This window comes from Hippocampus zosterae, chromosome 9 (genome assembly GCF_025434085.1).
Source record: "Hippocampus zosterae strain Florida chromosome 9, ASM2543408v3, whole genome shotgun sequence".
Lineage (NCBI taxonomy): Eukaryota > Metazoa > Chordata > Actinopteri > Syngnathiformes > Syngnathidae > Hippocampus > Hippocampus zosterae.
This window is the reverse complement of record NC_067459.1, coordinates 5302804-6456236: the sequence shown is the minus strand read 5'-3', so window position 1 is coordinate 6456236 and position 1153433 is coordinate 5302804. Positions and strand designations below refer to the sequence as shown.

At 43.7% G+C, this 1153433-nt stretch overlaps 17 protein-coding genes and 2 long non-coding RNA genes across 32 annotated transcripts in view; 9 read left to right on the top strand and 10 right to left on the bottom strand.

Moving 5' to 3' along the window:
* asic1b (acid-sensing (proton-gated) ion channel 1b) overlaps positions 1-157570 on the bottom strand; it is a 249894-nt gene extending 92324 nt beyond the window's left edge. For both annotated transcript variants that reach the window (XM_052075156.1, XM_052075157.1), the window contains exons 1-2: positions 157110-157570; positions 130351-130546 (exon numbers count right to left, since the gene is read on the bottom strand). In XM_052075156.1, coding sequence (XP_051931116.1) covers positions 130351-130546; positions 157110-157471 — 558 coding nt within the window. In that variant the 5' untranslated portion in view covers positions 157472-157570. The remainder of the gene's footprint in view (positions 1-130350; positions 130547-157109) is intronic.
* Positions 6545-8662, bottom strand: LOC127607227 (uncharacterized). The gene is made up of 2 exons (XR_007964034.1): positions 7515-8662; positions 6545-7441 (listed from the first exon to the last, which is right to left on the bottom strand). It is a non-coding gene; the product is annotated as an uncharacterized LOC127607227 (long non-coding RNA).
* Positions 157571-177736: 20166 nt separating the features above from the next.
* LOC127607146 (elastase-1-like) lies at positions 177737-181374 on the top strand. Its single transcript, XM_052075274.1, has 8 exons — positions 177737-177854; positions 178153-178250; positions 178341-178441; positions 179100-179225; positions 179537-179673; positions 179742-179884; positions 181031-181180; positions 181261-181374. Exons 1-8 carry the CDS (start codon positions 177815-177817, stop codon positions 181270-181272), a joined length of 807 nt encoding a protein of 268 aa, XP_051931234.1. The 5' UTR covers positions 177737-177814; the 3' UTR covers positions 181273-181374.
* A 5356-nt stretch (positions 181375-186730) lies between these two features.
* On the top strand, positions 186731-191555 carry LOC127607144 (elastase-1-like). The gene is made up of 8 exons (XM_052075270.1): positions 186731-186830; positions 186936-187039; positions 187775-187875; positions 188013-188138; positions 188242-188378; positions 189807-189949; positions 191138-191287; positions 191459-191555. The coding sequence occupies exons 1-8, from the start codon at positions 186767-186769 to the stop codon at positions 191468-191470; spliced, it is 837 nt and encodes a 278-aa protein (XP_051931230.1). The 5' UTR covers positions 186731-186766; the 3' UTR covers positions 191471-191555.
* Positions 191556-195354: 3799 nt separating this feature from the next.
* Positions 195355-202768, bottom strand: rdh5 (retinol dehydrogenase 5 (11-cis/9-cis)). 2 transcript variants are annotated; one of them, XM_052075238.1, is made up of 6 exons: positions 202225-202768; positions 200602-200668; positions 199120-199442; positions 197862-198120; positions 196541-196704; positions 195355-195737 (listed from the first exon to the last, which is right to left on the bottom strand). In XM_052075238.1, the coding sequence occupies exons 2-6, from the start codon at positions 200625-200627 to the stop codon at positions 195517-195519; spliced, it is 993 nt and encodes a 330-aa protein (XP_051931198.1). In that variant the 5' UTR covers positions 200628-200668; positions 202225-202768; the 3' UTR covers positions 195355-195516. The 2 variants fall into 2 exon arrangements, with proteins under 2 accessions (XP_051931198.1, XP_051931199.1); XM_052075239.1 differs by lacking the exon at positions 202225-202768 and adding an exon at positions 200788-202194.
* Positions 202769-205156: 2388 nt separating this feature from the next.
* On the bottom strand, positions 205157-223216 carry bloc1s1 (biogenesis of lysosomal organelles complex-1, subunit 1). Its single transcript, XM_052075331.1, has 4 exons — positions 223006-223216; positions 222743-222815; positions 212241-212373; positions 205157-205627 (listed from the first exon to the last, which is right to left on the bottom strand). Exons 1-4 carry the CDS (start codon positions 223070-223072, stop codon positions 205517-205519), a joined length of 384 nt encoding a protein of 127 aa, XP_051931291.1. The 5' UTR covers positions 223073-223216; the 3' UTR covers positions 205157-205516.
* A 316-nt stretch (positions 223217-223532) lies between these two features.
* Positions 223533-245118, top strand: itcha (itchy E3 ubiquitin protein ligase a). 2 transcript variants are annotated; one of them, XM_052075095.1, is made up of 24 exons: positions 223533-223686; positions 226150-226206; positions 227412-227553; positions 227643-227767; positions 228478-228609; positions 228934-228982; positions 229129-229283; positions 229401-229638; positions 229873-229968; positions 235189-235363; positions 235473-235542; positions 235652-235736; positions 236424-236552; positions 236631-236703; positions 238042-238113; positions 238170-238258; positions 238348-238507; positions 239756-239889; positions 240114-240254; positions 240344-240464; positions 240553-240657; positions 241877-241973; positions 242063-242135; positions 244028-245118. In XM_052075095.1, the coding sequence occupies exons 2-24, from the start codon at positions 226182-226184 to the stop codon at positions 244125-244127; spliced, it is 2586 nt and encodes an 861-aa protein (XP_051931055.1). In that variant the 5' UTR covers positions 223533-223686; positions 226150-226181; the 3' UTR covers positions 244128-245118. The 2 variants fall into 2 exon arrangements, with proteins under 2 accessions (XP_051931055.1, XP_051931056.1); XM_052075096.1 differs by lacking the exon at positions 223533-223686 and adding an exon at positions 223732-224225.
* Positions 245119-245644: 526 nt separating this feature from the next.
* On the top strand, positions 245645-249894 carry pxmp4 (peroxisomal membrane protein 4). The gene is made up of 4 exons (XM_052075288.1): positions 245645-245935; positions 246075-246137; positions 247372-247570; positions 249486-249894. The coding sequence occupies exons 1-4, from the start codon at positions 245823-245825 to the stop codon at positions 249753-249755; spliced, it is 645 nt and encodes a 214-aa protein (XP_051931248.1). The 5' UTR covers positions 245645-245822; the 3' UTR covers positions 249756-249894.
* A 1606-nt stretch (positions 249895-251500) lies between these two features.
* Positions 251501-265609, top strand: tgm5l (transglutaminase 5, like). Of its 2 annotated transcripts, XM_052075122.1 has the most exons (14): positions 251501-251779; positions 251941-252123; positions 252407-252640; positions 255069-255187; positions 255281-255409; positions 256249-256426; positions 256527-256662; positions 257861-257964; positions 258112-258351; positions 258654-258722; positions 258802-259002; positions 263277-263434; positions 264803-264939; positions 265201-265609. In XM_052075122.1, the coding sequence occupies exons 2-14, from the start codon at positions 251949-251951 to the stop codon at positions 265349-265351; spliced, it is 2031 nt and encodes a 676-aa protein (XP_051931082.1). In that variant the 5' UTR covers positions 251501-251779; positions 251941-251948; the 3' UTR covers positions 265352-265609. The 2 variants fall into 2 exon arrangements, with proteins under 2 accessions (XP_051931082.1, XP_051931081.1); XM_052075121.1 differs by lacking the exon at positions 251501-251779 and having other exon boundaries at positions 251787-252123.
* Positions 265610-267821: 2212 nt separating this feature from the next.
* On the bottom strand, positions 267822-314174 carry eya2 (EYA transcriptional coactivator and phosphatase 2). 2 transcript variants are annotated; one of them, XM_052075174.1, is made up of 16 exons: positions 313983-314174; positions 297462-297538; positions 296997-297039; positions 296314-296440; positions 293478-293594; positions 286763-286839; positions 285478-285661; positions 285127-285272; positions 284477-284560; positions 276216-276305; positions 272360-272418; positions 271778-271938; positions 270508-270622; positions 269823-269944; positions 269616-269716; positions 267822-268583 (listed from the first exon to the last, which is right to left on the bottom strand). In XM_052075174.1, exons 4-16 carry the CDS (start codon positions 296429-296431, stop codon positions 268503-268505), a joined length of 1455 nt encoding a protein of 484 aa, XP_051931134.1. In that variant the 5' UTR covers positions 296432-296440; positions 296997-297039; positions 297462-297538; positions 313983-314174; the 3' UTR covers positions 267822-268502. The 2 variants fall into 2 exon arrangements, with proteins under 2 accessions (XP_051931134.1, XP_051931135.1); XM_052075175.1 differs by lacking the exon at positions 313983-314174 and adding an exon at positions 307256-307274.
* A 76241-nt stretch (positions 314175-390415) lies between these two features.
* Positions 390416-543767, top strand: LOC127607160 (uncharacterized). Of its 2 annotated transcripts, none has more exons than XM_052075289.1 (2): positions 390416-390901; positions 541853-543767. In XM_052075289.1, exon 2 carries the CDS (start codon positions 542683-542685, stop codon positions 543322-543324), a length of 642 nt encoding a protein of 213 aa, XP_051931249.1. In that variant the 5' UTR covers positions 390416-390901; positions 541853-542682; the 3' UTR covers positions 543325-543767. The 2 variants fall into 2 exon arrangements, with proteins under 2 accessions (XP_051931249.1, XP_051931251.1); XM_052075291.1 differs by lacking the exon at positions 541853-543767 and adding an exon at positions 391816-392608.
* Positions 395117-417295, bottom strand: LOC127607165 (cell division control protein 42 homolog). Of its 3 annotated transcripts, none has more exons than XM_052075297.1 (6): positions 417140-417295; positions 414849-414974; positions 414207-414279; positions 413859-413968; positions 405952-406149; positions 395117-395440 (listed from the first exon to the last, which is right to left on the bottom strand). In XM_052075297.1, the coding sequence occupies exons 2-6, from the start codon at positions 414951-414953 to the stop codon at positions 395327-395329; spliced, it is 600 nt and encodes a 199-aa protein (XP_051931257.1). In that variant the 5' UTR covers positions 414954-414974; positions 417140-417295; the 3' UTR covers positions 395117-395326. The 3 variants fall into 3 exon arrangements, with proteins under 3 accessions (XP_051931257.1, XP_051931258.1, XP_051931260.1); XM_052075298.1 differs by lacking the exon at positions 395117-395440 and adding an exon at positions 401314-401850; XM_052075300.1 differs by lacking the exon at positions 395117-395440 and adding an exon at positions 402445-405083.
* On the bottom strand, positions 417691-422807 carry snrpe (small nuclear ribonucleoprotein polypeptide E). Its single transcript, XM_052075334.1, has 5 exons — positions 422627-422807; positions 422130-422156; positions 421979-422041; positions 421320-421398; positions 417691-417878 (listed from the first exon to the last, which is right to left on the bottom strand). Exons 1-5 carry the CDS (start codon positions 422678-422680, stop codon positions 417823-417825), a joined length of 279 nt encoding a protein of 92 aa, XP_051931294.1. The 5' UTR covers positions 422681-422807; the 3' UTR covers positions 417691-417822.
* LOC127607070 (transcription factor SOX-13-like) lies at positions 462773-515906 on the top strand. Of its 2 annotated transcripts, none has more exons than XM_052075140.1 (13): positions 462773-463054; positions 493701-493921; positions 494455-494551; positions 498218-498390; positions 498891-498959; positions 501253-501367; positions 501463-501527; positions 502500-502650; positions 504872-505002; positions 508059-508164; positions 508852-509016; positions 510708-510924; positions 513739-515906. In XM_052075140.1, the coding sequence occupies exons 2-13, from the start codon at positions 493703-493705 to the stop codon at positions 514028-514030; spliced, it is 1800 nt and encodes a 599-aa protein (XP_051931100.1). In that variant the 5' UTR covers positions 462773-463054; positions 493701-493702; the 3' UTR covers positions 514031-515906. The 2 variants fall into 2 exon arrangements, with proteins under 2 accessions (XP_051931100.1, XP_051931101.1); XM_052075141.1 differs by having other exon boundaries at positions 462774-463054; positions 501256-501367.
* On the bottom strand, positions 519164-531098 carry etnk2 (ethanolamine kinase 2). 2 transcript variants are annotated; one of them, XR_007963994.1, is made up of 10 exons: positions 530698-531098; positions 527579-527716; positions 527362-527483; positions 526251-526391; positions 524257-524399; positions 523906-523989; positions 522900-523060; positions 522737-522810; positions 520245-521104; positions 519164-520140 (listed from the first exon to the last, which is right to left on the bottom strand). XR_007963994.1 is itself a non-coding variant. In XM_052075219.1 (9 exons), the coding sequence occupies exons 1-9, from the start codon at positions 530842-530844 to the stop codon at positions 521032-521034; spliced, it is 1083 nt and encodes a 360-aa protein (XP_051931179.1). In that variant the 5' UTR covers positions 530845-531098; the 3' UTR covers positions 519164-521031. The 2 variants fall into 2 exon arrangements, 1 of the variants encoding a protein (XP_051931179.1); XM_052075219.1 differs by having other exon boundaries at positions 519164-521104.
* A 7541-nt stretch (positions 543768-551308) lies between the features above and the next one.
* si:ch211-112f3.4 (EF-hand and coiled-coil domain-containing protein 1) lies at positions 551309-564202 on the top strand. The gene is made up of 9 exons (XM_052075138.1): positions 551309-552054; positions 553434-553863; positions 553945-554079; positions 558128-558192; positions 558495-558639; positions 558763-558922; positions 563151-563267; positions 563411-563477; positions 563553-564202. The coding sequence occupies exons 1-9, from the start codon at positions 551457-551459 to the stop codon at positions 563720-563722; spliced, it is 1887 nt and encodes a 628-aa protein (XP_051931098.1). The 5' UTR covers positions 551309-551456; the 3' UTR covers positions 563723-564202.
* Positions 564203-572335: 8133 nt separating this feature from the next.
* Positions 572336-612898, bottom strand: slc41a1 (solute carrier family 41 member 1). The gene is made up of 12 exons (XM_052075148.1): positions 612414-612898; positions 607780-607896; positions 606781-607551; positions 593480-593587; positions 586022-586093; positions 584345-584489; positions 580508-580654; positions 576419-576566; positions 576155-576234; positions 574775-574915; positions 574192-574340; positions 572336-572938 (listed from the first exon to the last, which is right to left on the bottom strand). Exons 3-12 carry the CDS (start codon positions 607261-607263, stop codon positions 572753-572755), a joined length of 1659 nt encoding a protein of 552 aa, XP_051931108.1. The 5' UTR covers positions 607264-607551; positions 607780-607896; positions 612414-612898; the 3' UTR covers positions 572336-572752.
* A 31628-nt stretch (positions 612899-644526) lies between these two features.
* LOC127607214 (uncharacterized) lies at positions 644527-651275 on the top strand. The gene is made up of 3 exons (XR_007964022.1): positions 644527-644663; positions 650062-650233; positions 651136-651275. It is a non-coding gene; the product is annotated as an uncharacterized LOC127607214 (long non-coding RNA).
* Positions 651276-651408: 133 nt separating this feature from the next.
* klhdc8a (kelch domain containing 8A) lies at positions 651409-1145581 on the bottom strand. Of its 4 annotated transcripts, none has more exons than XM_052075220.1 (8): positions 1145265-1145573; positions 674243-674621; positions 673878-674088; positions 665187-665351; positions 664842-665060; positions 660528-660629; positions 655139-655287; positions 651409-653493 (listed from the first exon to the last, which is right to left on the bottom strand). In XM_052075220.1, the coding sequence occupies exons 2-8, from the start codon at positions 674405-674407 to the stop codon at positions 653440-653442; spliced, it is 1065 nt and encodes a 354-aa protein (XP_051931180.1). In that variant the 5' UTR covers positions 674408-674621; positions 1145265-1145573; the 3' UTR covers positions 651409-653439. The 4 variants fall into 4 exon arrangements, with proteins under 4 accessions (XP_051931180.1, XP_051931181.1, XP_051931183.1 ...); XM_052075221.1 differs by lacking the exon at positions 1145265-1145573 and adding an exon at positions 678299-678633; XM_052075222.1 differs by lacking the exons at positions 651409-653493; positions 655139-655287; positions 660528-660629; ... (2 more) ...; positions 673878-674088; positions 674243-674621 and adding exons at positions 1123003-1123443; positions 1125092-1125240; positions 1129581-1129682; ... (2 more) ...; positions 1141553-1141763; positions 1141918-1142299 and having other exon boundaries at positions 1145265-1145581.
* Positions 1145582-1153433: the final 7852 nt, after the last annotated feature.

Below are 1153433 nucleotides of genomic sequence, written 5' to 3'. Positions count from 1 at the left end.
TTCTCACATGATTTTTTTCCCCAGCTGATCAGTATCAACTGAAAATATCAGATTTTGAATTATTTTAATTTCTAAAGTCAAAAATAACATGTTATTTGTTAACTTGAGCAAAACCAATGATGACTTACCACCATATAAAAAGTTATCATGTTGGGCTACCCATCCATCCATTATCTGAACTGCTTAACTTTATTAAAAAAAAGACAGTTCAGTCAATTTGGAGGCGATAAAAGAAAAACATCTTTAGTAGCTGCCTAAATTAAATGAGGAGATCGGGGAGCATTGCCTGAAACCCCCAAAAATATTTCTACCTCCTCCCACCTTATTACTCTGGAGATGATAAAATGAGCCGCTACCCATGGGACCATATTTACTTTGTAAAAAAACTGTGCCACATGACGTCGTTTTTCTTTTCTTTTTTTTGTGGTGCATGTCAATTAACACCGTTCTTTGTGCACAGATTTTTCACATTACAAACGCGTTGCTTTCACAGAAAACATTAGAATTAATGTTTGATTTTGTCATGCGTACGGCTACAGAAAAAGATCAAATTAAGTAAAAAAATCCAAATTGGGCATGACGTCCTGCAGTGGGAACGTAGCCTAATACAGGTAGTAAAGTTGGATATTATTGTCAAGGAAGTATGTTGAAGTGATGCATCTCAACTGAGAGACATTATATGATGGAGGGTCTTAACCGGGGCTAGACAGATTTCTGATGGGACGAGAGCCCCCTCAGCCCAGGGTTTAGCGCCATCCCAGGGAAAATGGTCAAACATGGAGACATCTCTTTTGAATGGCTGGCAATTAATGAATTAATATTTTGTTTTTAAATATATCAATCTTTTTCTATTGGGCTTGCTTTAAACAGCTTTTCCTTTGAGCGTACATTTACAGGCCAAAAGAGGGCAGTGTTGGCATTTGTGGCCGCTGTCCAAGCCACCAGCCCCCAACAGCTTCCACCTCCCAAGCATCCGCACCCCCTCCCAACCCCAACCCCAGGCTGGGATTTCAACAAGGCCACGCATTTCGCCATGGTCAGACACAGTGGAGCGCAGGGTGAGATGAGAGGAGAGAGCTTGAACGCTTCCCTTTCAAGTACTATTCCTTACAGTCAGTATCAACCTGCCGTTGCCATGGTTACATCATTGAAGGAGAGACAGGATATGCCCAGCACTCATTACTGTGCATCGGAGTCAGACGCACATGCACACAGCTCCAGTGGAGAGATAATAAAGATCGCCAAACAGCACGCAGAAGTGAGTGCAATATTGCTCATTCCGAGGCAATCGATAGCCTAGCATTCATACTCCGAGATTTTTAGAGGTTGGGCACTGTATGAATATGACAGGAGTAAACAAGCATAGAGACGCGGTGGAAAAAGGAAAAAAAAACCCTCATATTCAACCCTCGCACTATTACAAATGGTGCACCCCTCACTGGGGGGGAGGGGGGCACAATAACAACTGAAATGACTTATCTCTGCAAGCTATTGTGGCCTGAAGCCCATTTCTCATTTAAAACAGCATAGAGATGGCAGTCTGAAGATTCTAGATCAGGCTGATTGCCGGGGGAACATCCCACGAACAGACAAGTGAAGGAATTGGCTCTGAAGCTGGGCTCATCATGCACAGGCAGGCAAGAGGAGAGCACACCACTTATTGTCTTTCAGGAATCAAGACAGCAAACACTTGAGAAAAAGGAGCAGGCACTGGCCAAAGCCCTTCATCTTTGAGGAGGTTGACAGCAGAATGGTCTGTCAGCGGGGCCCACCAAAACATCAACAGGGTGAAGGCCAAACTGAAGAATCAGTCCAGCGAAAAATGTTGTCAAGTTGCATTTAAAATACATTTGAAATCATCTCCACTGTGTCCACATCAGCTCTGTTCCGTACAGAACAGATTCTCACCCACTTTGCTGCATTTCAAGTCAAGTCAAGTCAACATAAGAGACCAGCATTTTAAAACTACTTGAACTACCAGAACCGTCATTTTGATGGCTTGCATTGAGATCAATGCCTAAAACAATAACTTGCTGCTTGAGTAGCAAATACAGTCATACCTCGGTTTTCAACCATTATCCATTCCAGCAGGCTGTTCGAAAACCGATTTGTTCAAAAACCGAAACCACACTCTTTAAAAAAAAAATCTTTCTTGATTGAACACGTCTGCTCACAATGGAATGCTACACGAGGAAGTTGTGTAGGGAAGGCGAGAGGAGTCAAGTGGTGCAATCAAGTGCACTCAATTTGGTCGAGAACCGATTTTCGGTCGTAATCCGAGGCATTAAAAAAAAAAAAATCCAAATTTTTGGTCGAAAACCGATTTGGTCGATCGAGAAAAAAGACGTTTGAAAACCGAGGTTTGAAGATAAAACTATTTTGTTTAAAATCTGTTGTATCTTTTAATGTAAATTATGTAATATACATGAATGAGAAATTAATGGTGGAGCACTTATTGTCCTGTGGGTGACTTGTTATAAAATATATTAGTGTGGTGCGGAAGCAAAGGAAAGGAGACGCACAAGGTCTTGCAAAAGACTCTACTGAGCGTCACTGCATGAGAACAGGAAATAAAAGTACGGCACACAAAACAACCCTGTCCTGAACACACCCCTCAACTCTCAGTTCCATGGGGGATTCTGTCAACATGCACCAGATTATTTGAAGAATTCCTTAGTTTTGACTCTCGGGCCTGTACTGTCCAGAATGTAATGACTATCACATCGAGCAGAAACACATTTTGCTCGACTCTTCTTCACCGGGGTTGCGACTACTCGCTTGGATTCACCATCAGCTGAGTAATGCAGCAACCACCCAGACACAGCCACAATATATTAAAGCAGATGTAACGAGTCGATCTCACAGTGCAAATGTTGTGGGTTTGATTCTGGGCTTGGGCTATGCTGCGTGGAGTATGAATGTTCTCCCCGAGTCTGCATTGGTTTTCTCTGGTTACTCCGATTTCCATCCCAAAAAACATGCATATTCCACACAGGAAGGACGGTGCCCAGAATAAAGGCACGGATCCCTGTACTGTGGGGCCAGTGTGCTAACGATTCATCCACGGGGCCGCCTAGTTGAAGGAATATTCATTCATTCATTCATTCATTCATTTTCCGAACCGTTTTATCCTCACAAGGGTCGCGGGGCGTGCTTGGGCCTATGCCAGCTGTCTTCGGGCAGTAGGCGGGGGACACCTTGAACCAGTTGCCAGCTAATCGCAGGGCACACAGAAACAAACAACCATCCACGCCCCCACTCACACCTCGGGACAAGTTAGAGTGGTCAATAAGCCTAAAATGCATTTTTTTGGAATGTGGGAGGAAACCGGACAAAACCCACACAGGCCCAGGGAGAACATGCAAACTCCACACAAGGACGGCAGAGTTGGAATTGAACCCGGTACCTCTGCACTGTGAAGTCGACGTGCTAACCACTGGACCATCGGGCCGCCCCGGTTGAAGGAATAATGTTTCATTAACATTTTTATATATATATAATACAATAAAATGGAAGAGCAGACAACAACTTGGTATTTCTCGAGCCTGTGTACAAACCCCTGGTGCACAGGCAGCCAACTGTGACCAGAATGGTCAAGAAATGGTCATCGGAAGCTGAAGATGCTCTGCGGGACTGCTTCGCGACAACCAGGTGGGAACTCTTCAGCGAGGTTCATGGGGAGGACATTGATGCACTCACTGACACCATCACGGACTATATAAACTTCTGTGAGGAGAACACCGTACCCACCAGAACTCTGCGGTGTTTTTCCAACAACAAACCGTGGATTAATCCTGACATAAAGACCCTGCTGAAGGAGAAAAAGAGAGCTTTTCGGTCAAGAAACAGAGAGGAGCTGAAGGCCGTGCAGATTCTGCTGAGAAGAAAGATCAGGGAGGGGAAGAAGATGTACAGGATGAAATTGGAGGACCAGTTACAGGCCAGCAATGTCACTGGTGTCTGGAGGGGCCTGAAAACCATCTCAGGCCATGACAGCCCAAAGACAGTGATCGAGAAGGACAAGGACTGGGCAGATGGACTGAACCATTTTTTCAACCGTTTCGACCAGTCGTCTGTCCCTTCCCCCAACCACAAACTGCAACCTCTCTCACTGAGGACTTCTTCTCCTCCCCCTCCTCTTTCGACCAGCTCCCATCAACCCAGTGTGTCACCTGGTTCCTGCCTGTCCGTCACAACAGAGCAGGTAAGGAACCAACTGAGGAAGATGAATGTGAGGAAGGCAGCAGGTCCGGACAAGATCAGTTCCCGGCTCCTCAGGACCTGCTCTGACCAGCTGTGTAACATTGTCCAGCACATCTTCAACCTGAGCCTGAAGCTGGGCAGAGCTCCACAGCTGTGAAAAACTTCGTGCCTGGTCCCAGTGCCCAAGACCCCTCCACCCTAAGGAGCTGAACAGCTACAGACCGGTGGCGCTGACGTCTCACCTGATGAAGACGCTGGAGAGACCTCGCCCACCTTCGACCGCTGGTGAGCCCGTCACTGGACCCGCTGCAGTTTGCCTAACAACCTGGCATCGGCGTGGAAGACGCCATTATCTACCTCCTCCACTCAGTGCTGTCACACTTGGAGAAGGCTGGGAGCACTGTGAGAATCATGTTCTTTGATTTCTCCAGTGCCTTCAACACCATCCAGCCCAATTTGCTGGGAGGCAAACTGCAGAACGCCGGAGTGGACCACCATCTCACAGCATGGATCATAGACTACCTCACAAATCGGCCGCAGTACGTGAGATTGCAGAGCTGTGAGTCAGACCGGCTTCTCTGCAGCACTGGAGCGCCGCAGGGGACTGTTCTGGCTCCATTCCTGTTCATCCTCTACACCTCGGACTTCAGACACGTCACTCCAAACTGCCACCTTCAGAAGTTCTCCGATGACTCTGCGATTGTTGGCCTCATTACAGAAGGGGACGATCGGGAGTACAGGGGACTGACAAAGCACTTTGTGGACTGGTGCCAGCAGAATCTCCTCCGGATAACCCTAGGAAAACTAAGGTTGTGGATTTCTGCAGGAAAAAGTCCTCACCAGCACCGATGAACATCCAGGGTATGGACATAGAGAGGGTGACCTCCTACAAATACCTTGGTGTTCTTCTGAACGACAAACTGGACTGGTCTACAAACACGGACACCCTGATTAGGAAAGGACAGAGCCGACCGACACTTCCTACTCAGGAAACTGAGGTCTTTTGGGGTTCAGGGGTCACTCCTTAAGACGTTCTATAACTTGGTGGTGGCCTCGGCCATCCATTATGGCATTGTCTGCTGGTCAGGCAGCATCTCAGCCCGGGACAGAAAGAGACTGGAGCGACTGGTCAGGAAGGCCAGTTCTGTCCTGGGTTGCTCCCTTGACACTCTGGAGGAGGTGGGCAACAGAAGGATGCTAACTAAGCTAAGAGCTATGATGGCCAGTCCCTCCCACTCCCTCCATCCCGCCCTGACATCACTTGGTAGCTCCTTCAGCCAGAGACTGTTACACCCGCGCTGCAAGAAGGAGAGATACCGACGCTCGTTCCTACCGACTGCTGTCAGGTTGATGAATAAAAAATAACAATTATAATAATAATAATAATTAAATGATGTGAAGGAAAATTTTAAATAGTACTGCGATTTATCCATTTTGTGTTCATATTGCATTTAATTGAAAGATGTTTGTTGTTTTTTTTCTCTTTCTTCTTTCTTCTTACATTCTTGCTGCTGGAGGCTGTAAGTTTCCCCAGTGTGGGACGAATAAAGGATATCTTATCTTAAAATGTCAGCATGGGAATGATGAAAAGGCCAGAAAATTTGTTTATCTATCTATGTAACGATAAAGAGAGTAATATCACATTAAAAGTTAAAGAACTGTCAAAATGACTGTTCAGGTAGTTCGAGTGCAGAGGTCAGCAATGTGGTGCCCGTGGCCACCAAGTAGACCCCAAAGACTACATCAGTAGCCCTCGGCCTGTTCCTGAAACAGCTCAGCAATGATCCTGAAACAACCATCCGCGCTCACACTCACACCTAGAGACAATTTAGACTTTTCAATCAGCCTGCCATGCATGTTTTCGAATGTGGGAGTAAACCACAGTACCCAGAGAAAACCCACGTGGGCCCAGGGAGAACATGCAAACTCCACACAGGGAGGCCGGAGCTGGAATTGAACCGTGTACCTCTGCACTGTGAGGTTGATGTGCTCGCCCTTCATACTAATAAGTAGCCAAGAAGTAGCTCTCAGTTTCAAAAATGTTGGTGACCCCTGTTCTAGTGTGAAGAAAATTATTTACTTTGGACATATTTCCAAATAGGACTCCATGTCTCCATGACCCTATCAACAATTACAGACAATCCAGCATTTAACGACCACAGTAAACAAAACACTTGACTTTAAAGTGGACAACAGTATCAGGTTTGTGAGGTCACTGGTACCTAAGAAGAATTTGTGTTGTGTTTGTTTACCTTGGCAACCGAGGGCAGAGTGCTTTACTGCCCCACATAGCAGAGGAGGACAGGATGAGACGACATGAACATTATTATTATTTTTATTATTATTATTTTTTTTTATCCTTTTGCCATAATGATGAAGCTTACATGTTTAACAAATTATCTCTCTAGATATCTATCTTTTTGGAGTGTTATGGGAAATTCAGGAGGGAGGCATTTCATTATCCTCCTCTATTAAGTAATTGCCATAGTGATCTGTCTTCTTCAGTTACCCTGATGCAAAAAATTAACAATATCCGCTGTTATTATGGCTCACATTCCAATGTCATTATGTTTGTTGGTTCTGCTAATTGTTTTTAATACATCACAATCAAAATCTTTCCATGACTACGTATGACTCTGTTCAAATAGCTCGACAGGCACCACACGGCGCGACATCCGTGTCACATTACCAGTCTGCGTTTCTTTCCCACATTCTAAATAATCAGAAATTCATCATGAAAATTGCTGAATATATGGATTGGAAGGCGATCTTGCTGCTGGCGCACTTATTTTTCCAGGTTAAAACAAATGGGTCAGGTCTGGCCTAGCCATTACGTATTGCTACATTCCTCAAAGACAACCTCACCAAACATTTTGTACATAGATATGAGGAAATGCCTTCTGCAAACCCGATGACGGAGGTTTTGTACTAGTCTGTCTCTTTAGAAGTGTCTGATTCTGTCTACCACAAGGCAATGTTGCAGTTTTCTCGAATTACATCCATTCAATTTATCCTTCTTAACCACAGGTTACGCTGATTGTTTCATATTTTTGGGGGAAGGAAAAAAAAAAGCGGCACCATTTGGTGGCAAGACAGCAAGCAGGTTTTTACCAGTTTCAGTTCAGGCCAGCAGTCGTAAATCTTTTACTTTTATGCCACCCAGGAGTGGCACAATGGTCGACTGGTTACCGCGTCCGCCTCACAGTGCGGAGGTGCAGGGGTCGATTCCGGCTCCGAGCTTCCTATGTGGAGTTTGCATGTTCTGCCCGTGCCTGCATGGGTTTTCTCTGGGTACGCCGGTCTCCTTCCACATTCCAAAAACATACATGACAGGTTAATGGAACACTCTAAATTATGTGAGGGTGAGCGCGAATGGTTATTAATCGAGTTATGCCCTGCAATTGGCCGTGACCAGTTCACGGGGTGCGCCGCCTATTGCCCGAAAACAGTTGAGATAATCTTCGGCACCCCCCGCGGCCCTTGTGAGGGATATGTGAAATGGAAAATGGATGGATGGATGCCACACAGAAGTAACTTTGGGCCGAATGCTTACACACGTGAAATGTTCTAAAGAAAATGGATAGATTGTCCATGTGTACTTTAAGCTGTGACCTGTGAGTGCAAAGAAGCTGCTCTGAAACAGGGCCGTCAGAGTTTTTAAAAACTGTGCGTTGCATCTCAAGCAGTATTTGCTCATTCCTGACAGGCTCGTAAACTGTAGTGATGCTAATTTGCTGATGATGCGCAGCTGCCGGCGATGCTTTCACTTCCAAGAAGACCAGCGATGGGGACGATAAAGACAGCGGCGATAATGTCGATGGAAATTAACGCCAGATGGGATTTCACAAGCGTGGTCTGTCGGCGGGGCCGGAATAAAACCAGTGATGAGACGTCGTCACTCAGCTCTAAAGTGAGCGGAACCCAGGGGCCAACAGTGGCATGCCAATGAATGGGAAAAATACGAAAGTAAGAAACTCAGTGGAGAACTAATGGATTATTTGGATTAGAAGTATGACGATGAAAAACATGGAACTGAAATTTATTGCCACATAGCAGACGGTTGCACATCTGTCTCCTCAATTTAATGACCAAGGATAAAGCCAGACACAAGCTAAGACTTTGTACTATAAAACTGTCACAACAATTGTAACTCAGTAAACTGCAGAAATAGACTTTTTTTCAGAGGATAAAGAATATATGCCTTGAGTAGTAAGCCAGCATGAAGATAGCAGACTTTAAATTAAAGGTATGTGGGCTGTTTTATATACACATTCAATACAAATTTAAATACACAAAATCATCATTCTGTGTTTTGTTTAGTTTGACAGTAAATTTTCACTAGGAGTGGCAGTAAACAGTCCCTCAAAAACAGAACCGATCCCTCAAAATACCTGTTGTGGAATTTACTACACAATACATCTAAAAAATTTTTTCTTGTAAGTCAAAACATAAAACAAAGAAACAACAACCTAAAAATAAATCAGCCGTACAATTGCTCAAATCTCTGTATGTCGAAGTGGTACATCTTGACCGAGAGATATACTGTTTGTATGTCGGGGAGGAGCTAATTTTTGGGCCGGATTGTAGGTACTAAGCTACACTGATGCCCACTTCTGTTTGTTCATTCATTCATCATCCTAACCGCTTGATCCTCACTAGGGTCGCGCGGGGTGCTGGAGCCTATCCCAGCTGTCTCCAGGCAGTAGGCGGGGGACACCCTGAATCGGTTGCCAGCCAATCGCAGGGCCACTTCTGTTTGACTTTTTTATATTTTACTTTTTTAATCAAATGACATAGAACACGCTTGTTTGTTACAGTAATGTTGTAAAATACATTTTAAATGATAGTTTGTGGTATCACTGTTACAGGGGGAGTGCTTAACTATTATTATTATTCTTATTATTGTTTGTGTTTTGTTTTTTACTTTTTCACAAAAGGGTTTGATCTGAAGGCTTGGAATATTGCGTCAGTCATTTTATACACACATTTTTGTTCTGGACCAGAAGCGGGCAGCAAATTAAAAGCTATGCAGAGCCACTTTCCACTGATGTCCATGTGAAAAACTGTTGTACATTTACAGTGCAATACTTTTTCAAAAATAAATAAACAAACACGTGCCCGAGCTGTATAAACATTTACAAACCTTTCAACACTGCTCAAGTGACGATGAGGCACAAACTGCACAAGCTCATTACGAAGAAGACAAAATGCGCTGGATTTGATTTTTTTATATAGTAAACAACAGATGAGAGGAAAGTACGTGACATCTTTATTTTCTCCAGTCACACTCGTCGTATTATATTTTTTTCACAGTGATGTTATGAATTCTGCTGCACACTCAGGGCTGCGGGTGAATAATTTTTTACGATGGGTATAAGTCATTAATTTTGCACCGTTCTAAAATAGGACTCGGCTTGTGGAGACAACTTTTCTCTTGTCGTCACAAAAGCACAAGCTCTCTGTTGGTGATTTAAAGTCAGCTGTGCAACCTCAGCAAGTAGTTACTGGGGAAGTTTACAGCGGGGGATATGGCAATTTTAGGTGAGGCCATGTCAACAACAAATCTCGCTGATGCCGTCGTTAAGAGGCACCAATCAAAATAAAGTCAGCTGGACCACACGTGCGCTTTTTCCCATGTGTCAACTTCAATACAGTACTTGTTTAGCCTGCAATTCTTTCACTGCATGCTTGGCGTCATGGCCTGCATTTCTCGACAGACAACACATGTCGTATTGTTTGGATCATGAGCAGTTCCTCTCAAAATATACTTTCAATTATAGCTGACACATGTTGTGGTTTGCTTTTGATTATGAGGACACTTTATGTTGATGTTTTCAGTCCCCACTCAACCAAAAATGCTTGCGCTGGTTAGGGTTTACTTGCCTGAAGAAAATTTATATAACTATTTGTGTATGTATATATATATATATATATATATATATATATATATATATATATATATATATATATATATATATATATATATATATATATATATATATATATATCCGTTGTAGTGGATGTAGCGGTCCCAAGTGATGGAAACATTAGGAAGAAGGAACATGAGAAACTCGAGAAATACCAAGGGCTCAGAGAGGAGCTGGAGAGAGCCTGGAAGCTAAAGGTGACAGTCGTGCCTTTGGTGGTCGGAGCACTCGGGGCAGTGACCCCCAAACTAGATGAGTGGTTGCAACAGATCCCGGGAACAACATCGGACATCTCAGTCCAGAAATGTGCAGTGCTGGGAACAGCAAGGATACTGCGCAGAACCCTCAAGCTTCCTGGCCTCTGGTAGAGGACCCGAGCTGAATGAGGAACGGACACCACCCGAGGGGTGAGATGAGGATTTTTTTTTTTTTATATATATATATATATATATATATATATATATATATATATATATATATACACACACACACACATATATATCTCCTCACCGGAGTGACATCACAGGTCACAAGGTTGAGAACTATTGCTTTAGATCAGGGGTGTCAAACTCATGAAATGCCTTGGATTATGAGCAGCTCCTCATGATAGAGATGCTGTATTATGGGTAATACATGATGTGGTATGCCTTGGATTATAAGCGCTTATTCTCAATAGATTAGATCATGGATGGCCAACCAGAGACGAAGAGCCAATTTTTTTACTGTGTTACTGTAATGACTGGAGCCGCATTGAACCAGCCAAAGAGCCGCGTTTTGGCCACCTCTGGATTAGATGATAGCTAACCACAATTTGCGATACTTTAGATCAAGAGCTGTTCTTCTTGCTTGATGATAGCTTACACAATGCAGTCTGCTTTGGAGAGAGAGAGAGAGAGAGAGAGCATTTCATTTCAGTAGAGATACTCAACTTGAATGTGTTAAGCTTTGCTTCATGAATTGGCCTGGTGGATGAATAAATATATCTGAGTAACATGATTGAGCATAATAGGATGAGTTACAGGAAGTAAAAAGGGAAGGACAGTATGAAAACAGACAGATGGACGAGCCCCCATAAATTTATCATACCAAACAATATGACAAGCTCTCAAAGGGGAGTTTATAACCAGATTACTGGGAGTACCTACATTTATTTTGCAAGAAGAGCCAACACGTGCGTTGCTCATCACTTTTTAAACACAGTTACATCATTTGCGAATTACAATTGTCATGTTCCGTATTCGGCAGCAGGTGGCACGCGTTGACCTCTGCCGCCTGCACACTTGCTGCCTATTTGTGAGTGATTGCACCTACTATATCTAGGCACTCCGGCGGTCGACTCATTGCCGGAGTATTACAGGCCGTGCCACGGCTGTTGCCCATATTTCGCAAATTATTGTTCGATACCATTTGCGGTTAGTTACATTTTCATCATCCCAAGGGAATCTTTATGTTATTGTGCGTGAAGTAGTATTTGTGTTAACATACGTTCCTTGGCGTTCTTTGACCAGCGTTTTCTGTTGTTTATTAGGCGGGATTTTTGTTTAAAATAAATATTATTGTTTTTATAAAGTCCTTGTCGATGTCTGCTATTTCAGGGATCCGCTTATTTTCATTTTCTCTGTTACGTACGAAGCAGTTCCCTTTTCCTGCTTCGTGCGTAACGTGACAACAATGAGTAAAGCCAATCACGTAATTGAACGAGGTTGCTATTTAGCACGAGTTTTTCCTTTCACGCTTCAGCGGACATGTCAAGCTAATGTTAGCTCCTAAAATGGTTGCTTTATTCACAACCACTGATGGTCAAGAAAAAAACAATCTGGTAATGTACAATATGTATTTTGGAGCTTCTCTAGCTACACCTCAAAAGGTTAGAAGAACCCTCGACACCATTTCCACTAATGGACATGAAATTCTGTGTAAATGTTGATCATAACAAGACACACAAAAAAGTCTCCAATATTCATATCTGAACCAAAAGAGAAATTTGGTCATTTTTGTTTCACAGACCCTTTCCAGGCCAATTCCAAGACATGATCTTAAGCAAACCCCGACAATTTGACCAAATGAAACCCAGTGGGAAGACAGATCTTATTTGAATCTTATTTCTTGCAGTACACTTTGTCTAAGTTTATCAACAGTTTGAAGATTCAACATGGAACTCAGTGGCGGCCTTAAAAGTTCGAAAAATTAGTCACTCGACAGCAGTTTTTCCAATTAAGATAATATTTGGTGGACGTGCGTCATTACAGGACGCACGATGAAGTCTAAAAACCCATGTATGAAATTTGGACAATTAGGTTTGCAGCACCCGTTTTTTGTTTTTTTATTAAATTTCCTCCAGCGAGACATCCCACTTTGGAATTTGCCCACATAAGTACCATTTAGAATCAGGTATCCAAATTACAAGGATTTTGGCGGAGACATTCCATTAGGACAACTCATGGTTGCAAAGTTTGATTATTAGTTTGCGAAATTTGACATGAAAAACAAACTCACGGGTGCCCTTGTAAAGTTATGACAAATTATCATCATCATCCATCCATCCATCCATCCATTTTTTGATCCGCGTTATCCTCACAAGGGTCGCGAGGCGTGCAGTAGCCTATCCATGCTGTCTTCAGGCAGTAGACTAGGGACAGCCTGAACCGGTGCCCAGCCATTTTTGGGGCACACATGGACAAACAACCATCCACACTCACACTCACACCTAGGGACAATTTAGAGTGCTCAATTAACCTGCCATGCATGTTTTTAGAATGTGGGAGGAAACCGGAGTACCCCGTAGAAAACCCACCAGGCACGGGGAGAACATGCAAACCCCATACAGGAAGGCCAGAGCTGGAATCGAACTCAGTACCTCTGCACTGTGAGGTCAAGGCGCTAACCAGTGAAGCACCGGGCAACCCCTATTTTAATTTGCAAAATGATGCAAAATTTGTTGCACATGTTGATCTTATCAGGACGTACGCAAAAGTTTGAAGGACCCAAACCCGAAATTGAACAGGAAATCAGCCACTTTTGTTTGATGCAGCCAATCTGGCAGAAATTCATTCTAAAATTATTTCTACCTTTGTTGGAACTAGAAAACTCATTTTGCACAAAAAAAAGAAAAAGAAGACGACAATTTACAAGTGTCTTTCACGCCGTTTTGTGGTGCACAATTTCAGTGACTTTTCCTGTCACATCCCAAGAGCTCCGCTTAAATGGCCTGGTCTTTAACGAGCTGCGGAAGAGTTCACGGATTGAAGAACAGCCATCAACTTATGAAGATTACAGCTCGGACAGGCTCTGACAAGCACTTGCTACATGAGATTTACCATCCGCTCGTCCTGAAACGAGGACCTGGCTGCTGATGAAACGGGCCAAATCGATAAAGCCTTGCCGGTTCCCATGCTTACTTCGGGTGGAGGGAAAAGCAGAGGGTGATTTAGGGGATGTCTCGCTGGAGGAAATTAATAAACATGAGGAGGCGTGAAGGGACGTAGCGTGTGGCGTGCACACTGAAGGAGATGGCCAAAATTAATTCTGCCTGATTGGACGGCTACCACCGAGAGAGGGAAGGTCACCTCTAATCATTCCCAACATCATTCTGCATTTCTTGTCTTTTGTTTGCACCCAACCACGGGGAGCGCGAAAAAAAAAATCTGAACGAAGCTTATTTTCTGAAATGTACGTGGAAATTCAGTCAAAAAGAATCCATTACAGGCATTAAGTCAGACGGGCAGACCTGCAGTGTAAATCCAAGCTTGCACTCGCAGCTTCTCCAGACTAGTGGCAGGAATTAAAAAAAAATGATACTGAGGCGAGGGAATGCAGTTTGTGTACGAGCAAGAGCGAAGCCACAGATCGTCTGCGTCAACAAGAGGCAGTCATTAAACCATGGCCTGAGGTTGCGGGCGGTGACAGCTTTAAGTGGTTGGGTGCGTGCATGCATGCCCATTTTACACGCCGGATGATATTTGCATCACAGAGATTCCTCAGTGAAAACACAGTTTATGGAAGCATGGCATCTCGTCTTATCCGACCGATAATACAAGGCGCTCCTCTTCTACCAGCGTCTTTTTTTTTTATCCCTACCCACTACTTTTCTTTATACTCTGCCTCCAGAGTAAGCTCCTTATTTTCCAACCCGCGTTGAATAATGTCTCTGACAGCGTAAATTTGGTTATATGCCTGCATTTTATAACATCAATATCACTGACAGAGGGGTTTACAGAGCTTGGTATTAACACCAACGAGGTCTGCATAAATCCGTTCAGGGACAGCGGTAACTACAGTGGACAGCTTATCATGGTATCAGGTTACAGGGTGCAGAAAGGGTTAAATGCACTGCTATGGCTTGTGTTGAGCTTTTAAAGGACACCAGTTGATTTGCCTTCGATTCTCTGGGGTAACACGATTTGAAATTTTGACAAGATCGGGTAAATATATCTCTGGCACCGGGCGCCCACGCACACACTGAATCTACCGGTACCTTATTGGCCCGAATATAAGACGGTGTTTTTTGCATTGACTGATAAAAATGGTGGTCGTCTTATATTCGAGGTCTAGACATTATACCCATTCACGACGCTAGATGGCGCCAGATATTCAATGGCTCCCCGTACCCCAGCGTATTCAATATAAACTGCTCCTACTCACCTATAAAGCCCTTCACAATCAGGCCCCCTCCTATCGTTCCGACCTTGTTTACCAATACACTCCTTCCCGCAATTTCCGCTCCTCAAACACAAACCTCCTCGCCATCCCCGTGACCAAGCTCAAAACCTGGGGGGACCGAGCCTTCTCTGTCGCCGCCCCCACCCTCTGGAATGCTCTACCACAACACATACGCAACTGTACTGACCTTCAATCCTTCAAATCATCCCTTAAAACTCACCTGTTCCGCTATGCTTTTAATACCTTTGAATCTCTTTTACCCATTTTTCTTTTGTTCATCTAAATGTGCTTTTGTAAATTATGCATGCTTGTTTTAAATGCACATTTTTTATCCTGTGTTTTAAGCTCTTTTAAAGTGTCTTTGAGTGTGATGAAAAGCGCTTTCAAATAAAATGTATTATTATTATAATTATTATCATTGAAGCGAATGCTGAACTTGACTCCCCAGGCCAAAGTGAACGCCTGACACGAAGAGTAAAAATAAAAATAGCGGTAGCACGAAGCAGAAAAATAAAAAAATAGCGGTAAGAAGTAAAAGAGAAGAAAATAATAGAAGAGATAACAGAAAATGGAGAAACTTAGTGACAATCTGGAGAAAAGTGGGTCGAACATCGGCCAGGTCAACCGGCAGCATGAAATGTAATTTACATTTCAAAAACCAGAAGCCATTCATTTACGAATGTGATTACACTTTAGATTTGAATGAGGCAAAATAACATTTTTCTCACAAATATATTGCTATAATCCTTTGTTTCAGATGTACTGTACCAGTAATTATTTTCTTTATAAAAATGAATTTGGTGTTCAAAAAGTATTTTTTCGAACTTGAGTCTTGAAAAAGAGGGGGTCGCCTTATAATCAGGGGTGTCTTATATTCGGGCCAATACAGTATACGATCTAAACAGCTCTGTTAAAAAAAGCTTTCCTGTTGTAAAATGTACTTGACCGGAAAAAACAACAACAACAACAAAAACAAACAAACAAACAAACACAAAAATTGTCTGGACCAAGAAAGATAAAAGATATGCTTCACAGTGCAATGGAGCAAATAGAGATGCAACCATCCTTTTTAGGGACCTTTCTATTCTTCCCTGTCTACTTTGCGTCTGCCCTCTTTATGCTGCCTGATTGGATGCTTTGTATTCAGAGAGGGGCGGGGGGGGGGCTCAGTGTTCACCGAGGTTCATTAGGAGTGTACAGATACATAGAGAGAAAAAAAGAGGAGAGCGGCTGCGGCAGGGAAGAAATATGAAAAATCCTCTGAATGAAAAAGTGAGCAGGCATCCTTGAAGCTGGCATGAGCAACAAAAGTCAATGATGTGTCATCGACTGAGGCCAGGATACGAAGGTGGACTTTGCCTCAGACATCATCTTCCTTAACATACATTTTTGTAATGTACATGCCTTTCTTGGTCAAATCAACATTTTTGATGGCGGGTGAAGAAAAAAAAGGGACATCTACTCGGCGACCTTGGAAGTCTCCGAAACATTTGGCCTATGAAATTTCAGCAAAAAGTCATCTCAGACTTGAATGCTGAATAAAACATGCATGAATATCTGATTGGGTCTCCGCTCTCTCACAGTCTCACGGATGCCAGCAGAGATTAGCATTTAATGTTTGATTTCCTATCATTGCTGCCACTACGTGGCAACTTGCCATCGACCGAGCTTTTGACTAATTAAGCTTCAGCAGGTTTGACATGCGAGAATGTAAAACAAACATGTTGTTTTTTTTTAATGGAGATCTTTCCAACAAAATATATACTTTGACTACTTCGTCACATGGCTCTCCGGGTAAACTAGCTAGGTTGACAGGTCTGAAGAAATCTTGCCAAGACAAATTAAGATTAAGAAAACCTTTATTAGTCTCGCAATGGAGAAATTCCAGATTCACAGCAGCAAAGTTATGAAATGTTTCTGTTCTATTGACAGCACATTTTTATTAATTGAATAATACAGTGAAACTCCTCTACAACGCAACCTACATGGGCGAAAATACACCCTAATATGAAAAAATCGTCCTGCATGAACACCATTCCCACTATCCTGCCTCCCATACGACGAAAAGAAACCGTGTTGCGTTATACGAAATCTTTTTCTCTGCTCTTGCCTCACGACGAGATTCACTACAACGAAGTCTAATCGAACAGCGCTTCATTGAGGAACGGCAATAGCAACTATCACACTGGTTTACACATGCGCAGTAGTCCTGGAAGTATTTGTTATTGTAGTTTGTAATGTTGCATTGCTAAAATTGCTACAAAACGGACCTTTGGATGTCAAGCAGCTAAGACAAGAAGAGCTCTGACGCTGGAAGAGAGGGTAAAAGTGATCGAAATGAAAGACGGAGGAAACAAAATAAAATACATTATCCAAGAAATTGATTTAAGTGAAAAGTGAATGATGATTGTAAATTTCACAATTTCTTTCCCTTTTTTTCTTTCTACACCGACTATATGAAGTGTCAAATAAGTGTATGCTCATACTTATGCACTATTGGAATAAAAATAAAGAGTACACATACGTGTGTGTGTATGTGCGTGTGTTTGCATATGAGATCAAATTTGCTACAGTGAAAAAACCCCATATGTGAAAAATTTCTTGCTGCAAACATGATTTCATTGTAGTTGAGTTTCACTGTATTTTTTAATAGGTAAGTAAAGTAGTGAGGAATTAACACACATGTCTCTCGCCATATCACTACTCATTTTTTGGGACATATTGCGGGATTTTGTGGTGATCTATTTCCACAGGGAGCGTTACGGCAGACTCACAAAGCATGAAGTATGAGCCAGGATGAACACATTTAAAAGACAGGACGTCCAAAATTTGGGATCTTTCACACTGAAAAGAAGAGTAAATAAACTTTAGCACGTCTACAGTGAAGCAGACCTGTCTTTTTTTACAGAGCCACACATCTACGGTCGAGTAAACATCGTTAACTCATTTAATATAGCCTACCTCGGCTATGTACAAAAGCAATTCCGATGAAGTTGTGACATGATGAAGCATAAAAAAAGAATACATTGATTTGCATACCATAAGCAACCTTAGTTTCATTGAATACACTACGAAGAAAAGATATTTCATTTTCAAACTGATAAATGTTAGCAAATAATCATTAACTTCGGATTTATGGTCGCAACATGGTCCATAAAAGCTGGGCCATGGTTATGTTTACCTCTTTGTTACATTACCTTTTATTTAAACAACATTCAATACATGTTTAAGAAGTGAGGACGCTGATTGTTGAAGCTTTGTGGGTGAAATTGCTTCTAATTTGTGCTTGATTTACAGCTTCATGCTGTTTAACAGTCTGCGGTCTTGATTGTCGTATTTTACGCTTCATCATTTCCTATCTTGTGAAGTCAGGGAAGCTGCTTTGCTACCCAATTGTGGCATGACCTATTCCCCTGTGGAATGTTCCAAACAGATGCATTCCTTAACTTTTTCAGTATTTTTTGCAACCTGTCCCAACTTTTTGGAGACATGTTGCAGCCATAACATTCTAATTTAAAATTATTTGCTAAAAACAATGACATTTATCAGTTTGAATGTTAAATATGTTGTCTAGATACTATATTCAATTAAATATAGATTGAACAATATTTGTCAATCATTCTGCACAAAATCCCAATTTCGTTGGAATTATTTCATTGTAGAAATTGTAGTCTCTCACTCTGAAATCAACTGGGTCAAAATTTTGGGTTAAAAAGGGAATGCCGCACAACTTGGGTCAATCTGACCTAACTTTTTGGGGTTATTTTGTACAAAACAGCACAACTGGTGCCCAAAATCCCTTTTTTCTCCCAGACAATTGGGACAGAGTGAACCAAATTGCATATTTTTTTTTTCCCCGACTCTTTTTAGAGTTCTCTACAGGTGGGCCTCTGTTGCAATCCTCGTGTCTGACCTTGTGGTGTACAATATGGTTTCTCAGCCATGTTGTTTAAGCAACGATTACGATTGGAAAGAAATTGTATCGATTCACTTTGATCGTAAGTATTTAATATCTTTAAATAAGACAGATCCTTTCAAGTGTAAATAAAAAAAATGCACTTCATATTAAAAAAATGGGGAGAGTAACAATGGCTGCAGCTGGCCATCATCTAGCTTCGCTCGCTCCTTGATTTTTGTGTATTAGAGCTACAATGTGTTCCTCATTTTGTTACTTTTCCCCATGTACCTTTCTTTAATGCAGAAAATGCACATAATCTTGTGATGTCATCACAAGATGCCTGAAAATACCAGTGAGTTGAAAAAGGCATTCGAATGTAGCCTTGAAAATGATTTGTATGCCATTACTTCAACTGCTGTCTCTAAATGAATGTTGATACAGATTTAACCATAAAGCAAAATTGGAAAAGTGGCTCCATGCCAGGACACCAACAAGAGCGAACACCGAACACTGTAATTGATATTCCATACATGGTGCCGAAGCTCTGCCAAAAGAAACAGAAATGGGAGAGGGGGAGTTTTGTTGGGGTGGGGTGGGGGAGGGGGGGGACTCGTAGAACCTGTAATAGGGACAAACCAGGGAAATACAGTTTATAAGTCAACTTCAAAAATGAAATGGGGGGGGGGGGGGCAGGAGGCGAGGCTTCTTGGGAGAAAATGAACCAGGCGGAGTTCTGGACAGGGCATGAGTGATGAAGTGAGAAAGAGTGGTTGAGTGAGGAGTTGGGGAATGCAAGGAAGCATACGGTGTTGCACAGCACCACTGCAGGGTGTCTCTTCCTCTTACATGAGCACATACTGACTAGTATCAGGACTGTGATGATCATTGGGTAACGATGCACAAATGCTTCAATGTATGGCCTGTCCCTTCTCTTCTTGCTACTTGACACCAGCACCAAGCACAAGATGAGGAGTGTCATGATGGATAACCTGATGTGGAACTTGATGATGGGATAGAATATGAAAGTTAATTCAACCAGACGTAATGTAATTATTTAACTGTAGTCATCAGTTACTCGACACATAATGAGTCGAATAGAATTATCCCAAACCCTTTGAATGTTGATTGGATGATCATTGTCAGAGATGGATAGCAATGCTATACATGTTTGTTACATATACGTAACTCTTACACTACCGTCCACATTTACGTTCATCGACTGGAATGCAACAATTTCTTGCCACAGACGGATATATTTGTCAAGTATGTTTGTCAAACAAGCAGACGTGGAAAAGGCTCTCGCTCAGCTTGCCTGGTGTTTGCATGTTATTCTGAGTGAGAGCGCGGATGGTTATTCATCTCTGTGTAACCTGCGATTGGCTGGCCACCGGTTCAGTGTCCCCTGCCGACTGCCCGAAGACAGTTGTGATAGGCTCTAGCACCCGCCACAACCCTTGTGACGACAAAGCGAATCGGAAAATGGATGGATGGATGACTGGATCATATGACCTTAACATTTATCATGCAGTGTAATCCCTCACTACGTATCACATTTTAAAGATGTAAAATGTTTTGTTTATCAGCAAAAAAGAATCAAAGTATCCATACCCAAAGACTTTCAATGAATATTCAATGAATCCTCAACTTTCAATGAATAAGTAAATAATATAATGGTTGTTATCAATAACAGACACATAACTTTCTGCATGCAAGTGCTGAACTGGTGGTCTTTAAAGGTACACAACTTGATTGGACAACGGTTATCAATAACTTGCAGATCCAATGCTAATTACCAATTTATCTCCACAAAGGATGAATAAACTTGATGATTTCATGTTTTTTTAAACAATCCTAGATACAACTCTTCAATTTTATAAAGATGATCAATAACCACAAAGCATGTACACAACATGAGGGAGTTGGGCGACTTCCTTCAATGGTCTACTCTACACCATGAACCCCACACGCAATCTGATTTAATTGTACTTATGAAAGTCCCTACAATCAATGTGATGAGCGTATGATGCAGCGATTCCATGGTCGATATTGTTCAATCAACTTCTATTTTGTTGATGAATCCTGCTGGACAGCTGACCATTCACGTACGCCCGATGAGCCAGCCAATCAACCGACCAACAGCAAATCGATCATGATTACTTTGGCTTAACAAAGATCAATGAGGGTTAATGGCCGTGGCCACTTTGCCCTGATCAACGTGGGACAACAAGGACAGGCAAAACTGTTTTCTCCCCTTCACTTTTGTTGGCCTCTAGGGAGTGGAGTCAATGAAGTGAAATACAAAAGTCATTTCGTGGAAGCTGACAAATCAGACAATCAACTTTTTTACCTCATTTTGCCACCATGTCCGCTCCTCGTCTCCACTGACATTGCTATTTCCAGCCACACCTTGGGGATGTAGCTCCCCACTCTGATGGAGATCGAGCCGCTCGAAGGACATCTTTCTTCTTCCAAGCTCTTGACTCGAGACTTAATGGTCCACCCATCTTTCACACTTGTTGTATTTAATAACAAGACCCCCGTGGCTATGTTTCCTCATTAAGGGTCTATTGGAGTAGCACAGCAGTGCTCCACCTGTGCCAATATGTCACCATTTAGTCCTCCGCCTAGGAGTCAAGTCAAGTCAAGTCAACAGTATTTATAGAGCACTTTCGAACAGCCATCGCTGCATACAAAGTGCTGTACATGGAGCAATTTAACATGCACAATAAACAGTAAGACAAATCGGTAATAAAGGCGTTAGAAAGCACCAAACAGTAAAACCAAGAACAAATCTAAGTCATGCTGAGTCAAATGCCAAAGTATACAAGTGAGTTTTGAGGAGGGCTTTGAAGATGGGCAGCGAGGAGGCTTGCCGAATGTTCAGTGGGAGGTCATTCCAGCGAGAGGGACCCGCAACAGAAAAGGCTCGATCCCCTCTGAGCCTCAGTTTAGCTCTTGGTACCTCTAACTAAGACTGGTCCACAGACCTGAGGCGCCGGGCAGGTGTGTAGGGGCGGATGAGCTCAGAGAGGTAAGGTGGCGCGAGATTATTCAGAGATTTGAAAACAAAGAGGAGGATCTTGAAAATAACTCTAAAATGAATGGGGAGCCAGTGAAGGGATGCCAGAGTGGGAGTTATATGCTCCCTCTTACGAGTACCAGTCAAGAGGCGAGCAGCGGCATTCTGGACCAGCTGAAGGCGCTTAATGGAGGACTGGCTGACTCCAAAGTACAAGGCATTGCAGTAATCCAGCCGGAATGTGACAAAGGCATGCATTACTGTCTCAAAGTGTTCATGTGAGAGGAGAGGTTTTATTTTGGCCAGCTGTCTAAGATGAAAGAAGCTTGATTTAACAACGGCACCAATTTGCCGATCGATTTTGAAATCACTGTCCAGTTTAAGGCCCAAGTTTGAAACAGTTGATTTCAGATAAGGAGACAGGGGGCCCAAGTCTACAGGATGGAATGTACAAGGGCCACTGGGACCAAACAATATCACTTCTGTCTTCTTTTCGTTGAATTTCAAGAAATTTTGTGCCATCCAGGTTTTGATTTCTTCCAGACAGGATAGGAGTGGCCTTAATGAGAAGGCGTCTTTCTTGCTCAGTGGGACATAGATCTGGCAGTCATCTGCATAGCAGTGGAAGGGAATACCATGTTTCCTTAAGATGGAACCCAATGGGAGCAGATACAGTGAGAACAGCAAAGGCCCCAGAATTGAGCCCTGTGGAACACCACATGACAGGGGAGCAGTGCGTGACTCAGAGCAGCCAAGGCTGACACAAAAGGTCCTGTCAGCTAGATAGGACCTAAACCACTCAAGAGCACTGCCGCCAATGCCCACCAAGTGCTGCAAACGAGTCAGCAGAATACTGTGATCCACTGTATCAAATGCTGCAGTTAAGGCTTTCTACCAGCCTGCCTCTGTTATTTGGTTCACTCTGCATGACTAAGGTAGATTTGGTGCACAAACACAAAGCCCGACAAATAGATTGGAGCTCTACGGCTATATTTGGAATGTTGGCATTCCGAGTGTGCGGCATTTCCAATAAGCACAGCCCAACATATCCAGACATCAGTGACAGCATCGCAGTGAGAGTGACGTGAGTGGGATAGCAATCCTGTGCACTTTGCACACAACTCCCATGACATGACAGTACACTCGGTACTTTCTGAACTGTCACAAAAGCGCCTAAATGCAAAAGATTTGCCAGCTCAAATTTAGCTGAACTAAGACAAACTGAACAAAACACGGCAAAAAAGTTGACTTGAGTTTATGCATAAAACATATTCCGTTTTGCGCTGGAGAATGATTGAAATCAGCTTGATGCTTAAAATACTCATAATTATTAGTGTCACTGAAAAAGGGATACTGCTATAATTTTAAATTTACATCTGTTCAGCACTTGTGAGCAACTTCCTACATTGAGGCCATTGTTCAGGCAGCCTGACAGTGAATGATTTATTCATTGACTTGCAAATTATCTTCGGGCAGTAGGCAGGGAAAACCCTGAACCGGTTGCCAGCCAATCGCAGGGCATACAGAGACGAACAACCATCCGCGCTCAAACTCACACCAAGGGACAATTTCGAGTGTTCCATTAACCCGCCATGCATGTTTTTGGAATGTGCGAGGAAAGCGAGGTACCCGGAGAAAACTCACACAGGCACAGGAACAAGCAAGTGGACGAGTTAATGAATGATTGGATGGATGGAGCAGCCCGGTAGTCCAGTGGTTAGCACGTCGGCTTCACAGTGCAGAGGTACCGGGTTCGATTCCAGCTCCGGCCTCCCTGTGTGGAGTTTGCATGCTCTCCCCGGGTCTGCGTGGGTTTTCTCCAGGTGCTCCGGTTTCCTTCCACATTCCAAAAACATGCATGGCAGGCTGATTGGACACTCTAAATTGTCCCAAGGTGCGAGTGTGAGCGTGGATGGTTGTTCGTTTCTGTGTACCCTGCGATTGGCTGGCAACTGATTCAGGGTGTCCCCCGCCTACTGCCCGGAGACGGCTGGGATAGGCTCCAGCACCCTCCGCGACCCTAGTGAGGATCAAGCGGTTCGGAAAATGGATGAATGGATGGATAGATGGATGGATGGATAATTTTAGAAAAAATAATAAACTGTCATTAAAATGACATATTTACACATGCTGGTCACGAACCACTAACTAATATTAGCCGTTCCTAGTCAGGACTCCTAAATCTATCAATAAGTGGGACGTATTTTATTAAATGTGATGTATTATTATTATTATAAATTATACTACACCCATTATGTGCAGTGAAATGAAACTGTGCAATTGTGCAGAATATTCATTCATTCATTCATCTTCCGAGCCGCTTGATCCTCACTAGGGTCGCGGGGGGTGCTGGAGCCTATCCCAGCTGTCTCCGGGCAGTAGGCGGGGGACACCCTGAATCGGTTGCCAACCAATCGCAGGGCACACAGAGACGAACAACCATCCACGCTCACACTCACACCTAGGGACAATTCAGAGTGTTCAATCAGCCTGCCATGCATATTTTTGGAACGTGGGAGGAAACCGGAGTACCCGGAGAAAATCCACGCAGGCCTGGGGAGAACATGCAAACTCCACACAGGGAGGCCGGAGCTGGAATCGAACCCGGTACCTCTGCACTGTGAAGCCGACGTGCTAACCACTGGACTACCGGGCCGCGCAGAATATTATTCGACAGATTGTTTTTGGTCCACTTCCCTCCAGTGTGCAGAAAATAAAAATGTTACTAACATTTGGACCATTGCTGTAATTTTTGCGAGTCTCAATTATAGAAAAGGAGTTGCTGGAGGGGTCGAATCAGTCGCTAAATATAGCAAAAACATCGCAAAGTTGGCAACACTGCAGAAACAATTCGCTATGATTCGACAATCTAAACTGTGGTCCAATCTAAAAAAAATAACGTGTTTAATGTTACAATAGTGTCTTACAATATAACACACAAAACATATTCTCATGTCTTAAAATCTAACAATCTAACATCTTAGCATCTGTCCTACGTGTACTTTGTACTTCGTAAGCTTGCCTCAATGAGAAATGCACAAAATGGTTTTGCTTTGAAGACCTTTTTAACTGTTCAAGCTTCAAACCAAGAACATTGGCACAGCTTCATGCAACAGGATTTTGTTTTTTTCATCCATATTAGAAATTATTTAACTTTCAGGCATGTTGATACCTCGCACTGATGTTATGAGTGCTGTGTCTGGAGACAGATCCTCCAGATTGCTTTATGGGTTATGCAAATGAGCCTCTGTGCTACTTCGCTGAGCTATGATTGAAGTGTAATATCACACACAAGGTCTGCTTGTGTCTTATTACAGTTGCGACACAGGAAAGAAGAAGGCTGCTGCTGCTGGTTTCTCTCAAGTCTTTTTGGTTGCAGAGCGGAGTGGAACGCGCCATAGGATCATTATGCATTTAAGGTTTCTTTGGTATGCTCCCTTAGGAGGGGAGCCTTGCTCATCATGCATGCATCGCAGCTGGATCTCCCGCAGGGAGCAGGACTCACCTTTCTAGGGGGAAAGTTAGGGGGTGTTAAACTAATTAACCTTAACCATTCTCCTTAAGGCTGAATTTTAAGAGCCACTCCACACAGGGTTAATGGCTCATTTTCCAGCAAAATCACCGAATCCACCACTGTTCTCATTACAAAAAAAAAAAAAGAAAAAAAAAGAAAGGACCGAGGGCCAATTAAGCGCTAAAACTTGTTCGACTAAATGTCAGAACTGTCACCGACTATGGCATAGCTCTTGTATGCTTTTAACTTAATTAAAGTTACATTTGACAGAGTTCTGATCTGACCTACTACACACATGACATCTCCACGGACAATTTATTTTCCTGCAAACTTGATTGCTGTTGAAGTACCAAGACCTGCGAGGGGCTCTGACTGCTGTGGAAAAATAAATAAAGTAATAAAACCCAACCCCCCGACCCCCTCCCCACAAAAATTAAAGAACTAAAAGCAGGGGTGCTCAAACTTTTTGGATCGAAGATCTACTTTTCGATCAACTAACCTCTCGGGATCTACCCTTACTGGCACGCGCACGCACGCGCACACACACTCACACACGCACGCCCCGATGAGAAACATCCTGAAACTGAGGCATGCGACGCACTTTTGCAGCCTGTAAACTATCGTAGCTCACACGTACCGTTTTAAAGTGCTTCCCTGGGCCCTCCTAGATTCCTATTCTTTGCTCGTGCCCTCGGTGAATTGTACACGAAGCAAACTCTGAATGAGAATAATGACGATGAAAGATAGAGCGCAACAGTTCTGATCACAAACTGCAATTGCAGACTGCTGAGAGCTAACAACTTCCGGTGACGTAATCACGCGCCACCGTAAATTCAAGATTTACCTGCTTTATTTTAGTTTTAAATATTTTTTGGGTGAAAATGAGACTGATAAGATGATTAGGGTACAGTGTACATTAACACAAAAAAAACATTAACATGTACAAAGACACACAAATGGTTGTTTTTTTTTTTTCTCCTCAACACTCCTCGGATCTACTTGGGACCTGTCTTAGATCTACCGGTAGGTCAGGAACTACCTAATGAGCACCCCTGACTAAAAGTATTATGTCAGTGAGTGGTGAATGCCTGCGAGTGTTTGCGCAAATGTTGGTTTTTCGTCAACGACAAGAAATCTTTCAAACTGAACATAAAATGTTCAATTTCTTGTCACCAAGGAATTTTGAACATGAAATGTGTTCAAAATTTCTTGCTAACAAGAAAAACTGGTTGCGAACGTCTTTGCAATGTTGAACAAAGCCTGACAAAGTGCTATGTCCGCAAACGCTCTCATAACCGCTTCGCTCAACTACAACCGGCTTCCAATGAGCCAGAGCAGGAGTGGCGAGAACTCAAATCTACCATCATTGCAGCTGCACGCTCACACCTCATCTCCACCAAATGCCAGAACCGTGACTGGATCACTGCAAACACTCTGGCCCTTGCAGAACGATCCAGGCTTGCGCGAGTAACGGGAGCAGCCAACTTCCGCGAACTACGGCGACTTACCACTCGGGCGATTCGGGCAGATCGAAATGCCTATTGGTGCGACTTTGCCGAAGAAACTGAGAGGGCCGCCGCTGCGGGAGATACCCGCAAGCTTTATGAGCTGGTAAAGAAGGCCAGCAGGAAATCCGCTGGAGTCAGCGAAACAATCTGCACAGTGAACGGTTCTGTGATAACCTCCCTAGAGGAACGGCTGCAACGTTGGCGCGAACACTTCGAAGTCCTACTCAATCACCCACCACCAGTGTTGGCGCCTGTGCTTCCTGCAATTGATGAGGAGTACGACTGCAGCTCGGACCCACCTACGGTAGACGAAATTCGAGGCGTCCTGCTTCAGCTCAGGAATAATAAAGCCCCAGGTGAAGACGGCATCCCGGCGGAAGTTTACAAAAGCAACATTGACGTCTTCGCAGCGTGGCTTCATCGCGTATACAACGCCGTATGGACGTCCGAGACCATCCCGGATGACTGGAGCGAAGCAGTGTTAATACCCCTTTTCAAGAAGGGAGACAAGAAGCTGTGCACCAACTACAGAGGCATTAGCCTTCTCGATGTGGCTGCAAAAGCATTCGTCGTCCTTCTGCTGAAACGCTTCCAGATGGCCCGTGACCACCGGACTCGCCCAACTCAGGGTGGCTTTCGCCCCGGAAGGGGATGTGTAGACCAGATTTTTAGCCTGCGTCGCACCTTGGAGCAACGATGGGCCTACCAACAACCAACAGTCGTGTGCTTCATCGACTTTGCCGCAGCATTTGATTCAGTTGACCGGGGTGTGTTGTGGATGATCATGAAGGCTGACGGGATCCCTGTGAAACTGCTTTGGCTCATCCAGGGGTACTACCGGTCAACCCGAGTCCGAGTGCGGGCCTACGGCAGCGAATCAGAAACCTTTGAGGTGCGGTCGGGTGTCCGACAAGGCTGCGCGCTCTCACCAACCTTATTCAACTATGCCATCGACCACATTCTCAACACTGCTCTCCATGGCTTTGAGGGAGTGAGGGTCGGCCGAGATGTCGCAGTGTCGGACCTGGCATACGCAGATGACATCGCTCTACTTGGAAACACGTTCGAGGAAGTTGAAAACGCGCTGATGAAAATCCATCGAACGGCCCTGACCGTTGGAATGCGCATCAACGCCTCGAAGACCAAGATCATGTCCTCCCTCACCAACCCAGCTGACCAACGGTCGCTGTCACAGGAGGGCGTGACCCTGGAAAACGTTGATTCCTTCACATATCTCGGCTGCTCTGTGGTTCCGTCGGGGCAAGGAGAAGCAGAAGTCGTGCATCGCATCGGGGCTGCCAGATCCGCCTTCGTGCGCCTACAACGCCATCTGTGGGGTCGGCGCGAGATCTCGGCAGTGACAAAGGGGCGTGTCTACCAGGCGATCGTGCGGACCATCCTGCTTTATGGCTGTGAGACCTGGCCTATGAGAGTGGCTGACCAGCGCAAGCTGGAAGTCTTTGATAACGATTGCGTCCGCCGTATTCTCCGCCGCCGCCGATCGGACCGGGTCGACACTGCTGACCTTCGTCGCTGCCTGCACCTTAGCCCCTTACCAGCGTGTCTCCTGCAACGCCGACTCCGTTGGTTCGGGCATGCGGCACGCCACCAGGAGGGCGAGTTGATCAGGGATGTTCTCCTTCCTGCTCCTTTGCCAGCCTGGCGCAAGCGGCGTGGTGGACAAGTCAAGACCTGGGCCACCACGATGAAAGAAGACCTCGCGTATCTTTCCGGCCCCTTGGTGGTGGGTCTGAGACGGTGGAACCAGGACTGGCTGAAGCTGTCGGTTGACCTGGCACAGGATCGCCGCGCTTGGGCCGCCATGATCAGGGATGTCGTGCGCGCCAAGGAAGAAGCCGGTTCAACCCGCCCAGGGTGAAGGCCGTTGCAAACAAAACAACAACAAAACGCTCTCATAAGGATAATTGCTTGAAAATATTTTTTAGAGACATCTGGTGATTAGGTATTTGCTGACTCCGTTCAGAAGAGGGGAACAATCACATTTGGTTGGATTATCTGTATGCGTAGCCTGCTTTTAGAAGAAAATGTCCTGACAGCGGCAGAAACAGCAGCAGCCTGTCACCTAAACATCAACATATTTGCGTGTGTGCTATAAATAAAAAAGGTTTCTGAGCTTGTCAGATAACTACCGGTACATTGCAGATGCATATTTTTTTCCTTGTCATTTGTATTGCAGTGATGGATTTTTTTAGCCATACAGTGATCCCTCACTTGCCGCAGTTAATGGGGACCGGGACCACCCACGAAAGACGAAAATCCGTGAAGTAGGGTTTGTCACACACACACGCAAACACACACACACCCACACACACACACACACACACACACACACACACGCACGCACGCACGCATAAACACAAGTAGCAAACACAACACTGTGTCAAGACACTGCTCAAGGGCACCCACGTGATGAGACACTGATAGAGAGTAACCCACGTGATAAGATACAAGGGAGGTTACAGGGCAGGGCTGCACAACTAAACAGCTCACGGAATAAATCCACTCGTGCTGTCATTGGTCAATGTCGCGCTGGGAACTAATCAAGTACAGCCATGTACAATGCCTCTGAGTCATTCAGCATTTTTTCTAAATACATTACTTTGTACAACATATGTTGTACATATATATTTGTACAACAACAAATACAACACAACCAATTGTTCCTCCGTTGCTTGCTAAATAGCTATTGTTAAATTTCACATCACAATCACAGAGTCCATGGCTCAGGCCAACTCTTTGTTTACGACATACTGTACATCAGGACACTCTAGTGTGAACCCAGAACAGATCTAACATTTACCAATGCCAGCCCGACATTCACTTTTGGTGAGTAATCTCAAGGAAGGGAAAATGTGCAAATTCAGTCATATTATGGAAACGTGTGGACCCCGTTTTCGAAAGCTTAATTCTATGACTTCAAAGCATGACTGTTCAGATGTTGAATATATAATTAAGCGTTAAACCAACAATTGTACCCGGGCCTGGATTGAGTTATCTGGACATTCTCGTGCAATATGTGTTGTTTGGGCCATTACTTCAGCCTTCCCATACGTTTCTTCCAGCCAACACATTAGTTACTGCATGGGAATCCACTCCCACATAACCGATCCCCCACATATCTAGGAGTGAAGCTCGACCGACAGCTCACATATAAACAGCACATAGATGCTCTTCGTGCCAAAGTAACAGCTCGAAACAATCTGCTGAGACGCCTAGCTGGCTCGTCCTGGGGTGCAAGCACTCACACACTCCGTACAAGTGCTCTTGCGCTTGCTTACAGGACAGCTGAATGTTGCAACACCTGTGTGGTGCCTAAGTACCCATTCAAAGAAGTTCGATGTTGCCCTCAACGACACCATAAGGATAATCACCGGATCTCTGCGTTCCACCCCCACGGAGTTCCGACCAGTATTGGCAGGCATTGCCCCAGCCAGCTTACGTAGAGAAAAAGCTACTCACTGCTTTGCTCAACATGCTGTGCTGGACAAAAACCATGCCCTAAACCAGTTGATCGCCGAGGTACAACCTGGAAAGCGCCAAAGTCTAAAATCTCCCCACCCTTTTCCTCATCATGCTGCAGAACTTCATGATTCCAACTTTAACATCCTGGAAGCGTGGAGATGTAGTTGGGATAAAACTGCAATGGTTTCATGGTCCAACCTAACACCGAGCCCCCACCTGCCTCAACGCTACCCCGGAAAGTCTGCGTACGACTCAACCGCCAAAGAACTGGGGTAGGCCGTTTCAACGATAACATGTTCCGATGGGGTCTCGTCGAATGACCATTCTGCGACTGTGGACCAGAACTCCAAACTGCAGAACATCTCATCTACTATTGTCCCATTCATCGACCACCAGATGGCAACTTGAACCTCACAGCACCTAATTGATCCACTGTCCAATGGCTGCAACGTCTGGACATTTAACGCCGCAAAGCTGCTCTCATACGCGCGACAGAGAGAGAGATTAGTTCCTTCCTACCCACAAATCCGTTTAGAAATCAGTGAATATAGTTCATCGATTATCACCTTATTATAGAAATGAATTTGCAGTGTTATCAGAAGAATTACATTTGTAGCTCTGACGACCTACCTACAGTATGTTACTGAGACTATCACCAAGTCACAGTAATTTATAGTCGTATATAAAGGAGCAATAACTTCAGACAAGACGAGAAACAATAACACTAACTATAATACGTTCCGTCTGCAAAAAAATAACATTAAAGAGTCACAACACAGTCAAAAGTGTGACAAGTCATGGGCAAAGCATGATGGGAAAGCCCTCTGTGACTACTGCTGCAGTCATTAAGTTCAGTTTGCTAATTAGTGCACCGGAAATGGTTTGAATACGTTTCAAGGTACGAGTACAAACAGGAAGTGCAGTCTTAATCCGTGTTTGATAAATCAGCCTTTATAAGTCTAGAATGTCTGATCCTGTGTTCTCCATTGGTCCCTTTTTGTCCTTTTGCCCATTTTAATCATTCATGTTCTCATATTTGCTCAAATAAACATGGATCATCATCTTGATCATATTGAATTCTAAAGTAGTTTAAAAAAAAAGCCAAATTCAACAAAGAATTACAGCTGTAGATCCTGTAAAACGCTATAAGATTAAAGTTGAGTTGAGTTGAATGTGGTTGTTAGTCTTCATTAAAACGTGCTGAACGAATGAACGGCGGTCTGAGACCTGAAACTCCAGGGCTCAGTTCCACTCAGGTCTGGTTTTACCAAATTGGAAATGGCTAAGAGCCAAAAGTACATAGATACAAGTAAAAAAATGCAAACATCAATCATCCATCCTTCTATTTCCTATATATTATTAATTACAATATTATCCATTTTGTATTTATATTGCACTTAGTTGAACGGTGTTTGTTTGTTTTTTCTTCTTTCTTCTTTCTGTCCACATTCTTGCTGCTGGAGGCTGTAAATTTCCCCAGTGTGAGACAAATAAAGGATATCTTATCTTATACCCTTCATGGAGCCGATGAGTCCTTTCATAACCTTTTATGTATTTGCAATTGTCAATACTGAAGAGCTTTCACATTTACTGTTGACTTTTGGAGCAGACTAGCGTGGAAGAGCTTTCCTAACAACTCCCAGGATAATCTTTTTGACAAATATGATAATCGTGCCATGGCTGATTTGGAATGGAAACAAGGAAAAAACGCATAAATGCGGCTCGACTGTGGGCATGTGTGCTGCATCGGAGGTGTATGTGGGTGACTACAATCAATCTGGATTACAAAATATGCTGCTGTGATTATTACTATTATATTAGCTTTTAATGAAAAAAAAAATCAAAACTTCCTCGTCTGCTGTGATCGAAGATCATCATTCTAATCTCTGTGTACCCTCGGCCCGTCTCAGCACGATGGGGTGCAGAGCTTTCAGCCGCTCTGCCCCCAAACTCTGGAACTCACTCCCACCCAACATCTGAAATATTGATTTTCTTCCCACATTCAAATCACATCTCAAAACGCATACTCAGTTTAAATTCATCTCTCATTTTACTATTAATAATTCTATCTGTGGTTTTATTGTACTTGTTTTGATTGCAAGGTGTCCTTAAGTGTTTTGAAAGGCACTTAGAAATTCATTCATTCATCTTCCGAACCGCTTGATCCTCACTAGGGGGGTGCTGAAGCCTATCCCAGCTGTCTCCGGGCAGTAAGCGGGGGACACCCTGAATCGGTTGCCAGCCAATCGCAGGGCACACAGAGACGAACAACCATCCACGCTCACACTCACACCTAGGGACAATTTAGAGTGTTCAATCAGCCTGCCACGCATGTTTTTGGAATGTGGGAGGAAACCGGAGCACCCGGAGAAAACCCACGCAGGCTCGGGGAGAACATGCAAACTCCACACAGGGAGGCCGGAGCTGGAATTGAACCCGTTACCTCTGCACTGTGAAGCCGAGGTGCTAACCACTGGACTACCAGGCCGCCCGCACTTGAAATGAAATGTATTATTATTATTATTAATCACTGCCCAATAAGATGATGGAGTAGCATCCTGTGATCAAATGTCCAGCTATTAAACCCAGATGTTTCATTTCTCCAAAATGCTACCTGAGGTGTTCGCACGCCTTTGATTTGTCGACCAATTTCAGCCAGGCAATAGAGACAATGGCACAAGATATGAAAGAAAAAGGAGTAAACAACACCTGCCAGATATTGTCTCCAGTAGGAGAGCGAACAGTGAAGCTTGAAAGAAGAAAAACATGAAATAAAAGTGGCTTTATAGGAGGAGGGAAATGTGTAGCGGCGAGCGACAGGCGAAAGAAAATGCCAACAGGTCAGCAATGGAACGCCTCGGGCGAAGCGCCACAGACGCAGAGCTCATTAAAAATCGTCTTCTTGGAACGGCAGGACAGTATGAGTGAGCGCAGCCCGATGGCAACCGGTTGCTTCTGTGAGGAAGAATGATCGCAGGGGCCGAGGTGAGAAACAACAACAACAAAAGAGGAAAACAAATCGAGGCGGGATGGATGAGGTGATGGAGGAGGGGACACCCTTGGAAGGAAAAATGTTCCATTGCGTTCACAGTTATGAATCAGCGTGACTATGAGTCCGAGAGTAAAAGTGTGTGTGTATGTGTGTGTGTGCGTGTGTGTGTGTGTTTGTGTGCATGTGTGTGTGTGTATGCCTTGAACAACCTTCACTCTTTCTAAAACGAAAGAGCCATTCCCCAATTGATGGGGATGCAATATAAAAAATGATGTGCCTTTGGGTTTTACTTGCAAAATAAAAATAGTTACTTGCAAAATAAAAATAGGTTTGTTTTGTTTTTTGTTTTCACAAAAAGCAAGATTTTTTTGGGAATGTTTTATGAAAGTGAGCATTTCATCTCTTGACCAACGAGTAAAAAGAATGCCTTGCAAAAGAACCAATTCGAAATACTGTATTGGCCCGAATATAAGACAGCCCTGATTATAAGACGACCCCCTCTTTTTCAATACTCAACTTTGAAAAAAGACATTTTGAAAACCAAATTAATTTTTATACAGAAAATAATTACAGTACATCTGAAACAAAAGATTATAGCAATATATTTGAGAGAAGAAGCTTCTGGAAGTTTACACCATAACTGCTCCTCAGCTGCCGGTTAACCTGGCCGAACTTTGACCCACTTTTCTCCAAATTGTCGCTACGTTTCTCCATTTTCTGTTAGCTCTTCTATTATTTTCTTCTATTTTCTTCCTTACTGCTATTTTTTATTTTACTTCTTCATGCTACCGCTATTTTTATTTTTAATTCTTCATGACAGGGGTTCGCTTTGGCCTGGGAGTCAAGTTCAGCATTTGCTTCAATGATATCTGGCGCCATCTAGCGTCGTGAATGGGTATAATTTCTAGACCCCGAATCTAAGACGACCCCCACTTTTTCATTCTTATTTCAATGCAAAAAACACTGTCTGATATTCGGGTCAATACGATATTTGTGGCACTTCCTATACTATACTGTACATCATTTAAGGACAAAACCCAGTGCATTATAAGCCAACACTCGAGCATGCGCTACAATCCATTATTAGCCAAAAAGCAGTCATTCCATGAGTCATTTTTTAACTTACTGTCACAATATTAGAAGAATAAGAATTTTAGTTTTTGTTTTTTTTGTCTGTATAGATTCTCAGTCATCCAGACCATGGTAATCCACAAAGGTTGAATCAAGGCAAGTAACCTATGAACTGTAAACCCAAAAGTTATAAATAATTGGATTAAATAGAGTCCAGGGGGGTCCAAACTCGGTCCTTATAGGGCCGCTATCCTGCCTTTTTTCAATGTCTCACTGCTGCAACACATCGATTGAAATGGTCAGGATCGTTATCAAGCTTCTTGAGCGCTTGCTGACAAGCTGATCATTTACAAAATTTCTCGTGAAATATGTCAAGGGAAAAAGGCAGCCTTTACTTTTGATTTTATTAAGTGAAATCCAGAAATATTAATACAAAAAAATACAATTAACCCTTTTACGGTGCCGTGAACAAGTTTTTTTCACCTTCCTAATTTCTGTGTTCTTTGCATATGTATCACACATGAAGATTTCAGTTCATCAAACCAATTTTAATATCACAGAGACAACCAGAGGAAATCCAAAATGCAGTTTCTAAATGCCGATTTAATCCCTATGTGAAAAAGTGTTGCCCTCTGAAGCAATTACTAAAATCAAGCGTTTGCCAAAGTTGGTGAAGAGTCATTCACATCGCTGTGGAGAGAATTTTGCCCACTCTTCTTCGCAGAATTGCCTCAACATCGCCATATTGGATGGTTTTCTTATGTCACACAACATCTCAATTGAATTCAGATCTGCACTTTGACATAGCCATTCCAAAACCTTCATATTTTTATTCATTGGTGGACTTACTGTTGTATTTTGGATTGTTGCCCTGCTGCATGATCCAAGAGTGCTTGAATTTGAGGGCACAAACTGATTGTCCGGTGTTCTGCTTCAGGATTTTCTAGTAGACAGCAGAATTCATTGTCCTATCAATCACTGAGGGAGCAAAACAGTCAAAACAGGCTTCACTGTTGGCATAGTGTTCATTTTATCGAATGCTGTGACATTTTTACCTTAGATGTGGGGGGCTGCTCATCTTCCAAAAAGTCCAGCTTTTGACTCATCAGTCCACAGAATGTCCACCGGTCCACAAAAGTCTTGTAATCAAGATGTCTTTGAGCAAATGTGAGATGGGCCTTTGTGTTTTTTTTGGACAGCAGTGGTTTGTTTTCACCTGGGAACTCTCCCATGGATGCCATTTTTGGCCAGTGTCTTTCTTATGGTAGAGTAGTGAATACAGATTGAACTGAGGCCAGGAAGGATTGGGGTTACTTTGGTGTTGTTCTAGGTTCTTTTGAAACCTCCTCACGAGTCATCATCACACTCTTGGAGTAATTACAGCTGGTCAACCCTTCCTGGGAATGTTTGCCACTTCCCAGTTTTATGCATTTGGGGATAAAGGCTCTGGTAGTGGTTTGCTGCAGCCCGAGAGTCTTGGAAATGGTTTTGTATTATTTCAGACTCATAGATTTCAATCACTTTTTTCTCATTTCTTCTTGAATTTCTTTAGATTGTGGGATGATGCGTTTGTTTCTTGAGATCTTGGAGCCTACTTTACTTTATCAGACCGATTCTGTTTATGTGATTTCATGATTCAGCAAATGTGGTGCTCGGGTGTTGCCTGTGAAATTGAACTCGGCTTTCCCAAAACTGTTGTAAGTCATAGTTACCTTGTGATTTAACGAGAGGGGGTGGGGGGGTGGAATTACTGTTTCACATCGGGCCAGGAAGTTTTAGATTTTTTTTTGGGGGGGGGGGGGCTTCATAAATTAAAATAATTGAGGAACTGCATTTTGTATTTCCTTGGGTAGTCTTTGTGTGCTATTATTGGTTTAATGAACTGAAATTTTGCATGTGATAAATATGCAATGAACACATAAACCAGGCCTGGGGAAAATGCTATTTTACTGCACAATATGTAAAGTGAAATACTGAAAATAATGGCTTTTCTTTTAATTAAAAATAATTATGGTAAGATAAAAAGGTTGGAATTGTTTTTATGTTGAATTAAAAATAACTTTATTCTTAAACATCACTGTTAGAAATGCACTTTCAATTAGGTGTCAAACCTAGATGTCTGTTTTATGTCAAGCACGGTTGTCTGTATCAGCTGAATGTAACTTTACTTGATTTTAAAAGTACCGGTAATTCTAATCAATAAAGTAACTACATTCATTTTTAAGGGTAACTGTGGCAATTGCTGAGCACAAATAAGTTCACACACACATTCACACCTATGAACAATTTAGAGCAAGAAGGGGCAACTTAAATGATGGAGAGGAACACAATGTTTCAACAGTGCGACAAGGCGACCACATACAGAAGGACTATGCACTTCCTTAGCAAATATATACAAAAATGCCATTTTAAATATGGATATGTGCAAGCCCACAAATCTGTGTGAAAATCTGTGTATGATTGACACCCAATGATATGCATTAGAAAAATTGGGGCAAAAATAATACCGGGAGTAATATTTTAGTTTTTGTTTCAAATCCAAATAATTCTTCAAAAAACTTCCAATATGCATTCCCATAAAAAAGAGAGTTTATAGCTCCCTGCATAATAAAAGAAAAATATTTATCAATATTGAAAAAAAATTTGTTCATAGCTGAATCCGCAAGTCCCAAACCACAAATATGGTGGTTTGGGATATTTTTCCTCATCTATTCTAGACGAGGAAAAATATTTATAATTCCCCACTGCTATTTTTTTTCATTCACACAGAGTGTGGGCCACATGCCAGTTGCCCATCCCTGATTTAAAGTCTTCAATGAAACGTGCATATTTTTGAAACGGGTACCTGAAGAAAGGCAAAGATTCCAAACGTGAACGTCAGAAATGTGCGGCAGGCATGTTCACCACAAGATCCCCGTCCTGCCTAATGGGAAATCACATTTAACATTTACAGACACTCCCATTAACCTCTGTTATTGATTGTTCTGATTATGTTTGCTCTTAGTACATTTTGCTCACTGGGATCCACAGAGAAGTCTTTCAGCTCTTTTTTGACATTACATCATAGCCGATTAAGCCATTGATTTTTCAGTTGACAAGGATTCCTTTCACAGAGCAAAGAATCACCTCCAAACAAGTTAGAGTAAACGCACTTGCGGGCATGCAGGTGAGCCTGTCGGACCTGCAGACGCGCTGAAGGTTAAGACGGTGATTAGAGTGGGAGGATGACGCCTTGCCCTTTTTGCTCCGCTGCCTGCCTATTGATCGTATCGCCCTTCTAGCTACTCTGTGGCTTCAATGAGCCTCCTTCGCTCTTGTTCACACCTCAGCCACAGATCTTCTTTTCGTTTTACTCATTGAGTCAATGCGCCGAATGTGAGGCATTTACATGTGGTAGTAGAGGGAATGGCCGAGTGTGGCTCATCATTTTGTCGTCTGTCGCTGCCACTGGTGTGTCGACAATCGAACCAAATATTGCCTTTATCTCACTTCAGGCGGCATGACGGGGGAAATTTCTCAATGCTGACAGCTCCTCAGATAATGAGCAGAGCATTGCAACATAATTAAAGTCCAGGCCCTGTGATATTTGAGAGTAAAGAAACTGGTTGGGGTAGGAAAAAAGACACTGTGGAACAACATTGTCTCATGTGAATCGAAAGGATTAGACAGGGGTGTCCTAGCCCCTACGCAGCCTGTTTTAGATGTCTTCCTTGTCCAACACACCTGATTGAAATGATCAGCTCATCAAGCTTTGCAGAGGCGTGATCCTGACCATTCCAATCAGGTGCGTTGGAGGACGGAGCCTTCTGAACTAGGCTGGGTAGATACCCCTGGATTAGCTAAACAGCTTTACAAAAAGAGAGTCCATACAAAAAATGTCATGTTAGTGGTGTTTAAGCACAATGGAAGCATCCTTTGCGGTGCTTTTCTTCATGCTGAATATGTGCACGGGTATTTTTTTATTTTTAATATTTTGTATATCTTCACTGATTTTTAAAGTGTGATGGAGCTCACAAATGGACAAGTGTGTTCTTACAGTGAGCAACACAATACATCACAATCATACAGCATCTCCTCTGAGAATCACGAGTGTTGAATTAAAAGAATGATGAACATGCAAAAAAAAGAGAAAAAAGTAACAAGGCGAACTGTTAGTGCATCTGGTAAATAGGGAGTGGTTGCGATTTAAGCGTTCACGTGCAAAAGGTGAGATCTCCATTTCTTGTCAATTTACTACAATGAGTTTAAAGCTAATACCGTAATGGCCTGGATATAAGACGGTGTTTTTGCATTGAAATAAGACTGAAAAAGTGGGGGTCGTCTTATATTCGGGGTCTAGACATTATACCCATTCACAGTGTTAGATGACGCCAGATACCATTGAAACGAATGCTGAACTTAACTCCCCCGTCCAAAGTGAAAGTGAAGTAAAAATAAAAATAGCGGTAGCACGAAGAAGAAAAAAAAGCGGTAAGAAAAAGAAGAAAATAATAGATATTAAGATTTGAAGCCTAAAGTAAATACATGGCCCCCCACACCTTTTTTATTTTTTTCCACTAATAAGTAAAAGGTTGAAGTACAAATAGTCGTTTTGCACACTAGTTAATAAAACGGCATTTATGTCTTGTCGTAATGATGATTAATAACGTGTACTGTCATATTCAATTCAGGGCCAAGGCTGCTGTGCAAATTTATTTATTTACTGACCAAGACGGTTCAGTGGCAAGGAAGGGTTTCACATCTTGGCCAAGGACACGTTGAGAATAAAGGTTTGAAAGGTGGCCAATGGCAGCAGTAAACCTTCACTGACTATTTAACCAATGCCCTTCCTTATGACAAAAACAACACACACAAAAAAAAAACTTTGAAAAGCCTGCTCACACTAAGGGTTCATCAGCTGACAATACAGACAATATTTACGACTGTAATAGGTGGCTTCTCTCAATTTGTCACCTCGTGCGTCATCCACTTTAAGAAATAGATTCCACTACACAAATACACAAACAAGACTTGAAATGAAGCTAACCAAAATAGCATCAATGCCCCACGGAAAGAGCCTCCAGACTGCCTTTTGCCCTTTTATTTAATTTTGAACACCAGTTTCACATGAAGTTTTTTTTTAATATCCTGGTGACACTTCAATAAATGGTTTTAAAAAATGGCTTCTCCATAAATAGATGCCCCGCTTCCCCACTCATGACCTTATGGGGCTCATGTTCATAGCGTAGTGTCCACAATGTTAAAAGTAATGGTGGCGCATAGGGTGAAAACATAGGAGCTGTAACACTTCAAAACTTGGACTAAAGCGGTAACATAACACGATCTTGCCATGCCCGAGTAATCTCCCTACAACACACGCTTCAAAACATCTGCAGAATCATCCATCTTAGTGTTCAATCAAGGCGACGGGCGCTAATGCAACACGAGTGGCGGCTAATTGTAATTAGATCAGCTGGTACTCCATTCCAATCAGAGGTGTATTAGTGCATAACGTGTCGGATGGTGTCAAGGATCTTCACGCTTTCCAGCTTCCATTCGTCAAAGTAATCTGCATGACACTTCGCATGGAAATGTGATCCCACACCTGCCCGACACACAACTAACATCTGGAGTGCATTTCAACTTGAAATTGTGGACACATTAGCTTTGCAAACAATACGATATGTAATGAACTAACACAATCTGCTACTTCACAACGAGAGTAATGGTTGGGTAAGCAGGATTCTGATAATAGGAGATAATGGTATACTGTATTAGTAATTACCAGAATGGAAACATGACCTACAGCCTATCAACAGAAATTTATGATAAATTTTTAATTATTTTTGTGTAATATTTAATCCACGATGATGAAAAATACAATACTAATGGATCCAGTACTATGAAGCTCTCTTCTCCACCTTAGTGTGGTGGAAGGGTTTATGTGTCCTGATGACCCTAGGAGCTAAATTGTCTTGGGCTTTATGCCACTGCCAGAGTAACCCATGGCAAACAGGTCCAAGGTGAGGGACCAGGTAAAGCATGGCTCACAAAACCTTTATGATGAGTCACAGAACTGAATCACGTTTTCCCTAGCCCAGACGTGGGTCACCGGGGCACTATTCTGGAGCCATGCCCGGAGATGAGGCTCAAAGGCAAGTAACTGGTGGCCAGGCCTGCACCGATGGGGGCTGGCCAGGCACAGCCAGAAAAGGTAACGTGGGTCCCCCTTCCCATGGGCTCACTACCTGTGGAAGGGGCCAAAGGGATCAAGCGCTCTGTGAGCTGGGTGGCGGCCAAAAGCGGGGACCCCAACGGTCCATTGCCCAGTATAAGCGGTATAGAAAATGGATGGATGATCATCGTTACAGTAAGACCAGCAGAGGCTCGAAATTGAAGCCTTGTGAGACGTTTTTGACAAACGTAAGCAATCTTACTGCAGAGGAATAGGAACATTTCAAGCTTAATTGACTGTGTTGGATCACTATAGGTTGAATTTGCCACATGATAGTCAAAGTAGGGTTTCAAGCCTGCGTTCTAAACTAGGGTTAAGGTTTCAAGTTAGGGATTCAAAATTAAATTCCAAGACTGGATTAGGGGTTAAAACAACATTTGTGTTTCCTATGAGGGTTTTAAGCCTGTGTAAGGGTTTCAAAGTATGATGTCAAGTCAGGAACACCGTTTCAGATCTTGATACTTGCTAAAAAGAAGACATGTAACTTCAGGAAAGATCAACTGATGTTCCGCTTTCATTCTCACTCGAGCAAGATGGGCCCCCGCCGAATGTTCAGACGCTATTTATCTTCCAAAAAGTAAACGTCTGACTCACAAGTAGAGATGACACTTGGATTTTATCACACGGCACAATTGACAAACTAATTCTGCAACCAGCTGCTGGGCGCTGAATGAAGTTGAACGGGTCAATGGGCCTGAAGTGTGAGTCCTTGTACTGATCCGCCAGTGACCTTTTACAATGCAAAGACAAATGACAATGAAAGCTTTCGGCACATATGACCTTTAATACAAACCAATGTTGGGAGACTGTGTGTGTTTATCAGATTGTTAAACATGGTATTCATGTGAAAAGACCTAGTGGAAACACCTTTCACGTCTTACTCGCACACCACATTCATCAGCTGATGAAAGTGGACATTGTCTTAGGTAAATAATGGCTTTAATGTATGTGTTCAATGCACTACATGTTTGCACTGTGGTTGAGAGAAGAAAGTAATTTCATCTGTGCTGTATGTTACACATCGAGCATATTTGACAATAAAAGCTGACTTGACTTGATATTTTGCTCCGTATCTGAGTCAAACATTATCAATGTGTGTCTAGCTATTACATTTTGTTCCCTTTTTTCTCCCCTGCCAAAAACAAACAAACAAAAAAAACAATTTGGCCCCTTGCGCATGGCTGTCCATTCATTGATTTGTTTGTTTGAAAAATGAGCCTTAGCCTTGGCAAACCCTCTTCAAATAACAGTCCTTTCAAGTTCTCAAACCATATTTACAACTTTATTTATGAGTCAGTTTATGCATTTTATACCATTCATTCCTGCATGTATCTTCACTCATCTCACTCCTAATAGAATTTCAGCACAATGACGTCAAGTGGCCGTGGGGGCTCACATATGAGAAAAATAAATGGCCTTTGTATTGTGAGAGTCAGTTCTGTGCGTCAGATGCCAACATTGAAATTTGCTGTGAAAGGAAACAAACATGATGGCCCATTATTATAATACACGTTGCTGGTATTTAGTCTTTGGTTCATACATCTCATCTTTTGCCATGAAAAAAAATGTGGAAAACCAAGCAATTTTATCTTCCAAACACAGACACTTATCACTTTGGCACCCGGTGACAGATCAGCCGCGGGATTTAATTTTTCTTGCCACACAGATATCATTGGTAAAGCCATGCAGGCAGGTAAGCAGGAAGGCAGCAAGGTCATCCACTTAGCAGGCAACACTGGACAAGAACATTTTCTATGTCAGCGTGGCCACTCAACTGGAATGTACCAACTATTAAGATTCGGCATGAAAATGTTTACCAAAGTTTTAGCACAGTTAAAATGAACCCAACTGGTTTGGTTGTTAGAAGAAAGATAACATTAATGTACCACATAAAAAGCATGTAAAAGAATAAACCTGCGTTTCCCACGTTCATTGCATCAATTCAATTGACATTGTGCTGTTCCTGGTTGTGTGTGTGTGTTTTGGCCCCTTGGAGGAGTATAATACAGGCCCACAGATATACTGCCATCTTCATGGAGACGTTCTCAGTTAGCTGCAGCTACATTAGTAATTTTCGGAGAAGATAAATAATATATTCCTGGGATTGTATTTATAATGTCTGCTTACATGTTTTACAGCGCCTCTTGTATTCAAACAGTGACAGTTATAAGTAATCCACCCAGGCTGTTCATTATACCGTCAATGATTTGCGTTGTTTGTTAGAATAAAAACGATTTAAAACGTTTTCACAGTGGACCCATCATGGACGCACCGGAATGTTGAAAATGTTGCCAAAAGAGGGAAATACACGATATTACCAAAGGTATTGGCTCGCCTGCCTTGACTCAAATATGAACTTAAGTACCATCCCATTCCTAACCATTAGTGTTCAATATGATGTCAGTCCACCTTTGTAGTTACTACAGGTTCAATTCACCTGGGAAGGCTGTCGACAAGGTTGAGGAGTGTGTTCATGGGAATTTTTGACCATTGGTGAGGTCACATGCTGAAGTTAGTCGAGAAGGCCTGGCTTTCACTCCCCGCTCCAATTCATCCCAAAGGTGTTCTTTCCAATTCAGGTCAGGACTCTGTGCAGGCCAGTCAAGTTCATCCACCTCAGACTCTGTCATCCATGTCTTTATGAACCTTGTCATGTTGGAAGATTAATGTGTCTTGTCCAGGGAAACCAAGACTTAGTGTTATAAGTATTAAGAAGTATTATAAAAAATGATGAGATTTATTCGAGAGAAGAACAAAAAACATGGCGAGACACCGTTCACAGATCTGTCAAGAGAGACAACATTTTCAGGGACCGGCCTTTAAGGTTTGGCGGATAAACACAACAAAATAATAGATGACCAGCATGAAAACAGTGGTATTTTCTAAACATAATTCATTCATTCATTCATTCATCTTCCGAGCCGCTTGATCCTCACTAGGGTCGCGGGGTAAACATAATTATGAACACAAATCATGACACTAGGAACGTCTTATCTGGCCGCAACACTCTCTGGTCGCTTTGGTTTAATAGTGCCTTCAAAGTAAGATATACCACAAATACAAAGTGCATGAGAAATACGACTCGCCATCGCCGCATATTATGTAGAGTGGGCTGCGTGCGTGGGAATCTCCCGTTGAGATCAATCCGTATTTTAAGTAGAACTCCTGATCCTGTCAATTAAATGTAGCTTTCTTTTTCTTGAAAGTCATCGGGATCCTCTTTTGACTTCTGCCTGGGTCTTTTCCCCTTCCCAAAGAAACTTTCCAAAGACGTTTTTTTTAAAACTCATTTTGCTAGTTCCTGGGTTTCATTTTAGCGGTAACCTATCAAGTGACCAAGACCACCTGCCTCAAGAGTGACATACTTTAAACGGATGTAACAGGGAATCTGGTAAATTTTCAAAATAAAGCATATTTATGATTCTGAAATAAATAAAAATAATAAGTAAATAAGTAATGTAAGTTCACAGTGCAGAGGTACCGGGTTCGATTCCAGCTCCGGCCTCCCTGTGTGGAGTTTGCATGTTCTCCCCGGGCCTGTGTGGGTTTTCTCCGGGTGCTCCGGTTTCCTCCCACATTCCAAAAACATGCGTGGCAGGCTGGTTGAACACTCTAAATTGTCCCTAGGTGTAAGTGTGAGTGTGAATGGTTGTTCGTTTCTGTGTGCCCTGCGATAGGCTGGCAACCGATTCAGGGTGTCCCCTGCCTACTGCCCGAAGACAGCTGGGATAGGCTCCAGCACCCCCCGCGACCCTAATGAGGATAAAGCGGGTCGGAAGATGAATGAATGAATGAATGAATGAAGTAATGTAAGTTATTTATTCTTTCTGTGAGGCTTGGGACCAAATGCCCCACAGACGGGTACCGGTCCGTGGCCCGGGCCTTCGAGACCCCTCCCTTACACCACTGCATCCGGTGCTTTGCATTGCACTTGGTGATGTATGGCTTGGATGCAGCTGCTCTGCCATGGAAACCCATTCCAGAAAGCGCTCTGTGTACTGTACTTGGGCTAATCTGAAGGCCACATGAAGTTTGGAGCTCTGTAGCAGATGACTGTGGAGAAAGTCGGCAACCTCTATGCACTATGCGCCTCAGCATCCGCTGACCCCTTTCCATCAGTTTACATGGCCTACCACTTTGCGGCAGAGTTGCTGTTGTTCCCAAACTCTTCCGTTTTCTTATGATAAAGCTGAGAGTTGACTGTGGAATATTTAGTAGCAAGGAAATTTCACAAATGGATTTGTTGCGCAGGTGGCAATCCTACGACACTTAACACGCTGGAATTCACTGAGCTCCTGAGAGTGAGCCGTCCTTACACAAATGTTTGTCAAAACAGTCTGCATGCCATTCACATGTGTCCAGGCCAACTATTGCGGGGTGTATTTTTCAGCTCTTATCCGTGTTTCTCAAACTCATTCATTCCTATCATTCAAGCCACAGTTTATAAAGGCTTCCTTTTATCAGTGTTTTGCATTGTTTAAAGACCAAACCACAGAACCACCAGTTAAGATGTATCAAGTGAGAGGGAGTGAGTTTTTGAAACTTTAAGGTACTTCCTGGGTACAGATAAATGCAAATGGCTGCTGGTTTGATCGACATTTTTTAGGCTTCTTGCGGTTTAAGTACACACCAATTGCAGGTTATTTTCGGCAAGGGTTTAAATGGATGTTTCCGAATGTCTTATTTTCATATTACACAAAGGTTTTGTTGAACATACAGCACATTTGACAATAAAGTACTTGATGCTTGATATTGATGCCAGATCTATGTCCCACTGAGCAAGAGAGACACCTTCTCATTAAGGCCACTCCTATCCTGTCTGGAAGAAATCAAAACCTTTTTCACAAAATTTCTTGAAATTCAACGAAAAGAAGACAGAGGTGATATTGTTTGGTCCTAGTGGCCCTAGTACATTCCATCCTGTAGACTTGGGTCCCCTGTCTCCTTATCTTAAGTCTCAGACTTGGGCCTTAAACTGGACAGTGATTTCAAACTCGATCGGCAAATTGGTGCCGTTGTTAAATCCAGCTTCTTTCACCTTAGACAGCTGGCAAAAATAAAAACCTCTCCTCTCACATGAACACTTTGAGACAGTAATTCATGCCTTTGTCACATCCTGGCTCGATTACTGCAATGCCCTTTACTTTGGAGTCAGCCAGTCCTCATTAAGCGCCTTCAGCTGGTCCAGAATGCCGCTGCTCACCTCTTGACTGGTACTCGTAAGAGGGAGCACATAACTCCTACTCTGGCATCCCTTCACTGGCTCCCCATTCATTTAGTCAGATAGTTATTTTCAAGATCCTCCTCTTTGTTTTCATAATCTCTGAATAATCTCGCGCCACCTTACCTCTCTGAGCTCCTCCGCCGCGACACACCTGCCCGGCGCCTCAGGTCTGTGGACCAGACATTATTAGAAGTACCAAGAACTAAACTGAGGCTCAGTGGGGATCGAGCCTTTTCTGTTGCTGGTCCCTCTCTCTGGAATGACCTCCCACTGAACATTCGGCAAGCCTCCTCGCTGCCCATCTTCAAAGCCCTCCTCAAAACTCACTTGTATACTTTGGCATTTGACTCAGCATGACTTAGATTTGTTCTTGGTTTTACTGTTTGGTGCTTTCTAACGCCTTTATTACCGATTTGTCTTACTGTTTATTGTGCATGTTAAATTGCTCCATGTACAGCACTTTATATGCAGCAATGGCTGTTTCAAAGTGCTCTATAAATACTGTTGACGTGACTTGACTTGACTTGATATTTGCGGTGTCCAATCTTGCCTTATAACAGAATTTCCTTGTGTGGGAAACAACTATGGTACAGTATATGTTCTGTATGAAAGCCCAAGTATGTTTACAACATACATGTGTGACAACACAAGCAACAAAGTGCAACAATATATTGCCCAAAAACTGTTTATAATACAAAAACTGCAGTATACAACACAGCCATATGAACAAAATCTATATATATATTGCGCGTCATCCAGCACGCGGTCTGTCCTTCCGTCTGTCCCTTTTCAAAACGTACCTACTTCACCGCGCCGCCACTGCGCCGTTCAGGCAGTGGCTCACTACGATCGCGCGGGCATCTTAGCGAAAAAATGTTGTCTACCCACAAGCATTGCAATGAAATTGTTAGTTATTTAGTAGAGCTAAACATCTCTTTATTATCGCGATAAGCAATGAAGATGAACAAAAAGTTGAACAAAGCAACAACACTTTTGTGGGCCGAAGGCCCACCTTACCAGCCTTCCGCAGGAACTGGCTGATGAGCCGCCCGGAGGGCGGCGAACCACCACCTTACCAGCCTTCCGCAGGAATTAGCTGATGAGCCGCCCGGAGGGCGGCGAACCAGCTATTAAAGTATAAGGACAATTAGGACTACTTGCTAGAAAATGAGATGAATAACAGACCTGGTAGTTTTTCTTTCGACTCATTCACTGTGTCTAACTTGACCTCCCCTCGATCACCACCCAAGACAGCGTTGCTCAGCTGATGTCATGCAACAAACTTTTGAAGCCAGCTACGGAACGTTTCAAAGTCTTCAATGCCCATAGTTAGTGCTCTGGAGCTCGCCTGCTCTCTTATCAGCGGTTCAGTTTGCGTGAGGTTTTTAGTAGGATAACAGTCAAACCATTCCAGGAAACGTTCATTTACTCGACTGTCCGTCGAGCCGCAAGTAATTCACTCTGAGCTGGGAAATTGCCAGAATCGGACTGAGAAAGAATCGCTTCCTCGTTTTTTAAAGTTTGGTAGATTTGAGTCTTTCTGACTGCAAGCGTCTCCTGAATGTTTTGTACTTTCTAACCCACTTCACTGAATCGGATACATTTCACTTTCTCTTCCGCAGTCATTGGCCTTCCTCCTTGTTTAGATGCTATGATCTACAGGACTTACATGTAAATGAATTAAAGTAAAAACTTTAGCAATTCCAGTAAAATTCGTTGTAATAAGGAGTCGAGATAAGATCTCTCCCTGTATCTCTCCCCCCGGCCTCCCTGTGCTTGGCAACTTCAAGTAACTGCACCGCCTGGTGTTGAAGCGCCTCTCATTACAAATCCAAATGAAATGAATGCAATCATTCACATTGAACCTTAATTGAGTACCAACCTTCGGCGGGCCGGATTGTAAAGACCAACAGGCCGGATCCGCCCTGCGGGCAATAGTTTGCTCACCTCTGGACTATAGAAATCACAGAATAGTTTACTGTTAGGACGATGACGTTGCAAGGATTTGCACAATTTTAAGGTAACATAAGACAAAATACTGATCAATTGATTGTCTATTATTCGATTCATTTTGGCACAACAGTTTCCAGTTCATTTGAACTTCATCTTGAATTTCAGATGAAACCTAAATAAAGCCTAACTTTTTGTGTGTGGTCTCGATACTTCTCTCAAACCGTGGTGAGGAAGCATAATGCTTCTCATCTTTGCACGCCTACATCTACACGAATTAAAAAAAAAACCTTGATTAACTGTGCACTTGTCAGTCTTGAACACAGAAGACCACACTACACCTTACATCATACTCAGCTCCACTAGAAAAGTAATACATACTTGAAAAGTATTTGTGTGAGAGAGAGACGGGGGGTGGGGGGGTACCACTTTGCATCATTGTTGCCTGCAGAGATGCTTCACACAACAATTTGATGCTCCAGCAAAATGCCGCTGGCCAGTCAGATATGTTTCAAGCCAATGGGGATGAAACGCAGCTTTTACTGTGCAGCTCAAACTCTGATCTCTCTTCGACGGAAGACGACAGCCTGATAAATGGGCAGGTGATCCTTTAATAACGAAACACAGGATGACTGCAAAAAGGAAAAAAAAACGAGTTTGGATAGGTGGGTGCTGAACAAAATGACATATTGCTCACTGGCTCACTATTACTCACTCTCTGTGGTAATATGGACAGAAAACACCAATTTGCATTCTCTACTCCACTCCAAAAGTAATGGAACGGTGAGGCTAATTGTATTTTTTTTCTGTAGACTGAGCATGTTTTTTTCGATATCAAAAGATGTATGTGGGATATTTTACCTTTTATTTTTCTGGTAATTTGAATCGTAATCGGATACACTATCTCTTTAAACCCATCCGTTTTACATGTGGGCAAAAGTATTGAATCATGTGCTTTTTACTGTCTTTGTTATTAATTTATCATTTTATTGTATATTTTTGTATATATGATATTTGCTCCATGTACAGCACTTTGTATACAGTGGTGGTTGTTTTAAGGTGCTCAATAAATACAGTTCAATTGAAATGTGACAAACAGGTTTCTTGTGTTGAATGACATTGACGTTTCAACCAAAAAAATGTTTACGAATAAAAGGGATGGGGGAAAAAAAGCATATTTGTTGTTTTTCATCTGGACCACTTCTGATGGTAAACTAGTTATGAAACTCTCTGACAGGCCACATTGTTATAGAAAACTAGTACTTCATTCTTGACAGACGCGCTTTTCATATCAAGGAAGAGCTAAGTTTGGCCTAAATAGAGGAAGTAGTTAAGAGATCATCAGCTACATTTATTTCGGAATCAAATTATGTGTAAGCCATTGTTTACCTTATTGAAAGGTAATGTAGGATGAGTTGGAAATATGAAACTGGTTTGTGATCATATTTTGTGGTATATTCACATTTTGTATGTGATTCTAAATCTTGGTGGTGTCAATGTCTCCAGTGTTTTCACCATTCGCAAGAAGGCTCTGTCAGATAAACATTTGACTTCACGACAATAGATGCTCTTCCATAACTCTTTTGATTAGTCAGTTTTACACTGACTGACACAGATGTTTTGGGTGTGGGCATTAAGGAAAAGTGTTGCTCTGAAAGAAACACCTCGTCGTGGTAGACTTTTTTCTGTCGCTTTTCATTCAGGAATCTGGCAAGAATGTCAATAATGTTACTAACAGAGCAGAGCCTTTTTGATACGACAGTTTACTCAGGAACAAACAAGTGTATCATTTGATCTTAGTAATGCTTTTGTAAGCGCCACATGGTTCAACCCCCAGCCAAGGCTGACCTTATAAAAAATGGGAGTCATTGATGCGAATAATGATCTTTTATTGGTGTGGGTGAAAAGGCCAGCGAGACAATAACAGCTCATGGTCCTCACCTGTTGTGCCAATAACAATATCACAACAAATCTGTAAAAGTCAGCCAACTGTGCTGGTCGATGCCGCTCCCGGATGACCAGCAACACAACTGCTAGCGCCAGTTAGCAAGCGAGATGTACTTTCTGTCGTCTGGAGATGACCACCACCTGCTGAAAGGTTGCTTGGAATGGAATCGTAATTAGACTCTGGCCACTGGCTCTTTGACCCGTGATTTATTTCTGAGCAATTCAGAGAGATCCAATATTTATCAAAAGAAAATTTACATTGCTACAACCTGCAGCTCGTGTTCATTCTATTCCATCACGATAGAATGCAACACATATCATATCTGTACACTATAAAATTGGTCTAAAACAGGGGTCAACAACATGGTGCCAGTGGGAACCAGGTAGTCCGTAAACATCCATTGATCCATTTTCCGATCCGCTTCATCCTCACAAGTGTCGCGGGCCTGCTGAAGCCTCTCCCATGTGTCTTCAGGCAGTAGGCGGGATCCACCCTGAACCGGTTGCCAATCGCGGGGTACAAGACGAACACGCTCACACTCACACCTCAGGACAATTTGGAGTGTTCTATTTACCTGCCATTCATGTTTTTTAGAATAAGATAAGATATCCTTTATATGTCCCACACTGGGGAAATTTACAAATGTGGGAGGAAACTGGAGCACCCAGAGAAAACCCACACAGGCACACACTGTCACGTCGCGTGCTCGCCAGCAGGTGGCGGGTTTTTCCCTCCGCCTGTTCGGCACACCTGTTCGCAATCTCGGACTGATTACCCTTCTATATTAAGAGACTCCGGCAGTCCTCTCACTGCCGGAGAATTCCTTACCGTGCCATTGCTCTCTATCGCTAATCTCGTCGTTCGACAATTCTCGCTGCCCTATTGCCTAACGGCCACTACCTTCGTTTATTTCGCGTTGTGACCAAATTGTTATCGCTACGGTTCTCCTATTTCGGTACTTCCTCGCTCTTTATTGTTTCGCGAGCGTTTTCGGTTGTCTTCCTTATTTTCCTGGTCCTTATTTGACCAGCGTTTTCTGTTACCGTTTTCCCTGTTCGGGCTCCTTTTGTTCATTATTAAAACCCTTTTATTTCTTACAAGATCTTTTCGTTGTCTGCTTTTTCCTGGGATCCACCTCGTTTTTTTCTGTTGTGCACGAGGCGATTTCTCATCGCCTCGGGCTCAACGTGACAGAATTCTCCGGCCACCATGGATCCCGCAGACGTCGAAAAAATCTTGTCCGCTCTTTCTCAACAAGAGCAGCAAATGAGTCAGCACAGCCAAGCCCTTACGGAACTCCGCGGCGCGGTCTCCATGCTGGCTCATCGGTTCGATGATTTCGAACCTCGCTTAAATCGGGTGGAGGAACGAAGACCACCTTCCGGGCTTCGTCCTACCACCCCGGAGGCGCCCTCCTCGTACCCCACTATGTCGAGGGAGCCCTCGCTTCCACATCCCCCTCGTTACGGGGGTGAGCACGGGCAGTGTGGACACTTCCTACACCATTGCTCGCTCATATTTGACCAACAGCCGTCCGCCTACGCCACTGACGCCGCCAAGGTGGCTTATGTCATGAGTCTCTTAACAGGTCCGGCGGCGTCGTGGGCTATTGCGACCAGTGACGCTAAGCCGAATCTCCGCACCTCCTTTCCTGACTTCATGGCAGCCTTCCGTCGGGTGTTCCACCATCCCGTGCGGGGCAGAGAGGCGGAGGGTCGGCTGCTCGCCCTGCAGCAGGGAAGGCGGTCAGTCGCTGACTACTCCATTGAGTTCCGGATCCTGGCCGCGCAGAGTGGGTACGACGATCGGGTCCTGTGTGGACTGTTTCGCCGGGGTCTCAACTCACAACTCAAGGACGAGCTGGCGACTCGCGACCACAGCACCGACTTGGAGGAGCTGATCGACCTCTCCCTCCTGATGGACAATCGCCTGAGGGAGCGAGGCCGGGAGCGTGGAGGTGATCGGTATCCGTCTCGACGTTTCCCGTACCGTGAGGAATATCGTGGGTTCGGTGAGCACTCCCGGGGCCGGGAGACAGCATCCACGGAGGAGCCGATGCAGCTGGGCGGCAAGGACGGTGGTGCGGAGGAAGGAAGGCGCCGTCGCCGCGACCATGCTACGACAGACGGCGCCCAACCACCCTCCCGCGCCGCAACCAGCTATCCGGGATCGTCTTTCCACGCTCCTCCCGATTACTGTGAGTCACGACCTCGCGCGTCACCCCCCGAGTCTAGGCGAGTCGACAAGCGACCAGGACACCCCAACAGACTTGAGCTCGAGGGGGAGGTATTCGGCGGGTCCCGGTCAAGACGGGTTCGGGCCCTGGTAGATTCAGGAGCAGATGACTGTTTGATGGACACTAATCTCGCGTCCGAACTGGGTTGCTTCTTAGAGGAGTTGGTTGTTGCGAAGCGGGTGCGTGATCTGGATGGACGTCTCCTGGCGGTAGTAATGCATCGAACGGAGCCGCTAAAGCTTCTGCTATCCGGTAATCATATTGAGCATCGCCGTTTTTATGTTATGCGGTCCCGCAACGCCCCGATCATCCTCGGATTACCCTGGCTTCAGACGCATAACCCAGTGATTTCGTGGGCGCGCCCCGCTATCGATAGCTGGAGCCAATATTGCTACCAGCACTGCCTCCAGTCAGCCGTCGGGAGGCACGAACGCGTCACGCCCCCCGAGGAGATCTGCCTTGACGGAGTGCCGGAGTGCTATCGGGATCTTAGGAAGGTATTTAGCGAGGATCGCGCGCGCTCCTTGCCCCCACACCGCCCCTACGATTGCGCGATAGACCTGCAGGCGGGCGCCCCGTTGCCGACCTCGCGGCTGTATCAGGTATCCCAACCCGAGCGTGAGGCGTTAACGGAATACATTAACAGCTCGCTCGCTGCAGGTCTCATCAGACCATCACGCTCACCGTTAGGGGCGGGTTTTTTTCTTCGTGGGAAAAAAGGATAAGACCCTACGACCCTGCGTAGACTATCGGGGATTGAACGGGATAACTATCAAAAACAAATACCCCTTACCCTTGATAAACTCCGCCTTCGCCCCACTGCAATCTGCCACGGTCTTTTCTAAGCTTGACCTGCGCAGCGCCTACCATTTGGTTCGCATCCGAGAGGGCGACGAATGGAAAACCGCGTTTAAGACCCCCCTGGGCCATTTCGAATATTTAGTCATGCCTTTTGGTCTCACAAACGCCCCTGCCGTATTCCAGAACCTTATTAATGACGTGCTACGGGACATGATTAACCTCTTCTGTTTCGTTTATCTTGACGACATTTTAATTTTTTCCCGTTCACTGCATGAGCACCGGCAACATGTTCGGCTGGTGCTACAACGTTTACTAGAGAACCGGCTCTTCGTCAAGGCAGAAAAGTGTGAGTTCCACGTTCCCGTCATCTCCTTCCTGGGGTTCATTATAGAACAGGGCAGGCTACGAGCGGACCCCATTAAGACGCGTGCGGTCACTAACTGGCCGGTCCCGTCCAACCGCAAGGAACTGCAGCGCTTCTTGGGGTTCGCCAACTTCTATAGACGTTTTATCCGCGGTTACAGCCAGATGGCGCTTCCCCTAACCCGCCTTACTTCGGTCAAGATCCCTTTTAAGTGGGACCCTGCCGCGGATGCGGCATTTGCTAAGCTTAAGGCGGCATTTACTAGTCCCCCGGTACTGCAACATCCTGACCCTGACCACCCTTTCATCGTAGAGGTGGACGCCTCGGATTCAGGGGTGGGTGCGGTGCTGTCCCAACGCTCCCCAGTCGACCAGAAGCTGCACCCCTGCGCCTTCTTCTCCCGTCGACTCAGTGCCGCCGAGTCCAACTACGACGTGGGCAACCGGGAACTGTTGGCTGTGGTGACCGCCTTACAGGAGTGGCGGCACTGGCTCGAGGGGGCAAAGGAGCCTTTTACTGTTTACACGGATCATAAAAACCTTGCCTATCTCCGCTCTGCAAAGAGACTAAACGCCCGTCAGGCCCGGTGGGCCCTCTTCCTCACCAGGTTCGACTTCGTCCTCACCTACTCCCCCGGGTCTAAGAACACTAAGCCTGACGCCCTTTCCCGGCTCCACGAGCCTGCGGGGAGGGACCGTTCCCCGGAGACCATCCTCCCGACCCAGTGCATCGTGGGGGCCGTCCAGTGGGAGGTTGAGCAGCGGATCCAGTCCGCCCTGGTGGGGGTGCAGGTGCCGGCGGGGTGCCCAGCGGGGAGGCTGTTCGTGCCTCCTGCCCTTCGTTCGGACGTCCTGCAGTGGGGACACGGATCCAAGGTGGCGTGTCATCCCGGGGTGAACCGGACTGTGCAACTCGTCGCCCAGCGTTTCTGGTGGCCGGAGCTCCGCCGCGACGTGACGGAGTTCGTCAAGGCCTGCACCTCCTGCGCCTGCGGCAAGTCGTCCCATCAACCTCCGGCGGGACTGCTCCAGCCGCTGCCCATTCCTCCTCGCCCGTGGTCCCACATCGCTTTGGACTTCGTCACGGGCCTACCGCCTTCCCGGGGTCGGACGGTCGTGCTCACGATCGTGGACCGCTTCTCCAAGGCCGCTCACTTTGTGCCTTTGTCCAGGTTGCCGTCGGCGCTGGAGACCGCCAACCTCCTCATCAGGCACGTCTTCCGTCTCCACGGCATTCCGGCGGACATTGTGTCGGATCGGGGGCCCCAGTTTGTGTCTCGCGTCTGGCGAGCGGTTCTGCCGGTCCCTCGGAGCTACGGCCAGCCTGACCTCGGGATACCGCCCCCAGTCCAATGGACAGGCTGAGCGCGCCAACCAGGATCTGGGGGCGGCTCTCCGTTGTGTTTGTCTCCACCGTCCGGCATCCTGGGTCGACCACTTGCCCTGGGTGGAATATGCCCACAACACTCTCGTCTCCTCCGCTACAGGCAGATCGCCGTTCATGACGGCCTACGGGTACCAGCCACCGTTGTTCCCGTCCCAGGAGGGGCAGGTGGAGGTCCCTTCCGTGCAGCACCACCTTAAGCGGGCCCATCACGTGTGGAAGGAGGCCCGGGCTGCGTTGTCCCGCACTGCGTCCCGGAACCGGCAGATCGCAGATCGTCGTCGGCGCCCGGCGCCCTCATATGTGGTGGGAGAGAAGGTGTGGCTGGCAACGAGGGATCTTCGCCTGGCCGGCTCGTCTGCCAAACTGGGGTCCCGATTCTCTGGCCCATTCGAGGTCGAGGCCGTCATCAGCCCCGCCGCGGTCAGGCTCCGGCTGCCGGCCTCCATGAAGGTCCACCCCGTGTTCCACGTCTCCCTGCTCAAGCCTGTGTCTTCCAGCGCCTTGGCGCCCCCTCCCGCTCCGCCGCCGCCCCCGCGGGTGGTCGACGGGGACCCAGTGTACACGGTTCGTGCCATCCTGGACTCTCGGCGCAGAACATGCAAACTCTTGGAGTCAGAATCAAACCCTGCACCTCTGCACTGTGAGGAGGACACTGTGCCGTCCCAGACCTTAAACATAGACAGGAAATCCAGATCCAGAAAGTTTAAAAACCCTGCTACAGCTTTAGCCACAGATCCATTTTATCATACCGGCAGATGGGACATTGTAAATTTCTAGTAATGTTGTAGAAGTGATCATTTGAAAATGGATACAGGCAGAGATTTATAAAAAAGAAATAGTTGTATATATTGGGAGTGTAAAAATAATTAACATGTCAGATTCTTCACTTTAAATGAATATCCTTATTACTTTTAAGAAAAAAATAAAGGAACAAATTTATTTCAGAAGTGTGTATCAAGCTAGGAGCCCTTCATATCAAGCCCAAAAAGCAGCTCTCATTTTCCCCAAAAAATTAATGACCCTGGTCCATAGTCTATTCTCTACTATTAATCGGTGACCGACTTTAACGAGTTATAAAGTGCTTCTCCCAGCAAGGCTCTGACATACACCCTGAACAGTATACGCAGCCGAAAAGGGATGGATAAAATGCATAAATCCTGGCTAAATGTTGTCGATTCAGTGTAATTCAGTCACATCCGCAGACATTTTTGCTCAGCAGTGCTAAGTATATTCAGTGTGACACATGGAGAATAGTGGAGAATATTAAAAAAAAGAAGAAGAAAAAGCCAAGACAATGCAGAGCTAATTACTCTGTGGCAATCTGCACAAATACACAAAGTGCAAATGACATGTTTCTTAATAAGCCTAATCTCCATAAACAAACCACATTATCTCTCGCTGCTAGAGCTAAATGAGGTTTAGGAAGGGATGATTGTCTCCTCTGCTGCCAGCCTCGGCTGAGAAACAAATTCCTGGTTTTCATTAGCAGACAACACATTGAGGGTTCAGCAACGCTCGCACGCTCCATATTTACTGTAGAGGGGTTCTTTTCCCTACAATTTTTGTTGTTATTCATTGGGTTGATTTTTTTTTCGATATGGGTGGGTGGGGCTTAATGTTGCAAGAAAGCTTCAGACGTCATCACAAATATTACACCGTGTGTCACAGAAACGAACAACCATTCGCGCTCACACTCACATCTAGGGACAATTTGGATTCTTCAATCAGCCTGCCATGTATGTTTTTGGAATGTGGGAGGAAACCGGAGGACCCGGAGAAAATCCACGCAAGCACAGGGATAACATTCAAACTCCACACAGGAAGTCTGGAGCTGGAATTGAACCCGGTATCTCTGCACTGTGAAGTCGACGTGCTAACCACTGGACTACATGGCCGCCCGTAATGCAGATTAATGGCAATTGGATTCATTTCAATTGAAAAAAGTGGAATTGCATTCATCCCCTGAATCATTTAAATCACTTTACATTTTGCTGGGTTTGCTATTTAAAAAAACAGGGGAGGATGAAATAGTCATTGAATGATTGGAGGAGATTAATCCTTTTCATCATTCAACGAGAACCCTTTGTTGTATTTATCACTCCTGAGTACCGTGACTGTGATTTTTATGCTGCAGCAATAGTCTCTGTCAACCAATTAATCAAGAAAAGATCCTCGCTGTTGTAGTTGGGTTCTGGTGTGTTTCCTGACCCGTCTGCTCTGGCTTGTCCTGCCGAGGCCCTCATATATCACGGCTACCGTCAGACAGGGACTCTGACAGCGACTGAATGGGTGGCTCTGGAATAACGGTGCATGCCGTGCCAATAAGTCCCACTGTCAGCAAAGGCCACAGTGTCAATGCAAAGCCTGTTATTCCGAAAAAAAAAACTTATTTCTATACGTTTAGCATTTCAGAGTAGTAAACTCCATTATTCGTGGGTGGATAGGCATCGAGCCCCATTGCAAATAGTAAAAAAAACAAGATTAACATACAGCCCCTATCAAAATGTTTATACCGATAATTGCCTATATTGGTATTTTAAACAGCAAATACACCAGAAATTATGATCCGAAAAGAGAAATTTCAAACTTACCTTTCAATGTTACCTTTAAAAATAATGGGCTTACAGATGACAGAAGTGCACATATACTATGTTTTGTCACATGCTATTTGGATAAGATAAGATATCCTTTATTTGTCCCACACTGGGGAAATTTACAGCCTCCACCAGCAAGACTATAGGTAGAAAGAAGACAGAAGAAAAAAAACAAAAAAAAACAAACAAACACCGTTCAATTAAGTGCAATATAAACACAAAATGGATAAATCGCAGTGCTATTTACAATTGTCTTTCACATCATTTAATCATTATTATTATTATTATTGTTGTTATTTTTATTCAGCAGCCTGACAGCAGTCGGTAGGAACGAGCGTCGGTATCTCTCCTTCTTGCACTGCGGGTATAACAGTCTCTGTCTGAAGCAGCTACCAAGTACTGTCAGGGCGGGCTGGAGGACTTTATTCCTCAGGGATTCACCAATTTACCAGTTTATTTTTGTTTTTGTTTGTTTGTTTGTTTGTTTGTTTGTTTTAATGTGACGGAGAACCTATTCTGAAACACGACACAATCATTAAAAAAATAAAAAATAAAACGATAACCAATAACCAATCCACCCAGAAGATGGGACAATCTATTTAAACAATTTATTTATTTACTTAACAATCGCCCCTCCTCCTCCTCCCCCGCTGGGGATTTAGACTGGCCCAGACCATGAATAGCAAAAATTTGCATAGAATTGACGAAGACTGAAATGCATTGGGAAACGCCAATAGTAATTATGCTTGAAAAATTCTCCCCGAGACCCTCATAAACATTAAATACACGAAAATGAGGATGGGAAAGCTGACATCACCCAAGTAAAACAAATCATTTTAACATACTGTATTGGCGGAAAAAAATACAACAGTAGATGGTGGCAAACGATAGATTATTAACAAATCAATGATGGTAGCACAGAGCGTCCCTCGAGTTATTGAGTTTGTATTTGCTGTAAGGTCCAATGACGTCATTGATTGAGCTGCAAATTATGACATTATAAGCTACCACATATTTTGCATAAAATGCCAAATATTTTCTGACTGATCCAGCCAATTATATCTGTTTAAAATTTTGAAAAACTCACCTATTCGCTCTGTTTGTCCTCAGGCCAAGCCCTGTTGAATAAAAATCAATGTATATGGCACCATCATGTGGCATCTTGGTGTAAGTGAATCTTGAAGTGAGGGGAAAAGATTAACTTAGACAGGCCGACCCCCTGTCTACTTAAAAAGTCGTGCTCTGACACCACAGACAATTGTAAACCCCTGGAACACCGCTCGACAGCACTTTCGACCACACCAATGTGGTGGGCCAAAGTATCTGCCTGTTGTGATAAAGCTGTCGATCACTGCAGCAGTCATCTGCAGGTTGGCCTGTTTCCACTACACAAGACAGCTTAGCCCATTGTGGTGATGAACCCAAGCAACATCAGTTATTTCATGGACATCTGACAGATCAAATATGTCTTGTTTGCTTTTAGCAAAAACCTTGCAGGACAATCACTGGTCTTGAGGATTGACAGGGGCTGCATGCGATTTGGACCCACTCAGTCACGATTTGGCTGGATTTATGCTGCAGCTCTCGTGTCCTTTTCTAATTTAGTGCATATTTACGTACATCAAGGAAGCAAACAAACAGTTCAGACACTTTTGTTACCCTGAACTAACTGTGTTCAAATGCAGTCAAATGTGTTTAAATGCAGTTAATTACAGCAATTCTCAATTAACGACCGTCTGCAATTATTTTCCATATTTTAATGGTTGACGACACGCACCTTTATTGTACCGTATTTAAACCATATTTAATTGTCTGTGTAGTATATTTTTGTTATATTCAACCTCCTAGCTATTTTTACACTTTTATTCGGAAACGAGCCAAACGAGTGGAAATTAAGTGTGGGTGTGTTTGTTAATTAAATAGTGTTACTTAACAGTAGGGCGAATGTGCACTTGGGTGCGCTCATGATTTACTTGTGTTTTTTCATCCTGGATAGGTGATCAGACACTCCAGAGACCCATCTATTGATTTAAAAAGTTATTAAAAAGTTAATTTCCCCTTAAACAATCATCAACCAGTCTTCTTTAGGCTTGTATCATTCTAGAAGCTACCCAGCATAAAGGGAAAAATACAGTGAAACTCCTCTACAACGAAAATCAGCAAGCAATTTTTCACAGCAGGGGGTTTCACTGTAGCAAATTTGATCTCAGATGTAAACACACACGCACACACACACACACGAAAACGTACATGTATGTGTACACGTAAACACAAACGTATGTGTACTCTTTATTTTTATTCCAATAGTGTATAAGTATGTGCATACACTTACCGGTATTTGAAACTTCTTATAGTCCGTGTAGAAAGAAAAAAAATGGAAAGATATTGTGAAATTTACGATCAGCATTCACATTCACTTACATCAATTTCTTGGATAATGTATTTTATTTTGCTTCCTCCGTCTTTCATTTTGATCACTTTTACCCTAGGGGGTATTTTCGACCATGTAGGTTTCGTTGTAGAGGAGTTTCACTGTATAGCAATGTCCAAACAAGTAAATGTTCCTTTTACCTGTTTTCATATTTGGTGGATTATCACTCTTACTCAATATTCAGTGGAGTTTTATGTCCATGTCCTAGTCTGAGTGTCTGATACCATGTTCATTCTTGAGGGATGTTCTCAACAAGTATTAAGCAGTCATCTCGTGACCTCTGCGTCCCACATCCTAGACGCATAATTTTCCCACGGGACGCACAGTTCCAAATAATGTGTTTTTGGGACGCAAGGAAATTTCTTAGTCAAAACAAAAAAAGAAGTACGCTACATCTTTTTTTTCCCAGCAACACAATGTCGCAGTTTGACAATCCGCCACCATTGTTGTTTTGATCTCGCGTTAAGTAATCTCTTGTGATGAGATTTCCTTTCTCGCGAGACGAGATTGGCGAGATCGGCCTTCAACCACGCATGGAAAGCAGACGATTGCCAAGTTGCGTGATGTTAAAACAGGTGTTGCGAACAAGTGTTGCAAAAATTTATTGCGGAGATATCAAAGAGGGTGCTTCGTCTGTGGGGGGTGCTTCGTGGGTATGGGGTACCGAACCCCCTGATACAGGCTGTGCGATCACTATACCACCGATGTCAGAGTTTGGTTTGCATTGCCGGCAGTAAGTCGGAATCGTTTCCAGTGGGGGTAGGACTCCGCCAAGGCTGCCCTTTGTCGCCGATTCTGTTCATAACTTTTATGGACAGAATTTCTAGGCGCAGCCGAAGCGTTGAGGGGGGCCGTTTTGGGGGTCTCAGTATTGCATCCCTGCTTTTTGCAGATGATGTGGTGCTGTTGGCTCCTTCAAACGGGGCTCTCCAACTCTCACTGGAGCGTTTCACAGCCGAGTGTGAAGCGGTTGGAATGAAAATCAGCACCTCCAAATCTGAAACCATGGTCCTCAGTCGGAAAAGGGTGGAGTGCCCCCTCCGGGTCGGGGAGGAGATCTTACCCCAAGTGGAGGAGTTCAAGTGCCACGGATAAGCGGTAGATGATGGATGGATGGATGGATATCAAAGAGGAAGCAGCTAAAGTTGGATAGTTTTTTTGCAATAATAAGTTGACTTGCATCATTAGAAGCAGAGTAAAGAGAGGAGAATTTATGAACTCAAAGACTGAATCGTGGGATGAAACAAGAAACTATTTCTCAGAAAATCTTGTATGCCTGAATTATTTACATTTTTGCAGCTTTTGTTTATAAGAAATGTACTTATCATTTCTTATCAATATATATTGTTGTTGTTTGTGTTATTATCCTATGCAATTGAATAAGTAGACCATTTCAGAATTCAAAATTTGGGACTCTCTAACTGCATAATGGGACTCATACTTTTCTGATCAGCGAGTCCCTGGGACTGTGTGAAATTATCACTGAAAAAGACATAAATATATTAGTATGTTAAATAAAAATAAAATAAATAAGATAAATAAAACAAATAGCAACAACAGACAACCAAGGGCACGTGATTATTGCGGGTAGTGACTTGTTTTAAGTGCAATAATCGGATGTCAGATGCTGGGGGAGGAACACCGTATGTGGCAGGAGGCAGGGGTTGACGGGGGTGGGGGGGGGAGTGCGGGTAGAACAGGGAGGGAGTTTAGTCGACTGACCGCCTGGTGGAATAAACAGTTCTTGAGCCTGGAGGTTTTAGCACAGAGACCGAGCCGCCCATAATTATTATTTTCCAGATCCAGATTTTTGTTAACCAAATATAAAATACTCTTGTGAAAATAATACTACATCATATTAAAAAGAAAAAGTTGTCCCAGGTAAATGGTGTGACCCATTCTTAAAGCATGTGCTTAATCAAATCTATTTCCAAAGGGCGTTGTCAAGCTTTATATGAAGGAATCAACTCATCTCAACTATATTTATAGAGCACTTTCAAACAGCCATCGCTGCATACAAAGCGCTGTACATGGAGCAATTAACATATACAACAAATAGTAATGCAAATCGGTAACAAAGACGGTAGAAAGCACCGAACAGTAAAACCAAGAACAAATCTAAGTCTTACTGAGTCAAATGCCAAAGAATACAAGTGAATTTTGAGGCGGGTTTTAAAGATGGGCAGCGAGGAGGCTTGCCGAATGTTCAGTGGGAGGTCATTCCAGAGAGAGGGACCAGCAACATAAAAGGCTCGATCCCCTCTGAGCCTCAGTTTAGTTCTTGGTACTTCTAATAATGTCTGGTCCCCAGGGACCGGGCAGGTGTGTAGGGGCGGATGAGCTCAGAGACGTAAGGTGGCGCAAGGTCATTTCGAGATTTGAAAACAAATAAGAGGATCTTGAAAATAAGTCTAAAATGTATGGGGAGCCAGTGAAGGGATGCCAGAGTAGAAGTTATGTGCTCCCTCTTACGAGTACCAGTCAAGAGGCGAGCAGCGGCATTCTGGACCAGCTGGAGGCGCTTAATGGAGGACTGGCTGACTCAAAATTAAAGGGCATTGCAGTAATAGAGCCGTGATGTGACAAAGGCATGAATTAATGTCTCAAAGTGTTCATGAGAGAAGAGAGGTTTTACTTTGGTCAGCTGTCTAAGGTGAAAGAAGCTGGATTTAACAACGGCACAAATTTACCAGTCAAGTTTGAAATCACTGTCCAGTTTAACGCGCAGGTTTGAGAGTGTTGACTTAAGATAAGTAGACAGGAGGCCCAAGTCTACAGGATGGAATGTACAAGGGCCACTGGGACCAATCAATATCACCTCTGTCTTCTTTTCGTTGAATTTCAAGAAATTTTGTGCCATCCAGGTTTTGATTTCTTCCAGACAGGATAGAAGTGGCCTAAATGAGAATGCATCTTTTTTGCTTAGTGGGACATAGATCTGACAGTCATCTGCATAGCAGTGGAAGGAAATAACATTTTTCCTTAAGATCGAACCCAATGGGAGCAGATACAGCGAGAACAGCAGAGGCCCCAGAATTGAGCCCTGTGGAACACCACATGACGAGAGCAGTGCATAACAGGGGAGCAGTACGTGACTCAGAGCAGCCAAGGCTGACAAGGTTCTGTTAGCTAAATAGGACCTAAACCACTCAAGAGCGCTACCGCCAATGCCCACCAAGTGCTGCAAACGATTCAGCAGAATACAATTCAATGTTACATTTCCACACCATTTAAAAAAAACAAAAGAACATGTTCATTTTAGCTACTCAAGTGATTGTTTCCACCATCAATTTCAATGAGCTGCAACCCCTCAAAGCCAGTATCGAGCAAACACATTTGACCAACCTTTGATGATGACACCGTCTTGATTTGGGAGTAAGCATCTATTTAGCTCTGCCTTCTCCCCGTTTTGTGTTGCCATAGCACCAAGGCAGCATGTTGCCGTTGCACAGGCTGATGAGAACAATGTTTCACAATGGAGCTAAATGTGGCTGGGTCCCCAGGGAACGACGAAAACCTGTTACTTTCTCTCACTGCTCATCGAGCACTGACACACTGCTTCTCAGCCACATCATACTACTCCATCCCGGGGTGTCACACTTCACAAAAATGTCCAGATGTGTAATGGCCAAATGCTACAGCAAAGAGGAAGATGCACCATATGGAATGTAACAGTTAATATAAGTAGTAATCGGGAGTCATTCCTGGCTGATTATTGGCCATGCAGAGCGCGTGCTAACAAAACAGTGGCTGATGTTACCATCTAGATTCCATGCTAGATTGTAATCAAATTCTCTTCTTGGCTGAATTACTCATAAAATATGCATTGCAGTGAAGTGCAGTGCATATTAAAAAGAGATACTTTTAGCTTCCTTAAAATGTCTGTTGCTTTACTACACAGCACTCCCTTGGAGAGAATGTATGAATCAGGATGCGCAAATACCACTTTTTCCAAGACCAAATACATGACGTCTTGCAATTGCGATGAAAATGTGTTATTTTTAATCAACTGCTGTTGGAAAAACCCAAACTTTTCTTGAACTTGGCATACGCAAGTCTCACTCAAATCACAGCCAGCGATCAGGTGCTAATGATAATCATGCAGTTCTCTCACTCTAATCTGTGTTAATTTGGCAACTATGCTCCAAAACTCGAGTTGGGGAGCAATATTATGCAAATTAGCCCCACTGTTCCATCACAATCCAAAAGTAAACGCTCTTTCATAGACACATTTTTAGAAGGAGGTTAAATGGCAAGACTTACACAGTTGTTTTATTTCACGTTTAATGTGTGGGAAGGCACTCCAGAGATCTAACAACTTGGATCTAAGCAATTATCATGTCATTTTTCGATTATATGTCCCTTAGGTGGCACTTAGGGCACTGCTTTTTTTTTCTCCAGAAGCTTGTTCATAGTGACTCAAAAGTTTTCCAGAAATGCAACTACACACTTCGAAACAAAGACAATATGGAGTCAGTGGCCTGAAATATGCACTTGCACAAGCAAATGAAATGCTTTGCTGGTGTTTGCGAGGGCTCAGGAAACCTGTTAATAGGACCAACGTGTTCTGGTGGTCATGACTGCCTGCGGGGCCTATGTATGTTTAAAAAGGTCACCAGCTCTGCCAGAAAGAAGGGAAGCAGGCTGCTTGCGCTACGTGCAAAGTCAAGATAATGGTGAGGCTTCACTTAAGATCGGACAAAGCTTAAATCAATATGACACACACTGAAATGGAGGCCAAAGTAATGTAATGCTTGCCGACTGGGAATTACCGCACAAACCAACACATTCGTGGTGAGGCGAGAATAAAGACAAACCTTGAATAAATTACCTTTCAAGTGTTTTTGGAAAGTGTGAAATCACATCAACGGCCGCGTCGCCACTCGGTGGAACATTTGCTCAGTGTGAAAGGACATTTTGGAAGTAAATGGCAAGCCACTTGCCCTGATACCCTCGATAGCACTGCGGTAAATGCTTGTCATCTGCAAGGCATTTTTCTCTCACGGTGGACCAAATGCTCACTCTTCCTTCTTCAGTTTTTCGGTGCCTCAAACGTGGTAAAATTTGGAGTTTTGGTCAGCAAGACTTGGACTTTGAAGTATTATTCTAAGTGACTATGTTCCAAGTCTCCCACTGAAGCAGATTGGCAAGGGGGGTATGTGTGAGGATAGCCACACGATCATAGTTGGGGATTATAGGGTGCACTGTCGGTTTTTGAGAAAATGGAATGCTTTTAGGTGCGCCTTATACTCCGGACATCTTATATTGCCATCATATCCTGCTGTGTAGCAACACCATCACCAACATCTCCCCATAATCGTGTTCAAACGCTCATTTAATTCATTAAAAACATGCACATTTATTGCGCTATCGTTGATTAAAATGATGTGGATATTTTGCCGTCACCAGCTGTGCCCATCAAAATCTGTTGTTTTAATCAAGTGCTCCATGAATAGTACTGAGTTGAGCTGTTCATTCTTACTCCGCATTTCCTTCTTAGGGTGCTTCAACATGCCCCAAAACTCATTCTTTTTTACCACTGCGTGTATTCAAATAAAAGTAGCTGAATTTGAGTGGTGCTTGCTCAAATATTAGCATTTGGTATTACTTCAAGCTGCATGAAAACGTCTCAAAGATCCATGCTGGAAATTCAACAGAAAATTGTTCAAGTTTCCAATTTTAAGCACATTTCAGGGCTTAAATGTTAAATTGCTCCAGGTACAGCACTTTGTATGCAGCGATGGCTGTTTGAAAGTGCTCTATGAATATTGTTGACTTGACTTGGCTTGACTTGACAAACATGTAAAGCACTTTGTATGCAGCGATGGCTGTTTGAAAGTGCTCTATAAATATTGTTGACTTGACTTGACTTGACAAAGTGCTGTACATGCAGCAATTTAACATGCACAATAAACACTAAGACAAATCGGTAATAAAGGCGGTAGAAAGCACAAAACAGTACAACCAAGAACAAATTAAGTCATGCTAAGTCGAATACCAAAGAATACAAGTGAGATTTGAGGAGGGTTTTGAAGATGGGCAGCGAGGAGGCTTGCAGAATGTTCAGTGGGTGGTCATTCCAGAGAGAGGGACCAGCAACAGAAAAGGCTTGATCCCCGCTGAGCCTCAGTTTAGTTCTTGGTACTTCTAATAATGTCTGGTCCACAGACATGAGGCACCGGGCAGGTGTGTAGGGGCGGATGAGGTCAGAGAGGTAAGGTGGCGCGAGATCATTCAGAGATTTGAAAACAAATAAGAGGATCATGAAAGTAACTCTGAAATGAATGGGGACCCAGTGAAGGGAGGCCAGAGTAGGAGTTATGTGCTCCCTCTTATGAGTACCAGTCAAGAGGCGAGTAGCGGCATTATGGACCAGCTGAAGGCGCTTAATGGAGGACTGGCTGACTCCAAAGTAAAGGGCATTGCAGTAATCCAGCTGGGATGTGACAAAAGCATGAATTACTGTCTCAAAGTGTTCATGTGAGAGGAGAGGTTTTATTTTGGCCAGCTGTCTAAGGTGAAAGAAGTTGGATTTAACAACGGCACCAATTTGCCGATCGAGTTTGAAATCGCTGTCCAGTTTAAGGCCCAACTTTGAGACTGTTGACTTAAGATAAGGAGACAGGGGGCCCGAGTCTACAGGATGGAATGTACAAGGGCCACTGGGACCAAACAATATCACCTCTGTCTTCTTTTCGTTGAATTTCAAGAAATTTTGTGCCGTCCAGGTTTTGATTTTGATTTCTTCCAGACTGGATAGGAGTGGCCTTAATGAGAAGGCGTCTTTCTTGCTCAGCGGGACATAGATCTGGCAGTCATCGGCATAGCAGTGGAAGGGAATACCATGTTTCCTTAAGATGGAACCCAATGGGAGCAGATACAGCAGAGGCCCCAGAATTGAGCCCTGTGGAACACCACATGACGAGAGCAGTGCGTGACTCAGAGCAGCCAAGGCTGACACAAAGGGTTCTGTCAGATAGATAGGACCTAAACCACTCAAGAGCACTGCCGCCAATGCCCACCAAGTGCTAAAAACGAGTCAGCAGAATACTGTGATCCACTGTATCAAATGCTGCAGTTAAGTCAAATAAAACTAGACACACGTGGTCTCCAGAGTCATTTGCCAGGAGGATGTCAGTGTAACGCGTAACAGGGCTGACTCCGTGCTATGCATGGTCTTGAAACCTGACTGGAAGACCTCCAAGATGTTATGTTCATCCAAGAAAAGTTTCAACTGCATGTGCACCACTTTTTTCCAGAATTTTGGAAATTCTGGAAAAAGGAAAAATGCACATGTTTAAATGCTTTAAAAATTCCTTTCTTTATGAATCTCGTTTAATCTTAAAGTGCATTACTATATTTTTCAATCAGTGGGATCAGTTGCAATGCATATATGTAAATGATAAAAGTAAATTGCACATTTGTCTAAGAAAATCTAAGGTGCTTCATGAAATGTATTGTCAAAGATATGTTCATGAAATTTAAACTTTTACCTAATGTTCTTGTACTTCTTTAGCCAAATCAAAGGAAAGACATGTTATTTTGGTTATTTATAGTAGAATATGGTATACAGTAAAATCCTCTACAACGAAATCTACATGGGCGAAAATACCCCCGAGTATATAAAAAATCTTCATGCATAAACACCATTCCCACTATCTTGCTCCCCATACAACGAAAAAAAAACTGTTGCTTTATACGAAATCTTTTTCTCTGCTCTTGCCTTGCAACGAGATTCACTACAACGAAGTCTAATCCAACAGCGACCTCGACTGCTTCGCTCAGAAACGGCAATAGCAACCACCACACTGGTTTACACATCCGCAGTAGTCCAGGAAGTATTTGTTGTTTCAGACGGAGCAAGAATGTTGCATTGCACATTTGGATGTCAAGCAGCTAAGACAAGAAGAGCTCTGAAGCTGGAAGTGAGAGTCAACGTGATCAAAGTGAAAGACAGAGGAAACAAAATAAAGTACTGTACATGATCCAAGAAATTGATGTAAGTGAAAGTGAATGCTGATCATAAATTTCACAATTTCTTTCCCTGTTTTTCTTTCTACACTGACTATATGAAATGTCAACTAAGTGTATGCTCATACTTATGCACTATTGGAATAAAAATAAAGAGTACACAAATGTGTGTGTGTGTGTGTGTGTGTGTGTGTGTGTTTACATCTGAGATCAAATTTGCTACAGTGAAAAAAAACCTTATGTGAAAAATTTCTTGCTGCAAACATGATTTCATTGTAGAGGAGTTTCATTTTAATGGTTCACCCTACTTGACATCTACCAAGGTCATATGTGGCCCACAATGTGAAATGAGTTTGACACCCCTGATTTAAAGTGTCAATTATAGCTTTTTCAAAGTTTAACTTCAGAGGATGAACATCGAGCGCAGATGATCAGAATGCGTTAAAACTGTGTGAAACCTTGAAAGGCCTCGTTTAAAAGAAGCCTACATTCATATTTAGCATGAAGAATTACTTTATTGTGCATCAAGTGAGAGGGGAGAAGAAGCAGTGTGGAAAAACAAGAGGAATCCGCCAAGAAAAGCGAGTGAAGTTGCGCCAGGGGGTGACGTTGCTCCCAAAAACCTGTCCTCGTCCTGTGAGTCCCTTTCTTCTAACATAATGAGGCGTGGAGCGAGCGCTGCCGAGTCCTGAGAGTTCCGGGAAGAGCGCCCACGCCGACTGGAGTCAGTGGGTCAATTTGCTTTTTACACCTCCAGCCGAGGAGAGTGAGAAAAAAAGTGGACTATTCAGAAGGGCTGCCTGCAGCCGAGGCAGCCATGGGGGGGAAAAAAAAGACAAGACATGATGAGAAACAAGTGGAAACGTTACAAACAGGGCAGAAGGACGGGGTTTGCAAAGACAGGAACATATTTTCAGAGTGCCTCCTGGTGACATTAATACAACAAACAGAGAGCATGAAAAAACTTGAGTTGTCATCTACAAAGGAGAGGAAAAATAAGTGAGCGAAAGAAAAACTTCAAGCAGGACAGTGATCTAGGAATTCAATTCAATTCATTTCAATTGTATTTATAGAGCACTTTCGAATAGCCATTGCTGCATACAAAGTGCTGTACATGGAGCAATTTAACATATACAATAAACAGTAAACAGTAAAACAAATCGGTAACAAATGCTGTTGATGGCCATTCAGATTTCTTAAAATCGATTCAATTTGATTCACAAGGGCTCGATATGAGTCACTTTGCATTCAGTTATGGATTTCACACAGTACCAATTTTACTTCCAGATGTAAGAGATTCTTCAAAGAAGCAATGCTGCAAATTGTAGTAAGTACTTGCTCGAACTTATAAAAATAGGAATATTTACATGAAGAATTTTACCCAATACAGTTCCATGAATCAACCGATCCATTTTCTGATCAGCTTTATTGTCTCAAGGATTGCGAAGCGGTCTGGAGCTTCTCCCAACGGTCTTCGGGCAATAGGCGGGGGACACCCTGAACCGGTTGCCAGCCAATCGCAAGGCACACAGAGACGAACAACCATCCACACTCACAATCACACCGTCAGACAACTTTGAGTGTTCCATTAACCCGCCACGCATGTTTTTGGAATGTGCCCGAAGACAGCTGGGATAGTCTCCAGCACCCCTCGTGACCCTTGTGAGGATAAAGCGGTTCAGAAAATGGTTGGAAGAATGGATGGATGGATGGATATTTAATTCTCACCACATTAACAGTGTGCCACTCGGATAAACATTGGCACGGAAAAAATAAAACATGCATTCTTCTGAATAATAGTCTAGACATTCATTTTATCAGTTGTATCTCCAGCCTAGTTTTAGAGACAAAATGTTCATTTAATATAGAGATAACGCACTTTTTGAATGGTCAGTGAAAAAAAAAAAGATCACTTCATCATATGTCGGGACTGAGCAAGACTTTATGACTTGACTTTTTGGTAATTTGGTAGCAACTCGACTTGATTTTTGTCCACAGTGACTTACTTGAGATTTGTGACTTGCGCATATGTGACTTGCACCTCAAGAATTAGCTCATCAAACTCGCCGATCTGTCGATTGAAACAGTTCCTAACCAATCGTTTTCCAGTTCAAACATCCCGTCACACCGGTGTTGGCATTAGGCAGTCACAAATGTTTGGGCAAAATAAATAAATAAATCGGCGCAAGCATCACCAAACGTCAACCTGTCAGTCGTCAGTATTTACGACGTCAAACGCGTGATGTTCTTTCCGCCTCATGAAATGTAATTCCGAGCCCGGTTGATAGAGAGCTTTGGGGTATTTAAAATGGCACAAGCCATAGCGGGCCCTAAATCAAACATTGCAGGAAAGCAATTCCCTCCAAGGTGACCCACATGGCTTTGCACCAAGTCATATTAATAAGGAAGCGAGCTGGGTGGCAAAATAAAAAAATAAAAATAAAATCAACCAAACTACTAAGCAGGAAAACGCAGAACAAAACTCGGAGCAACAACCCACACACACAAACGCAGTCCTGTCATTCCTGAATGGGCCCGAGGTTGTTTGCACAGCGAACCTTCTGTTGTAAAGAATTACATTCATTAGCTCGCCAAGAAATAACCTAATCACACTGAGCAGCCTTCAAGAGGCTTTTGATGAATGCTACACATACACTAAAATGCTGCCAATGCAATCATCAAGGGGCTCTTTCCAAGATAGCGGGCAAACATGACCTGCAATTTTGGGGAACCATTTTTCTTGTTCCCAACCCCCACTCTAGTTTCTATTGCTTACTGCTCTCCCCTTTTTGAATAAATGTAAAAGCAACCTCACTGTGCATGACACATTGTTGGGTCTACAAAACTGAGCCTTAATTGAATGCTATTTATCATTTTAGATTGCTTGGCTTCCACATTTAGGAAGAGAAGAGAGGGAGGAAGGCAGTAAACAGTCTTTTTGTAAACAATATACACCTTTGTTCATGTATTTTGCCAATTCATGTCTCCGGCTATTTTAGTTATTATGGATTGTTTATAGCACAGGTGGCCATTTTACGACATTTTGTCGGTACATCATTTGTCATCGTCAGCGGTCAGGGTAATCGCCTGTCATTTGCTACTCTGTCATTTTTGTCAAAGTGAACCAATTTGAAATAATCAGTTCGACAGTCAAATCTTGATGATGGAGATGATGAAACGGAGGAGATGGGAGATTAGGAGTATTTTGCGATCTTTGGAAAGGAAAATGAAGATTTGGCTTTCCCGTTTTACAAATAACATTTGCGGTATGTCTAGCAGGCCAAGAGGTGAAATCACAAACTGTACCGTGTATTTAAAAACCATTGGCATGACAGCATAATTGCCTGAGTCATTTTAAACTTAGTGTCACTACATAAAAAAATCAGAGCTGCCAATTTAGAGTGTTATTATCGACATTAATTTAAATGAATTTTAATGTGATTAAATTTTTTCTCGCGAGATTAATGCGTTTTAATAGCCAAACACGCAGCTGATGTGAGTACGCCGCCCCCTCGTCTAAAATAGACAGCTATGGATCATTTCAAAGCGAAGAAAATGGATAACACGACGAAGAACAAATTCGAACTGAAGCCATAGTTAAATGTACGGCTACTGAGTGCAAGCCTGTCAACAATGTCCACAGCTGTCCAAGCTGAAATCATTTGCATTGCATCTAACGACTCCACTACGGATTGCCGGTGAGAGCCTCCATTACAAGCTGTGTACAGAGATTGTACGTAGCGTAGAAGGCTAAGGTACACCAAACGGGAGAAGACACTGTTTCGGGAGAGAAATAAGAGACTTGGTTGATGAGGTGACGCGATTGTTACTTGTTTGAAACTATTTTGTGTGGAAGGTTACCGTGTTCCGTGTACATATAAATAAAGGGCGTGGAGCTTCTCTGTGTTCGTCTGACAGTGACAGTGCGCTGTGGCACGTCGAGAGTTAAGCAGTGCTTTCGTAGCGGCCACGCTGAAAATAAAACGTCTCCAGTGCCTCGAACCAAGTGTAGTAAACCAAAATGATGTCAACACAAAACCATAGAGAGACTTCCGCTCAAGAAGGACCAACAGAATCAACATAGCCTGACTGCTGTGTTCAAAGCAAACTTGAGAAAAACGAAATATGCAGCCATGGCTTAAATCCACTATCGGCTGAGTACTAGTTTAGCTTAGATGTGCACTTTAGTATTTTATTTTGCTCTGTTTTGATTCCCTAAAAAGAGCTGTTAAGGAGGTGTTGTGTGGCAAAATCTTTTTTTCACTGTTGTTGATAGACATTAATATTGTGTGAGAGATTATGTGTGAATCACTGCTCCAAGTGAAAAATGTTTATGTAAAATTGAAAATCAGAATTGTTGTTCATGTAAATATTTGCATTTTGCACATAGAAAATGGATCCATGATTCCATGTTGATGAGAGCATTAAAACAGCATTAAAAATAGGACAAACAAATAAAAGGAAATTCAGAAACAATAAAAAATGTGTGAGTAATCATGATTTTGAGTTAATTATGACAGTTGCGTCTTTAATTCGATTAAATATGCTCTAAAAAAATACCAAGAAATTTCACCAACGAGACTCTTCTGATTAATTCAATCGTTTTTTGTTTTTTTTTTTCCAGAAAGTGCTTACAAATGACTGAGACAATTCTGCTGTTTCACCAGCATATTCAACTGTCTTTGGTTGAGAATTGACGTATGTACAGAAAGTAAAGTGACTCCATTCTCAAATTTTTGTTTTCTTTTTGGGTTTGTGGGTGTGTGATTACACCACAGAAGGAAATGATTGAGGAAGTGTAAGATAGCCCTGGAGCCAGAAGTGCAATTTCTCCCAACAAAAGAGTGGCTCACTACTTTATGAGCAATACAATTTAGATCTACAAAACACCTTTACCCATTTCCTTTCATGTCGATCAGGAATCTCCATTGATTATTTACTTTATTTTCAGTTAATCATGTAGTGTGTTTCTTTTTTGGGGGGGAACATGTAGAAGGCTGATTCCCGTGTAGATTCAGGACATGGTGATCTGCAAAAGTTGAATCGATGCGACTGGAATCCTCTCTCTCTCTACACTCTCGCTGGATGCGCCATGCTAAAATCCAAAATGTTTCTGCAGCTGGTGGGTGTGTCCCCTGGGTCACATGAGGTTTGTTCATGTTACCAGGGAGTGGGTGGTCAGTGTGAGTTTGGCTCACAAACTGGTCGTTTACCTGGTGGCAAAATTGCTCCTTAAATGGCCACATTTCCCATGGAATGGGTATCTTTGATATGAAGATGTCAGGAAATAGATGAGTGATGGTGTAAACCTTCTCTGTTTAGCATTTCTTGATCTGGAAAACCCTTTTTTAATTTAAGAAACGTTTTCTTCTTTAGAAAATTATGAATTTTACATTAAATGCCTGCCATATGTTCACTGAACACCAAAATAAACAGTATGTTTTTTCAAATATTTAATGCTTTAATCCTAATTTAGGATTAGGGCCAAATTTGACCCTTTGAGACTTAAGGCTAACATTTGAGTAGCAGAATTTATAGGGGTTAAATTTGACTCCGTGGGTTCTCCAGAGTTAAGGTGAAACGTCTAACAGCCAAGAAGATGCCGGATCCCTTGATTCAAACCAGAACCAGGGACCAGGACCAGGAACACTTCCTGACTGCCATAACTAGTCAAACTGTCACATCCTCACCCAAAGCCATCGATAGGAAAGAAAATTCCTTCTGATGGCAATAGTTATTTTGCACTTTCCCAGATGTGAAGGTTTTTTTCTTCAGAAATGCATTTCTATTCTCTATGGCTTGGATACAAACATAGTTGGATCTCTGGAGTGTAAAATTACACAACCAAGTAAATGGGTTTGTCATCTACCTCTTTCGGAAAATGTGACCATGAGCAAGCCGTTCTGCATCTCCCAGAATACATAAAAAAGCCATCCTTACACAAATTATCTGGTCATGACAAATCAGCCAGACTAGGTGAAGATCTGCAGCCACGTTCAGTGACAGCTGAAATACGGTGACCAGACAACCTGGTTTTGAGCCTTGTATCCCGAGTCCCGACGGATTTCACCAGCACCACTTGTTTTCTCCAACTTTTATGCAGGTTCTATCCCTTTGTCCCGTTTGTTTTTGTTTTTGCAGGCCTGAGGATTTCAGAAATTCACAGAAACCGTTTTTTGCTTCCGTTGGATCACCGAATGGGAAACCAATGTAAGTAATTTTGGGGTCCATAAACGTTCATCATGGAAACCAATTTTTTTATTTTGACCAATATTCATAATCAAGAATTCTGATACTCAAAAGTATATTTCAAGGGTAAATGTTTGAAAACTATGCATTAACAATGAACATAATCACATCAGCAGCTGTGTTCTCCAGGTTTATTCAACAAAATAAATGGATCAAAATATGTTGTTGAACAATTTTATTGTAATCATATGGCATCAAGAATACAGCATACCACAAAATCTGGCTGTACAGCATGGGCCACAAGTAAATCTGACACTGTGAACACGATTATGTGTGTGTACTATTTATGTAAATAAACACATTATCAATGGCTACTCACACCTCCTTGATTCATACAAAAGCAAATAATAGGAATTGAATGATTACAATCATGTTATGAATCTTTGAAAAATTATTTTATTACTATTTAAAAATATTGATATGGCTTGGCGTCGTCTTTGCAACCCCAAGACGATGCACTGTGTAATCTACGATCAATTTGACCAAAGAATCTACCATACGTCATCGTCAGCCCTACCGACAGTTAACATTAGTATTACTGCACCTTGTGCCGAATTTTTATTTTATTCATAAAGTTAACTTGTCTACAACTAGTACATTATAGAAGAACTAAGACTGCTTCATAAGATTTTTCATAGCGATTGGCTTTTAGATCTAATGACCATCTTAAGTATTTGCCTTGGAATCGTGCCTCCCGTCATATTTGGGCAGCATTTTTCACAACCCCGCTTTGTTCAGCGGGAATGTCGGTGCTGTTGGACAGTCTGGGGCTGGATGGATGGATGGCTTGTGTAGCCGACGATGAGAAGAAAGGAGCATCAGCGCAGAGCACAGATGCGTATGTGGAACTGGTAGTCGCGGCTTGGAATTGAAGAGCATTTACATCAGCCAATCTCTTTTTCAGCAATGGACGCTGCAGCTTCATGTTTGCTTTGAAGCTTAGCATGCACACATAATGTTTCCTGTTCCACACCCCCTCCCCCCACCACCACTTAATAAAAACAAAATGAAAGGGGAATAGAAGAAAAACACTCACGCCACACCACAAGTACACATACAGACACAGTGAAATTGTGTTGATCAAACAGGAGAGATTCGTTCGCTTACAGTCAAGTCAAGTCAACTATATTGTCAAATGTGCTCGATGTGCAATATACAGTACAGATGGAATTTCTTTCCTCTCAAATACATGTGAGAGAGGTGCATGGTGGTTTTTATGGGAAATGATTTTTCGATACCGTACAAATGATCCCACGGAAACGACACACTACCGGAAACGATTGTTCCCGAGAAATCCTCAGGCCTCTTTTTGTTGTTGTTGTTGTTTTTTTTGTCCTATCAACAAGCCAATTGTTTGATCCATGTGTATGTCAATCATACAGCTGTCATTGTGATTCATATGATGAAATGATAAAAAGGAATTTAGCGTTCCTATTTACCAGTACTTATACATTTGAGTTTCCATCATACAAGAACTAGAATTACTTCCTGCTTCAATGTTTAAAAAACATGGGAAAAGTAGGTAGACACATGCTAGTGTTTCCAATGTTACACCGTGGCACCGCGAGTTATGTTGTGCAAATGAAAAAAATTGTACCTGCATTCAACGATCGAGAGATGCCTGTAGAAGCAAAAGAAAACAAGTACTGTCCTTCATTTAATGACCACTTACAGAAAAAGCTATCTTAAACACCCACCCATCATCTAAACCGCTTATCTTCACCAGGGATGAGGGCCTGCTGGAACCTATTGCTGCTATCTGCGGGCAGTAGGCGGGGTACACCCTGAACCGGTTGCCAGCTTATCACAGGCCACAGATCACATCTAGGGACAATTTAGAGTGTTCCATGAACCTATCAGGCATGATTTTGGAATGTAGGAGGAAACCAGGATACCTGGAGAAAACCCACACGGGCATGTGGAGAACAAATTATACACAGGAGGGCCGGAGACCAGAATCAAACCCGAGACCTCTGCACTGTGAAGCAGACATGCTAACCATTCGTCCACTGTGCCACCCAAATCTTCTTTACGCACAACGAACAGATTTCAGCCAAGCAGCACTTTACCAAATCATCTCGCGGGCAGTATTAAACCCGTTTGCAGGCCTGATGCAGCCCGAGCTCCGTATGTTTGACACCGGTGGTTTAGATGACCTATTGAGTGTGATGGCGGCCTATTTATTGACCGTTCACATAAAAAAATGTTTTTTTTAAAAAATTGTATAACCTCAATCAGGGTTGTAATTATTCTCATAATTCCCTTGGGAGAGATTGTGGCCTCTATTCCAGAACCACAGATGATAGACAGAAGCAAAAAAAAAAAAAAAATCCATTTCTGGACTTTCTGAAAAACACACCTGCTTACAGAGTCGACACACACTTCCTCCAAACTTTCCAATCTCCTCCCACCAAGATAAATAAGCTTACTGCAAGGTGCCCAACATGTGCATATTTGACCGAAATGAGTCTGCTCTCTCAGTTTACTCAGTCATGCCTTCATTGGTCTGCCATGGAAGTGGATGTTAAGTGATAATTTGCATGCAAATACATGGACACATACTCATCTGCTCATTCAGAAGGTACAAACAATTAACTGCATTCATGGAGCATACATAAACAAAGTGATTGAAGATGAATTTCGCAATTTTACTTTATCACAGCTCTTACACATAGAGAAGAAGAAATCGGTGTCATCATAAATTCCTCAAGACAACTCTGTCTGTCAACACTGATGACAGCTTCATTGCAGCCACTTAATTACCGACTCCAACAAGGATGTTAGGTTTCATTGGCCTTTTGTTTGTCTGGGTGCAGAGTGTATAACAGCGGTTGGTACTTTGAGTTAAATTTGTAGTTTGGATAGATTCCAGAGGAGAAGATAGTGATAAATGCCATTCACATATTTTTTTCATCTACTTGTACTCTCGTCTTTAGAGAGTGGTGGTGGGTCTCGATGCTTGTTCTTGACATGCAATTTCTGAATAGGGATTCTTTCACGTGTCAAACCACATGTGTCACTGAGGTTTAAATAGGGGTAAAAGGCAAATAGGATATCAGGCTTGAATCTAAATGGTGCACTTGGACCTGCAGCGTAAATCCAGTCTCAATGTCTATTCGGGCCAAAGGTGCCGCGAAAGGTTCAGCACCTCCTCCTCCCTGGTGCACCTCTTTCAAGTTTTAACAAGGCAACCCTGACCACACACCCGCACACTCCTTTGATGCGTTCCCCTTTTGTTGGGACGCTTAAATCAGTCTGTGTGACGCGCTTCTCAGTCATCTTGTCCGTTGGCATCGTCTACCCTTGAATGAAGTTCAATCTGTGAATGCATGGTGACCGCACATTCTCAGGTGATCATCACCGACACAGAAGAAGGTTATGAGCCAGGCCAACGGACTGATTGGCACCTTGTAGATGCTCCAATTGTGCAAACATGAAAGCGTGGACGTGTTTCAAGTTCTTTTGTGCAATCAAAAGGCGGAATATCACAGAAACATTGTTAATCCCATTTCGGGTTCTGAAAGTTGGTTAGTCATCTGCTCACAAAAATGATTGGACCCTGATTCCTACAGCAATGGTTCGATAATTCACATGGGTCACCATCTTCATCATGTTTACGGTCATGTGACATGCTAATTGGGATGGTAATTTGACTGCTATGCTAAACCAAACCCAAATACGGAGTATGGATTTCACCACCATGGCAACCAGGGACATAGCTTGGGTGCTGCGATGAAGCGAGCGGCAACTGAGTGGCACCAACTTGCCAAATTTTCTGACCTCTCTACCTACTATTGTTTTAAAAAGAGATGAGCAACACACCTCGGGACTTTCTGTGGAGTTATGTGAGACCTCTCAACATTTAGATTCGTTCCAGAGCAAAAGAAGTTCACCGTCTGTATCCAGCCTGCAAATGAATAATGCATGTGCAAAGTCACCAAGCACTGCCACGTTTTCAGAACTAGGTGGATAATGAATGGGCGGGTAGCGCTCCAGAGACCTAACTATTTGTATCCAAACAATTCAAGTACATTGCCCATCATATGTTCAGTTTCCATTTTATTACGTTGGTATGTGTGTGTGTGTGTATATATATATATAAAAAAAAAAAAAAAAAAAAATCCTCATCTCACCCCTCGGGTGGTGTCCGTCCCTCATTCAGCTCGGGTCCTCTACCAGAGGCCAGGAAGCTTGAGGGTTCTGCGCAGTATCCTTGCTGTTCCCAGCACTGCACATTTCTGGACTGAGATGTCCGATGTTGTTCCCGGGATCTGTTGCAACCACTCATCTAGTTTGGGGGTCACTGCCCCGAGTGCTCCGACCACCACAGGCACGACTGTCACCTTTACCTTCCAGGCTCTCTCCAGCTCCTCTCTGATTCCTTGGTATTTCTCGAGTTTCTCATGTTCCTTCTTCCTGATGTTTCCATCACTTGGGACCGCTACATCCACTACAACGGCTTTCCTCTGCCCTTTATCTATGATCACGATATCTGGTTGGTTCGCCATTACCATCTTGTCAGTCTGGATCTGGAAGTCCCACAGGATCTTCGCTCTGTCATTCTCCACCACCTTCGGAGGTGTTTCCCATTTTGACCTTGGGGTTTCCAGTCCATACTGCGCACAGATGTTTCGGTAGACTATGCCAGCCACCTGGTTATGGCGTTCCATGTAGGCTTTCCCTGCCAGCATCTTACACCCTGCAGTTATGTGTTGGATCGTCTCAGGTGCCTCTTTGCACAACCTACACCTTGGGTCTTGTCTGGTGTGGTATATCTGGGCCTCGATGGCTCTGGTGCTCAAGGCCTGCTCCTGAGCAGCCAGGATGAGTGCCTCTGTGCTGTCCTTCAGGCCAGCCCTCCAGCCCTCCATATATATATATATATATATATATATATATATATATATATATATATATATATATATATATATATATATATATATATATATATATATATATATATATATTCATTCATTCATCTTCCGAACCGCTTGATCCTAACTAGGGTTGCGGGGGCGGCTGGAGCGTATCCCAGCTGTCTCCGGGCAGCAGGCGGGGGACATCCTGAATCGGTCGCCAGCCAATCGCAGGGCACACAGAGACGAACAACCATCCACGCTCACACTCACACGGGGGAGAACATGTTAAACAACCGTTTAACAAGAACCGTTAAACAACGCCTGTTCTTCTCAACGGTGCGGAACTCATTTTCATTTGAGCAGTTCACAAAGCGGAGGCTTCTCCCATGCATAGAATATATATATATATATATATATGTATATATATATATATATATATATATATATATATACACACACACACACAAGTCCGTTAAACAACACCTGTTCTTCTCAACGTGGCAGATAAATTGAGCCCAACAGTGCAGCTCCTACACAGCTGAGCAAACAGTGACACAACGGGCACAAAAATACCGGAGGACATAGATCTGGAATGCGGCCATTTCGATACTCTCAATAGAATATCTGATGGGACTAATCACTTGCATGAGACGATTTTCATGTGGGCCGCAAGTCTTGTTGACAGATCCAAGGTTGCCGAAGAATAGATTGGCCTCCAGCAATTTCCTGGACCGCCAACCTTGGATTATACGCACAGTGAGTGAACTTTGTCAATATGGAAGAATAAAAAGGTCAGTTTTAAATTTATGTGGGCACTGATAAGCCAGCATAAATAATGGTGTATGGACGCCTACAGTAATTGTGCAACAAAAAAAAAAAACAGTCTTGGGTGACCATTAGATTTGTTGTTTTAGCTTTTTTTCTTGATTCAAATTTCTGTGGAAATGTTATTTCAAAAAGGTTCCAGCAATACCACGACAAATATAAAAAAAATATCAAACACTGATGGCACAGCACTCATTATCATTATTTATGTATTTATTACTTTTTACTTATTATGGGGTACCTGGCTCAAAAATATTTCTCAAGGGATACTTCGTTAAAAAAAAAAAAGTTTTAGAACCACTGCATGTTTTTCTAACAGTATTGGCAAACATTTCAACTACACGTAGCCCGCTACACAAGGCATTTCAGTTTTGTGGTGTCTCAGTTTGAACACTAGAGAGCAGTAGGCAAAAAGGATAAATGGATGAAAAACGAAAAAGAAATTGATTTATTAAGATCACCACATGCTGAATGAAGTGACACTGACAGAACTACTACGGCAATATTGTATAAAACTATTGTTCACTTTACGCAGGTGTACCCCAACATTGTGAACAAAATGTGACGTTGAATGGCGGAAGAATTTCTGAGAAACCCAAGACAAGCACTTTGGAATGTGTCTGTATTTCTGTTACATCAATACACTCAAATATATTGAGTTGCCGACCTCAATATGTCTGCCTAGGAGCTGAGAAAAGAGAAATAAGTCAAAAGAAAGCATCACACACACCTTTCACTTGGATCACAAGGCACCCTATCATGCATTTTCACTGGATTAGAGACTTCTGTCACTGTCATGACAACAGACGTACGCCACACCAAGGGGAAGTGGATCCCACAGAAATTTGGGACACGCTACCTCTAATTTGTGTCAGGATGCGCAAGTTTTCCACATGAAATGATGGCTAGAAACATCCCGCTTGCATTTTGATATCGTCACCAAAACTAACGTTGCCACTGTTGGAAGCCATAACACATATCAAAATGTATTGTCGGGAAAATGCATCCAAACACATTTTTTTTTTACGTTGCCTCAACAGTCAGCATTCCTGCCATCGCAATGCTCGATATGCGGAATCCCAGAGTGCGAGTGTGCGTGCGTGCACTCGTGTGAAAGAAGTGATTACCGGTAGTAACTTCACAATTAGGGATCTCATTCGGTAGGGATCCCTGTGGGCTACCTGATTATAATTCAAACACACATGCACACACACACACACACACACACACACACACACACACACACATACACACACACACACACACACACACACACACACACACACACACACACACACACACACACACACACACACACAGACAGACAGACAGACAGACAGACAGACACACACAGATAATATGCCTAGCAGCCCTATCATAACAGGGCGCATGAAAAGGTACGAAGGCCCGATGTGCCAACTTAAATTGGAAGTTGTCCATTTTAGCTTGAAGCAACCATTTCAGGCAAATTCCACGGCGTATACTTTGCCATGCTCTTAATAGGGCAGATGGGCAGCTTTTTCACCTACATCTGATGGTGGTCAAGCATGGTGTCAAAGCGGGTCAGGAACACAATGCTCCTCAAATCAATCACTGATGCCCCTTGGAAAGTTACAAATAAAAATAGCTCAAATTTGACACATTGGACGCACACCTGAAATGCAACAGTTAGTGGGCCAATTTGGTCTGAGGCAACAATTTCAGGTGAATTCCAGGGCTCATACATATTTGGGGGTGGCACAGTGACCAACTGGTTAACACATCCACCTCACAGAGGTCTCGGGTTCGATTGCAGGCCCCAGCCTTCCTGTGTGGAGTTTGCATGTTCTCTCTCTGCTGACGTGAGTTTTCTCTGGGTAATGCAGTTTCCTCACACATTCCAAAAACATACAAGGCAGGTTAATGGAACACTCTAAATTGTCCCTCGATGTGATTGTGAGCTTGAATGTGTGTTTGTCTATGCGTTCCCTGCGATTGGCTGGATGGATGGATACTTACAGTACACGGTGAATAATGAGTCCCAATAGGAAGCATGTAACCTGGACAGATGTCTCACGCTAAGCTTTATAGTTTACAGTACACAGTGTAATGTCTCTGCACAGCAGAGGGTCAAGAAACTAATCATTGCAAGTGGTTTGGTTTTTTTTCATGTCGATTAAAGTTAGACTTTGTTGTTGTTCAAAATGGGCTCAAAAGAATAAACAGGCAACCAAAAAAGGACCACCTGTAAATAAATAAACAAATGACCAGCAATCGTCCACCATTGTCAAAGGCCACAACATTTTCCTCTAAGCCACACGCACTAGCAAACAAACTTTACTTTTAGTGGCGCTCCAGGCAACAGTGATCCAAAAAGACCAAACCACAGGCACTTATTTTTAGTTCCCAATATGCTCATGCATTTAATCGCATTGTGTGATTAAAAAATAAATAAATAAAAATTGTGATGTATTTGTTCAATTTGATTTCATGTTCGAATGGGGAGTGGGCTTGTATTCTTTTGCTGACCTCTGAGAGTTTGCTGACACAATTCTCAGAGGGTGAATAGCAAATGTTCTTGCTGCAGGCAAGCCCGTTCCCAGGCTCCTCAACACCCCCACAGACACTGCTGTGAAACATACCAACAAGGCAGCAGACTCTTAAGTCCTTAAACAGCACAACCCCCCCACCCCCTCACCCCAAAACTTAATTTTTTTTTGCCACTTTAAGCTTCTTTCACGCAGATATCCTGCAAAGCTGAAATTAGAAGAAACAAACTTTGAATACCTAACCAAGAGAAGGATATTGATTTGCCACATTCACAAGGACCTGTAAATGCCAAGCCTCCTTTTTGGTGAAAGACTACATGAATATGCATCAACTGCTCGTGTTCTTGATGGATAGAATTAAAAAAACATGAAAAAAATGTAGATACACAGTACACATACGGTTAAACATATCATATTTTCTAGGCAAATCAATTTAATTGAAAACAAACCCAGTTTATGATGATGTTTCATGTAAAAGAATGTTGAATCAATGTAATTGTTTGTTCTACACTTGATTGTTTTTCCACAATGGAAAACATTTGCCAATGCTGATACTTGGGGTGGTATTATACTAAAACAAATAACACCAACTACAGCACTTAGAGCCTCACTATCGCCTCAGAGTGGCTCTGGAACTTCACCCAGCCTTGTTGATCATGTCATTGGTGGACAAAGTCAGCGTGGGGGTGACTTTGTGAATTTGCCCCAGTGTATACGTAATCGTGGGGCAGAAGCACAGAATGGCTCACTCAGACACATTTTCATAAAAAGGCAGATAAAAGATTTATTTGGTTGATGGGTGGTCAGGCACTCATTCCATAGACCCAACTACTGTAGCTGTATACAAGCAATTAAAAAGTACATTATACATATTACTTTCCCTTTTCATTCTTGCACAAAGACAATGTGAGACAAAACAAGATGCATCATAAACCCAGTGGGAAATCCAAGTTATTCAAGCTAAACTCTCCTTTCCCCCTTGAACGGGCACCCGTAGTGGCTCCTCCTGTTGTCTGTTTAGGAGGGAGGAAATGTCATCTGTACACATACAGCACATTTGACAATAAAGTTGGACTTGATGCTTGATACTTGAACTAGTTCCTCACATTATCTCGCGTTTTTGACGTTTCTCTTTGCGGGGCGGCTATGTGACAGCGGTCCCCAGCTGATGAGAGAATGCGAGTCGGGGGTGTGGTGAGAGTAATTCGCCACGGGGCTCAGGCGGCAGATTTATCTCCAACGCCGGAGACCGGAGACCGGAGACCGGAGACCGGAGACCGGAGGTTGCACTTGTGATGCCGAATAAAATCAATCAGTGGATATCGGCTTAAGTATCGCCTTGGATTCATTGCAATTGGAAATTGTCTCGGTCAGTCGAACACAAATCAGACAACACTTGACTCGTTGGACATTCTAATCTAAACCACTCGCATCTGTAGCTGTCCAACCAAAACCATCTTTGAAATTAAAATGTCTGAAGACGAAAAACATCCATTGTTTTCTGAGCACAGCGTGACCTGAGAGGAGGTCGTGATGGCCTGCAAGGTCAAAGTGAAGATGAAAATTGCTTTCAACAAGGTGTGACACAAGTTGAAACCCAAAGCGGTCGCATGCTCGAGGCAGGAAAAAAAGAAGAAATGAAAATGATCCGGGACATCGCTAACTCGCTTTTGTGCATCTCAATGAAGATCAAACCAAGGCTTCTGATGGTCGAGCAAACAAGGAAACGGTTAATAATAGAGGGGAGGGGTGGGTGGGTGTGGGGGGACTGAATCTCTGAAGTCTTGCCGACATACTCTTTTATCTTCTTGTTTTTTTTTTTTTTTAATCTGGTCCAAAAGATCAAGGGAGCTGGTGATGAGCAGCCCCTCACTGGCTCCGTGTAAATGGGACTCTTTGTTGTGAGCCATCCGAGAAAAGCCATATGCAAATATGCTTTTGATGAATCACCCATTGGGACATGCACCCATTGAGGGTGCATGTCCGCACTACAGGACATCATGAAATGGAATGCATGCGGGACTTGAATGTAAAAATGTTAAATATCGACCAATATAAGGTTACCTCCAAGGACACAGAGAATCGTTGCTGTTTCAGTAAAGACAATGTTCAAAAGGGAGTCCGAGAGGGCATCATGCAGAAAATTGACTTTATAATTGCTTGTATATACATACATCCGCTGTATGTATATACAAGTAATTATAAAGTCAATAGTCCATTGTAGACCTATGGCGAATTAGGCAAGCGGCTTTTCGCAGGCGTCCATTCATTTGCAGTCTGGACACAGCAGGGTAAGCACACCTGCTTTGGAGGGTTTCTCGATTCACATAAAAATATCGGGTAGATTTGTTTATCGGCACTTAAAAACAAAAGTACTAAATGTCGAAACGCTAAGGAATCCTCAACACATTGCAATGCGCTAGTTGTGGCCCGGGTCGCCACGGTATCAAAAGCCGTGTTCTGCATGGACATGACTCTGAACCATCACTCAAAAACAGACTCATTTCAATTAGAATTTGACCAGAGGATGTTAAGTGTCGTGTCACAGATGTGGGAACTTTTTTTAAAAAAGTGTCAAAACTGCACGTTGACTTTTAGTAACATTGGAAGTTTGATTTTCAACATTGCATTTAACGATGAGTAATGATGGTGATTCACAAATAGCTCTCATATCATTTGTTACTTCGACTATATCCGAACCACTTTGATAAGTGACAAAACATATGAGATCGATTAATCTCTTGTCACAGTGTTTTACAGAAAAACAGCCCTTTTGTGACGGAGCCTGCAGTGAAAATATTTTTTCTTTAGTTACACATGTAGCCAGAGTCAATGATGCGCTGACCTCTTGCGTGACATGCACAACTGGTAGTTTGACCTCTCCAGTTTGACAATTTTAGAAGTATAATTATTTTCCCGCATAACGCAATACTTCAATTGCAAATGGTAGGACGTCAAGGTTAATCGCTTGGAAGGAAACCCCTTTAATTTTTGGTGTGGAACTGCATAAAAAAGAGAAAAACTAGATTTACTCTGCTGTTGTAGAAGTCTGCTAAAACCTCGCCTTTGTAATTATGTCAACTTTCGAGCTTATATTTTGGGTTTGGTTGCTATTCCCACTCATTTGTCTGACAGAGAGAATTACATTAAGTGCCCGGAGTATTACTAAACTATACTTTTTTATTCCAATATAGGGTTTTATTTGAAGAACTTGATGGACCTCTTTGTGCCATCCAGAGTGATATTCTTCCAAAGAGGCATCCATTTTTTGTTTCATTTATAAATCCATTAGTGCTTTTCAAGTGAGTGCCGTGTTGCCATGTTACAGTATTTTACGTTGGTTGTGTGTGTGCGCCTGCACTATGCCTCTTTCCAAAACAAATCCTCATTGCAACATTGGTCTCATTATTTGTGATACGGAAAAAGAAGGGCATCTTCTTAGGAAGCCTATTTGAACAAACACATCCAAAGTTAAATATTAGTGAATAAAAGAGTTGAAATCCCCACTTAGACTGGGTCAAATGAGTGATAGGATGGGACGCGACGTCTTACTGCATTCACCCGACGACCCTTTTCAAAGTAAAATCAGCCTCATCACTCTTAAAGGATGAGCAAAAGTGAGAGCAGAGGCGCAGTACATTCTCATGAATGAGATTTCATTTCACTCTGATCCTGCTCGTCAGCTAATTAACATGAACGCAGTCTCCTCTTTCTTCGTATTGCTATCTAACAGTCTGGCCACCTGACACAATAGGATGTAAAAAGCGATGGGTTTTCACACCAGTGCGCTTCCCAGATCATATCGGAGAGGCGTCATAAAGAAAAGGCAGCAGGCGGTTTCTTCTTGGCCCGGACGCAAATTATTAGTCACCGGTGATAATAGAACTCATCTTGAGGTGTAATGGCTTTTAGATTTGCACCTCATCATCAGCCCAGGCAGGCCGAAGGCATCACTAGAAATTACTGTACACATGTAAAAGGATGTGTCATTCTTTCTCCATTGACATATGCATAACAAACCCAACTACAAAAGATCATGTACGAAATTTAGGCCGAAATAAAGACGAAAACAAAGGACAATTGCGGTTCTGGAGTGTCTCCGTACGATCGACAACAACATGGAGAAGTTGGAATTCTCGCTTCGAAATGGAATTGAGGATTTGGCTGATCGACGCCAGTGAAGCCACAGACTCAAGGCCACCTGAAATTGTTGGCGACCGTCCCTCCGAAACAAACAACGCTATATGGACCCCTTTCCCCTGGATGGAAGGTATGATCGGAAGCTAGTCCCCCCACCAACACCCTTCCTTCTCGGCTATGGACTGATAAGCCAGGACTGTCTTCATGAGCAGACCTTGACGAAGCAGCTGTGGCTTCTTCACGCATACACAACCAGACAATCACACGCGCATACACATCCTTATCATCACCGCCTTCACCGTTCCTTTTCTTTTCCCCCGCGACGTGAAACGATCTGCAGAGGATCAGATCTGCAGAGGAACAAAGCATTCGTTTTCTTTTTATCCTTCTTTTGATTTTTCCAGTCATGAGTAAAATGACATTATATAGAGGTACGAAGATATTAATCAAATGCTTAAGCAATGTTTTTGAAACCACTTTGAGTGAAGAATGTTACCTTATGACTTTCTCTCCAAGTAAAGTCATATGATGTGCAACAAAAGTTAAGGTTTAGAGCCTAATGCCTACAGGAGAGATGTGTAGGCAACATGTTTATGTATATACATGATAACCAAGCTACAAAATGCTGCATGAAAAGACTGTCTATCATTGGGAGGCTGAACCAGCACATAGGAGCTGTCCGCTGGCTCAAACCAGAAAGGATTGTACAACCTGCCCTGATTCAACCTCACCTGAAGTCCCTCCAACCGGTTTAAACCAGAAGAAGATTTCTCAAGATGAACTCCCTCAACTTGGCTTGAACTGTGCTTCCTTCTCCCCGCCTGAACTTCGAGATCAGCAGGACTCGACAACCTCGTGCCTGGGAGGAGATAGAACATTCGAGAACATGTGACTGTCGGTTAGGAAACCACCACTGCGGGGACCAGAGCTAATCAAAGGAGATGGATTGCGAAATAGGGTGCGGTCCGGTCTCAATCTCCGGAGAAAGGGTCCAGGGGACCGAGAGATTGAGGAAATGAGAGCTAGCGGGCGAGATGAGCCCAAAGGCACATACCGCAATCTCTGGAGGAACTTCCCCTGCGTGGCTCCAGGTGGAGGCTTCCTCCACCTGGTTCTGTCTAGTTTCAAGGTGGTGGTGGACCCCAAAAAGCAGGCAGGAGGGAGGAGCAGGATGTATTTAAAGAAGTGTAGTGATAAAACACAGAAAACTAAATCCAAAACAAAGTCATGAAAACAAAATTACATCAGCTAGGCTAGCTTAGCTGTTGTCATAGTTCAAAGCTTAACATGTGGCGTGGGTTGGGTCGGCGCCGCAAGTACGTGCTCACGCTCATGCGCGCACAGCTGAGAGCAGCGGACTGTCGACTGCTGAGACGAGCTTCACTTGAGTGACGTTGCTACATACAGTACGTGCATATTATGGAGCAGCTTCCGGACAAACACAAATTGTTCACTGTGTAGAGCCATTTTGATCTCCCTTTGGAGAATAAGGTTTTTATTAAAATCTCCTTGTCTCAACAAGTGCCTCTCTGATTTTTGACATGTCTTATTCCATTGTGTGTGTGTTCTCCACAACACAGGAAAGATCATGCATTAAACGCAACAGACTGAAATTTAAAACACTGGAGCATCTTATTTTTCTAAATCAAAACTTGTGAAGACAAAACACACAAGCATCTTCATTCACATAATTGTCACATTATTGAAACACATTGAATGATACAATATGAATGCATGGATGTGAATGATATTGTCAAGGGTCAATGTCATCTTTATTGTCAAATATGCTTATGTATGACATGCAGCATAGATGAAATTTCTACCTCTCAATCCTCAGTGCATATATGCATGCATGCATATATGCACTAAACACACACAAAGTATAAGTGTAATGTATAAAAAAGACATGTAATCTGAACAGTATAGACAATATAAACAATGTAAACAGCATAAACAACAACATAAACAATGGCACTTGTGGCTATTGTGGGTAGAGTGAGGGAGTGCATTGTATACACTTCATCAAATCAGTCTGTTCAGTCTGTCAAATGGGTTGGCTGCAGGGATTTTGAAGGTCCAGCAGGTGGCAGTGGTCAGCGACACAGTATCAGCACAGTATCAACACAGTGTGTCATTGTGTCGACATGCCTCATGAGGCCTCATGGACCCAGTTTTTAGTAAGAACTCTCAATAACAAAAACATGACCAAAACATGACTGAACAAAGAAACATGACAGCAGCAAAAAGCAACAATGACCCGACAATGAGTGGTCGGGCTGGGAGTCCTTTTAAAGCACTAATTACCTAATGACCAACAGGTGTGCAGCTGCAGGGGGAGCCCTATGGTGCCACCTGTTCTTATCCCTTTTGGTTCCCTATTTGAGCTTTTCCCGAAATTGCAACTGAGAAAATTACACTGACAAAGATAAAGTCTAAGATAACCATTAAGAATCAGGCAAGTTGAGCCTCGGGAGCACTTCGAGACCTGATCAATCTGCGAAAGGCAAACCGATGATACACAAAAAGGCGATTAGCTTCATAACCGCATTTACAGGATGATTTTATTAATCTAATTTTAAATTTTCGTTCCATATAAAATTTCTTGAATACACTTATATCATTTATAACATTCAATTAATTCCTTTTAATTTTCATCATACACACAATTTTTATTATCTAAGGATGGCTTCGAAAAATGTAATCAATATCAAAGGTCGGGATGTTCTCTATCACTGTTGTGAACAATCAACAGCTGGCTGGTTTTGCATCACATGAGAAAAGAGCATCATATTAAAAACCCATTGATTATTTACACGAGTCCTTGTCTTCTCTCATGATATTAAAAACACTGCCATCACACCCTCCTATTAATAAAGTTTAAATTGCAGGAGGGTTCGATGCCGAAGCGACCATATAAATTCCATCAAACGAAATAATAGAGTTTTACTCCGGCTTTAGGTTATGCCCAAACCTATAAAAGAACTTCCCAAAAACTAACAACCCCGAATGACTGTAAGAATTGTGATTAAACTTTAACCTGGGTGCTATACCAATAGCAACAGCGTAAAAATGATGAGAGTGAGCTGCCGTAAAAGCGCAGTGTTCGCTCCGTAGTTCACCGACTCTGAACAATGGCTCTTACTCGTCGGGGACGAAGAAAGAGCGGGTGATTTTGGCTTCGCAAAATCAGCTTTAATTTTATTATTAGCTATTATTAATAATAAGAAGGAAACTGAGGCAGTTAGAACCTAGGCGAATCTCTCTCAGCGGTCGACTCGTGAAAAAGCGAAGAAAAGGGGAACTGTGGAGAGAGAGAGAGAGAGAGAGCGAGTCGGCGGGGCCGCTGCCTCTTCTCCCTTCCACCCGGGCCTCTTGTCCCTTGAAGCCCGTTCCCGGGAGGGCCTACCTTCGGGAATTATCAAATCTGACAAAAAAGGGGATTTGTTTCCATTTTTAAATTCCCGGTTCGATTCCCGTCGCTGACACCTGTGATTGGTTGGCAACCAGTTCCGGGTGTCCCCTGTCTACTGTTCTAAGACAGCTGGGATAGGTTCTTGCACCCCTCTCCCCGGACGTTTGTGAGGATAAAGCGTATCGGAAAATGGATACATATATACATACACATGTAAACATATATACTAAGGGTGTGGAAAATAATCGATATTAATCGATACATCGATGCGCACGTCCGCGATCCGAGTGCATCGGCTCATTCACTGGGTACGACGCGATTGACGGGTGAAATCGCGATTCATCACGATGCATTGATGGGTATCGGTGAAATCGCGATTCATCACGATGCATTGATGGGTATCGGTAAAATCCGATTCAATCGCCGTTTTATTCATGTTAAACGTCACATATCTGCCCTTTCCTAGGCGCAATGAATGCACCATCATTGCTTTGCGTTTTGTGTTGAATACGGAAGGTAGCCGTGCGTCACATACAGTCCAGTACACAACGAGCGAAACATTATGGAAGTTAGCGCACGCAGCAGCAAGGAAACTACTATATTTAATGCAGCCGCAACATTCAAATCTTATGTTTGGAAATACTACGGCTTCGAAAAGAAAGACGGAAAGCTTGATAAAACCTCCGTAATTTGCAAGGAATGTCGCACTAAGAAGCCATACAACGGCAGCACCACAAATATGCAGACCCACTTAAACCGATGGCACCAGATCACCGACAAGTTTCCCTCCCGCTTCCCCGCCCAGTTCCTCGTGGGACACCGGAGAAACTCTTGGTAAACCAGGTCAGGATCAGAAAAAAATCGCCTCTTATTTTGGGAGTCCCCTTGCAACTCACTGTGACCGCGCAATGGCTATAACTAAGGCCACTGCTTATTTCATATGCAAAGACCTCCAGCCTTAGCGTGGTGGACAACGAGGGTTTCAGACAGCTCGTGCACGTTTTGGAACCCAGGTATAAAATACCAGACAGGTCTGTGTTCACTTACAAACATATTCCCGATGTGTACAACAAAGTGAGAAGTGAGATTACTGTGTCGCTGAACAGTGCGCAAAGAGTTGCACTTACAGTGGATGGGTGGACATCTTGCGCTAGAGATTCATATTCATATATATATTATTATTATATTTCATATAAGACACTCAGTGAGAATAGTCTGTTTGTGTTTACGCTATAGCAACAGCTGTGAGTCTCAGGTGCCAAATTGTTTACATTTTCTTTGCACAAAACCCAATTGTGAAAGGGCTTAAATAAGTTGTTTTACAAGTTCTACTCTTTATAAGGAATAAAGTGGTATCCTTTTTGTAATACCATACTGAATTCCATCTTTTTAAAAGCTTTTTTTCTTTGCTTATTTGCATCATGTTTAATTGCGCAATATCGCAACAAATTGCATTGTATTGTACTTAATGTGTATCGAATCGTATCGCATCGTGACGACGGTGAAACGTATCGCATCGTATCGCCAGAAAATTCCATGTATCGTTTAAGTATCGCATCACTGGCAGTGGATCGTGATGTGTATCGAATCGTCCTCAGTGCTGAGATTCACATCCCTAATATACCGGTATACATATATACAAACACACATACATATATATAAAATACAGTATATATATATATATATATATATATATATATATATATATATATATACACACACACACACACACACACACACACACCATTTTCGGGGGTTATCCATCCAAAAGTTTCTGGAAGGATTTCATGAAAGATGATTTGCATAACACAAAATACTGCGCCGTGTCGATTTGAATATATCATCTCACAGCTCATCTCTTTTCATTATGGGCCACTGACAGGGTTAAGACGAACAAGAATCTCATCAACTACTCTGAAGTGTTGTTAGTAAGCCGCTGATTATATTCTACAAATGAAAAAGAACCACCAGCTCAAGGCGGGATGATTATTTCAAGGCTGAGTTTCAGATCCACATTAGACCCTTGTTAACACACATATCATCAATTGGGTCAAATTTAAGCATTTTCCCTCCTTCCAATCAAAATCAGAAAATTGTCCAATGTTCTCTCAAAGTTTATCCTGAAAAATTATCTTGTGGGATGGGGTTTTAATCAGTCATGGCCAACAACCGTAAATGTTAAACCTATTCATTCGACAGGGAGCTCATCGCCTGTTGCCACACTGAAAACTTTTTGCAACATGCCCAATACACACTCCAAAAGTTTTGCGAGCCCGGATAAAGATTACTGTCAAGAAAACAAGATTTATTTTCCTATTTCACCAGTATGGGTGGACCCCAATTATCAATATTGAAATGCATGGTCATCTCTCATGACACAACATCAATATTGCATTTGTATACAACAGCTAACGTGTTTGGTTTAAAGGAGAAGCAATCACAGTGTAACTCACAATGCTCAACTCAACTGTATTTATAGAGCACTTTTAAACAGCCATCGCTGCATACAAAGTGCTGTACATGGAGCAATTTAACATGTACAATAAACAATCACAGCATTTTTCAGTTCAGGGTGTACCTCACCTCTCGCCCAAAGTCAGCTGCCATCAACTCCACCCTACCCGTAAGGTGAGTGAGAAGAAGCCGTACGGACGGACAAAACGGATTATGATAGTGTCATGACAGAGTGATTGTGAAATGACTGATTTATGGGAAGAAAATCGTCAGTGCTCCAATTCCGTTTGAGCGCCTGGATTGTTGATACCCCTTGCCACTCATTCATTTTGTTTTGATCCAGAACAAAGACAAAAGCTGATGGTCATTGTAGGTGGTCCTTTGTTTATGTTGCCACCGACAGGTGACGTTTCGAGGCTATGAATGGCATGGCATAATTTTTTTTACCTGGATAGAGCAGTAAAAATACATCACGTCATGTAAGTCGCGTATGGTTACTGCTGTATTTCCTGTTAATGCATCCAACCTGTATACAAATTCGATCAACATTATGCAGTCGCAAGAAGAACAGGACTTGCAAACCGTGTGCCCCTTGGCTGCTGATTGAACAAAAAGCTCTGAGTCTGCTTGATAGGTCAAATTGCCACACACCATGCTTCCAAAAATAAAAATAAAAAATCACTGTCTTTCGAATAATCTGTATTTCACAGGTCCATACATGTGTGGCCGCCATATTTATCAAACATTAAGCATATTGCCAAGTTAACGGAAGGACCTTTGGCAACTCGCATCCACAGAAATCAACACCACATGCAATCTGTTTCAATTCTCCGCTACAGGCTAATTGGTCAAAATCCAAGATGACAAATACAACTGCTCATGTCTCAGCTGTACAGGGTTGGATTCGAATCGCAATAACATGTGGTGAAGTTGGCCTTAGCCAGGCAATGACAAGACTCAATGGGCTGTCATGAGTCATCCAAAACAGATGGCCAGGCTAATCACCTTTTGGGATTACTTGAAGAAATTGAGTTGGTTTGAAATTATTTTGTGCAAATAATGTCCAACTCAAGCCCTTTTAGTGACTACCATTTCCTACAATTTACTGCTAAATATGTGACCACACTGTCATCACAAGATGTTTGCAGATCCAAGTTAAATGGTTTTGTCTGCCATTTTCTTTCTCAACTGTATTTATAGAGCACTTACAAAAAACACACACGGCTGTGCACAAAGGGCTGTCATGTATTTTTTTGCCAGGACCCTCAAGGGTTTGTGTTTTATACCCAAAACATATACATTATTGCACCACTCATAGGCTTTAGCAACATAATTACATGTTCAAAGACCACAAGATTAAAAAACAACTCAGTCAGCCAGGCGAGCGAATCAAACAAGCAGCGTTTTCAAAAAGCATCATTTGCCACTTATCGTCAGCCAAATTTCAGACACATAGACTTTGGCGACATTCCAATTGGAGAGGTAATTGGGCAAACTGGAAGCGCTCCCCTTCGTTTAACAGGCACGCGAGTGCAAGATACCGTTTACACCACTCGACACTTAATGGCTCCAGCACGGGTGAGGATAATTATGACAACCCATGAGAAACATATTATCAGGTTTGTACTTCCACTCCTGTCAGGGAACTCCAAATTGTGCCCACCACTGAACAGGCTCGCATCATGTGTAAGACACTCTGGTGCAATGATTTCACATCAGCATAATTGAATCCTGGTAAACCAGACAAGGTGTCATGTGCAGACACTGTGGAGCTTGAGAAGCCATAGCAAATCACAAAGCTGGAAAAATACAGTTTGAACATTATATACTGATCAAAGGTGGCCCGATAGCCCAGTGGTTAGCACGTCGGTTTCACAGTGCAGAGGTACCGGGTTCGATTACAGCTCCGGCCTCCCTGTGTGGAGTTTGCATGTTCTCCTCGGGTCTGCGTGGGTTTTCTCCGGGTGCTCCGGTTTCCTCCCGCATTCCAAAAACATGCATGGCAGGCTGATTGGACGCTTTAAAATTGTCCCTTGATGTGAATGTGAGGTGGATGGTTGTTCGTCTCTGTGTGCCCTGCGATTGGCTGGCAACTGATTCAGGGTGTCCCCTGCCTACTGCCCGAAGACGGCTGGGATAGGCTCCAGCACCCACCGCGACCCTAGTGAGGATTAAGCGGTACGGAAAATGGATGGATGGATACTGATCAAATTAGTGCAAACCAGATTTGCAAACAAAGAACATGTGTCGACAAGAAAACACTTTTAACTTCAATCAAAATTGGTCACCAGCCCCCTGCATCCCGACTGGCCGCTCAGAGGCGCATCCGTTGGCTTGGTCATCTCCTCCGATTACCCCCGGAACACCCAACTCGTGCCATCTTCTCATTTGATCCAGCGACAGCCGGCTGGAAAAGGCCACGCGGCAGACCCCACACCAGATGGCTCGATGTCATCAGAGAGGATCTCAAACACCAGGGCCTCACCCTGGAGGATGCAGCGGACCTGGCCCATGACCGTGGTCATTGGCGGACCCTGGTGAAGCTGATCCGCTCTACGCACTGCGACGACCCAGCCGAATGAGACTGGGCCCCCGCGTCGCAAGAGCATTATTATTATTATTATTAACTGACTTTTAATGAATTTACTTTTTAATTGTTCCAAATAGTTGGGTTCCCGGAGCATCTATCCTCCCATCAAGTGAGAAATTAATCGACCTTGTAACCTTTTGTCTTCCAATTTCTGAAAAAGGGTCTTTGAACTGGCATTCTGAATTTTGCTGAATTGTCTGGCTAATGTATTCGGATTGCACACATGCATTTGCAGTCTGGATGCAGAGGGGTGACCATGTCCTCTTCTGGGGGGAGTCTGTGGAAGTCTTCAATAATGCTGGATCTCAATGAGCAGCAAATGTGTGTGAACATAGCAAAATGTCGGACTCCTCAACTTTTCTGGCAAATGGTGAAAATCAATGTCGCCTTTGTCATTAACGACATTGTGACTTTTAGTGCTGCTTTGAGATAAAGGGCGAATTTTTGGAAACATATCTTTGAAAGACAGACGGCGACAATTACAGACTATTTGGAACAGTATTGCAAAGATTAGGAACTACAATATTTGCCACTATTGGTCACCAGCTTTGGAAAATACAAAGAATTTTGGTGATACGTCTTTATGACTGTTTACAAATGCGACTGTTTTGCAAACACTTCCCACTGTTAGCGAAAAAATGGATTTCTAATGACATTTTGAACTTGCGACAAGTCTGCGAACTTGTTTGTAAAATTTTACACACCCTGTTAAAAATGCTAAATAAGAAACGGGATTTAGGTTGTCACAAGAGGGGTGAGATAATGCATTACATACACTGTAGTTGAGCATTGGCGGTCGCGCTCTTGAGTAGAGTATGTCCTATTTAGCTGACGGAACCTTTTGTGTTAACCTTGGCTGCTCTGAGTCACATACTGCCCCAGTGTCCTGTGGTGTTCCACAGGGCTCAATTCTGGGGCCTCTGCCTTTCTCACGGCATCTGCTCCCATTGTGTTCCTTCTTAAGGAAACATGGTATTTCCTTTCACTGCTATGCGGATGACTGTCAGATCTATATCCCACTGAGCAAAAAAAGACACTTTCTCATTAAGGCCACCTTTATCCTGCCTGGAGGAAATCCAACTTCGATGGCCCCCTGTCTCCTTAACTTAAGTCAACAGTCTCAAACTTGGGTCTTAAACTGGACAATGATTTTATATTGGACCGAAAAATTGGTGCCGTTGTTAGATCCAGGCTTGTTTCATCTTCGGCAGATGGCTAATGTAAAACCTCTCCTTTCTCATGAGCACTTTGAAAGAGTCATTCATTCCTTTGTCACATCCCAGCTTGATTACTGTAATGCACTTTACTTTGGAGTCACCAAATCCTCCATTAAGCGTCTCCAGTTGGTCCAGAAGGCTGCTCGTTGCTTCTTGAACGCTACTCGTAAGAGCACATAATGCCTACTCTGGCACCCCTTCACTGGCTCCTTATTCATTTCAGAGAGTTCGTTTTAAGATCCTATTATTTGTTTTCAAATCTTTAAATGGCCTTGCTCCACCTTACCTCTCTGAGCTCCTTCGCCCCAACACACCTGTCCAGTGCCCCATGTCTGCGGAATAGACTTTATTAGACGCACCAAGAACTAAGCGCAGGGTCAGAGGGGATCGAGCCTTTTCCATTGCTGGTCACTCTCTTTGGAATGGCCTCCCACTGCCCATCTTTAAAACTCGTCTCAAAACGGATTTGTATTCTTTGGCTTTTGACTCAGCATGACTCAGACTTGATCTCGGTTTTACTGTTTTGTGCTTTCTACTGTCTTTATTATTAATTTATTGTTTTATTGTTTATTGTTGTACATATGATATTTGCTCCATGTACAGCACTTTGTATAGAGCAATGGCTGTTTTAAAGTGCTCTATAAATACAGTTGAGTTGAGCATTGTGAATTACACTGTGATTGCTTCTCCTTTAAACCAAACATGTTAGCTGTTGTAGACAAATGCAATATTGATGTTGTGTCATGAGAGATGACACAAGAGGTCATCAACTAGCAAAAACATGCTCGGCATTTTGAGCTGGAACCTGCTGCCCAAAAGAGAAGGGTTTCAACCAGTTTGACAAGCGGATCTAAAATATGTGTTGTCCTTCTGCCTTTGTATATTTTGATGGAACCATGTCATAAAACAAATTTCAATGTGTAAATAAATAAACAAGATTAAGATATCATTTATTTGTCCCACACTGCTGAATACTTCTTAAAATTTGCGCTTTGTGAATTACTTTCAGCGGCCTGGTGGTCGACTGGTTAGCACGTCAGCCTCACAATGCAGAGGTGCAGGGTTCGATTACGGCTGCGGCCTTCCTGTGTGGAGTTTGCATGTTCTCCCCGTGCCCGCGCGGGTTTTCTCCAGGTGCTCCGGTTTCCTCCCAGATTCCAAAAATGTGTGTGGCAGGTTGATGGAACACTCGAAATTGTCCCAATGTGTGATTGTGAACATAGATGGTTGTTCGTCTGTGTGTACCCTGCAATTGGCTGGCAACCAGTTTAGGGTATACCTCGAGGAGAGCTGGGATAGGCTCCAGCTCATCCTGCAACCCTTGCGAGGATAAAGCGGATCAGAAAATGGATGGATGGATGAATAACTTTTGTTTTGGGTGCCTGTCCGTGTGGGTTGATTAAATGTCAGCACAATGGGACATGGTTCACTTGAAAAGAAATTTAAGATTGTGGGGAAATAAAATAGAACCAGTCATTTTACTGTTTTAGCACACTCTTCTAAATTGATACTTGCTAAATAGAGTTCTACGAAAGAAACAGTGATGCGGGTGCACAGCTATTCATTTTACAAGTACAATGTAACAAACTACTACTTTAAAGCTGATTGTTATCCTTTTATTTTGTCTCTTCCCCATTTAGCAGGTCTCACGGTGCTCTTAAAATGTAATAGGCTGGTAGAATAAAGAAGAAGTTATAGTTCACACACTGGGAAAATCCATGCACATACATTTCTGGAACACTTGTTGGCGTTAAATTGCCTCACTTGGGATTAAACCATAGATCTGTGTAACCTTTTCAAAGAGCCAAATGGTTCAGCAAGAGATGGAGTTGGTGAGGCTGGTGGAATTTTTGTTTTTCACTTGGCAAGCCCCAAAACACATTCTCCACCTGAACAAAACAACCAAACACTCAACACTGTAAATTTCGAGTCCATTTTTTCTCTAAAAAGATTATTTGGTCCCAGTTCAAACAGAGTAAAATTGACACTTTGAAGATATTTTGAGAAACTTTTAGTCAAAGGAGTGGATTAATTAAACACCAAATAATTAAAATCGTTTTTTATTTGATGAGAACATAATTTACTCTTTCAGATTTTACATGGATGAGACTTGAGAGCCTCATGTACTCAGAGTAAATAGATTTCGATCCATATTTAATATGTACTCCCACTCTATTTGTCAGCTGATGCAATTCCTTAAAATACTCCAAAATATTGAAATACAACTCAATTAGAGGAAAAAAGGCGTCCATTGGGAATTTTTGTCATACATCTAGTTAGAAAAGGGGCAGCCCGATGTGCAACCCGAGGAGCACTGCCCCAAGAAAATTCACCCCCTCCATCATAGAAGTTGCCCATCGTTGCTTTTCATAATAGTGGGGTTTACCCAGACCAGCATGGTCTACAGCAGTGGTTCTCAATTATTTTCTGTAATGCCCCCCTAAGGAAGAGGAAAACATCTCACGCCTTCCCCCCTCCCCCTCTCCTGCATGACTATAAATAATATAATTTGTCTATGAAATTGTTATAAGTACACATTTGCATAACACTGCATCCTTATTCACGTATAAGAGAATAAAAACAGAAAGAAATATGGACCAACTTTATGAACCAAATTACAACAAAGAATAGCTTTAGTAACTGGAACAGAAAATATTTAAAATCTGAAATTCAAAAATAACAAAATCCTTAATTTAACAAAAAATATTTGTTTATATATATATTTGTTTATATAAAGCATACGATTCTGAAAAATAACATAAAATCAATAACCAATAATGCATTCAAACGAATCAACATTATCTCAAGAGCACACTATTAAAAAACTTTAACCAGCAAAACAAAAATACATAAAATATTTCGTGCTATTTTTTTTAATCAAAGATAATGTCTGGATTAATGGCTACAATGAGGATGTTTTGCAATGCACAGCTTTTCGAAGCGATGTTTGAAGCAGGACACAGCAACTCTCGGCTCCTGCTCAATGTGTAGCCGGGACCTGTATTTTAGTTGACTGAAGTAGCAGTCACAAAGCGGCATGATTGTTGGCAATATTCGGCACGTTTTCGCTGAAAAAAACTCAAGCAGCTTATCAGCGTGATTGGGGTGTAATGTATTTAAGTGACGCCTTTTTTTAGTGTTTGGCTTCATGCTGTCCGCTACCAAAGTTTTTAGACACAGTAAGCATATCGAACTTTCCTCATCTGCCACCGCAGTCACATTGAAGCCAAGCGCGACATACGCCTCGCCATATTTCTTCCCTGAGAATGCTCGCTGCGCAAACTCTGCCAATGAGAGCGCCACTGGCCCCTAACATAGTGGAGGTGCAACTGCACGTTATTTTAAGACAGTAAAAAAATTAAAAAGCATGTTCCCCGAGGTCAAACGCGCCCCCCTTGACAGAGCTTTGCGCCCCCCCCCCAGGAGGGCGCGCCCCACAATTTGAGAAGCACTGGTCTATAGCATGTTACTTACTGGTTGGTGCAATTAGCTTCAAGCAATGGCAGCAGAACTTGGACTGGACAACACAAATCAGATGAAAGTGTAAGGGTGCCTCAACAGAAATAACGCCAGTAGAGCCAATTGCCGTGCACAAACAAAGGCAGTTTTCTGGAAAAAATGGCCGCAACAAAAAACAGAACAACATTTTTGCCACTCTTCCTCATGGCTCACTGCTTCACGAGCTGAACGGTTCATTAAGGCCCCTTTCTCCGCAAGAAAATTATGCTTTTCTGCTATCAAACATTTCAGCATATGACACTAATGGGCTCGAAGATCCTCTTCAAGTCTGTAATCAGTAATCATAAAAAGGCGGTGATTGCGGCACAGCTCCAGACTGTGATGGTGCATAGTAATAGCTGTTTACTAGATCTCTCCACGCTTCTGCTAAATGCACCAGGCCTCGACTCTTGTTGAAACACATCGGGATGGGGGGGATAACATCGGGGTGATGCGGGGGGGGGGGGGGTGTATAGCCACACTTCACGGTGGACTGCAGTGACCCGAGTTAGTGTCATGGAGAGGTTGCTGGACGTGCATACATGATCACGCAAACATCTACCCGCATGCACGAGCACAGTGACGATGCCGAAAGGTTAGGTTCAGCCTTTTTTACACACCAACATTTGTGCAAATTGCCCAAAGCAAAACATGTACATTTATAGTTTTCAAAGTTTTGGGGATTTGTAATTTTTTGGGGGGTTTTTTGTGCGATCAGCGGGGCAACACATTTAGTATATATAGATTCAGTTGAGATGTCAAAGGGCGTCAATCAGGCATTCAGTGAGTGGGCAGAAATGGTGGTGTGAGTTCAGCCACATACAATCCCAAAGATATCATCGATCCATCCATCTTCTATATATAAAAAAAAATAAATCCTCGTCTCACCCCTCGGGTGGTGTCCGTCCCTCATTCAGCTCGGGTCCTCTACCAGAGGCCAGGAAACTTGAGGGTTCTGCGCAGTATCCTTGCTGTTCCCAGCACTGCACATTTCTGGACTGAGATGTCCAAAGTTGTTCCCGGGATCTGTTGCAACCACTCATCTAGTTTGGGGGTCACTGCCCCGAGTGCTCCGACCACCACAGGCTCGACTGTCACCTTTACCTTCCAGGCTCTCTCCAGCTCCTCTCTGCCTGAGAGAGGCGCCTGATGAACATACGTCATCAGGTGCCGACAGGTATGGCAGCCTCGGTCACACGCTCCCTAGTATTATCCCTGTTTTTGTCATTTTCGTTTGTTTTTGGCGACCCTGAGCGGCTTACTTACACGAGGGAAAAGTTGCTGCGCATTGGGGAGTCTACGCTCGGTCTTTTTTCACCAGCACACGAAAATCCACAAGGTTTTTCGGAGCTAATTGCGAGCGGAGCGGCTGCGCTGTACGGAGCATGGAAACGCCGCCGGAGGAGGGGGAAGCGAGCCGGCGTGCTCGTCAAGCTCCGGCAGCGCGGATTTCGAACCCCGCTCCCATCGATCCATCTTGCTAATCTACGATCTCTACCAAACAAGTTGGATGAACTTCTTCTCCTCACAAAGACCAACAAAACCTTTGCACGTTCTGCTGCGCTCTGCTTCGCTGAAACCTGGCTCAGTGACCGCCACCCAGATTCCGCGCTACATCTACCCAGCTTCCACCTTCTCCGAGCCGACCGCGACACGGAGCTATCAGGGAAATCAAAAGGTGGTGGGATTTGCTTCTATATCAACGAAGAATGGTGCACTGATGTCACGAAGCTCGACGCACACTGCAGCCCGGACCTGGAGTCGCTGTCTTTAATCTGCAAGCCATTCTACTCGCCACGTGAGTTCACCTCCTTTTTACTAGTCGGTGTTTACATTGCGCCACAAGCTAACGCTAACACGGCGATACAAACGCTAGGCGAACAAGTAAACATACTCGAACTAAAATACCCAGAGTCACCCCTGATCATTTTGGGCGATTTTAACAGAGCACATCTTAACCGTGAACTTCCCAGATATAAGCAGCACATCGACTGTTTCACCAGAGAAGGCAACATTCTAGACTACTGCTATACAACAATCAAAAATGCATACCGATCGGTCGCCCGTGCAGCATTGAGTCTTTCTGACCACAATTTAATCCACTTAATACCTACATACAGACAGAAACTCAAATGTGTTAAACCGCTTGTTAAGACTGTGAAAAAATGGACAGATGAAGCAAAGCTAGCTCTACAAGAATGCTTAGACTGCACTGATTGGGGCGTCTTTGAAACTTCAACGGGCACACTGGATGAATACACAGACACTGTAACATCATGCATCAGTTTCTGTGAGGACATGTGTGTACCTACGAAGTCCTTCCGCTCCTTCAACAATAACAAGCCATGGTTCACTGCCAAACTCAGGCAACTCAGGAAAGAGAAAGAGGCTGCATTTAGAAGTGGAGATTGGGCACTGTACAAACATGCCCGAAACCAATTGACAAAGGAAATTAACATCGCTAATAGAAGCTATGCAGAGAGGCTGAAAAACCAGTTCTCTGCTAACGACTCTGCATCTGTATGGAATGGCCTGAAAGCAATCACTAACTATAGAATGCCATCCCCCCAAACAGTGAACAATAAGGGTCTTGCTAATGAACTAAACATGTTTTTCTGCCGATTTGAAAAGGACACCCCCATTTCCCATACACACCCACCTCTACCAGAAACCACTCTACCTACCCCCCCACCCTCTTTTTCTCCACTACAGATCCACGAACAGGACGTGAGACGGTCTTCAAGCAGCAAAAGATCAAGAAAGCTCCGGGGCCCGACAAAGTGTCCCCCTCCTGCCTGAAAGTCTGCGCTGACCAGCTCGCTCCGGTCTTCACACAAATCTTCAACAGATCCCTGGAGCTGTGTGAGGTCCCATCCTGCTTCAAACAGTCTACCATCATCCCAGTTCCCAAGAAATCGGCAACATCGGAACTGAACGACTATAGGCCTATCGCCCGGACGTCTGTGGTCATGAAGTCCTTTGAACGCCTTGTGCTGAACCACCGAAAGAATGTCACTGAACCCCTGCTGGACCCTCTCCAGTTTGCCTACCGGGCAAACAGGTCTGTGGAAGACGCAGTCAACATAGGTCTGCACTACATCCTCAAGCACCTCGACAGCACAGGGACCTACGCAAGGATTCTGTTTGTGGATTTCAGCTCTGGACCTTTTGTTGTTCGTTTGGATTTATCTCCTGGTCCTCATTGTGGACGAGCGCTTTATGTTCTCGCCTTATTTTCGGTGCGATTAAGACATTAAATTGTCTTTACGTCGGACAACTTGTTTCTGTCTACGTTTTTTGGATCCCCCTCCCAAACTCGGTTTATCCGAGTTCCTAACACTGGAAGTCCCACAGGATCTTCGCTCGGTCATTCTCCACCACCTTCGGAGGTGTTTCCCATTTTGACCTTGGGGTTTCCAGTCCATACTCCGCACAGATGTCTCGGTAGACTATGCCAGCCACCTGGTTATGGTGTTCCATGTAGGCTTTCCCTGCCAGCATCTTACACCCTGCAGTTATGTGTTTATCGTCTCAGGTGCCTCTTTGCACAACCTACACCTTGGGTCTTGTCTGGTGTGGTATATCTGGGCCTCAACGGCTCTGGTGCTCAGGGCCTGCTAGTGAGCAGCCAGGATGAGTGCCTCTGTGCTGTACTTCAGACCAGCCCTTTCTAGCCACTGATAGGACTTCTTCAGATCAGCCACTTCAGTTATGGTCCGGTGGTACAGCCTGTGTAGGAGCTTGTCCTCACATGATGGTCCCTCTTCCAGCGCCTCATCCTCTGTTCCCCATTGTCTGAGACATTCTCTGAGTATGTCATCCGATGGAGCCTTCGCCTTGATGTATTCATGGAGCTTGGATGTTTCACTCACTCGTCCCCGGCCTCCTTCCTTTCGGCTTGCGTACAGTCTCAGGGTGCTGGATATGGGATGGAACCCTCCATGCATGGTTAGGAGCTTTCGGGTCTTAATTTCCGTGGTCTGAATCTCTTCCTTTGGCCAGCTTATTTTTCCTGCAGGGTATCTGATCACTGTGAGGGCATAGCTGTTTATTGCCCAGGTCTTATTCTCGGCATTGAGGTGGCTTCTTAGGACTTGCCTCACTCGCTCGAGGTATTTGGCCGTAGCCGCTTTCCTTGTTGCCAGTTCGAGGTTGCCATTGACTTGTGGTATACTGAGGTACTTGTAGCTGTCCTCAATGTCTGCTATTGTTCCTTCAGGGAGTGAGATCCCTTCAGTAGGGACTACCTTTCCTCACTTAGTCACCATCCGACTACATTTCTCAAGCCCGACATTCCGATGTCACTGCCTTGCCAACTGAGCTATCCAGCCGCGCATATACAGTGTATATATATATATAATATATATATATATATATGAAAAATAGAGAGTACAATGAAAGAAATGTTTCAGACCACTTTTGGAATGTGGTTCAAATTGCTGCCTGATACTTGCATAAATGATGACTAAATGCCATTTAATAATGTATCCTGCTCTAACTTTTCTGAAAACCACATTTTCAAAATACATCCAGTATCATGTATACAGGTATATATATTAGAGCTGTCAGTTTAGCGTGTTTTTATTGGCATTAATTTAAATATGTCACGGTTATGTTTCAGTCTGGCCAGCAGGTGGCATCAGCGGACTTATGGTGCACACCTGCTGCCAATCTATGATTAGTCTCAGTCTGTATTTAAGGAGCCCTCTGACATGCACATATCGCTGGAGTATTGTATTTCGCCTTGCTACTTCCTTGCTCATTGACTGCTATTGCTACAGACCTCGTCATGTTTCGCTTTTTGAACTCTCGGTGCTCAGTATTTTGTAAGTATGGTTCTTTGTGATTTGGCTCTCGCTTGCGTGTAGTGGTTACCTTGTTTTTTGTTTGCCTTCGCGATTCTTATTTTCCCCCTTGCCTTTTGTGCAACCGCTTTTTGTTATTCGTTTTTTGTGCCCTCTGGTCCTCGTTTTGACCAGCACTTTGTTACTACTTTGTCGGTGCGAATTTTTGTAGATTAAACCCTTTTGCTACGGAGACCTTGTTTGGTGTCTGCATTTCGGGGATCCACTTCCTTATTTTTTTTTGTTGTGCACGAAGCAATTATCCTATCGCTTCGCGCACAACGTGACAGAATACTCCAGCCAACATGGATCCCGCAGACCTCAACAAGATTATGACCGCCTTGACCAGCCAAGGACAACTGGTGGGTCAGCAGGAACATGCGCTCGCGGAACTCCGGGGCACGGTCTCCCTGCTGGCCCATCGACTCGAAATTTTGGGTTCACCGGTGGAGCGGGAACCCGATATCCCACACCCACCGCGTTATGGTGTAGAACTTGGGCTCGGTGAACAATTTCTTCACCAATGCTCGTTGGTATTCGACCAACAACCTTACAGCTATGCCAAGGATAAAACCAAGGTGGCGTTCATAATGAGTCTATTGACTGGTCAGGCGGCGTCCTGGGCGTTGGAAGTGAGCAATGCTAAACCCGGCCTTCGGTCTTCCTTCCCTGATTTTGTGGCAGAGTTTCGACGGGTCTTCCACCATCCAGTGATGGGAAGAGAGGCCGAAGCTCGGTTACTAGAGTATCGGCAAGGAAAGCAATCAGTGGCCGGATACTCTATTTCGTTTCGCATTTTGGCAGCCCGTAGCGGTTATGGGGACCGCGCGCTGTGTGGTTTGTTTCGCCGCGGGTTAAGTGTTGCTTTAAAGGATGAACTGGCTACCTGCGATGATAGCACAACCTGGAGGAGCTCATCAGTCTGGCCCTCGTCATGGACAATCGCTTGCGGGAGCGTGAGAGGGAACGCATGCACGAACAAGGAACTACCCGTTTTCAACCCCGACGTGCGGGTAGTCGGCCGGCTGAACACGAGTCCAGGCGACCATCCGGACCCGAGCGTCATTCGAGTTCCAGCCCAGCCGACGCAGAGGAGGAGCCCCTGCAGCTGGTAGGAGGACGTGTGGGTCTCGAGGAGTCCAGGGCAGGACGTCCCAAGAGACTCGAGTTGGACGGTACTCTTTATGGTCTATCACTGACTCTTCCAGTTCGGGCATTGGTGGATTCGGGGGCGGACGACTGTTTCATGGACACAGAAATAGCTAACAAACTGGGTTGTCCGGTAGAGGAGTTAAATGAGGTCAAGAGGGTTCACGATCTTGATGGGCGACTCCTGGCGGAAGTTAAACAGATCACAGGGCCTATAATGTTGAGGTTATCGGGCAATCATGTCGAACATCGGAGGTTTTTTCTGATGCGGTCCCGATCTGTCCCATTAATCCTGGGGTTAGCCTGGCTAAGAACCCATAATCCAGTCATCTCATGGGAACGCCCCGCAATTGAGAATTGGAGTCAGTTTTGCTATGCTGTTTGCAGTCTGCAGCGGGAGGTAGAGGGCTTCCTCGTAACGACCCGCCGGAAGTCATTACGTCCGTGTGTAGACTATCGTGACTTAATGAAATCACCATAAAGAATAAATATCCACTTCTGCTATTAGATTCCGCGTTTGCCCCTCTCCAATCTGCAACCATCTTCACAAAACTTGATCTACGTAGTGCCTACCATTTAGTCCGCATACGAGTGGGGGATGAATGGAAAACTGTATTCTGAGAGTTTGTATGTATGTATGTATGTATGTATGTATGTATGTATGTATGTATGGGCGGTCCGGTAGCCCAGTGGTTAGCACGTCGGCTTCACAGTGCAGAGGTACCGGGTTCGATTCCAGCTCCGGCCTCCCTGTGTTGAGTTTGCATGTTCTCCCCGGGCTTGCGTGGGTTTTCTCCGGGTGCTCTGGTTTCCTCCCGCATTCCAAAAACATGTATGGCAGGCTGATTGGATGCTCTAAATTGTAAGACTGCTGGGATAGGCTCCAGCACCCCCTGCGACCCTAGTGAGGATCAAGCGGTTCAGAAAATGGATGGATGGATGGATGGATGCATTTTATGCTTGCATTAATTAATTGTGATTTGAATTTGTGAAAGTGAAATATGCAAACCTGCTAATTTGATATTCACTGAGTCTATCAACCATAGTTTCAAGCAGCAAAAACAAGGCTGTCAGTAAGATTCAGATTCAGAAATAGAAAACACTTTTATTCTACGGTATTATTTTCATTTTAATCTTTTGCCCTCAGTCAGTGACACGAAGAAAAAAATGAAACACCACTGTTTCCAGGTCCCATGAGATTGCATGCAAAAAGGTTTGCATCGGAACACTGCTGGTGAATGTTGTAAACAACGGATCAGCTGTTGTCTTCAGGCTTTGTGTTGGAATTGTATGATAACAAGGGCATCGAGAGGTTGCTGGAGCCTTGAGTGACACCTCATTATTCCCCCCACATGTAGAAGGAATCCAAGTACGGTGGTCTCTTTAATTCAGTCAACAAATGTTGACTGTTTTGACTCACTCACAGGACCTATGATGCAAAATTGACTTTGCACAAGGGGTGTCAAACGCCTCCTCTTACATATACACGGCCAGTGTATGAATAACTATTTTTCCCCAATAGGAAACCATTAAAAACTGTTCAAATATTATTACATGTGTTTTAAATGGGGGATTTGTAAGAAACCACTGCTTTTTTTATTTCTGTGAAGAGAATTTGCAATTTTGGTATTTGAGTAAAATACAGTTGATGCACATAATTTGCTTTCACAGGCCACCTAAAATGATATAGCAGGTCAGATCCGAACCCCAGGCCTTGAGTTTGACATCTGTGCCTTACACACTGCTCTTGAGAATGGGGATGCATCACTTTCGATTGCATTCAACTCTGCCATTAAACATGGCACAAGTACAAAACAACAAAATGTACATCAGTAAACATTATTTGATTTACTATTATAGTACAAAAGCAGGCCGATTCCCCACATGGAACATATTGGGTAAAGGCCGGAAAGCGGACATCATGGCTACTGATCTGCTTTTGATGGTACAATATGCCTTATTACCACTTCTGAGATGCCATGATGTCATCGTGAAGTGCTTTGACTTCATGTGACTGACTCCCTCTGGCTGCCGGATGTCAGGTTCAGCGCTTTCGACTGTAAACTCTCAGTCTAAGATAACTTAAAACGTTTAAATAGCTTCTTCAGGGCTCTTTTGATGGCACAAAAGCAATAACAAATGTCGTAGGTGTTTTTATAGCTTAATAATCCCAGTGTTGTTCCTGTTGTTGCATTTTATCTGCATCATAACTTTCCTAAAAGAAAAACTATTGATTTTGTACTTAAAGGACAGACTCAAGTTGTTGTACATTATCAAAAAATGTGTTGGTTTGTTTTGGGGGGTTTTGTACGCCGCCTATTCACAATTACGTATTCGCAAAGTCACGCAGTCTGATTTTTGGGGAACCTATTTACTGTTTGCCGAGTCGCTGTTTTAATGCTCCTTTTGAAATGGCCACAAGCCATGTCTTATGAAAAAGACGTGCTTTGGCATAGTTGTGAGGCAATTATAAATTTTGGGAAGTGTCAGTTAAATGTTGTTTCATTCTGTTATTGGCATCAAGTAATTGGTTCGCCATTTGTGAATCGCTGTAAAATGACACTGTGCATGTTTACAACTTACTGAGAGCAGTTTGAAGTCATTTTCTTAAAGTGAGTTGAATCGGTTTCTACAAAACAAGGTTTTGCACTCTTCCTAATGCCAAATGTGAACTAAAGTATGACGTTAACACCAAGGAATGTAGATGTATAGTCTACTTAAAACAAAAAAAGTCAAAATTCTTTGATTTCATGCAACCATTGGACACAATAAAACTGACTAAATTCAACAAAAAAATAAAATTCTGTGTCGGCATGCAACCTTCACTGAAGTGCTTCCTTGCATTTCACCAAAAGAAAAAAAAAAACGCACAGAGGTATGTTCAAAGTGAAGAATGCACCAATGGGACATAGAAAAGAGAAAATCAAGACATGGCTGTTAAGAAGAGAACTCCGCTTCCCCGTGGGACATACGGTGTTCCCGTTTTTTTTTCTTTTCTTTTTTTTAATACTGCATCTCTCCCCAGACGCCACGCAGCATCCAAGACGACAGCGCATGTGTCCCCTCCCGCCTTCTGTGAAGTAAAAGCTCTTTGACCCTCCATTGTCGTCATTAATAATGCATCCCTCCGCCAAACTATCGTGTGAAGTCGCTCTAGCAGTCATCAATCAGTCGTGTAATTATCGAGACCAAGTTTAAATGCCACGATCATTAATCATGTTTTTCGCTCATTTTTCCTTCAATGAATTCTAAAACGTTAATAAACTTCGAGGGCAGAATTAAATTAGGTTGCCCATTAAAACAAAACACACAACAACAACAAAAACAAAAGGACGAAAACAGGAAAAACATTCATATGACCATGAATGATGAGTAGATGACTGATACCTGCGTGTGCATGTGTTGGGGTTTTGATTTACATACTACACCACGTCTGAGAGCCATGAAGATGTTAAGAAAACCTTTCCTTGTCTCACAATGGAGAAATTCCTAATTTACAGCAGCAAAGTTACGAAACAGAGAAAGTAGAGGAACGAAAAGTATCGAAATAAATATAAGTATAAAATATAAATATAAGCAGATTAAAAATTACAAACTGTACATCAAATTTTAAAGGATTGGCCATTGTGGCCAATCCTCTCAGCATCCCTCACTTCCATCAAATTCATAGCGGTTGCAGCTCACACCTGAGGAAGGCGTGCCTGACATTGCGGAAACCGAAAGGCATCAAACTTGGGGATTGAAGTCTGGGTTGCCATAGAGCCTTATATTACAATAGAATGTACGACTCAGGCTGGCATCAGACATAACCTGAAATACGTTTTATATTCATGATGTGGAGGGACCTTTCTCAAAGTATACGCCCTTGCTATCCCAGCAGGATGCCCCTTCAACGTGCACATTAATCTATTATTGATAGGTCGATCAACGTGCACCTAATACATTCACGTCAACTGGGTGAATTGAGAAGGGGGAGGGTGGTGGCACGGGCGCGGGCGCTTTGAATGAGCCCTCCTAAGTGGATACCTGCCCCATTGGCCTGCCTGCCACCTGATTAAATGGACCAAAATCACGTTGGACCACCTGCGCTGCAAAATAAACCTTTCATCTGATCTAAAATTTCATCTACTTTTCTACAACTGGAGTTGCAGATGCGCTGGGAGACTAGGCAGAAACTCCCTATTGCACAAACACACTGAACAAGATGATGACCCATGCACGAAAATGATGATGCAACAGTTTCTACGGTAGGCACAGACTACTCTCTGTTTCCAAATTATCGGATGAGTCCAGGGCGAGGCAACTTCATGCACCCAAATGCCTAGATCTCCCAAAAACACTCGACTATACTTGAGCGAAAATGAAGTTAGGCCCGTGTATGGCGAGTGTATGGGTGCCAGTCCACCAAAATAGGGCCCATAAGCTATCTACAGCAGGGGTCCCCAAACGCCGGTCCGCGGATCGGTACCGGTCCGCAGGGCATTTGGTACCAGGCTGCACAGAAAGAACTTGCAGAAATTCTGTTTTATTTATTTCGGAATACAACAGATGTTTTATTTTCAAAAATTACCGGATTCTCCGTTACATCCGTCTGTGTCATGCTTGACACACGTCAAGCCACGCTTTTCCGTCACGTGACCGATTACGCTAAAAACAAATCGCTGGAGCTCGCAAAATGAGTAAAAAAAAAAAAAAAAAAAACTGCTGGAGATCGCAAATGATGGCGGCCTTAAAAGTACATTTGAGACAACTGGATTAAAGTTATGGCTGAATACTCTGAGATCACCACAATAACACTGTTGCTATTTCCGACATCCTACCTGTGTGAGGCGGGGGTTTTGTGCAGCAACGGCGACTAAAACAACATTACGGAGTAGACTTGACACAAACCACACACTTGAGGTGTCATTGTCTCCTATTACCCCGAGATGGGACCATCTTGTTGCAGAAAATCAAGCTCGAGGCTGTGGTGAGTCGTCATTTTAATGCACTTTGAATTTGCGTTGTATCGTATTTTGAAGGCATTAAACATTACCGTAGCGATCAGAGTGTTGCGGCCAGATTAGACGCTCCTTGTGTTTATTATTATATTTGGAAAACACAACAGTTTTCATGCAGCTCACACCATATTATTTTGTTGTATTATTTCCGCCACACCTTAAATGCCGGTCCCTGAAAATATTGTCTGACATAAACCGATCTGTGGGTTAAAGGTTAAATGTTGGGGACCCCTGATCTACAGTACAGATGCACAATTCAACTTTTATTTTTGCGGTCTATGCGATTGGCTGGCAACCAATTCGGGGTGTCCCCCGCTTACTGCCCGAAGACAGCTGGGATAGGCTTCAGCACGCCCGTGAAGCTCGTGAGGATAAAACGGTTCGGAAGATGAATGAATGAAAGGTTTTTTGGTCTAAAGTTTTCAACTTGTTTTTGCACTTGTCTTAAATTTCTGAGTTATCATTACTTAAAACATTGCCTTGTCAGTTTTATGATGACAACATCCATCCATTTTCTAATCCGCTTATATTCATGAGGGTCGAGGGCGTACTGGAGCCTATCCCAGCTGAGTATGGGCAGTAGAGGCGGGATGCACCCTGAACTGGTTGCCAGACAAACACAGGGCACAAAGAGAAGAACAACCACCCACGGTCACACTCACATAGGATAAAGTGCTCCATTAAGTTGTCCTGCATGTTTTTGGAATGTGGGAGGAAACTGGAGTACCCAGAGACAACCCACACAGACACAGGGAGAAGATGACAACTCCACACTGGACGACTGGGGCCGGAATCGAACCCTGCATCTCTGCACTGTGAGGCAGACGTGCGAACCAGTTAACCACCACGTCACTATGATGACAACAATTTAACCCTAAAATGACAACTTCACGGGTTGCACTTTTCACTTTCAACCATAAACACAGCCAAGGTGCAGAAGGCAAACAGTCTGCTTCTCATTCCGCTGGCACTCTCCACCAGTGCCTATCAATCCCCCACCCATTTCCCCTATTCCTTCTTTTACCAAATCCAGAGCCAAACAATTGAATCCACCTCTGGCACGAATTAAGGTTCGACTTCAACCCTCCACACTTTCCCTTCGCGCCTCCAAAAGAGCTACGCATTGGCAAGCCCCTGGCATCCAATCTTACAGTGGTTATAATTGATTCTTTAAGGATACATTATCTGGCCTCAACCGTGACAGTTGCCCTCCATGAAATTCATTATTCAAAATCACTTTAGTAAGGGTGGGGGGGATCAGTTTCTACACAACTCAAATCTTTTTGTGTAAGAGAAGTCATGGCATATCGCAATCATGTCCATGGGAGAAAAAAAGAACATGCATGACTTTCTTCGATTTCCTCTTTCCAAGATACCTCTAAACTTGAATGCCCTTACTTTGCGTCTCTCCCTGAGCATCGAAGGTTTGCAAGTGTGTGCGGATGTTGTTTTTTGTCAGGGTTTGTTCAATGTTGCAAACATTTGCAAAGACGTTTGCCGGACATTCCCAAACAGTTTTAATGGTTGCAAACAGTTTTTCTTTTCGACATCAAATTTTGAATGTGTTCAATATTTCCTTCGACTAGAAAACGAGTTGGGACCATTAAAACTGTTGGCAAATGGCTTTGGATCCATTTGCGATCATGAACAGGACAAACTGTTTGCAACCACTAAAACTTTTTGGAATGTCTGATGAATGTTTTTGCAACTGTTTGTAACATTGAACATACCGGTAACCTCTACATGCGCACACCTTCGCCACTCAGTGAGATATGAGCTTAAAGTCATATGATTCATACTCCAACCACAATTTTTGTGGAAAAATATGCCTTTGAAGTTATTCACAACTTTCGAGTTTGGACATTTGTCGAAAGAAAAAACACATGAAGCACTTGCAAAAAAGATTTAACTTCAAATATGTGCTTTTTTTTTTTAGCTTAATCTAAATGTTGTGATAGGTGAGAAGGTTAAGAAAAAATGGCACATGGCTGCAGTGAAATCAATTTCATGTTGTGTTTTCATCATTTGTCAGAGTAAATTTAAATTAAATAAATAAAAATAAATAAATAAATATAAATAAATAAATTAAATTAAATAAAACTGGAAATATTGAGCTGGTTTAACATTTACCAATAACTGGCCTGACTAGGAGCATTGTTTTGCACTGGAGCAAAACAAACACACAAACATCACTCATAAACACACCCCGCACCACAGGATAATGTAAAAACTTGTCAGGAAAACACAGGTGTTTAGAGACATCTAATAATCAGGGGTTTGCCCTAATTTGGATTATGATTGGATGGTAGGAAAAAAAATCTTGCAATTAGGCCAAATCACAGTTAAAGAGACCAAAAGAGAACATTTATCAAACCTAATTCAGACTAAACGTCAAAATCTACGTGTGCTATTCAAAACGATTGATTCTGTACTGAAACCCCCTCAGCCTAATTGCTCAGACTCTTCGCCTAAAATGTGCCACAGATTCCTTCAATTTTTCATTGAGAAGATTTCAAGAACGAGGACTCCTCTCCTACTCTGGCATCCCTCAACTGACTCCATATACGTTTTAGTATTTTTTTTTTTAAAGATCCTTTTTTTGTCACATTTTCAAATGGCATCGCCCCACTTTACCTCTCTAAGCTCCTCCGTCCCCACGCACCTCCCCGGTGCCTCAGGTCTGCAGTGACCAGACACTGTTAAGGGTACCAAGAACTAAGCAGAGGCTCAGAGGAGATCGAGCCTTTCCCATTGCTGGTCCCTCTTTTTGGACTGACCGTCCACTGAACATTCGGCAAGCCCCCTCCATCCATCCATCCATCCATCTTCTACCGCGGGGGCAACAGCTTTAGCAGGGAAGCCCAGACTTCCCTCTCCCGAGCTACTTCTTCCAGCTCTCCCCGGGGGATCCCGAGGCGTTCCCAGGCCAGCTAAGATAAGATAAGATAAGATATCCTTTATTCGTCCCACAATGGGGAAATTTACAGCCTCCAGCAGCAAGAATGTATGTAGAAAGAAGAAAGGAGAAAGAGGAAAAAAAACAACAAACATCTTTCAATTAAATACAATATGAACACAAATGGATAAAAATTATTATTATTATTATGATTGTTATTTTTTATTCATCAGCCTGACAGCAGTCGGTAGCTGGGTGACATAATCGCTCCAGCGTGTCCTGGGTCTTCCTCTGGGTCTTGCCCGGAACACCTCACCAGGGAGGCGTTCAGGAGGCATCCGAATCAGATGCCCAAGCCACCTCATCTGGCTCCTCTTGATGTGGAGGAGAAGCGGCTCGACTCTGAGCCCCTCCCGGATGACCGAGCTTCTCACCTTATCTCTAAGGGAGGGCCCGGACACCCTGCGGAGAAAACTCATTTCGGCCGCTTGTATCCAGGATCACGTTCTTTCGGTCACGACCCATAGCGCGTGACCATAGTTAAGGGTTGGAATGTAGATCGACCGGTAAATTGAGAACTTCACCCTTTGGCTCAGCTCCTTCACCACGACAGACCGATACAACGTCCGCATCACAGCAGACGTTGCACCGATCCGCCTGTCGATCTCTCGCTCCCTCCTGCCCTCACTCGTGAACAAGACCCCAAGATACTTAAACTCCCCCCCGACCAGGAGGGGGCACTCCACCCTTTTTCAACTGAAGACCATGGTTTCAGATTTTGAGGTGCTGATTTTCATCCCAACCGCTTCACACTTGGCTGTGAAACGCTCCTGTGAGAGTTGGAGAGCCCTGTTTGAAGGAGCCAACAGCACCACATCATCTGCAAAAAGCAGGGATGCAATACTGAGGCCACCAAAACAGACCCCCTCAACGCTTCGGCTGCGCCTAGAAATTCTGTCCATAAAGGTTATGAACAGAATCGGCAACAAAGGGCAGCCTTGGCGGAGTCCTACCCTCACTGGAAACGATTCCGACTTACTGCCGGCAATGCGAACCAAACTCTGACATTGGTGGTATAGTGACCGAACAGCCCGTATCAGGGGGTTCGGTACTCCATACCCACGAAGCACCCCCCACAGAACTCCCCGAGGGACACGGTCAAACGCCTTCTCCAAGTCCACAAAACACATGTAGACTGGTTGGGCGAATTCCCACATACCCTCGAGGACCCTGCTAAGGGTGTAGAGCTGGTCCACTGTTCCATGGCCGGGATGAAAACCACACTGCTCCCCCTCAATCTGAGGCTCGACTTCCTGACGGACCCTCCTCTCCAGCACCCCTGAATAGACCTTACCAGGGAGGCTGAGGAGTGTGATCCCTCTGTGATCCCCTGTGATCTGGGGGATCACACTCCTCGGCAAGCCCCCTCGCTGCCCATCTTTAAAACTTGTCTCAAAACTCATTTGTGTACTTTGGCTTTTGACTCAGCATGACTCAGGCTTGATGTTAAAATTAAACTTTGTTTTTTATTGTATTTTTTTATTGTATAGATTGTATAGATGATTTTTGCTCAATGTACAGCAGTTTGTGTACAGCGGTAGTTGTTTTAAATTGCTCGGTGAAATATCAGTTGAGTTGAGCTAAAGACTGTGGGGGTTTTTTTGTGTTTTGACATCAGCAGTGGGGAACTTGTTACAATCATGACATTGTTTGAAATGGTAGTTATTGTCGCTGTTGAGCGGAATCATTCCTCCCATCTCCAAAAGCATTACTTTCCAAGAAATCAAAACAATATTATCCTGTTTGAGTTGCCAACACGTGGAGAAAAAAAAGTTTTTATCCATCCATCCATTTTCAAATCCGCTTATCCTCATCAGAGTAGCTGGCATGCTGGAGCCTATCCCAGCCATGTTAAACTGGTTGCCAGCCAATCGCAGGGCACACAGAGACGAACAACCATCCACACTTACACTCACACTGAGAGACAATTTCAAGGGTACCATGTACCTGCCATGCATGTTTTTGGAATGTGGGAGGAAAACCGGAGTACCCAGAGAAAAACCACACAGGCACGGGGAGAATATTACATACTTCACACAGGAAGGGTGGGGCCTGCAATTGAACCCCCGACCTCTGCAATGTGAGGCAGACGTGCTAACCAGTCGAAACATAAATTGGTTAACCATCGTCCCGGAAAAGATGTATCTGCTATTTGAAAAATAGTTCACAAGTCGGCTTACTGTGGACGCTAAAAGTGATTTCCCCTTAAAATCACTTTTCTTATCTCATAAAATATTTCCATATCACAATTAAAAATCAATTAAATACAGAATGAGACAATAAACTGGAGGAGGCTACTTTTTTTTTTAACCAGCTCATCACTTTGACAGCGATGTGTGAGCATGTGTGAACTTTCGGTCTCTTGGCTCCAGTCACTCACATCACTTATCAGTTTTGCCATTTATGTAATTTCTGTGTTGTCGGGAAACTAATCATCTCATAAATGAAACGCCAATACGGCGGCCTGCTTTGACGCAGACTGACAGTTTCGTTTAAAAAATAAATTCTAGTCATTTCAAGACCAATTTTTTTTTGATTTAGCGAAAGACGCTGGTGTTCTTCAGGCAACACAGAGACACCACTTCTCTTGTTAATTGACAATGTCTGTTGAAAGGTAAAGCAGCTGGGCCACTTCACAGTGCATTGTTCAGTCTGTATAACACGACTGTGTCACAACCACTCCCCAGACACAAACATTGAATCTGCTTTGTCTGCTGAAAATTTGAAAATAAAACATCTGAGTTGGTCGTTTCATGTTGCAGATGGTAAGCGCCGAATACAAAAAAATAAAAAGTCTTTGAAAGAAAATGTGCTGTTTTTATGAGAACCACATTCATTACTCAGCAACTGCCTTGATGGATCATTCTCTACTAGTTGTACGGTCATAGCAAACGGCTTGATGAAAGAGGCTATGAGCTAATGGAGGAGGAAAGAAATTACAGAACAATGGGTGCACCGCATCAGAGAGGACGGTTTAAATTTCCTGCTCAAATGTCATTGAGTTCAAGAACTAAACATTTAATGGGCAATTGATCAAAGAAGTTGGTTCTGCGAGTGTACAAAACTTCCTGAAAAAAAATAAGACCACAGATAATCACTTGATCATTCCCAAAGTTAGTCCACAAGTGGACAAATTTCAATGAAGGGTCTCATTTCAAAACATCTCACATGCACACATTATTATTTTAAAAGCCTGTGCAACAGGATCCGAAATGGAGCGTCTTGGGTTTTTTTTATTGATTGCCTCTCATAAGCAGCGCTTCTCGCTCCCACCGATGACAGATAGAGGGCGAAGGGTGTACTCTGAGGATCAATAAACAGCTGAAACAAAGCCAATAGTTCAAATGGAATGATCACGGTAATTACACAAGAGTCCGACTTGCACCAGATGTACAGGGAGCCGGAATGGCCTGATGGGAAGGAGTGATTAAACAATCGTTCATTATTATGTCTTCTAGTCCAATACCATCAGTGTGAGCTTTTCAGGTAGCATGTGTTCAATTTTGATACCTCTTTCCCATATATATATATATATATATATATATATATATGGCGTCATTGCGGCTAAGATAAGTGGACACATGGATCAATACATGAGCCCAGCGGCTGGATAGCTCAGTTGGTAAGGCATCGGTTTGGCATACGGGAGACGGTGGTTTGAATCCCGCTTGGGGCAAAAATGAGCACATAACACCATCCAGTTTGGGTCCTTGGGCAAGATCCTTCACGCTAATGCCTACCTCATAAAATGATGAGAGACAATAAAACGAATGACATGCCGGCTCAGACGTCCCCCGGCCAAACAAGGTCTGCGTCAGGTGCTGGGGAACCAGAGCACCTTGATGAAAAATGGGCTACTGGAACAAAGCTGAGATGGGCGAGAGGCGATAACATGGCTCTGTTGGAATGCTACTACTCAAGCAACCCTAGTCAGAGGGGTTACATGCAGAGAATGTGGGCTAAATGGTTACTTCGAAACCCACAGTCACGGTTGACCACGAAACAACTAGTAGCTCAGTGTTCCAACATCCACAAACGGCAACTGCTGTCACAACTTGAGATTGATGAGGTACAACGCAGGTTACATGGTGAAGGGCCCCAGGCTGCCAGATCAGAGGAGGAGGTCATACAAGAGATTGGGAGGCAAGCCCCAATGAATGCAGATGATGAGATTGGGTGGCCAGCCCCAATGAATGAGCGAGGCAGCAACTGACCTGAAAGCGAAGATCATGGCGAGAATGAAAGCTGGGCAACCTAGAAACCGATTACAACGGCTATGTGAAGTACCATCTGAAAGTCTCATAGAAAGTGTGAATGCAGCACTGAGGGCGATCCCTACCGTAACGATCACAGAAACCAATGAGCTGATATACGCTTCAGCATCAGTGATCCTGGAGACTCTGGGCTATAAGAGCAACCATGGAAGCCATGAGATACGTTACCCACCATGGAAAAGACGGTTGGAGGCTAAGATCAAGGCGGCCCGGAAAGATGTGAGTCAATTGACGGAGGCCCAGAGAGGTGTGATGAAAAGGCCGATACCCGAGAGGTACATCCAGATGACCATACCTGAAGCACTCGAAACTGCCAAACAAAGGCTCCAAGCATTGTCCAGTCGCCTAAAGCGGTACACGAAAGAGAATGAGGCCAGACGAATAAACAGGCTGTTCGCAACACAACCTGCGAAAGTGTACGCTCAGTGGCAGGGTCCTAACAACAGAGCCGACCCACCAAGACTGGAAACTGAAAGGTACTGGAAAGGCATATGGGAGAAGGAGGTTGCACATAACAGCAGTGCACAATGGCTGGTGACCCTGAGAGAGGAGCACAGCAACCTCCCTGAACAGAACCCAGTTACCATAACAGTGGCAGACATACAGGAAAGAGTCTCAGATATGAAGAACTGGACAGCACCAGGCCCGGACATGGTCCTCACCTACTGGCTAAAGAAACTCACAGCACTCCATGAGCGCCTAGCAGTACAAATGAACCAGCTGCTGAGGGATGGGACTCACCCAGAATGGCTAACCGAAGGGCGAACGATCCTGATCATGAAGGATCCCTCGAAGGGTGCAGTTCCATCCAACTATCGGCCAATAACCTGTCTCTCCACAACATGGAAGCTCATGTCAGGCATCATTGCGGCTAAGGTAAGTGGACACATGGATCAATACATGAGCGAAGCACAGAAGGGCATTGGTAGAGATACTAGAGGAGCCAAACATCAACTCCTAGTTGACAGAACAGTCGCACACGACTGCAGGTCCCGACGTACCAACCTGTGCACAGCTTGGATTGATTACAAGAAAGCCTATGACTCGATGCCACATACATCACTGAATGCTTGGAGTTGTATAAGGTGAACTTCGTTGCGAACTCGATGAGGATGTGGAAAACCACACTTGAAGCCAATGGCAAGCCACTTACCCAAGTGTCCATCAAATGTGGCATATACCAAGGTGATGCACTCTCCCCACTGCTGTTCTGCATAGGACCGAACCCCCTAAGCCAAGTAATCACCAAGACAGGCTATGGATACCGCCTCAGAAATGGAGCTACAATCAGTCACCTCCTCTACATGGATGACATAAAGCTGTATGCTAAGAGCGAAAGGGACATAGATTCCCTGATCCACACAACCAGGATCTACAGCAGCGACATCAGGATGTCATTCGGGCTTGAGAAATGTAGTCGGATGGTGACTCAGAGAGGAAAGGTAGTCCGCACTGAAGGGGTCTCACTCCCTGAAGGAACAATAGCAGACATTGAGGACAGCTACAAGTACCTTGGTATACCACAAGCCAATGGCAACCTCGAACTGGCAACAAGGAAAGCGGCTACGGCCAAATACCTGCAGCGAGTGAGGCAAGTCCTAAGAAGCCAGCTCAATGGCAAGAATAAGACCCGGTCAATAAACAGCTATGCCCTGCCAGTGATCAGATACCCTGCAGGAATAATAAGGTGGCCAAAGGAAGAGATTCAGACCACGGACATTAAGACCCGAAAGCTCCTATCCATGCATGGAGGGTTCCATCCCAAATCCAGCACCCTGAGACTGTACGCAAGCCGAAAGGAAGGAGGCCGGGGACTAGTGAGTGTGAGAGCCACTGTCCAGGATGAAACATCCAAGCTCCATGAATACATCAAGGAGAAGGCTCCAACGGATGACGTACTCAGAGAATGTCTCAGACAATGGGGAACAGAAGATGAGGCGCTGGAAGAGGGACCATCATGGGAGGACAAGCCCCTACACGGGATGTACCACCGGACCATAACTGAAGTGGCTGATCTCAAGAAGTCCTATCAGTGGCTAGAGAGGGCTGGCCTGAAGGACAGCACAGAGGCACTCATCCTGGCTGCTCAGGAACAGGACTTGAGCACCAGAGCCATCGAGGCCCAGATATACCACACCAGACCAGACCCAAGGTGTAGGTTGTGCAAAGAGGCACCTGAGACGATCCAACACATAACTGCAGGGTGTAAGATGCTGGCAGGGAAAGCCTACATGGAACGCCATAACCAGGTGGCTGGCATAGTCTACCGAAACATCTGTGCGGAGTATGGACTGGAAACCCCAAGGTCAAAATGGGAAACACCTCCGAAGGTGGTGGAGAATGACAGAGCGAAGATCCTGTGGGACTTCCAGATCCAGACTGACAAGATGGTAATGGCGAACCAACCAGATATCGTGATCATAGATAAAGGGCAGAGGAAAGCCGTTGTAGTGGATGTAGCGGTCCCAAGTGATGGAAACATCAGGAAGAAGGAACATGAGAAACTCGAGAAATACCAAGGGCTCAGAGAGGAGCTGGAGAGAGCCTGGAAGGTAAAGGTGACAGTCGTGCCTGTGGTGGTCGGAGCACTCGGGGCAGTGACCCCCAAACTAGATGAGTGGTTGCAACAGATCCCTGGAACAACATCGGACATCTCAGTCCAGAAATGTGCAGTGCTGGGAACAGCAAGGATACTGCGCAGAACCCTCAAGCTTCCTGGCCTCTTGTAGAGGACCCGAGCTGAATGAGGGACGGACACCACCCGAGGGGTGAGATGAGGATTTTATATATATATATATATATATATATATATATATATATATATATATATATATATATATATATATATATATATATATATATATATATATATATATATATACACACACATATCTTGAGCCCATCAGTCACAATGAGACAATGGAAGGAAATGAAGGTCTCCCATCAGTCACAATGAGACAATGGAAGGAAATGAAGGTCTCGGCATGTGATGTGGATGGGAGACTTTGGAGTGCAATATTACAATGACGCACCAATTGTACGGTATCACCTCAGCATGATTAGAACTCTGAGTGATGAGTTCCTTGGTGTAACGGTTTCATTTTTCCAAGGAAAATGTGTTCCTGCCACGACACCAAACTATTTACATTGTAGCTTTGGGCTTCAATGCATATCAGCAAAACGTGAGCTTTGTTTTAGACGGCATTGCATTTTGTTGTGTTGCTTGCAAGCGGCTACATGATCTGTGGAGTGGGACAAGGCGAGTGGAACAATATTTTATGAGCAAACGAGATTTGTGGTTCTCCTGTCACATTGTGACAAATTCCCCCCTGATCTGAGATAAGTGACGTTGCACAGAACACATACAGCCTGATGGATATACGGCCAGGTGGCATATACAGCTGTAGTGCTGCATGAACGACAGACTTTTCTTCATCCTTCTAACAACAAAGCAGCTTATTTTTTTCTCCTTTTTTTCTATTGAAGAGACACATTTGATTTTGCACCAAAAAAAGAGTGCTGGCAATGGCAGATGCACAGTAACTGCCTGCTTGGAAAATGAGTGTCCACTCAATGTCCTTTGCTCATTGCAGCGCTTCTTTTCAGCCAAAGGCTTTGCTGCAGCCTGTAAATCAAGCCCCACTACTCGTCTCACTTCTCGCTCTTCGATAGTTCCACTTCTTGGTTCCGTTTGCATCATCCTCTGCAGCTACGCTTCAGGCTGTAGGCCAGTTATTAATATTAACTAATATAATCGTTTCCTTTTGGCTCAGCTAAAACAAGAAAGCAAGGACATTTCTATGTTCTTAATGTTCAAGCAACAGAGTGAAAAGAGGTCATGGGACAAGACACTTATTGGAAATGAAGCAGTGACTGAGAACGTATCCTACACCCTACGTCTCCTGCTAGGAGGAATTGAAAGCTGGTGAAATGTCACTGTGCCATGTCATGTATCGCAACCGGTGACATGCTGTCATTCCGCTCTACCAAGCAATACTCAAGCAGTTCAGCTCAACCCTGTGCGGCAACATGATTTGACGTCGTCAAGTGTTGTGAATAATCGACACATTATTCCCACCATTATCCACAGCAGCGGTAAGTCTGTAGATTGGAGTCAATGGAGGCATCAATTATGTGTGACAGAATTTATATATATATATTAGAGCTGTCAAACGATTAAAATATTTAAACTAATTAAAACTGCAACTGTTATAATTAACTCAAATGAACTAAAAAAATAATTTTTTTATCGTTTCTGAATTTTATTTTATATTTTGTCCTATTTTTCCCCATTTTAATGCTCCCAACAACATGGAATCATGAATCAATTTTCAATGTGCAAAATGCAAATATTTACTGAAGTAACAATTTCGATTTTCAATTTTAAATGTGGTGGCCCGGTAGTCCAGTGGTTAGCACATCGACTTCACAGTGCAGAGGTACCGGGTTCAATTCCGGCTCTGGCCTACCTGTGTGGAATTTGCATGTTCTTCCCGGGCCTGCGTGGGTTTTCTACGGGTACTCCGGTTTCCTCCCACATTCCAAAAACATGCATGGCAGGCTGGTTGCTCACTCTAAATTGTCCCTAGGTGTAAGTGTGGACATGCAAGGTTGATTGTCTCTGTGTGCCCTGCGATTGGCTAGCAACCATTTCGGGGTGTCCCCCGCCTACTGCCTGAAGACGGCTGGTATAGGCTCCAGCACCCCCCGCGACCCTAGTGAGGATAAAGCGGTTCGGAAGATGAATGAATTTTAAATGTACATTTTTCACTTGGAGTAGTTATTCACACAATCTCTCACACAGCATTACTGTCCATCAACAACCGTGAAAAAAATATTTTGTCACACAACAGCCTCTATAACAGCTCTTTTTATGGAATCAAAACAAAGCAATATAACATTATAAAGTGCACATCTAAGGTAAACTAGTACTCAGCCTATAGTGGATTTAAACCATGGTTGCATACTTTGTTTTTCTCAAGTTTGTTTTGAACACAGCAGTCAGGCTATGTGGATTGTGTTGTTCTTGTGCGGAAGTCTCTCTACGGTTTTGCGTAGACACCATTTCGGATGACTATACTTGGTTCGATGACAACACTGGAGACGTTTTATTTTCAGTGTGGTCGCTACCGCTGCACCGCTAAACTCTTGACGTGCATCAGCTCACAGTCGCTGTCAAACGAACACACAGAAGCTCCACCTGCTTTATTTATATAGACACAGAACACTGTAACCTTCAACACAAAATAGTTCCAAACAAGTAACAATCGTGTCAGTGGCAGACATCGAACTCGACGTAATGCCTGCTCTTTATTCACCAGAGGCTCATCAACCTTGTCTCTTATTTCTCTCCCGAAATAGTGTCTTCTCCCGCTTGGTGTACCGTAGCCTTCTCCGCTACGTACAATCTCTGTACACAGCTTGTAATGGAGGCTCTCGCTGGCAATCCATAGTGGAGTCGTTCGATGCAATGCGAATGATTTCAACTTGAGTCGAGCTGTAGACAATGTTGACAGGCTTGCATGCAGTAGCCATACATTTAGCAATGGCTTCAGCAAATTTGTTCTTCGTCATGTCATCCATTTTCTTCGCTTTCAAATGATCTGTAGGTGTCTGTCTGAGACGAGGGGGCGGAGTACTCGCGTCAGCTGTGTGCTTGGCCATTAAGTGGTATTTCAGAGTCGACATGCAATGATGATAGCTCAGTTTACGACTGCAAAACATAGTTAACTTTGGTCTTGTCAGCGGAACAATCTGGCAACCTTTTAAAAGTAAACTTTCCATTCATAAACTCTTAAAGTATCAGTTTTCGATGTCTTGCGCTGCCGTGGCTAGCAAAACAAATGTGCGTGGACCTGTTCAGCGCGCTTGTTGTTTTGTTTCTGGTTTATTTATAGAGAAACGCAACATCCGCTGTGACGTGTGCCGCGTTAATCTCGCGAGAAAAAAATGTATCCGGTTAAAATTCATTTAAATGAATGCCAATAAAAACGCGCTAAACTGACAGCTCTAATATATATACCTGTATACATGATACTGGATGTATTTTGAAAATGTGGTTTTCAGAAAAGTTAGAGCAGGATACATTATTAAATGTAGTCATCATTTATGCAAGTATCAGTCAGCAATTTGAACCACATTCCAAATGTGGTCTGAAACATTTCTTTCATTGTACTTTCTATTTTTCACCACATTCAAATTATGTTTCATTGACTGAAAAAGGGTTAGAAAATGCTTATGTTCTCTGAGGCAACATCTTCCCTTTTCCTCCGTGTTTTCCATTGGTGCCGCCATATGAAGTTCCAAGATGACTATTTCTCCCTTTACACCACATGCACCAAATGCCATTGATTAATTTATATTTAGGGCTTAGAAGTACATTTCCCTCCCCCAACGCAACTGATACAAATGATCAGCTCACCAGAAAGCTTTGTCGAAGCCCAATAATGATCCTGATCATTTGTATCAGGTGTGTTGGAGGAGGGAAACATTTAAATAATGCAGGACAGGGGTCCTTGAGGACCGGTGTTGCACATCACTAGGACTTGGATAACACTTCAAACTCCTACGCTTTTACCTTGAAAAAATAAGGCTTAAAGATGATTTGATAAAAAAAAAATTAAAGAAAAGGCCTTGCAATTGAGCATGTATATATGGGGGAAGACAACCCAAACTCCTCTCCGTGAGCCGTCACCTTGCCGTGGTGGAGGGGTTTGTGTGTCCCAATGATCCTAGGAGCTAAGTTGTCTGGGGCTTTATGCCTCTGGCAGGGTCACCCATGGCAAACAGGTCCTAGGTGAGGGACCAGACAAAGCACGGCTCACAAAGCCCCTTATGGAAAATAAAATCGATCCTACTCAGTTTCCCTTGCCCGGACGCGGGTCACCGGGGCCCCCCTCTGGAGCCAGGCCTGGAGGTGGGGCTCGTTGGCGAGCGCCTGGTGCCCGGGCCTACACCCATGGGGCCCGGCCGGGCTCAGCCCGAAGAGGCAACGTGGGTCCCCCTTCTCATGGTCTCACCACCTGTGGGAGGGGTCAAAGGGGTCGGGTGCAATGCGAGCTGGGCGGCAGCCAAAGGTGGGGACCCTGGCGGTCCGATCCTCGGCTGCAGAAGCTAGCTCTTGGGACATGGAATGTCACCTCTGTGGCAGGGAAGGAGCCCGAACTGCTGTGTGAGGCAGAAAAGTTCCGACTGGATATAGTCGGACTTGCCTCCACACACAGCCTAGGTTCTGGTACCAGTCCTCTCGAGAGGGGCAGGACTCTCTTTCACTCTGGAGTTGCTCACGGTGAGAGGCGCAGAGCAGGTGTGGGCATGCTCATTGCCCCCCGGCTCAGTGCCTGTACATTGGGGTTCACACCGGTGGACGAGAGGGTTGCATCCCTCCGCCTGCGGGTGGGGGGACGGGTCCTGACTGTTGTTTGCAGATGATGTGGTGCTGTTGGCTCCTTCAAACGGGGCTCTCCAACTCTCACTGGAGCGTTTCGCAGCCGAGTGTGAAGTGGTTGGGATGAAAATCAGCACCTCCAAATCTGAAACCATGGTCCTCAGTCGTAAAAGGGTGGAGTGCCCCCTCCGGGTCGGGGGGGAGATCTTGCCTCAAGTGGAGGCGTTTCAGTATCTTGGGGTCTTGTTCACGAGTGAGGGCAGGAGGGAGCGAGAGATCGACAGGGGGATCGGTGCAGCGTCTGCTGTGATGCGGACGTTGTATCGGTCTGTCGTGGTGAAGAAGGAGCTGAGCCAAAGGGCGAAGCTCTCAATTTACCGGTCGATCTACGTTCCAACCCTCATCTATGGTCACGAGCTATGGGTCGTGACCGAAAGAACGAGATCCCGGATACAAGCGGCCGAAATGAGTTTTCTCCGCAGGGTGTCCGGGCTCTCCCTTAGAGATAAGGTGAGAAGCTCGGTCATCCGGGAGGGGCTCCGAGTCGAGACGCTTCTCCTCCACATCGAGAGGAGCCAGATGAGGTGGCTTGGGCATCTGATTCGGATGCCTCCTGAACGCCTCCCTGGTGAGGTGTTCCGGGCATGTCCCACCGGGAGGAGACCCCGAGGAAGACCCAGGACACCCTGAAGAGACTATGTCACCCAGCTGGCCTGGGAACGCCTCGGGATCCCCCGGGGAGAGCTGGAGGAGGTGGCTGGGGAGAGGGAAGTCTGGGCTTCCCTGCTAAAGCTGTTGCCCCCGCGACCCGGCCCCGGATAAGCGGTAGAAGATGGATGGATGGATGGATGGATGGATGGATGGAAGGACAACCCAAACTAAACTGTCTGTCAAGATTTATCACTTGGACATTACTTCCTGAAGACCAATTACTAGTTTCCTTTTAACTAGGGGTTTGGCGCCATATTGTGACCTTTTGGGGTGTTAAAAGGCACAAAAATTACGTGAGTTTTGGACTGAAGGGCTGAGAATAGGTTGCAGAGCAAAATATGTGAAGTGATGAATTTGTGAATAGCGAACCCCAAGTAGGCGGGAGTTCCGATGTACAAGATACAAATTGGTGGTCAGTGAGTGGGTGTTGATGAGCACAATGGCAGTTTATGCTGGATCACATTGCTATGACGATATGTTATTTTATGGAATTTATGCAGGCATCTCTCCAGGTCATCATTGACCAAACAAAGGTAGATCCATTGTTTTCTCTTAGTCCACAATCTCATCAGTTCATGTTCTCACAGAATCGACTCTCCGTGTCGCACACAGAAAATGCCAGGGAGTGCTTGAAGTCACGTTCGGGCATAAACAAGCCAATGCTGCCAGGAGCGTTAATCACAATTTTACTACCACCACACTCCGGGATACTGAAGCGTCAACTTCCTTTTTATCCTCTTGTATTGCGCTCTGAATTATTTCTACACATTTAATACGTTCTGCTTTGCAACAGGATAAGGCCAAGTGCAACGAACAAAAGCACACACGGACTCGTAAAAAGATAACTTAATAGAGAATGTGGTGCACGGGGAAATGGGATGAGCATGTTCTTTGGCTCTTGCGGAGCACTTTGAAGTGTTTAAAATAATGGCCTGACCTTCCATTTTTACCGGGAGTTTCCTTATATTTTATCTTTGGGCTGAGTCTTAGCTCCCAGATGATCTGGACGATCAGCTAACTTTGGGCAAGAAGCAGGGGAAAATTTACAGCTGCGGCCAATTTACAGTCTTCACTCAATCTAACATGAATGTTTTTGAAATGTACCTGTAGGAGCAAGCCAAAGTAACCAGTCCTGCTACTTTGGCAAACATGCAAACTCCACACGGGAAGGCCTAAGTTGTGGCAAATGTCTTTCCCACAAGTCTTCTATGAGTGTCCCAATGGGGCGCTTCTAATCAGATGACCTTGTGTAGACCACGTTCTCGCAGGTCCATCCAACCTCTGCTACTCCATTCATGAAATAGAATGGCATCTGGAGTTTCAATTAATGAACTATTATTATTATATTTTATTTATTATTATATTATAATATTTTTTTAATTGCCTGTAATGGGCAGCATTTTACACAGCCTTGTTCATCAGAGAGATCGGTGCTGTTGGACGGTCTGCAGCTGGATGGATGCAAGGCTTGAGGAGCCGACGATGAGAAGAAAGGAGCGTCAGCGCAGAGTGCCGATGCATATGTGGAATAGGGAGTCGCGGCTTGGAGTTGAAGCGGATTACGTGGGACAGGAGATGTGAGCCAATCTCTTTTCGTCAATGGACACTACAGCCTCGTGTTTGCTTGTAAGACTTCGCTTGTAGCAGACGTGTGCTGATTTTCAGCATGACGTCTCTGATCCACTGGTGAAAGGACACTTTGATCTCTCCTCTTTCATCTATAATTGCTTCAAACAACAAAGTGTATGCAGGAAAACTGATTAAGATTGCACGACTGTCTATCGATGTGTATTTTGTTATTTTGACTTCAAGATGGCGCCGCAAGAGTGGCTGCCTTTCCAGCAGTTCCTATATTTTGTTCTACTTTTTCCTTTCATAACTTCTGTGAATTGGGATTTCTGCATTGCAAGACTAATAAAGGTTTTCTAATCTTCTTATCTTATTAAAAGGATTTAAAATAAAAAATATATATTAAAAGTTCAAAAAAGTCACTTTTAGACACATTTGTCAAAACCGTCATTCTAACCTGACAGGAGTACATTAGGAAAATTCATTCATTCATTCATCTTCCGAGCCGCTTGATCCTCACTAGGGTCGCGGGGGGTGCTGGAGCCTATCCCAGCTGTCTCCGGGCAGTAGGCGGGGGACACCCTGAATCGGTTGCCAGCCAATCGCAGGGCACACAGAAACGAACAACCATTCGCACTCACACTCACACCTAGGGACAATTTAGAGTGTTCAATCAGCCTGCCACGCATGTTTTTGGAATGTGGGAGGAAACCGGAGCAGCCGGAGAAAACCCACGCAGGCCCGGGGAGAACATGCAAACTCCACACAGGGAGGCCGGAGCTGGAATCGAACCCGGTACCTCTGCACTGTGAAGCCGACGTGCTAACCACTGGACTACCGGGCCGCTCATTAGGAAAATGAAAGTGTGAAAAAAATAATAATAATCACTCTCTGGTCACAGCTCGCCACATCTTATTCCTGTAATTTGATTTTTTTTTAAAAACACCCAACCTTAAAAACAGCAATCAATCAGACTAAAAGTGTGACTGACGAAGTGTCAATCGATTGATTGAAGTGAGGCTACATTCCTCCCTCACTAGCAGTTTTACAACTGCAAAGTGCACCTTTCATGTGGCTTGGGACACAATTATGCTGTACTTCAGAGCTTCCAGTGTATTTACGGTGCTGTTGTTGAAATTACAAAAACAAACAACGTCAGCATTGACATCTCTCGACGCAGCTGGCATGCAGTTGCACGACACAGATATCCGCATTAGAACCACTTGACTGGACTGACAGGACATGCTTTGTAGTACTTCACTTGCTCTTCACAAACCTTTGGGACAATGAGCATTAAATGCAACCCGTTCTCTGCTTGCACTTTGGTGTCAGAATTTCCAGATTACTTTAACAACTTTGAACAGTTTCCAAGTTTTCATTTGCTTCTCATGCAATCGTGATACCGTTTGTTGACTGCCTTCTGCTTTTATTGACAAATAAAATGACGTTCCCAGATTATCCTGATCTGTTAATGTGTGAACTAATTGGCGCTGGACTCATTCTACCCAGCAGCGGTCTTAGACAAGATTAAATGGACAGTACTGGCGACTGGCTGAAATAAAATGACTGCTGGAGGAGCAAAAATGCCAAGAACAGTTACCAGGAACCCAAAAGGTCATCTGAATGTGTAGGAGGTCTGAGGAAAAAAAATGCTTCTTTGAATTACCTGGACTTGGCTCACCTCTAAATGGACTCAGTGATACAAACACAAACAAACAGCAGCTGAGTGTGCAGCTCTGTTGCTGTGCAGTACGACTGGTCACATGTGCGGGGCGCACAAAAAAATCGACTGTGCAGCCAGTCATCACAATTACTCTATTAGCTGCATTTCCAGCCGCTGTAAGCAGCTTTCGGGAGAGTGAACGCCCGCCGGTGGAAACACTACCTGCTTGGCTTCAAATTGTAGCTAGTTAGATGGAAGCCAATCATCCCAATGTCGATAATATGCTGTGGACTTTTTTCCAATGGAAGCACATTTTGGCCATATTTTCCATTATTTTTTACTTCCTGTTTTGCTTTTTGCTTTGCTCTAAAATTTTTTTAATAAAAATAAAAAACTGTACAAGGTCCCCCATAGCTCACGAAACACATTGCTTTTTCTTTTCTACTTCATTTGAGGTCATATGGGACAGACAGACATCAGGCCATCATTATTTGGCTTTGCAGTTTTAGAAAGCATCCCGAAGACTGACCCTTGCCCATTGCTCACAAACTGACATTGGAGCAGCCTTGCTAAATTGCCACCTGGCAAGAAGATTTTCAATCCTCGAACGGAGTTCGGCACCAGTTTGTGAAGTTTAGTAACTGTGACAGTACTCCAACGTATAACACACTTTGAATGATCCATGGCAGGTTTCTTGAAACAGGATCTGATATTGAAAACTTCTTCAGCAGGTGTTCACACAAAGCATGGAAAAGGCCACCCGGAAGGCTACATTGGAACTTGGAAAGCAACACCAGCTCAACTCGGTGGAATGATTTGGAGAGTGATGAAGGCTTGACCCGGACCAACTTCAGGTTGTTCAAAAGCCTCCAAGTGGAAGATTATGACGCTCAAGAACACCTGTGCCAGCTGACGCCGGGCGAAAGCAGACTACACGTTGAACTGGTCGCCAGTCAGTCGTACGGCACATATAGATTCAAATAACCATTCACACCCACATCCATACCTCTCTGAGTGGGAAGCGATCCCACGCTGCCCGCACACAAGCTAGGCGAATGTACTACTGCACCATCAGTGACAGAACTAGTAATAAGTTAAGTAAGTAGTAATATCTTGGCAGACAGTCATTTGATCTTGATGTGAGAAATGTAATCATGCTTGGTTTTAAGGGCTTGCAGTGGAAAATGTTCACACTTTTGGTCATGGAAAAGAAATACAATGGCATACAGTACCGAAGTGAAATGCACTGCGCATTGGAAATGGCAACCGGGCACACAAGTAAAGACTATGACACATAGGCCATTTTTAACGTCACTTTCAACCTTTCATGACAGCGTTGCTCAACCATTAAGAAACACCCAAACCCAACACCTATCACACAAAAGGCAGCAGGAGTCTACTAGGTGTGCATCTGTGCACTCTCCGTTGTCAACGCTTGCCATGCTCAGCGGTAACAAAACAATCTCGACTCCCCATTTGCTTCCAGAAATGCAATCACGAAATTTACCAAATGTCACGTTGCTCATATGTTCCAAAAAGCTCTGTGAACGCTGAATTTACGTTGTACAGGTGGAAGACCATTGCGGGTCTCAGCCCTGGGAGGCCAAGTAAGTATCGACGTGGCTGACTCACCACTTTGAAGTATTCGGCGCTGCATTCCATGCCGCGGTAGTAGCAGGACAGCAGCATGTCCTTGATGTCGTGGCCTGTCCGGTCGTAGAATTCACGCATGTTGAATGGGCGGGGCTTGTAGTTGTCGAAGTCGGCCCTCTCCTTGAGGACCTCCAGGACGTGTTCCTCCACAAGGTGCGGGTCGCGAATCTCGTACCTGCACCAATCAAATGTTCAGCTCAAAATGAACATTAATTTCGCAAAGCATGACAGCAGATTCATGATATGAATACATTATTAATTCATTTGTGATTCATTCGGTTAACACCATCGTAATTTCATTTGGTATGCAGCATAAGACTGGCTAAATTTTGGGGGGTTAGAGAGAAAGCCTTAGCGTGAGAGTGAGTGAGTACAAGAAAATCTCCTCTTTGTAGTTAAATTTTTTTTTTTTAAATCTCTAAACTTTGTGCCGGACAGGCATCAGCAATCTGAAATACCATTTGGACCACATCTCAGACACTAAAATAAATAAAACAAGAAGCCATAAAACTTTGACATCTCAATTGAGGATAACGCACATGTTTTTTTTAATTGAAATGTATAAAAATTATGCAGTTTATGAAATTGGCTAACTGCTCCAGAGAACACACATTTTTTTTCACTTTTTTTTTGCATGTGAATCTGATAAACTCTTTGAAGTAAAATCGATTTGAGTCCTCCTTGCATTTATGAAATCCAAGCCAAATCCACCACTTGCAGTAAACTGTTGTGTTACATCATTTTATTGTACGTAGAGCATGAATTCAGCCGGCAACCTGAAAAAGAAAAACAAATTCTATTATCATAAAATATATTCTCCAAACAACAGCCAATTCATATATTTATTTTATCTGGTTACTGTGATTTTATGCACCTGAACCACACATTAGTGCTTTAAGTCATCACCTTCATCTTCACAAATGACTGTAAGCTGTTAAATGTGTATGTGTTGGGAGAGCAGTGTCTCATTAGCACGAGACAGGACCGTGTCAGGTTCTGACCGAACCAAATCACGTTTTGGGATTCCAAAATGCAGACTTGGACAAAATGCGATTACAAAAGTGTTTCAAGAAAATCACACTCAGAGTACAAACTGAAATGTCTGGTCACCAGGTGCCAGAAGAAAAAAAAAACCTAAGCATGAAACCAAAAGACAAAGGCAAATGAAATATCCAAACGTCCAATCACATGAAAACAAAGAGCAATACTGTGCTAGAATAACAAAAATACTTACAATAAGGAATAATTAACAAAATGAGAGTGACTACGAATGGTATTGAGCGGTCTAGAAAATCACAGGGCAAGCAAGATCAAGAATCCAACAATGTGTAGTGGAAGTCGGGGTCCTTAAATACAAAGGCAGGCTCGATGAGGAAACGGAAACGAGGCACAGGTGCACCTGCTGGAGGGAAACGCCCTCCATTCCAGCTGAAGCTGGAACACAATCAAGACAACACATGACAGGCAGACTGACCCCAAGAGACAAATCACCGCACACGAAACCAAGTTATGTAATTTCAGACACAGAGACCCAACTCTTTGCATATAAGCAATCAAAGTCAAATGTCTATTTTATGCCTTCTTTAAGTTGATCAAACTAAAAATATTTATAAACATAACAAGTTCTCAATATCCCTTCATATATGGCAAAACACACTAACAATGTAATGCATGTCAAGTGCAGATGGAAGCATCGCCAAGACATTTGTGTCCTATTTGAATATACAGTGGTTATGTGTAGCCTTGGGCGCCATTGCTTTACCTGCCAACAAGTAATTGCATTTCTATCACACACACAGGATGCACGATCACCTCTAGGTAAACACATGCCCTTTTTTTGTACTGCAGCAGATTATCTGATATGGGTAGTGATGCAGGAAAAGGACAATTTCCACCTTGCAGCAAAAGCAAGATAAACCTTGAAAGTGTCATGTGTTAGTCGTCTTGAACATGGATGTCCATGAATCTGAAGGTGGTGCTCCTTGAGTGGAAGGAAACAGTTCATTACCTAAACTCTCTCTCTCAGGCTTTACGCAGACAAATTAATTATCGTGCCTGATCGCTACAGCGGGCTGCAGTAGCAGAAGTGCCTCTTCAATAGAAGGATAATTTGCCTCATGCTGCAAATATACACAAAGACAGCCCCACTCTTTCTAAATGCATATATTGCTCGAAAAGAGCTGGCTGGAGCAAGCTTCCCAGCATTCTCTGTATTCCTGCGTTCTGACATATGACAGATTGATGAATAAAAGAAAGTGAACTGAAAAGTGAAGTACAGTCTCCGACAACCACTCTCAACCTCCTGCCCCTGCTCGCAGTCATTCAAATTAACCTCAATTAACAGCCGGGAACTCTGCTAAGATGGCAGAGAGCCCATGACGACAACATTCCCCAACACCACCCAACAAGCGACCGGCCAGAACAATTACACGTGCTAAAACGAAGCACTGTTAAAATGTAAATAGGAGAATCAATTCTGTCCAGTCAGAACTGCCACAAGTTCATTTCATTGGACATTAACTACATTATACTGTATATATATATATATATATATAAAAAAAAAATTAAAAAAAATCCTCATCTCACCCATCGGGTGGTGTCCGTCCCTCATTCAGCTCGGGTCCTCTACCAGAGGCCAGGAAGCTTGAGGGTTCTGCGCAGTATCCTTGCTGTTCCCAGCACTGCACATTTCTGGACTGAGATGTCCGATGTTGTTCCAGGGATCTGTTGCAACCACTCATCTAGTTTGGGGGTCACTGCCCCGAGTGCTCCGACCACCACAGGCACGACTGTCACCTTTACCTTCCAGGTTCTCTCCAGCTCCTCTCTGAGCCCTTGGTATTTCTCGAGTTTCTCATGTTCCTTCTTCCTGATGTTTCCATCACTTGGGACCGCTACATCCACTACAACGGCTTTCCTCTGCCCTTTATCTATGATCACGATATCTGGTTGGTTCGCCATTACCATCTTGTCAGTCTGGATCTGGAAGTCCCACAGGATCTTCGCTCTGTCATTCTCCACCACCTTCGGAGGTGTTTCCCATTTTGACCTTGGGGTTTCCAGTCCATACTCCGCACAGATGTTTCGGTAGACTATGCCAGCCACCTGGTTATGGCGTTCCATGTAGGCTTTCCCTGCCAGCATCTTACACCCTGCAGTTATGTGTTGGAATGTCTCAGGTGCCTCTTTGCACAACCTACACCTTGGGTCTTGTCTGGTGTGGTATATCTGGGCCTCGATGGCTCTGGTGCTCAAGGCCTGTTCCTGAGCAGCCAGGATGAGTGCCTCTGTGCTGTCCTTCAGGCCAGCCCTCTCTAGCCACTGATAGGACTTCTTGAGATCAGCCACTTCAGTTATGGTCCGGTGGTACATCCCGTGTAGGGGCTTGTCCTCCCATGATGGTCCCTCTTCCAGTGCCTCATCTTCTGTTCCCCATTGTTTGAGACATTCTCTGAGTACGTCATCTGTTGGAGCCTTCTCCTTGATGTATTCATGGAGCTTGGATGTTTCATCCTGGACAGTGGCTCTCACACTCACTAGTCCCCGGCCTCCTTCCTTTCGGCTTGCGTACAGTCTCAGGGTGCTGGATTTGGGATGGAACCCTCCATGCATGGTTAGGAGCTTTCGGGTCTTAACGTCCGTGGTCTGAATCTCTTCCTTTGGCCACCTTATTATTCCTGCAGGGTATCTGATCACTGGCAGGGCATAGCTGTTTATTGCCCGGGTCTTATTATTGCCATTGAGCTGGCTTCTTAGGACTTGCCTCACTCGCTGGAGGTATTTGGCCGTAGCCGCTTTCCTTGTTGCCAGTTCGAGGTTGCCATTGGCTTGTGGTATACCAAGGTACTTGTAGCTGTCCTTAATGTCTGCTATTGTTCCTTCTGGGAGTGAGACCCATTCAGTGCGGACTACCTTTCCTCTCTGAGTCACCATCCGACTACATTTCTCAAGCCCGAATGACATCCCGATGTCGCTGCTGTAGATCCTGGTTGTGTGGATCAGGGAATCTATGTCCCTTTCGCTCTTAGCATACAGCTTTATGTCATCCATGTAGAGGAGGTGACTGATTGTAGCTCCATTTCTGAGGCGGTATCCATAGCCTGTCTTGGTGATTACTTGGCTTAGGGGGTTCAGTCCTATGCAGAACAGCAGTGGGGAGAGTGCATCACCTTGGTATATGCCACATTTGATGGACACTTGGGTAAGTGGCTTGCCCTTGGCTTCAAGTGTGGTTTTCCACATCCTCATCGAGTTCGCAACGAAGGCTCTTAGGGTCCTGTTCACCTTATACAACTCCAAGCATTCAGTGATCCATGTATGTGGCATCGAGTCATAGGCTTTCTTGTAATCAATCCAAGCTGTGCACAGGTTGGTACGTCGGGACCTGCAGTCGTGTGCGACTGTTCTGTCAACCAGGAGTTGATGTTTGGCTCCTCTAGTATCTCTACCAATGCCCTTCTGTGCTTCGCTCATGTATTGATCCATGTGTCCACTTATCTTAGCCGCAATGATGCCTGACATGAGCTTCCATGTTGTGGAGAGACAGGTTATTGGCCGATAGTTGGATGGAACTGCACCCTTCGAGGGATTCTTCATGATCAGGATCGTTCGCCCTTCGGTTAGCCATTCTGGGTGAGTCCCATCCCTCAGCAGCTGGTTCATTTGTACTGCTAGGCGCTCATGGAGTGCTGTGAGTTTCTTTAGCCAGTAGGTGTGGACCATGTCCGGGCCTGGTGCTGTCCAGTTCTTCATATCTGAGACTCTTTCCTGTATGTCTGCCACTGTTATGATAACTGGGTTCTGTTCAGGGAGGTTGCTGTGCTCCTCTCTCAGGGTCACCAGCCATTGTGCACTGCTGTTATGTGCAACCTCCTTCTCCCATATGCCTTTCCAGTACCTTTCAGTTTCCAGTCTTGGTGGGTCGGCTCTGTTGTTAGGACCCTGCCACTGAGCGTACACTTTCGCAGGTTGTGTTGCGAAGAGCCTGTTTATTCGTCTGGCCTCATTCTCTTTCGTGTACCGCTTTAGGCGACTGGACAAGACTTGGAGCCTTTGTCCATTCAGCCCACATTCTCTGCATGTAACCCCTCTGACTAGGGTTGCTTGAGTAGTAGCATTCCAACAGAGCCATGTTATCGCCTCTCGCCCATCTCCGCTTTGTTCCAGTAGCCCATTTTTCATCAAGGTGCTCTGGTTCCCCAGCACCTGACGCAGACCTTGTTTGACGGGCGACGTCTGAGCCGGCATGTCATTCGTTTTATTGTCTCTCATCATTGTATGAGGTAGGCATTAGCGTGAAGGATCTTGCCCAAGGACCCACACTGGATGGTGTTATGTGCTCATTTTTGCCCCAAGCGGGATTCGAACCACCGTGTCTACACCGTCTCCCGTATGCCAAACCGATGCCTTATCAACTGAGCTATCCAGCCGCTATATATATATATATATATATATATATATATATATATATATATATATATGTATGTATATGTATATATATAATTATGGAAATATTATGAATATTGGAAATATAATGATGGGTTCTTTTACTTTGAAGAAAAATTAAAAGGCTGTGTACAATGACCCCCCCCCCCCCCCCTCCACCACCTATTTGTGGTTCACTGTTCATGAATTAACTTCGGGTTTTATTTATTTTTTGAGCAATCAGACCTAAAGATTGTACCATACTTGATGAGTGGCTGGGCACTTCAAAAACGAATTGTATACTGAACTAATTGTGTACGAACAAGTCAATTTTAAACGTCGCAGTAAAAAATTTATTCATTCATTCATCTTCTGAGCCGCTTATTCCTCACAAAGGTCGCAGGGGGTGCTGGACTCTATCCCAGCTCTCTTCGGGCAGTAGGCGGGGGACACCCTGGGGCACACAGAGACGAACAACCATCCACGCTCACACTCACACCCAGGGACAATTTAGAGTGTTTAATCAGCCTGCCACGCATGTTTTTGGAATGTGGGAGGAAACCAGAGCACCTGGAGAAAACCCACGCAGACCCGGGGAGAGCATGCAAACTCCACTCAGGGAGGCTGGAGCTGGAATCGAACCTGGTACTTCTGCACTGTGAAGCCGACGTGCTAACCACTGGCCAACCGGGCCACCCGTAAAAAATTTAATCAAATAAAAATATTCTTCTGTTGAGCTTAAGTTTAAACAACATGAAAAGGGTTCAGTTCAAATAGGTTCACATTTCAAAATGTCATTGAGCTGTCATCTGCAAGAAGTAATTCACTAAATATTGAAAATGTGTGTAATGGTTAGTTAATCAGATGTTCACATTGTTTATTGGGATCTGTTTCAGTTTCTGCCACATTTTGGTAAGTAAACATGTCCGGGGTCAAACTCACTCATGGACTCTTTTTTTTTCATTTCTCAGAAACAACATAACACGGAGGGTTAACGGAATGTATTTTTTTGTGTACCATCCACCTCAGTTTACACTTGCCGACATGACATCATCAGAAAGGCGAAGAAAAGGACAGCAGCATTGCCACCTCGACTCATAATAAATCGGTAAATGACGGTCAGGATGGTGACGGCTCAAGTTATTTGTCATCTGTACGGGCGGGCGCTCTCTTCAACAGTAATTGCTCGTAAATCGTAAAGGAGCTGCTTTCAATTCCACAAGGTCATGCTTGGTCGACTAACTTGTCGCTTGGGCTTGATGAGTGTGGATTTTTTTTTTTTTAATAGGAAAAACTCGTCACTTTTTGCCTTTTCTAGACAAAAAAATACTTGAGCAATGGTGAAGAATTAACATAAAAATAAGCCAGGTGATTTATTATTGATGTAAGATCATTACTTATTGTATTTGATTATCAATTCAAAGATCTATTAATGTATAATATGTACTGTACATTAATTAATTAATATGTACATTAATTACATTTGTCCATTATCCATCTATCCATTTTCCGATCTGCTTTATCCTCTCAAGGGTGGGCATGCTGGAGCCTATCCTAGTTGACTTCAGAAGCTATATATACAAACGTTCACAGTCACGCCTTGGGACTATTAAGAGGCAGCAATCAACTTACCCTCAAGGTTTTTGGAATGTGGGAGTACCTGGCAGGCGGCCCGGTGATCCAGTGGTTAGCGCGTTGACCTCGCAGTGCAGAGGTCTTGGTTCAATCCCAGGTCCGGTATTGCTGTGTGGCGTTTGCATGTTCTCCCCGTGCCTGCGTGGGTTTTCTCCGGCTACTGCGGTTTCCTCCCACATTTCAAAAACATGTGTGGCAGACTGATTACTACAAATTGTCCCTAGGTGTGAGTGTGAGCATGGTAGTTCGTGTCTGTGTGCCCGCCGATTGGCTGGCAATCGGTTCTGGGTGTCTCCTTGCCTGCTGTCTCAGCCTGCAAAGTGCAAACTGGTTGTTACGTTTTGCAGAAAACATTTCCAACTGCATCATTGTGATTATCAACTTGGTTTGAAAGTGATGCCTTCACAACTCATTTCGGGAAGAAAAAAAAGTGAAGTAGGCTTTCATAGCCTCCTGACTACCAGGGAAAAAAATGTTGTCCAATTACATTTATTTTTGAAATTCCCTAATCTATGTGAAGTAATTCGACTACTCCAAAAGAAATTTCTCAAATTCCACTACAGAGGACATTTTTTAAAATACTTGAATACTAAGCTTAAATACAGTTAAAACAACTCAAACAACACTTTATCGTGTTCATTAGAGTCTTATCAATAAAATGCCAACAGCATTTCAAGACAAAATCTGTTTGATAAAAAGTATTACTTTTCCTCTTCCCATAAAAAGTGCTTGCACTGAGGGAAGCCATTTTCTTCTATTGAGAAGTAAAAGTAACAAAACCCCTACAAATTTGGTATCATTGGAAAGCACTGAATGTTCTCTTTAGAGCACAAAAGGAGTTAATGCGATTGGATGCACTGGGTGGGAGATATTTAGGTTCACAAATGTCCTCTACAGAGGACAAATTTGTACTACTGGTAGTCAGGAAGATATTGTGGAATGTGAACTAAATCACATTATAACCACTTAAGTCAGCTTTACGATAACACAATGCAAAACGCAATGTTTGGGATGAAACTAGCACCGATGTTGCGCTAATTATAAACCCTTAAACAACATATTAAAATGAAGGCGGAAGCTATACATGCAGAAAGCAGACACTAATAGAAGCAGGCATGTATTCTTTATCTTCTACAAATAATAAATGCTATTGAAGCTTTGTTGCCACGTCATTAATTTTTGATCATCAGATCTACATGTAGCATATCTTTATGTAGTTCCATGTGTTACATTTCCTCTTGGTGGTCAAGGCACACACACCAGCAGGAATAGCACAATGTCCAGTTAGCAATAATGAAAAAATGGTTTCATTATTTTCATTGTATTTAATTAGGTTGTCGTTTTTGGTAGTTTTTATAAAATAAATAAACTTCCCCAGTGTGGGACAAATAAAGGATATCTTAAATCTTAAAGTACAATCCCCGCAACCCTCGTGAGGAGAAGGCGGTTTGGAAAATGAATGAATGAATGAAGTACAATATTGTAGAGTGCATTAATTTTTAATTAAAAACATTATGAAAAATTGTGTTGCTGTTTCTAAGGTTAATGTGATTAAATTGTGAAAATAATTGCATAATATGAGTGAAGAATTCATTCTGTGTGCCAGTTCCAAGACAGGTAATGCTTGTACAATACTGTCACCAACCCTTGGAAATGGTAGGTCAAAGCAAAGTGGGCCAATTATTTCATTTCTGCACATAGCTCCCAGCTAGTCGGGGAACTTTGGCCCTCACGGAGGTGGCGAAACATCATTAGAGTTACTCGGGAAATACGACACGGCCCCTCTTTACGGGGTTATCCTTTAGTTAAATGAATTGCATCCTGAGCTGCTGCTTTATAAGCAACACAGAGCTGCCAGGAGAGCACTTAAGCCGCCACTTTCAAAAACCCACCAGCGGCGAGACTTAAAGTACACACGGCCTCAATAATATGGCTGGAGTTTTTAATATTGCCCTTCATCTGCTCCCTAAAGAAACTGTGGCGAGAGAGAGAGGTGGGAGCCCTTCAATTGGATTACAGGGCACAAGCACTTGAATTTCTTTCTAGGGATCCAAACGAATGAAAGCGGATCCGCATCACTTGGCCACCTCGTGGGAGGAGACGATTTTCAGGGAGAGATCATAAAATTCTGCATATGCATGACCTAATATTAAACTTGCATGTCGCTGTAAGGTGGTTCAATCATACCCGCATTAATCCTGCATGTAAAAATGAAATCTTTATGAATGTAGTATAATTATCCAATTAGCACTACAGTAATTGGTTTACAAAATCAGACAGCTTGTAAAGTGTCCTGGGTGACTATGAGATGAATGCTTATGAGCCGTTTGAAAGTGACCAGAGATTAAACCATGGATATCTTTTAATTTTTTTCTCTTAACCTTGATTAAACCGAGATGTTGATGATTGGCCCTGCTCGCCATCAGCACTTATTCAAGGACACTACGCCCAACGTCGCTAAATGTATTCCCCAAAGTGATTTAGCAAAAAAAAAATCTAAAGTGTTTTATTATTTTCTCTTTTCAAATGCACATTTTCCCTTTGAGGGACAGCGGTTACTACATTGGACAGCTCACCATGTTATCAAGTTACAGGGTGTGTCACGTTGTGCACGAAGCGATAGGATAATTGCTTCGCGCACAACAACAAAAATAAGGAAGTGGATCTCCGAAATGCAGACACCAAACAAGGTCTCCGTAGCAAAAGGGTTTCATACAAAAATTCGCACCGACATAGTAGTAACATAAAGGGCTGGTCAAAACAAGGACCAGAGGGCACAAAAACGAATAACAAAAAGCGCTTGCACAAAAGGCAAGGGGGGGGAAATAAGAATCGCGAAGGCAAACAAAAAACAATGTAACCACTACACGCAAGCGAGAGCCAAATCACAAACTATGAACCATACTTACAAAATACTGAGCACCGAGAGTTCAAAAAGCGAAACACGATGAGGTCTGTAGCAATAGCAGTTAATGAGCAAAGAAGTAGCAAGGCGAAATTCAATACTTCAGCGATATGTGCATGTCAGAGAGATCCTTAAATACAGACTGAGACTAATCATAGATTGGCAGCAGGTGTGCACAAAAGTCCGCTGATGCCACCTGTTGGCCAGACTGACACAGAACCGTGACAGTACCCCCCCCCCTCAACGGACGCCTCCTGGCGGTCCACCTGGCTTCGATGGGTGCGCAGCGTGGAAGGCGCGGAGAAGGGACGGATCCAAGATCCAGGAACGGGGGACCCATTGCCCCTGCGCCGAGAGTACAGGATTTCCCTCACCGTGTACACTGGGTCACCGTCGACAATCCGCGGAGGAGGAGGCGAGGTGGGAGGCGGAGCCAAGGGACTGGAGGCCACCGGCTTAAGCAGGGAAACGTGGAAGACTGGGTGGACCTTCATGGTGGGCGGCAGCCGGAGCTTGACGGAGACGGGGCTGACGATCGATTCCACCACGAACGGTCCCGTGAAGCGGGGCCCCAACTCGCTCGAAGTGCCGGCCAGACGCAGATCCCTCGTAGACAGCCACACCTTCTGCCCCACCTGATAGCTTGGTGCCAGGCGACGTCGCCGATCTGCAATCTGCCGGTTCCTGGTGGCGGTACGCGACAGGGCTGCCCGGGTCTCCCTCCACACGTGATGGGCCCGCTTGAGATGGTGCTGTACCGACGGAACTTCCACCTGCCCCTCCTGTGATGGGAAAAGCGGAGGCTGATAGCCATAGGCAGACATGAAGGGAGACTGACCTGTGGCTGAGGAGACCAGGGTGTTATGTGCGTACTCCACCCAAGGCAGGTGGACGGCCCAAGATGAGGGACGGTGGAGACACACACATCGTAGCGCCGCCTCCAGGTCCTGGTTCATCCGTTCGGTCTGTCCGTTGCACTGGGGGTGGTATCCCGACGACAGGCTTGCCGTTGCCCCCATGGCGCGACAGAACCGTTTCCACACCCTGGAGACGAATTGGGGACCCCGGTCCGACACAATATCCAGCGGGATCCCATGGAGGCAAAAGACGTGGCTGATGAGGAGGTCGGCGGTTTCTAGGGCGGACGGCAGCTTGGACAACGGAATGAAATGGTTGGACTTGGATAAGCGATCCACAATGGTGAGGATAACGGACTTTCCCCGGGAAACAGGGAGGCCAGTGACAAAGTCCATTGAAATATGGGACCAAGGTCGAGGAGGAACAGGTAAGGGTCGTAGCAAACCAGCCGGAGGCTGATGTGAGACCTTACTGCATGCGCAGACGGAGCAGGCCTTGATATAGTCCAGAACATCCCTTCGAAGCTCAGGCCACCAAAAACGCTGAGTGACGAGATGCAATGTCCAGTTAACCCCGGGATGGCATGCCACCTTCGATGTGTGTCCCCACTGCAACACCTCCGCGCGCAGATGTGGGGGCACAAATAGCCTTCCAGAAGGACATCCCGCCGGAACTTGGGTTCCCTCTTGGGCCTCCTGTACCCTCCGCTCAATCTCCCACCTAAGCGCTCCCATGATGCGGTGGTCCGGTAGGATGCTCTGGGGTACACCGCTCTCTGCCGCTGGGTCATAGATCCGAGATAGGGCATCAGGTTTCACATTCTTGGATCCGGGGATGTAGGTGAGCGTAAAGTTGTAGCGTGTAAACAGGAGTGCCCACCGGGCTTGACGGGAGTTCACTCGCTTGGCCGAGCGAATGTATGCGAGGTTCTTGTGGTCGGTGTACACGGTGAACGGCTCTATAGTTCCTTCGAGCCATTGTCTCCATTCCTGTAAGGCTAGCACGACGGCCAACAATTCTCGGTTTTCCACATCATAGTGGGCTTCAGCAGGACTGAGACGTTGTGAAAAGAAGGCGCAAGGGTGGATCTTCTGGTCGACTGGTGAACGCTGAGATAGCACTGCCCCCACTCCTGAATCCGAAGCGTCCACCTCTACTACAAACGGAATATCAGGGTTAGGGTGTTGCAACACGGGCGGCTTAGTGAACGACTTCTTTAATTCGGCAAATGCCCTGTCGGCCTCTGAATCCCACCGAAACGCGACTTTGACGGACGTCAACCGGGTCAATGGAAGTGCTCTCTGGCTGTAATTACGAATAAAACAACGGTAGAAATTAGCGAACCCCAAGAAACGTAACTGCTTCCTCGTAGTGGGTGTCGGCCATTCCACCACCGCCTTAATCTTGGCAGGATCGGCTCTAAGCTGGCCCTTCTCCACGATGAACCCAAGGAATGAAATAGACTCAACGTGAAACTCACATTTCTCTGCTTTTACAAAAAGACTATTTTCCATTAGACGTTGCAAAATCAGCCTGATGTGGTGTTGATGTTCCTTGATTGTCCTTGAAAATATCAATATGTCATCCAAGTAAATAAAACAAAACACGTTCAAAAAATCTCTCAACACGTCGATTAAACGTTGAAACACGGCAGGAGCGTTGGTTAACCCAAAAGGCATGACCAAATATTCAAAATGGCCCAATGGTGTCTTGAAAGCAGTCTTCCATTTCGTCCCCCTCCCTAATGTGGACCAAATGGTAAGCACTGCGTAGATCTAGTTTTGAGAAAACGGTTGCTGATTGGAGGGGGGCAAATGCAGAATCCAATAGTGGAAGACGATATTTGTTTTTTATGGTGATCTCATTTAGTCCCCGATAGTCTACACATGGTCGTAACGACTTGTCCTTCTTTTCAATAAAGAAGAACCCGGCCCCTAATGGGGACTTAGATGGCCTAATGAGGCCAGCCGAGAGTGAACTATCAATGTATTCCCTTAAAGCCTCTTGTTCTGGCTGTAAAACCTGATAAATTCGAGAACTCGGTAGAGGGACGTTAGACAGCAAGTCGATAGCACAGTCGTAAGGTCTGTGTGGAGGTAGGGATTGAGCACGATCCTTACTAAACACTTGGCGTAAATCATGATAGATGCTTGGGACGTTGTCCAAGCAAATGGCTTCGGGCGGATCGGTGCGAGGTAGCCCTCTACTAGCCGCTGCCGACCGCAGACAATGCGCGTAACAGAATGGGCTCCAATTCTCAATTGCGGTGCGATCCCACGCAATGACAGGATTATGGGTCTTTAGCCAGGGTAACCCAAGGATAACAGGTACGGACCGAGACTGCATAAGATAAAATCACCTCTGTTCAACGTGATTACCAGAGACCTTTAACATTAAGGGGCCCATGATCAGTTTTATCTCCACCAGGAGTCGCCCACACGTTTAGCCACATCTAACTCCTCTATCGGACAACCCAGGTCATTAGCCAACTTAGTGTCAGTAAAACAATCGTCCGACCCCGAGTCCACCAGTGCCCGAACCGGAAAAGCCCGTGAAGGACCATAGAGATTGTCCCGTCCAGCTCAAGTCTCTTGGAGAGTCCCTACCTGGACTCCCCTCCTCTAGGCTCCCGGTATTGTGTGCTGGGTGCAGACTCACGGTTGTACGTGCGAGTAGAAAAGCGGGTTGGGGTCATCGGATGGTCGTCAACTCGATGTCCTTGTTGGCCGCCGTAGGCCTGGTCACGAATCCGTCGTCGTACTACCTCCGGCCCCACACGTCCTCCGCCCAGCCGCATAGGCTCTCCCTCAGCGGCAACGATCCTGGCACCGGGGTGCTGCTCTGGTCCGGACGGCCGCCAGGATTCGCAGTAATCCGGCCACCGCTCGCACGTCGGGGCTGGACACTGGCATTTCCCCGTTCGTTCCTACGTTCCCGCTCGCGATCCCGCAGGCGGTTGTCCATAACAAGGGCCAGCTTAATGAGTTCTTCCAAATTGGTGCTGTCATCGCGTGTTGCCAGTGCGTCCTTTAATGATACATTCAACCCGCAGCGAAACAAGCCACACAGGGCGCGGTCCCCGTAACCACTACGGGCGGCCAGAATACGAAAAGAAATAGAGTATTCGGCCACTGATTGCTTTCCTTGCCGATAATCTAGTAAACGACCTTCGGCCTCTCTTCCCATCACTGGATGGTGGAATACCCGCCGAAATTCTGCCACAAAATCAGTGAAGGAAGACCGAAGGCCGGGTTTAGCATTGCTCACTTCCAAAGCCCATGACGCCGCCTGACCAGTCAACAGACTCATTATGAATGCCACCTTAGTTTTATCCTTGGCATAGCTGTATGGTTGTTGGTCGAACACCAACAAGCATTGGTGAAGAAATTGTTCACCGAGCCCAAGTTCACCACCATAACGCGGTGGGTGTGGGATATCGGGTTCCCGCTCCACCGGTGAACCCAAAATTTCGAGTCGATGGGCCAGCAGGGAGACTGTGCCCCGGAGTTCCGCGAGTGCTTGTTCCTGCTGACCCACCAGTTGTCCTTGGCTGGTCAAGGCGGTCATAATCTTGTTGAGGTCTGCGGGATCCATGTTGGCTGGAGTATTCTGTCACGCTGAGCACGAAGCGATAGGATAATTGCTTCGCGCACAACAACAAAAATAAGGAAGTGGATCCCCGAAATGCAGACACCAAACAAGGTCTCCGTAGCAAAAGGGTTTCATACAAAAATTCGCACCGACAAAGTAGTAGCATAACGTGCTGGTCAAAACAAGGACCAGAGGGCACAAAAACGAATAAAAAAAAAGCGCTTGCACAAAAGGCAAGGGGGGAAAATAAGAATCGCGAAGGCAAACAAAAAACAATGTAACCACTACACGCAAGCGAGAGCCAAATCACAAACTAAGAACCATACTTACAAAATACTGAGCACCGAGAGTTCAAAAAGCGAAACACGACGAGGTCTGTAGCAATAGCAGTTAATGAGCAAAGAAGTAGCAAGGCGAAATTCAATACTCCAGCGATATGTGCATGTCAGAGGGCTCCTTAAATACAGACTGAGACTAATCATAGATTGGCAGCAGTTGTGCACAAAAGTCCGCTGATGCCACCTGCTGGCCAGACTGACACAGAACCGTGACAGGGTGCAGGAAAGGGTTAAGAAAAGAACGAGAACTGTGCTTTTTTCTTCCCACCTTTACAATATCGCTGAGATACGTCCCATTTTATCTCCTGCTCACAAAGTAATCATAATTCCTGCGCTTGTTATGTCTCGCCTCGATTATTGCAATGCATTGCTCTCTAGTCTTCCCATGTGTAGTGTTAAAAATGTGCATGTTTGTACAAAATACTGCAGCTCGACTCTTGACGAGGACGAGGAAGTTTGATCGCATGACCCCGACACTAGCCAACTCACATTGGCTTCTGGTCCACTTGAGATGCTACTAATTAAATATTACATTGCATCGCACCTTCCTATCTCGCTGATTTCGTCTGTTCTGCTCCAAACTCTTTGTTCACAACACGATGGTCTTTTATTGATTCTGAGAGATCTTATCTTAAAAAGAAATCCTCAGGATCTAGAGCAGGGGTGTCAAACTAATTTTTGTCGCAGGCCACATTATAGTTACGGTTTCCCTTGGAGGGTCGTTAGGAATTTTGGCAAACCATATAAATGTTTAGTCACCTCCACATATTACATATAGAGCACCCAACTAATTGATGGATTCAAATCAGAAGTCAAGAATTATGACTGCTAATGTGGATTACATATGACAATTTGACATTTTGGTTCCGACTTTAACAAGCATCATGCAACTTGACATGCTTGATTTGCTTTCGAGGGCCACATAAAATGATGTGGCAGGCCAGATTTGGCCCCCGGGCCTTGACTTTGACACCCAGAGTGTTCTAGAGTGTTCTTTATTCAGGTTCCAGTGCTCTGGAATACCCCACCCACCGAAATTAGACCAGCTACCTCAGTTGAAATGATTAAAACCCAACTCTAGACTCAGGTGTATACATCACATTTGAAGTGGGAAGAGGGGAATAACCGTTTGACCAAGCATGTGCAATAAATAGTCAAAGCACAGGCTACAACCTCCAAAGTGATCAAACAGAATTGAATAGTCCCTCACATACTGGAAAACCCCAGCGCTCACCTCCCCGACTTTCATGATGCCACATTTTGGCAGCAAACGCCACAATTAGCAATAATTATTCCACAGTGACCTTTTTTGTCTATTACGGTCATCATTGACTTTGTGGCATCATCTGAATAGAAAACTGAGCAATTGACTCATTATATTCTGCCTTGCAAAGCATGAAGGGAACACACACAAACACAAAATAAGACACCACATTGATTTTCATCCTACAGCAGAGTGAGGTAGCCATTTTAATCTATCAGCAGGCCTAGTTTCTGAATTTTTGCCGAGCTTTCCTATGAATGTCAGTAAATGTAAATGCTTGAATATCAGATGTATTAAAAGATGATATTATATGACCGCTGTGGAGTGTGATGCGGTAAGTCCAGACGACAACTGTAAATGTTAAATCTCGTCAGTTTTTACAATGTGTCAATCCATAATTTTAATGATCTATTTTGAAATAAATTCTGGATATGTGAGAGTAGCTAAATGTGTTTCTCTTTGCATTTACCGAAAGTGTCATAGCATTCATAGTGCAATTATGACTAGTGTATACTTTTTGGCTCCATTTTAAAATGCACTAAACACTTTCAGCAAAAAATGTTAAGATCACAATAGCGCCTACAATCGAAGCTTGACCATCATTTTGAAACATGTCAGGAATGCTGGTACATACAAGCTGCAAACTTGAATAAATGTTGAATGTAGTCTTGTCTTAATTGTCTTTATTGTGAATTCACAAATACCTTAAATAATTCAAGCTGTAAACTAACTATGGTTATGTGATACAGAAGATCGGCCGTTTCCTAGTGGGATATGCTACAATTTAGAGTACATACGATCGCAATAGTTGACTAATGGCGACTACTATCATTGACTGTTGGACTAGTAAAATAGTCATTTGTAGCAGCTCAAACGCACACACGCGCACCCACACACACGAACACACACACACACGTCCAGTGATTTTTTTTTCGAAATCAAATAATCTGTGAGCATCCATCCATCCAGCCACTTTCTGATTCGCTTATCCTCACAAGGTTCGCGGGTATGCTTGAGCCTATCTCAGCTGTCTTTTCGGGGGACACCCTGAACTGGTTGCCAGCCACTCGTAGGGCACACAAAGACGAACAATCATCGGTGCGCACACTGACACAAGTGGTCTATTAACCCGCCACGCATGTTTGTTTGTTTTTATGTGGGAGGAAACCGGAGTACCCGGAGAAAACCCACGCACGGGGAGTACATGCAAACGCCACAGCCAGAATCGAACCCGGCACCTCTGCATTGTGAGGCTGATGCACTAACCAGTCAACACAGGACCACCAATATGTAAGCAATGGTATTTAAATGGTAAGGGATGGACATGAATTACTTTTTCGCTCTTGGTTCCCTATCCATCGCAAAGAGGGGATTACCAACTTCCAGATTAGCATAGCAATTTCTTTTGCATTAATAAGTTAAAGAAAAAAAAGCGGTGGCATGGCCAAAGTTTCACCCACAGCAAGCATGATAGCAGCAAGCATGCAGACTGCCAAGGTTTGATTTAAAACCTTGAGAGAAATGTGCTTAGAATCTAGAGATCCAATTCAAGCCCTTATCTCTCCCAGGACTTTCTTTCTTCCTACCTCAACGAGCAGGTCAGAAAGACACACAAGCATGCACGCGCACAGACACACTCACACAAACAGTAAGCGGACGTCTCCCCGTGGACCCAGGGAACAACAAGTAATGACAAGAATGACTGTGTTAATCAGTGGAACTGCTGTGTAGCTTAGTAAACAGCTCTAATTACACACAGATAAAGACATTGTGCATTTTAAGAGGCACATGCTAATAGCCCCGCCCACCATCTCAAGTAGCAAATTGCAGCATTTACAAAAGACTGGCGGTTCTGTTTTTTTTTTCTCTCTCCTTTCTCACTCTTTATTCACTGGAGTCGCACTTTTTGAATACAGCAGTTCAACTTCTAGGGAACTTGCAATCGATCGTGATAAGTGAATGGCTTTTATGGCTTTCCAGTCAAGTAGGGTAGTATGCTACTCCATCAAACACACAGCAGTTTTTAAGCAGGGGAAAGGTTTATTTGTGAAATTCACATATGTCAATAATCATCTTCTGAATCGTATAAATGAATCCACTGTGATAGCGGAAAAAACAAAGCTACAAAGGTAATTATGGTTCAATATAAAAGATCCCCAGACTGTTTTGTCATGCAGAATCCTCGTGTCGAAATAAAGGAAACAAAACTCTGGTGAAAACCAAACTTATGCCCGTCGTCCAGGGGTCGCAGGTGCCATTTTTGATATGCATACTCAGACTGCATATGCTCAAAGCTGCTGCTGGTGGAGGAAATAGAACAATAATGCTCCTCTAAAAATGTTTATAATTTCCTCTATGCATATCTTAAACTAGAAATATACCAAACCCTATGTTCCCAAAACAGTTTGATATCACTTCAAAGTCAAACTCATCGAACATTAGCATTAAAACGAAATAACATACTGATTTTTTTTTAATGCACACGAGTTACACTTGTACAGTGAAGACACTCTGTAACTTCCACTTAGAATCCTAGCTAAACTTCCCCCAACTTTCAGAGATAGTTTCTCAGTCAAGCTGTATCACTTCAATGTACTTCCCTGACACCGATCTCTACGACTTTTCTCCCCTAATGAGATGAGTTTTTCTGTGAAAAGCTGGGCATTGGTTCCATATAGTGGCGCTGTGATTGATCGATCGATCGATCGGCCACCGATAGTGATCGGCCGGTGTCCATGGAACAGTATGTGATGGACATATGCCGGTGAATGTTTTTAATTGCAATCAGAAGAACCTCATCACATCAAAAGCCTCCTAAAGGTGTCACCTGCTCTGTAAATGTTCTCCTTTATTACAAAGAATCTTACACACTTCTCAACAGTAACTATTCTATTTTATACTTTGTGGAGTCCTCCATGAAGCATACTGATTATCTTTGTGTTTAATCCAAATAAGTCATTTGCAAACATCTGCTTTGAAGCAATGATCAACATTTTTTCCTTCTTTCTTTCAGTTTTTTTGGACGTGTTAGAGACCAGAGCAGTAAGTTGACGGATGTGTATTTTCTGCACTGCCAATTTTAAATAATTACCCGTTTTTGTGTTATAAAGGATGGACATTTGGATAGAATTTTGAAATCTGATAAATAAATCAATTTAATTAGTTCTTTGACTGGCCAAGAGAAAAGAAGAGGCCATGTAAATGGACCAGAAAATTGGAACGATACAGTTTTGTTCTCGCAAAGGGAATGAATTTCATGCCGGTGTTGATGGACATTCTTTGTTACAAGCGCTGAGAAGACTTCTGTTTTGATGTTGCCGTGCTGATCACATCCTGGCTATGTGTGCTTCTTTTCTTGTTTCCCAAAGTCAAGATGGTCATCAAGGGGACAAGTTGTGAAGACGTTGATGACATGAAGGTGGCTGTGATGATTGAGCAAAGGAAGATCCTTCCAGGAGTGCATGAAGTTGGGGGAAGAAATGTTGGAAACGTGCATTCGATTCCAGGCGGTTTACTTTAACACTTGAAGAGGAGAATTTGTAGTTTGGAATTTAAATACTGTATATATTTTGTGACACAGTCCTGCAATTTTTCTGACATATCTTGTGAGTCTGATTCAGCATATGAAAACAATATGTTCAGGGAGACTTTGGTGAACGACGGAATTCCTACACAGGGACATAAACCGAATTAAAACTCAAACTGATCTAGGTTGATGAGACCAAATCTGTGTAACAAAACAATCCCTTATGCTCTTTTTCTCAAATGAATCACTGCAAAACAAGGGCCTTTGTTGGTACTGCTGCCTTCCTTGGACAGCAACACAATCATACAGTATGTATGAAAACAAAATACAGGATTTATGTCATGTGAGTTTGTAAGACAGGAGTTACACTCCAGATTGTGCTTTGGGCATCCGGGCTGGCTGTGTTAGCAATAAGCGAAGAATACATTGTTCTTTTTCAGATGCTATTTGGAAGTGCTGTGGCATGTACCCTTGTGCAAGAAAATTGTCTTCTGTGTACATGATGACAAAAATAAGATGTTGAAATGTGTCAGGAGTGAAAATGGAGTTTGTCACGTCTGGCCAAAGTCTACAATGATCAAAGCATAGCAGGAGCTTAAAAAAAAGAAAAGAAAATGTTGGGGAGGGTAGAGGGAAGCAAGCGTCAGCAGGGGATTTAAAAAATGTCCAATATTGAGATGAGCAGGAAAAGGAAGTGCTCCAACAGCGTTTTAATCTGGACATTTACTGTACCACGAACAGCATACACATGCCGCTCATCTAAAATGTTACATGAAGGACTCGTGCGATATGTGATGCAGTACTTGCTCCAAAACTATCATCATTTGATTCACGCGAAGGCTTTAATTCATGTTAGCATTCACTGTAGAGTGGCATGTTACTAGCATACAAAAAATCAACAGCCTTAACCTCTGATTCTCAAAGTACAAGTACGGGACGGCACAGTGGTCCAGTGGTTATCGCGTCGACCTCAAAGTGCTGAGGTTGTGGGATCGATCTTAGCTCCGGCCTCCCTGTGTGGAGTTTGCATGTTCTCCCCGGGCCTATGTGGGGTTTTTTCCGGGTACTACGGTTTCCTCCCACATTCCAAAAACATGCATGGCAGGCTGATTGAACAGTCCCGAGGTGTGAGTGTGAGCGTGGATGTTTGTTCGTCATTATGTGCCCTGCCATTGGCTGGCAACCGGTTCAGGATGTCCCCCCAACTTCTGCCCAAAGACAGCTAGGATAGGCTCTAGCACCCCCCGCGATCATTGTGAGGATAAAGCGGATCGGAAAATGGATGGATGGATGGAAGTACGAGTACTACTGGTGCTACACAGGCTCGCTCTGTGTGTTGGCAATGCTGATGTCCCTCTGCCATCCGCTGCAGCTGGTCACATTTGCTGTGTGGCTGAAAGATTTTTCATTACATTAGCTGTGTCTCGATATGAATAGTTTGACAATGAAACCTCAAAATTAACAATAAAGTCTTTCCAGTCCTGAAACTGTGTGTACAATTCATGTTTATGCCCACCTTCAAACCCAAGCCAATCACAAACCTCATTTCGTGCTTGCCGTTGTACGTCAGCCATAGCCAGCCAAAGACAAATATCCAAGGGTGGGAGCAAAAAAATGAGAGGCACAGGGAATTTGAACAACAATTGAGAATGGTGCAAAACAATTTGACGGATTTAGTGGCAATGATTTAAAAAAGAAATTGAAAAGAAAAGAAAAATCAGCCAATCTTTCTGAGGTATTTTGAATGAAAAAAGCGATTTGTTGTGCTTGTTGCGCTCACTTTGCAAAAATTGTGACGAGGCAAGCTAGCACAATTGTACACCACGTGAAACTAACACGTAAAATTATGAGAGGTCCTGTCTGAAGCCTGACTTGATTCATAAGACAGTTTTTCTCTCACCACCCCCATGCATTTCATGCCCCCCCCCCCCCCCTAAAGACTGAGCCCTCGGGACCAGTCTGCTTCAGGTACTTGTCTTAACATAATGTCAACTCAAAGTATAAAAAAGAAGAGAAGGTGCTGTCTCAGCTTCACCGTCATTCCTTGCTTTTGTTGGTCGTTTGGGGTAAGGCAAAGACTGAGGCAACTTCCAATAACTGCAGCTTCTTGGATATCAAATGAGAGGCACAAAGTGGGGGGCCAGAAATGGAGGATATTGTCACAGATCATATTCTTCATCGACAACTGTCAAGTCATATTGACTCGAAAAAAATGATGGTGCCATCAATAAATGAATCATTTATTCCAATTCAAAATGGGCAGAGTATTACAGTGAATTACAGTAACATCAAAGGTACTTTTTGAGAAACCTCTGTTTCAATTTTTTGGTGAAGAGTTAAGCCGAGTTCTATGTTGGTCATGATGGTGCGGCGGTACTTGGAGAGCCAAGATGTACTTGGTGGTAAAAGGTTTGAGAACAATTTGGCTGACACAAAAGGTACCATATTGTAGCTTGCTCTTTGTGGCCATAACTTTCACCAAGAAAGCTTTCCTTTGGAACTAGAAGCCCTCTGGAAAAACTTGATCATCGAGTAAATCTCTCTGGAAAACACAACATATTCACTCCTTTTGGTCAGTCATTTATTTTTCTCACCCCTCATTTAATTCCATCCCAAAATATTGTGCTTATTCGGTAGTTTATCTTATTATTATGTCTTGTTGACTATTGTGTGGTTATTCCAAATCCAACAATGTATTTTCCATTTTGTACAACAGTGAGCGAGTTCTGTCAAATTTTACATTCTTGTCAACCTTGTTTATCTCAACTCTTGTCACTGCCTTGTATTGTTTTATTTTTTTCCACAATAATAAGAAAAAAAATGCACAAGGTGATGACCGCTTTTGTTGGGGATAAAAGGTTAGCTCGAGATGCCAGAGAGCCTTAAAAGGTTTTGCGTGTTTTGTGCCGTGTTGTTAACGTATTCTCGGAGTGGGCCGGCAAGTGTCAAAACATTGCTTTGCACTCACAGTGCAACTTGTACGATTTTACGGGCATCACCTTCCTTCCTTTCCTACACAACAAACACAAGTTATAAAATATAAAAATGGACCTTACACCAAGCAAAATGCCCCTTTCGAGACGGTCCTGTCATGCAAATGTTAACATTCAAACAAACAATGACTTCCATGTTAGCACAGTACGTTCACATCAATTACAATTACAGTATAACATGGAAGGGCGGACGTTTTACACGATACATTAATTTGCTCATTTTCAATGTATTTATTTTTTTGAATGATAGGTCAACAGCATTGCTTTTGTGTCAACTTTACACCATTGCTTAAAGTGAGTTGAGGAGCTTCATTGAGGCTTAAGTAATTCTTTGATGATATCAGAGCACGCCACACATTTCGATCAAAACTGTCAAATGCCTGATTTTTTTTTCTCTGTGTAGTATCTACAGCACAGAGCCAGATCCGGACCCCACGTCATTTTATCTGGCCCACTGGAGCAAATCATGTGTGTCAACTATCATGATTCTTGCTGAAATCGGTATCAAAATGTCAAATCGTCATGGGTAATAATTAACTATGGGATCTTGCACTGGCCCACCGAAGGGAGCCAAAACTCTGAAGTGGCCCGCGACAAAAAATGAGTTTGACACCACTGATCTACAGTATAAGAGATAAACAAAGATTTACAAATCACATGAACTGGGTTTAAGAGGCCACCAAAGCACTAACTAAATAGGAAAGTAGTATAGTAGCCGGTGTCAAGTATACAAAAGTGACATATCTCGGCAGAGACACTTCATTTACAAGTGCGTTCCTGGTCCGTTTTTTTTTTTTTTTTTGAGAGTAGTGTTGTGAAATGCTAATCTGGTTTAGGATTATGGATCAAAACAACCTTGTTGCTCTTTTCTTGGTGTCCAGCAAACAAGCCACTTTAAGGTATATTGCTAACACACTGATTAAACATAAATATTCAACAGGCTTAAAAATGAGGTCTAAGCTTGCCATCATGACCATTTTTACCAGCAGATCAGAAATGGGAAATCACTCGACACACCGCACACCACAGGATAATCTTTCAGGTACATTCAATAAGCAGATCTTTGCTGACTTTGATCAGATGGGGCAACAGGCTCGACGTTAGCCCTATTATCAGTTTGTGTGCACTACACTTTTACATTGTTGAGTTGATCTGGATATAAGTGCAAATCAATAAGTGATGTGCCAGTTTTGTTTGTACCACTTGTGGTTTATTTTGCATTTTCTTTCATTTCTCAGTGAATAACATGCATGAATATTTATGACAAAATGTAGGCAAATACAGGAGGGATCTATGTACAGTTTGGTGGCGATCCAAATTGGATTGCTTGGCATCAGCGGCGCTCTGCCAAATACTCCAGAAAATGTGTTACGCTGTCACTCTGCTGTTTGAGCCTGAATGCTGCCTCGGTCACTGTGCTTTGGTTCTGTCTGAAGGTCAGTTGGACAAAACTTGCAGAGGAATTTCTTGACTTTGTACTGAATAAGAAGCACACTCTTCAACAGTTTTGATATGAGGGGCAAAAATGTGTCCTGAGATAACCTTTGTTGTGATTTAGTGCTTTAAAAATACACTTCCACAGATGGGCTTCCCCGGAGGTAAAACCTTAGTGTCTGGCACAGATTTGTTTTGATCTGCTCGGCACGAGACAAATGGCTGGAGGTGAGGTGGGAAGAAGAAGGGAATGATGAACAGGCAGAAGACTGATATGCATGCATGACCATTGGTCCGTTCTGAGTGTATGTGAATGACAAGGTGTTGAAACATTTTGTGGGCAAACAAATGCTGTCATTATGCATGGATAGAGAGGTTTACATTAAAAGCTATGTAAACTGGCAAGCAGATGTATGCGTTACGCATTATAATAAAAGTAGATATTCATTAATTCATCTTCCGAGCCGCTTGATCCTCACTAGGGTCGCGGGGGGTGCTGGAGCCTATCCCAGCTGTCTTCGGGCAGTAGGCGGGGGACACCCTGAATCGGTTGCCAGCCAATCACAGGGCACACAGAGACGAACAACCATCCACGCTCACACCCACACCTAGGGACAATTTAGAGTGTTCAATCGGCCTGCCACGCATGTTTTTGGAATGTGGGAGGAAACCGGAGCACCCGGAGAAAACCCACGCAGGCCCGGGGAGAACATGCAAACTCCAGTAGATATGTTTGATGTAAATTGTGCCGTACTATAATTGTATGCCTGTGAAAGGACACACAGACACAAGCTGACAATTGTTGTAACAATAGATAAAATCTTCAAATTTAGAGGGGGTGTGGTGATTTTTTTTTTGTATGGTCTCTATTTGGCTCATTTCTGAGCATGACGGATACTTACAGTGGCCAAAATGTGTCAGAAGGGTGCTCACTGTAGTCCATGCTGTCAAGACGACAGTTATGAAAATGGATGGCTTTTAAAGATAAATATACTAAGAAAGCCAAAATTGTAGGCTCTTAAACTAGAGTATTTTTTCATAAGGAATATTTTTGAAAGGCCGTATAGTCATTTACAATGGCCACTGGAAGTAAAATGCTATTGTAAATTTGTCTTTTAGGGCACCTGAACAGGTTGATGGCATTTCAACCTAGAAGAGTTTTGAAGCTGCAGTAATACCAGTTGTTTTTTGCAGATGCTGAAGAGTGTGTGGTAGTGATTCATGCCATATTGTCTGTCTATATTGTGTTGCTGCAACATAGTTGTTTAAATATCCTTTGCTGCAAGTCCCTGGAAAGTGAAGTCAGTTTTATGTCGAACTACGTTATCTACTATTACGAGAATTATGTAATCACAAATTTTGTAGCTATCGCATTAAACTGTTTTCATTTAAAGACTTAATTTTGTTCAGGGACATGACGAAAACACCATCGAGTGACACAATTATGCACCCAAATAGCCCTCCATCATTACAAAAAAACTTGAGCTGCGCATTGTCATAGTTGGAAGGCCGGTAGTGTCCATTGTGTCCAGACCAATAAATGTAACCTGGCTGGTGTGTTTATTTTAAACAGAGTCCCCGGTAACTATTCTGTTTTGAAGGTGAGCCTCATTGCATGACTTTAGATCATTTTCATAGTGAATGCATATTGCTATGTATAGCAGTGGTATTTAGTTCACGTTGCATTCACGGCACATGCCCGCCATGTTGAAGAGCAGTGACAATGGTTGCTTTTTCACCATTTTGAAGGATCATTTGATATAGTACCTGAGGAATGTTTCCGTTGTTCAAATTTGGCAGGGGTAGGTGTTTTGAAATGTGTGTTAGCATTAAGGAAAGAGACTCGCCTGAAATGTTTGTGCCACAGCTCCTAATGCCCCCCACTCCCAGCCTGACTTTGGACACCCTTGCAATAAGGCAGGGGTCCCCAAACTTTTTCCTGTGAGGGCCACATAACTTTTCCCTTCTCTGATGGGGGGCCGGTGTCAGTTTGTAACATCAACAATCGTAGGGGAGCTTAAAAAATTTATTGTTTCCCAGAAAGCCACACATAACCAAATAACCCTTTCCAGGTGCTTTACAGAAAAAAAGTCAGGAAACAAATAATAACCCTATTAATGAAATAAATAATAACTAAATAACCCTCTCTGAGTTCTTCACAGAAAAAACGGGAAATAAATAATAACTAAACAACTCTCTCTCTTTATAGCCCCTTGAAATCAACAAAAAAAGAGTTCTGCCATCTACGAGAACGCCACCTATCTTGTCTTGTTTATGTCTGCTACCGTCTTGTTCAAGTGTTCTACTAATTGATCTGAGACACAACTAAAACACTGAAACATTCTATGGTGTGTAAATAACTTTGTGACTTTGATTTCAACCCTATTTGCGTCATGGGTCATTTTGCCCCGAAGACCACCTTTGTACTTTTTTTTTGTACAGCTTCCATGGAAATGTGAATAAAAACAGCATTTCAATTTTTCTGCAGTTGGGGACAATCTAGGAAAAGTCATAAAATTTCAAGTTAAAAAAAACTATAATTTAGGGGGGTTTTGGGGCGTTTTTAACACGATGACGGGTCATTTTGACCCGAGGACAACAGGAGGGTTAGAGGTCCGGGTCAAATGTGCCCGCGGGCCGTATCCTGCCCGCGGGCCGTAGTTTGAGGACCCATGCAATAAGGTATCGTGTCAAAAGTGCATGTCAAAAAGTAGGGAAATAACTCATCTCCACAACATCATGATGCTGAGTGCGTGTGGCACGTACGTACCTGCCGTTGAGCAAGGCCAGTAGCTCGCCGGCGTGGTAAAGGTCGTTGCGCGTCACCCGACTAAAGCGGAAGGCGTTCAGGTTGCAGAAGGTGACCGCGGGGAACTCCATGAGCGGAGCGGCCACCTCGTCAAGCTTGGTGATGTGCGGGTACTGGAAGTACAAGTGCACGCGATCCGCGCACACCAGTGCCAGCACTCCCACGGAGCCCAGGAAGAAAAGGATCCACAGGCTGCGCTTGACGCACATGCGCTCGTACGTGAACATGTGCGAGATGCCGTGCAACGTGGAGCGGCTAGCAAACACCTCGATCGGAGCCGGTCTCGCGTAGTCCAGGTCCTCGGAGTCCGTTTTGAGATCCATTCTTTACCGAAGCGTGGTTCGATAGGATTTTTTTTTTTTTTTCAAAAATCTATCCGTCTTTCAGGATGAATAGCGTGTGAACGTAAGTCTCCGTTACGTGTGGCTGACTGGGCTTCTGAAGGTTCCGAGTCTGCAAGTTCACGCCCTGATAGGAACCTCTAATTCCACGTTCGATGAGTAAAAGTGCCGACCCTCAGCTGAGCTCACGCGTCAGCGTTAAACGAAGCCGGTGCGACCCGCACTTCAGCAAGTTACCTCGCCAACCCCCCAAAAAAGAAAGAGGCGGTGTCGTCTCGAAACGATGCTAAAGAATACTGCTGACACGTCCCGGAGATAATGGATTTTGGAGCCTTTTTTTTCTTTCTTTTTAGAGGAAAAACCAGCCCGATTCTCGAAACAGCTGCATCATGACAGCTGTCACACTGTCACTTTCTGCTCGGCTCGTTTTCTGGCATCCTTCCCCACCTCTCCTCTTTCCACAATGCAGCTAATCAGCCCGCTTTGAATGCAAGATTCCCGGAGGAGGACGAGGTGTGTGCACCTGACGGCCTGCGGCTGCGGCTGCTGATGTGAGAGAGAAGAGCAGCTAGAAGGAAACCATAGTCCGCTTATTCCCAGGCGACCGCCGAGGATGCTGTGATGACGTGGTCCGATCAATAAAAAGCGGCAAGGAGAGAGAATCTCAAACAAAGGGGATTCTTCTTCAACGGCGTCAAATGTCGTGTCATTCCTTCACATGTTATTCACAAACTAGTCGAGTCTATCGAATGCAATTTTCATGAGAGAAATCACCTTATGTACACGAGCGCAACATCGCTCAATCACAGGAGACGCAGCGACTAAGACTGTTGAAATAGCAACCATAAGTTTAACTTTCTTTAATAAGCATTAAGGCAGGGACGTGCGGTCAAGGGAGGAAAGTTAGGCAGTGCCACACCCTGATGGCTGTTCTGCTAGGGAAGAGTAAAGAAGAAAAAGAAACATCATGATTACATTCAATTGTTCGTTTTTGTCCAATGCTCCGGCCTCTGTATTAATTTTCTTTTTCAATCCAATAAATATCAATGATTTCATCACTATTACAGCTGAATTTGCGTATTTTGAATATGCTGCTCTAAACACATTACGTGTGGATATCTTGACAAATACATATGTCATTTCTACTGTCAATAAAACACACATTCACTCATTGAAACGCCTCCCCGCCTCCACCCACCCACCACCACCATCACGGCTTCCAAGTTCGTGGTCCTGGTATTTTTTTATTTATTTTTTGGGGTACAAATAACTATTTTGGTGTCTTGTTCAATTTGGGTGGGATTTCACTTTAAACCACTAGATAGCAGCACATTTAATTTAAGACAGTGTAAATTCGAGAGAGTAATGAAACAGGAAATATTTCAGGACAACCAGGTTTTTCTAGAAAATTAAGCACAGGGGTGGCTTTTTACAATAATTTGGTGGTCCATCATTTGTATTTCTGTCCTGCAAAGCCGCTATCCAGCCTGTTTTAGATGTCTTCCTCCCGGAACACACCTCAATGAAATGATCAGATTGTCAGCAAGCTTTGCTGATGTGGTGTAGGCGGGGGACATCTAAAACATATTGGATAGGGACTCTCGAGGGCTGGACTTAGGCAGCCCTGATTTAAAGTATTCCATTAACATCTCATTTTGATGATTTTTTATTTTATTTTTTTGTACAGAAAGAAACAGCTTTCCCTTAATTTGAATGCCAAAATCAACCAAAGAATTAGGAAAGAAATGTACTGTTTGCCAGCCAATCGCAGGGCACACTGAGACGAACAACTATTCGCGCTCACACTCACACCTGGGGACAATTTAGAGTGTCCCATCAACCTGCAATGCATGTTTTTGGAATGTGGGAGGAAACCGGAGTACCCGGAGAAAACCCCAACACGCACAAGAAGAAGACGCAAACTCCACACAGGAAGGCTGGAGCCGGGATTCGAACCCCAGACCTCTATATAGTGAGGCTGATGTGCTAACCACTGTTCCACCAGTAGAGAAACAGATCTTAAAAGACAACAACATTAATCTGTCAGGATGTCAAGAAGGTTCCAGACGGAATCGGATTCTCCAAAGAAAGACTCAGACAAAGGTTTTGACAAAAATATCTATTTATAGAGAAAGGCACAAAGCCGACAAAGTACAAATAATGATGCTGGTACATTAAAACAGGATAAAGTGAGAAGAACCAAAAAAGCTTACAAAAGGCAAAGAATATAAACAGAAATACCTGTAGCTTGTCTCAAACGGACAAGAGGACCCGAAACGCATGTGGTAAAAACCGTGAATAAAAAAGTAAGAACCAAAACACTACTTACATGAACAGATACAAAAACATTGCAAGAAAACCACGGAGCAAAATCATCTAGACGTCTAGAATATTACACTTGGAACGATGGCTTGAACAATCATCCAACGCCGAGTTGTCAGAATGACAGTCCATGAGTAGAGCCATAATCATGGTGCGAGATTGAAGGGAAACGAGACACAAACAAACACATTATGACAGAATCAGAATTTCCGCTTTTTATGGAAAAATATTTTTAGTGAAGGAGCTGTCGTCTTCCCTTTTATCCATCCTTCTTTAAAGTTCATGAGCAATAGTAGTTTTGTTTTGTTGTGTTTTTGTGCTGGTCTGGTGTCGCCAGCAAGAGCAAAACAGTGGCAGCAGCGAAAGCAAAACAGTCCAGATTAAACACCCAAACCTCCAGTCACTGGGTGATCCGCTCCATGAACTGAGCCACAGCTGCACAGCAGGACAAGCATGTTGACTGAAGATTCGTCTGTTCAAATCTTGGCAGCTTTGCTTTGCTTTTGCTTCTTGCTGGTGACACCACATTTTGGGGCCCGAGAGGTGTGGCTTGTACCGTCACATGTATTAAAAAAAAAAAATCCCCTATAGGAAATCATGGAGACAGCCCCACCGGTGGTCCAGTGGTTTGCGCGTCGGCCTCACAATGCAGAGGTGCAGGGTTTGATTCCGGCTCTGGCCTTCTTGTGTGGAGTTTGCATGTTTTCCCTGTGCCTATGTGGTACTTCTCTGGGTACTCCAGTCTCCTTCCAAGTTCCCAAAACATCCATGGCAGGGTTCATGGAGCGCTCTAAATTGTCCCTAGGTGTGAGTGTGAGTGTGGATGGTTGTTTGTCGATGTGTGCAAGCAATTCAGGGTGGAGCTCTCCTACTGCCGAAGACAGCTGGGATAGGCTCCAGCATGCCCTGCGACCCTTATGAAGATAAGCGGATCAGAAAATGGACGGATGGATAAAGGAAATAATGGAAACCAGCTTTTCCAGTGTCACCATTGTCAAATGTTTTTCATCACTGTCAATCCCAGAGTCAACAATATTCTTTTTCTGTGACTGCTTCTTTTTTGTGGATTCGTTGTTGTCAATATTAAACAAGTTTACATCAACATTAATGATTTTCTGAGGAGATTGGAGAGGAAAAATCACTCTTGACACACCACCAGGCACCATTTTCAGTTAGGATCATCTTCAAGAGACATCTGAGAATTTCATTTTTTGCTGTCTTCGAAGGGGGGAAAGTATCTAATTCAGCCTGGTTATCAATAAATATCCTGCTACAGTCAAATGGACGCTGTTATATCCAGATCCGTCGTCGCAGCCACATTTGCCAAAGAGGTGAGAGGAGTTCACCCGTGAAATTGGTCATAATTCAATCCATAATTATCACTTGCAGTCTCAACTGTGACAACAAGACAGTCATCTGCACAGCGTGCTTCTTATATTGATTTGGGGTTGCCGCGAAGATGAGCAATGCTCTGTTGTCCAAGGGGTTTGGCAATTTTGACCCAGCACATTGCCACAGTAGAAATACATTTCACTGGAGGTAGAGGAAAAGGATGTGCGATTTTGAAGCATATTTATTCATTAGTTTATTTTTCAGTGCAGCCTTTTGCCACTTGGTTCAACTTGGCCTTCATTACTTATGAACACGTTCTTATTCAAGCAGGTCCCTCTTTAGTGAATCGTGTTTAGAAAGCACAGAGATTTGGGGGTTAAAAAGACGTGATTCATTGGTAGCACTAGTGCTCGAAGGAAATGTATTTAATTCATTATAGAGTGAGGCAGGTATAAAAATAGAAACTCTTTTGTCATGCAAGATCACTCCATGAAGTAGCAAAGCCAGAGTAAGTTTTGTATAATGGGTGCTATTTGCATAACATTTCAGGGGAGAAAAAATCTCTTGCAACCTGCATCTTTGCACTGTTAGGCCGACGTGCCGGCTACGGATTTCCTGTATGGAGTTTGCATGTTCTCCCCATGCCTGCGTGGGTTTTCTCTGGGTATTCCAGTTTCCTCCCACATTCCAAAAACATGCGTGGCAGGTTAATGGGACACTCTAAATTGTCCCTAGGTGTGAGAGTGTGAGCGCGCATGGTTGTTCGTCTCTGTGTGCCCTGCTATTGGCTGGCAACCGTTTCAGGGTGTCCCCTGCCTACTGCCTAAAGACAGCCGGGAAGATGCCTTGCGACCCTTGTGAGGATAAGCGCGTCAGAAAATGGATGGAGGGATAGATGATTTAGCCTAAATTTGGGTCAAAATGGAATAACCCTTTTTTTCTGCATTGTTTTGACCCAATTTCTTTGTTTCATGTCCTTGAACAGGAAGTCCAGTTAGCCATGATTCAGTTTCCAGCCAAGACACGCATTTATTGTGAAAAACACTTAGAGGTTACTTCTCATTTTTCCAACTTTCAAGTTTTTTAGTATATTTATAATTACATGTGGATTTTTGCTTTTGCTGAGCTGCCCTGCTCTTGACTCCCCATGAATGGCGGGAGCCCACTGTACCTATAAATTGTCATGCTTGTGCAGTCTCAGAAAACATTATTAAGTGTACACTTATTCTTGTATATGTTGATATACTTAAAGAAAGTCATCTTGGGTCTTACATTTGGACCTGGTAGTTGACTTGATATCCTACCACCTCCAAATTTCAATACTCGCAAGGTAACACTACACTACACTGAGCTGAAAAGGTATACATGTACGAGAATGAGTCTGTCACGTAGCATGGTGGTGGTGGACCCCAAACAGCAGGCAGGAGGGAGGAACAGGGTGTATTTGAATAATTGTATTTAAAACACAGAAAACTAAATCCTAAACAAAGTCCAAAGTAACAAACAAAAACCATGACTAAAGCTAAAACATAACAATGAACTAAACATTCATTCATCTTCCGTACCACTTGATCCTCACTAGGGTCGCGGGGGGGTGCTGGAGCCTATCCCAGCTGTCTCCGGGCAGTAGGCGGGGGACACCCTGAATCGGTTGCCAGCCAATCGCAGGGCACACATAGACAAACAATCATCCACGCTCACACTCACACCTAGGGACAATTCAGAGTGTTCAATCAGCCTGCCATGCATATTTTTGGAATGTGGGAGGAAACCGGAGCAGCCGGAGAAAACCCACGCAGGCCCGGGGAGAACATGCAAACTCCACACAGGGAGGCCGGAGCTGGAATCGAACCCGGTACCTCTGCACTGTGAAGCCAATGTGCTAACCACTGGGCTACCGGGCCACCCTGAACTAAACATGACTGAAACAAATATACCAGAAGCCAAGAGCAAACCAACAAACAATGACCCAACACTGAGTGTTTGGGCTGGGAGTCCTTTTAAAGGCCTGATTACCTATGACCAATAGGTGTGCAGCTGCAAGGGGAGCCCTACAGTGCCACCTGTTGGTCCCTAAACTGAATCATGACAGAGTCAAGACATGCAAAACAAATCACTTGTTTCAAAAAAAATCACTAAAATCACCTTTGATATTTCATTGGAAGAACAAGACTGAGCGATAATCCCTACATTTCTTGGCTCCATGCGACGGCCTTTTACTCGGGGCCAAGGCTGAACGGCTCGGCTGCCACCAATTCGGGAGAAAGCTGGCAGGGATTGCAGGAATAACCGGAAGTGAGAGGCCCTCCACTATGAGGATGTGAGCCGAATTGTGGAGCGCCAACAGGCCGACCACCCCCAAAACATACATTCTTCCAACTGTTGTCTTAGCACCTGTCCAAGAAGTGACCTCATCAGATAAGTGGGAGGTGACAGACAAGGTCTTTGCAGACAGATGGTCGTTAGATGGAATAATGAGAATCTGCCCAGACAAATGCATACTACCTCAGTGGGCGATGATCATTATCAGTCAAGGGCGACTTTATTGACAGCAAAAGTGATCCCGCACCTGAACGCCTCCCCCTTTGTCTTCTTCCTTGAGTGAGATTAAATTTTGGTGTGTGCAATGCCACGTTCAGCAGCCTCTCTATTAGTGTCGTGCATGCCAAGCTCCCTGAGAACCTGTCCCTTGCCCAAATAAATTGCACAGGAGTTTACACGGGCAGAAAACAAGACATTTTTACTTTGGCTTTCAAGTGTGACGGGGGCTGCATGCGCAGTACAACATAGCAGGCATTTCGCCAAACTATTATATTTTTACTGCAAGATACTTTAGTATCAGTACCTGCTCAAAGCAAACGAAGGACAAGGAGGCTGCCAAAGTTGTGCTGTCTCCCCATTACCACTTGAGCATATCCCAGATGGAGACTTTGTGCAGAGAACTTGTTTTTAATACTCAGGTGCTTGAAAGCTTTCGTCTTTGTGCACACAAGAATCCCCAATTAACTTTGACTGGCAGCTGGCTTTGGTCATGTTGGGGGAAAGTGGCCTTCTTTCCCCCGCGTGTTCGTTGAATTTTGGACGAGGAGGATGTTGGTTATCCAAATACAGGCTGGAGTCGATGAACAGTTTTGTTGAAGCCTTCAATAACAGAATATTCCGGAAACCCGCAGTTTACAGACAATGGCTGCAGTGGTCACGAGTGCAAAGAAGGAAGGGATTCACATCATATTCATTTGATCAGAAGGGCAGTACCGTACCACAAGGTGTGACATTAGAACATTCGTTTCTCCTAAACCAGGCATGTCCAGCTCCAGGCCTGGACGGCCACCGTCCTGCCTGTTTTCCATCTTTCTCTGCTGTAATATACTTTATTCAGGTGATCAGCTCATTAGCCAGCTCTGAATTAGCATGAGAAAGATCCTGATTTGGTCCAGTGGTTAGCACGTCGACTTCACAGTGCAGAGGTACCGGGTTCAATTCCAGCTCCGGCCTCCCTGTGTTGAGTTTGCATGTTCTCCCCGGGCCTGCGTGGGTTTTCTCCGGGTACTCCGGTTTCCTCCCGCGTTCCAAAAACATGCGTGTCAGGCTGATTGAGCTCTCTGAAATTGTCCCTAGGTGTGATTGTGAGTGTGAATGGTTGTTTGTCTCTGTGTGCCCTGCGATTGGCTGGCAACCGATTCAGGGTGTCCTACGCCTTCTGCCCGAAGACAGCTGGGATAGGCTCCAGCACCCCCCGCGACCCTAGTGAGGATCAAGCGGTTCGGAAATTGAATGGATGGATGGAAAGATCCTGATTTTTTTAATCAGGTGTGTTGCTCCTGGGAGAGCTGGAAAACAGGCAGGACAGCGGCCCTTGAGAACCGACTTTGGACACCCCTGTTCAACCGTTTCTTAGCTTGTATCAACTGGTGCATTCCTATGTCTGTGTGTCCCTCCAAGGTCTCCAGTAGGGAGTGTTCCAATTTTAAGAGATGATTGCTTCAAGGACGCCAAGTCTCGGTGCGAGCATGTGAAAGTTATACAACATGACTAAATATGAGCAGAATACACACTTCAGTCACTGGGAACTTGACTTTTCTTGGTTGATGATAAAGTTTCACCTTGTATCTGAAAGGCTTCTTAAGTTCATCTATATTTTTGGTTGTGGAGTTTCCCTGATTATGCCTCTGGTGGGTGTATGCTGTTTTCGCTGGTGCTTAGCACAGCCGACTCCATTCAATCTAATGAGGATCATGTATTAGCTGCTTCACAAAAAGTATGCCTACTTTCCAAAATATAACATGTAAATAAGAGGAAATGATATGAAAAACACAAGTTGCCTCGAAGGACTTCGATTGCGCTGAAGTTGGTTGTGTGAAAAGTTAATCTCCTCATTTATCTATGAATGTCAAATTGTCTGCGGCCCGGTCGGCCAGTTGTTAGCGCGTTGAGCTCACAGTGCAGAGGTTCTGGGTTCAATCCCGGCTCCGGCCTCCCTGTGTGGAGTTTGCATGTTCTCCCCGGGTCTGTGTGGGTTTTCTTCGGGTACTCCGGTTTCCTCCCACATTCCAAAAACATGCATGGCAAGCTGATTGAACACTCTAAATTGTCCCTAGGTGTGAGCGCGGATGGTTGTTTGTCTCTGTGCGCCCTGCAATTTGCTGGCAACCGGTTCAGGGTGTCTCCCACCTACTGGGAAAGGCTCCAACACCCCCCACGACCCTTGTGAGGATATAGCGGATCGGAAAATGGATGGATGGATGTGAAATTGTCACACACTTCCCCAATCTGGAAGTCAAGGCCTCATCAATTTAGGTGACTCATGAGTTGCACAAACCTCTTAGGCTTTTGCAATTGGCAATAAAAGCCTTCAAGTACGAAGCATTAATTGTTTTGTGTCCATGTAATTCTGTTTTGCTGCCATGTAATTTTGAAGCTGACCCAAAGACTCTGCAGAAGCACTCATTGTCTGAACAGCTATCACGTAATGAATGTGTGTCCTTGATGAAACTTTTGTCAAACCAGCCTGTTGTCAGAGTGTCCAAATAAAGGCAAATGTTCCCCCACAGAGATGTTGTACGATCCAGACCAGTGTTGCCACTACTGTTTGGGTGAACAACTACGAAACTGAATGCCAGTATACACTGTTTGTACATGTCACTCCTGAAATTCAATTCTCTACTTTAAGAAAAATTATTAGCATCTTCATGAAAATCATTTCTCTTGACCACAAATGTTATGACTCTTGGTTTTGATGATTACGTGAATACATTTAGAAGTGAGAATTTGTTTACTGTTATTGGTTGTGTCCGACCTGATTTTATTATTGGCATGATTGGCAGTTTTCAAATGAAAATGTGAAAGAAAATACATTGTACCCTAGTCCTGTTTCGTATGAGCTGTCTGAACTGGATTTAATTTAAAAAATTGTTTGGAATTGAAATCTTGTAATGTATTTTATTTAAGAAAGTGAAGCATAAGATGTCCCCGCCCATACTGTATAGCAGGGGTGTCCATAGTTGGTCCTCAAGGGCCGCTGTCCTGCATGTTTTCCAGCTCTCCCAGGAGCAACAAACCTGATTCAAATAATCCAGATTGTTCCAATGCCGCTTCAGAGCGAGCTGATGAGCTGATCATCTGAATCAGGTGTGTTGCAGCCGAGAGAGACGGAAAACAGGCAGGATGGTCGCCCTCTATGCCCGGAGCTGGACATGCCTGCTGTATAGGGTTGGAAGAAACACTCATTGGTGTTAATCTAAATCATAGGTGTCAAACTCAGGTCCTGGAGCGCCACTGTCCTGCATGTTTTCCAAGTCTCCCTGTTGCAACACACCTGATTCAAATGAATAGGTTCAATGTCAGGCTTCCGCAGAGCTTGCTGATGATCTGATTATTTGAATCAGGTGTGTTGCAACAGGGAGACTTGGAAAGCATGCAGGACTGCGGCCCTCCAGGACCTGAGTTTGACACCCCTGATCTAAACACTCAATCTTGTCATTACTACTGCACTGTCAATAGTATTTTTTTTTTTTTTTTGCTGTAACACACGATTGGGTGTTGAACATGCAACACGATAGTAAATGTGACTTAAGTATCGCGTACTGTGGATGCATCTAAACAATGGGTGTCAAGCTCATATTTTCTCGCGGGCCACTTCGGAGTTACGGCTTTCCCTGGAGAGCTGATGTAAAATCACAATGTATTCATTACCCATGATTTGAAATTTTGGTCCAGATTTAGGCAAGGATCATGAAAGTTGACACACATGATTTGCTCCCGCGGGCCACATAAAATGATTTGGTGGGCCGGATCTGGCCCCGGGGCCTTGACTTTGAAAGCTTTGATCCAAACTCTTGGCCGGTGTAAAAATTGACACCCTATGTTGTTGAATTAAGACCAGCAGATTTGCAGTTTATCTTTTCATGAAAGGATTGTTTTTAACTTTTGATGGGGCGGGGGGCGCAACCCAGAATTTGTGAACCAATCAATATTGAACTGCTGATTATTTTTAAAAAAAGTTCATAAAGTAGAAACAAAGTTTTTAGTGTGTGATGAAAGATGAGAATCTAGTCTTTCATTTCGTAGTTTCTGTGATTACATAGTCATAAAACACTTTGAAAGCCTTGAAAGACCAGTCAGAATGCAAATTGGCTGGCACACAATAGGGCCGCTTTATTTTTTTAATGGCTTGAATTGAAAGTGTTAATATAGGCAATTTTAAACAAGAGTGTTAATCAGTATCTGCGCCAAGACTTGGTTCCTGTACAAAACTTTTCGCCTTGTAGCCTACCCATTCAAGTAGTTGTTGCCCCACGAATTGTTCAACTTAAAGCACCAGTTTGTACATGTTTTAACCAAATCGAATACTTTCCTCTCTTGTGCAGTAATAACATATTTTCTTGTTCCATTTGTCCCCATTTGTCTAAATGTTCCCCAGCTGAGGCGCACACTCAACCCTTTTAACATCTGACTCCATGAGAAATTAATCTTAATTACCTCTTTTACATAACATTAATTAAATACTAAATACTAACACGCAGTCCTCCGTCTCACCTTCAACCCCCCCCCCTCCCAGTCCTTTTCCTTTCACTTGCTTTCTTTTGTTCATTCTTTGTGTTTTTGTACTTTCAAAGAAACCCAATCTGCCCCTGCACATTCCAGATATGGAAAAAATAGTGGTGACAGTCTCATCTATGACATGAAAGGAATTACCGTAACTTTCACTGACTTAACTTTTCATAGCTGTCCAGAAAAAGTACTTTCCATGGATACTTATAATAAATTAGCTCACACTGCTTTTGACGTGACGATATGTGTTTAATGTGTGGCAATGTGTAGGGCAGGGGTGTCAAATTCATTTTTGTCTTGGGCCACATTATAATTACCGTTTCCCTTGGAGGGCCATTATGACTATAGAAAGAAATCAAGAATAATGTTTCATTCAATTATTGTTTAAGTAACTGAGATGAGGGGTTTGGTAACAAGAAAATGCTTTCAATATGTCAGTGATTTATTACATATGAGCATTTGAAATTTTGGTAAAGATTTTAGCAAACATCACGGAAGTTGTCATCTTTGATTTGCTTTCGCGGGCCACTTAAAATGATGTGGCGGGCCACACCTGGCCCCCTGGCCTTGAGTTTGACACCTGTGGTGAAGGGTAGAGGCCCATACCGACAATCAGCCCGAATTTGTGCAGTTTCCCTCCCATGCAATCACAGTTAGCAACACCTGAAAAGCAGGATTATCCAGAGAGATGATCCTGTAGTGTGGGGTTTGTTAAAGGGCATTTTTCAGGGCAGACAATGAAAAGCCTGTTAAATATATAGTTGCAGTGCATATGTGTGGTATGCTTTGTTTGGCCATCTGGAGTGAATCACACACACGCAAAGAGCTCTAAATACACATATGCAGATTTTTTTCCCTCGGTTGAAATATAAGAAAACATGTTCATATTACGGTAGTTTGCACCCAGTTGAATGGTAAAATGATAACAAATAACCGTGTTTGAAAAGTTGATCAATTTAGACAAAATGAGCAAAGCATCCACATTCCGTATCTTAACATCTGTTGGACCAAAGGAAACAAAAAGAGAATAGATCAATTGAGCAAATCCCTGCGCTTGACTGCAGCGACTGTGCGTGCATGTTACAACAGAATCTATTTTGGGAGAAATATGAAGAACTCAGCAAATGATCTTGCAAAGGAGAATGGGAGAAGAACTGTATCATATTCTATATCGACAAAACGGTGAGCACTGAAAGAGGAATATGAAACTGACTTTAGTAAAGAGTGAATCGACTTAAGTTTTTCAAAAGGTAAGCCGTCATTTGGCCAATTTCTTTTTGTTTGTTTTGTTTTGGGGGGGTTTTGTGCCGTATGCTGGCAGTGAAGTCAACTCAATTCACAAACAGCTGTACGCCAGATAGTGAGCAATCCTTCAAAAAAGAGGCTGCAAACAGTCTATTGTCAAGCCCAGATGATGGCAACTGACAACCTAAACATCAAACCAACAGAGTTGTGTTTTTAAAACAGTCATGTAACTTTCCCTCAAAATCTGCTATCTTAATACAAACACATGATGGGAAACGCCTTAGCTAATGTCTACTGTATGTGGCGGTGATGTCCTTTTAGCAGTGACGGATATTTTGAATCAGTAGCATATGAACAGACAACATAACAATACTCACAGGTATATTTGTATTCTTCTCAGGGACGAAAAAGAGCAGGTCACATTTACTTTTGAAATTCGACTGAGCATCAAGCACTGACTGTGACTGCAATAAGAAATGTCTGAACTTTAAGATGAGATGGCATTGTGTTCCACGAAAAGACATTTGCCTTGCAAATCATTTAAATTAGTTAATTTTCTCCTTGCACTTGTAATGAAGACTGTCGTTATGCCCCGAGAGAAACATTCCACAGACCAGTGAAGCTGTCTAACTTGCAGCCGCATGATTGGCAGATTACATAATACTGTGGATGCAGGAAGAAGACATTTGCCAAAAGTATGTCTTGTCGCTTGCGCTGGCTTCCAGACAATACAGATAACGCACTGCAATCCTCTTAAATGAGACATTTACATGAAAAACGGACTTTGTTTGAAAACAAATAGTTGGTCTTTGAGTACCTGGCCACCCATTAAAACACAAAATCACTCTTTTTAACTTACAAATTCAGAAAATATTTCTCTCATCAATCCGTTCTGAAGTCAGGCTAATTTCTCTGACCCCTTTATCACTTGACAGCTCTTTGCAGTTTTGACTCCTCCTCATCTGCCACTGTCAAGATGCTGAACTACACGGTAGCAAGAATATGCCAACGCCTGTCGTCAGACAGAGCAGCACTGTTAGCAGAGAATCCAAACCACAGGTGTCAAACTCAAGACCCGGGGGCCAGATCTGGCCCGCCAAATCATTTTATGTGGCACGCGAAAACAAATCAAACTTCCATCATGCTTGCTATAATCTGTACCTCAAATTTCAAATTCTCATATGAAATGAATAAGAGAAATATTGGAAGTATTTTCTTGTTACCAAACCCCTCATTGCAGTTACTTAAACAATCATTGAATAAACCATTATTCTTGACTTATTGATCAGCTTTCACAGTCATACCAGCCCCCCAAGGGAGCGATACCTACAATGTGGCCCTCGACAAAATTGAGTTTGACCACCCTGATCTAAACAATAGAAACACGGCTTTTGCAACAGTACTTTATGTACCGTAGTTTTGCTGACGTGCTGAACCACTTTTTTTTGCCCAAACGCCACCGACCCTGAGCTAGAACCCAACAGCATGATGCTGAGAATGAGAGTGAGAGAGTGAGAGAGAGAGAGAGAGAGAGAGAGAGAGAGAAAGCGGAGCAACAAGATGAAGTAAGAGCAACCGAAGCTGCCTCCTCCAACACAAAGATGGATGACCATGACTCCACCAGAATCAATCAGGGACTTGTAGCCACAGCAGATCATCTTTCCCCCTGCTCGGCTGTGCCAACCCCGATAATACACACAAGCACACTACCTTTACAGCGAAAATGTAGTCTAGACTACTAGAGTCAAGAGGGAATCGTGAGGGGAAAGGTGGCAATGTACAGACAGAAAGTGAGGGAGGGAGAAGTGATGATGCTGACGTCTGTGGTGCGGGTCGAATTGATTGTTTTCACTGCGGTTTAATGGCAATTAAATTTTGGTGGAAAAGTCAGTGGCTCATTTTCCGCATATTTTTTGTACCACAAAGATGGATGATGATTGAAAAATATAGTGTTTTCATGAAAGAATAAGTTTTTAATGGTTCATTGTTAAACAACACACACACACACACACACAAACAGGCTCAATGAAACAATTTCACCTGTTTCTCTTAATGTGTGTGAGCACATGTGTGTGCGCATGCCAGAGTGTGTGTGTGGAAGACATTTTCATGGGAACCACATGTGGCGTTCATTAACAAGGGGGAGGCAGTATCAAGTGCTAACATCTTTAATTAACACATCCCCCAACACTCCCTGACTTTGATGTGAACATACCATTGCGCAGAAGCGGAGGATGCCACGGCGATAGGGGTTGGGGCTCGATACGTGGACAAGATGTCCCCCATCGGTGCCGAAATGGCACAGCGTTTAATCCCCCCACCATCTAGGGGCCCACTCAATTAACACACAGGCCAGATATCACTGTAATGGCCTGATAAGGAAGTAATCCCAAATCCATTCACTTTTAATGACTTCCTGTCTAATTAAGAGTCTTCTGTTAAAGACACACACTTTCAGGAGATTTCCCACTGATCAGAAACCTAATGTTGGGATTATCGGCACAACTTTTTGCTTTTAAGTGCACAAATACACATTTTACTTTTAGGACCGCAGTGGAAGGATCGTCTGTTAATCCAGCCACCATTCAAAAGCATCCATCCGGCGTGGGAGAAATCTTGGAGGAGCCACTTCTCACACTGGAGTAATTATGTCGATTGTTTTGCTTTTCGACACTAAAAACTTAACGACTGTGGAAACGGGGACACATTATGGACAATTGACTTTTTTAATTGCTCCTATAAGTGGCACTCTGGAGCGCTTACCACAGTGGCGTGCAAAGGTGGCTGGTGTTGGGGCGAGAGAGGAATTAATGTTGTGTAAGCATCCGCTTCCCCTACCCTCTCCCCGAACTCCAACCGCCATTCGATTTTTTAAATTTTTTTGGGCAGCAAAATTATTTTGGTCGATCAAAACAGCAGAAACCAGATGCATGTTTATCAACGGTGAAATTCTGTCCACCTGTGAGAATACTTTCACAGGTGCTCCCTTTTTTTCTACGACTCTATGTTGAATTTAGTTTTCTTTTTGCGCTCCCAGAAAAAAGTCAGAAATTAAATGTATGTTACGTGCTCTATATTCTGTATAACACTGTAATGGAAAATGATTGTGTTTATAATGATGTTTTGTGCAGGGGAAGATGACACAAGGTCAACGTTTTCCCACGCTTATCTCCTCATGCTTGTCAGTTTCAAGTAAAACTCATGGGTGCTGTGATGTAATCATTAACTAAGAGTTTGCACGCTGTTTCATCATTTTAACCAGAGAGAAGCAAGAAAAAGTGATCTTTATATGGAAGATTTGGGCAAGAGTGAAGTTCAGGATAAATTAGGCCGATTCGTTTCACTCTACTTTGCTTCCTTCACCCACAATATGTTCCCATATTTCCCATTAGCATGAACGCATCAGAATTGATCCTACAGAGTGACTTCAATTTTACACACGAGACATTTTAGAGAACACACAAACAGGGCCCTATTTTCATGCCAAGCTCAAATCTCTATCAAACTTTGCTCATGGATGGAGTTTTCTTTCTTTTTGTATTTCCGTAGATGGGCAGCGTTAGAAAGAAGCATTTGCATCGTTGTGGGAGTGAACACAGCTGACTTGCGTCCAAGCCAATGGAAGCAGCTACTCTAATTCCAGTTAAATTCCACACAGGAGAGACACACACACACATTCTTTGACAATGAGGAAGCAGTGTTGTATTATTTTGTCATTTTCTGTTAGCGCATTTGACAATAAAGTTATACTTGACTTGACTTGAGAAATGGACTCTCTGGTGTCCATGCAAGAGATCGATACATGGACATTATGTTTGTGAGGACATTATGTTTGTGAGGAACTGCGATCTCTCCACTTACGGATGATGTAAAGTTGGCCAGAGCGATCACAACTCCCCGCTGGATCGTGACCAAGAGGTTAAGTCGCCACCCACCACCACAGAGGACTGTGATTGAAGATCATCCCCAGCCGGGCACACGGCTGTCCTTGAGCAAGACACCGGTGGCCCAAACTGCTTCCTGGGCGCTTAAACTGTTCCAGTGGGTGCCACTAATAATGTGTGTTTGCTGTGATGGGTCAAATGCAAAGGTCAAATATCGTGCATACATGCGTCGATGACAGAGAGAGAAGCTTCAACTTCACTTTGCTTTCACCATGAAGCGGGCACTTGTAAATCACCTTCCACTCTGATAGTTCATGTCTGGGTCACTCTTTTTGTTCAAGTTAAACTTGTTGGTTATTTCAGCCACTGTCATTAGACGTACTTGCCTTTGGGTCTGTATCTTCACCAGTTCTAAGTCAGCACTGGCTGAGGTGACCCTCCGGAGTTATCGGTCATTGATGGGGAAATCTATCCAATACACATATCAAATCACATTACACGACCTGCGCCACAATTTAGACCTGCTCTGAGCTGTTCTAAGGCCATGGTACTGAAGTGTAATTTGGAATTCCCTCTCTATTCCTGTAGGTGGCCTTAGAATGTCCACCTGGCGTCAGTAACACGATTCTATTCTATATTTGCTGGTCAGGGAGAATCCAGTTTCAGCAGTGTGTGCAATCCTATAATAAGGTAAAGTGGCTGTTGTCGTCCATCACCAACAGCGCTGGTCAAGATCTCCTTTTTTTAGGACTGAAGTAAACTAGTAGATTGAAAACCGCAGCTGGTGCACAAAGCCATGACATCAGCTCCTTGCCAGGTATAAAAGATACGGGCCTGACAGGGGTTGGGGGGCTTTTTTACATCCATGCCTTGGGCCACTCAACTTTTTGGAAAGACTTCACTCTGACATTGGTAGAATAAAATCTTTTCCCAATCAGCCGTGGTCCCTGAAGTGCTCATTCGTCGGGAAACAGCCACCGATCACCGAGTGTTTTTGAAGACCAGCGAAGCAGCAAAAACCATATACCACAGTACATTCATACGGCAGGGTGTGATGCACAATTCTGATGTTTTGCCTGACCCGATTTTTTTTATTGTAATGTGAACACGTGTCCGTGATGTGACATGCATGCGCACAAAGCACGACCTTCGAATGCTGTGCACCCAAAAATGATGTCACGTGGTGCAGTGTTTATGGAGGTAAATATTGTCTTGGGTGTCATTTTATCAACTCATATCTTCATTGTTGAGGCGGCCAATCTGAGCTGTGGCCGTAAGGTGGTTGGTGCCTGTCGTAGCGGCAACCCCCGTACTCGCTGGTGGACACCAGCAGTAAGGGATGCCGTCAAGCTGAAGAAGGAGTCCTATCGAGCCTTTATGGCCTGTGGGACCCCAGAGGCAGCTGACGGGTATCGGCTGGCCAAGCGGACCGCGGCTTCGGTGGTCGCCGAGGCAAAAACCCGAGCGTGGGAAGAGTTCGGTGAGGCAATGGAAGCCGACTTCCGGACGGCTTCGAGGAAATTCTGGTCCACCATCCGACATCTCAGGAGGGGGAAGCAGTGCACCACTAACACTGTGTACAGTGGGGATGGGGCGCTGCTGACTTCGACTCGGGACGTTGTGAACCGGTGGGCAGAGTACTTCGAAGACCTCCTCAACTCCGCCAACACGCCTTCCTTGGAGGAAGCAGAGCCTGGGGACTCTGAGGTGGGCTCTCCTATCTCTGTGGTTGAAGTCACCGTTGTGGTTAAAAAGCTCCTTGGTGGCAAGGCCCCAGGGGTATATGAGATCCGCCCGGAGTTCATCAAGGCTCTGGATGTTGTGGGGCTGTCCTGGTTGACACGCCTCTGCAACATCGCGTGTTCAACAGGGAGAGTGCCTCTGGATTGGCAGACCGGGGTGGTAGTCCCTCTTTTTAAAAAGGGGGACCGGAGGGTGTGTTCCAACTACAGAGGGATCACACTCCTCAGCCTCCCTGGTAAGGTCTATTCAGGGGTGCTGGAGAGGAGGGTCCGTCAGGAAGTCGAGCCTCAGATTGAGGAGTAGCAGTGTGGTTTTCGTCCCGGCCGTGGAACAGTGAACCAGCTCTACACCCTTAGCAGGGTCCTTGAGGGTATGTGGGAATTCGCCCAACCAGTCTACATGTGTTTTGTGGACTTGGAGAAGGCGTTTGACCGTGTCCCTCGGGGAGTTCTGTGGGGGGTGCTTCGTGGGTATGGGGTACCGAACCCCCTGATACGGGCGGTTCGGTCGATGTCAGAGTTTGGTTCGCATTGCCGGCAGTAAGTCGGAATCGTTTCCAGTGGGGGTAGGACTCCGCCAAGGCTGCACTTTGTCGCCGATTCTGTTCATAACCTTTATGGACAGAATTTCTAGGCGCAGCCGAAGCGTTGAGGGGGTCCGTTTTGGGGTCCTCAGTATTGCATCCCTGCTTTTTGCAGATGATGTGGTGCTGTTGGCTCCTTCAAACGGGGCTATCCAAGTCTCACTGGACCGTTTCGCAGCCGAGTGTGAAGCGGTTGGGATGAAAATCAGCACCTCCAAATCTGAAACCATGGTCCTCAGTCGGAAAACGGTGGAGTGCCCCTTCCGGGTCGGGGAGGAGATCTTACCCCAAGTGGAGGAGTTCAAGTATCTTGGGGTCTTGTTCACGAGTGGGGGTAGGAGGGAGCGGGAGATCGACAGGCGGATCGGTGCAGGGTCTGCTGTGATGCGGACGTTGTATCGGTCTGTCGTGGTGAAGAAGGAGCTGAGCCAAAGGGCGAAGCTCTCAATTTACCGGTCGATCTACGTCCCAACCATCACCTATGGTCACAAGCTATGGGTCGTGACCGAAAGAACGAGATCCCGGATACAAGCGGCTGAAATGAGTTTTCTCCGCAGGGTGTCCGGGCTCTCCCTTAGAGATAAGGTGAGAAGCTCAGTCATCCGGGAGGGGCTCAGAGTCGAGCCGCTTCTCCTCCACATCGAGAGGAGCCAGATGAGGTGGCTTGGGCATCTGATTTGGATGCCTCCTGAGCGCCTCCCCGGTGAGGTGTTCCGGTCATGTCCCACTGGGAGGAGACCCCGAGGAAGACCCAGGACACGCTGGAGAGACTATGTCACCCAGCTTGCCTGGGAACGACTCGGGATCCCCCGGGGAGAGCTGGAAGAAGTAGCTAGGGAGAGGGAAGTCTGGGCTTCCCTGCTAAAGCTGTTGCCCCCGCGACCCGGCTCCGGATAAGCGGTAGATGATGGATGGATGGATGGATGGATGGATAGATGAATGGATATCTTCAGTGTAGTGAGACGGGCTGAGAAACATTTTGGGGATATGAAGCAACGCTCCTCGATCTCCTTCGTTGACGAAGATGTCAACTAAAGATGATGTCACATCATTGCCCTGTGTCATAAAAGAATCATCTGCATGGCTGAATGACTACCATTGTCTTGTCCAGGGAAACCAAGACAATAAGTATTATTAAAAAAAACGATTACATTTATTTGCAGTCTGAATGCAAATTATATTATGAAGTCTCCAAAAACACCACAAAAACTACAGATCTTAGAAAAGTTGTTCACTTTCTCACCCAAGGGCTGTCGACAGTTGTCATGGCATCAAAAGCTACCCTTTGCATATGCATGAGACAAAACCATTCCCCAAAAGCTGAGTGATTTCACCCAGAGTGAAAGAAATGGATGTTGTTAGGAGAACTTTCGTTATTTATTACTTGTGTATTTTTTACAAAGATCAAATCCATCCATCCATTTTCAACACCGCTTATCCTGAACAGAGTCACTGGGGGTGCTGAAGACTATCCCAGCTAACTTTGGGCGAAAGGTGGACTACTCCTTGAACTGGTCACCAGACAGTCACAGGGCACATATAGAGATGAATAACCATTCACACCCACATCTACACCGTCACTGAGTGGGAACTGATCCTACGCTGTCCGCTTACAAGTCACACAAGTGTCCCACTACATTATCACCAACCTTAATAGCTCAAATTGATTTTAAAAAGGACCGACTCTATCATGTCTCGTGTAAGAACACACTTCTTGTTAGTAGTCGGACTTTAAGGACATAAATTGTCAATTGCGATGAAGACATCAAGCAATGGTGTACCACAGGGAAGCTACTTTGAAAAAAATAGTGTTAATTGTATGAGAAAATTGTGTTATAAGTCTCCTTCAAATTAGATTGAAAATGTACTCTTTAGTCACACCTTGATTGTTTTATTCCATAGAAGTGAAAGCACAAAAACACAATGTTTTGTGCAAAGATTTTTTTCCTTTCCCCGACTTTCTTTCAAACAGCCGTGTGACTCATTCCCAAATCTTGGCCATAACCAAGCGTGATAACGCACTGTGGGACAGTCAACAGGTGCATAGCTGGCACACACGTGCACCCGCATAAATGAATACACAAAAAAGTGAAGGTTGAGCTGAAGTATAAAATAGGCATAAAAACGTCTGTGCCTCTTCAGAAACGTTGGTGACGCTTCACAGACATGCTGAGGTTTTTGGTCTTGACGACTCTGTCAGCCCTGGGTAAGAGAGCGACACCACATGCACACAGACACACACACACACGCGCACACACACACACACACACACACACACACACACACACACACACACACACACACACACACACACACACACACCTTATGGATATGCTCATTATTGATCCTCTCTCTCCATCAGGCTGCATACTGTCACCTTGTCAGTCATTTTAAGCTTAGTGAAGCTCAAGGAAGTGCAATGAATTATTCTCCCTCTCTCTCTTATGCATGCTCTTTCATTCAAATAAAACATAAATGTCTCCAATTTTATCTTTCTTCAACAGTGCTGGCTGAGCTGGAGCCCCAGCCCAGGTACCTCGAGGACGTTTCGGAAAGGGTGGTGGGAGGCGAGGTGGCTCGGCCCAACTCCTGGCCCTGGCAGGTAAATGCCAGCATGGAAGTCATTGGCTCAAATGGACAAATTCTGCAGATGAGTGTTATATACACGTGGATTGTGTCCCCTTCCTGTTAGATCTCTCTTCAGTACCAATCTGGCTCCAGATTCTACCACACATGTGGGGGAACCCTGATTCAGAGAGGCTGGGTCATGACTGCTGCTCACTGTGTGGACAGGTATCAGGATCATTTTATTATGTGTTTATATATTGGAAACATGAATTAGGCACCATCATCCTAGTAAGGATAACAATTGGTACACTACTACATTAACTTTTTTTTCCTACTCTACTCTACTAGCACCATTGTTGTAAATCTCACAAACCACTCTATTTGATTGGTATGATTTTGAATACATTGTTTTGTATTTTTCTTCAGCAAAACAATGTACACATCCATAAGATGTTTCCATAAAACAACCATAAGATATTTCTGGACGTTTGTCTAAGCATTTGTTACTAGGCAAAATTCTTGGCGTGTAATCATTTACATCCCAAACATATATTTTTTTTAAATCACGCAAAAAGGTAATAGAAAACTTTAAATTAGTACAGTATTTTGATTGTGGAGTTGAATCATTGCATATATAAGAAGTTAGAAACAAAAGTGTATGAAACAGGCTTATATCTAATCAATTATTTTTAATTTGCATTGTTCTTTTACGTTAAGTAGAAAACACACAGTTGAAAGCCAGAGCGTCATCTGGTGGGAAGGTGGCCAATGTCTCGAGCAGAGTTGCTATCGCCTTAAATGTGAAACTATTGTTGGGCCTATGGTAGCCAAATTTGAGTGTTTTACTGTTTTATTGATTTTCTCGATGTATTTGTCCCTTCAGCCGTAGGACATGGCGTGTGGTTCTGGGCGAGCACGACCTGAATAGCAACAGCGGCAGAGAGCAGGTCATGAGCGTCAGCCGCGTTTACATCCACCCAAAATGGAATTCTAACAATGTGGGTGCTGGGTGAGGATAATTTTACCTTACATGTTTGTTTGCTTTTCATGACCAAACGTCTTCTAGGCAAAGACACTCTCAAATCCCAAAATGAGGGACACTTCCATCAAGACGTAATACATTTTGATAAAAGTTTAAAAACAGTTCTTGAATATTAAATGCAATTATTTATTGGACTAGAAAAAAAATAAATACAATTGAACTGTATTCAGGTAGTATTTTCTTCACATACCAATTGGGATAGCCTACATGGACCATGGACAAAGGTCTACTTTATGAGTTCTTTGCGTCATTTTGTTGACTGGATGTGGCTCTCATAGCTATGACATCGCCCTACTGCGTCTGTCTGGAGAGGCCTCTCTCAACTCTTACGTGCAGCTGGGCTCTCTGCTCCCCTCCGGAAACATCCTGCCCCACAACAACCGCTGTTACATCACCGGCTGGGGACGCACCTCCAGTGAGTCCGTTGTTCATCCTCTCACTTCTTGGCGCTTTCGTGACCATGCTGGTCGATTTTGTTTCCAGCCGGCGGCAACCTGTCCCCACAACTGAAACAGGCCTATCTTCCCGTGGTGGGCCACAGCACCTGCACCAGCTCTAGCTGGTGGGGCGGCGGCATCAAGACCACCATGGTGTGCGCTGGTGGTGGCTCAGAGTCTGGATGCAATGTGAGTACCCTCGAGAAAAAAGATTAAATCATCACAGAAGTCAAGCCAAGTCAAGTCAACAGTATTTATAGAGGTCTTTCAAACAGCCATCGCTGCATACAAAGTGCTGTACATGGAGCAATTTAACATGCACACTAAACAGTAAGACAAATCAGTACTAAAGGCGGTAGAAAGCACCAAACAGTAAAATCAAGAACAAATCTAAGTCATGCTGAGTCAAATGCCAAAGAATACAAGTGAGTCTTGTATGTCTAGCTTTAACAAAATAGCAGCGCTAGCAATACTATGCTAGCATTAGCACTGAAAACGAGCCAACGATAGCCAAGCTATGGCAGAAGAGTTGTGCAATTTTGCCAGTCCCACACCGTCGTCCGTCATTCATCAGTCTGTCTTGTTTTTTTCAAGGCCAACCGAACCGTCATCAATCAGTCAGTCCGTCATATTATGTTTAAGTTACATCGATCCGTCACTGCATCTTTCATCAGTCTGTCAGTCCGAGAATAACTTTCTTTTAATTGTGTAAAAAATTGTGTCCGTCAGTGACGTACAGATGGGCCTTTCATCAGTAAAGTTCCCAACTCTGGCTCGTAGCGTGATTTACTCGTCAGGGACTGTTAATTATAATAGTACCGGTATATGTTATTCCTTTGAAGCTTCATATTTGGGGAATTTATAATAAGTTAAAAAAGAAAATGGGTGATGAATGTTCCTGTCGAGCACAAATGTTGTTCCACAAATATGACATTAGATAGGCAGGCGTTTGCTGACTCTGATCGTGAGGCGAACGGCTGACATGTGTGCCCATGAATTGGCGTTCCTTCTGTTTCACATCACAATCACTTGATCTGTGGCTCAGGTGGCCTTGGAGTCAAATTTGCGATCACAAATACTGAACACATTTACAATCGTTGGCCCAACCATTTTGAAAAGACTGAAATGGAAAAATCTTTTTTAACAGACCCCACACCACAGTGTAATCACTCAGGATAATCTTTCAGAGATGTCCAACAAATGGACCCTTGCTGACTTTGATTGCAAGAGAGGGAAAATGCTCAAAATCTGGCCAATTGTCATTATATGTGTATGCCACAATTCTTGGTATAATGTTTGACAGCAATTTCTCTTTCATTTGTGGCACCATTTCAGGGTGATTCCGGTGGCCCTCTGAACTGCCTGGTGAACGGAAAATACTATGTGCACGGTATTGCCAGCTTCGTCTCCGGCTTGGGATGCAACACTCCCAGGAAGCCCACCGTCTTCACCCGTGTTTCCGCCTACAACGAATGGATGGACTCGGTGGGTGACGTCACTCACTTCCATAATTGAGTTGATATCAACTTCATTTCCCCACAATATTTCTCTTTTCTTGTTCACAGATCATGATGTAAACAAACACGGCAGTACAAGAAGCAGAACATCAACTCTTGTTTGTTTCGCCTATTGTTGGTCCTCCATAGTAGTCACTCAAAATAAAGCTCAGATACACATAACTTTGAGTGATGACTCTTTTCTTGTTAAGATTAAAAAGCAGAGCATTTTGCAGATGATCTTCCCATAAACTCCCCCCCCCCCCAAAAAAAAAATATATATATATACATTTTTTTTTATGGGAAGCCTCTGTGGACCAATTCCTGTATCGAGAAATCATCAGGTGACATCAGATGCATCCTGATGTCATTTATTTTCAATTAAATGGTCGAAAAATGTAATTACTAAAAATGTTGTTTAGCTATTGGTCAGCCCGGTGATTGAGTGTAGTGCAGAGGGACCGGGTTTGATTCCAGCTCCGGCCTTCCTGTGTGGAGTTTGCATGTTCTCCCCGTGCCGACTTGAGTTTTCTCCGGGTACTGCGGTTCCTTCCCACATTCCAAAAACATGAATAGCAGGCTGATTGATCACTCTAAATTGTCCCTAAATGTGATTGGAAATGTTTGTTTGCCTATGTGTGCCCTGCGATTGGCTGACAACCGATTCAGGGTTTCCCCCGCCTACTGCCTGAAAAGAGCTGGGATAGGCTCCAGCATCCCTGCAACCCTTGTGAGGATAAAGTTTTTCAGAAAATGGATGGATGGATGTTTAGCTATTGATGCCAGTGAATTACAGTGCCAGGCAGAATAATTAAACGCTCTTGTATTGTATTGTTTTGTGTTTTTTGTTATTGTAAAGTGTCCTTGGGTGTCTTGAAAGGCGCTTATAAATAAAATGTATTATTATTATCATTATTATTATTATTGTACAACATTGCAGAACATAGATTTAAAATGTGTATTAAACAGATGCATTCTATAAGCAGAATAATATATAAAACTGCAGAATAATCTCTTTGTGTTTAGCTACACAGGCCCAGAATTCACAGGTTTTAGCTTTTGCTCATTTGCATGGGATAAACCATGCATCCATCCATCCATTTTCTGACCGCTTCATCCTCATAAGGGTTGTGGGGCGTGCTGGAGCCTATTCCAGCTGCCTTCGGGCAGTAGGCGGGGGACACTTTGAACCGGTTGCCAGCCAATCGCAGTGGGATAGTACCACCCCCTCAAAACTGGCTCTGATGTAAATTGCTGTAATACCTCTTCCTTGGTGTATTTTTCATTGAACCTTGTCACAGACATTTGGAGACACCTGAGAATTTGGTTAAAAAGGTAAAAAAAAAAATGCATCAAGAAAATTTTTTAAATATCAGTTCATCACTATTTGCAAAATCTGCCCTAATTGTCTTGAAGATACAGCGAAAACATTTGTTGTAACATTAATCCTGTGAAATGAAGGCGTTTAAGGTCTATGTATTAGATTTTTCATTTTTTTAAATTTAATTGCAATTAACCTTATTTTGTATCATAGTATTATTGTATTAAACAAATACTGTATACAGTGTGGCGGCCCGGTAGTCCAGTGGTTAGCACGTCGGTTTCACAGTGCAGAGGTACTGGGTTCGATTCCAGCTCCGGCCTCCCTGTGTGGAGTTTGCATGTTCTCCCCGGGCCTGCGTGGGTTTTCTCCGGGTGCTCCGGTTTCCTCCCACATTCCAAAACATGCGTGGCATGCTGATTGAACACTCTAAATTGTCCCTAGGTGTGAGTGTGAGCGTGGATGGTTGTTCGTCTCTGTGTACCCTGTGATTGGCTGGCAACCAATTCAGGGTGTCCCCCGCCTGTTGCCCGGAGACAGCTGGGATAGGCTCCAGCACCCCCCGCGACCCTAGTGAGGATCAAGCGGCTCGGAAGATGAATGAATGAATGAATGTATACAGTGTATGATCCTGTGGTGTACCGCATGACTTTTATGTTTTTATCCCCAACAATAAAGATCATTCACGCTATCAAGCCCCAATGAGGTGGCCTTCTGCGTCATTGTTTTTATGAAGAAAATAGTTTGTGTATTATAGCTTTTGGCTAGAAAACGGCGTGCACTTTGGACTGGTCGTCATCCAATCGCAGATTCGCAAATAGACGAAAAAAGCCACTCATGTTCACATTTAAGGATAATTTAGAGCTGATGTGAATGTTTTGTGGGGTGTGTGTGGGTATGTGTGCGTGTGTGTGTGTGTGTGTGTGTGTGTGTGTGTGTGTGTGTGTGTGTGTGTGGCTGAAGGGGCCCCTCAGTGGCAGGTTTAGGGCCAATTAATCAGGCTAGTCTGGCGGGCATCCCAGAATCCAGATGTGAGGTGTTTGGCTGGCCAGTCATGATGCCAGCCCAAACGCCAAGCCCACTGGTCTTGCAACTGCATAGACCTTCGGGAGGAGGGCAATGTGCCACCAGAGCAAAGATGAGAGGCGGCCGCTATTCATGCACCACCGGAGAAGAGTCCCAGAGCGAATGCGAATGGAGAACGGTCGGAGAGCAACTGGGCAGAATTCACCGCAAGTGCCGGATGGGAATGGAACATGCCCCAAAATTTTGTTCACTTCTGCAGTCGGAAAATCTATGCTCGAAGCAATGCTCTTAATGCACAATGAGTGACTGGATTCTCTGGTCAGGGTGTTCAGCTCAGCGTAGCAACACAATTCTTATGCAGGGTTTACTTTTGGTGGTTGTGGTAGGACTGAGGCTGAGACTCACACTCACACCTAGGGACAATTAGAGTGTTCAATCAGCCTGCCACGCATGTTTTTGGAATGTGGGAGGAAATCAGAGTACCCATATAAATGCCACACAGACACGGGGAGAACATGTAAACTCCACACAAAAAGGCCGAAGCCGGAATCGAACCCTGCAACTCTGCACTGAGGCCGATGTGCCGCCCAGAACAAAATGTATTACCAAAAAATGTGTGTGTGTGTATATATATATATATATATATATATATATATATATATATATATATATATATAAAATAAAAATAGCGAGGGTATTGTAGTAGAATCAAAATGACTCATCAACAAAGGACTAAAAAAAAGAAAGAAAGAAACGGTGAAACTAAACACTCATCAAAGACTTCAAGAGTCAAGAGTACACAACAGTGACAATGACCCGACACAGACTGAAGGAAAGCAAGGAACTAAATATAACAAGTTGACGAGAAGACGAACACCTGGAGAAGACAGAAGTTGCTGACGGGGCTGACTGTAAGACAAAAGGAACCAAGTTTATGAGCACAAGTGCACCACAAGAAAATAAGACACAAAACAAGACCTGAGTTTGACACCTATGGTCTAGAGCACAGCTGTCAAAGTCGGGTCCTCGATTACCAGTGTAGCAGTCAGCTCATCAGCAAGCTCTATAGGAGCCTGATAATGATCCTGATCATTTCAATCAGGTGTGTCGGAGCAGGGCGACATGGAAAACATGCCGGACACTAGCCCTCGAGGACCCGACTTTGACACCTGCGGTAGAGTGTAACCACTGAGAAAAACAAACAAAGATAGTGTGAGCGAAGTAGATAAAAACAGCAGAGGTGACGTTGTTATGTTTTACATTTACATTGTCTGGTTTCAAAAATTTATAATTTAGAACACTTTTAGAACACTGGACTCCACACCTCAGAACAGTGAGGCAGACATGCTAACCATGATTACATCATGCGACCCAGGAAAAGTGCAAAATAGTTTGATATTACTGACTTCCCAAAACATGAAGTCTCTACTGCATTATGTAACACCGTGTATCGAATTCCCGACGAGTCAGATGTCATTGGCAAGTGGAAAAGTTTTGTCAAAACCCGGCCAGTCAACAGTATCGCTATCATGTTGGGAATCTTGCCAGTGCACAGTATGACAAGAGACGGAAACAAGATAACAGCAACAGAAGATACTGTATTGAAAATGTAGATTTTGATGCATTCTGAGATCTGAATCACCCATGCAAAAATGCTGCTTTTTACAAATTCATATGTTGTGACGTGAATTGCAGTCTTTAAACATGCCTGCTGACTGAGAAACCATTACACGTCACCCGCGTGCAACTAGTCATTTACAAATGCTCACACCAGGTACAAGTATCTTCACATGTTTTTTTAAAATCAACAGGATTGCATCAATGCAGAATAATAATCTTCAAAATATGCAGTTTTTAATCTTGAGTCATGTATAAACATAAATCCTCCATGTTCTGATTTGTTCCATACAGCAAGTTGAAAAAAAATCTAGGCACCACGGTTCTGAGGTTTTGCATGGATTTGTATCTTCTGAGGGGCATTTGCACGGGAAAAAACAAAGAAGCATTAGGTTCACTCAGACTTTGGTGCATGCTTGTTTGTCTATATGTGCCCGGTGATTGACTGGCAACCATCCAGTGTGTACCCCACCTTTCAGCCATATAATATTTTTTTGGTTCTTACCTGTTGATTCCACCGTCATACTACACCTGTTATTCCACCAAAAGTAAAAATTAAAAAGTGGAAAAATCTGAGCTGAGTAATTCCCATCTTCACCGTGGTCAACCATTTCTGTGGGAAAATGTATCCATAAATGATTTAGAATTAATGCTACATCATGAACATTTAACTTGGAAAGGTATGGAAAATTGATTGCGGAAAAAAAAGACAATTGAATGTGAAAACAATAACGTTGAAATTGAAAATCATATCCCATTTGTCCACAATAAACAACCATCAACACAAGTGAGGTGTTTGTAGAATTTTGGTAACCTCACTTTGAATGTAAAAACATAAAATGCAGTGCAAGATCAACATACCGAGTAAATAACTTGCAAGGAAGCGCCTCACCAAAAAATATTTACCGGTGTGACTGTTTATATTAATAATTTCAACTTCAAATATATCACAAACTGTCATCCCAAAATGAATGAGGGTCGTTTTAACATATCTTACAGTAGGCTACTCTTGAATGAATGGCTTATAAATAATTTGATTTGGAAATAAATGTGTATGTACATGTATACGTGGTGAAAACTCTCTGAAATTTCATTAACATACTACACTAAACTTAGCTCCTCCCCAAAAGACAAAACTTGTCTGTCATTTGAGATGTATATCTGTGATCAATTTTGTTGACACCAATTCCGATTTGGTGGCATCTTGTTGCATATCAGAGTGTTGAAGAAAGAACACAAAAAAGCTAATAGACAATGGATTACTGTATACCACCCAAACTACAACCACATAACTACTTCAGATATCGTAATCACATATTAATGTCTTGAAAGGCAGACTTTTTCATGGAGCTCTTGTATTGGATTGAGCAGGTGTTAAAGGTCTGGTCTATGTGAATCTTAATTCAGTCCAGTTAAGACCAAATGATTAAAAAAAAGAGAAGTGTAAAAGCAGGACAAACTGAAATGAGATTGTTTGGCAAGTCAGCACTTCTAAAAATTAAAGTTCTGCCTGCGTCGTGATAAGTGTGTGATCTGCACAGGTGGCATTGAACAAGTCACGTTGAAGACCAGTCGTGAGTATAAAAGGCAAAACAAAATAGGAAGGGCAGCATGGTTTTTCGGGCACCCGCAGACATGTTGAGGTTTCTCTTGCTGACCACTCTCGCGGCACTGGGTAAGATTTTTCTGACATTTTATTTTATATATTTCTCCCCATTTGACACCTCACCCTTAATTATTGTGCTGACATTACTGCTTGGTATATTCTTGATGGGCTTAGTACTGGCTGAGCTTGAGCCTCAGCCCCGGTTCTTGGAGGATGATGAAGTTGAGGGGAGAGTTGTTGGAGGCGAGGTGGCAAGACCCAACTCCTGGCCCTGGCAGGTAATGTACACTTTGTATGTTATCCTGTCACATTTTGTTCTCATACAATATGAGTGCACCACTATGAAGGAAAAATATATGTACTGGTAAAAAGTTGGTGAAAGGCCCATTTCCCTCCTATTTGCTTTGCTCTGTGATGTACCACAGGGTTCGATGCCGAGTCCATATTATATACTGTATTGCTCATTTTGCCCTGACAATTTAACTGAGGGACAACATGAAAGCTGGATGTCAAATTGAATAGCAGAAAGTTAAGATATATCAGAATAGGCCAATAAAAGGAACATGACAACTAGTTGTATAAATGAGTACATATTTTTACAAAAAAAAAACACAAGTTTTTCTTAATTTTTCCTACAATATACTGTCACTGAAAAGGTAATAACAAACCCTTAAGTTTAAATCAGCACTTAACTACGTTGATGTGCTTTAAAGCAACTTCAATGTAACAATAAGATGAAAAGAAATGACACAATAATGTCACTGAATGATACACATGAATTTGGAATAGATTTTACAGGACAGTGGACTCACACATATTTGGAACCATGTGTTTTTTAGAACACATCCCCCATATAAATTGATTTCATCCATGTGTATGTGGTTTAAAAGAATATAAATGCAACAATAAAATAAAAATTAATAATCACACGCACCTGAAATGTAAAATGTGCTTTTGGTGATTTTCATGCCCATGTAAGAACATTTTGTAACATTTGATTGTACTTCCTGTAGATCTCTCTTCAGTACAAATCTGGCAGCAGCTTCTACCACACCTGTGGCGGAACTCTCATTAAGAGAGGCTGGGTGATGACCGCTGCTCATTGCGTTGACCGGTGGGGAAGCAAATATGGCTGGCCATTACTTTTGACTTTCTATTTTTTTTAATATTGTAGTTTTAGTTTATTTATTGCTGTTCATTAACTTTAATAACCCCTTGCTTTGTGCTGACCATTTTCTCGCACCACCACAGTTCCAGGACTTGGCGTGTGGTTCTGGGAGACCACAATATCAACAGCCACGAGGGCAGAGAGCAGTACATGAGCGTGAGTCGTGTCTACCTTCACCCTAGGTGGAACTCCAACAACGTTGCCGGAGGGTGAGCAATGCTAATTTCCCCACTTCCCTGAACGCGCTGTCAAAATGCATCCAGAAGCTTACCATCCAAAATATTATGTCTGTCTCTCCTCCGACTCTGTTAGGTATGATATTGCTCTGCTGCGTCTCTCATCTGAGGCTTCCCTCAACAACTACGTCCAGCTGGGTGCCATCCCTCCCTCTGGCCACATCTTGCCCCACAACAACCCCTGTTACATCACAGGATGGGGACGCACTCAGAGTGAGTACTGCCCTTTGCATTAGCCAATGCAAGGAAAATGTTGAGAATGATACTTTACACAGTCTTGCTACATGTCCCCACCCTATGTAAACAGTGGACATATTGCTTCGATTTGGCAGCGGTATACATCTCAACTCTATATCATGGGGGTTTCATTCCAGACCACTCCTCCAATAGATGAAATCTGCAAAGCTCTGACCAAGTAGCCCATTTATTGCATTATTTTAATGGTTTGTGTATTACTTTTCGGAGTGCGAACCTGTATAAACTACCAAAAAAATCATTATAATATACCAAACTGTAAATTTCCTCAGTGTGGGACAAATAAAGGATATCTTAATCTTAAAGCATTTTATGTCAAAATAACGGCGCAGAAAAACCCCACGAAATGTTCAATTATATTTATTGTAGATCTCCATAATACAATGTCTGGTTAATGTCTAATCATCATTCTACTTAGTGGCATTACTGTGTTCAGAGTTGTATTCCGGAAATGAAAATATTCAAGATGACGAGCACCGTTCTGGGCAAAAGCAAACAAAACTACCTGTCGGGGGGGGGGAAACAAAAATGGAAATTTTCAGAATCCGTATGATTTGTGCGATACGGCCATATACGTAAGATTCACCATAAAATCCGTATGAACTATAGCTAATCCGTATGAGTTGACAGGTATGGTATTACCACATCAGCAGCATTTCACACAGTATATGCCAGTGACCACTTGAGGTCGCTGTTCACACATTCTTCACCATTGTGACTGTGAATGTGAGTACAGTACCGGTGCAGTACATGTATGCCTTTTAAAGGCAATTCAACTCCAGTGAGTGACGTGGAAGTAAAAACATTGTATGAACCTCCTGGTTATAGCATTAGCCACGATGGTGTGTAGTGCGGATGTCTGCTGAAGCTACTGGCAGGTGTGTTGAGAATGTGCTTTGGATTCCTGCATTTTGTTATCATTCGCGTAATCAAACAATTGCAAAAATACCACAAGCCGTTTCCATGCTTCCTCTACATTAAAAAAAACGGTTATGGAATACAATTCGTTCCTACTGTGGTGCACTATATTCAATTAACAATGTGTACATTACCTCGGAAATGTACAATAACAGAAATTCGCGTTGCGCTGAATCCATCCCACACAAAGTTTTCACAAGTTTTATGTTCGAGGGCTGGTATGGAAGGGCTTTATTTTTTCCTTTGAAAAAACAGTGTTAACAGTTTATATTTTTCTAATTTTCACAAGGGTTATCATTGGAGGGTTTGTGATGATGGGCTTCTACGGGAACATTCAGTCATGTTTACACTTTTCAAAAGGTGTTTAGATTTTAGTTTGATTTACTGCTAAATTCTAGTGAAAACACATTATCTCCCGCTCTATGTTAGCCCATAATCTAGACACTGTGTTTCCTTTGTGTCGTCCAGCTGGAGGTCAGCTGTCCGCCCAGCTGAAGCAGGCCTACCTTCCAGTGGTGGACCACAGGACGTGCTCCAGCTATGGATGGTGGGGCAGCACGGTCAAGAACTCCATGGTCTGTGCCGGCGGAGGAAGCGAGTCCGGTTGCCAGGTGACAAGCCTCTATAAATATATTAATTACCTACAGAGGCCAGAACCCAAGTAAACACCAACTGTGGAAAAAAGGAAGCCAGGTTGTTGTGTAAAACCTGTGCTTTCTTTCTTTCTGAGTAAATATACAGTAAGTGGAATATTTAAATTTATGACGGAATATCCATACATATTAAATCAGCGCTCTCCAACCAATTGTGTGGCACGTACCGATTTAGACAAGTTTATATTTTTTGTGGGCCGGCAACCATTCACACGTGGAGGGCAAGCGGTTGGGGGGGTGGGGGTGGGGGTGGTTTACAGAGTAGTTCAACATGTTATTAATATCACAGGATATATACTGTATATATATATATATATATATATATATATATATATATATATATATATATATTTATATTTATATTTTTATATATTCATCTTCCGAGCCGCTTGATCCTCACTAGGGTCGCGGGGGGTGCTGGAGCCTATCCCAGCTGTCTTCGGTAAGGGAAGTAGGCAAGGGACACCCTGAATCGGTTGCCAGCCAATCACAGGGCACACAGAGACGAACAACCATCCACGCTCACACTCACACCTAGGGACAATTTACAGTGTTCAATCAGCCTGCCACGCATGTTTTTTGAATGTGGGAGGAAACCGGAGCACCCAGAGAAAACCCACGCAGGCCCGGGGAGAACATGCAAACTCCACACAGGGAGGCCGGAGCTGGAATCGAACCCGGTACCTCTGCACTGTGAATCCGACGTGCTAACCACTGGACTACAGGGCCGCCCTTATATATATATATATTTTTTTTTTTCAAAAATTTTTATTCAACGATATAACAAATATTGAACAATTTAAAAGAATGCAGTGAACTATTAAAACCTGACTCCTCAGGAATAACAAATACAGTTTAAAATGTAAACATAATCATTTTTAGATTATGATCCTACATATGGAGTTTACATACATACATTTACTTGCAAATGTTTATGGTCAAAAGATGACATAATTGGTTCCTGCTTTGGTCCGGTGGCTGAAGAGCATCAGAATGTCCATTAAATTTAAGCAACAAGCAAAAAAATACTAATCACTTGATAAGGTAAATATTATAGAATTGAATTTTTCTTGAAAATAAATAAAAGACTTTATAAAAATATTTTAGTTGGGCTTTTTTGGTTGGCTGAATGGATAATGTATGCAGGGTGACTCCGGCGGCCCCCTGAACTGCCAAGTGAACGGCCAGTATGTTGTGCACGGTGTGACCAGCTTCGTGTCATCATCTGGCTGCAACGCCTACAGGAAGCCCACCGTCTTCACCCGTGTGTCCGACTACATAAGCTGGATGAACAGCGTCAGTATTCAACTCCTATATATTGAGTGAACTACAGTATACCTGATGAACTTGCTATCATGTGGTTTGTCACACTATGTGGTACACAGTTTTTTTTAAAGCATCCGTTTGGAAAGTGCTTTTACCATAATGATTCATCCCGCTTTACATTTTATTTCTTTTTTTTCCTAGGTAATGGGTTAAAAGGAAGAGACAACTGGAGACTGAAGAATGCTCATGGGTGTCTTTATACATTATTCCATTGGAATAAAATGTTCTCCACTTTTAATGTACCTTTGTCTCATTTTTGGACCAAAGATAGATCTCTTTCACTAAGAACATTAAACAACATAAAATATGTATATATACAGTACATGATTAATAGTGAAAAGCAGCTGATGTAGTCACTGAAGAAGATGACACGCATAGCGAGTTAAAAGTTTTGGGATCGATTGTTACCACAAAATACCAGACAACGTAACACTATCATTGTTATTATTATGATGGAAGCTTGGTTAAAATATAGTTTTAATTTTTTCTAATGTTGTAATTTGAACTTTACCTTTTTATTTGTTTTTTAATATCTTTGTACGTAATTTTTTTTAATGGTTGTTTAAATTGTGCTATTGAGTTCAGTTATTTTTTTGATAGACATACAGCACCACCTAGCGGATAGCGAGAAAACATCAACAGCACTGGTCAAATCCTACCCCCGCAAAAAAAAAGAGAAAAGAGAAGAAAATTAAAATCATTTTTAACAAACTGTCAAAACTTAATAATATCTGTTGAGACATGTGCGTTAAAAACCTGAAGTTTCAAGACATTATATTAATACCAGATTAACCCAAATTTGTACCATTTGGTGAACAGAAAACAATAATAACAATTATTATTATAATAATCCATCCGTCCATTGTCCAAACCGCTTATTCTCATGAGGGTAGTCATAATAATAAAAACTCAAATTTTTTAAATATTCTTAGTAGTGCTCGTAGCAGTACCTTTATAATAATACAATAAAATAATGAATAATAATCCATCCGTCCATTGTCCAAACCGCTTATCCTCATGAGGGTAGTCATAATAATAATAAAAACTCAAAATTTTTAAAAATTCTTAGTAGTGCTCGTAGCAGTACTTTTATAATAATACAATAAAATAATGAATGAAACAATATTAATTGCTAAATATATGATAATTTGTTGTTGTTGTTGTTGTTCTTCTTCTTATGATTATTATTATTACTATACGAATGATTCTGAATGCAGTTTGGGGAAGGAAAGACGATAGGAAAGGACTTTTTTTAACCCCAAAAAGTCTAAGATGTTGAACAGTCCTACTCTCTCGCAGAGTATCAAGTGGCAAAAATTCGGCCTGATTTCTTTTTCTGAGCGGAATCCGAGCAGGCAGCACAAGAGGTCAACACTATACAGCATTAATAATGCAACATACCAGCGGAATGACAATTTGCTCCCCCAAGATATTCCATTTGTTGTCAGTTTATTGATGAAATACAAGATTGGGAGTAGATTTGCTGTTTTTAATTTTCTCAAGAATGCTAAATATGACATCATATTGTTTAAGAATTAAAACTGTGCAGGACTTTCAAGTGCTGGTTACAATATTCATGATTACCACACAGAGCAGTACCACTGAAATACTTTTTTACATGCTTCTTGTTTTCTTAATTTCAATCTGTGAAAAAAGAAAATAAAGAAAACAGCCACCAAATGAATTATTAAAATGGTACAGTAGTTTTGAGGCATGTTTTCAAAGGACTTTTAATTTTTGTTATTTCATATTCTAAGTCTTAAAGGGAATATACAGTGAAACTCCTCTACAACGAAAAATACATGGGCGAAAATACCCCATAGTGCAGGGGTGCCCAAACCTTTTGGGCCGAAGATCTACTTTTCGATCAACTAACCTCTACCCTTAACAGCGCGCATGCGCGCACACACACACTCACACACACACACACACACACACACGCACACGCACACGCACACGCACGCCACAGCAACAGCGTGAAACTGAGGCAGTGATGTACTTTTGCAGTCTGTTAACTATCATAGCTCACACGTACCGTTTTAAAGTGCTTCCCTGGGCCCTCCTAGATTCCTATTCTTTTCCCGCGCCCTCTGTGAATTGTACACAAAGCAAACTCTGATTGAGAATAATGACGATAAAAGATAGAGCGCAACAGCTCTGATCACAAGCGGCAATTGCAGTCTGCTGAGCGCTAACAAATTCCGGTGACGTAATCATGCACCACCGTAAATTCAAGATTTACCTTCTTTATTTTATTTTTTAAATATTTTTTGTGAAAATGAGACTGATAGGATGATTACGGTGCAGTGTACACTAAAACGAAAAAATATATGACATGTACAAACACACACAAATGTTTGTTTGTTTTTTTTTTTTCCTCAAAACTCCTCAGATCTCCTTGGGACCTGTCTTGGATCTACCGGTAGATCAGGATCAACGTAATGGGCACCCCTGCGGCATAGTGTGAAAAAAATGTTCATGCATGAAAACCATTCCAACTTTTCTGACGCCCCCCACCCCCACAACGATAAATCCCCCTGTTCCATTCTAAGAAATCTTTTTCTCTGGTCTTGCCTCGCGATGAGATTCAGAACAACGAAATTAAACAACAATTGATGATAAAGTTGTACTTGATTTGACTTGAAAACAAGCCTTCCGCAAAAGTCGAATCCAGTGTTTTTCAAACCCTATGCCGTGGCACACTGGTGTCCCGCAAGATATTGTCAGGTGTGCCGTGGGAAATTAGACAATATGTATGCCTGTGCGGTCGATCGCCTGGAAGAGTAATCGTGTAGTACTCTTCCATACTTGTAGGCAGGAGCAGCAGCTAGAAAATTGCCTGATTCTTTGAGACATTACAATGAAAGGTATCTTTCATTTAGATTTACATTACCGGAGATGCAATGGCACCAACACTCTAAGCGGCGCAACTGCGCAGTGGTCGCAGACTCTCAGCGCACAATAAAATCTATCCGGCGTAGTAAACGCACTGCAAATGAATCAGATATATACCTTTTTTTTTCCTCCATCAATTTGCTGCAGAATTCAGTGAGTGACAGGTGTCCACCCAATCACACGATACGATCCAATGACGCTTGCAGTCAATCATGGCATTGACAGTACTTGCTGCATGTTCTCTGCTCCATAACAATAACAGTGCGGCGACGATAAACAACGTAAATTCTAATCCCCTATCATTGCAAAATGACCGGGCAGTGAATGTGATACGTCGACTGCACAAACCAAAATAATAATGAACTGTGGTTCTTTTAAATTGGAATGGCTGTCGGACTATTAAGATTAAGATTAAGAAAACCTTTATGTGAAAATAGAAGAACAATGGAAGTTGGACTACTGTAGCTGAAGCGACAAATTTAGCAGAAAAGTCATTTGAATGATGTTGGAATTATACAAAGACTCAAGATGGCAAAAGGGATTGGTACAATATTGCAGGAGAGCGCAAACGGCCGGGAGAAAAATAACCGTCTGTCACACAGAAAAAAAATCCCACCCTCAGCACGTTCAAGTTCTACAGTAATTGACTATATTTTACTTGCCATGAAAACTAATGCACCAAATATTGGATTGATGTTGATTTGATTCCTATTCAATGTGTTACAATATTGCATCAATTTTCAATGTTAAAAATAAAACGCTTACAGTAACAATGTAACACTTGATTGTTAAAAGAAGCTTCTTTTTTTTCACATTTTCGGGTAGTGGTGTGCCACGGTATTTTTTCAATGAAAGAAATGTGCCTGGGCTTGAAAAAGATTGAAAAACATTGTATTACTGTTGTTACATTGAAAAAGTTTTGAAGTCGAGAAAAGTAATTTAAATTGTTTACAACTGTTTTTGTAATTTAATCTCAAGTACAGGTGCCGCTTCACTTTTTACTGCTACATAAACTACTACAACATAGAAAGTGACCTATTTTTATTATGTTGTACACAGCGCCATTATTGAAAAACTGTCTTTATTTAAGTGTATGCGTTTGAGTACCCACAGCTCTTCATATGAAGGAGCCATATATCAAGTCACATAAGAGAAGCATATTTATTCAGTTTAAATTAGTGGCATTATGCACCTAATGTATAAATATATTTGTAATTATAGACTAATTAATTTGCATTTCAGATAAGTATTACTTGCTTCACAGCATCCTCTATGCCAGGGTGAACGACTCAAGTTGTGAGTGGTCACACACTCTTGGACGGACGGGGCAGAACCAGCTTGAGTCCGATATCCACCACGCAGGACGGCATATACGACAACGGGATCCACAGGAGCTTGGCGTCCCACCCGGCGCTGTAGCGGGTCCGAGGGTACACAGCGGTCAACGCGTGCTCCATGCAGCCTGTCACCTTGGTCAGGTCCGTATCGCAGATGGCGTTCATGATGAAGCGCTGGATCCTAATGTCTGCAATCCATCAATCATTGACTGGTGAGTCGTTTTACTTCATTTTAGCTGTAATGTACATGCACATGAGGCAAAGTCCCCCCTGAATGTCATGCATCAACACATAGTACAATGCTTGTCTCAAGATGTATCACTTTAACATACCGTATTTCCCACACTAAAAGGCAGACTGGATTATGAGGCGCACCTTCAATGAATGGCCTATTTTGTAATTTTTTTCATACATTGAGCGCACTGCATTATAAGACGCAATCTACAATGCACCCACGAGAGGGAGCTACGCTCAAGGAAACACCATCAGAACGATCAGATGTCAGCAAAGCTTATTTAATAAAGCAGCGACACAGTTCACGTAACCAACAGCAACTTATAACATTGACTCGTTAAAGTTGAACTCTCTTGCCGCTGCTCTATTTCCGTGTTCAACTGCGTAACCGATCGCCTTACGTTTGAACTCTGCGTTGTCAGCATGTATCGAGCATGGAACCATTTTGGGGTCGAAAAATTACCGTAATGACCATACACAAGGCACATCAGTTTGTAAGGCGCGCTCTGAGCTTTTAAGAAAATGAAAGGCTTTTAGTCGCGCCTTTTAGTGCAGAATATAAGGTACAGTACTTCCTTGACACCAATGACTGCACTACATTCCTATTTGCCCTCAAAATGTTTGAGAATCAAAGCTCAATAATATTATCTTTGTCGACTATGTTTGGATGTCATGCGATTGCAAAGGATGTAACTCATATTTTGGCAGGTGAGTGCATTGTAAATTGTTTGTGATCCTACTTAAACAGCCCACTCACACTTGTCCAAGTATTTGTCTCCGTAGCTTGCTTGCACTTCAGGGCTGAGCTGGTTCCACAAGCGGTGCAGTTCCCTCTCGATGGGCTCGAGGTTGGTCACAGCTGTCTTGAAGAAGCCCGGCTCAATGATGCACACGTTCACCCCAAAGTAATTGATATCTCTCCTGTGGACGGGCCATCACATGTTATTATTTTACGCCGACAGTATTGTAGAAAGACAATCATTTCCTATTTATATCTGTTTTACTGTTGAACATTACATTAACATTTTAAAGGGGATACTGTATATAAAAATATTTTTCTCAATCTAAAAGAGCTCCCTGGTGTTTTAAGAAAAACGTCATCAAAATGTACCATTCTTTCCATTTTCCATAAACAAAAAATGGAAAAAGGCAATAATTATTAAATCTTTCAGTTTCTTTGTTTTAAGTCAGGGGTGTCAATAATACGGCCCGGGGGCCGGTACCGGCCCCCAAGGAGGTTCAGTCAGGCCCGCAGGATAATTTAAAAGTGAAAAAAATGCATAAAAGACACAGAATTAATATTTTTAATAAGGTGGAATTCACTGCGTATCCGCTAGGGGACACTGTTTTGATCAGTTCAGAAGACAACAGCAGCCTCAGTACGTCACTGAGACAGACCCATGACAGCAGACGCTATCAATAGCACTCTCACAATTACACATTTAATAGCACTCTCCTTAGTTTGTAAGGTGTAGGCAGGGATTACGTTTAGATTTTCTATGCATGTGTAAATGGTTTAAAACTTCCTTTCTCGTTTAATCTTAAAGTGCATTACTATATTTTTCAATACAAATTACTTGTTAAAGTTTATACAATCAGTGGGATCAGTTGCAATGCATATATGTGAATGATAAAAGTAAATTGCACATTTGTCGAAGGAAATGTAATGTGCTTCTTGAAATGTTTTGTAAAAGATATGTTCATTAAATTTCAACATTGTCCTAATGTTCTTGTGCTTCTTTATACCAAAACAAAGGACAGACATATTGTTTTGGTTTTTTAATGATCCGGCCCACTTGACATCTACCGAGGCCGTATGTGGCCCACCATGTGAAATGAGTTTGACACCCCTGTTAAGTTAACAAAAATGTAAAAAAGAAGCCTAAAGTTTCATATTTGAATCATAGTGTCAGATGAAAATACAAAACAAAATACAGGCTATATGACCAAATTACACTGGAGTTTCTCAGTAAGCATTAGAAAATCACATAATAGCCTCATAAAAAAATAACTTGTACACCTTTTAGTCTTGATTTTCCATTGTGGATTGAAAATGGATACAACAAAGACCTCCTCACCTGAGACAGTCGGAGAAAGACTCCACGGCAAACTTGGACATGCAGTAGCCGCCGCCGTTTGCTGCCACCCGGCCCAGTACAGATGCCACGTTGACCACGCGCCCTCGGGCTTTCTTGACCAAGGGAAGGAAAGTGACGGTCATGCCGATCACACCGTTCATGTTGACCTTGAGCGTGCTGTGGAAGTCTTCCACTTTCATCCACTCAGTGGGACCCATGGGCAGAGAGCGGCCAGCGTTGTTCACAATACCCCAGAGCCCTTAAAGGAGGGAATGAAAGAGAAGAGGGACAAATATAAAACATGAATACATACTTTATATAAGCAAAGAAGATGGTCAAACTGCTTAGTAAACTGCAGTGATGTCTTTCATATGTTTGCAAATGATAAATATGCCGAGGTACTGGGTTCAATCCCAGCTCCGGCCTTCCTGTGTGGAGTTTGCATGTTCTCTCTGTGTCTGTATGGGTTTTTTCCGGGTACTCCGGGTTCCTCCCACATTCCAAAAACATGCATGGCAGGCTGATTCAACACTCTAAATTGTCCCTTGGTGTGATTGTAAGCGCAAATGGTTGTTCGTCTGTGTGTGCCCTGCGATTGGCTGGCAACCAATTCAGGCTGTCCCCCACCTACTGCCCGAAGACAACTGGGATAGGCTCTAGCATCCCCCGCGACTCTTTTGAAGATAACGCGGATCAGAAAATGGATGGATGGATGGATGGATAAATATGCCTGAGAATATTGTTATTTGCTGTGAGGTTCACTGTTGCCATTTTACTACAGTGGACAGCTTATCATGTTACAGGGTGCATGTGAAAGGGTTAAATACAGTACCTTTGTATCACCGGTGTCAAACTCAAGGCCTCTGGGCCATATCCGGCCCGCCATGTTTGTTGTTTTACCGCAACAGCAAATCATGCATGTGAGCTTTAATTATCCTTGCTAAAATCTGTACCCGTCAATCTGTAAATGTCAAATTGTTATGTGGAAACCGGTTGAGATTTTGCAAGAAATTTGTTACCCTGTTCACACTCACTTGAACAATAATTGAACAACAAATTGAACAAATTAGTAATCCATCAATTTGTTGTGTACAAGTAATTATACAATTTGATGATTCAACATTTATTCGGTTTCACTGTCATAAAGGTCCTTCAAGGGAAGACGTAACTCCAAAGTGACCCGCGACAAAAATTAGTTTGACACCCCTGCTCGATACTGTGGACTTAATGTATGAGTTAATGTTAACAAATCGCTCACCACTGTCGCCAACTTCCTTCTTGGTCCATTCCATGGCTTTCTGGATGCTGTCCTGACTGCTCACATCCAGTAGTACCGTCTTCAAGTAGGGCCCCGTCATCTTCTTCAGCTCCTCGGCTCCTTTTTCGGTCAGGCAGCCAGCCAGCACGTGAAAGCCCTTTCGTTCCAGCTTCTTGCACAGAAGGTTTCCAAAGCCTGAGTCACAGCCGCTCACAAAGACGTATTTGTTGGACACGTCTTCGATCTCCAGGCTGTCTCTGTACAACCACGCGGCAATCCACAACACGGCAAAGGTGGCACTTATGTACAGCCAAGCATTGTCCCTGCAGACAGTGAGGATGTAGCCTGTATGAGAAATATTATGATTCATTGCAACAAAAAAAAATCCAAGAAGGCAGAAAAGCAGATTTGCATCGACTCTTCATCTTGGTCAATTAGTTGTTGCTGGGCAGAATTCTCAGAGCACAATCCACTCCAAAATTAAGTTAATGCAACATTTTTAGATTAAACAGTTGTGTGGAACACAGGCAGTCATAAAAATCAAAGCTGGGCATCGTCAGTCACGTGAGTCCATCAGTGAGCTGCCGTCAGTGTTTCAGGCCAGTCCAGTCCCTCTGAGTCATCAGCGAGAGCTAGATTCCGACGAGAACGGCCTTACCGGTACTATAGGTGTACGTCACATGCAGGTGCTGCACACCTGACATGCAGCCAAACACAGCAAAACAAAAACATTGTTGTATACCTTTCAGTCCCAAAGGCTTCAATGAAATGTGTCTCATATTGTTTTTATTTCACTAATTACCACGCTGCACGTGAGTGTGTGTCGGTTGTTTTTATTGTATTACTGTATTTTGTTGGCTTGTGCTACGCCTATGTGTGATGCAGAAATTATATTGTCGATGCCGATCGGCTGTCACTAACAAGGGACAGACTGCACCCTTATGAGTCTGCCTGAAATACTGACAGAAACGGTGACGGACTCATTTACCTTCCGTCAGTTTGACAGAATGGCCACCTCTGATAAAAAACATTTAAAAAATACTTTTTTATGAGTTATTTTTTCCCCCAGAGTTCAGGCTAATTTCTTGAGAAATGGTCCAGAGACCGCTGCTGCACCAACACATAAAAGAAAGGATGAAACAGTAATACTCACCTTTAGCATTATGGATCTGTATTAAAGCTAAACAAGAGATTTGTAAATATGAAAAACAATTTTTGCACCAGTGCGATCTGCTGGGTCTGGTTCCCTAAAATGCAAAACCATTGCGTTGTTTCTCAGGAACATTAATTATGCTCTTGGATCAATTCAACCCGGGTCATTTTCAACCATCCAAAACTGTCTACCTCATTAGTCACTGATATTTCCAATTGTTAAATGCGTTACCAGGAGTCTCAAACCGAAAAGCAAACATATTTAAAAAACTTTAAATGGATCAATTTGTCCCAAAACATAACAAAACAGGACAGCTAAACACTTCTTACCCTAAAAGCTCGTAAACAAACTCCATGCTTACTCTGCCTCTAGACTCTGAAGTGGCGTTGCGCTGACCTGTCGGACAAACATCAGAAAAACAATACAATGTTATGTGAAAGGGAAACTGTTAAATCAGACAAATTATTCATTTAAATCATAATTGTGCTAAGCCTGACTTCTTTCCGTCTACGTACACTATGGTTAGTCTATTCCCACTTGGTGCCACATGAGAAATCTTTGCTTAATGCTCTTATGAAGGACAGAAAGGCATTTGTGAGGGATGGTGGGGTGGTGGGGTCGGACTGCTTTGTTTGGAAGTGGACATGTAATGCCCGTGACAGAGCTGCTTAGAGGCTGCTAGTAACCAATTACTTTCCAGGCTTATTACTGGGCAAAAACACATAATTCTATATTCATAAACAAACTATTCAAATGAAGTTGGCACTTTGTGTTAAACATAAATAAAAACAGAATACAATGATTCGTAAATAATTTTCAACCTATATTTAATTTAATACATTGCATACAGTAAATATTTGATGTTCAAACTGATAAACGTTTTTTGGGAAACAACCATGGACATTGAATTTTTTTTATTTTATTTATTTTTATTCAGGAAAACTTCAGAAAACCAATTTCAGTCAATACAGTTTGGTGCTACATCCGTAGGTGCAATTTAAACCTCCACTATACAAAGCAAAAACCATTTATCAACAACACCCATAAACTTTGTTGGCTACTCTGGGTCCAAGCTCACCTGAAATGGACAGATGCAAAGTGTAAAAGTGTTCTGTGGTCTGACGGGATTTCAAATTTTTGGACATTATTTGGAAATTGCGGAATCTTTGTAGTAAAAGTGTGCAGGTATAATTGTTGAATGTTGTTAAAGGAAAAGGTCCATCCGTTATCTGAACCTATCCCAACACCCTTCAGTCCAAATAACAGAGTACTGTGAACACAAACGAACAACCATTCACAGTCATGCCTAGGAACTATTTACAGTACAGTGTCCAAACAACCTAAAATGCATGTTTTTGTAATGTGGGAGGAAACCGGAGTACCTGGAGATAACCCACACAAAAATGCCCTAAATTTAACATATCTATAAAGTAATTTGCTAAATGATTCTAAATACATACAAGATATTAAATACATGTGTTCTTGTTTATAAGTTTTGAATATTTTATATTATCCAACCATGGCTGAATGAATAGCATTTAAATTAACAATTCAATGGCAAAATAAGAACAACAATTAATAGAATTGTAATACTGTACATCAAACCTGACAAATAAATTTATAGCCAGAACAAATATTTTTCAAATCTCATACCTTGGCACACCACCAACAACATCGTAAAAAGTGAATACACAATAATTCCGTACCTTCTGCCATCTAGTGGAAAAGAATGAAATTATTTTACTCGTCACTAAATGTCACGAGCATAGAGAGATGAACAAAGATATTGTACATTATTTGTAGTCAGTCAAAACATTTGGACCAGTGAGGTGAAATTGGGCAATTTCCTACAACAATGGTCGTAGCAATGTCTGGGAATCAAAACAGAAAGAAATAATCTTCTAGATAATATACCGGTATATATAAAAAAATTTTAAAAACTTCCCTCCTACCCTTTTTCCTGGTTTCAAGAAGTGATGGACGTGTAGAAGTTACCCTCGTTCCCGTGTTTATGCTCACGTCGCAACTCAAGGAGGCCGCTCAGAGGGAGGCTTTCACTCGTGCTGCTGCTGCTTTATCCCTTAAGACAAGTCCGCCATTGCTAATCCCAAATCCATCAAGGCATTTGCTTTGTGCACATGTTCACTTTGAGGAGAAATACAGCAAAATGTGAGAATTTTATTCAAGTCATTTAGATTATCCAATTTCTCATTGCTGTCGAGCATTTCATTACTTCGGGATCAATAAAGTGTTCTTTTAATGTGCACAAACACAATTGGGCTTTTATTTAAGTGTGTTAGTTAAAGTAATTCCACGTGCGAAAATTTTTAAACATGTGCCCGATGTAAAGGAGGGACGTTTGTGTGCGAAATGTTAAAGTTTATTTGTGACAAGTGGAAAACTATCTGTTCATGCATTTCCTATAGCGCGTAGCGTCATTAGGGTCACGGGTGAGGTAGAATCTATCCCATCTGACTTTTGGGCGAGAGTACCATCCTTGACTTGTCGCCAATCAGTCCATGGGCGAATGGAGACAAACAACCAATGATTTAGCCTTCACTCAGTTAAACTGACATGTTAAAAATTGCCTTGCTGTGTGATGTTCTGCATTTGTATTTTGCCACCATTACAAAGTTACAGTCATATTAGTTTGATTAAACATGAAAAACAAAACTTTCTGAGTATTTTAACATGTCAGTGCAGTGTATTAATTCTTCTGATCTGTAAGAACTTATAATTCTCAACAGTGTTTTTTTTTCCAATCCTACTATTACCAGGAGTGCGACACTCTTGAAGTGTTTCCACCCGTTACACATTCCACGGATAGTTTGCACAACAAGCAAACACTTATCCCTGAGTGTTTTACACCTTGAGTGTGACGCCATGTTTTGTTTCGTTTTGTTTTGTTTATTTCCATCAAGTCAAGTGTCCCTTCAGACACGGCCTTCTTTGTTTTTGTTGAGGAGCAAGTACTGTGGTCTCCTTAATGCCTGTTCACCCATCAAGTGTGAATTTAGCCAATCCTGTGTTGGTCATTTACAACAAAACAAAATAAAAAGCACTACATTTCTATGGCCGAAACCACAAAGCCAGGCCAGGTGAAAATCCAGAGCCACTTTCAAGTGATGGCTGAATAACACAATGGCGGTCAATAGGTTTCGATGGATAACAGGCACCATCCAATCGCCCATCCAACTTTTCAAAAATTACATTTCGGCACATGACGGCTGCCGGCCACCCACCCGTGCCGTTCGCTGAATAGGTTTTGTCGCAGGTGGTTGGCCATATGACAACTCAACATTTCTCAACATGAATATTCCTGTACAGAATATTGAACCCAGTAAGTCCTGTTCCTGAAGTTAATGGGGCGCTCAGTTTATGGTATCTTGTAATGCAAAATCAACCTTATTGAGATTTCAGCCATGAAATGCTAATTCATCACCAATGACACCCCCAAAGTGGTGTTTTCCTCCATCTCAGTGCATTCTGGCTCATTCCCCCTTTTTAAGCAACAGCTATACCCGATTCAAAAAAATGACTAGATCCTCACTTTTCTAATACCCTTTTCCACCAAAACAAACGTAGTGCTCATTCGCCGCCGGGGCCAGTGCTGTGGTGTGCTTAGTTGGTTCTTGTGAAGAACGTGTTTGGTTTTCCACGAGCAAAGAGCCAAGAATGAGCTAAGTCATTCCATCATCGTAAAACGTCCAAACGTCACTGCTTACGTTGACGTTTACCCAAGAGTACCTGTGCTATTATTATGAATACTACTACTATTGTTATTCATAATAACTGTTGACTGTTTAGCGCGTCGGCTTCACAGTACAGAGGTGCAGGGTTCGATTCTGGCTCCTGCCTTCCTGTGGGGAATTTGCATGTTCTCTCCGTGCCTGCGTGGGTTTTCTCTGGGTACTCTGGCTTCCTCCTACATTCCAAAAACATGGACAGAAGGTTAATGGAACACTATACATTGTCTCTTGGTGTGAGTGTGAGCACAGATGGTCATTTTCAACCCTTGTGAGGGAAAGCATATCTGAAAATGTATGGATGGATAATAATAATAATAGTAATAATTTATTATTATTATAATACACTGTTTAGCATCTTCAAGGCAACTTAGCTTAGCATCGATTATACTTGCATGGAGTATATAACAGTCAGGGATATGCAACAGCAAATGCTTAGATCCTTCTTAATCATTGTAGATAATCATGAAGCTTGCTGCGAGTCGGAGATCGCATCCTATCTGGACACAATGCTCTTCTGGTGCAACACAACTGTGCCAGAGTTCACCGCTCAACAGTTTGTGCAAAATTTCCGTGTGTCCAGGGAGTCATTCCTCTACACCTGCGATCGTCATAATAACTCTGCTCCCCACAAGCGCGATGGAAAATGGCCAAAATTGAGGAGCCGACTCCCTTCCCACCCCTACAGACTGAACACACACCCACTTCCTCAAATCAGCCACCAGTGAAACATTTTCAATTGGGTACAAGTGGTTCTTTTCATGCACTGGGTGCCATTCACTTGAATGAGAGGTCTCCAACTGTCAGAGCAGAGTATCGGTGCTTTGCCGGTGCAACGGTTGTGGCTAACACCTCGGGGATGGCGTCTGAAAGCAGCCGCTGACAGGCTTTGGACACTGCAGAGTGACGTCAACGAGCTGTTGACTCAGAGGGCTGGCCTCATGAATGACAATGAGCTCGGAGTGGTGTGTGGTGTGGGTCCGTTTGGGTTTTATGACAAAGCAGGACTAGTGTGTCAAGTAATAACAACTGTTCATTACTGTTTCATGGGTAGTGCGCCCAGCAACCAGCTTTTGGGAAACGTCATGAAAGGTTAGCGGCAACTTTTGATCATAGTAATGTCAATGACATGAATACATTTTTACTTAACTTTTATCTTTATTTAAAAAAAAAAACGCAAACTCAACACAGTTAATACACATTGATACTGACATATCAGAGATGAAGCTGTTTTACAAAAATGGACAAACATGTTCTTCCTCTTTACGCTCTGATGGAAATCAATCACCTGGTTTTTCAGACGTGCAACTTTATAAGTAAGACAACATCCTTGTGAGCTGACAGATTTTGTATTGCTTTTAAAAGTCTCAAAGTAAGCTGCCAGGCTTCACATTTTATGATAAAAAAAATGCTTTTTTTTTTTTTTTGCATGACACATCTGTCATGTTTCGTTGTTTTATGGTTCTTCATCGCATCCCTGCACCTCTGTGGAAGCGCCTTATGAGGGAGCTGACTGAAGATGACCCTTGTGTACGTACTCCAGAGCTGTGGCGATGGTCCTCATGTCCATCTCGATGCTGCGGGCCCAGTTCTCCACGTCGCCAATTTCCTGTTTTCAAAACAAGAGTGTTAGTTTCCTCCAACTGTGGTTGCAGTTCACAATGAAAGGTTTCCATTTGTATTGGGGAACCTTTTTCTAAGGAGAAAGTTAGTATATGCCACTGGCCTGGACTAGTTTAATGTCAAATTAGTCATCGTAAACATTGAACAGGTTTAACATTTCGATGATCGAAAGCCAACCAGATCACTCCTGATATACCCCACACCACAGGGTAATCACTCACTCAGGATAATCTTCGAGAGAAATCTAACAATCAGGCTTTGATCGTAAAGAGAGGGGGGGGGATAATCTGGCTCAATTTTCAGTATGTATGTACATCGCTTAAAACTGATTACACACCTTGAGTTGAATCTTTTATTCATACAAGTAGGCCAAATGAGTATTCGTGCTCATGGTAACATCCAGCAGATTTTAGAGCACTCTCCATTCGGGTTGCAATACTCCGGAATTCCTTATAAAATCAACTACCTCTGAAGATATGTTTGATCTTGATTTATGACGTATTTCTACGAGTGTTGCGCCAAATACCGGTACCAATATCGTTCCATGAATTTTAAAAATATATAAACAATGGCTTTTTATAATGAATAAAAAACAAATGTTCAGTTGATTAGCTCTCAGATATTATTTCACTGTTTTTTACTGATGTTTTAAGCTTTTTCCATGGTATTGTTCCTTACCAGTATTGAGGTATTTTATGCAGTCTGGTACTGAATAGTTTCGATCCTAATTTCTACGCTCTCGTATTTGTTAATACCACATCTACTATGCAACTAGTCTCTCACACCGTCTCGGCCACTGACATCTGGGACCGTATTTTCATAGACAGAGGCCATGCCATGTAGATTGCACAGCTTTTTCTGGTCTGAATTTAAAGGGAATGAGGGTAGCCACTTCCATTGCCTGAGAATTTGGCTGCATTCCCTCCCACAACAGAGCAAATGCCCACTTCTACCTATGGTAGTCAAGGAAAATACCGAAAGAAAGAAATGCACACATGCCCCATGCACACATTTAGGCTACGTTAATAATGTAGCTCGATTAATTATTATTATTTTTTTTTTACCCATATGAGACATGCATGTGATTCTTTTCATGCAGTGTTATCATAGCAATTCAGCAACGTAGACGTATTACCCTGGGCAATGATGTGACGACATCTTTAGTAGATGTCTCCATGAAATGAAGACGAAACAAAAGTGTTACCTCATTTCCTGCAAATATTTCTACTCCCACCAGCCTAGCTCCTCTGTTAATCTGAAATGAGTACCTAGACTGGGGATAACATTTACCGGTACAGTACTTCTGTAAACACTGTGGCACATGACGTGTCATGTGTGTGTGGTTTTTTTTTTTTTTGTGCATGTCATTCTACGTCTTGCTTTGTGCGCATGCGTATCATAACAGGGATGCATTCCCTTCACAATTGAAGTTGCATTTGTTTCTGTAATCTAAACAAAAGTCAGTATATAAAGGAGAAAATGAGTATAAAAAAAGACAACTACTGTTTAACAAAGTAAAAAATGTCTTATTTCCCTAAAAGGGCTATTTCTATTATTAAGCAGGCACAACTTAACAAAATAAAAGAGTTCCTCTGCCTCAACACAATACCTCTCATTATTTGCTGTGTACTGGCAAAGTGAATAATTGTTATTTTCATGCACCCCATTATTGGTTGGTTGTGAGGAGTGTTGATTGGTATAAGCTTGGCTTGACCATACAAAATGCTGACCTTGGTCTTATAAAAAAAAAAAAAGTGGACCGACAGGATTTCTAGTTGAGGACCACTGTGCTAGTGTGTCTACAACTGCTGCTGCTACTGCAATGTCACAACTGCCTAGATGTACAACCCAGAGCTCTATGAGCCACTTTATGCAAAAAGCTATAAAACCAGCAAAACAGAACACAATTGATGAGGAACTGGGTAAAATGATTGCAAGGGATTTTCATCCATTTTGTGTTGGCTGTGTGTTGTCGCAACATCTGTCCCTCAGAGAGAATCTTCTCCAAAACAGGGCAAATATTAACAGAGAGGAGAAAGAGGATCAACCCCTCAAAGCTGAGGCACTTGGTTTTTCTTCATGCCAATCTTCGCTAAAGACAAGCTAAAACCTTTACCTGGACGCTGCTTTTTCCTTTTTGTTTTACAAATTTTAATTTATAATTTGTTGTGTGGTATTCAAAGCTTACTTATGTTGTTTTACTGTAAATAGTTAAAAGCTTATAAATATACACATTCAGAGATTGGAACTTTTTGACGACCCTGTTTTGAGATGGGTCTTTATACTTTGTTTTTATTTTTGTAGCACTCCATGTTGACTATGTTCATAAGAATATAAATAAGCCATATAAAAAATAAATATTTGATATAATGTCTATTTTTTTGCATTAGTACTTCATTTTACACATAATATTACGTTATTTTTGGTATTAAATAAATTTAAGCAAAAAAACTGAGGAGGCATTTGGGAGCCAAAAGAGCCGGCTCTTTTTAGGGAGCCGGTCCAAAAGAGCCGGCTCTCTAAAAGGAGCCGGAATTCCCATCACTATTTTATATGAGCCGAGTTCCAAAATCTGTCTGAGACCTGACACGCTGTTTATATAGAGAAAAGGGTGAAGCGCGTCCGTGCACATATATGTAAATATATGAAGAGAGGTGGACGTGAGTGAGGACAGGCACGCAGGGGGTGGGTCCGGCAATGAGTGAAGGTGTGTAAGTGGACGCTAAAGGCACGCCTCTAGCAGGTACCAGCACCTGTATAAAATGTGAGTATGTGCATTATTGCAAAACAACTTCGGTTTTGGTTTCCAAGAACCCCCGAAAATGAATTCCAACCGCTGGACATCGGCATCAACCGGGCGTTCAAAGTGAAGTTGCGAGCGGCATGGGAAAAATGCATGATCGATGGCGAACACAGCTTCACGAAGAGCGGGAGGCAGCGCCGGGCTAGTTACGCCACAATCTGTGAATGGATTGTGGCTGCTTGGACGAACGTATCTGCAAGTACAGTTGTTCGAGCTTTTGGCAAAGCCGGCATCATTTCTGTGGAGCCACATGACGACGAGAGTGACTCTGACGAGAGGGAACCCAGCGGTTTGGATGGATTACCGATACTTGCACAATTGTTCAATACGGACACAGAAGATGACGACTTTGATGGCTTTCTGAGTGATGATTGAGCAAAAAACGTGAGTACCTTGTAAATAAAATACACCCGAACTCAGTTCTGCTTTCGTTGCCTTTTTAAAAACGTGTTTTAGCTTTGAGCTTCAGTGTATGCTTCAAGCTAACGTGTTAGCATGCATGCATGCCGTATGTTTAAGCGTATGTTTTACCACTGTAAAACTGCGCCCATTAGTACAGTGCGTCCTGTGTATGTGTAAAATACAGAAATGTCACCCATTAATGAGACTGCCCCCAACCATACGGTGCGTCGAATAGTCGTGAAAATACGGTAATTAGTTGTATCAGAATCAGAATCATCTTTATTGGCCAAGTATGTAGAACACACAAGGAATTTGTCTCCGGTATAACACGCTGCACTAGTATCATCGTAAACAACAAAACAACAAAATCATTGAACCATTTTAGAGTATACCAGTAGTTTTGTAATACCATTTTGTGGTGCAAGAAGAGTGACTATGTCAGTGACTGTTTAAGGAGTTAATCGCTAGAGGGAAGAAGCTGTTTAAGTGTCTACTGGATTTGGTACGCATAGATCTGTAGCGTCTGCCTGAGGGGAGTGGCTGAAAAAGGTGGTGGGCAGGGTGCGGGGGATCCAGGAGGATTTTCCGTGCCCTTGTCTTGATTCTTGCCGTGTGCAAGTCCTCAAGTGTGGGTAGGGCGATGCCAACGATTTTTTCTGCCGTCCTAACTGTCCGTTGAAGTCGGATTTTGTCCTTTTTTGTGGCGGCCCCAAACCAAACCGTGATGGAAGAACACAGGATTGATTCGATGACTGCCGTGTAGAACTGTCGTAGCACCTCCTGTGGCAAGCCATGCTTCCTCAGCAGCCTCAGGAAGTACATTCGCTGCCGGGCCCTTTTCAGGATGGAGATGGTGTTGACTTCCCACTTCATGTCCTGGGAGACTGTGATTCCCAGGAACTTGAAGGTCTCGACGGTTGACACAGGGCAGTTGGATAGTGTGAGGGGCAACTGAGGAGAAGAATGTTTCCTGAAGTCCACGATCATCTCTACAGTCTTGAGCGTGTTCAGCCCGAGGTTGTGTCGGCCGCACCAGAGCTCCAGCTGCTCCACTTGTTGGCGGTACGCAGACTCGTCGCCGTCTTTGATGAGACCGATGACCGTGGTGTCGTCTGCGAACTTTATGAGTTTGACAGCTGGATCTGTTGAGGTGCAATCGTTTGTGTAGAGAGAGAAGAGCAGTGGCGAGAGGACACATCCCTGTGGGGCTCCAGTGCTGGTGGTGCGTATTGATGATGTTGTTGCTCCCAGTCTCACCTGTTGTGTCCGTCCCGTCAGGAAGCTGAGGATCCACTGGCAGATCGCAGGAGACACACCGAGGTGGAGTAGTTTGGGGGTGAGGAGTTCCGGGATGATGGTGTTGAACGCAGAGCTGAAATCCACAAACGGAATCCTTGCGTAGGTCCCTGTGCTGTCGAGGTGCTTGAGGATGTAGTGCAGACCTATGTTGACTGCGTCTTCCACAGACCTGTTTGCCCGGTAGGCAAACTGGAGAGGGTCCAGCAGGGGTCCAGTGATGTTCTTTAGGTGGTTCAGCACAAGGCGTTCAAAGGACTTCATGACCACAGACGTCAGGGCGACAGGCCTATAGTCGTTCAGTTCCGATGTTGCCGATTTCTTGGGAACTGGGATGATGGTAGACTGTTTGAAGCAGGATGGGACCTCACACAGCTCCAGGGATCTGTTGAAGATCTGTGTGAAGACCGGAGCCAGCTGGTCAGCGCAGACTTTCAGGCAGGAGGGGGACACTTTGTCGGGCCCCGGAGCTTTCTTGATCTTTTGCTGCTTGAAGAGCCGTCTCACGTCCTGTTCGTGGATCTGTAGTGGAGAAAAAGAGGGTGGGGGGGTAGGTAGAGTGGTTTCTGGTAGCGGTGGGTGTGTGTGGGAAATGGGGGTGTCCTTTTCAAATCGGCAGAAAAACATGTTTAGTTCATCAGCAAGACCCTTATTGTTCACTGTTTGGGGGGATGGCATTCTATAGTTAGTGATTGCTTTCAGGCCATTCCATACAGATGCAGAGTCGTTAGCAGAGAACTGGTTTTTCAGCCTCTCTGCATAGCTTCTCTTTGCGATGTTAATTTCCTTCGTCAATTGGTTTCGGGCATGTTTGTACAGTGCCCGATCTCCACTTCTAAATGCGGCCTCTTTCTCTTTCCTGAGTTGCCTGAGTTTGGGAGTAAACCATGGCTTGTTATTGTTAAACGAGCGGAAGGACTTCGTTGGTACACACATGTCCTCACAGAAACTGATGTATGATGTTACAGTGTCTGTGTATTCATCCAGTGTGCCCGTTGAAGTTTCAAAGACGCCCCAATCAGTGCAGTCTAAGCATTCTTGTAGAGCTAGCTTTGCTTCATCTGTCCATTTTTTCACAGTCTTAACAACCGGTTTAACACATTTGAGTTTCTGTCTGTATGTAGGTATTAAGTGGATTAAATTGTGGTCAGAAAGACCCAATGCTGCACGGGCGACCGATCGGTATGCATTTTTGATTGTTGTATAGCAGTGGTCTAGAATGTTGCCTTCTCTGGTGAAACAGTCGATGTGCTGCTTATATCTGGGAAGTTCACGGTTAAGATGTGCTCTATTAAAATCGCCCAAAATGATCAGGGGTGACTCTGGGTATTTTAGCTCGAGTTTGTTTACTTGTTCGGCTAGCGTTTGTATCGCCGTGTTAGCGTTAGCTTGTGGCGCAATGTAAACACCGACTAGTAAAAAGGAGGTGAACTCACGTGGCGAGTAGAATGGCTTGCAGTTTAAAGACAGCGACTCCAGGTCCGGGCTGCAGTGTGCGTCGAGCTTCGTGACATCAGTGCACCATTCTTCGTTGATATAGAAGCAAATCCCACCACCTTTCGATTTCCCTGATAGCTCCGTGTCGCGGTCGGCTCGGAGAAGGCGGAAGCCGGGTAGATGTAGCGCGGGATCTGGATGGCGGTCACTGAGCCAGGTTTCGGTGAAGCAGAGCGCAGCAGAACGTGCAAATGTTTTGTTGGTCTTTGTGAGGAGAAGAAGTTCATCCATCTTGTTTGGCAGAGATCGTAGATTAGCAAGATGGATCGATGGGAGCGGGGTTCGAAATCCACGCTGCCGGAGCTTGACGAGCACGCCGGCTCGCTTCCCCCTCCGGCGGCGTTTCCATGCTGCGTACAGCGCAGCCGCTCCGCTCGCGATTAGCTCCGAAAAACCCTGTGGATTTTCGTGTACTGGTGAAAAAAGACCGAGCGTAGACTCCCCAATGAGCAGCAACTTTTCCCTCGTGTAAGTAAGCCGCTCAGGGTCGCCAAAAACAAACGAAAATGACAAAAACAGGGATAATACTAGGGAGCGTGTGACCGAGGCTGCCATACCTGTCGGCGCCTGATGACGTATCACATCTGTTTGGAGAGGTTACCTTCAGGGCCTGATTGAAGCCTTCCACCATGCTGATCCACTGTGCAGTCTGTTTGGAAAACTGACCGGCCTGCACTTGGAGTGTTTTCACCTCATGGTCGAGTTTACGCTGGTTGACATACGCCTGGGCCACGCTGAAAATGAGAAACCCCTTCACTTAAAAAAGAGCACAAAATCATCTGCCAAACCATCATCGAGATCCCTGTTATGCTAGGCAACATCAAATGATAACCCTACAGAATTAGAAATGGAACACGCTGCAAAAAGTTACTATGGATAAGCTATTCAGCACAATATAGCCAAAGTCAAGGTTTGGTAAACATGATTGATAAAATGCCATATGACACGATTTGGACACCTGCTACATAACTTTGCAAATTAATTGTATTATATTTCCTCTCAGTGCAATAAGACATGTTATGTCTATTTTCTAGCCCATATTTTTCAATTGTATTCACATCTATGCACACCAGAGTTTTGTAGTTTTTTACAGTAGTTTTGTATTGTCAGCCCGCCCTGACAGCACTTGGTAGCTCCTTCAGCCAGAGACTGTTACACCCGCGCTGCAAGAAGGAGAGATACCGACGCTCGTTCCTACCGACTGCTGTCAGGCTGATGAATAAAAAATATCATAATAATAATAATAATTAAATGATGTGAAGGTAAATTGTAAATAGTACTGCGATTTATCCATTTGTGTTCATATTGTATTTAATTGAAAGATGTTTGTTGTTGTTTTTTTTTTTTCTCTTTCTCCTTTCTTCTTTCTACATACATTCTTGCTGCTGGAGGCTGTAAATTTCCCCATTGTGGGACGAATAAAGGATATCTTATCTTATGTCTCATTTGTATTTTGCATTTTGTTTTGCAAATCTTATGTACTTATGTACTCCAGGACATTTGCAGATTTTAAAATATATACAGTGCACTCCGCTTAATAGAACACCATTGGGCCGAAGCGCTTCTGTTCTACTAAGCGGGGTTTCTATTAACCGGAGACACTTTATTAGGTACACCTTCAGACACGTCGACGACCAAGTTATGCACGCAGAAAACCCCCTGCTGACGAGTTAGAAGAGATATTTCGACTGTGGACGTCCATATCTTTAATCAAACAACAACTTTAATCAACTTCAGTCAAACATCTCAAATCACGAGAAAAATTTCGTTACTTTTGTCTGGAAACAGGAGTCCGTAATTTTGCGGTTGACTTCCCTCTCAATGCGCTGGATAAGAGGGAAGTCCTGGAAACCGCGGGCGTACCTTCTGAGAATCCGGCAATGTATCGTATCGTCTGAGTATGTCCTTCTTATCCGCAGGTGATAGCCCTCGTCTCTTGAATGAAGTTGAAGACATTGTGACGTGCGTGTGTCTATGTGTGGAGTGACGCGTGCTACCTGTAACTGTATACGGCTAGAACTACCGCGTTTTCTCGCGATAGTGGTACAGTATCGCGATAGCTACACTTCGTCTCTCTCTCGTCTCTTGAATGAAGTTGAAGCCATTGTGACGTGCGTGTGTCTATGTGTGGAGTGACGCGTGCTACCTGTTACTGTATACGGCTAGAACTACCGCGTTTTCTCGCGATAGTGGTACAGTATCGCGATAGCTACACTTCGAAAACCACTAGTTTACAATGTTCATTGCTTACGGCCTGTTCTATTAAGCGGAGATCTGTTCTACTAAGCGGAGTATCTTTATAGTAAATTGCATTAGGCAAATCTGTTCCAGAGCCTTTTGCTCTATTAAGCGGATTACTCTATTAACCGGTGTTCTATTAAGCGGAGTGCACTGTATAATATTTCTATATTTTTTGTTTTTGATATTTTTGTTGGTCTGCTCTGAGTCCACACTTCAGCCCATTTATTAGTCATAAAATAAAAAGGAGTGGGATGGATATTGACTTTGAAAGTCAGCTTACCATGTGTGTCCCTAAATCTTCTACTTGCACCTCTAACACTTGAGGTTCGAGGACACTGTGCTCCTCGTAAAAAGGAGTTCACCTGGAGACTTGATGACAAGCAGCAAACTTCCTCTGCATGCAATATATGTTGGTTAACTTCTTTTGCTACACTTATATTACACTTAAGAGTGTCAGCTGTCAGAAAGTTGGCTGGGCAGTGAATGAACTTTCATTTATTTTTTTTTAGAACGCCTGTATTGTATTGTGCTCTACTTGGGATGTTTCACTGAAATCTCAACAGTATAGTAGCAAAGGTCTATTTACAATACAATACAATACATGCTGATTTATATAGCGCTTTCACAACAGCGGCAGCTGTAACAAAGCGCTTTACAAAACAGTTAACATAAAGTCAAATAATAAACACAACACAACACAACATAAAACACGGACAGTCATGCAGTTCTAACCACTTTTCCATCACACGCTTTGTTGTTTGAAGCAGTAGTCACATTTACTATGATTGAGATGCTGTTAAGATATTATTCCTCTCTGTTAATTGGATTTGAAAGAAACAAAGACTTTAGAATGTTGTTGGAGGTATTTCCTGCTCACTGAGTTTACAATCACTTTTGTGCCCCCCTCCATAGGACATGTTTAACATCAAAAGAGGAACTGTTATCTCAAGTATCTGTGTTCCTGCCATCACACCAAATGGTTAGTAGTGGTGTTCTGGTCTCACCTCACCACTTCTTCCATCCACACCGGGTCAGATGACATGTTACTTTCTTTGTTTCTGGGATTTGCATGCAGGCGCAACAAACCACCTCTCATTATCATATTGTAATATCTGTTTCTGCAAAAACTGCACCCAGAAAAGTGCCACTTTATGCAGCGGGAGGTGGAGTTCCTGGGCCACTGAGTGAACGGTGAGGGCATCAGCACGCTGGAGGAGAAGGTCTGCACCATTAAAGATTGGCCAGTACCAAGGGACAAGAAGCAGTTGAAAAGCTTCTTGGGGCTGGCCTCGTACTACAGACGGTTCGTGAAAGGATTCTCTTGCATCGGGGCGCCCTTGTTCCACCTCCTTAAAGACAACCAACCTTTCCTCTGGATGCCGGATTCTCAGGAGGCGTTCTGCAGCCTAAAAAGAGCCCTCATGAACGCTCCATTTCTCACCCCGCCACATCCAGCCTTGCCTTTTGTGCTGGACACAGACGCAAGTAAAGTCGGCATGGGGGCGGTGTTGTCACAGGTGGGGCCAGAAGGTGAACGCGTGGTGGCCTATTTCAGCCGCACTTTCAACAAGAGTGAACGACGCTACTGTGTTACCAGACGTGAACTGCTAGCAGTTGTTTTGGCTACACGCCATTTCAAGTATTACCTGTGTGGCGTGCCTTTCACCATCAGGACAGATCACGCCGCACTACAGTGGCTGATGTCATTCAAGGAACCAGAAGGCCAAGTAGCACGGTGGTGAGAGGAGCTGCAGGCGTTCCACTTCACTGTGGTACATCGGGCTGGGGCTCAACACGCCAATGCGGACGCCCTTTCCCTGCGGCCATGTTCTGTTAGTGGCTGCCAGGGAGTTGGAGCTGCGTGGGGAAGCGACTGCTGCTGGACCGTCATGCTGCACCTTGGAGGCTGTGGACACTACAGAGTGGGCTGCCAAGCAGGAAGAGGATCGTAATCTCAACCCTGTGCGACAGTGGGTCCAGAGTGGCAGGAGGCCACCCTGGGAAGGAGTGATGGGACTCTCCGCTGCCACCAAAGGCTTTTGGAGCAAGTTTGCCGTGTTACGCATGAAGGACGGCGTGTTGCAACGTGCCTGGAAGGAACCAGCTACCGGGGAAGAGAGATGGCAGGTGGTAGTGCCCAGAGCTCTTATAGAGATGCTGCTAAGAGCATGCCATGGGAGCACCGGCTCAGGACACTTTGGCAGCACCAAGACCCTCCGACGGCTGCGCCAAGGGTTCTATTGGGGTCAGCATCGAAGGGACGTAGAGGACTTCTGCCAGCGCTGTGACGAGTGTGCGGCCTACAAGGGACCTCAAGACCAATTGCATGCACCGCTTCAGCAACACGGGGTTGGGGCACCCATGGAGAGGGTTGCTGTGGACATTATGGGCCCTTTCCCCGTGACGGACAGAGGGAACCGTTACGTGCTATGTGCGATGGACTATTTTACGAAGTGGCCCGAAGCTTACGCACTGCCAGACCAAGAGGCAGAGACAGTGGTGGATGCACTACTGGAGGGCATGTTCTGTCGGTTTGGGACTGCAGATATCCTCCACAGTGACCAAGGCAGAAATTTTGAGTCCAAAGTTTTTGCTGTTCTTTGTAAACGCCTGGACATGCAGAAAACACGCACCACACCTTTGCATCCGCAGAGCGATGGTCTTGTGGAACGATTTAACCGCACCATGCAGCAGCAGCTTGCCATCCTCACCTCCAAACACCAATGTGATTGGGACCAGCAGATTCCGCTGGTACTGATGTCTTATCGTTCAGCGGTCCAAAGTTCCACGAGCTGTACTCCTGCTCTGCTGATGCTGATGAAATTCGGACACCGGCAGAGATGGCGTTTGGAAGACCTCCCGGCAGCTCAGAGGATCAGCCGGGGCTGGAGTATGCCCGGAAACGACAGGATGGGCTTGAGGCAGCGCACACATTCGCACGGGACCAGCTGGAGAAAGCCGGCGCACGTCAAAAGCAAAACTATGACGTGCGGAGCAAGGGGCGGAACTTCCAGATTGGAGAACTGGTTTGGGTGTATACACCTAAAAGAAAAAAAGGGCGCTGCCCCAAGCTAGACAGCCATTGGGACGGTCCATGTAGGGTACTTGAGCGGGTGGGGGAGGTAGTTTATCGGGTGGCAGTCCCCCCAAGGGGCAGAAAGGTTGCCCTACATCGGGACAGGTTGGCCCCCTACCGGGGCAGCGGCGTTCCTGTATTTGAGGCGGGTTCCGCTTCATCCGCCAGTTCAGAACATGTGGTGGATCCACGTTCCCAGATCCCACCAATGTTCTCCCGAGCCAGCCAGCTGAAGGTGGTATCGACTCAGAGCCAGGCCGACCACAGAGACGGAGACGAAGACCACGACGGCTGGAGGACTTTTTTTGTTGAACCGTCGGGCGAGGGTTTCATAAAGGGGAGGGCAGTGTAATATCTGTTTCTTGTATTTGTGTGACGTCATAGGGAGGGGAGGAGCCAGGTTGGGAGAATATTGGCTCCGGTAGTTAGTCTGAGTGAGGAGCGCTCGGGCATGAGTTGTGGCTAACAGCAACTCCTTTGAATGTGTGTGTTTATTACTTATTTTGTTTATTAAAAATGGTGAATAGTATCAGCGACTGCGAGCAGCCTTCTCTCCGCTACTGACGGGCATTACAATATTGTCTCTATATAACCTTATGACAGTGCTACTTCTACGCTTGCTGGCTAAAATCTGAAACCCTCAGGAGCCTGAATTGATTCGTAACTGCAGAAAAAGAAATTAAACCCTTCGAAGGAACTGTTTAGTGACTCCGGCCGATCCGATCCGATCGTAGGCAATCGGCCCCCGTCAGGGACTTGCCCCCCCTCCCGGGTCCCACACCCGGCACGAATCCCGTTGGTGTCTCGCAATGTTCCCCGCCAACATTTCCTTCCCACACCTCCCGCAAGCTACCCTTCTCCCTCCGCGCCCACCCTCCCCATTCGCCCCCCCTGCCCCCCCTCCACGCGCAACGCCCGCTCCCTCCCTTCTCCCTCCTTCCCTCTCCACCTCATACTCTCTGCAAACTCTTTCACACCCTCTCACGTGTCTGAAATAGTTTGCTTTCGTCACCCACCTTTCACACCCTCCACACTGTCTCCTTTCTCCCTTCTCCTCATACGCTCCTCCCGTGCAACTCCTCTGGTGACTCATTTTATTACCTTTCGACCCAAACCTCCTTCCACACTTCTCGCACTCAAACTCCACTTGTTCCTCGTTCCTGCGGTGTATGCGTTTCTCGTGCATGGTTAGACCAGCTCTACTCCTGCACACTTATCCGTACCCGTCATACAGACATACCAACCCATCATACACTCTCCTCACATTCCTTTCAAGTCTTTCCTCGTTCCTTCCCGCCTCATATCTGTGACCTCTGATTTTCTCATTTATACAGGTGATCCATTCGCTCGCTCACTCTCCGCTTCCATCCTTCCCTGTCACTCGTCAATCTTTCCACCTCCGTCCAGTCCATTCCTGCATTCCTCATCACTTTCTTCCAGTACAACACCGTTTTCCTTTTGCGCCCCATCCTCTTCCCTCTTCCTTCCAGTTCCTCCCACCATCCCAATACCATAGCTTTTGTTAGTCTTTCATTTCCCATATGCATCACAGGTCCAATTCTCTGCAACACTCGCCTCTCGATTTTCCACTCAATGGATTTTACTCCCAACATTTTCCTTACGTCATACGTATTCACTCCTCTTTCTTGCATTTGCCTCGGTGGTTCTCCGTTCCTATCACTCCACACATACCTGTAGCACCTATCCATCCACTTCTGTAGTTTCCCCACAACCTTCTTAACCATGTTCTTACCTGACAGTCATACAGCAAGCTCCTCTCCACACACGCCTCAACTACTCTCCCTTGCCACCTCTTAGATAGTCATGTCCCTTTCAACCACCCTTTCACACTCCCCCATAGCTTTCCTGCCCTCTTGATCCTGTTTCTCACATCTGCCTGAGTCCCAATCCAGCTTGCCAACACTCTAATCTCCTCCCCCTCTAGCGTTCCAAACTGCAGCACCTCCTCCTCCTCCTCATTGTTCCTCTCTTCCCACTGGGCCATTACACTTTTCACTCTCCTTACACTCTCGTGTATCTCTCCTTTCGTTCCCACTATAGTAGTGTCGTCCGCAAACAAGGCGCTCGGTACCCTCACTTCCTTTGTTTCCGAGCTCCCTCTCTCCCAGCCATGTTCACCTGCGAATGACCCTCCTGGTATCCACCTGCACACCACCATTTTTTCCTCCCTGTTATCTTGATTCCTCGCCGCTAGTGCCTGCCTCATCACCGCCTGATGGTAGATGTAAAAGAGGATCGGTGATGTCGAGCATCCTTCTCGCAGCCCTCTCGCTGGCATCCATCCTCCACTCACTCCCTCCCTTCCCCTCACCTTATACTGTCGTCTCATGCAGGTCCATAATGGTGTCCAGACATCTGCCTTTCAACCCATACCTTTCAAGCAACATCCATAGCGCTGGTTTGCTCACCCTCGGATACGCCTTTTTCAAATGTAACAGTCTTGCACATGGCCAGTCGTTGTCATTCATGTCCCTTACCCCTTCCTGAGTCACTCTCTTCTTACAATCTTCTACATCCTCCTGTATGCATACCATCATTTGCGTTACATCTGCTGTGGACCTCCCTTTCCTAAAGCCCGCTTGGTTTTCGTCAAGGAGCCCCAGGTGTTCGGCCCACCAACTCAGTCGCTTCGCTAACATTCTCCCTAACACTCTGCTGCCCATACTCAGCAGGCACACTCCTCTGTAGTTGTTTCTGTCATTCCTGTCCCACTTCTTATGTATCGGTACCATCAGTCCCACTTTTACACTTCCCTCCCACTGGTCCGCCCTCCGCTCAAACATCTGCCTCACTATCTTAATCACTCTTTCTCTCACTTCCTCACACGCGCTCCGTATATATCCTATTCTCACCCCATCTTCTCCCGGTGCTGACTCCCGTATCTCCCCCATAGCCTCCATGATTTCTTCCCTCTCAGGCACCTCATTCATGATCTCGTTTGCTTCGCTCGCTCTACTATCGTTCCTGAGATCTACTGCTCCTTGAACTGCCTCTTCTATCACTCTTGGTTCTTCTTTGTACCTCTCCCTCGACACGCTTTCAAAATGCTCCCTGAACTCCTCTGTTGTCACCGTCGTGCTCCGAGCGGCCGGTTTATCCCTTTTTCCCAACTTCCTCAAACATTTGTACATGTCGCCAATCCTTCCTCTAGAACATGCTTCCTGACAGTCCTCAATCACTCCTTCCCACCAGTCTCTTTCCAGCCTCCTCAGCAACTTCTTGAATTCCTTTCGCGTTTCCTTCACTTCTGCTTTTAGTCTGGCGAGTTCTTCTTCCATCTCCCCCACTCCTCTCCCTCCTCCCCTCACTCTCAACCTTCTCCTCGCATTCAGTGTCTCCAATTTCTTATTCCTTCTGTCTACCCTCTCCCCTATCCTCTTCTATCTCCTCCTCTCTCCCTACCGTCCAAGGATTGGATATTTCTCTTCTCTCCCTTCCACATACCTCCACTGCTGTTTCCACCATTATGTTCGCCAGCTGCGTCCACCCACTCTCCTTTCCCAGTCCTTCCTTGTTCAACTCCTCCAGTTTCTCGCTTGTCCTCTCCTCATATTCTCTTTTCTTCTCCTCCACTTTCAGCGCCTCCCACTTCGCTTGCACCATTCTCCTTTGGGTCCTCTCTTCTGTCCTCCATCTCTTCCACTCCTCATTCACCTTCATACACACCGGTCTATGGTCTGACAATTCATACTCACTCATAGTCCACATCCTTTTCACCATGCGGTGTCTCTCATTCCCTTTCACCAGAAATCCATCCAACTCATACCATTTCCCGCTCGCCATGTGTCGCCACGTCCCCCTCCTTCTAAACCTCCTATAGCTGTTAACATATGCCAGATCGTGCTCCTGACACCATTCTATTAAATCCCTTCCGGCTTCATTCGTCCTCCCCATCCCATGCCCCCCACACACTCCTCCCATCTTCACATTCGTTCCCACACTTGTATTGAAGTCTCCTCCAATTATCAGTCCCTTCATAAAATCCAGCTGGTTCAGAACGCCTCTGCTCGTATCATCACAAAAACATCTTCCCACCAGCACATCACCCCCGTTCTCCAACAGCTCCACTGGCTCCCTGTTCAACATCGAATCAACTACAAACTGCTTCTATATACATATATGGCCATCCACAACCTGGCCCCTCCTTACCTATCTGACCTTCTCCAGGTGCATATCCCCTCTCGCTCCCTCAGATCCTCGTCCTCCCTCCGCCTGTCAGTGCCCCCTGCCCGACTGATCACCATGGGAGCCAGAGCCTTCAGTCACGCTGCTCCAAAGCTCTGGAACAACCTACCTCCGGACCTCCAAAACTGCACACCTCTTTCCACTTTCAAGTCCCGATTAAAAACACACCTGTTCAGAATTGCCTACAACACATAACTCTTCCATGTTTTTATGATTTTATGTCCTGTTTTTATATAACATCTCGTTTACAAATTTTTACATTGTATTTTCTTATTGTTTGTACAGTGTCCTTGGGTGGCATGAAAGGCGCTTTTAAATAAAATGCATTATTATAATTATTATCAGTCTTTCCCTCCCTCCCATCGCCACCTGACTCCCCATATCTCGTCGGCATCTCTCCATCTCTCGTTCGTCCGTTCCCCAGCTCGGTTGGTAGACCGATACCAACCTGAGCCCTCCCAGCACCACCGCCACCACTCTCTCTCACAGCCACTTCTGCTGTCCTTCCTCTATCCACATCCTCAATGCCGTTCCCCTCAGCATCACTCTGGCTTTCCTCCCATGAACAAGCACTACCTGTTCATCCTCTTCACCCAACCACACCACCCCGGCTTCTTCTGCCTTTAGTTCCGTCATCAGCACCACTTCCCAGTTTTCTTTGTTGACTCTTTCTGCTACTCTCCTCAACCGCTTTCTAAATGTTTCTCTCACACTCAATCTCCTCACATTCCATGTGACTATCACTCGTTCACCTTTCTTGTCCCGAGCTTCAGTTCTGTTTCCCCCTTCCCGTCCCGCCCTTCCTCTCCTCCTCTCTCCCCTTCTTTCATTCCTCTCTCTTCTTTTATTGTTTCTGCTCCTTGCTCCCCTCTTGCTTTCAGGGCCTGGATGGGGGTGAATCCCAACCAGTCTGTCTTTCACCCACCCTCCCACATGTCTTTGTTCCATCCTGCCTTGCTTGCGCTTCCTTCTTACCATCCCCAACTCGCCCCCTGGGGAACCTTTTTCCTACCTCGTCGCGCCACGTGCGGGTCCTAAAAGGGCCCTCGCCTGACTTTTATTTAAGGAGGGTTGTGGGGCGGCTACTCCCACTTCCCTCCGTTCCGACGGGGCGAGCATCGGGTGTCTCTCCTTCCGGTGAGGTCCCTCCTCCTTCCCCGTCAGCTGGTAGGTATTCAGCCGCAGCAGGAGCTCGAGTCCCCCGGCGTTCCCCCTCGCGCCACGAGGAGGCATCCCACCATGCGAGGAGTGACTCCATCCAGTATTTGGATAACCAACATCCTCATCATCAAAAATTGACAAACACACGGAGGAAGAGAAAGGCCGCTCTTCCCCCAGCATTGCCTGTCTAAGTAAAGTGTTCTTAGGATGCATCACGAATCATATGCACTACGAAAATCTTAGTGTGTAAAGTGATTACTGTATCTGTTTCTCAACACTTAATCATATTGTTCCCGAAAATGTCAACCCAATCTAGAGCCATCATACGAAAGCACCTCATGTAAGAGAAGTTACTGTTTCTATAGAGATGAAATGAAAGTTATAGTATTAACGCCGCAAAACAGAAGGACGTAACCTACCCGACGTTGAGGTGGTCCACCAGAGCTTCCGTAAGGCAGGTGGCTGCAGAAATAGCTTCACGTCTACGTCGTTCTGCGAAAGGAACAGTTTAACGCAAAACATGTGTGGTGATGTTAAAACGAGGCGTTTTGAACTATCCTGGTGGATATATATATATTCTTTGTAGTACAGAAATATTTTGCATTTACTTTTTCGTTTTTAGAATCGCTTAGCATCGTGGTCAATCTGCTCAATAATGAGCGGTTAGGATAGCTCTGCTCACCCTGCAGCTCCTTCCGCTCGTTTTGCTTCGCCTGGTGCTCCTTCAGCAAACGGGACAGCATCTTCATTCAACTAGAATTATTTTCAAAGTTTGCAACGATTACCAAACAGGCAAGAGTGTGCAGAATGCCAACAGCTGACAAGCAGAGTCACGAGACAATTGCGATGACGTCACAAGAGGGCTCTTCCGCGTTGGCCCCGAGAGGAATGTCACTTTATTATGATTTAAAAAAACAAAATATATATCCAAGTAATAGACCGCGAGATGATAGAGAATACATATGTGCGTCTGCGGTTTTGTTTTATATTCGACTTTAGCTAGATGACGTAAAACCAGAAACCCTTCAAAATAAATGTTCTGCATTACACACGAACCGTCTTCCACGTTTTCGCAATTATTAAATCAACGTCAATGCAATAAAACGTATGTCCATCTGTTTAGGAGTACAATTTACTGACACTTGGATCCATGCAAACCAATGTAATACGTACAATCACTGACTTCAGGTTCATTGTGAAAATCTTCCCACCGGAAAATCTCCTTGGAGCTTGCGAGCGATGCGAACCTCAGGTCCATACGCAATAATGGCAAACAGACGGCAACCATAAAGTGACAATTATAATCTTGAAACGACATTAGGAGGAACCAGCCCCGTGCCCCTTTATCGCTTGTCCATGTCAGGTATGCTACGATGCAGCTTGGGGAGTCCCATTTTCATCGACGGAAAGCCCGAAGCGCCGGTCGACGTTAGCCCAAATGCTGCGTTCAATGATTGTTTAATGGCAACTTTGTGGACAACGGCACATTCGTGCATAGGCCAGCGTTGGAACTTTATTTTTGCATGTTTACGTAGTTTTACACATATTTGAACACCCGCCGTGACAATAGCAATAATATTATTAATAATAATAACGTAAATATAGCTATGATTTGTTGTTATTGACGTCAACGTATGCCTCTCTAATAACAGGCTAGTCAATTTCGGGAGTAGGCAGCAACCCTAGAAGGGCGAAATGTTACATCTTTGTCGTTAATCACCGTCGCTTTCATTTGATCTTTATCAAAATCGACTCTTCTGGGAGAAAGATTAGCATGCTAGCTTTAGCTCAGGGTGGGATTTTCTTTGCAGCGCAAGCAACTCCCTCACTCCTCGAAATAGCCAAGCTTAACCCACCGCGTCATTGCATGTCCTGTCGTGAAGGCAGTGTCATGAGCGGATGGTATGTTGTTCAATATTCTGGCCACGACATGGGGTAGACACCTTTCACACTTTCATGACATTCAATACGAAAACCGGATCACACATTTTCCATGCGTAATTTAACGAGGCGCTGGTTTCGTTGACTGTAACACCAAAACGGATCGCTTTTGAATATTTTTAAGTACTGTAATGTACAAATGTCAACATTTAAGACACCTCGGTGAAGAGTTAAGATGCGAATAAAAACCTTCACATTAAAATAAGAGCTCACTTAAGGGTCAGGCGTGTCCACACTTTTTGGACCGAAGATCTACTTTTTAATCAACTAACCTCCCGGGATCTACCACTACTGGCGCGAACAACTTCCGGTGACGTAATTACGCACCATCGTAAATTCAAGATTTACCTGCTTTATTTTATCTTTAAAACATTTTTTGGTGAAAATAAGACTGATAGGATGATTAGGCTGCAGCGGACATTAACACAAAAAATATATTACTAACATGTACAAAGACACACAACTGGTTGTTTTGTTTTTTTTCTCCTCGACACTCCTCAGATCTACTTGGGACCTGTCTTAGATCTACCGGTAGATCAGGATCGACCTAATGGGCTCCCCTGGTTTAGGCACTGTTATATACTGGTGATTAATCACTTTTTAGCTGTGTATAGTTTTGTATAGTTTCACTAGCTCCATTTGTTAAGTTGTTTATGAAGGGTTCAACATTTGCTTATTTGTGTAAATGTGCAAATGAGTTGGCATGCAAAATATAGCAAATTTCTCTGTAATAATATTTGTAGTTAAAAAGTAAAAACTTTTTATGGGTTTTTGTGTACCAAAGTCTTCAATCATATGTAAAATCACAAAACGTGATTAATTCATACATTTTTATTGAGGAACGCAGTTTTTAAGTGTCTGCTCTAAGGCAATTTCCCCTCTTGAACACCAGTTCCCCTGCCTGAGAAAACACTCATTCCGTGCCAGTTGTCAAAGGTCTGGCAATGACATAGATAGGTATAATCTCCATCCAACAAACCCATAACATTCAATACAGTTTGTTTCCATCTAAACACAATTTGGCCTGGCACATCCAAATAATGACACCTTCCTGTATTGGTCACATTATTATTATTTTTTTTTGAGTTAAAGCAATACAAGCATCAATACAGCGTTTTACACTTGGACACTCGGCACAGTGCTGACGCACCAGTGTTGTTTGTCCCATCACTACTTTCAAGTGCGGAGTGTATGGCAGTACGCGTAGGTGGAGAGCACCCCAATCACTTTTTTAAGTTGGTCGTATTGTTTGTTTGTTTGTTTATTGAACATGTATAGAACATACATACAATACAACAACAGATTGACAAAAGTGAAGGCAAGTAAAAATTATAAAAGGAAAAAAAACAGACATCATCACAGTTATATGTTCAAAGGAATAGGAAGAAGTACAAAGCTTATCTAGTCCTACCCATCCCTCCCCTATTGGGAGGGAGATGGCCTTTTTCTTCCTCCACGTGTTCATTTAATTTCAGGTAGTGAGGACGTTGGTTATCCAAATACAGGCTGGAGACGATGAACAGTTTCTTCAAAGCTTTTATTCGCAGGGTATTCCGGGCACCAATGAGTTACAGACAATGGCTGCAGTGGTTACAAGCGCAAAGACACATATTTATATCATCAAAAGGGTGGTACCGACATTATGATGCGGCATCGGGACTTTAGTTTCTCCGAAACCGATTCTTAGCTTGTATCAACTGGCGCATTCTGATGCTCTGTGCGTCTCCACAAAGTCTCCAGTAAAAAGTTAACTGATGAGTGCCTCAAAGACGCAAAGTTTCACTGCGTGCATGAGAAAGTTATACAGGCATGACTATACTCTATATGGTCATAAGACATACTTCAATTGTTTGTAATAATGCTGCATTTCCATCTCATGTTACAGTTGCTGGTTCTTGGCAGTGTTATGGATGAACTATGAAGGCCCAATTACAAGTCACAGGTATAGTATTCTGTTTTTCTTTCACGTTTTTGTTTTTTTTTTGGCCTATGACGTTTAGCTCACGGATCAGCTCTCAGCACTCAAATGTCAAGATGAGGGTTTGAACCACAAGTTTGGTGGTAGTTACAAAAGCTTTTTATATTTATGATTTCTTTTTATCTATTAAGTGTAAAGAGTTCATCGTGGTTCATGATGCTGCCCCGCCCCAAAAACATTTATGCTGTTGACACTACTATGAACCGAGTAGGCTGTATGCATCCTTTTGGGCTGTGCACACTTTCTCTCTCTCTCTCTCTCTTTCTCTCTCTCGCTCTCTCTCTCTCACACACTGTCCATCTTATTTCAATATACAGTAATAGTATAGACTCAGGGATAGAGGTACGCAAATAGAGATATGGCCAATATAGCCATGAAATATTCATCCATCCATCCATGCATTTTCTGATCTGCTTACGCTCAAGGGTTGCGAAGGGGTGCTGGAGACTATCCCAGCTGACTTCGGGAAGTAGGCTGAAACGGTTGCTTGCCAATTACAGGGCACACAGAGACGAACAACCATCCACGCTCACACTCACACTTTGGGACAATTTAGAGTGTTCAATCAGCCTGCCATGCATGTTTTTAGAATGTGGGAGGAAACCGGAGTGCCCTGAGAAAACACGCAGGTACGCGGAGAACATGCAAACCCCACACAGGAAGGCCGGAATTGAACCCTGCACCTCTGCACTGTGAGGTCGATGCACTAACCAGTTGACATTTTCCTACCTGTAATATAGGCAAGAAAATGAAAATTTGACAAACAGTATGTGAAATAAAGGGTTAGCTGATTTCCCCTAAAAATAAAGTTGGGCCCTTCCTTTGGCAGCAATGATGAACACTAGCTCAGTGATATGTGGCTTTCTGTACAGCCCGCATATTGCTGAGCGGGCATTAAATCGACCCTGCTGAATGGAGAAAATGTCCTTTAAAAAATGGCCAAATTAGCCCTCAAAACTCATTCACTCCCAAAGACGTTATTAAACGTCTTTTCAGACTTGGTTCAGAATTGGCTGGTACTGAATGAGTTAGAAGGTCCATAAATAAAAAGCAAGTGGAAGAGTGGGAGCCCTGTGTAGTCGATTTAAGATTCAAACTATGAATAATAAGCTTTTATTTCAGCTGTTTTGAACTCTGATTACAAGGTGATGTTTGGTATCCCTTCCCAGTTCTTTCTGCCAAACTCAAGGAAAACAAAAAGAACTGGTTTGGTCCCAGTCCGTATGTAGAGGTAGCTGTGGACGGCCAATCAAAGCGGACAGAGAAGTGCAACAATACACACAGTCCAAAATGGAAGCAGGCTCTCACTGTGTAAGTATTTTTTTAACACCTGTCTTTTTAGCACGGTCTACTCTTCATTGTTCAAACCTTTGTCTCAACATGCTTTCCTTTGCTTATAGAATCGTGACACCTCTCAGCAAGCTGATATTTCGCGTGTGGAGCCACCAGACGCTGAAGTCGGACATCTTGTTGGGAATGGCCACTCTAGAGATCTGCGACACCTTGAAGGCCAACGAGCTGAAATGTGAGTGCTTGATATTTGTCTGCGCAAAGGAGTCGATCTTAACCCTTGGAGGTATGAAGGGGGAGCTCAGACTTAACTGATACAGGATCTATCTAAGTGTGGACCCGTTTCTTGACAATGGCTATCTATCAGCAGTTTATCATTCACTCATTGCTCAACCCACCTCATAACACAAGAGGAACCTAATTTATTTGGGCCTGGAATTTTTATAATGCATTGGTGTAATTACCCTGAGATACTGGCCCTACCTTAGCTCTTGTCTCAACTTGTGTGTGTGTGTGTGTGTGTGTGTGTGTGGATTTGCGTGAGTGTGTGTGTGTCTGTGTATATACTTTACTTTCTCTGTGTACTCCGGTTTCTCCCACATTACAATTTAAAAATACAAACGTTTTAATTGTTCAGAGTAGTGAATAAATGTGAGTGTAAATGCTTTTCTATTTGCGCCCAGCGATTGTCTGGCGCGTAGCCAACAGTATACCCTGCCTCTCGTCCTAAATCATCTAGGATTGTCTCCAGCTCACTCTGATACTAATGACGAATTAACAGTAAAGAAAATACATAGATGGAAGACTGTGCATACTGTTGTCTTCTTACACCTAATGTATAATAATACAAAAATAGCTTGATAATTAAATGGTGTACTGTAACATGGATGGTAAGGTATGAATATAAGGTTGCGTCCTATTTGTCTGTGGTTGTGTGGTCCTCAGTGTGCGAGGTGGTCCAGACATTGCAGCTGTGCTCTGACAGAGATTCCCGGGATATTGTCGGCGACCTGTCTGTCTGTCTGGATGGCATGCATGTGGACCCAGAAGCCTTTTCCGCAGCAGAGAGAGACCATGGTGAAAAGATTATTTTACTACAACTCCAAAATATAGCAGACAATGGTCCATTTTTCATTCATAATAATAGTCGGTTGTCCACTGCTTTGCAAAGTTCATTGCTGCCACCTATAGGACTAGAGTGGAATATTATGGATGTCATATTTTGTTATTGGGGTTGCAGTTTGCAGAAGTGCATAACTTGTACTTCTCTTTTGGAATGAAGTTAATTGATCAAAATGTTAGAAACACGCTCAGTGTAATGCAGTCCAATTTGAAGCCACTGCAAACAAAAAGCCTCAATAAGTAGTTGAAGAAAAAGTTCCTTCTTTCTTTTCATTGCAGCGTCTCTCCTAAAAGATGGCGCGAGACCAAATGGAAATACTGGCAACAGGTGGGGATTTTTCTTTTATAAACAAAATACTTTTTGGGGAGCAGGCATTCAGGTATAAAATCAATAAAAAAAATACATTTTCCGTAATATGCCCCCTTTAAGCAAATAATCAACGCTCATCACAACTTTATATGCAAATATTTTAGGGCAAGCAGAGACGCATCACCCTCCAGTGACTTGGATGAGTGGGTCATTGTACCTGATGCTCGCACCGTCAATGGCGCGAACTCCCCTTCCCATTGTCCAGGGGGCACCAGTGGCTCTCGCCGCTCTCGATCGGCCCGGCCATCTTCTGCTCCTGGTAAACCTGCCGCCTCACCAAGTACAGTTTTACAATCGCACGATTAAGCTATAACTTTTGTTTCAACATTTTTCAAAGTTTAAAGCAGCTCTAATTGTATGCTGCTGATCCTTCCAGTTTCCTCCAGCAGTTCTTCTCCAAGCGAGTTAAGCGAGGGCCCAGCAACTGATGCTTCCTCCCAGGCATCCATCAGCGCGGGTTCGGATCAGCACATTGACTCAGGGGCAGTGCGAGTGGCAGCGGGAGCTATAGCAAGGGCTTCTACGGCGAGTGGTACAAAACCAGCTGCCCTGTCAACACCTGCCACAGTTGCTCCCAGAGTCTCGCCCATTAGCAGCGGCCCCTTGCCACAAGGGTACAAACATCTCTCACTTACACTATTCATGAAAAATGAAGGATATTCCGTTTTTGGGTGAAATTTCCGGGTAAACATAATATAACCCTTTACAAGCGAACTGAATTTTAATGACTCCTAACCTTTGATTGCATGTCCAACTGTTCAATGTTTCACTACTTTTTGTGGGGTAATGCATGTTCTGCCTTGGGCTTGACATTCAATCACTGACGTGTCTCGTTTTGTTCAATGCAGTTGGGAGCAACGAGTGGACCAGAATGGACGCATGTACTTTGTAGATCACATTGAGAAGAGGACAACCTGGGAACGACCCGAATCGCTGCCAACAGGGTAAGACTTGCACCTGACAGGTGAAACTAAAGTCTCGCACGACAAGTGCTGCATCGTTCACGTCCTGGGTTTGGTCAATCAGATACCATAGATGACTGTGCGGTAAAAAAAAAAAAAAACATCATCTGTTTTGTGAAGCGAAGCCATGATTGTGATTACCTGATCCCTGTGCATCTGTTACCCCTTTTCCACCTTGCAAAAAAACAAAAAACTTGGTGCTCGTTCTGCGCCAGGGCCATGTTCTTAAGAAGAACATGGATGGTTTTCCACCGGCATAGAGCCAAGTAGGAGCTACGTCATTACGTCATTGTAAAGCATTCAAACGTCACTACCAGTACTTACATCGACATTGACCCAAGAGCGCCTATGCTATTGATAATGATAATAATAATAATTATTATTACTACTACTACTTCTAGTAACAATAATTCTCTGTAAGCATCTGCTAGGCAACTTGGCAGAGTATCAATTATACTTGAATGTAGTATACAGTGGGGCAAATAAGTATTTAGTCAACCACCAATTGTGCAAGTTCTCCTACTCGAAAAGATTATAGAGGCCTGTAATCGTCAACATGGGTAAACCTCAACCACGAGAGACAGAATGTGGGGAAAAAAACCTCAGAAAATTACATTGTTTGATTTTTAAAGAATGTATTTGCAAATCATGGTGGAAAATAAGTATTTGGTCAACACCAAAAGTTCATCTCAATACTTTATTCAGATTCAGAAAACTTTATTTATCCCCATTGGGTAATTTGGATTTAACAGGCACACTCTGCACAAGAACATGAAAAACAATGACGAACATGGGATACAGTGCAAAGGGCCTGTCGGTACTCGCCGTATGTACAGCGCCCCGAGATCTTAGTTGAGAAAGTAAAATGCTCGGGAAGGAGAGGGAAAAAAAACATGCTTGAACTATCCTCTACTGAGGATATTTTAAGTTAAGACCCAGCACATCAAAAGCATATTACAGTTACAACAAATCACAAGACATAACGTAATGAGGGGGTGGATGGATGGGGGCGGAGCGCGACGCGGCCCGACCGGCGAGCTGCCAGTCCATTCCAGCGCTCAGCAGATAAGTTCACGTCGTGGGGAAAAAACAGGAACAATGAAGGCGGTGATGACAAGGGTGTGTATGCGCCTGTGATTGTCTGGCTGTGTGTGCGTGTGAGGCCGCAGCTGCTACGTCAAGGTCATAGACAGTCCTGGCATATCAGTCTATGGCGAAGAAGGAGGGGTTGAAGGTAGGGCACTAACTTCCATGCATGCGTTCATCCAGGGGAAAGGTCGAGATAGCAGATGTGTTTGGAACGACTGCGCACAATTCCAGACAGCCTTGAGTCCGTGGTCTGTGTCACTTCAATGGCGCCGATCAGCCAAATCCACGATTTCTTCTTCCTGAGCGCAAATCCCAATTTCTCAAAGTTGTTCTCCGTCTTACAATGACGCTCCAAACCATATCCATTCTGCGGTTGAGCTCAGTCACCGCTTGAGTCTGAGTGTTGGTCATCCGCACCGTGCCATCCAAAAAGACGGGCAGCTTCTTCACTTCCAATAAAGCTGCTACTGTCGGTTGAATTTTTCGATAGATCAGGACACTGCTAACACCAAACGGCAGCACACCTGCTATCAGAAGGCCGATAATGTAGATGTCTTCCACATCCTCAACGGACAGTATTGACAGGCACATCATTCTCCGCTTCCTCCAGGGATCTAGGTTGTATCCGGCAGCAAATGTCCCGAGGGGCAAGTAGGCTCCCCACTGCGTGCTCTTCACATCGAGAAAATTTGGTCGATGGCATCGAGAGACCAGCCAACCAATTCCATGCTCTGTTTTTAGGATGAAAATACAGCAAGGAGGCTAGGATAGTCAGACATGGAGAGCACATAGAGTGAGTGCCGAGCAAGGGGGGCAGGAGCAGAGCAAAAAAGCATTCGCCTTCGTCGAGAGCCAAGCAGAAAGTGATGTACCGTTTGTTGGCAATAACCGAGGCCACACGTTTTCTGTAACTCTTCACAGGCTTTTCACACACTGTTGCTGGTATTTTGGCCCATTCCTCCATGCAGATCTCTAGAGCAGTGATGTTTTGGGGCTGCCGTTGGGCAACACGGACTTTCAACTGATTTTCTATGGGGTCGAGATCTGGAGACTGGCTAGGCCACTCCAGGACCTTGAAAGGCTTCTTACGAAGCCACTCCTTTGTTGCCCTGGCTGTGTGTTTGGGATCATTGTCATGCTGAAAGACCAAGCCGCGTCTCATCTTCAATGCCCTTGCTGATGGAAGGAGATTTTCACTCAAAATCTCTCGATACATGGCCCCATTCATTCTTTCCTTTACACAGATCAGTCGTCCTGGTCCCCTTGCAGAAAAACATGATGTTTCCACCCCCATGCTTCACAGTGGGTATGGTGTTCTTCGGATGCAATTCAGTATTCTTTCTCCTCCAAACACGAGAATCTGTGTTTCTACCAAAAAGTTCTATTTTGGTATCATCTGACCATAACACATTCTCCCAGTCCTCTTCTGGAGCATCCAGATGTTCCCTAGCGAACCACAGAAGGGCCTGGACGTGTACTGGCTTCAGCAGGGGGACACGTCTGGCAGTGCAGGATTTGAGTCCCTGGCGGCACATTGTGTTACTGATTGTAGCCTTTGTTACTGTGCTCCCAGCTCTCTGTAGGTCATTCACTAGGTGCCCCCGTGTGGTTCTGGGATTTTTGCTCACCATTCTTGTTAGCCTTTTGACGCCACGGGGTGAGATCTTGCATGGATCCCCAGATCGACGGAGATTATCAGTGGTCTTGTATGTCTTCCATTTTCTAATAATTGCTCCCACAGTTGATTTATTTACACCAAGCGTTTTACCTATTGCTAGTGATGGGTCATGGGTCATGGTGCATCATTACGTCACGTGATTGACGCGTGAACTACACCGGCGCAGTTTAGACTGCATCGGCTGCTTGGCACAGTCCAGGCTGCGCCACTTAGTCCAGGGGGCGTCGACTCAGTGCAGGGGGCGTTGACGCAGCAAAAGCCTGCACAGTGTATCTAAGGAAGTGCGTCTGGCGACACGATGCCGACTGCCGAAACAAGCCAGACCTCAACCTCGCTCGAATAAAAATATATGTTTGGGCAATACGGAAAACACACTGATTATCAGAAAAAATGTGTCCATCTGACTTCGAGCGTCATGTCGGCTGTCGTATAATAGGCTATTGTTATATGAGAAGTGCTTTATGAACGTTTGTACTGTACGTCATACTCCATTTGATTGAGAGGTCAGGTCCCACCTATAAGGGGGAGTTCCAGAAAGTGACTGCGAGTGAGCACACCGCATGTTTGATGACTCCGCCACGTTGTTATTAAAAGTCACATAAAACGTAAACCTTGTCTGCTGACCATCATTACATTGGCTAGGCTAGCTTCCGGACAAACACAAATTGTCCGCTGTGTAGAGCCATTTTGATCTCCCTTTGGAGAATAAGGTATTTATTAAAATCTCCTTGTCTCACCAAGTGCCTCTCGGATTTTTGACGCATCTTATTCCAATGTGTGTGTGTGTTCTCCACAACGGGGGAAATAGCATTCATTAAACGCAACAGACTGAAATTTAAAACACTGGAGCATCTTATTTTTCTAAATCAAAATTTGTGACGACAAAGCCCACAAGCACCTTCATTCACATGGTTTTCACATTATTGAAATGATACATTGAATGATACAATATGAATGTATGGATGTGAATGATATTGTCAAGGGTCAATGTCATCTTTATTGTCAAATATGATTTATGTATGACATGCAGCATAGATGAAATTTCTTCCTCTCAATCCTCAGTGCATATATGTATGCAAACATGCTGTGCATTAAACACACACAGCTAAGAAAGGATAGCATCTAAACTGTATAAAAAAGACATGTAATCTGAACAGTATAGATAATATAAACAGCATAAACAATGGCGCTTGTGGCTATTGTGGGTAGAGTCAGGTAGTGCATTGTATACACTTCATCATCAAATCAGTCTGTCCAGTCTGTCAAGTGGGTTGGCTGCAGGGATATTGAAGGTCCAGCAGGTGGCAAAGGTTAGTGACACAGTATCAGCACAGTATCAACACAGTGTGTCATTGTGTCGACACGCCTCATGAGGCCTCATAGACCCATCACTACCTATTGCACATTCAGTCTACCCAGCCAGGTGCAGGTCTACAATTTTGTCTCTGGTGTCCTTCGACAGCACTTTGGTCTTGGCCATTGTGGAGTTTGGAGTGTGACTGACGGAGGTTGTAGACAGGTGTCTTTTATACCAATAATGAATTAATACAGGTAACGAGTGGAGCCTCGTTAGACCTCATTCGAAGAAGTTAGACCTCTTTGACAGCCAGAAATCTTGCTACTTTGTAGCTGACCAAATACTTATTTTCCATTGTAATTTGCAAATAAATTATTTTAAAATCAAGCAATGTAATTTACTGAGTTTTTTTCCCCACATTCTGTCTCTCATAGTTGAGCTTTACCCATGTTGACAATTACAGGCCTCTAATCTTTTCAAGTAGGAAAACTTGCAACAATTGGTGGTTGACTAAATACTTATTTGCCCCACTGTATAACAGGCAGGGACATGCAATCAGCAAAAGCTTGTATCTTTCTTAATCATTGTAGATGGTGGTGGAAAAAGGAAGAACTGGTGCTAACCTGGGCACTAGCCCGAAACTAGCACTAGCGCGGTGGAAAAGTGCCTTGTGATGTCATTTTCAGTGGCCAGCAACCAGCAAAATGGACACAAATGTGTGGCTTTAATTGCTTAACTCATATTCCAGACAAAATAACAATCAGAATGCCGTGTTGAGACTAGTGGGGCTGCATAGAACATATTTTTTGTTAAGAACATTTCTGTGTTTACTTCCCCTTTAGATAAAATAAAAGTAACCTTTATTTGACCCACAGTAGGTCAATTCATGTGGTAAAGCAAGCGAAATTGTCAGTCAAGTAGTCATAAATAAGGTTGAAAGTACTCATTTACAAACTATGCATTCTCCTTTATTCAAACTTGCATGTGTCACATGTTAAAAAACAGCACACTTATGTAGAAATGGGAAACATTGTGCAGGTACAGGGACTGTATACCACACTGGAGGTGTATTCTAGTTGTAGCACTTTTCTTCAAGAAATTGTGGCCAGTAATATGATTAAACCTAATGTGTGCACAGGTGGGAGCGCAGGGTAGACCCCATGGGCCGTGTGTACTTCGTGGATCACATCACCAGGACCACCACATGGCAGCGCCCCACGCAGGAGTCGGTGCGCAACTATGAGGAGTGGCAGCACCAACGCAGCCAGCTGCAGGGAGCCATGCAGCAGTTCAACCAGAGATTCATCTACGGGGTGAGAAGAGGTGGACCCTTAAAAATCAAAAGCCCAAATTGAAGGAGTTGAGATGTTAAACCATTTTGTGCGTGCGCGCACGTGTGCGTGTGTTTTGTTGTTCTTTCAGCTCCAAGACCAATTGGCAGCTACGTCCAACAAAGAGTTTGATCCAATGGGCCCTCTGCCACATGGCTGGGGTAAATACTCGTCATTTCTTGTAGCATTAGTTTCTCAGGTCTTCATCACTTGCAAAATATTTTGAAATGTGTTTCTCCTTTTTTTTTTTTTTTTTTTTTTTGGTCACAGAAAAGAGGACAGACACAAATGGCAGAGTGTATTTTGTCCATCACCCGACTCGGACGACTCAATGGGAAGACCCCAGGACACAAGGGTGAGTGTGCATGGCGGTACTGCTAATCTGAGCATAGTTGCTGCACACGGAAGGACGCGGCCAAACTATCGCGCAGTGAGCAGTTTTGTTGGGATCCAAAATTGAACTGCCGGTCAATGGCATTAATCACAAAGGTTGCAGCCCCCAACCCCCTGCAAAAAGAAGTACCAATTAAATTTAGATATACTGTTTTACAGCAATTCTTAACTACGTACAGTATATTTATACGTTCAGACGCAAAAAGTAAAATGCATGAGTACAGTCAACAAATGCAGTCAACAGTCTCTCAAATATCCACACTCTTCTTTTATTTCTTCACCGTCTCCTCATTTCATGCTACTGTGGCTGGGCAATATGCTTTTTCCTCAACAATAGTGCCAAAGTTATTCTCAGTTCAATTTTTTTTTAAAAATAGAGTACAGTGTGTGTCCTTGCATTTTTTAAAAAACATATACAGCATTGGCATTTCCAGGTTATGTTCCACTTTTCTCCTCTTTGGCATGCCTGAACAGTTACTGAATCCTCCATATTTAGTCTCAGCAATGTTTGAACATTTTTAAATGTCATGCGGTATTCCTTCTTGGGTTTTGTTTGGTATGCCGAAACTACTGACACATGATGTAAAGTCAATGATAGAATGTAAACCATTCGGCACAATGTTATCATTGGTGTGCTGGTACTTTTTAGGCTGCTGAATGACAAGCCTCTGCCCGAGGGCTGGGAGATGAGGTTCACTGTGGATGGCATCCCTTACTTTGTGGATCACAACAGGCGAACCACCACCTACATTGACCCTCGCACAGGCAAATCCTCGCTGTGAGTTGTCTGTTAAGCAGTCGTAGACCATTGGTGTCTTTCACAGGCTAAAACAGTTCTACTGTTATTCCCCAACAGTGAAAACGGACCGCAGATTACCTATGTCAGGGACTTTAAGGCCAAAGTGCAATACTTCAGGTTCTGGTGTCAGGTAAGAAAGGCAACTCATTAGGCAAATCAATATGTTTCACTCAAGCAAAGACACAGCCCCGAAAAACATTTATAAACATCACTGCTAATGAATTTCAGAAGTAAAGCAGAGAAAACACAAATGGCTTTCCAAAATCACTAAAAGAATATTCAAATAGATTAACAAAAGACGCATTTAAAAGTAAAGGATATAAATAAAAGTATTCATAAAATTACTAACAGCAACAACAACAAAAGATTACAAAATATATTAAAGACCTCAAAGGAAAAAACTAAATGTTTAAGATGTATTTAAAAGCATTTACACTTGGGGCTGATTTTTATTTTTGTTGGTAGCTTTTTCCGTTCGCTTGCAGCAAAACGGCTAAATGTAGCTTCACCATGTTTGATTTGAACTCTGGGTACCAATAATGGACCCAAGTCTGCAGACCTTTGAGCCCAACTAGGTTTATATTCAATCAGTATTTTTTTTAATGTATTCAGCTCCCAGACCATTCAGTGATTTCAAGACCAGCAGCAGAATTTTAAAATCTATTCTGTAGCTAACTGGCAGCCAGTGTGTGGTCAAAAGGACCAGAGTAATTGTTTGAACTCTTAGTTCTGCTCAGAACTAAACCTGCAGCTGTTTGATACGTTTTTGAGGGAGTGCAGTCTGAAGACCGTGACAATAATCAAGTCCACTGGAGATAAAAGCATGAATAGGTTTCTCCTAGTCTCATAGGAATATGCAACCCTTCAGTCAGTATATGTTTTTTAGCTGATGAAAGGCTGTTTTGGTGGTGCTGAAAGTCAAGTCCACGTCTGTCAGCATCCCGAGATTTCGGACTTAGTCTTAGATTTTAAAAGACAATGACTCCAAGTGTTTTCTAACAGCAATCACCTTTTCTTTATTGCTGAAAACAGTTACATTTTGTTTTAGTTTAGCTCAAGGAAATTTTGGTTCATCCAGTTGTTGGCTCTAGATCTTGGATGTTTTATATGTCTCCATGCTCTAACAGACTTGATTCAATTGATCAGGATCATTATCCAGATTCTGCAGAACTTGCTGATCATTTGAAACAGGTGTGTTGGAGCAGGGAGACATCTAAAACATTCAGGATACTAGCCCACGAGGGCGGGAATGGCCCACCTCTGCTCTCCACTTGAGAACAACACATTAATTGAGCTGTCATTTGGGGACATAAACACGGCTGTGTGTCATTTGCATAACCGCAATAACAAACAATGGTGTTCTGACGCATTTCATCCAAAGGTAACACGTAAACTTCCAATTGCCACAAAGTAAGTGCTTGCCTCCAAGTAGAACCTAATTACTATTTTTATGTTTTTATTCCCTCAGCAACTGTCAATGCCACAGCACATTAAGATTTCTGTCTCCAGGAAAACCTTGTTTGAGGACTCATTCCAACAGGTAATGAAAATAATCCTTTACACCATCTTCTTCTAATCGGGCTATTTCTTTCAAAGATCATGAGCTTCCATCCTCAAGATCTGAGAAGGAGATTGTGGATCATTTTCCCCGGGGAGGAAGGTTTGGACTATGGCGGCGTAGCTAGGTAATTTCCACTTGGTCTTGTATCAGTGAGCAGAGTGAGCACGATTGCACTCTGTAGGATTTATTCGTCCATTGTGTCTCCACATCCAGGGAATGGTTTTTCTTGCTCTCTCATGAAGTGCTCAACCCCATGTACTGCTTGTTCGAATATGCCGGCAAGGACAACTACTGTCTGCAGATCAACCCCGCCTCCTACATCAACCCCGACCACCTCAAGTACTTCAAGTTCATTGGGCGCTTCATCGCCATGGTAACTGCAGCTCAGTGTTCCATCACTCTGAAGTAGGGACAGGCAGTAATTGATGAAAAGAAAAACAAAAAACATACATTTGGGAATTTTTAGAATTTTTATTGACATTAGATGGTAGAGAAGAATTGACTACATTGTTTCTAAAATGTTCAATAAGCATGAACCCCATTTGACGGCAGAAGTGCAAGCCAGGACAGAAACGGCCTATAGCTCAGGGCTAAAACGGTTCCAAAAGAAATTTTAGTAAAAAAATGGTGCTCAAGTAAAGAAACAGTGACCTGCTGACAAAAAAAAATCAACAAGCAGCTTTGGATGGTCAGTTGCCAAGCTGAAAAGACCATCTGCCAAAGTTAGAAGGGAAAGGAGCCTCACTGCATTTAACATTCCACTGCATGTATTTAATAAGAAAAAATGTTAAAAGGTCTTGCACATTATTTTTTACAGCCTTTTTAGCAAGCATATTCATCCATTTTTTAAATGGCTTACTACTGTATCAACAAACAACCATTCACTGTCACATTCACACCTGTGGTCAATTTCCAGTCTTCAATGACCCTAACATACATGTTTTGGAATCAGAGAGAACCCCAAGTCCGCCGGACCCGAGATTCATACACTGAACATCAGAACTGTGAGCCAGATGTGCCAACCACTTTTCACAGTGCTTCCCTAATTGTGTTTATTTTGCCTTTACATTAGTACAGCATAATTGTACTAATGACTCTTAACACACTCAAGTGAGGTTTGTATGGTTCACAAAAATCAAAATTTTGATGCTCAAAAATAGATAATTTCATGCCCCTATGGACCTCTTTTGACAATATTAATCTGCTCGTTGAAACTGTTACAATTGACTGTTCCTGCCTAATTTTTATACAGGTAGGGCTCTATTTTTGTCGACAGCACGTTTTTGTGCCAGGCCAGGTCTGGTTTAGCATGTTTGGTAATTTGGCAGACCGCACTACGTCTCTCTGGCAGACTTGAGGTTTTTTTCCTTTTACACACCCCAGGCAGACCTGAAATGCCTCTTTCTAACCGGGGCTTGTCGACGAAATCATCAAAAGAAAAAAAACAAACAAAGCATCACCTATGCACACATTAGGCTGCATGAAAATAGGGCACGTAATGTCAATTTTTCATATTTCTCTTTATTATTCATAATCAAGCCATGAAATTGATCTTGTAAATGTATTCACAAGCCCATGTAATAAATGAACTTTCTTTTTCCCCTATCTGTCGTCATCTTAGGCTTTGTTCCATGGCAAGTTCATCGACACAGGATTCTCGCTGCCCTTCTACAAACGCATCCTGAACAAGCCTCTGGCCCTCAAAGACCTGGAGTCCGTGGACCCCGAATTTTACAACTCTCTCATATGGATCAAGTAGGTTAGGGTGCGGGGGTCTCTAATTTTGAATGTTTCTCGATGGCGTGGGTTGACAGCTGATGGAAATGCATGGAATATTCAACAGTCTTTCATTATTTAGTTTGCCTCCATAATTGTAGTTACACTTTATGGATTTATGTGAACTATTCTTGTATCACTTATTGGATTTTGTCGTTAGAACATTATAAACAAGCTAATGTTATGAAGCGTGGGTTTCCAAGGGATAACAACATAGAAGAGTGCGGTCTGGAGATGTTCTTCTCCGTGGACAAAGAGATCTTGGGTGAGGTCACCACCCACGAGCTCAAACCTGATGGCGGGAATGTTCAAGTGACTGAGGAAAACAAGGAAGAGTATATTAGGTGCCATTATCACACTCCAGATATACACCTTGAAATTTGACGCTAAGCTCAAGGTGGCAGCACATTTTTACTTTGCATGCTGACGCCAGGTTGGTGGCCGAGTGGAGGCTGTCCAGAGGTGTGGAGGAGCAGACCCAAGCCTTCTTTGAGGGCTTCAATGAAGTTCTGCCGCAGCAGTACCTTCAATACTTTGACGCTAAGGAACTAGAGGTATTTTGGTATATCGTCGCGAATGAGTTGTGAAGTCTTAACTCCACATAGGTTTTGCTCACTTTGTCCACTCGCTTGCTGTCTTTAGGTGATGCTTTGCGGAATGCAGGAGATCGACCTTGTGGACTGGCAGAGGAACACCATCTACAGGCATTACGCTCGGACCAGCAAGCAAATTTATTGGTTCTGGCAGGTCAGTGCTGTGCTCGGCTGATATACATATACTGAAGCATATGTCCTCAAATAGTAGCTTCTTTTTCTTCATAAAAGCAAGGTTTATTCTATAGAGTGTATTTTAATGACTTTAGTGAAGACCGGCAGGCAATTCTGTAAAACCAAGAAATCGGAATGTGCGGCGGAGTTCATTGTTGCATTGCTGTCGGCCATCCCAAAGACAGTGACGAAACGGCCCCACTCAGCCGGTGCTTTAAAAGCGCCTCCGAAATGATTCTGAAAATCGTTTTCATTGGAACCACTTTGACCCAAAAAACGTTGAATGGAAAAGCAAACACTTGAATGGAAAAGCAAACACGTACTTAACACCCATGTATCTCAAATCATAATTACCCACCACCACCCCCATCGAAATGAACAGAAATACCATTACCGGTAATCTGTTTCAGCCGACACAAGCATCCATCCATTTTCTAATCCGTTTATCCTCACAAGGATTGCGGGCGGGCTAGAGCCTATCCCAGGTGTCTTCGGGCAGTAGTCTTTTGACAGGCAGTAGGCATCCTGAACAGGTTGCCAGCGACTTGCTGGGCACATAAAGACAAACAAACATTTGCGCTCCTTTCTTTGCTGCTGTTTGTCCGTGTAAGCCACCAATAGCACTCTTGGATGCAATGCTGTTCTGACAATGCCCCCCAAAATCTTGGTCTGGCTTCATCAAAGGCAGAACACCTAGACTGGTTGACCTAACCTCACAATGTCCTTTTTTTTTCTTTAAAAGCAGGCCTCAAAAATGAATTTTTAATCATATTCGACATCGGCCTTGCTTGTAAATCAATCTTTGGTGCACATATTTAGCTGAACAAAAATGCCAGACATTTTCAGACGGTCCTTTATCCTGACATTTGGAAAAAAAATGAATCGGCACTGGGCATTAAATGTCTGGACTCTTAAAAAGATATTAAAATACATCTTGAGAAAAATACCCACATCACTCTGAGCTTTCAGAAAATCTGATTGGTTAGAAATGAGAGTGCTGTGTGTGTGGATGTGTGTTTGAGGCCAGCACTCGGCCTTGGGCGATTACATTCATATGGCAAGGAGCAATCGGAATCAGATTAGATATACATAAAATTAAATGAACCCACAAATGACTGGATGATGCGCAGCCAAGACTCACACAAATGAAATTAAGATAATATACTGTTGGAAATAAACACCAATGTGTTTGTTTACAGTTTGCAAAGGAGATGGACAATGAGAAGAGGATGCGACTGCTGCAGTTTGTGACCGGAACATGTCGCCTACCCGTCGGCGGCTTCGCTGACCTCATGGGTACTTTGTCACGTTCTCTTTGTTTTTTATTTTTATTATTTATTTGCTTAATTTACATTTTCCATCTATTTTTCAATGAATAAATGAAGGAAGCAATGGCCCGCAGAAGTTCTGCATCGAGAAGGTGGGCAAAGAGAACTGGCTTCCGCGAAGCCACACGTGGTACGTCCGTCTTCTTATTTACTTACATACTGATAATCTGTCTAAGTCGTGCGGTTTTCCCCCTCCTTACGATCAGAATCAAATAAATGATTATCATGAGCAATTATCCTGTGGCCTGGGGTATTGTAAAAGTGAATTTTGTTTTGGCCCGTGGCACTATGCTACCTCTCACAGGTCAGTGTTGGTACAACTACGCACATAGGACTCGGCTGAGGAAGCTCCCACTGCTGTCGTCATTTTAAGTTGCCCAGTGCACACATACCAATACTTTGATGAATTTGAGCATTCTCTCCCTACTCTTGTGATCAAAGTTATCAAAGTCTTGATAATTGGATGTCGCTGAAGATTATCCTAATAGTATGGGGTGTGTTCTGGGTGGTATCATCGTGCCTTTCAGTAGGTCAGTTTATGGTATTACGTCAGACATCCGGTATGGAGGAGCATTGTCGCAAGAGAGATTGTTTTGTGATGTGTGCGATATGCTTTGTGAGTCATCTATTGTACATCACACGTGACATTTTTTTCCAGGTTGTGTCACATTAAAGAAAAAGGTTATAATAGTGAAGATCATAATGTTTGTACCTTGCTTGAGATCAGGGGTGACCAACCTTTTTTGACGGAAGGTCTACTTTTCGATCAACCAACCTCCCACGATTGCCTCATTACCGCACACGCGCATATACGCACGCACTTACACACGTGTGCCATGATAAGCAACAGCCACAAGGGCTCCTAAGATGTACGAAACAGATAAATAAAGTAGACACAAGACTTTGTGAGTTTATGAAAAGGAAGTGGGAGACCTGACGCGGAGGCACGGGACATAATTCTGCAGCATGTTAAGTGCAGAAGCTATCGTACGTACGTGTAGCCTCAGTGAATTGTACACGAAACAAACTCTGAATGAGAATAATAACAATAAAAGCTGCAATTGCAGACTGCTGACAGCTAACAACTTCCGGTGATGCAAGTGACGGGACACCTATGGGTGACTTGCTTTTTTAAATTATATTTTATTTTGGAAATACTTTTCGTGAAAGTGAGACTGAAAGGATGCTCAGGGTGCAGTGTGCACTAACACAAAAAATATATCATATGAATAATGCGCACATAGACACACATTTTTGGGGTTGAGTTTTTATTTTTTTGATTGTTTGTTTCCCCTCTACACCCCTCACAATCGACTCGGGACGAGTCCGTGAGCTACCGGTCAATCACTATCAACATATTGGGCACCCCTGCTTTAGAGTTTTGTTGGTATGAATATTGGTGGACAATAACAAAAAAACTGGAAGAAAACATTGTCCTTATTAATTAAAAATCAAATGAAGTTTAGTTGCTGATGGTGTAGTGCAGGGTTGCCCATTACGTCGATCGCGATCGACCAGTAGATCGCGGACTGGTCCCAAGTCGATTCAAGGAGTGTAGAGGGAAAAAAAAAAACATACATTTGTGTCTCCGTGTATGTTAGTCATGTATGTTTTGTGTTAATGCACACTGCACCCTAATCACTCTTATCAGTCTAATTTTCACAAAAAGTATTTAAAAAATAAAATAAAATAAAGCAGGTCATCTTTAACCTACGGTGACATGTCACTGCGTCATCGGAAGCTGTTAGCGCTCAGCAGTCTGCAGTTGTAGCTCGTGAGTTGTTGCGCTATATCTTTTATTGTTATCATTATTTTCAGTCAGAGTTTGTTTCGTACAATTTACCGACGGGGCAGGCAAAGAATGGGAATCTTTGCACATCTCTCTATGTGCTCTGCTTCTTAGTGACAACCAGTTCAAGGTTTAGTCTGCCTTTCAGGAAGTTATTTACCGTGTGACATCATTCACACTAATTTCCTTTTCTGATAATCGAGTTGTTTTTATTCTTCTGTTGTCCCGCCAAGCTTTAATCGCCTGGACTTGCCACCTTACAAGAGCTACGAGCAGCTAAAGGAGAAACTCATGTTTGCCATCGAGGAGACAGAAGGTTTCGGGCAGGAGTAACCACAGCATGCTGCACCTTTTTCCTCACGTCTCTACAGCTGGGAGCTCCTTTGATTCCAAAATCACATCGTCTGTATACAATCACAGTTGCTTCAAAAGTTGTTTGAGACCAAATAAGACAATTCTCAAGCTACTCCCTTCATCGGCTCTGAAGTCACAACATTATGATGTGCGAGTGCAAAACAGGCGAGATTCTTCGTCAAGACTATGCTCTCAGATTTTATTTTCAGATTTTATTTATTCTTTAATCTCAACAAAAGTGTTCTGATGGGACTGATTTTAAAGATGTAGCACAGGATGTTCCTTCTGTTTTTTTTTTTTAAATAACTGTCACTTTTCATTTCCCTGTTTTCTTGAATATGGTTTGCACATGAACTGTGAACGGCAAAGACCGTGTGATTGTCCTGGAGAGAGTTTATTTTTTTAAAGTGCAATAGTTTTGTATCTCTACCAACAATCATCCTGATCACTTTACAAGCTAAGTTTCAACTTTAATGTGCCAATTTGACTCTGAATAATTTTAGGTGTGTGTTTAGCTTGTTTTTATTTCATAGGACCAAACTTTGCTCAAAAAGGGACACCTCCTATGTAATATTTTGGACCTTGTAATCTGTGGATATATTGCAAATACTTGGCCTAAAAATGTTACTTAAAATGATGAAGTGGGAACAATCCTGTGGGATCCGATTTGTAAAATAAGTCCTATTACCACTGAGTGATGGCAAAGTCTTTTGTGTAAGTCTATAAAATAGTCCTAGATAGATAACCAAGAAACAGAATCATGAGTATTTAATGTGTTCAGTGACTAACACAGTTGAAATACACTTGTTTAATATCTAAATACATATGATTCACACAAGTCGTGATTCTTTTTGTGATTGTGGTTTGAAAGTATAACACGGGCGGCTCTAGTTTTATAGGGCAACGGGTATCGCTATTGGGTCAACCTTACATGCAATTTGCGAGTCAGCCATATTTAGAAAATACACAACCTCCACCTCCCCCATAAACTGTTAGTAACTATCAGATATCTATGAAGTTTCGTACCTAAAAAGTTCACCTGCATAAATCCCAGTGACTGTGTGTGATGCTTGATTATGTCAGGGCCACAACATGAGGTACACCTGCACGTCTTTGATAAGAGATTTTTCCCACCTTCATGTTAATTATAGCATTAGCATGATGGAATATCTTTATACAGTACACCATTGCAATCATTAGTCAACTATGGCATGTCAATCAAAACGGCATAAAATATATATACTGTTGTATATATAACATTTGCCTAGGAAGTTATTGTGTACTTTATGTTGGGTTTGTATTCACTTATACTGTCCTACATAAACATCACTTCACAAACCTCTCTAAAGGGTCATGATTACCTGTGATTGGGGGGGAAATTGTTTTGTCACTCAAACAGTTGCACCTCAATAAAATGATATATGACATGATCTACTTCACTTGATAATAGGAGATTCTTTTCTATTAAATATTATGCATTATTATTACGACCGTTTCAGCGTCGTGTTATTTTACTTGGTGTCACGTGGCATTTTTACACCCCTTTGGACAGCTGTTTCTTGACACGGGAAAAGTTTTATGTTTCATGACGGCACCATTTCAGAGTGACGCCCAGTTATTGTACGACGTGCGCAACGTGAATTGATGTCCCCCTCGTCTGGACTTTAAAAAGTCATGGCGGTGTCAGAGACGCTTAAAACCTTACTTTATACTGTCAATCACCTTTTACAACAAGAAAAATACAAAGCAGCTCTGGCTATTTTCAAAGGCTTCCGAAATGGTGCTGTGTGAGTGAAATAATTCAATTTGATTCAATGTAATTAAATTCAAAGTGTTACTGATGAGACAATCTTATGTGTTTTTGTTTGTTTGATAAGAACTTTTGAGTATACTTGTCCTTAATTTGCCGTCATTTTCTGTGTGCAGATATGGAGCTAAAATCAGAGCACCACATGCATTTGTCATGACTTTTTTATTCCGAAGTGGAAGGTAAGATGTCAGTAATATTCTTTCTCTTCGGGACTGATCCTGCAGTTGTCAATAGTCAATCGCAAGTTGTACATTTAATGACCATTTGTTACCGTGGCGATTAATCCAAGGGTAGGGAACTCCGGTTCCTCGACAGCCATATCGTGCCTGTTTTAGATCTTTCTCTCTACTTCAACACATCTGATCAGCTCAGCAGCAAGTTCTGTAGAGGCCTGAAACGGTCATGAACAACTGAATCAGGTGTACATCTGCACACTTCGCACATGCTATATGTGAACTGTATTGAATAATCACTTCATTCAGATGTTTGCTTTAGTGTGTGAAGTATTGAAGCATTTCAGTGAACGAACACATTTGCAATGGAATTATAATGGAGATGACAAAAACAGACAATTTCTTGATTCATGCTGCTTTCCACTGCATTGCACTTGGCTCGGTTTTGCTTCAAAATAGTGCACCGATTACTATTTGTAATGACACACACTAAAAAACAACCAACAGTTCTCAGTGAGGGATTAATTTTATCCAAGAGGAGGCAGAGGGAACTCTTTCGGAAGTGATGGTTTCAGGCTTCAGCATACAAAGCAGCGCCGCCGCTTGGGAAACTAAAGTTAATGTCGGTGTTTATTGTTGCCATTTCTAGCTGTGTACTGTATTGTCAAGTGTCTCAGTGGAGATGATGGAGCAGAGTTGTTTCAAGATTAGTACAGGTATTATTGGTACCATGAAGTTTAAAACAGGCACTAGAATTACATGTATTTTCCATGTAGTGGAAACAAAGCGGGCTCGGTGGGCCAGCGGTTAAGCGCGTCAAACTCACAGTGCAGAGGTACCGGGTTCAATTCCAGCTCCGGCCTCCCTGTGTGGAGTTTGCATTTTCCCCCTGGGCCTGCGTGGGTTTTCTCCAGGTACTCCGGTTTCCTCACACATTCCAAAAACATGCATGGAAGGCTGACTGAACACTCTAAATTGTCCCTCGGTGTGAGCGTGGATGGTTGTTCTTCTATGTGTGGCCTGCGATTTGGCTGGCAACTTCTTCAGGGTGTCGCCCAGGTTGTCTCCAGCATCCCCCGCGACCCTTGTTAGGATAAACGGATCTGAAAATGGATTAATGGATGGAAGAAACGTGTTTTTGGTTTTAGTCTGACCATGTCCTGTCCCCGGTCCCACTTCTGAGGCATTTGCCTTTTTTTTCTTTCTTGGAGTTAAAGTGATTCTTTCTCTCCTTTAAAAGTTTGGAAGAAAAACTCCGAGCCATTTTGAAGGCCACCTACACACACTCGCGCAATCTGGCATGCTTCGTGTTCACCTACAAGGGATTGCAGGCACTGCAAGAGAAACTTCAGGGCCGCAGTTTGCAGTCTCACTCCTTCCTGGCCGCCTGCGTAGGAGGATGGTTGGTGTTTGGTGACAACAACAATATCAACAGTCAGGTATGAGAGGCTCTTTTTTTCTTCCTCTTTATTGTTTTCAGGATATTATATTACAGAAGAATTTGCGCTGAATCTGTTCTGCAAGAGTGTCCCAAAGGAGATCATGTAAAGTGAATTAATTGGTTCCACATTCACACTGTAGCCATCATAATGCCTTTATTAACTGTCCAGAGGTGAGGTTTAAAGTACTATTGAAACATTCCTGTCACAATATGAAGTGACTTTTGACTATAAAATAAAACTAAAATCAAGGAAAACTATTCAACATTTAACTTTTAAAGTAAAATCTAAAGTAAAAGCACAGTACTTATTTGAATGAAAATAAAGTAAAACTACCAACACATGACTGTATCACACAACTAAAAATAGAACTGCAACAGTTAATTGATTAATCGATTATAGAATTAATCGACCCTTATTTTTCAGAATCGGTTAATCGTTGAGTTACTGTTTTAACCCTTGGGTCCTTCAAATGAAAAAAACCCTAAGCTATGCATTTTACAATTTTTGTAATAATAATTTTATACAAACATTCTTTTTTTTTTCAAACACTCAAAATGTTCAGAGGCATCTGTGCTATCCATACATATATAGTTTTTATTAGTTCTTTGGGATTTACTATTCTTTATTTTTTGCAAAAGAAAAAAAAATTTTGTCTGGAGGTCCCAACCAAGCCCTACTAACAATCCCGACCGGACGTGTTCTTGTAAAATGCATTGATTTGAAGCCTCCTGCAAAAAGGCAAACTCATTTGCGATCCTCAGGTGCCACCTAAAAGTTGCACAATTGGAATGACCTCAACCCAACAATGTGGCATGCATACGTCTGTCCAAGCGAAAACAAAGCGATTGACGTAAAAATCGCGTGAAATACATGTTTACACATTAGGTTTACGATGCATTCAAAAATATGAATTATAATGGGTCTCTATGGTGCAAAATATGTAAATTGTGAAGATTACAGAATCAAAACCTTTTTTATTATTGCTGCAATGCCTGAGAATTATCAGTCGGTGACGTCATGAAATTTAGGCCATTTTAGAACCCCCCCCCATACGTTTCAGCTCTCTTGTGTTTTTCCGAATGCCTTTGCCTTTGATTCAAAGACATAATTTTACATTTATCGCAAGCGGTGGACTACGGGGGTTAAATTAAATTTGTCCATATGGACAGAATTTCAGCTTTTCAATTGTAAATATTGTCCAATTACTGTAGTCCTCCATGAAAGCAGACCCATTATTTGTGTTGAGTCAAAATGATTCACTATTTGTTTGTACAATTCCTACACTGTCAATTTGAAATATATATATTTTTTGATTATTCATTCATTCATTCATCTTCCGTACCGCTTGATCCTCACTAGGGTCGCGGGGGGTGCTGGTTAATTGACAAAATAATTGACAGATGAATCTATTGTTAAAATAATTGTTAGTTGCAGCCCTAAACTAAAATAAAGAAAAACGAATCACCCTTTGACTGTATAGTAACATAGAAATAAAGTCAAACCACTTCTTCCTTAAGAAGTAAGTAAGTAAGTACAATTATGTATCCTTTCACTGAAAATAAAGCTGAAGTAAAACTACTCACCCTCCCACTGAATAATGAGCCAAAAGTGTACTAGCCACGCTTTCAAATCCAACTAAAATAAAGAACAGCTTGTCACACTTGACCCAACAATAAAACTAGAGTCAAGTCAACCCTCATATTTTGTCTATTGACCATTTGACTGGAATATTCAATAAAAATAAGGGGGGCGGGGGGGGGGGGTCTTCCTTTGAAGTCACTTAACTAGGGTCACATAAATGCGAAAAAGGAACCATATTTGCATAATTTGTGTTTTATCTGATCCGCAATGAGAAATTTTGCGAGATTTGCTGACATCTCGCATCACCTCCACTGGTCTGCCGTGGTTCCAGATCAACATGTACTTGCTGTCCCGGATCCTGTTTGCCTTGTCGCGGCTGGCAGTGGAGAAAGGAGTGGTCCCACAGCCTAAACGAGACCTCTTCCCGCTTTTCGCCACTCTGGTGTGGGGACTGGTCTTGTGGCTGTTCGAGTACCACCCGCACACGCTACAACCCTCGCTGCAGTCGTCCATGAACTACCTCTACCACGACAGCAATGTGTGGCACGACATCTCGGACTTCCTCGTCTATAACAAGTCCAGGACTGCTGCTCGTAAATGAAGGTTTTACGCGGTGGACCACTTGTCTTGAGTAATGGGCAGTACATGATCCATGCCGGGACAGTGTTCCATTTGTTTATTTAAGGTGTACATAATTTATTTGCTGTCATCACACAATTAAAAGACTGATTGAACTGGTATTTTGTTGCCTCCTGGCTTCCTCTGAAGCAGTTGCAACCGTTCTTTATACCCACCAAAAAATAACACTCGTCTCTCACAGTCCACACCCAATTCCAATCAAGTTGGGATGTTTTTAACATACTGTATGTAAGAACAGAATAGAACCATCTGCAAATCATCTTCAACCAAGGGCGTACCGGTGGTCGACTGGTTTGTGCATTGGACTCATATTGCAGCGGTGCAGGGTTCGATTCTGGTTCCGACCCTCCTGTGTGGATTTTGCATGTTCTCCCCGTGCCTGTGTGGGTTTTCTCTGGGTGCTCTGATTTCCTTCCAAATTCCAAAAACATGCATTGGAATTATCCCTAGGTGTGAGTGTGTGCACGGATGGTTGTTCGTCTGTGTGTGTGCCCTGCGATTGACTGGCAACCGGGTCAGGGTCCCCGCCTACTGCCCAAAGACAAATGGGATAGGCTCCAGAACTTCCCACGACCCTTGGGAGGATAAATGGATTAAGAGATGGATGGATAACCTCCCAAATTCCTCCGAATTTGTTTTTTACCACCACAACGACTCATGGATATTCATCTAACTAGGTGAAGTAAAAATGTTTTAACTTTTACAGTACTTTACACAGAGTGAATTATTATTTTCCTAGTTTTTATAATTTGAGCTTTAATGAAAACTACAATTCCCCTTCTCAAGAAATGTCCCCATTTTTTTAAAAATGGATTTTAATAAAGCAGGTCTGAAGTAGCCTAAAAAATAGTTCAATCAATTCATCATTTCACCATTTTGAATTAAATTATTGAAATAAACCTACTTTTTTTTTACCATATTCCAATTAATTGAGATGAACCAGGCGTCACGGTGTTTACCACGTCTGCCGCACGGTGAGTGTGTCAAAATGTGTTTTTCTGCGATTGGCTGGCAACCAGTTGAGCGATCACCTCCAGCAGGTCCGCGACCCTCATGAGGATCAGGATCTTGGATAATGGACGAGATGCAGTAATATAATTTACACCTAGTATCATGGGTTCTGCATTCCACATGTAAAAAAAAGTTACAGTGCTCTACGAATACCATGTCAGTGCAAAATAACGTAAATATCTGTGTAGATAAAATAAAATTATATTAATTCAAAATAAGACCATGTTTTATTTTTTTATTTTATTTTTATCCTGGACTTAAATTATCCTCAGAAGAGGGTAGTTAGAGCGTGTTTTCCTTTCTGAACTCTGACTGTAAGTTTCCCCATTGCGGGACAAATAAAGGGTATCTTAATCTTAAAAACGGGGATGTCAATTGAGTCATAATTTGCTGTGATCTAATTGATTCCCTGTCACGGATTGATTTTTGTTTTTTTTAATGTGACACCACAGGCAAATGAATACCAAATGGGCCCAAAAGAACTACAGTATGCACTCAGAAATAATCCAAGGAAAATGTTTTTTTCCGAACAAAAATACTTTTATTCTTCGAAGTCAAGCATTATTTGAAATCGAAAAAAAAGCCACACTGAATTGCCATTACATTCGATGGTGCAAAATACACAAATACAAGTCAAACACACACAAAAAAGGAACCGATTGTGTTATTATGGTTCATCTGATCCATAAATGGCTTCTTCTTGTCAATATAATAGCGTATGGGTATGACTAGATCCGATTATTTTCTATAATTAGAAGCAGTGTGTGATCCAAAAGCAGCTGGAAAGTCTTGTTTGGTGTCGCCACATTGATTCACTTTAAATGTATGACAACGATTGGGTATGTAAGATTCGTAACACAATCCAGTGAGCGTCGGTGTTGCCCTCCAGCAATTTAGAGGTGTGTGCATAACGCCTGTGTGTGTTTTCGTTGGAAACGTCAACGTGTTGCAATTTCACCGAATGGAATTCTGGAGGTGGGTGTAGCAAAGGCATTTAAAAGCTGGAATCATTGTCATGTCACGCAAGCGTATGTACATTCCCTTACTCGAGAATAACTTAACGATCAACTATAGATGTCAGTCCCCCCTTTATAAAAGCAGAAACGTTTCTTTTCATCTTCATTGTCTCCCGGCAGGTTTCAGGATGCAACAAGTTGAGTTGGAAATTGAGGAAAACCTGCAGCGCCACCGGACGGCCGGCTTCAGCCACTCTAAAACTCTTGTGGTGCGAAGAGGGGCGCCGTTCAGAGTCAGCCTGCCCATGAAGAACAGCCCTTTTGACCCCAGCGCGGACACGCTGAGGGTGAAAGTTATGCTCGGTAGGACTTTTTGTTCGTTGTTGTTTTATTTATTTAAATTAGGAAGTTAAGACAAAAAAAACCTGACATCGATGCATTTTGCAAATGATGGTTCATTGACATGAAAAGGGAGTTGAATATATATGTACCGTATATAGATATTTACATTCATGTATTTAGGTCACGAAAAACACAACGTCATGTATATATGAATATTGATTCTTAAAATCAATAATATTGAATGTGTTTTGTTATATTGAAAATGTCTCAAAATGTGGCTCCCTCTCTCTCTCTCTCTCCTCAGGCCGCCTGTACGTGAACATGCCCGTCACTTTGCCTGAAAACTCTCCTTCATCCCGTTGGGCAGCTTTTGTGGACCCCGAAGGCCTGGATGTGACCAACCCATCGGTGTACATATGTGCCCCGTTTTCGGCCTCAGTGGGCTGCTACAGTTTTAAGGTGTCGGCATTCGCTCAAGACAAGCTGAAGTTTCGCGCTTCGAGCAAATTCATCCTACTCTGCAACCCCTGGTGTCATGGTGGGTCACACTTATGTCATTTTATTTAAGTTCTCTCGTGATACTGTACGATTCTGAAAAAACAAATGTATTCTGATATATGCAAACAGTCTCATCATTGGACCTCCAAAAATAGATTGAGAACCATTTCCAACGTTTGGATTACGTATTAATTGGTGCTCCGATCGATTGGCCACTGATCGTGGAAAAGCATGCAACTGTTCGACATGTCGGTCATTGCCTCACTCGCAGCTTGTACTTTTGCAGCCTGCAGCCAACTCGAGACCAGCATGTGTACAGTGTTGCAATTACTCTTCCTTTCCTTGTTAGTGTACATCAGAGGTGTCCAAACTTTTTGCCAAGGGGGCCAGATTTTATGTGGTAAAATGTCGGGGGGCCGACCTTGGCTGACATTCTTTACATTGAACAACAATATTGTTCAACAAATGTTAGTAAGCCAGTCTGTTTCACATTTCCATTTTTATTTTAATTTCAACAATCTTAAGAATTTCTTTTGGTTCTTTTGAAACAGGTATATCACATGCAACTGCTTATTCACTTGACTTTTTCTTAAACAGAAGTCTCCTGAGTGCAAATTGATTGATTTGAAACATAAAATGTATCACCATGACTTTTCAATAGTCACAAAACCTTTGACTCGAACAACAGGGAAATGAACAAGCAATACACATAACCACAACTGCAAGGATCATTTGAAATATGACATATCAGTCAATATAAACACGGAGTGATGTCTTGTTAACTCGTGAGTGATGCCCTCTAGTGTCTAAATGCTATTACTCATTTAGTGAATGCTATTACTCATTTAGCCACTAGAGGGAAGCAGTACTCTATGAAACATCACTCACCAGTCTACGAGACCTCAGTCAATGCAACACGTGTTCCATTGCGCCCAACCTGCGGGCCAGACGGCACTGATTTTATGACAGGGCCCGAGGGCCGGATGAAATTCGACCGCGGGCCGGATTTGGCCCCCGGGCCGTACTTTGGACATGCCTGGTGTACATGTTTCAGACAAAGCCAGTCACTCAACAATAATCAATCATTGTTTGTGCATTTTCTGCGCTGTCAATCGGAAATAATATCTTGTATTTGTTTTTTGCATAATCAGTGGATTAAATTTGGATAGAGTTTGTTTTTTTTAAAGATGAAATTCATGAATTAGTCAATTAGCAAAATATCATCAGTGAGGAGGTGTGAAATTGAAAATGTGCAGCTAATCTCTATCAGCCAATCTCACTCATGTGTGATCGGGAGTGCAATCGGCATCAAAGAACCCTATTGGAAAACCGCTACTTTTCATTACAAGGTCAAATCTGAGCTACTTCTCTTTCGTCGTGCTAAAACAATGATACATGTTGTATTATTTTATTTCTTTTTATATTAAACAGTGTAACCGTTTAGCATCATTGCATTTATTTTGTATAACTTTCTGACAGTTTCAGTGTAATTTAGAGTCGTTTTAAACTTTGTTTAAAAACGTTTCATCAAACCTTTTTAATTAATAAAATGTTTTATTATTCTTTTTTTTTTAATGTAGTACTGTTTAAGTATACCATCCAATAGTATGAAAAATACCAAAATCAAAATATCCATATTTGAAAGTCTGTTAAACCCGATGTTGGTCATTTTAATCACTAGTGCAGGTCAGAGGTTCTTTAGGAGGGAAGGTGACAATGCCGTGGGAATGGTCATAGCTGACTTCATTCATGTCCAATCAACCCTTTAAATGCGTTGTGCTAGTCATGCAATAGTGTCTCGACATCGCAGAAGTATACCTGTGGCATGAAGAAGACACTTGAAGACTGCCCCACCCAAACCCCTTTGTTACAGTGACTTTCTGCCACTTCGTAAGTGTCTTATTTTGGCGAGGCAAGGCAGCAAATTCATTTGTAGAACATGTTTTGTACATTAAACAATTCAAAGTCCTGTTACAGCAGTTTCAGCTACATGAAAGTACAAAGTACTTGAAGTATACATACATTACATCCATCCATTTTCCGCTCATGATCCGCTTATCCTCACAAAGGTCACGGAGGGTGCTAGAGCCTATCCCAGCTGTCTTTGGGCAGTAGGCGGGGACCCTGAATCGGTTGCCAGCCAATCGCAGGGCACACATAGACGAACAACCATTTGCGCTCACACTCACACCTCAGGACAATTTTGAGTGTTCAATCAACGTACCATGCATGTTTTTGGTGTGTGGGAGGAAATCGGAGTATTTGGAGAAAACCCACGCAGGCCTGAGAAAACCTATACAAACTCCACAGCCACAGGCCAGAGCTGAAATTGAACCTTTGCACTGTGAGGTCGACACGCTAATCACTGGATAACCGGGCCGCCTACATACATTACAGGCGACTATTAATAAAATATCAACACAACAAATGTAAATGAATTGTCAAGATAACTGTTTACGTATTCACAGATGACAGTGTCTACATTCCCTTCGAGGACCAAAGGGTGGAATACATCCAGAATGACTCGAGTTTGCTCTTCATGGGGACGGCTACCAACGTTGTGTCCAGACCATGGTCCATGGACCAGGTATGACACACAAAAAGTGCATTTTCTACATCATACAGTGCGTGTATAAGCCAAATGAATCATTTGTCACTCTTTGTCTATATGCCTGCAAAGTTTGAGCCAGGCGTCCTGGAGGCGTGTCTCAACTTGCTCAATGTCAGCCCTCAACACCAACGCAATAAGAGGATGGACTACCTGTACCGCAACAACCCAGTCTACATTAGCCGTGTAGTTTCAGCCATGGTGAGAACACAATTAATCACCCAGCATTGCTGGGTATGCCCTTTGACTCACCGCCGGTGACGACATTGGCGTCACCGCAAGCCCATAAAGCACGAACACTGTCTGCTTGGGATAAACAATGCTGGAGAAACCTGCCGGGCGAAAACGTTTCGGATGAGTTCAAATGCAAACAAGAGAGTGAAATGCCACAACAGGCAAAATAATAACAAGAATAATAATGTGTATGACAATACCTTATAATACCTTTTAAACTTACTAACTTGAGATCAACTTTTGAGAGTAGACAGGATAACTCCTGAAAGAAGATTAAGGGTTCATAAATAATATACGTTACGTATGCCAGTAGGAAAAGTGCAGTTGCGTGAAAAAAATAATGCAAACATCTTGAAAACTGCTTACGTCAGCAATGTTAAAAAAACCCCCCATCAATTTTATAGACAGTACAAAAATCTAGAAAAAAGAGATAAACTCATTAAAGGATAAGGTATTACTGAATGCGTGATGTGGAGGGGGGTTCAGCAGCTAGAGCAAAAAATCTGAACAATAATTTTTAATCAGGTCAGCTAACTTCCATGGATTTAAAAAATAAATATATTGACGTAAAACTTTTGAAAAAAGGATGCACTAAATAAAAGATAAGGAATTAAAACGAGCAGCTAGAATAACATAAAAAAGCGAAACCTGCTAAGCTAATTGGCTGCTCTTAGAAAACTCTTTCTCTAAATAAAATATACTCTATACTTCTTCCGTGATCTTGATAGTGCCACTTTTTGCGTCATTTCATTGACGCCTCACCCTGACCTAGACAACTGATTTCGTTTTACTTGTTATAAACATAGATCAACTGCGAAGATGACGGCGGCGTGCTAAAAGGCAACTGGTCGGGCGATTTTAGCGGCGGGGTCCACGCATCCATGTGGACCGGCAGCGGAGACATCCTTAGGAGCTGGGCTCAGTCCGGATACCAGCCGGTCAAGTATGGCCAGTGCTGGGTGTTTGCCGCTGTCATGTGTACAGGTAATTAGTCATGCAGAAGTGCTGAACCTTTTGTCATCTGCGACTGTTTGAAAAAAGAGTGACTGTGATGTTCCCTCGTGTTGCAATGTTGCGTTTTCAGTCATGCGCGTCCTTGGCATTCCTTGCCGCGTCGTCACAAACTTCAACTCGGCTCACGACACCAACGGCAACCTGGTCATTGAGGAGTTCTACAACGAGATGGGAAAGAAGCTGAAGAGCACGAAGGACTCAATCTGGTCAGCAAATTACTGGCAGCCTGTTTCAGACAGGAAAACTGGCAAATTTTGCAGTGATGGGAGCCGCCCATTCATCAGCGTTTTCCTTTTGCATTCACCATTTACCATGAACAAACGCTTAACTGAAGTCTGGTATCGTAATACTAACACTCAACGCCAAACACCATTGATGGGCTAATGAAAATAGCATCAACTTTGTGGACGTAACCCGTTGAAACAGAAACGGTGTCGCAACACAAGTAGAAACACAGTATAATTATACTCTTAACTGGCAACCAGTTGAGGGTGTACTGTCCGAAGACAGCTGAGATAGGCTCCAGCACGCTCGCGACCCTCGTGAGGATAAAGCGGTTCAGATAATGGATGGATAATGAAGTGAGTTTTCAAAGATTCAAGGAATTTTTTTCTTTCCTAAAAATTCAAGCACACAAAGATTCAAAGGTTTTTCTTTTTGTCATACCAAACACATATTTCAAAACGGCATGGTACGAAATACAATCCCCAAGGTCCCAGTAAGTCCAAAGATTTGTGAAAATGACATGATCAATAGTTAAGGGTAATGCTTATTCAAGGCTTCAATTTATGCACAGATGGTAGGCGTCTAAGGTGTGGATGGAGCAGAATGAAAATGCTCGATGCTTGAATTTCATCTAATATTTCAAGGGCTTTATGTACTGGACAAAAAGAATAGTTTTCAATAATAAAGTCTTCATTGTGCAGGCATGAATCGGCATGAGACTGTGATGGTAGTTTTGAGTAGTTGAGTTTTGGGAGTTGAATAAATAGTATAAAGTTTTGAAATAAATGAAAAATCTGAATAATCAGCAACTTTGATTTTAATCTCAGTCAAAATAAATTTTCTGGAATCATCCAGACCAACTCAGAGGCGTATCTTCCTTATCCTCTGTCAAAAACGACAAATATTGTTGCAGCTTATTGAGTTCAGAAGAGACCACTGTCCTTTAGCGGCCAACCAATGCGCACCAGATGGCGCAGCGTGATATCAGTGGTCATGAAAGCATGAAACTGTTTACTATGTATTTGGTTCTGTTTTTACATTGACGTGTTTGTATAAAGTACAGTAGTGTACTGGAAAGTGCATTTTTAATACAATCAGGCAATCAGTTTCGAGGTGAATAGAGCATGTCAATCTGATTTCTGATTAAAACATATTTTCATTGTGACCAACCCCAAACAGGAACTTTCACGTATGGGTCGAGTGTTGGATGACTCGGCGGGATTTGGGCAGCGACGCGGATGGCTGGCAGGCTCTGGATCCCACCCCGCAGCACAGGAGCAGAGGTCAGCAAAACATAGCAAAGCAGGGACTCGAACCCAGAACCTCAGAAGTGTAAAGCAGACATACTAACGACAAGTGCGCTTTGCTCCCCATGTCGCAATATGTCTTCATTAAATCCAAACTATCTTTTTTTTTTTTGTCTTCACCAGGTGTGTTCTGCTGTGGCCCGGCTCCCGTCAAGGCCATCAAGGAGCGCCGTATCGATCTCTTCTACGACATCCCCTTTGTCTACGCCGAGGTGAATGCTGACGTCCACACGTGCGTGGTGAGCCAGGGCCGCGTAGTGAGCCGCAGCGTGGACACGGAGAGAGTGGGGCCGCTCATATGCACCAAATCTGTGGGTTTCCCCAGGCTCTACAACATCACCGGGGATTATAAAAATATCAAAAGTAAGATGCAAAAAGCTAACAATGTGTATTGCATCTAGTCAAAGCAAAATATATTTGTCATGCTGTGCTGTACTCACGTTTTAGGACATTGTGAGATTTTTTTTGAGGGAAGATACATTTATAGTATAGTAGTTATAATATATATATATAAATATATTATAGTTTATAGTTATAAAAAAATAATAATAACAATCTCATTTTTTCCTTTTCTACTGGCAATTCATCTGAAATGATTTCATATCTTCCGAATTTTACCACCTGTTGTGTTTTGAAGGCCAACTGTTGTTTTCTTCCCAAAACAGGCCACTTTTCAACACTCTCATCAAACAGTTCCTCCCGCTCAGAGAGCTCCACGCTAAGGCGAGGCACAAGTAAGAACCGCCATCCAAAATAAGTCTGCAGCCTTTCAAAACACCACCCTTCTGAGGTCAATGATTGATTTTCGAACAGGCAAGCTGGCTGCCATTCTGACGCTGGATAAACCCCCCGTGGCTGGTATGGTTATCCACATCACCTTGAAGGTCATCAACAGGCAACGCGTGGCCAAGGTGATGAAGGTCCACGTCAACGCGCAGATCAAAGAATACAACAACAGCCCTGCGGAGACTTTCTGGGAAAACCACAGTACAATACAACTGGGGCCTCTGGAAGGTAGGCCACTGTTTGTATACAGGAGGGCCGTAGTCATTGAGGAAGTGATGTGGAATTACTGCATTGTCTTGAATCACAAGTCTAATTGGTTCCGTGAACACCCTCGTAGCTCAAAACACTCATCTTGAATCATTTCTCTCCTTTGAAAAAAAATGAGAATTACATTTATCTGTCGAAGCCCTCCAAAAATCCAGACAAAAATTAGATGAATAGCATTTGAGAATATTCTACAAGGAAAAAAACAAACAAACACAATTAAATAGAATGTTAAGGAGTTGCGCATCATGATTCCATACTTAAAGTCAGAGAACATTGTGCAAAGTTATGTGATTTTGAACTTTTTTTTTTTGGTTTACAACAAACTACAAATGGGAGCTGACATAAACCTCTCAAGAAAAGAACTTGGCCTTTTTCAAAGACGTGTTACTATCTGCTTCTTGTTGCAAAGTTTGCCGCCAAATAGCTAGCAGTAAGCATGTAACGCTCCTCACTGAGATTTACTTGCGACTCCAAAAAAAAAAAATTCAGTCAAGCCACATATTCCTTAAAAACAGTCAAGCCACATATTAAGCTCGTTCCTTAAAAAAGTTAATGTATGAGATGGGCCACTCGAAGGTCGAGGTACCACTGTATTCATTTTCTTGATTGGGGATTGAAATGTGAAGAAAATGATGCAAAATGGAACACAGTCAACTACAGTAACTTGCTGAAGTTAGAAACTCTTCAGTCAAAATAATTCAAATTTAATATGACTTAATTCATTGGATAATTCATGTAAAGCGTACACACACACATATACATACATATTATATTCTACTGCAGGGGTGCCCAAACCTTTTGGATCGAAGATCTACTTTTCGATCAACTAACCTCACGGGATCTACCCTTACCGACGCGCGCACGCACAACACACACACATTTAAGATTTACCTGCTTTATTTTATTTTTTAAATATTTTTTTGTGTGAAAATGAGACTGATAAGATGATTAGTGTGCAGTGTATATTAACACAAAAAATATATTACTAACATGTACAAAGACACACAAATGGTTGTTTGTTTTTTTTCTTCTCGACACTCCTCGGATCTACTTGGGACCTGTCTTAGATCTACCGGTAGATCAGGATCTACCTAATGGGCACCCCTGTTCTACTGTAATCAGTTGGACCATTGATTTTTTGTTAATAACATCATTTATTTGACCATTTTAAATTCACTTTATTTATATGAATGACTTTTGTCGTTTCCCTCCGTGAGCCGTCACCTTATCGTGGTGGAGGGGTTTGTGTGTCCCAATGATCCGAGGAGCTAAGTTGTCTGGGGCTTTATGCCCCTGGCAGGGTCACCCATGCCAAACAGGTTCTAGGTGAGGGACCAGACGAAGCACGGCTCAAAGACCCCTGACGAGTAAAATTAATGGATCTCAGTTTCCCTTGCCCGGACGGGGGTCACCAGGGTCCCCCTCTAGAGCCAGGCCTGGAGGTGGGGCTCATTGGCGAGCGCCTGGTGGCCGGGCCTACACCCATGGGGCCCGGCCGGGCTTAGCCCGAAGAGGCAACGTGGGTCCCCCTTCTCATGGGCTCACCACCCATGGGAGGGGCCAAAGGGGTCGGGTGCAATGTGAGCTGGGCAGCAGCCAAGGGTGGGGACCCTGGTGGTCTGATCCTCGGCTGCAGAAGCTAGCTCTAGGGACGTGGAATGTCACCTCTCTGGCAGGGAAGGAGCCCGAGCTGGTGTGAGAGGTAGAGAAGTTCCGACTGGAGATAGTCTGACTTGCCTCCACACATAGCCTAGGTTCTGGTACCAGTTCTCTCGAGAGGGGTTGGACTCTCTTCCACTCTGGAGTTGCTCACGGTGAGAGGCGCAGAGCAGGTGTGTCAAATCACGCAATGAATGGACACACGTTTTTTTTAGTTTTGCTTAGCTTACGTCATTTATTTAAATTAAATTTTAAAGTTGTATTCGTTCCCATGGGCTCACCACCCATGAGAGGGGCCAAAGGGGTCGGGTGCAATGTGAGCTGGGCGGCAGCCAAAGGCAGGGACCCTGGCGGTCCGATCCTCGGCTACAGAAGCTAGCTCTTGGGACATGGAATGTCACCTCTCTGGCAGGGAAGGAGCCCGAGCTGGTGTGTGAGGCAGAGCATTTCCGACTGGATATAGTCGGACTTGCCTCCAAACACTGCCTGGGTTCTGGTACTAGTTCTCTCGAGAGGGGTTGGGCTCTCTTCCACTCTGGAGTAGCTCACGGTGAGAGGCGCAGAGCAGGTGTGGGCATACTCATTGCCCCCCGGCTCAGTGCCTGTACATTGGGGTTCACACCGGTAGACGAGAGGGTTGCCTCCCTCCGCCTTCGGGTGGGTGGACGGGTCCTGACCGTTGTTTGTGCATATGGACCAAACAGCAGCTCAGCGTACCCACCCTTTTTGGAGTCCTTGGAGGGTGTGCTGGAGAGTACTCCTGCTGGGGACTCCCTTGTTCTGCTGGGGGACTTCAATGCTCACGTGGGCAATGACAGCGAAACCTGGAGGGGCGTGATTGGGAGGAACGGCCCCCCCGATCAGAACTCGAGTGGTGTTTTGTTATTGGACTTCTGTGCTCGCCACGGATTGTCCATAACGAACACCTTGTTCAAACATAAGGGTGTCCATATGTGCACTTGGCACCAGGACACCCTCGGCCGCAGTTCGATGATTGACTTTGTGGTTGTATTGATTTGCGGGCTCATATTTTGGACACTTGGATGAAGAGAGGGACGGAGCTGTCAACTGATCACCACCTGGTGGTGAGTAGGCTCCGATGGAGGGGGAAGATGCCGGTCCGTCCTGGCAGACCCAAACGTATCGTGAGGGTTTGTTGGGATCGTCTGGCAGAATCCCCTGTCAGAAAGAGTTTCAACTCCCACCTCCGGCAGAGCTTTTCCCATGTCCCGGGGGAGGCGGGGGACATTGAGTCCGAATGGACCATGTTCCGCACCTCTATTGTTGAGGCGGCCAATCTGAGTTGTGGCCGTAAGGTGGTTGGTGCCTGTCGTGGCGCCAACCCCCGTACTCGCTGGTGGACACCAGCAGTAAGGGATGCCGTCAAGCTGAAGAAGGATTCCTATCGGGCCTTTATGGCCTGTGGGACCCCAGAGGCAGCTGACGGGTATCGACTGGCTAAGCGGAATGCGGCTTCGGTGGTCGCCGAGGCAAAAACCCAGGCGTGGGAAGAGTTCGGTGAGGCCATGGAAGCCGACTTACGGACAGCTTCGAGGAAATTCTGGTCCACCATCCGACGTCTCAGGAGGGGGAAGCAGTGCACCATTAACACTGTAGACAGTGGGGATGGGGCGCTGCTGACTTCGACTCGGGACGTTGTGAACCGGTGGGCAGAGTACTTCAAAGACCACCTCAAATCCACCAACACGCCTTCCTCGAGGAAGCAGAGTCTGAGGATCCTGAGGTGGGCTCCCCTATCTCTGTGGTTGAAGTCACCGATGTGGTTAAAAAGCTCGGTGGCAAGGCCCCAAGGGTAGATGAGATCTGCCCGGAGTTCCTCAATGCTCTGGATGCTGTGGGGCTGTCTTGGTTGACACGCCTCTGCAGCATCGCGTGGTCATCGGGGAGAGTGCCTCTGGATTGGCAGACCGAGGTGGTGGTCCCTCTTTTTAAAAAAGGGGGACCGGAGGGTGTGTTCCAACTACATCCCGATACAAGTTGCCGAAATGAGTTTTCTCCGGACGGTGTCCGGGTTCTCCCTTAGAGATAAGGTGAGAAGCTCGGTCATCCGGGAGGTGCTCAGAGTAGAACCGCTTCTCCTCCACATCGAGAAGAGCCAGATGAGGTGGCTCGGGCATCTAATTAGGATGCCTCCTGGACGCCTTCCTGGTGAGGTGTTCCGGGCATGTCCCACTGGCAGGAGACCCCGAGGACGACCCAGGACACGCTGGAGAAAAAGACTATGTCACCCAGCTGGCATGGGAACGCCTCGGGATCCGCCAGGAAGAGCTCGAAGAAGTGGCTGGGGAGAGGGAAGTCTGGGTTTCCCTCCTAAAGCTGCTGCCCCCACGACCTGACCCCGGATAAGCGGTGGAAAATGGATGGATGGATGGATGGACTTTTGTCGTTTGTATGATGACAGTTTTTGTTGAAAGTTCCATCTTTAATCTCAGTCAATTAAAGAATGTAATACATAAAAATATGATATAGAGTGAAATTAATATCTAAATAAAAATTAATGAAATAATTATAAATTATTCAACCATAGTGAAACGTCCATGTTTGCGTGTGCGCAGTGAAGGTCCTGAAGCAGCAGATCTATCCGGGCCAGTACGAAGACGTAGTCGGGGACGACCTGGTCAACCTGGCGGCGGTGCTGGAGGACATGGCCACACATGAGCGTGTGCTGGCCTTCGAGGAGTTCAATGTGGCTATTCCAGAGCTTGTTATTCAGGTACACACACACACACACGCACACACACACACACACACACACACACGCACCCACACGCACCCACACACACACATGCACACTTGCTGCCCCACATCTCCATCAAAAATACCGCCTTCACAACAAGAATAATGCTCAGTTTTCATGTATATATGTAACCACATGTTTATTATTATGACCTTATTTATGTACATAAATTGTACATAAGCAACGTCCTCTGTTGTGATGTTTCAGCAACAAAAGCCAACATACCGGATTTCTTTTTTCACACCTCATAAAAAAATGAATGGAAAATTAATACCAGTTTAGAATACATAAACACATTTTAACATATTTCTTTTTCAAATATTTTTCAATTATATAAAGAGTATAAGTAATTTGTATCCAATTATGAGTTACTAAGTGAGTGAATTTTCCAAGACAGTACCAGTCAATGTAATCCCATAATAAGTGACATTCACAATATAGGGATGCACCATATGTTGTTACAGCATATATTGCGCTTAAAAAGATCTTTAAATGCACTTTTAAATCCGTACGGCTATAATATACTGAGAGAACAGCATAAATGAATAACAAAAATATTGTAGCCTGTTTCAGTGCTGAAATAAACGTGTCTTTGAACAAAAAAAATAGACTTGTCATGTGTTTAAATGTACTGCATCATGAGCATATAGGACCGTAACTGTGCATTGACATTGTTTCAGCACTTCTGAATTGTTAACTTTTTCTTTTGTTTGTTTGTGGTTGTAAACGAACATGGGTAGGATCATTTCCTGGCTGGTTGTGTTTCTTCTTTTGTATACCTGGCTGGCTCCACCTCTGTTTTGGAACTGCGGTGCAGATCATTGTCAGGATGCCAATTCGCTAACATGACATTGAGTACAGGCTAGGAAAACACCGAAGTGAATCAGCAAGGCGAGCAGACAGAATACAGCCGCCAATCACAACTGACATAACATGCTCAGTTTAGCTAAGTCAGTACATATGAGTATATTTTCCTGATGCCTGTGATTTAAAGCAGAACCTCGATTATCGTGATTAATCTGTTCTCACTGTCGAACTAAAAGCAAATCTTCCCGAGACCGAACTCAGAAGAGCTATGCTGTTCACAATTCGAGCCCAAAGGCATTTTTACATCAATTTTGGTCGACAGCAGAGAGCATTTTTGGCCCACAAAAAGCAGCCACTTCAAATGGATGAAAATAAATGGTAAAATCTGCCTAATTCTTACTCCATGAGTGCAGTATCTTCCAAAATACTTTGTTTAGACGATTTTTTTATTGCCTGTAGTTTCCCTTTAATGGATGGACGGATAGACTCCTCAGGTGTCCCTAATGACTGGGATTTTAATGCTTCTTCTCCCTTTAGATTGAAGGCGAAGACAAATTGGCCCTGAATCGGGAGCACGGCGCCAGCGTGACCTTTACTAACCCTTTCTCGCATCCAGTAAGTGGCGTGCTAAGTGTGTCCGGCGCCGGTCTCCTCCAAGGCCACGCCAACTTCAAGTAAGTTGCCATTTCTTCCTTCTTTTAACACGGTGACGGTAATAAGACTGTGGAAGTTTTTCGACGGAAGAAGCGAAGCGGTGTTCCATATCCATACTCTGTATCTGTGCTAAAAAAATGGTAACCAACATCCCGAGTTTCAATTGGACTAAAAAGGCAATGATAGAGCCCAAAAGTACCATTTGAAGTGAGCAGTACATTTTTGATACATTAAAAGAGATATGTTTCTTTTAATATACTGTATATATATTTTTTTCCCAGGATGTTCCCGCTGCGTCCAGGAGGAAGCGGAAAGCAACGCATCACCTTTGTCCCCAGCATGACAGGAACTAAGATGCTTCAGGCCTCGCTGACCCTCTCAAACAAGTCCACTGTTAGAGGATTCAAGATGGTCTCCATCCAGCCTCTTTAGACCAGAATGTTGTTTAATTAACAATCAAATGTGAATGCCGTTTTGTACGCTTGTGATTTAGCTTTATTGTGTTTTTTTTAAATGACCAAGCTGTGACATGAAATTATTTTTCTTCATATTAAATGTTGTGTTACATGCGTACGTCACTTTCTATGGAAGCCGATGACCGCTACTGAAAATGATAACGAAACAAATCATTTAATCTTGAACTGTTAACGTATGTTCTTTAAAATAATGATAACTTAGTCATGGAAAGAATGTACTGAACTTGTCTTTGAATTAATATAGCTTATTTTGTGAACATGTTTTTAGAATAGTATTTTGGTTATGTCATGTTCCTGTCCTTGGCCTGGCCAGCAGGTGGCAGACTGAGCAGACTTTCTGGCTGCACACCTGCTGCCAATCTTTCAATCAAGGAACTGTGTATTTAAGAACCAACAATCTGTCTGCTGGTTGTCGGGATATTGTTTATGCCTTGATGCTTCCTTGCCCATAGACTATTTTGTTGCTATAGATCTCGTCGTGTTTCGCTTTTGAACTCTCGGTACCAAAGGTTTTGTGAGTATTGGATTTTATTTTTTTTGAATTGGCTTTCTCTGGCGTGTATTTTTGGATACATTGTTTTTGTTTGTCTTTGCGATCCTTATTTTCCTCCCTTGCTTTTTGTGCAAGCGCTTTTTGTTGTTCGTTGTTTGTGCCCTCTGGTCCTTGTTTTGACCAGCGCTTTATGTTTCTACTTTGTCGGTGTGATTTTTGTACATTAAATATTTTTGCTTCGGAGACCTTGTCTGGTGTCTACACTTCTGGGTTCCAAAAAACTTGATTCGGTTGGACCGAATCGTGACAGGTTATTTCATCTTTGTGTGAAATGAAATGCTAAATTACAAAACTCTCATAGGTTACTCTTCAAATTCGATGTTTTAACCTAATTCATGATACAATTTATTCATCCATCTATGATCCGAGTCGCTTATCCTCACAAGGGTCGCTTGAGCCTATCCCAGCTGACTTTTGGCAGTCGGCGAGCTATACCCTGAACCGGTAGACAGCCAGTTGCAGGGCATGCATACAGTCGACAAACAACTGTTCCCACTCACAATCACACTTGGGAACAATAAAGAAATAACGAATGATTGGAATGGTGGAGGAAACCAAATTACCCGGAGAAAACCCACGGAGTGAACATGCCAACTCCACACAGGAAGGCCGCAGCCCGGAATCAAATTTTGTAATTCCGCACTGTGAGGTGGACGTGGTCACCAGTCGCCTGCATCAAACATTCATTCATTCATTTTCTGATCCGCTTTATTCTCTCAAGGGTCGCGGGGTGTGCTGGAGCCTATCCAAGCTGTCCTTGGGGTACCCCCTGAATCGGTTGCCAGCCAATCCCAGGGCACACAGAGACGAACAAACATCCACGCTCACACTCAGACCAAGGGACAATTTAGAGTGTTTAATCAGCCTGCCATGCATGTTTTTGGAATGTGGGATGAAACCGGAGGATCCGGAGAAAACCCACGCAGGCCCGGGGATAACATGCATACTCCACACAGGAAGGCTGCAGCTGGAATTGAACCCCACTGCACTGTGAGGTCGACGCGCAATCCACTGGACCATCGGGCCGCCCCGCATCAGACAATTTAAATGAATATGTTTTGATGTTTTATTTTCTAATTTACATGTGTTTGCTAACAGTGTAATTTTTTAATCAACAATTCTTTTAAATATGTATATAATAATTTATAATATTGTCTATGGAAATAAAATGACTTGTAAACATTTCTATTTAAGCTTCTGAAAACTCACATTGACCAAATTGAATGTACTTTTTCTCAAGGTTGTCTGTTCCTGTGTTGAACTAAGGCAGGAATGGGCAACTAGTGGCCTGCAGACCGCATACATACTGACTCCCACCACACACTAAGAGGCCACTGAAAAGAAAAAAGTTTTACAACCCTCCTAAAATGAACAGAAACCACTGGTAAATATTATAGGTTTTTCACTAAAAAGAAAATGGTAAGTGCAGGGAAAAAATATTACTTTTTTTTTTGCGTATTTGGAATGTTATGGGGCAAACATTACCCCAATAATAAAATAAATCAATAAAAAGTGGCTCGATTTTTGTGAAAAAAAAATGCTCTAAGTGAATTCTTGAACTCATTGTTGGTTTGCTGTTCAGCAGTTTTGCGCCATCCTTGATTGTTAATTTTTTACATTGAGCCCTTTGCTCTGGAAAAAATAAACATAAAATGTGCTTATTTTGTTGTGTTTTTTTTTTTGCGTAAAACTCCTTGTTGTTGGCTTATGATAGTGGATCTTTCATTCATGCACTGACATACAGGTATGTATAATGAAAAATTAAAAATATATATATGGCCCCCCGAGTAGCACTGATGAAAAATTGTGACCCCCATCAAGCATTTAAGTTGCGCATCCCTGAGCTAAGGTGTGAGAAGAAAAGAGTCCTCCATACGGTGCAATTAACTTATTTATTTTTCTATTTGAAACGTGTGTCAAAACAAATGGAGCAGAAAGCATTATATACACATCATCATAGCTAAGCTGACAGGCACATGCGCTAACAGTCCATCTAATTTACACAAGAGGCGATTAGGGACAGAAAAGGAGGGTTAAAAAAGAAGCACAAAAGCGCACCAACATTAACACCCCAAAACAAGGAAGCGGAAGCACAAGAAACTTTTGATCTCTTCCATTTTTTTTTTTTTTTGTGGAGGCAATTCCATGACTGACAATAAATAGCTTACATTTAACTGGTAGTATTTTTCATAGCCTCTTTGATGCAGCTTTTAACCCCCCTATAACAAATGTCATTATTTGAGGACTTGAAATCAAGAATCAAATCTAGAGATGCCATTCTTTAAAGTGAGATGAATTGAATTAAATAGTCAAGGAAGAAAAAAAAAAGCCAAAGAAGTTCCCTGGGATTAGCGCTGAAGCTTTGGTCCTCTAGCCGCTCGTTTTGGTCATTTTCAACAATCAAACTTCCCGCCGACTTGACTCAGCATCACTGGGAATCATCAGTCTTAGTTTGTTCAAGAGTCCAGGAGTTCCTGGTGAAGGTGGTGTGCATGTGTGTGTATGTCTGCGTGTGTGCGTTGCGAAGGAGGGGTGTGGGGGGTCTTGACGCCCTTTACAGGTAGTCCAGCTCCAGTGCGTGGCTCAGAGCCTCCAGGTCAGCCCGGCAAGACACCCTCCAAAATGGCATGTTTTTCTGAGGACGCACAAAAGGACAACTTTCAATGAATTCAATACATGACAAAACAAAATTTCATATTAATGATGACCACAACAAAAATCATGACAGCTATTGTCACAATTGACGGACACCAAAAGCATTTCAACATGTGATTTTCATTCGAAAAATGATGAAATCAACTACGTGATGTACTTTGTCTACATTAGAAATAATGACAACAAAATAGCAACAACCAAATGAGTTTTGATGCAACGGATCAAAATGGGATGACAGAATGGAAATGTCTTTCATTAAGTTTGATTTGGATTCATATTTAAATGAACATTTCATTTTTATATTGATCGTTAATATTTAGATTCAAGATGGTGCCCACATACAGGCACTCGACATTCAATTCAGTTGTATTATTTTTTTTTTTTAATCAAATGTTTCCACATGCCACTCCTTAGAAATGTATCCATCCACTTTCCATTCCACTTATTCTCACAATGGTTGCTAAGAGGTGCTGGAGACTATCCCAGCTGTCTTCGGGCAGTTGGCGGTGGGGGGGGCACACATAGACGAAGAACCAACCGCGCTCACACTCACACCTAGGGACAATTTCGAGTGTTCCATTAATCTGCTATGCATGTTTTTAGAATGTGGGAGGAAACCAGAGTACCAGAGAAAACACACGCAGGCATGGGGAGAACATGCAAACTCCACACAAGAAGGCCGGAGCCAGAATCGAACCCGATACCTCTGCACTGTGAGGTCGACGTGCTAACCACTGGCCCACCGGGCCGCCCTTAGAAATATATCTTTAGGCAAAACCATAATGCAAAAACAAAAAAAAGTTGGGGATTGCTGTACAACGGCGATTAATTCACTTTGACTCAACTTTCATTACAATAAAATACAATATATAAATCAGCATGTATTGTATTGTATTGTAATAAAAGTCGAGTCAAAGTGAATTCATCGCCGTTGTACAGCATTACATGATAGTTGACGAGAAAAAGTCTTTAGTCGTTCAAGCCCTCGCTGAAATTTGAAAGTGAGCGTCACCTTCTTGGCCACCGTCTCCTCTTCGGTTCCGTCTCCGACCACCACGTAGACGGCTCTCCTGCCAAACCTCTGAGAGATGCGATCAAAACAGCTCTCTTTACCTGCCACACACAACAATCACACGGTGTCATTTTAAGAAAAGATTGAGTATGCATGCTTTTGCCCCCCCCCCCCCCCCCACCACCCTCAATCCCCCTCCTCACTCACCGATTTTAGTGGCACTGTAGATGTTCTCAATGGTAAAGGCTGCTCCCAAACCATACAGTAGCACTTTGGAGAGGGCCGGGACCAGCTGGGTGGTGGTCACCAGGACGTTCACGCAGTTGGGCCTGAGATCACACAGCACAATGCTGAGTCAGCTATCAAGCATTCACCATTCATCATATTTGTTGTATAGTGGGTACAGAAAGTCTACACACCATTTTTCAAACATATTTTAGGTTGTACAGGTACTACACGTGCACACACACACACACACACAGACTTTCAAGGCAACAAAATTGAGTTGGGCAATTCAACAAAATATTTTCAGTTTTGCTGTTGTGAAAACTAAAAACGAAGAAATAAGAGAACTTTTGTCCCTCATATTTTCTTCCCAACTTAAGGGTACAAGGAAAAACAAAGCAGAAAATTGTTTTGGAGCTTGCAAGTCACTTGCTTAGTTGTGCTAACTCACATTGTTGTCAACTACTTCTTTAGGTTGAAGACGCTCCAATTTCAACTGCTGTTTTAGTCCCCCCCCTTACCCCCCAAAACAAGTTGTTAGTTTTTTTTACTTTACACTGTAAAGTTTACAGTGTAGGTGTTCTCGACAGGTTATCACATCGAAAAAAAAGCGTTGCCGAAGGTGCCCTAAAATGCCAAAGAAAAAGCCAAATTAAAGTGAAGTGACCTGGTGCTGATGAGCGCCAGAGCCTTGAGGGCTTGGGTGAGCCACAGGTCAGTGAGGACCTCCATCTCCCGCCTCAGCTGGAGCCACTCCTCCCGCTTGGGGCTGCCCAGCAATCCTGACCACCAGGGGGCGGCACAAGCGTCAACATGAGAACGCGACACACACGCTTCGTGGAAACAAATCAATGAATGTGGCAAATCTTTTTTTTTTTTTTTTTAAACGACACTTCATCTGAAATTATAGTTCATTATGGTTTTTGCTCATGTCACTGTAAAACAGGTTTTCATTCGTTGTCCTCACTCTGAACTTAGACGTTGTTGGGCAGGTGAAATTACAAGTTGTTCAACAGTATAACTTCGTTTGGGTGACATTCACTGTTGTTCGACAGTGCAGTTTTCCTTCAATTGGAAGCAAAAATCCATGCTGCTCGACTTCATTTTCCCCTTTAATCATTAAATGAAGTGGTAAGGCGTCCAAGACTGTATTTTTTCTTTTCTTTAACGTGGTATTCCAAGTTGTCCATTTTCTTTGAAATGTATTTGAAATTTCCAGAAAAATACAGTGTCTAAGAGCTTCTTGCAACTTTCCTTACATTGTAGTTGAAATTTAAAGAAACAACAATTTCATCTGCTATAATCTAATGTAACTCATTTGATTCATTATTGACTGACACTTTAAGTGAAATTCCAAGTGGTTCAATGTTGTAATTTTCCTTCAATTGAAGGTGAATTTCCAAAGAGTTACCATATTGTTCACTGAAGTGGAAATGAATTACGTTTTTAAGCAGTTGTTTTTTTTAATTTCAGGTGAATTTGCTTGTCAGACAACAGTTTTTATAAAATACTTGGGTGAAATACCAGGTTGTTTGAAAACACAGTTTCCTTTAAACATGCAAAGAAATTTCAAGCTTCATTTTAGGTGACATTACAAATTGTTAATGTGGTTTTCTTCACATATGAAGTGAAATTGTGCATTTTAGACAGCATATTTCTTTCAGTGGCAAACCAAATTGTCAGTGGTTCAGATGTCTTCGTGTAAATATGAGGCAAATTTTCATTTTTTTGGACAGTCCAATTCTGAAGATGAAATTCCAAGTTGCACAATAATGATTTTTTTTATATTGTTGGTGAAATTTCAAGTTTTTAAAAGTAAAAACAACAACAACAACAACAACAGCAACAAGGGAACAAAGCTGTCATGAAACCATGTGTAATTCAATCCAAACTACAGCTAAGTGAATACATTTTACGAATCGGAGTGAACACATTACCTCCAACATTATTCTTGTATGTGTTGTAAATCTCTTTGACCCGCCGGTATCGGAACGCCAGCTTTCTCATCCAGTCCACCCCGCCGTGAACCCCTGAACCCAAGCACAGGGAGCCGGCTCCCGCCGGGCTTTGGAAGCCATCCGTTGTGAAATTGTATGTGCTGCAATACAAAAAAAAAAGCTACTTAATACAAATAACACAAACACCACAAGCAATCCTTATAATTAATCACCAACGGCCAATTGATTTCTCACTGCATATTTTCAGTGAGACTGAATCAAATGGTCTTTTAAAAGTTTTTTCCAACTGTCATTTCCTCATATTTCCACATGGAGGCGCAAAAGAAGAGCTAATTTCATGCTCGGGGAGGTAAAGGGACAATAAGTACCACACATCGGCCACATATACAGTACTGTACTGTAGATCAACAAAAAACAAAATTCCCGCTGTGAGATCATATGGGAATGAACATATGACGGAAGATCACAAAAATACATGGAATATAAAGGGAATTAAAAAGAATGAATGTGGTGAAGAATGCCATTTAAGGCGTTTTAAAAGCATGATGCACGGTTTTCTACCTCAGGTCTTGACCGTTGTCATCCGACGCCACGTCGTCAATGTGAACCTGGTCGCATTCCTAACAAAAGGCAAAGCAAAAGGCACAAAGGTGCAATTAAAAATGTGAGCGCGATTATCTCTGCACAAGCACAATGTTATATTGAGTGAATATATTTGCCTTCTTATTTTTCTGTGAAACTCCAAAAAGACGGACAGCAACTTGTTTTTCTTTTTCATTGAAGGTGAAATCAAACTTTCTTTTATATGTACGCACGGGTCAGAAAGAAACTAATAAATGATTTATCCATAAAAACTGCATCCAAACATGTTTTTGTTGTATTAAAGTAAACTTATAATAGCTCATGCAACCCATTTGTTCAAAACGCCATGCGCACATTCATATTTGCCTGCAAGTGGCATAGCCGTGACGTCAACGCGTTAAAAGCCATCGTGGCACAGCCGTCTCCCCAATTTAACGCGGCTTTTTCTTGGTCAAATTCTGATTAATTTTGAGTCATCCACACAAGTTTGCAGAGTCAAATTGAGGGACGGCATGTCAATCCTTCACTGGCTGACTCTGTGTCAGATGAGGGCATTGCTGCATGGATGGATGATCTACATCAGTGGTGTTAAACATACGGCCCGTGGGCCGGAACTGGCCACAAGGAAGTTCAATCAGGCCCGCAGGGGAATTTAAAAGTGACATTTTGGAGAAATAAAGATGACATAAAAACATAAAATGAAAACAACAACAAGTGTAATGCTCTAAATCAGTGGTTCTTAACCTTGTGAGAGGTACAGAACCCAACGCGTTCATATGCACATTCAACGAACCCTTCATTACTGAAAAATAAAAATATGATTTGAGAAGTGTTTCTTTAGTTATGCCGTTGCGAGGCTAGAGTTGCTCAACTCAGCATGACAAATCATGCAGATACATGTGAATCCATGTTGTACATATTCGTCTGGCCAATTATTATTTTTTTTGCTCGACATAATTAGCATGGACTAAAACATTCTAAAAAAAAAAAATCACATCACGTACTATCACAACAGTCACACATTGACTAATGAGCAAAGTAAATTTCCCGCAGCACTGATTGGACGAGCAATGTAGCGGTCATGTGATCATCTGCAGCCAGTGATGGCCAGGTGGGCATATCGTAACTGAATGACATGTTGAGTTGGGTGTGTCTTAACCTCCATGGCAGAATCTCTGTCGAACTCCTGATACCAATTCATCGAACCCCGGGGTTCGATCGAACCCAGGTTAAGATCCACTGCTCTAAATTGCCCCGAGGTGTGAGTGTGAGCGCGGATGGTTGATGGTCTCTGTGTGCGCTGTGATTGGCTGACAACCAATTCAGGGTTGCCAGCCATCTTTGGCTGACTGGCCAACGTGATCTTCAGCACGGTGCTTTTTCCTAATTTGACTCATTTGATGTCACTGAATTCCGCATTAAAAAAATGCTGGGTACCTGAAAAGCGAACTATATTTCCAAGTATTTCTTTTCATCGATACTATCATAGTCATCATAGTGCAAGTACACACAGTGTATGACCTCATCAAGCGAGCGCGCCTCGCAAAGGTGCACGTGTACATTGCTGCTTAAGGTGGTTTCATTCAAAAATGTACTTATATTTACAGCTGTCTTCGGGCAGCAGGCGGGGGACACCTTGAACTGGTTTCCAGCCAATCGCAGGGCACACATAGATGAACAACAACCATTTGTGCTCACAATCACACCGAGGGACAATTTAGAGTGTTCAAATAACCTACTATGCATGTTTTTGGAATGTGGGAGGAAACCAGAGTACCCAGTGTCACGTCGCGTGTCCGGCAGCAGGTGGCGGGTTTTCTCCTCCGCCATCTGCTCACCTGTCCGTAATTTCGGGCTGATTACCCTCCTTTATTAAGAGACTCCGGCAGTCATCTCACTGCCGGAGAATTCCTTACCGTGCCATTGCTCTCTCTCGCTATTTTCATCGTTCGATATTACTCGCTGCCTTTTTGCCTTACGGCCACTACTATTGTTAGTCGCGTTGCATCCAAATTGTTATTGCTCTAAGTTTACTGATCTCTGTACTTCCTCGCTCTTTGTTTTTCCGCGAGCGTTTTCGGTTGTTTCCCTTATTTCCTGGTCCTTATTTGACCAGCGTTTTTTGTTACCGTTTTCCCTGTCGGGCTCTTTCTGTTCGTTATTAAAACCTTTTGTGTTTCATACAAAATCTTTTCGTGTCTGCTTTTCCCTGGGATCCACCTCGTTATTTTTGTTGTGCACGAGGCGATTTTTCATCGCCTCGGGCACAACGTGACACCCAGAGAAAACCCATGCAGGCATCGGAATCAACCCCCCGGACCTGATTACTGTGAGGCAGAAGTGCAAGCAAATTGTCCACCATGCAGCCTGTTTTCTTTCATGTAGTTGCTCATGTAGCTAATTTTCCTTCAGGTTTTAAATAAAATTCCAGGTTGCTAACGTAGTACAGCGTAATGTGAGGCTTTTCGTGTGAACACAAAGCAGGTGACGATGTCTTTGACAGCCTTAAATACGAGCCTGTGAGTGGTGACACGGCAGAGATGAGGTAATTGCACCTTAAGACTTAGCAGCAGCCATATGCTGTTCCTGCTTAAGAGATTTACGTGACGCCTGAAAACAATGAGAAAAAAGAAAAACGGGTTCTGTTGGCTTCTTTCCCGGCCCTTCATTCACTCCTCCGCCCACTCCACTAATGTTCCTGTCTCACAAGCATGCATACACACACACACACACACACACGCACACACACACACACACACACACACACACACACAAACAAGCTCTTTCTTATTTGTTTTAAAAGCGGCACACACATAATCAACGAGATTATTGTGCATTAAGTAATTCATTATTTTACAGATAAAAGCTTGGCTGCTAATGCCAGTAGATTAAAAAACTTGCCATTGTTTTGTTTGACAAAGTCACAGTGATATTAACTTGAACAATGTTTTTTTTATGTGCTTATAGAGTGATACACTGACGACTCTTGACCGTCTATTCTGACCGGCGCAGGCTGCTCTGCTAGCCCAACAATGAATATTAATATTTGAAAAAGAAGAAATATCTCTGAAAATCCAAAACGAGTAAACTAAAAAAATAATAAATAAATAAATGAATAAGGTGACCTTTTTTTAATGGTCACTTTTACTTCCATTCAATCTGATTTTTTATCCCTCCTTTCTTTTTTTTTCCAAATTTTGTTAAATAAATCAACAAAAAAACTAAATCAGGCAAAATTATGGCATGAATAATTATTTTTTTCCTTAGTCATTTTTTAAATACACACTACATCAGTGGTTCCTAAAGTTTTTACCACAAGTACCACCACCAAAAATACTTAGCCCTCCAAAAACCAGCATCTTGCCATACATTAAAATACAGTATGTAGTAGGCCAAAGTGTTAATAAAAAATGAGGCATAGGTTTTACATTTATTATTCTTCCAAGCCACTGTAAAATTATGCACTTTTAATATTTGATTCAGTGATTGTATTATGTACCACTAGAGGGAGCTAACATACCACGACTGGTACTTGTACCACACATACTGCTCCACATTTTTCTCTCCAGTTGTTTGGGTTTTTTTTGGGTGGGGGGGTATATTTGTTGTTTTTCAGCAATTCTTATAATGAATATTCTCATTAATATTCAATGTTTTATTCACATGCAGTTCTAATTCATATTGTTACCGGTACTTTTATTAAGTTGCTATTATTTATTTATTTTACGACTAACGTGATCGATAATATTTGCGTCAATGATGATTTAGACAACACTTAACTTGATTTAAGTATTTTGGGTTATTATTTAGAAGAGCAAAAGCCTCCCCAGTTTACCTCCAAGTCATTGAAGAAGAGTCGTGAATCGGCCAAATTGAAGATCATCTCCTCCATCCACAAACCCAGTGAAACCGCTTTGGATGAATCCTGCAACAAGATCAGAACTCAACAAGCAGCTCAATTAAGAAGAGGATTCACAAATTCAAACAATTAAAAATAAAAAGCAAGAACAACCTGCACTGTAAAATACTTAATGAAAGATAAGATCTGCATGAGTGACAGCCTGTGCGGTATTCCGACGCTATCGCGTGGATCTGATTTAGGGAACAATCATTCATCTTGAGAAATGTTCTTGGCTTTGTCAGTGCAGGCTGCCTGCTCCGATTGGGAATCTTGTCCCTTCCGCTGTTGACTCGGAGAACGTCAATCACGTTCCAGGGCAGGCAAGTGTGAATCCGCTTCAACACTTCTCTGATTCTTATCTGGGCACGTTTGCATCGTTTCATTTACACACGGACACTTTTTGTGAGAGCACTTTTATAATGTGTCTAGCTCACGAACATGAACATTTTCACATTTTCATTCCTCCAAAACATCATTTTTTTTTCCAAATCAAAATTTTCAGTAGCATAAGCAAATGCTAATCATGTAATAAATGTGAAAATAAATACATGTATTTCTGCATTTTAATCCGCGTATAGCTTTTGACATACCACCACCTACCACCATCTGACTGGTAAGTATTTACCCTCACCACATGATTGCGTGGTGATGATTTGAGGCACTGAGAACAACAGTTGGCTCCAAGTATGTGCTGGCCATTGGGAATTTCGTCAAATTGAGTTGGTTTTCCCGAATAGAAGGTCTATTTCTGGGCTGGTCGAATCGCCTGAGGGAGCCTTCCCCGATTAAATGTCATTTTGTGGTGACAATCAATGGTCAACACACCAAGAAACGCTGCTTTAACCACCAAATATAAAATAATCACCAGTCAATCGGCGAAAATTAGCATAGTTAGCATTAGCAGAGACTAAAAGAACCCTATTCAGGTTAAAAAAAAAGCCGGTATGTACACATAATCAATAGACTCCCAACTTTCTAATTTTGAATTCTTGGCCCGTTAAGTCTTTATTATCGCCATTATTCCATAATTCTGTTTTATGAACAGCATACAAAGCCACATAGTTCCTTTTGACAGCTACTGGAAAATAATTTTGATAATTTTCATGTCAGGGCATGTTACTGGCATAGATAGATGAATAAATGTCCATTGTTGCCAGCCATGGATGCTGAACCATTTTTCTTCAGATGAACCGAAATCGGATAATATCCTGTGCAACTTCAAAACTCATTTGCTCTGGATAAATTAAAATGAATACAGTGCACATACAATATGTTTTGCAAAGTGTAGCAAAAATTTTGGCTTTCACTTTTACTTTGTGCACCAGCAAAATGTACGCCAGGAAGCTGTGTGGGTGCTCAGTCACCCGAAATGACAAAAGCAGTTGTGAGCGCAGATGTGCGCCGCATTGTTTAGAGCTTTGTCGTGTCCGCCGGCGGCAAGCTAGTTGGGAGAGGCAACAGGATGCTAGCCAAAGGTGAACGCCAGATTAGCACATTCACGTTGACGAGCCAAATCTCCGGGCGGCTGGTGAATAATTACACAATTGGAAAATAAGCCCTTTTGTATGTACAAATGAAGAGGCAATGATGGAAATAATGTCGAGGGAGGAGCATCGCGGGACAGAAAAAGTAGAGATTCATGAAAGAATGAATGAGGCGGAGTTAAAGGATTACGAAAGTATTGTTCTTCTTCTCTCACAATTATAATAATTATCCATAATCACCATTTCCAACATGCAAAATCCTTTCTCGGATAATCCAGAGGAAGAAAGATTTAAAGCATCACAATGTTCTCGACTCACACAAAGGGGGTTGTGGGTCAACGAGCGCACACATTTGGTGGTCTGGTCGAACCTTTGTTTCGTGTACAAGGAACGTGGAATGGCCAAGAAAGAAAACGGGCACAGCTTTGAGTGCATTTTGTCCAAATCAAAGCATTTGTGAGGCATTTTATTTGAAGGAAATGATGAAGATTCATTTGAAATGATATGAAAGTGTTTTGGGCTCATCGTTTGTCCTATAAGTAGCAATTGAATGTTGACTACGGGCATTTATTTTATGTTTCGGATCGATCTCATTTACTCGTGTGTTTTCACGATTCACGATTCATTGTAGTTCACTTACTTGTATAAGATGAGTGGACTGTACTATTATGAGTTGAGTACTGCATTAGGTAGCGTTACGACTTTTGGACAAATTCAGGTTATATAAATGGACATTGTGGTAAATACCATTTTGGAATCTATTGCAGATCATTGGTGCTGTTTGGCCCATTTTATGGGTGTCAGAAAAAAATAGATAGATAGATAGATAGATAGATAGATAGATAGATAGATAGATAGATAGATAGATAGATAGATAGATAGATAGATAGATAGATAGATAGATAGATAGATAGATAGATAGATAGATAGATAGATAGATAGATAGATAGATAGATAGATAGATAGATAGATAGACAGATAGATAGACAGATAGATAGATAGATAGATAGATAGATAGATAGATAGATAGATAGATAGATAGATAGATAGATAGATAGATAGATAGATAGATAGATAGATAGATAGATAGATAGACAGATAGATATTTTCTCCCCCAAAAAACAATTAATCCAATGTATTTGCAGCCCTTGGTTTGCAGCCCTTGGTTTCTTTAGGATGCCACTTGCTTTGGATCGTGATCAAATCTATTCCACTTCAGGTCATTTGTGACATTGTCGAGGAATCAAATGCAACTCAATATGGATATGAAATACAAAACGTTTCATTATTGTATCACTTGAAATATTATTTAGGAAAGTAATTATTAGAAAGTGGAGAGTCAAAAAAATAAAAACCAAATTAGCTTCAATATTACTTTACTACTAGTACTAATATTACTAGTTTTTAAACAAATTAAAACAGAGTTGAGTCATCAGAGCAAACAGTTATTGTGTTGTGATTATTTATTAATTTATTTATGAATTAAAAATGATGAGTTTGGCTTGACTTTGTGACACCACACTCACCCATTTTTTGCATAGTTTTGCATACTGGTACACTGGAAGAATATGTACATATTTTCTTTCTTGAAACGTTAAAAACACATAGTAATTACTGTATTATTGTGTACTTTATTAATAACAGACTGAAATAAGACGACAAATCTAATCTGTTGACTTTTATCCCTTTCAGGCACAGCGGTTTATCATGTTATCAGGTCACAGTTTATCATTATTGCTGCATGAAAGGGTTCATGTCACTTTTGCGAGGTAGTGGTGCACCCCAAAAAGCAGGCATGAGGGAGGAGCAGGGTATACTTGACAGATTGTATTAAACCAGAGAAAACTAAATCCAAAACAAACAAAGTACAAAGTATCAAACAAAACAATGACTGGAGCTAAAAAAACAACAATGACCGAAACATGACTGAAACAAACCTGACAGTAGCAAACAGCAACAAAGATACAAACAATGACCTGACAATGAGTGGTCGGGCGGGAGTCCTTTTAAAGCACTAATTACATAATGACCAACAGGTGTGAAGCTGCAGGGGGAGCCTTACAGTGCCACCTGTTGGTCCCAAACTGAATCATGACAGTTCAACTTTTAAATAGTGTTATCAGTATGTGTTAGCTGCCTGCTTGCTGGATTTGTTCACATCTTGTACATTTTCTGGGAGCTAAGCCTATCCTCACAAGGGTCACAGGGTATTCTGGAGCCTGTCCCAGGTGTCTTCGGGCAGTAGGCGGGGGACACCCTGAACTGGTTGCCAGCCAATCACAGGGCACACATGGACAATAGGAATGTGAATCTCAGCACTGAGGACGATTCGATACACATCTCGATGCACTGCCAGCGATGCGATACTTAAACGATACATGGAATTTTCTGGCGATACGATGCGATACGTTTCACCGTCGTCACGGTGTGATACGATGCGATACACATTAAGTTCAAATCAATGCGATCCGATACGATACAATGCAATTTGTTGCGATATTGTGCAATTAAACATGAAAAAAAGCTTTTAAAAAGATTGAATTCAGTATGGTATTACAAAAAGGATACCACTTTATTCCTTATAAACAGTAGAACTTGTAAAATAACTTATTTAAGCCCTTTCACAATTGGGTTTTGTGCAAAGAAAATGTAAACAATTTGGCACCTGAGACTCATAGCTGTTGCTATAGTGTGAACACAATCAGACTATTCTCACTGAGTATCTTATATGAAATATAATAATAATATATATATGTATATGAATCTATAGCGCAAGATGTCCACCCATCCACTGTAAGTGCAACTCTGTGCCCACTGTTCAGCGACACAGTAATCTCACTTCTCACTTTGTTGTACACATCGGGAATATGTTTGTAAGTGAACACAGACCTGTCTGGTATTTTATACCTGGGTTCCAAAACGTGCACGAGCTGTCTGAAACCCTCGTTGTCCACCACGCTAAGGCTGGAGGTCTTTGCATATGAAATAAGCAGTGGCCTTAGTTATAGCCATTGCGCGGTCACAGTGAGTTGCAAGGGGACTCCCAAAATAAGAGGCAATTTTTTCTGATCCTGACCTGGTTTACCAAGAGTTTCTCCCGTGTCCGACGAGGAACTGGGCGGGGAAGCGGGGGTGCGGGAGGGAAACTTGTCGGTGATCTGGTGCGAGCGTTTTAAGTGGGTCTGCATATTTGTGGTGCTGCCGTTGTATGGCTTCTTAGTGCGACATTCTTTGCAAATCACAGAGGTTCTATCAAGCTTTCCGTCTTTCTTTTCGAAGCCGGAGTATTTCCAAACACAAGATTTGAATGTTGCGGCTGCATTAAATATAGTAGTTTCCTCGCTGCTGCTTGCGCTAACTTCCATAATGTTTCGCTAGTTGTGTACTGGACTGTATGTGACGCACGGCTACCGTCCGTATTCAAAACAAAACGCAAAGCAATGATGGTGCATTCATTGCGCCTATGAAAGGGCAGATAGGTGACGTTTAACATGAATAAAACGGCGCTTGAATGGGATTTTACCGATACCCATCAATGCATCGTGATGAATCGCGATTTCACCCGTCAATCGCGTCGTACCCAGTGAATGAGCCGATGCACTCGGATCGCGCACATGCGCATCGATGTAACGATTAATATTGATTATTTTCCACACCCTTAATGGACAAACAACTTTTCACACTCACAATCCCACCTAGGGACTATTTAGAGTGTTCAGTCAGCCTGCCATGCATGTTTTTGGAATGTGGGAGGAAACTGGAGTACCCGGACAAAACCCAAGCAGGCACGGGGAGAACATGCAAACTCCTCACAGGAAGGCCAGAGCTGGGAACGAATTCTACACTTCTGTACTGTGAGGTCGACACTCTATGCTATGCTCGATTATTTTATGTTCATTTCGAATGTATTTATGTACAACTCTTTGCTTCAGATGTGTTGGTTTTGAAAATGCTCCATAAATAAAATTGTTTTGAGTGGAGTTGAGCTTGTCATGAAGCAAGTAATAGCCCGCAAATGAACAAATAATTGACAAGTAAGCGGATGGATTTTTTGGGGGGTGGAGGGGCTTGGCCCAACTGAGTGACATTCCCGTTCAAGTTTTGAACGGAGTCCAGGTTAGCTTTCTCAGTTCCAGCAGAGAGTCTCTGGGAATTAATGAGAAATTTTTGCCGTATGAGTCACATTTCAGCATTTTGCAAGTCATTATTTTGTTCTTCTGAGCCGTGGAAAGTTTGGAAAAATAACGGAAGGGGAAAAAAAGAATAAGAGCATGCAGCATGAGGCCATCGCCGATCCCACTCTCAAACCCTGTCAGCCTTGCGTCGAGCTGCAGGGGGACCGTGAGAATTCAAAACACTACATTCCCGGCCAAAGGCAAGAAACGCACCACTGTCCGCACCCCCTCTGTTGCTCCCGTGTTATGTAAAACATCCCGCTGGATGTCAATCATTCCGCAGGAAGCCAGCGTAGCTAAGCATGCCGTCTGTGTTAAGAAAAGAAACAGCGCGGGGCAGAGCGGGAAAAACATTTTAGCGTGTGAAACGCTTCACAAAAGTCCACTGCCCTTCATCCGAGCAGTCGGGCGCGTTTTTAATATTGATCTAGTGAGCCCCGGAATATTAGCGATTCGCTGCTCACAATTTTAGATACGGTAAACTCCCCTCTATCATTGGCCTTCCAGAACACCCCCGCAATAAGTAAATTCCATGATGGAGAATCTCCTGAGGTGTTTTGATTAAAATTAAAAGGCACTTCTTTTTTAAGGTCTCTAAACACGCTTTAAAATAATACAAGCAAATTCTGTAAATTCTGTTACTCAAATGCTACCCTTAAAACCCAAAGGGTCAAATTTGGCCCTAATCCTAAATTAGGATTAAAGCATTAAATATTTGAAAAAACATACTTTATATTTGGGTGTTCACTGAACATATAGCAGTCATTTCATGTAAAATTTATAATTTTCCAAAGAAGAAACGGGTTCTTGGGTTCTCCGTGGTTAATGTATTGAGACAGAGCAGTGATAAGATAAAAATATTGCATATAACAGTGGAGTGGTTTACCGTTCCCTTCATGAGTTCACAGTAAACAAATCAAATTTTCTCCAAAGTAACAAACTTAACTTATCGGCCTCTATGCGTGTAGACAGGTGTGCACGTGTTTGGTGTAAAAACCGCCACATCTTGATTTTTCGAGTCAGGGCAAAGCTAGTTTCGCGTGTTTAGGAATTTGGCAGACCGCCCTGCGCCATGTTGGGTCCTCAGGCGGACTGAGGACATTTTATTTTAGACGCCCCTGTGCTTGTGATAATTTGGTGATTGAAAGTTAGATTTTAGACCAATTTAGGACTAAGTTGCGGCGCGGGTGGCGTCACATAATTTTGGTGGACTTTATCCGGGCGCAAGTAGAGAGATCATTGCGTTCTGCTGATTTGTGGTGAATATCAGTGTATTTCAATCAGAAATATGAAAACGGTGCAAATCAAATCCTCTGAATTGTTGTAAAATAGAAACCAGTTCACTGAATGAAGGATTATCAATTGTCAAAGCCTCGTCTACACTGAATTTAAAGGAATGTAACGAACTGCTTCCATTGGCTGGGAAGCAAGTCAGCTGTGTTCACTCCCACAAGTGCACACGCCCCTTTCCAACTCTGCTCATTTCTAATACCAAAAGAAAACTCCACCCATGTGCACAGTTAGACTCAGCTTTGCACTGCTGTAGTTTTGTGCTGGCCATTAAAATTGGCCCCATCATCTCACGATAAACATTAATAACCATGTCTGAAGATTTACATTATAAAATGAACCTACATCCATTCCTGTCTGTGTAAAAAGCACTGAGACATTTAGTAATGTCTTTTTCTTCGACAAAAATGTCACTGAGCTTGAATTACTTTGTGATTTGACTCTTTAAATTCAAATTTTAATCTTCAAATTTACAATAATAAACACAATAGTGTGCCACCATCTAGTGGCTAACAGTGGATTTGCACCCAAAATAAACAAACGTGAAATTGAGTTATAACTGGACCAAAAAGAATTATGAGACCATGAACCCACAACCCATCATGGAGAGGATTGAGTTTTTGTTTTCCTGGGGAACCTATCCTCAGCTATTAGCTTCACGTATATGTGGATTTTTGCGCTCTTTCTGTAATGTCACACGATGCCACTAAACTATTGACAAATAGCAATGTAGTAATTGATGTCTGGAAGGAAGTATGTTAAAGACATCCATCTTGATTGAGAGACTGCAGGCTTTTTAAGGCAAGTGGTAAGTTTAACCTGGGTTGTAACGGAGAGTCTTTTAAGGTGGAAATTAATCATGAATCTTGTTAAAGCAAAAATGTCCAAATCTATCAATGAACCAGAAGAATTACCCCCATCGCCCCCACCCTCTCGCCCTAATCACATCTTTGTTACAAGTACATGTATGTACAACTGCACTTCCTATCACTTGGAAGCCATTCATTTTCTAGGGTAAAGTAATAAAATAAGTTTCAAATTATATTAAACTACTTTGGGATAATTATTATTGGTAAAAAAAATATGGCTCAAACTATTTACATCGGAAATTAGTTTTGAAAATTGTGGGGGGTGTCAATTATTTGCAGTTTACTAGACCTGAATAATACATGCATGAATGTGAGTGAAGGGGAAGTTGGGAAAGGGAGAGGCGGATTCTGGGAGGAGGTGGGTGGTGTGATGGTACCTTGCCAAATCTTGAGGAGAAGGTCCCCGTGAGGAGCGAGTGGAAAATTATGATAGTTTCATCCAGGTCCCAGATAAACACCCGCTGCAGTGAAATAACACACATTGTAGCATTAACCTCAGAAGAGAGTGAGCAGTACAGGGGAAGGCAAAAACAAAAGCATCTGCTCCTGTCTTTCATGTAACGTGTACCTCAAACATCTGGAATGACAGGTCATCCAAAATCAATAGGGTTTATTGCTCGGACGCAGAAAAATGATCCATGATTTATTGAACATTGTCTCCAACGGACCTCAAAGGAAAAAAGGTATCTCCAGATTGAACACTGAAAGAAACTTCATGTTAAAATGGACAATTTAATGTCTCGGGGAAAAAAATAATAGTTGGATGTCTGGAGGGCCTGACCACCCATGACATGTAATATGAAACAACCAAGTAAGCTATTCTGGTGTGTCTGTTGCATGTACCACAAGCATGGATCCACACAGAAATTGGCAAAGGAGTGTTACTTCAAAAGTCAAAATGCAGTTGAGTCTATATGGGCACTTGCTTTATGGATATGGTTTAATTTGGGTTATGCTTATATTTGTGCAAGTGCCATCTATTGGCATTCTGGACATGGAGGGATGGTCGCTACTTAGGGATGTTTACCTCAATGTCAGCATCCAAAGGCAGTGCTGGGTCACTGACTTTTTTCCTCCCCCTCAACTTCCCATCGGACCCCCTCCGCATGGGCACCGTGCCCCTCTCCCCCTCTTTACCTGGTGTGGGGGGGCTTGGCGGTGGGTGGTACTCTCCTAAGACCCAAAAGATTCTAATTAGTGTCTTTCTCTGTAATGTCCTGCACCGTCCAAAAATTAGGGATGCAGCATTGTGGTGAAATTTCAGGATAAACCAAAAAAGCACGATCACATTTTCAGGTGAACTTAATTGGACTTTCGGTGAAGTTCATTCTGAAATTTCACCAGATGTGTGTGGATTCTTCATGAGCAGCAGACGTACCTGTGTGAGACTCTGGGGTGTGATTGGGTAACATGATGGGGTGCTCTGGATGTTGATAGGCTAACGGGGTGCTGATGGAGGCGGGGCTGATGTTGCTGCCACTCAGGTATGGGTTGTTGTAGTGATGCGAGTTGTAATACGGCGAGTACTGACTCTGACTGTAGCTGGAATACGATGAAAACTCCTGCCAAGAAGTTAATCCCAAAAACACGCATACACATAAATTCACACATTTATCCGCAGGCTTTTTGAAATTAAATAAATGATGATATTTTTTATTTTTAAGAAATATTGCAACAGTAAATGAATACCAATCCGGGTAACAGGAAGCTACTGTAAATGTAAGACTTTTGAAATAGTTTTCATTATTTTTTTTTAAAAGAACCTTCCATTAAATTCAAGACCTCCCACTCAATAACTATGATTATTGACCATGGGCAATATAGCCTAAAAAATTGTATCACAATATTGTAGACTTGGAAAAAAAATGGCAATAATATTTTATTTTAGTTAGATTTTATTAGTATACAAACCATGTTATGTAAAGGATTAATAAAGTGTATGTTAAAAAAAAAAATAAAACCAACACTACAGCTCTCCTTGTCTCTGAGCTGCAAAAGAATGCCGATCTCTGACAATTAGGTGTTACTAATATTGCCAAACCATTATATCGCAATAATATTACCTACGGATACAAGAGTATCTGTGGGTTTAAAGAAGCAAAATTCAAGATATGTTTACGGTCTCCCTTGATTAAATTGAAGACCTTGCATAATGTACATATATTGTAGATACTGTAAATATCACTATATATACTTGAAGTGGGATATACAGGCATAGAATTACATTAATACACTTAACTACATAAATAAATTTTGTAAACAAAGGTATCCACAAGCTTAAGGAGGGAAGTAAAACTTGAGACTTTTTCTTTTTTGATTTGTTTTTTGTAGAAGGCTCCTCCCGTCAAATTTTAGCTCTCCCATTCATTCAATCTGTTGATAAGCAGTGTAAAACATGGCCTCAAGATCATATCACAATACTCTTGATAATGTCAATAGATTTCAGGAAGCCAAATGTTAGATGTTTTTGCCTTGAAAGGTAGATTTATGGATTACAATCAAAATTCCATGAATATTAACTTCTTTTTTTTAAAGTAGTATTATATATACACTGGTGCATGTTATTCATGGGATTTTACGGTGAGTGTCATCTTTTAGCATAATTAAAGCCTTCAGTTTGGAAAACTATGTTTCAGGACATACAGTACGGTGGACACACTCACTTGCTGCGTCGGGTTGAACGGCGTGGATGTGGAGATGGCGTGGCCGCCTTGGAAAATCCCAGAAGAAATGCCTGCACCTGGGAACCCACAAGAAGCCGAAGATAAAATTTATCACCTCATTAGATGGAGATTGTGACCAGCAATAATGAAACATTATTTATTACAGATATAGTGTGTGTGGGAAACAGTGCAGAGGAAGTTGTAGCTTCTTCGGTGATTTATTTTTAACACGCAACAACAACGCCGATGCTTCTCTTATCAAGTCGAGACAGGAACATCTTCCTCCGAGCTAACTTCCTACCGCGACTGTTCTGTTTGTCTGATGGAGTGTATCTCTTGTAATTTTGTCACCTCTGCACATTGAAACAATTCCCACATTTTCGCTCTACCGCCCGCACTCCTATTTGTGTACGAAGTGCATACCCTGGCGTATTGTGCTGTGAGGTGTGTAAACTCACACAGAGAGCTTGTTTGGGAACCAGGGAGCCACTCACGAGGATTTATGACAGCAGCTGGCTTTGTTTTGCAAGCACAAAGCCATGCCGGGACATCAGCCCCGAAAATCGACTGTCAACATCTCTGTTGGAAATCATTTTAAGCGGGGTTCACACATACCAATAATCCGGCCTGTTTTAAGCATTTTTAGTTCATTCATTGTCCGTTGAAATCATTGTTTTCCCCACAGATCCATTGTCCATTTCCAGCCTCTCGTTTTCATAATTCATGAATTGTGACCAAAGATTGAGTCACTGGAAGCTCCCCGGTGATTCAAAAATCTTCAAAATAGATTTAGTTCAAAGTAGCGTCAACTAATAAGACAAAAGAGTCCCATGAGGACAACTTCAGTTACCCTGTAATCATTTGGTCTGTGTGGCACTTTACGACCATTTAAGGAATATTTACACACATCAATTTTGTTTGGTTCTGTGTCTCTTGCTGCTTTGGAAGGCAACATGGATGCATTGCAGGCTTTGCACCGCGTCTTTGTTTCCAAGAACATTTACATTCCTGCATAATGTCTGACATGTGTATTCTCTCCAAAAGAACAGGAAAGACAAGTCTGCAGGAGAAAGGCAGGCGAATCGCGTGTTATGTTGCGATATGACGTCACAGTCATGAAAATGGACAAAATATCTTAATTTTGCCGGGGCACACTGTGAAATTCGGATAGAAAAAAAAACCCTTGTGTCAAAAGTAACTAAGATGCATTAGAACAGTCGTCTTAAATTGCATGAAAGGATGATTGAGTTTCATTGGTTAGACACCTCTTATAATCATTGATGATCCGGGTTGCTAATGGATGCATTGCACACAAGTTACACACATTACAGTTACTTGTTCACATTATTCTAAAAAATAATTGTTATCAATTGCTTTGACTGGAAAGCATTGGTTTGCAATCTTGCAATGTCAAGTAAAACATGCCACGTATCTCGATCAAAACTGCAATATTCCTGATGATATCTTACGTTTGGCCAGGAAAAAGATTCAGACTTGAATTTGATCAGGAAACCTGGTTGGCTTGAGCAAGGCCAACAAAACGTTTGCTCACCAAATACCACAACATTCATTCTGTGCGTATATTTTGCTTATTTGGCTTTTTGTTGTGTGTTTTTTTTGGGGGGAAACACTTATTCAAAAAGATGACACTCTTTCACACGTGTATGACTGTATTATAATTATGCAAAGAAAAGAAATGCGCACAAAATAGACAAGAGTGGATATTTGAGGAGCTGTTGGTGCCATTCATTGACTGAATTGCAGCAGCAGGGACTCGCAATGTTTCGTTTTTTTTTTGTTTGTTTGTTTCCAGACAGTACATAAATAAGAAATGTGGTTAGGTACTACTGTAAAATGTATTATATACTGTGCATACTTTGTCAGGACGACTTCATGAAAGCCATAGAAGACTTTGTTTTTCTTCTTTCTTCTTTCTACCCAATCTTGCTGCTGTAGACTGTAAATTTATCCAATGTGGGACAAATAAAGGATATCTTATCTTATCACGTAGTTCGGTAACAGGAACTTTCCACATTGCACTTTTTAGCCTTAGTTATATACTGCAGGGTAACCTAAATTTAAGGATTATAAAATACATTTTGGTGGACATTCCGTGAGTACTGACGGAAGGTCCGCCACTCCGTCACTGACGGATGCTCATTTTGCTGACAATTAACGAATGACGGGAAGCAGAAACAAGAGAGATTAAGCACTGATCAAGTGGTTTTTCATCCGTCAGTTTAATCGTCACTAAGTGGGTCATGTACCGATGGACGTCTCACTCCAACACTTGGAGCTTCCCGTACAGTAGGTGGTGGCATGCACCAAAGAGCTGCAACCCGCCAATGAACCAAGAAGAAGAAGAAAAAGGAGAAGAAAACGAGGAAGAATGAGGAGAAGAAGAAGCAGGGGCAGATGAAGAGCGTTTAAATACTGGAGGTTGCTGTGCAACGACTTGGATTGGATTTTACGCTTGGCCACAGTGCGCGGCTGGTTCAGGTAAGCCATACCTGTCAACTCATACGGTTTAGCCATAGTTCATATGGATTTTGTGGTGAATCTTACATATATGGCCGTATCGCACAAATCATACGGATTCTGAAAATTTCTTTTTTTTTTTTTCCCTAACAGGTAGTTCCGTTTGCTTTTGCCCAGAATGATGCTAGTCTACTCGAATGCTTTTCATTTCCGGTAATTTTCCAGTAAATCACGTGTATTATGGATATCTACAATATATATCATTGGAAAAATTGTGTTTTTTTCTGCCATTATTTTGACATATAAAATGTTTTGGTATGTTATAAGGATTTTTTTCTCTTTATAAGGATTTTTTTTTGGTAGTTTATACAGGTTGGCGCTCCGAAAAGTTGACAGGTATGAGGTAAGCCATTTTAAAATGGAAAACTTTGTGGCATTTTAGGTGTTATAATAGCTGTAGGCAGACATCAGGTCAATAGATTGGCAAATAAATGTATGTGAAATGTATGCAAGCTATGTGTGTGTGTGGGCAGCCACCGTATGACGTGGAAACATTGAGAGTGATTGCGCTCCATTTACCTTTTCAATCACATTGCACTATGATGTTTTTGTTTGTTTGTTTATTTGTTTTTTTGCTTTTGTAAAATGCCCACCTCTGATAGTTTATATTCACGGTGTGGTTGTCCAGTTTGATGTCACTTGGTAGCCGGAAAGGTTCTTTTTGTTGTTAAAGCTCATGTGATTACAACGTGGCGTTTCTGGCCATTCTTATTAAAATGAGTTGTGTTACACCAGGGGTGCCCAAACTTTTCGGATCGAAGATCTACTTTTCGATCAACTAACCTCCTGGGATCTACCCTTAGATCGCGCGCACACACACACACACGCGCACATTCACACACACACACACACACACACGCACGCACGCCATGATGAGAAACAGCCTGAAACTGAGGCATGCGACGCACTTTTGCAGCCTGTTAACTATCGTAGCTCACACGTATCGTTTTAAAGTGCCTCCCTGGGCCCTCTAGATTCCTATTCTTTGCCCGTGCTCTCGATGAATTGTACACGAAGCAAACTCTGAATGAGAATAATGACAATAAACGATAGAGCGCAACAGCTCTGATCACAAGCTGCAATTGCAGACTGCTGAGCGCTAACAACTTCCGGTGACGTAATCACAAGCCAAAATTTACCTGCCTTATTTTATTTTTTAAATATTTTTTTGGTAAAAATGAGACTGATAAGATGATTAGGGTGCAGCGTACATGAACACAAACAAAATATGTTACTAACATGTTCAAAGACACACAAATGGTTGTTTGTTTTTTTTCTCCTAGACACTCTTCGGATCTACTTGGGACCGGTCTTAGATCTACCGGTAGATCAGGATCGACGTACTGGGCACCCCTGTGTTACACAATGTGTTACAGCTTAGTGGTATTTGTTGCATTGTTGGATGCGCGGCAGCCCATAAACCAAGATAAGCACCGCACCCTGGTTTTCGGCATACCATTCCGCCTACTATATTTACCACAAATGTACTAAAAAGTACTCCAAATTAACTGACAAATAAGAAGACATTTCATCGTCATCTTTTTCCTCTAATCTTGTCGCTTTTATTGCATCTCATTCATATCAGAGAGGTTGTTAAACCACCTCAGGCCCTTGTAAAACGCACTTTAACCTCACCCCCCTGTTAGACCCAAGGTCAATTTCACGCTGCTTTCAAAGTCTTCGGGATCAGGACGTGTGCTGCCAACATCGTGATCGGAGCCTCTTTCAGCTCTTTTGTTTTCCTCACTCCTTCCATCCAGTCCTCTCCCTCTGTCCGCCCATCTGTCTGTTTTCTCACTTTCCCTCCGTCCTCACCATGCCCGTTGTGCTGTTGGCCTTAGCGGGAAAAGGGGCGGCGTGGGCTGACCCTGAGAAAGGAGGGGGTGGGCTAGGGAGGGCTGGGGGGGACACGGCGACGTTTGACGCCAAGAGTCCAGACCGCAGCTAATGGGGAACAGGTGTGGGGGGTGGGGGTGGGGGCAAGCGAGGCGGAGGAGGAGAGGGAGGTCACACAAACCGAGACGAGAGGTGAGGAGGGAGACGGATGCTCTTTCCAAAACAAAGCTGGTCAATGTGAGGTCTTCCAGCCTCAAAGTTTGGTTGATGCCGCAACTACACATCTCATTATATAAGACATTAGAACCATGTGACATTTGCCAGCCATTCAATAAGGAAGGTTGCATATTACATTATAGATCAGCTTATAGATACCATTGGTGGGCAGTCCAACTGTACTGACGGAAGGTCCGTCAGTCCATCACTGACGATATTTTTGTTTCGCTGGCGGACTGACGACGAACGGAAACCTTGAACCGCTGACGGACAAAGCTCCAACAGAAGCAATTGCTGGCCGTCACTAACCCAAAAAATGAAGACGACCCTGCGGCAAATCATGTTTTGCGGCACAAGTTTGTGCATTAGTGAGTTTGTCCCGTCCATCCATACTACAGAAATGTCTGCAATATGTCATATCATAGGCTGCTGACAGACTTGACGACTGAACTGAAATTATGATAGAGTGGCGGGCTGGCTGATGGCGAATGACGAATTACTGATCAGTGAAATTTAGCTGCAAGATAATAATTATGGAAATAAACAACCATTCCTCCGACTGATACCTTTGAACAATGACCATGGCGTGTGCTGTAAGGTGCGATGATAAAATGTTAAGGAAAGCCTACTAGAACAGTTCAACTTTTTTAGGTGTTAACCTGAGACACTTGGTGGCAGGTGTATGATCACTCTCATTTAAGATGAGTCCGAGAATATGATTGAACTGAATTCTGAACACAGCCGCATCCCCAGTATAAGAGGGTGTGCAGACTTTTTACTTCCCATCTTGAAAAGAGGTCACTTTCTTTTTCTATTGGGTAATGGGTCACATTAATAATAATAATACATTTTATTTAGAAGCTCCTTTCAATGATTGATATTGGTCAAATAAAACCTGGCATTTGAACTGGGGTGTATAAACCTTTATTTACTGTGTTCATTTTGAAACAACAACATGGCGTTGAAGCTCGGCCTGATAGAAAAGTACCATATTGGTCCAAAATAAGTACGTTGAAGTGATACCTCTTGACTGAAAAACACGTTTAGAATTTAGTTCAGTCTAGCCCCTTGTCTGCTGAAAAAGTTCAGCGATGCATTTTTCAAAGAAGTTGTCAGCCATTCATTTCAAAAGGTAACATAAAATTTGTTTGACATGACATTAAACATTTTCGCTGCAAAACTTTTTATCCTTGTACGTCGATTGATGCTAATGGTGTATGGAGACAGGCAGATTATTAATTAAATGCTATTCCACTAGAACAGGGGTGGCCAACCAGTCAGAGACTAAGAGCCAATTTTTTGACTGTGTTACTACTCTTCCTCGCGTACGCACGCACACTTTTTTGGCCAAAGATTGACTTTTGAAGCAACCAACTTCCCACGATCAACCCAATCACGCACTTGCAAGCATACACACACACACACGCACGCACACACGAGTGTGCCCACTCATGCACTCACGCACAAATGCACGCACTCCACGATGAGCAACAGTCGGAATGGGCCAAAAATGATCAAAAGCTAAAGACACGAACAAACAAATATTTTTTTCCCCACCCATTTCCTCCTCCCACCCCTTGTGGTCAACTTGGGACCAGTTCGCTGGCTCCCGGTTGATTGCGATCGACGTATTTGGTACCCCTGCCTCAAAATCAGAGGTAATTCGCTGACTAGCTTAGCGCCGTTGTTTGCGCATGAGCGATGATGCAGTCATCTGATTGGTTGCCCTCTATGTCAATCAAGTAACAGGACTGATTGATAGGCTGAGGCAGTACGTTCTGTGTATTTAGCGCCTTTGTTTGAATGGCATCTCCACAGCTGAGGCGTTTTCAATGCTTGTCGTGTGAAAGCCCGGGAGCCGCATTGAACCAACCAAAGAGCCGCATGCGACTCGCGAGCCGCGGATTGGCCACCCCTGCACTAGAATGCAAAAGGTACGGTTAAGCTGTGTATCTCCATGTTGACATTCATACAACATAATAACATCTTTGTGTTTTACTAAACAGGCCCACATTTCACACGTCAATTTGTGGGTGAATTGAGATTGACATTGGCTAAATCGAGGTTGGGAAATAGTTCTTCAATGACAACAAACACCCTCACAGTTAAGTCGGGTTGGACTCACCATGTGTGTGCGAGTAGCCGTAGAGGCTCTGACTGGCAGAAGCGCTGCTGAAGTTGGAGTAACCCAAAAGCGTCGTCTGGCCCGGCGAGTGGCTCAGGCCCTCCTCTGTCTTTATGTCTGGGCACACACATGAACACGAGCACACACAAAACAGAGATCTTGATGACTTTTGACATTGTTCCAGTACAGTGGATATAAACACGAGGGTGGTGAAAGAAACGTTTAAAATCAAAGGTCGTGGATGTGTTCGCTGAATGCTTGAAACCATGCCCCAACTGAAACATGAATGCTACTTTCATTAACAATTCTCTTAGGCCAACCATCACCGTGGCTTAAAATCTCAGGTGGCGGTAAAATATGTGGCTGGGTTGTGTCGGGGCTTTCCATGTTGCAACGAGTGGCGCTAGCCACCAGTGAATTCGCGAGCTCACCCAGTCTGTGGAAGGGCGCCAGGCTTTTCCGCAACGTTACCTCGTGGCTTGCGAATTTAAATAAGGACAAAAAGCTATTTAATAAATTGTGTCTTTCAAGGAAGAGGCATATTCATGGTCTAAAACCATTGCTAGCTAGCGTACTGCACGCAGTAGTGGTACAAATTGACTCGGTAATGATAATTACAGTCAGTGACTCACAATTATGCCAGTTGACCGCTGATACGAACAAAGGAGCTAAAGTTCTTATGCAGTGAAAGAGGAAGTGCGTCACTGAGCACCTTTTTACCACAGCCCATAAATTATCGAAAAGCTGAAACAGATCATCTTCAAACATGTAATATGGCATTCGAAAGAAATCCTTATATTTACTTCACAGGATATTTCATGTTTATGCATTCTTTGTTAAAAACAACAAAAACAAAAGCAAACAATGAAGACCTCCTCAATGTTTGGACTTGTGTGCGACTACTTTTTGTTAGGCATACTGATCATGTTTTAGCTTGAAATATTGGTTTATGTTACTGGCAGGGCTGGCTTGCCCCCAAGGCAAGATAGGCGGATGTGAAGGCCGTCATGAAATCCAGTGGGTGCCATAAATAGGGTAAAAAAAATCTCCTTTCATCAAATTATATTTGAACAAATTCTATTATCTCTTAATCTTAAGTCAAAAGGAAAGAAGACTCAATAGAAATGAATATAAACTAGTGGATCAGCAAAGAGGAGCAGGGTGAATTAAGTTGAAATCAGTGTTTCCGCCAAGGTAGAGCTGCGGTTTACTGACTTTGCGTCGCCTGCTCTTGATTGCCGGGGTGACTTGCCGACTATTTCGAAACCTATTATGCTATTTCAGGGCCGTCAGTAAAATACCATTTACAAGGGTAATAGAAGAGGTCTGTCAGTCATCCTTCCATCATTATTTTCCGTCATTATTTCAGGCTGGGCCAGTCCGCCTGTCATTGTTTGTGACAGCCAATTGGGGTCAGGAACATACGCAATATGTCGCCCGCAGGCGCGGCAGAAGCAGAATCTACAAAGTGTGTTGTATAACATTCGGTCCCACAGACTGCAATGGTATTGCCCATAATGTTTTTATTTCACCAACCGCCATGTGGGTCTGTTTTTTATTTTATTAATGTTTTTTGGTTTGGTTTTTTTTGCATGGTTGTGCGTGTTCTCAACGACAGACTGGGCCAGCCTGAAATAAGACAAGATGATAACTGATGTGTCCCACCTCTGCTCAAGGCTAAACTAACATAGATATTTTTTAAAAATCACATGGAACTAAATAGAGAGAGAGAGAAAAGTATTGGAGTTAACATATGATGTGAAACTTTTGAAATTTAGGATGTTGATAATGTGGAAACATCTATCCATCCATCCATCCATTTTCTAATCCGCCCATCCTCACAATGCCGAAATCTATCCCAGTATTGGTTGCCAGCCAGTGGCAGGGCACACAGAGACGAGCAACCATTCGCGATCACAGTCACACTTTGGGACAATTTAAAGTGTTACATGAACCTGCCATGCATGTTTTTGGAATGCGGGAGGAAATCGGAGTACCCAGAGAAAACCCATGCAGGCACGGGGAGAATATGTAAATTCCACACAGGAAGGACGGAGTCAGAGTTGAACCCAGCACCTCTGCATCGTGAGGTGCACGTGCTAACCAGTCCCCCACCGTGCCGCCCGACGTGAACGGATTCTCACAAAAATTGCATGGTAAAATCCTTGTCCTGTCATAAACAGAGTGGGCATTCCATCAGACTGACTCACCGGTCCATCAGTCCGGCAATGACAGAGATCTGTTTTTTCTGATGATTGACAAATGATGGGAAAACCATAAAAATATGCACCAAGTACTGACATAAATGGATTTTCCTGACAGACTGACTGACGAACTGATGATTTGGGGTTGTTTCGCTTAGTGCCATCCTGTAGTGTCTCTATTGTGTCAAAAGATGTATTTATTTGTTTGTTTATTTATTTAAATGTTACTTCACCCACCCCGGACCCCCCGATTTACCACTTAAGAAAATGTAACTGTCGCTACCCAGTCTTGCACATGTATGGATCATTTTTGAATAAATTCCTGCAAATAACACACACATGAATCACGAGTCTGTTGCATTCACCTAATATGAGGGGCCAGTCTAAGCCAAAAATGCCAGGTCAAATTTTGTTTTCCCCACTCCAGCCCTGTCTGAAACGTAAGCCCTACTCTGACGGGGGATTACCATAGTTCAAAATCAATGGCCATGGTTTTACTGACGGCCCTGGTCAATGGTAATGTTTTACGCTAAAAATTGTGGTCTGTTGAGACAAGGAATAGATACAGTATGAACCTCGCTTCAGGCATTTTGTTTCACTGAAAATCAATAGGAAGTCGTGTGTGTACTCACTGTAGGATGGCACACTGTAGCCTTGCGTGTGATGCGTGTAAGGGCCGTAGGGGCCGGCACCTTGGAGGGTGGGGCTGTACTGGGTCTGTCCATACGCAGCCATGATGCTGTCCCCCATGAAATCAGCCTGGAGAAGAAGAAAAGCATAGATAGTAATTCCGGTGACAAGTAACAATTGGCTCCTTTTTCCCCTCTTTCTGACGTCGAATACGCAAAATGATCATCAAACTTTGCTGCCGTGCTCCACCCATCTTAAAAAGAAGCTTTGTGATTTTATATCACCCATCAGTCAAGGATACCTGCTTCTGAGTGGGGCTCATTAGTTTGTTCAAGTATGACCCGGATCCTGGAATTTGCTGAAATATCTGCCCAAAACCAAAATGGTCAACGTCCTCTGCACTTTCAGGTACGGGTCACAGAGACTTTTTTCATGTATTCTGCTACGAAAGACATGGCAACCAAATTTTCTCTCTGTGAAACAGATGGGGCTACATTTTTCTACCATGTGTCAAGGAACACCTGTGCACAAAATTTTGTGAATGAATTGTTTGGACTATTGAAGCCCCCCAAAAGACGATTCATTCATTGTCTGAAAAATAATAAATAAAGGGATTCTTTGATGACCACATACTGATATAATTTTGTCCTCTTAATCTAGAATATGAACGTCATAGACATCTCACCAGTTGAGGGTCTCAGGGAGTTTCCAATCGATGATGAGAAGCCCTGCAAAAGACAGCAGGTTCGCCTTAAAGTGACGGGACTCGGATTTACTCCGGCCATTGTATTGCATGTAAACGACTTGTTTCTTGAGGCAACATTGAAAAATGAAATGCAAGTAGAGTGTAATTATTTTACTATAATTGTAATTTAGAAAAATTAACTATGAATGGAAAAAAAATACAAGAACAAATAAACAGATTTTTAAAAAACTGTTATTAAATGAATTAATTCATTATTTGAAAAATATTTCATCGTTAAGTATGATGATGAATGCCGGCATAAAAAATTTTGGTTCGCAAGAATACCGATTAAAAAATGAAGGGCCTTTTTGGAAATGAAACAAATGTTATTCTGTTTTAATATTTTGTTCATAAAGTACAATTTAGGGTCTACTGTAACCTGCCACTTGCCAAGCAAGCTCTCACCTGTTTCCAAAGAGCCTGGTCCACTTTTTCTGCAGTTAGCACGGATCCCGTCAGGTACTGTCGTGTCCTCAGCTCTCCTGGAGAGGCGACAAATTAGAGTAGTCAGCAACCCCATTCGCATGAATGGCAACAGTGGTGCAGTCTTCACATAATGTGTCGCGAGGAGCCAAGCTGTTGATTGTCATGGTGCTCGGCAGTTGCTCGAAGGTGCAAAATATGTGCACAGGCAAAACAAGCTGCGCACTTCAGAGAAATAAAATAAGTGGAAGGGCGTAATACTATATTTAAACCGCCAATCGATATCCAAAAACAGCAGCACGGGTATTTGAAATCCACCATTCACATGCATTGTGTATTTTTGTTCACTTTGTTTGACTGCCCCATTACACACACACTTAAAAATTTTATGAATGATCTGTTGCTGACAGGTTTGGCCAATAGAAATGTGTCATTTTTATCAGTTTTTCATTATGATGAATGGGAATTTGGGGGTGAAATGAAAACCGTTTTGAATCGATTGTAATTGAAGCAAACCAAATCAAATTGTTACATTTTACCAATGTAACGTTCTTGGTTTGTATTGCACTCGAGATTAGTTTCAAACAGCCTTTCATGAAAGATAAATCGGTTTGAGGCATCTCACGGTTTGTTGATGAAATATATAAGAAGAAAGAAATATAAGAATTTGAAGAAATGTATAAACTTGTAAGTCGAGGCACTCGTATTTCAAGGCACCACTGTAATTCATTGACACAAGTTAGACTTTGTTCACACTGCAAATTGTGATGTTCATTTCAGATTTGTATTTTTAACCCCCATATATGTATCAATTCCAAAGCAACTTTATTGACTGTTTTCTGCTCCTTCCTCCACTACTGCTTTTCATGCCTTCTATTTTATCCCACAATTGATGAACTTTTGATGAGATGTAGTGTAAGAAGAATGGATGCAACCTGATGTGACAAAGACAAATATTTGTGACACAATATTTATATATAAACATATATATAAATATATATATATATATATATATATATAAAACACACACACACACACAAACGCTCGCGCACGAAAGGCGTGTGATACCGAAGACAGTTCCTGGTTAAGGGCGAGGCCTGCAAAAAACCACGGGAATGGCAGGACACTGGAGGGAGAATGAGTGGAAGCTGAGCGGAGATGTGGACGGCAGAGGGATGAAACTGAAGCTAAAACAAACCCAGCAGGGCTGCGGTGAGGTGGAGTGGAGGTCAAGGGGATCATGAGGGGCCACAAGGTCAAGTCGCGCAATGCTTTAACTCAGTCTCACGCTCCTGCGTACCCGATTCCTACACGGAAGCAGATTATTTCACATGATCGCGGTGGAAGGGGCGCTTATGAGGCACCGTGGTTGCCCGGTGGCTACTTGCACTATATGTACGCTGTTTGTGTGTGTGTGTGTATGTGTGACTTTCATCTTAGTTAAACATTATAAAACCATTTTATACCCCACCAACTGCCCAAAGCCAGCTGGGATAGGCTCCAGCACGGTCCACGACCCTCATGAGGAAAAAGGCTTCAGATAATGGATGGATGGAACATCATTTTATTTCATAAAATTCTCGATTATAATATTTTTCTTTTTGGTCTGGCACGGATTAATGGCATTTCAGTTAATTTGAGCGTGGAAAACTGATTTGAGATGTGACAAAATTGAAGGACCACCCGCCTCACACTGCCACTGCCATGTAAGCGTTGCCTAAATCTTCAAAAAGTGGAGCCGTTCCTCGTGGACTGATCACCTGTCAATCACAGACTTATGTTTAAACCGTTCCACTGCTGAGCTCCAAGCTTTAAAAATTAATCATTTTAGTCAGCCAAGTCTCCTGCAGGGAACAATTATTCATCCATTACTGTGTTTACAGTACCGATGTTTGTCTGTGTGTGTGTGATTGTGTGTGTGTGTGTGTGTGTGTGTGTGTGTGTGTGTGTGTGTGTGTGTGTGTGTGTGTGTGTGTGCGTGCGTGCATGTGTGCGTGTGCGTGAGTCAGCTCCTCTCCAAATGGCTACACTCCTCAGTGACCCCTCTACTACTTTGACCTTTTTTATTGAAGCGTCTCCATCAGCAGCCTGACAAGGTGAACCGGCCGGGCCGTGCTTGTGCCATATGGAAGCCCACCTGGAGGCCTCCATTTGGACAGACTGCCCTACGGGTGGGGCTGTGAGGGCGTCTGTGTGTGTGTGTGTTTGCGAGCATGCACAGAGCCTCTCATTATTTGCCTGATAAAAGAAAAGACAAAGAACAAAGATAACGGTGAACATCCCATTCCCCTGCCCACAGCTGTGTTGCCCACTGTTTTGTTTTAAAGCACCCATCTGACAACAATGGCAACAACGTTTGCAGTTCAGCGATACTGTACCTTGACTTATAAGTGCCCCCCCCCCCACCCCCTCACTTGGGAGGTTTTCAAGTACTGTTGGTTGCTGGTGGGTTTTTTTTCCCCTGGTGTGGTGATTTATTTATTCAAACAAACAACCTACTGTGCTTTGCTTTACGAAAGGTCACTAAGTTAATGCTAATACTTCATGTGAACCAGCGTACACAGGGAACAAAACTAGCATCAATACAGGACAGTACGAACGTTTTCACAATTTCGAGTGCAGTGCAGTGACACATTCAAGCAAAGCATGTAGCAATAATCACAGGCATAAATTATTTATTAATTTTTTAATTATTTTTGCTTGGTGAAAAACAACTAATATTACTCCAGTTAAATATGAAAATCTTTCCGTTTCATCATCAGATCCATTGCTGGCATTGAGCCAAATCCATTCTATCTGAAATCATCACTTTTTAGAAGATTCCAAAATGGCATGTTTGTTCAACCATTAACATTGCATCGTTAAAGAGAACAAGCCATTTTCAACACTTTAGATTGGTCCATTATTTCTAAAATAAATACATTGATCACACGTCACTTGAACAAAAATATAGATTGGTGAAAAAGTATTAAATGTACTGAACTGTTACATGGGAGGTGTTGACACTAACACCAGTCAAACGCACAAGGAGAAGCACAATGTCCATCGAATATGGTCATGGAATGAACTAAACCCATAAGAAAGCGACCAGTGGATAGCACCCAGCTCAACTTTATACTGGCCTCAGACTATTGACTTATTTTTATAATTTGAACTTAAATTTGTTTACCAGCACTTATTTGTGGGTTATTGAATTGGTTTTAGCACATTCCATACGCACAAAGTGAAATATTGATTCATTTTTGGAATGTGCCATTGGGTAATGAATAAGGAATATTTTGTGGGAATTTTAGTGGTGATAACGTTGATTTAAAACAATTTGCAGATAGCAATTTTTGGCATGTTGAAAATCATTCCTAAATTTCAACAGAAGAAGCTGAACATTTTGAATTTCACATGGAAACGAGGTGACTCTGTTTTGTGAAATATGTCATTGGTAAGAATATTCATTCATTCATTCATTCATTCATCTTCCGAGCCGCTTGATCCTCACTAGGGTCGCAGGGGGTGCTGGAGCCTATCCCAGCTGTCTTCGGGCAGTAGGCAGGGGACACCCTGAATCGGTTGATTATATTAAATATATAAGGGCGGTCCAGTGTCTAGTGGTTAACGCATCGACCTCACAGTGCAGAGGTGTTCAATTTCAGCTCCTGTGTGGAGTTGGCATGTTCTCCGCGGGCCTGCATGGGTTTTCTCCGGGTCCTCCGGTTTCCTCCCACATTCCAAAAACATGCATGACAGGTTAATGGAACACTCTAAATTGTCCCTAACTGTGAGTGTGAGCGTGGATGGTTGTTCATTTCTATGTGCCCTGCGATTGGCTGGCAACTGGTTCAAGGTGTCCCCCGCCTACTGCCCAAAGACAGCTGGGATAGGCTCCAGCACCCCCCGCAACCCTTGTAAGCGGATCAGAAAATGGATGGATGGAATATATACACCGTATATTTTATATATTTTAAAATATCATATTTTTTGTTGGAATTTTTATGGGGGGGGGGGGGGATGTTGACTTTTTGGCAAATCAGATTGTTGGGCATGTCAACTGAATGAGCCGAACATTTTGAGTTTCAAATAGGAGCGGCATGAAACTGTTTGTTTTTCCTGATATCTTATTGGTGACAATGTTGAGTTTTTGGTAACTGTGATTGCCGAACGTTCTATTGGGAATGCATGGGGCTTTTTTTTTGTGGGGGCGGAGGGTGGGGGGTGGAAATAAAAGCTGTGAATATCTGGAATGAGAAAATCAGTACGCCCCATTGGTGTGAATTTGGGGGATATTTTGAAAATGGAGTGATTTGAATCAAATGAATTCTTTGGAAGGAGTGGAACATCAAAAAAGTGTAAGGAAGTTGAAACAAGTTTAATATTAACGAATAGAAATAACATGAGGCCTAAAAAATATACAATAAAATACACTACATACTGCATTAATTGTTCTTCATCAATTTAGCTGACTACATTAACATTTCTTCCCTTGTGATTAATTATTCATACATTTCTGTCAAATGTCTGTATGCACAATATGCACAAATTTGATTATTTATTTGGTCAACACCCGCCTCCTTCGGGTGTGCTCTTATGAGATTTCAGTAGGTGATATTACAAGAAAAGGTGGAGCAATTAGCAAACACTAGGGCAAATTAGACTATTCCCAGTGTCATTGTCCCTGAACATGTGTGAGGAGAAAAAAGGTCAGTCGCACCACATGTTTTATTAGGAACTCTTACAAACCGATGCACAAATGAGACTGTTTTCCAGTATGTCCCTCAGCTAATAAAATCATTGACTTTTTAATTTAATGCACCATTTAAAATATTTCCAAGGAGGCTATTTTTCAGTGTTGAACCTCAATTTAAAAGAAGAAATGTGATCTTAAGATATAGATAGATGATATATCTTTAGCAAGCAAGCAAAAAAAAAAAAAAAATTAGCAAGCACTAGATTTAATAAGACGTTATAGTACAAATCAGCCCCCAAATAGGGTGGCAAAAATTTTATTTGAGTTGGAAATATTACCATCCATCCATCCATCCATCCATCTTCTACCGCTTATCCGGGGCCGGGTCGCGGGGGCAACAGCTTTAGCAGGGAAGCCCAGACTTCCCTCTCCCTAGCTACTTCTTCCAGCTCTCCCCGGGGGATCCCGAGGCGTTCCCAGGCCAGCTGGGTGACATAGTCTCTCCAGCGTGTCCTGGGTCTTCCTCGGGGTCTCCTCCCGGTGGGACATGCCCGGAACACCTCACCAGGGAGGCGTTCAGGAGGCATCCGAATCAGATGCCCAAGCCACCTCATCTGGCTCCTCTCGATGTGGAGGAGAAGCGGCTCGACTCCGAGCCCCTCCCGGATGACCGAGCTTCTCACCTTATCTCTAAGGGAGAGCCCGGACACCCTGCGGAGAAAACTCATTTCGGCCGCTTGTATCCGGGATCTCGTTCTTTCGGTCACGACCCATAGCTCGTGACCATAGATGAGGGTTGGAACGTAGATCGACCGGTAAATTGAGAGCTTCGCCCTTTGGCTCAGCTCCTTCTTCACCACGACAGACCGATACAACGTCCGCATCACAGCAGACGCTGCACCGATCCGCCTGTCGATCTCTCGCTCCCTCCTGCCCTCACTCGTGAACAAGACCCCAAGATACTTAAACTCCTCCACTTGGGGCAAGATCTCCCCCCCGACCTGGAGGGGGCACTCCACCCTTTTCCGACTGAGGACCATGGTTTCAGATTTGGAGGTGTTGATTTTCATCCCAACCGCTTCACACTCGGCTGCGAAACGCTCCAGTGAGAGTTGGAGAGCCCTGTTTGAAGGAGCCAACAGCACCACATCATCTGCAAAAAGCAGGGATGCAATACTGAGGCCACCAAAACGGACCCCCTCAACGCTTCGGCTGCGCCTAGAGATTCTGTCCATGAAGGTTATGAACAGAATCGGTGACAAAGGGCAGCCTTGGCGGAGTCCTACCCTCACTGGAAACGATTCCGACTTACTGCCGGCAATGCGGACCAAACTCTGACATCGGTGGTATAGTGACCGAACAGCCCGTATCAGGGGGTTCGGTACTCCATACCCACGAAGCACCCCCCACAGAACTCCCCGAGGGACACGGTCAAACGCCTTCTCCAAGTCCACAAAACACATGTAGACTGGTTGGGCGAATTCCCACATACCCTCGAGAACCCTGCTAAGGGTGTAGAGCTGGTCCACTGTTCCACGGCCGGGACGAAAACCACACTGCTCCTCCTCAATCTGAGGCTCGACTTCCTGACGGACCCTCCTCTCCAGCACCCCTGAATAGACCTTACCAGGGAGGCTGAGGAGTGTGATCCCTCTGTAGTTGGAACACACCCTCCGGTCCCCCTTTTTAAAAAGAGGGACTACCACCCCGGTCTGCCAATCCAGAGGCACTCTCCCCGTTGACCACGCGATGTTGCAGAGGCGTGTCAACCAGGACAGCCCCACAACATCCAGAACCTTGAGGAACTCCGGGCGGATCTCATCCACCCCTGGGGCCTTGCCACCGAGGAGCTTTTTAACCACATCGGTGACTTCAACCACAGAGATAGGAGAGCCCACCTCAGAGTCCCCAGGCTCTGCTTCCTCCAAGGAAGGCATGTTGGTGGAGTTGAGGAGGTCTTCGAAGTACTCTGCCCACCGGTTCACAACGTCCCGAGTCGAAGTCAGCAGCGTCCCATCCCCACTGTACACAGTGTTCGTGGTGCACTGCTTCCCCTTCCTGAGACGTCGGATGGTGGACCAGAATTTCCTCGAAGCCGTCCGGAAGTCGGCTTCCATGGCCTCACCGAACTCTTCCCATGCTCGGGTTTTTGCCTCGGCGACCACCGAAGCTGCGTTCCGCTTGGCCAGTCGGTACCCGTCAGCTGCCTCTGGGGTCCCACAGGCCATAAAGGCTCGATAGGACTCCTTCTTCAGCTTGACGGCATCCCTTACTGCTGGTGTCCACCAGTGAGTACGAGGGTTGCCGCCACGACAGGCACCAACCACCTTACGGCCACAACTCAGATTGGCCGCCTCAACAATAGAGGCACGGAACATGGTCCACTCGGACTCAATGTCCCCCGTCTCCCCCGGAACATGGGAAAAGCTCTGTCGGAGGTGGGAGTTGAAACTCCTTCTGACAGGGGATTCCGCCAGACGCTCCCAACAAACCCTCACAATACGTTTGGGTCTGCCAGGACGGACCGGCATCTTCCCCCACCATCGGAGCCTACTCACAACCAGGTGATGATCAGTTGACAGCTCCGCCCCTCTCTTCACCCGAGTGTCCAGAACATGCGGCCGCAAATCCGATGACACGACCACAAGGTCGATCATCGAACTACGGCCTAGGGTGTCCTGGTGCCAAGTGCACACGTGGACACCCTTTTGCTTGAACAAGGTGTTCGTTATGGACAGTCCGTGACGAGCACAGAAGTCCAATAACAAAACACCACTCGAGTTCTGATCGGGGGGGCCGTTCCTCCCAATCACGCCCCTCCAGGTCTCACTGTCATTGCCCACGTGAGCATTGAAGTCCCCCAGTAGAACAAGGGAGTCCCCAGCAGGAGTACTCTCCAGCACACCCTCCAAGGACTCCAAAAAGGGTGGGTATGCTGAGCTGCTGTTTGGTGCATATGCACAAACAACAGTCAGGACCCGTCCCCCCACCCGCAGGCGGAGGGATGCAACCCTCTCGTCCACCGGTGTGAACCCCAATGTACAGGCACTGAGCCGGGGGGCAATAAGTATGCCCACACCTGCTCTGCGCCTCTCACCGTGAGCAACTCCAGAGTGAAAGAGAGTCCAACCCCTCTCGAGAGGACTGGTACCAGAACCTAAGCTGTGTGTGGAGGCAAGTCCGACTATATCCAGTCGGAACTTCTCTGCCTCACACACCAGTTCGGGCTCCTTCCCCGCCAGAGAGGTGACATTCCATGTCCCAAGAGCTAGCTTCTGCAGCCGAGGATCGGACCGCCAGGGTCCCCGCCTTTGGCTGCCGCCCAGCTCGCATTGCACCCGACCCCTTTGACCCCTCCCACGGGTGGTGAGACCATGAGAAGGGGGACCCACGTTGCCTCTTCGGGCTGAGCCCGGCCGGGCCCCATGGGTGTAGGCCCGGCCACCAGGCGCTCGCCAACGAGCCCCACCTCCAGGCCTGGCTCCAGAGGGGTGGAAATATTACCAAAAAAAGTATTTTTAATGAGCTATTTGTGTTTTTGTTTGTCAATTCTGTTGGTTGATGGTGAATTGTTGCAAATGACATTTCTGAACAAATCGCAGAAAAATCAGAGGTACAAAATCGTAGGTACAAAATTGTACTGAACCATCAAATGCAAGTGCGACGTTATTTTGTTCCAGATTTGCATTGACACCTGACCGCCGTGCCAGCAACTTTTTCGCGGTGCGAAAGCGAGCGGGTTTGTCGACAACAATCCGCAATGAGGGAAAACTTGAGCATCCAGCTGGAGCGGCGACAAATCCCTTGACTCGCGACTTCTGTTCCTCAAGCGAGCCGAGCGGGCGGTGCACGCCTCGCTAATGCCTTTCAAGGCGACGACAGATGCCGAGGCGCTCGGAAGGACAGTCCAACTAGCATGGGATCCAATAAATCATTGGCGAGGCGGTGAACCTGCTGCAGACCCCTTGTAACTTTACCTCGCACACACGGTGGGCTCCCCCCACCCCCATTTCCACTTGACTAACTCCCGCAGCTGCCCGCACCCACTAATGACAAGGTCTTTTTTCAGACAATGCCACAGCTTTATCTCTTTGTGCCCTTCCAAATGATGCCATCAAATTGCTCACGATTAAAGGCAATGCAAATTGATTTGCGCAGCGCTGCGGATGTGGAGAACTGCCAAGGTGGAGTACGATTTTTGGATGTTTGACATTCATGTTCCAATGTACTTGTAAGCTATAGACGAGAAATGTAGCATTTTTTTTACCATCATGCCCATAATGCCATTGGGTACAGGTGTTTTTTTTTTTAGCACTTGACCTACATGATACCAAAAGGTTGCAAAATGAAATCAGTCAACATTGTTTATTCATTTTTTTTTTCATATTTATACCAACAATGCATTTTTTTCCCCACTCTGCATGGTTTTCCATAATGTCACGGTATCGGGGGGGGGAGATGGCCACTGGGAATTCCAGGAAAATGTGTAACGGCCGCTCTATTTCCGGGCCGTCGAACGGCCTGGCGGACGTTCCCCAACCCCCATTGCCAATTAAGTTTCGTAGCTTGACATCCGCTATACAAATCCACCTTCCCCCGTTATCTATTACGTTGAAGCACGTGATGGCCGCCATTCGCACCCCCCACTTCCATCGTCTATTAGATTTAAACGGGTGACGGCTACGATAGATCTTGAACTCCCAGTCGCTCCTGATGTTGGATCAGCAGTAAGTGAATGATGGAGACTGTGTTAAAGCGCTTGAAGGTAGAAAAACGCGAGACATGTCATAGACCATTTTGAAAAAAAAAAAAAAGATATTTATGTATTTATAAAAATATAAATGTAAAAATTAATTTTTAAAGTACTATGTTGTGTGTGAAGTGGGGTAAAACTGGGCAAGGAGAGCTCATTTTTGCATGGAATCATTTACACCCAGGTGAAAGACCAGGTTTCACACAGGACCAGGACTACTGAGAGGTGATCAGTGATGGCAGTGGCAGACCAGCTGGTAGACACCCCTCCAAAACCCCCCCACAGCGACCGCCCCTCCTACCCTCGCCCCACAGCAGAGTAGAGTTGTTGCAAGAGTGCGCTGACCCCAGTCAGATGGTGGTCCCTCTCACAGGTGAACAACATCTTGTGCCCTTAGATGGAGAAGGGGGTCGCACACGTACTTGCACTCTTTCCCGAATCCACACACATGCACTTTTCGTTCCACTTCGAATAATCTGAAAAAAACACGGAGCACTGACAGACTAACTCAAGACCAATTACAGTGATTCCTCATTCATGGTGGGAGATAATTTTCAGACCAAGCTTCAAAACCGAAATCTGTTTTTGAATGGAAAACAGGGCAAAAACACAACAAATAAGAAATGTTTTTTTAGCAAACACGTCTTTATTTTTTAACTCGTCAATACTGTCACAGGAAGTTAAAAAAACGACTTGGGCAGTTGTGCTCATGCAAACCATTTGTTTCAAAGTTTATGGCTTAAAATAGTCCCCGTACATTATGTCATCACTTTGAAACATATTTCAACACAACTTAAAAAAATAATAATAATATTTTTGAAATAAAATTGAAAAATAAAAAATAAAAACAATATTATCAGAAAAGTATGTAGTGTACTGCCCATTTGAATATTTTACTGTGTTTGCATGTGTGTGTGTGTGTGTGTGTGTGTGTGTGTGTGTGTGTGTGTCCACAATAAAGATGTACATTGTGTAAAAATAGTGATGTAACTATCAACCTAAATGTTCTTGCAAACCTTCTTTGATTGACTGATAGTTATGAATTCAATCGATGATGTTGAATTGATCTTTTAAAACCATTGTAAAAAAGAAACACAGAACAACTTGAGTTGTTCTAAAAATATAGCTTTAAATGGTATGTACAGTGCACAATAATAATGATCAACAATTTATTGGTGAATCGATTTACCTGATCAACAAAATTTGATGATGCGCCCATCTCAAATTTGAGGTGTGTTTAATCCATTAGACAAAATATGAAATTGATTTTAAATGTCCTTTTCCTTTTTCTACACTTCCAATTGAGGTTTTTTCGTTTGAAGAGGACTAGCGAACTCCTGACCCATTTAGAATTCAATTCGGAATTACTTTTTTTGCACTTAATATCATATCAACAGTGTACCAATAATTTATTACCAGAAAAAAACATACAGCTGGAGCAACATGTGATAATTACACATGCATACATGCTTAAGGGAGACACTATAAAATCCAAAAAGGGGAAAACGGTGGAAAACTGCTGAAGCAAAATTCAGACACCTAACCAAATAGTCCCGCAGCCGCAACCTCTTATTACGTTTCAGTGGAAAGTAAAGATTATTATCTGTGCATGTGTGTGGGGAGGGGGCTGCTTGCAAACGCAGCGATGTGTGTGGTGTCATGAATCGGTGGGACAGCTGTTGCCTGCTGACAGCACCGCTTGTTATTTTCAACTTCTTAAAGCAATTCATTTCTTAATTACTGTACATGTACAGTACATAATACCGAATGTCGTAAAGTGTTTTCATTTTTTTATTCATTTTTTGTTAATTATATAGTCCACTGTATCAAAGTATGGAATGAACCAACACGGTTTTTGGATTTCATGACAAGATTTATAGCAGTGGTTCTTAACCTTGTTGGAGGTACTGAATTACCCAAGTAAGCGCATTCAAGAAGCAGGGATGCTTTCCCCACTTATAGAAAAGTACAGATATGAAAAGTACAGATATGAAAAGAGAACTTCGATACGCCTGCCTTCTGAAGCATCCCGACTCACTGTGGTCTTGTATGGCTTTGCCATGTTGCTGCAGTGGCAAAACTCCCGTCAGACACGTATACATTGAAAAAATAATTAAAAGGCGCTTATTTCTCAAACGATTTTCTTGAGATTCAGTCTGTTCGTCAATGTCACAACAAGTGCGCTTGTGACATGAAACATTTGAAGAAAGTGCCCAAAAAGTATTTACATCCAAATAATGTTCCCTTGTTGTGATTGTATGGGGCTGTGTGCAACTGTATGCAGCACAATGGAGGCTCCTTGTGTTGGTTGTCGTGTCAACCACAAACAAGGCGTGCAGCAACACTTTACCCCCACTAGCTTAACGTTGCCGTAGCTAGGCAGCTAAATGATGCCTGTCTTATTTATTCATTGTTCATAACTATAGTTAGCACTCTGAAATCATTCCGCCAAGCCCTCTCCTATTGGATGCACGGTTTGATTTCAAAGCAGCGGCACTCGCGACAACGCTCGGGATTTTCTACTCGGGCCCACCGCAGCAAACCACATTGAGCATCGCTACCGATGAGGGTAGCCGGCAGCCATCTTACGTTGCCATTCGCTAAACCAGCCAAACTTGAATCCATTGATTTCTCTGTGGCGTTTTTTACATTATTATTATTATTATTATTGGGTGAAAATGCCACAATGTATAAACACACTTTTATGCCTGTGTGTGTGATGCAAAACCCATCGAAAAAGACACAAATATGATGTAACTCAAGACGCATCACAGCAACACACTTTTGGAGCTTGGAGGAAACCAACTGCGTTACCGGTATTACTGTGGCGAGTGAGATGAAGATCATGTGTTTCATTGACGGTAGAAAGTAAGAAGCGGAAATGACCTCCACTTTGTATTTGCATCATGATTTTGTCCTTGTGTCGCGGTTTGTGTCGGGCGATTCCAAATGTGTTTTTGCTCATGCATGTACAAGTTAGATCCTGAATGGTTCAGAAATCGAAATTCTGACCTTGCCTTAATATTGACTGCATGTAAACGTAGTCGTAGAGGTGTTATTGCTCCCTCCCAGCACATATACTATAAATGGGTTTGTTGATGCTGCGCTCCTCTTCATTAAATGTAGTGTGAAAAGGCTTTTACAAACGGAAACACACACACAGTGCATGACTTGATCCCCGACGAAACCCCTGCGACTGATTCACTGAACCGCTCGGGTTCAATCCAACCCGGCGGTTAAAAACCACTGTTTAAAAATAAAATAAAACTGCATCATAGCTTTTAATCAAGTGGTAATGTTATTTGTTTGGCAGATTGGCTGAGATCAATTTGATGATTACCGTAAAGTTAACACCTACTTGTCATTCCTAAAAAGGGGCCGCATAAGGTTAATGGATATCCCATCTTGCAAATGAAACATATTTAAATAGCAATTACAGTGGAAATACTGGATTCACATTGTTTCATCAAAATTGGGTGGAAATTGTATATTTCTTGTGGGGTTTTAATTCTGCTAATAAACTCATGAAAAAGCAACCAATGGCCTGTGTTACCAAATTAGTCAAACCAAATTTGCGTCATGTTTGTAGCTATATGCTTGACTCTTTGGCTGAAGGTAACAAGTGCATAGTGACGCTATCCACACAGCAACTGAGAAATGGCGATAGAATTAAAAAAAACAGCAGCAACCATCATGCTTTTCCCAAATATTATCTTAACTCCACTTACTGTGTATCAATGACCACTTTTACAGAATCAGCCCTGCTTACTTTAATACAAGAAATGAATCAAAGTGCACTGTGGCTGACATCTGATCTCTTTACGATGTGTTTCACACACTTAAAGCCGGAGCTGTCAGACCGACTGTGAACTGTTTTCTAACACCATGGCTGTGTTGGGAATTGCTCTCCATGTGCACTAAATGGAAAAGAAGTATTCCAAAAACTACAGTGTTTTTGTATTTGACTTATTAGTAAACTACACAGTTCTCTCTCTCTCTCTCTCTCTCTCTCTCTCTCTGTATAAAAATCAGGAGTCAGGAATGAGTGAAGGATCCTGCCCTACTCCCTAATTCTTATAAAGTGTTACCTTAATTTAAGAGTCAAATCGTTCCATGACCACTACACTCGTCACTCAAGACAAGTCGAGGATGTTACACTAGGCTTTGCAGACTTAGTTTGTAGAAGCTTTTGGCTTGCCCAGACTCTCGTAAGCAAAATGTTTCCACGCCTCACTCTTGTGCCTCGGGATGAAGCTTTTTGTTGCCTAAAGCCCACTGTTCATACCTGCAGCTCAACTCCCAACAAAAAGCAAAAAAAAAAAAAAACAAACAAACAACTGAGTGATTGCTTGTAACTATAAAAACTTCCAAGTTGGAGCATTCATAAGTCAAGGCACCATTGTATAGTTATTAGCGGGTACAGAATGAGTAAGAACGAGTGTGTGATCCGCAGCAACGAGTCACTCCGATTCGATGTAGCGAGTCGAATTGAGATGTAAAAGAGATGAGGAAGAGCGCGCTCCCTGTGAAAATATTTATCATTTCACAAAGGGTTGGTTTACAGTGGGGTTTGGAATTAATTTGTGTTTTTTTTTGTGGGGGGAGGGGGGTGCGGGTGAAGGGACTGGAGTGACGGGATGTCTTACAGGATGGGGAATTCTCAGAGCAGCAGACTTTTTCGGGGCTTATTCACAATTTATTAGAGACGGTAATAAGAACCGTGAAGAGTTATGGAGGGTTTCGGAGGGTGGTTGGGTGAGGTGAGGCGAGGTGAGGTGGTGTGTGTGGCTGAGGGGAAGGGGATGGGGGGGTGTGATTGGTAAAGGGGCGGTAGGGGGGCAGGAGGGGGCTTCCCGCAGCAGAGTCCATAAACTTCAGGTCTGATGTTATTAGGAGACAAACCACAGCGCTAAATTAAACAGCGGCCCACGTACCAACACCTTCAATATTTGCACACCTTACACGCGCCTCCAGACACACACACATCCACCACTATCATGTGTGTGTGTGTGTGTGTGTGTGTGTGCGCGTGTGCATGGCGTGTGAAAGGGGTGTTAATGTTTGAGCATCTGTCACACTTAGATGAATGTGATACTACAAATGCTGATGGAAAGCCGTAATTATTTTATATATTAGTTTAATTTCCATGCACTAGTTCACTCTTTGCACTCAGCAGTAAGACAATTTAGCGCAGCTGAATATTGCAAGTAAAGTCTTTTCCGGGATTGCCTTCCACAATGCACTCTATTCACTGACTAAAACTTGTGAGGCAAAACTGGGAACTACCCGTAATTGAAAACTGAGTGTGCTACTCATGCTAGCAGTGACATGAAGTATTTTACTAGTAGTACTTCATTCGTAGTAAGAGACGTGCACAGATGTCAATTTGTACAGCTTTGCTTAATTAGTAGCATATTTATATGCCAATGTTACTATTACTAATACTGCGAATGCTCAAATGCAATGTAATTCTGCCGCTTTGAAACTCTCTTTTAAAACAGTTATATTTTCATTAGGTACGCAAGACTACACTACCTACGCATCTCAGGTTTTTCTTGGTTGTTTTTTTATTTTTATTTTTTTTGGAGGGGGGGGGTTGCATCTACAGTATATCCATTTCTTTATTTTGTGAGGGGAAAAAACATTTTTGGAGATACATGCTTTCGTTGGACAGGAGTTAACATGGAATAACAATATTGGAGTTGTATTAAGAAGATGTTGCTTTTAAGGTTAAGGATAACAGTTTTGCTGTTGGGAAACCGCACTTAAAAAAATTCTAATAATGTTCCCATGAAATAAAAAAATTAAAATTCCATATAATATAATGTCTCTCTCATATCATAAAATAAGGCAATTAAAGCACAAATAGAAACATCTCACTGTGAGGATGACCCAAACCAGTGAAAAAGACCTCATATTAATGAAAATATTATTATATAAAAAATCCAATCCTGAGTATTATTCTCATAAAATAAATGTGCCGGACGCTGCAGTAGTCCTAATGTTGCATTGAAAACATTTCTGTGGAGATGACATTTAAAGCCACAACATGCATGTATGTATTATTAATAATTATAGCGATTTACAGGACATTCATGAATTAAAAGAAATGGACAAATACTGTAATGGTTGTGAAAACAGAGTGAGCGAGCGACTGGGGAGTTGTGATGTGAACATGATAAGTGAGGCTCCTCTAATAGAGTTAATGAGGGTCCCAGCACGGAGGCTGAGGGGTGTCAAGTGTGTGTCTGAGTGCAATGTTGTGGAAGGCCAAATATTATTCAATTGCACTTTTCAAGACTTTACAACATCAGATGCCCCCTCCCTGAAAAAAAGGAGTGATTTAAAATGTTAAATGTTATGGATTCTTCTGAGGTTGTATTTATTTGTTGGGTTGGATCAAATGCTAGAGTGGGATGTATGTGGCCTAGGAGCCTGAAATTACCCACTGCTGGTACTGACTGAATTATTCGGGTGGGTGGGCAGGCACTTTATCCAAACACAGTCATTAAGCAGAAATGACAAAAATGTGGTAAAGCATGAATTAATATGAATTTATATTGCACATTTCAAGGATGACAAAAACCACCGCAGATTACAAAAAATAACAATGAAAATTCACTCATGCCTATAATGCTATAATAGTTTATTGCGAGAGGCTCTGTAATATTAATTAATAAATCTATATTTTTTAACATCGATCCATTTTCTAACCCGTTTATCCTTGTGAGGATAAACTACTTTTTTTAAAATTCATATTTTTAATGGTAGAAACCGTTAATATTAATGATGTTTCATTAAGAATTCCATAAAAGTGTGTTTTTATCCATTTTTAAATGTATGCGTAGTTATAATAATAATAGTAAGTCCATTTCATAGTTTGCATAAAACTGAGTAAAATGCACGAATCAATGTCACCCGAAAATAATTGGATGGCATTTTAAAGCAAATTAGAGGTGCGACCGCAGGTCAAAGTGGAAACACGCGCTCGTCTTTAAATCCCATAATTTAATCAACGCTTTCCGAAAAAGTTGAAGAATAAATTATTTGTTAAGATATTTTGGACGCTTACCATCATGCTGCGCGAGGAGGTCGTCAGGGAGCAAATCCGATTATCCATGTGCAAAAAAAAAAAAAAAAAAAAGAAAGAAAGAAAAAAAGGAACTTTAACAAACAACAGCGGCGGTTGCGGCGGCGTGTCCGTGGGGAGGTAAGCTGCAAAAGTGACAGCTTTTCACGCACTGTCCTTCTATCCGCAGCCTGCGTGCGTGCGTGCGGCGTGTTTGCTTTGGCCGAAGCAGGGAAGTCAAGTTAAGTAAATTCACGCACTTATCTCGCTGCTCCTCCCTCTCTCGGTGCGCGCGCACTCTCCTCATTCTGACACTTTTGCGATTTCTTCTTTCTTCTCCAATCTTAGTTTGGGATCTTTTGTTTGGTTAAGAGCTCTTCAGCATGCTTGTTTACACAAGCAAGAAGCTCTCCGTCCACACGCCAGATAGAAGGATTTGTTAGTTTGTGCTCAGTAACTGCCAGCACTGTGCGTGCGTGTGCGTGTGCGTGTGCGTGTGCCTGCAATGCGCATCAAAAGACCGATCAAAAGCTCTCTTGTGTTTCTTTTTAATTCACTGGTATTGATCAAAATCGTTCTGCTTTCGTTATATATGCTGATGAATATATGTCATGGAAATATGAAATTGCTGTTAGTTTAGGAATGTGGTATTGTTTGAGCAAAGTGCTGTACTTTTTATGATTTGCGATGATGGTGCTATTTGGCATGTCAAGGTGATATTTTTCGATAAAAGTGTGACTTTGCTACAGAAATGCCACAGTTTGATGTAAAATGCAGACATTTATTGATGTTGTCCTGCAATTGCTATTATTTGCCATGGAAACAATATATTTTGCCACACCGCAATCTGTGATCAAATGCGAGAGTTTGCTTTAAACCTGCTATCCATCCATCCATCCACCCATTATCTACCGCTTATCCGGGGCCGGGTCGCGGGGGCAACAGCTTTAGCAGGGAAGCCCAGACTTCCCTCTCCCTAGCTACTTCTTCCAGCTCTCCCCGCGGGATCCCGAGTCGTTCCCAGGCAAGCTGGGTGACCTAGTCTCTCCAGCGTGTCCAGGGTCTTCCTCGGGGTCTCCTCCCGGTGGGACATGACGGGAACACCTCACCGGGGAGGCGCTCAGGAGGCACCCGAATCAGATGCCCAAGCCACCTCATCTGGCTCCTCTCGATGTGGAGGAGAAGCGGCTCGACTCTGAGCCCCTCCCGGATGACTGAGCTTCTCACCTTATCTCTAAGGGAGAGCCCGGACACCCTGCGGAGAAAACTCATTTCAGCCACTTGTATCCGGGATCTCGTTCTTTCGGTCACGACCCATAGCTCGTGACCATAGGTGAGGGTTGGGACGTAGATCGACCGGTAAATTGAGAGCTTCGCCCTTTGGCTCAGCTCCTTCTTCACCACGACAGACCGATACAACGTCCGCATCACAGCAGACGCTGCACCGATCCGCCTGTCGATCTCTCGCTCCCTCCTGCCCTCACTCGTGAACAAGACCCCAAGATACTTAAACTCCTCCACTTGGGGCAAGATCTTCCCGCCCCCCCCCCCCCCCGACCCGGAGGGGGCACTCCACCCTTTTCCGACTGAGGACCATGGTTTCAGATTTGGAGGTGCTGATTTTCATCCCAACCGAAACGCTCCAGTGAGATTTGGAGAGCCCCATTTGAAGGAGCCAACAGCACCACATCATCTGCAAAAAGCAGGGATGTAATACTGAGGCCCCCAAAACGGACCCCCTCAACGCTTCGGCTGCGCCTAGAAATTCTGTCCATAAAGGTTATGAACAGAATCGGCGACAAAGGGCAGCCTTGGCGGAGTCCTACCCCCACTGGAAACGATTCCAACTTACTGCCGGCAATGCGAACCAAACTCTGACATCGGTGGTATAGTGACCGAACAGCCCGTATCAGGGGGTTCGGTACCCTATACCCATGAAGCACCCCCCACAGAACTCCCCGAGGGACATGGTCAAATGCCTTCTCCAAGTTCACAAAACACATGTAGACTGGTTGGGCGAATTCCCACATACCCTCAAGGACCCTGCTAAGGGTGTAGAGCTGGTCCACTGTTCCACGGCCGGGACGAAAACCACACTGCTCCTCCTCAATCTGAGGCTCGACTTCCTGACGGACCCTCCTCTCCAGCACCCCTGAATAGACCTTTCCAGAGAGGCTGAGGAGTGTGATCCCTCTGTAGTTGGAACACACCCTCCGGTCCCCCTTTTTAAAAAGAGGGACTACCACCCCGGTCTGCCAATCCAGAGGCACTCTCCCTGTTGACCACGCGATGTTGCAGAGGCGTGTCAACCAGGACAGCCTCACAACATCCAGAGCCTTGAGGAACTCCGGGCGGATCTCTTCCACCCCTGGGGCCTTTCCACCGAGGAGCTTTTTAACCACATCGGTGACTTCAACCACAGAGATAGGAGAGCCCACCTCAGAGTCCCCAGGCTCTGCTTCCTCTAAGGAAGGCGTGTTGGTGGAGTTGAGGAGGTCTTCGAAGTACTCTGCCCACCGGTTCACAACGTCCCGAGTCGAAGTCAGCAGCGCCCCATCCCCACTGTACACAGTGTTAGTGGTGCACTGCTTCCCCTTCCTGAGACGTCGGATGGTGGACCAGAATTTCCTCGAAGCCGTCCGGAAGTCGGCTTCCATGGCCTCACCGAACTCTTCCCACGCTCGGGTTTTTGCCTCGGCGACTACCGAAGCCGCGGTCTGCTTGGCCAGTCGATACCCGTCAGCTGCCTCTGGGGTCCCACAGGCCATAAAGGCTCGATAGGACTCCTTCTTCAGCTTGACGGCATCCCTTACTGCTGGTGTCCACCATCGAGTACGGGGATTGCCGCCACGACAGGCACCAACCACCTTACAGCCACAACTCAGATTGGCCGCCTCAACAATAGAGGCACGGAACATGGTCCACTCGGGCTCAATGTCCCCCGCCTCCCCCGGAACATGGGAAAAGCTCTGTAGGAGGTGGGAGTTGAAACTCCTTCTGACAGGGGATTCCGCCAGACGCTCCCAACAAACCCTCACTATACGTTTGGGTCTGCCAGGTGGTGATCAGTTGACAGCTCCGCCCCTCTCTTCACCCGAGTGTCCAGAACATGAGGCCGCAAATCCGATGATACAACTACAAAGTCGATCATCGAACTGCGGCCTAGGGTGTCCTGGTGCCAAGTGCACATATGGACACCCTTATGTTTGAACAAGGTATTCGTTATGGACAATCCGTGACAAGCACAGAAGTCCAATAACAAAACACCACTCGGGTTCTGATCGGGGGGGCCGTTCCTCCCAATCACGCCCCTCCAGGTATCACTGTCATTGCCCACGTGAGCATTGAAGTCCCCCAGCAGAACAAGGGAGTCCCCAGCAGGAGTACTCTCCAGCACACCCTCCAAGGACTCCAAAAAGGGTGGGTATGCTGAGCTGCTGTTTGGTGTATATGCACAAACAACAGTCAGGACCCGTCCACCCACCCGAAGGCGGAGGGAGGCAACCCTCTCGTCTACCGGTGTGAACCCCAATGTACAGGAACTGAGCCGGGGGGCAATGAGTATGCCCACACCTGCTCTGTGCCTCTCACCGTGAGCAACTCCAGAGTGGAAGAGAGTCCAACCCCTCTCGAGAGAACTGGTACCAGAACCCAGGCTGTGTGTGGAGGCAAGTCCGACTATATCCAGTCGGAAATTCTCTGCCTCACACACCAGCTCGGGCTCCGTCCCTGCCAGAGAGGTGACATTCCATGTCCCAAGAGCTAGCTTCTGTAGCTGAGGATCGGACCGCCAGGGTCCCCGCCTTTGGCTGCCGCCCAGCTCACATTGCACCCGACCCCTTTGGCCCCTCTCATGGGTGGTGAGCCCATGGGAAGGGGGACCCACGTTGCCTCTTCGGGCTGTGCCCGGCCGGGCCCCATGGGTGTAAGCCCGGCCACCAGGCGCCTGCCAACGAGCCCACCTCCAGGCCTGGCTCCAGAGGGGGGCCCCGGTGACCCGCGTCCGGGCAAGGGAAACCTAGATCCATTTATTTCGATCATCATTGGGGTCTTTGAGCCGTGCTTTGTCTGTCCCCTCACCTAGAACCTGTTTGCCATGGGTGACCCTGCCAGGGGCATAAAGCCCCAGACAACTTAGCTTCTAGGATCATTGGGACACACAAACCCCTCCACCACGGTAAGGTGACGACTCACGGAGGGGAACCTGCTATCATTTCGATATTATTGTATACTTGTGCTGTAATTTCTAATGGAAACACAATATTTTATTTGAATTTTGAGAAATAGTAAATCTTTGAATTTACATTTGGAAATTCCAATTAAAGTCTGACAGCCCGGTGCTCCAGTGGTTAGCACATTGACCTCCGAGTGCAGAGGTCTTGGGTTTGATCCCAGTTCTGGCCTTCGTATGTGGAGTTTGGATGTTCTCCCCGTGCCTGCGTGGGTTTTCCTCGGGTACTTCGGTTTCCTCTTACGTTCCAAAAACATGCATGGCAGGCTGATTGAACTCACTAAATTGTCCCTAGGTGTGAGTGTGAGTGTGCATGGTCGTTCGTCTCTGTGCCCTGCGATTGACTCGCAACCGGTTCAGGGTGCCCCCTGCCTACTGCCCGAAGACGGCTTGGTTTGGCTCCAGCCCCCCCCCTGCGACCCTTGTGAGGATAAAGTGGATTGGAAAATGGGACAATTAAATTCTGTAAATTTTACATTTGATACAATTTTTCTGTAATTTTCCGTGGAAATGCTGCACGTTGCTATAAAATTGATTTTGTTTTTATATTTTACTCTAAAAGTGTTGCTAGATGTCTTGGAAATTGAGCTGCAAGTTAACCACCCCAAAAAATCGGGAAATTCATTTAAAATGTTCATGAATGAATGCCAGCAGGATTACCACAAAATACATACATTTAGCTCACATTAAAAAAAAATGATGCAAGGGCGTGAGAGTTGGTAATAAGGAGCATTTCGCCCCCTTCAGGACTAGAGTGGTACAGAATTTCCTCACTGACGTTTTCATAAAGCCTCACATGTGTAGGGTTTGTGTTTACTTTAGCTTCACTGTGTTAAGTAACTGATCATCCAATACTGATGTCAAAAGTTGTAAAAATAATTTGATCCTGATTTGATTGATTGACTGCTTGGGCAATTTGCATTCAATTGAAAGGGAGAGCCTGAAGCCCATCACCTGCGCGTGTTGGGGGGAGATGTCAAACACTATTGGAGGTTACCATAACAGGTCGCACAAACACAATCCTCACCAACCAAAGATTTGACAATTGCCCTTGCCCCCTCACGAGTGAGGAGGCGCGATGCAGGTGTCGCTGCCCCTTGGCCTCGTTTGTCCGAAAGCACAAGTGCATGTGCCTGTATATTCTGTAACATGAGCACCAATGAGCTGGACTTGCCAACACGGACTTGCAAGGAAGCAGAAGGGGGGGACAACAGGATGGCTAACATCTCGGCACCTGTGGACATGGAGACACGAGGGCACCCCTGGGGGCAGGGGTGGGAGGGGGGAGCATCCGAACTACGGCACCGTCTGGCATCTAAGAGCACATCCTGAGAGGGGGTATCGCTTTCGGCTGAAAATAAGAGGAAAAGGGAGTAAAGAAGAGATAAGGAAATCCCCATGAAATATCATCCTTTTCTTTTCGTAAGATTCAGCACAAAAAATGGAGTGGACAATTGAGATATATTAGGCTCAACATTTTAATTTTGCACTTGTTGGTGAGTTCATGTTTTCACGTCCTTTCGAAATGGACATGTTCTTCCGTTGTTGTTGGATCCGCCAAGCACTTTCCAATGCGCATCACTGCCACCTACGCGACTGGAACGGAAGAAGTTCAATCACACAGGGATGTTTACAAAATGGCATCTTGCTGAAGATTTGTTGTTTCTTTGCAAAATACATCAGGGAATTAAAGCAATAAATAAAGGCTCAAATAAGACCATCGATTCATATGAAAGACAATTTATTCATCTTCTTCAATGAGAGTTGTTCCGGTATTTTTCAGACCATAAGGCGCACAATGCACGTAGTAATTCAGAGCGCCTTACGTCTGAATGGATGGCATCTTTTCAATTCATCGTCTTTACTTCAAATGACTTCTTATGATGTATTATGCTCCCCATTGTCATCCGCATGTAATTCTGAGCAAGCGTTTATGTTTTCGTTGAACTGCAACTTGAAGTACTTCCTGCTTTGGTGTCTAAAAATCATGAAAAATGCAGTCCTATAGGCAGTGGCGCAACATCATAGTGATAAACCCGGGTACAAATTATTTTTATTTTCATGGCCAGACCCTTGCCGTAACACAAGCACATGCATGCTCGTTCTTGGTTGCACACACACACAGCCACTGGAGAGATCTGCGATTGTCACAATGTATTTTTGCAAGGCCTCCAATCTTACTATTGTGATTTCATTCGTATACTAAACATTAGCAATATCGCAAAAAATGTTTTGATGCATTTTATTCTGTTTTACAACCTTGAAATATGTTTGATCAGATGCAAAAGACTCATCGCGGCACCAGAAAGACAATAGGTTACTTTCATAAGTACTATTGATTAATTTCAATTGATGACATGAAAAATCTGTACAGTAGTACTCACACATCAGAAGTTCATCATATGGGCCTTGCGCTCAGCAAAGGCATTTACAAGTCTTCTTTTTGTTGTTGTTGTTTCCGGGAAATGGTCCGGCAGGACTACAGTTCAGTTTCTATTCCATAGCTTTTCTTTACAATGGCATCAAGAGGCAGAATAAAATCGCCGAGTCCTTGTAATCGCAAAATTCATCCTTTGATGCTGCGGTGGCGGGGGAAATTGCTTTGATGGCGCGGAGAAGAGGGGCGCTAGCTTTGGCTGGCTTTGATTTTAAAAAAACAAGTATATTTTATTAATTTTAACGTGAACTTGATCTTACTAATTTTTGCCTTTTCTTTTTTGCCCGCTCCACATCACGTCATTGAGACTCATGGTAACTGACAGCTGATTGGACAAATGATCATTTTCTCCTCCCATATAAGTACTCAACGTGACTGCTTGAGTGCGAATGGTTGTTCATCTATGTGTGCCCTGCAAATGGCTGGCAGCCAGTTCAGTAGTACTTCTAGTTCTATTGCCTGAAGACGGCTGGGAGAGGCTTCAACACGCCTGCGACCTTTGTGAGGATAAGCGGATTAGAAAATGGATGGATGGATGGATGGATGGATGGATGGATGGATGGATGGATGGATGGATGGATAGATGGATGGATGGACGGTCAGCGCTAGCTGAGCCCTCCAATCTACTATGTGAAAAAATGAGAAAGACACACCGGAGATGCAACTTGGACAATGACTCACCACTGAACTTCAGTCTCAAAATGTCCCTACAAATTCAGATTTGCTGGTGTTTGCAGTTAAAAACATTTCATCTTTATCACAATAGCGCCTTTGAAGTGTCTGCTCCAGTGTTGACTCGCACACTTAACATGTTTTCCAGAAGTCGTGTACAAAATGACGCCAAATCAGGGGAAGTACTGTGACCCAGACACTCGGTGTGGGGCGCACAGGCCGACAACGGAATGTGCGCAGGAGAAATAAAAGCCGCCATTGTCTCGCTCTTCCTCCAATCGGCCATCTGTCTATCATCCTAGCAGCTGGCGCTTCGGCTGACGCACGATGTGTCATGTACGTTCTCTGAGCAACGACACATGCGATTATAATGTGTAAAGACGCGAGAGGTTTAAGGTATGTTGAGTGGCACAGCAGTGACTCGGTAAAGTGAGGGCGAGAGCATATAAACATGGGGGGAAGTGAATGTAACGTTATATGTAATGCTGGTTAGCACAGTGCTAGTTGAGAAAAACGCTTGAAAACCACAAACGCTTCTCAAAATAAGTACCGGGGTGTTGTCACCTCGGCTCAACAATGCTTTTACCCACAAAAAAAAAAAACAATGGATAAAATATGGACAGATTTTGACTTTGGTATCATTTAACCTTTCATGCACATTGTAACCTGATAAGCTGTCCACTGTAGTAACCGCTTTCCCTCAAAGGGTTTATTGTCTCTTGGGTTGTTGAAGATTGATGCATTCATATTTCATTGAAAATACAGTCAAATAAATCATGTAAGCAATGCTTACAGGGCCCACGTGACAATAATGAAAAATTATATAATAAGCACTAAATAAAAATCATGAAATGTTCTTTTATTGTGTGATTAGCAAAGATTTTCTTTTTTTATTGGCAGTATGAAGGTATGGCATGAATCAAACTATCTTGAGAAAAGACACAACACACCAAGCTAAATTGAATGATACCCGAATAAATAAATGAATGAAAGGCAATGTCTCTGCATGCTTTATGTTCGTGTACAGTGGGGGACTCCAAAGCAGACTGGCTAGTAACGAGCATCTATGTGGCGGTGTCGTCCCTTCAAGCAATAGCGAGCCGAAAAAAAAACTTTTGCAACAACACATATTCACTGACAATATAACAGGATTCACATTCATATATTCTTTATCATCTGTGAAGAAGAACCAATATTACTCCTGTACAGAGATGCCAAGAGAGGAGCGTAGTCTTCATGATTGTCTGCTCCCAGATGTCCAAGGTGTGCACACCAGAATAAGCAACACAATGTGCGCAGAACAAATCTAACGAGTATCACAAGGCATCACTTTTCTTTAAACTGTTGCTATTTTGAGTTATTTTCCATTGTGTAATTAAAAGTGCATTACACATACAATTTTAAATCAAAATGAAGAAACACTTCAGCAACCCATCAGTCGCTGGGACCAAGGTTGAAGCAGCTCTCCTTCCCTGTGAGATGCACTCCCAGCCCAAACACTTCACACACAAACACTTCTTATGTGTTTTTGAAGGTGTGAGCACCGAAAATGTCACAGAATCCTGTCAAATAATTGTAATGTGCATGCCATGCCAGTCGTTGGCAGTCTTACCATTGCTTGAAGTTTGAATATCCTTTTGTCGGTGGTTTCACATTTAAGGTTTGATCAACACTGAGTCGAGGGGCATCGGGGGTGACTGGCTGCCAGAGTGAGTTAAGTTCAATTGAGCCCTTGTAAATATTGTCAATTCCTTTTGCCCCGCTGGAGTGTTTTTGTTTTTGTTTTCAAGTGAGATTTCACTGTAAATATTTTTCAACTGTTGCTGCAAAAATAAATAAATAAATAAATTGGAAAAAAAACACTCCATTGAAGCTTTTTGACTGTGCAACACATGTTTTCTGAAATGAACACTTGCGAGTTGGGATGGCCAGTCAATGAGGACAGGGACCACGAGGTTGGCGATGTGTGGCCTTGACAGGTAATCTTCCACAACATTAAACTTGTCAGCATGATGTCGGATCTGGATCCAGAACGGCTGGAAGGAGAGAAACCAGCGGATGAGATGACTGTTGCAGTACTTCATGGAGTTCATACATGTCAGCTCGAGATGGTCCGTCTCCAAGTCGAACTCTTTCCCCAACAGGTAGTATTTGACACCCATTTGACAGAGCCCATTTGATGGTCAGTTCCTCCTTCACCAGAGTGGAGCAGCTGGTCTCACGTGACAGCAGCTTGCGGTTCAGGTACAGCACAGGTTATTCTTTTCCTGGAGCACCTTGGGCCAGGACTGCATCCAGTCTCACTGCCAAGACGTTGGTCTGTGTCAAGAACCGCTGACTGAGGTCAGGACTCCTCAGCTCCGGAGAAAAACACACGCTGGCTTTGAGGGTTTGGAATGCAGTCTCACATCCTTCACTCCAGGCCACAGGATTCATCTGGTCTTTCGTTGTCAGAGGTTCAGCGATGCTGGAAAAGTGTAGAACGAACCTCCTGCACCAGTCGGCCAAGCCCAAAAAGGACATCACCTTCTTTGTATGAGGATTCGCCTTTTGCTTTGTCCACCTGTGGACAAAAGTTACCTCGCTCAAGTCGTTAGCTAATGTATCTCACCTCCTGTCTTGCCCACTGACACTTGCTGGGATTCAGAGTCAGGCCCGCCTTCTGGATCTGGCCGACGACTTGCCTCAAATGCTGCAGGTTGGCAGCACTGCCTTTTGGCTGCTCAGCTTCACTGACTGGTGTTGTAAAACTGGACATACTGAATCAGGTCCTTGCTGTTGTTCCTGTGTGCTGCTACTGTCTACCTTGCTGCTGCAAAAAAACAGAATTTCCTCACTGCGGTATGACTAAAGGCCAGTGAGTGGCAAGGGAGGAGGGTAATGGTATCCATTGTACAAGTCTGCAGTCCAAATTATGAACAAAAGCAAGAAATACTTGTTTCATATTTTACATGCATATTGGTTCTGGAACGTAAATAGATCAGTAACGTGGACCTGCACACACATACTCTACCCCCGCAACCCCGCATTACAGACTCACTCCATGCCCCCTGTGTCTCAGGAATGTGGGAATGATTGCCTTAATTTTCGAAAGCACACGGCTTCCTTTGGTTCAATTTTCACCCAAGCCATAAAAAATAAAAAAGGGGGAAAAAAGAAGCAGTTGCAAGGGTCAGCAAGAAGCCATCTGGTTTCACCATCGCTACAGCTTTAATGACCAGCTAATAAAAGTTCAATTTGAGAGAAATTACAACAGATGTTCAGGGCTCGGAACACAGTCGGGTGAAACCTCAGCCTGCGGGAGCTGCCCCGCCGCTTTGATATACGGCCTAATATTACTAATGTTTCTCCACTTTATGGTATATTAAAGCGATACAACACAGTGCCGAGGGAGGAAGGGGCGGGGGGTCGCAAAGATATCTGTTAAATATGAGAGAGTAAAACACACTGGAGGTAGGCGTACCGGCGGAAACGCTAACATTCAAACAGCAGCAAAGATTTGTCTCATCTAAGTTATTTGTGCAATTCGTTGTCCGACCTCGCCACATTGCTGCGTTTTACCACCGTATCAAATGCTCTTGTTCTTGCAAAATGCACCTAAACAAACAGACATCAAGTTGAGTTACTCCCTGTCTGACAGCATTTAGGCAAGACCGAACGACTCTACGCCGTGACTTTGAACAACTCATTCTTGGACATTTATTTATTTATTTATTTGTGTATTTATTTATTTATCAAAAAACTTTCAAAGGTTATTGCCGGTTATCAGCGAGCAGAACAACAAAAAAATGTGCAGTATTGTTCAAAATACGTAGGATTAAAAAGCTGTCATGCGGCAAAAAGTAGGATGACAACAGTAAAGCGACAGGAACTTCTGTTCTGTGCGCTACTCAACAACGAGTTAAAGGATTACTAAAATAAAAATCAATTGGCCAATCGCTGATCCTAAATAATTCCTAAACCTTTAGTCAATGATGAGCATACTGAGAAAAGACGAGACCGACAGATCTGACATAACATTGTAGCAAGTTGGGGTGCAATGGCTTTCGATTTTTTTTAAAAAAAATTTTTATCGATCAAGTCATTGTTATTTTTTTAAGCACAGCAAAGGTTTTTCCACCACAGGTTTCATGTAAAAATGTTTTCATGAACGAAAAAATAATTAGGAAAAACAAAGCTCGCCATTTTGATAATTGTAGTTGTAATTGTCCCATGCATGTTTTACTTCAACAAACCGGTTGGTCTCATCTTGTGTTCCAAATCATAGCGTGATGTAAATCTTTGCCCCTCCACGGAAAAAAACCCAAAGCATTTCTCAGTGCCACTGCTTCAATTTCACTAATGCTTTTACCATATTGGCCCGAATATAAGAGTGCCCTGATTATAAGACGACCTCTTTTTCAAGACTCAAGTTTGAAAAAATACTTTTTGAACACCAAATTAATTTTTATACAGAAAATAATTACAGTACATCTGAAAAGCATGTTATTTTGCTTCATTCAAATCTTCTATCTGAACATTTAAATATGTAAACTAAAGTGCAATCACATTCGTAAATGAATGGATTCTGATTTTTCAAATGTAAATGACATCATAACTTCTTCTCAGCTGCCGGTTAACCTGGCAGATCTTCGACCCACTTTTCTCCAGATTGTCGCTACATTTCTCCATTTTCTGTTATATCTTATATTATTTTCTTCTCTTTTCTTTCTTACCGCTATTTTTTATTTTTCTTCTTCGTGCTACCGCTATTTCTATTTTTCGTGACGGGTTCCCTTTGGCCTGGGGAGTCAAGTTCAGCATTCGCTTCAATGATATCTGGCGCCATCTAGCATCATGAATGGGTATAATGTATAGACCCCGAATATAAGACGACCCCCACTTTTTCAGTCCTATTTCAATGCAAAAAACACCGTCTTATATTCGGGACAACACGGTATTTGAGGATGGACCTGCTACAGGTCTCAGTGTTGATAAGGTATTTATGCACGCTTTTCGCATATGCGGCCATGAAGTATATATACAGGCGTCGCTGTTGCAACGTGACATCAGTTTCACTTTCAGTGACATAAATGTTGATGTGTGTTGTCTCACACATCCTTTGTAATGTAAAAAATGCTCATTAGTGTTCTTCATCTTCATCTAATTATCCACCCATCCATTTTCTGATCCACTTATCCTCACAAGGGTCGCGGGGCTTTCTCGAGCCTATTCCTGCTGTCTTTGGACAGTCGGCGGGTGACACCCTGAACTGACTGCCAGCCATTCGCTGAGCACTTATTATTATTATTATTATTATTGTTATTATTATTATTATTATTATCTGTGCATTATTAGACGCAACATTTTGCCAGTCCTGATAAAAATTGAACATTTTTCAACAGGGATGGGGGAGAGCATCTGACACTCTTCCCCTGTAAATTTCTAACTTGGAAACAACTTTCTTGATGCACAGCCACCAGTAGATGGCATTGTTTCCCCATTTTAGATTTGTGAGTCCGCTGGAGAACAGGCAGGCTGTGTTTCGTGCGATCTGCCTTTTTTTTCTACTGTTGATTCTAAAAGAATGGAAAAAGGCAGAATCCCTGGTGAAACAAGATAATCAATTTTTTCATTTTGTAGTTTGGTGTATATATAATCAGGGACCACAACATCCCGTGGGTCTTGAAAATGTCAAAATGATCTAAAATGGATGGCAGTGAATGAGTTTAAAGCCACAGGTGAGCTGGAAAATGTACCAGCTGACTTTAGGCAAGTGGCAGGGTACACCTGCCTCTCGCAGCAGTTTTTTGGAAAACTCACTTCCGGCCATTCACACAGTTTTGGTTTTGACATTTGCAGTAAAGCAAGTGTGAGCGAGTCATCTAACGGGTTCACTGTTAAACCGTGAGAAAGCGTACGGACGGCTGCTTGACACATTTCTCACCCTATGTAAGAAGCCTAATATGTTTGCAATAAACTTTTAAAGGAATGTTTGGTGCGGAAATATCCAATTGAACATCCTCGGGGCAGGTATTAATGTTTCTGTGTGCCTTTTCTCCGCCAGTGTACAGAGTGGCTGTGTACCTGTGTGACTCAACACACATTGGGCCAGGACGGAAAACCCCCTGTCCCACTGAATGGCGAACAATTGTGAGTGTTTTCAAAGTCAGTGAATGTTGCGTTCAGATGTTTTTTGTCTGTCGGTGTAATCATCATGAACCAGATGATTTCAGAGGTAATAAAAAACCTTGCTTCGGTCGCTTCTCCCTTGTCTTCTCCCCCAAGCCATTTACTACTCATTTGTCATGGCAGTTGGCAGTTATTAAGACTCTATTTTGCCCTCTTTTCATGTTTTAATCAGGTTTGTTAAATATAAAGAATCAGTATTTTGGCCTGAAAGAAGTGATTTTTGACCACAGACCTGTGAGACCGAGGGCCATAACTTAGGGGTGGCCAAACCTTTTTTATCGAAGATCGACTTTTGAAGCGACCAACATCCCGTGATCGACCCAATCGCCCACATATAAGCATGTATACACGCGCACACGCACGCAGGCGCCCAACCATGCACAGGCGCGGCAGATATGCACGCACACACGATGACCAACAGCCAGAACGGCCCCTAACATGAACAAAAACGAAATACGCAGACGCACAAATCTTCTTTTTTTTTGTAATGCTCATTTCCTCCCCCCACCCCTCGCAGTCGACTTGGGACCAGTCTGCTGGCTCCGGGTCAACACACATGAGGGCATGATCGAATACTGTATTAGGCTGAACAATGCTGTTGACATCTCTGATGAGTGTTTTTAAGAGGAAGGGACGCTGTGTGGAAAACCCAGGATGTGAAGTGTCCAGGACGGTTATAAAGAATTGTCCAAATCCTGTGCCTGCGAATAGGCTCAATTTTAAGGTGGCGGAAGAATGCTCATCGAGTGAGCTTCAAAATTGCATTGTTAAATTCCAAGAAGAACTCAAGGCAGGTGCCCCATTCGCTTCATCAACAATTTATCTTTGCTTGTCCATCTATGGCAGTTGCGTATAGGCAGTTATTTTTAAGTGTGTGCACCCATTACCAATCATTCAACACCAATATCCTTGACGTTCTCACTAAACAGGCACAGATTAAGACAAAGTCACTATATTTATAAGTAAATCGAGACATGTTCATCATAATTTCAGCGTAACCTATAGTATATTTTTGTTTGGTGCTGTGAGATCCTTCCAAAATAAAATAAGTGCTTCGGCTAAATAAATGTTGGAACACGCCACACTGCCCTAAAATGGTCTATAAGGCTAAAAAGAGGATGACATCGCTCACTACTGTTATTCAGATTTTTACCAACTTTACAAAGTCCTTTGCTGGCATGTAGGAAATGATGCAACATTGCCCGCATTTACTTTTTTGACTAATGTGTAAACTCTTGTCTGTCTCCAGCATTCTGAAGAACTGCTCACGTGATTGACACTTGCACGCCGATGATTGATCATCCATCTCTTGAATGCAAAATAAAGCAAAAATCTCAGCCGGGCTGCCTCGCTCACATGATGGATGAGCTCCTGGGAGAATTTTGGCCTCTTGGAACTGGGGCCGCTCTCCAAAACACACACACGCCAAAACACACTCTGCAGCCCCTCGGTTTCCTCCGCTCACCTCCCCAAGGTGAGAGATTAATTCACTTGAGGGGTTTTTAGCGCGTTCCCACGGCGGGCCAGAATACGATGGGGCATACAGCACGGCCACGTTCTCTTGTGCTGACAAAGACAAGGTGTGTCATGAGTATTGGGTTTCTCTGACTCACGGGCAGGGCTAACATACATTTACAACAACAAAGCGCTATTGTTTTGTTGACAATGCAGCATGTTTTGTTGGTGGGAGCCCAGCAGCATCAGGGGTGGGTGATGCCGATACTCTGTGGATAGTTTTCCTTCAGGGTCTTTATTTTTTATTTTTTCCCCAAAATATTAGAGGCAATCTTCATGACAGCTAACTTGACTTGAACATTTTTGCTTGCAGTTTATATTGCCATCATACTGTATACTTGCTACCAACATCAACACATCGCCATCCTAAAATCTTATTCAATCGCTAATATTCGACACTAAGAAAACGCAAGTTGTTTACGCCATCAATGTATCATTTGGCACAAGCCTCCACCGTTCGCGGCCAGCAGCTAGCCACTAGCTGTTCGTAACAAGTGCCAAGCTGACAACAGCAGGTAGTCGTACGGCTGTTGCTTTGCTTTCTTTCTCACCCTGTTTTGAGAGGGCGGCAGTCTTGTCACATGAAAATGAACCGCTGTTCGACTATGAATGCAGCTTGGTTCCTATGATATAAGCTAGCGCTGTTGCGATTAGCCCACAGTGTGAAGGGAACAAAAGCACATTCAAAGACAATAAAACCATATGTTGTATTTTCACTTGTGGAGGCAGCACTTCTGTACAAGCTTCAGAATTAGACTCATCAGTTCGTGCGGCGGATCAATGCATGTGGCACATGTAATTGACACATTGGCAAAAACAAATAATTGTGACATCAAAATGTTGTTGACTCAATCAATAGTGGGATCCACCCAAATGAGCAAGCATCACAAATATCGATTACAATTTACATTTGTATGGCAAATTAAGAGAGTGCAAATGTTGCTATTTTCTCCTGCAAAAAAATACTTTAAAATTCCCAACAAATCAGAAGTTTATAAACAAGTGACCTATTTAAGATGCAGTCACTGATTAAAGTTAAGATTCAAATTTGCAGGATTGGTGTGTCACTCAGCGCAAAACTATTTACCCGTACATCAATCATCAACTGTTGACTGACAAGCAAGAACGCTGAGGACTTCCCCTGCGAGAAGAATTAATCACCCCTAATTATATTTTCACACATTGACCTTTCAGTCAACTCGGCTTGCGCTTTTTTTGGCATTGCTAAAAGACAGGCAGGGAAGAGTATCAACCCGTTGTTGCTGTCACGCTTTAAAAATATGCCTGCAATTACTCTCATGGTTGTAAAATGTGTTTTCATCAGCAGGTTTCTCCGCCTTTTACTTCATAATGTGCAGATTCTGTGGCTCATTAACTGCTGAATGGTTACTGGAAAGTGTTAGAATAGTGAGGTAACAGCAGCCTAGTTGGTGAGGCGTGAAACAGGAAGTGCCTGTATGGATGTCAAAAGTTTATTCACGTTGATGAATTATGCTTTGCGACGTGTGAAAAAAATAAAAGCTCCCTATGCTCCTCAGCATGGCATCACACAAACATGTCCTTATGCATTTTATAAATCCCCTCTGGGGTCATATAATTGCTGGAAGATCTATCTGCTTGCTACAAATCTTCTTGTGGTGGAAAGGAAGGTTTCATCCAAGACTTTCAGTGCATGGCCCCGTAATGTGCTCTAAATGTGGTGAAATCACCCTCTATCCCAAAATATAAGTTACACCATGACTATGTGGATGGTTCTCTCTGGGTCATCCTCTTTCATTCTCCAAACACGGCTGGGTTGAGTAGATGTCAAAAAGTTCATCTTTGATTTCATCTGACAGCAGAATTTTCTCCCAAGACTTCTTTGAGTCATTTGGATGATCACTGGCCAACTTCAGGCAGGCCTCAACATGTGCCTTCTTTAGCAGGGAGACCTCGCGGGCATCACAAAATTTCAATCCATTCCGTGCAGTGTTACCAACTGTCTTCTTGATGAGTGAGGTCCCATTTCTTTCAGATTGTAATCAAGTTCCTGTTTTTTACTCTGCCTTGTACGACATCCTCACTTCACATGGCAAGATGTCAGATGTTCCTTCATGCTGCTGATTAATGCTTAGCGATATGTGTGTGTGTGTGTGGTGGTGGTGGGGGGGTGTTGTAATTGCTTCCTGCGTGTGTTTCATCATGGCACCATCAAATACAAAATAATTTTCTTAAACATGTCTCAGGAGTCACCGTTGTCTCAGGAGTCACCGTCATGTCAGAGACACATTCACAAACCATAATATAATGTTCTCGTTGAGGAAAGGAGGTTTTTGGACAAGTTTCAATCCGTCTGATCACATCACTTTCTCCCACGCAGTCTGAGTCATTCACATTATCTCCAGTATACTTGATTATTGCAATGGTCTTCTGACTGGATATTCTCAAGTGAGCATCAAACAGCTACAGCTCATTGAATGATGCAACTTGAGTTATGACCAAAACAGAGAGATCAGAGAGTATTATTCCGATCCTACTGGCTTTAAATTGGCTACCCAGTCAGATGTAGATTTGATACTACTGGTCTATAAATCCGTGAATGGTTTTGGTCATGAACACATTAAAAAATGCAAAAACATGGTGTTCAACTAAATGTAAGAGTGTACAAATGAGTCTTAAGTAAGGCTTTAAATATTTCTACTCAGAAAGCAGCCCTAATTTCCATGGGTAGAGCATTCCAGAGTTGCACTAGAGCCCGAGTACAAAACACTCTAGGTTTACAGTTTTAGTTATACTCATAAGTGCAATTGGCGTAGAGTCAAATATGAGACTGCTATTGAGAGTAGTGTCCTTAAATAGGTGCCAATCATGAGCAAGGGTAATGATCAACATCTCAGTTTTATCGAGGCTAAAAAACAAAAAAATGAAAGGTATCTATTGTTTTTCCTTGGCAAGGCATGTATCTAGATTATAGCAACTGCAAGGATTTGTTCATTCTAACAATTCATATAATTGGGCATCATCATCGAAACAATGAAAACTAATAGTTTTGTGTGATGCTAAGCAATACTGATCCTTGCAGGACACTGCTTGTAACATTACAAGATTCAGAAATTGCATTGCCATGAATTAGATGTGCGTCCGCTCTGAGAGGTACAAACTAAGCCAGGAAAGTTCTGACCATGTAACTATTAGCTGCAGCGCTATGACCATTTCAAGAACTTTTGAAATAAACTAACCTATCACTATATCCGAGGAGCTAGTGTGGTTAGCCTTTTGCGATGTCTATGGTTACCACATTATTATGTTATGGCTGAGGAACATGGAATTAGTGCAGGTGGAACACAAAGCCATACTTAGGTTTAATCGCTTTGTGAACAAAGTCCTTTTGAGCAAACCAGCAGCCCAGGACTTCATTGGCTGTTGTACCATGTAGTCTTTCTTTCTCTTCTTCAGAGCATGTGCCATCCATGCACTTGGAGGCTGCTCCCTTCCCTTTTTTCATGTTTATCTTCACTCCATTTTATCTGGACGGCAAACGTTCTACACGTTACTTTGTAATGTTTACAAAAATCATCTATTGAAGTTCCTCCGGCATGTGTCTTATCATGGCATCACGCAAACATTTCGTTACACATGCTTTTTTTTCTCTTCAATTGCCAGTCTTTGCAGTGATGTGATGTAAAACAAAGTTTTTCAAGCTCAATCACACCAGCACTGCGGCGAAAGGAGACACTCCAAGCCGCTGCTGTGGTAATGCAAGCGTACGAAGCAATCAGATGAGGGGGATTCCCGCTTTTTTTAAGTGCCTGCCAGCAACCAACTTTTAATGGCAAACATCTCATGAGCGTACATGCTGCACTTTCACTGTAAATATACAGATATTACATTCGTATCGCTTTTACACTTTCTTTTGTGTGTGTACGTGTATGTGTGTGTGCGTGTGTGTGTGTGTGTATGTGCGTGTCGATAAAGTCTGCTAAAGCGTGTTTTCTCAGCTTCAGAGCACATGAGGTCATTACTACATAATGTCGAACTGCATTCCCATGACTGAGAGGCTTTAAAAGTTCACTGTGCAGCCTGTGAGTTTGTGCCTTATTCTTTTTATTTATTTTTTTTGATAGACGAAGGCAACACAACTCACCGGAAAATGAATTCCATCCACAGCCAGTTCATTTTAATTGAAATGTATATTATACTTTTTTAATGTAGTATATTGTACACTACATCTTTAAATTTCGACTTCAATTTCCAAAACACATAACTATACGTATGTAAGTGTATTTGGGCACTGTAACTTACACACACACACACACTGGATAGCTCAGTTGGTAAGGCATCGGTTTGGCATATGGTTCGAATCCCGCTTGGGGCAAAAATGAGCACATAACACCATCCAGTGTGGGTCCTTGGGCAAGATCCTTCACGCTAATGCCTACCTCATACAATGATGAGAGACAATAAAACGAATGACATGCCGGCTCAGACGTCGCCCGGCCAAACAAGGTCTGCGTCAGGTGCTGGGGAACCAGAGCACCTTGATGAAAAATGGGCTACTGGAACAAAGCGGAGATGGGCGAGATGCGATAACATGGCTCTTTTGGAATGCTACTACTCAAGCAACCCTAGTCAGAGGGGTTACATGCAGAGAATGTGGGCTAAATGGTTACTTCGAAACCCACAGTCACGGTTGACCACGAAACAACTAGTAGCTCAGTGTTCCAACATCCACAAACGGCAACTGCTGTCACAACTTGAGATTGATGAGGTACAACGCAGGTTCCATGGTGAAGGGCCCCAGGCTGCCAGATCAGAGGAGGAGGTCATACAAGAGATTGGGAGGCAAGCCCCAATGAATGCAGATGATGAGATTGGGTGGCCAGCCCCAATTAATGAAATGCTGAGCGAGGCAGCAACTGACCTGAAAGCTAAGATCATGGCGAGAATGAAAGCTGGGCAACCTAGAAACCGATTACAACGGCTATGTGAAGTACCATCTGAAAGTCTCATAGAAAGTGTGAATGCAGCACTGAGGGCGATCCCTACCGTAACGATCACAGAAACCAATGAGCTGATATACGCTTCATCATCAGTGATCCTGGAGACTCTGGGCTATAAGAGCAACCATGGAAGCCATGAGATACGTTACCCACCATGGAAAAGACGGTTGGAGGCTAAGATCAAGGCGGCCCGGAAAGATGTGAGTCAATTGACGGAGGCCCAGAGAGGTGTGATGAAAAGGCCGATACCCGAGAGGTACATCCAGATGACCATACCTGAAGCACTCGAAACTGCCAAACAAAGGCTCCAAACCTTGTCCAGTCGCCTAAAGCGGTACACGAAAGAGAATGAGGCCAGACGAATAAACAGGCTGTTCGCAACACAACCTGCGAAAGTGTACGCTCAGTGGCAGGGTCCTAACAACAGAGCTGACCCACCAAGACTGGAAACTGAAAGGTACTGGAAAGGCATATGGGAGAAGGAGGTTGCACATAACAGCAGTGCACAATGGCTGGTGACCCTGAGAGAGGATCACAGCAACCTCCCTGAACAAAACCCAGTTACCATAACAGTGGCCGACATAAAGGAAAGAGTCTCAGATATGAAGAACTGGACAGCACCAGGACCGGACATGGTCCACACCTACTGGCTAAAGAAACTCACAGCACTCCATGAACGCCTAGCAGTACAAATGAACCAGCTGCTGAGGGATGGGACTCACCCAGAATGGCTAACCGAAGGGCGAACGATCCTGATCATGAAGGATCCCTCGAAGGGTGCAGCCCCATCCAACTATCGGCCAATAACCTGTCTCTCCACAACATGGAAGCTCATGTCAGGCATCATTGCGGCTAAGATAAGTGGACACATGGATCAATACATGAACGAAGCACAGAACGGCATTGGTAGAGATACCAGAGGAACCAAACATCAGCTCCTGGTTGACAGAACAGTCGCACAAGACTGCAGGTCCCGACGTACCAACCTGTGCACAGCTTGGAATGATTACAAGAAAGCCTATGACTCGATGCCACATACATGGACCCGAGCTGAATGAGGGACGGACACCACTCGAGGGGTGAGATGAGGATTTATTTATTTTATTATTAAAAAAAAAAATCCTCATGTCACCCTAGGGTCACGCAGGGGTGCTGGAGCCCATCCCAGCTGTCTTCGGGCAGTAGACACACCCTGAACCGGTTGCCAGCCAGTCGCAGGGCACACAGAGACGAACAACCATCCACGCCCACACTCACACGTAGGGACAATTTAGAGTGTTCAATCAACCTGCCATGCATGTTTTTGGAATGTGGGAGAAAACCCACGCAGGCCCGGGGAGAACATGCTAACTCCACACAGGGAGGCCGGAGCTTATATATACATTGGCATTGGTAGAGATACCAGAGGAACCAAACATCAGCTCCTGGTTGACAGAACAGTCGCACAAGACTGCAGGTCCCGATGTACCAACCTGTGCACAGCTTGGATTGATTACAAGAAAGCCTATGACTCGATGCCACATACATGGATCACTGAATGCTTGGAGTTGTATAAGGTGAACAGGACCCTAAGAGCCTTCGTTTGCGAACTCGATGAGGATGTGGAAAACCACACTTGAAGCCAATGGCAAGCCACTTACCCAAGTATCCATCAAATGTGGCATATACCAAGGTGATGCACTCTCCCCACTGCTGTTCTGCATAGGACTGAACCCCCTAAGCCAAGTAATCACCAAGACAGGCTATGGATACCGCCTCAGAAATGGAGCTACAATCAGTCACCTCCTCTACATGGATGACATAAAGCTGTATGCTAAGAGCGAAAGGGACATAGATTCCCTGATCCACACAACCAGGATCTACAGCAGCGACATCGGGATGTCATTCGGGCTTGAGAAATGTAGTCGGATGGTGACTAAGAGAGGAAAGGTAGTCCGCACTGAAGGGGTCTCACTCCCTGAAGGAACAATAGCAGACATTGAGGACAGCTACAAGTACCTTGGTATACCACAAGCCAATGGCAACCTCGAACTGGCAACAAGGAAAGCGGCTACGGCCAAATACCTCCAGCGAGTGAGGCAAGTCCTAAGAAGCCAGCTCAATGGCAAGAATAAGACCCGGGCAATAAACAGCTATGCCCTGCCAGTGATCAGATACCCTGCAGGAATAATAAGGTGGCCAAAGGAAGAGATTCAGACCACGGACGTTAAGACCCGAAAGCTCCTAACCATGCATGGAGGGTTCCATCCCAAATCCATCACCCTGAGACTTTACGCAAGCCGAAAGGAAGGAGGCCGGGGACTAGTGAGTGTGAGAGCCACTGTCCAGGATGAAACATCCAAGCTCCATGAATACATCAAGGAGAAGGCTCCAATGGATGACGTACTCAGAGAATGTCTCAGACAATGGGGAACAGAAGATGAGGCGCTGGAAGAGGGACCATCATGGGAGGACAAGCCCCTACACGGGATGTACCACCGGACCATAACTGAAGTGGCTGATCTCAAGAAGTCCTATTAGTGGCTAGAGAGGGCTGGCCTGAAGGACAGCACAGAGGCACTCATCCTGGCTGCTCAGGAGCAGGCCTTGAACACCAAAGCCATCGAGGCCCAGATATACCACACCAGACAAGACCCAAGGTGTAGGTTGTGCAAAGAGGCACCTGAGACGATCCAACACATAACTGCAGGGTGTAATATGCTGGCAGGGAAAGCCTACATGGAACGCCATAACCAGGTGGCTGGCATAGTCTACCGAAACATCTGTGCGGAGTATGTACTGGAAATCCCAAGGTCAAAATGGGAAACACCTCCGAAGGTGGTGGAGAATGACAGAGCGAAGATCCTGTGGGACTTCCAGATCCAGACTGACAAGATGGTAATGGCGAACCAACCAGATATCGTGATCATAGATAAAGGGCAGAGGAAAGCCGTTGTAGTGGATGTAGCGGTCCCAAGTGATGGAAACATCAGGAAGAAGGAACATGAGAAACTCGAGAAATACCAAGGGCTCAGAGAGGAGCTGGAGAGAGCCTGGAAGGTAAAGGTGACAGTCGTGCCTGTGGTGGTCGGAGCACTCAGGGCAGTGACCCCCAAAACTAAATGAGTGGTTGCAACAGATCCCGGGAACAACATCGGACATCTCAGTCCAGAAATGTGCAGTGCTGGGAACAGCAAGGATACTGCGTAGAACCCTCAAGCTTCCTGAGATGAGGATTTGTTATAGATATATCTATATATATATAGATATATATATATACAGTGAAGTTGAGGCGTTGTCCATCCATCCATTTTCCTATCCACTTTATCCTCACGAGGGTCACGGGGTTTGCTGGAGCCTATCCCAGCTGTCTTCGGGCAATAGACGAGGGACACCCTGAAACAGTTGCCAGCCAGTCGCAGGGCACACAGAGACGAACAATCATCCGCACTCACACTCACAGTCCCAGAGAGGGACAATTTAGTGTTCCATTAACCTGCCCTGCATGTTTTTGGAATGTGTGAGGAAAACAGAGGACCCAGAGAAAAGCCACACAGGCACGAGGAGAACATAAATTACTCCACAAAGGGAGGCTGAAGAACTATTGATTGCATTTCTTGGTAAACAAAAAAATGTTCATCAAAACAGAATATGTTTTATAGTTTAGATTCTTCAAAGTAGGCACCTTTTGCCAAGATATCAGGTTTGGGCATCTTGATATTTTCAGCTTTATGTTGTGGTGATGCCTTATCACCCAGACTGACTTTCACTTCACAGCTGTGCCGTAGCAAGAGTTAATAGTTAGAATTTCATCCATCCATCCATCCATTTCCAGAACCGGTTAATCCTCACTCGGGTCGCGGGGGGTGCTGGAGCCTATCCCAGCCGTCTTCGGGCAGTAGGCGGGGGACACCCTGAACCGGTTGCCAGCCAATCGCAGGGCACACAGAGACGAACGACCATGCACACTCACACTCACACATAGGGACAATTTAGTGAGTTCAATCAGCCTGCCATGCATGTTTTTGGAACATGAGAGGAAACCGAAGTACCCGGGGAAAACCTACGCAGGCCCGGGGAGAACATGCAAACTCCACACAGGGAGGCCGGAGCTGGAATTGAACCCGGAGGTTTGACTCCTGCCCTCTGCACTGACCTCTGCACTGTGAAGTCGACTACCGGGCCGCCCAGTTCGAATTTCTTGACGTTTAATTTGAAGGTGTTCCCAAACTTTTGACTTGCTACTGTAATCGATGTACATAAGTACTATGCACATTTTAACTGGTTTCATTTTGTTTTGCTCCCTCATGTTGCAATATTTCGATTAAAATTAAGGAATACCAATGTCTTAATAATAACTAGTAAAAACCAATAGAATGAATTGCCACGGCTGGTTTACCCATCTGCTCGGCGGCGGTCATATCGATCGACCCCCCCAACCCCCCCCCCCCCCCCATCCCCCGCTCCCAATGAAATGGGTGGTTGGGTGAACTGCCCTTGACCTTTGAACTCCCAGGCCTCCCACCCAAAGCTTGAGCGGTGACCTGTGGAAATCAATTATTTCAATAGAAGTGATGTAAGATGATAGCCAGAGAGCAAGGCAAATGGATGACTTGGCTGAGTCAAAAGGTGCTTTTAGAGCTAAACTCATACAGATCAGTTTGACGGCTGGAGACAAATCACAGATTTGGTTTCAAAAGAGAACAGCTACTCGTGTTCGTTTATCTCATTTGTCAAAAGCACGAGAGTCAAACAACTGACTGTAAGGATGAATTGTGTGCCTAGTGTCACAATCCAAACAGCAGTGGCAGGGGAAGACATCCCTGGGGGGCTCCACTTGGAATAAAATCAGAAAAGACAGTATGAACCTCAATTAAGAACCAAGCCACTTAGTCAAGATGAGTCGACTAATATAGATACTGTAATCAGAATGGAGGCCATCTCCCCAATTCAGATCAAAGTACCATATTTTCCGCAATATATGACGTACCTAAAAGCATTCCCTTTTCTCAAGAGCCAACAGTGCACTTTATAATCCGATTCGCCGTAGATATGGATCAGTAGTCTAATTTCTTGGACGTAGTATTTTAAATGTTCTGTAAAGCGCTTTGTTACAGCTGCATAATGTGTGTGGCATCCTTAAAACCTTATCCTAAGAGATTATGCTGTAGTGTGGGGTGCATTAAGAGTGAAAAGACTACACACAAGAATTTATGTTCTAAAATAAGAGTACAGTCAAACCTCGGTTTTTGAATGTCTCGGTTCTTACCAATTCGGTTTTCAACCGTAAATGTCGAGTTTTTTTATGCTTCGGATGACGAACACATTTCGGTTCTTGAACAAACTGAGCGCACTTGAATGCACCATTTGACTCTTCTCGCCTTCCTTACACGAGGAAGTAACGCTTCCTCAGGTAGACGAGGAAGTGATGCTTCCTCGTGTTGCTTTCCATTGTGAGCAGACGTGTTCAGTAAACATTTTTATTTTAAAAAGAGCTTGGTTTCGGATTTTGAACAATTTCGGTTTTCGAACAGTCTTCTGGAATGGATTATGGATGAAAACCGAGGTTTGACTGTATGTTCATACCCCATTTGGCAGACATTGAGTTGCCTGATGATTCGAATTTGAAAAGCCATGGCTCTTGAAGTCATCCCTGAGGGACTCCACACGAATTGAACTCATGAATAAAAAGGCCTTATTGTCTGTATTACTGCAAGGAACACTGGAAATACCAATAATTGACTCGCTGGTTGACTACCTTCAAGAAAGGAAATATTGCATTCTAAAGACTCAAGAGTCTCAGGATCACAAACATCCAACTGTGGACAGTTACTACGGACACGGCATGCAAAATGACCTTGCACAAGGAGCCACATGGCAGTTCACTAAGTGTAAAGGCATTTTCATCTTATCACATGTCGCAGCACAGACAGGTCTGGTAATTTCGAAGACAGTAAAAGTGGTGATTGATGCTGCTGGAGAAGTAATGGATTCTTGGAATCATTCTGATGAATGAGTCGCCTTTTTGAGGCCTGAACATGTCCAAAACCTCAATCGTTTTTGAAAACGTGAATTCCAGTGAAATTTTATTTATTCTTAACTAACTTACTAGAAAATAAAAAGCAATAACTGAGTGAGTTTACAGACAAATGAAATTGGCTGAAACAAGAAGGGGAAGTACCTGTTTACCTCCCACAGTTTACTCGCTTGTGTGTACACGAGTGAAACTTCCCCGGGGCTTTGCTTCTCATTTTCTTGCCTTTTTTCACAACAAAAAAAGAAGAGGTGAGGGTGGGGGGCATCGGTGACCTTATGGGATTATCCACCAATGCCTGGGGTGGATGAGCAAGCAAGTGAATGAATGAGTGAGAAGGGGCAGGCGGAATAAGTGTCGTGCCACAGGTAAAGGCGTGGGGGACAGCGGAGGGAAAAAAACAGAAGCGGTAGCATGTTCATTTCCTCTCTGGGTTTGCTTGGTTGCTTCAGGCATTGGATTTTCACGGTGGCCTCACCTTGTTGCACATTGTCTTGTCACCGATAAGTGTGTGAAAACTCCTCCCACCGAGTGCCAAAAGGGCTGAGAGAAATTGTTGAGAGAAGGAAAGGGATATGACAACACTGTAATGCTCATGTTGTCTGATGACTATCACCGTCATTCAAATTCGGTTTCCTCTTGAAAAACTAATGACGACGGCACGACAATGTCACCCTAAGTGTTTGTGTCTTGGTTTAGCTTATTTTGTGATTCAATGCATCATTTGATGCACTCTGCAAAATTCAGGTGAACTTAATATGTCTGCTTCGCCATTGATTTCAGCACATTGACTGGTGTTGTCGAATGTGGTTTAAATGTAAATAATCTTCATTGAGTACTGGTACACTTTCTCTTTTATCACACTCTCGAAAAAAATAAGTAAACGGGAGAAAGGTCTGATGAACAAGGAGACCTACTCCAATCTCCGATGTACCCAGACTTTGTGGACACCCAGTACACTGAAAAAAATGGCGCTGATTTTTTATTTATTATTTTTTTGTCGTCAAGTGTTTGCCACGAAAGAATATTTTCAAAGTAGACTATACATCAACTTAAATATGTATCTAAATCCAGTTGATTCTATTCTGTTCAACCACTTAAAATAAAATTGAGTATTTATTGTGTTTATTGTGTACATATTTTGGAAAATGTTACTTTTTTTAATGCCCTGTCTAATATTAGTTACACCTACAGAGTGCCTGAATACCCATCAAGTGTTAACATTTAACCACTTTAAAATGTGTCTGAGAGATGTGTCTAATCATTCTGCACTTTCTAATCTTCGTAACACTGACTTATAGAGCGGTCACACGTGCACCGGTGTAACCACTGAAAACAGCTTACTCCAGAGCAATTTTTTAAACCACCTCCCTGAGGTGGGTTAAATTTGCTCCGGAGCAAATGCTCGTTTGCGGGGCAGCACCGATGTAAAATGGTACGTGTGAACGCTACAATTTGCTCCGGAGCAATTGCTCGTTTGCACGTGGGTAGCTTCGCTACGCATGAGAAGAGTTGATTACATACGGCGAGAATGCGTTGCTTTCGTGCTCTGTTGTACTTCCGTCATGTGTTTAATAACGACACAAGACATGGCTAGCAATAACAAGCGGCACCTTTGGGTTATACCATCTCAACTAGAACGAGGGGAGGGGGTAGTGCCAACGAGGGGGGGGGGGGTAGTCCCCAAACATCATTCCTTTTGTAGGAGACTGGACTGTCTCGGAGTTGTTTGTGTAGTTTGTTCCTTTGTTGTATGTTCACAACACCCCACCCCCCATAGAATCTGTGATTTTCTGTTTGCCGCATTATATATAGTATTTACTTTTCTGAGTGTCATTGAAGTCATCGTTGATTTACATTTTTGGGGCGGTCATTCAGCGCCTCTCAAGCAAAAGGCACGGAGACCGAGAAGGAGAAAGATGTGCCGATACAGCAGTTTTAAAAAGAACCAACATGACAACTCTTTGTTATCGTTTTGCACCGCTGCAGAAACAGCCCTCTGACCGCAAGTGGGGCTGCACCGGTGCTACGCCGGAGTTAACATGCTCAGCGGCTCTGTACGTGTGATCGGTCCACAAAATTTACTCCGTGGAAAATATATCGCAACAAAATACATCGGTGCAGCACCGGAGCAAATGTGTGCCGTGTGAACACCCCTTTAGTCCACCAGAGCCACTTTCCAGCAATGGCCAGACTCCACAGTCTGAAACATCACGATGCAACCCCCTGCCGCCCCTCCACACACACGCGTACACACACACACACACACACACACACACACACACACACACACACACACACACACACACACGCACACACACACACACACACACACACACACACATACACACGCACACATTTACCCAGCGACACATCAGCCCTGCTATCATGTTAAAGCCTAAAGGTAAGCAAATCTGCATTGTTGTTTTTTTGTTTTTGTTTTTTGTGGGGATTGCACAAATGAGTGTTAATTAACAGAATTAGCCTACAATGACCACCTCATACTTAATTGTTCGATTTGTAAATTTCCCCAGTGTGGGACAATTATAGGATATCTTAATCTTAATCTTAAATTATTGTATTTGTGTTCATAATAAACACATTATTTCATTTAGCAATCAGGACTTGGACCGCCAGATTTCAAATTATTCGCAAATCTTAATTCTTCATTTTTAAGGAATTCAAGACACTTGCATATTTCCATCTCCATGGAAACAATTAAGGGGCCTCCCTTTTCTGTTGAAGTTGTGCACCAACCAAAGATTGTAAAGTCTTGCTTGTAGGAATTTATTGTAGAAGAACTCAACACAAAAATGAAAAAAGAAGATTTTAGAATGTTACAGGAAGTCTTCCAAAAAGAGTGGAACCCACTGCACTTCCTTATTTTCAAATGGAAACGTGTATACCAAATACTTATTCGGGAGCATCTTCCTGACCTCGACATACATATCTGTTGTCTCTTCCCTCTTTTTCTGTGAGAAGAAAATTCAGGAAAAAAAACAACAACAAAAACAGTCGAATCGGCACACAGCCACATCTAATTGGAACAAGACTTTGTTTTTGCACAGATGAAGGAAACTAAACATGCAACTGGGGAAAATATCAAAACATTTGAATGGTAAAGCTGAGAACAATGATGAAAACTCTTCGTTGTAAATCCTTAAAAGGATCAAACTGATGGAATGCTTCACCTACATCATTTGCAATTTAATGCTGCCCATCTGTCACATAAACCTGCTTCAGAATGCATTGTAGTGAATTTGACCTAACATTTGGGCATAATATATGACAAACACATTTAGTTGCAATAACACAGAATTTTAGGTGATGTGGTCGAACATTTGGGTAAAATATTTAACTCATCCATTGTGTTAAAATCGACCAACTCATCCTGCTCAGTCAAATTAACTACCGTTGGGAAGATGCTTTAATAACCCACCAGCTGGGTTGAACAAGTTTGGGTTATTTTTGACTCAACTGCTAGTGTTTACTGCAGTTGTGGCTTCAAAGTGTCTCTTGTATTTATGTATACCTGTAATTGCTGAATTGTGACGTCACCATTTGGCAAAATTTGGAATTGTTTGCTCATTTTCAGAAATAGGTACAAAATAAAACTTGGTTGTTTAATTTCATACTTGATGGGTGGGCAGGCACTCTATGACCCAACTATGCGTATACAAGCAAATACGTCACTTTTCCACCACCTGTTCCCTTGAACAAGTTGAATGTTCTTCCAAACGTGGCAGCTCCCACAGGTAAGTCAATCTATTATAATTTAGGCGACTGACAAGGTTATTGGAGGGGGGGGGGGGGTTGCAAGTTGTTAAAAACACTCAGCATCCATCTGTGACGTTCCCAAGACAATTACTTCAGTCATCCACCAGGTTGGTTTCATCAATATACCTAATAGACAGAACACCATCTTTTAAAAGCTTCTTTACTTGTCAGATAATTAAGTAGGGAGTGTGTTCCCAATCACATATATGAATTATTGATAAGCCAGTGGGCCCCCTAATCGAGATTTCATTCATAATAGATAACTGCCCCATATGGATATGGTTGACTCCATCAAAACCTCGATTAGCTTGAGCATTGTCATCCTTGATGATAAAATTAGGCCCATGTTGTTCATGTCGGGGCACAATAGCTGGATTAATAATGTTATTCAGGTAGTATGAGCTTGTTACTGTACCATCCACCCATTGTAAATAGCATAGCCACCTTATGCAGCATATATGCAGTTGCATATATGCTTATACAGTGCACTCCGCTTAATAGAACACCGGTTAATAGAGTAATCCGCTTAGTAGTGCAAAAGGCTCTGGAACCGATTTGCCTAATGCAATTTCCTATAAAGATACTCCGCTTAGTAGAACAGATCTCCGCTTAATAGAACAGGCCGTAAGCAATGAACATTGTAAACTAGTGGTTTTCGAAGTGTAGCTATCGCGATACTGTACCACTATCGCGAGAAAACGCGGTAGTTCTAGCCGTATACAGTAACAGGTAGCACGCGTCACTCCACACATAGACACACGCACGTCACAATGGCTTCAACTTCATTCAAGAGACGAGGGCTATCACCTGCGGATAAGAAGGACATACTCAGACGATACGATGCATTGCCGGATTCTCAGAAGGTACACCCGCGGTTTCCAGGACTTCCCTCTTATCCAGCGCATTGAGAGGGAAGTCAACCGCAAAATTACGGACTCCTGTTTCCAGAAAAAAGTAACGAAATTTTTCTCGTGATTTGAGATGTTTGACTGAAGTTGATTAAAGTTGTGGTTTTGTTGTTTGATTAAAGATATGGACGTCCACAGTCGAAATATCTCTTCTAACTCGTCAGCAGGGGTTTTTCTGCGTGCATAACTTGGTCGTCGACGTGTCTGAAGGTGTACCTAATAAAGTGTCTCCGGTTAATAGAAACTCCGCTTAGTAGAACAGAAGCGCTTCGGCCCAATGGTGTTCTATTAAGCGGAGTGCACTGTATCTATATTTTATATTGCATTCTGTACTGTGTACAGTTAATTTTTCTGAAACATTTATTTTGTGCATGCAATAATTAGTTTTCTTTTTCTACCTCCTCCCCACCCCCGCCCCCCTTCATTTTTGCTGCTGTAGATTGCAAATTTCTCCATTGTGGGCCAAATAAAGTTTTTGTTATCTTATCTTAGCTTATCTTATCGTATTTAAAAAGTGTACGGCAGTTCTGTACCGAATGGACAGACCTGCCCACACTTGTAACACCACCACCACCAAAAGCTCTTCTGATGAAAAGATTGGCTGATGCATAGCACTCTCCTTGGCGTGTCCAACATCGTTGGCAGCCATCATTTCTGCTCAATATGAATCGACATTCATCAAAGAACAGCAAACTATTGATTCTGTACTTAAACTCCCTCTATTTGCTTCGACTCTTCACCCGAAATGTGCAACAAATTCCTTCATTGATCATGTTTCTACAGCTAGAACTCTTGTTTCAAATACCACATTTGACCCCTCTGTCCATATTCCACATTCAGCTGTGTTAAATTCTTTTGAAGCTGTGTAGGTGATGTTTTTACAGCATGTGGCTTGCTAGACTAAGCTATCTAGCTCCCATTGTGACCGTTCCTCTGCATTTTTTGGGAAGTTCTCCCTAGAATTGGTACATTGGCCATTGTCAGTCTTCTGGTACAGTTCCTCAACAGTTTAAAATTGCTGTGGCACAACCCTTGCTCAAGAATCCTGACCTTGATAAAAATGTACTGTCAAATGTTCCATTTCCATGCTGCCTTTCATTTAAAAAAATCTGAGAAAAGTGGTGCACATAGTTAAATTCTTTCTTGGATGAACATAACATTTCGGAGGTCTTCGAATCAAGAGTATGCAGAGTACGGAGTCAGTCCTGTTACGCATTTTAAATAACATTCTCTTGGCAAATGACACTTTAGACCAGGGGTGCCCATTAGGTAGATCCTGTCTACCAGTAGATCTAGGACAGGTCCCAAGTAGATCCGAGGAGTGTCGAGAAGAAAAAAAACAAACAACCATTTGTGTGTCTTTGTACATGTTAGTAATATATTTTTGTGTTAATATACACTGCACACTAATCATCTTATCAGTCTCATTTTCACAAAAAATAAAAATATTAAAAAATTTTAAATAAAGCAGGTAAATGTTAAATGTGTGTGTGTGTGTGTGTGTGCGTGCGCGCGCCGGTAAGGGTAGATCCCGGGAGGTTAGTTGATCGAAAAGTAGATCTTCGATCCAAAAAGTTTGGGCACGCCTGCTTTAGACGATGTGTGTCAGGTATGATTGGATTTAATTGAAGCATTTGATACAGTGGATCACAGTATTCTGTTGGCTTATTTGTTGGGCATTGGAGGCAGCGCTCTTGAGTGATTTGGGTCCTATTTAGCTGACAGAACCTTTTGTGTTAGATTTGATGGCTCTGAGTCACGAACTGCCCCACTGTCGTGTGGTGTTCCACAGGGCTCAATTCTGGAGCCTCTGCTGTTCTCACTGTATCTGCTCCCTTTGGGTTCCATCTACAGGAAACAAGGTATGATCTATGTCCCACTGAGCATAAAAGACACTTTCTTTACGGGGCCACTTTTATCCAGATTGGAGGAAGAAATCAAGACCTGAATGGCACTGAATTTCTTGAAATTCAATGATACGAAAACAGTGATGTTGTTTTCCCAGTGGCTCTTGTACATCCCATACTGCTGAATCGGGCCACCTTGGCTCTTTATGTAAAGCCAACAGTCTCGAACTTGGGTCTTAAATTGGAGAGTGATTTTAAATTGGACCTGCAAATTGGTGCTGTTGTCAAATTCAGCTACTTTCATCTTTGGCAGCTGGCTAAAGTAAAGCCTCTCCTTTCTCAAGAGCACTTTGAAACAGTAATTCGTGCCTTTGTCACATCTCGGCTGGATTACTGTAATGCATTTTACTTGTGTGTCAGCCAATTTTCCATTAAACGTCTCCAGTTGGTCCAAAATGCTGCTGTTCACCTCTTGGCTGGTTGTCGTAAGAATGTGCATATAATTCCTTCTCTGGTATCCCTTCACTAGATCCCTATACATATTTTTTTGTTCTTTTTAAGATCCTATTATATATTTTCAAGTCTTGAAATGGCCTCGCTCCACCTCATCTCTCTGAGCTCCTTCGCCCCTACGCACCTGCCTCAGGTCTGCAGACCAGACACTACTAGCGGTACCAAGAACTAAGTGGCAGCTCAGAGGAGATCGAGCCTTTTCCGTTGCTGGTTCCTTGCACTGAAGGTTCGGCAAGCCCCCTCACCGCCCATCTTAAAACTAATTTTTATTCTTTGGCTTTTGACTTGGCATGAGACTAGATTTTTAGTTTTACTGTTTATGTGCTTTCTACTGTCTTTGTAATTAATTTATTGTTTTATGTTGTATGAATTATTTTTGCTCTATGTCTTGCACTTTGTATTCAACGGTGGTTTTTTTTAAAGCACTCTATACATACAGTTGAGTTGAGGATATTTGTGTTTGCCGATATCTCTGCTGCATGTGCCACATATACACATCACCAAGATGTAAGTGAACAATGGTATTGTATGTAATGCTGCCTCAATGTACGTTAATGTTTTTTGTTTTGTTTTGTTTTTACGGAAACTTCATGGGAAAAAAGCCTGACTCGCTGTTCTTCAATGGGATGGAGTGACCAGTCGCTCACTTGTCTGAAACAGGAGGGTTTTTTTTCTCCGCAACATAAGAAATAGGTATTAGGCGTATTATAATCCATGAACCTCATATTTTGACAAAAGATGTTATAAGACACCAGGGAACTGCTTTGCTGTCAAGTTATCCTGCTCCATTTCAGTCATCATGAGCTAACTGAACACCATCATCAACTCTTTGCTCGCTCTGAGTACAAAGTGGAACTCTTCCTGCGTAGCACATGAGCCGCTCTGTGATTTTGACAAATAGGAGCAGTTTTCCAAATGACGCTTGGCCGACGAGAACGCTGTGGAGAATGTGCGGCTCTTCTGGGCTCTGAGGGTGACCATAATGGGCCTTGAGGGATCCACAAAAGCAGACGGCTGCGTGTCTCAGTGTGTGAATCATGTTTTCTGCTTCTGAACGCAGCTTGAGTTGTATGGTTTGAATTTGGGAAGAAATGTTTTTGCTGGTCTCCTTCTATGGTCGTCAGATGTGGGAGACGAGACGTCCAATCATGTGCTGGTGTGGTTGGAATCATTTATGGTGAAGATGATAACGCGAACCCGGCAGGCGATTTTAGGAGTGCAATGTATGAATGTTATGAATTCAGGGTAACAAAACAAAAAAAAATGTAGTATGCAGTTTGGGTTCTGCAAATTATCTTCTGTTACACGAGTCCTGTAAGGTTTCTGACAAACCATGTAAAAGTAAATTTTCAAAATAAATCATTTTAAAATATGATTTAAAACTTGGAATGAACAATCATTTATGGTTGTATGATGTCCACAGGTGGATTATTTCTATTTCCACGACTGCCTATGAGAAAAACTGGCTCAAAAATTCACCCAAATCATATGTGGGCTTGTTTTCAACCTCACAGGTTTATTTCAAAATCATGCACAGATGTCTCCTGCAATACAAAAGATTTTCTCTGTCACACACATTCATTGCCAAGATTATCAAATGTTCTCTCCAAAGAAAATTACCAAAAGGAATGTAAGAAAAAAAAAACCCTGAGTGACCCATGTGTGAAGCCTCACAATGCAACTATGAAGTATTTTCTAGTTCCAAACAGCTGCTGCTGCTGCTGCACTTTCTCTCATGTAGCCGAGAAACCTGAGCTGTACTATTGATCAGGCTTCCACTAGCAGGTTATTAGTAGCCTGGTGTCTCCACATTCTCCTCAAGACTGTGTGTGTGTGTGTGTGATGAATGATCGACGTAAATACAACACATAAATCTTCCCAGTAGAAATCAAACACCGGGAGGAAGTCGTGTCTATTTAAAATCTGTTTTTGATCCGGACGAGTAATTCCTTTGACCCTCTATTGGTGTGACCAATCAGTTCCTCTTCCACATGCATATTCAATCATAATTACATATTACCCATGATGGCTGCTATAATGCGAAATATTACACTTATTTATGGCTGTGTCACATAGTTGAAACACACTTTTAAGAAATCTTTGTCTTGTCTGTCTGTTTGCATTAGAACTATAGCAGCCTGTCATTTAACTGTGTCGTCAAGAGAATTTTGTGGTAAAAAGTACAAAAAAAATCGTTAAACACGACAATTTGTGAGGATTGGATTGGAATTTTGCGGCCAAAGCCTTTTTTTTGCAGTCATTTCACAACATTCATAAAGAGCATCACAAAACTGATTTAATTTCTTTTCTAGAGTACAAGATTTTCTAATTACTTCACTTTTATTTTTGCCGAAATCCAATTACATTACAGTCTCCACCAGAGAGAGAGAGAGAGAGACAGACAGACAGATTCAGAAAGAGAGAGAAAGAGAGTTAGAGAAAGAGAGAGAGAGAGAGAGAGAGAGAGAGAGTTGTAGAGCCCATCCCAACGGCCTTTGGGCAGTTGGCACGGTGCACTGTGAACTGTATGTCAGCTTGTCACTGGGCACAGATAGACAAATAACCATTAGTGCTCAGCATCACAGCTCACACCAAGAGACAACTAACCTGTTCAATTCACCGACGGTGCATGTTTTTGGAATGTGAAAGGAAACGGGAATACCAAGACAAAACACACACAGGCACGGGAAGACCAACACTCCACACAGAAAGGCCACAGCCTGGATTCAAACCCTGGACCCTTGCACTGTGAGGCTCTGTGATGTGCTCACCAGTCATCTACCATGTACCTTAAATGTCAATTTTGGTCGAATGTCCACTGAAGAAAAACGCAAGAATTTTGATGAGGGAGATTTAGGGAGGAACGCCATTGTGCAAAAGCACCTCTTAAGTAAAGAAAAACAAAGGAGTTGAGCAGAAACAGCTGTGTGCGCTGAAGCCTGACATGCCCGCGGACAAAAACATGTGTGTTTTATAAAAAGAATAATAATGATAGTGATGCACAAATATGCCTGTGTTCCTAAGAAAAAGAATTGGAGTCAGGCAAGGGACTGACTTGCATCCCAGAAATGTCAACACATTAGCTCGTCCACAACAGAGGGGATGAAGTCAGGGATGATGGGTTGCATGTTAACATGAGTGCTGACTGGTTGCTGTAGGTTTCTGCGATCAATACAGCGGTGCTGTGAGAAATGATTTTAGTTTGTTCTGTCACCATGTTCATAACTCACAAATCATCTTTCCCCATAGAAAATAATGGGAATTGTATAATATTCCAGGCTACCCCTGACAAAACCAAATTTTCTGTGACAAAACTAGTACTCTGACATGTTTGAAAATGCAATGCTATGCAGTAATGATATTAATAAATAGAATGGAAACATATTGTGCATCGTGATTAATTCACTGTGATTTTAGGGCTCCTTCTGGTGTGTGACTGTTTACCACTTTGAACATACATGAAGCCTGTAAGGTGCCGTAATCTTAGTCGTTCTCCATAAAGACTAGATGCATGAGTATTCTTATCTGTCTATAGGTGTTACTCCACCGTTTGTGTTGAAACATCCATTAATCCATCCATTAAGCAGAACTGACTTACATAGAAAGTTTGTTTTATGTTTAGATTAACAGCAGACCTCAACTGTGACTTGAAACAAACAGATAAAAACTCTTATTTGAAGAAAGTATTCACCAAACTGCCAATTTGCTGCTTGTTATGAATTGAGTTAAATTCACCGCCAACATATCTCAATCTTAAATAATCTGTTTGCAAGTCAAAACAAAACAATCTGCTCAAACAACAGCTCATGTTTGGAAAAAAATCCAAAATAGGATGAGGGCCACTTGTATTTCAAGGCAGCACTCTCTTCGGTCAAAAGTAATTCCCACTATGTACTTGTTAGTACCGGTACATATAAAGCAATACCCCACAGTGTGGTTGGGTAACATACGCTGAGAGCTAAAACCACACCCTGCTAGGTAACAGTTCACAACTGATCTTTTTCCCTTATGTTGTATTGCAGGTCATATTGACCTGAAAACCTATGCATGTTCGTTTGAAAATACAAATCTAATATATTTGAAAAATATTTTATAATTTACATTTTTGTCATGGTTCGTCTGTCTATTGCGTACGTTTCTTCACATCAAATAAAACCTTGCACCTTTCACACGTCAAAAGCAACACAATGTCATTCACCCACCCAAAAAAAAAAAAAATGATAAAAGACTCAAACTCTCAAATTCTCTCCCACCCAACCACAGATTGTGGACCCTTAGAATACCCCAAACCTGTGGATTAAACCCTGGAGAACCCAAGAACCCTTTTCTTCTTTGGAAAATGATGAATTTTACATGAAATTATTGCGATATGTTCACTGAACACCAAAATATATATATTTTTTTCTCAAATATTTAATGCTTTAAACTTCATTCAAGATTAGGGCCAAATTTGACCCTTTGGGATTTAAGGGTAGCATTTGAGTAGCAGAATTTATAGGGGCTAAATTTGACCCCGTGGGTTCTCCAGGGTTTTAAATAGATTGTAAAGATTATGAAATACAGAGCCCAGCTGAGCACAGAGTGGAGTGAAGAAGGGATGCCATCATAAAGGGCCATCAGCAACTGTAGCTGTGAGCAGTTCGAAGCCGCAGAAACAGAGCCGCACAAGCCCCGCCCTGCCTCAAGCCGACGGAGGAGTCAGGACCACAGCCTGTAGACTAAGGCCAAGATCTCCCCACTCCGCAGAGGTTGGGCATCCATTGCAACACCCTCTGTGGCCACAGCCCACCACAACTCCTGCCACTGATGACCCGCCTGCAGTGAGGAATCACTGAAATTTAAAAAGTACATCAAAACACTTTTTTTTTTTCAAAAAGGACGACCGCAGAAGATATAAGATATTGAAACACGAATAGGAAATTAAACAAAATAGCAGACTCAAACAATCAATAGCAAAATATAAACCGTAAAATAAATAAGCATTACCAACTTAAAAAAAAAGTATCAAAGAATGTGAAGTATTCACTTAAACCTGGGTAACCGAAAATGATATGATTCTGTCACAGCAAGAACCCTTTTGAGTTTGAACATCCACTAAATGTCATCAGTTACAGTTACACGGCACTGCATGGAGTCTGAACTTTTCCTGTATGAATTTAAGGCATCGTCATTGAGGTCCCATGGGGTGTGGCTGCCACGGTTGCAATGATTTATGAGAAGAAATAAAGTGCATTAGCACATAAATCATCAGTGTCAACTAAAGCTTCATAAAACCGGCGCCAAACCTTCAGCCAATGACAGAGGGAGAATAAAAAGCAGAAAAAGAAACGTGAGAAAAGTGGAACGGCACCAAAGACCTGATATGGAGTGTAAACGAATACTGCCACGATTAGTCATGCCATCCATGGGCTTTGACAATTACCCAGAATGCCACCATTTTTTGCTATTGTTAAACATTCCTCTCTTTAAGATTTTGGCATAAAAGTGAGCATGATGACCTCTCGCTCTGTCCCTGGTCTATTTTTCTTGAAGATTGTTCTCACCCACACACACACACACACACACACACACACACACACACACACACGCACACACAAGTTGTCCTCTTTTATTCCCTCTGTTCCCCACCGTCCATCCAAGGCACTCGCTTGAGAGACGATGTCAGCCGCTCCATCACGAAACTTTGTGGGGACGTTTATCCTCATCCTGCAGTTAGTAGCAGTAGATGCTGTATCGCTTATCGGGGGTCAGTTCACTGGGGCATCAGCTTTGGCGGGGAAACCCAGACTTCCCTCCCCCCCAGGGGATCCTCAGGCCTTTCCAGGCCAGCCAGAAGACATTGGCTCTCCAGCGTGTCCAGGGTCATCCCCTCAGCCTCCTGCCAGTGGGGCATGCCCAGAACACCTCACCAGGGGAGAATCCAGGAGGCATCCCGACCAGATGCCTGAGACACTTCTTTCAGTCACGACCCACACAGCTCGTGACCATAGGTGAGGATAGGAAAGTACAGTAGATCTACTGGTAAATCGAGGAGCATGCCTCCTAAATGTGGAAATGATGCGTGCATAGCGTCCTTGTCTGTTTCAACACTCGCATTCATCAGAAGTCATCCCAACACCTCCGTTCCATGTGTTTGATGGCAGAAAAAAAATAGCACTCTTTCATATTTCACTGCATGAAATGAAATCTCACACAATAAGATAACTTGTAACTATTTACTCAAGTGCAGATGAGGAGGCCTCTTTGGAATCATATTAAACAGCTGGAGCCAAGCATTGCCGTGAAGAATGAAAAATCACAATATATTGAAAATATTTATGATTGCCTATGTCAATAGTTTTCATTGACAATATACCAGAATCTATCCTCAAAACAGTTTAATATCAGATTCAAACTCATCTGAAAAAACGACCCTTCTGATTTGGGGAGAAAAAAAGCACCGGAGTGAACATTCATTCATTCATTCATCTTCCGTACCGCTTGATCCTCACTAGGGTCGCTGGAGCCTATCCCAGCTGTCTTCGGGCAGTAGGCGGGGGACACCCTGAATCGGTTGCCAGCCAATCGCAGGGCACACAGAGACGAACAACCATCCACGCTCACACTCACACCTAGGGACAATTTAGAGTGTTCAATCAGCCTGCCATGCATATTTTTGGAATGTGGGAGGAAACCGGAGCACCCGGAGAAAACCCACGCAGGCCCGGGGAGAACATGCAAACTCCACACAGGGAGGCCGGAGCTGGAATCGAACCCGGTACCTCTGCACTGTGAAGCCCACGTGCTAACCACTGGACTACCGGGCCGCCCCCGGAGTGAACATGTCTATGCCTATGTGGCCAAGACACGCGATAACTTCCACCAACAACCCAGGCTAAACTTCGAAACAAAGGTCCTCCCTGTTATACAATTTAGCAAAACCTCCGTAGACTCTAAACTCAAACAGCATCAAAAAAGCCAAGACACAAAGAATACAATTTCCTCAAGTACTTAGTGGCCATGGCCTTAAAGTGGCCTCAGCATCTGCTTATTCTTGCATTTCACCGCTGAGTTTGTTAGCGCTACCTTTATATGACAAAGACAAATGAACATCTGTAGCAGCACAACCCAGTCTGTCTGCTTTATAACTTTTTCTACACGAGGAGGCTTTTAGGACAAACCAAAACACATCTCTGGTTACTTGGACTTGGAACCATTGGAAAATCTCCCAAAATCTGCTAAAGAGAAGCCGGACATATCTGCGCTCCCACTTAGAAGGTAGAATAACTAACTTTGACCCTATATTTAAAGCAAATAAATGAAGGATTGTATTTACAGCCATTTATGCATAACATGCTCAAGGGATTGTCGGCGAAAACTGTAAATGAGCTGAGCAGCTGAGCAGGGTGCTTGTTCAAAATATAGACATAACATGATGTGAAATTTTTGCTACAGGAAAGGTATACAAGAAAACCAGCTCAGTTTCCTTATGCGTGCTTGACCTTCTGCTTTTAATACAAATATGAACTGCAGTTAGATGTCAAAACTGCACAGGTATCACCTATAAGTTTGGGTTACATTTCCGCAATAGGAAAAGAACTCAGGCCTAAACCACTGACCCCCAATAGTTACAGTTTGTAACATTTTCATTGAAATCCCTACACACACGCTAAAATGTTCATCCCACTTCCTCAACTATCAACAAGGAGTCCGTTGAGACCTTTGTTTTGGACAATGATATGCTTCGAACTTTATAATACTGAATTAGAGAAACATTTTTGGTGCGATTTGTGTTTTTGTTGACTTTTTTCATGTTTTGCCAAACACCCCGCGCCCCAAAAATATGCAAAAACTCATCAGCGCAAGGAATCATCAAAATACTAAACTAACTGGGAAAAATAACAAGGTTGAAAGTAACCTAACACACAACAATTATAGATGTTGTTTTCCCTTACCCGGACGCCGTTCACCGGGGACCCCTCTGGGGCCAGGCTTGGAGGTCGGGTTAGCGCCTGCTGGTCGAGCCTGCACCTATGGGGTCCGACAGGGCACAGCTGAGGCAACCTGGGTCCACCTTACTATGGGCTCACCACCAGTGAGAGGGGCCAAGGGGTCGGGTGCAGTATAGGGTGGTTGACGACAAAAGGGATAGCTTTTGGGATTCTCCCAGAAGAGCAGCACAATGTGGCTGGAAAAGCTGAAGTCACATATAAACTTCCCTATAAAACTGCCACAGGTGAGATCCAACCCAGATATTTGGAAGATAATGGTTGGATGGATGGATGGAAGGTAACCAAGAAACTCCAGGGAATAAACTCAAATACAAGCAAGATAACGACTTGGTTAATGTGACCAAAAATAAACTCACAAATATTGAACGAAAGTGGCGAGTTAATACCAACAAACTGATGAGACAACAAAGTACATTTGGTCAAGACTCGTGTTGGTGGAGGGAGCTGATTGGTTGACACAAGGGACTAAACGTTTATTTAAACAACATAACCGCATCAGAAAGTATTAATAATAATCTGGTTTATTTTTGCAGCTCTTGTTGTTTCTGTGCTGGTCAGTGAAAATAGTTTTGGACATGAAACCTGTCAACGGCTCAAAAAATGCTGAGGTACAACCTGAACTGCTCACCAGTCAAGATTTATACCGTCACCAATGTTGCCAGTCAATGTTTAGGGATATTAATTCAAACAGGTCTGTTTGTTGCTTTACACTGCTTAATGCAGTAGTCGTAATCATGCAAAACATATATATACACCCATTCATAACAGGACATTATACAAGATATGAAGTGTTATTTGAAAGACAACAGTTATTACTCACTTTCATATTAAGCATGATTTTCACAGCCATTTTGAAATCCCTACTGAAGTTTTCTTTTAGAAACATTTCTTTCAATTGTTATTTACACGTTTTTTTTACTTTTGATTCAGAGATGAATAACATGTGCAGTTATTAGATATTTCAAGGAGGGCACAGGAGCATAATGTAAGTTGACTGAGGGCAGACACAGTTAAGATGCCATCAAAAAGAACAAAAATATTTTAACCCTGGAGAACCCACGGGGTCAAATTTGGTCCCTATAAATTCTGCTACTCAAATGCTACCCTTAAATCCCAAAGGGTCAAATTTGGCCCAAATCCTAAATTAGGATTAAAGCATTGAATATTTGAAAAAAGGATATATTTTGGTGTTCAGTCAACATATAGCAGTCATTTAACGTATAATTCATCATTTTTCATAGACGAAAGGGGTTCTTGGGTTCTCCAGGGTTTTAAACAAGTTAAAAGAGAAGACTTAACAGGTATTTTATGTGGCAAAATGTCAACCAAAACTAGAAAAATATTTACTGACTGAGACCAATTATTTTCTTGGAGGAAACGCTGCGGCCCCCAGACCCTTTACTGGGGGGGGGGGGGGGCACAGCCCCCCTAGATCCCCCTTAACTTTCCTCGGATTTTCTCGTCCTCATTTCACAGCCCTGTATATAAATAAAGTTTGATTGATTGATTGGTAGTAAAGGCAGGCGAGCGTACCACTACACCGTGAGGGACATGAGCAAACAATTTGGTCGCAATCTCTAAAATTTCATTTCCTAAATGTGAAAATAATTTTGTCTGTCGAAGGTTTCCGGCCGGTCACTCCCTAGTTTGTCATTGCAGCGATGTTTCAGAACATAAAAAGCCACTCTTGAACCCGCCGTGTTTTATCTGATAGGGCGTCCGCAATGTGTGATGTCAGTGTTTGCAGAGCTTAGAATGGAAACCATTTCCGCCCCCACTCCCATCTCTTTCATCCCCCTTCCTCGTGTATTGCTCATGTGTTGCTGATTACCCCCGAGTCCAGGTCTGCATCCAGAGCTTCCACCTTCATATGGTTTGAAGCAAGCCAGGTAGCTAACGCCACTTTGGTGGTTCGTGCACGCACGCAGCCTCTCCGCCACGCAACCGCACAAGTCCCTGTAGAGGGGCACATGCGCAGAATCCCTCCCTGAGGTCCTTTTGATTGACAGTGCCCACTCCTGCAAGAGATTACGCTGGAGGACGGGGGGTAAGAAGGGGGAGAAGGGGTGACGGGGATTGAGGCCATGGGTGAAGGAAGAGTGAGAAAGAGGCTTGAGGATTAGGCCCACTGAGCTTCATTAACCTGAATGTTTACACAAGCTGATCCCTTGCAATGAGAGTCTTTTCCTTCCCACAAGTGTCCCACCCCCAAGTGCCCAACACACACACACGCACACACGCACACGCACACGCACACACGCACAAACACTCACACAAACTTTTCCCCTTTCGAGAATCCCCCTGCTCTTTCCTCCATTCCTGCACGCACTCATGGTGAGGCAGGGAAGAACTATCCATACTCAACAGGTCAAGCATTCAACTCTAGCTGACTTAAATTAGATCACAATGCAATAAATAATATATTATTCAGTGTTTACCCTCATACATGGCCTCAAGCCTCAGTGCTCTTGTTTTATATTTCGTAGGATTGCCGTTCGGTTGTTGGGCTGCCAAAAAGCTTGTCTTTGTCTCGACCAGCATGATAACAAAGACTATCTATTCTATTGTACGCTAATAAAGTACAACACATACATGACTAATGTGAGGAACAATTGTGAGTCAGGTCGTTTCCCGAGCGTTCTGTTTCACATCGCAATCACTGAGTCCTCTTTTTGGGAAATCCAACAAATGGGCCTTTGCTCTAATTCGGGCCAACTAATGCTATGTGTGTGCCCCACTTAAGATATTCATTTAGGCATGGATTCAAATTTACAATATTTTGTGGTTTTACTGTTGTACCAGAACAGCCAGGGGAAAAAATGCCATCAGACAGCTTTCTTTCAGTCCCATTTTATATGCCTCCTCATACCTATGATCCTATATAATTATATATTTCCTACTTATTTTGAGGTCGTGGTGGCCCGGTGGGCCAATGGTTAGCGTGTTGACTTCACAATGCAGAGGTTCCAGGTTCGATTCCAGCTCCGGCCTTCCTGTGTGGAGTTTGCATGTTCTCCCATGCCTGCTTGGGTTTTCTCCGGGTACTCCGGTTTCCAAAAACATGCATGGCAGGCTGATTGAAAACTTAAAAATTGTCCATAGGTGCGAGTGTGAGTGTGGATGATTGTTCGTCTCTGTGTGCCCTGCGATTGGCTGGCAATCGGCTCAGGGTGTCCCCCGCCTACTGCCCGAAGTCTGGGATAGGCTCCAGCACGCCACACAACCATTGTGAGGATGAAGCGGGTCAGAAAATGGATGGATGGATGGGTGGATGAATGGCTGGATTTTGAGCACATGTGAAAATCAAACAGTGTAAAGTAAGAGGAAGGCAAATAGATCAGCTGAATCATTGAGTAATATTAATGCATCAGATGATCATAAAAATCATCTGTTATTTATTATACTTATTTTAAATCCTTGAAGCTTTTCAAGGAAAACATTTCACGCATCTGCTAGTGAACTGCACAATAAATAAATCTGAGTTGTTAAACTTTCAAATTTTCTATTAAACCAACTCGCAGCTAATTCTATAATGCCACACAAGGGTAATATAATGCCTAAGTACCAATGGGGCAAGGAGCCAGCAAATTAGTGCCAGTCACAAGTCCCACTTCAAACACACAGCCACATGAACTTTTATTGTTGCTCTCCAAGGACCCATTTAGCCATCGAGATCTGTGCCTGAGCTACAGCAACAGCACCGGGGGCTATTTGCGTCTCAGATTAAAGAGGCCGAGCGAGATAGAGGCGGCACACGAGGCGGAGAAAGGCTGCTTGTGTTGTTTTGCATCTTCAGCATGACACGAGTGTTTCCTCTCAGCCTGAAGATGCAAAAGCAAATGAGCGTTGGCGCTTCCTCGGTCAGACTCCCAAAAAACTCCCAGAGTGGCCTAATGACAGCTGCCAGATTGCCTTCTGCGAAGAGTGGAACTGAGGCGACACGGCTTGTGCTAAAGTAAACAGAGAGTTAGTCCGCTTAGCTTGGCCGTGGAGTGTTATTTTTTTCTTTTCACCAAATAAGCTAGACATCAAACGGGCCGAGTGGAAGTGCTTCCGCGAGAGGCATTACTTTGCTGAAGGGGTGTAACGTTTCACCATTAGTGATTGTGAGCACTGCGCCGGGTCAGTGCAGGTTGACAGGAAGCCGATTGTGAAGAGACAAAAGTTGCATTTTTATCAAGTGGCACGTTTCACTTTGGTGGGAGTGGTGATGGGGGACATTACGATAACGGTATTAAATTCAATGACCGGCCAAGCTTATTTCTTCATCACAACTGTTAATATCTCATTCATTCATTCATTCATTCATTCATTCATTCATCTTCCGAGCCCCTTGATCCTCACTAGGGTCGCGGGGGGTGCTGGAGCCCATCCCAGCTGTCTTCGGGCAGTAGGCGGGGGACACCCTGAATCGGTTGCCAGCCAATCGCAGGGCACACAGAAACAAACAACCATTCACACTCACACTCACACCTATGGACAATTTAGAGTGTTCAATCAGCCTGCCACGCATGTTTTTGGAATGTGGGAGGAAACCGGCGCACTCGGAGAAAACCCACGAACAAAAAAACTATATTGTGGAGGTGGTGTGGGGATGAGGGGGGGTGTCAATATCATGAGCTTTTTTCCATCACCCACCTTTTCACCATATTGTTTTGATTCAGTATCTTCTGTGTTTTTTTTTTAATTTTATTTTTTTGGTATCGCCAACCTCCCCACAAGATCAGATTATGCCATGACATTTGGATATCATGACATCCCGAGTGGTGACAGCAGTTTATTATTGGCATTATTATTCATTCATCTTCCAAACCGCTTGATCCTCACAAGGGTCGCGGGGGGTGCTGGAGCCTATCCCAGCTGTCTCCGGGCAGTAGGCAGGGGACACCCTGAATCGGTTGCCAGCCAATCGCAGGGCACACAGAGACGAACAACCAACCACGCTCACACTCACACATAGGGACAATTTAGAGTGTTCAATCAGCCTGCCACGCATGTTTTTTGGAATGTGGGAGGAAACCGGAGCACCCGGAGAAAACCCACGCAGGCCCGGGGAGAACATGCAAACTCCACACAGGGAGGCGGAGCTGGAATCGAACCCCGTACCTCTGCACTGTGAAGCCGATGTGCTAACAACTGGACTACCGGGCCGCCTCGGCATTATTATCTTTGGCATTATTGGCCTACGCCACTATTTCCTCTCTTCCCACTAGAATTAATAAAGAACGTTGATGGATCTTAAATGAAAACCTAACTATTCAAAAGATAATTATGACTTGTCAATAGGCAATGTTAAAGTCTATGTTTAGGTTTGCCTCGGGCATGGAAATGACAAGAGACAGCTCATGACTGAGCTACCCATACTGATCTTTTCATACTGATGTGAATTGATGACACTAAGACAGCTCTGAGCTGCAAGAACTCAGTGATTTGCACAACACATTGGCCACGACACTTCATACATAGGTCGCGGTAATATGTTTACGTTGTGCAGAGATATTTTTTTCTCAAGCAAAGGGGTTGGTTCTTTATCCCGGGTGCTAGGACGTGTTTGGTGAGATCTCGAGTGGACAGTATGAATTCTGGACGGCCCATCTCCAATTGACGTGTTGTCAAACATGCCTCAAATATTTTTGTACGTCTGTTTTAGCAACTTCATTCACGCTTGGCATAATGGTTAGCTTATACGCCACTTGTCACCGTGGAAATAAACAGGCCACAAACTGAAGGGTAGTCATATAATTAACAGAGACCAAGCCCTCCGCAAGGTTAATGTCACATTAGTCAGGTACATCAACATTAAGATGACAGTCAAGAAGCCGCGTGCAGGACCCAAGACTGCGTCAAATTAACCAAGTTGGCATCTTCGAGCATGGTCGGTGTGACAATGGATCACATGTCACGGTGCACATTTGAGTACTCTCATCATTTTCTGTCGTTTTGGACTTTTTTTTCTTCTTTCCACAGGCCAAATGAGCTTTTCAATGTCTTTGTGATCGGCAATATGACCTTTGCCGTGCGCAGGGGGGATGAAACCAATGCGCTATTGCGTATGAACACAGATGAGAGGGCGCATTGGAACAATGATGGAAACTGACCAAATCATCTGATTCAGAACAGGAAAAGGTGTGGATGCTCCAAGAAACATAAACAGAATCTACCCCGCACAGTAATCCCAAGCATCATTTTTCAAAAGAGCGCATATTGTGTTTGTCCAATCTATCCAAACATCCGTTTTCTGTGCACCTATTCCTGTTCAGGTTCAAGGGTAAGATGGAGCCTATCCCAGCTGGCTTTGCGCGAGAGGCAGGGCATTCTGTTCAACATATTCTCTTCCTATCATCGCCGAGTAATAGCAGACCTCAATGTGTCTCACCATACTGTTAACACCTCTGCACCGTTGCGGTTGGCAACCCAATTCAAAATACACTGGAAAGTAGGAGCCTGGAAACCATCGAAGTGGTACCAAAGTGCTTCAGAGGGAGAGGTGGTCTGGAATGAAGAAGGAAAAAAAGCAGGACAGCGAGCAGACAAGAGAGCCAAATCACGACCCCCGAACACCGGCCGTCTACTCAGACAGGAAAAGGGAGGTGGGGGGAAATGGCAGTGGAAGAAGAGGGGGGGCAGCCATTGCAGAAAAGGGGGGAATGGGGTGCAGAGAGCAGAAATAGTTTTCGGTGCAGACATCTGGCTTGGATTAGGAGGAGCGGTGCGGGACAAGCCGGCCTTTGCCGCTTGTTTTGACTGGACATTTCAGGGGAAGCCGATGTTGTTTGTTTTTTAATAAGTGGCTCATTAATTGATGTACATGAACTGTGGACACAAATAGGAAATAATTATGAGTGTCTGCCCATGTATGGCAAGGGTAGTGTTTGCACTCCCGGAGAAACTCAAATCAACATCAAGCATTTTTCTCCTCCATTTAAATCGTCGACTTGGCTTTATTTACCCATCCATCTCTCTGACATCATTAAGTGTGATCCTAAGCTAGGCTAACGCTTGCTCACAGAAGCAGGGTTACACCCTGGACTGGTCCCCAGTTAATGGCAAGGTACATATAGACAAAAAAAATCCATCCATTTTATACAGCTTCTTGTACTCATTTAGGTTATGGCTGAGCTGAAGACAATCCCAGCTGACACTGGCAAGAGAAGCGCGATATCCTATCCTCAGAACTTATCACTAGCCAATCATGTGACACAACATAGGCAAATGACCATTTGCACCTAAGCACAATTTTTGAGTCTTTAATGATTCTAACATCCATGTTTTTGGAATGTACGAGGAAGCCTGAGCACCTGGAGAAAAATCCATGCAAGCCCAGGGAGAACACGACACAAAGAAAGGCCACAACCGAGATTCCAATCAAGAACCTGCCAACTGTGTGGCCGACATGCTCATCGCAAGCCACTGTGTTGCCTCATATTGTAAATATCTGCAGGAAAATTGCTTTACTAGACAAGAAATAAGAAAAATAAGAAAAAGACTGGAAAATTGACGGTACGGATAAATGAAGTGTAGGAGCCAATTAAAACAAACTCTTTTTGCGCCTTTTTACAGAGAGAGGCTTTTCTTATTTTCTTTTTCTCAAACTGCGGTGTTGGCCCACTTTGTTTCCAATCTCAAAATGAGAAGCGAAATACTTCAAGCGCCCATGGCAGCAAAAGTAGGACTGGGAACCTCTCTGCTGTCACTCCGGCGTAGACATATTGAGTGCGAGAGGAACCTCATGGCACAGTAACTCCACCGCTTAATATGCATAAACCATCAAGTGCAGCGACGCCGGCCAAGCCAAACTCGGCGTGCAGGCATCATAGAGGATGAGAGGAACAGAAGCAGCTCTTACTGACTGCAAAAACAACCAAAAAAAACCCCTCCCCTTGTATTCACAAAGTCAATTGTCCATCAAAAACAAGACAGACAAAAAAAATAACATGATCCCACTGCCCTTACCCTCTGATTTAAGCAGTACAAGGGTGAGAAGCCTCTGCATTCCTGAAGAAGGAGAAGAGGAAAATACACACAAGTTAATGAGAATCGGAGGGAACTCCAGCTAGAGGTGAAACCAGAGATTTGGACTGCTGGTCGACGGCGTGACGATGATTGGAAGCGACGAGTGCCTGGTAGTAGCCGATTCCGCTTGCAGGGCCACGGCGTGAATGTCAGAGGGTTCTGAACCCTCACCTACCCCTCTACCGTGTCTCCTGTCCCTCCCCACACTGTCTGTCTGACATTAGGTTAGGCAGAGTCCCACCCAAGAGAGAGGAGTCAGCGATCCGGGGGTGATCGGGGCTGGCATTTATGGATGGGTGACGTCCAATTGCATTTCATAATGTACCGGATTGTTTTGAACAACTGACGAAAATGAATGGAAGCAGAAGCAGTTTTCTCAGATTGGCTGCCAATGGATGTGACGTATGTGTACCTTCAGCCTGTACTTTTCCCAAACAATTTTTGCCTGGACTCACAGGCCACACAACACTTGGTGCACCTGCAATACTGATCAGCATAATTTCCAAATGAACAATGTCAGAGCGGTATTTAATATACTCCATACGTCCATTTTCTGTCCTGCATATCCTCACCAGGGTCACGAGGGAGCTAAAGCCTATCCTAGCTGACTTTGAGAGAGAGGCGGGGTACACCCTGGACTGGTTGCAAGCCAATTGCAGATTAAACATACTCAAGGAACGTCAAATTGCGGTAAGAAACTTACAGAGTGAGTCACAATTTAAAGCAAAATCCAAACATGAGCCATTTTATTTAAAAGAATCAAAGTATGCTCCACAGAGGGTATGGCCATGTATACTGGATGTGTTTGTAAGTAAATAAGTGGAGACTGTGCACATATCGTATGTATGAACTGTACGTACACGTATTTCCATTTGCACTTCCTGATGTTTAATTTCTCTTTGGTAATCGTAAAGCAGTAGCTTCTATAAATTCCAGTTCCTCGTAATCTTTTTCAGACTGGCAGGACAGTCAACTTCCAGTTGGGCACCTTCAGGTTTGCATTTTCATGATTTTCTTTTCAAAAAATTTTTCCCAATATCTTTTAAGATTTTTAAATATTAGGGTTTTTTTTGGTTGACCCTATTTTCATGGACAATGAATGAATTTGTTTGGGTTCAAAAATGTTTCCCCTCCCCTTATGCATTTCATTGGGCTTCATGAATTTTCACTCTTCGTGAGCTGGCCTGGTCCATATCTCCCAGCGAATAGCAGAGGTCGACTGTACTATTTTATCAGTCTGGGGTTATTTTATGTCCTCAATTTATTTGTTTGAAATAAATGTTCATTCAAACAATCTCCTCAATTGTTTTGGTTGGAATAAAGTGCATTGTACTGGGATTTATTTTCTCACATTTATAGCCAAGATGTTTACACCATAAAACATGTGCGTTAATAATTTTTGCCCATTGCTCTAGTATAGGTGGTTAAAATTTCATAGGTGGTCGAGGTGAAGTACAGTTTGTGCCATTCTTTAATCTACCTGACTGGGTATTTAATTTATATAAAATCCCCTGCCTAAAATTATTGAAGAAGTAAAATGTTGGAGATATTGTATTTAATACAAAATTAGCTCATTTTAACTCAATGAATTCTAAAATAAAATAATGTCGGCATCATGAAGTTTTTACATATTTCAAATGCCAATTTTGATGTATTTAACCTTTTTGACAAATGACCTTACCTATCTGTCCATTTTTGAGAAAAAAAAGTGGCCCTTTGGCACAAAAGCTTGCACAAACACTCCTGATGTTGATCAAATTACAATTTTAATGACCCCAAACTGGGTTTAAAAGAGCCTGTTATGAAGTACTAGTGATACACAAAATGACATTTTAAAATTCACTTACCGGTATGACATATTTATATGGAGATGAAGACTGACAGTTAAAGTCGATTCAAAATAAAGCATGCTTTCATCAATTTTTGTGCGCTTTTTGTCGTATCATAAGCATCAAAAGCTACTAATCCTAAGTGGTATTTACAACGCGACGGCAACATCGCTTCTTGTCATGTGGCTATGGGGGAATGTCAGCAGCTAGAGATTATCCACAGGATGGGAGAGCAGCTGCGAAATGAAGAACGGCAGGGACTGGAAGGATGCCGCTCTGCTGACCAAACAAAAAGTCTGCAGAAGGCGTGAGGAAGGTGATGAAGAAAAGTCTCCAGAGCACAACGGACATGCTCCCGTTGGTCCAGGGCCTTCTCGCAGTTGTGTGTGTGCGTGCGAGCGTGAGAAAAAGTATCTGTATTCCATTTGGATTTTGGATTTTACACTGATGATTGTGTGAATGCTGGGAGATGAGAATTCGGGAAAAAAAAATTTCTTCAGCTCACATAAATCATGCTCCTGTACTAAATATAAAGCTGCAATTTACAAAGTATATTCAAGTTTATGTGACATACAAAAAGTGAACACAATCGTTAGTTCGCTACTGTTAAAGAAAGAGCAATCACTTGAAACCAAAGCAAAAGTAATCATTAATAAAAATGTAAAGAAAGTTAAATGATAAAAATTCTGGTCTGAATAAAAATGATGATACCCCAAACTTTTGTTTGGGGTATCATCATTTTTGATCCACTTGCTGTGATCGAAGGAAGTCCATAATATGCAGGAAGACCTTTGCACATGTCATGGCAACTTGGGGGCAGTTTAATATAGATATACAGTGCAGAGATAAAATGAAACGGTCACAGCTACTCAATGAGCTGCAGAAATATTAGTTGTTGTTCACAGAGGATAAAGAATATATGATTGTGAGTGTTGTTACATTATGTCGACATGTGCTGATCCGCGGCACGATGGATGACTGGTTAGCACGTCTGCCTCCAGCCTTCCTGAGGTGTATTGGACTTTCAATGAAATGAATAGAAAAGCAAAGCTATGACAGCTACACTGTCACGTAGCGAGGTGGTGGTGGACCCCAAAAAGCAGGCAGGAGGGAGGAGCAGGGTATATTTGAAGAATTGTATTTAAAACAAAGAAAAAACATTTATACAATAACATACATTTAATTAATGTTATTTTATTTTCATAAATATGTAAACAAAATTATTCTCTGTGTTCTTTACGTCACATTATTTCCACTTAGTCGAGTTGCTTTCAATTTTATTTTAAATAACATTGAAAGCCACTCGATAAATAACTTATTTATTATGGTAGAGTTTTTAACCAATCAGATTTCAGCTAGCTTGTGTTGCCAGGTAATTTAAACTTGCTCGGGGCCTTCAGATTAACCAGAGCAGGCCCCTGTGCGCTGTAAATGAACAGACACAGTCAGGTTGCAATAGCCAATCAGATCACGAATCTGCGGGACCAGCTAGAATGCCTTACGTTGAGACTGGACGTGCGCGTTCGGTGATTGGATTAGCGCCTGCTAGAGGGAGCTATCACTGCATTTTAACCCAAAATGGCCGAAGAAGAAGACGTTGATCTGGTTGCAGAACTACTTCCCACACAATTTTCAAGACGGACCTTCCACGAAAAGCTGGATATTGTGCAAAGAGGTCGCCCAACTCCTGTTCTAGCTAGCCTGTCCCAGCAGGAAAAGGTTTGTCCGTCATTTTCAGACGAGCAATTATGAACGGTACCCGTGGCTCACAGCCTCTGAGAAACGCTGCAAATTGTACTGCTGGGAATGCCTATTGCTTGCAACGGACCGATTTGGTGTTTGGAGCAACACTGGATTTGCCCATTTAAGTTGTTTTACCAAGGCAGCAAGGAAACATCAGAGCACGGCTGGGCACTTACAAACTACAGTGCATTTAAAAACGTTTGTGGACACTCGCGTAGATGTGAAGTTCAGTGAACAGGCACTACATTGGTGAGTAAATGAATTTTATTTTACATTTCTTCTTGTCATTTTATTTCATTAGTATTAAATTAATGGTAACGAAATAAAATGACAAAGATACAAAAATGTATCAAATAAATCTGCTCACCTGCAATTTATAATGGCGCATTGTAATCACCTTCATGAATTAAAGTTCGTTCAATCTCAGCTGCTCAACATCTTCAGTTATTTGCTGTTGTATAGCTGATTCTCAAAATGCAAATCATCTGTTTACTTTATTTTCAAAGAATAGTTTGTTTTGTTATTTTTTGGATGGTGTTTTATATGAAACTGCGACATTGCACAATTTATTGGACAGACTTGTATAAGACCACACAGCGTAATTTGGGTGGCATTTTATATAGTATTTTTAAATCATTTTTTTTATTTTTGACAAAATCTGTAAATTTAGTTTCCTGCTCTTAATTGTGAATGCGTACTTGATGGTTTTAAATGCTCCTTAAATTAAGTGCTAGTTGACGAGCCTATACTGTATTGTGTTAATGTATGTGAGGTCACTGAAGGTTGAAATGCACGGCCCGCCAGTGGGTTAGTTTAATTTTTGGGATGACAATTTCAGTGCTGTTTTATTTTTTTTAATGATGGGGACTCTTTCTATGTAGACTATTCCTTTGCAAACAATTTGATTTAAAATCAAACCAACACTTCTTTTTACCCTTTGGACAAAATTGTGAGATGCAAGACCACCTAATGTCATCATCCTGCACATCGAAGTCCAAAGCTAGAGATTTGCAACTTGAGTTAGCGGAGCCATGGTAAGTTTTCATTACCGCCTTTCGTTCTTCAAAGTGATCCGACTGTCTGCGTGACCTTTCCTTTTCACAAGGGGGGCACGGGGTCTGTCCCATTTCAGATAATGATCCAATCAGAGGTGGCGACTGCAGGTAAGACCCGTGGCTGTGTGTTTCTATGTGTGTGTGTGCGGGTCATTATCTCATCAAGGCATCACTCACACACAAGCGGCTGGCTGCCCCGAGGGCAGACCTTGCCAATGGGCACACAGGTGAACCCTTAAATCAGCTTTAATTGGACTGCAGAGTAACAAAGAAGGTGTGGGAAAGGCAGGCCAGTGCCGAGGTGCATTTACGAGGACTCCGAAAAGACTCAACACAGACATTGCTAAGGCGATTTGCGTCATTATGGCTTGTTCATGAGGGCTTAGGAAATAAGTCCAAAAACCTAATTGAATTGATAAATATTAGCAAAAACAAATATATCTGCTTCTATTGTCTTTTTCCAGCAAGTATTTTGCATTGGAAGGTGTTGAATGTAATCAGTGCAGTAGTAGCTATTAAAATACTTGCTATTAAAACACTGCAGTTTTGTTTCCTTGCGGGTAGAATTTCAATGAATAAAATGCCATTGTTACCACATCCACAGAAATACACAATTGGAATTGACTTACAGTATTAAAATAAACAGTTTTTTAAAAGAATACATCTTTGGATATACCTGTATTTGTAAGAATATTCTTCACACGTAAACAACAGTTAAAGCAATTAAAAACATTAAGCAAACTCATCAGACAACAGGAGTGTCAGCTAGTTACATAAGTGGTATTATAAACATATATGGTATTTCCATACCATACCATATACATACATACAGTATATGTATATGTATATGGAACACTTAAAAACCTTCCATTTTCTTAAAAGCTCACAGTGCGCCTGTAAATCCAATGCGCCTAGTGTCGTCATTACGGTAATATTTCGACCCCAAAACGGCTCCTTGCTCGAGACATGCTGACAACGCAGAGTTCAAACTTAAGGCGATTGGTTACGCAGTCGAACACGGAAATAGAGCAGCGGCAAGTGAGTTCAACGTTAACGAGTCAATGTTATAACTTGCTGTTGGTTAAGTGAACTGTGTCGCTGCTTTTTTAATAAGTTTTACTGACATCTGATCGTTCTGTTGGCATTTCCTTGAGCATAGCTCTATCTAGTGGATGCATTGTAGATTGTGTCTTATAATGCGCCCAATGTATGAAAACAATTTAAAAATAGGCCATTCATTGAAGGTGCGCCTCATAATCCAGTGTGCCTTTTAGTGAGGAAAATACGGTATATAAGAATAATTTGTATTTATAAGTAGCACCATTGCACTGCATTTTTGTCAAGGCTTTTACAGAAGAATATTTACAGTCTCTGTATCTACCCCGGTCAAGGATGACGCCTCGTACTGATGTCCAAAACGTTTATTTATGGAACACCGTGAAAACTAAAACACATTTCGAACAACAATCAAAATTATAATATCTTGAACAGGACATTAAATAAATAACACAAAATGACATACCGTGTGCACCTTGGTAAACCGAAAGTAGATCAAATAACGATAAATCACGTAGATCACACGGTATCGTAGTTCTCTGACTCTCTTTCTCTCTCTCTCTGTCTCCCGTTGTCTTCTCGATCTTTCTCTCATTCCTCGCTATACACTTGACCCGGAAGTGATTTTTAACAAACATTCCGAATAACATATTCAGAGGATTTAAGGAAAAAACAAATATGAAAGTTCACATAGAAATATGAAATACTTTAGCTAAACAACAAGGCTAAAATATTTTTTTTTGTTGTCATGGCAACCAACAACTCAGTCTTGGCGCCAGTTCCACTCCCACCAAATTACTGTAACATTTGTAAATGAAAAAATACTTTACACCCTTGAAAATAATCAACAGTAATTTCACCCTTGTTCTGATGTGTCCTTAAACGAGACAAATTTAATGTCATTCAAACAAACAATGGAATTTACATATTCCAAAAAATTGACCTATTCTATATTGAATATTTGACACCTTAACTTACAGCATCTGATGCTTTCTCCCTAGTTGCCTTCAACTAGAACCACTAACTTCTGTACGGCTCTTTGAACGACGGAAGGCTTATTGAGGCGCTCTCCCTTTCTCCCTAACTTTCGTTCTCCTATCTGTACGGTTACTTTTCACACCAGTCCGTCATCATCTTGATTTGCTTCAATAACCTTAGCAAGTTTCCATTCGTTGCGAGGGACATCATCCTCTTTGATGATCACAACATCACCAACTATCATGTTGCGCCTTGGTGTAAGCCATCGTTGCCTCAGGTTAAGGTTTGCAAGGTATTCCTTCCTCCACCTGTGCCAGAATTGTTCGGAAAGATATTGAATCCTTCTCCACCGTTTTTTTGGCGTAGAGATCTTCCTGGATAAACTTGCCAGGTGGAGGAAGTGGTAAAGAAGACTTTATTGTAATCAAATGATTTGGCGTGAGAGGTTCCAAACTTGTGGGATCACTGATGTTGTCAACAGTTAAGGGCCGGTTGTTTACAATGGACATAGCTTCATAAAAGAAAGTCCTTAGGGAAGAGTCATTTAACCTTCCAGCGCTTTGGGCCAAGACAGTGCTCAGTACACTTCTCACTGTCCTGATTTGACGTTCCCATACCCCGCCAGTGTGACTAGAGTGTGGCGTGTTCATCTGAAAATCACATTGTTTGTCTGCAAGGTAGGAGCCTAATCTTTCTTGATTTAATTCTTTTAGCACCTTTGCCCTCTCATTTCTTGCTCCCACAAAATTAGTGCCTTGATCAGATCTTATATGTCTAACGGCTCCACGGATAGCTACAAAGCATCTCAAGGCATTGATGAAGGCATCGGTTGTCATATCTTCAAGCATTTCAATATGCACTGCCCTGGAGCACAGACACGTGAAGAGCAGGCCATACCGTTTTTGCTCCTTCCTTCCCCGTTTGGTGTGGAAGGGGCCGAAGCAGTCCATACCACAGTAAGCGAATGGTGGTGTTGCATCAACACGGTCACTGGGTAAGTCTGCCATCCGCTGTTCCTCTGGTGGTGCGCAAATTCTTCTACATTGTACACACCGTCTGATGTATTGAGCTACAGCTTTACTTCCACCAACAATCCAAAATCCATTACTCCGTAACTCATTGAGAGTTTGTCCTCTGCCTTGATGTTGTATTTTGTTGTGATGATGACTAATAATGAGGTTTGTGAGAGCACCGTCTTTAGGGAGTATTACTGGTTGTTTTAATTCAAGCGACACAGCTGCTTTTCTTTGTCTTCCTCCTACTCTCAATATGCCGTCTTGAAGGCACGGGTCAAGCTGATAAAGTTGATGGTTACAAGGCAGTTTTCCTGATTTCTCGCTAAGCATGCTCATCTCCTTTTGGAAGACATCCTTTTGTGTCAGTTTAACAAGGGTCAGTGTAGCTTGCCTTTTTTCTTCTACGTTTACAGGTTTTGTGGTTTTGATTCTCTTGGCTAGCCGTTGGATGCGAGCAATGACGTTAACTGCTGTTGCCCATTTTGAAATCCGTGACAGAGGCTCTTGAATGTCAAATTGCCTTACAGCTTCTGTCTTTAACACTTGTACAATCCTCACCTCCGGATCTCCCACCAGTAGCTCAGGTGTCACCTCGTTTATGGCTATATCTCTCTCCCATAAAAACCTTGGACTGGTGAGCCAATTTGAGTTGATGAGACCTGTCACGTTCAGGCCTCTGGAGGCATGGTCTGCAGGGTTGTCTACTTTCTCTGCATCACCATCTTTAATGATGCCCTCCATAAACTTCAGATAGTCACCTTTGAACTTGTGATCTCTGTCTAACTTCCTTTTCAGTTGTTTCAGTCGTGCCAAAGCCAGCACCTTATTGTTTGGGAGGTGAGGTCGTGCTTTGAAAGGAAGTGGCATTTCGAGGTGACCGTGTTCATTTTGTTGGAAGCCTCCTTTTAATATTTGCAGAAAGAGAATGTCATCTTGAGATATGCTTTTTTCACCTGCTTTTGTGTCTGCAAAATCAGACTCAAGGGCTTTAATGACGGCTGATGGTGTTACAGGTGGTAACTCTTTGACAGATACTCGAAGACAAAGTCCAGTCACATCGCCTGCATTTACGCATTGTGCTACTCCTCCCACAATACTCCAGCCAAGATCGGTTTTGACAGCGTAAGGCTCGTAGTCACCTCCAGTAATGACCTCTCTTGGAATCAAGGCTCGGGAGCAGTCATAGCCAATCAATAATCCAACGCCACAATCCATTGGTGGGGGTATCTCTTGAGTTATGTTAACAAGATGTTTCCATTCTCCGTTGGAGAACGATCTTCATGTAATGCGGTTGGATGGCTCTATTTCTACATGCCTTAGAATTGTGACCCTTTCTCAGGCATGCAAAACATAGCTTATTTTCATAGATGTATTTTCTCTTTTCCTCTGAAGACATTTTCATAAGCTTCTTACATTTATGTATAGAGTGTTCTTCTCCACAGCATAAACATATGCCTGGATTTTCGGCATCTCGTAAATCGTTTTCATTGGGGTCTTGATCGGCTGTAGAGGTTTGCGGATCTGGGATCCTCACCTTTGTAGCAAATGTGTTTGCTTTTGAATGCCTACCTCCCTTTACTGTCATCTCAGTAGATTGCCTTAATGCGTATAGAGACGACACTGGATTGCAAGCGATGCGTGCCTCTTTAGATATAAATGTTGCAAAGTTATGGAAACTTGGATAGTCTTTACCTTCATCTAGCTGCTCTGTGACATGACGGTTCCACCTGGATGTCACCCAATCTGGGAGTTTCACCAGCATTTTCTGGTTCTCCTCACAGTCGTTCAAAACTTGCAGACCCTTTATGTAAGGCATAGCGTTGCTACAAGTTTGTAGGAAATCGCTGAATTCTCTCAATTTGAAATATTCCTTCCCACCAATCTTTGGCCATCCGTTGAGTTTTTCTCTGAAAGCCCTCTGCACAATGAAGGAATTACCATATCTGGTGTTGAGTCGATCCCATGCTTGCTGATAGGCTTCTTCATCTCTTCTATAAAAACTGCCTTCAAGAGAAGATTTTGCCTCCCCTGCTATGTACTTTTGTAAATAAAACAACCTATCTGCAGGGTTTGAGCATCGCCTCTCTATCAGAGCTTTGAAGCTTGTACTCCACTCTATAAAGTTCAGAGGATCACCTGAGAATACTGTAGGCTCTGGGTTTGGAAGGCGACTGAGTGCTAAAGATTCCTGTAATATCTGAACCAAGGTTGTCTCATTTTGTACAGTTTGCTGTTCGTGACGTGGGGCATGGTGAGAAGAAGGAAATGCAACATTCTCTTTGGTGTGTAAGGGGCTGCTCGTACCATTCCTTTCCTTAATTTCCTCTTCTTCATATACACCTAACTGTGCCTTAATTACTTCCATGTCTCTCTGATTTTCAAGTTTTTTCAACTGCTGACGTTGAGCTTCAATAGCCTCTTCCATGTTAATCTCAGCTTCCTTCGCAGCCAGAAGAGCAGCCATTTCGGCCCGCTTAACTGAAATGCTTGGTGATTCGGACGGGTGCCCGGAAGGCTTGGCACTGGGTGCTGTAACTATGGAGGCGGTGGAACCATATATGGACCTGGCATATTCGTTATCTAACAGCATGTGTAATTTTGCGTTTTCTGCCACAGCATCAAAATCTTCTTCATCTTCTGTTAGACGGATTCTCATTACTTGCAGTAAGTCTGCTGTTGCCGCTACACATGAATCAACTTTTCGCCGTAATTCTTGACTTGGTGTTGTCCGGCTTCGGACACTGTCGTATATTTCTTTTATCTCACCCTCAAGCTTCTCAACTTCATCCATCATGTCGTACATGTCTTGCTCAGGGCACCATTGTTTTAACTTTCTTCGAGTTTCTCTAACATGACTTTTCCATTTCTCATAAGTTACATTCAACTTGCCTTCCTTTTGAATGAACTCTTTCTCCTTTAGTTCCTGCATTTTAGGTGTCAAATGTCTTAAATGAGAGGATTTTCTTATTTTTGCCTCAGCCTCCCTTTCCACATTTTCATGCTCTTGCATCTCATCACACTGACTGTCACTATATTGAGACATTTTTGGAGCTTTCAAACTTCAGAACCTGAGTTTTACAGAGCAATAATAACAATGATGCGCTTGTCAAACATTCAACAGATATTTTCACACATTCAAGAACTCACATTCATTAGTTCTCATTTATGATAATCTTCGCCTATGTTCTATCCATCTACTTTGTGAGCTACTGGAAGCTGTATAGGCCTTTGCCAACTCTGGTTAATGTCCACCGAAACCTTTAGCTGCTACAGGATGAGAAGCACCGTCGCGCGTTGAAATCTTGCCTTACTGCCGGTTGAGGAGCGACGATGCATGCTGAGACCTGTAGCTTGCTGCGGGTTGAGTGCGACGATGTTCGAAGTAGCTCGTGGATAGCTGCGTGGCACGCGGGTCGAGTGCGACGATGTTCGAAGTAGCTCGTGGATAGCTGCGTGGCACGCGGGTCGAGTGCGACGACGCTCGATGTAGCTCGTAGCTTGCTACGTGATGTGCGCCGAAGCCGATAGCTTAGCTTGCCGTGGGGGAAGCACCTGCGCGCCGAAGCCTCCAGAAGGATGGATGAGGACACGTTTTCACTGTATCTACCCCGGTCAAGGATGACGCCTCGTACTGATGTCCAAAACGTTTATTCATGGAACACCGTGAAAACTAAAACACATTTTGAACAACAATCAAAATTATAATATCTTGAACAGGACATTAAATAAATAACACAAAATGACATACCGTGTGCACCTTGGTAAACCGAAAGTAGATTAAATAACGATAAATCACGTAGATCACACGGTATCGTAGTTCTCTGACTCTCTTTCTCTCTCTCTCTGTCTCCCGTTGTCTTCTCGATCTTTCTCTCATTCCTCGCTATACACTTGACCCGGAAGTGATTTTTAACAAACATTCCGAATAACATATTCAGAGGATTTAAGGAAAAAACAAATATGAAAGTTCACATAGAAATATGAAATACTTTAGCTAAACAACAAGGCTAAAATATTTTTTTTGTTGTCATGGCAACCAACAACTCAGTCTTGGCGCCAGTTACAGTCTCGCTTTTCCTCTTAACGGTCACCTTGCCTTTAATCTTTCCCCTCATTGATGACATAATTTGTCAAAGCCCAGTTTTTGTTCTCATTTTACTCATCATCATCATCATCATCATCCCATTCTTTCGCCTTCCAAGGGGGAGCTGTGCTGTCGTTGAATGTTGAGATGAACTCCTTCTGTCCCTCCTTCTTCTTCCTTTTTAAAAGACAATTTACAGCTGAAGTGAGCCGCTACCGCCGTAAAGTCAGGGCCCAGTTCCCAGAAGGAACGCTGCTTAACATTTTATTCAAGGCCAGACGCAAAGAGCCTGATCACAAACATGTGTCTCTTCCAAAGGGCCCTCGGAGAGACATCAACGGGAATAAATGTGCTGCCGACTGACGGGTAATTCTCAGTGTGGCGTTTTTAAGAGATGTTCTCAAAGATAGACCAAACAAGCACTGCGGGACATGCAATGTCTAAATGGTGACGGCCTCCAAAAAAATCGTGAAAAAATATTGCTGTGATCAAATAAACCCGGGTTGCTCCGGGATGACAATTAACACTCACCCCAATGAAGCGACGTTTTAACGTTGCCGGCTGTGCCCCGATTAAGGAATAGAAAGCATAAAAGTGGCCTGACAACCATTCTGATGATTTTGATGTTTGTGGCATGTACTTATTGTATAGTGCCACTATAGCAGGGTGAGGGGATTTGATAGTGGAATAGATAAAAATCTTTGTCTTTATGCGGCTGGATCACTGTAATGCGCTTTATTTTGGAGTCAGACAGCCGTCTTTTGAATGTCCCCAGCTGGCTAACACTGCAGCTACTGTATTGGCCCAAAGACGGTGTTTTTTGCATTGATATAAGCCTGAAAAAGTGGGGGGCGTCTTATATTCGGGATCTAGACATTATACCCATTCACGATGCTAGATGGCGCAAGATATCATTGAAGCGAATGCTGAACTTGACTCTCCAGGCCAAAGTGAACCCCTGTCACGAAGAATAAAAATAAAAATAGCGGTAAGAAAGAAAAGAGAAGAAATCAGGGCCATCTTATATTCGGGCCAATACGGTACTTACCCCTGAACGGGTGCACGTAAGAGAGAACACGTACCATAAGTGAGATTCTGCTCTCCATCCACTGGCTGCCCGTCCATTTTAGAACTCATTTTAAGATTCATGCTTTTAAATCCCTTAAACAGCCTCACCGCGTCTTTCAAACCCGGAGCTGCCTCAGGGCATCTGACCAGTTGCTTTTTCTGTTGCTGCACCCCTTACTGTTCAATTTTAACACTCGATTTAAAAAACATTTTTTATTATTTGGCTTTCAAGTCTGGATAAGGCTCTGCACCCATAATTAAATTTTTTAAAAAAGTTTAAAGATGAAACTGTTTAATCTATGTTGAGGTGTGGGTGTTTTTAAAGTGCTTTAAACAAAGTTGAGTTGAACTGAAAAAATAAGAAGTTGAGTAACTCTTTCGAGCAGCGGTGTGGTGGTCTTTTGGGAGATTACGGTAAATTGAGGCCAGATTTGGCACGCATCAAGGCTGTTACATTTTAAAAAGTCGCTGAAGAGCCACCGTTTGGTCTGTTTTCTTTTTTTATTACTAATTAACCTTCAAAACATTTTTTTCTGCTTCATATACTGTTACACATTTTATCCACCCATCTATCCATTTTCTGATCCAGTTCATGCTCACAAGGCTCGCGGGGCATGCCGGGGCCTATCCAGACTGTCTTCGGACAGTAGGCGGGGGATACCCTGAACCAGTTGCCAACCAATCGCAGGGCACACATAAACGAACAACCATCCGCGCGCACACTCATACCTCGGGACAATTTGGAATGTTCCATTAACTTGCCATGCATGTTTTTGGAATGTGGGAGGAAACTGGAGTACGCGGGGAAAACCTAAGCAAACACCGGGAGAATATGCAAACTCCATACAGGAAGGTCTGTGCACTGTGAGGTTGACACACTAACCACTGGACCACCGGGCTGCCCGTTTTACATGTTAATCACTCTGATTTATTTTACCCTGATTTTGTTAATTGTTGTTAGTTTAGTCATTACAGTTTTCAAGTCAAGTCAAGTCAAGTCAACAGTATTTATAGAGCACTTTCAAACAGCCCTCGCTGCATACAAAGTGGTGTACATGGAGCGATTTAACATACACAATAAACAGTAAGACGAAATGGTAATAAAGGCAGTAGAAAGCACCAAGCAGTAAAATCATGCTGAGTCGAACGCCAAAGAATACAAGTGGGTTTTGAGGAGGGCTTTAAAGATGGGCAGCGAGGAGGCTTGCCGAATGTTCAGTGGGAGGTCATTCCAGAGAGAGGGACCAGCAACTGAAAAGGCTCGATCCCCTCTGAGCCTCATATTTTCCATATAACTTATGCAGTAATGTTTGTTAGCACTTGTTTGGGGGGGGGGGGTTGACAGTAACATGCCAAGGCCAACTTCAAAATAAAATCTTAACAAAAGAGTACAGTGACATCAATACCTTTGTATCCTTTAGTTTTGAAGTTTTTCTTGGCAGTGCGTGGTGGTGTGGTCGCTGACTTGATTCCAGTCGGAGCCACCGACATCATACATACATACATACACATACACACGCATGCCATGACGAGCAACAGCCTGACACGGAGGCATGCGACGCACTTTTGCAGCCTGTTAACTATCGTAGCTCACACGTACCATTTTAAAGTACTTCCCTCAGCCCTCTAGATTCCTATTCTTTGCCCGTGCCCTCGGTGAATTGTACACGAAACAAACTCTGAATGAGAATAATGATAACGATAAAAGATGTAGCGCAACAGCTCCGATCACAATAGGCAATTGCAGATTGCTGAGTGCTAACAACTTCCGGTGACGAAAGTCACGCGCCACCGTAGGTTAAAGCTTTACGTGATTTATTTTTTTTTATACTTTTTTGTGAAAATGAGACTGATAGGATGATTAGGGTGCAGTTACATTAACACAAAAAATATATCAATAACATGCACAAAGACACACAAATTGTTTTTTTTTTCCTCCACTACACCCCTCGCAATCGACTTGGGAGCAGTTCGCGATCGATCGACAAAATGGGCACCCCTGCTCTAATTAATTAGGCTGACATGGCTGACGTGTGCAGCACAGTACTCGACTGGTTAGTTAGCACATCCACCTCACAGTGCAGAGTTTCGGGGCCTGATTCCAGGCTCCAGCCTCCCCCCCTCTCTGGTTTCCTCAAACATTCTCAAAAAACCCGCATGGTAGGTTAATGAAATACTCAAAATTGACCTTTTTTTAAAAAATCTGAATACTTGATTATAAAATCGAATTTTCAGTAGAATATACGAATAACAAAATATTTAATACTGTAGCTGCGGCCCGACTTGACACAGATACCCAGTTAGACGAATCTGATGCCCGAGAATCAAGGTGATTTTACAGCCCAGATATTAATCCCAGAGTAGCAGACCTAACCTGGCTCATCTTCAGCGATCAGATGAAATCAGGCGTTCTCAAAGTCATGCCACTGATGACAGATCTGCTCACTGATTGACAAGTCTAAATTAACACCTTGGTCATGAAGTTCTTCCACTGCAAGTAAAAAAATGCCGTCAAGTAGTGTTGGCCATGCTGAAGGGAGGGTGGGGTGAGCAGTGTTTATTTGCATGAGTGTGTGCTGTAATTCTTTGTCCTTGGAGTATTTTGACAAAAGTAAACCACAGATTAGAAGGCACTTTACAGCTGATTCTTGATGGGGAAAAAATAAATTAGCCTTTCAAGCGCCACAAAATGATTCCGTGTTGTTCGAGGTTCAGAGGTTATGGGATGGCAAAAATGAGTGGTGAAGTACATTGAGTGTTTTATTATTGCTGAAGATGTGTTGGGTGAGTCAGCGGCTGGCATGAACAATCACAACCTTAGTCCCTGCCTCTTCCAGGCCTCAGCTGCTGTTTCTGCTGCTGCTGTGTGTGCTTAATTGTCACCACGTGCCCCGCTGAGCACACAGGCAGCCACAGGTATGTCCCCGTCACCCGGGGCCACACCAGTCAATGCCAACATGCTGTCAGAACCTCTCTGGTGTCCCATCACACTAACAAGATGTGACCGCGTCTGCCGCTGCCAGCGAACAAACATTTGTTCCTTACATATACCATCCACTCGTGGAGACTTTCCTTGTGTACCTCCATTTATCTGTCAGTGGCTTTGAGGCTGCGGCTGTGCAGTCTGGTTCGCCACATTGGAAAAGTGCATCGTGAACTAGCTGATGGTCGGGGGAAAAAAAAGTCCAAATTTCACCAGTCTGTGTGTTCTTAGTTGGGCGTGTGAAAAAGTTGTAAACTCCTGTTCGAGTCAAGGAGCAAATGAAAAATAAAGTTGTCGCATACAGTCAAGTCAAGTCAAGAGTATATATAGAGCACTTTCAAACAGCCATCGCTGCATACAAAGTACTGTACATGGACAATTTAACATGCACAATAAACAGTAAGACAAATCGGTAATAAAGGCATACAGTTATCACATCAACTGCTGAAAAGCCTGTGGAATATCATATATATATATATATATATATATATATATATATATATATATATATATATATATACACATATACATATACATATACATATACATATATACATATACATACAGCGGCTGGATAGCTCAGTTGGTATGGCATCGGTTTGGCATACGGGAGACGGTGGTTCGAATCCCGCTTGGGGCAAAATGAGCACATAACACCATCCAGTGTGGGTCCTTGGGCAAGATCCTTCACGCTAATGCCTACCTCATACAATGATGAGAGACAATAAAACGAATGACATGCCGGCTCAGACGTCGCCCGGCCAAACAACCAGAGCACCTTGATGAAAAATGGGCTACTGGAACAAAGCGGAGATGGGCGAGATGCGATAACATGGCTCTGTTGGAATGCTACTACTCAAGCAACCCTAGTCAGAGGGGTTACATGCAGAGAATGTGGGCTAAATGGTTACTTCGAAACCCACAGTCACGGTTGACCACGAAACAACTAGTAGCTCAGTGTTCCAACATCCACAAACGGCAACTGCTGTCACAACTTGAGATTGATGAGGTACAACGCAGGTTCCATGGTGAAGGGCCCCAGGCTGCCAGATCAGAGGAGGAGGTCATACAAGAGATTGAGAGGCAAGCCCCAATGAATGCAGATGATGAGATTGGGTGGCCAGCCCCAATGAATGAAATGCTGAGCGAGGCAGCAACTGACCTGAAAGCTAAGATCAGGGCGAGAATGAAAGCTGGGCAACCTAGAAACCGATTACAACGGCTATGTGAAGTACCATCTGAAAGTCTCATAGAAAGTGTGAATGCAGCACTGAGGACGATCCCTACCGTATCGATCACAGAAACCAATGAGCTGATATACGCTTCAGCATCAGTGATCCTGGAGACTCTGGGCTATAAGAGCAACCATGGAAGCCATGAGATACGTTACCCACCATGGAAAAGACGGTTGGAGGCTAAGATCAAGGCGGCCCGGAAAGATGTGAGTCAATTGACGGAGGCCCAGAGAGGTGTGATGAAAAGGCCGATACCCGAGAGGTACATCCAGATGACCATACCTGAAGCACTCGAAACTGCCAAACAAAGGCTCCAAGCCATGTCCAGCCGCCTAAAGCGGTACACAAAAGAGAATGAGGCCAGACGAATAAACAGGCTGTTTGCAACACAACCTGCGAAAGTGTACGCTCAGTGGCAGGGTCCTAACAACAGAGCCGACCCACCAAGACTGGAAACTGAAAGGTACTGTAAAGGCATATGGGAGAAGGAGGTTGCACATAGCAGTGCACAATGGCTGGTGACACTGAGAGAGGAGCACAGCAACCTCCCTGAACAGAACCTAGTTACCATAACAGTGGCAGACATACAGGAAAGAGTCTCAGATATGAAGAACTGGACAGCACCAGGACCGGACATGGTCCACACCTACTGGCTAAAGAAACTCACAGCACTCCATGAGCGCCTTGCAGTACAAATGAACCAGCTGCTGAGGGATGGGACTCACCCAGAATGGCTAACCGAAGGGCGAACGATCCTGATCATGAAGGATCCCTCGAAGGGTGCAGCCCCATCCAACTATCGGCCAATAACCTGTCTCTCCTCAACATGGAAGCTCATGTCAGGCATCATTGCGGCTAAGATAAGTGGACACATGGATCAATACATGAACGAAGCACAGAACGGCATTGGTAGAGATACCAGAGGAACCAAACATCAGCTCCTGGTTGACAGAACAGTCGCACAAGACTGCAGGTCCCGACGTACCAACCTGTGCACAGCTTGGATTGATTACAAGAAAGCCTATGACTCGATGCCACATACATGGACCCGAGCTGAATGAGGGACGGACACCACTCGAGGGGTGAGATGAGGATTTATTTATTTTATTATAAAAAATCCTCATCTCACCCTAGGGTCACGGAGGGGGTGCTGGAGCCCATCCCAGCTGTCTTCGGGCAGTAGACACACCCTGAACCGGTTGCCAGCCAGTCGCAGGGCACACAGAGACGAACAACCATCCACGCCCACACTCACACGTAGGGACAATTTAGAGTGTTCAATCAACTTTTTGGAATGTGGGAGAAAACCCACGCAGGCCCGGGGAGAACATGTATATATGTGTGTGTGTGTGTGTGTGTATATATATATATATATATATATATATATATATATATATATATATAATATATATATAAAAAAATCTTCATCTCACCTATATATATATATATATAAAAAAATCTTCATCTCACCCCTCGGGTGGTGTGTCCATCCCTCATTCAGCTCGGGTCCTCTACCAGAGGCCAGGAAGCTTGAGAGTTCTGCGCAGTATCCTTGCTGTTCCCAGCACTGCACATTTCTGGACCGAGATGTCCGATGTTGTTCCCGGGATCTGTTGCAACCACTCATCATCTAGTTTGGGGGTCACTGCCCCGAGTGCTCCGACCACCCCAGGCACGACTGTCACCTTTACCTTCCAGGCTCTCTCCAGCTGCTCTCTGAGCCCTTGGTATTTCTCGAGTTTCTCGTGTTCCTTCTTTCTGATGTTTCCATCACTTGGGACCGCGACATCCACTACAACGGCTTTCCTCTGCCCTTTATCTATGATCACGATATCTGGTTGGTTCGCCATTACCATCTTGTCAGTCTGGATCTGGAAGTCCCACAGGCTCTTCGCTCTGTCATTCTCCACCACCTTCGGAGGTGTCTCCCATTTTGACCTTGGGGTTTTCAGTCCATACTCCGCACAGATGTCTCGGTAGACTATGCCAGCCACCTGGTTATGGCGTTCCATGTAGGCTTTCCCTGCCAGCATCTTACACCCTGCAGTAATGTGTTGGATCGTCTCAGGTGCCTCTTTGCACAACCTACACCTTGGGTCTTGTCTGGTGTGGTATAACTGGGCCTCAATGGCTTTGGTGTTCAGGGCCTGCTCTTACATTATTGTCATATTGCAATGCTCTGTGGAGCAGCGAAATGTCAAGTCAACAAACCACACAGTCCTCATCCAACCGCGCAAGATTTAGAATACGAAAATAAGATGGTTGTGGATGAGAACAACAGTTTGAAAAATGCTCCAAGTCACCCCGACTTTTGCAATTTGTGTACTACCCCGCTTAACTGAGAATTGAATAGGATCTATGGTTTTTGTAACGCCGCCACAGAAGGATACCAATGGAAAAAACTAAATCATTCATTGTACTTGTTTTTGTTCTCTGAACGCAAAGGTACAGATGACGTCAACAAATTACATGTGGAAAATTTACAGAATGTTCCAAAAAAGTTCCTTCGGGCTGAACAATTGTCTGTAGCCATCGGTTCCCACTGATACAAGTGGTAGTTACGCTGGTGTAAACATACAACAGGAGAAGGAATGAGAAAATGATTGCCGCCTCTTGGCGTATCTGTGTGTGTGTGTGTGTGTGTGTGTTGGATGCAAAGTAATTTTTCCATGGTTTTGAATTTCATGTTATGCGAGAGGTACACGGAACGCCAGTGCTGGGCGAGAGGTATGTGCACTGCAACTAAGCAAGTTTACCTTCAAAACACTTGAGTTTTTGACTCATTAAATTAAGTTGATGCTTAAAGGTGCATTCAGAATAATTCAACACCCTCATTGAAAATTGCATACGTTTTGCAAATAAATGCAACTTTCAATGGGAGGGAAATGTTTGTGCAACTGTCATTTGAATAGAAACAATGTGGAGATTTTAATAGACATCAAAATACCAGGTTTAACGTACAATCCATATACCGGTACTCTCGTTCAGGGGTGCCCATTACGTCGATAGCGATTGACTGGTAGATCGCGACGAACTGGCCCCAAATCGATCACGAGGGGTGTAGAGGAGAAGAAAAACAAACAACCATTTGTGTGTCTTTGTGCATGTTCGTACTGTAATATATATTTTTTGTGTTCATGCACACAGTACTCTAATCATCCTTTCAGTCTTATTTTCACAAAAAGTATTTAAAAAATAAAATAAAGCAGGTAAATCTTTAACCTACAGTGGCGCGTGACCTGCGTCACTGGAAGTTGTTAGCGCTCACCAGTCTGCAATTGCAGCTTGTGATCGGAGTTGTTGCACTATATCTTTTATCGTTATCATTATTGTCATTCAGAGTTTGTTTCATGTGCAATTCACCGAGGCCACAGGCAAAGTATGGGAATCTAGAGGGCCGAGGAAAGCACTTTAAAACGGTACGTGTGAGCTACTATGGTTAACAGGCTGCAAAAGTGTGTCGCATGCCTCCGTGTCAGGCTGTTGCTCGTCATGGCATGCGTGTGTATGTGTATGCGCGTGTGCGGTAACAGATCGATCACAGGAGGTTGGTTGATTGAAAAGTCGATCTTTGGTCCAAAAAGTTTGGGCACCCCTGCTTCTAGTTTTTAAATCAACGCCGGTGATCACAGCTTCTGTTGCCCATGGAAGAGTATCGTGTGCCGTGAGGTGTGCCAGGCCATCAGGTGTTTGAGTGATCTCCTCTGGACTCCAAGTCCCGCATTTCGGGCACGTTTTCTGCATTCTGAGCATCTGGCTCGTACAGCTATGGTCCAACCTCCCTGTACATCTTGTCCACTTCCTCTAAATCTTTTAACATCAGTCTCCCCTCAGATAAGTTTTGAAACATCACTTTCCAAATCGATTTCTGGCTGGTTTTGCATTACCGACATTGAGCCATGCCATTGTTGTTCTTTAAATGACACTGAATAAATCACACTTCTGGGTTTGCCGCTCACCAGGATCTCACTTTGGGAAAATTATTACGATGTTGAATATTTAAAATCCGGATTTTTTTTCATTATTTTATTGCTTTACTTCTGACATTAAAAAATATTTAATCTGGTAGTATATCAAATAATTTCTCACTTGACCTTTAAGTCAAGAGAACTGAATTCTTCAACATCAATCAAATTCATTTCGTTCACACCATAGCAAGCAAACAACATGGACGAGAGGTCATTGTTCATCATCACAGTCATGGTTCACAAATACTCCCTACCAATCTTGCGCACACACGCACGCACGCACGTACGCACGCACGCACGCACGCACGCACGCACGCACGCACACACACGCACACGCACACGCACACGCACACGCACACGCACACGCACACACACACACACACACGCACACGCAATATAAGCAGGAACAAAACTAAGTCAAATGCAACATTTACAATTGTGATGATTTAATAGATTTGTGTGCAATTGTGATATTTTTATATGATTTGAATTAATGAGCAATTGATCGCAGTATGCAAAGCGGCGTCAGTCATCGGTCGCAATTGATTACTCTGATAGGCTCTGATAGGCCAGAGAATCATCACAATTAGAGAGAAGTCGACTATGGGATAGGACACGAAAACAAAGCAACAGCAGAAAAAAATGTCATGATCTAAATTAAACCCAGCAAAACATTGCTTCTTACTTCGAAGGATGAAACCTTGAGTGAAGATGGTATGCACCTGCCAGGTATTCCCGATTTTGGATTGCAATGAAGTCTGCACGTCCAAAGCTGTCACGAGTGGGTTTTTTTTAATGAGAAAGTACCATTTCTTCTTCTGTGAACCCTCCAGCAGTATGTGAGCTTTGTGTAACGATGCTGCCCTTTGGAGGTCAGTCCTAGTACGACAACACGTAACCGGTTGAGAGGCGGAGACTCACAATTGTCGATGTAAAGATCGTTATTTGTGATGTGTTGGTCATCTGGAATACACCACACACTATAACAACAATAAGCACATGGCTCACCTTATTTTAACTCATCATGCGTGGGCTCGATCACACTTCAAAAAGAATGTTTAAGACATAAAAATTTGGAGTGCGTATGCGTATGCGTGCGCGTGCGTGTGTGTGTGCGCACAGCACTTTAAATGTGTGCATTTAGGCTTTACCTGCACAGGGCCTGTAAGTCGACAGTGCCTCTGTATTTTCCATCACCGAGCACAAATGCTGGAGACAATGAGCAACCAAGTAAATAACTTTTTGCACTGCCCCCTATTGTTTGCTCCCAGCTCCAGCTCAAAGGATTCAAGGAAAGGGCAGTTTGGGTTTCCTCCTGCATGTAGCTTTAGTTTAGTTGGCTGGAGGGCTCGAGGGGTCCATCTCTGGTAACTAGCGCCAACATAAACACAGAAATTCCGCCCCAATTAGAAACGCTAAATGCATTGGACTCGGTACACTACAAGGGCTGGCGAGTGCAATTAACGCAGCCTGGGCTCCCACTGGCTTCCTCGGATGGCTGGGATGGTTAAAATGTCTACAGTTTCAGTTCAAGGCCAGTCAGTGGAAGTCTGATTGGGCAGGTTGGACTCATCATGGAAATATAAACACCAGAGTGAGAGGTGGGGGCACGGGGGGTGAACTTGGTTCTTCAGAGGTTGAAATTTTCTTTCGGCCAGTCCTGGGGAGTTTGAGCCGGAGGAGAGATATGTGAGGTGAGGAACAACAAGCAATGGCCTCTTCACATTCAACACGCCAGAAAAAAAGGCGCATGTGCAGGGCAGGGGAGTCAAACTTGTTTTTATCGCGGGCCACATTGTGGTCACGGTTACCCTCTGGTGGAACGGTAAAACCACAAATGATGTGTTTCACAATTATGGGCAGCATTGACAACTTTATACAACACCATGAGCCAACAAAACATTACCTAATCTTCAATAATGTTTCACAAGGTGGGAGAATCGAGAAAGAGGGATTTTCGACCATTCCTCTTTGCGCGACCTCAATCATCATGCAACCTGGGTCCTCTCCTCTGCACTTTTCTCTGTAGCTCACGCCACATATCTTCAATGGGGTTGAGGTCTGGGGACTAGATGGCCATGGGAGGAATTTGATTCTGTGACAGGTTGCATCTGCAATAAACTTTACTCTGGGGTGCCAACACTTATGGAGGGCACTGTCTGTGAATGGAATAACAAATGGTCCATTGTCAAGTCAACAACAAGTCAAGTCAACAGTATTTATAGAGCACTTTCAAACAGCCATCGCTGCATACAAAGTGCTGTACATGGAGCGATTTAACATATACAATAAACAGTAAGACGAATCAGTAATAAGTAATAAGTAATAAGGCGGTAGAAAGCACCAAGCAGTAAAAACAATAGCAAATCTAAGTCATGCTGAGTCAAACGCCAAAGAATACAAGTGAGTTTTGAGGAGGGATTTAAAGATGGGCAGCGAGGAGGCTTGCCGAATGTTCAGTGGGAGGTCATTCCAGAGAGATGGACCAGCAACAGAAAAGGCTCGATCCCCTCTGAGCCTCAGTTTAGTTCTTGGTACGTCTAGCAAAGACTGGTCCACAGACCTGAGGCGCCGGGCAGGGGTGTAGGGGCGTATGAGCTCAGAGAGGTAAGGTGGCGCGAGATTATTCAGAGATTTGAAAACAAAGAGGAGGATCTTAAAAATAATTCTAAAATGAATGGGGAGCCAGTGAAGGGATGCCAAAGTAGGAGTTACAGTATATGCTCCCTCTTACGAGTACCAGTCAAGAGGCGAGCAGCGGCATTCTGTACCAGCTGAAGGCGCTTGATGGAGGACTGGCTGACTCCAAAGTACAGGGCGTTGCAGTAATCGAGCCGGGATGTGACAAAGGCATGAATTACTGTCTCAAAGTGTTCATGTGAGAGGAAAGGTTTTATTTTGGCCAGCTGTCTAAGGTGAAAGAAGCTGGATTTAACAACGGCACCAATTTGCCGATCGAGTTTGAAATCACTGTCCAGTTTAAGTCCCAAGTTTGAGACCGTTGATTTCAGATAAGGAGATAGGGGGCCCAAGTCTACAGGATGGAATGTACAAGGTCCACTGGGGCCAAACAATATCACCTCTGTCTTCTTTTCGTTGAACTTCAAGAAATTTTGTGCCATCCAGGTTTTGATTTCTTCCAGACAGGATAGGAGTGGCCTTAATGAGAAGGTGTCTTTCTTGCTCAGTGGGACATAGATCTGGCAGTCATCTGCATAGCAGTGGAAAGGAATACCATGTTTCCTTAAGATGGAACCCAATGGGAGCAGATACAGCGAGAACAGCAGAGGCCCCAGAATTGAGCCCTGTGGAACACCACATGACAGGGGAGCAGTGCGTGATTCAGAGCAGCCAAGGCTGACACAAAAGGTCCTGTCAGCTAGATAGGACCTAAACCAATCAAGAACACTCCCGCCAATGCCCACCAAGTGCTGCAAACGAGTCAGCAGAATACTGTGATCCACTGTATCAAATGCTGCAGTTAAGTCCAATAAAACCAGACACACGTGGTCTCCAGAGTCATTTGCCAGGAGGATGTCATTAGAAACGCGTAACAGGGCTGACTCCGTGCTATGCATCGTCTTGAAACCTGACTGGAAGACCTCCAAGATGTTATGTTCATCCAAGAAAAGTTTCAACTGCATGTGCACCACTTTTTCCAGAATTTTGGAAATGAAAGGCAGTTTGGAAATGGGTCTGTAACTTGACAGCTCATCTGGATCAAGACCAGGTTTCTTGATCAAGGGTTGGACCACAGCATGTTTAAACTGTTGGGGAACTACACCAGAAGAAAGGCTGCTGTTGATGATATCCAAGACCGATGCACCAACACTCGGGAGAACCTCCTGAAAGAAGCGTGGGGGAAGAGAGTCGCAAGGGGAGCCAGATGGCTTCGTCTGGCAAACTACATCCTCCAAAAGCGCCAAGGACACAGTATCAAAAGAATTTAGGACAGCTGAACATGGAACATGGACAGAGGGGTCAGATGCGGTATTTGGGACCGGAATCCTAGCTGTAGAGACCTTATCAATAAAGAACTGAAGGAATCTGTTGCACATCTCGGCTGAAGAATCCGCGCAAGTAGGCAGAGGGGGTTTGAGTACAGAATCTATCGTTTTAAATAGTGCACGAGGGTTGTGACGGTTGGCTAGAATAAGGTCCGACAGATATTTTCTTTTGGCCTCTTTTACTGTGAGCTGGTAGATACGCCAGCTGTCTTTCCAAATTTGAGAAGAGACATGCAATTTGTCTCTTTTCCACTTGCGTTCAGCTTTGCGACACTCCTGCCTAGCTGCGCGGGTAATGTCGTTAAACCATGGCTCGGGTTTAGGCTTTGGCAGCACAATTCTTGAAGGAGCCACCAAATCCAGGATGGCCCGGCATGACGAGTCGAACCAAGAGGTGAGTTCCTCTGTGTTAGACGAGGGTACGCAAAGGTTATTAAAGGCATCAGAGAAACGACTAGCAGTGCGAGGGTTAAAAATTCGGCGTTTACAACTAGGAGCGCCAGATTTCACAGCAGCATGCGATAATACTACGTCAAATAAAACTGCCATGTGATCAGAAATTCCATTTTCAAGGACTTCCAGATTTGACACCGTTATACCATGAGCAAGGACAAGGTCTAAAATATGTCCTTGTTCGTGTGTCGGGCTGGTCACATACTGCACAAAATTAAAAGAGTCGATAAGTCTTAAGAAGTCTTTTGCTAGCGTTTTTTCCGGACAACATACATGGATATTAAAATCCCCCATTAGGAGAATACGATCATATCTCAGCCTGATTTCCGCAAGAAAGCTTGAAAAGTCGCTTAAAAAGTCTTTGTTGTATTTAGGAGGACGGTAAATGACAGCACAAAGCACCGGGAAAACACGACCAACTTCAAAGAAGGTTGCTTCAAAGCTGTTGGCAGATGTGGTGAATGTGCACCGTTTACATTTGAAATTGTTCTTAAAAATGCTTACCGTACCTCCACCACGTCCTGATGTCCTCGGGGTATCGAGGAAATCACAGTCAGGTGGTAACAATTCAATCAAAGCTTTGTACTCACCGGTACCTGCCCAAGTCTCCGTCAGACACAAAAAATCCAAGTCATTGGAAAGAAAATACTCCCTCAGAATATGGGTCTTGTTCGTCAGCGACCGGGCGTTTAACAACGCGATCCTTGTGGAAGTAGCAATGAGAGGGCTTCCCTCTGTCAATCGCCGAGCCCGGGGGAATTCCCTCAAAAGGTTTCGCTGAATTCCTCCCCGAGAAAGGCGCGCAGGGTAGAAATGCCGTGGCACGATGGGAGAGCCAACGACTGTTAGCAAGCACGAGGCGACGGGGTCGAGGGCACACCACGCCGGAGCGATCGAAGTGTGTCTCAGATCCCGTTTCAATTTCACGAGCTGACCACTGCGTTTGCCGCGGCGGCGGCGGCGCTTTCGGCGCTTTCGTGAAGGGAGCGAGCGAACGCGGAAGAGATCAGCCGGCAGGTTAGCCAAGAACGGAGGTAGCGTCTTTCCACCACCGTCTTGCCAAAACGCGGCCGAATCTCCGACGTGTTGTTGAATCAATAACAACGATCGGCGATCATAAACCAACCGAGACGCTGTTAGGGAGGTAACAAGCATTGCGAAAAGTAAAAAAACCCGAAATGGCAGGAGCGTCGCCGAACACACTGGCGCACAAGCGGCCATCTTGGATTGTGGCTCAAGCCTGAGAACCAACAAAGGTACTTCAATATTGGCACTGACCATTCGCCTCGACGTTGTGACTGACAGAGTTCTATATTTCTCCAGCACTACATTTTAGAGGAATTGTTTCCCTGATGAGCTTTGCTGTCATTTCATTGTCATTCTGACAACAAGAGGCAGATGAATCGTTGATTAACCCGAAAAGAGGTATACCTCATAAGAAAAAAATTGTAGTCACATTCTTACAGCTGAAAAATGTATATCTCACTTCTCGTAGGATTTTTTTTGTACACCTGGACGCCACAAATGTGGCAGATCCGCTGTCGAGCCAGAAAATAATGTGAAAAATGCAGCAGAAAAATCAATGTGAGTGACAACACAAGATGGCCACCGGTGGCTTCACTTTTTGCGATGGCGAGTAAGCGTCATTTTTATTCCATTGTTATAAAGTCAGTGCTTAGCTTGCGAACATCCCATGAGCGAATCCAGTAAACGGATTATTGGTTGATTGGTACTCTTTGGTACTGTCAGGCGCCGACAGCTATGGCAGCCTCGGTCACACGCTCCCTAGTATTATCCCTGTTTTTGTCATTTTCGTTTGTTTTTGGCGACCCTGAGCGGCTTACTTACACGAGGAAAAAGTTGCTGCGCATTGGGGAATCTACGATCGGTCTTTTTTCACCAGCACACGAAAATCCACAAGGTTTTTCGGAGCTAATCGCGAGCGGAGCGGCTGCGCTGTACGGAGCATGGAAACGCCGCCGGAGGAGGGGGAAGCGAGCCGGCGTGCTCGTCAAGCTCAGGCAGCGCGGATTTTGAACCCCGCTCCCATCGATCCATCTTGCTAATCTACGATCTCTGCCAAACAAGATGGATGAACTTCTTCTCCTCACAAAGACCAACAAAACATTTGCACGTTCTGCTGCGCTCTGCTTCACTGAAACCTGGCTCAGTGACCGCCATCCAGATCCCGCGCTACATCTACCCGGCTTCCGCCTTCTCCGAGCCGACCGCGACACGGAGCTATCGGGGAAATCGAAAGGTGGTGGTATTTGCTTCTATATCAACGAAGAATGGTGCACTGATGTCACGAAGCTCGACGCACACTGCAGCCCGGACCTGGAGTCGCTGTCTTTAAACTGCAAGCCATTCTACTCGCCACGTGAGTTCACCTCCTTTTTACTAGTCGGTGTTTACATTGCGCCACAAGCTAACGCTAACACGGCGATACAAACGCTAGCCGAACAAGTAAACAAACTCGAACTAAAATACCCAGAGTCACCCCTGATCATTTTGGGCGATTTTAATAGAGCACATCTTAACCGTGAACTTCCCAGATATATGCAGCACATCGACTGTTTCACCAGAGAAGGCAACACTCTAGACCACTGCTATACAACAATCAAAAATGCATACCGATCGGTCGCCCGTGCAGCATTGGGTCTTTCTGACCACAATTTAATCCACTTAATACCTACATACAGACAGGAACTCAATTGTGTTAAACCGGTTGTTAAGACTGTGAAAAAATGGACAGATGAAGCAAAGCTAGCTCTACAAGAATGCTTAGACTGCACTGATTGGGGCGTCTTTGAAACTTCAACGGGCACACTGGATGAATACACAGACACTGTAACATCATACATCAGTTTCTGTGAGGACATGTGTGTACCAACGAAGTCCTTCCGTTCCTTTAACAATAACAAGCCATGGTTTACTCCCAAACTCAGGCAACTCAGGAAAGAGAAAGAGGCCGCATTTAGAAGTGGAGATCGGGCACTGTACAAACATGCCCGAAACCAATTGACAAAGGAAATTAACATCGCAAAGAGAAGCTATGCAGAGAGGCTGAAAAACCAGTTCTCTGCTAACGACTCTGCATCTGTATGGAATGGCCTGAAAGCAATCACTAACTATAGAATGCCATCCCCCCAAACAGTGAACAATAAGGGTCTTGCTAATGAACTAAACATGTTTTTCTGCCGATTTGAAAAGGACACCCCCATTTCCCACTCACACCCACCTCTACCAGAAACCACTCTACCTACCCCCCCACCCTCTTTTTCTCCACTACAGATCCACGAACAGGACGTGAGACGGCTCTTCAAGCAGCAAAAGATCAAGAAAGCTCCGGGGCCCGACAAAGTGTCCCCCTCCTGCCTGAAAGTCTGCGCTGACCAGCTGGCTCCGGTCTTCACACAGATCTTCAACAGATCCCTGGAGCTGTGTGAGGTCCCATCCTGCTTCAAACAGTCTACCATCATCCCAGTTCCCAAGAAATCGGCAACATCGGAACTGAACGACTATAGGCCTGTCGCCCTGACGTCTGTGGTCATGAAGTCCTTTGAACGCCTTGTGCTGAACCACCTAAAGAACGTCACTGGACCCCTGCTGGACCCTCTCCAGTTTGCCTACCGGGCAAACAGGTCTGTGGAAGACGCAGTCAACATAGGTCTGCACTACATCCTCAAGCACCTCGACAGCACAGGGACCTACGCAAGGATTCTGTTTGTGGATTTCAGCTCTGCGTTCAACACCATCATCCCGGAACTCCTCACCCCCAAACTACTCCACCTCGGTGTGTCCCCTGCGATCTGCCAGTGGATCCTCAGCTTCCAGACGGGACGGACACAACAGGTGAGACTGGGAGCAACAACATCATCAATACGCACCACCAGCACTGGAGCCCCACAGGGATGTGTCCTCTCGCCACTGCTCTTCTCTCTCTACACAAACGATTGCACCTCAACAGATCCAGCTGTCAAACTCATAAAGTTCGCAGACGACACCACGGTCATCGGTCTCATCAAAGACGGCGACGAGTCTGCGTACCGGCAACAAGTGGAGCAGCTGGAGCTCTGGTGCGGCCGACACAACCTCGGGCTGAACACGCTCAAGACTGCAGAGATGATCGTGGACTTCAGGAAACATTCTTCTCCTCAGTTGCCCCTCACACTATCCAACTGCCCTGTGTCAACCGTCGAGACCTTCAAGTTCCTGGGAATCACAGTCTCGCAGGACATGAAGTGGGAAGTCAACACCATCTCCATCCTGAAAAGGGCCCGGCAGCGGATATACTTCCTGAGGCTGCTGAGGAAACATGGCCTGCCACAGGAGGTGCTACGACAGTTCTACACGGCAGTCATCGAATCAATCCTGTGTTCTTCTATCACGGTTTGGTTTGGGGCCGCCACAAAAAAGGACAAAATCCAACTTCAACGGACAGTTAGGACGGCAGAAAAAATCGTTGAGGACTTGCACACTGCAAGAATCAAGACAAGGGCACGGAAAATCCTCCTGGATCCCCCGCACCCTGCCCACCACCTTTTTCAGCCACTCCCCTCAGGCAGACGCTACAGATCCATGCGCACCAAATCCAGTAGACACTTAAACAGCTTCTTCCCTCTAGCCATTAACTCCTTAAACAGTCACTGACATAGTCACTCTTCTTGCACCACAAAATGGTACTACAAAACTACTGGTATACTCTAAAATGGTTCAATGATTTTGTTGTTTACGATGATACTAGTGCAGCGTGTTATACCGGAGACAAATTCCTTGTGTGTTCTACATACTTGGCCAATAAAGATGATTCTGATTCTGATTTGGCCCTGTGATGTCATTCAGTCAACAGCAAGTAGCAAAACTGTCCCACACTGAGAAGGTTAAAAACGTAACTTCATATTCCACAAACACAATATTACCGTATTTTCACGACTATAAGGCGCCATTAAAAGTCTTAAATTTTCTCCAAAATGGACAGGACGCCGTATGGTGCGGAGCGTCCTTTATATGCGCTGAGTTCCAAAATCTGACTGACAGCCGACACGCTGTTTATATAGAGAAAAGGCGGAAGTGACTGTGAAAGAAGTCGGCCAATCAGGGAAGGGTGGGCGTGTATATATACATATATGGAGAGGGAGAGAGAGAGAGAGGGAGAGAGAGGACAGACAAGCTAGTCCGCCAATGGTGAAGGGTGGGCGTGTAAGTGGACGCCTCAAGCCAGTACCAACACTTGTATAGCGTGTGGCAATGTGCATTGTTGCAAAACAACTCCGGTTTTGGTTTCTAAGAACCCCTGAAAATAAATTCGACAAAGAGACATGCCTACGAAGCTCAGTTAAAACTTAAAGCCACCGGTTATGCTTTTGGCATGCGTGACCATCTCACAGCAGCGGTGAAAAATCAAGTCAAGCAAATGAACTCTGAGCTTGCCGTTATTCCCGGAGGCTTGACTAAAGAACTCCAACCGCTGGACATTGGCATCAACCGGGCGTTCAAAGTAAAGTTGCAAACGGCATGGGAACAATGGATGATCGGTGGCAAACACAACTTTACAAAGAGTGAGAGGCAGCCCTTGGCGAGGTACGCCACAATATGCAACAACGAGAGGGAACGCGGCGTTTTTGATGGATTACGGTACTTGCACAATTGTTCAATTCTTTCTACACACACACGCGCTGCCACCATGTTTCGCTCTGTTCTTTACTTTCAAATGTGGGAAAGCTTCACACGAGAGAAATGTTGACTTTGCTGTTGCTACTCCTTCTTTCCGCTCGGCAATGCATAGCAACTCACACTAGCATGTGATGCATTCAATGACAACTGAAATGTGCAGTCCTCTGCTTCTGATACAGAGGATGAGGACTTTGATGGATTTCTGGGTGATGATTGATCGATAAACGTGAGAACATTGTACGATGGCTAAATAAAATACACCCGAACTCAGTTCTGCTTTCGTTGCCTTTTTAAAAACGTGTTTTTATCTTATCTGTATGTCTTGGCATGCTACCGTATGCTTCAAGCTAACGTGTTAGAGTGCGCGCATGCATGCCGTATGTTTAAGCTGGCGTATGTTTTACCACTGTAAAACTGCGGCCAATAGTACGATGCGTCCTGTGTATGTGTAAAATACAGAAATGTCATCCATTAATGAGACTGCGGCCATTAGTACGATGCGTCAAATAGTCGTGAAAATACGGTAATTGGAATGTTGCATTTAGACAAGTGGGTGCGCATAGAATATCCATCCATTTTCTGAACCACTTATCCTCACAAGGGTCACAGTGCATGCTAGAGCCTATCTCAACTGTTTTTGGCCAGTAGGCGGGGGACACCCTGACCTGGTTGCCAGCCAATCGCAGGGCACACAGAGACGAACAACCATCCGCGCTCACACTTACACCTTGGGACAGTTTTTGAGTGCTCAATCAACCTGCCACACATTTGTAATGTGGGAGGAACCCAGAGTACATGGAGAAAATCCACGCAGGCACAGGGAGAACATGCAACCTCCATACAGGGAGGCCGGAGCCGGAATCGAACCCGGTGCATAGAACATTATTGAAAAAAAATAAATTTTAAATTTTCACTTGACTTCGCCTTGAAGCAGGTTTTATTTTATTGCTCCTTTTGAAAAGCAAACAATGGTGAGGTGTGAGCATAGTCCCTTAACTTCACTGAAGCTCGGCTGTTATGTGCATCAGTGACATGGTGAAAGGAATACACAAAACGATACGGAACAACTTGAGTAGAGTTTAAAGATTGATAAAATCATTGAATTGAAGGCCTGGATAAGAACCCATTGTCATCTTGCCGAGTGGCCATTGTTCATTGTCTCTTCCTCAGGTGGAGGCTCACTCTCAGCCTCGGATGCTTCGCTGTCTCTCAGACAGTTTGCTATCAGACCTAACTCCATGGCCTGTAATGAAAATCCATACAAAACATTTAGCAGCGTGTGAGAAAGGGGGGAAATTCAATAAGATGCTTAACGCAATTTATAAATGACAGGAAGAACCAATCGAACGCAGATGCCAACGCCCCCAAAAAAGACAAGATTTGATGCCTAAATGTGTTCATTTGTCTCAACTCTGCTGAGTATGCATATTGAGAGAAAACAGTCCGTGTGTTTTTCTTTTCCCATCCACACAGTCATGCCGTCAACCGACGTCTCCACCAAGGTATCCCCCAAACTAATGGTTTCTGTTGGACATCGATAGTAAACCAATCTGTAGGCTGCGAGGCACAGGAAGCAGATCTCATTAACGCTCATTGGACTGTCTTCTAAGGAAACTTTCATCTTGAGACAGCGGGCCTGAAAGCCGGCTTAATGTCGCTGACTCGCTTGAGGTTTAATGGTCCACTACGAGATGAGATCTCCAATAGACAAATGAGCCGTGAAAGAGTGAGTGAGGTCACCATTAGGATGTTGTTGTTTCAAACCAGCATGCATGCACTTCTGCAACTGTTTGACCTCACGCTGTCGCCTGTCTTTTCAATGGCATTTTGTTGCTGTCGGATACATAGCACAATAAAACCCCATGATGCGACATTTTTCTCTTCGTATGTTAAGTTTTGTCTTGAACAGTGACTTCTTCGTTTAAGTGTTATTATTGCACACAAGAATGGTGTCAAGGCTCACAAGGTGGGTTTTGCTCATCTCAGAAACAGTTCTCGCTGTTGAACAACTGAAGCTACAGTTGATCCATAGAAGATAGAGTGGAATGCATCCGATTAGCTGCTCAGAGTAATTTGCTTATGGCTCGACGGACATTCAAAGAAACGAACGTTTACTTGTATTACAAGGAAAGCATTTTCCTCCAAAATGCTTTACTTGTTATCATGCTAAAGACCTTACGCTAACTGGAGCGCTAATGAGAGAAGCGCTCCAGTTAGTGTAAGATTTTAGCCTTCAAGAGCTAACTATGGCCATCGAGGACTACGAAGCGTCCCGTGGCTGGCTTAAAAGTTCATAGCATGACATTAGCTGAGCAAGGCTGTCTTGTGTGGCGATCAACGGAAGGTCAAGTTAGAGACAGTGAGATGGTGAAAAGAAAAGCCACTGAGTCCAAGAAGTATTTGTTATCGTTATATTCAGACGAGCATGGACGTTGCATTGCTAAAATGGCTACAAAATGGACCTTTGGATGTCAAGCAGCTAAGACAAGAGCCCTGATGCTGGAACAGAGGGTAAACGTGATCAAAATGAAAGACGGAGCAAGCAAAATAAAAGACATTATCCAAGAAATTGATGGAAGTGAAAGTGAATGCTGATCGTAAATTTTGCAATTTCTTTCCCTTTTTTCCTTTCTACACTGACAATATGAAGTGTCAAATAAGTGTCTCCTCGTACTTATGCACTATTGAAATAAAAATAAAGAGTACACATACGTTTGTATGTGTGTTTGTGTGTGTGTTTACATCTGAGATCAAATTTGCTACAGTGAAAAATTTCTTGCTGCAAACATGATTTCATTGTAGAGGAGTTTCACTGTACCATTTTACATCGGTGCTGCCCCGCAAACGAGCATTTGCTCCGGAGAAAATTTTTAAACTACCTCCCTGAGCAGGGTTTAAGCTGTTTTCAGGGGCTACACCGGTGTAACTTTGCACGTGTGAATGCTCTACTGTGGCAGCCCCGGCGCTGCACCGGAGCAAATGTTGCCGTATGAACACCCCTATGACTGGCGACGGTGTGTAGTAAAGTGGGAGTAAGCTAGACTTTAGATAGATGAAGTCAGCTCATAAGATAAGCGATACCCTTTTTTTTTGACCCGACAAATCAAGCTTAAACAAAGAAACGGGCGAAAAAGAGATTTTTTTCTGTGCAACTTCATGTTTATTAAATAGAAAAGACCAAGTCCTTGTCCTGTTGTTTGAATTCAAGACTCATCGTTACTCTGGCCTCAAAGGTGTTTTGTTTTTGTGGATAACCACCTGCAGTGTATGAAGAAGAAACGCAAATACTTTCTGTTTCGGTGTACCTGAACACCGTTATTTACAAAAAGTAAAAGGCGTAAATGGTTAATGGTCATAAGTTACAGAATAATACTGATTGATTGGTGTCTGACTGCGTGAGTGTTTGTTTCCCTCTCTTACTTTCTCAGGGTCAGCTCAAAGCACTATTTTTCAGTACAATTGAATCAATGCAGTGGTGATGCATAACGATAGCTTGAGCACCGGTGCTTCAGCGATGTGTCAGGAACATTCAAAAAGACAGGCAGATGAAAACGAGGAGAGCAGTGTTTCTCAAGCTTTCGTGAGCCAAGGCACATATTCCACATTGGAAGAAAAAACTCACAGCTCTCTGCTTCACAAAAACTGGGCAAACAGGTTAAGTATGTACCATCTGCCATCTAGTGGAAGAACATATAAACACTTTTCCTGATTCAGTACAATAGAACTAACTGACTGTGAACCCAAATAAATTTATGATCACCTCCAGTGCTGTAAGTGGAAAAGAGGTGCTGATACTCCCCTTATTTGACTGTTGCCAGGTGAGTTAGGCAATAGGTAAAATCAGATCAAGTTAATTAATTTAAAATATATGATACAAGGCGGCCCGGTAGGTAGTCCAGTGGTTGGCACGTCGGCTTCACAGTGCAGAGGTTCCGGGTTCGATTCCAGCTCCGGCCTCCCTGTGTGGAGTTTGCATGTTCTCCCCGGGCCTGCGTGGGTTTTCTCCGGGTGCTCCGGTTTCCTCCCACATTCCAAAAATATGCATGGCAGGCTCATTGAACACTCTGAATTGTCCCTAGGTGTGAGTGTGAGCGTGGATAGTTGTTTGTCTATGTGTGCCCTGCGATTGGCTGGCAACCGATTCAGGGTGTCCCCCGCCTACTGCCCGGAGACAGCTGGGATAGGCTCCAGCACCCCCCGCGACCCTAGTGAGGATCAGGCGGTACGGAAGATGAATGAATGAATGAATATATGATACAAAGGAATTTAAAAAGCCCTTTTCATAAGAGTCTCAAAGGATTTCATAAGCCCACAGTTGACAAATAATAACATACCCTAATCTTAACACCACCGTTGAGCAATGAAAAAAAACATCTGGGGGTGGGGGGAGATGGGAAGTCCTTGAGAAGACGGGTGGAATGCCCCTTCGAGGATGTCCAAGCTGCAATGGATGCAGAGTGGGCGACATTTAACATAAAGTGCGGTGCTTTACATTAGTTGTATTCGTGTGAGAGTCCATTCAATAAGACCATGTGATGCAGGAAGACAACTTTGGAGAAGTTGGTCCTTCTCAAAACCCGGCCCGTTCCGTCAGTTCGGAAATCTCCAGAGCTGTGCCTCAGGATGTTGGTCTAATTCAGATCTTGTCCCTGTCAGTTTGTGCAATACTTAGTACAACACTAAGTACAGTAAGCCAGCTATCGGACAGCGAAGCTAGTAAGGGACAGGACACGTGATCTATTTAAATTAAGAAATGTTTCTACATTGTGTTGGTGTTAGATATTATTGTGGTTTGTCACATTTGCAATTGATTTGCTCAGTGTTCCTCTGGCTTTGATTACTCGGTTCATGTGAGCAAAAGGACATATTTATTCAGCATCTTTTGTATTTTGCTGTCAGTGTTACGAGTTGTAAAGCATTACAAAACTAGCCATTTACAACAAACTGTTTCTCAGCAACATATCACACAAGCCTACGTACATATAAAGGATGTGCCTTTAAGCCATGGGTACGAAAGGGCCGCTGTCCTGCCTGTTTGTGTTTTCCAGCTCTCCCGGGAGCAACGCACCTGATTTAAATAATCAAATCGCTCTAATGTTGATTCAGAGCTGGATGATGGGCTGATCATCTGAATCGGGTGCGTTGCGGCCGGGAGAGCTGGAAAACAGGCAGGACAGTGGCCCTTGAGGACCGAGTTTGGATACCCCTGCCCGATATGCGTTGGGGCAAAACAAATGTCCGACCGTGATCGTCCGCATGTCCGTGTTGCATTGTTTTACCGAACCTTAATTGGCGCACACTCTTTATTTCTCCACAAGCCCTCCAGTGTACAAGTGGAACCGAAGAATTTGCGCCAGTTTGAAAGGTAACTCGGGCTTAGTGCAGTAAAATTCAGCGCTTTGTGGTGCCCAGTACGTATGTAATGCATGAGGACCTACTGTGCATGTTACACTTGACGAGTGACTGTCGTTTTGTGAGACGTAACTTCAAGTCCGTCACCATTTGCGACTCGAAAGATAAATGCATCAGTTTAAATAACCCATTTTGATCGTATACTATTCATCCCGCTTCTCAAAAACAGACGTAGTTATTTTGACCAAATTGTATGATTTTCATTATTTTTGTTCCTTTCATTGCGACTCACCTGAGCGGTTGGGTGATTGACTGAAGCACCAGTGTTCATTGACTGGTGCTTAAAGCGAACCAGATGGATAAAAAAAATCTGTACTTCGCTACTTCACCCACTTGAGATTTGTGGTTTGTGCAGAAAAACTGCTTTTAGCAACTGCGAGCTTCGGCCTCAGGATCAATGGTGATTTTTGGCTTAGCGGTGCCACCTAGTGGCTCGTTACCTCTTATGCCCAAAGCCAACCTAGACGCCTACAGAAGCGAAATCTTTCTGGTTCATGAATAAAGATGTGAGTTCTTCAGTTATTAAGGTGTACCAATAAAAAAATAACTGATAGTTAAAGTGGTAAAGGCAATTAAGGTATAAGTTTAATATTTTTAAGAATGCATTATACAAAGACCTTTGACAAAAGCAATTGGTTTTTCACCAAAACAACAGGTTATAATAACAATGATACTTATACTTGGGCTGTATGTTAACCCAACTCTAAGTCACCAGTAAAAGAACCAACCATCAACCAGTCTCTCTGCCATAAAGAGGTGTTATTCGGCAAAACCAAGCAACGGTTTTCTTCGTAAGGAATGGCAGGTATAAATTCAAACGTTTGTATTACGAAGCAATTGGGAGGGAGAGCAAGAAAGACATACATTGTGTGCCAAAGAAAATATTTGGGTAAAAACTGGATCCTACATCAATGTGTGCCATCTCACAGCCAATTTACTCAGCTGTACCTGAGGGACCAAAAGGGTCAGTTATATCTACCTATCCATTTTTTATGGGGTTTATTCTCATTTAGGGGCGTAGCTGAGCTGGAGCATGTCCCATCTGACTTTAGGCTCAAGGTGGACAACACTCTAGATGGATTGCCAATCCATCGCAGGGTGCATGCAAATTATTCACATGTACGGTGAATTTAGTCTTTTCGGAATGTTGGAAATTGTTTCAAACACCTCACAAGAAGGAAGGCAGACACTCAGAACCCCCAGTCTTAAAGGCTACAAAAGGAGTTAGTGTGCCACCTCTAAAGAAGTGTAGCGAACCTTGTGTTTATTAGTCTATTTATTAGTATATTTATTGTGTATTGGTGCCAGCACATGAGGCAGATTTTGCTGAAGATCTTGCTGCACTCTCCCTTGGTCCCATGCAATGCATAAAGAGTACACTTTTTCTAACACTGTTCAACTTCCCTGTGTTTAAGGGTAAATTCATGTGGCAATATTTCATATTTGAGCTAGTCATCTCTTCACCGTGAACGACTCCAGATAAATAAGAGTGAATGTGAGCTGATAAATGAATTCATACTCAAAGTGGACTATTAACTGTTTTGCGTCATATTAAAGTGTCCACTCAGACCGACACACTTGCCTTTGTGGTTAATTGCGTGGAACAAGTCATAAATATCATTTGTCCAACTATCGTGTGTTTGGGGTGTTGGCAAACAAAAACATGAGCACCAGGAACTGCAGAGGGAAATGGTCATGGAAGCATTTCCTCCGGTGGTGCCCGGGCAACTACGACGGGTGGGGGCGGGGCTCCACAATGGCTGACGACAACTACACGGTTGGGCATTTGAAAGGTCGATCTGGCCACAACACTGATTGCATTTAGAGCAATCTACTTAAAAGCTCAACTTTAATTCTACACGTACATAATAAGCTTGGTATCTGAATCCCCATAAGAGGCAATGGCAGTCTGTGCAAAGCCTGCATAACCTGCTGGTTAGGCTGATCTTCTACCCCCAAATCAGACTTCGCAGTGAAGCTTCTTATTGCGGAGACAGTTAAAACTTGGTTGACTGAAATCATTCTCGTCATGCCTTTGGAGGTCAGTGCTGTCTATCAGCCTTAGCAGAGGAATGGAAATGTGGTTGGGTGGGGGCAGTATCTATGCAAGAGTATGTGTTAGATGTGTATGCTTTGAAAAAGACACGCTTTTCATAGCAGCACACATCGGCGCTTCTTCTTGGGCTCTGGGGGCTCCAATGCAGCCAATATCGCCTCATCAAACACATTCTTTAGGCCTTTCTGTGGAGAAACAAAACAAAACAAATACACAAGCTAAATAAGGGGGAAGTGAAAACATGCAGAGGACAAACAGAGGCAAATCAATTTGAAAAACTGAGAACAGAATTAAAGTGGCTCGGTGAAAACTGAAGAAAAGGCGTGTTTGGAAACCTGTCAATTGAGGTGACAAAATGAATAGTGGCAACACAAAGCAGCATTGGAACACCAATTTGTTGACCCGGCTTCATAAATATCATAATCAGATAATGGATGGAGGGAATAAATGCCTTTAACAGATCTGACTTAGTAGCGTGTCAGGTCAACAGCACAGCGAGGGCAAATCAAATTGCACAAGAAAGTGGAGGGAAAAAAACAGCACATGTTCTATTTCGGTCAGAACTTTACATGAAACATGATCACAAACTTTCCACCATCTTGCATACTAGATCAGTTCAAATTATGTTGTCCATGCATGGAATGGAATGCATCACAGTGCAATGGGGGTAGTTCCAGTTCAATTTTAGGTATTTGCACCATAAACAGAAATGCAATATGCCATGTGAAGATTTGATTTTTTTTCCGATAAACTCCAGAAAAAAAACAAGGGAGCAGAGAAAGAGTACCTCACTTGTGCTTTATTATAGGTTGTTTTTTTTCTTCTTCCAAAACAACTGTTATATCTTCTTTGTGTGACAACAGCAGGCAATAGTTTCACATGGTTCTGATGAGAAGTTTGCATACATTCACCATGGCTATACGCTCGGTGTTTTAGACCGTTGTTGCTTTCTCTGCAGGGCATAACAGTTATTGCACTAAAATATACATCATCCAAGTTATTTCTACAGTCTGTGTTTGAGTAGGGATATTTTTCTGTGTTTACTGAATACCATCATATCACATTTGGAGTAAAAAAAAAAAAGGAGAATAATCACACGTTAAACTTTATATTATATATACAATTCAGGCTGTCATTAGATAATATTTTTTGTTGATTATTCTATCGAGTAAACGAATGAGCAGATAGAAATGAACTTTGCATTAAATGTATTGCAAGTTTTTTTCTCAATTAAAAAAAAATATTTAATAACCGATGATTGTTGTTTCTTTTGTATTGTTTATTAATCAAACCAAATAAACAACAATTAAGCAATTTCACACGAGAGGGAGCAACGTACTCACCAACATTTTGGAAACAGTTACTTCTTGGCTCCTGATGAATGTGAAGTGATACAAGTTTCATATGCTGTACACTTCTGAGATTAGTTCAAGTTTCACTACAGATAAATCATGCTGACTGAAAATAACGATTATTTTGTAATAGACTAAACTTGAATATACCTTTTTTCCCCTCATAAATTTACTCGTTTGGTGTGCAACATGTTAGAAAATAGGTACAAATGTCGACCGTTGTTTTCCAAAGAACGGGTAGATGTTGACATGTTTGATTTGTATTAAACACAAAGGCTAATCAGTCTGCTATCGTGACGGACTACAGAAATGAGAGAATATGTACTGTTGAAAGATTGAAATCAGAGGATTTTGACTATTTTCGGTTAAATAGTGCAAACGTCTATATGGCTAATAATATGTAAAAATAAATTCCAGTCTTACATTTTGGAACTGCGGCAGTGGCGTGTTTTGCCGCAAAATTCAGAGTTCTCCATTCTTTGGTGTTGCAAAACACCGATGAGCACGCTTACGTCCTCACATGATAGATTGTGACAAGTTCCCGTTCAGTGCTTAGTGCCCCATGTCTCTTCCTCGGTGGTTCTTAGGTTGCTCCATACAACTCAAGTAGTTTGAGTTGTTTGGAGGTTTCACTGTCACTAGAAGCACTGTGGCAATATGGGTAACCTCCAAATAACACAAGAATTCACAGACACACACACTCCTAATTAGAAATGTGTTGAAACCAATTGAAAAGAAAATACTAATTGTTCAGAGTCGGTCCCGACTTTCACAATTGAAACAACATAGGTGGATCGAAGCCCAAATTCTTTTTTTGGCATACGTTTGAATAATACGCAATCAGTCTCCCCAAAAAGAGTAATGGTTGTTACAGCTGAATTTGTTGACCGAATATTTCGCTGGCATTCACAACCTTGAGTGCAAACCACCCTGTACAGAGGTTGAACAAAGTGTGTCCAAAAGCATGTGCCGAACAAAAACAATGAATCTGTGCATAGAATTATTCTCTACTTTTCTATTTGAAGAATATTACATATTGTACTGTTGTGGTCAAGATAGCAGGACACTCTCGGAATGCATTTATGATGCCTTCTTCCCTCTTTTCAAATGATTAAATTAAATACAAAGACGTGCCAAGTTTAGTCCACAGCGTCATTGTGTCAACTATTACAAGAAAATAGGCATTCCAAATTCTTGCTATGCTTTTGCTTTAATATTGACCGTGGACCATGTTAATTGACACTGTGGTAGTCGTAATTAACTCGGCTACATTTGGCATCAAAGGTCAGACAATTCTTGCTTAGATATACCACAAGAGTCTGTTGGAGGTGCCCAAGAGTAATGAGCTGTAGAGCTCTGACAAGATACTGCTAACGGGATTGCATTTGTAAATGTACCAACCAGATACAAATGCCAGACAAAGTCCAAGGATGATAACAAACAATTGAAAGATACAAATAATGAAGATTAGCCATGGGGCATTGTCAATACACGCTTTAAACTGGGTAGTAAAAAAAGAATTTGTGATTGCTTTCGATTTTTATACCTGCATATGGATGCTTTGAAGATTTTGAAGAAGAGTTGAAAGCAGAGGTCACCAACCTAGTGCCTACAGGCACCAGGGAGCCCCTCAAGGACTATGGGAGTGTTCCGCGGGCCTATTCCAAAAATAGCTCACCTTTGATGAGACACTGACTCTCCACGAATCATGTAGAAGTGATCTTTTCAAAATGCGAACACTGGCAGATATTTATAATGAAGTGTGGCAAATTGATATTTATCTGTTTTATCATTATAACATATGATGGTAGTTCGAGCAAATTTATTTCAAAAGTGCATACTATCAAACTGACAGCCCTCCGCATTATTCAGTCGCTAAGAAGCAGCTCATAGTTTCAAAAAGGTTGGCGGCGCCCGGTCTATAGTAAAACTGCTACAATTAGCAGTGGACATAAGTTGGAGCAGTTGCGCATTGTTTAAAATATGCAGCATTTTCTTTGTCTCTGCATCTCAGGAGGTTCTAGGGCAGCTAGGATAGCTTCATCAAATACATTCTTCAGCCCTCGCTATAGTGACAAGAAGGGAAAGACAACAATATCTCAGTTAGCATGAAACGATGTTAAAGAATATAGCAGGCTCTGAAAAAAGAAAGAATTTGAGGGGATGTGGAGAAGGTCTGACTTAAATACATGCACAAACAAAGAAACCGTGCAAGTCGACCTCAACCACGATTAGAAATTCAAAGATGAGGACCGAACAGGAAAAAGGAAATTAAGATCAGCAACTTTGCAGGGAGGGAGGGAGAAAGAAAGGAAGAGGGAGGAAGGAAAGAGCTTCAGAGTGCAGCAGGGGCCAAATGCTGCTTTAATTCACACTATTGTTCTTGCACAGTTGTTCTGAATCACAATAGCACTACTCCCTTCCGTCTTAAACTACACAACCAAATATATTAGCTAATAAAGTGTCACATGATCACAATTATTCTTATCTTAGACTGTAATCCAGCTCCAATTATTTTGACAATAATTAGCCGCAAAAAATCTGCTACAAAGTAACTAAGATCCGCTTATACACATCAATCCATTATCCGAGCCGCTTTTCCTCACGAGAGTCGCTGGTGTGCTGGAGCCTATCACAGCTGACATTTTAGTTCATGTCATCACCGTGTGGACTACAACAGGAAAATGTGCATCCCGAACCCTTTTTATGATTTTGTTTGAGAGACCGAAAAAAAAATACACACAAACAGTACACTACTCATAAATTGTGTGTGGGGGAGTGGGGGCTGAATGCAAGACAAAGCTTATCAAGCATTGTGTGCAAAGGCTGGGTTGGAATTTAGAACATGCACTTTTTCCCTCCATTTTCTTAGCGCTTGCAATTAAAAGTATGTATTATGCATTTTCACAAGTGTCTGTCTAATGTCTACGTTACCTGGGTGAGGGCTGAGCACTCCACATACTTCACAGCCTTGAGGTCTCTTGCAAGTTTCTCTGCCGTCTCTGGAGTAATAGGTTTTTGCTTGTTCTTTGCCAGCTTCTCGATAGTTGAGGGGTCATCTCGTAAATCAATCTGAGTGCCAACCAGCAGGAAGGGGGTCTTTGGACAATGGTGTGTGATTTCTGGAACCCACTGGATAAACAAAGACAATTATGTAGCTGACAACGCAGTTGCAATAAGACTTCACATATGAATGTTCTACAGTTTAAGCAGTGGAAAAGCTACTGAATGTTTATATAAGATAAGATATCCTTTTATTCGTCTTATCTTGCATCGCAAACCAAGTGTAAATGAGTGTGACTCAATCACTGCATTGGAATAATCAATTATTAAATATGGTGCACCTCCTTATAGTTCCTCTCACGAGCAGAAGGAATATGATTGAAAATGACACCCGGAGCCAAGTGGCCAAACGTGACTTAACTATTATGTAGTGTGCTACTTTCTGCTCTATGTTTTCATGAGTAGATGACTGTCGGCATATCCTTATGTTGGAAAATGTAATTGCAGACAAATGCTGTGGCAACGTCACAATGAAGCAGCAAATCAAGGGCTGCAGGGCCGCAAGCTAGAGATTATTTTACCCTGCTGAAAATGTGGATAATCTGGTAAAGAATTTCCACTTAATGAACACTTCATTGTTGAACCTATTATGGTCCTGTGAAGAGTTTATTTTACTCACTAAAATACTGGTGAGATTTTAGAGAGTGTCTCTCCATTTTGTTTTTGGTCTATGAGACCAAATGTTGTCAGAAGACCATTGGTGATTTTGCCGACTAAAGCAGTGGTTCTTAACCCCGTTCGCGGTACTGAACCCAACCAGGTCAAATGCACATTCACTGAACCCTGCATTGGTGAAAAATAAAAATGTGATTCTTTTAAAAATTCAAGACATAAAAAAACACATTAAAACAAAAAAAGTAAATAAAATGTCAAGACATAAGTATATGTGTATTTAATTGTGCACAAAATGAACCGTGCGTGACGTACTATCACGACAGTCACACGTTGACTACGGCAAACAAAACAAACAAAATTACCCGCAGCACTAATTGGGCAAGCAATGTAAAGTGATCATCCGCAGCCAGTGATGGCCAAGCGGGTGTGTCATAACTAATTGACATGTTGAGTCGGGTGTGTCTTAACCTCCACGGCAGAGGCTCCGTCAAACCCCTGTGGTTTGATCGAACCAAGGTTAAGAACCACTGGACTAAAGCAACACATTTGAGTAAACCTGGCTTGTTCAGAAGTGATCAGTTAGAACCGGGATTGTGTCAGGCTATCAGCATTAGAATGTGCGGAGTCATTTATGTTGGCTATCCCTGGAAAGCAATTTAACAGCTCCCACAAGCCAATTTGGAGCACTTGAGCCCTCCTAGCGCCTGCTGCCACTAGCTAACACTTGCAAGTGATGGGGCAGCCGCTAGATCCTGGCAACAGGCGCTGCGTCAACGTAATGGGGTCGCTTTTCATTCAGCAACCGTTTAGTAAGAATAAGAAATAAAAGAATAAGAAAACCTTTATTCGTCTCACAATGGAGAAATTCCCACTTTACAACAGCAAAGTTATGAAAGGAAGAAAGTAGAAGAACAAAAACTACAGGAGCTGCTGTAAAGGCAGCCACTCTTGCGGTGCCATCTTATGTGATGGATGGATGGATGGATGGATGGATGGATGGATGGATGGATGGATGGATAGATGGATAGATGGATAGATGGATAGATAGATAGATCAGTTGGTAAGGCATCGGTTTGGCATACGGGAGACGGTGGTTCGAATCCCGCTTGGGGCAAAAATGAGCACATAACACCATCCAGTGTGGCTCCTTGGGCAAGATCCTTCACGCTAATGCCTACCTCATACAATGATGAGAGACAATAAAACGAATGACATGCCGGCTCAGACGTCGCCCGGCCAAACAACCAGAGCACCTTGATGAAAAATGGGCTACTGGAACAAAGCGGAGATGGGCGAGATGCGATAACATGGCTCTGTTGGAATGCTACTACTCAAACAACCCTAGTCAGAGGGGTTACATGCAGAGAATGTGGGCTAAATGGTTACTTCGAAACCCACAGTCACGATTGACCACGAAACAACTAGTAGCTCAGTGTTCCAACGTCCACAAACGGCAACTGCTGTCACAACTTGAGATTGATGAGGTACAACGCAGGTTCCATGGTGAAGGGCCCCAGGCTGCCAGATCAGAGGAGGAGGTCATACAAGAGATTGGGAGGCAAGCCTCAATGAATGCAGATGATGAGATTGGGTGGCCAGCCCCAATGAATGAAATGCTGAGCGAGGCAGCAACTGACGTGAAAGCTAAGATCATGGCGAGAATGAAAGCTGGGCAACCTAGAAACCGATTACAACGGCTATGTGAAGTACCATCTGAAAGTCTCATAGAAAGTGTGAATGCAGCAATGAGGATGATCCCTACCGTGAGCTGATATACGCTTCAGCATCAGTGATCCTGGAGACTCTGGGCTGTAAGAGCAACCATGGAAGCCATGAGATACGTTACCCACCATGGAAAAGACGGTTGGAGGCTAAGATCAAGGCGGCCCGGAAAGATGTGAGTCAATTGACCTAAAGCGGTACACCAAAGAGAATGAGGCCAGACGAATAAACAGGCTGTTCGCAACACAACCTGTGAAAGTGTACGCTCAGTGGCAGGGTCCTAACAACGGAGCTGACCCACCAAGACTGGAAACTGAAAGGTACTGGAAAGGCATATGGGAGAAGGAGGTTGCACATAACAGCAGTGCACAATGGCTGGTGACCCTGAGAGAGGAGCACAGCAACCTCCCTGAACAGAACCCAGTTACCATAACAGTGGCAGACATACAGGAAAGAGTCTCAGATATGAAGAACTGGACAGCACCAGGTCCACACCTACTGGCTAAAGAAACTCACAGCACTCCATGAGCGCCGAGCAGTACAAATGAACCAGCTGCTGAGGGATGGGATTCACCCAGAATGGCTAACCGAAGGGCGAACGATCCTGATCATGAAGGATCCCTCGAAGGGTGCAGCCCCATCCAACTATCGGCCAATAACCTGTCTCTCCTCAACATGGAAGCTCATGTCAGGCATCATTGCGGCTAAGATAAGTGGACACATGGATCAATACATGAACGAAGCACAGAAGGGCATTGGTAGAGATACCAGAGGAACCAAACATCAGCTCCTGGTTGACAGAACAGTCGCACAAGACTGCAGGTCCCGACGTACCAACCTGTGCACAGCTTGGATTGTTTACAAGAAAGCCTATGACTCGATGCCACATACCGTATTTTCACGACTATTCGACGCACCGTACTAATGGCCGCAGTCTCATTAATGGGTGACATTTCTGTATTTTACACATAGCTTAAACATACAGCATGCATGCGCGCACTCTAACACGTTAGCTTGAAGCATACGGTAGCACGCCAAGACATACAGATAAGCTAAAAACACGTTTTTAAAAAGGCAACGAAAGCAGAACTGAGTTCGGGTGTATTTTATTTAGCCATCGTACAATGTTCTCACGTTTTTCGATCAATCATCACCCAGAAATCCATCAAAGTCCTCATCCTCTGTATCAGAAGCAGAGGACTGCACATCTCAGTTGTCATTGAATGCATCACATGCTAAAGTGTGAGTTGCTACGCATTGCCGAGCGGAAAGAAGGAGCAGCAACAGCAAAGTCAACATTTCTCTTGTGTGAAGCTTTCCCACATTTGAAAGTAAAGAACAGAGCGAAACATGGTGGCAGCGTGTGTGTGTGTAGAAAGAATTGAACAATTGTGCAAGTACCGTAATCCATCAAAAACGCCGCGTTCCCTCTCGTTGTTGCGTATTGTGGCGTAACTCGCCAAGCGCTGCCTCTCACTCTTTGTAAAGTTGTGTTTGCCACCGATCATCCATTGTTCCCATGCCGTTCGCAACTTTACTTTGAACATCCGGTTGATGCCAATGTCCAGCGGTTGGAGTTCTTTAGTCAAGCCTCTGGGAATAACGGCAACTCAGAGTTCATTTGCTTCACTTGTTTTTTCACTGCTGCTGTGAGATGGGCACGCATGCGAAAAGGATAACCGTGGCTTTAAGTTTGAACTGAGCTTCGTAGGCGTGTCTTTTTGTCGAATTTATTTTCAGGGGTTCTTAGAAACCAAAACCGGAGTTGTTTTGCAACAATGCACATTGCCACACTCTATACAAGTGTTGGTACTGGCTTGAGGCGTCCCTCCCTTTAGCGTCCACTTACACGCCCACCCTTCACCATTGGCGGACGAGCTTGCCTGTCCTCTCTCTCCCCCTCTCTCTCTCTCCCTCTCCATATATGTATATATACACGCCCACCCTTCCCTGATTGGCCGACTTCTTTCCCGCATGCCTGGCCACAGTCACTTCCGCCTTTTCTCTATATAAACAGCGTGTCGGCTGTCAGTCAGCTTTTGGAACTCAGCGCATATAAAGGATGCTCCGCACCAAAAGGCGTCCTGTCCATTTAGGAGAAAATTTAAGACTTTTAATGGCGCCTTATAGTCGTGAAAATACGGTACATGGATCACTGAATGCTTGGAGTTGTATAAGGTGAACAGGACCCTAAGAGCCTTTGTTGCGAACTCGATGAGGATGTGGAAAACCACACTTGAAGCCAATGGCAAGCCACTTACCCAGGTGTCCATCAAATGTGGCATATACCAAGGTGATGCACTCTCCCCACTGCTGTTCTGCATAGGACTGAACCCCCTAAGCCAAGTAATCACCAAGACAGGCTACGGATACCGCCTCAGAAATGGAGCTACAATCAATCACCTCCTCTACATGGATGACATAAAGCTGTATGCTAAGAGCGAAAGGGACATAGATTCCCTGATCCACACAACCAGGATCTACAGCAGCGACATCGGGATGTCATTCGGGCTTGAGAAATGTAGTCGGATGGTGACTAAGAGAGGAAAGGTAGTCCGCACTGAAGGGGTCTCACTCCCTGATGGAACAATAGCAGACATTGAGGAGAGCTACAAGTACCTTGGTATACCACAAGCCAATGGCAACCTCGAACTGGCAACAAGGAAAGCGGCTACGGCCAAATACTTCCAGCGAGTGAGGCAAGTCCTAAGAAGCCAGCTCAATGGCAAGAATAAGACCCGGGCAATAAACAGCTATGCCCTGCCAGTGATCAGATACCCTGCAGGAATAATAAGGTGGCCAAAGGAAGAGATTCAGAAGACGGACGTTAAGACCCGAAAGCTCCTAACCATGCATGGAGGGTTCCATCCCAAATCCAGCACCCTGAGACTGTACGCAAGCCGAAAGGAAGGAGGCCGGGGACTAGTGAGTGTGAGAGCCACTGTCCAGGATGAAACATCCAAGCTCCATGAATACATCAAGGAGAAGGCTCCAACGGATGACGTACTCAGAGAATGTCTCCGACAATGGGGAACAGAAGATGAGGCGCTGGAAGAGGGACCATCATGGGAGGACAAGCCCCTACACGGGATGTACCACCGGACCATAACTGAAGTGGCTGATCTCAAGAAGTCCTATCAGTGGCTAGAGAGGGCTGGCCTGAAGGACAGCACAGAGGCACTCATCCTGGCTGCTCAGGAGCAGGCCTTGAGCACCAGAGCCATCGAGGCCCAGTTATACCACACCAGACAAGACCCAAGGTGTAGGTTGTGCAAAGAGGCACCTGAGACGATCCAACACATAACTGCTGGGTGTAAGATGCTGGCAGGGAAAGCCTACATGGAGCGCCATAACCAGGTGGCTGGCATAGTCTACCGAAACATCTGTGCGGAGTATGGACTGGAAACCCCAAGGTCAAAATGGGAAACACCTCCGAAAGTGGTGGAGAATGTCAGAGCGAAGATCCTGTGGGACTTCCAGATCCAGACTGACAAGATGGTAATGGCGAACCAACCAGATATCGTGATCATAGATAAAGGGCAGAGGAAAGCCGTTGTAGTGGATGTAGCGGTCCCAAGTGATGGAAACATCAGGAAGAAGGAACATGAGAAACACGAGAAATACCAAGGGCTCAGAGAGGAGCTGGAGAGAGCCTGGAAGGTAAAGGTGACAGTCGTGCCTGTGGTGGTCGGAGCACTCAGGGCAGTGACCCCCAAACTAGATGAGTGGCTGCAACAGATCCCGGGAACAACATCGGACATCTCAGTCCAGAAATGTGCAGTGCTGGGAACAGCAAGGATACTGCGCAGAACCCTCAAGCTTCCTGGCCTCTGGTAGAGGACCCGAGCTGAATGAGGGACGGACACCACCCGAGGGGTGAGATGAGGATTTTTTAATTATATTATATATATATATATATATATATATATATATATATATATATATATATATATATATATCCATCCATCCATCCATTTTCCGAACCGCTTGATCCTCACTAGGGTCGCGGGGGGTGCTGGAGCCTATCCCAGCCATCTTCGGGCAGTAGGCGGGGGACACCCTGAATCAGTTTCCAGCCAATCGCAGGGCACACAGAGACGTCAACCATCCACGGCCACACTCACACCTTTGGACAATTTAGAGCGTCCAATCAGCCTGCAATGCATGTTTTTGGAATGTGGGAGGAAATCTGAGCACCCGGAGAAAACCCACGCAGGCCCGGGGAGAACATGCAAACTCCACACAGGGAGGCCGGAGCTGGAATCGAACCCGGTACCTCTGCACTGTAAAGCCGACGTGCTAATATATATATATATATATATATATATTATATATATATATATATATATGAAATTGGTTGGTGAAGCTCTTTCTCTGTGGGTTGTGGGGAAAAAAGGGAGGAGGTGTAGTCGAAGGTGTGTTATACTTGAGAAATTGTGGTGTATTTATTTCATGCATGTGCGGTTAAAAGGGTGTCAAATCTCAGTTGCCAAAATGTACTCCAGAATACACACAATTTTTGACCTGTTCCCTCTCTAGCAATCGTGACCAGGGCAATCTACTACTTTCTTAACAATCCCACCATTTGGTTCAACAAAGAAATAATCCAGTATACTTGGTGTGGCACCTAAAGACGTGTTTTCCTAATTAGAACACCAGGGTTTTTACCGTTACAGTGAGTGGTATGGTTATGAGTGTGAATGGCCAGCTGTGCATGTGTGAGTCGCTGACTGTAATTTGTTGATGAGTATCCAGTTCAGTCGCGTTCGGCCATGTTGCTCGGTGTGCACCGAGCCTTGAGATTCAACCACTAACACAGCTCAATTCAAAAAGAATGACATTTATCCGCCATTTGGGCTGTCTGTGGTGCCGGCGGTTCTGAGCACAGTGACCATCACACGTCAGTGACGTGCTTCCACAAAGCAAGGGTGTCAGATTCCTGTCAAATTAACGCAGATACAAAAGACTACTTGTGTACAATACGAAAGCATTATAAGACCAAATTTGTTTTCACCACTATTCATTCATTCATCTTCCATACCGCTTGATCCTCACTAGGGTCGCGGGGGGTGCTGGAGCCCATCCCAGCCGTCTCCGGGCAGTAGGCGGGGGACACCCTGAATCGGTTGCCAGCCAATCGCAGGGCACACATAGACGAACAACCATCCACGCTCACACTCACACCTAGGGACAATTTAGAGTGTTCAATCAGCCTGCCATGCATATTTTTGGAATGTGGGAGGAAACCGGAGCACCCGGAGAAAACCCACGCAGGCCCGGGGAGAACATGCAAACTCCACACAGGGAGGCCGGAGCTGGAATCGAACCCGGTACCTCTGCACTGTGAAGCCGACGTGCTAACCACTGGACTACTGGGCCGCCCCGTTTCACCACTAATTTAAATGAAATGAGGAATACAGTCATACGAAGATGGAACTTGCCTTTTCTTTTACGTTTTCAAACGATGAGGGAGACACAACGGAGAAACACACTAGGAAGACATCTGTCTGGGGATAACTCAGAGGCCGTAACCTGTCATAGTCTTCCTGACCTGGAAAAAGTACAAACATTAACAACAATAACGTGGATGGACCGGCTGTCAAATGCGCAGCCTTGATATTAATGACACAATAGGCCCACCAAAACTAGTATCTCCAGGCTGGAGTGAGTAGTAGAGATTAAAAGAACAAGTTTGGGGTTTCAGATCAAGTGATCGCCAAAACTACATAAATGTATTTAAATGCTCTGGATAAACAAGTATTTGTAAAAAAAATTGATCAAACACATACCTGCAGTATCAAATAAGCCCAGTGTGTAGGGCTCACCTCCAATCATTACGGTAACAGCATAATTATCAAACACCTGCAAAACAAACATAAAACGATGTCAACCATCTACTTCCCATATCCTAAATATAGACATATGCCCACATTATAAATACAGAATCACCAACATTAAAAGTCTTGGCTGAACCTGAAAACTGAAAATGGTGGGTGAGAGAGGGTCTTTATTGCATCTTCTGCACTTGTCAAATTTGTCAAAGTGTGAGCTGCTCTCTAGTTCTTTCCGAGCGATACACACGCTTTCACAGCCGCAGAGATGGCAACCCCTGTCATAACTTCTCAGACACATTCTCGATATTTGTCAGGAACGATTGCCACTAGGCAAAACCAGAAAAGTTCCAAACAACATTCATACTTGCTTTATATTGGTATGATAGTCTTTCTTTAGTTTCAAGTGACATAATGTTTACTTTTTTCCAGTTTTGATGCATTCACTAGTCTTGGAACATAACTGCTAAATATGCAAATGATGTGGAAAGTTTTATTCACAGAATGACATTACAAGATATATTACATTGTATTTTCATTTAGTAAAGTTGTATGATCGTAGTTTAAAAAAAGATATTCAATCAGTTTCCAAATACTTACTGTCGGTACATATTCTGAGGGAAATTTGTTGGTGGTGTATGAGATGAGCAGGCAGGTTTTACCCACGGCACCATCCCCAACGACAACACACTTGATGGTCTGCATTCTTCACAAATCATTCAATACCTAGGATCGGGTGAAATAAGATATGAGGTAGAATTGGCCCAAAATGTACTGACGGCCTGAAGCTCAGTAGCCAGCAAAAGTCCATAAAATGATCCACATCATTGTTTGTGTCGCACTCACATGGCAACTGTCGCTGTGCTAGATAGAGGTCATGCCCACAAAATTTTGGCTTCTGACTGGTTGATTGCCATTTATTTGTACATCATAATAGGCATATAGCTCAAAAGGGAGCATATCATTTTTTACAGTATACCTATTCATATCTGTGATAATGTAATGACTAATAATGATGGAGCATATCCCAATGGTTGGTACCTATATATCATTAGAAAGCTGAGATGTCAAATCATTCTCTTTATTGATCATGCCAAAACATTCATTCATTCATTCATCTTCCGTACCGCTTGATCCTCACTAGGGTCGCGGGGGGTGCTGGAGCCCATCCCAGCCGTCTCCGGGCAGTAGGCGGGGGACACCCTGAATCGGTTGCCAGCCAATCGCAGGGCACACCTAGACGAACAACCATCCACGCTCACACCCACACCTAGGGACAATTTAGAGTGTTCAATCAGCCTGCCATGCATGTTTTTGGAATGTGGGAGGAAACCGGAGCACCCGGAGAAAACCCACGCAGGCCCGGGGAGAACATGCAAACTCCACACAGGGAGGCCGGAGCTGGCATCGAACCCGGTACCTCTGCACTGTGAAGCCGACGTGCTAACCACTGGACTACCGGGCCGCCCTATGCCAAAACATATTTTCTGAAATTTGGGTCACTCTGTCACATTTTGCTATGCTCGATCACATTGATGGAGGTGCTTGTATATCAGAATCACATTTAATAGACAATGCCCACGTCTTAAAACAAGCATTTGTATGCAACTTTTGATGGTGGTGCGGACATCCGCAGCGGCTCCTCTTGTTTTGTGTTGCGAGGCAAGAAATTTCATCTGTGCTGTTCGGTACACATACAACACATTGTGCTTGGTACAGCACATTTGACAATAAAGTTGTATTCAATTCAATCAACAACCACCAGATAGCCATCCTAAGGCCTCGAGGTCTCAATTCTACACCACTAAATAAACCGTAGTCAATGGATATAAATGTAGACAAACGACATAATATTGCAAATAAAAGTGCCAATGAGGAGTATAATGATTGTATGTGACAACAATGCGCAATTATTGTTTTTAACAATGCAATTCACTCCAGCATACAAAAACTTAAACCGTTGTGTTGATGCTACATTGTTATTTCAACATCATGACATCTGTTAGGCCTTAAAACACTCGACGATTAAAAATAGAAAGAAAATAATCGTAAAAGAATAGTTTTCCAACATTCGGGTATTCAAAGAAATTCAACAAATTCGCGTCCTTCAAATTCAGTGGCTCGAGACGTCATTATACTGTCATGGGTACTTAATATCGTGTTTCTAGACCCGCAGAACTATAATTTTGGGTGAATGTTAAAACGGAATAAGCGACGGAGGACTCGAGGTGTGGGAATGTATCCCCAAAATCATCACGTTTGACTAAAATGGTTAACGACGAGAAGATCACAGAGGATCATTGGGAAAAACAGCTACCGTTAGCTTAGCAACACAAGTAGAATGTGTATTTAGGTTATTGCTGTCCTCAATCTGCCTCCACCTCCGCCCCATTTTCCTGTCGGCTGACATACCAATCGATGAAACATTGGGCTTATTACTGGCCTTTTTTGGATGTTCTGTTTCTGTTGTCATTTCCATGAAAGCGTACAAATGTTTTTCAATTACGACGTTTCAACCCAAGCTGATAATACGCGGCTTCACAGCCTGCTACCCGATGGCCGGTACCCAGTCAAGTAGGCATGTTTTTTAAATTTAAATTCCCAACTGACTGTACGTATTCAATTACCACTATATTTAAAAATCAACGAACATCTAAAAATGGTACACGGGCGTTGAATTCCCGTTATAATTATTTAACGGGTGTGTTAAACCGTCTTGGCTAGCATCTGGACACACTAATTAACTTGCTAGCATAGCCACCGGGCTAATCTTAAACCGATGTCACCGACATACCACACTACTTAGTGCTTTCACGTCCATCGCATCTATTCCACCTACTTTATAAACACCAAGAATCCTAAATGGATACGTTCGTGGAATTTTCCCTTACCGTATCTCCCACTGATGTCTTCGCGTCGGGCGTTGGCAGCTCCACTCCGGACTAGGGGCTTCCCAGGCAACCGAACAGGGACACACTGCACTGCACAGCACAGCACAGCACTATACTACAGCGAAAAGTAAACGGAATTACATTTTTGGATTGCCAAATATAGTATATATGTTTTGGGGTTGTTGTTTTTTTAAAAGTCTGATGATTGCAATTATTAACTGCCAGGACATCAACTAAAAACCAAAAACAAAAGAAAAGGTAGTACAAACAAAAGGGGTATATAAATAGAATTCAAGCCCAAATAACACATTTAAAACCACACTCAGCAATTGTATTTTAAAATTACACATTTTAGAACTAAACGCGCAAAGCAATTCATTAAATAAAGCTTGTTTGGACTGAATACAGGTATATCTGCTCACGTCAGAGGTTTGGCCGACATATTACATGCACTACAATAGTCTGCCACTAGATGACAACGCAACACAATGACCCAATTTCTCATGCAAGCGAGAGAGGGTAAATATCCCATGAAAAGAATACCAAAATAATTATGACAAAGGAAAACTTTATTTTCAAAATGAACATAAATTGTAGAACTTGACACCTTTCAATAACACGTCACAATGAAGGTCTAAAACAAAGGAAATACATTGCTCGTGAATGGTTGGGATTTACTGATGTCACTTGGACACACTTTGCAGCAAGGTAATGTTATCTCCTTTCAACATGATCCTTCCTACAAGAAAGAGAAGAAATATGGACATGGATCAGGAAAATACACTTATTTCAGTAAAAAGTCAACTCTCTGGCGGACACACACACACACTGGGTGAAAGTTTATTCATATTTTCTCAAAACTAATTGAGGTAATTAATCCCATGTAATACAGTTCTAAACCAAAATGTAGTTATTTTTTTAATGAATTGTGGAACAAGCATTGTGACCCCGTTTAGTGTGACGTAGGCTAAAGCCTGGCTCACATGGCAAGAGTTTAAAATTGTCAGATGTCTTCCAAATTATGACGAGATGAGAACAAAAATCACAGGTATAACAGTTTTGAACATGTGTGTGGTGTACAGCCAAAAGGCTAGTTCAACACACCACACATGATTCATTCATGGATATTCTCACATCACACGGAAAATGATGCAAAACCTCTAGAGCAGTGGTTCTTAACCTGGGTTCCATCGAACCCTAGGGGTTTGGTGAATCTGTCTCATGGGTTCGCCTTAGCCTCTGACCTGGAGGTTGATACACACCCGACTCAACATGTTGATTCGTTATTACACGCTGGGCCATCGCTGGGTGCAGATGGTCACATTACATTGCTTGTCCAATCAGTGCTGCAGGAAATTTAGTTCGCTCACCATGTGACTGTCCTGATAGTATGTCATACAATTTTAAAAACCTATACTTATGCCATGTAGTTTTTACTTTTTTTATTTTTCACTAATGAAGGGTTCGGTGAACGTGCTTATGAGCTGGTTGGGTTCGGTACCTCTAACAAGGTGAAGAACCACTGCCCTCGAGATTAAACATGCATTCATGAGAAAAAAAACAGAAAACCATGGCGGACGAAGGGGAAGCAAGGATCTCGGGTCGTGTTAAGGCAATGACACTAGTTTGTGGATTATTTTCAGGGAAATGTGACACAAAAAGAAAAGATGTTGACCCAAAGGATGGAGACAGCACGAACACGTACGACAGTACCTGATACAGCGTAAGGTTTTTGTCTCAATCACGTGATTAAAGGTGACTACCGTCCCGAAAAATTGTCAAACTCTACTGTCCATTTGCAACAATTTGTGGACAAAACATGCACATGCGAGATTTATGATTTAGTTCTCATGTAAATAAGGCAGCAAAATCTCTTTGACTGTTGAATCACTCATGTTCTTTTTTGCTGTTGTGATGTCGATCAAGATACATGGACAAATTGTTGTGTTCCCCGACATTTGCAAAGGTTGCACACGGCAACCGTCTCGTCAATATAATCTTCTTTCATCCTCAATCCAAAGTTTTTGCACGGCACGCAAGCGAGCGAACGCATTGTGTCATCAAACATCTACCCTCACCGCCATGATCTACCGTATTTTCACGACTATAAGGCGTCATTAAAAGTCTTAAATTTTCTCTAAATGGACAGGACGCCTAATAATGTGGAGCGCCTTGTGTATGCGCCGAGTTCCAAAGCCTGACTGATATTATACTATATAGAGAAATGGCGGAAGTGAGTGAGGACAGGCATGCGGCGAAGAAGTCCGCCAATCAGTGAAGGGTGGGCGTGTAAGTGGACGCTAAAGGTACACCCCCAGCAGGTACATACAGGTACTGTATAATACACAGTGTATATAGTGTGGGTATGTGCATTATTGCAAAACAACTTCGGTTTCTAAGAACCCCCGAAAACGAATACTACAAAGAGACACGCTTACGTTCTTGGTTGTCATGCTAATGAACAGAAACTGCCACCTATGGTGATTTTTAAGTGAAAAATCCTGCCGAAAGAAAGGTTTCCAGCCGGCGTCATCGTGAAAGCAAACCAAAAGGGCTGCATGGACGAGGAGAAGATGAGAGAGTGGTTAAGTGAGGTGTATGTTAAGAAATCGGATGACTTTTTCCATGCCTCGTTGTCACTCTTGATTTGTGACTCCATGCGTGCCCATCTCACAGCAGCGGTGAAAAACCAAGTCAAGCAAATGAACTCTGAGCTAGCCGTCATTCCCGGAGGCTTGACTAAAGAACTCCAACCGCTGGACATCGGCATCAACCGGGCGTTCAAAGTAAAGTTGTGAGCGGCATGGGAACAATGGATGATCGATGGCACACACAGCTTTACAAAGAGTGGGAGGCAGCGCTGGGCTAGTTACGCCACTATTTGCGAATGAATTGTGGCTGCTTGAACGAACGTGTCTGCTTGCACAGTTGTTCGAACTTTTGGCAAAGCCGTCATCACTTCTGTGGACCCACATGGCAATGAGAGTGACTCTGACAACGAGAGGGAACTCGGCATTTTTGATGAATTACCGGTACTTGAACAATTCTTCAATTCTAATTTAGAAGATGAGGACTTTGATAGATTTCTGGGTGATGATTGATCGAAAAACGTGAGTACATTGTAAGATGGCTAAATAAAGTATAACCGAACTCAGTTTTGCTTCCGTTGCCTTTTTAAAAACGTGTTTTTAGCATGTATCCGTATGTCTTGGCATGCTGCCATATGCTTCAAGCTGACGTGTTTTTAGCATGCGTGCATGCATGCTGTATGTTTAAACTGGCGTATGTTTTACAATGCCTGGCTGCGCCCAATAATACAGTGCGTTTTGTGTATGTGTCAAATACAGAAATGGCACCCATTACTGAGACTGCGCACAACAATACGGTGCGCCATATGGTCGTGAAAATACGGTATGTTGTGTAGTTGATGAAAATCCTCGGCGACGACCAGCCATAACGAGTGTGCGAGTGAAAAACGAAAAGTTGATTAAAAATAACAACCAAACTTGTATCGAAAAATAAAAATGTATTTGGAATTTTGAGTGTAAAATTAAGTTAAGCATAATAATTAATAATTTGAAACGGATATTGTGTATATGTGTGGCCAGCATCGATGTACACTCGTTCAGCACAGTCGATGTAAGTGGCAGACACATCAATAGATCGATTAAATAGATGCATCATGACACCACTACTTGTCCGACATGAGTTGTGTTCAATGTATTGGTTCTCAAGCTATTTCCAGCGCTCTGTATTGGTTAATATTGTTCAAAAACAGAAGACGAAGTGGAAAAGGACCATTAGTATTGACTTGTGGGAAGGGATTAAAAAAAAAGATTTGACCATATTTGGGTATAGAGGTTTTTTGTTTGACAGTGACATGACTCATGTTCCATGATTTCAAACTTGCATTAAAGAACCAATGCTGAAAAAAGCTAGAATTTAGTGGTCAGGGGAGGGAAAAAAAATGCTAAGAAAATCAAATAACCCCGATCACTCCAAATTGTCCCTCGGTGTTATTGTGGGCGTGAATGGTTGTTTGTCTTTGTGTGTCCCGCAAATGGCTGGCAACCAGTTCAGAGTGCACCCGCGCCTCCTGCCCAAAGACAGGTCGGATACACCCGCAACTGTCGTGAGCATAAGCGGATTAGAAAATGGATGGATGAAAACAACCTCTTACCCAGCGGCTTCCTGTTCCTCGTCTTCATGTGGACTTCCTCTGAATCCTCAAGAACCAAGTTCATGTACTCATCGAAACCCTAAACATCCAACAGAGCATTAATTGCAAAACTGCCCCCCCTAAACCTTTGTTGGTTACATTTCTTCCACATTTAAAATAAAAATAAAAGTACATTGGTATATTTTTAATGATGCAAATACTAGATATTATAGTTTTAAGAGAACTAATTTAACAATACATTGATGGAATTAATGTACATGAGGTTAAGTTAACCTTCTTAAGTGCAAATCATATGACGCAAGACTTCCAACCCAAAATCAAATACATTTTCCTGTATTTTATTACATTTTAATTATATCCACAATATCCTTTCCAACAAACCATTGGTCATTATTAACAACCATTTAATTTAAATCCATCAGCCAAATAATGGGCTGATGCATTGATGCATGACTGGTTAGCACACCCGCGTCACAGTGCCGATGTCATGGGTTCGATTCCGGGCTGCGGTTTTCCTGTGTGGAGTTTCCATGTTCTCTCCATGCCAATAAAAATACTTTCTCTGACTCATTTTTATTTAATGTTAATTTCTCTCTCAGATCAGAGCAACAATAAAATAATTTCAACAGTAATAGCTGGAAGATTGGAGGGGGACTTACAATGATACAGCCCTCTATTCTGATGTTGACCTGCTCATACAACCACACCTGGATCCTTGAGCGCTGTGGATGAAAGAAACAAATTCACTTTGTAATCCCATAAACACTGTCAACAGAAGAAACAAAGAAAATGATAAATACATGTACTTACATTCTGGAGATATCTGAAGATAAGGTTCTGATTGATGGGGTCAAAGAAATTATTTACGAGTACATTGATACACAATTACACAGAATTACTGCACATACTAAGCATGCGGGTTTAGTTTTATCTACAATTTTATTTGGATTCATCAAATGCAAGAATTTGAGTACGAAATTCTGCAAGCTGTCTTTTGCCTTGCAGCTGTAACTACAAACAAGAATAAACCCAGAAATGTATTCAATGTACAATTTCGCGCATTTTTTATCTTTACCGTTACTATCAATGGTCGTGCGTTTCGCAGGTCTCCACAGCGAGCCAATACACTCCAGGAGTAGAATATTTAAACAACGATTAAAATTCTGTAGTCGCCCGCCTTTTAATATGCATCAAAATAGAATGGCTAACGCCAGCTACCTCTTGTTAAGCGTTAGCTTAACTGCTAAAGCTAAATGAATGACTTCCCTATGGTTCATCCCAAAAAAGGCAAAGGGTAAAAAGGATACAATAGGCTGAACCATAACCTTCTGAACCTTCTGTCCTTGCCCTCGATACGCCATCCTTCCAAAGCGCTTCCACGAGTATCTGGATGAAGATTTTTTTATGGACTCGCTCCTTGGTCTCAGACAGCAGAATACGAATTGCACGCGTTGTGCTCAATGGCGGACTTCCGTTTTGCTAGCTGAGCAGCAAAGGGGATCTCTGCTTTTAAAACAGCGACGTTCCTGTTAGGAGGTCAGTACTACATGCAATTCAAGAAAGGCCAATGGATGACTGCAGGGTTCTTGCTAGTTCAACGATTTAACTAGGAGCAGCCCTGGGTTTTAACTTAAACGCAAGTTACACGTGTTTATTTTAGCTGCACGCATTTGTTCCAGTCAGATCCCCTACAATAGTCGTTTCTATGAAATCATGAAGTACAGATCTTTGTACCGTGTCTGACATTAAAGGTAGGCTTCATTCATTTTAATTTTTGTTCTTGAGGAGTCATCTGATTGACTTCAAACTTGAGCTACACCATCTAATAACCTGTAACAACAACAGTGGGAAAACATGAGTTTTCCAAATACTACATCACGGGGGCTGGGCATAAAAAAATTGCATCTCATATTTCTTTTGCCACAGAGGAGGAAATGCTTAATAACTCCCATGCAGATGCTCCAAAAAATCTCGAACTTCACACACATAAATAGTCGCGACATGAAGAGCTATGTATGATAATATTCTGTTATACATGTAGAGCCACCTAGTGACGACTAGAAATGTAACTTTTTACATTTAAATGTACTACATGGCGCCAATTTAATGGATTTAACTGAGCATTCCTCAGAAAAGCCTCAAGATGTTGATTATGCTCTCCGGTGAAGATTGTGACTTTTCGACAAAAGGCATGGCCAGGACAGAAAATCTGAGTATTCACCAGGTCAATAAAATCTGCTGTAATTTTCTCAAAAGTTCTCACATTGGGTAGTCCAGGCCTGAAAATACTGACAAAATTATTTGTCATTATGGTGGTAGTGCGTCGGCATGGTGAACAACAGTGCAGACGCGCAGGTTCAATTCCGGCTCCGGCCTCCCCATGCCTGTGTGGGTTTATTTTCCGATCCGCTTGTCCTCACAAGGGTTGCGTGGGGTGCTGCAACCTATCCCAGCAGTCTTCGGGCAGCAGGCGGAGGGACACCCTGAACCAGTTGCCAGCCAATCGCAGGGCACACAGAGATGAACAACCATCCACACTCACACTCACACCGAGGGACAATTTGGAGTGTTGAATCAGTCTGCCATGCATGTTTTTGTAATGTGGGAGGAATCCAGAGTACCCGGAGAAAACCCACGCAGGCCCGGGGAGAACATGCAAACTCCACAAAGGGAGCCCGGAGCTGGAATTGAAACCGATACCTCTGCATTGTGAGGTCGACGAGCCACTGGACCACCGGGCCGCTTAAGTCTCAACATTGAGATGTACAGTAAATAGAAGCTCTTTCAGTACATGGAGTAAGGACTTTATTCAGCCCCTAGATGGGGATGTTATACATCACCTTACAAATTTCACTTCAGACACTGCTGGACAAGTACTGAAGTATTATGGACGACGAAGGACATGGAGAGATGAAAGAGGATGACTCACTGTGGCAAACTCTGAATGAGAAAGACTGCATAATAAGTGGCTTCAGTTCCCCAATGAGTTTGTGCACCAAATTTCTGGAGTTGCAGTGGAATAATCAATTCAACTCAGTCAAAATTGTACTACAATTTTGATTTTAATCTGTGCGGAAAAGATATAGGATGACCTCAAGCGTCTTGGACCATCATCACGTGATGACAATAATAACCAAAGAAACCATCACAGAACTTACAGCAACCTCTCTACATTGCCAATAAACTTGCAATTACAAGCACAGAGGAATTTTTCCATGTTGGTGGAAACATACATAACATCCCCAACCTTTAGTAATTCTATAGATACCAGAGTTGTCGAATATATATATATATGGTGATATGTGGTATATATGGTGATTTATATATATATATATATATATATATATATATATATATATATATATATATATATATATATATATATATATATATATGCAATGCAAATATATATATTTGCATTGTGATGAAAATGTAAATATTTCTGAATTAAATGTGGAGAAGAGGCATTTTGGGGGGGCAGATTCCCAAGCCAAATAAAGGATGTCCAATGCCAATACACACACACACACACACACACACACGCACACACACAAACATGCACACACACACACACACACACACACACACACACACACGCACGGATATATTTAACAGATATTTCTGTTGACAGAATAATCATGAAGGCGGCGCACGGTGGTCCAGTGTTTAGAGCATCGAACTCACAGTGCAGAGGTCATGGGTTCAATCCGGCTCCGGCCTTCTTGTGTGGAGTTTGCATGTTCTCCCTGGGCCTGTCAGTGTTTTCTCCAGGTTCTCTCTAGTTTCCTCCCATGTTCTAAAAACACGCATTGCAGGCTGATTGAACACTCCAAATTGTCCCTAGGTGTGAGTGTGAGCGTGGATGGTTGTTCGTCCCTGTGTGCGCTGCAATTGGCTGGCAACCAGTTCAGGGTGTCCCCCGTCTACTGCCCGAAGACAGCTGGGATAGGCTCCAGCAACCCCAACGACCCTTGTGAGGATATGTGGATCGTAAAATGAATGAATCATCATGTAGGGCAGCCATGTCCAAAGTCCGGCCCGCGGGCCAAATCCGGCCCACGGTCGAATTTCATCCGGCCCTCGGCCCATGTCATAAAGTCAGTGCCGTCTGGCCCGCAGGTTGGGCGCAATAGAACACGTGTTGCATTGACTGAGGTCTCGTAGACTGGTGAGTGATGTTTCATAGAGTACTGCTTCCCTCTAGTGGCTAAATGAGTAATAGCATTCACTAAATGAGTAATAGCATTTAGACACTAGAGGGCATCACTCACGAGTTAACAAGACATCACTCCGTGTTTATATTGACTGATATGTCATATTTCAAATGATCCTTGCAGTTGTGGATATGTGTATTGCTTGTTCATTTCCCTGTTGTTCGAGTCAAAGGTTTTGTGACTATTGAAAGGTCATGGTGATACATTTTATGTTTCAAATCAATCAATTTGCACTCAGGAGACTTCTGTTTAAGAAAAAGTCAAGTGAATAAGCAGTTGCATGTGATATACCAGTTTCAAATGAACCAAAAGAAATTCTCAAGATTGTTGAAATTAAAATAAAAATGGAAATGTGAATCAGACTGGCTTACTAAAATTTGTTGAACAATATTGTTGTTCAATGTAAAGAATGTCAGCCAAGGTCGGCCCCCCGACATTTTACCACATAAAATCTGGCCCCCTTGGCAAAAAGTTTGGACACCCCTGATGTAGGGTAACTCAAATTATCAAACTAAATGAGTACGTCTTCCTCGCAAGCAAGAGAGGGCAGAGTGTCTTTCCGAAATCAGAACCCGACTTGGGTAGTTAACATCAACAATGGGCATGTCCATTACACCAATGAAATGAAAGACACAGCTAAAAAGAGATTTTTTTTGTATGTCACTTGAAATCACAGCGCATTATAGTTTGCCTTCTGCATGGATTAGTTTCCAAACAAATTAAACATATATTCACGATTAGGCAGCACAGTAGACAACTGGCTAGCATGTCCGCCTCATAGTACAGAGGTCGAGGGTTTGAGTATGAGGTTCGGTCTTCCTGTGTTAAATTTGCATGTCCTGCCCATGCCTATGTGGGTTTTCTTCAAGTATTTTGGTTTCCTCCCACATTCCAAAAACATGCATGGTAGTTTAATTGAACACTCTATTTCGTAACTGTGAGTGAGTGGTTGTTGTTCGTTTATTTGTGCACTGTGATTGGCAGGTCACCAGTTAAGGGCGGACCCCACTCGCCCAAAGTCGGTCGGAAAAGGCTCCAACTCACCCTCGACTCGAGTTGGATAATGAATGGATGGATTGATGTTTGTTTCTATTCTTAAGACTTTATTGAGGGAGCGACTTTACATTCGACTACAAAATATGCACATGCCCTTTTTTGCTTCAGGCTTTCACATCGAGATCATCCATTCATCTATTCTCAACACAGTTTATCCAGTTCAGGATTGTATAGTGCCGAAAACAGCAGATTACACCCTGAACTGGTCGGCTGTTAATCACAAGGCACACACAGTGACTTATAGTAATTCACATTCACATCAAAACTGTTCTTAATTGGGGACTGAACCCACTCTGCCTGCACCGAAGTCAGGTACCGGTAATCGTACTGCGACACTTTCAATGATGGCGTGAATTTCAAAAGAAAAAAAATGAGTGAACTTCTGTAATTGGTAAAACAATAAAACTGTTTTTAAATGCCTTTTGTCTGTCTGTTGCATCCAAGGCAAGCATTTTCAACAAGTGTGACGCCGACATTCCCATGTTTTACTTGCTTTTAAGAAATGTCGGGTCAGTAGCCACACGTTTTCAGTGCTTTACTCTTAAGCGCCGTGGTTCACTTTGCAACAAATGTGAGGGATTGTTTTAACACGGGGTGGAGAGATGACCACTCTTTTGCTGTGGGTCAAAGATCACCTGCAGGCTGCAGCCTTTTGGAAACAAACCATTTTGGGTTTACAAACACCATGCAATGATATGAAAGTGTGAAACGGCCGGTGTGGGGTAAACATCTTTGACTGGAAAATTCATTCGAATATTCAATTCAACAAATTTGCACAAACAACGGATTTACAAATACACTGCAAATCTCTTGGTGTTAATTCAACACCTAAAGTGTTCATTTGAACCGAGACAAAATCCCTTGCATCCACACCACCCTGTGTTAAAGTAATATTTGTGTGTTACAGCAACAAAAGGTAGTAAGTGTCGACAGTGCAGCAATAATAACACTTACTGTCACGTTGAGCCCGAAGCGACAGAATAATCGCTTCGTCCACAACTACTAGAGGTAAGTGGATCCCGAAATAGCAGACACAGAAAAGGAATTGTCATAAAAAATGAGATTTATTATAACACAAAATCCCCGTCTAAACGGACAACAGAATACGCTGGTCAAAAGAGGACCAGGAAATAACAACGAGGCAACAGAAAACGCTTGCGAAACAAAAACGGCAAGGAGAAAGTTCTTAAGTAAAATACTAATCAAACACGGGAGGAATATCAAGGCACGCAATAATAGTCAGTAGTCATTTAAGTCAGAGTTTTAACCGAGAAGGAATAGACGAGAGCAAATGGCACGGCGTGGAATACTCCGGCAGTGAGTCGACTGCCGGAGTGCCCAAATATAGCAGGTGCAATTACCAACAAATGGTTGGCAGGTGTGCAGGCGACAAGCAAGAACGCCTGCCCCCTGCTGTCGAATCCGGAACGTGACACTTACAAGTGTTGAGATTAACACTGATGGGTGTTCATGGCAACACTATACACTGTGGGCAAAAATACCGCATGCCTTGGTACTCTAAATAAAATACATTACACAATTTAAATTCAAAACACTTATCTTTTATTAAATCAATTTCAGACAGCTCATACAAAACATCAAGAATATAGATACAAAGCAATTCTTATTACCTACTCAACTAAATTTTATGTAGATCTACATGGCCAAATGAGAAAACCTTTGAGGTTTATTCAATCCAATGTTCACATCCTGTAACAAGTTGGTGAAGCTTTCCAGATTGGAGGAAGGACATTTGTCAAGCAGCTGACAAATGATGACAAATGATTCGACTGAATGAAGTCAGTTGGGTGACTCACGAGGGCACACAAAACTCGTTAGCGGGTTTGCGTGTGGTAGAGGGCTCCTTCCTACAAGTTCACACATACACAGGATTCTATATGAACTGTAATTTAAGCAGAGTCAAAAGAAAAGTTACGGAAAAAAAATATTTATACAGTGTTAATGATACAGATGATACAGACAGAAAACACAACTATGATTGGCCAAGTAGCTATACATTAAAGTACAGTACTGAAAAGATGTAACAATGACAGGGTGTCTTTATAGTTGGCAAATTAATGTTATCCATTTTAAACAATAAAAACAATAAAAGAAACTGCATGTGTGGCTTTCGCCTAACTTTGGCAAGTTTGAGTCTTGTGGGGAGGAAAATGATGCTGAACAAAATTGTCTTGACTCTAAACAGTGAATTTCAATCATAATGGTAAGGGTGGGGTTTCAATTTCAACCATCCATCCATTTTCAACACTGCTTATCCTGAACAGGATCACGGGGAGTTGCTGGAGCCTATCCCAGCTGACTTCAGGCAGAAGGCAGACTCCACCCTGAACCCGTCACCAGTCAGTCCCAGGGCACATGTAGAAACAAATAACCATACACACCCACATTGACAGTGTCACTGGGTGGGAATCGATCCCACGCTGCCCGCACACAAGTCCAGTGAGTGTTACCACTACACCATCAGTGACTTGGTTTCAATTTCAAATAAACATCAATTAGGGTTGGCTGATTTGCACAGTATGTTCGATCGAATTTACAAGTGAAAAATGTTGGCTCCAAATTGGTCGTTCCACGCTTCCATACAATGAACACATTTGTACAGTATAGGTTAGGAGTGTTGTTGTCTTTTCTTAATGATTATTTTCTTGCAGTTTACAGTATGAAAACTGAGTACTCCCTTTCAATGCGTTTCCACCGTGTAGCACAAGTAGCCAAGTCGGAGGAACAGACGCTTGGAACTTGTTCTGCCAGCGAGTGATCCATCATCCAAGTTATATCAAAACTTAGCGACATTTTGATTGCAACTTTGGGTTGGTGAACTGTATATTTTTTTGTCTGAAGTTTTTTCCGAATGTTGATCATTGCATGTTGCGTTTGGATTTTGTTTGATTATTTATTAGCAGCTTTTACGCTAGTCGTGTGAGTAATGCTGGTTTCCTGGTATGTAACCTATCAAAAACACATCCGCTGATCAAATTACAGGTAGCATGGCTGACTCAAAAATGTTGTTTCACTCTCTCTCTCTCTCTCTCTCGCTCTCTCTCTCTCTCTCTCTCTCCCTCTTAACAGTTTACAAATGCGATTGGATGGCAACCGATTCAGGGTGTCCCCCGCCTACTGCCCGAAGACAGCTGGGATAGGCTCCAGCACCCCCCGCGACCCTAGTGAGGATCAAGCGGCTCGGAAGATGAATGAATGAATGAATGAATGAATGAATGAATGAATGAATGTAGTTGATAGGAGCATTAATAACATACAAAGCAGGCCAAAAACAAAAGTGTGATGGAAATAAGCAGTAGAGGACAGACAAGAGTCTGCAAGTGTGAAGAAAGAAAAGAAACGAGGCGCCTCAGTGGCGCAGGCCTTGATGTCTCCTTTTAGACCAGGCAGCCCTCTGCTGCAGTTTATGTTAAGCACACGTCCCTCATTGGGCAGCGTTCAAGCACCAGATGCATTGCTTTGTGCTACAAGAGCTGCTATGGATGGCTGACTCTCAATGCCGCACAAGCTCGCACTCACAAGGAAGTCTCAGAGAAGGCGACACTGTAGCCCGAGGGCCCCAAAAATAAATAAATAAAAAACGATGAAGCAGGTTTTAACATGCACAGGGTGGTGCCTTTACAGCCATCATAGATAGCTGTTACCGTAATCATCGTCATAATGGCCATAATTGACTATAATTTCATGAAAGAGAAATGTGCTACTAATTGCCCCCCCTAAAAACATGAAACCTGAAGATTAAAAGTTACCTTGGTTTTATTTCATTGTTTGTTTTTTTAAACAAACACACAATTGAATGGGATTAATCATAATTTCACGAGTTGATTCTTGCCAAACGTTTGGAAAAAGTGATGACAGTAAACACATTTCCTACAGGACAGGTCCTTCATGATCTGTCTTGCTTGAATGATGTGTCACAAAATTGAAGGTTTGCTTTTGTAAGAACACAAATCCAAATGGCATGCAGTACAGTAAGCCCGATTTCTCTGCTTGTAGCTGTACAATCGTCTGCATGCGCCCCTTTGAAAAGCCAATTGTGCTATACGGAGTTACATATCACCATACAAAACCTTCTAAAAATTTCTACAAAACTATTTGTGCATCATTACAATTGTATAATCTATAGATTAACATAGTTGTGGTTGGGGAAACAGGTCGTGCGCCATTCAAAACATACTCTAGATGTACTCATTGGTTGGTTTCTAAGAAAATAGAAAAGAACATTATTAAAACATGAATGTTTAGATTCAGTTTTATGATACAAATCTTTTGCAAAAAAAAGACCAAAAATAACTATGTAGGACATTGATGGAATGTTATAATAATAGACACACATAAGATATTTTGTTTTTACCTGTCTTTCACACCTTTACTTCCCTCATCTGACCCAGCCTAAGAGTTGGCTGAACCTCCTTTATGCATCACTTCCTGTTCCTGTTCCTGTGGGTGATTGTTCAGTGAAAAGGATGGAAGGCGGGTGGGATGGGAAAAGGGGTTGGGGGGTATCCTCTTTGTTCTCCTGTCTGTCTCACCTACTTGACCTTCACCTGACAAACTTGACCCGTGCCCCTGCCAAAGGCAGCGAGACACAACCCAGTGGATGTTTGTTTCCTGTCCCATTGACGGACAGGATATTCATTGCATGCTTGAAACACAGTTAGTTAGATGGCTGTTCTATGGCAATATTATTCCACCTTCTAAAAAGAAACTGGGCACAACAACTCAGTACAGCAGAGTGGGCCAGGACCAAAAAGTCAACACAAATTCCGGCACTAGTCATACAAAAACATTTGGTGCGGTTTGTGGCAACTGTGTTAAACCTCTTATAAATATTGAGTTTCTGTTATAGTTGTACAGTAATATGCTCGTTAAATGTACCATGAGTGCAGGTGGTCTGTGGAGAGACTCCTCCTTGATGTGGAGAAACCACTTGGTTTTGTACCAAGGTTGCTTGGAACATAACTTCCCCACCAACTCGTCTTTGTCTCTGGATGGTAAGGTTTGAATCCTGTTGCTTGCAATGTATGAAAATGAATTTGTTTCTCAACAACTGTCATGGGGCCTTGAAGCAAAGCACAATAGCCGCCCAAGGAGGCTGGCTTCATTTCAATAATATGAACAACCGTGTCTAAGGCTTTAATTATAATCCTGCATTTTGCATAGCCTATTTTGGAAAAGTTTGCAAATGTGTTCTCCATGTGTATCAACAGCGTGCCAGGCATGAAATTGACTGAGTGAGTAATGACACTGTTTGTTTTTTTACAATTCATGAGTAGGCAGAGTAGTGGAATGTGAATTGCTTCAGCCCTTGAATTTTGGACCTACCGGTACCTGTATTTATTTGTCATTAGGTGAGACACTTGGGTCAGGACTTGTGGTGTCCTGAATGTGGTATCACTCACTGAGGTGACAGTGGACAGTCAGGGCACTGCCAAGCATGAAACAAAGTGGAGGAGTTTAAGTATCTTGGGGTCTTGTTCATGAGTGAGGGCAGGAGGGAGCGAGAGATCGACAGGCGGATCGGTGTAGCGTCTGCTGTGTTGCGGACGTTGTATCGGTCTGTCGTGGTAAAGAAGGAGCTGAGCGAAAGGGCGAAGCTCTCAATTTACCGGTCGATCTACGTCCCAACCCTCATCTATGGTCACGAGCTATGGGTCGTGACCGAAAGAACGAGATCCCGGATACAAGCGGCCGAAATTAGTTTTCTCCGCAGGGTGTCTGGGCTCTCCCTTAGAGATAAGGTGAGAAGCTCGGTCATCCGGGAGGGGCTCAGAGTCGAACCGCTTCTCCTCCACATCAAGAGGAGCTAGATGAGGCGGCTCGGGCATCTAATTAGGATGCCTCCTGGACGCCTCCCTGGTGAGGTTTTCCGGGCATGTCCCACTGGCAGGAGACCCCGAGGACGACCCAGGACACGCTGGAGAGACTATGTCACCCAGCTGGCATGGGAACTCCTCGGGATCCGCCAGGAAGAGCTCGAAGAGGAGGGAAGACTGGGCTAAAGCTACTGCCCCGTGACCCGACCCCGGATAAGCAGTAGAAAATTGCTATATCTAGATCGGCTGGATAGCTCAGTTGGTAAGGCATCGGTTTGGCATACGGGAGACGGTGGTTCGAATCCCGCTTGGGGCAAAAATGAGCACATAACACCATCCAGTGTGGGTCCTTGGGCAAGATCCTTCACGCTAATGCCTACCTCATACAATGATGAGAGACAATAAAACGAATGAAATGGCTCAGATGTCGCCCGGCCAAACAAGGTCTGCGTCAGGTGCTGGGAAACCAGAGCACCTTGATGAAAAATGGGCTACTGGAACAAAGCGGAGATGGGCGAGATGCGATATCATGGCTCTGTTGGAATGCTACTACTCAAGCAACCCTAATCAGAGGGGTTACATGCAGAGAATGTGGGCTAAATGGTTACTTCGAAACCCACAGTCACGGTTGACCACGAAACAACTAGTAGCTCAGTGTTCCAACATCCACAAACGGCAACTGCTGTCACAACTTGAGATTGATGAGGTACAACGCAGGTTCCATGGTGAAGGGCCCCAGGCTGCCAGATCAGAGGAGTAGGTCATACAAGAGATTGAGAGGCAAGCCCCAATGAATGCAGATGATGAGATTGGGTGGCCAGCCCCAATGAATGAAATGCTGAGCGAGGCAGCAACTGACCTGAAAGCTAAGATCATGGCGAGATTGAAAGCTGGGCAACCAAAAACCGATTACAACGGCTATGTGAAGTACCATCTGAAAGTCTCATAGAAAGTGTGAATGCAGCACTGAGGACGATCCCTACCATAACGATCACAGAAACCAATGAGCTGATATACGCTTCAGCATCAGTGATCCTGGAGACCCCCTTCTATAAGAGCAACCATGGAAGCCATGAGATACGTTACCCAACATGGAAAAGACGGTCGGAGGCTAAGATCAAGGCGGCCCGGAAAGATGTGAGTCAATTGACGGAGGCCCAGAGAGGTGTGATGAAAAGGCCGATACCCGAGAGGTACATCCAGATGACCATACCTGAAGCACTCGAAACTGCCAAACAAAGGCTCCAAGCCTTGTCCACTCGCCTAAAGCGGTACACGAAAGAGAATGAGGCCAGACAAATAAACAGGCTGTTCGCAACACAACCTGCGAAAGTGTACGCTCAGTGGCAGGGTCCTAACAACAGAGCTGACCCACCAAGACTGGAAACTGAAAGGTACTGGAAAGGCATATGGGAGAAGGAGGTTGCACATAACAGCAGTGCACAATGGCTGGTGACCCTGTGAAAGGAGCACAGCAACCTCCCTGAACAGAACCCAGTTACCATAACAGTGGCAGACATACAGGAAAGAGTCTCAGATATGAAGAACTGGACAGCACCAGGCCCGGACATGGTCCACACCTACTGGCTAAAGAAACTCACAGCACTCCATGAGCGCCTAGCAGTACAAATGAACCAGCTGCTGAGGGATGGGACTCACCCAGAATGGCTAACCGAAGGGCGAACGATCCTGATCATGAAGGATCCCTCGAAGGGTGCAGCCCCATCCAACTATCGGCCAATAACCTGTCTCTCCACAACATGGAAGCTCATGTCAGGCATCATTGCGGGTAAGATAAGTGGACACATGGATCAATACATGAACGAAGCGCAGAAGGGCATTGGTAGAGATACCAGAGGAGCCAAACATCAGCTCCTGGTTGACAGAACAGTCGCACAAGACTGCAGGTCCCGACGTACCAACCTGTGCACAGCCTGGATTGATTATAAGAAAGCCTATGACTCGATGCCACATACATGGATCACCTAATGCTTGGACTTGTATAAGGTGAACAGGACCCTAAGAGCCTTCGTTGCGAACTCGATGAGAATGTGGAAAACCACACTTGAAGCCAATGGCAAGCCACTTACCCAAGTGTCCATCAAATGTGGCATATACCAAGGTGATGCACTCTCCCCACTGCTGTTCTGCATAGGACTGAACCCCCTAAGCCAAGTAATCACCAAGACAGGCTATGGATACCGCCTCAGAAATGGAGCTACAACCTCCTCTACATGGATGACATAAAGCTGTATGCTAAGAGCGAAAGGGACATAGATTCACTGATCCACACAACCAGGATCTACAGCAGCGACATCGGGATGTCATTAGGGCTTGAGAGAGAGAGAGAGTCAGATGGTGACTAAGAGAGGAAAGGTAGTACGCACTGAAGAGGTCTCACTCCCTGAAGGAACAATAGCAGACATTGAGGACAGCTACAAGTACCTTGGTATACCACAAGCCAATGGCAACCTCGAACTGGCAACAAGGAAAGCGGCTACGGCCAAATACCTCCAGCGAGTGAGGCAATTCCGAAGAAGCCAGCTCAATGGCAAGAATAAGACCCGGGCAATAAACAGCTATGCCCTGCCAGTGATCAGATACCCTGCAGGAATAATAAGGTGGCCAAAGGAAGAGATTCAGACCACGGACGTTAAGACCCGAAAGCTCCTAACCATGCATGGAGGCTTCCATCCCAAATCCAGCACCCTGAGACTGTACGCAAGCCGAAAGGAAGGAGTCCGGGGACTAGTGAGTGTGAGAGCGACTGTCCAGGATGAAACATCCAAGCTCCATGAATACATCAAGGAGAATGCTCCAACGGATGACGTACTCAGAGAATGTCTCAGACAATGGGGAACAGAAGATGAGGCGCTGGAAGAGGGACCATCATGGGAGGACAAGACCCTACACGGGATGTACCACCGAACCATAACTGAAGTGGCTGATCTCAAGAAGTCCTATCAGTGGCTAGAGAGGGCTGGCCTGAAGGACAGCACAGAGGCACTCATCCTGGCTGCTCAGGAGCAGGCCTTGAGCACCAGAGCCATCGAGGCCCAGATAAACCACACCAGACAAGACCCAGGGTGTAGGTTGTGCAAAGAGGCACCTGAGACGATCCAACACATAACCATAACCAGGTGGCTGGCATAGCCTACCGAAACATCTGTGCGGAGTATGGACTGGAAACCCCAAGGTCAAAATGGGAAACACCTCCGAAGGTGGTGGAGAATGACAGAGCGAAGATTCTGTGGGACTTCCAGATCCAGACTGACAAGATGGTAATGGCGAACCAACCAGATATCGTGATCATAGATAAAGGGCAGAGGAAAGCGGTTGTAGTGGATGTAGCGTTCCCAAGTGATGGAAACATCAGGAAGAAGGAACATGAGAAACTCGAGAAATACCAAGGGCTCAGAGAGGAGCTGGAGAGAGCCTGGAAGATAAAGGTGACAGTCGTGCCTGTGGTGGTCGAAGCACTCGGGGCAGTGACCCCCAAACTAGATGAGTGGCTGCAACAGATCCCGGGAACAACACCGGACATCTCAGTCCAGAAATGTGCAGTGCTGGGAACAGCAAGGATACTGTGCAGAACCCTTAAGCTTCCTGGCCTCTGGTAGAGGACCCGAGCTGAATGAGGGACGGACACCACCCGAGGGGTGAGATGAGGATTTTTTATTTATTTATATATTTATATGCAGTGATCCCTCGCTACTTCGCGGTTCGTTTATCGAGGGTTCAGTGCATTGCAGACTTTTTCAAACATATTAAAAAATATATTATTTATTTATTTTTCTTACATATACTGTACATGGAGTACAGTACTGTATATGTTGCTCTATGTGACTCGCTGTTGTTTTGCAGCTTCTCGCGGACCGTTTGCGGACTTTAAAAAAACAACTTTTTTTTTACCCGTTTATGTTAATTAGACGCTACTTCACGGATTTTCGTTTATCACTGATGGTTTCATCTTTCAAACCATGTGGTGTACAGTACTTACTACAAGTGGCATGGACTCATCTATTGTACAGAAATTTTATGTCAAATGTATGGAGATTACATGTAACACACCAAATAGTTGGTAAACAGAACATTAAAAAAGAATAATGATTAATAAGTGGTATCTACTTTGGGGTGATCGGGTTAGTCATATCAGCAATGGCACGATTTTACAGAAGAAGAAATCGAAAAATGAATTTGTTCACACTGTCTACATTTAACAATTCATTCAATGAGCTGTTGGATTTGCTCATACAGGTTCTTATCTTGTTTTAACAGGAGTGGTGTGATGCACAACACATGTATTTTTTTTGTCCAATTAACACGTTCCATAATACACAGGTCTGATAAGAGCTTTTTGTTTCCAAATGTGTTTGTGAAACTGAGGAAATGTGGAGGCATTTTTCATTGTGAGATTGTTGGCTGTAACATGAGGATCTGATCAACATTTCAGCCACAGCTGCTGCAAAAGGCTAGAGGGGGTCAATTGGCTGAGGCCTGTGTGAAGAGGAAGAACAGAAGGTAGCTGAAAACTCTGTGACTACATCACTCTCCTCAGATATTAATCAGCTTTTCTTCCCAAACATTACGCTCCCTTTTTTACAATGTTCCATCCATCCATCCATTTTCTGGACCGCTTAATCCTCACTAGGGTCGCGGGAGGTGCTGGAGCCTATCCCAGCCGTCTTCGGGCAGTAGGCGGGGGACACCCTGGATCAGTTGCCAGCCAATCGCAGGGCACACAGAGACGAACAACCATCCACGCTCACATTCACACCTAGGGACAATTTTAGAGTGTTCAATCAGCCTACCATGCATGTCTTTGGAATGTGGGAGGAAACCGGAGCACCCGGAGAAAACCCACGCAGGCCCGGGGAGAACATGCAAACTCCACACAGGGAGGCCGGAGCTGGAATCGAACCCGGTACCTCTGCACTGTGAAGCCGACGTGCTAACCACTGGACTACCGGGCCGCCCTTTTTACAATGTTGTTTGGCTTAATATTTTCATTTTGTTCCTCATCGCAAATGTCTATGTGGCAACAATGTATGTTTCAATTCTATTCAATATGTAATGCAGTGCATCAAGCAATAGTCGTACATTTAGCAAACATTAAACTTGAGCTCACCTTCAAGGGCTTTTTTAGTGATTGGTGTAAATTCGGCACAGTGGGCGGTCCCAACTGTGCGCCAGGGACAAGTTTGATTGGTGCTGGTAATTTATCGGACAAGCGCAGCCTAAGAGATTTGCAAGAGGGCGGGCTGTGACACTGTGAGAGTGACTTAAATCGCAGCTAATCAAATCGGTTCCTCTCATTTCCTTTAAAAATGGCACAACTGACAGTCTGGACAGAGACACAGTACCTCATGCTAGATGTGCATTGGGCACAAAAATAGAGCCCATGCAGCTCACCTTCTTTCCCCTCTAAAATGATTCAAAATGGTTTAATAATAGGTTTCATGCAGACACAATGGGCAGGAAACATGACATACCCTAAACTGGTTGCAAGCCAATCACAAGGCACACATAGATGAGTTGAGAGCGTTCAATCAACCTACCATAAATGCTTTTGGAATGGGGGAGGAAACCGGAGTATAGGTACTTGTAATAAACCCACACAGGTACAGGGCGAAAATGCAGACTGTACATTGGAAGGCTGGGGCCGGATTTGAACACATGACTTTTTTACTATCAAGCGGAGGACCTGAGAGAGAACCAGCAAGTTCCTCATCTGTTTTGTTCTTCCCGAGCGTTTGTGGGCAGTGTTCCCACTTTGTTCTTTCACACCAAACTCATGCACGCACGTCGTTACGGACCTTGCCTTGTGCACAGGGTACAAAAAGGCTCTTTCCCAAACTGTTTGCACAAAGGTGGAGCTGCTGAACAGATCAGATCAGTCCAGTCCAGATCATATCAGTTTCCCCACCTCTCACCCAAATTTCAGAAGAGATATGGTCCAGCTCACACATGACCTTGTACAGCATAAGTGGCAGAAAGTGAATCTGAGGTATTGGGAAGATAAAAATTAAGATTAAATCTATGAGGAAAACGTGCTAAACTCACACAATATTGTGTTAGTCTAGAGACTATTAAAGAATGAATTAATGAATTATTAAGAACTGTTTATGGAAACGTTTGTTAATAGGCTATACTAGATTTAGGATAGGCTCCTGTTGCTTGAGGGCTACACAAATAGATCACATGTTGTATGGGTTGCGGACAATAGCAAAAAGTACAATAGGTCCGCTTTAACAATGCAGGGTCAAAATTGGTCCAGTGCATTAGCTTAAGTGCATTCTGGCAAAAAGGTAAACCAGATAACCATGTGTTTTTCTGCTTAATTATCGAGAATTCTCTGGCAAGTGAAGCTTGAATGTGGGGGTGTTACAACTGACCAAATATTCACTGTGAAGTAGAGGTAAGATCAGGCCTAAAAAGAAACCCAGCCCAATCCGGCCTGCGGGTATTAAAGCCTAACCCGGCCCAAGCCCGACCAATTAACTTGATTTGCAGGCCCGAGCCCGTAGCAAACCCGAAATTTCATATTTTATTTGTGAGGACTTGGGAGGAGGAGGGTTGATTTATGAAAAATTCAAATTCAAGCCTGTCTTGTGTAACAAAATCTAAGTTAAACAAGACTGTATAAACATTTACATCTTTTATATTTCTGTTTCTGAAGAGGGTACATTAACCGACCATTTTCCATCATTGACGGATTTTTTTAAGAGTTGACGGAAAAATTTAAGGCCATCCGTCATTTTGACGCGTTGAAAATTGGGCCATAAACCACAGCAGATGCACCGCTCCTTAAGAATCTAGCGCGGCACTTTAAGAGAGAGAAGCAGAGAGACAAAGAAGAACAATGACGGGTGGATAATAGACAGAGACAGGAAGGAGTTCTTTGAATTGTCATTGCAAGAGTTTAGCTTTTCCATAGTACATCACTATGCGCCTTCTCTGTTTTAACCAAATTATTTATTTTAAAACAAGTACCAGTATTCCTTAGTTTAGTATCCACACATTGTTTTAGTATCAATTTTTATAAAAAAATATTTATTAAAAAAAAAGTCAGCGAGAGAGAAGACATAAAATGTCTAAAAAACTTAAATTATCCTCGGAAGAGGATAGTTCGAGCGTGTTTTTTTTGTTGTTTTTTTTCCCCTCTCCCTACCCAGCGTTTTTCCTTTCTGATTTCTGATTGTAATTTCCCCATTGCGGGACAAATAAAGGATCTTAAGATCTTACCTCTCCTGTGAAGAGAGCTTATGCTTATGCTTATTCCAGTCCTTCGTAGCCGAATACGACGTTGCGCTCCCCCATCCTTCGATCCCCGCGCTGTTGACGCCGCTGATGCGCACGTTGGTGCGCCCTCAGACCCGCCAGAGTAGCGCAGCCGCGCCCGCAAAGGTCGCAGCGATAGTGGCCGTCCTTAGCCGGTCCGGCATGTCGCTTCTCCCTGCGGTGCAGGGCCGCCAGCTTGTATGAGGCGTCGTGATGCGCTGCGCCCTCCAGGGTGCGTCGTCGCCACTCCACCCGATCCGATGCCGCTTCCTCCTTGTTGGTCGGATCGATGGCGAACTTCTTGAGAGTGACCTTTATGCTGTCTTTAAAACGCTTCAGCTGCCCGCCGCTGCTCCTCTCCCCCGTGCTTAATTCACCGTACAGCACCTTCTTCGGGAGTCTGTCCGGTGGCATGCGAACAATGTGGCCGAGCCATCTCAATTGACGCTGGAGGAGGAGAGTCGTTAGCGGTGGGACTTGCAGTCTGCTTCTGACGTCCGTGTGCGGAATTCTGTCCCACCAGTGAATGCCCAGGATCTTCATTAGGCAGTTCATGTAGAAGCGCTCCAGTTGCTTAAGATGTTTAGCATAGGGCACCCATGCTTCTGAACCATAGAGTAGGATAGACACACACACAGCGTTAAAGACCTTAGTTTTTGTGGTAAGAGTTAAGTTCTTGTTGAGGAAGCATCGCTTAGACAGCCGTCCAAATGCTGCAGCTGACGACCCGATCCGCCTTTGGATCTCGGGTGTGAGGTCGAGCTTCATGTTGACAGATGAGCCAAGGTAGATGAAGTCGCCAGTGTTCTTCAGAGCATTTTCCCCGGAGTGGAAGATAAAGGGGTCAGCGTCGGTGGTCTGCTGCAAAATCTCTGTCTTTGTTGCATTTAGGACGAGGCCAGCGCGGGTGTACGTGTCCGTGAGGACGTCAAGGGACAGCTGCAGTCCTGGTGGCGTGTGACTCAGCATTGCAGCGTCATCGGCATACTGCAAGTCCAGCACAGACGTGTTACTGATCTTCGTTCTGGCTTTCAATCTTCTTAGGTTAAAAAGGCTGCCATCGAGACGGTAATTGATCGAGATACCGTCTCGTATTGGGTCGGTATTGTTGTAAACATGTTTCATCATGACAGCAAGGTAGATGTTGAACAGGATGGGTGCAAGGGCACATCCCTGTTTGACCCCCACAGCCACTGGGAAAGGGTCGGACTTTTCACTTCCACACACCACCCGGCCTTGCATACCATGGTGAAGGGCCTTTAACACCGCAACAAATTTTGGGGGGCAACCCATGCGTCCCAGCACACCCCATAGGAGCTCCCTGCAGATTGTATCGAAAGCCTTAGCTAGATCTATAAAGGCGATGTAGAGGTTCCGATGTTGTTCTCTACATTTTTCTTGTAGCTGGCGCAAGACGAAGATCATGTCTGCAGTGCAGCGGTCTCTGCGAAAGCCGCACTGTGATTCGGGGAGCACGTCATCGACTATAGTGGAAAGAAGTCTGAAGAGCATAATGCGGGCAAGGACTTTCCCTGCCGTTGCCAGTAGAGAAATGCCCCTGCTATTTCCGCATGCTGCTTTGTCGCCTTTCCGCTTGTATATATAGATGATGTTAGAATCTTTCCAAGCTTGTGGCACGTCTTCCCCCTCCCAACATTCCCGCAGGAAACCGTGGATATCGTCCAGGAGGGCTTGCCCGCCAAACTTCAATAGCTCGGCAGGAATCCCGTCTGGACCAGAGGCTTTGTTGTTCTTCAGGCCATGGAGAGCAGATTTTGTTTCTTCCAGCGTTGGTGGTGTGCTTAGTTCTTCTCTCTGCGGGAGGGGAGGGTTATCGTCGAGAATCGTGGGTTGATCCTGTTTAAGAGTTCCCGAGAGTACTCAGCCCACCTTGCGAGTATAGAAGGGCGGTCATTGAGTAGTTGATCGCCGTTGGCTGATCGCACGGGGCTTACAGAACCCTTTATTGGGCCGCAGACAGCTTTCAGACCGTCATAGAATTGGTGAAGCTGATTTTGGTCGGCGGGCTGTTGTAGCTGATTTGCGTAGGAGGTCCACCAGGTGTTCTCTAGCGTTCTTAATTGCCGCTGGGCCTCTGCGCGTTGCGTGCGGAAATTATTCCATGCCTGCAGGGAACCCGAACGCAATGCATGGTCGTGTGCTTCGTTTTTCTTCTTTAAGAGATTCTTGATGGAAGTGTTGTTCTCGCAGAACCAGTCGCGATGTTTGCGACTAGTTACGCCAAGAACCTCTCGTGCTGTTGTGAGGATCCCTTTGCTGGTGTTCTCCTATCTTTCGGAGAGGCGCTGGTCTTCGTTTGATGCTGGGTCACTGCTGTCGTCTCGTTGTTGGAGCCATTGAGCAATAGCTCCCCGATACTTGTTTCTGTACCCTGGGTCGAAGATCTTGTTGATGTTTATTGTTGGTACAGCTGGAGTTCTTCTTGCCGGTGGACGGACGCGGATGCGTAGTGAGCTCACAACCAGCCGATGGTCAGTGGATGCTTCCGCTCCACGCATGACACGCGTGAGGGAGACAAATTTCCGGTCCACTTGACGGACGATGACATAGTCAAGCAGATGCCAGTGACGGGAACGAGGATGCATCCAGGTGGTCTTGTGCATGTCACGGAGCTGGAACATGGTGTTTGTTATTGCTAGCTCATGCTCCGTGCATAAAGTTAGTAGGCGTTCTCCGTTTGGGTTGCATGAACCGATACCGTGTTTGCCGATGACTCTGTCCCAGGTCATCCAGTCTCTGCCAACTCTGGCGTTGAAATCCCCGAGTAGGAGGATGGAGTCCCTCGAGTCGATGTTACTCAGCTGTTGGCTCAGCAGTAGATAAAAAGCGTCCTTGGAAGCCTCGTCGGATGTGAGGGTCGGGGCGTATACACTAAGGAGGGTGACAAAGCGTCCGTGGGCCAGTGGAATTCGCCATCTCATAAGGCGTTCGGAGACACCGATTGGAGACGTTGGGATTGATCTTAGTAGGCTCTGCTTCACAGCAAAGCCGACCCCATATAGTCTTCTGTTGTCATTGGGGAGACCCTTCCAGAAGAAGGTGTAGCCACCTCCAGGCTCCGACAGAGAGCCTTCCTCATGGAAGCGGGTCTCACTCAGAGCCGCGATGTCAATGTTATACCGGCGCAGTTCTTCTGCTACCAGTGCGGTTTTTCTGGAGGGTCGATCTTCGTTGTCCAGGAGCGTACCTACGTTCCAGGTTGCTACCTTGAGAGAGGTATGTGAACTTTTCCTGTTGTTGCAGCCGCTAAAAAGGGGACTCCCGACGGGTGCGGCTACCCGTCCCGGGTTTAGTCTTGGGGCAGACATTTTTCTAGGTCACATTTTCTAGACCCTTCCTCGGAGTGAGGGAGGCAGTGCGCACCCTGAAAAGGGCTGCCTCGTCACTCGGATGCTCACCGGAGAGCGCCGCTGCCCCATTTTTCCAGCAACTCAACGACGCCGACCCGAGCCGCCCACGTGCAGGGGGTGTGCTGAAGGCTTCCAGTCTGTCATAACCTGCCCCCGTCGCCCACCTTCCCCGTCGCCGCAGGACTTTGTCAATGTTGTGATGAAGCGGGGTGAAGGGGAGGGGTGCAAATGGTGTTCGATGATGTTTTACGTGGAAGGGGCCTGAACAATGCCCAATCCACGACTTGACCTCTCTACCCTTGAGTCAGCGGCAAGGAAGAGTCCAAGACGGCTGAGGGCTGTGTGGTTGCAGTGAGCTGCCGGGTCTGCAGTCTGTCGCAGTCCGCTTCAGGAGACCAGCCCACCTGGCCCGTTGATTTTCTGTTAGGGTTTTCTCCCTTAGCCTTTCACATTTAGTGTACCCACAAGGCAGCGGGACCAGTTTGACCCGTAGCTGGGGAAGGGATTGGTGAATAATCGGGACGTATCCACATCCGTGGGCCAAGCACTCAACACCTCTGGGGCTCCCTCCTGCTCCGAGATCCCTAGCTGATCAGCTGGCATATTGCCATTACCGTGGTGCACCTCTGGGAGGTTACGCTAGGGTCTTGTCGGGGGAGAGGCTATAGTCTTGCGCATCACCTCGACCTGTGTGATTGTCACACCGCACCAGAGAGCAATGGGTTTGACAGTCGCTTTTCATTTTGCACATTCTCTTCATGAGTTGAACATTTACCAAATGCACACATTCCACATGCAATATTAATATTATTGCACTTCATTATTTGCATTATGCACTGGATGGGATATTATCACAATGAGAATACCTTTTTCGTATATTGAGCAGCCCTAATTTAAATTTGACCTCCCCTGTATGGGCAGAAAATAAAATGACCACCCCCCTAACATGATATTAACTCCCTTTTAAAGTCTATCACCTCTTCTGTCAAAAATCTGGCTTCATTTCAATGTAATAATGTCATTTATAAAACAGTGGTCAAACATGTATGTGTATTAATTTAACGAGAAAAAATAAGTAAATTCAGTCTTTAGATTTTATCCTCATAGTTGTTTCCTTCTCCATCCTGTGTTCCCGGGTGTAACAATCACGGCACTCATTCAACTTTGCAGATAAACTCTCTCCTCATACAGCTTTTGTGTGTTTTTCTGTGTCGATATGACTTTGAGATCTCTGGGCAACTTTCTTCAACATTGAAATATGTCTTTGCACACTGTTACCTTTTACGTGTGTCAACACTGTCCTTCGTTAGGAAAAGTAATCATAACATTTCTCGGGCCAGTGACTTCAACCACAGCAGTGAAACAACAGGGGATGTCGTATTGCTTGCTTGAAAATGTTACCTCGTCTGAATGATTTGTTAAGTTTAAAGACTTGCACTCAAAATTGGCATGTATTTCTTTGTTTCCAAAGCTTTTCACAGGTCAAACTTTTAGGATGAAGGCTAAAGGCTAGGCTCTGATCATCATAATTTTCTTTGGTTGCATTTTTTATGCAGGCGGCACTGTGACTGATGGACAGATGAACGGAGTTTTAATGCAATCTTCTCCAAACTTGATGGGAATGTTGATGTTGATTGCTGTTCAGCTCTCCAGTTTTGGCTGCAATTAACCATGACCTTCGGGGAAATCCCTCTGTAAACGTTACCTCGCAGGATCAAAACAGAATTTGCAACAAGCCATACTCTTTCATCATACTAAAGTTGAGATCAACATCTCGACATACGTACCACATTCAGTAATACAAAATACTCATAAAATATAAGTAATAAGTATTTAATGTATCCATTACATCTCGTAGGTGCTTTTGGAAAGCCACTAGGTCACCCGACATGTGACTTTACTTGTTATTTGTTTTGTTTTCACCTTCACACACACAACATCTTGCTGTATTTGACTCTGGAACAAAAGTTTTTTTTCTTTTTTATATTAGACATGCTACATACAGAACATACATCTTAAAGTATTTTTGTTTTGCAAGAAGGAAACGCTGCAAGCAGTTTGAAATTCAACGCATTGCTCAAGAGCAACTTGCCACTATGTAGCAAGTTTCGAACTACCTGTAAGTATGTTTTGGGATTCTGATTTGAGTTGGCCCTGCGATTGGCTGGCAACCAGTTCAGGGTGTCACCCGCCTACTGCCAGAAGACAGATGGGATAGGCTACCTTGCGAGGATGAAGCGAATCAGACAGTGGATGGATGATTTGAGTTGTGCTCTATAATTTCTGTCCATATTTTATTAATTATGTTTCTGGTCCCAAAGCTAAGTCCCAACAGAGTGAGACACCACTAAATCCACTAATTTAGTTTGCAGTATTCCTGTCATTTTGTTTATGCTGTAACAAATATCACATGGAAGTCGTCCTTTCTCAATGGGCTTAGCTCGGCTGGAGCCCAGGCGCCTTCTGAGTTAAGGGTCTATGAAAAAATATATAATAATAATAATAATAATAATAATAATGATAATAATAATAATAAATTCCAATTGATTTTCCTGTCAATCACTCTACATTTTTGGCATGTGTTTCACAACCCACAGGCAATTCTATGCAGCGCCGTTGCTGTAATTATAGTGTCTTTAAAGTCTTAATCGTTTCAGATTATTCTGCCACGTGTTTACCTTTGTGTTCAAGTTGCCGCTGCAAATGTTGACGAAGAAGAAGCAGGCTCCAATGCCAAAGGGCCTATCGCATGGCATGAAATTCTACATTATTCTGCCATTTGTTTGGCTTTATCAGTCAACCAATCTAAGCCACGTTTCGTATTTCCAAAATCAAATGCCGTCCATGGTTTGAAAATCCCCCCCCCCCTCCCGCCCCTCCTGTCATCCACCGTGATGCCTACAAGGGGTTCACTTCATCTCAGAGAACCATTTCATCGTGCTTCCTGTTTTTATCTACTTTTGAAAATGACGCCTACTCAGACACACTCAAGCAAACAGACATATTGGCAGTAGGTCCAAAATGAAGTGCCTAAATATGGTGAACAAAAGGTCTGATGGGGAGTGAAAGGAGAAGCGGGGAAAAAAACAACAGAAAAACAAGTAATGAAATTATAACAATACAGAGAGAGGGTGAGATAGAGAGACAAAGCATGTGGCAAGGAACAATCGTGCCGCGTCAATGAAAAAAAAAAGGAGGGGGGGGGCCGCTCTCTGGACAATGGAGCTAGTGACAGGAGCACAATGGCTCCAGTGTTTTCAATTAGACATTATCTGATAGACAGAGTGGCAGGTCTCATTGTGAGAGAGGGCTATTTCAGGGCTGCCTTTGTGTGGGGCAGTGCCAGACTTCCCCGCCCCTTCTCGATCCTCAACTCTATGAATCCCTCTCCATCGTACACTCGCCCCGTAGGGGCCCCTGAGAGTGTTTGTGCATGTATGTGTGTTTCCACAAACAGGTCTTTTATGTGGTTTGTTATTTGCGTACTATTAGTGAAGGGCAAAGTGCACCCAGCCAGCATGACCAAAGCTGCAGAGATATGTAGACTGAGAGGTAAAAATGGGGGTTGGGGAAGCTGATGGGTGTCTATTTCTTGCTGAACTAGCTGACCCATTCAGTTGAAGTGTGGTGGTTAGATTCATCCGTGAGCTTGTTTGCCCACACTGAATGAAATGTACTGCAATGCACTTGTTTCTGAGAAATATTATGGGCTTTTCTTATCATAAAAGAGCATCTGACACACACAACATTTCGGCAAGCGTCATTCAGTCTCTGTGTGGTTTGGTGTGTGTTAGGGTGATGTTGGTAAAGAAATGTCTGGTCGAAAATACACACATGCAGATTGCAGTGATACTGGAAGAGGCCTAAGCAAGTATATCTTGTAAGGTTTTTCACACTGATGGTGTTTTTGTGGTTTATCTCACACAGTTGTTAGTGTGCAAGGGACATTCCAAATTTAGGTTAAATGTCAGTGGTCATATTGTACCAGGTTTGCATGAATTTCTCAATAGTCACCAAACTATTTCAGAATTAATCCACACAACTATGATTCTACAGTATTTCTATGTTTGTGTTTGGCCTTGTAAAAATAATATGAATGTTGCAAGAAATTATATGGTTTCTTTTTTGCATTTGTAAAACACGGAAATATCTTTATTTGATCCATCCAATGTTTGGACCTCTAGCCATCATTAAGGTCGCAGGGTAGCTGGTGCCTATCCCAGAGTTTGAGGCTTGGAACATCCTGGACTGGTCGCCAGTCAATCACAGAAAGAAAAACAACCACTCAAAATTATGATGGACAATTTCTTTAGTAAACCCACCATGTCTGTTTTTGAAATGTGGAAGCCAGCCAGAATAGTAAAAAAAAAAAACATGCAAGCATGGTAGGAACATGCCAACTCAGCACAGGAAACCCTGAGCCGAGATTTCAACCAAAAACCACTCGACTGTGTGGCAGACTTGCTAAACACACAGATTTATTTGAGTCTCATCTTATTTTCTTTTCATATCATTATAGTTGTCCTTTGTATTCTGACTATTCATAATTCACTAATTATTACAAACGTGCAAGAGCGCGTCTCTCAAACATGGCAATTCATCATGGCATTCTATTATTGTGTAGCGAAGTGTGTAGTCCGGATAAATAGTCACAGAGGACACATATCCAGCTTCAATAATATGCTAGGTAGCATCCACTTTTTAAATTTAGATAACAACAACATGTGAAATCTCTTCTTGCGGATGAGTGAGTCGGCCGTGCATGGGAGGTGGACCGTTGGAGACCGCCTTGTACGCCCGAAGGTCTGTCCGAATGTCTACCAAAATGTTTTTGCGTGGTTACATAAAGAAGAGGCTTGAATAGGTTGGGTTGTGCAATCATAAAGTAGCCACCATAGGAAAAGATAGACATCTAAAGGTTGAGTGGTCGTTTATCTTAGGAGTCTTTATCATTATATTTTGTTACATATAGGGAAAATTGGTACACAGGAAGTGGGTGACTAACATCACATGAGGATGCAGTATATTGTGACCTGTTGCATGCAGATTTTTAGAAGTTTTAATTTGAAACGCAGGCTCGTCAGACCACAGTACATGTTTCCGCTTTGCGTCAGATGTTCAGATTTTATATCTTGTTGATAAACGGTTTTTCCTTTGCATGGTAGACTTGTACTGTAAAATCCTGTGAATAACACAACTTATAAATGATATGCGCTGCAAGGTCAAAATTACACAGCAGCTCTCTGTATTTGTTTATGATATGGTCCCCCGATTTGCTGGTATAATTTATTATCAGAGTGAATATTGTGAATGAATCAAGATTCAAACAGTGGTGGGCTTAAATTTTACCAGTCTGTAATTCATCATTAGCCAGTCGTCCGTCATCGCCAGTCCGTCACTCCATCAGCGTTTTTTTCCATCATCAATAAATTACACATAAATTAGATTCATACTCCAAAGGCTGTATTATTTCAGAATGGTGTCAGTGCAACACCAACAATCTGTTTTTAACACTGTCCCCAAACTTTTAACACTGGTATACTTGAAGTGTAGGAACTCTGCACATGTGTTTCTCTTCAACGAGCAGGCTGATGTCTTTTTGTGTTCCACACCATAGTATATTGTAATACCAGACATCATAACAGGCCTCCCAAAACAAAAAGAAAATGGATTTCTCAGTTTCACTATTTCTACATTACTTATACTTCAATTGGATTTGAGGACAGACTGTTGGATATTTTGGCCTGTTGAATTCAATAGAACCACAGAACCGATAAAACACAATGACATAATTATATGTTCAAGTTCGTTCAAGTGATGTATTCAATGTTGGTTGGAATGAATAGACTGTATATAGAGGCCCAAAACATAATAACAGCCTATAATATAATAATGGCCCATAACACACAAAAGTGTCACTTTTTCAAATGTAATAAGGCCAATAATGTAATAAAAGTCCTGTCATAAAAGACCTTTGGCCAATAACAAAAGACCTTTTTACATGATTGGCATGGTAAAAACACATATTTATATATTTGTTAATGTCTCACTTGAGCCGTAACATAATAATTTATGAATATCATTATATGTAATTCTGTTTAATTAACTTTTTTGGAATATCTCCTTTCAGCTCGTCCCTTTTCAGGGGTTGCCACAGCGAGTCATTAATTTCCATCTTTCCCTGTTCTCTGCATCCTCGACTCAGACTCCAACTACCGGTACCTGCATGTCTTCCCTCACGGCATCCATGAATCTCCTCTTTGGCCTTCCTCTCTGTCTCCTACCTGGTAGCTCCATCTCTATCATTCTTCTACCAATGTATCCACTGTCCCTCCTCTGGGGACCTCTGGGGAGGGACAGTGGGCCTAATGTCAAGACAGTGAAGAGTAGCAGTCACAAAATTTCCAAAATAATTTTTTTACATCAGGTTTTGTTGTGAAAAGAAACCTGATATTTGGCAAATAGACATCCTTTTCATAGTAGGGCGGCCCGGTAGTCCAGTGGTTAGCACGTCGGCTTCACAGTGCAGAGGTACCGGGTTCGATTCCAGCTCCGGCCTCCCTGTGTGGAGTTTGCATGTTCTCCCCGGGCCTGCGTGGGTTTTCTCCGGGTGCTCCGGTTTCCTCCCACATTCCAAAAATATGCATGGCAGGCTGATTGAACACTCTAAATTGTCCCTAGGTGTGAGTGTGAGCGTGGATGGTTGTTCGTCTATGTGTGCCCTGCGATTGGCTGGCAACCAATTCAGGGTGTCCCCCGCCTACTGCCCGGAGACGGCTGGGATGGGCTCCAGCACCCTCCGCGACCCTGGTGAGGATCAAGCGGTACGGAAGATGGATCTTTAGTAGGTGGCTCAGTGGTGCACTGGTTAGCGTATCGGCCTCACAGTGCAGAGGTGCAGGGTTTGATTCCACCTCCGGCCTTCATGCATGGAGTTTGAATATTCTACCTGTGTGGGTTTTCTCCGGGTATTCCAATGTATTCCCACATTCTAAAAACATGCACGACAGGTTAATAGAACACTCTAAATTGTCCCTGGGTGTGATTGTGAGCGCGAATGGTTGTTCATCTATGTCACAGGTGTCAAACTCAAGGCCCAGTGGCCAGATCTGGCCCACCACATCATTTTATGTGAATCAGAATCAGAATCATCTTTATTGGCCAAGTATGTAGAACACACAATGAATTTGTCTCCGGTATATCATGCCGCATGAGTGTCATCATAAACAAGGACATGACAAATAAGTATGGAAAAATAAGTATGGCAGGACATTCCGTAACGTAAGTGAACCGTAGTGCGGTGGGACCACCCAGTGACAACTGTGAGACAATGTGCAAAGTATCAAGCAGAGCTAAAGTGATCACTGGTAGAATACTGATACAACTATAACAGTTGTACAGTTGGTGCAGAAAATCATTGAACCATTTTAAAGTGACCAGTAGCAGTATTTGTAGTATAAGTGTCAAGTCAAGTCAAGTCAGCAGTATTTATAGAGCACTTTCAAACAGCCATCGCTGCATACAAAGTGCTGTACATGGAGCGATTTAACATACACAATAAACAGTAAGACGAATCGATAATAAATCTAAGTCATGCTGAGTCGAACGCCAAAGAATACAAGTGAGTTTTGACGAGGGCTTTAAAGATGGGCAGCGAGGAGGCTTGCCGAATGTTCAGTGGGAGGTCATTCCAGAGAGAGGGACCAGCAACTGCAATTGTGCAATTGTGCAGATGACCCTGAGCGCTTTAAAGTGTCTAGTGCAGTGGAGTATACATGAGTGACAGTGGTTCAAGTAAGTACAGAGCTGGAGCTACAGTGATTACAGCGGTAATGCTATTCAACAGGGTTGTGCAAAATCGCAAAGAGCCACTATACAGGTAGATTTCGGTGACTGTTTAGGGAGTTAATGGCTAGAGGGAAGAAGCTGTTTTAGTGTCTGCTGGATTTGGTGCGTATGGATCGGTAGCGCCTGCCTGAGGGGAGTAGCTGGAAAAGGTGGTGGGCAGGGTGCGGAGAATCTAGTAGGATTTTCCGTGCCCTTGTCTATATTCTTGCAGTGTGCAAGTCCTCCAGAGTGGGTAGGGCGGTGCCAACGATTTTCTCCGCCATCCTAACTGTCCGTTGAAGTCGGATTTTATCCTTTTTTGTGGCGGCCCCAAACCAAACCGTGATGGAAGAACACAGGATTGATTCGATGACTGCCGTGTAGAACTTTCGTAGCACCTCATGTGGCAGGCCATGCTTCCTCAGCAGCCTCAGGAAGTGTGTGTCAGAATGTGGCCTGCGAAACCAAATCAAACTCGTCAACTTCCATGTTGCCTGCTAAAATCTGTACCAAAATTCATATTCTCACATGTAATGAATAAGAGCGAGATTGTATGCCAAATTCCTCAATACAGTAACTTAAAGAACAGTTGAATAAACTGTTTTTCTTGACTTCTTGATATGGTTTCTGTCATAATGGCTCTCCATGGGAAGCAACAACTAAAACGCGGCCTGTGACAAAAATGTTTTTGACACCCCTGATCTACGTGTATCCTACGAATGGCTGGCAAACACTTCTGCCCAAAGACAGCTGGGATAGGCTCGAGCACGACCCACAACCCTAGTGACGATAAGCGTATTCAAAAATGGATGGATGGATGGATGGATGGATGGATGGATAGAGCTCGCAGAGACACATACGGTGATCCCAATGTCTGACACTGAATCCTGCCCTCTGTCTGACACTTGAAGCAGGCTGACATGTATGTTTGACATTAATCTCTGCTACTCCGTCCATACCTGTTAACGTTTTGGAGTGCTAACCTGTATAAACTACCAAAAAAATCCTTATAAAGAGCAAAAAATCCTTATAACATACCAACACATTTTACATGACATTGCCGTTATGTCAAAATAACGGCAGAAAAAAACCACAACATTTTCAATGATATTTATCGTAGATCTCCATAATACAATGTCTGGTTAATGTCTAATCATTCTGCTTAAGATATCCTTTATTTGTCCCACACTGGGGAAATTTACAGCCTCCAGCTGGTAGAAAGAAGAAAGAAGAAAAAAACAACAACAAACACTGTTCAATTAAGTGCAATATAAGTACAAAATGGATAAATCGCAGTGCTATTTACAATTGTTTTTCACATCACAGACATCACATCATTTAATTATTATTATTATTATTATTATTATTTTTATTCAGCAGCCTGACAGCAGTCGGTAGGAACGAGCGTCGGTATCTCTCCTTCTTACAGCGCGGTTGTAACAGCCTCTGGCTGAAGGAGCTACCTAGTGCTGTCAGGGCGGGCTGGAGGGGGTGGGAGGGACTGGCCATCATAGCTTTTAGCTTAGTTAGCATCCTTCTGTTGCCATCCTCCAGAGTGTCAAGGGAGCAGCCCAGGACAGAACTGGCCTTCCTGACCAGTCGCTCCAGTCTCTTTCTGTCCCGGGCTGAGATGCTGCCTGACCAGCAGACAATGCCATAATGGATGTCCGCGGCCACCACCGAGTTATAGAAAGTCTTAAGGAGCGACCCCTGAACCCCAAAAGACCTCATTTTCCTGAGTAGGAAGAGTTGGCTCTGTCCTTTCCTAATCAGGGTGTCCGTGTTTGTAGACCAGTCCAGTTTGCTGTTCGAAGAACACCTAGGTACTTGTAGGAGGTCACCCTCTATATGTCCATACCCTGGATGTTCATTGGTGCCTTGAGGACTGTTTCCTGCAGAAATCCACAAACAACTCCTTAGTTTTCCTAGGGTTGATCTGGAGGAGATTCTGCTGGCACCAGTCCACAAAGTCCTTCGTCTGCCCCCTGTACTCCCGATCGTCCCCCTCTCTAATTAGGCCAACAATCGCAGAGTCATCAGAGAACTTCTGAAGGTGGCAGTTTGGAGTGGTGTGTCTGAAGTCCGAGGTGTAGAGGATGAACGGGAATGGAGCTAGAACAGTCCCCTGCAGCGCTCCAGTGCTGCAGAGAAGCCTGTCGGACTCACAGCTCTTCAACCTCACGTACTGCGGCCGATTTGTGAGGTAGTCTATATAATACTTAGTGGCATTACTGTGTTCAGAGTTGTATTCCTGCGTTACACCAATTCCAAATGATTTTTTTTTTGGAAAAAAAACTCTGAAATGTTCTGAATCCGTATGATTTGTGCGATACGGCCTTATACGTAAGATTCACCACAAAATTCATATGAACTATGGCTAAACCGTACAAGTTGACAGGTATGTCTGTCCGACACTGAACGTTGATGTTGAAGTTCAATCTGTGGCCAGACCCTTGCCAGAATTCTCCATACCTACCCACAAAAGTGCCTAGCAATGATCATTTCCCATTCTCTCCAACAAGTGTCAACAAATGTCCGTACAAAGAATCAAGTACAAGTTCAATAATTTTCATTTTCTACAACCTGGATGCACTATTTGAAATTTTGATACTTGAAAGGAATAACAACTGTTCCATCCGTTCTTATTGTTAGTATTAAACTCTACAAGGCAACAAGATGTTGCAGTGGTCTCAGTGCTCTTCTGAAAGAAAACTGTTTTGGAAATACTTTACACAAGATGGATAAGAGACTGGATTGGGTGAAATCACATGCCCTTTGGTCAGTGCAAATTCAAGGACACCAACTGTAAGAAGTAGGCTGGCCAATTGACCATTTTAGTCATTGTGTTTGGAGTTTTTTTTGTTTTGTTTCAGATGAGCAAGGAGACTGTTATGCAGCCATATTTGTTATTCATTCATTCATTCATTCATTTTCAAAACCGCTTTATCCTCACTTGGGTCGCGGGGGGTGGATCCTATCCCAGGTGTCTTTGGGTAGTAGGCGGGAGACACCCTGAATCGGTTGCCAGCCAATCCAGGGCACACAGACACTAACAACCATCCACGCCCACACTCACACCTAGGGACAATTTAAAGTGGTCAATCAGCCTGCCATGCATGTTTTTGGAATGTGGGAGGAAACCGGAGCACCCGGAGAAAACCCACGCAGGCCCGGGGAGAACATGCAAACTCCACACAGGGAGGCCGGAGCTGGAATTGAACCCGGTACCTCTGCATACTGAAGTCAACGTACTAACCATTGGTCTACCAGGCCGCCATATTTGTTATTTTGTTGCTCATATTTCATGTTCTATTTACAGTAGATGGTCTTGAAATAAGGTGAACATAACAAAAAGCAGAAATTTATGTTGTGTGTATTTAAACTTATATCTTTCATTTCCCTCCTTAAAATCTCAAAAATTTTAAGAAATAAATTTTCAATGAATAATGAGTAGCCATTTTATTTGAGAATGTGTCATTGTCAAAGTGGCACAATTTTCATTTTGGTCTACATGCAGTATCGAAGCAAGTGTCTGTGTTTGTCAATGACAAATGCTTGAACTTAAATGGTGTAAAGAACTGAAGGTAGGACGTCGTCATTCTAACCATTAACGTAAGCAAATAAAGAATACAGATAAAAAGGGAAAAAGATGTGACGGAGAGAGTATGCATTTTCACAGTTATATCCCCCCCCCAAAAAATTAAAATAAGTGATATAGTCCTTTGTATATCATTACGTCATAGGCTCCATTATGACATTTGCATTCATTCAGCCAGTTGGTGCTTTTACTTCTTAATTGGCAGGTTATTATATTGTGCCCTATTACATTTTAAAAAGGGTGCATTATTTTTACATAAATACATACATGGGCTGTACTTAAGTTTTGGGTTTCTACACACGATCATGGAAATTGGTGACTGTCATGTGTTCCCCTGCTTATCATCGAAAACGGAGTTCCGAATGCCACTGTGGCGCTAAACATATCGACAAAAATCTGAAGTACCAGGCTGACAATTTGCAGCGATAACGGCTTCCTCTCTTCTAGTAAAGCTTTCCACAACACTTTGGACTTACGATCAGACGCTACTGTTAGGCAAGCGATATTCCCCTGAATGCAGCAGGCAGATCTCTATCTGAAAAAGCATGATGTTTCTTTCTTGAGGACCATGTTTGAACTTAAGTGCATCGCTGAGATAGAAAATGACACATACTGTACATAGAACACAGTTGATAACAGACAGGGTACAGGGAAGGGGAAAGAAAAAAACACAAGGTGCTGAACAGGGTTTTGTAATCGCCGTATGGTGGTGTTATGCTGTCTCCATGGTGACTGGCACAAAGGCTCATGGTTGGCCATTGATGGCCAATTGTATTCTTCACAGCTCTTTTGTTAATTGTTGTCTGCCCAGCTCCCACTTCCTGCTGGGCCTCAGCACAAAGCAAGAAACAGGAGGGATTAGAAATGGCACGTCAACTATCCCCAAGCACAATCAACCTCTCTCTACCTCCTTCTCTTTTTCAATCTCTCCTCTTTTCTCCCTCTTTCCATCCCTACTGAGTTGCATCCCTTTTTATCTTATCGTCACTGCACGCTCTCCCATGACCTGACTCATTCTTTCTGTCTTTCTTCTTTGCTAAGAGGTTGTCAGTACTTCTCGCTCTGCTAAGAAAGCGTGTTTTTCTTCCTCATCTCATGGCCAGTTTTGCTCTTAAGAGAGTGACTGTATAAACAGTTTGCAGACACAGAGGTTTGTTTTTAGAATGCATTTTTCACTGAAACATTTTGCTTTCAAATGGGACATGGAAAAGAGTTTGTTTACAAATTGCTTGGTGGCCGACGTGCCTAGCCTTCTGAAACGAAATTGAACAACCCGTAATCCTTCGTCTTCCAATCTCAACAAAACTTTCCATGAGCGATCAGTTTTGAAATAAGGTTAATTTACAGAACATGCAAACTCCACACAGGAAGGCCAGATCTGGAATCGAACCCACAATCTCAGCACTTTGAGGTCGACGAGCTAACCAGTCGACCACCAGGCCACCTGTAGTGAGACTTAATGCTGCTTAAAACGACCTGTGGGCTAAGATAAAAGCTTGGGGTGGGGGGTGGGGATTCATATCACAGATCTTTATTCAAGGATATGTTCTATTGTGATATAGAAGTGGTTTGAATTGTTGTGATCTCAGGTTTTGGACAGGTGTGATACTGGTTCGGCCACCATGTGCGTGTCTGATTCTGTCACAGACGTCAATATGACTGGCCTAACAATTGGCCTCTCACAGCTGAAGCCAGAGAGCAGCCATTTTATGCTGCCATGGGCACTGAATGTGTCTGTTTTACGCCAGTATCCCTGTATGGAGTAATAAGAGCTTTTGAATGAAAGAACCACAATATGCCATACGCAGTGGCATTTTGCATTCTAATAATGTCAATAATGTGAAAATGCCACAGAGAAATCAATGTATTCAAGTTAGGTGCGCTAAGGAGTGGCAATATAAGATGGCTGCCAGTGGCAAACAAGTGGCACTGTTAGTCCTTTGATACTGTACATACCGTGGCCCAAAGAACGCTCGGGGAGTTTGTGTGAATGCTCAGACACATGGAAAATTACAGGGATTCGAAAATAGCAACAAAGTCGTGAAGTTGGCAACATTGCTCTCTGCAAAAATCAAATCTCACTAGTGTAGGTAAAGAGATGAATGAAAAAGTGGAGGGACTATGGAATGAAGCTGCTTGATTTGTGCATGTAAACATCAGTAATGTCATGCCCAAAGGAGACATTCCTATTCAGCTTTCTTGCAGATGTCGGAGCCGGGGTACGGGCGCGGAGCCGCCCCGGCGGGGGTCAGGCGAGCGGAGTCGGACGAGGCTGCTCCCCCAGCCGCGGCGCGCGCCCAGCCCCGCTTCGCCCCCCAGCCCGACCGACCCAGCCCTTAGAGCCAATCCTTGTCCCGAAGTTACAGATCAGACTTGCCGACTTCCCTTACCCACCTTGTTCTAACATGCCAGAGGCTGTTCACCTTGGAGACCTGCTGCGGATATGGGTACGGCCTGGCGCGAGATTTACACCTTCTCCCCCGGATTTTCAAGGGCCGACGGAGGCTCACCGGACGCCGCCGGAACCGCGACGCTTTCCAGAGCACGGGCCCCTCTCTCGGGGCGAACCCATTCCAGGGCGCCCTGCTCTTCACCAAGAAAAGAGAACTCAGAGCATGGTGAGGCATCGGTTTGGCATACGGGAGACGGTGGTTCGAATCCCGCTTGAGGCAAAAATGAGCACATAACACCATCCAGTGTGGGTCTTTGGGCAAGATCCTTCACGCTAATGCCTACCTCATACAATGATGAGAGACAATAAAACTCAGACGTCGCCCGGCCAAACAAGGTCTGCGTCAGGTGCTGGGGAACCAGAGCACCTTGATGAAAAATGGGCTGCTGGAACAAAGCGGAGATGGGCGAGATGCGATAACATGGCTCTGTTGGAATGCTACTACTCAAGCAACCCTAGTCAGAGGGGTTACATGCAGAGAATGTGGGCTAAACTACTTCGAAACCCACAGTCACGGTTGACCACGAAACAACTAGTAGCTCAGTGTTCCAACATCCACAAACGGCAACTGCTGTCACAACTTGAGATTGATGAGGTACAACGCAGGTTCCATGGTGAAGGGCCCCAGGCAGCCAGATCAGAGGAGGAGGTCATACAAGAGATTGGGAGGCAAGCCCCAATGAATGCAGATGATGAGATTGGGTGGCCAGCCCCAATGAATGAAATGCTGAGCGAGGCAGCAACTGACCTGAAAGCTAAGATCATGGCGAGAATGAAAGCTGGGCAACCTAGAAACCGATTACAACGGCTATGTGAAGTACCATCTGGATCAATACATGAACGAAGCACAGAAGGGCATTGGTAGAGATACCAGAGGAACCAAACATCAGCTCCTGCTTGACAGAACAGTCGCACAAGACTGCAGGTCCCGACGTACCAACCTGTGCACAGCTTGGATTGATTACAAGAAAGCCTATGACTCGATGCCACATACATGGATCACTGAATGCTTGGAGTTGTATAAGGTGAACAGGACCCTAAGAGCCTTCGTTGCGAACTCGATGAGAATGTGGAAAACCACACTTGAAGCCAATGGCAAGCCACTTACCCAAGTGTCCATCAAATGTGGCATATACCAAGGTGATGCACTCTCACCACTACTGTTCTGCATAGGACTGAACCCCCTAAGCCAAGTAATCACCAAGACAGGCTATGGATACCGCCTCAGAAATGGAGCTACAATCAGTCACCTCCTCTACATGGATGACATAAAGCTGTATGCTAAGAGCGAAAGGGACATAGATTCACTTATCCACACAACCAGGATCTACAGCAGCGACATCGGGATGTCATTCGGGCTTGAGAAATGTAGTCGGATGATGAGTAAGAGAGGAAAGGTAGTCCGCACTGAAGGGGTCTCACTCCCTGAAGGAACAATAGCAGACATTGAGGACAGCTACAAGTACCTTGGTATACCACAAGCCAATGGCAACCTCGAACTGGCAACAAGGAAAGCGGCTACGGCCAAATACCTCCAGCGAGTGAGGCAAGTCCTAAGAAGCCAGCTCAATGGCAAGAATAAGACCCGGGCAATAAACAGCTATGCCCTGCCAGTGATCAGATACCCTGCAGGAATAATAAGGTGGCCAAAGGAAGAGATTCAGACCACGGACGTTAAGACCCGAAAGCTCCTAACCATGCATGGAGGGTTCCATCCCAAATCCAGCACCCTGAGACTGTACGCAAGCCGAAAGGAAGGAGGCCGGGGACTAGTGAGTGTGAGAGCCACTGTCCAGGATGAAACATCCAAGCTCCATGAATACATCAAGGAGAAGGCTCCAATGGATGACGTACTCAGAGAATGTCTCAGACAATGGGGAACAGAAGATGAGGCGCTGGAAGAGGGACCATCATGGGAGGACAAGCCCCTACACGGGATGTACCACCGGACCATAACTGAAGTGGCTGATCTCAAGAAGTCCTATTAGTGGCTAGAGAGGGCTGGCCTGAAGGACAGCACAGAGGCACTCATCCTGGCTGCTCAGGAGCAGGCCTTGAGCACCAAAGCCATCGAGGCCCAGATATACCACACCAGACAAGACCCAAGGTGTAGGTTGTGCAAAGAGGCACCTGAGACGATCCAACACATAACTGCAGGGTGTAATATGCTGGCAGGGAAAGCCTACATGGAACGCCATAACCAGGTGGCTGGCATAGTCTACCGAAACATTTGTGCGGAGTATGTACTGGAAATCCCAAGGTCAAAATGGGAAACACCTCCGAAGGTGGTGGAGAATGACAGAGCAAAGATCCTGTGGGACTTCCAGATCCAGACTGACAAGATGGTAATGGCGAACCAACCAGATATCGTGATCATAGATAAAGGGCAGAGGAAAGCCGTTGTATTGGATGTAGCGGTCCCAAGTGATGGAAACATCAGGAAGAAGGAACATGAGAAACTCGAGAAATACCAAGGGCTCAGAGAGGAGCTGGAGAGAGCCTGGAAGGTGATTCATTAAAAAAAATTACGCATTTTAAAGCTTCTGTCAGGTTTGGTTGACGTGAAATCTATCTCCCATTAATACGAGCAAAGTGGTTTTATCTGATTCATTTGTTTTGGTAGCCGCTAGGCACATGCTTAGTCAAGCACTGACGTGCATCGTTTAATTCGTAAATATGGAAATCATGCATTGACAAAGCTTCCAAGTTGATTAATAAAAGTCGTTTTTGTGCAAATTGTGCGAAAGAGTTTGCATATCATCAGTACCATCCACATGAAGAATAAGTATACAGTATTCAACATACATGTACAACCCTCAGCGGTTGCCCCCATGGAGAGTGTCAGCACTTTTCATACTTGTGGACTTCACAAATAGCAAAATGACAAGGATGCTCGGACTTTGACTATTCTTGATAGTTGCAGTTGACAAGAATTAAGGGTTGCCATCAAATTCAATTAATATTGTTAAATTATAAATAAAGTAGCAGAGATGCAGGGTTCGAATCCGGCTCAGGCTTTCCTGTGTGGAGTTTGCATGTTCTCCCTATTCCTGCGCGGGTTTTTTCTGGGTACTAGGGTTTACTCCCACGTTCCAAAAAACATATGTGGCAGTTTAATGGAACCCTCGAAATTGTCCCTTGTCTATTGTGAGCGTGGATGGTTGTTTGTCTGTGTGTGCCCTGCGATTGGCTGGCAACCGGTTCAGGGTGTCCCTTGCCTACTACCCAAAGACAGCTGGGATTGGCTCCAGCACACCCCACGATCCCTGTGAGGATAACTGGATCAGAAAATGGATGGATGGATAATATAAAAAACAAGTTAAAATTTCAAATTGCATAATGTCAAAAACATACTTTTTGAAAAATACCTTCATTGTTAAATTAACCTCGAAAAGGTCATTTTCAACCATGCACGCAAGGTAAAGGACATTCAAAATTATGTTGTGAATTCATCACAATTGCCAACGACGCTGATTATCAAAAAAACACTGACGCGCAACATGTCTTTGGCAACAACAGAATAAAACTGTGTGCATGCGTGTGTGTAAAGGGAATGGTAATTTCAAAAAGGTATATTCAAGAGAGAAGAATGATGACCACATTTTCCCCTAAATTACAGTTGAGTGCATCATGTTGAGCTTTATTATAAACAGAGTGCTGTCAGTGTGTGTTAAGACACTGATATTGCAGTGGTAGTAAGAAGCAGGATTATTTTACAATTCATTTCTACATATTTACAGAAATCGAAAATGTTTTTAGGTTCAAGCCAAAGGAAGATCCTCAGATGTTCACAAACAAGGACGAGTGTCAGAACTTTATGATTAAACTGCGTGAGCAAATAGTCCATCAGTTTAAGATTTCATCAACTTTGATCCATAATATCATCAAAAGCTTGATAGTCTGGTGAAATCTCTGCAGATAAACAGTAAGACAAAAAGCAACAGTGAATTCAACACCAGCATCGTTGTGTCAAGAATATTGCCAAGTGGGTTCAGGATCACTTCAGAAAATCATTGTCGGTTTGTCGCGACATCTGCAAATGCATGGTAACACTTTATCAGGCAAAGCAAAGGCCATATATCAATGACACAGAAATGCCGCCAGCTCCTCTGGGCAGTTGCTCATCGGAGATAGACTGACACAAAGTGGAAACGTGTGCTGTAGTCAGTTGAGCCTGAATTGTGTCCTCTGGGTCAAAGAGGAAAAGGACCATGTGGATTATATTATGCGCAAGGTTTAAAAGCCAGCATTGATGATGGTATGGGTGTTGGTGGTGCCTGTGGCATGTGTAACTTGCATATTTATGAAGGCATAATTAATGCTGAAAGGTACAGAGAGATTTTGGAGCAACATATGCTGCCATCCAAGCAATGTCTTTGTCAGGGATGTTCCTGCTAATGTCATCAAGATGATACCAAGCTGCATTCTGCATGTGTTACATACCACAGTGGCTTTGTCGTAAAAGAGTGAGTATGGCTGTCATGCAGTGAAATCCTGTCTCCCAGTGAGGTGCATTCATCCATCCATCCATTTTCTAATCCACTTATCCTCACAAGGCTCGCGGGCATGCCGGAGCCTAGCCTAGCTGTCTTCGGGTAGTAGGTAAGGGACACCCTGAAACAGTTGCCAGCCAATCGCAGGACACACAGAGACGAACAACCACCCACACTCACATCCATGGCCAATTTGGAGTGTTTAATCAGCCTGCAATGCATGTTTTTGGGAATGTGGAAGGAATCCGGAGTACCCGGAGAAAACCCACGCAGGAGCTGGAATTTAAACCAGTACCTCTGCACTGTGAGGTTGACACGCGAACCACTGTACCACCGGGCTGCCGGAAAACATAATACTTGAATTATATTCACACACAAAAAATTTTTTGATTATTTGAATTTCAATGACAACCTAATGAATTTAAATACACGTTAAAAACGTTTTCTTTCTTCCTTGAAAAAAGAAAACTGAAATCGCAGAAATTTAAGTGAAGAAGAAAACCTGAAAGGAAACACAAGAACCAACCTATAGAATATATCAGAAATTCGAAAACTGTGTACCTGTATGCAGTATTTAAGATAGAATATATCAATTTGAAACATACTCCATAAAATCTACTGATGCCACTGGTTAAACTCAATGGAATTGGTGGACTCCTGCAGTGTTGAAGTGCATTGATTTAAAACAGTGGTGGGCAAACTACGGCCCGCGGGCCAAATCCGGCCCGCTTGTCTTTGTAATCCGCCCCGCCGAAGGTTGGTACACAATTAAGGTTCGATGTCAATGACTGCATTGATTTCATTTGGACTTGTAATGACGGGCATTTCAACGCCAAGTGGCACAGTTACTTGAAGTTGCAGAGCATTGGGAGGAAGGGGGAGACGATACGGAAGCTCACAGTAGTGCCAAGTCAAGCAAATCCTGTTCGATACGATGGAATAATGTACTCTTAAAGTCTGAAAAAATGTGCCAAAAAATGCTAAATACTGCTTTTAAAATAAAGAAATCCAATTAATATTATGTCGAATTTAGTTCACCCTTTTGATCCGGCCCCTCCATAATATTTTTTGGTTCTCATGTGGCCCTATGCAAAAAATAATTGCCCACCCCTGATTTAAAGGAAGCGATGACAGGTACCGACTTGTCAATAGTTAACGACAGATTGGTTCGTGTTGGGTGAAAAATGAGCAGAAGCAAGCGATGGTTCCTATCGACCCCACTCTCATGTTTTACTGTCACCTCGCTCCTCCCCCACTCCGGTTGTCCCCGCAACCTCAAACTGGAGTCAGACTCTCGCCCTTTAAGTGGGAGGTGAGCTTTGGGCCGCCGTGGACTGGGTGCGAAGACAGGTTGGCTGCGGATGAGAGGAGGACGAAGCCGTATTTTCCGCCAACATTCACGCACGTCCGCGGCTTCGGTGTGACACTGTTGAGCTCAACACCGACTGTCAAGATCCTCGTCAGAAGAAGAACCGGACTGAACAACTTGAGATTTGAACCAACTCGGGTTTACAAGCTTGACACCGAGCACATAAAGAGGAAGACGAGGTCGGCGGAAGTTTGGCTTGCTTTTCTTGAGGAATTTAGAAAGCACCGGGACTGCCTGGTGAGTGTCACGTTGATCACTATTTCTCTATTTCTCTCTATCTCTCGCTCTCTCTCTTTCTCTTGTTAACCTTATTTCAAAGGTGAGCTAAGATTGCTCCTTGAACTGTATAATTCCATTTTAGGGCAATTGTGTTTTGATGGGATTCGTGAAGTTTTAACACAATTGTGTCAATATGTGATGCTATTATTAGGGATATTGTTTCACCGTGTGGATATTAGTATGTAACTTTCTTGTCGCGTCTCTACTTGGGCTTCTGAAACTGGCAGGAATCCGAGGCTGGCATAATGTATCGACCAAGAGTTTGGGATGATGATGATGATGATGTTGTTTTAACCGAAGCAAATGAGTGAATTCCACTCAAATGAAGTGACATGACTTCTCCCTTCTTTCCTTTGTTTTTTGTTGAATTTAAGGGTAAATTCACTGTGTTTTTATAGCTTTGTATTTAATTCAACTTCATATAATGAATATCAGAAGTTCCTGGCTCATGGGCTCAGCTTGTGAATGTCAAACCCACTAAACATCACTCTTCCGGTTTTTCAAAAAGACCAATGATGGTATTTGTGAAAATGCCAAATATCAAGTAACAAGTACAACTTTATTGTCAAACATACAGCACAGATAATTGGCTCCAATAAGTGTCCCGGACGATGACTGGTCCAGTTCTTGAGGCATTTATTTAATTTGTTAAATTTGTTAATAAGTGTATTTCTTAATATGAACACTAAAACAGCAACAGGTTAAAGCTGCACAATTTCTCCGTCTGTACCTGAAAGTGCATGTTAGGAACACCGAGGTTGTTTTCCTTTTCCATCCACGAATCTACCTCACCATGAAAGCCTTGTATTGTGCGTTGTGGTTCAGCCTGAGGTGTTTCGTCAGGTTTGTGGTGTCACCGCAATTTAATTGTTTATCCGCAAACATCACAAAATGTATCTAAAATAGCTCCACTTATGAAATGGGTCTGCCACTCCGTTCTATGTTTACGTCTGAGACCGAGTGACTAACTTACTGAGCAGTGTAACATCCGTGAGTCCAATTTATGCAATCTTCTCAATTTATAAAGAACAGTTCTGAACATGAACGGTTCGATAGAAGGTCAACAAAATCTAATTTCCTACTCTACTACTCTACTCTGCGCACTCCTTAGCATGTTTAGTTGAGTAAGATGATTTCTTGAGTATCGCAACTTTCTCTGTGCATTCACGTCATGATTTTGGTGACCCCGCGCTCAACAAAAAAAAACATTCCTTCTCCTATTTTTTCTTGAAATCGGTTGTTTTCATCGCAAACCTGAATCTTCACGCCATGTTTCGAACAATACATGACTAGGGCTGGGTGATGGGATACCTTTTCCATCCACTTAGTGCCACTTCAGAATTACATATTCGATGAAAGTTGTCAAGAGTCTGAGCTCTGGTAGCCCATTCGTTATTGAAACAAATCAACAAAAAACGCCCAGGGAAATTACGCGGCAAAAAATGTAGGGGGCAGCAAAATATCATCCTGCGGGCTGCAAATGGCCTCCGGGCTGCATGTTTAAGACCACCGATTTAGACAATCCATCCGTAGTGGAGTTACCTTTCACGATGTTCCTATTAATGATATTCATTACGTTATATTAAAAGTATTAAAAGCATCGATACAGTGATTTGAAAATCAGTTGTAGAGCATAAAGCGCTAGTATCCGAGGAATTATCTATATTAATAATTCAGTACATCACTGGTGATTGCTTTCTGATTTCCCTAGTTCTCCTGGAAGGAAGAGACATTTTATTTGTGTTTTAACTACAACGCGGCATTTATAGCCATTAGCTTCAGTTTAGGAACACTAACATTGGCCAAAAAAGTGTTACTATATTTTAAAATCAGAGCTGTCGTTCAACTTTTCTAGCTGTTTTGGTATTTATTTATTTATTTTTCCTGATTCATAACCTGCACCTTAGATTTTCAAAATAATAGTAAGAATAATTATAATAATAATATGTTTATAATATATTTAGTCATGTTAGTAATTAAGGCAGCAATCTTTTTTGCGTCACGGAGCAGTTGGGACAAGTACATGCGGCTTGTGGACCGGGAACCATATTTTTCATTGCTTTTAAATTGCAGGTTATAAAGCAATGGTCCTGACAACAAAGATAATTAATATATTAATGAAACATTTTTTTTCATTCATCTCAATTTTTTATTCAACAGTATAACAAATATAGAATAATATGTAAAATATAGTAAGCAACTAATAAATGGACCAATCAGGAATAATAGATACACCTTTTCATGTAAACATAATAATTTTAAACATACGGTTGCTCCTTGCTCCTTGCAAATGTGACTGATGAAAAGATAACACGATTGATTGCTGCTTCCATCCGGCCGCCGCCGCCCGGTTATTAGCAACTAAATTGCTCAGGGTTACATGGGAAGGCTGTGCAACCTCGACTTGCATTTTCACGCTTTCCACAACAGGTTTCTTGTATTGCTTTGTTTTTGACGACATACCACGCACAACAGCTTCCTCCTCCACGTCGCTCTGGAGAAACCGCTCAATCTTGGATCTGTGGACTTAGAGCTGATGTGCCTTGCTAAAAGGTTCCAGTTTTGTCTCGTCTGTCCGTAGGACATTCTCCAGAAGCTTTGAGATTTGTTAACTTCCTGTTTGGCAATTTTGTCTGATTTATTTTCAACAGTGGTGTCCTTCATTTGTCGTCTCCCATTAAGTCCACTTAGGCTGAAACAGTGACGGTTGGTTAAATCTAACACTGACCTTGGAGTTCACTTTTTAATTTCTTTGCAGCTTTTGTCATCATTCGCATCATTCGCTTCTTCAATTTGTCATCACTTTTCCTTCTGCGGCCTCCTCCTGGGAGGTTGGCTACAGTCCTGCAGATCTGAAATTATTGAAGAATATGTGCAGGCCTTTTTTACGAGTTTGTTTGTTTTTTTGTAATTTTGTTGAACAACATTTCCAAAGCAATGTCTAATTTTCAATGGTTAATTTCCATTACTTTTAAACAGTTCATTTTTGTTATTATTCTTATTATTGCTACGATAGTTCTTTTTTTTTCCTTTCCTGTACAGTGAACCCTTTTTTTATCACGGGGGTTACATTCCAAAAAGAACCCATGATTGGCCAGTTCCATGAAGTGGGTAGCATTATTTTTTTACAATTCTTTTTTTGTTGGGGTATATCTTTTCTTTTTTTTATCATTCATAGTGAAAGTTTGTTTCATCTGGAATTCACAGATGGCACTAGCAAAGAATGGGAATCTGGATCTCCATTTATCATTTTAAAATGATACACGTATGAACGATAGTTTTTGCACTTGCAGAAATGCATTCCCTGCCTCTGCATCAGGTCTCTACTAAGGTAGCCAGTGATTTCCCTTTCACTCACTCACAAACATTTGCATTTCCTTTATTTTTCTGTTTTGTTTTGTTACAGGCCGGTATGGCTGTTGCTCATCATGGCAGGCGTGTGTATGCACGTGCCCACGTGTATGTGCGCGTATGCGTGTGTGCACATATGTGTTTGCATGCACGTGAAAATAACGCGTCGATTGCGGGAGGTTCGTTGTTTGTAAAGTAGATCTTCGATCAAAAAAGATTGGGCACCCCTGTTGCACAGAGACGAGGCACATAGGATGTTGACGTTGATCTACAGTCCCTTAGCCCAAGGGTCCCTAACCGCCGGGCTCCGGATTGGTACCGGTTCGTGGGCCATTTGGTGCTGGGCCACACAGAAAAAATAAATAACTTACACTCCTTCCGTTTTTTTCATTTTGGAATCTGAAAAATGTTATATTATGAATAATTACCGGATTCTCTGTTGTATCCGTCTCCAGTATGTCACTCTTGACGCAGGTGAATGCGTGCTTCTCGGTCATGTGATAGGAAATGAAACCCTGGGTTAGCAAAATGAATAAAAAAAACATACGTCTTTGAAAAGTTTTTTCAGGAAAGGGAAAAGGCCCATCCAGGAGACAGAAGAGGAGCCTATGACTTCCAAGAAAAAGAAGGCTACATTTAATAATACAGTATCAGGAGTCCTCCTGAAGATATGTATTTATCTCAATGGGAGATTCCCACACACCAAGCCCACTCTGCATGATATGCGGCATAGTGAGTCGTATTTTACATGCACTTTTTATTTGTGGCGTATCTTATTTTGAAGGCAGGTTTAAACGTTACCATAGCGGCCAGATCAGACGTTCCTCTTGTCATGGTTCGTGTTTATCATTACTCTATGTTTCGAAAATACCAAACTTTTCATGCAGGTCATATCATATAATATTGTTGTATCTATCCGGCGTTAAAGGCCAGTCCCTGATTATATTGTCTGTCATGAAACCAGTCCGTGGGGCAAAAAAGGTTGGGGACCATTGCCTTAGCCAATCAGGATGCGGTACACAAAAATTGTACTGTAAAAATGAATAAATAAATAAACTGTACCCAAAGAAATGAGTGAAAGGTGAACCGCGCTGTAGCTGTATTCATATTGTTATTATTTTGTCATCATCCAACGTAGATGTACTATCACTTTTGTCCATGTATCTGCATTGCTTGTTGACAGGCCAATTAGTTCACTGTTTTTGTCTCAACTCTGGGGGGGGGGGGGGGGGGGGGCGAGACAGAGAGACATTCAGAAATTGGGCGGCACTTGTCCTCCTCCAATTATGCCGTTGGCCTGTGAATTTATTTGTGCTGTTGAATGTAATGCGCTGTGAAACAATCATTATATCATTCACCGCTCTGTGTCTTCATTTCCTCTCTCAGAGCAGTGTAATTGTAGTATTTATCTTTTGAAGAAATTGTCTGAGAGCAGAGGCGAGTGTGGCGAGAGATGATAGTAAAGTAAACGGAAGCAGAGGCTCATATTGAGTAATACACAAACCCAACGCACAAAACTGCATGCACACACTACTTTACCATTAATGAGTAGGTAGTCTCAGTCTTAATGTGATCAAAGCAACCTTATTATTGAGCTCTAACATCAAAATGTACCATGGACCCTCGTGGTTCATCATATTTTTTTTGTCAGTATTTTTTTTTTTCAGCAATTTTTTCATAGTTGTTTTTTGAGTGGTGGGGGGCAGCCAACCTCAATTTTGGTTGAAATTGCATATTAGAGGTTTTTCAATATTGTTTTTTTCTTCGCCCAATGCATTTCCCTGGCCGTCAATAATACGCAGTTTTTTGCTCTTTGCCCGTGACTATCCAAAGTCCACTGTATTTTATCTTAAGATCTATGACAACTGTTGTTATAACATCCATTCATCCATTTTCTAATACGCTTATACTCACAAGGCTCGCGGGGCGCGCTGGAGCCTTTCCTAACTGTCATTAAGCAGTCGGCAGGGGACACCCTGAACTAGTTGCCAGCCAATTGCAGGGCACACATAGACGAACAACCATTCGCACTAACAGTCACACTTAGGGGCAATTTAGAGTGTGCCATTAACCTGCCACTTATGTTTTTGGAATGTGGGACTGAAACTAGAATACCCGGAGAAAACCCACACAGGCACGGGGAGAACATGCAACCTCCTCACAGCAAGTGGAGGTTGCAAGAGTCCGAATCGTACCCTGCACCTCTAAACCGTGAGGTCGACGTGCTAACCAGGTGGCCAACGTGCTAACCAGTTGACCACCATGCCACGGTTTTTATATCATGACATATTTAAATAAAATAAATAGATGTATGTATAAAAATGGAGCCCAGAGCCCCCTTCGTGCTTGCGAAAATGGTACTCCATTCCAATCCCACGCCCTCTTCCATTTCAAAGCCAGACTGATAAGTGGGAAGACAGTTTGTTGATGGACAAACACAACAGTTGTGATTGCGCTTCTGTGTGTGTGTGTGTGTGTGTGTGTGTGTGTGTGTGTGTGTGTGTGCATGCATGTGCGTGTGTTTTGTAGCTGACTTTATCTGAAGCTTGGGACTTCCAATCCTTTTTATTCTTGTCAGTCTCATTTTGACACTTGTTTGCTCTTTATAACCGGCTTCACACTCCCTGTTGCTGCGAACGCTTCCTTTCTTTCTTTCTTTTTTCTTTCTGTCTTTCTTACTCTCAATTTACTTTGCTTTCTGTCTCCCTTTCTTTTTTGTCTCTCTTTGACTCTTCCTATCAATGCAAATGCTGTCCATCAATACAAGTCATCTTTTCGATCAGTGTTGCAAACACACAACTACACTAAACACACATGGGCCCCCAACCCAAGTTATGCACAAAACTAAAGGAGAGCTAGGCATTTCACCTTTGAACTCTGCTCCCAGAACTTCCCCCATTCTTTTGAAGTTTTGTTCAACTCAGGTGAACGGGTTCATACTGGTTGAAAGGTAACTGACGAATCGTCCCCCGCGTCTGAATCACCCATACACGCTCATCGGTTGTTTCAGTGAAAATATGTCTAAGTTTATGGTGTTTCATTCATGTTTGGAAGCTTTTCTCGACATTTGATCTCATCTTGTATCAACAGTTCAAAAACGTAATAGTTTTAAACAGTTTGGAAAAAAAAATCAACAAGCCCAGTTGCCTTCAAGGCAACCTTTTTATCCATGACGTGGATGACCGAGAATCTACAGAAAAACAAACAACATTTTTAGCAAGGACATTGGTATTTTTTTTTTAAATTGATATTGTAAGTTAACATTGACTTTGGAAATAATGCTTTCAGGCGAACAATAATCACACCCTTCATTAAATCATTTACAACTGTGTTAAGAATCCTCAAATGTAATATTCATTGATTTGTGACCTTGGAAAAATATCATACATAGGACTGTAATTTACTCATTAATACTCTTTACTCGGGTATGATAATATCCGTTTTTTAAATTTATTTTTTGTTATATTTCATTGTGTTGTATTCGACATTATATATATGTTTTTTTTTCCAAAACTTTGTGACTGCATATGGGCAATCATGCTAGTTTGGTATTACGTTAGTGTGCTGTAGTGTGTGTATGTAGTTGTGTCGTTGTGGGGTGTACCATTTGTGATCGACTGAACACCTCCATGAGGGCAGTCAAGCAGACAAAGGTCCCCCCACCCCCCACCCCACACCACTCCATCTCTCATCCTGACCTCCTATATCCTTTGGACATTGTTCTCTGAATCCTATTGAACCAAGAGTCCACAGTGAACACCACAATAGCGTATAATTGTGTGTGTATGTGTCTCCTTCAGTTCTTAAGCATAGTGTGAGGCCAAGCCAATCAAACAGAACAATGCCTTGTTCACGGAAGCCTTGTGATCTCTTTAAATAAACCCCTCTGACTGCATTGTCACATTGACAGACTCACAAGAAAGTTGAAGGTTAAAAACTCATGTGGTTGACTGAGTGAACAGAACAGTGACTTATGACGGCTTTATCAACATTACATTTCTGCATGATGGTATAGTGCCAGCAATCGCACCATGAATCACTCTCACAAGAAACGGCAACCGTTTATTTTAAGAGATAAGCAAGACTTCTAAGGTTATTTAACCCCTTGTGGATGTGAGCCCACAAGATGTGCGTGCTTATTTGTTGAATCAATTGTCTCCATAACTTTTGTCGTTCATTTGTTGTTCATTATGCCATTTGTCTTGAAACGTTTCATGTCCGTGTTCGTGAAAAGTTCCCATGGCTTAGTTGATTGTGAAAGTTCGATATAAATTAAGCTGTATTGTATTGTATTCATTTAGAGTAGCACCATCTAGTGGATGCATAGCACATCCGCAGCCACGATTGTACTTTCTATTCTATGTGCCTTATAATGCAGTGCCCCCTATATATGAAAACAGTTTTAAAGTAGGCCATTCATTGAATGTGTGCGTTATAATCCGAAGTGCCCTATAAAATACGGCATCTAGCCAAGAGGCAGTCCTTCTTCTTCTTGAAGACACCACTTATTGTTGGAGGCCCTGGTGAGCAAGGTCTGCCATCTCGTGTTGAACCCAGTTATTTCGACTGCTTAGATCTCAAGTAAGGGCTAGCACAATTTTATTTTTTTAAAATTAATCAAGGGCCCGCGGCCCTCTAGTTGCCGATTCCTGCTGTGTTAAGATGCACGCATTCACTTTCTTTGTCAACGGTGCTGTTGAATGTGAAGGAACACACTGTTTGAATCGCAACGTTTGAAGAAAAAAAATCCTCTTGAAAGGTCTTTTGATTGCTGTTGCTTTGTATTAACATTTTCTTCTTCACAAGAGGTGTCGTTGATACTTTTCAATTGTTCCTGTGCAGAAACAAGACGGGAGGGCGAGCAAACATGACTAAACTGTTACAAGCAACAATACACACACACTCCATCCTCTCAGCATGACAAGGCATTCTCAAGATTTTTCTTTCGAAAGGACATTTAACAATCCTCTTTTATGTTTGGTAGGTTTCTATGCCTCACTGCTCACAAGGTTAAATGTCTTTCTACTGCTCTCCCTCTTGTTTTTTCAATCGACAATGCGCTGTTAAAGCATTTCATTTGTATTGTGGGTGTGTCGTGTGTGTGCATGCGAGCATGTTGAAGAATAAAATTTTTCCCAGCAAAATCTTCTAAAATTCAGTCTCCTGACATTTAGTTAACATACCTTACATTTGAAGGACGACAACGGCTATGTGAAGTACCACCTGAAAGTCTCATGCAAAGTGTGAATGCAGCACTGAGGGCGATCCCTACCGTAACGATCACGGAAACCAATGAGCTGATATACGCTTCAGCATCAGTGATCCGAGAGATGCTTGGCTATAAGAGCAACCATGGAAGCCATGAGATACGTTACCCACCATGGAAAAGACGGTTGGAGGCTAAGATCAAGGCGGCTCGGAAAGATGTGAGTCAATTGACGGAGGCCCAGAGAGGTGTGATGAAAAGGCCGATACCCGAGAGGTACATCCAGATGATCATACCTGAAGCACTCGAAACTGCCAAACAACTGCCTAACTCTAAATGCATAGTGGGACTCATACTTTTCTGATCAGCGAGTCCCTGGGACTTGCTCGGGATAAACTGTAAAATTCTCACTGTGTGTGTGTGTGTGTATATATATATATATATATATATATATATATATATAATTAGAGCTGTCAAACGATTAAAATGTTTAATCTAATTAAAAATGCAACTGTCATAATTAACTCAAATGGACTAAAAAATGAATCGTGATTACTCACACATTTTTTATCGTTTCTGAATTTCCTTTTACATGTTTTGTCCTATTTTTCCCCCATTTTAATGCTCTCATCAACATGGAATCATGAATCAGTTTTGTACGTGCCAATTGCAAATATTTACTTAAATAACAATTTTGATTTTCAATTTTACATGAACATTTTTCACTTGGAGCAGTTATTCACACATAATCTCTCACACAATATTACTGTCCATCAACAACAGTGAAAACAATATTTTGTCACACAACAGCTGCTTTAACAGCTTTTTTTTATAAAATCAAAACAGAGCCATATAACATTATAAAGTACACATCTAAGGTAAACTAGTACTCAGCCTATAGTAGATTTAAACCATGGTTGCATACTTCGTTTTTCTCAAGTTTACTTTGAACACAGCAGTCTGTTTCTGTATGTTTGTTGAAGAATAACGAGACACCGGACACCAGTGTTCATTATGTGCAGCTGTATTCAAAACTGCCCGCCGTACAAAAAAGCGCACGCACTTCTCCCATGCTGCTGGGGCAAACCATTCTGAAAGGGGGGGGGGGGGGGTCACTCCCCCTAACACAGTCAGGCTATGTTGATTGTGTTGGTCCTTCTTGCGCGGAAGTCTCTCTACGGTTTTGTGTAGACCTCATTTCGAATGACTACACTTGGTTCGATGACAACAATGGAGACATTTTACTTTCTCTAGGTCGCTACCACTGTAGCGCACTGTCACTGTCAGACGAACACAGAGAAGCTCGACCCGCTCTATTTATATGGACACGGCACCCTGTAACCTTCCACACAAAATAGTTCCAAACAAGTAACAATCGCGTCAGTGGCATACATCGTATACCTGTATGATACAGAGAGAGAGAGAGAAGAACAAATAAATTTGGTCTTGTCAGTGGAGCAATATGACTTTTTAAATGTAAACTTTCCATTCATAAACACTTTAAGTATCTGTTTTCGGTGTCTCGCACTGCCGTGGCTGGCATGACAATATGGTCGGCCAGTCGCAGCTCCGAGTTTCCTGAAAGCAACATACTTATAGCTGATCTGCTATTGGCTATTACTGAGCACCATCCTGGCATCCCATTGGCTAAGAGGGACTTCTACCATATGTGTCTGTGCGTGTCAATAAATAAATAGAGATATGTGTCTATGCAACATCCTCGTCATTTACCTCGTGCCCATGAGACGTTCCAATAGTTTTACATAAGTGTGAATCACCCAGAAAAAGTGTTCACCAGTCGGGCGATCGCGCACTATGTTGATGTTTGCCTTGGATAATTTCGAAGGATTGTTCAGAGCTGACAAAAACAAATGTCCTTGGATCAGTTCTTTACAAAACGCCAGGCAAAAAACACTTCTGAGAGAGAACATGAACACAAGAGGGCAGAAAATGACGAGGACGCAGTTAGAATTTGTATTTTTTACTCTATTCTTTGTTTTTTTTTTTAAATTGCATTATGCACAACTCTCGTTTATTGGGCAATCTAATTGTAACATATATTTGTTACATATTTTGATATATTTTTATGCTTTGGGAAATATGTCAGAATTAGGGCATTTACATCGAAACGCGTCTCTACTTACAAAATGTTCTAGTTCAGAAATTTCTTCCAGAACCAATTAATTTTATAAATCGAGGTACCACTGTACTTTTTATTTTTACCCTTCACATTTTCAAAACAGAGTTGTTACTTTGGGATGTCCCGATCAAATTGCAATATCTAGAATCGGAGCAGATCACATGATTGGGATTAGGACAAAACGGCTGATTTTCTTCATTTTATGATCTTTTAAATGTCCAAACTGACCAAATAATCACGAACTATAAATATCTTGTCAAATGGAATAGTAATACCATCAGGGTACAGCCCAAGTGACTGTAAAAACCACGCACCAAGGCACATTGAACATAAGACATCTGCCTTTACACGGTGCAGCGTGGCCAAAATTAGTTTTGGAGGAAGAACATGACTTTTATGCTTCTGTAGAACAAGGAGACACAAGCGATTTGAAAATACTAAGGGTAAACTCAAAGATACATCTAAAATATCTTATGTCTGCCATGTCTAATATGAAGCCACAAAGAGGTGAATGTGCACCAGACAAGTCAGCAATAGTGATGCGCCCAAACACTTTACCTTGAAGTAGAAGTTTAATGAGTGGAAATTATTTGGTGACAAGCAAGCTTGTTCCCCAATGCTTGCATCTAACGAGGTCATAAATCAACAGTGTTGTTTAGAGATCAGAAAAGTCATGCATGTGTCCACTCACTATGTAACTGCGTGGACATTTTACATTTTACTCTGCACACACCCTATAAATAACTGTCAATGTATTGTTTCCGGTGAGACAAATCAAATGCACTCAAACAGAGGAATCTCTCATTCTGTGGTATACTTTGTCCTTTATATGGGCCATTCCATCAAATTGGTGCCATTATGACCTTGGTAATAAAATCTATGAATACACTATCCAATTATGTACATGAAAACGTTTTTTTTCTTCAATGTAAAAATATATAATAGCCTAAAATTATAGGGATGTCCCCAACACACTTTTTTGACACCCTAAGTCAAGTCTTTGGTTTTAAATATCTCCCGATCACCCTCTTGAAAAACTGTAGTGGTTAAGCTTTTTTTTTTTTTTTTGTGATTCCTTTATTCACACATCAGTCAGACTACATCAGTGAGTAAAGAGGCAAGAATTGTAATATTTTTTCCTGGCGTGCTTTGTAATGTTCTGTTGTCACCTAGTTAGTATCTGAAAACTGTGAAAAATGAAGTCAAAACTGTGACACATTTGTCAAAATTCAAATGCGGCTTTCTACTCTTGTCCACTTCATTTTGTGAAATGTAAAAGTGATTGGCACAATATTTGGGATTTTATTGACATGAAATGGCATGTCTTATGAGGAAAAAAAACCACCATCACTTCCATAATATCAAAAGTATTGTGCTGATCGTTATTTGCGGGTTCAAATGGATAAGAGTAGGAATGCGCATATGAATTTTCATGGCCAGTTTTCAGACATTTAGTGACGCAAAAGTTTTGTTAGATTCCAAAAGTAGGCAGGCTGGCAGCTAACTCACGTGGCTAACACCACTGCAGCTGTCAAGGCAGCAATTAGTGTTCAGCAGGCTAATCAGATTAAGTTAGCAAGACGAAATTCGCTTCTTACGAGCCAGAAATGGGGCAGCCAAGGAGCTTCGCATTCGCCACTAGTCAGACAGCGAAGCAGCTCACGTTGTTGTCACCCTTTTACCGGACCGCTTTGTCGCGGTCACCCGCCGATCATGCAGCTGCAGTGGGGCAAATGCTAATTCTGTCTGGCCAGAGATGCAACTTGGCGTCATGCAAGTGGCCTGTTCAAATGTGTCATATTCTGATATGCAGCAGTGCAACAAGCCCCAGATGTCGGCTTGGTGAAATTTCAAAGTTGGAAAAATCCAGCATGCGAGGATAGTGTAATGCAGAAGATAGATGGAAGGATGGGTGAACGATGAAAATTTTGGAGCACCAGACTTCCAGCGATGATTCATCCGAGTGTGGCCCTTAAAATGGCCTCATTTTTGGGTAGGTGGTGGAGGGTGTACTTTAACTTTTAGCAAAGTCATTCAATGTTAGTAATTATAATTCAATCCAAGTACAGAATGTCAGTACTTTTCCTATCTCTGCTAATGAGATCAAGTAAAAGAGCCGGATCCTTTCGAAGGATAATAATACTCAATTTTCATGCAAACCATTAGGTATTGAGCTTCAGGGTCAGTAGAAAAAAAAAAAAACGCTCACCATTATATTAGGTGTGCCTTTTGAATTACAGTATTTTATAATTTGGGTTTTCTCCGGGTGCTCCGGTTTCCTCCCACATTCCAAAAACATGCGTGGCAGGCTGATTAAACACTCCAAATTGTCCCTAGGTTTGAGTGTGAGCATGACTGTTTGCTCGTCTCTGTGTGCCCTGTGATTGGCTGGCAACATGATTCAGGGTGTCCCCCGCCTACTGCCCGAAGACGGCTGGCATAGGCTCCAGCACCCCCCGCGACCCTAGTGAGGATCAAGCGGTTCGGAAAATGGATGGATAAATGCCGCTCAATGAAACAATAATCATGTGTGTGTATGCTTGGCTTTGTAAATTGTGGTATTGCACCAGGGTCTGTCTATGTTGCTGATGGATTTTAAACGAGTCCCTCTGTTGGTGCTATTCTCTGCTCACTTATAGCTCAAGCAGTTCCACTGCGAGCAGATCCACGTTTCTCTCCATTTCTGACCCATACATTTTCTTCTTGATCGAATTTAATTGAAGGCCTTTGTCAACCTGTTCCTTCTAAAAACTTTTTCAAATAATGCACACAAATGAACTGCCATGAGCAATTGCTTCTTCATGACAATGAAGTCAAATTTTAATTGTGTGTGTGTGTGTGCGCCCGCAAGAGTACTATGACTGTGTACAGGGCATGTGTGTAAAGTAGAGAGTGTGTGATTAAGGTGGTCAGCAAGCAACTTCAGACATGATTTCTGTCTTATTGAAGCTGGTTAAGACCCGTGGAACAAAGTTGTTTGTGGCATACGTCGTTATATAAACTCGCGCACAAAGACTAATGGCCTCCTGTAGTTTCTCACCGTGGAGATGAACAGCCCCCCAGTAGAATCACCTGTTGTGCTCAAAGGCGTTTCTATAGTAACACCTCAGAGCCCTGGCCCCTTGCCCTATAAGACCCTCAACAAACACAGACCCCCACCACTCTTATTTGGAGTGCCATAAAACACACACGGACACACACACACACACACACACACACACACACAAGGGTGCTCTTCAGAAAAACCAGTGAATGTAGTGAGGATATAAAGTGTGCCAGGCTAAAGGAAGGAGCACATTGTGAGAGTCAGGCGTCCTTTGTCTGTACTACCCTCAAGGAGCAGAGCATGGAAAGGGTGGAGGGTGAGTGCGCTTTGTGAAGTAAGAAAAAAAAAATAGTGGCCTTCATACACATCCTTTGTTCCCTTTCTCTTGTTCTGTCTCTTTATTGGGAGTCTGTTGTGTCTTCTCCCCTCTTCGTCCACTGTAGCTTCTCGCTAGCCATTACAATAGATGATCTGTTTCATACGAGGAGAAAGAGAGAGAGAGGGAGGGAGGGGGAGAGAGAGAGAGAGGGGGAGAGAGGGGGAGAGAGGGGGAGAGAGGGGGAGAGAGGGGGAGAGAGAGAGAGAGAGAGAGAGAGAGAGAGAGAGAGAGAGAGAGAGAAAAGCAGGCATTGAGAGTAAGAGGGCTGCTTTTTAACTTGTGCCTCTAGAAAGAAGACACAGGGAGCGATGATTATGTGCTGATGAAGGGCCGAGAGCTACCAGCCCATTTATGTGCAGGATCTCCTTTAGGAAATGTATTGACATGTCTATTTTATTGGCTAGTGGTCAGTTTTTTAAGGGTTTTTTTTCTTCATTATGGCATTTCATTCGGGTCAAGATACGCGCGAGTTGGAAGTCATTCGTTTGGCGAAAGGCGACCCGGCCAAGGGCAACCGCCGCCAGTTGACTTGGTTTTCAAGTGAGTCACTGTAGTTGTGGCATTTCACAAACCGTTGCCACTGATGACAATAACACAACGTCCTGAAATCAAGTTCACTCTCTAAAGATGAAAAAAATAATAATACTAATTACCATGACATTGTATTATAATCCACCTGTTGCCACCATTTTGCTCGGTCTTCAGCAAGCAAGGAAGATGGTGAAGCTATCAGATTACGTTTCCAAGGAAGTTTAAAAGACAAAAATTAATGTGCACACACAGTTGCTTTTTCTATTCATTGCTCTTTAACCAACCAGGTTACTGAAATGTTCTGGGGTTGCTGGAGCCTATCCCAGCCGTCCCACGGGTAAGGGATCATCCCTTTCTCTGTGACTATTTTTACATGCAGTCAATAACACCTTCAAAACCCGAATAGGTCGCACCTGGACCCAGAGAGGCCGTGTAAAAAACCTGAATATGCTCATTCGGGTTTTGAAAAACCTGAATAAAAGCCTTGGGTTATCACTTTTCTCACCTGAATATTTGGTCATATAAATGCAATCGGACTACCTCAATTCAAAGGGACTTTAGTATGTGTTCTGTCCATGCTCATTCCACAAGGACTCTTGGTCTTTTGAATACAGGAAGTACTTGGATGCATGGCGATGGGGCTTATTCACTGTCGCGAAGCAGTGGAGCCACCAGAGGTCTTCTTGTGTCGCCATTCGCTATGCGAGCCTACCTTGAATACTGTATTTTCCGTTTGATAAATCGCTCCGGAGTATAAATCGTACCAGCCATAAAATGCATACTAAGGAAGAAAAAAAAACATATATACACTAAGTCACACTGGAGTATAAGTCGCATTGTGGGGGAAATTTTATTTGATAAAATCCAACACCAAGAACAGACATGATCTTGAAACGCAATTTAAAATAAAAATAAAATAGAGAACAGCGGGCTCAATAAATGTACGAGATGCTAACGCTACATGACGCATAAACAACAAATTGAGAATGTGCCTGGTATGTTTACGTTTTATTACATTTTACATATTAAGAGTTAATCAGATAATTAGAGCATAAAGAACATGCTAACAAATTAACCAAACCATCCGTGTCACACCAACTCATTAAATAAAATGAATTTTTCATCCTGTGTCACAACAACTGCGCCAACTCTGGAGGTAGAAGGTGCCGTGTCTTCTCTTCTACATCGCTTGTGTCGGATTCATCGTCGACTTATCAACACAGGCCTAGAGCGCCCTCTTCCGGTTTAATGTGAATATAACATGAAATCATACAGTAATGTGCTCATAAATTGACACATAAGTCACACCAGAGTATAAATCACACCCCAAACTATGAACAAAACTGCGATTTATAATCCCGAAAATACGGTACGTTGATTTCTTTTCAGCGTTTTCACATTATTTTCTTTCCCTACGGCAAAGAACACCTCTCTTTCAACTTTCCGAACAACTCTTCGTTAATCTACAAGCAGAGGTAAACAGCCACGGCGAAATGCAGATGCGGCACTGAAGCCATACTTTTGGAGCGAGAAGAAGATAGACTGCTTTATTCCCGTGGTTAGTGACAATGTGTTTTATTGATGGTAGATGTCGGAAGCGGAAATGACGTCTATTTGGCTTTTGATTATTTATCGTTTAGATAAGCGTGACAGTCGCATCGAGTAGATGTCTTATTTATTTCCATCTACGAAAGGGGCCTGGATTTGTACTGTTCATATTGCATAAGTAAAAAAGCAGAAACGTTAGAAATTTAAAATGAAAATTGAGAGTATTTGCTAAAAGCAATTCATCAGTTTGAAAAATGAATATCTTGTCTTTCTCGTATATTCAACTGAATATAGGTTGAAAATAACTTGCAAATCATTTTGAACTTTTTACGCATCGCAACTTCATTAGAATTTGGCTTAGTACATTTCAAATTATATTATATGCTGATGGATTCCATATTTCGCTCAACTATGTACTGTGTAGTTTTTTGTTGTTGTTTTTTAAATATGAGTTAACGTATACCCGGTGAGAAATAGCTCTACCATGACGAACAGGTTATACAGCATCAAGTTATTCACATCTGTGGTTTTGTGGTTGTGTTCATTTCCAAACGAGAATAATATTTCAAAACATCTGTTTACACATTTAATCAATTTCCAGTTGTAAAGGCCTGTCAATATAAAGGAAATAAATGTCATTTTACCTTGGTTCATTAAGATATCCTTTATTCGTCCCGCAATGGGGAAATTAATTTCCCCATTGCTCACAAATTCATTGTTCACGTGTCCCTCTAATTTACTTCTTTTTAATTGGATTTTAACATGAAACTTCAATTTACAAACGCCACTGTTCACACCCAAAGTTGGTTTGACGGACAAAATATTCCAACCGATTTTGCTTGGCTTCAGAACTGCAGTATGTTTCAGTTTGTGGATCGTCACAGCATCCAAACGGAACGCTGTGTTGTTGTTTATCTCACACAGTGTGAACGTCATTTGCTCAGTGAGCCATGTATTTCACATATCTCTCTACATTTTCTCTGTAAATTCGCCTCACTATGACCCAGAACAAAGTGAAAGGTGCAAGTGACAAGGAAGTCCCGTAAAGTGTTGCGGCTCGGCCCGTGCCACCATATCGTGTTTTTATTGAACTGTAACTTTTGATGAGCTGTGAATGTTCTGCATTGCTGATCAGTCACGGCTGATGCACATAACAGCCTGCCCCAGTATGCTGAAACACATTTACGGCACATCATCGTAGCGAAAGCCAGCCCTCCCTAGTGCTGTGGTGTGGAGGAGTTGCTCGGCAGGAGGTTCCCAGGTCAGCTTGCTCAACCATACCAGGGCATAGAGATTGAGCGCAATGATTATGTTCTGTAGGGCAGGGCCCACCTGGACCCAGTGAGGCAAGTTCCCATCACTGCTCTTTGTCTGATCCATTGAGCAGAGAGGACGCCTTATCAAGGTTTGTTTGGGTTTTTTTTCCACCCATGCAAATTTGGATCTTGATCGTCTATTCTTAATGAGTCGATTCTTTGGACTGTGCACAATGTTTCAGTACCTTTGGTCAGGGGAACAGAGAAAGAGAGGGAATGGAAGGGTGAAGAGACTGAGGCTTTGGTGTCTCCGGCCTGGAAGGTTCATTCTCTAATGAGGCCCAGGCAGAAACGCAGGGTGACTGTGTTTCAAACTGTGTGGGTGCATTTGTGTTTGTGTGTGTGTGTGTGCGTGTGTGTGTGTGTGTGTGTGTGTGTGTGTGTGTGTGTGTGTGTGTGTGCATTAGAGGCAAGATCGGGCCTAAAAAATCGAGCCCGACCAATTAACTTGATTTGCAGGCCCGAGCCCGAAGCAAACCCAAAATTTCATATTGTATTTGTGAGGACTCGGGAGGAGGAGGAATGATTTATATCGAAGTTAAACAAGACTGTAAAAACATTTTCATCTTTTATATTTCTGTTTCTGTAGAGGGTACATTAACCGACCATTTTCCATTATTGACGGATTTTTTTAAGAGTTGAACGGGAAAAATTTAAGGCTGGCCGTCATATTGACGGGTTGAAAATTGGGCCATAAACCACAGCAGCGGTACGTCCTTAAGAATCTAGCGCAGCACTTGAAGAGAAAGAAGCAGAGAGACAAAGAACAATGACGGGAGGATAATTGACAGAGATGGGAAGGAGTTCTTTGAATTGTGATTGCAAGAGTTTAGTACAGTCCGTGTTGTGATGAGGGGACTTCTGTTTTTTTGCGAACCACGGTCTCTCGTGGCCAAAACTATTCACGGCCTCGAAACACCTCAGCACACTGTGATGTTTGGGTAGCAACATTACAGTGAGTTGTGACAAGATACTGATTTCATCACGGTGTATACATTTTCATAAACATAGATGTATTTATTTTTTAAATCAGCGAGAGAGAAGCAATGATTGCCATTATAGTGGTCGGGTCGGGTCTGGTCGGGTTGTAAAGCAACTGTGACCAGATCTTTTCCACACAACAGTATTGTTTGTAAGCTAGAACTTGCAAGATTTTTTCCCCACTCTTGTTTGTTGTTTGCATTTTATACCAATTGTCCAACAACTTAAGAAAAATCCCACTTTAACTCTCTTTTTCTTTCACGTACGCACGCACGCACGCACACACAGACACATTCTTTACGGATCAAACAGCTGTAATGACTGAAAGCAATGTTCAAAATGTTAAATGAGCTAGCTGTCACTTAGCTCTTTTTATACCCCGGGTACTCAAAGTGCTTCACTCTGTTACCTCATTCACCTCCTGATGACACAGTATCATGAGCAACTTGGGGTTCAGTAGCCTGCGGAAGGACACTTGGACATCGTCACAATGGCCGCGGATCGAACCACCAACCTCTGGGTTGGGGGAACGACCATGCTACCACTGAAGCATGCCGCCCACGCTTCTGTGTCTATAATTACGTGTAACAGTGTGCGTATTCAGGTGTACTTGCAACATCCTCCCGTTCTTGGCTGGGATTGGCAGAAACCAGAATGCAGTGGGCAGACTGGCACTAGCTAGCATAGCAACAGCACTCACAACCTGTTTTTAATGTTTTAACATTTCCGACCACCTAGGCTTGCGTTTGTCGAAATCAAATGACAGTGCTGGGTCTCTGCCATGAAACCCCGAGCTACAAAAATGTCTGAAAGTCTAAAAGTATTCACAGCTCACAATGACACCAACATATACAGTACTGCAAATAAAGGGAAAATATAAAGCCAGTGCCCCGTTTACTGTTATAAATGCTTGTGTGACAGTGGAAGTTCACCCAGACGAAAATTTGGGTCTCTAATGTATGTTGTATGAGAATCTGTAAACTATTTTTATGTTTGTTTCTCACCAAGTAACCGTTCTTTAGAGTCATAATAAAACAGCAACTGTTGATTCTGACACTTGGCTGTGGCTCACTATCCATTGTGCTTTTCTGCCTCAGGCATTTGAAAGGAGACAATATAATTCCAACAAGTTGCATTGCTGGGTGCGGATAGAGAAGAAAAAACCCCCACCAATGTGAAAGTACAAGAAAAGGAAGGGCAACTGGCAGGAGCTCCATGATTCACAGAGGGAAAAGTGTTCGGTTTGATGTGTTACGACTTGTAAGTATCTCTTGTGATCTGAGAGGATGGTTTCAATGCTCAACGAAATGGATGGATTTCCGTCACTGGTATATTCAATTACCATATTTTCCCGACTATAAGGCGCCATTAAAAGTCTTAAACTTTCTGCAAAATGGACAGGACGCCTTATGGTGCGGAGCGTCCTTTGTATGCGCTGAGTTCCAAAATCTGACTGACAGCCGACACGCTGTTTATATAGAGAAAAGGCGGAAGTGACTGTGGCCAGGCATGCGGGAAAGAAGTCGGCCAATCAGGGAAGGGTGGGAGAGGGAGAGGGAGAGGGAGAGGGAGAGGGAGAGAGAGGGAGAGAGAGGGAGAGAGAGAGAGAGAGAGAGAGAGAGAGAGAGAGAGAGAGAGAGAGAGAGAGAGAGAGAGAGAGAGAGAGAGAGAGAGAGAGAGAGAGAGAGAGAGAGAGAGAGAGAGAGAGAGAGAGAGAGAGAGAGAGAGAGAGAGAGAGAGAGAGAGAGAGAGAGAGAGAGAGAGAGAGAGAGAGAGAGAGAGAGAGAGAGAGAGAGAGAGAGAGAGAGAGAGAGAGAGAGAGAAGGCAGACGTGCTGGGGAGCAGTCCGCCAAATGGGTGAAGGGTGGGCGTGTAAGTGAACGCTAAAGGGACGTCGCAAGCACGTACCAACACCTGTATAGAGTGTGGCAATGTGCATTGTTGCAAAACAACTCCGGTTTTGGTTTCTAAGAACCCCCGAAAATAAATTCGACAAAGAGACACGCCTACGAAGCTCAGTTCAAACTTAAAGCCACCGGTTATGCTTTTGGCATGCGTGCCCATCTCACAGCAGCGGTGAAAAACCAAGTCAAGCAAATGAACTCTGAGCTTGCCGTAATTCACGGAGGCTTGACTAAAGAACTCCAATCGCTAGACATTGGCATCAACCGGGCGTTCAAAGTAAAGTTGCGAACGGCATGGGAACAATGGATGATCGATGGCAAATACAACTTTACAAAGAGTGAGAGGCAGCGCTGGGCGAGTTACGCCACAATACGCAACAACGAGAGGGAACGTGGCGTTTTTGATGGATTACGGTACTTGCACAATTGTTCAATTCTTTCAACACACACACGCGCAGCCACCATGTTTCGCTCTGTTCTTTACTTTCAAATGTGGGAAAGCTTCACACGAGAGAAATGTTGACTTTGCTGTTGCTGCTCCTTCTTTCCGCTCGGCAATGCGTAGCAACTCACACTAGCATGTGATGCGTTCAATGACAACTGGGATGTGCAGTCCTCTGCTTCTGATACAGAGGATGAGGACTTTGATGGATTTCTGGGTGATGATTGATCGAAAAACGTGAGAACATTGTACGATGGCTAAATAAAATACACCCGAACTCAGTTCTGCTTTCGTTGCCTTTTTAAAAACGTGTTTTTAGCTTGTATCTGTATGTCTTGGCATGCTACCGTATGCTTCAAGCTAACGTGTTAGCGTGCGCGCATGCATGCCGTATGTTTAAGCTGGCGTATGTTTTACCACTGTAAAACTGCGCCCATTGGTACAGTGCGTTCTGTCTATGTGTAAAATACAGAAATGTCACCCATTAATGAGACTGCGCCCAACCGTACGGTGCGTTGAATAGTCGTGAAAATACGGTAAAGTGAAACGCTTCCAGTAATATTTCACCTTAAAAGTCATGAGATGAAACACTCGAAATTTCTGTCGGCGACATTGGTTAAAATATCCTCTTGGAAAAAAAAAAGGCAAAAATGGCAACAATTTCCAAAGTAAGTGGCGCAATGACAAATTTCCTGAGAGAGAGAGATTGAATGAAATTTATTGTCGGTCTTGGGACGTTACATCTGCTTTCCAATGTTGGTAGATCCAAGTGAAATATTTTCGGAGAATGTTTTGTTAAATATTTGTAGGGGCCATTCATTGAAAATCGCACAAAAAAATCTTGAAAATACTGTTTGGTTTGTCAGGCCTAATGTGTGTGTGTGTGTGTGTGAACAGTTTCATGAGTATTTCTGCGTATTTAGACCTTCAAAATCAGTGTTGTTTTCGTAGCAAGCAAGCGCGTTTCCACGGTAACAGCGTTTTCTAAACATTTACTGAAATTGATGAGATGTTGAGAACATTAACCCCTTTAGGGACAGCGGGGACTACAGTGGACAGCGTTTTATGTTATCGGGTTACAGGGTGCATGAAAGGTTAATCAATATTTGTCATAGTTGACCATTTCAGCTCTTCCCTCACAAGGTGCCTTTTGTTGTTTTTTTAAGTTTAAGTTTCAATTTATATTGCTTTGGGATTGCCCCACTGAATGTTTTTCGAGACAATAAAATACAGCTTGCTGTCATGTGTAATGTGGATTTCATAAACTAAATCTGCCAATTATATAAAAGGAAAGCAACTGGTTGTTTGTTCTAAAATAAAATGTATACAGTGCCCTCCATAATTATTGGCACCCCTGGTTGAGATGTGTTTTTTAGCTTCCAATTATTTTATTTTTTTTCTAAATAATATGGGACCTTAATGGAAAAAAAGAGAAAAATCCAACCTTCAATACAAGTGCATTTATTCAGTGGGGAAAAAATCCCACATAAAGAAATAATTATTTGACATCAAATCACCTGTTCCACAATTATTGGCACCCTTAACAATTCCCAGGAAATAAATATAATTGAAGCATTTCTGTCATTTCTACAGTAGTTTACAAAGTTTACCAGAGTATGTAGGAACATTTAATTAGTAATTCATCACTTCCTGTCTCCCTGGGGTATAAATATGACGTGACACCGAGGCCATTTCTCTTATCCACTCTTAAACATGGGAAAGACAAAGGAACACAGCATACAAGTGAGGCAGATGTGCGTCGACCTTCACAGGTCAGGCAGAGGCTACAAGAAGATTGCCACTCAACTGCAGCTGCCCATATCCACTGTGAGAGGAATAATTAAGAAGTTCAAAACAACTGGAACAGTGGTAAACAAGCCTGGACGAGGAGCCAAGTTTATTTTGCCACCACGCACAGTGAGGAGGATGGTAAGAGAAATCAAAAGATCTCCAAAGCTCACTGTTACAGAATTACAACAAATGGTAGCATCCTGGGGTCACAAAGTCTCCAAATCAACCATCAGGCGCTGTCTACACGCCAACAAGCTGTTTGGGAGGCATGCACGGAGAAAACCTTTCCTCACTCACAATCATAAACGCAAGCGTCTGGAGTTCGCCAAGCGGTATTGGGGCTTCAACTGGGACCGTGTGCTTTGGTCAGATGAGACCAAGATTGAGCTTTTTGGCAACAAACACTCTAAGTGGGTCTGGCGTACCACGAAAGATGCGCATGCTGAAAAGCACCTCATACCCACTGTGAAGTATGGGGGTGGGTCAGTGATGCTGTGGGGCTGTTTCGCTTCCAAAGGCCCTGGGAACCTTGTTAGGGTGCATGGCATCATGAATGCTTTGAAATACCAGGACATTTTAAATCAAAATCTGTTGCCCTCTGCCCGAAAGCTGAAGCTGGGTCGTCACTGGGTCTTTCAGCAAGACAATGACCCTAAACATATGGCCAAATCTACACAGAAATGGTTCACCAGACACAAAATCAAGCTCCTCCCATGGCCATCTCAGTCCCCTGACCTCAACCCCATTGAGAACCTGTGGGGTGAGCTGAAGAGGAGAGTACAGAGGAGAGGACCCAGGTCTCTGGATGATTTAGAGAGATTCTGCAAAGAGGAATGGCTGAAGATCCCTCTTTCTGTCTTTTCCCATCTTGTGAAACATTATAGGAGAAGATTAGGTGCTGTTTTGTTGGCAAAAGGGGGTTGTACAAAATATTAACACCAGGGGTGCTAATAATTGTGACACACATTATTTGATGTCAAATAATTATTTCTTTATGTGGGATTTTTTCCCCACTGAATAAATGCACTTGTATTGAAGGTTGGATTTTTCTCTTTTTTTCCATTAAGGTCCCATATTATTTAGAAAAAAAATAAAATAATTGGAAGCTAAAAAACACATCTCAACCAGGGGTGCCAATACTTATGGAGGGCACTGTATATTAAGATAAGATAAAAGATATCCTTTATTCGTCCCACACTGGGGAAATTTACAGCCTCCAGCAGCAAGAATGTATGTAGAAAGAAGAAAGAAGAAAGAGAAAAAAACAACAAACATCTTTCAATTAAATGCATATGAACACAAAATGGATAAATTGCAGTACTATTTACAATTTTCCTTCACATCATTTAATTATTATTATTATTATGATTGTTATTTTTTATTCATCAGCCTGACAGCAGTCGGTAGGAACGAGCGTCGTTATCTCTCCTTCTTGCAGCGCGGGTGTAACAGTCTCTGGCTGAAGGAGCTACCAAGCGCTGTCAGGGCGGGCTGGAGGGGAAGGGAGGGACTGGCCATCATAGCTTTTAGCTTAGTTAGCATCCTTCTGTTGCCCACCTCCTCCAGAGTGTCAAGGGAGCAACCCAGGACAGAACTGGCCTTCCTGACCAGTCGCTCCAGACTCTTTCTGTCCCGGGCTGAGATGCTGCCTGACCAGCAGACAATGCCATAATGGATGGCCGAGGCCACCACCGAGTTATAGAACGTCTTAAGGAGTGACCCCTGAACCCCAAAAGACCTCAGTTTCCTGAGTAGGAAGAGTCGGCTCAGTCCTTTCCTAATCAGGGTGTCCGTGTTTGTAGACCAGTCCAGTTTGTCGTTCAGAAGAACACCAAGGTACTTGTAGGAGGTCACCCTCTCTATGTCCATACCCTGGATGTTCATCGGTGCTGGTGAGGACTTTTTCCTGCAGAAATCCACAACCAACTCCTTAGTTTTCCTAGGGTTGATCTGGAGGAGATTCTGCTGGCACCAGTCCACAAAGTCCTTTGTCAGTCCCCTGTACTCCAGATCGTCCCCTTCTGTAATGAGGCCAACAATCGCAGAGTCATCGGAGAACTTCTGAAGGTGGCAGTTTGGAGTGACATGTCTGAAGTCCGAGGTGTAGAGGATGAACAGGAATGGAGCCAGAACAGTCCCCTGCGGCGCTCCAGTGCTGCAGAGAAGCCGGTCCGACTCACAGCTCTGCAATCTCACGTACTGCGGCCGATTTGTGAGGTAGTCTATGATCCATGCTGTGAGATGGTGGTCCACTCCGGCGTTCTGCAGTTTGCCTCCCAGCAAATTGGGCTGGATGGTGTTGAAGGCACTGGAGAAATCAAAGAACATGATTCTCACAGTGCTCCCAGCCTTCTCCAAGTGTGACAGCACTGAGTGGAGGAGGTAGATAATGGCGTCTTCCACGCCGATGCCAGGCTGATGGGCAAACTGCAGCGAGTCCAGTGACGTACTCACCAGCGGTCGAAGGTAGGCGAGGATGAGTCTCTCCAGCGTCTTCATCAGGTGAGACGTCAGTGCCACCGGTCTGTAGCTGTTCAGCTCCTTAGGGTGGGGGGTCTTGGGCACTGGGACCAGGCACGAAGTTTTCCACAGCTGTAGAGCTCTGCCCAGCTTCAGGCTCAGGTTGAAGATGTGCTGGACAATGTTACACAGCTGGTCAGAGCAGGTCCTGAGGAGCCGGGAACTGATCTTGTCTGGACCTGCTGCCTTCCTCACATTCATCTTCCTCAGTTGGTTCCTTACCTGCTCTGTTGTGACGGACAGGTCGGAACCAGGTGACATACTGGGTTGATGAGAGCTGGTCGAAAGAGGAGGGGGAGGAGAAGAAGTCCTCAGTGAGAGAGGTTGCAGTTTGTGGTTGGGGGAAGGGACAGACGACTGGTCGAAACGGTTGAAAAAATGGTTCAGTCCATCTGCAGCCGTCCAACACTTGTGCACAGTGATCAAAGAATTGATTCAAACAAGTGGAGAGAGACGATATGTTCTCTCAAAGAGGATTTTCAGAACATAGCCATGACCCAAATGAGCTCTCTTGATAAGAATTAGACCCAAGTTTCCCTCAGACACAAATGCTAAAAGGGAATCAGTGCTTGCATCCCTTAGATTAGGTTTCCTCTGTTGTTGCAGGAAAGGGGACAATGGAAATCCCTGACATACAAATCTAAATCCGATTCCAATTCAGTTGGGATTTTGCGAACAGCAGAAATAGTCAATCCAATGATTTGCAAATCCTTTTCAACCAATATTCAATTGATTACACGATCATGACTATATTAAGTGTTTTTTAAACTGATAAATGTTATTGTTGTTGTGTTATTGATTTGGGGTGGGGTTGGCTTTGTTTTTGTTATTCAAATCGGTTTGATGTTTTAAACAACGTAACAAATTAGAAAATAAGTTTTAAGATATGGCAAAATGAATATGCAGTCCTAACTGTCCTTTTAGTTTAAAAAAACATGGCAGGTATTGCTCAATCTGTCATGGTCTCATTTGCAGTGAAAGTAAACCTGTTCTGGCAGTTCATCGTCATCGTCAATACTTATATTTTCTTTCTGTGTTGTAAGGCCCTGCTCAGAGTAGTTTTTGGAAGTAACCTTTTTTTTGTGATCGTGTGAGATTTCTGCCTGCGGTGAAAACTATAAAACATTGCAGGTGGTCAGCAAATTAGGTTCAGTAAAATGTGATGCGCAAGATGGCAATGCTATTCTTATACTGTCACACACACACACTATGCATCGACATGCTCAGTCGAGATCAGGTTCCACTCTCACGCAGTCAGCTGCAGATCGGCTAAATAGGGTACTGTATAGGTTTGAAACAAAAGAGACCCAGTGTGGAAGTAACTTGGGCTTACATTGTTGCAGTTGACGACATTGTTTAATGAATTGACATTGACACATTCCTCGCTGTCAACAACTCAGTAGGTCACTGAAATTGTGCGCATACCATTGCATTGGATGACACGCATGCACAGTCTCTCAAGGGAGCGTGTGAACACCACCTGTGACAGTTGTACTCTTCAGACTTTGTGAAATTTGAATCGGAGACCCAAGGGATAATTTTCGGCGTGGGACAAAACACACGGGTGTTACCACTCCCCTGTCCACCACATCAAACCATCAATACCTCAGCTCAAGCACCGGAGGCTGATGTGCATGTCTGAGCTGAACACTGTTTTTTGGTTTCTCACTGCTTAAAATGACAGTAGACGGACAGGTGTATAAATCATGTAAAAGTGCTGTAATTAATTCAACGTGCTTTTTTTTCCGACCTTTTGTTGCTTAAACACTTTTGTGGTTCAGGTTCAAAACGTGCACAGACATCCATACTTTGATGGTCATTTTAAAGGTTTGGAACAATGACTGGAGTTTTGAAGAAACGTTGTAAGATATCTCACAGATTAAAAGTGAAGCAATGAAATATGTGTGTGTGTGACCTGGTGGTTGAGTGGTTAGCACATCGACCTCACAGTGCAGAGGTCGTGGGTTCAATCCCGTCTCCGGCCTTCCTTTGTGAAGTTTGCATGTTCTCCCATGCCTGCGTGGATAGGTTCCAGCACCCCCCGCTACCCTTGTGAGGATAAATCGGATCGGAAAATGGATGGATGAAACATGTGTTAAGGTTTAGAATTGCAGTGAGCAGGAATACATATATCGGTGGTATGTGTTCAGGATACAAAAAAATTAAGTGTATTCTGTCACGGTTACAGAAAAGAACCGCCTAATCAGATTACATATACGTTTACTAAAAATGTGGATTGTTTTGCAGGATTACAATCTTAATGCGCAGTCCTTGCTGCTCGAAACTTTGTTGGCCAAACAAGCTTTCCCGGGGTTAAGTGGATAACTGCTTTTGTTGGCCAGAAATAAATGAGATGGAATAAAACTCTTGCTACCTTACACAAAGTTATAACAAACACTAGTCATGTGAAAAGGTTTGAAAAAAACAAAACAAAGGTCACAAGTAGCAGGTGGACTTTGCTCTTGTGCTGTGGCCCCCTGTTTCACTCAAGCACACCCCACCTTATCTCCTACATGCTCTCAGGTGCAGACCGGTTTGATTCCCGGGAAGCTTATGGTGAGGAAGGGTGCAGGTGAGCAATGTTTTGTGACCTTCCCTCCTCGGTCCCATCGACTTCACCTGTCCTTCGATATTAATATTGTCCTCAACCCAATGCGCTTTCATCTGCCATGGCTTTCTGCGGCTTTGGAAAATAAATTTGCTACGGTGAAACTCCTACAATGATCTACAATGATACCAACATGTGCGAAAATACCCCCAGTGTGAAACAATCTTCATGCATTAAATCCATTCCCTCTTTTCTGCTTCCCCCTACAACGAAAAGTCCCCCTGTTGCATAATATGAAATCTCGCAACGAGGTTCACAACAACAAAAACAAACCTACTGCAAAAATCTAATCCAACCTCAGCCTGCCACAGCCACTGCTACTGTGTCAGAGATTTTCTCGGACAAAGTTAAAGAAACAACTCAGCACACAGGAAAATTGTCTTCAATATCAGCGGAAGTGGACATCTGAGAGCGAACGACGGTTAGTTGCTCCGCGATCGCACTCAAAGTCCAGCCTCCGCGAGTTCGACATTTTATTGTAACATATGCAAATACAAGAAAAACACTGCCCCTGATATTTGCATGCCGCACCCCCGGTCCGGCCCCTCGGTAGTGATTAGTTACCTGTTTTTCAAACTTGAACCATCAGTACATTGGCGCCTTTTCTGTCTGGTCTACATCGAATTAACATGTTGCAGACTGCGGATGGCCAATGTCGCCTGGGCGCGACGAGTGTTCTCAACTCGTCTTTTGTTGCTCAACCGCTGTTCCTGAATTATTCATTCCCCTTTTGTGACCGATTTTCGCCCTCCGGCCGCCTTTGTGTGCAGGCATTTGGGGGTGCTGGATACGCACCCAAACACTTCGATGTGCCCAAAGAAATGAAACTTTAAACATGATACAATTTTGCTCATAGATTCCTCTAACATACTGCTTCGCAAGGAAACGGCAACAACAACAACCACACTGGTTTATACATGCGCAGTAGTACAGGAATTATTTGTCATTGTTAACACGTGGTTAGAAATGTCGCGAGTAGTCTCAGACACAGCACGAACATTGCATTGCTTGGTATAAAATGGCCACAAAATGGACCTTTGCAGACCAACGCTTTTCACAAGGAGTTAACAAAAGAAAACCTTTAACACTTGAGAGGATAAAAGTAATAAAGATGAATGATGGAGGAAGCAAAGTAGAAGACATTATGGAAGAAATTTATGTAAGTGAAAGTGAATGCTGATCGTAATTTTTTTGGAAACTTTTTTTTTTCTTTCTACGCTGGCTTTTTGAAGTGTCAAATAAGTGTATCCTCATACGTATGCACTATTGGAATAAAAATAAACAGTACACTTCCACGTTTTGTGTGAGTCTTTGCGTTTACGTCGAAGATGAAATTTGCTGTTGTGAAAAGTCCCCTGTTGTGAAACATTCTGGGTGCAAACATGATTGCGTTGTAGAGGATTTCTCCTGTGTTTCATTTTAAATTACTTTGTTAAGTTATTGTGATATTTTTCCCCCCTCAGATTTATTTGTCGCGCATATGCATCGCAAGCACCGAAGTGTGACACCACCTGCCTCGATTTATTGAGCTATTTGACAACCGTAGGTGAAAGTGTGGATAAATCCAAGAACAGTTTCTTAAGAAAACAAAAAGTTTAATTCTACGCCCAACATGAACGGCATTAAAAACAAACATTGCATCACAGATAACAATTTACAACCATGTGAGAGAATGACGGTGACATGCTCATGTGCCGGCACTGAGGCTCAGTCACAAAACATCACAGTATATTTCATGAATCAAGAACAACATGGATAGCAGTCATTTTGTATATCCTGTTCCTTGCCAAGGAAATAACTTGTGAAGAAAGATTCATTCAGCCAGAGACTGGAAGAGACAAGGAAATGTAGCTTTTGGCTTCCCTCAATAAAAGTTCAATTCAATCAAGTCAGAGTAATGTTCAGTACAATGTGATATCCTGCATGTGCTGGTTTAGTTCAAATCATGTTAGCAGAGAAGGGTTACATTTATACCAGACTGAAATGCATACTCTCCTATACACATGTAGGCATCAACATAGGCACACACACACATATACGCACGCAGGTGTGAAACCCCGGACCGTGGCAGACAGGTGGCTTTGTTTGAAATCACAGTTTGTTTCTGTAGAATGGCGACGCTTGACATTTTTTTTTGTGTGTGTTCCCGGGTTGGTCGGCACATTCCACTGGCATTGTTATCCGGCCCGTTTCCTACGGCCGCCGGCTTTTGTCAGTCTCTCCCCATTGTCCTTGCTTCCTTTGTTCCACAGCTCAAACAATGGCTTTTTTCTGCCTCTTTATATATCTGTGCACTTTTTGCCCTTGTGTGTGTGTGTTCTCTTTTTTTCTTTTGTTGTCGTTGTTCTGCTATCTACTGTGCCTTTCTTTCACCCAGCTGCAGAACTAGGAAATATAAACGTATAGGCACAAACAGACACACTTTCTCAGTCACTGTGGTTCAAATTTTCTCACTCGGTCTTTGGTTGCAACCCCCACACACTGAGGTGTGTTCCGTTCTGTTTTGTCTCATATTACTCAACCATGCAAACAATAAGCTTTCAGGATTTGGTAACAAAACCGTCAATTAACCCTTAACCTTGACTTCAGCAATGAGTTACTATAGTGGTGTGCATACAAACACACATGCTTCAAGTAGCTTGACTGTCAGTAGATCTGAAACTGATATAGAACTGAATACAAACAGTTACCAGTGCATTCAATTGGTCAAACCTTCCCAGGTGTAAAATATGCTTGTCCTGATGTTATCAATTTACTTTAAAGACATCAAGCATCAAAGTAAAAATGAATCATAAGCTTATTCACACCCAGTGACAGATAATTATATGTGTTGTCTCAAAGGAATGGTTGAGCCCAGCCCTCCGGCGATGCACCTCCTCTCAAATGTGGATGGCAGCATGACATGTGTTGGTGTCAAATTAGAACAGGAGGACGTGAGTCGAGGATCTGGACTCGTCAACAACGCTGAACCTGCTCTCAAGATGTCTCCCTCTCGCGACTGGGTAGGGAATCAGCCACTGGTGGCTCGTCAGCTTACACCACCTCTCTCCTGTTCACCTTTGGTAAGAGCGCACTAAATACAAGCCAGAATGTATTTGCTGGTCTATATCAACCATATATCTGACATACTGTAAAATTTGTGTATCCATTATTGTGTCATACTGTTCAGTATGCTTTTTAATTGTCTCTTTATATGCCAGTGTTTAGCAATTAAACAAATGAATTTATACTCATGAATTTAAAAACACATTATTATGTTCAGCGTCGAGCAGACAGATTTGCTCAGGTTGTTTTACCAATTTCACATGAACTGTGTACACAGCCACCTGTTGCTTGGGAGAAACTGTGGAGCACACATTTGTAAACCAAGCTATAAAAATGGCATATGTCAGTCACACCCACTTGGGCTGGATTGTTCCAATGACAATTTCGGAGTATTTAGCCTCTGGACGAAGCACCACCAGGGACAGGAAATCTGACTAACACACAAGGGAAATTATTTTAAAACTTCGAGACAAGTTTATTTTTGCACTGTAGCTTAGCCAAATCGAAATGCATTTAACGTTTTGTTGAAGATGTGTGTGTTTCTTGTAAGGAGGATTCTCCAGGTAAAGAGTTGCCACACAAACAAAGCCAAGCGATGCTCAAGGAGACAAAGCTTCAGGATCCACCAAAAGTGCAGGCTAAGGAAGGTCGGTTCAAACTCTTCAAAGGATCTTTAATTCACTTTGTGCCACACTTAGTTCCTATGAAGCAATCTGATTAGACAAACACAAGTTCATGAGTGATGATGGACAATACAACAGCACTGGCACATTTCACTCTGCCTCACAGGCGTTCTAAAAAGTGAATTTAACCTACATCTACAGTTAGTAGTTATCTGACATGACTGGGTTGTTAAAAATATAGCATCACAAAGATGGTCATAATTCCAGAGATAGTTATGATTTAAAGGATGAATGGGCATCGGATAAGGGTGAAAGCAAAGAGAGAAGCCTGGAGATGTCACCACAAACCTCCTGGTGTGTTCATGTGGTAAAAAATACACATTAATGACACGAATATATGATATATGAATAATATGTACATACAGAAGCAGATACTTGGCCAACATGCTAACGCGGCTAACGAGTGCACAATCGTCATGTCAGTTGGCTTCATTTTGCATTTCCGGACAAGGTCCATCCAGCCATCCAGCCATTTTCTACTGCTTATCCAGAGTCAGGTCGTGGGGGTAGCAGCTTTAGCAGGAAACGCTAGACTTCCCTCTCTCCAGCCACTTCTTTCAGCTCTTCCCAGGGAATACAGAAGCATTGCCAGGCCAGCTGGGTGACATAGTTGCTCCAGCGCGTCCTGGGTCGTCCCCGGGGCCTCCTGCGGTTGGGACATTCTCGGAATACCTCACCAGGGAGGTGTCCAGGAGCCATCCTAATTAGATTCCCGAGCCACCTCATATTGCTCCGCTCGACGTGGAGGAGAAGTTGCTCGACTTTGAGCCTCACGATCCGCCTGTCGATTTCTCGCTCCCTCCTGCCCTCACTGGTGAACAAGACCCCAAGAAACTATAGGGCCGTTCACACGGCAAGATTTGGTCCGGTGCTGCACCGGGGCTGCCCCAGTAGAGCATTCACACGTGCAAATTAGCTTCGGTGTAGCCCCGGAAAAGAGCTTATACCGGACCAAATTTGACCCACCTCAGGGAGGTGGGTCAAATATTTGCTCCGCAGCAAATGCTAGTTTGCGAAGCAGCACCGGTGTAAATTTGCATGTGTGAACGCAACTGGGTTAAATTAGCTCCAGAGCAAATGCTTTGAAGAGTACGTATGGCGAGAATGCGCTGCTTTCGCGCTCTGTCGGACTTCCGTAATGTGTTGATTCATAACGACACAAGACTTGGCTAGTAACATCTTTCCTTTTGTAGGAGGCTGGACTGTCTCGGAGTTGTTTGTTCCTTTGTTGTTTGTTCACAACCCCCGGCCCCCGTAGAATTTATTTTGTGATTTCCTCTCTTGATTTTCTGTTTGGCGCATTAGTGTTTGCTTTTCTGAGTGTCATTGAAGTCATCGTTCATTTACGTTTTCTTGGGCGGTCACTCTCGGGCAGAAGGCACGGAGACCGAGAAGGAGAAGTACGTGCCGGTCCCGTAGTCGCTTGAGTTGTGTATATACAGTACGTTTTAAAAAGAACCAACGACAGCTCGTTTGTTTTCTGTCGTTTTAGTCCGCTGCAGAAACTGCCGCGTGAACGCAAGTGGGGCAGCCCCGGTACAGTGTCGGGGCTGCCCCACTCAGCGGCTTTGTACGTGTGAACGCTCCACACAATTTGCTGCGGTGCAAAATATCCCACAACAAAATATCTCTGTGCAGCACCGGAGCAAATGTGTGCCGTGTGAACGGCCCTTTAAACTCCTCCACTTGGGGCAAGATCTCCTCCCCGACCCAGAGAGGGCACACCTCCCTTTTCCGACTGAAAACCATTGTTTCAGATTTGGAGGTGCTGATTTTCATCCCAATCGATTCACATTCAGCTAGGAAACGCTCCAGTGAGAGTTGGAGAGCCCTGCTTGAAGGAGCCAACAGTACCACATCATGGGCAAAGAGCAGAGATGCACTACTGAGGCCACCAAAACGGACCCCCTCAACGCTTCGGCCACGCCTAAAAATTCTGTCCATAAAGGTTATGAACAGAATCTGCGACAAAGGGCAGCCTTGGCCGAGTCCAACCCTCAACGGAAAGGATTTCCACTTACTGCCGGCAATGTGAACCAAACATCGGTGGTGTAGGGACCGAACAGCCCATATCAGGGCATTCAGTACCCCATACTCCCGCAGCACCCCCCACAAAACTCCCCAAGGGACACAGTCAAACACCTTCTCCAAGTCCACAAAGCACATGTAGACTGCTTGAGCAAGGGGACAATGTCTTATACATGAAATATTGATGATGTTATTTAGCATCAGAGATCTATAAATGTATTTGGGTTCCTGCCATGTTGGAATTATGGGAAAGGAATTAATACATGGGCGGCCCGGTCGTCCAGTGGTTAGCACGTCGGCTTCACAGTTCCATTCCAGCTCCGGCCTCCCTCTGTGGAGTTTGCATGTTCTCCACAGGCCTGCGTGGGTTTTCTCCGGGTGCTCCGGTTTCCTCCCACATTCCAAAAACATGCGTGGCAGTGTGATTGAACACTCTAAATTGTCCCTAGGTGTGAGTTTGGCTGGCAACCGATTCAGGGTGTCCCCCACCTACTGCCCGAAGACAGCTGGGATAGGCTCCAGCACCCCCGCGACCCCATTGAGGATCAAGCGGCTCGGAAGATGAATTAATACATTTTTATGCAAAGTGTGCACTGAAAAAGGATGCTAATAATATTCATTTGTGAATGGGAAAGGCAGAAGCTAAATCATTAATGAAGAAAGAAGTTATGCCAATTTGGCAATCCCAGTGGAACAAAAGCAGTGCTAATTCGAATGTTTTTGTTATGTTGTTTTGCTATACATAAAATGTACCGATAAGAATACTGTCACGACAGGGACAAGCCAAGTTAAGTCTGGATCCCAAAAACGTAGACGTAAACAAGGTCTCCGTAATAAAAATGTTTTAATGCTAATAATCGCACCGATAAAGAGGTAACATAAAGCGCTGGTCAAAACAAGGACCAGAAAGAACATAAACAAATAACAAAAAGCGCTTGCACAAAAGGCAAGGGAGAAAAATAAAGACCGCGAATACAAACGAAAACAATGTATCAAAATACACGCAAGCGAAAAGCCAAATCATAAAACCAAAAGCGTACTTACAAACTTACAAAAAGCAGGGATACCAAGAGTACAAAACGCGAAACACGACGAGGTCAATAGCCAAATAGTCCATGAGCAGAGAGGATAACAATACCAGAAACAATACTCCGAGACAGGTGCACCGCAGAAGAGACCTTAAATACAGAGTCTACAAATTACAGATTGACAGCAGGTGCGTACCGAAGTCCGCTCATCCCACCTGCTGGCCAGACCAAAAACCGAATCATGACAAATACTGGTTAAGTACGGGCTCGATAAGCTGTGTTGTTAAAAGAAGTAGTATCATTAAAAGCATAAGGATACCCATTCCTAGATCTAATTAATCAGTAAGTGTCAATGTGATTATGAATCGTTGTCTATCTCGATGTGTCAGTCCTGTGATTGACTTGTGATAGTTCCCTGATATAACCTGCCTCTCGCCAATCAATCTGCAATTAGTTGTCACTTGCCTGTGACCCAAAACAAAAAGAATGAATACAGTACAATATGGATAGGTTTACTTGGAAAGCTATTACACTGTGTAATTTATGTCATTTTTCTTCTTTTATCAACCACCAGGGAACCCAGAGTCTCTGGCGGAGAAGGAGCTTCAGTTGTTGATGATGATCAACCAACTGAGTGGACTACGGGAACAGCTCCTGGGTGCCCACTCCGAGCAGAGGAACATGGCTGCCTTGCTTCTAGAAAAACAGCAACAGCAAATGGAGCTGGCCCGGCAACAGCAAGAGCAGGTAGGATACAACTCAAACCAAATGATCGTCAATGTGCTCCAGCCCAAGCACAGAAGTGAGAGCGAAGGTGACATATGTGTCATATTTACGTTTGCTGACATGGAAAACGGGTGGCTTCAACCAAAGGCCAAAACAACAAAGGTCAAAATCAGAATCTTGTTAAGTTGTGGTTGAAATTTCATATTTGAATACTTAGAAAATAAGTTGAACTATTAATTTCTTGTTTGCTGTTCATCTTTTGATATCAAACTCAATTGTTTTCAGTTGACAGCAAAAAAAAACTAAACAAAAAAACCCCCACAAAAAATTTGCCTCCCTGTTCCAGTACTTTTGGATGTAAGTACCGGTATACTCATGGCAGTGCAAGTGCATTGCCGTAGTTTGAGCACCTGATTAAGATCCTGAGCCTGCTCACATTGTGCACAGTAGTCACTGTGTGACACATACAATGCGATATGTGTGTTTATGTGCGTGTAACAATCACATGTATTGTGTCTCAGATTGCTAAACAACAGCAGCAGCTGATCCAGCAGCAGCACAAGATCAACCTTCTTCAGCAGCAGATTCAGGTCAGCTACAATACACATTCTCATGCGAGCGCTCTCTCTCTCTCTCTCTCTCTCTCTCTCTCTCTCTCTAAATGAAGGGCTGTCTTTTGAGTAGAAATGTGACAAGTGGCCGCCATCTTGTTGGAATTTTCTCAAAACGATGGGTTGATCACTTCAAATATCTCTAAAAAGCTCCATAACAAATGAATTCATGAAAAAAAACTATTTATGACTGAAGTACATAACCTATTCTGCTGCGCACACTGCTCTTCTCGTAAATCATGTTCAGTTTGAACTCTTTTAGTCTTTTTTTTTTCAAGGCAAATGACACAACATCACGGTAATTTTAAGGAGTCCATTTGGAGGACATCTCACATTTTTCCCCATATCAGCTTATTTGTCGATATTTTACCTGACATTTGTCAGTTAAAACAAATGTCCAAATTTGTCCAAATCCAAATTCGAGGATCCCCCAATAGCAGACAAAATTCGCAGTGGGTCGTATGGACAACAAAACATATCACACACGAAAAATTAGGAAACACTGTATTCCCTGAGGGTGGCCCAGTGGTCCAGTGGTTAGTGTGTCGACCTCCCATTGCAAAGGGACTGGACCGGGTTCAATTCCATATCCGGCCTCCCTGCATGGAGTTTGTATGTTCTCTGCGTGGGTTTTCTCCGGGTACTCCGGTTTCCTCCCACATTCCAAAAATATGATGTGAGATTGAACACTCTGAATTGTCCTTAAGTGTGAGTGTGAGTTCGGATGGATGTTTGTCTCTGTATGCCCTGTGATTGGCTGTTCAGGGTTTCCCCCACCTACTGCCTGAAGACGGCTGGGACAGGCTTCAGTACCCCCCGTGAGGATAAGTGGTTGCAATATGGATGGATGGATGTATTCCTTGAAGCTCGTAACACCTACTAATATCAAAAAAGTCACGCATCATTGAATTTTAATGCTCGTAACTGAAGGTAAAAACCAGTGTACAATGCACATGTACTCCATTGCTACGCCCTCGGGGGGGAAGTTAAATACAGTAGAGCAAAAAATGGCTTTGCCTTCAACACTCAGCATGCATTCCGGCAGTATTGATAGAAGGTCCATCAGCCCGTCAATGACGGATGCCTGTTTTGCTGATGAGTGTTAGAACCACACATGGCATGTCCCCTGAGTGTTTGGTGGGGGTAAATAAACAAGCCCAAAAAAATACCTCCAATAATTTCAATCCATGAAGTAGAGCAGTGGTTCTCAAAGTTTTGTTTTGTGTGTGTGTGTGTGCGTGCGTGTGTGTGTATGTGTGTGTGTGTGTGTGTTTGTGTGTGTGTGTGTGCGCGTGCCTGTGTGTGTGTGTGCGTGTGTGTGTGTGTGTGTGTGTGTGTGTGTATGTGTGTGCGCGTGTGTGTGTGCGCGCGTGTGTGTGTGTGTGTGTGTGTGTGTGTGTGTGTGTGTGTGCGCGCGTGTGTGTGTGTGTGTGGGATGTACTCCGGTTATGTCTGTCCATTTCTCCATCCGTCTCTATGATTAAAAAACAAACAACCCCCCCCTTTTTTTTATCTCGAATGGCTTTATCATGGGTGAAAATTATTCACAGCTCAGTCCCTATCCCCTGCAAATAGCGTGGGTCCACTGTACCTAATCTCCAAGCAAGGGCTAGTCAATGTTAATAAAACACTTTCAATTCAACTTCGGGTATCTGCTGCATCAAGTAGAATTAACTGTATTGCACCAAACTTCATGAACGCACGCACTAGTTTTAAGTCGGTGCATACCAAATTTCAGCTGCATCCATCAAGTAGATTCTGTGAAATGGGCTTGTGTAATGATCCATCCATCCACCTTCTGAACCAGTTTATCCTCACAATGGTCGCAGGCGTGCTCGGGCCCATCCCAGCTGTCTCTGGGCAGTCGGCAGGGTAAACCCTAAACTGGTTGCCAGCCAATCGCAGATTGTGAAAGCACATCATTATATTACATAATCGCTCTGATCATGGCAACCAATACCAACATATCTATATTTTTCTAATTAAATTGTTATTTAAACATTATGTCCAAATATGATTATTTTAGCTCGGATTATTAATTAACCATTTGAAGCTACAAATACAAAAATAAAAAGATGAAATAAATCCTTTCTTCAGGCATAGTCTATGCTAATTAGATCCTTTCACATTATATTGCAAAAGTAATCCCACCCACACACACAAAAACAACATTTCTCTGTAACCCATCTTCCTATTTTCAAAATTGCCCATTCCATCCAGACTTCTTGTCACGTTTCTAATGTGAGTTGGATTTGTCCTACCTTTGCCCCAGCAGGTAAACATGCCCTACGTGATGATCCCGGCTTTCCACCCCAGTGCCCAAAATCTTTCAGTCCCGTCTGACCCTCCGATAGGCTTGCCATTGCAGCCAATCCCATGCAAGCCAGGTGAGCCTATGCCAAAAGATATGTCAATCCCCCCCAAAACTGGTGTATATGATAATATATTTATGTACTCAAGTTAAAAAATGTATCTTTTCCAGCTATGGACTATCCCATGCAGCTGCTGTCCACGACTGTTAAGAGGAGCGGTGGTTCCATCCGGCAGGTATCACGTCCAAATTGTTGCTGTTTTTGTTCCTTTCAATTATGCTCAAATATTAAAGGTAATTCTTGTTTTGTTATCATCTTTAGACATTCAGACATGCAATATTCAAAGAAGCTATGACAGTGTTAGTGTACTATTAAACACTGTACTAGTAATACACTGTACCTCCAGACTAACTGATCCTCCTGTTCAGGATACAACAACTATAGACATTCTCCAACAGAACACACCCTGTTTTCAAAGGCTTGCATCTCTTGTTCCTTTGTGTAAGTGCGTGTGTAGGGATGGCAGGTTTTCAAGCTAGAGACCGATTTACCAGAGCTCATTAAACAAAAGAGAAGTATACACAGAGAAAAGAAAGATATGACACTGGGTGTGACAGATACGTTCAGACATGCCTGATTGACACGTAGCATGCATAGATTGCATACAAGGTGTGTTTGAAAAGTTCCAAGCCCGCGAAAATGTATTAAAAAAAATCCCAACAAGTTTTTCTGTCGGACGTAATCCCCTGGAGTCTAACACAATTTGCCAGCCTGCCCTGCCACGCCTTCATGGATTCTTCCGGATTCTTTTGAGATCCTTTGCAGCTCCGTCGTTCCTCCCGTTTTGATTTTGTCTACGTCTTCAAAATGGGTCTGCTACATGACCCCTTTGATACTTTGAAAGGACACGAGAACTCCTGCACTGTCATGTTCTTCTTGGCCAGGAACTGTGGGACGCTCAAGATCCTCTGAGCATTGTTCCTGTGAAGCAGCCATGTGTCCTCCCACCATAAATCTCGCCTCATCTCATGCATTGAGCAAAGCGAACAACGCAGGATTTCCTTGTAGACATGCCGGTTGATTATCTGACCCAAGTGGAAAACTAATTTAGTTTTCAAATAAAAATCATTGATGACACCAGTCTTGGAAGATTTCTGACAGCCCTCACTGTTGACTCAATGCACTTTTGCTCTCACTGTGTGTTTAGGAGCCCGGTCAGCCCTTGAACCTGACGTCCAAGCCTGGGAAAGCCCCCAGTCCAAAATGCATGGAAATGGGATTACTCGGGGTGCAAAGTACCTGCAGGCACAGAGATGTGTCAAAGGACGCATCACACAGCCCGCCATGGTCTGCCCTCAGTGAGTTATGATTTACAGTCATTCTGCGATGACACGATAAAATAATCAGTCAACCTTCATTTGTATCTCAAATAGATTTCAACTTGACATTTTCATCGGTGGTGTCATTTTCGTTGCTGTTCATCACCGTTTTAATTGAACAGACATGTACCTAGTTTGATTCTTGAAAAGGTGCGAAACTACACCTTGACTTGATTTCCCTTTTGAAGAGCCCAAAAAAAGCACTTTGTTCCCAGGACGTATGGTCATAGTAGGCAGATGAGGCACGTCTGCCTCCTGCTGGCCGTTTTTTTCTTGTGAAGTGTTGAAAAAACAAAAACAAAATTCTGAATGGTTACATGAAATTACGTTAAATTTTCACCCTATGGTCCGAGCTTTACATTGATTTTCTCTACAGTCCAATAAATATGAATGATTTCATCATTAAAGTGGCTGAGTTTGCCCAGGCAAGAAGGTAAAAGAAACATTTTAGAGAAAGGTATTATAATTGGGCCTTTATAACATTGAATATAGTTCTTATATAAATTTTAGCCCCCCCCCCCAAAAAAAAAAACAACCACCACCCAGCAACAATAAATTTGACCTTGTGTTAATATTCATTTTTCTTCTTTTTTTTCACATGGTTGAATGGTGTGGAATTGATTGAAACATACCGTCATTAAAAATAAATATACAAAAATTCCATTTTGACCTGATTCGAAACAAATGTTTCAATGGAGGTCAACACAGGCTTATTTTCTGTTTTGGATTCATATTTTTATATCTGACTCCAGAGGTGCGGGCTGGGTCTAGGAAGGGGCAAGAAGGGGCCTAGCCCCCTCAAATAAATGCCGTGCCACCCCAAACTAAATCCCCCAAAATATATTATTTCACATATTTTAATTTTGTTATGCCTCTCTCCACCGCTTCCCTTATTACTGTCCTAATGCCTTGGTTATTGCTATTTTTTCAGTTGATTACAGGACAAAAGGATGCCTGAGCCTTTGTTTTGGGCCTATATTTTGACATCCCTAATGGTCTTATCCAGCAGACCTAAGTAACTGTTAAGTTGGGGGGGGGTCTAGCCTGATACGTGTTGTTACATTTCTTGATTTATTTTTTTTAACTAAACAAAAATATCATCCTAAGGGTATTATAAAAATTTTTTAAAAATACAAAAGAATCCTTCTGTGTGGTTGCCACTTTATCATGGTACTCATACCTCCTATGAGTGCCTCCGTGACCCTAAGAGAAGCTGGCCTTCATAGGGACACCCAAGTTGGGAAGGTCTGAGGGTAGAGGCCTAACAAAGTGCAGTCAGTTTAGGTTAATGGTATGACATAAATCTAACCCAAACCTAAGTTCATATATGGCTCGTCTAACAACATAGCCACAATAAAATAAGTGTCCTAAGCACTTTACAAGGCGCTTGTTTAGTGTACCCGCATTCGAGTGAGGGAATTTGTCAGTTAGACATGGTCAACGGTGCTGGAGCACAATGCCCCCTCAAGATTTGTGGCTGCCCCCTCATACATGCCTATCTAGACCCGGCCTTGCAGAGGAGTAGTGACTCACTCGTCACGAACCTCACCGCACATCACTGCTTGGTTCTGTTGTTAGACTTGTTTTCACTCAAACTATTGAAACATTTTAACAGCAATTTGAGACAAAGCAACAAAGCTCACGAGAGGCAATGATACTGCCTTGCAGCATTGAGTGCTTGATGGAAAAAATGCAAATAACTTCTGGCATGTTTTTGTTTTTTCAATTCAATGATCCTTAAATTTAAAAAACAACATATAACAGCTTAGTCTCTGGGGAATGGGAAGTCAAGTCCAAAAATGCATTTACAAAATGTTCAAAGTGCCCCCAGTAGTCGGAACACGGCATTCTGATTCATATGACGTTCAAAATCCACCTGTTGTAATTCAACTCAGGCCCATTTTGCCACTTGCTATCAGCTGAAAATGACATTGCAGTTGCTCAGGACGCAGGTAATGGCCAATCATGGGTCATCCCGTATTCTGAGTTTGGACATGGGATATTAATAAGCCGATTGGTTCCCTGAGCCCTGATCAACTGATGTCAGTTTTAGTTGACAGCAAGGGGCAAAATGGCTGCCCCACAGATAGAACAAAATGAATGGATTTTGCTGCTCAATTCAAATGCAAAAGTCTTTTCCTTGACCACCCCTTTCTCACTAAGACATTCTCTCTGTCTCTCTCTTTGTTTGATGCCAAAGCTTTACTCAGAGACAGTGATGTTGTCACCCAAGCCATTCATGATGCCCAGCAACTACTGAGGAGTCACAACGCTGGAGGCCAAGAGAGAGAGAGAGAAAGAGAAACAGACCGAGAAAGCAGCAGAAAAGTGGTCAGCAAATCTCCAAATACAAAACTAGCACACTCTTTTTCTTTGGGCCATAGGAGGTGGAAAGGGCCGCATGACGCAGTTTTCTCTGGGTTTTTCAGCTTCAAAGCGCCTTTCGGTGTGAATGTGATTGTGAATGGTTGTTTGTCCAAATGTGTCCTGCGATTGGCTCGTTCAAGATGTATCCCCATCTCTTGCCCAGACTCAGCTGGGATTGGCTCACCATGCAACCCCTCCTCTCAGGTCAAGAGTCTGGGTGTCATCCTTGATAGCACCCTCTCCTTCACCTCACATATCAACCACATCATTCGTTCTGCATATTATCATCTTCGAAACATCCACCGGCTCCGCTCTTCTCTCACTCCTCAGTCCACTGCTATACTTGTACACACCCTCGTCACCTCGCGACTCGATTACTGTAATTCCCTTCTGTTTGGTCTCCCTCAAAAAACCCTCCATAAGCTTCAACTGGTCCAAAATTCAGCCGCCCGCATTATCACACTCACACCATACATAAACCATATTACACCTGTCTTCCAACATCTCCACTGGCTCCCCATTTTACACCGCCTCAAAAAACCCTCCATAAGCTTCAACTGGTCCAAAATTCAGCCGCCCGCATTATCACACTCACACCATACATAAACCATATTACACCTGTCTTCCAACATCTCCACTGGCTCCCCATTTTACACCGCATTCAATATAAAATCCTGCTCCTCACATTCAAATCCATTCATAATCTAGCTCCTCCATACCTATCTGACCTCATCCATATTCCTACGCCTGTCCGCTCTCTTCATTCCTCCTCCTCTGTCCTCCTCTCTGTCCCCCCTGCTCGCCTCGTCACCATGGGAAATAGAGCCTTCAGTCGCTCTGCTCCCCAGCTTTGGAATTCACTCCCAGCTGACCTTCGTAATTCAGACTCACTAACGCATTTCAAATCCAGCCTCAAAACACATCTGTTTCGACAAGCCTATTCACTCAGACCATAAAGCCATTATTTTATTTATTTATTCATTTTTGTTGTATTTATTTTTTCTTATTTGATGTTGTTTTTAACATTGTACTCGTGATTTTAACTGCTTGTTGTAAGGTGTCCTTGAGTTTCTAGAAAGGCGCCCACAAATAAAATGTATTATTATTAGTATGAGGAGAACTGCTACCGAGAGTGGATGACTGATCATCCATCTATTGAAAATAAACAAAAGATTTCAGTACTATCCAGCTCGTAAAAATGCACATTGTTACACATCACCGTCAAGGAGGTAGAAGATTTCTGCAAAGGAATTCTCAGTGCATTCCTGGTTAGAATTCCTGCATGAGATCTTTTCAGTGCTCCACCCTTGCTCTTTGATGTGCATTTAAGACGAGACACTTTTCTTTTGGAGGTGTGAGAACAACTTCTGGGTCACAATCAAAGCATCGAAGAGTGAGGTGCCTGCAACTTTGCTGTTGAAAGATATGAGACCTACCCGATCTCTTACTGCTATGATTTCACTATTTGCTGACAGTTATTGGAGGTCAGCACGGCAGATAAGGTTTTGCAAATAAAAACCACATCATAGTCAGCTGGTTTCAATGTCCACTTTTAAAATCTTTGTCGGAGTGATTTCTTTTTCTATTATAACTATTGTTTTTAACACATTCATCTAGTGCAGTGGTCCTCAACTAGAAATGCTGCAGGTCCACTTTTTTTTTTTTATTAAGACCAAGGTCCGGTCCCATGCATGGCGGTCATAGGGAGCAGGGCTATATGCCCATTTAGTATGGGCATACCGTATATAAAATAACAATTATTCACTCTGCCAGTACAAAGCAAATAATGAGAGGTATTTTGTTGAGGCAGAGTTCCTGTGCCTTTTATTTTGTTAAGTTGTGCCTGCTAAGAAGATGCATCAAAATATCAATTTCTTTTAACAAAACAAATCAATCCCAATTTGCATTTTGTATTGCATCACAAAGCTGGCCAGACAAATCAGCAGCAAGGACTTCAGTTCGTCTGGTCGATAGACGCATGCTGACGCTTATGTATGGGCACACCTTAAATTTAGAGGAGCCAATCAGCGCCTCGTATATACTGACGCTTATGTATGGACACACCTTCAGTTCAGAGGAGCCAATCAGCGCATCGTTATCGCCGACATGCCCTGCTCAACCAGGGTCTCGAGTGAGTCAAACATTATACACACAAAGTCGCGCTGCCGCGGTCCTCTGCATTACAACTGTTAGTGCACGCAAAGAATACAACGGATAATTTTAACAAGCGATCGTGGTAATGCGCAGATTATAGTCCACAAATATAAAATGTATAACTTAAAAATCACTTTATAAATTATTATTTTATACAATTTGCCGAGGGTCCGGACAGAGGAGGTCCTGACAGAGGAGGTCGGCGGCCGGACTGAGGAGGTCGGCGGTCTGGTCGTGGATCGCGGTCCGCCAGTTGAGGAAGAGGGATCTAGTGTCTAATCAGCCTATTTTACATCCACCAAACCTCCATTTGAAGCCCACATGTGGCCTGTGTATTGTGAAAATAAAATTCTGTTCTAGTCTTTGGTGTTCATCCTTTGAGGCGGCTGACTTGTTGGTCTCAGTCTGGCACTAAAGCCACAGCTGTTGCGGCCACACAATACCACAAAAGGCCTCAGTGTGGCATTGACGTAGCCAGCTGCCTGCTTCTTTGTGTACTGCAATATTGTAGTCTTCCTCTCTTCCTCTAAATGAGCCGGCTTCACCTTGCCTCTAAATGTTAGATCGTCGATGAAAGGTGGCATGTCATCAGCAGCTTTGCCATTATCGACTGTTACATTCCTGCTGCCGTTGTCTCCTTCCGCCTCAGTCAATAAACACCATTTCTTTGTCCTCTATTGTGTCATAATTTTCTTTCTTCGCACATACAGTTCTTATTTTGAACAGCAGCTGATGTCGTGTTTGTTCCATGTCTGTAAAGTCTGTTTCAAAATAGCTCTCCGGGCAACGCCCTAAGAGAGTATTACACCTATTCATTCCAATTACAATTCAAGCTGATGACTTTGAATGTTTCTTTTTTTCTGCAGGATTGCAGATATCCTCCTTGTGGTGAGAGAAGTGTTCATTCCGAGCAAGGTGACGACCGACACACAACACTGTCTGCCGACGACCACCTCAGCAGTGACTCTGAGAGTAAGTGTAACCCAACCAGGAGGACTCAAACACTAGTAGAAGGCATACTGTGTTTTTGCGGATGAACAAGAACGGTAACATTGTCCATGACAACTAATGACCAAACAATTCCAGACATATAATAAAAAATTTTCACCCTATAATTAGATACACCCGGCAGCTTCCAACTTTTGTCACCACAAAATAACAGGCTTGATTTCAAATGTTCATATTTCAATTTGGGCTAAACGTACATGCAGTTTGTTTGTATCGAGCAGGTTCAGACTAGTCACCGTTTCGTGCAGGCCGCATTGGTTTAGTTCCCACGAAGTGATGTGTCAAGAGCTGTCTGTCTTAATGTGTCCTATGATTGACGGGTGACCACTCTTGGGCATAGTATGCTGGGATAGTCGACTGGGATAGGCTCCAGCTCCCTGACGAGGATAAGCATTACAGAAAACAGAGGGATTCAGATGCAGTGGTGTAATCTGGAAGAAAGGCAATTCTTAATTCTGAAAGATCTGGCGTAGCACCATCCTCCTTCCCAAAGAGCAGAGTGACCACCGCATACGCCGACGTTAACTATTGTAACCAAAGCAAGCATGCAATCCTTTCACGACACCAGTGACTTCCAGTGAATGCTATCAGTGAACAAAAATGTTTAGTTTTTTTCTATTCCTGGATTAATTGGATCTCTCTTCCCTCTAGGTCCCCTGCAGGTATCCAGCAGTTACTCTGAAGCCCGCCCTGCTCCTTCCTCAGGTCACATCAAGAGACCCATGAATGCCTTCATGGTTTGGGCCAAGGATGAGCGCAGGAGAATCCTGCAGGCCTTTCCTGATATGCACAACTCCTCCATCAGCAAGATCCTGGGTGAGCCCGGCAAGAGAGTAGGGGTGGGCTTGCACTATGTGCCTCTATTTTGAGACGCTGCCTTGCGAATACATTTGGGGGCATCAACAGCAGGCGGCCCTCCGGTGGTCCAGTGGTTAGCGCGTCGGCCTCACAGTGCAGAGGTACCGGTTTCAATTCCAGCTCCTGCCTCCCAGTGTAGAGTTTGAATGTTCTCCCCGGGCCTGCATGGGTTTTCTCCGGGTACTCCGTTTTCCTCCCACATTCCAAAAACTTGCATGGCAGGCTGATTGAACACTCGAAATTGTCCCGAGGTGTGAGTGTGAGCGCGGATGGTTGTTAGTCTCTGTGTGCCCTGCAATTGGCTGGCAACCGGTTCTGGGATCAGCTCCAGTACCCCCTGTGACCCTTGTGAGGATAAAGCGGATCAGAAAATGGATGGATGGATGGATGAAATATGTGGTAAGGTTTAGAATTGCAGTTAGCAGGCTTGGCTAGTAATGGAATACATATACCGGAAGTACGTGTTCAGGATACAAAAACATGTAAGTGTAGTGAGGATAAGCGGATCTGAAAATGGATGGATGGATGGATGGATGGCATCAACAGCCACCTACGTATTATACCCGCCACCCCCACCCCCGCCCCTTCCACACACACACACACACATATAACTACACACTTATATAAATCATTATAGCTACAACTGTTGCGAAAGCACTTAGTAAATAAGGATGTATTCAAAGTTTTTAAAAAAATTGTATTGCTAAATGCTATCAAATCTTTATGTTCATTGAAAAATAGGCACCGGACTGACTCATTCAGAAGCTCAGACTAAATAAATAACAGTCAGAGCCGCAAAATGCCTATGATAGGCTCAATGATGGAAATGTGAGTATGGATGGTTTTGTTTTGTCAAACCTTGTCATAACAGGCAATCAGTCCAGCGTCTGATTGCTTTTGTTGCGGTAGCTTACTCTGGCATCCTCCCACGTTCCATTAAGATACGCTTTAGGTTACCGTATTTCCGGCACTACAAGGCACTTCAGAGTAGAAAGCGCACCATCAATGAATGGACTATTTTAAAATGTTTTTATATACATGACATGCTGCATTATAAGGCACATAGAATGGAAGCTACAATAGTGGTTGCGGTATACATCCAATAAATGGAGCTATGCCATAGGTAATACAATACAATACAGCTTTATTTAAGTAGAGCTTTTTACAAGTGCTGCAGCTTATAACAAAGTGCTTTACAGAACATTTAAAATACCACGTCCAAGAAATTTGAATGTTGATCGTTATATAAGGCGCATCGGATTATAATGCACACTGTCGCCTTTTGAGAAAAGTGAATGCTTTTAAGTGCGCCTTATAGTGCGGAAAATACATTTATTGAATACGCTCTCCTGAACATTTATGCCATGTATTTGTCAACGGTGCGAGATAAACTTGAATCCAACGGTGTTTGCCTCCATTTCAATATTAAGTTCGATGACCAAGCCAAGATTGTGTCCTTTGTGATACCTTGCTGTGTCCAGCGATTTGTAGATATTTTCATATTGTTTCTTTCTGGTGGCGCTAAGGTCAGCTGACAAATGTATGTAAGCAGCCATCCTCCGATTTAAAAGTAAATGTGAACTTGATTTGTGGCAGTCACCCAGTCCTACTGACTCTCCTTTCATTTATGGTTGCGTGTTTGCATTTAGGCTCCAGGTGGAAGTCCATGTCCAACCAGGAGAAGCAGCCTTACTATGAAGAGCAGGCCAGACTCAGCCGACAGCACCTGGAGCGCTACCCGGACTACAAGTACAAACCCCGGCCCAAACGCACCTGTATTGTGGAGGGACGTCGGCTGAGGGTGGGCGAATACAAAGCCATGATGAAGAGCCGCAGACAGGAACAGAAGACGACATACACCAGGAGGTAGAAATATACCACCCAAACTTTATGAAATTATTTGCGCTGTCAAATAGCATCAGCAAGTTGTCACAGTGACTGTTTCGTGTGTGACTGGATGCACAACATTTCTTCGTGATGTCTTGTTTCCAGTTGCATGTTCACCTCAGTGTTCCAAGATTCGAGGTTTGGCTTTTCAGTGGATGCATGTTGTCACAGATTTTCCTCCCAAAATACACGTTTGGTTAATTTTTATAGTATCGGTCAGAATGTTATAGCGCTGATGCCTTCCGTTCGTTGCATGCAAGCAAGGCCACAGGATCAAAATTAAGGATGCGCCAAACTTTTTAAAAGCAGTTATTTGGACACATTTTGTATTTCACCAACAGACAGGGAAGCACGAACCGCACAAGTCACCCGTAGTATAAATTGTATGTGTGCATATTCCGCCTTAAAAATGTATATGATTTTGCGCAGTGTCCGTGAGTATCTTCCTCACACCCAGTGGAGAATTTTTTATGAAATGAATGCTGAATGGTATCAAAGAGGATGTGAAAAGTGCTTTCTGACAGCAAAGCTGAACAAGGCTGTTTTAGAAACTGCTCTTTTGCTGCCGGAGAATGACGTGGAGCCGATGGAAATGACAGTCCGAGAAAGGACAGCGTTTTGCTCAGTGATCGCTAGTCCCTCACTGACATAAACGTCTCCATTGCGTCTTCAGTCCCATGATGCCACGATATTCTAACCTGTGAGACGTGTTAAAATATGCTCACATAGCAGTAGCTATATGGTACACGCCCACCCACTCTCGCAGCTGAAATCGTGTGATGGCACGTGACTGTTCAAAAACATCCATTTTTTTTCCACCGTGTTTTGTTTCAGATTTCCCAATTTAAGAAGCATTTCACTTTGCTAGTCTGCTGGTAAAGATTTGGGTGTGTGCTCACACAACACCAGAGGGGTATGGCATGAGTAAGGATCGTTAGCGAAATGCCACCCGTCAATGAGTAAATTGCGTAGAGTACAATTTCACGTCACCGGAGGAAATGTTGTTCACAACAAGGAAATATTTGTTTGGCAGGGGTGCCAAGATAAAATGTCCTCTCTAAAAAGAACAATGGCTCACATCAAACATCAAAAAGGGTGTACTTTTTGTTTTGACTTTCGTTTTGTTGAGTCAAAGGATCTCAGAAGAGCCCTCTCATCCCCACACCCATTGGGGCAGCATAAAAGTTCAACGACAAGTTACTTGATGAAACTATAGGGTGGTCCGCGTTTTTTTTTAAGTTTAAGTGTAAGATATCCTTTATTTGTCCCGCAATGGGGAAATTTACAGTCAGAGTTCAGAAAGGAAACCACTAGGTAGGGAGAGGGGAAAAAAAGTACGGTCCACCGAGCGCCCCCGCAGATCATTCCACGTCGTGGGGGAAAAGAATAGGAACGATGAAGACGGTGATGTATGCGTGAACAGGCCGCAGCTGCTTCGTCAAGGTCTGCTCATGAAGACAGTCCTGGCGTATCAGTCTATGGCCGAGAAGGAGGGGGTGATGGTGGGGGCACTAGCCTCCGAGCATACCTTCCATCCAGGGGAAAGGGGTCCATATAGTGTTGTTTGTTTTGGAGGGATGGCCGCCAACAATTTCCGGTGGCCTTCAGTCCGTGGCTTTATCCCTTCACTGGCACCGATCAGCCAAATCCTCATTTCCTTTTCGAAGCGAGAATTCCAACTTCTCCATGTTGTTGTCGATCGTACGGAGACGCTCCAGAACCGCAATTGCGGTTGAGCTCAGTCACCGCTTGAGTCTGAGTCTTGGACATTCGCACTAGACCATCGAGAATGACCGGCAGCTTCTTCACTTCCAATAAAGATTTTGCGAGGAAACCGCTAACACCAAACTGCAGCATACCTGCTATCAGTTTCTCACGGAGTTCGCTCCTAACGTGCGATAGTCAAACCATGCATAGTCTCCTTTACCTCTGCTAACACAGTAGTAAAATCGTGACTACAGTGAATATTTGTGCGAAAACAGACGGCCGCTGGCCTAACAAGTTTCAAAAGCACTGACCTACATACACTATACAATCTATATTCTAATATTTGCTCTATGAAATTGTATGAATGTATTCCCAGCAGTCATAGCGTTTGTCTTGGCTGCATTGGATACAGTATTGTATGTGTGTACTGTATGCTATATTGGCAATGGGTCTGTTTCTTTTGCCAGTCAGCTTTCAGATTCGCTTCAAAGGGCCAGTTTGCTGGCCCACAATGACGTCAGCATATTTCCATCTTCTGATGGGTTGGTTGGAGCAAGCCAAGCGAAACTCGCTTGCACATTTTTATATACCGTATTTGCTGCATTTTAAGGCGCTTCGGATTATATGGCGCACCTTCAATGAATGGCCTGCTTTAAATCTGTTTTCATAAATAGGGTGCACCACATTAAGTGATTGTGGTTGCACTATGCATCCACTAGATGGTGGTATGCTAAAGGGAATACAATACAATACAGCTTTATTTATATAGAGGCTTCACAACCGCTGCAGCTGTAACAATGAGAACTGGTCACAAACGCGAACATGAAACATATCAAGACAAATGGCATTCCAAAACAATAAATGACAGACAAAAGTTATAAAGGTAATTGATTCAACAAAAAGGCACACAAACCTTAGGGGATAACATTCTCAAAGGACGAAATATTTTGCTTGTCTCCTTCCTTCATTTAGTCAGTAGTTAACTATGCTTTTGCTATGCTCTTCATTTCATTATGGCTGTGCAGAGCTCACAACGTAGTTTTTACAAATATTCAAAAAAAAGTGACCTTTTGCCTATCTTTTTAGTCCAACAGAACCACAACCCATCCACTACTCGCACAACGATGCATTGTACCAGACCAGTGGCGGTGGCAGCGCTGTCTCCATGGCATCCATGTCCTTTCACTCCTCCCTTCTGGAGCATTACCTGCCGCAGCCTCCGCCTGCGTCGCATCGAGTCGAGGGCCTGGCCACACCTGCCCCTGTGCCCCGGCTGAGACAGCCGGACAGTGAGCGGCAGCAAGCGCCGTACAGCGAAGGAGAGGAAAGTGACAGAGGGGACAGAAGTGAGGGGGAACTTGTGCTCCTCACCGATTGAAAGGAATACATGAACATTCCAAATGAACTGGAAATAAAAGAAGGGAATCGGTTGTCACTGAATCTTAGAAAGCCGCGTTCCCTTGTAAATTATCCCCAGTGACGCACACCCTATTCACATAAGGCAAGCTCTTATCTCACTCATTTCATGTCAAAAGTCAACAAAGACTTTCACTTAGAACCAGGCAACAATAACGGACCACGATGACAGCTGGGATAGGCTCCAGCACACCCACAACCCTTGTGACGATAAGCGGCTTAGATAATGGATTGATATCTGCCAGGTACAGTCTTGTCTTGCCCCCATGTTGCCGCTCAAGAAGGCTGTGAATGCTACAGGGAAAGGACAAACAATCCATATTTCGTTTGGGACATGATGGGACTCATTCTTATACCAGCACTGCCTCCTGCTGATCAAGTCAGGCCATCAAAACACAGACAATGCCTTCATTTTGCGCAAGCTCCTTAAATAACATTTAATACTTAAAAAAAAGAAGAGCTTTCAATATTTGTTCTGTTGCATAGTGTGTCAAACTTGTGGTCTTGAATATTTTTAACACACACACACACTCCCCTCTGTGTTTACTTTATGGAATGTTTCTTGACTGTTATAAATGCACCTTTGCAGTGTACCTGACTATCTCTTGTTCAGATACAGCTTGACTGCACAAATTATCTCTCTCTCTCTCGCTCTCTCTCGCTCTCTCTCTCTCAAAACCTCTTGCAATGGAATCAGTGGTGTTGCGGTGCAATGATCTGCACTTCTTGAGGCGTTTACTAGTAAAGGTTCTATTTGGTGACAGATAATTCGGTTTTAGACTCAGTTGTATTTGGGCATTGTTCCTTATTGTTAGGATTACAAATGCGTTTTCATACCACATTTTATTGCATTCTTCCATAAACATCCATCCCCCGTAATTGAAAGCAAGCATTGATATGAAATGAGCATGGTGGGCTAGTGGTGAAGCACTTCTGCATTTTCTGCACATTCAAATCTTGGCTCAGAGCTCCTCCGTGTTTTGCGGCTCGTCTGGCTTCTTCCTACACTCGGAAACATGAAACGGGAGCTTAATGGAAGACTCAAAATATTCCATGTGTGTGATATATGCCCCGCGATTGACTGGCGACAAGTCCATGTTGTATCCTGGCTTTCCGACCCCAAGTAAACTGGGATAGGCTCCAGCTCACCGATGAGCCAATTGTGACTCAGCAGTCTACAAACTAGATGGATGTTTTATGGAATGTTACAGTATTGTTACTCGAACAATGCAAACTCTCTGTCTGTATCACTTTTTTATATGGGTATGGGTGGTCTTGGGTTCTCAATGCTCATCTTACAGAGTGAAACAGAGTTCTACTGTTGATACATTGACATATGCTGGAAACCAAATCTGTACTTTTTATATTCATGCAGTTTACGTGTATTCTGTCTTTGCTTGTAAGAGTTCTTAAACTGAAAATGTGTGTTTATAGGCGTCCGTAAGTAGTTTTATGTGAATGTGAAAACATACAGGATACAAAAATGGCTGCTTCATTTTAAAGGCAGTGCTGGAAGACATGGATGATTTTGCATATTTAAATCAATCTTAATACCCAACATCAGAACACTGGGTTTAGTTTTCTTTCCACCAACTCCAAGGTTGACCCAGCAAAAAGAGGAAACCTTAAGAGTTGAGGATGCTGCATTGAAAACAGAGGAAAATCCCCAATCTTATTTTAATAGTGACACATTGCTGAGGAACTGATCTTCACCCCTGATAATGTAAATACAGAAAGAGACTTTATTTTGTTTTATAAAAGCTTGTGTAATTTAAAAGTGTACATTTTTCTGTTTTATGGGGTTTATTCTCTTCAAAAATAAAATCAAAACAAATGTATTTTGCTTTGTGTGTGTCTGCGTTCTAATCAGTGAAAGACAGACGAATGTAAATTCTATTACAGTACCGGTACTTGTCATTTTGATTTCAGTCCATTGACTTGCATTAGTTTACCGGGGCAAATATGCCACATCCAGTATGGCGAACGCACTGACGTATTGTAGCTACAGCCCAATCCTCTTGAGACGGTGACTTCACTTGTCAATAGTTCCACTCGGTGGTGCTATCGGGTTATATTTTAGGCTTTTGAAGAATAACTGTCTCCCAATAGAACTGCGTAGCAGAGGAATGATTTTTCCTCCGAGCATCTCGTTCTCCCTACTTTTGCACATCATTTCCACAGCATTGCCAAGAAAACTCACAATATACACAAATAGGAAGAGGGATCATGCTATACTCCGCAGGTCATCGATCCATCTTCTATACCTCTTTTCCTCACCTGGGTGGCAGATTTGCTCGTGGACCCGGCCCCATACCTGTGAACTTGTAAATTTTCCCCGTATTTAATAGTTTTTTAAAATAATTTCAAATCATGTACCGCGTATTACAACTTTATACGGGAGAAGAAAAAAAACCAACTGTGAACCGATCTCACAAAGACCATTTTGGCTCAAATCCAGATCATCTCACCTGCTGGTAGCCAACGACAATGCCGTCGTTGATCGCTACTATTGTCACAGCAAACCAGCAAAAGTAAACCTCAATCACTATTTTTTTCCAGCGCTGTGTACAGTCGGATTGATAAAGCGTGATGTGCGCATTCGCGGTAAAACGTACGGGTTTTTGTTGCTTTGTAAGTGGAATCGTAATCATTTAAAAAGGCAGCTATTTGCCGAGGTTGACTGGTATGCGACCGCAGCTGAGACCCGGGCCAGGCAGAGACATTGCACATACCAGACTGACTGCGTTCCAATCACCAGCAGTTGTGTAGCAATCGCTTTTGCATTGTAGCTGGATGAGACCCGGGTGAAAATAAGAACCCGTCAAACCAGATGCACCTGTTGTGGAGAATCCATCCATCCATCCATCCATCCATCCATCCATCCATCCACCTGTTGCAGCATCCATCTCCAAGCAGTGGTTGATGTCAATTAAAGAACCTCTTGACACAACCAGATTTGATTTTCCCCAGTACCGATGCCAGAATTTACTGCTGTCTCTCCAAAGTGGTGTGGCCCCCCAAACCTTTCTTCTTATATGGGTGACGCACCTAAAAATACAACTGAACTGTTGTGACTGTTTGCTCCTTCTTGATGCTTAGTTGTTACGCATTTGCTGTGGCCCTTTAATGCTTTGTTCTTTATTCTGTCATACAGGCTTGATGTCAAACGATACAATGTCAGATTACTCAGTGACATGTACATCAAGATTTCTCCCAGTCAGGGTGTGAGCTGCTCTCTGTAGTTACTTTGTATTTTCGTAGATAAAGACTTTTACTCTTTAACTTCCTTGTCCTGTCTGATTCTGGGTCCAAGCTCCTCATTCTCGTTTGATTCTTAAACAGAAAAAAAAGGATAATGAAATAAGGAACACATACGGTATTAATGAAAATGATCCATCCATCAATTTTCCGATCCACCTATCCTCACAAGGGTCGCGGGGCGTGCCATAGCCTATCCCAGCCATCTTTGGGCAGTAGGTGGTTGCCAGCCAATCGCAGGGCACACAGATACAAACAACCATTCACACTCACATTCATACCTGGGGACAATTTAGCGTGTTCAATCAGCCTGGCATGCATCTTTTTGGAATGTGGAAGGAAACAGGAGTACCCTGGAAAAAAACCATGCAGGCACGGGAGAACATGCAAACTCCACACAGGAAGGCCGGAGCCGTGCTCGAACCCACAACCTCTGCTCTGTGAGGTCGACACGCTCACCAGTCGACCACCGCCGAAGATTGGTGCACAATTAAGGTTTGATTGCATTCATTTCGTTTGGACTTGTAATGACAGGGATTTCAATTCCTAGTAGCGCAGTTACTTCAAGTTGCAGAGCACAGGGAGGGAGGGGAAGACAAAGAAAGAGGGAGAGAGTAATGACCACGGAAGGGAAAGTGATATGTATCTGATTAAACGAAGCGGGTAACAAAGTACGAAACATTCAGGAGACGCCTGGACACGGAAAGACTCAAATCTACGAGACTTTGAAAAACAAGGAAGCGATTCTTACTCAGTCCGATTGTGGCAATTTCCATGCTTGTGGCTCGAGTAAATGAACATTTCCTAGAATGGTTTGATTGTTATCATGTTAAAAACTTTCCGCAAACTGGATCGCTAATAAGAGTCGGAGAGCAGTCAAATGTGTAGAGCGTGAACAGGGGGCTCAGTACACATCCTTGAGGAGAACCGGTGCTGAGTGAGATGGTGGAGGAGAATGTTACATTATTACTGGCATACAAAGACATTATGCTATCTTCTTCCTATTTCTATTTCTAACAATGAAATGAAATTGAATCATTCATTTTTTAAATAGGCAGCAGAAATAATTTACCACCCTCTGACAGCAAATCAAATACTCCAAGGATGTAACTCTGTATTTGTCTTTACCTTACTTAAAAGTGGGGACAACGCAGCTCTTGACAATTACAGGCCGGTTGTTTCCCCCCATTCTGCCATAATCATCAAAAAAAGGATTAAAATATTTCAATTATGGGCAACAAATGTAACAAATGAGTTCTAAATTTGGAAACAGATTATTGATATAGGTGGCCGTTCCCTAGGTATTCTAACGCTTGGCACCCACAGTTCTTCCATTACAGTCTGGTTTGTTGCTGTCGCAAAGCAAGATCAAGTTATGACTGCTGAGAAGGTAATCTGTCCTTCCTACCCACTCTACCACCAAGAAATGCTCTTGGACCCTCCTTATCCTGCCCACGACCTCTTCCAGCTACTTGCCTCATGGAGGTGCTATTGAACTATTCACGCTAAAACTAGTAGACACTTGAAATTGTGTGACGATTCTCTCCTTTATCTGCACAGCTGTCATTGTTCAGTACAACCGTACTAATGGTAACATGACATATCTTAAGTAAGTATGTGTTGCATCCTAAATATTATTTTGGTGATAGTTGCTTGTTACTGTCATACTAGTGACTCAAACCACTGGAGACAAATTCCTTGTATGTTCCTACATAGCGCTACTCAAGTTGGCCTGGAATAATGTTTCTGATTCTGTTTCCTTCTGCTGCCTGGTGACACGAGGAAATGTGAGCATGGGGTTTGGTGAAAAGGTAATAAAACACACTCAATTGGCACGTTTTATTGAGTACATTTTAATAAGACTAGTAAATAAATGTTAAATAAATCTCGTAAGTCCAACAATAGTGTAAAGAATCAATGCACAGAAACACTTTGCAATATTTCTCAAGATGATATTTACAGCCTTCATCTTAGTACATCTTTTAGCAGTCAGCGAGTCCATTTATCTTTTTCCTGTCAAGTATTTAGAAAAAGGACATCAAAAGGAAAAATAAATTAATCTGTATAGTGATTTGTTAATCATGTCAGAGTCACACACGGCGTCACATCCAAACCTTAAATGAAGTGCAATGCAAGCAAACCAAGCTTTTCAGTATGATGACGTGTTTCCCCCCTCAATAAGATGAATCAAACGCATAATTGGTACAGTATTTCACTTTTCTTGTTGAGTTTTTATCATCTAACCCAGCACCCCCGCCCCCCTCCCAAAAAAAAGTCTGTTCTAAACAAACACACCTTGCTAGATAAGCTTAGTTGATCCAACGTATTTTTTTTTAAACAAAATCATGCGAAAAAGGTTGACCCCAAAAATAAATAAAATTAACATCAGGGTTTTTGAGTTAGTGTGGGAACCAAAGCCATATTGAAACCCCACAATGGATATGAACCAATCACTAATGGATATCTGTGCAAAATCCTCAACCACCCTTGACCGACTTTCCACCACTGACACTCATTTAACCACATTTGATGACAATTCATTCATTTATGGATAAGATAAGGGCAAACAATGCTCATGAACAAGCCAAGATCCAGGTTTAAGATTGTGAGGTTCCGTAAAATATTTTCTGGAGCAGTCGATTTGGGGGGGGTCGTCAACAGCATTTTTAGGGGTTGTTTAAATTCAATGGCCCTGAAAGCAAAGTGAGGAGAAGGATGCGGCCGGCGGGAACTTTTCCTTAGCTCAGGTGACCGAGGTGATGATTTTCCATGAGGTCTGGAAAGTTTCGACGGAAAGATCAACAAAGCGGCTCACTGCGACCATAAAAATCGAGGTGGTGGAAAAAAAGCAGTTCAAGGTCAGAGCCCATCTAAGTTCATGCAGCAGCGTCACTGTTCAGTCGATGCAGTTGCTTCACCTGAGATGCTGAACGAGTCTTCCAATAGACGTAGAAATGCACGCACACTGCTTTTCCCCTCCGTTGACAGCTCGGAGGTGTCCAAAGAGCTTTTCCATTTTGCAGATCCCCAAACATTGTTGTTGTTGTTGGGTTTTTTTTTTAGAAATCCCACAATGTTTGGGATATTGAGAAGTAGTAGCAGCAGCGATTTCGCTAAAATTTAGCACCAGAAAGGATGAAAATTGGATGACACAATAAAAGGAAGAAATGGTGTCAAATGCACACTCCACAGACTGAATAATGAATAATGCCACACCTACGTGGCTCGTTCCACTTAAGCACTTATTAATGGTTGCTTTAGGCACTGATTCAAAGCACTGCACAGTAGAAAAAATTAAAAATAAAATAAGCGCTGCAGAGCCCAGAGGACAATTCTGTGTGCGTAATTCTCAGTGGTGAGAGGAGCCTTGTCGAGCAGAGAAGGAACAGGGTGGAATAGGGGCGTTCGACACAAATGCTTCTCTCGTGACTTCCATTATAAGGAAGTGGCACATATTGTTCGTAAAAAGTGAGCTCTCTCAAACTCAAACACTAAGCGAGAGTTCAGCTGCCTGGAAACAAGACATCCAGTGTTGGTCAGACGGATAAGACACATCATCACAAATATTGAGCTACATTTCGGAGGAATGAAGTAAGCTTTTCGGGCTTGCTCCAGATCAAAGTGCCATGAAGAAAAAGCAGGAATCCGAATCATCTTTGGCCCCCGGGAGAAGAACTCCCAATATTGTTGGCTCTCCATTTCCTCTTACTCTGGAATCTGCAAGGCCATCACCGTGGGCTTCATCTTGAAGTATTGATTGAAACGCAACACGGCGTACCTGGAAGATACAAACACCACGTGGGTACAGAGAAACATCTTGAAGATCGTAGTTCAGAGAAAAAAAGGTCCATTGTTCATCGTTGGACTAACTGATTTGCTTTTGGCACGGTCACAAGTATCACGTGCAAAAGTCACATTGTTTCAGAGATTGAATGATTTTCAAACGTTCACTTCGCACAGTGGCACTTGAGGACCCCTGGCTCCTTATCTAAAGCCAACAATCTTGAACTTGGGTCTTGAACTGGGCAGTAATTTTAAATTGGACTGGCAAATTGATGCCGTTGTTAAATCCAGCTTCTTTCATCTTAGGCAGCTGGCTAAAGTAAAACCTCTCCTTTCTCATGAGCACTTTGAAACAGTAATTAATGCCTTTGTCACATCCTGGCTGGATTACTGTAAGGCACATTACTTTGGAGTCAGCCAAGCCTCCATTAAGCATCTCCAGTTGGTCCAAAAGGCTGCTGTTCACCTCTTGACTGGTCCTCTTAAGAGGGAGCACATCACTCCTAATCCGGCATCTTTCTTTTTAAGATCCTAGTATTTGTTTTCAAATCTTTAAATGGCCTCGCCCCACCTTACCTCTCCGAGCTCCTCCGCACTTGCCTGGTGCCTCGGGTCTGCGGACCAGTTCGCTAAGTGGAGGCTCAGAGTGGATCGAGCCTTTTCTGTTGGCCATCCCTCTCTTTGGAATGACTTCCCACTGAACGTTCGGCAACCCCCCTCTTTGCTGCCCATTCCTAAAACTAGTCTTAAAACTCATTTTTATTCTTTGGCTTTGGCTGAGACTTGACTACCATTATTGTTTTTGTGCTTGCAACTGTCTTCGTAATTTATATTTTGTTTGTTGTATGAATTTATTTTGCTCAACCGCTGCATACAGCACTTTGTATACCGTGGTGTTTTTTTTAAATCTATATTCTATATATATATATTGCGCGTCGTCCCGCACGCGGTCTGTCCTTCCGTCTGTCCCTTTTCAAAACGTACCTACTTCACCGCGCCGCCACTGCGCCGCTCAGGCAGTGGCTCACTACGATCGCGCGGGCATCTTAGCGAAAAAATGTTGTCTACCCACAAGCATTGCAATGAAATTGTTAGTTATTTAGTAGAGCTAAACATCTCTTTATTTTCGCGATAAGCAATGAAGATGAACAAAAAGTTGAATAAAGCAACAACACTTTTGTGGGCCGAAGGCCCACCTTACCAGCCTTCCGCAGGAACTAGCTGATGAGCCGCCCGGAGGGCGGCGAACCACCACCTTACCAGCCTTCCGCAGGAACTAGCTGATGAGTCGCCCGGAGGGCGGCGAACCAGCTAGTGCTCTATATAGTAGAGTTGAGTCGACAATATCACTTATATGCCACGATAATATTCTTCTGTAGTCTGAGAAGAGCTTCCCCGTTATCAGAAGTTAACAGCATTTTGTCAATTTTTAAATGGCAAATTAAATTGACAGTGTGTCACATGCTATTTTGCATTACATACTTCGACCCACCAAGCAAATTAAGCAGGTTGGTTTGCAAAAATCTGCCAATCGTGCAGTCACGATCTGAACGACAATGTTAACATTCAAATAAACACGCTCCTTTTGATTCTGAACATTTTCTGACATACACTCACACACACTTACCTGAGGAAGTCAAAGTCGATAGAGGAGTATTTGGCCTGAATGAGGGCCCAGAAACCCCAAAAGAAGTGAGAAGCCTTCAAAGAGACAAAGCCGTTCGGGGATGTCAGAGTGTGTTTTAATGGGTGGATGAGACTTGTGTTCATACTGAAGTCGGCTTCCTTACCAGAGCAAACTTGTTGACCTGCACATAGAGCGTCTCTAGTTCTTTAGCGCTGACCTCTTCTGTTTTCTTGGTGAAAAGTTTATAAGCTTGCAGGTAGAATCTGAGCCAGTCCATCTGCATCTCCGGACTTGGGTACAGGCCATAGTCCAGCTCTGCCATGCCTAGTCATAAAATCAAACCAGGATCTGTCATGCTGTGTTGTACCATCTTGCTTTGCTTTAAAAGGGGCCCTTTCATCATAATCCATTTTTCCCATGAGATTATGCATAAGAAATGTCCATATGAGTTTGTGACATGGTTTATGTGGTTTGGCGTTTGCATGCAATAGCCTTTGAAAAGCAAAAGCATGCAGAAACGAGCGGATTTGAAACGGGCCTCGCTGTGATGCAGGATCGGGATTCATTATTCAAGTCTGCTTCATATGCGCAATGCACCCCCTCAACTCAGACATGACACTTTTTCGGATTTTATTTATGGGCCTTTTAAGGACTTTTGGGGGCTAATTTAGCCATTTTTAAGGAATTTTTCTCCATTCAGCAGGGGATTCACAGTGGATTTAATGTCTGCTCAGCAATATGCGGGCTGAACAGAAAGCCACATATCACTGGGCTGGTGTTCAAATCATTGCTGCCAAAGGAAGGGCACATCTTTATTTTTAGGGGCAATCAGCTAACGCTTTATTTGACATACTGTATGTCAAATTTTCATTTTTAAATGAAAACAACTTGAATTCATTCTCAAAAAAAGTACACGAAGAAAAATGTTAATTTAGAGAATATAAAAATTACATAAATTTTAAGGACTTTTATTAATTTTAGAAGCTTTCCCTGAAAATTAAGGACAATTAAGAACTTAATTTTACAACTTATTTTTTTGTGGAATTTTATGAATTTTAAGGACCCGTGGGAACCCTGGGATACATTTGTTGCTTTCCTGTGTGCACTGTTGTCAAAGGACACATACATGGCAGATAAGGCATTGAACATGGACAGAAAAGGTCACGAACCTGCAAATTCGTTGAAGTGGTTGCCAATGTCGAAAGCCTGGTAGTTGTAACTGGAGTACTCATAGTCTATGAAGCGAACTTGAGCTGAAAGACAACACAAGTAGGTTGTCAATGCATTCCATGTACACCTGCAAACTGAACATTAAGTTTGGTGGGTCAGACTGCGACATTCATCACATAATGAATATAAACAACAATAAGATGGTTTGTTTTCCACCGTGCTTTATTGAAAAGCAATACAACCATCGTGACTATCCCATACGCGTTTAAGTAGCTTTTGTCAAATGACAGATGCAGTTGCATAAGTAATTAATTAAAAGTCAGCACTAAAGTGGGAAAATGTATCGGTACCCTCTTTGCTGTTGTGTATTATGTTCTTGCAGAGCAGGTCATTGTGGCAAAGCACTACAGGTGACCCCAGTGTAGAGAGATGCTCCTTCATCCATATCATCTCCTGCTCCAGCAACTCCTTGCTTGGCACTTCCTTCTGGATTCTAAATTGATGATAAGGTGCACAATGCAAAGAAGGAGTTACACAACAGTCAGCTTTTTCAGTTGCGCAACGATTCTAATCTTGTACAAACAATTCTACAGCATCTAACAAAGTCAAATGAGCAAAAACCAATTCACTCGAAAGGAGTACAGGGGGTCCTTGCTCTATAATTGTGTTACGTTCCTTTGGCGATGACATAACATAACTATGTGTAAATGGAAAAGTGCAGTCGTCATTAACCTAAGCTAACTCTGAAGTTAAATCGCACTGAGAGGAAATATTTCTGAGAAAAAACATTCTAGGCCATAAATATAAAAGAAACAAATGAAAAACATTCATTTGGCACATGTCGCTGAAAAAATAGTTCATTGCACACCATTTGGAACCATCAACATCTTATGTTGGCACTTGGGAACATTAAAGTGAAGATCACTCGTATACTTGTGGATACTGCGTCAATGGCATAATTAGAACCTCAGCGAATGAGGTTTGTGTTGAGCAAAGGCTTGAAAAGCACTAATTGAAATGAGATGGTGTGAGTTTCTCATACAGTCAACCTTGCAACTTCTTTTCACAACCACATCAACAAAACCCAAAGAACTCCAGACCTCGCTGACCTCAGTTCAGGTCAGTGTTCACAACTCTTCTATAAGAAAGACACTGGTCAAAAATGGCATCCATGGGGGAGTTCACAGGCAAAAATCACTGCTGTCCAAAAAGAACCCATCTTAAAACGGCTCATTTCACAGTTGCCAAATGAAATCTTGATGATTGATGAGACTTATGGAAATTTGTGGACTAATGAGTTAAAATGTGATTTTATTGGAAGGTGTGTGTCTCGTTACGTATGGGGTAAAAATGGCACAGCATTTTGTTAAAAGAACATCAGGGTAACATGGAAGCATGGTGGTGGCAGGGTGATGGTCTGTGGCTGCTTTGCTTGTTCAGGAACAGGACAGCTTGCTGTGATTGATGGGACAATGAACTCTGTCTGCTGTCTATTAGAAAATCCTGAAGGAGAACATCCGACAATCGGTTTGCGCCCTCAAACTCAAGCGCTTTTGGATCATGCAGCAGGACAACAATTCGAAACACACCAGCAAGTCTACTTCTGAACGGCTAATAAAAAAACAAAATTAAGGTTTTCGAGTGGCCAAGTCCATTTAAATCCAATTGAGATGCTATGGTGTGAGACTTTAAACGTGCAGTTCATGCTAGAAAACCCTCCAACCCTTGTGAAGCAAGTCTGAGAAGAAGAGTGGGCCAAATATTCCTCCACAGCGATGAGAAAGACTCATCACCAATTATCGCAAACACTTGGTTTCAGTTATTGCTGCCAAGGGTGGCACAAACACAACACATTAGTAGGCTGGGGGGGGGGGGCAATTAGTTTTTCATATCGGGACAGGTAGGTTAGGATTTTTGTGTGTGTGTGTGTGTGTTATTAAATTTAATTGGCGTTTTCTAGTTCCTTGGGTTGCCTCTGTGTGATTAAAACTGGTTTGATGAATTGAAATCTGTGTGTGATAGATATGCATAGAACAGAAATTAGTCAAATTATGAATTAAGGAGATTCATTCTATTGAGATAAAAACTATCCTGGAAGGACTGCAAGAGAAGTCTTTTTTCCCTGACGGCATGGGTGTTTTCCAGGATGATAATGCCAGGCTTGTTTTATTTATAAAGAGTGCTTCAGGGATTCCAAAATGTTAACATCCACCGCAGACTCTGGAGCATTGAAATGAATTGACTAAATTAAACTTGGGAGTGTGATGGTGAAATGATCTTTTTCAAGCCTTTCATGAATCCCAGAAGTTATCTTCTGACTAACAGTTGAGAAACAACATATCACCTGATGTTGGAAGCTTGTTCTGTGAACTCTGTAGCCACAAGGGAAAAGTATTTTTGCATCTTAAGCCAGAGATTGGGCTTCGGGATGCATCCGTTATGCGCATGAATGGCGTGGACACGAGCCATTTCTCCGGCAATCAGTCTGTGGAAAGACATTCACATGCAAATATTAATATTTAGATTTTAAGTGTGCTGTAACCCTTTAGCATTTGTGTATTTTGGCATTATACATCCCCTTTAATAGCCTACTGCAAAGACTGTAAATATTATTACCATATTTTCCGCACTATAAGGTACACCTGAAAGCATTCAATTTCTTGAAAAGCCGACAGTGCGCTTTATAATCCGATGCACTTTATATATGGTGTTACGGTGTTTTTCTATTCCCCATTAAGTTGTTGGTCTCGTTAGTGTTCCTATGCCATTTAACGGCGATTAGTAGCAGGAACCAATTGTAACGTAAAAGGGTTCTGCCCGACATTACTTCACATGTGCATTTGCCAACGCACACTCAGACAGACAGCTACTTTGTGAACTCTGCACAGCCATTAGGAAAGTAAGATGACACCAAAATCATAGTTAATTACTGACTAAATGAAGGAAGAAGGAGACAAGCAAGACTTCTCCGGATATTTAGCCCCTTGTGGCTGTGAGGCAATGAGGTTTGTGTGCCTTTTTGTTGAATCAATTGTCTTCATTTTTGTCTTTCATTTATTGTTTTGTAATACCATTTGTAGTTAGATAATTCATGCCCGTGTTTGTGACCAGCTCTCACGGGTTGCCAAGGAGTAAATAAACCCTGTATTTTTATGGACTTTGTGTCGTGCTTCATGCGACATACACTGAGGGAGCTACATATGGATCAATATTCTGATTTCTTGGAGGTAATACTTTAAATGTTCTGCAACCATAGCCACTATTGTAGCGTCTATTTTATGTGCCTTATAATGCTACGCACGCTATATTTGAAAAACGTTTTACAATAGGCCATTCATTGAAGATGCACCTTATACTCCGAAGCGCCCAAAAGTGCGGAAAATATGGTGTGTGTGTGTATATATATATATATATATATATATATATATATATGAGTGGTGTTTGGAGGTCCATACCTGAGTAAAGAAGGATCCCTAACATCTTGTGTCCCAAGAGCATCCCCCTGCATGTATTCGTAACATATGCCATTTTGAAATGTGCAGTAAAGACGAGGAGCACAACCATTAGCATGCAGCACCTGGAGGTGAAAAATAACACACATCCACCTTCATAAGTGGAACAACATTGAGGGGAACACCTGGGCATTTTCACAGACTAGAAGATTAAACGTACCTGAAAGCTTTTAAGCTCATTGTCTCTGTCCACAATTAGCTCCGTCTTGTTGCCATAAACACGCACCAAAACCACATCTTCTGGATTATCGTCCACGTAGCAGCCCACCAGTTTGTTGGTTGTCCCATCAGTGAATAACTGAAGGAAAAACAAACAAAAGGTATGCGCTTTTTTTCAGACTTGAGAGATAGACACCAGTGGGTGTGGGAAGGCCAAGACTCAAACGTGTGTGTGTGTGTGTGTGTGTGTGGGTGTGTGTATATATGTGTTTGAGTATAAAGTATGTAATAGTAGAGTAAATAATGTGAGAACTGGCATGATTTGAAAAATTCCAAAAAGAAAATTCGAGATGACTGGAATACAATGTTTCAGTCGCTATTTAATATTCTTTTTCGGACGGGGTCTCACGCAATCAAGGTTTAAGTACCGTATTTTCTGTTGTTTAAAAGTGACACCAAGGTTGGATTTCGTGAATTGGAGTGACACTGATGGTTTGGTAAACTTGTTAGCATGTTCTTTATGCTATTGGTATCTGAATAACTCTTAATATGTTACGTTATCAGGCACGTTCTCCATTCGTTGTGTATACATCAAGTAACGTTCGCAAGTCGCACACTGATTCAGTCGGTTCTATATTTTTATCTGCCTTTCAAGATGGCATGTCTGTTCTTTATGTTGGATTTTATCCAATACATTTCCCCCAAAAATGTGACTGATAAATGTTTGTTTCTTCTTCATTATGCATTTTATGGCTGGTGCAACTTGTACTCCTGAGCTAGTTGTAATCCGGAAAATACGGTAAGTGCTCTAAAATAAAAGCGAAATGCAACCCTGTGGGGCAAAACATCCAACTTGACTACAGTCAACACAACACGGATATGGACTGTATGTCAAATCTCAGGCGCTCACTACCACATATCTGGCATTCCATACATGGCCAACCACAAAGGTGGACGTCTAGCCATCCTTGTTATGACTGTCGACACACTGGCAAAAACACAGTTGTCTACTACGTGACTGATCCCTTCCACCTGCCACACAATACACCGCTAACACCATTGACCAATATGTCGACAGACAGCAACTTTGGAAGCAGACAGACGTAAACATTCAGCCAAGGTTCACGTGGGGGTGAGGAGGTTGTTGGCGCTCCCATGACTGCAGGACTGTCTGCGGGTACCTTTGTCTGTTTATGAAATCTTTTTTTTTAAGGGTGACATGGGGGGAGGAATGAATTTCATTCAAGTTTGATTTAGTGTAATTTTAGAATGATTAAGTCTTGAATAGAAGTGCAACGACTGACTTATTTTTGATAATACAATATATAAATATTGAAGATAGCACTTTTGTGCGATCTCATACACTGTCAATTTGGGGGTGGGGATCCTGTTTTTGAATGGATGGAAGTTGAAACCCCATTTCAAAAAACCTGATTTGTCAATTTTTCCCCATTGTGGGTCTAGTAAAAAAATTGTCGTAACTGTACAGACATTACACAAGTAACAACTCGCACCACTTTTAGGACTTTGCATGATGAATATTTGTCTTAATTAGCATACGGTACCTTTTTTTCATATGAAGTACAGTCCCCTCCAAAAGTATGGGAATGACATTGTCAATTTTTTAGCTTGCGTTGTACACTGAAAACATTTGGCCTTCACATCGTCAAAATATGATAAGATAGAAGTTCACAAGTCCTGCTTTTCTGTCAGTGATTACATCTCATTTTGGTTAACAACTCACAACAGGGCACCTTTTGTTTATATATGTATTGGAATCGACGTTATTGACTTATATATGGTGGCATAACCCTCAGTTACAAAAACTACATCAAACCTGCGACCCATCGACTTCATAAGATTGTAGCAAACTTCAGTTGAAATACATTTCCAGGCCTCATTCTGTTATTGTTTGTTTGTTGTGAGGTTCACCTTTCAGTCTCCCCTTAAGAAAATGAAATGCATTCTCTATTAGTCTATTGGGTTACAGGCAGGTGACTTGACTTGGCCAGTCTAAGACCTTCCACTCTTTCCCCCCCAATTATGTCCTGTGTTATGTTGGCAGTGTTTTTGGATGATTATCTTGCTTCACAATGAAGCTTCTCCCAATTTAGGATGTGTTTCTCTGGAAATTGTTAGACAAAATGTTTTTGTAGACTTCAGAATTCCTTCTCCTCCAATTGTCATCAACAAAGACTGGTGAGCCCGTTCCAGAAGCAGCTATACAACCTCCACCATCCATTCACAAATGAGCTTGTCTGTTTTGCATCATGAGCAAATCCTTTCTTTCTCCATACTTTGGCCTTTCCATCACCTTTGTACGGGTTAATCTTGATGTCATCTGTCCATAACTTTGTTCCCAAACTTCTCATCTCTGTACTTTGCAAAATCCAATGTGGCCTCCCAATTCTTCTTGCTGAGTGGTTTCTGTCATCAACTGCTGTTAGTAACTCTTTGATGAATGCTGATGAGCACACCAGTAGTGTCTCTTTTAAGTAAAGCAAGCAAGTAAGAGTGAGGGCCATCAATGTTCATAAATTGCACCTTGAAACCGAGCATTAAGTGGAATTCACAATAGTTCCTTCTAAAGTTGCATCACATGTGCTTGGCAGAGAAATTGTGTGATTATTTTAGATTTTAAAACATGTGTTGCCTTTTTGCAAATGTAGACATCATCTGCAGTATAAACCAATTTATTAGGAGTGGTGCGCATTTTTCCAACACCTTTCCATGTAACTTTGCCCACCTCCACCTTTTTTGAACTGGTCTTTTAGTATATGTTGGGGGCCAATGAAAATGGATGATGGGCCGAAAATAGCCCGTGGGCCAATTTTTAGACACACCGGGGCAATTTAATGTTCGCTGGAAATCATTTGTAGCTATATGGGATCTTCACGTGTTACCAGTTGTGTTCATTTTTAGTCAAATGTTCAACCCAAAATATTTTTTTCTTTGTTCCCGGATAAAAAAGGTAAACTGATGTGGTGAGAAATAGACGACTTGGACGATTTTCAGGTCGTCCTTCTGCTCTTCCCTTGTGATGCTGCAGCGCATATACATTTCTGCCAATCTTAGTTTAGCCTAGCATACAGCGCACAGCTAGCTTCGCAGTTGACAAACCTTGGTCCTGACATGGTTCATCTCCCACGCCGGTCTCAGCTCTTTCATGATCTTCATTGCTCCTTCCGTCACATTGTGCTCGTCTACAAAAACGTGAATCCTGCGTATAACCGGCGAGCCGACAGGCACATGGATCTGAGTTTCCATCCCACTGTCGTTTACGTTTACCCGTTAATCCCCGGGCCCTTCTGGAAACTCGAGCACACAAGTGTCGCTTCGATTGCAAGTCAACTGGTTTAAGATATCTTTCAGATTTGCAGGGGTATGTCTTCTTCTTTTGATGGGTTGGGTCAAAAACTCGGTGTTATCGCTGAAAGGATGTGGGATACAGTGCCTGAAGATACACGACACCGGTTTCTAGAGGCTGTCAGCACTCTTACCGCTTCCTCCTACTTGTCTCCGCCCATTCGGGGATCATCCGATTCTACCGCCCTTTCAGACGACACAACAGAGCACGCCCATTATTTCCGAGTTTTGACGATGGTGCCCGAAGAATTGAAAGAGAAGGATTGTCCTCGAGCTGTTTGGGCAGCATAATTCCTAATAGCCACCTGGGCACACTACATAATCCCAAAATTTATACTTCACTTTACGGAGGTGTCCTATTAGCAGTATTGGGCAGGTTCCTAACATGTGAGGTATTACATATTAATAATAATAATAACATTTTATTTGTAAGCGCCTTTCACAACACTCAAGGGCACTTTACAACCAAGAGCAAATAATAAAACCACAGATAAAATTATAAGCAAAAGAAAATAAAGATTTAAAGTCTATATGCAAGTCTGAATGGGTGGGTTTTGAACTGGGTTTTGAATGTGGGCAAAGAGTTAATATTACGAATATTGGGTGGAAGTGAGTTCCAGAGTTTGGGGGCAGAGCAGCTGAAGGCTCTGCACCCCATTGTACAGTACTGAGACGGGCAGAGGGTAGAGAGAGTGGAGGGAGGATGAGGACCTGAGTGAGCGAGAGAGAATGGAAATTTGAAGATCTGACAGATAGGGGGGTGCAATAGTTAATAATAGTTACTTGCATTAGTACTTTAAAAAAAAATAATATTACCGTCTAGTCGGGTAAAAAGTTACTTTTTACTTTTAAGATACTTTTTACTTCCCAGTTAATTGTAATTACTCATGTAGTTGAAGGGCACACAAAATTAAAGTCTGCATTTTAATTTTGTGACCATATAGCAAATAGTGGTTACCATGAAAAGCTGATTTACAATAATGGAGTGATACAAAATAATTCAACAATCCAAATCTTGACACGACATGATACATACTCATTTTCTATGCCTCATTTATTTAACTTGTGAGTTATAAAGTGCAGCCACACAATGATGAAAAAAAAAGGAAAGTTAAACATGTTAACGGCTTATGCAGTTTTAATAATGCAATTAAAAGTACACTTCAATAATGAGGTCGTACAGCAACCAGACATGGCTTGTTTTGTTATGTAGTATTTTGGAACCTTGGCAATATCTCCTCCCATGATGTCGCAGCGCATTGAACATCATAATGCAATGATGATTTAATGAACTCTTAAACAGTCCCACAGAGACTGAGTGAGTGTACCAACAACGTACCTTCATATTTTCTTTAGCTGACATAAACTAAAAATAGTGACCAGATTTTCTGCTTGAAAATGTAAACCTCTAACTCGTGTAAGAGTGACATGACGTCACCATCTCCAGATAGAATGCTAAATTTTGAAGTCCCAGGATGGTTCACTTCAAGCTGTAAACACTGTAGTTCCCCTCTTTTTTAATGTATGTACAGTCATGTACAATCATTTGCTGGGTGTCTATCGAAAAAAGGTATTTCATCCTATATTTTATTTGTTAATTATTAGTTTCATTCCACGTACACAGATGATGGTTAAAATACCATGAGTGAGAAATACTGTATGTCATTGCGGATAACTAGACTCAAGATCCATTTTTTTAATGCAGCTTTTAACTAATATATATCTATTGACGTTCCTTAACTTTTTAACTCTTGTATCTAATGTATATTTATTTTTTCCAAATTTTAATACTTTAAATCTTTTATTTCTATTGACTGTATAACAATCCATCATTTTTCCACCATTTATCCTGAAAAGGGTCACGGGAGGGTGCTGGAGCCTATCCCAGGAGAGTTCGGACGCAAGGGGGACTATGCCCTGAACCAGTCAGTCACAAGGCATAGAGATGAACAACCATTCACACCCACATTCACATCGTCACTGAGCCGGAAACGATCCCACAGTGCCCGCACATAAGTCAGACAAGTGTATCTCTCCGCCATCGGCGACATTATCGGCTATTGAAGGCATCGCTCTCGATTTACTTTGCATTGCTAAGATAGCTGACATCCATTGCACTAGTGCATTGCCATTAGTTTGGATATAAAGGATGACTACAAATGTGAACTATTGAAGCTATTTGTCTGAAACGAAACAATATGTTACACTTTCAAAAATCTAATTATTATTAATAAATAGAATGTCCCCTCTCTGACATCGAACTGCCAATATTTTACAATAAGGTAAAAATACTCTGAACTGTGTCGCTGTATGGCTGGGGGGAGGCTGCTCATGCTTGGACTCGCTGTCTCAATCCTCCTAGGCACAGCCGCCAATATTTTTAAACCAATGTAATGCTTCTGGAGGCCCGGTGATCCAGTTGTTAGCACATCGACCTCACAATATAAAGGTACCAAGTTCAATCCCAGCTCTGGCCTCCTTGTGTGGAGTTTGCATGTTTTCACCGGGCCTGTGTGGATTTTCTCCGGGTACTCCGGTTTCCTCCCACATTCCAAAAACATGCATGGCACATATAAAACTGCTTCAAAACCTTGGCAAACGCCTTTAACCACTCACCACTGTGTGTATATAGTTCATAAAACGTTGTTGTTGACATGTACAGTAAAACGATAGATGATTACTAACATGTAGTTTTGCAAATTTGGAAAACAATAGCCGAACCCCTCTCTGGCACCAATCCAGAAAGCTTTACGTTGATTTGCACCAGCAGACAGTCACTTCATCAAATACCAACTGCAAAAAAATAACGAAGGGAGTGAACGCCACATTGTACCTCCAACTGCCAAACAGATGATGGCAGTAAAGCCATGTCATATGTAGTTTGTGACTTTTAGGTTTCAAGTCATCCCTGTGATTGTCCCAAATCACTGGCAAGATTGCAACTACAGTATTTTAAAAAAAGAAATAGAGTTAGTAACGGGCCGAAATGCGACAGGGATATTTGCATTGTTCAGTTACTTTACGCACACCCATCTGGTAAACACTTAACATAAATTTATACTGCAGTGATACACACTGTACAAGCAAAATATATTAGTGCAGTTTTCAACACACAGCTAGACATTGAACTCCTACATTTTCCAGGATATTGTATATGCAGTTCATTGCCTATGGTTATTCAAAAAGTACTTGAAAGTCAGGATTTAATCTGTATCTCAAGACAAGCGATGCTAAATTGGGTGCAACAATCGCAACTGCTGTCAATTTTTGTTTTGTTTCTATCCAAAAGGAGTATTGATGGGGGTACTTCAATATTTCAATATTTCGTCTCAATGGGCCTCCTGTGTGTGTGATTGCTCAGTGCTCAGGTCTTTGTACGAGAGTCGTTGACTTAGTGGTTGTGTGTAAGACAGACAAGTTGCAGCTCATGTTACTCAGCAGGTTGTCAAGGAGTCAGCTGAAGCTTTTGGGGGCCTAGTGACGCCCCCCCCCCCCACGCACCCCATTCCTGCTTTCACTGGTTTGCAAAGCTTTATTTATACAAGTAGGGTGCCAGATGCTGCATTGTCCAATCAGTCAAATTTTTTCTAAAATAAGGATCAAAAAGTTTCCACCAACTGTATTCACTGTAGTTTTATACTGTACCTATATTCATGAATTTTATGTTTTAATTAGTAACATGATTCCGCAATGGCAAGTATTGCTGACATATAAGTATCCATCCATCCATCCATCATCTACCGCTTATCCGGAGCCGGGTCGCGGGGGCAACAGCTTTAGCAGGGAAGCCCAGACTTCCCTCTCCCTAGCTACTTCTTCCAGCTCTCCCCGGGGGATCCCGAGTCGTTCCCAGGCAAGCTGGGTGACATAGTCTCTCCAGCGTGTCCTGGGTCTTCCTCGGGGTCTCCTCCCGGTGGGACATGACCGGAACACCTCACCGGGGAGGCGCTCAGGAGGCATCCGAATCAGATGCCCAAGCCACCTCATCTGGCTCTTCTCGATGTGGAGGAGAAGCGGCTCGACTCCGAGCCCCTCCCGGATGACCGAGCTTCTCACCTTATCTCTAAGGGAGAGCCCGGACACCCTGCGGAGAAAACTCATTTCGGCCGCTTGTATCCGGGATCTCGTTCTTTCGGTCATGACCCATAGCTCGTGACCATAGGTGAGGGTTGGGACGTAGATCGACCGGTAAATTGAGAGCTTCGCCGTTTGGCTCAGCTCCTTCTTCACCACGACAGACCGATACAACGTCCGCATCACAGCAGACGCTGCACCGATCCGCCTGTCGGTCTCCCGCTCCCTCCTACCCCCACTCGTGAACAAGACCCCAAGATACTTGAACTCCTCCACTTGGGGTAAGATCTCCTCCCCGACCCGGAGGGGGCACTCCACCCTTTTCCGACTGAGGACCATGGTTTCAGATTTGGAGGTGCTGATTTTCATCCCAACCGCTTCACACTCGGTTGCGAAACGCTCCAGTGAGAGTTGGAGAGCCCCGTTTGAAGGAGCCAACAGCACCACATCATCTGCAAAAAGCAGGGATGTAATACTGAGGCCCCCAAAACGGACCCCCTCAACGCTTCGGCTGCGCCTAGAAATTCTGTCCATAAAGGTTATGAACAGAATCGGCGACAAAGGGCAGCCTTGGCGGAGTCCTACCCCCACTGGAAACGATTCCGACTTACTGCCGGCAATGCGAACCAAACTCTGACATCGGTGGTATAGTGACCGAACAGCCCGTATCAGGGGGTTCGGTACCCCATACCCATGAAGCACCCCCCACAGAACTCCCCGAGGGACACGGTCAAACGCCTTCTCCAAGTCCACAAAACACATGTAGACTGGTTGGGCGAATTCCCACATACCCTCAAGGACTCTGCTAAGGTTGTAGAGTTGGTCCGCTGTTCCACGGCCGGGACGAAAACCACACTGCTCCTCCTCAATCTGAGGCTCGACTTCCTGACGGACCCTCCTCTCCAGCACCCCTGAATAGACCTTACCAGGGAGGCTGAGGAGTGTGATCCCTCTGTAGTTGGAACACACCCTCCGGTCCCCCTTTTTAAAAAGAGGGACTACCACCCCGGTCTGCCAATCCAGAGGCACTCTCCCTGTTGACCACGCGATGTTGCAGAGGCGTGTCAACCAGGACAGCCCCACAACATCCAGAGCCTTGAGGAACTCCGGGCGGATCTCATCCACCCCTGGGGCCTTGCCACCGAGGAGCTTTTTAACCACATCGGTGACTTCAGCCACAGAGATAGGAGAGCCTACCTCAGAGTCCCCAGGCTCTGCTTCCTCCAAGGAAGGCGTGTTGGTGGAGTTGAGGAGGTCTTCGAAGTACTCTGCCCACCGGTTCACAACGTCCCGAGTCGAAGTCAGCAGCGCCCCCTCCCCACTGTACACAGTGTTAGTGGTGCACTGCTTCCCCCTCCTGAGACGTCGGATGGTGGACCAGAATTTCCTCGAAGCCGTCCGGAAGTCGGCTTCCATGGCCTCACCGAACTCCTCCCACGCACGGGTTTTTGCCTCGGCGACCACCGAAGCTGCGTTCCGCTTGGCCAGTCGATACCCGTCAGCTGCCTCTGGGGTCCCACAGGCCATAAAGGCTCGATAGGACTCCTTCTTCAGCTTGACGGCATCCCTTACTGCTGGTGTCCACCAGCGAGTACGGGGATTGCCGCCACGACAGGCACCAACCACCTTACGGCCACAACTCAGATTGGCCGCCTCTACAATAGAGGCACGGAACATGGTCCACTCGGGCTCAATGTCCCCCGCCTCCCCCGGAACATGGGAAAAGCTCTGTCGGAGGTGGGAGTTGAAACTCCTTCTGACAGGGGATTCCGCCAGACGCTCCCAACAAACCCTCACTATACGTTTGGGTCTGCCAGGACGGACCGGCATCTTCCCCCACCATCGGAGCCTACTCACCACCAGGTGGTGATCAGTTGACAGCTCCGCCCCTCTCTTCACACGAGTGTCCAGAACATGTGGCCGCAACTCCGATGATACAACTACAAAGTCGATCATCGAACTGCGGCCTAGGGTGTCCTGGTGCCAAGTGCACATATGGACACCCTTATGTTTGAACAAGGTGTTCGTTATGGACAATCCGTGACGAGCACAGAAGTCCAATAACAAAACACCACTCGGGTTCAGATCGGGGGGGCCGTTCCTCCCAATCACGCCCCTCCAGGTATCACTGTCATTGCCCACGTGAGCATTGAAGTCCCCCAGCAGAACAATGGAGTCCCCAGTAGGAGTACTCTCCAGCACACCCTCCAAGGACTCCAAAAAGGGTGGGTATGCTGAGCTGCTGTTTGGTGCATATGCACAAACAACAGTCAGGACCCGTCCACCCACCCGAAGGCGGAGGGAGGCAACCCTCTCGTCTACCGGTGTGAACCCCAATGTACAGGCACTGAGCCGGGGGGCAATGAGTATGCCCACACCTGCTCTGCGCCTCTCACCGTGAGCAACTCCAGAGTGGAAGAGAGTCCAACCCCTCTCGAGAGAACTGGTACCGGAACCCAGGCTGTGTGTGGAGGCAAGTCCGACTATATCCAGTCGGAAATTCTCTGCCTCACATACCAGCTCGGGCTCCTTCCCTGCCAGAGAGGTGACATTCCATGTCCCAAGAGCTAGCTTCTGCAGCCGAGGATCGGACCGCCAGGGTCCCCGCCTTTGGCTGCCGCCCAGCTCACATTGCACCCGACCCCTTTGGCCCCTCTCATGGGTGGTGAGCCCATGGGAAGGGAGACCCACGTTGCCTCTTCGGGCTGTGCCCGGCCGGGCCCCATGGGTATAAGCCCGGCCACCAGGCGCCTGCCAACGAGCCCCACCTCCAGGCCTGGCTCCAGAGGGGGGCCCCAGTGACCCGCGTCCGGGCAAGGGAAACTGAGATCCATTAATTTTACTCATCATAAGGGGTCTTTTGAGCCGTGCTTTGTCTGACCCCTCACCTAGAACCTGTTTGCCATGGGTGACCCTGCCAGGGGCATAAAGCCCCAGACAACTTAGCTTCTAGGATCATTGGAACACACAAACCCCTCCACCACGGTAAGGTGACGACTCACGGAGGGGCATATAAGTATCGAGCGTGGAATTATATTTCAATGTATAAGTTTTCATAGAGGCATCTTTCCTCTTTGCCATAGAATCTATGGCAGTGGTTCTTAACCTGGGTTTGATCGAACCCCAGTGGTTCGGTGAGTCGTCTCGACGAAGCCTCTGCCATGGAGGGTAAGACACACGTGACTCAACAACATAATTAATTATGGCACACCCGCTTGGCCATCACTGGCTGCAGATGATCACATGACATTGCTTGTCCAATCAGTGCTGCGGGAAATTTAGTTAGCTCAGTCGTCAATGTGTGACTGTCGTGAATAGTGCGTTGTAAATTAAAAAAAATATATATATACTTATGTCTTGAAGTTTTATTGAATTTTTCTGCTTTTAATAAATGTGTTTTTTTATCTTAAAATGTATATATATATATATATATATACTGTATATATTTTTTTTAAAATTTATTTATTTATTAGGCGGCCCGGTAGTCCAGTGGTTAGCACGTCGGCTTCACAGTGCAGAGGTACCGGGTTCGATTCCAGCTCCGGCCTCCCTGTGTGGAGTTTGCATGTTCTCCCCGGGCCTGCGTGGGTTTTCTCCGGGTGCTCCGGTTTCCTCCCACATTCCAAAAATATGCATGGCAGGCTGATTGAACACTCTAAATTGTCCCTAGGTGTGAGTGTGAGTGCGAATGGTTGTTCGTTTCTGTGTGCCCTGCGATTGGCTGGCAACCGATTCAGGGTGTCCCCCGCCTACTGCCCGAAGACGGCTGGGATAGGCTCCGGCACCCCCCGCGACCCTAGTGAGGATCAAGCGGTTAGGAAGATGAATGAATGAATGAATGAATTTATTTATTTATCGCTCATGAAAGGTTCGGTGAATGTGCATATTAACTAGTTGGGTTCCGTACCTCCAAAAAGGTTAAGAACCACTGATCTATGGTATATTGTCCCATTGGTATTTTTTGTGGTAAAAAGTTCATCAAAAACCATCACCTGATTTATATATCTGTGTATAATTGTACTGAATGCTGGAGGAGAACATCCACCTGGGAGAGACAACAAGTGAGTGAAAAAAAAGCAAAAATATTATCAGAACCAAAAGTTAACTTTGAATTTTTATTTTTCTTAATGTTTCCCTTCCAAACGTTTTCCTAATTTGGGGATGGAACTGGCAAAGTGACAGACATTAGACACTCTGAAATGTCTAATGTCGATTGTACAATTTAGCTGTGTTTCCAGTCCACTTTACAGTCCACTGCTTCTCAAATATAGCCTGCCTTGCAAGAATAAACATCACTGCCACCTACTGCAGCAGATGAGCAATTACATTTCATAAAACATTTTCAGTGTGGGCACCCCCTCTCCTGCCCCCTCCACGACATCGTACAGCACTCCTAATTATTTGATAGATAGATGCACTAAGGTCCCATAAATAATTCCATAAACATCAACACAGGGTAGTAACAATGTAAAAGTAAACATTAACACATAAAAAGTACAAATACTAATTGTTCCATACAATTTAAAGTAGTCGGCCTCTGCTAATTCTTCCCCTTCAGTGTTCCCTTACACATTAACTGACCAAATGTTGCCTATTAAAGACCATGTCAAGTGAATTCAGAGATTTGTTTCTAAATACTGTCACATCCCGTGTTTGCCAGCAAGGAGCGGGCTTTCTGCCCGCCGTTTACACACCTGTCACCCATTTGGCAGTAATTGCTCAGCCTTTATTTGGACGCTCTGGCAGCCTACTCACTGCCGGAGAATTCCACGCCGCGCCAATATTCTCTCGCTCAAATTACTATTTGGATTATTTGTTGCCTCTTAGCTTTGTGGCTGTTATTACGCGCCATTATTCCTATTACGTACAAAATTTATATAATCGTCTAATCAGACCTTCCTTGCCTATTTGTTTTCCGCAAGCGTTTTCTGTTGTTCCCTTTATTATATCCCTGGTCCTTATTTTGACCAGCGTTTTTTGTTATTCTCCCTGTCGGGTATTTTGTGTTCGTCATTAAAGACTCCTTTTGTTCTCTGACAAAATCTCTTTTGTGTCTGCTATTTTGGGGATTCACCTTTCAGTTATTTTGTTGTGCACGAAGCAATAATTCCATCGCTTCGGGCACAACGTGACAAATACATTATCCACGTTTTTGCATAATCAGCAACTAGCTTCAAATACTGACAACAATGTTGTACTGAAATATGGAGAGTGTGAAAATGTTTTCACCATTTCAATTATTCTTTTTTTTCTTTTTTTTTAGGCATGGTTGAAACAGTAGTCCAGGTGTGCCCATTATGTCGATCACGATCGACCGGTGGCTCGCTGACTGGTCCCAAGTTGATCGCGAGGGGTGTAGAGGAGAAAAAAAAACAAAAACAAACAACCATTTGTGTGTATTCAGATTTTTATCGCCCGTACAGTGAGTTAGCTGATGTGTAACCGCTTCAAAGTATTGATAGATAGCCAGAATATTTAGAGTGACCCATCCCAACCGTTTTGGGGCGTGCAGATGAAGTTACATCCAATTTGTACTTTGCCAAAGAACATTATCAAACCTTGAAATGGGATTCAGAAGAGCCATCCACTGGGATAAACTCGTTGTCAGCGATGGTGCGGAAATTTTAGGTAGCAAAACAAGCAACAGGCAGACATGGGCATTGCACAGCAAAGGTGTTTTTTATGGCATACATAATCGTCCTCTCTGCTAATTTCAACTCAAATTGTTTCTCTTGGCTCTTACTTGTCCCGAAAAGCCGCACACTATTTCACACAGACACTCAATCACAGGCCATTCCTTTGTAACAATGGAGAAAGTTACCTCCATTTTTGCCTGTTTTTTGAAATCTTTAACATGTCATAACTTTGTTCATTCTTAACCTATGGACCAAATTTTAATGTTTTGTTGCATTATTCCAGAGGTGTCAAACTCATTTTTGTCACAGGCCACATTTTAGTTACAGGTTCAAAATTCATAAGGAGGGCCCTTATGAATTTTGGGAAACCCTATAAATGTTTAGTCACCTCCACATATTACATATACAGCACCCAACAAATTGATGGATAACTAGTTTTAAAATCTGAAGTCCAGAATGATGACTGTTATTGTGAATTACATATGACAATTTGAAATTTTGGTTGAGACTTTCGCAAGCATCATGGAACTTGTCATGCTTGATTTGATTTCGCGGGCCACATAAAATGATGTGGCGGCCCAGATCTGGCCCCCGGGCCTTGACTTTGACACGAGTGCTTTATTCCATCTCTTTGCAGTGACATTGGTCTTGCTAGAAAAAAAAAAAGATTTTAATGTTGTCACGTCTTGCACGTTGTAGTCCTTTACCAGTACCTGGAGGCTGTGAAAAGGTGTAGGCCTGATTACGAACATGTCTTACCAAACGCCGTGTTTTATTGAAAAGTTGGTTCCCCGGGTTAGCAAGAAGCATTGGTGTTTTGTAAATCAAGTCACTATCCCTTCATTATGATTGTTACAATGGCAGTCGGTGCATATCGGTATATATGTTTTCTTTCTTCACTTTTGAACACAAGAACTCCCAGTCTTTCAAAAGACCATGTGGAGAATACTTCAGTTTTTGAGGGTGGTTACCAGCAAATTGGGTGACTGGATAATACATCAACACACAAGGAATTTTGTTTTTGATGGGAGATTTTGGGGGTAAGCATAATATTCCAAACAGTGAACAATAAGGGTCTTGCTAATGAACTAAACATGTTTTTCTGCCGATTTGAAAAGGACACCCCCATTTCCCACACACACCCACCTCTACCAGAAACGACTTGATCTACTCCCCCACCCTCTTTTTCTCCACTACAGAACCACGAACAGGACATGAGACGGCTCTTCAAGCAGCAGAAGATCAAGAAAGCTGCGGGGCCCGACAAAGTGTCCCCCTCCTGCCTGAAAGTCTGCGCTGTCCAGCTGGCTCTGGTCTTCACACAAATCTTCAACAGATCCCTGGAGCTGTGTGAGGTCCCATCCTACTTCAAACAGTCTACCATCATCCCAGTTCCCAAGAAATCGGCAATATCGGAAATGAACGACTATAGGCCTGTCGCCCTGACGTCTGTGGTCATGAAGTCCTTTGAACACCTTGTGCTGAACCACCTAAAGAACGTCACCGGACCCCTGTGGACCCTCTCCGGTTTGCCTACCGGGCAAACAGGTCTGTGGAAGACGCAGTCAACATAGGTCTGCACTACATCCTTGAGCACCTCGACAGCACAGGGACCTAAGCAAGAATTCTGTTTGTGGATTTCAGTTCTGCATTCAGCACCATCATCCCGGAACTCGTCACTCCCAAACTTCTCCACCTCAGTGTGTCCCCTACGATCTGCCAGTGGATCCTCAGCTTCCTGACGGGACGGACACAACAGGTGAGACTGGGAGCAACAACATCATCAACACGCACCACCAGCACTGGAGCCCCACAGGGATGTGTCCTCTCTCCACTGCTCTTCTCCCTCTACACAAACGATTGCATCTCAACAGATCCAGCTGTCAAACTCATAAAGTTCGCAGACGACACCACGGTCATCGGTCTCATCAAAGACGGCGACGAGTCTACGTACTGCTAACAAGTGTAGCAGCTGGAGCTCTGATGCAGCCAACACAACCTCGGGCTGAACACGCTCAAGACTGTAGAGATGATCGTGGACTTCAGGAAACATTCTTCTCCACAGTTGCCCCTAACACTATCCAACTGCCCTGTGTCAACCGTCGAGACCTTCAAGTTCCTGGGAATCACAGTCTCCCAGGACATGAAGTGGGAGGTCAACACCATCTCCATCCTGAAAAGGGCCCATCAGAGGATGTACTTCCTGAGGCTGCTGAGGAAGCATGGCCTGCCACAGTTCCAGTTCTACACGGCAGTCATCGAATCAATCCTGTGTTCTTCCATCACGGTTTGGTTTGGGGCCGCCACAAAAAAGGACAAAACCCGACTTCAACGGACAGTTAGGACGGCAGAAAAAATCATTGGCACCACCCTACCCACTCTTGAGGACTTGCACACTGCAAGAATCCAGACAAGGGCAGAGAAAATCCTCCTGGATCACCCGCACCCTGCCCACCACCTTTTCCAGCTACTCCCCTCAGGCAGCCGCTACAGATCCATACGCACCAAATCCAGCAGACACTTAAACAGCTTCTTCCCTCTAGCCATTAACTCCCTAAACAGTCACGTAGTCAATCTTCTTGTACTACAAATACTGCTGCTGGTCACTCTAAAATGGTTCAATGATTTTCTGCACCAACTGTACAAACATCATATTGTATTCTACCACTGATCACTTTAGCTCTGCTTGATACTTTGCACATTGTCTCACTTACATTACGAAATGTCCTTGCATACCTATTTGTCATGTCCTTGTTTACGATGATACTAATGCAGCGTGTTATACCGGAGACAAATTCCTTGTGTGTTCTACATACTTGGCCAATAAAGATGATTCTGATTCTGATTCAAGTTCGTATAATCCTTGAGAAATTACAGAGTGAATTTTGTCTTCTTCAGGCTAATTTGATGGAATATTATAATGATTGTTCCAGTTTCTGACCAGTTTCTCACTACTACTTCCTGATAGTAGTCCCAGGAGAACATTCCTGATGGGACGACAACAACGTGATTTCTACAACGATTGCAATTATTATTATTATTATTATTATTATTAAATCAATGTTGGTGAACTGGACTGACTCAGATCTGCCATGAAAAAGAAGAGAAAACTTAGATGCACTTGACCCGGAGAACATGTGCCAAGGGAAACATGTGGAAGGAATAACAAATTGACAACCCGAGCTGGAACATCCAAATAATTTCTTTAGCAACCAATGCCAGCACTATAACCGTGGCACATTTATGTATCATTACACAAACTGGGAAAGACACAGGAGATGTGTTTGGTCACACCCAGGATCCAATGTTTTAGTGTAAGGGTGGGAGCTCAGTATTGCGGCTGTACGTGTAGCCACATGCCTCATCTGTGCTGCATAAACTTCATCCAGTCTCTTCACTGGCTTGTAGGAAGGTAGTTGCAAGTCCAATGAGAATTAGTGAGAGGGCACATGTGTGAAATTGTACGTGTATCGATGCAGCTTCACGTGTCCACGTCAAAAGAAGAATTATCTGTTATTATTGTCTCTCTAATCTCCATCAAGAATGAGGAAATTAACACAGTCTTTAACCCCGACACACACACACACACACACACACACACACACACACGAACACACCAACACACAAACACACTAGACCATAAATCACATCTCCATTGAAGCAATGATCTCTGAGCCCACTCCCAGTCTAATCTAGTTCCTCAGGTCTAAACTCATGTTGACACACTCCTCATCGATCACTGATTGCACGATTAGTGTTTGCAAAGAGGGAACGTAACACGCGAAGTGTGATTATTTTCACACACACCTTTGTGAGATTTAACACACTCTATTTAAGAGGATGTTTGAACGCAGTGCCTGAACAATGCACACAGTTCATGATCAATGTATAAAACTCATAATAATGTGACAATCTGGAGGAAGAACTTAATTGTTTGTTTGCTTTCATTCTGTTATTTATTCATTTGTTAACACTGTTGAATGTCAGTTCTTATGTGTTTTCATTCTTTTCTATTTGTAATTCTTCTTTGCTTTTAATTGCTACTCGGGTGGCCCGGTAGTACAGTGCAGAGATAATGGGTTCGATTGCAGCTCCGGCCTCCCTGTGTGGAGTTTGTATGTTCTCCCCGGGCCTGCGTGGGTTTTCTCCGGGTACTCCGGTGTCCTCCCACGTTCCATAAACATGCATGGCAGGCTGATTGAACACTCTAAATTGTCCCTAGGTGTGACTGTGAGCGTGGTTGGTTGATCGTCTCTGTGTGCCCTGCAATTGTCTGGCAATCGATTCTGGGTGTCCCTCGCCTACTGCCCGAAGACAGCTGGGATAGGGTCCAGCACCCCCCACGACCCTCATGAGGATCAAGCGGTTCGGAAAATGAATGAATGAATGAATGAATAATTGCTCCTCTTTTTTTTCCCTCTTTCAAAATCCAAGATGGCGCCATAGTTGGCTGCCATTCTTCAAGAGCTTTGCTTTTTGTTGTTTTTGTCTTTTGTCCAGCTCCGGCCTCCCTGTGTGGAGTTTGTATGTTCTCCCCGGGCCTGCGTGGGTTTCCTCCGGGTACTCCGGTTCCATTCCCACATTGGCAGGCTGATTGAACACTCGAAATTGTCCCGAGGTCTGAGTGTGAGTGCGGATGGTTGTTTGTCCCTGTGTGCCCTGCGATTGGCTGGCAACCGGTTTGGGCTGTCCCCCGCCTACTGCCCGAAGACAGCTGGGATAGGCTCCAGCACCCCCCGTGACCCTCGTGAGGATATAGCAGATCAGAAAATGAATGAATGAATGTTCTGTAAAGTGCTTTGTTACAGCTGCAACTGTTGTAAGAGCGCAATATAAATTACGATGTATTTAAATTGTATTGTGTTTTTCTCCACAGGTCTCCTTTCCTTTTCCTCTTTTTCTTGACAACAATGTGATTTTACACCTTTCAGTCTTACGGCCTCTCCACACCAATCTGACGTCGCCAGTAGAGAAGTCGGTATATGTCATCTGCTTGGTGTAGAGCGCAGCGTTGCAAAGTTGTCAGGATTTCTGGGGGGCTTGTTTGGCCGGTCAAGCAGCCCTGACAAATGATCACTCTGATTGAGTGATCATTTGTGAGTGAGTCAGTGCACGGAGACAAGAGCGGTAGTGCGGAACGCAAACAAACAGAGAAAGGAGAAATTTTAAAAGGTACATACAGTTTTTGTATATTTTGTATTGCATTTACATCTCATTGCAAGTATATTAATGACATGACCACTTGGATGGAAGAAAGACAAAAGGAATTCATCAGGATGATTCAGAGGCCACCCTTGTACTCATATCAGGTGAGATCAATTTTTTTTTCTCCTGACAAAGATGCAGCCTGAGCACTTCCCTGAGCAACATTCTGCCACTCGTCCAAAGTCTCCAGCAGTGGAAAAACAAGAAAAGACAATGTGAAAGCCCATTTCAGAAGCCAAGTCAGGAGTTCTTTACTTATGCTATAAAACATTTTCTGTTGAATTACTATACAGCATGTGAATTACTTTTTCATATTTTTTCATTATGTGATTTCACATTTAGTGAGCCTGCCACTTCATTATATGAAATGAAAATTTTGTTGGTGACACTACAAAGTGTCTGACTCCAGTTAACCTTTGGATGAGCATATGGCAGCCAGCACATAGCCTGAAACCCTGTCCTATCGATACCATAATGTTTCACTCCTCCTCCCAAAGGTGAACAACCGGCCACTTGGGCCTGTCTCTAAAAGTACACACACACACACACACACACATTCACAAAGCTCCCGACCCCCTCCTTTTTATTTATTGCCCCTGCTCCCATCCTTTAATTTTTAGATAAGGTTCTTTCACCACATGCAGGACGCAGCTGAGAGGACCGATGCTGAGCTTCTCACCGAACTACAGCATTAATTAACCCGTAACACACACACACACACACACACACACACACACACACACACACACACACACACACGCACACACACACACGCACACAAACACACGCACACACACACACGCATTCAATAAGAGACAGCATAATGACGCATTTATTTCAAAGGGGGGAAAAATCTATTCTTCCAAACTCCTTAGTTCCTAAGTCAGAACAGAGGCATGTTCAAATACTGGAACTTGAGCACTCAATGGGCAGATCTGTAAAGTATTATTTTCTTTTCTTCACCAAAGGGGATTAAATTATTCCTGGTGGGCGGATGAGGTTTATATTTATGTTGGCCAGAAAGCTTGTAGGGGTCCACTGAGGAATGACCATCTGTTACTATATATATATATGATTGAGCACAAGGAATGCTATAGATAGATAGATAGATAGATAGATAGATAGATAGATAGATAGATAGATAGATAGATAGATAGATAGATAGATAGATAGATAGATAGATAGATAGATAGATAGATAGATAGATAGATAGATAGATAGATAGATAGATAGATAGATAGATAGATAGATAGATAGATAGATAGATAGATAGATAGATAGATAGATAGATAGATAGATAGATAGATAGATAGATAGATAGATAGATAGATAGATAGATAGATAGATAGATAGATAGATAGATAGATAGAATTATATACAGTTTTTATTGTTGTGGTCATTGGCCTTTTATATCTGTGATTCGTCTGAATCATCTTTTTCTTTTGGAAAAGGAAAAATGAATCCAGATTCCAAGTGTTTTTTTTTTGTTTTTTCGGAGCATCTGAGTAAGTGCATAATTTTCATACTTCAGACTCTGTATCACTTGACTCTTTTTTTTTTTTTAGCACATACAGTACATAATTGCATTTTTACTGACAAACGCAATGAGTTCCACAAATTGGAATGCATGTGATGCAACCAACATGACGTGGTCTAGTCATGCCCAGGTGAGTGTATCAAGACAATCTTTGCTTTGGCTGTCAAACGAATGACAAGTGGTGAGGTCAGATTGGGGGAAAGGTATTTCCACATTTACCGTACTTTGAAACGGAGATGCCTGAGGATCGAGACAGATGTTTCTCTTCTACTTCAGTCATGGAAAAAGCTGGCAGGAAGGGTTTTAATTTGGATGTGTATGTGTGTATTGTTGCCGCACTTGAAGTCATGAATAAAATCTACATCGAAAAAAAGAATTTGCTGTCTGTGAACACTGAAGAAGGAAAACTTTTAGACAAAGCACTGAAACACAGTTTAAACACTTTCCGCTAATGCAGGCAAGTCAAAACCTATTTTGCCGCTGATGGCCACATACAGAAAAGTGGAAAGAAGAAAGAAAGACTCAACTTGTGTTTCGGAAAAGTACAACCCCCCCCAAAAAAAAGAAAAAATCCAATACACCGTAGGTGAGCATATGCTTCAAAAGTCAAATGTGTCGAAAGAAAAACAATGTCTCCAGCTCAGCTTGTTCGAGTACTATCTAGTAACAGTCACAATTATTTTGATCCAAAATGGTCCCACGTCTTGAAACATTCAATGTTGCAATATATTTTCATTTGTTATATATTTTAAATTTTTATTTATTTTTGATACAAACACCACTATATAATGTATTAACTTTTTTCTACATCTTATTAAAAAAAATGATTTCTTACATTGAACATTTTTCATGTACTATCGTTAGAATATGTGACTTGGCAATAAAAATGGTGCAGTGGGCAACACAATTTGGACTTTGGGAATGGCCTCCAATGGATAAAAACCCATGGCAACAGTGTTGTGATCTACTAAGTTGGCCAAAAAATGAGGTCAGATGAGTTCTCGAATTGTATAAACTGACCTGGATTCTCCATCAATCCACTTTTTTTCCTCTGATGCCACAAGCATAATCCAAGTTTATAATTCATTAAAGTTTTCCACAAGATGTCAACAGGCATGTGAATGGGTTGGGTAAAACCTTAAAGTCCCTATAAAAGTGTAAGAAATGCCTTCTAAATTTCACACACATCACAGAGAAGAGTTTTGTTCACAGCACTGCCATATTCAAATGAAATGACCAAATACATAATACCTGCATGTGGCTTCAAAATTGTGAAAATCAAGCCATAGTCTCTGCTCTCAAAAGGGGTGTTCACATGGCAACATTTGCTCCGGTGCTATGCCGGTGCTGCACCAGTCGAGAGCGTTCACACGTGCAAAGTTACACCGGTGTAGCCCCTGAAAACAGCTTACTCCGAAGCAAATTTAACCCACCTCGGGGAGGTGGGTTAAAAATTTGCTCCAGAGCAAATGCTCGTTTGCGGGGCAGCATCGATGTAAAATGGTACGTGTGACCGCTACAGGGTTAAAAATTTGCTCTGGAGCAAATGCTCGTTTGCGGCGGGGGTAGTAAGCCTCGCTACGCATGAGAAGAGTTGATTACGTACAGCTAGAATGCGTTGCTTTCGTGTTCTGTTGTACTTCCGTCATCTGTTTGTCTAATAACGACACAAGACATGATGGCTGGCAATAACAGTAGCAAGCGGCATCTTGCCTCTTGGGTTTACCATATCAACTAGAACGGGGAGGGGGATAGTGCCCAAACATCATCTTTCCTTTTGTAGGAGACTGGACTGTCTCTGAGTTGTTTGTGTAGTTTGTTCCTCTGTTGTGTGTTCACAACCCCCCCCACCCCCCATAGAATTTATTTTGTGATTTCCTCTCTTGATTTTCTGTTTGGGCCATTACATGTTTGCTTTTCTAAGTGTCATTGAAGTCATTGTTGATTTACGTTTTCGGGGGCGATCATTCAATTTCCTCTCGAGCAGAAGGCACAGAGACCAAGAAGAAGGACGTGCCTGTACAGCAGTTGCTTGAGTTGTGTATGTTTTAAAAAGATCCAACACGACAGCTCGTTTTTGCAATGCTGCAGAAACAGCCGTGTGACCGCAAGTGGGGCTGCACCGGTGTTACGCCGAGGTTAACACGCCCAGCGTGACTGCTCCACAAAATTTGCTTCGGTGTAAAATATATCGCAACAAAATACATCGGTGCAGCAAATGTGTGCCGTGTGAACACCCCTAAACACTGTCAGCTATCAATTTAGATCGCACTACACCTGAAAAATTGATGCTAGCTTGTGGATCATCTTTCTTGCTATAACACACAACTACTGGTACATGCTTGAACTGTGAAAACATATCTCCTGAAAGACTTCAAGCGATTTGAATATATCCCACCAAGTTGTTGCCTTGCCTGCTGACAACAAGGCACTCTAAAGTGGCCATGTCAGTGCAAAGCACCAATTCACACACGAACTGTCATGTCAGAATTTTGCTTTCAGACTTTTTCATGCTATATCTCCCCAATTCATGACTGAATCGTTTTAGGTTTTTGCACATTTTCAGCAGTTACCTTTAAACAAATATAAGATACACTATTTAGTATTGAGTTACAAATTCCTGAAATCACTTCACAGAGTCTTAAATACAAAGGCTCCCTTTTCTATAGTTAATATTCCTTCCTATGGAAGTCTGAACTAGAGGTGGACATGATTTTTTTGTGTATATGATCTGGGACTGAGGCAGGATAGGAATTTTGATTATTATTCATGATTGTGAAATGTGAATGGGATGGGATGGGAGTGAACCCCCCCATGTCACCCACTACTCTGGACCCAAGCGCTTTCGATTTGTTCTCTCCTTTTCCTGGTTCTTTGTTACTAGCGTCCTTCGTTGTACTTTGTCAGTTTTGCGTTTTTATAAATAAATATATTTTTGTTCAAAGTCTCTTATCTCTGTCTACGCTTGTGGAATCCTTGTTCTGTTCCGAATCCTTCCTGACAGACACTCCTTGATCTCCTCATTTAATGATGTCTACTTAAGGTGATGTCACGTCATTGCCGCGCAAAATGAATGAAGCGTTTGCATGACTACTATCATCACAAATATCCTCTTTAAGCTTCATGTTTCAAGTGGGATTCAATTAAAGTCAAATGTCAAGACAACAGCTGTTCCTCAAAACAACTCACTTTTGCCTGCGAACTTGCTGATATTGAGCATTTGATGATGTATAGGTCGGATGTGTGTAGATGAGTGTTCATACTGCAGACACATGACATACATATCCAATTTATATCCATAAAGAGGCTCGATTTTAAAAAAAAAAGCAAACCTAAATTATATAATTCAGACTGCATGAAAAAAAATCAGATGCGTGTCATGTATGCCCCAAATTTTTTTTTTACCTGCAGTGTGAACACAGTCGAATTGCCAACTCTACATCAGTGGCCAACTTTACATCATCCACAAGTTAGGATCTTACAAACATACTTTTCATGTGCTGATCTTATGGATGGACTCCAGTGCGCCTGTTATGCATGTTATATGTAGACCAGGGAGGGTCCGTTTCGAATGAGTACAAGTCAGCTATGTTCACTCCCACAGCAGCGCAAACCTCCATTTTTTGCTTGTGCACATCTACGAAATTATTAAAACGAAAAAAAAAACTTTACCCAAGTACACAGACTACACTTTGTGCTCGACTAGTACTCATACAGCAATGTGAGGGCAATAATGGAAGAAAACAGTGAGACTGTGGTTCTACTATACTGCTCAGTGCTCCCGGTCATTCTAGTGACCTAGTAACAATTCAGTGCACAAATAAGGCATAAAATAAAAGCATAATGGTAGTCACAGAGACCATCAAGTCAAAGAATTTGCATTTGAGGGTGGAGTCGGGGTTGAATGGGACTTTGTTTTCTCTAGTAGGGATCAGCTCACGATGTGGGCAGACCTGGAAAGAACCCGAGACTAGGCGAAGTGGGGCTGGTTTTAAAAGTGCAATCTTTGGCGTAATTTTTCAGGTGAGATTTCTTAGCGTGATAAAAGTGAATGTGCTATCATGGAGCGCGGAGCTTTAGCTTTGAAGTACGTCCAGCCTTGGCCGAGAGCAGCGCGGAGGAGCGAGTGGCTACGGAGCGCCTTGGCCCACCACCACTGCCCCGATCCCGGCGTGGAGAACGAAATTGTCGTTCTGGCCACTGGAATAGACCAGTACTTGCAAGAGGTCTTCCACCATCTTGCTTATTCCAATCGTGACGATAAAGTGTCGGCGGAGGACTTCAGCACCCTCTGCGCCGTGCTCGGAGTCACCGGAGCCCCGAAAGGAAAGAAAACGATTAAAGGAACGCAGGATGGAGAAAGCGAGGAAGACGAGGACGAGTTCAAAGACGTATGCTCCGGACTGCCGAGTCAGATAACTTTTAAGGACTTTCACTCGCGTCTGTGCGGCTTCTTTCGTGTGCGTTCTGCGCGCAGAGGCACAGGAGAATGCGTGTGGCGACTGCCCGTTACTGAGGAGACGGAGCTGGTGGAGAGACACATTCGGCTACGTTGGCCTCGTGTCAGAAGGAGAAAATATGTCAGTTTTGATCTCACAAATAGCCAGAACGGCCAGAACAGATCCACAGCTGGTCGGAATGCAGAGGACAGTTCTTCCGGTACGCTGAGTTGTGCATGTGCAAGACCATTTGACTACCAGCTCTTTGTTCACTTAAACGTACATTTGATATATTGTGAGTGTGAAGTATACAGGTAACAATCCCGAAACGCAAACGTGTCTCTCTGCCATTAAGTTTACTTCTCTCTTTGGGGGCAAGCATGTTAAGGATCCTATAGGAATTATTATTGGATAGAGCAAACAAATGTCAGCAGCTCCACCCCCGTCGACCAAGGTGTGTGTGTGTGTGTGTGTGCGTGTTGGAGGGGGGGGGGGGGGGGGCTAACGTTAAATTCTCATCATGTTCGTGATGATCTGTGTCATGGGGAAAACATCGGGTGCAGTGAGTATGCATGGGAAATGTAGAGTAAAACCCAAAAGTCAAAAAAAAATATATATATATATATATATAGGGGCGGCCCGGTAGTCCAGTGGTTAGCACGTCGGCTTCACAGTGCAGAGGTACCGGGTTCGAATCCAGCTCCGGCCTCCCTGTGTGGAGTTTGCATGTTCTCCCCGGGCCTGCGTGGGTTTTCTCCGGGTGCTCCGGTTTCCTCCCACATTCCAAAAACATGCGTGGCAGGCTGATTGAACACTCTAAAATTGTCCCTAGGTGTGAGTGTGAGTGCGAATGGTTGTTCGTTTCTGTGTGCCCTGCGATTGGCTGGCAACCGATTCAGGGTGTCCCCCGCCTACTGCCCGAAGACGGCTGGGATGGGCTCCAGCACCCACCGCGACCCTAGTGAGGATCAAGCGGCTCGGAAGATGAATGAATGATGAATGAATATATATATATATATATACAGTATATTGTACATAATTAAAACACGGTCATAAATGACAAATACTTGAAAAACCTACTTAAGTGTAGTGAGCAAATATGTTTCCTTTGCTACTTCCCACCATTGCTTTTGACTTATTCTTACTATCTATCGTTTTTCTACAATATTTGTGGCAGACAAAAATAAGACCAATCACAAATGTGCAAGTTGAAGTTACATACTATGCTGTTTGCTACGCCTCTATTGATCAAATAGAGGTGTCCAAGTCATTTTCATCGCAGTCTACATTGTAGTTTTGGCTTCTGTCAGAGGACTATGACTTTAAACACCATTACATGGTCAATGTATGTCAAACATATACAACAAACTTCATTTGAAATCAGCAAGCATGTTCTACCCCAAGACCGAAGAAGAGGCTTCTTAGTATCATCAAAGTTGTGATTTTGTAGTCATGTTTTAATGAAGCAGAATCAGATCCAGTAGTGTATTATGGTTCTATTTTGAACATGTCAACAAAAGCAGAATATGAAGATCATCATCTTTAGTACTGCCCTATCTTTATCGGTTCACTTCTCCCGTTTCCTTTCGTCATTCTCAGAAGAGTTAACAGCTCTGAGGGAGTTGGTGGAGGACCTCCGATCAGCACTGCAGGGTAGTGACGCTCGCTGTTTGGCCCTTGAAGTGGCTCTGAGACGAGAGAGGGGCGCCACGCAGTCAACTCCCATCTGTGTTTCATCGCCCACAACTTCCATTTCCCTCATACAAGGCAAACTGGTCCCAACACGGCGGATTAAAGGACACTTAAATGTTGCTGGAGGAAATGGTGGGAGGAGGTTGTGGAGAAGATGGGACATGAGGGACCCCCTTTTAAGAGAGTTGCAGCTGATCCGTTCCTCACGTGATGGACAGCTGGAGGAGGCCATCAAGTTTAATGAACATCTGGAGGAAGAGCTGCGATGGGCGTACCAGGAAGTGAGCAAGCTTCACAGAGTGGAATCTGCGCTCAGGAGGGAGAACATCCAAATTAGGTTGGATTTGGGTTCAATCACATGGGATTCAAATCAGCAACTGATATATTCAAATGTGATCATTTTCATAACCTTGATCAGGCGACGAGCAGAGGAGGCCAGGGAGGCTTTGAGCATGGGCCTTGAGCAGGTGCGAATGATTCAGGAACAAGCCGAATCTGTGCCGCAGCTTCGATCGAGGATCAACCAGCTGGAGAGTGAACTGCAACAGTACAGGTATGTTTGCGTTTGTGAGCGGAAGGCTTCTAATTTTTTTGTAGTCATGTTTTAATGATTTTGTAGACTGCACACATGTGCTAGGGTGGAAAAATGGGCACGTTTTCGTGCATGTGCCACTTCCTTTAACGTGTTTGGAATTTCGGCGCTACGTCATGCTAGCCTTTCCGACAGACGGCGGCCGTGTTCTTTTATACAACCCCCCCCCCCCCCCCCCCAATGCACATGACAATTTGGTGGCTGACGTTAGACTAAACATGAGACCCATTGATAGCAGGTCTAAGTTGTGGCGAAGGTGGTGTGAAACCATTTTGGTCGATTAGATCGTGGCGCAGGCAAACAGATTCTGAGCTTTGTGGACCTATGTGGTGGATGTTATCATAAGGCAAGACGAAGTAGGGCAGCTTTATTCATACAGCACATTTCAGACATAAGATAAGATATCCTTTATTCGTCCCACACTGGGGAAATTTACAGCCTCCAGCAGCAAGAATGTATGTAGAAAGAAGAAAGGAGAAAGAGAAAAAAAACCAACAACAAACATCTTTCAATTAAATACAATATGAACACAATGGATAAATCGCAGTACTATTTACAATTTTACTTCACATAATTTAATTATTATTATTATTATTATTGTTATTTTTTATTCATCAGCCTGACAGCAGTCGGAAGGAACGAGCGTCGGTATCTCTCCTTCTTGCAGCGCGGGTGTAACAGTCTCTGGCTGAAGGAGCTACCAAGTGCTGTCAGGGCGGGCTGGAGGGGGTGGGAGGGACTGGCCATCATAGCTTTTAGCTTAGTTAGCATCCTTCTGTTGCCCACCTCCTCCAGAGTGTCAAGGGAGCAACTCAGGACAGAACTGGCCTTCCTGACCAGTCGCTCGAGTCTCTTTCTGTCCCGGGCTGAGATGCTGCCTGACCAGCAGACAATGCCATAATGGATGGCCGAGGCCACCACCGAGTTATAGAACGTCTTAAGGAGTGACCACTGAACCCCAAAAGACCTCAGTTTCCTGAGTAGGAAGAGTCGGCTCTGTCCTTTCCTAATCAGGGTGTCCGTGTTTGTAGACCAGTCCAGTTTGTCGTTCAGAAGAACACCAAGGTACTTGTAGGAGGTCACCCTCTCTATGTGCATACCCTGGATGTTCATCGGTGCTGGTGAGGACTTTTTCCTGCAGAAATCCACAAGCAACTCCTTAGTTTTCCTAGGGTTGATCTGGAGGAGATTCTGCTGGCACCAGTCCACAAAGTCCTTTGTCAGTCCCCTGTACTCCCGATCGTCCCCTTCTGTAATGAGGCCAACAATCGCAGAGTCATCGGAGAACTTCTGAAGGTGGCAGTTTGGAGTGTCGTGTCTGAAGTCCGAGGTGTAGAGGATGAACAGGAATGGAGCCAGAACAGTCCCCTGCGGCGCTCCAGTGCTGCAGAGAAGCCGGCCCGATTCACAGCTCTGCAATCTCACGTACTGCGGCCGATTTGTGAGGTTAGTCCATGATCCATGCTGTGAGATGGTGGTCCACTCCGGCATTCTGCAGTTTGCCTCCCAGCAAATTGGGCTGGATGGTGTTGAAGGCACTGGAGAAATCAAAGAACATGATTCTCACAGTGCTCCCAGCCTTCTCCAAGTGTGACAGCACTGAGTGGAGGAGGTAGATAATGGCGTCTTCCACGCCGATGCCAGGCTGATAGGCAAACTGCAGCGGGTCCAGTCTCCAGCGTCTTCATCAGGTGAGACGTCAGTGCCACCGGTCTGTAGCTGTTCAGCTCCTTAGGGTGGGGGGTCTTGGGCACTGGGACCAGGCACGAAGTTTTCCACAGCTGTGGAGCTCTGCCCAGCTTCAGGCTCAGGTTGAAGATGTGCTGGACAATGTTACACAGCTGGTCAGAGCAGGTCCTGAGGAGCCGGGAACTGATCTTGTCCGGACCTGCTGCCTTCCTCACATTCATCTTCCTCAGTTGGTTCCTTACCTGCTCTGTTGTGACGGACAGGCAGGAACCAGGAGACATACTGGGTTGATGAGAGTTGGTCGTAAGAGGAGGGGGAGGAGAAGAAGTCCTCGGTGAGAGAGGTTGCAGTTTGTGGTTGGGGGAAGGGACAGACGACTGGTCGAAACGGTTGAAAAAATGGTTCAGTCCATCTGCCCAGTCCTTGTCCTTCTCGATCACTGTCTTTGGGCTGTCATGGCCTGAGATGGTTTTCAGGCCCCTCCAGACACCAGTGACATTGCTGGCCTGTAACTGGTCCTCTAATTTCATCCTGTATATCTTCTTCCCCTCCCTGATCTTTCTTCTCAGCCGAATCTGCACGTCCTTCAGTTCCTCTCTGTTTCTCGACCGAAAAGCTCTCTTCTTCTCCTTCAGCAGGGTCTTTATGTCAGGATTAATCCATGGTTTGTTGTTGGAAAAACACCGCAGAGTTCTGGTGGGTACGGTGTTCTCCTCACAGAAGTTTATATAGTCCGTGATGGTGTCAGTGAGTGCATCAATGTCCTCCCCATGAACCTCGCTGAAGAGTTCCCACCTGGTTGTCGCGAAGCAGTCCCGCAGAGCATCTTCAGCTTCCGATGACCATTTCTTGACCATTCTGGTCACAGTTGGCTGCCTGTGCACCAGGGGTTTGTACACAGGCTCGAGAAATACCAAGTTGTGGTCTGCTCTTCCAAGAGGGGGGAGGGAGAGGGGTTTATATGCCTCCTTGGTATTGGCATAAAACAAGTCCAAAATATTATTGTCTCTAGTGGCACAGGTTGCATACTGCTTGAAGGTTGAAAGGGAGGACGACAGAGAGACATGGTTGAAGTCCCCAGAGATGATCAGCAGGGCGTTGGGGGACTGTGTTTGCAGCCTGCTCACGACAGTCATCAGGGCATCACACTCTGCATCACTATTAGCCGACGGGGGGATGTACACTGTCACGGCTATGACGTGTGAGAATTACCTCGGGAGATAATGGGGCCTGAGGCTAATGGCTAGCAGCTCAATGTCCCGGCTGCAGAGTTTGTCTTTGATCGTGATATGCCCCGGATTGCACCATTTGTCATTCACAAAAACAGCAAGTCCCCCACCTTTTCTCTTTCCAATCCCTTCATTCATGTCCGCACGTATGAGTTGGAAGCCTTCCAACTCGACATGTGTGTCCGGAGTGATCGCTGTTAGCCACGACTCTGTGAGTAGCATTAGGCTAGCCTCGCGGTACTCCCTTTGATGTCGCGTTAGCGCCGCCAGCTCATCCATCTTGTTAGGGAGCGATCTTACATTCCCCATGAAGACGGACGGGAGGACATGTCTGTACTTTCTCCGCCTTGTGCGGCGGTCCTTCCCGGCTCGACACCCTCGTGTCCTCCTCTTCAACTCTCGTGGGATATCCGGTTTGTCACCGGCCAGTAGCCCGCTGTTAGCCCGCCATGCTAACAGCTGGTCGTTACTGTAAACAATGGAGTTGCGTGTGCTATCTGGATCTCCGTTCACAGGATACGTAAAAAGATTAAAGCAAATAAAGGAGATGAGCATAAATGAAGCTGCCCCTCTCCCCCCCATGGGTCTGGGGTACAAAACCACGCAAAACAAAATGGGAAGAAGAAATAAATAAAGTAAAAGGACGAAAAGAGACTCAAACAGGGATATGAGCTGCTGGAGAGGCAGCCACTCAGGGGGCGCCATCATCAAAAAAAAATAAAAAATAAAAAATAAGGCAACCCAATGTGCTTCACACAAAACCTACAAGCATTTACAAACACAACAGTTAACATTCAGAAGCGTATTTCATTCACAAACACAACAACATCTTGGATCGAACCCTCTGGGTCATTGTAGAAGTCAATTCATTGAACGCATTATAATTATTGTCATCTTGGCCGCAGCACAGCTACGGGTATAAGTGTTTAGGCGAGTGCCCCCTTCACAGCGGCCAAAATAAGGCCCTGTGAGTTTGTTTACGCATTCAGTTTCACATCATTTGTGATCATGAATGTACTGTACATGGATTGTGAGTAGAGCATGAGTACCGAATATGATTTGAGATACTGTATGTTGTCTTCCTCCTTCAGATCCGGCTGCGTTTGTCTTCCTGAAGCTGCCTCGGCAAGAGGAGTGGAGTCAAACTGTAAGACAGGTAAGGAACTGATTCGTAATGAATGTGATCAAGATCAAAGTCAAATCCGACAGCACAAAAATAATGACTATATTATAGTTATAGTTGAAGGTATAGTTTTTCTGTGAATATCTGCGGGTGAATCCCCGCCCAAAAATTAGCTCATAATGATGTGCTGTGCTGCAGGAAGTTCGTTTGCTCCTTTTGCAGCCTTTGCTTGCTGGTGATTAAAAAAAAAAAATCATTTTTTTCCAGTGCATCTTTGTACATGCGGGCTTGAATGCACATCAAATCTCAAAAGTAAGGACTTGGATTGTTTGCAGACGCCGAGTGTCTTCAGAGAGCAGTGGAGGGAAGAGCCGCCTCTGATGAAGAAGAGGAAAGTGACAAGGACTTGGGCGATGAAGGACAGCGCTGCCTTTTTGAGGTGAAGAAGCACATGAGCCGATCCCCCGGCTGGGGCAAAGGGTTAGCTCATTTTTACCATCTCAGTCCAAAGCACAAAGTCTGCCGTTGCTGTCTTTCCACCAATTTGGCACATAGAACTGTAGAAAACACGTCACCGCACTCCTTTTCTGCCCGTTCTTAAAGGTCTCCGAGTCACGTGGTCCATCAGATCCTCTCAAAGGGCGACCTGCATGGCAGCCACCTCAGCGGTGATTCGAAGGGCAACAGGGGATGCCGCAGCTGGCAGCGACCAAAGGAAGATCTCTCTGCAAGCAGCAAAGGCTGTGAGCAGAAACTTGGTGATGTAAGCAAGGAAAACATGATCTGAACATTTTGCACAGTAGGGTAGTAACTTGGCCGATTCCACAAACTGTTAATGTTGAGATCTTGCAAGTATCAACTTCGCTAAAGAAAACTTGGCCACCCGTAGGAATAATAAAACAGAAACCAACAAAGAGTTTTGGGCCTTTTTAAACCAAACATTGCCAAAGCTCTTAATGTGTGTATTTGGAAGGCCAGGGCTATTGATAAAAACGATCTTCTGAATAGGGTGTTTAAAAAAGTGAAGCCCCTGTCAAAATAATTACTTTAGCTTCTTTCAGTGAGGTCTGGAATCCCGATTATCGTACATTGTGTCACTAGAGAGAGATCATCACTACCAGTACGAGCTTTCCACATGCAGATCTTTTATATTGTGAAGGGAATGTCACTTTAAGATCGCGTAATTTTTGAGGGAATCAAAGTCTCAGCCCTCCGCTGACTCATTTTTGTCTCTTCAGAAGCCTGTTATTAAACAGGTCAGTGCAAGTTTGTCACACACTATCTATCCTCTTATAAAGTTTTACTTCCATTGGTAAATACATGTGAAGACAAAAAAAAATCACTGTTGTTTGTGTACTCACTGTAAACAAACTGTAAGAACTGTAAAACTGTCAGAGCAGTTCTGGCAGCTTCAGTACTAGCTTTATACTTCCGGACTTTTAACTTTGTGTAACATGTACATAGTTGCGACTTTGGGTGAAATACTTCATGGCTAACAGAATCTTGAAGCAAACTAGGCTCTAAGGCTTGCAGTTGAACCTATAATCTGCTCTCTATTTTACCTGAAAGACATGATTGCCTATTTTTCATCATGGCATCCCCTCTCTTTTTCTGGAGAAAAACACAGTGGAAGCACTAATAACCATTGTCTCCTACCTAGTGGTGACAACTTCAAAACAACCAGGTACAATAGGTGGTTGTGGTTGTTTTCAAAAATAATTGAGGCGTCAAGGCAAGTTAAGGCACCAACTGAACCATCTTCATTCCTGTCAACCATCATCTTACACTTGAAGTTTGGACCTCGTTACAGTTTCAGTGACGTTGCTACACGATGTAAGACAATTCCAGAAAGCTCGCAATGTATGTAGCATTTTTTTGTTGTGGTTTTTCAGGAGCCACGATTGCAACCACAACAGTCATCATATCGTGCAATGGGGAGTTAGATCATTTGTTTTGATTTGCGTCTATGTTGGGTGTCAAAATATATGACTCATCTGGGCCACGACGCAAAGAAGGTTGACCGTAGCTGATACATTAGAGTAAACAGTATATTGGTTTGAGAGTGTCACAGTTCGAAGACGCACTGAAAACTGATTGGATTCCACAAACAGACACTAAATATAAACTCCTTCACAAAAATTGACAAAAAGCGCACTGTACTGTGATCGCTACGTATTAAATACTATGAGTATGTTAACGTAGGTCAACAGCAGGCCAAACTCATTTATTCATAGGCCAGGAAACTGAGCGTCTTGCTCCTTTATTACGGTCTTCTTGTCGGCAAACAGTGAACAAGCTCAATGAATTGTAGAGTGAAACTGAAATGAACAGATTTAAAACATGCATTAATATTGTGTACACAAATCGTCAGGTGTTTAAAAGGACATAAATGCAATACAATACATGCTGATTTATATAGCGCTTTCACAACAGCGGCAGTTGTAACAAAGCGCTTAACAAAACAGTTAACATAAATTAAAATAATAAACACAACGCATAACATAAAACACGGACAGTCATGCAGTTCTAACCACTTTTCCATCATACGCTTTGTTGTTTGAAGCAGTTTGAGATGAAAGAGGAGAGAATCAAAGTGTCCTTTAACCAGTGGATCAGAGACGTCATGCTCAAAATGTGCACACGTCGGCTACAAGCTAAGTTTCAAAGTAAACAAGAAGCTGTAGCATCCATTGAAGAAAAGAGATTGGTTAACTTCACCTGTCCCATGGAAATCCATTTCAATTCCAAGCGGCGCCTCACGGTTCCAAATACGCATCGGCGCTCTGCGCCAACGCTCCTCTCTCCTCAGCTCAAAATGTGACAAAACGATAAACAATGCGTTTTCGCAGCACCTTCGCACGCTAATTAGCTTGTTAGCACTGATTTAGCATCGTCGCTACGTCGTTAGCAGTACTCTTGGCTAGCGAGTTTCCAATGACGACAATTGAGGGAAAACAATCTCCGAAACACATTTCTAAATAATGCTAAACACGAGCAGACTTATAGCCATTGCTTTTGAAGGTGAAACGAAAGGAATATAACTCGGGAGGACCGGTAGCAACGACCACGATCAGTCTTTCTGTAATGACTCGTCTGATGAAACATGGCATCTGCTACCCACAATGCACCGCGATAACTAAATGAATATTCTAAACAGAATTACTATTAATGAAATGGCCCGAAACTTTTACTGTGGGCAGAACACCCACTGACAAAGAATGAACAGAAATCGCTGGTCAGCAATAACCAGGAAAAACAAGACATGAACAAAAATTGGCAAAAAGGCAAGGAAATAGTTCAATCAAGAGTACCAAATGAAATGACAAGAGTCCAGTTCACTCGACAAAAGTTTCATGTCAGACAATATTTTCAGGGACCGGGCTGCAAGGCCGGATAGATATTAGATATATAACAATATTACAGTACTCCCTCGTTTATCGGGGTTAACTGGGACCAAAACCACCCGCGCTAAACGAAAATCCGCAAAGTTGCGTCCAATTAACAAACAGGTTAAAAATAACAAAACTTTTTTTTTTTAAGTCCGAAAACGGTCCGCGAGAAGCTGCAAAACAACAGCGAGTCACATAGAGCAACATGTACAGTACTGTACTCCATGTATATGTAAAAAATAATCATAATAATATTTTTAAATATGTTTGAAAAAATCCGCAATGCACTGAACCCGCGATAAACGAACCGCGAAGCAGCGAGGGATATATGGTATATGATATGACCTGCATGAAAAGTTTGGTATTTTCGAAACATAATAATAAACACGAATCATCAAGTCAAGTCAACTACAACTTTATTGTCAAATGTGTTGTATGTGTACAGCACAGATGAAATTTCCTCCCTCTTAAACAGACAGCAAGAGGAGCCGCTGCGGGTGCCCGCGTCGCCATCAAAAGAACACTTAACATCAAATGACAAAATAATAAATCAACACATAAAAGAGACAGTCGTGCCATCTGTATCACTTTTCCTCCATTCACTTTGTTGTTTGAAGCAGTAATAGATGAAAGAGGAGCAAATCAAAGTGTCCCTTTCACTATTGGATCAAAGACGTCATGCTGAAAATGTGCACACATCTGCTACAAGCTAAGCTTGAAAGCAACAAGAAACTGTAGCGTCCATTGACGAAAAGAGATTGGCTCACATCTCCTGTCCCACGTAATCCGCTTCAACTCCAAGCCGCGACTCCCAGTTCCACATCCGCATCGGCGCTCTGCGCTGACGCTCCTTTCTTCTTATCGTCGCCTCCTCATGCCATGCATCCATCTAGCCGCAAACTGTCCATCAGCACCGACCTTTTCGCTGAACAAAGCGGGGCTGTGAAAATGCTGCCGATTTCAGGCGCAAGACACGAGGCACATCATGACACGAGGAACGTCCTATCTGGCCGCAGCATTCTCTGGTCGCTATGGCAAGGTTTTAACGTGCCTTCAAAATAAGATACTCAGCAAATAATAAGTGTATTAAAAATATGACTCACCATCGCCACTGATTATGCAGAGTAGGGTTGGTGCGTGTGTATATCCCGTTGAAATAAAGCCGCATTTCAAATAGGACTCCTGATACTGTCTATTAAATGTAGCCTTCTCTTTCTTGAAAGTCGTAGGCTCCTCTTCCGTCTCCTGGCTGGGCCTTTTCCCCTTCCAGAAAAAAACTTTTCAAAGACGTTTGTTATTTTATTCATTTTGCTAGCTCCCTGCGTCAAGAGTGACATACTGCAGACTGATAGAAAAGAGAAACTGGTAATTTTTCAAAATAAAACATCTTTGAGATTCCGAAATGAATAAAACGGAAGGAGTGTAAGTTATTTATTCTTTCTGTGCGGCCCGACAACAAATGGCCGGTCCGCGGCCCGGCCGTTGGGGACCCCTGATGTAGAGTGTTTACAAACTATACTCAAACACAAATATTGGCAACCTCTTTTGACCTGACTCCAACTTTTTTAAATAACTTTATTATTCAATGTTTCTCCTTGTTAGAGGCCGGATCCAGAGGACGACAAGACAGGTCTGGAAGGGACAGAGAGGGAGAAGCTCTATTTGATGGAGGGAAAGTTCAGAGATGCCCTCATGTTACTTCTGCAGCTACGCAATAAGGTAACCCCCCTCTACCACTCCCTCCCTCAGACGGATGCATCGCTTCTTGTCATCGAAGGATTATGCATTCACAACTTTGTTGTAATCACATTGATTAAATTTCACGAAACTTATCCCGAATGAACATTTTCTTGCCTGTGTAGAAGTTGTCCCGCAGGGAGCTGGGGAGCATCATGATGGATACTCTCGACATGTGCAGTAATGGAGATGGTAAACGAGTTCCGATTTTTTTTCAAATAAAAAATTTGGCCATTGTTGTTTTTATTTTTATTTTTCTTTGTCTAGGTCCACCACAGGTAGTGCAGGTAGCGGATGCCCTCTACATGCAGTTATCCTCCACTGATCATATTACAGAAGGAGGCGAGGCCAAAGGAGATGAGAGGGAAGGCAAACGCCTACTTCCATCATCAGGACATCAAACAAGCAGCACCAGCCCACTCGTCATTTCCTGTTAACGAAGCTGAACTTTCTTTCACACAGTAATATCACTTTTGCAACAACATAAATGTTACCAAATCTATACAAAGTTCCCTTTCTTTTTATTATTTAATTTAATGTTTATTTTTCCTTCAGGAAACACATATCGGGAGGAGGGTGGGGGTTCGTGCACAATGCAAGTTGTGCGCAATATGAGTGTATATATGAGTGGAGTTAGAAATGGACATTTTCGCCGTTGTGGGATTGAACGAAGCCAACATTATTCCCAGCGACTTGGAGTGGCTTGACTCATTCACAATGTAAAAAATGTTTAAAAAGAACTGCACCAACATATCCACCTGTGGACAATGTAAAGCCGGTTACTGCAAAGTGGACACTTGGAGCCTGCCTTCACCCCCCAATTGTGTGCGTGTGTATGCATATGTATACGCGTGCTACAGGCTTAGGGGTCTTTATAAAAATGTTAAAGATGACAATAAAACTAATAATACATTAAATGAATTGATGTTTACAATGATTCAGAGCGAATGATGCATGTTGTTGTCATTTGTAGGAATGAAATACAATGACATTTGGAAACATACATTTCATACAAACAATGACAATGACATCCGTCACACCTATCACTGGAGTGCACTGCCTGCGGTCACAAACAGAACCATGACTGCCTGTGTCTCGATGAAATCCACCAAAATCTTGTTACACCACCTGCGGAACAACTTTCACACGTTTTTTCCTGGTCTAATATCTAGTCTACCCTCTGTCACCAAATTGTAGGGTGCGCTGGGGGGGTTAGAGAAAACACCCTCGGTCCGCTGGAAGGCCCAGCGAGACGCTGCGAGGTCTACTAAATTCCTAAACATGATAAACTAGACGAGGCCCTGGCAAGAAAATGAAGACACCAGTATTTTTGTTTTGTTGCAAAAATAAGGCAAAATAAGCTAATGAACTTCCTAACCACTATTTATCTCAAATTTCAAAGTGTTTTTGCTGCTTGTATGTGAGACATACATCAAATCGGTAATTTTTATCTTAAAATGTACAAAAGTCAAATGCGTGTGTCCATTTTGTAGTTGTATGGAACCCATAACAACAGTTAATAACAACATAACAATAGTTCTGTTATGTTAATAATAACATAACAACAACAGAGAGATTTGTGTTTTTGAAGAGGTGTAGGGTTCGATTCCGGCTCCGGCCTCCCTGTGTGGAGTTTGCATGTTCTCCCCGGGCCTGCGTGGGTTTTCTCCGGGTACTGCGGCTTTCTCCCACATTCCAGAAACCTGCATGGCAGGTTGATTGAACACTCTAAATTGTCCCTAGGTGTGAGTGTGAGCGTGGATGGTGGTTTGTCTTTGTGTGCCCTGCGATTGGCTAGCAACCAGTTCAGGGTGTCCCCCGAAGACAAGTGGGATAGGCTCCAGCAACCCTTGTGAGGATAAGCCAGGGGTGGGCAATTATTTTTTGTATAGGGCCACATGAGAACCAGAAAATATTATGGAGGGCCGGATCAAAAGGGTGAACTAAATTCGACATAATATTTATTGGATTTCTTTATTTAAAAAGCAGGTTTTTGTATTTTTTGGCACGTTTTTCAGACTTTAAGAATACATTATTCCGTTGTATCGAACGGGATTTGCTTGACTTGGTGCTATTGCGGGCTTCCGTATTGTCTACCCCAGGGGTGGGCAATTATTTTTTGCATAGGGGCACATGAGAACCAGAAAATATGATGGAGGGCCGGATCAAAAAGGTGAACTAAATTCAACATCATATTAATTGGACTTCTTGATTTAAAAAGCAGTATTTAGCATTTTTTGGCACGTTTTTCAGACTTTAAGAGTACATTATTCCGTCGTATCGAACGGGATTTGCTTGACTTGGGGCTACTGCGGGCTTCCGTATAGTCTCCCCCTTCCTCCCTATGCTCTGCAACTTCAAGTAACTGTGCCACCTGGCGTTGAAATGCATGTCATTACAAGTCCAAATGAAATGAATGCAGTCGTTGACATCAAACCTTAATTGTGTACCAACCTTCGGGGGGCGGATTAAAAAGACCAACGGGCCGGATTTGGCCCGCCGGCCGTAGTTTGCCCACCCATGGGATAAGCGGATCAGAAAGTGGATGGATGCTGTATTTGTTTAAAAGTCCAATAATTAGTATCCTCGTACATCCCCAACATTAAATTACTGTGACTAATAAATGCCTAATTGTTTTCAAAACATCTGAGGCTCGACTTCCTGACGACTTCCTGACGGACCCTCCTCTCCAGCACCCCTGAATAGACCTTACCAGGGAGGCTGAGGAGTGTGATCCCTCTGTAGTTGGAACACACCCTCCGGTCCCCCTTTTTAAAAAGAGGGACTACCACCCCGGTCTACCAATCCAGAGGCACTCTCCCTGTTGACCACGCGATGTTGCAGAGGCGTGTCAACCAGGACAGCCCCACAACGTCCAGAGCCTTGAGGAACTCCGGGCGGATCTCATCCACGCCTGGGGCCTTGCCACCGAGGAGCTTTTTAACCACATCGGTGACTTCAGCTACAGAGATAGGAGAGCCCACCACAGAGTCCCTACGCTCTGCTTCCTCCAAGGAAGATGTGTTGGTGGAGTTGAGGAGGTCTACTCTGCCCACCGGTTCACAACGTCCCGAGTCGAAGTCAGCAGCGCCCCATTCCCACTGTACACAGTGTTAGTGGTGCACTGCTTCCCACTCCTGAGACATCGGATGGTGGACCAGAATTTCCTCGAAGCCGTCCGGAAGTCGACTTCCATGGCCTCACCATTTCTTCCCACGCTCGGGTTTTTGCCTCGGCAACCACCGAACCTGTGTTTCGCTTGGCCAGTCGATACCCGTCAGCTGCCTCTGGGGTCCCACAGGCTATAAAGGCTCGATAGGACTCCTTCTTCAGCTTGACGGCATCCCTTACTGCTGGTGTCCACCAGCGAGTACGGGGGTTGCCGCCACGACAGGCACCAACCACGTTACGGCCACAACTCAGATTGGCCGCCTCAACAATAGAGGCACGGAACATGGTCCACTCTGACTCAATGTCCCCCGCCTCCCCCGGAACATGGGAAAAGCTCTGTCGAAGGTGGGAGTTGAAACTCCTTCTGACAGGGGATTCCGCCAGACGGTCCCAACAAACCCTCACAATACGTTTGGGTCTGCCAGGACGGACCGGCATCTTCCCCCACCATCGGAGCCTACTCACCACCAGGTGGTGATCAGTTGACAGCTCCGCCCCTCTCTTCACCCGAGTGTCCAGAACATGCGAACATCCGCAAATCGGATGATACAACTACAAAGTCGATCATCGAACTGCGGCCAAGTGCACATATGGACACCCTTATGTTTGAACAAGGTGTTCGTTATGGACAATCTGTGGTGAGCACAGAAGTCCAATAACAAAACACCACTCGAGTTCTGATCGGGGGGGCCGTTCCTCCCAATCACGCCCCTCCAGGTCTCACTGTCATTGCCCACGTGAGCATTGAAGTCCCTCAGCAGAACAAGGTAGTCCCCAGCAGGAGTACTCTCCCGCACACCCTCCAAGGACACCAAAAAGGGTGGGTATGCTGAGCTGCTGTTTGGTGCATATGCACAAACAACAGTCAGGACCCGTCCACCCACCCGAAGGCGGAGGGAGGCAACCCTCTTGTCTACCGGTGTGAACCCCAATGTACAGGCACTGTAATGAGTATGCCCACACCTGCTCTGCGCCTCTCACCGTGAGCAACTCCAGAGTGGAAGAGAGTCCAACCCCTCTCGAAAGAACTGGTACCAGAACCCAGGCCTTGTGTGGAGGCAAGTCCGACTATATCCACTCGGGAATTGTCTGCCTCACACACCAGCTCGGGCTCCTTCCCTGTCAGAGAGGTGACATTCCATGTCCCAAGAGCTAGCTTCTGCAGCCGAGGACCGGACCGCCAGGGTCCCTCCCCGCCTTTGGCTGCCGCCCAGCTCACATTGCACCCGACCCCTTTGGCCCCTCTCATGGGTGGTGAGCCCATGGGAAGGGGGACCCACGTTGCCTCTTCGGGCTGTGCCCGGCCGGGCCCCATGGGTGTAGGCCCGGCCACCAGGCGCTTGCCAACGAGCCCCACCTCCAGGCCTGGCTCCAGAGGGGGGCCGCGGTGACCCGCGTCCGGGCAAGGGAAACCTTGGTCCATATATTTTACTCATGATAAGGGTCTTTGAGCCGTGCTTTGTCTGGCCCCTCACCTAGAACCTGTTTGCCATGGGTGACCCTGCCAGGGGCATAAAGCCCCAGACAACTTAGCCCTAGGATCATTGGGACACACAAACCCCTCCACCACGATAAGGTGACGGCTCACGGAGGGGAAAAAAAAAAACAATATACATATTGATAATAGGTTTATTTCTTATAAACAAATGATGCAAAAATTAATTCAGGAAACTAGATTTGCCGAGAAATTGGTTCTTATTTCATCCCATGGTTCAGTCTTTGAGTTCATGAATTCTCCTCTCTTAACTCTGCTTCCAATGATGGAAGGCATTCTCAACGCCAACTTATTATCACAAAAAACTATCCAGCTTTAACTGCTTCCTCTGTGATCTCCCCTCAATCAACTTTCACAACACTTGTTTTAACGTTACACAACTTGGCAATCGTCTGCTTTCTGCGAGGTTGAATGCCGACGTCGCCAATCTCGTCTCGCGAGAATGGAAATCTCGTCACGCGAGACTACTTAACGCAAGATCAAAACAACAATGGCGGCGATTGTCAAACTGCGACACTGCGTTGCTAGAAAAAAAGATGCGCTGGAGGTTTTTTTTTGGTTTGTTTTGACTGAGAAATGTTCTTGCGTCCCAAAAACGCACATTTTTTGGAACTGTGCGTCCCGCGGGAAAAGTATGCGTCTAGGACGCGGGACGCAGAGGTAACTGATCCATACATCCCATTTCTGATCTGCTTTATACTCGGAAGTGTCGCGGGGCGTGTTGGAGCCTATCCCAGCTGTCTTCGAGTACTTGGGGGACACCCTGAACTGGTTGCCAGTCAATTGCAGGGCACACAGACACAAACAGCTGTCCGTGCTCACAATCACACCTCGGGACAATTTAGAGCAGGGGTGCCTAACCGGTCAATCCCAGACTGGTCCCAAGCTGATCGCGAGGGGAGGGAGGGGGAAATGGTGGAAAAAAAGACCCCAGACGATTTGTGTGTCTCTTTCGATTTCGATCATTTTCAGGGTCATTACAGCTGGTGCTCATCGTGGTGTGCGTGCATATGTGGGCGTGTGCGTGGTTGTCCACCTCCGGCGATCTCGTCAATCGCGGGAGGTCGGGCACTTCAAAAGTCGATCTTTGGTCAAAAACGATTGGGCACCCTTGATTTAGAGTGTTCCATTAACTTGCCATGCATGTTTTCGGAATGTGGGAGGAAACCGGAGTACCCGGAGAAAACTCACGCAGGCACAGGGAGAACATGCAAACTCCACACAGAGAGGCCGGAGTCGGAATCAAGCCCTGCACTTCAGCACTGTGAGTCCAACCAGTCGACAAGCGGCCGCCCTTGTGTGTGACTAAATATCCCATGCCTGTCAACCTCGGCTAATAGCCGCCCTAATAAATGATTACGATTCCCCTTACAAAGCAACAAAAACCCTTACAACGGCTTACCACGCATGCACACATCATGCTTTATCAATCCCACCGTATGCAGCGATGAAAAAATATATACGATTAAGGATTATTTTTGCTGGATTTTCCCGTGACAATCGTAGCGATCGACGACGGCATTGTCGTTGGCTACCAGCAGGTGAGGCCATCTGGATTTGGGCCAAAATGATCTTTGTGAGATCGGTTCACATTTTTTTCCCGTATAAAAGTTTTAATATGCCGTACATGATTTGAAATGATTTTTAAAAAAAGTTAACAGGATCCTATATTTGAAAACACAAGACAATAGCACAGTTGACTGGTATGAAATACAGTCCTTTATTCCCAGCAATTCAGGAAATAACCCACAGGAAACCCACAATCTTGAGCCCTAGTGAGACGATACATGCCCTCTACTCCCCCCAATTCTCATTATTATTATTATTAGTAGTAGTAGTATTTTGCCTCTTCTGCAGCAAATGTGACAGGAGACGGAGGTCATGGTTTCATGTGGATTGTGACAGGCTGAGACCCCATCTGGTTCCTTGAGAGTTCAACGGGGTTGAAGCACTGAGGTTAAAAAGGCAGTACGTGGGTTTTGGTTGGATGTTGTAGATTGCACAACAGTCTAGAATTACATGAGACACTGCACATTTTCAGGGTGTCTGGTATTTGACAGATGTCATCTTTCTTTTGTTTCTGGCCATCTTGATCCCAGACCCTCCTAGAAATGTGTACCCAAATTACTGAGGCGTGTGCGCAGTGTACATAAACTGATGCTTCCACTCCTCCACTACAACTGCATCACATTAAGTTACAGTATTACATTACATTGCATATCATAATCAAGGTATTGTAAATCATTGATTAATCGGGGCTAATTTAAGGCACTCTGCTGTTGATTGGTTACAGAAAGTTGAGCTTGAGAGGTTAAGGCCATTCTTTCATCATTAGGCACCATGCAACATTTCACCACGATTGTGGCAAGCAGAAAAACAAAACTACTGTCCATTTGCAAATAAAACAAAAAGAAATCCCCAAAAAAGAAGGAAAAACAATTACACTGGGGCGACAAAGTAACAGAGCCATAATGACAGGGCAAAATAAACAATCTTATATATAGAATAAATATAGTATGTACAAATTGCTTCGTGTGCTTCTAATAATAAATAGACAAAACTGTTATCTGCCCTCTTATAGAAGTATTCACAACTCGCCATTACCATATAGTAGAAGGCTGGCATCTGTTCAGTAAAAAGGTTGAGGAAAAAAAGAGAAAGGACTGAACAGATGTATGGATATGACACCTCACACAAAATGCAGTACCGCCCCCCCCCCCACACACAAACACACAAACATCACATGTCCCCTGTCCCCGTGGTGAATTTTAACCGGGACAAAAAAAAATTAAAATAAAACCCAAAGGATCAACGACTCACTCTGGCGCTCTCTAGTGTCGATTTAGCAAATTACTATACATGGCTAGTGGCTCAGCCCAAGACTTCAAACGAAGAGGTGGAAAAAAAAACAACCAACCAAAACAAAACTCAATTTTAACATCACACTTTCTCCCGAAAACCATTGAAGAACCCCAAAAAAAGATTGACTTTTTTTCCCACATTCATAGGATGTGCACTGCACATGAACACTTCTGGCCCCTTTGAGGTAACGCAGAAGTCGGAGAAGTGGCAAAGAATTCAAGCATCTAATGTAAGTTTTAGCCAGGACACCTTGTATCTGGAATTTGTTGTTGCTTTTTTTCAATTGGTCAAAATACCACTTTAGTTTCTCACGATAAATTGCATTCCATTACTCAGTATTACCAAAACAAAGAGCAAAATGAAAATCGGGGGCAATTATTGGAAAGGAGATTGTGGTTCGATTCTATTTTTCTGACTCCAAATTTTGGGTCAGGATTTTGTCAGAGTCATAAAATGTGTGTGACCCTTCACTAAGCCACTTCTTGAGTCGCAAAAGCATTTTATAAGAGGTTCTTTGTCCGAGCGTTCTTGCCATCATTCAGTGTAACCAGACGGAAATATTGTTTTAAAGATAAGTGACTTCAATTAAATGCTTTACTCATCTTGAAAAACATCCTGACTTCATGTTTCGCAACATCTGGAAAGAACACACACACACACACACGCACACACACATACACACACACGCACACACACACAAACATAAAAAGCATGATATCAAACCTCCATGACAAATTTGATGCAAATGCTTTTTGTCATTCTCTGTGAACTGCCTGGAGCGACTCTCAAATTGGTTCTATGAGGACTGATGGTGAATCTTTGGTGCTGTTTTAGCGAATGGACCAGGCCGCAAGTAATGATGGCTACACACAAGGCAGGCCTTAAAAATGATGCGGGGACCTAAAATACAAAGAAAACCCCCCCAACAAACTAAACTTGCCATCATGCAGGTCGGCTCTTGCAAGCACATCCTCAGCCACAATAATGTTGCAAGCACATGAAGGTTGAGTGAGCTGCGCTCCGCAGGTTTCTTAAGCCTCTTGTTCAGGAGCAAAGGTGTCACTTGCATGACACAGCAACTGGCCTGCTTCAGCACAGAAAGGCCAGATTGTTTCCCAAGTTGCTACAGGACCCCACCGGCTGCCCGTTTCTCTCTACGATACGCCAAAGAATAATCAGGCTTAGGCTTCAATTTCATAATTGTGTTTGGATCTTTTGGGCAGAAACGGGACGTTTTGAAACTTGAAGTCTAGGAGATCGAGGGCGACGCTGTATTGAAATAGGATCAAAACTGATGGACTGACTAGAATCAAACCACAATTTGATGGGTTGTGCAAAGGGTTTAAATCGCGACCTTTCTGGTTCCATTTCGTGGTAAAAGAGCATCGATTGGCTGGCCGAAGAATAAGGAAAAATCAGACTTGTAGCGACAGTAGCCACATGCACTCTTCTAAAGCAAGCACGCATTTCAATGATTTCAAGACAAAGCACTTTGTGATTAAGTCATAATGGCTTGTTAGGGTTTATTTTTTTGCTTATTTTTCTTGTATTTGTTGCAAGGTGATCACGTAAAAATGGATTTGCGGGCTAGTTTCCCCATTGAAAATAATGAGGAATAAATAGCCTTTCAAAACAGAATCGATATCAACTTACATCAAACGGATTATTTACCCCTAAGAATCATTTACAATCGTACAACAATAACAGAGTCAGGGGACTCCGTTATGAGGCAAAAAGAAAAAAAAAAGTTTGTGGGGCTGAATAAGACAAAAAACAGTTTCCAATGTTTCCTCATTGAAACAGCCTCCGAGTGCGCCCGGTCGTCATTGAACTGGAGCGCCGCATCTTCAATCAGAACCCTCTGAGGGATTAGCCCTTTCGTCAGAAAACATCCAGTTTCCCCATCATCGAGGTCCACGTGATGTGCAAGGGAACTGACTCAGTTTCCCAAATTGGAGTCTCTGTCACCAATGAAAAAGCGCATGTGGAAGCAGAGGGCGAGGAAGCCGGTTCCTAGCAGGTCACCGAGAGCAGTCAGGTAGGGAATAGAGAAGTTGTCGGGGTCCATCCCTCGGCCCCACATCCAGTGGACCATCCAGTCCGCTAGGTAGAGCAGGATAATCACCTGCAAGACAACAAGCAAAACAAACCATAGGCAAAAGGTAACAAAAGCCTAGTTCCCTGTACATACTATGCTTTCCATACCCTATGCATGTTTTCCGTTTTTTTGTCTCAAACAGTATGAAAGTGGAACAATAGCCCACTTTTTATCCACAGTTGGAGTGGACTGTACTGTGACTTGTCGTGTGGTGATACGCACGTTGCTGACAGTCGAATGGTTAACTTTTGGGATGTGTGATGTAAAATTATACAAATTGTCATGCGAGTTTCAAATTGCAATCTGAATTGCTGATTTGGGTTCAAGCTCCCACTTGAACTTCTTTAAAATGAACTTTGTGAACGTGAATGAGTGACCCGGCCAAGAGAGAGCAGGCGAGAGCCGCTGGACAAAACATCCGGCAGAGGTCAGTCTGGGAATTATCATTGCATCAGTGTGTGCATATTTATAACGAATGGCGAGTTCAAAAAGACATGAAACAGTTTGACTGTCCAATTTAAGTGCATTGCACATCGCCTGCTTGTCAGGGTTAAATGACATAGTTAGGAAAAAATATTTTTACATTCAGGTTGTGTATTGATTCGGATTTCCACAATCGATTCGATTCACAAAGGCCCGATTCGATTTGCAAACATTCAATTCAATTTGCGATAAACGATTCACTTTGATTGATCTTCGAGTCAGTTAAGGAATTAGTTCACGGAATACCAATTTGACTTTCAGATTGGAAGACATTCTCAAAACAAGCAAAGCTGTAATCAGTACAAACTTCTTGCATGAGTGAACATTTGAATTTTGACATCAGGATTTGAACCCAATGCAGTTACATTAATCATGTATGTTTTATTCAGGGGTCGGCAACCCAAAATATTGACGGAGCCATATTGGATAAAAAAAACAATAAACAAAAAAAATCTGGAGCCACAAAAAAACCAAAAGCCTTCTATAAGTCTTGTAATGAAGGCAACACATGGTGTATGTATCAATATTAGCCTACTCTCAAAATGATTAAGTTGGCTACAAATACACAATGGGTGCATTTGTGTGGGTGCCTTTTGGTTTCCCTCATAATAATTCTTGTACAGAATAGAATAAGGCAGCATGGGTCTGTTTTGATGAAACAATTAAAAGAAAATCCATAGCACCGAATAGTGCTCGCCAAGCAGTTTTTAGTGACTTGAGCACATCCGCCGGAGTCCTCCCTGAATTAATCAATGCCTCGATTTCCTGGGAAAGACACGTGTGTTTTACATGTTCACCTGCAGCAGCGCAGCACCCATGTAGAAGGTGATGAAGACGGGGGTTAGTGTGGTATGTCCCCCCCTCAGTGAGTTGATGGTGTAGAGGAAGACAAGGTGACCAGGGGCGACCAGAAGGAAGAGCACACGTGCTGAACGGGAGTTCACAGCTAGGGAGCAAGGAGTGGGCGGGGTTAGCGTCAACTCACTACTATCTATCTATGTGTGTATACACACACACACGCACACACATATATATACATACATACACACACACACACATATATACATACATACACACACACACACACACACACACACACACACTGGTACAAATGCTTTGCTTTCTTCTTATAACAAACTGACTGTCCAGTTTATGACAATCTGCACTGAGATGCACTGAGATGCACTGAGATCTTTAATTTAATTATGCTTACATTTGATTGACACGGTCAGAGAGCTGTTAATTATATTGTATCCAAGACAGTCTAATGTGTTCATGTTGCAGTTCAGTATAGGATTAAATTCCAGCATTTAAATTAGCAGTCGTTTTGTCCATTAAATGACCATTACCAAGTTTTAATTGGATAACTGAGAACCTTACTGGAGGTGAAGAAAGTGGAGCAGGGTGTGGGGCACTTCCTGTTCCTGGGCGTGGGGTTCGGATCCCCCATGGGAATACCATTCATGTGCAGGTAGGTGGAGATTCGACTGGCCTGAACCGCAACCAGATTACCTCCCACACCTGACAAACAGTCACACAAATGAAGGTTGGAGGGTGGAAACACATTTGGAGTCCGTTTCATTTTGAAATAAAAAGAAATTCTTAAAAATAAAAACCTTTTTTCGTTTTAAAAAATTCACCAACATGCAAACACTGAATACAAACATACAAAAATAGATTTGTGTATTTCAGAAAATGGTCTATGAGTGAGCTGTTCTGAATTTTAGGAATTGTGGCGTCACAAATCCGCTTCTTTACACCAGTAAGCACTATTATTTCAAAGCCCTAAAGTAAGTGTATAGCTGCGGTGTTAGGAGAGATTCACATTAGCTTACAGGGTTACCAGCATTAGCTTTCACCAACACTTACTCCAATGTTTGGAATGTTTGATTGGCCGAGACTGAAATCGGCTGTGACCACTCCCACAGCGGCGCAGCCCTCTCACTCGCAAATCCACTGGCCTACACTCATCTATGAAGTCACCAACATTGAGTCTAACATACTTCCTTGCAGAGATACACCATGCACCACATTAGATTTACATGAGTCATGAAAATAGAGGCCATAGTAACTCCATTGGCACCAGCGAGTTACCACTCGCTTCGCCAACACACACTCAGACAGACAACTGCTTTGTGAGCTCTGCGCAGCCATTATGAAACGAAGACAATGCCCAAAACATAGTTAACTTGTGTCTAAACGAAGGAAAACAGAGACTAGGAAGACTTCGAAGTATATGTAGCCTTTTGGATGCGGACCCAGGAGGCTTCTGTGCATTTCTTGTTGAATCAATTGTCTTCATTACTTTTGTCTTTTGTTTATTGTTTTGTAACTGCCATTTGTGTCTGGACGGCACGATAGGAGACTGGTTAGCACATCTGCCTCACAGTGCAGAGTTCGATTCCGGCTCCGGCCTTCCTGTGTGGAATTTGCATGTTCTCCCGGGCCTGCGTGGGTTTTCTCTGGGCACTCCGGTTTCCTCCCACATTCCAAAAGCATGCATGGCAGGCTGATTGCACGGTGTGAGTGTGAGCGTGGATGGTTGTTCATCGATGTGTCCCCCGCCTACTGCCCGAAGACAGCTGGGCGAGGCTCCAGTACCCCTTTGTGAGGATAAGCGGGTCAGAAAAAGGATGGATGGATGAATGGATGTTGTATTTCTGTGCTTCTGACCAGCTCTCACGGGTTGCCAAGGAATAAACCTTGTATGTTGCTAAATCTAGTGTCGCGCTTCATGCTACATACACATGGACTCCTCACCATTGATGACTGGAGTGAAGACAGCCATGCCAGCAAAGTTTGGGTTGGTAACGGTCTTGTCAAGAATAAGACCACCGACACTGAAACACAGACAGTGAATACGTTTCAGGATCATCAGTTTTGGAGCTAGAATGAACATATAGAAATAGCAGTGAAATCGTACGAGCTAAACGGTAAACAAAAGCGTGAATAAACTGTATAATACGGACTGTGACTGTGAAGTATTCGCTATGTTGTATTCGCTAAGGACCTTAAGGGACATACCTGCTGATGGCCATAGCGATGATGACAGGCTCCCATCCGGAGTAGAGGACTTCTCTCGTAGATGGGATCTTCCTGGCTATCAGCACCCATATTGGACACAATGCCACAAACACCACACATACCAGAGGATTGGCATAGTCGTTGTATTCTGCATGAGACAAATCATGTTCTGTGATTTACATTTATTGAAACTTCATTGTAGTTCTGCTGGAAATCCTCAAATATGGGTGAGTCACACTTGGAAAAAAAAAGGGTCGAGAGCCCTCTTCCTAAACTAGCGGACCGCGATCCACGACCGGACCGCCGAGCTCCTCTGTCCGGACCGCCGACCTCCTCTGTCCGGACCCTCGACAAATTGCATAAAATAATTTATAAATTGATTTTTACGTTATACATTTTATATTTGTGGACTATAATCTGCGCATTACCGCGATCGCTTGTTAAAATTATCCGTTGTATTCTTTGCGTGCACTAACAGATGTAATGCAGAGGATCCGCGGCAGCGCGACTTTGTGTGTATAATGTTTGACTCACTCGAGACCCTGCCTGAGCAGGGCATGTCGGCGATAACGATGCGCTGATTGGCTCCTCTGAACTTAAGGTGTGTCCATACATAAGCGTAAGCATATACGATGCGCTGATTGGCTCCTCTGAACTTAAGGTGTGTCCATACAACAGCGTCAGCACGCATTCAAAATAGGGATGTGAATCTCAGCACTGAGGACGATTCGATACACATCTCGATGCACTACCAGCGATGCGATACTTAAACGATACATGGAATTTTCTGGCGACACGATGCGATACGTTTCACCGTCTTCACGATGTGATACGACGCGATACACATATAGTTCAAATCAATGCGATCCGATACAGTGCCATTTGTTGTGATATTGTGCAATTAAACATGATGCAAATATGCAAAGAAAAAAAGTTTTAAACAAGATGGTATTCAGTATGGTATTGCAAAAAGTAGACCACTTTAAGCCCTTTCACAATTGGGTTTTGTGCAAAGAAAATGTAAACAATTTGGCACCTGAGACTCACAGCTGTTGCTGTAGTGTAAACACAAACAGACTACTCACTGAGTGTCTTATATAAAATATCTATCTCCATAGGACAGAAAAAAATACAATTGAAACAATGTGGCAGTCACAGCCTCAAAGCGTGTGTATTGTAGCGTACACAGACCGACACACTGAGTGTCAAAATGAAATGTCCAAAAGAGTCATCCATATATAGTTTTTCCTTGCACGGTCACAGTGAGCTGCAAATAAGAGGCGATTTTTTTTCTGATCCTGACCTGGTTTGCCAAGAGTTTCTCCGGTGTCCAACGAGGAACTGGACGGGGAGGCGCGGGGAGAGGGCAGGAAACTTGTCGGTGATGTGGTGCCATCGTTTTAAGTGGTCTGCATATTTGTGGTGCTGCCATTTTATGGCTTCGTAGTGCGACATTCTTTGCAAATTACGGAGCTTTTATCAATCTTTCCGTCTTTCTTTTCGAAGCCGTAGTATTTCCAAACATAAGATATGAATGTTGCGGAAGCATTAAATACAGTAGTTTCCTATGGAAGTTTGCTTGCGAACTTCCATAGTGTTTCGCTAGTTGTGGACTGGATTGTATGTGACGCACGGCTACCGTCCGTATTCAACACAAAACGCAAAACAATGATGGTGCATTCATTGCGCCTAGGAAAGGGCAGATAGGTGACGTTTAACATGAATAAAACGGCGCTTGAATCGGATTTTACCGATACCCACCAATGCATCGTGATGAATCTCGATTTCACCCGTCAATCGCATCGTACCCAATGAATGAACCGATGCACTCGCATTGCGCACGTGCGCATCGATGTATCGATTAATATTGATTATTTTCCACACCCTTAATTCAAAATGGATGATTGTGTCAGGAAACAGACGCATGCGTGACGCCACAGTGTGCTCACAGCTTCTGCCCAGGAGAGCCGCACACAGACAATTAGACAAAACGAATCGCGGGAGGTTTCGATTGTGTGCAGTTCTGCTGCCGTCTACTTTGTAGCCGTTTAATAGCAGAACACCGCAACATGGTAAATGAACATCCCAATGGCATCCTCAAATAATATTTGCATGCCTCAGACATTGCATTCACCTATAGTGGAAGAAAAGCACTGCACATTCCTGTGCTCCCTTGTGTCAGTATTTAAAATGGTTCTTAACTCCTCTTCTGATATATTTTTAAAGTGATTTCGGAAGGGATGTGAAAAGGGGAATTGTACAAATGAAAAGGATATTTTTGTTTTGATGTTTAGTATTTATTTTGGTAAAATTAGTATTTTGTTTTGTTTTTGTTAAATTAATGGGAAAATTACAACTACTGTTTAACAAAGTTAAAATAAAAATGTCTTATTTCCCTAAAAGTGCTATTTCTATTATTAAGCAGGCACAACTTAACAAAATAAAAGAGTTCGTGTGCCTCAACACAATACCCCTCATTATTTGCTGTGTACTGGCAAAGTGAATAATTGTTATTTTCATGCACCCCATTATTGGTTGGTTGTGAGAAGTGTTGATTTGTATAAGCTTAGCTTGACCATATTAAATGGGCATATTGCCCTGCTCCCCATGACCGCTGTGCATGGGACCGGTCCTTGGTCTTATTAAAAAAAAAAAAGTTGACCGACAGCATTTCCAGTTGAGGACCACTGGTCTAGAGTGTAGACATATTTTCGATTTGGACACTTTCAGCCTCTCCACTAATTTCCAATTACAATCGGATAGATTGGCGTTGACCTTTGTTGTACAAGAACTGGTCTCCGAGGGGCACAGCAAGAAAGCAAGTGTTGCAATTCTTCAGGATGTGTCTTTGAACCACACTTAGTTTGATTTATGCGTCACTATTTAAGTCAGAATGTCACAAGATACAAAAGATATGAGGCGACACCTCAGTCAGGTCACAATGTTTAACATTGTTCTCAGAGGTGTGCCGTGTTTGTTCTGTCTGTCTGTCAGCCAACAGAAGATGACGCAACAGGGGATATAGAGTGTTAAGACTGGGTGTGGTGAAGCGTAAATATACCAACAATGAAGGTGAATAGGTGAGAAATCACGTGTCCCGTTTTTGCACCCATCATTCAAAATTTTAGACACCTTCACTGAGCTGGACAATTTAACTCAGCTTAGCCCGGTATTGTTTGAAATGAACAAAACGAGACCTGGCTTTGCCCCTCCCAAGCATGTGAACATTGCTAGTGTAACATCATTCCAGTGCAATGCAGTGTCATGCAATTTATTTCACGGCACGGGCAAAGAATAGGAATCTAGAGGACCAAGGGAAGCACTTAAAATGGTACGTGTGAACAAATCAAATGCCCTCATCCAGTGGCAATTCCACCAAATTAATGCCATTTGCGTCTAAAAATACATTTTTACAACGCGTGCTATAAAATGTATAGCACGCAGGAACTATATGCATGCGATGGATATAGTTCCTGTATTTGATCATTTTAATGCTACAAACACAAAGAGTTTCTGTATAAAAACGTCTCAGATGGACCAAACACATTTCGAGTTGTTCAATATGTGTATAATCAAATATAGCTTAAAAAAAAAAAAACAATGGAAAACATGGAACAGTTTATTTTGAGTGTTATAAAAGGCAATTGGTACTGCTTTGGTCCATCTGTCTCTCTCTCTCTCACTCACTCACTCTCTCACTCACTCACTCTCTCAATACGCACACACACACACACACACACACACACACACACACACACACACACACACACACTTTATATAAACATGCAAATGCCCATGTCTATGTACAGTATATTTGGATATTAATTTTAGAAAAATGTGATGCGCGCTCTCTTTTTCTGAATGCATTGCCCAAGTATTGGACTTGGGCAATGTATCAAGAGGTTCCAAGGATCAGCAGATACTTGGAACTAAAGATTCAAATTGGGACTCGGTTGCTGGAAAAAAAAAAGAAGAATGATAGGGACATCCCTATCCCAAATGGCTCGACTGTAAAACCATGGACTTAAAGGTTCATTGAATAGGTCTCAAACGTGACACTCTGGTATCTTGAAGCTATGGTTTTGTTACCAAGTTCCTTGTAGAGCCCCGTTGAGATGCCGGCCAGGAGGGAGAGGGTGATCAGGTCTCCGAGACTAGCAGCAATAGGTGTGGCCACATTATCTGGGTTGATGCCAACTTTCCTGGATGCAATGATCACACCAATCATGATGATTCCTGCGGGCCAAAGCGTGTAGACGTCGTCGGTTAGTTTCACTTGCTGGTATGTCATCGACATTGCCCTCCAAAAGTATTTTGAATAGCAAGCCTTTATTTTTGCTGTCGACTAAAAACAGTTGGGTTTCGCATCAAAAACGAGACAGTTGATCAACATTTCAATTTTACCGGCACATATATTCATGGCGGCAACTGAAAGAAAATTTCAAAGATGGAAAATTCTGTTCGTGACGAACACCTTTATTTTTTTTAGATGACCAAAATGTTTGAAATAGACAGACTAAAAATTGAACTGAGTAAACAATCAACAATGAGTCAAAAATCCTGGTTTCACAGGCCTTTGCCAAAACCCTCGTTCAGTTGTTTGTTTTGGCGGAGACGTGATTTTCAGTATTCTTTTGAGCAAACTCTTGAGACACCTCCAATGCACAGGCAAAACCAACATCTAAAATTGGGTGCCGAATCTATGAAGATTCTGACAGCACCGAGAATTGCTCTTTATTTGCACCCGCAGTTTGCTCCGTCTTAATGTCCTTTTCACAAAGGGTATTACGCTGATGACACACAAGTGCAAATATGCCCACAAACTTGGACAGCTGAGCCACAGCTTGCATCTGTTTTCCGCAATTGCACACATGGCAAAGTATAAATGACGAGCACCATGGCAGAAAGATGGTAATTAGCAAGAGACTTTTTTTTATCGCTCAAGCCAAATACCAACTCAAAATAAGATAAGATAAGAAAACCTTTATTAGTCTCACAATGGAGAAATTCCCAATTCACAGCAGCAAAGTTATGAAAGTAAGAAGTAGAACAACAAAATATAGGAGCTGCTGGCACTAATGCCCTAGTGCACTAAAATGCACTAATTTAAAACTGTCGACTCACCGTGACATTTTGATCTGCTCCTTTTTTCTCTCTCTCTCTCTCTCTCATTGATTGTACTTTAATTTAACATAATGGACCATTGTATGGTGTCCTAGAGTGCCAAAAAAGGTGCCTTGAAATAAAATGCACAAGGCTATTATTATTTTTATTACCGGTACATTTTTTTTATTCAAGAAAGTGTGCTTGCGTGGTTTTTTATTTATTATTATTTTTTTTTTTGCGACGGCCTTCACCCTGGGCGGCTTCTTCCTTGGCATGCACGACGTCCCAAATCATGGCGGCCCAAGCGCGGCGATCCTTTGTAAAGTCAACCGACAGCCTCAGCCAGTCCTGGTTCCACAGTCGCAGACCCATCACCTGCCGGCCCAGGTCTCGACTTTTCCACCGTGCCGCTTGCGCCAGGCTGGCAAAGGAGCAGGAAGGAGAACATCCCTGATCAGCTCACACTCCTGGTGGCGTGCCGCATGTCCGAACCAACGGAATTAGTGTTGGAGGAGAATCGCTGGTAAGTGACGAAGGTGCAAGCAGCGGCGAAAGTCAGCAGTAGGGACATGGTCCGATCAGCAGCGGAGGCAATCGTTGTCGAAGACTTCCAGCTTACGCTGCTCGGCCACTCTCAAAGGCCAAGTCTCACAGCCATAAAGGAGGATGGTACGCACGATCACTTGGGAGACGCGCCCCTTCGTCACCGCTGAGATCTTGCGCCCACCCCACAGGATGGCGTTGTAGTTGCACGAAGGCGGATCTGGCGGCCCCGGTGCGGTGATTGACTCCCGCTTCTCCTCACCTCGATGGAACCACAGAGGAGCCGGGATACGTGAAGGAATCGACGTTTACCAAGGCCACGCCCTCCAGTGACAACGACCGTTGGTCAGCTGGGTTGGTGAGGGAGGACATGATCTTGGTCTTATGGGCATTGATGTGCATTCCAAAGGTCAGGGCCGTTCAATGGATTTTCATCAGCGCGTTTTCAGCTTCCTCAAACGTGTTTCCAAGTACAGCGATATCATCCGCGTACGCCAGGTCCGACACTGCGACATCTCGGCCGACGCCCACACCCTCAAAGCCATGGAGACCAGTATTGAAAATGTGGTCGATGGCGTCGTTGTACAAAGTTGGCGAGAGCGCGCAGCCTTGTCGGACACCCGACCATACCTCAAAGGCTTCTGATTCGCTGCCGTAGGCCCGCACTCTGACTCGGGTTCACCGGTAGTACCCCTGGATGAACCGAAGCAGTTTCACAGTGATCCCGTCAGCCTGCATGATCCTTCACAAAGCACCCTGGGACACTGAATGAAATGCCGCTGCAAAGTCGATGAGGCACATAACTGTTGGCCCATCATTGCTCCAGGGTGCAACGCAGAACTGAAGATCTGGTCTACACATCCCCTTCGGGGCGAAAGTCAGGATCAAATCAAGAGATCGACAGGCGGATCGGTGCAGCAGCTGCTGTGATGCGGACGTTGTATCGGTGTGTGGTGCTAAAGAAGAAAGTCGCCCTGAGTAGGGCGAGTCCATCGGTCACGGGCCATCTGGAAGCGTTTCAGCAGAAAGAATAGAAATGCTTTTGCAGCCACATCGAGAAGGCTAATGCCTCTGTAGTTGGTGCATAGCTTCTTGTCTCCCTTCTTGAAAAGGGGTAGTAACACTGCTTTGCTCCAGTTATCCGTGATGGTCTCGGATGTCCACATGGCATTGGAGACACGATGAAGCCACGCTGCGAAGACGTCAACGTCGCTTTTGTATACTTCCACCTGGATGCCGTCTTCACCTGGGGCTTTTATTATTCCAGGACCCCCGAATTTAATCAACCGTAGGCGGGTCCGAGCTGCAGTCATACTCATCGTCAGTTGCAGGAAGCACAGGTGCTAATAGTGGTGGTGGGTGATTGTTTAGGGCTTCAAATTGTTCACGCCAACATTGCAGTCGTTCCTCTAAGGCGGTTATCATGGAACCGTTCTCTGTGCGAATCGTTTCGCTGACGCCGGTGGATTTCCGGCTCGCCTTCTTTACCAGCTGATAAAGCTTGCGGATATCTCACACAGCGGCGGGCCTCTCAGTTTCTTCTGCAAAATAGCGGCAATAGACGTTTCGATCTGCCCGAATGGTAAGTCGCCATAGTTGGCGGAAGTTGGCTGCTCCCGTTACTCGCAAGCCGGGATTGCTCTGCAAGGGCCAGTGTGTTTGCAGTGATCCAGTCGCGGTTCTGGCGTTTGGTGGAGCCGAGGTGCGCGCGTGCAGCTGTAGCGATGGTTGATTTGAGTTCCCGCCACTCCTGCTCTGGCTCATCGGAAGCCAGTTGTAGTTGAGCGAAGAGCCTTCTGTTGCCTGGGCGGTTTACCCGTTCCTCCCCCCCAGCCCCCACCACCACCACGATTAGGTCGAATGTTGGAATTTTAAGAGGGTTTGGGTGTTTGCTCCTTACCTGTTAGCAGCATGTAATAGCCACGGAATCTTTTAATGAATGTGGGCGTGCATTGGCATCTATTGTTTAGATAATCACGTAATAATAAGACTCACCTGAACATCAAAACAAAACGTGGCACTCATATGGTGTAATACTTTTGCTCAAATGAAAATTAGTTCTGTTCAGACACTATATGATATCTTCTCAGTTCTCGAAATGAGAGCTGAAATGTTGATTTCTTGTCTCATATTCATCTAGTGATATGAAATCTCGTCGATGAGGGGGAAAAAATGCCTCACTGTTCCCATGTTTTTGGAGATTAGCGTATATATCTGAATGATGGTTAATCCAAATTCAATATCCCTGGCATCACATGTGGTGGAAATGATATGTACCTAATAGCAGCGAGGCAATAAAGGCAGTGGCTACACTGGATGCACAAAGCAGCACTGCGTGGCCCAGCCTAAAGTGGCCCTCTGGAATCCAACCGAAGATCACAGCAGCAATGGAGGCCAGGAACCCTACGACTGTGGCCTGGACCTGAACAAATGCACGGAAACATAAAAAATCATCTCGAGCGAAGGTTTTGCGTATTTTCAGAAAATTGGTTTCAGACCGTTTGACTTTTCCAATGTTACATTTGAGAGACTGCCGCAGCGGTTTGTCAATCATACCTGATCAATATGAGGGATCCTGGGGAACATGGCAGTTATTACGCGGCTTTGTTTTACACTGTCATAAGGTCAAAGGTTGGAAAAAAAAAGTGTCAGTGTGGCCCACTTTGACACAAAAGAATTATTTATATCACTGTGATTTCCATCCATTCAATATGTCCTATTCTGGAAAGTGTTTGCATCAACATCCATAAACAGTAATTCGATGATCGGATTGTCACCTTCCTATAATAACGGCAGAAGTCACTTTGAACAAAAAACACAAAACACACCAAGTGCTGATTATTTTCGGATTGGGTCAGGACCAAAATGCTGGGAATTAAATTTCAAGAAAACAGAGTGGCAATCAAGGTACAGTGGTACCTCTACTTATGAAATATATTGGTTCTGGAAGAAATGAGTACAGACCCATTTTCCATGTAAATTCAAATTCCAATCCCATTCCAAGCTCTACCAAAATGTAGACAAATGTTTTTCAAAGCATAAAATATTTTTGGTCAAAATATGACTAAGGCCAATTTCACCCAATGACTGCTTTTCCATGACCACCACTGATTTAATGCGGTTGCCACTCCGCCTTCTGACACCTTTTTTTTACATTTTCTGAAATCAAGCAAGAGTGTTTTTTTTCCTTTTTCCCATAGCTTAGCCTCACCAGTTTTGAAGCACTATTTTAACGTGATCCAAGAACTGTGACCTGCGTCCTCAGTTGTAAGAACAATTACAATAGTCCATCTATCCCCATCTATTCACGGTCAAACTCTCCTACTTGTTCCTACACTTGCCAACCAACAAAGTGGCTTGCTTTGTCTCACAGAATGTTGATTTACAGCTGCATTGGCACCTGTTAGAGTAGATGAAAACTTTCAGAGTATCCCAGTAAGCTTGCTGTCAAAATTGTTAAATATCTATTCAACACCAATCTATAAGAATCACCATTACTGCTGTTGACACAAAGAGTGCACAAGCATGACAGGTTAACTTGTGAATGGCTTCCACTTTTGTCAATGAAGACATTAACAGACATACGACAGACAGATAGATTCACATACTGGCATATTCCCCCCCCCCCCCCCCAACTGATATTTTTAAAATATTTGAGGATTTTTTTTTTGTGCCTGCGTTTTCCCGTTTTTTGAGAATTTTTTAAAACATTTATTTTATTTTTTTCCCATTGGATTTCATTGGGTGTCAATTGTACGCAGCTTTTTGGTGCTCGCGGGTCGGCCTAGTCCTTATTGCACATGAATAGCGAGGGTCCACGGTATTAGTAAAAACCTTAGGTTGATTAAGAGATGCAGTGAAACCAGCAAAAAACCAAATACATTTATTTTTGCATTTTGAAACGAATGATCACATTACTTTATTGAAGTGTACACCTATTGATGTTTTCTATACCTGGATGAGAGCCAAGTTCCCCATGATCATGTTCCACATGTCCTTGGTTGTGTCCATTAGACCAATATTAGCCTGAAAGACAAAGCATAACATAGCAAGTTGGTGATCACTTGCAGATGAATGTGTTTGTGCAAGTTGTTGCATCTTGGCCCCATCAGAACAATAGGAGATCAGTTTTCTAGACAAAGATTCTCTGATTCCCACACAGGCTGACTCCACTTATCTCATCTCCTCTCTTCAACGCGCACACACACTCACGCACCCACACGCACGCACGCACGCGCACACACGCGCACACACACGCACACACACACATCAACGGATTGTGATCAGTGGTCACAGTGCTGTAATGCTGTACAACAACTTGGTTGATGGTTTCTGCAGTTTGAGTCTGTTCGACCCTGTTTGCACAGAAACGGAGCTTATCTAATTTCTTGTTTCCCGTAAACACTGAACAGTTTCAAGAAATGCATTTGACCAAATAGATGCCAAAACCTTTCAGTTCATATACCAGGCCTGATAAGGCATTGGAACGACGTGATTAAGAAGCGTAAGCGATGTAAACATGCTCACAACAATGGCGGTGAATGCTAAGCAACCAAGAAAAAAGCGTTTGTGTGGACTGATGGCGAGCTAGAATTTCAGCTTCAGAACAAAAGTCCAAATCACTGCCACGGTAATGAACATCCAAACCAGCAATACCCCATTAGTGTTATAAATGTTGCCAGTATTTGCACACTGTCACGTGAGAACTGAGACTACCAAGTCATCAGTTCATGTTTCATTGAGATCAATACACTCTGGGAGCCGGATTCAAATACTCAAAGACTTCAAAAAGGTAAGAAAATAAAATAAAATTTCAAAAACATTTAAAATGTACTCATTTGCTGTACTGCGTCGGAATCGACTCCCTCTCCAAGCGGGACAAACTCCTCAACTGACGGTGATTGCCCAAACCTGCCCTTCTCAGTGCGAAGGGAAAGGTTTCGAATCCACAAGCGCCACCAGAGACAGTGCCATCTACACCAAGTGAGGTCACTAACCCAGCACACATTCGCACACCATGATAGGTTCTCACGAGATCTGGACGTCTATGGTACAAATTTAAACAAACTCATTTCACGAATGAACTCGATTTGGATTATTCTACACATTCATTTTGTATTTTTCAATTAAAGGTTCAATACTGTTTCGGGGCACATTAAGACAAGCTCATCATTGAAGAGGGGCTACCACAGCGGAATTTTAGTTCTGGTTAATCCAAGGGCACGGAAAATCCTACTGGACCCCCCTCACCCTGCCCACCACCTTTTCCAGCTACTGCCCTCAGGCAGGCGCGACCGATCCTTGCACACCAAATCCAGCGGACACTTCAACAGCTTCTTCCCTCTAGCCATTCACTCCCTAAACCGTAACCCAAATCTACCTGTATAGTGGCTCTTGGCAATTTTGCACAACGCTGTGGAACATATTTACCGTTATAATCATTGTAGCTCTAGCTCTGTACTCACTTGAACCCCTGTCACTGATCTATATTCCACAGCACCAGACACTTTAAAGCGCTCCAGGACATCCGCATAATTGCACACTTGTTGTACGACAAATATTGCTACTGGTCACTTTAAAATGGTTCAATGATTTTGTGCACCAACTGTTCAACTGTTATAGTATTGTATTCTACCACTGATCACTTTAGGCCTGCTTGATACTTTGCACATTGTCGCACAATTGTCAATGGGCGGTACCACCGCACAACAGTACACTTACATTATGGAATGTCCTTCCATACTTATTTGTCATGTCCTTGTTTATGAGTATACTAGTTCAGCGTGTACTACCAGAGACAAATTCCTTGTGTGTTCTACATACTTGGCCAATAAAGATGATTCTAATTCTGATTCCATTTTGTCACAGTGTCATCGTAGACTTCATTGTCAAGAGTCGTGAACGTGAGTATGAATGGTTGAACGTTTTCTTTTTTTTGTCCTTATGTGCCCCACCACACTACAGACAGGGCTACAAAAGCAAGTGAGCATTTGACAAAAGTAGATCATCCAAAATTCAAAACACCTATCAACCATCCAGATGAGTTATTCTGCACATTTGTCATTGGGCAAAATGGACATAAAAAGCCCCATTTTTACATACAATTATTCTAGAGTATAACCAACCTGTAAAAACGTGCATGTTTTTGGTCTGTGGGAGAAAGAGAGAACCCATGCAGGCACATCGAGAACATGTAAACTCCACTCTGAAAGGCCCCAGCAGGCAGGTTTGAACCCAAAATGTTCCTGCTGTGTTGTGACAGCACTAACCATCGCACCGCTATGGCAATAGACAGGAGTAGAAAAAGGAAAAATGTCTGCTAGCTCCTTTTATGAGAAGCAGCTTGAAAGTAACGGGCCTTGTGTTATGCATTCAAAACAATGCAGCGCAATGCTGCCGATTCAAAAACACACACCGTTTACCGGATTTGAGAGCAAGACATCTTCAACATATCCAAACGTATTAATGTTTAACCATTTTACAAAGAAATATACAGCCACCATGTGCTACATAACTACTTCATAGAAATTCACAATTTCTCTGCTACATGCCAATGTCTGTCAGTTGAGCTTTAATATTAGAGCACACAACACTATCAGAGCCATGTAAACATGCATGTGGATGCAGCCCTCCTGATTCAACATTCATATGGCTGTTCAAACGGCCACGCATGTTGATAAAAACGTTTCTGTGGGACTGACAACAAAACGGCAAATATCGGCATAGAACACTGAGGTCATTATACTGTGGACTACCAATAAACTCTAAATATAAAGACACAGACAGAACATTGATTTTTGTACCGTTGCCTTGTTTTCTTATTCATGGATTCACTGTGTGGATAATATGTTGGACTCACACAATGAAGTATTTTTCAGCACATAATGTGAGCTAATTTGCAGTTGGCTCAAAAATAGAGTGAAAATTACGGTTAAAAAAATTAAAACGTTTCATAGGAATAATGGATAGGCATCATCAGTCTCGATATAGGAACAAGATCAGAAAACAAGCAAGGAAAGAGGGAAATCATTCAGCTGACCTCCACTTAGGGTTACATGATGCTTTTAAAGCATGATTGGCACATTGAGTAAACTTAGTGTAGTTTTAATCTCTTGATTAGCAGTGACATGGAAAGAAAGGTAGTCGGGCCGGGGCCAACCAATAAAGAGCTGACAATAATGTCTCAAGACAAGCACCAACATTCTGGCCCAATTTGTAGGGATTGAAGGCAGATCATTTTATGTTTAAACCTTTGGGCAATGGCAACAGGTTTCGGACAAACGAAAGAGCTAAATAGATTTCAGGCACTCAATGTCACATAGGTCTGGTTTTCCGTCTTGTTTATTTTTTGTTTTGCTGACGGAAGCTGACTATGTTTGACTGTAAACAACAGCTGTGAATATGCATTACATTACCTTGTGCATATTCATGTTTCATTTGTTTTAATTTGCTTTGTGGATTAACATATTTGGCTGACTCAGCATGTTAAGACTGTTACATTCACAATGTCATAACTTGTAAGCTCATTTTGTTGGAATGGCTTACTTGTGAGGTGGGAGTCATTTGAGCCTGGTCAGTTAGACCCGGAGCTAATCAGCATTGTCACTTGTTTCCCCAGACACGAGTGGAAAGAATGTGAGGATTGGCTCGCTTAGCTACAATTCTGGCCTAATTCTCTCATGTCTTTAAGGATGTGGTGTACAATGCTGAAAGATCAATGACCCCCTCAGCATGTCACATGGACAATCTTTTTAGTGCTACCAGCTCCAAGACTTGAAATAAATGAAATAGTTTCTTTTTTTTAACCTTGCAATCAAGATATGAAAAAAAATACTGGATAACATCCCTGTGACGTAAAAAAGAAAACATTTTTCCTTTGCTTGGATAATTTATAATCGGTGATAGAGTCATTTGTTTTTACATTCGCTTACCATGGACATGCGGAAGACTTGCATATTAAGTTTAAAAAAATCATTAGGCAACTCGCACGAAGGCAGCTGGGACAGGCTCCAGCACACCCTCAACCCTTGTAAGGATAAGCGCTTCCAAAAATGAATGAATGAAAGTTGGTTAACATCTGACAAACTGATGTGATCGTGCAGTTTTTTGTTTGTTTGCTTGGGTTTTTTTTTCAATCTTCGCAATTGTTCATCCCTCAGTGGAATAGGGGCCTAATATGCATTATGATTTTCCATTTTCAGGCAACTCTTTTTAAAGGACAAAAGATTCCTCTCCCAAATGGAGATCCACACAGACCAGCTAATCACATTATTTCAGAAACAAGGACAACTGGTTGGTACCAAGACCATCCTGAACGCTATTGATTGATTTCCAGTGTCCCAAAAACATACACATGTGAGAGGGGCGGGACTCGACTTCTTTGCTCCTTGAGAAAGTGTGCTTACAGTGGAAGGACTTGCCAGAGAAGCACATTGCTATTGCCTGCTCTGTGGCATTGATAACATCTTATCTGTCATCAGTGAGCTACATTTCTGTTTTTTGTCCCGTAGCCTTAAGACCACACTACGTTTCAGGAGCATGACACCTCGTAGGAATCTATGCTGTCAGGCGTGGTGGCTCAAGTGAAATAGAGAACACTGTTGGTGTGCTTGAAAGCCCAGCAGTGTGGCTTGACCTACTGAGTGTGGGAGTGGTTGCCTTGCTGTTTTGTCTCATTTATAACTTGGTGTTGTTTAGAACCTTGTCAAATTCTCACTTTTTTTCCCCACTACTTGAATGCCCAAGTTGAACTCTGTTGAGACTTTGCACTTAGGGTAAGGTGTATTTTATTTGCAGAAAGTAAGATAAAGAAGGGCAAGACAAAAAGTGTGTTCGAGGAATTGTACTTTTCAGATCACACCACAGTAATAGCTACCAGTAAGTATGGTAGTAATAGCTACCAGTAAGTATGGTAGCTATTACTGTGGTGTGATCTGAAAAGTACAATAAGGCCTATAAGGCGCTACCTTTTGCTCACACTATGAACTCTGCTGTGACACAATTCATTTATGACGTTTTGTCATGAGTTTCAGGGCACCAAGAGATTTTCCTATAGATTTAGCTCATCTGACATTAGGAGCATCGTCAATCGATATACGCAGAGGAAGAAACGCATCAAAGTTTGAAAACCGTCAAAATGACTGCTTTGTTAGCTCTAGTGTTAAGGAATTCAAGCTATAAAATAGCATGGTTAAATCAGAGCAGTTGCATACTGGTGCAGTACATTGGGATTTACTGATGATCTGAATACCCTATTTTCTGCACTATAAGGCACTTCGGATTATAAGGCGCATTTTCAACGACTGGCCTATTTTAAAACTGTTTTCATATGTAAGGCGCACTGCATTATAAGGCGCATGGAAGAGAACCTACAATAGTGGCTGCGCTTTGCAATATGCATCCACTAGATGGAGGGGACTAGAAAGAGACTGTAACGAACACCGTATGTAAAGCTCAGCGCTTGTAAAGGGCGCGCTGTTGGCTTTTGGGAAAATTGAATGCTTTTCCGTGCATCTTAGTCACCTAATCGTGACTACTGTTGGTGATTCGTCGACTAGCAAAATAATAGTTTGTGGCTGCCCAATACGGCAGCTTGACACATCAGTGGCTCAACATCCGTTTTCAGAAAGAACTGTCTTTGTTCCCATTTTTTTGTCATTGTGTTTAATGAAATTTTATACATCAAAAGTACCAAGTATTGGTTTAATTTTTCCCCCCCCCCCCCCCCCCCAAGATGGCGCCCGAGTAGGCAGCCTTCGGCAAGTGCTCTTCAAGAGCCTTGATTTTTTTTGTTTTTGTCTTTTTGTTTTGTCACATGTTATTTGTCGTTTCATCGTGTGGACCTGATATGGACCGTTTTCAGTTTTTTGGCCACGACATTCGTCAAAGGATAAGTATCTGTGCTTGGTGGTTGCGCCTTCTCAGGAGCACGCCTATACCAGCACAGATTTTGATTGGGAGGAATGTCGGCGCCATTGACTGTCGGTGCTGGACAGACCTGGGGCGCTTGTGTTTTTTGCGCCTGCAATGGGCAGCATTTTTCACTACGCCATTTTGTTCAGTGGAGATGTCGTCCCTCTTGGACAGTCGGCGTTGGTGCGGCTGGATGGATGGCTGCTGAAGTTGAGGATGAGGAGAGAGTCGCTGCTTGGAATTGAAATGGATTTCCATGGGACAGGAGAAGTGAACCAATCTCTTTTTTTCATCAATGGATGCTACAACTTCATGTTGACTTTGAAACTTAGGTTGTAGCCGACGTGTGCACATTTTGAGCATGATGTTTCTGATCCACTGGTTGAAGGACACTTTGATTCTCTCCTCTTTCATCTCAAACTGCTTCAAACAACAAAGCGTGTGACGGAAAAGTGTTTAGGACTGCACGACTGTCCGTGTTTAATGTTATGTGTTGTGTTTGTTATTTTACTTCATGTTAACCGTTTTGCTAAGCGCTTTGTTGCTACTGCCGCTGTTGTGAAAGCGCGAAATAAATCAGCATGTATTGTATTGTAAATTGGCATTGAACATCCCTATTTATTTTACTGAATAGTTTAAGAATACCACATTCAATGTGCAGGGATTAATGGTCATGAAGCTATCATCAAAGTTTTGAGTAAATGAGTTTTGATTTTTGAATAAACACAAGTTTCAAAGTCAATGAATAATGATTTTATTCATCGTGATTTCAATCTCAAATCAAAATAATCGTGATTATTGTTATTTCCATAATCAGCCAGCTCTACCCTGGTGCACAATAAACAAGTGGATACAGACAAAATGTATGTTAAAATAAAAATAGGGACATCATATATCATTCATTGTAAATAATCGCATTGGCGTTGGAACTGCATATCCCTAGGAGGGTGTATGTGTATAATAGTGGTAGTTGTGGAAAATAGTTGTTTTAAAATCATTTTGGAAGCGCTCAGAGACAAGCCAGCAGATGAAAATACCATCTTCAACATATAGACCCCAGCGGACTGAGTTTCATCACACAAGACGTTACAAACATGGAAATAAGGTAGGAACTTTTTTGCATGGCTTTTTGACCATGTCAGTCATTCTTATCTGTCAGGTGTGTGTATGGAGAGGAAGTGCACACTTTGACGCAAGACAAACAACAACAACCCATGTGAATGGTCGAACAGGTTGGGTTGAAACATTCCGGTAAGAAAGAGGGTGAGAGGAATGTTGCTATCAGTTGGATCTGAAACTGCAGGCTCCTATGTCAATATGACCCGTGACCCCCGTTAACAAATTGCCTTAATGACTGTCACAGTTTCAGGATTGCCAAGAGATGGAACGGGGCAACTCTTGACGGCAAAAACAAAAAAGCCCAACACCGAATAGCCACATAATCAACACAAAGTGGGTAATTCAACTGGATAAGAAAGCCAAGAGGCAAACATGACTTACTGCTGTGGAAAGCCTGGAGGCCAGTGTCATCTCAAGGTTGCCTTTGAGCCCCAGTAGTGCAGGAACAAGGATGAACACCTCTGAGACCTCAGTAAACACAGTCCAGTGCTGAAATGATCACAATGTACTGTCAACATGCCATAGTAAACAGCAGATGACAAAACCACATCTACTATATGTTGATCAAGTGCCTCTGTGTAATTTCATGACTTTCTATGACATCGTTTGACACCGATGAGGCCGAGTTTGAGTTTTTAGACCCTTGAATGTCAGATCTTAATGACAACGATTAAAAAAAAAAGCACCTGCTCCCAACTCGGGTATGGGATACTTGAATTAATGTAACATTATTTTTAGGAGTTACACGTCACGTATCATCACGCGCCATATCATTATGCTGTGTGTGTGTGTGTGTGTGTGTGTGTGTGTGTGTGAGAAAAGGTGTCACTACTTGTAACAACAACTCTATGAAGCAATCAAATCTACTTTTCCACACGGTTTGAATAAAGTATCTGTATGGTGTTGCCTGCAGGGACGGCTTGACAGCGGCTTACCTCGTGCAACTAGCAGTTGTTTCACATGGCCTCCAATTTATCTAGCTGCCTGTCCATCTGAGATTTACAATTTGGAATTTGGGTGGACCAAAATGATGTATATTATTCAATATTCATTGGACCAAAAAGTCCCAATAAATAGCGATTCGTGTATTTTTAGTCTTCATTGCCATATTTGATTTTGGAGTTATCAAGTAATTAAAAGTAATCAAGTTATATTATTTTAATAATGTGGTACTGTGGTGATTTGTTAAATTACTAATTACATTTAACAAATCACAAGTAACGAAAAACATACATTTTCTAAGTAATCCTTCAAACACTGCTTATGAATTCAAGTTCATAAATAATACTGATTAAAAATAAATAAATTAAATTAATAACCCTGTAAGAAATTCCTAGTCAAATGAAGTGAAAATGTAATAGTTATATCTTTGTAGACAAGTTCAGAAGAGTTCATCCAAAAATTATACACAATATTGTCGAAAAAGAAAAGCAGGTCGGTAATAAAAAAACAATCATCTTTCAAGATTTTGCTGTGCCTAGTGCCCTGGTTGAATGATGACTGATTGGTTGAAAACAAGAAAGCGAGAGATGACGACAAACTTCTTTTGCTCTGCTGTTTTGCCACACAGAAGGGAAGGACTCCAGTCCAGGCAGGCAAATGACACGAGCAGTTTCAAATGTCATTTTAGTTTGTGCTGCAAGCCGCTAAAAATTAATGGTCATAGTTTGGACACCCCAAAATTAAGCATCGTTTGGAAATGGAGTGGCAACCGGAATCATTTAAATTTCAATGATGCCCAACCCTACTCTTTGTTTTTGTGTCATTTGTACCCCGAGCAGTTACTCCGACATTTCTATTAAATACTATTGCTTGCCGCGTAATATTTAATATGCCGCTTTAGCAGCACAAATGTTGGTATTTCACACTACAATCTAGAGTGCAACCAAAAAAGCTAAAGCTAAAACAAAAAGGCAAGTTGAACTTGAGAGTCACCAGCCACAATGGAGTTTTTGGGGTTTTGTTTTAGGTTCTTTTGCGACCTCCGGGATGAATTGTCGTACTCTGAGTAATTTTAGCTGGTCAACCACTCCTGTGTTGTTGCGAATGTTTGCTTTGTACAACCTTTTCCTGACTGATAATTTTTTTTGGTAATTTCTTCTTCAGCTCATGGCATGAGTTTGTTTCTTGAGATCTTGTAACCTGTGTCACTTTGTCTAACAGATTCTATTTATGGGATTTCTTGATTCAACAAACATGGTGCTTGAGTGTTGCCTGTGAAATTGAACTCTGCTTTCTCAAAACTGTTATTTATCACACTGACTTTTTTGATTTAACAAGAGGGAGGGGCAACTACATTTTTCACATCGGGACAGGTAGTTTTGGTTTTTTTGGTGGCTAAATAAATTGGCATTTAGAAACTGCATTTTGTATTTGCGTGAGTAGTGTATGTGCGGTGCTAAAATTGGTTTGATGAACTAAAACCTTTGTATGTGATAAATATGCAGAGAACACAGATAAGGGGCAAATACTATTTCACAGCACGATATACAATGTGCGTGTGTGACAGATCTGTATAGGTACGTAACGCCACAAGTAATTTAGCAGTGGAAAGTGGAGGCAAGAGCCAGTTGAAGAATCAGAAATCATCGATGTGAAACTTCAATTTTTGTTTAACCATGAACACCTGTTGTCACTAATTTGCATCATACCGACATTTATATGCTACACTGAAATGAACATTCTCAACTTCATTTAGCATCATCTACTTGAAAGCAAAACCGCATCCCATTTTTTAAAATTAGTGTCAATAAATTCCGGTGTCAAAGGCATTATATATGCGTGTGCTTTATTTCGAAACTCTATCGTTGCTATTGTTAATTAGGTCTCCCTTGGAAAAGCGATCAGCGACGTCTACGGGACTACCTTGGTTAAATAAAGTTTAAATAAATTATTGTATCCTCCTGTAAATACAGATGTAGAGAACAGATAAGAGGTAAAGTCAAAGCTCTGTATTTCTTTTTTTGTACTTTGAGGTGAGCCACCGAAATACCAGTAGTTACACTACTCGTGACTTTGCCTTTGCTGTCGTCAGGTCAAAGAGGAAATGCTTACAGCCAAGTCCCTTGACTTGGCTCACTGCCACCTGCCAAAGCAGCCGCCTTGAGAGCACTCCTCTCCTCTTTCACGGCTACATGCTTTTAGGCTGACTCTCTCTCTCACTCTACTTCTGTCTCACAAGCTCTCGGCCCTCCTGTGGTGATATATGTTGTCTCCAATAAAAATTAGCTTTTGCCAGAGAAGCTTTCTCCCCTCATAGCCGCCTTCAGTTCTAGGAACTTGACAGGACAACCACAATATCGCTTAGACCTACAGTATATAGGAGTTCTGGTATGCAATCCCTTCCAGGGTCAAGTAGCCCTGTTAAGTAACAGGTCTGTACTGAATTTGTGATCACTTGCTCTCCCAATTCGGCAGCTGAACCTCAAGGCACGCAATGTTGATGCAACTTGGCGCACTTTTCGAGGTGTCAGTTTCATTTTGCTACAATTACAGAAGATACAGTTTGGATATGACCCCACTGATGAGTTAGTAAGTTCATTATAGATGCACAACGCATGTTCATCTGGTCTTTGCAAAACGAAACATTCCATTTGTTTCCGACCCTCACCATGGAGGATGTTTCCTGTTGGTTTATTGTTGATATTGCAATAACATTTGAACAGGTTTCTTCCTTTTTCAGTTCAGTTGAGCCCCCTGAGACCAGGGCATGTCGGTTGGAAGTGGATCCGTCTCGTTTGTCGCTCACTGAATCTTCAGCAAATAACCAATGAAGCCAGCATGCAGTTGGTGAACAGACTTTAATGAACATGACTTGTGATTCATCCGCTGTGGAATGACGACATCACTCAGTGAAAGACCACACCTATTGATTCGGCCGTGAGGGATGAGTTCGATGCCAAAGTATGACTTGTCAAACGGGAAAGATTCTGCCCCGAGTGTTATAAACCGCTTCTACCATACGGAGATACACTTTCATTTGCATCTGTGCCTCCAATCGAACAGCCACTGGTGAGTCAAGCCACAAAGATAAACACATACGCCCCGTCGCCATTGGGGCATGTGTCCCAATTATCTTAACAGGATAAATGAGTGTGTGTGGGACAACAGAGTAAACCATTCATCTAAATTAATCACACAACCAATTTTCCGCACCTTCATAGCCTCAGAGGAAGTCAGAGATAACTCGAGAAACAATCCATGTGCCATAACTGCATAATCGACAGCTTTGATCTTTTTTTTTTTGTATGGTGGTTTCTCTCCCTTTAACTATCTTTAACTCATCTGCTCACAATGGAACGCTACACGAGGAAGCGTCAGTTCCTCGTTTAACCCGAGGAAACATCACTTCCTCGTGTAAGGAAGGCGAGAGGAGTCAAGTGGCTCATTCAAGTGTGCTCAGTTTGGTCGAGAACCGATTTTCTGTCATATCCGAGGCATAAAAAACTCGAAATTTTTGGTCGAAAACCAATTTGGTCGAGCACAGAGATGTTCGAAAACCGAGGTTTGACTGTATTTGGTAAACTCCGCAATGTATAAGATGTAGGACAATTGTTGACGATGCAATTATTTGAATGAATGCATGCCACTATAAATAAGGTTAAGTCAAGTTATGTCACTTTAAAATGATGACCATGGAAAAATATTAGACCACCCTTTTTTCTTCAGCATTTTATTCATTTTACATGCCTGGCACAACAAAAGAATAGAGAATTTAAAGCTGACAAAACATTCGTTCATTCATTCATCTTCCGAACCGCTTGATCCTCACTAGGGTCGCGGGGGGTGCTGGAGCCTATCCCAGCTGTCTTTGGGCAGTAGGCTGGGGACACCCTGAATCGGTTGCCAGCCAATCACAGGGCACACAGAGACAAACAACCATCCACGCTCTCACTCACACCTAGGGACTATTTAGAGTGTTCAATTAGCCTGCCACGCATGTTTTTGGAATGTGGGAGGAAACCGGAGCACCCGGAGAAAACCCACGCAGGCCCGGGGAGAACATACAATCTCCACACAGGGAGGCCGGAGCTGGAATCGAACCCGGTAACTCTGCACTGTGACGTCGACGTGCTAACCACTGGGTCCCCGGGCCGCCGCTGACCAAACAGTTTTTAATTTTTTTTGATATTGCTGATATTTAGCCACTTTCCAGGGTTTTCCTAATAATGACCAAAATCATTCAAAAATCAGTAGCTTTGGCATTGTACAGTGGACCCCCCTGCTTTTCAATCCAACAATTTCTTCGAAAAACACTGATAGACATTCACAATTCATTTTGCCAGGGGTCCACTGTACTGCCAAAAGCAGTCCATTTCGCCATTCCATGTTTTCTTTTGTCAGTCAGACACATTTTTAACGGTATAAGGCATTAAGATGAATAACAAATTGAAGAAAACAATTTTTTCCATGACTGCAGATGTGTCCTACCACCTCGGTAAGACTTCATTGCAGAGTGAGTGTGAACTTTAGGCCTGAATCATTAACGAAGTGACAAAGGTGAATGAAACTTTTTAAAACTATTTTTCATGAACTGAGTCTCACATTCAGTAAGACAAAAGAATTGTTGTTCCCATCACTATTTCACTACAAAAGCAGACTGCGCCAGTCGTGGGGAAACTGTTCTCTGTCAACATGCATTAAACGCAAACACAGAGGGAAGCGCTAAGAAGTACAGTACCAATAAAAAAGGGAACTTCGTATTTGAAAGGTACACGTGTAATTGTCACGTTGATAGCTCAGGTTTATTCTAAGAAATGAAACCAAGCCTGTGTTGACTATAATCACTGCAGGAAATCTGTACAGAAAAAAAACTAATACTAAACCACAAAAAATTTGATAGTTAAATATTTCGGTCAACTCACTCGTGATCACATGTTTTTGGCACCTTGTCTTTCAATAAACCACTCCTTCGACTTTCGACTTGCCTGCCAGGTACGAGAAATTGTATTTTGTCGTATCTGAATGTGAAAGTGGAATCGCGCCAATAACAATTACGGCTGCGACCGTCTGAGAAAGTATCGTGTCGGGGGAAAAGGGGGTTTTCGGCAACCATACATCACTCCGTATGGCGCATAGTGGTTCCACATGACAAATATAACCCTTCATTTTTTACACCGCTTGTCCTTAGAAGTTACAAGTATGAGTTTTAATGATTGTTCTGTCTTTGGGCAGATGGAGGTGGGAAAAGAAAAAAAAAACAGATACAATTGAATCGAGAAAATCTTGGTCAAAGTAAGAGATTAGCCATGCCTCACGACGGCATAAAATCTTTAGAATATAATCCTTTCAAACTTCAACACACAGTTCCTCACCAATCAGTCTGTCTAGGTACTGACCAATAAAGAAAAAAGGGGCTAAATAAAATAAAAAAATAAAAAAAAAACATACTGTACGAATAATAATTCGGCTGACAACATGGTGTAATGGGTCTTTTCAGCGTTGACAAAATCTGGGTTTTGACTTTTAGAGAATCATTCAACACTAGTTTTAGAATGCTTGGCTGGCGTTTAACCAGAAACAATTCCTTCTTTTGTTTGTTTTCGAAGCGTAAGAGTTTTATTTAGTTCAAACAGATGGGACAGATTTGGACACATGCATGCATAGATAATCCTGAACAGGTTTACAGTGTACAAAGCAAAAATCGTGTGCCGTCTTTGGGTTTGTTTCAGGACAGTGGATGAGTGGTTAGCGAGTCTGCCATATAGGTCTGAGGTTTTCAGTTGAAAATAGAGTTATGCATGATCTCCTTGTGGGTGTTTTTGCATAATTCACGTACAGTATATACTATGCATAATTCATATATACTATAGTCCGCCTTACTCCAAAAACACAGTGCATTCATTGAAAACTCTAATTTGCTCATAGGGGTGATCGCGAGTGTAATTAGAGGTAGAGTATCAATTTCGTCTCCAACAGGCTACTGCGGGCGACACCTCCTGATGCTCATTTGTGGCTACCAAAATGATTTTTCACACCACACAGTCAAATGGGGCTGAGCGATTTTAGAAAAGAATGTAATAGCGGCATTTTCCTCAAAATTGCAATTCAAGATGCTGTTATTTTTTCAAGGTCCTCTTCTAATTTATTTTTTCAACAAACAAGCACTTGGTTATTGACCAACAAACTATCAGATCTTTTATGTCATATCAGATGCCAAGTAGAGGAAAATTAAGCATGAATATGAAATTTAGGTGTCATCTTACTAAATACTTTGATGTGTGGCCTTGCAAGTCAAGTCAAGTCAAGTCAAGTCAACAGTATTTATAGAGCACTTTCAAAAAGCCATCGCTGCATACAAAGTGCTGTACATGGAGCGATTTAACATATACAATAAACAGTAAGACGAATCAGTAATAAGTAATAAGTAATAAGGCGGTAGAAAGCACCAAGCAGTAAAAACAATAGCAAATCTAAGTCATGCTGAGTCAAACGCCAAAGAATACAAGTGAGTTTTGAGGAGGGATTTAAAGATGGGCAGCGAGGAGGCTTGCCGAATGTTCAGTGGGAGGTCATTCCAGAGAGATGGACCAGCAACAGAAAAGGCTCGATCCCCTCTGAGCCTCAGTTTAGTTCTTGGTACGTCTAGCAAAGACTGGTCCACAGACCTGAGGCGCCGGGCAGGGGTGTAGGGGCGTATGAGCTCAGAGAGGTAAGGTGGCGCGAGATTATTCAGAGATTTGAAAACAAAGAGGAGGATCTTAAAAATAATTCTAAAATGAATGGGGAGCCAGTGAAGGGATGCCAAAGTAGGAGTTATATGCTCCCTCTTACGAGTACCAGTCAAGAGGCGAGCAGCGGCATTCTGTACCAGCTGAAGGCGCTTGATGGAGGACTGGCTGACTCCAAAGTACAGGGCGTTGCAGTAGGGCGTTGCAGTAATCGAGCCGGGATGTGACAAAGGCATGAATTACTGTCTCAAAGTGTTCATGTGAGAGGAAAGGTTTTATTTTGGCCAGCTGTCTAAGGTGAAAGAAGCTGGATTTAACAACGGCACCAATTTGCCGATCGAGTTTGAAATCACTGTCCAGTTTAAGTCCCAAGTTTGAGACCGTTGATTTCAGATAAGGAGATAGGGGGCCCAAGTCTACAGGATGGAATGTACAAGGTCCACTGGGGCCAAACAATATCACCTCTGTCTTCTTTTCGTTGAACTTCAAGAAATTTTGTGCCATCCAGGTTTTGATTTCTTCCAGACAGGATAGGAGTGGCCTTAATGAGAAGGTGTCTTTCTTGCTCAGTGGACATAGATCCCATTCACCAAGCATTCACCAGGACAACAAAGTTGCCACACAAGTGTGTCGTCAACATACTGTAAGTACATAACATACTATCATGTAAATATGTAAGAAATCACACCAACTAAAGTGCGTATTACACCAATAATACAAGCAAATTTGTGGCTTTCCCACTTTTACATATCCAACTTTGTGTTTCATGAAACATGATATCGTGTGGAAAGATGGACTGTACATTTTAAATTGATTGAACGTATCATCTACATAGATCAGGGGTGTCAAACTTATTTTTTGTCGCAGGCCACATTTTAGTGACGGTTTCCCTTCGAGGGCCATTATGAATTTGGGGAAGCCACATAAATGTTTAATCCCTTCCACATATCACAGATACAGCGCACAACGAATTAACGAATAACTAGTTTTAAAATCACAAGTCAAGAATAATGACTGTTATTGTGGATTACATATGACAATTTGACATTTTGGTTCAGACTTTAGCAAGCATCATGGAACTTGACATGCTTGATTTGATTTCGTGGGCTACATAAAATGATGTGGCGGGCCAGATCTGGCCCCCGGGCCTTGACTTTGACACCTGTGATCTAGATCGATCAATAAATAAAAGACATCGATTCAAAACAAAGCTTATCGACCTTCAGTCAACATCACACATGTTAATGTGTCCAATATCTCAGTACTTGCTTCTGACGGAACATTTTCAAAAACAAAAACGTGCCAACAGGCATTACAAGGGGCGGCGGTTCAATTAAATGAGGAGGAGCATCATTTTGTCTAAAGTTTCATTCATGAAATGGAATGCCGCAACATCTTAATAGGTGACCGCTAACAACTTTGCACCGCGCTGCCATTTTCGAAACATTTGAATCGAGGATTTGTCAACGCTCTAGTTGCGCACACTGTCATGTCCGTGTGTGTGCTCAAACGTCAGAGACATATGAGTCAAAGTCAGCAATTTGATTTTACATTGGCAGCACATATCAGACACCTGTGGTGGTTCAGAAATGACAGAGGCCCATCAGTAGAAACTTTCTATTTATCACCCAGGGTGCCAGACTTTCCATTATACAACGGCAGCCGGACACAAAATTAATTTTTTTTAACCTCACAAGGTGAAAAAGATACTCGCCTAAACTCTTTTGAGATGGAAAATTCCCAGAAAACTGCAGCAAATAATACAGCCTTGATGTCTTCCCCTGGTCTGAACTCCTCCGCTCCACTCGCAACGTCAAATCGTGGAATCTGTGATTAGCACATCGCATTTGATCAAATTGCAATTTTATTGAAAATGCAAATCCACGAATCTGACTTTTGACTCCTTCATCATTGTGTTCTTTCCTCACTCTTGAACAACTCTCCAAGATGTTTAAATTCTTCCACCTGGGGCAGGACCTGGAGAGTGCACTCCACCCTTTTCTGACTCTGTACCGTGATCTTAGTCTTGATGCTTTTGCTCATTGCAACCGCTTCACATTTGGCTGCCAACTGCCCACAAGTGAGAGTTGAAAATCTCATCTTCAAGTCAACAGAACAACGTCATCAAAATTGCTTGGATGCTGATGCCTTGACGGCACCAAGAATTTTGTCCACAAAAGTTTTGAACAAATTCAGCACCCTAGGTGGAGTCCAACCTGCGCTGGAAATGACTCCATATTACTGCCTGCAAAGAAGAGCAAACCGATACCAGTAGTACAGAAACTTGGCAAGACTGGTACCCCGTATTTCAACTCTGTGCCCGTCTGTCAAAGATGTGTTCACAAGGCAGACGCCCAAATGACAATTGTACCTGTATAAATTAAATGAAGGAATATTCAAATATGGGTGTATACTCTGCCATGGTAACGGCCATTGAACTTAACTAGCAGCAATCTAAAGTTAATAGACGGTAACAAATTTATTGTTCGTGTGTGTATGTGTGAGAGAGAGAGCTTTAAGCCTTGTAAAAGGCATATTCTTTAATATTTGTATTAGTGCACTCAACATTTATGGTTGCAACAGATAAGAACAAATATATACTGTATACAACGTAATTTCCGAACTATAGAGCGCACCTGATAAGCCACACATACTACATTTTTAAAGGAAAGACCATTTTGTACACACACACAAGTGTAATATATATATATATATATATATATATATAATCACATTACATCGGACACACACACACACAATGGTTGACTGATTAGCATGTCTGCCTCACAGTGCAGGGTTTTATTCCGTCTCCGGCTTTCCTTTGGGGAGTTTGCATGTTCTTCCTGTGCCTGCGTGGATTTTCTCCAGGTCGTGCGGTTTCCTCCCACATTCCAAAAACACGCATGGCACGCTAATGGAACACTCTTAATTGTCCCTAGGTGTGAGTGTGAGCGCGGAGAGTTGTTCTATGTGCGCCTTGGCTGGAAACCAGTTCAGGGTGTCCCCCGCCTACTGCCCTAAGGCGGCTGGGATAGACTCCAGCAGTGCCTGCGACCCCTGTGAGCATAAATGGATTGGAATATGGATTGATAATGGAGTATTGCCCACATGAGTGCAAATATGGGAAATATGGATGAGATTTTTTGTGAAAGATTTTTTAATGATATATATATATATACATACATATATATATATACACATACACATATATATATATATATATATATATATATATATATATATATATATACATATACATATACATATATATATATACATATACATATACATATATATATATATATATAAGTACAAAAATACAACTTCTAGAATTGAAATAATCCCACTTGGTGCAATACATTTACTTCAAAAAAGGTCTGAATGTCAAACAGCTTCCAGAAAGAATTGCATTCAAGTTGCAACAACAGTTGAAACAAGCTTAAAGCTTTTAGTTAATGTTGATCTGGCTTTAAACCATGACATTCCCATGATTTACACCGCATGACCTTTAAAACCCATATATAACCCTTTGTAACCTTTAGCCTTGAGTTACTTGCCATGCGAGCGAGAGACTGATGGTTTTAGGTCATTCGATTGCCAAGTCACCGAGCGGAGCTATGCAGACATTTCCAGACCAATCCGGACGGACAGTCTTTTCTGAGCCGGCCTTGAGTGGGAATGACGCCAGAAACTCTGTGTGTGCGCGTGTGTGTAAATATATGGTAGAAAATTAAAGTGACCAACACTGAAAGGTCACATTTCTAAAAGGCCTAATGGCAAAGTCGGAACGTACCAGTATAAGAAAGAGCAGAGAACGCAAGTTAGAATTGCCCTGCTACAAGGATGTAGGGGGGGGGGATTAGCTAAATTAGCATTTCACAGTGTCATGGAGAGGGAATAACACAGCAAGCTCGCCACATGAGACTCACTTCAACAGGCTGTCAAGGTTATCATTGCCTCAAAACAAGTACTTCTATGATGGCAGACAGAGGGGAATCGTCCAGCCCTTAAGCAATGGTGCATCAAGCGAGTGTTTTGGAAAACAGAGACACCACAGCAGCATGGGGCCTAACATGGGACAGCGTGAAAAATGTGACCTCGTACCTCAGAATTCCAGATTAGCCGGCATACCTCTAGTGAAGCTTTTCACATTGCCAATATATTACATTTTTCCTTTTCTTTTACTGTGCCTATAGAGAATGGGTAGTCGGTGATACCACACTGGTATTTTTAGAGCCTGTCCTTTTACCAAATGACTTCACATACAGTGATTATTGGAGTCGATGTGTTTGATTTTGGACAGCAACCTAATACTTCTTTCCTATGTTCATGAAGTAATATTTTAGTTGAAGGAGCAAAAATACTGTGATTTTACCAGAAAATAAAAACAATGGTGACAATGTATAACATAGAACCTTGCAATCTCTCGTATTGTGATTTTAAAGACGAATGGACTCCATTTAAATGCTATCAATATTCGGGTCAAGTTCAAAATTCTAGTTTGTAAAACATTTGAAATGGCTCATCTTAAATGTGTGAGTCCAAAGAGTTACCCCATCTAAACCACGACGCATGGACAATGATGCAATCAGACGTTGTTTTCTTACTTTCTCCCGTCAATAAAAGACATTCTCGCTCCATAGTGTGGTGCTGTGCTCTGTCCGAGTTTTGTTACGTTTGTTTGCCTCTGCTTGTGAATCTTTGGTAGGTTGCGTGTCTGAAGCCGCCTGCACACAAGTAGTTCCTGTACTCCAAAGACCCAGGAACTCTTCAGAAAGTCGAACCTCCTCACCTTTAAGCCACCTTTACTTCATCTTTGTTGAATTATGTCATCAGATGAAGGCGAGATGAAAAGGTGCTTCCTTTCCAACATAGGAAAAGACAGCAACCTTTCCAATGAATTCGAGTGCACTTTACATAACTGACATCATCCAGTGACGTCTGTTTCCTGGCCTCATTGATTCTTCACTTATGACAAAAAGTTCTATTATCATTTTATTTATTTCATGTCTTGAGCTTAAGCCAACTACATCGGTGTGCTGTTGCTGCTGGAAAGAATTGTGCTGAATATTCTTTTGTAAAAAGTGGTCAGGAGTAACCCATGCGAAAGGAGCCTTGAAGGTTGCATCCACGCAGCTTTCCTGAATGATCCTATCATCCAGGTACTTCCGGGTCATCTCACTCAGATAGGATAGAAAAAGAAATTTCCTACGCAAAAATGCGAGTTTGAAGGGGTGCCAAGATTCTATGTGGTATATGCATATGCAGAAGACAAATCAATGTGCCAGTCAATGGAGATACTGCATTACGAGCTGGGTTGATATGATCACATATTGAGATTTGAAAAGGAGGAACCCGAGGCTCTTAATCAGGTTTTTAAAAACCAGAGCATAAGCATATTTGGGTTTTGGCCAGTTACATGGCATTGGCTATTGCCAGTATTCTGATTTTGAGAGGCTTATTGACTGCATGTCCACTTCGTCATCGTTTCCAAATTGAAGCTTGGATCAAACAACACTGCAAGCTCATCGTTTTAAATAAACAGGAATTGGTTAAGGTAGTTAACATGACACATTCCACTATTTACCAATTTGTTCAAACGCTTGAGTGACAAGCACGTGCCATTGTGAGGTTTAGGGCACGTTGTCTCCCTGCAGAACCTGCTCTGCTTAGAGTTCACTCCGAGCTCTGATTATTCTTACGACAAGGCATATTAGTAACTTACTAATACAAAATAACTCAAACACCAAAAATAAATGCAGAACTTTTCGCACATGCCATTTTAGCAGAACTATTTTGCTGGATACTGTACCAGGTCTATTGATGAGTATGAGAACATTGAGTCTCATAAGGTTAGCGTGTCAAAATGACAGAAATGATTCAGTTGTGTGATTTATAAAGAAGCCTTTCTGGATATCTCTACATTGACACATCATTTGCTGTGGTATGAACAGAAACTTAATTGTGAGTATTCACATCTTCGTAACATCCTTGCAATGAGTTTTTGCTCACCTGGACAATGTCGAGCACCATTCCAGCCGCCACTGTCCCAAACCCAGCCAGCAGGAAGGGGAAAACCACCTGCAGACCAATGGAGAAGGAAGTTTCTTTGAGGGGTGCCGGTGGTTCAGGGCTCTGGTCATTGCTGGTGTCGTCGCTCTCATTCTGGCTTGCATTCTCCAAGAGAGCATCCTCCTCACGTTGACCTTTGGCATTAGCCCGACAGTCCATCACAGCAACAATCTCCAGCCTTTCTTCATTTTCGGGGGTTTCATTGGCCATTTCTGTGAAAGACGTTACCTCTTTCAGCTCAAACTCACTCCCGGTTTTTGGGTTCCCTTCCTCAGGTCCCTGAGTGAGGATCACCGGGTGCACAATGGAGTTGGAGTTGAGGAAGGCCGGCGAAAGGGGCCCTCTCTCCTTCTTCATCTCAACGGCCCCGGAGGACATTTTGATGTCGGGCACTTTGTCTTGTTCTTTCGACCAAAGTACCATGCGGAAGCCTTTGGAAGACAATCAGCTTAGCAAGAAAGTTTAGACTACGTCTTCCTAAAGTCACTGGACCACCTGACCTGGTTTTGACCCTGATCGGTCTAAGTAATTTATCCCATTTAAAGGTGGAGAGGGGGTGATCTTATTAAAAGCCCAAATGGAATTTGTTCAGAGGGGGAAAAACTGCAGCAAAGCACATGCATCTGTTTGTCTGCACACCCTGTGTTCCTGTCGGTGTTTTGGGAGCAGGACCAATATGTTCTCCATTCAATGCAAGTGGCTCCGTGTGGGCTGGCAAGAAAAAGAAGAAAGCATACAAGTTCAATGACTCGGTGAATGGGCTCACCAGCTCCATTCGTCAGTTCTCAGAAGTTCTTTTTTATATTCTTCTTACAGCATGGCTTTAAGTTAAATGTAATCACTCAAATGTCTGGAGGAGCTAGTCTGCAATACAGGATGGTATTGCTCTCAGTCTGATCACAGTCGACTAGTTGGTGTAACGTGCTGGCGATGTCTCACCTTACACCACGTGGCTGCTGGAGAGGTCTTTTCACTGAAGATATTTAAAGGTCTGCTGCACAAGGATTCAATTACCAGCCACAGAAAGGGACTTCTCCGAACAGAGTGAACCATAAGCTGAGAGAAGAACATATCAGAAGAGAAGAACATATATCAATTGATTAGATATAGTCTCAATCAAATTAAAACAGCTACCAGCCCAAAACTGGTGTACAGAACAGGAAGAATAATTTTTTTTATGCATATATACAGTCTACTGGATTTTAAAGTAGTGCCTCAGAGCCCCAATCATAATGTACAGAAAGTACCCGTGTAGAGGAACTACAATTTCTAGATCTACAATATAATGTAGTTTTGTCATCTGACATATTAAAAAAAAGTGCCTGAGAGAATCTGTTGGATTTACAAAAAAAGAATTATGGACATTGGGTGCCATGCATTAAAATCCTGTTTGACCAACATTAATATTATTTCATTTTCTGTAACAGTCATGTTGGTAAAAGATGATATGAATGTGTGAAACCCATTTCCATATTTTTACGTAAATCCAACAGACCTTTTTTTCAGTGCAACCTACTGTAGAACCAAATATGCACATATACGCATGAACAAAAGTGTCGAAGAGGCTCCCGCATGCCCGCGACCATTGTGAGGAAAAGCGGATTAGAAAATGGATGAATAATGATAATAACAATTATTATGATGACCATATCATTTTCTACCGCTTATTTGGGATCACTGAGATTGGCTGGCAACCAGTTCAGAGTGCCCCCCCCCCCCCACATACTCCCCGAAGACAACTGGGATAGGTTCCAGCACGCCCGCAACCCTCATGAGGATACAGCAGTTCAGATAATGGATGGATGCATGGATGAATGAATATTCGGAAGCGGGTCGCAGACACAGTAGCATTAGCAGAGAAGCCCACAAATCCCTCTCCCTAGCCAATCGACAAGTAAATTGAGAGCGTCACCTTTCGGTTCAGCCCTTTCTTTGCCAGGACAGACCAATACAGAGTCCGCATCACAGTAGACGCAGCACTGATCTTCCTATCCATCTCGCACTCCATTCTAACCTAACTCGTAAACACGACCCCACGATACTTAAAATCCTCCACTTGGGGCAGGATCTTATCCCCGACCTGGAGAAGGCACCCCACCCTTTACCGAGTGAGGGCCATACTCTCAGATTTGAAATTGCTGATTTGCATCCAAAACACTGCACACTCAGGTGCGAACTGCTTGAAGAAGCCATCAGTACCCCATCGTCTGCAAAAAGCAGAGATGCAACACTGAGGCCATCAAAGCGGACCCCGTCACTGCCTCGGCTGCGGGCGACAAATTCTGTCCTCAAAGATTAGGAACAGAATGATAAAGGTCAGCCTTGGTGAAGTCCAGCCCTCACTGAAAACAAATCCGAATTGCTGCCGGCAATGTGGACCAAATCGGTGGTACATGGACCAAACAGCCCGTATCAGGGGGATCGGTGCACCATATTCTCGAAGCACAAGTTGTGTCCTCTAATTAACATCACGGGTGTCTTCAAACTTGTCAACCTAGTAGATGGGGTGAGACAAGTAGCCACTGTGATGTTTGGCGACATGGTTCGGAAACATAGACCACAGAAAGTAAAGGAGAGATTTTTCGCAGCAATTCCGGAAGAAACTAAGAGGCAAGCACTTTAAGGGCGAAGGCTACAAGACCATCTCCAAGCAGCTTGGTATTCATGTGACTATATATACACATGGGCGACCCGGTAGTCCAGTGGTTAGCACGTCGGCTTCACAGTGCAGAGGTACCGGGTTCGATTCCAGCTCCGGCCTCCCTGTGTGGAGTTTGCATGTTCTCCCCGGGCCTGCGTGGGTTTTCTCCGGGTGCTCCGGTTTCCTCCCACATTCCAAAAATATGCATGGCAGGCTGATTGAACACTCTAAATTGTCCCTAGGTGTGAGTGTGAGCGTGGATGGTTGTTCGTCTCTGTGTGCCCTGTGTTTGGCTGGCAACCGATTCAGGGTGTCCCCCGCCTACTGCCCGAAGACAGCTGGGATGCGCTCCAGCACCCCCCGCGACCCTAGTGAGGATCAAGCGGCTCGGAAGATGAATGAATGAATGAATATATACACATATTCAGAAATTTAAGATACTTGGGGCTGGAGCCAACTTCCCAGGATGGGGCTCCAGGAGGACAATTGATGACAAATTAACAAGGTTGATGAATGGAATGGTTTCTGGGAGAATGTCCCATAGTCAAAGGAGACAAAACGGAAACTGGATCCTTTTGGGAAGGCACATCAGTTCTAGGTTCACAGATGCAAATATGAGGCATACTAATCCCAAGAAACGAACGCTGTCCCTACTGTGAAATATGGAGGAGGCTCTGTTATATTTTGGGGATGCTTTGCTACATCTGGCACGGGGTGTTCTTGAATCTGGGGGGGGGGGGGGGGGGGATTCACGCTACATCCCCGTCAGAAATCTGTGTAGCCACAGTTACGCCCCCCCCCCCTCCCCTGCATTATGTTTGATCTTCTAAAATACATTTTACAATGATTTTAGGGAGGCCCCACTCAACCCCATTGTATTGGTCAGGGAGAGAGAAATCCTGATGCCGTCCCTGATCAGAAAACTCGGTTTCAGTCGCTGGCCTTGGAACTTGCAACAGGATAATGACCAAAAATGCAGATGAAAACACCCAAATGTGGCTAAGAGCAAATTGTTGGACTTTCCTGAAGTGACCTTCTATGCGCATTTATCTTAGTTTGATAGAAAATCTATGGAAAGAGCAGAAACATGCCATCTGTAGAATGCACCCCTCAACCCGAGACAACTGGGACAGTTTTCTCATCAAGACGGGTCCCATCCACATCCTGAGAGTTGCTGAAGTTGCAAAGATCGTTTGATTGCAGTAACTGCATCAAAAGGTTATGCAACAAAATACTAAGATAAGGGCAGTCTCATTTTTGTCATGAGTTTGATTTATTCAAATAATTAGATTGAATACTTCATGAGCAATGTTTGATTTGCATTGATTGGTTAAGTTTCAATACATTTGAATTCATTAATATTAATTATTATTTCCTGAACTAGTATTATTTTCTTTAAATCACAGATCGGTACCAACTATGACAAAGACTTATCAGTAAAACTTTTTTTGGTTAAAATCCACAGGTGTACAAGAAGCAAGAAATCAAATATTTTAAGCATAACTAAACAATGGCTACTACAGTCATACTCCCTCCGAAAATCTTTGTCAAGTCAGACCAGTTTTCCATTCCTTTCAAAATAAACAGTACCATAAACCTAAAACAACAAATGAGGTAAACACAATGTACAAAATACAAGACAGAAAATAACCCAAAGAGCAAAAACACTGAGAAAATAGAGCCCAATTTTTTACACTACATTTAGTTCTTTTGAATTTTTAAATTTGATGTTTTTATTCCGAACTGCTATACATAAACAGCCATCAGAAACAAAATCACAAATCTCCCACTATGGAGACTCGAAATGTTCATACCAATGCACTAAATTACATTTTCCAATGCAGTGATGGGAAGTAACAAGTACAAGTACAAACACTTTGTAACTATACTTTGGTCATTTATTTTCACATATCTGTACTTGAGTATTTATTTTCTGATAACCTTTCACTTTGAGTCCCAACATTGAAAGCAGATAAAAGTACTTTTTACTCCTTACTTAGTCAAGATATTCCCCAGCCATGGATTTAAGAGAATAGTTTAATGATGTTGGCTCCAATAATGATTCTAGACGAATGCATTATGCCTTGAAAAAATTAGCCAGCTAATCCGAGAATTACATCAAGGTAAAGTGTATTTTCTTCATTTGTTGTCATGATCTAATTTAGCAAATTGTACTACTAAATTCAAAGCATCAGCAGAGCTGTGAGAAAGTGTTTTGATATTACAAAAGTCGAGCCAACACAGGATAGCTTTTTACTTTTGTCAGACTCGGGGCTTTAGTTTTACCAGTACATTATTCGTTGTTTTTTTGTTTACTCACATATCTCGACTTACTGTAAGTACAGATTGTAAATTAGGTTTCCACCTCTAAATACTTTACAACAAATGTGAGCACTCGATACAACTGACATGAATGTATTGTGCTGGCTACTTCGCGACATCGTAACAAGAAAAAAAAATTAAGTCGTCTTTGCTTGCAGTCTTAACTTTGACGCGGCTTTCTTCCTCAACGTGTGTTGCGACATCGTCTAATATAGCGTTTATCCCAGCTGAAACGACCCTGTTTAGTAGTCAGGACCAACAGCAGGCGAACCCAACATGGCAAAGGCGTAAATTAGTGCTCTCCGGTCAAGACTGAATAGACCAGCCCCCGAGTTCTATTATTCGGCTCATTTCGTCAAGGCCAGGAGGCTTTCTGTTCCAACCCCGGGTAGGGAGAAAAAGTCACTGCCACAACATAAGCATGCCTATTTAACTCGTTAACGCGAGTGCAAACATGGCACTGCCGTTGAAATAAGGCTGGGTGAACACAGTCATGACACATTCCACCGTACGGAATATTGCGCGATTGTCAGCGCTTAAACATAAACGAAAAAGCTCACGCTGGACGGCAGCCCGTTAATAGGTCACGTCACGTCTGTGCGGTCGTTACCTTTTTGTGTGGGTGCTCCGGACACGACCCGGGTTGAGGTTCCGTTGGCGTCCAGCGAGCTGGCTGCATGTATCCTTCCACCTCCTGCTGACGCGGTCTGAGGACGCGAATGCCGGTGTGCAAACCTTAAGTATGGTACCGGACCGCGTGCGGTTACATCGATGGACGATGGTTAATGGTTAAACTCTCTCAAGTGCGCTCTCTCCCGACCCCTTCACATTACCGCGTCAAGTCCGTTGGCCCCCGCTGCCCGACTGTTCGGATGCGCATCTGCAATACAGCCGTCCAATGCACTTGAATGCAGGGGGCCAAGAAGCCACAAGGCGAGCCCTCCCTCTGCACTTTTAGCTGACGCGACGGGCCGAGCCACCCTCCACTCAATTCCACCGCCACTAGAGCTCCACTGCTCACAAGCTTGTTTGACCAAGCTCATACGGAAAGCTGTAATCTGTTTGGGTGTTTACTAAACGATATTGAAATCCCGTTTAAGGGTCACAGCTGTCTGTACTCACTAGTGGGTCATTCCAGAACTGGAGTAACGCCACCCCCGTTTCAACTTACAATTAAGGCATGCGCAAAATACAGAAACATACACTTTCTAGGTAAATGATGGTTATCCCGTCACAAAATGCAACTGCAGCTGTACTAAAGAATGATTCCCAAATCTAACTGAAAATACCAAACAGCTCTTGAGCACCCCACCAGGATTTATCTTGTCCCTGTCCCGTTTTACTGACTACCTTAGTCTTACTTTTAATTGTTTTAACATTCTGTTTATCACTGGCAGTGGTTGTCATGCTCACTCAATATGCAGACGATCCTGTTCGTAAAACATTTGTAGTCATTTGGAATAAGAGGGGGAAAACAAATTAACTTCATGACTCCTCAGAAATTACATCATCACGCTAACTACTCTGAGCATGAGTAGACCTCAGGTAAGTCTTCTTATCATTTGTATTTATCTTTTCCAATGTTTTCGGCAGTGATGGGCTGTACGTTAGCGTTAATCTGTTATGTTTTGTTTTATGGGCAACACATTTAATTGCAATGTAGCATTGCGTTTGTCTCACAAATCTGAGACGAATATGAGTGCCTCACCAGACATGAACATTACCACATGTCACTGCAAGGATATATGGTCGTGCTGCTTGCTGTAGTCTTCTTCCTTGGCACCCTACTAAATTAACTTTGAGCATAAAAGATTGAATTTTTACTTAAACAATGGACCAGCTTTTCTGTATCTATAAGCACACATGTGTGCACTGGACTGAATTGATCTTAGTCAATAATAAACCACTTCACCGACTAAATACAAACTTCTTACATAAGTGTGTGTGGTCGTTTGGTAAAGTTATTCATGCTCTGGCCCTGAGTTCAAGTGCATATTTGTTTGCCGAGTGAGCATATTCTGTGGGGAAATAGCAGAGGAGAGTGTCAAAGGATATCTTAAAAGACTGCAAAAAGTTGTGTGAGTGTAGTCATTAAATATATTGGATCTTTCATTCTTACTTGCTTTTCGGAACTCCGAGCATAATTGTTTTAGAGTAGGGATTGGCAAAGTCGGGCCCCAGGATGGGGTTCGACACACTAACCACTTACATTATCAAGGCTCCTGTAATAAAATAAGTGTTCCATCAATTCAGTCATTTGTTTTCCTAAAACTTGTTTGTTAAAATGTACAGTACTTATCTATTGTTGATCGAGTTATCTCATTTTAAATAATAAGACATATTGAAAATATAAGACACTTTTCCCCCCATGTTAACATTTTGTAACCTCATCTTCAAATTACTTGGCCTCTCTGTACATTTTACAAATCAGTGTGGCCCATTATGAGCTCAAACGTTTTGAGCTTTATAACCATATTTTGGGCAAATTTAGAGTAAATGACAATTCACGCAGCGTGAGAAACAGAAGTGCTGGAGCCCATCCCAGCCGTCTTTGGGCAGTAGGTGGGTGACTCCCTGAACCGGTTGCCAGCCAATCGCAGGGCACACAGAGACGAACAACCATCCGCGCTCCCGCTCACACCTAGGGAAAATTTAGCACGTTCTATCAGCCTATTCAATCGGTTCTGGATGTCCCCCGCCTACTGCCCGAAGCCGGCTGGGTTAGGCTCCAGCAACCCCCTCGACCCTTGTGAGGTTAAGCGGATCAGAAAATGGATGGATGGATGGATGGATGGATGGAGATATACATGAGTGTACATACCATGTTTGCCCGAATATAAGAGTGCCTTGATTATAAGGCGACCCCCTCTTTTTCAAGACTTTGAAAAAATACTTTTTGCACACCAAATTAATTTTTATACAAAAAATAATTACAGTACATCTGAAACAAATGATTCTAACAATATATTTGAGAGAAAAAGCATGTTATTTTGCCTCATTCAAATCTTTGTATCTGAACATTTGAATATGTAAACTAAAGTGCAATCACATTCGTAAATGAATGGCTTCTGGTTTTTGAAATGTAAATGGCATCATAATTTATCCTCAGCTGCCGGTTAACCTGGCCGATCTTCAACCCACCTTTCTCCAGATTGTCGCTATATTTCTCCATTTTCTGTTATCTCTTCTATTATTTTCTTCTCTTTTCTTTCTTACCGCTATTTTTTATTTTTCATCTTTGTGCTACCGCAATTTTTATTTTTATTCTTCATGGCAGGGGTTCACTTTGGCCTGGGGAGTCAAGTTCAGCATTCGCTTCAATGGTATCCGGCGTCATCTAGCGTCGTGAATGGGTATATAGTCTAGACCCCGAATATAAGACGACCCCCACTTTTTCAGTCTTATTTCAATGCAAAAAACACAGTCTTATATTCGGGCCAGTACGGTATTTATTTACACACATACATACATCGTGTGTGTGTGTGTGTGTGTGTGTGTGTGTGTGTGCGTCCGTGTGTGTGTGTTCTAAAGGATCTTTTCACCGCGGATTGTTTTATGACCCTTCATCCACCATTGGCTTTTACGACTGTCTGTTTTGTCAAACAGTCGTAACGTTTGTCACCTTTAGATGACGTAAAGGTCAGATGGACATGACATCAATGACCTCTTTTTTTTTTTTTTAATGCAAACTAGTTCAAAGTTCTCCCAATTTTTTTTCATGAACTTGTTCAGTTCATTTGTTCATATTAAAAAAATAACGGAACGAATTTCATCGTTCCAAAAATAAACAACAGTCAAAGCTCCGTTTTCGACCATAATCCGTCATAATCCGTTCCAGAAGGCTGTTCGAAAACTGATTTGTTCGAAAACCGAAACCATGTTTCCCATTATAATCAATGTAATTTTTTTCAAATACACATGGAATAAGAGAGCAGGTGACAACAAACTGCAAACATTTTGTATGTTTTTTTATATTGTATGTATATTTTTTACCAATTTTAACATAAACATTGACATTGTAACATAACAATTAAAGTAACATCTCTCTTTCTCTTTCTCTCTCTCTCTCTCTCTCTCTCTCTCTCTCTCTCTCTCTCTCTCTGTCTCTCTCTCTCTCTTCGTGACAATTGTAGATTGCTTTCATTAACACCTCTAATTTATACACCCTAAAGTAATGGCTGTAACTATGGATGCTCTCTCAATCCTATGCTACAGTACGAGGTAACATCGCTCCATCCATTTTCTGAACTGCTTTATCCACAGTGTCCAGTCCAGTCTCGTCCATATTAAAAGTTTGCTGGGGAAGACATTCCTCAGCCTTCATGAGATTTTCAAACTCAACATGAAACTTTTCTGCAGTCCTGCAGAGTTTTGATATGAAAGTAATTATTTTCCCGGTGGCTACTTTGCGGGGGGAATACGGTTTATTTTAGCTCTACAAAAAAAAAAAAAGTGGGGGCGGGGGTGGTGTGTGAGGTGAGGGTGGAGGGGGTGGAGGGGTGCCTACTTTTCGGCAGGTTCCTTGTCTGAACTGGCTGCCTCCCCATGATGAATCACTTATTTTCCTCAACTTTTGGAAATATCCTCTGCTTGCTTTAAAATCAAACTCGTCAGGAGCACTGCAAGGATCCTTTTTTAAATCAAATCTCCATACAATTGTCTTGTTTTGCCATAAATCATATCTTGGCTAAGACTATCCCCTGCGAGCTGTTTCTCATTTCTGAAAATAAGCAAACAATTCTTCACTTCCTCTAATATTTGTGGCCTTTGTTCACTAAACATATGAGATTCCTTAGCCACATCACTGACTTTATTTATGATGGTCTTTCTTTTTTAGGATGCTGCTGATTTCTGCATGCCGAACTCCTTAGCCAACACAGACACATGCACACCTGATTCATATTTCACGATCAAATTTTTCTTAAATTCAATAGTTTTGCGCACTATTTTCCTCTTTTTTTTCACCAGCTTTACTTGTACAGTACTTGCTTTCTTTGGTGCCACGGAGAAATAACAGTCCAATTTGCGTTGCTCTCAACAAACACTGCTTTTTTTCATCTTTATTGTACAAGCACAATGGATGCTCTTTTTTAAAAATCATTGATCACGTCTGCTCACAATGGACGCTCTTTTTTTTTATAAAAAAATCTTTATTGAACACGTCTGCTCACAACGGAGGCGTCACTTCTTTGGCGTCACTTCCTGACACAAAGAAGCGTCACTTCCTCGTGTCAGGAAGTCGAGAGGAGTCGAATGGCGCATTGTCGTGCGCTCAGTTCGGTCGAGAACCGATTTTCGGTCGTAATCCGAGGCATAAAAAGTTTCGAAATCTTTGGCCGAAAACCGATTTGGTGGAGAACAGAGACGTACGAAAACCGAGGTTTGACTGTAGTTCTATTTATTTCTTTATTTTTACGTCTTATGAGCCATTTCCCTCAAATTACTGGCATTTGCTGTTTATTGTCACCCATTCGGTCAACACCAATAGACAGCTGCAAATTTCACCTTCCAATCTCATGAACGAAAAACGTTTTGCTTGAATGCTCTTTTTTCCAAAATGAGGAATTAAGAAGTACAAAAGGGGTGTTGACACGGCAAGATTTGGTCCGGTGCTACTTCGGGGCTGCCCCAGTAGAGCGTTCACACGTGCAAATTAGCTCCGACATAGCCCCGGAAAAAGGCTTACACCGGACCAAATTTGATCCACCTCAGGGAGGTGGTTTAAAAATTTGCTCCGGAGCAAATGCTCATTTGCGAAGCAGCACCGATGTAAATTTGCACGTGTGAACGCAACTGGGTTAAATTTGCTCCAGAGCAAATGCTTGTGAAGCGTACGTACGGCGAAAATGCGTTGCTTTTGTGCTGTCGGACTTCCTTCATGTGTTTGTTTAATAACGACACAAGACTTGGCTGGTAACATCTTTCCTTTTGTAGGAGACTGGACTATCTCGGAGTTGTTTGTGTAGTTTGTTCCTTTGTTTTGTGTTTACAACCCCCTGGCCTCCATATAATTTATTTTGTGATTTCCTCTCTTGATTTTCTGTTTGGCGCATTAGTGTTTGCTTTTCTGAGTGTCATTGAAGTCATCGTTGATTTACGTTTTCGTGGGTGGTCACTCTCGAGCAGAACGCACGGAGACCAAGAAGGAGATGGACATGCCTGTCGTAGTTACTTGAGTTGTGTATACGTTTTAAAAAGAACCAACACAACAGCTCATTTGTTTTCTGTCGTTTTGCTCCGCTGCAGAAACTGCCATGTGAAGGCAAGTGGGGCTGCACCGACGCTGTGCCAGTGCTGTCACGCTCAGCGGCTTTGTACGTGTGAACGCTCCACACAATTTGCTGCGGTGCAAAATATATCTCAACAAAATCGGTGCAGCGCCGGAGCAAATGTGTGCCGTGTGAACACCCCTAAACGTTAATATGCAAACCCAAACAGAGTCCAATATAGGACCAGAATGAGGTCGGGAATGAACTGTCACATGAATCATGATTCATCTGAAGGGGTGTTCACACGGCAAGATTTGCTCCGGTGCTGCGCCAGCGCTGCCCCAGTTGAGCGTTCACAAATGCAAATTTACTCCGGTGTAGCCCCGCAAAACAGTTTACTCCGTAGCAAATTTAACCCACCTCAGGGAGGTCTCGTGTCGTCTCTCGTCTATCCCGTAACCCCGGAGGGTCGATGAGTGTAGATTACGCAGTTGCGCCAAGTCGCCGACGTGAAAGGTGGAACCATAGTGCGTGGCTTAACATTCTAGTCGGACCCTTTAGTGCGCTGCACCACTTAAAAATGAGCGGGAAAATGAGAAGCAGTCCGCAGAGAAGGAAATTGCCACGACAGGAATGCTATTTTCGACACTCCATTTATATTTTCGATGTAAAATCATAAAACAAGTCCCCAACAGTAGCATTATTAATTCTAATTCCTCTTCACTTAAACATTTAACTTTAAAAATGAAAAGAAAAACGAACATTATCATCATATTTCAATATGAAAATGAAACAAATTGATCCAGACAGAGAGAGAGAGTCAGATGATGACGGTGGTGAGAGTTCTGAAGAGGAGCATGTTGAAAGCACCAGAGAGGGAGAGTCAGAGGACACGGGATTCATTTATTTTCAGAGCGAGGACACAGAGCAGGAAAGGGATACAAATGAAGATCCTGAGAATGAGAACACAAGACTGCAATAGAAGTGGAGTGTGAGACACAGACGTAGGATATTTGCGCTTCAACAAGCACTGGACCATCAGGTATGTGATGCAGAAAAGAACACGATCCTGTTCTCTGTGTTTGTGTGTGTGTGTGTGTGTGTGTGTGTGTGTGTGTGTGTGTGTGTGTGTGTGTGTGTGTGTGTGTGTGTGTGTGTGTAACTTTCTTAGTCTCCCTTTTTATTTAATTTTTTATTTAACAGGATCAATACATAAGATATTGCCATTTAAAATTTGGATAATTATACGTATGTAAAACATGTAGCTTCAGTGTATTTGCAATTTTTGTCCCCGGTCAGGCTTGAGAATGTATTAATTTATATTTATTTAATACAATAAAAAATAATGAATACAATTAATAAATAGCATCAATCAATTCATTTTAGACAATAGTGTGCGTCTGAGTGCCTCAGCAATGTAAGTGTAGAAGCGGGTTAGTGAATATGCTGTGTCCATGCAGAACTTGTGTTTACATATATTTGGTTTGTCTTTGTCCACAGACATCAGCTGATGTAAAGAGGACCCGCCAATGCAGCCAGACCTAAAAAAAATTCCAGGACCCTGATGGGGGACAGGAGAAGCAGCTTCAAGGCAGGCTGGTATCATATCATTCCCCTGGCTTGAATATTCTCAACAGATGGACACAACGTATTGTTACGCTTGCAGACATTTTAGCCCTCCTAATAATGTTTTTTTGCTCATCACTGTAATGTTATGACTACAATGCTTTCAAAGTTTGTTGAAATAAAAAGTCAAATAAGATTTTGAATCTGTCTTTTTAGCCCTGGGTTGAATGTGCCCCTCCATCAAAACCCCTAGCCCCAGCCCGGCCCCCTCAGTGAAATTGATCCAGAACCGCCACTGTCGTTGGGGCACCACAGACGATCTGCTGACCAGCTCTCTGTCTTCAGAAGCTCTCATTGCCTCATTGAGTTTCAAGTGAGTCGATTCTGTGATTCTATGATGTTATCTTCCCATCTTTTCTTTTGCCTCCCTGTTCTTCTGCCACCTTGATGATTTAATAATTTTTGCAGGATGGTCTTTGCAAGGCCTGAGGATCTAGTGACATGTCCGTACCACCACAGTTTCCGCTTAATGACAGTGGATAGGAGGTCATCATGTGGGTCGATGGCTTGGCTGATCTTTTGACGGACTTCCTCATTAGTGACATGTTGGGTGGAGGAGATACCCGAAAGTCTTCTGTAGCATCTCATCTCCATACTCTGTATTCTCCTCTGCAGTTCTCCTGTAAGGGTCCATGTTTCACAAGCGTAGAGAAAGATTGAGGTGACAAGTGAGCGGACCAGTCTGCGCATGAGAAGAGTTGATTACTTAAGGCGAGAATGCATTGCTTTCGTGCTCTGTTGTATTTCTGTCATGTGTTTGTTTAATAACGACACAAGACATGGCTGGCAATAACAGTAGCAAGCGGCACCTTTGGGTTGTACCATCTCAACTAGAACGGGGGTTTCGTCCCCAAACATCATCTTTCCTTTTGTAGGAGACTGGACTGTCTCGGAGTTGTTTGTGTAGTTTGTTCCTCTGTTGTGTGTTCACCCCCCACCCCCTAGAATTTATTTTGTGATTTCCTCTTTTGATTTTCTGTTTGGCGCATTATATGTTTGCTTTTCTGAGTGTCACTGAAGTCATCGTTGATTTACGTTTTCGCGGGTGGTCATCGAACGCCTCTTGAGCAGAAGGCACTGAGAAGGAGAAGGACATGCCTGTACAGTAGTTGCTTGAGTTGTGTATATAAGTTTTAAAAAGAACCAACACGACAGCTCTTTGTTTTCTGTCGTGCACCGCTACAGAAACTGCCATGTGAAGGCAAGTGGGGCTGCACCGACGCTGTGCCAGTGCTGTCCACTCCACAAAATTTGCTCCGGTGTAAAATATATTGCAACAAAATACATCGGTGCGGCACCGGAGCAAATGTGTGCCGTGTGAACACCCCTTGAGTCCACTTGGTGCCACAGCTCTCCAAGGTGTGAGCACTCCTGTTTGACTTCAGATCCACTCTGATGTCAGCGTTGGTTTTCGAATCAACATTTACTATTAATTTCTCACAATTGAGTGGTTTTAATCACTCAATTGTGAGAAATAACTGATTTAATAATTTTGTCCCTTTGCTCGGTCTACAACCACATTTTTAAAAATTTTATTAGTGTTTCTTAGCACTAGAAGTTGCCAATTCAAATAAAGTGTTGTGTCATGTCTCTGATGTGCTATTTTTTTAAAACAAATTTACCCAACTAAGCAAACATCTTCTGAGACGATTCTATAATTTTTACAACAGGTTGTACACTGTCACCTGTGGGACTTGCAAGGACTTGTGTGTGCCTCTCCGAATAATGTCCATATCCAACAAAAAGGGTTACATATCACTACCTGCACCCAGCTTCCAATTTTTAAGTTTGTATTTGAAATAATTTCAATTCCTTTGTTAGTTATTATGCTGGAAATAGGAATATGCAGAACTAAAAAGAACAACTTCATTTAAGATCAAGAAAATAAGAGTAGAAACAATCCCTTTTCTTCTGTAAATAAAAAATACCATTAGTTCAGTATTATTGAACAATGACAGCTGTGCAAATGAGGTGGAACATCGTAAAGCAACAAAAAATCGTATCCGGGCGGGCAGGAATTATGATATGAGGACAGCTGTACAAATGCTGTCGACGTTACATGATTGTGGACAATTCTCTTCCAGACTGCTTGGAGGAAATTCTGGTCCACCATCCGGCATCTCGGGAAGGGGAAGCAATGGACCATTAACACGATGGTTGGTGGAGACGGGGTGCTGTAGATTTGGTGGTTCGGGCATCTAATTAGTATACTCCCTAGACACCTCCCAGGTGAGGTGTTCCACGCATGTCCTACCTGGAGGAGGCCACAGGGTAGACCCAGAACACTCAAGAGAGTCTTTGAATACTGGCTGGTCTGGGAACAATACAAGAGTCCTCCCCATACGAGATGGACAAAGTGGCTCCGGAGAGGAAGTCTGAACTTATCTGCTTGAACGGCAGCTCTGCAACTTGACCTCGGATAAACTGAATACGATGACCATTTTTTACAGGTTGATCCACTCAGATGATATCATTATTTTAATTCAAAGAACATTAGTTGGTAGCCATGCCCCTGTGGCAACCAGTGTGTAAAATTCACTTTTTCCTCAAAGTGGAAAAACCTGTACACTACCAGTAAGTTAAGTTAATGTTTGCTTTCAACAAAGCCAAAGTTAAGATACGCCACAGAGGTCATGTAATGACATGGCAACAGGAAGCTAGTAGTTGTAAGGGGTACTTCTGCTGCTTAATGATTCACAAACCACTCACAAACCAGGAAGTGAGGTGAGACTAAGGACAAAAAAAAAGTGCTGGGCCTCACTATCTTCAAGGCGCTTGGTTCCTGGCAACACGCTGGCGGTCTGTGCCAGCTTTGGACCACTTCTGTCCAGGGGATTCTTTGAGCCCAGAAGAATGTCGAAAGGGACATTTGGAAACCTTCCCTCAGTTCAAGATGAATGGCTGCTATCCAAAATAAAAGACGGGGTGGGGGCAAACAAACCCCCTCCGATCCCCTTCAAACCTTCTTCCTTTAGATCGCAAGACTAAGTGTGAGCCGTCTGTTGTCCTCCTCCTCATTCTCCTGAATATCATCTAATCATCCTCACCCAGTGTTTCTCAATTATTTTATGTTACAAGCCCCCATGAAGACGAAAACATTTCGCTTACTGAAAAAAAAATTCAGTATGTATAGCAGTAAAAGACTGAACGCGCATCAATTTGCCTAAAATAAGAAAAATAAATACGGTATTTCAACTGTAAACATTTTACTGACTCAACATTTGATATTGATTGTGCCACTATCTGTCTCTTAACGCCTGTCTTCATTGTAAAAATCAGCAATCTAACCTACACTTACCGGTACACTCTTCTATCAAGCCAAAAAGTCTTTATCTTATTTTGAGAATAATATACGATGCAAGAGCAAAATGTACAACATTGTGAGGATTGTCTTTTATTTCTTACTTAGGTTGTAAATCCGAAAAATATTTAATTTACATGAACAATAAGCTAAATTACCGTCATAGTTTAGAGCAAGAATTTGAGCAGGTAGATGCAACAGGTAATGTTTCCATTGGAATTGCATCATTCTCAGGAAAAAGTATCTGAAACTGTTTCAGATGCTGTTCAATCAGATTTGTTAATTTTAACCCTTTCAGGGACAGCAGTTACTATAGTGGACAGCTCACCATGTTACCAGGTCATAGGGTGCATAAAAGGGTTGACATACAGTACTCTGCACACATAAAACAGGGCAAAATTATTTGAACTAAGTCCAAAACAAACTGAACATATTCAAATTTTCTCAATAGTGCTCAACAGAAAAGATCTTCAACAACATCAGCATTTGCCCCGAGGACCGTTTGAGTTTGTTCTCATGAGATGCCAAGATACTGATCAACTTGCTCCTTCTATTTATCCCATAGGTCAGGCATGTCCAAAGTCCGGCCCGGGGGCCAAATCCGGCCCGCGGTCGAATTTCATCCGGCCCTCGGCCCCTGTCATAAAATCAGTGCCGTCTGGCCCGCAGGTTGGGCGCAATGGAACACGTGTTGCATTGACTGAGGTCTCGTAGACTGGTGAGTGATGTTTCATAGAGTACTGCTTCCCTCTAGTGGCTAAATGAGTAATAGCATTCACTAAATGAGTAATAGCATTTAGACACTAGAGGGCATCACTCACGAGTTAACAAGACATCACTCCGTGTTTATATTTGTAAGCTTTTGTTAAATTGTTAATTATTATCATTTTATATTCATGCATTATATTATTTTATGTTAGTTACCTTAATTATACTCTGTTTAATACGTCCTGAAATATTCTTAGGTTGCTTACATGTGATTGGAGAAGAAAAACAGGAAGGCGGGTCGTTACCGGAAGGGGGAGTGTTGGTTGGAGCGTTAGCGGGGAGCGGTTGAGGAGAGAAAAATAAAAAAAGAGAAAGAGTTGTATTCAAACGAAGTCGTCCTCTCCTTTTTGCCCATTCTAAACGTAGAGCAATCCATTTAAAACCTGCGAACCCTTCAACTTACATATTGACTGATATGTCATATTTCAAATGATCCTTGCAGTTGTGGATATGTGTATTGCTTGTTCATTTCCCTGTTGTTCGAGTCAAAGGTTTTGTGACTATTGAAAAGTCATGGTGATACATTTATGTTTCAAATCAATCAATTTGCACTCAGGAGACTTCTGTTTAAGAAAAAGTCAAGTGAATAAGCAGTTGCATGTGATATACCTGTTTCAAATGAACCAAAAGAAATTCTTAAGATTGTTGAAATTAAAATAAAAATGGAAACGTGAAACAGACTGGCTTACTAAAATTTGTTGAACAATATTGTTGTTCAATGTAAAGAATGTCAGCCAAGGTCGGCCCCCCGACATTTTACCACATAAAATCTGGCCCCCCTAGCAAAAAGTTTGGACACCCCTGCCATAGGTGGTTTTGAGGGCAGATTTCAAGAAATCTGCGCAAACCTTTTCTAGTTCACATCACAACTGAATATGATTTTCCATCGTCTGTCTTTGGAGAAAAAAACAACAACAGCACAAGGAATCCAAAATGCTGTACACATACAAGACCAATCCAGTTATTAGACATACTGCAACTTCCTGATATTCTGTGGGCGGGCTCATACAGGGGCAAAAGGTGACAACAAAATCAGGAAATCACGTCACACATGCTCAGGGGTCTGGTAACACCCAATCAGAATTCAGCTTGTGAATGTCACATAACCAATGTCAAAACTGATACTTAAAAAAGAAAAACAAAAAATCTTTTTCAACTCAATCACTGAACTTAACAGCTACTAAAGTTTTACCATAGATACATACTGGCACATGTGTCCAAACCTTTGACTGATAATGTATGGATTTACGTAGTGTCGACTGATAATAATAGCATTCGACTGATTTTGCTTTTTTTTTTCTTTCTATACCCAGAATAATTTTTCTTCTTCTTTTTCTTCAGCCAACAGAAGATTCTACCACCTGCCTCCAGAAAAGATCTTTCTGCGGCCCCCTGTTTTTCTTTGATGAGACTCGCTTTGTTGTGGCAATTGGAACCACAACCATCACGATCATTGTCAAAGAAGACCTCGATCAAGGTCTGCTATATCTGCTGGCTCACGACTGCACCTTGCATCTTACCTATCGAAAGTATGTGGAAACTCTTCTCTCCGTCATTCAGAAAGAAGTATTAATGGACAGTATCCATGAGCGAGACACCACAGGCTCATACAAAAGAGCAATGGCAGAGTGGAAGGGATTTATTGAGAAGTAGAGCTGTTTTGGCTGGGATGAAGGCCTTGTTTGTTGATTTTTTAAAAAATCTTTGCCCAAAATGTTTTGCCTTATAAAGATGCTTTACATGTTAGCGACAGTTGATGAAATTTAAAATCATGTTTGTACGGCATGGAGTTGTACAAAATAATGCACAATTGTGACAGCAGTTCTGTAAGACGAAAATAAATTGTCTAATTTTATACACAGTTTATGTTGAAATGATTTAGGCAATTGTTTTTATTTTCAGAAGCAACTAGCTGTGTTCAGCAATGTTTAGAAACAACACAACAACAAAAAATGTTTACCAATATTTCAGGTAATCCATCAATGACCTCTTTCTTTGCAAATATCCCATGTTATAAAATAGAGACGCATGGCTAATGAAGCAAGGAGGCCAAAATATAATGGCAAAATTTAGCTGTTGTAATCTGTCAGCGCTGAAAGGATTGAAGGAGAAAAGTAACGAGTTCAGCTTTGAGTAAGATGATGTTCAGAGTAGATTTTAACTGCTGTATCTTCTTCCAGATGGCAGGGTATCAAATATAACGAGTGTCTTGGATGGGTGATGTCAGTAATGATGGCTCTTGCCTTCTGCTGCAGGCGATCAGTATAAAAGAGCGTAATAAACCTTCTGCCTGCCTGCCTGCCTAAAAAAACACAACACAAGTTTCTCTTGTTTTCCACAGAGGAGCTTCCAGTGTACACTGTGCTGCGCTGGTCGGGGATGATCTGTATTGTGCTGATTTTGAAGTTGATGAGCAGCGAACGGTAGACAATTGTAATTCAGTTTCCTTTGGATGAATAGTCTCTGTGGAGCTCAGCTTATGTGGGTGGTGGCGTGTATTGTCCATTGTCTTCAGTTAAGTGGATGATCAGATATTTGATGGATCTCACCCTTTCCACCATCTCTCTATTGATCATGTAAGGCAGGGGTGCTCATTATGTAGATCCTGATCTACCGGTAGATCTAAGACAGGTCCCAAGTAGATCCGAGGAGTGTCGAGGAGAAAAAAAAAACAAACAACCATTTGTGTCTTTGTACATGTTAATAATATATATTTTTGTCTTAATGTACACTGCACCCTAATCATCTTGTCAGTCTCATTTTCACCCCAAAAATATTTAAAAATAAAATAGAGCAGGTAAATCTTGAATTTACGGTGGCGCGTGATTACGTCACCGGAAGTTGTTAGCTCTCAGCAATCTGACATTGCAGCTTGTGATCAGAACTGTTGCGCTCTATCTTTTATCATCATTATTCTCATTCAAAGTTTGCTTCGTGTACAATTCAGGGAGGTTAGTTGATCGAAAAGTAGATCTTCGATCCAAAAAGTTTGAGCACCCCTGATGTAAGGAGACTGAATTGTTCCCCTAAGCCATGAAAGCATACGAGGATAATATGCTTAGTCGGAGTAGTGTTCAGGTGTTAACCTCCCTGTCTTAGGAGGCCGCTGCACCATTCCAACCTTGGCCTTTGGGAAAGTGGTTGGACATCAGTGAGCAGCGTCTGCCTGGTGCATTTTACACCTTTGGCATATTGAGCCATTGACGGGCCGTCAGGGGGCAGTTTTCACCCAATTCAACATGTTAAATCTGCGCCAACATCAAGTGCAATTTTACAACAGACAACATCTGTTGTAATACTTTCTATCTTACAACTGTGTCAAATCAAGGTCCACAAAGTAAACCCAGCCACAGTTTGTCCTGAGCCACAGATGCTTATACTTCAGAGCTCTTTCACCTGCCAGTTGAGTGGAAGCAAATGTGGCTAAAGTCAAACTGTGGAAGGATTTACCGTATTTTCACGACTATAAGGCGCCATTAAAAGTCTTAAATTTTCTCCAAAATGGACAGGACGCCTTATGATGCAGAGCGTCTTGTGTATGCGCTGAGTTCCAAAACCTGACTGACAGCCGATACGCTGTTTATAGAGAGAAAAGGCAGAAGTGACTGTGGACAGGCATGCGGCAAAGAAGTCGGCCAATCAGTGAAGGGTGGGCGTGTATATATACATATATGGAGAGAGAGAGAGAGAAAGCGAGAGAGAGAAGGCAGATGTGAGAGAGGACAGACATGCGGGGGAGAAGTCCGCCAATGAGTGAAGGGTGGGCGTGTAAGTGGACGCTAAAGGGTCGCCCCAATCAGGTACCAACACCTGTATAGAGTGTGGCAATGTGCATTGTTGCAAAACAACTCGGTTTTGGATTCTAAGAACCACAGAAAATAAATTCTACAAAGAGACACGCCTACGAAGCTCAGTTCAAACTTCAAGCCATGGGTTATGCTTTTGGCATGCGTGCCCATCTCACAGCAGCGGTGAAAAACCAAGTCAAGCAAATGAACTCTGAGCTTGCCGTTATTCCCGGAGACTTGACTAAAGAACTACAACCGCTGGACATCGGCATCAACCGGGCGTTCAAAGTAAAGTTGCGACCGGGCGTTCAAAGTAAAGTTGCGAACGGCATGGGAACAATGGATGATCGATGGTAAACACAACTTTACAAAGAGTGAGAGGCAGCGCTGGGCGAGTTACGCCACAATTTGCGAATGGATTGTGGCTGTTTGGACGAACGTGTCTGCTTGCACTGTTGTTCGAGTTTTTGGAAAAGCCGGCACATTTCTGTGGAGCTACATGGCAATGACAGTGACTCTGACAACGAGAGGGAACACGGCGTTTTGATGGATTACCGGTACTTGCACAATTGTTCGATTCTGATACAGAGGATGAGGACTTTAGATTTCTGGGTGATGAGTGATCGAAAAACGTGAGTTCATTGTGCAATGGCTAAATGAAATACAATGGAACTCAGTTTTGCTTCTGTTGCCTTTTTAAAAACGTGTTTTTAGCTTGTATTTGTATGTCTTGGCATGCTACCGTATGCTTCAAGCTAACGTGTTTTTAGCGTGCGCGCATGCATGCCGTATGTTTATAAACTGGCATATGTTTTACCACTTTAAAACTGCGGCCAATCATACAGTGCGTTTTGTCTATGTGTAAAATACAGAAATAGCACCCATTAATGAGACTGCGCCCAACCACACGGTGCGGCGAATGGTCGTGAAAATACGGTAAGATATCCTTTATTTGTCCTGCAATGGGGAAATTTACGGTCAGAGTTCAGAAAGGAAAACACTGTGTAGGGAGAGGGGGAAAAAACACGCTCGAACTATCCTCTTCTGAGGATCATTTAAGTCCAGGATAAAAAAAAGACCCAAGCACATAAATAAGCATATGACAGTTACAACAAGTCACACGACATAACATGTAATGAGAGGGCGGATGGATGGGAAGGGGTGGGGGGGGGGCGACCGTGACGCAGCTTAACTGACCAGCTGCACGGTCCCCGATGCGCTCTGCAGACAATACTACATCACGGGGGAAAAGAATCGGAGCGATGAAGACGGTGATAATAAGGATATGTATGCGCGTGTGATTGTCCAGTTGTGTATGTGAATGCGTGTACAGGTCATAGCTGCTTCGTCGAGGTCTGCTCATCATGAAGACAGTCCCGGCTTATCAGTCCATGACCGAGAAGGAGGGGGGTGATGGTGGGGTCCCTAGATTCCATGCCTACTTCCATCCAGGGGAAAGGGCCAGATAGCATTGTTTGTTTTGGACGGACGGCCGCCAACAATTTCAGACAGCCTTGCGTCCGTGGTCTTTATCTCTTCACTGGCGCCGATCAGCCGAATCCGAAAACTCTTTCCACAGCGCGGATTCCAACTTCTCCATGATGTTGTCTATCGCGCGGCGTCGCTCCAAAACCGCAACAATATTGCGGTTGAGCTCAGTCACCGCTTGAGTCTGAGTGTTAGACATTCACGCCAAACCATCCAGAATGACCGGCAGCCTCTTCACTTCCAATAAAGCCGCTCCCGTCGGTTGAATTTTGCGATAGAACAGCAAGCTGCCAACACCAAACTGCAGCATACCTGTTATCAAAAGGCCAATAATGTAGATGTCTTCCACATCCTCCATGGACAGTATTGCCAGGCTCACCGGTCTCCACGGATCCAGGGCGCATCCGGCAGCAAATGTCCCCGGAGGGCAAGCAGGCTCCCCACTGCCTGCTCTTTTCGTCGAAAAAATGTTGTCGATTGCATCGAGAGACCAGCCAACTAATTCCATGGTTAGTTCTTCGGATGAAAATACGGTAGGAGGCTAGGGGAAAAAGTTAGACAAAGACTAAGTGGCGAGCAAGGAGAAGGTGGGGGTGAGGGCAGGAGCTGTGCAAAAAGCGTCCGCCTTCATCGAGAGCCAAGCAGAAATTTGAACACCAAAATATTTTTTATACAAAAAATAATTACAGTACATCTGAAACAAATGATTATAGCAATATATTTGAGAGGAAAAGCATGCTATTTTGCCCCATTCAAATCTTAATATCTGAACATTTAAATATGCAAACTAAAGTGCAATCACATTTGTAAATGAATGGCTTCTGGTTTTTGAAATGTAAATTACATCATAACTTCTCCTAAACTGCCGGTTATGCTGGTCGATCTTCGACCCACTTTTCTCCAGATTGTCGCTATGTTTCTCCATTTTCTGTTCTCTCTTCTATTATTTTCTTCTCGTTTCTTTCTTATGGCTATTTTTTATTTTTCTTCTTCGTGCTACCGCTATTTTCATTTTTATTCTTTGTGACAGGGGTTTGCTTTGGCCCCGGGAGTCAAATTCAGCATTCGCTTCAATGGTATATGTCGCAATCTAGCGTCGTTAATGGGTTTAATATCTAGACCCCAAATATAAGACGACCCCCACTTTTTCAGTCTTATTTCAATGCAAAAGAAACACCGTCTTAGATTCAGGCCAATACAGTAATTTGGTCAAAGCTATTGCACTGAATTGTCTTGGTAGTGAGGACAAAGAGCATCCTAGTCCATTCACTTACAATGAATATTAAGCCCATGTAATAAATGCTTTCCATAAAGACATTTGAGCATTGACCTGATATCCACCTAAAGGTTTATGAGCTAGTACGCTTTCTGTCCTCAGTACTAAGACATCATTGTTCCGTGTATACGTTCACTGCTCTGAATAAATGACTTGATAAAAGTTTCTGTCTGTCTCTCTCTTAATACTTGCCATACAATAGCAAAAGTATTACGGATCATTCCACTAGCATGCATTTACTGCCTGCTGGATGTCCTCTACGTTACGCAGGCAACTAAGTGCCCCTCATATATCCTTCCTTCACTTCCCCAGGATGAGATTATGACTTTACTGTCATAAGATGCATTTTAGTTGTAGAACCCAGGAGTGGCTAACCTGCAGCGTGTAGTCATGTTGATTTGCAATTATTTGTGAGAGCACAGACAACTGCCCTCATCAAATTGTTGCTTCCTGACACCGTTTTCATATTTAATTGAGTTCATATTCCGTTGCAAAACAAGTTTCAAGAAAAAGTATTCTCCTCTTCAGTAAGCTCTTGCGATGAGTGATTTTCCAAATGCTGATAGTCAAGAAACATCTTATTGTGAATGGAAAAAAAAGATGTTAGAGAGTAACGAATAGTTTTACAAATTAACTAGCTTCAAGTTTATGATGCTGAAAGTGGATTGGTTTGCATTCACGGATGACTAAAGTGTAACATCTCACAGCCTGTACATAGCTCATCCATTAAACAACGAAACACATCTTTACCATGGAGTAAAAGATTATGAAATAATATGGTTCATGTTGTCAACCCTGAAGCATGGGTGTGTGCATCGGGCAGTTCCATTATATACTTAATTAGCTGCAAGATTCAACATCGATTTGAATAAGTGATGCTAAATGATTAAACATTTGCTGACAAACGCAATGAATACTCTTTCCACTGTCTCCTCGAAGGAAGAAGACCCCATCTTGAATTCTTTGACAGCCTTTGAAAAACTGTTGGAGGATCTCAAAGACAGATTTTGTCGAGATTCAAGCCGACGTCACACAACACCAATGCAGTCTGTTGACTGTTGAGCATTTAGACGTCATGTCACGGTCGATTTTGAGTTGTCTTGATGTGTCGTAGCCCGTGTCGTGTGACATATTCACCCACGAAAGTCTGGCATGTTAGAATTTTTGTTTGTCATTCTTTGATTGGTTCTTCGGCATTAACCAATAGGAAGACAGTGCTCTCCTACATATGAAGAGAGACTGGACATGGAGCACATCATCACAATGTGGTGTACAATTTTTAATGAGTGATTTGAACACAAGGGGAAATACTGTACTGGAAAGTATACGCAGCAATTTGCTAACGGCAAAGCTAATAGCTGATTAGCAAACATGGTGTTACCTTACTTAAAATATATATATTACACACACACAAACACACAGTCCATACCACTCTCTCCCCACCATCCAGGAATGGGTCCATACTCTTTTTCTTTTTTTTCTTTTCTAAGCCGAGAACAAATGCACATGCAGATAATGCCTCCGTCGACATGACGAAAGCTGCTGTGTGTGTTTTTGAGATTCACAAATATAGTGGTGATTTTCACTTTTTTTTTCCGGGTGTGCCTTTTTCATGACTGTTATGAATATTCTGTACTGCTTGTCAAATTGTCGAATGTGCGTTTGCGGAGCAGCGAACAGGCACATTTATTTTTGACACCAACCAATTGCGCTGTTGTACAAGAAATGCATGCGCACACACGTCTCACATATTCACGTGTCAAAAGGCCTCGCGTCTCTCCTCCGACAATCGGGAGGCAGTGGTGATGTCTCCAACGATAACATGGACCAGTACACCATATTTAGGTGATATTTTATTTTATGTAAATTGCCTCAATTTAGTTTGAATGAATGCAATTCATTCATAAACACTCAATAGGGCAGGGTGGGGCAGATACACTGTTGATTGGTGTTCCTATCACCCAGGTTGGCATTTGCAAGTTTATTATAGAACATGAAACAAGATTTCACAGAAAAAAACCACAACTTTGTATTATTGCAACATACCCGTGATTTTCGTCATCCACGCCTTAGGCTGCAGTCATTGTGGAAAAATGCGCAACAGCAACTGAGCTGTGTCCACGCAAGGTTAGCAAGATACTGCCTTTGACTTAGCGGCTGCAAATAAAACAGTAAAGTTGCTCATTCTCTTTCCAATTTAAAAAGACAAACTTATTGTTAAAAAGCTACATCGCAAGCACTTAAGAGAAACTATGCGTGTACCTTTTGACGAGACAAATACCCAGGTTCCAATAAGTTATGTAACAGGTAAATCAGAAACCTTTTACGCAAATCAAATAAGACCTTCTGGCAAACATCCACAACACGTGGAAATTATTCACAGCGGGGAAGTAATGCAATACATTCTTTTTCATCTCATTCTGTGAAAAGCACACTTAGGGGTGAACTGTACAAAAGTCTAAGCTCACCTAAACTTCTCGTGGCAGACGCAATTTGGTATTCCACTTCTATAACCAAACCCTGTTCAAATGTCACTTCTTTTTGTGATAAATCATTTGTCTTGGCGTAATGCAGTGACATTAGTGTTTTATTATGAACAAATAAAAAAAGTGGATTGATCAAATTATGTATTCTATTTATTAAATAATTAGGGTTAAAGGTGTTTTAAGTAATCAAATTAGATATTAAAGTCGAGCACAACAGCAAACAATCTAACCTGCACAACCCTTGCTTTTTTGTTCTTTTTTGCTGTTTTTGTCTTTTGTTTTGTCACATGTTGTTTGTTGTTTGATCGTGTGGACCTGATATGGACTGTTTTCAGCGCTTTTTGGCCACGACATTCGTCAAAGGAGCAGTATCTGTGCTTGGTGGTTGCGCCTTCTCGGCAGCACGCCTGTACCAGCACAGATTTTGATTGGGACGAATGTCGGCGCCATTGACTGTCGGTGCTGGACAGACCTGGGGCGCTTGTGTTTTTTGCGCCAGTAATGGGCAGCATTTTTCACAACCCCGATTTGTTCAGTGGCTATGTCAGCGCTGTTGGACAGTTGGCGTCGGTGCGGCTGGATGGATGGCCGCTGAAGTTGAGGATGAGGAGAGAGGAGCATTGGCGAAGAGCGCCGATGCGTATTTGGAACCGTGAGTCGCCGCTTGGAATTGAAATGGATTTCCATGGGACAGGAGAAGTGAACCAATCTCTTTTTTCATTAATGGATGCTACAGCTTCTTGTTGACTTTGAAACTTAGCTTGTAGCCGACGTGTGCACATTTTGAGCATGACGTCTCTGATCCACTGGTTAAAGGACACTTTGATTCTCTCCTCTTTCATCTCAAACCGCTTCAAACAACAAAGCGTGTGACGGAAAAGTGGTTAGGACTGCACGACTGTCCGTGTTTTATGTTAGGTGTTGTGTTTATTATTTTACTTTATGTTAACTGTTTTATAAAGCGCTTTGTTACAGCTGCCGCTGTTGTGAAAGCGCTATATAAATCAGAATGTATTGTATTGTATGTATTGTATAACCCTAAGTTACACTTCTCAGTTTCATCTGTCTTCTCATTTTTCCAAACTACTGTCAAAGTTTCTCACACACACTTGTGCAGTCATGCACGCACGCAGACACACACGCACACGCACATGCACATGCACACACACACACACACACACACACACACACACACACACACACACACACACACACACACACACACACACACAGGTTGTAGGTTTTCTTTTAGTTATGATGCGAAAAGAGTGGTCCAATGGGAGTTTGGTTAGCGCGTCAGCCTCACAGTGCAGATGTGCAGGCTTCGATTCCGGCCTTCTTGTGTAGAGTTTGCATGTTCTCCCCATGCCTGTGCGGGTTTTCTCCGGGTACTCTAGTTTCCTTCAAAAACATGCTTGGCAGGTTAATGGAACCCTCAAAATGGTCCCAAGGTGTGAGTGTGAGCACGGATGGTTGTTTGTCTGTGTGTGTGCTCTGCGATTGGCTGGCAACCAACCGACTGCCTGAAGACAGCTGGAATAGGTTCCAGCATGCCATGCGACCCAAGGAAAAGCGGTTCAGAAAAAGGATGGATGAAGGATGTGAAAATGCAGGCATTTACCAGTTTAGTTTATTTCATTTGGACACAGATCACACACGCATCAAGGTTCCCCCAGCTGACCAGCTCTCATGAACCTTCTCAATCCATTTTTGAAGGAATACGCTTGAGCTGCAGGCTAATCAGGTCAAAGATCATCAGTTGGCCATCCGCAGGTGGTTGCAATTTTCTTCCCTGAAACAATCAGCTTACAACAAAACACACCAATCACCACAGCAACAGTTTTGGATGGAGAGAAATGTGCACCTTTCTCCCCCAATCCGAAATCGACAACAATCAGCAGTTATCAGGATGGATAATTTGGCTTTATGACACTTGTGTCTGCGTAATCCTTTTGTTCACATATGATATCAACTAAAATGTAAATATCAGTCCAGTGGTTAGCGCATCGACCTCACAGTGCAGAGGTTCAATTCCAGCTCCGGCATCCCTGTGTGGAGTTTGCATGTTCACCCCGGGCCTGCTTCGGTTTTCTCTGGGTACTCCTGTTTCTTCCCACATTCCAAAAACATGCATGGCAGGCTGCTTGAACACTCAAAATTGTCCCTCGGTGTGAGTGTGAGCGCGGATGGTTCTTCGTCTCTGTATGCCCTGCAATTGGCTGGCAACCGGTGCAGGATGTCCCCCGCCTACTGTCCAATGACCGCTGGGATAGGCTCCAGCACCAATCGCAATCCTTGTGAGGATAAAGCGGATCGGAAAATGCATGTAAATATCCCTGAACTGCATGAGTGCATTGTTACATAATCACAGTCCGGTCACACAGACATTTTCTGATGGTGAGCTTTACCAAGTGTCAATCATGCAAGCGGTAAGGATTAAAGTACAGGGCTTGTTACTCCGCTGCTTTGTGCATTGCATAACAACAAGCAACTGTCCAATGAAGCATAGACACACATGCACTCTGCAGACATACTTTTTTTGTGTGTCTGAGAACAGTAATACTCCATCCGAGGACTTTATTTATTGGACTTTATTTCGCAGCTCTCATTTCTTTCGACCAGGGCTATCAATCAATCATTGATTGATTGACAATAATTAATAATAATAATACTTAAATGATGATGAGAAGGACAATTGTAAATAGCACTGCTATTTATCCATTTTGTATTTATATTGCACTTAATTGAACGGTGTTTGTTGTTTTTTTCTTCTTTCTTCTTTCTACCTACATTCTTGCTGCTGGAGGCTGTAAATTTCCCCAGTGTGGGACAAATAAAGGATATCTTATTTTTGTTGCAGGCCATTTTGGATTGATATCCTGCTTCAGAGGGCCATGATGACAGTGAAACTACATAAACGTTGAATCGTCTCATCACATTATTACTCATACACAACAATTTCATGGATTGCTAGTTTTGAAATCAGTCAACAATAATAGTTATCAATTATTGATCAAGGGAGTGTAAACAGACTGTAAAATAATTGCAAAATGTCATCGTTATTGATTACACATGACAATTTGACATTTCGGGACAGATTTTAGCAAGGATCATGCAAGTTGACAGACATGATTTGCTTTCTGGGGCCATAAAATGTCATAGTGGGCGAGATCTGGCCCCCAGGCCTTGAGTTTGACACCTTGCTTTAGATCATGCAGTGAAGTGTTTTTCTGGCTAACTTCAGTTTGTCAGACAGGTTCCATTCAGGAGATGTTGTGATTGATCAGACTTGTGTGTGGTCAATCAATATGCAATGAAAAAAAATGTGATCAGCCACAGTAAATTCATGATTTCACAAGCAAACACTTTTTCAAACAAAGCCATGTAACTTTGCATAGTTTTCTTTCCACTTAATAAATCAAATAATCCATTAAACAGTGAAATGTATGTTTACTTAGGCAATCTTTGTCTGATGTTGAGCAAAAATTAAGTGGAGAAATGTGAAAAAAAGAGAAAAAAAAATGAAAGGAGCTACACACTTTTTCATTACATGGTATACTGTCTATACACATATATATATATATATATATATATATATATATATATATATATATATATATATATATATATATAAATATCTCACCCCTCGGGTGGTGTCCGTCCCTCATTCAGCTCGGGTCCTCTACCAGAGGCCAGGAAGCTTGAGGGTTCTGCGCAGTATCCTTGCTGTTCCGAACACTGCACATTTCTGGACTGAGATGTCCGATGTTGTTTCCGGGATCTGTTGCAACCACTCATCTAGTTTGGGGGTCACTGCCCCGAGTGCTCCGACCACCACAGGCACGACTGTCACCTTTACCTTCCAGGCTCTCTCCAGCTCCTCTCTGAGCCCTTGGTATTTCTCGAGTTTCTCGTGTTCCTTCTTTCTGATGTTTCCATCACTTGGGACCGCTACATCCATTACAACGGCTTTCCTCTGCCCTTTATCTATGACCATCTTGTCAGTCTGGATCTGGAAGTCCCACAGGATCTTCGCTCTGTCATTCTCAACCACCTTCGGAGGTGTTTCCCATTTTGACCATATCCGCACAGTCCATACTCCGCACAGATGTTTCGGTAGACTATGTCAGCCACCTGGTTATGGCGCTCCATGTAGGCTTTCCCTGCCGGCTTGTCCTCCCATGATGGTCCCATGTAGGCTTTCCCTGCCAGCATCTTACACCCTGCAGTAATGTGTTGGATCGTCTCAGGTGCCTCTTTGCACAACCTACACCTTGGGTCTTGTCTGGTGTGGTATATCTGGGCCTCAATGGCTCTGGTGCTCAGGGCCTGCTCCTGAGCAGCCAGGATGAGTGCCTCTGTGCTGTCCTTCAGGGCAGCCCTCTCTAGCCACTGATAGGACTTCTTGAGATCAGCCACTTCAGTTATGGTCCGGTGGTACATCCCGTGTAGGGGCTTGTCCTCCCATGATGGTCCCTCTTCCAGCGCCTCATCTTCTGTTCCCCATTGTCTGAGACATTCTCTGAGTACGTCATCCGTTGGAGCCTTCATGTATTCATGGAGCTTGGATGTTTTCATCCTGGACAGTGGCTCTCTCCCCGGCCTCCTTCCTTTCGGCTTGCGTAGAGTCTCATGGTGCTGGATATGGGATGTAACCCTCCATGCATGGTAAGGAGCTTTCCAAGGTACTTGTAGCTGTCCTCAATGTCTGCTATTGTTCCTTCAGGGAGTGAGACCCCTTCAGTGCGGACTACCTTTCCTCTCTTAGTGACCATCCGACTACATTTCTCAAGCCCGAATGACATAGCCCATTTTTCATCAAGGTGCTCTGGTTCCCCAGCACCTGACGCAGACCTTGTTTGGCCGGGCGACGTCTGAGTCGGCATGTCATTCGTTTTATTGTCTCTCATCATTGTATGAGGTAGGCATTAGCGTGAAGGATCTTGCCCAAGGACCCACACTGGATGGTGTAATGTGCTAATTTTTGCCCCAAGCGGGATTCGAAACACCGTCTCCCGTATGCCAAATCGATGCCTTACCAACTGAGCTATCCAGCCGCTTAACCTCACAAGGGTGGGTGCTGGACCCTATCCCAGCTGCCTTCTGGCAGTAGGCGCGGCACACCGTAAACCGGTTGCCAGCCAGTCATAGGGCACACAGACACGAACAACCATCCGCACTCATACTCACACCGAGGGACAATTTAGAGCGTTCAATCAGTCTGCCATGCATGTTTTTGGAATGTGGGAGGAAACCGGAGTACCTGGAGAAAACCCACACAAGCACGGAGAGAGCATGCAAATTCCACATAGGGAGGCTAGAGCTGGAATTAAACCTGGTACCTCTGCACTGTGAGGTCGACGCGCTAACCACTCGACCACCGGGCCACCTGTAGCTATGCCATTTTCATATATAATGTAACAGTAACATAAAATATCATTTCAATATTTTTTAGGTACTTTTAATATACATTTTTTGATTTGGTTTTCTGTTTCTATTTCCTAATTACAACAAATAGGTCAACACAACACAAGCCTGTTATAAATATTCAATTTATTTTTTTAATAAAAATTCATATTTAATATAATTGAACTGCATGGCCCATTTCAAAAATTAATTGCCCACCTCTGACTTGCTGTATGGGAACCTGTGATCAGCTCAACTCAACTCAAAACTCCGCTGTATTTATTGAGCACTTTAAAACAACCACCGCTGAACAAAAAATGATGTACATCGAGCAAAAATAAAAAATAAAATACAGTAGAAAGTACAAAAACAGGAAAAATAGAAATCAGGTCAGTCAAACAAGCCATCACGTTTGTTCATCGGCTAAACCAGGAGTAGGGAATTGATCATGATTGTTTCAAGCTTCTACAGAGCTTGCTGATGAGCTGATCGTTTGAATCAGGTGTGTTGGAGTAGGGAGGGATCTAAAACAGGTCGGAATGCCTCTCGAATGAACCGGAGTTCTCTACCCCTGGTCTCCACTGTTAAAAAAAGGGTACTGTTGGGATTGATTTATGTTCTCCTAGGTACAACTTTTTGTAATGTACCGTTTGACCGTTGTTGAGGAATGGGAGCTGTCAATTTGCTCTTGGCCCTTCCTTGGTTACAGGTTCTTTTATCTCTCTATAAGGTGGAAGAAGACCCAAAACCACGTAGTCTTTTCTTCAGTTTATCACAACGCAACACGAATCGATTCGGGCTCCTGTGAGTCTCAGATTTCATCAGGAAGCCCCGAAGAAACACATTCATGAGATTATATAGAGACAATATGATAATGAGAGGCGGGGAGGTACGCCTCTCATGCAAATCCCGAAACAAAGAAAGTAACATGTCATCTGACCCGGTGTGGCCGGAGGAAGCCAGGAGCGGTGAGGTGAGACCAGACCACCACTACCCCCCATTTGGTGCGATGGCAGGAACACAGATACCTGAGATAAGAGCTCCTCTAAAACATGTCCCGTGGAGGGGGGCCCCAGAAGTGGTGGGGGTCGAGGGCACTAAAGTTGATTGTAATAACATTGAGCAGGAAATACCTTCAACCGCATTGTACATTGTTTCTTTCAGTGTCTGAACAAACACAACCAACAGGAAGGAACAACACCATAACCAAGTAAAAAGCAGAGATAAGGAAGATCAAGCAAAGTTCGATCTTGATATGATGACAAAGTATAGACCACTGCTGCTGGTCACAGATCTTGAGATTAGGGTTCCTCTTTGAGGGCACTTGAGAGCCTTCAGGGACTTTTATGAGGTGGTGGAGGCAAGAAAACCCTTGGGGGGCTGTTAATTAACCAAAGGGAAATGGGCTCTAAACTTCACAGTACATTCTTTGTTTTAACTACTTCAGCAGATTTTCAGGAGAGAGACTAGTGTCAATAGTTCTCATAGCAAGATGATATTCAACAATGTTCTACTACTACTTCTAGTGGAATAATTCCTTAACAAATCCCTCTCTTGATCACAATTAATATTGTGATCACAAAACTTCGGTGTCAAACTCCGTCGTCAAAGCGGAACAACCAATTCTGTCTTGTGCAAAGCATCATCAAACAAACTACAGCCAGAAATAACCGTCTCAGTGACGCCTGACATCAGTGCCCACATTAGTAGAGAAATAGAGACCAAAATAACCAGTATAGTCAGAAAGATATGTTATTACTTCTGGGCCCCCTGAGAACTTTGTCTTGGTTTCACGTCCAGTCGTCCTTCCGAATGTCACTTTGAAGTTGGAGACGCTTCTTGGGGCTGACGCATTCCTTCTCGGTAGACAGCGTGATGGGTCCTTTCTGTCACTCTGCGTGGTCCCATTAATCTCGGCTGGTGCCCCTTCCACTGTAGGACCCTCAGATACACATGCTCGGGATACGTCTGTGGTCTCGGGGTGGTCGCCCAGGAGTCTCGTCCGCTCCTGAAAATAGGAGACGAGAACACTCAATGACTCCTTGTCTGCTTCATGGGGAATCGTTTGTTGAAGAGCGCCCGGGTCCATGGATTGCCATGGAGCGGGGAACTCTTGGTCACGTCCCATCTTAAAAGGTGTGAGACCCGTGGTGGACTTAACGGTGGACCTCATGGTGAAAGCGCAAGTGGTAGCATCTCATCCCAATCCGATTTCTCTGAGGTCATCACCATCTGAGTTTTTTATATAAGCCTCTGATACGTTGGTTCGAGCTTACCTTGAATTGCAGATAAAAAAAAACCATGCCTCCCGAATTGGAGTCTTCAATTTAGTTGCCGACAGGACTGGACGTCCTTGAGGTCATCACCATCTGAGTTTTTGATATAAGCCTCTGATACGTTGGTTCGAGCTTACCTTGAATTGCAGATAAAAAAGCCCATGCCTCCCGAATTGGAGTCTTCAATTTAGTTGCCGACAGGACTGGACGTCCATCAATTTCATGCCGATACAAACCAGTCTCATCCCTGGCCACCCGGTTAGTTCTTCTCCTCCGGGAAACCCTCTATTGGTCTGAAATAAGGTTGTTAGTTTGGAAAACATACAATTTCCCATTTTTTATTCCACTTCCATCACTAAAGATCAAGTCGTCTTCTGCTGTCTCTTTAGTCATATAGTCTGCTTTGTCATCCCCTAGTTTTACGTGGGAAAAGTCCTTCTAATATAACTACTTCTTTTGGTTTTAGCAGAGCCTCTCTAAATTTTTTTTTTTTTTTTTTCTTCACGCTATGTTGAATCGATGTTCCTGTGGCAGTTTTTACAATTTTTTATTGTAAACATTTGCCTCATGCTGCCGCATATCTGATGCATGCTGAATGTTTTTGTTCAATTGGGTCCAATTGCATGCTGACGTATGTCAAAATTCATCAAAATTAGTCTTTTACTTCCCTGTTGTTCACGTTCCTGCCATTCACGTTCCCCTCTCTTTTCTGAAAAAGAAACAGAACCTTCTTTTTCAGAAATATCTAAGTAAATCAGCAAGACCAGGCTGCACAAAAGAAACCGGCATCGCTGTACCTTCTGATGTGTTCAGTCTCCCCAAAAATATAAAGGCAGTGCGCATTGTAATTTTCACATGCGATAGTTTGAAACCGCAAAAAGCCAAATGTCAAAGGAGCCACCACATGGCATCCAAACAACAAATCTTAGATGATGCATTACTATACCGAATAAGCACGACGCCATCCGTAGGTCGGAAAGAGGAGAGTACCTTGGATACTTGGATAAAAATTCCAGAAGACAAAATCGAATACGTGGGGCAACCGAGTGTAGTAAAATTTAACTCCAAGGTGAGAGAATGAGAAAATTCCCTATACGATTCTGAAAGAGGTATATGGAAAAAACCTTAGTGAATCGATTACAAAAAATGTGTACGAATGAGAATTTTTGTATATTTGAGTAGACGGCAAAAAAGCATGAGCAGCGCGGCCATGTCAGGCCTAGATACCAGTCAATGAGATGAGATCCTCTGACAGGTCCACTCTGGCTGCCACACCCTTCAGGACCTACAATAATTGAGGAGGAGGGAACATTAAACAAATTGCCTTGTGTTTCACCCAACCAGGCCATGCGATAAATTTCAATCTCTAGTTTGTCAAAAGCATTGTGCAGTGGGAAGGACCGATCAGCGGATGGTAAGGTCATATGGAGGAAGTCTAAGGAGACCAAAGCCGATACTGTTGGAAGACAGAGTTCAGTGATGGGTCATCGGCTGACTTTAGCAACAGTCAGCCTTGTATCAGCAGGCATTGGGAGCAAGTGTGGTCCAGCATGTTCAAGTTCATGACAGTCTTTCAGTGAGGCCAGCAGTGATCCCTATTGTTGGGGATTCAGGTACCCATGGAGCAGATGGGTATTGTCCATGTGGGGATGCCGTATCCTGTCATTGTTGTTGGTTTTGCGGAGGAGGAGTCAGAGCTTGTTGATCATAGCCTGATTGATGAACCAATGATTCACATCACCACAAATGAAACAGCCAGCTTTGCTCCCGTGACTTCCTCGTCCACGCCCACCTTCCCGTCTCGAACCTCCCCCCAGCCATGCGTCTCGGCCCTGCCTTGTGGGCAGGTCGTAATGTTGAGGTGGGGCTTGGAGCTGCGGTGGGGTTGTGATCAGCCGTGGTGGAGCCTGTTGAGAGACACTGATTGACATTTGATTAGATCTCCCAAGTTTCTCTTTTTTGCATGCATTACTGGTGGCTCTCTTAGCCTCTTCTATTCGTGGGTTCAAAAAGTTGTTCTGTAGCTTGGATGTTTTCTCAGTCTCTTCCTCGGCTCTCATTTGAGATTGCTGCACATAATATAGGAAATGAGTTCGCCAGTTCATGTCATCTGAAGTGGGGAGAGTGGGAGAGTTAGTCATCATTTTCTGCACATCAGACGGACAACCCCCCAGCACTGCTTGCCTGAACAAAGCCTGATTCAATGGATGACTATTGGGGTCCTGTCCTGTGACAGTCACCCAAGCATCCATAAAATTAACCAAATAAGTCATTGGGTGTACCTCAAATAGCAATTCAAACGCCAATTGTTGTGAAGGACCCAACGTTGTTGGATAAAGGGAACTCAGCGCGTCTGATTTTCTACTTCAGCAGATTTTCAGGAGAGAGACTAGTGTCAATAGTTCTCATAGCAAGATGAAATTCAACAATGTTCTACTACTACTTCTAGCGGAATAATTCCTTAACACCGTGCAGGGCTGAAAAAAAGAAAGCCTAGGTACAAATAAGTAAGTTTCTGGTTTGGAAAAAAAAGGTACATAAAAGGTCCAAACTATCACATAGGTGTAAACTGTAAAGGAAACCACATCTTACCCTTTTGTTCAAATGTAGTACAAACTCAGTGATTGGCTCAGTGATTGGCGACCCATACCTGGAAAACTCTAATGACTGCCATCTTGGATCATCCCCTCAGGACGAGTTTCTGTGACTTTTTTCTCCCTGTTCAGTGAGAATTTGAAGATGTTTATTTTTGGACAGTTTGTCCTACATTCTGTTGACTGTGTGAAACATCTACATGTGGTCACTGTCACAAAGGGCCACGCGATATCCTATTTATTCTATATCGCAATATCCTATTTATAATCCTATTACAGGTTATTAAATCACATCGACAATCAAACATACGTGCACTGCTACAAAACAGAGGAGTGCGGCAATAACGGCATATTTTTATATGTATGAGGATCTAATGCAAATACTGTGAGACGTTTCAGCTTCAGTGCAAATGCACGTTCAGAGAACAATTGAAGTATTGTAATACGACAGGCATACAATCCAATTTTAAAAAGTGGATTTGGTAGAATCAACATGACATGTTGCTCAGGAACCAGAATCCTGGAAAACATGTCAGCTCCAATATGGTTCTGAACACATTTATTCGACCTTCATCAACCAGTACTTGACCTCAATACCATCAAGCATGAAAAAGACCTTTTGGGGACGCTATCATTTTCCGTGCGCTCTCGACTATGAACTGAATTTACCCTCAGCAGGCTTGCTTTGAGGACTCAGACATTAATACGACATAACTTTCAACTAGTAAAAAGATTTTTTCTATTGATGAATGCAAGTTTTAATGATAATTTAATTTGGGAATGTCACTTCTTGAACCTTATCAGAGAAAACGTTTCAATCGCGCTTCCTACGATGTAGGAGGTTAGAGGTAGATTAAAAAAAAAAAAAGAGGCCAGCGACAAGGTACAGTCACGTGTTTAATTAACAATGAATGATATATTGGTTCAGGTATGTGCCACCACAATATTTTATGTTTGAATTTGAATCGCTAAACTTGAAATGAATGCACTGAAAAAACGAATTACACATAATGAATTTGCATTGTTCAATTGAAATCTTCACTTTGAAAATCTGAATCTGAATTGTCCAATTTGAATTTGAATTCCTTAATGAAAATTCAAATTTGTAAATTTTTTTTCACATTCAGTTTTACAAATGCATATTCAAATCTATCCATGCAAATTCAGTTGGTGTCAGGGAACATCCAAGTTCTTCAGGACGGGCAATCGATAGCAGAACTCAGATCTCATCTTTTTTCCAATCAGCATCTTTGTTGTGAGAATGAGACAAAAGGTTTCCGGATTTTTTTTTTTAAATCTCCTTAAGCTTTCACACCTCTCTTGAACTTTGTAGTTCAAGTCATCGGGTCAGAGAGGGATGAAAAGGTATATTATCAACGTATAAAAACAGAGCACCTTTGTCAGTACCATCGATTTCCTTTTTTCCTCCCCAAACCTTAATGGTACGGCCGCATTGAAATCCACACTTTAGGTATTACTGACATCTAGCGGTAGAAATAGCATACAGCACGTATCGATCGACAGTCGGGCCTCATCCATCCATTTTCAACTTTGCTTTTTCTGAAAAGGGTCGCGAGGGATGCTGGAGCCTAACCCAGCTAACTTTGGGCAGAAGGCAGACTACACTATGAACTGGTCGCCAGTCAGTCATAGTGTCACATTTCGGTTTTTCGGTCTGGCCAGCAGGTGGCAGGAGCGGTCTCTCTAGCACACCTGCTGGCAATCATTAATCAATAGAGACACTATTTAAGGACTCCTACGTTCGACACCTGTTGTGGGAGTATTGTTTTTGGCATTGCTTACCTCATTGCTCATTGACTAGTGGCTTTTGACCTCGTCGTGTTTTCGCGTGTCGTCTCGGTACCAAGTTTGTGTGTGAGTACCATTTTGTTTTGATGATCTGGCTTTTCTTGCGTGTACATAGTGTTACATTGTTTTTCGTTCGTAGTTTGTGGGCTTTACTTTCTTTTTCTTGCTCTTTTGTGCAAGCACCTTTTGTTAGTCACGTTTGATTTACCTCCTGGTCCGCATTGTGGACCAGCGCTTTATGTTCTCGCTTATTTTCGGTTTGGACATTAAATTGTCTTACTTCGGAGACCTTGTTTTTGTCTACGTTTTTTGGATCACCCTCCCTAAGTCGGTTTACCCGAGTTCGTAACAGAATACTCCCACCATAATGGATCCTGTAGACATTAACAAGATCATGACCGCCTTGACCAGCCAGGGGCAATTAGTGGGCCAGCAACGACAGGAGCTCTCGGAGCTCCGGGAGGCAGTCGCCGTCCTAGCCCAGCGGCTGGAGATATTGTGTTCCCAAGGGGAACACGCGACCCCCCGAGAAACGCCACCCCCAAGGGTCCCGGCGGCTTCATCCGGGACACCCTCTTCCCCGATCATGGGGCGAGAGCCCAATCTCCCCCACCCCCCTCGCTACGGGGGAGAACAGGCTCTCTGCAAGCAATTTTTACACCAGTGCTCTCTGATATTCGACCAACAACCAGCTACGTACGAGAAAGATAGCACGAAGGTGGCGTTCATTATGAGCCTGTTGACTGGTCAGGCGGCGTCTTGGGCAGTAGAGATCAGCAATGCTCAACCCGGGCTTCGGTCTTCCTACCCAGAGTTTGTCGCTGAGTTCCGGTGCGTATTTCAACATCCGGTTATGGGAAGGGAGGCCGAAGGTCGGCTATTAGCTATTCGGCAAGGACGACAATCCGTTGCCGAATACTCCATCTCTTTTCGCATATTGGCTGCCCGTAGCGGTTACGGGGACCGCGCCCTGTGTGGTTTGTTTCGCCGCGGGTTAAGTGCGGCGTTAAAGGACGAACTGGCAACCCGCGACGATAGCCGCAACTTGGAGGAGCTCATCGATTTGGCCCTCATTGTGGACAACCGCATGCGGGAGCGTGAGAGGGAACGTACGGAAGAGCGAGGAACTACCCGTGTCCCACCCCGACGTACGGGTCGTCGGCCGGCTGAGCACGAGTCCTGGCGACCACCCGGACCCGAGCGTCATTCGTGTTCCGATCCAGCCGACGCATAGGAGTAGCCCATGCAGCTGGGAGGCGGACGCCTGGGACCAGCGGAGAGAGAGCGTCGGATTCGGGATCGAGCCTGCTTCTACTGCGGCCAATCTGGACACCGGGCTTCCAACTGTTCCTTGACACCGTCCCGTCCGTCCGGGCGCCCCGAAAACTGTGAGTTTGTGCCCGATACTGCGCCACGTGAGTCGAGACGGGAGGAGGTCCATCCGGGACATCCACCAAGACTCGAGTTGGACGGAACTCTTCATGGTCCGTTACGGGTCATTTCTGTTCGGGCCTTGGTGGACTCTGGGGCGGACAATTGTTTTGTAGACCCCAGCCTAGCTAAGGAACTGGGTTGCCAGGTTGAGGTCCTAAGGGAGACAAAGCGGGTTCACGATCTTGATGGGCGACTCCTGGCGGAAGTGAAAGAAATCACCGCGCCGGTGAAACTAACATTATCAGGCAATCACATCGAATACCGTAGATTCTATATCATGCGGTCTCGATCCGTACCGTTAGTGTTGGGGTTGCCGTGGCTGCGCGAACATAACCCGGTCATTTCCTGGGAACGTCCGGCAATCGAGAGTTGGAGCGCATTTTGTTATACTCACTGTTTGCGCTCGGCGGCAGAAAAGAGAGGGCCGACCTGGAACGAGCCACCAGAAGTTATTTGTTTAGATAAGGTTCCGCGTATTTACCATGACCTACGCCAAGTGTTTAGTAAAGACCGTGCCCAGTCCTTGCCGCCTCACCGGCCGTACGACTGCGCCATCGATCTTTTGGAGAACGCCTTACTCCCGAATTCCCGTCTATATCAGGTCTCTCAGCCGGAACAAGAGGCGCTGAGAGAATATATCGATAGCTCACTCTCGGCTGGCCTCATTCGGCCGTCTAAATCCCCGTTGGGGGCCGGATTCTTCTTCATCGAAAAGAAAGACAAGACGTTACGCCCGTGTGTCGATTATCGGGGCCTGAACGAGATCACTATCAAGAACAAATACCCACTTCCGTTATTAGATTCGGCGTTCGCCCCCCTCCAATCCGCCACTATATTCTCCAAACTCGATTTACGAAGCGCTTACCATCTGGTCCGTATTCGTGAGGGGGACGAATGGAAGACGGCATTTAAGACCCCATTAGGGCACTTTGAATACCTAGTCATGCCATTTGGGCTGACCAATGCGCCCGCAGTATTTCAGTGTCTCATTAACGACGTATTAAGAGATTTTCTGAACCTGTTTTGTTTTGTTTATTTAGATGACATCTTAATTTTCTCTCGGACTCTTGCAGAACATCAGCACCATGTCAGGCTGGTTTTGCAGCGTCTACTAGAGAACCGGTTATTCGTAAAAGCAGAAAAGTGCGAGTTTCACGTCGAGTCCATCTCCTTTCTGGGGTTTATTATCGAGAAGGGTCAGCTGAGAGCTGACGATGCCAAAGTTAAGGCCGTGGTAGAGTGGCCCACGCCCACCAACAGAAAGCAGTTGCAACGTTTCCTGGGTTTCGCTAATTTTTACCGCCGCTTCATTCGCAACTACAGCCAGAGAGCCCTGCCGTTGACCCGGCTAACCTCGGTCAAGATCCCCTTTAGGTGGGACACTGATGCTGACCACGCGTTCGCCGAATTAAAGAAAGCCTTCACGAACCCTCCTGTATTACAGCATCCTAACCCCTCTATTCCGTTTGTCGTAGAGGTGGACGCGTCGGAATCCGGCGTGGGGGCCGTCTTATCGCAGCGATCCCCAGTCAACCAAAGACTTCTCCCCTGCGCCTTCTTCTCTCGTCGCCTCAGCCCAGCAGAAGCCAACTACGACGTGGGGAACCGCGAACTGCTAGCCGTCGTTTTGGCATTACAAGAATGGCGACATTGGCTCGAAGGTACTGAAGAGCCATTCACGGTGTACACTGATCACAAGAACCTTGCCTACATCCGGTCAGCCAAGAGACTAAACTCCCGCCAAGCACGGTGGGCGCTTCTCCTCACTCGCTTCAATTTCACGCTCACCTACTGCCCGGGCTCAAAGAACATTAAACCGGATGCCCTCTCCCGCATCCATGACCCTGCGGAGAGGGACAACGAACCCCAAAGCATTGTTCCGGACCATTGTATTGTGGGGGCACTGAGGTGGGCCGTCGAACGTAAGGTCAAGGAGGCCCAGAACGGAGTTCAAGTCCCGGCTGGTTGTCCGACCGGGAGACTGTTTGTGCCCCCACCTCTGCGCGCAGAGGTGTTACAGTGGGGGCACACTTCTAAGGTGGCATGCCATCCAGGGGTGAACCGGACCTTGGACCTCGTGTCGCAGCGGTTTTGGTGACCGGAGCTACGCAAGGATACCCAGGACTATATCAAGGCCTGTTCCACCTGCGCATGCAGTAAGGCGTCCCACCAACTGCCGGCTGGTTTGCTGCAACCGCTGCCTACCCCTTCTCGACCATGGTCCCACATTTCCCTGGATTTTGTCACCGGCCTGCCTCCTTCCCGGGGAAAATCCGTCATACTCACCATAGTTGACCGCTTCTCTAAATCTGCCCATTTTGTTGCGTTGTCCAATCTGCCCTCTGCTCAGGAAACCGCCGACCTCCTAGTGAGACATGTCTTCCGTCTTCATGGAATTCCGGTGGACATTGTGTCAGACCGGGGCCCTCAATTCATCTCCAGGGTATGGAAACGTTTCTGCCAGGCCATGGGGGCCACGGCGAGTCTGTCTTCCGGATACCACCCACAGTCCAATGGTCAAACGGAGCGCATGAACCAAGATTTGGAGGCAGCTCTGCGCTGCGTTTGCCTCGATCGCCCCTCCTCGTGGTCGGTCCACCTGCCTTGGGTGGAATACGCCCACAACACCCTCGTCTCATCAGCGACCGGTCGGTCTCCTTTCATGGCAGCATATGGTTATCAACCTCCTCTGTTTCCTTCTCAGGAGGGTCAGGTGGAACTCCCTTCCATACAGCTGCATCTACGACGGGCCCATCGCGTATGGAAGGAGACCAGAGCAGCACTGTCACGCACGGCTCAGCGGAACCGGCAGATCGCTGACCGTCGCCGACGCCCAGCACCCAGCTATCAGGTGGGACAGAAGGTGTGGCTGGCAACTAAGGATCTACGACTCGCAGGTACATCTCGCAAGTTGGGGCCACGCTTCACTGGACCGTTCGAGGTGGAATCGGTCCTCAGCCCCGTCTCCGTCAAGCTCCGGCTGCCGCCCACCATGAAGTGTTCCATGTTTCCCTGTTGAAGCCGGTGGCCACCAGTCCCCTGGCTCCTCCGCCCACGTCGCCGCCTCCTCCACAAATCGTTGACGGTGAACCAGTGTACACCGTGCGTGAAATCTTGGACTCTCGGCGCAGGGGTAGGGGTTTTCAGTATTTGGTTGACTGGGAAGGCTACGGCCCAGAGGATCGGCAGTGGGTCCCCGGCTCCTGGATCTTAGACCCGTCCCTGCTTCGGGCATTCCATGCAGCGCACCCGCCGAAGCCGGGTGGTCCGCCAGGAGGCGTCCGTTGAGGGGGGTGTACTGTCACATTTCGGTTTTTCGGTCTGGCCAGCAGGTGGCAGGAGCGGTCTCTCTAGCACACCTGCTGGCAATCATTAATCAATAGAGACACTATTTAATGACTCCTACGTTCGACACCTGTTGTGGGAGTATTGTTTTTGGCATTGCTTACCTCATTGCTCATTGACTAGTGGCTTTTGACCTCATCGTGTTTTCGCGTGTCGTCTCGGTACCAAGTTTGTGTGTGAGTACCATTTTGTTTTGATGATCTGGCTTTTCTTGCGTGTACATAGTGTTACATTGTTTTTCGTTCGTAGTTTGTGGGCTTTACTTTCTTTTTCTTGCTCTTTTGTGCAAGCACCTTTTGTTAGTCACGTTTGATTTACCTCCTGGTCCGCATTGTGGACCAGCGCTTTATGTTCTCGCTTATTTTCGGTTTGGACATTAAATTGTCTTACTTCGGAGACCTTGTTTTTGTCTACGTTTTTTGGATCCCCCTCCCTAACTCGGTTTACCCGAGTTCGTAACACATAGGGCACATATAGAGACAAACACCAGATTTTTGCAAAAAAAGACAGCAACTGGTTAGCACGTGGGCCTCACAGTGCAGAGGTGCGGGGTTTGATTCCGGGCCTCGGCCTTCCTGTGTGGAATTTGCATGTTCTCCGCGTGCCTGCGTAGGTTTTCTCCAGGTACTTAGCCCCCCCCCACACACACATTCCAAATACATGCATGGCAGGTTGATTGATCACAACTGTCCCATGTCGCAGTTAACTCTGTTAGCGGATGATACTACTGTCTTTCCAACATACAACAACTCAATTGAAATGGCTGTTAATAAATTAAACTGCTTTCTGATGTATCTTGATTGACCTTTCAATCCATGGCAATCCTTTAAAAAAAAAAAAGCAATATCCCTTTAAATCTTAAAGGAAATACTTGGGCAGTACATATCAAAAAATCAAAACTCCAATCTCACAATGAACTTTGAAAACAAGTCCAAAACGAATTATTAACGATTATTATATTAGGGCATATATACTTGACAAAATGGAAAGTCTAATAATATTTTGTTTTATGTTGTCTTGAGAAGGAAGAAATTTCATCTGTGCTGTATAACATACAGCACATTTGACAATAAAGTTGTATCCAATCCAATATGCCAAATAGCATTGCAGTGGTCTCAAACAAGCTACTTAAAACAAGCAATACAGTCAATCTTAACTTCATTTAGTGAAAGAAGCCTCACTATCAGAGAAAAGGTCAAATGGTTCAAGAAATAAAAGATAGTGACCTGAAGGTTATTGATTTTGATTACCCTCATGGAACACTTGTTGATTGAAATCCTGGCTCAACAACGCGAGCACAGTCTGTTACTGTGTCACCAACTTTGTATTTAACAAAAAAATATTACATTCAACAGGATTTTACAATAAATAAATGGTCACTTAAATGATCAGAGTTCCATAAACAATAATTATTGGATTGGAAACTGTTATATGTGCACAATTACTCACCATATTCCAAGACAGATAGAAACAAGTCACTGTTTTATGAAGATCTGATGAACACAGATGGTGCCATGCTAAGTTAGGAGCAACGTTGGGTCAAATACAATTTCTATCCTCCCAGATCTGGATTTGAAAGAAGGAAGAGAGCTTTGCCTAAAAAAAAAAATATTTTTCTTACTAAAAGTACAGCTAAACACCCAGCTAGCAACTCACGATTGGGTGCCATTGGTATTGAGATTTCTCTCAATGAGAACAAAAAAATGTACTACAAAATTCATTTGACAGTCTTTCTGAGAATCCATTCCCTTGTAAAATTACTAGCAATAACACAAGAAATAAATATGATAAAACATCTATTGAAAAGCTAAGAACAATTTATTCCCATCTTCCTATTCCACCAAAGGTCAACGAGAGATACTTTAAAATGATGAATTGTCTTCGTCCTGCCAACGAATTGCTAAAAAAACAAACAAACAAAAAACCCAAAACGATTTTAAAGTAGACGATAATGAATGTGCTTTCTGTGAGAATGAGGTACAGAAAATCGACCACATATTTTTTTGAATGTACAATATTATGTCCAAACCTGGACTGGCGAACATTTTGTTGTTTCTGGCGCCACACTGTGGCGACTCAGACTCCTGTTTTGTTCTGTAGTTCTTGTGTTTTTTACTTTGTTTTAAATGTGGTTTTTCTCATTCTCATCATTATCGTTTTTGCACTCGAGTCTCTTGTTTGTTTGTTTGTTTATTGAACATAAAACATATACAGTAATAATTTGACAGAAAATAAGGTAGATAAAAAAGTAAAAAGAAAGAAATCAGTCTTCATTCAACAGTTATTATGTTCAAGGGAGTAGGATGAAGTAAAAAACTTATCTAGTCCTTATGTGTTTATATCTACTAAATCATTTTTATATCAATCAGAAAAGAAAAAGTAAGAAGTCTCCATTAAGGCTCATACTTTACCCTTAACCGTGATATTTTTACAACTTTTGGTTTGTATCGGGATTATATACATCCTCACTCTGGCACTCTTGTGTCAATTTTCTCTTGTATTCATAATGGATATTTCAATACCTTTCTCTATTTATCAACTTAGTTCTGATTTATCATTATATTTAATGTTTAGAATTTATCATTTTAACTCTGATTGATGTAGGTTGTTTGTACTATTTTTTTGAATTTGTTTTTGAACTCAGCAAGTTACTTGTAAGTATTTATATTATTTTTCTCTTTTGATCATGCTCTCATTTTTGTTTCGTGAAAATGGACTCTCGTCATTTCGTTTATATTTTCGGATGTAATATTCCTTTGCCTTTGCGAGAGCTTTTTGTTAATGTATTGTTTTTCCTGGTTGTTTTTGACTCGCGATTTCTGTTTATACTTGCCGTTCCTCCTTTGTTTGTTTGAAATATTTTTTTTGTTTAGATCCGATTGCCATTCACTTCGTCCACAAAATGTGTCCATTTCCCATTGGGGACAATAAAGTATATGAAATGAGATTTTGAAGATCCACCCATACCAGGGTACATTGAAACATTAACTTCAACACAAGAACAAAGAGCTGTGTTATAATTTCATTCTCTGCCCGGCCATTATTTCCCACTGGCTCAAGGAAATATACTGTATTTTTTATTTTATGTTTTTCTTGGCGGGTTAACCACATTTACCTTCTATTTGCTCTGAAGGGCGTTTAGGCCTTTGTGATGTTGTCCACCAAAGTTTATTGAAAAGCTGTTGCCATGACAACATGCTATTCGCCAAGAAAACAGCACAACTTTTCAAGGTTCTAAACGGGCTTGAAAACTCATGAAACTTTGCAAACACACCAGGCCTGGCAACAGCATCAATATTTTGTCAGGCTACTGTGTGATTAAAAAAAACGGTTTAACAACGCCCGCTCCATTCTTTTTTTGCAAAGTAGCTCTGGTTGTATGTGTCACCAAGTTCTACCAAAAGTTGGACCAAGAAGAAAAAAAAACCAGTGAAAATAAGTATCGTAATTAATAGCATTTTAGTTGAAGAGCTTCTTGATGCTGAAGTATTAACAACCTTAAAAATGTTGATACTTTTGGGCGGCTGGCGTAAAGGGTGCCCAGGGTGTCGTTAAAACAAATGTGTCAAGCACTGCAGATTAGTCTCTACATTGCAAGGCATAAGCAACAAAACTTGTGCACTACAACGTACAATGTAGAATCATTAGATACTGAGATTTCTTCAGAAAGCGCATTTTGCATACCAAAAAGCATTTTGCATTCCTGTTGATGGTGCTTCAACGTGGGTTGCGTTGTTATTAAACCCCAAAAGGGGGCAGTGTTGTCCCATATAGAAGTTTACCACCATGTTGCACTGTGATGAAAGAGGGCGCTACTGCCTGGGATCAGACTACAGATATTCCTCTTCTTTTACATACAGTATCTCATGAGCCGAACTGGGCACCTAGGAGCAACAAATAGAGACAGATAAGGAGAAATAGCATCTACAGGATATGTGGCTGAAGCATTTACACTCAACACTGGTATATATTGTAATAAAGTAAAAGGAACAAAGTGCGGACTCTGAAATCTCAACAAAACTGTCTAGAGCTCAACAAACATTTTATCGTCAGTAGCGGTGAAGACTCAGTTATGGCTGTACTTCTGTTTCCCATTTGAATGTATATTCAAGGTCGACAATGGTTTGTCGTCACAGTGTGTACATTCTCTAATTGTCCCACTGGGATAAATAAAGTTTTCTGAATCTGAAATCCTGTAATTGTGGCTTTCCTACTGCATTAGTGTAATTCAGTGATTAACTACGGTTACTGCGGCCCAGTGGTTAGCACGTCAACCTCACAGTGCAGGGATACCGGGTTCAATTCCAGTTCCGGCCTCCCTGTGTGGAGTTTGCATGTTCTCCCTGGGCTTGCGTGGGTTTTTTCCGCGCACTCTGGTTTCCTCCCACATTCCCAAAACATGCATTGGCAGGCTGATTGAACAGTCTAAATTATTTTCTACTCATAATTAATGCAAATGCAGAATGTCTGTAATGCATGAAAACTGTTCAGTATTTGGGCATTCTTGATCCATCGTCCCGTTTTCAAAGTTGTGATTTAAAGTTTGATAAGCCTCAAAGGATTTCAAAATGGGTTGCAGCATTTGGACTCACGACGTGTTGATAGACGGGGCAAAATGTTGATCCGTTTTGGGAAGTAAGGCCAATATTATCGTCTTTGTTTTGCTTAAAACACATGCTTTGTTTGCTTTCATGGTGAACAAAATCCGAAATATTAACAATTGACTGAAAGTCAAGGATTTGGACTTTTCAAATCAAAGAAAAGTTCAACCCCCCTTCTTTCTTCATGTTTTGCGTGCAGTAAGCTTGCTGGGAACAATGATGTCGCAAGGATTTCTTCTTCTTTTTGCCACTGGGCATTCAATTATGTTGAATTATGCTTCACTGTCATTGTGTTTTAACTTGGCAGTCTAACTACAGCAAACTAAAAATAGAATCTTGTTAAAAAAGCGATGACATTTAATCAGGGTCAAACGAAAAGTGAGTCCTGTATGATCAAAGCATATTTTGGAATTCAGTGACACAATTTTACTTAGGGTTGTGTCAGTCGTTTGTGTACCGCACACAAAACTTTATCCACCAAATTAGCCATACACATGCGCCCGCCACTTTAGAATGATAAACCACAGTGCACCTTTGAGGACAAAATCCATTACATTTGCCATTGTGATTAACACCTATGGCAAACTATTGGTCACGTCAACAATTATGTTTCCCATATAGCAAAATAATCTCAGTGGATGATACAATTTCCAGCTCTGTGCTCCCCACAGTATTCTTATCATTGTAAACTGTTTCTTGTATGACCGAGGACTTTATCAGTTAATTCCTGCACTGAGTTGTCAGACAAGAGGAAGACCCGAGGACGTTTTATCGAAAATGTTTTTTTTTCGTTTGAAAAGCATACTGGCTCACGTTTGATATTATCGAAATTCCCAATCAAGATTTTCAATCTAAATTCCTGTCTTACTATCCGCTGCAGATCTAGCTCAGTATGCATTTTACATCCAGCCCTGAATCTTCAGTATACCTGGTTGACTCCACCAACTACGAGAAGTCGATCTCTGATGACGATGGAGGAGGCCGAGCATCGGGGGAACGTCATGGAAGCCAATCGCTCCCATTTTTTCTTCAGAGGATGAAAAGCCTCAACAGTGTCCAGAGCAGAGGGCTCATGACCTAATCACATCACAACATCGTAATCACATAAGTGGCGAAATTCCAAATTGAAAGACATAACATGTTGGAATGGGCAAGCTCAGATGCACACAGACCTCTATAGGGCTGGGAGAATACAATATCAATATGTAACGTGATAGGCACGTGATCAATCTCAATGGAAAATACGTTCAATAGAAATACAATCTTAAAGAAAACCGCTCCACAATCGAGGCTACAATAAAGCCCACGCTATGTTAATGTTTAGCCTTCAAGTCTCAGAACCTGTTTTAAAAAAGAATCCTGTGCACTGAAATGAAAGAAAAGTGTGATGGCACAAAAATAAATTGTTGATAACAGGGGGAAGGTCACATCTCTAGTTTGGCAATATTTTGAATGTTTTAAGTGGCTGAAATTATTGAATGCTAGTTTGATATTTCGGTGACTGGACTTGGCTACATGTTTGTTTCATATTACAAAAATATTTTGTTATGTGTTGGAGATGTTTGTATTATGTTTGATGTGAGGACAGATTCATTGTAATGGTTGACACAATACCAAATACATTCTGTTTAAAACAGCGTTTATTTAATCTTTTGTCGATTTTTACAGTGGTAAAACATACGCCAGCTTAAACATACGGCATGCATGCCAAGACATACAGATACAAGCTAAAAACACGTTTTTAAAAAGGCAACGAAAGCAGAACTCAGTTCGGGTGTATTTTATTTAGCCATCGTACAATGTTCTCACGTTTTTCGATCAATCATCACCCAGAAATGCATCAAAGTCCTCATCCTCTGTATCAGAAGCAGAGGACTGCACATCCCATTTGTCATTGAACGCATCACATGCTAAAGTGTGAGTTGCTACGCATTGCCGAGCGGAAAGAAGGAGCAGCAACAGCAAAGTCAACATTTCTCTCGTGTGAAGCTTTCCCACATTTGAAAGTAAAGAACAGAGCGAAACATGGTGGCAGCGCGTGTGTGTAGAAAGAATTGAACAATTGTGCAAGTACCGTAATCCATCACAAACGCCGCGTTCTATCTTGTTGTCAGAGTCACTCTCATTGCCATGCAGCTAGACAGAAATGATGCCGGCTTTGCCAAAAACTCGAACAACAGTGCAAGCAGACACGTTCGTCCAAGCAGCCACAATCCATTTGCAAATTGTGGCGTAACTCGCCCAGCGCTGCCTCTCACTCTTTGTAAAGTTGTGTTTGCCATCGATCATCCATTGTTCCCATGCCGTTCGCAACTTTACTTTGAACGCCCGGTTGATGCCGATGTCCAGCGATTGGAGTTCTTTAGTCAAACCTCCGGGAATAAAGGCAAGCTCAGAGTTCATTTGTTTGACTTGGTTTTTGAGATGGGCACGCATGCCAAAAGCATAACCGATGGCTTGAAGTTTGAACTGAGTTTCGTAGGCGTGTCTCTTTGTCGAATTTATTTTCGGGGGTTGTTTTGCAACTATGCAAATTGCCACACTCTATACAAGTGTTGGTACCTGCTTGCAGCGTCCCTTTAGCGTCCACTTACACGCCCACCCTTCACTCATTGGCGGACTTCTCCCCCGCATGCCTGTCCTCTCTCACTTCTGCCTTCTCTCTCTCTCTCTCTCTCTCTCTCTCTCTCTCTCTCTCTCTCTCTCTCTCTCTCTCTCTCTCTCTCTCTCTCACTCTCTCTCCCTCTCCATATATGTATATATACACGCCCACCCTTCCCTGATTGGCCGACTTCTTTCCCGCATGCCTGGCCACAGTCACTTCCGTTTTTTCTCTATATAAACAGTGTGTCGGCTGTCAGTCAGATTTTGGAACTCAGCGCATACTAAAGACGCTCCGCACCATAAGGCGTCCTGTCCATTTTGGAGAAAATTTAAGACTTTTAATGGCGCCTTATAGTCGTGAAAATATGGTAGTTTGTTTTTTGGTAAATCTCCAAATACAACAAAATATTAAAAATTATTAATATAAATAAATAAATAAATAAAAATATTAAAATAATAACTACAAAATAAAAATAAAATTAACAATAAAATAAACATCAAAAACAGTAAGAAAACCTTTCTGATCAATACAAGTACTGAACACGGGACTTGCTTCAGATAATAAAAAATACATAAAACAGACCCTTAAATCACAGTGCTTTAAGTTAGCACTTCAGAAATAACACTGTTCATGATTACAGAATAACGTGTTGAAATAAACATACCGTATTTTCACGACTATAAGGCGCTATTAAAAGTCTAAAATTTTCTCCAAAATGGACAGTACGCCTTATAATGCGATGCGTCTTTTCTATGAGCCGAGTTCCAAAATCTGGCTGAGACCCGACATGCTGTTTATATAGAGAAAAGACGGAAGTGAAGTCGGCCAATCAGTGAAGTGCGGGGAATCGGTCGGCCAATCAGTGAAGTGCGTCCGCGCACTTATATTTACATATCTCTCTCTCCATAATTTACATATATGAAGAGAGGTGGACGTGAGGGAGGACAGGCACGCAGGGGGTGGGTCCGGCAATGAGTGAAGGGTGGGCGTGTAAGGCACGCCTCTAGCAGGTACCAGCACATGTATAAAAGGTGAGTGTGTGCATTATTGCAAAACAACTTCGGTTTTGGTTTTCAAGAACCCCCGAAAATGAGTTCCACAAAGAGACACGCCTACGAAGCGTAATTCAAGCTCCAAGCCATCGGTTATGCAGTGAAACACGGGAATCGAGCAGCCGCCAGAGAATTTAATATCAACGAATCCATGGTTCGCAAATGGAGGAAGCAGGAGAACGAGCTTCGCCAAGTCAAAAAGACCAAGCGCAGTTTCCGTGGAAATAAGGCGAGGTGGCCAGAGTTGGAAGACCAACTGGAGCGGTGGATTCTTGATCAAAGAGCAGCCGGCAGAAGCGTCTCCACGGTCACCATTCGACTAAGGGCGAAAACGTTAGCCGAAGAATTGAAAATTGAACATTTTCAAGGAGGTCCGTCTTGGTGCTTTCGCTTTATGAAACGGCGCCATCTATCTATGAGAGTGAAGACGACCGTGGCTCAGCAACTTCCAGCGGACTACAAAGAAAAGCTGGCCGTTTTCCGCACCTACTGCAGTAAAAAGATTGTCGACAAACGCATCCAGCCTAACCACATTACCAACATGGACGAGGTCCCGCTGACTTTCGACATCCCGGTGAACCACACTGTGGAGAAGAAGGGGACCAGCACGGTTGCGATACGCACAACGGGGCACGAGAAGTCAGCTTTCACTGTCGTTCTTGCTTGTCATGCTAACGGACAGAAACTGCCACCTATGGTGATTTTCAAGCGAAAGACGCTGCCGAAAGAAAAGTTTCCAGCCGGCGTCATCGTGAAAGCAAACCAAAAGGGCTGGATGGACGAGGAGAAAATGAGAGAGTGGCTAAGTGAGGTGTATGTTAAGAGACCGGATGGCTTTTTCCATGCCTCGCCGTCAAAGACAAAGTCAAGCAAATGAACTCCGAGCTTGCCGTCATTCCCGGAGGCTTGACGAAAGAACTCCAACCGCTGGACATCGGCATCAACCGGGCGTTCAAGGTGAAGTTGCGAGCGGCATGGGAAAAATGGATGATCGATGGCGAACACAGCTTCACGAAGAGTGGGAGGCAGCGCCGGGCTAGTTACGCCAAGATCTGTGAATGGATTGTAGCTGCTTGGACGAACGTTGCTCCTAGTACAGTTGTTCGAGCTTTTGGCAAAGCCGGCATCATTTCCGTGGAGCCACATGACGACGAGAGTGACTCTGACAACGAGGGGGAACCCGGCGGTTTGAATGGATTACCGATACTTGCACAATTGTTTAATTCGGACACAGAAGATGACGACTTTGATGGCTTTCTGAGTGATGCTTGAGCAAAAAACGTGAGTACCTTGTAAATAAAATACACCCGAACTCAGTTCTGCTTTCGTTGCCTTTTTAAAAACGTGTTTTAGCTTCGAGCTTCAGTGTGTGCTTCAAGCTAACGTGTTAGCGAACGTGTTAGCATGCATGCATGCCGTATGTTTAAGCGTATGTTTTACCACTTTAAAACTGCGCCTATTCTTGCGGTGCGTCCTGTATATGTGTAAAATACAGAAATGTCACCCATTAATGAGACTGCGGCCATTGGTACGGTGCGCCGAATAGTCGTGAAAATACGGTAAGTCACTTCTCGAGGCTACAGAGGACACAGGAGCTATGCTGACTTCATGCCTCGTACATGGGTGTTCCCCTCGAGTTTAGTTTGGTGAAGAGATTTGCTTTAGCTCGCTATATTGCTAACGATTTCGGTGCTAATGTTAACTGAAGCTGCACTCGCGACTGGTTGCTTTGCATTGATGTGGTAGGCTAAACTTGAGCTGCCTCGGTGGTTAGCAAACTCCTTACATATTTGGCACAACACTCTACCTTTATCCAGAGTGCCATCAGGGATTTTGGAATGTCAATTTTCCATTCATTGGGCCGAGAACTCTCACATGCTCATTCACGTTCAGCTATCCTCTCCTCACCGCTGCTTACCTGGCCCTCCCAACTCCAATGGGAGCCTATCAGTTTCTGCTAAACAAGCCCAAACATAATGACAGCCAATCAATGTTCAATCAAGTCCAATCAATCAAGGCTGTGATTGACCATTGTTTCCCACCCTCTCCAACTCGAACACAGGAAGCCAACATATAAAATGGGAGATTATAAAAAAGCAACCCACCAACAGGTACAATAAAATTAGAGATTAAAATTTAGATTAACGCGATTAAACATATCGCGGTAAATATGACTGTAATTAACTATTCGCAATTAACACGATAATTTGTCACCTCTAATTTTAGAATCATTTTATGGCATCTCAGAAAAAAATACTGTCGTTCCACTTTTCTATTAGGGAGGGGGTTTTGCACCATCTTGTGGCATCTTGGTGCCAAGAAAATATTTTCACACTTCTTAAATGAGAGACAAACTTTGCATTTTGGGAGGAGCCAAGTTTAGCCGGGGCAGACAGAAAAAGTTGAGAGGTCGCCATCATTAAATTAACTTTCAACCATTTAGTTTAGAGGTAATGTAAATTGTAATTGTAAATATGGAATTATCAAAGCCAGAATCATGCGATATACAGTATCAATAAAACACACAAGTCCACTTTCTGTGTTATGAGTCTTGACTAGTTTCACAGCGGAACACGATAGCTCTGTTTGGTATTGTACAAGTGACATTCAAATAAGTATGAGTTCATTTCCATGATGTAGAAACCATTATTTAGTCTTACCTAGACCGCCTGCTACCACCATGCGGCCACGCAGCAAAGCAGCCACAAAGTCAGCTCTCTTGGTTTTCAAGGGCACTGTCTCGTCTGACTTCAGCCACGTACCTGAACGGTGAAATGAAGGATAAACAAGGTGGGAATGATGCAGCAGAATTTAATGGTCACACATAATTCAGTTCGCAAGCAAAAAGGTAAAATGTTGGTTTTAGCATTCTAGTCAAACAATAAAAATAATGAAAACAATAATAACAAATACTAACTAAATAAATAATCCTCGCTTGGAATCTGGTTAGCTAAAAATTAAATTGGCATGCAACGTAAGTGTTCTTTGATGAATATTAATGCCAAGTTATAAAACTTGATGTGATAACTTACTTAGAAGTATTGAAGGTACACTTGACACACATAATTAGTAATTCATCACATATGATTAACACAAATTTTAGTGTGATTATTAATCGTACTATACATTTTTCAAAACATTTGTACGTATTCGGCATTAAGAAAAAAAATGTTTGAATGTTATGGTTGATAATTGTGGCTAAAACATTCTCAAAACGTTCTGAATCGTTTGTATGGTCTTTCAGCAAAGTATATTTGATTACAAATCTTAGGGGTGTATTATGAAAATAAGAAAATTCTGAACTACAGGTGTTATCCGAAGGAATATTCAAAATGTTGTCCTGTATGAATACACTTTTAACCCGCAGCTAGCTGACAAACACCGTCACATAACATCTTTCTTTTCCGGTTCTTGTTCTGTTTCGCTTTCACTAATTTTCTCTCCAGAAGGTTATTATATTGCCTGCTAGTGTATTTTGCTATTCAAAGTTGGATACATTCTGCTACACACACACACCACACAGTTGTTGTTGTTTTTTTTAAACAACATTGTGTTGATTTCATCATATTTGTTCATAAAATTTGTCCTGGCCCAGTTAGGCCAGCATCTGTAACGTCTCGGTGGCCTGATACGAGGCACCTTATTGACCGTTTGCTTCCAACTCCTACTTCCTATGCATAAGGAACAAAAATGCGTTGCATTACGTTACCATGCCTTTTGGGATTGTCCCCATCGATTAGAAAAACGTTATTTTTGATTCTCAGTTTTGCTTTTCAATGTGTTTTTATGAGACACAAAATGCTGATTTTCACTTACAAACTGCGATGTGAAACTTCTTATTTTGAGACATGTTTTTATTTATTCATTTATTTTCATATACCAGAAGATAGACATATTACCAAAATGTTTTTTTTTCCGTACTTCATATTCATTCACTTTTTCAATTCTTGTTTTGTGTTCTGTGTGTGTTATCTTGCCTATACACTGCAAGTACGCCAGAAGGGCACCACTTATGTAGAAAGGCCAGTTTGGAGGGTGCCTGATTTTTTGTGATGTAGAGGTATAAATGCAAATATTAAACAGTGACCGAATTACTGAATATTTTTCTATGTGGAAAGTCATTGCTGAAGATATTACAGCCATCTGTTTCGTGATCTTATAATTCAGGCAGCTCCTGATTGCCCGTTTCCCATCTGCAGCTCATCTCCCATCTCATCTATTTCGAAATTGGAGAAACTTGGTATTGTGCATTCCTGATGTGTGGAAGTGGAAATATTGATATCACAGTCTTTGTGTGTATAAGGCACAGGCATTTGCTTCTTTTTTTTTTAAATGAAAAAAAACCCCATCACCTCATCATTATGAGACTATAATAACCGACTATATAAGACTATAATAAAATGAGACTATAATAAATAATCACACTCCGGTTCTGCTTTTCATTCGACCAAAATCCCCTGCCAAAACACATACCCAGTGGTAAATAAATAGCTAGATAGATAAATAACTCAATAGTTTTTAGCTTCCATTACGCTTCTCGGTGTCACGTCCCGTGGTTGCCAGCAGAGGGCGGGCTTTCTGCCCGCCGTTTACACACCTGTCACCCATTAGGGAGTAATTGCGCAGCCTTTATTTGGACGCTCTGGCAGTCTATTCACTGCCGGAGAACACCGTTCAAAATTTCTCTCGCCCAATTCCTACTTGCATTTATTCATTGCCTCTTAGCCTTGTGCTGTATTTACGCGTCGTTGTTTCCTCTTGCGAGTGAAACTTATATTCATTATTCTAATCTGACCCTCCTTGCCATCTTTTTCCGCAAGCGTTTTCTGTTGTCCTTTTATTTTATCCCTGGTCCCTATTTTGACCAGCGCTTTTTGTTATTCTCCCTGTCGGGTTATTTTGTGTTCGTTATTAAAGACTCCTTTTGTTATCTGACAAGATCTCTTTTTGTGTCTGCTATTTCGGGGATCCACTTCCTTATTTTGTTGTGCACGGAGCGATCATTCTATCGCTTGGGGCACAATGTGACAGAATTCTCCGGCCACCATGGATCCCGCAGACATTGATAAGATTTTGTCCGCTCTGTCCCGACAAGAGCAACAGATGAGTCAGCAGGGCCAAGCCATCTCGGAACTCCGCGGCGCGGTTTCCATGCTGGCTCATCGGTTCGATGAGTTCGAACCCCGTTTAGTACGGGTGGAGGAACAGAGAACACCTCCCCCCGGGGTTCGTTCGACCACTCCTGAGGCACCCGCATCATTCCTCACAATGATGAGGGAGCCGTCACTTCCACACCCCCCACGTTAAGGGGGTGAGCACGGGCAGTGTGGGCACTTTCTCCACCAGTGCTCACTCATATTCGACCAGCAGCCGTCCGTCTACACTAATGACGCCGCGAAAGTGGCCTATGTTATGACCTTATTGACAGGTCCAGCAGCGTCATGGGCGATGACGACGAGTGAAGCGAAGCCGAGCCTCCGGTCTCAGTTCCACGACTTCGTAATGGCGTTTCGCCGGGTGTTCCACCATCCCGTGCGGGGCAGAGAGGCGGAGGGCCGGTTACTTGCACTCCACCAGGGGAGGCGATCGGTGGCGGACTACTCGATCGAGTTCCAGACTTTGGCCGGCCAGAGTGGCTACGATGATCGGGCGCTGTGTGGACTGTTTCGTCGCGGGTTAACCACCCAGCTCAAGGACGAACTAGCAACCCGCGACAACAGTGCCGACCTGGAAGGGTTAATCGAGCTCACCCTCCTGTTGGACAACCGCCTGAGAGAGAGAAACCGGGAGCGCCGAGGTGATCGGTTCCCGTTCCGGCATGCCACGTACCGCGATTCCTACTTGCATTTATTCATTGCCTCTTAGCCTTGTGCTGTATTTACGCGTCGTTGTTTCCTCTTGCGAGTGAAACTTATATTCATTATTCTAACCTGACCCTCCTTGCCATCTTTTTCCGCAAGCGTTTTCTGTTGTCCTTTTATTTTATCCCTGGTCCCTATTTTGACCAGCGCTTTTTGTTATTCTCCCTGTCGGGTTATTTTGTGTTCGTTATTAAATACTCCTTTTGTTATCTGACAAGATCTCTTTTTGTGTCTGCTATTTCGGGGATCCACTCCCTTATTTTGTTGTGCACGGAGCGATCATTCTATCGCTTCGGGCGCAACGTGACACTCGGGTCATATCTCAAACACTTGTTGCTGCATCGTGCATGGGCCTAACATTAAATTAACACAATATTGATTTTTACATTTTGAGGCAGAAATTTCGAATACAAGTATAAATGAGATGCAAAAACAGAAATGGGATGTCTTAATGCCAACAATGTATGGCACTCGGAATTTTCCTGCATGTTAACACAAAGCTCAGGATGTACAGCATTGCACTTATATTTGACATTAAATCAGACTCTATTGGGCAGATTTGCTTCCAGAATTACTCACACTTCGTTCAGCAATTCTAATTTATTGATAACTTTATTGTAAACGGAAATACGTTGTCTGAAAAGGACAGGAGGAACAAAAATCTTACACAACCTTACAAAAACAGAGAAAACTACTTAAAATGCAAAACGAGGCAAGGGAACTACAAAACCATCGAAACGTCTCGAAAACTGTACTGAGAACAGTAGCTTGAGCAAGGTGAATTATCAGACGCTGAATGGTCGGCATGACAATACTTGAGTCGTCAGGTGATTATGATGTGAAAAAAAGCCCTCCTATGCCACCTACTGGAGACTAACAGAAACAGAATAATGGCAAGTAAATGCTCGTGAAACATAATATTCAATTTTTTTTAAGTGAAATCAAACCTTGCAGCTAAATATAGTAAGATCCAAAAGCTTTTCGCGGGCTACTCAAAACTACGCCGCGAGCTACGGTTTGAAAAACCTTTCTTAAAGCCTTGTGTTAACCGCAAATGAATGATGTGATTCATTTGAAAAGAAATATGGGTATTTTATTTTAGGTCATCCATACCTTGGTTGCAGTCAAAAATGTTGACGTTCTTGGTAAATTTTGAGGTCTGATGTCCTCCTCCCTGTCGTAGACCTCCCAGCAAACACAGCCTCCCAGCACTGTCCCATAACACACCTCCATAAGATCGCTTACATGACAACATTGGAAGCGATATCCATGAGCGCATATCGGTGTCATACATCTCAAAGGCCTTCACAGGCCGCTTACACTGGCGGCCACCTACAACATTTTGTAAAAGACAATAGATTAATCATTGGAAAATAATATTTCAATAAAGTACACATAGAAGTAGTTTACAGAGAGCATTCTGCCTGAATAACAATTTCTATTAGCGTTAGAAAGTACCTGCTACATAGAGTTTGTTGTCCAATAAATGTGTGTTGGCATCATAGCGCGGGGTCGGCATGGGAGGAAGTAAAGCCCACACATCCTTACGAAAGTCATACTGTTGAAGGATGTTGCGAGGGAGCAAGTCAGCACCCATTCCACCCACAGCAAGAGCACGGCCATCTGCATGCACACATGCAATCGAGGCAATCATTTGTGAAATGAATTTTCTGGAACATAATGGACGAACCTTACGCAGGAAAAAAAATGGAACAGACACCCTCTAAAAATGTTTATGTTTCATAATTTATCTAAACTTTGAACAATAAATATTCAACAACTTATTATTTGCAACTCATTTTACAACATTACTCGAAACCAGGGGTCACCAACATGGTGCACGCGGACCTATTCCAAAAGTACCTCACCAGTGATTAGACACTTTGACTCTCCAGGAATATTGTAGAAGTGATCATTTCAAAATGCGAACGCTGGCAGATATTTATCTGTTTCATAATTCTTGAGAGAAATCGCAAATGCGATTAGTTAATTACGACATCAGAAGGTAGTTTGAGAAAAGTTATTTCAAAACATACTATCAAACTGATAGTCCTGTACATTAAGTAGGTAGACGACCCCAAGAAGCAGACACAAGCAAATCTGAACAATGACCCAACACTGACTGGTTGGGCAGGGAATCCTTTTGACAAAACACAAACTAATGCCACAATGACCAACCGGTGTGCCACTGCAGGAGGAGCCCAACAGTGCCACCTGTTGCTCGCAAACAGGATCACCCTAACAGTAGCTAAGAAGGAGCTCTTAGTTTCAGAAAGGTTGGTGACCCCTGCTCAAAACAAGAAATGGCTTTAGAGGATTTGGGTGGCCGCGGGGACAACCCAGGACATGCTGGAGAGACTATCTCTGGTTGCATGGGAAATAGCTGGGGAGAGGGAAGTCTGTACATCCCCGCTATTGCTGTTGAGCCTCCAACCCAACCCCGGGCCGAGTTGTACTGCATCAAGTATGTGACGCTTCTGTCCAATTAGGCAATGTGCTTGTCCTTTTCAGGATTCTAGATGTGAAGTCTTTTCACAGTGTTGACCAACTCCACAATCGCCCTTTCCTGCAGCCTCACAGCAGTGAATTCCTCGGTGAACAAATCAAGTGACTCAATATAAGCGCCCTCCTTCGCCATCTGAGACTTTTTTGGTCCCATGTTGCCAACTTTTCACTGACTTGTTCTTCTCAAATTTGCTTCAAATGTAACACAATGTTCAAATTGACCAAACATACAGTACATGCAATTTGGACTGCAAGAGGAAGCTGTAGAAACTCACAGAAGAATGTAAACAAACTCCACAGACATGGAGTGGCTTCATACTCAGAACCTTTTTGGGTTGAGGCAAGACTGCCAAATACCACTTACTGTGCAACAGGCAAAGACTAATATAATTAAAAAGTTTAAATAACAACTTGTATTAATTTTGAAGAGGCAAACCTTGTTATCTGGCAATTCATTAGCTGATCTCTTGAAAACAATGAATCAACAAATGTCACCGTTTAGGCCATTAAGTGATTGACTACCTTCTTTAAAATACCCTGCTTGTGTTAATTTAGCACTATTGATCGTTTTGTAGGACCATTCGTCTTTTATCAGGTGGCATTTAGTCTGACGATAAAGCTGTAAGCAATGGATTGAATACAGGCAAGAAAAATGACAGTCTACGCATATTGTGCTTAATATAATCCCCATGTGTTTACAGTTTTTAACTGCATTATTATTCTTAAATAGCGAGGACAGAAGACTAAACTCTCTAAATTCCAAATAAATTGACAGTTGAAGAAGCTTTTTTTTAGGGCACATGAGGTTTTTGAGATAGTTTGACCTATAAATGCTTGTACAATGCATTGTAATTTCTAGCTATGACATTTCAGGGAAATAAATTCACCCGTTACCATTAATTCATAAACACTAGTAAATATATGACTATATTACATATCATATTATCAATCCATCCATCTTCTAATCCGCTTATTGTCACGAGGGTCACGGGCGTGCTGGAGCCTATCCCAGCTGACTTCGGGCAGTAGGAGGGGTACACCCTACTGGTTGCCAGCCAACTGCAGGGCACATATACAACCATTTGCACTCTCCCTCACACCTAAGGACAATATAGAATGTTCCATTAACTCACCGCGCATGTTTTTGAAATGTGGGGAAACCGCAAGTACCCGGAGAAAACCCATTCAGGCATGATGAGAACATGCAAACTCCACAAAGGAAGGCCGGAGCCCGAATCGAATCCTGCACCTCTGCACGGTGAGGCGAACGTGCTAACCAGTCGATAACCGGGCCACCCCTATCATATTATTATTATTATTATGAATAAATGATGTTTGAGAGAGAAAAAAATGACAGATTCAGAATCAGCACAAACATAATTTAGAAAAGTTTACTCTCTGATTACAGACTGCCGTATAAAATTGTTGAGCAGTGTAATGAGCTAAATTGTTTGATCTAAGCAAAAATCACCATGAGTAGAAATTCGTTCCTGAAAAAGGTTTGAGCCACTGCAATCATCTTGTTATAAATCTACCGGTATTTATTATTCATCCATCCATCCATCCATCCATCCATCCATCTTCTACCGCTTATCCGGGGCCGGGTCGCGGGGGCAACAGCTTTAGCAGGGAAGCCCAGACTTCCCTCTCCCTAGCTACTTTTTCCAGCTCTCCCCGGGGGATCCCGAGGCGTTCCCAGGCCAGCTGGGTGACATAGTCTCTCCAGCGTGTCCTGGGTCTTCCTCGGGGTCTCCTCCCGGTGAGACATGCCCGGAACACCTCACCAGGGAGGCGTTCAGGAGGCATCCAAATCAGATGCCCAAGCCACCTCATCTGGCTCCTCTCGATGTGGAGGAGAAGCGGCTCGACTCGGAGCCCCTCCCGGATGACCGAGCTTCTCACCTTATCTCTAAGGGAGAGCCCGGACACCCTGCGGAGAAAACTCATTTCGGCCGCTTGTATCCGGGATCTCGTTCTTTCGGTCACGACCCATAGCTCGTGACCATAGATGAGGGTTGGAACGTAGATCGACCGGTAAATTGAGAGCTTCGCCCTTTGGCTCAGCTCCTTCTTCACCACGACAGACTGATACAACGTCCGCATCACAGCAGACGCTGTACCGATCCGCCTGTCGATCTCTCGCTCCCTCCTGCCCTCACTCGTGAACAAGACCCCAAGATACTTGAACTCCTCCACTTGGGGCAAGATCTCCCCCCCGACCCGGAGGGGGCACTCCACCCTTTTCCGACTGAGGACCATGGTCTCAGATTTGGAGGTGCTAATTTTCATCCCAACCGCTTCACACTCGGCTGCGAAACGCTCCAGTGAGAGTTGGAGAGCCCTGTTTGAAGGAGCCAACAGCACCACATCATCTGCAAAAAGCAGGGATGCAATACTGAGGCCACCAAAACGGACCCCTTCAACGCTTCGGCTGCGCCTAGAGATTCTGCCCATAAAGGTTATGAACAGAATCTGTGACAAAGGGCAGCCTTGGCGGAGTCCTACCCTCACTGGAAACGATTCCGACTTACTGCCGGCAATGCGAACCAAACTCTGACATCGGTGGTATAGTGACCGAACTGCCCGTATCAGGGGGTTCGGTACTCCATACCCACGAAGCACCCCCCACAGAACTCCCCGAGGGACACGGTCAAACGCTTTCTCCAAGTCCACAAAACACATGTAGACTGGTTGGGCGAATTCCCACATACCCTCGAGAACCCTGCTAAGGGTGTAGAGCTGGTCCACTGTTCCACGGCCGGGACGAAAACCACACTGCTCCTCCTCAATCTGAGGCTCGACTTCCTGACGGACCCTCCTCTCCAGCACCCCTGAAGAGACCTTACCAGGGAGGCTGAGGAGTGTGATCCCTCTGTAGTTGGAACACACCCTCCGGTCCCCCTTTTTAAAAAGAGGGACTACCACCCCGGTCTGCCAATCCAGAGGCACTCTCCCCGTTGACCACGCGATGTTGCAGAGGCGTGTCAACCAGGACAGCCCCACAACATCCAGAACCTTGAGGAACTCCGGGCGGATCTCATCCACCCTGGGGCCTTGCCACCAAGGAGCTTTTTAACCACATCAGTGACTTCAACCACAGAGATAGGAGAGCCCACCTCAGAGTCCCCAGGCTCTGCTTCCTCCAAGGAAGGCGTGTTGGTGGAGTTGAGGAGGTATTCGAAGTACTCTGCCCACCGGTTCACAACGTCCCGAGTCGAAGTCAGCAGCGCCCCATCCCCACTGTACACAGTGTTAGTGGTGCACTGCTTCCCCCTCCTGAGACGTCGGATGGTGGACCAGAATTTCCTCGAAGCCGTCCGGAAGTCGGCTTCCATGGCCTCACCGAACTCTTCCCATGCTCGGGTTTTTGCCTCGGCGACCACCAAAGCTGCGTTCCGCTTGGCCAGTCGATACCCGTCAGCTGCCTCTGGGGTCCTACAGGCCATAAAGGCTCGATAGGACTCCTTCTTCAGCTTGATGGCATCCCTTACTGCTGAGGTCCACCAGCGAGTACGAGGGTTGCCGCCACGACAGGCACCAACCACCTTACGGCCACAACTCAGATTGGCCGCCTCAGCAATAGAGGCACGGAACATGGTCCACTCGGACTCAATGTCCCCCGTCTCCCCCGGAACATGGGAAAAGCTCTGTCGGAGGTGGGAGTTGAAACTCCTTCTGACAGGGGATTCCGCCAGACGCTCCCAACAAACCCTCACAATACGTTTGGGTCTGCCAGGACGGACCGGCATCTTCCCCCACCATCGGAGCCTCCTCACCACCAGGTGGTGATCAGTTGACAGCTCCGCCCCTCTCTTCACCCGAGTGTCCAGAACATGCGGCCGCAAATCCGATGATACAACTACAAAGTCGATCATCGAATTGCGGCCTAGGGTGTCCTGGTGCCAAGTGCACATATGGACACCCTTATGCTTGAACAAGGTGTTCGTTATGGACAATCCGTGACGAGTACAGAAGTCCAATAACAAAACACCACTCGGGTTCTGATCGGGGGGGCCGTTCCTCCCAATCACGCCCCTCCAGGTCTCACTGTCATTGCCCACGTGAGCATTGAAGTCCCCCAGCAGAACAAGGGAGTCCCCAGCAAGAGTACTCTCCAGCACACCCTCCAAGGACTCCAAAAAGGGTGGGTATGCTGAGCTGCTGTTTGGTGCATATGCACAAACAACAGTCAGGACCCGTCCCCCCACCCGCAGGCGGAGGGATGCAACCCTCTCGTCCACTGGTGTGAACCCCAATGTACAGGCACTGAGCCGGGGGGCAATGAGTATGCCCACACCTGCTCTGCGCCTCTCACCGTGAGCAACTCCAGAGTGAAAGAGAGTCCAACCCCTCTCGAGAGGACTGGTACCAGAACTTAGGCTGTGTGTGGAGGCAAGTCCGACTATATCCAGTCGGAACTTCTCTGCCTCACACACCATCTCGGGCTCCTTCCCTGCCAGAGAGGTGACATTCCATGTCCCAAGAGCTAGCTTCTGCAGCTGAGGATCGGACCGCCAAGGTCCCCGCCTTTGGCTGCCGCCCAGCTCGCATTGCACCCGACCCCTTTGACCCCTCCCACGGGTGGTGAGACCATGAGAAGGGGGACCCACGTTGCCTCTTCGGGCTGAGCCCGGCCGGGCCCCATGGGTGTACGCCCGGCCACCAGGCGCTCGCCAATGAGCCCCACCTCCAGGCCTGGCTCCAGAGGGGGGCCCCGGTGACCCGCGTCCGGACAAGGGAAACTGAGTAGGATCGATTTTATTTTTCATAAGGGGCTTTGTCAGCCGTGCTTTGTCTGGTCCCTCACCTAGAACCTGTTTGCCATGGGTGACCCTGCCAGGGGCATAAAGCCCCAGACAACTTAGCTCCTAGGATCATTGGGACACACAAACCCCTCCACCACGGTAAGGTGACGGCTCACGGAGAGGTTTATTATTCATTCTTAAGAATATATAACATGATTTAAAGTCATCAATCATTTGCAGGCCAAACAAACATATTTGTGCATACAACAGCACAAAACAAAGTTATGCAAATAATTTTTGGTCGATTTTCTATCTGTTGGAACGATGTTTCCTTTCCACTCATTTCCCTTGAAACGATGCCCCATTTATAAGGAGTGTGCATTTTTTTAATGAGTAGCACAAGCATGTGACTGCACTCCTGTCAAATGTGTCTGTATATGCCAAACATTTTTTTTTAATCCTGACACTTCCATTGAGCTTTCATTGCTCATAATCAGGTGGCTGAAATCATCATGTGGCGCAACGTTATGTTCCGCCATAAATCCAGAATCTAGATATGAATCACTGAGAAAATTGGGGTTGTTATCGCAGTAAGAAATGTCAATGCTGAAAAATATCAGTGTTATGAAAGCAGTTGAAAACCCATCTCTACAGCCCAGGACATAATTGTAAATTGACTTCAATCCCCGCCATACTCAACTTTTTCAATCCACAAGACGGACTTGTACGTCTTTTTAAAATTTGGCCCCGCCTACCAAGGACGTACTTGTACGTCTAAGTCTTTTTTTTTTTGTTTGCGTCATAGAGAGGAGGAGGGTCTGATGCAATCTGTGAATGAGAATAAGCCGTTTGCATGGTAAATCATGTAAAAAAGCGACCAGTAGGCGGCAGTGGTGCCTCACGTGCTTGAAATGCATGCTTTTACAAAAGGCTCTTTTTCTCAGTTTTTTGCCCAGAAATTGCCATTTTCATGAAACTTAGCCATTTTGTAATCCCGATTGCTGAAGAATGGAGAAAGACCTTTTGGCATTTTTTTTTCTGCTGAAAGAAGAGAGTCCAAACGGCTCCATGTTTATATAGCATTAGAACCAAATATTCTGTGGGCCTTGCAAGATCAGTCAAAATCCAGTAAAAGGGTTTGCTCCAGTGAAAATGGCTGGGATTGAATGAGTTAATCAGATCCTATCTCCAGAAACTTGCAACATACCTGAGGGATCAGCTCAGGTGTGCTGGACATACTAAAATGAATAACACAAACATGTTGGCTAAACTGCAACGAATTCTGACTTAGGAGTGGAATTCCATTTCACAGTAATGTTATGACTAAGCTGGTAAAGAGCATGAGGGGGAGGTGCAGGGCTGTTGTGGCTATGCATGGTTCTTTTACACCACTGTTTTAGTGGATATACCTTTGAGAATTGAAGCCAGGGTTGTGCATTATCATGCCCCGAAGTATGGAGCTCAAGTGAAAGTGAGCAAGTCCATTGTCCAAAAGCGACCATTTATTTGGTTACCTCAAACCATTGCACAGTGGACGGAACAGGGGGAATTAGCCTGATTACATTCCCTGTGCTCCTAGATTCCCTGTGCTCCTCAGTTCTTGTCGGAATGATATTAGCAGTTGGTGGTCAAAATATCTGCACATAATCAAAAGAAAGTTACAAAAAGAACATTGCCCAAACACAGTACATGTAAACCATGTGTTTGTCACAATTTTTTTCACTGTTGATCAAATGGTTTCATATTGTTTGGCCTACATCGCAAATATTTGGAATTTATTGGATGACTTGAGGGCGGCCTGGTAGCCCAGTGGTTAACACATCAGCCTCATAGTGCAGAGGTACCGGGTTCGATTCCAGCTCCGGCCTCCCTGTGTGGAGTGTGCATGTTCTCCATGCGTGGGTTTTCTCCAGGTGCTCCGGTTTCCTCCCACATTCCCAAAACATGCGTGGCAAGCTGATTGGATGCTCTAAATTGTCCATAGGTGTGAGTGTGGGCGTGGATGGTTGTTTGTCTCTGTGTGCCCTGTGATTGGCTGGCAACTGATTCAGGGTGTCCCCCGCCTACTGCCCAAAGACGGCTGGGATAGGCTCCAGCACCCCCCGCGACCCTAGTGAGGATTAAGTGGTTCGGAAAATGGATGGATGACTGGATGAATGAACTAAGCAGCAAATCCACCTGTTTTCATGCATCTCAGGTGATGGCCATTTTGCCACTTGCTGTCAATGGTAAATGACATCACAGTTGCGCTCCAGTTGGTGAATGTCACATGACCGAAAAACAAAACAAAACAAAACAAGAAAAACAAAACAAAAAAGCCTTCATTCCGGTGAACAACATGATCAAAAATAGCAATGAAATCAGCAAACCACATGTGATGCAAAAAGTAAAAACATTGATTGTGATGTAACAATGGCCTGACAAGATAACAAGATGACCACAGCAGAAAAAAAGTTCACCTTTCAAGCGAAACAGGTTTTATCTTGCGAAGGCTTACCAGGGATTAACTCATTCACTCCCAAAGACGTTTATAGACGTCTTTTCAGACTTGGTCTAGAATTGGCTGGTACTGAATGAGTTACGGTTAAGAGTTTTTGTAAAGTGTCATAGGCGAATGAAACAACCTGTGCATCTCCACCAGTTATCAAAACAAATCAAAATAATTTTTCTATAAACCAATCCACCAGACAACCCCAAACAAGACTCAACAGCAACAATAAACAGCTTGAAAAGATTTTGCACATTTTACAGGGGCACAACACAAGCTTTCTGTGCCTTAAATATAAATACATGTTCATTCCAAATGGGGCATCATTTAAAAGGGAATCAAACAGGCATTCCAAACGCATCATGTTTATGAAGAGGATCACTGATCCAAGATAATATCTGAAATCCATACCTTTTACAATCATGGACACGCCCATCAGGGCCTCCCGGAGGGCGCTCCTCTTCCTCCACCTCCCTTCCTCTGTGTTGTACATTTCCACCACCTTTAATGGTTTCTGGTCTTCTCCCACTCCTCCCACCACAAGGATCTGCTTTCCAAGGGCTGCCACAGCAGCACCGGCACGTGGGGTGGTCATAGAGGGCAGGCATATCCATCGGTCCCCCTGGGAACAGCGACAGGTATTCTTTCAAACGGTTACATTAATAATACAAAGAGCACAACTGTCAACGTTTTAGTCTTTCAAGAAGCTCTCATGCAAAAACAGATGCGCATTTTCAGCAAACAAACCAGCAAGCCAGGCCTGTTGCGTTTTGTACCTCTGGAGAGTATAATTCCAAGGTGGAGCATGGCCTCCCTGCAGCATCACAGCCCCCCAGCATGTACATCTGACCTCCCACCTCTGATAGAGTGTGGTAGACCCGGCCACTGGGCAGTCGTGCTAGGCTCTGCCAGTGATACTCATGAGCTGAGGGCACCGCCATGGGCTCAGAAGAGTATAATGGAGTTAGTAGGAAGAAAGGTGCTAAATTATAGAGGGTTGTAATTGTAGATTGATAAAGGAATAAAAATGCTAAGAGACTGAGGAGAAGGCCTGAGTGGCGGAGATTTATGAGAGTGGTGATGGTAAGCGGTGGGAACGTTGGATTAAGGCAGGACTCCCATGCCCAGGGTGACGCCACTGCGTTAAATTGGGCCCTGCAAAATAAATATAGAAAAGGAAAAAAATAGAATTAATATTAACATGCATCCATCCATTTTCTGATGCTTCTATCCCCACAAGGGTCACAGGGCGTGCTGGAGCCTATACCAGCTGTCCTCGGGCAGTAAGCGGGGGACACCCTGAACGGGGTGCCAACCAATCCCAATGCACCCATTGACGGACAACCTTTCACGCTCACACTCACACCTAGGGATAATTTAGAGTGTTCCATTAACCTGCCACGTATGTTTTTGGAATGTGAGAGGAAACCAGAGTACTCGGAGAAAACCCACGCAGGCATGGGGAGAACATGCAAACTCCACACAGGAAGGCGGGATTCGATTCTGGCTCCGGCCAGAATCGAATCCCGCACCTCTGCACTGTGAGGCCGACGCACTCACCAGTCGACCCCCGGGCTGCCCTAATAAAGATTAAAGATATCCTTTACTTGTCCCGCAATGGGGAAATTTACAGTCAGAGTTCAGAAAGGAAAACACTGGGTAGGGAGAGGGGAAAAAAAACACGCTCAAACTATCCTTTTCTGAGGATAATTTAAGTCCAGGATAAAAAAAGGCCCAAGCACATAAATAAGCATATGACAGTTACAACAAGTCACAAGACATAACATGTAATGAGAGGGCGGATGGATGGGAAGGGGGAGGGGGGGGGGGGGGCGACCGTGACGTAGCTTACTGACCAGCTGCACGGTCCCCGATGTGCTCTGCAGATAATACTACGTCACGGGGGGGATAGTATATTAACAAATATTGCATAAAAACCTAAAAGTGGAGTGATTCTGCTCAACCTCAAGTGAGTGAATTAATAGTCACAAAAACAGATTACACAGTTACGCACCATCAAACATACTGATTTAAGCTTAGAACTTAGATATTAAATTCAGTGAAACAGAAACAAAAGTTAGACCCAGACAGAATATGAAAGGAAGGGTGTCAAAAGCAAAAGGACGAAGAGAGGAAAGATAGATGGTATTACATAATACAAAGGAACATTGGTGAAGTGAGGTGAGCAAGGAAAAAAAGAAGACAAGAGAGAATAATATCAACATTGAGGTTTGGCCACAGAGGGCTGAGCAGCACACTATTTTAGGATGGGCAAGCATGATATGGCCAGCTGTACCTGTGGGGAATTAAAACCCATTCTTCAATTACTTGAGGGAAATCGAAAGAATGAGTAGGATATAGTTTTTTTTCTGGCTTGCTAAGAGGAATCTCTTCGACCGAATGAAATCAGTAGGTGATGGTAATGCACCATTAAGTTGTGTGCCAACTGCCAAGAAACAAGCAGGAGAGGAAAAAGAAAGAAGAGCATGTGCTAGATGATTCCCCCAATTGAGAGTGGTATATCAGCCATTTTTGTGCATATGTTCGCAGTTTGTGATGAGATGCAGTCGAGATGAGTCGTCATCTTTAGACATATAATTGGCCAACAAAAATTGATAAGCACCATAGGGAAGGAAGGAGAAAAGAAAGCAGCCAAGACTCCATCTCCATCGTCAGCGCCTCCAAAATATACCGCTTTGCAAACAAGTCGCCAAGTTCAGCCCACAGCACCTCCGTTGACCCGACAAGGAACCAATGGAGCTCAGCTGAATTCATCTGACCCCCAAGTGAACGACAGAGGCGGATGAAAACTAACCTGTTTCTATACGATGGTCAAACGAGATGTTTTGCTGCCAATAGTCAGTTGCGACAAAAAGATCAGGGTCATCGGAAAAGCAGAGCACCCTGGTGAGCCAAACTCTTTTGCTCTCCCTCCCGTTTCACTCTCCCTGCTGAGTCAACTCGCAATTCAGTGACAGTGTGCCTTCAGATTCTCATCAATCCCAGTGCAGATGACAATTTATTGACCAAGACTATATGTATGCCAGCAAATATTCCCCATGAGTCCCCTGAGGTACCCAAGGTCATTGAGAGGGTAGATGGCAGATTGAATTTCAGTGTGATGCACCCCACTACTCCGCTTTTGTTGTCCATCTCGTGTAATCTTCATGAAACCATGTCGGTGTTTGTCATTCCCATACCCTTGGCTCCTACTATCCGAGGTCTCCCCTGGCTGAAGCGCCATAATCCACATACATTCCCTTTGGCATTTTGCCGTCCTCTGATTGGTTCAGAGTGACTCGAGTGAGATTCAATTGAATGAAGCCGGAAGTGGACGACGTCATTTGACCGAAATTCATTTTCAAGGCGGACTTTTCAAAAAAGAAGAAAAAAGAAAGGAAAAAGAAAACGTGGACATTGTAAGGATAAATCAGAGAATGCTTGCAACAACTGACTATCAGCAGAGGAAAATACATCTCTTGGAATGGCCCAGTCAAAGTCCTGACCTCAACCCCATTGAGATGCTGTGGCATGACCTCAAGAGAATGATTCGCACCAGACATTTCAAGAACATTGCTGAAATTAAGCCGCTTTGTAAATAGAAATGTTTCCCAAATTCTTCCTGACTGATGTACAGGCTTAATTTGCAATTGCAGGTAGTGTTGTTGGTTGTGATTATTGCTGCTGAAGGAGGCCAGTGATCAAATCCAGGTCACAGACTTTTGCCACCCTGCATTGTGATGTTTACATGCGGTGTTCAGTAAAATCATGGGCCCCTAAAATTGTTTATGTGGTCTTCGTTTAAGCCGAATATTTGTTTGCGACTTGAGACAATCAAAATATATTGTGAACAGTTCTTGCAGAATTACATTTTTCTTGCAAATCTCTGCAATGACGCTGATGGAGGATCTTAATCAAGTGAATATGAGAAACAACATTCTGCTGAAAGGGTGCTGGTATCGTAAACCATAAAAATAACTTGTGGTACAGGTTGAGGAGTCAGTCCTATTAGTCTCAGATTTGATTGATATTTCTGATTAAATCTGGGTGTTTTTTTTACATTGACTCTCATGACTGTTAAGAGAACAATATCCATCACCATCATCATCAACAATCATCCATCCGTCCTAATAGAAAGAGAGGTAGGTGTAGGAATAGAATGAACATTCAAACTAGGAGACTGAGTTCAAACTTGACGTTATGAGTCCCAACTTTTCTAAATATTTGCTCAGATCAATTTATACAATCACTGCTCAAGGATTATGCTCTTCAATCAATGTTGTATCAAGGAGGAGGATGCGTGAAACAAACTGAGCCGTTGGATGTAAAACTGATAGTGAAGAGCATAAAATACAGCTGAACTGTACCATTCAGCTGGCATGTGTGCTCCCGCTTCGTTCCTGTTGCGTTCAACAGTATGCCTCATACGCTGGTTTTAAATTCATTACCATAACTCTGGAATAACCATCGCCATCAAGTCTCCACTTGACAGTTACAGTAATATGAACTGATCTCAGATCGACACCTCTTACATACTGTATTCATTACCGTAGCGTTAACTCTAATTCTGTAATGACTTAGAAGTGACATCGGAGAAAAAAACAATAATAGCAACCCACTGCATCTCTGAAATATGAACATGTATCTTAACTAAGTGGTTGGTAGTCTTCGCAGTACAGTACATCGAGTTCACACATGAACTTTAAGTATTATGGTGCCCCCCCCCCCCCACACACACACTTCTGTCGCAACGCAACGACCTTCGATTTAATAGCCCAAAAGTAAACATTGGGCCGGAACCACATCCGTGTTTATTGTCAAAAGCTACTCACACTGGCCGTTCCTGTGGCCTCTCGCTCGGTGTGTGCTGCTGCTCTTCCCCGCTCCTCTCCTCTCTCGCCGGCGGTGGATGGAGATGGAATAGGAAGCTGCTTTTTGCGAGCAAGATGGAAAGCGACGAGGCTCGAGTTGTTCCAGGGAGTGCTGCTCAATGGGGAAGCGAGCTGTGACAAGATCGGGCTCTGTCTGAAATGTCGCTATTTTATGTGGGTCAGAGACGATGTATTTATATTGGGCTGTCTCGGGGGAAATTTAAAGGCCCCCCTTTTATGGTTTGAACGGAGGCGAACGCTTTCTGTTGGCGATGTTTTTTAAGGTGTTTGCTGCGAGTAATGGTCGTTTAAATAATTTACATCGTCATGTAATTTGATACTTGGATGTGCTCTGCTGCTTTAATCACCGATGTACAGTATGTGTCATATTCTCATGCACCCACCGTTGAAATATGAATGGCAATTTTTAAACCATTTATTAAACAAACCAGCTGTATGTTATGGGTTGGTGTCTGTGTTGTGTTTTATTACACCATTCTTTCAAAGTGAGGGTGAAATATTTATGAACAAATTCTCAATATACCTTTTGAAGATGATTCGCCAATCTTCTGAAATAGTATGTTCTGCTAAAATTAATATTAAAACCAAAATAAACTCGTCTTTATGAACCATCCATCTGTTCCAATACTATTTTGGGGGGAAAGTGATTTAATTCTCCCAACTGAATAAAGCAAGTCACATGCATTGTCTTTTTTCGTCCCCCCTCTGTCCTGTTTGTATCTGGGTGGCACTGTTTGGACTGGTTAGCATATCCACCTCACAGTGCAGAAGTGCAGGGTTAAATTCCTGCTTTCCTGTGTAGAGTTTGCATGTTCTCCCTGTGCCTGCATGGGGTTTCTCTGGGTACTCTGGTTTCCTCTCACATTGCAAAAATATGCAATGCAGGTTAATAGAACACTAAATTCTACCTTGGTGTGATTGTGAGCGTGAATGGTTGTTTGTCTGTATGCTCTGTGATTGGCTGGCAACCAGGTCAAGGTGTACTCCACCTCCTGGCCAAAGACACCTTGGATAGGCTCCAGCACGCCTGCGACCTTTGTTAGGATAAGAGGATTAGAAAATGGATGGATGGATGTTTGTGTCTGTATGCTTTATGATGCTGGGACGGGTTTACTGTGCAAGAGTGGAGTTTGCTGTACTGTACTTTCAGAAGTGTCACACTTATATTCAACCCTCCAGGCATGTGCCATGAATCAATATTTATGGGCTGTGGGAAGAAAACACACAAGCATAGAATCAACATAAGCAATGTGCTAAGAAGATGAAGACTTGATCTGACAGTGGGGGAATTCACTGGTTACAACAGCAAGCAATAATATACGGTATTATAAAAGAAGTAAGTATTATCCAAATAAACCACATGAGAAGGGAAATGATATTTACAAATAGCATCAGGGTGATAGAAACATCAACATTGTGTAAGATGTATTTCACCTAAATAATATTGCACATAAGAGACATTTCAAGATGTTTTGGGCTTTTTAAGTGCATGTGTATGCGGCTATAGCTATTTAGTGAAATTGAACAGTTATTGCTGTGAGCAGGAATGACCTGCAGTAACATTCCTCCTTTCACCTTGGTTGTCTACTGCAGTGTAATGCAGCACTTGGGAAGTGTTGTGCATGATGGATGTCAGCTTGGCGAGCATCCTTCTGTCTGCAACCTCCTCTATGTTGTCCTTTTGGCAGCTCCAGACTGAGCTAGCTTCCTTAGCGCCTCGATTAATTCTTTCTATATTTGTCTGTGATGCCTATTCCCCAGCACATGATGACATAAAAAAATTATGGCGCCACCTACAGCAATGTCATAAAAGTTCCTGAACAAATAAAATGTGTTTTGGCTTGATTTTTTTTAAATAACACTAATACCTGGCATTTTCATAGGGCTGTGTAGACTCTACTGTACCAAGCTGTCACTGGGAGCAGATATCAAAATGTGCCGAATGACAGAGTTACACTTTAACACTTAACTTGAAAAAAATAAATAAATAAATGTTTGAAAACAAACTATTCCGAAGGGGGTGTGTAGACTCTACTGTACCAAGCTGTCACTGGGAGCAGATATCAAAATGTGCCGAATGACAGAGTTACACTTTAACACTTAACTTGAAAAAAATTAATAAATAAATGTTTGAAAACAAACTATTCCGAAGGACTCGATGCAAATGTTCCTAACCCTGAACTCAAAACACGCGAAAAGTCCTTTCGTCCGCTGGTTTGATAGAGACCAATAGCGGACCTATTTTATATTTATGTATCTGCGCTTCATATGTATGCTGTCCTTTTTTGCGAGTGAACTATATTCTGTAAACATATTGAGGCGTGTGACGATCGATGCGGACTGCTGCGGATTACCGCACACATTCGCCGATGCTGTTCAAAATTTTTGAAATAGCTTTGCAAACCATGGATTGAATGAGCTGCTCTTGGTAATCTAAATTATTTTCTTCAAAAATCTCTTTTGTGTCTGCTATTTCGGGGATTCACCTTTCAGTTATTTTGTTGTGCACGAAGCAATAATTCCATCGCTTCGGGCACAACGTGACAGAATTCTCCGGCCACCATGGATCCCGCAGATATGGAAAAGATTTTGTCCGCTCTGTCCCGACAAGAGCAACAGATGCGTCCGCAGGGCCAAGCCCTTACGGAACTCCGCAGCGCGGTTTCCATGCTGGCTCATCGGTTTGATGAATTCGAACCCCGTTTGGTACGGGTGGAGGCACGGGGAACACCTCCCCCCGTGGTTCGTCCTACCACCACTGAGGCACCCGCATCATTCCCCACAATGATGAGGGAGCCCTCGCTTCCACACCCCCCACGTTACGGGGGTGAGCACGGGCAGTGTGGGCACTTTCTCCACCAGTGCTCGCTCATATTCGATGAACAGCCTTCCGTCTATGCTAATGACGCCGCGAAGGTGGCCTATATCATGAGCTTATTGACAGGTCCGGCGGCGTCATGGGCAATGGCGACAAGCGACGCGAAGCCGAGCCTCCGGTCTCAGTTCCACGACTTCGTAACGGCGTTTCGCCGGGTGTTCCACCATCCCGTGCGGGGCAGAGAGGCGGAGGGCCGGTTACTTGCACTCCACCAGGGGAGGCGATCGGTGGCGGACTACTCGATCGAGTTCCAGACTTTGGCCGGCCAGAGTGGCTACGATGATCGGGCGCTGTGTGGACTGTTTCGTCGCGGGTTAACCACCCAGCTCAAGGACGAACTAGCAACCCGCGACCACAGTTCCGACCTGGAGGAGTTGATCGATCTCTCCTTACGATTGGACAACCGCCTGAGGGAGAGAGACCGGGAACGCGGAGGTGATCGACTCCCGTCCCGGCATGCCGCGTACCGCGGTGATTACCATGAGGCGCTTCGCGCAGCAGGACCCGAAGATCACCCTCGACCCCGGGAGGTGGTCACCGCGGAGGAACCGATGCAATTGGGTGGCGAAAACTCTGGATCAGAAGGGGGAAGGCGCCGATTCAACGATCCCAGCCTTCTGGAACCTCAGCCACCTTTATTCTCCGAGTACCGTGAGTCACGACCCCGCGCGGAGCCTCCCGAGCCGCGGCGAATCAACTCCCGGCCGGGGCACCCCAGGAGACTGGAACTCGAAGGGGAGATATATGGGGGGTCCCGGTCGCGACGCGTTAGGGCCCTGATAGACTCAGGGGCCGATGAGTGTTTCATTGATACCTGTCTTGCCTCTGATTTAGGCTGTTTTATCGAGGAGTTGGTCGAGAAGAAGCGGGTTCATGACCTCGATGGGCGCCTCCTGGCGGTTGTGACACAAAGAACAGAACCACTTAAACTCCAAGTATCCGGTAACCATGTCGAGCATAGACGGTTTTATTTAATGCGGTCTCGAGCCGCTCCGGTTATACTCGCTTTGCCCTGGCTCAAGACTCACAACCCCGTCATTTCTTGGGAGCGCCCGGCAATAGAGAGTTGGAGCCGGTACTGTTACGAGCGTTGTTTACGGTTAGCCGTAGGGGAGCGCGAACGTGTCGGTAACGACTCCCCAGAAACTATCTGCCTTGACGGAGTGCCAAACTGCTATCATGACCTACAACAAGTATTCAGCAAGGATCACGCATGCTCGTTGCCCCCGCACCGCCCATACGACTGCGCCATAGACCTGCAGGTGGGCGCTCCGTTGCCGAATTCACGGCTTTATCAGGTGTCTCAACCAGAACGAGAGTCACTAACGGAATATATAAATAGCTTGCTCACTGCAGGTCTAATTAGGCCATCGCGATCACCGTTAGGGGCGGGGTTCTTTTTTGTGGAGAAAAAGGACAAGTCGCTACGACCGTGCGTTGATTATCATGGATTGAATGACATCACGGTAAAAAATAAGTATCCGTTGCCGTTGTTGGACTCCGCTTTCGCTCCGTTGCAATCAGCCACTATATTTTCTAAATTAGATTTACGCAGTGCTTACCATTGGGTCCGCATTCGGGAAGGAGATGAATGGAAGACTGCTTTTAAGACCCCGCTGGGTCATTTTGAGTATTTGGTCATGCCTTTCGGTCTGACTAATGCTCCCGCGGTATTCCAAAGTTTGATCAATGATGTGTTAAGGGATATGCTGAATATCTTCTGTTTTGTCTATCTTGACGATATTTTAATTTTCTCCCGTTCGTTGCAAGAACATAAGCAACACGTCCGACTTGTCTTACAGCGTTTGTTGGAAAATAGGCTCTTCGTCAAGGCAGAGAAATGCGAATTTCATGTACCCGTCATCTCTTTTCTGGGTTTCATTATTGAGCAGGGCAAGCTGAGAGCAGACCCCAACAAAACGCAGGCGGTGACGAACTGGCCTACTCCATCCAACCGGAAGGAGTTACAGCGTTTTTTGAGGTTTGCCAACTTCTATAGGCGATTCATTCGCGGCTACAGCCAAAAGGCACTCCCGTTGACCCGACTGACTTCCACTAAATTCCCATTCAAATGGGACTCGGCTGCGGACGCGGCGTTCGCAAGCTTGAAAGCAGCATTCACTAATCCTCCAGTATTGCAACATCCTAACCCTGACTTTCCGTTCGTCGTAGAAGTGGACGCCTCGGATTCAGGGGTGGGGGCGGTGCTGTCCCAGCGTTCCCCGGTCGACCAGAAGCTGCACCCCTGCGCCTTTTTCTCTCATCGACTCAGCGCGGCCGAGTCGAACTATGACGTGGGCAATCGCGAACTGTTGGCTGTGGTCGCCGCCTTGCAAGAATGGCGCCACTGGCTTGAGGGGGCGAAGGAGCCATTCACTGTCTACACAGACCACAAAAACCTGGAATATCTCCGCTCCGCCAAAAGACTCAACTCCCGTCAGGCCAGGTGGGCCCTACTATTGACCCGGTTCAACTTCATCCTCACCTACTCTCCAGGGTCAAAGAACACCAAGCCCGACGCCCTTTCCCGTCTCCACGACCCCGCGGAGAGGGACTGGACGCCGGAGACCATTCTCCCAGCCCAGTGCATAGTGGGGGCGCTGAGATGGGAGATCAAGCAGCGGATACAAGAAGCTCAGGATGGTATCCGGGTCCAGGCGGGATGTCCCGTGGGGAAGCTGTTTGTGCCCCCACCGCTGCGTTCGGAGGTGTTGCAGTGGGGGCAAGGGTCCAAGGTGGCCTGTCACCCTGGGGTGAACCGGACTGTTCATCTCATCACCCAGCGGTTCTGGTGGCCGGAGCTCCGCAGGGATGTGGTGGACTACATCAACGCCTGCTCCTCCTGCGCCTGCGGAAAGACCTCGCGTCGGATTGCTTCAGCCTCTGCCCATTCCTCCGTGGCCCTGGTCCCACATCGCCCTGGATTTGTCACGGGCCTTCCTCCATCCCGTGGGCGGTCCGTCGTTCTCACTATCGTGGACCGGTTCTCCAGGGCCGCTCATTTTGTTCCTCTGTCCAAGTTGCCGTCTGCTTTGGAGACCGCAGACCTTCTCGTCAAGCACGTTTTCCGTCTCCATGGCATCCCGGTGGACATTGTCTCGGACCGGGGGCCCCAGTTCGTGTCCCGCGTGTGGAAGCGGTTCTGCCGGTCCCTCGGGGCCACGGCCAGTCTGACCTCAGTCGAAACCTTTTGAGGGAATTCCCCCGGGCTCGGCGATTGACAGAGGGAAGCCCTCCCATTGCTACTTCCACAAGGATCGCGTTGTTAAACGCCCGGTCGCTGACGAACAAGACCCATATTCTGAGGGAGTATTTTCTTTCCAATGACTTGGATTTTTTGTGTCTGACGGAGACTTGGGCAGGTACCGGTGAGTACAAAGCTTTGATTGAATTGTTACCACCTGACTGTGATTTCCTCGATACCCCGAGGACATCAGGACGTGGTGGAGGTACGGTAAGCATTTTTAAGAACAATTTCAATTGTAAACGTTGCACATTCACCACATCTGCCAACAGCTTTGAAGCAACCTTCTTTGAAGTTGGTCGTGTTTTCCCGGTGCTTTGTGCTGTCATTTACCGTCCTCCTAAATACAACAAAGACTTTTTAAGCGACTTTTCAAGCTTTCTTGCGGAAATCAGGCTGAGATATGATCGTATTCTCCTAATGGGGGATTTTAATATCCATGTATGTTGTCCGGAAAAAACGCTAGCAAAAGACTTCTTAAGACTTATCGACTCTTTTAATTTTGTGCAGTATGTGACCAGCCCGACACACGAACAAGGACATATTTTAGACCTTGTCCTTGCTCATGGTATAACGGTGTCAAATCTGGAAGTCCTTGAAAATGGAATTTCTGATCACATGGCAGTTTTATTTGACGTAGTCTTATCGCATGCTGCTGTGAAATCTGGCGCTCCTAGTTGTAAACGCCGAATTTTTAACCCTCACACTGCTAGTCGTTTCTCTGATGCCTTTAATAACCTTTGCGTACCCTCGTCTAACACAGAGGAACTCACCTCTTGGTTCGACTCGTCATGCCGGGCCATCCTGGATTTGGTGGCTCCTTCAAAAATTGTGCTGCCAAAGCCTAAACCCGAGCCATGGTTTAACGACATTACCCGCGCAGCTAGGCAGGAGTGTCGCAAAGCTGAACGCAAGTGGAAAAGAGACAAATTGCATGTCTCTTCTCAAATTTGGAAAGACAGCTGGCGTATCTACCAGCTCACAGTAAAAGAGGCCAAAAGAGAATATCTGTCGGACCTTATTCTAGCCAACCGTCACAACCCTCGTGCACTATTTAAAACGATAGATTCTGTACTCAAACCCCCTCTGCCTACTTGCTCGGATTCTTCAGCCGAGATGTGCAACAGATTCCTTCAGTTCTTTATTGATAAGGTCTCTACAGCTAGGATTCCGGTCCCAAATACCGCATCTGACCCCTCTGTCCATGTTCCATGTTCAGCTGTCCTAAATTCTTTTGATACTGTGTCCTTGGCGCTTTTGGAGGATGTAGTTCGCCAGACGAAGCCATCTGGCTCCCCTTGCGACTCTCTTCCCCCACGCTTCTTTCAGGAGGTTCTCCCGAGTGTTGGTGCATCGGTCTTGGATATCATCAACAGCAGCCTTTCTTCTGGTGTAGTTCCCCAACAGTTTAAACATGCTGTGGTCCAACCCTTGATCAAGAAACCTGGTCTTGATCCAGATGAGCTGTCAAGTTACAGACCCATTTCCAAACTGCCTTTCATTTCCAAAATTCTGGAAAAAGTGGTGCACATGCAGTTGAAACTTTTCTTGGATGAACATAACATCTTGGAGGTTTTCCAGTCAGGTTTCAAGACGATGCATAGCAGGGAGTCAGCCCTGTTACGCGTTTCTAATGACATCCTCCTGGCAAATTACTCTGGAGACCACGTGTGTCTGGTTTTATTGGACTTAACTGCAGCATTTGATACAGTGGATCGCAGTATTCTGCTGACTCGTTTGCAGCACTTGGTGGGCATTGGCGGGAGTGCTCTTGATTGGTTTAGGTCCTATCTAGCTGACAGGACCTTTTGTGTCAGCCTTGGCTGCTCTGAATCACGCACTGCTCCCCTGTCATGTGGTGTTCCACAGGGCTCAATTCTGGGGCCTCTGCTGTTCTCGCTGTATCTGCTCCCATTGGGTTCCATCTTAAGGAAACATGGTATTCCTTTCCACTGCTATGCAGATGACTGCCAGATCTATGTCCCACTGAGCAAGAAAGACACCTTCTCATTAAGGCCACTCCTATCCTGTCTGGAAGAAATCAAAACCTGGATGGCACAAAATTTCTTGAAGTTCAACGAAAAGAAGACAGAGGTGATATGGTTTGGCCCCAGTGGACCTTGTACATTCCATCCTGTTGACTTGGGCCCCCTATCTCCTTATCTGAAATCAACGGTCTCAAACTTGGGACTTAAACTGGACAGTGATTTCAAACTCGATCGGCAAATTGGTGCCGTTGTTAAATCCAGCTTCTTTCACCTTAGACAGCTGGCCAAAATAAAACCTTTCCTCTCACATGAACACTTTGAGACAGTAATTCATGCCTTTGTCACATCCCGGCTCGATTACTGCAACGCCCTGTACTTTGGAGTCAGCCAGTCCTCCATCAAGCGCCTTCAGCTGGTACAGAATGCCGCTGCTCGCCTCTTGACTGGTACTCGTAAGAGGGAGCATATAACTCCTACTTTGGCATCCCTTCACTGGCTCCCCATTCATTTTAGAATTATTTTTAAGATCCTCCTCTTTGTTTTCAAATCTCTGAATAATCTCGCGCCACCTTACCTCTCTGAGCTCATACGCCCCTACACCCCTGCCCGGCGCCTCAGGTCTGTGGACCAGTCTTTGCTAGACGTACCAAGAACTAAACTGAGGCTCAGAGGGGATCGAGCCTTTTCTGTTGCTGGTCCATCTCTCTGGAATGACCTCCCACTGAACATTCGGCAAGCCTCCTCGCTGCCCATCTTTAAAGCCCTCCTCAAAACTCACTTGTATTCTTTGGCGTTTGACTCAGCATGACTTAGATTTGCTATTGGTTTTACTGCTTGGTGCTTTCTACCGCCTTATTACTTATTACTTATTACTGATTCGTCTTACTGTTTATTGTATATGTTAAATCGCTCCATGTACAGCACTTTGTATGCAGCGATGGCTGTTTGAAAGTGCTCTATAAATACTGTTGACTTGACTTGACTTGACTTGACCTCGGGGTATCACCCCCAGTCCAACGGACAGGCCGAACGTGCCAACCAGGATCTGGGGGCGGCCCTCCGCTGTGTGTGCCTCCACCGTCCCTCCTCCTGGGCCGACCACTTGCCTTGGGTGGAGTATGCGCACAACACCCTCGTCTCGTCGGCCACCGGTATGTCCCCCTTCATGTCGGCCTACGGGAACCAACCACCGCTGTTCCCGTCCCAGGAGGGTCAGGTGGAGGTCCCGTCGGTGCAGCATCACCTCAAGCGGGCCCACAGCGTGTGGAAGGAGGCCCGTGCTGCGCTGTCCCGCACGGCGGACCGGAACCGGCAGGTCGCGGATCGTCGGCGGCGCCCGTCACCTACCTACGTGGTGGGACAAAAGGTGTGGCTGGCGACAAGGGACCTTCGCCTGGCCGGCTCGTCTGCGAAGCTGGGGCCCCTTTTCACCGGACCTTTCGAGGTCGAGTCCGTCGTCAGCCCTGTCGCGGTCAAGCTCCGGCTACCGGCCACCATGAAGGTTCACCCCGTGTTCCACGTCTCCCTGCTCAATCCGGTGACTTCCAGTCCCTTGGCTCCTTTTCCCACTACGCCCCCTACCCCGCGGGTCGTCGATGGTGACCCGGTGTACACGGTACGTGGCATCCTGGACTCTCGGCGCAGGGGAAGGGGGTTCCAGTATCTGGTCGACTGGGAGGGCTCCGGGCCGGAGGAGCGGCAATGGATCCCCCGCTCCTGGATCCTTGATCCGTCCCTTCTGCGCGACTTCCACGCAGCTCATCCATCGAAACCGGGTAGGCCGCCGGGAGGCGTCCGTTGAGGGGGGGGTACTGTCACGTCCCGTGTTTGCCAGCAGGGGGCGGGCTTTCTGCCCGCCGTTTACACACCTGTCACCCATTTGGCAGTAATTGCTCAGCCTTTATTTGAACGCTCTGGCAGTCTACTCACTGCCGGAGAATTCCACGCCGCGCCAATATTCTCTCGCTCAAATTACTATTTGGATTATTTGTTGCCTCTTAGCTTAGTGGCTGTTATTACGCGCCATTATTCCTATTACGAACAAAATTTATATAATCGTCTAATCAGACCTTCCTTGCCATTTGTTTTCCGCAAGCGTTTTCTGTTGTTCCCTTTATTCTATCCCTGGTCCTTATTTTGACCAGCGTTTTTTGTTATTCTCCCTGTCGGGTATTTTGTGTTCGTCATTAAAGACTCCTTTTGTTCTCTGACAAAATCTCTTTTGTGTCTGCTATTTCGGGGATTCACCTTTCAGTTATTTTGTTGTGCACGAAGCAATAATTCCATCGCTTCGGGCACAACGTGACATTTCTGGTGTGAATACTGTAAACACTTAAATACAACTGAAATTTACTGAGGTGTGATTCTCTCACGGACCACTAAAGGGAGTTGCATTCCACAAATGAGATTCACTAGTCAAGCGCTGTACATTTTGACACACAACATTACAAAGACACTATCATTGTTTCAACATTTCAGACGAGTACAAAATGCAAGGTGCCCATGTGTTCATGTGGTCAGATTGTAAGCTGAGAACCAACAGGAGATGCAAATGGCTACAAAATGCCTTAATTACTCCTATGGCAGTTCACCCTACAGCCCCTCCATTAAATTTATATGACACACACACAGAGGTGCTGAAAAGGTCCTCCTGGCTTTTTCCACATGCTGGAAAATACGTAAGATTTGCCGAAATATTAAATAAAGATTTACATGGCGCTTTATCAACAATATATAGTGCCCAAAGCGTTTTACAAAGCCCGACATTCAATTATTTGACAGGTCACTCCCAGACAGGTCACTCCCGGTACAAAATAGTTGTTCTTTTTACTTTAAAATGACTTACCTTAAGTAGAATCTCACGTCACGTTGTGGCCAGTAAATAGAATCTGGGTGGGTTATAGCACACTTTAGTGTTGTAAAATAGTGGTTAATAGTAGGGGTGTAACAACGTTTTTTTGACCAATATGATATGGCTGAACAATTCAACACAAAGCAACACTTTTTTGGAACGATGCAATGCAATTTGATACGATATTTTCAAGGTTAAGATAAAGTGCTTCATATTTTCGAATAATTGTCGATGTTCTCCTTATGGGACAATACACTTATACACAAGTATTAAACTTGTTTATTTTCACATTAAGTTAACTTGCTGCTCTGACTGTTCACAATTTTAACCAACGCTTGCATATTATTTTTCAAAATCAGCTGGACTATACATGGTCTGTCAACAAGACAGCTCTGTGCACGCTCCGCAATAATAAGTAATTCTTTGAGCACGAGGATATTTATGATTGAGTTTTAGAATAAATAAGGCATCACACCTTTTTGCTCTGTGCCACTGTTGATTCATGACGCATTTGTTGTTTGTGTGCCATGGTGCCGGTCGAGACGGGTCGACAAACTGTCGTGTTCCCGTGAAATTGCATTCAGTGTTTGCAAAGGCTATACACGACAAGAGGATATCCTTTATTGCAAAATCCCACAGAAATAAAGACATTGCTTGTCCAAAAAATCTCCTACTTCCTCGCCGCTGTGCTTGATGTTGATCTATTATAGTCTATGTTGAATGCATGACATAAATCTCCAACGTCGACGGGAAATGGCATGCACGGGCAAAACAAAAACAAACAAAAATACAAAAACAAAAACAAACCAATGAACACACGTTCATGCATGAAGAGTAACATTCATCCATCCATTTTCTGAACCGCTTACCCTCACAAGGCTTGTGGGGCACGCTGGAGCCTATCCCAGTTGTCTTCAGGCGGTAGGCGAGGAACACCCTTAATTGGTTGCCCGCCAATTGCAGGGCACACATAAACAAGTAACCAGAATAACATTCAAACCAAAATAAAAAAATAATAGGTCATTTGGAATTTTGAGAATAAAGTTAGTTTGTTGATTGTATCACTGTTGTGTGGTCAGCATCGATGTGCACTTGTCCAGTGTGTATCGATGTCGTCAGATCAGGGGCAAACACATCGATACTAAATCAGTGTATCGTTACGCCGCTAGTAAATAATTCTGTCTCTTTATCTATGCTGACAGCAGCCTGAATGAAATGTACGCTTTGCTTCCTTTTTCCAAACAAGCATCAGTCCTTGTAGCATTTCAAAATGTCTTGCACAGCTTGTGCTGCTGGCATTTCAACTAACAGCCGTGCGGCAAAAAGCCCCCGGTATCAACACATGCATCTGTGTTTGATTTATGCCAAATTCACAGAGAAGATTTGCAGGGTACCATGAAAAGATTCAGAGCATTAACAAAATAACCTCAGGTATCATTTGATGTGTACAGTATAGCCGCCATACAATCTCTTAAAAGATGACACACGCTATCAGTCGCCATACTAACCATGTCACACCATTTGTCTTGAGTCCGCAAATTATGATTTGATTTTTGCCACACCGGCTCGTACAAATGTCCGAATCACCCACTCCCCGTTTGTGCACAGCACGACTACTGTCATCCGTATAAATTATTTACAGTGCAGTTCTGGAGCTACTCTCAAAAGTCCAGCTCACTGTGTAATTTAAAGCAGACAATTCTACTGTGCCCCAGAAATCCTCCCTCTAAAAAATGAGGAGTCGCTGTCAACACTACTTTCTGCCCTCCAGGGACCTAGCCTGATTATAGCATCATCCTTCTCCCTCTTATGCTGCTCAACACAAATGCACACAAAAGCACACACTGTTCTCTCGACGCACTCAGCACCTTGCTGTTACCAAGTAATTATGTGGGGTTTTTTTTCAAGACCAAGTGGAAAGATGTTATGAGAGCTGTTTAGAACCTCAAATGTCCTACAACTATAATAACTGGTTCTCTGACCTCTTAACCTGAGATGCCTGGAGATTGAGAAGCCTGGCTCGCAAGGTCAGCTGGTCATTCAAGTAATTGGACGTATATGGTGTCATCTCTTATTGTTGAAGTGTCCGTTGGAGAAAAACAACAGTCTGAAGGACAGGAATCACTTGGAGCCAAACGGCAACAAGAATGTATTTCGTGATACCACGTCGGTGCTGCACACCTGACATGCAGTTAAATACAAAACCAAACTTAAAAAACTGTGCTGGAAACCTTTCAGTGCCCACATACCGGAATGACGTTGTCCCGTGTTGTTGTTTATTTTTTTCACCAATCACCATGCTGTGTGTTTGTGTGTGTATGCGTGTGTGTGTGTACGTGTGTGTGTGTCTGATATTTTATTTATTTATTTGTCTCTATTGACTATTTCAGCCTGTGCTGTGCTTGTGTGCAATGTGGAAATTACCGGTACCTTCTCGAAGTCGATTGGCTGTCGCTGACAAGTGACGGCCTGGGCCCACTTAGTCGGCCTGAAAGACTGACGGAAACAGTGATGGACCTTTAGGGATGCCATCGAGGTGGGATGTAGTGGTGTACCTGTAAAGCTTGCATGCTCATTTGGGGAAAGCATCTTTCGTTTGAGATGTTGCTCATAAGAAAGCCGAAGGATTAATTTGTAAGGCGTAATTAAAATTGGTTTAATGGTTCACCTCAATCTAAGTTCAATATACTTGTTAAAAAATTGCCATAACCCTACATTTTAGTCAATATAGCATAACTTTGGGAGAATATTTTGAAGATCGGTCCTTTCTTAACACAAGAATTGGGTCAAATGTAACCAAAAATGTGTTATTTTTGACCCAACTGTTTTCAGAGTGTACGCATCTGCTCCAGTGAGGAAATAAAATATCTTATGCAATCAAAAACTTGTGACTACTACGATTGTGAATAATAAAAACAAAACAAAACTCAAAGGGCACTCCAATCCTCTTGAAGTAAAACTTTTAACCCTGGTAATAAAAATCTAATAGTCTCATGTCTTTCTGTCAATTTCACAAACACCAACTGCTGTACTTACATTCACATAGGAAAAAAAAGTAATAGCAGCCAAAAAATTATTGGTCACTTTTATTACAAACATCAGTTTCTGTATTAAACTATTTGTATGTTTATGCCATATCATTGAGGACACAAACATTTTTCTGACTGACATTTACATTTCAATCACTAATGCCCACTCCTCCGGCCTCCTTGCTCCACACACACACGCACACACACATGTACACATGCAAAAAAAGGATCTTATCGAAAATTCAACGGTGTGTCCATTTGGAATACTTGTTCACTGCCCTGTTGGGAATTATCACCAGAATGCTAAGAGGACCCCATCACGGGATTTCACATCTCATTTCCAAACCACCTTGTCCACTCAACTTTCCTGTCACTTCGTAAACTTCCTCGAACCTTCCTTTGTGAACATGTGACTACATCTCGCAGTTTGTCTTGCAGTAGAAGTATTCGGAAGACCTTCAGTTTCTTGAGGGTGAGGTAAGTACTCAAACAAGTAAACAAGTGGAAGGTGAACAGAGTGTATTGCAACCAGGTCTAATCCTGAATCTGTCGAGGGAACATACATTTACACACACACAGACACAAACAAGGTTACAGAGGTTATTCTAAACAGACAATGAAGGAGGTAACACTGATGAATTATGGTTGCTTGGCGTTAACAAGAAACTCTTTAAAAAGGGCCACACTTTCCTTGACCTCATTTCCTCTGCCAAGACACGCACACACACACACACACACACACACACACACACACGCACAAACACACACACACACACACACACACACAAACACACACACACACACACTTCTTTACACAGAGATATGTGGTTTTGAGTGTGTCCTCTTGATTATAGAGTTCAGCTGCTGCCATTGTGCACGTTGGCCCCATACTGGGACGGTTAATGGCACTAATTTCCTCAGACCATGCTTCCACACTAGTACGCCAGCCTCTGATTGCAATCAAGTAAATACTGATGTGGCTATTCATATGTAAAATTGGCTTGTTGGGGTGATAGAAAAATTTGGAATGGAGGTTGCAACTATGAAAATTGATGCACAATGGGGGCCTGCGTGAATTGTGAGAGAAATGCAGTATTTCATGGTAACTTGGATGTGAAATGAGCTCATGATGTTTGAACATCTTACCAGCAATTGAGGTTTGTGTCCTCTTTTGAAGGTAGCATCGCAACAATTCAGAGCATCTTTATTACTATTTTCGATGCTCTAGTTCCCATAGCAACCCTTCTGAGATGAAAGATGAAAAGCTGGGGAGTCAGCCTCCTACATTGTTTGGAAAACGCGTACACATTAAAACAAAAGCAGGAACAAAAGCACATGCACATGTTATTGTGTCTGGGGAGGCATACGCTGCAGTGTTTAAAATAAACCAGGCATCATGGGTGAAGTGGTGGTGTGAGATTGCTGTACACAAAAAAGGCATTGCAGAGAAAGTGGAACAGAAGGAATCTCCTATGAAGACTGTTTTCTCTGTTGAATACTGCTGCCTGTCTCTCTGTCATTTGCTGCAGGCAGATCAAATATGTAGACAAATAAATGCTCATTATTAGAGTGAACAGACAATGGTAGAAGAATGGAGCACATCAATTGATCACCGTTGGGGAGCTGCGAGAGAGAAAAAAGGAGAGAGAATGCTCTAAGATGTAATCACCAGAAATGGCCTCTATGGACAGACACACCTGGATCTCCTAAAGAAGCTTTAAGATTTTAATACATTACTGTGTATCCATTAAAACTACAAGAAAATCAGCTGATGTAATGCAAGCGCCATCATCATCATCAACATTTCAGTGGTGATTGTAGACCTTTAAAAGGTAGCTAGGCTCCGTCAAAGGGGGAACATGCTTTTTTATTTTTTTACTGGCTGTCGGTGTGCCTGGCAGTACTGTCCGTGGAAGATGTGGAAGACATCTACATTATTGGCCTTTTGATAACAGGTATGCTGCCGTTTGGTGTTGGCAACTTGCTGTTCTATCGCAAAATCCAACCGACGGGAGCGTCTCTATTGGAAGTGAAGAAGCTGCCGGTCACTCTGGATGGCTTGGCGCGAATGTCCAACACTCAGACTCAAGCGGTGACTGAGCTCAACCGCAATATTGTTGCGGTTTTGGAGCGACTCCGCGCGATCGACAATACCATGGAGAAGTTGGAATCCACCCTGCAGAAAGAATTTTCGGATCCGACTGATCGGCGCCAGTGAGGAGATACAGACCAAGGACTCAAGGCTGTCTGGAATTGTTGGCGGCCGTCTCTCCAAAACAAACAATGCTATCTGGCCTTTCCCCTGGATGGAAGTACGCATGGAGTCTAGGGACCCCACCACCACCCCCCTCCTTCTCGGCCATGGACTGATAAGCCGGGACTGTCTTCATGATGAGCAGACCTCGACCAAGCAGCTATGACCTGTACACGCATACACATACACGACTGGACAAGCACATACGCATACACATCCTTGTTATCACCGTCTTCATCACTCCGATTCTTTTTTCCCCCGTGACGTGCTTCGATATGCGGAGCGCAACGATGCCCGTGCAGCTGGTCACTTCGGCCGCGTCGCGGTTAGCCAACCCCCCCTTCCCATTCATCCTCCCCCTTATTACATGTTATGTCTTGTGACTTGTTGTAACTGTCATATGCTTATTTATGTGCTAGGGTCTTTTTTTAACCTGGACTTAAATTATCCTCGGAAGAGGATAGTGCGAGCGTGTATTTTTTTTCCCCCCTCTCCCTACCCAGCGTTTTCCTTTCTGAATTCTGATTGTAATTTCCCCATTGCGGGACGAATAAAGGATATCTTAATCTTACGGTATTTTTCAATACCAATTCCTTGTTCAAGTTTTGTGCCCTTGATCAATCAGTCCGATCAGTTGCAATGCACATATGTGAATGATAAAAGTAAATTGCACATTTGTCTAAGGAAATCTAAGGTGCTTCATGAAATGTTTTGTAAAAGATATGTTCATTAAATTTCAGCATTTTCCTAATGCTCTCATGCTTCTTTAGACCAAAACAAAGGAAAGACATATTATTTTGGTTATTTATAGCAGAGCATGGTATAATTTTAATGGTCCGGTCCACTTGACATCTATCGAGGTTGTATGTGGTCCACAATGTGAAATGAGTTTGACACCCCTGCCTTAAAGCTAGCGGCCGCATTGTTGAACTTGTAGCTAAGTCTAAAAAGTTCCACTGTGGCAGAGACATTAATACTTCCCGCCTACAAGACCATCGTAAATAAATTTAGACATGGTCGTGACCTTCATTAGCTAGGAGGTGGTTGAGTGTGGAAGGGAAGGAAAGGACAAGAAGAGATGTGTCCTGTTTTAAGAGGGAGAGAAAAGAATAAAGAGAGGGAGACGCCAAATGCTGGCATCCGAGTGTTTCATTCCCCACTAACTCAAGAGTGTGGAAGGCTGGCATCCTGGAACAATATATTTCATCATCTGAATGAACTGTACACACGAATGCAAAGCTGATATGAAAATCTGCTTACAAGTACAGATAAAATAAATTGATTCGGTTCAAAGATGCAACTCTGACAACAAACTGCCCAAAGAGCCGATTTTTGACATTTTCACACACACACCAAGCAATAGAAAGATGTTAACACAGTTGCATTGTGTGAGAAAATAGTTCAACATTTTAAAACTCTTCAGCCTCCACGGAATGCTTTGTCCCACAGAGCTGTAGCATGAGGAGCTAACTGAACTCAGGCATCGAAGTTTGACGCTAAGCTTTGCTGATCTTCCTCAACGACATATTTGTGCAAGATGAGCTTTTCGAGCCCAACTGGTATAAAAACTAAAAATAGAGTGAGACTGTGAGCTGTTGAGAAATAACTTGGTGTGTGTTTTTCTTCGATTCCTTTCAGGATATATCAACTGTGTCTTCATTCAAACAAGCCCAGTTTTCAAGCCGAGTGAATGAAATATTTTTCTTTGTGTTTATTCGATTCCTATTCAAGACACTTTGATGAGAACAACTATATTGCCAATAAAAGCTACATGTTGAAAAGTGAACTTCTGTAGCTATGGGTGGTGTGCCTTGAGATTTTTTTTAATGAAAGTGTGCCTTGGCCCAAAAAAAGGTTGAAAAATAATACATACAATTCAGCATGCCCTTAAGCCAGTGCTTGTCAATTATTTTCAGCTATGCCCCACAGGAAGAAGGAAACATTTTGAGCCTCCCCAAACCCTCCACCTCAACTCTAAATAGATCATTTGCCCTCCATTTACTATATAAAATTTCTATGAGTTCCTTGTCACACGGGTAAGTTAATTTCCACTTTGCGATTACCTTCTCTCCCAGATGGCACAGCAAAAAAGCGGAATACTAGTTTTCTTCCTTTATATGGTCAGGGGTTGTTTCCCTTCTGAGAAGAGAACAGCACAGTATGAGCTGAGATACAGTTAACAGTTAACCATTTTTTTCTCACAAACCAAAATAAATTCATTCATTCATTTTCCGAACTGCTCTATCCTCACTCGGGTGCTGGAGCATATCCCAGCTGTTTTCAGGCAGTAGGTGGGGCACACCCTGAATCGGTTGCCAGCCAATCGCATGGCACACAGAGACGAACAACCATCCACACCCACACTCACACCTAGGGAATGTGGGAGGAAACCGGAGTACCCAGAGAAAACCCACGCAGGCCTGGGGAGAACATGCAATCTCCACACAGGGAGGCCGGAGCTGGAATTGATCCCAGTATCTCTGCACTGTGAAGCTGACGTGCTAACAACTGGACTACCAGGCCGCCAAACCAAAATAAATTATATTAAATATAAACATTTTAACACAACCCTCTTCCAGATAAAAATTCCACCCGTGATGCTTGTGAACTTATTAGAGAGCGCTTCAAACAATCTTGTCATGCCTCAGTTTTTCTGTTTTAAGCTCACTTTAAACTCAGTCATTTTGAGGTTAGTTGTCACATATGCAACGAACGGACCGATGAAACATGCAGCCCTGGCAACTTGGTTTACATATGCCAGAATTGCCATTCGTGAGGGTTTTGTTTTTCTGTACGTTATAACAGTAGTCGGTTGGAACCATTTCCAATAAAATAGCTGCCAACTAATATGTGTATAATACACTATGAACATTTAAAAACATAACAACTTGAACATGTCAATCACAAATATGTGTATACAGTAATAATAATAATTATAATACATTTTATTTGTGGGCGCCTTTCTAGAAACTCAAGGACACCTTACAACAAGCAGTTAAAATCACGAGTACAATGTTAAAAAACTACATCAAATAAGATAAGAAAAAATACAACAAAATAAATAAATAAAACAATGGCTTTATGGTCTGAGTGAATAGGCTTGTCGAAACAGATGTGTTTTGAGGCGGGATTTGAAATGTGTTAATGAGGCTGTATTACGAAGGTCAGCGGGGAGTGAGTTCCATAGCTGGGGAGCAGAGCGACTGAAGGCTCTACTTCCCATGGTGACGAGGCGAGCAGGGGGGACAGAGAGGAGGACAGAGGAGGAGGAACGAAGAGAGCGGACAGGCGTAGGAATATGGATGAGGTCAGATAGGTATGGAGGGGCTAGGTCATGAATGGATTTGAATGTGAGTAGCAGGATTTTATATTGAATGCGTGTAAAATGGGAAGCCAGTGGAGATGTTGAAGGACAGGTGTAATATGGTTTATGTATGGCGTGAGTGTGATAATGCGGGCGGCTGAATTTTGGACCAGCTGAAGCTTATGGAGGGTTTTTTCAGGGAGACCACACAGAAGGGAATTACAGTAATCGAGTCGCGAGGTGACGAGGGTGTGTACAAGTATAGCAGTGGACTGAGGAGTGAGAGAAGAGCGGAGCCGGTGGATGTTTCGAAGATGATAATATGCAGAACGAGTGATGTGGTTGATATGTGAGGTGAAGGAGAGGGTGCTATCAAGGATGACACCCAGACTCTTGACCTGAGGGGAGGGGGAGATGGAAGAGCTTTCGAAGGGAATGGAGAAATTGTTTATTTTGTTTAGATTGGATTTAGTGCCAATAAGGAGGAATTCAGTTTTATTGCTATTCAGTTTGAGGAAATTTGAGGTGAACCAAGATTTTAATTCCTGCAGGCAGTTGGTTAGGGAGGATGGTGGAAGTATGGTATTAGGTTTGGTAGAGATGTAGAGCTGGGTGTCATCCGCGTAGCAATGAAAATGAATGTGATGTTTCCTGAAGATATTACCCACGGGAAGAAGATAGATTAGAAATAGCAATGGGCCAAGGACAGAACCCTGAGGAACACCTGAAGTGAGGGGAAAGGGGTGAGATCTAAAACGTTTGAGTTGGATAAACTGGGTGCGGTCAGAAAGATAGGAGCGGAACCAGGAGAGGGGGATGCTGGTGATGCCAATGGAGGAGAGTCTGTCGAGGAGGATGGAGTTAGAGATGGTGTCAAAGGCTGCACTGAGGTCAAGCAGGAGGAGGATGGCGAGTGAACCGGAGTCAGCAGAGAGAAGAAGGTCATTGCATATTTTGAGGAGGGCAGTTTCAGTACTATGGAGGGGACGGAAGCCAGATTGAAATTGTTCGTATAGCTTATTGGAGGAAAGATGGGTGTGAAGTTGAGCAGCTACTGTTTCCTCTAGAAGTTTGGAGATGAACGGAAGGTTTGATATGGGACGAAAGTTGTTCAAGTCGCAGGGATCAGAGCCAGGTTTCTTCAGTATGGGAGTGACAGCAGCAGTTTTGAGATGAGATGGTACAATGCCAGTAGAGAGGGAAGTTTGAATAATGTTAGTGATGAGAGGGGAGAGGGCCGGGATAGAAGCTTTGACTAAAACAGTAGGGAGAGGGTCACGCTGACAAGTAGAGGATTTGGACTTCTGGATTAAGATGGAGATTTGGTGGACAGATGGGGATGTGAATGCAGAGAATAGGTGGGTAGGAACCGGGGAGAATGGAGAAGGAGGGTTAGGAGCAGCTGAAGGGGTGAGTTGCTGGTGGATAAGTTGGATTTTGGATGTAAAAAATGAGGCCAGAGTATTACAAAAATCAGTGGAATAGAGATGTGAGGGAAGAGTGTCAGCAGGTTTAGTGAGTTTAGAAATGAGTGAAAAGAGTGATCTGGGGTTGCCTTCATTGGAACTGATGAATCCAGAGTAGAAGATTGATTTGGCTTTGGATATTGAGTCCTTGTAATGGAGAAAGTGGGTAGTGTACATTTCTTTATGAATGGTGAGTCCAGTTTTTCTATATAATCTTTCAAGTTGACGGCCTTTTGATTTAAGTTGTCTGAGGGTAGGGGTAAACCAGGGTGCTGTTTGGTTGAAGGAGACAGTTCGGGTTTTGAGTGGGGCCAGGATATTGAGAATGTTATGGAGATTTGTATTGTAGTGTGTCAAAAACTCATCTGTTGTAGAAAGACAATCAGTACTGGGGAGGTTGTTGATAAGTGATTCTAAATTGTCCGGGTTAATATCCTTGATTTTACGGAAATGTGTAATGCGTTGTGGGTTGGATTTGAAAAATGACAGGTTAACATTGAATGAAAGCAATAGATGATCTGTGTATGGGAGGAGATCGGTTTTACAGTTTGTTGGTGATAATCCAATACAGCAGATCAAGTCCAGAATATGTCCTTTACTGTGTGTGGGAAAGTTGACATACTATTGAAAACCAAAACTGTCCAGACAGGAGGTAAAGTCTTTGGTAAGTGAGTTTTTGATATTGTCCATGTGTATATTAAAATCTCCTAAGAGAATCACATTTGGTGATAGTGTATACAGATGAGTGAGGAGTGTAGTAATGTCAGTGATAAAATTCTTGTTTGGTTTTGGTGGACGGTAAATAGTGGCAATCAGTGTGGGAGTTGATCCAGAGAGCTGTATAACTGTCGCTTCAAAAGATAAAAAAGCAGGCACATTTACAGGTGCAAATTTCCAATCCTCGCGCAGAATCATCGCGAGGCCGCCTCCCCTCCCAGTCGTGCGCGGCACAGCGTGATAAACAAAGCCCAGTGGAGTAGCTTCATTAAGAGTACCATAATCATCTGGCTGCTGCCAGGTCTCAGTCAGACACAGAATGTCAAACTCACGGTCTGTCAGGAGGTCGTGGACGAACTGGCCCTTGCTCGTAAGGGAGCGGATGTTCAGTCGGCCAACGTTGACAGGAGTGCAGCTGCGAGCGACCGCGATGCTATCCGACCTCGGGACGCGTGTCAACACAGAGGCATCCGCACGGCGTCCGGTGTTCTTCCGTGGGCGGCGAGCGGTGGACCAGAACGACCTGATGGAGCTGGAGTTGTCGTATTGATAGTTTCGGCGTGAGCCCCGGTGAGTGCACCTTCGCCGGGGCACGTAAAGGATGTCCGGGTGTTGGAGCAGAGCAGGCGGTGGTGGACCGTGTGAATTAAAGTTGAGTTTGAGCTCAGTGGCTGCATATTGGTGAAGCGCTTCCAATGAGTGGTGGAAAACACACAGAGCGAACCAGCAGAAAGCAAGCCACTCACAGCTGATTGACATAGCCGGACCGGAGTAATGAAGTCGGGAAGCAGCAACAGTTAGTGGGTAAGCTAGCCGCTAGCCGCAACTCAACGACAACTCAATACTCGATGACAGGTAATGACAGTTCGGCCGATCGAGTGTGGATTGATCATTGTTCACTCGGTGACCATAAAAGCAGGTCGACATAAAATATGTCGGCTATAAAAGATAAAAAAAATTGACATAAAATGGACTTAAAAATAAAAAAAAATCACGGGGAGTAGCGGCGTCCAAAATTCGCCAGCGTTCACTCCGGAAGTGACGTCAACCATGTTACCATGTTGAGGGGAGTGAAACAATAGCATCCCAATCTTATCGAAAGAAAATGTTTTCTTTCGATAAGAAAGAAAACATTCAAGCAGCCAATGAAAAGTGCCTTCTTCAGTTGGACAAGACTGCACAATCATATACACACTTAAGGGTGTCTCCCAGACGAAGACGAAGCTTCATCTGGGAGACACCCTTTCGAAAGTGAGATACAATTTCAGCCTTCACAGACAACGAGATTTGCCTCCGTTTGCCAGGCATGATTTCAGTCCATGTGCTCAGGACCGAGCATCTTTATTTGTATCGCACTTTTACAACAGCTCCAGCTTCGCCATTCATTAGCACTAATGCCATTTTAATTACATAGCTTAACGGAAGGCTTCATTAATTTTTTGGGTTGTCTTGATAGGTAGTAATTAATACAATACAATACAATACAATACAATACAATACAATACAATACAATACAATACAATACATGCTGATTAATATAGCGCTTTCACAACAGCGGCAGCTGTAACAAAGCGCTTAATAAAACAGTTAACATAAAGTAAAATAATAAACACAACACATAACAAAACACGGACAGTCGTGCAGTCCGAACCACTTTTCCATCCCACGCTTTGTTGTTTGGAGCAGTTTGAGATGAAAGAGGAGAGAATCAAATTGTCCTTTAACCAGTGGATCAGAGACGTCATGCTCAAAATGTGCACACGTCGGCTACAAGCTAAGTTTCAAAGTCAACAAGAAGCTGTAGCATCCATTGACGAAAAAAGAGATTGGTTCACTTCTTCTGTACCATGGAAATCCATTTCAATTCCAAGCGGCGACTCACGGTTCCAAATGCGCAACGCTCCTCTCTCCTCATCCTTAACTTCAGCAGCCATCCATCCAGCCGCACCAATGCCGACTGTCCAACAGCGCCGACATAGCCACTGAACAAAACGGTGTTGTAAAAAATGCTGCCCATTACAGGCGCAAAAACACAAGCGCCCCAGGTCTGTCCAGCACCGACAGTCAATGGCGCAGACATTCCTCCCAATCAAAATCTGTGCTGGTACAGGCGTGCTGCCGAGAAGGCGCAACCACCAAGCACAGATACTTCTCCTTTGACGAATGTCGTGGCCAAAAAGCACTGAAAACAGTCCATATCAGGTCCACACGATGAAACAACAAACGTGACAAAACAAAAGACAAAAACACCAAAAAAGAACAAAAAAGCAAGGCTCTTGAAGAGCACTTGCCAAAGGCTGCCTACTCGGGCGCCATCTTGGGGGGAAAAAAAATATATATATATAATAATAATTACTTAAGCTTAATGCATGAGAGCTGCAAATACACCCCAATATTGATTTAGTGACATAAGGAGATGAGACAGCCACACAGGTGACAATAACGCTGTCCTGACTATTCTTAATGAGCCAGAGGTGATGAGCTCAAGTGCCCGAGGGAGGATCTGAGGCGGATGGCGCCGGTATGGATCTTATGTCCATTATGAGTGTAGCCATGCTTGTTAATGATGATACCGGACAAAAGTTGCATTCTCTGGTCATCTTGGATTTGTGCGGTAGAAGGACATATATTTCCATTTTCCAGCATTGTTCATAAGGTTGTGGCTCATGAGCAAAAGAGCATTTCCTGTATTGACAGTGTATTTTGTGCCAAAAGCAAACATGGAAGACCACTTGATAAACCTATTTCATAATATTAGCTGGAAACAGTGTTGCTTTTTTGGGGGGATGGGGGGATTAACCCCACTACCCTAGTATATATATATGTGTGTGTATATAGTATATATATATATATGTGTGTGTGTGTGTGTGCGTGCATATGAATGAAGTTATCAAATTAATTTTAACAAAATATTCACTTTTCTCTGCTGAAAATGACTGAATATCTTTACTGTCCCTTTATTGTTGAGCACCATATAATAACTGTTATGTTTTTAGGTTGCATTTCGTTTTGTACCTTTTTTGACTGCACATGTCGCAAGTGGTGCGGTCGCCCTCCGTTCCTGTCTCCGGTGACGCAAGTGCTTCACCCCCACCCCCACACCCCCATCTTCCGCCAAGTCAAGCCATTGAGTGACATTTGGGACATCTGGGATCCGTCCCTTGAGGGATGTTTTTGTTAAGGTTGCATTTGGTTTTGTGGCCTTTTTGACTGCACCTGTTCCCGTCATCCGTGTCCCTTGCGTTGAACCAAACAGCTCCCTCAACCGTTTGTGTCTTCTACAGATTGTCTCATCACTTAGCTTGTATTTAGTTCTCAGGGTTCTGTCAGTCTTTGTTGGATCGTTGTGAGTGTCTGTGTGCTCCTGTCACGTTTTGTTTTCTGTCATAGGTTTTGTTACTTTGGTTCATGTGGTTTTCTGGACTTTGAGTATTTGAGGGAGTTTTTCCAATGTACTCCTGTTTGTATTTTTTTGTTAAATTCATCTTGGTCAACCAACCCTGCCCCTCCCTGCCCTATGGGGTCCTCCAACCAACTACCACCATGCAAAACATGGCAATAACAACGGCAAGCATTTGTTTATCTTCAATGAATTGATTTCTAAAACGATTCAGAGGGTTTGATGAATGCTGTTGTCATATTTATGAATTGAATACGAATGATTACCACCACACAGCTCGTTGGGGCTCAGAATCTGTCTGCCTGGACCTCGGTCAAATGCAACAAATTTGCGGTACACCACCTGTGCCACGATATAGACTTGGTTTCTAAACTTTAGTCTACTTTCAACATTCAAATTGTTATATAGGGATAGAAAGAACCTCCGCCGGAACACCTTGCATGGTGCATGCGAAAGGACAAAAATCAAGATGCGCCATTTTTTTAGCATATGTACATTGGATACAAAAATAGAGCCCTCAATTTTAATCTTGTCGTGCGGGCTATAAACTATCATGTGCGTGTTTGAGACCCCTTTAATAGAACAGTGGGGAAAGGTTGCATCCTTGGGAGCCCCCAATGATGATGGTGTGTGTTGATGATGTTGACCCTCCCCCCCCTCACGCCTCACCGGCTATATCCAGCCCTATAGATCAGGGGTGCACATAACCAATCCTCAAGGGCCCCGATTTTTCCTTCCTACAACACATTCAAATGATCAGTTGTCAACACTCCAGTTGAAACACTTCGAACACGTGTCTTTTTACTTGCCTACACCTCTGACACGATAACCTTAAAACCTAAATTTCATTTCCATGTGAAATTTGGCAACTTCACATCTCCTCAGCAAACTGATCTCACAGGGCTGTATTTTTCCATCCATCCATCCATCCATCCATCCATCTTCTACCGCTTATCCGGGGCCGGGTCGCGGGGGCAACAGCTTTAGCAGGGAAGCCCAGACTTCCCTCTCCCTAGCTACTTCTTCCAGCTCTCCCCGGGGGATCCCGAGGCGTTCCCAGGCCAGCTGGGTGACATAGTCTCTCCAGCGTGTCCTGGGTCTTCCTCGGGGTCTCCTCCCGGTGGGACATGCCCGGAACACCTCACCAGGGAGGCGTTCAGGAGGCATCCGAATCAGATGCCCAAGCCACCTCATCTGGCTCCTCTCGATGTGGAGGAGAAGCGGCTCGACTCGGAGCCCCTCCCGGATGACCGAGCTTCTCACCTTATCTCTAAGGGAGAGCCCGGACACCCTGCGGAGAAAACTCATTTCGGCCGCTTGTATCCGGGATCTCGTTCTTTCGGTCACGACCCATAGCTCGTGACCATAGATGAGGGTTGGAACGTAGATCGACCGGTAAATTGAGAGCTTCGCCCTTTGGCTCAGCTCCCTCTTAACCACGACAGACCGATACAACGTCCGCATCACAGCAGACGCTGCACTGATCCGCCTGTCGATCTCTCGCTCCCTCCTGCCCTCACTCGTGAACAAGACCCCAAGATACTTAAACTCCTCCACTTGGGGGAAGATCTCCCCCCCGACCCGGAGGGGGCACTCCACCCTTTTCCGACTGAGGACCATGGTTTCAGATTTGGAGGTGCTGATTTTCATCCCAACCGCTTCACACTCGGCCTTCGAAACGCTCCAGTGAGAGTTGGAGAGCCCTGTTTGAAGGAGCCAACAGCACCACATCATCTGCAAAAAGCAGGGATGCAATACTGAGGCCACCAAAACGGACCCCCTCAACGCTTCGGCTGCGCCTAGAGATTCTGTCCATGAAGGTTATGAACAGAATCGGTGACAAAGGGCAGCCTTGGCGGAGTCCTACCCTCACTGGAAACGATTCCGACTTACTGCCGGCAATGCGGACCAAACTCTGACATCGGTGGTATAGTGACCGAACTGCCCGTATCAGGGGGTTCGGTACTCCATACCCACGAAGCACCCCCCACAGAACTCCCCGAGGGACACGGTCAAACGCCTTCTCCAAGTCCACAAAACACATGTAGACTGGTTGGGGGAATTCCCACATACCCTCGAGAACCCTGCTAAGGGTGTAGAGCTGGTCCACTGTTCCACGGCCGGGACGAAAACCACACTGCTCCTCCTCAATCTGAGGCTCGACTTCCTGACGGACCCTCCTCTCCAGCACCCCTGAATAGACCTTACCAGGGAGGCTGAGGAGTGTGATCCCTCTGTAGTTGGAACACACCCTCCGGTCCCCCTTTTTAAAAAGAGGGACTACCACCCCAGTCTGCCAATCCAGAGGCACTCTCCCCGTTGACCACGCGATGTTGCAGAGGCGTGTCAACCAGGACAGCCCCACAACATCCAGAACCTTGAGGAACTCTGGGCGGATCTCATCCACCCCTGGGGCCTTGCCACCGAGGAGCTTTTTAACCACATCGGTGACTTCAACCACAGAGATAGGAGAGCCCACCTCAGAGTCCCCAGGCTCTGCTTCCTCCAAGGAAGGCATGTTGGTGGAGTTGAGGAGGTCTTCGAAGTACTCTGCCCACCGGTTCACAACGTCCCGAGTCGAAGTCAGCAGCGCCCCATCCCCACTGTACACAGTGTTCGTGGTGCACTGCTTCCCCCTCCTGAGACGTCGGATGGTGGACCAGAATTTCCTCGAAGCCGTCCGGAAGTCGGCTTCCATGGCCTCACCGAACTCTTCCCATGCTCGGGTTTTTGCCTCGGCGACCACCGAAGCTGCGTTCCGCTTGGCCAGTCGGTACCCATCAGCTGCCTCTGGGGTCCCACAGGCCATAAAGGCTCGATAGGACTCCTTCTTCAGCTTGACGGCATCCCTTACTGCTGGTGTCCACCAGCGAGTACGAGGGTTGCCGCCACGACAGGCACCAACCACCTTACGGCCACAACTCAGATTGGCCGCCTCAACAATAGAGGCATGGAACATGGTCCACTCGGACTCAATGTCCCCCGTCTCCCCCGGAACATGGGAAAAGCTCTGTCGGAGGTGGGAGTTGAAACTCCTTCTGACAGGGGATTCCGCCAGACGCTCCCAACAAACCCTCACAATACGTTTGGGTCTGCCAGGACGGACCGGCATCTTCCCCCACCATCGGAGCCTACTCACCACCAGGTGGTGATCAGTTGACAGCTCCGCCCCTCTCTTCACCCGAGTGTCCAGAACATGCGGCCGCAAATCCGATGATACAACTACAAAGTCGATCATCGAATTGCGGCCTAGGGTGTCCTGGTGCCAAGTGCACACGTGGACACCCTTATGTTTGAACAAGGTGTTCGTTATGGACAGTCCGTGACGAGCACAGAAGTCCAATAACAAAACACCACTCGAGTTCTGATCGGGGGGGGGGGGGGGCGTTCCTCCCAATCACGCCCCTCCAGGTCTCACTGTCATTGCCCACGTGAGCATTGAAGTCCCCCAGTAGAACAAGGGAGTCCCCAGCAGGAGTACTCTCCAGCACACCCTCCAAGGACTCCAAAAAGGGTGGGTATGCTGAGCTGCTGTTTGGTGCATATGCACAAACAACAGTCAGGACCCGTCCCCCCACCCGCAGGCGGAGGGATGCAACCCTCTCGTCCACCGGTGTGAACCCCAATGTACAGGCACTGAGCCGGGGGGCAATAAGTATGCCCACACCTGCTCTGCGCCTCTCACCGTGAGCAACTCCAGAGTGAAAGAGAGTCCAACCCCTCTCGAGAGGACTGGTACCAGAACCTAGGCTGTGTGTGGAGGCAAGTCCGACTATATCCAGTCGGAACTTCTCTGCCTCACACACCAGTTCGGGCTCCTTCCCTGCCAGAGAGGTGACATTCCATGTCCCAAGAGCTAGCTTCTGCAGCCGAGGATCGGACCGCCAGGGTCCCCGCCTTTGGCTGCCGCCCAGCTCGCATTGCACCCGACCCCTTTGACCCCTCCCACGGGTGGTGAGACCATGAGAAGGGGGACCCACGTTGCCTCTTCGGGCTGAGCCCGGCCGGGCCCCATGAGTGTAGGCCCGGCCACCAGGCGCTCGCCAACGAGCCCCACCTCCAGGCCTGGCTCCAAAGGGGGGCCCCGGTGACCCGCGTCCGGGCAAGGGAAACTGGATACCATCGATTTTATCTGTCATTAAGGGGCTTTGTGAGCCGTGCTTTGTCTGGTCCCTCACCTAGGACCTGTTTGCCATGGGTGACCCTGCCAGGGGCATAAAGCCCCAGACAACTTAGCTCCTAGGATCATTGGGACACACAAACCCCTCCACCACGGTAAGGTGACGGCTCACGGAGAGGGGGCTGTATTTTTGCGGACTGCATATCACGAGCTCAGTGTTCAGAATTAATTCTGATTCACTAAACTACACAAGGTAGTGAAAATAAGGTTCTCCACTGTGCACGTCAAGAATCCCGCAGTGATTTTGTGTATAAACTGAGTTTGTGTGCAGAGTGAGTCCATTGCTGGAAGAGTTTGCTTTTTTCTTCCTACACAGAAGCACATAGATTGGATGGGAGGAAGTCATGAAAAAGTAATGAGGAAACATTGAAAATGCATGCATTTATCCAAGTACATACTTGGATTTATACAGTTTTTTATCAACACTGTCCCCATGATATCTCCTGGGTTAGACACAAAATACATTACTTTCAGCTTATAGTGGGATTTGAATCATATTCACACATTAACATTTTTTAAAATCCCTTCAAAAGCGAAATGTCAATCAGTATTTTATGACAATATATTTTGGATGCCTTTCATTACCTGAATTTACAAGGGTCATTGAATAAATAGGTGTGTTTTTCGGAATAAGGATTTCGAGGACAGATGGAAGCTGATTTTTTTTCAGTGTGAGAGGCTTCCATATTCCCTTACCGTAAGAATCTTTGGCTGATGTCTTAACTAGTCGCTCCCAACACCGGTTGAGACTGGTAGTGTCACGTCCCGTGCCCGCCAGCAGGTGGCGGGCTTTTCCCTCCGCCAACTGCACACCTGTCCGTAATTTCGGGCTGATTATCTGCCTTTATTAAGAGGCTCCGGCAGTCCACTCACTGCCGGAGAATTCCATGCCGTGCCATTGTTCTCTCGCACTATTTCCTCGATTGTAGACTACTCGTTGCCTTCTTGCCTTGCGGCCATCTCTCTTGTTATTCGCGTTAGTCTCTAAATTGTATACATATATATTACCTAAACAGTACTTCCTCGCACTTTGTTTTTTTTCAGCGAGCGTTTTCGGTTGTTTCCTTATTTCCTGGTCCTTATTTGACCAGCGCTTTTTGTTACCGTTTTCCCTGTCGGGCTCTTTCTGTTAGTCATTAAAGACTATTTTGTTTTTCTGACAAGATCTTTCCGTGTCTGCTTTACTGGGAATCCACCCCTTTATTTTGTTCTGTACGAGGCGATCTGTTCATCGCCTCGGGCAGAACGTGACAGGTAGGTGCAGTACTGTAATTTACCTTTAAGTGTCGCTACTGCACTAGTTACTAAGAACGCATGTTATTATAATATGATGAAGCCCTCAAGTGACCAAAGCTTCATGTAATTCTGTTGTGATCAACAATGAGTGTTAAGAGAAATGAAAGAATGACCTCCAGCAGATTAGATGTTTCCCAGCTGTTGAGGGCAAAATATTAAATTCATAAATGAAAAGAAGCATTCCACCTATTTAATTAAAGATAATATGTCTCAAATTCCGGATGAAAAGCACAAGGTGCTCCACAGTGAAGGTGAATAATTCCAATAGGAATTTGGCATCCTGTTGTGGATTAAATAAAACTGGACAGGGATTGGGTGATGGGTGGCAGACATACAGGAAAGAGTCTCAGATATGAAGAACTGGACAGCACCAGGCCCGGACATGGTCCACGCCTACTGGCTAAAGAAACTCACAGCACTCCATGAGCGCCTAGCAGTACAAATGAACCAGCTGCTGAGGGATGGGACTCACCCAGAATGGCTAACCGAAGGGCGAACGATCCTGATCATGAAGGATCCCTCGAAGGGTGCAGCCCCATCCAACTATCGGCCAATAACCTGTCTCTCCACAACATGGAAGCTCATGTCAGGCATCATTCCGGCTAAGATAAGTGGACACATGGATCAATACATGAACGAAGCACAGAAGGGCATTGGTAGAGATACCAGAGGAGCCAAACATCAGCTCCTGGTTGACAGAACAGTCGCACAAGACTGCAGGACCCGACGTACCAACCTGTGCACAGCTTGGATTGATTACAAGAAAGCCTATGACTCGATGCCACATACATGGATCACTGAATGCTTGGAGTTGTATAAGGTGAATAGGACCCTAAGAGCCTTCGTTGCGAACTCGATGAGGATGTGGAAAACCACGCTTGAAGCCAATGGCAAACCACTTACCGAAGTGTCCATCAAATGTGGCATATACCAAGGTGATGCACTCTCCCCACTGCTGTTCTGCATAGGACTGAACCCCCTAAGCCAAGTAATCACCAAGACAGGCTATGGATACCGCCTCAGAAATGGAGCTACAATCAGTCACCTCCTCTACATGGATGACATAAAGCTGTATGCTAAGAGCGAAAGGGACATAGATTCCCTAATCAACACAACCAGGATCTACAGCAGCGACATCGGGATGTCATTCGGGCTTGAGAAATGTAGTCGGATGGTGACTAATTTGATCACACAACTCATTCCTATGAAGATACATTTAAACTCAGAAAACGTGCTCAACTCGGCCTGAAAATGCATTTAAAGCAATAAAAACTCAAATTGAGTGTCACGCCTAAACCAAAGGACTTGTGCACACATTTCAACATGTATTTTGTTCAGGTTGACCTCCTGAAGCCTAAATTAGCATTAATTTGATCACACAACTCATTCCTATGAAGATACTTTCAAACTCAGAAAACGGGCTCAACTCGGCCTGAAAATGCATTTAAAGCAATAAAAACTCAAATTGAGTGTCACGCCTAAACCAAAGGACTTATGCATATATTTCTACATGTATTTAGTTCAGGATGACCCCCTGAAGCCTAAATGAGCATTAATTTGACCACACAACTCATTCCTATGAAGATACATTCAAACTCAGAAAACGTGCTCAACTCGGCCTGAAAATGCATTTAAAGCAATAAAAACTCAAATTGAGTGTCACGCCTAAACCAAAGGACTTATGCACACACTTCAACATGTATTTTGTTCAGGATGATCCCCTGAAGCCTAAATAACCATTAATTTGACGACATAACTCATTCCTATGAAGATACTTTCAAACTCAGAAAACGTGCTCAACTCGGCCTGAAAATGCATATAAAGCAATAAAAATTCAAATTGAGTGTCACGCCTAAACCACAGGACTTATGCACACATTTCAACATGTATTTTGTTCAGGATAACCTCCTGAAGCCCAAATCACCATTAATTTAATCACACAACTCATTCCTATGAAGATACATTCAAACTCAGAAAACATGCTCAAATCGGCCTGAAAATGCATTTAAAGCAATAAAAACTCAAATTGAGTGTCACGCCTAAACCAAAGGATTTATGCAAACACTTCAATATGTATTTTGTTCAAGATAACCTCCTGAAGCCCAAATCACCATTAATTTAATCACACAACTCATTCCTATGAAGATACATTTAAACTCAGAATACGTGCTCAAATTGGCCCGTGAAAATGCATTTAAAGCAATAAAAACTCAAATTGAGTGTCACGCCTAAACCAAAGGACTTATGCACACACTTCAACATGTATTTTGTTCAGGATGACCCCCTGAAGCCTAAATCACCATTAATTTGATCACACAACTCATTCCTATGAAGAGACATTCAAAGTCAAAAAACATGCTCAGCTCGGCCTGAAAATGCATTTAAACCAATAAAAACTCAAATTGAGTGTCACGCCTAAACCAAAGGACTTATGTACACATTTCAACATGTATTTTGTTCAGGATGACCTCCTGAAGCCTAAATTACCATGAATTTGACCACACAACTCATTCCTATGAAGTTACATTTAAACTCAGAAAACGTGCTCAGCTCGGCCTGAAAATGTATTTAAAGCAATAAAAACTCAAATTGAGTGTCACACATAGACCAAAGGACTTATGCACACATTTCAACCTGTATTTAGTTCAGGTTGACCTACTGAAGCCTAAATGACCATACATTTGACTTCACATTCTCATTCCTATGAAGATACATTCCAAGTAAGAAAACGTGTTCAGCTCGGCCTGAAAATGCATTTAAAGGAATAAAAACTCAAATTGAGTGTCACGCCTAAACCAAAGGACTTATGCACACACTTCAACATGTATTTTGTTCAGGATGACCCCGTGAAGCCTAAATCACCATTAATTTGATCACACAACTCATTCCTATGAAGATACATTCAAAGTCAAAAAACATGCTCAAATCGGCCTGAAAATGCATTTAAAGCAATAAAAATTCAAATTGAGTGTCACGCCTAAACCAAAGGACTTATGCACACATTTCAACATGTATTTTGTTCAGGATAAACTCCTGAAGCCCAAATCACCATTAATTTAATCACACAACTCATTCCTATGAAGATACATTCAAACTCAGAAAACATGCTCAAATCGGCCTGAAAATGCATTTAAAGCAATAAAAACTCAAATTGAGTGTCACGCCTAAACCAAAGGATTTATGCACACACTTCAATATGTATTTTGTTCAGGATAACCTCCTGAAGCCCAAATCACCATTAATTTAATCACACAACTCATTCCTATGAAGATACATTTAAACTCAGAATACGTGCTCAACTCGGCCCCTGAAAATGCATTTAAAGCAATAAAAACTCAAATTGAGTGTCACGCCTAAACCAAAGGACTTATGCACACACGTCAACATGTATTTTGTTCAGGATGATCCCCTGAAGCCTAAATAACCATTAATTTGACGACATAACTCATTCCTATGAAGATACTTTCAAACTCAGAAAACGTGCTCAACTCGGCCTGAAAATGCATATAAAGCAATAAAAATTCAAATTGAGTGTCACGCCTAAACCACAGGACTTATGCACACATTTCAACATGTATTTTGTTCAGGATAACCTCCTGAAGCCCAAATCACCATTAATTTAATCACACAACTCATTCCTATGAAGATACATTCAAACTCAGAAAACATGCTCAAATCGGCCTGAAAATGCATTTAAAGCAATAAAAACTCAAATTGAGTGTCACGCCTAAACCAAAGGATTTATGCAAACACTTCAATATGTATTTTGTTCAAGATAACCTCCTGAAGCCCAAATCACCATTAATTTAATCACACAACTCATTCCTATGAAGATACATTTAAACTCAGAATACGTGCTCAAATTGGCCCGTGAAAATGCATTTAAAGCAATAAAAACTCAAATTGAGTGTCACGCCTAAACCAAAGGACTTATGCACACACTTCAACATGTATTTTGTTCAGGATGACCCCCTGAAGCCTAAATCACCATTAATTTGATCACACAACTCATTCCTATGAAGATACATTCAAAGTCAAAAAACATGCTCAGCTCGGCCTGAAAATGCATTTAAACCAATAAAAACTCAAATTGAGTGTCACGCCTAAACCAAAGGACTTATGTACACATTTCAACATGTATTTTGTTCAGGATGACCTCCTGAAGCCTAAATTACCATGAATTTGACCACACAACTCATTCCTATGAAGTTACATTTAAACTCAGAAAACGTGCTCAGCTCGGCCTGAAAATGTATTTAAAGCAATAAAAACTCAAATTGAGTGTCACACATAGACCAAAGGACTTATGCACACATTTCAACCTGTATTTAGTTCAGGTTGACCTACTGAAGCCTAAATGACCATACATTTGACTTCACATTCTCATTCCTATGAAGATACATTCCAAGTAAGAAAACGTGTTCAGCTCGGCCTGAAAATGCATTTAAAGGAATAAAAACTCAAATTGAGTGTCACGCCTAAACCAAAGGACTTATGCACACACTTCAACATGTATTTTGTTCAGGATGACCCCGTGAAGCCTAAATCACCATTAATTTGATCACACAACTCATTCCTATGAAGATACATTCAAAGTCAAAAAACATGCTCAAATCGGCCTGAAAATGCATTTAAAGCAATAAAAATTCAAATTGAGTGTCACGCCTAAACCAAAGGACTTATGCACACATTTCAACATGTATTTTGTTCAGGATAAACTCCTGAAGCCCAAATCACCATTAATTTAATCACACAACTCATTCCTATGAAGATACATTCAAACTCAGAAAACATGCTCAAATCGGCCTGAAAATGCATTTAAAGCAATAAAAACTCAAATTGAGTGTCACGCCTAAACCAAAGGATTTATGCACACACTTCAATATGTATTTTGTTCAGGATAACCTCCTGAAGCCCAAATCACCATTAATTTAATCACACAACTCATTCCTATGAAGATACATTTAAACTCAGAATACGTGCTCAACTCGGCCCCTGAAAATGCATTTAAAGCAATAAAAACTCAAATTGAGTGTCACGCCTAAACCAAAGGACTTATGCACACACTTCAACATGTATTTTGTTCAGGATAACCCCCTGAAGCCTAAATCACCATTAATTTGATCACACAACTCATTCCTATGAAGATACATTCAAAGTCAAAAAACATGCTCAACTCGGCCCCTGAAAATGCATTTAAAGCAATAAAAACTCAAATTGAGTGTCACGCCTAAACCAAAGGACTTATGCACACACTTCAACATGTATTTTGTTCAGGATGACCCCCTGAAGGCTAAATCACCATACATTTGATCACACAACTCATTCCTATGAAGATACATTCCAAGTAAGAAAACGTGTTCAGCTCGGCCTGAAAATGCATTGAAAGGAATAAAATCTCAAATTGAGTGTCACGCCAAAACCAAAGGACTTATGCACACACTTCAACACGTATTTTGTTCAGGATGACCCCCAGAAGCCTAAATCACCATTAATTTGATCACACAACTCATTCCTATGAAGATACATTCAAAGTCAAAAAACATGCTCAGCTCGGCCTGAAAATGTATTTAAAGCAATAAAAACTCAAATTGAGTGTCACACCTAAACCAAAGGACTTATGCACACACTTCAACACGTATTTTGTTCAGGATGACCCCCTGAAGCCTAAATCACTATTTATTTGATCACACAACTCATTCCTATGAAGATACATTCAAAGTCAAAAAACATGCTCAGCTCGGCCTGAAAATGTATTTAAAGCAATAAAAACTCAAATTGAGTGTCACACCTAAACCAAAGGACTTATGCACATATTTCAACCTGTATTTTGTTCAGGATGATCCCCTGAAGCCTAAATAAGCATTAATTTGACCACACAACTCGTTCCAATGAAGATACATTCAAACTCAGAAAACGTGCTCAACTCGGCCTGAAACTGCATTTAAAGCAATAAAAACTCAAATTCAGTATCACGCCTAAACCAAAGGACTTATGCACACACTTCAACACGTATTTTGTTCAGGATGACCCCCTGAAGCCTAAATCACTATTTATTTGATCACACAACTCATTCTTATGAAGATACATTCAAAGTCAAAAAACATGCTCAAATCGGCCTGAAAATGCATTTAAAGCAATAAAAATTCAAATTGAGTGTCACGCCTAAACCAAAGGACTTATGCACACATTTCAACATGTATTTTGTTCAGGATAACCTCCTGAAGCCCAAATCACCATTAATTTAATCACACAACTCATTCCTATGAAGATACATTCAAACTCAGAAAACATGCTCAAATCGGCCTGAAAATGCATTTAAAGCAATAAAAACTCAAATTGAGTGTCACGCCTAAACCAAAGGATTTATGCACACACTTCAATATGTATTTTGTTCAGGATAGCCTCCTGAAGCCCAAATCACCATTAATTTAATCACACAACTCATTCCTATGAAGATACATTTAAACTCAGAATACGTGCTCAACTCGGCCCCTGAAAATGCATTTAAAGCAATAAAAACTCAAATTGAGTGTCACGCCTAAACCAAAGGACTTATGCACACTTCAACATGTATTTTGTTCAGGATGACCCCCTGAAGCCTAAATCACCATTAATTTGATCACACAAGACATTCCTATGAAGTTAAATTTAAACTCAGAAAACGTGCTCAGCTCGGCCTGAAAATGTATTTAAAGCAATAAAAACTCAAATTGAGTGTCACACATAAACCAAAGGACTTATCCACACATTTCAACCTGTATTTAGTTCAGGTTGACCTCCTGAAGCCTAAATGACCATACATTTGACTTCACATTCTCATTCCTATGAAGATACATTCCAAGTCAGAAAACGTGTTCAGCTCGGCCTGAAAATGCATTTAAAAGAATAAAAACTCAAATTGAGTGTCACGCCTAAACCAAAGGACTTATGCACACACTTCAACACATATTTTGTTCAGGATGACCCCCTGAAGCCTAAATCACCATTAATTTGACTTCACATTCTCATTCCTATGAAGATACATTCCAAGTCAGAAAACGTGTTCAGCTCGGCCTGAAAATGCATTTAAAAGAATAAAAACTCAAATTGAGTGTCACGCCTAAACCAAAGGACTTATGCACACACTTCAACACATATTTTGTTCAGGATAACCCCCTGAAGCCTAAATCACCATTAATTTGATCACACAACTCATTCCTATGAAGATACATTCAAAGTCAAAAAACATGCTCAACTCGGCCCCTGAAAATGCATTTAAAGCAATAAAAACTCAAATTGAGTGTCACGCCTAAACCAAAGGACTTATGCACACACTTCAACATGTATTTTGTTCAGGATGACCTCCTGAAGCCTAAATCACCATGAATTTGACCACACAATTCATTCCTATGAAGTTACATTTAAACTCAGAAAACGTGCTCAGCTCGGCCTGAAAATGTATTTAAAGCAATAAAAACTCAAATTGAGTGTCACACATAAACCAAAGGACTTATCCACACATTTCAACCTGTATTTAGTTCAGGTTGACCTCCTGAAGCCTAAATGACCATACATTTGACTTCACATTCTCATTCCTATGAAGATACATTCCAAGTCAGAAAACGTGTTCAGCTCGGCCTGAAAATGCATTTAAAAGAATAAAAACTCAAATTGAGTGTCACGCCTAAATCAAAGGACTTATGCACACACTTCAACACATATTTTGTTCAGGATGACCCCCTGAAGCCTAAATCACCATTAATTTGATCACACAACTCATTCCTATGAAGATACATTCCAAGTCAGAAAACGTGTTCAGCTCGGCCTGAAAATGCATTTAAAAGAATAAAAACTCAAATTGAGTGTCACGCCTAAACCAAAGGACTTATGCACACACTTCAACACATATTTTGTTCAGGATAACCCCCTGAAGCCTAAATCACCATTAATTTGATCACACAACTCATTCCTATGAAGATACATTCAAAGTCAAAAAACATGCTCAACTCGGCCCCTGAAAATGCATTTAAAAGAATAAAAACTCAAATTGAGTGTCACGCCTAAACCAAAGGACTTATGCACACACTTCAACATGTATTTTGTTCAGGATGACCTCCTGAAGCCTAAATCACCATGAATTTGACCACACAATTCATTCCTATGAAGTTACATTTAAACTCAGAAAACGTGCTCAGCTCGGCCTGAAAATGTATTTAAAGCAATAAAAACTCAAATTGAGTGTCACACATAAACCAAAGGACTTATCCACACATTTCAACCTGTATTTAGTTCAGGTTGACCTCCTGAAGCCTAAATGACCATACATTTGACTTCACATTCTCATTCCTATGAAGATACATTCCAAGTCAGAAAACGTGTTCAGCTCGGCCTGAAAATGCATTTAAAAGAATAAAAACTCAAATTGAGTGTCACGCCTAAACCAAAGGACTTATGCACACACTTCAACACATATTTTGTTCAGGATGACCCCCTGAAGCCTAAATCACCATTAATTTGATCACACAACTCATTCCTATGAAGATACATTCAAAGTCAAAAAATGTGCTCAGCTCGGCCTGAAAATGCATTTAAAGCAATAAAAATTCAAATTGAGTGTTACGCCTAAACCAAAGGACTTATGCACACATTTCAACATGTATTTTGTTCAGGATAACCCCCTGAAGCCCAAATAACCATTAATTTAATCACACAACTCATTCCTATGAGGATACATTTAAACTCAGAATACGTGCTCAACTCGGCCCCTGAAAATGCATTTAAAGCAATAAAAACTCAAATTGAGTGTCACGCCTAAACCAAAGGACTTATGCACACACTTCAACATGTATTTTGTTCAGGATGACCCCCTGAAGCCTAAATCACCATTAATTTGATCACACAACTCATTCCTATGAAGATACATTCAAAGTCAAAAAACATGCTCAGCTCGGCCTGAAAATGCATGTAAACCAATAAAAACTCAAATTGAGTGTCACACATAAACCAAAGGACTTATGCACACATTTCAACCTGTATTTAGTTCAGGTTGACCCCCTGAAGCCTAAATGACCATACATTTGACTTCACATTCTCATTCCTATGAAGATACATTCCAAGTCAGAAAACGTGTTCAGCTCGGCCTGAAAATGCATTGAAAGGAATAAAAACTCAAATTGAGTGTCACGCCTAAACCAAAGGACTTATGCACACACTTCAACACGTATTTTGTTCAGGATGACCCCCTCAAGCCTAAATCACCATTAATTTGATCACACAACTCATTCCTATGAAGATACATTCAAAGTCAAAAAACATGCTCAGCTCGGCCTGAAAATGCATTTAAAGCAATAACAACTCAAATTGAGTGTCACACCTAAACCAAAGGACTTATGCACATATTTCAACCTGTATTTTGTTCAGGATTGCCCCCTGAAGCCTAAATGAGCATTAATTTGACTATGCAACTCATTCCTATGAAGATACATTCCAAGTCAAAAAACGTGCTCAACTCGGCCTGAAATTGCATTTAAAGCAAAAAAACTCAAATTGAGTGTCACGCCGAAACCAAAGGACTTATGCACACATTTCAACATGTATTTAGTTCAGGATGATCCCCTGAAACCTAAATGAGCATTAATTTGACCACACAACTCATTCCTATGAAGATACATTGAAACTCAGAAAACGTGCTCAACTCGGTCTGAAATGCATTTAAAGCAATAAAAACTCAAATTGAGCGTCACGCCTAAACCAAAGGACTTAATCACACACTTCAAAATGTATTTTGTTCAGGATGATCCCCTGAAGCCTAAATAAGCATTAATTTGACCACACAACTCGTTCCTATGAAGATACATTCAAACTCAGAAAACGTGCTCAACTCGGCCTGAAACTGCATTTAAAGCAATAAAAACTCAAATTCAGTATCACGCCTAAACCAAAGGACTTATGCACACATTTCAACGTGTATTTAGTTCAGGATTACCTCCTGAAGCCTAAATGACCATTAATTTGACTACACAACTCATTCCTATGAACATACATTCAAACTCAGAAAACGTGCTCAACTCGGCCTGAAAATGCATTTAAAGCAATAAAAACTCAAATTCAGTATCACGCCTAAACCAAAGGACTTATGCACACACTTAAACATGTATTTAGTTCAGGTTGACCTCCTGAAGGCCAAATGACCATTAATTTGACTACAAAACTCATTCCTATGAAGATACATTCAAACTCAAAAAACGTGCTCAACTCGGCCTGAAAATGCATTTAAAGCAATAAAAACTCAAATTGAGTATCACACCTAAACCAAAGGACCTATGCACATACTTCCACACGTATTTTGTTCAGGATGAGCCCCTGAAGCCTGAATCACCATTAATTTGATCACACAACTCATTCCTATGAAGATACATTCAAAGTCAAAAAACGTGCTCGGCTCGGCCTGAAAATGCATTTAAAGCAATCAAAACTCAATATGAGTGTCACGCCTAAACCAAAGGCCTTATGCACACATTTCAACATGTATTTAGTTCAGCTTGACCCCTGGAGCCTAAATGTGCATTAATTTGACCACACAACTCATTCCTATGAAGATACATTCAAACTCAAAAAACGTGCTCAACTCGGCCTGAAAATGCATTTAAAGCAATAAAAACTCAAATTGAGTATCACACCTAAACCAAAGGACCTATGCACATACTTCCACACGTATTTTGTTCAGGATGAGCCCCTGAAGCCTGAATCACCATTAATTTGATCACACAACTCATTCCTATGAAGATACATTCCAAGTCAAAAAACGTGCTCAACTTGGTCTGAAATGCATTTAAAGAAATAAAAACTCAAATTGAGTGTCTCGCCTAAACCAAAGGACTTAATCACACACTTCAAAATGTATTTTGTTCAGGATGATCCCCTGAAGCCTAAATAAGCATTAATTTGACCACACAACTCGTTCCTATGAAGATACATTCAAACTCAGAAAACGTGCTCGACTCGGTCTGAAATGCATTTAAAGCAATAAAAACTCAAATTGAGTGTCACGCCTAAACCAAAGGACTTAATCACACACTTCAAAATGTATTTAGGTCAGGTTGACCTCCTGAAGCGTAAATGAGCATTAATTTGACTACACAACTCATTCCTATGAAAATACATTTAAACTCAGAATACGTGCTCAACTCGGCCTGAAAATGCATTTAAAGCAATAAAAACTCAAATTGAGTGTCACACCTAAACCAAAGGACCTATGCACACACTTCAACCCGTATTTTGTTCAGGATGAGCCCCTGAAGCCTGAATCACCATTAATTTGATCACATAACTCATTCCTATGAACATACATTCAAACTCAGAAAACGTGCTCAACTCGGCCTGAAAATGCATTTAAAGCAATAAAAACTCAAATTCAGTATCACGCCTAAACCAAAGGACTAATGCACACATTTCAAAATGTATTTAGTTCAGGTTGACCCCCTGAAGCCTAAATGAGCATTAATTTGACTACACAACTCATTCCTATGAAGATACATTGCAAGTCAAAAAACGTGCTCAACTCGGCCAGAAATGCATTTAAAGCAATAAAAACTCAAATTGAGTGTCACGCCTAAACCAAAGGACTAATGCACACATTTCAAAATGTATTTAGTTCAGGTTGACCTCCTGAAGCCCAAATGACCATTAATTTCACTACAAAACTCATTCCTATGAAGATACATTCAAACTCAAAAAATGTGCTCAACTCGGCCTGAAAATGCATTTAAAGCAATAAAAACTCAAATTGAGTGTCACACATAAACCAAAGGACTTATGCACACATTTCAACCTGTATTTAGTTCAGGTTGACCTCCTGAAGCCTAAATGACTATTCATTTGACTTCACATTCTCATTCCTATGAAGATACATTCCAAGTCAAAAAAAGTGCTCAACTCGGCCTGAAATTGCATTTAAAGCAATAAAAACTCAAATTGAGTGTCACGCCTAAACCAAAGGACTTATGCACACACTTCAACATGTATTTTGTTCAGGATGATCCCCTGAAGCCTAAATGAGCATTAATTTGACTACACAACTTATTCCTATGAAGATACATTCAAAGTCAGAAAACGTACTCAGCTCGGTCTGAAAATGCATTTAAAGCAAAAAAACTCAAATTGAGTGTCACGCCTAACTCAAAGGACTTATGCACACATTTCAACATGTATTTTGTTCAGGATGATCCCCTGAAGCCTAAATGAGCATTAATTTGACCACACAACTCGTTCCTAAGAAGATACGTTCAAACTCAGAAAAGGTGCTCAACTCGGCCTGAAAATGCATTTAAAGCAATACAAACTCAAATTCAGTATCACGCCGAAACCAAAGGACTTATGCACACATTTCAACGTGTATTTAGTTCAGGTTTACCTCCTGAAGCCTAAATGACCATTAATTTGACTACACAACTCAATCTTATGAAGATACATTCAAGGTCAGAAAACGTACTCAGCTCGGCCTGAAAATGCATTTAAAGCAATAAAAACTCAAATTGAGTGCCACGCCTAAACCAAAAGACTTATGCACACATTTCAACATGTATTTAGTTCATGTTGACCTCCTGAAGCCCAAATGACCATTAATTTGACTACAAAGCTCATTCCTATGAAGATACATTCAAACTCAAAAAACGTGCTCAACTCGGCCTGAAAATGCATTTAAAGCAATAAAAACTCAAATTGAGTGTCACGCCTGAACCAAAGGACTTATGCACACATTTCAACATGAATTTAGTGCAGGTTGACCTCCTGAAGCCTAAATGACCATTAATTTGACTACACAACTCAATCTTATGAAGATACATTCAAGGTCAGAAAACGTACTCAGCTCGGCCTGCAAATGCATTTAAAGCAATAAAAACTCAAATTGAGTGTCACGCCTAAACCAAAGGACTTATGCACACATTTCAACATGTATTTAGTTCAGGTTCACCTCCTGAAGCCCAAATGACCATTAATTTGACTACAAAACTCATTCCTATGAAGATACATTGAAACTCAAAAAACGTGCTCAACTCGGCCTGAAAATGCATTTAAAGCAATAAAAACTCAGATTGAGTGTCACGCCTGAACCAAAGGACTTATGCATATATTTCTACATGTATTTAGTTCAGGATGACCCCCTGAAGCCTAAATGAGCATTAATTTGACCACACAACTCATTCCTATGAAGATACATTCAAATTTAGAAAACGTGCTCAACTCGGCCTGAAAATGCATTTAAAGCAATAAAAACTCAAATTGAGTGTCACGCCTCAACCAAAGGACTTATGCACACATTTCAACATGAATTTAGTGCAGGTTGACCTCCTGAAGCCTAAATGACCATTAATTTGACTACACAACTCAATCTTATGAAGATACATTCAAGGTCAGAAAACGTACTCAGCTCGGCCTGCAAATGCATTTAAAGCAATAAAAACTCAAATTGAGTGTCACGCCTAAACCAAAGGACTTATGCACACATTTCAACATGTAGTTAGTTCAGGTTCACCTCCTGAAGCCCAAATGACCATTAATTTGACTACAAAACTCATTCCTATGAAGATACATTGAAACTCAAAAAACTTGCTCAACTCGGCCTGAAAATGCATTTAAAGCAATAAAAACTCAGATTGAGTGTCACACCTAAACCGAAGGACCTATGCACACACTTCAACACGTATTTTGTTCAGGACGAGCCCCTGAAGCCTGAATCACCATTAATTTGATCACACAACTCATTCCTATGAAAATACATTCAAACTCAGAAAACGTGCTCAACTGGGCCTGAAAATGCATTTAAAGCAATAAAAACTCAGATTGAGTGTCACACCTAAACCGAAGGACCTATGCACACACTTCAACACGTATTTTGTTCAGGACGAGCCCCTGAAGCCTGAATCACCATTAATTTGATCACACAACTCATTCCTATGAAAATACATTGAAACTCAAAAAACTTGCTCAACTCGGCCTGAAAATGCATTTAAAGCAATAAAAACTCAGATTGAGTGTCACACCTAAACCGAAGGACTTAAGCACACACTTCAACATGTATTTTGTTCAGGATGACCTCCTGAAGCCTAAATGACAATTAATTTGACCACACAACTCATTCCTATGAAGATACATTCAAACTCAGAAAATGTCGGCTTGAAATGCTCGGCTTGAAAATGCATTTAAAATAAATAAAACTCAAATTGAGTGTCACGTGTAAACCAAAGGTTTTATGGACACATTTCAACATGTATTTTGTTTAGGATGACCTTCTGAAGCATAAATGAGCATTAATTTGACCACAGAACTCATTCCTATGAAGATACATTCAAAGTCAGAAAATGTGCTCAGCTCGGCCCGAAAATGCATTTAAAGCAATAAAACTCAAATTGAGTGTCACGCCTAAACCAAAGGACTTATGCACACACTTCAACATGTATTTTGTTCAGGATGACCACCTGAAGCCTAAATGACCATTAATTTGATCACACAACTCATACACACACTTCGACATGTATTAAGTTCGGGTTGACCTCCTGAAGCCTAAATGACCATTACTTTGATCACACAACTCATTCTATGAAGATATGTTCAAAGTCAGAAAACGTGCTCTGCTCAGCCCGAAAATGCATTTAAAGCAATAAAACTCTAATTGAGTGTCACGCCTAAAGCAAAGGTCTTATGCACACATTTCAACATGTATTTTGTTCAGGATGACCTCCTGATGCCTAACTGAGCATTAAGTTGACCACACAACTCATTCCTAAGAAGATCCATTCAAACTCAGAAAGTGTGCTCGCCTCGGCCTGAAAATGTATTTAAAGCAATAAAAACTCAAATTGAGTGTCACGCCTAAACCAAAACACTATGTAAACATTTCAACATGTATTTAGTTCAGGTTGACCTCCTGAAGCCTAAATGAGCATTAATTTGATCACACAACTCCTTCCTATGAAGACACATTCAAAGTCAGAAAACGTGCTCAACTCGCCCTGAAAATGCATTTAAAGCAATAAAAACTCAAATTGAGTGTCACGCCTAAAGCAAAGGTCTTATGCACACATTTCAACATGTATTTAGTTTGCAGATGACCTCCTGTGGCCTAAATGAGCATTAATTTGACCAAAGAACTCATTCATATGAAGATACATTCAAAGTCAGAAAACGTGCTCAACGAGCCCTGAAAATGCATTTAAAGCAATAAAAACTCAGATTGAGTGTCACGCCTAAACCAAAACACTATGTAAACATTTCAAATTGTATTTAGTTCAGGTTGACCTCCTGAAGCCTAAATGAGCATTAATTTGACCAAAGAACTCATTCATATGAAGATACATTCAAAGTCAGAAAACGTGCACTGCTCGGCCAGAAAATGCATTTAAAGCAATAAAACTCAAATTGAGTGTCACGCCTAAACCAAAGGACTTATGCACACATTTCAACATGTATTTAGTTTGCAGATGACCTCCTGTAGCCTAAATGAGCATTAATTTGACCAAAGAACTCATTCATATGAAGATACATTCAAAGTCAGAAAACGTGCTCAACTCGCCCTGAAAATGCATTTAAAGCAATAAAAACTCAAATTGAGTGTCACGCCTAAAGCAAAGGTCTTATGCACATATTTCAACATGTATTTAGTTTGCAGATGACCTCCTGTGGCCTAAATGAGCATTTATTTGACCACACAACTCATTCCTATGAAGATACATTGAAACTCAGAAAACGTTCTCAACTCGGCCTGAAAATGCATTTAAAGCAATAAAAACTCAAATTGAGTGTCACGCCTAAACCAAAACACTATGTAAACATTTCAAATTGTATTTAGTTCAGGTTGACCTCCTGAAGCCTAAATGAGCATTTATTTGACCACACAACTCATTCCTATGAAGATACATTTAAACTCAGAAAACATGCTCAACTCGGCCTGAAAATGCATTTAAAGCAATAAAAACTCAAATTGAGTGTCACGCCTAAAGCAAAGTTTTTATGCACGCATTTCAACATGAATTTAGTTCAGAATGTCCTCCTGAAGCCTAACTCACCTTTAATTTGATCACACAACTCATTCCCATGAAGATACATTCAAAGTCACAAAATGTGCTCAGCTCGGCCTGAAAATGCATTTAAAGCAATAAAAACTCATATTGAGTGTCACGCCTAGACCAAAACATTATGTCAACATTTCAACATGTATTTAGTTCAGGCTGACCTCCTGAAGCCTAAATGACCATTAATTTGACTACACGACTCATTCCTATGAAGATACATTCACAGTCAGAAAACGTTCTCAGCTCGGCCTGAAAATATATTTAAAACAAATAAAACTCAAATTGAGTGTCAGGAGTAAACCAAAGGTTTTATGCACACATTTCAACATGTATTTTGTTCAGGTGGACCTCCTGATGCCTAAATGACCATTAATTTGACCACACAACTCATTCCTATGAAGATCCATTCAAACTCAGAAAGCGTGCTCGGCTCGGCCTGAAAATGCATTTAAAGCAATAAAAATTCAAATTGCATGTCACGCCTAAACCAAAGGACTTATGCACACATTTCAACATGTATTTAGTTCAGGTTGACCTCCTGAAGCCTAAATGAACATTAATTTGACCACACAACTCATTCCTATGAAGATACATTTAAAGTCCGAAAACATGCTCAACTCGGCCTGAAAATGCATTTAAAGCAATAAAAACTCAAATTGAGTGTCACGCCTAAAGCAAAGTTTTTATGCACACATTTCAACATGAATTTGGTTCAGAATGTCCTCCTGAAGCCTAACTCACCCTAAATTTGATCACACAACTCAGTCCCATGAAGATACATTTGAACTCAGAAAACGTGCTCAGCTCGGCCTGAAAATGCATTTAAAGCAATAAAAACTCAAATTGAGTGTCACGCCTAAACCAAAACATTATGTCAACATTTCAACATGTATTTAGTTCAGGCTGACCTCCTGAAGCCTAAATGATCACTAATTTGACCTCACAACTTATTCCTATGAAGATACATTCAAAGTCAAAAAACGTGCTCAGCTCGGCCTGAAAATGCATTTAAAGCAATAAAAATTCAAATTGAGTGTCACGCCTAAACCAAAGGACTTATGCACACATTTCAACATGTATTTAGTTCAGGTTGACCTCCAGAAGCCTAAATGACCATTAATTTGATCACACAACTCATTCCCATGATGATACATTCACAGTCAGAAAACGTGCTCAGCTCGGCCTGAAAATGCATTTAAAACAAATACAACTCAAATTGAGTGTCACGCATAAACCAAAGGTTTTATGCACACATTTGAACATGCATTTTGTTCAGGTTGACCTCCTGATGACTAAATGAGCATTAATTTGACCACACAACTCCTTCCTATAAAGATACATTCAAAGTCAGAAAACGTGCTCAGCTCAGCATTAATTTGACCACACAACTCATTCCTATGAAGATACATTCAAACTCAGAAAATGTGCTCAGCTCGGCCTGAAAATACATTTTAAGCAATAAAACTCAAATTGAGTGTCACGCCTAAACCAAAAAACTCATGCACACACTCAACATGTATTTAGTTCAGGTTGACCTCCTGAAGCCTAAATGAGCATTAATTTGACCACACAACTCATTCCTATGAAGATACATTCAAAGTCAAAAAATGTGCTCAGCTCGGTCTGAAAATGCATTTAAAGCAATAGAAACTCAAATTGAGTGTCACGCCTTAAGCAAAGGTTTTATGCACACATTTCAACACATATTTAGTTCAGGTTGACCTCCTGAAGCCTAAATGACCATTAATTTGATCACACAACTCATTCCCATGATGATACATTCACAGTCAGAAAACGTGCTCAGCTCGGCCTGAAAATGCATTTAAAACAAATACAACTCAAATTGAGTGTCACGCATAAACCAAAGGTTTTATGCACACATTTGAACATGCATTTTGTTCAGGTTGACCTCCTGATGACTAAATGAGCATTAATTTGACCACACAACTCCTTCCTATAAAGATACATTCAAAGTCAGAAAACGTGCTCAGCTCAGCATTAATTTGACCACACAACTCATTCCTATGAAGATACATTCAAACTCAGAAAATGTGCTCAGCTCGGCCTGAAAATACATTTTAAGCAATAAAATTCAAATTGCATGTCACGCCTAAACCACAGGGCTTATGCACACATTTCAACATGAATTTAGTTCAGAATGTCCTCCTGAAGCCTCACTCACCTTTAATTTGATCACACAACTCATTCCCATGAAGATAAATTCAAAGTCAGAAAATGTGCTCAGCTCGGCCTGAAAAAGCATTTAAAATAAATAAAACTCAAATTGAGTGTCACACATAAACCAAAGGAGTTATGCACACATTTCAACATGTATTTAGTTCAGGTTGACCTCCTGAAGCCTAAATGACAATTAATTTGACTACACAACTCATTCCTATGAAGACACATTCATAGTCAGAAAACGTGCTCAGCTCGGCCTGAAAATGCATTTAAAGCAATAAAAATTCAAATTGAGTGTCACGCCTAAACCAAAGGACTTATGCACACATTTCAACATGTATTTAGTTCAGGTTGACCTCCTGAAGCCTAAATGACCATTAATTTGATCACACAACTCATTCCCATGATGATACATTCACAGTCAGAAAACGTGCTCAGCTCGGCCTGAAAATGCATTTAAAACAAATACAACTCAAATTGAGTGTCACGCATAAACCAAAGGACTTATGCACACACTTCAACATGTATTTAGTTCAGGATAACCTCCTGAAGCCTAAATGAGCATTAATTTGATCACACAACTCCTTCCTACGAAGACACATTCATAGTCAGAAAACGTTCTCAGCTCGGCCTGAAAATGCATTTAAAGCAATAAAAATTCAAATTGCATGTCACGCTTAAACAAAAGGACTTATGTACACACTTCAACATGTATTTTGTTCAGGATGACCCCCTGAAGCCAAAATCACCATTAATTTGATCACACAACTCATTCCAATGAAGATACATTCAAAGTCAAAAAACGTGCTCAGCTCGGCCTGAAAATGCATTTAAAGCAATAAAAATTCAAATTGAGTGTCACGCCTAAACCAAAGGACTTATGCACACATTTCAACATGTATTTAGTTCAGGTTGACCTCCTGAAGCCTAAATGACCATTAATTTGATCACACAACTCATTCCCATGATGATACATTCACAGTCAGAAAACGTGCTCAGCTCGGCCTGAAAATGCATTTAAAACAAATACAACTCAAATTGAGTGTCACGCATAAACCAAAGGTTTTATGCACACATTTGAACATGCATTTTGTTCAGGTTGACCTCCTGATGACTAAATGAGCATTAATTTGACCACACAACTCATTCCTATAAAGATACATTCAAAGTCAGAAAACGTGCTCAGCTCAGCATTAATTTGACCACACAACTCATTCCTATGAAGATACATTCAAACTCAGAAAACGTGCTCAACTCGGCCTGAAAATGCATTTAAAGCAATAAAAACTCAAATTGAGTGTCACGCCTAAACCAAAGGACTTATGCACACACTCAACATGTATTTAGTTCAGGTTGACCTCCTGAAGCCTAAATGAGCATTAATTTGACCGCACAACTCATTCCTATGAAGATACATTCAAAGTCAGAAAATGTGCTCAGCTCGGCCCGAAAATGCATTTAAAGCAATAAAACTCAAATTGAGTGTCACGCCTAAACCAAAGGACTTATGCACACATTTCAACATGTAATTAGTTCATGTTGACCTCCTGACGCCGAAATACCTATTAATTTGACTACACGACTCACTCCTATGAAGATACATTCAAACTCAGAAAACGTGCTCAATTCGGCCTGAAAATGCATTTAAAGCAATAAAAACTCAAATTGAGTGTCACGCCTAAACATAAGGACTTATGCACACACTTCAACATGTATTTAGTTCAGGATAACCTCCTGAAGCCTAAATGAGCATTAATTTGATAACACAACTCCTTCCTACGAAGACACATTCATAGTCAGAAAACGTGCTCAGCTCGGCCTGAAAATGCATTTAAAGCAATAAAAACTCAAATTGAGTGTCACACCTAAACCAAAGGACTTATGCACACATTTCAACATGTATTTAGTTCAGGTTAACCTCCTGAAGCCTAAATGACCATTAATTTGATCACACAACTCATTCCCATGAAGATACATTCACATTCAGAAAACGTGCTCAGCTCGGCCTGAAAATGCATTTAAAGCAATAAAAACTCAAATTGAGTGTCACGCCTAAACCAAAGGACTTATGCACACACTTCAACATGTATTTAGTTCAGGATGACTTCCTGAAGCCTGAATGAGCATTAATTTGAGCACACAACTCATTCCTATGAATATACATTCAAAGTCAGAAAATGTGCTCAGCTCGGCCTGAATATGCATTTAAAATAAATAAAACTCAAATTGAGTGTCACGCGTAAATCACAGGTTTTATGTTCACATTTCAACACATTTTTAGTTCAGGTTGACCTCCTGAAGCCTAAATGAGCATTAATTTGACAACACTATTCATTCCTATAAAGATACATTCAAACTCAGATAACGTGCTCAACTCGGCCTGAAAATGCATTTAAAGCAATAAAAACTCAAATTGAGTGTCACGCCTAAACCAAAGGACTTATGCACACATTTCAACATGTAATTACTTCATGTTGACCTCCTGACGCCTAAATACCTATTAATTTGACTACACGACTCACTCCTATGAAGATACATTCAAACTCAGAAAACGTGCTCAATTCGGCCTGAAAATGCATTTAAAGCAATAAAAACTCAAATTGAGTGTCACGCCTAAACATAAGGACTTATGCACACACTTCAACATGTATTTAGTTCAGGATAACCTCCTGAAGCCTAAATGAGCATTAATTTGATAACACAACTCCTTCCTACGAAGACACATCCATAGTCAGAAAACGTGCTCAGCTCGGCCTGAAAATGCATTTAAAGCAATAAAAACTCAAATTGAGTGTCAGGCCTAAACCAAAGGACTTATGCACACATTTCAACATGTATTTAGTTCAGGTTAACCACCTGAAGCCTAAATGACCATTAATTTGACTACACAACTCATTCCTATGAAGATACATTGCAAGTCAAAAAACGTGCTCAACTCGGCCAGAAATGCATTTAAAGCAATAAAAACTCAAATTGAGTGTCACGCCTAAACCAAAGGACTAATGCACACATTTCAAAATGTATTTAGTTCAGGTTGACCTCCTGAAGCCCAAATGACCATTAATTTCACTACAAAACTCATTCCTATGAAGATACATTCAAACTCAAAAAATGTGCTCAACTCGGCCTGAAAATGCATTTAAAGCAATAAAAACTCAAATTGAGTGTCACACATAAACCAAAGGACTTATGCACACATTTCAACCTGTATTTAGTTCAGGTTGACCTCCTGAAGCCTAAATGACTATTCATTTGACTTCACATTCTCATTCCTATGAAGATACATTCCAAGTCAAAAAAAGTGCTCAACTCGGCCTGAAATTGCATTTAAAGCAATAAATACTCAAATTGAGTGTCACGCCTAAACCAAAGGACTTATGCACACACTTCAACATGTATTTTGTTCAGGATGATCCCCTGAAGCCTAAATGAGCATTAATTTGACTACACAACTTATTCCTATGAAGATACATTCAAAGTCAGAAAACGTACTCAGCTCGGTCTGAAAATGCATTTAAAGCAAAAAAACTCAAATTGAGTGTCACGCCTAACTCAAAGGACTTATGCACACATTTCAACATGTATTTTGTTCAGGATGATCCCCTGAAGCCTAAATGAGCATTAATTTGACCACACAACTCGTTCCTAAGAAGATACGTTCAAACTCAGAAAAGGTGCTCAACTCGGCCTGAAAATGCATTTAAAGCAATAAAAACTCAAATTGAGTGTCACACATAAACCAAAGGACTTATGCACACATTTCAACCTGTATTTAGTTCAGGTTGACCTCCTGAAGCCTAAATGACTATTCATTTGACTTCACATTCTCATTCCTATGAAGATACATTCCAAGTCAAAAAAAGTGCTCAACTCGGCCTGAAATTGCATTTAAAGCAATAAAAACTCAAATTGAGTGTCACGCCTAAACCAAAGGACTTATGCACACACTTCAACACATATTTTGTTCAGGATAACCCCCTGAAGCCTAAATCACCATTAATTTGATCACACAACTCATTCCTATGAAGATACATTCAAAGTCAAAAAACATGCTCAACTCGGCCCCTGAAAATGCATTTAAAGCAATAAAAACTCAAATTGAGTGTCACGCCTAAACCAAAGGACTTATGCACACACTTCAACATGTATTTTGTTCAGGATGACCTCCTGAAGCCTAAATCACCATGAATTTGACCACACAATTCATTCCTATGAAGTTACATTTAAACTCAGAAAACGTGCTCAGCTCGGCCTGAAAATGTATTTAAAGCAATAAAAACTCAAATTGAGTGTCACACATAAACCAAAGGACTTATCCACACATTTCAACCTGTATTTAGTTCAGGTTGACCTCCTGAAGCCTAAATGACCATACATTTGACTTCACATTCTCATTCCTATGAAGATACATTCCAAGTCAGAAAACGTGTTCAGCTCGGCCTGAAAATGCATTTAAAAGAATAAAAACTCAAATTGAGTGTCACGCCTAAACCAAAGGACTTATGCACACACTTCAACACATATTTTGTTCAGGATGACCCCCTGAAGCCTAAATCACCATTAATTTGATCACACAACTCATTCCTATGAAGATACATTCCAAGTCAGAAAACGTGTTCAGCTCGGCCTGAAAATGCATTTAAAAGAATAAAAACTCAAATTGAGTGTCACGCCTAAACCAAAGGACTTATGCACACACTTCAACACATATTTTGTTCAGGATAACCCCCTGAAGCCTAAATCACCATTAATTTGATCACACAACTCATTCCTATGAAGATACATTCAAAGTCAAAAAACATGCTCAACTCGGCCCCTGAAAATGCATTTAAAAGAATAAAAACTCAAATTGAGTGTCACGCCTAAACCAAAGGACTTATGCACACACTTCAACATGTATTTTGTTCAGGATGACCTCCTGAAGCCTAAATCACCATGAATTTGACCACACAATTCATTCCTATGAAGTTACATTTAAACTCAGAAAACGTGCTCAGCTCGGCCTGAAAATGTATTTAAAGCAATAAAAACTCAAATTGAGTGTCACACATAAACCAAAGGACTTATCCACACATTTCAACCTGTATTTAGTTCAGGTTGACCTCCTGAAGCCTAAATGACCATACATTTGACTTCACATTCTCATTCCTATGAAGATACATTCCAAGTCAGAAAACGTGTTCAGCTCGGCCTGAAAATGCATTTAAAAGAATAAAAACTCAAATTGAGTGTCACGCCTAAACCAAAGGACTTATGCACACACTTCAACACATATTTTGTTCAGGATGACCCCCTGAAGCCTAAATCACCATTAATTTGATCACACAACTCATTCCTATGAAGATACATTCAAAGTCAAAAAATGTGCTCAGCTCGGCCTGAAAATGCATTTAAAGCAATAAAAATTCAAATTGAGTGTTACGCCTAAACCAAAGGACTTATGCACACATTTCAACATGTATTTTGTTCAGGATAACCCCCTGAAGCCCAAATAACCATTAATTTAATCACACAACTCATTCCTATGAGGATACATTTAAACTCAGAATACGTGCTCAACTCGGCCCCTGAAAATGCATTTAAAGCAATAAAAACTCAAATTGAGTGTCACGCCTAAACCAAAGGACTTATGCACACACTTCAACATGTATTTTGTTCAGGATGACCCCCTGAAGCCTAAATCACCATTAATTTGATCACACAACTCATTCCTATGAAGATACATTCAAAGTCAAAAAACATGCTCAGCTCGGCCTGAAAATGCATGTAAACCAATAAAAACTCAAATTGAGTGTCACACATAAACCAAAGGACTTATGCACACATTTCAACCTGTATTTAGTTCAGGTTGACCCCCTGAAGCCTAAATGACCATACATTTGACTTCACATTCTCATTCCTATGAAGATACATTCCAAGTCAGAAAACGTGTTCAGCTCGGCCTGAAAATGCATTGAAAGGAATAAAAACTCAAATTGAGTGTCACGCCTAAACCAAAGGACTTATGCACACACTTCAACACGTATTTTGTTCAGGATGACCCCCTCAAGCCTAAATCACCATTAATTTGATCACACAACTCATTCCTATGAAGATACATTCAAAGTCAAAAAACATGCTCAGCTCGGCCTGAAAATGCATTTAAAGCAATAACAACTCAAATTGAGTGTCACACCTAAACCAAAGGACTTATGCACATATTTCAACCTGTATTTTGTTCAGGATTGCCCCCTGAAGCCTAAATGAGCATTAATTTGACTATGCAACTCATTCCTATGAAGATACATTCCAAGTCAAAAAACGTGCTCAACTCGGCCTGAAATTGCATTTAAAGCAAAAAAACTCAAATTGAGTGTCACGCCGAAACCAAAGGACTTATGCACACATTTCAACATGTATTTAGTTCAGGATGATCCCCTGAAACCTAAATGAGCATTAATTTGACCACACAACTCATTCCTATGAAGATACATTGAAACTCAGAAAACGTGCTCAACTCGGTCTGAAATGCATTTAAAGCAATAAAAACTCAAATTGAGCGTCACGCCTAAACCAAAGGACTTAATCACACACTTCAAAATGTATTTTGTTCAGGATGATCCCCTGAAGCCTAAATAAGCATTAATTTGACCACACAACTCGTTCCTATGAAGATACATTCAAACTCAGAAAACGTGCTCAACTCGGCCTGAAACTGCATTTAAAGCAATAAAAACTCAAATTCAGTATCACGCCTAAACCAAAGGACTTATGCACACATTTCAACGTGTATTTAGTTCAGGATTACCTCCTGAAGCCTAAATGACCATTAATTTGACTACACAACTCATTCCTATGAACATACATTCAAACTCAGAAAACGTGCTCAACTCGGCCTGAAAATGCATTTAAAGCAATAAAAACTCAAATTCAGTATCACGCCTAAACCAAAGGACTTATGCACACACTTAAACATGTATTTAGTTCAGGTTGACCTCCTGAAGGCCAAATGACCATTAATTTGACTACAAAACTCATTCCTATGAAGATACATTCAAACTCAAAAAACGTGCTCAACTCGGCCTGAAAATGCATTTAAAGCAATAAAAACTCAAATTGAGTATCACACCTAAACCAAAGGACCTATGCACATACTTCCACACGTATTTTGTTCAGGATGAGCCCCTGAAGCCTGAATCACCATTAATTTGATCACACAACTCATTCCTATGAAGATACATTCAAAGTCAAAAAACGTGCTCGGCTCGGCCTGAAAATGCATTTAAAGCAATCAAAACTCAATATGAGTGTCACGCCTAAACCAAAGGCCTTATGCACACATTTCAACATGTATTTAGTTCAGCTTGACCCCTGGAGCCTAAATGTGCATTAATTTGACCACACAACTCATTCCTATGAAGATACATTCAAACTCAAAAAACGTGCTCAACTCGGCCTGAAAATGCATTTAAAGCAATAAAAACTCAAATTGAGTATCACACCTAAACCAAAGGACCTATGCACATACTTCCACACGTATTTTGTTCAGGATGAGCCCCTGAAGCCTGAATCACCATTAATTTGATCACACAACTCATTCCTATGAAGATACATTCCAAGTCAAAAAACGTGCTCAACTTGGTCTGAAATGCATTTAAAGAAATAAAAACTCAAATTGAGTGTCTCGCCTAAACCAAAGGACTTAATCACACACTTCAAAATGTATTTTGTTCAGGATGATCCCCTGAAGCCTAAATAAGCATTAATTTGACCACACAACTCGTTCCTATGAAGATACATTCAAACTCAGAAAACGTGCTCGACTCGGTCTGAAATGCATTTAAAGCAATAAAAACTCAAATTGAGTGTCACGCCTAAACCAAAGGACTTAATCACACACTTCAAAATGTATTTAGGTCAGGTTGACCTCCTGAAGCGTAAATGAGCATTAATTTGACTACACAACTCATTCCTATGAAAATACATTTAAACTCAGAATACGTGCTCAACTCGGCCTGAAAATGCATTTAAAGCAATAAAAACTCAAATTGAGTGTCACACCTAAACCAAAGGACCTATGCACACACTTCAACCCGTATTTTGTTCAGGATGAGCCCCTGAAGCCTGAATCACCATTAATTTGATCACATAACTCATTCCTATGAACATACATTCAAACTCAGAAAACGTGCTCAACTCGGCCTGAAAATGCATTTAAAGCAATAAAAACTCAAATTCAGTATCACGCCTAAACCAAAGGACTAATGCACACATTTCAAAATGTATTTAGTTCAGGTTGACCCCCTGAAGCCTAAATGAGCATTAATTTGACTACACAACTCATTCCTATGAAGATACATTGCAAGTCAAAAAACGTGCTCAACTCGGCCAGAAATGCATTTAAAGCAATAAAAACTCAAATTGAGTGTCACGCCTAAACCAAAGGACTAATGCACACATTTCAAAATGTATTTAGTTCAGGTTGACCTCCTGAAGCCCAAATGACCATTAATTTCACTACAAAACTCATTCCTATGAAGATACATTCAAACTCAAAAAATGTGCTCAACTCGGCCTGAAAATGCATTTAAAGCAATAAAAACTCAAATTGAGTGTCACACATAAACCAAAGGACTTATGCACACATTTCAACCTGTATTTAGTTCAGGTTGACCTCCTGAAGCCTAAATGACTATTCATTTGACTTCACATTCTCATTCCTATGAAGATACATTCCAAGTCAAAAAAAGTGCTCAACTCGGCCTGAAATTGCATTTAAAGCAATAAAAACTCAAATTGAGTGTCACGCCTAAACCAAAGGACTTATGCACACACTTCAACATGTATTTTGTTCAGGATGATCCCCTGAAGCCTAAATGAGCATTAATTTGACTACACAACTTATTCCTATGAAGATACATTCAAAGTCAGAAAACGTACTCAGCTCGGTCTGAAAATGCATTTAAAGCAAAAAAACTCAAATTGAGTGTCACGCCTAACTCAAAGGACTTATGCACACATTTCAACATGTATTTTGTTCAGGATGATCCCCTGAAGCCTAAATGAGCATTAATTTGACCACACAACTCGTTCCTAAGAAGATACGTTCAAACTCAGAAAAGGTGCTCAACTCGGCCTGAAAATGCATTTAAAGCAATACAAACTCAAATTCAGTATCACGCCGAAACCAAAGGACTTATGCACACATTTCAACGTGTATTTAGTTCAGGTTTACCTCCTGAAGCCTAAATGACCATTAATTTGACTACACAACTCAATCTTATGAAGATACATTCAAGGTCAGAAAACGTACTCAGCTCGGCCTGAAAATGCATTTAAAGCAATAAAAACTCAAATTGAGTGCCACGCCTAAACCAAAAGACTTATGCACACATTTCAACATGTATTTAGTTCATGTTGACCTCCTGAAGCCCAAATGACCATTAATTTGACTACAAAGCTCATTCCTATGAAGATACATTCAAACTCAAAAAACGTGCTCAACTCGGCCTGAAAATGCATTTAAAGCAATAAAAACTCAAATTGAGTGTCACGCCTGAACCAAAGGACTTATGCACACATTTCAACATGAATTTAGTGCAGGTTGACCTCCTGAAGCCTAAATGACCATTAATTTGACTACACAACTCAATCTTATGAAGATACATTCAAGGTCAGAAAACGTACTCAGCTCGGCCTGCAAATGCATTTAAAGCAATAAAAACTCAAATTGAGTGTCACGCCTAAACCAAAGGACTTATGCACACATTTCAACATGTATTTAGTTCAGGTTCACCTCCTGAAGCCCAAATGACCATTAATTTGACTACAAAACTCATTCCTATGAAGATACATTGAAACTCAAAAAACGTGCTCAACTCGGCCTGAAAATGCATTTAAAGCAATAAAAACTCAGATTGAGTGTCACGCCTGAACCAAAGGACTTATGCATATATTTCTACATGTATTTAGTTCAGGATGACCCCCTGAAGCCTAAATGAGCATTAATTTGACCACACAACTCATTCCTATGAAGATACATTCAAATTTAGAAAACGTGCTCAACTCGGCCTGAAAATGCATTTAAAGCAATAAAAACTCAAATTGAGTGTCACGCCTCAACCAAAGGACTTATGCACACATTTCAACATGAATTTAGTGCAGGTTGACCTCCTGAAGCCTAAATGACCATTAATTTGACTACACAACTCAATCTTATGAAGATACATTCAAGGTCAGAAAACGTACTCAGCTCGGCCTGCAAATGCATTTAAAGCAATAAAAACTCAAATTGAGTGTCACGCCTAAACCAAAGGACTTATGCACACATTTCAACATGTAGTTAGTTCAGGTTCACCTCCTGAAGCCCAAATGACCATTAATTTGACTACAAAACTCATTCCTATGAAGATACATTGAAACTCAAAAAACTTGCTCAACTCGGCCTGAAAATGCATTTAAAGCAATAAAAACTCAGATTGAGTGTCACACCTAAACCGAAGGACCTATGCACACACTTCAACACGTATTTTGTTCAGGACGAGCCCCTGAAGCCTGAATCACCATTAATTTGATCACACAACTCATTCCTATGAAAATACATTCAAACTCAGAAAACGTGCTCAACTGGGCCTGAAAATGCATTTAAAGCAATAAAAACTCAAATTCAGTATCACGCCTAAACCGAAGGACTTAAGCACACACTTCAACATGTATTTTGTTCAGGATGACCTCCTGAAGCCTAAATGACAATTAATTTGACCACACAACTCATTCCTATGAAGATACATTCAAACTCAGAAAATGTCGGCTTGAAATGCTCGGCTTGAAAATGCATTTAAAATAAATAAAACTCAAATTGAGTGTCACGTGTAAACCAAAGGTTTTATGGACACATTTCAACATGTATTTTGTTTAGGATGACCTTCTGAAGCATAAATGAGCATTAATTTGACCACAGAACTCATTCCTATGAAGATACATTCAAAGTCAGAAAATGTGCTCAGCTCGGCCCGAAAATGCATTTAAAGCAATAAAACTCAAATTGAGTGTCACGCCTAAACCAAAGGACTTATGCACACACTTCAACATGTATTTTGTTCAGGATGACCACCTGAAGCCTAAATGACCATTAATTTGATCACACAACTCATACACACACTTCGACATGTATTAAGTTCGGGTTGACCTCCTGAAGCCTAAATGACCATTACTTTGATCACACAACTCATTCTATGAAGATATGTTCAAAGTCAGAAAACGTGCTCTGCTCAGCCCGAAAATGCATTTAAAGCAATAAAACTCTAATTGAGTGTCACGCCTAAAGCAAAGGTCTTATGCACACATTTCAACATGTATTTTGTTCAGGATGACCTCCTGATGCCTAACTGAGCATTAAGTTGACCACACAACTCATTCCTAAGAAGATCCATTCAAACTCAGAAAGTGTGCTCGCCTCGGCCTGAAAATGTATTTAAAGCAATAAAAACTCAAATTGAGTGTCACGCCTAAACCAAAACACTATGTAAACATTTCAACATGTATTTAGTTCAGGTTGACCTCCTGAAGCCTAAATGAGCATTAATTTGATCACACAACTCCTTCCTATGAAGACACATTCAAAGTCAGAAAACGTGCTCAACTCGCCCTGAAAATGCATTTAAAGCAATAAAAACTCAAATTGAGTGTCACGCCTAAAGCAAAGGTCTTATGCACACATTTCAACATGTATTTAGTTTGCAGATGACCTCCTGTGGCCTAAATGAGCATTAATTTGACCAAAGAACTCATTCATATGAAGATACATTCAAAGTCAGAAAACGTGCTCAACGAGCCCTGAAAATGCATTTAAAGCAATAAAAACTCAGATTGAGTGTCACGCCTAAACCAAAACACTATGTAAACATTTCAAATTGTATTTAGTTCAGGTTGACCTCCTGAAGCCTAAATGAGCATTAATTTGACCAAAGAACTCATTCATATGAAGATACATTCAAAGTCAGAAAACGTGCACTGCTCGGCCAGAAAATGCATTTAAAGCAATAAAACTCAAATTGAGTGTCACGCCTAAACCAAAGGACTTATGCACACATTTCAACATGTATTTAGTTTGCAGATGACCTCCTGTAGCCTAAATGAGCATTAATTTGACCAAAGAACTCATTCATATGAAGATACATTCAAAGTCAGAAAACGTGCTCAACTCGCCCTGAAAATGCATTTAAAGCAATAAAAACTCAAATTGAGTGTCACGCCTAAAGCAAAGGTCTTATGCACATATTTCAACATGTATTTAGTTTGCAGATGACCTCCTGTGGCCTAAATGAGCATTTATTTGACCACACAACTCATTCCTATGAAGATACATTGAAACTCAGAAAACGTTCTCAACTCGGCCTGAAAATGCATTTAAAGCAATAAAAACTCAAATTGAGTGTCACGCCTAAACCAAAACACTATGTAAACATTTCAAATTGTATTTAGTTCAGGTTGACCTCCTGAAGCCTAAATGAGCATTTATTTGACCACACAACTCATTCCTATGAAGATACATTTAAACTCAGAAAACATGCTCAACTCGGCCTGAAAATGCATTTAAAGCAATAAAAACTCAAATTGAGTGTCACGCCTAAAGCAAAGTTTTTATGCACGCATTTCAACATGAATTTAGTTCAGAATGTCCTCCTGAAGCCTAACTCACCTTTAATTTGATCACACAACTCATTCCCATGAAGATACATTCAAAGTCACAAAATGTGCTCAGCTCGGCCTGAAAATGCATTTAAAGCAATAAAAACTCATATTGAGTGTCACGCCTAGACCAAAACATTATGTCAACATTTCAACATGTATTTAGTTCAGGCTGACCTCCTGAAGCCTAAATGACCATTAATTTGACTACACGACTCATTCCTATGAAGATACATTCACAGTCAGAAAACGTTCTCAGCTCGGCCTGAAAATATATTTAAAACAAATAAAACTCAAATTGAGTGTCAGGAGTAAACCAAAGGTTTTATGCACACATTTCAACATGTATTTTGTTCAGGTGGACCTCCTGATGCCTAAATGACCATTAATTTGACCACACAACTCATTCCTATGAAGATCCATTCAAACTCAGAAAGCGTGCTCGGCTCGGCCTGAAAATGCATTTAAAGCAATAAAAATTCAAATTGCATGTCACGCCTAAACCAAAGGACTTATGCACACATTTCAACATGTATTTAGTTCAGGTTGACCTCCTGAAGCCTAAATGAACATTAATTTGACCACACAACTCATTCCTATGAAGATACATTTAAAGTCCGAAAACATGCTCAACTCGGCCTGAAAATGCATTTAAAGCAATAAAAACTCAAATTGAGTGTCACGCCTAAAGCAAAGTTTTTATGCACACATTTCAACATGAATTTGGTTCAGAATGTCCTCCTGAAGCCTAACTCACCCTAAATTTGATCACACAACTCAGTCCCATGAAGATACATTTGAACTCAGAAAACGTGCTCAGCTCGGCCTGAAAATGCATTTAAAGCAATAAAAACTCAAATTGAGTGTCACGCCTAAACCAAAACATTATGTCAACATTTCAACATGTATTTAGTTCAGGCTGACCTCCTGAAGCCTAAATGATCACTAATTTGACCTCACAACTTATTCCTATGAAGATACATTCAAAGTCAAAAAACGTGCTCAGCTCGGCCTGAAAATGCATTTAAAGCAATAAAAATTCAAATTGAGTGTCACGCCTAAACCAAAGGACTTATGCACACATTTCAACATGTATTTAGTTCAGGTTGACCTCCAGAAGCCTAAATGACCATTAATTTGATCACACAACTCATTCCCATGATGATACATTCACAGTCAGAAAACGTGCTCAGCTCGGCCTGAAAATGCATTTAAAACAAATACAACTCAAATTGAGTGTCACGCATAAACCAAAGGTTTTATGCACACATTTGAACATGCATTTTGTTCAGGTTGACCTCCTGATGACTAAATGAGCATTAATTTGACCACACAACTCCTTCCTATAAAGATACATTCAAAGTCAGAAAACGTGCTCAGCTCAGCATTAATTTGACCACACAACTCATTCCTATGAAGATACATTCAAACTCAGAAAATGTGCTCAGCTCGGCCTGAAAATACATTTTAAGCAATAAAACTCAAATTGAGTGTCACGCCTAAACCAAAAAACTCATGCACACACTCAACATGTATTTAGTTCAGGTTGACCTCCTGAAGCCTAAATGAGCATTAATTTGACCACACAACTCATTCCTATGAAGATACATTCAAAGTCAAAAAATGTGCTCAGCTCGGTCTGAAAATGCATTTAAAGCAATAGAAACTCAAATTGAGTGTCACGCCTTAAGCAAAGGTTTTATGCACACATTTCAACACATATTTAGTTCAGGTTGACCTCCTGAAGCCTAAATGAGCATTAATTTGACCACAGAACTCATTCCTATGAAGATACATTCAAACTCAGATATTGTGCTCAGCTCGGCCTGAAAATACATTTTAAGCAATAAAATTCAAATTGCATGTCACGCCTAAACCACAGGGCTTATGCACACATTTCAACATGAATTTAGTTCAGAATGTCCTCCTGAAGCCTCACTCACCTTTAATTTGATCACACAACTCATTCCCATGAAGATAAATTCAAAGTCAGAAAATGTGCTCAGCTCGGCCTGAAAAAGCATTTAAAATAAATAAAACTCAAATTGAGTGTCACACATAAACCAAAGGAGTTATGCACACATTTCAACATGTATTTAGTTCAGGTTGACCTCCTGAAGCCTAAATGACAATTAATTTGACTACACAACTCATTCCTATGAAGACACATTCATAGTCAGAAAACGTGCTCAGCTCGGCCTGAAAATGCATTTAAAGCAATAAAAATTCAAATTGAGTGTCACGCCTAAACCAAAGGACTTATGCACACATTTCAACATGTATTTAGTTCAGGTTGACCTCCTGAAGCCTAAATGACCATTAATTTGATCACACAACTCATTCCCATGATGATACATTCACAGTCAGAAAACGTGCTCAGCTCGGCCTGAAAATGCATTTAAAACAAATACAACTCAAATTGAGTGTCACGCATAAACCAAAGGACTTATGCACACACTTCAACATGTATTTAGTTCAGGATAACCTCCTGAAGCCTAAATGAGCATTAATTTGATCACACAACTCCTTCCTACGAAGACACATTCATAGTCAGAAAACGTTCTCAGCTCGGCCTGAAAATGCATTTAAAGCAATAAAAATTCAAATTGCATGTCACGCTTAAACAAAAGGACTTATGTACACACTTCAACATGTATTTTGTTCAGGATGACCCCCTGAAGCCAAAATCACCATTAATTTGATCACACAACTCATTCCAATGAAGATACATTCAAAGTCAAAAAACGTGCTCAGCTCGGCCTGAAAATGCATTTAAAGCAATAAAAATTCAAATTGAGTGTCACGCCTAAACCAAAGGACTTATGCACACATTTCAACATGTATTTAGTTCAGGTTGACCTCCTGAAGCCTAAATGACCATTAATTTGATCACACAACTCATTCCCATGATGATACATTCACAGTCAGAAAACGTGCTCAGCTCGGCCTGAAAATGCATTTAAAACAAATACAACTCAAATTGAGTGTCACGCATAAACCAAAGGTTTTATGCACACATTTGAACATGCATTTTGTTCAGGTTGACCTCCTGATGACTAAATGAGCATTAATTTGACCACACAACTCATTCCTATAAAGATACATTCAAAGTCAGAAAACGTGCTCAGCTCAGCATTAATTTGACCACACAACTCATTCCTATGAAGATACATTCAAACTCAGAAAACGTGCTCAACTCGGCCTGAAAATGCATTTAAAGCAATAAAAACTCAAATTGAGTGTCACGCCTAAACCAAAGGACTTATGCACACACTCAACATGTATTTAGTTCAGGTTGACCTCCTGAAGCCTAAATGAGCATTAATTTGACCGCACAACTCATTCCTATGAAGATACATTCAAAGTCAGAAAATGTGCTCAGCTCGGCCCGAAAATGCATTTAAAGCAATAAAACTCAAATTGAGTGTCACGCCTAAACCAAAGGACTTATGCACACATTTCAACATGTAATTAGTTCATGTTGACCTCCTGACGCCGAAATACCTATTAATTTGACTACACGACTCACTCCTATGAAGATACATTCAAACTCAGAAAACGTGCTCAATTCGGCCTGAAAATGCATTTAAAGCAATAAAAACTCAAATTGAGTGTCACGCCTAAACATAAGGACTTATGCACACACTTCAACATGTATTTAGTTCAGGATAACCTCCTGAAGCCTAAATGAGCATTAATTTGATAACACAACTCCTTCCTACGAAGACACATTCATAGTCAGAAAACGTGCTCAGCTCGGCCTGAAAATGCATTTAAAGCAATAAAAACTCAAATTGAGTGTCACACCTAAACCAAAGGACTTATGCACACATTTCAACATGTATTTAGTTCAGGTTAACCTCCTGAAGCCTAAATGACCATTAATTTGATCACACAACTCATTCCCATGAAGATACATTCACATTCAGAAAACGTGCTCAGCTCGGCCTGAAAATGCATTTAAAGCAATAAAAACTCAAATTGAGTGTCACGCCTAAACCAAAGGACTTATGCACACACTTCAACATGTATTTAGTTCAGGATGACTTCCTGAAGCCTGAATGAGCATTAATTTGAGCACACAACTCATTCCTATGAATATACATTCAAAGTCAGAAAATGTGCTCAGCTCGGCCTGAATATGCATTTAAAATAAATAAAACTCAAATTGAGTGTCACGCGTAAATCACAGGTTTTATGTTCACATTTCAACACATTTTTAGTTCAGGTTGACCTCCTGAAGCCTAAATGAGCATTAATTTGACAACACTATTCATTCCTATAAAGATACATTCAAACTCAGATAACGTGCTCAACTCGGCCTGAAAATGCATTTAAAGCAATAAAAACTCAAATTGAGTGTCACGCCTAAACCAAAGGACTTATGCACACATTTCAACATGTAATTACTTCATGTTGACCTCCTGACGCCTAAATACCTATTAATTTGACTACACGACTCACTCCTATGAAGATACATTCAAACTCAGAAAACGTGCTCAATTCGGCCTGAAAATGCATTTAAAGCAATAAAAACTCAAATTGAGTGTCACGCCTAAACATAAGGACTTATGCACACACTTCAACATGTATTTAGTTCAGGATAACCTCCTGAAGCCTAAATGAGCATTAATTTGATAACACAACTCCTTCCTACGAAGACACATCCATAGTCAGAAAACGTGCTCAGCTCGGCCTGAAAATGCATTTAAAGCAATAAAAACTCAAATTGAGTGTCAGGCCTAAACCAAAGGACTTATGCACACATTTCAACATGTATTTAGTTCAGGTTAACCACCTGAAGCCTAAATGAGCATTAATTTGACTACACAACTCATTCCTATGAAGATACATTGCAAGTCAAAAAACGTGCTCAACTCGGCCAGAAATGCATTTAAAGCAATAAAAACTCAAATTGAGTGTCACGCCTAAACCAAAGGACTAATGCACACATTTCAAAATGTATTTAGTTCAGGTTGACCTCCTGAAGCCCAAATGACCATTAATTTCACTACAAAACTCATTCCTATGAAGATACATTCAAACTCAAAAAATGTGCTCAACTCGGCCTGAAAATGCATTTAAAGCAATAAAAACTCAAATTGAGTGTCACACATAAACCAAAGGACTTATGCACACATTTCAACCTGTATTTAGTTCAGGTTGACCTCCTGAAGCCTAAATGACTATTCATTTGACTTCACATTCTCATTCCTATGAAGATACATTCCAAGTCAAAAAAAGTGCTCAACTCGGCCTGAAATTGCATTTAAAGCAATAAAAACTCAAATTGAGTGTCACGCCTAAACCAAAGGACTTATGCACACACTTCAACATGTATTTTGTTCAGGATGATCCCCTGAAGCCTAAATGAGCATTAATTTGACTACACAACTTATTCCTATGAAGATACATTCAAAGTCAGAAAACGTACTCAGCTCGGTCTGAAAATGCATTTAAAGCAAAAAAACTCAAATTGAGTGTCACGCCTAACTCAAAGGACTTATGCACACATTTCAACATGTATTTTGTTCAGGATGATCCCCTGAAGCCTAAATGAGCATTAATTTGACCACACAACTCGTTCCTAAGAAGATACGTTCAAACTCAGAAAAGGTGCTCAACTCGGCCTGAAAATGCATTTAAAGCAATACAAACTCAAATTCAGTATCACGCCGAAACCAAAGGACTTATGCACACATTTCAACGTGTATTTAGTTCAGGTTTACCTCCTGAAGCCTAAATGACCATTAATTTGACTACACAACTCAATCTTATGAAGATACATTCAAGGTCAGAAAACGTACTCAGCTCGGCCTGAAAATGCATTTAAAGCAATAAAAACTCAAATTGAGTGCCACGCCTAAACCAAAAGACTTATGCACACATTTCAACATGTATTTAGTTCATGTTGACCTCCTGAAGCCCAAATGACCATTAATTTGACTACAAAGCTCATTCCTATGAAGATACATTCAAACTCAAAAAACGTGCTGAACTCGGCCTGAAAATGCATTTAAAGCAATAAAAACTCAAATTGAGTGTCACGCCTGAACCAAAGGACTTATGCACACATTTCAACATGAATTTAGTGCAGGTTGACCTCCTGAAGCCTAAATGACCATTAATTTGACTACACAACTCAATCTTATGAAGATACATTCAAGGTCAGAAAACGTACTCAGCTCGGCCTGCAAATGCATTTAAAGCAATAAAAACTCAAATTGAGTGTCACGCCTAAACCAAAGGACTTATGCACACATTTCAACATGTATTTAGTTCAGGTTCACCTCCTGAAGCCCAAATGACCATTAATTTGACTACAAAACTCATTCCTATGAAGATACATTGAAACTCAAAAAACGTGCTCAAATCGGCCTGAAAATGCATTTAAAGCAATAAAAACTCAGATTGAGTGTCACGCCTGAACCAAAGGACTTATGCACACATTTCAACATGAATTTAGTGCAGGTTGACCTCCTGAAGCCTAAATGACCATTAATTTGACTACACAACTCAATCTTATGAAGATACATTCAAGGTCAGAAAACGTACTCAGCTCGGCCTGCAAATGCATTTAAAGCAATAAAAACTCAAATTGAGTGTCACGCCTAAACCAAAGGACTTATGCACACATTTCAACATGTATTTAGTTCAGGTTCACCTCCTGAAGCCCAAATGACCATTAATTTGACTACAAAACTCATTCCTATGAAGATACATTGAAACTCAAAAAACGTGCTCAACTCGGCCTGAAAATGCATTTAAAGCAATAAAAACTCAGATTGAGTGTCACACCTAAACCGAAGGACCTATGCACACACTTCAACACGTATTTTGTTCAGGACGAGCCCCTGAAGCCTGAATCACCATTAATTTGATCACACAACTCATTCCTATGAAAATACATTAAAACTCAGAAAACGTGCTCAACTCGGCCTGAAAATGCATTTAAAGCAATAAAAACTCAAATTCAGTATCACGCCTAAACCAAAGGACTTAAGCACACACTTCAACATGTATTTTGTTCAGGATGACCTCCTGAAGCCTAAATGACAATTAATTTGACCACACAACTCATTCCTATGAAGATACATTCAAACTCAGAAAACGTGCTCGACTCGGTCTGAAATGCATTTAAAGCAATAAAAAATCAAATTGAGTGTCACGCCTAAACCAAAGGACTTAATCACACACTTCAAAATGTATTTTGTTCAGGATGATCCCCTGAAGCCTAAATAAGCATTAATTTGACCACACAACTCGTTCCTAAGAGGATACGTTCAAACTCAGAAAAGGTGCTCAACTCTGCCTGAAAATGCATTTAAAGCAATACAAACTCAAATTCAGTATCACGCCGAAACCAAAGGACTTATGCACACATTTCAACGTGTATTTAGTTCAGGTTTACCTCCTGAAGCCTAAATGACCATTAATTTGACTACACAACTCAATCTTATGAAGATACATTCAAGGTCAGAAAACGTACTCAGCTCGGCCTGAAAATGCATTTAAAGCAATAAAAACTCAAATTGAGTGCCACGCCTAAACCAAAGGACTTATGCACACATTTCAACATGTATTTAGTTCATGTTGACCTCCTGAAGCCCAAATGACCATTAATTTGACTACAAAGCTCATTCCTATGAAGATACATTCAAACTCAAAAAACGTGCTCAACTCGGCCTGAAAATGCATTTAAAGCAATAAAAGCTCAAATTGAGTGTCACGCCTGAACCAAAGGACTTATGCATATATTTCTACATGTATTTAGTTCAGGATGACCCCCTGAAGCCTAAATGAGCATTAATTTGACCACACAACTCATTCCTATGAAGATACATTCAAATTTAGAAAACGTGCTCAACTCGGCCTGAAAATGCATTTAAAGCAATAAAAACTCAAATTGAGTGTCACGCCTCAACCAAAGGACTTATGCACACATTTCAACATGAATTTAGTGCAGGTTGACCTCCTGAAGCCTAAATGACCATTAATTTGACTACACAACTCAATCTTATGAAGATACATTCAAGGTCAGAAAACGTACTCAGCTCGGCCTGCAAATGCATTTAAAGCAATAAAAACTCAAATTGAGTGTCACGCCTAAACCAAAGGACTTATGCACACATTTCAACATGTAGTTAGTTCAGGTTCACCTCCTGAAGCCCAAATGACCATTAATTTGACTACAAAACTCATTCCTATGAAGATACATTGAAACTCAAAAAACTTGCTCAACTCGGCCTGAAAATGCATTTAAAGCAATAAAAACTCAGATTGAGTGTCACACCTAAACCGAAGGACCTATGCACACACTTCAACACGTATTTTGTTCAGGACGAGCCCCTGAAGCCTGAATCACCATTAATTTGATCACACAACTCATTCCTATGAAAATACATTCAAACTCAGAAAACGTGCTCAACTGGGCCTGAAAATGCATTTAAAGCAATAAAAACTCAAATTCAGTATCACGCCTAAACCGAAGGACTTAAGCACACACTTCAACATGTATTTTGTTCAGGATGACCTCCTGAAGCCTAAATGACAATTAATTTGACCACACAACTCATTCCTATGAAGATACATTCAAACTCAGAAAATGTCGGCTTGAAATGCTCGGCTTGAAAATGCATTTAAAATAAATAAAACTCAAATTGAGTGTCACGTGTAAACCAAAGGTTTTATGGACACATTTCAACATGTATTTTGTTTAGGATGACCTTCTGAAGCATAAATGAGCATTAATTTGACCACAGAACTCATTCCTATGAAGATACATTCAAAGTCAGAAAATGTGCTCAGCTCGGCCCGAAAATGCATTTAAAGCAATAAAACTCAAATTGAGTGTCACGCCTAAACCAAAGGACTTATGCACACACTTCAACATGTATTTTGTTCAGGATGACCACCTGAAGCCTAAATGACCATTAATTTGATCACACAACTCATACACACACTTCGACATGTATTAAGTTCGGGTTGACCTCCTGAAGCCTAAATGACCATTACTTTGATCACACAACTCATTCTATGAAGATATGTTCAAAGTCAGAAAACGTGCTCTGCTCAGCCCGAAAATGCATTTAAAGCAATAAAACTCTAATTGAGTGTCACGCCTAAAGCAAAGGTCTTATGCACACATTTCAACATGTATTTTGTTCAGGATGACCTCCTGATGCCTAACTGAGCATTAATTTGACCACACAACTCATTCCTAAGAAGATCCATTCAAACTCAGAAAGTGTGCTCGCCTCGGCCTGAAAATGTATTTAAAGCAATAAAAACTCAAATTGAGTGTCACGCCTAAACCAAAACACTATGTAAACATTTCAACATGTATTTAGTTCAGGTTGACCTCCTGAAGCCTAAATGAGCATTAATTTGATCACACAACTCCTTCCTATGAAGACACATTCAAAGTCAGAAAACGTGCTCAACTCGCCCTGAAAATGCATTTAAAGCAATAAAAACTCAAATTGAGTGTCACGCCTAAAGCAAAGGTCTTATGCACACATTTCAACATGTATTTAGTTTGCAGATGACCTCCTGTGGCCTAAATGAGCATTAATTTGACCAAAGAACTCATTCATATGAAGATACATTCAAAGTCAGAAAACGTGCTCAACGAGCCCTGAAAATGCATTTAAAGCAATAAAAACTCAGATTGAGTGTCACGCCTAAACCAAAACACTATGTAAACATTTCAAATTGTATTTAGTTCAGGTTGACCTCCTGAAGCCTAAATGAGCATTAATTTGACCAAAGAACTCATTCATATGAAGATACATTCAAAGTCAGAAAACGTGCACTGCTCGGCCAGAAAATGCATTTAAAGCAATAAAACTCAAATTGAGTGTCACGCCTAAACCAAAGGACTTATGCACACATTTCAACATGTATTTAGTTTGCAGATGACCTCCTGTAGCCTAAATGAGCATTAATTTGACCAAAGAACTCATTCATATGAAGATACATTCAAAGTCAGAAAACGTGCTCAACTCGCCCTGAAAATGCATTTAAAGCAATAAAAACTCAAATTGAGTGTCACGCCTAAAGCAAAGGTCTTATGCACATATTTCAACATGTATTTAGTTTGCAGATGACCTCCTGTGGCCTAAATGAGCATTTATTTGACCACACAACTCATTCCTATGAAGATACATTGAAACTCAGAAAACGTTCTCAACTCGGCCTGAAAATGCATTTAAAGCAATAAAAACTCAAATTGAGTGTCACGCCTAAACCAAAACACTATGTAAACATTTCAAATTGTATTTAGTTCAGGTTGACCTCCTGAAGCCTAAATGAGCATTTATTTGACCACACAACTCATTCCTATGAAGATACATTTAAACTCAGAAAACATGCTCAACTCGGCCTGAAAATGCATTTAAAGCAATAAAAACTCAAATTGAGTGTCACGCCTAAAGCAAAGTTTTTATGCACGCATTTCAACATGAATTTAGTTCAGAATGTCCTCCTGAAGCCTAACTCACCTTTAATTTGATCACACAACTCATTCCCATGAAGATACATTCAAAGTCACAAAATGTGCTCAGCTCGGCCTGAAAATGCATTTAAAGCAATAAAAACTCATATTGAGTGTCACGCCTAGACCAAAACATTATGTCAACATTTCAACATGTATTTAGTTCAGGCTGACCTCCTGAAGCCTAAATGACCATTAATTTGACTACACGACTCATTCCTATGAAGATACATTCACAGTCAGAAAACGTTCTCAGCTCGGCCTGAAAATATATTTAAAACAAATAAAACTCAAATTGAGTGTCAGGAGTAAACCAAAGGTTTTATGCACACATTTCAACATGTAATTTTGTTCAGGTGGACCTCCTGATGCCTAAATGACCATTAATTTGACCACACAACTCATTCCTATGAAGATCCATTCAAACTCAGAAAGCGTGCTCGGCTCGGCCTGAAAATGCATTTAAAGCAATAAAAATTCAAATTGCATGTCACGCCTAAACCAAAGGACTTATGCACACATTTCAACATGTATTTAGTTCAGGTTGACCTCCTGAAGCCTAAATGAACATTAATTTGACCACACAACTCATTCCTATGAAGATACATTTAAAGTCCGAAAACATGCTCAACTCGGCCTGAAAATGCATTTAAAGCAATAAAAACTCAAATTGAGTGTCACGCCTAAAGCAAAGTTTTTATGCACACATTTCAACATGAATTTGGTTCAGAATGTCCTCCTGAAGCCTAACTCACCCTAAATTTGATCACACAACTCAGTCCCATGAAGATACATTTGAACTCAGAAAACGTGCTCAGCTCGGCCTGAAAATGCATTTAAAGCAATAAAAACTCAAATTGAGTGTCACGCCTAAACCAAAACATTATGTCAACATTTCAACATGTATTTAGTTCAGGCTGACCTCCTGAAGCCTAAATGATCACTAATTTGACCTCACAACTTATTCCTATGAAGATACATTCAAAGTCAAAAAACGTGCTCAGCTCGGCCTGAAAATGCATTTAAAGCAATAAAAATTCAAATTGAGTGTCACGCCTAAACCAAAGGACTTATGCACACATTTCAACATGTATTTAGTTCAGGTTGACCTCCAGAAGCCTAAATGACCATTAATTTGATCACACAACTCATTCCCATGATGATACATTCACAGTCAGAAAACGTGCTCAGCTCGGCCTGAAAATGCATTTAAAACAAATACAACTCAAATTGAGTGTCACGCATAAACCAAAGGTTTTATGCACACATTTGAACATGCATTTTGTTCAGGTTGACCTCCTGATGACTAAATGAGCATTAATTTGACCACACAACTCCTTCCTATAAAGATACATTCAAAGTCAGAAAACGTGCTCAGCTCAGCATTAATTTGACCACACAACTCATTCCTATGAAGATACATTCAAACTCAGAAAATGTGCTCAGCTCGGCCTGAAAATACATTTTAAGCAATAAAACTCAAATTGAGTGTCACGCCTAAACCAAAAAACTCATGCACACACTCAACATGTATTTAGTTCAGGTTGACCTCCTGAAGCCTAAATGAGCATTAATTTGACCACACAACTCATTCCTATGAAGATACATTCAAAGTCAAAAAATGTGCTCAGCTCGGTCTGAAAATGCATTTAAAGCAATAGAAACTCAAATTGAGTGTCACGCCTTAAGCAAAGGTTTTATGCACACATTTCAACACACATTTAGTTCAGGTTGACCTCTTGAAGCCTAAATGAGCATTAATTTGACCACAGAACTCATTCCTATGAAGATACATTCAAACTCAGATATTGTGCTCAGCTCGGCCTGAAAATACATTTTAAGCAATAAAATTCAAATTGCATGTCACGCCTAAACCAAAGGGCTTATGCACACATTTCAACATGAATTTAGTTCAGAATGTCCTCCTGAAGCCTCACTCACCTTTAATTTGATCACACAACTCATTCCCATGAAGATAAATTCAAAGTCAGAAAATGTGCTCAGCTCGGCCTGAAAAAGCATTTAAAATAAATAAAACTCAAATTGAGTGTCACACATAAACCAAAGGAGTTATGCACACATTTCAACATGTATTTAGTTCAGGTTGACCTCCTGAAGCCTAAATGACAATTAATTTGACTACACAACTCATTCCTATGAAGACACATTCATAGTCAGAAAACGTGCTCAGCTCGGCCTGAAAATGCATTTAAAGCAATAAAAATTCAAATTGAGTGTCACGCCTAAACCAAAGGACTTATGCACACATTTCAACATGTATTTAGTTCAGGTTGACCTCCTGAAGCCTAAATGACCATTAATTTGATCACACAACTCATTCCCATGATGATACATTCACAGTCAGAAAACGTGCTCAGCTCGGCCTGAAAATGCATTTAAAACAAATACAACTCAAATTGAGTGTCACGCATAAACCAAAGGACTTATGCACACACTTCAACATGTATTTAGTTCAGGATAACCTCCTGAAGCCTAAATGAGCATTAATTTGATCACACAACTCCTTCCTACGAAGACACATTCATAGTCAGAAAACGTTCTCAGCTCGGCCTGAAAATGCATTTAAAGCAATAAAAATTCAAATTGCATGTCACGCTTAAACAAAAGGACTTATGTACACACTTCAACATGTATTTTGTTCAGGATGACCCCCTGAAGCCAAAATCACCATTAATTTGATCACACAACTCATTCCAATGAAGATACATTCAAAGTCAAAAAACGTGCTCAGCTCGGCCTGAAAATGCATTTAAAGCAATAAAAATTCAAATTGAGTGTCACGCCTAAACCAAAGGACTTATGCACACATTTCAACATGTATTTAGTTCAGGTTGACCTCCTGAAGCCTAAATGACAATTAATTTGATCACACAACTCATTCCCATGATGATACATTCACAGTCAGAAAACGTGCTCAGCTCGGCCTGAAAATGCATTTAAAACAAATACAACTCAAATTGAGTGTCACGCATAAACCAAAGGTTTTATGCACACATTTGAACATGCATTTTGTTCAGGTTGACCTCCTGATGACTAAATGAGCATTAATTTGACCACACAACTCATTCCTATAAAGATACATTCAAAGTCAGAAAACGTGCTCAGCTCAGCATTAATTTGACCACACAACTCATTCCTATGAAGATACATTCAAACTCAGAAAACGTGCTCAACTCGGCCTGAAAATGCATTTAAAGCAATAAAAACTCAAATTGAGTGTCACGCCTAAACCAAAGGACTTATGCACACACTCAACATGTATTTAGTTCAGGTTGACCTCCTGAAGCCTAAATGAGCATTAATTTGACCGCACAACTCATTCCTATGAAGATACATTCAAAGTCAGAAAATGTGCTCAGCTCGGCCCGAAAATGCATTTAAAGCAATAAAACTCAAATTGAGTGTCACGCCTAAACCAAAGGACTTATGCACACACTTCAACATGTATTTTGTTCAGGATGACCACCTGAAGCCTAAATGACCATTAATTTGATCACACAACTCATACACACACTTCGACATGTATTAAGTTCGGGTTGACCTCCTGAAGCCTAAATGACCATTACTTTGATCACACAACTCATTCTATGAAGATATGTTCAAAGTCAGAAAACGGGCTCAGCTCGGCCTGAAAATGCATTTAAAGCAATAAAAACTCAAATTGAGTGTCACGCCTAAACCAAAGGACTTATGCACACACTTCAACATGTATTTTGTTCAGGATGACCTCCTGAAGCCTAAATGACAATTAATTTGACCACACAACTCATTCCTATGAAGATACATTCACAGTCAGAAAACGGGCTCAGTTCGGCCTGAAAATGCATTTAAAATAAATAAAACTCAAATTGAGTGTCACGCGTAAACCAAAGGTTTTATGCACACATTTCAACACGTATTTAGTTCAGGTTGACATCCTGAAGCCTAAATGACAATTAATTTGACTACACAACTCATTCCTATGAATATACATTCAAAATCAGAAAATGTGCTCAGCTCGGCCTGAATATGCATTTAAAATAAATAAAACTCAAATTGAGTGTCACGCGTAAATCACAGGTTTTATGTACACATTTCAACACATTTTAGTTCAGGTTGACCTCCTGAAGCCTAAATGACCATTACTTTGATCACACAACTCATTCTATGAAGATATGTTCAAAGTCAGAAAACGGGCTCAACTCGGCCTGAAAATGCATTTAAAGCAATAAAAACTCAAATTGAGTGGCACGCCTAAACCAAAGGACTTATGCACACACTTCAACATGTATTTTGTTCAGGATGACCTCCTGAAGCCTAAATGACAATTAATTTGACACACATCATCCCATGATGATACATTCACAGTCAGAAAACGTGCTCAGCTCGGCCTGAAAATGCATTTAAAACAAATACAACTCAAATTGAGTGTCACGCATAAACCAAAGGTTTTATGCACACATTTGAACATGCATTTTGTTCAGGTTGACCTCCTGATGACTAAATGAGCATTAATTTGACCACACAACTCATTCCTATAAAGATACATTCAAAGTCAGAAAACGTGCTCAGCTCAGCATTAATTTGACCACACAACTCATTCCTATGAAGATACATTCAAACTCAGAAAACGTGCTCAACTCGGCCTGAAAATGCATTTAAAGCAATAAAAACTCAAATTGAGTGTCACGCCTAAACCAAAGGACTTATGCACACACTCAACATGTATTTAGTTCAGGTTGACCTCCTGAAGCCTAAATGAGCATTAATTTGACCGCACAACTCATTCCTATGAAGATACATTCAAAGTCAGAAAATGTGCTCAGCTCGGCCCGAAAATGCATTTAAAGCAATAAAACTCAAATTGAGTGTCACGCCTAAACCAAAGGACTTATGCACACATTTCAACATGTAATTAGTTCATGTTGACCTCCTGACGCCGAAATACCTATTAATTTGACTACACGACTCACTCCTATGAAGATACATTCAAACTCAGAAAACGTGCTCAATTCGGCCTGAAAATGCATTTAAAGCAATAAAAACTCAAATTGAGTGTCACGCCTAAACATAAGGACTTATGCACACACTTCAACATGTATTTAGTTCAGGATAACCTCCTGAAGCCTAAATGAGCATTAATTTGATAACACAACTCCTTCCTACGAAGACACATTCATAGTCAGAAAACGTGCTCAGCTCGGCCTGAAAATGCATTTAAAGCAATAAAAACTCAAATTGAGTGTCAGGCCTAAACCAAAGGACTTATGCACACATTTCAACATGTATTTAGTTCAGGTTAACCTCCTGAAGCCTAAATGACCATTAATTTGATCACACAACTCATTCCCATGAAGATACATTCACATTCAGAAAACGTGCTCAGCTCGGCCTGAAAATGCATTTAAAGCAATAAAAACTCAAATTGAGTGTCACGCCTAAACCAAAGGACTTATGCACACACTTCAACATGTATTTAGTTCAGGATGACTTCCTGAAGCCTGAATGAGCATTAATTTGAGCACACAACTCATTCCTATGAATATACATTCAAAGTCAGAAAATGTGCTCAGCTCGGCCTGAATATGCATTTAAAATAAATAAAACTCAAATTGAGTGTCACGCGTAAATCACAGGTTTTATGTTCACATTTCAACACATTTTTAGTTCAGGTTGACCTCCTGAAGCCTAAATGAGCATTAATTTGACAACACTATTCATTCCTATAAAGATACATTCAAACTCAGATAACGTGCTCAACTCGGCCTGAAAATGCATTTAAAGCAATAAAAACTCAAATTGAGTGTCACGCCTAAACCAAAGGACTTATGCACACATTTCAACATGTAATTACTTCATGTTGACCTCCTGACGCCTAAATACCTATTAATTTGACTACACGACTCACTCCTATGAAGATACATTCAAACTCAGAAAACGTGCTCAATTCGGCCTGAAAATGCATTTAAAGCAATAAAAACTCAAATTGAGTGTCACGCCTAAACATAAGGACTTATGCACACACTTCAACATGTATTTAGTTCAGGATAACCTCCTGAAGCCTAAATGAGCATTAATTTGATAACACAACTCCTTCCTACGAAGACACATCCATAGTCAGAAAACGTGCTCAGCTCGGCCTGAAAATGCATTTAAAGCAATAAAAACTCAAATTGAGTGTCAGGCCTAAACCAAAGGACTTATGCACACATTTCAACATGTATTTAGTTCAGGTTAACCACCTGAAGCCTAAATGACCATTAATTTTATCACACAACTCATACACACACTTCGACATGTATTAAGTTCAGGTTGACCTCCTGAAGCCTAAATGACAATTAATTTGATCACACAACTCATTCTATGAAGATATGTTCAAAGTCAGAAAACGTGCTCAACTCAGCCCGAAAATGCATTTAAAGCCATAAAACTCAAATTGAGCGTCACGCCTACACCAAAACATTATGTAAACATTTCAACATGTATTTAGTTCAGGTTGACCTCCTGAAGCCTATATGAGCATTAATTTGACCACACAACTCATACATACACTTCGACATGTATTAAGTTCAGGTTGACCTCATAAAGCCTAAATGAACATTAATTTGATCACACAACTCATTCTCATGAAGCTACATTCACAGTCAGAAAACGTGCTCAGCTCGGCCTGAAAATGCATTTAAAGCAATAAAAACTCAAATTGAGTGTCACGCCTAAACCAAAACATTATGTCAACATTTCAACATGTATTTAGTTCAGACTGACCTCCTGAAGCCTAAATGATCACTAATTTGACCTCACAACTTATTCCTATGAAGATACATTCAAAGTCAAAAAACGTGCTCAGCTCGGACTGAAAATGCATTTAAAGCAATAAAAATTCAAATTGAGTGTCACGCCTAAACCAAAGGACTTATGCACACACTTCAACATGTATTTAGTTCAGGATAACCTCCTGAAGCCTAAATGACCATTAATTTGATCACACAACTCATTCCCATGATGATACATTCACAGTCAGAAAACGTGCTCAGCTCGGCCTGAAAGTGCATTTAAAACAAATACAACTCAAATTGAGTGTCACGCATAAACCAAAGGACTTATGCACACACTTCAACATGTATTTAGTTCAGGATAACCTCCTGAAGCCTAAATGAGCATTAATTTGATCACACAACTCCTTCCTACGAAGACACATTCATAATCAGAAAACGTTCTCAGCTCGGCCTGAAAATGCATTTAAAGCAATAAAAATTCAAATTGCATGTCACGCTTAAACAAAAGGACTTATGTACACACTTCAACATGTATTTTGTTCAGGATGACCCCCTGAAGCCAAAATCACCATTAATTTGATCACACAACTCATTCCAATGAAGATACATTCAAAGTCAAAAAATGTGGTCAGCTCGGCCTGAAAATGCATTTAAAGCAATAAAAATTCAAATTGCATGTCACGCCTAAACAAAAGGACTTATGCACACATTTCAACATGTATTTAGTTCAGGTTGACCTCCTGAAGCCTAAATGAACATTAATTTGACCACACAACTCATTCCTATGAAGATGCATTTAAAGTCCGAAAACGTCTTCAACTCAGCCTGAAAATGCATTTAAAGCCATAAAAACTCAAATTGAGTGTCACGCCTAAAGCAAAGTTTTTATGCACACATTTGAACATGAATTTGGTTCAGAATGTCCTCCTGAAGCCTAACTCACCTTTAATTTGATCACACAACTCAGTCCCATGAAGATACATTTGAACTCAGAAAACATGCTCAGCTCGGCCTGAAAATGCATTTAAAGCAATAAAAACTCAAATTGAGTGTCACGCCTAAACCAAAACATTATGTCAACATTTCAACATGTATTTAGTTCAGGCTGACCTCCTGAAGCCTAAATGATCACTAATTTGACCTCACAACTTATTCCTATGAAGATACATTCAAAGTCAAAAAACGTGCTCAGCTCGGCCTGAAAATGCATTTAAAGCAATAAAAATTCAAATTGAGTGTCACGCCTAAACCAAAGGACTTATGCACACATTTCAACATGTATTTAGTTCAGGTTGACCTCCTGAAGCCTAAATGACCATTAATTTGATCACACAACTCATTTCCATGATGATACATTCACAGTCAGAAAACGTGCTCAGCTGGGCCTGAAAATGCATTTAAAACAAATACAACTCAAATTGAGTGTCACGCATAAACCAAAGGACTTATGCACACACTTCAACATGTATTTAGTTCAGGATAACCTCCTGAAGCCTAAATGAGCATTAATTTGATCACACAACTCCTTCCTACGAAGACACATTCATAGTCAGAAAACGTTCTCAGCTCGGCCTGAAAATGCATTTAAAGCAATAAAAATTCAAATTGCATGTCACGCTTAAACAAAAGGACTTATGTACACACTTCAACATGTATTTTGTTCAGGATGACCCCCTGAAGCCAAAATCACCATTAATTTGATCACACAACTCATTCCAATGAAGATACATTCAAAGTCAAAAAATGTGGTCAGCTCGGCCTGAAAATGCATTTAAAGCAATAAAAATTCAAATTGCATGTCACGCCTAAACAAAAGGACTTATGCACACATTTCAACATGTATTTAGTTCAGGTTGACCTCCTGAAGCCTAAATGAACATTAATTTGACCACACAACTCATTCCTATGAAGATGCATTTAAAGTCCGAAAACGTGCTCAACTCAGCCTGAAAATGCATTTAAAGCCATAAAAACTCAAATTGAGTGTCACGCCTAAAGCAAAGTTTTTATGCACACATTTGAACATGAATTTGGTTCAGAATGTCCTCCTGAAGCCTAACTCACCTTTAATTTGATCACACAACTCAGTCCCATGAAGATACATTTGAACTCAGAAAACGTGCTCACCTCGGCCTGAAAATGCATTTAAAGCAATAAAAACTCAAATTGAGTGTCACGCCTAAACCAAAACATTATGTCAACATTTCAACATGTATTTAGTTCAGGCTGACCTCCTGAAGCCTAAATGATCACTAATTTGACCTCACAACTTATTCCTATGAAGATACATTCAAAGTCAAAAAACGTGCTCAGCTCGGCCTGAAAATGCATTTAAAGCAATAAAAATTCAAATTGAGTGTCACGCCTAAACCAAAGGACTTATGCACACATTTCAACATGTATTTAGTTCAGGTTGACCTCCTGAAGCCTAAATGACCATTAATTTGATCACACAACTCATTCCCATGATGATACATTCACAGTCAGAAAACGTGCTCAGCTCGGCCTGAAAATGCATTTAAAACAAATACAACTCAAATTGAGTGTCACGCATAAACCAAAGGTTTTATGCACACATTTGAACATGCATTTTGTTCAGGTTGACCTCCTGATGACTAAATGAGCATTAATTTGACCACACAACTCATTCCTATAAAGATACATTCAAAGTCAGAAAACGTGCTCAGCTCAGCATTAATTTGACCACACAACTCATTCCTATGAAGATACATTCAAACTCAGAAAACGTGCTCAACTCGGCCTGAAAATGCATTTAAAGCAATAAAAACTCAAATTGAGTGTCACGCCTAAACCAAAGGACTTATGCACACACTCAACATGTATTTAGTTCAGGTTGACCTCCTGAAGCCTAAATGAGCATTAATTTGACCGCACAACTCATTCCTATGAAGATACATTCAAAGTCAGAAAATGTGCTCAGCTCGGCCCGAAAATGCATTTAAAGCAATAAAACTCAAATTGAGTGTCACGCCTAAACCAAAGGACTTATGCACACACTTCAACATGTATTTTGTTCAGGATGACCACCTGAAGCCTAAATGACCATTAATTTGATAACACAACTCATACACACACTTCGACATGTATTAAGTTCGGGTTGACCTCCTGAAGCCTAAATGACCATTACTTTGATCACACAACTCATTCTATGAAGATATGTTCAAAGTCAGAAAACGGGCTCAGCTCGGCCTGAAAATGCATTTAAAGCAATAAAAACTCAAATTGAGTGTCACGCCTAAACCAAAGGACTTATGCACACACTTCAACATGTATTTTGTTCAGGATGACCTCCTGAAGCCTAAATGACAATTAATTTGACCACACAACTCATTCCTATGAAGATACATTCACAGTCAGAAAACGGGCTCAGTTCGGCCTGAAAATGCATTTAAAATAAATAAAACTCAAATTGAGTGTCACGCGTAAACCAAAGGTTTTATGCACACATTTCAACACGTATTTAGTTCAGGTTGACATCCTGAAGCCTAAATGACAATTAATTTGACTACACAACTCATTCCTATGAATATACATTAAAAATCAGAAAATGTGCTCAGCTCGGCCTGAATATGCATTTAAAATAAATAAAACTCAAATTGAGTGTCACGCGTAAATCACAGGTTTTATGTACACATTTCAACACATTTTAGTTCAGGTTGACCTCCTGAAGCCTAAATGACCATTACTTTGATCACACAACTCATTCTATGAAGATATGTTCAAAGTCAGAAAACGGGCTCAGCTCGGCCTGAAAATGCATTTAAAGCAATAAAAACTCAAATTGAGTGTCACGCCTAAACCAAAGGACTTATGCACACACTTCAACATGTATTTTGTTCAGGATGACCTCCTGAAGCCTAAATGACAATTAATTTGACCACACAACTCATTCCTATGAAGATACATTCAAACTCAGATAACGTGCTCAACTCGGCCTGAAAATGCATTTAAAGCAATAAAACCTCAAATTGAGTGTCACGCCTAAACCAAAGGACTTATGCACACATTTCAACATGTAATTAGTTCATGTTGACCTCCTGACGCCGAAATACCTATTAATTTGACTACACGACTCACTCCTATGAAGATACATTCAAACTCAGAAAACGTGCTCAATTCGGCCTGAAAATGCATTTAAAGCAATAAAAACTCAAATTGAGTGTCACGCCTAAACATAAGGACTTATGCACACACTTCAACATGTATTTAGTTCAGGATAACCTCCTGAAGCCTAAATGAGCATTAATTTGATAACACAACTCCTTCCTACGAAGACACATTCATAGTCAGAAAACGTGCTCAGCTCGGCCTGAAAATGCATTTAAAGCAATAAAAACTCAAATTGAGTGTCACACCTAAACCAAAGGACTTATGCACACATTTCAACATGTATTTAGTTCAGGTTAACCTCCTGAAGCCTAAATGACCATTAATTTGATCACACAACTCATTCCCATGAAGATACATTCACATTCAGAAAACGTGCTCAGCTCGGCCTGAAAATGCATTTAAAGCAATAAAAACTCAAATTGAGTGTCACGCCTAAACCAAAGGACTTATGCACACACTTCAACATGTATTTTGTTCAGGATGACCACCTGAAGCCTAAATGACCATTAATTTTATCACACAACTCATACACACACTTCGACATGTATTAAGTTCAGGTTGACCTCCTGAAGCCTAAATGACAATTAATTTGATCACACAACTCATTCTATGAAGATATGTTCAAAGTCAGAAAACGTGCTCAGCTCAGCCCGAAAATGCATTTAAAGCAATAAAACTCAAATTGAGTGTCACGCCTAAACCAAAACATTACGTAAACATTTCAACATGTATTTAGTTCAGGTTGACCTCCTGAAGCCTAAATGAACATTAATTTGACCACAAAACTCATTCCTATGAAGATACATTCAAAGTCAGAAAACATGCTCAGCTCGGCCCGAAAATGCATTTAAAGCAATAAAACTCAAATTGAGTGTCACGCCTAAACCAAAGGACTTATGCAGACACTTCAACATGTATTTTGTTCAGGATGACCACCTGAAGCCTAAATGACCATTAATTTGATCAAACAACTCATACACACACTTCGACATGTATTAAGTTCGGGTTGACCTCCTGAAGCCTAAATGACCATTAATTTGATCACACAACTCATTCTATGAAGATATGTTCAAAGTCAGAAAACGTGCTCTGCTCAGCCCGAAAATGCATTTAAAGCAATAAAACTCAAATTGAGCGTCACGCCTACACCAAAACATTATGTAAACATTTCAACATGTATTTAGTTCAGGTTGACCTCCTGAAGCCTATATGAGCATTAATTTGACCACACAACTAATTCCCATGAAGCTACATTCACAGTCAGAAAACGTGCTCAGCTCGGCCTGAAAATGCATTTAAAGCAATAAACACTCAAATTGAGTGTCACGCCTAAACATAAGGACTTATGCACACACTTCAACATGTATTTTGTTCAGGATGACCACCTGAAGCCTAAATGACCATTAATTTTATCACACAACTCATACACACACTTCGACATGTATTTAGTTCAGGATGACCTCCTGAAGCCTGAATGAGCATTAATTTGACCATACAACTCATTCCTATGAAGATACATTCGAACTCAGAAAATGTGCTCAGCTCGGCCTGAAAATGCATTTAAAATAAATAAAACTCAAATTGAGTGTCACGCGTAAACCAAAGGTTTTATGCACACATTTCAACACGTATTTAGTTCAGGTTGACCTCCTGAAGCCTAAATGACAATTAATTTGACTACACAACTCATTCCTATGAAGATACATTCAAAATCAAAAAACGTGCTCAGCTCGGCCTGAAAATGCATTTAAAGCAATAAAAATTCTAATTGAGTGTAACGCCAAAACCAAATGACTTATACACACACTTCAACATGTATTTAGTTCGGGTTGACCTCCTGAAGCCTAAATGAGCATTAATTTGACCACACAACTCATTCCTATGAATATACATTCAAAGTCAGAAAATGTGCTCAGCTCGGCCTGAATATGCATTTAAAATAAACAAAACTCAAATTGAGTGTCACGCGTAAACCAAAGGTTTTATGTACACATTTCAACACATATTTAGTTCAGGTTGACCTAATGAAGCCTAAATGAGCATTAATTTGATCACACAACTCATTCCCATGAAGATACATTCACAGTCAGAAAACGGCCTCAGCTCGGCCTGAAAATGCAGTTAAAGCAATAAAAACTCAAATTGAGTGTCACGCCTAAAGCAAAGGCCTTATGCACACATTTCAACATGTATTTAGTTTGCAGATGACCTCCTGTGGCCTAAATGAGCATTAATTTGACCACAGAACTTATTTCTATGAAGATACATTGAAACTCAGAAAACATGCTCAATTCGGCGTGAAAATGCATTTAAAGCAATAAAAACTCAAATTGAGTGTCACGCCTAAACATAAGGACTTATGCACACACTTCAACGTGTATTTAGTTCAGGATAACCTCCTAAAGCCTAAATGAGCATTAATTTGATCACACAACTCCTTCCTATGAAGACACATTCATAGTCAGAAAACGTGCTCAGCTCGGCCTGAAAATGCATTTAAAGCAATAAAAACTCAAATTGAGTGTCACGCCTAAACCAAAGGACTTAAGCACACACTTCAACATGTATTTTGTTCAGGATGACCTCCTGAAGCCTAAATGACAATTAATTTGACCACACAACTCATTCCTATGAAGATACATTCAAACTCAGAAAATGTGCTCAGCTCGGCCTGAAAATGCATTTAAAATAAATAAAACTCAAATTGAGTGTCACGCCTAAACCAAAACATTATGTCAATATTTCAACATGTATTTAGTTCAGGCTGACCTCCTGAAGCCTAAATGATCACTAATTTGACCTCACAACTTATTCCTATGAATATACATTCAAAGTCAGAAAATGTGCTCAGCTCGGCCTGAATATGCATTTAAAATAAATAAAACTCAAATTGAGTGTCACGCGTAAACCAAAGGTTTTATGTACACATTTCAACACATATTTAGTTCAGGTTGACCTCCTGAAGCCTAAATGAGCATTAATTTGACAACACAATTCATTCCTATGAAGATACATTCAAAATCAAAAAACGTGCTGAGCTCGGCCTGAAAATGCATTTAAAGCAATAAAAATTCAAACTGAGTGTCACGCCTAAACCAAAGGACTTATGCACACATTTCAACATGTAATTAGTTCATGTTGACCTCCTGACGCCCAAATACCTATTAATTTGACTACACGACTCACTCCTATGAAGATACATTCGAACTCCGAAAATGTGCTCAGCTCGGCCTGAAAATGCTTTTAAAATAAATAAAACTCAAATTGAGTGTCACGCGTAAACCAAAGGTTTTATGCACACATTTCAACACGTATTTAGTTCAGGTTGACCTCCTGAAGCCTAAATGACAATTAATTTGACTACACAACTCATTCCTATGAAGACACATTCATAGTCAGAAAACGTGCTCAGCTCGGCCTGAAAATGCATTTAAAGCAATAAAAACTCAAATTGAGTGTCACGCCTAAACCAAAGGACTTAAGCACACACTTCAACATGTATTTTGTTCAGGATGACCTCCTGAAGCCTAAATGAGCATTAATTTGACCACAGAACTTATTCCTATGAAGATACATTGAAACTCAGAAAACATGCTCAATTCGGCGTGAAAATGCATTTAAAGCAATAAAAACTCAAATTGAGTGTCACGCCTAAACATAAGGACTTATGCACACACTTCAACGTGTATTTAGTTCAGGATAACCTCCTGAAGCCTAAATGAGCATTAATTTGATCACACAACTCCTTCCTATGAAGACACATTCATAGTCAGAAAACGTGCTCAGCTCGGCCTGAAAATGCATTTAAAGCAATAAAAACTCAAATTGAGTGTCACGCCTAAACCAAAGGACTTAAGCACACACTTCAACATGTATTTTGTTCAGGATGACCTCCTGAAGCCTAAATGACAATTAATTTGACCACACAACTCATTCCTATGAAGATACATTCAAACTCAGAAAATGTGCTCAGCTATGGCCTGAAAATGCATTTAAAATAAATAAAACTCAAATTGAGTGTCACGCGTAAACCAAAGGTTTTATGCACACATTTCAACACGTATTTAGTTCAGGTTGACCTCCTGAAGCCTAAATGACCATGAATTTGATCACACAACTCATTCTATGAAGATATGTTCAAACTCAGAAAACGCGCTAAGCTCGGCCTGAAAATGCATTTCAAGCAATAAAACTCAAATTGAGTGTCACGCCTAAACCAAAACATTATGTAAACATTTCAACATGTATTTAGGACAGGATGACGTCCTGAAGCCTAAATGAGCATTAATTTGACCACACAACTCATTCCTATGAAGATACATTCAAACTCGGAAAACGTGTTCAACTCGGCCTGAAAATGCATTTAAAGCAATAAAATCTCAAATTGAGTGTCCCGCCTAAACCAAAGGACTTATGCACACATTTCAACATGAATTTAGTTCAGGATGATCTCCTGAAGGCTAAATGAGCATTAATTTGACCACACAACTCATTCCTATTAAAAAACATTCAAACTCAGAAAATGAGCTCAGCTCAGACTGAAACTGCACTTAAAGCAATAAAAACTGAAATTGAGTATAGTCATGTTACCCGCGTTGAGTTATAATTAGTTCAAGAACATAGTCATGGAATAATTGGCTGAAGAGTACAGTTATAGTCATATAAATGAAAATTGTTTCAGGCCTCGGAGACAATATTGGGCAGTAGAGGGCGACACAGACCATAACATGAATCAGGACATCTTTTGAAAACCTTCTCAGCTCGGCCTGAAAATGCATTTAAAGCAATAAATACTCAAAATGAGTGTCACGCCTAAACCAAAGGACTTATGCACACATTTCAACATGTATTTAGTTTGCAGATGAAATTGAAAAATCCCGTCAAAAAAGCCCCCGTTCAGTCTGAATGGCGGAGAGCGGGCCGGCTCGGCGGCGGGGAGGCGTCTTGGTCGGATGAATAGTGTTGGAAAGCGGCCCGCGGAAGTTATCTTGAGCACCGGAGGAGAGGACCGGCGACGTGGCCAAGCGTGGCCGGCGGAGACGCGTCTTGGTCGCATTGGGAAAATTAAAAAAATCCCCCCATTCATTCTCGGCAATACCGCTTGTGTCCGCCAGACGGCAGTGTAGTAGGCAAAAGGCCATTCATTTTAATGGGCGGCAGAGAGCGGGCCGGCTTAGCGGCCGGGCAGGAGGCCTCTTGGACAGATTGAGAAATTTTAAAAAAGCCCCCGTTCAGTCTCAATGGCAGAGAGTAGGCCGGCTCGGCGGCGGAGAGCGAGCCGGCCCGGCGGCTGAGAGCAGGCCGGGGAGGAGGCCTCTTGGAAGGAGTGAGAGATTTAAAAAAAAACCCCGTTCAGTCTCAATGGCGAGGAGCGGGCCGGCTCGGCGGCGGAGAGGTGTCTTGGTTGGATGATTGGTGTTGGAACGCGGCCAGCGAAAGTCATCTTGAGCACCGGATGAGAGGCCCAGCGACGTGGCCGAGCGTGGCCAGCGGAGAGGCGTCTTGGTCGGATGAACCATCAATGCCGGCATGTGTCACAAACCCCCACCTTTAAAACAAACATGAAAAGAATAATGATTAAATACAAGAAAACAATCAAGTTTCATATCTTGTTTGAAATATCATCTCGGTAGAGAAGGTATTGCTGTGCACTTAAGACTACATGGAGGCAATTTGGAGTTTGTGTAACTTGGATGTACAAATGATAAAATTCAATTTAATCTGTGCTGTCCATACAATATGGCTTTCTAATGCTCCCACGAGTACAAATATAAGATGATCCCTTATTACCGAATGAGATGCATATGCCCATCTATGTGCCATAAACTATTGGGGAATGGCACATAGTATGTTCTTCTAGCCACAGTCTGGCTCCATCTCTGGGCTGCAGCAGCTGGCTCAATGCGGTTGAGGATTTCTGGAACTCTTTTTCTTTGTACTACAATACCATCAGCACGCAGGTATGCCCTCATCATCTGCAAAAGGTTCATAAAACAACACAATAAAGAAAGTACACTTTCACAATGAATATAATGATATATACATGAAGGGACAAGAGTATGTAGCAGAACACTTGCTTCCGATCCTGATCTGGGAAATTGGCTGTGCAATCTTCTGACATGCTCCTCCAGGTCAACATCATGAATGGGAGTAAATCTATTTCTGGCTGAAATCTGAAAAAACTTCATTTTTTTATGCAGGTATGAAGAGGAACAACCCAACATCCCGGTGATGGCTCTCACTGTAAAGCCCTGAGTGGGGAGCAGTTCAATTTGATCCCTTGTAATGTCAAGTGCTGGTCTTCCTCGTCTAACTAAAGTATGGAAATAAAAGGATTAAGGAATTCAAGAAAATGAATCACTACGTGTTTTTTATATCCTGTATACAGTACAGGCATATAGACACAGATGTACATAAAATTATATGCAGCTTCAAAACCACGAGCAGCTATTTTCTCCAACCATTTTACTCAAGAAAAAAATAATTCAAACTTATAATTGAATAACTAAAAGATCACTAGTTATTGCTTAAAAGTGTATAGCCATCGCGTTACTTAATAGTCTACTGATTTGCAGGAAAACCACTGGTATAAAACGACGTTTGACAGGGTGATAGAAGGTAAGTCACAGCAAGTCGTCAGTAAAACCCGTGTGTAGTTCGAATAAAAATACATACAAAAAAGCAATGACAAAAAAATGGTAGCCATTTTACCTGTGTGCAAACGATGTGCCACATGGGAACAAATACGTCCACATTAGGAGCGGGTCCCGCAATGATGACAGATCGGAGATCTATGAGACTTTGAATCCAATTTTGAATAGTATCAGCGCTAAACTGGTCACTAACTCTTCTTAAATTAGCAACTGAAATGTTTATCGCGCGTGCTTCACTTTCACCGGCAGACCCTTGACGACAGTTCAGTAGTAAGCATCAAAATAATCTTATTAGTGAACTAGTGGGTGTTTTGCGGCTTACATGTCAACTAGTAAGCCTCAAAATGAGCTTACTAGTGAACTAGTGGGCGTTTTGCGGCTTACATGTCAACTAGTAAGCGTCAAAATTATCTTACTAGTGAACTAGTGGGCGTTTTGTGGCTTACATGTTCACTAGTAAGCGTCAAAATGACCTTACTAGTGAACTAGTGAGCGTTTTGTGGCTTACATGTTCTCTAGTAAGCGTCAAAATGACCTTACTAGTGAACTAGTGAGTGTTTTGTGGCTTACATGTTCACTAGTAAGCATCAAAATGATCTTACTAGTGAACTAGTGGGCGTTTTGTGGCTTACATGTTCACTAGTAAGCCTCAAAATGATCTTACTAGTGAACTAGTAGGCGATTTGTGGCTTACATGTCAACTAGTAAGCCTCAAAATAAACTTACTAGTGAACTAGTGGGCACATTTATGGCCTTACATGTTCACTAGTAAGCGTCAAAATAATCTTACTAGTGAACTAGTGGGCGTTTTGCGGCTTACATGTCAACTAGTAAGCCTCAAAATGATCTTACGAGTGAACTAGTGGGCGTTTATCGGCTTACACGTCAACTAGTAAGCCTCAAAATTACCTTACTAGTGAACGAGTGAGCGTTTTGTGGCTTACATGTTCACTAGTAAGCGTCAAAATGACCTTACTAGTGAACGAGTGAGCGTTTTGTGGCTTACATGTTCACTAGTAAGTGTCAAAATGACCTTACTAGTGAACTAGTGAGCGTTCTGTGGCTGACATGTTCATAAATAAGCGTCAAAATGATCTTACTAGTGAACTAGTGGGCGTTTTGTGGCTTACATGTTCACTAGTAAGCGTCAAAATTACCTTACTAGTGAACCAGTGAGCGTTTTGTGGCTTACATGTTCACAAGTAAGCGTCAAAATGACCTTACTAGTGAACTAGTGAGCGTTTTGTGGCTTACATGTTCACTAGTAAGCGTCAAAATGATCTTACTAGTGAACTAGTGGGCGTTTTGTGGCTTACATGTTCACTAGAAGCCTCAAAATTACCTTACTGGTGAACGAGCGGGCGTTTTGTGGCTTACATGTCAACTATTAAGCCTCAAAATGATCTTACTAGTGAACTAGTGGGCGTTTTGTGGCTTACATGTTCACTAGTAAGCGTCAAAATGACCTTACTAGTGAACTAGTGAGCGTTTTGTGGCTTACATGTTCACTAGTAAGCGTCAAAATGACCTTACTAGTGAACTAGTGGGCATTATGGAATAAATACTCAAAGGGCTTGCCAGGCAAGCCCTTTGAGTATTTAAAGGGTTCAAAGGGCTTGCCTGGCAAACCCTTTGAGTATTTATTCATCCGTGATGGTATTGTAGACAAATGAGAGCACGTCCGACAGACACGTGGACTTCGGGCAGCCAATCATGATGCATTTCGAGCCAAGCCCCAACAAAAACGGAGGAGAAAACTTTCAGACGCTTTGAAAGCTTTTGGGGTACATATTACTCTTGTTGTTACACAAATTTTTGTTTTACGATTATTTTAGGCGGTAACGTTATGGTGTAAATGTCAAATACGTGGTCAATTTAGCAAGATGAAGCCTGCTTAAAAATTTGCTCCAACGATTTCGGAGATGTGTCTGACTTTTTATTTGCAATGGCGGCAGTTCAAGGCTGACAGTCGCAGTCGGGTGCAGATTTATTTCGGCAGGACTTTCTAAAATCTGCCGTTTGCTCTGACACTTCTCTGTCTTACAGTCACATTTTATCTTATTACTCACAAGCTAATTGACATTTAAAAAAGAGTTAATGTTTGGAACACGATTTTGCTCTTACTGTTTGCTGCCTTAGTTCATTTGAATTATTCGCTTCCTGCATTACATGAAGTACATTTTTTAATATTCACAAGACTGTAACTGTGCATTATAAATAATGTCACATTTGCACTATGTTTTACTGGATCTACAACTAAACTAGGTCCTCGTTTCTGGGAGAGTCCACAGCACCTCCTGTATCACAACCATTCTGCCGGCACACCTTCAGCAGCACAATGTTTCTAACCGGAGTTGGAGGGTGATCAGCTTCATTGAAGAACAGGAGGAGGAGAGGCACAACGTTTGTCATTTGTGATATGTTTTTAGACTTTTCTCCTAATTAAAAAAACTATGTTTTGTTAATTTCTTGATATAGTTCTTTTAAATATTTTAACAATCAAATATTTTTCAACTGTGTTTTAGATATGAATTGTATGAAATAAATCAGTGAAGCCCCATTCAAATTCTACTCCATCTAATCTGCTCGATCACACTGCTGTCAACCTGCTGTAAATAATGCCTCCATTCATGATTGTAGAAACCCCAGAACGGTAAACATTCATTCATTCATCTTCCGAGCCGCTTGATCCTCACTAGGGTCGCAGGGGGTGCTGGAGCCTATCCCAGCTGTCTCCGGGCAGTAGGCGGGGGACAACATGTGATTATTTTATTTTAAAATATGAGAAGCCTATGTTTTGCAATTGTGCTCATTTTCATTGTATTGCACGACAAATATAATAGATGAGCCGGTTTGGGGACATCATCAACCAAGCTGCTGCTCCAATTGCAATGCGATATATTGTCCTGCTCTCCTAAATTCGCATCGACACCACAAATTATAACATCCTAACTGATTTAGCAACAACTGAAAATTCACATCATTATTTAGGGAGTTGCATAACTGTTGCATTATATGGTGCCCTATTAATTTTATTTAGTATAGCATACATATATAAAAGTGGAAAGATACTGCAGAGCTGTGCCATTACTCTTTATCTCTGTGTACATAATAAATAAACATCACCTACAGATACATTGGTAAAAATTGCTTGATTCCTTCTGTATACTGTAGATATTACGCAAATGGCGGTAAATAATTGTGAAAGCTCAGAATCAGGTTTTAAAGGGTTAATTCTTTGCTGGGTGGAGCTCTTATCATGGAGCCAATAGGAGGTGTCCTCGGGTGGTGTCTGTCTCTCATTCAGCTCGGGTCCTCCACCAGAGGCCAGGAAGCCCGAGGGCCCCACGCAGTACCCCCGCCGCTCCCAGCACCGCACACCTCCGGACCGAGATGTCCGACGCTGCTCCCGGGATCCGTCGCAACCACCCATCCAGTCCGGGGGTCACTGCCCCGAGCGCCCCGACCACCACAGGCACGACCGCCACCCCCACCCCCAGGCCCTCCCCAGCCCCTCCCCGAGCCCCTGGTACCACCCGAGCCCCCCATGCTCCCCCCTCCCGATGCCTCCACCACCTGGGACCGCCACATCCACCACAACGGCCCTCCTCCGCCCCCCATCCACGACCACGACATCTGGTTGGCTCGCCACCACCATCCCGCCAGTCTGGATCCGGAAGTCCCACATGATCCCCGCTCCGCCACCCTCCACCTCCCTCGGAGGTGCCCCCCACTCCGACCCCGGGGCCCCCAGTCCACACTCCGCACAGATGCCTCGGCAGACCACGCCAGCCACCTGGCCATGGCGCTCCACGCAGGCCCCCCCTGCCAGCATCCCACACCCCGCAGCCACGTGCCGGATCGTCCCAGGCGCCTCCCCGCACAACCCACACCCCGGGTCCTGTCCGGCGCGGCACATCCGGGCCTCGACGGCTCCGGCGCCCAAGGCCCGCTCCTGAGCAGCCAGGATGAGCGCCCCTGCGCTGTCCCCCAGGCCAGCCCCCTACAGCCACCGATAGGACTTCTTGAGATCAGCCACCTCAGCCATGGTCCGGTGGCACAACCCGCGTAGGGGCCCGCCCCCCCACGATGGCCCCCCCCCAGCGCCCGTCCCTCCGCTCCCCACTGTCCGAGACATGCTCCGAGCACGTCACCCGCCGGAGCCCCCCCCCCCCCCCCAATGCATTCATGGAGTCCGGATGTCCCATCCCGGACAGCGGCGCCCACACCCACCAGTCCCCGGCCTCCCTCCCCTCGGCCCGCGCACACAGTCTTGGGGCAAAAAATGAGCACATAACACCATCCAGTGTGGGTCCTTGGGCAAGAGCCTTCACGCTAATGCGTACCTCATACAATGATGAGAGACAATAAAATGAATGACATGCCAGCTCAGACGTTGCCCGGCCAAACAAGGTCTGCGTCAGGTGCTGGGGAACCAGAGCACCTTGATGAAAAATGGAGCGGAGATGGGCAAGATGCAATAACATGGCTCTGTTGGAATGCTACTACTCAAGCAAGTCTAGTCAGAGAGGTTACATGCAGAGAATCTGGGCTAAATGGTTACTTCAAAACCCACAGTCACGGGTGACCACGAAACAACTAGTAACTCAGTGTTCCAACATCCACAAACAGCAACTGCTGTCACAACTTGAGATTGATGAGGTACAACGCAGGTTCCATGGTGAGGGGCCCCAGGCTGCCAGATCAGAGGAGGAGTTCATACCAGAGTGAATGCAGATGATGAGATTGGGAGTGCTGTGAATGAATGAAATGCTGAGCGAGGCAGCAACTGACCTGAAAGCTAAGATCATGGCAAGAATGAAAGCTGGGAAACCTAGAAACCGATTACAACGGCTATGTGAAGTACCACCTGAAAGTCTCATGGAAAGTGTGAAGGCAGCTCTGAGGGCGAACCCTACCGTAACGATCACGGAAATGAACTGATATACGCTTCAGCATCAGTGATCCTTGAGATGCTTGGCTATAAGAGCAACCATGGAAGCCATGAGATACATTACCGACCATGGAAAAGACGGTTGGAGGCTAAGATCAAGGCGGCTCAGAAAGATGTGAGTCAATTGACGGAGGCCCAGAGAGGTGTGATGAAAAGGCCATACCTGAAGCACTCGAAACTGCCAAACAATGGCTCCAAGCCTTGTCCAGCCGCCTAAAGCGGTACACGAAAGAGAATGAGGCCAGACGAATAAACAGGCTGTTCACAACACAACCTGCGAAAGTGTACGCTCAGTGGCAGGGTCCTAAAAGGTACTGGAAAGGCATATGGGAGAAGGAGGTTGCACATAACAGCAGTGCACAATGGCTGGTCTCCCTGAGAGAGGAGCACAGACACCTCCCTGAACAGAATCCAGTTACCATAACAGTGGCAGACATACAGGAAAGAGTCTCAGATATGAAGAAATGGACAGCACCAGGCCCGGACATGGTCCACACCTACTGGCTAAAGAAACTCACAGCACTCCATGAGCGTCGAGCAGCATAAACGAACCAGCTGCAGAGGGATGGGACTCACCCGGGATGGCTAACCGAAGGGCGAATGATACTGATCATGAAGGATCCCTCAAAGGGTGCAGTCGCATCCAACTATCGGCCAATAACCTGTCTCTCCACAACATGGAAGCTCATGTTGCGGCTAAGATAAGTGCACACATGGATCAATACATGAGCGAAGCACGGAAGGGCATTGGTAGAGATACCAGGGGAGCCAAACATCAGCTCCTGGTTGACAGAACAGTCGCACAAGACTGCAGGTCCCGATGTACCAACCTGCGCACAGGCTGGATTGATTACAAGAAAGCCTATGACTCGATGCCACATACATGGATCACTGAATGCTTGGATGTGTATAAGGTGAACAGGACCCTAAGAGCCTTCGTTGCGAACTTGATGAGGATGTGGAAAACCACACTTGAAGCCAATGGCAAGCCACTTACCCAAGTGTCCATCAAGTGTGGCATATACCAAGGTGATGCACTCTCCCCACGGCTGTTCTGCATAGGACTGAACCCCCTAAGCCAAGTAATCACCAAGACAGGCCATGGATACCGCCTCAGAAATGGAGCTACGATCAGTCACCTCCTCTACAAGGATGACATGTAGCTGTTTGCTAAGAGCGAAAGGGACATAGACTCCCTGATCCACACAATCAGGATCTACAGCAGCGACATCGGGATGTCATTCGGGCTGGAGAAATGTAGTCGGATGGTGACTAAGAGAGGAAGGGTAGTCCGCACTGAAGGGGTCTCACTCCCTGAAGGAACAATAGCAGACATTGAGGACAGCTACAAGTACCTCGGTATACCACAAGCCAATGGCAACCTCGAACTGGCAACAAGGAAAGCGGCTATGGCCAAATACCTCCAGCGAGTGAGGCAAGTCCTAAGAAGCCAGCTCAATGGCAAGAATAAGACACGGGCAATAAACAGCTATGCCCTTGCCAGTGATCAGATACCCTGCAGGAAAAATAAGGTGGCCAAAGGAAGAGATTCAGACCACGGATGTTAAGACCCGAAAGCTCATTACCATGCATGGAGGTTTCCATCCCAAATCCAGCACCCTGAGACTGTACGCAAGCCGAAAGGAAGGAGGCCGGGGACTAGTGAGTGTGAGAGCCACTGTCCAGGATGAAACATCCAAACTCCACAAATACATCAAGGAGAAGGCACCAACGGATGATGTACTCAGAGAATGTCTCAGACAATGGGGAACAGAAGATGAGGTGCTGGAAGAGGGACCATCATGGGAGGACAAGCCCCTACACGGGATGTACCACCGGACAATAACTGACGTGGCCAATCTCAAGAAGTCCTGTCAGAGTTCTAGAGAGGGCTGGCCTGAAGGACAGCACAGAGGCACTCATCCTGGCTGCTCAGGAGCAGGCCCTGAGCACCAGAGCCATCGAGGCCTAGATATACCACACCAGCCAAGACCCAAGGTGTAGGTTGTGCAAAGAGGCACCTGAGACGATCTAACACATAACTGCAGGGTGTAAGGTGCTGGCAGGGAAAGCCTATATAGAACGCCATAACCAAGTGGCTGGCATAGTCTACCGAAGCATCTGTGCGGAGTATGGACTGGAAACCCCAAGGTCAAAATGGGAAACACCTCCGAAGGTGGTGGAGAATGACAGAGCGAAGATCCTGTGGGACTTCCAGATCCAGACTGACAAGATGGTAATGGCGAACCAACCAGATATCGTGATCATAGATAAAGGGCAGAGGAAAGCCGTTGTAGTGGATGTCGCGGTCCCAAGTGATGGAAACATCAGAAAGAAGGAACACGAGAAACTCGAGAAATCCCAAGGGCTCAGAGAGGAGCTGGAGAGAGCCTGGAAGGTAAAGGTGACAGTCGTGCCTGTGGTGGTCGGAGCACTCGGGGCAGTGACCCCCAAACTAGATGATGAGTGGTTGCAACAGATCCCGGGAACAACATCGGACATCTCGGTCCGAAAATGTGCAGTGCTGGGAACGGCAAGGATACTGCGCAGAACCCTCAAGCTTCCTGGCCTCTGGTAGAGGACCCCAGCTGAATGAGGGATGGACACCACCTGAGGGGTGAGACGAGGATTTTTTTTATAGATATACAGTAGATACACATTCACTCCCATGAACATCCCCAACAACATTAACACCAACACTACAGAAATTCAAACCGTAAAGATTCACATAACCAACCACAAAAGACTACACATATGCAACATGTATATACCCCCCAGAGATACCACCCGACCAGACCACGCCACAGAAGACACAGACATCACCAACACCTTCCAATACATAAACTCGCTGAACAACACCATTCTAACCGCAGACATCAACGCTCACTCAACACAATGGCACTCTCCCTACGACGACCACAGAGGCACCCACATTGCAGACATACTACAAAACTCCCAACAAATCACTCTAAACACAAACACACCTACCAGAAAACCTACAAACATCAACCAACAACCAACATCACCGGACATCACAACAGCCAGCAACAGCATCACAAACAGAACAACATGGACCACAATACACGCACTCAGTTCAGACCACCTTCCTATCAAAATCACACACAACACGCGTGCTCCTTTCCGCCTACAACAACACCTTCAAACTTACACAAATTACAGGAAAGCAGACTGGGAAGGATACACCTCTGAAATAGAATCAGCACTGGAGAACATAACCATACCTGACAACATCCACACAGCCAACACCATGCTCACAAACCTCATACTTACAGCAGACAAACACCACATACCCCACGGAAAAATAAAAAGCAAATCACTTCTCCTACCACAACACATCAGAACACTCATCAGCCAAAGAAACGACATCAGACAACAAAACCACCAAGACCCACGCATCACAGACCTAAACAAAGAAATAGACACACAAATCCAAAAACACAAACAAGAGCTATGGAAAGAACACTTAACGGATGCATGGAACCACAGACACAAACAATACATACTCTGGAACACAGTAACAAGACTATCTAACAAAGAACAAAAAGCACCAGAAAACACCACAATACAGTTCGGACAACACACGGCAATATCCAACAAACAGAAAGCACGAGCTTTCAACAAACAATTCACCAACATAATACAACACAAAACCAACAGAACATACAGACAACTACAACGCAAAATACGAAAACTCAACACCACGCCCATAACCATCACAGAACAACAAGTCAAACAAGCACTACAACGCTCCAAAAACAACAACTCCACAGGCCCAGACAACATAAACATCAGACATCTGAAACACCTAGGCCCCAAAGCAATAACACTACTCACACACACTTACAACACATCACTCAACACCAACACCATCCCCGCAATATGGAAGACTGCAAAAATAATCCCAATACCAAAACCCAACAAAAACCACGCACTCGGCCCATCTTACAGACCAATAGCACTACTCAGCCCAATAGCCAAAACAATGGAAAAGGTAATACTACCCTTCATTACCAACAACACTCAACTACCCTCTCACCAACACGGCTTCCGAAAACAACACTCCACAACCACAGCACTACACCACATACACAACATCATAGCCACAGGTTTCAATCAACAAAAACCACCACAACGAACAGTTGCCATAGCCCTAGACATGTCCAAAGCCTTTGACACGGTAAACCTACACACACTCACAAACAAACTCAACAACACTAACACCCCAAACATCATCATCAAATACATCTTCAACTACATAAGGGGACGCAGACAATACACTCAATACCGGGGGGAAACATCAGAACACAGAAACACGAAAACGGGGGTACCACAGGGGGGAGTACTTTCACCAACACTATTCAACATATACATGGCAGAGTTACCACAACCACCTCCAAATGTACACACAGTTACATATGCAGACGACATCACCATTCTATCCACACATGTCAAACCACAACAGGCACAACAACAAGTACAAAAATATCTCCACGACATATACAACTGGACAAAACAGAACCAACTCACACTCAACGCAGACAAAACCACCACCACTCTGTTCACACCGGATCCGGCAGAATACAGCAACAGACTCACTTTACAAATAGATAACACCACCCTAGCCACAGTCCGCGAACCCAAAATACTGGGATTAACATGGGACCCCAAACTCACCTTCTCAAAACACACACAACACACTCTAACCCGCGCCAAGCAATCAAACAAAATACTTAAAGCCTTAACAACCACTCACTGGGGAAAATCCAAAGAAACTATACTCACCACATACAAAGCAACCACACTCACACGCCTCGAATACGCAAACACTATATGGTCACCAACACTATCGGACACAAACAAGACAAAACTCCAGACCACACAGAACACCGCACTCAGAATAGCAACAGGATGCACACAAGACACAAACATACAACACTTGCATGAGGAAACAAAAACTCTCCCACTGAACACCCATCTAAAACTACACGCATCGCAAATCAGACAAAAAGCCCAACACCCAACCCACCCACTACACCCACTCACTCAACAACCACCACCACCCAGACAAAAGAAACAAACAATCTTCCACAACAACAACTACACACACAACAAAGACACAGCACCACAGGACACCAACAACGACACCATAAAACAGAACATGAAAGACATACACACCCACTTTGTACAAACACACTTGGACACCAGACAACACAACAAAGTAATACATGCACCAGCACCAGAAATAGACCCATCAGAGCAAGACCTACCACACAGAACCAGACAACTCCTAGCACAACTCCGAACCAACAAATCACCAGCCCTCCACTCCTACCTACACAACATTACACCGGACACACACCCAACACCACTCTGTGCGCTATGCGGCACGCAAGTGCACGACACACAACACCTGTTCACCTGCACAAACATACCCACCACACTGACTCCGGAGGACCTCTGGCGAAACCCAAGCGGAGTGGCGGCCCTGCTCGCCCGCTGGGCGGAGGAGGGGGGTCTGGGGATCCGGGAGACGGAGTGAGGGCCCGGTCCCCCAATGTCGGGGCACGGGTGGGGTCGACAACAACAACAACAACATAAAAAAAGACTTCCCCTTTAAATATTCCTGCTGCATAATATATCTCCTTTCCTTTCGTAAAGGATGGTCAGAACCTTTCCTAAGCATTATTAAAATTTAGACGATCTTTGCTCCAGGTGCTACCGGCTCATCTCACTCGGTTAGGATAGGAAAGGAAAGTTTCTATGCCAAAATGATAATCCAAAAAGGGCCCCTGTTGGTGGATAATCAGGCCATGGGAGGTGTGAGTAAATTGTGAGGGGGTGTTGGCTGGAGCTAGAAATAATTTTGGTGTCTTGTCCCTGCAGTAGGTTCATTAAAAGAGCAACCAGTGTTTTCACCACCATGGTCAGATCTTACTCTGGAGGGTAACCCATACAGGCAGGTGGCTTGGACAAAATATTTCAACACTGTCAAAGCTGTGTTGTCTGTGCTCCAGTTGAAGGTACGTTATTAGCCTGGAATTCCCATCAATGCCGGCATGTGTCACAAACCCCCACCTGTAAAACAAACATGAAAAGAATAATGATTAAATACAAGAAAACAATCAAGTTTCATATCTTGTTTGAAATATCATCTCGGTAGAGAAGGTATTGCTGTGCACTTAAGACTACATGGAGGCAATTTGGAGTTTGTGTAACTTGGATATACAAATGATAAAATTCAATTTAATCTGTGCTGTCCATACAATATGGCTTTCTAATGCTCCCACGAGTACAAATATAAGATGATCCCTTATTACCGAATGAGACGCATATGCCCATCTATGTGCCATAAACTATTGGGGAATGGCACATAGTATGTTCTTCTAGCCACAGTCTGGCTCCATCTCTGGGCTGCAGCAGCTGGCTCAATACGGTTGAGGATTTCTCGAACTCTTTTTCTTTGTACTACAATACCATCAGCACGCAGGTATGCCCTCATCATCTGCAACAGGTTCATAAAACAACACAATGAATATAATGATATATACATGAAGGGACAAGAGTATGTAGAGGAACACTTGCTTCCGAGCCTGATCTGGGAAATTGGCTGTGCAATCTTCTGACATGCTCTTCCAGGTCAACATCATGAATGGGAGTAAATCTATTTCTGGCTGAAATCTGAAAAAACTTCATTTTTTTATGCAGGTATGAAGAGGAACAACACAACATCTCAGTGATGGCTCTCACTGTAAAGCCCTGAGTGGGGAGCAGTTCAATTTGATCCCTTGTAATGTCAAGTGCTGGTCTTCCTCGTCTACCTAAAGTATGGAAATAAAAGGATTAAGGAATTCAAGCAAACGAATCACTACGTGTTTTTTATATACTGTATACAGTACAGGCATATAGACACAGATGTACATAAAAGTATATGCAGCTTCAAAACCACGAGCAGCTATTTTCTCTAACCATTTTACTCAAGAAAAAAATAATTCAAACTTATAATTGAATAACTAAAAGATCACTAGTTATTGCTTAAAAGTGTACAGCCATCGCGTTACTTAATAGTCTACTGATTTGCAGGAAAACCACTGGTATAAAACGACGTTTGACAGGGTGATAGAAGGTAAGTCACAGCAAGTCGTCAGTAAAACCCGTGTGTAGTTCGAATAAAAATACATACGAAAAACCAATGACAAAAAATGGTAGCCATTTTACCTGTGTGCAAACGATGTGCCACATGGGAACAAACACGTCCACCATTAGGAGTGGGTCCCGCAATGATGACAGATCGGAGATCTATTGGACTTTGAATCAAACTTTGAATAGTATCAGCGCTAAACTGGTCACTAACTCTTCTTAAATTAGCAATTGAAATGTTTATCGCGCGTGCTTCACTTTCACCGGCAGACCCTTGATGACAGGCACTCTCTATTGCCCTGCACCTTCGCCGAATACGTCTCAGGACACTGTCCGCCATTGTTGTTTTAAAAAACTAAGTGGGCACAGAATTTCCAAAATCATGAGCCCTGACTGGTGGGATGACACTATTTTGAAACGTACAGCCAATAGGATACCGTTACATGTTTTCGTAATCATCCTTATTTGCATTTAATGCAAGTACAGTGTAATGTCACTAGCACTACAAGTGGGCACATTTATGGCCTTACATGTTCACTAGTAAGCGTCAAAATCATCTTACCAGTGAACTAGTGGGCACATTTATGGCCTTAAATGTTCAGAAGTAAGCGTCAAAATAATCTTATTAGTGAACTAGTGGGCGTTTTGCGGCTTACATGTTCACTAGTAAGCGTCAAAATGACCTTACTAGTGAACTAGTGAGCGTTTTGTGGCGTACATGTTCACTAGTAAGCGTCAAAATGACCTTACTAGTAAACTAGTGAGCGTTTTGTGGCTTACGTGTTCACTAGTAAGCGTCAAAATGATCTTACTAGTGAACTATTGGGCATTTTGTGGCTTACATGTTCACTAGTAAGCCTCAAAATGATCTTACTAGTGAACTAGTAGGCGATGTGTGGCTTACATGTCAACTAGTAAGCCTCAAAATGAACTTACTAGTGAACTAGTGGGCACATTTATGGCCTTACATGTTCACTAGTAAGCGTCAAAATGATCTTACTAGTGAACTAGTGGGCGTTTTGTGGCTTACATGTTCACTAGTAAGCGTCAAAATGACCTTACTAGTGAACTAGTGGGCGTTTTGTGGCTTACATGTTCACTAGTAAGCGTCAAAATGATCTTTTTAGTGAACGAGTGAGCGTTTTGTGGCTGACATGTTCATAAATAAGCGTCAAAATGATCTTACTAGGGAACTAGTGGGCGTTTTGTGGCTTACATGTTCACTAGTAAGCGTCAAAATTACCTTACTAGTGAACCAGTGAGCGTTTTGTGGCTTACATGTTCACTAGTAAGCGTCAAAATGACCTTACTAGTGAACTAGTGAGCGTTTTGTGGCTTACATGTTCACTAGTAAGCGTCAAAATGATCTTACTAGTGAACTAGTGGGCGTTCTGTGGCTTACATGTTCACTAGAAGCCTCAAAATTATCTTACTAGTGAACTAGCGGGCGTTTTGTGGCTTACATGTCAACTAGTAAGCCTCAAAATGATCTTACTAGTGAACTAGTGGGCACATTTATGGCCTTACATGTTCACTAGTAAGCGTCAAAATGACCTTACTAGTGAACTAGTGGGCAATATGGAATAAATACTCAATGGGCTTGCCTGGCAAGCCCATTGAGTATTTAAAGGGTTCAAAGGGCTTGCCTGGCAAGCCCTTATGAGTATTTATTCATCCGTGATGGTATTGTAGACCAATGAGAGCACGTCCGACAGACACGTGGACTTCGGGCGGCCAATCATGATGCATTTCGAGCCAAGCCCCAACAAAAACGGAGGAGAAAACTTTCAGACGCTTTGAAAGCTTTTGGGGTACATATTACTCTTGTTGTTACACAAAATTTTGTTTTACGATTATTTTAGGCGGTAACGTTATGGTGTAAATGTCAAATACGTGGTCAATTTATCAAGATGAAGCCTGCTTAAAAATTTGCTCCAACAATTTTGGAGATGTGTCTGACTTTGACAGCAATGGCGGCAGTTCAACGCTGACAGTCGCAGTCGGGTGCAGATTTATTTCGGCAGGACTTTCTAAAATCTGCCGTTTGCTCTGACAGTTCTCTGTCTGACAGTCACATTTTGTCTTATTACTCACAAGCTAATTGACATTTAAAAAAAGAGTTAATGTTTGGAACACGATTTTGCTCTTACTGTTTGCTGCCTTAGTTCGTTTGAAATATTCGCTTCCTGCATTACATGAAGTACATTTTTTAATATTCACAAGACTGTAACTGTGCATTATAAATAATGTCACATTTGCACTATGTTTTACTGGATCTACAACTAAACTAGGTCCTCGTTTCTGGGAGAGTCCACAGCACCTCCTGTATCACAACCATTCTGCCGGCACACCTTCAGCAGCACGATGTTTCTAACGGGAGCTGGAGGGTGATCAGCTTCATTGAAGAACAGGAGGAGGAGAGGCACAACGTTTGTCATTTGTGATATGTTTTTAGACTTTTCTCCTAACTAAAAAAACTATGTTTTGTTAATTTCTTGATATAGTTCTTGTATTTAAATATTTTAACAATCAAATATTTTTCAACTGTGTTTTAGATATGAATTGTATGAAATAAATCAGTGAAGCCCCATTCAAATTCTACTCTATCTAATCTGCTCGATCACACTGCTATCAACCTGCTGTACCTCCAAACTCCTTGGCTTACTCGCAGTTGGAGGGTTCCCCCCGAACGGGGGGACAAATCAAGGAACCAATCCCTGCACCCCGAACGGGGTGCCCTTACGGCCGTTTTTTTTTTTTTCGGCTAACCGCCCCCTGAACCTGGCAGGGTGGCGGGCGGACCTTTTGCTCCAGGCGGGGGACATAGAGACAAATCCGGGGCCCACACAGACACTCTCACGCACGCAACAAACACACACACAACAAACTACCTGGACATGCGACATTTGCACACAACAGATTACAAGAAGACAGACATCCTTCAGATGCAACCACCACACACCACACTGGGTACACAAACATTGCACAAACATAAACACTAGACAATACAACATAACATGGAAATGCAGACTACATCCCAAAACACCACCACGAACAACAACACCTCGTAGGACACCAACAGGCAGCAGAGCACAAACAGACCAAAACAACACACTCGCCTCACCAACACTACCCTCAAAGGCAACACGGACAGACAACTCCAACAGAGATACAATAAACACAAGACCACCCCCCCAAACCTGGACCTGCAATAGCTGCAATAGAATCATCACACGCAGACAAACCTCACTCAGATGCAACTCAACACACCCACACTGGATACACAGACATTGCTCCGGCATCACCACCCGCCAATACACAAACACGTGGACATGCAGAACACACACGCAAACAACAAACACCCCAACACCACAACCCCCGAACAACCCACAAAGAACAACACCCACCAACAAAAACAACAAACACACACTGACCATACTACAAATAAACATCAACGGCATCCAAAACAAGAAAACAGAACTAGAAGAACTCGCCTCACAACAGCACGCAGACATCATCACCATACAAGAAACCAAACTAGAAAAACAACACAACACACCTCGTCTCACCAACTACACCAGCATTAGGAAAGACAGAGAACACAAGGGAGGAGGAGGACTGCTCACATACATTCACAAATCAGTCACATTCACTCCCATGAACATCCCCAACAACATTAACACCAACACTACAGAAATTCAAACCGTAAAGATTCACATAACCAACCACAAAAGACTACACATATGCAACATGTATATACCCCCCAGAGATACCACCCGACCAGACCACGCCACAGAAGACACAGACATCACCAACACCTTCCAATACATAAACTCGCTGAACAACACCATTCTAACCGCAGACATCAACGCTCACTCAACACAATGGCACTCTCCCTACGACGACCACAGAGGCACCCTCATTGCAGACATACTACAGAACTCCCAACAAATCACTCTAAACGCAAACACACCTACCAGAAAACCTACAAACATCAACCAACAACCAACATCACCGGACATCACAACAGCCAGCAACAGCATCACAAACAGAACAACATGGACCACAATACACGCACTCAGTTCAGACCACCTTCCTATCAAAATCACACACAACACGCGTGCTCCTTTCCGCCTACAACAACACCTTCAAACTTACACAAATTACAGGAAAGCAGACTGGGAAGGATACACCTCTGAAATAGAATCAGCACTGGAGAACTTAACCATACCTGACAACATCAACACAGCCAACACCATGCTCACAAACCTCATACTTACAGCAGACAAACACCACATACCCCACGGAAAAATAAAAAGCAAATCACTTCTCCTACCACAACACATCAGAACACTCATCAGCCAAAGAAACGACAGACAACAAAACCAGCAAGACCCACGCATCACAGACCTAAACAAAGAAATAGACAAACAAATCCAAAAACACAAACAAGAGCTATGGAAAGAACACTTAACGGATGCATGGAACCACAGACACAAACAATACATACTCTGGAACACAGTAACAAGACTATCTAACAAAGAACAAAAAGCACCAGAAAACACCACAATACAGTTCGGACAACACACGGCAATATCCAACAAACAGAAAGCACGAGCATTCAACAAACAATTCACCAACATAATACAACACAAAACCAACAGAACATACAGACAACTACAACGCAAAATACGAAAACTCAACACCACGCCCATAACCATCACAGAACAACAAGTCAAACAAGCACTACAACACTCCAAAAACAACAACTCCACAGGCCCAGACAACATAAACATCAGACATCTGAAACACCTAGGCCCCAAAGCAATAACACTACTCACACACACTTACAACACATCACTCAACACCAACACCATCCCCGCAATATGGAAGACTGCAAAAATAATCCCAATACCAAAACCCAACAAAAACCACGCACTCGGCCCATCCTACAGACCAATAGCACTACTCAGCCCAATAGCCAAAACAATGGAAAAGGTAATACTACCCTTCATTACCAACAACACTCAACTACCCTCTCACCAACACGGCTTCCGAAAACAACACTCCACAACCACAGCACTACACCACATACACAACATCATAGCCACAGGTTTCAATCAACAAAAACCACCACAACGAACAGTTGCCATAGCCCTAGACATGTCCAAAGCCTTTGACACGGTAAACCTACACACACTCACAAACAAACTCAACAACACTAACACCCCAAACATCATCATCAAATACATCTTCAACTACATAAGGGGACGCAGACAATACACTCAATACCGGGGGGAAACATCAGAACACAGAAACACGAAAACGGGGGTACCACAGGGGGGAGTACTTTCACCAACACTATTCAACATATACATGGCAGACTTACCACAACCACCTCCAAATGTACACACAGTTACATATGCAGACGACATCACCATTCTATCCACACATGTCAAACCACAACAGGCACAACAACAAGTACAAAAATATCTCCACGACATATACAACTGGACAAAACAGAACCAACTCACACTCAACGCAGACAAAACCACCACCACTCTGTTCACACCGGATCCGGCAGAATACAGCAACAGACTCACTTTACAAATAGATAACACCACCCTACCCACAGTCCGCGAACCCAAAATACTGGGATTAACATGGGACCCCAAACTCACCTTCTCAAAACACACACAACACACTCTAACCCGCGCCAAGCAATCAAACAAAATACTTAAAGCCTTAACAACCACTCACTGGGGAAAATCCAAAGAAACTATACTCACCACATACAAAGCAACCACACTCACACGCCTCGAATACGCAAACACTATATGGTCACCAACACTATCGGACACAAACAAGACAAAACTCCAGACCACACAGAACACAGCACTCAGAATAGCAACAGGATGCACACAAGACACAAACATACAACACTTGCATGAGGAAACAAAAACTCTCCCACTGAACACCCATCTAAAACTACACGCATCGCAAATCAGACAAAAAGCCCAACACCCAACCCACCCACTACACCCACTCACTCAACAACCACCACCACCCAGACAAAAGAAACAAACAATCTTCCACAACAACAACTACACACACAACAAAGACACAGCACCACAGGACACCAACAACGACACCATAAAACAGAACATGAAAGACATACACACCCACTTTGTACAAACACACTTGGACACCAGACAACACAACAAAGTAATACATGCACCAGCACCAGAAATAGACCCATCAGAGCAAGACCTACCACACAGAACCAGACAACTCCTAGCACAACTCCGAACCAACAAATCACCAGCCCTCCACTCCTACCTACACAACATTACACCGGACACACACCCAACACCACTCTGTGCGCTATGCGGCACGCAAGTGCACGACACACAACACCCGTTCACCTGCACAAACATACCCACCACACTGACTCCGGAGGACCTCTGGCGAAACCCAAGCGGAGTGGCGGCCCTGCTCGCCCGCTGGGCGGCGGAGGGGGGTCTGGGGATCCGGGAGACGGAGTGAGGGCCCGGTCCCCCAATGTCGGGGCACGGGTGGGGTCGACAACAACAACAACAACATCAACCTGCTGTAAATAATGCCTCCATTCATGATTGTAGAAACCCCAGAACGGTAAACATGTGATTATTTTATTTTAAAATATAAGAAGCCTATGTTTTGCAATTTTGCTCATTTTCATTGTATTGCACGACAAATATAATAGATGAGCCGGTTTGGGGACATCATCAACCAAGCTGCTGCTCCAATTGCAATGCGATATATTGTCCTGCTCTCCTAAATTCGCATCTACACCACAAATTATAACATCCTAACTGATTTAGCAACAACTGAAAATTCACATCATTATTTAGGGAGTTGCATAACTGTTGCATTATATGGTGCCCTATTCATTTTATTTAGTATAGCATACATATATAAAAGTGGAAAGATACTGCAGAGCTGTGCCATTACTCTTTATCTCTGTGTACATAATAAATAAACATCACCTACAGATACATTAGTAAAAATTGCTTGATTCCTTCTGTATACTGTAGATATTACGCAAATGGCGGTAAATAATTGTGAAAGCTCAGAATCAGGTTTTAAAGGGTTAATTCTTTGCTGGGTGGAGCTCTTATCATGGAGCCAATAGGAGGTGTCCTCGGGTGGTGTCCGTCCCTCATTCAGCTCGGGTCCTCCACCAGAGGCCAGGAAGCCCGAGGGCCCCGCGCAGTACCCCCGCCGCTCCCAGCACCGCACACCTCCGGACCGAGATGTCCGACGCTGGTCCCGGGATCTGTCGCAACCACCCATCCAGTCCGGGGGTCACTGCCCCGAGCACCCCGACCACCACAGGCACGACCGCCACCCCCACCCCCCAGGCCCTCCCCAGCCCCTCCCCGAGCCCCTGGTACCCCCCGAGCCCCCCATGCTCCCCCCTCCCGATGCCTCCACCACCTGGGACCGCCACATCCACCACAACGGCCCTCCTCCGCCCCCCATCCACGACCACGACATCTGGCTGGCTCGCCACCACCATCCCGCCAGTCTGGATCCGGAAGTCCCACAGGATCCCCGCTCCGCCACCCTCCACCACCCTCGGAGGTGCCCCCCACTCCGACCCCGGGGCCCCCAGTCCACACTCCGCACAGATGCCTCGGCAGACCACGCCAGCCACCTGGCCATGGCGCTCCACGCAGGCCCCCCCTGCCAGCATCCCACACCCCGCAGCCACATGCCGGATCGTCCCAGGCGCCTCCCCGCACAACCCACACCCCGGGTCCTGTCCGGCGCGGCACATCCGGGCCTCGACGGCTCCGGCGCCCAAGGCCCGCTCCTGAGCAGCCAGGATGAGCGCCCCTGCGCTGTCCCCCAGGCCAGTCCCCTCCAGCCACCGATAGGACTTCTTGAGCTCAGCCACCTCAGCCACGGTCCGGTGGCACATCCCGCGTAGGGGCCCGCCCCACCACGATGGTCCCCCCCCCAGCGCCCGTCCCTCCGCTCCCCACTTGGGGCAAAAAATGAGCACATAACACCATCCAGTGTGGGTCCTTGGGCAAGAGCCTTCACGCTAATGCGTGGAAAGTGTGAATGCAGCACTGAGGGCGATCCTTACCGTAACGATCACGGAAATGAACTGATATACGCTTCAGCATCAGTGATCCTTGAGATGCTTGGCTATAAGAGCAACCATGGAAGCCATGAGATACATTACCGACCATGGAAAAGACGGTTGGAGGCTAAGATCAAGGCGGCTCGGAAAGATGTGAGTCAATTGACTGAGGTCCAGAGAGGTGTGATGAAAAGGCCGATCCTGAGAGGTACATCCAGATGACCATATATGAAGCACTCGAAACAAAGGCTCCAAGCCTTGTCCAGCCGCCTAAAGCGGTACACGAAAGAGAATGAGGCCAGACGAATAAACAGGCTGTTTGCAACACAACCTGCGAAAGTGTACGCTCAGTGGCAGGGTCCTAACAACAGAGCTGATCCACCAAGACTGGAAACTGAAAGGTACTGGAGAGGCAGATGGGAGAAGGAGGTTGCACATAACAGCAGTGCACAATGGCTGGTCACCCAAAGAGAGGAGCACAGACACCTCCCTGAACAGAACCCAATTACCATAACAGTGGCAGACATAAAGGAAATAGTCTCAAATATGAAGAACTGGACAGCACCAGGCCCGGACATGGTCCACACTTACTGGCTAAAGAGACTCACAGCACTCCATGAGCGCCCAGCAGCACAAATGAACCAGCTGCCTCGGGATGGGACTCACCCAGGATGGCTAACCGAAGGGCGAACGATCCTTATCATGAAAGATCCCTCAAAGGGTGCAGTCGCATCCAACTATCGGCCAATAACCTGTCCCTCCACAATTTTGGAAGCTCATGTTGCGGCTAAGATAAGTGCACACATGGATCAATACATGAGCGAAGCACGGAAGGGCATTGGTAGAGATACCAGGGGAGCCAAACATCAGCTCCTGGTTGACAGAACAGTCGCACAAGACTGCAGGTCCCGATGTACCAACCTGTGCACAGCCTGGATTGATTAAAAGAAAGCCTATGACTCGATGCCACATACATGGATCACTGAATGCTTGGATGTGTATAAGGTGAACAGGACCCTAAGAGCCTTCGTTGCGAACTTGATGAGGATGTGGAAAACCACACTTGAAGCCAATGGCAAGCCACTTACCCAAGTGTCCATCAAATGTGGCATATACCAAGGTGATGCACTCTCCCCACTGCTGTCCTGCATAGGACTGAACCCCCTAAGCCAAGTAATCACCAAGACAGGCCATGGATACCGCCTCAGAAATGGAGCTACGATCAGTCACCTCCTCTACAAGGATGACATGTAGCTGTTTGCTAAGAGTGAAAGGGACATAGACTCCCTGATCCACACAATCAAGATCTACAGCAGCGACATCGGGATGTCATTCGTGCTGGAGAAATGTAGTCGGATGGTGACTAAGAGAGGAAGGGTAGTCCGCACTGAAGGGGTCTCACTCCCTGAAGGAACAATAGCAGACATTGAGGACAGCTACAAGTACCTCGGTATACCACAAGCCAATGGCAACCTCAAACTGGCAACAAGGAAAGCGGCTACGGCCAAATACCTCCAGCGAGTGAGGCAAGTCCTAAGAAGCCAGCTCAATGGCAAGAATAAGACCCGGGCAATAAACAGCTATGCCCTTTCCAGTGATCAGATACCCTGCAGGAGAAATAAGGTGGCCAAAGGAAGAGATTCAGACCACGGATGTTAAGACCCGAAAGCTCGTTACCATGCATGGAGGGTTCCATACCAAATCCAGCACCCTGAGACTGTACACAAGCCGAAAGGAAGGAGGCCGGGGACTAGTGAGTGTGAGAGCCACTGTCCAGGATGAAACATCCAAGCTCCACAAATACATCAAGGAGAAGGCACCAACGGATGATGTACTCAGAGAATGTCTCAGACAATGGGGAACAGAAGATGAGGTGCTGGAAGAGGGACCATCATGGGAGGACAAGCCCCTACACGGGATGTACCACCGGACAATAACTGCCGTGGCCAATCTCAAGAAGTCCGATCAGAGTTCTAGAGAGGGCTGGCCTGAAGGACAGCACAGAGGCACTCATCCTGGCTGCTCAGGAGCAGGCCCTGAGCACCAGAGCCATCGAGGCCTAGATATACCACACCAGCCAAGACCCAAGGTGTAGGTTGTGCAAAGAGGCACCTGAGACGATCTAACACATAACTGCAGGGTGTAAGGTGCTGGCAGGGAAAGCCTATATGGAACGCCATAACCAGGTGGCTGGCATAGTCTACCGAAACATCTGTGCGGAGTATGGACTGGACACCCCAAGGTCAAAATGGGAAAAACCTCCGAAGGTGGTGGAGAATGACAGAGCGAAGATCCTATGGGACTTCCAGATCCAGACTGACAAGATGGTAATGGCGAACCAACCAGATATCCTGATGATAGATAAAGGGCAGAGGAAAGCCGTTGTAGTGGATGTAGCGGTCCCAAGTGCTGGAAACATCAGAAAGAAGGAACACGAGAAACTCGAGAAATCCCAAGGGCTCAGAGAGGAGCTGGAGAGAGCCTGGAAGGTAAAGGGGACAGTCGTGCCTGTGGTGGTCGGAGCACTCGGGGCAGTGACCCCCAAACTAGATGATGAGTGGTTGCAACAGATCCCTGGAACAACATCGGACATCTCAGTCCAGAAATGTGCAGTGCTGGGAACGGCAAGGATACTGCGCAGAACCCTCAAGCTTCCTGGCCTCTGGTAGAGGACCCCAGCTGAATGAGGGATGGACACCGCCTGAGGGGTGAGACGAGGATTTTTTTTATAGATATACAGTAGATACACATTCACTCCCATGAACATCCCCAACAACATTAACACCAACACTACAGAAATTCAAACCGTAAAGATTCACATAACCAACCACAAAAGACTACACATATGCAACATGTATATACCCCCCAGAGATACCACCCGACCAGACCACGCCACAGAAGACACAGACATCACCAACACCTTCCAATACATAAACTCGCTGAACAACACCATTCTAACCGCAGACATCAACGCTCACTCAACACAATGGCACTCTCCCTACGACGACCACAGAGGCACCCTCATTGCAGACATACTACAGAACTCCCAACAAATCACTCTAAACGCAAACACACCTACCAGAAAACCTACAAACATCAACCAACAACCAACATCACCGGACATCACAACAGCCAGCAACAGCATCACAAACAGAACAACATGGACCACAATACACGCACTCAGTTCAGACCACCTTCCTATCAAAATCACACACAACACGCGTGCTCCTTTCCGCCTACAACAACACCTTCAAACTTACACAAATTACAGGAAAGCAGACTGGGAAGGATACACCTCTGAAATAGAATCAGCACTGGAGAACATAACCATACCTGACAACATCCACACAGCCAACACCATGCTCACAAACCTCATACTTACAGCAGACAAACACCACATACCCCACGGAAAAATAAAAAGCAAATCACTTCTCCTACCACAACACATCAGAACACTCATCAGCCAAAGAAACGACATCAGACAACAAAACCACCAAGACCCACGCATCACAGACCTAAACAAAGAAATAGACAAACAAATCCAAAAACACAAACAAGAGCTATGGAAAGAACACTTAACGGATGCATGGAACCACAGACACAAACAATACATACTCTGGAACACAGTAACAAGACTATCTAACAAAGAACAAAAAGCACCAGAAAACACCACAATACAGTTCGGACAACACACGGCAATATCCAACAAACAGAAAGCACGAGCTTTCAACAAACAATTCACCAACATAATACAACACAAAACCAACAGAACATACAGACAACTACAACGCAAAATACGAAAACTCAACACCACGCCCATAACCATCACAGAACAACAAGTCAAACAAGCACTACAACGCTCCAAAAACAACAACTCCACAGGCCCAGACAACATAAACATCAGACATCTGAAACACCTAGGCCCCAAAGCAATAACACTACTCACACACACTTACAACACATCACTCAACACCAACACCATCCCCGCAATATGGAAGACTGCAAAAATAATCCCAATACCAAAACCCAACAAAAACCACGCACTCGGCCCATCCTACAGACCAATAGCACTACTCAGCCCAATAGCCAAAACAATGGAAAAGGTAATACTACCCTTCATTACCAACAACACTCAACTACCCTCTCACCAACACGGCTTCCGAAAACAACACTCCACAACCACAGCACTACACCACATACACAACATCATAGCCACAGGTTTCAATCAACAAAAACCACCACAACGAACAGTTGCCATAGCCCTAGACATGTCCAAAGCCTTTGACACGGTAAACCTACACACACTCACAAACAAACTCAACAACACTAACACCCCAAACATCATCATCAAATACATCTTCAACTACATAAGGGGACGCAGACAATACACTCAATACCGGGGGGAAACATCAGAACACAGAAACACGAAAACGGGGGTACCACAGGGGGGAGTACTTTCACCAACACTATTCAACATATACATGGCAGACTTACCACAACCACCTCCAAATGTACACACAGTTACATATGCAGACGACATCACCATTCTATCCACACATGTCAAACCACAACAGGCACAACAACAAGTACAAAAATATCTCCACGACATATACAACTGGACAAAACAGAACCAACTCACACTCAACGCAGACAAAACCACCACCACTCTGTTCACACCGGATCCGGCAGAATACAGCAACAGACTCACTTTACAAATAGATAACACCACCCTACCCACAGTCCGCGAACCCAAAATACTGGGATTAACATGGGACCCCAAACTCACCTTCTCAAAACACACACAACACACTCTAACCCGCGCCAAGCAATCAAACAAAATACTTAAAGCCTTAACAACCACTCACTGGGGAAAATCCAAAGAAACTATACTCACCACATACAAAGCAACCACACTCACACGCCTTGAATACGCAAACACTATATGGTCACCAACACTATCGGACACAAACAAGACAAAACTCCAGACCACACAGAACACCGCACTCAGAATAGCAACAGGATGCACACAAGACACAAACATACAACACTTGCATGAGGAAACAAAAACTCTCCCACTGAACACCCATCTAAAACTACACGCATCGCAAATCAGACAAAAAGCCCAACACCCAACCCACCCACTAGACCCACTCACTCAACAACCACCACCACCCAGACAAAAGAAACAAATAATCTTCCACAACAACAACTACACACACAACAAAGACACAGCACCACAGGACACCAACAAAGACACCATAAAACAGAACATGAAAGACATACACACCCACTTTGTACAAACACACTTGGACACCAGACAACACAACAAAGTAATACATGCACCAGCACCAGAAATAGACCCATCAGAGCAAGACCTACCACACAGAACCAGACAACTCCTAGCACAACTCCGAACCAACAAATCACCAGCCCTCCACTCCTACCTACACAACATTACACCGGACACACACCCAACACCACTCTGTGCGCTATGCGGCACGCAAGTGCACGACACACAACACCTGTTCACCTGCACAAACATACCCACCACACTGACTCCGGAGGACCTCTGGCGAAACCCAAGCGGAGTGGCGGCCCTGCTCGCCCGCTGGGCGGAGGAGGGGGGTCTGGGGATCCGGGAGACGGAGTGAGGGCCCGGTCCCCCAATGTCGGGGCACGGGTGGGGTCGACAACAACAACAACAACAACAACATAAAAAAAGACTTCCCCTTTAAATATTCCTGCTGCATAATATATCTCCTTTCCTTTCGTAAAGGATGGTCAGAACCTTTCCTAAGCATTATTAAAATTTAGACGATCTTTGCTCCAGGTGCTACCGGCTCATCTCACTCGGTTAGGATAGGAAAGGAAAGTTCCTATGCCAAAATGATAATCCAAAAAGGGCCCCTGTTGGTGGATAATCAGGCCATGGGAGGTGTGAGTAAATTGTGAGGGGGTGTTGGCTGGAGCTAGAAATAATTTTGGTGTCTTGTCCCTGCAGTAGGTTCATTAAAAGAGCAACCAGTGTTTTCACCACCCTGGTCGGATCTTACTCTGGAGGGTAACCCATACAGGCAGGTGGCTTGGACAAAATATTTCAACACTGTCAAAGCTGTGTTGTCTGTGCTCCAGTTGAAGGTACGTTATTAGCCTGGAATTCCCATCAATGCCGGCATGTGTCACAAACCCCCACCTGTAAAACAAACATGAAAAGAATAATGATTAAATACAAGAAAACAATCAAGTTTCATATCTTGTTTGAAATATCATCTCGGTAGAGAAGGTATTGCTGTGCACTTAAGACTACATGGAGGCAATTTGGAGTTTGTGTAACTTGGATATACAAATGATAAAATTCAATTTAATCTGTGCTGTCCATACAATATGGCTTTCTAATGCTCCCACGAGTACAAATATAAGATGATCCCTTATTACCGAATGAGACGCATATGCCCATCTATGTGCCATAAACTATTGGGGAATGGCACATAGTATGTTCTTCTAGCCACAGTCTGGCTCCATCTCTGGGCTGCAGCAGCTGGCTCAATACGGTTGAGGATTTCTCGAACTCTTTTTCTTTGTACTACAATACCATCAGCACGCAGGTATGCCCTCATCATCTGCAACAGGTTCATAAAACAACACAATAAAGAAAGTACACTTTCACAATGAATATAATGATATATACATGAAGGGACAAGAGTATGTAGAGGAACACTTGCTTCCGAGCCTGATCTGGGAAATTGGCTGTGCAATCTTCTGACATGCTCTTCCAGGTCAACATCATGAATGGGAGTAAATCTATTTCTGGCTGAAATCTGAAAAAACTTCATTTTTTTATGCAGGTATGAAGAGGAACAACACAACATCTCAGTGATGGCTCTCACTGTAAAGCCCTGAGTGGGGAGCAGTTCAATTTGATCCCTTGTAATGTCAAGTGCTGGTCTTCCTCGTCTACCTAAAGTATGGAAATAAAAGGATTAAGGAATTCAAGCAAACGAATCACTACGTGTTTTTTATATACTGTATACAGTACAGGCATATAGACACAGATGTACATAAAAGTATATGCAGCTTCAAAACCACGAGCAGCTATTTTCTCTAACCATTTTACTCAAGAAAAAAATAATTCAAACTTATAATTGAATAACTAAAAGATCACTAGTTATTGCTTAAAAGTGTACAGCCATCGCGTTACTTAATAGTCTACTGATTTGCAGGAAAACCACTGGTATAAAACGACGTTTGACAGGGTGATAGAAGGTAAGTCACAGCAAGTCGTCAGTAAAACCCGTGTGTAGTTCGAATAAAAATACATACGAAAAACCAATGACAAAAAATGGTAGCCATTTTACCTGTGTGCAAACGATGTGCCACATGGGAACAAACACGTCCACCATTAGGAGTGGGTCCCGCAATGATGACAGATCGGAGATCTATTGGACTTTGAATCAAACTTTGAATAGTATCAGCGCTAAACTGGTCACTAACTCTTCTTAAATTAGCAATTGAAATGTTTATCGCGCGTGCTTCACTTTCACCGCCAGACCCTTGATGACAGGCACTCTCTATTGCCCTGCACCTTCGCCGAATACGTCTCAGGACACTGTCCGCCATTGTTGTTTTAAAAAACTAAGTGGGCACAGAATTTCCAAAATCATGAGCCCTGACTGGTGGGATGACACTATTTTGAAACGTACAGCCAATAGGATACCGTTACATGTTTTCGTAATCATCCTTATTTGCATTTAATGCAAGTACAGTGTAATGTCACTAGCACTACAAGTGGGCACATTTATGGCCTTACATGTTCACTAGTAAGCGTCAAAATCATCTTACCAGTGAACTAGTGGGCACATTTATGGCCTTAAATGTTCAGTAGTAAGCGTCAAAATTATCTTATTATGGATGGATGGATGGATAGTGAACTAGTGAGCGTTTTGTGGCTTACATGTTCACTAGTAAGCGTCAAAATGACCTTACTAGTAAACTAGTGAGCGTTTTGTGGCTTACATGTTCACTAGTAAGCGTCAAAATGATCTTACTAGTGAACTATTGGGCGTTTTGTGGCTTACATGTTCACTAGTAAGCCTCAAAATGATCTTACTAGTGAACTAGTAGGCGATGTGTGGCTTACATGTCAACTAGTAAGCCTCAAAATGAACTTACTAGTGAACTAGTGGGCACATTTATGGCCTTACATGTTCACTAGTAAGCGTCAAAATGATCTTACTAGTGAACTAGTGGGCGTTTTGTGGCTTACATGTTCACTAGTAAGCGTCAAAATGACCTTACTAGTGAACCAGTGAGCGTTTTGTGGCTTACATGTTCACTAGTAAGTGTCAAAATGACCTTACTAGTGAACTAGTGAGCGTTTTGTGGCTTACATGTTCATAAATAAGCGTCAAAATGATCTTACTAGGGAACTAGTGGGCGTTTTGTGGCTTACATGTTCACTAGTAAGCGTCAAAATTACCTTACTAGTGAACCAGTGAGCGTTTTGTGGCTTACATGTTCACTAGTAAGTGTCAAAATGACCTTACTAGTGAACTAGTGAGCGTTTTGTGGCTTACATGTTCACTAGTAAGCGTCAAAATGATCTTACTAGTGAACTAGTGGGCGTTCTGTGGCTTACATGTTCACTAGAAGCCTCAAAATTATCTTACTAGTGAACTAGCGGGCGTTTTGTGGCTTACATGTCAACTAGTAAGCCTCAAAATGATCTTACTAGTGAACTAGTGGGCACATTTATGGCCTTACATGTTCACTAGTAAGCGTCAAAATGACCTTACTAGTGAACTAGTGGGCAATATGGAATAAATACTCAAAGGGCTTGCCAGGCAAGCCCTTTGAGTATTTATTCATCCGTGATGGTATTGTAGACCAATGAGAGCACGTCCGACAGACACGCGGACTTCGGGCGGCCAATCATGATGCATTTCGAGCCAAGCCCCAACAAAAACGGAGGAGAAAACTTTCAGACGCTTTGAAAGCTTTTGGGGTACATATTACTCTTGTTGTTACACAAAATTTTGTTTTACGATTATTTTAGGCGGTAACGTTATGGTGTAAATGTCAAATACGTGGTCAATTTATCAAGATGAAGCCTGCTTAAAAATTTGCTCCAACAATTTTGGAGATGTGTCTGACTTTGACAGCAATGGCGGCAGTTCAACGCTGACAGTCGCAGTCGGGTGCAGATTTATTTCGGCAGGACTTTCTAAAATCTGCCGTTTGCTCTGACAGTTCTCTGTCTGACAGTCACATTTTGTTTTATTACTCACAAGCTAATTGACATTTAAAAAAAGAGTTAATGTTTGGAACACGATTTTGCTCTTACTGTTTGCTGCCTTAGTTCGTTTGAAATATTCGCTTCCTGCATTACATGAAGTACATTTTTTAATATTCACAAGACTGTAACTGTGCATTATAAATAATGTCACATTTGCACTATGTTTTACTGGATCTACAACTAAACTAGGTCCTCGTTTCTGGGAGAGTCCACAGCACCTCCTGTATCACAACCATTCTGCCGGCACACCTTCAGCAGCACGATGTTTCTAACGGGAGCTGGAGGGTGATCAGCTTCATTGAAGAACAGGAGGAGGAGAGGCACAACGTTTGTCATTTGTGATATGTTTTTAGACTTTTCTCCTAACTAAAAAAACTATGTTTTGTTAATTTCTTGATATAGTTCTTGTATTTAAATATTTTAACAATCAAATATTTTTCAACTGTGTTTTAGATATGAATTGTATGAAATAAATCAGTGAAGCCCCATTCAAATTCTACTCTATCTAATCTGCTCGATCACACTGCTGTCAACCTGCTGTACCTCCAAACTCCTTGGCTTACTCGCAGTTGGAGGGTTCCCCCCGAACGGGGGGACAAATCAAGGAACCAATCCCTGCACCCCGAACGGGGTGCCCTTACGGCCGTTTTTTTTTTTTTTTCGGCTAACCGCCCCCTGAACCTGGCAGGGTGGCGGGCGGACCTTTTGCTCCAGGCGGGGGACATAGAGACAAATCCGGGGCCCACACAGACACTCTCACGCACGCAACAAACACACACACAACAAACTACCTGGACATGCGACATTTGCACACAACAGATTACAAGAAGACAGACATCCTTCAGATGCAACCACCACACACCACACTGGGTACACAAACATTGCACAAACATAAACACTAGACAATACAACATAACATGGAAATGCAGACTACATCCCAAAACACCACCACGAACAACAACACCTCGTAGGACACCAACAGGCAGCAGAGCACAAACAGACCAAAACAACACACTCGCCTCACCAACACTACCCTCAAACGCAACACGGACAGACAACTCCAACAGAGATACAACAAACACAAGACCACCCCCCCAAACCTGGACCTGCAATAGCTGCAATAGAATCATCACACGCAGACAAACCTCACTCAGATGCAACTCAACACACCCACACTGGATACACAGACATTGCTCCGGCATCACCACCCGCCAATACACAAACACGTGGACATGCAGAACACACACGCAAACAACAAACACCCCAACACCACAACCCCCGAACAACCCACAAAGAACAACACCCACCAACAAAAACAACAAACACACACTGACCATACTACAAATAAACATCAACGGCATCCAAAACAAGAAAACAGAACTAGAAGAACTCGCCTCACAACAGCACGCAGACATCATCACCATACAAGAAACCAAACTAGAAAAACAACACAACACACCTCGTCTCACCAACTACACCAGCATTAGGAAAGACAGAGAACACAAGGGAGGAGGAGGACTGCTCACATACATTCACAAATCAGTCACATTCACTCCCATAAACATCCCCAACAACATTACACCAACACTACAGAAATTCAAACCGTAAAGATTCACATTACCAACCACAAAAGACTACACATATGCAACATGTATATACCCCCCAGAGATACCACCCAACCAGACCACGCCACAGAAGACACAGACATCACCAACACCTTCCAATACATAAACTCGCTGAACAACACCATTCTAACCGCAGACATCAACGCTCACTCAACACAATGGCACTCTCCCTACGACGACCACAGAGGCACCCTCATTGCAGACATACTACAGAACTCCCAACAAATCACTCTAAACGCAAACACACCTACCAGAAAACCTACAAACATCAACCAACAACCAACATCACCGGACATCACAACAGCCAGCAACAGCATCACAAACAGAACAACATGGACCACAATACACGCACTCAGTTCAGACCACCTTCCTATCAAAATCACACACAACACGCGTGCTCCTTTCCGCCTACAACAACACCGTCAAACTTACACAAATTACAGGAAAGCAGACTGGGAAGGATACACCTCTGAAATAGAATCAGCACTGGAGAACTTAACCATACCTGACAACATCCACACAGCCAACACCATGCTCACAAACCTCATACTTACAGCAGACAAACACCACATACCCCACGGAAAAATAAAAAGCAAATCACTTCTCCTACCACAACACATCAGAACACTCATCAGCCAAAGAAACGACATCAGACAACAAAACCACCAAGACCCACGCATCACAGACCTAAACAAAGAAATAGACAAACAAATCCAAAAACACAAACAAGAGCTATGGAAAGAACACTTAACGGATGCATGGAACCACAGACACAAACAATACATACTCTGGAACACAGTAACAAGACTATCTAACAAAGAACAAAAAGCACCAGAAAACACCACAATACAGTTCGGACAACACACGGCAATATCCAACAAACAGAAAGCACGAGCTTTCAACAAACAATTCACCAACATAATACAACACAAAACCAACAGAACATACAGACAACTACAACGCAAAATACGAAAACTCAACACCACGCCCATAACCATCACAGAACAACAAGTCAAACAAGCACTACAACGCTCCAAAAACAACAACTCCACAGGCCCAGACAACATAAACATCAGACATCTGAAACACCTAGGCCCCAAAGCAATAACACTACTCACACACACTTACAACACATCACTCAACACCAACACCATCCCCGCAATATGGAAGACTGCAAAAATAATCCCAATACCAAAACCCAACAAAAACCACGCACTCGGCCCATCCTACAGACCAATAGCACTACTCAGCCCAATAGCCAAAACAATGGAAAAGGTAATACTACCCTTCATTACCAACAACACTCAACTACCCTCTCACCAACACGGCTTCCGAAAACAACACTCCACAACCACAGCACTACACCACATACACAACATCATAGCCACAGGTTTCAATCAACAAAAACCACCACAACGAACAGTTGCCATAGCCCTAGACATGTCCAAAGCCTTTGACACGGTAAACCTACACACACTCACAAACAAACTCAACAACACTAACACCCCAAACATCATCATCAAATACATCTTCAACTACATAAGGGGACGCAGACAATACACTCAATACCGGGGGAAACATCAGAACACAGAAACACGAAAACGGGGGTACCACAGGGGGGAGTACTTTCACCAACACTATTCAACATATACATGGCAGACTTACCACAACCACCTCCAAATGTACACACAGTTACATATGCAGACGACATCACCATTCTATCCACACATGTCAAACCACAACAGGCACAACAACAAGTACAAAAATATCTCCACGACATATACAACTGGACAAAACAGAACCAACTCACACTCAACGCAGACAAAACCACCACCACTCTGTTCACACCGGATCCGGCAGAATACAGCAACAGACTCACTTTACAAATAGATAACACCACCCTACCCACAGTCCGCGAACCCAAAATACTGGGATTAACATGGGACCCCAAACTCACCTTCTCAAAACACACACAACACACTCTAACCCGCGCCAAGCAATCAAACAAAATACTTAAAGCCTTAACAACCACTCACTGGGGAAAATCCAAAGAAACTATACTCACCACATACAAAGCAACCACACTCACACGCCTCGAATACGCAAACACTATATGGTCACCAACACTATCGGACACAAACAAGACAAAACTCCAGACCACACAGAACACAGCACTCAGAATAGCAACAGGATGCACACAAGACACAAACATACAACACTTGCATGAGGAAACAAAAACTCTCCCACTGAACACCCATCTAAAACTACACGCATCGCAAATCAGACAAAAAGCCCAACACCCAACCCACCCACTACACCCACTCACTCAACAACCACCACCACCCAGACAAAAGAAACAAACAATCTTCCACAACAACAACTACACACACAACAAAGACACAGCACCACAGGACACCAACAATGACACCATAAAACAGAACATGAAAGACATACACACCCACTTTGTACAAACACACTTGGACACCAGACAACACAACAAAGTAATACATGCACCAGCACCAGAAATAGACCCATCAGAGCAAGACCTACCACACAGAACCAGACAACTCCTAGCACAACTCCGAACCAACAAATCACCAGCCCTCCACTCCTACCTACACAACATTACACCGGACACACACCCAACACCACTCTGTGCGCTATGCGGCACGCAAGTGCACGACACACAACACCTGTTCACCTGCACAAACATACCCACCACACTGACTCCGGAGGACCTCTGGCGAAACCCAAGCGGAGTGGCGGCCCTGCTCGCCCGCTGGGCGGAGGAGGGGGGTCTGGGGATCCGGGAGACGGAGTGAGGGCCCGGTCCCCCAATGTCGGGGCACGGGTGGGGTCGACAACAACAACAACATAAAAAAAGACTTCCCCTTTAAATATTCCTGCTGCATAATATATCTCCTTTCCTTTCGTAAAGGATGGTCAGAACCTTTCCTAAGCATTATTAAAATTTAGACGATCTTTGCTCCAGGTGCTACCGGCTCATCTCACTCGGTTAGGATAGGAAAGGAAAGTTCCTATGCCAAAACGATAATCCAAAAAGGGCCCCTGTTGGTGGATAATCAGGCCATGGGAGGTGTGAGTAAATTGTGAGGGGGTGTTGGCTGGAGCTAGAAATAATTTTGGTGTCTTGTCCCTGCAGTAGGTTCATTAAAAGAGCAACCAGTGTTTTCACCACCATGGTCGGATCTTACTCTGGAGGGTAACCCATACAGGCAGGTGGCTTGGACAAAATATTTCAACACTGTCAAAGCTGTGTTGTCTGTGCTCCAGTTGAAGGTACGTTATTAGCCTGGAATTCCCATCAATGCCGGCATGTGTCACAAACCCCCACCTGTAAAACAAACATGAAAAGAATAATGATTAAATACAAGAAAACAATCAAGTTTCATATCTTGTTTGAAATATCATCTCGGTAGAGAAGGTATTGCTGTGCACTTAAGACTACATGGAGGCAATTTGGAGTTTGTGTAACTTGGATATACAAATGATAAAATTCAATTTAATCTGTGCTGTCCATACAATATGGCTTTCTAATGCTCCCACGAGTACAAATATAAGATGATCCCTTATTACCGAATGAGACGCATATGCCCATCTATGTGCCATAAACTATTGGGGAATGGCACATAGTATGTTCTTCTAGCCACAGTCTGGCTCCATCTCTGGGCTGCAGCAGCTGGCTCAATACGGTTGAGGATTTCTCGAACTCTTTTTCTTTGTACTACAATACCATCAGCACGCAGGTATGCCCTCATCATCTGCAACAGGTTCATAAAACAACACAATAAAGAAAGTACACTTTCACAATGAATATAATGATATATACATGAAGGGACAAGAGTATGTAGAGGAACACTTGCTTCCGAGCCTGATCTGGGAAATTGGCTGTGCAATCTTCTGACATGCTCTTCCAGGTCAACATCATGAATGGGAGTAAATCTATTTCTGGCTGAAATCTGAAAAAACTTCATTTTTTTATGCAGGTATGAAGAGGAACAACACAACATCTCAGTGATGGCTCTCACTGTAAAGCCCTGAGTGGGGAGCAGTTCAATTTGATCCCTTGTAATGTCAAGTGCTGGTCTTCCTCGTCTACCTAAAGTATGGAAATAAAAGGATTAAGGAATTCAAGCAAACGAATCACTACGTGTTTTTTATATACTGTATACAGTACAGGCATATAGACACAGATGTACATAAAAGTATATGCAGCTTCAAAACCACGAGCAGCTATTTTCTCTAACCATTTTACTCAAGAAAAAAATAATTCAAACTTATAATTGAATAACTAAAAGATCACTAGTTATTGCTTAAAAGTGTACAGCCATCGCGTTACTTAATAGTCTACTGATTTGCAGGAAAACCACTGGTATAAAACGACGTTTGACAGGGTGATAGAAGGTAAGTCACAGCAAGTCGTCAGTAAAACCCGTGTGTAGTTCGAATAAAAATACATACGAAAAACCAATGACAAAAAATGGTAGCCATTTTACCTGTGTGCAAACGATGTGCCACATGGGAACAAACACGTCCACCATTAGGAGTGGGTCCCGCAATGATGACAGATCGGAGATCTATTGGACTTTGAATCAAACTTTGAATAGTATCAGCGCTAAACTGGTCACTAACTCTTCTTAAATTAGCAATTGAAATGTTTATCGCGCGTGCTTCACTTTCACCGCCAGACCCTTGATGACAGGCACTCTCTATTGCCCTGCACCTTCGCCGAATACGTCTCAGGACACTGTCCGCCATTGTTGTTTTAAAAAACTAAGTGGGCACAGAATTTCCAAAATCATGAGCCCTGACTGGTGGGATGACACTATTTTGAAACGTACAGCCAATAGGATACCGTTACATGTTTTCGTAATCATCCTTATTTGCATTTAATGCAAGTACAGTGTAATGTCACTAGCACTACAAGTGGGCACATTTATGGCCTTACATGTTCACTAGTAAGCGTCAAAATCATCTTACCAGTGAACTAGTGGGCACATTTATGGCCTTAAATGTTCAGTAGTAAGCGTCAAAATTATCTTATTATGGATGGATGGATGGATAGTGAACTAGTGAGCGTTTTGTGGCTTACATGTTCACTAGTAAGCGTCAAAATGACCTTACTAGTAAACTAGTGAGCGTTTTGTGGCTTACATGTTCACTAGTAAGCGTCAAAATGATCTTACTAGTGAACTATTGGGCGTTTTGTGGCTTACAGGTTCACTAGTAAGCCTCAAAATGATCTTACTAGTGAACTAGTAGGCGATGTGTGGCTTACATGTCAACTAGTAAGCCTCAAAATGAACTTACTAGTGAACTAGTGGGCACATTTATGGCCTTACATGTTCACTAGTAAGCGTCAAAATGATCTTACTAGTGAACTAGTGGGCGTTTTGTGGCTTACATGTTCACTAGTAAGCGTCAAAATGACCTTACTAGTGAACCAGTGAGCGTTTTGTGGCTTACATGTTCACTAGTAAGTGTCAAAATGACCTTACTAGTGAACTAGTGAGCGTTTTGTGGCTTACATGTTCATAAATAAGCGTCAAAATGATCTTACTAGGGAACTAGTGGGCGTTTTGTGGCTTACATGTTCACTAGTAAGCGTCAAAATTACCTTACTAGTGAACCAGTGAGCGTTTTGTGGCTTACATGTTCACTAGTAAGTGTCAAAATGACCTTACTAGTGAACTAGTGAGCGTTTTGTGGCTTACATGTTCACTAGTAAGCGTCAAAATGATCTTACTAGTGAACTAGTGGGCGTTCTGTGGCTTACATGTTCACTAGAAGCCTCAAAATTATCTTACTAGTGAACTAGCGGGCGTTTTGTGGCTTACATGTCAACTAGTAAGCCTCAAAATGATCTTACTAGTGAACTAGTGGGCACATTTATGGCCTTACATGTTCACTAGTAAGCGTCAAAATGACCTTACTAGTGAACTAGTGGGCAATATGGAATAAATACTCAAAGGGCTTGCCAGGCAAGCCCATTGAGTATTTAAAGGGTTCAAAGGGCTTGCCTGGCAAGCCCTTATGAGTATTTATTCATCCGTGATGGTATTGTAGACCAATGAGAGCACGTCCGACAGACACGTAGACTTCGGGCGGCCAATCATGATGCATTTCGAGCCAAGCCCCAACAAAAACGGAGGAGAAAACTTTCAGACGCTTTGAAAGCTTTTGGGGTACATATTACTCTTGTTGTTACACAAAATTTTGTTTTACGATTATTTTAGGCGGTAACGTTATGGTGTAAATGTCAAATACGTGGTCAATTTATCAAGATGAAGCCTGCTTAAAAATTTGCTCCAACAATTTTGGAGATGTGTCTGACTTTGACAGCAATGGCGGCAGTTCAACGCTGACAGTCGCAGTCGGGTGCAGATTTATTTCGGCAGGACTTTCTAAAATCTGCCGTTTGCTCTGACAGTTCTCTGTCTGACAGTCACATTTTGTCTTATTACTCACAAGCTAATTGACATTTAAAAAAAGAGTTAATGTTTGGAACACGATTTTGCTCTTACTGTTTGCTGCCTTAGTTCGTTTGAAATATTCGCTTCCTGCATTACATGAAGTACATTTTTTAATATTCACAAGACTGTAACTGTGCATTATAAATAATGTCACATTTGCACTATGTTTTACTGGATCTACAACTAAACTAGGTCCTCGTTTCTGGGAGAGTCCACAGCACCTCCTGTATCACAACCATTCTGCCGGCACACCTTCAGCAGCACGATGTTTCTAACGGGAGCTGGAGGGTGATCAGCTTCATTGAAGAACAGGAGGAGGAGAGGCACAACGTTTGTCATTTGTGATATGTTTTTAGACTTTTCTCCTAACTAAAAAAACTATGTTTTGTTAATTTCTTGATATAGTTCTTGTATTTAAATATTTTAACAATCAAATATTTTTCAACTGTGTTTTAGATATGAATTGTATGAAATAAATCAGTGAAGCCCCATTCAAATTCTACTCTATCTAATCTGCTCGATCACACTGCTATCAACCTGCTGTACCTCCAAACTCCTTGGCTTACTCGCAGTTGGAGGGTTCCCCCCGAACGGGGGGACAAATCAAGGAACCAATCCCTGCACCCCGAACGGGGTGCCCTTACGGCCGTTTTTTTTTTTTCGGCTAACCGCCCCCTGAACCTGGCAGGGTGGCGGGCGGACCTTTTGCTCCAGGCGGGGGACATAGAGACAAATCCGGGGCCCACACAGACACTCTCACGCACGCAACAAACACACACACAACAAACTACCTGGACATGCGACATTTGCACACAACAGATTACAAGAAGACAGACATCCTTCAGATGCAACCACCACACACCACACTGGGTACACAAACATTGCACAAACATAAACACTAGACAATACAACATAACATGGAAATGCAGACTACATCCCAAAACACCACCACGAACAACAACACCTCGTAGGACACCAACAGGCAGCAGAGCACAAACAGACCAAAACAACTCACTCGCCTCACCAACACTACCCTCAAAGGCAACACGGACAGACAACTCCAACAGAGATACAACAAACACAAGACCACCCCCCCAAACCTGGACCTGCAATAGCTGCAATAGAATCATCACACGCAGACAAACCTCACTCAGATGCAACTCAACACACCCACACTGGATACACAGACATTGCTCCGGCATCACCACCCGCCAATACACAAACACGTGGACATGCAGAACACACACGCAAACAACAAACACCCCAACACCACAACCCCCGAACAACCCACAAAGAACAACACCCACCAACAAAAACAACAAACACACACTGACCATACTACAAATAAACATCAACGGTATCCAAAACAAGAAAACAGAACTAGAAGAACTCGCCTCACAACAGCACGCAGACATCATCACCATACAAGAAACCAAACTAGAAAAACAACACAACACACCTCGTCTCACCAACTACACCAGCATTAGGAAAGACAGAGAACACAAGGGAGGAGGAGGACTGCTCACATACATTCACAAATCAGTCACATTCACTCCCATGAACATCCCCAACAACATTAACACCAACACTACAGAAATTCAAACCGTAAAGATTCACATAACCAACCACAAAAGACTACACATATGCAACATGTATATACCCCCCAGAGATACCACCCGACCAGACCACGCCACAGAAGACACAGACATCACCAACACCTTCCAATATATAAACTCGCTGAACAACACCATTCTAACCGCAGACATCAACGCTCACTCAACACAATGGCACTCTCCCTACGACGACCACAGAGGCACCCTCATTGCAGACATACTACAGAACTCCCAACAAATCACTCTAAACGCAAACACACCTACCAGAAAACCTACAAACATCAACCAACAACCAACATCACCGGACATCACAACAGCCAGCAACAGCATCACAAACAGAACAACATGGACCACAATACACGCACTCAGTTCAGACCACCTTCCTATCAAAATCACACACAACACGCGTGCTCCTTTCCGCCTACAACAACACCTTCAAACTTACACAAATTACAGGAAAGCAGACTGGGAAGGATACACCTCTGAAATAGAATCAGCACTGGAGAACTTAACCATACCTGACAACATCCACACAGCCAACACCATGCTCACAAACCTCATACTTACAGCAGACAAACACCACATACCCCACGGAAAAATAAAAAGCAAATCACTTCTCCTACCACAACACATCAGAACACTCATCAGCCAAAGAAACGACATCAGACAACAAAACCACCAAGACCCACGCATCACAGACCTAAACAAAGAAATAGACAAACAAATCCAAAAACACAAACAAGAGCTATGGAAAGAACACTTAACGGATGCATGGAACCACAGACACAAACAATACATACTCTGGAACACAGTAACAAGACTATCTAACAAAGAACAAAAAGCACCAGAAAACACCACAATACAGTTCGGACAACACACGGCAATATCCAACAAACAGAAAGCACGAGCATTCAACAAACAATTCACCAACATAATACAACACAAAACCAACAGAACATACAGACAACTACAACGCAAAATACGAAAACTCAACACCACGCCCATAACCATCACAGAACAACAAGTCAAACAAGCACTACAACGCTCCAAAAACAACAACTCCACAGGCCCAGACAACATAAACATCAGACATCTGAAACACCTAGGCCCCAAAGCAATAACACTACTCACACACACTTACAACACATCACTCAACACCAATACCATCCCCGCAATATGGAAGACTGCAAAAATAATCCCAATACCAAAACCCAACAAAAACCACGCACTCGGCCCATCCTACAGACCAATAGCACTACTCAGCCCAATAGCCAAAACAATGGAAAAGGTAATACTACCCTTCATTACCAACAACACTCAACTACCCTCTCACCAACACGGCTTCCGAAAACAACACTCCACAACCACAGCACTACACCACATACACAACATCATAGCCACAGGTTTCAATCAACAAAAACCACCACAACGAACAGTTGCCATAGCCCTAGACATGTCCAAAGCCTTTGACACGGTAAACCTACACACACTCACAAACAAACTCAACAACACTAACACCCCAAACATCATCATCAAATACATCTTCAACTACATAAGGGGACGCAGACAATACACTCAATACCGGGGGGAAACATCAGAACACAGAAACACGAAAACGGGGGTACCACAGGGGGGAGTACTTTCACCAACACTATTCAACATATACATGGCAGACTTACCACAACCACCTCCAAATGTACACACAGTTACATATGCAGACGACATCACCATTCTATCCACACATGTCAAACCACAACAGGCACAACAACAAGTACAAAAATATCTCCACGACATATACAACTGGACAAAACAGAACCAACTCACACTCAACGCAGACAAAACCACCACCACTCTGTTCACACCGGATCCGGCAGAATACAGCAACAGACTCACTTTACAAATAGATAACACCACCCTACCCACAGTCCGCGAACCCAAAATACTGGGATTAACATGGGACCCCAAACTCACCTTCTCAAAACACACACAACACACTCTAACCCGCGCCAAGCAATCAAACAAAATACTTAAAGCCTTAACAACCACTCACTGGGGAAAATCCAAAGAAACTATACTCACCACATACAAAGCAACCACACTCACACGCCTCGAATACGCAAACACTATATGGTCACCAACACTATCGGACACAAACAAGACAAAACTCCAGACCACACAGAACACAGCACTCAGAATAGCAACAGGATGCACACAAGACACAAACATACAACACTTGCATGAGGAAACAAAAACTCTTCCACTGAACACCCATCTAAAACTACACGCATCGCAAATCAGACAAAAAGCCCAACACCCAACCCACCCACTACACCCACTCACTCAACAACCACCACCACCCAGACAAAAGAAACAAACAATCTTCCACAACAACAACTACACACACAACAAAGACACAGCACCACAGGACACCAACAACGACACCATAAAACAGAACATGAAAGACATACACACCCACTTTGTACAAACACACTTGGACACCAGACAACACAACAAAGTAATACATGCACCAGCACCAGAAATAGACCCATCAGAGCAAGACCTACCACACGCAAGTGCACGACACACAACACCTGTTCACCTGCACAAACATACCCACCACACTGACTCCGGAGGACCTCTGGCGAAACCCAAGCGGAGTGGCGGCCCTGCTCGCCCGCTGGGCGGCGGAGGGGGGTCTGGGGATCCGGGAGACGGAGTGAGGGCCCGGTCCCCCAATGTCGGGGCACGGGTGGGGTCGACAACAACAACAACAACATCAACCTGCTGTAAATAATGCCTCCATTCATGATTGTAGAAACCCCAGAACGGTAAACATGTGATTATTTTATTTTAAAATATAAGAAGCCTATGTTTTGCAATTGTGCTCATTTTCATTGTATTGCACGACAAATATAATAGATGAGCCGGTTTGGGGACATCATCAACCAAGCTGCTGCTCCAATTGCAATGCGATATATTGTCCTGCTCTCCTAAATTCGCATCTACACCACAAATTATAACATCCTAACTGATTTAGCAACAACTGAAAATTCACATCATTATTTAGGGAGTTGCATAACTGTTGCATTATATGGTGCCCTATTCATTTTATTTAGTATAGCATACATATATAAAAGTGGAAAGATACTGCAGAGCTGTGCCATTACTCTTTATCTCTGTGTACATAATAAATAAACATCACCTACAGATACATTGGTAAAAATTGCTTGATTCCTTCTGTATACTGTAGATATTACGCAAATGGCGGTAAATAATTGTGAAAGCTCAGAATCAGGTTTTAAAGGGTTAATTCTTTGCTGGGTGGAGCTCTTATCATGGAGCCAATAGGAGGTGTCCTCGGGTGGTGTCCGTCCCTCATTCAGCTCGGGTCCTCCACCAGAGGCCAGGAAGCCCGAGGGCCCCGCGCAGTACCCCCGCCGCTCCCAGCACCGCACACCTCCGGACCGAGATGTCCGACGCTGGTCCCGGGATCTGTCGCAACCACCCATCCAGTCCGGGGGTCACTGCCCCGAGCACCCCGACCACCACAGGCACGACCGCCACCCCCACCCCCCAGGCCCTCCCCAGCCCCTCCCCGAGCCCCTGGTACCCCCCGAGCCCCCCATGCTCCCCCCTCCCGATGCCTCCACCACCTGGGACCGCCACATCCACCACAACGGCCCTCCTCCGCCCCCCATCCACGACCACGACATCTGGCTGGCTCGCCACCACCATCCCGCCAGTCTGGATCCGGAAGTCCCACAGGATCCCCGCTCCGCCACCCTCCACCACCCTCGGAGGTGCCCCCCACTCCGACCCCGGGGCCCCCAGTCCACACTCCGCACAGATGCCTCGGCAGACCACGCCAGCCACCTGGCCATGGCGCTCCACGCAGGCCCCCCCTGCCAGCATCCCACACCCCGCAGCCACATGCCGGATCGTCCCAGGCGCCTCCCCGCACAACCCACACCCCGGGTCCTGTCCGGCGCGGCACATCCGGGCCTCGACGGCTCCGGCGCCCAAGGCCCGCTCCTGAGCAGCCAGGATGAGCGCCCCTGCGCTGTCCCCCAGGCCAGTCCCCTCCAGCCACCGATAGGACTTCTTGAGCTCAGCCACCTCAGCCACGGTCCGGTGGCACATCCCGCGTAGGGGCCCGCCCCACCACGATGGTCCCCCCCCCAGCGCCCGTCCCTCCGCTCCCCACTTGGGGCAAAAAATGAGCACATAACACCATCCAGTGTGGGTCCTTGGGCAAGAGCCTTCACGCTAATGCGTGGAAAGTGTGAATGCAGCACTGAGGGCGATCCTTACCGTAACGATCACGGAAATGAACTGATATACGCTTCAGCATCAGTGATCCTTGAGATGCTTGGCTATAAGAGCAACCATGGAAGCCATGAGATACATTACCGACCATGGAAAAGACGGTTGGAGGCTAAGATCAAGGCGGCTCGGAAAGATGTGAGTCAATTGACTGAGGTCCAGAGAGGTGTGATGAAAAGGCCGATCCTGAGAGGTACATCCAGATGACCATATATGAAGCACTCGAAACAAAGGCTCCAAGCCTTGTCCAGCCGCCTAAAGCGGTACACGAAAGAGAATGAGGCCAGACGAATAAACAGGCTGTTTGCAACACAACCTGCGAAAGTGTACGCTCAGTGGCAGGGTCCTAACAACAGAGCTGATCCACCAAGACTGGAAACTGAAAGGTACTGGAGAGGCAGATGGGAGAAGGAGGTTGCACATAACAGCAGTGCACAATGGCTGGTCACCCAAAGAGAGGAGCACAGACACCTCCCTGAACAGAACCCAATTACCATAACAGTGGCAGACATAAAGGAAATAGTCTCAAATATGAAGAACTGGACAGCACCAGGCCCGGACATGGTCCACACTTACTGGCTAAAGAGACTCACAGCACTCCATGAGCGCCCAGCAGCACAAATGAACCAGCTGCCTCGGGATGGGACTCACCCAGGATGGCTAACCGAAGGGCGAACGATCCTTATCATGAAAGATCCCTCAAAGGGTGCAGTCGCATCCAACTATCGGCCAATAACCTGTCCCTCCACAATTTTGGAAGCTCATGTTGCGGCTAAGATAAGTGCACACATGGATCAATACATGAGCGAAGCACGGAAGGGCATTGGTAGAGATACCAGGGGAGCCAAACATCAGCTCCTGGTTGACAGAACAGTCGCACAAGACTGCAGGTCCCGATGTACCAACCTGTGCACAGCCTGGATTGATTAAAAGAAAGCCTATGACTCGATGCCACATACATGGATCACTGAATGCTTGGATGTGTATAAGGTGAACAGGACCCTAAGAGCCTTCGTTGCGAACTTGATGAGGATGTGGAAAACCACACTTGAAGCCAATGGCAAGCCACTTACCCAAGTGTCCATCAAATGTGGCATATACCAAGGTGATGCACTCTCCCCACTGCTGTCCTGCATAGGACTGAACCCCCTAAGCCAAGTAATCACCAAGACAGGCCATGGATACCGCCTCAGAAATGGAGCTACGATCAGTCACCTCCTCTACAAGGATGACATGTAGCTGTTTGCTAAGAGCGAAAGGGACATAGACTCCCTGATCCACACAATCAAGATCTACAGCAGCGACATCGGGATGTCATTCGTGCTGGAGAAATGTAGTCGGATGGTGACTAAGAGAGGAAGGGTAGTCCGCACTGAAGGGGTCTCACTCCCTGAAGGAACAATAGCAGACATTGAGGACAGCTACAAGTACCTCGGTATACCACAAGCCAATGGCAACCTCAAACTGGCAACAAGGAAAGCGGCTACGGCCAAATACCTCCAGCGAGTGAGGCAAGTCCTAAGAAGCCAGCTCAATGGCAAGAATAAGACCCGGGCAATAAACAGCTATGCCCTTTCCAGTGATCAGATACCCTGCAGGAAAAATAAGGTGGCCAAAGGAAGAGATTCAGACCACGGATGTTAAGACCCGAAAGCTCGTTACCATGCATGGAGGGTTCCATACCAAATCCAGCACCCTGAGACTGTACACAAGCCGAAAGGAAGGAGGCCGGGGACTAGTGAGTGTGAGAGCCACTGTCCAGGATGAAACATCCAAGCTCCACAAATACATCAAGGAGAAGGCACCAACGGATGATGTACTCAGAGAATGTCTCAGACAATGGGGAACAGAAGATGAGGTGCTGGAAGAGGGACCATCATGGGAGGACAAGCCCCTACACGGGATGTACCACCGGACAATAACTGCCGTGGCCAATCTCAAGAAGTCCGATCAGAGTTCTAGAGAGGGCTGGCCTGAAGGACAGCACAGAGGCACTCATCCTGGCTGCTCAGGAGCAGGCCCTGAGCACCAGAGCCATCGAGGCCTAGATATACCACACCAGCCAAGACCCAAGGTGTAGGTTGTGCAAAGAGGCACCTGAGACGATCTAACACATAACTGCAGGGTGTAAGGTGCTGGCAGGGAAAGCCTATATGGAACGCCATAACCAGGTGGCTGGCATAGTCTACCGAAACATCTGTGCGGAGTATGGACTGGACACCCCAAGGTCAAAATGGGAAACACCTCCGAAGGTGGTGGAGAATGACAGAGCGAAGATCCTATGGGACTTCCAGATCCAGACTGACAAGATGGTAATGGCGAACCAACCAGATATCCTGATGATAGATAAAGGGCAGAGGAAAGCCGTTGTAGTGGATGTAGCGGTCCCAAGTGCTGGAAACATCAGAAAGAAGGAACACGAGAAACTCGAGAAATCCCAAGGGCTCAGAGAGGAGCTGGAGAGAGCCTGGAAGGTAAAGGGGACAGTCGTGCCTGTGGTGGTCGGAGCACTCGGGGCAGTGACCCCCAAACTAGATGATGAGTGGTTGCAACAGATCCCGGGAACAACATCGGACATCTCAGTCCAGAAATGTGCAGTGCTGGGAACGGCAAGGATACTGCGCAGAACCCTCAAGCTTCCTGGCCTCTGGTAGAGGACCCCAGCTGAATGAGGGATGGACACCACCTGAGGGGTGAGACGAGGATTTTTTTTATAGATATACAGTAGATACACATTCACTCCCATGAACATCCCCAACAACATTAACACCAACACTACAGAAATTCAAACCGTAAAGATTCACATAACCAACCACAAAAGACTACACATATGCAACATGTATATACCCCCCAGAGATACCACCCGACCAGACCACGCCACAGAAGACACAGACATCACCAACACCTTCCAATACATAAACTCGCTGAACAACACCATTCTAACCGCAGACATCAACGCTCACTCAACACAATGGCACTCTCCCTACGACGACCACAGAGGCACCCTCATTGCAGACATACTACAGAACTCCCAACAAATCACTCTAAACGCAAACACACCTACCAGAAAACCTACAAACATCAACCAACAACCAACATCACCGGACATCACAACAGCCAGCAACAGCATCACAAACAGAACAACATGGACCACAATACACGCACTCAGTTCAGACCACCTTCCTATCAAAATCACACACAACACGCGTGCTCCTTTCCGCCTACAACAACACCTTCAAACTTACACAAATTACAGGAAAGCAGACTGGGAAGGATACACCTCTGAAATAGAATCAGCACTGGAGAACATAACCATACCTGACAACATCCACACAGCCAACACCATGCTCACAAAACTCATACTTACAGCAGACAAACACCACATACCCCACGGAAAAATAAAAAGCAAATCACTTCTCCTACCACAACACATCAGAACACTCATCAGCCAAAGAAACGACATCAGACAACAAAACCACCAAGACCCACGCATCACAGACCTAAACAAAGAAATAGACAAACAAATCCAAAAACACAAACAAGAGCTATGGAAAGAACACTTAACGGATGCATGGAACCACAGACACAAACAATACATACTCTGGAACACAGTAACAAGACTATCTAACAAAGAACAAAAAGCACCAGAAAACACCACAATACAGTTCGGACAACACACGGCAATATCCAACAAACAGAAAGCATGAGCTTTCAACAAACAATTCACCAACATAATACAACACAAAACCAACAGAACATACAGACAACTACAACGCAAAATACGAAAACTCAACACCACGCCCATAACCATCACAGAACAACAAGTCAAACAAGCACTACAACGCTCCAAAAACAACAACTCCACAGGCCCAGACAACATAAACATCAGACATCTGAAACACCTAGGCCCCAAAGCAATAACACTACTCACACACACTTACAACACATCACTCAACACCAACACCAACACCATCCCCGCAATATGGAAGACTGCAAAAATAATCCCAATACCAAAACCCAACAAAAACCACGCACTCGGCCCATCCTACAGACCAATAGCACTACTCAGCCCAATAGCCAAAACAATGGAAAAGGTAATACTACCCTTCATTACCAACAACACTCAACTACCCTCTCACCAACACGGCTTCCGAAAACAACACTCCACAACCACAGCACTACACCACATACACAACATCATAGCCACAGGTTTCAATCAACAAAAACCACCACAACGAACAGTTGCCATAGCCCTAGACATGTCCAAAGCCTTTGACACGGTAAACCTACACACACTCACAAACAAACTCAACAACACTAACACCCCAAACATCATCATCAAATACATCTTCAACTACATAAGGGGACGCAGACAATACACTCAATACCGGGGGGAAACATCAGAACACAGAAACACGAAAACGGGGGTACCACAGGGGGGAGTACTTTCACCAACACTATTCAACATATACATGGCAGACTTACCACAACCACCTCCAAATGTACACACAGTTACGTATGCAGACGACATCACCATTCTATCCACACATGTCAAACCACAACAGGCACAACAACAAGTACAAAAATATCTCCACGACATATACAACTGGACAAAACAGAACCAACTCACACTCAACGCAGACAAAACCACCACCACTCTGTTCACACCGGATCCGGCAGAATACAGCAACAGACTCACTTTACAAATAGATAACACCACCCTACCCACAGTCCGCGAACCCAAAATACTGGGATTAACATGGGACCCCAAACTCACCTTCTCAAAACACACACAACACACTCTAACCCGCGCCAAGCAATCAAACAAAATACTTAAAGCCTTAACAACCACTCACTGGGGAAAATCCAAAGAAACTATACTCACCACATACAAAGCAACCACACTCACACGCCTCGAATACGCAAACACTATATGGTCACCAACACTATCGGACACAAACAAGACAAAACTCCAGACCACACAGAACACCGCACTCAGAATAGCAACAGGATGCACACAAGACACAAACATACAACACTTGCATGAGGAAACAAAAACTCTCCCACTGAACACCCATCTAAAACTACACGCATCGCAAATCAGACAAAAAGCCCAACACCCAACCCACCCACTACACCCACTCACTCAACAACCACCACCACCCAGACAAAAGAAACAAACAATCTTCCACAACAACAACTACACACACAACAAAGACACAGCACCACAGGACACCAACAACGACACCATAAAACAGAACATGAAAGACATACACACCCACTTTGTACAAACACACTTGGACACCAGACAACACAACAAAGTAATACATGCACCAGCACCAGAAATAGACCCATCAGAGCAAGACCTACCACACAGAACCAGACAACTCCTAGCACAACTCCGAACCAACAAATCACCAGCCCTCCACTCCTACCTACACAACATTACACCGGACACACACCCAACACCACTCTGTGCGCTATGCGGCACGCAAGTGCACGACACACAACACCTGTTCACCTGCACAAACATACCCACCACACTGACTCCGGAGGACCTCTGGCGAAACCCAAGCGGAGTGGCGGCCCTGCTCGCCCGCTGGGCGGAGGAGGGGGGTCTGGGGATCCGGGAGACGGAGTGAGGGCCCGGTCCCCCAATGTCGGGGCACGGGTGGGGTCGACAACAACAACAACAACAACATAAAAAAAGACTTCCCCTTTAAATATTCCTGCTGCATAATATATCTCCTTTCCTTTCGTAAAGGATGGTCAGAACCTTTCCTAAGCATTATTAAAATTTAGACGATCTTTGCTCCAGGTGCTACCGGCTCATCTCACTCGGTTAGGATAGGAAAGGAAAGTTCCTATGCCAAAACGATAATCCAAAAAGGGCCCCTGTTGGTGGATAATCAGGCCTTGGGAGGTGTGAGTAAATTGTGAGGGGGTGTTGGCTGGAGCTAGAAATAATTTTGGTGTCTTGTCCCTGCAGTAGGTTCATTAAAAGAGCAACCAGTGTTTTCACCACCATGGTCGGATCTTACTCTGGAGGGTAACCCATACAGGCAGGTGGCTTGGACAAAATATTTCAACACTGTCAAAGCTGTGTTGTCTGTGCTCCAGTTGAAGGTACGTTATTAGCCTGGAATTCCCATCAATGCCGGCATGTGTCACAAACCCCCACCTGTAAAACAAACATGAAAAGAATAATGATTAAATACAAGAAAACAATCAAGTTTCATATCTTGTTTGAAATATCATCTCGGTAGAGAAGGTATTGCTGTGCACTTAAGACTACATGGAGGCAATTTGGAGTTTGTGTAACTTGGATATACAAATGATAAAATTCAATTTAATCTGTGCTGTCCATACAATATGGCTTTCTAATGCTCCCACGAGTACAAATATAAGATGATCCCTTATTACCGAATGAGACGCATATGCCCATCTATGTGCCATAAACTATTGGGGAATGGCACATAGTATGTTCTTCTAGCCACAGTCTGGCTCCATCTCTGGGCTGCAGCAGCTGGCTCAATACGGTTGAGGATTTCTCGAACTCTTTTTCTTTGTACTACAATACCATCAGCACGCAGGTATGCCCTCATCATCTGCAACAGGTTCATAAAACAACACAATAAAGAAAGTACACTTTCACAATGAATATAATGATATATACATGAAGGGACAAGAGTATGTAGAGGAACACTTGCTTCCGAGCCTGATCTGGGAAATTGGCTGTGCAATCTTCTGACATGCTCTTCCAGGTCAACATCATGAATGGGAGTAAATCTATTTCTGGCTGAAATCTGAAAAAACCTCATTTTTTTATGCAGGTATGAAGAGGAACAACACAACATCTCAGTGATGGCTCTCACTGTAAAGCCCTGAGTGGGGAGCAGTTCAATTTGATCACTTGTAATGTCAAGTGCTGGTCTTCCTCATCTACCTAAAGTATGGAAATAAAAGGATTAAGGAATTCAAGCAAACGAATCACTACGTGTTTTTTATATACTGTATACTGTACAGGCATATAGACACAGATGTACATAAAAGTATATGCAGCTTCAAAACCACGAGCAGCTATTTTCTCTAACCATTTTACTCAAGAAAAAAATAATTCAAACTTATAATTGAATAACTAAAAGATCACTAGTTATTGCTTAAAAGTGTACAGCCATCGCGTTACTTAATAGTCTACTGATTTGCAGGAAGACCACTGGTATAAAACGACGTTTGACAGGGTGATAGAAAGTAAGTCACAGCAAGTCGTCAGTAAAACCCGTGTGTAGTTCGAATAAAAATACATACGAAAAACCAATGACAAAAAATGGTAGCCATTTTACCTGTGTGCAAACGATGTGCCACATGGGAACAAACACGTCCACCATTAGGAGTGGGTCCCGCAATGATGACAGATCGGAGATCTATTGGACTTTGAATCAAACTTTGAATAGTATCAGCGCTAAACTGGTCACTAACTCTTCTTAAATTAGCAATTGAAATGTTTATCGCGCGTGCTTCACTTTCACCGCCAGACCCTTGATGACAGGCACTCTCTATTGCCCTGCACCTTCGCCGAATACGTCTCAGGACACTGTCCGCCATTGTTGTTTTAAAAAACTAAGTGGGCACAGAATTTCCAAAATCATGAGCCCTGACTGGTGGGATGACACTATTTTGAAACGTACAGCCAATAGGATACCGTTACATGTTTTCGTAATCATCCTTATTTGCATTTAATGCAAGTACAGTGTAATGTCACTAGCACTACAAGTGGGCACATTTATGGCCTTACATGTTCACTAGTAAGCGTCAAAATCATCTTACCAGTGAACTAGTGGGCACATTTATGGCCTTAAATGTTCAGTAGTAAGCGTCAAAATTATCTTATTATGGATGGATGGATGGATAGTGAACTAGTGAGCGTTTTGTGGCTTACATGTTCACTAGTAAGCGTCAAAATGACCTTACTAGTAAACTAGTGAGCGTTTTGTGGCTTACATGTTCACTAGTAAGCGTCAAAATGATCTTACTAGTGAACTATTGGGCGTTTTGTGGCTTACATGTTCACTAGTAAGCCTCAAAATGATCTTACTAGTGAACTAGTAGGCGATGTGTGGCTTACATGTCAACTAGTAAGCCTCAAAATGAACTTACTAGTGAACTAGTGGGCACATTTATGGCCTTACATGTTCACTAGTAAGTGTCAAAATGATCTTACTAGTGAACTAGTGGGCGTTTTGTGGCTTACATGTTCACTAGTAAGCGTCAAAATGACCTTACTAGTGAACCAGTGAGCGTTTTGTGGCTTACATGTTCACTAGTAAGTGTCAAAATGACCTTACTAGTGAACTAGTGAGCGTTTTGTGGCTTACATGTTCATAAATAAGCGTCAAAATGATCTTACTAGGGAACTAGTGGGCGTTTTGTGGCTTACATGTTCACTAGTAAGCGTCAAAATTACCTTACTAGTGAACCAGTGAGCGTTTTGTGGCTTACATGTTCACTAGTAAGTGTCAAAATGACCTTACTAGTGAACTAGTGAGCGTTTTGTGGCTTACATGTTCACTAGTAAGCGTCAAAATGATCTTACTAGTGAACTAGTGGGCGTTCTGTGGCTTACATGTTCACTAGAAGCCTCAAAATTATCTTACTAGTGAACTAGCGGGCGTTTTGTGGCTTACATGTCAACTAGTAAGCCTCAAAATGATCTTACTAGTGAACTAGTGGGCACATTTATGGCCTTACATGTTCACTAGTAAGCGTCAAAATGACCTTACTAGTGAACTAGTGGGCAATATGGAATAAATACTCAAAGGGCTTGCCAGGCAAGCCCATTGAGTATTTAAAGGGTTCAAAGGGCTTGCCTGGCAAGCCCTTATGAGTATTTATTCATCCGTGATGGTATTGTAGACCAATGAGAGCACGTCCGACAGACACGTGGACTTCGGGCGGCCAATCATGATGCATTTCGAGCCAAGCCCCAACAAAAACGGAGGAGAAAACTTTCAGACGCTTTGAAAGCTTTTGGGGTACATATTACTCTTGTTGTTACACAAAATTTTGTTTTACGATTATTTTAGGCGGTAACGTTATGGTGTAAATGTCAAATACGTGGTCAATTTATCAAGATGAAGCCTGCTTAAAAATTTGCTCCAACAATTTTGGAGATGTGTCTGACTTTGACAGCAATGGCGGCAGTTCAACGCTGACAGTCGCAGTCGGGTGCAGATTTATTTCGGCAGGACTTTCTAAAATCTGCCGTTTGCTCTGACAGTTCTCTGTCTGACAGTCACATTTTGTCTTATTACTCACAAGCTAATTGACATTTAAAAAAAGAGTTAATGTTTGGAACACGATTTTGCTCTTACTGTTTGCTGCCTTAGTTCGTTTGAAATATTCGCTTCCTGCATTACATGAAGTACATTTTTTAATATTCACAAGACTGTAACTGTGCATTATAAATAATGTCACATTTGCACTATGTTTTACTGGATCTACAACTAAACTAGGTCCTCGTTTCTGGGAGAGTCCACAGCACCTCCTGTATCACAACCATTCTGCCGGCACACCTTCAGCAGCACGATGTTTCTAACGGGAGCTGGAGGGTGATCAGCTTCATTGAAGAACAGGAGGAGGAGAGGCACAACGTTTGTCATTTGTGATATGTTTTTAGACTTTTCTCCTAACTAAAAAAACTATGTTTTGTTAATTTCTTGATATAGTTCTTGTATTTAAATATTTTAACAATCAAATATTTTTCAACTGTGTTTTAGATATGAATTGTATGAAATAAATCAGTGAAGCCCCATTCAAATTCTACTCTATCTAATCTGCTCGATCACACTGCTATCAACCTGCTGTACCTCCAAACTCCTTGGCTTACTCGCAGTTGGAGGGTTCCCCCCGAACGGGGGGACAAATCAAGGAACCAATCCCTGCACCCCGAACGGGGTGCCCTTACGGCCGTTTTTTTTTTTTTCGGCTAACCGCCCCCTGAACCTGGCAGGGTGGCGGGCGGACCTTTTGCTCCAGGCGGGGGACATAGAGACAAATCCGGGGCCCACACAGACACTCTCACGCACGCAACAAACACACACACAACAAACTACCTGGACATGCGACATTTGCACACAACAGATTACAAGAAGACAGACATCCTTCAGATGCAACCACCACACACCACACTGGGTACACAAACATTGCACAAACATAAACACTAGACAATACAACATAACATGGAAATGCAGACTACATCCCAAAACACCACCACGAACAACAACACCTCGTAGGACACCAACAGGCAGCAGAGCACAAACAGACCAAAACAACACACTCGCCTCACCAACACTACCCTCAAAGGCAACACGGACAGACAACTCCAACAGAGATACAACAAACACAAGACCACCCCCCCAAACCTGGACCTGCAATAGCTGCAATAGAATCATCACACGCAGACAAACCTCACTCAGATGCAACTCAACACACCCACACTGGATACACAGACATTGCTCCGGCATCACCACCCGCCAATACACAAACACGTGGACATGCAGAACACACACGCAAACAACAAACACCCCAACACCACAACCCCCGAACAACCCACAAAGAACAACACCCACCAACAAAAACAACAAACACACACTGACCATACTACAAATAAACATCAACGGCATCCAAAACAAGAAAACAGAACTAGAAGAACTCGCCTCACAACAGCACGCAGACATCATCACCATACAAGAAACCAAACTAGAAAAACAACACAACACACCTCGTCTCACCAACTACACCAGCATTAGGAAAGACAGAGAACACAAGGGAGGAGGAGGACTGCTCACATACATTCACAAATCAGTCACATTCACTCCCATGAACATCCCCAACAACATTAACACCAACACTACAGAAATTCAAACCGTAAAGATTCACATAACCAACCACAAAAGACTACACATATGCAACATGTATATACCCCCCAGAGATACCACCCGACCAGACCACGCCACAGAAGACACAGACATCACCAACACCTTCCAATACATAAACTCGCTGAACAACACCATTCTAACCGCAGACATCAACGCTCACTCAACACAATGGCACTCTCCCTACGACGACCACAGAGGCACCCTCATTGCAGACATACTACAGAACTCCCAACAAATCACTCTAAACGCAAACACACCTACCAGAAAACCTACAAACATCAACCAACAACCAACATCACCGGACATCACAACAGCCAGCAACAGCATCACAAACAGAACAACATGGACCACAATACACGCACTCAGTTCAGACCACCTTCCTATCAAAATCACACACAACACGCGTGCTCCTTTCCGCCTACAACAACACCTTCAAACTTACACAAATTACAGGAAAGCAGACTGGGAAGGATACACCTCTGAAATAGAATCAGCACTGGAGAACTTAACCATACCTGACAACATCAACACAGCCAACACCATGCTCACAAACCTCATACTTACAGCAGACAAACACCACATACCCCACGGAAAAATAAAAAGCAAATCACTTCTCCTACCACAACACATCAGAACACTCATCAGCCAAAGAAACGACAGACAACAAAACCAGCAAGACCCACGCATCACAGACCTAAACAAAGAAATAGACAAACAAATCCAAAAACACAAACAAGAGGTATGGAAAGAACACTTAACGGATGCATGGAACCACAGACACAAACAATACATACTCTGGAACACAGTAACAAGACTATCTAACAAAGAACAAAAAGCACCAGAAAACACCACAATACAGTTCGGACAACACACGGCAATATCCAACAAACAGAAAGCACGAGCATTCAACAAACAATTCACCAACATAATACAACACAAAACCAACAGAACATACAGACAACTACAACGCAAAATACGAAAACTCAACACCACGCCCATAACCATCACAGAACAACAAGTCAAACAAGCACTACAACACTCCAAAAACAACAACTCCACAGGCCCAGACAACATAAACATCAGACATCTGAAACACCTAGGCCCCAAAGCAATAACACTACTCACACACACTTACAACACATCACTCAACACCAACACCATCCCCGCAATATGGAAGACTGCAAAAATTATCCCAATACCAAAACCCAACAAAAACCACGCACTCGGCCCATCCTACAGACCAATAGCACTACTCAGCCCAATAGCCAAAACAATGGAAAAGGTAATACTACCCTTCATTACCAACAACACTCAACTACCCTCTCACCAACACGGCTTCCGAAAACAACACTCCACAACCACAGCACTACACCACATACACAACATCATAGCCACAGGTTTCAATCAACAAAAACCACCACAACGAACAGTTGCCATAGCCCTAGACATGTCCAAAGCCTTTGACACGGTAAACCTACACACACTCACAAACAAACTCAACAACACTAACACCCCAAACATCATCATCAAATACATCTTCAACTACATAAGGGGACGCAGACAATACACTCAATACCGGGGGGAAACATCAGAACACAGAAACACGAAAACGGGGGTACCACAGGGGGGAGTACTTTCACCAACACTATTCAACATATACATGGCAGACTTACCACAACCACCTCCAAATGTACACACAGTTACATATGCAGACGACATCACCATTCTATCCACACATGTCAAACCACAACAGGCACAACAACAAGTACAAAAATATCTCCACGACATATACAACTGGACAAAACAGAACCAACTCACACTCAACGCAGACAAAACCACCACCACTCTGTTCACACCGGATCCGGCAGAATACAGCAACAGACTCACTTTACAAATAGATAACACCACCCTACCCACAGTCCGCGAACCCAAAATACTGGGATTAACATGGGACCCCAAACTCACCTTCTCAAAACACACACAACACACTCTAACCCGCGCCAAGCAATCAAACAAAATACTTAAAGCCTTAACAACCACTCACTGGGGAAAATCCAAAGAAACTATACTCACCACATACAAAGCAACCACACTCACACGCCTCGAATACGCAAACACTATATGGTCACCAACACTATCGGACACAAACAAGACAAAACTCCAGACCACACAGAACACAGCACTCAGAATAGCAACAGGATGCACACAAGACACAAACATACAACACTTGCATGAGGAAACAAAAACTCTCCCACTGAACACCCATCTAAAACTACACGCATCGCAAATCAGACAAAAAGCCCAACACCCAACCCACCCACTACACCCACTCACTCAACAACCACCACCACCCAGACAAAAGAAACAAACAATCTTCCACAACAACAACTACACACACAACAAAGACACAGCACCACAGGACACCAACAACGACACCATAAAACAGAACATGAAAGACATACACACCCACTTTGTACAAACACACTTGGACACCAGACAACACAACAAAGTAATACATGCACCAGCACCAGAAATAGACCCATCAGAGCAAGACCTACCACACAGAACCAGACAACTCCTAGCACAACTCCGAACCAACAAATCACCAGCCCTCCACTCCTACCTACACAACATTACACCGGACACACACCCAACACCACTCTGTGCGCTATGCGGCACGCAAGTGCACGACACACAACACCCGTTCACCTGCACAAACATACCCACCACACTGACTCCGGAGGACCTCTGGCGAAACCCAAGCGGAGTGGCGGCCCTGCTCGCCCGCTGGGCGGCGGAGGGGGGTCTGGGGATCCGGGAGACGGAGTGAGGGCCCGGTCCCCCAATGTCGGGGCACGGGTGGGGTCGACAACAACAACAACAACATCAACCTGCTGTAAATAATGCCTCCATTCATGATTGTAGAAACCCCAGAACGGTAAACATGTGATTATTTTATTTTAAAATATAAGAAGCCTATGTTTTGCAATTTTGCTCATTTTCATTGTATTGCACGACAAATATAATAGATGAGCCGGTTTGGGGACATCATCAACCAAGCTGCTGCTCCAATTGCAATGCGATATATTGTCCTGCTCTCCTAAATTCGCATCTACACCACAAATTATAACATCCTAACTGATTTAGCAACAACTGAAAATTCACATCATTATTTAGGGAGTTGCATAACTGTTGCATTATATGGTGCCCTATTCATTTTATTTAGTATAGCATACATATATAAAAGTGGAAAGATACTGCAGAGCTGTGCCATTACTCTTTATCTCTGTGTACATAATAAATAAACATCACCTACAGATACATTGGTAAAAATTGCTTGATTCCTTCTGTATACTGTAGATATTACGCAAATGGCGGTAAATAATTGTGAAAGCTCAGAATCAGGTTTTAAAGGGTTAATTCTTTGCTGGGTGGAGCTCTTATCATGGAGCCAATAGGAGGTGTCCTCGGGTGGTGTCCGTCCCTCATTCAGCTCGGGTCCTCCACCAGAGGCCAGGAAGCCCGAGGGCCCCGCGCAGTACCCCCGCCGCTCCCAGCACCGCACACCTCCGGACCGAGATGTCCGACGCTGGTCCCGGGATCTGTCGCAACCACCCATCCAGTCCGGGGGTCACTGCCCCGAGCACCCCGACCACCACAGGCACGACCGCCACCCCCACCCCCCAGGCCCTCCCCAGCCCCTCCCCGAGCCCCTGGTACCCCCCGAGCCCCCCATGCTCCCCCCTCCCGATGCCTCCACCACCTGGGACCGCCACATCCACCACAACGGCCCTCCTCCGCCCCCCATCCACGACCACGACATCTGGCTGGCTCGCCACCACCATCCCGCCAGTCTGGATCCGGTAGTCCCACAGGATCCCCGCTCCGCCACCCTCCACCACCCTCGGAGGTGCCCCCCACTCCGACCCCGGGGCCCCCAGTCCACACTCCGCACAGATGCCTCGGCAGACCACGCCAGCCACCTGGCCATGGCGCTCCACGCAGGCCCCCCCTGCCAGCATCCCACACCCCGCAGCCACATGCCGGATCGTCCCAGGCGCCTCCCCGCACAACCCACACCCCGGGTCCTGTCCGGCGCGGCACATCCGGGCCTCGACGGCTCCGGCGCCCAAGGCCCGCTCCTGAGCAGCCAGGATGAGCGCCCCTGCGCTGTCCCCCAGGCCAGTCCCCTCCAGCCACCGATAGGACTTCTTGAGCTCAGCCACCTCAGCCACGGTCCGGTGGCACATCCCGCGTAGGGGCCCGCCCCACCACGATGGTCCCCCCCCCCCAGCGCCCGTCCCTCCGCTCCCCACTTGGGGCAAAAAATGAGCACATAACACCATCCAGTGTGGGTCCTTGGGCAAGAGCCTTCACGCTAATGCGTGGAAAGTGTGAATGCAGCACTGAGGGCGATCCTTACCGTAACGATCACGGAAATGAACTGATATACGCTTCAGCATCAGTGATCCTTGAGATGCTTGGCTATAAGAGCAACCATGGAAGCCATGAGATACATTACCGACCATGGAAAAGACGGTTGGAGGCTAAGATCAAGGCGGCTCGGAAAGATGTGAGTCAATTGACTGAGGTCCAGAGAGGTGTGATGAAAAGGCCGATCCTGAGAGGTACATCCAGATGACCATATATGAAGCACTCGAAACAAAGGCTCCAAGCCTTGTCCAGCCGCCTAAAGCGGTACACGAAAGAGAATGAGGCCAGACGAATAAACAGGCTGTTTGCAACACAACCTGCGAAAGTGTACGCTCAGTGGCAGGGTCCTAACAACAGAGCTGATCCACCAAGACTGGAAACTGAAAGGTACTGGAGAGGCAGATGGGAGAAGGAGGTTGCACATAACAGCAGTGCACAATGGCTGGTCACCCAAAGAGAGGAGCACAGACACCTCCCTGAACAGAACCCAATTACCATAACAGTGGCAGACATAAAGGAAATAGTCTCAAATATGAAGAACTGGACAGCACCAGGCCCGGACATGGTCCACACTTACTGGCTAAAGAGACTCACAGCACTCCATGAGCGCCCAGCAGCACAAATGAACCAGCTGCCTCGGGATGGGACTCACCCAGGATGGCTAACCGAAGGGCGAACGATCCTTATCATGAAAGATCCCTCAAAGGGTGCAGTCGCATCCAACTATCGGCCAATAACCTGTCCCTCCACAATTTTGGAAGCTCATGTTGCGGCTAAGATAAGTGCACACATGGATCAATACATGAGCGAAGCACGGAAGGGCATTGGTAGAGATACCAGGGGAGCCAAACATCAGCTCCTGGTTGACAGAACAGTCGCACAAGACTGCAGGTCCCGATGTACCAACCTGTGCACAGCCTGGATTGATTAAAAGAAAGCCTATGACTCGATGCCACATACATGGATCACTGAATGCTTGGATGTGTATAAGGTGAACAGGACCCTAAGAGCCTTCGTTGCGAACTTGATGAGGATGTGGAAAACCACACTTGAAGCCAATGGCAAGCCACTTACCCAAGTGTCCATCAAATGTGGCATATACCAAGGTGATGCACTCTCCCCACTGCTGTCCTGCATAGGACTGAACCCCCTAAGCCAAGTAATCACCAAGACAGGCCATGGATACCGCCTCAGAAATGGAGCTACGATCAGTCACCTCCTCTACAAGGATGACATGTAGCTGTTTGCTAAGAGCGAAAGGGACATAGACTCCCTGATCCACACAATCAAGATCTACAGCAGCGACATCGGGATGTCATTCGTGCTGGAGAAATGTAGTCGGATGGTGACTAAGAGAGGAAGGGTAGTCCGCACTGAAGGGGTCTCACTCCCTGAAGGAACAATAGCAGACATTGAGGACAGCTACAAGTACCTCGGTATACCACAAGCCAATGGCAACCTCAAACTGGCAACAAGGAAAGCGGCTACGGCCAAATACCTCCAGCGAGTGAGGCAAGTCCTAAGAAGCCAGCTCAATGGCAAGAATAAGACCCGGGCAATAAACAGCTATGCCCTTTCCAGTGATCAGATACCCTGCAGGAAAAATAAGGTGGCCAAAGGAAGAGATTCAGACCACGGATGTTAAGACCCGAAAGCTCGTTACCATGCATGGAGGGTTCCATACCAAATCCAGCACCCTGAGACTGTACACAAGCCGAAAGGAAGGAGGCCGGGGACTAGTGAGTGTGAGAGCCACTGTCCAGGATGAAACATCCAAGCTCCACAAATACATCAAGGAGAAGGCACCAACGGATGATGTACTCAGAGAATGTCTCAGACAATGGGGAACAGAAGATGAGGTGCTGGAAGAGGGACCATCATGGGAGGACAAGCCCCTACACGGGATGTACCACCGGACAATAACTGCCGTGGCCAATCTCAAGAAGTCCGATCAGAGTTCTAGAGAGGGCTGGCCTGAAGGACAGCACAGAGGCACTCATCCTGGCTGCTCAGGAGCAGGCCCTGAGCACCAGAGCCATCGAGGCCTAGATATACCACACCAGCCAAGACCCAAGGTGTAGGTTGTGCAAAGAGGCACCTGAGACGATCTAACACATAACTGCAGGGTGTAAGGTGCTGGCAGGGAAAGCCTATATGGAACGCCATAACCAGGTGGCTGGCATAGTCTACCGAAACATCTGTGCGGAGTATGGACTGGACACCCCAAGGTCAAAATGGGAAACACCTCCGAAGGTGGTGGAGAATGACAGAGCGAAGATCCTATGGGACTTCCAGATCCAGACTGACAAGATGGTAATGGCGAACCAACCAGATATCCTGATGATAGATAAAGGGCAGAGGAAAGCCGTTGTAGTGGATGTAGCGGTCCCAAGTGCTGGAAACATCAGAAAGAAGGAACACGAGAAACTCGAGAAATCCCAAGGGCTCAGAGAGGAGCTGGAGAGAGCCTGGAAGGTAAAGGGGACAGTCGTGCCTGTGGTGGTCGGAGCACTCGGGGCAGTGACCCCCAAACTAGATGATGAGTGGTTGCAACAGATCCCGGGAACAACATCGGACATCTCAGTCCAGAAATGTGCAGTGCTGGGAACGGCAAGGATACTGCGCAGAACCCTCAAGCTTCCTGGCCTCTGGTACAGGACCCCAGCTGAATGAGGGATGGACACCACCTGAGGGGTGAGACGAGGATTTTTTTTATAGATATACAGTAGATACACATTCACTCCCATGAACATCCCCAACAACATTAACACCAACACTACAGAAATTCAAACCGTAAAGATTCACATAACCAACCACAAAAGACTACACATATGCAACATGTATATAGCCCCCAGAGATACCACCCGACCAGACCACGCCACAGAAGACACAGACATCACCAACACCTTCCAATACATAAACTCGCTGAACAACACCATTCTAACCGCAGACATCAACGCTCACTCAACACAATGGCACTCTCCCTACGACGACCACAGAGGCACCCTCATTGCAGACATACTACAGAACTCCCAACAAATCACTCTAAACGCAAACACACCTACCAGAAAACCTACAAACATCAACCAACAACCAACATCACCGGACATCACAACAGCCAGCAACAGCATCACAAACAGAACAACATGGACCACAATACACGCACTCAGTTTAGACCACCTTCCTATCAAAATCACACACAACACGCGTGCTCCTTTCCGCCTACAACAACACCTTCAAACTTACACAAATTACAGGAAAGCAGACTGGGAAGGATACACCTCTGAAATAGAATCAGCACTGGAGAACATAACCATACCTGACAACATCCACACAGCCAACACCATGCTCACAAACCTCATACTTACAGCAGACAAACACCACATACCCCACGGAAAAATAAAAAGCAAATCACTTCTCCTACCACAACACATCAGAACACTCATCAGCCAAAGAAACGACATCAGACAACAAAACCACCAAGACCCACGCATCACAGACCTAAACAAAGAAATACACAAACAAATCCAAAAACACAAACAAGAGCTATGGAAAGAACACTTAACGGATGCATGGAACCACAGACACAAACAATACATACTCTGGAACACAGTAACAAGACTATCTAACAAAGAACAAAAAGCACCAGAAAACACCACAATACAGTTCGGACAACACACGGCAATATCCAACAAACAGAAAGCACGAGCTTTCAACAAACAATTCACCAACATAATACAACACAAAACCAACAGAACATACAGACAACTACAACGCAAAATACGAAAACTCAACACCACGCCCATAACCATCACAGAACAACAAGTCAAACAAGCACTACAACGCTCCAAAAACAACAACTCCACAGGCCCAGACAACATAAACATCAGACATCTGAAACACCTAGGCCCCAAAGCAATAACACTACTCACACACACTTACAACACATCACTCAACACCAACACCAACACCATCCCCGCAATATGGAAGACTGCAAAAATAATCCCAATACCAAAACCCAACAAAAACCACGCACTCGGCCCATCCTACAGACCAATAGCACTACTCAGCCCAATAGCCAAAACAATGGAAAAGGTAATACTACCCTTCATTACCAACAACACTCAACTACCCTCTCACCAACACGGCTTCCGAAAACAACACTCCACAACCACAGCACTACACCACATACACAACATCATAGCCACAGGTTTCAATCAACAAAAACCACCACAACGAACAGTTGCCATAGCCCTAGACATGTCCAAAGCCTTTGACACGGTAAACCTACACACACTCACAAACAAACTCAACAACACTAACACCCCAAACATCATCATCAAATACATCTTCAACTACATAAGGGGACGCAGACAATACACTCAATACCGGGGGGAAACATCAGAACACAGAAACACGAAAACGGGGGTACCACAGGGGGGAGTACTTTCACCAACACTATTCAACATATACATGGCAGACTTACCACAACCACCTCCAAATGTACACACAGTTACATATGCAGACGACATCACCATTCTATCCACACATGTCAAACCACAACAGGCACAACAACAAGTACAAAAATATCTCCACGACATATACAACTGGACAAAACAGAACCAACTCACACTCAACGCAGACAAAACCACCACCACTCTGTTCACACCGGATCCGGCAGAATACAGCAACAGACTCACTTTACAAATAGATAACACCACCCTACCCACAGTCCGCGAACCCAAAATACTGGGATTAACATGGGACCCCAAACTCACCTTCTCAAAACACACACAACACACTCTAACCCGCGCCAAGCAATCAAACAAAATACTTAAAGCCTTAACAACCACTCACTGGGGAAAATCCAAAGAAACTATACTCACCACATACAAAGCAACCACACTCACACGCCTCGAATACGCAAACACTATATGGTCACCAACACTATCGGACACAAACAAGACAAAACTCCAGACCACACAGAACACCGCACTCAGAATAGCAACAGGATGCACACAAGACACAAACATACAACACTTGCATGAGGAAACAAAAACTCTCCCACTGAACACCCATCTAAAACTACACGCATCGCAAATCAGACAAAAAGCCCAACACCCAACCCACCCACTACACCCACTCACTCAACAACCACCACCACCCAGACAAAAGAAACAAACAATCTTCCACAACAACAACTACACACACAACAAAGACACAGCACCACAGGACACCAACAACGACACCATAAAACAGAACATGAAAGACATACACACCCACTTTGTACAAACACACTTGGACACCAGACAACACAACAAAGTAATACATGCACCAGCACCAGAAATAGACCCATCAGAGCAAGACCTACCACACGCAAGTGCACGACACACAACACCTGTTCACCTGCACAAACATACCCACCACACTGACTCCGGAGGACCTCTGGCGAAACCCAAGCGGAGTGGCGGCCCTGCTCGCCCGCTGGGCGGCGGAGGGGGGTCTGGGGATCCGGGAGACGGAGTGAGGGCCCGGTCCCCCAATGTCGGGGCACGGGTGGGGTCGACAACAACAACAACAACATCAACCTGCTGTAAATAATGCCTCCATTCATGATTGTCGAAACCCCAGAACGGTAAACATGTGATTATTTTATTTTAAAATATAAGAAGCCTATGTTTTGCAATTGTGCTCATTTTCATTGTATTGCACGACAAATATAATAGATGAGCCGGTTTGGGGACATCATCAACCAAGCTGCTGCTCCAATTGCAATGCGATATATTGTCCTGCTCTCCTAAATTCGCATCTACACCACAAATTATAACATCCTAACTGATTTAGCAACAACTGAAAATTCACATCATTATTTAGGGAGTTGCATAACTGTTGCATTATATGGTGCCCTATTCATTTTATTTAGTATAGCATACATATATAAAAGTGGAAAGATACTGCAGAGCTGTGCCATTACTCTTTATCTCTGTGTACATAATAAATAAACATCACCTACAGATACATTGGTAAAAATTGCTTGATTCCTTCTGTATACTGTAGATATTACGCAAATGGCGGTAAATAATTGTGAAAGCTCAGAATCAGGTTTTAAAGGGTTAATTCTTTGCTGGGTGGAGCTCTTATCATGGAGCCAATAGGAGGTGTCCTCGGGTGGTGTCCGTCCCTCATTCAGCTCGGGTCCTCCACCAGAGGCCAGGAAGCCCGAGGGCCCCGCGCAGTACCCCCGCCGCTCCCAGCACCGCACACCTCCGGACCGAGATGTCCGACGCTGGTCCCGGGATCTGTCGCAACCACCCATCCAGTCCGGGGGTCACTGCCCCGAGCACCCCGACCACCACAGGCACGACCGCCACCCCCACCCCCCAGGCCCTCCCCAGCCCCTCCCCGAGCCCCTGGTACCCCCCGAGCCCCCCATGCTCCCCCCTCCCGATGCCTCCACCACCTGGGACCGCCACATCCACCACAACGGCCCTCCTCCGCCCCCCATCCACGACCACGACATCTGGCTGGCTCGCCACCACCATCCCGCCAGTCTGGATCCGGAAGTCCCACAGGATCCCCGCTCCGCCACCCTCCACCACCCTCGGAGGTGCCCCCCACTCCGACCCCGGGGCCCCCAGTCCACACTCCGCACAGATGCCTCGGCAGACCACGCCAGCCACCTGGCCATGGCGCTCCACGCAGGCCCCCCCTGCCAGCATCCCACACCCCGCAGCCACATGCCGGATCGTCCCAGGCGCCTCCCCGCACAACCCACACCCCGGGTCCTGTCCGGCGCGGCACATCCGGGCCTCGACGGCTCCGGCGCCCAAGGCCCGCTCCTGAGCAGCCAGGATGAGCGCCCCTGCGCTGTCCCCCAGGCCAGTCCCCTCCAGCCACCGATAGGACTTCTTGAGCTCAGCCACCTCAGCCACGGTCCGGTGGCACATCCCGCGTAGGGGCCCGCCCCACCACGATGGTCCCCCCCCCAGCGCCCGTCCCTCCGCTCCCCACTTGGGGCAAAAAATGAGCACATAACACCATCCAGTGTGGGTCCTTGGGCAAGAGCCTTCACGCTAATGCGTGGAAAGTGTGAATGCAGCACTGAGGGCGATCCTTACCGTAACGATCACGGAAATGAACTGATATACGCTTCAGCATCAGTGATCCTTGAGATGCTTGGCTATAAGAGCAACCATGGAAGCCATGAGATACATTACCGACCATGGAAAAGACGGTTGGAGGCTAAGATCAAGGCGGCTCGGAAAGATGTGAGTCAATTGACTGAGGTCCAGAGAGGTGTGATGAAAAGGCCGATCCTGAGAGGTACATCCAGATGACCATATATGAAGCACTCGAAACAAAGGCTCCAAGCCTTGTCCAGCCGCCTAAAGCGGTACACGAAAGAGAATGAGGCCAGACGAATAAACAGGCTGTTTGCAACACAACCTGCGAAAGTGTACGCTCAGTGGCAGGGTCCTAACAACAGAGCTGATCCACCAAGACTGGAAACTGAAAGGTACTGGAGAGGCAGATGGGAGAAGGAGGTTGCACATAACAGCAGTGCACAATGGCTGGTCACCCAAAGAGAGGAGCACAGACACCTCCCTGAACAGAACCCAATTACCATAACAGTGGCAGACATAAAGGAAATAGTCTCAAATATGAAGAACTGGACAGCACCAGGCCCGGACATGGTCCACACTTACTGGCTAAAGAGACTCACAGCACTCCATGAGCGCCCAGCAGCACAAATGAACCAGCTGCCTCGGGATGGGACTCACCCAGGATGGCTAACCGAAGGGCGAACGATCCTTATCATGAAAGATCCCTCAAAGGGTGCAGTCGCATCCAACTATCGGCCAATAACCTGTCCCTCCACAATTTTGGAAGCTCATGTTGCGGCTAAGATAAGTGCACACATGGATCAATACATGAGCGAAGCACGGAAGGGCATTGGTAGAGATACCAGGGGAGCCAAACATCAGCTCCTGGTTGACAGAACAGTCGCACAAGACTGCAGGTCCCGATGTACCAACCTGTGCACAGCCTGGATTGATTAAAAGAAAGCCTATGACTCGATGCCACATACATGGATCACTGAATGCTTGGATGTGTATAAGGTGAACAGGACCCTAAGAGCCTTCGTTGCGAACTTGATGAGGATGTGGAAAACCACACTTGAAGCCAATGGCAAGCCACTTACCCAAGTGTCCATCAAATGTGGCATATACCAAGGTGATGCACTCTCCCCACTGCTGTCCTGCATAGGACTGAACCCCCTAAGCCAAGTAATCACCAAGACAGGCCATGGATACCGCCTCAGAAATGGAGCTACGATCAGTCACCTCCTCTACAAGGATGACATGTAGCTGTTTGCTAAGAGCGAAAGGGACATAGACTCCCTGATCCACACAATCAAGATCTACAGCAGCGACATCGGGATGTCATTCGTGCTGGAGAAATGTAGTCGGATGGTGACTAAGAGAGGAAGGGTAGTCCGCACTGAAGGGGTCTCACTCCCTGAAGGAACAATAGCAGACATTGAGGACAGCTACAAGTACCTCGGTATACCACAAGCTAATGGCAACCTCAAACTGGCAACAAGGAAAGCGGCTACGGCCAAATACCTCCAGCGAGTGAGGCAAGTCCTAAGAAGCCAGCTCAATGGCAAGAATAAGACCCGGGCAATAAACAGCTATGCCCTTTCCAGTGATCAGATACCCTGCAGGAGAAATAAGGTGGCCAAAGGAAGAGATTCAGACCACGGATGTTAAGACCCGAAAGCTCGTTACCATGCATGGAGGGTTCCATACCAAATCCAGCACCCTGAGACTGTACACAAGCCGAAAGGAAGGAGGCCGGGGACTAGTGAGTGTGAGAGCCACTGTCCAGGATGAAACATCCAAGCTCCACAAATACATCAAGGAGAAGGCACCAACGGATGATGTACTCAGAGAATGTCTCAGACAATGGGGAACAGAAGATGAGGTGCTGGAAGAGGGACCATCATGGGAGGACAAGCCCCTACACGGGATGTACCACCGGACAATAACTGCCGTGGCCAATCTCAAGAAGTCCGATCAGAGTTCTAGAGAGGGCTGGCCTGAAGGACAGCACAGAGGCACTCATCCTGGCTGCTCAGGAGCAGGCCCTGAGCACCAGAGCCATCGAGGCCTAGATATACCACACCAGCCAAGACCCAAGGTGTAGGTTGTGCAAAGAGGCACCTGAGACGATCTAACACATAACTGCAGGGTGTAAGGTGCTGGCAGGGAAAGCCTATATGGAACGCCATAACCAGGTGGCTGGCATAGTCTACCGAAACATCTGTGCGGAGTATGGACTGGACACCCCAAGGTCAAAATGGGAAACACCTCCGAAGGTGGTGGAGAATGACAGAGCGAAGATCCTATGGGACTTCCAGATCCAGACTGACAAGATGGTAATGGCGAACCAACCAGATATCCTGATGATAGATAAAGGGCAGAGGAAAGCCGTTGTAGTGGATGTAGCGGTCCCAAGTGCTGGAAACATCAGAAAGAAGGAACACGAGAAACTCGAGAAATCCCAAGGGCTCAGAGAGGAGCTGGAGAGAGCCTGGAAGGTAAAGGGGACAGTCGTGCCTGTGGTGGTCGGAGCACTCGGGGCAGTGACCCCCAAACTAGATGATGAGTGGTTGCAACAGATCCCGGGAACAACATCGGACATCTCAGTCCAGAAATGTGCAGTGCTGGGAACGGCAAGGATACTGCGCAGAACCCTCAAGCTTCCTGGCCTCTGGTAGAGGACCCCAGCTGAATGAGGGATGGACACCGCCTGAGGGGTGAGACGAGGATTTTTTTTATAGATATACAGTAGATACACATTCACTCCCATGAACATCCCCAACAACATTAACACCAACACTACAGAAATTCAAACCGTAAAGATTCACATAACCAACCACAAAAGACTACACATATGCAACATGTATATACCCCCCAGAGATACCACCCGACCAGACCACGCCACAGAAGACACAGACATCACCAACACCTTCCAATACATAAACTCGCTGAACAACACCATTCTAACCGCAGACATCAACGCTCACTCAACACAATGGCACTCTCCCTACGACGACCACAGAGGCACCCTCATTGCAGACATACTACAGAACTCCCAACAAATCACTCTAAACGCAAACACACCTACCAGAAAACCTACAAACATCAACCAACAACCAACATCACCGGACATCACAACAGCCAGCAACAGCATCACAAACAGAACAACATGGACCACAATACACGCACTCAGTTCAGACCACCTTCCTATCAAAATCACACACAACACGCGTGCTCCTTTCCGCCTACAACAACACCTTCAAACTTACACAAATTACAGGAAAGCAGACTGGGAAGGATACACCTCTGAAATAGAATCAGCACTGGAGAACATAACCATACCTGACAACATCCACACAGCCAACACCATGCTCACAAACCTCATACTTACAGCAGACAAACACCACATACCCCACGGAAAAATAAAAAGCAAATCACTTCTCCTACCACAACACATCAGAACACTCATCAGCCAAAGAAACGACATCAGACAACAAAACCACCAAGACCCACGCATCACAGACCTAAACAAAGAAATAGACAAACAAATCCAAAAACACAAACAAGAGCTATGGAAAGAACACTTAACGGATGCATGGAACCACAGACACAAACAATACATACTCTGGAACACAGTAACAAGACTATCTAACAAAGAACAAAAAGCACCAGAAAACACCACAATACAGTTCGGACAACACACGGCAATATCCAACAAACAGAAAGCACGAGCTTTCAACAAACAATTCACCAACATAATACAACACAAAACCAACAGAACATACAGACAACTACAACGCAAAATACGAAAACTCAACACCACGCCCATAACCATCACAGAACAACAAGTCAAACAAGCACTACAACGCTCCAAAAACAACAACTCCACAGGCCCAGACAACATAAACATCAGACATCTGAAACACCTAGGCCCCAAAGCAATAACACTACTCACACACACTTACAACACATCACTCAACACCAACACCAACACCATCCCCGCAATATGGAAGACTGCAAAAATAATCCCAATACCAAAACCCAACAAAAACCACGCACTCGGCCCATCCTACAGACCAATAGCACTACTCAGCCCAATAGCCAAAACAATGGAAAAGGTAATCCTACCCTTCATTACCAACAACACTCAACTACCCTCTCACCAACACGGCTTCCGAAAACAACACTCCACAACCACAGCACTACACCACATACACAACATCATAGCCACAGGTTTCAATCAACAAAAACCACCACAACGAACAGTTGCCATAGCCCTAGACATGTCCAAAGCCTTTGACACGGTAAACCTACACACACTCACAAACAAACTCAACAACACTAACACCCCAAACATCATCATCAAATACATCTTCAACTACATAAGGGGACGCAGACAATACACTCAATACCGGGGGGAAACATCAGAACACAGAAACACGAAAACGGGGGTACCACAGGGGGGAGTACTTTCACCAACACTATTCAACATATACATGGCAGACTTACCACAACCACCTCCAAATGTACACACAGTTACATATGCAGACGACATCACCATTCTATCCACACATGTCAAACCACAACAGGCACAACAACAAGTACAAAAATATCTCCACGACATATACAACTGGACAAAACAGAACCAACTCACACTCAACGCAGACAAAACCACCACCACTCTGTTCACACCGGATCCGGCAGAATACAGCAACAGACTCACTTTACAAATAGATAACACCACCCTACCCACAGTCCGCGAACCCAAAATACTGGGATTAACATGGGACCCCAAACTCACCTTCTCAAAACACACACAACACACTCTAACCCGCGCCAAGCAATCAAACAAAATACTTAAAGCCTTAACAACCACTCACTGGGGAAAATCCAAAGAAACTATACTCACCACATACAAAGCAACCACACTCACACGCCTCGAATACGCAAACACTATATGGTCACCAACACTATCGGACACAAACAAGACAAAACTCCAGACCACACAGAACACCGCACTCAGAATAGCAACAGGATGCACACAAGACACAAACATTCAACACTTGCATGAGGAAACAAAAACTCTCCCACTGAACACCCATCTAAAACTACTCGCATCGCAAATCAGACAAAAAGCCCAACACCCAACCCACCCACTACACCCACTCACTCAACAACCACCACCACCCAGACAAAAGAAACAAACAATCTTCCACAACAACAACTACACACACAACAAAGACACAGCACCACAGGACACCAACAACGACACCATAAAACAGAACATGAAAGACATACACACCCACTTTGTACAAACACACTTGGACACCAGACAACACAACAAAGTAATACATGCACCAGCACCAGAAATAGACCCATCAGAGCAAGACCTACCACACAGAACCAGACAACTCCTAGCACAACTCCGAACCAACAAATCACCAGCCCTCCACTCCTACCTACACAACATTACACCGGACACACACCCAACACCACTCTGTGTGCTATGCGGCACGCAAGTGCACGACACACAACACCTGTTCACCTGCACAAACATACCCACCACACTGACTCCGGAGGACCTCTGGCGAAACCCAAGCGGAGTGGCGGCCCTGCTCGCCCGCTGGGCGGAGGAGGGGGGTCTGGGGATCCGGGAGACGGAGTGAGGGCCCGGTCCCCCAATGTCGGGGCACGGGTGGGGTCGACAACAACAACAACAACAACATAAAAAAAGACTTCCCCTTTAAATATTCCTGCTGCATAATATATCTCCTTTCCTTTCGTAAAGGATGGTCAGAACCTTTCCTAAGCATTATTAAAATTTAGACGATCTTTGCTCCAGGTGCTACCGGCTCATCTCACTCGGTTAGGATAGGAAAGGAAAGTTCCTATGCCAAAACGATAATCCAAAAAGGGCCCCTGTTGGTGGATAATCAGGCCTTGGGAGGTGTGAGTAAATTGTGAGGGGGTGTTGGCTGGAGCTAGAAATAATTTTGGTGTCTTGTCCCTGCAGTAGGTTCATTAAAAGAGCAACCAGTGTTTTCACCACCATGGTCGGATCTTACTCTGGAGGGTAACCCATACAGGCAGGTGGCTTGGACAAAATATTTCAACACTGTCAAAGCTGTGTTGTCTGTGCTCCAGTTGAAGGTACGTTATTAGCCTGGAATTCCCATCAATGCCGGCATGTGTCACAAACACCCACCTGTAAAACAAACATGAAAAGAATAATGATTAAATACAAGAAAACAATCAAGTTTCATATCTTGTTTGAAATATCATCTCGGTAGAGAAGGTATTGCTGTGCACTTAAGACTACATGGAGGCAATTTGGAGTTTGTGTAACTTGGATATACAAATGATAAAATTCAATTTAATCTGTGCTGTCCATACAATATGGCTTTCTAATGCTCCCACGAGTACAAATATAAGATGATCCCTTATTACCGAATGAGACGCATATGCCCATCTATGTGCCATAAACTATTGGGGAATGGCACATAGTATGTTCTTCTAGCCACAGTCTGGCTCCATCTCTGGGCTGCAGCAGCTGGCTCAATACGGTTGAGGATTTCTCGAACTCTTTTTCTTTGTACTACAATACCATCAGCACGCAGGTATGCCCTCATCATCTGCAACAGGTTCATAAAACAACACAATAAAGAAAGTACACTTTCACAATGAATATAATGATATATACATGAAGGGACAAGAGTATGTAGAGGAACACTTGCTTCCGAGCCTGATCTGGGAAATTGGCTGTGCAATCTTCTGACATGCTCTTCCAGGTCAACATCATGAATGGGAGTAAATCTATTTCTGGCTGAAATCTGAAAAAACTTCATTTTTTTATGCAGGTATGAAGAGGAACAACACAACATCTCAGTGATGGCTCTCACTGTAAAGCCCTGAGTGGGGAGCAGTTCAATTTGATCACTTGTAATGTCAAGTGCTGGTCTTCCTCGTCTACCTAAAGTATGGAAATAAAAGGATTAAGGAATTCAAGCAAACGAATCACTACGTGTTTTTTATATACTGTATACAGTACAGGCATATAGACACAGATGTACATAAAAGTATATGCAGCTTCAAAACCACGAGCAGCTATTTTCTCTAACCATTTTACTCAAGAAAAAAATAATTCAAACTTATAATTGAATAACTAAAAGATCACTAGTTATTGCTTAAAAGTGTACAGCCATCGCGTTACTTAATAGTCTACTGATTTGCAGGAAAACCACTGGTATAAAACGACGTTTGACAGGGTGATAGAAGGTAAGTCACAGCAAGTCGTCAGTAAAACCCGTGTGTAGTTCGAATAAAAATACATACGAAAAACCAATGACAAAAAATGGTAGCCATTTTACCTGTGTGCAAACGATGTGCCACATGGGAACAAACACGTCCACCATTAGGAGTGGGTCCCGCAATGATGACAGATCGGAGATCTATTGGACTTTGAATCAAACTTTGAATAGTATCAGCGCTAAACTGGTCACTAACTCTTCTTAAATTAGCAATTGAAATGTTTATCGCGCGTGCTTCACTTTCACCGCCAGACCCTTGATGACAGGCACTCTCTATTGCCCTGCACCTTCGCCGAATACCTCTCAGGACACTGTCCGCCATTGTTGTTTTAAAAAACTAAGTGGGCACAGAATTTCCAAAATCATGAGCCCTGCAAAAATAATCCCAATACCAAAACCCAACAAAAACCACGCACTCGGCCCATCCTACAGACCAATAGCACTACTCAGCCCAATAGCCAAAACAATGGAAAAGGTAATACTACCCTTCATTACCAACAACACTCAACTACCCTCTCACCAACACGGCTTCCGAAAACAACACTCCACAACCACAGCACTACACCACATACACAACATCATAGCCACAGGTTTCAATCAACAAAAACCACCACAACGAGCAGTTGCCATAGCCCTAGACATGTCCAAAGCCTTTGACACGGTAAACCTACACACACTCACAAACAAACTCAACAACACTAACACCCCAAACATCATCATCAAATACATCTTCAACTACATAAGGGGACGCAGACAATACACTCAATACCGGGGGGAAACATCAGAACACAGAAACACGAAAACGGGGGTACCACAGGGGGGAGTACTTTCACCAACACTATTCAACATATACATGGCAGACTTACCACAACCACCTCCAAATGTACACACAGTTACATATGCAGACGACATCACCATTCTATCCACACATGTCAAACCACAACAGGCACAACAACAAGTACAAAAATATCTCCACGACATATACAACTGGACAAAACAGAACCAACTCACACTCAACGCAGACAAAACCACCACCACTCTGTTCACACCGGATCCGGCAGAATACAGCAACAGACTCACTTTACAAATAGATAACACCACCCTACCCACAGTCCGCGAACCCAAAATACTGGGATTAACATGGGACCCCAAACTCACCTTCTCAAAACACACACAACACACTCTAACCCGCGCCAAGCAATCAAACAAAATACTTAAAGCCTTAACAACCACTCACTGGGGAAAATCCAAAGAAACTATACTCACCACATACAAAGCAACCACACTCACACGCCTTGAATACGCAAACACTATATGGTCACCAACACTATCGGACACAAACAAGACAAAACTCCAGACCACACAGAACACCGCACTCAGAATAGCAACAGGATGCACACAAGACACAAACATACAACACTTGCATGAGGAAACAAAAACTCTCCCACTGAACACCCATCTAAAACTACACGCATCGCAAATCAGACAAAAAGCCCAACACCCAACCCACCCACTACACCCACTCACTCAACAACCACCACCACCCAGACAAAAGAAACAAACAATCTTCCACAACAACAACTACACACACAACAAAGACACAGCACCACAGGACACCAACAACGACACCATAAAACAGAACATGAAAGACATACACACCCACTTTGTACAAACACACTTGGACACCAGACAACACAACAAAGTAATACATGCACCAGCACCAGAAATAGACCCATCAGAGCAAGACCTACCACACAGAACCAGACAACTCCTAGCACAACTCCGAACCAACAAATCACCAGCCCTCCACTCCTACCTACACAACATTACACCGGACACACACCCAACACCACTCTGTGTGCTATGCGGCACGCAAGTGCACGACACACAACACCTGTTCACCTGCACAAACATACCCACCACACTGACTCCGGAGGACCTCTGGCGAAACCCAAGCGGAGTGGCGGCCCTGCTCGCCCGCTGGGCGGAGGAGGGGGGTCTGGGGATCCGGGAGACGGAGTGAGGGCCCGGTCCCCCAATGTCGGGGCACGGGTGGGGTCGACAACAACAACAACAACAACATAAAAAAAGACTTCCCCTTTAAATATTCCTGCTGCATAATATATCTCCTTTCCTTTCGTAAAGGATGGTCAGAACCTTTCCTAAGCATTATTAAAATTTAGACGATCTTTGCTCCAGGTGCTACCGGCTCATCTCACTCGGTTAGGATAGGAAAGGAAAGTTCCTATGCCAAAACGATAATCCAAAAAGGGCCCCTGTTGGTGGATAATCAGGCCTTGGGAGGTGTGAGTAAATTGTGAGGGGGTGTTGGCTGGAGCTAGAAATAATTTTGGTGTCTTGTCCCTGCAGTAGGTTCATTAAAAGAGCAACCAGTGTTTTCACCACCATGGTCGGATCTTACTCTGGAGGGTAACCCATACAGGCAGGTGGCTTGGACAAAATATTTCAACACTGTCAAAGCTGTGTTGTCTGTGCTCCAGTTGAAGGTACGTTATTAGCCTGGAATTCCCATCAATGCCGGCATGTGTCACAAACACCCACCTGTAAAACAAACATGAAAAGAATAATGATTAAATACAAGAAAACAATCAAGTTTCATATCTTGTTTGAAATATCATCTCGGTAGAGAAGGTATTGCTGTGCACTTAAGACTACATGGAGGCAATTTGGAGTTTGTGTAACTTGGATATACAAATGATAAAATTCAATTTAATCTGTGCTGTCCATACAATATGGCTTTCTAATGCTCCCACGAGTACAAATATAAGATGATCCCTTATTACCGAATGAGACGCATATGCCCATCTATGTGCCATAAACTATTGGGGAATGGCACATAGTATGTTCTTCTAGCCACAGTCTGGCTCCATCTCTGGGCTGCAGCAGCTGGCTCAATACGGTTGAGGATTTCTCGAACTCTTTTTCTTTGTACTACAATACCATCAGCACGCAGGTATGCCCTCATCATCTGCAACAGGTTCATAAAACAACACAATAAAGAAAGTACACTTTCACAATGAATATAATGATATATACATGAAGGGACAAGAGTATGTAGAGGAACACTTGCTTCCGAGCCTGATCTGGGAAATTGGCTGTGCAATCTTCTGACATGCTCTTCCAGGTCAACATCATGAATGGGAGTAAATCTATTTCTGGCTGAAATCTGAAAAAACTTCATTTTTTTATGCAGGTATGAAGAGGAACAACACAACATCTCAGTGATGGCTCTCACTGTAAAGCCCTGAGTGGGGAGCAGTTCAATTTGATCACTTGTAATGTCAAGTGCTGGTCTTCCTCGTCTACCTAAAGTATGGAAATAAAAGGATTAAGGAATTCAAGCAAACGAATCACTACGTGTTTTTTATATACTGTATACAGTACAGGCATATAGACACAGATGTACATAAAAGTATATGCAGCTTCAAAACCACGAGCAGCTATTTTCTCTAACCATTTTACTCAAGAAAAAAATAATTCAAACTTATAATTGAATAACTAAAAGATCACTAGTTATTGCTTAAAAGTGTACAGCCATCGCGTTACTTAATAGTCTACTGATTTGCAGGAAAACCACTGGTATAAAACGACGTTTGACAGGGTGATAGAAGGTAAGTCACAGCAAGTCGTCAGTAAAACCCGTGTGTAGTTCGAATAAAAATACATACGAAAAACCAATGACAAAAAATGGTAGCCATTTTACCTGTGTGCAAACGATGTGCCACATGGGAACAAACACGTCCACCATTAGGAGTGGGTCCCGCAATGATGACAGATCGGAGATCTATTGGACTTTGAATCAAACTTTGAATAGTATCAGCGCTAAACTGGTCACTAACTCTTCTTAAATTAGCAATTGAAATGTTTATCGCGCGTGCTTCACTTTCACCGCCAGACCCTTGATGACAGGCACTCTCTATTGCCCTGCACCTTCGCCGAATACCTCTCAGGACACTGTCCGCCATTGTTGTTTTAAAAAACTAAGTGGGCACAGAATTTCCAAAATCATGAGCCCTGACTGGTGGGATGACACTATTTTGAAACGTACAGCCAATAGGATACCGTTACATGTTTTCGTAATCATCCTTATTTGCATTTAATGCAAGTACAGTGTAATGTCACTAGCACTACAAGTGGGCACATTTATGGCCTTACATGTTCACTAGTAAGCGTCAAAATCATCTTACCAGTGAACTAGTGGGCACATTTATGGCCTTAAATGTTCAGTAGTAAGCGTCAAAATAATCTTATTAGTGAACTAGTGGGCGTTTTGCGGCTTACATGTTCACTAGTAAGCGTCAAAATGACCTTACTAGTGAACTAGTGAGCGTTTTGTGGCTTACATGTTCACTAGTAAGCCTCAAAATGATCTTACTAGTGAACTAGTAGGCGATGTGTGGCTTACATGTCAACTAGTAAGCCTCAAAATGAACTTACTAGTGAACTAGTGGGCACATTTATGGCCTTACATGTTCACTAGTAAGCGTCAAAATGATCTTACTAGTGAACTAGTGGGCGTTTTGTGGCTTACATGTTCACTAGTAAGCGTCAAAATGACCTTACTAGTGAACTAGTGGGCGTTTTGTGGCTTACATGTTCACTAGTAAGCGTCAAAATGATCTTTTTAGTGAACGAGTGAGCGTTTTGTGGCTGACATGTTCATAAATAAGCGTCAAAATGATCTTACTAGGGAACTAGTGGGCGTTTTGTGGCTTACATGTTCACTAGTAAGCGTCAAAATTACCTTACTAGTGAACCAGTGAGCGTTTTGTGGCTTACATGTTCACTAGTAAGCGTCAAAATGACCTTACTAGTCCCTTACGGCCGTTTTTTTTTCTTTTCGGCTAACCGCCCCCTGAACCTGGCAGGGTGGCGGGCGGACCTTTTGCTCCAGGCGGGGGACATAGAGACAAATCCGGGGCCCACACAGACACTCTCACGCACGCAACAAACACACACACAACAAACTACCTGGACATGCGACACTAGTAAGCGTCAAAATGACCTTACTAGTGAACTAGTGAGCGTTTTGTGGCTTACATGTTCACTAGTAAGCGTCAAAATGACCTTACTAGTAAACGAGTGAGCGTTTTGTGGCTTACATGTTCACTAGTAAGCGTCAAAATGATCTTACTAGTGAACTATTGGGCATTTTGTGGCTTACATGTTCACTAGTAAGCCTCAAAATGATCTTACTAGTGAACTAGTAGGCGATGTGTGGCTTACATGTCAACTAGTAAGCCTCAAAATGAACTTACTAGTGAACTAGTGGGCACATTTATGGCCTTACATGTTCACTAGTAAGCGTCAAAATGATCTTACTAGTGAACTAGTGGGCGTTTTGTGGCTTACATGTTCACTAGTAAGCGTCAAAATGACCTTACTAGTGAACTAGTGGGCGTTTTGTGGCTTACATGTTCACTAGTAAGCGTCAAAATGACCTTACTAGTGAACTAGTGGGCGTTTTGTGGCTTACATGTTCACTAGTAAGCGTCAAAATGATCTTTTTAATAATAATAATAATAATACATTTTATTTGTGGGCGCCTTTCTAGAAACTCAAGGACACCTTACAACAAGCAGTTAAAATCACGAGTACAATGTTAAAAACTACATCAAATAAGATAAGAAAAAATACAACAAAAATAAATAAATAAAAATAATGGCTTTATGGTCTGAGTGAATAGGCTTGTCGAAACAGATGTGTTTTGAGGCGGGATTTGAAATGTGTTAATGAGGCTGTATTACGAAGGTCAGCGGGGAGTGAGTTCCATAGCTGGGGAGCAGAGCGACTGAAGGCTCTATTTCCCATGGTGACGAGGCGAGCAGGGGGGACAGAGAGGAGGACAGAAGAGGAGGAACGAAGAGAGCGGACAGGCGTAGGAATATGGATGAGGTCAGATAGGTATGGAGGGGCTAGGTCATGAATGGATTTGAATGTGAGGAGCAGGATTTTATATTGAATGCGGTGTAGAATGGGGAGCCAGTGGAGATGTTGAAGGACAGGTGTAATATGGTTTATGTATGGTGTGTGTGATAATGCGGGCGGCTGAATTTTGGACCAGCTGAAGCTTATGGAGGGTTTTTTGAGGGAGACCAAACAGAAGGGAATTACAGTAATCGAGTCGCGAGGTGACGAGGGTGTGTACAAGTATAGCAGTGGACTGAGGAGTGAGAGAAGAGCGGAGCCGGTGGATGTTTCGAAGATGATAATATGCAGAACGAGTGATGTGGTTGATATGTGAGGTGAAGGAGAGGGTGCTATCAAGGATGACACCCAGACTCTTGACCTGAGGGGAGGGGGAGATGGAAGAGCTTTCGAAGGGAATGGAGAAGTTGTTTATTTTGTTTAGATTGGATTTAGTGCCTATAAGGAGGAATTCAGTTTTATTGCTATTCAGTTTGAGGAAATTTGAGGTGAACCAAGATTTTAATTCCTGCAGGCAGTTGGTTAGGGAGGATGGTGGAAGTATGGTATTAGGTTTGGTAGAGATGTAGAGCTGGGTGTCATCCGCGTAGCAATGAAAATGAATGTGGTGTTTCCTGAAGATATTACCAAGGGGAAGAAGATAGATTAGAAATAGCAATGGGCCAAGGACAGAACCCTGAGGAACACCTGAAGTGAGGGGAAAGGGGTGAGATCTAAAACGTTTGAGCTGGATAAACTGGGTGCGGTCAGAAAGATAGGAGCGGAACCAGGAGAGGGGGATGCTGGTGATGCCAATGGAGGAGAGTCTGTCGAGGAGGATGGAGTGAGAGATGGTGTCAAAGGCTGCACTGAGGTCAAGCAGGAGGAGGATGGCGAGTGAACCGGAGTCAGCAGAGAGAAGAAGGTCATTGCATATTTTGAGGAGGGCAGTTTCGGTACTATGGAGGGGACGGAAGCCAGATTGAAATTGTTCGTAGAGCTTATTGGAGGAAAGATGGGTGTGAAGTTGAGCAGCTACTGTTTTCTCTAGAAGTTTGGAGATGAACGGAAGGTTTGATATGGGACGAAAGTTGTTCAAGTCGCAGGGATCAGAGCCAGGTTTCTTCAGTATGGGAGTGACAGCAGCAGTTTTGAGATGAGATGGTACAATGCCAGTAGAGAGGGAAGTTTGAATAATGTTAGTGATGAGAGGGGAGAGGGCCGGGATAGAAGCTTTGACTAAAACAGTAGGGAGAGGGTCAAGTTGACAAGTAGAGGATTTGGACTTCTGGATTAAGATGGAGACTTGGTGGACAGATGGGGATGTAAATGCAGAGAGTAGGTGGGTAGGAACCGGGGAGAATGGAGAAGGAGGGATAGGAGCAGCTGAAGGGGTGAGTTGCTGGTGGATAAGTTGGATTTTGGATGTAAAAAATGAGGCCAGAGTATTACAAAAATCAGTGGAATAGAGATGTGAGGGAAGAGTGTCAGCAGGTTTAGTGAGTTTAGAAATGAGTGAAAAGAGTGATCTGGGGTTGCCTTCATTGGAACTGATTAATCCAGAGTAGAAGGTTGATTTGGCTTTGGATATTGAGTTCTTGTAATGGAGAAAGTGGGTAGTGTACATTTCTTTATGAATGGCGAGTCCAGTTTTTCTATATAATCTTTCAAGTTGACGGCCTTTTGATTTAAGTTGTCTGAGGGTAGGGGTAAACCAGGGTGCTGTTTGGTTGAAGGAGACAGTTCGGGTTTTGAGTGGGGCCAGGATATTGAGAATGTTATGGAGATTTGTATTGTAGTGTGTCAAAAACTCATCTGTTGTAGAAAGACAATCAGTACTGGGGAGGTTGTTGATAAGTGATTCTAAATTGTCCGGGTTAATGTCCTTGATTTTACGGAAATGTATAATGCGTTGTGGGTTGGATTTGAAAAATGACAGGTTAACATTGAATGAAAGCAATAGATGATCTGTGTATGGGAGGAGATCGGTTTTACAGTTTGTTGGTGATAATCCAATACAGCAGATCAAGTCCAGAATATGTCCTTTACTGTGTGTGGGAAAGTTGACATACTGTTGAAAACCAAAACTGTCCAGGCAGGAGGTAAAGTCTTTGGTGAGTGAGTTATTGATATTGTCCATGTGTATATTAAAATCTCCTAAGAGAATCACATTTGGTGATAGTGTATACAGATGAGTGATGAGTGTAGTAATGTCAGTGATAAAATTCTTGTTTGGTTTTGGTGGACGGTAAATAGTGGCAATCAGTGTGGGAGTTGATCCAGAGAGCTGTATAACTGTCGCTTCAAAAGATAAAAAAGCAGGCACATTTACAGGTGCAAATTTCCAATCCTCGCGCAGAATCATCGCGAGGCCGCCTCCCCTCCCAGTCGTGCGCGGCACAGCGTGATAAACAAAGCCCGGTGGAGTAGCTTCATTAAGAGTACCATAATCATTTGGCTGCTGCCAGGTCTCAGTCAGACACAGAATGTCAAACTCACGGTCTGTCAGGAGGTCGTGGACGAACTGGCCCTTGCTCGTAAGGGAGCGGATGTTCAATAGGCCAACGTTGACAGCAGTGCAGCTGCGAGCGACCGCGATGCTATCCGACCTCGGGACGCGTGTCAACACAGAGGCATCCGCACGGCGTCCGGTGTTCTTCCGTGGGCGGCGAGCGGTGGACCAGAACGACCTGATGGAGCTGGAGTTGTCGTATTGATAGTTTCGGCGTGAGCCCCGGTGAGTGCACCTTCGCCGGGGCACGTAAAGGATGTCCGGGTGTTGGAGCAGAGCAGGCGGTGGTGGACCGTGTGGATTAAAGTTGAGTTTGAGCTCAGTGGCTGCATATTGGTGAAGCGCTTCCAATGAGTGGTGGAAAACACACAGAGCGAACCAGCAGAAAGCAAGCCACTCACAGCTGATCGACATAGCCGGACCGGAGTAATGAAGTCGGGAAGCAGCAACAGTTAGTGGGTAAGCTAGCCGCTAGCCGCAACTCAACGACAACTCAATACTCGATGACAGGTAATGACAGTTCGGCCGATCGAGTGTGGATTGATCATTGTTCACTCGGTGACCATAAAAGCAGGTCGACATAAAATATGTCGGCTATAAAAGATAAAACATTGACATAAAAATGGACTTAAAAATCAAAAAATCACGGGGAGTAGCGGCGTCCAAAATTCGCCAGCGTTCACTCCGGAAGTGACGTCGATGTCCCAGAGGACATCTCACAAGCACAATCGCAAAGATCGCCAACGATTTAGTGAACGAGTGAGCGTTTTGTGGCTGACATGTTCATAAATAAGCGTCAAAATGATCTTACTAGGGAACTAGTGGGCGTTTTGTGGCTTACATGTTCACTAGTAAGCGTCAAAATTACCTTACTAGTGAACCAGTGAGCGTTTTGTGGCTTACATGTTCACTAGTAAGCGTCAAAATGACCTTACTAGTGAACTAGTGAGCGTTTTGTGGCTTACATGTTCACTAGTAAGCGTCAAAATGATCTTACTAGTGAACTAGTGGGCGTTCTGTGGCTTACATGTTCACTAGAAGCCTCAAAATTATCTTACTAGTGAACTAGCGGGCGTTTTGTGGCTTACATGTCAACTAGTAAGCCTCAAAATGATCTTACTAGTGAACTAGTGGGCACATTTATGGCCTTACATGTTCACTAGTAAGCGTCAAAATGACCTTACTAGTGAACTAGTGGGCAATATGGAATAAATACTCAAAGGGCTTGCCAGGCAAGCCCATTGAGTATTTAAAGGGTTCAAAGGGCTTGCCTGGCAAGCCCTTATGAGTATTTATTCATCCGTAATGGTATTGTAGACCAATGAGAGCACGTCCGACAGACACGTGGACTTCGGGCGGCCAATCATGATGCATTTCGAGCCAAGCCCCAACAAAAACGGAGGAGAAAACTTTCAGACGCTTTGAAAGCTTTTGGGGTACATATTACTCTTGTTGTTACACAAAATTTTGTTTTACGATTATTTTAGGCGGTAACGTTATGGTGTAAATGTCAAATACGTGGTCAATTTATCAAGATGAAGCCTGCTTAAAAATTTGCTCCAACAATTTTGGAGATGTGTCTGACTTTGACAGCAATGGCGGCAGTTCAACGCTGACAGTCGCAGTCGGGTGCAGATTTATTTCGGCAGGACTTTCTAAAATCTGCCGTTTGCTCTGACAGTTCTCTGTCTGACAGTCACATTTTGTCTTATTACTCACAAGCTAATTGACATTTAAAAAAAGAGTTAATGTTTGGAACACGATTTTGCTCTTACTGTTTGCTGCCTTAGTTCGTTTGAAATATTCGCTTCCTGCATTACATGAAGTACATTTTTTAATATTCACAAGACTGTAACTGTGCATTATAAATAATGTCACATTTGCACTATGTTTTACTGGATCTACAACTAAACTAGGTCCTCGTTTCTGGGAGAGTCCACAGCACCTCCTGTATCACAACCATTCTGCCGGCACACCTTCAGCAGCACGATGTTTCTAACGGGAGCTGGAGGGTGATCAGCTTCATTGAAGAACAGGAGGAGGAGAGGCACAACGTTTGTCATTTGTGATATGTTTTTAGACTTTTCTCCTAACTAAAAAAACTATGTTTTGTTAATTTCTTGATATAGTTCTTGTATTTAAATATTTTAACAATCAAATATTTTTCAACTGTGTTTTAGATATGAATTGTATGAAATAAATCAGTGAAGCCCCATTCAAATTCTACTCTATCTAATCTGCTCGATCACACTGCTGTCAACCTGCTGTACCTCCAAACTCCTTGGCTTACTCGCAGTTGGAGGGTTCCCCCCGAACGGGGGGACAAATCAAGGAACCAATCCCTGCACCCCGAACGGGGTGCCCTTACGGCCGTTTTTTTTTCTTTTCGGCTAACCGCCCCCTGAACCTGGCAGGGTGGCGGGCGGACCTTTTGCTCCAGGCGGGGGACATAGAGACAAATCCGGGGCCCACACAGACACTCTCACGCACGCAACAAACACACACACAACAAACTACCTGGATATGCGACATTTGCACACAACAGATTACAAGAAGACAGACATCCTTCAGATGCAACCACCACACACCACACTGGGTACACAAACATTGCACAAACATAAACACTAGACAATACAACATAACATGGAAATGCAGACTACATCCCAAAACACCACCACGAACAACAACACCTCGTAGGACACCAACAGGCAGCAGAGCACAAACAGACCAAAACAACACACTCGCCTCACCAACACTACCCTCAAACGCAACACGGACAGACAACTCCAACAGAGATACAACAAACACAAGACCACCCCCCCAAACCTGGACCTGCAATAGCTGCAATAGAATCATCACACGCAGACAAACCTCACTCAGATGCAACTCAACACACCCACACTGGATACACAGACATTGCTCCGGCATCACCACCCGCCAATACACAAACACGTGGACATGCAGAACACACACGCAAACAACAAACACCCCAACACCACAACCCCCGAACAACCCACAAAGAACAACACCCACCAACAAAAACAACAAACACACACTGACCATACTACAAATAAACATCAACGGCATCCAAAACAAGAAAACAGAACTAGAAGAACTCGCCTCACAACAGCACGCAGACATCATCACCATACAAGAAACCAAACTAGAAAAACAACACAACACACCTCGTCTCACCAACTACACCAGCATTAGGAAAGACAGAGAACACAAGGGAGGAGGAGGACTGCTCACATACATTCACAAATCAGTCACATTCACTCCCATGAACATCCCCAACAACATTAACACCAACACTACAGAAATTCAAACCGTAAAGATTCACATAACCAACCACAAAAGACTACACATATGCAACATGTATATACCCCCCAGAGATACCACCCGACCAGACCACGCCACAGAAGACACAGACATCACCAACACCTTCCAATACATAAACTCGCTGAACAACACCATTCTAACCGCAGACATCAACGCTCACTCAACACAATGGCACTCTCCCTACGACGACCACAGAGGCACCCTCATTGCAGACATACTACAGAACTCCCAACAAATCACTCTAAACGCAAACACACCTACCAGAAAACCTACAAACATCAACCAACAACCAACATCACCGGACATCACAACAGCCAGCAACAGCATCACAAACAGAACAACATGGACCACAATACACGCACTCAGTTCAGACCACCTTCCTATCAAAATCACACACAACACGCGTGCTCCTTTCCGCCTACAACAACACCTTCAAACTTACACAAATTACAGGAAAGCAGACTGGGAAGGATACACCTCTGAAATAGAATCAGCACTGGAGAACTTAACCATACCTGACAACATCCACACAGCCAACACCATGCTCACAAACCTCATACTTACAGCAGACAAACACCACATACCCCACGGAAAAATAAAAAGCAAATCACTTCTCCTACCACAACACATCAGAACACTCATCAGCCAAAGAAACGACATCAGACAACAAAACCACCAAGACCCACGCATCACAGACCTAAACAAAGAAATAGACAAACAAATCCAAAAACACAAACAAGAGCTATGGAAAGAACACTTAACGGATGCATGGAACCACAGACACAAACAATACATACTCTGGAACACAGTAACAAGACTATCTAACAGAACAAAGAACAAAAAGCACCAGAAAACACCACAATACAGTTCGGACAACACACGGCAATATCCAACAAACAGAAAGCACGAGCATTCAACAAACAATTCACCAACATAATACAACACAAAACCAACAGAACATACAGACAACTACAACGCAAAATACGAAAACTCAACACCACGCCCATAACCATCACAGAACAACAAGTCAAACAAGCACTACAACGCTCCAAAAACAACAACTCCACAGGCCCAGACAACATAAACATCAGACATCTGAAACACCTAGGCCCCAAAGCAATAACACTACTCACACACACTTACAACACATCACTCAACACCAACACCATCCCCGCAATATGGAAGACTGCAAAAATAATCCCAATACCAAAACCCAACAAAAACCACGCACTCGGCCCATCCTACAGACCAATAGCACTACTCAGCCCAATAGCCAAAACAATGGAAAAGGTAATACTACCCTTCATTACCAACAACACTCAACTACCCTCTCACCAACACGGCTTCCGAAAACAACACTCCACAACCACAGCACTACACCACATACACAACATCATAGCCACAGGTTTCAATCAACAAAAACCACCACAACGAACAGTTGCCATAGGCCTAGACATGTCCAAAGCCTTTGACACGGTAAACCTACACACACTCACAAACAAACTCAACAACACTAACACCCCAAACATCATCATCAAATACATCTTCAACTACATAAGGGGACGCAGACAATACACTCAATACCGGGGGGAAACATCAGAACACAGAAACACGAAAACGGGGGTACCACAGGGGGGAGTACTTTCACCAACACTATTCAACATATACATGGCAGACTTACCACAACCACCTCCAAATGTACACACAGTTACATATGCAGACGACATCACCATTCTATCCACACATGTCAAACCACAACAGGCACAACAACAAGTACAAAAATATCTCCACGACATATACAACTGGACAAAACAGAACCAACTCACACTCAACGCAGACAAAACCACCACCACTCTGTTCACACCGGATCCGGCAGAATACAGCAACAGACTCACTTTACAAATAGATAACACCACCCTACCCACAGTCCGCGAACCCAAAATACTGGGATTAACATGGGACCCCAAACTCACCTTCTCAAAACACACACAACACACTCTAACCCGCGCCAAGCAATCAAACAAAATACTTAAAGCCTTAACAACCACTCACTGGGGAAAATCCAAAGAAACTATACTCACCACATACAAAGCAACCACACTCACACGCCTCGAATACGCAAACACTATATGGTCACCAACACTATCGGACACAAACAAGACAAAACTCCAGACCACACAGAACACCGCATTCAGAATAGCAACAGGATGCACACAAGACACAAACATACAACACTTGCATGAGGAAACAAAAACTCTCCCACTGAACACCCATCTAAAACTACACGCATCGCAAATCAGACAAAAAGCCCAACACCCAACCCACCCACTACACCCACTCACTCAACAACCACCACCACCCAGACAAAAGAAACAAACAATCTTCCACAACAACAACTACACACACAACAAAGACACAGCACCACAGGACACCAACAACGACACCATAAAACAGAACATGAAAGACATACACACCCACTTTGTACAAACACACTTGGACACCAGACAACACAACAAAGTAATACATGCACCAGCACCAGAAATAGACCCATCAGAGCAAGACCTACCACACAGAACCAGACAACTCCTAGCACAACTCCGAACCAACAAATCACCAGCCCTCCACTCCTACCTACACAACATTACACCGGACACACACCCAACACCACTCTGTGCGCTATGCGGCACGCAAGTGCACGACACACAACACCTGTTCACCTGCACAAACATACCCACCACACTGACTCCGGAGGACCTCTGGCGAAACCCAAGCGGAGTGGCGGCCCTGCTCGCCCGCTGGGCGGAGGAGGGGGGTCTGGGGATCCGGGAGACGGAGTGAGGGCCCGGTCCCCCAATGTCGGGGCACGGGTGGGGTCGACAACAACAACAACATAAAAAAAGACTTCCCCTTTAAATATTCCTGCTGCATAATATATCTCCTTTCCTTTCGTAAAGGATGGTCAGAACCTTTCCTAAGCATTATTAAAATTTAGACGATCTTTGCTCCAGGTGCTACCGGCTCATCTCACTCGGTTAGGATAGGAAAGGAAAGTTCCTATGCCAAAACGATAATCCAAAAAGGGCCCCTGTTGGTGGATAATCAGGCCATGGGAGGTGTGAGTAAATTGTGAGGGGGTGTTGGCTGGAGCTAGAAATAATTTTGGTGTCTTGTCCCTGCAGTAGGTTCATTAAAAGAGCAACCAGTGTTTTCACCACCATGGTCGGATCTTACTCTGGAGGGTAACCCATGCAGGCAGGTGGCTTGGACAAAATATTTCAACACTGTCAAAGCTGTGTTGTCTGTGCTCCAGTTGAAGGTACGTTATTAGCCTGGAATTCCCATCAATGCCGGCATGTGTCACAAACCCCCACCTGTAAAACAAACATGAAAAGAATAATGATTAAATACAAGAAAACAATCAAGTTTCATATCTTGTTTGAAATATCATCTCGGTAGAGAAGGTATTGCTGTGCACTTAAGACTACATGGAGGCAATTTGGAGTTTGTGTAACTTGGATATACAAATGATAAAATTCAATTTAATCTGTGCTGTCCATACAATATGGCTTTCTAATGCTCCCACGAGTACAAATATAAGATGATCCCTTATTACCGAATGAGACGCATATGCCCATCTATGTGCCATAAACTATTGGGGAATGGCACATAGTATGTTCTTCTAGCCACAGTCTGGCTCCATCTCTGGGCTGCAGCAGCTGGCTCAATACGGTTGAGGATTTCTCGAACTCTTTTTCTTTGTACTACAATACCATCAGCACGCAGGTATGCCCTCATCATCTGCAACAGGTTCATAAAACAACACAATAAAGAAAGTACACTTTCACAATGAATATAATGATATATACATGAAGGGACAAGAGTATGTAGAGGAACACTTGCTTCCGAGCCTGATCTGGGAAATTGGCTGTGCAATCTTCTGACATGCTCTTCCAGGTCAACATCATGAATGGGAGTAAATCTATTTCTGGCTGAAATCTGAAAAAACTTCATTTTTTTATGCAGGTATGAAGAGGAACAACACAACATCTCAGTGATGGCTCTCACTGTAAAGCCCTGAGTGGGGAGCAGTTCAATTTGATCCCTTGTAATGTCAAGTGCTGGTCTTCCTCGTCTACCTAAAGTATGGAAATAAAAGGATTAAGGAATTCAAGCAAACGAATCACTACGTGTTTTTTATATACTGTATACAGTACAGGCATATAGACACAGATGTACATAAAAGTATATGCAGCTTCAAAACCACGAGCAGCTATTTTCTCTAACCATTTTACTCAAGAAAAAAATAATTCAAACTTATAATTGAATAACTAAAAGATCACTAGTTATTGCTTAAAAGTGTACAGCCATCGCGTTACTTAATAGTCTACTGATTTGCAGGAAAACCACTGGTATAAAACGACGTTTGACAGGGTGATAGAAGGTAAGTCACAGCAAGTCGTCAGTAAAACCCGTGTGTAGTTCGAATAAAAATACATACGAAAAACCAATGACAAAAAATGGTAGCCATTTTACCTGTGTGCAAACGATGTGCCACATGGGAACAAACACGTTCACCATTAGGAGTGGGTCCCGCAATGATGACAGATCGCAGATCTATTGGACTTTGAATCAAACTTTGAATAGTATCAGCGCTAAACTGGTCACTAACTCTTCTTAAATTAGCAATTGAAATGTTTATCGCGCGTGCTTCACTTTCACCGGCAGACCCTTGATGACAGGCACTCTCTATTGCCCTGCACCTTCGCCGAATACGTCTCAGGACACTGTCCGCCATTGTTGTTTTAAAAAACTAAGTGGGCACAGAATTTCCAAAATCATGAGCCCTGACTGGTGGGATGACACTATTTTGAAACGTACAGCCAATAGGATACCGTTACATGTTTTCGTAATCATCCTTATTTGCATTTAATGCAAGTACAGTGTAATGTCACTAGCACTACAAGTGGGCACATTTATGGCCTTACATGTTCACTAGTAAGCGTCAAAATCATCTTACCAGTGAACTAGTGGGCACATTTATGGCCTTAAATGTTCAGAAGTAAGCGTCAAAATAATCTTATTAGTGAACTAGGGGGCGTTTTGCGGCTTACATGTTCACTAGTAAGCGTCAAAATGACCTTACCAGTGAACTAGTGAGCGTTTTGTGGCTTACATGTTCACTAGTAAGCGTCAAAATGACCTTACTAGTAAACTAGTGAGCGTTTTGTGGCTTACATGTTCACTAGTAAGCGTCAAAATGATCTTACTAGTGAACTATTGGGCATTTTGTGGCTTACATGTTCACTAGTAAGCCTCAAAATGATCTTACTAGTGAACTAGTAGGCGATGTGTGGCTTACATGTCAACTAGTAAGCCTCAAAATGAACTTACTAGTGAACTAGTGGGCACATTTATGGCCTTACATGTTCACTAGTAAGCGTCAAAATGATCTTACTAGTGAACTAGTGGGCGTTTTGTGGCTTACATGTTCACTAGTAAGCGTCAAAATGACCTTACTAGTGAACTAGTGGGCGTTTTGTGGCTTACATGTTCACTAGTAAGCGTCAAAATGATCTTTTTAGTGAACGAGTGAGCGTTTTGTGGCTGACATGTTCATAAATAAGCGTCAAAATGATCTTACTAGGGAACTAGTGGGCGTTTTGTGGCTTACATGTTCACTAGTAAGCGTCAAAATTACCTTACTAGTGAACCAGTGAGCGTTTTGTGGCTTACATGTTCACTAGTAAGCGTCAAAATGACCTTACTAGTGAACTAGTGAGCGTTTTGTGGCTTACATGTTCACTAGTAAGCGTCAAAATGATCTTACTAGTGAACTAGTGGGCGTTCTGTGGCTTACATGTTCACTAGAAGCCTCAAAATTATCTTACTAGTGAACTAGCGGGCGTTTTGTGGCTTACATGTCAACTAGTAAGCCTCAAAATGATCTTACTAGTGAACTAGTGGGCACATTTATGGCCTTACATGTTCACTAGTAAGCGTCAAAATGACCTTACTAGTGAACTAGTGGGCAATATGGAATAAATACTCAAAGGGCTTGCCAGGCAAGCCCTTTGAGTATTTATTCATCCGTGATGGTATTGTAGACCAATGAGAGCACGTCCGACAGACACGTGGACTTCGGGCGGCCAATCATGATGCATTTCGAGCCAAGCCCCAACAAAAACGGAGGAGAAAACTTTCAGACGCTTTGAAAGCTTTTGGGGTACATATTACTCTTGTTGTTACACAAAATTTTGTTTTACGATTATTTTAGGCGGTAACGTTATGGTGTAAATGTCAAATACGTGGTCAATTTATCAAGATGAAGCCTGCTTAAAAATTTGCTCCAACAATTTTGGAGATGTGTCTGACTTTGACAGCAATGGCGGCAGTTCAACGCTGACAGTCGCAGTCGGGTGCAGATTTATTTCGGCAGGACTTTCTAAAATCTGCCGTTTGCTCTGACAGTTCTCTGTCTGACAGTCACATTTTGTTTTATTACTCACAAGCTAATTGACATTTAAAAAAAGAGTTAATGTTTGGAACACGATTTTGCTCTTACTGTTTGCTGCCTTAGTTCGTTTGAAATATTCGCTTCCTGCATTACATGAAGTACATTTTTTAATATTCACAAGACTGTAACTGTGCATTATAAATAATGTCACATTTGCACTATGTTTTACTGGATCTACAACTAAACTAGGTCCTCGTTTCTGGGAGAGTCCACAGCACCTCCTGTATCACAACCATTCTGCCGGCACACCTTCAGCAGCACGATGTTTCTAACGGGAGCTGGAGGGTGATCAGCTTCATTGAAGAACAGGAGGAGGAGAGGCACAACGTTTGTCATTTGTGATATGTTTTTAGACTTTTCTCCTAACTAAAAAAACTATGTTTTGTTAATTTCTTGATATAGTTCTTGTATTTAAATATTTTAACAATCAAATATTTTTCAACTGTATTTTATATATGAATTGTATGAAATAAATCAGTGAAGCCCCATTCAAATTCTACTCTATCTAATCTGCTCGATCACACTGCTGTCAACCTGCTGTACCTCCAAACTCCTTGGCTTACTCGCAGTTGGAGGGTTCCCCCCGAACGGGGGGACAAATCAAGGAACCAATCCCTGCACCCCGAACGGGGTGCCCTTACGGCCGTTTTTTTTTTTTTTTCGGCTAACCGCCCCCTGAACCTGGCAGGGTGGCGGGCGGACCTTTTGCTCCAGGCGGGGGACATAGAGACAAATCCGGGGCCCACACAGACACTCTCACGCACGCAACAAACACACACACAACAAACTACCTGGACATGCGACATTTGCACACAACAGATTACAAGAAGACAGACATCCTTCAGATGCAACCACCACACACCACACTGGGTACACAAACATTGCACAAACATAAACACTAGACAATACAACATAACATGGAAATGCAGACTACATCCCAAAACACCACCACGAACAACAACACCTCGTAGGACACCAACAGGCAGCAGAGCACAAACAGACCAAAACAACACACTCGCCTCACCAACACTACCCTCAAACGCAACACGGACAGACAACTCCAACAGAGATACAACAAACACAAGACCACCCCCCCAAACCTGGACCTGCAATAGCTGCAATAGAATCATCACACGCAGACAAACCTCACTCAGATGCAACTCAACACACCCACACTGGATACACAGACATTGCTCCGGCATCACCACCCGCCAATACACAAACACGTGGACATGCAGAACACACACGCAAACAACAAAAACCCCAACACCACAACCCCCGAACAACCCACAAAGAACAACACCCACCAACAAAAACAACAATCACACACTGACCATACTACAAATAAACATCAACGGCATCCAAAACAAGAAAACAGAACTAGAAGAACTCGCCTCACAACAGCACGCAGACATCATCACCATACAAGAAACCAAACTAGAAAAACAACACAACACACCTCGTCTCACCAACTACACCAGCATTAGGAAAGACAGAGAACACAAGGGAGGAGGAGGACTGCTCACATACATTCGAAAATCAGTCACATTCACTCCCATGAACATCCCCAACAACATTAACACCAACACTACGGAAATTCAATCCGTAAAGATTCACATAACCAACCACAAAAGACTACACATATGCAACATGTATATACCCCCCAGAGATACCACCCGACCAGACCACGCCACAGAAGACACAGACATCACCAACACCTTCCAATACATGAACTCGCTGAACAACACCATTCTAACCGCAGACATCAACGCTCACTCAACACAATGGCACTCTCCCTACGACGACCACAGAGGCACCCTCATTGCAGACATACTACAGAACTCCCAACAAATCACTCTAAACGCAAACACACCTACCAGAAAACCTACAAACATCAACCAACAACCAACATCACCGGACATCACAACAGCCAGCAACAGCATCACAAACAGAACAACATGGACCACAATACACGCACTCAGTTCAGACCACCTTCCTATCAAAATCACACACAACACGCGTGCTCCTTTCCGCCTACAACAACACCTTCAAACTTACACAAATTACAGGAAAGCAGACTGGGAAGGATACACCTCTGAAATAGAATCAGCACTGGAGAACTTAACCATACCTGACAACATCCACACAGCCAACACCATGCTCACAAACCTCATACTTACAGCAGACAAACACCACATACCCCACGGAAAAATAAAAAGCAAATCACTTCTCCTACCACAACACATCAGAACACTCATCAGCCAAAGAAACGACATCAGACAACAAAACCAGCAAGACCCACGCATCACAGACCTAAACAAAGAAATAGACAAACAAATCCAAAAACACAAACAAGAGCTATGGAAAGAACACTTAACGGATGCATGGAACCACAGACACAAACAATACATACTCTGGAACACAGTAACAAGACTATCTAACAAAGAACAAAAAGCACCAGAAAACACCAACATACAGTTCGGACAACACACGGCAATATCCAACAAACAGAAAGCACGAGCATTCAACAAACAATTCACCAACATAATACAACACAAAACCAACAGAACATACAGACAACTACAACGCAAAATACGAAAACTCAACACCACGCCCATAACCATCACAGAACAACAAGTCAAACAAGCACTACAACGCTCCAAAAACAACAACTCCACAGGCCCAGACAACATAAACATCAGACATCTGAAACACCTAGGCCCCAAAGCAATAACACTACTCACACACACTTACAACACATCACTCAACACTAACACCATCCCCGCAATATGGAAGACTGCAAAAATAATCCCAATACCAAAACCCAACAAAAACCACGCACTCGGCCCATCCTACAGACCAATAGCACTACTCAGCCCAATAGCCAAAACAATGGAAAAGGTAATACTACCCTTCATTACCAACAACACTCAACTACCCTCTCACCAACACGGCTTCCGAAAACAACACTCCACAACCACAGCACTACACCACATACACAACATCATAGCCACAGGTTTCAATCAACAAAAACCACCACAACGAACAGTTGCCATAGCCCTAGACATGTCCAAAGCCTTTGACACGGTAAACCTACACACACTCACAAACAAACTCAACAACACTAACACCCCAAACATCATCATCAAATACATCTTCAACTACATAAGGGGACGCAGACAATACACTCAATACCGGGGGGAAACATCAGAACACAGAAACACGAAAACGGGGGTACCACAGGGGGGAGTACTTTCACCAACACTATTCAACATATACATGGCAGACTTACCACAACCACCTCCAAATGTACACACAGTTACATATGCAGACGACATCACCATTCTATCCACACATGTCAAACCACAACAGGCACAACAACAAGTACAAAAATATCTCCACGACATATACAACTGGACAAAACAGAACCAACTCACACTCAACGCAGACAAAACCACCACCACTCTGTTCACACCGGATCCGGCAGAATACAGCAACAGACTCACTTTACAAATAGATAACACCACCCTACCCACAGTCCGCGAACCCAAAATACTGGGATTAACATGGGACCCCAAACTCACCTTCTCAAAACACACACAACACACTCTAACCCGCGCCAAGCAATCAAACAAAATACTTAAAGCCTTAACAACCACTCACTGGGGAAAATCCAAAGAAACTATACTCACCACATACAAAGCAACCACACTCACACGCCTCGAATACGCAAACACTATATGGTCACCAACACTATCGGACACAAACAAGACAAAACTCCAGACCACACAGAACACCGCACTCAGAATAGCAACAGGATGCACACAAGACACAAACATACAACACTTGCATGAGGAAACAAAAACTCTCCCACTGAACACCCATCTAAAACTACACGCATCGCAAATCAGACAAAAAGCCCAACACCCAACCCACCCACTACACCCACTCACTCAACAACCACCACCACCCAGACAAAAGAAACAAACAATCTTCCACAACAACAACTACACACACAACAAAGACACAGCACCACAGGACACCAACAACGACACCATAAAACAGAACATGAAAGACATACACACCCACTTTGTACAAACACACTTGGACACCAGACAACACAACAAAGTAATACATGCACCAGCACCAGAAATAGACCCATCAGAGCAAGACCTACCACACAGAACCAGACAACTCCTAGCACAACTCCGAACCAACAAATCACCAGCCCTCCACTCCTACCTACACAACATTACACCGGACACACACCCAACACCACTCTGTGCGCTATGCGGCACGCAAGTGCACGACACACAACACCTGTTCACCTGCACAAACATACCCACCACACTGACTCCGGAGGACCTCTGGCGAAACCCAAGCGGAGTGGCGGCCCTGCTCGCCCGCTGGGCGGAGGAGGGGGGTCTGGGGATCCGGGAGACGGAGTGAGGGCCCGGTCCCCCAATGTCGGGGCACGGGTGGGGTCGACAACAACAACAACAACAACATAAAAAAAGACTTCCCCTTTAAATATTCCTGCTGCATAATATATCTCCTTTCCTTTCGTAAAGGATGGTCAGAACCTTTCCTAAGCATTATTAAAATTTAGACGATCTTTGCTCCAGGTGCTACCGGCTCATCTCACTCGGTTAGGATAGGAAAGGAAAGTTCCTATGCCAAAACGATAATCCAAAAAGGGCCCCTGTTGGTGGATAATCAGGCCTTGGGAGGTGTGAGTAAATTGTGAGGGGGTGTTGGCTGGAGCTAGAAATAATTTTGGTGTCTTGTCCCTGCAGTAGGTTCATTAAAAGAGCAACCAGTGTTTTCACCACCATGGTCGGATCTTACTCTGGAGGGTAACCCATACAGGCAGGTGGCTTGGACAAAATATTTCAACACTGTCAAAGCTGTGTTGTCTGTGCTCCAGTTGAAGGTACGTTATTAGCCTGGAATTCCCATCAATGCCGGCATGTGTCACAAACCCCCACCTGTAAAACAAACATGAAAAGAATAATGATTAAATACAAGAAAACAATCAAGTTTCATATCTTGTTTGAAATATCATCTCGGTAGAGAAGGTATTGCTGTGCACTTAAGACTACATGGAGGCAATTTGGAGTTTGTGTAACTTGGATATACAAATGATAAAATTCAATTTAATCTGTGCTGTCCATACAATATGGCTTTCTAATGCTCCCACGAGTACAAATATAAGATGATCCCTTATTACCGAATGAGACGCATATGCCCATCTATGTGCCATAAACTATTGGGGAATGGCACATAGTATGTTCTTCTAGCCACAGTCTGGCTCCATCTCTGGGCTGCAGCAGCTGGCTCAATACGGTTGAGGATTTCTCGAACTCTTTTTCTTTGTACTACAATACCATCAGCACGCAGGTATGCCCTCATCATCTGCAACAGGTTCATAAAACAACACAATAAAGAAAGTACACTTTCACAATGAATATAATGATATATACATGAAGGGACAAGAGTATGTAGAGGAACACTTGCTTCCGAGCCTGATCTGGGAAATTGGCTGTGCAATCTTCTGACATGCTCTTCCAGGTCAACATCATGAATGGGAGTAAATCTATTTCTGGCTGAAATCTGAAAAAACTTCATTTTTTTATGCAGGTATGAAGAGGAACAACACAACATCTCAGTGATGGCTCTCACTGTAAAGCCCTGAGTGGGGAGCAGTTCAATTTGATCACTTGTAATGTCAAGTGCTGGTCTTCCTCGTCTACCTAAAGTATGGAAATAAAAGGATTAAGGAATTCAAGCAAACGAATCACTACGTGTTTTTTATATACTGTATACAGTACAGGCATATAGACACAGATGTACATAAAAGTATATGCAGCTTCAAAACCACGAGCAGCTATTTTCTCTAACCATTTTACTCAAGAAAAAAATAATTCAAACTTATAATTGAATAACTAAAAGATCACTAGTTATTGCTTAAAAGTGTACAGCCATCGCGTTACTTAATAGTCTACTGATTTGCAGGAAAACCACTGGTATAAAACGACGTTTGACAGGGTGATAGAAGGTAAGTCACAGCAAGTCGTCAGTAAAACCCGTGTGTAGTTCGAATAAAAATACATACGAAAAACCAATGACAAAAAATGGTAGCCATTTTACCTGTGTGCAAACGATGTGCCACATGGGAACAAACACGTCCACCATTAGGAGTGGGTCCCGCAATGATGACAGATCGGAGATCTATTGGACTTTGAATCAAACTTTGAATAGTATCAGCGCTAAACTGGTCACTAACTCTTCTTAAATTAGCAATTGAAATGTTTATCGCGCGTGCTTCACTCTCACCGGCAGACCCTTGATGACAGGCACTCTCTATTGCCCTGCACCTTCGCCGAATACGTCTCAGGACACTGTCCGCCATTGTTGTTTTAAAAAACTAAGTGGGCACAGAATTTCCAAAATCATGAGCCCTGACTGGTGGGATGACACTATTTTGAAACGTACAGCCAATAGGATACCGTTACATGTTTTCGTAATCATCCTTATTTGCATTTAATGCAAGTACAGTGTAATGTCACTAGCACTACAAGTGGGCACATTTATGGCCTTACATGTTCACTAGTAAGCGTCAAAATCATCTTACCAGTGAACTAGTGGGCACATTTATGGCCTTAAATGTTCAGTAGTAAGGGTCAAAATGACCTTACTAGTGAACTAGTGAGCGTTTTGTGGCTTACATGTTCACTAGTAAGCGTCAAAATGACCTTACTAGTAAACTAGTGAGCGTTTTGTGGCTTACATGTTCACTAGTAAGCGTCAAAATGATCTTACTAGTGAACTATTGGGCATTTTGTGGCTTACATGTTCACTAGTAAGCCTCAAAATGATCTTACTAGTGAACTAGTAGGCGATGTGTGGCTTACATGTCAACTAGTAAGCCTCAAAATGAACTTACTCGTGAACTCGTGGGCACATTTATGGCCTTACATGTTCACTAGTAAGCGTCAAAATGATCTTACTAGTGAACTAGTGGGCGTTTTGTGGCTTACATGTTCACTAGTAAGCGTCAAAATGACCTTACTAGTGAACTAGTGGGCGTTTTGTGGCTTACATGTTCACTAGTAAGCGTCAAAATGATCTTTTTAGTGAACGAGTGAGCGTTTTGTGGCTGACATGTTCATAAATAAGCGTCAAAATGATCTTACTAGGGAACTAGTGGGCGTTTTGTGGCTTACATGTTCACTAGTAAGCGTCAAAATTACCTTACTAGTGAACCAGTGAGCGTTTTGTGGCTTACATGTTCACTAGTAAGCGTCAAAATGACCTTACTAGTGAACTAGTGAGCGTTTTGTGGCTTACATGTTCACTAGTAAGCGTCAAAATGATCTTACTAGTGAACTAGTGGGCGTTCTGTGGCTTACATGTTCACTAGAAGCCTCAAAATTATCTTACTAGTGAACTAGCGGGCGTTTTGTGGCTTACATGTCAACTAGTAAGCCTCAAAATGATCTTACTAGTGAACTAGTGGGCACATTTATGGCCTTACATGTTCACTAGTAAGCGTCAAAATGACCTTACTAGTGAACTAGTGGGCAATATGGAATAAATACTCAAAGGGCTTGCCAGGCAAGCCCATTGAGTATTTAAAGGGTTCAAAGGGCTTGCCTGGCAAGCCCTTTGAGTATTTATTCATCCGTGATGGTATTGTAGACCAATGAGAGCACGTCCGACAGACACGTGGACTTCGGGCGGCCAATCATGATGCATTTCGAGCCAAGCCCCAACAAAAACGGAGGAGAAAACTTTCAGACGCTTTGAAAGCTTTTGGGGGACATATTACTCTTGTTGTTACACAAAATTTTGTTTTACGATTATTTTAGGCGGTAACGTTATGGTGTAAATGTCAAATACGTGGTCAATTTATCAAGATGAAGCCTGCTTAAAAATTTGCTCCAACAATTTTGGAGATGTGTCTGACTTTGACAGCAATGGCGGCAGTTCAACGCTGACAGTCGCAGTCGGGTGCAGATTTATTTCGGCAGGACTTTCTAAAATCTGCCGTTTGCTCTGACAGTTCTCTGTCTGACAGTCACATTTTGTCTTATTACTCACAAACTAATTGACATTTAAAAAAAGAGTTAATGTTTGGAACACGATTTTGCTCTTACTGTTTGCTGCCTTAGTTCGTTTGAAATATTCGCTTCCTGCATTACATGAAGTACATTTTTTAATATTCACAAGACTGTAACTGTGCATTATAAATAATGTCACATTTGCACTATGTTTTACTGGATCTACAACTAAACTAGGTCCTCGTTTCTGGGAGAGTCCACAGCACCTCCTGTATCACAACCATTCTGCCGGCACACCTTCAGCAGCACGATGTTTCTAACGGGAGCTGGAGGGTGATCAGCTTCATTGAAGAACAGGAGGAGGAGAGGCACAACGTTTGTCATTTGTGATATGTTTTTAGACTTTTCTCCTAACTAAAAAAACTATGTTTTGTTAATTTCTTGATATAGTTCTTGTATTTAAATATTTTAACAATCAAATATTTTTCAACTGTGTTTTAGATATGAATTGTATGAAATAAATCAGTGAAGCCCCATTCAAATTCTACTCTATCTAATCTGCTCGATCACACTGCTGTCAACCTGCTGTACCTCCAAACTCCTTGGCTTACTCGCAGTTGGAGGGTTCCCCCCGAACGGGGGGACAAATCAAGGAACCAATCCCTGCACCCCGAACGGGGTGCCCTTACGGCCGTTTTTTTTTCTTTTCGGCTAACCGCCCCCTGAACCTGGCAGGGTGGCGGGCGGACCTTTTGCTCCAGGCGGGGGACATAGAGACAAATCCGGGGCCCACACAGACACTCTCACGCACGCAACAAACACACACACAACAAACTACCTGGACATGCGACATTTGCACACAACAGATTACAAGAAGACAGACATCCTTCAGATGCAACCACCACACATCACACTGGGTACACAAACATTGCACAAACATAAACACTAGACAATACAACATAACATGGAAATGCAGACTACATCCCAAAACACCACCACGAACAACAACACCTCGTAGGACACCAACAGGCAGCAGAGCACAAACAGACCAAAACAACACACTCGCCTCACCAACACTACCCTCAAACGCAACACGGACAGACAACTCCAACAGAGATACAACAAACACAAGACCACCCCCCCAAACCTGGACCTGCAATAGCTGCAATAGAATCATCACACGCAGACAAACCTCACTCAGATGCAACTCAACACACCCACACTGGATACACAGACATTGCTCCGGCATCACCACCCGCCAATACACAAACACGTGGACATGCAGAACACACACGCAAACAACAAACACCCCAACACCACAACCCCCGAACAACCCACAAAGAACAACACCCACCAACAAAAACAACAAACACACACTGACCATACTACAAATAAACATCAACGGCATCCAAAACAAGAAAACAGAACTAGAAGAACTCGCCTCACAACAGCACGCAGACATCATCACCATACAAGAAACCAAACTAGAAAAACAACACAACACACCTCGTCTCACCAACTACACCAGCATTAGGAAAGACAGAGAACACAAGGGAGGAGGAGGACTGCTCACATACATTCACAAATCAGTCACATTCACTCCCATGAACATCCCCAACAACATTAACACCAACACTACAGAAATTCAAACCGTAAAGATTCACATAACCAACCACAAAAGACTACACATATGCAACATGTATATACCCCCCAGAGATACCACCCGACCAGACCACGCCACAGAAGACACAGACATCACCAACACCTTCCAATACATAAACTCGCTGAACAACACCATTCTAACCGCAGACATCAACGCTCACTCAACACAATGGCACTCTCCCTACGACGACCACAGAGGCACCCTCATTGCAGACATACTACAGAACTCCCAACAAATCACTCTAAACGCAAACACACCTACCAGAAAACCTACAAACATCAACCAACAACCAACATCACCGGACATCACAACAGCCAGCAACAGCATCACAAACAGAACAACATGGACCACAATACACGCACTCAGTTCAGACCACATTCCTATCAAAATCACACACAACACGCGTGCTCCTTTCCGCCTACAACAACACCTTCAAACTTACACAAATTACAGGAAAGCAGACTGGGAAGGATACACCTCTGAAATAGAATCAGCACTGGAGAACTTAACCATACCTGACAACATCCACACAGCCAACACCATGCTCACAAACCTCATACTTACAGCAGACAAACACCACATACCCCACGGAAAAATAAAAAGCAAATCACTTCTCCTACAACAACACATCAGAACACTCATCAGCCAAAGAAACGACATCAGACAACAAAACCACCAAGACCCACGCATCACAGACCTAAACAAAGAAATAGACAAACAAATCCAAAAACACAAACAAGAGCTATGGAAAGAACACTTAACGGATGCATGGAACCACAGACACAAACAATACATACTCTGGAACACAGTAACAAGACTATCTAACAAAGAACAAAAAGCACCAGAAAACACCACAATACAGTTCGGACAACACACGGCAATATCCAACAAACAGAAAGCACGAGCATTCAACAAACAATTCACCAACATAATACAACACAAAACCAACAGAACATACAGACAACTACAACGCAAAATACGAAAACTCAACACCACGCCCATAACCATCACAGAACAACAAGTCAAACAAGCACTACAACACTCCAAAAACAACAACTCCACAGGCCCAGACAACATAAACATCAGACATCTGAAACACCTAGGCCCCAAAGCAATAACACTACTCACACACACTTACAACACATCACTCAACACCAACACCATCCCCGCAATATGGAAGACTGCAAAAATAATCCCAATACCAAAACCCAACAAAAACCACGCACTCGGCCCATCCTACAGACCAATAGCACTACTCAGCCCAATAGCCAAAACAATGGAAAAGGTAATACTACCCTTCATTACCAACAACACTCAACTACCCTCTCACCAACACGGCTTCCGAAAACAACACTCCACAACCACAGCACTACACCACATACACAACATCATAGCCACAGGTTTCAATCAACAAAAACCACCACAACGAACAGTTGCCATAGCCCTAGACATGTCCAAAGCCTTTGACACGGTAAACCTACACACACTCACAAACAAACTCAACAACACTAACACCCCAAACATCATCATCAAATACATCTTCAACTACATAAGGGGACGCAGACAATACACTCAATACCGGGGGGAAACATCAGAACACAGAAACACGAAAACGGGGGTACCACAGGGGGGAGTACTTTCACCAACACTATTCAACATATACATGGCAGACTTGCCACAACCACCTCCAAATGTACACACAGTTACATATGCAGACGACATCACCATTCTATCCACACATGTCAAACCACAACAGGCACAACAACAAGTACAAAAATATCTCCACGACATATACAACTGGACAAAACAGAACCAACTCACACTCAACGCAGACAAAACCACCACCACTCTGTTCACACCGGATCCGGCAGAATACAGCAACAGACTCACTTTACAAATAGATAACACCACCCTACCCACAGTCCGCGAACCCAAAATACTGGGATTAACATGGGACCCCAAACTCACCTTCTCAAAACACACACAACACACTCTAACCCGCGCCAAGCAATCAAACAAAATACTTAAAGCCTTAACAACCACTCACTGGGGAAAATCCAAAGAAACTATACTCACCACATACAAAGCAACCACACTCACACGCCTCGAATACGCAAACACTATATGGTCACCAACACTATCGGACACAAACAAGACAAAACTCCAGACCACACAGAACACCGCACTCAGAATAGCAACAGGATGCACACAAGACACAAACATACAACACTTGCATGAGGAAACAAAAACTCTCCCACTGAACACCCATCTAAAACTACACGCATCGCAAATCAGACAAAAAGCCCAACACCCAACCCACCCACTAGACCCACTCACTCAACAACCACCACCACCCAGACAAAAGAAACAAATAATCTTCCACAACAACAACTACACACACAACAAAGACACAGCACCACAGGACACCAACAACGACACCATAAAACAGAACATGAAAGACATACACACCCACTTTGTACAAACACACTTGGACACCAGACAACACAACAAAGTAATACATGCACCAGCACCAGAAATAGACCCATCAGAGCAAGACCTACCACACAGAACCAGACAACTCCTAGCACAACTCCGAACCAACAAATCACCAGCCCTCCACTCCTACCTACACAACATTACACCGGACACACACCCAACACCACTCTGTGCGCTATGCGGCACGCAAGTGCACGACACACAACACCTGTTCACCTGCACAAACATACCCACCACACTGACTCCGGAGGACCTCTGGCGAAACCCAAGCGGAGTGGCGGCCCTGCTCGCCCGCTGGGCGGAGGAGGGGGGTCTGGGGATCCGGGAGACGGAGTGAGGGCCCGGTCCCCCAATGTCGGGGCACGGGTGGGGTCGACAACAACAACAACAACATAAAAAAAGACTTCCCCTTTAAATATTCCTGCTGCATAATATATCTCCTTTCCTTTCGTAAAGGATGGTCAGAACCTTTCCTAAGCATTATTAAAATTTAGACGATCTTTGCTCCAGGTGCTACCGGCTCATCTCACTCGGTTAGGATAGGAAAGGAAAGTTCCTATGCCAAAATGATAATCCAAAAAGGGCCCCTGTTGGTGGATAATCAGGCCATGGGAGGTGTGAGTAAATTGTGAGGGGGTGTTGGCTGGAGCTAGAAATAATTTTGGTGTCTTGTCCCTGCAGTAGGTTCATTAAAAGAGCAACCAGTGTTTTCACCACCATGGTCAGATCTTACTCTGGAGGGTAACCCATACAGGCAGGTGGCTTGGACAAAATATTTCAACACTGTCAAAGCTGTGTTGTCTGTGCTCCAGTTGAAGGTACGTTATTAGCCTGGAATTCCCATCAATGCCGGCATGTGTCACAAACCCCCACCTGTAAAACAAACATGAAAAGAATAATGATTAAATACAAGAAAACAATCAAGTTTCATATCTTGTTTGAAATATCATCTCGGTAGAGAAGGTATTGCTGTGCACTTAAGACTACATGGAGGCAATTTGGAGTTTGTGTAACTTGGATATACAAATGATAAAATTCAATTTAATCTGTGCTGTCCATACAATATGGCTTTCTAATGCTCCCACGAGTACAAATATAAGATGATCCCTTATTACCGAATGAGACGCATATGCCCATCTATGTGCCATAAACTATTGGGGAATGGCACATAGTATGTTCTTCTAGCCACAGTCTGGCTCCATCTCTGGGCTGCAGCAGCTGGCTCAATACGGTTGAGGATTTCTCGAACTCTTTTTCTTTGTACTACAATACCATCAGCACGCAGGTATGCCCTCATCATCTGCAACAGGTTCATAAAACAACACAATAAAGAAAGTACACTTTCACAATGAATATAATGATATATACATGAAGGGACAAGAGTATGTAGAGGAACACTTGCTTCCGAGCCTGATCTGGGAAATTGGCTGTGCAATCTTCTGACATGCTCTTCCAGGTCAACATCATGAATGGGAGTAAATCTATTTCTGGCTGAAATCTGAAAAAACTTCATTTTTTTATGCAGGTATGAAGAGGAACAACACAACATCTCAGTGATGGCTCTCACTGTAAAGCCCTGAGTGGGGAGCAGTTCAATTTGATCCCTTGTAATGTCAAGTGCTGGTCTTCCTCGTCTACCTAAAGTATGGAAATAAAAGGATTAAGGAATTCAAGCAAACGAATCACTACGTGTTTTTTATATACTGTATACAGTACAGGCATATAGACACAGATGTACATAAAAGTATATGCAGCTTCAAAACCACGAGCAGCTATTTTCTCTAACCATTTTACTCAAGAAAAAAATAATTCAAACTTATAATTGAATAACTAAAAGATCACTAGTTATTGCTTAAAAGTGTACAGCCATCGCGTTACTTAATAGTCTACTGATTTGCAGGAAAACCACTGGTATAAAACGACGTTTGACAGGGTGATAGAAGGTAAGTCACAGCAAGTCGTCAGTAAAACCCGTGTGTAGTTCGAATAAAAATACATACGAAAAACCAATGACAAAAAATGGTAGCCATTTTACCTGTGTGCAAACGATGTGCCACATGGGAACAAACACGTTCACCATTAGGAGTGGGTCCCGCAATGATGACAGATCGCAGATCTATTGGACTTTGAATCAAACTTTGAATAGTATCAGCGCTAAACTGGTCACTAACTCTTCTTAAATTGGCAATTGAAATGTTTATCGCGCGTGCTTCACTTTCACCGCCAGACCCTTGATGACAGGCACTCTCTATTGCCCTGCACCTTCGCCGAATACGTCTCAGGACACTGTCCGCCATTGTTGTTTTAAAAAACTAAGTGGGCACAGAATTTCCAAAATCATGAGCCCTGACTGGTGGGATGACACTATTTTGAAACGTACAGCCAATAGGATACCGTTACATGTTTTCGTAATCATCCTTATTTGCATTTAATGCAAGTACAGTGTAATGTCACTAGCACTACAAGTGGGCACATTTATGGCCTTACATGTTCACTAGTAAGCGTCAAAATCATCTTACCAGTGAACTAGTGGGCACATTTATGGCCTTAAATGTTCAGTAGTAAGCGTCAAAATTATCTTATTATGGATGGATGGATGGATAGTGAACTAGTGAGCGTTTTGTGGCTTACATGTTCACTAGTAAGCGTCAAAATGACCTTACTAGTAAACTAGTGAGCGTTTTGTGGCTTACATGTTCACTAGTAAGCGTCAAAATGATCTTACTAGTGAACTATTGGGCGTTTTGTGGCTTACATGTTCACTAGTAAGCCTCAAAATGATCTTACTAGTGAACTAGTAGGCGATGTGTGGCTTACATGTCAACTAGTAAGCCTCAAAATGAACTTACTAGTGAACTAGTGGGCACATTTATGGCCTTACATGTTCACTAGTAAGCGTCAAAATGATCTTACTAGTGAACTAGTGGGCGTTTTGTGGCTTACATGTTCACTAGTAAGCGTCAAAATGACCTTACTAGTGAACCAGTGAGCGTTTTGTGGCTTACATGTTCACTAGTAAGTGTCAAAATGACCTTACTAGTGAACTAGTGAGCGTTTTGTGGCTTACATGTTCATAAATAAGCGTCAAAATGATCTTACTAGGGAACTAGTGGGCGTTTTGTGGCTTACATGTTCACTAGTAAGCGTCAAAATTACCTTACTAGTGAACCAGTGAGCGTTTTGTGGCTTACATGTTCACTAGTAAGTGTCAAAATGACCTTACTAGTGAACTAGTGAGCGTTTTGTGGCTTACATGTTCACTAGTAAGCGTCAAAATGATCTTACTAGTTAACTAGTGGGCGTTCTGTGGCTTACATGTTCACTAGAAGCCTCAAAATTATCTTACTAGTGAACTAGCGGGCGTTTTGTGGCTTACATATCAACTAGTAAGCCTCAAAATGATCTTACTAGTGAACTAGTGGGCACATTTATGGCCTTACATGTTCACTAGTAAGCGTCAAAATGACCTTACTAGTGAACTAGTGGGCAATATGGAATAAATACTCAATGGGCTTGCCTGGCAAGCCCATTGAGTATTTAAAGGGTTCAAAGGGCTTGCCTGGCAAGCCCTTATGAGTATTTATTCATCCGTGATGGTATTGTAGACCAATGAGAGCACGTCCGACAGACACGTGGACTTCGGGCGGCCAATCATGATGCATTTCGAGCCAAGCCCCAACAAAAACGGAGGAGAAAACTTTCAGACGCTTTGAAAGCTTTTGGGGTACATATTACTCTTGTTGTTACACAAAATTTTGTTTTACGATTATTTTAGGCGGTAACGTTATGGTGTAAATGTCAAATACGTGGTCAATTTATCAAGATGAAGCCTGCTTAAAAATTTGCTCCAACAATTTTGGAGATGTGTCTGACTTTGACAGCAATGGCGGCAGTTCAACGCTGACAGTCGCAGTCGGGTGCAGATTTATTTCGGCAGGACTTTCTAAAATCTGCCGTTTGCTCTGACAGTTCTCTGTCTGACAGTCACATTTTGTCTTATTACTCACAAGCTAATTGACATTTAAAAAAAGAGTTAATGTTTGGAACACGATTTTGCTCTTACTGTTTGCTGCCTTAGTTCGTTTGAAATATTCGCTTCCTGCATTACATGAAGTACATTTTTTAATATTCACAAGACTGTAACTGTGCATTATAAATAATGTCACATTTGCACTATGTTTTACTGGATCTACAACTAAACTAGGTCCTCGTTTCTGGGAGAGTCCACAGCACCTCCTGTATCACAACCATTCTGCCGGCACACCTTCAGCAGCACGATGTTTCTAACGGGAGCTGGAGGGTGATCAGCTTCATTGAAGAACAGGAGGAGGAGAGGCACAACGTTTGTCATTTGTGATATGTTTTTAGACTTTTCTCCTAACTAAAAAAACGATGTTTTGTTAATTTCTTGATATAGTTCTTGTATTTAAATATTTTAACAATCAAATATTTTTCAACTGTGTTTTAGATATGAATTGTATGAAATAAATCAGTGAAGCCCCATTCAAATTCTACTCTATCTAATCTGCTCGATCACACTGCTATCAACCTGCTGTACCTCCAAACTACTTGGCTTACTCGCAGTTGGAGGGTTCCCCCCGAACGGGGGGACAAATCAAGGAACCAATCCCTGCACCCCGAACGGGGTGCCCTTACGGCCGTTTTTTTTTTTTTCGGCTAACCGCCCCCTGAACCTGGCAGGGTGGTGGGCGGACCTTTTGCTCCAGGCGGGGGACATAGAGACAAATCCGGGGCCCACACAGACACTCTCACGCACGCAACAAACACACACACAACAAACTACCTGGACATGCGACATTTGCACACAACAGATTACAAGAAGACAGACATCCTTCAGATGCAACAACCACACACCACACTGGGTACACAAACATTGCACAAACATAAACACTAGACAATACAACATAACATGGAAATGCAGACTACATCCCAAAACACCACCACGAACAACAACACCTCGTAGGACACCAACAGGCAGCAGAGCACAAACAGACCAAAACAACTCACTCGCCTCACCAACACTACCCTCAAAGGCAACACGGACAGACAACTCCAACAGAGATACAACAAACACAAGACCACCCCCCCAAACCTGGACCTGCAATAGCTGCAATAGAATCATCACACGCAGACAAACCTCACTCAGATGCAACTCAACACACCCACACTGGATACACAGACATTGCTCCGGCATCACCACCCGCCAATACACAAACACGTGGACATGCAGAACACACACGCAAACAACAAACACCCCAACACCACAACCCCCGAACAACCCACAAAGAACAACACCCACCAACAAAAACAACAAACACACACTGACCATACTACAAATAAACATCAACGGTATCCAAAACAAGAAAACAGAACTAGAAGAACTCGCCTCACAACAGCACGCAGACATCATCACCATACAAGAAACCAAACTAGAAAAACAACACAACACACCTCGTCTCACCAACTACACCAGCATTAGGAAAGACAGAGAACACAAGGGAGGAGGAGGACTGCTCACATACATTCACAAATCAGTCACATTCACTCCCATGAACATCCCCAACAACATTAACACCAACACTACAGAAATTCAAACCGTAAAGATTCACATAACCAACCACAAAAGACTACACATATGCAACATGTATATACCCCCCAGAGATACCACCCGACCAGACCACGCCACAGAAGACACAGACATCACCAACACCTTCCAATATATAAACTCGCTGAACAACACCATTCTAACCGCAGACATCAACGCTCACTCAACACAATGGCACTCTCCCTACGACGACCACAGAGGCACCCTCATTGCAGACATACTACAGAACTCCCAACAAATCACTCTAAACGCAAACACACCTACCAGAAAACCTACAAACATCAACCAACAACCAACATCACCGGACATCACAACAGCCAGCAACAGCATCACAAACAGAACAACATGGACCACAATACACGCACTCAGTTCAGACCACCTTCCTATCAAAATCACACACAACACGCGTGCTCCTTTCCGCCTACAACAACACCTTCAAACTTACACAAATTACAGGAAAGCAGACTGGGAAGGATACACCTCTGAAATAGAATCAGCACTGGAGAACTTAACCATACCTGACAACATCCACACAGCCAACACCATGCTCACAAACCTCATACTTACAGCAGACAAACACCACATACCCCACGGAAAAATAAAAAGCAAATCACTTCTCCTACCACAACACATCAGAACACTCATCAGCCAAAGAAACGACATCAGACAACAAAACCACCAAGACCCACGCATCACAGACCTAAACAAAGAAATAGACAAACAAATCCAAAAACACAAACAAGAGCTATGGAAAGAACACTTAACGGATGCATGGAACCACAGACACAAACAATACATACTCTGGAACACAGTAACAAGACTATCTAACAAAGAACAAAAAGCACCAGAAAACACCACAATACAGTTCGGACAACACACGGCAATATCCAACAAACAGAAAGCACGAGCATTCAACAAACAATTCACCAACATAATACAACACAAAACCAACAGAACATACAGACAACTACAACGCAAAATACGAAAACTCAACACCACGCCCATAACCATCACAGAACAACAAGTCAAACAAGCACTACAACGCTCCAAAAACAACAACTCCACAGGCCCAGACAACATAAACATCAGACATCTGAAACACCTAGGCCCCAAAGCAATAACACTACTCACACACACTTACAACACATCACTCAACACCAACACCATCCCCGCAATATGGAAGACTGCAAAAATAATCCCAATACCAAAACCCAACAAAAACCACGCACTCGGCCCATCCTACAGACCAATAGCACTACTCAGCCCAATAGCCAAAACAATGGAAAAGGTAATACTACCCTTCATTACCAACAACACTCAACTACCCTCTCACCAACACGGCTTCCGAAAACAACACTCCACAACCACAGCACTACACCACATACACAACATCATAGCCACAGGTTTCAATCAACAAAAACCACCACAACGAACAGTTGCCATAGCCCTAGACATGTCCAAAGCCTTTGACACGGTAAACCTACACACACTCACAAACAAACTCAACAACACTAACACCCCAAACATCATCATCAAATACATCTTCAACTACATAAGGGGACGCAGACAATACACTCAATACCGGGGGGAAACATCAGAACACAGAAACACGAAAACGGGGGTACCACAGGGGGGAGTACTTTCACCAACACTGTTCAACATATACATGGCAGACTTACCACAACCACCTCCAAATGTACACACAGTTACATATGCAGACGACATCACCATTCTATCCACACATGTCAAACCACAACAGGCACAACAACAAGTACAAAAATATCTCCACGACATATACAACTGGACAAAACAGAACCAACTCACACTCAACGCAGACAAAACCACCACCACTCTGTTCACACCGGATCCGGCAGAATACAGCAACAGACTCACTTTACAAATAGATAACACCACCCTACCCACAGTCCGCGAACCCAAAATACTGGGATTAACATGGGACCCCAAACTCACCTTCTCAAAACACACACAACACACTCTAACCCGCGCCAAGCAATCAAACAAAATACTTAAAGCCTTAACAACCACTCACTGGGGAAAATCCAAAGAAACTATACTCACCACATACAAAGCAACCACACTCACACGCCTCGAATACGCAAACACTATATGGTCACCAACACTATCGGACACAAACAAGACAAAACTCCAGACCACACAGAACACCGCACTCAGAATAGCAACAGGATGCACACAAGACACAAACATACAACACTTGCATGAGGAAACAAAAACTCTCCCACTGAACACCCATCTAAAACTACACGCATCGCAAATCAGACAAAAAGCCCAACACCCAACCCACCCACTACACCCACTCACTCAACAACCACCACCACCCAGACAAAAGAAACAAACAATCTTCCACAACAACAACTACACACACAACAAAGACACAGCACCACAGGACACCAACAACGACACCATAAAACAGAACATGAAAGACATACACACCCACTTTGTACAAACACACTTGGACACCAGACAACACAACAAAGTAATACATGCACCAGCACCAGAAATAGACCCATCAGAGCAAGACCTACCACACGCAAGTGCACGACACACAACACCTGTTCACCTGCACAAACATACCCACCACACTGACTCCGGAGGACCTCTGGCGAAACCCAAGCGGAGTGGCGGCCCTGCTCGCCCGCTGGGCGGCGGAGGGGGGTCTGGGGATCCGGGAGACGGAGTGAGGGCCCGGTCCCCCAATGTCGGGGCACGGGTGGGGTCGACAACAACAACAACAACATCAACCTGCTGTAAATAATGCCTCCATTCATGATTGTAGAAACCCCAGAACGGTAAACATGTGATTATTTTATTTTAAAATATAAGAAGCCTATGTTTTGCAATTGTGCTCATTTTCATTGTATTGCACGACAAATATAATAGATGAGCCGGTTTGGGGACATCATCAACCAAGCTGCTGCTCCAATTGCAATGCGATATATTGTCCTGCTCTCCTAAATTCGCATCTACACCACAAATTATAACATCCTAACTGATTTAGCAACAACTGAAAATTCACATCATTATTTAGGGAGTTGCATAACTGTTGCATTATATGGTGCCCTATTCATTTTATTTAGTATAGCATACATATATAAAAGTGGAAAGATACTGCAGAGCTGTGCCATTACTCTTTATCTCTGTGTACATAATAAATAAACATCACCTACAGATACATTGGTAAAAATTGCTTGATTCCTTCTGTATACTGTAGATATTACGCAAATGGCGGTAAATAATTGTGAAAGCTCAGAATCAGGTTTTAAAGGGTTAATTCTTTGCTGGGTGGAGCTCTTATCATGGAGCCAATAGGAGGTGTCCTCGGGTGGTGTCCGTCCCTCATTCAGCTCGGGTCCTCCACCAGAGGCCAGGAAGCCCGAGGGCCCCGCGCAGTACCCCCGCCGCTCCCAGCACCGCACACCTCCGGACCGAGATGTCCGACGCTGGTCCCGGGATCTGTCGCAACCACCCATCCAGTCCGGGGGTCACTGCCCCGAGCACCCCGACCACCACAGGCACGACCGCCACCCCCACCCCCCAGGCCCTCCCCAGCCCCTCCCCGAGCCCCTGGTACCCCCCGAGCCCCCCATGCTCCCCCCTCCCGATGCCTCCACCACCTGGGACCGCCACATCCACCACAACGGCCCTCCTCCGCCCCCCATCCACGACCACGACATCTGGCTGGCTCGCCACCACCATCCCGCCAGTCTGGATCCGGAAGTCCCACAGGATCCCCGCTCCGCCACCCTCCACCACCCTCGGAGGTGCCCACCACTCCGACCCCGGGGCCCCCAGTCCACACTCCGCACAGATGCCTCGGCAGACCACGCCAGCCACCTGGCCATGGCGCTCCACGCAGGCCCCCCCTGCCAGCATCCCACACCCCGCAGCCACGTGCCGGATCGTCCCAGGCGCCTCCCCGCACAACCCACACCCCGGGTCCTGTCCGGCGCGGCACATCCGGGCCTCGACGGCTCCGGCGCCCAAGGCCCGCTCCTGAGCAGCCAGGATGAGCGCCCCTGCGCTGTCCCCCAGGCCAGTCCCCTCCAGCCACCGATAGGACTTCTTGAGATCAGCCACCTCAGCCACGGTCCGGTGGCACATCCCGCGTAGGGGCCCGCGCCACCACGATGGTCCCCCCCCCCAGCGCCCGTCCCTCCGCTCCCCACTTGGGGCAAAAAATGAGCACATAACACCATCCAGTGTGGGTCCTTGGGCAAGAGCCTTCACGCTAATGCGTGGAAAGTGTGAATGCAGCACTGAGGGCGATCCTTACCGTAACGATCACGGAAATGAACTGATATACGCTTCAGCATCAGTGATCCTTGAGATGCTTGGCTATAAGAGCAACCATGGAAGCCATGAGATACATTACCGACCATGGAAAAGACGGTTGGAGGCTAAGATCAAGGCGGCGGAAAAGACGGTTGGAGGCTAAGATCAAGGCGGCTCGGAAAGGCGGCTCGGAAAGATGTGAGTCAATTGACTGAGGTCCAGAGAGGTGTGATGAAAAGGCCGATCCTGAGAGGTACATCCAGATGACCATATATGAAGCACTCGAAACAAAGGCTCCAAGCCTTGTCCAGCCGCCTAAAGCGGTACACGAAAGAGAATGAGGCCAGACGAATAAACAGATTGCAACACAACCTGCGAAAGTGTACGCTCAGTGGCAGGGTCCTAACAACAGAGCTGATCCACCAAGACTGGAAACTGAAAGGTACTGGAGAGGCAGATGGGAGAAGGAGGTTGCACATAACAGCAGTGCACAATGGCTGGTCACCCAAAGAGAGGAGCACAGACACCTCCCTGAACAGAACCCAATTACGGTTGGGTTGGGTAATTAATTAATGGTCAGAACCTTTCCTAAGCATTATTAAAATTTAGACGATCTTTGCTCCAGGTGCTACCGGCTCATCTCACTCGGTTAGGATAGGAAAGGAAAGTTCCTATGCCAAAATGATAATCCAAAAAGGGCCCCTGTTGGTGGATAATCAGGCCATGGGAGGTGTGAGTAAATTGTGAGGGGGTGTTGGCTGGAGCTAGAAATAATTTTGGTGTCTTGTCCCTGCAGTAGGTTCATTAAAAGAGCAACCAGTGTTTTCACCACCATGGTCAGATCTTACTCTGGAGGGTAACCCATACAGGCAGGTGGCTTGGACAAAATATTTCAACACTGTCAAAGCTGTGTTGTCTGTGCTCCAGTTGAAGGTACGTTATTAGCCTGGAATTCCCATCAATGCCGGCATGTGTCACAAACCCCCACCTGTAAAACAAACATGAAAAGAATAATGATTAAATACAAGAAAACAATCAAGTTTCATATCTTGTTTGAAATATCATCTCGGTAGAGAAGGTATTGCTGTGCACTTAAGACTACATGGAGGCAATTTGGAGTTTGTGTAACTTGGATATACAAATGATAAAATTCAATTTAATCTGTGCTGTCCATACAATATGGCTTTCTAATGCTCCCACGAGTACAAATATAAGATGATCCCTTATTACCGAATGAGACGCATATGCCCATCTATGTGCCATAAACTATTGGGGAATGGCACATAGTATGTTCTTCTAGCCACAGTCTGGCTCCATCTCTGGGCTGCAGCAGCTGGCTCAATACGGTTGAGGATTTCTCGAACTCTTTTTCTTTGTACTACAATACCATCAGCACGCAGGTATGCCCTCATCATCTGCAACAGGTTCATAAAACAACACAATAAAGAAAGTACACTTTCACAATGAATATAATGATATATACATGAAGGGACAAGAGTATGTAGAGGAACACTTGCTTCCGAGCCTGATCTGGGAAATTGGCTGTGCAATCTTCTGACATGCTCTTCCAGGTCAACATCATGAATGGGAGTAAATCTATTTCTGGCTGAAATCTGAAAAAACCTCATTTTTTTATGCAGGTATGAAGAGGAACAACACAACATCTCAGTGATGGCTCTCACTGTAAAGCCCTGAGTGGGGAGCAGTTCAATTTGATCCCTTGTAATGTCAAGTGCTGGTCTTCCTCGTCTACCTAAAGTATGGAAATAAAAGGATTAAGGAATTCAAGCAAACGAATCACTACGTGTTTTTTATATACTGTATACAGTACAGGCATATAGACACAGATGTACATAAAAGTATATGCAGCTTCAAAACCACGAGCAGCTATTTTCTCTCACCATTTTACTCAAGAAAAAAATAATTCAAACTTATAATTGAATAACTAAAAGATCACTAGTTATTGCTTAAAAGTGTACAGCCATCGCGTTACTTAATAGTCTACTGATTTGCAGGAAAACCACTGGTATAAAACGACGTTTGACAGGGTGATAGAAGGTAAGTCACAGCAAGTCGTCAGTAAAACCCATGTGTAGTTCGAATAAAAATACATACGAAAAACCAATGACAAAAAATGGTAGCCATTTTACCTGTGTGCAAACGATGTGCCACATGGGAACAAACACGTCCACCATTAGGAGTGGGTCCCGCAATGATGACAGATCGGAGATCTATTGGACTTTGAATCAAACTTTGAATAGTATCAGCGCTAAACTGGTCACTAACTCTTCTTAAATTAGCAATTGAAATGTTTATCGCGCGTGCTTCACTTTCACCGCCAGACCCTTGATGACAGGCACTCTCTATTGCCCTGCACCTTCGCCGAATACGTCTCAGGACACTGTCCGCCATTGTTGTTTTAAAAAACTAAGTGGGCACAGAATTTCCAAAATCATGAGCCCTGACTGGTGGGATGACACTATTTTGAAACGTACAGCCAATAGGATACCGTTACATGTTTTCGTAATCATCCTTATTTGCATTTAATGCAAGTACAGTGTAATGTCACTAGCACTACAAGTGGGCACATTTATGGCCTTACATGTTCACTAGTAAGCGTCAAAATCATCTTACCAGTGAACTAGTGGGCACATTTATGGCCTTAAATGTTCAGTAGTAAGCGTCAAAATTATCTTATTATGGATGGATGGATGGATAGTGAACTAGTGAGCGTTTTGTGGCTTACATGTTCACTAGTAAGCGTCAAAATGACCTTACTAGTAAACTAGTGAGCGTTTTGTGGCTTACATGTTCACTAGTAAGCGTCAAAATGATCTTACTAGTGAACTATTGGGCGTTTTGTGGCTTACATGTTCACTAGTAAGCCTCAAAATGATCTTACTAGTGAACTAGTAGGCGATGTGTGGCTTACATGTCAACTAGTAAGCCTCAAAATGAACTTACTAGTGAACTAGTGGGCACATTTATGGCCTTACATGTTCACTAGTAAGTGTCAAAATGATCTTACTAGTGAACTAGTGGGCGTTTTGTGGCTTACATGTTCACTAGTAAGCGTCAAAATGACCTTACTAGTGAACCAGTGAGCGTTTTGTGGCTTACATGTTCACTAGTAAGTGTCAAAATGACCTTACTAGTGAACTAGTGAGCGTTTTGTGGCTTACATGTTCATAAATAAGCGTCAAAATGATCTTACTAGGGAACTAGTGGGCGTTTTGTGGCTTACATGTTCACTAGTAAGCGTCAAAATTACCTTACTAGTGAACCAGTGAGCGTTTTGTGGCTTACATGTTCACTAGTAAGCGTCAAAATGACCTTACTAGTGAACTAGTGAGCGTTTTGTGGCTTACATGTTCACTAGTAAGCGTCAAAATGATCTTACTAGTGAACTAGTGGGCGTTCTGTGGCTTACATGTTCACTAGAAGCCTCAAAATTATCTTACTAGTGAACTAGCGGGCGTTTTGTGGCTTACATGTCAACTAGTAAGCCTCAAAATGATCTTACTAGTGAACTAGTGGGCACATTTATGGCCTTACATGTTCACTAGTAAGCGTCAAAATGACCTTACTAGTGAACTAGTGGGCAATATGGAATAAATACTCAATGGGCTTGCCTGGCAAGCCCATTGAGTATTTAAAGGGTTCAAAGGGCTTGCCTGGCAAGCCCTTATGAGTATTTATTCATCCGTGATGGTATTGTAGACCAATGAGAGCACGTCCGACAGACACGTGGACTTCGGGCGGCCAATCATGATGCATTTCGAGCCAAGCCCCAACAAAAACGGAGGAGAAAACTTTCAGACGCTTTGAAAGCTTTTGGGGTACATATTACTCTTGTTGTTACACAAAATTTTGTTTTACGATTATTTTAGGCGGTAACGTTATGGTGTAAATGTCAAATACGTGGTCAATTTATCAAGATGAAGCCTGCTTAAAAATTTGCTCCAACAATTTTGGAGATGTGTCTGACTTTGACAGCAATGGCGGCAGTTCAACGCTGACAGTCGCAGTCGGGTGCAGATTTATTTCGGCAGGACTTTCTAAAATCTGCCGTTTGCTCTGACAGTTCTCTGTCTGACAGTCACATTTTGTCTTATTACTCACAAGCTAATTGACATTTAAAAAAAGAGTTAATGTTTGGAACACGATTTTGCTCTTACTGTTTGCTGCCTTAGTTCGTTTGAAATATTCGCTTCCTGCATTACATGAAGTACATTTTTTAATATTCACAAGACTGTAACTGTGCATTATAAATAATGTCACATTTGCACTATGTTTTACTGGATCTACAACTAAACTAGGTCCTCGTTTCTGGGAGAGTCCACAGCACCTCCTGTATCACAACCATTCTGCCGGCACACCTTCAGCAGCACGATGTTTCTAACGGGAGCTGGAGGGTGATCAGCTTCATTGAAGAACAGGAGGAGGAGAGGCACAACGTTTGTCATTTGTGATATGTTTTTAGACTTTTCTCCTAACTAAAAAAACTATGTTTTGTTAATTTCTTGATATAGTTCTTGTATTTAAATATTTTAACAATCAAATATTTTTCAACTGTGTTTTAGATATGAATTGTATGAAATAAATCAGTGAAGCCCCATTCAAATTCTACTCTATCTAATCTGCTCGATCACACTGCTATCAACCTGCTGTACCTCCAAACTCCTTGGCTTACTCGCAGTTGGAGGGTTCCCCCCGAACGGGGGGACAAATCAAGGAACCAATCCCTGCACCCCGAACGGGGTGCCCTTACGGCCGTTTTTTTTTTTTTCGGCTAACCGCCCCCTGAACCTGGCAGGGTGGCGGGCGGACCTTTTGCTCCAGGCGGGGGACATAGAGACAAATCCGGGGCCCACACAGACACTCTCACGCACGCAACAAACACACACACAACAAACTACCTGGACATGCGACATTTGCACACAACAGATTACAAGAAGACAGACATCCTTCAGATGCAACCACCACACACCACACTGGGTACACAAACATTGCACAAACATAAACACTAGACAATACAACATAACATGGAAATGCAGACTACATCCCAAAACACCACCACGAACAACAACACCTCGTAGGACACCAACAGGCAGCAGAGCACAAACAGACCAAAACAACACACTCGCCTCACCAACACTACCCTCAAAGGCAACACGGACAGACAACTCCAACAGAGATACAATAAACACAAGACCACCCCCCCAAACCTGGACCTGCAATAGCTGCAATAGAATCATCACACGCAGACAAACCTCACTCAGATGCAACTCAACACACCCACACTGGATACACAGACATTGCTCCGGCATCACCACCCGCCAATACACAAACACGTGGACATGCAGAACACACACGCAAACAACAAACACCCCAACACCACAACCCCCGAACAACCCACAAAGAACAACACCCACCAACAAAAACAACAAACACACACTGACCATACTACAAATAAACATCAACGGCATCCAAAACAAGAAAACAGAACTAGAAGAACTCGCCTCACAACAGCACGCAGACATCATCACCATACAAGAAACCAAACTAGAAAAACAACACAACACACCTCGTCTCACCAACTACACCAGCATTAGGAAAGACAGAGAACACAAGGGAGGAGGAGGACTGCTCACATACATTCACAAATCAGTCACATTCACTCCCATGAACATCCCCAACAACATTAACACCAACACTACAGAAATTCAAACCGTAAAGATTCACATAACCAACCACAAAAGACTACACATATGCAACATGTATATACCCCCCAGAGATACCACCCGACCAGACCACGCCACAGAAGACACAGACATCACCAACACCTTCCAATACATAAACTCGCTGAACAACACCATTCTAACCGCAGACATCAACGCTCACTCAACACAATGGCACTCTCCCTACGACGACCACAGAGGCACCCTCATTGCAGACATACTACAGAACTCCCAACAAATCACTCTAAACGCAAACACACCTACCAGAAAACCTACAAACATCAACCAACAACCAACATCACCGGACATCACAACAGCCAGCAACAGCATCACAAACAGAACAACATGGACCACAATACACGCACTCAGTTCAGACCACCTTCCTATCAAAATCACACACAACACGCGTGCTCCTTTCCGCCTACAACAACACCTTCAAACTTACACAAATTACAGGAAAGCAGACTGGGAAGGATACACCTCTGAAATAGAATCAGCACTGGAGAACTTAACCATACCTGACAACATCAACACAGCCAACACCATGCTCACAAACCTCATACTTACAGCAGACAAACACCACATACCCCACGGAAAAATAAAAAGCAAATCACTTCTCCTACCACAACACATCAGAACACTCATCAGCCAAAGAAACGACAGACAACAAAACCAGCAAGACCCACGCATCACAGACCTAAACAAAGAAATAGACAAACAAATCCAAAAACACAAACAAGAGCTATGGAAAGAACACTTAACGGATGCATGGAACCACAGACACAAACAATACATACTCTGGAACACAGTAACAAGACTATCTAACAAAGAACAAAAAGCACCAGAAAACACCACAATACAGTTCGGACAACACACGGCAATATCCAACAAACAGAAAGCACGAGCATTCAACAAACAATTCACCAACATAATACAACACAAAACCAACAGAACATACAGACAACTACAACGCAAAATACGAAAACTCAACACCACGCCCATAACCATCACAGAACAACAAGTCAAACAAGCACTACAACACTCCAAAAACAACAACTCCACAGGCCCAGACAACATAAACATCAGACATCTGAAACACCTAGGCCCCAAAGCAATAACACTACTCACACACACTTACAACACATCACTCAACACCAACACCATCCCCGCAATATGGAAGACTGCAAAAATAATCCCAATACCAAAACCCAACAAAAACCACGCACTCGGCCCATCCTACAGACCAATAGCACTACTCAGCCCAATAGCCAAAACAATGGAAAAGGTAATACTACCCTTCATTACCAACAACACTCAACTACCCTCTCACCAACACGGCTTCCGAAAACAACACTCCACAACCACAGCACTACACCACATACACAACATCATAGCCACAGGTTTCAATCAACAAAAACCACCACAACGAACAGTTGCCATAGCCCTAGACATGTCCAAAGCCTTTGACACGGTAAACCTACACACACTCACAAACAAACTCAACAACACTAACACCCCAAACATCATCATCAAATACATCTTCAACTACATAAGGGGACGCAGACAATACACTCAATACCGGGGGGAAACATCAGAACACAGAAACACGAAAACGGGGGTACCACAGGGGGGAGTACTTTCACCAACACTATTCAACATATACATGGCAGACTTACCACAACCACCTCCAAATGTACACACAGTTACATATGCAGACGACATCACCATTCTATCCACACATGTCAAACCACAACAGGCACAACAACAAGTACAAAAATATCTCCACGACATATACAACTGGACAAAACAGAACCAACTCACACTCAACGCAGACAAAACCACCACCACTCTGTTCACACCGGATCCGGCAGAATACAGCAACAGACTCACTTTACAAATAGATAACACCACCCTACCCACAGTCCGCGAACCCAAAATACTGGGATTAACATGGGACCCCAAACTCACCTTCTCAAAACACACACAACACACTCTAACCCGCGCCAAGCAATCAAACAAAATACTTAAAGCCTTAACAACCACTCACTGGGGAAAATCCAAAGAAACTATACTCACCACATACAAAGCAACCACACTCACACGCCTTGAATACGCAAACACTATATGGTCACCAACACTATCGGACACAAACAAGACAAAACTCCAGACCACACAGAACACCGCACTCAGAATAGCAACAGGATGCACACAAGACACAAACATACAACACTTGCATGAGGAAACAAAAACTCTCCCACTGAACACCCATCTAAAACTACACGCATCGCAAATCAGACAAAAAGCCCAACACCCAACCCACCCACTAGACCCACTCACTCAACAACCACCACCACCCAGACAAAAGAAACAAATAATCTTCCACAACAACAACTACACACACAACAAAGACACAGCACCACAGGACACCAACAAAGACACCATAAAACAGAACATGAAAGACATACACACCCACTTTGTACAAACACACTTGGACACCAGACAACACAACAAAGTAATACATGCACCAGCACCAGAAATAGACCCATCAGAGCAAGACCTACCACACAGAACCAGACAACTCCTAGCACAACTCCGAACCAACAAATCACCAGCCCTCCACTCCTACCTACACAACATTACACCGGACACACACCCAACACCACTCTGTGCGCTATGCGGCACGCAAGTGCACGACACACAACACCTGTTCACCTGCACAAACATACCCACCACACTGACTCCGGAGGACCTCTGGCGAAACCCAAGCGGAGTGGCGGCCCTGCTCGCCCGCTGGGCGGAGGAGGGGGGTCTGGGGATCCGGGAGACGGAGTGAGGGCCCGGTCCCCCAATGTCGGGGCACGGGTGGGGTCGACAACAACAACAACAACAACAACATAAAAAAAGACTTCCCCTTTAAATATTCCTGCTGCATAATATATCTCCTTTCCTTTCGTAAAGGATGGTCAGAACCTTTCCTAAGCATTATTAAAATTTAGACGATCTTTGCTCCAGGTGCTACCGGCTCATCTCACTCGGTTAGGATAGGAAAGGAAAGTTCCTATGCCAAAATGATAATCCAAAAAGGGCCCCTGTTGGTGGATAATCAGGCCATGGGAGGTGTGAGTAAATTGTGAGGGGGTGTTGGCTGGAGCTAGAAATAATTTTGGTGTCTTGTCCCTGCAGTAGGTTCATTAAAAGAGCAACCAGTGTTTTCACCACCCTGGTCGGATCTTACTCTGGAGGGTAACCCATACAGGCAGGTGGCTTGGACAAAATATTTCAACACTGTCAAAGCTGTGTTGTCTGTGCTCCAGTTGAAGGTACGTTATTAGCCTGGAATTCCCATCAATGCCGGCATGTGTCACAAACCCCCACCTGTAAAACAAACATGAAAAGAATAATGATTAAATACAAGAAAACAATCAAGTTTCATATCTTGTTTGAAATATCATCTCGGTAGAGAAGGTATTGCTGTGCACTTAAGACTACATGGAGGCAATTTGGAGTTTGTGTAACTTGGATATACAAATGATAAAATTCAATTTAATCTGTGCTGTCCATACAATATGGCTTTCTAATGCTCCCACGAGTACAAATATAAGATGATCCCTTATTACCGAATGAGACGCATATGCCCATCTATGTGCCATAAACTATTGGGGAATGGCACATAGTATGTTCTTCTAGCCACAGTCTGGCTCCATCTCTGGGCTGCAGCAGCTGGCTCAATACGGTTGAGGATTTCTCGAACTCTTTTTCTTTGTACTACAATACCATCAGCACGCAGGTATGCCCTCATCATCTGCAACAGGTTCATAAAACAACACAATAAAGAAAGTACACTTTCACAATGAATATAATGATATATACATGAAGGGACAAGAGTATGTAGAGGAACACTTGCTTCCGAGCCTGATCTGGGAAATTGGCTGTGCAATCTTCTGACATGCTCTTCCAGGTCAACATCATGAATGGGAGTAAATCTATTTCTGGCTGAAATCTGAAAAAACTTCATTTTTTTATGCAGGTATGAAGAGGAACAACACAACATCTCAGTGATGGCTCTCACTGTAAAGCCCTGAGTGGGGAGCAGTTCAATTTGATCCCTTGTAATGTCAAGTGCTGGTCTTCCTCGTCTACCTAAAGTATGGAAATAAAAGGATTAAGGAATTCAAGCAAACGAATCACTACGTGTTTTTTATATACTGTATACAGTACAGGCATATAGACACAGATGTACATAAAAGTATATGCAGCTTCAAAACCACGAGCAGCTATTTTCTCTAACCATTTTACTCAAGAAAAAAATAATTCAAACTTATAATTGAATAACTAAAAGATCACTAGTTATTGCTTAAAAGTGTACAGCCATCGCGTTACTTAATAGTCTACTGATTTGCAGGAAAACCACTGGTATAAAACGACGTTTGACAGGGTGATAGAAGGTAAGTCACAGCAAGTCGTCAGTAAAACCCGTGTGTAGTTCGAATAAAAATACATACGAAAAACCAATGACAAAAAATGGTAGCCATTTTACCTGTGTGCAAACGATGTGCCACATGGGAACAAACACGTTCACCATTAGGAGTGGGTCCCGCAATGATGACAGATCGCAGATCTATTGGACTTTGAATCAAACTTTGAATAGTATCAGCGCTAAACTGGTCACTAACTCTTCTTAAATTAGCAATTGAAATGTTTATCGCGCGTGCTTCACTTTCACCGGCAGACCCTTGATGACAGGCACTCTCTATTGCCCTGCACCTTCGCCGAATACGTCTCAGGACACTGTCCGCCATTGTTGTTTTAAAAAACTAAGTGGGCACAGAATTTCCAAAATCATGAGCCCTGACTGGTGGGATGACACTATTTTGAAACGTACAGCCAATAGGATACCGTTACATGTTTTCGTAATCATCCTTATTTGCATTTAATGCAAGTACAGTGTAATGTCACTAGCACTACAAGTGGGCACATTTATGGCCTTACATGTTCACTAGTAAGCGTCAAAATCATCTTACCAGTGAACTAGTGGGCACATTTATGGCCTTAAATGTTCAGAAGTAAGCGTCAAAATAATCTTATTAGTGAACTAGGGGGCGTTTTGCGGCTTACATGTTCACTAGTAAGCGTCAAAATGACCTTACCAGTGAACTAGTGAGCGTTTTGTGGCTTACATGTTCACTAGTAAGCGTCAAAATGACCTTACTAGTAAACTAGTGAGCGTTTTGTGGCTTACATGTTCACTAGTAAGCGTCAAAATGATCTTACTAGTGAACTATTGGGCATTTTGTGGCTTACATGTTCACTAGTAAGCCTCAAAATGATCTTACTAGTGAACTAGTAGGCGATGTGTGGCTTACATGTCAACTAGTAAGCCTCAAAATGAACTTACTAGTGAACTAGTGGGCACATTTATGGCCTTACATGTTCACTAGTAAGCGTCAAAATGATCTTACTAGTGAACTAGTGGGCGTTTTGTGGCTTACATGTTCACTAGTAAGCGTCAAAATGACCTTACTAGTGAACTAGTGGGCGTTTTGTGGCTTACATGTTCACTAGTAAGCGTCAAAATGATCTTTTTAGTGAACGAGTGAGCGTTTTGTGGCTGACATGTTCATAAATAAGCGTCAAAATGATCTTACTAGGGAACTAGTGGGCGTTTTGTGGCTTACATGTTCACTAGTAAGCGTCAAAATTACCTTACTAGTGAACCAGTGAGCGTTTTGTGGCTTACATGTTCACTAGTAAGCGTCAAAATGACCTTACTAGTGAACTAGTGAGCGTTTTGTGGCTTACATGTTCACTAGTAAGCGTCAAAATGATCTTACTAGTGAACTAGTGGGCGTTCTGTGGCTTACATGTTCACTAGAAGCCTCAAAATTATCTTACTAGTGAACTAGCGGGCGTTTTGTGGCTTACATGTCAACTAGTAAGCCTCAAAATGATCTTACTAGTGAACTAGTGGGCACATTTATGGCCTTACATGTTCACTAGTAAGCGTCAAAATGACCTTACTAGTGAACTAGTGGGCAATATGGAATAAATACTCAAAGGGCTTGCCAGGCAAGCCCTTTGAGTATTTATTCATCCGTGATGGTATTGTAGACCAATGAGAGCACGTCCGACAGACACGTGGACTTCGGGCGGCCAATCATGATGCATTTCGAGCCAAGCCCCAACAAAAACGGAGGAGAAAACTTTCAGACGCTTTGAAAGCTTTTGGGGTACATATTACTCTTGTTGTTACACAAAATTTTGTTTTACGATTATTTTAGGCGGTAACGTTATGGTGTAAATGTCAAATACGTGGTCAATTTATCAAGATGAAGCCTGCTTAAAAATTTGCTCCAACAATTTTGGAGATGTGTCTGACTTTGACAGCAATGGCGGCAGTTCAACGCTGACAGTCGCAGTCGGGTGCAGATTTATTTCGGCAGGACTTTCTAAAATCTGCCGTTTGCTCTGACAGTTCTCTGTCTGACAGTCACATTTTGTTTTATTACTCACAAGCTAATTGACATTTAAAAAAAGAGTTAATGTTTGGAACACGATTTTGCTCTTACTGTTTGCTGCCTTAGTTCGTTTGAAATATTCGCTTCCTGCATTACATGAAGTACATTTTTTAATATTCACAAGACTGTAACTGTGCATTATAAATAATGTCACATTTGCACTATGTTTTACTGGATCTACAACTAAACTAGGTCCTCGTTTCTGGGAGAGTCCACAGCACCTCCTGTATCACAACCATTCTGCCGGCACACCTTCAGCAGCACGATGTTTCTAACGGGAGCTGGAGGGTGATCAGCTTCATTGAAGAACAGGAGGAGGAGAGGCACAACGTTTGTCATTTGTGATATGTTTTTAGACTTTTCTCCTAACTAAAAAAACTATGTTTTGTTAATTTCTTGATATAGTTCTTGTATTTAAATATTTTAACAATCAAATATTTTTCAACTGTATTTTATATATGAATTGTATGAAATAAATCAGTGAAGCCCCATTCAAATTCTACTCTCTCTAATCTGCTCGATCACACTGCTGTCAACCTGCTGTACCTCCAAACTCCTTGGCTTACTCGCAGTTGGAGGGTTCCCCCCGAACGGGGGGACAAATCAAGGAACCAATCCCTGCACCCCGAACGGGGTGCCCTTACGGCCGTTTTTTTTTTTTTTCGGCTAACCGCCCCCTGAACCTGGCAGGGTGGCGGGCGGACCTTTTGCTCCAGGCGGGGGACATAGAGACAAATCCGGGGCCCACACAGACACTCTCACGCACGCAACAAACACACACACAACAAACTACCTGGACATGCGACATTTGCACACAACAGATTACAAGAAGACAGACATCCTTCAGATGCAACCACCACACACCACACTGGGTACACAAACATTGCACAAACATAAACACTAGACAATACAACATAACATGGAAATGCAGACTACATCCCAAAACACCACCACGAACAACAACACCTCGTAGGACACCAACAGGCAGCAGAGCACAAACAGACCAAAACAACACACTCGCCTCACCAACACTACCCTCAAACGCAACACGGACAGACAACTCCAACAGAGATACAACAAACACAAGACCACCCCCCCAAACCTGGACCTGCAATAGCTGCAATAGAATCATCACACGCAGACAAACCTCACTCAGATGCAACTCAACACACCCACACTGGATACACAGACATTGCTCCGGCATCACCACCCGCCAATACACAAACACGTGGACATGCAGAACACACACGCAAACAACAAAAACCCCAACACCACAACCCCCGAACAACCCACAAAGAACAACACCCACCAACAAAAACAACAATCACACACTGACCATACTACAAATAAACATCAACGGCATCCAAAACAAGAAAACAGAACTAGAAGAACTCGCCTCACAACAGCACGCAGACATCATCACCATACAAGAAACCAAACTAGAAAAACAACACAACACACCTCGTCTCACCAACTACACCAGCATTAGGAAAGACAGAGAACACAAGGGAGGAGGAGGACTGCTCACATACATTCGAAAATCAGTCACATTCACTCCCATGAACATCCCCAACAACATTAACACCAACACTACAGAAATTCAAACCGTAAAGATTCACATAACCAACCACAAAAGACTACACATATGCAACATGTATATACCCCCCAGAGATACCACCCGACCAGACCACGCCACAGAAGACACAGACATCACCAACACCTTCCAATACATGAACTCGCTGAACAACACCATTCTAACCGCAGACATCAACGCTCACTCAACACAATGGCACTCTCCCTACGACGACCACAGAGGCACCCTCATTGCAGACATACTACAGAACTCCCAACAAATCACTCTAAACGCAAACACACCTACCAGAAAACCTACAAACATCAACCAACAACCAACATCACCGGACATCACAACAGCCAGCAACAGCATCACAAACAGAACAACATGGACCACAATACACGCACTCGGTTCAGACCACCTTCCTATCAAAATCACACACAACACGCGTGCTCCTTTCCGCCTACAACAACACCTTCAAACTTACACAAATTACAGGAAAGCAGACTGGGAAGGATACACCTCTGAAATAGAATCAGCACTGGAGAACTTAACCATACCTGACAACATCCACACAGCCAACACCATGCTCACAAACCTCATACTTACAGCAGACAAACACCACATACCCCACGGAAAAATAAAAAGCAAATCACTTCTCCTACCACAACACATCAGAACACTCATCAGCCAAAGAAACGACATCAGACAACAAAACCAGCAAGACCCACGCATCACAGACCTAAACAAAGAAATAGACAAACAAATCCAAAAACACAAACAAGAGCTATGGAAAGAACACTTAACGGATGCATGGAACCACAGACACAAACAATACATACTCTGGAACACAGTAACAAGACTATCTAACAAAGAACAAAAAGCACCAGAAAACACCAACATACAGTTCGGACAACACACGGCAATATCCAACAAACAGAAAGCACGAGCATTCAACAAACAATTCACCAACATAATACAACACAAAACCAACAGAACATACAGACAACTACAACGCAAAATACGAAAACTCAACACCACGCCCATAACCATCACAGAACAACAAGTCAAACAAGCACTACAACACTCCAAAAACAACAACTCCACAGGCCCAGACAACATAAACATCAGACATCTGAAACACCTAGGCCCCAAAGCAATAACACTACTCACACACACTTACAACACATCACTCAACACCAACACCATCCCCGCAATATGGAAGACTGCAAAAATAATCCCAATACCAAAACCCAACAAAAACCACGCACTCGGCCCATCCTACAGACCAATAGCACTACTCAGCCCAATAGCCAAAACAATGGAAAAGGTAATACTACCCTTCATTACCAACAACACTCAACTACCCTCTCACCAACACGGCTTCCGAAAACAACACTCCACAACCACAGCACTACACCACATACACAACATCATAGCCACAGGTTTCAATCAACAAAAACCACCACAACGAACAGTTGCCATAGCCCTAGACATGTCCAAAGCCTTTGACACGGTAAACCTACACACACTCACAAACAAACTCAACAACACTAACACCCCAAACATCATCATCAAATACATCTTCAACTACATAAGGGGACGCAGACAATACACTCAATACCGGGGGGAAACATCAGAACACAGAAACACGAAAACGGGGGTACCACAGGGGGGAGTACTTTCACCAACACTATTCAACATATACATGGCAGACTTGCCACAACCACCTCCAAATGTACACACAGTTACATATGCAGACGACATCACCATTCTATCCACACATGTCAAACCACAACAGGCACAACAACAAGTACAAAAATATCTCCACGACATATACAACTGGACAAAACAGAACCAACTCACACTCAACGCAGACAAAACCACCACCACTCTGTTCACACCGGATCCGGCAGAATACAGCAACAGACTCACTTTACAAATAGATAACACCACCCTACCCACAGTCCGCGAACCCAAAATACTGGGATTAACATGGGACCCCAAACTCACCTTCTCAAAACACACACAACACACTCTAACCCGCGCCAAGCAATCAAACAAAATACTTAAAGCCTTAACAACCACTCACTGGGGAAAATCCAAAGAAACTATACTCACCACATACAAAGCAACCACACTCACACGCCTCGAATACGCAAACACTATATGGTCACCAACACTATCGGACACAAACAAGACAAAACTCCAGACCACACAGAACACCGCACTCAGAATAGCAACAGGATGCACACAAGACACAAACATACAACACTTGCATGAGGAAACAAAAACTCTCCCACTGAACACCCATCTAAAACTACACGCATCGCAAATCAGACAAAAAGCCCAACACCCAACCCACCCACTAGACCCACTCACTCAACAACCACCACCACCCAGACAAAAGAAACAAATAATCTTCCACAACAACAACTACACACACAACAAAGACACAGCACCACAGGACACCAACAACGACACCATAAAACAGAACATGAAAGACATACACACCCACTTTGTACAAACACACTTGGACACCAGACAACACAACAAAGTAATACATGCACCAGCACCAGAAATAGACCCATCAGAGCAAGACCTACCACACAGAACCAGACAACTCCTAGCACAACTCCGAACCAACAAATCACCAGCCCTCCACTCCTACCTACACAACATTACACCGGACACACACCCAACACCACTCTGTGCGCTATGCGGCACGCAAGTGCACGACACACAACACCTGTTCACCTGCACAAACATACCCACCACACTGACTCCGGAGGACCTCTGGCGAAACCCAAGCGGAGTGGCGGCCCTGCTCGCCCGCTGGGCGGAGGAGGGGGGTCTGGGGATCCGGGAGACGGAGTGAGGGCCCGGTCCCCCAATGTCGGGGCACGGGTGGGGTCGACAACAACAACAACAACATAAAAAAAGACTTCCCCTTTAAATATTCCTGCTGCATAATATATCTCCTTTCCTTTCGTAAAGGATGGTCAGAACCTTTCCTAAGCATTATTAAAATTTAGACGATCTTTGCTCCAGGTGCTACCGGCTCATCTCACTCGGTTAGGATAGGAAAGGAAAGTTCCTATGCCAAAATGATAATCCAAAAAGGGCCCCTGTTGGTGGATAATCAGGCCATGGGAGGTGTGAGTAAATTGTGAGGGGGTGTTGGCTGGAGCTAGAAATAATTTTGGTGTCTTGTCCCTGCAGTAGGTTCATTAAAAGAGCAACCAGTGTTTTCACCACCATGGTCAGATCTTACTCTGGAGGGTAACCCATACAGGCAGGTGGCTTGGACAAAATATTTCAACACTGTCAAAGCTGTGTTGTCTGTGCTCCAGTTGAAGGTACGTTATTAGCCTGGAATTCCCATCAATGCCGGCATGTGTCACAAACCCCCACCTGTAAAACAAACATGAAAAGAATAATGATTAAATACAAGAAAACAATCAAGTTTCATATCTTGTTTGAAATATCATCTCGGTAGAGAAGGTATTGCTGTGCACTTAAGACTACATGGAGGCAATTTGGAGTTTGTGTAACTTGGATATACAAATGATAAAATTCAATTTAATCTGTGCTGTCCATACAATATGGCTTTCTAATGCTCCCACGAGTACAAATATAAGATGATCCCTTATTACCGAATGAGACGCATATGCCCATCTATGTGCCATAAACTATTGGGGAATGGCACATAGTATGTTCTTCTAGCCACAGTCTGGCTCCATCTCTGGGCTGCAGCAGCTGGCTCAATACGGTTGAGGATTTCTCTAACTCTTTTTCTTTGTACTACAATACCATCAGCACGCAGGTATGCCCTCATCATCTGCAACAGGTTCATAAAACAACACAATAAAGAAAGTACACTTTCACAATGAATATAATGATATATACATGAAGGGACAAGAGTATGTAGAGGAACACTTGCTTCCGAGCCTGATCTGGGAAATTGGCTGTGCAATCTTCTGACATGCTCTTCCAGGTCAACATCATGAATGGGAGTAAATCTATTTCTGGCTGAAATCTGAAAAAACTTCATTTTTTTATGCAGGTATGAAGAGGAACAACACAACATCTCAGTGATGGCTCTCACTGTAAAGCCCTGAGTGGGGAGCAGTTCAATTTGATCCCTTGTAATGTCAAGTGCTGGTCTTCCTCGTCTACCTAAAGTATGGAAATAAAAGGATTAAGGAATTCAAGCAAACGAATCACTACGTGTTTTTTATATACTGTATACAGTACAGGCATATAGACACAGATGTACATAAAAGTATATGCAGCTTCAAAACCACGAGCAGCTATTTTCTCTAACCATTTTACTCAAGAAAAAAATAATTCAAACTTATAATTGAATAACTAAAAGATCACTAGTTATTGCTTAAAAGTGTACAGCCATCGCGTTACTTAATAGTCTACTGATTTGCAGGAAAACCACTGGTATAAAACGACGTTTGACAGGGTGATAGAAGGTAAGTCACAGCAAGTCGTCAGTAAAACCCGTGTGTAGTTCGAATAAAAATACATACGAAAAACCAATGACAAAAAATGGTAGCCATTTTACCTGTGTGCAAACGATGTGCCACATGGGAACAAACACGTCCACCATTAGGAGTGGGTCCCGCAATGATGACAGATCGGAGATCTATTGGACTTTGAATCAAACTTTGAATAGTATCAGCGCTAAACTGGTCACTAACTCTTCTTAAATTAGCAATTGAAATGTTTATCGCGCGTGCTTCACTTTCACCGCCAGACCCTTGATGACAGGCACTCTCTATTGCCCTGCACCTTCGCCGAATACGTCTCAGGACACTGTCCGCCATTGTTGTTTTAAAAAACTAAGTGGGCACAGAATTTCCAAAATCATGAGCCCTGACTGGTGGGATGACACTATTTTGAAACGTACAGCCAATAGGATACCGTTACATGTTTTCGTAATCATCCTTATTTGCATTTAATGCAAGTACAGTGTAATGTCACTAGCACTACAAGTGGGCACATTTATGGCCTTACATGTTCACTAGTAAGCGTCAAAATCATCTTACCAGTGAACTAGTGGGCACATTTATGGCCTTAAATGTTCAGTAGTAAGCGTCAAAATTATCTTATTATGGATGGATGGATGGATAGTGAACTAGTGAGCGTTTTGTGGCTTACATGTTCACTAGTAAGCGTCAAAATGACCTTACTAGTAAACTAGTGAGCGTTTTGTGGCTTACATGTTCACTAGTAAGCGTCAAAATGATCTTACTAGTGAACTATTGGGCGTTTTGTGGCTTACAGGTTCACTAGTAAGCCTCAAAATGATCTTACTAGTGAACTAGTAGGCGATGTGTGGCTTACATGTCAACTAGTAAGCCTCAAAATGAACTTACTAGTGAACTAGTGGGCACATTTATGGCCTTACATGTTCACTAGTAAGCGTCAAAATGATCTTACTAGTGAACTAGTGGGCGTTTTGTGGCTTACATGTTCACTAGTAAGCGTCAAAATGACCTTACTAGTGAACCAGTGAGCGTTTTGTGGCTTACATGTTCACTAGTAAGTGTCAAAATGACCTTACTAGTGAACTAGTGAGCGTTTTGTGGCTTACATGTTCATAAATAAGCGTCGAAATGATCTTACTAGGGAACTAGTGGGCGTTTTGTGGCTTACATGTTCACTAGTAAGCGTCAAAATTGCCTTACTAGTGAACCAGTGAGCGTTTTGTGGCTTACATGTTCACTAGTAAGTGTCAAAATGACCTTACTAGTGAACTAGTGAGCGTTTTGTGGCTTACATGTTCACTAGTAAGCGTCAAAATGATCTTACTAGTGAACTAGTGGGCGTTCTGTGGCTTACATGTTCACTAGAAGCCTCAAAATTATCTTACTAGTGAACTAGCGGGCGTTTTGTGGCTTACATGTCAACTAGTAAGCCTCAAAATGATCTTACTAGTGAACTAGTGGGCACATTTATGGCCTTACATGTTCACTAGTAAGCGTCAAAATGACCTTACTAGTGAACTAGTGGGCAATATGGAATAAATACTCAAAGGGCTTGCCAGGCAAGCCCATTGAGTATTTAAAGGGTTCAAAGGGCTTGCCTGGCAAGCCCTTATGAGTATTTATTCATCCGTGATGGTATTGTAGACCAATGAGAGCACGTCCGACAGACACGTGGACTTCGGGCGGCCAATCATGATGCATTTCGAGCCAAGCCCCAACAAAAACGGAGGAGAAAACTTTCAGACGCTTTGAAAGCTTTTGGGGTACATATTACTCTTGTTGTTACACAAAATTTTGTTTTACGATTATTTTAGGCGGTAACGTTATGGTGTAAATGTCAAATACGTGGTCAATTTATCAAGATGAAGCCTGCTTAAAAATTTGCTCCAACAATTTTGGAGATGTGTCTGACTTTGACAGCAATGGCGGCAGTTCAACGCTGACAGTCGCAGTCGGGTGCAGATTTATTTCGGCAGGACTTTCTAAAATCTGCCGTTTGCTCTGACAGTTCTCTGTCTGACAGTCACATTTTGTCTTATTACTCACAAGCTAATTGACATTTAAAAAAAGAGTTAATGTTTGGAACACGATTTTGCTCTTACTGTTTGCTGCCTTAGTTCGTTTGAAATATTCGCTTCCTGCATTACATGAAGTACATTTTTTAATATTCACAAGACTGTAACTGTGCATTATAAATAATGTCACATTTGCACTATGTTTTACTGGATCTACAACTAAACTAGGTCCTCGTTTCTGGGAGAGTCCACAGCACCTCCTGTATCACAACCATTCTGCCGGCACACCTTCAGCAGCACGATGTTTCTAACGGGAGCTGGAGGGTGATCAGCTTCATTGAAGAACAGGAGGAGGAGAGGCACAACGTTTGTCATTTGTGATATGTTTTTAGACTTTTCTCCTAACTAAAAAAACTATGTTTTGTTAATTTCTTGATATAGTTCTTGTATTTAAATATTTTAACAATCAAATATTTTTCAACTGTGTTTTAGATATGAATTGTATGAAATAAATCAGTGAAGCCCCATTCAAATTCTACTCTATCTAATCTGCTCGATCACACTGCTATCAACCTGCTGTACCTCCAAACTCCTTGGCTTACTCGCAGTTGGAGGGTTCCCCCCGAACGGGGGGACAAATCAAGGAACCAATCCCTGCACCCCGAACGGGGTGCCCTTACGGCCGTTTTTTTTTTTTTCGGCTAACCGCCCCCTGAACCTGGCAGGGTGGCGGGCGGACCTTTTGCTCCAGGCGGGGGACATAGAGACAAATCCGGGGCCCACACAGACACTCTCACGCACGCAACAAACACACACACAACAAACTACCTGGACATGCGACATTTGCACACAACAGATTACAAGAAGACAGACATCCTTCAGATGCAACCACCACACACCACACTGGGTACACAAACATTGCACAAACATAAACACTAGACAATACAACATAACATGGAAATGCAGACTACATCCCAAAACACCACCACGAACAACAACACCTCGTAGGACACCAACAGGCAGCAGAGCACAAACAGACCAAAACAACTCACTCGCCTCACCAACACTACCCTCAAAGGCAACACGGACAGACAACTCCAACAGAGATACAACAAACACAAGACCACCCCCCCAAACCTGGACCTGCAATAGCTGCAATAGAATCATCACACGCAGACAAACCTCACTCAGATGCAACTCAACACACCCACACTGGATACACAGACATTGCTCCGGCATCACCACCCGCCAATACACAAACACGTGGACATGCAGAACACACACGCAAACAACAAACACCCCAACACCACAACCCCCGAACAACCCACAAAGAACAACACCCACCAACAAAAACAACAAACACACACTGACCATACTACAAATAAACATCAACGGTATCCAAAACAAGAAAACAGAACTAGAAGAACTCGCCTCACAACAGCACGCAGACATCATCACCATACAAGAAACCAAACTAGAAAAACAACACAACACACCTCGTCTCACCAACTACACCAGCATTAGGAAAGACAGAGAACACAAGGGAGGAGGAGGACTGCTCACATACATTCACAAATCAGTCACATTCACTCCCATGAACATCCCCAACAACATTAACACCAACACTACAGAAATTCAAACCGTAAAGATTCACATAACCAACCACAAAAGACTACACATATGCAACATGTATATACCCCCCAGAGATACCACCCGACCAGACCACGCCACAGAAGACACAGACATCACCAACACCTTCCAATATATAAACTCGCTGAACAACACCATTCTAACCGCAGACATCAACGCTCACTCAACACAATGGCACTCTCCCTACGACGACCACAGAGGCACCCTCATTGCAGACATACTACAGAACTCCCAACAAATCACTCTAAACGCAAACACACCTACCAGAAAACCTACAAACATCAACCAACAACCAACATCACCGGACATCACAACAGCCAGCAACAGCATCACAAACAGAACAACATGGACCACAATACACGCACTCAGTTCAGACCACCTTCCTATCAAAATCACACACAACACGCGTGCTCCTTTCCGCCTACAACAACACCTTCAAACTTACACAAATTACAGGAAAGCAGACTGGGAAGGATACACCTCTGAAATAGAATCAGCACTGGAGAACTTAACCATACCTGACAACATCCACACAGCCAACACCATGCTCACAAACCTCATACTTACAGCAGACAAACACCACATACCCCACGGAAAAATAAAAAGCAAATCACTTCTCCTACCACAACACATCAGAACACTCATCAGCCAAAGAAACGACATCAGACAACAAAACCACCAAGACCCACGCATCACAGACCTAAACAAAGAAATAGACAAACAAATCCAAAAACACAAACAAGAGCTATGGAAAGAACACTTAACGGATGCATGGAACCACAGACACAAACAATACATACTCTGGAACACAGTAACAAGACTATCTAACAAAGAACAAAAAGCACCAGAAAACACCACAATACAGTTCGGACAACACACGGCAATATCCAACAAACAGAAAGCACGAGCATTCAACAAACAATTCACCAACATAATACAACACAAAACCAACAGAACATACAGACAACTACAACGCAAAATACGAAAACTCAACACCACGCCCATAACCATCACAGAACAACAAGTCAAACAAGCACTACAACGCTCCAAAAACAACAACTCCACAGGCCCAGACAACATAAACATCAGACATCTGAAACACCTAGGCCCCAAAGCAATAACACTACTCACACACACTTACAACACACACTTTACAAATAGATAACACCACCCTACCCACAGTCCGCGAACCCAAAATACTGGGATTAACATGGGACCCCAAACTCACCTTCTCAAAACACACACAACACACTCTAACCCGCGCCAAGCAATCAAACAAAATACTTAAAGCCTTAACAACCACTCACTGGGGAAAATCCAAAGAAACTATACTCACCACATACAAAGCAACCACACTCACACGCCTCGAATACGCAAACACTATATGGTCACCAACACTATCGGACACAAACAAGACAAAACTCCAGACGACACAGAACACAGCACTCAGAATAGCAACAGGATGCACACAAGACACAAACATACAACACTTGCATGAGGAAACAAAAACTCTTCCACTGAACACCCATCTAAAACTACACGCATCGCAAATCAGACAAAAAGCCCAACACCCAACCCACCCACTACACCCACTCACTCAACAACCACCACCACCCAGACAAAAGAAACAAACAATCTTCCACAACAACAACTACACACACAACAAAGACACAGCACCACAGGACACCAACAACGACACCATAAAACAGAACATGAAAGACATACACACCCACTTTGTACAAACACACTTGGACACCAGACAACACAACAAAGTAATACATGCACCAGCACCAGAAATAGACCCATCAGAGCAAGACCTACCACACGCAAGTGCACGACACACAACACCTGTTCACCTGCACAAACATACCCACCACACTGACTCCGGAGGACCTCTGGCGAAACCCAAGCGGAGTGGCGGCCCTGCTCGCCCGCTGGGCGGCGGAGGGGGGTCTGGGGATCCGGGAGACGGAGTGAGGGCCCGGTCCCCCAATGTCGGGGCACGGGTGGGGTCGACAACAACAACAACAACATCAACCTGCTGTAAATAATGCCTCCATTCATGATTGTCGAAACCCCAGAACGGTAAACATGTGATTATTTTATTTTAAAATATAAGAAGCCTATGTTTTGCAATTGTGCTCATTTTCATTGTATTGCACGACAAATATAATAGATGAGCCGGTTTGGGGACATCATCAACCAAGCTGCTGCTCCAATTGCAATGCGATATATTGTCCTGCTCTCCTAAATTCGCATCTACACCACAAATTATAACATCCTAACTGATTTAGCAACAACTGAAAATTCACATCATTATTTAGGGAGTTGCATAACTGTTGCATTATATGGTGCCCTATTCATTTTATTTAGTATAGCATACATATATAAAAGTGGAAAGATACTGCAGAGCTGTGCCATTACTCTTTATCTCTGTGTACATAATAAATAAACATCACCTACAGATACATTGGTAAAAATTGCTTGATTCCTTCTGTATACTGTAGATATTACGCAAATGGCGGTAAATAATTGTGAAAGCTCAGAATCAGGTTTTAAAGGGTTAATTCTTTGCTGGGTGGAGCTCTTATCATGGAGCCAATAGGAGGTGTCCTCGGGTGGTGTCCGTCCCTCATTCAGCTCGGGTCCTCCACCAGAGGCCAGGAAGCCCGAGGGCCCCGCGCAGTACCCCCGCCGCTCCCAGCACCGCACACCTCCGGACCGAGATGTCCGACGCTGGTCCCGGGATCTGTCGCAACCACCCATCCAGTCCGGGGGTCACTGCCCCGAGCACCCCGACCACCACAGGCACGACCGCCACCCCCACCCCCCAGGCCCTCCCCAGCCCCTCCCCGAGCCCCTGGTACCCCCCGAGCCCCCCATGCTCCCCCCTCCCGATGCCTCCACCACCTGGGACCGCCACATCCACCACAACGGCCCTCCTCCGCCCCCCATCCACGACCACGACATCTGGCTGGCTCGCCACCACCATCCCGCCAGTCTGGATCCGGAAGTCCCACAGGATCCCCGCTCCGCCACCCTCCACCACCCTCGGAGGTGCCCCCCACTCCGACCCCGGGGCCCCCAGTCCACACTCCGCACAGATGCCTCGGCAGACCACGCCAGCCACCTGGCCATGGCGCTCCACGCAGGCCCCCCCTGCCAGCATCCCACACCCCGCAGCCACATGCCGGATCGTCCCAGGCGCCTCCCCGCACAACCCACACCCCGGGTCCTGTCCGGCGCGGCACATCCGGGCCTCGACGGCTCCGGCGCCCAAGGCCCGCTCCTGAGCAGCCAGGATGAGCGCCCCTGCGCTGTCCCCCAGGCCAGTCCCCTCCAGCCACCGATAGGACTTCTTGAGATCAGCCACCTCAGCCACGGTCCGGTGGCACATCCCGCGTAGGGGCCCGCCCCACCACGATGGTCCCCCCCCCAGCGCCCGTCCCTCCGCTCCCCACTTGGGGCAAAAAATGAGCACATAACACCATCCAGTGTGGGTCCTTGGGCAAGAGCCTTCACGCTAATGCGTGGAAAGTGTGAATGCAGCACTGAGGGCGATCCTTACCGTAACGATCACGGAAATGAACTGATATACGCTTCAGCATCAGTGATCCTTGAGATGCTTGGCTATAAGAGCAACCATGGAAGCCATGAGATACATTACCGACCATGGAAAAGACGGTTGGAGGCTAAGATCAAGGCGGCTCGGAAAGATGTGAGTCAATTGACTGAGGTCCAGAGAGGTGTGATGAAAAGGCCGATCCTGAGAGGTACATCCAGATGACCATATATGAAGCACTCGAAACAAAGGCTCCAAGCCTTGTCCAGCCGCCTAAAGCGGTACACGAAAGAGAATGAGGCCAGACGAATAAACAGGCTGTTTGCAACACAACCTGCGAAAGTGTACGCTCAGTGGCAGGGTCCTAACAACAGAGCTGATCCACCAAGACTGGAAACTGAAAGGTACTGGAGAGGCAGATGGGAGAAGGAGGTACATAACAGCAGTGCACAATGGCTGGTCACCCAAAGAGAGGAGCACAGACACCTCCCTGAACAGAACCCAATTACCATAACAGTGGCAGACATAAAGGAAATAGTCTCAAATATGAAGAACTGGACAGCACCAGGCCCGGACATGGTCCACACTTACTGGCTAAAGAGACTCACAGCACTCCATGAGCGCCCAGCAGCACAAATGAACCAGCTGCCTCGGGATGGGACTCACCCAGGATGGCTAACCGAAGGGCGAACGATCCTTATCATGAAAGATCCCTCAAAGGGTGCAGTCGCATCCAACTATCGGCCAATAACCTGTCCCTCCACAATTTTGGAAGCTCATGTTGCGGCTAAGATAAGTGCACACATGGATCAATACATGAGCGAAGCACGGAAGGGCATTGGTAGAGATACCAGGGGAGCCAAACATCAGCTCCTGGTTGACAGAACAGTCGCACAAGACTGCAGGTCCCGATGTACCAACCTGTGCACAGCCTGGATTGATTAAAAGAAAGCCTATGACTCGATGCCACATACATGGATCACTGAATGCTTGGATGTGTATAAGGTGAACAGGACCCTAAGAGCCTTCGTTGCGAACTTGATGAGGATGTGGAAAACCACACTTGAAGCCAATGGCAAGCCACTTACCCAAGTGTCCATCAAATGTGGCATATACCAAGGTGATGCACTCTCCCCACTGCTGTCCTGCATAGGACTGAACCCCCTAAGCCAAGTAATCACCAAGACAGGCCATGGATACCGCCTCAGAAATGGAGCTACGATCAGTCACCTCCTCTACAAGGATGACATGTAGCTGTTTGCTAAGAGCGAAAGGGACATAGACTCCCTGATCCACACAATCAAGATCTACAGCAGCGACATCGGGATGTCATTCGTGCTGGAGAAATGTAGTCGGATGGTGACTAAGAGAGGAAGGGTAGTCCGCACTGAAGGGGTCTCACTCCCTGAAGGAACAATAGCAGACATTGAGGACAGCTACAAGTACCTCGGTATACCACAAGCCAATGGCAACCTCAAACTGGCAACAAGGAAAGCGGCTACGGCCAAATACCTCCAGCGAGTGAGGCAAGTCCTAAGAAGCCAGCTCAATGGCAAGAATAAGACCCGGGCAATAAACAGCTATGCCCTTTCCAGTGATCAGATACCCTGCAGGAAAAATAAGGTGGCCAAAGGAAGAGATTCAGACCACGGATGTTAAGACCCGAAAGCTCGTTACCATGCATGGAGGGTTCCATACCAAATCCAGCACCCTGAGACTGTACACAAGCCGAAAGGAAGGAGGCCGGGGACTAGTGAGTGTGAGAGCCACTGTCCAGGATGAAACATCCAAGCTCCACAAATACATCAAGGAGAAGGCACCAACGGATGATGTACTCAGAGAATGTCTCAGACAATGGGGAACAGAAGATGAGGTGCTGGAAGAGGGACCATCATGGGAGGACAAGCCCCTACACGGGATGTACCACCGGACAATAACTGCCGTGGCCAATCTCAAGAAGTCCGATCAGAGTTCTAGAGAGGGCTGGCCTGAAGGACAGCACAGAGGCACTCATCCTGGCTGCTCAGGAGCAGGCCCTGAGCACCAGAGCCATCGAGGCCTAGATATACCACACCAGCCAAGACCCAAGGTGTAGGTTGTGCAAAGAGGCACCTGAGACGATCTAACACATAACTGCAGGGTGTAAGGTGCTGGCAGGGAAAGCCTATATGGAACGCCATAACCAGGTGGCTGGCATAGTCTACCGAAACATCTGTGCGGAGTATGGACTGGACACCCCAAGGTCAAAATGGGAAACACCTCCGAAGGTGGTGGAGAATGACAGAGCGAAGATCCTATGGGACTTCCAGATCCAGACTGACAAGATGGTAATGGCGAACCAACCAGATATCCTGATGATAGATAAAGGGCAGAGGAAAGCCGTTGTAGTGGATGTAGCGGTCCCAAGTGCTGGAAACATCAGAAAGAAGGAACACGAGAAACTCGAGAAATCCCAAGGGCTCAGAGAGGAGCTGGAGAGAGCCTGGAAGGTAAAGGGGACAGTCGTGCCTGTGGTGGTCGGAGCACTCGGGGCAGTGACCCCCAAACTAGATGATGAGTGGTTGCAACAGATCCCGGGAACAACATCGGACATCTCAGTCCAGAAATGTGCAGTGCTGGGAACGGCAAGGATACTGCGCAGAACCCTCAAGCTTCCTGGCCTCTGGTAGAGGACCCCAGCTGAATGAGGGATGGACACCACCTGAGGGGTGAGACGAGGATTTTTTTTATAGATATACAGTAGATACACATTCACTCCCATGAACATCCCCAACAACATTAACACCAACACTACAGAAATTCAAACCGTAAAGATTCACATAACCAACCACAAAAGACTACACATATGCAACATGTATATACCCCCCAGAGATACCACCCGACCAGACCACGCCACAGAAGACACAGACATCACCAACACCTTCCAATACATAAACTCGCTGAACAACACCATTCTAACCGCAGACATCAACGCTCACTCAACACAATGGCACTCTCCCTACGACGACCACAGAGGCACCCTCATTGCAGACATACTACAGAACTCCCAACAAATCACTCTAAACGCAAACACACCTACCAGAAAACCTACAAACATCAACCAACAACCAACATCACCGGACATCACAACAGCCAGCAACAGCATCACAAACAGAACAACATGGACCACAATACACGCACTCAGTTCAGACCACCTTCCTATCAAAATCACACACAACACGCGTGCTCCTTTCCGCCTACAACAACACCTTCAAACTTACACAAATTACAGGAAAGCAGACTGGGAAGGATACACCTCTGAAATAGAATCAGCACTGGAGAACATAACCATACCTGACAACATCCACACAGCCAACACCATGCTCACAAACCTCATACTTACAGCAGACAAACACCACATACCCCACGGAAAAATAAAAAGCAAATCACTTCTCCTACCACAACACATCAGAACACTCATCAGCCAAAGAAACGACATCAGACAACAAAACCACCAAGACCCACGCATCACAGACCTAAACAAAGAAATAGACAAACAAATCCAAAAACACAAACAAGAGCTATGGAAAGAACACTTAACGGATGCATGGAACCACAGACACAAACAATACATACTCTGGAACACAGTAACAAGACTATCTAACAAAGAACAAAAAGCACCAGAAAACACCACAATACAGTTCGGACAACACACGGCAATATCCAACAAACAGAAAGCACGAGCTTTCAACAAACAATTCACCAACATAATACAACACAAAACCAACAGAACATACAGACAACTACAACGCAAAATACGAAAACTCAACACCACGCCCATAACCATCACAGAACAACAAGTCAAACAAGCACTACAACGCTCCAAAAACAACAACTCCACAGGCCCAGACAACATAAACATCAGACATCTGAAACACCTAGGCCCCAAAGCAATAACACTACTCACACACACTTACAACACATCACTCAACACCAACACCATCCCCGCAATATGGAAGACTGCAAAAATAATCCCAATACCAAAACCCAACAAAAACCACGCACTCGGCCCATCCTACAGACCAATAGCACTACTGAGCCCAATAGCCAAAACAATGGAAAAGGTAATACTACCCTTCATTACCAACAACACTCAACTACCCTCTCACCAACACGGCTTCCGAAAACAACACTCCACAACCACAGCACTACACCACATACACAACATCATAGCCACAGGTTTCAATCAACAAAAACCACCACAACGAACAGTTGCCATAGGCCTAGACATGTCCAAAGCCTTTGACACGGTAAACCTACACACACTCACAAACAAACTCAACAACACTAACACCCCAAACATCATCATCAAATACATCTTCAACTACATAAGGGGACGCAGACAATACACTCAATACCGGGGGGAAACATCAGAACACAGAAACACGAAAACGGGGGTACCACAGGGGGGAGTACTTTCACCAACACTATTCAACATATACATGGCAGACTTACCACAACCACCTCCAAATGTACACACAGTTACATATGCAGACGACATCACCATTCTATCCACACATGTCAAACCACAACAGGCACAACAACAAGTACAAAAATATCTCCACGACATATACAACTGGACAAAACAGAACCAACTCACACTCAACGCAGACAAAACCACCACCACTCTGTTCACACCGGATCCGGCAGAATACAGCAACAGACTCACTTTACAAATAGATAACACCACCCTACCCACAGTCCGCGAACCCAAAATACTGGGATTAACATGGGACCCCAAACTCACCTTCTCAAAACACACACAACACACTCTAACCCGCGCCAAGCAATCAAACAAAATACTTAAAGCCTTAACAACCACTCACTGGGGAAAATCCAAAGAAACTATACTCACCACATACAAAGCAACCACACTCACACGCCTCGAATACGCAAACACTATATGGTCACCAACACTATCGGACACAAACAAGACAAAACTCCAGACCACACAGAACACCGCATTCAGAATAGCAACAGGATGCACACAAGACACAAACATACAACACTTGCATGAGGAAACAAAAACTCTCCCACTGAACACCCATCTAAAACTACACGCATCGCAAATCAGACAAAAAGCCCAACACCCAACCCACCCACTACACCCACTCACTCAACAACCACCACCACCCAGACAAAAGAAACAAACAATCTTCCACAACAACAACTACACACACAACAAAGACACAGCACCACAGGACACCAACAACGACACCATAAAACAGAACATGAAAGACATACACACCCACTTTGTACAAACACACTTGGACACCAGACAACACAACAAAGTAATACATGCACCAGCACCAGAAATAGACCCATCAGAGCAAGACCTACCACACAGAACCAGACAACTCCTAGCACAACTCCGAACCAACAAATCACCAGCCCTCCACTCCTACCTACACAACATTACACCGGACACACACCCAACACCACTCTGTGCGCTATGCGGCACGCAAGTGCACGACACACAACACCTGTTCACCTGCACAAACATACCCACCACACTGACTCCGGAGGACCTCTGGCGAAACCCAAGCGGAGTGGCGGCCCTGCTCGCCCGCTGGGCGGAGGAGGGGGGTCTGGGGATCCGGGAGACGGAGTGAGGGCCCGGTCCCCCAATGTCGGGGCACGGGTGGGGTCGACAACAACAACAACATAAAAAAAGACTTCCCCTTTAAATATTCCTGCTGCATAATATATCTCCTTTCCTTTCGTAAAGGATGGTCAGAACCTTTCCTAAGCATTATTAAAATTTAGACGATCTTTGCTCCAGGTGCTACCGGCTCATCTCACTCGGTTAGGATAGGAAAGGAAAGTTCCTATGCCAAAACGATAATCCAAAAAGGGCCCCTGTTGGTGGATAATCAGGCCATGGGAGGTGTGAGTAAATTGTGAGGGGGTGTTGGCTGGAGCTAGAAATAATTTTGGTGTCTTGTCCCTGCAGTAGGTTCATTAAAAGAGCAACCAGTGTTTTCACCACCATGGTCGGATCTTACTCTGGAGGGTAACCCATACAGGCAGGTGGCTTGGACAAAATATTTCAACACTGTCAAAGCTGTGTTGTCTGTGCTCCAGTTGAAGGTACGTTATTAGCCTGGAATTCCCATCAATGCCGGCATGTGTCACAAACCCCCACCTGTAAAACAAACATGAAAAGAATAATGATTAAATACAAGAAAACAATCAAGTTTCATATCTTGTTTGAAATATCATCTCGGTAGAGAAGGTATTGCTGTGCACTTAAGACTACATGGAGGCAATTTGGAGTTTGTGTAACTTGGATATACAAATGATAAAATTCAATTTAATCTGTGCTGTCCATACAATATGGCTTTCTAATGCTCCCACGAGTACAAATATAAGATGATCCCTTATTACCGAATGAGACGCATATGCCCATCTATGTGCCATAAACTATTGGGGAATGGCACATAGTATGTTCTTCTAGCCACAGTCTGGCTCCATCTCTGGGCTGCAGCAGCTGGCTCAATACGGTTGAGGATTTCTCGAACTCTTTTTCTTTGTACTACAATACCATCAGCACGCAGGTATGCCCTCATCATCTGCAACAGGTTCATAAAACAACACAATAAAGAAAGTACACTTTCACAATGAATATAATGATATATACATGAAGGGACAAGAGTATGTAGAGGAACACTTGCTTCCGAGCCTGATCTGGGAAATTGGCTGTGCAATCTTCTGACATGCTCTTCCAGGTCAACATCATGAATGGGAGTAAATCTATTTCTGGCTGAAATCTGAAAAAACTTCATTTTTTTATGCAGGTATGAAGAGGAACAACACAACATCTCAGTGATGGCTCTCACTGTAAAGCCCTGAGTGGGGAGCAGTTCAATTTGATCCCTTGTAATGTCAAGTGCTGGTCTTCCTCGTCTACCTAAAGTATGGAAATAAAAGGATTAAGGAATTCAAGCAAACGAATCACTACGTGTTTTTTATATACTGTATACAGTACAGGCATATAGACACAGATGTACATAAAAGTATATGCAGCTTCAAAACCACGAGCAGCTATTTTCTCTAACCATTTTACTCAAGAAAAAAATAATTCAAACTTATAATTGAATAACTAAAAGATCACTAGTTATTGCTTAAAAGTGTACAGCCATCGCGTTACTTAATAGTCTACTGATTTGCAGGAAAACCACTGGTATAAAACGACGTTTGACAGGGTGATAGAAGGTAAGTCACAGCAAGTCGTCAGTAAAACCCGTGTGTAGTTCGAATAAAAATACATACGAAAAACCAATGACAAAAAATGGTAGCCATTTTACCTGTGTGCAAACGATGTGCCACATGGGAACAAACACGTTCACCATTAGGAGTGGGTCCCGCAATGATGACAGATCGCAGATCTATTGGACTTTGAATCAAACTTTGAATAGTATCAGCGCTAAACTGGTCACTAACTCTTCTTAAATTGGCAATTGAAATGTTTATCGCGCGTGCTTCACTTTCACCGGCAGACCCTTGATGACAGGCACTCTCTATTGCCCTGCACCTTCGCCGAATACGTCTCAGGACACTGTCCGCCATTGTTGTTTTAAAAAACTAAGTGGGCACAGAATTTCCAAAATCATGAGCCCTGACTGGTGGGATGACACTATTTTGAAACGTACAGCCAATAGGATACCGTTACATGTTTTCGTAATCATCCTTATTTGCATTTAATGCAAGTACAGTGTAATGTCACTAGCACTACAAGTGGGCACATTTATGGCCTTACATGTTCACTAGTAAGCGTCAAAATCATCTTACCAGTGAACTAGTGGGCACATTAATGGCCTTAAATGTTCAGTAGTAAGCGTCAAAATAATCTTATTAGTGAACTAGTGGGCGTTTTGCGGCTTACATGTTCACTAGTAAGCGTCAAAATGACCTTACTAGTGAACTAGTGGGCGTTTTGTGGCTTACATGTTCACTAGTAAGCGTCAAAATGACCTTACTAGTGAACTAGTGGGCGTTTTGTGGCTTACATGTTCACTAGTAAGCGTCAAAATGAACTTTTTAGTGAACGAGTGAGCGTTTTGTGGCTGACATGTTCATAAATAAGCGTCAAAATGACCTTACTAGTGAACTAGTGGGCGTTTTGTGGCTTACATGTTCACTAGTAAGCGTCAAAATGACCTTACTAGTGAACTAGTGGGCGTTTTGTGCCTTACATGTTCACTAGTAAGCGTCAAAATGATCTTTTTAGTGAACGAGTGAGCGTTTTGTGGCTGACATGTTCATAAATAAGCGTCAAAATGATCTTACTAGGGAACTAGTGGGCGTTTTGTGGCTTACATGTTCACTAGTAAGCGTCAAAATTACCTTACTAGTGAACCAGTGAGCGTTTTGTGGCTTACATGTTCACTAGTAAGCGTCAAAATGACCTTACTAGTGAACTAGTGAGCGTTTTGTGGCTTACATGTTCACTAGTAAGCGTCAAAATGATCTTACTAGTGAACTAGTGGGCGTTCTGTGGCTTACATGTTCACTAGAAGCCTCAAAATTATCTTACTAGTGAACTAGCGGGCGTTTTGTGGCTTACATGTCAACTAGTAAGCCTCAAAATGATCTTACTAGTGAACTAGTGGGCACATTTATGGCCTTACATGTTCACTAGTAAGCGTCAAAATGACCTTACTAGTGAACTAGTGGGCAATATGCAATAAATACTCAAAGGGCTTGCCAGGCAAGCCCATTGAGTATTTAAAGGGTTCAAAGGGCTTGCCAGGCAAGCCCTTTGAGTATTTATTCATCCGTGATGGTATTGTAGACCAATGAGAGCACGTCCGACAGACACGTGGACTTCGGGCGGCCAATCATGATGCATTTCGAGCCAAGCCCCAACAAAAACGGAGGAGAAAACTTTCAGACGCTTTGAAAGCTTTTGGGGTACATATTACTCTTGTTGTTACACAAAATTTTGTTTTACGATTATTTTAGGCGGTAACGTTATGGTGTAAATGTCAAATACGTGGTCAATTTATCAAGATGAAGCCTGCTTAAAAATTTGCTCCAACAATTTTGGAGATGTGTCTGACTTTGACAGCAATGGCGGCAGTTCAACGCTGACAGTCGCAGTCGGGTGCAGATTTATTTCGGCAGGACTTTCTAAAATCTGCCGTTTGCTCTGACAGTTCTCTGTCTGACAGTCACATTTTGTCTTATTACTCACAAGCTAATTGACATTTAAAAAAAGAGTTAATGTTTGGAACACGATTTTGCTCTTACTGTTTGCTGCCTTAGTTCGTTTGAAATATTCGCTTCCTGCATTACATGAAGTACATTTTTTAATATTCACAAGACTGTAACTGTGCATTATAAATAATGTCACATTTGCACTATGTTTTACTGGATCTACAACTAAACTAGGTCCTCGTTTCTGGGAGAGTCCACAGCACCTCCTGTATCACAACCATTCTGCCGGCACACCTTCAGCAGCACGATGTTTCTAACGGGAGCTGGAGGGTGATCAGCTTCATTGAAGAACAGGAGGAGGAGAGGCACAACGTTTGTCATTTGTGATATGTTTTTAGACTTTTCTCCTAACTAAAAAAACTATGTTTTGTTAATTTCTTGATATAGTTCTTGTATTTAAATATTTTAACAATCAAATATTTTTCAACTGTGTTTTAGATATGAATTGTATGAAATAAATCAGTGAAGCCCCATTCAAATTCTACTCTATCTAATCTGCTCGATCACACTGCTGTCAACCTGCTGTACCTCCAAACTCCTTGGCTTACTCGCAGTTGGAGGGTTCCCCCCGAACGGAGGGACAAATCAAGGAAACAATCCCTGCACCCCGAACGGGGTGCCCTTACGGCCGTTTTTTTTTTTTTTTCGGCTAACCGCCCCCTGAACCTGGCAGGGTGGCGGGCGGACCTTTTGCTCCAGGCGGGGGACATAGAGACAAATCCGGGGCCCACACAGACACTCTCACGCACGCAACAAACACACACACAACAAACTACCTGGACATGCGACATTTGCACACAACAGATTACAAGAAGACAGACATCCTTCAGATGCAACCACCACACACCACACTGGGTACACAAACATTGCACAAACATAAACACTAGTCAATACAACATAACATGGAAATGCAGACTACATCCCAAAACACCACCACGAACAACAACACCTCGTAGGACACCAACAGGCAGCAGAGCACAAACAGACCAAAACAACACACTCGCCTCACCAACACTACCCTCAAACGCAACACGGACAGACAACTCCAACAGAGATACAACAAACACAAGACCACCCCCCCAAACCTGGACCTGCAATAGCTGCAATAGAATCATCACACGCAGACAAACCTCACTCAGATGTAACTCAACACACCCACACTGGATACACAGACATTGCTCCGGCATCACCACCCGCCAATACACAAACACGTGGACATGCAGAACACACACGCAAACAACAAACACCCCAACACCACAACCCCCGAACAACCCACAAAGAACAACACCCACCAACAAAAACAACAAACACACACTGACCATACTACAAATAAACATCAACGGCATCCAAAACAAGAAAACAGAACTAGAAGAACTCGCCTCACAACAGCACGCAGACATCATCACCATACAAGAAACCAAACTAGAAAAACAACACAACACACCTCGTCTCACCAACTACACCAGCATTAGGAAAGACAGAGAACACAAGGGAGGAGGAGGACTGCTCACATACATTCACAAATCAGTCACATTCACTCCCATGAACATCCCCAACAACATTAACACCAACACTACAGAAATTCAAACCGTAAAGATTCACATAACCAACCACAAAAGACTACACATATGCAACATGTATATACCCCCCAGAGATACCACCCGACCAGACCACGCCACAGAAGACACAGACATCACCAACACCTTCCAATACATAAACTCGCTGAACAACACCATTCTAACCGCAGACATCAACGCTCACTCAACACAATGGCACTCTCCCTACGACGACCACAGAGGCACCCTCATTGCAGACATACTACAGAACTCCCAACAAATCACTCTAAACGCAAACACACCTACCAGAAAACCTACAAACATCAACCAACAACCAACATCACCGGACATCACAACAGCCAGCAACAGCATCACAAACAGAACAACATGGACCACAATACACGCACTCAGTTCAGACCACCTTCCTATCAAAATCACACACAACACGCGTGCTCCTTTCCGCCTACAACAACACCTTCAAACTTACACAAATTACAGGAAAGCAGACTGGGAAGGATACACCTCTGAAATAGAATCAGCACTGGAGAACTTAACCATACCTGACAACATCCACACAGCCAACACCATGCTCACAAACCTCATACTTACAGCAGACAAACACCACATACCCCACGGAAAAATAAAAAGCAAATCACTTCTCCTACCACAACACATCAGAACACTCATCAGCCAAAGAAACGACATCAGACAACAAAACCACCAAGACCCACGCATCACAGACCTAAACAAAGAAATAGACAAACAAATCCAAAAACACAAACAAGAGCTATGGAAAGAACACTTAACGGATGCATGGAACCACAGACACAAACAATACATACTCTGGAACACAGTAACAAGACTATCTAACAGAACAAAGAACAAAAAGCACCAGAAAACACCACAATACAGTTCGGACAACACACGGCAATATCCAACAAACAGAAAGCACGAGCATTCAACAAACAATTCACCAACATAATACAACACAAAACCAACAGAACATACAGACAACTACAACGCAAAATACGAAAACTCAACACCACGCCCATAACCATCACAGAACAACAAGTCAAACAAGCACTACAACGCTCCAAAAACAACAACTCCACAGGCCCAGACAACATAAACATCAGACATCTGAAACACCTAGGCCCCAAAGCAATAACACTACTCACACACACTTACAACACATCACTCAACACCAACACCATCCCCGCAATATGGAAGACTGCAAAAATAATCCCAATACCAAAACCCAACAAAAACCACGCACTCGGCCCATCCTACAGACCAATAGCACTACTCAGCCCAATAGCCAAAACAATGGAAAAGGTAATACTACCCTTCATTACCAACAACACTCAACTACCCTCTCACCAACACGGCTTCCGAAAACAACACTCCACAACCACAGCACTACACCACATACACAACATCATAGCCACAGGTTTCAATCAACAAAAACCACCACAACGAACAGTTGCCATAGGCCTAGACATGTCCAAAGCCTTTGACACGGTAAACCTACACACACTCACAAACAAACTCAACAACACTAACACCCCAAACATCATCATCAAATACATCTTCAACTACATAAGGGGACGCAGACAATACACTCAATACCGGGGGGAAACATCAGAACACAGAAACACGAAAACGGGGGTACCACAGGGGGGAGTACTTTCACCAACACTATTCAACATATACATGGCAGACTTACCACAACCACCTCCAAATGTACACACAGTTACATATGCAGACGACATCACCATTCTATCCACACATGTCAAACCACAACAGGCACAACAACAAGTACAAAAATATCTCCACGACATATACAACTGGACAAAACAGAACCAACTCACACTCAACGCAGACAAAACCACCACCACTCTGTTCACACCGGATCCGGCAGAATACAGCAACAGACTCACTTTACAAATAGATAACACCACCCTACCCACAGTCCGCGAACCCAAAATACTGGGATTAACATGGGACCCCAAACTCACCTTCTCAAAACACACACAACACACTCTAACCCGCGCCAAGCAATCAAACAAAATACTTAAAGCCTTAACAACCACTCACTGGGGAAAATCCAAAGAAACTATACTCACCACATACAAAGCAACCACACTCACACGCCTCGAATACGCAAACACTATATGGTCACCAACACTATCGGACACAAACAAGACAAAACTCCAGACCACACAGAACACCGCATTCAGAATAGCAACAGGATGCACACAAGACACAAACATACAACACTTGCATGAGGAAACAAAAACTCTCCCACTGAACACCCATCTAAAACTACACGCATCGCAAATCAGACAAAAAGCCCAACACCCAACCCACCCACTACACCCACTCACTCAACAACCACCACCACCCAGACAAAAGAAACAAACAATCTTCCACAACAACAACTACACACACAACAAAGACACAGCACCACAGGACACCAACAACGACACCATAAAACAGAACATGAAAGACATACACACCCACTTTGTACAAACACACTTGGACACCAGACAACACAACAAAGTAATACATGCACCAGCACCAGAAATAGACCCATCAGAGCAAGACCTACCACACAGAACCAGACAACTCCTAGCACAACTCCGAACCAACAAATCACCAGCCCTCCACTCCTACCTACACAACATTACACCGGACACACACCCAACACCACTCTGTGCGCTATGCGGCACGCAAGTGCACGACACACAACACCTGTTCACCTGCACAAACATACCCACCACACTGACTCCGGAGGACCTCTGGCGAAACCCAAGCGGAGTGGCGGCCCTGCTCGCCCGCTGGGCGGAGGAGGGGGGTCTGGGGATCCGGGAGACGGAGTGAGGGCCCGGTCCCCCAATGTCGGGGCACGGGTGGGGTCGACAACAACAACAACATAAAAAAAGACTTCCCCTTTAAATATTCCTGCTGCATAATATATCTCCTTTCCTTTCGTAAAGGATGGTCAGAACCTTTCCTAAGCATTATTAAAATTTAGACGATCTTTGCTCCAGGTGCTACCGGCTCATCTCACTCGGTTAGGATAGGAAAGGAAAGTTCCTATGCCAAAACGATAATCCAAAAAGGGCCCCTGTTGGTGGATAATCAGGCCATGGGAGGTGTGAGTAAATTGTGAGGGGGTGTTGGCTGGAGCTAGAAATAATTTTGGTGTCTTGTCCCTGCAGTAGGTTCATTAAAAGAGCAACCAGTGTTTTCACCACCATGGTCGGATCTTACTCTGGAGGGTAACCCATGCAGGCAGGTGGCTTGGACAAAATATTTCAACACTGTCAAAGCTGTGTTGTCTGTGCTCCAGTTGAAGGTACGTTATTAGCCTGGAATTCCCATCAATGCCGGCATGTGTCACAAACCCCCACCTGTAAAACAAACATGAAAAGAATAATGATTAAATACAAGAAAACAATCAAGTTTCATATCTTGTTTGAAATATCATCTCGGTAGAGAAGGTATTGCTGTGCACTTAAGACTACATGGAGGCAATTTGGAGTTTGTGTAACTTGGATATACAAATGATAAAATTCAATTTAATCTGTGCTGTCCATACAATATGGCTTTCTAATGCTCCCACGAGTACAAATATAAGATGATCCCTTATTACCGAATGAGACGCATATGCCCATCTATGTGCCATAAACTATTGGGGAATGGCACATAGTATGTTCTTCTAGCCACAGTCTGGCTCCATCTCTGGGCTGCAGCAGCTGGCTCAATACGGTTGAGGATTTCTCGAACTCTTTTTCTTTGTACTACAATACCATCAGCACGCAGGTATGCCCTCATCATCTGCAACAGGTTCATAAAACAACACAATAAAGAAAGTACACTTTCACAATGAATATAATGATATATACATGAAGGGACAAGAGTATGTAGAGGAACACTTGCTTCCGAGCCTGATCTGGGAAATTGGCTGTGCAATCTTGTGACATGCTCTTCCAGGTCAACATCATGAATGGGAGTAAATCTATTTCTGGCTGAAATCTGAAAAAACTTCATTTTTTTATGCAGGTATGAAGAGGAACAACACAACATCTCAGTGATGGCTCTCACTGTAAAGCCCTGAGTGGGGAGCAGTTCAATTTGATCCCTTGTAATGTCAAGTGCTGGTCTTCCTCGTCTACCTAAAGTATGGAAATAAAAGGATTAAGGAATTCAAGCAAACGAATCACTACGTGTTTTTTATATACTGTATACAGTACAGGCATATAGACACAGATGTACATAAAAGTATATGCAGCTTCAAAACCACGAGCAGCTATTTTCTCTAACCATTTTACTCAAGAAAAAAATAATTCAAACTTATAATTGAATAACTAAAAGATCACTAGTTATTGCTTAAAAGTGTACAGCCATCGCGTTACTTAATAGTCTACTGATTTGCAGGAAAACCACTGGTATAAAACGACGTTTGACAGGGTGATAGAAGGTAAGTCACAGCAAGTCGTCAGTAAAACCCGTGTGTAGTTCGAATAAAAATACATACGAAAAACCAATGACAAAAAATGGTAGCCATTTTACCTGTGTGCAAACGATGTGCCACATGGGAACAAACACGTTCACCATTAGGAGTGGGTCCCGCAATGATGACAGATCGCAGATCTATTGGACTTTGAATCAAACTTTGAATAGTATCAGCGCTAAACTGGTCACTAACTCTTCTTAAATTAGCAATTGAAATGTTTATCGCGCGTGCTTCACTTTCACCGGCAGACCCTTGATGACAGGCACTCTCTATTGCCCTGCACCTTCGCCGAATACGTCTCAGGACACTGTCCGCCATTGTTGTTTTAAAAAACTAAGTGGGCACAGAATTTCCAAAATCATGAGCCCTGACTGGTGGGATGACACTATTTTGAAACGTACAGCCAATAGGATACCGTTACATGTTTTCGTAATCATCCTTATTTGCATTTAATGCAAGTACAGTGTAATGTCACTAGCACTACAAGTGGGCACATTTATGGCCTTACATGTTCACTAGTAAGCGTCAAAATCATCTTACCAGTGAACTAGTGGGCACATTTATGGCCTTAAATGTTCAGAAGTAAGCGTCAAAATAATCTTATTAGTGAACTAGTGGGCGTTTTGCGGCTTACATGTTCACTAGTAAGCGTCAAAATGACCTTACCAGTGAACTAGTGAGCGTTTTGTGGCTTACATGTTCACTAGTAAGCGTCAAAATGACCTTACTAGTAAACTAGTGAGCGTTTTGTGGCTTACATGTTCACTAGTAAGCGTCAAAATGATCTTACTAGTGAACTATTGGGCATTTTGTGGCTTACATGTTCACTAGTAAGCCTCAAAATGATCTTACTAGTGAACTAGTAGGCGATGTGTGGCTTACATGTCAACTAGTAAGCCTCAAAATGAACTTACTAGTGAACTAGTGGGCACATTTATGGCCTTACATGTTCACTAGTAAGCGTCAAAATGATCTTACTAGTGAACTAGTGGGCGTTTTGTGGCTTACATGTTCACTAGTAAGCGTCAAAATGACCTTACTAGTGAACTAGTGGGTGTTTTGTGGCTTACATGTTCACTAGTAAGCGTCAAAATGATCTTTTTAGTGAACGAGTGAGCGTTTTGTGGCTGACATGTTCATAAATAAGCGACAAAATGATCTTACTAGGGAACTAGTGGGCGTTTTGTGGCTTACATGTTCACTAGTAAGCGTCAAAATTACCTTACTAGTGAACCAGTGAGCGTTTTGTGGCTTACATGTTCACTAGTAAGCGTCAAAATGACCTTACTAGTGAACTAGTGAGCGTTTTGTGGCTTACATGTTCACTAGTAAGCGTCAAAATGATCTTACTAGTGAACTAGTGGGCGTTCTGTGGCTTACATGTTCACTAGAAGCCTCAAAATTATCTTACTAGTGAACTAGCGGGCGTTTTGTGGCTTACATGTCAACTAGTAAGCCTCAAAATGATCTTACTAGTGAACTAGTGGGCACATTTATGGCCTTACATGTTCACTAGTAAGCGTCAAAATGACCTTACTAGTGAACTAGTGGGCAATATGGAATAAATACTCAAAGGGCTTGCCAGGCAAGCCCTTTGAGTATTTATTCATCCGTGATGGTATTGTAGACCAATGAGAGCACGTCCGACAGACACGTGGACTTCGGGCGGCCAATCATGATGCATTTCGAGCCAAGCCCCAACAAAAACGGAGGAGAAAACTTTCAGACGCTTTGAAAGCTTTTGGGGTACATATTACTCTTGTTGTTACACAAAATTTTGTTTTACGATTATTTTAGGCGGTAACGTTATGGTGTAAATGTCAAATACGTGGTCAATTTATCAAGATGAAGCCTGCTTAAAAATTTGCTCCAACAATTTTGGAGATGTGTCTGACTTTGACAGCAATGGCGGCAGTTCAACGCTGACAGTCGCAGTCGGGTGCAGATTTATTTCGGCAGGACTTTCTAAAATCTGCCGTTTGCTCTGACAGTTCTCTGTCTGACAGTCACATTTTGTTTTATTACTCACAAGCTAATTGACATTTAAAAAAAGAGTTAATGTTTGGAACACGATTTTGCTCTTACTGTTTGCTGCCTTAGTTCGTTTGAAATATTCGCTTCCTGCATTACATGAAGTACATTTTTTAATATTCACAAGACTGTAACTGTGCATTATAAATAATGTCACATTTGCACTATGTTTTACTGGATCTACAACTAAACTAGGTCCTCGTTTCTGGGAGAGTCCACAGCACCTCCTGTATCACAACCATTCTGCCGGCACACCTTCAGCAGCACGATGTTTCTAACGGGAGCTGGAGGGTGATCAGCTTCATTGAAGAACAGGAGGAGGAGAGGCACAACGTTTGTCATTTGTGATATGTTTTTAGACTTTTCTCCTAACTAAAAAAACTATGTTTTGTTAATTTCTTGATATAGTTCTTGTATTTAAATATTTTAACAATCAAATATTTTTCAACTGTGTTTTAGATATGAATTGTATGAAATAAATCAGTGAAGCCCCATTCAAATTCTACTCTATCTAATCTGCTCGATCACACTGCTGTCAACCTGCTGTACCTCCAAACTCCTTGGCTTACTCGCAGTTGGAGGGTTCCCCCCGAACGGGGGGACAAATCAAGGAACCAATCCCTGCACCCCGAACGGGGTGCCCTTACGGCCGTTTTTTTTTCTTTTCGGCTAACCGCCCCCTGAACCTGGCAGGGTGGCGGGCGGACCTTTTGCTCCAGGCGGGGGACATAGAGACAAATCCGGGGCCCACACAGACACTCTCACGCACGCAACAAACACACACACAACAAACTACCTGGACATGCGACATTTGCACACAACAGATTACAAGAAGACAGACATCCTTCAGATGCAACCACCACACACCACACTGGGTACACAAACATTGCACAAACATAAACACTAGACAATACAACATAACATGGAAATGCAGACTACATCCCAAAACACCACCACGAACAACAACACCTCGTAGGACACCAACAGGCAGCAGAGCACAAACAGACCAAAACAACACACTCGCCTCACCAACACTACCCTCAAACGCAACACGGACAGACAACTCCAACAGAGATACAACAAACACAAGACCACCCCCCCAAACCTGGACCTGCAATAGCTGCAATAGAATCATCACACGCAGACAAACCTCACTCAGATGCAACTCAACACACCCACACTGGATACACAGACATTGCTCCGGCATCACCACCCGCCAATACACAAACACGTGGACATGCAGAACACACACGCAAACAACAAAAACCCCAACACCACAACCCCCGAACAACCCACAAAGAACAACACCCACCAACAAAAACAACAATCACACACTGACCATATTACAAATAAACATCAACGGCATCCAAAACAAGAAAACAGAACTAGAAGAACTCGCCTCACAACAGCACGCAGACATCATCACCATACAAGAAACCAAACTAGAAAAACAACACAACACACCTCGTCTCACCAACTACACCAGCATTAGGAAAGACAGAGAACACAAGGGAGGAGGAGGACTGCTCACATACATTCGAAAATCAGTCACATTCACTCCCATGAACATCCCCAACAACATTAACACCAACACTACAGAAATTCAAACCGTAAAGATTCACATAACCAACCACAAAAGACTACACATATGCAACATGTATATACCCCCCAGAGATACCACCCGACCAGACCACGCCACAGAAGACACAGACATCACCAACACCTTCCAATACATAAACTCGCTGAACAACACCATTCTAACCGCAGACATCAACGCTCACTCAACACAATGGCACTCTCCCTACGACGACCACAGAGGCACCCTCATTGCAGACATACTACAGAACTCCCAACAAATCACTCTAAACGCAAACACACCTACCAGAAAACCTACAAACATCAACCAACAACCAACATCACCGGACATCACAACAGCCAGCAACAGCATCACAAACAGAACAACATGGACCACAATACACGCACTCAGTTCAGACCACCTTCCTATCAAAATCACACACAACACGCGTGCTCCTTTCCGCCTACAACAACACCTTCAAACTTACACAAATTACAGGAAAGCAGACTGGGAAGGATACACCTCTGAAATAGAATCAGCACTGGAGAACTTAACCATACCTGACAACATCCACACAGCCAACACCATGCTCACAAACCTCATACTTACAGCAGACAAACACCACATACCCCACGGAAAAATAAAAAGCAAATCACTTCTCCTACCACAACACATCAGAACACTCATCAGCCAAAGAAACGACATCAGACAACAAAACCACCAAGACCCACGCATCACAGACCTAAACAAAGAAATAGACAAACAAATCCAAAAACACAAACAAGAGCTATGGAAAGAACACTTAACGGATGCATGGAACCACAGACACAAACAATACATACTCTGGAACACAGTAACAAGACTATCTAACAAAGAACAAAAAGCACCAGAAAACACCACAATACAGTTCGGACAACACACGGCAATATCCAACAAACAGAAAGCACGAGCATTCAACAAACAATTCACCAACATAATACAACACAAAACCAACAGAACATACAGACAACTACAACGCAAAATACGAAAACTCAACACCACGCCCATAACCATCACAGAACAACAAGTCAAACAAGCACTACAACGCTCCAAAAACAACAACTCCACAGGCCCAGACAACATAAACATCAGACATCTGAAACACCTAGGCCCCAAAGCAATAACACTACTCACACACACTTACAACACATCACTCAACACCAACACCATCCCCGCAATATGGAAGACTGCAAAAATAATCCCAATACCAAAACCCAACAAAAACCACGCACTCGGCCCATCCTACAGACCAATAGCACTACTCAGCCCAATAGCCAAAACAATGGAAAAGGTAATACTACCCTTCATTACCAACAACACTCAACTACCCTCTCACCAACACGGCTTCCGAAAACAACACTCCACAACCACAGCACTACACCACATACACAACATCATAGCCACAGGTTTCAATCAACAAAAACCACCACAACGAACAGTTGCCATAGCCCTAGACATGTCCAAAGCCTTTGACACGGTAAACCTACACACACTCACAAACAAACTCAACAACACTAACACCCCAAACATCATCATCAAATACATCTTCAACTACATAAGGGGACGCAGACAATACACTCAATACCGGGGGGAAACATCAGAACACAGAAACACGAAAACGGGGGTACCACAGGGGGGAGTACTTTCACCAACACTATTCAACATATACATGGCAGACTTACCACAACCACCTCCAAATGTACACACAGTTACATATGCAGACGACATCACCATTCTATCCACACATGTCAAACCACAACAGGCACAACAACAAGTACAAAAATATCTCCACGACATATACAACTGGACAAAACAGAACCAACTCACACTCAACGCAGACAAAACCACCACCACTCTGTTCACACCGGATCCGGCAGAATACAGCAACAGACTCACTTTACAAATAGATAACACCACCCTACCCACAGTCCGCGAACCCAAAATACTGGGATTAACATGGGACCCCAAACTCACCTTCTCAAAACACACACAACACACTCTAACCCGCGCCAAGCAATCAAACAAAATACTTAAAGCCTTAACAACCACTCACTGGGGAAAATCCAAAGAAACTATACTCACCACATACAAAGCAACCACACTCACACGCCTCGAATACGCAAACACTATATGGTCACCAACACTATCGGACACAAACAAGACAAAACTCCAGACCACACAGAACACAGCACTCAGAATAGCAACAGGATGCACACAAGACACAAACATACAACACTTGCATGAGGAAACAAAAACTCTCCCACTGAACACCCATCTAAAACTACACGCATCGCAAATCAGACAAAAAGCCCAACACCCAACCCACCCACTACACCCACTCACTCAACCACCACCACCCAGACAAAAGAAACAAACAATCTTCCACAACAACAACTACACACACAACAAAGACACAGCACCACAGGACACCAACAACGACACCATAAAACAGAACATGAAAGACATACACACCCACTTTGTACAAACACACTTGGACACCAGACAACACAACAAAGTAATACATGCACCAGCACCAGAAATAGACCCATCAGAGCAAGACCTACCACACAGAACCAGACAACTCCTAGCACAACTCCGAACCAACAAATCACCAGCCCTCCACTCCTACCTACACAACATTACACCGGACACACACCCAACACCACTCTGTGCGCTATGCGGCACGCAAGTGCACGACACACAACACCCGTTCACCTGCACAAACATACCCACCACACTGACTCCGGAGGACCTCTGGCGAAACCCAAGCGGAGTGGCGGCCCTGCTCGCCCGCTGGGCGGCGGAGGGGGGTCTGGGGATCCGGGAGACGGAGTGAGGGCCCGGTCCCCCAATGTCGGGGCACGGGTGGGGTCGACAACAACAACAACAACATCAACCTGCTGTAAATAATGCCTCCATTCATGATTGTAGAAACCCCAGAACGGTAAACATGTGATTATTTTATTTTAAAATATAAGAAGCCTATGTTTTGCAATTGTGCTCATTTTCATTGTATTGCACGACAAATATAATAGATGAGCCGGTTTGGGGACATCATCAACCAAGCTGCTGCTCCAATTGCAATGCGATATATTGTCCTGCTCTCCTAAATTCGCATCTACACCACAAATTATAACATCCTAACTGATTTAGCAACAACTGAAAATTCACATCATTATTTAGGGAGTTGCATAACTGTTGCATTATATGGTGCCCTATTCATTTTATTTAGTATAGCATACATATATAAAAGTGGAAAGATACTGCAGAGCTGTGCCATTACTCTTTATCTCTGTGTACATAATAAATAAACATCACCTACAGATACATTGGTAAAAATTGCTTGATTCCTTCTGTATACTGTAGATATTACGCAAATGGCGGTAAATAATTGTGAAAGCTCAGAATCAGGTTTTAAATGGTTAATTCTTTGCTGGGTGGAGCTCTTATCATGGAGCCAATAGGTGGTGTCCTCGGGTGGTGTCCGTCCCTCATTCAGCTCGGGTCCTCCACCAGAGGCCAGGAAGCCCGAGGGCCCCGCGCAGTACCCCCGCCGCTCCCAGCACCGCACACCTCCGGACCGAGATGTCCGACGCTGGTCCCGGGATCTGTCGCAACCACCCATCCAGTCCGGGGGTCACTGCCCCGAGCGCCCCGACCACCACAGGCACGACCGCCACCCCCACCCCCCAGGCCCTCCCCAGCCCCTCCCCGAGCCCCTGGTACCCCCCGAGCCCCCCATGCTCCCCCCTCCCGATGCCTCCACCACCTGGGACCGCCACATCCACCACAACGGCCCTCCTCCGCCCCCCATCCACGACCACGACATCTGGCTGGCTCGCCACCACCATCCCGCCAGTCTGGATCCGGAAGTCCCACAGGATCCCCGCTCCGCCACCCTCCACCACCCTCGGAGGTGCCCCCCACTCCGACCCCGGGGCCCCCAGTCCACACTCCGCACAGATGCCTCGGCAGACCACGCCAGCCACCTGGCCATGGCGCTCCACGCAGGCCCCCCCTGCCAGCATCCCACACCCCGCAGCCACGTGCCGGATCGTCCCAGGCGCCTCCCCGCACAACCCACACCCCGGGTCCTGTCCGGCGCGGCACATCCGGGCCTCGACGGCTCCGGCGCCCAAGGCCCGCTCCTGAGCAGCCAGGATGAGCGCCCCTGCGCTGTCCCCCAGGCCAGTCCCCTCCAGCCACCGATAGGACTTCTTGAGATCAGCCACCTCAGCCACGGTCCGGTGGCACATCCCGCGTAGGGGCCCGCCCCACCACGATGGTCCCCCCCCCCAGCGCCCGTCCCTCCGCTCCCCACTTGGGGCAAAAAATGAGCACATAACACCATCCAGTGTGGGTCCTTGGGCAAGAGCCTTCACGCTAATGCGTGGAAAGTGTGAATGCAGCACTGAGGGCGATCCTTACCGTAACGATCACGGAAATGAACTGATATACGCTTCAGCATCAGTGATCCTTGAGATGCTTGGCTATAAGAGCAACCATGGAAGCCATGAGATACATTACCGACCATGGAAAAGACGGTTGGAGGCTAAGATCAAGGCGGCTCGGAAAGATGTGAGTCAATTGACTGAGGTCCAGAGAGGTGTGATGAAAAGGCCGATCCTGAGAGGTACATCCAGATGACCATATATGAAGCACTCGAAACAAAGGCTCCAAGCCTTGTCCAGCCGCCTAAAGCGGTACACGAAAGAGAATGAGGCCAGACGAATAAACAGGCTGTTTGCAACACAACCTGCGAAAGTGTACGCTCAGTGGCAGGGTCCTAACAACAGAGCTGATCCACCAAGACTGGAAACTGAAAGGTACTGGAGAGGCAGATGGGAGAAGGAGGTTGCACATAACAGCAGTGCACAATGGCTGGTCACCCAAAGAGAGGAGCACAGACACCTCCCTGAACAGAACCCAATTACCATAACAGTGGCAGACATAAAGGAAATAGTCTCAAATATGAAGAACTGGACAGCACCAGGCCCGGACATGGTCCACACTTACTGGCTAAAGAGACTCACAGCACTCCATGAGCGCCCAGCAGCACAAACGAACCAGCTGCCTCGGGATGGGACTCACCCAGGATGGCTAACCGAAGGGCGAACGATCCTTATCATGAAAGATCCCTCAAAGGGTGCAGTCGCATCCAACTATCGGCCAATAACCTGTCCCTCCACAATTTTGGAAGCTCATGTTGCGGCTAAGATAAGTGCACACATGGATCAATACATGAGCGAAGCACGGAAGGGCATTGGTAGAGATACCAGGGGAGCCAAACATCAGCTCCTGGTTGACAGAACAGTCGCACAAGACTGCAGGTCCCGATGTACCAACCTGTGCACAGCCTGGATTGATTAAAAGAAAGCCTATGACTCGATGCCACATACATGGATCACTGAATGCTTGGATGTGTATAAGGTGAACAGGACCCTAAGAGCCTTCGTTGCGAACTTGATGAGGATGTGGAAAACCACACTTGAAGCCAATGGCAAGCCACTTACCCAAGTGTCCATCAAATGTGGCATATACCAAGGTGATGCACTCTCCCCACTGCTGTCCTGCATAGGACTGAACCCCCTAAGCCAAGTAATCACCAAGACAGGCCATGGATACCGCCTCAGAAATGGAGCTACGATCAGTCACCTCCTCTACAAGGATGACATGTAGCTGTTTGCTAAGAGCGAAAGGGACATAGACTCCCTGATCCACACAATCAAGATCTATAGCAGCGACATCGGGATGTCATTCGTGCTGGAGAAATGTAGTCGGATGGTGACTAAGAGAGGAAGGGTAGTCCGCACTGAAGGGGTCTCACTCCCTGAAGGAACAATAGCAGACATTGAGGACAGCTACAAGTACCTCGGTATACCACAAGCCAATGGCAACCTCAAACTGGCAACAAGGAAAGCGGCTACGGCCAAATACCTCCAGCGAGTGAGGCAAGTCCTAAGAAGCCAGCTCAATGGCAAGAATAAGACCCGGGCAATAAACAGCTATGCCCTTTCCAGTGATCAGATACCCTGCAGGAAAAATAAGGTGGCCAAAGGAAGAGATTCAGACCACGGATGTTAAGACCCGAAAGCTCGTTACCATGCATGGAGGGTTCCATACCAAATCCAGCACCCTGAGACTGTACACAAGCCGAAAGGAAGGAGGCCGGGGACTAGTGAGTGTGAGAGCCACTGTCCAGGATGAAACATCCAAGCTCCACAAATACATCAAGGAGAAGGCACCAACGGATGATGTACTCAGAGAATGTCTCAGACAATGGGGAACAGAAGATGAGGTGCTGGAAGAGGGACCATCATGGGAGGACAAGCCCCTACACGGGATGTACCACCGGACAATAACTGCCGTGGCCAATTTCAAGAAGTCCGATCAGAGTTCTAGAGAGGGCTGGCCTGAAGGACAGCACAGAGGCACTCATCCTGGCTGCTCAGGAGCAGGCCCTGAGCACCAGAGCCATCGAGGCCTAGATATACCACACCAGCCAAGACCCAAGGTGTAGGTTGTGCAAAGAGGCACCTGAGACGATCTAACACATAACTGCAGGGTGTAAGGTGCTGGCAGGGAAAGCCTATATGGAACGCCATAACCAGGTGGCTGGCATAGTCTACCGAAACATCTGTGCGGAGTATGGACTGGACACCCCAAGGTCAAAATGGGAAACACCTCCGAAGGTGGTGGAGAATGACAGAGCGAAGATCCTATGGGACTTCCAGATCCAGACTGACAAGATGGTAATGGCGAACCAACCAGATATCCTGATGATAGATAAAGGGCAGAGGAAAGCCGTTGTAGTGGATGTAGCGGTCCCAAGTGCTAGAAACATCAGAAAGAAGGAACACGAGAAACTCGAGAAATCCCAAGGGCTCAGAGAGGAGCTGCAGAGAGCCTGGAAGGTAAAGGGGACAGTTGTGCCTGTGGTGGTCGGAGCACTCGGGGCAGTGACCCCCAAACTAGATGATGAGTGGTTGCAACAGATCCCGGGAACAACATCGGACATCTCAGTCCAGAAATGTGCAGTGCTGGGAACGGCAAGGATACTGCGCAGAACCCTCAAGCTTCCTGGCCTCTGGTAGAGGACCCCAGCTGAATGAGGGATGGACACCACCTGAGGGGTGAGACGAGGATTTTTTTTATAGATATACAGTAGATACACATTCACTCCCATGAACATCCCCAACAACATTAACACCAACACTACAGAAATTCAAACCGTAAAGATTCACATAACCAACCACAAAAGACTACACATATGCAACATGTATATACCCCCCAGAGATACCACCCGACCAGACCACGCCACAGAAGACACAGACATCACCAACACCTTCCAATACATAAACTCGCTGAACAACACCATTCTAACCGCAGACATCAACGCTCACTCAACACAATGGCACTCTCCCTACGACGACCACAGAGGCACCCACATTGCAGACATACTACAAAACTCCCAACAAATCACTCTAAACACAAACACACCTACCAGAAAACCTACAAACATCAACCAACAACCAACATCACCGGACATCACAACAGCCAGCAACAGCATCACAAACAGAACAACATGGACCACAATACACGCACTCAGTTCAGACCACCTTCCTATCAAAATCACACACAACACGCGTGCTCCTTTCCGCCTACAACAACACCTTCAAACTTACACAAATTACAGGAAAGCAGACTGGGAAGGATACACCTCTGAAATAGAATCAGCACTGGAGAACATAACCATACCTGACAACATCCACACAGCCAACACCATGCTCACAAACCTCATACTTACAGCAGACAAACACCACATACCCCACGGAAAAATAAAAAGCAAATCACTTCTCCTACCACAACACATCAGAACACTCATCAACCAAAGAAACGACATCAGACAACAAAACCACCAAGACCCACGCATCACAGACCTAAACAAAGAAATAGACACACAAATCCAAAAACACAAACAAGAGCTATGGAAAGAACACTTAACGGATGCATGGAACCACAGACACAAACAATACATACTCTGGAACACAGTAACAAGACTATCTAACAAAGAACAAAAAGCACCAGAAAACACCACAATACAGTTCGGACAACACATGGCAATATCCAACAAACAGAAAGCACGAGCTTTCAACAAACAATTCACCAACATAATACAACACAAAACCAACAGAACATACAGACAACTACAACGCAAAATACGAAAACTCAACACCACGCCCATAACCATCACAGAACAACAAGTCAAACAAGCACTACAACGCTCCAAAAACAACAACTCCACAGGCCCAGACAACATAAACATCAGACATCTGAAACACCTAGGCCCCAAAGCAATAACACTACTCACACACACTTACAACACATCACTCAACACCAACACCATCCCCGCAATATGGAAGACTGCAAAAATAATCCCAATACCAAAACCCAACAAAAACCACGCACTCGGCCCATCCTACAGACCAATAGCACTACTCAGCCCAATAGCCAAAACAATGGAAAAGGTAATACTACCCTTCATTACCAACAACACTCAACTACCCTCTCACCAACACGGCTTCCGAAAACAACACTCCACAACCACAGCACTACACCACATACACAACATCATAGCCACAGGTTTCAATCAACAAAAACCACCACAACGAACAGTTGCCATAGCCCTAGACATGTCCAAAGCCTTTGACACGGTAAACCTACACACACTCACAAACAAACTCAACAACACTAACACCCCAAACATCATCATCAAATACATCTTCAACTGCATAAGGGGACGCAGACAATACACTCAATACCGGGGGGAAACATCAGAACACAGAAACACGAAAACGGGGGTACCACAGGGGGGAGTACTTTCACCAACACTATTCAACATATACATGGCAGACTTACCACAACCACCTCCAAATGTACACACAGTTACATATGCAGACGACATCACCATTCTATCCACACATGTCAAACCACAACAGGCACAACAACAAGTACAAAAATATCTCCACGACATATACAACTGGACAAAACAGAACCAACTCACACTCAACGCAGACAAAACCACCACCACTCTGTTCACACCGGATCCGGCAGAATACAGCAACAGACTCACTTTACAAATAGATAACACCACCCTACCCACAGTCCGCGAACCCAAAATACTGGGATTAACATGGGACCCCAAACTCACCTTCTCAAAACACACACAACACACTCTAACCCGCGCCAAGCAATCAAACAAAATACTTAAAGCCTTAACAACCACTCACTGGGGAAAATCCAAAGAAACTATACTCACCACATACAAAGCAACCACACTCACACGCCTCGAATACGCAAACACTATATGGTCACCAACACTATCGGACACAAACAAGACAAAACTCCAGACCACACAGAACACCGCATTCAGAATAGCAACAGGATGCACACAAGACACAAACATACAACACTTGCATGAGGAAACAAAAACTCTCCCACTGAACACCCATCTAAAACTACACGCATCGCAAATCAGACAAAAAGCCCAACACCCAACCCACCCACTACACCCACTCACTCAACAACCACCACCACCCAGACAAAAGAAACAAACAATCTTCCACAACAACAACTACACACACAACAAAGACACAGCACCACAGGACACCAACAACGACACCATAAAACAGAACATGAAAGACATACACACCCACTTTGTACAAACACACTTGGACACCAGACAACACAACAAAGTAATACATGCACCAGCACCAGAAATAGACCCATCAGAGCAAGACCTACCACACAGAACCAGACAACTCCTAGCACAACTCCGAACCAACAAATCACCAGCCCTCCACTCCTACCTACACAACATTACACCGGACACACACCCAACACCACTCTGTGCGCTATGCGGCACGCAAGTGCACGACACACAACACCTGTTCACCTGCACAAACATACCCACCACACTGACTCCGGAGGACCTCTGGCGAAACCCAAGCGGAGTGGCGGCCCTGCTCGCCCGCTGGGCGGAGGAGGGGGGTCTGGGGATCCGGGAGACGGAGTGAGGGCCCGGTCCCCCAATGTCGGGGCACGGGTGGGGTCGACAACAACAACAACATAAAAAAAGACTTCCCCTTTAAATATTCCTGCTGCATAATATATCTCCTTTCCTTTCGTAAAGGATGGTCAGAACCTTTCCTAAGCATTATTAAAATTTAGACGATCTTTGCTCCAGGTGCTACCGGCTCATCTCACTCGGTTAGGATAGGAAAGGAAAGTTCCTATGCCAAAACGATAATCCAAAAAGGGCCCCTGTTGGTGGATAATCAGGCCATGGGAGGTGTGAGTAAATTGTGAGGGGGTGTTGGCTGGAGCTAGAAATAATTTTGGTGTCTTGTCCCTGCAGTAGGTTCATTAAAAGAGCAACCAGTGTTTTCACCACCATGGTCGGATCTTACTCTGGAGGGTAACCCATACAGGCAGGTGGCTTGGACAAAATATTTCAACACTGTCAAAGCTGTGTTGTCTGTGCTCCAGTTGAAGGTACGTTATTAGCCTGGAATTCCCATCAATGCCGGCATGTGTCACAAACCCCCACCTGTAAAACAAACATGAAAAGAATAATGATTAAATACAAGAAAACAATCAAGTTTCATATCTTGTTTGAAATATCATCTCGGTAGAGAAGGTATTGCTGTGCACTTAAGACTACATGGAGGCAATTTGGAGTTTGTGTAACTTGGATATACAAATGATAAAATTCAATTTAATCTGTGCTGTCCATACAATATGGCTTTCTAATGCTCCCACGAGTACAAATATAAGATGATCCCTTATTACCGAATGAGACGCATATGCCCATCTATGTGCCATAAACTATTGGGGAATGGCACATAGTATGTTCTTCTAGCCACAGTCTGGCTCCATCTCTGGGCTGCAGCAGCTGGCTCAATACGGTTGAGGATTTCTCGAACTCTTTTTCTTTGTACTACAATACCATCAGCACGCAGGTATGCCCTCATCATCTGCAACAGGTTCATAAAACAACACAATAAAGAAAGTACACTTTCACAATGAATATAATGATATATACATGAAGGGACAAGAGTATGTAGAGGAACACTTGCTTCCGAGCCTGATCTGGGAAATTGGCTGTGCAATCTTCTGACATGCTCTTCCAGGTCAACATCATGAATGGGAGTAAATCTATTTCTGGCTGAAATCTGAAAAAACTTCATTTTTTTATGCAGGTATGAAGAGGAACAACACAACATCTCAGTGATGGCTCTCACTGTAAAGCCCTGAGTGGGGAGCAGTTCAATTTGATCCCTTGTAATGTCAAGTGCTGGTCTTCCTCGTCTACCTAAAGTATGGAAATAAAAGGATTAAGGAATTCAAGCAAACGAATCACTACGTGTTTTTTATATACTGTATACAGTACAGGCATATAGACACAGATGTACATAAAAGTATATGCAGCTTCAAAACCACGAGCAGCTATTTTCTCTAACCATTTTACTCAAGAAAAAAATAATTCAAACTTATAATTGAATAACTAAAAGATCACTAGTTATTGCTTAAAAGTGTACAGCCATCGCGTTACTTAATAGTCTACTGATTTGCAGGAAAACCACTGGTATAAAACGACGTTTGACAGGGTGATAGAAGGTAAGTCACAGCAAGTCGTCAGTAAAACCCGTGTGTAGTTCGAATAAAAATACATACGAAAAACCAATGACAAAAAATGGTAGCCATTTTACCTGTGTGCAAACGATGTGCCACATGGGAACAAACACGTTCACCATTAGGAGTGGGTCCCGCAATGATGACAGATCGCAGATCTATTGGACTTTGAATCAAACTTTGAATAGTATCAGCGCTAAACTGGTCACTAACTCTTCTTAAATTGGCAATTGAAATGTTTATCGCGCGTGCTTCACTTTCACCGGCAGACCCTTGATGACAGGCACTCTCTATTGCCCTGCACCTTCGCCGAATACGTCTCAGGACACTGTCCGCCATTGTTGTTTTAAAAAACTAAGTGGGCACAGAATTTCCAAAATCATGAGCCCTGACTGGTGGGATGACACTATTTTGAAACGTACAGCCAATAGGATACCGTTACATGTTTTCGTAATCATCCTTATTTGCATTTAATGCAAGTACAGTGTAATGTCACTAGCACTACAAGTGGGCACATTTATGGCCTTACATGTTCACTAGTAAGCGTCAAAATGACCTTACTAGTGAACTAGTGGGCGTTTTGTGGCTTACATGTTCACTAGTAAGCGTCAAAATGATCTTTTTAGTGAACGAGTGAGCGTTTTGTGGCTGACATGTTCATAAATAAGCGTCAAAATGACCTTACTAGTGAACTAGTGGGCGTTTTGTGGCTTACATGTTCACTAGTAAGCGTCAAAATGACCTTACTAGTGAACTAGTGGGCGTTTTGTGGCTTACATGTTCACTAGTAAGCGTCAAAATGATCTTTTTAGTGAACGAGTGAGCGTTTTGTGGCTGACATGTTCATAAATAAGCGTCAAAATGATCTTACTAGGGAACTAGTGGGCGTTTTGTGGCTTACATGTTCACTAGTAAGCGTCAAAATTACCTTACTAGTGAACCAGTGAGCGTTTTGTGGCTTACATGTTCACTAGTAAGCGTCAAAATGACCTTACTAGTGAACTAGTGAGCGTTTTGTGGCTTACATGTTCACTAGTAAGCGTCAAAATGATCTTACTAGTGAACTAGTGGGCGTTCTGTGGCTTACATGTTCACTAGAAGCCTCAAAATTATCTTACTAGTGAACTAGCGGGCGTTTTGTGGCTTACATGTCAACTAGTAAGCCTCAAAATGATCTTACTAGTGAACTAGTGGGCACATTTATGGCCTTACATGTTCACTAGTAAGCGTCAAAATGACCTTACTAGTGAACTAGTGGGCAATATGCAATAAATACTCAAAGGGCTTGCCAGGCAAGCCCATTGAGTATTTAAAGGGTTCAAAGGGCTTGCCTGGCAAGCCCTTTGAGTATTTATTCATCCGTGATGGTATTGTAGACCAATGAGAGCACGTCCGACAGACACGTGGACTTCGGGCGGCCAATCATGATGCATTTCGAGCCAAGCCCCAACAAAAACGGAGGAGAAAACTTTCAAACGCTTTGAAAGCTTTTGGGGTACATATTACTCTTGTTGTTACACAAAATTTTGTTTTACGATTATTTTAGGCGGTAACGTTATGGTGTAAATGTCAAATACGTGGTCAATTTATCAAGATGAAGCCTGCTTAAAAATTTGCTCCAACAATTTTGGAGATGTGTCTGACTTTGACAGCAATGGCGGCAGTTCAACGCTGACAGTCGCAGTCGGGTGCAGATTTATTTCGGCAGGACTTTCTAAAATCTGCCGTTTGCTCTGACAGTTCTCTGTCTGACAGTCACATTTTGTCTTATTACTCACAAGCTAATTGACATTTAAAAAAAGAGTTAATGTTTGGAACACGATTTTGCTCTTACTGTTTGCTGCCTTAGTTCGTTTGAAATATTCGCTTCCTGCATTAGATGAAGTACATTTTTTAATATTCACAAGACTGTAACTGTGCATTATAAATAATGTCACATTTGCACTATGTTTTACTGGATCTACAACTAAACTAGGTCCTCGTTTCTGGGAGAGTCCACAGCACCTCCTGTATCACAACCATTCTGCCGGCACACCTTCAGCAGCACGATGTTTCTAACGGGAGCTGGAGGGTGATCAGCTTCATTGAAGAACAGGAGGAGGAGAGGCACAACGTTTGTCATTTGTGATATGTTTTTAGACTTTTCTCCTAACTAAAAAAACTATGTTTTGTTAATTTCTTGATATAGTTCTTGTATTTAAATATTTTAACAATCAAATATTTTTCAACTGTGTTTTAGATATGAATTGTATGAAATAAATCAGTGAAGCCCCATTCAAATTCTACTCTATCTAATCTGCTCGATCACACTGCTGTCAACCTGCTGTACCTCCAAACTCCTTGGCTTACTCGCAGTTGGAGGGTTCCCCCCGAACGGGGGGACAAATCAAGGAACCAATCCCTGCACCCCGAACGGGGTGCCCTTACGGCCGTTTTTTTTTCTTTTCGGCTAACCGCCCCCTGAACCTGGCAGGGTGGCGGGCGGACCTTTTGCTCCAGGCGGGGGACATAGAGACAAATCCGGGGCCCACACAGACACTCTCACGCACGCAACAAACACACACACAACAAACTACCTGGACATGCGACATTTGCACACAACAGATTACAAGAAGACAGACATCCTTCAGATGCAACCACCACACACCACACTGGGTACACAAACATTGCACAAACATAAACACTAGACAATACAACATAACATGGAAATGCAGACTACATCCCAAAACACCACCACGAACAACAACACCTCGTAGGACACCAACAGGCAGCAGAGCACAAACAGACCAAAACAACACACTCGCCTCACCAACACTACCCTCAAACGCAACACGGACAGACAACTCCAACAGAGATACAACAAACACAAGACCACCCCCCCAAACCTGGACCTGCAATAGCTGCAATAGAATCATCACACGCAGACAAACCTCACTCAGATGCAACTCAACACACCCACACTGGATACACAGACATTGCTCCGGCATCACCACCCGCCAATACACAAACACGTGGACATGCAGAACACACACGCAAACAACAAACACCCCAACACCACAACCCCCGAACAACCCACAAAGAACAACACCCACCAACAAAAACAACAAACACACACTGACCATACTACAAATAAACATCAACGGCATCCAAAACAAGAAAACAGAACTAGAAGAACTCGCCTCACAACAGCACGCAGACATCATCACCATACAAGAAACCAAACTAGAAAAACAACACAACACACCTCGTCTCACCAACTACACCAGCATTAGGAAAGACAGAGAACACAAGGGAGGAGGAGGACTGCTCACATACATTCACAAATCAGTCACATTCACTCCCATGAACATCCCCAACAACATTAACACCAACACTACAGAAATTCAAACCGTAAAGATTCACATAACCAACCACAAAAGACTACACATATGCAACATGTATATACCCCCCAGAGATACCACCCGACCAGACCACGCCACAGAAGACACAGACATCACCAACACCTTCCAATACATAAACTCGCTGAACAACACCATTCTAACCGCAGACATCAACGCTCACTCAACACAATGGCACTCTCCCTACGACGACCACAGAGGCACCCTCATTGCAGACATACTACAGAACTCCCAACAAATCACTCTAAACGCAAACACACCTACCAGAAAACCTACAAACATCAACCAACAACCAACATCACCGGACATCACAACAGCCAGCAACAGCATCACAAACAGAACAACATGGACCACAATACACGCACTCAGTTCAGACCACCTTCCTATCAAAATCACACACAACACGCGTGCTCCTTTCCGCCTACAACAACACCTTCAAACTTACACAAATTACAGGAAAGCAGACTGGGAAGGATACACCTCTGAAATAGAATCAGCACTGGAGAACTTAACCATACCTGACAACATCCACACAGCCAACACCATGCTCACAAACCTCATACTTACAGCAGACAAACACCACATACCCCACGGAAAAATAAAAAGCAAATCACTTCTCCTACCACAACACATCAGAACACTCATCAGCCAAAGAAACGACATCAGACAACAAAACCAGCAAGACCCACGCATCACAGACCTAAACAAAGAAATAGACAAACAAATCCAAAAACACAAACAAGAGCTATGGAAAGAACACTTAACGGATGCATGGAACCACAGACACAAACAATACATACTCTGGAACACAGTAACAAGACTATCTAACAAAGAACAAAAAGCACCAGAAAACACCAACATACAGTTCGGACAACACACGGCAATATCCAACAAACAGAAAGCACGAGCATTCAACAAACAATTCACCAACATAATACAACACAAAACCAACAGAACATACAGACAACTACAACGCAAAATACGAAAACTCAACACCACGCCCATAACCATCACAGAACAACAAGTCAAACAAGCACTACAACGCTCCAAAAACAACAACTCCACAGGCCCAGACAACATAAACATCAGACATCTGAAACACCTAGGCCCCAAAGCAATAACACTACTCACACACACTTACAACACATCACTCAACACCAACACCATCCCCGCAATATGGAAGACTGCAAAAATAATCCCAATACCAAAACCCAACAAAAACCACGCACTCGGCCCATCCTACAGACCAATAGCACTACTCAGCCCAATAGCCAAAACAATGGAAAAGGTAATACTACCCTTCATTACCAACAACACTCAACTACCCTCTCACCAACACGGCTTCCGAAAACAACACTCCACAACCACAGCACTACACCACATACACAACATCATAGCCACAGGTTTCAATCAACAAAAACCACCACAACGAACAGTTGCCATAGCCCTAGACATGTCCAAAGCCTTTGACACGGTAAACCTACACACACTCACAAACAAACTCAACAACACTAACACCCCAAACATCATCATCAAATACATCTTCAACTACATAAGGGGACGCAGACAATACACTCAATACCGGGGGGAAACATCAGAACACAGAAACACGAAAACGGGGGTACCACAGGGGGGAGTACTTTCACCAACACTATTCAACATATACATGGCAGACTTACCACAACCACCTCCAAATGTACACACAGTTACATATGCAGACGACATCACCATTCTATCCACACATGTCAAACCACAACAGGCACAACAACAAGTACAAAAATATCTCCACGACATATACAACTGGACAAAACAGAACCAACTCACACTCAACGCAGACAAAACCACCACCACTCTGTTCACACCGGATCCGGCAGAATACAGCAACAGACTCACTTTACAAATAGATAACACCACCCTACCCACAGTCCGCGAACCCAAAATACTGGGATTAACATGGGACCCCAAACTCACCTTCTCAAAACACACACAACACACTCTAACCCGCGCCAAGCAATCAAACAAAATACTTAAAGCCTTAACAACCACTCACTGGGGAAAACCCAAAGAAACTATACTCACCACATACAAAGCAACCACACTCACACGCCTCGAATACGCAAACACTATATGGTCACCAACACTATCGGACACAAAAAAGACAAAACTCCAGACCACACAGAACACAGCACTCAGAATAGCAACAGGATGCACACAAGACACAAACATACAACACTTGCATGAGGAAACAAAAACTCTCCCACTGAACACCCATCTAAAACTACACGCATCGCAAATCAGACAAAAAGCCCAACACCCAACCCACCCACTACACCCACTCACTCAACAACCACCACCACCCAGACAAAAGAAACAAACAATCTTCCACAACAACAACTACACACACAACAAAGACACAGCACCACAGGACACCAACAACGACACCATAAAACAGAACATGAAAGACATACACACCCACTTTGTACAAACACACTTGGACACCAGACAACACAACAAAGTAATACATGCACCAGCACCAGAAATAGACCCATCAGAGCAAGACTTACCACACAGAACCAGACAACTCCTAGCACAACTCCGAACCAACAAATCACCAGCCCTCCACTCCTACCTACACAACATTACACCGGACACACACCCAACACCACTCTGTGCGCTATGCGGCACGCAAGTGCACGACACACAACACCCGTTCACCTGCACAAACATACCCACCACACTGACTCCGGAGGACCTCTGGCGAAACCCAAGCGGAGTGGCGGCCCTGCTCGCCCGCTGGGCGGAGGAGGGGGGTCTGGGGATCCGGGAGACGGAGTGAGGGCCCGGTCCCCCAATGTCGGGGCACGGGTGGGGTCGACAACAACAACAACAACATCAACCTGCTGTAAATAATGCCTCCATTCATGATTGTAGAAACCCCAGAACGGTAAACATGTGATTATTTTATTTTAAAATATAAGAAGCCTATGTTTTGCAATTGTGCTCATTTTCATTGTATTGCACGACAAATATAATAGATGAGCCGGTTTGGGGACATCATCAACCAAGCTGCTGCTCCAATTGCAATGCGATATATTGTCCTGCTCTCCTAAATTCGCATCTACACCACAAATTATAACATCCTAACTGATTTAGCAACAACTGAAAATTCACATCATTATTTAGGGAGTTGCATAACTGTTGCATTATATGGTGCCCTATTCATTTTATTTAGTATAGCATACATATATAAAAGTGGAAAGATACTGCAGAGCTGTGCCATTACTCTTTATCTCTGTGTACATAATAAATAAACATCACCTACAGATACATTGGTAAAAATTGCTTGATTCCTTCTGTATACTGTAGATATTACGCAAATGGCGGTAAATAATTGTGAAAGCTCAGAATCAGGTTTTAAAGGGTTAATTCTTTGCTGGGTGGAGCTCTTATCATGGAGCCAATAGGAGGTGTCCTCGGGTGGTGTCCGTCCCTCATTCAGCTCGGGTCCTCCACCAGAGGCCAGGAAGCCCGAGGGCCCCGCGCAGTACCCCCGCCGCTCCCAGCACCGCACACCTCCGGACCGAGATGTCCGACGCTGGTCCCGGGATCTGTCGCAACCACCCATCCAGTCCGGGGGTCACTGCCCCGAGCGCCCCGACCACCACAGGCACGACCGCCACCCCCCACCCCCCAGGCCCTCCCCAGCCCCTCCCCGAGCCCCTGGTACCCCCCGAGCCCCCCATGCTCCCCCCTCCCGATGCCTCCACCACCTGGGACCGCCACATCCACCACAACGGCCCTCCTCCGCCCCCCATCCACGACCACGACATCTGGCTGGCTCGCCACCACCATCCCGCCAGTCTGGATCCGGAAGTCCCACAGGATCCCCGCTCCGCCACCCTCCACCACCCTCGGAGGTGCCCCCCACTCCGACCCCGGGGCCCCCAGTCCACACTCCGCACAGATGCCTCGGCAGACCACGCCAGCCACCTGGCCATGGCGCTCCACGCAGGCCCCCCCTGCCAGCATCCCACACCCCGCAGCCACGTGCCGGATCGTCCCAGGCGCCTCCCCGCACAACCCACACCCCGGGTCCTGTCCGGCGCGGCACATCCGGGCCTCGACGGCTCCGGCGCCCAAGGCCCGCTCCTGAGCAGCCAGGATGAGCGCCCCTGCGCTGTCCCCCAGGCCAGTCCCCTCCAGCCACCGATAGGACTTCTTGAGATCAGCCACCTCAGCCACGGTCCGGTGGCACATCCCGCGTAGGGGCCCGCCCCACCACGATGGTCCCCCCCCCAGCGCCCGTCCCTCCGCTCCCCACTTGGGGCAAAAAATGAGCACATAACACCATCCAGTGTGGGTCCTTGGGCAAGAGCCTTCACGCTAATGCGTGGAAAGTGTGAATGCAGCACTGAGGGCGATCCTTACCGTAACGATCACGGAAATGAACTGATATACGCTTCAGCATCAGTGATCCTTGAGATGCTTGGCTATAAGAGCAACCATGGAAGCCATGAGATACATTACCGACCATGGAAAAGACGGTTGGAGGCTAAGATCAAGGCGGCTCGGAAAGATGTGAGTCAATTGACTGAGGTCCAGAGAGGTGTGATGAAAAGGCCGATCCTGAGAGGTACATCCAGATGACCATATATGAAGCACTCGAAACAAAGGCTCCAAGCCTTGTCCAGCCGCCTAAAGCGGTACACGAAAGAGAATGAGGCCAGACGAATAAACAGGCTGTTTGCAACACAACCTGCGAAAGTGTACGCTCAGTGGCAGGGTCCTAACAACAGAGCTGATCCACCAAGACTGGAAACTGAAAGGTACTGGAGAGGCAGATGGGAGAAGGAGGTTGCACATAACAGCAGTGCACAATGGCTGGTCACCCAAAGAGAGGAGCACAGACACCTCCCTGAACAGAACCCAATTACCATAACAGTGGCAGACATAAAGGAAATAGTCTCAAATATGAAGAACTGGACAGCACCAGGCCCGGACATGGTCCACACTTACTGGCTAAAGAGACTCACAGCACTCCATGAGCGCCCAGCAGCACAAATGAACCAGCTGCCTCGGGATGGGACTCACCCAGGATGGCTAACCGAAGGGCGAACGATCCTTATCATGAAAGATCCCTCAAAGGGTGCAGTCGCATCCAACTATCGGCCAATAACCTGTCCCTCCACAATTTTGGAAGCTCATGTTGCGGCTAAGATAAGTGCACACATGGATCAATACATGAGCGAAGCACGGAAGGGCATTGGTAGAGATACCAGGGGAGCCAAACATCAGCTCCTGGTTGACAGAACAGTCGCACAAGACTGCAGGTCCCGATGTACCAACCTGTGCACAGCCTGGATTGATTAAAAGAAAGCCTATGACTCGATGCCACATACATGGATCACTGAATGCTTGGATGTGTATAAGGTGAACAGGACCCTAAGAGCCTTCGTTGCGAACTTGATGAGGATGTGGAAAACCACACTTGAAGCCAATGGCAAGCCACTTACCCAAGTGTCCATCAAATGTGGCATATACCAAGGTGATGCACTCTCCCCACTGCTGTCCTGCATAGGACTGAACCCCCTAAGCCAAGTAATCACCAAGACAGGCCATGGATACCGCCTCAGAAATGGAGCTACGATCAGTCACCTCCTCTACAAGGATGACATGTAGCTGTTTGCTAAGAGCGAAAGGGACATAGACTCCCTGATCCACACAATCAAGATCTATAGCAGCGACATCGGGATGTCATTCGTGCTGGAGAAATGTAGTCGGATGGTGACTAAGAGAGGAAGGGTAGTCCGCACTGAAGGGGTCTCACTCCCTGAAGGAACAATAGCAGACATTGAGGACAGCTACAAGTACCTCGGTATACCACAAGCCAATGGCAACCTCAAACTGGCAACAAGGAAAGCGGCTACGGCCAAATACCTCCAGCGAGTGAGGCAAGTCCTAAGAAGCCAGCTCAATGGCAAGAATAAGACCCGGGCAATAAACAGCTATGCCCTTTCCAGTGATCAGATACCCTGCAGGAAAAATAAGGTGGCCAAAGGAAGAGATTCAGACCACGGATGTTAAGACCCGAAAGCTCGTTACCATGCATGGAGGGTTCCATACCAAATCCAGCACCCTGAGACTGTACACAAGCCGAAAGGAAGGAGGCCGGGGACTAGTGAGTGTGAGAGCCACTGTCCAGGATGAAACATCCAAGCTCCACAAATACATCAAGGAGAAGGCACCAACGGATGATGTACTCAGAGAATGTCTCAGACAATGGGGAACAGAAGATGAGGTGCTGGAAGAGGGACCATCATGGGAGGACAAGCCCCTACACGGGATGTACCACCGGACAATAACTGCCGTGGCCAATTTCAAGAAGTCCGATCAGAGTTCTAGAGAGGGCTGGCCTGAAGGACAGCACAGAGGCACTCATCCTGGCTGCTCAGGAGCAGGCCCTGAGCACCAGAGCCATCGAGGCCTAGATATACCACACCAGCCAAGACCCAAGGTGTAGGTTGTGCAAAGAGGCACCTGAGACGATCTAACACATAACTGCAGGGTGTAAGGTGCTGGCAGGGAAAGCCTATATGGAACGCCATAACCAGGTGGCTGGCATAGTCTACCGAAACATCTGTGCGGAGTATGGACTGGACACCCCAAGGTCAAAATGGGAAACACCTCCGAAGGTGGTGGAGAATGACAGAGCGAAGATCCTATGGGACTTCCAGATCCAGACTGACAAGATGGTAATGGCGAACCAACCAGATATCCTGATGATAGATAAAGGGCAGAGGAAAGCCGTTGTAGTGGATGTAGCGGTCCCAAGTGCTAGAAACATCAGAAAGAAGGAACACAAGAAACTCGAGAAATCCCAAGGGCTCAGAGAGGAGCTGGAGAGAGCCTGGAAGGTAAAGGGGACAGTCGTGCCTGTGGTGGTCGGAGCACTCGGGGCAGTGACCCCCAAACTAGATGATGAGTGGTTGCAACAGATCCCGGGAACAACATCGGACATCTCAGTCCAGAAATGTGCAGTGCTGGGAACGGCAAGGATACTGCGCAGAACCCTCAAGCTTCCTGGCCTCTGGTAGAGGACCCCAGCTGAATGAGGGATGGACACCACCTGAGGGGTGAGACGAGGATTTTTTTTATAGATATACAGTAGATACACATTCACTCCCATGAACATCCCCAACAACATTAACACCAACACTACAGAAATTCAAACCGTAAAGATTCACATAACCAACCACAAAAGACTACACATATGCAACATGTATATACCCCCCAGAGATACCACCCGACCAGACCACGCCACAGAAGACACAGACATCACCAACACCTTCCAATACATAAACTCGCTGAACAACACCATTCTAACCGCAGACATCAACGCTCACTCAACACAATGGCACTCTCCCTACGACGACCACAGAGGCACCCACATTGCAGACATACTACAAAACTCCCAACAAATCACTCTAAACACAAACACACCTACCAGAAAACCTACAAACATCAACCAACAACCAACATCACCGGACATCACAACAGCCAGCAACAGCATCACAAACAGAACAACATGGACCACAATACACGCACTCAGTTCAGACCACCTTCCTATCAAAATCACACACAACACGCGTGCTCCTTTCCGCCTACAACAACACCTTCAAACTTACACAAATTACAGGAAAGCAGACTGGGAAGGATACACCTCTGAAATAGAATCAGCACTGGAGAACATAACCATACCTGACAACATCCACACAGCCAACACCATGCTCACAAACCTCATACTTACAGCAGACAAACACCACATACCCCACGGAAAAATAAAAAGCAAATCACTTCTCCTACCACAACACATCAGAACACTCATCAGCCAAAGAAACGACATCAGACAACAAAACCACCAAGACCCACGCATCACAGACCTAAACAAAGAAATAGACACACAAATCCAAAAACACAAACAAGAGCTATGGAAAGAACACTTAACGGATGCATGGAACCACAGACACAAACAATACATACTCTGGAACACAGTAACAAGACTATCTAACAAAGAACAAAAAGCACCAGAAAACACCACAATACAGTTCGGACAACACATGGCAATATCCAACAAACAGAAAGCACGAGCTTTCAACAAACAATTCACCAACATAATACAACACAAAACCAACAGAACATACAGACAACTACAACGCAAAATACGAAAACTCAACACCACGCCCATAACCATCACAGAACAACAAGTCAAACAAGCACTACAACGCTCCAAAAACAACAACTCCACAGGCCCAGACAACATAAACATCAGACATCTGAAACACCTAGGCCCCAAAGCAATAACACTACTCACACACACTTACAACACATCACTCAACACCAACACCATCCCCGCAATATGGAAGACTGCAAAAATAATCCCAATACCAAAACCCAACAAAAACCACGCACTCGGCCCATCTTACAGACCAATAGCACTACTCAGCCCAATAGCCAAAACAATGGAAAAGGTAATACTACCCTTCATTACCAACAACACTCAACTACCCTCTCACCAACACGGCTTCCGAAAACAACACTCCACAACCACAGCACTACACCACATACACAACATCATAGCCACAGGTTTCAATCAACAAAAACCACCACAACGAACAGTTGCCATAGCCCTAGACATGTCCAAAGCCTTTGACACGGTAAACCTACACACACTCACAAACAAACTCAACAACACTAACACCCCAAACATCATCATCAAATACATCTTCAACTACATAAGGGGACGCAGACAATACACTCAATACCGGGGGGAAACATCAGAACACAGAAACACGAAAACGGGGGTACCACAGGGGGGAGTACTTTCACCAACACTATTCAACATATACATGGCAGACTTACCACAACCACCTCCAAATGTACACACAGTTACATATGCAGACGACATCACCATTCTATCCACACATGTCAAACCACAACAGGCACAACAACAAGTACAAAAATATCTCCACGACATATACAACTGGACAAAACAGAACCAACTCACACTCAACGCAGACAAAACCACCACCACTCTGTTCACACCGGATCCGGCAGAATACAGCAACAGACTCACTTTACAAATAGATAACACCACCCTACCCACAGTCCGCGAACCCAAAATACTGGGATTAACATGGGACCCCAAACTCACCTTCTCAAAACACACACAACACACTCTAACCCGCGCCAAGCAATCAAACAAAATACTTAAAGCCTTAACAACCACTCACTGGGGAAAATCCAAAGAAACTATACTCACCACATACAAAGCAACCACACTCACACGCCTCGAATACGCAAACACTATATGGTCACCAACACTATCGGACACAAACAAGACAAAACTCCAGACCACACAGAACACCGCACTCAGAATAGCAACAGGATGCACACAAGACACAAACATACAACACTTGCATGAGGAAACAAAAACTCTCCCACTGAACACCCATCTAAAACTACACGCATCGCAAATCAGACAAAAAGCCCAACACCCAACCCACCCACTACACCCACTCACTCAACAACCACCACCACCCAGACAAAAGAAACAAACAATCTTCCACAACAACAACGACACACACAACAAAGACACAGCACCACAGGACACCAACAACGACACCATAAAACAGAACATGAAAGACATACACACCCACTTTGTACAAACACACTTGGACACCAGACAACACAACAAAGTAATACATGCACCAGCACCAGAAATAGACCCATCAGAGCAAGACCTACCACACAGAACCAGACAACTCCTAGCACAACTCCGAACCAACAAATCACCAGCCCTCCACTCCTACCTACACAACATTACACCGGACACACACCCAACACCACTCTGTGCGCTATGCGGCACGCAAGTGCACGACACACAACACCTGTTCACCTGCACAAACATACCCACCACACTGACTCCGGAGGACCTCTGGCGAAACCCAAGCGGAGTGGCGGCCCTGCTCGCCCGCTGGGCGGAGGAGGGGGGTCTGGGGATCCGGGAGACGGAGTGAGGGCCCGGTCCCCCAATGTCGGGGCACGGGTGGGGTCGACAACAACAACAACATAAAAAAAGACTTCCCCTTTAAATATTCCTGCTGCATAATATATCTCCTTTCCTTTCGTAAAGGATGGTCAGAACCTTTCCTAAGCATTATTAAAATTTAGACGATCTTTGCTCCAGGTGCTACCGGCTCATCTCACTCGGTTAGGATAGGAAAGGAAAGTTCCTATGCCAAAACGATAATCCAAAAAGGGCCCCTGTTGGTGGATAATCAGGCCATGGGAGGTGTGAGTAAATTGTGAGGGGGTGTTGGCTGGAGCTAGAAATAATTTTGGTGTCTTGTCCCTGCAGTAGGTTCATTAAAAGAGCAACCAGTGTTTTCACCACCATGGTCGGATCTTACTCTGGAGGGTAACCCATACAGGCAGGTGGCTTGGACAAAATATTTCAACACTGTCAAAGCTGTGTTGTCTGTGCTCCAGTTGAAGGTACGTTATTAGCCTGGAATTCCCATCAATGCCGGCATGTGTCACAAACCCCCACCTGTAAAACAAACATGAAAAGAATAATGATTAAATACAAGAAAACAATCAAGTTTCATATCTTGTTTGAAATATCATCTCGGTAGAGAAGGTATTGCTGTGCACTTAAGACTACATGGAGGCAATTTGGAGTTTGTGTAACTTGGATATACAAATGATAAAATTCAATTTAATCTGTGCTGTCCATACAATATGGCTTTCTAATGCTCCCACGAGTACAAATATAAGATGATCCCTTATTACCGAATGAGACGCATATGCCCATCTATGTGCCATAAACTATTGGGGAATGGCACATAGTATGTTCTTCTAGCCACAGTCTGGCTCCATCTCTGGGCTGCAGCAGCTGGCTCAATACGGTTGAGGATTTCTCGAACTCTTTTTCTTTGTACTACAATACCATCAGCACGCAGGTATGCCCTCATCATCTGCAACAGGTTCATAAAACAACACAATAAAGAAAGTACACTTTCACAATGAATATAATGATATATACATGAAGGGACAAGAGTATGTAGAGGAACACTTGCTTCCGAGCCTGATCTGGGAAATTGGCTGTGCAATCTTCTGACATGCTCTTCCAGGTCAACATCATGAATGGGAGTAAATCTATTTCTGGCTGAAATCTGAAAAAACTTCATTTTTTTATGCAGGTATGAAGAGGAACAACACAACATCTCAGTGATGGCTCTCACTGTAAAGCCCTGAGTGGGGAGCAGTTCAATTTGATCCCTTGTAATGTCAAGTGCTGGTCTTCCTCGTCTACCTAAAGTATGGAAATAAAAGGATTAAGGAATTCAAGCAAACGAATCACTACGTGTTTTTTATATACTGTATACAGTACAGGCATATAGACACAGATGTACATAAAAGTATATGCAGCTTCAAAACCACGAGCAGCTATTTTCTCTAACCATTTTACTCAAGAAAAAAATAATTCAAACTTATAATTGAATAACTAAAAGATCACTAGTTATTGCTTAAAAGTGTACAGCCATCGCATTACTTAATAGTCTACTGATTTGCAGGAAAACCACTGGTATAAAACGACGTTTGACAGGGTGATAGAAGGTAAGTCACAGCAAGTCGTCAGTAAAACCCGTGTGTAGTTCGAATAAAAATACATACGAAAAACCAATGACAAAAAATGGTAGCCATTTTACCTGTGTGCAAACGATGTGCCACATGGGAACAAACACGTTCACCATTAGGAGTGGGTCCCGCAATGATGACAGATCGCAGATCTATTGGACTTTGAATCAAACTTTGAATAGTATCAGCGCTAAACTGGTCACTAACTCTTCTTAAATTGGCAATTGAAATGTTTATCGCGCGTGCTTCACTTTCACCGGCAGACCCTTGATGACAGGCACTCTCTATTGCCCTGCACCTTCGCCGAATACGTCTCAGGACACTGTCCGCCATTGTTGTTTTAAAAAACTAAGTGGGCACAGAATTTAAAAAATCATGAGCCCTGACTGGTGGGATGACACTATTTTGAAACGTACAGCCAATAGGATACCGTTACATGTTTTCGTAATCATCCTTATTTGCATTTAATGCAAGTACAGTGTAATGTCACTAGCACTACAAGTGGGCACATTTATGGCCTTACATGTTCACTAGTAAGCGTCAAAATCATCTTACCAGTGAACTAGTGGGCACATTTATGGCCTTAAATGTTCAGTAGTAAGCGTCAAAATAATCTTATTAGTGAACTAGTGGGCGTTTTGCGGCTTACATGTTCACTAGTAAGCGTCAAAATGACCTTACTAGTGAACTAGTGAGCGTTTTGTGGCTTACATGTTCACTAGTAAGCGTGAAAATGACCTTACTAGTAAACTAGTGAGCGTTTTGTGGCTTACATGTTCACTAGTAAGCGTCAAAATGATCTTACTAGTGAACTATTGGGCATTTTGTGGCTTACATGTTCACTAGTAAGCCTCAAAATGATCTTACTAGTGAACTAGTAGGCGATGTGTGGCTTACATGTCAACTAGTAAGCCTCAAAATGAACTTACTAGTGAACTAGTGGGCACATTTATGGCCTTACATGTTCACTAGTAAGCGTCAAAATGATCTTACTAGTGAACTAGTGGGCGTTTTGTGGCTTACATGTTCACTAGTAAGCGTCAAAATGACCTTACTAGTGAACTAGTGGGCGTTTTGTGGCTTACATGTTCACTAGTAAGCGTCAAAATGATCTTTTTAGTGAACGAGTGAGCGTTTTGTGGCTGACATGTTCATAAATAAGCGTCAAAATGATCTTACTAGGGAACTAGTGGGCGTTTTGTGGCTTACATGTTCACTAGTAAGCGTCAAAATTACCTTACTAGTGAACCAGTCAGCGTTTTGTGGCTTACATGTTCACTAGTAAGCGTCAAAATGACCTTACTAGTGAACTAGTGAGCGTTTTGTGGCTTACATGTTCACTAGTAAGCGTCAAAATGATCTTACTAGTGAACTAGTGGGCGTTCTGTGGCTTACATGTTCACTAGAAGCCTCAAAATTATCTTACTAGTGAACTAGCGGGCGTTTTGTGGCTTACATGTCAACTAGTAAGCCTCAAAATGATCTTACTAGTGAACTAGTGGGCACATTTATGGCCTTACATGTTCACTAGTAAGCGTCAAAATGACCTTACTAGTGAACTAGTGGGCAATATGGAATAAATACTCAAAGGGCTTGCCAGGCAAGCCCTTTGAGTATTTATTCATCCGTGATGGTATTGTAGACCAATGAGAGCACGTCCGACAGACACGTGGACTTCGGGCGGCCAATCATGATGCATTTCGAGCCAAGCCCCAACAAAAACGGAGGAGAAAACTTTCAGACGCTTTGAAAGCTTTTGGGGTACATATTGCTCTTGTTGTTACACAAAATTTTGTTTTACGATTATTTTAGGCGGTAACGTTATGGTGTAAATGTCAAATACGTGGTCAATTTATCAAGATGAAGCCTGCTTAAAAATTTGCTCCAACAATTTTGGAGATGTGTCTGACTTTGACAGCAATGGCGGCAGTTCAACGCTGACAGTCGCAGTCGGGTGCAGATTTATTTCGGCAGGACTTTCTAAAATCTGCCGTTTGCTCTGACAGTTCTCTGTCTGACAGTCACATTTTGTCTTATTACTCACAAGCTAATTGACATTTAAAAAAAGAGTTAATGTTTGGAACACGATTTTGCTCTTACTGTTTGCTGCCTTAGTTCGTTTGAAATATTCGCTTCCTGCATTACATGAAGTACATTTTTTAATATTCACAAGACTGTAACTGTGCATTATAAATAATGTCACATTTGCACTATGTTTTACTGGATCTACAACTAAACTAGGTCCTCGTTTCTGGGAGAGTCCACAGCACCTCCTGTATCACAACCATTCTGCCGGCACACCTTCAGCAGCACGATGTTTCTAACGGGAGCTGGAGGGTGATCAGCTTCATTGAAGAACAGGAGGAGGAGAGGCACAACGTTTGTCATTTGTGATGTTTTTAGACTTTTCTCCTAACTAAAAAAACTATGTTTTGTTAATTTCTTGATATAGTTCTTGTATTTAAATATTTTAACAATCAAATATTTTTCAACTGTGTTTTAGATATGAATTGTATGAAATAAATCAGTGAAGCCCCATTCAAATTCTACTCTATCTAATCTGCTCGATCACACTGCTGTCAACCTGCTGTACCTCCAAACTCCTTGGCTTACTCGCAGTTGGAGGGTTCCCCCCGAACGGGGGGACAAATCAAGGAACCAATCCCTGCACCCCGAACGGGGTGCCCTTACGGCCGTTTTTTTTTCTTTTCGGCTAACCGCCCCCTGAACCTGGCAGGGTGGCGGGCGGACCTTTTGCTCCAGGCGGGGGACATAGAGACAAATCCGGGGCCCACACAGACACTCTCACGCACGCAACAAACACACACACAACAAACTACCTGGACATGCGACATTTGCACACAACAGATTACAAGAAGACAGACATCCTTCAGATGCAACCACCACACACCACACTGGGTACACAAACATTGCACAAACATAAACACTAGACAATACAACATAACATGGAAATGCAGACTACATCCCAAAACACCACCACGAACAACAACACCTCGTAGGACACCAACAGGCAGCAGAGCACAAACAGACCAAAACAACACACTTGCCTCACCAACACTACCCTCAAACGCAACACGGACAGACAACTCCAACAGAGATACAACAAACACAAGACCACCCCCCCAAACCTGGACCTGCAATAGCTGCAATAGAATCATCACACGCAGACAAACCTCACTCAGATGCAACTCAACACACCCACACTGGATACACAGACATTGCTCCGGCATCACCACCCGCCAATACACAAACACGTGGACATGCAGAACACACACGCAAACAACAAACACCCCAACACCACAACCCCCGAACAACCCACAAAGAACAACACCCACCAACAAAAACAACAATCACACACTGACCATACTACAAATAAACATCAACGGCATCCAAAACAAGAAAACAGAACTAGAACAACTCGCCTCACAACAGCACGCAGACATCATCACCATACAAGAAACCAAACTAGAAAAACAACACAACACACCTCGTCTCACCAACTACACCAGCATTAGGAAAGACAGAGAACACAAGGGAGGAGGAGGACTGCTCACATACATTCACAAATCAGTCACATTCACTCCCATGAACATCCCCAACAACATTAACACCAACACTACAGAAATTCAAACCGTAAAGATTCACATAACCAACCACAAAAGACTACACATATGCAACATGTATATACCCCCCAGAGATACCACCCGACCAGACCACGCCACAGAAGACACAGACATCACCAACACCTTCCAATACATAAACTCGCTGAACAACACCATTCTAACCGCAGACATCAACGCTCACTCAACACAATGGCACTCTCCCTACGACGACCACAGAGGCACCCTCATTGCAGACATACTACAGAACTCCCAACAAATCACTCTAAACGCAAACACACCTACCAGAAAACCTACAAACATCAACCAACAACCAACATCACCGGACATCACAACAGCCAGCAACAGCATCACAAACAGAACAACATGGACCACAATACACGCACTCAGTTCAGACCACCTTCCTATCAAAATCACACACAACACGCGTGCTCCTTTCCGCCTACAACAACACCTTCAAACTTACACAAATTACAGGAAAGCAGACTGGGAAGGATACACCTCTGAAATAGAATCAGCACTGGAGAACTTAACCATACCTGACAACATCCACACAGCCAACACCATGCTCACAAACCTCATACTTACAGCAGACAAACACCACATACCCCACGGAAAAATAAAAAGCAAATCACTTCTCCTACCACAACACATCAGAACACTCATCAGCCAAAGAAACGACATCAGACAACAAAACCACCAAGACCCATGCATCACAGACCTAAACAAAGAAATAGACAAACAAATCCAAAAACACAAACAAGAGCTATGGAAAGAACACTTAACGGATGCATGGAACCACAGACACAAACAATACATACTCTGGAACACAGTAACAAGACTATCTAACAAAGAACAAAAAGCACCAGAAAACACCACAATACAGTTCGGACAACACACGGCAATATCCAACAAACAGAAAGCACGAGCATTCAACAAACAATTCACCAACATAATACAACACAAAACCAACAGAACATACAGACAACTACAACGCAAAATACGAAAACTCAACACCACGCCCATAACCATCACAGAACAACAAGTCAAACAAGCACTACAACGCTCCAAAAACAACAACTCCACAGGCCCAGACAACATAAACATCAGACATCTGAAACACCTAGGCCCCAAAGCAATAACACTACTCACACACACTTACAACACATCACTCAACACTAACACCATCCCCGCAATATGGAAGACTGCAAAAATAATCCCAATACCAAAACCCAACAAAAACCACGCACTCGGCCCATCCTACAGACCAATAGCACTACTCAGCCCAATAGCCAAAACAATGGAAAAGGTAATACTACCCTTCATTACCAACAACACTCAACTACCCTCTCACCAACACGGCTTCCGAAAACAACACTCCACAACCACAGCACTACACCACATACACAACATCATAGCCACAGGTTTCAATCAACAAAAACCACCACAACGAACAGTTGCCATAGCCCTAGACATGTCCAAAGCCTTTGACACGGTAAACCTACACACACTCACAAACAAACTCAACAACACTAACACCCCAAACATCATCATCAAATACATCTTCAACTACATAAGGGGACGCAGACAATACACTCAATACCGGGGGGAAACATCAGAACACAGAAACACGAAAACGGGGGTACCACAGGGGGGAGTACTTTCACCAACACTATTCAACATATACATGGCAGACTTACCACAACCACCTCCAAATGTACACACAGTTACATATGCAGACGACATCACCATTCTATCCACACATGTCAAACCACAACAGGCACAACAACAAGTACAAAAATATCTCCACGACATATACAACTGGACAAAACAGAACCAACTCACACTCAACGCAGACAAAACCACCACCACTCTGTTCACACCGGATCCGGCAGAATACAGCAACAGACTCACTTTACAAATAGATAACACCACCCTACCCACAGTCCGCGAACCCAAAATACTGGGATTAACATGGGACCCCAAACTCACCTTCTCAAAACACACACAACACACTCTAACCCGCGCCAAGCAATCAAACAAAATACTTAAAGCCTTAACAACCACTCACTGGGGAAAATCCAAAGAAACTATACTCACCACATACAAAGCAACCACACTCACACGCCTCGAATACGCAAACACTATATGGTCACCAACACTATCGGACACAAACAAGACAAAACTCCAGACCACACAGAACACCGCACTCAGAATAGCAACAGGATGCACACAAGACACAAACATACAACACTTGCATGAGGAAACAAAAACTCTCCCACTGAACACCCATCTAAAACTACACGCATCGCAAATCAGACAAAAAGCCCAACACCCAACCCACCCACTACACCCACTCACTCAACAACCACCACCACCCAGACAAAAGAAACAAACAATCTTCCACAACAACAACTACACACACAACAAAGACACAGCACCACAGGACACCAACAACGACACCATAAAACAGAACATGAAAGACATACACACCCACTTTGTACAAACACACTTGGACACCAGACAACACAACAAAGTAATACATGCACCAGCACCAGAAATAGACCCATCAGAGCAAGACCTACCACACAGAACCAGACAACTCCTAGCACAACTCCGAACCAACAAATCACCAGCCCTCCACTCCTACCTACACAACATTACACCGGACACACACCCAACACCACTCTGTGCACTATGCGGCACGCAAGTGCACGACACACAACACCTGTTCACCTGCACAAACATACCCACCACACTGACTCCGGAGGACCTCTGGCGAAACCCAAGCGGAGTGGCGGCCCTGCTCGCCCGCTGGGCGGAGGAGGGGGGTCTGGGGATCCGGGAGACGGAGTGAGGGCCCGGTCCCCCAATGTCGGGGCACGGGTGGGGTCGACAACAACAACAACAACAACAACATAAAAAAAGACTTCCCCTTTAAATATTCCTGCTGCATAATATATCTCCTTTCCTTTCGTAAAGGATGGTCAGAACCTTTCCTAAGCATTATTAAAATTTAGACGATCTTTGCTCCAGGTGCTACCGGCTCATCTCACTCGGTTAGGATAGGAAAGGAAAGTTCCTATGCCAAAACGATAATCCAAAAAGGGCCCCTGTTGGTGGATAATCAGGCCATGGGAGGTGTGAGTAAATTGTGAGGGGGTGTTGGCTGGAGCTAGAAATAATTTTGGTGTCTTGTCCCTGCAGTAGGTTCATTAAAAGAGCAACCAGTGTTTTCACCACCATGGTCGGATCTTACTCTGGAGGGTAACCCATACAGGCAGGTGGCTTGGACAAAATATTTCAACACTGTCAAAGCTGTGTTGTCTGTGCTCCAGTTGAAGGTACGTTATTAGCCTGGAATTCCCATCAATGCCGGCATGTGTCACAAACCCCCACCTGTAAAACAAACATGAAAAGAATAATGATTAAATACAAGAAAACAATCAAGTTTCATATCTTGTTTGAAATATTATCTCGGTAGAGAAGGTATTGCTGTGCACTTAAGACTACATGGAGGCAATTTGGAGTTTGTGTAACTTGGATATACAAATGATAAAATTCAATTTAATCTGTGCTGTCCATACAATATGGCTTTCTAATGCTCCCACGAGTACAAATATAAGATGATCCCTTATTACCGAATGAGACGCATATGCCCATCTATGTGCCATAAACTATTGGGGAATGGCACATAGTATGTTCTTCTAGCCACAGTCTGGCTCCATCTCTGGGCTGCAGCAGCTGGCTCAATACGGTTGAGGATTTCTCGAACTCTTTTTCTTTGTACTACAATACCATCAGCACGCAGGTATGCCCTCATCATCTGCAACAGGTTCATAAAACAACACAATAAAGAAAGTACACTTTCACAATGAATATAATGATATATACATGAAGGGACAAGAGTATGTAGAGGAACACTTGCTTCCGAGCCTGATCTGGGAAATTGGCTGTGCAATCTTCTGACATGCTCTTCCAGGTCAACATCATGAATGGGAGTAAATCTATTTCTGGCTGAAATCTGAAAAAACTTCATTTTTTTATGCAGGTATGAAGAGGAACAACACAACATCTCAGTGATGGCTCTCACTGTAAAGCCCTGAGTGGGGAGCAGTTCAATTTGATCCCTTGTAATGTCAAGTGCTGGTCTTCCTCGTCTACCTAAAGTATGGAAATAAAAGGATTAAGGAATTCAAGCAAACGAATCACTACGTGTTTTTTATATACTGTATACAGTACAGGCATATAGACACAGATGTACATAAAAGTATATGCAGCTTCAAAACCACGAGCAGCTATTTTCTCTAACCATTTTACTCAAGAAAAAAATAATTCAAACTTATAATTGAATAACTAAAAGATCACTAGTTATTGCTTAAAAGTGTACAGCCATCGCATTACTTAATAGTCTACTGATTTGCAGGAAAACCACTGGTATAAAACGACGTTTGACAGGGTGATAGAAGGTAAGTCACAGCAAGTCGTCAGTAAAACCCGTGTGTAGTTCGAATAAAAATACATACGAAAAACCAATGACAAAAAATGGTAGCCATTTTACCTGTGTGCAAACGATGTGCCACATGGGAACAAACACGTTCACCATTAGGAGTGGGTCCCGCAATGATGACAGATCGCAGATCTATTGGACTTTGAATCAAACTTTGAATAGTATCAGCGCTAAACTGGTCACTAACTCTTCTTAAATTGGCAATTGAAATGTTTATCGCGCGTGCTTCACTTTCACCGGCAGACCCTTGATGACAGGCACTCTCTATTGCCCTGCACCTTCGCCGAATACGTCTCAGGACACTGTCCGCCATTGTTGTTTTAAAAAACTAAGTGGGCACAGAATTTAAAAAATCATGAGCCCTGACTGGTGGGATGACACTATTTTGAAACGTACAGCCAATAGGATACCGTTACATGTTTTCGTAATCATCCTTATTTGCATTTAATGCAAGTACAGTGTAATGTCACTAGCACTACAAGTGGGCACATTTATGGCCTTACATGTTCACTAGTAAGCGTCAAAATCATCTTACCAGTGAACTAGTGGGCACATTTATGGCCTTAAATGTTCAGTAGTAAGCGTCAAAATTATCTTATTATGGATGGATGGATGGATAGTGAACTAGTGAGCGTTTTGTGGCTTACATGTTCACTAGTAAGCGTCAAAATGACCTTACTAGTAAACTAGTGAGCGTTTTGTGGCTTACATGTTCACTAGTAAGCGTCAAAATGATCTTACTAGTGAACTATTGGGCGTTTTGTGGCTTACATGTTCACTAGTAAGCCTCAAAATGATCTTACTAGTGAACTAGTAGGCGATGTGTGGCTTACATGTCAACTAGTAAGCCTCAAAATGAACTTACTAGTGAACTAGTGGGCACATTTATGGCCTTACATGTTCACTAGTAAGCGTCAAAATGATCTTACTAGTGAACTAGTGGGCGTTTTGTGGCTTACATGTTCACTAGTAAGTGTCAAAATGACCTTACTAGTGAACTAGTGAGCGTTTTGTGGCTTACATGTTCATAAATAAGCGTCAAAATGATCTTACTAGGGAACTAGTGGGCGTTTTGTGGCTTACATGTTCACTAGTAAGCGTCAAAATTACCTTACTAGTGAACCAGTGAGCGTTTTGTGGCTTACATGTTCACTAGTAAGTGTCAAAATGACCTTACTAGTGAACTAGTGAGCGTTTTGTGGCTTACATGTTCACTAGTAAGCGTCAAAATGATCTTACTAGTGAACTAGTGGGCGTTCTGTGGCTTACATGTTCACTAGTAAGCCTCAAAATGATCTTACTAGTGAACTAGTAGGCGATGTGTGGCTTACATGTCAACTAGTAAGCCTCAAAATGATCTTACTAGTGAACTAGTGGGCACATTTATGGCCTTACATGTTCACTAGTAAGCGTCAAAATGACCTTACTAGTGAACTAGTGGGCAATATGGAATAAATACTCAAAGGGCTTGCCAGGCAAGCCCATTGAGTATTTAAAGGGTTCAAAGGGCTTGCCTGGCAAGCCCTCATGAGTATTTATTCATCCGTGATGGTATTGTAGACCAATGAGAGCACGTCCGACAGACACGTGGACTTCGGGCGGCCAATCATGATGCATTTCGAGCCAAGCCCCAACAAAAACGGAGGAGAAAACTTTCAGACGCTTTGAAAGCTTTTGGGGTACATATTACTCTTGTTGTTACACAAAATTTTGTTTTACGATTATTTTAGGCGGTAACGTTATGGTGTAAATGTCAAATACGTGGTCAATTTATCAAGATGAAGCCTGCTTAAAAATTTGCTCCAACAATTTTGGAGATGTGTCTGACTTTGACAGCAATGGCGGCAGTTCAACGCTGACAGTCGCAGTCGGGTGCAGATTTATTTCGGCAGGACTTTCTAAAATCTGCCGTTTGCTCTGACAGTTCTCTGTCTGACAGTCACATTTTGTCTTATTACTCACAAGCTAATTGACATTTAAAAAAAGAGTTAATGTTTGGAACACGATTTTGCTCTTACTGTTTGCTGCCTTAGTTCGTTTGAAATATTCGCTTCCTGCATTACATGAAGTACATTTTTTAATATTCACAAGACTGTAACTGTGCATTATAAATAATGTCACATTTGCACTATGTTTTACTGGATCTACAACTAAACTAGGTCCTCGTTTCTGGGAGAGTCCACAGCACCTCCTGTATCACAACCATTCTGCCGGCACACCTTCAGCAGCACGATGTTTCTAACGGGAGCTGGAGGGTGATCAGCTTCATTGAAGAACAGGAGGAGGAGAGGCACAACGTTTGTCATTTGTGATGTTTTTAGACTTTTCTCCTAACTAAAAAAACTATGTTTTGTTAATTTCTTGATATAGTTCTTGTATTTAAATATTTTAACAATCAAATATTTTTCAACTGTGTTTTAGATATGAATTGTATGAAATAAATCAGTGAAGCCCCATTCAAATTCTACTCTATCTAATCTGCTCGATCACACTGCTATCAACCTGCTGTACCTCCAAACTCCTTGGCTTACTCGCAGTTGGAGGGTTCCCCCCGAACGGGGGGACAAATCAAGGAACCAATCCCTGCACCCCGAACGGGGTGCCCTTACGGCCGTTTTTTTTTTCTTCGGCTAACCGCCCCCTGAACCTGGCAGGGTGGCGGGCGGACCTTTTGCTCCAGGCGGGGGACATAGAGACAAATCCGGGGCCCACACAGACACTCTCACGCACGCAACAAACACACACACAACAAACTACCTGGACATGCGACATTTGCACACAACAGATTACAAGAAGACAGACATCCTTCAGATGCAACCACCACACACCACACTGGGTACACAAACATTGCACAAACATAAACACTAGACAATACAACATAACATGGAAATGCAGACTACATCCCAAAACACCACCACGAACAACAACACCTCGTAGGACACCAACAGGCAGCAGAGCACAAACAGACCAAAACAACACACTCGCCTCACCAACACTACCCTCAAACGCAACACGGACAGACAACTCCAACAGAGATACAACAAACACAAGACCACCCCCCCAAACCTGGACCTGCAATAGCTGCAATAGAATCATCACACGCAGACAAACCTCACTCAGATGCAACTCAACACACCCACACTGGATACACAGACATTGCTCCGGCATCACCACCCGCCAATACACAAACACGTGGACATGCAGAACACACACGCAAACAACAAACACCCCAACACCACAACCCCCGAACAACCCACAAAGAACAACACCCACCAACAAAAACAACAAACACACACTGACCATACTACAAATAAACATCAACGGCATCCAAAACAAGAAAACAGAACTAGAAGAACTCGCCTCACAACAGCACGCAGACATCATCACCATACAAGAAACCAAACTAGAAAAACAACACAACACACCTCGTCTCACCAACTACACCAGCATTAGGAAAGACAGAGAACACAAGGGAGGAGGAGGACTGCTCACATACATTCACAAATCAGTCACATTCACTCCCATGAACATCCCCAACAACATTAACACCAACACTACAGAAATTCAAACCGTAAAGATTCACATAACCAACCACAAAAGACTACACATATGCAACATGTATATACCCCCCAGAGATACCACCCGACCAGACCACGCCACAGAAGACACAGACATCACCAACACCTTCCAATACATAAACTCGCTGAACAACACCATTCTAACCGCAGACATCAACGCTCACTCAACACAATGGCACTCTCCCTACGACGACCACAGAGGCACCCACATTGCAGACATACTACAGAACTCCCAACAAATCACTCTAAACGCAAACACACCTACCAGAAAACCTACAAACATCAACCAACAACCAACATCACCGGACATCACAACAGCCAGCAACAGCATCACAAACAGAACAACATGGACCACAATACACGCACTCAGTTCAGACCACCTTCCTATCAAAATCACACACAACACGCGTGCTCCTTTCCGCCTACAACAACACCTTCAAACTTACACAAATTACAGGAAAGCAGACTGGGAAGGATACACCTCTGAAATAGAATCAGCACTGGAGAACTTAACCATACCTGACAACATCCACACAGCCAACACCATGCTCACAAACCTCATACTTACAGCAGACAAACACCACATACCCCACGGAAAAATAAAAAGCAAATCACTTCTCCTACCACAACACATCAGAACACTCATCAGCCAAAGAAACGACATCAGACAACAAAACCACCAAGACCCACGCATCACAGACCTAAACAAAGAAATAGACAAACAAATCCAAAAACACAAACAAGAGCTATGGAAAGAACACTTAACGGATGCATGGAACCACAGACACAAACAATACATACTCTGGAACACAGTAACAAGACTATCTAACAGAACAAAGAACAAAAAGCACCAGAAAACACCACAATACAGTTCGGACAACACACGGCAATATCCAACAAACAGAAAGCACGAGCATTCAACAAACAATTCACCAACATAATACAACACAAAACCAACAGAACATACAGACAACTACAACGCAAAATACGAAAACTCAACACCACGCCCATAACCATCACAGAACAACAAGTCAAACAAGCACTACAACGCTCCAAAAACAACAACTCCACAGGCCCAGACAACATAAACATCAGACATCTGAAACACCTAGGCCCCAAAGCAATAACACTACTCACACACACTTACAACACATCACTCAACACCAACACCATCCCCGCAATATGGAAGACTGCAAAAATAATCCCAATACCAAAACCCAACAAAAACCACGCACTCGGCCCATCCTACAGACCAATAGCACTACTCAGCCCAATAGCCAAAACAATGGAAAAGGTAATACTACCCTTCATTACCAACAACACTCAACTACCCTCTCACCAACACGGCTTCCGAAAACAACACTCCACAACCACAGCACTACACCACATACACAACATCATAGCCACAGGTTTCAATCAACAAAAACCACCACAACGAACAGTTGCCATAGGCCTAGACATGTCCAAAGCCTTTGACACGGTAAACCTACACACACTCACAAACAAACTCAACAACACTAACACCCCAAACATCATCATCAAATACATCTTCAACTACATAAGGGGACGCAGACAATACACTCAATACCGGGGGGAAACATCAGAACACAGAAACACGAAAACGGGGGTACCACAGGGGGGAGTACTTTCACCAACACTATTCAACATATACATGGCAGACTTACCACAACCACCTCCAAATGTACACACAGTTACATATGCAGACGACATCACCATTCTATCCACACATGTCAAACCACAACAGGCACAACAACAAGTACAAAAATATCTCCACGACATATACAACTGGACAAAACAGAACCAACTCACACTCAACGCAGACAAAACCACCACCACTCTGTTCACACCGGATCCGGCAGAATACAGCAACAGACTCACTTTACAAATAGATAACACCACCCTACCCACAGTCCGCGAACCCAAAATACTGGGATTAACATGGGACCCCAAACTCACCTTCTCAAAACACACACAACACACTCTAACCCGCGCCAAGCAATCAAACAAAATACTTAAAGCCTTAACAACCACTCACTGGGGAAAATCCAAAGAAACTATACTCACCACATACAAAGCAACCACACTCACACGCCTCGAATACGCAAACACTATATGGTCACCAACACTATCGGACACAAACAAGACAAAACTCCAGACCACACAGAACACCGCATTCAGAATAGCAACAGGATGCACACAAGACACAAACATACAACACTTGCATGAGGAAACAAAAACTCTCCCACTGAACACCCATCTAAAACTACACGCATCGCAAATCAGACAAAAAGCCCAACACCCAACCCACCCACTACACCCACTCACTCAACAACCACCACCACCCAGACAAAAGAAACAAACAATCTTCCACAACAACAACTACACACACAACAAAGACACAGCACCACAGGACACCAACAACGACACCATAAAACAGAACATGAAAGACATACACACCCACTTTGTACAAACACACTTGGACACCAGACAACACAACAAAGTAATACATGCACCAGCACCAGAAATAGACCCATCAGAGCAAGACCTACCACACAGAACCAGACAACTCCTAGCACAACTCCGAACCAACAAATCACCAGCCCTCCACTCCTACCTACACAACATTACACCGGACACACACCCAACACCACTCTGTGCGCTATGCGGCACGCAAGTGCACGACACACAACACCTGTTCACCTGCACAAACATACCCACCACACTGACTCCGGAGGACCTCTGGCGAAACCCAAGCGGAGTGGCGGCCCTGCTCGCCCGCTGGGCGGAGGAGGGGGGTCTGGGGATCCGGGAGACGGAGTGAGGGCCCGGTCCCCCAATGTCGGGGCACGGGTGGGGTCGACAACAACAACAACATAAAAAAAGACTTCCCCTTTAAATATTCCTGCTGCATAATATATCTCCTTTCCTTTCGTAAAGGATGGTCAGAACCTTTCCTAAGCATTATTAAAATTTAGACGATCTTTGCTCCAGGTGCTACCGGCTCATCTCACTCGGTTAGGATAGGAAAGGAAAGTTCCTATGCCAAAACGATAATCCAAAAAGGGCCCCTGTTGGTGGATAATCAGGCCATGGGAGGTGTGAGTAAATTGTGAGGGGGTGTTGGCTGGAGCTAGAAATAATTTTGGTGTCTTGTCCCTGCAGTAGGTTCATTAAAAGAGCAACCAGTGTTTTCACCACCATGGTCGGATCTTACTCTGGAGGGTAACCCATACAGGCAGGTGGCTTGGACAAAATATTTCAACACTGTCAAAGCTGTGTTGTCTGTGCTCCAGTTGAAGGTACGTTATTAGCCTGGAATTCCCATCAATGCCGGCATGTGTCACAAACCCCCACCTGTAAAACAAACATGAAAAGAATAATGATTAAATACAAGAAAACAATCAAGTTTCATATCTTGTTTGAAATATCATCTCGGTAGAGAAGGTATTGCTGTGCACTTAAGACTACATGGAGGCAATTTGGAGTTTGTGTAACTTGGATATACAAATGATAAAATTCAATTTAATCTGTGCTGTCCATACAATATGGCTTTCTAATGCTCCCACGAGTACAAATATAAGATGATCCCTTATTACCGAATGAGACGCATATGCCCATCTATGTGCCATAAACTATTGGGGAATGGCACATAGTATGTTCTTCTAGCCACAGTCTGGCTCCATCTCTGGGCTGCAGCAGCTGGCTCAATACGGTTGAGGATTTCTCGAACTCTTTTTCTTTGTACTACAATACCATCAGCACGCAGGTATGCCCTCATCATCTGCAACAGGTTCATAAAACAACACAATAAAGAAAGTACACTTTCACAATGAATATAATGATATATACATGAAGGGACAAGAGTATGTAGAGGAACACTTGCTTCCGAGCCTGATCTGGGAAATTGGCTGTGCAATCTTCTGACATGCTCTTCCAGGTCAACATCATGAATGGGAGTAAATCTATTTCTGGCTGAAATCTGAAAAAACTTCATTTTTTTATGCAGGTATGAAGAGGAACAACACAACATCTCAGTGATGGCTCTCACTGTAAAGCCCTGAGTGGGGAGCAGTTCAATTTGATCCCTTGTAATGTCAAGTGCTGGTCTTCCTCGTCTACCTAAAGTATGGAAATAAAAGGATTAAGGAATTCAAGCAAACGAATCACTACGTGTTTTTTATATACTGTATACAGTACAGGCATATAGACACAGATGTACATAAAAGTATATGCAGCTTCAAAACCACGAGCAGCTATTTTCTCTAACCATTTTACTCAAGAAAAAAATAATTCAAACTTATAATTGAATAACTAAAAGATCACTAGTTATTGCTTAAAAGTGTACAGCCATCGCGTTACTTAATAGTCTACTGATTTGCAGGAAAACCACTGGTATAAAACGACGTTTGACAGGGTGATAGAAGGTAAGTCACAGCAAGTCGTCAGTAAAACCCGTGTGTAGTTCGAATAAAAATACATACGAAAAACCAATGACAAAAAATGGTAGCCATTTTACCTGTGTGCAAACGATGTGCCACATGGGAACAAACACGTTCACCATTAGGAGTGGGTCCCGCAATGATGACAGATCGCAGATCTATTGGACTTTGAATCAAACTTTGAATAGTATCAGCGCTAAACTGGTCACTAACTCTTCTTAAATTAGCAATTGAAATGTTTATCGCGCGTGCTTCACTTTCACCGGCAGACCCTTGATGACAGGCACTCTCTATTGCCCTGCACCTTCGCCGAATACGTCTCAGGACACTGTCCGCCATTGTTGTTTTAAAAAACTAAGTGGGCACAGAATTTCCAAAATCATGAGCCCTGACTGGTGGGATGACACTATTTTGAAACGTACAGCCAATAGGATACCGTTACATGTTTTCGTAATCATCCTTATTTGCATTTAATGCAAGTACAGTGTAATGTCACTAGCACTACAAGTGGGCACATTTATGGCCTTACATGTTCACTAGTAAGCGTCAAAATCATCTTACCAGTGAACTAGTGGGCACATTTATGGCCTTAAATGTTCAGATGTAAGCGTCAAAATAATCTTATTAGTGAACTAGTGGGCGTTTTGCGGCTTACATGTTCACTAGTAAGCGTCAAAATGACCTTACCAGTGAACTAGTGAGCGTTTTGTGGCTTACATGTTCACTAGTAAGCGTCAAAATGACCTTACTAGTAAACTAGTGAGCGTTTTGTGGCTTACATGTTCACTAGTAAGCGTCAAAATGATCTTACTAGTGAACTATTGGGCATTTTGTGGCTTACATGTTCACTAGTAAGCCTCAAAATGATCTTACTAGTGAACTAGTAGGCGATGTGTGGCTTACATGTCAACTAGTAAGCCTCAAAATGAACTTACTAGTGAACTAGTGGGCACATTTATGGCCTTACATGTTCACTAGTAAGCGTCAAAATGATCTTACTAGTGAACTAGTGGGCGTTTTGTGGCTTACATGTTCACTAGTAAGCGTCAAAATGACCTTACTAGTGAACTAGTGGGCGTTTTGTGGCTTACATGTTCACTAGTAAGCGTCAAAATGATCTTTTTAGTGAACGAGTGAGCGTTTTGTGGCTGACATGTTCATAAATAAGCGACAAAATGATCTTACTAGGGAACTAGTGGGCGTTTTGTGGCTTACATGTTCACTAGTAAGCGTCAAAATTACCTTACTAGTGAACCAGTGAGCGTTTTGTGGCTTACATGTTCACTAGTAAGCGTCAAAATGACCTTACTAGTGAACTAGTGAGCGTTTTGTGGCTTACATGTTCACTAGTAAGCGTCAAAATGATCTTACTAGTGAACTAGTGGGCGTTCTGTGGCTTACATGTTCCCTAGAAGCCTCAAAATTATCTTACTAGTGAACTAGCGGGCGTTTTGTGGCTTACATGTCAACTAGTAAGCCTCAAAATGATCTTACTAGTGAACTAGTGGGCACATTTATGGCCTTACATGTTCACTAGTAAGCGTCAAAATGACCTTACTAGTGAACTCGTGGGCAATATGGAATAAATACTCAAAGGGCTTGCCAGGCAAGCCCTTTGAGTATTTATTCATCCGTGATGGTATTGTAGACCAATGAGAGCACGTCCGACAGACACGTGGACTTCGGGCGGCCAATCATGATGCATTTCGAGCCAAGCCCCAACAAAAACGGAGGAGAAAACTTTCAGACGCTTTGAAAGCTTTTGGGGTACATATTACTCTTGTTGTTACACAAAATTTTGTTTTACGATTATTTTAGGCGGTAACGTTATGGTGTAAATGTCAAATACGTGGTCAATTTATCAAGATGAAGCCTGCTTAAAAATTTGCTCCAACAATTTTGGAGATGTGTCTGACTTTGACAGCAATGGCGGCAGTTCAACGCTGACAGTCGCAGTCGGGTGCAGATTTATTTCGGCAGGACTTTCTAAAATCTGCCGTTTGCTCTGACAGTTCTCTGTCTGACAGTCACATTTTGTTTTATTACTCACAAGCTAATTGACATTTAAAAAAAGAGTTAATGTTTGGAACACGATTTTGCTCTTACTGTTTGCTGCCTTAGTTCGTTTGAAATATTCGCTTCCTGCATTACATGAAGTACATTTTTTAATATTCACAAGACTGTAACTGTGCATTATAAATAATGTCACATTTGCACTATGTTTTACTGGATCTACAACTAAACTAGGTCCTCGTTTCTGGGAGAGTCCACAGCACCTCCTGTATCACAACCATTCTGCCGGCACACCTTCAGCAGCACGATGTTTCTAACGGGAGCTGGAGGGTGATCAGCTTCATTGAAGAACAGGAGGAGGAGAGGCACAACGTTTGTCATTTGTGATATGTTTTTAGACTTTTCTCCTAACTAAAAAAACTATGTTTTGTTAATTTCTTGATATAGTTCTTGTATTTAAATATTTTAACAATCAAATATTTTTCAACTGTGTTTTAGATATGAATTGTATGAAATAAATCAGTGAAGCCCCATTCAAATTCTACTCTATCTAATCTGCTCGATCACACTGCTGTCAACCTGCTGTACCTCCAAACTCCTTGGCTTACTCGCAGTTGGAGGGTTCCCCCCGAACGGAGGGACAAATCAAGGAAACAATCCCTGCACCCCGAACGGGGTGCCCTTACGGCCGTTTTTTTTTTTTTTTCGGCTAACCGCCCCCTGAACCTGGCAGGGTGGCGGGCGGACCTTTTGCTCCAGGCGGGGGACATAGAGACAAATCCGGGGCCCACACAGACACTCTCACGCACGCAACAAACACACACACAACAAACTACCTGGACATGCGACATTTGCACACAACAGATTACAAGAAGACAGACATCCTTCAGATGCAACCACCACACACCACACTGGGTACACAAACATTGCACAAACATAAACACTAGTCAATACAACATAACATGGAAATGCAGACTACATCCCAAAACACCACCACGAACAACAACACCTCGTAGGACACCAACAGGCAGCAGAGCACAAACAGACCAAAACAACACACTCGCCTCACCAACACTACCCTCAAACGCAACACGGACAGACAACTCCAACAGAGATACAACAAACACAAGACCACCCCCCCAAACCTGGACCTGCAATAGCTGCAATAGAATCATCACACGCAGACAAACCTCACTCAGATGCAACTCAACACACCCACACTGGATACACAGACATTGCTCCGGCATCACCACCCGCCAATACACAAACACGTGGACATGCAGAACACACACGCAAACAACAAAAACCCCAACACCACAACCCCCGAACAACCCACAAAGAACAACACCCACCAACAAAAACAACAATCACACACTGACCATACTACAAATAAACATCAACGGCATCCAAAACAAGAAAACAGAACTAGAAGAACTCGCCTCACAACAGCACGCAGACATCATCACCATACAAGAAACCAAACTAGAAAAACAACACAACACACCTCGTCTCACCAACTACACCAGCATTAGGAAAGACAGAGAACACAAGGGAGGAGGAGGACTGCTCACATACATTCGAAAATCAGTCACATTCACTCCCATGAACATCCCCAACAACATTAACACCAACACTACAGAAATTCAAACCGTAAAGATTCACATAACCAACCACAAAAGACTACACATTTGCAACATGTATATACCCCCCAGAGATACCACCCGACCAGACCACGCCACAGAAGACACAGACATCACCAACACCTTCCAATACATAAACTCGCTGAACAACACCATTCTAACCGCAGACATCAACGCTCACTCAACACAATGGCACTCTCCCTACGACGACCACAGAGGCACCCTCATTGCAGACATACTACAGAACTCCCAACAAATCACTCTAAACGCAAACACACCTACCAGAAAACCTACAAACATCAACCAACAACCAACATCACCGGACATCACAACAGCCAGCAACAGCATCACAAACAGAACAACATGGACCACAATACACGCACTCAGTTCAGACCACCTTCCTATCAAAATCACACACAACACGCGTGCTCCTTTCCGCCTACAACAACACCTTCAAACTTACACAAATTACAGGAAAGCAGACTGGGAAGGATACACCTCTGAAATAGAATCAGCACTGGAGAACTTAACCATACCTGACAACATCCACACAGCCAACACCATGCTCACAAACCTCATACTTACAGCAGACAAACACCACATACCCCACGGAAAAATAAAAAGCAAATCACTTCTCCTACCACAACACATCAGAACACTCATCAGCCAAAGAAACGACATCAGACAACAAAACCACCAAGACCCACGCATCACAGACCTAAACAAAGAAATAGACAAACAAATCCAAAAACACAAACAAGAGCTATGGAAAGAACACTTAACGGATGCATGGAACCACAGACACAAACAATACATACTCTGGAACACAGTAACAAGACTATCTAACAAAGAACAAAAAGCACCAGAAAACACCACAATACAGTTCGGACAACACACGGCAATATCCAACAAACAGAAAGCACGAGCATTCAACAAACAATTCACCAACATAATACAACACAAAACCAACAGAACATACAGACAACTACAACGCAAAATACGAAAACTCAACACCACGCCCATAACCATCACAGAACAACAAGTCAAACAAGCACTACAACGCTCCAAAAACAACAACTCCACAGGCCCAGACAACATAAACATCAGACATCTGAAACACCTAGGCCCCAAAGCAATAACACTACTCACACACACTTACAACACATCACTCAACACCAACACCATCCCCGCAATATGGAAGACTGCAAAAATAATCCCAATACCAAAACCCAACAAAAACCACGCACTCGGCCCATCCTACAGACCAATAGCACTACTCAGCCCAATAGCCAAAACAATGGAAAAGGTAATACTACCCTTCATTACCAACAACACTCAACTACCCTCTCACCAACACGGCTTCCGAAAACAACACTCCACAACCACAGCACTACACCACATACACAACATCATAGCCACAGGTTTCAATCAACAAAAACCACCACAACGAACAGTTGCCATAGCCCTAGACATGTCCAAAGCCTTTGACACGGTAAACCTACACACACTCACAAACAAACTCAACAACACTAACACCCCAAACATCATCATCAAATACATCTTCAACTACATAAGGGGACGCAGACAATACACTCAATACCGGGGGGAAACATCAGAACACAGAAACACGAAAACGGGGGTACCACAGGGGGGAGTACTTTCACCAACACTATTCAACATATACATGGCAGACTTACCACAACCACCTCCAAATGTACACACAGTTACATATGCAGACGACATCACCATTCTATCCACACATGTCAAACCACAACAGGCACAACAACAAGTACAAAAATATCTCCACGACATATACAACTGGACAAAACAGAACCAACTCACACTCAACGCAGACAAAACCACCACCACTCTGTTCACACCGGATCCGGCAGAATACAGCAACAGACTCACTTTACAAATAGATAACACCACCCTACCCACAGTCCGCGAACCCAAAATACTGGGATTAACATGGGACCCCAAACTCACCTTCTCAAAACACACACAACACACTCTAACCCGCGCCAAGCAATCAAACAAAATACTTAAAGCCTTAACAACCACTCACTGGGGAAAATCCAAAGAAACTATACTCACCACATACAAAGCAACCACACTCACACGCCTCGAATACGCAAACACTATATGGTCACCAACACTATCGGACACAAACAAGACAAAACTCCAGACCACACAGAACACAGCACTCAGAATAGCAACAGGATGCACACAAGACACAAACATACAACACTTGCATGAGGAAACAAAAACTCTCCCACTGAACACCCATCTAAAACTACACGCATCGCAAATCAGACAAAAAGCCCAACACCCAACCCACCCACTACACCCACTCACTCAACCACCACCACCCAGACAAAAGAAACAAACAATCTTCCACAACAACAACTACACACACAACAAAGACACAGCACCACAGGACACCAACAACGACACCATAAAACAGAACATGAAAGACATACACACCCACTTTGTACAAACACACTTGGACACCAGACAACACAACAAAGTAATACATGCACCAGCACCAGAAATAGACCCATCAGAGCAAGACCTACCACACAGAACCAGACAACTCCTAGCACAACTCCGAACCAACAAATCACCAGCCCTCCACTCCTACCTACACAACATTACACCGGACACACACCCAACACCACTCTGTGCGCTATGCGGCACGCAAGTGCACGACACACAACACCCGTTCACCTGCACAAACATACCCACCACACTGACTCCGGAGGACCTCTGGCGAAACCCAAGCGGAGTGGCGGCCCTGCTCGCCCGCTGGGCGGCGGAGGGGGGTCTGGGGATCCGGGAGACGGAGTGAGGGCCCGGTCCCCCAATGTCGGGGCACGGGTGGGGTCGACAACAACAACAACAACATCAACCTGCTGTAAATAATGCCTCCATTCATGATTGTAGAAACCCCAGAACGGTAAACATGTGATTATTTTATTTTAAAATATAAGAAGCCTATGTTTTGCAATTGTGCTCATTTTCATTGTATTGCACGACAAATATAATAGATGAGCCGGTTTGGGGACATCATCAACCAAGCTGCTGCTCCAATTGCAATGCGATGTATTGTCCTGCTCTCCTAAATTCGCATCTACACCACAAATTATAACATCCTAACTGATTTAGCAACAACTGAAAATTCACATCATTATTTAGGGAGTTGCATAACTGTTGCATTATATGGTGCCCTATTCATTTTATTTAGTATAGCATACATATATAAAAGTGGAAAGATACTGCAGAGCTGTGCCATTACTCTTTATCTCTGTGTACATAATAAATAAACATCACCTACAGATACATTGGTAAAAATTGCTTGATTCCTTCTGTATACTGTAGATATTACGCAAATGGCGGTAAATAATTGTGAAAGCTCAGAATCAGGTTTTAAAGGGTTAATTCTTTGCTGGGTGGAGCTCTTATCATGGAGCCAATAGGTGGTGTCCTCGGGTGGTGTCCGTCCCTCATTCAGCTCGGGTCCTCCACCAGAGGCCAGGAAGCCCGAGGGCCCCGCGCAGTACCCCCGCCGCTCCCAGCACCGCACACCTCCGGACCGAGATGTCCGACGCTGGTCCCGGGATCTGTCGCAACCACCCATCCAGTCCGGGGGTCACTGCCCCGAGCGCCCCGACCACCACAGGCACGACCGCCACCCCCACCCCCCAGGCCCTCCCCAGCCCCTCCCCGAGCCCCTGGTACCCCCCGAGCCCCCCATGCTCCCCCCTCCCGATGCCTCCACCACCTGGGACCGCCACATCCACCACAACGGCCCTCCTCCGCCCCCCATCCACGACCACGACATCTGGCTGGCTCGCCACCACCATCCCGCCAGTCTGGATCCGGAAGTCCCACAGGATCCCCGCTCCGCCACCCTCCACCACCCTCGGAGGTGCCCCCCACTCCGACCCCGGGGCCCCCAGTCCACACTCCGCACAGATGCCTCGGCAGACCACGCCAGCCACCTGGCCATGGCGCTCCACGCAGGCCCCCCCTGCCAGCATCCCACACCCCGCAGCCACGTGCCGGATCGTCCCAGGCGCCTCCCCGCACAACCCACACCCCGGGTCCTGTCCGGCGCGGCACATCCGGGCCTCGACGGCTCCGGCGCCCAAGGCCCGCTCCTGAGCAGCCAGGATGAGCGCCCCTGCGCTGTCCCCCAGGCCAGTCCCCTCCAGCCACCGATAGGACTTCTTGAGATCAGCCACCTCAGCCACGGTCCGGTGGCACATCCCGCGTAGGGGCCCGCCCCACCACGATGGTCCCCCCCCCCAGCGCCCGTCCCTCCGCTCCCCACTTGGGGCAAAAAATGAGCACATAACACCATCCAGTGTGGGTCCTTGGGCAAGAGCCTTCACGCTAATGCGTGGAAAGTGTGAATGCAGCACTGAGGGCGATCCTTACCGTAACGATCACGGAAATGAACTGATATACGCTTCAGCATCAGTGATCCTTGAGATGCTTGGCTATAAGAGCAACCATGGAAGCCATGAGATACATTACCGACCATGGAAAAGACGGTTGGAGGCTAAGATCAAGGCGGCTCGGAAAGATGTGAGTCAATTGACTGAGGTCCAGAGAGGTGTGATGAAAAGGCCGATCCTGAGAGGTACATCCAGATGACCATATATGAAGCACTCGAAACAAAGGCTCCAAGCCTTGTCCAGCCGCCTAAAGCGGTACACGAAAGAGAATGAGGCCAGACGAATAAACAGGCTGTTTGCAACACAACCTGCGAAAGTGTACGCTCAGTGGCAGGGTCCTAACAACAGAGCTGATCCACCAAGACTGGAAACTGAAAGGTACTGGAGAGGCAGATGGGAGAAGGAGGTTGCACATAACAGCAGTGCACAATGGCTGGTCACCCAAAGAGAGGAGCACAGACACCTCCCTGAACAGAACCCAATTACCATAACAGTGGCAGACATAAAGGAAATAGTCTCAAATATGAAGAACTGGACAGCACCAGGCCCGGACATGGTCCACACTTACTGGCTAAAGAGACTCACAGCACTCCATGAGCGCCCAGCAGCACAAATGAACCAGCTGCCTCGGGATGGGACTCACCCAGGATGGCTAACCGAAGGGCGAACGATCCTTATCATGAAAGATCCCTCAAAGGGTGCAGTCGCATCCAACTATCGGCCAATAACCTGTCCCTCCACAATTTTGGAAGCTCATGTTGCGGCTAAGATAAGTGCACACATGGATCAATACATGAGCGAAGCACGGAAGGGCATTGGTAGAGATACCAGGGGAGCCAAACATCAGCTCCTGGTTGACAGAACAGTCGCACAAGACTGCAGGTCCCGATGTACCAACCTGTGCACAGCCTGGATTGATTAAAAGAAAGCCTATGACTCGATGCCACATACATGGATCACTGAATGCTTGGATGTGTATAAGGTGAACAGGACCCTAAGAGCCTTCGTTGCGAACTTGATGAGGATGTGGAAAACCACACTTGAAGCCAATGGCAAGCCACTTACCCAAGTGTCCATCAAATGTGGCATATACCAAGGTGATGCACTCTCCCCACTGCTGTCCTGCATAGGACTGAACCCCCTAAGCCAAGTAATCACCAAGACAGGCCATGGATACCGCCTCAGAAATGGAGCTACGATCAGTCACCTCCTCTACAAGGATGACATGTAGCTGTTTGCTAAGAGCGAAAGGGACATAGACTCCCTGATCCACACAATCAAGATCTATAGCAGCGACATCGGGATGTCATTCGTGCTGGAGAAATGTAGTCGGATGGTGACTAAGAGAGGAAGGGTAGTCCGCACTGAAGGGGTCTCACTCCCTGAAGGAACAATAGCAGACATTGAGGACAGCTACAAGTACCTCGGTATACCACAAGCCAATGGCAACCTCAAACTGGCAACAAGGAAAGCGGCTACGGCCAAATACCTCCAGCGAGTGAGGCAAGTCCTAAGAAGCCAGCTCAATGGCAAGAATAAGACCCGGGCAATAAACAGCTATGCCCTTTCCAGTGATCAGATACCCTGCAGGAAAAATAAGGTGGCCAAAGGAAGAGATTCAGACCACGGATGTTAAGACCCGAAAGCTCGTTACCATGCATGGAGGGTTCCATACCAAATCCAGCACCCTGAGACTGTACACAAGCCGAAAGGAAGGAGGCCGGGGACTAGTGAGTGTGAGAGCCACTGTCCAGGATGAAACATCCAAGCTCCACAAATACATCAAGGAGAAGGCACCAACGGATGATGTACTCAGAGAATGTCTCAGACAATGGGGAACAGAAGATGAGGTGCTGGAAGAGGGACCATCATGGGAGGACAAGCCCCTACACGGGATGTACCACCGGACAATAACTGCCGTGGCCAATTTCAAGAAGTCCGATCAGAGTTCTAGAGAGGGCTGGCCTGAAGGACAGCACAGAGGCACTCATCCTGGCTGCTGAGGAGCAGGCCCTGAGCACCAGAGCCATCGAGGCCTAGATATACCACACCAGCCAAGACCCAAGGTGTAGGTTGTGCAAAGAGGCACCTGAGACGATCTAACACATAACTGCAGGGTGTAAGGTGCTGGCAGGGAAAGCCTATATGGAACGCCATAACCAGGTGGCTGGCATAGTCTACCGAAACATCTGTGCGGAGTATGGACTGGACACCCCAAGGTCAAAATGGGAAACACCTCCGAAGGTGGTGGAGAATGACAGAGCGAAGATCCTATGGGACTTCCAGATCCAGACTGACAAGATGGTAATGGCGAACCAACCAGATATCCTGATGATAGATAAAGGGCAGAGGAAAGCCGTTGTAGTGGATGTAGCGGTCCCAAGTGCTAGAAACATCAGAAAGAAGGAACACGAGAAACTCGAGAAATCCCAAGGGCTCAGAGAGGAGCTGGAGAGAGCCTGGAAGGTAAAGGGGACAGTCGTGCCTGTGGTGGTCGGAGCACTCGGGGCAGTGACCCCCAAACTAGATGATGAGTGGTTGCAACAGATCCCGGGAACAACATCGGACATCTCAGTCCAGAAATGTGCAGTGCTGGGAACGGCAAGGATACTGCGCAGAACCCTCAAGCTTCCTGGCCTCTGGTAGAGGACCCCAGCTGAATGAGGGATGGACACCACCTGAGGGGTGAGACGAGGATTTTTTTTATAGATATACAGTAGATACACATTCACTCCCATGAACATCCCCAACAACATTAACACCAACACTACAGAAATTCAAACCGTAAAGATTCACATAACCAACCACAAAAGACTACACATATGCAACATGTATATACCCCCCAGAGATACCACCCGACCAGACCACGCCACAGAAGACACAGACATCACCAACACCTTCCAATACATAAACTCGCTGAACAACACCATTCTAACCGCAGACATCAACGCTCACTCAACACAATGGCACTCTCCCTACGACGACCACAGAGGCACCCACATTGCAGACATACTACAAAACTCCCAACAAATCACTCTAAACACAAACACACCTACCAGAAAACCTACAAACATCAACCAACAACCAACATCACCGGACATCACAACAGCCAGCAACAGCATCACAAACAGAACAACATGGACCACAATACACGCACTCAGTTCAGACCACCTTCCTATCAAAATCACACACAACACGCGTGCTCCATTCCGCCTACAACAACACCTTCAAACTTACACAAATTACAGGAAAGCAGACTGGGAAGGATACACCTCTGAAATAGAATCAGCACTGGAGAACATAACCATACCTGACAACATCCACACAGCCAACACCATGCTCACAAACCTCATACTTACAGCAGACAAACACCACATACCCCACGGAAAAATAAAAAGCAAATCACTTCTCCTACCACAACACATCAGAACACTCATCAGCCAAAGAAACGACATCAGACAACAAAACCACCAAGACCCACGCATCACAGACCTAAACAAAGAAATAGACACACAAATCCAAAAACACAAACAAGAGCTATGGAAAGAACACTTAACGGATGCATGGAACCACAGACACAAACAATACATACTCTGGAACACAGTAACAAGACTATCTAACAAAGAACAAAAAGCACCAGAAAACACCACAATACAGTTCGGACAACACATGGCAATATCCAACAAACAGAAAGCACGAGCTTTCAACAAACAATTCACCAACATAATACAACACAAAACCAACAGAACATACAGACAACTACAACGCAAAATACGAAAACTCAACACCACGCCCATAACCATCACAGAACAACAAGTCAAACAAGCACTACAACGCTCCAAAAACAACAACTCCACAGGCCCAGACAACATAAACATCAGACATCTGAAACACCTAGGCCCCAAAGCAATAACACTACTCACACACACTTACAACACATCACTCAACACCAACACCATCCCCGCAATATGGAAGACTGCAAAAATAATCCCAATACCAAAACCCAACAAAAACCACGCACTCGGCCCATCCTACAGACCAATAGCACTACTCAGCCCAATAGCCAAAACAATGGAAAAGGTAATACTACCCTTCATTACCAACAACACTCAACTACCCTCTCACCAACACGGCTTCCGAAAACAACACTCCACAACCACAGCACTACACCACATACACAACATCATAGCCACAGGTTTCAATCAACAAAAACCACCACAACGAACAGTTGCCATAGCCCTAGACATGTCCAAAGCCTTTGACACGGTAAACCTACACACACTCACAAACAAACTCAACAACACTAACACCCCAAACATCATCATCAAATACATCTTCAACTACATAAGGGGACGCAGACAATACACTCAATACCGGGGGGAAACATCAGAACACAGAAACACGAAAACGGGGGTACCACAGGGGGGAGTACTTTCACCAACACTATTCAACATATACATGGCAGACTTACCACAACCACCTCCAAATGTACACACAGTTACATATGCAGACGACATCACCATTCTATCCACACATGTCAAACCACAACAGGCACAACAACAAGTACAAAAATATCTCCACGACATATACAACTGGACAAAACAGAACCAACTCACACTCAACGCAGACAAAACCACCACCACTCTGTTCACACCGGATCCGGCAGAATACAGCAACAGACTCACTTTACAAATAGATAACACCACCCTACCCACAGTCCGCGAACCCAAAATACTGGGATTAACATGGGACCCCAAACTCACCTTCTCAAAACACAGACAACACACTCTAACCCGCGCCAAGCAATCAAACAAAATACTTAAAGCCTTAACAACCACTCACTGGGGAAAATCCAAAGAAACTATACTCACCACATACAAAGCAACCACACTCACACGCCTCGAATACGCAAACACTATATGGTCACCAACACTATCGGACACAAACAAGACAAAACTCCAGACCACACAGAACACCGCATTCAGAATAGCAACAGGATGCACACAAGACACAAACATACAACACTTGCATGAGGAAACAAAAACTCTCCCACTGAACACCCATCTAAAACTACACGCATCGCAAATCAGACAAAAAGCCCAACACCCAACCCACCCACTACACCCACTCACTCAACAACCACCACCACCCAGACAAAAGAAACAAACAATCTTCCACAACAACAACTACACACACAACAAAGACACAGCACCACAGGACACCAACAACGACACCATAAAACAGAACATGAAAGACATACACACCCACTTTGTACAAACACACTTGGACACCAGACAACACAACAAAGTAATACATGCACCAGCACCAGAAATAGACCCATCAGAGCAAGACCTACCACACAGAACCAGACAACTCCTAGCACAACTCCGAACCAACAAATCACCAGCCCTCCACTCCTACCTACACAACATTACACCGGACACACACCCAACACCACTCTGTGCGCTATGCGGCACGCAAGTGCACGACACACAACACCTGTTCACCTGCACAAACATACCCACCACACTGACTCCGGAGGACCTCTGGCGAAACCCAAGCGGAGTGGCGGCCCTGCTCGCCCGCTGGGCGGAGGAGGGGGGTCTGGGGATCCGGGAGACGGAGTGAGGGCCCGGTCCCCCAATGTCGGGGCACGGGTGGGGTCGACAACAACAACAACATAAAAAAAGACTTCCCCTTTAAATATTCCTGCTGCATAATATATCTCCTTTCCTTTCGTAAAGGATGGTCAGAACCTTTCCTAAGCATTATTAAAATTTAGACGATCTTTGCTCCAGGTGCTACCGGCTCATCTCACTCGGTTAGGATAGGAAAGGAAAGTTCCTATGCCAAAACGATAATCCAAAAAGGGCCCCTGTTGGTGGATAATCAGGCCATGGGAGGTGTGAGTAAATTGTGAGGGGGTGTTGGCTGGAGCTAGAAATAATTTTGGTGTCTTGTCCCTGCAGTAGGTTCATTAAAAGAGCAACCAGTGTTTTCACCACCATGGTCGGATCTTACTCTGGAGGGTAACCCATACAGGCAGGTGGCTTGGACAAAATATTTCAACACTGTCAAAGCTGTGTTGTCTGTGCTCCAGTTGAAGGTACGTTATTAGCCTGGAATTCCCATCAATGCCGGCATGTGTCACAAACCCCCACCTGTAAAACAAACATGAAAAGAATAATGATTAAATACAAGAAAACAATCAAGTTTCATATCTTGTTTGAAATATCATCTCGGTAGAGAAGGTATTGCTGTGCACTTAAGACTACATGGAGGCAATTTGGAGTTTGTGTAACTTGGATATACAAATGATAAAATTCAATTTAATCTGTGCTGTCCATACAATATGGCTTTCTAATGCTCCCACGAGTACAAATATAAGATGATCCCTTATTACCGAATGAGACGCATATGCCCATCTATGTGCCATAAACTATTGGGGAATGGCACATAGTATGTTCTTCTAGCCACAGTCTGGCTCCATCTCTGGGCTGCAGCAGCTGGCTCAATACGGTTGAGGATTTCTCGAACTCTTTTTCTTTGTACTACAATACCATCAGCACGCAGGTATGCCCTCATCATCTGCAACAGGTTCATAAAACAACACAATAAAGAAAGTACACTTTCACAATGAATATAATGATATATACATGAAGGGACAAGAGTATGTAGAGGAACACTTGCTTCCGAGCCTGATCTGGGAAATTGGCTGTGCAATCTTCTGACATGCTCTTCCAGGTCAACATCATGAATGGGAGTAAATCTATTTCTGGCTGAAATCTGAAAAAACTTCATTTTTTTATGCAGGTATGAAGAGGAACAACACAACATCTCAGTGATGGCTCTCACTGTAAAGCCCTGAGTGGGGAGCAGTTCAATTTGATCCCTTGTAATGTCAAGTGCTGGTCTTCCTCGTCTACCTAAAGTATGGAAATAAAAGGATTAAGGAATTCAAGCAAACGAATCACTACGTGTTTTTTATATACTGTATACAGTACAGGCATATAGACACAGATGTACATAAAAGTATATGCAGCTTCAAAACCACGAGCAGCTATTTTCTCTAACCATTTTACTCAAGAAAAAAATAATTCAAACTTATAATTGAATAACTAAAAGATCACTAGTTATTGCTTAAAAGTGTACAGCCATCGCGTTACTTAATAGTCTACTGATTTGCAGGAAAACCACTGGTATAAAACGACGTTTGACAGGGTGATAGAAGGTAAGTCACAGCAAGTCGTCAGTAAAACCCGTGTGTAGTTCGAATAAAAATACATACGAAAAACCAATGACAAAAAATGGTAGCCATTTTACCTGTGTGCAAACGATGTGCCACATGGGAACAAACACGTTCACCATTAGGAGTGGGTCCCGCAATGATGACAGATCGCAGATCTATTGGACTTTGAATCAAACTTTGAATAGTATCAGCGCTAAACTGGTCACTAACTCTTCTTAAATTGGCAATTGAAATGTTTATCGCGCGTGCTTCACTTTCACCGGCAGACCCTTGATGACAGGCACTCTCTATTGCCCTGCACCTTCGCCGAATACGTCTCAGGACACTGTCCGCCATTGTTGTTTTAAAAAACTAAGTGGGCACAGAATTTCCAAAATCATGAGCCCTGACTGGTGGGATGACACTATTTTGAAACGTACAGCCAATAGGATACCGTTACATGTTTTCGTAATCATCCTTATTTGCATTTAATGCAAGTACAGTGTAATGTCACTAGCACTACAAGTGGGCACATTTATGGCCTTACATGTTCACTAGTAAGCGTCAAAATGACCTTACTAGTGAACTAGTGGGCGTTTTGTGGCTTACATGTTCACTAGTAAGCGTCAAAATGATCTTTTTAGTGAACGAGTGAGCGTTTTGTGGCTGACATGTTCATAAATAAGCGTCAAAATGACCTTACTAGTGAACTAGTGGGCGTTTTGTGGCTTACATGTTCACTAGTAAGCGTCAAAATGACCTTACTAGTGAACTAGTGGGCGTTTTGTGGCTTACATGTTCACTAGTAAGCGTCAAAATGATCTTTTTAGTGAACGAGTGAGCGTTTTGTGGCTGACATGTTCATAAATAAGCGTCAAAATGATCTTACTAGGGAACTAGTGGGCGTTTTGTGGCTTACATGTTCACTAGTAAGCGTCAAAATTACCTTACTAGTGAACCAGTGAGCGTTTTGTGGCTTACATGTTCACTAGTAAGCGTCAAAATGACCTTACTAGTGAACTAGTGAGCGTTTTGTGGCTTACATGTTCACTAGTAAGCGTCAAAATGATCTTACTAGTGAACTAGTGGGCGTTCTGTGGCTTACATGTTCACTAGAAGCCTCAAAATTATCTTACTAGTGAACTAGCGGGCGTTTTGTGGCTTACATGTCAACTAGTAAGCCTCAAAATGATCTTACTAGTGAACTAGTGGGCACATTTATGGCCTTACATGTTCACTAGTAAGCGTCAAAATGACCTTACTAGTGAACTAGTGGGCAATATGCAATAAATACTCAAAGGGCTTGCCAGGCAAGCCCATTGAGTATTTAAAGGGTTCAAAGGGCTTGCCTGGCAAGCCCTTTGAGTATTTATTCATCCGTGATGGTATTGTAGACCAATGAGAGCACGTCCGACAGACACGTGGACTTCGGGCGGCCAATCATGATGCATTTCGAGCCAAGCCCCAACAAAAACGGAGGAGAAAACTTTCAAACGCTTTGAAAGCTTTTGGGGTACATATTACTCTTGTTGTTACACAAAATTTTGTTTTACGATTATTTTAGGCGGTAACGTTATGGTGTAAATGTCAAATACGTGGTCAATTTATCAAGATGAAGCCTGCTTAAAAATTTGCTCCAACAATTTTGGAGATGTGTCTGACTTTGACAGCAATGGCGGCAGTTCAACGCTGACAGTCGCAGTCGGGTGCAGATTTATTTCGGCAGGACTTTCTAAAATCTGCCGTTTGCTCTGACAGTTCTCTGTCTGACAGTCACATTTTGTCTTATTACTCACAAGCTAATTGACATTTAAAAAAAGAGTTAATGTTTGGAACACGATTTTGCTCTTACTGTTTGCTGCCTTAGTTCGTTTGAAATATTCGCTTCCTGCATTACATGAAGTACATTTTTTAATATTCACAAGACTGTAACTGTGCATTATAAATAATGTCACATTTGCACTATGTTTTACTGGATCTACAACTAAACTAGGTCCTCGTTTCTGGGAGAGTCCACAGCACCTCCTGTATCACAACCATTCTGCCGGCACACCTTCAGCAGCACAATGTTTCTAACGGGAGCTGGAGGGTGATCAGCTTCATTGAAGAACAGGAGGAGGAGAGGCACAACGTTTGTCATTTGTGATATGTTTTTAGACTTTTCTCCTAACTAAAAAAACTATGTTTTGTTAATTTCTTGATATAGTTCTTGTATTTAAATATTTTAACAATCAAATATTTTTCAACTGTGTTTTAGATATGAATTGTATGAAATAAATCAGTGAAGCCCCATTCAAATTCTACTCTATCTAATCTGCTCGATCACACTGCTGTCAACCTGCTGTACCTCCAAACTCCTTGGCTTACTCGCAGTTGGAGGGTTCCCCCCGAACGGGGGGACAAATCAAGGAACCAATCCCTGCACCCCGAACGGGGTGCCCTTACGGCCGTTTTTTTTTCTTTTCGGCTAACCGCCCCCTGAACCTGGCAGGGTGGCGGGCGGACCTTTTGCTCCAGGCGGGGGACATAGAGACAAATCCGGGGCCCACACAGACACTCTCACGCACGCAACAAACACACACACAACAAACTACCTGGACATGCGACATTTGCACACAACAGATTACAAGAAGACAGACATCCTTCAGATGCAACCACCACACACCACACTGGGTACACAAACATTGCACAAACATAAACACTAGACAATACAACATAACATGGAAATGCAGACTACATCCCAAAACACCACCACGAACAACAACACCTCGTAGGACACCAACAGGCAGCAGAGCACAAACAGACCAAAACAACACACTCGCCTCACCAACACTACCCTCAAACGCAACACGGACAGACAACTCCAACAGAGATACAACAAACACAAGACCACCCCCCCAAACCTGGACCTGCAATAGCTGCAATAGAATCATCACACGCAGACAAACCTCACTCAGATGCAACTCAACACACCCACACTGGATACACAGACATTGCTCCGGCATCACCACCCGCCAATACACAAACACGTGGACATGCAGAACACACACGCAAACAACAAACACCCCAACACCACAACCCCCGAACAACCCACAAAGAACAACACCCACCAACAAAAACAACAAACACACACTGACCATACTACAAATAAACATCAACGGCATCCAAAACAAGAAAACAGAACTAGAAGAACTCGCCTCACAACAGCACGCAGACATCATCACCATACAAGAAACCAAACTAGAAAAACAACACAACACACCTCGTCTCACCAACTACACCAGCATTAGGAAAGACAGAGAACACAAGGGAGGAGGAGGACTGCTCACATACATTCACAAATCAGTCACATTCACTCCCATGAACATCCCCAACAACATTAACACCAACACTACAGAAATTCAAACCGTAAAGATTCACATAACCAACCACAAAAGACTACACATATGCAACATGTATATACCCCCCAGAGATACCACCCGACCAGACCACGCCACAGAAGACACAGACATCACCAACACCTTCCAATACATAAACTCGCTGAACAACACCATTCTAACCGCAGACATCAACGCTCACTCAACACAATGGCACTCTCCCTACGACGACCACAGAGGCACCCTCATTGCAGACATACTACAGAACTCCCAACAAATCACTCTAAACGCAAACACACCTACCAGAAAACCTACAAACATCAACCAACAACCAACATCACCGGACATCACAACAGCCAGCAACAGCATCACAAACAGAACAACATGGACCACAATACACGCACTCAGTTCAGACCACCTTCCTATCAAAATCACACACAACACGCGTGCTCCTTTCCGCCTACAACAACACCTTCAAACTTACACAAATTACAGGAAAGCAGACTGGGAAGGATACACCTCTGAAATAGAATCAGCACTGGAGAACTTAACCATACCTGACAACATCCACACAGCCAACACCATGCTCACAAACCTCATACTTACAGCAGACAAACACCACATACCCCACGGAAAAATAAAAAGCAAATCACTTCTCCTACCACAACACATCAGAACACTCATCAGCCAAAGAAACGACATCAGACAACAAAACCAGCAAGACCCACGCATCACAGACCTAAACAAAGAAATAGACAAACAAATCCAAAAACACAAACAAGAGCTATGGAAAGAACACTTAACGGATGCATGGAACCACAGACACAAACAATACATACTCTGGAACACAGTAACAAGACTATCTAACAAAGAACAAAAAGCACCAGAAAACACCAACATACAGTTCGGACAACACACGGCAATATCCAACAAACAGAAAGCACGAGCATTCAACAAACAATTCACCAACATAATACAACACAAAACCAACAGAACATACAGACAACTACAACGCAAAATACGAAAACTCAACACCACGCCCATAACCATCACAGAACAACAAGTCAAACAAGCACTACAACGCTCCAAAAACAACAACTCCACAGGCCCAGACAACATAAACATCAGACATCTGAAACACCTAGGCCCCAAAGCAATAACACTACTCACACACACTTACAACACATCACTCAACACCAACACCATCCCCGCAATATGGAAGACTGCAAAAATAATCCCAATACCAAAACCCAACAAAAACCACGCACTCGGCCCATCCTACAGACCAATAGCACTACTCAGCCCAATAGCCAAAACAATGGAAAAGGTAATACTACCCTTCATTACCAACAACACTCAACTACCCTCTCACCAACACGGCTTCCGAAAACAACACTCCACAACCACAGCACTACACCACATACACAACATCATAGCCACAGGTTTCAATCAACAAAAACCACCACAACGAACAGTTGCCATAGCCCTAGACATGTCCAAAGCCTTTGACACGGTAAACCTACACACACTCACAAACAAACTCAACAACACTAACACCCCAAACATCATCATCAAATACATCTTCAACTACATAAGGGGACGCAGACAATACACTCAATACCGGGGGGAAACATCAGAACACAGAAACACGAAAACGGGGGTACCACAGGGGGGAGTACTTTCACCAACACTATTCAACATATACATGGCAGACTTACCACAACCACCTCCAAATGTACACACAGTTACATATGCAGACGACATCACCATTCTATCCACACATGTCAAACCACAACAGGCACAACAACAAGTACAAAAATATCTCCACGACATATACAACTGGACAAAACAGAACCAACTCACACTCAACGCAGACAAAACCACCACCACTCTGTTCACACCGGATCCGGCAGAATACAGCAACAGACTCACTTTACAAATAGATAACACCACCCTACCCACAGTCCGCGAACCCAAAATACTGGGATTAACATGGGACCCCAAACTCACCTTCTCAAAACACACACAACACACTCTAACCCGCGCCAAGCAATCAAACAAAATACTTAAAGCCTTAACAACCACTCACTGGGGAAAACCCAAAGAAACTATACTCACCACATACAAAGCAACCACACTCACACGCCTCGAATACGCAAACACTATATGGTCACCAACACTATCGGACACAAAAAAGACAAAACTCCAGACCACACAGAACACAGCACTCAGAATAGCAACAGGATGCACACAAGACACAAACATACAACACTTGCATGAGGAAACAAAAACTCTCCCACTGAACACCCATCTAAAACTACACGCATCGCAAATCAGACAAAAAGCCCAACACCCAACCCACCCACTACACCCACTCACTCAACAACCACCACCACCCAGACAAAAGAAACAAACAATCTTCCACAACAACAACTACACACACAACAAAGACACAGCACCACAGGACACCAACAACGACACCATAAAACAGAACATGAAAGACATACACACCCACTTTGTACAAACACACTTGGACACCAGACAACACAACAAAGTAATACATGCACCAGCACCAGAAATAGACCCATCAGAGCAAGACCTACCACACAGAACCAGACAACTCCTAGCACAACTCCGAACCAACAAATCACCAGCCCTCCACTCCTACCTACACAACATTACACCGGACACACACCCAACACCACTCTGTGCGCTATGCGGCACGCAAGTGCACGACACACAACACCCGTTCACCTGCACAAACATACCCACCACACTGACTCCGGAGGACCTCTGGCGAAACCCAAGCGGAGTGGCGGCCCTGCTCGCCCGCTGGGCGGAGGAGGGGGGTCTGGGGATCCGGGAGACGGAGTGAGGGCCCGGTCCCCCAATGTCGGGGCACGGGTGGGGTCGACAACAACAACAACAACATCAACCTGCTGTAAATAATGCCTCCATTCATGATTGTAGAAACCCCAGAACGGTAAACATGTGATTATTTTATTTTAAAATATAAGAAGCCTATGTTTTGCAATTGTGCTCATTTTCATTGTATTGCACGACAAATATAATAGATGAGCCGGTTTGGGGACATCATCAACCAAGCTGCTGCTCCAATTGCAATGCGATATATTGTCCTGCTCTCCTAAATTCGCATCTACACCACAAATTATAACATCCTAACTGATTTAGCAACAACTGAAAATTCACATCATTATTTAGGGAGTTGCATAACTGTTGCATTATATGGTGCCCTATTCATTTTATTTAGTATAGCATACATATATAAAAGTGGAAAGATACTGCAGAGCTGTGCCATTACTCTTTATCTCTGTGTACATAATAAATAAACATCACCTACAGATACATTGGTAAAAATTGCTTGATTCCTTCTGTATACTGTAGATATTACGCAAATGGCGGTAAATAATTGTGAAAGCTCAGAATCAGGTTTTAAAGGGTTAATTCTTTGCTGGGTGGAGCTCTTATCATGGAGCCAATAGGAGGTGTCCTCGGGTGGTGTCCGTCCCTCATTCAGCTCGGGTCCTCCACCAGAGGCCAGGAAGCCCGAGGGCCCCGCGCAGTACCCCCGCCGCTCCCAGCACCGCACACCTCCGGACCGAGATGTCCGACGCTGGTCCCGGGATCTGTCGCAACCACCCATCCAGTCCGGGGGTCACTGCCCCGAGCGCCCCGACCACCACAGGCACGACCGCCACCCCCACCCCCCAGGCCCTCCCCAGCCCCTCCCCGAGCCCCTGGTACCCCCCGAGCCCCCCATGCTCCCCCCTCCCGATGCCTCCACCACCTGGGACCGCCACATCCACCACAACGGCCCTCCTCCGCCCCCCATCCACGACCACGACATCTGGCTGGCTCGCCACCACCATCCCGCCAGTCTGGATCCGGAAGTCCCACAGGATCCCCGCTCCGCCACCCTCCACCACCCTCGGAGGTGCCCCCCACTCCGACCCCGGGGCCCCCAGTCCACACTCCGCACAGATGCCTCGGCAGACCACGCCAGCCACCTGGCCATGGCGCTCCACGCAGGCCCCCCCTGCCAGCATCCCACACCCCGCAGCCACGTGCCGGATCGTCCCAGGCGCCTCCCCGCACAACCCACACCCCGGGTCCTGTCCGGCGCGGCACATCCGGGCCTCGACGGCTCCGGCGCCCAAGGCCCGCTCCTGAGCAGCCAGGATGAGCGCCCCTGCGCTGTCCCCCAGGCCAGTCCCCTCCAGCCACCGATAGGACTTCTTGAGATCAGCCACCTCAGCCACGGTCCGGTGGCACATCCCGCGTAGGGGCCCGCCCCACCACGATGGTCCCCCCCCCAGCGCCCGTCCCTCCGCTCCCCACTTGGGGCAAAAAATGAGCACATAACACCATCCAGTGTGGGTCCTTGGGCAAGAGCCTTCACGCTAATGCGTGGAAAGTGTGAATGCAGCACTGAGGGCGATCCTTACCGTAACGATCACGGAAATGAACTGATATACGCTTCAGCATCAGTGATCCTTGAGATGCTTGGCTATAAGAGCAACCATGGAAGCCATGAGATACATTACCGACCATGGAAAAGACGGTTGGAGGCTAAGATCAAGGCGGCTCGGAAAGATGTGAGTCAATTGACTGAGGTCCAGAGAGGTGTGATGAAAAGGCCGATCCTGAGAGGTACATCCAGATGACCATATATGAAGCACTCGAAACAAAGGCTCCAAGCCTTGTCCAGCCGCCTAAAGCGGTACACGAAAGAGAATGAGGCCAGACGAATAAACAGGCTGTTTGCAACACAACCTGCGAAAGTGTACGCTCAGTGGCAGGGTCCTAACAACAGAGCTGATCCACCAAGACTGGAAACTGAAAGGTACTGGAGAGGCAGATGGGAGAAGGAGGTTGCACATAACAGCAGTGCACAATGGCTGGTCACCCAAAGAGAGGAGCACAGACACCTCCCTGAACAGAACCCAATTACCATAACAGTGGCAGACATAAAGGAAATAGTCTCAAATATGAAGAACTGGACAGCACCAGGCCCGGACATGGTCCACACTTACTGGCTAAAGAGACTCACAGCACTCCATGAGCGCCCAGCAGCACAAATGAACCAGCTGCCTCGGGATGGGACTCACCCAGGATGGCTAACCGAAGGGCGAACGATCCTTATCATGAAAGATCCCTCAAAGGGTGCAGTCGCATCCAACTATCGGCCAATAACCTGTCCCTCCACAATTTTGGAAGCTCATGTTGCGGCTAAGATAAGTGCACACATGGATCAATACATGAGCGAAGCACGGAAGGGCATTGGTAGAGATACCAGGGGAGCCAAACATCAGCTCCTGGTTGACAGAACAGTCGCACAAGACTGCAGGTCCCGATGTACCAACCTGTGCACAGCCTGGATTGATTAAAAGAAAGCCTATGACTCGATGCCACATACATGGATCACTGAATGCTTGGATGTGTATAAGGTGAACAGGACCCTAAGAGCCTTCGTTGCGAACTTGATGAGGATGTGGAAAACCACACTTGAAGCCAATGGCAAGCCACTTACCCAAGTGTCCATCAAATGTGGCATATACCAAGGTGATGCACTCTCCCCACTGCTGTCCTGCATAGGACTGAACCCCCTAAGCCAAGTAATCACCAAGACAGGCCATGGATACCGCCTCAGAAATGGAGCTACGATCAGTCACCTCCTCTACAAGGATGACATGTAGCTGTTTGCTAAGAGCGAAAGGGACATAGACTCCCTGATCCACACAATCAAGATCTATAGCAGCGACATCGGGATGTCATTCGTGCTGGAGAAATGTAGTCGGATGGTGACTAAGAGAGGAAGGGTAGTCCGCACTGAAGGGGTCTCACTCCCTGAAGGAACAATAGCAGACATTGAGGACAGCTACAAGTACCTCGGTATACCACAAGCCAATGGCAACCTCAAACTGGCAACAAGGAAAGCGGCTACGGCCAAATACCTCCAGCGAGTGAGGCAAGTCCTAAGAAGCCAGCTCAATGGCAAGAATAAGACCCGGGCAATAAACAGCTATGCCCTTTCCAGTGATCAGATACCCTGCAGGAAAAATAAGGTGGCCAAAGGAAGAGATTCAGACCACGGATGTTAAGACCCGAAAGCTCGTTACCATGCATGGAGGGTTCCATACCAAATCCAGCACCCTGAGACTGTACACAAGCCGAAAGGAAGGAGGCCGGGGACTAGTGAGTGTGAGAGCCACTGTCCAGGATGAAACATCCAAGCTCCACAAATACATCAAGGAGAAGGCACCAACGGATGATGTACTCAGAGAATGTCTCAGACAATGGGGAACAGAAGATGAGGTGCTGGAAGAGGGACCATCATGGGAGGACAAGCCCCTACACGGGATGTACCACCGGACAATAACTGCCGTGGCCAATTTCAAGAAGTCCGATCAGAGTTCTAGAGAGGGCTGGCCTGAAGGACAGCACAGAGGCACTCATCCTGGCTGCTCAGGAGCAGGCCCTGAGCACCAGAGCCATCGAGGCCTAGATATACCACACCAGCCAAGACCCAAGGTGTAGGTTGTGCAAAGAGGCACCTGAGACGATCTAACACATAACTGCAGGGTGTAAGGTGCTGGCAGGGAAAGCCTATATGGAACGCCATAACCAGGTGGCTGGCATAGTCTACCGAAACATCTGTGCGGAGTATGGACTGGACACCCCAAGGTCAAAATGGGAAACACCTCCGAAGGTGGTGGAGAATGACAGAGCGAAGATCCTATGGGACTTCCAGATCCAGACTGACAAGATGGTAATGGCGAACCAACCAGATATCCTGATGATAGATAAAGGGCAGAGGAAAGCCGTTGTAGTGGATGTAGCGGTCCCAAGTGCTAGAAACATCAGAAAGAAGGAACACAAGAAACTCGAGAAATCCCAAGGGCTCAGAGAGGAGCTGGAGAGAGCCTGGAAGGTAAAGGGGACAGTCGTGCCTGTGGTGGTCGGAGCACTCGGGGCAGTGACCCCCAAACTAGATGATGAGTGGTTGCAACAGATCCCGGGAACAACATCGGACATCTCAGTCCAGAAATGTGCAGTGCTGGGAACGGCAAGGATACTGCGCAGAACCCTCAAGCTTCCTGGCCTCTGGTAGAGGACCCCAGCTGAATGAGGGATGGACACCACCTGAGGGGTGAGACGAGGATTTTTTTTATAGATATACAGTAGATACACATTCACTCCCATGAACATCCCCAACAACATTAACACCAACACTACAGAAATTCAAACCGTAAAGATTCACATAACCAACCACAAAAGACTACACATATGCAACATGTATATACCCCCCAGAGATACCACCCGACCAGACCACGCCACAGAAGACACAGACATCACCAACACCTTCCAATACATAAACTCGCTGAACAACACCATTCTAACCGCAGACATCAACGCTCACTCAACACAATGGCACTCTCCCTACGACGACCACAGAGGCACCCACATTGCAGACATACTACAAAACTCCCAACAAATCACTCTAAACACAAACACACCTACCAGAAAACCTACAAACATCAACCAACAACCAACATCACCGGACATCACAACAGCCAGCAACAGCATCACAAACAGAACAACATGGACCACAATACACGCACTCAGTTCAGACCACCTTCCTATCAAAATCACACACAACACGCGTGCTCCTTTCCGCCTACAACAACACCTTCAAACTTACACAAATTACAGGAAAGCAGACTGGGAAGGATACACCTCTGAAATAGAATCAGCACTGGAGAACATAACCATACCTGACAACATCCACACAGCCAACACCATGCTCACAAACCTCATACTTACAGCAGACAAACACCACATACCCCACGGAAAAATAAAAAGCAAATCACTTCTCCTACCACAACACATCAGAACACTCATCAGCCAAAGAAACGACATCAGACAACAAAACCACCAAGACCCACGCATCACAGACCTAAACAAAGAAATAGACACACAAATCCAAAAACACAAACAAGAGCTATGGAAAGAACACTTAACGGATGCATGGAACCACAGACACAAACAATACATACTCTGGAACACAGTAACAAGACTATCTAACAAAGAACAAAAAGCACCAGAAAACACCACAATACAGTTCGGACAACACATGGCAATATCCAACAAACAGAAAGCACGAGCTTTCAACAAACAATTCACCAACATAATACAACACAAAACCAACAGAACATACAGACAACTACAACGCAAAATACGAAAACTCAACACCACGCCCATAACCATCACAGAACAACAAGTCAAACAAGCACTACAACGCTCCAAAAACAACAACTCCACAGGCCCAGACAACATAAACATCAGACATCTGAAACACCTAGGCCCCAAAGCAATAACACTACTCACACACACTTACAACACATCACTCAACACCAACACCATCCCCGCAATATGGAAGACTGCAAAAATAATCCCAATACCAAAACCCAACAAAAACCACGCACTCGGCCCATCTTACAGACCAATAGCACTACTCAGCCCAATAGCCAAAACAATGGAAAAGGTAATACTACCCTTCATTACCAACAACACTCAACTACCCTCTCACCAACACGGCTTCCGAAAACAACACTCCACAACCACAGCACTACACCACATACACAACATCATAGCCACAGGTTTCAATCAACAAAAACCACCACAACGAACAGTTGCCATAGCCCTAGACATGTCCAAAGCCTTTGACACGGTAAACCTACACACACTCACAAACAAACTCAACAACACTAACACCCCAAACATCATCATCAAATACATCTTCAACTACATAAGGGGACGCAGACAATACACTCAATACCGGGGGGAAACATCAGAACACAGAAACACGAAAACGGGGGTACCACAGGGGGGAGTACTTTCACCAACACTATTCAACATATACATGGCAGACTTACCACAACCACCTCCAAATGTACACACAGTTACATATGCAGACGACATCACCATTCTATCCACACATGTCAAACCACAACAGGCACAACAACAAGTACAAAAATATCTCCACGACATATACAACTGGACAAAACAGAACCAACTCACACTCAACGCAGACAAAACCACCACCACTCTGTTCACACCGGATCCGGCAGAATACAGCAACAGACTCACTTTACAAATAGATAACACCACCCTACCCACAGTCCGCGAACCCAAAATACTGGGATTAACATGGGACCCCAAACTCACCTTCTCAAAACACACACAACACACTCTAACCCGCGCCAAGCAATCAAACAAAATACTTAAAGCCTTAACAACCACTCACTGGGGAAAATCCAAAGAAACTATACTCACCACATACAAAGCAACCACACTCACACGCCTCGAATACGCAAACACTATATGGTCACCAACACTATCGGACACAAACAAGACAAAACTCCAGACCACACAGAACACCGCACTCAGAATAGCAACAGGATGCACACAAGACACAAACATACAACACTTGCATGAGGAAACAAAAACTCTCCCACTGAACACCCATCTAAAACTACACGCATCGCAAATCAGACAAAAAGCCCAACACCCAACCCACCCACTACACCCACTCACTCAACAACCACCACCACCCAGACAAAAGAAACAAACAATCTTCCACAACAACAACGACACACACAACAAAGACACAGCACCACAGGGCACCAACAACGACACCATAAAACAGAACATGAAAGACATACACACCCACTTTGTACAAACACACTTGGACACCAGACAACACAACAAAGTAATACATGCACCAGCACCAGAAATAGACCCATCAGAGCAAGACCTACCACACAGAACCAGACAACTCCTAGCACAACTCCGAACCAACAAATCACCAGCCCTCCACTCCTACCTACACAACATTACACCGGACACACACCCAACACCACTCTGTGCGCTATGCGGCACGCAAGTGCACGACACACAACACCTGTTCACCTGCACAAACATACCCACCACACTGACTCCGGAGGACCTCTGGCGAAACCCAAGCGGAGTGGCGGCCCTGCTCGCCCGCTGGGCGGAGGAGGGGGGTCTGGGGATCCGGGAGACGGAGTGAGGGCCCGGTCCCCCAATGTCGGGGCACGGGTGGGGTCGACAACAACAACAACAACAACATAAAAAAAGACTTCCCCTTTAAATATTCCTGCTGCATAATATATCTCCTTTCCTTTCGTAAAGGATGGTCAGAACCTTTCCTAAGCATTATTAAAATTTAGACGATCTTTGCTCCAGGTGCTACCGGCTCATCTCACTCGGTTAGGATAGGAAAGGAAAGTTCCTATGCCAAAACGATAATCCAAAAAGGGCCCCTGTTGGTGGATAATCAGGCCATGGGAGGTGTGAGTAAATTGTGAGGGGGTGTTGGCTGGAGCTAGAAATAATTTTGGTGTCTTGTCCCTGCAGTAGGTTCATTAAAAGAGCAACCAGTGTTTTCACCACCATGGTCGGATCTTACTCTGGAGGGTAACCCATACAGGCAGGTGGCTTGGACAAAATATTTCAACACTGTCAAAGCTGTGTTGTCTGTGCTCCAGTTGAAGGTACGTTATTAGCCTGGAATTCCCATCAATGCCGGCATGTGTCACAAACCCCCACCTGTAAAACAAACATGAAAAGAATAATGATTAAATACAAGAAAACAATCAAGTTTCATATCTTGTTTGAAATATCATCTCGGTAGAGAAGGTATTGCTGTGCACTTAAGACTACATGGAGGCAATTTGGAGTTTGTGTAACTTGGATATACAAATGATAAAATTCAATTTAATCTGTGCTGTCCATACAATATGGCTTTCTAATGCTCCCACGAGTACAAATATAAGATGATCCCTTATTACCGAATGAGACGCATATGCCCATCTATGTGCCATAAACTATTGGGGAATGGCACATAGTATGTTCTTCTAGCCACAGTCTGGCTCCATCTCTGGGCTGCAGCAGCTGGCTCAATACGGTTGAGGATTTCTCGAACTCTTTTTCTTTGTACTACAATACCATCAGCACGCAGGTATGCCCTCATCATCTGCAACAGGTTCATAAAACAACACAATAAAGAAAGTACACTTTCACAATGAATATAATGATATATACATGAAGGGACAAGAGTATGTAGAGGAACACTTGCTTCCGAGCCTGATCTGGGAAATTGGCTGTGCAATCTTCTGACATGCTCTTCCAGGTCAACATCATGAATGGGAGTAAATCTATTTCTGGCTGAAATCTGAAAAAACTTCATTTTTTTATGCAGGTATGAAGAGGAACAACACAACATCTCAGTGATGGCTCTCACTGTAAAGCCCTGAGTGGGGAGCAGTTCAATTTGATCCCTTGTAATGTCAAGTGCTGGTCTTCCTCGTCTACCTAAAGTATGGAAATAAAAGGATTACGGAATTCAAGCAAACGAATCACTACGTGTTTTTTATATACTGTATACAGTACAGGCATATAGACACAGATGTACATAAAAGTATATGCAGCTTCAAAACCACGAGCAGCTATTTTCTCTAACCATTTTACTCAAGAAAAAAATAATTCAAACTTATAATTGAATAACTAAAAGATCACTAGTTATTGCTTAAAAGTGTACAGCCATCGCGTTACTTAATAGTCTACTGATTTGCAGGAAAACCACTGGTATAAAACGACGTTTGACAGGGTGATAGAAGGTAAGTCACAGCAAGTCGTCAGTAAAACCCGTGTGTAGTTCGAATAAAAATACATACGAAAAACCAATGACAAAAAATGGTAGCCATTTTACCTGTGTGCAAACGATGTGCCACATGGGAACAAACACGTTCACCATTAGGAGTGGGTCCCGCAATGATGACAGATCGCAGATCTATTGGACTTTGAATCAAACTTTGAATAGTATCAGCGCTAAACTGGTCACTAACTCTTCTTAAATTAGCAATTGAAATGTTTATCGCGCGTGCTTCACTTTCACCGGCAGACCCTTGATGACAGGCACTCTCTATTGCCCTGCACCTTCGCCGAATACGTCTCAGGACACTGTCCGCCATTGTTGTTTTAAAAAACTAAGTGGGCACAGAATTTCCAAAATCATGAGCCCTGACTGGTGGGATGACACTATTTTGAAACGTACAGCCAATAGGATACCGTTACATGTTTTCGTAATCATCCTTATTTGCATTTAATGCAAGTACAGTGTAATGTCACTAGCACTACAAGTGGGCACATTTATGGCCTTACATGTTCACTAGTAAGCGTCAAAATCATCTTACCAGTGAACTAGTGGGCACATTTATGGCCTTAAATGTTCAGTAGTAAGCGTCAAAATAATCTTATTAGTGAACTAGTGGGCGTTTTGCGGCTTACATGTTCACTAGTAAGCGTCAAAATGACCTTACTAGTGAACTAGTGAGCGTTTTGTGGCTTACATGTTCACTAGTAAGCGTGAAAATGACCTTACTAGTAAACTAGTGAGCGTTTTGTGGCTTACATGTTCACTAGTAAGCGTCAAAATGATCTTACTAGTGAACTATTGGGCATTTTGTGGCTTACATGTTCACTAGTAAGCCTCAAAATGATCTTACTAGTGAACTAGTAGGCGATGTGTGGCTTACATGTCAACTAGTAAGCCTCAAAATGAACTTACTAGTGAACTAGTGGGCACATTTATGGCCTTACATGTTCACTAGTAAGCGTCAAAATGATCTTACTAGTGAACTAGTGGGCGTTTTGTGGCTTACATGTTCACTAGTAAGCGTCAAAATGACCTTACTAGTGAACTAGTGGGCGTTTTGTGGCTTACATGTTCACTAGTAAGCGTCAAAATGATCTTTTTAGTGAACGAGTGAGCGTTTTGTGGCTGACATGTTCATAAATAAGCGTCAAAATGATCTTACTAGGGAACTAGTGGGCGTTTTGTGGCTTACATGTTCACTAGTAAGCGTCAAAATTACCTTACTAGTGAACCAGTGAGCGTTTTGTGGCTTACATGTTCACTAGTAAGCGTCAAAATGACCTTACTAGTGAACTAGTGAGCGTTTTGTGGCTTACATGTTCACTAGTAAGCGTCAAAATGATCTTACTAGTGAACTAGTGGGCGTTCTGTGGCTTACATGTTCACTAGAAGCCTCAAAATTATCTTACTAGTGAACTAGCGGGCGTTTTGTGGCTTACATGTCAACTAGTAAGCCTCAAAATGATCTTACTAGTGAACTAGTGGGCACATTTATGGCCTTACATGTTCACTAGTAAGCGTCAAAATGACCTTACTAGTGAACTAGTGGGCAATATGGAATAAATACTCAAAGGGCTTGCCAGGCAAGCCCTTTGAGTATTTATTCATCCGTGATGGTATTGTAGACCAATGAGAGCACGTCCGACAGACACGTGGACTTCGGGCGGCCAATCATGATGCATTTCGAGCCAAGCCCCAACAAAAACGGAGGAGAAAACTTTCAGACGCTTTGAAAGCTTTTGGGGTACATATTGCTCTTGTTGTTACACAAAATTTTGTTTTACGATTATTTTAGGCGGTAACGTTATGGTGTAAATGTCAAATACGTGGTCAATTTATCAAGATGAAGCCTGCTTAAAAATTTGCTCCAACAATTTTGGAGATGTGTCTGACTTTGACAGCAATGGCGGCAGTTCAACGCTGACAGTCGCAGTCGGGTGCAGATTTATTTCGGCAGGACTTTCTAAAATCTGCCGTTTGCTCTGACAGTTCTCTGTCTGACAGTCACATTTTGTCTTATTACTCACAAGCTAATTGACATTTAAAAAAAGAGTTAATGTTTGGAACACGATTTTGCTCTTACTGTTTGCTGCCTTAGTTCGTTTGAAATATTCGCTTCCTGCATTACATGAAGTACATTTTTTAATATTCACAAGACTGTAACTGTGCATTATAAATAATGTCACATTTGCACTATGTTTTACTGGATCTACAACTAAACTAGGTCCTCGTTTCTGGGAGAGTCCACAGCACCTCCTGTATCACAACCATTCTGCCGGCACACCTTCAGCAGCACGATGTTTCTAACGGGAGCTGGAGGGTGATCAGCTTCATTGAAGAACAGGAGGAGGAGAGGCACAACGTTTGTCATTTGTGATGTTTTTAGACTTTTCTCCTAACTAAAAAAACTATGTTTTGTTAATTTCTTGATATAGTTCTTGTATTTAAATATTTTAACAATCAAATATTTTTCAACTGTGTTTTAGATATGAATTGTATGAAATAAATCAGTGAAGCCCCATTCAAATTCTACTCTATCTAATCTGCTCGATCACACTGCTGTCAACCTGCTGTACCTCCAAACTCCTTGGCTTACTCGCAGTTGGAGGGTTCCCCCCGAACGGGGGGACAAATCAAGGAACCAATCCCTGCACCCCGAACGGGGTGCCCTTACGGCCGTTTTTTTTTTTTTTTCGGCTAACCGCCCCCTGAACCTGGCAGGGTGGCGGGCGGACCTTTTGCTCCAGGCGGGGGACATAGAGACAAATCCGGGGCCCACACAGACACTCTCACGCACGCAACAAACACACACACAACAAACTACCTGGACATGCGACATTTGCACACAACAGATTACAAGAAGACAGACATCCTTCAGATGCAACCACCACACACCACACTGGGTACACAAACATTGCACAAACATAAACACTAGACAATACAACATAACATGGAAATGCAGACTACATCCCAAAACACCACCACGAACAACAACACCTCGTAGGACACCAACAGGCAGCAGAGCACAAACAGACCAAAACAACACACTCGCCTCACCAACACTACCCTCAAACGCAACACGGACAGACAACTCCAACAGAGATACAACAAACACAAGACCACCCCCCCAAACCTGGACCTGCAATAGCTGCAATAGAATCATCACACGCAGACAAACCTCACTCAGATGCAACTCAACACACCCACACTGGATACACAGACATTGCTCCGGCATCACCACCCGCCAATACACAAACACGTGGACATGCAGAACACACACGCAAACAACAAACACCCCAACACCACAACCCCCGAACAACCCACAAAGAACAACACCCACCAACAAAAACAACAATCACACACTGACCATACTACAAATAAACATCAACGGCATCCAAAACAAGAAAACAGAACTAGAACAACTCGCCTCACAACAGCACGCAGACATCATCACCATACAAGAAACCAAACTAGAAAAACAACACAACACACCTCGTCTCACCAACTACACCAGCATTAGGAAAGACAGAGAACACAAGGGAGGAGGAGGACTGCTCACATACATTCACAAATCAGTCACATTCACTCCCATGAACATCCCCAACAACATTAACACCAACACTACAGAAATTCAAACCGTAAAGATTCACATAACCAACCACAAAAGACTACACATATGCAACATGTATATACCCCCCAGAGATACCACCCGACCAGACCACGCCACAGAAGACACAGACATCACCAACACCTTCCAATACATAAACTCGCTGAACAACACCATTCTAACCGCAGACATCAACGCTCACTCAACACAATGGCACTCTCCCTACGACGACCACAGAGGCACCCTCATTGCAGACATACTACAGAACTCCCAACAAATCACTCTAAACGCAAACACACCTACCAGAAAACCTACAAACATCAACCAACAACCAACATCACCGGACATCACAACAGCCAGCAACAGCATCACAAACAGAACAACATGGACCACAATACACGCACTCAGTTCAGACCACCTTCCTATCAAAATCACACACAACACGCGTGCTCCTTTCCGCCTACAACAACACCTTCAAACTTACACAAATTACAGGAAAGCAGACTGGGAAGGATACACCTCTGAAATAGAATCAGCACTGGAGAACTTAACCATACCTGACAACATCCACACAGCCAACACCATGCTCACAAACCTCATACTTACAGCAGACAAACACCACATACCCCACGGAAAAATAAAAAGCAAATCACTTCTCCTACCACAACACATCAGAACACTCATCAGCCAAAGAAACGACATCAGACAACAAAACCACCAAGACCCATGCATCACAGACCTAAACAAAGAAATAGACAAACAAATCCAAAAACACAAACAAGAGCTATGGAAAGAACACTTAACGGATGCATGGAACCACAGACACAAACAATACATACTCTGGAACACAGTAACAAGACTATCTAACAAAGAACAAAAAGCACCAGAAAACACCACAATACAGTTCGGACAACACACGGCAATATCCAACAAACAGAAAGCACGAGCATTCAACAAACAATTCACCAACATAATACAACACAAAACCAACAGAACATACAGACAACTACAACGCAAAATACGAAAACTCAACACCACGCCCATAACCATCACAGAACAACAAGTCAAACAAGCACTACAACGCTCCAAAAACAACAACTCCACAGGCCCAGACAACATAAACATCAGACATCTGAAACACCTAGGCCCCAAAGCAATAACACTACTCACACACACTTACAACACATCACTCAACACTAACACCATCCCCGCAATATGGAAGACTGCAAAAATAATCCCAATACCAAAACCCAACAAAAACCACGCACTCGGCCCATCCTACAGACCAATAGCACTACTCAGCCCAATAGCCAAAACAATGGAAAAGGTAATACTACCCTTCATTACCAACAACACTCAACTACCCTCTCACCAACACGGCTTCCGAAAACAACACTCCACAACCACAGCACTACACCACATACACAACATCATAGCCACAGGTTTCAATCAACAAAAACCACCACAACGAACAGTTGCCATAGCCCTAGACATGTCCAAAGCCTTTGACACGGTAAACCTACACACACTCACAAACAAACTCAACAACACTAACACCCCAAACATCATCATCAAATACATCTTCAACTACATAAGGGGACGCAGACAATACACTCAATACCGGGGGGAAACATCAGAACACAGAAACACGAAAACGGGGGTACCACAGGGGGGAGTACTTTCACCAACACTATTCAACATATACATGGCAGACTTACCACAACCACCTCCAAATGTACACACAGTTACATATGCAGACGACATCACCATTCTATCCACACATGTCAAACCACAACAGGCACAACAACAAGTACAAAAATATCTCCACGACATATACAACTGGACAAAACAGAACCAACTCACACTCAACGCAGACAAAACCACCACCACTCTGTTCACACCGGATCCGGCAGAATACAGCAACAGACTCACTTTACAAATAGATAACACCACCCTACCCACAGTCCGCGAACCCAAAATACTGGGATTAACATGGGACCCCAAACTCACCTTCTCAAAACACAGACAACACACTCTAACCCGCGCCAAGCAATCAAACAAAATACTTAAAGCCTTAACAACCACTCACTGGGGAAAATCCAAAGAAACTATACTCACCACATACAAAGCAACCACACTCACACGCCTCGAATACGCAAACACTATATGGTCACCAACACTATCGGACACAAACAAGACAAAACTCCAGACCACACAGAACACCGCACTCAGAATAGCAACAGGATGCACACAAGACACAAACATACAACACTTGCATGAGGAAACAAAAACTCTCCCACTGAACACCCATCTAAAACTACACGCATCGCAAATCAGACAAAAAGCCCAACACCCAACCCACCCACTACACCCACTCACTCAACAACCACCACCACCCAGACAAAAGAAACAAACAATCTTCCACAACAACAACTACACACACAACAAAGACACAGCACCACAGGACACCAACAACGACACCATAAAACAGAACATGAAAGACATACACACCCACTTTGTACAAACACACTTGGACACCAGACAACACAACAAAGTAATACATGCACCAGCACCAGAAATAGACCCATCAGAGCAAGACCTACCACACGCAAGTGCACGACACACAACACCTGTTCACCTGCACAAACATACCCACCACACTGACTCCGGAGGACCTCTGGCGAAACCCAAGCGGAGTGGCGGCCCTGCTCGCCCGCTGGGCGGCGGAGGGGGGTCTGGGGATCCGGGAGACGGAGTGAGGGCCCGGTCCCCCAATGTCGGGGCACGGGTGGGGTCGACAACAACAACAACAACATCAACCTGCTGTAAATAATGCCTCCATTCATGATTGTAGAAACCCCAGAACGGTAAACATGTGATTATTTTATTTTAAAATATAAGAAGCCTATGTTTTGCAATTGTGCTCATTTTCATTGTATTGCACGACAAATATAATAGATGAGCCGGTTTGGGGACATCATCAACCAAGCTGCTGCTCCAATTGCAATGCGATATATTGTCCTGCTCTCCTAAATTCGCATCTACACCACAAATTATAACATCCTAACTGATTTAGCAACAACTGAAAATTCACATCATTATTTAGGGAGTTGCATAACTGTTGCATTATATGGTGCCCTATTCATTTTATTTAGTATAGCATACATATATAAAAGTGGAAAGATACTGCAGAGCTGTGCCATTACTCTTTATCTCTGTGTACATAATAAATAAACATCACCTACAGATACATTGGTAAAAATTGCTTGATTCCTTCTGTATACTGTAGATATTACGCAAATGGCGGTAAATAATTGTGAAAGCTCAGAATCAGGTTTTAAAGGGTTAATTCTTTGCTGGGTGGAGCTCTTATCATGGAGCCAATAGGAGGTGTCCTCGGGTGGTGTCCGTCCCTCATTCAGCTCGGGTCCTCCACCAGAGGCCAGGAAGCCCGAGGGCCCCGCGCAGTACCCCCGCCGCTCCCAGCACCGCACACCTCCGGACCGAGATGTCCGACGCTGGTCCCGGGATCTGTCGCAACCACCCATCCAGTCCGGGGGTCACTGCCCCGAGCACCCCGACCACCACAGGCACGACCGCCACCCCCACCCCCCAGGCCCTCCCCAGCCCCTCCCCGAGCCCCTGGTACCCCCCGAGCCCCCCATGCTCCCCCCTCCCGATGCCTCCACCACCTGGGACCGCCACATCCACCACAACGGCCCTCCTCCGCCCCCCATCCACGACCACGACATCTGGCTGGCTCGCCACCACCATCCCGCCAGTCTGGATCCGGAAGTCCCACAGGATCCCCGCTCCGCCACCCTCCACCACCCTCGGAGGTGCCCCCCACTCCGACCCCGGGGCCCCCAGTCCACACTCCGCACAGATGCCTCGGCAGACCACGCCAGCCACCTGGCCATGGCGCTCCACGCAGGCCCCCCCTGCCAGCATCCCACACCCCGCAGCCACATGCCGGATCGTCCCAGGCGCCTCCCCGCACAACCCACACCCCGGGTCCTGTCCGGCGCGGCACATCCGGGCCTCGACGGCTCCGGCGCCCAAGGCCCGCTCCTGAGCAGCCAGGATGAGCGCCCCTGCGCTGTCCCCCAGGCCAGTCCCCTCCAGCCACCGATAGGACTTCTTGAGCTCAGCCACCTCAGCCACGGTCCGGTGGCACATCCCGCGTAGGGGCCCGCCCCACCACGATGGTCCCCCCCCCAGCGCCCGTCCCTCCGCTCCCCACTTGGGGCAAAAAATGAGCACATAACACCATCCAGTGTGGGTCCTTGGGCAAGAGCCTTCACGCTAATGCGTGGAAAGTGTGAATGCAGCACTGAGGGCGATCCTTACCGTAACGATCACGGAAATGAACTGATATACGCTTCAGCATCAGTGATCCTTGAGATGCTTGGCTATAAGAGCAACCATGGAAGCCATGAGATACATTACCGACCATGGAAAAGACGGTTGGAGGCTAAGATCAAGGCGGCTCGGAAAGATGTGAGTCAATTGACTGAGGTCCAGAGAGGTGTGATGAAAAGGCCGATCCTGAGAGGTACATCCAGATGACCATATATGAAGCACTCGAAACAAAGGCTCCAAGCCTTGTCCAGCCGCCTAAAGCGGTACACGAAAGAGAATGAGGCCAGACGAATAAACAGGCTGTTTGCAACACAACCTGCGAAAGTGTACGCTCAGTGGCAGGGTCCTAACAACAGAGCTGATCCACCAAGACTGGAAACTGAAAGGTACTGGAGAGGCAGATGGGAGAAGGAGGTTGCACATAACAGCAGTGCACAATGGCTGGTCACCCAAAGAGAGGAGCACAGACACCTCCCTGAACAGAACCCAATTACCATAACAGTGGCAGACATAAAGGAAATAGTCTCAAATATGAAGAACTGGACAGCACCAGGCCCGGACATGGTCCACACTTACTGGCTAAAGAGACTCACAGCACTCCATGAGCGCCCAGCAGCACAAATGAACCAGCTGCCTCGGGATGGGACTCACCCAGGATGGCTAACCGAAGGGCGAACGATCCTTATCATGAAAGATCCCTCAAAGGGTGCAGTCGCATCCAACTATCGGCCAATAACCTGTCCCTCCACAATTTTGGAAGCTCATGTTGCGGCTAAGATAAGTGCACACATGGATCAATACATGAGCGAAGCACGGAAGGGCATTGGTAGAGATACCAGGGGAGCCAAACATCAGCTCCTGGTTGACAGAACAGTCGCACAAGACTGCAGGTCCCGATGTACCAACCTGTGCACAGCCTGGATTGATTAAAAGAAAGCCTATGACTCGATGCCACATACATGGATCACTGAATGCTTGGATGTGTATAAGGTGAACAGGACCCTAAGAGCCTTCGTTGCGAACTTGATGAGGATGTGGAAAACCACACTTGAAGCCAATGGCAAGCCACTTACCCAAGTGTCCATCAAATGTGGCATATACCAAGGTGATGCACTCTCCCCACTGCTGTCCTGCATAGGACTGAACCCCCTAAGCCAAGTAATCACCAAGACAGGCCATGGATACCGCCTCAGAAATGGAGCTACGATCAGTCACCTCCTCTACAAGGATGACATGTAGCTGTTTGCTAAGAGCGAAAGGGACATAGACTCCCTGATCCACACAATCAAGATCTACAGCAGCGACATCGGGATGTCATTCGTGCTGGAGAAATGTAGTCGGATGGTGACTAAGAGAGGAAGGGTAGTCCGCACTGAAGGGGTCTCACTCCCTGAAGGAACAATAGCAGACATTGAGGACAGCTACAAGTACCTCGGTATACCACAAGCCAATGGCAACCTCAAACTGGCAACAAGGAAAGCGGCTACGGCCAAATACCTCCAGCGAGTGAGGCAAGTCCTAAGAAGCCAGCTCAATGGCAAGAATAAGACCCGGGCAATAAACAGCTATGCCCTTTCCAGTGATCAGATACCCTGCAGGAAAAATAAGGTGGCCAAAGGAAGAGATTCAGACCACGGATGTTAAGACCCGAAAGCTCGTTACCATGCATGGAGGGTTCCATACCAAATCCAGCACCCTGAGACTGTACACAAGCCGAAAGGAAGGAGGCCGGGGACTAGTGAGTGTGAGAGCCACTGTCCAGGATGAAACATCCAAGCTCCACAAATACATCAAGGAGAAGGCACCAACGGATGATGTACTCAGAGAATGTCTCAGACAATGGGGAACAGAAGATGAGGTGCTGGAAGAGGGACCATCATGGGAGGACAAGCCCCTACACGGGATGTACCACCGGACAATAACTGCCGTGGCCAATCTCAAGAAGTCCGATCAGAGTTCTAGAGAGGGCTGGCCTGAAGGACAGCACAGAGGCACTCATCCTGGCTGCTCAGGAGCAGGCCCTGAGCACCAGAGCCATCGAGGCCTAGATATACCACACCAGCCAAGACCCAAGGTGTAGGTTGTGCAAAGAGGCACCTGAGACGATCTAACACATAACTGCAGGGTGTAAGGTGCTGGCAGGGAAAGCCTATATGGAACGCCATAACCAGGTGGCTGGCATAGTCTACCGAAACATCTGTGCGGAGTATGGACTGGACACCCCAAGGTCAAAATGGGAAACACCTCCGAAGGTGGTGGAGAATGACAGAGCGAAGATCCTATGGGACTTCCAGATCCAGACTGACAAGATGGTAATGGCGAACCAACCAGATATCCTGATGATAGATAAAGGGCAGAGGAAAGCCGTTGTAGTGGATGTAGCGGTCCCAAGTGCTGGAAACATCAGAAAGAAGGAACACGAGAAACTCGAGAAATCCCAAGGGCTCAGAGAGGAGCTGGAGAGAGCCTGGAAGGTAAAGGGGACAGTCGTGCCTGTGGTGGTCGGAGCACTCGGGGCAGTGACCCCCAAACTAGATGATGAGTGGTTGCAACAGATCCCGGGAACAACATCGGACATCTCAGTCCAGAAATGTGCAGTGCTGGGAACGGCAAGGATACTGCGCAGAACCCTCAAGCTTCCTGGCCTCTGGTAGAGGACCCCAGCTGAATGAGGGATGGACACCACCTGAGGGGTGAGACGAGGATTTTTTTTATAGATATACAGTAGATACACATTCACTCCCATGAACATCCCCAACAACATTAACACCAACACTACAGAAATTCAAACCGTAAAGATTCACATAACCAACCACAAAAGACTACACATATGCAACATGTATATACCCCCCAGAGATACCACCCGACCAGACCACGCCACAGAAGACACAGACATCACCAACACCTTCCAATACATAAACTCGCTGAACAACACCATTCTAACCGCAGACATCAACGCTCACTCAACACAATGGCACTCTCCCTACGACGACCACAGAGGCACCCTCATTGCAGACATACTACAGAACTCCCAACAAATCACTCTAAACGCAAACACACCTACCAGAAAACCTACAAACATCAACCAACAACCAACATCACCGGACATCACAACAGCCAGCAACAGCATCACAAACAGAACAACATGGACCACAATACACGCACTCAGTTCAGACCACCTTCCTATCAAAATCACACACAACACGCGTGCTCCTTTCCGCCTACAACAACACCTTCAAACTTACACAAATTACAGGAAAGCAGACTGGGAAGGATACACCTCTGAAATAGAATCAGCACTGGAGAACATAACCATACCTGACAACATCCACACAGCCAACACCATGCTCACAAACCTCATACTTACAGCAGACAAACACCACATACCCCACGGAAAAATAAAAAGCAAATCACTTCTCCTACCACAACACATCAGAACACTCATCAGCCAAAGAAACGACATCAGACAACAAAACCACCAAGACCCACGCATCACAGACCTAAACAAAGAAATAGACAAACAAATCCAAAAACACAAACAAGAGCTATGGAAAGAACACTTAACGGATGCATGGAACCACAGACACAAACAATACATACTCTGGAACACAGTAACAAGACTATCTAACAAAGAACAAAAAGCACCAGAAAACACCACAATACAGTTCGGACAACACACGGCAATATCCAACAAACAGAAAGCATGAGCTTTCAACAAACAATTCACCAACATAATACAACACAAAACCAACAGAACATACAGACAACTACAACGCAAAATACGAAAACTCAACACCACGCCCATAACCATCACAGAACAACAAGTCAAACAAGCACTACAACGCTCCAAAAACAACAACTCCACAGGCCCAGACAACATAAACATCAGACATCTGAAACACCTAGGCCCCAAAGCAATAACACTACTCACACACACTTACAACACATCACTCAACACCAACACCAACACCATCCCCGCAATATGGAAGACTGCAAAAATAATCCCAATACCAAAACCCAACAAAAACCACGCACTCGGCCCATCCTACAGACCAATAGCACTACTCAGCCCAATAGCCAAAACAATGGAAAAGGTAATACTACCCTTCATTACCAACAACACTCAACTACCCTCTCACCAACACGGCTTCCGAAAACAACACTCCACAACCACAGCACTACACCACATACACAACATCATAGCCACAGGTTTCAATCAACAAAAACCACCACAACGAACAGTTGCCATAGCCCTAGACATGTCCAAAGCCTTTGACACGGTAAACCTACACACACTCACAAACAAACTCAACAACACTAACACCCCAAACATCATCATCAAATACATCTTCAACTACATAAGGGGACGCAGACAATACACTCAATACCGGGGGGAAACATCAGAACACAGAAACACGAAAACGGGGGTACCACAGGGGGGAGTACTTTCACCAACACTATTCAACATATACATGGCAGACTTACCACAACCACCTCCAAATGTACACACAGTTACGTATGCAGACGACATCACCATTCTATCCACACATGTCAAACCACAACAGGCACAACAACAAGTACAAAAATATCTCCACGACATATACAACTGGACAAAACAGAACCAACTCACACTCAACGCAGACAAAACCACCACCACTCTGTTCACACCGGATCCGGCAGAATACAGCAACAGACTCACTTTACAAATAGATAACACCACCCTACCCACAGTCCGCGAACCCAAAATACTGGGATTAACATGGGACCCCAAACTCACCTTCTCAAAACACACACAACACACTCTAACCCGCGCCAAGCAATCAAACAAAATACTTAAAGCCTTAACAACCACTCACTGGGGAAAATCCAAAGAAACTATACTCACCACATACAAAGCAACCACACTCACACGCCTCGAATACGCAAACACTATATGGTCACCAACACTATCGGACACAAACAAGACAAAACTCCAGACCACACAGAACACCGCACTCAGAATAGCAACAGGATGCACACAAGACACAAACATACAACACTTGCATGAGGAAACAAAAACTCTCCCACTGAACACCCATCTAAAACTACACGCATCGCAAATCAGACAAAAAGCCCAACACCCAACCCACCCACTACACCCACTCACTCAACAACCACCACCACCCAGACAAAAGAAACAAACAATCTTCCACAACAACAACTACACACACAACAAAGACACAGCACCACAGGACACCAACAACGACACCATAAAACAGAACATGAAAGACATACACACCCACTTTGTACAAACACACTTGGACACCAGACAACACAACAAAGTAATACATGCACCAGCACCAGAAATAGACCCATCAGAGCAAGACCTACCACACAGAACCAGACAACTCCTAGCACAACTCCGAACCAACAAATCACCAGCCCTCCACTCCTACCTACACAACATTACACCGGACACACACCCAACACCACTCTGTGCGCTATGCGGCACGCAAGTGCACGACACACAACACCTGTTCACCTGCACAAACATACCCACCACACTGACTCCGGAGGACCTCTGGCGAAACCCAAGCGGAGTGGCGGCCCTGCTCGCCCGCTGGGCGGAGGAGGGGGGTCTGGGGATCCGGGAGACGGAGTGAGGGCCCGGTCCCCCAATGTCGGGGCACGGGTGGGGTCGACAACAACAACAACAACAACATAAAAAAAGACTTCCCCTTTAAATATTCCTGCTGCATAATATATCTCCTTTCCTTTCGTAAAGGATGGTCAGAACCTTTCCTAAGCATTATTAAAATTTAGACGATCTTTGCTCCAGGTGCTACCGGCTCATCTCACTCGGTTAGGATAGGAAAGGAAAGTTCCTATGCCAAAACGATAATCCAAAAAGGGCCCCTGTTGGTGGATAATCAGGCCTTGGGAGGTGTGAGTAAATTGTGAGGGGGTGTTGGCTGGAGCTAGAAATAATTTTGGTGTCTTGTCCCTGCAGTAGGTTCATTAAAAGAGCAACCAGTGTTTTCACCACCATGGTCGGATCTTACTCTGGAGGGTAACCCATACAGGCAGGTGGCTTGGACAAAATATTTCAACACTGTCAAAGCTGTGTTGTCTGTGCTCCAGTTGAAGGTACGTTATTAGCCTGGAATTCCCATCAATGCCGGCATGTGTCACAAACCCCCACCTGTAAAACAAACATGAAAAGAATAATGATTAAATACAAGAAAACAATCAAGTTTCATATCTTGTTTGAAATATCATCTCGGTAGAGAAGGTATTGCTGTGCACTTAAGACTACATGGAGGCAATTTGGAGTTTGTGTAACTTGGATATACAAATGATAAAATTCAATTTAATCTGTGCTGTCCATACAATATGGCTTTCTAATGCTCCCACGAGTACAAATATAAGATGATCCCTTATTACCGAATGAGACGCATATGCCCATCTATGTGCCATAAACTATTGGGGAATGGCACATAGTATGTTCTTCTAGCCACAGTCTGGCTCCATCTCTGGGCTGCAGCAGCTGGCTCAATACGGTTGAGGATTTCTCGAACTCTTTTTCTTTGTACTACAATACCATCAGCACGCAGGTATGCCCTCATCATCTGCAACAGGTTCATAAAACAACACAATAAAGAAAGTACACTTTCACAATGAATATAATGATATATACATGAAGGGACAAGAGTATGTAGAGGAACACTTGCTTCCGAGCCTGATCTGGGAAATTGGCTGTGCAATCTTCTGACATGCTCTTCCAGGTCAACATCATGAATGGGAGTAAATCTATTTCTGGCTGAAATCTGAAAAAACTTCATTTTTTTATGCAGGTATGAAGAGGAACAACACAACATCTCAGTGATGGCTCTCACTGTAAAGCCCTGAGTGGGGAGCAGTTCAATTTGATCACTTGTAATGTCAAGTGCTGGTCTTCCTCGTCTACCTAAAGTATGGAAATAAAAGGATTAAGGAATTCAAGCAAACGAATCACTACGTGTTTTTTATATACTGTATACAGTACAGGCATATAGACACAGATGTACATAAAAGTATATGCAGCTTCAAAACCACGAGCAGCTATTTTCTCTAACCATTTTACTCAAGAAAAAAATAATTCAAACTTATAATTGAATAACTAAAAGATCACTAGTTATTGCTTAAAAGTGTACAGCCATCGCGTTACTTAATAGTCTACTGATTTGCAGGAAGACCACTGGTATAAAACGACGTTTGACAGGGTGATAGAAAGTAAGTCACAGCAAGTCGTCAGTAAAACCCGTGTGTAGTTCGAATAAAAATACATACGAAAAACCAATGACAAAAAATGGTAGCCATTTTACCTGTGTGCAAACGATGTGCCACATGGGAACAAACACGTCCACCATTAGGAGTGGGTCCCGCAATGATGACAGATCGGAGATCTATTGGACTTTGAATCAAACTTTGAATAGTATCAGCGCTAAACTGGTCACTAACTCTTCTTAAATTAGCAATTGAAATGTTTATCGCGCGTGCTTCACTCTCACCGGCAGACCCTTGATGACAGGCACTCTCTATTGCCCTGCACCTTCGCCGAATACGTCTCAGGACACTGTCCGCCATTGTTGTTTTAAAAAACTAAGTGGGCACAGAATTTCCAAAATCATGAGCCCTGACTGGTGGGATGACACTATTTTGAAACGTACAGCCAATAGGATACCGTTACATGTTTTCGTAATCATCCTTATTTGCATTTAATGCAAGTACAGTGTAATGTCACTAGCACTACAAGTGGGCACATTTATGGCCTTACATGTTCACTAGTAAGCGTCAAAATCATCTTACCATTGAACTAGTGGGCACATTTATGGCCTTAAATGTTCAGTAGTAAGCGTCAAAATAATCTTATTAGTGAACTAGTGGGCGTTTTGCGGCTTACATGTTCACTAGTAAGGGTCAAAATGACCTTACTAGTGAACTAGTGAGCGTTTTGTGGCTTACATGTTCACTAGTAAGCGTCAAAATGACCTTACTAGTAAACTAGTGAGCGTTTTGTGGCTTACATGTTCACTAGTAAGCGTCAAAATGATCTTACTAGTGAACTATTGGGCATTTTGTGGCTTACATGTTCACTAGTAAGCCTCAAAATGATCTTACTAGTGAACTAGTAGGCGATGTGTGGCTTACATGTCAACTAGTAAGCCTCAAAATGAACTTACTCGTGAACTCGTGGGCACATTTATGGCCTTACATGTTCACTAGTAAGCGTCAAAATGATCTTACTAGTGAACTAGTGGGCGTTTTGTGGCTTACATGTTCACTAGTAAGCGTCAAAATGACCTTACTAGTGAACTAGTGGGCGTTTTGTGGCTTACATGTTCACTAGTAAGCGTCAAAATGATCTTTTTAGTGAACGAGTGAGCGTTTTGTGGCTGACATGTTCATAAATAAGCGTCAAAATGATCTTACTAGGGAACTAGTGGGCGTTTTGTGGCTTACATGTTCACTAGTAAGCGTCAAAATTACCTTACTAGTGAACCAGTGAGCGTTTTGTGGCTTACATGTTCACTAGTAAGCGTCAAAATGACCTTACTAGTGAACTAGTGAGCGTTTTGTGGCTTACATGTTCACTAGTAAGCGTCAAAATGATCTTACTAGTGAACTAGTGGGCGTTCTGTGGCTTACATGTTCACTAGAAGCCTCAAAATTATCTTACTAGTGAACTAGCGGGCGTTTTGTGGCTTACATGTCAACTAGTAAGCCTCAAAATGATCTTACTAGTGAACTAGTGGGCACATTTATGGCCTTACATGTTCACTAGTAAGCGTCAAAATGACCTTACTAGTGAACTAGTGGGCAATATGGAATAAATACTCAAAGGGCTTGCCAGGCAAGCCCATTGAGTATTTAAAGGGTTCAAAGGGCTTGCCTGGCAAGCCCTTTGAGTATTTATTCATCCGTGATGGTATTGTAGACCAATGAGAGCACGTCCGACAGACACGTGGACTTCGGGCGGCCAATCATGATGCATTTCGAGCCAAGCCCCAACAAAAACGGAGGAGAAAACTTTCAGACGCTTTGAAAGCTTTTGGGGGACATATTACTCTTGTTGTTACACAAAATTTTGTTTTACGATTATTTTAGGCGGTAACGTTATGGTGTAAATGTCAAATACGTGGTCAATTTATCAAGATGAAGCCTGCTTAAAAATTTGCTCCAACAATTTTGGAGATGTGTCTGACTTTGACAGCAATGGCGGCAGTTCAACGCTGACAGTCGCAGTCGGGTGCAGATTTATTTCGGCAGGACTTTCTAAAATCTGCCGTTTGCTCTGACAGTTCTCTGTCTGACAGTCACATTTTGTCTTATTACTCACAAGCTAATTGACATTTAAAAAAAGAGTTAATGTTTGGAACACGATTTTGCTCTTACTGTTTGCTGCCTTAGTTCGTTTGAAATATTCGCTTCCTGCATTACATGAAGTACATTTTTTAATATTCACAAGACTGTAACTGTGCATTATAAATAATGTCACATTTGCACTATGTTTTACTGGATCTACAACTAAACTAGGTCCTCGTTTCTGGGAGAGTCCACAGCACCTCCTGTATCACAACCATTCTGCCGGCACACCTTCAGCAGCACGATGTTTCTAACGGGAGCTGGAGGGTGATCAGCTTCATTGAAGAACAGGAGGAGGAGAGGCACAACGTTTGTCATTTGTGATATGTTTTTAGACTTTTCTCCTAACTAAAAAAACTATGTTTTGTTAATTTCTTGATATAGTTCTTGTATTTAAATATTTTAACAATCAAATATTTTTCAACTGTATTTTAGATATGAATTGTATGAAATAAATCAGTGAAGCCCCATTCAAATTCTACTCTATCTAATCTGCTCGATCACACTGCTGTCAACCTGCTGTACCTCCAAACTCCTTGGCTTACTCGCAGTTGGAGGGTTCCCCCCGAACGGGGGGACAAATCAAGGAACCAATCCCTGCACCCCGAACGGGGTGCCCTTACGGCCGTTTTTTTTTCTTTTCGGCTAACCGCCCCCTGAACCTGGCAGGGTGGCGGGCGGACCTTTTGCTCCAGGCGGGGGACATAGAGACAAATCCGGGGCCCACACAGACACTCTCACGCACGCAACAAACACACACACAACAAACTACCTGGACATGCGACATTTGCACACAACAGATTACAAGAAGACAGACATCCTTCAGATGCAACCACCACACACCACACTGGGTACACAAACATTGCACAAACATAAACACTAGACAATACAACATAACATGGAAATGCAGACTACATCCCAAAACACCACCACGAACAACAACACCTCGTAGGACACCAACAGGCAGCAGAGCACAAACAGACCAAAACAACACACTCGCCTCACCAACACTACCCTCAAACGCAACACGGACAGACAACTCCAACAGAGATACAACAAACACAAGACCACCCCCCCAAACCTGGACCTGCAATAGCTGCAATAGAATCATCACACGCAGACAAACCTCACTCAGATGCAACTCAACACACCCACACTGGATACACAGACATTGCTCCGGCATCACCACCCGCCAATACACAAACACGTGGACATGCAGAACACACACGCAAACAACAAACACCCCAACACCACAACCCCCGAACAACCCACAAAGAACAACACCCACCAACAAAAACAACAAACACACACTGACCATACTACAAATAAACATCAACGGCATCCAAAACAAGAAAACAGAACTAGAAGAACTCGCCTCACAACAGCACGCAGACATCATCACCATACAAGAAACCAAACTAGAAAAACAACACAACACACCTCGTCTCACCAACTACACCAGCATTAGGAAAGACAGAGAACACAAGGGAGGAGGAGGACTGCTCACATACATTCACAAATCAGTCACATTCACTCCCATGAACATCCCCAACAACATTAACACCAACACTACAGAAATTCAAACCGTAAAGATTCACATAACCAACCACAAAAGACTACACATATGCAACATGTATATACCCCCCAGAGATACCACCCGACCAGACCACGCCACAGAAGACACAGACATCACCAACACCTTCCAATACATAAACTCGCTGAACAACACCATTCTAACCGCAGACATCAACGCTCACTCAACACAATGGCACTCTCCCTACGACGACCACAGAGGCACCCTCATTGCAGACATACTACAGAACTCCCAACAAATCACTCTAAACGCAAACACACCTACCAGAAAACCTACAAACATCAACCAACAACCAACATCACCGGACATCACAACAGCCAGCAACAGCATCACAAACAGAACAACATGGACCACAATACACGCACTCAGTTCAGACCACCTTCCTATCAAAATCACACACAACACGCGTGCTCCTTTCCGCCTACAACAACACCTTCAAACTTACACAAATTACAGGAAAGCAGACTGGGAAGGATACACCTCTGAAATAGAATCAGCACTGGAGAACTTAACCATACCTGACAACATCCACACAGCCAACACCATGCTCACAAACCTCATACTTACAGCAGACAAACACCACATACCCCACGGAAAAATAAAAAGCAAATCACTTCTCCTACCACAACACATCAGAACACTCATCAGCCAAAGAAACGACATCAGACAACAAAACCACCAAGACCCACGCATCACAGACCTAAACAAAGAAATAGACAAACAAATCCAAAAACACAAACAAGAGCTATGGAAAGAACACTTAACGGATGCATGGAACCACAGACACAAACAATACATACTCTGGAACACAGTAACAAGACTATCTAACAAAGAACAAAAAGCACCAGAAAACACCACAATACAGTTCGGACAACACACGGCAATATCCAACAAACAGAAAGCACGAGCATTCAACAAACAATTCACCAACATAATACAACACAAAACCAACAGAACATACAGACAACTACAACGCAAAATACGAAAACTCAACACCACGCCCATAACCATCACAGAACAACAAGTCAAACAAGCACTACAACGCTCCAAAAACAACAACTCCACAGGCCCAGACAACATAAACATCAGACATCTGAAACACCTAGGCCCCAAAGCAATAACACTACTCACACACACTTACAACACATCACTCAACACCAACACCATCCCCGCAATATGGAAGACTGCAAAAATAATCCCAATACCAAAACCCAACAAAAACCACGCACTCGGCCCATCCTACAGACCAATAGCACTACTCAGCCCAATAGCCAAAACAATGGAAAAGGTAATACTACCCTTCATTACCAACAACACTCAACTACCCTCTCACCAACACGGCTTCCGAAAACAACACTCCACAACCACAGCACTACACCACATACACAACATCATAGCCACAGGTTTCAATCAACAAAAACCACCACAACGAACAGTTGCCATAGGCCTAGACATGTCCAAAGCCTTTGACACGGTAAACCTACACACACTCACAAACAAACTCAACAACACTAACACCCCAAACATCATCATCAAATACATCTTCAACTACATAAGGGGACGCAGACAATACACTCAATACCGGGGGGAAACATCAGAACACAGAAACACGAAAACGGGGGTACCACAGGGGGGAGTACTTTCACCAACACTATTCAACATATACATGGCAGACTTACCACAACCACCTCCAAATGTACACACAGTTACGTATGCAGACGACATCACCATTCTATCCACACATGTCAAACCACAACAGGCACAACAACAAGTACAAAAATATCTCCACGACATATACAACTGGACAAAACAGAACCAACTCACACTCAACGCAGACAAAACCACCACCACTCTGTTCACACCGGATCCGGCAGAATACAGCAACAGACTCACTTTACAAATAGATAACACCACCCTACCCACAGTCCGCGAACCCAAAATACTGGGATTAACATGGGACCCCAAACTCACCTTCTCAAAACACACACAACACACTCTAACCCGCGCCAAGCAATCAAACAAAATACTTAAAGCCTTAACAACCACTCACTGGGGAAAATCCAAAGAAACTATACTCACCACATACAAAGCAACCACACTCACACGCCTCGAATACGCAAACACTATATGGTCACCAACACTATCGGACACAAACAAGACAAAACTCCAGACCACACAGAACACCGCACTCAGAATAGCAACAGGATGCACACAAGACACAAACATACAACACTTGCATGAGGAAACAAAAACTCTCCCACTGAACACCCATCTAAAACTACACGCATCGCAAATCAGACAAAAAGCCCAACACCCAACCCACCCACTACACCCACTCACTCAACAACCACCACCACCCAGACAAAAGAAACAAACAATCTTCCACAACAACAACTACACACACAACAAAGACACAGCACCACAGGACACCAACAACGACACCATAAAACAGAACATGAAAGACATACACACCCACTTTGTACAAACACACTTGGACACCAGACAACACAACAAAGTAATACATGCACCAGCACCAGAAATAGACCCATCAGAGCAAGACCTACCACACAGAACCAGACAACTCCTAGCACAACTCCGAACCAACAAATCACCAGCCCTCCACTCCTACCTACACAACATTACACCGGACACACACCCAACACCACTCTGTGCGCTATGCGGCACGCAAGTGCACGACACACAACACCTGTTCACCTGCACAAACATACCCACCACACTGACTCCGGAGGACCTCTGGCGAAACCCAAGCGGAGTGGCGGCCCTGCTCGCCCGCTGGGCGGAGGAGGGGGGTCTGGGGATCCGGGAGACGGAGTGAGGGCCCGGTCCCCCAATGTCGGGGCACGGGTGGGGTCGACAACAACAACAACATAAAAAAAGACTTCCCCTTTAAATATTCCTGCTGCATAATATATCTCCTTTCCTTTCGTAAAGGATGGTCAGAACCTTTCCTAAGCATTATTAAAATTTAGACGATCTTTGCTCCAGGTGCTACCGGCTCATCTCACTCGGTTAGGATAGGAAAGGAAAGTTCCTATGCCAAAACGATAATCCAAAAAGGGCCCCTGTTGGTGGATAATCAGGCCATGGGAGGTGTGAGTAAATTGTGAGGGGGTGTTGGCTGGAGCTAGAAATAATTTTGGTGTCTTGTCCCTGCAGTAGGTTCATTAAAAGAGCAACCAGTGTTTTCACCACCATGGTCGGATCTTACTCTGGAGGGTAACCCATACAGGCAGGTGGCTTGGACAAAATATTTCAACACTGTCAAAGCTGTGTTGTCTGTGCTCCAGTTGAAGGTACGTTATTAGCCTGGAATTCCCATCAATGCCGGCATGTGTCACAAACCCCCACCTGTAAAACAAACATGAAAAGAATAATGATTAAATACAAGAAAACAATCAAGTTTCATATCTTGTTTGAAATATCATCTCGGTAGAGAAGGTATTGCTGTGCACTTAAGACTACATGGAGGCAATTTGGAGTTTGTGTAACTTGGATATACAAATGATAAAATTCAATTTAATCTGTGCTGTCCATACAATATGGCTTTCTAATGCTCCCACGAGTACAAATATAAGATGATCCCTTATTACCGAATGAGACGCATATGCCCATCTATGTGCCATAAACTATTGGGGAATGGCACATAGTATGTTCTTCTAGCCACAGTCTGGCTCCATCTCTGGGCTGCAGCAGCTGGCTCAATACGGTTGAGGATTTCTCGAACTCTTTTTCTTTGTACTACAATACCATCAGCACGCAGGTATGCCCTCATCATCTGCAACAGGTTCATAAAACAACACAATAAAGAAAGTACACTTTCACAATGAATATAATGATATATACATGAAGGGACAAGAGTATGTAGAGGAACACTTGCTTCCGAGCCTGATCTGGGAAATTGGCTGTGCAATCTTCTGACATGCTCTTCCAGGTCAACATCATGAATGGGAGTAAATCTATTTCTGGCTGAAATCTGAAAAAACTTCATTTTTTTATGCAGGTATGAAGAGGAACAACACAACATCTCAGTGATGGCTCTCACTGTAAAGCCCTGAGTGGGGAGCAGTTCAATTTGATCCCTTGTAATGTCAAGTGCTGGTCTTCCTCGTCTACCTAAAGTATGGAAATAAAAGGATTAAGGAATTCAAGCAAACGAATCACTACGTGTTTTTTATATACTGTATACAGTACAGGCATATAGACACAGATGTACATAAAAGTATATGCAGCTTCAAAACCACGAGCAGCTATTTTCTCTAACCATTTTACTCAAGAAAAAAATAATTCAAACTTATAATTGAATAACTAAAAGATCACTAGTTATTGCTTAAAAGTGTACAGCCATCGCGTTACTTAATAGTCTACTGATTTGCAGGAAAACCACTGGTATAAAACGACGTTTGACAGGGTGATAGAAGGTAAGTCACAGCAAGTCGTCAGTAAAACCCGTGTGTAGTTCGAATAAAAATACATACGAAAAACCAATGACAAAAAATGGTAGCCATTTTACCTGTGTGCAAACGATGTGCCACATGGGAACAAACACGTTCACCATTAGGAGTGGGTCCCGCAATGATGACAGATCGCAGATCTATTGGACTTTGAATAAAACTTTGAATAGTATCAGCGCTAAACTGGTCACTAACTCTTCTTAAATTGGCAATTGAAATGTTTATCGCGCGTGCTTCACTTTCACCGGCAGACCCTTGATGACAGGCACTCTCTATTGCCCTGCACCTTCGCCGAATACGTCTCAGGACACTGTCCGCCATTGTTGTTTTAAAAAACTAAGTGGGCACAGAATTTCCAAAATCATGAGCCCTGACTGGTGGGATGACACTATTTTGAAACGTACAGCCAATAGGATACCGTTACATGTTTTCGTAATCATCCTTATTTGCATTTAATGCAAGTACAGTGTAATGTCACTAGCACTACAAGTGGGCACATTTATGGCCTTAAATGTTCAGAAGTAAGCGTCAAAATAATCTTATTAGTGAACTAGTGGGCGTTTTGCGGCTTACATGTTCACTAGTAAGCGTCAAAATGACCTTACTAGTGAACTAGTGAGCGTTTTGTGGCTTACATGTTCACTAGTAAGCGTCAAAATGACCTTACTAGTAAACTAGTGAGCGTTTTGTGGCTTACATGTTCACTAGTAAGCGTCAAAATGATCTTACTAGTGAACTATTGGGCGTTTTGTGGCTTACATGTTCACTAGTAAGCCTCAAAATGATCTTACTAGTGAACTAGTAGGCGATGTGTGGCTTACATGTCAACTAGTAAGCCTCAAAATGAACTTACTAGTGAACTAGTGGGCACATTTATGGCCTTACATGTTCACTAGTAAGCGTCAAAATGATCTTACTAGTGAACTAGTGGGCGTTTTGTGGCTTACATGTTCACTAGTAAGCGTCAAAATGACCTTACTAGTGAACCAGTGAGCGTTTTGTGGCTTACATGTTCACTAGTAAGTGTCAAAATGACCTTACTAGTGAACTAGTGAGCGTTTTGTGGCTTACATGTTCATAAATAAGCGTCAAAATGATCTTACTAGGGAACTAGTGGGCGTTTTGTGGCTTACATGTTCACTAGTAAGCGTCAAAATTACCTTACTAGTGAACCAGTGAGCGTTTTGTGGCTTACATGTTCACTAGTACAGTATTTTCACGACTATAAGGCGCCATTAAAAGTCTTAAATTTTCTCCAAAATGGACAGTACGCCTTATGGTGCGGAGCGTCCTTTATATGCGCTGAGTTCCAAAATCTGACTGACTGCCGACACGCTGTTTATATAGAGAAAAGGCGGAAGTGACTGTGAAAGAAGTCGGCCAATCAGGGAAGGGTGGGCGTGTATACATACATATATGGAGAGGGGGGGAGAGAGAGAGAGAGAGAGAGAGAGGGAGAGAGAGAGAGGACAGACAAGCTAGTCCGCCAATGGTGAAGGGTGGGCGTGTAAGTGGACGCCTCAAGCCAGTACCAACACTTGTATAGAGTGTGGCAATGTGCTTTGTTGCAAAACAACTCCGGTTTTGGTTTCTAAGAACCCCTGAAAATAAATTCGACAAAAAGACACGCACGCCTACGAAGCTCAGTTCAAACTTAAAGCCACCGGTTATGCTTTTGGCATGCGTGCCCATCTCACAGCAGCGGTGAAAAAAAAAAGTCAAGCAAATGAACTCTGAGCTTGCCGTTATTCCCGGAGGCTTGACTAAAGAACTCCAACCGCTGGACATTGGCATCAACCGGGCGTTCAAAGTAAAGTTGCAAACGGCATGGGAACAATGGATGATCGGTGGCAAACACAACTTTACAAAGAGTGAGAGGCAGCGCTTGGCGAGTTACGCCACAATACGCAACAACGAGAGGGAACGCGGCGTTTTTGATGGATTACGGTACTTGCACAATTGTTCAATTCTTTCTACACACACACGCGCTGCCACCATGTTTCGCTCTGTTCTTTACTTTCAAATGTGGGAAAGCTTCACACGAGAGAAATGTTGACTTTGCTGTTGCTACTCCTTCTTTCCGCTCGGCAATGCGTAGCAACTCACACTAGCATGTGATGCATTCAATGACAACTGAGATGTGCAGTCCTCTGCTTCTGATACAGAGGATGAGGACTTTGATGGATTTCTAGGTGATGATTGATCGAAAAACGTGAGAACATTGTACGATGGCTAAATAAAATACACCCGAACTCAGTTCTGCTTTCGTTGCCTTTTTAAAAACGTGTTTTTATCTTATTTGTATGTTTTGGCATGCTACCGTATGCTTCAAGCTAACGTGTTAGAGTGCGCGCATGCATGCCGTATGTTTAAGCTGGCGTATGTTTTACCACTGTAAAACTGCGGCTATTCGTACGATGCGTCCTGTGTATGTGTAAAATACAGAAATGTCACGCATTAATGAGACTGCGGCCATTAGTACGATGCGTCGAATAGTCGTGAAAATACGGTAAGTGTCAAAATGACCTTACTAGTGAACTAGTGAGCGTTTTGTGGCTTACATGTTCACTAGTAAGCGTCAAAATGATCTTACTAGTTAACTAGTGGGCGTTCTGTGGCTTACATGTTCACTAGAAGCCTCAAAATTATCTTACTAGTGAACTAGCGGGCGTTTTGTGGCTTACATGTCAACTAGTAAGCCTCAAAATGATCTTACTAGTGAACTAGTGGGCACATTTATGGCCTTACATGTTCACTAGTAAGCGTCAAAATGACCTTACTAGTGAACTAGTGGGCAATATGGAATAAATACTCAATGGGCTTGCCTGGCAAGCCCATTGAGTATTTAAAGGGTTCAAAGGGCTTGCCTGGCAAGCCCTTATGAGTATTTATTCATCCGTGATGGTATTGTAGACCAATGAGAGCACGTCCGACAGACACGTGGACTTCGGGCGGCCAATCATGATGCATTTCGAGCCAAGCCCCAACAAAAACGGAGGAGAAAACTTTCAGACGCTTTGAAAGCTTTTGGGGTACATATTACTCTTGTTGTTACACAAAATTTTGTTTTACGATTATTTTAGGCGGTAACGTTATGGTGTAAATGTCAAATACGTGGTCAATTTATCAAGATGAAGCCTGCTTAAAAATTTGCTCCAACAATTTTGGAGATGTGTCTGACTTTGACAGCAATGGTGGCAGTTCAACGCTGACAGTCGCAGTCGGGTGCAGATTTATTTCGGCAGGACTTTCTAAAATCTGCCGTTTGCTCTGACAGTTCTCTGTCTGACAGTCACATTTTGTCTTATTACTCACAAGCTAATTGACATTTAAAAAAAGAGTTAATGTTTGGAACACGATTTTGCTCTTACTGTTTGCTGCCTTAGTTCGTTTGAAATATTCGCTTCCTGCATTACATGAAGTACATTTTTTAATATTCACAAGACTGTAACTGTGCATTATAAATAATGTCACATTTGCACTATGTTTTACTGGATCTACAACTAAACTAGGTCCTCGTTTCTGGGAGAGTCCACAGCACCTCCTGTATCACAACCATTCTGCCGGCACACCTTCAGCAGCACGATGTTTCTAACGGGAGCTGGAGGGTGATCAGCTTCATTGAAGAACAGGAGGAGGAGAGGCACAACGTTTGTCATTTGTGATATGTTTTTAGACTTTTCTCCTAACTAAAAAAACTATGTTTTGTTAATTTCTTGATATAGTTCTTGTATTTAAATATTTTAACAATCAAATATTTTTCAACTGTGTTTTAGATATGAATTGTATGAAATAAATCAGTGAAGCCCCATTCAAATTCTACTCTATCTAATCTGCTCGATCACACTGCTATCAACCTGCTGTACCTCCAAACTCCTTGGCTTACTCGCAGTTGGAGGGTTCCCCCCGAACGGGGGGACAAATCAAGGAACCAATCCCTGCACCCCGAACGGGGTGCCCTTACGGCCGTTTTTTTTTTTTTCGGCTAACCGCCCCCTGAACCTGGCAGGGTGGTGGGCGGACCTTTTGCTCCAGGCGGGGGACATAGAGACAAATCCGGGGCCCACACAGACACTCTCACGCACGCAACAAACACACACACAACAAACTACCTGGACATGCGACATTTGCACACAACAGATTACAAGAAGACAGACATCCTTCAGATGCAACAACCACACACCACACTGGGTACACAAACATTGCACAAACATAAACACTAGACAATACAACATAACATGGAAATGCAGACTACATCCCAAAACACCACCACGAACAACAACACCTCGTAGGACACCAACAGGCAGCAGAGCACAAACAGACCAAAACAACTCACTCGCCTCACCAACACTACCCTCAAAGGCAACACGGACAGACAACTCCAACAGAGATACAACAAACACAAGACCACCCCCCCAAACCTGGACCTGCAATAGCTGCAATAGAATCATCACACGCAGACAAACCTCACTCAGATGCAACTCAACACACCCACACTGGATACACAGACATTGCTCCGGCATCACCACCCGCCAATACACAAACACGTGGACATGCAGAACACACACGCAAACAACAAACACCCCAACACCACAACCCCCGAACAACCCACAAAGAACAACACCCACCAACAAAAACAACAAACACACACTGACCATACTACAAATAAACATCAACGGTATCCAAAACAAGAAAACAGAACTAGAAGAACTCGCCTCACAACAGCACGCAGACATCATCACCATACAAGAAACCAAACTAGAAAAACAACACAACACACCTCATCTCACCAACTACACCAGCATTAGGAAAGACAGAGAACACAAGGGAGGAGGAGGACTGCTCACATACATTCACAAATCAGTCACATTCACTCCCATGAACATCCCCAACAACATTAACACCAACACTACAGAAATTCAAACCGTAAAGATTCACATAACCAACCACAAAAGACTACACATATGCAACATGTATATACCCCCCAGAGATACCACCCGACCAGACCACGCCACAGAAGACACAGACATCACCAACACCTTCCAATACATAAACTCGCTGAACAACACCATTCTAACCGCAGACATCAACGCTCACTCAACACAATGGCACTCTCCCTACGACGACCACAGAGGCACCCTCATTGCAGACATACTACAGAACTCCCAACAAATCACTCTAAACGCAAACACACCTACCAGAAAACCTACAAACATCAACCAACAACCAACATCACCGGACATCACAACAGCCAGCAACAGCATCACAAACAGAACAACATGGACCACAATACACGCACTCAGTTCAGACCACCTTCCTATCAAAATCACACACAACACGCGTGCTCCTTTCCGCCTACAACAACACCTTCAAACTTACACAAATTACAGGAAAGCAGACTGGGAAGGATACACCTCTGAAATAGAATCAGCACTGGAGAACTTAACCATACCTGACAACATCCACACAGCCAACACCATGCTCACAAACCTCATACTTACAGCAGACAAACACCACATACCCCACGGAAAAATAAAAAGCAAATCACTTCTCCTACCACAACACATCAGAACACTCATCAGCCAAAGAAACGACATCAGACAACAAAACCACCAAGACCCACGCATCACAGACCTAAACAAAGAAATAGACAAACAAATCCAAAAACACAAACAAGAGCTATGGAAAGAACACTTAACGGATGCATGGAACCACAGACACAAACAATACATACTCTGGAACACAGTAACAAGACTATCTAACAAAGAACAAAAAGCACCAGAAAACACCACAATACAGTTCGGACAACACACGGCAATATCCAACAAACAGAAAGCACGAGCATTCAACAAACAATTCACCAACATAATACAACACAAAACCAACAGAACATACAGACAACTACAACGCAAAATACGAAAACTCAACACCACGCCCATAACCATCACAGAACAACAAGTCAAACAAGCACTACAACGCTCCAAAAACAACAACTCCACAGGCCCAGACAACATAAACATCAGACATCTGAAACACCTAGGCCCCAAAGCAATAACACTACTCACACACACTTACAACACATCACTCAACACCAACACCATCCCCGCAATATGGAAGACTGCAAAAATAATCCCAATACCAAAACCCAACAAAAACCACGCACTCGGCCCATCCTACAGACCAATAGCACTACTCAGCCCAATAGCCAAAACAATGGAAAAGGTAATACTACCCTTCATTACCAACAACACTCAACTACCCTCTCACCAACACGGCTTCCGAAAACAACACTCCACAACCACAGCACTACACCACATACACAACATCATAGCCACAGGTTTCAATCAACAAAAACCACCACAACGAACAGTTGCCATAGCCCTAGACATGTCCAAAGCCTTTGACACGGTAAACCTACACACACTCACAAACAAACTCAACAACACTAACACCCCAAACATCATCATCAAATACATCTTCAACTACATAAGGGGACGCAGACAATACACTCAATACCGGGGGGAAACATCAGAACACAGAAACACGAAAACGGGGGTACCACAGGGGGGAGTACTTTCACCAACACTATTCAACATATACATGGCAGACTTACCACAACCACCTCCAAATGTACACACAGTTACATATGCAGACGACATCACCATTCTATCCACACATGTCAAACCACAACAGGCACAACAACAAGTACAAAAATATCTCCACGACATATACAACTGGACAAAACAGAACCAACTCACACTCAACGCAGACAAAACCACCACCACTCTGTTCACACCGGATCCGGCAGAATACAGCAACAGACTCACTTTACAAATAGATAACACCACCCTACCCACAGTCCGCGAACCCAAAATACTGGGATTAACATGGGACCCCAAACTCACCTTCTCAAAACACACACAACACACTCTAACCCGCGCCAAGCAATCAAACAAAATACTTAAAGCCTTAACAACCACTCACTGGGGAAAATCCAAAGAAACTATACTCACCACATACAAAGCAACCACACTCACACGCCTCGAATACGCAAACACTATATGGTCACCAACACTATCGGACACAAACAAGACAAAACTCCAGACCACACAGAACACCGCACTCAGAATAGCAACAGGATGCACACAAGACACAAACATACAACACTTGCATGAGGAAACAAAAACTCTCCCACTGAACACCCATCTAAAACTACACGCATCGCAAATCAGACAAAAAGCCCAACACCCAACCCACCCACTACACCCACTCACTCAACAACCACCACCACCCAGACAAAAGAAACAAACAATCTTCCACAACAACAACTACACACACAACAAAGACACAGCACCACAGGACACCAACAACGACACCATAAAACAGAACATGAAAGACATACACACCCACTTTGTACAAACACACTTGGACACCAGACAACACAACAAAGTAATACATGCACCAGCACCAGAAATAGACCCATCAGAGCAAGACCTACCACACGCAAGTGCACGACACACAACACCTGTTCACCTGCACAAACATACCCACCACACTGACTCCGGAGGACCTCTGGCGAAACCCAAGCGGAGTGGCGGCCCTGCTCGCCCGCTGGGCGGCGGAGGGGGGTCTGGGGATCCGGGAGACGGAGTGAGGGCCCGGTCCCCCAATGTCGGGGCACGGGTGGGGTCGACAACAACAACAACAACATCAACCTGCTGTAAATAATGCCTCCATTCATGATTGTAGAAACCCCAGAACGGTAAACATGTGATTATTTTATTTTAAAATATAAGAAGCCTATGTTTTGCAATTGTGCTCATTTTCATTGTATTGCACGACAAATATAATAGATGAGCCGGTTTGGGGACATCATCAACCAAGCTGCTGCTCCAATTGCAATGCGATATATTGTCCTGCTCTCCTAAATTCGCATCTACACCACAAATTATAACATCCTAACTGATTTAGCAACAACTGAAAATTCACATCATTATTTAGGGAGTTGCATAACTGTTGCATTATATGGTGCCCTATTCATTTTATTTAGTATAGCATACATATATAAAAGTGGAAAGATACTGCAGAGCTGTGCCATTACTCTTTATCTCTGTGTACATAATAAATAAACATCACCTACAGATACATTGGTAAAAATTGCTTGATTCCTTCTGTATACTGTAGATATTACGCAAATGGCGGTAAATAATTGTGAAAGCTCAGAATCAGGTTTTAAAGGGTTAATTCTTTGCTGGGTGGAGCTCTTATCATGGAGCCAATAGGAGGTGTCCTCGGGTGGTGTCCGTCCCTCATTCAGCTCGGGTCCTCCACCAGAGGCCAGGAAGCCCGAGGGCCCCGCGCAGTACCCCCGCCGCTCCCAGCACCGCACACCTCCGGACCGAGATGTCCGACGCTGGTCCCGGGATCTGTCGCAACCACCCATCCAGTCCGGGGGTCACTGCCCCGAGCACCCCGACCACCACAGGCACGACCGCCACCCCCACCCCCCAGGCCCTCCCCAGCCCCTCCCCGAGCCCCTGGTACCCCCCGAGCCCCCCATGCTCCCCCCTCCCGATGCCTCCACCACCTGGGACCGCCACATCCACCACAACGGCCCTCCTCCGCCCCCCATCCACGACCACGACATCTGGCTGGCTCGCCACCACCATCCCGCCAGTCTGGATCCGGAAGTCCCACAGGATCCCCGCTCCGCCACCCTCCACCACCCTCGGAGGTGCCCCCCACTCCGACCCCGGGGCCCCCAGTCCACACTCCGCACAGATGCCTCGGCAGACCACGCCAGCCACCTGGCCATGGCGCTCCACGCAGGCCCCCCCTGCCAGCATCCCACACCCCGCAGCCACGTGCCGGATCGTCCCAGGCGCCTCCCCGCACAACCCACACCCCGGGTCCTGTCCGGCGCGGCACATCCGGGCCTCGACGGCTCCGGCGCCCAAGGCCCGCTCCTGAGCAGCCAGGATGAGCGCCCCTGCGCTGTCCCCCAGGCCAGTCCCCTCCAGCCACCGATAGGACTTCTTGAGATCAGCCACCTCAGCCACGGTCCGGTGGCACATCCCGCGTAGGGGCCCGCGCCACCACGATGGTCCCCCCCCCAGCGCCCGTCCCTCCGCTCCCCACTTGGGGCAAAAAATGAGCACATAACACCATCCAGTGTGGGTCCTTGGGCAAGAGCCTTCACGCTAATGCGTGGAAAGTGTGAATGCAGCACTGAGGGCGATCCTTACCGTAACGATCACGGAAATGAACTGATATACGCTTCAGCATCAGTGATCCTTGAGATGCTTGGCTATAAGAGCAACCATGGAAGCCATGAGATACATTACCGACCATGGAAAAGACGGTTGGAGGCTAAGATCAAGGCGGCTCGGAAAGATGTGAGTCAATTGACTGAGGTCCAGAGAGGTGTGATGAAAAGGCCGATCCTGAGAGGTACATCCAGATGACCATATATGAAGCACTCGAAACAAAGGCTCCAAGCCTTGTCCAGCCGCCTAAAGCGGTACACGAAAGAGAATGAGGCCAGACGAATAAACAGGCTGTTTGCAACACAACCTGCGAAAGTGTACGCTCAGTGGCAGGGTCCTAACAACAGAGCTGATCCACCAAGACTGGAAACTGAAAGGTACTGGAGAGGCAGATGGGAGAAGGAGGTTGCACATAACAGCAGTGCACAATGGCTGGTCACCCAAAGAGAGGAGCACAGACACCTCCCTGAACAGAACCCAATTACCATAACAGTGGCAGACATAAAGGAAATAGTCTCAAATATGAAGAACTGGACAGCACCAGGCCCGGACATGGTCCACACTTACTGGCTAAAGAGACTCACAGCACTCCATGAGCGCCCAGCAGCACAAATGAACCAGCTGCCTCGGGATGGGACTCACCCAGGATGGCTAACCGAAGGGCGAACGATCCTTATCATGAAAGATCCCTCAAAGGGTGCAGTCGCATCCAACTATCGGCCAATAACCTGTCCCTCCACAATTTTGGAAGCTCATGTTGCGGCTAAGATAAGTGCACACATGGATCAATACATGAGCGAAGCACGGAAGGGCATTGGTAGAGATACCAGGGGAGCCAAACATCAGCTCCTGGTTGACAGAACAGTCGCACAAGACTGCAGGTCCCGATGTACCAACCTGTGCACAGCCTGGATTGATTAAAAGAAAGCCTATGACTCGATGCCACATACATGGATCACTGAATGCTTGGATGTGTATAAGGTGAACAGGACCCTAAGAGCCTTCGTTGCGAACTTGATGAGGATGTGGAAAACCACACTTGAAGCCAATGGCAAGCCACTTACCCAAGTGTCCATCAAATGTGGCATATACCAAGGTGATGCACTCTCCCCACTGCTGTCCTGCATAGGACTGAACCCCCTAAGCCAAGTAATCACCAAGACAGGCCATGGATACCGCCTCAGAAATGGAGCTACGATCAGTCACCTCCTCTACAAGGATGACATGTAGCTGTTTGCTAAGAGCGAAAGGGACATAGACTCCCTGATCCACACAATCAAGATCTACAGCAGCGACATCGGGATGTCATTCGTGCTGGAGAAATGTAGTCGGATGGTGACTAAGAGAGGAAGGGTAGTCCGCACTGAAGGGGTCTCACTCCCTGAAGGAACAATAGCAGACATTGAGGACAGCTACAAGTACCTCGGTATACCACAAGCCAATGGCAACCTCAAACTGGCAACAAGGAAAGCGGCTACGGCCAAATACCTCCAGCGAGTGAGGCAAGTCCTAAGAAGCCAGCTCAATGGCAAGAATAAGACCCGGGCAATAAACAGCTATGCCCTTTCCAGTGATCAGATACCCTGCAGGAAAAATAAGGTGGCCAAAGGAAGAGATTCAGACCACGGATGTTAAGACCCGAAAGCTCGTTACCATGCATGGAGGGTTCCATACCAAATCCAGCACCCTGAGACTGTACACAAGCCGAAAGGAAGGAGGCCGGGGACTAGTGAGTGTGAGAGCCACTGTCCAGGATGAAACATCCAAGCTCCACAAATACATCAAGGAGAAGGCACCAACGGATGATGTACTCAGAGAATGTCTCAGACAATGGGGAACAGAAGATGAGGTGCTGGAAGAGGGACCATCATGGGAGGACAAGCCCCTACACGGGATGTACCACCGGACAATAACTGCCGTGGCCAATCTCAAGAAGTCCGATCAGAGTTCTAGAGAGGGCTGGCCTGAAGGACAGCACAGAGGCACTCATCCTGGCTGCTCAGGAGCAGGCCCTGAGCACCAGAGCCATCGAGGCCTAGATATACCACACCAGCCAAGACCCAAGGTGTAGGTTGTGCAAAGAGGCACCTGAGACGATCTAACACATAACTGCAGGGTGTAAGGTGCTGGCAGGGAAAGCCTATATGGAACGCCATAACCAGGTGGCTGGCATAGTCTACCGAAACATCTGTGCGGAGTATGGACTGGACACCCCAAGGTCAAAATGGGAAACACCTCCGAAGGTGGTGGAGAATGACAGAGCGAAGATCCTATGGGACTTCCAGATCCAGACTGACAAGATGGTAATGGCGAACCAACCAGATATCCTGATGATAGATAAAGGGCAGAGGAAAGCCGTTGTAGTGGATGTAGCGGTCCCAAGTGCTGGAAACATCAGAAAGAAGGAACACGAGAAACTCGAGAAATCCCAAGGGCTCAGAGAGGAGCTGGAGAGAGCCTGGAAGGTAAAGGGGACAGTCGTGCCTGTGGTGGTCGGAGCACTCGGGGCAGTGACCCCCAAACTAGATGATGAGTGGTTGCAACAGATCCCGGGAACAACATCGGACATCTCAGTCCAGAAATGTGCAGTGCTGGGAACGGCAAGGATACTGCGCAGAACCCTCAAGCTTCCTGGCCTCTGGTAGAGGACCCCAGCTGAATGAGGGATGGACACCGCCTGAGGGGTGAGACGAGGATTTTTTTTATAGATATACAGTAGATACACATTCACTCCCATGAACATCCCCAACAACATTAACACCAACACTACAGAAATTCAAACCGTAAAGATTCACATAACCAACCACAAAAGACTACACATATGCAACATGTATATACCCCCCAGAGATACCACCCGACCAGACCACGCCACAGAAGACACAGACATCACCAACACCTTCCAATACATAAACTCGCTGAACAACACCATTCTAACCGCAGACATCAACGCTCACTCAACACAATGGCACTCTCCCTACGACGACCACAGAGGCCCCCTCATTGCAGACATACTACAGAACTCCCAACAAATCACTCTAAACGCAAACACACCTACCAGAAAACCTACAAACATCAACCAACAACCAACATCACCGGACATCACAACAGCCAGCAACAGCATCACAAACAGAACAACATGGACCACAATACACGCACTCAGTTCAGACCACCTTCCTATCAAAATCACACACAACACGCGTGCTCCTTTCCGCCTACAACAACACCTTCAAACTTACACAAATTACAGGAAAGCAGACTGGGAAGGATACACCTCTGAAATAGAATCAGCACTGGAGAACATAACCATACCTGACAACATCCACACAGCCAACACCATGCTCACAAACCTCATACTTACAGCAGACAAACACCACATACCCCACGGAAAAATAAAAAGCAAATCACTTCTCCTACCACAACACATCAGAACACTCATCAGCCAAAGAAACGACATCAGACAACAAAACCACCAAGACCCACGCATCACAGACCTAAACAAAGAAATAGACAAACAAATCCAAAAACACAAACAAGAGCTATGGAAAGAACACTTAACGGATGCATGGAACCACAGACACAAACAATACATACTCTGGAACACAGTAACAAGACTATCTAACAAAGAACAAAAAGCACCAGAAAACACCACAATACAGTTCGGACAACACACGGCAATATCCAACAAACAGAAAGCACGAGCTTTCAACAAACAATTCACCAACATAATACAACACAAAACCAACAGAACATACAGACAACTACAACGCAAAATACGAAAACTCAACACCACGCCCATAACCATCACAGAACAACAAGTCAAACAAGCACTACAACGCTCCAAAAACAACAACTCCACAGGCCCAGACAACATAAACATCAGACATCTGAAACACCTAGGCCCCAAAGCAATAACACTACTCACACACACTTACAACACATCACTCAACACCAACACCAACACCATCCCCGCAATATGGAAGACTGCAAAAATAATCCCAATACCAAAACCCAACAAAAACCACGCACTCGGCCCATCCTACAGACCAATAGCACTACTCAGCCCAATAGCCAAAACAATGGAAAAGGTAATACTACCCTTCATTACCAACAACACTCAACTACCCTCTCACCAACACGGCTTCCGAAAACAACACTCCACAACCACAGCACTACACCACATACACAACATCATAGCCACAGGTTTCAATCAACAAAAACCACCACAACGAACAGTTGCCATAGCCCTAGACATGTCCAAAGCCTTTGACACGGTAAACCTACACACACTCACAAACAAACTCAACAACACTAACACCCCAAACATCATCATCAAATACATCTTCAACTACATAAGGGGACGCAGACAATACACTCAATACCGGGGGGAAACATCAGAACACAGAAACACGAAAACGGGGGTACCACAGGGGGGAGTACTTTCACCAACACTATTCAACATATACATGGCAGACTTACCACAACCACCTCCAAATGTACACACAGTTACATATGCAGACGACATCACCATTCTATCCACACATGTCAAACCACAACAGGCACAACAACAAGTACAAAAATATCTCCACGACATATACAACTGGACAAAACAGAACCAACTCACACTCAACGCAGACAAAACCACCACCACTCTGTTCACACCGGATCCGGCAGAATACAGCAACAGACTCACTTTACAAATAGATAACACCACCCTACCCACAGTCCGCGAACCCAAAATACTGGGATTAACATGGGACCCCAAACTCACCTTCTCAAAACACACACAACACACTCTAACCCGCGCCAAGCAATCAAACAAAATACTTAAAGCCTTAACAACCACTCACTGGGGAAAATCCAAAGAAACTATACTCACCACATACAAAGCAACCACACTCACACGCCTTGAATACGCAAACACTATATGGTCACCAACACTATCGGACACAAACAAGACAAAACTCCAGACCACACAGAACACCGCACTCAGAATAGCAACAGGATGCACACAAGACACAAACATACAACACTTGCATGAGGAAACAAAAACTCTCCCACTGAACACCCATCTAAAACTACACGCATCGCAAATCAGACAAAAAGCCCAACACCCAACCCACCCACTACACCCACTCACTCAACAACCACCACCACCCAGACAAAAGAAACAAACAATCTTCCACAACAACAACTACACACACAACAAAGACACAGCACCACAGGACACCAACAACGACACCATAAAACAGAACATGAAAGACATACACACCCACTTTGTACAAACACACTTGGACACCAGACAACACAACAAAGTAATACATGCACCAGCACCAGAAATAGACCCATCAGAGCAAGACCTACCACACAGAACCAGACAACTCCTAGCACAACTCCGAACCAACAAATCACCAGCCCTCCACTCCTACCTACACAACATTACACCGGACACACACCCAACACCACTCTGTGTGCTATGCGGCACACAAGTGCACGACACACAACACCTGTTCACCTGCACAAACATACCCACCACACTGACTCCGGAGGACCTCTGGCGAAACCCAAGCGGAGTGGCGGCCCTGCTCGCCCGCTGGGCGGAGGAGGGGGGTCTGGGGATCCGGGAGACGGAGTGAGGGCCCGGTCCCCCAATGTCGGGGCACGGGTGGGGTCGACAACAACAACAACAACAACATAAAAAAAGACTTCCCCTTTAAATATTCCTGCTGCATAATATATCTCCTTTCCTTTCGTAAAGGATGGTCAGAACCTTTCCTAAGCATTATTAAAATTTAGACGATCTTTGCTCCAGGTGCTACCGGCTCATCTCACTCGGTTAGGATAGGAAAGGAAAGTTCCTATGCCAAAACGATAATCCAAAAAGGGCCCCTGTTGGTGGATAATCAGGCCTTGGGAGGTGTGAGTAAATTGTGAGGGGGTGTTGGCTGGAGCTAGAAATAATTTTGGTGTCTTGTCCCTGCAGTAGGTTCATTAAAAGAGCAACCAGTGTTTTCACCACCATGGTCGGATCTTACTCTGGAGGGTAACCCATACAGGCAGGTGGCTTGGACAAAATATTTCAACACTGTCAAAGCTGTGTTGTCTGTGCTCCAGTTGAAGGTACGTTATTAGCCTGGAATTCCCATCAATGCCGGCATGTGTCACAAACACCCACCTGTAAAACAAACATGAAAAGAATAATGATTAAATACAAGAAAACAATCAAGTTTCATATCTTGTTTGAAATATCATCTCGGTAGAGAAGGTATTGCTGTGCACTTAAGACTACATGGAGGCAATTTGGAGTTTGTGTAACTTGGATATACAAATGATAAAATTCAATTTAATCTGTGCTGTCCATACAATATGGCTTTCTAATGCTCCCACGAGTACAAATATAAGATGATCCCTTATTACCGAATGAGACGCATATGCCCATCTATGTGCCATAAACTATTGGGGAATGGCACATAGTATGTTCTTCTAGCCACAGTCTGGCTCCATCTCTGGGCTGCAGCAGCTGGCTCAATACGGTTGAGGATTTCTCGAACTCTTTTTCTTTGTACTACAATACCATCAGCACGCAGGTATGCCCTCATCATCTGCAACAGGTTCATAAAACAACACAATAAAGAAAGTACACTTTCACAATGAATATAATGATATATACATGAAGGGACAAGAGTATGTAGAGGAACACTTGCTTCCGAGCCTGATCTGGGAAATTGGCTGTGCAATCTTCTGACATGCTCTTCCAGGTCAACATCATGAATGGGAGTAAATCTATTTCTGGCTGAAATCTGAAAAAACTTCATTTTTTTATGCAGGTATGAAGAGGAACAACACAACATCTCAGTGATGGCTCTCACTGTAAAGCCCTGAGTGGGGAGCAGTTCAATTTGATCACTTGTAATGTCAAGTGCTGGTCTTCCTCGTCTACCTAAAGTATGGAAATAAAAGGATTAAGGAATTCAAGCAAACGAATCACTACGTGTTTTTTATATACTGTATACAGTACAGGCATATAGACACAGATGTACATAAAAGTATATGCAGCTTCAAAACCACGAGCAGCTATTTTCTCTAACCATTTTACTCAAGAAAAAAATAATTCAAACTTATAATTGAATAACTAAAAGATCACTAGTTATTGCTTAAAAGTGTACAGCCATCGCGTTACTTAATAGTCTACTGATTTGCAGGAAAACCACTGGTATAAAACGACGTTTGACAGGGTGATAGAAGGTAAGTCACAGCAAGTCGTCAGTAAAACCCGTGTGTAGTTCGAATAAAAATACATACGAAAAACCAATGACAAAAAATGGTAGCCATTTTACCTGTGTGCAAACGATGTGCCACATGGGAACAAACACGTCCACCATTAGGAGTGGGTCCCGCAATGATGACAGATCGGAGATCTATTGGACTTTGAATCAAACTTTGAATAGTATCAGCGCTAAACTGGTCACTAACTCTTCTTAAATTAGCAATTGAAATGTTTATCGCGCGTGCTTCACTTTCACCGGCAGACCCTTGATGACAGGCACTCTCTATTGCCCTGCACCTTCGCCGAATACCTCTCAGGACACTGTCCGCCATTGTTGTTTTAAAAAACTAAGTGGGCACAGAATTTCCAAAATCATGAGCCCTGCAAAAATAATCCCAATACCAAAACCCAACAAAAACCACGCACTCGGCCCATCCTACAGACCAATAGCACTACTCAGCCCAATAGCCAAAACAATGGAAAAGGTAATACTACCCTTCATTACCAACAACACTCAACTACCCTCTCACCAACACGGCTTCCGAAAACAACACTCCACAACCACAGCACTACACCACATACACAACATCATAGCCACAGGTTTCAATCAACAAAAACCACCACAACGAACAGTTGCCATAGCCCTAGACATGTCCAAAGCCTTTGACACGGTAAACCTACACACACTCACAAACAAACTCAACAACACTAACACCCCAAACATCATCATCAAATACATCTTCAACTACATAAGGGGACGCAGACAATACACTCAATACCGGGGGGAAACATCAGAACACAGAAACACGAAAACGGGGGTACCACAGGGGGGAGTACTTTCACCAACACTATTCAACATATACATGGCAGACTTACCACAACCACCTCCAAATGTACACACAGTTACATATGCAGACGACATCACCATTCTATCCACACATGTCAAACCACAACAGGCACAACAACAAGTACAAAAATATCTCCACGACATATACAACTGGACAAAACAGAACCAACTCACACTCAACGCAGACAAAACCACCACCACTCTGTTCACACCGGATCCGGCAGAATACAGCAACAGACTCACTTTACAAATAGATAACACCACCCTACCCACAGTCCGCGAACCCAAAATACTGGGATTAACATGGGACCCCAAACTCACCTTCTCAAAACACACACAACACACTCTAACCCGCGCCAAGCAATCAAACAAAATACTTAAAGCCTTAACAACCACTCACTGGGGAAAATCCAAAGAAACTATACTCACCACATACAAAGCAACCACACTCACACGCCTCGAATACGCAAACACTATATGGTCACCAACACTATCGGACACAAACAAGACAAAACTCCAGACCACACAGAACACCGCACTCAGAATAGCAACAGGATGCACACAAGACACAAACATACAACACTTGCATGAGGAAACAAAAACTCTCCCACTGAACACCCATCTAAAACTACACGCATCGCAAATCAGACAAAAAGCCCAACACCCAACCCACCCACTACACCCACTCACTCAACAACCACCACCACCCAGACAAAAGAAACAAACAATCTTCCACAACAACAACTACACACACAACAAAGACACAGCACCACAGGACACCAACAACGACACCATAAAACAGAACATGAAAGACATACACACCCACTTTGTACAAACACACTTGGACACCAGACAACACAACAAAGTAATACATGCACCAGCACCAGAAATAGACCCATCAGAGCAAGACCTACCACACAGAACCAGACAACTCCTAGCACAACTCCGAACCAACAAATCACCAGCCCTCCACTCCTACCTACACAACATTACACCGGACACACACCCAACACCACTCTGTGTGCTATGCGGCACGCAAGTGCACGACACACAACACCTGTTCACCTGCACAAACATACCCACCACACTGACTCCGGAGGACCTCTGGCGAAACCCAAGCGGAGTGGCGGCCCTGCTCGCCCGCTGGGCGGAGGAGGGGGGTCTGGGGATCCGGGAGACGGAGTGAGGGCCCGGTCCCCCAATGTCGGGGCACGGGTGGGGTCGACAACAACAACAACAACAACATAAAAAAAGACTTCCCCTTTAAATATTCCTGCTGCATAATATATCTCCTTTCCTTTCGTAAAGGATGGTCAGAACCTTTCCTAAGCATTATTAAAATTTAGACGATCTTTGCTCCAGGTGCTACCGGCTCATCTCACTCGGTTAGGATAGGAAAGGAAAGTTCCTATGCCAAAACGATAATCCAAAAAGGGCCCCTGTTGGTGGATAATCAGGCCATGGGAGGTGTGAGTAAATTGTGAGGGGGTGTTGGCTGGAGCTAGAAATAATTTTGGTGTCTTGTCCCTGCAGTAGGTTCATTAAAAGAGCAACCAGTGTTTTCACCACCATGGTCGGATCTTACTCTGGAGGGTAACCCATACAGGCAGGTGGCTTGGACAAAATATTTCAACACTGTCAAAGCTGTGTTGTCTGTGCTCCAGTTGAAGGTACGTTATTAGCCTGGAATTCCCATCAATGCCGGCATGTGTCACAAACACCCACCTGTAAAACAAACATGAAAAGAATAATGATTAAATACAAGAAAACAATCAAGTTTCATATCTTGTTTGAAATATCATCTCGGTAGAGAAGGTATTGCTGTGCACTTAAGACTACATGGAGGCAATTTGGAGTTTGTGTAACTTGGATATACAAATGATAAAATTCAATTTAATCTGTGCTGTCCATACAATATGGCTTTCTAATGCTCCCACGAGTACAAATATAAGATGATCCCTTATTACCGAATGAGACGCATATGCCCATCTATGTGCCATAAACTATTGGGGAATGGCACATAGTATGTTCTTCTAGCCACAGTCTGGCTCCATCTCTGGGCTGCAGCAGCTGGCTCAATACGGTTGAGGATTTCTCGAACTCTTTTTCTTTGTACTACAATACCATCAGCACGCAGGTATGCCCTCATCATCTGCAACAGGTTCATAAAACAACACAATAAAGAAAGTACACTTTCACAATGAATATAATGATATATACATGAAGGGACAAGAGTATGTAGAGGAACACTTGCTTCCGAGCCTGATCTGGGAAATTGGCTGTGCAATCTTCTGACATGCTCTTCCAGGTCAACATCATGAATGGGAGTAAATCTATTTCTGGCTGAAATCTGAAAAAACTTCATTTTTTTATGCAGGTATGAAGAGGAACAACACAACATCTCAGTGATGGCTCTCACTGTAAAGCCCTGAGTGGGGAGCAGTTCAATTTGATCACTTGTAATGTCAAGTGCTGGTCTTCCTCGTCTACCTAAAGTATGGAAATAAAAGGATTAAGGAATTCAAGCAAACGAATCACTACGTGTTTTTTATATACTGTATACAGTACAGGCATATAGACACAGATGTACATAAAAGTATATGCAGCTTCAAAACCACGAGCAGCTATTTTCTCTAACCATTTTACTCAAGAAAAAAATAATTCAAACTTATAATTGAATAACTAAAAGATCACTAGTTATTGCTTAAAAGTGTACAGCCATCCCGTTACTTAATAGTCTACTGATTTGCAGGAAAACCACTGGTATAAAACGACGTTTGACAGGGTGATAGAAGGTAAGTCACAGCAAGTCGTCAGTAAAACCCGTGTGTAGTTCGAATAAAAATACATACGAAAAACCAATGACAAAAAATGGTAGCCATTTTACCTGTGTGCAAACGATGTGCCACATGGGAACAAACACGTCCACCATTAGGAGTGGGTCCCGCAATGATGACAGATCGGAGATCTATTGGACTTTGAATCAAACTTTGAATAGTATCAGCGCTAAACTGGTCACTAACTCTTCTTAAATTAGCAATTGAAATGTTTATCGCGCGTGCTTCACTTTCACCGGCAGACCCTTGATGACAGGCACTCTCTATTGCCCTGCACCTTCGCCGAATACCTCTCAGGACACTGTCCGCCATTGTTGTTTTAAAAAACTAAGTGGGCACAGAATTTCCAAAATCATGAGCCCTGACTGGTGGGATGACACTATTTTGAAACGTACAGCCAATAGGATACCGTTACATGTTTTCGTAATCATCCTTATTTGCATTTAATGCAAGTACAGTGTAATGTCACTAGCACTACAAGTGGGCACATTTATGGCCTTACATGTTCACTAGTAAGCGTCAAAATCATCTTACCAGTGAACTAGTGGGCACATTTATGGCCTTAAATGTTCAGTAGTAAGCGTCAAAATAATCTTATTAGTGAACTAGTGGGCGTTTTGCGGCTTACATGTTCACTAGTAAGCGTCAAAATGACCTTACTAGTGAACTAGTGAGCGTTTTGTGGCTTACATGTTCACTAGTAAGCCTCAAAATGATCTTACTAGTGAACTAGTAGGCGATGTGTGGCTTACATGTCAACTAGTAAGCCTCAAAATGAACTTACTAGTGAACTAGTGGGCACATTTATGGCCTTACATGTTCACTAGTAAGCGTCAAAATGATCTTACTAGTGAACTAGTGGGCGTTTTGTGGCTTACATGTTCACTAGTAAGCGTCAAAATGACCTTACTAGTGAACTAGTGGGCGTTTTGTGGCTTACATGTTCACTAGTAAGCGTCAAAATGATCTTTTTAGTGAACGAGTGAGCGTTTTGTGGCTGACATGTTCATAAATAAGCGTCAAAATGATCTTACTAGGGAACTAGTGGGCGTTTTGTGGCTTACATGTTCACTAGTAAGCGTCAAAATTACCTTACTAGTGAACCAGTGAGCGTTTTGTGGCTTACATGTTCACTAGTAAGCGTCAAAATGACCTTACTAGTCCCTTACGGCCGTTTTTTTTTCTTTTCGGCTAACCGCCCCCTGAACCTGGCAGGGTGGCGGGCGGACCTTTTGCTCCAGGCGGGGGACATAGAGACAAATCCGGGGCCCACACAGACACTCTCACGCACGCAACAAACACACACACAACAAACTACCTGGACATGCGACACTAGTAAGCGTCAAAATGACCTTACTAGTGAACTAGTGAGCGTTTTGTGGCTTACATGTTCACTAGTAAGCGTCAAAATGACCTTACTAGTAAACGAGTGAGCGTTTTGTGGCTTACATGTTCACTAGTAAGCGTCAAAATGATCTTACTAGTGAACTATTGGGCATTTTGTGGCTTACATGTTCACTAGTAAGCCTCAAAATGATCTTACTAGTGAACTAGTAGGCGATGTGTGGCTTACATGTCAACTAGTAAGCCTCAAAATGAACTTACTAGTGAACTAGTGGGCACATTTATGGCCTTACATGTTCACTAGTAAGCGTCAAAATGATCTTACTAGTGAACTAGTGGGCGTTTTGTGGCTTACATGTTCACTAGTAAGCGTCAAAATGACCTTACTAGTGAACTAAGCGTCAAAATGACCTTACTAGTGAACTAGTGGGCGTTTTGTGGCTTACATGTTCACTAGTAAGCGTCAAAATGATCTTTTTAGTGAACGAGTGAGCGTTTTGTGGCTGACATGTTCATAAATAAGCGTCAAAATGATCTTACTAGGGAACTAGTGGGCGTTTTGTGGCTTACATGTTCACTAGTAAGCGTCAAAATTACCTTACTAGTGAACCAGTGAGCGTTTTGTGGCTTACATGTTCACTAGTAAGCGTCAAAATGACCTTACTAGTGAACTAGTGAGCGTTTTGTGGCTTACATGTTCACTAGTAAGCGTCAAAATGATCTTACTAGTGAACTAGTGGGCGTTCTGTGGCTTACATGTTCACTAGAAGCCTCAAAATTATCTTACTAGTGAACTAGCGGGCGTTTTGTGGCTTACATGTCAACTAGTAAGCCTCAAAATGATCTTACTAGTGAACTAGTGGGCACATTTATGGCCTTACATGTTCACTAGTAAGCGTCAAAATGACCTTACTAGTGAACTAGTGGGCAATATGGAATAAATACTCAAAGGGCTTGCCAGGCAAGCCCATTGAGTATTTAAAGGGTTCAAAGGGCTTGCCTGGCAAGCCCTTATGAGTATTTATTCATCCGTGATGGTATTGTAGACCAATGAGAGCACGTCCGACAGACACGTGGACTTCGGGCGGCCAATCATGATGCATTTCGAGCCAAGCCCCAACAAAAACGGAGGAGAAAACTTTCAGACGCTTTGAAAGCTTTTGGGGTACATATTACTCTTGTTGTTACACAAAATTTTGTTTTACGATTATTTTAGGCGGTAACGTTATGGTGTAAATGTCGAATACGTGGTCAATTTATCAAGATGAAGCCTGCTTAAAAATTTGCTCCAACAATTTTGGAGATGTGTCTGACTTTGACAGCAATGGCGGCAGTTCAACGCTGACAGTCGCAGTCGGGTGCAGATTTATTTCGGCAGGACTTTCTAAAATCTGCCGTTTGCTCTGACAGTTCTCTGTCTGACAGTCACATTTTGTCTTATTACTCACAAGCTAATTGACATTTAAAAAAAGAGTTAATGTTTGGAACACGATTTTGCTCTTACTGTTTGCTGCCTTAGTTCGTTTGAAATATTCGCTTCCTGCATTACATGAAGTACATTTTTTAATATTCACAAGACTGTAACTGTGCATTATAAATAATGTCACATTTGCACTATGTTTTACTGGATCTACAACTAAACTAGGTCCTCGTTTCTGGGAGAGTCCACAGCACCTCCTGTATCACAACCATTCTGCCGGCACACCTTCAGCAGCACGATGTTTCTAACGGGAGCTGGAGGGTGATCAGCTTCATTGAAGAACAGGAGGAGGAGAGGCACAACGTTTGTCATTTGTGATATGTTTTTAGACTTTTCTCCTAACTAAAAAAACTATGTTTTGTTAATTTCTTGATATAGTTCTTGTATTTAAATATTTTAACAATCAAATATTTTTCAACTGTGTTTTAGATATGAATTGTATGAAATAAATCAGTGAAGCCCCATTCAAATTCTACTCTATCTAATCTGCTCGATCACACTGCTGTCAACCTGCTGTACCTCCAAACTCCTTGGCTTACTCACAGTTGGAGGGTTCCCCCCGAACGGGGGGACAAATCAAGGAACCAATCCCTGCACCCCGAACGGGGTGCCCTTACGGCCGTTTTTTTTTCTTTTCGGCTAACCGCCCCCTGAACCTGGCAGGGTGGCGGGCGGACCTTTTGCTCCAGGCGGGGGACATAGAGACAAATCCGGGGCCCACACAGACACTCTCACGCACGCAACAAACACACACACAACAAACTACCTGGACATGCGACATTTGCACACAACAGATTACAAGAAGACAGACATCCTTCAGATGCAACCACCACACACCACACTGGGTACACAAACATTGCACAAACATAAACACTAGACAATACAACATAACATGGAAATGCAGACTACATCCCAAAACACCACCACGAACAACAACACCTCGTAGGACACCAACAGGCAGCAGAGCACAAACAGACCAAAACAACACACTCGCCTCACCAACACTACCCTCAAACGCAACACGGACAGACAACTCCAACAGAGATACAACAAACACAAGACCACCCCCCCAAACCTGGACCTGCAATAGCTGCAATAGAATCATCACACGCAGACAAACCTCACTCAGATGCAACTCAACACACCCACACTGGATACACAGACATTGCTCCGGCATCACCACCCGCCAATACACAAACACGTGGACATGCAGAACACACACGCAAACAACAAACACCCCAACACCACAACCCCCGAACAACCCACAAAGAACAACACCCACCAACAAAAACAACAAACACACACTGACCATACTACAAATAAACATCAACGGCATCCAAAACAAGAAAACAGAACTAGAAGAACTCGCCTCACAACAGCACGCAGACATCATCACCATACAAGAAACCAAACTAGAAAAACAACACAACACACCTCGTCTCACCAACTACACCAGCATTAGGAAAGACAGAGAACACAAGGGAGGAGGAGGACTGCTCACATACATTCACAAATCAGTCACATTCACTCCCATGAACATCCCCAACAACATTAACACCAACACTACAGAAATTCAAACCGTAAAGATTCACATAACCAACCACAAAAGACTACACATATGCAACATGTATATACCCCCCAGAGATACCACCCGACCAGACCACGCCACAGAAGACACAGACATCACCAACACCTTCCAATACATAAACTCGCTGAACAACACCATTCTAACCGCAGACATCAACGCTCACTCAACACAATGGCACTCTCCCTACGACGACCACAGAGGCACCCTCATTGCAGACATACTACAGAACTCCCAACAAATCACTCTAAACGCAAACACACCTACCAGAAAACCTACAAACATCAACCAACAACCAACATCACCGGACATCACAACAGCCAGCAACAGCATCACAAACAGAACAACATGGACCACAATACACGCACTCAGTTCAGACCACCTTCCTATCAAAATCACACACAACACGCGTGCTCCTTTCCGCCTACAACAACACCTTCAAACTTACACAAATTACAGGAAAGCAGACTGGGAAGGATACACCTCTGAAATAGAATCAGCACTGGAGAACTTAACCATACCTGACAACATCCACACAGCCAACACCATGCTCACAAACCTCATACTTACAGCAGACAAACACCACATACCCCACGGAAAAATAAAAAGCAAATCACTTCTCCTACCACAACACATCAGAACACTCATCAGCCAAAGAAACGACATCAGACAACAAAACCACCAAGACCCACGCATCACAGACCTAAACAAAGAAATAGACAAACAAATCCAAAAACACAAACAAGAGCTATGGAAAGAACACTTAACGGATGCATGGAACCACAGACACAAACAATACATACTCTGGAACACAGTAACAAGACTATCTAACAGAACAAAGAACAAAAAGCACCAGAAAACACCACAATACAGTTCGGACAACACACGGCAATATCCAACAAACAGAAAGCACGAGCATTCAACAAACAATTCACCAACATAATACAACACAAAACCAACAGAACATACAGACAACTACAACGCAAAATACGAAAACTCAACACCACGCCCATAACCATCACAGAACAACAAGTCAAACAAGCACTACAACGCTCCAAAAACAACAACTCCACAGGCCCAGACAACATAAACATCAGACATCTGAAACACCTAGGCCCCAAAGCAATAACACTACTCACACACACTTACAACACATCACTCAACACCAACACCATCCCCGCAATATGGAAGACTGCAAAAATAATCCCAATACCAAAACCCAACAAAAACCACGCACTCGGCCCATCTTACAGACCAATAGCACTACTCAGCCCAATAGCCAAAACAATGGAAAAGGTAATACTACCCTTCATTACCAACAACACTCAACTACCCTCTCACCAACACGGCTTCCGAAAACAACACTCCACAACCACAGCACTACACCACATACACAACATCATAGCCACAGGTTTCAATCAACAAAAACCACCACAACGAACAGTTGCCATAGCCCTAGACATGTCCAAAGCCTTTGACACGGTAAACCTACACACACTCACAAACAAACTCAACAACACTAACACCCCAAACATCATCATCAAATACATCTTCAACTACATAAGGGGACGCAGACAATACACTCAATACCGGGGGGAAACATCAGAACACAGAAACACGAAAACGGGGGTACCACAGGGGGGAGTACTTTCACCAACACTATTCAACATATACATGGCAGACTTACCACAACCACCTCCAAATGTACACACAGTTACATATGCAGACGACATCACCATTCTATCCACACATGTCAAACCACAACAGGCACAACAACAAGTACAAAAATATCTCCACGACATATACAACTGGACAAAACAGAACCAACTCACACTCAACGCAGACAAAACCACCACCACTCTGTTCACACCGGATCCGGCAGAATACAGCAACAGACTCACTTTACAAATAGATAACACCACCCTACCCACAGTCCGCGAACCCAAAATACTGGGATTAACATGGGACCCCAAACTCACCTTCTCAAAACACACACAACACACTCTAACCCGCGCCAAGCAATCAAACAAAATACTTAAAGCCTTAACAACCACTCACTGGGGAAAATCCAAAGAAACTATACTCACCACATACAAAGCAACCACACTCACACGCCTCGAATACGCAAACACTATATGGTCACCAACACTATCGGACACAAACAAGACAAAACTCCAGACCACACAGAACACCGCACTCAGAATAGCAACAGGATGCACACAAGACACAAACATACAACACTTGCATGAGGAAACAAAAACTCTCCCACTGAACACCCATCTAAAACTACACGCATCGCAAATCAGACAAAAAGCCCAACACCCAACCCACCCACTACACCCACTCACTCAACAAACACCACCACCCAGACAAAAGAAACAAACAATCTTCCACAACAACAACTACACACACAACAAAGACACAGCACCACAGGACACCAACAACGACACCATAAAACAGAACATGAAAGACATACACACCCACTTTGTACAAACACACTTGGACACCAGACAACACAACAAAGTAATACATGCACCAGCACCAGAAATAGACCCATCAGAGCAAGACCTACCACACAGAACCAGACAACTCCTAGCACAACTCCGAACCAACAAATCACCAGCCCTCCACTCCTACCTACACAACATTACACCGGACACACACCCAACACCACTCTGTGCGCTATGCGGCACGCAAGTGCACGACACACAACACCTGTTCACCTGCACAAACATACCCACCACACTGACTCCGGAGGACCTCTGGCGAAACCCAAGCGGAGTGGCGGCCCTGCTCGCCCGCTGGGCGGAGGAGGGGGGTCTGGGGATCCGGGAGACGGAGTGAGGGCCCGGTCCCCCAATGTCGGGGCACGGGTGGGGTCGACAACAACAACAACAACAACATAAAAAAAGACTTCCCCTTTAAATATTCCTGCTGCATAATATATCTCCTTTCCTTTCGTAAAGGATGGTCAGAACCTTTCCTAAGCATTATTAAAATTTAGACGATCTTTGCTCCAGGTGCTACCGGCTCATCTCACTCGGTTAGGATAGGAAAGGAAAGTTCCTATGCCAAAACGATAATCCAAAAAGGGCCCCTGTTGGTGGATAATCAGGCCATGGGAGGTGTGAGTAAATTGTGAGGGGGTGTTGGCTGGAGCTAGAAATAATTTTGGTGTCTTGTCCCTGCAGTAGGTTCATTAAAAGAGCAACCAGTGTTTTCACCACCATGGTCGGATCTTACTCTGGAGGGTAACCCATGCAGGCAGGTGGCTTGGACAAAATATTTCAACACTGTCAAAGCTGTGTTGTCTGTGCTCCAGTTGAAGGTACGTTATTAGCCTGGAATTCCCATCAATGCCGGCATGTGTCACAAACCCCCACCTGTAAAACAAACATGAAAAGAATAATGATTAAATACAAGAAAACAATCAAGTTTCATATCTTGTTTGAAATATCATCTCGGTAGAGAAGGTATTGCTGTGCACTTAAGACTACATGGAGGCAATTTGGAGTTTGTGTAACTTGGATATACAAATGATAAAATTCAATTTAATCTGTGCTGTCCATACAATATGGCTTTCTAATGCTCCCACGAGTACAAATATAAGATGATCCCTTATTACCGAATGAGACGCATATGCCCATCTATGTGCCATAAACTATTGGGGAATGGCACATAGTATGTTCTTCTAGCCACAGTCTGGCTCCATCTCTGGGCTGCAGCAGCTGGCTCAATACGGTTGAGGATTTCTCGAACTCTTTTTCTTTGTACTACAATACCATCAGCACGCAGGTATGCCCTCATCATCTGCAACAGGTTCATAAAACAACACAATAAAGAAAGTACACTTTCACAATGAATATAATGATATATACATGAAGGGACAAGAGTATGTAGAGGAACACTTGCTTCCGAGCCTGATCTGGGAAATTGGCTGTGCAATCTTCTGACATGCTCTTCCAGGTCAACATCATGAATGGGAGTAAATCTATTTCTGGCTGAAATCTGAAAAAACTTCATTTTTTTATGCAGGTATGAAGAGGAACAACACAACATCTCAGTGATGGCTCTCACTGTAAAGCCCTGAGTGGGGAGCAGTTCAATTTGATCCCTTGTAATGTCAAGTGCTGGTCTTCCTCGTCTACCTAAAGTATGGAAATAAAAGGATTAAGGAATTCAAGCAAACGAATCACTACGTGTTTTTTATATACTGTATACAGTACAGGCATATAGACACAGATGTACATAAAAGTATATGCAGCTTCAAAACCACGAGCAGCTATTTTCTCTAACCATTTTACTCAAGAAAAAAATAATTCAAACTTATAATTGAATAACTAAAAGATCACTAGTTATTGCTTAAAAGTGTACAGCCATCGCGTTACTTAATAGTCTACTGATTTGCAGGAAAACCACTGGTATAAAACGACGTTTGACAGGGTGATAGAAGGTAAGTCACAGCAAGTCGTCAGTAAAACCCGTGTGTAGTTCGAATAAAAATACATACGAAAAACCAATGACAAAAAATGGTAGCCATTTTACCTGTGTGCAAACGATGTGCCACATGGGAACAAACACGTTCACCATTAGGAGTGGGTCCCGCAATGATGACAGATCGCAGATCTATTGGACTTTGAATCAAACTTTGAATAGTATCAGCGCTAAACTGGTCACTAACTCTTCTTAAATTGGCAATTGAAATGTTTATCGCGCGTGCTTCACTTTCACCGGCAGACCCTTGATGACAGGCACTCTCTATTGCCCTGCACCTTCGCCGAATACGTCTCAGGACACTGTCCGCCATTGTTGTTTTAAAAAACTAAGTGGGCACAGAATTTCCAAAATCATGAGCCCTGACTGGTGGGATGACACTATTTTGAAACGTACAGCCAATAGGATACCGTTACATGTTTTCGTAATCATCCTTATTTGCATTTAATGCAAGTACAGTGTAATGTCACTAGCACTACAAGTGGGCACATTTATGGCCTTACATGTTCACTAGTAAGCGTCAAAATGACCTTACTAGTGAACTAGTGGGCGTTTTGTGGCTTACATGTTCACTAGTAAGCGTCAAAATGATCTTTTTAGTGAACGAGTGAGCGTTTTGTGGCTGACATGTTCATAAATAAGCGTCAAAATGACCTTACTAGTGAACTAGTGGGCGTTTTGTGGCTTACATGTTCACTAGTAAGCGTCAAAATGACCTTACTAGTGAACTAGTGGGCGTTTTGTGGCTTACATGTTCACTAGTAAGCGTCAAAATGATCTTTTTAGTGAACGAGTGAGCGTTTTGTGGCTGACATGTTCATAAATAAGCGTCAAAATGATCTTACTAGGGAACTAGTGGGCGTTTTGTGGCTTACATGTTCACTAGTAAGCGTCAAAATTACCTTACTAGTGAACCAGTGAGCGTTTTGTGGCTTACATGTTCACTAGTAAGCGTCAAAATGACCTTACTAGTGAACTAGTGAGCGTTTTGTGGCTTACATGTTCACTAGTAAGCGTCAAAATGATCTTACTAGTGAACTAGTGGGCGTTCTGTGGCTTACATGTTCACTAGAAGCCTCAAAATTATCTTACTAGTGAACTAGCGGGCGTTTTGTGGCTTACATGTCAACTAGTAAGCCTCAAAATGATCTTACTAGTGAACTAGTGGGCACATTTATGGCCTTACATGTTCACTAGTAAGCGTCAAAATGACCTTACTAGTGAACTAGTGGGCAATATGCAATAAATACTCAAAGGGCTTGCCAGGCAAGCCCATTGAGTATTTAAAGGGTTCAAAGGGCTTGCCTGGCAAGCCCTTTGAGTATTTATTCATCCGTGATGGTATTGTAGACCAATGAGAGCACGTCCGACAGACACGTGGACTTCGGGCGGCCAATCATGATGCATTTCGAGCCAAGCCCCAACAAAAACGGAGGAGAAAACTTTCAAACGCTTTGAAAGCTTTTGGGGTACATATTACTCTTGTTGTTACACAAAATTTTGTTTTACGATTATTTTAGGCGGTAACGTTATGGTGTAAATGTCAAATACGTGGTCAATTTATCAAGATGAAGCCTGCTTAAAAATTTGCTCCAACAATTTTGGAGATGTGTCTGACTTTGACAGCAATGGCGGCAGTTCAACGCTGACAGTCGCAGTCGGGTGCAGATTTATTTCGGCAGGACTTTCTAAAATCTGCCGTTTGCTCTGACAGTTCTCTGTCTGACAGTCACATTTTGTCTTATTACTCACAAGCTAATTGACATTTAAAAAAAGAGTTAATGTTTGGAACACGATTTTGCTCTTACTGTTTGCTGCCTTAGTTCGTTTGAAATATTCGCTTCCTGCATTACATGAAGTACATTTTTTAATATTCACAAGACTGTAACTGTGCATTATAAATAATGTCACATTTGCACTATGTTTTACTGGATCTACAACTAAACTAGGTCCTCGTTTCTGGGAGAGTCCACAGCACCTCCTGTATCACAACCATTCTGCCGGCACACCTTCAGCAGCACGATGTTTCTAACGGGAGCTGGAGGGTGATCAGCTTCATTGAAGAACAGGAGGAGGAGAGGCACAACGTTTGTCATTTGTGATATGTTTTTAGACTTTTCTCCTAACTAAAAAAACTATGTTTTGTTAATTTCTTGATATAGTTCTTGTATTTAAATATTTTAACAATCAAATATTTTTCAACTGTGTTTTAGATATGAATTGTATGAAATAAATCAGTGAAGCCCCATTCAAATTCTACTCTATCTAATCTGCTCGATCACACTGCTGTCAACCTGCTGTACCTCCAAACTCCTTGGCTTACTCGCAGTTGGAGGGTTCCCCCCGAACGGGGGGACAAATCAAGGAACCAATCCCTGCACCCCGAACGGGGTGCCCTTACGGCCGTTTTTTTTTCTTTTCGGCTAACCGCCCCCTGAACCTGGCAGGGTGGCGGGCGGACCTTTTGCTCCAGGCGGGGGACATAGAGACAAATCCGGGGCCCACACAGACACTCTCACGCACGCAACAAACACACACACAACAAACTACCTGGACATGCGACATTTGCACACAACAGATTACAAGAAGACAGACATCCTTCAGATGCAACCACCACACACCACACTGGGTACACAAACATTGCACAAACATAAACACTAGACAATACAACATAACATGGAAATGCAGACTACATCCCAAAACACCACCACGAACAACAACACCTCGTAGGACACCAACAGGCAGCAGAGCACAAACAGACCAAAACAACACACTCGCCTCACCAACACTACCCTCAAACGCAACACGGACAGACAACTCCAACAGAGATACAACAAACACAAGACCACCCCCCCAAACCTGGACCTGCAATAGCTGCAATAGAATCATCACACGCAGACAAACCTCACTCAGATGCAACTCAACACACCCACACTGGATACACAGACTTTGCTCCGGCATCACCACCCGCCAATACACAAACACGTGGACATGCAGAACACACACGCAAACAACAAACACCCCAACACCACAACCCCCGAACAACCCACAAAGAACAACACCCACCAACAAAAACAACAAACACACACTGACCATACTACAAATAAACATCAACGGCATCCAAAACAAGAAAACAGAACTAGAAGAACTCGCCTCACAACAGCACGCAGACATCATCACCATACAAGAAACCAAACTAGAAAAACAACACAACACACCTCGTCTCACCAACTACACCAGCATTAGGAAAGACAGAGAACACAAGGGAGGAGGAGGACTGCTCACATACATTCACAAATCAGTCACATTCACTCCCATGAACATCCCCAACAACATTAACACCAACACTACAGAAATTCAAACCGTAAAGATTCACATAACCAACCACAAAAGACTACACATATGCAACATGTATATACCCCCCAGAGATACCACCCGACCAGACCACGCCACAGAAGACACAGACATCACCAACACCTTCCAATACATAAACTCGCTGAACAACACCATTCTAACCGCAGACATCAACGCTCACTCAACACAATGGCACTCTCCCTACGACGACCACAGAGGCACCCTCATTGCAGACATACTACAGAACTCCCAACAAATCACTCTAAACGCAAACACACCTACCAGAAAACCTACAAACATCAACCAACAACCAACATCACCGGACATCACAACAGCCAGCAACAGCATCACAAACAGAACAACATGGACCACAATACACGCACTCAGTTCAGACCACCTTCCTATCAAAATCACACACAACACGCGTGCTCCTTTCCGCCTACAACAACACCTTCAAACTTACACAAATTACAGGAAAGCAGACTTGGGAAGGATACACCTCTGAAATAGAATCAGCACTGGAGAACTTAACCATACCTGACAACATCCACACAGCCAACACCATGCTCACAAACCTCATACTTACAGCAGACAAACACCACATACCCCACGGAAAAATAAAAAGCAAATCACTTCTCCTACCACAACACATCAGAACACTCATCAGCCAAAGAAACGACATCAGACAACAAAACCACCAAGACCCACGCATCACAGACCTAAACAAAGAAATAGACAAACAAATCCAAAAACACAAACAAGAGCTATGGAAAGAACACTTAACGGATGCATGGAACCACAGACACAAACAATACATACTCTGGAACACAGTAACAAGACTATCTAACAAAGAACAAAAAGCACCAGAAAACACCACAATACAGTTCGGACAACACACGGCAATATCCAACAAACAGAAAGCACGAGCATTCAACAAACAATTCACCAACATAATACAACACAAAACCAACAGAACATACAGACAACTACAACTCAAAATACGAAAATTCAACACCACGCCCATAACCATCACAGAACAACAAGTCAAACAAGCACTACAACGCTCCAAAAACAACAACTCCACAGGCCCAGACAACATAAACATCAGACATCTGAAACACCTAGGCCCCAAAGCAATAACACTACTCACACACACTTACAACACATCACTCAACACCAACACCATCCCCGCAATATGGAAGACTGCAAAAATAATCCCAATACCAAAACCCAACAAAAACCACGCACTCGGCCCATCCTACAGACCAATAGCACTACTCAGCCCAATAGCCAAAACAATGGAAAAGGTAATACTACCCTTCATTACCAACAACACTCAACTACCCTCTCACCAACACGGCTTCCGAAAACAACACTCCACAACCACAGCACTACACCACATACACAACATCATAGCCACAGGTTTCAATCAACAAAAACCACCACAACGAACAGTTGCCATAGCCCTAGACATGTCCAAAGCCTTTGACACGGTAAACCTACACACACTCACAAACAAACTCAACAACACTAACACCCCAAACATCATCATCAAATACATCTTCAACTACATAAGGGGACGCAGACAATACACTCAATACCGGGGGGAAACATCAGAACACAGAAACACGAAAACGGGGGTACCACAGGGGGGAGTACTTTCACCAACACTATTCAACATATACATGGCAGACTTACCACAACCACCTCCAAATGTACACACAGTTACATATGCAGACGACATCACCATTCTATCCACACATGTCAAACCACAACAGGCACAACAACAAGTACAAAAATATCTCCACGACATATACAACTGGACAAAACAGAACCAACTCACACTCAACGCAGACAAAACCACCACCACTCTGTTCACACCGGATCCGGCAGAATACAGCAACAGACTCACTTTACAAATAGATAACACCACCCTACCCACAGTCCGCGAACCCAAAATACTGGGATTAACATGGGACCCCAAACTCACCTTCTCAAAACACACACAACACACTCTAACCCGCGCCAAGCAATCAAACAAAATACTTAAAGCCTTAACAACCACTCACTGGGGAAAACCCAAAGAAACTATACTCACCACATACAAAGCAACCACACTCACACGCCTCGAATACGCAAACACTATATGGTCACCAACACTATCGGACACAAAAAAGACAAAACTCCAGACCACACAGAACACAGCACTCAGAATAGCAACAGGATGCACACAAGACACAAACATACAACACTTGCATGAGGAAACAAAAACTCTCCCACTGAACACCCATCTAAAACTACACGCATCGCAAATCAGACAAAAAGCCCAACACCCAACCCACCCACTACACCCACTCACTCAACAACCACCACCACCCAGACAAAAGAAACAAACAATCTTCCACAACAACAACTACACACACAACAAAGACACAGCACCACAGGACACCAACAACGACACCATAAAACAGAACATGAAAGACATACACACCCACTTTGTACAAACACACTTGGACACCAGACAACACAACAAAGTAATACATGCACCAGCACCAGAAATAGACCCATCAGAGCAAGACCTACCACACAGAACCAGACAACTCCTAGCACAACTCCGAACCAACAAATCACCAGCCCTCCACTCCTACCTACACAACATTACACCGGACACACACCCAACACCACTCTGTGCGCTATGCGGCACGCAAGTGCACGACACACAACACCCGTTCACCTGCACAAACATACCCACCACACTGACTCCGGAGGACCTCTGGCGAAACCCAAGCGGAGTGGCGGCCCTGCTCGCCCGCTGGGCGGAGGAGGGGGGTCTGGGGATCCGGGAGACGGAGTGAGGGCCCGGTCCCCCAATGTCGGGGCACGGGTGGGGTCGACAACAACAACAACAACATCAACCTGCTGTAAATAATGCCTCCATTCATGATTGTAGAAACCCCAGAACGGTAAACATGTGATTATTTTATTTTAAAATATAAGAAGCCTATGTTTTGCAATTGTGCTCATTTTCATTGTATTGCACGACAAATATAATAGATGAGCCGGTTTGGGGACATCATCAACCAAGCTGCTGCTCCAATTGCAATGCGATATATTGTCCTGCTCTCCTAAATTCGCATCTACACCACAAATTATAACATCCTAACTGATTTAGCAACAACTGAAAATTCACATCATTATTTAGGGAGTTGCATAACTGTTGCATTATATGGTGCCCTATTCATTTTATTTAGTATAGCATACATATATAAAAGTGGAAAGATACTGCAGAGCTGTGCCATTACTCTTTATCTCTGTGTACATAATAAATAAACATCACCTACAGATACATTGGTAAAAATTGCTTGATTCCTTCTGTATACTGTAGATATTACGCAAATGGCGGTAAATAATTGTGAAAGCTCAGAATCAGGTTTTAAAGGGTTAATTCTTTGCTGGGTGGAGCTCTTATCATGGAGCCAATAGGAGGTGTCCTCGGGTGGTGTCCGTCCCTCATTCAGCTCGGGTCCTCCACCAGAGGCCAGGAAGCCCGAGGGCCCCGCGCAGTACCCCCGCCGCTCCCAGCACCGCACACCTCCGGACCGAGATGTCCGACGCTGGTCCCGGGATCTGTCGCAACCACCCATCCAGTCCGGGGGTCACTGCCCCGAGCGCCCCGACCACCACAGGCACGCCCGCCACCCCCACCCCCCAGGCCCTCCCCAGCCCCTCCCCGAGCCCCTGGTACCCCCCGAGCCCCCCATGCTCCCCCCTCCCGATGCCTCCACCACCTGGGACCGCCACATCCACCACAACGGCCCTCCTCCGCCCCCCATCCACGACCACGACATCTGGCTGGCTCGCCACCACCATCCCGCCAGTCTGGATCCGGAAGTCCCACAGGATCCCCGCTCCGCCACCCTCCACCACCCTCGGAGGTGCCCCCCACTCCGACCCCGGGGCCCCCAGTCCACACTCCGCACAGATGCCTCGGCAGACCACGCCAGCCACCTGGCCATGGCGCTCCACGCAGGCCCCCCCTGCCAGCATCCCACACCCCGCAGCCACGTGCCGGATCGTCCCAGGCGCCTCCCCGCACAACCCACACCCCGGGTCCTGTCCGGCGCGGCACATCCGGGCCTCGACGGCTCCGGCGCCCAAGGCCCGCTCCTGAGCAGCCAGGATGAGCGCCCCTGCGCTGTCCCCCAGGCCAGTCCCCTCCAGCCACCGATAGGACTTCTTGAGATCAGCCACCTCAGCCACGGTCCGGTGGCACATCCCGCGTAGGGGCCCGCCCCACCACGATGGTCCCCCCCCCAGCGCCCGTCCCTCCGCTCCCCACTTGGGGCAAAAAATGAGCACATAACACCATCCAGTGTGGGTCCTTGGGCAAGAGCCTTCACGCTAATGCGTGGAAAGTGTGAATGCAGCACTGAGGGCGATCCTTACCGTAACGATCACGGAAATGAACTGATATACGCTTCAGCATCAGTGATCCTTGAGATGCTTGGCTATAAGAGCAACCATGGAAGCCATGAGATACATTACCGACCATGGAAAAGACGGTTGGAGGCTAAGATCAAGGCGGCTCGGAAAGATGTGAGTCAATTGACTGAGGTCCAGAGAGGTGTGATGAAAAGGCCGATCCTGAGAGGTACATCCAGATGACCATATATGAAGCACTCGAAACAAAGGCTCCAAGCCTTGTCCAGCCGCCTAAAGCGGTACACGAAAGAGAATGAGGCCAGACGAATAAACAGGCTGTTTGCAACACAACCTGCGAAAGTGTACGCTCAGTGGCAGGGTCCTAACAACAGAGCTGATCCACCAAGACTGGAAACTGAAAGGTACTGGAGAGGCAGATGGGAGAAGGAGGTTGCACATAACAGCAGTGCACAATGGCTGGTCACCCAAAGAGAGGAGCACAGACACCTCCCTGAACAGAACCCAATTACCATAACAGTGGCAGACATAAAGGAAATAGTCTCAAATATGAAGAACTGGACAGCACCAGGCCCGGACATGGTCCACACTTACTGGCTAAAGAGACTCACAGCACTCCATGAGCGCCCAGCAGCACAAATGAACCAGCTGCCTCGGGATGGGACTCACCCAGGATGGCTAACCGAAGGGCGAACGATCCTTATCATGAAAGATCCCTCAAAGGGTGCAGTCGCATCCAACTATCGGCCAATAACCTGTCCCTCCACAATTTTGGAAGCTCATGTTGCGGCTAAGATAAGTGCACACATGGATCAATACATGAGCGAAGCACGGAAGGGCATTGGTAGAGATACCAGGGGAGCCAAACATCAGCTCCTGGTTGACAGAACAGTCGCACAAGACTGCAGGTCCCGATGTACCAACCTGTGCACAGCCTGGATTGATTAAAAGAAAGCCTATGACTCGATGCCACATACATGGATCACTGAATGCTTGGATGTGTATAAGGTGAACAGGACCCTAAGAGCCTTCGTTGCGAACTTGATGAGGATGTGGAAAACCACACTTGAAGCCAATGGCAAGCCACTTACCCAAGTGTCCATCAAATGTGGCATATACCAAGGTGATGCACTCTCCCCACTGCTGTCCTGCATAGGACTGAACCCCCTAAGCCAAGTAATCACCAAGACAGGCCATGGATACCGCCTCAGAAATGGAGCTACGATCAGTCACCTCCTCTACAAGGATGACATGTAGCTGTTTGCTAAGAGCGAAAGGGACATAGACTCCCTGATCCACACAATCAAGATCTATAGCAGCGACATCGGGATGTCATTCGTGCTGGAGAAATGTAGTCGGATGGTGACTAAGAGAGGAAGGGTAGTCCGCACTGAAGGGGTCTCACTCCCTGAAGGAACAATAGCAGACATTGAGGACAGCTACAAGTACCTCGGTATACCACAAGCCAATGGCAACCTCAAACTGGCAACAAGGAAAGCGGCTACGGCCAAATACCTCCAGCGAGTGAGGCAAGTCCTAAGAAGCCAGCTCAATGGCAAGAATAAGACCCGGGCAATAAACAGCTATGCCCTTTCCAGTGATCAGATACCCTGCAGGAAAAATAAGGTGGCCAAAGGAAGAGATTCAGACCACGGATGTTAAGACCCGAAAGCTCGTTACCATGCATGGAGGGTTCCATACCAAATCCAGCACCCTGAGACTGTACACAAGCCGAAAGGAAGGAGGCCGGGGACTAGTGAGTGTGAGAGCCACTGTCCAGGATGAAACATCCAAGCTCCACAAATACATCAAGGAGAAGGCACCAACGGATGATGTACTCAGAGAATGTCTCAGACAATGGGGAACAGAAGATGAGGTGCTGGAAGAGGGACCATCATGGGAGGACAAGCCCCTACACGGGATGTACCACCGGACAATAACTGCCGTGGCCAATTTCAAGAAGTCCGATCAGAGTTCTAGAGAGGGCTGGCCTGAAGGACAGCACAGAGGCACTCATCCTGGCTGCTCAGGAGCAGGCCCTGAGCACCAGAGCCATCGAGGCCTAGATATACCACACCAGCCAAGACCCAAGGTGTAGGTTGTGCAAAGAGGCACCTGAGACGATCTAACACATAACTGCAGGGTGTAAGGTGCTGGCAGGGAAAGCCTATATGGAACGCCATAACCAGGTGGCTGGCATAGTCTACCGAAACATCTGTGCGGAGTATGGACTGGACACCCCAAGGTCAAAATGGGAAACACCTCCGAAGGTGGTGGAGAATGACAGAGCGAAGATCCTATGGGACTTCCAGATCCAGACTGACAAGATGGTAATGGCGAACCAACCAGATATCCTGATGATAGATAAAGGGCAGAGGAAAGCCGTTGTAGTGGATGTAGCGGTCCCAAGTGCTAGAAACATCAGAAAGAAGGAACACAAGAAACTCGAGAAATCCCAAGGGCTCAGAGAGGAGCTGGAGAGAGCCTGGAAGGTAAAGGGGACAGTCGTGCCTGTGGTGGTCGGAGCACTCGGGGCAGTGACCCCCAAACTAGATGATGAGTGGTTGCAACAGATCCCGGGAACAACATCGGACATCTCAGTCCAGAAATGTGCAGTGCTGGGAACGGCAAGGATACTGCGCAGAACCCTCAAGCTTCCTGGCCTCTGGTAGAGGACCCCAGCTGAATGAGGGATGGACACCACCTGAGGGGTGAGACGAGGATTTTTTTTATAGATATACAGTAGATACACATTCACTCCCATGAACATCCCCAACAACATTAACACCAACACTACAGAAATTCAAACCGTAAAGATTCACATAACCAACCACAAAAGACTACACATATGCAACATGTATATACCCCCCAGAGATACCACCCGACCAGACCACGCCACAGAAGACACAGACATCACCAACACCTTCCAATACATAAACTCGCTGAACAACACCATTCTAACCGCAGACATCAACGCTCACTCAACACAATGGCACTCTCCCTACGACGACCACAGAGGCACCCACATTGCAGACATACTACAAAACTCCCAACAAATCACTCTAAACACAAACACACCTACCAGAAAACCTACAAACATCAACCAACAACCAACATCACCGGACATCACAACAGCCAGCAACAGCATCACAAACAGAACAACATGGACCACAATACACGCACTCAGTTCAGACCACCTTCCTATCAAAATCACACACAACACGCGTGCTCCTTTCCGCCTACAACAACACCTTCAAACTTACACAAATTACAGGAAAGCAGACTGGGAAGGATACACCTCTGAAATAGAATCAGCACTGGAGAACATAACCATACCTGACAACATCCACACAGCCAACACCATGCTCACAAACCTCATACTTACAGCAGACAAACACCACATACCCCACGGAAAAATAAAAAGCAAATCACTTCTCCTACCACAACACATCAGAACACTCATCAGCCAAAGAAACGACATCAGACAACAAAACCACCAAGACCCACGCATCACAGACCTAAACAAAGAAATAGACACACAAATCCAAAAACACAAACAAGAGCTATGGAAAGAACACTTAACGGATGCATGGAACCACAGACACAAACAATACATACTCTGGAACACAGTAACAAGACTATCTAACAAAGAACAAAAAGCACCAGAAAACACCACAATACAGTTCGGACAACACATGGCAATATCCAACAAACAGAAAGCACGAGCTTTCAACAAACAATTCACCAACATAATACAACACAAAACCAACAGAACATACAGACAACTACAACGCAAAATACGAAAACTCAACACCACGCCCATAACCATCACAGAACAACAAGTCAAACAAGCACTACAACGCTCCAAAAACAACAACTCCACAGGCCCAGACAACATAAACATCAGACATCTGAAACACCTAGGCCCCAAAGCAATAACACTACTCACACACACTTACAACACATCACTCAACACCAACACCATCCCCGCAATATGGAAGACTGCAAAAATAATCCCAATACCAAAACCCAACAAAAACCACGCACTCGGCCCATCTTACAGACCAATAGCACTACTCAGCCCAATAGCCAAAACAATGGAAAAGGTAATACTACCCTTCATTACCAACAACACTCAACTACCCTCTCACCAACACGGCTTCCGAAAACAACACTCCACAACCACAGCACTACACCACATACACAACATCATAGCCACAGGTTTCAATCAACAAAAACCACCACAACGAACAGTTGCCATAGCCCTAGACATGTCCAAAGCCTTTGACACGGTAAACCTACACACACTCACAAACAAACTCAACAACACTAACACCCCAAACATCATCATCAAATACATCTTCAACTACATAAGGGGACGCAGACAATACACTCAATACCGGGGGGAAACATCAGAACACAGAAACACGAAAACGGGGGTACCACAGGGGGGAGTACTTTCACCAACACTATTCAACATATACATGGCAGACTTACCACAACCACCTCCAAATGTACACACAGTTACATATGCAGACGACATCACCATTCTATCCACACATGTCAAACCACAACAGGCACAACAACAAGTACAAAAATATCTCCACGACATATACAACTGGACAAAACAGAACCAACTCACACTCAACGCAGACAAAACCACCACCACTCTGTTCACACCGGATCCGGCAGACTACAGCAACAGACTCACTTTACAAATAGATAACACCACCCTACCCACAGTCCGCGAACCCAAAATACTGGGATTAACATGGGACCCCAAACTCACCTTCTCAAAACACACACAACACACTCTAACCCGCGCCAAGCAATCAAACAAAATACTTAAAGCCTTAACAACCACTCACTGGGGAAAATCCAAAGAAACTATACTCACCACATACAAAGCAACCACACTCACACGCCTCGAATACGCAAACACTATATGGTCACCAACACTATCGGACACAAACAAGACAAAACTCCAGACCACACAGAACACCGCACTCAGAATAGCAACAGGATGCACACAAGACACAAACATACAACACTTGCATGAGGAAACAAAAACTCTCCCACTGAACACCCATCTAAAACTACACGCATCGCAAATCAGACAAAAAGCCCAACACCCAACCCACCCACTACACCCACTCACTCAACAACCACCACCACCCAGACAAAAGAAACAAACAATCTTCCACAACAACAACGACACACACAACAAAGACACAGCACCACAGGACACCAACAACGACACCATAAAACAGAACATGAAAGACATACACACCCACTTTGTACAAACACACTTGGACACCAGACAACACAACAAAGTAATACATGCACCAGCACCAGAAATAGACCCATCAGAGCAAGACCTACCACACAGAACCAGACAACTCCTAGCACAACTCCGAACCAACAAATCACCAGCCCTCCACTCCTACCTACACAACATTACACCGGACACACACCCAACACCACTCTGTGCGCTATGCGGCACGCAAGTGCACGACACACAACACCTGTTCACCTGCACAAACATACCCACCACACTGACTCCGGAGGACCTCTGGCGAAACCCAAGCGGAGTGGCGGCCCTGCTCGCCCGCTGGGCGGAGGAGGGGGGTCTGGGGATCCGGGAGACGGAGTGAGGGCCCGGTCCCCCAATGTCGGGGCACGGGTGGGGTCGACAACAACAACAACAACAACATAAAAAAAGACTTCCCCTTTAAATATTCCTGCTGCATAATATATCTCCTTTCCTTTCGTAAAGGATGGTCAGAACCTTTCCTAAGCATTATTAAAATTTAGACGATCTTTGCTCCAGGTGCTACCGGCTCATCTCACTCGGTTAGGATAGGAAAGGAAAGTTCCTATGCCAAAACGATAATCCAAAAAGGGCCCCTGTTGGTGGATAATCAGGCCATGGGAGGTGTGAGTAAATTGTGAGGGGGTGTTGGCTGGAGCTAGAAATAATTTTGGTGTCTTGTCCCTGCAGTAGGTTCATTAAAAGAGCAACCAGTGTTTTCACCACCATGGTCGGATCTTACTCTGGAGGGTAACCCATACAGGCAGGTGGCTTGGACAAAATATTTCAACACTGTCAAAGCTGTGTTGTCTGTGCTCCAGTTGAAGGTACGTTATTAGCCTGGAATTCCCATCAATGCCGGCATGTGTCACAAACCCCCACCTGTAAAACAAACATGAAAAGAATAATGATTAAATACAAGAAAACAATCAAGTTTCATATCTTGTTTGAAATATCATCTCGGTAGAGAAGGTATTGCTGTGCACTTAAGACTACATGGAGGCAATTTGGAGTTTGTGTAACTTGGATATACAAATGATAAAATTCAATTTAATCTGTGCTGTCCATACAATATGGCTTTCTAATGCTCCCACGAGTACAAATATAAGATGATCCCTTATTACCGAATGAGACGCATATGCCCATCTATGTGCCATAAACTATTGGGGAATGGCACATAGTATGTTCTTCTAGCCACAGTCTGGCTCCATCTCTGGGCTGCAGCAGCTGGCTCAATACGGTTGAGGATTTCTCGAACTCTTTTTCTTTGTACTACAATACCATCAGCACGCAGGTATGCCCTCATCATCTGCAACAGGTTCATAAAACAACACAATAAAGAAAGTACACTTTCACAATGAATATAATGATATATACATGAAGGGACAAGAGTATGTAGAGGAACACTTGCTTCCGAGCCTGATCTGGGAAATTGGCTGTGCAATCTTCTGACATGCTCTTCCAGGTCAACATCATGAATGGGAGTAAATCTATTTCTGGCTGAAATCTGAAAAAACTTCATTTTTTTATGCAGGTATGAAGAGGAACAACACAACATCTCAGTGATGGCTCTCACTGTAAAGCCCTGAGTGGGGAGCAGTTCAATTTGATCCCTTGTAATGTCAAGTGCTGGTCTTCCTCGTCTACCTAAAGTATGGAAATAAAAGGATTAAGGAATTCAAGCAAACGAATCACTACGTGTTTTTTATATACTGTATACAGTACAGGCATATAGACACAGATGTACATAAAAGTATATGCAGCTTCAAAACCACGAGCAGCTATTTTCTCTAACCATTTTACTCAAGAAAAAAATAATTCAAACTTATAATTGAATAACTAAAAGATCACTAGTTATTGCTTAAAAGTGTACAGCCATCGCGTTACTTAATAGTCTACTGATTTGCAGGAAAACCACTGGTATAAAACGACGTTTGACAGGGTGATAGAAGGTAAGTCACAGCAAGTCGTCAGTAAAACCCGTGTGTAGTTCGAATAAAAATACATACGAAAAACCAATGACAAAAAATGGTAGCCATTTTACCTGTGTGCAAACGATGTGCCACATGGGAACAAACACGTTCACCATTAGGAGTGGGTCCCGCAATGATGACAGATCGCAGATCTATTGGACTTTGAATCAAACTTTGAATAGTATCAGCGCTAAACTGGTCACTAACTCTTCTTAAATTGGCAATTGAAATGTTTATCGCGCGTGCTTCACTTTCACCGGCAGACCCTTGATGACAGGCACTCTCTATTGCCCTGCACCTTCGCCGAATACGTCTCAGGACACTGTCCGCCATTGTTGTTTTAAAAAACTAAGTGGGCACAGAATTTCCAAAATCATGAGCCCTGACTGGTGGGATGACACTATTTTGAAACGTACAGCCAATAGGATACCGTTACATGTTTTCGTAATCATCCTTATTTGCATTTAATGCAAGTACAGTGTAATGTCACTAGCACTACAAGTGGGCACATTTATGGCCTTACATGTTCACTAGTAAGCGTCAAAATCATCTTACCAGTGAACTAGTGGGCACATTAATGGCCTTAAATGTTCAGTAGTAAGCGTCAAAATAATCTTATTAGTGAACTAGTGGGCGTTTTGCGGCTTACATGTTCACTAGTAAGCGTCAAAATGACCTTACTAGTGAACTAGTGGGCGTTTTGTGGCTTACATGTTCACTAGTAAGCGTCAAAATGACCTTACTAGTGAACTAGTGGGCGTTTTGTGGCTTACATGTTCACTAGTAAGCGTCAAAATGAACTTTTTAGTGAACGAGTGAGCGTTTTGTGGCTGACATGTTCATAAATAAGCGTCAAAATGACCTTACTAGTGAACTAGTGGGCGTTTTGTGGCTTACATGTTCACTAGTAAGCGTCAAAATGACCTTACTAGTGAACTAGTGGGCGTTTTGTGCCTTACATGTTCACTAGTAAGCGTCAAAATGATCTTTTTAGTGAACGAGTGAGCGTTTTGTGGCTGACATGTTCATAAATAAGCGTCAAAATGATCTTACTAGGGAACTAGTGGGCGTTTTGTGGCTTACATGTTCACTAGTAAGCGTCAAAATTACCTTACTAGTGAACCAGTGAGCGTTTTGTGGCTTACATGTTCACTAGTAAGCGTCAAAATGACCTTACTAGTGAACTAGTGAGCGTTTTGTGGCTTACATGTTCACTAGTAAGCGTCAAAATGATCTTACTAGTGAACTAGTGGGCGTTCTGTGGCTTACATGTTCACTAGAAGCCTCAAAATTATCTTACTAGTGAACTAGCGGGCGTTTTGTGGCTTACATGTCAACTAGTAAGCCTCAAAATGATCTTACTAGTGAACTAGTGGGCACATTTATGGCCTTACATGTTCACTAGTAAGCGTCAAAATGACCTTACTAGTGAACTAGTGGGCAATATGCAATAAATACTCAAAGGGCTTGCCAGGCAAGCCCATTGAGTATTTAAAGGGTTCAAAGGGCTTGCCAGGCAAGCCCTTTGAGTATTTATTCATCCGTGATGGTATTGTAGACCAATGAGAGCACGTCCGACAGACACGTGGACTTCGGGCGGCCAATCATGATGCATTTCGAGCCAAGCCCCAACAAAAACGGAGGAGAAAACTTTCAGACGCTTTGAAAGCTTTTGGGGTACATATTACTCTTGTTGTTACACAAAATTTTGTTTTACGATTATTTTAGGCGGTAACGTTATGGTGTAAATGTCAAATACGTGGTCAATTTATCAAGATGAAGCCTGCTTAAAAATTTGCTCCAACAATTTTGGAGATGTGTCTGACTTTGACAGCAATGGCGGCAGTTCAACGCTGACAGTCGCAGTCGGGTGCAGATTTATTTCGGCAGGACTTTCTAAAATCTGCCGTTTGCTCTGACAGTTCTCTGTCTGACAGTCACATTTTGTCTTATTACTCACAAGCTAATTGACATTTAAAAAAAGAGTTAATGTTTGGAACACGATTTTGCTCTTACTGTTTGCTGCCTTAGTTCGTTTGAAATATTCGCTTCCTGCATTACATGAAGTACATTTTTTAATATTCACAAGACTGTAACTGTGCATTATAAATAATGTCACATTTGCACTATGTTTTACTGGATCTACAACTAAACTAGGTCCTCGTTTCTGGGAGAGTCCACAGCACCTCCTGTATCACAACCATTCTGCCGGCACACCTTCAGCAGCACGATGTTTCTAACGGGAGCTGGAGGGTGATCAGCTTCATTGAAGAACAGGAGGAGGAGAGGCACAACGTTTGTCATTTGTGATATGTTTTTAGACTTTTCTCCTAACTAAAAAAACTATGTTTTGTTAATTTCTTGATATAGTTCTTGTATTTAAATATTTTAACAATCAAATATTTTTCAACTGTGTTTTAGATATGAATTGTATGAAATAAATCAGTGAAGCCCCATTCAAATTCTACTCTATCTAATCTGCTCGATCACACTGCTGTCAACCTGCTGTACCTCCAAACTCCTTGGCTTACTCGCAGTTGGAGGGTTCCCCCCGAACGGGGGGACAAATCAAGGAACCAATCCCTGCACCCCGAACGGGGTGCCCTTACGGCCGTTTTTTTTTCTTTTCGGCTAACCGCCCCCTGAACCTGGCAGGGTGGCGGGCGGACCTTTTGCTCCAGGCGGGGGACATAGAGACAAATCCGGGGCCCACACAGACACTCTCACGCACGCAACAAACACACACACAACAAACTACCTGGACATGCGACATTTGCACACAACAGATTACAAGAAGACAGACATCCTTCAGATGCAACCACCACACACCACACTGGGTACACAAACATTGCACAAACATAAACACTAGACAATACAACATAACATGGAAATGCAGACTACATCCCAAAACACCACCACGAACAACAACACCTCGTAGGACACCAACAGGCAGCAGAGCACAAACAGACCAAAACAACACACTCGCCTCACCAACACTACCCTCAAACGCAACACGGACAAACAACTCCAACAGAGATACAACAAACACAAGACCACCCCCCCAAACCTGGACCTGCAATAGCTGCAATAGAATCATCACACGCAGACAAACCTCACTCAGATGCAACTCAACACACCCACACTGGATACACAGACATTGCTCCGGCCTCACCACCCGCCAATACACAAACACGTGGACATGCAGAACACACACGCAAACAACAAACACCCCAACACCACAACCCCCGAACAACCCACAAAGAACAACACCCACCAACAAAAACAACAAACACACACTGACCATACTACAAATAAACATCAACGGTATCCAAAACAAGAAAACAGAACTAGAAGAACTCGCCTCACAACAGCACGCAGACATCATCACCATACAAGAAACCAAACTAGAAAAACAACACAACACACCTCGTCTCACCAACTACACCAGCATTAGGAAAGACAGAGAACACAAGGGAGGAGGAGGACTGCTCACATACATTCACAAATCAGTCACATTCACTCCCATGAACATCCCCAACAACATTAACACCAACACTACAGAAATTCAAACCGTAAAGATTCACATAACCAACCACAAAAGACTACACATATGCAACATGTATATACCCCCCAGAGATACCACCCGACCAGACCACGCCACAGAAGACACAGACATCACCAACACCTTCCAATACATAAACTCGCTGAACAACACCATTCTAACCGCAGACATCAACGCTCACTCAACACAATGGCACTCTCCCTACGACGACCACAGAGGCACCCTCATTGCAGACATACTACAGAACTCCCAACAAATCACTCTAAACGCAAACACACCTACCAGAAAACCTACAAACATCAACCAACAACCAACATCACCGGACATCACAACAGCCAGCAACAGCATCACAAACAGAACAACATGGACCACAATACACGCACTCAGTTCAGACCACCTTCCTATCAAAATCACACACAACACGCGTGCTCCTTTCCGCCTACAACAACACCTTCAAACTTACACAAATTACAGGAAAGCAGACTTGGGAAGGATACACCTCTGAAATAGAATCAGCACTGGAGAACTTAACCATACCTGACAACATCCACACAGCCAACACCATGCTCACAAACCTCATACTTACAGCAGACAAACACCACATACCCCACGGAAAAATAAAAAGCAAATCACTTCTCCTACCACAACACATCAGAACACTCATCAGCCAAAGAAACGACATCAGACAACAAAACCACCAAGACCCACGCATCACAGACCTAAACAAAGAAATAGACAAACAAATCCAAAAACACAAACAAGAGCTATGGAAAGAACACTTAACGGATGCATGGAACCACAGACACAAACAATACATACTCTGGAACACAGTAACAAGACTATCTAACAAAGAACAAAAAGCACCAGAAAACACCACAATACAGTTCGGACAACACACGGCAATATCCAACAAACAGAAAGCACGAGCATTCAACAAACAATTCACCAACATAATACAACACAAAACCAACAGAACATACAGACAACTACAACGCAAAATACGAAAACTCAACACCACGCCCATAACCATCACAGAACAACAAGTCAAACAAGCACTACAACGCTCCAAAAACAACAACTCCACAGGCCCAGACAACATAAACATCAGACATCTGAAACACCTAGGCCCCAAAGCAATAACACTACTCACACACACTTACAACACATCACTCAACACCAACACCATCCCCGCAATATGGAAGACTGCAAAAATAATCCCAATACCAAAACCCAACAAAAACCACGCACTCGGCCCATCCTACAGACCAATAGCACTACTCAGCCCAATAGCCAAAACAATGGAAAAGGTAATACTACCCTTCATTACCAACAACACTCAACTACCCTCTCACCAACACGGCTTCCGAAAACAACACTCCACAACCACAGCACTACACCACATACACAACATCATAGCCACAGGTTTCAATCAACAAAAACCACCACAACGAACAGTTGCCATAGCCCTAGACATGTCCAAAGCCTTTGACACGGTAAACCTACACACACTCACAAACAAACTCAACAACACTAACACCCCAAACATCATCATCAAATACATCTTCAACTACATAAGGGGACGCAGACAATACACTCAATACCGGGGGGAAACATCAGAACACAGAAACACGAAAACGGGGGTACCACAGGGGGGAGTACTTTCACCAACACTATTCAACATATACATGGCAGACTTACCACAACCACCTCCAAATGTACACACAGTTACATATGCAGACGACATCACCATTCTATCCACACATGTCAAACCACAACAGGCACAACAACAAGTACAAAAATATCTCCACGACATATACAACTGGACAAAACAGAACCAACTCACACTCAACGCAGACAAAACCACCACCACTCTGTTCACACCGGATCCGGCAGAATACAGCAACAGACTCACTTTACAAATAGATAACACCACCCTACCCACAGTCCGCGAACCCAAAATACTGGGATTAACATGGGACCCCAAACTCACCTTCTCAAAACACACACAACACACTCTAACCCGCGCCAAGCAATCAAACAAAATACTTAAAGCCTTAACAACCACTCACTGGGGAAAATCCAAAGAAACTATACTCACCACATACAAAGCAACCACACTCACACGCCTCGAATACGCAAACACTATATGGTCACCAACACTATCGGACACAAACAAGACAAAACTCCAGACCACACAGAACACCGCACTCAGAATAGCAACAGGATGCACACAAGACACAAACATACAACACTTGCATGAGGAAACAAAAACTCTCCCACTGAACACCCATCTAAAACTACACGCATCGCAAATCAGACAAAAAGCCCAACACCCAACCCACCCACTACACCCACTCACTCAACAACCACCACCACCCAGACAAAAGAAACAAACAATCTTCCACAACAACAACTACATACACAACAAAGACACAGCACCACAGGACACCAACAACGACACCATAAAACAGAACATGAAAGACATACACACCCACTTTGTACAAACACACTTGGACACCAGACAACACAACAAAGTAATACATGCACCAGCACCAGAAATAGACCCATCAGAGCAAGACCTACCACACAGAACCAGACAACTCCTAGCACAACTCCGAACCAACAAATCACCAGCCCTCCACTCCTACCTACACAACATTACACCGGACACACACCCAACACCACTCTGTGCGCTATGCGGCACGCAAGTGCACGACACACAACACCTGTTCACCTGCACAAACATACCCACCACACTGACTCCGGAGGACCTCTGGCGAAACCCAAGCGGAGTGGCGGCCCTGCTCGCCCGCTGGGCGGCGGAGGGGGGTCTGGGGATCCGGGAGACGGAGTGAGGGCCCGGTCCCCCAATGTCGGGGCACGGGTGGGGTCGACAACAACAACAACAACATCAACCTGCTGTAAATAATGCCTCCATTCATGATTGTAGAAACCCCAGAACGGTAAACATGTGATTATTTTATTTTAAAATATAAGAAGCCTATGTTTTGCAATTGTGCTCATTTTCATTGTATTGCACGACAAATATAATAGATGAGCCGGTTTGGGGACATCATCAACCAAGCTGCTGCTCCAATTGCAATGCGATATATTGTCCTGCTCTCCTAAATTCGCATCTACACCACAAATTATAACATCCTAACTGATTTAGCAACAACTGAAAATTCACATCATTATTTAGATAGTACAGGAGAAAGCCAGAGTACTGGCATAAAATCCCGAAAAGCATGGAGAGTGCATGCAAACTTCTGGAGGCCCAAGCTTGGATTCTAACAACCAACCTCAGGACTGTTAAGTGACCACAACATATTATATATAATTTTACTTTGACCTTAATGAGTAACTTTTTTATTCAGTTCACATACTGTAAATACTTTTTAAAAAATGTATAATTTTCAAAGGCATTAAAAATTTACTCAAGTTATTTATTATTTATTTATTAGGTTACCTCTATCCGCTGTTGCAGCATGATCTAATGGGCCAGTGGTCCTCAACTACAAATGCTGAAGGTCCACTTTTGTTTTTTTTAATAAGACCAAGGTCCGATTCCATGCACGGGAATCATGGGTAGCAGGGCTATATGCCCATTTAGTATGGTAAAGGCAAGCTTATACAAATCAACACTCCTCACAACCAATCAATATTGGGGTGCATGAAAATAACAATTATTCACTTTGCCAGTACACAGCAAATAATGAGAGGTATTGTGTTGAGGCACAGGAACTCTTATTTTGTTAAGTTGTGCCTGCTTAATAATACAAATAGTTTTTACTTTAACTTTGTTAAACAGTAGTTGTCTTTTTTCCCTTACTTTAACAAAAACAAAACACCAATTTTACCAAAATAAATACTAAACATGAAAACAAAAATATCCTTTTCATGTGTACAATTCCCCTTTTCAAATCCCCTCTGAAATCACTTAAAAATATATCAGAAGAGGAGTTAAGAACTATTTTAAATACTGACACAAGGAGCACAGGAATGTGCAGTGCTGTTCTTCCACTATAAGTGAATGCAATGTCTGAGGCATGCAAATATTATGTGAGGACGCCATTGTGACGTTCATTTACCTTGCTGTGTCCTGCTGTTAAACAGCTGCAAAGAACCCCGGGTAGACAGTCACCTCCTTTTTACTAGTCGGTGTTTACATTTCGCCACAAGCTAACGCTAACACGGCGATTCAAAATGGAGGATTGTGACCGGAAACAGACGCATGCGCGACGCCACAGTGTGCTCACAGCTTCAGCCCAGTAGAGCCGCACATAGGCACTGCCTTAGACATTGCATTCACTTTCCACTAAAATCCTTGCGGCGGCCCGAAGGGTGCGCCACGGACGATACCCGCCGTCGAACCCGAGCGTAGCGGGGGGGCAAAAACGAGACGGCCGAAGGGTGCGCCTCGGACGATACCCGAGCGTCGCGGGGGGCAAAAACGAGACGGCCGAACACCCGCATAGTGCGCAGGATTTTGTTGGGAAAATCCTGCGCACTATGCGGGTGTAGGGTGGTCTCGTTTTTGCTCCCTGCGACGCTCGGGTTCGAGCGGCGGGTCGACGGCCGCCGCTGCCCGGCTCCGACCGCGCCAACTTGCAACGCACAGTCAGACAAGGGCTCGGAACGCCCCAGCACACATGCAAATTAGCCATGTGCGCGAAAGCCGCGCGCGGGATTCGAAATGTACGCACCTTGTGTTGTCGTCTGAAATGAAAAATAAAATCATTTGCCCGCCCGCTGCCCCCCTCGCTCTACTCGTCCGAGGCATTTTGAAAGCGTGTGTATTGGGATAGACGCGTGCTGACGGTTATGTATGGGCACACCTTAAATTCAAATGGGCCAATCAGCGCATCGTATATGCTGACGCTTAGGTATGGGCACACCTTAAATTCAAATGAGCCAATCAGCGCATCGTATATGCCGACGCTTATGTATGGGCACACTTTCATTTCAGAGGAGCCAATCAGCGCATCGTTATCGCCACATGCCCTCCTCAGACAGGGTCTCCAGTTAGTCAAACATTATACACACAAAGTCGTGCTGCTGCGGTCCTCTGCATTACATCTGTTAGCGCACGAAAAGAATACAACGGATAAGTTGCTGCGCATTGGGGAGGCTACGCTAGGTCTTTTTTCACCAGCACACGAAAATCCACAAGGTTTTTCGGAGCTAATCGCGAGCGGAGCGGCTGCGTTGTACGGAGCATGGAAACGCCGCCGGAGGAGGGGGAAGCGAGCCGGCGTGCTCGTTAAGCTCCGGCAGCGCGGATTTCGAACCCCGCTCCCATCGATCCATCTTGCTAATCTACGATCTCTGCCAACTAAGATGGATGAACTTCTTCTCACAAAGACCAACAAAACCTTTGCACGCTATATCTACCCTGCTTCCGCCTTCTCCGAGCCGACCGCGCCACGGAGCTATCAGGGAAATCGAGAGGTGGTGGGATTTGTTTCGATATCAACGAAGAATGGTGCACTGATGTCACGAGGCTCGACGCGCACTGCAGCCCGGACCTGGAGTCGCTGTCTTTAAACTGCAAGCCATTCTACTCGCCACGTGAGTTCACCTCCTTTTTACTAGTCGGTGTTTTCATTGCGCCACAAGCTAACGCTAACACGGCGATACAAACGCTAGCCAAACAAGTAAATAAACTCGAACTAAAATACCCAGAGTCACCCCTGATCATTTTGGGCGATTTTAATAGAGCACATCTTAACTGTGAACTTCCTAGATATAAGCAGCACATCGACTGTTTCACCAGAGAAGGCAACATTCTAGACCACTGCTATACAACAATCAAAAATGCATACCGATCGGTCGCCCGTGCAGCATTGGGTCTTTCTGACCACAATTTAATCCACTCAATACCTACATACAGACAGAAACTCAAATGTGTTAAACCGGTTGTTAAGACTGTGGAAAAAAATGGACGGGTGAAGCAAAGCTAGCTCTACAAGAATGCTTGGACTGCACTGATTGGGGCGTCTTTGAAACTTAAACGGGCACACTGGATGAATACACAGACACTGTAACATCATACATCAGTTTCTGGGAGGACTGTACAAACACGCCCGAAACCAATTGACAAAGGAAATTAACATCATAAGAGAAGCTATGCAGAGAGTCTGAAAAACCAGTTCTCTGCTAAAGACTCTGCATCTGTATGGAATGGCATGAAAGCAATCACTAACTATAGAATGCCCCCCCAAACAGTGAACAATAAGGATCTTGCTAATGAACTAAACATGTTTTTCTGCCGATTTGAAAAGGACACCCCCATTTCCCACACACACCCACCTCTACCAGAAACCACTCTACCTACTCTAAACCTATCTTTTGGTTTAATGACAATGGCATTCCAATTACTTAGGGCATTGTTTTAGTTTGACTAGTTGTCGTTTTATGAAAAGAAAATTAGGAAAGTCACAATGCTGCCTGTGGTTTGTGGTATTTTTTTTCCACAGCAAGAAAGTTCAGTTTATGATGCAAGTTTGAATGACTAAATTATTGGAGTAGGCCTTAATCCCTTTGATGACATGAAAAATAGTGACTCCCCATAGACAAAGGGAAATGTGTATTACAAAGCTGTAACAGTCTCAGTTGTAAAAAAAAGATTGTCTCTGCTTTGCAATTGGGAAAAAATATATTTATTTCATAAACCATACACTGTTTTAGGACTCAGAGACAGACAACCATTTACAAAGACTAACCGTCAACACTATAGCCCAGTGATAAAGTGTAGTGATAAATGAACCTTTTTTTGTTTTCCGCTATCCATTTAGTGGCAGTATGTACTAGTATGGTGACCTGGTAAAACTCACCAAGGTGAGCATGTATGTTTGCTGGTTGGTTTTAGTTTGTGCTGGTTATCTTGTAAAAGTCAGAGTTGTAAAAGAGGTTGAATACATTTGTGAGACCATTTTTGGAAAAAAAATGTAATCTTCAAAACATTCACAAAGTGCAAAGTAATTAACAAGATTTAATAAGAAAGAGCAAATGCCAGGATGAGTGTATGTGCATGCTTGTCACAGATAAGAGACAAAAAAGACTGGTGTGTTTGATGAGGATATTATATCGAAACATTTTCAATTGAGTTTTAGACTGAAAAACATAGGGTAATTAACGAAATTATGAAATTAAATGAAACCACTTTTTACAATGCTCAAGGTAAGTTTAACATGTGACGTGAAAATAAAACGTCTAATGTTGAACTTGAAAATAAAGAAAAATACTGCCAAGTAGAATATGCATTACAAAATGTTAAGCACACATAAAGGGAACAGGAGAAGCTCTGCTTGGCTTCCAGGAATTAGAGCAGGCAAACATACATAGGATGATGCACTGTATGCATAGTAGTAATGCTAAAAAAAATAAAAATAAATACTAGTTCACTAGTAAGATCATTTTGACGCTTACTAGTGAACATGTAAGGCCATAAATGTTCCCAGTAGTTCACTAGTAAGATCATTTTGACGCTTGCTAGTGAACATGTAAGGCCATAAATGTGCCCACTAGTTCACTAATAAGATCGTTTTGAGGCTTACTAGTTGACATGTAAGCCACAAAACGCCCACGAGTTCACTAGTAAGATCATTTTGAGGCTCACTAGTGAAGATGGAAGGCCATAAATGTGCCCACTAGTTCACTAGTAAGATCATTTTGAGGCTTACTGGTTGACATGTAAGCCACAAAATGCCCACTAGTTCACTGGTAAGATCATTTTGACGCTTACTAGTGAACATGTAAGCCACAAAACACTCACTAGTTCACTAGTAAGGTCATCTTGATGCTTACTAGTGAACATGTAAGCCACAAAACGCTCACTAGTTCACTAGTAAGACCATTTTGACGCCTACTAGTGAACATGTAAGCCACAAAACACTCACTAGTTCACTAGTAAGGTCATTTTGACACTTACTAGTGAACATGTAAGCCACAAAACGCTCACTAGTTCACTAGTAAGATCATTTTGAGGCTTACTAGTGAAGATGTAAGCCACAAAACGCCCACTAGTTCACTAGTAAGATCATTTTGACGCTTACTAGTGAACATGTAAGGCCATAAATGTGCCCACTAGTTCACTAGTAAGATCATTTTGAGGCTTACTAGTTGACATGTAAGCCGCAAAACACCCCTTAGCTCACTCGTAAGATCATTTTGAGGCTTACTAGTTGACATGTAAGCCGCAAAACGCCCACTAGTTCACTAGTAAGTTCATTTTGACGCTTACTAGTGAACATGTAAGGCCATAAATGTGCCCACTAGTTCACTAGTAAGATCATTTTGAGGCTTACTAGTTGACATGTAAGCCGCAAAACACCCCTTAGCTCACTCGTAAGATCATTTTGAGGCTTACTAGTTGACATGTAAGCCGCAAAACGCCCACTAGTTCACTAGTAAGTTCATTTTGAGGCTTACTAGTGAAGATGTAAGCCACAAAACGCCCACTAGTTCACTAGTAAGATCATTTTGAGGCTTAGTAGTTGACAAGTAAGCCACAAAACGCCCACTAGTTCACTAGTAAGATCATTTTGAGGCTTACTAGTGAACATGTAAGCCACAAAACGCCCACTAGTTCACTAGTAAGATCATTTTGACGCTTACCCGTGAACATGTAAGCCACAAAACGCCCACTAGTTCACTAGTAAGATCACTGTGAGGCTTACTAGTTGACATGTAAGCCGCAAAAGGCCGACTAGTTCACTGGTAAGATAATTTTGAGGCTTACTAGTGAACATGTAAGCCACAAAACGCTCACTAGTTCACTAGTAAGGTCATTTTGACGCTTACTCGTGAACATGTAAGCCACAAAATGCCCACTAGTTCACTAGTAAGGTCATTTTGACGCTTACTAGTTAACATGTAAGCCACAAAACGCCCACTAGTTCACTAGTAAGATCATTTTGAGGCTTACTAGTGAACATGTAAGCCACAAAACGCCCACTAGTTCACTAGTAAGATAATTTTGACGCTTACCCGTGAACATGTAAGGCCATAAATGTGCCCACTAGTTCACTAGTAAGATCATTTTGAGGCTTACTGGTTGACATGTAAGCCACAAAATGCCCACTAGTTCACTAGTAAGATCATTTTGAGGCTTACTGGTTGACATGTAAGCCGCAAAACGCCCACTAGTTCACTCGTAAGATCATTTTGACGCTTACTAGTGAACATGTAAGCCACAAAACACTCACTAGTTCACTAGTAAGATCATTTTGACGCCTACTAGTGAACATGTAAGCCACAAAACACTCACTAGTTCACTAGTAAGGTCATTTTGACACTTACTAGTGAGCATGTAAGCCACAAAACGCTCAATAGTTCACTAGTAAGATCATTGTGAGGCTTACTAGTTGACATGTAAGCCGCAAAAGGCCGACTAGTTCACTGGTAAGATAATTTTGAGGCTTACTAGTGAACATGTGAGCCACAAAATGCCCACTAGTTCACTAGTAAGATCATTGTGAGGCTTACTAGTTGACATGTAAGCCGCAAAACGCCCACTAGTTCACTGGTAAGATCATTTTGAGGCTTACTAGTTGACATGTAAGCCGCAAAACGCCCACTAGCTCACTCGTGAGATCATTTTGAGGCTTACTAGTTGACATGTAAGCCACAAAACGCCCAGTAGTTCACTAGTAAGATCATTTTGAGGCTTACTAGTTGACATGTAAGCCGCAAAACGCCCACTAGCTCACTCGTGAGATCATTTTGAGGCTTACTAGTTGACATGTAAGCCACAAAACGCCCAGTAGTTCACTAGTAAGATCATTTTGACGCTTACTCGTGAACATGTAAGCCACAAATTGTCACTAGTTCACTAGTAAGGTCATTTTGACGCTTACTAGTTAACATGCAAGCCACAAAACGCCCACTAGTTCACTAGTAAGATCATTTTGAGGCTTACTAGTGAACATGTAAGCCACAAAACGCCCACTAGTTCACTAGTAAGATCATTTTGACGCTTACCCGTGAACATGTAAGCCACAAAACGCCCACTAGTTCACTAGTAAGATCATTTTGAGGCTTACTAGTGAACATGTAAGGCCATAAATGTGCCCACTAGTTCACTAGTAAGATCATTTTGAGGCGTACTAGTGAACATGTAAGGCCATAAATGTGCCCACTAGTTCACTAGTAAGATCATTTTGAGGCTTAGTAGTTGACATGTAAGCTACAAAATGCCCAATAGTTCACTAGTAAGATCATTGTGAGGCTTACTAGTTGACATGTAAGCCGCAAAACGCCCACTAGTTCACTGGTAAGATAATTTTGAGGCTTACTAGTGAACATGTACGCCACAAAACGCTCACTAGTTCACTAGTAAGATCATTTTGAGGCTTACTAGTTGACATGTAATCCGCAAAACGCCCACTAGCTCACTCGTGAGATCATTTTGAGGCTTACTAGTTGACAAGTAAGCCACAAAACGCCCACTAGTTCACTAGTAAGATCATTTTGAGGCTTACTAGTTGACATGTAAGCCACAAAACGCCCACTAGTTCACTAGTAAGATCATTTTGAGGCTTAGTAGTTGACATGTAAGCTACAAAATGCCCACTAGTTCACTAGTAAGATCATTGTGAGGCTTACTAGTTGACATGTAAGCCGCAAAACGCCCACTAGTTCACTGGTAAGATAATTTTGAGGCTTACTAGTGAACATGTAAGCCACAAAACGCTCACTAGTTCACTAGTAAGATCATTTTGAGGCTTACTAGTTGACATGTAATCCGCAAAACGCCCACTAGCTCACTCGTAAGATCATTTTGAGGCTTACTAGTTGACAAGTAAGCCACAAAACGCCCACTAGTTCACTAGTAAGATCATTGTGAGGCTTACTAGTTGACATGTAAGCCGCAAAACGCCCACTAGTTCACTGGTAAGATAATTTTGAGGCTTACTAGTGAACATGTAAGCCACAAAACGCTCACTAGTTCACTAGTAAGTTCATTTTGAGGCTTACTAGTGAAGATGTAAGCCACAAAACGCCCACTAGTTCACTAGTAAGATCATTTTGAGGCTTACTAGTTGACAAGTAAGCCGCAAAACACCCCTTAGCTCACTCGTAAGATCATTTTGAGGCTTACTAGTTGACATGTAAGCCGCAAAACGCCCACTAGTTCACTAGTAAGTTCATTTTGAGGCTTACTAGTGAAGATGTAAGCCACAAAACGCCCACTAGTTCACTAGTAAGATCATTTTGAGGCTTACTAGTTGACAAGTAAGCCACAAAACGCCCACTAGTTCACTAGTAAGATCATTTTGAGGCTTACTAGTGAACATGTAAGCCACAAAACGCCCACTAGTTCACTAGTAAGATCATTTTGACGCTTACCCGTGAACATGTAAGCCACAAAACGCCCACTAGTTCACTAGTAAGATCATTGTGAGGCTTACTAGTTGACATGTAAGCCGCAAAAGGCCGACTAGTTCACTGGTAAGATAATTTTGAGGCTTACTAGTGAACATGTAAGCCACAAAACGCTCACTAGTTCACTAGTAAGGTCATTTTGACGCTTACTCGTGAACATGTAAGCCACAAAATGCCCACTAGTTCACTAGTAAGGTCATTTTGACGCTTACTAGTGAACATGTAAGCCACAAAACGCCCACTAGTTCACTAGTAAGATCATTTTGAGGCTTACTGGTTGACATGTAAGCCGCAAAACGCCCACTAGTTCACTCGTAAGATCATTTTGACGCTTACTAGTGAACATGTAAGCCACAAAACACTCACTAGTTCACTAGTAAGATCATTGTGAGGCTTACTAGTTGACATGTAAGCCGCAAAACGCCCACTAGTTCACTGGTAAGATAATTTTGAGGCTTACTAGTGAACATGTAAGCCACAAAACGCTCACTAGTTCACTAGTAAGATCATTTTGAGGCTTACTAGTTGACATGTAATCCGCAAAACGCCCACTAGCTCACTCGTAAGATCATTTTGAGGCTTACTAGTTGACAAGTAAGCCACAAAACGCCCACTAGTTCACTAGTAAGATCATTGTGAGGCTTACTAGTTGACATGTAAGCCGCAAAACGCCCACTAGTTCACTGGTAAGATAATTTTGAGGCTTACTAGTGAACATGTAAGCCACAAAACGCTCACTAGTTCACTAGTAAGTTCATTTTGAGGCTTACTAGTGAAGATGTAAGCCACAAAACGCCCACTAGTTCACTAGTAAGATCATTTTGAGGCTTACTAGTTGACAAGTAAGCCGCAAAACGCCCCTTAGCTCACTCGTAAGATCATTTTGAGGCTTACTAGTTGACATGTAAGCCGCAAAACGCCCACTAGTTCACTAGTAAGTTCATTTTGAGGCTTACTAGTGAAGATGTAAGCCACAAAACGCCCACTAGTTCACTAGTAAGATCATTTTGAGGCTTACTAGTTGACAAGTAAGCCACAAAACGCCCACTAGTTCACTAGTAAGATCATTTTGAGGCTTACTAGTGAACATGTAAGCCACAAAACGCCCACTAGTTCACTAGTAAGATCATTTTGACGCTTACCCGTGAACATGTAAGCCACAAAACGCCCACTAGTTCACTAGTAAGATCATTGTGAGGCTTACTAGTTGACATGTAAGCCGCAAAAGGCCGACTAGTTCACTGGTAAGATAATTTTGAGGCTTACTAGTGAACATGTAAGCTACAAAACGCTCACTAGTTCACTAGTAAGGTCATTTTGACGCTTACTCGTGAACATGTAAGCCACAAAATGCCCACTAGTTCACTAGTAAGGTCATTTTGACGCTTACTAGTTAACATGTAAGCCACAAAACGCCCACTAGTTCACTAGTAAGATCATTTTGAGGCTTACTAGTGAACATGTAAGCCACAAAACGCCCACTAGTTCACTAGTAAGATCATTTTGAGGCTTACTGGTTGACATGTAAGCCGCAAAACGCCCACTAGTTCACTCGTAAGATCATTTTGACGCTTACTAGTGAACATGTAAGCCACAAAACACTCACTAGTTCACTAGTAAGATCATTTTGACGCCTACTAGTGAACATGTAAGCCACAAAACACTCACTAGTTCACTAGTAAGGTCATTTTGACACTTACTAGTGAGCATGTAAGCCACAAAACGCTCAATAGTTCACTAGTAAGATCATTGTGAGGCTTACTAGTTGACATGTAAGCCGCAAAAGGCCGACTAGTTCACTGGTAAGATAATTTTGAGGCTTACTAGTGAACATGTAAGCCACAAAATGCCCACTAGTTCACTAGTAAGATCATTGTGAGGCTTACTAGTTGACATGTAAGCCGCAAAACGCCCACTAGTTCACTGGTAAGATCATTTTGAGGCTTACTAGTTGACATGTAAGCCGCAAAACGCCCACTAGCTCACTCGTGAGATCATTTTGAGGCTTACTAGTTGACATGTAAGCCACAAAACGCCCAGTAGTTCACTAGTAAGATCATTTTGAGGCTTACTAGTTGACATGTAAGCCGCAAAACGCCCACTAGCTCACTCGTGAGATCATTTTGAGGCTTACTAGTTGACATGTAAGCCACAAAACGCCCAGTAGTTCACTAGTAAGATCATTTTGACGCTTACTCGTGAACATGTAAGCCACAAATTGTCACTAGTTCACTAGTAAGGTCATTTTGACGCTTACTAGTTAACATGCAAGCCACAAAACGCCCACTAGTTCACTAGTAAGATCATTTTGAGGCTTACTAGTGAACATGTAAGCCACAAAACGCCCACTAGTTCACTAGTAAGATCATTTTGACGCTTACCCGTGAACATGTAAGCCACAAAACGCCCACTAGTTCACTAGTAAGATCATTTTGAGGCTTACTAGTTGACATGTAAGCCGCAAAACGCCCACTAGTTCACTAGTAAGTTCATTTTGAGGCTTACTAGTGAAGATGTAAGCCACAAAACGCCCACTAGTTCACTAGTAAGATCATTTTGAGGCTTACTAGTTGACAAGTAAGCCACAAAACGCCCACTAGTTCACTAGTAAGATCATTTTGAGGCTTACTAGTGAACATGTAAGCCACAAAACGCCCACTAGTTCACTAGTAAGATCATTTTGACGCTTACCCGTGAACATGTAAGCCACAAAACGCCCACTAGTTCACTAGTAAGATCATTGTGAGGCTTACTAGTTGACATGTAAGCCGCAAAAGGCCGACTAGTTCACTGGTAAGATAATTTTGAGGCTTACTAGTGAACATGTAAGCCACAAAACGCTCACTAGTTTACTAGTAAGGTCATTTTGACGCTTACTAGTGAAGATGTAAGCCACAAAACGCCCACTAGTTCACTAGTAAGATCATTTTGAGGCTTACTAGTTGACATGTAATCCGCAAAACGCCCACTAGCTCACTCGTAAGATCATTTTGAGGCTTACTAGTTGACAAGTAAGCCACAAAACGCCCACTAGTTCACTAGTAAGATCATTGTGAGGCTTACTAGTTGACATGTAAGCCGCAAAACGCCCACTAGTTCACTGGTAAGATAATTTTGAGGCTTACTAGTGAACATGTAAGCCACAAAACGCTCACTAGTTCACTAGTAAGTTCATTTTGAGGCTTACTAGTGAAGATGTAAGCCACAAAACGCCCACTAGTTCACTAGTAAGATCATTTTGAGGCTTACTAGTTGACAAGTAAGCCGCAAAACACCCCTTAGCTCACTCGTAAGATCATTTTGAGGCTTACTAGTTGACATGTAAGCCGCAAAACGCCCACTAGTTCACTAGTAAGTTCATTTTGAGGCTTACTAGTGAAGATGTAAGCCACAAAACGCCCACTAGTTCACTAGTAAGATCATTTTGAGGCTTACTAGTTGACAAGTAAGCCACAAAACGCCCACTAGTTCACTAGTAAGATCATTTTGAGGCTTACTAGTGAACATGTAAGCCACAAAACGCCCACTAGTTCACTAGTAAGATCATTTTGACGCTTACCCGTGAACATGTAAGCCACAAAACGCCCACTAGTTCACTAGTAAGATCATTGTGAGGCTTACTAGTTGACATGTAAGCCGCAAAAGGCCGACTAGTTCACTGGTAAGATAATTTTGAGGCTTACTAGTGAACATGTAAGCCACAAAACGCTCACTAGTTCACTAGTAAGGTCATTTTGACGCTTACTCGTGAACATGTAAGCCACAAAATGCCCACTAGTTCACTAGTAAGGTCATTTTGACGCTTACTAGTGAACATGTAAGCCACAAAACGCCCACTAGTTCACTAGTAAGATCATTTTGAGGCTTACTGGTTGACATGTAAGCCGCAAAACGCCCACTAGTTCACTCGTAAGATCATTTTGACGCTTACTAGTGAACATGTAAGCCACAAAACACTCACTAGTTCACTAGTAAGATCATTGTGAGGCTTACTAGTTGACATGTAAGCCGCAAAACGCCCACTAGTTCACTGGTAAGATAATTTTGAGGCTTACTAGTGAACATGTAAGCCACAAAACGCTCACTAGTTCACTAGTAAGATCATTTTGAGGCTTACTAGTTGACATGTAATCCGCAAAACGCCCACTAGCTCACTCGTAAGATCATTTTGAGGCTTACTAGTTGACAAGTAAGCCACAAAACGCCCACTAGTTCACTAGTAAGATAATTGTGAGGCTTACTAGTTGACATGTAAGCCGCAAAACGCCCACTAGTTCACTGGTAAGATAATTTTGAGGCTTACTAGTGAACATGTAAGCCACAAAACGCTCACTAGTTCACTAGTAAGTTCATTTTGAGGCTTACTAGTGAAGATGTAAGCCACAAAACGCCCACTAGTTCACTAGTAAGATCATTTTGAGGCTTACTAGTTGACAAGTAAGCCGCAAAACACCCCTTAGCTCACTCGTAAGATCATTTTGAGGCTTACTAGTGAACATGTAAGCCACAAAACGCTCACTAGTTCACTAGTAAGGTCATTTTGACGCTTACTCGTGAACATGTAAGCCACAAAATGCCCACTAGTTCACTAGTAAGGTCATTTTGACGCTTACTAGTGAACATGTAAGCCACAAAACGCCCACTAGTTCACTAGTAAGATCATTTTGAGGCTTACTAGTGAACATGTAAGCCACAAAACGCTCACTAGTTCACTAGTAAGATCATTTTGACGCTTACCCGTGAACATGTAAGCCACAAAACGCCCACTAGTTCACTAGTAAGATCATTGTGAGGCTTACTAGTTGACATGTAAGCCGCAAAAGGCCGACTAGTTCACTGGTAAGATAATTTTGAGGCTTACTAGTGAACATGTAAGCCACAAAACGCTCACTAGTTTACTAGTAAGGTCATTTTGACGCTTACTAGTGAAGATGTAAGCCACAAAACGCCCACTAGTTCACTAGTAAGATCATTTTGAGGCTTACTAGTTGACATGTAATCCGCAAAACGCCCACTAGCTCACTCGTAAGATCATTTTGAGGCTTACTAGTTGACAAGTAAGCCACAAAACGCCCACTAGTTCACTAGTAAGATCATTGTGAGGCTTACTAGTTGACATGTAAGCCGCAAAACGCCCACTAGTTCACTGGTAAGATAATTTTGAGGCTTACTAGTGAACATGTAAGCCACAAAACGCTCACTAGTTCACTAGTAAGTTCATTTTGAGGCTTACTAGTGAAGATGTAAGCCACAAAACGCCCACTAGTTCACTAGTAAGATCATTTTGAGGCTTACTAGTTGACAAGTAAGCCGCAAAACACCCCTTAGCTCACTCGTAAGATCATTTTGAGGCTTACTAGTTGACATGTAAGCCGCAAAACGCCCACTAGTTCACTAGTAAGTTCATTTTGAGGCTTACTAGTGAAGATGTAAGCCACAAAACGCCCACTAGTTCACTAGTAAGATCATTTTGAGGCTTACTAGTTGACAAGTAAGCCACAAAACGCCCACTAGTTCACTAGTAAGATCATTTTGAGGCTTACTAGTGAACATGTAAGCCACAAAACGCCCACTAGTTCACTAGTAAGATCATTTTGACGCTTACCCGTGAACATGTAAGCCACAAAACGCCCACTAGTTCACTAGTAAGATCATTGTGAGGCTTACTAGTTGACATGTAAGCCGCAAAAGGCCGACTAGTTCACTGGTAAGATAATTTTGAGGCTTTCTAGTGAACATGTAAGCCACAAAACGCTCACTAGTTCACTAGTAAGGTCATTTTGACGCTTACTCGTGAACATGTAAGCCACAAAATGCCCACTAGTTCACTAGTAAGGTCATTTTGACGCTTACTAGTGAACATGTAAGCCACAAAACGCCCACTAGTTCACTAGTAAGATCATTTTGAGGCTTACTGGTTGACATGTAAGCCGCAAAACGCCCACTAGTTCACTCGTAAGATCATTTTGACGCTTACTAGTGAACATGTAAGCCACAAAACACTCACTAGTTCACTAGTAAGATCATTGTGAGGCTTACTAGTTGACATGTAAGCCGCAAAACGCCCACTAGTTCACTGGTAAGATAATTTTGAGGCTTACTAGTGAACATGTAAGCCACAAAACGCTCACTAGTTCACTAGTAAGATCATTTTGAGGCTTACTAGTTGACATGTAATCCGCAAAACGCCCACTAGCTCACTCGTAAGATCATTTTGAGGCTTACTAGTTGACAAGTAAGCCACAAAACGCCCACTAGTTCACTAGTAAGATAATTGTGAGGCTTACTAGTTGACATGTAAGCCGCAAAACGCCCACTAGTTCACTGGTAAGATAATTTTGAGGCTTACTAGTGAACATGTAAGCCACAAAACGCTCACTAGTTCACTAGTAAGTTCATTTTGAGGCTTACTAGTGAAGATGTAAGCCACAAAACGCCCACTAGTTCACTAGTAAGATCATTTTGAGGCTTACTAGTTGACAAGTAAGCCGCAAAACACCCCTTAGCTCACTCGTAAGATCATTTTGAGGCTTACTAGTTGACATGTAAGCCGCAAAACGCCCACTAGTTCACTAGTAAGTTCATTTTGAGGCTTACTAGTGAAGATGTAAGCCACAAAACGCCCACTAGTTCACTAGTAAGATCATTTTGAGGCTTACTAGTTGACAAGTAAGCCACAAAACGCCCACTAGTTCACTAGTAAGATCATTTTGAGGCTTACTAGTGAACATGTAAGCCACAAAACGCCCACTAGTTCACTAGTAAGATCATTTTGACGCTTACCCGTGAACATGTAAGCCACAAAACGCCCACTAGTTCACTAGTAAGATCATTGTGAGGCTTACTAGTTGACATGTAAGCCGCAAAAGGCCGACTAGTTCACTGGTAAGATAATTTTGAGGCTTACTAGTGAACATGTAAGCCACAAAACGCTCACTAGTTCACTAGTAAGGTCATTTTGACGCTTACTCGTGAACATGTAAGCCACAAAATGCCCACTAGTTCACTAGTAAGGTCATTTTGACGCTTACTAGTTAACATGTAAGCCACAAAACGCCCACTAGTTCACTAGTAAGATCATTTTGAGGCTTACTAGTGAACATGTAAGCCACAAAACGCCCACTAGTTCACTAGTAAGATCATTTTGAGGCTTACTGGTTGACATGTAAGCCGCAAAACGCCCACTAGTTCACTCGTAAGATCATTTTGACGCTTACTAGTGAACATGTAAGCCACAAAACACTCACTAGTTCACTAGTAAGATCATTTTGACGCCTACTAGTGAACATGTAAGCCACAAAACACTCACTAGTTCACTAGTAAGGTCATTTTGACACTTACTAGTGAGCATGTAAGCCACAAAACGCTCAATAGTTCACTAGTAAGATCATTGTGAGGCTTACTAGTTGACATGTAAGCCGCAAAAGGCCGACTAGTTCACTGGTAAGATAATTTTGAGGCTTACTAGTGAACATGTAAGCCACAAAATGCCCACTAGTTCACTAGTAAGATCATTGTGAGGCTTACTAGTTGACATGTAAGCCGCAAAACGCCCACTAGTTCACTGGTAAGATCATTTTGAGGCTTACTAGTTGACATGTAAGCCGCAAAACGCCCACTAGCTCACTCGTGAGATCATTTTGAGGCTTACTAGTTGACATGTAAGCCACAAAACGCCCAGTAGTTCACTAGTAAGATCATTTTGAGGCTTACTAGTTGACATGTAAGCCGCAAAACGCCCACTAGCTCACTCGTGAGATCATTTTGAGGCTTACTAGTTGACATGTAAGCCACAAAACGCCCAGTAGTTCACTAGTAAGATCATTTTGACGCTTACTCGTGAACATGTAAGCCACAAATTGTCACTAGTTCACTAGTAAGGTCATTTTGACGCTTACTAGTTAACATGCAAGCCACAAAACGCCCACTAGTTCACTAGTAAGATCATTTTGAGGCTTACTAGTGAACATGTAAGCCACAAAACGCCCACTAGTTCACTAGTAAGATCATTTTGACGCTTACCCGTGAACATGTAAGCCACAAAACGCCCACTAGTTCACTAGTAAGATCATTTTGAGGCTTACTAGTGAACATGTAAGGCCATAAATGTGCCCACTAGTTCACTAGTAAGATCATTTTGAGGCGTACTAGTGAACATGTAAGGCCATAAATGTGCCCACTAGTTCACTAGTAAGATCATTTTGAGGCTTACTAGTTGACATGTAAGCCGCAAAACGCCCACTAGTTCACTAGTAAGTTCATTTTGAGGCTTACTAGTGAAGATGTAAGCCACAAAACGCCCACTAGTTCACTAGTAAGATCATTTTGAGGCTTACTAGTTGACAAGTAAGCCACAAAACGCCCACTAGTTCACTAGTAAGATCATTTTGAGGCTTACTAGTGAACATGTAAGCCACAAAACGCCCACTAGTTCACTAGTAAGATCATTTTGACGCTTACCCGTGAACATGTAAGCCACAAAACGCCCACTAGTTCACTAGTAAGATCATTGTGAGGCTTACTAGTTGACATGTAAGCCGCAAAAGGCCGACTAGTTCACTGGTAAGATAATTTTGAGGCTTACTAGTGAACATGTAAGCCACAAAACGCTCACTAGTTCACTAGTAAGGTCATTTTGACGCTTACTCGTGAACATGTAAGCCACAAAATGCCCACTAGTTCACTAGTAAGGTCATTTTGACGCTTACTAGTGAACATGTAAGCCACAAAACGCCCACTAGTTCACTAGTAAGATCATTTTGAGGCTTACTGGTTGACATGTAAGCCGCAAAACGCCCACTAGTTCACTCGTAAGATCATTTTGACGCTTACTAGTGAACATGTAAGCCACAAAACACTCACTAGTTCACTAGTAAGATCATTGTGAGGCTTACTAGTTGACATGTAAGCCGCAAAACGCCCACTAGTTCACTGGTAAGATAATTTTGAGGCTTACTAGTGAACATGTAAGCCACAAAACGCTCACTAGTTCACTAGTAAGATCATTTTGAGGCTTACTAGTTGACATGTAATCCGCAAAACGCCCACTAGCTCACTCGTAAGATCATTTTGAGGCTTACTAGTTGACAAGTAAGCCACAAAACGCCCACTAGTTCACTAGTAAGATCATTGTGAGGCTTACTAGTTGACATGTAAGCCGCAAAACGCCCACTAGTTCACTGGTAAGATAATTTTGAGGCTTACTAGTGAACATGTAAGCCACAAAACGCTCACTAGTTCACTAGTAAGTTCATTTTGAGGCTTACTAGTGAAGATGTAAGCCACAAAACGCCCACTAGTTCACTAGTAAGATCATTTTGAGGCTTACTAGTTGACAAGTAAGCCGCAAAACACCCCTTAGCTCACTCGTAAGATCATTTTGAGGCTTACTAGTTGACATGTAAGCCGCAAAACACCCACTAGTTCACTAGTAAGTTCATTTTGAGGCTTACTAGTGAAGATGTAAGCCACAAAACGCCCACTAGTTCACTAGTAAGATCATTTTGAGGCTTACTAGTTGACAAGTAAGCCACAAAACGCCCACTAGTTCACTAGTAAGATCATTTTGAGGCTTACTAGTGAACATGTAAGCCACAAAACGCCCACTAGTTCACTAGTAAGATCATTTTGACGCTTACCCGTGAACATGTAAGCCACAAAACGCCCACTAGTTCACTAGTAAGATCATTGTGAGGCTTACTAGTTGACATGTAAGCCGCAAAAGGCCGACTAGTTCACTGGTAAGATAATTTTGAGGCTTACTAGTGAACATGTAAGCCACAAAACGCTCACTAGTTCACTAGTAAGGTCATTTTGACGCTTACTCGTGAACATGTAAGCCACAAAATGCCCACTAGTTCACTAGTAAGGTCATTTTGACGCTTACTAGTTAACATGTAAGCCACAAAACGCCCACTAGTTCACTAGTAAGATCATTTTGAGGCTTACTAGTGAACATGTAAGCCACAAAACGCCCACTAGTTCACTAGTAAGATCATTTTGAGGCTTACTGGTTGACATGTAAGCCGCAAAACGCCCACTAGTTCACTCGTAAGATCATTTTGACGCTTACTAGTGAACATGTAAGCCACAAAACACTCACTAGTTCACTAGTAAGATCATTTTGACGCCTACTAGTGAACATGTAAGCCACAAAACACTCACTAGTTCACTAGTAAGGTCATTTTGACACTTACTAGTGAGCATGTAAGCCACAAAACGCTCAATAGTTCACTAGTAAGATCATTGTGAGGCTTACTAGTTGACATGTAAGCCGCAAAAGGCCGACTAGTTCACTGGTAAGATAATTTTGAGGCTTACTAGTGAACATGTAAGCCACAAAATGCCCACTAGTTCACTAGTAAGATCATTGTGAGGCTTACTAGTTGACATGTAAGCCGCAAAACGCCCACTAGTTCACTGGTAAGATCATTTTGAGGCTTACTAGTTGACATGTAAGCCGCAAAACGCCCACTAGCTCACTCGTGAGATCATTTTGAGGCTTACTAGTTGACATGTAAGCCACAAAACGCCCAGTAGTTCACTAGTAAGATCATTTTGACGCTTACTCGTGAACATGTAAGCCACAAATTGTCACTAGTTCACTAGTAAGGTCATTTTGACGCTTACTAGTTAACATGCAAGCCACAAAACGCCCACTAGTTCACTAGTAAGATCATTTTGAGGCTTACTAGTGAACATGTAAGCCACAAAACGCCCACTAGTTCACTAGTAAGATCATTTTGACGCTTACCCGTGAACATGTAAGCCACAAAACGCCCACTAATTCACTAGTAAGATCATTTTGAGGCTTACTAGTGAACATGTAAGGCCATAAATGTGCCCACTAGTTCACTAGTAAGATCATTTTGAGGCGTACTAGTGAACATGTAAGGCCATAAATGTGCCCACTAGTTCACTAGTAAGATCATTTTGAGGCTTAGTAGTTGACATGTAAGCTACAAAATGCCCACTAGTTCACTAGTAAGATCATTGTGAGGCTTACTAGTTGACATGTAAGCCGCAAAACGCCCACTAGTTCACTGGTAAGATAATTTTGAGGCTTACTAGTGAACATGTAAGCCACAAAACGCTCACTAGTTCACTAGTAAGATCATTTTGAGGCTTACTAGTTGACATGTAATCCGCAAAACGCCCACTAGCTCACTCGTAAGATCATTTTGAGGCTTACTAGTTGACAAGTAAGCCGCAAAACACCCCTTAGCTCACTCGTAAGATCATTTTGAGGCTTACTAGTTGACATGTAAGCCGCAAAACGCCCACTAGTTCACTAGTAAGTTCATTTTGAGGCTTACTAGTGAAGATGTAAGCCACAAAACGCCCACTAGTTCACTAGTAATATCATTTTGAGGCTTACTCGTTGACAAGTAAGCCACAAAACGCCCACTAGTTCACTAGTAAGATCATTTTGAGGCTTACTAGTGAACATGTAAGCCACAAAACGCCCACTAGTTCACTAGTAAGATCATTTTGACGCTTACCCGTGAACATGTAAGCCACAAAACGCCCACTAGTTCACTAGTAAGATCATTGTGAGGCTTACTAGTTGACATGTAAGCCGCAAAAGGCCGACTAGTTCACTGGTAAGATAATTTTGAGGCTTACTAGTGAACATGTAAGCCACAAAACGCTCACTAGTTCACTAGTAAGGTCATTTTGACGCTTACTCGTGAACATGTAAGCCACAAAATGCCCACTAGTTCACTAGTAAGGTCATTTTGACGCTTACTAGTTAACATGTAAGCCACAAAACGCCCACTAGTTCACTAGTAAGATCATTTTGAGGCTTACTAGTGAACATCTAAGCCACAAAACGCCCACTAGTTCACTAGTAAGATAATTTTGACGCTTACCCGTGAACATGTAAGGCCATAAATGTGCCCACTAGTTCACTAGTAAGATCATTTTGAGGCTTACTGGTTGACATGTAAGCCACAAAATGCCCACTAGTTCACTAGTAAGATCATTTTGAGGCTTACTGGTTGACATGTAAGCCGCAAAACGCCCACTAGTTCACTCGTAAGATCATTTTGACGCTTACTAGTGAACATGTAAGCCACAAAACACTCACTAGTTCACTAGTAAGATCATTTTGACGCCTACTAGTGAACATGTAAGCCACAAAACACTCACTAGTTCACTAGTAAGGTCATTTTGACACTTACTAGTGAGCATGTAAGCCACAAAACGCTCAATAGTTCACTAGTAAGATCATTGTGAGGCTTACTAGTTGACATGTAAGCCGCAAAAGGCCGACTAGTTCACTGGTAAGATAATTTTGAGGCTTACTAGTGAACATGTAAGCCACAAAATGCCCACTAGTTCACTAGTAAGATCATTGTGAGGCTTACTAGTTGACATGTAAGCCGCAAAACGCCCACTAGTTCACTGGTAAGATCATTTTGAGGCTTACTAGTTGACATGTAAGCCGCAAAACGCCCACTAGCTCACTCGTGAGATCATTTTGAGGCTTACTAGTTGACATGTAAGCCACAAAACGCCCAGTAGTTCACTAGTAAGATCATTTTGAGGCTTACTAGTTGACATGTAAGCCGCAAAACGCCCACTAGCTCACTCGTGAGATCATTTTGAGGCTTACTAGTTGACATGTAAGCCACAAAACGCCCAGTAGTTCACTAGTAAGGTCATTTTGACGCTTACTAGTTAACATGCAAGCCACAAAACGCCCACTAGTTCACTAGTAAGATCATTTTGAGGCTTACTAGTGAACATGTAAGCCACAAAACGCCCACTAGTTCACTAGTAAGATCATTTTGACGCTTACCCGTGAACATGTAAGCCACAAAACGCCCACTAGTTCACTAGTAAGATCATTTTGAGGCTTACTAGTGAACATGTAAGGCCATAAATGTGCCCACTAGTTCACTAGTAAGATCATTTTGAGGCGTACTAGTGAACATGTAAGGCCATAAATGTGCCCACTAGTTCACTAGTAAGATCATTTTGAGGCTTAGTAGTTGACATGTAAGCTACAAAATGCCCACTAGTTCACTAGTAAGATCATTGTGAGGCTTACTAGTTGACATGTAAGCCGCAAAACGCCCACTAGTTCACTGGTAAGATAATTTTGAGGCTTACTAGTGAACATGTAAGCCACAAAACGCTCACTAGTTCACTAGTAAGATCATTTTGAGGCTTACTAGTTGACATGTAATCCGCAAAACGCCCACTAGCTCACTCGTAAGATCATTTTGAGGCTTACTAGTTGACAAGTAAGCCACAAAACGCCCACTAGTTCACTAGTAAGATCATTTTGAGGCTTACTAGTTGACATGTAAGCCACAAAACGCCCACTAGTTCACTAGTAAGATCATTTTGAGGCTTACTAGTTGACATGTAAGCCGCAAAACGCCCACTAGCTCACTCGTGAGATCATTTTGACGCTTACTCGTGAACATGTAAGCCACAAATTGTCACTAGTTCACTAGTAAGGTCATTTTGACGCTTACTAGTTAACATGCAAGCCACAAAACGCCCACTAGTTCACTAGTAAGATCATTTTGAGGCTTACTAGTGAACATGTAAGCCACAAAACGCCCACTAGTTCACTAGTAAGATCATTTTGACGCTTACCCGTGAACATGTAAGCCACAAAACGCCCACTAGTTCACTAGTAAGATCATTTTGAGGCTTACTAGTGAACATGTAAGGCCATAAATGTGCCCACTAGTTCACTAGTAAGATCATTTTGAGGCGTACTAGTGAACATGTAAGGCCATAAATGTGCCCACTAGTTCACTAGTAAGATCATTTTGAGGCTTAGTAGTTGACATGTAAGCTACAAAATGCCCACTAGTTCACTAGTAAGATCATTGTGAGGCTTACTAGTTGACATGTAAGCCGCAAAACGCCCACTAGTTCACTGGTAAGATAATTTTGAGGCTTACTAGTGAACATGTAAGCCACAAAACGCTCACTAGTTCACTAGTAAGATCATTTTGAGGCTTACTAGTTGACATGTAATCCGCAAAACGCCCACTAGCTCACTCGTAAGATCATTTTGAGGCTTACTAGTTGACAAGTAAGCCACAAAACGCCCACTAGTTCACTAGTAAGATCATTTTGAGGCTTACTAGTTGACATGTAAGCCACAAAACGCCCACTAGTTCACTAGTAAGATCATTTTGAGGCTGAGTAGTTGACATGTAAGCTACAAAATGCCCACTAGTTCACTAGTAAGATCATTGTGAGGCTTACTAGTTGACATGTAAGCCGCAAAACGCCCACTAGTTCACTGGTAAGATAATTTTGAGGCTTACTAGTGAACATGTAAGCCACAAAACGCTCACTAGTTCACTAGTAAGATCATTTTGAGGCTTACTAGTTGACATGTAATCCGCAAAACGCCCACTAGCTCACTCGTAAGATCATTTTGAGGCTTACTAGTTGACAAGTAAGCCACAAAACGCCCACTAGTTCACTAGTAAGATCATTGTGAGGCTTACTAGTTGACATGTAAGCCGCAAAACGCCCACTAGTTCACTGGTAAGATAATTTTGAGGCTTACTAGTGAACATGTAAGCCACAAAACGCTCACTAGTTCACTAGTAAGTTCATTTTGAGGCTTACTAGTGAAGATGTAAGCCACAAAACGCCCACTAGTTCACTAGTAAGATCATTTTGAGGCTTACTAGTTGACAAGTAAGCCACAAAACGCCCACTAGTTCACTAGTAAGATCATTTTGAGGCTTACTAGTGAACATGTAAGCCACAAAACGCCCACTAGTTCACTAGTAAGATCATTTTGACGCTTACCCGTGAACATGTAAGCCACAAAACGCCCACTAGTTCACTAGTAAGATCATTGTGAGGCTTACTAGTTGACATGTAAGCCGCAAAAGGCCGACTAGTTCACTGGTAAGATAATTTTGAGGCTTACTAGTGAACATGTAAGCCACAAAACGCTCACTAGTTCACTAGTAAGGTCATTTTGACGCTTACTCGTGAACATGTAAGCCACAAAATGCCCACTAGTTCACTAGTAAGGTCATTTTGACGCTTACTAGTTAACATGTAAGCCACAAAACGCCCACTAGTTCACTAGTAAGATCATTTTGAGGCTTACTAGTGAACATGTAAGCCACAAAACGCCCACTAGTTCACTAGTAAGATAATTTTGACGCTTACCCGTGAACATGTAAGGCCATAAATGTGCCCACTAGTTCACTAGTAAGATCATTTTGAGGCTTACTGGTTGACATGTAAGCCACAAAATGCCCACTAGTTCACTAGTAAGATCATTTTGAGGCTTACTGGTTGACATGTAAGCCGCAAAACGCCCACTAGTTCACTCGTAAGATCATTTTGACGCTTACTAGTGAACATGTAAGCCACAAAACACTCACTAGTTCACTAGTAAGATCATTTTGACGCCTACTAGTGAACATGTAAGCCACAAAACACTCACTAGTTCACTAGTAAGGTCATTTTGACACTTACTAGTGAGCATGTAAGCCACAAAACGCTCAATAGTTCACTAGTAAGATCATTGTGAGGCTTACTAGTTGACATGTAAGCCGCAAAAGGCCGACTAGTTCACTGGTAAGATAATTTTGACGCTTACTCGTGAACATGTAAGCCACAAAATGCCCACTAGTTCACTAGTAAGATCATTGTAAGGCTTACTAGTTGACATGTAAGCCGCAAAACGCCCACTAGTTCACTGGTAAGATCATTTTGAGGCTTACTAGTTGACATGTAAGCCGCAAAACGCCCACTAGCTCACTCGTGAGATCATTTTGAGGCTTACTAGTTGACATGTAAGCCACAAAACGCCCAGTAGTTCACTAGTAAGATCATTTTGAGGCTTACTAGTTGACATGTAAGCCGCAAAACGCCCACTAGCTCACTCGTGAGATCATTTTGAGGCTTACTAGTTGACATGTAAGCCACAAAACGCCCAGTAGTTCACTAGTAAGATCATTTTGAGGCTTACTAGTGAACATGTAAGCCACAAAACGCCCACTAGTTCACTAGTAAGATAATTTTGACGCTTACCCGTGAACATGTAAGGCCATAAATGTGCCCACTAGTTCACTAGTAAGATCATTTTGAGGCTTACTGGTTGACATGTAAGCCACAAAATGCCCACTAGTTCACTAGTAAGATCATTTTGAGGCTTACTGGTTGACATGTAAGCCGCAAAACGCCCACTAGTTCACTCGTAAGATCATTTTGACGCTTACTAGTGAACATGTAAGCCACAAAACACTCACTAGTTCACTAGTAAGATCATTTTGACGCCTACTAGTGAACATGTAAGCCACAAAACACTCACTAGTTCACTAGTAAGGTCATTTTGACACTTACTAGTGAGCATGTAAGCCACAAAACGCTCAATAGTTCACTAGTAAGATCATTGTGAGGCTTACTAGTTGACATGTAAGCCGCAAAAGGCCGACTAGTTCACTGGTAAGATAATTTTGACGCTTACTCGTGAACATGTAAGCCACAAAATGCCCACTAGTTCACTAGTAAGATCATTGTAAGGCTTACTAGTTGACATGTAAGCCGCAAAACGCCCACTAGTTCACTGGTAAGATCATTTTGAGGCTTACTAGTTGACATGTAAGCCGCAAAACGCCCACTAGCTCACTCGTGAGATCATTTTGAGGCTTACTAGTTGACATGTAAGCCACAAAACGCCCAGTAGTTCACTAGTAAGATCATTTTGAGGCTTACTAGTTGACATGTAAGCCGCAAAACGCCCACTAGCTCACTCGTGAGATCATTTTGAGGCTTACTAGTTGACATGTAATCCGCAAAACGCCCACTAGCTCACTCGTAAGATCATTTTGAGGCTTACTAGTTGACAAGTAAGCCACAAAACGCCCACTAGTTCACTAGTAAGATCATTGTGAGGCTTACTAGTTGACATGTAAGCCGCAAAACGCCCACTAGCTCACTCGTAAGATCATTTTGAGGCTTACTAGTTGACATGTAAGCCACAAAACGCTCACTAGTTCACTAGTAAGATCATTTTGAGGCTTACTAGTTGACATGTAAGCCGCAAAACGCCTACTAGTTCACTAGTAAGATCATCTTGACGCTTACTAGTGAACATGTAAGGCCATAAATGTGCCCACTAGTTCACTAGTAAGGTCTTTTTGAGGCTTACTAGTTGACATGTAAGCCACAAAACGCCCACTAGTTCACTGGTAAGATCATTTTGACTCTTACTAGTGAACATGTAAGCCACAAAACGCTCACTAGTTCACTAGTAAGGTAATTTTGACGCTTACTAGTGAACATGTAAGCCACAAAACGGCCACTAGTTCACTCGTAAGATCATTTTGAGGCTTACTCGTTGACATGTAAGCCGCAAAACGCCCACTAGTTCACTACTAAGATCGTTTTGAGGCTTACTAGTTGACATGTAAGCCGCAAAACGCCCACTAGTTCACTAGTAAGCTCATTTTGACGCTTACTAGTGAACATGTAAGGCAATAAATGTGCCCACTATTTCACTAGTAAGATCATTTTGAGGCTTACTAGTTCACATGTAAGCCACAAAACGTCCACTAGTTCACTAGTAAGATCATTTTGAGGCTTATTAGTGAACATGTAAGCCACAAAACGCCCACTAGTTCACTAGTAAGATCATTTTGACGCTTACTAGTGAACATGTAAGCCACAAAAAGCTCACTAGTTCACTAGTAAGGTCATTTTGACGCTTACTAGTGAACATGTAAGCCACAAAACGACCACTAGTTCACTAGTAAGATCATTTTGAGACTTACTAGTTGACATGTAAGCCACATAACGCCCACTAGTTCACTAGTAAGATCATTTTGAGGCTTACTAGGTGACATGTAAGCCGCAAAACGCCCACTAGTTCACTAGTAATATCATTTTGACGCTTACTAGTGAACATTTAAGCCACAAAACGCTCACTAGTTCACTAGTAAGGTAATTTTGACGCTTACTAGTGAACATGTAAGCCACAAAACGCTCACTAGTTCACTAGTAAGGTAATTTTGACGCTTACTAGTGAACATGTAAGCCATAAAACGCCCACTAGTTCATTAGTAACATCATTTTGACGCTTACTAGAGAACATGTAAGCCACAAAACGCTCACTAGTTCACTAGTAAGGTCATTTTGACGCTTACTAGTGAACATGTAAGCCACAAAACGCCCACTAGTTCACTAGTAAGATAATTTTGACGCTTACTAGTTGACATGTAAGCCACAAAACACCCACTAGTTCTCTAGTAAGATCATTTTGACGCTTAATAATCAGAATCAGAATCAGAATCATCTTAATTGGCCAAGTATGTAGAAGACACAAGGAATTTGTCTCCGGTATAACACGCTGCACTAGTATCATCGTAAACAACAAAATCATTGAAACATTTTAGAGTATACCAGTAGTTTTGTAGTACCATTTTGTGGTGCAAGAAGAGTGACTATGTCAGTGACTGTTTAAGGAGTTAATGGCTAGAGGGAAGAAGCTGTTTAAGTGTCTACTGGATTTGGTGCGCATGGATCTGTAGCGTCTGCCTGAGGGGAGTGGCTGAAAAAGTTGGTGGGCAGGGTGCGGGGGATCCAGGAGGATTTTCTGTGCCCTTGTCTTGATTCTTGCAGTGTGCAAGTCCTCAAGAGTGGGGAGGGCGGTGCCAACGATTTTTTTCTGCCGTCCTTACTGTCCGTTGAAGTCGGATTTTGTCCTTTTTTGTGGCGGCCCCAAACCAAACCGTGATGGAAGAACACAGGATTGATTCGATGACTGCCGTGTAGAACTGTCGTAGCACCTCCTGTGGCAGGCCATGCTTCCTCAGCAGCCTCAGGAAGTACATCCGCTGCCGGGCCCTTTTCATGATGGAGATGGTGTTGACTTCCCACTTCATGTCCTGGGAGACTGTGATTCCCAGGAACTTGAAGGTCTCGACGGTTGACACAGGGCAGTCGGATAGTGTGAGGGGCAACTGAGGAGAAGAATGTTTCCTGAAGTCCACGATCATCTCTACAGTCTTGAGCGTGTTCAGCCCGAGGTTGTGACGGCCGCACCAGAGCTCCAACTGCTCCACTTGTTGGCGGTACGCAGACTCGTCGCCATCTTTGATGAGACCGATGACCGTGGTGTCGTCTGCGAACTTTATGAGTTTGACAGCTGGATCTGTTGAGGTGCAAATCGTTTGTGTAGAGAGAAAAGAGCAGTGGCGAGAGGACACATCCCTGTGGGGCTCCAGTGCTGGTGGTGCGTATTGATGATGTTGGTGCTCCCAGTCTCACCTGTTGTGTCCGTCCCGTCAGGAAGCTGAGGATCCACTGGCAGATCGCAGGGGACACACCGAGGTGGAGTAGTTTGGGGGTGAGGAGTTCCGGGATGATGGTGTTGAACGCAGAGCAGAAATCCACAAACAGAATCCTTGCGTAGGTCCCTGTGCTGTCGAGCTGCTTGAGGATGTAGTGCAGACATATGTTGACTGCGTCTTCCACAGACCTGTTTGCCCGGTAGGCAAACTGGATAGGGTCCAGCAGGGGTCCAGTGACGTTCTTTAGGTGGTTCAGCACAAGGCGTTCAAAGGACTTCATGACCACAGACGTCAGGGCGACAGGCCTATAGTCGTTCAGTTCCGATGTTGCCGATTTCTTGGGAACTGGGATGATGGTAGACTGTTTGAAGCAGGATGGGACCTCACACAGCTCCAGGGATCTGTTGAAGATTTGTGTGAAGACCGGAGCCAGCTGGTCAGCGCAGACTTTCAGGCAGGAGGGGGACACTTTGTCGGGCCCCGGAGCTTTCTTGATCTTTTGCTGCTTGAAGAGCCGTCTCACGTCCTGTTCGTGGATCTGTAGTGGAGAAAAGGAGGGTGGGGGGGGGGGGGGGGTAGAGTGGTTTCTGGTAGAGGTGGGTGTGTGTGGGAAATGGGGGTGTCCTTTTCAAATCGGCAGAAAAACATGTTTAGTTCATTAGCAAGACCCTTATTGTTCACTGTTTGGGGGGATGGCATTCTATAGTTAGTGATTGCTTTCAGGCCATTCCAGGCCAGGCCATTCAGGCCTTTGACTGTATCTTCATAGGAATGAGTTGTGTGATCAAATTAAAGGTGAGTTAGGCTTCAGGAGGACATCCTGAACTAAATTCATGTTGAAATGTGTGCATAAAAACTTTGCTTTAGGCGTGACACTCAATTTGAATTTTTATTGCTTTAAATGCTCGCCTCGTCACCATGGGAAATAGAGCCTTCAGTCGCTCTGCTCCCCAGCTTTGGAACTCACTCCCAGCTGACCTTCGTAATTCAGACTCACTAACACATTTCAAATCCAGCCTCAAAACACATCTGTTTCGACAAGCCTATTCACTCAGACCATAAAGCCATTATTTTATTTATTTATTTATTTTTGTTGTATTTATTTTTTCTTATTTGATGTAGTTTTTAACATTGTACTCGTGATTTTAACTGCTTGTTGTAAGGTGTCCTTGAGTTTCTAGAAAGGCGCCCACAAATAAAATGTATTATTATTATTATTATAAATGCATTTTCAGGCCGAGTTTAGCACATTTTCTGAGTTTAAATGTATCTTCATAGGAATGAGTTGTGTGGTCAAATTAATGGTGATTTAGGCTTCAGGAGGTCAACCTGAACTAAATACATGTTGAAATGTGTGCATAAGTCCTTTGGTTTAGGCGTGACACCCAATTTGAGTTTTTATTGCTTTAAATGCATTTTCAGGCCGAGTAGAGCACGTTTCTGAGTTTGAATGTATCTTCATAGGAATGAATTGTGTGATCAAGTTAATGGTGATTTAGGCTTCAGGAGGTCAACCTGAACTAAATACATGTTGAAATGTGTGCATAAGTCCTTTGGTTTAGGCGTGACACTCATTTTGAGTTTTTATTGCTTTAAATGCACTTTCAGGCCGAGTTGAGCACGTTTTGTGACTTTGAATGTACCTTCATAGGAATGAGTTGTGTAGTCAAATTAATGCTCATTTAGGCTTCAGGAGGTCAACCTGAACAAAATACATGTTGAAGTGTGTGCATAAGACCTTTGCTTTAGGCGTGACATTCAATTTGAGTTTTTATTGCTTTAAATGCATTTTCAGGCCGAGCCGAGCACGCTTTCTGAGTTTGAATGGATCTTCATAAGAATGAGTTTTGTGGTCAAATTAATGCTCATTTAGGCTTCAGGAGGTCAACCTGAATTAAATACATGTTGAAATGTTTACACAATATTTTGGTTTAGGTGTGACACTCAATTTGAGTTTTTATTGCTTTAAATGCATTTTCAGGCCGAGCTGAGCACGTTTTCTGAGTTCGAATGTATCTTCATAGGAATGAGTTGTGTGATCAAATTAATGGTGATTTAGGCTTCAGGGGGCGATCCTGAACAAAATACATGTTGAAATGTGTGCATAAGTCCTTTGGTTTAGGCGTGACAATCAATTTGAGTTTTCATTGCTTTAAATGCATTTTCAGGCCGAGCTGAGCACGTTGTCTGAGTTCGAATGTATCTTCATAGGAATGAGTTGTGTGGTCAAATTAATGCTCATTTAGGCATCAGGAGGTTAACCTGAACAAAATGCATGTTGAAATGTGTGCATAAGTCCTTTGGTTTAGGCGTGAAACTGTTGAGAGGTTGGTATGTTTCTCCATTTTCTGTTCTCTCTTCTATTACTTTCTTTCTTACGGCTATTTTTTATTTTTCTTCTTAGTGCTACCGCTATTTTCATTTTTATTCTTTGTGACAGGGGTTTGCTTTGGTCTGGAGAGTCAAATTCAGCATTCGCTTCAATGGTATATTGAAGCGAATGCCATCTAGCGTCGTGAATGGGTATAATATCTAGACCCCAAATATAAGACGACCCCTACTTTTTCTTATTTCAATGCAAAAGAAACACCGTCTTATATTCAGGCCAATACATTAATTTGGTCAAAGCCACTTTGCTGAGGCTGAGCCTTGATTTGGAAGAGGAGCTGTCAAAAAGCCACTGAACTGAGGAGTACATTGTGAGACGCTCACTGAAATGTGAGGACCATGTGACATGCTTGATGTCTTGCATGGCATCAAAAATGAAGGAAGCAAATAAATAAATAAAAAATCCCCCGCCCATTTTTGGTCTCAAGTACACAAACAAAACGTACTAGTAAACGACTGTGCTTCACTTGTAACACTGCTATACCCAACATGTGAGCTTGTGTGGCACACTAGTAGCCTTCTGGATCCTAGTCGTTGCTCCACAGTGCCCACCCGTAGTTTTGCCTCCCTTATAACAAGTAGTTGTCCTGCTCATATGCCGATGTTGTCCTCTAAGTGTGCAGATATGTCATACATTCATGAAAAAACATTACTCGTAAGGCACAGTCATATGGTGCACCACAGACTTTCTACTATTGCACTGAATTGTCTTGGTAGTGAGGACAAAGAGCATCCTAGTCCATTCACTTACAATGAATATTAAACCCATGTAATAAATGCTTTCCATAAAGACATTTGAGCATTGACCTGATATCCACCTAAAGGTTTATGAGCTAGTACGCTTTCTGTCCTCAGTACTAAGACATCATTGTTCCGTGTATATGTTCACTGCTCTGAATAAATGACTTGATAAAAGTTTCTGTCTGTCTCTCTCTTAATACTTTCCATACAATTGCAAAAGTATTACGGATCATTCCACTAGCATGCATTTACTGCCTGCTGGATGTCCTCTACGTTATGCAGGCAACGAAGTGCCCCTCATATATCCTTCCTTCACTTTTCTAGGATGAGATTATGACTTTACTGTCATAAGATGCATTTTAGTTGTAGAACCCAGGAGTGGCTAACCTGCAGCGTGTAGTCATGTTGATTTGCAATTATTTGTGAGAGCACAGACAACTGCCCTCATCAAATTGTTGCTTCCTGACACCGTTTTCATATTTAATTGAGTTCATATTCCGTTGCAAAACAAGTTTCAAGAAAAAGTATTCTCCTCCCCAATAAGCTCTTGCGATGAGTGATTTTCCAAATGCTGATAGTCAAGAAACATCTTATTGTGAATGGAAAAAAAGATGTTAGAGAGTAACGAATAGTTTTACAAATTAACTAGCTTCAAGTTTGTGATGCTGAAAGTTGATTGGTTTGCATTCACGGATGACTAAAGTGTAACATCTCACAGCCTGCACATAGCTCATCCATTAAACAACGAAACACATCATTACCATGGAGTAAAAGATTATGAAATAATATGGTTCATGTTGTCAACCCTGAAGCATGGGTGTGTGCATCGGGCAGTTCCATTATATACTTAATTAGCTGCAGGATTCAACATCGATTTGAATAAGTGATGCTAAATGATTAAACATTTGCTGACAAACGCAACGAATACTCTTTCCACTGTCTCCTCGAAGTAAGAAGACTCCATCTTGATTTCTTTGACAGCCTTTGAAAAACTGTTGGAGGATCTCAAAGATGTTGTCGAGATTCAAGCCGACGTCACACAACACCAATGCAGTCCGTTGACTGTTAAGCATTTAGACGTCGTGTCACGGTCGATTTTGAGTTGTCTTGATGTGTCGTAGCCCGTGTCGTGTGACATATTCAACCACGAAAGTCTGGCATGTAAGAATTTCTGTTTGTCATTCTTTGATTGGTTCTTCGGCATTGACCAACAGGAAGACAGTGCTCTCCGACATATGATGAGAGACTGGACATGGAGCACATCATCACAATGTGGTGTACAATTTTTAATGAGTGACTTGAACACAAGGGGAAATACTGTACTGGAAAGTATACACAGCAATTTGCTAACGGCAAAGCTAATAGCTGATTCGCAAACATGGTGTCATCGAACAAATGTGTTACCTTACTTTATATATATATATATATATATATGCCAGATCAGAGGAGGAGGTCATACAAGAGATTGGGAGGCAAGCCCCAATGAATGCAGATGATGAGATTGGGTGGCCAGCCCCAATGAATGAAATGCTGAGCGAGGCAGCAATTGACCTGAAAGCTAAAATCATGGCGAGAATGAAAGCTGGGCAACCTAGAAACCGATTACAACGGCTATGTGAAGTACCATCTGAAAGTCTCATAGAAAGTGTGAATGCAGCACTGAGGGCGATCCCTACCGTAACAATCACAGAAACCAATGAGCTGATATACGCTTCAGCATCAGTGATACTGGAGACTCTGGGCTATAAGAGCAACCATGGAAGCCATGAGAAAGGAGGTTGCACATAACAGCAGTGCACAATGGCTGGTGACCCTGAGAGAGGAGCACAGCAACCTCCCTGAACAGAACCCAGTTACCATAACAGTGGCAGACATACAGGAAAGAGTCTCAGATATGAAGAACTGGACAGCACCAGGCCTGGACATGGTCCACACCTACTGGCTAAAGAAACTCACAGCACTCCATGAGCGCCTAGCAGTACAAATGAACCAGCTGCTGAGGGATGGGACTCACCCAGAATGGCTAACCGAAGGGCGAACGATCCTGATCATGAAGGATCCCTCGAAGGGTGCAGCCCCATCCAACTATCGGCCAATAACCTGTCTCTCCACAACATGGAAGCTCATGTCAGGCATCATTGCGGCTAAGATAAGTGGACACATGGATCAATACATGAACGAAGCGCAGAAGGGCATTGGTAGAGATACCAGGGGAGCCAAACATCATCTCCTGGTTGACAGAACAGTCGCACAAGACTGCAGGTCCCGACGTACCAACCTGTGCACAGCTTGGATTGATTACAAGAAAGCCTATTACTCAATGCCACATACATGGATCACTGAATGCTTGGAGTTGTATAAGGTGAACAGGACCCTAAGAGCCTTTGTTGCGAACTCGATGAGGATGTGGAAAACCACACTTGAAGCCAATGGCAAGCCACTTACCCAAGTGTCCATCAAATGTGGCATATACCAAGGTGATGCACTCTCCCCACTGCTGTTCTGCATAGGACTGAACCCCCTAAGCCAAGTAATCACCAAGACAGGCTATGGATACCGCCTCAGAAATGGAGCTACAATCAGTCACCTCCTCTACATGGATGACATAAAGCTGTATGCTCAGAGCGAAAGGGACCTAGATTCCCTGATCCACACAACCAGGATCTACAGCAGCGACATCGGGATGTCATTCGGGCTTGAGAAATGTAGTCGGATGGTGACTAAGAGAGGAAAGGTAGTCCGCACTGAAGGGGTCTCACTCCCTGAAGGAACAATAGCAGACATTGAGGACAGCTACAAGTACCTCGGTATACCACAAGCCAATGGCAACCTCGAACTGGCAACAAGGAAAGCGGCTACGGCCAAATACCTCCAGCGAGTGAGGCAAGTCCTAAGAAGCCAACTCAATGGCTAGAATAAGACCCGGGCAATAAACAGCTATGCCCTGCCAGTGATCAGATACCCTGCATGAATAATAAGGTGGCCAAAGGAAGACATTCAGACCACGGACGTTAAGACCCGAAAGGTCCTAACCATGCATGGAGGGTTCCATCCCAAATCCAGCACCCTGAGACTGTACGCAAGCCGAAAGTAAGGTTTTCCGGGGACTAGTGAGTGTGAGAGCCACTGTCCACGATGAAACATCCAAGCTCCATGAATACATCAAGGAGAAGGCTCCAACGGATGACGTACTCAGAGAATGTCTCAGACAATGGGGAACAGAAGATGAGGCGCTGGAAGAGGGACCATCATGAGAGGACAAGCCCCTACACGGGATGTACCACCGGACCATAACTGAAGTGGCTGATCTCAAGAAGTCCTATCAGTGGCTAGAGAGGGCTGGCCTGAAGGACAGCACAGAGGCACTCATCCTGGCTGCTCAGGAGCAGGCCTTGAGCACCAGAGCCATCGAGGCCCAGATATACCACACCAGACAAGACCCAAGGTGTAGGTTGTGCAAAGAGGCACCTGAGACGATCCAACACATAACTGCAGGGTGTAAGATGTTGGCAGGGAAAGCCTACATGGAACACCATAACCAGGTGGCTGGCATAGTCTACCGAAACATCTGTGCAGAGTATGGACTGGAAACCCCAAGGTCAAAATGGGAAACACCTCCGAAGGTGGTGGAGAATGACAGAGCGAAGATCCTGTGGGACTTCCAGATCCAGACTGACAAGATGGTAATGGCGAACCAACCAGATATCGTGATCATAGATAAAGGGCAGACGAAAGCCGTTGTAGTGGATGTCGCGGTCCCAAATGACGGAAACGTCAGAAAGAAGGAACACGAGAAACTCGAGAAATACCAAGGGCTCAGAGAGGAGCTGGAGAGAGCCTGGAAGGTAAAGGTGACAGTCGTGCCTGTGGTGGTCGGAGCACTCGGGGCAGTGACCCCCAAACTAGTTGAGTGGTTGCAACAGATCCCGGGAACAACATCGGACATCTCAGTCCAGAAATGTGCAGTGCTGGGAACAGCAAGGATACTGCGCAGAACCCTCAAGCTTCCTGGCCTCTGGTAGAGGACCCGAGCTGAATGAGGGACGGACACCACCCGAGGGGTGAGATGAGGATTTATAGATAGATAGATAGATGGATAGATGATCGATCGATATACACACACACACATACAGTCCATACCACTCTCTCCCCACCATCCAAGAATGGGTCCATACTCTTTTTCTTTTTTTTCTTTTCTAAGCCGAGAACAAATGCACATGCAGATAATGCCTCCGTCGACATGACGAAAGCTGCTGTGTGTGTTTTTGAGATTCACAAATATAGTGCTGATTTTCACTTTTTTTTTCGGGTGTGCCTTTTTCATGACTGTTATGAATATTCTGTACTGCTTGTCAAATTGTCGAATGCGCGTTTGCGGAGCAGCGAACAGGCACATTTATTTTTGACACCAAGCAATTGCGCTGTTGTACAAGAAACACATGCGCACACACGTCTCACATATTCACGTGTCAAAAGGCCTCGCGTCTCTCCTCCGACAATCGGGAGGCATTGGTGATGTCTCCAACGATAACATAGACCAGTACACCATATTAAGGTGATATTGTATTTTAGGTAAATCACCTCAATTTAGTTTGAATGAATGCAATTCATTCATTAACACTTATTAGGGCAGGGTGGGGCAGATACACTGTTGATTGGTGTTCCTATCACCCAGGTTGGCATTTGCAAGTTTATTATAGAACATGAAACAAGATTTCACAGAAAAAAAAACACAACTTTGTATTATTGCAACATACCCGTGATTTTCGTCATCCACGCCTTAGTCTGCAGTCATTGTGGAAAAATGCGCAACAGCAACTGAGCTGTATCCACGCAAGGTTAGCAAGATACTGCTTTTGACTTAGCGGCTGCAAATAAAACAGTAAAGTTGCTCATTCTCTTTCCAATTTAAAAAGACAAACTTATTGTTAAAAAGCTACATCGCAAGCACTTAAGAGAAACTATGCGTGTACCTTTTGACGAGACAAATACCCAGGTTCCAATAAGTTATGTAACAGGTAAATCAGAAACCTGTTACGCAAATCAAATAAGACCTTCTGGCAAACATCCACAACACGTGGAAATTATTCACAGCGGGGAAGTAATGCAATACATTCTTTTCATCTCATTCTGTGAAAAGCACACTTAGGGGTGAACTGTACAAAAGTCTAAGCTCACCTAAACTTCTCGTGGATATTGGCAGACGCAATTTGGTATTCCACTTCTATAACCAAACCCTGTTCAAATGTCACTTCTTTTTGTGATAAATCATTTGAACGCTTCTTCCCACCGTTGCAATTTCAATGTCTTGGCGTAATGCAGTGACATCAGTGTTTTATTATGAACAAATAAAAAAAGTGGACTGATCAAATTATGGGCGGCCCGGTAGTCCAGTGGTTAGCACGTCGGCATCACAGTGCAGAGGTACCGGGTTCGATTCCAGCTCCGGACTCCCTGTGTGGAGTTTGCATGTTCTCCCCGGGCTTGCGTGGCTTTTCTCCGGGTGCTCCGGTTTCCTCCCACATTCCAAAAACATGCGTGGCAGGCTGATTGAACACTCTAAATTGTCCCTAGGTGTGAGTGTGAGTGCGAATGGTTGTTCGTTTCTGTGTGCCCTGCGATTGGCTGGCAACCGATTCAGGGTGTCCCTCGCCTACTGCCCGAAGACAGCTGGGATAGGCTCCAGCACCCTCCGCGACCCTAGTGAGGATCAAGCGGCTCGGAAGATGAATGAATGAATGAATGATCAAATTATGTAATCTATTTATGTTCATAATTGGTATTAAGATAAGATATCCTTTATTCGTCCCACACTGGGGAAATTTACAGCCTCCAGCAGCAAGAATGTATGTAGAAAGAAGAAAGGAGACAGAGAAAAAAAACCAACAAACATCTTTCAATTAAATACAATATGAACACAAATGGATAAATCGCAGTACTATTTACAATTTTCCTTCACATCATTTAATTATTATTATGATTGATTGATTGATTAAAGGTGTTTTAAGTAATCAAATTAGATATTAAAGTCGAGCACAACAGCAAACAATCTAACCTGCACAACCCTAAGTTACACTTCTCAGTTTCATCTGTCTTCTCATTTTTCCAAACTACTGTCAAAGTTTCTCACACACACTTGTGCAGTCATGCACGCACACGCACACACACACACACACACACACACACACACACACACACACACACACACACACGTTGTAGGTTGTCTTTTAGTTATGATGTGAAAAGGGTGGTCCAATGGGAGTTTGGTTAGAGCGTCGGCCTCACAGTGCAGATGTGCAGGCTTCGATTCCGGCCTTCTTGTGTAGAGTTTGCATGTTCTCCCCATGCCTGTGCGGGTTTTCTCCGGGTACTCTAGTTTCCTTCAAAAACATCCTTGGCAGGTTAATGGAACCCTCAAAATGGTCCCAAGGTGTGAGTGTGAGCACTGATGGTTGTTTGTCTGTGTGTGTGCTCTGCGATTGGCTGGCAACCAACCAACTGCCTGAAGACAGCTGGAATAGGTTCCAGCATGCCATGCGACCCAAGGAAAAGCGGATCAGAAAAAGGATGGACGAAGGATGTGAAAATGCAGGCATTTACCAGTTTTGTTTATTTCATTTGGACACAGATCACACAGGCATCAAGGTTCCCCCAGCTGACCAGCTCTCATGAACCTTCTCAACCCATTTTTGAAGGCGTACACTTGAGCTGCAGGCTAATCAGGTCAAAGATCATCAGTTGGCCATCCGCAGGTGGTTGCAATTTTCTTCCCTGAAACAATCAGCTTACAACAAAACACACCAATCACCACAGCAACAGTTTTGGATGGAGAGAAATGTGCACCTTTCTCCCCCAATCCGAAATTGACAACAATCAGCAGTTATCAGGATGGATAATTTGGCTTTATGACACTTGTGTCTGCGTAATCCTTTTGTTCACATATGATATCAACTAAAATGTAAATATCAGTCCAGTGGTTAGCGCATCGACCTCACAGTGCAGAGGTTCAATTCCAGCTCCGGCATCCCTGTGTGGAGTTTGCATGTTCACCCCGGGCCTGCTTCGGTTTTCTCTGGGTACTCCTGTTTCTTCCCACATTCCAAAAACATGCATGGCAGGCTGCTTGAACACTCAAAATTGTCCCTCGGTGTGAGCGTGAGCGCGAGCGCGGATGGTTCTTCGTTTCTGTTTGCCCTGCAATTGGCTGGCAACCGGTGCAGGATGTCCCCCGCCTACTGTCCAATGACGGCTGGGATAGGCTCCAGCACCTATCGCAATCCTTGTGAGGATAAAGCGGATCGGAAAATGCATGTAAATATCCCTGAACTGCATGAGTGCATTGTTACATAATCACAGTCTGGTCACACAGACATTTTCTGATGGTGAGCTTTACCAAGTGTCAATCATGCAAGCGGTAAGGATTAAAGTACAGGGCTTGTTACTCCGCTGCTTTGTGCATTGCATAACAACAAGCAACTGTCCAATGAAGCATAGACACACATGCACTCTGCAGACATACTTTTTTTGTGTGTCTGAGAACAGTAATACTCCATCCGAGGACTTTATTTATTGGACTTTATTTCGCAGCTGTCATTTCTTTCGACCAGGGCTATCAATCAATCATTGATTGATTGACAATAATTAATAATAATAATAATACTTAAATTATGATGAGAAGGACAATTGTAAATAGCACTGCGATTTATCCATTTTGTATTTATATTGCACTTAATTGAACGGTGTTTGTTGTTTTTTTCTTCTTTCTTCTTTCTACCTACATTCTTGCTGCTGGGGGCTGTAAATTTCCCCAGTGTGGGACAAATAAAGGATATCTTATTTTTGTTGCAGGCCATTTTGGATTGATATCCTGCTTCGGAGGACCATGATGACAGTGAAACAACATAAACGTTGAATCGTCTCATCACATTATTACTCATAGACAACAATTTCATGGATTGCTAGTTTTGAAATCAGTCAACTATAATAGTTGTCCATTGTTGATCAAGGGAGTGTAAACAGACTGTAAAATAATTGCAAAATGTCATCGTTATTGATTACACATGACAATTTGACATTTCGGGACAGATTTTAGCAAGGATCATGCAAGTTGACAGACATGATTTGCTTTCTGGGGCCATAAAATGTCATAGTGGGCCAAATCTGGCCCCCAGGCCTTGAGTTTGACACCTTCCTTTAGATCATGCAGTGAAGTGTTTTTTTTTCTGGCTAACTTCAGTTTGTCAGACAGGTTCCATTCATGAGATGTTGTGATTGATCAGACTTGTGTGTGGTCAATCAATATGCAATGAAAAAAAATGTGATCAGCCACAGTAAGTTCATGATTTCACAAGCAAACACTTTTTCAAACAAAGCCAATTAATTTTCCACTGAATAAATCAAATAATCCATTAAACAGTGAAATTTATGTTTACTTAGGCAATCTTTGTCTGATGTTGAGCAAAAATTACCGGTAAGTGGAGAAATGTGAAAAAAAGAGAATAAAATGAAAGGAGCTACACACTTTTTCATTACATAGTATACTGTCTATACATACATACATATATATATATATATATATATATATATATATATATATATATATATATATATATATATATATATATATATATATATATATATATATATAAATCTCACCCCTCGGGTGGTGTCCGTACCTCATTCAGCTCGGGTCCTCTACCAGAGGCCAGGAAGCTTGAGGGTTCTGCGCAGTACCCTTGCTGTTCCAAGCACTGCACATTTCTGGACTGAGATGTCCGATGTTGTTCCCGGGATCTGTTGCAACCACTCATCTAGTTTGGGGGTCACTGCCCCGAGTGCTCCGACCACCACAGGCACAACTATCACCTTTACCTTCCAGGCTCTCTCCAGCTCCTCTCTGAGCCCTTGGTGTTTCTCGAGTTTCTCGTGTTCCTTCTTTCTGCTGTTTCCATCACTTGGGACCGCTACATCCACTACAACGGCTTTCCTCTGCCCTTTATCTATGATCATGATATCTGGTTGGTTCGCCATTACCATCTTGTCAGTCTGGATCTGGAAGTCCCACAGGATCTTCGCTCTGTCATTCTCAACCACCTTCGGAGGTGTTTCCCATTTTGACCTTGGAGTTTCCAGTCCATACTCCGCACAGATGTTTCGGTAGACTATGCCAGCCACCTGGTTAAGGCGTTCCATGTAGGCTTTCCCTGCCAGCATCTTACACCCTGCAGTTATGTGTTGGATTGTCTCAGGTGCCTCTTTGCACAACCTAATATATATAGGCTAACTGTATACAAAGAGGTGTACATAAAAATTTTCTTTTTTATCGATACACTGATCTCATGGAAAACCTATGACACATCTGGGCAAGATTTCTCGTGAATGTGTCGCAATGTATTTTTTTGTAATGTATTTTATTTTCTTCTTCTAAATGGATGGATACCATCCATCCGCTTAACCTCACAAGGGTGGGTGCTGGACCCTATCCCAGCTGTCTTCTGGCAGTAGGCGCGGGACACCGTAAACCGGTTGCCAGCCAGTCATAGGGCACACAGACACGAACAACCATCCGCACTCGTACTCACACCGAGGGACAATTTAGAGTGTTCAATCAGTCTGCCATGCATGTTTTTGGAATGTGGGAGGAAACCGGAGTACCTGGAGAAAACCCACGCAAGCACGGAGAGAGCATGCAAATTCCACATAGGGAGGCTAGAGTTGGAATTAAACCTGGTACCTCTGCACTGTGAGGTCGATGCGCTAACCACTGGACCACGGGGCCACCTGTAGCTGTCACGTCGCGCGTCCGCCAGCAGGTGGCGGGTCTTCTCCTCCGCCATTCGGCACACCTGCCCGTAATTTCGGGCTGATTACCCCCCTTTATTTTGAGACTCCGGCAGTCATCTCACTGCCGGAGAATTCCACGCCGCGCCATTGTTCCTTCGCGAAAGTAAAAACTAAATTAATATTACTCATTGCTTCCTAGCCTTTTGGCAATTGTATCGTCGTACCAATTATTGATTGTATTTAAATTATTCCTATAGTCTATTCAGATATTCCTCGCTTTTGTTTTCCGCGAGCGTTTTCTGTTGTCACCTTATTTGTACCCTGGTCCTTATTTGACCAGCGCTTTTTGTTATTCTTCTTGTCGGGTATTTTGTGTTCCGTATTAAAGACTTTTTCTGTTCTTTGACAAGATCTCGTTTTCTGTCTGCTATCTCGGGGATCCACTTCCTTATTTTTTGTTGTGCACGAAGCGATCTGTCAATCGCTTCGGGCACAACGTGACAGTAGCTATGTCATTTTCATATATAATGTAACAGTAACATAAAATATCATTTCAATATTTTTTAGGTACTTTTAATATACATTTTTTGATTTGGTTTTCTGTTTCTATTTCCTAATTACAACAACAAATAATAGGTCAACACAACACAAGCCTGTTATAAATATTCAATTTATTTTTTTTATAAAAATACATAAAAATTCATATTTAATATAATTGAACTGCATGGCCCATTTCAAAAATTAATTGCCCACCTCTGACTTGCTGTATGGGAACCTGTGATCAGCTCAACTCAACTCAAAACTCCGCTGTATTTATTGAGCACTTTAAAACAACCACCGCTGAACAAAAAATGATGTACATCGAGCAAAAATAAAAAATAAAATACAGTAGAAAGTACAAAAACAGGAAAAATAGAAATCAGGTCAGTCAAACAAGCCATCACGTTTGTTCATCGGCTAAACCAGGAGTAGGGAATTGATCATGATTGTTTCAGGCTTCTACAGAGCTTGCTGATGAGCTGATCGTTTGAATCAGGTGTGTTGGAGTAGGGAGGGATCTAAAACAGGTCGGAATGCCTCTCGAATGAACCGGAGTTCTCTACCCCTGGTCTCCACTGTTAAAAAAAAGGGTACTGTTGGGATTGATTTATGTTCTCCTAGGTACAACTTTTTGTAATGTACCGTTTGACCGTGCAGGGCTGAAAAAAAGAAAGCCTAGGTACAAATAAGTAAGTTTCTGGTTTGGAAAAAAAAGCTACATAAAAGGTCCAAACTATCACATAGGTGTAAACTGTAAAGGAAACCACACCCTTGTACTACCCTTTTGTTCAAATGTAGTACAAACCAGTGTGGCTCAGTGATTGGCGACCCATACCTGGAAAACTCTAATGACTGCCATCTTGGATCATCCCCTCAGGACGAGTTTCTGTGACTTTTTTCTCCCTGTTCAGTGAGAATTTGAAGACATTTATTTTTGGACAGTTTGTCCTACATTCTGTTGATTGTGTGAAACATCTACACGTGGTCACTGTCACAAAGGGCCACGCGATATCCTATTTATTCTATATCGCAATATCCTATTTATAATCCTATTATAGGTTATTAAATCACATCGACAATCAAACATGCGTGCACTGCTACAAAACAGAGGAGTGCGGCAATAATGGCATATTTTTATATGTATGAGGATCTAATGCAAATACTGTGAGACGTTTCAGCTTCAGTGCAAATGCAAGTTCAGAGAACAATTGAAGTATTGTAATATGACAGGCATACAATCCAATTTTAAAAAGTGGATTTGGTAGAAACTACATGACATGTTGCTCAGGAACCAGAATCCTGGAAAACATGTCAGCTCCAATATGGTTCTGAACACAATTATTCGACCTTCATCAACCAGTACTTGACCTCAATACCATCAAGCATGAAAAAGACCTTTTGGGGACGCTTTCATTTTCCGTGCGCTCTCGACTATGAACTGAATTTACCCTCAGCAGGCTTGCTTTGAGGACTCAGACATTAATACGACATAACTTTCAACCAGTAAAAACATTTTTTCTATTGATGAATGCAAGTTTTAGTGATAATTTAATTTGGGAATGTCACTTCTTGAACCTTATCAGAGAAAACGTTTCTATCGCGGTTTCGAAACGTTTTCGAAACTGAATCTGTACACTCTGGTATGATTTTGTTGCAAAATAGATCTCCAGGGAGAATATCTTCTGCTGATTTGTCCAAGACATTTTTGGGGCAACTATAGCTAAAAACGATCATCCATAGGTTCACCTTTCACGTCCTGCAACAGAAAAGACATTCGTTAAAAAATGGATTTTTTATCAAATAAAATATGGGTACGCATCTTTTTGGGTCACCCTGTATGTGCCACCACAATATTTTATGTTTGAATTTGAATCGCTAAACTTGAAATGAATGGACTGAAAAACCGAATTACACATAATGAATTTGCATTGTTCAATTGAAATCTTCACTTTGAAAATCTGAATCTGAATTGTCCAATTTGAATTTGAATACCTTAATGAAAATTCAAATTTGTACATTTTTTTTCACATTCAGTTTTACAAATGCATATTCAAATCTTTCCATGCAAATTCAGTTGGTGTCAGGGAACATCCAAGTTCTTCAGGACGGGCAATCGATAGCAGAACTCAGATCGCATCTTTTTTCCAATCAGCATCTTTGTTGTGAGAATGAGACACAAGGTCTCCGGATCTTTTTTCCAATCAGCATCTTTGTTGTGAGAATGAGACACAAGGTCTCCGGATTTTTTTTTTAAATCTCCTTAAGCTTTCACACCTCTCTTGAACTTTGTAGTTCAAGACATCGGGTCAGAGAGGGATGAAAAGGTATATTATCAACGTATAAAAACAGAGCACCTTGGTCAGTACCATCGATTTCCTTTTTTCCTCCCCAAACCTTAATGCTACGGCCGCATTGAAATCCACACTTTAGGTATTACTCACATCTAGCGGTAGAAATAGCACACAGCACGTATCGATCGACAGTCGGGCCTCATTCATCCATCCATCCTTCAATTCTCAACTTTGCTTTTTCTGAAAAGGGTCGCGAGGGATGCTAGAGCCTAACCCAGCTAACTTTGGGCAAAAGGCAGACTACACTATGAACTGGTCACCAGTCAGTCATAGGGCACATATAGAGACGAACACCAGATTTTTGCAAAAAAAAGACAGCAACTGGTTAGTTAGCACGTGGGCCTCACAGTGCAGAGGTGCGGGGTTTGATTCCGGGCCTCGGCCTTCCTGTGTGGAATTTGCATGTTCTCCGCGTGCCTGCTTAGGTTTTCTCCAAGTACTTAGCCCCCGCACCCCCCCCCCCCCCCCACACACACACACATTCCAAATACATGCATGGCAGGTTGATTGACCACAACTGTCCCATGTCGCAGTTAACTCTGTTAGCGGATGATACTACTGTCTTTCCAACATACAACAATTCAATTGAAATGGCTGTTAATAAATTAAACTGCTTTCTGATGTATCTGGATTGACCTTTCAATCCATGGCAATCCTTTAAAAAAAAAAAAAAGCAATATCCCTTTAAATCTTAAAGGAAATACTTGGGCAGCACATATAAAAAATCAAAACTCCAATCTCACAATGAACTTTGAAAACAAGTCCAAACGAAATATTTGGCTTCAGAGGGATCATTCCATATTATTATATTAGGGCACATATACTTGACAAAATGGAAAGTCTATCGAAAACAATATTTTGTTTTATGTTGTCTTGAGAAGGAAGAAATTTCATCTGTGCTATATAACATACAGCAAATTTGACAATAAAGTTGTATCCAATCCAATATGCCAAATAGCATTGCAGCGGTCTCAAACAAGCTACTTAAAAGAAGCAATACAGTCAATCTTAACTTCATTTGGTGAAACAAGCCTCACTCTCAGAGAAAAGGTCAAATGGTTCAAGAAATAAAAGATAGTGACCAGAAGGTTATTGATTTTGATTACCCTCATGAAACACTTGTTGATTGAAATCCTGGCTCAACAACGCGAGCACAGTCTGTTACTGTGTCACCAACTTTGTATTTAACAAAAAATATTACAGTCAACAGGATTTTACAATAAATAAATGCTCACTTAAATGATCAGAGTTCCATAAACAATAATTATTGGATTGGAAACTGTTATCTGTGCACAATTACTCACCATATTCCAAGACAGATTGAAACAAGTCACCGTTTTATGAAGATCTGATGAACACAGATGGTGCCATGCTAAGTTAGGAGCAACGTTGGGTCATATACAATTTCTATCCTCTCAGATCTGGATTTGAAAGAAGGAAGAGAGCTTTGCCTAAAAAAAAATTATTTTTCTTACTAAAAGTACAGCTGAACACCCAGCTAGCAACTCACGATTGGGTGCCATTGCTATTGAGATTTCTCTCAATGAGAACAAAAAAATGTACTACAAAATTCATTTGACAGTCTTTCTGAGCATTCCCTTGTAAAATCACTAGCAATAACACAAGAAATAAATATGATAAAACATCCATTGAAAAGCTAAGAACAATTTATTCACATCTTCCTATTCCACCAAAAGTCAACGAGAGATACTTTAAAATGCTGAATTGTCTTCGTCCTGCCAACGAATTGCTAAAAAAACAAACAAACAAAAAACCCAAAACGATTTTAAAGTAGACGATAATGAATGTGCTTTCTGTGAGAATGAGGTACAGAAAATCGACCACATATTTTTTGAATGCACAATATTATGTCCAAACCTGGATTGGCGAACATTTTGTTGTTTCTGGCGCCACACTGTGGCGACTCAGACTCCTGTTTTGTTCTGTAGTTCTTGTGTTATTAAAGATAAGATAAGATAAGATATCCTTTATTCGTCCCACACTGGGGAAATTTACAGCCTCCAGCAGCAAAAATGTATGTAGAAAGAAGAAAGGAGAAAGAGAAAAAAAAACAACAACAACAAACATCTTTCAATTAAATACAATATGAACACTATGGATAAATCTCAGTACTATTTACAATTTTCCTTCACATAATTTAATTATTATTATTATTATGATTGTTATTTTTTATTCATCAGCCTGACAGCAGTCGGTAGGAACGAGCGTCGGTATCTCTCCTTCTTGCAGCGCGGGTGTAACAGTCTCTGGCTGAAGGAGCTACCAAGGGGTGGGAGGGACTGGCCATCATAGCTCTTAGCTTAGTTAGCATCCTTCTGTTGCCCACCTCCTCCAGAGTGTCAAGGGAGCAACCCAGGACAGAACTGGCATTCCTGACCAGTTGCTCCAGTCTCTTTCTGTCCCGGGCTGAGATGCTGCCTGACCAGCAGATAATGCCATAATGGATGGCCGAGGCCACCACCGAGTTATAGAACGTCTTAAGGAGTGACCCCTGAACCCCAAAAGACCTCAGTTTCCTGAGTAGGAAGAGTCGGCTCTGTCCTTTCCTAATCAGGGTGTCCGTGTTTGTAGACCAGTCCAGTTTGTCGTTCAGAAGAACACCAAGGTACTTGTAGGAGGTCACCCTCTCTATGTCCATACCCTGGATGTTCATCGGTGCTGGTGAGGACTTTTTCCTGCAGAAATCCACAACCAACTCTTTAGTTTTCCTAGGGTTGATCTGCAGGAGATTCTGCTGGCACCAGTCCACAGAGTCCTTTGTCAGTCCCCTGTACTCCCGATCGTCCCCTTCTGTAATGAGGCCAACAATCGCAGAGTCATCGGAGAACTTCTGAAGGTGGCAGTTTGGAGTGACGTGTCTGAAGTCCGAGGTGTAGAGGATGAACAGGAATGGAGCCAGAACAGTCCCCTGCGGCGCTCCAGTGCTGCAGAGAAGCCGGTCCGACTCACAGCTCTGCAATCTCACATACTGCGGCCGATTTGTGAGCTAGTCTATGATCCATGCTGTGAGATGGTGGTCCACTCCGGCATTCTGCAGTTTGCCTCCCAGCAAATTGGGCTGGATGGTGTTGAAGGCACTGGAGAAATCAAAGAACATGATTCTCACAGTGCTCCCAGCCTTCTCCAAGTGTGACAGGACTGAGTGGAGGAGGTAGATAATGGCGTCTTCCACGCCGATGCCAGGCTGATAGGCAAACTGCAGCGGGTCCAGTGACGGGCTCACCAGCGGTCGAAGGTGGGCGAGGATGAGTCTCTCCAGCGTCTTCATCAGGTGAGACGTCAGCGCCACCGGTCTGTAGCTGTTCAGCTCCTTAGGGTGGGGGGTCTTGGGCACTGGGACCAGGCACGAAGTTTTCCACAGCTGTGGAGCTCTGCCCAGCTTCAGGCTCAGGTTGAAGATGTGCTGGACAATGTTACACAGCTGGTCAGAGCAGGTCCTGAGGAGCCAGGAACTGATCTTGTCCGGACCTGCTGCCTTCCTCACATTCATCTTCCTCAGTTGGTTCCTTACCTGCTCTGTTGTGACGGACAGGCAGGAACCAGGTGACATACTGGGTTGATGAGAGCTGGTCGAAAGAGGAGGAGGGGGAGGAGAAGAAGTCCTCAGTGAGAGAGGTTGCAGTTTGTGGTTGGGGGAAGGGACAGACAACTGGTCGAAACGGTTGAAAAAATGGTTCAGTCCATCTGCCCAGTCCTTGTCCTTCTCGATCACTGTCTTTGGGCTGTCATGGCCTGAGGTTTTCAGGCCCCTCCAGACACCAGTGACATTGCTGGCCTGTAACTGGTCCTCCAATTTCATCCTGTATATCTTCTTCCCCTCCCTGATCTTTCTTCTCAGCCGAATCTGCACGTCCTTCAGTTCCTCTCTGTTTCTCGACCGAAAAGCTCTTTTCTTCTCCTTCAGCAGGGTCTTTATGTCAGGATTAATCCATGGTTTGTTGTTGGAAAAACACCGCAGAGTTCTGGTGGGTACGGTGTTCTCCTCACAGAAGTTTATATAGTCCGTGATGGTGTCAGTGAGTGCGTCAATGTCCTCCCCATGAACCTCGCTGAAGAGTTCCCACCTGGTTGTCGCGAAGCAGTCCCGCAGAGCATCTTCAGCTTCCGATGACCATTTCTTGACCATTCTGGTCACAGTTGGCTGCCTGTGCACCAGGGGTTTGTACACAGGCTCGAGAAATACCAAGGTGTGGTCTGCTCTTCCAAGCCACATACTTACTTTGTTTTAAATGTGGTTTTTCTCATTCTCATCATTATCGTTTTTGCGCTCGAGTCTCTTGTTTGTTTGTTTGTTTATTGAACATAAAACATATACAGTAATAATTTGACAGAAAATAAGGTAGATAAAAAAGTAAAAAGAAAGAAATCAGTCTTCATTCAACACAGTTATTATGTTCAAGGGAGTAGGATGAAGTAAAAAACTTATCTAGTCCTTATGTGTTTATATCTACTAAATCATTTTTATATCAATCAGAAAAGAAAAAGTAAGAAGTCTCCATTAAGGCTCATACTTTACCCTTAACCGTGATATTTTTACAACTTTTGGTTTGTATCGGGATTATATACATCCTCACTCTGGCACTCTTGTGTCAATTTTCTCTTGTATTCATAATGGATATTTCAATACCTTTCTCTATTTATCAACTTAGTTCTGATTTATCATTATATTTAATGTTTAGAATTTATCATTTTAACTCTGATTGATGTAGGTTGTTTGTACTATTTTTTTGAATTTGTTTTTGAACTCAGCAAGTTACTTGTAAGTATTTATATTATTTTTCTCTTTTGATCATGCTCTCATTTTTGTTTCGTGAAAATGGACTCTCGTCATTTCGTTTATATTTTCGGATGTAATATTCCGTTGCCTTTGCGAGAGCTTTTTGTTAATGTATTGTTTTTCCTGGTTGTTTTTGACTCGCGATTTCTGTTTATACTTGCCGTTCCTCTTTTGTTATTGAAATATTTTTTGTACAGATTTTGTTTGTGTGATCCGATTGCCATTCACTTCGTCCACAAAATGTGTCCATTTCCCATTGGGGACAATAAAGTATATGAAATGAGATTTTGAAGATCCACCCATACTAGGGTACATTGAAACATTAACTTCAACACAAGAACAAAGAGCTGTGTTATAATTTCATTCTCTGCCCGGCCATTATTTCCCACTGGCTCAAGGAAATATACTGTATTTTTTATTTTATGTTTTTCTTGGCGGGTTAACCACATTTACCTTCTATTTGCTCTGAAGGGCGTTTAGGCCTTTGTGATGTTGTCCACCAAAGTTTGTTGAAAAGCTGTTGCCATGACAACACGCTATTCGCCAAGAAAACAGCACAACCTTTCAAGGTTCTCAACGGGCTTGAAAACTCATGAAACTTTGCAAACACACCAGGCCTGGCAACAGCATCAATATTTTGTCAGGCTACAGTGTGATTATAAAAAAACGGTTTAACAACGCCCGCTCCATTCTTTTTTTGCAAAGCAGCTCTGGTTGTATGTGTCACCAAGTTCTACCAAAAGTTGGACCAAGAAGAAGAAAAAACAGTGAAAATAAGTATCGTAATTAATAGCATTTTAGCTGAAGAGCTTCTTGATGCTGAAGTATTAACAACCTTAAAAAATGTTGATACTTTTGGGCGGCTGGCGTAAAGGGTGCCCAGGGTGTCGTTAAAACAAATGTGTTAAGCACTGCAAATTAGTCTCTACATTGCAAGGCATAAGCAACAAAACTTGAGCACTACAACGTACAATGTAGAATCATTAGATACTAAGATTTCTTCAGAAAGCGCATTTTGCATACCAAAAAGCATTTTGCATTCCTGTTGATGGTGCTTCAACGTGGGTTGCGTTGTTATTAAACCCCAAAAGGGGGCAGTGTTGTCCCATATAGAAGTTTACCACCATGTTGCACTGTGATGAAAGAGGGCGCTACTGCCTGGGATCAGACTACAGATATTCCTCTTCTTTTACATACAGTATCTCATGAGCCGAACTGGGCACCTAGGAGCAACAAATAGAGACAGATAAGGAGAAATAGCATCTACAGGATATGTGGCTGAAGCATTTACACTGAACACTGGTATATATTGTAATAAAGTAAAAGGAACAAAGTGCGGACTCTGAAATGTCAACAAAACTGTCTCGAGCTCAACAAACATTTTATCGTCAGTAGCGGTGAAGACTCAGTTACGGCTGTACTTCTGTTTCCCATTGGAATGTATATTCATGGTCGACAATGGTTTGTCATCACAGTGTGTACATTCTCCAATTGTCCCACTGGGATAAATAAAGTTTTCTGAATCTGAATTCCGGTAATTGTGGCTTTCCTACTGCATTAGTGAAATTCAGTGATTAAGTACGGTTACTGCGGCCCAGTGGTTAGCACGTCGACCTCAGAGTGCAGGGATACCGGGTTCAATTCCAGTTCCGGCCTCCCTTTGTGGAGTTTGCATGTTCTCCCTGGGCTTGCGTGGGTTTTTTCCGCGCACTCTGGTTTCCTCCCACATTCCCAAAACATGCATTGGCAGGCTGATTGAACAGTCTAAATTATTTTCTACTCATAATTAATGCAAATGCAGAATGTCTGTAATGCATGAAAACTGTTCAGTATTTGGGCATTCTTGATCCATCGTCCCGTTTTCAAAGTTGTGATTTAAAGTTTGATAAGCCTCAAAGGATTTCAAAACGGGTTGCAGCATTTGGACTCACGACGTGTTGATAGACGGGGCAAAATGTTGATCCGTTTTGGGAAGTAAGGCCAATATTATCGTCTTTGTTTTGCTTAAAACACATGCTTTGTTTGCTTTCATGGTGGACAAAATCCGAAATATTAACAATTGACTGAAAGTCAAGGATTTGGACTTTTCAAATCAAAGAAAAGTTCAACCCCCCTTCTTTCTTCATGTTTTGCGTGCAGTAAGCTTGCTGGGAACAATGATGTCGCAAGGATTTCTTCTTCTTTTTGCCACTGGGCATTCAATTATGTTGAATTATGCTTCACTGTCATTGTGTTTTAACTTGGCAGTCTAACTACAGCAAACTAAAAATAGAATCTTGTTAAAAAAGTGATGACATTTAATCAGGGTCAAACGAAAACTGAGTCCTGTATGATCAAAGCATATTTTGGAATTCAGTGACACAATTTTACTTAGGGTTGTGTCAGTCGTTTGTGTACCGCACACAAAACTTTATCCACCAAATTAGCCATACACATGCGCCCGCCACTTTAGAATGATAAACCACAGTGCACCTTTGAGGACAAAATCCATTACATTTGCCATTGTGATTAACACCTACGGCAAACTATTGGTCACGTCAACAATTATGTTTCCCATATAGCAAAATAATCTCAGTGGATGATACAATTTCCAGCTCTGTGCTCCCCACAGTATTCTTATCATTGTAAACTGTGTCTTGTATGACCAAGGACTTTATCAGTTAATTCCTGCACTGAGTTGTCAGACAAGAGGAAGACCCGAGGACGTTTTATCGAAAATGTCAATTTTTTTTCGTTTGAAAAACATACTGGCTCACGTTTGATATTATCGAAATTCCCAATCAAGATTTTCAATCTAAATTCCTGTCTTACTATCCGCTGCAGATCTAGCTCAGTATGCATTTTATATCCAGCCCTGAATCTTCAGTATACCTGGTTGACTCCACCAACTACGAGAAGTCGATCTCTGATGACGATGGAGGAAGCCGAGCATCGGGGGAACGTCATGGAAGCCAATCGCTCCCATTTTTTCTTCAGAGGATGAAAAGCCTCAACAGTGTCCAGAGCAGAGGGCTCATGACCTAATCACATCACAACATCGTAATCACATAAGTGGCGAAATTCCAAATTGAAAGACATAACATGTTGGAATGGGCAAGCTCAGATGCACACAGACCTCTATAGGGCTGGGAGAATACAATATCAATATGTAACGTGATAGGCACGTGATCAATCTCAATGGAAAATATGTTCAATAGAAATACAATCTTAAAGAAAACCGCTTCACAATCGAGGCTACCGAGGCAGAAGTTGGGGAGAGAATTGCGATCCACCCGCGGCGTCATGACCTACTACGGCCCAGCAAAGTACATTTGGTTCCGTCATCAAATCAACCTGCTACTTTTGCTGAGTGGATTACAGTTCAAAACCACAAAGAAAATAAAGCCCACGCTATGGTAATGTTTAGCCTTCAAGTCTCAGAACCTGTTTTAAAAAATAATCTTGTGCACTGAAATGAAAGAAAAGAAAAGTGTGATGGCACAAAAATAAATTGTTGATAATAGGGGGAAGGTCACATCTCTAGTTTGGCAATATTTTGAATGTTTTAAGTGGCTGAAATGATTGAATGCTAGTTTGATATTTCGGTGACTGGACTTGGCTACATGTTTGTTTCATATTACAAAAATATTTTGTTGTGTTGGTGATGTTTGTATTATGTTTGATGTGAGGACAGATTCATTGTAATGGTTGACACAATACCAAATACATTCTGTTTAAAACAGCGTTTATTTAATCTTTTGTCGATTTTTTGGGACGGTTTCATCATGGGGTCAACGTCCTATTAAATGGTAAATATTGCATTTTAACATCTATTTTTTTCTTCCGTTCAACCTGACTGAGTGTGTTGTTGATCGGCGCCACGGGATGGACTAAATGTCAGTTGATGATAGTGTTTTAAACCCTTGTGACATTAAATAGAGCTAGAACCAGAGTAGGCAAGACTGGGAACAACACCTATAAATGGGGACTCTCACTCAGCAGTGAATGTCCGTGTGGCCACCCAATACAAACAATGGAGCACATTCTTCGGGATTGTGAACTGGGGCCCACCTGCACAGATCAAGACCTCTTAGACACTAGTGATGCTGCCAAGCAATGGATCCAGTACTGGCGCGACAAGATATGATGATGATGAAAGCCTTAAAAATTAAGCAGTGTACCTTCTGTTGTCTGCTGCCTTTGTGGGACAGACTAACATTTCCATGTCTTACTACCTGTTCAAAATTATTTTAACAAACCTATTTTCTTCAAAAACGTGCAGTCAATTTTCATGCTTTTTCTGAAATGACCAAAGACGACACAAGATGGGGCCAAAGTCCTGTGTAACAGAAAAGTAGTTCCATTTTTCTATTCGATAGGATTTTCGATAGTGCTGTCAAGAGATTAAAAACATTGTGAGACTAATTAATTATAATATGTAATTGATTGATCTAATATAATATATGTTATAAAGTTGTTTATTGTTTTTAAACAGACTTGAACAGATGCAGTCCGAGCCATTTACTTTCTGCTGTATTTGAGACGAGTCCCAAGTCTTACCTGCAACAATTCGTTTCGACCACCGGGGGAATATCAGTACTGTATTTTCACGACTATTCGACGCACCGTACGGTTGGGCGCAGTCTCATTAATGGGTTACATTTCTGTATTTTACACATAGACAAACCACACTGTATTAATGGGCGCAGTTTTACAGTGGTAAAACATACGCCAGCTTAAACATACGGCATTCATGCGCGCACACTAACACGTTAGCTTGAAGCATACGATAGCATGCCAAGACATTCAGATACAAGCTAAAAACACGTTTTTAAAAAGGCAACGAAAGCAGAACTGAGTTCGGGTGTATTTTATTTAGCCATCGTACAATGTTTTCACGTTTTTCGATCAATCATCACCCAGAAATCCATCAAAGTCCTCATCCTCTGTATCAGAAGCAGAGGACTGCACATCCCATTTGTCATTGAACGGATCGCATGCTAAAGTGTGAGTTGCTACGCATTGCCGAGCGGAAAGAAGGAGCAGCAACAGCAAAGTCAACATTTGAAGCTTTCCCACATTTGAAAGTAAAGAACAGAGCGAAACATGGTGGCAGCGCGTGTGTGTGTAGAAAAAATTGAACAATTGTGCAAGTACCGTAATCCATCACAAACGCCGCGGTCTATCTTGTTGTCAGAGTCACTCTCATTGCCATGCGGCTCCACAGAAATGGTGCTGGCTTTGCCAAAAACTCGAACAACAGTGCAAGCAGACACGTTCGTCCAAGCAGCCACAATCCATTTGCAAATTGTGGCGTAACTCGCCCAGCGCTGCCTCTCACTCTTTGTAAAGTTGTGTTTGCCATCGATCATCCATTGTTCCCATGCCGTTCGCAACTTTACTTTGAACGCCCGGTTGATGCCGATGTCCAGCGGTTGGAGTTCTTTAGTCAAGCCTCCGGGAATAACGGCAAGCTCAGAGTTCATTTGCTTGACTTGGTTTTTGAGATGGGCACGCATACCAAAAGCATAACCGATGGCTTGAAGTTTGAACTGAGTTTCGTAGGAGTGTCTCTTTGTCGAATTTATTTTCGGGGGTTCTTAGAAACCAAAACCGGAGTTGTTTTGCAACTATGCAAATTGCCACACTCTATACAAGTGTTGGTACCTGCTTGCGGTGTCCCTTTAGCGTCCACTTACACGCCCACCCTTCACTCATTGGCGGACTTCTCCCCCGCATGCCTGTCCTCTCTCACTTCTGCCTTCTCTCTCTCTCTCTCTCTCTCTCTCTCTCTCTCTCTCTCTCTCTCACTCTCTCTCCCTCTCCATATATGTATATATACACGCCCACCCTTCCCTGATTGGCCGACTTCTTTCCCGCATGCCTGGCCACAGTCACTTCCGCTTTTTCGCTATATAAACAGTGTGTCGGCTGTCAGTCAGATTTTGGAACTCAGCGCATACAAAAGACGCTCCAACCATAAGGCGTCCTGTCCATTTTGGAGAAAATTTAAGACTTTTAATGGCGCCTTATAGTCGTGAAAATACGGTAGTTTGTTTTTTGATAAATCTCCAAATAATTACAGAATAAAAATAAAATTAACAATAAAATAAACATAAAAAACTGTAAGAAAACCTCCTGATCAATACAAGTACTGAACACGGGACTTGCTTCAGATGATAAAAAATACATAAAACAAACCCTTAAATCACAGTGCTTTAAGTTAACACTTCAGAAATAACACTGTTCATGATTACAGAATAACGTGTTGAAATAAACATAAGTCACTTCTCTAGGCTACAGAGGACACAGGAGCTATGCTGACTTCATGCCTCGTACAGGGGTGTTCCCCTCGAGTTTAGTTTAGTGAAGAGATTTGCTTTAGCTTGCTATATTGCTAACGATTTCGCTGCTAATGTTAACTGAGGCTGCACTCGCGACTGGGTGCTTTGCATTGATGTGGTAGGCTAAACTTGAGCTGCCTCGGTGGTTAGCAAACTCCTTACATATTTGGCACAACACTCTACCTTTATCCAGAGTGCCATCAGGGATTTTGGAATGTCAATTTTCCATTCATTGGGCCGAGAACTCTCACATGCTCATTCATGTTCAGCTCTCCTCTCCTCACCGCTGCTTACCTGGCCCTCCCAACTCCAATGGGAGCCTATCAGTTTCTGCTAAACAATCCCAAACATAATGACAGCCAATCAATGTTCAATCAAGTCCAATCAATCAAGGCTATGATTGACCATTGTTTCCCACCCTCTACAACTCGAACACAGGAAGCCAACATATACAATAGGAGATTATAAAAAAGCAACCCACCAACAGTACAATAAAATTAGAGATTAAAATTTAGATTAACACGATTAAAAAACATATCGCGCTAAATATGACTGTAATTAACTATTCACAATTAACACGATAATTTGTCACCTCTAAATTTAGAATCATTTTATGGCATCTCAGAAAAAATACTGTCGTTCCACTTTTCTATTAGAGAGGGGGTTTTCCACCATCTTGTGGCATCTTGGTGCCAAGAAAATATTTTCACACTTCTTAAATGAGAGACAAACTGTGCATTTTGGGAGGAGCCAAGTTTAGCCAGGGCAGACAGAAAAAGTTCAGAGGTCGCCATAATTAAATTAACTTTCAATCATTTAGTTTAGAGGTAATGTAAATTGTAATTGTAAATATGGAATTATCAAAGCTAGAATCATGCGATATACAGTATTAATAAGACACACAAGTCCACTTTCTGTGTTATGAGTCTTGACTAGTTTCACAGTGGAACACGATAGCTCTGTTTGGTATTGTACAAATGACATTCAAATAAGTATGAGTTCATTTCCATGATGTAGAAACCATTATTTAGTCTTACCTAGACCGCCTGCTACCACCATGCGGCCACGCACCAAAGCAGCCACAAAGTCAGCTCTCTTGGTTTTCAAGGGCACTGTCTCGTCTGACTTCAGCCATGTACCTGAACGGTGAAATGAAGGATAAACAAGGTGGGAATGATTCAGCAGAATTTAATGGTCACACGTAATTCAGTTCGCAAGCAAAAAGGTAAAATGTTGGTTTTAGCATTCTAGTAAAACAATAAAAAGAATGAAAACAATAATAACAAATACTAACTAAATAAATAATCCTCGCTTGGAATCTGGTTAGCTAAAAATTAAATTGGCATGCAACGTAAGTGTTCTTTGATGAATATTAATGCCAAGTATAAAGGTTATAAAACTTGATGTGATAACTTAATTGCAAGAAGTATTGAAGGTACACTTGACACACATAATTAGTAATTCATCACATATCATATGATTAACACAAATTTTAGTGTGATTATTAATCGTACCATACATTTTTCAAAACATTTGTACGTATTCGGCATTAAGAAAAAAATTGTTTGAATGTTATGGTTGATAATTGTGGCTAAAACATTCTCAAAACGTTCTGAATTGTTTGTATGGTCTTTCATCAAAGTATATTTGATTACAAATCTTAGGGGTGTATTATGAAAATAAGAAAATTCTAAACTACAGGTGTTATACGAAGGAATATTCAAAATGCTGTCCTGTATGAATACACTTTTAACCCGCGGCTGGCTGACAAACACTTAACATCTTTCTTTTCCGGTTCTTGTACTGTTTCGCTTTCACTAATTTTCTCTCCAGAAGGTTATTATATTGCCTGCTAGTGTATTTTGCTATTCAAAGTTGGATACATTCTGCTACACACACACACACACACCACACAGTTTTTTTTTCTTTTTAACAACATTGTGTTGATTTCATCATATTTGTTCATAAAATTTGTCCTGGCCCAGTTAGGCCAGCATCTGTAATGTCTCGGTGGCCTGATACGAGGCACCCTATTGACCATTTGCTTCCAACTCCTACTTCCTATGCATAAGGAACAAAAATGCGTTGCATTACGTTACCATGCCTTTTGGGATTGTCCCCATTGATTAGAAAAACGTTATTTTTGATTCTCAGTTTTGCTTTTCAATGTGTTTTTATGAGACACAAAATGCTGACTTTGAAACTTCTTATTTTGAAACATGTTTTCATTTATTTATTTTCATATAACAGAAGATAGACATAATACCAAAATGTTTTTTTCCGTACTTCATATTCATTCACTTTTTCAATTCTTGTTTTGTGTGCTGTGTGTGTTATCTTGCCTATGCACTGCAAGTACGCCAGAAGGGCACCACTTATGTAGAAAGGCCAGTTTGGAGGGTGCCTGAGTTTTTGTGATATAGAGGTATAAATGCAAATATTAAACAGTGACCGAATGACTGAATATGTTTCTATGTGGAAAGTCATTGCTGAAGATATTACAGCCATCTGTTTCGTGATCTTATAATTCAGGCAGCTCCTGATTGCCCGTTTCCCATCTGCAGCTCATCTCCCATCTCATCTATTTCGAAATTGGAGAAACCTGGTATTGTGCATTCCTGATGTGTGGAAGTGGAAATATTGATATCACTGTCTTTGTGTGTATAAGGCACAGGCATTTGGTTCTTTTTTTTTTTTTAATGAAAAAAAAAACATCACCTCATCATTATGAGACTATAATAACCGACTATATAAGACTATATAAGACTATAATAAAATGAGACTATAATAAATAATCACACTCCGGTTCTGCTTTTCATTCGACCAAAATCCCCTGCCAAAACACAAACCCAGTGGTAAAGAAATAGCTAGATAGATAAATAACTCAATAGTTTTTAGCTTCCATTACGCTTCTCGGGTCATATTTCAAACACTTGTTGCTGCATAGTGCATGGGCCTAACATTAAATTAACACAATATTGATGTTTACATTTTGAGGCAGAAATTTCGAATACAAGTGTAAATGAGATGCAAAAACAGAAAAGGGGCGGCCCAGTGGTTAGCACGTCGGCTTCACAGTGCAGAGGTACCGGGTTCGATTCCAGCTCCGGCCTCCCTGTGTGGAGTTTGCATGTTCTCCCCGGGCCTGCGTGGGTTTTCTCCGGGTGCTCTGGTTTCCTCCCACATTCCAAAAACATGCGTGGCAGGCTGATTGAACACTCTAAATTGTCCCTAGGTGTGAGTGTGAGTGTGAATGGTTGTTCGTTTCTGTGTGCCCTGCGATTGGCTGGCAACCGATTCAGGGTGTCCCCCGCCTACTGCCCGAAGACAGCTGGGATAGGCTCCAGCAACCCCCGCGACCCTAGTGAGGATCAAGCGGCTCGGAAGATGAATGAATGAAACAGAAATGGGATGTCTTAATGCCAACAATGTATGGCACTCGGAATTTTCCTGCATGTTAACAAAAAGCTCAGGATGTACAGCATTGCACTTATATTTGACATTAAATTAGACTCTATTGGGCAGATTTGCTTCCAGAATTACTCACACTTTGTTCAGCAATTCTAATGTATTGATAACTTTATTGTAAACGGAAATAGGTTGTCTGAAAAGGACAGGAGGACTAAAAATCTTGAGACACAAACTTACAAAAACAGAGAAAACTACTTAAAATACAAAACGAGGCAAGGGAACTACAAAACCATCGAAACGTCTCGAAAACTGTACTGAGAACAGTAGCTTGAGCAAGGTGAATTATCAGACGCTGAATGGTCGGCATGACAATACTTAAGTCGGCAGATGATTATGATCTGTGAAAGAAAGCCCTCCTATGCCACCTACTGGAGACTAACAGAAACAGAATAATGGCAAGTAAATGCTCGTGAAACATAATATTCAATTTTTTCGACGTGAAATCAAACCTTGCAGCTAAATATAGTAAGATCCAAAAGCTTTTCGCTGGCTACTCAAAACTACGCCGCGAGCTACGGTTTGAAAAACCTTTCTTAAAGCCTTGTGTTAACCGCAAATGAATGATGTGATTCATTTGAAAAGAAATATGGATATTTTATTTTAGGTCATCCATACCTTGGTTGCAGTCAAAAATGTTGACGTTCTTGGTAAATTTTGAGGTCTGATGTCCTCCTCCCTGGCTAAGACCTCCCAGCAAACACAGCCTCCCAGCACTGTCCCATAACACACCTCCATAAGATCGCTTACATGACAACATTGGAAGCGATATCCATGAGCGCATGTCGGTGTCATACATCTCAAAGGCCTTCACAGGCCGCTTACACTGGCGGCCACCTAAAACATTTTGTAAAAGACAATAGATTAATCATTGGAAAATAATATTTCAATAAAGTACACATAGAAGTAGTTTACAGAGAGCATTCTGCCTGAATAACAATTTCTATCAGCGTTAGAAAGTACCTGCTACATAGAGTTTGTTGTCCAATAAATGTGTGTTGGCATCATACCGCGGGGTCGGCATGGGAGGAAGTAAAGCCCACACATCCTTACAAAAGTCATACTGTTGAAGGATGTTGCGAGGGAGCAAGTCAGCACCCATTCCACCCACAGCAAGAGCACGGCCATCTGCATGCACGCACAGACACATGCAATCGAGGCAATCATTTGTGAAATGAATTTTCTGGAACATAATGGACGAACCTTACGCAGGAAAAAAATGGAACAGACACCCTCTAAAAATGTTTGTTTCATATTTTATCTAAACTTTGAACAATAAATATTCAACAACTTATTATTTGCAACTCATTTTACAACATTACTCGTAACCAGGGGTCACCAACATGGTGCACGCGGACCTATTCCAAAAATACCTCACCAGTGATTAGACACTTTGACTCTCCAGGAATATTGTAGAAGTGATCATTTCAAAATGTGAACGCTGGCAGATATTTATCTGTTTCATAATTCTTGAGAGAAATCGCAAATGTGATTAGTTAATTACGACATCAGAAGGTAGTTTGAGAAAAGTTATTTCAAAACATACTATCAAAATGATAGTCCTGTACATTAAGTAGGTAGACGACCCCAAGAAGCAGACACAAGCAAATCTAAACAATGACCCAACACTGACTGGTTGGGCAGGGAATGCTTTTGACAAAACACAAACTAATGCCACAATGACCAATCGGTGTGCCACTGCAGGAGGAACCCAACAGTGCCACCTGTTGGTCACAAACAGGATCACCCTAACAGTAGCTAAGAAGGAGCTCTTAGTTTCAGAAAGGTTGGTGACCCCTACTCAAAACAAGAAATGGCTTTATGGATTTGGGTGGCCGCGGGGACAACCCAGGACATGCTGGAGAGACTATCTCTGGTTGCATGGGAAATAGCTGGGGAGAGGGAAGTCTGGACATCCCAGCTATTGCTGTTGACCCTCCAACCCAACCCCGGGCCGAGTTGTACTGCTTCAAGTATGTGACGCTGCTGTCCAATTAGGCAATGTGCTTGTCCTTTTCAGGATTCTAGATGTGAAGTCTTTTCACAGCGTTGACCAACTCCACAATCGCCCTTTCCTGCAGCCTCACAGCAGTGAATTCCTCGGTGAACAAATCGAGTGACTTTTCAATATAAGCACCCTCCTTCGCCATCTGAGACTTTTTTGGTCCCATGTTGCCAACTTTTCACTGACTTGTTCTTCTCAAATTTGCTTCAAATGTAACACAATGTTCAAATTGACCAAACGTACAGTACATGCAATTTGGACTGCAAGAGGAAGCTGTAGAAACTCACAGAAGAATGTAAACAAACTCCGCAGACATGGAGTGGCTTCATACTCAGAACCTTTTTGGGTTGAGGCAAGACTGCCAAATACCACTTACTGTGCATCAGGCAAAGACTAATATAATTAAAAAGTTTAAAAAACAACTTATTAATTTTGAAGAGGCAAACCTATTAACCTGTTATCTGGCAATTCATTAGCTGATCTCTTGAAAACAATGAATCAACAAATGTCACCGTTTAGGCCATTAAGTGATTGACTACCTTCTATAAAATACCCTGCTTGTGTTCATTTAGCACTATTGATCGTTTTGTCGGACCATTCGTCTTTTATTAGGTGGCATTTAGTCTGACGATAAAGCTGTAAGCAATGGATTGAATACAGGCAAGAAAAATGACAGTCTACCTATATTGTGCTTAATATAATCCCCATGTGGTTACAGTTTTTAACTACATTATTATTCTTAAATAGCGAGGACAGAAGACTAAACTCTCTAAATTCCAAATAAATTGACAGTTGAAGAAGCTTTTTTTGGGTGCACATGAGGTTTTTGAGTTAGTTTGACCTATAAATGCTTGTACAATGCATTGTAATTTCTAGCTATGATATTTCAGAGAAATAAATCCACCCGTTACCATTAATTCATAAACACTAGTAAATATATGACTATATTACACATCATATTATCAATCCATCCATCTTCTAATCCGCTTATTGTCACGAGGGTCACGGGCGTGCTGGAGCCTATCCCAGCTGACTTGTAGCAGGGGTACACCCTACTGGTTGCCAGCCAACTGCAGGGCACATATACAACCATTTGCACTCTCCCTCACACCGAAGGACAATATAGAATGTTCCATTAACCCGCCGCGCATGTTTTTGAAATGTGGGGAAACCGCAAGTACCCGGAGAAAACCCATGCAGGCATGATGAGAACATGCAAACTCCACAAAGGAAGGCCGGAGCCCGAATCGAATCCTGCACCTCTGCACGGTGAGGCGAACGTGCTAACCAGTCGATAACCGGGCCACCCCTATCATATTATTATTATTATTATCAATAAATGATGTTTGAGAGAGAAACAAATGACAGATTCAGAATCAGCACAAAAATCATTTAGAAAAGTTTACTTGCATCTCTGATTACAGACTGCCGTATAAAATTGTTGAGCAGTGTAATGAGCTAAATTGTTTGATCTAAGCAAAAATCACCATGAGTAGAAATTCGTTCCTGAAAAAGGTTTGAGCCACTGCAATCATCTTGTTATAAATCTACCGGTATTTATTATTCATTCTTAAGAATATATAACATGATTTCAAGTCATCAATCATTTGCAGGGCAAACAAACATATTTGTGCATACAACAGCACAAAACAAAGTTATGCAAATAATTTTTGGTCGATTTTCTATCTGTTGGAATGATGTTTCCTTTCCACTCATTTCCCCTAGAAACGGTGCCCCATTTATAAGGAGTGTGCATTTTTTTAATGAGTAGCACAAGCATGTGACTGCACTCCTGTCAAATGTGTCTGTCTATGCCAAACATTTTTTTTAATCCTGACACTTCCATTGAGCTTTCATTGCTCATAATCAGGTGGCTGAAATCATCATGTGGCGCAACGTTATGTTCCGCCATAAATCCAGAATCTAGATATGAATCACTGAGAAAATTGGGGTTGTTATCGCAGTAAGAAATGTCAATGCTGAAAAATATCAGTGTTATGAAAGCAGTTGAAAACCCATCTCTACAGCCCAGGACATAATTGTAAATTGACTTCAATCCCCGCCATACTTAACTTTTTCAATCCACAAGACGGACTTGTACGTCTTTTTAAAATTTGGCCCCGCCTACCAAGGACGTACTTGTACGTCTAAGTCTTTTTTTTTTTGTTTGCGTCATAGAGAGGAGGAGGGTCTGATGCAATCTGTGAATGAGAATAAGCCGTTTGCATGGTAAATCATGTAAAAAAGCGACCAGTAGGCGGCAGTGGTGCCTCACGTGCTTGAAATGCATGCTTTTACAAAAGGCTCTTTTTCTCAGTTTTTTGCCCAGAAATTGCCATTTTCATGAAACTTAGCCATTTTGTAATCCCGATTGCTGAAGAATGGAGAAAGACCTTTTGGCATTTTTTTTCTGCTGAAAGAAGAGAGTCCAAACGGCTCCATGTTTATATAGCATTAGAACCAAATATTCTGTGGGCCTTGCAAGATCAGTCAAAATCCAGTAAAACGCTAGGATTGAGGGGGTTGCTCCAGTGAAAATGGCTGGGATTGAATGAGTTAATCAGATCCTATCTCCAGAAACTTGCAACATACCTGAGGGATCAGCTCAGGTGTGCTGAACATACTAAAATGAATAACACAAACATGTTGGCTAAACTGCAACGAATTCTGACTTAGGAGTGGAATTCCATTTCACAGTAATGTTATGACTAAGCTGGTAAAGAGCATGAGGGGGAGGTGCAGGGCTGTTGTGGCTGTGCATGGTTCTTTTACACCACTGTTTTAGTGGATATACCCTTGAGAATTGAAGCCAGGGTTGTGCATTATCATGCCCCGAAGTATGGAGCTCAAGTGAAAGTGAGCAAGTCCATTGTCCAAAAGCGACCATTTATTTGGTTACCTCAGACCATTGCACAGTGGACGGAACAGGGGGAATTAGCCTGATTACATTCCCTGTGCTCCTCAGTTCTTGTCGGAATGATATTAGCAGTTGGTGGTCAAAATATCTGCACATAATCAAAAGAAAGTTACAAAAATAACATTGCCCAAACACAGTACATGTAAACCATGTGTTTGTCACAATTCTTTTCACTGTTGATCAAATGGTTTCATATTGTTTGGCCTACATCGCAAATATTTGGAATTCATTGGATGACTGGAGGGCGGCCTGGGAGCCCAGTGGTTAACACGTCAGCCTCACAGTGCAGAGGTACCGGGTTCGATTCCAGCTCCGGCCTCCCTGTGTGGAGTTTGCATGTTCTCCCCGGGCCTGCGTGGGTTTTCTCCAGGTGCTCCGGTTTCCTCCCACATTCCAAAAACATGCATGGCAGGCTGATTGGACGCTCTAAATTGTCCATAGGTGTGAGTGTGGGCGTGGATGGTTGTTTGTCTCTGTGTGCCATGTGATTGGCTGGCAACTGATTCCCCGCCTACTGCCCAAAGACGGCTGGGATAGGCTCCAGTACCCCCCGCGACCCTAGTGAGGATTAAGTGGTTCAGAAAATGGATGGATGACTGGATGAATGAATTAAGCAGCAAATCCACCTGTTTTCATGCATCTCAGGGGGTGGCCATTTTGCCACTTGCTGTCAATGGTAAATGACATCACAGTTGCTCTCCAGTTGGTGAATGTCACATGACCGAAAAACAAAACAAAACAAGAAAAACAAAACAAAAAAGCCTTCATTCCGGTGAACAACATGATCAAAAATAGCAATGAAATCAATGCAAACTACATGTGATGCAAAAAGTAAAAACATTGATTGTGATGTAACAATGGCCTGACAAGATAACAAGATGACCACAGCAGAAAAAAGATTTCACCTTTCAAGCGAAACAGGTTTTATCTTGCGAAGGCTAGCCAGCGATTAACTCATTCACTCCCAAAGACATTTATAGACGTCTTTTCAGACTTGGTCTAGAATTGGCTGGTACTGAATGAGTTACGGTTAAGAGTTTTTGTAAAGTGTCATAGGCGTATGAAACAACCTGTGCATCTACACCAGTTATCAAAACAAATCAAAATAATTTTTCTATCAACCAATCCACCAGACAACCCCAAACAAGACTCAACAGCAACAATAAACAGCTTGAAAAGATTTTGCACATTTTACAGTGGCACAACACAAGCTTTCTGTGCCTTAAATATAAATACATGTTCATTCCAAATGGGGCATCATTTAAAAGGGAATCAAACAGGCATTCCAAAAGCATCATGTTTATGAAGAGAATCACTGATCCAAGATCCATCCATCCATCCATCCATCCATCTTCTACCGCTTATCCGGGGCCGGGTCGCGGGGGCAACAGCTTTAGCAGGGAAGCCCAGACTTCCCTCTCCCTCGCTACTTCTTCCAGCTCTCCCCGGGGGATCCCGAGGCGTTCCCAGGCCAGCTGGGTGACATAGTCTCTCCAGCGTGTCCTGGGTCTTCCTCGGGGTCTCCTCCCGGTGGGACATGCCCGGAACACCTCACCAGGGAGGCGTTCAGGAGGCATCCGAATCAGATGCCCAAGCCACCTCATCTGGCTCCTCTCGATGTGGAGGAGAAGCGGCTCGACTCCAAGCCCCTCCCGGATGACCGAGCTTCTCACCTTATCTCTAAGGGAGACCCCGGACACCCTGCGGAGAAAACTCATTTCGGCCGCTTGTATCCGGGATCTCGTTCTTTCGGTCACGACCCATAGCTCGTGACCATAGATGAGGGTTGGAACGTAGATCGACCGGTAAATTGAGAGCTTCGCCCTTTGGCTCAGCTCCTTCTTCACCACGACAGACCGATACAACGTCCGCATCACAGCTGGAGGGGGCACTCCACCCTTTTCCGACTGAGGACCATGGTTTCAGATTTGGAGGTGCTGATTTTCATCCCAACCGCTTCACACTCGGCTGCGAAACGCTCCAGTGAAAGTTGGAGAGCCCTGTTTGAAGGAGCCAACAGCACCACATCATCTGCAAAAAGCAGGGATGCAATACTGAGGCCACCAAAACGGACCCCCTCAACGCTTCGGCTGCGCCTAGAGATTCTGTCCATGAAGGTTATGAACAGAATCGGTGACAAAGGGCAGCCTTGGCGGAGTCCTACCCTCACTGGAAACGATTCCGACTTACTGCCGGCAATGCGGACCAAACTCTGACATCGGTGGTATAGTGACCGAACAGCCCGTATCAGGGGGTTCGGTACTCCATACCCACGAAGCACCCCCCACAGAACTCCCCGAGGGACACGGTCAAACGCCTTCTCCAAGTCCACAAAACACATGTAGACTGGTTGGGCGAATTCCCACATACCCTCGAGAACCCTGCTAAGGGTGTAGAGCTGGTCCACTGTTCCACGGCCGGGACGAAAACCACACTGCTCCTCCTCAATCTGAGGCTCGACTTCCTGACGGACCCTCCTCTCCAGCACCCCTGAATAGACCTTACCAGGGAGGCTGAGGAGTGTGATCCCTCTGTAGTTGGAACACACCCTCCGGTCCCCCTTTTTAAAAAGAGGGACTACCACCCCGGTCTGCCAATCCAGAGGCACTCTCCCCGTTGACCACGCGATGTTGAAGAGGCGTGTCAACCAGGACAGCCCCACAACATCCAGAACCTTGAGGAACTCCGGGCGGATCTCATCCACCCCTGGGGCCTTGCCACCGAGGAGCTTTTTAACCACATCGGTGACTTCAACCACAGAGATAGGAGAGCCCACCTCAGAGTCCCCAGGCTCTGCTTCCTCCAAGGAAGGCATGTTGGTGGAGTTGAGGAGGTCTTCGAAGTACTCTGCCCACCGGTTCACAACGTCCCGAGTCGAAGTCAGCAGCGTCCCATCCCCACTGTACACAGTGTTCGTGGTGCACTGCTTCCCCTTCCTGAGACGTCGGATGGTGGACCAGAATTTCCTCGAAGCCGTCCGGAAGTCGGCTTCCATGGCCTCACCGAACTCTTCCCATGCTCGGGTTTTTGCCTCGGCGACCACCGAAGCTGCGTTCCGCTTGGCCAGTCGGTACCCGTCAGCTGCCTCTGGGGTCCCACAGGCCATAAAGGCTCGATAGGACTCCTTCTTCAGCTTGACGGCATCCCTTACTGCTGGTGTCCACCAGTGAGTACGAGGGTTGCCGCCACGACAGGCACCAACCACCTTACGGCCACAACTCAGATTGGCCGCCTCAACAATAGAGGCACGGAACATGGTCCACTCGGACTCAATGTCCCCCGTCTCCCCCGGAACATGGGAAAAGCTCTGTCGGAGGTGGGAGTTGAAACTCCTTCTGACAGGGGATTCCGCCAGACGCTCCCAACAAACCCTCACAATACGTTTGGGTCTGCCAGGACGGACCGGCATCTTCCCCCACCACCGGAGCCTACTCACCACCAGGTGATGATCAGTTGACAGCTCCGCCCCTCTCTTCACCCGAGTGTCCAGAACATGCGGCCGCAAATCCGATGACACGACCACAAGGTCGATCATCGAACTACGGCCTAGGGTGTCCTGGTGCCAAGTGCACACGTGGACACCCTTATGCTTGAACAAGGTGTTCGTTATGGACAGTCCGTGACGAGCACAGAAGTCCAATAACAAAACACCACTCGAGTTCTGATCGGGGGGGCCGTTCCTCCCAATCACGCCCCTCCAGGTCTCACTGTCATTGCCCACGTGAGCATTGAAGTCCCCCAGTAGAACAAGGGAGTCCCCAGCAGGAGTACTCTCCAGCACACCCTCCAAGGACTCCAAAAAGGGTGGGTATGCTGAGCTGCTGTTTGGTGCATATGCACAAACAACAGTCAGGACCCGTCCCCCCACCCGCAGGCGGAGGGATGCAACCCTCTCGTCCACCGGTGTGAACCCCAATGTACAGGCACTGAGCCGGGGGGCAATAAGTATGCCCACACCTGCTCTGCGCCTCTCACCGTGAGCAACTCCAGAGTGAAAGAGAGTCCAACCCCTCTCGAGAGGACTGGTACCAGAACCTAGGCTGTGTGTGGAGGCAAGTCCGACTATATCCAGTCGGAACTTCTCTGCCTCACACACCAGTTCGGGCTCCTTCCCCGCCAGAGAGGTGACATTCCATGTCCCAAGAGCTAGCTTCTGCAGCCGAGGATCGGACCGCCAGGGTCCCCGCCTTTGGCTGCCGCCCAGCTCGCATTGCACCCGACCCCTTTGACCCCTCCCACGGGTGGTGAGACCATGAGAAGGGGGACCCACGTTGCCTCTTCGGGCTGAGCCCGGCCGGGCCCCATGGGTGTAGGCCCGGCCACCAGGCGCTCGCCAACGAGCCCCACCTCCAGGCCTGGCTCCAGAGGGGGGCCCCGGTGACCCGCGTCCGGGCAAGGGAAACTGGATACCATCGATTTTATCTGTCATTAAGGGGCTTTGTGAGCCATGCTTTGTCTGGTCCCTCACCTAGGACCTGTTTGCCATGGGTGACCCTGCCAGGGGCATAAAGCCCCAGACAACTTAGCTCCTAGGATCATTGGGACACACAAACCCCTCCACCACGGTAAGGTGACGGCTCACGGAGAGGCTGATCCAAGATAATATCTGAAATCCATACCTTTTACAATCATAGACACGCCCATCAGGGCCTCCCGGAGGGCGCTCCTCTTCCTCCACCTCCCTTCCTCTGTGTTGTACATTTCCACCACCTTTAATGGTTTCTGGTCTTCTCCCACTCCTCCCAACACAAGGATCTGCTTTCCAAGGGCTGCCACAGCAGCACCGGCACGTGGGGTGGGCATAGAGGGCAGGCATATCCATCGGTCCCCCTGGGAACAGCGACAGGTATTCTTTCAAACGGTTACATTAATAATACAAAGAGCACAACTGTCAACGTTTTAGTCTTTCAAGAAGCTCTCATGCAAAAACAGATGCGCATTTTCAACAAACAAACCAGCAAGCCAGGCCTGTTGCGTTTTGTACCTCTGGAGAGTATAATTCCAAGGTGGAGCATGGCCTCCCTGCAGCATCACTGCCCCCCAGCATGTACATCTGACCACCCACCTCTGATAGAGTGTGGTAGACCCGGCCACTGGGCAGTCGTGCTAGGCTCTGCCAGTGATACTCATGAGCTGAGGGCACCGCCATGGCCTCAGAAGAGTATAATGGAGTTAGTAGGAAGAAAGAAGGTGCTAAATTATAGAAGGTTGTAATTATAGATTGATAAAGGAATAAAAAAGCTAAGAGACTGAGGAGAAGGCCTGAGTGGCGGAGATTTATGGGAGTGGTGATGATAAGCGGTGGGAACGTTGGATTAAGGCAGGACTCCCATGCCGAGGGTGACGCCACTGCGTTAAATTGGGCCCTGCAAAATAAGTATAGAAAAGGAAAAAAATAGAATTAATATTAACATCCATCCATCCATTTTCTGATGCGTCTATCCCCACAAGGGTCACAGGGCGTGCTGGAGCCTATCTCAGCTGTCCTCGGGCAGTAAGCGGGGGACACCCTGAACGGGTTGCCAACCAATCCCAATGCACCCATTGACGGACAACCTTTCACGCTCACACTCACACCTAGGGATAATTTAGAGTGTTCCATTAACCTGCCACGTATGTTTTTGGAATGTGGGAGGAAACCAGAGTACTCGGAGAAAACCCACGCAGGCATGGGGAGAACATGCAAACTCCACACAGGAAGGCCGGAGCCAGAATCGAATCCCGCACCTCTGCTGAGGTGCGGGATTCAGAGGGCTGAGCAGCACACTATTTTAGGATGGGCAAGCATGATATGGCCAGCTGTACCTGTGGGGAATTAAAATCCATTCTTCAATTACTTGAGGGAAATCGAAAGAATGAGTAGGATATAGTTTTTTTCTGGCTTGCTAAGAGGAATCTCTTCGACCGAATGAAATCAGTTGGTGATGGTAATGCACCATTAAGTTGTGTGCCAACTGCCAAGAAACAAGCAGGAGAGGAAAAAGAAAGAAGAGCATGTGCCAGATGACTCCCCCAATTAAGCGTGGTATAGCAGCCATTTTTGTGCATATGTTCGCAGTTTGTGATGAGATGCAGTCGAGATGAGTCGTCATCTTTAGAAATATAATTGGCCAACAAAAATTGATAAGCATCATAGGGAAGGAAGGAGAAAAGAAAGCAGCCAAGACTCCAACTCCATCGTCAGCGCCTCCAAAATATACCGCTTTGCAAACAAGTTGCCAAGTTCAGCCCACAGCACCTCCGTTGACCCGACAAGGAACCAATGGAGCTCAGCTGAATTCATCTGACCCCCAAGTGAACGACAGAGGCGGATGAAAACTAACCTGTTTCTATACGATGGTCAAACGAGATGTTTTGCTGCCAATAGTCAGTTGCGACAAAAAGATCAGGGTCATCAGAAAAGCAGAGCACCCTGGTGAGCCAAACTCTTTTGCTCTCCCTCCCGTTTCACTCTCCCTGCTGAGTCAACTCGCAATTCGGTCACAGTGCGCCTTCAGATTCTCATCAATCCCAGTGCAGATGACAATTTATTGACCAAGACTATATGTATGCCAGCAAATATTCCCCATGAGTCCCCTGAGGTACCCAAGGTCATTGAGATGGTAGATGGCAAATTGAATTTCAGTGTGATGCACCCCACTACTCCGCTTTTGTTGTCCATCTCGTGTAATCTTCATGAAACCATGTCGGTGTTTGTCATTCCCATACCCTTGGCTCCTACTATCCGAGGTCTCCCCTGGCTGAAGCGCCATAATCCACATACATTCTCTTTGGCATTTTGCCGTCCTCTGATTGGTTCAGACTGACTCGAGTGAGATTCAATTGAATGAAGCCAGAAGTGGAAGACGTCACTTGACCGAAATTCATTTTCGAGGCGGACTTTTCAAAAAAGAAGAAAAAAGAAAGGAAAAAGAAAACGTGGACATTGTAAGGATAAATCAGAGAATGCTTGCAACAACTGACTATCAGCAGAGGAAAATACATCTCTTGGAATGGCCCAGTCAAAGTCCTGACCTCAACCCCATTGAGATGCTGTGACATGACCTCAAGAGAATGATTCGCACCAGACATTTCAAGAACATTGCTGAAATTAAGCCACTTAGTAAATAGAAATGTTTCCCAAATTCCTTCTGACTGATGTACAGGCTTAATTTGCAATTGCAGGGAGTGTTGTTGGTTGTGATTATTGCTGCTGAAGGAGGCCAGTGATCAAATCCAGGTCACAGACTTTTGCCACCCTGCACTGTGATGTTTACATGCGGTGTTCAGTAAAATCATGGGCCCCTAAAATTGTTTATGTGGTCTTCGTTTAAGCCGAATATTTGTTTGCGACTTGAGACAATCAAAATATATTGTGAACAGTTCTTGCAGAATTACATTTTTCTTGCAAATCTCTGCAATGACGCTGATGGAGAATCTTAATCAAGTGAATATGAGAAACAACATTCTGCTGAAAGGGTGCTGGTATCGTAAACCATAAAAATAACTTGTGGTACAGGTTGAGGAGTCAGTCCTATTTGTCTCAGATTTGATTGATATTTCTGATTAAATCTGGGTGTTTTTTTTTTTACATTGACTCTCATGACTGTTAAGATAACAATATCCATCACCATCATCATCAACAATCATCCATCCATCCTAATAGAAAGAGAGGTAGGTGTAGGAATAGGATGAACATTCAAACTAGGAGACTGAGTTCAAACTTGACGTTATGAGTCCCAACTTTTCTAAATATTTGCTCAGATCAATTTATACAATCACTGCTCAAGGATTATGCCCTTCAATCAATGTTGTATCAAGGAGAAGGATGCGTGAAACAAACTGAGCCGTTGGATGAAAAACTGATAGTGAAGAGCATAAAATACAGCTGAACTGGACCATTCAGCTGGCATGTGTGCTCCCGCTTCGTTCCTGTTGCGTTCAACAGTATGCCTCATACGGTGGTTTTAAATTCATTATCATAACTTTGGAATAACCATCGCCATCAAGTCTCCACTTGACAGTTACAGTAATATGAACTGATCTCAGATCGACACCTCTGACATACTATATTCATTACCGTAGCGTTCTGTGATGACTTAGAAGTGACATCGGAGAAAAAAACAATAATAGCCCACCACTGCATCTCCGAAATATGAACATGTATCTTAACTAAGTGGTTGGTAGTCTTCGCAGTACAGTACATCAATTTCACACATGAACTTTAAGTATTATGGTCTCCCCCACCCCCCACACACACTTCTGTAGCAACGCAACGACCTTCGATTTAATAGCCCAAAAGTAAACATTGGGACGGAACCACATCCGTGTTTATTGTCAAAAGCTACTCACACTGGCCGTTCCTGTGGCCTCTCGCTCGGTGTGTGCTGCTGCCCTTCCCCGCTCCTCTCCTCTCTCGACGGCGGTGGATGGAGATGGAATAGGAAGCTGCTTTTTGCGAGAAAGATGGAAAGCGACGAGGCTCGAGTTGTTCCAGGGAGTGCTGCTCAATGGGGAAGCGAGCTGTGACAAGATCGGGCTCCGCCTGAAATGTCGCTATTTTATGTGGGTCTGAAACGATGTATTTATATTGGGCTGTCTCGGCGGAAATTTAAAGGCCCCCCTTTTATGGTTTGAACGGGGCGAACGCTTTCTGTTGGCGATGTTTATTAAGGTGTTTGCTGCGATTTAATGGTCGTTTAAATAATTTAAATCGTCATGTAATTTGATACTTGAATGTGCTCTGCTGCTTTAATCACCGATGTACAGTATGTGTCATATTCTCATGCACCCACCGTTGAAATATGAAATGGCAAATTTTAAACCATTTATTAAACAAACCAACTATATGTTATGGGTTGGTGTCTGTGTGGTGTTTTATTACACCATTCTTTCAAAGTGAGGGTGAAATATTTATGAACAAATTCTCAATATACCTTTCGAAGACGATTCGCCAATCTTCTGAAATAGTATGTTCTGCTAAAGTTAATATTAAAACCAAAATAAACTCGTCTTTAAGAACCATCCGTCTGTTCCAATACTATGTTGGGGGGAAAGTGATGTAATTCTCCCAACTGAATTAAGCTAGTCACATGCATTGTCTTTTTTCGTCCCCACGCTGTCCTGTTTGTATCTGGGTGGCACTGTTTGGACTGGTTAGCATTTCCACCTCACAGTGCAGAAGTGCAGGGTTCAATTCCTGCTTTCCTGTGTAGAGTTTGCATGTTCTCCCTGTGCCTGCATGGGGTTTCTCCGGGTACTCTGGTTTCCTCTCACATTCCAAAAATATGCAATACAGGTTAATAGAACACTAAATTCTATATTTATATTATATTCGGCAAATTGGTGCCGTTGTTAAATCCAGCTTCTTTCACCTTAGACAGCTGGCCAAAATAAAACCTCTCCTCTCACATGAACACTTTGAGACAGTAATTCATGCCTTTGTCACATCCCGGCTGGATTACTGCAATGCCTTTTACTTTGGAGTCAGCCAGTCCTCCATTAAGCGCCTTCAGCTGGTCCAAAATGCCACTGCTCGCCTCTTGACTTGACTGGTACTCGTAAGAGGGAGCATATAACTCCCACTCTGGCATCCCTTCACTGGCTCCCCATTCATTTTAGAGTTATTTTCAAGATCCTCCTCTTTGTTTTCAAATCTCTGAATAATCTCGCGCCACCGTACCTCTCTGAGCTCATCCGCCCCTACACACCTGCCCGGCGCCTCAGGTCTGTGGACCAGTCTTTGTTAGAGGTACGAAGAGCTAAACTGAGGCTCAGAGGGGATCGAGCCTTTTCTGTTGCTGGTCCCTCTCTCTGGAATGACCTCCCACTGAACATTCGGCAAGCCTCCTCGCTGCCCATCTTTAAAGCCCTCCTCAAAACTCACTTGTATTCTTTGGCGTTTGACGCAGCATGATTTGTCCTTGATTTTACTGCTTGGTGCTTTCCACCGCAAAAGAAAATCAGACTGCAAATTCATATCTTATGGTGAAGCAATGTGCTAAGAAGATGAATACTTGATCTGACAGTGGGGGAATTCACTGGTTACAACAGCAAGCAATAATATACGGTATTATAAAATCAGTAAGTATTATCCAAATGAACCACATGAGAAGGGAATGATATTTACAAATAGCATCAAGGTGATAGAAACATCAACATTGTGTAAGATGTATTGCACCTAAATAATATTGCACATAAGAGACATTTCAAGATGTTTTGGGCTTTTTAAGTGCATGTGTATGCAGCTATAGCTATTTAGTGAAATTGAACAGTTATTGCTGTGAGCAGGAATGACCTGCAGTAACATTCCTCCTTTCACCTTGGTTGTCTACTGCAGTGTAATGCAGCAGTTGGGAAGTTTTTGTGCATGATGGATGTCAGCTTGGCGAGCATCCTTCTGTCTGCAACCTCCTCTATGTTGTCCTTTTGGCAGCTCCAGACTGAGCTAGCTTTCTTAGCGCCTCGATAAATTATTTCTATATTTGTCTGTGATGCCTCTTCCCCAGCACATGATGACATAAAAAAATGATGGCGCCACCTACCGCAATGTCATAAAAGTTCCTGAACAAATAAAATGTGTTTTGGCTTGAATTATTTAAATAGCACTAATACCTGGCATTTTCATAGGGGTGTGTAGACTTTTTATGTCTACTGTACCAAGCTGTCACTGGGAGCAGATATCAAAATGTGCCGAATGACAGAGTTACACTTTAACACTTAACTTGAAAAAAATACCGAAATAAATGTTTGAAAACAAACTATTCCGAAGGACTCGACGCAGTTGTTCCTAACCCTGAACTCAAAACACGCGAAAAGTCCTTTCGTCTGCTGGTTTGATAGAGACCAATAGCGGACCTATTTTTTATTTATGTTTCTGCGCTTCATATTTATTCTGTCCTTTTTTGCGAGTGAACTATATTCTGTAAACATATTGAGGCGTGTGACGATCGATGCGGACTGCTGCGGATTACCGCACACATTAGCCGATGTTGTTCAAAATTTTTGAAATACCTTTGCAAACCATGGATTGAATGAGCTGCTACTCTAAAGTATTTTCCAGCTCCAATAACAGCAGAAACCTACGAAGCAAGAATGCAACATGTAGGAATTGCATGTTTTCCTCCACTTCTAGGGTTTGTGCTTTCGGTGGCGGACTCCTCATTTCGGCACAAATGGGAGCACAGATCGGCTGCTGCACCGATGTGTTTACAGAACATGGATCACATGCAAAAAGTACAGTGTGAATATGAACCGCACCAAAGAAAAAAAAAATAGGTCCACTTTTGGTCCGGAACAAAGGACTTTTCTGGTGTGAATACTGTAAAAACTTAAATACAACTGAAATTTACTTAGGTGTGATTCTTTCACGGACCACTAAAGGGAGTTGCATTCCACAAATGAGATTCACGAGTCAAGCGCTGTACATTTTGACACACAACATTACAAAGACACTATCATTGTTTCAACATTTCAGATGAGTACAAAATGCAAGGTGCCCATTTGTTCATGTGGTCAAATTAGCATTAATAATAAATGTATTGTAAGCTGAGAACCAACAGGAGATGCAAATGGCTACAAAATGCCTTAATTACTCCTATGGCAGTTCACCCTACAGCCCCTCCATTAAATTTATATGACACACGCAGAGAGGTGCTAACAAGGTCCTCCTGGCTTTTTCCATATGCTGGAAAATAAATAAGATTTGCCAAAATATTAAATAAAGATTTACATGGCGCTTTATCAACAATATATAGTGCCCAAAGCGTTTTACAAAGCCTGACATTCAATTATTTGAAAAAAATTATTCATGCAATCAGCAGACAGGTCACTCCCGGTACGAAATAGTTGTTCTTTTTACTTTAAAATGTCTTACCTTAAGTAGAATATCACGTCACATTGTGGCCAGTAAGTAGAATCTGGGTGGGTTATTGCACACTTTAGTGTTGTAAAATAGTGGTTAATAGTAGGGGTGTAACAACAATTTTTTGATCAATATGATATGGCTGAACAATTCAACACAAAGCAACACTTTTTTGGAATGATGCAATGCAATTTGATACGATATTTTCAAGGTTAAGATAAAGTGCTTCATATTTTCGAATAATTGTCGACGTTCTCTTTTTTTGGGACAATACACTTATACACAAGTATTAAACTTGTTTATTTTCACATTAAGTTAACTTGCTGCTCTGACTGTTCACAATTTTAACCAACGCTTGCATATTCTTTTTCAAAATCAGCTGGACTATACATGGTCTGTCAGCAAGACAGCTCTGTGCACGCTCCGCAATAATAAGTAATTCTTTGAGCACGAGGATATTTATGATTGAGTTTTAGAATAAATAACGCATCACACCTTTTTGCTCTGTGCCGCTGTTGATTCATGACGCGTTTATTGTTTGTGTGCCATGGTGCCGGTCGAGATGGGTCGACAAACTGTCGTGTTCCCTTGACATTGCATTCAGTGTTTGCAAAGGCTATACACGACAAGAGGATATCCTTTATTGCAAAATCCAAAGTGTTCCAACAGAAATAAAGACATTGCTTGTCCTAAAAATCTCCTAGTTCCTCACCGCTGTGCTTGATGTTGATCTATTATAGTCTATGTTGCATGCATGACATAAATCTCCAACGTCGACGGGAAATGGCATGCACGGGCAAAACAAAAACAAACAAAAATACAAAAACAAAAACAAAACATTGAACACACGTTCATGCATGAAGAGTAACATTCATCCATCCATTTTCTGAACCGCTTACCCTCACAAGGCTTGTGGGGCACGCTGGAGCCTATCCCAGTTGTCTTCAGGCAGTAGGCGGGGGACACCCTGAACTGGTTGCCAGCCAATCGCAGGGCACACATAAACGAGTAACCAGAATAACATTCAAACCTAAATAAAAAAAATAATAGGTCATTTGGAATTTTGAGAAGAAAGTTAGTTTGTTGATTGTATCACTGTTGTGTGGTCAGCATCGATGTGTACTTGTCCAGTGTGTATCAATGTCGTCAGATCAGGAGCAAACACATCGATACTAAATCAGTGTATCGTTACGCCGCTAGTAAATAGTTCTGTCTCTTTATCGATGCTGACAGCAGCCTGAATGAAATGTACGCTTTGCTTCCTTTTTCCAAACAAGCCTCAGTTCTTGTAGCATTTCAAAATGTCTAGCACAGCTTGTGCTGTTGGCATTTCAACCAACAGCCGTGGGGCAAAAAGCCCCCGGTATCAACACATGCATCTGTGTTTGCTTTATGCCAAATTCACAGAGAAGATTTGCAGGGTACCATGAAAAGATTCAGAGCATTAACAAAATAACCTCAGGTATGATTTGATGTGTACAGTATAGCCGCCATACAATCTCTTAAACGATGACACACGCTATCAGTCGCCATATCAACCATGTCACACCATTTGACCCGAGTCCGCAAATGATTTGATTTTTAATTTGCAACACATGTCCGAATCACCCACTCCCCGTTTGTGCACAGCACGACTACTGTCATCTGTATAAAATATTTACAGTGCAGTTCTGGAGCTACTCTCAAAAGTCCAGCTCACTGTGTAATTCAAAGCAGACAATTCTACTGTGCCCCAGAAATCCTCGCTCTAAAAAATGAGGAGTCGCTGTCAACACTACTTTCTGCCCTCCAGGGACCTAGCCTGATTATAGCATCATCCTTCTCCCTCTTATGCTGGTCAACACAAATGCACACAAAAGGACACACTGTTCTCTCGAAGCACTCAGCACCTTGCTGTTACCAAGTAATTATGTATGTTTTTTTTCAAGACCAAGTGGAAAGATGTTATGAGAGCCGTTTAGAGCCTCAAATGTCCTACAAGTATAATAACTGGTTCGCTGACCTCTTAACCTGAGATGCCTGGAGATTGAGGAGCCTGGCTCGCAAGGTCAGCTGGTCATTCAAGTAATTGGACGTATACGGTGTCATCTCTTATTGTTGAAGTGTCCGTTGGAGAAAAACAACAGTCTGAAGGACAGGAATCACTTGGAGCCAAACGGCAACAAGAATGTATTTCGTGATACCACGTCGGTGCTGCACACCTGACATGCAGTTAAATACAAAACCAAACTTAAAAAACTGTGCTGGAAACCTTTCAGTGCCCACATACCGGAATGACGTTGTCCCGCGTTGTTGTTTATTTTTTTCACCAATCACCATGCTGTGTGTTTGTGTGTGTATGTGTGTGTGTGTGTGTGTCTAATATTTTATTTATTTATTTGTCTTTATTGACTATTTCAGCCTGTGCTGTGCTTGTGTGCAATGTGGAAATTACTGGTACCTTCTCGAAGCTGATTGGCTGTTGCTGACAAGTGACGGCCTGGGCCCACTTAGTCGGCCTGAAAGACTGACGGAAACAGTGATGGACCTTTAGGGATGCCATCGAGGTGGGATGTAGTGGTGTACATATAAAGCTTGCATGCTCATTTGGGGAAAGCATCTTTCTTTTGAGAGGTTGCTCATAAGAAAGCCAAAGGATTAATTTGTAAGGCGTAATTAAAATTGGTTTAATGGTTCACCTCGATCTAAGTTCAATATACTTGTTAAAAAATTGCCATAACCCTACATTTTAGTCAATATAGCATAACTTTGGGAGAATATTTTGAAGATCGGTCCTTTCTTAACACAAGAATTGGGTCAAATTTAACCAAAAATTTGTTATTTTTGACCCAACTGTTTTCAGAGTGCAGGCATCTGCTTCAGTGAGGAAATAAAATATCTTACGCATTCAAAAGCTTGTGATTACTACGATTGTGAATAATAAAACCAAAACAAAACTCAAAGGACACTCCAATCCTCTTGAAATAAAACTTTTAACCCTGGTAATAAAAATCTAATAGTCTCATGTCTTTCTGTCAATTTCACAAACACCAACTGCTGTACTTACATTCACATAGGAAAAAAAAAGTAATCGCAGCCAAAAATTATGGGTCACTTTTATTGCAAACATCAGTTTCTGTATTAAACTATTTGTATGTTTATGCCATATCATTGAGGACACAAACATTTTTATGACTGACATTTACATTTCAATCACTAATGCCCACTCCTCCGGCCTCCTTGCTCCACACACACACGCACACACACATGTACGCATGCAAAAATATGATCTTATCGAAAATTCATTCGGTGTGTCCATTTGGAATACTTGTCTTCACTGCCCTGTTGGGAATTATCACCAGAATGCTAAGAGGACTCCATCACGGGATTTCACACTCTCCGCCCACATCTCATTTCCAAACCACCTTGTCCACTCAACTTTCCTGTCATTTCGTAAAGTTCCTCTAACCTTCCTGTGTGAACATGTGACTACATCTCACAGTTTGTCTTGCAGTAGAAGTATTCGGAAGACCTTCAGTTTCTTGAGGGTGAGGTAATTACTCAAACAAGTAAACAAGTGGAAGGTGAACAGAATGTATTGCAATCAGGTCTAATCCTGAATCTGTCGAGGGAACATACATTTACACACACACAGACACAAACAAGGTTACAGAGGTTATTCTAAACAGACAATGAGGAGGTAACGCTGATGAATTATGGTTGCTTGGCGTTAACAAGAAACTCTTTAAAAAGGGCTACACTTTCCTCGACCTCATTTCCTCTGCCAAGACACGTACACACACACACACACACACACACACACACACACACACACACACACACACACACACACTTCTTTACACAGAGATATGTGGTTTTGAGTGTGTCCTCTTGATTATAGAGTTCAGCTGCTGCCATTGTGCACGTTGGCCCCGTACTGGGACGGTTAATGGCACTAATTTCCTCAGACCATGATTCCACACTAGTACGCCAGCCTCTGATTGCAATCAAGTAAATACTGATGTGGCTATTCATATGTAAAATTGGCTTGTTTGGGGTGATAGAAAAATTTGGAATGGAGGTTGCAACTATGAAAATTGATGCACAATGGGGGCCTGCGTGAATTGTGAGAGAAATGCAGTATTTCATGGTAACTTGGATGTGAAATGAGCTGATGATGTTTGAACATCTTACCAGCAATTGAGGTTTGTGTCCTCTTTTGAAGGAAGCATCGCAACAATTCAGAGCATCTTTATTACTATTTTCGATGCTCTAGTTCCCATAGCAACCCTTCTGAGATGAAAGATAAAAAGCTGGGGAGTCAGCCTCCTACATTGTTTGGAAAACGCGTACACATTAAAACAAAAGCAGGAACAAAAGCACATGCACATGTTATTGTGTCTGGGGAGGCATACGCTGCAGTGTTTAAAATAAACCAGGCATCATGGGTGAAGTGGTGGTGTGAGATTGCTGTACACAATTAAAGCATTGCAGAGAAAGTGGAACAGAAGGAATCTCCTATGAAGACTGTTTTCTCTGTTGAATACTACTGCCTGTCTCTCTGTTATTTGCTGCAGGCAGATCAAATATGTAGACAAATAAATGCTCATTATCAGAGTGAACAGACAATGGTAGAAGAATGGAGCACATGAATTGATCACCGTTGGGAAGCTGCGAGA

Coding starts and splice junctions, on each gene's coding strand:
- LOC127607146 (XM_052075274.1), top strand. CDS start 177,815: ATGCTGAGGTTTTTGGTCTTGACGACTCTGTCAGCCCTGG. Junction 178,251..178,340: donor CCAACTCCTGGCCCTGGCAG/GTAAATGCCAGC, acceptor CCTTCCTGTTAG/ATCTCTCTTCAGTACCAATC. Junction 179,674..179,741: donor CGGCTGGGGACGCACCTCCA/GTGAGTCCGTTG, acceptor TTTTGTTTCCAG/CCGGCGGCAACCTGTCCCCA.
- LOC127607144 (XM_052075270.1), top strand. CDS start 186,767: ATGGTTTTTCGGGCACCCGCAGACATGTTGAGGTTTCTCTTGCTGACC. Junction 186,831..186,935: donor GACCACTCTCGCGGCACTGG/GTAAGATTTTTC, acceptor TGATGGGCTTAG/TACTGGCTGAGCTTGAGCCT. Junction 189,950..191,137: donor GAAGCGAGTCCGGTTGCCAG/GTGACAAGCCTC, acceptor TAATGTATGCAG/GGTGACTCCGGCGGCCCCCT.
- rdh5 (XM_052075238.1), bottom strand. CDS start 200,627: ATGGAGTTTGTTTACGAGCTTTTAGG. Junction 199,443..200,601: donor TTTGTTTACGAGCTTTTAGG/GTAAGAAGTGTT, acceptor CACTGTCTGCAG/GGACAATGCTTGGCTGTACA. Junction 195,738..196,540: donor AGACAAATACTTGGACAAGT/GTGAGTGGGCTG, acceptor GATGGATTGCAG/ACATTAGGATCCAGCGCTTC.
- bloc1s1 (XM_052075331.1), bottom strand. CDS start 223,072: ATGAAGATGCTGTCCCGTTTGCTGAAGGAGCACCAGGCGAAGCAAAAC. Junction 222,816..223,005: donor CGAGCGGAAGGAGCTGCAGG/GTGAGCAGAGCT, acceptor TTCCTTTCGCAG/AACGACGTAGACGTGAAGCT. Junction 212,374..222,742: donor GTGGACCACCTCAACGTCGG/GTAGGTTACGTC, acceptor TCTCATTTTCAG/CGTGGCCCAGGCGTATGTCA.
- itcha (XM_052075095.1), top strand. CDS start 226,182: ATGAAGGCCCAATTACAAGTCACAG. Junction 226,207..227,411: donor GGCCCAATTACAAGTCACAG/GTATAGTATTCT, acceptor ATCCCTTCCCAG/TTCTTTCTGCCAAACTCAAG. Junction 241,974..242,062: donor CGGCTTCGCTGACCTCATGG/GTACTTTGTCAC, acceptor GAATAAATGAAG/GAAGCAATGGCCCGCAGAAG.
- pxmp4 (XM_052075288.1), top strand. CDS start 245,823: ATGGCGGTGTCAGAGACGCTTAAAACCTTACTTTATACTGTCAATCAC. Junction 246,138..247,371: donor TTTTTATTCCGAAGTGGAAG/GTAAGATGTCAG, acceptor CTCCTTTAAAAG/TTTGGAAGAAAAACTCCGAG. Junction 247,571..249,485: donor ACAACAATATCAACAGTCAG/GTATGAGAGGCT, acceptor CCGTGGTTCCAG/ATCAACATGTACTTGCTGTC.
- tgm5l (XM_052075121.1), top strand. CDS start 251,820: ATGTCACGCAAGCGTATGTACATTCCCTTACTCGAGAATAACTTAACG. Junction 255,410..256,248: donor GCCGTGTAGTTTCAGCCATG/GTGAGAACACAA, acceptor TTATAAACATAG/ATCAACTGCGAAGATGACGG. Junction 259,003..263,276: donor ACAACTGGGGCCTCTGGAAG/GTAGGCCACTGT, acceptor GCGTGTGCGCAG/TGAAGGTCCTGAAGCAGCAG.
- eya2 (XM_052075174.1), bottom strand. CDS start 296,431: ATGGGGGACAGCATCATGGCTGCGTATGGACAGACCCAGTACAGCCCC. Junction 286,840..293,477: donor CGGCTACTCGCACACACATG/GTGAGTCCAACC, acceptor GTGGGTTCCCAG/GTGCAGGCATTTCTTCTGGG. Junction 285,273..285,477: donor CACCCCAGAGTCTCACACAG/GTACGTCTGCTG, acceptor TTTGGGTCTTAG/GAGAGTACCACCCACCGCCA.
- LOC127607165 (XM_052075297.1), bottom strand. CDS start 414,953: ATGCAGACCATCAAGTGTGTTGTCGTTGGGGATGGTGCCGTGGGTAAA. Junction 414,280..414,848: donor CCTCAGAATATGTACCGACA/GTAAGTATTTGG, acceptor TTTGTTTTGCAG/GTGTTTGATAATTATGCTGT. Junction 395,441..405,951: donor AGTGCTCAGCCCTCACCCAG/GTAACGTAGACA, acceptor TTTTCATTACAG/GCCATGGAGTTAGGTCTGAT.
- snrpe (XM_052075334.1), bottom strand. CDS start 422,680: ATGGCGTATCGAGGGCAAGGACAGAAGGTTCAGAAGGTTATGGTTCAG. Junction 422,157..422,626: donor AGGTTATGGTTCAGCCTATT/GTATCCTTTTTA, acceptor CCCATCAATCAG/AACCTTATCTTCAGATATCT. Junction 417,879..421,319: donor GAGGAACAGGAAGCCGCTGG/GTAAGAGGTTGT, acceptor TCTTTCTTGTAG/GAAGGATCATGTTGAAAGGA.
- LOC127607070 (XM_052075140.1), top strand. CDS start 493,703: ATGGTTGAGCCCAGCCCTCCGGCGATGCACCTCCTCTCAAATGTGGAT. Junction 494,552..498,217: donor AAAAGTGCAGGCTAAGGAAG/GTCGGTTCAAAC, acceptor ATCAACCACCAG/GGAACCCAGAGTCTCTGGCG. Junction 509,017..510,707: donor CTCCATCAGCAAGATCCTGG/GTGAGCCCGGCA, acceptor GTTTGCATTTAG/GCTCCAGGTGGAAGTCCATG.
- etnk2 (XM_052075219.1), bottom strand. CDS start 530,844: ATGGAAACTCAGATCCATGTGCCTGTCGGCTCGCCGGTTATACGCAGG. Junction 526,392..527,361: donor AGGGATCCTTCTTTACTCAG/GTATGGACCTCC, acceptor GTCTTTCCACAG/ACTGATTGCCGGAGAAATGG. Junction 523,061..523,905: donor CCACTTCAACGAATTTGCAG/GTTCGTGACCTT, acceptor TTTTATGACTAG/GCATGGCAGAGCTGGACTAT.
- LOC127607160 (XM_052075289.1), top strand. CDS start 542,683: ATGATCGTGGACTTCAGGAAACATTCTTCTCCACAGTTGCCCCTAACA.
- si:ch211-112f3.4 (XM_052075138.1), top strand. CDS start 551,457: ATGGAGCGCGGAGCTTTAGCTTTGAAGTACGTCCAGCCTTGGCCGAGA. Junction 558,640..558,762: donor TCCCCCGGCTGGGGCAAAGG/GTTAGCTCATTT, acceptor CCGTTCTTAAAG/GTCTCCGAGTCACGTGGTCC. Junction 558,923..563,150: donor GTGAGCAGAAACTTGGTGAT/GTAAGCAAGGAA, acceptor TCTCCTTGTTAG/AGGCCGGATCCAGAGGACGA.
- slc41a1 (XM_052075148.1), bottom strand. CDS start 607,263: ATGGTACTTTGGTCGAAAGAACAAGACAAAGTGCCCGACATCAAAATG. Junction 593,588..606,780: donor TGGTGCTCGACATTGTCCAG/GTGAGCAAAAAC, acceptor TGATCATTTCAG/CACTGGACTGTGTTTACTGA. Junction 584,490..586,021: donor GGAACTTGGCTCTCATCCAG/GTATAGAAAACA, acceptor GCATTTGTTCAG/GTCCAGGCCACAGTCGTAGG.
- klhdc8a (XM_052075222.1), bottom strand. CDS start 1,142,082: ATGGCGGTGCCCTCAGCTCATGAGTATCACTGGCAGAGCCTAGCACGA. Junction 1,141,764..1,141,917: donor TGGAATTATACTCTCCAGAG/GTACAAAACGCA, acceptor CGCTGTTCCCAG/GGGGACCGATGGATATGCCT. Junction 1,125,241..1,129,580: donor GGTGGTAGCAGGCGGTCTAG/GTAAGACTAAAT, acceptor TGATGTGATTAG/GTCATGAGCCCTCTGCTCTG.